Consider the following 1,153,433-nt stretch of genomic DNA (forward strand, 5'->3'; position numbering starts at 1 on the left):
ATATAGCGATGAGGGGTTATTTTATTTTGTGTATTTTAATCTGATTAGAATTTTTTAAAGATGTTATTGAAAGGGTAAAAGCGCGGCGGTCCAAATTCTGGTTATGTTACTACCTAAGTACACATTTTGTTGGATAGCACCATTAATAAATAAATAAATGATAAATAAATTATGTATGGCTTCAGAATTTATCCAGCACCAAGGAACATTGAATATTCATGAGAAGGATGGAGAGGAGTCAAAGAGTGTGTAATCGTGTAATAGAGCATCTTCAGGACCAATGAACTCTGCAAACAAGTAGGGTGTTGTGAAAAAATATCTATGGCTTTTGCATACCTTGGTGTCAGTTTTTGTCATAAAATGTGATCCTAAGAATTGGTAAAGTAAAAGTCATCTTAGAAGTTTGATTAATAAACCATTATTTTAACAGTATTCAAAACAAACGTTTAAATGATAAACGCTTGTACTCAGCAAATAATTTCACTTCGTATTGTATAGAGCCTCCAGTAGTTTTAAAAGGACTTTATATCTTCCAGGTTGGTCATCTGGGCAGAACAACAGGACTCGCCTCAGCTGTTTCTAAAGTCAAGTGAGAGTTATTATGTCTTTATTTCGTTGATTTTGTGTTATAAAATTATTTCATTGAAAATAGTTATCTTTTTATGTTTTGTTTCATGAGGAGATGGACGAGCTACGAGAAATTTACAATAATTGATTTTTAGAGAGTGCTATTTAGAAATTTTAAAGTCCAGTTTGTTAACCGCAGTATTTGACCTGTCAAAATTCACAGACCATTTGAAAACCTTTCGTCGTCAGCAAAGAAAAGAAAGAGACTTAGTCTTAGTTCAGTTCGTTCGTGGTCGCCATCTTATGCTGTGCGTCCGTAGTTTCGTTAGTGTTTTATGTCTCGGTTCAGTGATAAAATTGTTTTAACACAGTGGTGATTTTAGTGTGTATGCCCTATAATAAAAAGAAACTAAAATACAAACAATGGCGGGGCAAACTATGACGGACAGGTTACTGGCTGCTAGGCACAGTTTAGCCGGCCAAGGATTAGCCAAATCTGTATGCAAAGCAACAACTGAAGAACTTATAGGACCTAAAAAGAAACATTTAGACTGTGAGTAATCCTTAACTTATTAATAGGCTTAAACTAACCGACTAATTTCTTTACAATGTTAAAATGGGCCTAGCCTACGTCTGTAGGTGTCCTATTGATACCTTCAATCAGTTCCAGCACAGATCGTGAAACAGGTCAATCCTGTTAGTTCGTGTTCATTAATCATAACTTACTTAAATGCTTAATCACTGTTAAGAAATTTGGCAAGGCAAAGATGACTGATCTTCCCCAATAAATAGACCTACAAGTCTAAGATAAGCATAGGCCTATGCTAAAATGAAATAGGCTAAAGAAATGTTTAGGTCAAATCTTTAAAACACATAACTTTAGGCCTAGGCCTGAGTTGAATAAGTAGGCCTAACTTAAATAAAATGAAAATTGGCTGTAACATTTTAAAACAATCTATTGCCTAACATAACTTATTAGGCGTAATGGGTAGATTGATTAGTTCCTTAAAAAAAATCTCTAGGTTGAATTAAATTGATAGGTAAAACTTAAAAGACTTAGGCACAGAGCACTACTTAGGTAACTTATGATTGATGTTAGGTTAGGTTTCGTTTGAAAAGTTTTTTTTGGTAAGATTAACTGTGTAATTTAAACTTACCTAGGCTACCTGTAAGTTATGCTTGCACTATTGAATGTTTGTAGCCTAAAAGTCTAGAAAAAGTTAGGCTAAGTTAACTTAATAATTACTAAGTTTATCGGTAATACTAACTCGGTAATAATCGGTAATACTAACTTATCGGTAAGTTAAAATTAAGTTAATTTTCTAGGCTATGATTTAAATTCCAAACTGGTTTCCTAAGTTCATCATGAACTTGCGCTTCTTTGAAGTGGTAAATAAAGTTTAAGTTGTACCAGAACAATGAATTAGGCTACTTCTAAATACTATCAGGGTTTTTTGAAATAAGGTTAGTTACTGGTAAGTTATATATTTTTCCTACCACTGCATGGAAGTAATCACGTTGCCATGCAGAGTGTACATAACATCCTTAACTTACATCCTTGCAACCTGTAAACATAACATAAAACAGCTCATCCCCGCTCGCTAAATCAGCTGTTTTCACAGTTATTGTTTCTACACCAACCACAGCCACGGATACCTTAATACCTTAATACTCTCTTCGTTTTTGACCAGGTTTACTGGATTAACTGCGTCAGTTTTCTTAATTTTAGATCAAATAGCAAAATCAAATGTTCTTGTCATATTTCTAAAAAATAATATTAGGCTAGGGATACAAATATGTCAACTTACAAACTTGGCGGGTACCTAAAGTAGGGTTTTGGGTCAGTTACTCGCTAGATTATCCTCAAGGAAATCCTTGCTGGAGAAATAGGCCGACTGAGTAAGTTGGTCTTTCATTTTTCTCTCAAACTTCTTGGTCTCAAGGTTTCTCAAGTTCTCCGGCAGCTTGTTAAACAGCTTCAATGCCATGGCAGGGAAACGGCGTTGTGTGCTTGTTAGGTGTGTTCTCGGTATATCTAACTTGGTAGAGCCACGTGTAGCGTGGTAGTGGACATCGCGAGTGTAATGGGGGAGGACACAGTTTGATAAAATTTGCTTTTTTAAATTTACGGTATACTATTACACATCAACCACAGGTATTATAGTTATCTAGCACTTCACCTAAAAAATAGAGAAAAATAAATGATTGATAAAAATTCACAAAATATCACAAGTTATTCATGAAATTACAAACATAAACATAACTGTAAACAATCATACTTTGACAACTCTCATTGCGTATCTCAGTTTTTCGTTGCTTCTTAGTTCAAATGAGCTGTTTTCATAAATTAAAAAAATAGTGCTGCACCCTGTTTGTAAATCTTATACCGGTAACTTTTTAATGTTTTTGCATATCATAGAACCATTTTTTTTTTAGTTGAAACTGTTGGCTATAAATTCTTTTAAAAATTATATTCATATATGAATACAGTACTCAGAAGGTTAACATGCGGAATTACAGAGCCACTGGAGGACTAAAGGATTAATTGAGATAATAATATGGCTATATGTTAATCGGGAATGTAAGCTAGCATCATGCAAAATTTCAGCCTAATCCGTCCAGTAGTTAATGCGTGATTAAACTTCAAACAAACAATCACACAAACTTTCACATTCTAAGAAGTAAGTTAAATTAAGACTAGTGTACCTGTTGCTCAAATTCGAGCAATTTCGCAGCATTACAGGCGTTATTTTAAAACGAATAATGGTCATAATTTCCCATGACTTTATAAAAGTCGACTCAAAGATTATGGAAATAATCACGATGTACACAACAGTTAGATATAACGGTAATCAAAATTGTTTGTAAATATCTTATCTTTTTTCAAAAGCTGATCTTGTTTTTTAGAGTTTTCTACAAATGTTTCCCACTCATAGCCACATTAGGTTCTCTATAGGCCAGTGTTTCCCAACCTTTTTCCGTTCAGGGCACACTAACTAGAACACATTTGTAGTCACGGCACACTTTTCTACAAAAATATCATGACCACAGTCGTGTCCGCCGTGCTACCTGCGTCAGTGTGTCCCTTATAAATGTGGCCGGCTACCTTCATTAAATGTATTTTGTGTTAAAAATGTGTGAACTTTATGTGTCGACGTGTATTTGTATCTATTTGAAGACTTCTGTCAGATTTATGGACCAATCAATTTGATGACATGGGTTTGAAAATGGGTCATTTATGACCTGAAACTAGTCACCCTTGACTATTTTAAGGACTGGACACGGAATAAAAAGGTATGGAACCTATCATATCATTTGTACATCAGTCCTGGTGGCAGTAATGTTCGAAATATCAAGGGATGAGAAGTACTTTTTTATATTTCCTTCAAACAGACGCAGACTTTTCAAAATTGGAAACATGGATTCAACTCTGACAAGTAATTCTACACAAAAGAATGTGTTCTCATGAACGCGCAACCGCACTTAAAGCACGTCTATTACGACATCAAAAATTTTTTAACTACTTCAAATTTCGCGGCACACCTACAGGAGCCTACCGGCACACCGGTTGAGAAACACTGCTATAGGCTAATAACAATTATAAATGAAGAGAAAAAAACATTATTTCTATTTCTTCTACTTTGTTGTGTTCTATGACTTTCTTATGTTTCCATTGTTTGCAAATCGGCTCTTTCAATGATTGCTCAAGAAATGCACAGTGTTAATTCAGTTTTAGTAGGCCTATTTTAAATTGTCCAGGATTTCTCTTTTTTCCATTGTAATAACTACACCAACCCAAGTATCGTCTACAGGTGCAATACGCCAAAGAATATCATCTACGTGCAACACGCCTATCGTACAATCTCAGTGGTAAAAAAGGCAGAAACTAACCCTGACAATAGACATAAGTTGACTCCATAAGAAATAATTTTAAGAGTTACTGTGATATTAGGACCTTCTACTGATTTGGCAATAGAACATTATATTGCAAAACATGACACGATACAGAAGAAAATCGATTTTAAAATCAGAAAAAACCATTGCAAATACTTCATTTTGACAAATTCAGTAAATCACAATTTAAATATTAACAGTTGTTTCATTAAAAAGTAGTGTAAAATTATACATATGGTCATAATGTAAACAAATCTGCTGAGGGGACTTTAAAGGCCTCTGGGGCAGAGCCTCAAGGGAATTGACCTTTCTTTGGACACCCCTACCGAGTTTCTACGCCCAGCCGTTCTCTGAAATTAGCTGTGACAAAAACCCTTTTTTTCTTCCATAAGAATAACATGGGATGGGAATTTAAAGGCCACTGGGGCAGAGCCCCAAGGGAATTTACCCCGTTTCTCTTTTGATGGCTCATCTACAGACCAAGACCTTTCTTTAGACACCCCTGCCGAGTTTCTACGCCCAGCCGTTCTCTCAAATTAGCTGTCACAAAGAAAAACAGTTTCAAATTAATATCTATATATAAATAAAATTAGAGTTTTGTCTGTACATTGCTCAGAATCATAAACTTTTAGGTTATTTTTACGTGTTATACATTAGAGAAACCGAAACAAGTCTCATCTAAATTTCTGTCTGTCTTCCAGTCTGTTACGAGTTACGACCCAAGAGCCATTTTACGCGGCCTACTCCTGAAAAACGAGAGTACCTATCAAGTTCCAAATCATTTTAATGCATTCACTGGATTGGCGAGATTGTCTTTAGCCATTAAAATATGGCTTCACCACTTTGTAAATAAAATAACGGACGTTTAAAAACCCAATTTTGTGCGATTTTTGTAAAGTTTTCTCCCAATGTTTAGCACATATTCTTCTATGAAATAACGAACAGCTGTTCAAATCAAGATTATTTCTTCTAGTTGTCACTGATATGTTTACATTGAATGTTGTTTACAAATATCGCAACCATTTCCGATCACGTTTTGAAAGCAAATCCAAACCAATTAAGATTAAAAACGTTTTTCCTTACATAACGGATTTAATTAATCGCAAGTGCAATAATTTGTAGGGTAACAGTAAATGAAAATAGAGATTCTTTGTGCATAAAATTGTTCTTGAGTTTTGATAACCGGGAAATGGACCTTGAATCAGTGTTGTATATTGCTGGGAAACTTACATTTTTTAAATGAGCGTTTTCAGTCAAGACTCGGCACACGACCGACGCGCGTCTACTTGTCCATAGTAAAAATAAAAGTAGGCCTACCGTGTATTTATGTTTTATTCGTTATGTGTATAAGTGTACAGTTCGTGTATGTGTTTCAAAAACTCCAAGATGCACCTAATGGGGAAGCTCAAGACCTTATATTAGGACTGATGATGGCGATTTAATTTCGCCGAAATGCATCTCCTGTAATAGGATACATTAGGATCGACCGGCGGACACAGGTAATTTATCCTTTTATTGATTGTCATACTGATCCGGAACAACAACAAACAACATAAAATGAAGTTAAAACTTAAAATGTATAATAAATAGTTTGGCCAGCATATCTGAAAATATGCAAACCAACTACTGTTCTTTATATAAGAAGGTTTAAACTGATACTATAAGATCCCCGTGCGTAGAACGGGTACACAGCTAGTATAGAATAAGATTGGGCCAGTGACGAAATTTGTTTATGTTTATGATCCATACAGTTTTTGTTCTAATATTTGTGAAGTTTTGGATTGAACAAATATTGAACTTTGGGTCTACCCAACAACATAAGTTATCTATAAGTAGTCGTTTGCGTAGACTGTAGAAGGAGAGAACAATAGTGAGAGTAACGGTATTACAGGCGCGAAGCCGGTATTGCGCTACGTAACGCTACACGGTTAGTTAGTTCACGGCATAAGATATCAGCTGTGTCAGAATTATCATCTGAGTCTGTTGTCGGGTTCGATTGGCTCTTCTACAAGCCCCCGAGACATTGAAAGCTCTTCCACACGATCTTTAGTTTTTGGAAAATGGATTGACACTTCACATAGTGTGTTTTCCCTATGGACAAAAAACCTATTAAAGAGCTTTTGTCATTGAAAAGTAGGCTACTGTATCTCAAGGCCTGTATCTTAGTAGTGTTTACTGTCTTATTTGCGAGTAAATGTAGTAGTTCGATCCTTTGTGTGCTAGATACCAAATGTATCGTGAGCTGATGAGTAGACCTATGGATCAGGGTCATCAGAGATTTAAGTGAATTAATTGATTTACCAGTTAATTATTCCCTGATCTGGTACAAATTAAATTATTTGACCACATTATTTGTTTGAGTTTGGATACGCATGCCTCTGCAGAATGCAGTTCGAATTTAGTGGACTGTGGCACTTGCAATGCTGGATTTACTGTACTGTACATTGAATTTACTGTACTGTACATTGAATCTCAGCCCAGCCAAATTACGTGGGTTTGCGCTATGTATTATATATTATATATATATATATTATGTATATATTATGAGATTTTTTTATTATGAGACTTGTGATGTACCGGGTAGGTAGGCTACTCAGAAATAGGACTAAGTTATGCCTCCACAGAGTTGCGTTTGTATCGTATTGACGTGTGACTGTCGAACGTACTTTGTACTTTCGGAGTTGTCACCAATGCGTTGTTACTACTTGTGGTTGTCGTTCTGCCAAAGTTATCCCCGATGTCCTGCCTGTGGGAAATCGGAGGTATTGTCTGAGTTGATCGTAGCATTATTTTACTTGTTATACTGTACGAGTTGTTTCTTACTTGTGGTTGTTGCACAGAGTTTGACCGTTGGTGGTGTGTTGTAATGGCTGTACTGTCGTAGCTGTAATGTTGTTAAGAGTAGTGTCGACGCTACGACGTGTGTGTTATGTGTCCTGGGGGCGCTGAAATCCGATCCCCGGCGGCGACGGTGGCGTGCTGGCGGCCTTTAATCAAGCCCAATCTATCGGACCGTGATTGGCCGGTCCCCCAGTCACCAGGTGCTCTGTTACTTTGACACAGTCAAGGTCGTTGTGTTCAATGTGGTGCACGGTGCACGCTCGTCACCATAAATTTAATAGTGTATTAGATATAGACAATTGCGTGGGTGTTTTCTGATGATTAGCACGAAAATACCAGTGCAACTGATATAGTCGTGGATCTGAAGAGAGGTTGTGATGCACTTTGTTGTCTGCATTTCTATGCTGGGAATAAAAATATACACTGAATTAACATGATAGAATGCCCAATTGTTGTCGCCTAAATAGCTAATTTACCTAGGTTAAAGAAAGCCTAGTGGTTTAAATAAACTGTCATTCCTCATCATAAGCCTCCTTAAACAAAATAACACGTAATGGTATAATGCATTCTAGGAGTTTTAGTCGAATTTTTATTTTATAAAGACTAACATGTAAGCCAGAACTTATGATGGGTATGTAGGAAGCGATTAAACGTAATAACCCCGTCTGGCCGTCCTGGGTTGTGTATTTAGTGGTTTGATGACGCCTACGTAGGGATGGAGGGTTGGCTACAGAGCTAGAGCGGTGGTAAAGGGTGGGCGGCAGTAGGCCATCGATCGATGACGTCACCCACTGTAACTGCCCTGTTTATAGTCCAAAGTTGGAAATTCGTCGTCAGGTTAAAACTGTTTTCGGTATGAGGGATTGCCCTTGAATTATTTTGTAGCTGCTAAAACCTCTGGCATTGACAAAAATTGACATTCTTCGTTCTAATGCTATATTTCCAGTTTGCCGAAGACTGAAGTAAGAGTTTTCAGCTAATTCCAGTGATTATGGGCCTTCGTATTCAGTACTTAATATTCACTAATCTTTGGTGTTTTATTGGTAATTAAATTTAAGAAGAAGTCGTTATTACTGAGAGAGCAATGATCAGAACAGTGGAAAATTAAAAGTTCCTTCTTGATTAATTTTTATATTTTTCAAATGCTAGGGGTAGGTATATTAATCGGTGGGTTTCGCTAAACTCTTCCTGATAATCAATATGCATATGTCGATAATTGTCCTGATTATAATTTAGAATTTCTCTTAAGAGTAGTTATTAGGCCTACATACTTTTTAGCTTGAGGGTTAGGCTTAATACAAAACAAGACGTTGATTTATGTTTGCGATATTCGCATGAAAGATTTCCTGTTCACGTGAATTGCTAATGGAATTAATCGATTGTATCTTACTCGCAAATTGATTCGAAGAACTGGTTGCATAGTCCTTGCTGATTCCAATTTCATGCTCTAGTTAAGACAATTTCTCGACCATAAGTTTAATCTGCTTAGTTAAATCAGTGATTCTGATAAAATAGGTACACTAAATGCGTATTTTGAGCATAATATGAATTCAGAATGCCGAGGAGTTACGTGATCTCTGTAGGTTTGTTACTTCAATAACTCTTTAGAAAACTATACCGGAATCCCCCCTATTAAATTGTCAATTATTAAAGTTAAACAAAAAAAATAGTCAATTTCAGTACAACTTCATTTCATGTTGTTTGTTGTTGTTCCGGATCGGTTGACAATCAATAAAAGGTTAAATTACCTGTGTATATTAAGGACTGATGAGGCCGATTTAACGTCGCCGAAATGCATATCCTGCAATAAGATTCTACAGGATCGACCGGCGGACACAGGTAATTTAACCTTTTATTCAGTACAACATTTCAATCATTGTTTATTTACTCATCGTCTATCAATTTTAAAACATGTTATATTTAATCTTCACAAATAAGTTATAGTAAAAAAGATTAATCAATGAACATTACATAGATATATGAAATCAGTCATTAACACCCCCATAAAAAATGTTTAAGCCCATTATTCCATAGTCTTTATTAGTCATTATTCCATAGCACATAAACAAACTTAACAATTATATTACAACAGTAGATGGTAATTTTTACCATAGTAGTGTATGTTAAGAAGCAAATAGATTAGAATTCTGATTGAGAAATAGTTATTGTTAATAGTGTGCAGGGTAAATATCAACTCAACGGTCACGTATCTGTTGTATCTGCAGCCGCTAACGTGTTGGATTGTTTGACCTTTCCAATCACTTGTTGACAGTCGGATTGATGCGGCAAAACCGTGTTTTGTTTCAACACTCAGTTTGCGGCGGTGTTAATTGTTATTTAATTCCAATCCGAGGGGAAGTTGTGTGAGTTTTATCACAGAAAACTGATTAGACACACTCATTCATAAAGCTATCGTCGTTATGAATAAACTTAAGTCACTATAAATTTTTAATTTTCTAACTCATTTTACGGTGTTATATGCAAGAGCAAAGAGCGTTGTAAAATATACTCTTTTGGGATATAATAATGTAGTCTACATCAGCGGCATATGTAATTCACATTCAATGCTTGAACCGACGTTTGTACATCACGGACCAAACATCCTACATGATACATGGCTACATGATAGGTATGCGGTATGCATAATAACTCAATCGACGACCAGAACTTCAACAAAGCTTATCCTTGGATAAAATAAAGGGTATTTTATTTTAAGTAGGAACTTTTTCCGGAATGAAGTAAGCTAAACAGATAGTATACGAATTTATTCAGGGTTTTAGTGTTGTCAACCATAACTATCGGAGAGGAATTTTACTCCTTGATATGTACACGATGATTCGAGAAACTCGTGAAGAATTTTTAAAATAGCTTTGCAAAGAAAGCCATAGTTGCTAAACTGTCCTCTCTTCCACATACACTTTCGCTTCTGCAGTATCTAAAGTAGATGGATTTATTCAATAAAATGAAACTACAAGTTTCGTGAAGGTTCTTATTTTTACAGCATTTTGGCCCCGTTATTCCCTGTGAATTTTACTGCACATTGTTTTATATTCAAGTAACGATTTTGCGTTTTATGTAGCTGTTTCGACTGAGTCACAGACTCGCCCAAAACACCTTTCGAATCATCCTACCTCTGTTACCTACTCGAGTTACCTCTGTTTTTTTTTTTAGATATTTGTTGTTTAAGATACAGAACTTAATAAATTCAAACATACCTATTCCACTCACTTTAAAGTCTCCGAAATCAATTACTATTACTGTAGCTACAGCTAAACAGCTAACGTACCCCTATTGACAATTAGGATGGTGTGGAATACACCCGGTGTGGGATATTGTTGGGATGAAGTGTTGTATTTTGCCGTTGCGGCGTGTGGGATGTAGAGGCTTGTTGACTGAGTCGCAGTCGCATGCGGATCCTGTGACTTGTGACCGGTTGTAAAACATTCCTGTGACTCATTCAACCGCGGACCGACATAGACCACACCACCGCGGCTAAGTGTTCCCACCTTGCCAATAGTGGGATTCGTATCTCATGAATGAGCTATTACAGCTAGACGTGGAATAAAAATGGCATGTTTGGAAGAGGTTTGAAATATTTTGGAAGTGTTAGTAGAGTTGACATAAATTTAGAAATAAGTAACTTAGTATTCAATTAAAGAATGCTCTTTTCTAATAAATTTTGGTTAAAGTGGATATTTCATAAGATATTTTCATTCCTTGAAAAGAACTCGACTCACGTGGTACAGAAGGTAGAATTGTTTAGACTAGTTTAATTGTACAGTAACTACATTGTCATTTAAAAGATATGGGTAAGTTACCTAGGGCCAACGCTGTTTCGTCCTTCCTAAATTGATAGTCAGGTTAGGACGACAGACTACACGCTGTTTTATAATTGAGTTGTCATAAGTTCACAATCGTTTACATTTAGCATTAACCGATCCAAAGTAAATTTAGATAAGAGATAGCGCCGGTTAACTCATTAACCTAATTACACTTTTAGATATTCAGAGACCAATTCTTAATTTAATAAGGGACTCGTGTACCTGTTGCTCGAATTCGAGCAATTGCATTACAGGCGAATCAAAGATTATGGAAATACTCACAATCTACACAACAGTTAGATATAATCAAAATATTTTGTAAATATCTTATCTTTTTTCAAAAAGCTGATCCTGTTTTTTTAGTGTTTTCTACAAATTTTCCCCTCTCATAGTCGCATTAGGTTGTCTATGATAACGATTATAAATGGAAAAAAAAACATTATTTCTATTTCTTCAACTTGGTTGTGTTCTATGACTTGTTCTATGTTTCCATTGTTTGCAAATCGGTTATTTCAGTGATTGCTCAAGAAATGTAGAACAGTGTTAATTCAGTTTTATTTTTAGCCTATATCAAATTGTCCAGGATTTCTCACTAATCTTTTCCATTCTATACACCAACCCAAGTTTTGTCTACAGATGCAATATGCCAACGAATATCACCTACGTACTATCTCCAAGAAATGGTAAAAAGGCAGAAACCAACCCATACAATAGATATAAGTTAACTCCAAAAGAAAAGAGTTACTGTGATAATAGGATTTTCCACTGATTTGGTAATAGAACATTATATTGCAAAACATGACACGATGCAGAAGAAAATCCATTTTAAAATAAGAAAAACCCATTGCAAATACTGTACTTCATCTTGAAAAATTCAATAAATCACAATTTAAATATTAACAGCTGTTTCATTAAAAAGTAGTGTAGAATTATTATGCATATGGTCGTAATGTAAACAAATCTGGAGGCAACTTTAAAGGCTTCTGGGGCAGAGCCCCAAGGGAATTGACCTCGTTCCTCTTTTGATGGCTCATCTACAGACCAAGACCTTTCTTTAGAGACCCCTACCAAGTTTCTACGCCCAGCCGTTCTCTCAAATTAGCTGTGACAAAAACCCCGTTTTCCTCCATAAGAATAACATGGGATGGGAATTCAAAGGCCACTGGGGCAGAGCCCCAAGGGAATTCACCATGTTTCTCTTTTGATGGCTCATCTACAGACCAAGACCTTTCTTTAGACACCTCTACCGAGTTTCTACGCCCAGCCGTTCTCTCAAAATAGCTATGACAAAGAAAAACAGTTTCAAATTAATATATAGATTATCGGACTCGCCTAATAATTTAGTCTTATTCTTACACCTTTATAATTTAATCAATTTTTATATTGGGACTCAATTTTTAAATTATACCTGTTATATCACATGTATTTAGAAACAGTTATTTTTAGTTTTCACTCGTAGGATTTCGCGAACGGTTGAATCCATTGATCCCCAGTGTCAACGGATTAAATTTACTGCCAAACGTTCCACCCTGATGGCATCATCAGTGCCAGGCCTAGACCATATATCGCCATACAATTCCAAAAACCATTGGATTCCGATTAAAAATAAAAAGAAATGGAATATTTAAGAATTGCGAAACTCTTCCACTTAGTCTTGATTCGTCAAACAATAGTCGTGAGTGGCGGAACGATGTAACAGACTTGTTTTGTTGCCAAGACTTAGGATTAATGTGGCGGTTGTGTTAGTGGTGTGAGAGCCCAGGCCCGCGGGTAGTGAGGGTGGGTACCCCCCTCGTACCCCCCCTGTACCCTGCCACACACAACGTGGTATCGACTCGCATCAGACCCTCCCTGCCAACTGACTCACCACTCACCAGCCCATTTAAGTGGAGGGTTTGGGAATATAGGTTTATAAATTCTTCACTTATATTTGGGGTTGTTAAATCACGCACCAGGTTGCACCCCCTCTCAATAAGTAACAATCGTAATGCAGGTAATCATTGACTTTGCACGAAAGTAGACTACTTATCATATTGTCAAATTTGAAACATGTTCTTGTGTTTTTCATGTTTGTAATAATTAGAGAGAGCCTATTTCAACTATATTTTTCTCATATTTTAGGGGAGAATTAACAGTGTACGATTTTCATTTTCATTATAATACGAGAGGTAAAACAGTTATGGTGTTGAAAAATTGGTCGTGCACCCCTTTATGCGTTAGACAATTATATCAATACCCGATTAAAATTATTGTTTTTGTCAGTTCCATAAGGCCATTTAATCTATGGAGGGTGTTATGGTTTGTATATCAATTTAGTTTGGAATCGTATCATAAAAGTTATAACTAAAACTCCTTCATTGTTACCCGGCTTTAATATGTAAACTATTCTCACCTAAAATAATTCTAAAAAAATGTTAGTAGTGACAGTTTTTACAATCTCCACAAAGGATTATACATAGCTCTTTAGAATTTGTATTAGGTACAGGCTTAATATAATGGAATTACTGTAATTGAATTCAACTATAACTGTTTATCACAGTAAACCTAGTTTATCAGTCACAATTTAAAAGACCTCTGTTGGAGTTCGCACAAATCCACTTACTTTCCAGTTTTCAAATGTTTTGATCCTGGATCATATAAGAGGTTATACTGACAACATTTCTGAACTTGGGTATGTTGGCTTTGGAGCAATCATTCTTGATTCTATATCTATACTAATGTTATTTTAGATTCCCAGTTTATGATTAAACATACTTACTTTAGATTCACACCAAGTTTAAAATTAAACTTCTATTATCCAATCCACAATAAACCTTTAACTTGAGGGACATTTATGTTTTTCATTCATATTCAACCACTTGCTACAATAAACAACACAACGAGAATAAAAAAAAAGAGTGTCAAGGTCGATGTGTGCCACCAATTACTGAATCGGATAAATTGTGTATCAGAGTAATCCAATAACATTTGTATTTAATGTGAGTGGGTAATGGAATGAAGTGCAAATGAATGCCAGAGGTTGTTTTAATATAGCGGGGGGATGTGATCCCCGGGGTGGTGGGGGGCGGTGAGGGGGGTTGTTTGACGTAAATGGAACCTGCATTCGTCACTTGGATTTGTTATTTGTTTGAATCTTTTTGTTCGTAAGCAGACGACGGACATTTTATCCGTGCTGAAATAACCTTCTGGGTCCAATAGCTTAACATCAAGGATTTGGTATTTAATCAGTTATTTTAAACAAATTTACAAACTATTTGATCGTGGTAAATTTTTTAGAATCTGTAAATTTGTTGCAGCTAATTTGTTACCGGTACATCGACAGTATTAAGGCTTAGTGATAAGGCTTTCAAAACACAGATTTTAATGAAGTTTTAAATTTCTAATTGTACAGTGTATACAGGTTTGATTATATTAGTGAATTATGTTTTGCTTGACTATTAACTTGGATACAGTAGTTACCAATCGTTATGTTATACAGAAATAAAAGCAATGAAGCTATTATAAAAGATTCAATTTTACATAGAGAGTTTTCACTCATAATAGTTTACAAAGCGGTAGCCTACACGTTCTCTAACTTACTAGGTACCAATAATTATTTTTATTTTACTCGACACTAAAATCTTAGTCGTATTATTATTATTATATAAATCCTAGTAGCATATCATTATTCGGATATAAAATCCTAGTCGCTTATCATTGTTCGAATATAAAATCCTAGTCGTTTATCATTATTCGAATATAAAATCCTAGTCGCTTATCATTATTCGAATATAAAATCCTAGTCGCTTATCATTATTCGGATATAAAATACTAGTAGCTTATCATTATTCAAATATAAAATCCTAGTCGCTTATCATTGTTCGAATATAAAATACTAGTTTTTCATTATTCGAATATAAAATCCTAGTCGCTTATCATTATTCGAATATAAAATCCTAGTCGCTTATCATTATTCGGATATAAAATCCTAGTCGCTTATCATTATTCGAATATAAAATCCTAGTCGTTTATCATCATTCGAATATAAAATACTAGTCGCTTATCATTATTCGAATATAAAATCCTAGTCGCTTATCATTATTCGGTCATAAAATCCTAGTTGCTTATCATTATTCGAATATAAAATCCTAGTCGCTTATCATTGTTCGAATATAAAATCCTAGTCGCTTATCATTATTCGAATATAAAATACTAGTCGCTTATCATTATTCGAATATAAAATCCTAGTCTCTTATCATTATTCGGTCATAAAATCCTAGTCGCTTATCATTATTCGAATATAAAATCCTAGTCGCTTATCATTGTTCGAATATAAAATCCTAGTCGCTTATCATTATTCGAATATAAAATCCTAGTTGCTTATCATTATTCGAATATAAAATCCTAGTCGCTTATCATTATTCGGATATAAAATCCTAGTCGCTTATCATTATTCGAATATAAAATCCTAGTCGTTTATCATTATTCGAATATAAAATCCTAGTCGTTTATCATTATTCGAATATAAAATCCTAGTCGCTTATCATTATTCGGATATAAAATCCTAGTCGCTTATCATTATTCGAATATAAAATTCTAGTCGTTTATCATTATTCTAATTTAAAATCCTAGTCGCTTATCATTATTCGAATATAAAATCCTAGTCGCTTATCATTATTCGAATATACAATCCTAGTCGCTTATCATTATTCGAATATAAAATACTAGTCGCTTATCATTATTCGAATATAAAATCCTAGTCGCTTATCATTATTCTGATACAAAATCATTATAGTCGCTTATCATTATTCGAATTGAGTCAAAAGATCCATTGTTCAAAATGTTTTTTTTATATTCATTCCAACAGCAGGCACCTAATAAAAATACGCAGTAGGCGTAATCTTAAGCATAGACTAATACTAAAAGGAGTCTTAATATTTCTAGTATGATAAATGTTATACTTATTCATTCTTCCTTATACACCCGTACCAAATCATAAACATATATCTCTCAAGCGTACTTGAATTTAAGAAAGTCTAAGCATTGATGATCGCTGGGGCTCCGTTACTTCACACTTGACCGGGTCTGAGTGGAGGTAAACACTAGGGTCTGTGGCGTCGAAATCACTACTTCACGACGTGACGAACACTTGTTTGTACTGATCTTTGGGTGTTAACATTTACCATTTACTCCGTTGAGAAGAATTTTATATTTGTTAAGCGTACCGCGTACCTAGATCTTATGTACTGGTTCAAATATCGCTAATCGCCAATAGTATGTGCTAATGTAGTGATTAGGTGGTTTTTAGCCTACTTACCTTTGGTATAAAACCAAACTGTCGTGGATCCCAGGAGAGAGATACATCCAGAATTGGAGATTTCCCTGCACTCTCTCAAGATATGATAAAAAAAATACAATAACATGTAATTTAGTCGCGGGGTTAAATATTGTTTATACATTACAAAGTGGTTGTTTTTGGGCGAACGGTCGTCAATCCTTTCGTGTAATGTCTTAGAGTAGTCAAAAGGTGTTTTAACCAATTAGTATAGCCTAAATGTAAATACGAATAGAACGTATAAAGTTTCCTTTTTGGAATCCATGCAAATTTTATAAAATGTTAGTACCAATATTAATTGTAACTTGAATGCCCATAAAACTAGTAGTACAAGCACTAAACCTCAAGATAAAAAAAATACAAATTAAAAAAATATTTATTTGCAACTTAACTTTACTTTCTTAACATTAGTATAAAAATTATAAACTTGACTAAATAATTCAATCATTTTAACTCTGTAAAAAATATTATAGGCCCTACTTTCATTTTTACTAAGATTTATTTATTAAAATATATCTATTAATTGTCATTATTCAGCACTTATGGAACACCGCAAGGGTGTAAACTTTCTCCAATAATGTTTCCGAGCAATCCCACGAGACGTTGTGTTTCATTAGCAATCCCGTGATGCAACGGTGTAAATTGTACAGTGTAACAATACCGTTGTCGTTGTGTAACAAGAGTGACGACGATATTGAGGTAGCAGTGGACTTGTGAATCATCTAGCTAGTCCGCGGAGTAGATTATGAGTCAAGATGGAAAGGTGGATTACATATTTTTTGTAGAGATGTAATTCTTATGGATCTGTTTGAGTGTGGATGAAACATCTGACTTTCAGATTGTTTATCCGAAAATTTCAGATAAAGACGATTTTATTTTTTTCATAAATTTGAAATTTTGTAAGTGTCTATAGTTTCTGTATGGAGTACGATTTGATTTTTCTTTTCAATTTGTTATTTTATTTTTCAAATCTGACATGTTTACACCAATTACGTTTTTTATTACAAGTTAGGTTTTTTCACCTGAGGAAGGGATCAGATTCCAGATCCCGAAACGTTGTGTATTGTGTTTTACCATCGTGATGGAAAATGTCCGCAGTAAACCTTTGTACAACACACCCACATTGTTTCAACAAGGATAACAATCTCATTTTACAAAAATAAATTGCATTGACACCTGTCATTCATTTTGTAATCGACGTGTGACGAGAAATTATTTAACGTCACTCTTGTAATGTTGTGTTTTTTTGTAATAACGAATTTTAACCTTAAATAGTAAAACATTGTCACCAATTTTATGCATATTTCGTGCTTGGAAGAACTAACCACCTTTTTTTTACTATGACCACAAAAATAGCTTTTAATTTGTAATATCTGTAACATTTTACCTTTAAATTATGATTTTTAAACGAATAAATGAACTCCCTTGATTACCACTGCACTCCCTTTCACCAGGTGCTAACAATAGTAGCAGTTCTGCCATCGCCTTGGCATTGACAGTGTCACTGACAGTTGTGTGTACAAACATCGTGTTGTGGTGGTAGCACTGCATATTGTTACCTTGTTTATCATTTGTGACCTCTGATTCTGTTGACAAACAGCACGTTTGCAGACTTGACCTTTACTTAACTGTGCCATTGTGTTTACAGGGTAAAAGTGTGTGTAATTGTTATTTAGTGAAAATATCTCTAAATTCCCGGTACTGTAATTGATGGCGTTGGACGATACGGCTGTAGGGAAAATCTGTTATTTTAGCGGTTTATGAAGGGGAGAGGTTTGTTGTGAGGATAGGTTGCGAGATTGCCATGCCGATTTGTATGTGTGCATTTTGGCTAATTTCAATCAAACCTAACTTAACTTATTTCAATAAACGTTTCTTAGCCTCCCAACCTAACCTAACCTAAATAAACCCTAACGAACAAAAAATAACATTACCTTACCTAACCTACCAATGAAGATGAACTCTCTTCGACCCTGATGATGATAAGTCATTTAGGTTGTGAGTCTACCACCCTCGAAAGGGAGTGTAGATTTAATTAATCATGATCAATTAAATATGTGACCCTCCATGTAAGAGGCGAAAACTAATGTGTTTTCCCTATATTATGTACCGCACACGACCATAGTGGTAATAACAGAATACATTGTGTGGAGATGTTTGTGTATGTGTGTGCAATGAATCTGATAGTGAATACATAACGCACCCTCCATCTTAAGTAAGACAATTTATTTATGACGCTATTTATTTCTTGAAATTCCACAAAACCTTGTAGCCAAACTAAACGATATAAAATAACTATTACTTTGACCACTGGCAGTGTAACCAAAGAGTAAATCAATCTATGTAAAATGTATCTTTTAATTAGAGGGACTCATTATATCCACACCGCCATTCACCGCCCTCTAGGCTCACCGGACACGTTACACACATCAAAGCATGCTTTGACAGTTGTATGTAAACTCGACTTGTTGTATCCAACGATGATAGTTTTTGTTTGATGAACTCATTCACACCTTACTTTCGTCAATTGTTCAACAGTGGCGAGACAGCGGATATTTTAATATTAGAATAAAATATTGTATTTATTTACTTATTTTCGATGAATTGTAGGCGCACTTTTCTAGGTAAAATATTTTCGAACTTAGCCTGAGAGTACTCAATAAAAACTCATAATTGGAAATAGAAAATAGGTAATAATTCTTGATTCTTCACAATACCCTAACGTAAACGTATATCTTGCAACTGCCCGGACTTGCAGTAATTTACAAGTATATAGAGCAAACAAATAAAAACATAGCGATGAAGACTATGTCATTGCAAAACTTTCCTACACATTTTTTTTTATCTGAAACGTTTTCAAAATCGAAAGAAAAATAATTCCGTCTGTAAAAGGGACGTCATAGTAGGCCTAACTAAAACTTCACAAAACTATCCAAATTTATTTATAGACTTCGAACTAATTGCTTTAAATTTATATGGTAAAAACAGGAATTGTCTTGTTAAGAGACCGGTGGTCAAGAGTTAGTTTCAAAGGGCAAGGGTCGCTAGGAAACCAAGGGTCAAAGTCTGACCGCAAAGATCAGAAACCGCACAGGTCAGTTCAGTGCGGTGTCGGGCCGAAGCCGTACTGATGTCGGTAGTAAATCAACTAGTTGTCCATCCAGAGTCGATATGTAGTGTGGCTGCGTTATTAACTGAGACAGAACAGTTGACTTGAAACAAATGTGTTGCTTGTTTTAATTCTTTATAGGCATGGAATCGAGGATATCTCAAATTCACCAACTCATAAAATAAAGTAAAAGGAGTAAAGGGGAGAAGATTATGTACGAGAAAGTTGTACACAAAGGGAGGGTTGCTCGTTTATTCATAAGCATTGCCTTAACGAACCTTACGACAATATGCGTGGGTTTGTATTCATTGATTACGCCATTATGTACAGTTCTTCCTTCAGTAATTCCCCGAGTAAATTCCTTTTATTCTTAGTAAAAACTATAGCACAGTTATTCGGAGTCCACCTAAGACTTATCTCGAAAAACGAATCAGAACCTCTGGCTAGAAGACCTTCCGTATTGAAGCAATACAACCAATAAAATGCATTAGATTTGTATTCCCTCATACTCGCCGATACAAATGGTTAATGACCGTCTGGATTAGTCAGTGTATCGACTTGAGCCTCAATATATCACCAGAAGAGATGTCTGCTTCAGTGACGTGGGGAGGTTGATTAGATTAATGTACAATCTCCGTGCTTGTGGTAACACGGTATTGGTTGGGTTAGATTGGTGGTAATCAAACTCGGCGGTGTTAATCACTATATCTGTCAATATCAGAGGTGTTCAGTTTGTAAGTCAAAATTGTCTGAATAGTGGATATTCTAGATAATATATTGGCCTTGAGTGATTAGTTGCAGGACTTACAGCGGTCACTGTCAGGGACACACAATTTTATACTTTGATTTTGATAGTATTTGGGAGTTAACATAGGGGGTTTTCAAGCTAATCCTAATTATGTTCTGTGTGTCTAAATTCGTGAAGTATTACTAGACCTAAATTTTAATTTTAGGCCATTAAATGTTTAAATCTTAAGTTTATTTTTGAAGGGATCGCGATATTTTATTCAAATACATATGTACGTATAGAGGAGTTCCTATCCTTATAAAGCAATACAAATTCTTAAGTTCATTACAACCTTCTACTGTAGCTAACATGAACTAGATAACGTTAAGGAGTTTTCTATATTTTCAGTATTTTTACATATTTACGTTCTAGTTTTCTTTTGTTAATTGTACAAATCGTACTCCTTTGGTTATATTCTAATCTCTCTCCACCTATCTGTCCCTTCCTCTTTTTTATCTCTTTTACACAGCAATGTACTTCGAATCGTGAATCCGACCGAAATTTTTTTAACACGCCGATACTTACTCCTTTGTGGAAATTCATTCCAGTTGGTGTCTATAGCGCATTTATATGTCCGTTTTAAATTTAAAATTTACTATTAATTTGAATACAAACATCAAAATCGCATGTAAAATGTCGTCATCGAATGTATTTTAATTTATTAAATTCCTAGAGTTCGTCACCAGGAATTAATCCAAACATGAGACGGTAGAGAAGTGAAAACAGTCCGGTACGGGAGGTGATAAGGTAGCGGTAACATCCTGTACTTTCTTCTTCCCATGAACGTGACTTTGTGACGTAACATAACGACTCTTGGCTCTACTGTGCACGGGTAATGGGCTGAATGCCTTCTTGGCACATATTTGTTCAGTTTTGTCGAGAGTACAGTACTGATATTGTTTGAACTTAAAGGCACCGAGACCCAAGCCGAATAGAGACTACTTAACGTTAACTATATCGTATATACTAAACTACTTTTGCAAAACTTACGACAGCTAGCCTGACCATACTACTGGACCGAATTACACGCGGTTGGTATCAAATTAAAAATATTTACCTGTAGATGCGCAGAATCCCTCTATAAATTAAAATAGGCTCTAAAATAAGGGCGAAAAATTAATTTGAAATTTAAAAAAAAAAATTACAAGGGTCTTATAGGTTGCCATGATGGTGGCAAAATAAGAACAAAATATAAATAGAAAATCAAAACCAATGGAATTTCAATCACATGTTTTATTTACAGCGTGGGGTAAAAATATAAGTTTGCACCTACTTTTGGTCGAGTTTGCGACCACGGGGCGAGCTCTCTTAACACATATTACACAATGATCACAAATTGATCATCAAATGATTGATTGATTTGATGATCATCAAATAAAGTATAGGCCAGGGTGGCTTGGTTATAATAAGTTGGTGTACATCACGGCATCAGCATACTCTATCGATGTCTTAATTCAACTTTTCATATATATTTGCAATCCTAAAGCGGTCCAAAGATTATCTAGCCTAGACTATCTGCCGCCGGTTGGTCCTGGTGATAATAAGTCTAGTGACATTGTAACATAAAGTATACATATTTACTATATTATAAATATTTAGGCCCCTACAGTATACTAGTGTGTATATTTTAAAAAGAACACATTTAGATGCAACTCACGTATGAGCGGTCGAAACCAATCGGCCAAAATGGGCAAAGGGCTTCGTATAACTGATCAGGGAAATTTGACTTTGGTCTTGAGATTTAAGTATTCGCTTGGAAGTGTAATCATTGCCCTTTACAGTGCAAGCACTTAATGTTAAGTACGTTGGAGTGTATAATCCATCGAGCACCTAATTATTTGTACTATGTGTTCTATGTGTATGGTAAACGTATCCAAGTCCTGATTGCATTGGGTCTAGCGAGAGAATACAAACCATTACCCAATCTGGCGAACAGCTGAGTCCTCGTTCATTGGACAGCTGATACCAGTTACCTGTATTGTTCGGTTCCAGTTTGTCCACTTTGACTTGAGACACAGATACATTTCGTCACCGGTGGAATGGGGTGCGTTTCGTCAGTCCGAAGTTTTAACCTTTAAGCGTTGAATATATTCCTGCCTAACCTTTCGAGTATGGTAGCTACTCTAAAGTGAGTAAAGGTGCTTCCTTTTGGACGTGTTTGTTGATGTGATTGTGGGAAAGTTCTGCTTCGAATTAAGGTCTATGAAAGTTATGACTCTATATACCTTTTGTAACTATTGAACTATTTAAGTAAGTATTGCGTTATGAAGTTATGTTACAAAAATCGGAGATGAGCTATGTTCATTTTATGTATGCCATGCCTTTAACGAACTATTTCGAAGTTGACTTGGGATGATGTACTAATTGGAAACTGTTTTCTTGCTTCTCCGCCTAGATCTGGCTACGGTAGAATACTATCCTTAATTCTCCCTATTCCTATTTATTATTATATACAAACAAAATATATCAGAACCAGTATCGTAAATAATACATTTAACGAGTAAAAGTTACTTTATTCTATTTATTGAGTTGGATAACCAAGTGTAGTCTGAGTTTTCTACAATTTGCACTTTTCTCTGCATCATTGTCGTGAAATTCAACAGACTTTCGTCCGGTAACCAAGCTTTCACTAACCTATTTTTCCTTTGTAAGGTCCAAAGACTTAACAAACTTTCAGTTTCTGAATATAATATGGGCCCTATCCTATTAGGTTAGCTATACTTTTTATATACTTGTAAATATTGTTAAACTTAATAATGGTTTTCTCAAACATTTCAATATTGCGTTAAATGGTTGAAACAACATTGAGTTTTCACGTCTCGTGTATTGAATTATCGTAACGCGTCGACTTATCGTATAATGGGTCGAATTATCGTATAACGGGTCGAATGATCGTATAGCGGATCGAATTATGGTACACCACGATAACTGTCACAGTGTGACTAATGTTCTCAGGGTCAGGTATCAGGTCATTCATTCAGCTGTTCCCAAGGTCGTGGCCTCGAACTGTTGTCTGCGTTTCTTTAACAATGTTTGGTAAGCAAGTTTCTTGAAAGACGAAACTGAATTTTACCCTCATTCCCATGGTTATAGAGTGGCGATATGCGACAACCATTTAATTCGATTAGTTTTAAGTAAACTTATCCTATTGTAAAGGACGAAGTCTGATTAACATTATTTAGTCAGCGGTTTCATGCTTTTTTGTGCATAAAATGTGCTGATATTGACTAAACTTTCATATTTTTGGAGAAAGATTTTATATTTTGTGATTTATTTTGATTTTTGGCTTTAATGCAAGAGGTAAATCAAAAGTTCAATAAACTGATGTATTTTATCTGCAATAGTTTCAGTTGATTAAATTACAATAAGCGAATAATCAACAAAATGCTCTCAACATAAGCCGGGTGGAAACCTCCCCTTCTGGTTTTCCATTAGCTAATCAATTAGGGTGATAAATTTATTTGTTATTCTTAAACACATGTTCATGTGTGGTACCGCTAGTTATAAGTGTTTTACATTCAGTTTACTATTTCTACCAAATATATCTGTAAACTACTGGTTTACCTATAATATTATAACCTAAGAGCAAATCGTGTAGTAAAATTTCCCCTCAGAGAAGAGATTAAAGCATTCATTGACACGCTTAACGTTAACAAACACAAATCATAAGCTAATTCGAGATCATCTTGAAAATTAAGAAGTTAAACGGGGCAAAGCCCGCGGGTTACAGCTAGTATATATAGATATTTGAAAGAACACTGTTATGTGTATGTGTAAGTGCTAACTTGCTTGCGGGTTGTTAGCTAAGAACGGTTTTCTACTCGGTTCCTGCACAATGTTTGCTTTACATTGACCTAATTCCTGAATGCAGATGTTCTACGAAACCTAAATTAAATTCAACTAAACATTAACTATACAAGATTCAGGATAAGAAATCGACATGCATTTTCCATCCATAATCAGTGGTAATAAAATCTAATGAGGGTTTAACTGGTTGCCGTCGCGAACGCTAAACTATCCATTTAATATGTTTTCAGTATTGTAGTTCAATAAATCAATGAACAACGTATTACCACTCCTTTAATCTGCTATGAAGTATTTAGTGGTTGGACACTCAAGCTGTTTCATCTTTACATCAGTATGCAAACAACCCCCTCGTGATAATATCAACCATAATTCTCCCTCAACGGGCTCTGTGACACTTTAACTCTTTTGTGTCCCAAAATGTCTTCTAAGCTTTCAAATTTCTCATTCTGCATGGTTTGAAATACATTTATTTTTATTTAACCATAAGGTTTTGGAATAAAATTTTCTAAACCCATGCAATGAAATCGTTCACCATTATATTGCACTGTACCTACTTGTGCTGGCTCAATGAAATTAATTGATTTTTACGTGAGTTTCGAACATACGCTTAACTAGCAAAACCGTCGTGGCTTCGCTCACGAAAGTTTCTATTAAAAGTTAAATTTTTAATCTGATTGGCCAACAAAATTATTATAGTTATTAAGAATTCAAGATTTTTTAAAATCATATTTCACCATACTGAACCACAATCACATTTTTGTCTGTTAAGACATGCTAAAATCGATTGCCACTGACAGCTCTTTGTCTTTATTAGCAGTGTACTAATTAATTGCTTCTCTATTAACAGTTAATTGCTTCTTGAAAATCTAGCCCTTTATAAGTAAAGCTCTATTTAGTTACTTAAATACCTTGCACTTAAACAGCAACGCAACAATTAATTTCCTCTTAGTTATGTATTGATTTCTTCATTAACAATGCGTAAATGTTTTGTTGATATAAATTGTATCATGAATACACAATTTTTTTCTCGCAGATATATATCTTAACTTGCAAAGCACCAATTAATTACCTGTAAAAGTTCTTACTCCTCATTTACCAATCACCAGTTCATTCCTATGTACAGCCTACGTTGCCCAAATCACCAGCTGATCAATCCATAAATCAGCTGATCACGTGACGTCGTATGCGTGACGAATTGACCAGGAGGACGTCGACGTGACAAACTACACGGGAAAGTCATCAATTACCCGGTGTCCCTTCACCCTTCACAGGCGACTGGCGGGGGAGTCGCTCATTTTGGTGGGAAAAGTGTGGCTTTGAATCACGAAGTAAAATTAAGTGCAGCAATGTAGTTTGGGTACTGCAAGTAAACTTTTGATCGGATGAAAAATGTAAAGAAGCTTTTTTGTACACAGCGTCCATTCACTTTGGCGGGTAATGGGTGATTTTGCCGGGAAACGGATGGCTTTGTAATCCATATTGTCATGAACTGAGCGATGTATGACTTTTGACTTTGCGTACTGCAAGTAGTCATCTTGTAATATCTGAAGTTCTTGTTTCATGCCCACTATGTTTGAGTCGACGAAATGTAAATGTTTTACCTTTTTTGAAAATGACTGATTAATTCTTTGGTTATGGTTCCCAGTGGTATGATACCAAGGAGTGTATCTTGTTTCAGATATGACCTGTACTGTTTAGTAGTGGTAGTTGACGAAAATCAAGTAACAATAAATAGGAGACATAAACTTACACTCATTGCTGAACAGAAGTTTACCTTAAAAACTAAAATCGTAATAGGGGCCTACTGTATTCTTGATGTACAGAGAAGACAGTATAATTAATGTTATTTATCCTATTAGTACTATATCTAACAAAGTTTTAAGCCAATGATTCTTACCAGAATAATTTGTTTAATAATCTCAAAACAGGCTGCTAGACTACTTTTTGTTTGCTCATAACTCCAAGATAATTTTCAGTTAATTAACAATGTCGTTGGCATTTTCATCGCAAACGCAAACAACTTTTCAGTTGAAAGTGTAATTAATGTTATCGTGGTCTTTACTGTTTATTTACATTAACAAAGGATAAACCTGCAATGTTGTTGAAGCGAGAATGTTTGGCTGGCTTTGTGTAGCAAACAGAAATGTAACACTTGCCCCGCTTTATAATAGAGTGGTTTACCTGGGCAAGTTGTTGGGAGTTATTTTGTTCTCGGAGCCAGATCTGGACTCCATTTAGCCAAGACTAGCACATTTTCTTTTCACGAACAACTACTATAAATGATTATGTTATTTTTTTTTTAACAAACTTAACTGGATTAGTAAACTATTTTTAAATATTTTGTATGTAATTACAGTACAACGTTTTTTAGGAATGTTTTGTTTAATGTTGCTGTTAATTTGGATACCGATGTAATATTCAGGATCCGTTTGTCTGCCCCTACTCGGTTTAGGTTAGCTATTTAACTGTTATTAATTTAAAAACATTTTTTTAGAATACGACACCAAATAACTAACAATCCAACCGGACCCAACATGCATTTTTATGAGTTGATGTGTATGAACACCCCCTCCCGTTGTAATAATCTTCCCTTAACCTGTTTCAATTTTATGGTAAATTTTGGGCGTTGAAGAGATTTGAAAATGTAGGTACTTAAATATTCCCTTTTCAACTCACGATATACTTACACTTATTTATTAGTTAGATTGTAATAAGATACATCTAGTAAAATACATTACTCCTGTATAGAAGACGTTACATTGACCGGCGTGTCCATTGAAGGTTGAAATGGGAGATTATTGACGATCTATCATGTACAATCTGAGGTAGGCACAGTGCACTACAAATCACATGTCTGATGTCTGTGTAGCTCCTAATGTAATGGACAACTCTTTCTTTCTTAAGGAATATCTAAAAATGTTTATTTTCATACTCATTGGTTATGTAACCTGAACAGGTGATTCTTAAAATAATGATTGTTCTGTGGAACTTTTGATTGTGTCAAACAGTTTTGCTTATCAAAAATCCTCAAGTAATTAATATATAAAAAATTATACAGTCACTAAAAATCATGAAATAATTTTTTTTTTGTAAAAAAATACAACCGACTTCAAACGCTCTAAAAAGAATGAAATAATTTCAATAAAGTAAACTTTTGTATTTGGCAAGCTCACGTATTTCAAGTCGGCGCGGCTCAAACCGCAAATATGATTGAAATTAAATATTGTGTGTGTATTTTGAAAATCAATAAATTGTAGCTGGATAACATAAATATATAAAAAAACATACTGAACTGTTTTGTTTATACATTAAAGGAAAAAATATTTTCTTGTATTTTATGTTTACTTCAGAATAAATGCATTTTGAAAATAACACACACAAATGTTCTATATGAATAGGAAAATAACTTAGTTTGATATTATGATAGGGAAAAGAAGCTAGTTTAGTATTAAAACGTTACTTTCCCAAGTTAGAAACATTTAAATGCGTTATTTTTTTTTTAAAGATACTCGTTAATATCACTATAATGCCGATCTCTGATTACGGTTATAAAATAACACTTAACGCATAACTATGAAAAAGACATGCAGATTAACACCTTTAGTTATAGGTAGTCACCTGCAATATGGACACCCTCTTTCAATTTTGTATCAAAAGTCATCATAGAGTCGCGCTGACTTAAAATAGTGAGCTTGCCTAATACAAAAGTTTACTTTATTGAAATTATTTCATTCTTTTTAGAGCGTTTGAAGTCGGTTGTATTTTTTTACAAAAATAAATTATTGGATACTGACGTAGACTATTTGAACCAGTTGTAGGTGTTTGACGGTATTCAGTAACTAAATCAGCGCAATCTGGCGGTAGATCAATTATTCAACTACGTTGATTTTCACCGTAAGAAAAATTTAAAAGCTTTTTGATGGTGAGAAGCTGACCCAGCTGTTTCTGTTGTTGGGCTTATAAATGATCCTGGCTAATGAAACAGCTGCTCAGGCATCAACAAAGCTACACAGATCATCCAACACCCATCTTTCACTCATATTTGTGTTATACCATTGACTTATATCTACACATACGCATACGCACTACGCACATAGGTGGCGTCCCCATCTCAATGATTGATTGATAAATTAATAATTAATCGAACTAGCTACAACCAACATGAGAATGTAATGTCTAAAGTAAAAGGTTCTGCCTGAAAAAAATTGTGATATTAACTTAATACCCCCGCCGCAGCAAACCTGCAGACTAAGCGAATTTCCATTTCCCTAAATGGATTTACACTAAAATGTCTCCTTAAAAATATCACATTTATTCCCTATTTAAATAGAATCAGTTTAAAACATACTTAGGTTTGCTGCAACAGGGAGGGTAAAAGTGTTTTTTTATGTAAAATGTTAATAGTTAGTAAGAAATAAAAACATTTTCCAAATTTGGGCAAAATATGTTTATAAACAAAGCAAACTACAACAGTTTACTTATTCTCCATAAGAATAACATGGGAATTTTAAATTTACAATTTTTTGGAATTTTCTCCGTAACCATTAGGCGCATTATAACGCTTCAATATACTAAATTATTTGTTTTTTTAAGCTCTACAAAATAGTTTCGAAAGAAATTGCAAAATTTTATGTTTTTTGGGTCAAAAATGGGAAAAACCCATTTTTACCCCATAAAAGCCCCCATAAACCCCCGTTCCCATGGTCCGATCATGCTGGTTCGCGAACTCGTTCGAATAAACGTAGGTTTACACGTTTGTACCAAATTTCATCAAAATCGGATCATTTTTGCTCGAGTTATCGCGCTAACGGACACGCATATATATATATATATATATAAATACTAGCTGTAACCCGCGGGCTTTGCCCCGTTTAACTTCTTAATTTTCAAGATTATCTCGTTCGCATTGCTCAATCACGTCCTGGTTGAAGTTTGTTCGCTACGCTCACTCACCTTTAGGTTGGAGCACGTTCGCTGCGCTCACTTGCCTTCAGGTTAGCTCGTTCGCTACGCTAACTCGCCTCCAGGTTGAAGTTCGTTCGCTACGCTCACTCACCTTTTGGTTGCAAATTAGCTGTTGTCATAAATGTAAAAGAAATAATAGTGCTGCACCCTGTTGGTAATTTTTGTAACTTTAATGCTATTGAACATCACAGAACAGAACCAACTTGTTTAATTGAAACAGCTGTTAAGATTCAATAATTTCATTTCTCATAAGGTTAACATGGGAAACTCCAGAGCCACTGGGGCGGAGCCCGAAAGGATTTTTGAAATAAGAATATGCCTATATGTTAATCGGGAGATTGAGCTATCATCATGCCAAATTTCAGCCCAATCCGACCAGTATTTTTCGCGTTCACTTGTCACAAACATACATCCATACATCCATCCATCCAAACTTTCTCATTTATAATATTAGTAGGATATATATATATATAAATATATATATATATATATGAATTTGAACGGATGGTGTTTTTGACCTCTAGGGACCTCAAAACGAAAAAAAAATCGGTCCCGGGTCCAGGTCTTACCGTGAGTACTACGGTAATAGCTTATTCCCTATATGGGAAATTCGCTAAAACTTAATATTTTTGCAAGTAAATCATCCCTTCCGGCAGCTGAAGGAGTCATTGTGTACTTGGACTACTCTACTTGTCTGGTGTCATAACAGTGATGTTTGCGGTAGGTTGTCAGTAGCCTCTGTTGTGATACTCTTCACATTCCTCGCTCACCTGTCAGCTGTCACACACGACCAAAGTATGTAGGGACTTGTTTTTATATAGTTCGTTGAAGTAGCTACGGCCTCGTGTAATGAGACTTGATGATGAATGTTTTTGGCCGGTCGATCGTTGCAAATTAATGTGACTATTCACATTTCTTGAATCATGATTCATTGTTGTAAGGTGGGTAGTAACTAAAGAGTGTATTTCCAAATATGAATTAATGGTGGAAGATAAAATAGCTGGTTTGTAGTTTGTAAGAACTCTATATCACATTTTTCATTGTGGTGGAAAAAATTGTAGGGTTTTAGTATGTTCCACCGAGTATACCGGGGTAGGACTAATAACTTTGTCGAATTTATCATTAACGTATTTTTAGCATTTTCTTTAGTGCCGAAACCTTCAAATACAGAACACGTTCTCTTCCATTGTTGGTCATATTCTGTTTTCTGGATAGCAACAATTTTTGATTCAGGGTGTCCACATTCTGGAAAGTCAGGGATAGTCATGGAAAAAAAATCTGGTCATTGAGAGTCATGAAAATAGGTAAAAAGTCATGGAAATCCCCAATGATGGATGGATTTGAGGGGACTTTTCAATGCTCTAGTCGGCCGTAACCCCGACTATTGTAGCATTTTTCACAAGACATACGACAATTCAATTTATTACAGTTGTACTAGTTTATGAGTTTTGGGTTTGTATTAGGTCATTGTTGTATCTATTGTACTCCATTGACATCTGTTAATACATATGTCAGTATTTTTTGTCAAATAACTCGTCCAGGCAGTGTTATTTGTGTGTGTATGCCATATTATAAATTTCGAGTAAAGTTCGTGAGTCATGGAAATCCATGATAAATGGTCATGGATAGTCATGGAAAGTCACGGAAATTAATGGCAAATTTTCTGTGGACACCCTGTGATTGATCTTCAAGCCAACAGGACATTGCATTATCGTTTAGCCATCGATTGACAAGATTTGAACCCAAACAATCAGATCAGTCGTGATCTAACCATTGATCGAGCTGTGTGTCCCTGACAGCGACAGCCGTGACGACATAGACGATTTATTGGTGATCGAAATTTTAAAAGAACTGCTCATCATTAGTCAAGCGATATAAAATACACAGTTCGAATTTTAAATGGTTTGAGCATGATTTTATCCCAATTTTATAAAATGGAAAAACAATTGTAATTAAACAAAGCAGGGGGGATTGAGAGCGTAAGGTAATTAGTGTAATCGGTGTTTACAAAGCTCGCGGCGTTGACAAGGAAGCCAAATAATTTATCTTTCTCTCTCGGGAGAACAAACATCGCTAGTGACGATCTAATTAAATCTGAGGTAGGCTACATGTTAACTATCGGAGTACCACGGACGTGACAGCAGTATTCAGATTATACATATTTAAAAGGATCTTAAGACCTGCAATATGGTTATTCTCGTGTCAGTTACCAACTTTGTAATTTACAATCCTCGTCAATTCTGTATAATGTATTGAATAACAAGCTTCTGTTTGAACGATTTTTAGAACGCTGGTTATGTCGTTACAAAGCCAAATCTAGCTGTATAATTAAAGTTAGCGTTGTTGTATGGTAAGAATTGTAGCTATCATCATACCAAATTTCAACCCTATACGTATTTAATGCGTGATTGAACTTGAAAACAAACAAACAAACTTGCACATTTATAATATTAGTAAGATTTTCAATTTACTGAGAAACGTTATACATTAGTTCCATCCCCATAACTGATTCCCACACAGGTGTGTAATCACATACATAGAACTTTGAGGATGTACAAGATTAATCAAATCATACCACAGTTCTAAATATTACTATAGCGAAACTCCCATTTTTGAGGTTGCACACAAAATCTCCCAACAGTGGCAGAGTTGTACATACTCTACAGTTCAGTACAGTACGGAGACAACACCATGTGGTCTGAATTACACGCATTTCCCGGGATTGGTTCATGTAATTAGTAAACTCTGACCATTCCTCCATTCCTCCATTCCCGAGTTGGCACCGGTCCAGTCTTGCATTCCGGTTGAATTCGTTCGAACCTCTCTTCCACTTCCAGCCTCTTCTTTTTATAACCGACTACAGTGTGGCCGTCTGGGAGTGGACTGTAGTAAATAAATCTCTTTGGACTATTCACCCATGGAGTATGTGGGTTATGTTGAAAACTATACTAAATACCATATTGGATACTAGAATTATCGACTTTCGGTTTCTAGTTGCTTAGTTTTGGAGAACATTATCATTATCCGTTCATATTGTGAACTCATAATAGTGATAGTTTTGTTCATTCCCCGTACAGTAGCGAGATAACATCAGTCAGACGAGGCGGTTATAACGAGTGTCCCTCTTGGATAGACATCAACATGGTTCTTTATGAACCAGCCGTAGCCATTTTTAATTCATAAATAAGATAGCTGAATTCGCCTTTTTCAGAGTGTGCTACGTTCTAAATTTAATTTTCTATGTGTTGTTACTGCGATGTTTGACGTGATTGACATTTGTGTTCTGAAGTGGGCATCCCACATATATACATTCTAATGATTGAGCGGAATGAGCCACCTACAGATTTTGATAATCTAATATTCAATTTCCTTCCCTAGTTGTTGTCACTGTGACAGTTGGTGTGGATCAAAAGATACCATACAGTAAATCGTCATTTCACTTTGGATTGCTTCAACAAGTCTGCTTATTATTCATCAATCAGTAATTGACAGCAAAGTACTCACAATGGTTCAATCTATTTCTGTCAATTTCTATTCTAAAAATGTCTAGATATAAAAATAATGGGAAAGTATTTCTTGTTCAATTTCTTGTTAATTATACTAAGCTATATATTTTTTGTCCTGTTCTAACGGGATTCTACGTCACGAATTTCGCACAATGACAGATTCAATCCCCGTTACACCCTCAAAATATCAGTTCAAACAACTTTATCAAAATACCACTGAAGTAAACATCGCTATTTTCATCATCAAAATATGTGTATTAAAAGACAACAATAGAAACAGCTGATCAAATAAGTAAATAATAGCTGATGTTATGAAGACGTTAAAAGAGTAAACCGTAAAAGACTCGCCGTATGAAAGGTGACGTTTGGATGTTCTTATTGGATCCGTTTTACTTTCTATGACGAAATGCACTTAGATAGCCAATTTAGTATTGGCATTGGCACTCGGCAGCGTATTGGCGGTTGTTTATATGGTTGGGTTAATCAAAGCATTAGCTAAATCAGTAATCAGAAAGATTTTAACAGCCTATTGAATTAGATAAATAATAGATATGGTAATATAACTGCAGCAATATTCTATGTAAATTAATACAGTAGTTTACTTCTATATTTATTTAAATACTTAGTGGCATTGGTCTTGTGACATCCATTGAACTTTTGGGAATACAGTATTTAATTTTTATTTCGTATTCCGGTTGCTGACACAGTTTGAATGGTGGGAAATAGTATATTTCGTACCTAGGGCCGAAAATGAGGTTTTGCCGGCTCGAGATAGTTTTTAAGTTCGAGACGAAGTCGAGAACTTAAATCGATCGAGAGCTGCAAAACCATTTCGGTCCGTGGTACGAACACTATTTTTCACCACACTTTACCCTATTACCACTATTCACCACTATAATAATGCACACTGATAGTCAACACAACTACAACTTTAAGGTTATGTGAAGAAATAATTTGAGGAATCAGCAAAAATAAAAATAAATAGTTGCTAGGCAACGGTGACAATAACACAATTCTATTGCAATGCTATGGATTTTGATTGTGTATTTAAAATGCATTCATGTTTTAAGTAAGTAAGCGGACAGCTGATTTTGCGGCCCCGGCCTGTAAAAACCTGCTCGGTCCCCAAATTATGGACAGCTGGCATCGCCAGCAAAACGTAACTTTCGGCCACCAATTAACGTATGTAATACAGCCAAAAACATGATAGTGTGGTGAAAATAATTTTTCAATTACAGTACTTTGTGTTTTCCTGTGCTTCTGATATTTATATCTCAAGCATTTACTCAAGACATTTTTATTGCTATGCCATTGTCTCAGTTTATTACATGATTGACAGCTGAACACAATGCAATTGTCTCGGGATATCACAAGTAGATTTCGCTTGTTTGCAGTTAAATCTTGTTCGTTTGCGTTTCATGTCAAGTTTATTGATACAAGTATGTCCCTCTTTTCTTTAGGGCAAATTTTACAGTTTGAATTTTTAATTTTTGGTTTTAATGCTATAGGGTAAGCAGTATTTAACTAATAATTGGTTCTAATTTGTGCGATTTTAAAAGTTAGCAAAAATTACTCTGCATATTAAAGAAAGGACATCATCAAACTCAGGTTCAGGGTTCAGGTCTTAGTCATAGCGAAAAGGGAAAATTACCGTTGTCTAATGGTTAAGGGTGATAAATTCGTAAGGATGTGAAATAATGTCCTATGTTTAGCAAAATATGTACTTTTGTGACCGCGGTGACTGAAAGCATCGATGGCCTTCTTTCAATGTCAGCTGCGAAAATTCCAGAGCAGTAGGAATCAATACAATGAAAGTGAACGTGAGCTCCGTCCCTGGTAGGCTTCGGTGTTACTAACCTGTTGAATAAAATGTTTCTCAGGTAAGCGAGTTTAAAACGATTAAAATATACGGGATTTTGACTGTCAATACGCTATTATAACGGAGTATAGACTTAGACAACGCTTTTATTTGTTGTCGTTTAGGTAGTTTACTACTTGTTAGAACGTTTTACCTGATGGGAAGTGATGTTTTAAGGGGTTACAACAAACTTTATACTTTTCTTTGAAATGGCGACCATACAAAGTAGGTATTTTAAGCCAAATATGAATGAAGATGAGTGTAGTGTGAGTGGCGCGATCTTGTAGTCCTGTTAGCGACTAAGGCCGACATATTCCTTAGACACAGCTGTTAATTAATAGCCCATACAGCTAACTAAGGGACCTACAGGTTTATAGTGGAATCCGAACTACTGTACTTTTTTCCCACATTTTTAAACCCCGATTAATCCGGACCCCATTAATACCAACTTAATCGAGCGATTTAACACAGAATAAATTATAGCCAGAGAAGTTAAGTGACTTTAATTTACGCAGTTTTGTCGTCGATTTTATAATTATTTAACTGGTTTGTTTATCAGAATTCACTACTCAATATTTCCTCTGTAAAAACATATAGCACAGTATTCGAGGTTCCTATGACGCCTAAATGACTAACTTTATCCCTGACTCCCGAATGACAATAATGCCTCCCAATAACCATAATTTTCAACACTATAACTGTTTAAAATAAAACAACTACAGTAATACATCTACATTGCAGCTTCTGTGTAAAGTAACACGACATGTGATAGCCAATGTGATAGACATGTTGTATGTCGTGTTACTTTACACAGAAGCTGCAATGTAGATGTATTACTGTAGTTGTTTTATTTTAAACAGTTATAGTGTTGAAAATAATGGTTATTGGAGGCATTATTGTCATTCGGGAGTCAGGGATCAAGTGTTCAAAATTAAAATTCCCGTTTTAGTTTTGTATTCACCATTGTGTGTTTCCGCCTCTGGTAATCGTATTGTGAACACATGAATGTTATTTTGGTTGTTTCTCGGTGACAGTAGGGAGATATCATCAGTGTGACTGTGACGAGACGGTTACAGAGTGTCCCTCGAGGACAGACTCGTAGTTTATGACACCTCTTGTGTTTATGGCTTCACTTGTTGTCGATCACATTATTATTGCTCTACATCTATACAGCCACTCGAGACCGATTTGTGAAGATCTGTGATAGCCAATGGTACAGAAATGTACATAATTTTATTTTACCATTTAAGTAATCTACTGTATGTAAAATAAGCGTAATTATCGTAGCCAACTATTACAGAACTGAGAACTGTAGGTAATTTTATTTCTTTTTTAAGTTGAAATTGCTTGATTAACAAATATATTAATAGCTAGGAAAACATAAACAGCAATTTCAACTTGTGTTATCAGCTCTACGATAATTGTATAGTTTCTAAGATAGTAATAAATTAGTTTTTGTTACACTTTGATACAAGTGTTATTGTGTGCTTAATTTGTTTATGATCTCATAATAACATGGTTTAGTTTTTTTATTTGTTAATATACGTATCTTACACCTAATGTAAGTTGAGTATTGCACTTTTAAAAGGCCGAATTTTGAATGGTGCTTAATAAAGTTTTCGTAATAAATATATATAAATTTTTTTTGTTTGCAAAAATGTAATTAATCTTGACTACATTTTGTTAGAAAATATAGAAACAAATAAACATGGCGAAACAGATACATATATCCTCTTTCAATATTAAATCGTCGCATGACGGATTGAGTAAACGGCTGAATTATAAAGTGGTTGTTGAAGTATTAACCCTCCTTTACCACGGAAATCCACGTGTACACTTAACTTGCATTTGAATGCTGCATTAAAAACTTATTGAACTCCTTATGTTTCTACCTCACCACCTTTTTCTTTGTTCACATACATTAGAAAAATTTATTTTACATAAGCACTCTATGACTGTGGTTTACATACTTTTTACAGTATTTTTAAACTGGCTACATTGTAACTTAACAATTATGGGAATAGAAATAGAATTCTCGGTAGTGAATTTGTAGTTAAAGGTACATATATGAAATACAATATTATATTTCATCTACCATAATAACATGACCCAATTCTATATACTGAACATTTGTGGGGCTACTGGCAGCCTGTTATTACTGATGATAGTCAACACAGCTGTTTCTGGGGATGTAACAACTTGTTCTCGTGTAAGGTCTTCACGCCAGTTATGAACACTGGAAAATTCATTCTCTTGGTCTCATAAGCTTATTCTGGTACACCAACAACCAAGATTATCAAGTACACAACTTTCTCTGGTGCTCTACAACAATATTATGTTATACTTACGACCACCACCCGATAATTCATCCTTGTGGTCAATTTAGCTTATTCTGAAACACTATCAGCTGGTGTTTGTGTTCATTTAGCTGTTAAATATTTTCACAGCTGATTCAGAAGCACCAACAGATGATCTTGCGAAGCGCCACCGCGCGGAAGTCTTGTTATGAGATGTGTAGTGTACACGATATCAATAACCGGGTCTTGTAAGGCTAATTACCCTTGATAACAGCTCAAGGTCATGACTGCCCTGATAACAACATGTCTGGCAGTATTTAACTGGACTTCATAATCGGTTTATTGTTGTAATGAATTGTAGACATGTATGTTTTTGTATGTTTTTCATAGCAAATTGTGAGCGAAAGGCGAATTGTGTACACAGTTATGTACACAGAATTCAAATTTTGTTTAAAATTTCAACTGCCTTGTGACCCTTTTCAATTCGATAAAATCTAATAGAAAAATAATACCACAAAAATTGCTGAAACATCTGTTTTGTTGCCACGAAGCCAGATGCATCCCATTATTCAAAATTAACGCCGTTTTGTCAGGGCTTTTTCAATTTACTGACAACAAATTAGTGTATGAGACTTGTGTTTTAAAGTGAGGTTGACAACTTACTTATATTTAAACTAGCTACTACCCACGGGCTTCATCCCGTTTGACTTTATAATTATTAATAAAACTACTGATTGGTTAAGTTAAGCTGAAATAAACAAAACAGAATACAAAAATACAAACAAATAAATAAAGCTGAGGCATTTTTAACATTAGGTATATGGAAAGTTCCCTTTGGAAAGCAATTACGACCTTATAAGGCAATTTATGGAATAATGGATAGTTTTGCGCAAGGTTTCTCGTCATGACGAACATTTTAAGTGTATGGTTTATGGGGGTGTGACTTGTGGTTTTCTCAAAAGTCCATATGTGCATTTGGCTTTATATATAGATTTGTTTTAAAATTGGCTGATGAAAAGTTGCCATGTATGTAAAAACATGGCATACAATGCAATTGTGTATGAGAAAATGTGGTTGTATAGATTTACCCAGTCCCATGGCCACTTAATACCCAAATAAGTGTTTAGCCTCACTACCTTACTCCACCCATTCTTTCCGTCTTTTTCACTAGCTCCCAATATTCTCATGTCTTAGGCTATGAAACTGTAACTGTCAAAAATATTTTCTATAGTTTTATCTCATTTTGCCTGACTAGCAAAGTACTTTATTATGATTATGAACCATGATAATATGGACGTGTGCCATGTTTAACATGTGTTGTGCCATGTTCAAGTAGTGTAGAATGTTGTTCCATATCCACTAATTGTTGTTGTGTTGTTTCAGGTAAGTACCAGCTGCGCCAACTGTTGACTGTTATGGTGACGTAAGTAACCAGCTATTTCGGTTGTTGTTGGTTGTTGTGGTTTTCCCTATGTGCTATACAGCTGACTCTCGATCTCGATAGTCCGAATCAGAATCTGTACCACGAAGGTGTTGGATTTCCAAAAAAGTTAGGGTTACCGAAAATAATTCAATGAGTAAATAAACTTCTAGCTAAGTCAACACGTCGATGTAATCAACTTATGATGCGTTAGTGCACGTACTTTTTGACTACATTGATGGTTCTAATTATTCGATTTTTAGATTAAATAAAAAAGAGGCTAAATTAAGTTACAAGTTCATAATTATTTTGCAAACACCAACAAATTTTTGTCCATTGATTTAGTTTTATTGCAGTCTCCCGTACAGCTGTATTTATTAGGTCTGGACATGGTTATGGCTTTGACTATATGGTTAAACACTGAAGTAATTTATGTTCTGAATGCAATAAATTACCAGCGCTACGTAAGTTTAAACGTAATAATGTCACTACGCTCTAAGTTAAACCATGTTGAACTATAGATTTAAGATACCTACTCCCTACTTCATTCAGTATACTCCTTTAATATATGGTTTAACTGACAAATTATTGATCGAATACATTTGCCATACTAAAGGTTTTACTATACTAAAAACTTAATGAAAATACTAACCGAATATCAAATATAACAACTGTCAATTGTTTAAAGTAATACACAAAGCTAAAATTTGTGTGGTAAAAGTGCACATATTCTCAAATTTTCCCAGTGTATAACTTTTGAGGGGTTTTATAGTACGGTTATAGAAATAGCTGAATTATTTTCAACGTATCAGGTATCACCAAACTGCCACCAGGACTGATGTACGAATCATATACGTACCTTTTTATTCAGTCTCCACCCTTGACTATATTAAGGACTGGAGACGGAATAAAAAGGTACGTAACCGATCATATCATTCGTATCACCAAAACCGGGACAGCCGTGTAGTAAATTAAAATAATAGTAAATTAAAAATATAAAATTTAAACGTATTATATTACTTTTATTTATTTTATACGCTCACGTTCACTGGACGCAATTCTTAAACTTACATTCTTCAAAACTAACAACTTTCTAGTATAAATTGTCTATTGTAATTAATTTAAAATTAGACAAAAGTATCTAAAATCACATTGAAATATGTCCTCGTGTCAAATCTAGTTTGGAAAAATCTTTAAGAATATTTGTTTTAGGAATGTATTTGAAATCTCTTTGAAACTTCGGTAGACTAGAGTCGTTTGAGTTTGTAACCCAGAAAAAAGATCTTAACTCGACGATCCTGCAAGTTATTGAACTGAATTACTTCTCGTGCTCTACTTTGTGATTATTATTAAAAAGTTATATTCCATTAAATTTTAACTATCTCCATTTATATCCTCGGTTACCTCCGATATTTTTGTTTTTAAATTTAACAAATTGTTTTAATCATTTTTATATTGTCCCTATGAATTACGTGTTGTTACGCTGAACTCTTTACTCTAGAATAACGTGGTAATAGTTCTAAATAAGAAAGTAAACCAGAAATGAATCTCCTTTGACATACTTAACTAATATATTAAAATCGTTATTTTATTGGCAAGTAGATGTACAATTTGTATCACCTTAAAAATTGAGTAGAATTTGAAACCGAATATACAAAGGTTTATTCTGTTGACACTCTAAATTTTATCGTGGAAAAATTACTAATGAAATAATCAAAATCCTTTTAGAGTCTTTAGATAAGGAATTTCTAACCAATTTCCTTATCATTTTACGGAAGCAGTTTTAACTGTTATTAACTGCTATTAGACTTGTTCTACTATAAAGAAGTTATGCTATAAAATAAATGTCAAATGCTAACATTATAATAATATCTTAAAATTGGCTTCAGTTGGTTCTTTAAGGTGCTAAATGTCATGGGGTGTGTTAATTGTGTGCTATCACTATCACTGGCCAGCAAATTTCCATTATGTTACCATCGTTGATCCTGTGAATGGAAAATGGTCTTATCAATTCAAATTAATCGTAACATGTTCGTCAAAGTTTGATTATAGATTATCTTGTCAAAATAATTAGTTAAGATTTTTTTGTCGACATTGATTGTACTGATGCAAAATTTAATCTTGCGTAATTGTTAAAACCAGGTGTTACAATTCAATTTAATGAGGGTTGCTGCCAAGAATGGTTTGATCAATAACTCGTTTTTGCCATTAGTTTTTATGCGCGATTCGGTCCAAATCCTGGTCTGTTTACTATCCAACGTCTGTATTTTGTTAGATACGAGCATTTAAATTTACATATCGTTTTATATGTACGGAGGTAAAGTGTAAGAGAGAGCCCATTTGCCTGTTAAAATAAAGGATTTTCATTTCATTTATCGGTAGCCCAAAGACAAACGGCATCTGGATGTAGGTTGACCCCGTTGGAATCGAACCAGCAACCCTCAGAGGTGAAGGCTGATGTATATCGATGTAATTTTAACAAAATCCATCCTCTTGTACCGTAATCCCCGTAACCGGATTGAGGAGGCTATCTCGGCCGTAGACGGCGGTGACGTGTAGGTATGTTACGTTTTGTTTGCCACGCCTAACGTCCGTCCATTATGGCGGCAACTTTGTCAACAACTTCCCGCCAAATATCCAGCTTTTTACATGTAGGCAAATTGGACACACCGCATAAGAGACACTGCATCAGTACAGCTTAATACATGTGATTTAGTTTTGTAATCGTGTATTTTATGGTAGGTTATCTCATTTGAGTAGGCTCACGTCGACTCTGGCCTCCTTGTTATTTTAAAATACGTTTTATTTTACAGTAGTTACTACTTGGTTTTGTTTTAAGACCAGAGATCAAACACACTGGTACAAATATAAGCTCAACTTCAAAATCATTTACAAATTAACACTCTGAATAAATAATATTCATGGTTGAATTCTCATTTGTGTTCCATTTTTCTTGGTCGATTAGGTAACATCGAAACATTTTGTAAATTTACTAGACAGAAACCTACATTAAACTATATAGTTGCCAAATATGCGTGGCAAATCTATATAACCGATTTATTTGGTCGTAATAACTTTTGGGTGAAATTACGTGTAAAAGAATTAAATTAATCAGCGCAGAAGGGTTTCTGGATGTAAAGAAAATATGTAGTCCTGGTATCATTAAAAATATCTTAAAGGTAATAAACGTACCGGTATGTGGTTTTTAACATGGCCTGATAATAATATAATCACAATTCCCCAACCAATCCACGATGAATTTTGAAAACGCAACTTGTCCAATAAAACGCATTGTGTTCTTGGCGTTCGAAAGTAATTACGACCGGTGTGTACCATTTATTCTCATTGTTCCTGTACTGACCTTGTATATTTCCCTCTCACCCCCACCACTTTACCACTTCCCCTCCTTTGAACGACGGACACTATAGAGATGATTGGGTGATTCATTCGAGTCTCGTCTTGTCGAGACTCGTCGCCCGACCTTGCCTCTGCCTCGTCGCTTACACAATTGCATATTCAACGGTTTTACGATCATGATTGTACTGGATTGTACACGTTGACGTGTCTTGGAGTTTCTCATGTATGACTAGTATGGAATTTAACAGTTTGTGCACTTTGGTGTGTATTTTACTTGACTCTGTACACGTTACAACACATTGAGGGGGTGCACGACTATGGCAGCTTGTAGAGGTTTTAGCAGGTGCTCCTAAACCTACAGGCTTGGTTTTAATGACAATAATATGTACCTATTTCTCTATTTAAGTTACGGTAAATAGATCCAATGTGGATGATGATCTACCAATTAATTTCACCTTTTTTCTACAGATTGCCTGAAACCCCCTTATTAGCCATGTTACTTAAAAAAAAAATCTTTGTTCTTTTCAGTAATGTTTGAATTAACCATAATGTGCTACTCGACGTTTCCAAGAGACTTTAAACTAGGTTTTATGCCTACCAAGACCCCACTACCCTTGAGGTTTATCCTCTACAATAACTTAACCAAGATGTAAAATGAAATAATTTAACTCATGTTAATTTAATACTGCATTGCCAGATGAATACTCTGTAGACCTAAGTTTAATGTATGTTCAAATCTTAAGTAGGTTAGAACATTTTATACCAACAACTGATTGAACATGTACAAATCTCTAAATAGCTCTTCTTGAAAAACCCCACTACTTTGCTACACGTTTTTAAAGCTTAGGCAGAAACTTTGGTCAGATTTTGCCAGTTAACTCTGAAAACTTAGTGAGGTTCACTTTGATGTACGCTGTGGGCCTGAGGCAATGGTTGATAATGTTACAGTAACAACTTTGGTCTTAACCTTAGTTATGAATTATGCAGCACCTCTGAAAGGAGTGGCTTTGCTAAATAGTTAGTTGATGTGTGTGAGGCAGCTGCAAATGAGAAAATGAGTCATATAAATGATTACTCTTTATTAACTCTAACGTAAGTTAGTCTGATTCCGCAAACCAGATGACAATACCAACTTGCATTTGAGAGCTAATGTCATTGTTTACTACAAATTTAAAGTTGTTAAGACATTAAAACTGAACTGATAAATACAGTAGGTTTTGTACTTTAAATGAACCCATTAAGATAACAATTTTTAATGGCTTCCACTGTTATTCCTAGCTATACCCGGATCCCTAAAAAGAAAATCGGCTGACTGCTGTTTTTGACTTGTTCGCTATGATATTTATGTAGTTTGCATGAAAAAATAATATTTTCATTGGTGAATAACCATGAAAAAATAACTCAACCCTAAAAATTTCAATATTTTACATGTAGGGAAGCAAGACTCTTCCAAATTGAAAATATATTTACGTCCCCCGCTTGATTAAATATCTCAAAATATTAAAAAAATTCATTTGATCATTTCTCAGGATTTAAAACGTAAATATCTTACGTTTAAAAGCAGAAATTAAATTGCCTTTATAAATTAAACCCAAGAGCCAAGGGGCATTCTTGGAACGAAACATTTAATTAAAGTAAACTGGGTAAAATAAAATTAACTGGTATTATGGATTTTGTGAATATTGTGTTTCACAAAATCCTATTTCTGTTGTGTAAATCTACAGTATTATATATCTTCTCTTGCTAATTGGTTAGGTTAGGTAACAACATCAATAGGATTGCATTGATAGATACTGTAGTCTGCTGAGTGCTGGCTACCCTGGTGCCCTACATATCAAGCGCATGCATTCTAAAAAAACGTGAAATAGGTGAGTGCACCAGTGAATGACCACCCCCCCATTGAATGACCGTTTTGTATAAAAAAAAACATCATATCAGGCTTTCTGTATTTTCTAGCCCATTGCAAACGTGTTTTAAAGTAACTTTGGAGCCTTATTAAAATTCACTCTGTGACTGATTCAAAAAGAAAGTGTCAATCATCCTTTTGTAATGTAAACAAAATTAGATGTTTCAAGCAGTTCATTTTTAAGCTTCCCACTATGGCGTCTAGCACAAACATGGTTGGTTGAAATTTGTCATGGTTCCTTAATTATTGATTGGAACTGTAATATATTACATGTAATTCACAGTTAACATGTTAGGGTACAATTCTGTACTCATTTAAAGATCAAAATCCAAACTAATTGTATATTTAAACAGCCGGTCAATTACTGGTTCAAAAATTATGGTATAACCAGTGAATGACTGTTTCGGTCATTAACTGGATTTAGGTCAATTTTCTTTATTGATGACAATGTTTTCTGATGGAGTAAGCGATTGCTAAGAAACAAAACATTTCATCAGAAATTATGTGTTTACACTATAACCAAAGTTTGAATGCAAGTTAAATCTTAGGGTCATTTCCTAGATACAAAAAGTTATCTTTCACTAGAACCTATATTTTTACGACCCTGATATCGTTATTTTTCACTACAGGGTTTCCAACATCGATTCCAAAAATCTTGCACGGGGGTTATTTGGTGAAAAGAAGGAGGCTTAATACAATTTTAAAATTGTTATATAATATGTGGTCATTCACTGGTGCGATGATTTATGTGCAAAAAATTGTATTTTTCGACCCTTTTCTTGAACATAATACATTAATTTGTATCATTGGGAAGTACAGGGAAATATGGGCAATACATTTCAACGATTTTGTACAACGTAGCTTAGTAGTAAATTTTTCCATGTCGTTTACAAGTAGATAGTCAACCTTAAACGGCCATTCACTGGTGCACTCACCTACATGGGCTCCTTTAGACCTACAGAAATTGTACCACTAAACACATTTCATTTTTGAATTAGCATTTTCACCATCCAAAGAGCATTCTGTTTTAAAGATGAACACAATACAATCAACTCTTAGCATTTCATTTGGATTATGTGGAAGGCTTTAATTTTTAGCTAAGCATTTGACAGCAACTCTGTTGTTAACCACAGCAATTTTTTTCTTCCTTTTTGGCGGATTTCCCATTTAGGTAATAAGCAGTTACTGTAGGTGTAATGGTAAAACCTAGACCCGTGACTGCTTTACTTTTTTGTTTTGATGTCCCCAGAGGCTAAAACACTATCTGATCAAATTCATTCATACAGTATATCCGTTAGCACGATAACTCTGATAAAAATCATCTGGTTTGGATGAAATTTGGTAGAAAAGTGTAAACCTAAGTTTATTCAAACAAGTTTGCTAACCAGCATGATAGGAATGAGGATTTATGGGGTTAAAATAGGGGTTTACCATAGAGAAATAAGGTAGGTTTCCCCTTTTTTAGCCCTAAAATATAAAATGTTACAGTTTCTAACCATTTCCGTCGTTGTACGCCGAATGGTTACATAGAATAAGTAAACTGTTATAGTTTACTTGTTCATTGACATGCTTTGATAAAATTTAGTAAATTTATGTATTTCTTACTAAGCTATTAATATTTCTTTAAAAAAACACAGCTCACAGGTTAACCGGTTACTTTTGCTCACATTTCTTGTAGCAGCAAACCCACTCTCACTACACTCTAAACCTAATGTTGTTTACATGGGGAATACATCTTAGATGGCATATTTAAGGGAATATTTAAGTACAAACCGGATCAGGTAAATGGAGATTCACCAAGTCAGCAGGTTTGCTGCTGCGGGGGTATTTTTAAAATTTTGATATGTAGCGTTTTGGGATATGAACTACCAACCTCCCAGCCCGCTGGTTGCATGTTGGTTACAGTGGTGGAGGTGTGCCTGGTGAGAGGCGGGGGATGTGTAATGAACCGACCTGTCTCTAGATCAAGTTACAGGCTCAGGCTGTCCACTGCCATCTAATGTTTATCCCCTCCCCCCCCCCCCACACACACATAAATACAAACACAACATGACAAGTGGCTGAATCTACTACCCAATATACTTTTGAGTAACACCTTCATACAGGCGTAAAAGAGTAAGAAATAACTACTCAACTAACTTTCATATGAAAAGTGTTCTGTAACTGCCTTCTACTACTCCAGCCTTTTGAAGAAGCCTCCATGTGAGGGGAAATATCTAAATTAATTTTGCTGTGCACTTTTTGCATGTTATCAATTGCAATTCCAAATACAATCTTAGGACATTTTTGTATTCGTCTAGAGAATTTTGTGTATTTGTTTTAATATTTAGAACCTAATATAAAAGTCTTAAGCGACCTACAGAACTTGTTGAAAATGTATACACCGATAGACAGAATGCAGCCTGAATTGTGCGTTATATGGAATATTGAAATACAAGTATGTATTGCTTATAAATAAGCTACTTGAATTTGTCATTTTCATGAAAGTGTTGAGATCCACAGAAACATTTTCTGATTCCAAAGTGGCTTGGATGTTGAGAGCTAATATAAATAGATTGTTAAAGAAAACTTCTAATTATTAATTATTAACATGGTTGTTTACTCACTTGTAGAATTTTTCCACCTATTGCTTGATGTCTCCAGAGAAAGTATTTAAGTAAGGGTAATATCATAAGTAAGAAGTATTGAGTAAGAAAGTGATAATTTGAGATTGTAAGCACTTCTTCGTGAGAATGAAAACTCATTGTATTGTTGTTTTAATTACTTTGCTTCGTTGAGCTTCTGTTAGCTTTTTTCAAGTTAGAAGCAGTTTTAACAAGACCATATTTTTATTCTGAGCTTATAGGAAATGAAACCTACCAATATCACAACATAAAATCATAAAATGCCTTTTTGTAAACTCATGCCTTTTTTTACTCATCAGTGCCTTTTGTTAAACAATTTCTCCATTGAGAGCCTACATTGCTGTAAAAAAATGTCGGAGAGGTCCGAGATACCCGTTGCACTTTCTCTCAAGTTGAGTCCTCTTTTGTTTATGCTTTGGTCCATTTGTCTCCTTCCTATTGTAATCCAAACAAGATATTTTTAAACTCCCCACTTGTGTAAAAGGTGTTTAAACAGTTTAGTTTAAAACACAAAAACTCTTTAAAAAATTGTTAATTAAAAACAAAAAAGAAATCATATAAGATTGTGTGGTTCATTCAAAGAAAGTCACAATGAAAAGAAATTATTCTTCCTTTGTGCATTTGTTCCACATCTGTTTAATTAAAATCTTTGTTTTCTTATTTGAAGATCAGAAGAATGGTTCAGGAGAGGATTTCACAATATTATATTACTCTTCTGCCCTTTCAAGTCCTAGAAAGATTCCTTTCAAGACGTTAAATACATTTTTACTCATTATTCCTTTTTAGAAAAGAATAAGTTCTGATTTATTAAAAAATTGGGTTTGAGTCTGTCGAGTTAGAAATAAATATGTCAAAGAATAATTTTTCGTTGGTTGAACACTACGTAAGTTTCTATTTTCCCTACAAACTGATGCCTATGCACTGATGGTGATTCAACAAACTTCTATTATATGGTCCCTAGATAAAATCTTGCAGCTTTTTTGGAAATAGCTCTAATTTTATAAAGAAATGGCTACAGAATACATTCTTTTTTTAATAAAGTTAATTCCATGTTGAAGCACAATTATTGCATGCATGTATGAGTCAGTTTGCTATTTATCATACAGTAAACACATTCTATTGCCTTTTCTGTGCTCTTATTGTTCCAGCTGTTTTATGCTTATCATGTTGTTTAGTTGGATTCATGTTCTGTCATTCTTTGAAGAAAGCTAATTTTGTTTCGATGGTGTCTATTGAGTTCAACATTAATTTATTGATTCTCTGAAATGTTCATGTATTTTAAATTCTTATCTTTTTCCCCTTATTATGATCTTAGGGTAAAGCCCTAAGAGTGTTAACAAAACGGGAGTGTCGATGGAGACCAGGTCAAGTCCCTTCAAAAGCACGCACCCCCACAGGTCTCCATCGGCACTCCCGTTTTGCTAACACTATAGGCTAGGTAAAAGAGGTTCTCACCTAAAAAATCTGTTCTTTTTGATTTTTTGGATTGGTCGACTTACAGCTTCAAGATTCAAAATCCGTTTCAAAAAGTTGATTAGGTAGGCCTATTAAAATGTAAAATTTGTCCATCCATGAAATCTTACACAGAAACATTACATTATAAATTATCCATGTAGACAGAGTTTTCGCAGAGGGAAAGAGGGAATCCAGGTTAGCAAATACTAAATTTTTCATATGTACACAATTTGCATTTATAAATATATTATTTTGCTTTTAAATGCTATATTTGGATATCAGCTGCATATATTGTTATGCCCTTATCAATATGTTGGTTTTTAATCAAAAATTTAATCAGTCAATGATTGTAGAAACATAGGCTACTGTATCAAGAATTGGTTTCTTGAGAGTGGTAATTTGGCTAAGACTGAGGACTTTGATGTTGTCAGTTGGTCCTTAGTCCAGGCCTATAGCAACATTAGTGTGCTCAGGTGCTCCATACATGAGTTAGTGTGGAGTGTATAGCTATACTTACATTAATTACTTAGACAAACCATTTGATTAACTTAGTTTCCACCTTGGTTCCCCTTTGTCCCTATATACGAACAGCTTATAAACATCTGGTCACTCTATAATTCCCTATCCACCACAGAGAAGGCAAAATCATGAGAATTTATCTGGGATGTCGTTATATGCATGCATTTTGTTACAATAAAGTTGTTCAGCACACGAGTAAACAAGTTTTATTCTCTGGATAGGAAGGTCGCAAGTGCTGGCATCTCAACAATTGATAAATGCAGAAATATAGGCTATGTAGAATTGGTTTCACAGGTCTATAATTCTGAATTATCTATAATGACATACGTTAAAGTTGAACTCCTACTCTTTAATTTATAAATGGCTAGGACTGAGGATTTGTGATATTGTCAGTTGGTCCTCATTCTAGGCCAATAGCAACTTCGGTGTATGTCTGGCGCTCCATATATGAGTTAGTGTGGAGTGGATAGCTACACTTACACTTTTATCAAAAATTGTTTCAATAACATTTTGGTTCTTTCTTCCATTAATCCTTGTCTATCAAAGAGTAGAAAGAATTATAGGATTTTATTTGTAGTCTTGTGTCAGTCAAGAAGTTGCTACAGTGCATGTTCCACTAGTCAGTGCTCGTGTTATCAAATTTTGGTGTTCTGAATAATAGGAGTTAAAAAGAGCTGGCATCTCCACAATTTATCAAGGCTGATGTATTGGCTAACAAATTGGATTATACAGAATAGCCTAACAGAAAGTTGTAATGGCTAAGACTGAGAACTCTGATGTTGTCAGTTGGTCCTCAGTACAGGCCTACAGTAACATTAGTGTGCTCAGGTGCTCCCCACAAGAGTTAGTGTGGAGTGTATAGCTACACTTACAGATTTACTGATAATATTATCATCAAACTTGATCTGTCACCAAGTTACAAAGGAGTTAATCCAGAGGTTAACACAACTTGCACCTTGGTCTCAATTTGTCTATTTTGAAAATTGGATACTCATTAAGGTAATTTTTACTCGCACGCTTTTCATTGTCAGCTTTGCACTTGACAACTCATGTCTACCTAACCCACTATTAGAGGAACAGGCGCTCGAGCACACATTCCGCGTCCCTCCTTACATATTGCGAATGATTGAGTCCTACCTTTCAGACCGCGTCCTGCTCTTTGACACCAGCGAAGGTCAGCGTCGGATCTCTGTCACTTCTGGGGCTGCACAGGGATCGATCCTTGGACCTGATCTCTGGAACGTGTCTTATGACAGTCTGCTTAGACTCGAAATGCCAGACGAGACCCGCCTCGTTGGCTACGCCGACGACGTCGCTGCTCTGGTTGCAGGCAGAACCGTTGAAGAAGCAGAGCTTAAACTTGGTATAGTGATGCTCCGTGTCAACGAGTGGATGCGGGACCACGGCTTATCGTTGGCAGTTGAAAAAACAGAGATCGTGATCCTAACCAAGAAAAGAATTCCCACCGTCCTTCCTTTGCAAGTAGGCCATGCCCAATTGGAGACCAAGCCGTATGCCAAATACCTTGGTGTTATGATTGACAGCAAAATGTCTTTCGGCGAGCAGATAAAGCGAACTGTTGACAAAGCCGCTAAGGGAGTTGTTGCCCTTAGTAGGCTTATGCCAAACGTCGGCGGCCCCCGCTCCTGCAAACGCCGCCTACTGATGTCTGCCGTCCAATCAGTACTCTTGTACGGCGCTGAAATCTGGGCCCACGTGCTGGAGAGGCGTGTCTTCCGTGACAGGCTCTCCCGTGTTCAGCGTCGAGGTGCCTTGCGAGTTGCTTCCGCTTACCGCACGGTTTCCGAGCCTGCAGTCATGGTGATTGCCAGTGTCATCCCCGTCTTTCATCTCGCAAGGGAGCGACAGGCGATCTACAGCAGGAGACCTGAAGTAGATAGAGAGACTGCTGCCAGAGGAGAACGCAACCGCAGTTTCGACCGCTGGCAGAGTGAATGGGAAGCCGAGTCTCGGGGACGTTGGACCGCCAGGCTCATTCCTAGCATCCGACCATGGGTGGAACGGGAGCATGGTGAGGTTGGGTACTACTTGACTCAATTTTTTTCGGGTCACGGGTACTTTCGGGCCTTTTTGCACAGAATGGGGAAGGCTGCCAGCTCAGACTGTATGTACTGTCCAGGCATTGCAGACACGGCTGAGCATACCTTCTTCTTCTGCGACAGGTGGCATGTCCGCCGAGCCTCCTTGATCTCCGAGATCGGCGTCGACATTACTCCTGACAACATCGTTGGAGCTATGATACAGGGGGAAGGAAACTGGAACTGTGTAAAGCAGTTCGTTGAAGCCATACTTCGGGATAAGAAGGTCGACCTCGATCGGCCTTAGTTTTCTGAGGAAACCAGAAGGAAAGCCCTAGGGGCGTAGTATAAAAGGCCTAGCCCGAAGTAATGTGCGAAACAGTTCCAGGCTAGTGTCCTAGGAGACGAGGGGGTTTTTTAGCCGGTAGTCCGGGGACAATGAGCCCGCGGGAGTCCGGCACTACTGAGTGGCCATTGAGCACCTCAGTGTGCGTAAATGCATTTTCACCTCCTCCCCCCCCCCAAAAAAAAAAAAAAAAAAAAAAAAAAACTATTAGAGGATTTAAAATTAAGGGTATTAAGTAAGGAAAGGAAAAGCACACTTAGAACCATGGCGAACATACACCTGCCTCAGATATAGTTAGTATGTAGAGTGCTGCAGTTTATTAGAGGTGCCTGAAGTTTGACAGGGTCTAAAGCACGCAGAGAGGTACGCAAAATGCAATAATGTGACTAAAGACTAGGGACTTGTACCTGTAAAATAAAACAATCGATTAACCTCTCTTAGCCTCTCTTAATTCTGGCATCAGGTAACTAACCATCACAGGTGGGCTCCAGGGGAATTTTGGATAAGACAGAACCTTTCATAATTCAGATCACGTGTTATTTCGATTGTAAATCTAATGGTGATAAGAAGTTGGGTTAAAAGTGTCAAATGAGACATGCAGTATATTCTTAGTGCGAGGGTCAAGTGAAGAAAACTATTAACTTCGCCAGACGTTTTCTGTAATTTCATTCATAATAGAATTATTACAAAAGTGCTTGGTGAAATCTCTTTGGGTCCAAAGAAATGTGTAGAACTCTCTTCAAATTTGAAACAGATCTCATCTGATATTGATTATCTGGCAGTTAATTGATTATAGCCAGGCTTTAATTAACAACAAGGCTAGACAGAAGACAGTCATTTTACATGACCCATTTATATCTTCTTATTTACTAAAGTTTGTTTCATTGTAACTCAAAATATTTTAAAATTTGTTTACAAATTTTAAAACTTGCACCCCTTCAATAGAGTTTATTGTGGGTTTTCTACCAAAATTTCTAAAAATATCTGCTCTTAAAGAACATACATGGAAGGAAACATGTGTGCATAATATCGACATTGAAACATAATTTTTTTGATATTTGATCATCTAGTTTGATCCAGGATTCATTAAATAATGTTCATCATAGGATTTTAACAAAATCTTAAACTTCAAGAATTTTACTAAAGTTTACTCAATTTAGATCAAAAGATAAAAGACTAGCTGACATAAAATACTTTGGTATGGTATTTCAGATTCTCAATACAGTCATAGGTTTAATCGCTTGACTGATATTTTAACACAATATCAGTACACATGTGTCTGCATGACCACTGTCACTGACTTGATATCAGCTCCACACTACCATCTGTACCCTGCTATCAGTATGGTGGGCGGACGCTGATAGGCAAGGGGCAGAACCAGTCGACCAGTCTAATGCAGTTTTATCTTCCTTCTAACCATAAAATAATTCCAACAAAAGTCACTTATATTGCTGAATGTAGCATGTGTTGAGGGAAACAGCCTTAGACTAGTGCTATTTAGCTGTTCATGTATCTTTAAATAATTTTCTCACCCTTCGGTGCTGATTCCCCTTAAGAATCATGGCCTCAGTTTTAATCCAACTCAAATCGTCTCTATTCTTTTACTTCCTCCTCCCTCTGGATTTTTCTTGACTCCCTCAAAATTTGGTTACTATCTTCCATTCTCACTCAGCATATTTGAAAGAGCCTTTGATATTATTAACCATCAATGAGTCGTTAGCTCAGTCAGTAATGGTAACATGATAGGCTGAAAAATCATACAGCGATGTCATGGGTTCATATTACAATTCTGTCAACTTGCATAAGATTAATCAGTAAAGTTAATTCTTATACTATAGTGGCCCAAGTTTTTCATGATTCATTCCACACACAGGCCTTTAAAGCTCATGTTGATGGCAAATAAAAGGTTATAAGAGGCTACAACCCTTTGATTATATATATAAAAAAGTCTATTGAGTTTTTTTAGTAAAAGTAAAGATTTTCAAGATAAATTAAATGATTTTTCAAGTTGTGTGCTATATATTTTTATTCTTCAATAACACAAATCAGTATGTTATCACTTGGCATCACTTACAAAGAAATTACAAAATCAGTTTCAGTTTTACTTCTTGACTAGTTCTATCAAGACTCCTACGAGCCTATCACTGCCACTTGAATTTGTCTATTATAATTGCTACAAGTGATACAGTCAGCTGTGAGCTGTGACAATGTAATGCAGTGTCTGCTTGTTACTTGAGATCATTCAAGTCTGTCACATTGCGATTGTTGTAATGGCCGCTGTTTTCCTGGTTATACTGATCAATTTGACTCTCCATACAATGTTTCTTTGTTGGTTTTCCACTATTTGTGGTTTTTTTTTTCATTACAGCAACAAGAACGGTTCTTAATCAAACAGCTTAGCAGGATTAAATTAGTTCTGCTATTTAAACGTTATGTTAACCAAACAAATCAAGAGAAATTGAATGAATGAGTTTGAAGAACAACAAATTTAACGCCTAACCAGTAATTAAAATGTAAAAATACTTTGTGAAACACAAAATACCCCTCCAAATGTTTTACTCTAATGAGAAAAACAAAATGGTGATAAGCAAGATTTTCCCCCTTTGTGTGAATTGAAGTCCTGAATATTTGAGTCTACACCAAACCAAACCATTATTGCTAAAATTTTAATGGAAAATTCAAGCCTGAATATTACAGTCTGCAAACTGTGTGTACATGGAATTGATATCCCATTCCCAATTATTTGCATACCATCGCTCTCGCAAGGTCATTTAATTTAACAACTTCTCTCACTGTTAAAAATTTCACTGACATTCCCTTTAGTTATTCTCTCAGTAGGAACACCTTTTAACTATATTTTTTTAATAATGAGTTTTATTTTTAAGGTTTTTTTCTAGTTTAATGGTATTTATTACGTTTTCTTGTCAATTGTTTTTACAATTGATTGGAAATTAAATAAATATTTTGATGTCTTATTACTAAATATTACTAAATCTTATTACTACTTTGGGTAAAAATACTAACCTTGATTGATCAATGAATAGGACAACATGTAAAATTGCACTTAGTTTCAATTGTACTTTCGTTTATTTCAGTTAGGATAAAAATATTGATTTTTGATGGCTAGAACCTGAACGAGCATTCCTTGAACATTGGGTCTTTTAAAAATGATTTTGCCTCAAGTATCATCAAAAACTTCATATATGATTTTGATAATTCCACTATGTATGGGTTTCATACTTCAATTAAAATTATACTAGTGGTCGTCCAGTGGTCGAAAACTCGACCGGAAACATGTAATGTACACATATTGACTATTGGATACTGAAGTAGACATCCCATCTATAAGGACCAGCTGTCGCCATTTTTTTTATTAAAAAACATGTAGTTGTGTGAGCTAGTTGCCAAATGCGAGTCTTAAATTCTATTTTCTACCTTATTTTTTGTTGCTGACAAAGTTGATGGGTCATAACAGTTGCTATAGCTCATAATAAGTCATTCCATAAGTTTGACTTGGTAAAAAACATCGTGTATTCGAAAGAAATTAGTCATTTAGATCAGCGCAATCTGTTGGTAGCTCACATCAACTACGATAAATAAAAAAAAAAAACTGGTAACATCTTTAACATGGGGATGGAATATAAAGGTACAAGTCCTCTATTTTCACCCCACGATGTAAATAAAACATGTGATTGTAATTTCTTCCATTTGTTTTGATTTTCTGTTTATATTTCGTTGTTATTTTGTCACCAGCATGGCAACCCATAAAGCCCATGTTCATTTTTTTAAAATTTCAAATCCATTTTTTGTGCTTATATTTGAGCCTATTTTAATTTTTAAAGGGATTCTGCACTTCTACAGGAAAATATCTTTCCAACGGTACGTGTAGATTTTCCCTGCAATGCACACGAGCTGAGAAAAAAGGTTTTAAAGAAACATGCTTGCCTATTAATATATAGATAGATATATGAGGTTCCTTGCAATTAAATAGATAAGTAGTGACACAGTGTGGTAAATGTTTGTAAATTGTCCGCATTTCTCTCTGAAATTGTTCAATTTAGTTAAGCATTTCACCACCGAAGGAGGGTTATAAAACTTTCTCCAGCCTCGTCAAATCTTCTTACTGAGTGGGGTGTTGTACTCGGTAAAGCAGTTGCTGCACTGCACGAGACTGGGTAGCCGAGTTGTAATTCACCTATAGCCTAGTTGTTATATGTTCACTTACTAATCAGAAGTATTTGTTCGGTTCTGAGGAAAGTTGTATTTTGATTGTCAGCTCAAATCGGGCCCAGATGTTCTTGATTGTTGGGCTCTTAATAATAAATGATCCTGGCCAAAGAAATAACTGTTAGTTATTTGTGAGTAAGTAATGACAGTGTAGATTCATACTTTTATCTCTCAGTATGTTTTCACCAATCATGATGTTATGTGACATAATAAGCGTTATTGAGTTTATATCACATGGACTCTGAACTCCATGGATTTTTAGTGTTTCATGGTTCCTATATTAATGATTTCTCCTCATTTTATGAATAAAAAAATCTAAATTCTTCTAAAACAGGTTTTTTGCGTACACAGATAGTTGTAATTTGAGCTAAATGTGTGATTTGAGGTGCAACTGAAAAGGAATCCACCCATTCCATCATTTTCCTCCTGAGCTATCCAACATCTGCTACCCTAATCAAGACAAGATTTGAACCGTCAATATGTGTTGCTGTCTTCTGGCCTTGACAATGCTTAATACCGATCAGCCAATAATAATAGAGATTAGACTTAATGGTCTACTACACTATCAACTCCAGCCCAAGCATAGTTTTGTTCTAAACTTTACTTATGGGCTGCAGTATATGTTAGGTATAGCCTTGTATCGTTGGTGTTAACTTATTCTCACTAACATTTCATTGCGTAGTTGGTTATGTTACTCTTGTTTCTGATGTGCCTTTCGAGTTGAAAAGGGTCAAAAAGTCCCATGTAAAAAACAATGTCTTGTTACAACCATTATTTAATACAAAATTTAGAACAATTTCTGACTGTGTTGTTTGTTTTTTCAGACTTAATTCACTGTACAAATGAGCCGAATGTGTCCATTCCGCAGTTGGCCAACCTGCTCATCGAGCGCACGCAGAACTCCAACTGGGTGGTGGTGTTCAAGGCACTTATCACCGTTCATCACATGATGTGCTACGGCAACGAGGTAAATATTGCTGTTAAAACTTTTGTTCTAATTGCCCGTGTAACGTTATGTTTCTTAACATTTGTGACCAGTAAATTATTCTGACTTTCATTGGAAAAATGTTTCAATGTACTTTTCAGAACACAGATTTAAAGGTTTGATCTATTTACACAGATAGTTTTATCAAATCTAGATAAAAGTTAATTTAAAAGAGAAAATGGTTGTCACTACTTCAAATGAAAATATCTTGACAATATTATCAGTCAAATTATAACAGTTGTCTTTTAAAAATTGGTGTAAATACCTGCTTCTGGTAATCCAAAATGTTGCTGTTATGACGCAACTAGTTTCAACTTCTCTTAAAGTCATCTTCGGGCGTCCAGGGGATGTCAGTGATTTGACAACCCCTGGACACCCGAAGATGACTTCGTAAAAAGTTGAAACTAGTTGCGTCATAACAGCAACATTTTGGATTACAAGAAGCAGGTATTTACACCAATTTTTATAATCAACGTAATCCGGAGGCTAACATCAACAATGAAAAGTTGTCTTTTAGTTTTAGTACACTAAGCTATTTTACTAACAAACTAGTACGAAACTTAATGAACTAGTATCTTACTTGTCTTGAGTTTATAGAGTTCAAAGAAGATATTTAATGTCAAAACTTTTTCTACAAAGAAGTTTGCCAAGTTTTTAAAGCTTGTCGTTTAAAAACTGTGAAAGGTTCAGAAGATGTTCGGTATTCTTCCATTTTAAAATAGTTGGCTCATGGATAATTCCTTAAATATTTTATTATTAGAGTTAATTGTTTTAGTTTTTAATATAGGCCTAAATTAAAATGTTTGTAAACATATCAAGTAATAAAATACTTGTCATTACATAATAATACTTATTTTCTTCACATTAAAACAATTGCTGTTTTATTGTAAAATTATCGGATTGAAAATGCTAATCGTATAGGCCTATAATGGGATGAAAACATATTTGGTCACGCGACATTTGGTTACAAAATGATTTTTCACAATAAAATTACAAGAACATTTTGTCTTTATACGTGTAAACTAGCTGTTCTGAATTATACACAGTTTTAACCAACTACTCGATTCCCGTACGTAGGGCGGGCTAACACCTTGTAATACTTATTTTATATACCTGTTTGATAAATCTAGGCAGTCAAAGGACCTCATGTTGTACAACTTGATGGTATCAATAAATGATGACCTAACATCAATAGAAATGAATTTTTAATCAGCTTTCTGTACAGAGAATCGTCAGAGAAATAATTCTTTGGTTCAAGATAAAACTGATTTATTTCATCGTCCTTTAAGCCGAAGGATTATTAATTGATTTAATCATTTTCAAATGAACTAATATAGGGTTTAATTACCTTTTTGCTATCAAAACGATCCTTGATTGTAGTATAAAGACTACAGCTGTTTCATGCTTGTAAAGTAGCACATCTTTAGGTAAAGAATGTCTTAACTGTCTTGCTAATAATGTCTCATGATGGGTTGGTCAAAAAATAAATAACACGGTAAATACATACAACAACGTGGACGACAATACACTGAAATACTGGCCGACCATGCACTGATATTGTTAAAATTATTTTCAATCGATCATGCTATTCCCTCATCTTAATATGAATATGTGAATTCTTATAAAACAAGTTTAAGTGGACACACCACTCTTTATTAGAGGAAGCGAGGAAATTTAAAAAGAATTTATGATTTTAAATGTTGCTCATCAACAATCTACCTCTTCTGTCAACTTCTGATCCACCCCAACTGCTGACAAATATATATATTTGTAAACTTTTCATGAGTTGCACACCGAACATAGCCGAGGTGATTTAAACTATCGATCAACATTGTATACACCTTTGACAAACAATATCCAACTGATGATTTTTATTTTGTTTCAGAGGTTCACACAGTACCTAGCGTCTAGTAATAGCACCTTTCAGCTCAGCAACTTCTTAGATAAAGGCGGTGTACAAGGTAAGAGCTGTTAAGTCAATTACCAGAGTTATATATGACAATTGTCTTAAATCAAAATTTATAACTCTAAAGAATCAACTCATAAAAATGTTTCTATCCATCTTGATTATTATCATTGACTATGAATCCTTAAGGATTCATAGTCAATGTTATTATGATAAAGAAATTGCTTAAACTTTCAACTTATTTTATTATTATTTTAAATATGTCTAGTATATTTCTTATGTTTCATCATTTACATTTTGAATACTGAACATGTTTTGCTTTAAAATTGGTTGTAACGGTAAGTGGTTCATGAGGGTTCATGAATTTTTCCTCTGATAAAGATTCGTAATTGTTGCAGTTTTAAAAACCATCTTCCCTGGAGGTTATCACTGTTCACGACCTTTAACCTAAAGAAAATTGACGTTAAATTTATTTGGAGATAAACCCTTGTACGATTTTGGATATATTTTATAGACATTGCCTTAATTACGTTGGATAACCTTTCTGACAATGTTTGGTTTTTTCACATGTTAACGGACTTTTACCTTATGATTTGTCTGCCCGAGACCATAATGTAATTTTCTTGTAGTTTTATGTTTAATCCTTTTTGTGTGTTTAATCTTATTTGAAATAAGACTTAAAATTGTATTTTTTATGAGAAAACAGTTTTTAAAGAACTGACTATTGAACATTATAAACAAGAAGTATGCCTTGGATTTCAGTGATCAATACGATTGTAGAAGTTGTAGCCAGTTATTAAATATAAAAAAAAAACTTAGCACACTTTATACTCCCAGGACAAAGTATTTTGCTGTAAAAACTAAAAATACAACTTATTGCAACTTAACTTTGCCACCTTTTATAGCCTCAACTAACTAGTATGAAAAACTAGTTAAAAAAACTTTATTAGTGCCCCAGCACTTTAAACAATGTTCTACTAAAAACTGGCTACAGAAGATATTTATAGATTGAGATGTTGGGTCCATAAAGTCTAATGGTCCAAAGTCAACAATACAAGTGAAAAATAGCAAATAAGTTAAGATTGATTATGAACAGGACATCGATGGTTTGGTAGAATGAGAGGTGTCAGAGACTTGTAGGAGTAATGTGTATTTTTAATCACCGAGTATTCTAAAAGTATTTTTTGTTTCAATTTTAACAGGAGCCAGAGTGGGTGAGTACATTTTCAGTTGGGTTTAACACAAGGCATCCGATCTTAGAAACACTAACCTATCCCACTGTATAAATATTTGTTTTACCCCAAAATATCAGCCAGTGCACAAAACTCTGAAAACATTTTTGCTTTAACTTTAAAACTCTTTTGTAAAAAGTTTTGCATGTAACTGTTTGCACTTTACAAATGAGTTAGCACCTTTGTAAATACAATTGTAAAATTATTTCTTGTGTTTTGAACTCGTAATGACGTTAATTCAATCATAAAAACTTAAAAAGTTTGAACAATTTGTAATTTTCATATTTTATTAATGAACACATTTTATTATTTCATACAAAATAACAAGCTAATTACTAAAACAATATGCATATGCATGTTAGAGTAACATGCAATTTTTAAAACTTGGGTTTTGAAACTCACAAATTTAATATTGGTGGTATATATAGAAGGAAATTTACAAAACTATGAAACTTATTGGGTCTAACAAATTACCTTGTCATATTCTCCATTATGTCCCTAATTTATTATAAACTGTCGATTATCTGATAACAATTCAATTCTCTCCTAATAAAACCTGGGAGAGGTATTAGATTACATTTTTGGCAGAAGAACTATTGTACTTAAATCAAACAAATCATCTTTATTTAATAGAGGCTATAATTCAGCACATGCTAATAATAGTGTCACATCTTAAATATGCTAAAACTAAGTGATACAGTAATCTATAAATTTTACTTGAAATGGAATACAAATAAAAGTTACGGAGAGTAAATAAAAATATGTCTAAGAACACTTAAAACAAATATTTACACTTATACTGCTTTAACAAGACAGTATTTATATTGAAGATGGTGGTAATGGTGATCGATTTCGATCGGACACTGCAATCACCATTAGACCCAATGACGTCATTTGTTGATGTATTTTTATTTACTCTCCGTTAAATTAATAACATGTATTTTGCTGATTAAGAAGTTATTTATCAAAGTTGTGTAAGTCCTCCTCAAAGAGTCAGAAGTTTTCTTCTGCGTCATGGCATTTGTTTAGCCAACATTTTGTTAACTATGAGAATTGTTAATGTGTTTGCAGTGCTACAAGATTATGTGAAATATATTGTTGCATTGTTTGTGCCTGAAATTCAAAATCCTAAGAGTTCAAAACCTCCTTTTGGTAATTAAAAAGTCATACTTTTTCTTAAGAGCAAAATAGTGTTGATCAGAATCATTTTATTTTGAGTTTAGATGGTGATGTATTGTTGTGAAAAAGTAGTTAGTTTTGTTATACACATGTATATAAGTTGGATAAATAGTCATTACTTTTTAGTTTGTGCTTGGATTGTTTTCACAGCTGTAGTTTGGAGCGACATTGTATTGATTTTGAGTTGTTTACACCTACCAACTTGTATTAAAGCTCTACCTTCATTTAATTTACATTTAGATTGTTCTGTTGTATAAATTGTAGATTGTCATAGATGTTCAGATTACTGTTATTTCAAACCATGTTTTATGTGTACTGAATCAAAATTTTTCCGTTTATAAAAAAGTATGTCATGTTGATTTTTAAATTAGTTTTTTTACAGATTTCAAATCACAAGTTATAAGAAATATTTAACAATCGAGGATGTATTGTAACTTTACTATTGACGTTAAATTCTGAAGGTGTTATGGAAAAATATTTTATACACTGTTTTGGAGATTTTTTGTGTAGTTAAAGTAATCTATGAAATTTCGGCAGAAAAAATCTTAATTGGGACCTTCTAGCAAAATTCTGTCTTAGCTTTCTTTTTTAGGTTTGATCGGAAGAAGAACCGTAGGAATAAAAAAAAACCATTTTATTAGTTCGATAAAAAAAAATATTAGCCCACTCTAATATCAGTGAAACCCACTCTAAATCTTGTAACGAATCTGAAATCCCGGGAACATGAATATATACAAACCTTTCTCTGTATTTTGCAATATAATATTCAAGGCACCAAACAACAATTTAGCTCAGTCTGGGTCCTTTATAATTGACTCCTCTAAAATATCCAGTAAACTTAACTAGATCAAGAGGAGGAGCTAGCTAAAGGATTGACTAGATCAACTCGATGCTACATTGATTGATGGTGTAACTTAATATTTCTGTTTCAGGGTATGATATGTCCCCTTTCATCAGGAGGTATGCCAAGTACCTCAATGAGAAGGCCATGTCTTACAGAACTGTCGCCTTCGACTTCTGTAAAGTCAAGCGAGGGTAAGTCAATCAAGTTCTGCTAAGGTATCAGAGTAACAAGTATTTGCTGTTAAACTACGCAATCAAAAATAAAAAAATTATTTTGGTCCCTCTTATCCGGACTTTTTGGGACCGAGGCCAGTACAGATAACGGGGTTTCCGGTTAAACCGACTTCCCCAAAAACTAGTTAAAACGGTCTGTTTACTGTGATATTTGATTTAAATTTAGGTGAGCATTGTATTTAGACACGTGATCACTGGTCGCAAATCTTTCGCATGAGAACAGTCGTTTCAGTACTGTCCACTTCCTGCCGATCCAGTCCGGTTAAGCCAATGTGATGATAAAAATTGTCCGCTTAAAGAGATGCCATCTCCACCAAGTGTAGTCCGGTTATAAGGTGTCCGGATAAGAGGGAGTCTACTGTACATTGAAATGTCAAAGCTGATATGCAAGTATTTCAAGAATATTTTAAGTTATAAATTTGTGTGAGGTGATCTCGTGTAGCTTTATTACTAAGATAAAATCATTTTCAACCACGATCATTCATCAACCATAACTGGTTCCTGTTCAGTTATTTAATGATTCCTGTACTACCTATCATTACATTGTACTTTTAAAATGTTTAGTTGTTAATCTCACTGATACTACACCAAATCTTAGACCTACCAAAAAGTTAAGTTCATAAGAGACCAAATAAACATGATGGAAATGTATAAACTTTCTCGTGCTTTGGTCATCCATAGCTTGTGTATCTTTGTTACTGACTAAGATCAGCTTCATGATGGTATGGCCTCTGGATAGTCTGAATTAACGTATAGTGGTTTAAGTTACCTAGTCATTGTCCGAACGATCCTTTGTAGTTCGTTACAGCTGTTTCGTACTTTGGATGAAGCACATCATCAGGTCTGAAGAATGTCTAGTAGTCATTAAATATTTCTCATGGTGGAGTTTGTCAAAAGTTAAATAGTAGCCTATATAAATAACACGAACACGATACATAGCAAAAAACACAAAATTCGTCTTTCTTCTTCTTGACATTCTTCAATCCTGATGATGTGCTCCATCTGAAGCACGAAACAGCTGTTAACTTAACGAACTACAAAGGATCGTTTTGGACAGTAACAAGGTAACTTAAACCACTACACGTTAATATCAGCTGTTTCTTATTGTGTATCTTTGTTACTGACTAAGATCAGCTGTTCTAGTTTCAAACCTTAAATAATCTACTGACTTTTCCCAGAATCAAACTGGCAACCCTCTTATTTTTAGGAGAGCATTATTACTGTTCAGTTTCCCAACCATATATTATTTATTTATCCATAAGAAAAATTTATTTGCCAACATTTCTGTCTATTGTATATTTAACTTCTGGAAACAATTTTTAATAATCAACCTGTTGCTCCATCCTTAAGTTCCTAAATATGTTTATGTGTAGTTATGTTCTCAAGTTTCCGAACACCAGTCTTATTAAGCAAGGATTGAAAGCCTAATGATCGAAGGGTAAAAGTTTCTTTTAACCCTCCAAGTGTTATTGCAAATTCTCTTTAGCGTTGGCAATTATTTGGGGGTCACACAGACTTTTTCAAAAATGGATACAAAAGTTACTTTTTTCAACTCAAAATACCATGTATAGCATGTCGAATTGTTCAGGAAATTACTCTCTACATGAAAATAATAATAAAAGTATCATACTCACTGTTTTTATTTCCAACACCACTCTATGAATTAGGGTGAACATAATTTTCTTTTTTCATTTCTCAAAAGTTTTCTATTTGAGAGTATACCCAAAGGGTGTGAATAAACATTCTGAGATAGCCAAAATGTTCCAAATTTTACCTTCTTTCCACTGATATACAACACTTATAGGTTTCCTTGAAAACTAATCACACAAGTTACAAAAACTGAAAAAAGTACACTTGACACACTTCAGGTGTCCGAAAATCATCCGCTGATAAACAGGTCTGCCAACATGTGATTATTTTCCAACGTCCGCTAAACTAATAATATTCAGATAGAACGTCTTTCCTTTTCCCTTCCATCCTATATAAAATAAATGTACTTCTATCCAAAATAACAGAGATATACCGTCATTTGTGAACTGTTGCATAATCGTTTAATCGCGACTTTAGCACTATCAACGTCACTGAATACCATCGCAAACGTCCTCTTCGAGGGTTAAATTTAAGTGTATTTCAAATAACAATTGACTGCAAATCATAATATCTGTTTATCAATTACAGTAAGGAGGACGGTGTTCTGCGTACAATGAACGCAGAGAAGTTGCTGAAGACACTACCAGCACTGCAGGCACAGCTAGACGCTCTGCTGGAGTTTGACTGTACTGCACAGGATCTTACCAACGGAGTCATCAACATGACGTTCATGCTGCTGTTCCGCGACCTCATACGGCTGTTCGCCGGCTACAATGACAGCATCATCAACCTACTAGGTATGTTAAAGTGTAACGATCGGATATGGAATAGATAGTTAAAATGGCCAATTAGAATAACTAAATTTGTTCCTTCATTTAGGATTTATCTTCATCATTTTCCACACATTTTGTAAGGGTACAATCAAAACCCTTACACACATACCCTTACATTAAACCCTCACATTTGTTAGATAATACCACTAATTATCAGTCCAAATAAAAATGGCATGTAGGGTCCAGTATTGATCTTGCTTGGAATCAATCAATTTCTTAATGGAGATTTCTTTAAGAAATACAATAGTGTCATATACATGGATTGTAATTTGAATTTAGGAATCAATCCAGTGACCTATGAATTTGAAACCTTTGATGCAATTTCTTGTGTTTTAACTATCATACATTATCATTACAGTTGTAAAAGTTTGAATTAAATATTCTTACTTATGCACTAGGTTCACCATAGACAACGAAATGGTTGTTGTTTTAGACCTTTATTGTTTAGTTTAATATTGTTCTTCCAAATAAAACTTGTGGTTTTATTAACAAATTCATAGATTTTTTTAAACTCCTGCTAGTTTGGACTAGGGTTAAGAATTCCAATTTGTAGGTTTCTAAAAAACAGAGTTCAATATACTACGTCAACTTTTATATCTCTAGTTAGAAAATTGCATATTTCTCCAAATACTCGTGGTTCTGGAAATTGTATATTACTTGATGGAAAAGATTGTAAAAATAAATTGTTTTGCAGAGAAATATTTTGACATGAACAAGAAGCAGTGTCGAGAAGCGCTCGACCTTTACAAGAAATTCCTGATCCGGATGGACAGAGTAGGAGAGTTCCTGAAGGTAGCGGAGAACGTCGGGATTGACAAGGGAGAGATCCCGGACCTGACAAAGGTAAGCTGGACATAGAAACTTTGTATTGTAAGGTTAGCTCCAGTGTCCAAAAATTTCTAATTCAGTTTAAAACCTTGCTCATTTTCTCAAAGAAGGAAGAAAACAAAGGATACCATTTTTGACTATTGATAAAACCTGCATTTTAACTTTTTAACCGAGTCAAACTCATAGGACAATTTATATGACTTCAATAAGTTTTTGAATTAAAGAATAGTGGAACCGAAGGTGCTAAATTTTCTTTTTTTCTTTCATCCGTATTTGATTGCTTTTTCAATTCACTGCTGTGAACTTCAACTGAGATGCAAGTTTTATCCTCCCTATTTGAATATAAATGTAATATTCAATTCATTCCATTACTTCAGATTAAATCAGTATCATTTAACAACTTAAACGTTCATGGTTTCTAGTATTTTATTTGACTACTGTTGATTTCTATGGTGCCAAATAATATCAGGTTATTTTTCCGCAGGCTTGTTTTTTCTGTTTAAAACTCAAGACCGTACACATCCAGGTAAAACCAAATAAATGTATTGGGAAATCTACATTTAATCTGACACAAAATGTTCCATATATGGTGATCTGTACATACACAACTTATTTAAACAATTTTCTAACACATCTTAAATATTTAACACTACAGTAAAACCCGCTAATCCATTGAACTGAGACCATGGGAACAGTGAAAAGGTTGGATTATCCAAGGAACATATTAAATTACCATATTAATTGCTTAACTGAAATTTATCGATAGCGCGTGATCGCGGAAAACCATGATAGTGTTCCCGAGACCTCGAGAGATGTTCAATATGTTGACACAATCGCAGGAGTCGACAAAGACATTTTTTTTACGCAGAGGATATTCATGAGTTTGACGCCATCGCATATAGACCCCTGACAAGGATAAACAAAGATTTGAGACAATGATAATGTTCTCATGAGTTCGGGAGATGTTTAAAAATTTAAAAATTTGCAGCGATCGAAGAAGACGATAATGATGTGGACATGACTGGGGGAGATGATCAGGATTTTGCCACTATCACCGAAGACGATGATTTTTTCTGTGTCCATGGTATTTGTCTTGAATTTTTCTACAACCGAGACAATTATAATGTTCCCGTGACCGTGTGAAACGTTCAGTATTATGCTACGATTGTGGTGGATGACAAAAAACTTTTTTGTAATAGCAGAAAACGATGATGATGTTTTATTGATCGTGGGATATAAACAAGATTTTACCGCTATTGTGGGAGACAGTGATAATCTCCAAGGGACCGTGGCAATGATAGTCGCAATATTACCGTGAACACTGTCACCGATAGGTAATGGCACAGTTGTATGAAGCGAAGAGTCGGATTTGCGAGGTTCTACTGTATAACTTACTGACTACACTTAGCAAAACTCTGTTTTAATCTTAATCAAACTAAAGAAAATCTTTCAATAATTAATTTTAATCCCAATTCTGTTTAATACTTCACAAATCCAAAGTACAGTTTTTATTCTTGCTTTTTAATCAACTAAACCACTTAAAACCTTCTTTCTTTTTGTAAAAAATGTTTGTATTACAATCTGACTATCAGGGAGTATTTTAAGTTTAGTTTAACCACTTATACCTTATGATTTTGCTAGGTATCTTTTACTGTTTTGCATTTTTAACAAAATCTCTAATAATATTGTTTTATATGCATGATGACTACAGATCACAGATTTTAAATACAAAACATTTTTAAACATGGAGTTTCTCATGACCAAAATGGCAAAATTGTTAAAAACTGATAGGCATTTTCCATTCACGAAAATTGAAGCAACAATGATTAAATGTTTTGAAGTTTGTGTGTTTGGCCAAAAAATAAAAAAGTGCAAAGCAATTATGGAGAATATAATAATTTTTTTTAGGAAAAAGCATTTGTCTTAGGATTCTAGGCAGTTAAAAGAAGTTCACAACACAAAGAATTTGATATTTGATAGGAGTTACAAACCAGCTACATGTTGAACTATCAAAATGTCAACGCATCACTTTCAAATCACAAAATGAAACTAGTCTATTTGTGTATTGTATATAAACACACAACAACTAGTCTTTAAACATAATATACACATACACAATATCCTTTGTTTATAATATAATGCTTAAGTCCATTGTGTGGATTAGGGGCAGTTAAAGGGTTGTCGAATTCTTGGGTTCGCTGGTACTCTCTTGAGTTTGTGATTAATTGGTAGCTAATTATCTTTTTAGCATAGAACTGTTCTATTGATTCCTTGGGAATGATTTCAGAGCTTTGGTGGTGATACAGTTCTCATATTCCTGGTTGTGGGATTGTGAGTGTTAGGTTATGTGTTTCCTGTGTTTTTTATGTCTGTGTCCGTTCATTCTATTTCTAAGAGATTCTGTTGTTAGGCATTTGCATTGAGCTGGATATTAAAAGAATCCAAGTGGGTAAATGAGGTTTTCTGAATTGCATGTGTTGTGGCCCTGAATTTTGTATTCCTTTTTGTGATACAAGCTGGTGAAAGTATGTATGGGTTGGTGGTTGCAGGATTTGCATAATTTTTACATTGCAAGGGTTGGGTTTTGTAGGAGGGATGGTGGGTGAATCTTTCAGTTTGGGGAGAACTAAAAGGATTTTACAGTGTTGGGGTTTTCTGAATGAAATTCTGTGTTATGTTAGAGGTTCCAAAATTTAAAAGTCTGATTTGAGGAGTATGTTTAGTGATTGTAGGCCAGGTTATTGTAGGTTAAGGTGATTATGGTTGTATTTCGTTCAGAATACGAATGAGATGAAGCAAATTATCTGAAAATTAACAAAGCTTTTTGGATAACCAAAAACGAGGATTTCAAAGATTTTTCATGTCCGTCTTCTTCAATGTGACAGAATCTTGACGGACACCTTAATTGTGTAATTTCCAAGTGTGTTTTGTTAATTGTTTGTTGCACTTGTTTGTGTAGGCTCCGAGCAGTTTGCTGGACGCCCTAGAACAGCATCTGGCAGCGTTGGAAGGCAAGAAGGGCTCAGCGGCTAACACACCTACCCAGTCCGCAAGGTCAGTCTCACACTGCACACTCATAAACAACACCAACTGTGCTGGAGGAAAATAAACAGTTTGACTAAGGTCTATAGAGACTACACATTTTGTAATTCTTGAGGATTGGCAGTGTTTAATCCTACAATTATTCAAGATTGGCCTTAATAAGGCCAGTTGCCCTTAGGACATTTGGCCTTCTGGCTCTCGCCGGCCGGCCGATCGTTACGTGTATGAAGGGCCTAAGATAAAGGATTAAATTTGATTTGGGATCCTGCTAGACTGTAGTGGAGATATTAACAACACAATGTCATCAGATTTGAACAAGCCAATTAAGTTCAATGCTGCTCTTTGTGGAGGAATGGAGAAATGGGAGCTCAATTTTTTAATTTACAAAACTCTAAAGTTATGTGTACATAGTATTTCAACCCTTTCACAATGAATATTAGATAATTAAAAAAAAAAATTATCAAGTTTTGATCAAACAACATCCTGAGATACGATTATTGGATTATTTTGACTAAATTCTTACTTAGTTTGTGTTGTGTATGTGAACTTGATATATATTTTAAATCATTAATGTTCATTGTAATGTCTGTTTGTAATAGTGCATGGTTGTTTCCTGCATGGCAATGACTGTAACATTTACCTAGCAAATCAATGTTTATTTTTATTTTATCAGTACACTCTAAACTAAATAAAAAAGTTTAAATAACAAGCAATTATTAGACAAATATTAATTTTTTTATGAGTAAAACATAGTGTCATTCATAAATTTGCAATCAAAGGAGTTTAAATTTTTTCATATTTTTTAAACATTTGCTGCAACATTATTTTCATCACAGTAGATTGAAAGCACTTACACACCACATTTTTGCACGCCTAGATTATTGAGTTTTTAACAGAGTCATAGAATTTTGAGTTTAGATAAATCTCTAGACAAACAAAACCATACTAACATTATTAATATTTCAATATTCATAATCTAGCTGACCTGCTAATTCAAATTCACCCTTTGTCTATTGACTGAATGATATTTGTTTCTTAGTAATCATCACTATCAGTTACTAATATAAAACAACAGTATTTAAAAATGAATATTAAAAAGTGAATATTTTTAATTATTTTCAGCTATTACATTCTCGAACATTAAACTGTTAATTAATGACTGGTTATAACCTTTTTCACAAAATACAAAATCTAAAGAGACCATATTAGGTAATACTTCAGCGATTGTTTGCAATGCATTAGTTTTGAAACTAAACTTACCCAAGTTTAGATAGTAGAGTATGGTTTCTAGTTGAACATTTTAAAATAACATAGATATACAAAAGTTTATTATTTTTTGTTCAATGCTGGTATTCAGCATTTGCACACACAGTTTTTATTTTACAGGTAAGTACATTTGCTAGCAGTCTCTGAGTGTGGAAACATCGATGGGTAGTAAGAGTCAAATAATTAACCTTAGCTGATCTCTTTTTCACTCTTATATCCTGATAATTCTTCAATATTCTGCTCATTTGTAATGGTTGACGAAAAGATTGCGAATAACTGGGTGAGGGTCTGTCGGAACACACATGGTTGATGGTGTGGTCTTAATATAACAGTAAAACACTGTTTTAAAAAAGTAACTTACTTAAAGTCAATTCCACATTGGGATATTCTTGCACACTCCTGTCGGGGAGTTGACAAGTAACTACCCAAGATGTGCCACGCTCGTAGTCACCGCGCACGTAGCTTAGTCACTCCTGTAGCCGTGTGTGTTGTCCCTAGTCACCGGACGGATGTTAAGAGTGGTGTGTCTGCACTTTCTTCCACCAGTTCAGCGTTCGGGACGGCAGCGCAGCAAGCGGAGGGGGTGGAGGAGAGCCTACGACAAGCAGCACTGGCCGAGGAGGAGGCGGCCATGAACATATACAAGGTGAGCGACTTACAGTCAAATCAATCTATTGACAAGAAATTCTACGCAAGTTTTACAGTATTTGCTGTATTGTCAATTGATAATGCCTTGACAATTTGAATAAACTGTGTTTTTGGCTTTTGGGCTTCCTTAAACAAAAAAGTACAGAGGTCAGGGGGTCTAACCGACTTGGAAAATGGGAATAGTACGTGAATGTTGATGACCAGGTTAAAAAATTATGTTAATTTTACATACAATTTTGTAAGGAACTTTATAATTGCTGAACTATTCGCCCAAAATCACAAATTTTTATCGTTTTTTTATCATCAAAAATCGACATTGCGAAAACCATGAAGAATCACGAACAATGCCGCAATAGCAATAAATGATCACAGCCATTATTGTCAGGATCAAGGAAAATCATCACAAATTTTGCCGTTATTGCGACATGATCCCATATGTTGCCGCAAGCGTGTGAACAGCCTTTGTGATAAGCTTAGCAATTTATGCATAAGAAATAGGCATGACATGGCGGCACTCAAAGGGTTAAACGTTGGTTCTTTTAAGCTCTTGCCACTAAAAAGATCTTTCAATTTCATACAGAGGTGGCAAGAGGGGCTGACGTATATCTCATGGAAATAGTCACGCAATGTCTTTGTATGCAAGATGGGTTGGAAACCACAGGCTAGGATAATTGAGACTCTACAGTAATTTTGCAGTTTAATTTTGTATTATAAATTTGCATAATATGTCTAATTTTTTCAGTCCAAGGTGCAGTCCCCCACAAGCATCACAGCCCCCACCACCAACCCCTTCTTGGTGAGCTCTCCCCCCCCCAACGCCAATCAGCCCATACTGGACCTGTTTGCAACCCCAGCGCCCGCTGCGGAACCCACATTGGTTAGTGAAGCGATTAATTGATATGATTGATTCAAGTATGATGTTAAACAATATGTATTGCTTTACTGTACATCAAATGTTACTTATCTTTTGCTTCTAGCGCCTCATCCATGTAGTTAAAAATTGCAGTTTAATTGTATCTATGTAGCTTACAGTCACAATTCAAGTTAAACTAAATCTTATGTAGCTCCTAATTCTTGTTTAAACTCATTTATGTAGCTCTCAATTCTTGTTCATCCACAATATTTATTATTTAGGTAGATTGTAATTCTATTTCAGTCTCACACACAGTCTAGTTCAGTCAGTTTACACTGTTCCTGATTCTAGTTCAACCTCTTACATGTAAATTTACTCACATGAATATTTAATAACTATCATAAATAATAACTTAGTTCTCATGAAATCATTTGAAAACTCTAGAATCAATTCCACAGATCTATATTTTTAATTGAAGACTTTAAAATATATTTCATTATATTTTGGATTTTTATAATTAAGATCATATACCGTCTCCCATTGTTGTTGATTTTATTATTGAAAAGAACAAAATAGGCACTCATACAAAAAAATTCAAGTTAAAAAGCAGAAATTTTTTTGTTATAAATCACTAGTTCTTTTTCTGTCCATGCCATTTGTATCAGTAAAAAAAAAAAAAAATACTATTAAAAAACCAGATTAACCCCCTCAAAGGTTTTGTGCATACACTGGGTATTGAGCTAACCACTAGCCTAGTATAACACCCTTCACACCTAGTACCCTGAATTTGGTTTTGACATAGATTTTCTTTTTCATTAAAAAAATGTGGGTGAAATTATTTGTTCACTCGCTTGATTGGTTGTTGCACTTTGTCGCAGACATCCACCAAGGCGTCAGATGACCTGCTACAGCTGGGTAATCCGTTTGCAGACATCTTCTCAGGCTCAGCACAGCCAGCACCTGCGGCCCAGCCTCCCAACAACATGTGGATGACCAATGGTAACGTACTGGAGACTGTTGACAATATTCTTAAGACTAAGACGGTCATGTGGCCGAGGAGTTTTGAATGAAATAGAGTTCTTAGAGCTTAGGTGGGATAATTAGGGTCAGGATATTGATGAAATATAACATTGTTTGTAAGGTACCAAATTGTAAAGGGGGTAAAAACGTGTCACAATTAAATAAACACCAGAACATACCATTTTTTATCCACAATAGCCACTCCTAGGCCTTGTGTTGGCCATAGCTTGGGCTATGGGCCAAGGAACGTAGGCCTAGGTTTAATCAAAGTGAAGTATATACACACACTCAACGACATATTTATCTGTACTAGCACACAAATTTTTTAAATAATGTTAAACCGACCGATTTTACCAATTTTTAACACCGACGACAACACAACATAACCTCTAGACTGGTGTTGTTGACAGATGACAGACAAAGACTAGGCTAACATAAAATGTCAGATCAGCTGTTGACTAGTCCTTGAACTCACCACCAGAGAGCATAAGTCTCGACCGTACTGTAATAAGTGATTTTACTTCCAAGATGGGACATTTCCTCGTCGACTACCGAAAAGTAACTACAACGTCTTACGCTCTCGAGTGCTTATGTTACTTCTACGATCTACACACCGGTAATCGGAAAGTTAGATGTTTTAGTTAATCTTACTTTCACGTTTTACGTTCATCTTTTACCCTTAATCCACGTATTTTCGTTCCAAAATTTGATTTAAGTAACTTAAATTTCAGTGACTTGAGTCTAGACCTGCCAGTTCCTGCCTGACATTGACTAGCGGTGGCTATCTTTGGTTTTATTTTAATTAATTAGTTTCAAAATTACGATTTCTCCGTTCGCTTACAACTAATCATAACTTTAATTTGAGTGTGGCTGGTTCTAGGGGTAGGCCTAGCCTGACTTTGATGAATACTAGTATATCCCCCCCCCCCTAGAATTTTCTGTCACATGTTATTTTGTTTTGGTGTAAGTTTTCTTCATAAAGTATGTTAAAGATTTCTATCTGAAGAAGTACATTAGGATAAAATATGGTATTTACTCAGGGGAGGTATAGAAGAGGCTACGATGACAGCTGTGGGCTTCTTATTAGCTGAGGGAACGCCATTACCGTAACAAAACGGACAAAAGCCATCGGCCTCGGTGGTCTAATGGTTAGCGTGCTGGGCTGATATACTGTAGGTCCCGGGTTCGAATCCCGCTGGTGGCATTAACTTTTTGTCCAAGATGTTTTTATTATCAGCAAGTTTGGTTGGTTTGGTTCGGTTATTACAGTTTAATTTTATTATTAAGTCATTATAAAATTTTAATTGAGCAATTTCTAGTTTTATTTAATATACAGAATTATTTTTCCGATTACTAAACTTTTGTTATATTATTTCTTTATCAGCAAGTTTGGTTAGTTCGGTTAGGTTATGATAGTTTAATTTTATAATTAAAAAATAATAAAATTGAATTTGAGGCATTTATAATTTTATTTTATGAACAGAACTATTTTTGCGATTAGTAAACCTTCATTGCCAAAGTGCTCTCTACTACAGCGCTGTTCACGGAGGAATTTAGAACTAAATGCCTCATTCGTATCTCCCTTAAGTCAGACCCATAAAATATCAGTATCATATTAGTTACCTTTTATTGTGTACCTAAGACTCTGGACTTGGAAAAGTGACAGAATACATACATTTTTTATTTACCGTAAATCATAACCTATTCAATGGAGGACAGATAAATTGTTACATTATTTACTGTATGAGTTTTTTTCTTTTCATTTCCAAGCTACAATTGTGTACGTTGTTTTGATTCGTTTAACACATTCGCTGTGGCCCATCAATGGCAGGCGTAGCCCCGGTGCAGCGCAGCCCCGGTGCGGTGCAGCGTCGAACAACCCTGATTGCTGGGAGATTAGCTTTCAAATATTTCGGTCTGACGAATAGCAAATAATGTGCAATGATGTGCTGCGTTTTGACGAGAGTTGACGTAGTGTGCTAAAACACTCACAGAAAGCAACATTGCTTGGAACTTAGCCGATCCCATAGTATTGCCAATTGGAGGGAGAAAGACGGGACAACTAGTTGATTTCTACGCTTGCCAGACGGGGATTTTACGGTGAAATTTATTACCAACCTACACCACAATTATAGATAGACTGGTATTAGAGACACAACACTAACGCGTACAATGGTCCTTGACGAGAGCCTGAGCCACATTGACTGGGCAAACAACGCATTGCCCGTTGGGTCCTCGGTGACGCAGCCCGCACCACGGCACGCCATGTGTCACCGGGCACCCAGCCACAGCAAATGTGTTAAAAACTTTTTAAAGGTTGTAAAGACCAATAAGTATATTGCAAACTTTTTTTAAAGAAAATTGTTGCTTGTAGACAGTCCAAATATATATTTTAGAGTAGTATCATGAAAACTGTTTTGAGGTAGGGTCTTTTCTTTTCCCTAAACCCTGGTACCAGATTTGCCTTTCTTAAGAAATCCCTGCAAGCACTCTCGGTCTCCTTCCCTCTATCAACATAAACTACATTTTACTAGATCTCTTCTCGCTTATTTTTCACATTTCCAAATCATTGTAGTCTTTCTCTCTTCAGATTCCTTGGAATACCCTTCCTATGATCTATTAATTTGTAACTCGGTCCCATCTTGTTTATTCACAACCCTTAAAAACCTTCTAGTTTGTATTCTACTTCATACTCTTTCCAGAACATGCTTTCGACCCCCAAGTAACTTTTAGCCAATAGTATGTCGACATTTTTGAATTCATTGGTATCTCTATATCCCATATAGCAAGTCCTTCGTGCTTTGGTTGAGTCTTGCTCCTTTTCCCAGTCTAGCAATCCCAGTTAGCTTAGATAGTTTTCATAGGATTGAGAGCTTAGTGTCATTAAAAGGAATAGGAACAAAACAAATAATTTCTTCTCTAGTTTTTTTCATTGCCTAACTTGGTACACTCATTGTTGGCAGGTTTTAACAACGGTGCAGCACCAGCCAACTCGTTTGTGAGTGACAATGCTTTCTCTTCAGTTTTTGGAGCCACAGACCCTAACAATGCCCAGCCTACAGGTGAGTCAATGTTTCAAACTTATGCAAGTTATTCTTCTTTAAGCATGTTAAAAATCTCAATTTGGGTATTTTAAAACTCATTACTGAGTGTTTTGTGTTTAATGGATGAACTGTTACATTAGGCTTATGTTTATTTTATAGATTATAACTCTTCGCCTATTTTAAATTTTGTAATCTTAGTTTTACAAAAAAAGTTATTTTTTTAAAGGTATAGACAATTTTTTGTAATTGAAGCAATGTTTGTAAAATTAAAGTCTTAAATCTTTATATCTTGATGATGATATTATTTTATTGAATAAGATGGTGCACTAAACTAAAAACTGATACACATAACTACCTGTTTTGATAGACAGTATACACATTTTCTTACTGCAGAGTTAATATTGTAGTCTGACAGCAGACTACTAGGCTGAATGAGATCTTTGGAGAATCTTAGATCAGTTTAAACACTTTTGGTCTACTAATCCCCCCCCCCCACACACATACACATGCACACAATCCAACTTTGGCCTCAGACATTCCGAGTTTAGACACATAGGGTTTTTGATGGACATAAACATCCAGAGGCAAATATTATTCACAAATCCAAGGAGCATATATATTCCATATGCCATATAAGGATATGGATATATTCACTTCAAGGAGGTGTGAACTAAGGTCAAAATAGTTGTGCAGACAGACAAGTAGGCCTATACAGGTTCAATTCATATATAGTGTGGTGGGATAGCCACCTACATGTTGAGTAAAAAGTTCCCATCAACTGTTTGTGCGAAATGAAGAAAATTTGGTTTTGGCTGTGCCTAGGCAAATGGAATAAGAATGAAGGTTCAAAATATGTATGTTTGTTTTTTTACATTTGGTAGTATGATTTGTGTTTTTGTATTTTTTTTATTGTAACCTGCAGTAGTAATTTCAGGAAATAAACATACTGATACATTTTTTGAGGTTCTACTCTTTATTTGTAACTCCATAATATAATTGATTAATTCTTGGTTAATATTGGAGTTGGTAAAACAACCAAGTGATGAATTATTTTAGAAAGCTGAGAATAATTTGTGTTATATAGATCTGGGTCTTTTCAGTTGAACCCTGCACAACAACTAAACTTATCCATTTGAGATTGTGTTAGGTTTTTACAGTGCGAGTGCTTTTAAGTCACTAGCGACATTTTTATAGTGCACAGTAATCAACTAAATAATACTATGAATTCGATATACTTATATCATTTTATTACTTGAAGAGCCAACATTTGTCTTATCGTTTTTCAATAGAATACCAATACATAATCTAGAATAGAATACAAATATTTTATCTGATTTCAAGTACTCTTTCTTCATTAAAATTGTAGTTTAATCACTTGGAAGAAGAATCCATATTACTTTTGTTTGTTATTTAGTGAAAAAGTATATTATTGCGTAGTCGCAGGTGCATGCCAAGCAAAAATGGCTTTTGTATTATATTCAAAAAACATTATTTTCTGCCATGATCCTCTGATCACTTCTTACTTGTGTAATATAGTGTATTCCATTGTCCACTTTGTTGATGAAAGTGTTTTCTGGTGCAAGCTGCCCCTGGAGCACCAAACCCTTTTATGGCTGATTTCGGCCCGGCAGGGACTAACGCCCCGGTCCCCACAGGGGACTTGTTCGACAGTGGTGACTTGTTTGGTGGTGATCCGGGAGACCCCAATGCCGCCAATAACTCTCCGTTGAGGAATCCCAACGCCCCTCCCCCACCTCGGCCTCCTCCTCCCTCCAGCGGCACTCCCCGCACCACTTCCCCCACTCCCAGCAAGAGTGCGTTTGACGACTTGAATGACAGTATAAGGATGGCCCTTGGATCCCCTTCTCGTCCCCCTGTTCCTAGTGCTGCTCCTCAGCCCCCCTCAGGTATGCCCGGGGGGTTTGACGGCCCACCCGTAGCTATCCCACCCGGCATGCCCGGTGTTGTGGGGGTCATGCCCCCTGGTGGCATGCCTTACTCTCTCCCTACCTACGGATCTCCGGCGAAACCGGCCATGCCGATGACAGGTGATTCGACTGAGTGTTGATCCTTGTATTAACCGGCTGCTTTGTGAACTTAGTGTGGATTGATTTTTTTTTGTTTTTATGTAACCTTGGGTTCCCACAGACAGATTGCAAATTTGCTTAAGCTAAGTAGCTTAGAAGCAATAGGTATATTTGTTAAGTTAACCCATTTGCTTATGCACGGCCAAAAAAAGTAAATTTGTTTTGCGCTCACAGTTGGGTCTGTATTTTTCCTCAGTCAAATTATTTAACCATGCTTTCTGAGGAAGCCCTCACCAGCATCATCGGTTTTATCACTGTGCCAAAGGCTGCTTTTTCTCAGACACAAAGTCAGGTCAGTTGCCATGTTGTGATAAAGACAGTAATTTTTTTCTGTGGCTTATTCCACCACAAAGAGATTCATATCAGCTCGTCTCACGGTTTTGATTTAATTCTTCGGGAAAGTTGATAGCATTTAACTCAAATTTACCATTGCAAATTTCTACTTAATTTTCAGAACCACTTTAGATCTAGATTTCGTTACATTGTTAATTTTTTTAATTCCATTAAAAGAATTGAACCAACGAATCTAAAACTCCTCTCTTTAAAAATATTTACCTCAAAACAAAATTTGTTCTCAAATAATCATGACTAATTATTATTGCATGGTAGAAAAAAAATTGCTACACTTTTTTTTACATACAAACAAGTCTCAATGATGCTGTACTGATTGACTATTTTCTTTTGTCTAGTTGTAGAAAAGTAGTTCTGTACTATTATTTCATATTAAAATGGTTGAAAAACTCATGACTGACCCACAAAAAAGAAAGCTGTAAGCAGTAAACAAAAAGAGGATTACTAATAACTCTGACATGGTACCAGTTGAGAACTCTTAAAACTGGAGAATAAAATAAATGAGTTATTCAAATCACAACGGTGCGGCCCGTTACACGGTGTTAATGCTTTCTGTGTGTTTGTACCCTTAATCTGCTACTTAGATATTTACAAATGGCAGAGCAGGCCTTAGGCACATGCAAATAACAATTTTTTAAAACTCTGAGTTTTACATGAATAATCACCTATTACAGGAGAATCCCTAATAACCGACTCCTCGAAATATCCGACCAAGTGTCCGCCGTCTACTTGTTTCCTTTCTGGGGATAGAAATGCCTAGAGGTTGATCAAATGGCCGATCGGGAATGTTGCTGTAATTGCGGCAGACGATACCCATTGTAACCGATAACGGGTGTTTCCGCCCTCGAAGGAGACAATTACCGAAATCGCAAAGACTTCGAGCTACGCTCATGGTTGTTGTCACGATCGTGGGAGATGATTACGGAAGTCGCGAAGACTGCAAGTTACGCTCACAGCTGTTGCGGTGGTCGCAGGGGACGATTACTGAAGCTGGGGAGACTTCAAGTTACTCTCACGGTTGTTGTCACGGGAAACAATTACATATGTTGCGGAGACTGCAAGTTACGCTCACGGCTGTTACCGCGATCGCGAGAGATGATTACCCATGTCGCGGAGACTGCAGGTTATGCTCCTCCCGATATCCTACATTTTAGCCCTTCCGACCTTGCCCTGGTTCCGTCAAGTGTAAGACATCATCAAGGTTGAGAAACGATGTCTTATGTTGCTGTGATATCAGAAAAATACTGTATAGCAGTTGCTATAAATGCGGTAGATTATCACGGATGTGCCCATAGTCCTAGGAAATCATTTTGAATGTTTCTGCCATGACAGAAAATCGTCACAGATATGCCCGTGTTAATCACAGACGTTGCTCAGATTGCTGTAGTTGATCATAAATTAATGTAGTTGGAATTAAAGGTTTCAGACTAATGCTATAACGATTTCACTCAAAACTATTGTTCATAATAGAACACTAAAGGCACATGAGTTTAAAGCATAACCAAACTATGTCTTAAAAATATAGCGAAAAAATACCATACAAAGGCTGTTATGTAATCATTCCTCATTAACTTGACGACTATTTTAGGCAAAAATCATACCGGGAGGAAGATAATAATATTTTATTATTATACGGGTATGGTACTAATATTTTACATTATAATTTTTATGAGTTGGTACTGTTGGAATACTACGTTTTTTAGTAGTAAGCACCACTCTTGACAAATCCATATGAGATGCTAAAATTAACTTTACTAAATACTAGTTGATGTCTTTTACATTATAATTTATTAAAATTGGTTGATCTGTTGGAACCCTTAAGTTCTTATTGTTATTGCATGTTTTTTGTATTGTTTATGAATAAAATATTTTTTGTATGTAAATAAATTGCTCTTAGATACCCCCTACAGTGTTGCATCAGTTAGCTTATGTTTTTGAATATATGTATTCGTCATCAGTCATCATTCAATTATAAATTCTTTAAGACAGTGGCACACATTTGGGTGCATTTTTATCCTTCTTAATATGTCTTTTCATTTTTATTTTCTTATTTGTTTTTTTTAAATTAAACTGTTATTGAGGAGACTGGGTATTTATAAGAATAACTAATAGTTTTAGGACTTTTCTGTTTACAAGAGTGCTGTAACATTTTTTGTTTGTTTTTTACTTTAAACATTTGGTAACATTTTGTTGGGTTAATATTACCTTTAACAGACTTTTCAGTGTTACTGTTTGTGTTTGTTATTAAATCAGCACTGTTTGTTTACTTTATTACATTAATAAAAGGTTTATTTTTGCGATAGTTATATTATTTGATTTGTTATATTTCATTTTTTACTAATACCTATCGCTTCGATGTTTAATATAGTTTTTTTTTTTTATTTAATTAAAATACTCTTTGTATTAGTGATCCTATGAATTTAATTAGATATTGCACACCACCTATATTAGATATATCCCAATTTATCAATTAAAGAAACAGAATGCAAAATGAGAAAATTGGTAGTATATAATGTTAATGAACTATTTTACGCATGTGTATCCACTGTTTGTAATGCTAGAGATTTGCTTTTACAAGAGCTGTGTTTGTAGGTCATTCAGTTGTAAGTTATGTCAAGAACCTATTTTATGCCAATATTGTTTTCTTCGTCTGCTTCTAAAAACTTTGTAAATGTTTTAAATCTTCAGTGTAATTCGTAAACAAATGACAATTTTTATAACTCTATGTGACTTAACTTTTGGTTTTCCTTTTATGATTTTGATAGTTAACTTTACAAATGGTAATTCAAAATGTATCTGAGAGATGGCTGGACATTAAAGTTCTGTAATTAGTAAAAATCGGACGATAAAATCTACTTCAGAATCATTATGGATTTTACTGATAACCCTTGTATATTCAATATGTTTAGATGTTATTCTGTTGTTGATCTATCAGCCATTTTGTGTTGACACTAGCGTGTTTTTGTGTTGCAGCAGCCGTCCCTGCCACCGGCCCCAGCAAGGTGTTAACAGGTGATCTAGACAGCAGCCTAGCATCACTAGCCGAGAACTTGACCATCAACAAGGGCGCCACTGCCCCTGTCAAGTGAGTTGTCTTTGTATGCAATAGTCACCCACAACTATTCTTCAATAGTTTGAGATTATATGAACTACGACAAATGTGTGACGCCACTAGTTTTGTAGTGGGGTCGCTATCTTGTGGTTAGAGTTTTGGACTTCAGTGATAGGGGAACAGGTTTGATCAAAAGAGAAAGAGATTTGGACTACTCTCCCTTGAGTTTGTGATGCTTTTATGCAAACTGTCACTATAAACACTACCCTACAAATTAACAACAAATGATGATGTAATTTGCAAAATAAATCACACAAAACTTCCAAGTTAGGCCATGTTGTCTGGATTAATTAATGCCATATTTAATAAATTGAATCCTTTTAATATTCCTCAGTACCGTACAAACTGTTAGAAAAACACAAAGTTAATTTTTTTAAACATAAATATAAATATTAATTATTTTCAGGATTACTTATATTCAATCACATTCTTAAATCAAAGTAATAAGTGTGTTTTTTTTTACTTTTTTATCCCCCTGTGTGGTCTTTTTTGTCATTGCTTAACTAGACCTTCACACTAAGTGTTCAAATGATCCTTATGACCTTGAAAGGCGACCAGTTTAGATACTCACGGGATCATCTTTAGGCGAACGTCGTCATCTTTGTTTCATTCTTACAAACACTTAGATTATTTTAAAAACAGACTTTTTTTACGTTACACTTAGTCACACACATATACGAAACACGTAAAAATAGCCAAAACCGATCGGTTTTGCAGCAGGCGACACAGAAGTAGAGTCTTGGATGTTATGGTGAGTCGGTGGCGTCACGGACTTCGGGCTCATGGCAGCGATGTTGTGCGTTCGGATCCTGGTCACTACCGCAAACAATTTATCAGTACAGTTCACCTTCTTACTGTACCGGCTCACCCCTTGCTTTGCTGGATACATTCCACGCACGGGTAAATAGTCTATGTGGACGGGTAAATACAAGGTTAAAATAGGCCGCTAACCTCTTTTTTGAAAAAAATGGAAGTATACAGATTCTTAGAAAAGGTCCAGCAAACCAAACTGTGGTAAAATTCAGGATAAAGGAACTAATCTCTATGTTTTCCAGATAGAGACGGGTAATCCAAGGTCGTTTTAAATAAGTCTAAACTGTAGTGTTGGAGACATAACATTTCCAGTGAATAGAGTTAACCCTCATTAGTTTTTGTTTTTTTATTTAACTTTTAGAAAATTGTATAATTTGCTTAATGTACAATATGTATGTGTGCAGGGGTGTGCAGTGGAACTCCCCCAAAAACACAGGCAAGCCCGGTCAGGCAGGTTGGAGCCCGCAGCCCATGGCGGCCACCACGGGTGCCAACTACAGGCCAATGGTACGTAAATTTCCCTGCATGTTTGTAGCATCTACAGTTGCCACACATGCTTTATGTAGTTTGATTTGGCATCAGTTTTAAATATATTTCCTCCAGTTTTTCAATGATACTTTTAGATTTTTGTTTTAGATTATTATAAATGTATGAAAAAAGAGTTTGTTTTCTGTGTTGATAAAGTGGTAAGAACAGTAGTAAAGATTTCACAATTTTGTTTTACAACATTCTCTATTTTGTCTGATTTTGTAACTTTGTACAAAATAAATTATTTTCACCTCGCTAGGACATTGCCAGCTTTTTTTATAGGTCATTTAATGAACCAGAGTGCTTCATTAACCTGGTCTGAAATACACTACTTTTGGCTCCCAGTAAAGGACTACTAGTGTACCTGTTGCTCGAATTCGAGCAATTTTGAAGTATTACAGTACAATTTATTTAAAAGCATTACATCACTGGTAATAGATAAATTAATTGTCCTTAGCAGTATTTGCTTAGGATTGTACATTAATACAGTACAATATTTATAAATATGCATGTTCTATTTGCATTTTGTATTTTATATAATTTATTTTAGTATTTGTACAAATTGTATTTATATGCTACCTGCATTAGGTTAGTGGTGGGCAAGAATATAATTTTTTTCTACTGCGGCAACATATTATGCCTTAGGCCTAACTTTAGGTTTTATTTTATTTTTCACTTGACAGATGAAAATATAATATATATATATATATATCTTTATTGATGATGACACTTAAAATTGGAATATGTTTTGTTCAAAAGTATTTGTTGCTCTATGTATTGATTTGTAACTTTAATGCTAGCTTTGTTGGTCTACCTGTTTTACGACTTTTGTCTATTATTGTTCCACAAAATACCATATTAAATTATTTAAATTCAGAAGGTGATACAACTGTACTAATCCTTTGTTAATGAGTTTTATTTAAACAGGATTTTTTTATTATTATTATTTCCCCCTGTTTAACTCAAATACAATTTGGTCTACCACTATCCTATGTGTAAGATTTTAAAAAGCTTTTATATTTTCATATTTTTTTGTATTATTTTGCATTTCTTATCATGTAGCATTTAGTCTGATGTTTACGTGTACAAAATTCGTTTTCAAAAATAATATTTCTTATTAAAACACTATCAATTTTCATTGTGCGTGGTTTTTGATTCTTACCAATTCCAGAATGTCACAAAATTACATCAAAATCAGCTCCTGCGATTTCGGGGACAATAAAAAACTATTTCTTAAAATAAAAAGAACCGACTCTCATATTTAATTATTAGTGATGGGCAGATTCCAATACTAAATTTCTATTGAATGTCTACACGTTAACTTTGATTCTCATATTCTTAATTTTTTTATACAAATCCATTTCCTGGACAAATCAGAATTCACAATAAACAAAATCAAAGTAGTGTAAAATAGTTTTTAACCTAATCAGTTTCTACGTTTTTATTACATGTTTATGTTCCGATATTTCAGGCCATCTTTATTTGCCATTTTTCTTTTGGAATCTGTATTATTTACTTATTTTTACAGGAAACTGGCAATATTATTGTGAGTGTTAAGGATGGCTGCAACAAATTAGCGTTATCTCAAATTCATAATTCGGCCAAGATTGCGTATGTTTGTTACTGTAATTGTAGGAGCTGATCAATTTTGCTATAATTTTGTGTTATATTCTGGAATCTGTAAGAATCCTAAATGATCCACAATGAAAATCGACGATTCCTTGATATTAAATGTTTGGAGGAATAGAGAATAACAATTAGCTCATCACTAAAAAGATTCACTTGCACCAAAAAATGTACAAAATTAGATTGTGCCCAAGTAAATGTCAGACGTATAGAGGTGCAGTAGAGTAGATGTATAGGCCGCACGTTTGCTTTACAGGGTCAAGGCATGATGAGTCCAGCGCAGTTTGCTACGATGACTCACTCTCCGCTGGTAAGTGACTCTAGCACGCTCAATCACTCGCTCACTCGCTGGCTTGGCTGACTCTTACACTCTCGCATGACCACTAGTAGAAAACATTATACTCTCTTTCTATAAGTAGTTTTATTCTATCTTTGCAATTCCACTTAGAGTTATTACAATGTTATTGTTCACTGACTCTGAAATTGACTATACAAAAATGATGCTATGTTAAGGTTAAAAAGGTAACAGAATTTAGTACATTCCCAAGGAAATATTTATAAGGTTTTGGATTTAATTTTTTTTTTTTTTTAATAGGCTATGATGCACTCACATCTTCTACACCTCAATATTTGCCTAGGTTTATTACAAGAAGGTTAATACTGTAATGTTAAAATAATGCTGCATTACAATTCTACGACTAATTTGTACAGCTCGCTATTGTATAACTATTGTCAGAACAGCTTATTACTTACAGGTTTCAGATTTTGTTTTTCAAACTCAGTACCTAATCACAACATTCCTGAACGCAAAATCTTTTATTTCACTATTAATTTTAAAATGATGTTTTAGTTCGACAAAAATTCAATGTGTGTTGAAGCTCTACTGTTTACTTATGCGGCTTCTTTGTTTTTAGCGAATTTCCCTATTAATTATTTTCCTCTACTTCTCAAGGAGTCTGTTGTTTATTAATTATTACAATGAGAAAGAATGCCTCGATTTTTATCCAAAATACTGGTACTCCCAGTTTCAAAGAGGTTTTCAAGTCTGTCAAATTCTCTTGCAAAGTAGAGATTTTAAATAATCAAAAGAGCTACATAACCTATGCCATTTCAGTGTATGTCTATATGAAATATTTTCAATCATCAAATTAACTTGTATTGAACTTACTTTCAGGGAGGAAACTTATCTTGGATGAGAACTAGCTCTAATATGTTTTACTCGGCGAAAAGTCCGTTTGATTCGGTTTCCTCTCCGTTCCTGCAGGCTGGGGTATCGTTTGTTTGAACTGAACGTTTTTGAACTAACATCACCTTGTTTTCGATGTGAACACTTGATACTAAACTTCTTGTTATATTTTGACTTCTTTTTACATAGTTTTTAGGTTTCCAGAGTCGTTTAAACTGTGTAGTTTAGAACTGTCTGTTGGTTTTCTGTATATTTTTCAACTTTAAACTGAACACTCGAGAAGAGGCTAATTCCGGTTATTTCTTAGTTATTAAATTTGATGGTTAAAGAAAGGATTGAAAATTGTAAATAGTTTTGTGATTGCCGTTAAAAGTGTTGGTGCTTATATTCAAATATATAATAATAGAACGTCTTCCAACATTAACCCAAATTGATCAAAGGATACAAGAACCACATCTTCATAGAAAAATAAGATTGGATGTCGTGAAACACCTATTGAGAAACTACCACAGCTAAATCAAATTTAGATCCCCAAGATAGGCAATGTAAAAACAGAAATTGTTTTAATGCTCAGGGAAACTATACAAAAAAAGTTAAGATACTGAAAATTGAATTATCAAACAAGTTGATTCAATTTTGCTGAACATTTTTAGAATTTGTTACGGCTCCCAATGTTATACCAGCAAGGACACCATTTTTTCTCGTCTTTTACTAAATTCATTACAGTTATATAATTATCAAAAATGTTTAAATGGACCTAATGTAATTCTGCGTCAACAATTGAAAATAACATAAGTACTTTCAGTATTACAGAGTACCTATTTCATATTAGGTTTGGTTTTCTATATTCTAACATTGCCGTAAAAAATGTCTGATATGCTGATAACAAATAGAACATTATCCTATTACATCTTTTTCTTAAATTTTTCTTTAATATATTATCTTTATTTTACCCACTTCTCTGTTTTCAGCCGCTTGTACTTATCAGCAGTTTTCAAATTAACAATGTGTATTTTTTCTAGTTATTTTTAAATCTAACTACACCACTTGTAACCGTATCTTCTCACTATGTATATATTCTATGCTCTGCTCTTGGTATACTAATTGAAAGTGCGGAATATGTCCCAAGTTTTATTTTGTTCCATTGTTGATATTTTTGTATGATTTAACTATTTATTTTATTTTATTAGAACATTTTTGTTTCAACAAATTGTTCAGTAAAAACTTATGGCTCACTTTGGTATCAAGTAGGCCTACTTTTATTTTTTTTAACATCAGTAATTTTATAGCAGTTCATAGCAAAATGATTATTGTCTTTGACAATTGATGCAACAGTCAGTATCCAATAGTCAGTGTTATTATTTTTCCTCGCTACAGACTGAACTAGGTATTTATTTGTTAATAAAAACAACTATAGAATGCAAATAAACAAACTAAATGTAAGGGGGGAAAACCTTCATTTTTACATATTAACTTACATCTTAACTTCTATTTTTTTTTTTTACACTTAAAATTGTTTTTCCAGCTTATAAAACTTGTAAAAAATTATAAAAAAATAAGTTATTTCAATACATTTTAATGTTAAATTATTTAATTTATGATTTTTGAATATTGTTTAGTTTGTTGAGGACATATTCCGCCATGTAGTGGTATAGTGGTGTAGTGGTGCGATGCATGATCAGCTGAGGTGGTGTTGTACAGGGGGTGCCGGTGGCTGGGGTAGTACCACTGCAGACTCTACCACAAGGCACTACGCCTCCAGTAGACCCCTTCGGCCTTTGAACAGGTGAACAGCTTACTGGAGTAGACAACCCATCTATAAAACCGACTTTTGTCAATTTATCATTCAAACAGTTAAATGACACCGTAACAATTGATATTCTCTCTCAATTTTTGATATTTTGAAAAATTATGTAATATTAAAGTTGTTTAGTTTTCAATTAGTTGTCTTTTCGGTTGGATTGGTTAAGAAGTTGGTATATTTGACTGAAATGTGTTATCACAGCACTCTTTTGGTGGTTCAGTTTAACTATGTTCATTTAAATATGGGAATGGGGTGTCTACTCCTATGTGATAATTTGTTTCCATTTAATGTATGGCACCAGAAAGACATAAATTCCTTATAAAAAATAAATATAAATAAAACTAAAAGCTTCAAATTTTTTATTAAGATTTTTTAGTTTGAAAATAAAATTAATCCAAGTATTGGATGTTTTTTTAGGTTTTCCCAATATTGAACATTAAATAATGGGACAAACATTTTAAAACCTTATCCTTGAGAAATTGGAAATTTTATAAAAAGGTTAAGAGTTTAGCTAACTTATAAAAAAAAAAGATACAAGTCAAAAGGTTTTTTAGATCTTCCAAAGATGAAAGCATGTCAGATTCTTTGTTAGAGGTTATTTACTCTGTAATTCGACATTTAAAAACACGTTTATGATACATTTTTGACACGTTGTGACATGTTGCAGGACTTCAAGTGGACCTAGGACCCGAGTGAACCTCATCATATCCTGCGTTTGTAACATATTGTTGCTGTAAATTTGAGTTATCCAACCTGCAGCCTCCATTTGCCAAATCTAGCGGATACGGTGTGAAGCGTGTCGGTAGTCGGTTTTCTGTTAAACAGAGGACTATTGTGCAATAGCTAAATAAATATTATAAACACCGTTGACTTAATTTTGTTTAGGACGGTTTGCGAGATAATACATTATAGTTAAGGTAGATGTTGTATTATAAGACGGGTGAGGAGTCGAGGTATTGTGTGCTATGGATCCAGACAATACTCCCCCCCCCCCAGTTTTTGAATGTATATGTCCCCCTCCCCTCCCCCCCCCCTAGTGCGCTACTCTACTCTTGTCTCTATGTTAAGTTTGTATTTAATTATTACTTGTAGATATAACATATAGTAGTAAATTATCGGGACATTTCTTTTTATATATTCTTTATTTATATAGTAGATGTTCGCATCATAAGCAAAGTTATAAATATATTTATATTTTTGCCGATCACCGATCATATTCACCCGCTTTGAGTGTTGTCACGCCGAATTCTGCTGAACTCTTCATTTCCGGCAGTTTTTGAATGTCTTTAACGTTCTAGTCTTTTCTGTCCTCTTCAATATTTATTTTATCGTTTGTCTTTGTGTTGTTTTATGTATTTTTGTTCGCAAAATAATCGTCATCAGTGTTTGATCGGCTTTACTGTTATAAGAGTTGTTACTATTGCCTGTTATTAGAGATTAAATACTATACTAACTCAAACTATTTTTATATTTGTTTATCTTATTTGATTTTTAGGGTTGCGATTAAATTGTAGTTTAATATACCCGAGGGTATTTGTATGATTATTTTAATGTGTCATTCCATTGTGACAGTGTACTAGGTATTTATTGTTTCTAATTTATAAATTTAATTCAACCATAAACATTTTATTTATTTTAGTCAATTATCATATGTAATATAATTGAAATTGTTATAAATGTTATCTGGGAATAAGTATATTTTCTTATCCGGTGTACTACAACCCAACATGATATGTCTTTGAAAAAGTTGTTGTTAAATGTGAATTTGTTAAAATGGACATCTAAAAAAGCTTTTACGGTTGAATTATAATCAATTACTCAGGTATTAAAATACAAACTCTTTCTGTCTACTCTTGGTGTTTTACCCTCTTCAGAAATTCAAATTTTCTCATGTCTTTCAGAATGTTTACTAGTGCCTGCAGTTTCTCTTCCAGCTACTATCAATCATGAGATGAATTTCAAGTTCAATTCAATTTGTGTCAGATGTAGAAAATAATCGTAAGAAGTTCTATTATGGAGTGGGAAAAGACAAAATATGAAAACTGTTTGTAAGGCGGGTAAGATACGAGCGGTGAGCGGCAAGCGGCGAGCGGTAACCTGAGTCGGTTTAGTCGAAAATGGTACCTAAACTATACTTTCCTGCAAGAGGTATATTGCAACTATTGTTGCTATCTGACAATTGTTTGACTTTAAAAGAAAAACCTTAACACTAACTTGGTCCCATACTTTTCTGGTGACTGAAGTATTTTAAAACTTCCGTGCTGATTATCCCACAAATATTCCCTGGACTGCACCTCATGTATCGACCCGTATTGCATGTTTGTTGCTGTTTCCCTGTCATTTTAGGCTGAACTGAAGCATGACTCACCTGAGCGGCAAGCGGCGTTTTTGCGAAAATCAGTTTTTTTTTTAAGCCAATCATCGGTCTCAGGTAAGAGACACGACTCTCGGCTTTACAAACAATAAGTTTTTTTTAAATGTGAAACAAAAGGTAGGTTTTGACTTGGAACCATGAGCGGCACTGAGCGGGGGCCGCTCGCCGCTCAGACGTATCGTGGCCACCCTCAACAAATTTACACGCACCTAAATGAGACCTGACGCTCGCCGCTCGTATCGTATCCGGGGCCTAATCTTAGCATTCTAAACCAATCCACATAAAACATTTTATTGCCAACTAAACTACTTAATGAGGAATTTTACATCTCTTTAAATTATAATAAATGAGAAAATCATTTGTTATAATTTGTAATAAAAATTATTTTACCAGCAGACTTTTCCCTTTTATATTATTAAATTATAATGTATGTGTTTAAAACACATAACTTTTGTCATCCACCTCTTGTTAAACTTTATTGTTGATAATTGTATCATAAATGAACTATTATCTCATAAACTCCCTGTATTACATGTTAAAGTGTTGTTAAAGAGAACAACAAAATTAAATTCTTCACTACAATAAATTATATGAGACAAAATACGATATTCAAGGATTGGTTAGTCTGCTGTTTTGTGGATTTAAATATATGTTTCACTAATTATTAACAGTTAATAATTTAACTATTGGAAATTGCAACATAACAGATTTTATTAAACTTTAAACGATACTAATTTGATAGAAATATTCCCTATTATAACTCACTTAAGTATATAGTTAAAGTGAGCCATTATTGATTGCTTTAAGGAATAAATTTGGATAGCTAAATCAATCTTAAACCAAACTATTTTGATTTTTTTGGGGTTGATTAGTATGTTTCAAAGATTGGTAGTATTTAGTGTTATCATTGTTTTCATTTTGTGTCGCATATCTCAATACAGTAATATATTGTAATATTTATTATCTACTGTAACTTTTAAACATAAACAAATCAATTATAAAACATAATTTATTTTAAAAAAGGCACAATATGTTTTAATCTTGTGTAGGCCTATATTTATTATGTTTTCTTTGTTTATGATTGACTTGTTACTAAATTATTCATTTATATAAACAAACCGTGATAAACTCTCCTTATCATACATAATCATCATGTTTTCATTAACAATTAATTTCTGCTCCATTTTGTTTTGTTTGATTTTTGTCTACCTGTACTTAATATTGAATTATTTATTTCAATTAACATTAGGTGATCCAGAGGTTGACCCAATTATAAAGCTTCAAATTTAATAGTTAAGATTGCATTGTAGAAAGACAATAGACTATTTTGCAATTTTATTTTTTGTAAACTTCAAACGTCAGCTTCCTTTATACATTATTGAAATTGTATTTTTATTTTCTTTACCAGTTTAAAATTGTTGCTAAAATATCTTTTGTTTTTCTTTTTTTACTGCAAAGATTCTTGAAGAATTATGTAAATTGTCTACATAAAAAAAGATCAGTATTTAATTATAATAACAAAAATCTCAGTATAACTATATTTATTTACATTTTACTCTCAGATCGATTATAACAAGAAATCACGTCAGTAAATGTATATAAATGATTTTTTTTGGAATATAATTAGTTATAAAAATAAATGTGATACCTAACCTTTCTCTGTCTTCCTGTTGGAGGATTTCCCAACCCCTCCCGCAGAAACTGAATGGTTCCTCATCACATAAATTCTCTTCCTTCGGCTGTCATTGAGAGAGTCATATTTAATACTAATTATTACATAGTATATTGAAACATAACTTGGGTGTTTGGACATTACTGGTATAACATTTTGGTTTGAGAAAGGTGGCTTTGATTAATTTGTATCCAAAAATTTTTGGGGTTCTTTACAATTTTCAAATTTCTTGCTTAGTTATGAAAAATGCTGAGACAAAAATATTTACCGTATTTGGCCTTTAAAGTTGGGTGGATATAACACTGAGATTAATCACATTTCTTTTAATGGAAACATTTGGTAGATTTGTTTGGTTATTTGGAATTTTAGATGACTTTCGCTAAAAGCGTTGAGTTAACAGGGCATAGAAACCAAAAATGTATGTTAAAGGAAGCTGACTCTTATGTTGTGAAATATCTGGACCGCTTACAGCAAATACTCAAAGTGCTAAGACAGAGATTGTTCATATTTAGCGTATGTATAGTTTAGAGATGTACAGCATATATAATGTAATTAGTTGCGATGTGATACAGTAGATAGAGAGGGTCGATGTTGCATAGCCGTATGTAAGCAACGATATCAATAGTGCATATATGTAGGTGTTCCCATATTATACATTCCAATTCACCAGTGTTTATGTTGAATCAAAATAATTTTAACGTTGTTTGAAATCTGTTATTTTCGACTTACAGGAAGTTGTAGCACTTAAGGTAGACAAAATATGTGGTTATGATTATTTGTATTTATTTTTCATCCAATAAAGCAAATATTAATTAGCTGTGTTGATTGATATATCCCTGAATTGTGTTGGTGGAAAAATATGGGTCATACGTTAATGGGCTGAATATGATGACCAAACATAAAGCCTATGTCCCATGACGCGTTGCGCGGCGCTCCACGCGACGGTGAAAATGCGCGGACTGGAGCGTCTGTGCGCGTTTAGGTCCGCGCAAGACCTGTCGCGCCGCGACACACGCCGTCTAGAGGCCGTAGTGGATAGTGTTAAAACCTCATAGAGACCTCCGTGCTACACTGTATTTGTAAAGATCTGTGTGATTGAATGATGAGTGATTGGGAAAGTGACGGTGAATTAGCGTGCGCCGCAGCTTGCTATCTATTGTTGAGCGAATATTTGAAGTTAAAATTGAATTCAAAGAAAAAAGAGAGGCGTTGGAGGATGGATGCATACAACAAAAGTTTCGCACCAACAATTGCTGAATAACTTGCAAGTTCAACGTGACACCTGTTCACCCGGTGGAAAAACGTCTCGCACTGGCCCAGGGCGTCCACGCTCCAACCCGCGCCTTTGATTTTTACCGACAACTCACGGGAACGGACACGCAACCCCGCTCCGCGCCACTCTTGCGCGGAGCACCACGCGCTTACCCTGTCCCACGACGCGAGGAGTGCCCGGTGGGACATAGGCTTTAATCACTAGTCCCATGGTTTATCCATAAATTCAATTGTTCCTACATTTGTTCACCTTTCTCCCTATAAAAAATCTTAAAACAAGTCTTTTCTGGGCAATGCTTTGTTCAGAAGAGGCCCAATAAACAAAGAATCCATCCATCCCGTCCCCAACTTCCACCTGAACCCGCAACAGTAAATTTTCGGTAGGCCTCACCTCCCAATCAAAGAAGTCAGAGAAGTTGGTAAACTTATCATGAGCTGCTCAGTGCTCACCTGATCTCTGTGCTGTCAGCTGAGCCTATTTAACAGTGATCACCATTCATCTTCATCCGGGTTACCGGGTAATGTGGCTTTGGAGGCAGGCAGCATATTTACAAGTAAAATTTAAAAAAATATTTACCGTATTCAGGTAATTTTGTTTTTGTGCATATGAACGCATGGTTGGAATTTTGGAAATGGAAGTAAATTACCTGTGTAGGTTTCAAACTAAGATAAGCTGTTTCTTGATCTTCGTTCATTTATTAAGTAAAAATAGAACAGCTGGATCTTATATTAATTTCTTTCCCATATTTTCGTTGCAATTTGGAATTGACTTTTGGTTATTGAAGTAGACATTTCATCTGTATGGACCAGCTGTAGCTTATTTTTTTTTATTTAAAAGATCATTGTTTAAAATAGACACAGAGTGTGCTACAGTCTGAAATTTGATTTTCATGCTTGATTTTTGTTACATGTGACATAACACGCTATAGTTCACAAGAAGCTGTACTTGCCTATCAGTTAAATTGGTTTTAAAATTTGGTATGTTTGACACAAATGAGTAGGCACCTAATTTACATTAAGGCCCCTATTAGAAGAGCCTATAATCCAATCAGGCAAATGGAAATTTGCTTAGTCTGCAGGTTTGGGGGTATTTTGTTTTAGAAACAAACTCATTCTGTGTACTGATATAATTGGCCCCTATTAGACGAGGTAGCCTGGCGACGTCGCCAGCGACAGTAGTTGGCGGCACTGGCCACCAAACCTATAAGTAGCCAGTTGAGTAGCTAGAATTTTACCGCCGTTAACTCATTTTGTTATTAGTGCTTGTCTTGTACTTGTACTTGTTATGAGCGGTATGTTTACAGTGATTAATGTAATGAGTGATTAGGAGTATCTTCTCCTTCTGTTACTTCTGAAGAAAAGGAGGCAAAGGAAGAGAAAAATATACGGTCATCCAATGCTTAGTGCAAGAGAATCGAACGGGTTATATTCAACGATCACATAATATACATTTTATATATTATGTTTATATTATATATTATTATTTATATTATGTGCTCGTTGGTTATATTACACCCTTTTTTTATGAGCTCTGAGCGGACAGTACAAAATTTTTCAATTATTTTCGTATGTCACAATCCAGTTTCTTCAAGTTGTTAGGTCTCATAAAGAATAATATAGACATTTTATCAACTGAAGTGAACAATTCACCCACTCACAACACAACAGAACGCAACACAACAGTGTGCAAGTACCCCCGTGATATGAACTGACCGAGTGGCGACGTGATACTGGCGACCTAGTGTGAGGCCCCCCATACACGTAACGATCGGCCGGCCGGCGAGGGCCGGAAGGCAACAGTTTGGCCTGTGAAAGGAGGGTCCCCATACACGCAACGATTCGCCTGCCGGCCGGACTGAAATTTCTCCGCCTAGTGGCAAGTGTGCAGTCAGTTTTCGTATGGCAAAAACTTTTTTGTTAACCTGCTATAAGCTGGATCTCCCTGTTGTGGTATGCCTTGGTTTTGACTCTCCGCCGACATTCATGCTTTCTGTATTCTTCCGTGCCTGACCTTAAAAATGAACGTAAATAAAATAAAATAATGCTACTACTGTACTGTCGGCCTTCCGGCGGCCTGCCGGCGACGCCATACACGTAACGATCGGCCTGAAGGCGGGGGTTGGCCGGACGACGACTGATGGGAATCCCATTTTCCCATCAGTCGTCGTCCGGCCAATTTGGTCGTCCGGCGGCCGGACGACGACCCCATACACGTAACGATCGGCCGGCCGACGTGGACTGTTCAGGCCGGGCCGGCCGGCCGATCGTTACGTGTATGGGGGGCCAAGCTCCATATGCTACAACGCAGCGTCGCCAATATGGGTAGCCAGTGGCTACCACAGTGGCGACGAGGGTAGCCAGTCGGTCACCAAAGTGTGGCTACGTCGCTGGCTACCCTCGTGTAATAACATCCATAAGAATCAATGACCCTTGACAAGCTGAGTAGCCAGTTTGGTCGCTGGCGACGTCGCCAGGCTACCTCGTCTAATAGGGGCCTCCCTCCTTAATATCAAATTTTTATTCCCCATTTAAATAGAATTAGTTAAACGAGTACTTAGGTTTGCTACAATAGGGAGTGTAAAAAAGTGTTTTTTGTTGTGAAATGTCAATAGTTTAGTAAAAAAATTAATGTGTTTTCCAAATTCGATCAAAATATGTTCATAAACAAGCAAACTACAATAGTTATAGTTGATTCATTCTCCATAAGAATAACATGGGAGTTTTAAATTGATTTTTTTTTTAAATTTTGTCTGTAACCATTAGGCGCACAATAACGCTTCAATATACTAAATTATTTGTTTTTTTAAGCTCTAAAAAATAGGTTTGAAAGAAATTGTGAAATATTGTGTTTTTATAGTCAAAAATGGGAAAACCCTATTTTTACCCCATATAACCCCCCATAAACGCCCGTTCCCATAGTCCGATCATGCTGGTTCGCGAACTCGTTCGAATAAATGTAGTTTTACACGTTTATACCAAATTTCATCAAAATCGGATGCTAAAACTGTCAAAACCATTAACATGAGGATGGAATGTCTTGTTGTACCAATAGACGAAGATACTATAAACACCAAGAGAAAGTATAGTATTGTTTATGAAAAACCACGTACATTTCCATAAAGGCTAATCTCTATCCGTAAACTAAGGAGATAGTCGATTTAATTATTTCATACATGCTTCTTGCTTGCACTATCCGACAGTACCACAAGGATTATTGTCAGTAAAGCAGCATTTGCATGTAGTTCACTCTGACCCCAACAGATTGTGCTAAAAGCCTGTCTATTGGCCTATTAGGATTTTGACCGTATGAAACATGGCCGTAATATTTGTATCAAATATTATTTTAATTATTAGTAAAAGTGCGTCTTATTCTTTTGTTATTTGTTTTATATCATTCTAGCTGGTGTTTAGACCACAATTTATTTTAAATCTGTATAATACTACTACGAAACAGGTAACTACAACTATAGTTATCTCTCAATAAGCTGTTGTTGTTGCATTGTTGTCTCGTTCTATCTATCTCTTCTATTATATGACGGTTCTGTTGTAATCTATCAAAGTATTGTGCTTTTTTCTTTTTTTCTTGTTTTGTTGTTAGAAATCGATTCCATTCCCATTCATACACTGGTTCTAGGTAGGCCTATTAACATAAATTAAAAGAAGTAGACATGTAGACATATTATGTCAATGACCGTGCCTAACCTCAAAATGAACGTAAATAAAAAATAATACTAGTATAATATATAACTAGTGTCCCTGTTGATATTTTTAAAAGATTCGACCATAAGATTATGGAAATATTCAAGATGTACATAACAGAATATATCAATTTATCCAGGTTCTCTCGCTTTTTTCCATTGTAATATTTATGCCAACCTAAATTCAAATAGTAAATATGTATTTCATTTTAACCAAGTCAGTTAATGTTTGTAGCAAACTGTTAAATTAGCAAACTTATTGACTGTTCAAAATTAACGTATGTTCTTCTTCTCACATTTTATTTCTGCCAACAGCTGGAGTTGTATAAAAATATTTGTTTCCCATGTTAATCTTATGGAGAAATACGAAACTTTAAAGGGCACCAGGGCCTCACTCTCTAATTGTTTCCCTAAAAAGAAAGCTTCCTGCACAACTTCACGTTACGCTCTTTCCAATGACACCAAAAGCATGCCATTCGGTTCAGTAGTTTCGGAGGGTAATTGTCACAAAATACCTGCTTGCGTATTAAATAAATACTAGAGGTCGTCCAGCGGCCGAAAACTCGACCAAAAATATGTAAATGAAATTAAATGAAAAAATTAAAATTATGTGAAATGAAAAATTATATACAGGGTGATTGATATAAGTGTGCCAGCCGTTTTATTCGAACCCTATAAGAGATATCAAAAAAAGTTAAATGGTAAGTGCCTTGGATTTTTTATTTAAAAAATTATAGTCAAGCCAAAAAAATTATTTTAGCCGCCATTTTTCCAATATGGCCGCCAACTTTGATTTTTCTTATAGAACACCCTGTATTTTATGATGTATTCTGGTAGAAAAAGTAATTTTAAGACGATTTTATTCTTGTAATTTTTTTCATAAGCCTAACAGTTTCAGAGATAATAATGGTTACAGTTTTGAAATTTCTGCATGAGAAAGAGTTTGGATGAAGGCCTAAGCAAGCATGCCAGCTCTTTTGTTCGAAAACCATTCAAAATTTCACAAATTAAACCATTATTATCTTTGAAACGGTTAGGTTTATGAAAAAAATCACAAGAATAAAATCGTCTTAAAATTACGTTTCCTACCAGAATACATCATAAAATACAGGGTGTTCTATAAGAAAAATCAAAGTTGGCGGCCATATTGGAAAAATGGCGGCTAAAATAATTTTTTCGACTTGACTATAATTTTTTAAATAAAAAATCCAAGGCACTTACCATTTAACTTTTTTTGGTATCTCTTATAGTTTTCGAATAAAACGGCTGGCACACTTATATCAATCACCCTGTATTTATTCAGACAAAGTTAGGGCCACATGGCCGTTTCTTACACTATGTAATGTACAGTGTAAACCCCACACTGTAAATAAAACATGTGATAGGAATTTGTTTTGATTTTCTGTTTATATTTTGTTGTTATTTCGTCACCAACATGGCAACCCATAACTCCCATGTTATTTTTTTTAAGTTTTCAAATTCATTTTTTGTGCTTATTTTTGAGCCTATTTTAATTTATAAAGGGATTCTGCACATCTACAGGAAAATATCTTTCCAACAGTATGCGTAGATTTTCCCTGCGATGCACACGAGCTGAGAAAAAAGGTTTTAAAGAAACATGCTTGCCTATTAATATATAGATACAGTAGATAGATATTGTACTGTCGGCCTTTCGGCCTTTCAGCGGCCTGCCGGGGCAACCTCATACACGTACAATCGGCCTGATAGGTGGGGGTTGGCCGGCCGGCGGCCAGACGACCAGGATAAAGCATTAATTCTAAGCAAAATCTTAGACAAAAAGTTGGTGTCGACGGCGGGATTCGAACTGGAGACCGGAAACCTCCAGATCTCCAGTCCGGGACGCTATCAACTACGCCACGACACCGATGGAATCTTATCGTCTCTTTACGGTAATGAATGATAAGAGAAGAGTGACGTCACGCCCCCCATTCCAGAAGAGGAAAACGAGGCGCTATACGGCCCGGCCGGCCGATCGTTACGTGTATGGGGGGCCTAACAGCTGTTTCACAAGTTGGTTCTGCGATGTTAAATAGAATTATAAAGTTACAAGGTTTACCAACAGTGTGCAGCACTATTAACTTTTGTTTTAACAACATCTTTTTATTTAAAATACGTGAAGGCGATTTCTACGAAACACTACTCCTCCGTTAATAATGAACGGATTTTTACAAACGACGTGTCAAAATAAAGTATTTTCTGTGTAGATGCCCCCTTTCAACAATTCCTGTAATGAAAGTCCTCGGGCTTTGCCCCACAGGCCATCAAAGTCCCATTGTATTTCTTATTTTGTTTACTTAAACAGATGAATAATTTGTATAAATTACAGCTGTTCATAGTAAATACATGATACACTCAAGAACGTTCGTTTTCAGTTTCGATAACTGGAGTGGAGTGATTGATTACATTATTATCTTGGAGTTGACTCTTTTACATCGGAAATTATATGACTTAGGGCTATTTCGTTTTGAAATAACGCATGTAATACTTTGGTATGGCTCGAATTCGAGCAACAATTTGAATCGTTGTAGAAACCCCATAACCAACATGTATCGATTTTCACTTTCTAGAATCTGATTGATAAGTTTTTGGTGTCATTGGAAAGAGTGTAACGTGAATTTGAGCAGGAAACTTTTTGTAGGGAAATAATTATAGAGAGTGAGGTCCTGAGGCCCTTTAAAGGTTCGTATTTCTCCATAAGATTAACATGGGAAACAAACATTGTAATGAAAATCCAGCTGTTGTCAGAAATTAAAAGTAAGAAGAAGAACATATATTAATTGTAAATAGTCAATAAGTTTGCTCATTTAACAGTTTGTTACAAACGTTTACTGACTTGGTTGAAATGAAATATTTACTATTTGAATTTGGTTTGGCATAAATATTACAATGGAAAAAAGCGAGAGAGCCTGGATAGTTTAATATACAGTACGGTACTAAGAAGATAACTGAATCAACGCTGTGCTGCATTTCTTAGTATTCATTGAAAGAGCTGATTTGCAAACTATCGACACATATGAAAGTCATAGAACACCACCAAGGAGAAGAAATATTTTAACATTGGGTGCAGAAATCACACAACTGCGAAAACATGTTGGTTATGGAGTTTGTGCAATATTCAAATGAACTAAGAAGCAACAAGCTGTGATACACAATGAGAACTGTCAAAAGTTATGTTTAAGTTTTTAATTTAATAAACAATTTGTGGTATTGTGCGAATAGGGTGATTTTAATTTTTAAGTGTTATGCACTATTTCACATCAACTTATTGATTTTATTCTTCCAACATTTTTATAAAAAAATATTGTGTTAAAAAACATTTCTAGTAAACTGCTACCGTGTTAATAATAATTTTACCTACGACCGTTTTTTAAAGTAGCCGTTTCAGTACAGTTCTTAGAATTGAAAAGTATCTCATAACAGCATTGTTTACTTTCATAACAGCATAGTTTTACTCATAACAACACGGGTAACAGACCAATGAGGTTCCAGGATTGAGAGAGGAGAAGTAAAATTGTAATGATTTGAAATTCAACTAATCAGCTGTTCAGGCCAATTTAATTGTTGATTGGTGCAATTAGTGTTTAACAATGTTTCGTTGTATCACTGTCAGTGGCAATGAGAGGTCATAAACTAAAACATAACCTCTTTTAGAAGTTATGAGTAGTGATTTTTAGTAATTAAAACAATGTCGTAGGTAAAGTAGTAAAGGAACTCGCGTAAATAATGTTAACGACACTCGTAGAAGTTTTTAAGGCACTCGCCAAGGCGCGTACCTTAAATTTTCTACTCGTGTCGTTAACACTAACTTTACGCAATCGTTGCGTAAACATTAGTGCATTACTGATCAAGTCAATGACTTGGGTGGAAGGAACTAATATTATAGATATGAATTTTTGGAGTTTGTAAATAACGTGAAAACTACTTGAACAATAAAGCGAATTTTCCCATTAGTAGAGCCAATATAAACACAGGCTTAAAGAACATAGTCTAACGGGGCTCATAATATTATCAAGTTATATTCAGTAAATCTGTTTTAAAATCTTTTTAAAATTGCTTTATTAATGTTACACCTATCTTTATTAATTTTATTCCAGACACAATTTAAATTACTCTTTTGACTCTTTTACATTTATTTTTTTAGGAATTTTCTTTTTACTGTATAAACTTTTGCAATTATCTGGCCATAGGCGTTGCTTCAAAAATAAAAATGCAAAGACTGATTAAATATTGGATATATTTTAGTGCCTCGTAACATAGTTTTTAGTATGGACATCGTAGAATTATAGAACTCTACTGAAGCGAGTCGTTTTGTTGTAAGTAGTAATTTTACCACGAATAATAGTTAACTCAAAAATAATACTGTACGTAGGATTGACTAGTAAGACATTATTGAGTCGTGCAAGAGTAAACTTCTCATTCTATGGTGAAATCTTATGGTTTAATGCATGTTTTCTTTGTCTGGTTACATATAAGGGCGCTTTAAATTTAATATAGACTACTGTAAATGTTTTCTCTAAGGTACAATTATATAAAGTTGGCATTTTTCCTTTTTACTCGGTTACGTTTGAGTGGTGTCAACGAAACGTTTGTCCCTTAATGTAGGGTACAGTTACAGATGTATGTTACAAATACATTTGTTATTTATTGCGTTGTAATCTGCCTACATATACAAGTTTAGTTCGTATAAGATTGTTTCGGCATTAATTATTAAATACTATCGATCGTTGGAAGGAAAAATAACATTATATAAAGTCCTGTATCCTCATCTGTGGAAGTGTTCAGATACAGTATATATTTAGTTATATGTTTACAGTTTGTTATAACAAGAAACAAACAGTAAAACAAACTGAAACTCACTCCACATAAAATATTGGACAACACTCACTTTATAATTTACTTCTGAGCACAATAAAGAAAGGTTATTATTCTTGTAAATTCAACTACTAAAACCATTTAAATAATTTAGCAAAATAAATAAATTAACTATTAACTATTTACTATGTTAAAGAGTGTGTTGATAGATAATTTATCAATCTATCTATATATTAATAGGCAAGCATGTTTCTTTAAAACCTTTTTTCTCAGCTCGCGTGCATCGCAGGAAAAATCTATGCATACTGTTGGAAAGATATTTACCTGCAGATGTGCAGAATCCCTTTATAAATTAAAATAGGCTCAAAAATAAGCACAAAAAATGAATTTAAATTTTGAAAAAATTAACATGGATCAAATGGGTTGCCATGCTGGTTACGAAATAACAACGAAATATAAACAGAAAATCAAAACAAATGGAAGAAACTCCAATCACATGTTTTATTCACAGTGTGGGATGAAAATAAAGAAGACTGTACATTAAATATTTTTGGTCGAGTTTCGACCACTGGACGACCTCTAGTTTAAATAATTTGACACGCTAGTTAGTGGCTGGAAATGAATTTCGCCTTCATGGAATAAAAAGCTAGACAAATGATCAACACCCAACGTTACGCCATAGATAAAACATACTCCTCAAGAGTGTTTTATCTATGGTTACACCGAGCAGAAACCTTTTTCATTCATAAGTCATAACGGTGATAAATCTACAAGTATATTTAATTTTTCTTCACATAGATTTCCATAGACGCTCTTCGGAGCTTTATTTATCTTAGATAAGCACAGCGGCAAACATTGTCGGTTTTTTTAGCGGGCCACACACGTCACATACGCGCATGCGCGGGCCAGCGCTCGCCGTGGCGCGAAGCGGAGTTTTCTTTCAGTCTCAGTCTCAGTCTGTCTCAAACCGTCTTTGCGGCGCGAGTGTAGATCAGCTGTTTGTGTGGCGACATGTTGTGATTGTGTCTGTGTTTGTGTCTAGTGTGTCAGCTGTTCAACAATCGAGTGACGTCATGGGACGAAGGAACAACCCGCTTATCTACCCTAGCAGAGTGGAGGGATGGCTCAATGTTTATGGTATGTGTTATTGCCAGGCGTAGAGTGTTTTGATTTAGTTCTACACTTGAGGATATTGAAAGTAGATTTTAAGATAGATCCGTCAATAATTTGATATATTTTCGATTTCTAGGTCTGTTTATAGCTTAGCTACAGTATAAAGAACCATATAATACATATTTAAATTTTTTTTATAACGTAGGACAATAGTTCTTTAATTTTAATCACCTATCAGGCTACATCAGGCTATCACATCTTTTTGATGGGGTTTAACCTAATCCAACCAATCAATATAGTACATCTGTTGGGATTAGCCTACTCCAACAGTATATTTCGATAGGTTACCCGGTTAAATCATGCCGAGTACTATGTCTTTTAGCGAATTCCCCATATAGGGAATAAGTCATTACCGTAGAACTCATGGTAAGACCTGTACCCAGGACCGATTTACTTTTTCGTTTTGTGGCGGCCAAAAACCAAAAACACCATCCGTTCAAATTCATATATATATATATCTCCGTTCATGTATACATGTCCTTTGGCACGATATCTCGAGCCAAAACATTTATTCGGACGAGTTTGCGAACCAGCATGATCGGACTACTGTATGGGAACGGGGGTTAATGGGGTAAAAATTGGTTTCCAAATAAATGACTGTTTATCGTGTTAAGCTATGCTCTAAACCCGATACCGGTAAACTTGTCCTTGCATAACGTACCACAGAAAACACACTACTATACCTCATCAATAATCAATGAGTTATAATCAATTGATAGAGGTTATAATATTATCGTAGTATGTTTTCTGTGACCGTACTCGTACTGTATAGTATAGGACTGCTAAGGCAAAATGTCAAACAAAATATTGTAACATCAGTCATCAGACTCTATTAAACCAATTTTACAAAATGATTTCCATTTCTCATACATTTTAAACCCTCTACATATTTCGTAATAGATTTTTGTTTTAAGAAAATATGTCAATTAACGTGAAAGAAAATTTAACTATATCAGTGAGTCTTTAAGTGAGGCCACTTTGTAATGACTATTCTCTGTGTGTGAATAATGTAGTTATGTGCAAAAGATTTGTCTTATAAACAACGTTATCATGAATTATTCAAGTATATTTTTTCAAACCATCATGTTAGACAAATATAAAATTAAATAACGGTAAGTTTACCATAGGGCCCTTACGCCCCAATAAATAAGCGTTAATTTAATTTCATTCGTCCGAAATATCGTCTCATGAATCTTTCAAGCATAAAAATGTTAATATCTCCAATTCTGATTCAAGGGGAAATTTAGGGACCAAAATACAGATGACGTAATGTACCACGGCCACAGTGATATCATAGTCATAGTGTGCGGACGGTATATCCACCATCTAGGTGGCAGTGGCTAGTGTTTTCTTCTCACCCAGCGAGCGATGTAAACATTACACTAGGTAATCTGGCACGTTTATGGATATTTAATGACGTTTAACAAGGAAGACTTGGCGATGTTATATTTGCCTTTAAAACCACGGTAAACTAGTTAATTATAACCTGGAAATGTTTTCCTGTTGTAGTTGTGTTTTCGTGCGCAGCAGACTCAACATGTTGATGTAGGCTATCCATGTTATTTCGACATGATTTATTTATTATTGTAAATGCAAAAATTATTGTAAATTATTATATTTGTAATTTATTATTGTAAATTATTGTCTTTGGGTCATTGCAATAATTTATTACGTGCATTAGTAAGGTGCCAAATGAAAACAATTAAAAGTTGAAATTCAAAGCAATATACCACATTGCCCGTAGGCAAAAAAGAATATAACTTACTTTTAAACATATTTATATTTATATGTAAAATATTCATTTTAAAGCATGTATTACAATCAAAGTATAAAATAGGCCCTACACATCGTAAAAGGCATCTAAAATAATAATATATAAGCATTCGGACCAGCGAGCAAGGACTATTTCTCTGTAGGCTACATACTACCATATATAAAAGGAGTTCTGGTACTACAGAAGCTGTACTCCGTGGTTGAACGAACCTATCACTTCATGATTTCAACTTGTATTCAACGGTACACCTAGAATACATGTTAGGTCAGACATGTACTTTTTACACGGATTAAACACACGAATACATTTTTAGAAGCACATTTTAGTAGGTACTTAAACTGGTGTTAACTCGATGTATTTTTTCTGTTACTCTTTGTACTTTCCTGTTAAATTTAATTCCTACAATTAAATTGCGTTGATATAACCTTTCGACTTGTTGATTGAAACTTCTCTTGAAACGTGCATGCGCAGCTTTCTTTTCAATAATGCATTTTTTTAGGTCATCATTAAACCACCTAGGGAAGCGTGAGATACCAAATTTCTTCATCGGACTTGCATTTTTGACGATTTTCTCTAAGGAACTTTCCAAAAGATCAAACTTTTCATCAGTTGAGATCGGCTGGTGAATAAATCCCATATCTGCTTCCTGAAGGGCTATAAAAGCAGCGGGGAGGTCACATTTCCCCAAGTTGTAGCCGCTGTAGCTGTTGTCACAAGTAGAAGGCATATAGCACTCAAGAGTAAGGGTCAGAGGAGGGTGATGAATTTCAGGTTTAATCAACCAATCGTTGGCCCTGATAACTTGCACTTCACTATCAGAATGGAAGACCAAGTCCAATGTTACTCCTCTATGGTTTTGAACATGATTTATCTGGAAGAGAGAGTGCAGAGAAGACATGTCACGGAGGTATTCGCAGCAATGTTGAGGAAGGCCAGATACAGGTAAGTTGACATCGAAGTGAGGCAAGTTGAAGTCTCCAAAAATGAGTGTCTTCTTTGGGAAATTTGCCAATTCGACTGTCTCAGTAACCGCATCACAGAATTCACGGTAAACAGAAAGAGGACTTGAAGGAGGAATGTAGACACAAGCCAGAAGAAGATCAAAACCAGGTCCCAATTTCACAAGGGCAAAGACACTTTCAATGTTGAATCCAGAGTATAGTCGCTTAGACATAAGCTTCTTACGAACTGCAAGTAGGGTTCCTCCACCAGAACTTTTGTGACTTGTAGCAGCAGACCTATCACATCTATGAACAATGAAGTCAGTATCGCCAACGACTTCGGAGTCGGGGATATCAGGAGAGAGATTTGTTTCACATAGTAGAATAACATCATCAAGGCATGCAGATAAATTATTTTTTAACTCGATGAGCTTCGAACGAAGACCATTTACATTTTGGCAGTAAACTTTTAGAGAAACATGCTGCTGCTTACCGTTGGAATTTATTCGTTTTTTGGCACAATAGAAGGCGTTCCATTCTTGTATCTAATCGTTAGGGAAGTATCACCGGCATCTTGTTTGGACTTTAAGGTGGCACGAAGAGTCTCCAGATGTCTCTTCTCTCGAGGAGTGCGGTCATGAGAGATTGATATTCCCCGCATGCTAATAGGAACATCATTTTCATTGAAGTTTTTGAAAATATAAATAGCAGCGCCTTCAGACGGCATACAAAGCATAAGAGGACGATTTGTCCTTTTTTTCCCCAATCTAAAATGACGAACATCTGAATACTGAACATTAGACTTCAAATGAACTAGAAAATCCTGGACAAAAACAGCATCCGCAGTTTTTGAGACTGTGTTGGAATCGGGGATGTTATGTACAATAACATTTTTTGCACGTCGATTACGATCATTGCATTCGGATAAGACATCTTCAAAAAGCTGATCACTACCCGCTACCTGTTTATCCTTGATAGTGCTTAATTCCGATTCAACATAGGCCAAACGAGGCTCAAATTCCTGTAATTTGGAGGTCACTAATTCCAGGTCTTGTTTTATAAGTTGTAGTCCTTCTGAGAGTTCTGTTTTAGTGGCAAGGGAGGACAATTTAGAGAGAATGGCATCCAGCTTGGCATCTATTGGGCTTGGCAGCGTCTTTTTACAGTCAGTTCTATGACAATACCATTTTATACTGTTATCGTTGCTAGATCGTTGGTATTCAGATTTAGACATTTTCACACATTCTCTGTGAAACCATCTCTCACATTCGGCATCACAGCACAAGCCATCTTCTGTATCTAAGACTTGCTTTACACAAACAGGACAGGAAGTAGACATAATTATAGAATGTACTGAATTTTATATCTCAAAAATATGCTTTGTGAAATGCAACAGCGAGAAGGCAGACAGTTCATAAATCAGTAGCTACTCAGTTCACCACTGGAAGTGTGCTTTTTATATAGTATTTATGTTGCTTAGCAAACCTGATATTCAAAGGGCTGTGGCCAGAGAAAAAAATTGGCGTGAGATGACTGATGAAACGACTTTCCAGATCAGACAGAAATGTTAGTGACGTCACAAGGGATATGGCCAGATATTAGACAGGGATAGTTTATTGAAAAAGTGTAGATTTTGGAAAACACACAGTGGAGTTCACTCACAGGCTTTTGCGAAAAATAGCGGAGTAGAAATGAGATAGTGCAAAACGAGGTAAGTTAAAAAGAAACACTCAAAACTGTAGTGCCCAAACAAGAGTCTCCGCATAGTAAACCACCATCTTGGAAAAAGTAATGCTTCGAACCTACACTAAACTAACACTTATTGAAATACATACTAACCTATTGCGTTAAATAACTGAAAGAAATATAAAAGAATGTTTTGTTGACAAAGTAAATATAGAAACTGATCGAAAACTATGAGAAGGAATTCTCCGAGATTGTTTACCCACTTAATTTTGCTCAATATAGATATTTACTTTCATTACTGCGAGTAGACTTATCGTGTTGTAAAGTAAAAACAAGATGTTTATGTGTAGGTGTTGTTGGAGTTTATACCAGTGGACAACGACAAGCAAGAGTTTACAAATATGTTGTTATATTTAGGTTTGGTTTAAAGTTTGGGGACAAACAAGAGTTTACAAATATGTTGTTATATTTAAGTTTGGTTTAAAGTTTGGGGACAAGCAAGAGTTTACAAATATGTTGTTATATTTAGGTTTGGTTTAAAGTTTAGGGACAAGCAAGAGTTTACAAATATGTTGTTATATTTAGGTTTGGTTTAAAGTTTGGGGACAAGCAAGAGTTTACAAATATGTTGTTATATTTAGGTTTGGTTTAAAGTTTAGGGACAAGCAAGAGTTTACAAATATGTTGTTATATTTAGGTTTGGTTTAAAGTTTGGGGACAAGCAAGAGATAACAAATATGTTCTTATATTTAGGTTTGGTTTAAAGTTTGGGGACAAGCAAGAGTTGACAAATATGTTGTTATATTTAGGTTTGGTTTAAAGTTTGGGGACAAGCAAGAGTTTACAAATTGAATATGTTGTTATATTTAGGTTTGGATTAAAGTTGGTTAAATGATAGAAGAAAACTGCGTATTTTGCAATACTTATTCTATGTTATGATAACTCTTTTACCTACGATCGTTTCTTAAAGTAGCCGTTTTAGTTCAGTTCATAGAATTGAAAAGTTTCTCATAACAGCATTGTTTACTTCCATAACAGCATAGTTTTACTCATAACAACACGGGCAACGGACCAATGAGGTTCAAGGATTGAGAGTGAATAAGTAAAATTGTAATGATTCGAACTTCAACTAATCAGCTGTTCGGGCCAATTTAATTGTTGAGTGGTGCAGTTAGTGTTTGGTACAATGTTTCGTTGCACTACTGTCATTGGCAATGAGAGGTTATAAACGAAAACATAGCCTCTCTTAGAAGTTATGAGTAGTGATTTTTAGTAATTAAAACACTAACGTGGGTAAAGTAGTGTACGCAACTCGCGTAAATAGTGTTAACGACACGAGTAGAACATTTAAGGTACGAGCCTTCCTACTATTACACAATTATTTATTTTGTCACTGCTGGTATATAATTGGTTATTTATTGTACTTAAGGTGTTACACAAAATTGGTATTGGTAGTGCCTTTGAATTTTACTTAATAAATTATGAACTATGATTCCCTACTCTGGTTTGTACCTGTACTATTCTTTATAAGTGAACTTTAGATTGAGTTACGGGTTCTGTTACAATACAAGAATGTATTTACAGTAGGCCTAATTAATGTTTGATGATAAATCCATATAGGTTCATCTTAATGTAAATAAAAAATAATAATAGTCCACTGTTCTTCTATTACTTATTGCTATATTTTATATACGGGCATTGACTTTATACAGTATCTACACATGATACGGGTTAACTAGGGATGAGACCCCGACTGAAAAAGGTTTTAGATGCTTAAATTGCCACATATAATAGACAAGAAGAGGAATCTAGGGTTTCTCCTGGTCTAGGTTCATTGTTTTAGCCAGCTGTCTTATTTATTGTTACATTTAACACCACTTCACACACATTTTGGCTTTTGGAAAATTCTTTATGTTGTATAAAATGTGTATACTATAATTTTGGACAAAAGTGTTATTGAAACTATGGACTAAATTACAAAGATACAGGCTTGTTGTTAACAATATTTATCGGCTATATATATATTTTAAAATGTGATGATGGCTTCTGGGTGGTGATTAATAGATAATATATTTTATATTCATTATACATTTCTGAGAAGGTACTGTATTTAAATAGGCTATGTCTCAAATTTTGGTACAATCGAAGAAAGGAAACTTATATAAAAAATTGATGAATATAATTGACATGTAACATTGCAATTTCAAGAAATAAACATGTAAACCAGAAACATTTTGGATTCATCTCTTTTCTATATGAAAATCCTGGCACTGGATGCTGGGACTGGAAACTAGGGACAGTCTAAAAATACACCGCAACCTGATTTTGCCGACACATAATTCAGGTATAATAGCCAACGTGTGTGGTAAATTCAATAATAGAAGATTGTAGAGACTTGTTAGGTTACACCTTAGTTGCTCATTTTATAGTAGACCTAGTTATCTATTTAATATAGGCTTCATGGCCTCATAAAGAGCGTGCATGGCGTGTCTCTATTGAAACTCCCGTTATTCTCCTTAAATCTTCACAATAACAAGCTTAATCGACTGGTTCAACTTTCTTGTTTGTTTTGAGAGTCATCTTACAGCAATTTAGGTTTACACGCCGGAGGGAAAAACTTTCGTTGGAAAGTTTAAAAAGTCGTCTTCGGGGAAATACAAGTCGGCTGAAACAGATGGGATGTGTTTGAGGATGGGATGAAATTAATTTAATTTGTAGAGTATAATTTAATACTTGTTTACCTTTTAATATTGTTTAGGCACAAGGGGATTTTCATTTAAACGATTTCTTAACTATTTATCATTATCAGCTTAGAAGGGGACGCCATTTTAATCTTCACCGATCAGGATTAAGATTAACAAGAAGATGTTGACACAAAAATATTTGAAAATTTTCTGAAGATGAAGACAGTGTCCGTACTCAAATTTTTAAAGTTAAAAGGAATCCATGACTTTGCCTTGGAAATGAATCAAACCTACGCGTATAACATTTTAATTTGTTTATTATACAAAAGAATCGTCTTTTAGTTTGAGTTTTACGGCAAAAAGTTTGGTTTCGTAACTTATTATTTATTATTATAACGTATTATTTAGCTCGATGTTCAATGAAATGACTTCATATTGTATATGAAATGTGTTCATATGCATTAACAGGAAGGGCATTTTGACAAATTTCTTTATTTATCCTGGCCTGACCATAGATCTACTACTCTTGCACCAGACTAGACTACAACTTGTAGATAGTTTACATTTCATTTGTGACTTGGGAACTCAAACTATTAACTAAAAGAATAAATTACTAAGAATAAATAAATTAATAAGAAGAACTGGATTTACAAACCAATTCTAACACCAGTTCAATTTTGTGTAGGAACCATAGTACCTTGTACCTGTCTGTGAAAGTCAGTAATCTTCCTGAAGCTAAAATATCTGCTCTATATTGTACCAGCAAACTATGTTTCTCATTCAACTATAAATATTTATTCACTGTATAAGCTAGTTTTATTATACTCTTAGATTAAACCAACTCAGTTCTTTACATCGTTGGATTAAAAACATTCGCATTCCATTGTGGACTGCTGCTTGTCCTGTGGTATTTTAACTCAAAAATACCAGCCCACGTAAAAAAATTAACCCTCTAAATAGAGAAAATCTTATTCGACTTCAACGCATACCAGGTTTACCCATTTACACACATAAGGCAGGCTTAAAATGTTACAACAAGGGCAGAAGGTAACTAGCAGTATATTCAACGATGTCGCTAATGATGATAAGGCAACGCTCGGTAAGGGTTGGAACCTTATCTAGGATTTCCGGAGCGATACACCCTCTTGCTTTGCACCGCAAAATCCTTGGCTGCTTTGGCTCAGCTTACGTTTGTTAAAAGGATTATATAGATTTAATTCCTGACTAATGTTTGTTTTAGAAAAATTATGTTCACCATCGACAATATCGAATTGGATACTGTACTTGGATAAATATACATGTAGTTAACAATTGATCAAATTACCGTACTTCTAGCCAATGAACTGTTTATCAATTATTCAAACAGGACATGATTAAATGAACCTCTAACGTAGTACGCTACTGTGTCAATTGTATTCTTTCTCTTAACTTTCGATACTGGGTGGCCTAAAATAATTGTAGGCCTACAGTTTGGAAATAAGATATCTTTTCGGTTAGGCATTATCAAAAATGTAGTGAGTACGACTTAAATCCGTAATTTTGGCACCATCACACATTTTCTTGATTTGAAATAAACGATTAGAGTAATGTTGTCTGCTAGATGTTTACCTCTATGGAAACCTCTATGATTCCCAAATAAGGGGGCATGTGAAGATGAATTTTAGAGTTATGAACACCAATACAGTACTAATACTTAGTTTGACCACAGGTATCTCATTGTAGTCAAAACATTAAACTGCGTCTTTTATAAATACAATTATCCATTGCAATCGAAAACATAACTGTTTTCATCCCACAAAATAAAGAATTGGCTAGCAAAAAAATGTAATTTTCATCGCCATCCTTATTTACTGGAAACTATTGTGACTGGTTGGAGAAACTTACCAACCAAACGGTTAATAAATACCCAGTCGCCATTTATATCGAATCTAATTTCCCAAACACGAGAAACCCCTCGTTAATCTGAAATCGGCAACGATTCGGATAATGGCCAATAAATCATTTCTTGCCGCGAGCTACAACTATAATGTGCATTAGCCGGAGTGAATGAAATGGAGCAAAACCGATAACGGAAGAACAAACGGCTTCGATATAACCGGTGTAGGGGAGGGGAGGGGGTGATGTAGTGATGATGATAAGCACGGGGCACGGGAGATCCGTGGATCAGGAGGAATGTCGTCTGATTTGAGAAGTGTTTTATATGGTGATTTTTGTATGGGTTGAGTTGAGTTGCGTTGTGATGATATTTCAGTGATTTGAGAGGTGTTTTGGTGACATTTGTATGGTTTGAGTTGAGTTGCGTTGTGATGATATCTCAGTGATTTGAGAGGTGTTTTGGTGACATTTGTATGGTTTGAGTTGAGTTACGTTGTGATGATATTTCAGTGATTTGAGAGGTGCTTTGGTGACATTTGTATGGTTTGAGTTGAGTGGCGTTGTGATGATATTTTAGTGATTTGAGAGGTGCTTTGGTGACATTTGTATGGTTTGAGTTGAGTGGTTTTGTGATGATATTTCAGTGATTTGAGAGGTGTTTTGGTGACATTTGTATGGCTTTAGTTGAGTGGCGTTGTGATGATATTTCAGTGATTTGAGAGGTGTTTTGGTGACATTTGTATGGCTTGAGTTGATTGGCGTTGTGATGATATTTCAGTGATTTGAGAGGTGTTTTGGTGACATTTGTATGGTTTGAGTTGAGTGGCGTTGTGATGATATTTCAGCGATTTGAGAGGTGTTTTGGTGACATTTGTATGGCTTGAGTTGAGTGGCGTTGTGATGATATTTCAGTGATTTGAGAGGTGTTTTGGTGACATTTGTATGGCTTGAGTTGATTGGCGTTGTGATGATATTTCAGTGATTTGAGAGGTGTTTTGGTGACATTTGTATGGTTTGAGTTGAGTGGCGTTGTGATGATATTTCAGCGATTTGAGAGGTGTTTTGGTGACATTTGTATGGTTTCAGTTGAGTTGCGTTGTGATGATATTTCAGTGATTTGAGAGGTGTTTTAGTGGCATTTGTATAGTTTGAGTTGAGTTGCGTTGTGATGATATTTCAGTGATTTGAGAGGTGTTTTGGTGACATTTGTATGGCTTGAGTTGAGTGGCGTTGTGATAATATTTCAGTGATTTGAGAGGTGTTTTGGTGACATTTGTATGGCTTGAGTTGAGTGGCGTTGTGATGATATTTCAGCGATTTGAGAGGTGTTTTGGTGACATTTGTATGGCTTGAGTTGAGTGGCGTTGTGATGATATTTCAGTGATTTGGGAGGTGTTTTGGTGACATTTGTATGGCTTGAGTTGATTGGCGTTGTGATGATATTTCAGTGATTTGAGAGGTGTTTTGGTGACATTTGTATGGTTTGAGTTGAGTGGCGTTGTGATGATATTTCAGCGATTTGAGAGGTGTTTTGGTGACATTTGTATGGTTTCAGTTGAGTGGCGTTGTGATGATATTTCAGTGATTTGAGAAGTGTTTTGGTGACATTTGTATGGCTTGAGTTGAGTAGCGTTGTGATGATATTTCAGTGATTTGAAGGTGTTTTGGTGACGTTTGTATGGTTTGAGTTGATCGGCGTTGTGATGATATTTCAGTGATTAAAACGATAGTTTAATCACAAACTAATTTGTGGTGTTTTGTGATTGCTAATGCCGAGTGATATTAGTGGTGTTTTTGTGATAAATAGGCAATCTGGGCAATATCAGCGTGATACGCATTGATATTACTGAAGGCAACTTTTTATCCACTTATTAACTGTACTTATTGTGAACAATACTCTTAATGTTTACGTATCTATACATGTATAGTTCATAATTACCATATCAGACCTGCTACCTGCCACAATCCTGTTATATCCTGACCGTAGTTCCTCCCACATCAGTTCTAGCGTCACAGTCACTACCTTAGATCCTCCCAAGTTTCATTAAGTCAGTTTCGCTGATACGTCACTTCTCGCTCGTTAACTTGATGTTTTTGTTTTGCTGACATAACCAACCGCCTTTCTCCCAACGTGCTCCCGGGAGCACTGTGAACCGTACCGACGGGGCTGCATGTGACCCAGCCTCCTCATATACATACATGTCACTGTTGACTCTCTGACTGTCTCCAGACTGTCAGTTGACTTCCGCCTAGCCGCTCCTACGCCTCACGCACTTCCGGTTTCCTATGGAGTACCAGATAACGGTACCTTACCTGCTGTTTTGCTTAGTGAACAAATGTTGAAAAAGTACTTTGTATTAGGTAATCTTAGATTAGGCTTTTATTTGCCCAATTACGCTCTAAAGAGTCATAAAAATACATTTGAATTTACTGTAGGTTTTGCCGTATATCCCACAGGACTCACCGGATGAAGTATAAATATTACGAATTTGCCTCCGCTCATTTTACTTTTATCACATGTTCATCACATGTTTTTGTCTGTTTCGTGTTTATCATAGTTTTATTATCGATTAAAAGGGTTATTTTGTTCAAATGGAACTTTTAACATTATATTATTTTAGCACTGCTATTGTCACAGGCAGTAAAATTTATCGTAAAGAGCATCCCATATTTGCAAAGTGTATCCGGTACCATGGTAAAGCACCACAAATGTTACAAATTAATTGTTGTTACCCCTTTTTTGTGCACCAGCACAAATAAAAGGCGTTTTTGTCTTCCGTTTATTTAGTACTGCCAGTCACAGACAACAATAATTTTAATGGTGATTGTATGCGTTGTAAGCCTCTATACCCCGTATTTTAAACAGTGGAGTAAGGTCCTCGTTAGTCTATGCTTATTGTTTGAACCTTTGCTGGAGGCCCCGAGCGGTTTAAATTATTTCTGTAAAAGCGCGGGGATTCTCAGTCTTATTTGAAAAGCGTTTCTTAAAAAGATGTCTACATACATTTCTTGCGTGCATGATATTACGTTCAAAATAGTTTGGCTTGAAAAAAAAAAACACGTGTTAAATTTGCTTGTAGGACAATCTGAATCATGCATACTAGTTTGGGTTTCAATCGTGAAATATAAAAGATGGCATCAATTTATGAAAAATCCTACCTTGATCCTCGTAAAATAGATCTCATCCTCAAAAGTTTTCTTCCTATGGCGTGGTTTCTCAGATACCAATCTGGAATTATAACAACCCTGTGACTATCTCTACGTGGTCTTCGCGTAATCTGCACACCACAGATCGTGTTTCTGTTAGGAATATGTAATCCTCCCAGAGGATGTGCGGGGGAGGAGGTCGAAGGTGAGGATGACTCACCTGTCCTCGACCGTGAGCTCCCACGGGACGAGAAACACCAGAAGACCCGGGACGGTGTGGGAGTCACCGCTAGAGTCACCAGAAGCGAACCGTTTCGTGGGTGTGCGAACTTCCTTAATCCTACAATGAAAAAACGACAAACCTCTAGATTTATCACCCGGCGCTTGTGATCAGGCGGATTAAAATTGAAACTCCACATAACGCGTCGTGGGTTGGCTGTTACACGCGAGTATCGGAGAATTTATGGTCCTTCGAGCCGGATTCAGCTGTTGAGGAACGTTTGTGTTGTAGCGAGTGAGGGAAAATCTAGGAAATTGTATGCCAAGTAATTATTGTGAACCAGTCCGGCTAGACGTTAATCGGTTCGATCCTGAAAAATTTAGTATCTTTTTGAAGGTTCAAACTGGAGCTGTCCTTGGACATTGGGTTTTTGATAAATAGGAATAGCTAAAGAATCAAAGCTTAGTCAGTGATAAAGCTATATTAAGGTAACATTCCTTCACTTATCCTTTGATCACATTTGGGTTGATATAGTTGCATCCTGCAAGGAGTTATATTTAACTAGCATAAACCTATGGCGTTATAGAGAGTGTATAGTAATAAATTGAAAAGCCCCACTAAATTATTATCCTATCAGACCTATTACCTGCCACAGTCCTGATATATCCTGACCGTAGTTACTCTCACATCAGATCTAGCTACACACTTACTACCAGTCCCTATACTACCAGCTAACCATTTGTTTGATATTTTTGCAATAACTATTGATAGCTATTGATTGTTCCAGTATCCAGTAAATACATTGTCCTGTAGTTCCTGTAGTTTCCAGTAGTGGGAAACTGGTTGTTTTTATTGATTTTGAGGTACAAATTACATCTTAAGTTCGTCGCAAACTCTAATCATCAAACGTTGTATTATTACGTGCTGTAACTATTATATGTAATATATTTGTCTACTATCATTCTACTTTGCTTTTGTTTACCCACGTTTTAATCTCCAGTTTCTACCTTAACACTTTACTTTCCCCAGCAATAATTCAGTTTCTGCCCCAGGCCAGGAGGGTGGACCCCCTCGGAGTCGCTCCACTGATTCTACCGTTGTAATTGTTCCACAATCTGTACAACGTAACACGTAACGCTCACGTGATGTAACGTAGTGGGAAGTGGCGCGTTATGTATCTTACACGTCGAGTATTTTGCGTAACTCAATCTCTGGACCATGATAATTACGAGCTTCATCAACTCAGCATGTAGATTGCAGAAGCAACGTCCGTTGTTGTAGTTTGAGATTGGGGTTTAGTCAATCTATTGAAGTACTGTTGGGGATTTTCTTGATTTAGCTGTAGATTAATGTATTCTGTTATCATCTCTTTGGTTCAAATAATGAAAATATTTAGTTTTTTCGATTCATATAGGAGGCCTTTCGGGTTGCTATTTTTCATGTTGGTAAACCAAATGATTGAAAGCAATTTTTAACTGATAAGAACATTTCGAGTGAGAAATTTTGTAGCTTACAGGAATTTATGTCTGTAAGTCGTAATGAAGTATTTGTTCAATTTTGGTCCTTAGAATGGCTAAAACTTTGGCCACATTAATCTAATACGGGCTATATATAAATTAGGTATTGTGTGATTTTTTTTCAACAAATGCACAAAGATTAATCACATAATGTTTATATTTTTTTCATATGTTGTGGAGTGGTTTGTTGTAAAATTGTTTGTACTGAATGCTCGCTAAGAAGTATTTATACTGTTTTTACAATATGAGAAGTAAGCTATAATGCATACACCTTATTAATGTATAAAGAATATATGTCTACAAAATATATTTGTTTAAGAAAAATAAAGAACAAAGCGTAACATCTATCCGTACTTAAGAGAGCATGTTTTAGTCTGTATCATCTCTGTAAACACGAATCACACCTAAACAACTACAAATTTTACAATATAACTAGAAGCTTTTTCGCATTATCGAAAGTCAATGATATTTCTCCTACACTCGCGTAAACATCACATGTGTATACAGGAAGATGACGTCACAGCTAGCGGATACGGATGTGTAATTATCCAAGAGTATCTAGTGCCAAACACCAAACCAATTTGGATCTGCCAACACACCAGCTGATTGACAAGCTGTTAGGCTGTCGACAAATTATCGCGGGAGAATATTGGAGGGAGTCTCATTCGGAACTCCCATAGCCTACTGTTGTGTTACCGATTTTGGTTGGTTCGTTATCCATAGAAATTATTGTAGTGAAGGGAATTCTCCAAAACAGAGAAAGTTCTCCCCTTATAGGTTGACTTCCACTTTTTGTTTTTGGATGGGTGACTACCGAACTTTTTGTTTTTGGATAGTGGACTACCGAACTTTTTATTTTTGGATAGGTGACTACCGAACCTTTTATTTTTGGATAGGTGACTACCAAACCTTTTGTTTTGGATAGGTGACTACCGAACTTTTTTTTTTTGGATAGGTGACTACCGAACTTTTTGTTTTTGGATAGTGGACTACCGAACTTTTTATTTTTGGATAGGTGACTACCGAACCTTTTATTTTTGGATAGGTGACTACTGAACTTTTTGTTTTTGGATAGGTGACTACCGAAATTTTTGTTTTTGGATAGGTGACTACCGAACTTTTTTGTTTATTAACTGCATTACTACATAGTTATAGCTCGGTGATTGGCGATATTTTATCCCTGGCTTCTATAAGTGTTATTTGCACGTATAGCGTTTATTTGTGTTCTTATTGGGTTATTTCAGTCCGTATTAGTGTGGTTTATTGAACGAGATACATCATTAACTTAATCGATTTGATGTTGTGACACTTTCAAGGTAATCGTCGAGGTTTAATTTGTTTTTGATAATTCGTATACCTAATTAATCTTTGTACTTTGTTGAAAACAAAATCACACAATACCTAATTTATGTATAACACGTATTGGATTAAATTGGCCAAAGTTTTAGCCATTTTCGAGACCAATATTGAACAAATACTTCTTTACGAAAGCTCCTATCAATCTTCACCCTACTGAATTACCCATGTTCATAACTCAGCTTTAATTAACCTTGTGTTTTACGGAATGTGCTCTGCACTCCGCTAATACTGTTTTATACTCCATTATGAAAATGTCCCCTTCACTTAACTCAGCAAGGCCTTAATCCGTTGCTTCGCTCAGCAATGTCGTACTGTATGCAGCACTCCTGTCTGCTGACCCAGCCTGCTATCTGCTGACGAGGGTGTAGAACCTACATATAACAGGGTCGTCCTCGGTAATATGCAATTTGTTGCGACCAAAAAGAGTATCCAATGTATTGTGCTGTGTGGCTACTATGCATTTCAACTTATCTTCGTAATCTCATTGTATTTCTGTGATTTACATTCTCTAGAGGCATTTTATAATGTTTTTTGACAACTGCCCAATATTTTGGGTTTTTTAGGCATAGCTCAAAGATAATTTGGCACTGGGTTGAAATTAAACATATTCAACGTCAACAGTTTTTTTTTTCTATTTACATGGGTAATTTTTGTTTTTGGTTAACTCATCGCCCTATGGTAGAAATCGCAATAATAGCCCTAGCGTAACTTAAAAAGACACATGTATGATGTATATTCCAACTACCGTATCTAAAGTTTTCTTTCTTTGACCCTACTCTCATAATGCATAGATTTTTGTTGGTAGTTCTAACTGCAGTAAACTCGTTTTTAGGCCAGAAATAAACTATTTACAACATTTGAAGAAAATCGTCGGAGCCGTTTTCGAGATCTTGGTACAAGCAAGCAAGCATACATACATACAAACATTGCTCGTATTAGAGTATAGGATTTTCAAGCTATTTATGATGTTTTAAAATTGTTTGGCATGTTTGGCTTACTTTTCCTCAGTTGGTCTCAAAAACAAACTAAGACAGCTGTTTAGTTCATAGGCATCAGTTTTCTGAAGGAATTTCCATTTATTCTGAAAAAATATTTAATCAAGGGAAATTCAGTTTCGCATTTATTTGCAGATTGCCAAATGTGTTACATGATCCACTACCTAAGATTATTAACGAGAGATATCGAGGTAAATTTCCAGAACTATTTCAAATGTAACATTTTCAAAACTTGTAATAACAAACGGTACAAAAATATTGTCGTTTAGAAATTTCCACAGCATAACACTCCCCGTTAAAAAGACCCTCTTTCAAATTTACTACCCCTCTGTGAAATCGCGACGTACAGTTCTGCCATTTCCGCGGGGGGGGGGGGTGAGGGGGGGGGGTGCTCTCAGGCACTTGACATTATCTCACAATAGGGACGGGGGTATTGATTGCCAGCACTGAAATGAGGGATACGGCTCTGGCAGTAAAAGTGTGTTTGACTAAACACAGGTTTCGTGCAAATATGCTGATTATTTTGTTGCCACGCAAATAAATTGGATATGTAATTTATAAAGCGATGTAGTTTTTTTGGAAATGATATTAAATCAAATTAAAGATTTTTATTCAAAATTATAAATAAATAATATGCAACAGAAGATATTGAATTATTTATATTACTTAAAATTTGCATTCGTAATTTTATCCATTTGTTTATACAAAAAAACTGTATGGTAAACAACTGACTAAATAGCTACTTAAGATGATCAGCAGGTAAAATAGTAAATTACGTACCTAGGACCGAAAATTTATGTTTGCTGGCTCGAGACTTGAAAACTATCTCGACTATACCCTATTACCACTATTCACCACAATAATAATGCACACAACATAAAAGTAAACACAACTACAACGTTAAGGTTATGTCAAGAAATCATTTAAAGGAATCATCAAAAATAATAATAAATAGTTGCAAGGCAGCGGTGACAATAAAACAAGTCTATTGCAGGGGTGCCCACAAGGGGGGGCCGTGACGCAGACTGCGTCATTGAAATTCTTGGGGGGGGCTCAAAAAATTCAAATGGGGGGGGGGGTAAAGTTAATTGCAACAGTGTTCAACGTGACGACAATCCAAAATACATTACGAAATCGGCAGATAGAAAGTGGATAATTAATAACAATAGTTATATTATTGAATTAAATTAGTTAAAATAGGATTTTAGGATAGTTTAGGATTCGTGTAGAAAGTTATTATTTAAGATTAGCAAGACGTGAGATCTAAGAGAGGGAGCGCACGGGATGGCTCAACTGCTGTGATACATAAAAGATAACGCGTGGTACAGACACGTCCAGCTACACCTTTGTTGACATAAAGCTCGTTAAAATACAATCAAGTAGCAAGTAGCATAGGCTACAATACTTTACACTATTGTGTATATTCGATTACCTGAGTTAATAGGGAGAGGGCGGAATGAAAAATACGGTTAATCCATTATAGTATAAAAAAAGATGACAAACTAATTAAAACGCTGTAAACAGCCATTAAGTCACGATTTACATTTTTATAAACGAAATTCAATATTGCACAATCATTATTATTGTAAATTTCAAATCATTTATCTTGGTTCAGTTGTACAAACGGCAACGTTTAAAATTGTAGCTAACTCAAACTCAACTAATCACTAGCTAAACATCACATTGCTATAAATAACGTAAATATTAAAGGAGCCTTTAGAAAGTGTTATAAGGTACTGCTCATGATAGACAGATAGGCTACCGATAGGTGCTGTATCACAGCATAGGAATTGATAGATAAGTACAGTAATAAAAAAGTGTAAAATTATATTTAGAGATAATTAAAACACTCTTAAAAAAGAATGTAACGAGAACAATCTTGTTATTCTCTTTCTTTGTTCTTCTGTTCATTAATAGGGTTCTCTTCAATTCATACACAAATTCAACAAGTCGCCATATTTAGGCCTACTCATTGGCCAAACACAGCCTTACTAAAGTTACCATGGTTATCACTCAATCACAGTGTACTAAGCATTATATCGTCATCATTCCCCAGCTGTTGTATTTGAAATCTGTTGTAACATAGCGCACAGCAGACAGAAGTGTTAACGGAGCAGACGATTGTTGGCGCAAGCGTTGTTTCCATTTCATTTTCATCAATGGAGCTGTGATGTTTCTAAAGGGAAAGACGCTGACAATTCGTTATGGATATTCTGGCAATAAAACTTCCTTAAATTGAGGTGACTTATAAAACTCTAATTTTATTTATATAGAAAGATAAGTTTTCCAGTCCTGTACAACACTGATTCACGGTCTTTTCCCTGTAATCAAAATTCAAGTACAACTTGATACACACAGAATCTCCGGTTCCCGACCTGGATGATGGCACAGAAAACGATGACTAGTTATTTAATTTAATTTACAGTTACATATTAGTACTCGTGATAAATCAAACTCGTTATGTAAGCCAAAGCCACACGGTTATTAATCTCACTTGGTTTTGGATTTGCTTACAAACGTGATTGGAAATGGTTAGGGCCTACACAGTATTCTTAAAGAACATTTATGTAAACATATCAGTGACAGCTAGGAAAAGGAATCTTTATCAAAACAGCTGTTCGTAATTTCATATATGACGTGTTCTCCTAACAGATTAGTAGTATTTCATAAATTAATGACGTATGTAGTAAACATGGAGAAAATAAACTAGAAAAATCACACAAAATTGTATTTTTGATCGTCCGTTATTTTATTTCCAAAATAGTGAGGCCATATTTTAATGGCTATAAGGACTCTCTCGCCAATCCTGTGGATACAATTAAACCATTAGAATCATAATCGGTACTCTAGTTTTCTTCAGAGCAGGCCATGAGTAGGCTGCATAACATGCCTTCTGGGCCGTGACAGACGGGCATAAATGGAGATAAGACATGTTTCAACTTCTTCAATGTATAAAACATAAATAACCCAAAATATGTAGAATTCTGAGCAATGTACAGACAAAACTATAACTTTATTGATATAGATTAACTGGGTTTGAATTTTAAATATCTAAAAAAAAATTAAAAACTTCTTTTATAGTTTTACAAATAGTGCTGGGCGGGGGAATAATGTTTCTCATTTGTTGTGTACATCATTTATGGGGGGGGGGCTGTTGCTCAATTGGGGGGGGGGTGCGTCATGAGTCTAGGGGGGGATGGGCACCCCTGTCTATTGCAATGCTATGGAACTGATGAATACTGATTGTGTATTAATATGCATTAATGTTTTAAGAAAATAAGGGAACAGCTGATTTTCGGCCCTAGGGATGTAAAAATATGCTCGGCCCCCAAATGACGATGACATCTGGCATGGACAGCAATACGTAGCTTTCGCTTTCGGCCTTCAATACACGATTGTAAAACGGCTAAAAACATCGTAGTGTGGTGAAAAATAATTGTTTTCCCCTCTAAAACTAATGACATTTTTGACATGGAATCGAATTTTCTTCTTCAAGGCAGTTTATTTTTTGTCGATGTTTACATTTACATCTAGTGTTAACTTTTATTTACCTGTGAACCTGTAGCGTCATAAATCCGCTTTTCGATCTTTATTGACTAGACTAAGACAGAATAATGATAGTAGTTTTGGCAATTTTAAAGGGGTTTAGTCCTATCGAGATAAGCTAACGTTACCCTTTTTCATAGACTCATCACAAACCATACATTACACAACACAAATGAACCACTTTGCACCGGAATCCCTAGGGGTTGTGGATTATCTGTCCCGGGGGTATTGATCCAGTTGTCCTAGGCGCCAGTGTATTCGATGGCGCTTAGGGAGCATCCCCATCCCCATCCCTCATGACAGATGCTGAGCTGGAACCTTAGGGTCTTAATCACCAGCAGGCAGCGCCCCGGGTGACTCATCCCGTGATAAACTACTTCTTATCTTCACTAAGCGGGCATTAATGCAGCTGGGGATTCCTAATTTGGGACCTTCAGAGAATGGAATGTAATTAATGAAATTGTGGAAGAGGATGGCGAAAGTTACAGCTGCTTGAAACAAAGCCGTTAGAGCATTTTAAAAATAAACTATCAACGCTCAAGCACCGTGAATTTTAGTCTAGAATTTGCGTGCAGCTTTTCGCGCTGTAAGATTACTCTTCCCGGGAATAGTTCGCCAAAGTGGCTGGAGTTGCTGGGAGTTGTCACCGCCCGAGGGTGAAGGTTTGTCAGAGGCACGAGACCCACGACCTCGACCACGGGACAGCTGGAGTCGGCGGTGCGTGCCAGGGCTATCTCTCTAGCCCTGGGTGCGTGCAGCGTATAGTACTGACCTGCTAGGGAAAACGTGGTCACTAGTCATAACGACAGTTTTGTTTTACTACTACGTTCTTTGGCTATAGAGATTGAAATAGCCGTTACAGTTCTTTGAGTTTTAGCCGGTTTTAGGATAAAAATTAAATTTGATAAAATTTGCCTCCTGATTAGTGTTGTGCTACTAAATGTACCTTTTCTTTCATGTGTCAACTTTTAAATGCCAAACTGGAAGGACATCTCATTGTCAATAGTCTTTTTATACTCCCATTAACCACCATTGAACGAAAAATAAAAGGAAAACTAAAGGTTAAAGAATATTATACTCTTCGAGATGCCTTATTCTGAAACATCCTCTTCCAGTAAACATTTCGCTACATCTGTTAAGATAGGACGTCTATACTTCAGTTAAGTCAATGACTAAACTACCTGCTTTTTACTCTGAACAGTTTAACATTGGAATTAGGAAGTTTTGTAACAAACCAAAAATGGAAAGATGAATTCACATTCTAGTAGAGGCTCATCCTAATTTTTTTCCATTTGATCAAAACCCTACCTACATCTTGTTTATTTAAGACGTCAACTAAGCATCCAAAGTGAATGAAACCCGCTACACACACAATTCAACAGAGGAATTAGGAAGTTTCCTCGCAATATTGTGACATTTCATTCATCACGATCCCACACATGTCACTCCTGTTGACAAGATGAATGGTCCAGTGAAAGATCAAGGCTCCGTAGGCTCGGATGCAAATATCCTTGTGATTCACGTAAGCTTTGTCCTGCGGAATGACTCAGGGTATAACGGTGACTTTTATCTCTAGCACGAGCGTTGTACCACGTCCCCGGCCGCGGAGATACGGGTAGGGAAACTACCTTTGTAGGGAACCGGTGCAAAGCGGGCGTAATCAATGAACTGTTGTGCACTAGATTATTATCTGTTTTACCTTGGGATAATGTAAGTAGACGGTTTACTCAGTTGTAAAATACGTAGTTTTGATGTGTGTTTCATATCGGTTACGAATGAGTTCGCTCCTCTAAGTGTTGTTTTTATTCTTACATTTTGTGTTTTTATTTATGTAAAATCTTTAATTTGTTTTGGGTAAGTGCGTGAAACGTTTCAAGAAAAGCAAGGGATGAGCCAATTCGGTATGCCTACCGTATAAGTGGAGTGCCCAAAATATTACTGTAGTGTGAACCCACGACATTGATGCTACAGTTACGATCCATGGACCGGCACTACTGGCTCTCGGTACGTCCACGTCCAGAGTGCACGCCAATTCGTATTCAGATTCCGATTCAGATTTTCGGCGGCAGGAATGGCACCTGCATTCAAATGGAAGTGGCCGTAGTGGCTGCCGCTTTCCGTCCCGCGCAGGCACCTGCTTACCGGCAGATTGAGGCATCACAACAAATATGTTGTGATATTTAATTAATATTTTACATTTGGTTGAATAACGATTGGATTATGTGTTGTGGTGACACTGATACACTGTTGTGGTTACCACTAAACACAACCACTACCACAATGTCACTATTGCGTCACTGGCATTGGAGAATTGTTGACCAGTAGATCGCATTACATGGACGCCGCGATAGCAAACATACTATTGAAACTCCGGAAATAATGTTTGGTCGCTAATAAAAATTAGTGTAGGCCTATAAAATTCCAAAACGTAGCGATAACCAAATTCTTGACTGCCTTCAATTATTAGTGACTACCATGAAGAGACATTACATTTTTGGAATGAAAAAGGGTTCAATTGAGCTTCAGAAAAAGGACACATACTACACCAACCTTCTAATCGCAACTAACTATAATTACAAGAACATGAACAACTAAAAGAGAACATTTGATTTAAATGACTTATGGGAATTCGATTCATATACAAAATTGTCTACGAGTAAAAAACTACATTACCAGTAGTTACTTGCTGGTCCATGTAGATGGGACGTCTACTTCAGTCAATGTTAAGACTCTTTTCTAAAACACATAACCAGTAGTTAACCTCCTGGTAGACTTTATGACTGGTTTAATGACTAAACTCAAACTCCAGATAACATCCAGTCGTGTCTGTTCGTGTTGAGTACACGTTGTAACTTTTAACGTTTTCACATTGTTATGGAACAGTTCATTCGGCCGCTCTTGTTATTTTGTAAATTATGTCATCTATGTGGACGGTGGGCTATTTATTTGTTTTAGATTAAAGGAGTGTATTGTTTTGACCGTAAATGTTGTTATGCCACACAGCTGATTGCATAATAAAGCTATAGTCATAGAGCAGAGCACATAATATTTGGATACTGTGCTCTATGGATAGAATCGAGCTGTGTTTATCAATAACATACCGATTGATTTATATTTCTACGGTAAAAAAACTTACTTTCTATTCGAACTTACTCAGTTGCGAAGTTCATTTAAAGTAACTTGTAATTTATTTATAAAACTACAATATAACTTCGGAATTAAATATTTGAGCGGAGAGAGTGAAGCTACAATCCTAATTCCCCCATCCGCATGAAATTTAGCACAGTCTAACTAACTATGGTAATTGGTATAAATTTTACTACAATAATTTTCCCTGCGTGAGTTTAAACTTTTAGAAATTTTAACTGGGTATTATGCGTTGGTTGGTCGCCATGGCATTTGCTGCAAAATAACAATAACAAGGTAACACATGTATCACAAGCAAGTAACACAAGTACAGTACATTACATATACAGAACTAAAGGAAAGAACTATTGGATTAATACCTTTGAGCATAATATACAACAAAATGAATAATGTTGTTATTCATATACGTGAACCAACGATGTACAGATGTACCATTGACTTCGGATACTGCAGAAGACGTCCCATTTACTTAACCGTATACATTGGCTTATGTACTCCAAATACATATCCCATTGATGTGAATCATATGTAGCATTGACTTTAGATACTACAAGTAGACATCAACATTTCATTTACATGAACCACATTTAACATTGACTTTAGATACTGCAGGTAGATATCCAACACTTTAAGTCGGTAAAAATTAATTATAAACAATTCACTTGGGGTTATTGCATAATTTAAATAATTGTTTTACAATATTTTAAAATTAAAATGCACCCCTCTGGCGTGCCCTTCACAAGGCCGTACATGGGGTGCCACGTTGCCCTACCCCTGCACTTGTTGTGAGGGCTGACATTCTAATATACCCGATATTGCACCCTCTATAACCACCCTTGCTGCGCGAGCAGAATTTCACCACTACAATCGTGTTTCAAAACGAGCCCAAATGATTGCTTTTATTTCCCTTTGTGTTGCTCGCTAATTAATATTTGTTGCAACATAACACGGGGAATGGGACTGCTCGGTTATTTGTTAATTAAATTTGTGTGTGCGTTTCTAGTGTTATTTATTTGGGTGCAGGAAAAAGTTAAAATGCGTTCATTCATTTGATCTAAGCTAAAATAGTTAAAGTTAAACTAGGGATGTTTAATTGACTTCGGATACTGAAAAAGGTATTAATGTGTATTATTCTGTCGTGTCCAGCTTTGTTTAATAACAAACACGTCTAGTTACTGTGTGTATTATCAATGGTGCTACTATTAAAGTTATATTTTACAATTTATATAATAGGGCCTAATGATTGTTGATATGGAACTATAACTTAGTTTGCTATGATGAGCTTTTTTCTTTTTAACGAGTTGATGGATAAGAAAATAAACAGCATATTATCAGTACACGATCTCTTGGTGGTCTAACTGGTCGTCTCTTTTCATTATTGGCATAGTTAAAATTCAGGGAAAGTAATGTCATTGTTTGTATAGTGCAAGGATTATTGTTTAAAATCAAAACGTATGTTACTAGAGCGCAGCCCTTTGGTAAAATCATTCTGAACATTAACCTGAATGACTACTGTATATAGCATTTGAGCTTATTAGCTAGTCCGTAAGTTAGAAAATTTGTGTTGAATCAGTTAGGGATTTAAATTCTATGATAAGTAAATTACTAATAATTAGTGTTAAATAAAGTATTTACAAAAAGCTACTTACTTTTACATCACCTTATAACCTATGAAATAAATTGATCTAAATGTACAAACCTATTCAAATATCACTTCTAACAACACGGGCTGTAAATAAATATGAAGGCTGAGTTTTTGTGTGTTTTATGTCAACCACGTTGTACGCAAATGATGACTGAATGTTTCTTTCCCTTTAAGGTAAATTTTACAGCTTGTGTTTACATTACCAGAGAACTATTTTACTTTAAAATTGTTATGTTTTGATATCTGATCCGTTTTTACTTGTATGTTTTTTATCGACATTTTTTATGTATTTTTTGTTCCCGTGTAACTATGTCACAGTATTGTTGCCATGTTGGACTTCCTCCAAGTCACGACGCGTGCACTATGGCACTAACACACGCACACACGCACGCACACACACACATGCATTCGTCTATTCCAGGCCTCACGCTCGGCTATCGCTCAATCATTGGCCGAAGCTCAACATTCGCTAGTGTTAATGACACCAACACTATTTCTAGGTTTATGTTCCTTATCTGCAATCAGAACTGCATCCGGCACCGCCAGCCTCCTTGTCTCAGATGTCTTCAGAAACGCAAAAAAATCTTTTGAATACAAACGAGATCGTAGACTCTTTGAAAATTTTATCATTGACTACTATGTTGATAGTCAATGATCTTATCTTTCATAACTAGTTATTAACGATCAAAATAAGTATAATTTCACTCAATTTATCGCAGCTAGATGAATTAGCTTGAGCCTGAGCCTTGTAAGTAACCGTCGATTTCGACGAGTTTCACCTAGTTCTCTATGTTTCCTGAAGCACGTAGTTTCGATTAATAGATAGGCCTATTAGTATTCAATTTTTATTAATATATATATATATATATCTTATAGATATATCTTCAGCAAATCCTCACTAACTCGACAGTCAACCGTTGTCAATTATTGCATTTTTGAAATTTCTTTGAAGGATTGATTTATCAATAATTAAAAACTAGTTTGCTCTGTCCGTGCTTTACAACGCAATGACTGGGACGGGTGGCGTCGTCCTGTAATCCAGCTACTGGGAGGTCACGAATTGTGGATATTTATAGGGATGCACTGTGGATGCGATGCTCCCTGGTGTGGATTAACGTCCGCACTAGTGAGTACTACGACTATCCGCAGTATTATCCTGATAATTAGACCAATTCGTAAATTACAAGGAAAAATGTGGTTCGGATTCCACTATAAACTGTAGGTCCCTTAGTTGCCATTAGCTGTATGGGCTATTAATTAACAGCTGTGTCTAAGGAACATGTCGGCCTTAGTCACTAACAAGACTACAAGATCGCGCCACTCATCCTACACTCATCCTTCACTCATATTTGGGTTAAAATACGCACATAGTAACGTCCCCATCTTAAATAATTGAATTGAATTGAATTGAACGGATGATAATACAGATAGTCCAGTCTAGGAATGAGGTGTAGAGTGCGTGAGCAGGTAACTAAGCGATTCCTTCAGAAACTTGTTCAGGGGGCTTAGGGTGTTAACATACCAAAAGTCCTGACTCCTAGGTGGTGAGCCAGGGGGTGGAGGGGGGAAAAAGGGGGGGAGAAAGGTACGCATTTTGGGTTTTTTGATTATATCTCGAAAACTATCAACTTTTTGTATACTATAGTAAATTATAAAATTGAAGAAGATTAAATTTTCTACAAGAAAAGTATATAATGTGTTTATTTTGGTTCAACAGATTACGAGTTATAACTTATTTAATTGATATCTTATTAAAATCTCCTTCCATAAGAAATACATGTAAATTAGTATGCGAAATGGGGCGAATCCTATCCGCCCAAAGGAAATATAAATGATATTCTGGAAATCTTGACAAAATTTCCAGTAATTTGACACTTTAATCATTAAAATTGATCCAAAATTAAGGCGAGGGCGAGGTAACAAAATGTCGAGTTTTGGTGTTTTTTTATTGGAAATATAAAAAAAACCTTAAATCATCCCATTTTTAAACGCTCACCCTCGCTTTAATTTTTGACAAAATTTCATGATTAAAATGTCAAATTACTGGAAATTTTGTCAAGATTTCCAGAATATCAGTTATATTTCCTTTGGGCGGATAGGATTCGCCCCATTTCGCATACTAATTTACATGTATTTCTTATGGAAGGAGTATTTTAATAAGATATCAATTAAATAAGTTATAACTCGTAATCTGTTGAACCAAAATAAACACATTATATACTTCTCTTGTAGAAAAATTAATCTTCTTCAATTTTATAATTTACTATAGTATACAAAAAGTTGATAGTTTTCGAGATATAATCAAAAAACCTAAAATGCGTACCTTTTTCCTCCCCCTTTTTCCCCCCTCCACCCCCTGGCTCACCACCTAGGAGTCAGGACTTTTGGTATGTTAACACCCTAAGCCCCCTGAACAAGTTTCTGAAGGAATCACTTAGTTACCTGCTCACGCACTCTACACCTACTTTTGGATCATTCATTGACTGGACTAAGAGGATAATACTGTAACTCGGTTCTTTAAATCTACTGTAACACCAAGAACTGTTGAAACCCTCATTGATTATAGGAAGCAAATCTCAATTACATACCGTACTGCTTGCATTTTAAATGAATATTCACCCCACGCTGTAAATAAAACATGTGATTGGAATTTCTATTATTTGTTTTGATTTTCTGTTTATATTTTGTTGTTATTTCGTCACCAACATGAAAGCCATGAGGCCCATGTTAATTTAATTTGTTGTACTTATCTTTGAGCTTATTTTAATTTGTAAAGAGATTCTGCACATCTACAGGAAAATGTATTTCTAACAGTAATGCGTAGATTTTCCATGCGATGCACACGAGCTGAGAAAAAAGGCACACATCATTGCCTATTAGGATACTCTATGTAAGTAATGAATTTTGTAATGAACACAAGCTTACTGGGTCAGAGCCCTGATGGAATGTCTTTAAACACTTCTTACTGCACACCTAGAGCTTAATTGGAAACTGCATTCCAATTCCTGAGTTCATGGCTTGTAGTTTTTGAGATTTATTGGTCAGTAAATAGTATTTGACTTTTATAAGTATAGATTAGCCTGTTTATGTATTCATAAAAAAATTTCAATGTTCTGGATAACTCGACAACGCCCAAACAGGTGCACAAATCGTCGAGTTAGAGAGTTTTTAGTGTATGTGTTTTTTTACCGTTTAATTAATATTTTTTACGAAAATCATCCCTATCGATACTGACTGTATTTGAACTTATTTAGTGTTACACTATTATATTACTTTAACTAAACTTATTATTATTCTTTCGGAGAAGTTTAAGTTGCATGCAAGTTTGTTTGTTCTTGCAAAATACAGTAGTTTAATGTAACAAACAAACAAAACAAGATGACAGCGTATTTTTTTTCAAGATATGAAACAATGTAATTTCAACAGTGCGGAAAAAATATTGTTCATCACAAGGGCCAAAAGTTATTGTTCTTGTGCAGAAAAAGTCACTTTGGCCCCCCTATGAAATACCAGTCTAACCTCGGTAACATTTAAGACGGTGACACACTATCGATCTTTTCCCCGAACAAGACCCCGAACCGAGCAGGGAGAAGGGAGAAGGGAGATAAATATCAGCAAAATTTTACTCCGAACATTTCCCCGAACATGACCAAGACCAGACGAATTCTACCGAGCGCGGCAAAAGGAAGTTTGGAGAGAGATAGAGAGTGTGTGCGAGTGAGAGCGCGGAGGCAGTGCCGCGTTAGTTAGTTTTAGTTAGTTAGTTAGTTATATCTATTGATTTCTATTGGTTTTATTCATTGAAATAACGTTACAGAATGATCATTTTAATTGCCTTTAATAATATTAATGTTTATATTATTTTTGAAAGAATTTAAGTCAACATCAATTACTTAATTCAACCTTAATATTATTGATATAATTGATTTAACGGTTTCTACACTTTCAACCTTGACCAAACAAACCACAAACATTACATCTTAAATGATTATAATATATAACGGCAACATATTACCCAACATTTATTTATTTAACCAATTAAAGAGTTTAATTACCATATTAAATCAGAACTATCAATGCTAGCGCAGGCGGCCGCTCGGTTCGGCGCTCGCGACGATGTACGGGGCAAAAATGTACCGTGACCTAGGAGGATTAAACATTAAGGAGAGGACACGCTGTAGTTTCGTTGAAGCCAGCGTACTGGGGAGGGGGGGGAGGCAGCGCTACTCTCCCGCCCCCCTCTCATACTGCGTTGTATGCGTTACTGGAAGATTTGGTAACAGAAATATCAATTAACTATTTAAAAATTAGACTTCATCATGCTACGAAAATTAAAAAGTTAAATTCTAACCGTAATATTAGGAACCTATTAAGAGGAAAGTCATATTTATGAACCAATAGTACGTTCGAAGGTGAGTAATTTACACAAGGATGACTTATTTTTTGGAATTCGTTGTCCTTGTTTTTATTTTTTGCCATACTTGTATTGTGTATTATTTATAATACTCTAACCAGAGCGCGGGACTCCGGTTCATGGGGTCCCGGGTTCAAATCCCGCCATATCACCAATGGATTTTACTATTCATAAATTAAAACTCAAATCATGAGTAGTACTGTATGTGTATTTGAACATTTTCTTAAAGAGAAATAAAATAAGTTTTAATCCTTTAAAAGAATGATAAACGCACTTTGGCGGTCAGAAGACGCGATGATTGTTGAACATTTACACTTTTTACTCGAAGTTTCTTTAGGTAAACAGATCAAATATAGTTCAATATGATATTTAAAAAATCAAGAATTTGATTGCCAAGATATTGTTTTACTTTTTATGATTGTAATTTAATTGTAACGGCTGTTGGTGTAAAAAAAGTTAGAGCGGCTTTGCATTTTTTCTTAACTTTGGCTATTTAAAATCACCTGCCTAGCACATAAATGACTTCAAACTAGTAAAAAATTATATTAACAAATCGAGAAAACTATGAAAAATGCAAATTTAAAATGTATTTCATCACCCGAATTAAAATTTTCATTTTAACCTATTATTAGTAAGATTGTTTTATAAACTGGAAAAATAAAAAAAAAACTTTATTGTAATTATTTTTCTAAATACCAATTTTAAATATAGGTAAATATATATTTTTTATTTCCAGAAACCCTTAAGGAACACGAATAAATTGTTAATTTGTGTAGATACATCATATTTTTTTCAAAAACGTAATTAAAGTAATCATATGTTCAAAGTCCAGGTCAATTCTTTCAACTTTGATCTTCAATAATAAATAATAAATAATATTTTTTATAGGAATGATTGACACCGTTCGATAGGAAATTTAATTTACTTTAAGAATGCCATCGGTGAATAACACAGGTGTTTTAGTTTAGCGGCAATTTTAATTCGAAACAGCACGCGTCGCGTTTTTCCCTATCTCTCCCATGTTATAGCCGAGGCTTTTTGCCACTCTACGGCTCCGCGTGCCCCTCTAGTGTTCTGCTAAAGCTGGCTTCACCGCAACACGTGTATTCCTATTCGCGTGCCCTCTCCTTAATGTTTAATCCTCCTAGACCGTGACACACTATCGTACATCGGACCGTACATCGGACCGATCTTTTCTTTGATCTTTCGCCAAAAAACCGCCTCCAGAGCGCTCGTCTCCCTGCTCGGCCTGATGTCTTGTTCGGCGTCTTGATCGGTGTACGGACCCGTGACACACTATCGAACATCCTCCCTTCGACCTCCCTTCTCCCTTCTCCCTGCTCGGTTCGGGGTCTTGTTCGGGGAAAAGATCGATAGTGTGTCACCGTCTTTAGGGGTTTTCCATTTATTCGAAAAATTTATATATTTTTTTGGAGATATTACAATAAAAATGTTAGGATTGTTATTGTGATCATCCTATTTCATCAATGGAAACACCATAGCTTCCTATATACACTATAAAGCAACGCACAATCTGTTCTCCCATAAAAGGAATGACTCTATTAGCATTTGTGATGAAATTTCAAAGTTCATAATGTGTATGTTTGTCCTTTTCAATAACAATCTAGCCTCAGAACAGCTCAAGCTCCCAAGGTCGTTTATACCTTGACGTCTTACAGCTTGAGGATTTGTGTACAGTAGCTTAAAAAATGAAAAACACTTTGGTACTCAAATTGCGTAGTTAGCAAAAGCCATCAACATTGCAAATGTTGCAAGTTGAACCTAGCCCTTTTTGTCTTTGTACTCGAGCTAGTTGTCATTCTGTGATGAAGACTTGTTCCAGGAGACATTGAAATACTTGTTAAGAGGTTACGTGATTGGGAAGACAATAAACTCATATGTTCTAGTCGAAGCAGAGCGTTGTTGTATCGGATAGAAAGGAATTACTTCGAACGTTCATCAAATGGATAACATTTTTGTTCAATATTGTAAAAAAATCGTTCTCATATTGTCTCATAATCAGTACCGTTCATCTTGTACTACTGTACCGGCTCAGCCCTTGCTTTGCTGGATAGGTTCCACCACAGAGAATAGACAGGTCCCATAGCTGTCACAAAAATGCTGTCGTTGCAAATGCAAGGTTAAAAGGGGCCGCCAACCTCTTCAAAAAATCGGAAGAAATCTTTCATTTTCTTGTTTGCAGCCTTTAGTCCAAGACAAGGATGTTCGTGATGAAGACGAGGATGTATATGAAAAAGGCAAAAATGTTTGTGATGAAGACGAAGATGTGCATGATGAGGTCATTGCATGTAGAAGAAGTAAGATGTTTATCATGAGAATCATCCAAAATGGTGGCGGTGAAAATGAAGATGAATATGATGAGAACGAAGATGTCTTTAATGAATAGGAGAAGATGCTTACGATCATCTGGAATATGCCTATGATGACAAATAACATATTTATGACACAATTTACAATGTCCGCATTGAAGACGAAGGTGTGAATTCAAAGAATGATTATGATGAAGACTGAGATGTTGACTAAGACTTTGTCTATGAGTACGAAGGATGTGTGATGACCTGTTGGAAAGGTAATGGCCTCACATGCCCTAGACACTAGACATGACGTGAGGTTAGAGGATGTCAGATGTTGAGGACGTTAACCAGCTGGGAACGTACCAAGGATGTGGTGAACTTCCCATTATTCATCGACACTATGGCTTGTGAACCGCCGTTGAGTACCGTTGTTATTGCCAGCCTCACCTCGAACTGACCTTGGCTGATATCAAGATACTGTATGACGAAGAGGAATTTTGCGTCAAGAAGCGAAAAGGGTGAACGATGAAGAGTTTAATCCAATGAAGGATTTCAAATGGCAACAATATTTTTTGTGACTTACAATTTGGTGTTTTGTGGTTGGTTGAACACCCATACTTTTGGAAATCATAGGTATGTTTTTTTTTTTTTTTTGCTAGCACGCTCTTGTATATTCCTTTAAAGTGGGGGTACAAAATTGAACGGTTCAGTTAAACAATAAAATAAGCCGGATTGGGCATGTGTATAAGCCAGTAAACATTTTTTTTTCTATTTTGAAATTAGTGACGATGTTTTGATAATTGGTATGTAATGTATTTTAGATATATTTTGTAACCATCTCAGGAGATTGTTTATAGCTTGTCTTATAAAATTCAAATTAGAAGTACGGTACAGCCATACGGAAAGATGAAATCTACTCTAGTTATTTTTACTAAAACGCTAATTCTAAAGAATCTTCAATGTTCGACAACTATTGTAGTAATTGTTTTTGTGGTCTTTTTTCAGTGAGTAAATCCATTTAAAAAGTAAAGATATCTGACGACATATAACAAACTTCTAAAATGGCTTTAAATGTTGATTAAACTCTTAATGTTTAGTTGACTCCTATCCAAACTAATTAGAACCAGCAAAGCACGCTAGGGATTGGTATATTGATCCCCTCTGTTCTCCCTCCGATCTCTTTAGCTCTGCTCAGATTTCAGGGCAGTTAATACGAAGTACAAACAATGGTGATCATCTATTTGACTTGCAAATCTTACTTTTCGAACAAGAACTTTTACTTTGCCCTTTATTCCATTTGTTACCACCATTGTTTCATTTCATTCTCGATCACAATCACTTTTATGGAAAAAGCTGTGGTAATTTTACATCCATAAGTTGTTTTTATTCACATTCAATATACTCGATCAAAATAAAACACTCGTAAATTAAATGCTGTGAGCTGCAACGGGACATAACCCCATAGATTTGCCATCCATGATCAACTGAAGATAATATTACAAGACCTGATTCCGTGTAACACTTTACAAACCTTGGAGTTAATTTAAAGAAATGTTTGTAAACTATTGCTTGTCCTTTGGTGTGGTATAAAAGAGTAATACACCCTTAAAAATTCACCTTCAAATAAGACATAGATATTCAATCTACTCCATCGCTCTTTGGTGCTACCGAACATAGAACACTTGTCAGCATGTCATATATCAAAACATTAATGTTTTTACAATAGACCAAAAGTGTACATGCAGTATCCAATATCAATAGTATTGGAATCAAAACGTCAAGATGTGATGTGTTTAAATCATCAAGAACCAGATGAATGAAGACGTTGGAGACGCTCCAAGAGCTCTAATAGCATCGCCTTAATACTTCAAACACCCTGGGCCGTCGCGCCGAGACTTAAAATTAGCTCCGGAAATTACGTACATGATCGCACGCTTCATATCGCGAGAGTGCGACGAGACGATGTGTTATCTTGGTTCATCTGTATACTTCACATTAGAGGGCACATCTAGCAGTCTAGCCTCTCATCGTTTTGGCAATGGTTATTACTAACAACCATTGCCAAAACATTACAGGTCATATACATTTCCATTTCGGAGTAGAAAGTAAAATACGACCGTCTAGAGCTGTCGTGTCGCATGTGCAGTTCTGCGATTATAATTATTATCTCACGACTTCCGGAGCTCATCTTTACACTTCACATGAGAGAACATCAAGCAAACTTCCTTGTGAACTGCTACTGGATAGTAGTGGAGTGGAAAAAAGATATTTCTATTTGAAGCACTGACATTAGGATTTTGCGATTTTGCTAATCTTAGCCTACTCCCTTTTATATTTATGTTAGTATGCTCCCTTGATACTATGCTAACAATTACTCCTTTCTATTTGCTTCACTTATTAATGAAAATCACAGCAAAATCAATGCGTACAGCGCAAGTGCAATCCTAAATAACTAGGAGTTCCCATTTAAATCCCTTAGTACAAAAAAATTGTGTCTATAATAATGCCTTAATCTAGCCATTGGTGTAGCTGAGTATGAAATTCAATTTTGTTTCGTGTAACTTTTAAACTTTGCTGGACTTCAACTCTTTTTCATACTCAGAACCTGAAAAAGAAATCGATTTAAAGCTATTGCTAGTCTCGGACTGCCAACATAGACCCCTCTTTAACACGCTAAATTATATCAATGTACAAGCAAAAGAAAGTAATACACACAAAAAACAAAAAGTCAATAACATGTTATGTGGTCAACCTCTATGGGGTACAAGGAGAATGTTCAATATGTGATAAACGCGCGATAAATATTCAAATTGCATTTACTATTCACGAACGTTCCGCATTGTTCCCAAGCTAATGTCCCGCATGAGCGGCGCTATCAGCTGTTAGCAACAATCACATAGATCTAGACAAAACATTGCGCAGACCACCTGCTTATTACTGCGCTGCGCCCACGCGTTTCGCCATTGGCCAGCGGCGACGGCGGCTACGAGTCGTGCCGAACACACCCGATCTTGTCCGAGCAATACGGCGCAGGCACAGTCGTAGTTTACTGCGCATAAACGTCACTTTCTGACAGGACCCACGGCGCAGCACTCTGCGTGGAATGGTCTGCTATCGAGATTATTTAACGTTGTTACTTAGTTTATACGGTAGAGCTAGAAGAGACCGTTGATTTTGTTTGTGTATTGATGGTTGTGGAAGTTGTATGAAGCTCGGTTGTTATTTGTTTGGGATAAAGCAATAATAAAAAAATAGTCTCTTATAAATTGACAATCCCTACGTGCCAGCGGAAGAAATTATAGGTTTTTTTTGTCCGTCATATATTAAGTGCATTTTGTTGTCAACGATTAATAGATAGATGTCTAACTAACTTAAAAAATACTTTGAATAAATAAACAGATTTATAATGTAACTACTGGCTTACTGCTGGTATCAGAACCACAGAGTGAAACATTTAATCTGAAGCAACGATGTAAAGAGCTACATTGTTCTACACGAGGTGTATTACATCGTTGCTCTCAAGTAAGAGAGAAGCGATTAAAGCTTAGTGCGTGTTATTGAATTTACAGATTTATTTGGTTACCTAAATCATTTCGTGGTCCATTGTTTACAATAAGGTGAGAAGTATGCTATGCTAACAAAAAAAAATAACATCACTGCTTATGCAAACTTATTATTTTAAGTTGTAACGACCAATAAATACCATGGACAATGCAATCCTTAATAATTGACTTAAATAAATGGTCCTTACTTAAAAAAAATAGCTACTTCCGTTAAACAGCTGGTCTTAGACAATACTAAGGCATCTCACCCTGCATTTATTTTCAATCCACATTTTGGCTGAAATACGCCTCAGTTTCATCTTCATCTCATTATATTCAAACAGTGATAGTATTTCAATATCAACCCAAGTCCCAGCTTATCACCAATGCGACCGATACAAGGCTAGAAAGCAGGTCGTTGTTTGGCCTTCGCCAGAATAGCCTAGTCTGCGAGGCTGGCTAGCGATCAGCTGGCACGATACTGGACTGTCTTATCACTTATCGATATCGCGCCGGGGAATAACAGTGGTGCGAGGCTGGCTAGCGACATTGACTATATAGCGATCAGCTGGCACGATACTGGACTGTCTTATCTATCACTTATCGATATCGCGCCGGGGAATAACAGTGGTTTAAACAATCTCTTGTTGTCATGCACTCTTATCAGTGATTAAACAAATTCCCTTGAAGATTTACCATATAAGAATAGTTAAAGGCGAGTTTATGATGCGTTTATGTACCGTATCTAAAGGTCAGAAAAGATTTTTTTACAATACACTAGAAACATGTTGATATTGTATTAGATTATCCACAAATATGACAAATCATTAGGGAATTAATAACTATAATCAACTATAATTCATGCAAGTTGGGGATATTTCCAATGTATGCGGGTTACGATTGGATGCGTACTATTGATTTCTTGTTATTTTATGTGACAAAATAAAATTATTCATTTGGTACCTATCACCAAAGGGGAAAGTGCATACTTTAAAATTTTATCTAAAAACAAGTGGGACTTTTTAGTATACATCGCGGTACGAATGCTTACAACTGGACATGGAACACACATAATAAAGGTTTATAGCAGGATGAGAAGTCTTAAAAGTGTTCAATGGAAATACTTCAAGTCAAAGTTGTATACATGAAAGGAATAAAAATAGGCTGTGTAAAAAGCTCTAAAAAGAGTGTTGGCAAATATTATCTCTAATAAAAATTAAGACATAATTAATTTCCCGAATTACTGTGTAGTTACAGAAACATTGTTTGCAGTAAAAATATCGCTACTTGTATAATTTATGTCCATTTCATTTAAATTTACTTTAATTTGTAAGACCCACACAATTTAATAAATGGCAAAGAATGTAACTTATCAAATCACACGAAGTTTGAGAAACCTAGCAAGTTAACTCTTTAGGACCGCTTTGTAAAGAAAGCCATATTTGCTAAACTGTCCTCGCTTTCGCCAACACTTTCGCTTCTGCAGTCAATGCTACCGCAGTCTCTTTTTTGTCGATTTGGTGATTTCCACTTTTGTTACGGCTGCGTTTTCCAGGAGTTTTTAGTTGTTGAATGCGATTCCCTCTTTCTTGATATTACCAACATCATAACATTTAAGGTATAGTATCTAGGTCTTTGTTTTAATATAAAAAATCCTTCTTCTTACTTGGATTAAAACGTTAAAATAGCAAAATAATGTATTTAGTTCAAAAATACGCATGTGGTAGATTAATTTGTCATTAAATTGGTGTATAACTACTTAGTAAACCAATGGAACATCGATGTTTACTTATTTTACGTTTTAACTATAGAGTCTTAAATCTAAATTCCATTTATGGCATTCATCCCAAAATACATAGCTTTATTTTAAAACAGTCGGGAAATCCCTGCAGTTCACAAATGTAAGAATTTTATAAGAGGACTCAAAAATATTACTTCTTTCATAACAATGTGGACTACATCATATATGAACAAGATCCTGTCAATGTCGAGAAATTAATTGTGTGTTTCATTTCAGGTAAGTCGCAGAACAGTCAACATTCCAGTAGTACCATTGATTATTACCAATCATGGTAGTGTCTTCTATGGGTAAGTTAGCGTTATGTTTTACGTAAATTTATAAATTTCCTAACTAGTCTCTATTGACTGCTCGATAGTTGATTCAGTATTCTCTTACAATATGACCTGGGCAACGTCTTTTGATACGATAACCGAAACAAGTCTCCAATCTCCGATTCAACGCGATTAATTTGTGTTATGCAGCTCCTCCGTTAGCAACGGACATGAATTGTTGAATCAATCTAAATGTGAGTTTATGCAACTCTTGGAAATTTAGTGTAGAAAAAATCCTTGATAAGTCATTTGACTATGTAGCTTAATCTTAGACAAAGATACGGTGATTTGACTATGGGGCTTAATCTTATACAAAGATATAGTCATTTGACTGTGGGGCTTAATCTTATACAAAGATACGGACATTTGACCATGGGGCTTAATCTTATACAGAGATACGGTCATTTGACTATGGGATACAAAGATACGGTCATTTGACTGTGGGGCTTAATCTTGAACAAAGATACGGTCACTTAACTATGTGGCTTAATCTTATACAAAGATAGGGTCATTTGACTGTGGGGCTTAATCTTAAACAAAGATACGGTCATTTAACTATGGGGCTTAATCTTATACAAAGATACGGTCATTTGACTGTGAGGCTTAATCTTTAACAAAGATACGGTAATTTGACTATGTGGCTTAATCTTATACAAAGGTAAATGTAGCCTAATGGACGATTGCCCATTGCGAGAATTTCTAGACAGTTTGGCTAATTTCCACAACATTAATGAAGAAACATTTTTAGGATTAGAGAGGTACTAGCAGATTTGGCTCTGTAACGATAACCGATGTTTCTGCAAATTGTTTTAATGTTATTTATTTGATTGTAAATGTTAGACACAACACCATTTTGTATATAGTTTAATTAAACCTGGTTGTTACTACAAAATAAGAAGACGCCAACTTCTGAAGAACTAATTTGATAAAAACAAGTGCAAAGTAGTGTTTCTTTTTTCGATAGAAAAATCTTATGTGCCTGTTGCTAGACTATGGAAGTCCCAAGAGTTGAAAAGAAAATCATCATTTCATTAATTTCAACGTTCTTCTCATTGTGTTTGCGTGAGTGCACGGTCATTAATCCTATTATAAAACTTCCTTGGGGTTTACTCACAGTCTACTGGACGACTCCCATAATCTGTTGAACACGCTATCCTTTGTCAAGCTTTACTTTCTGAAACTTAAGCAATTAGCAAAGAGTTTCAGAATAATCTGAGATGGGAAAACTTGGGAATTTGTCAGTTGTATGAAATTGCATAAGTGCTCTATGTTATGAATTATCCTCTACTGAAACTGGCTAATGTGCTTTCAAATCCACTCTTGCACTCAAAGTTCCAGGTTCCAAACATCTGACTGTACTGTACTGCACTTTCAATATCTAATAGAATTCATCTCTGCTACTGGTCCACAACATAGCTAATCTCATGTATACAATTGTAGACTTGTTACACGTGATACAAGATACGAGACCTTGACATGATGTGGTTGCCATGACAACCGTCCATTCAATGCCGTGCAGATCGATAGAATTCATCTCTGTGACAGACCCACAACACAACTAATCTCCTGTACACGGTTTTAGTCTAATATTTACATGTGATACAAGACCTTGACATGATGTTGTTGCCATGACAACCGTCCATTCAGTGCCGTGCAGATCGATAGAATTGATCTCTGTGACAGACCCACAACACAACTAATCTCCTGTACACGGTTTTAGACTCATATTTACATGTGATACAAGACCTTGACATGATGTGGTTACCATGACAACCGTCAATTCAGTGCCGTGCAGATCGATAGAATTGATCTCTGTGACAGACCCACAACACAACTAATCTCCTGTACACGGTTTTAGACTCATATTTACATGTGATACAAGACCTTGACATGATGGTACCATGACAACCTGTACTGTAGTGGTTACCATGACAACCGTCCATTCAGTGCCGTGCAGATCGATAGAATTCATCTCTGTGACAGGTCCACAAAACAACTAATCTCCTGTACATGGTTGTAGACTTGTTACATGTAATACAAGACCTTGACATGATGTGGTTACCATGACAACCGTCCATTCAGTGCTGTGCGGATCGATAAGAATTCATCTCTATGACAGACCCACAACACAACTAACCTTTACCTTCTATGTGGTATGTGTTTATTTTTCATTCGTATAGATTGGCTATACATATTCTAGCTGCAGTATGATGTTTGGTCAGTATGTGCAATTCAGATTTGAGCGGTTTTTTTTTCAATCAGACTGTCAAACACAGACTGAAAGGACAAATTGGTTGAATTTCAAACTAGTTGTCATCTTCTTGCATCATATCAAGCACTACGGATCTTACTCTAGAGGTAACACAGTATTTATTTACAACGAAAAAAACAACTAACAAGAATACTGTGATTAAGCTCGGTACGAATTGTAAATGTTCACATAAAACCTTTCTCCTAAATATAATCACAATGATAAAATTGACGTTAGTTAATTACGTAGGTCATAGAAATGATATAGTAAAAACACTCGGGATCACAAAACAACATTGCTGATTTCCCAATGGTTTCTCCTGGAAGCTATAAACCTGAGATTGGGAGGACTCAATCTCCTTCCAGCTATAAAATGGAACTGAAAGATACTTTATCGTACTTGATGCAACTTCTTGCTTCATGTTTGCCATGATATAAACTAGCAGATTATGATTTCACAAGTAGGGTTACAGTCCTTTACCACCTCTAAACTGTTTTAATTAGGGTTCTTGTTTATTTAACACTCTTCCAAAGTATACTAACTATAGTTATGTGCAGTCTCTATGAGGATATGCTGTATATTTAACACACATCATCTATCAGAAACCATTACTTAATGCGAGTCACCACAGAAAACCATGTCTGGCATAACCACACTGTTGCCATGGCAACGCTGCATCAATACGGTGGATCCGGAGGATCAATACGGTCCTGGACCTTCCTGGTCTAGCATCCTGTTTTACTCCTGCATCCTTAATAGGACATTGCACCAAACATCAAGAACCAATATTCACCATTTGGTCAAAGATTTGACTAATTTCACAATCCATTTGTCATCAGACCTACTCAGAGAAATCAGTTTGGCGTGTGATTTGCATATAATAATTGGAGTTAGTGGCCAGTCGGAATTTCATTCATGAGGAGAACTTGATACCCTTGAACTGAGAAATCTGCGATTGCCGCTTTCGCTTTTTGGACAATCCTACGTTAAATGTTTCCGCAGTCCAATTTCGATCTTTTTTTTTTATTCCCTGGTGTTTTCTTATTTTATTATTTACAGAACAGATTTTCCACTGGTTTCTTTAAGTCCTGTAATGAATTGAAAAAAAAAAAAAAAATAAAATTGAGTGAACTGAACAAACATAATAACTAAGTAGATGCTTAATATATAAGAAGCAGCTTGCCAATGAACAGAATTTTTCATTCAGTCTATTCTGGTTATTTAGAACAATTTTAGAAGTGTTGTGTCCATTAGGTAAAAAGTTGACCAAAAATGTTAAAGAACAGACATACTCTTTTCAATAAATTGCATTTCAGACATCCAAATGAACAATGGGATTAATTTGATATTGTTATACACTTTTACCGTATTAAGACTTAAATACTAGCTTCCATTAATCAGTATTTTAGCCTATACATTCGTATTCCTTAGGAAAATATATTTAAAAAACACCTAGGTAAGTTTTCAAAATGTTCCCAAATATATTATCATACGCTTTTCAAAATGTCCAAGGTTTGTAAGAAGTTGATTTTTTCGTATCTGTGAGACTAACAATGTATTGTCAAGGCGTTCTTATCAGGAATTCCGGTAATGTACCTGTCCGTTTTTACGTTCGTTCCTTACGTCACTTTTATCAGTTTAAGGTACGTTGACCTCACTCCAACAGCACACAATCACACACATAAAAACAGTTACACACGCACACACACATGCAGGTCATCTACCTGACTGACTCACATTGTTAAATCTTTATCTTAACACTGTAAACTTAATGTGGAAGATTGCTTGATAAACTTGCGTAACATAAGTTGCTCAGTATTTTACCATGTTTGTCACCCAGATAGCAAACAGGAAAGGAATTTCAGCAATTCGAAGGAATCGGTGACAGTTTTAGGAAGGTCAAGTGGGTTTCATAAGCTAGGTAACTTTGCTGTGGCTGATAAGTGTTTCGCGAATTCTTAAAAAAAGAAGATGGATTCAATGCCATGCAATTTTGATTAGGAGTTAGTAAATGACAGTACTCGTAGCATAGTTGCAAACGTGCGTGCTGACTCCCAAGTGGACTAGTCTAGTCTATTATTGAAAAAATATATTGCTAGTAATCGAAAATTGTATAAAGAGAATTATAAAGTTCTACCTTTTTTTTGGTAAACACACAACCTGTTGAGCTGATTAGGTTGAAGTTTTGCACCTAAATATAACCAACCCTGACTAAATCATTGAATTGTTCAGTGTTCATGTCCTTAAATTCTATCGACCTTCGTAGACGTTCGGAGTTTCGATTGGAGCTTTTAGAAGTAAATATCGATCCATCTCTACGAAAAATCAATAAAAACCACAATGATTACGTGTCCTATATACATGCGCGTCGTTTTGCATTTCGATAAGTCATTTACTTCATTCTACCGCTCTTAGCCTACGATTAAATTTAACCAAAGAGAATATCATACATCTCGAATTGTATTATGTTTGATGACTGATGCATAGGCCTATGTATTGTGTCGTCCATACATGAGCCACGTGTACCATATGTGTTGTGTGTGTTGAGCCACATGAGCCACGTGTACCAGGCTGCAGTACAGTACAGGACGTTCATTATGCAGGCATTTCTCTACTTGTGCTGCTGTCTGTCAGTCATTGTTGTGTAGCACATGTGTGTGTGAAGTCAACGGCCGAACATGTTCCACACTGCTTATGTCCTAAAAAATACGTACAAATTGATTTAGGAGGTGACCTTAAAATATTGGAATTATCATAGGTTTTCATAAGCTCGATTCCGACTGGTGTTGTAGTGGTAACAGAAACAGCTGATACAAACTTTGAGCCATCCAAAGCTACTGACATTTTCCAGGATTGCACCGGTAACCTAGGCGAGTACTGTATCAACTCTCCTACTCAGTTAATTAACGTAACAGCTTAGAACATTTATAATAGCCTATAGTTATCAAAGGTCACTCCGTGTAATCGCATATCCCCGCACTAAACGCACGTGTGGACGTATAATACGTCTGTGTTATACGTCGCTCTCAGGCACGCCCTGTAATATAGTCCCTGTAATGAACACTTGCGTTGTGTTGTTTTGTATCACTACGCTGCTTCCTCTTTTTACATCTTCCATTTCATTCGACATCCCATTACTGACTCTTACTCTTCACTGCTAGCAGTTTTAAATGAGAAAATTAATTTAACATTTATTAACTAGCACTTTGCACATGAGGGAATGTTTAAGCACAAGCCCCAGACGAGTGTGGGGCATTATATTTTTCCGACAGTTACTATAAATCATAGAAATACTTAGTCTTTCAAACTCGAAATCATTCCGCACTCGCCTGCGGCTCGTGCGTAAACATTGCTCTCGTGTGCAGCAAAGTGCCACTTTCACCACTAGTTACACTAATAACTATTTCTGCTATAATCAGTGAAAGGAAGCCCACTTTGTCAGGTGACTGTAGGAAAAATTAATAATTTTTTTCCATACCGGTACATGATTCTATAGCTTTTTTAACTAATGGGTATTCACTGATAGCAACACCCAAAGTAACTGTTTATATATATATATACAGTATATTATGTGACATTGTGGCTCTTCAGGTTGTTAACCTACGAAACAAAAATATCAATCTTAACAGCCAGGTGGGGATCGTGTATGCGTGAAATTAAGTTGGCTGCACTGGCTGGAAATAGATCAGCTGTTCCACTGTTAGTTGTCGGATGTTTTGAATACAAAGCCCGATGTTTAATTGTTACGATTGATAAATCGATAGGCGATTTAAAGAGTTATTTGTTAAGTTGGTGCTTAGCATTTACCTACATAATAATTAATGTAAATGACCGGGAAACGGAGAACCGGCTACCTCTGGCCCTCATCCGCATATAGAAGTTTGGTTAGTTTGGTTAGGTGGTTAGGTTATGTTAAGTTAGATTATATAAATATGGCCCCTGAAATTACGAACAGTGGCCGTGACCCCTACACTCGTAAATGACCATAACAATTAACGATAAAAATATAAGTACAATACCTGTACATTGCACGCACGATGATGACGTGATTCACGTCGCACGTGACGTCACATCCACCTGTAGAGTGTGAGTGCACGTCGCACGTAGTCGTCGATATTCGCATCACGTCGTTCAGGGGAAGTTACCATGGTCGGATCCACCGTTACACCTCCACCAGCCCCACCACTCTAATTCACTTTGAGGCTCCAAACTTTTATCTGCACTTTGTAAGATGGAAGACACGTTTTAACGAATTTATTTTGCCAGGGGAGGTTCTTACGTTAGCAAATTTTGTTTATGACGTAGAGTTGTGTGAGGTGTATTTATCTAAACTGATTGAGTAATGTTTATATATATATATATATATATATATATATATATATATATATATATATATATATATATATATATATATATATAAAATACCTACCTCATAGCAAATTTGCTCTTAAAATACCCTTGACTTTATACCACCCTTAATTACATGTTATTACATACCTCGATAAGAAGTCAATCTTGATAAAAAGTCTTATTAAAAAATCCCCATGAGATACCTGGCATCAAGGTTGTACGTTTTACTGTATTAAAAACAAAGATGTTAAATATGTTCTCTTTAGTTTAGTAAAAACTGGTGGCAGCTACAGAAGATATCAGAATACAGAGGAAATGACAATGAAAACACTATTGTCCAAACAGTACTGCATTCTCGGAGCTGTAATGTTTTCCATTTGTGTGTTGGGTCTCACCACAGACAATAGACCAGGGTTTGGACCGTTCCCGCCTTTCAAAGTGTTAAAAATGCCATTGATGCAGGAAAAAAAATAAAAATGTCACATGAAAACATGTAATTCTGCCCAACAAGTGACACACTGGGGACCTTTACATGTGCCAAATAAATCAAACGGAATGAGAGGATCGCATTTGGACAAACAAAGGGTAATTACAAACAAACGCTGGCCAGCTGCGATGCATTGTGGGTAATTAGTCCGTATTAGTTGTGGGGAGCTGTCCGAGCGCACTGTTGGGGCGGGGGAGACAGTGTTGTTGACTTTGGATTTGGTTTTGCAAGTAGATTTTTTTATCATATTGTTAGTTTAAAGCTTGTTTTGATGTGATTTGGTGAGTTTTGATTGCGATGATGACGGCTAAATGTTTATCACTCATTTTCCGTAATTCTTTAGTGAGCTCATTTCTCTTTGGTTACCAACAGAGGATGAAAACCGCGACAGTTCACAAATTGTTATAACCTGCCCAAGAACATTGTATGACTACAGAGAGTATGTTCTGATATACTGTATATGTTTCCATATAGCTTTACTTAGTTATTTTAATAATTACAACTTACGTCAATCAATCCAGTATGTTTATGGAGGACGCACGTTTCGACCATTAGGTCATCTTCTGCTCCGCTGTTGCACTAGGTTATTAATTACCGGTTATTACATACTTAGTTGCGTTGTTGGTGTAGCAACCGCGTCAAATAATTTACATTGTGAAACATAGTCAGACCACGTAAACATAAAAACACAAAACACGACACTGACGAAGACGAAAACATTTAAATAAAACTATCACCGTGCGCACGGCTGAACGGGCTCGGGACTGCGGCGGCACACCAACAACGCAACTGTATGTAATAACCTAGTGCAACAGCGGAGCAGGTCAGAAGATGACCTAAAGGTCGAAACGTGCGTCCTCCATAAACATACTGGATTGATTGACTAAGTTGTAATTATTAATTTAAACATCAATCCGTTTGCTACAAATCAATCATGATCCGGTATTTCAGTTTTGTTATTTATTTTTTATTACTTTCTACACAATATGCTGAACAGAAACATAAGTCAAAACTAACTGTGAGTCTAACTGATCTCTAAGGACGAAACAAATACTCTTAAAAGAGATGATTATTTACTAGTACATTTTACATCCACTATATACGAGTAATGCAGAATAAATATCTTGATGCAGACTATAAACACTCCATATAGACTATAAACTCCAGCTGAAGACTAGGCTATAGACTATAGATGTAAGTAGACTGTAGACTGTAGTTGTGGTCTATAAGCACGTGTTGGTAATGTGACATTGTAGACATGTTGTTAATTGGAACAATTAAAACAGCCGTCTTCACGTCGTGTCACGCACGGTTACTTGATGGGTGGTTCTGACGAGGGTGAATTTGTCTTTGGAGATTCCAATTTTAATTGGAACTCAGATTAAAAAATTTCCGTATTTCAACGATCTGAAGGGTACCGGTATCCCCAAATGAAATTTAACTATCAAAAATAACTTAATTATTTCAAATTGTGCACTCGAGCTTTGTTTCTGTACCCAATCGTGTGTAACCTTTTCTCCACCCAGTTGCGGATCAAGGGCACAACTAGTTACAGCACCTTCTTATATAACTCGTTGCTTTACTTAAAACATTATTCCTTTGTCGGTTGACCGTAGTCACGTGATTCATTACTTGAGGCAACAGCCGTGGCATTCCCTGTGTGTGTAACGGTCGTCGGTTGTAGATGTTAAGGTCGGTAACAGCGACCTTGCTGTACTAGACATGGTGGGAGACATGTGAACTGGTGGGCAGAACGGCGCTAATGCAGAAGCATCCGATGAACAAACATTGTTGGAAGTACACTCTGGTATTCCAGACCTACGGAGCGTGTGATAACTCATTGGAGAAGTGAGATGATAATAATAGAGGGGAGAGGGCTAGGAACAGTTGGAAAAAGGTATATGATGTAAAGAGGGAGGTAAATAAAAGGAAGTAGACCAGAAGAAACTAAAGGGTTTGTTGATGAGGTGGATAGGAATATGGATGAAGGGAATGAAACTGGGAAGACCTAGAAGGAGGTGCATAAAAGAGTTAAAGTGAGGATATGGATAGAGATGCAAAGGAGACCGGGAATAGTTATAAGGTAAATAAATCAGTCGAAAAAGGGTATGTTAATAGAAGGAATACTTAAAAATATTTTATTAATGAATAAAGTGAAATCATAATGCACATCTCAGACGTCAAAGACGGCGAAGAGTCCGGAAATACATAAAAGAAAGTGCGTGTACAAGAAGATGAATATTGATAAGAAATGTATGGTGTGAGTAGGCTGATATTGGAGAAAGAGGAGGACAGTGCTAGTTGATACCCAGACTTATAACCGAACCAAATACAGTAATGAATTAATATTTAAATGTAGGCCTACTAACAGTGCAGGAAAGTCATTTTGTGTGTTTCAGTATATTTCCCTAGTAGAAGCTTTTTTTTCAAAATACTTCAAAGTTTTGGTTTATGGCTTACTTATTTTTGACACGACCACAGGTGGTATGTCTCACAGTTATTTTACACAGGCACAAAGGGAAGGAAGAATAATGTTATGACAACCTAGTAAGACTGATTTTTTGAACTTGATTATATAAATTTGATCCGACTAACTTAATTGAGTTTGAACTGATTCGATTTAGTATTTATATTCGTGAGGAGCCTAGTGATATAAATTAAAATAGAATTCAATTCTTGAGCTTCAACTAATAACCCCGAAAGACATTAGAACACCTTTACTTATTAAACTTTGAAATTGCTGCACAATAGTTCTGTCTGATATCTATTGCCAATCTGTGTTTTAAATTTACTTCCATGTACATCAATCGATTTCCTCACTATTAAATAGCGAACCGACACCTCGATAACCTAGCACCTTTCAAGCGAAGGTGTTCCATTATAACACACGCTGCGGTCGCACGTATGACCGTTTATCAGAAACCAATAACCGGATGATTTAGCGCCATAATTACACGGCCAGTAACAGCTGATGCTCAGCTGATTTATGTTTTGACCTCGGCATTGTTGCCACCTGTGCCGATATTACTCTTCACCGCGATATGTGGAAGTATTATTTTTGCGCGATTTATAATAATCTATTACGTACGGTAAAGATGACTCAGTTTGAGAAAGAAAAATAGGTGTTTTTAAATTATTCCACAACAGCTAAACCACTTCTAGCTAAAAAAATCCAACTGTACAGACTTCTCAATTTACACCCCACGCTGTAAATAAAACATGTGATTGGAATTTGTTTTGATTTTCTGTTTGTGTTTCGTTGTTATTTCGTCACCAACATGGCAACCCATTAGGCCCATGTTAATTTTCTTTAAATTTTAAATTCAGTTTTTTGCTTATTTTTGAGCCTATTTAAATTTATAAATGGATTCTGCACACCTACAGGAAAATATCTTTCTAACAGTTTTCGTAGATTTTCCCTGCGATGCACACGAGCTGAGAAAAAAGGTTTTAAAGAAACATGCTTGACTATTAATACATAGATATTAAAATTAAATTGATTAGTTAATGAATTGATGTTGAATGAATTATACAGGTGTTCTGTATAAATTCTGATCAGAATATATTACATCATAGATTATAATCATATACAGTAGTAATACACATTTTATGGTTGCGTAGGCTCAATTTAGGATTGCATGTAACCAATAAACGATCATTTCATCCAAATAAACTAATTTACTATAAGGAAATTTAAAATGTTAGAGTCTATTCTTTGAACATTATTTACGTATATTTATTTTCTCTCGTAATATATATCTTTGGAGCTGTAATCGAAGGCAACACTTTGGCAGAAGCAATTTATTTCATCCTTTGAAGGCGTCTTTTCCTTTGATCAAATGGGTTGGTTGATCTTTTATCCTTTTTCCTTTGCTAAATCGGCTCTCCGCTTCTCTTCTATCCGAGTAAACGTCGATATTTATAATTTCATGCATCTACAATCTTGATTCACACTTTTATATCACATGAAAAAGTTCTTTTACACTTCTCAAATTGATAATAAGTCTACTAAATTGTAGTCACATGTTATGTTTAAACCTAACGTAACATACCCCCTGGTGGGGTTTATGTCACTGTACTTACTGTACTTTCACCACTACACTCATTTGCACATTGCGAAACAGGCCAATCTGTTTTTAATAACTTTACTTCCATATACATTAATCGATTTTCTCACTATTAAATAGCGAACCGACACCTCAACAGGCAAGTGTCATAGGTGCGTGTTTTTTATTTAAAAAGTGAATTGATTTTTACTTTCTCCCCCTATACCATAGTATATGGAGAAAGTATTGTTTTCGTCAATATTTTCGAGTTTGAGTTTTGAGTGGATATATTCGTTTTGGGTCCCCCTGGACCCAAAAAAGTGGTTTTCGAAGTGATGTCTGTGTGTGTGTGTGTGTGTCTGTGTGTCTGGATGTGTACAGAGCTAGAGACTACACCTGTGGTTCGATTTCGATGAAATTTGGTATGTAGGTTATAATCCATGGTATCTCCAGGCGTTTTTTCATTTTTTTGAAATTTTGATTTTTAATGGGGATTTTCCCATAAAAACCCATAAAAAACCGGAAAAATCGGATTTTCTCAAAAATGGACCGAACAATTTTGATAAAAATTTAGTATGTTGTAGCCCTTTAAATTCTGAACAAAGTGGTACAAATCCCATTTCTGTAAAAATTACGGTTCAAAAGTTATGGTAAATTATGTTATTTTCCCATAAAAATCCCATACCGGTAAAATAACGGAAAATAGGATTTTTGACAAAAATCCGGTTTTGATTTAACATAGTATGTCATGGCCCTTACAATTTTAATAGTTTTTTTCATATTTTAGAAATTTTTATTTTTAATGGGGATTTTCCCATAAAACCCCATAAAATTACGGAAAAATAGGATTTTCCAAAAAAATGGCCCGAACGATTTTGATAAAAATTTAGTATGTTATAGTCCTTTATATTCTGAACAAAATAGTACAGATCCCATTTCTGTAAAAATTACGGTTCAAAAGTTATTGTAAATTATGTTATTTTCCCACAAAACCCCCATAAAATAACGGAAAATCAGATTTTCCCAAAATTGGCTCAAACTATTTTGATAAAAATTTAGTATGTTATAGTCCTTTAAATTCTGTAGAAAATTATACAAATCCCATTTCCGTATATTTACTGTCACCGCTTACACATGGGGTTGTTGACAAACTTATGGGAGAAAGTATGTGTCAGAATGCTGATACCGTTTATTTACTTAGTTATCTGTCTGTAGTGCTAGCATTTCAGTTGAAATTCGATTTGAAAGTGGCCCGATTGCATTTAAATGTAATTTTTAAACGTCTTGCTTAGCAAAATATAATTAAAATACATTTACTTTTTAAAAGTTATGTATTAAATCGACTGTTTTTTTATTTTCCTCTGTTAGTAATTATTTTTAATAAAATATATACGGAAAGATATGCTCTCCATAGGGTTCCTGGTACGTATTAAGTTTTATTAGCAATCGTGCTATGTGTTTTTTTTTTTTTTTACATATAATATACCTGGCAATATTTTTCTAAATGATCTCTTCAAAGATGATTGTCTCGGTATTGTACTTGGCATCCTCATTCACTCTAATCAGTTGCTAAACAAAATAGTAATCACAATCTAAATAGTTATCAAAATTAAAATTATTAGAAACAGTTACATTTAAAAATTAAAATTACAATCCAAGCAAGTGCTACAAACATAACAGGATTACAAAGGCTGAGTAGGTCAAGTGTCTCTTCTTGCACCGCCTACACAAGCACAATTTCAATTCTCATTGGTAAAACCAATGTTATTTCTACGCCTTGCTCGCGATTACTTCAAAGGTTACATGTAGAACGCGGTAACCGAGGCAATAACAGTACAGCTGTCTTTTGAAAGTGCAATAACAACAATCAATAGTCACGGGTCACTCCTTTGCAAGGCTCTTGGTTTCGCCAGCGGTTCAAAAGTAGAACACCTCCGCGGCTAAACTGACCATTGTAAACAGGCGTATCAGTGGCGTTGTGTCTCTTGGACCCCCTACATGCCAGGACTTTCACCTTGTTACCAAACTAAACTGTACACTGCGGCTAGAGCTTTGTGCCGAGTATCTACAATGAATAGTGAGGAAGTTTGAACAGTGGTCCGAGCGTTGATCTTTGCCGAACATCAAGAGAGCATTATCAACATTCGTTTGAATAGCAGGTCCTCCCTTCGTGTCAAGGGTCTAGAAGGACTCAACCATTAGAATGAAACTTGAATAATATTTGTCCTAGCACTGACCTTTGAATTTCCCTCTCATGAAAAGACACAACTTACCTGAAGAAATTGTAGATGATTCTGCAACATTATAGTAGAATAGTGCTTTTCATTTTTTATAATGGTCAAATCGAAGATAGCACTTGAATTAAAATGGCCAAACAAAGTCTTTTGTAGAAATTAAATATATCCATTATCCAAATCGAATGAGTAAACTAAAACGAAAATAACTCATCTGAACTTTTCTTTATTATTAGCCGTGATAACATCCTTGTGAAACCTCAAATATTCATAATGGTCCATTATTTACGTCTGCAGCTACTGTAGTGAAAGAAGGTCTTATACTCCCCGCAAACTTTCGTGGCGGCTGAGGGATTAGGACGGCCGAGAGGTGGCCCAGCCCCTAATTAGCCCTCGCTCGGCTGCACTGGGTTTTGACCATGAGTCAAGCACTAGGCGTAATGCATAGATGATAGAGTTTTTGTATATCACCATAAAGTGTATTAAATAACGTCATTTTTGTAACCTGTATCAAATAACAAGAACATTGAGCCCAAACACGAAATAATTACGATGATTTTAAGTATAATTATTGGTTTTAAAATAGTTTTTAGAACAAGGTTACTGTTCTGTTAATATATTTAAGGTTACTGTATTTACAAACTATTTACACTACTGTTCACTAACTATATGCAATTTACAATTATGTACGGTACAGAGAATATTGTCCAAATCACGCCGGAGATGAATGTGAAACAAAAGGATAATTACGATATTATTAAATACAGGCCTACACTTTGTTTTAGTATAAAATCATAGAATAAATTATATACATTTTAGACAATTTAAAAACTATTCACAATACTGTTCAAAATCAATTTACCGTTATGTTATCCAGATCCACTCATGAGCTGAATGTGTTACAAAATATTTTCTATATTAACAAGTACAAACCTACACGTTTTTAAAGGATAATTCACAGTTTTCAGATCAAGATATACATATATCTAAGAGTATTTACAAATTATTTACATTACTGTTCACTAACTATTTACAATTATATACATAGAATTGTTGCTTCTATATTCTTGTTGTAAATATATATCTTCATCTAAAAACGATATATTATTCTCAAACAAAGTGTAGGCCTGTACTTAATAATATCACAATTATTTGGTATCACATTCAGCTCCTGCGTGACTTTGGACGACATTCTCTGAACATAATTGTAAATAGTAAATAGTTAGTGAACAGTAGTGTAAATAGTTTGTAAATACAGTAACCTTAAATATATACCTTGTTCTAAAAACTGTCTCTTATTTTAAAACCAAGTATATACTTAAAATCATCGTAATTATTTCGTGTTTGGGCTCAATGTTCTTGTTATTTGATACAGGTTACAAAAATGACGTTATTTAATACACTTTATGGTGATATACAAAAACTCTATCATCTATGCATTACGCCTAGTGCTTGACTCATGGTCAAAACCCAGTGCAGCCGAGCGAGGGCTAATTAGGGGCTGGGCCACCGGTGGTAGGTTAGTTCCGCAGATAATGACCCTAGGGCCATAAATGGGTAGGTTCGTTCCGCATTTGAATCTGGTGGGCCCCTTAAGTAGGTAGGTTATTTCCGCATTTATATTGATAAAGGTGGGTTACACTCCATTAGACAAGGGTAATTAGCCTCACTAAAAGCCGACGTAGAATGAATATTGAACAAATTTAAGTTAAATATCCAAAGATTGGATACGCTTGTATCCGATTCGAAATTCGGAATATTTATGATACAAACTCTACATATTTTAGGTTTAGGATGTAAGAAAATCACCTGTTTCATAAATGTTAACAAAATTGATCTTAGTAATAACTAGCTGTGTACCCGTTCTACGCACGGGGATCTTATAATATTCAGTTGAAACCTTCTTATATAACGAACAGCAGTTGGTTTGCATATTTTAAGATATGCTGGCCAAACTATTATACATAGCTTCATTTTATGTTGTTTTTTGTTGTTCCGGATCGGTATGACAATCAATAAAAGGTTAAATTACCTCTGTGTCTGCCGGTCGATCCTATAACGGTAGGCTTACTTTTATTTTTACTATCTGATCTCGTTTGCATGGCTCAATCACGTCCTGGTTGAAGTTCGTTCGCTACGCTCACTCACCTGTATGTTGGAGCTCGTTCGCTGCGCTCACTTTCCTTCAGGTTAGCTCGTTCGCTACGCTCACTTGCCTCCAGGTTGCAAATTAGCTGTTGTCATAAATGTAAAAGAAATGATAGTGCTAGTGCTGCACCCTGTTGGTAATCCTTGTAACTTTAATGCTATTGAACATCACAGAACAGAACCAACTTGTTTAATTGAAACAGCTGTTAAGATTCAATAATTTCATTTCTCATAAGGTTAACATGGGCTTCCAGAAATTCCACGTCAAAAATCGACAAAAACTTGATTTTCAAGGGTTTACTGTTAAATATCTAACTGTCTCATATTCGATGAAATACGTCTAAAACCATCTCATATATGTATAGTATTTGGAAAATAAGTTTCAGGCGGGACAGTGCTATAGTTATTGAGGAGTAGTTGTAATAAAGTGCGTATTTTAGCGTTACCAAGAGAATGACAGATAGACAGACAGACAGACAGACAGACAGACAGACAGAAATTGAGATAAGGTTTGATTCGGTTTCTCTGACCTATGAAATGTAAAAATAACCAAAAAGTTCATTATTCTAAGCAATGTACAGACAAAACTCTAATTTTATTTATATAGATACTGATTTGACTATTTAGTAATAATACTGCACAGATACCGTACACACTATGATTAGTTGTGATAATAGTTATGTAAAAAATCTATGAACACACAGAATAGCACGCGGTCTAGATGCTTGAATTCTCCAAGTGATTGCAGCCACATACCATCCTCGCGTACTACAAAAAATACTCTCTTCCCCCGATTCCCATATTTTAGGAAATATTTTTTTGGGAATTCCTAGAAATATTACACCGCATTGTTTACTACAGGGAATACAGCAGAGAACATATTTAGTTTGTTGTCAGTATTTACAAGACGTGTTTATTATAACTGTTATTATCCATGCGTATCTGTGCGTATCTATGCGTATGTATTTCCATTAGTTGCATACGCTTTTAATAGGGTCTTTAAAACTCATAGAAAATTATGACTACTAGTTTTAATATGGCTTCCGTAGTGCCGGTACTAGACAACTGCTCGATTTCGAGCAACAGGTACACTAGTTTTGTTTTATATTTTTAATTTGTTATAAGATGCTTACAAAGTTTAAAGTTTTTCCTGTGACAGGTTTAGTTTACCATGTTATTGAAATTAATTTTGTAACATAAGCGTATTTAAGCAGCAGCTGGTGTAATGTGTTTTTTTTAGTTTTAAGATTGCGGTTTCGCAATAATGATTGGGATAATAATCTTCAATATAATAATAATCAATAATAATCTTCGCCCTTTAAGATTGGGATCGGTGAAAGAAATATCTGCATCAGCTATGGTAAAAAACTACAGAAATCGTTACAACTGGAACATGCTACTTCAACTTTAACTCACTCAGAACTTGCTTATTTTTATGGATTATTTCGGTTGACTGACATTTTTGTACGCTTCACTGATCTTTACAATTTCAAGAGATCTATTGTTGAAGCCGTCAAATGCGGAACTGACCTACCAGATTATAACCCACCCTACGGGACCCGGATTAGTGTAGGTAGCAAATGCGGAACCAACCTACCCCCGGGCCACCTCTCGGCCGTCCTAATCCCTCAGCCGCCACGAAAGTTTGCGGGGAGTATAAGTTTATCTTATGCTAATAGTGAACTGTGTAGGTCCTGAATTTAACTTTGCAGATTACCTGGAAATCGTAACACTTAATAGTCACTCAATTGATAGTTAAAAAATACAGGCAATCCACGTTAGATTCTGTTAAAAGTGAATTCTGTTGGTCCTAGTATTGATCCATGTAGACTCCTAGTCATGAAATACCATCAATTATTTTTAAAATAACTCTCAATGTTAATTACGGTGGTCATGAAAATTTATCTTGTGGAACTCCACGCAAATTTTAACACAAATCACTCTGAAATCGTTCTATTATTTTTATTTTTGCAAAGAAAAAGGAACTGCGAACTACGGTGGTCTCAGAACCAATTCTTGAGGAACTCTTCACAAATCGTATCATTAACCATTGTATCGACAATAAAAACTCGACTCACTCTGAAAAAAGTAAACATTGTTGGTCCTAGCACTGATCCTTGTGGGACACCACACATTGGCAACTTTCACTATAGTTGCTTAACCGTGTGACTCATTGCAGCTATGACACGCCTTTCGTTCTCATACGCATCGAGTTTTGTCCAGGACCACTATAAGACTAATTAGTCGCCATACAGCTCGCGGTTAATGTGTCAATAACTTGTAACCGTTTATCACTCCCACTTTGCGGCGAACTGTTTGCGGTCCATAGCCTACGCGGAGTTTCCAGCTTACATTATGGAACTGTATATCATGCTTATCTGAAGTATATTTTACATAATGTGTAAATAGTATTATAAATTAGGTTTGGAGTAAATTGTCATGCTAAACATAGACTTTGTAGGTTGCCTGGAGTAATATATAATGTATGTGTAAATAGTTATCGCTGTTTGGACAGTTTCGCCAATATAATCGTTGGAAGGTCACGTAAATTTTCAGGTTGCATCCCTCTACATGTTTAAAATGTATCTTTTTTGACTGTCAAAATCCTAACTGTGTCACTATTTCAGGTCTACACGTTGTTGTGGAGCATGAGTATTACTGCTACTTGTTATAATATAAATGCTTGAACTAGCTACCTTCAGTTTCAAAGGTGGATTATAACATTTACCCTGCTACTCAGTTGATTTAGATTCTATATTCTATAGCATAACACATAGTTCCTGGTATCCGATTGAAATGTTCCGTGGAGCTTTCTGGCTTCTAGACACTTCCGACTACACACCATCACCATAGAGCTCTGTTTACCATTGGGAGTTCCTTCGTAGCCACGTCGTAAAGGCGGACGGTTTGAAAGCCGATCAACATTTTACTCAACGAGAATAAACAGAGTAGTTGAAAATACAATAACTAGAAACAACCGCGGATCTGGAAGTGTTTTGGCTCTGTGACGCCCGCACTTTTGGCACAGTTTTACATTCCTCTGGCTCAAACCGGAGCTGATACATTGCAACTTAAGATGGTAGACAAATTTCGCATTTTGTTCATTCATACTTTTTAATTGATGATTTTTTTGGGGTAAATTTATTTTAATAGTTAGCCCCGATTTAAAAGCTTATAATCCGACATCAAACATGACTGTGTGTTCAAACCAGCTTTATTTGAGAACCTAACACTTGCTGAGGAAAGGCTTTGCAGTAAAACGTGTATGGTCATTGTATAAAAAAAATGATTAAATGCAATGTTTTTAAAAACTTGTTTTGTTACTCAAATGCTAGCAAACAACTGATTCAAAATAATAATACAGGTAGTGGATTTTGTTAAAACAAGTACGATTTTATTTTGGCTATTTTCTTTCCAAAAAATGCTCTAACAGTAAAGCACAAATGGTGTGATCAACCACGATCAACCCTAAAATAAAAGAGGATACTTGCACTTTTCAAAAGTTAGTGGACCTTCCTATTTGAGACTGAGGAGTTTGGTTCTCGCTGGAAAGTTGTAGATCGCAGTTCACATATATACAGTCCGATGCCATTAGCACTTTGGGGGACCGGTGGCGCTAGGTGACCATCGGCGTAAGCCAACTAAAGCGGAAACAAACAAAAAACAACCACAACAAAATTGCACCTCAGTGCCGGAATTTGTTCCCCATATTTTTTGAATAGTCAAAATACAATACATTTTCGTTTGCCAAATAAATCAATACATTTTCTATTTTGTATACAGTAATATCAAAATTTCTCCATAACTGGATTGAAAATGTGTGTACTTATAAACCTATGACTATAAAAATGCCGCATTACTTCGGTTAAATATATGCATCAGCGGAGGGCAATTTAAAATAATTATTCTTTCTAGGCCTAGTTTATGAAGAAGTCATTTTATTATGTAGTGTTAATTTCTTTTTATTCATAAAAGGAGTGTAGTTGAATATGACAATTTGCAAACTACTATTTACTGTCATCTCTTATCATGACTTCAAAGTAAAGCCCAAATAGCAAAATATACTTTAAAATAAGTCATAAAAGTTAAACTCCATTAGCGCAAAGCATCTAATTAAATATGCACCCGCTTGTATTTAATTATAGTGTTGTCTATGGTTAAGCTGTCACGAACGTGCTCAAACGTTACCAACATAATAAATGTAAAAAGAAAGACTTTTTTAACAATAGGATAAAGGTTTTCTTGCACAATCAAAAGTAGGCCTGTACAGTGCTATGCTGCTACTAAAGTGTGTAGTTGGTTTATCTGGAGTCATATCCACTTGCAAAGCTTAGGTAAAGCTACTAAAGTTTCTGTAGAAGATGATTCAAGCAATAACTACAACGTCCGAAGCCAGAGATCGTCTATTCCTATGCTGCGTGCTGGACAACAATAGTGTATTGTAAACAGTCGTCTGCCTCCAGAAATAATCCTTCAGTCTCCTCGGCGCGACAATAAACAGCTGATAAGCTTCGCCCCACGAGTGGATCTGTCAGTATAACCTCGCACTCAGACGAAAGTCGTAAACGTAAATAAGTTCGACCAATATCGTCAGCGGCTCGTCAAAGCCTCTGGGAATATGAGTTGCTTAAAGAGTTTCCGAGTGTTTCCTCTTGAAGTGCTGAAGTGGGTGAAGAAAGATCAAGGTTTGTTCGGGTTTTGGATGTCGATGTCGTCATTGATTTTGGATGCTGAAACTGGACTACCAAAATATTGTAAACACTGTGAAGTACGTTATAATGTGTATATCCATTAAGCCCTGATGATTGGAATTAAATGTTTTTCTTTTATTTGAGGGAAAAAGTTGCACCGTGCGATTTATCGTAACTTATAAAGGGCAAGTTGACTTATAAATTTATAAAAAAATACCCCCGCCGCAGCAAACCTGCAGACTAAGCGAATTTCCATTTGACTGATTGGATTTACACTGAAATGTCTACTTAAAAATATAACATTTATTCCCGATTTAAATAGAATTAGTTTAACAAGTACTTAGGTTTGCTGCATCAGGGAGGGTAAAACAGTTTTTTTTTTAATGTTAAAAGTTAGTAAGAAATAAAAACATTTTCCAAATTTGATCAAAATATGTTCACAAACAACCAAACTACAACAGTTTACTTATTCTCCATAAGAACAACATGGGAATTTTAAATTTAAAATTTTTTGGAATTTTCTCTGTAACCATTAGGCGCATAATAACGCTTCAATATACTAAATTATTTGTTTTTTTAAGCTCTACAAAATGGTTTGGAAATAAATTGCTAAATTTTATGTTTTTTGGGTCAAAAATGGGAAAAACCTATTTTTACCCCATAAAACCCCCCGTAAACACCCGTTCCCATGGTCTGATCATGCTGGATCGCGAACTCGTTCAAATAAACGTAGGTTTACACGTTTGTACCAAATTTCATCAAAATCGGATCATTTTTGCTTGAGTTATCGTGCTGACGGACACACATATATATAAATATATATATATATATATATATATATATATATATATATATATGAATTTGAACGGATGGTGTTTTTGGCCTCTAGGGACCTCAAAACGAAAAAAAAATCGGTCCCGCGTCCAGGTCTTACCATGAGTACTACGGTAATAGCTTATTCCCTATATGGGAAATTCGCTAAAAATGTTTTAATGTATGTTCAATGTCCAGAGCCTAGAGGGTAAAAAACGGGGATTAAATCGTTCTTTTTATCGTAGGTTATTTTTTTCTGTTTGCAGTAGCAGAGTGTATGAAATTGAAATAACTTATTGCTTCGTGTGGTTCAATTGTTGAAAATTCGTGAAATGACAAATGTAAGTAACACGTTAAAACATACACTACAAATGCTACCGGTTTGACAATTACAATTAATTACTTCCAATACCCATTCCGTTATACTAATTACATTTTAAGATTGATGCGAAAGGAATTAATTATCCAGAAACCATCCCAATGATACTTTGCAGTTATCTTCTCAAATATTCCTGAAGTCATTTGTCATGCAGACCGACTGCGTCATTGAGAGCCAGCCGGTTGTGGAACACTTTTTATTAATCTACCTGAACACATCTGAGTAACACACAGCATCAATATCTTCCACCTCGTTCATCAAAGTCTTGCAGCGAATCTCTTCATCCACCTAATAACTTTTCGCTGTCTTCTAGTTAATGTTACTTACTCAACATTCAACATGGATGACGTCATGCTTCTACGTCGTGTAATGAGAGATGGGTTCAATTTATTAACCCTACACACCCCTGAGTATATTTATATCATTGACTTTATATCTAGTGTAGATATAAAGTCAATGTTTATATTTGTTATCGTATATTTATGCACCATTAATGTTTACTGTGGCGAATTGAGTGTGTTAGTTAAATTAAATTAATCCATGTTGTATTACAACTTCCAATGTTTCTAGAATGCACGTTGCTGCAGATCAACCTGCAAATGCAGTCTGTAGTTTGGTACCAATATCAATCAAACTGTGGAAACAATTCAGTTGATATTGTGTACACGTACGACCGATAAAAACCGATAACTAGCGTGTCCACATTTGGAGTGAGCCCGGCGCAGTAAAAGCAGTTACGGCGAAGGACGAAACAAGAGTGGACCGAGGATGCAGCCTTGCGGTACGCCGATATCAGCCGTTGCTGGCCATATTGGGTCGGGTAATGGTTAGCTGGTCCCGTAATCCGAGGGTCGAAAAAGGTTGGGTCAATAAAACGACTCCACTGGTCCCGAGAGGTCCAGGTAGTTTTGGGCTGGCTAATCCAGTGGGGCAATGAGGCATGAAGCGTGATGTAAACAAACAAAATACTTGCAGTCCTGTCCTCGACAATGAATGGTGCGAATTTTGGAATTCCCTCGCCAGGTCATCATCCCATCGCGAAGCTCTAAACAATGCATCACTTCACTCTACACGTCAACAACAGCAAATACTTGCAGCGCTCTCGGTATCAAAGAATGTTGCGAATTTGGGGTTTTGTAGCACTCACCTACCATAAGGGGAAGTTGATTAATATACCTTTAAACATCTATGAGAGAAGTAAACAAAATTAAGTACAAGAGGTAGTATTGTAATAAGCAAAGTTAGTAGGGATATTTATTTTCAAAATCAAATGTTAAGGGGAGAGAAGGAACGTGGAGGAAAAAGAAGACTGTAGCAATGAAATACTTCATCGACAAAAAGCTAGAACCTCTTTCAACAGGGGAGATCAACCTGGTAACTTTTAGCGAATTTCCCCTATAGGGAATAAGCTATTACCGTAGTACTCATGGTGAGACCTGGACCCGGGACCGATTTATTTTTTTCGTTTTGAGGTCCCTAGAGGCAAAAAACACCATCCGTTCAAATTCATATATAACACCACACCGTTTGTTAGCGCGATAACTTGAGCAAAAATGTTCCGATTTTGATGAAATTTGGTACAAACGTGTAAACTTATGTGTATTCAAATGAGTTCGCGAACCAGCATGATCGGACTATGGGAACCGGGGTTTATGGGGGGTTTTATGGTGTTTTCCCATTTTTGACCCTAAAAACTTAAAATTTAGCAATTTCTTTTCAAACCATTTTGTAGAGCTTAAAAAACCAATTATTTAGTATATTAAAGCGTTATTATGCGCCTAATTGTTACGGAGAAAATTCCAAAAATCTGTTATTTTAAAATTCCCATGTTATTCTTATGGAGAATAAGTTAACTGTTGTAGTTTGCTTGTTTATGAACATATTTTGATCAAATTTGGAAAATGCATAATTTCATACTAAACTATTAACATTAAAAAAACACATTGTTACCCTCCCTGTTGCAGCAAACTTAAGTAGGCATACTCGTTAAACTAATGTTATTTAAATCCTACTAATATTATAAATGAGAAAGTTTGGATGTATGGATGTATGTTTGTGACAAGTAAACGCGAAAAATACTGGTCGGATCGGGCTGAAATTTGGTGTGATGATAGTTCACATTCCCGATTAACATATAGACGCATTCTTATCTGAAAAGTCCTTTCGGGCTCCGCCCCAGGGGCTCTGGAGTTTCCCATGTTAACCTTATGAGTAATCATATTTAAAAGGAATAAAAGAATTTTGTCAGCTGTTTCAACTACACAAGTTGGTTCTATGATATTAAATAGCATTAAAAAGTTATAAGGTTTACCAACAGGGTGCAGTACTATTAACTTTTTTGCATTTTGTGTCCTCTTCCCGTTGCAAAGCACGGGTACAACAGCTAGTAGGTAGGGAATAAATGTGAAATTTTTAAGGATACATTTTAGTGTAAAACCAATCAGGCAAATGGAAAATCGCTTAGTCTGCAGGTTTGCTGCGGCGGGGTATTTAAAAATGTGTATCAAACGTTTCCTTACCCAGAGAGGTTTAGTCGAGGGGAATAGAGTCTGTAAATATAGTTTTTAGTCATTTGTAATATGGTAGTTTGTTTGTAAAATCTTCGTAAGCATTCAGTTTGTCGTATTTTTCGTTTTTTCGTATATTTTATGAGTTTTTTGTTTTGTTATCAATTATTGTAAATATATCTTTTCCGCAATTTAATTTCATATATCATCGTATTTGATCTGGTTTTTGATCAATGTTTATGTCAATTTTTTTGAAATATGTTTTTAAATGTACTTAGTTATAATAAATCGTAAATCTTTTAGCTGTGTGTGCCCGATCTACTCACGGGGATCTTATAGTGGTCAGTTGAAACCTTCCTATATAAAGAACAGCAGTTGGTTTGCATATTTTCAAATATGCTGGCCAAACTATTATATATAAACAAATACAGTATCCGACAGTTTCAAGTAAAAAAAAAAATAAAATGCGTAATAGAACTATAAGGGGTACACTTCCATATCTGTTGGCACAAACAACCAAATGAGTAATATTGATTATTCAATTGTTTATTTCGATATATCGTTTGGTTAGTTAGGTTAGGTTAACCTTACCTAACTAACCAAACGATATTTAGTTAAAATGCTATACCTCATCCTCGCTATTAAACATTCAGGTTGGAAATTTCACTATCAAAGGTGTTCTTGTCCTGTCCGTACGGAACACTGAGTAATATAATATGCGCTACCAACTTATGAATAGCCTAATTGTTTAGGCCTACAATCCCAAGAGATAGGCAATTGGTCTATTGGCTGTATGGTCCAGCGAGCAGCACATAGCGTTGAGAAGACACATTAATAATCCGTAAACCTCTGTTACAATCACCCACTGCAGTTGTCACTTTACACTTTACACAACCACCATTGAAGTGTCGTCAATGAGTTTAAACCTTTTATGTAAGCTATTGGTAATGCTTATGTAAAAAATGTAAGTTTCCCAGCCATATAAAACACTGATTCAAGGTCTTTTTCCCGGTTATCAAAACTCAAGAAATCTTTTATACACAAAGAATCTCTATTTTCATTTACGGTTACCCCACAAATTATTGAACTTGCGATTAATTAAATCCGTTATGTAAGGAAAAACTGTTTTAATCCAACTTGGTTTGGATTTGCTTTTGAAACGTGATCGGAAATGATTGCGGTATTTGTAAATAACATTAAATGTAAACATATCAGTGACATCTAGAGAAAAATAATCTTGATCCCAACAGCTGTTTGCTATTTCATAGATAATTATGTGATAAAAATTGGGAGAAAACTTGACAAAAATCGCACAAAGTTGGGTTTTTAAACGTCCGTAAGTTTATTTAAAAAGTAGTGAGGCCATATTTTATTAGCTAAAGACACTCTCGCCAATCCAGTGAATACATTACAATGATTCGGATCTTGATAGGTACTCTCGTTTTTCAGGAGAAGGCCGCGTAAATGGCTCTTGGGCCGTGACAGACGGAAGACAGGCAGACAGAAATTGAGATGAGACTTGTTTCGGCTTCTTTAATGTATAAAACGTAAAAATAACCTAAACATTTATGATTCTGAGCAATGTACATACAAAACTCTAGTTTTATTTATATAGATTGTTTTAAACACATGTCTTTGTATCGGTATTTTTTCAGTTCTTTTCTTAACGCATTTGTATTTTATAATAAATATTTTCAGCATGAAATAATAGAAAATTATTCACAACACTGTGTATTAGTATCCTTAGGAATTAAAACCCAATGAATTCTATAACATGCCATATTACTGATACTCATTCGCTGAATCACCTTTAAAACACTTGAAAGTATATAAACATTAATGATGTACTTTTTAATGTTACTGGTAACACTATCTAAATCTATCAAACACTCTCCAAACATGTGTTTTTAGAGACAACGAAGCACCTCAGGCCCCTTCCTCCTACTGATGAATGGGCATTGATAGCTATACAGACACTAGCCGTAATCCTGTTAGACAAATTACAAAGGGGCTGCCGACGGGACCAGTGGAAGTGCGGATTAAGAGACCTTCCTTGAGACTGGGACCAGTAGAAGTAGGGTACCTGGCTTACGGGACCAGTTGAGTCTGCCCCATTGGGTCGACGATCTGCAAACAGGGTCTGACAACGGCAAAGCGTGGGTGAACTCAGTGTACTTTCTCATTGGAAATGACTGGTGAATACTTCGTTCCGGGTATGGAGAAAATCCAGAAAGATTTCGTTTGAATTTTTGTTATTTCAAGGCTTTGACAAAGTATTGTCAATTGGATGTGAAATGAAATAACCATATTTGCAATATTAGCCAAAATAAACAGTACTAAAATGGTAATATTTTATTATGGTTTCAGTACCTACTGTTTGTTTTGGCTAACGCTGAATTATATTAATGGGATAACTGCATTTTGTTTAATGGTTCCACCCAAATTTTTGATCAATTAGGTTTTGGACGAATAGTAAATTTTAGGTGATTACAAATAATGCAATTAACTTGATACTGTCTTAACTAGATAATGACCATAAACTGGGTTTTTAGCTTATCCTAGTCAGATTGAAAATTGCGAAGTGATAGATTTATTATGAAAATATCGTTCTCTTTATACACCTCTGGATCATCAAATCTATCGGTCCTGCTGAAAAGTTTATTAACCTTCCCCACTCTCTGAGAAAAGCGTAGCGATACATTCCTTGTACTCTTTTCAACAATTCGGGCTTGTTTCTATACTGCATGACGCCTCTTGCGAAATTCAAACTGGTTACAATTTTGAGATTCCCCTGCGTGGGAGAAGGACCGCGACATCGCCGTCGGCCATTGTCGGACACTCGAGGTCACACACCATTGTACTCGCCAAATAATTTGGAGGCGCCGTCAATGTCGGATTGTGTCACGCCATTGTGTCCAGGGCGATAAGAATGTCTTCAAGGCAGAGCAATACCGAATTCACTTTCTGCGTCTGCGATTATGACAGAAAAATGTTCTTGCAATCTCTCAGCTCTTCCTTCTTTGAGTTACTTTTTATAGCCATCGTGGACGCGTAGTTTTTGGTGCAGCGTTGATAAATTATGTACCAATTTAATGTGATCGTTTGTTGTAACTGACAAATATAAATCAGCTTATACTGTAATTGAACAAATATAAATCAGCCGGTATTGCAACTGACCAAGTCTAAATCAGCTGATATTGCAACTGACCAAGTCTAAATCAGCTGATATTGCAACCGACCAAGTCTAAATCAGCTGATATTGCAACTGACCAAGTCTAAATCAGCTGATACTGTAACTGACCAAATCCAAATCAGCTGATAATTACGAATAATTGTTTTACCAAATTGCTAAGAATAACTACCGGTTTATCACAATTGGAATCAATTTAACTGTTCTCACTTTTTCTTCAGGTCACCTGTTTAATTGCATTTGATGACCAATGTTGGGTTCACTAAACTACTAAACATGATGATCCTATAACCTTGATAACAAGTTGGGTATTTCAAGTAAGGTTGTATGAACATTTCCACTAGAGACGAATAAAAAAGTGTTGACAGCAACTATGTCAAAGAAGAACTGGAGTGTATTTGAATATCACATACTTCATACGATAAAAATATCGTTACCTTTTAGCGAATTTCCCATATAGGGAATAAGCTATTACCGTAGTACTCATGGTAAGACCTGGAGGCGGGACCGATTTTTTTTTCAGTTTGAGGTCCCTAGAGGCCAAAAACACCATCCGTTCAAATTCATATATATATATATATATATAGACGTTTTCACAGAACTTCGGCGTCACGGGCGATTATACCATGACTTCAAAATGCTAAAAGTTTGGATCGAAAATGGTATGATTTCGTTGCGAAAATCCAGAAGTTTGAAGTCATACCTATTTGCTCATAATTGTTAACGGGATTATTAAGTCCTCGCTTACATTGCACATAATCACTAAATCTACTTTTTAAATACCTATATTTTCAAGAAATATAAACATTTATTATGTTAACCTTTTTATAAGCCAATTTGTATTATTTGGTCTTGAAGACTGTTTGTACGAGCATATAATAGTCAACGTACCTCCATTGTCTTTAGATTTAAAATGCTATGGTGAACGGTTATGTCTACCAATATTATCATTATTGATTATTTATTTTCTAAATTAATTGATATGTGAAGTCGTATAAGAAGGTATATGTTTTGCGACACATTTTTACCGTCTGGGGTTAATTTCTTAGCCAAGTATTGGTCTACTTAAATTCTTTTTTCATATTACCGTTGATTGTTCTGTTGGTTGGTAGTAACTGGAAAATGCAAGAACTTTTTTGCCGGGAAGCAAGCATTCAGAGCAGGCGACTAGTTGGAGGTCAAAGGGCGTTCCGTGTCATTTATTATCAGACGCTAGAAATCAGTTAAGTAAGGTTAGGTTAGTTTAGTCAGTTATTTTATGTATCCAGTAAAAATATTTGGATTATAAATACTGCTACATGTGCCTTAACCTAACCTAACCTAGTAGTAACAGGACAATGCTGGAATGTTTTGCCATAATGAAATTATTTGGAGTATAGGTTAGGTTAGGTTATTTTAGTCAGTTATATTATGTTTCCGGCAAAAAAATTAAGGTTAAAAACTGCTAGATATGCCTAACCTAACCTAGTAGTAAAAGGAAAATGCGAGAATGTTTTGCCGGAAAGATAGTATTTGGAGGTTAGGTTAGGTAAGTTTAGTCAGTTATTTTATGTTTCCGGCAAAACGATTAGCGTTTAAAATAGTGCTAGATATGCCTATAAGCGAACCTAACTTAAAAAACCTAACCTAACCTAGCCTAACTAAACCAAACCAAACCTAACCTAACTGATTTGTAGCTGCTAATCAATGACAACGTGGAACGCCCTTTGACTTTCAATAATCAATTAGTCAATTAGTCAATTAGTCACCTGCTCCGAATACTTGCTTTCCCGCATAAAGTTTTTTTTTTCAGTTACTACTTACCAACAGAACAATCAATGAGTATGATACATAATAAAGACTATATCGCAACGTTGGATTTATGCATTATTAAATTGTTCTCCTTTTAAATAAATTACAGTATGTGTATGACATCTTTGCACTCCGGAATTAAAGTGTAGCATAATCAAATCAATAGCTGCAGTTTTTAGCTTTTAGCTTTGGAAGACCTCTGAAGCAAAAATTCATACATAATCTGCAAGAGAGAGAAGCTACAACTGATCGTAAGGAAACTTTAAAAATTGATACTTTTCGGTGTCATTGGTTGCAATATAAGCTATAATTGTCTATAAATTATTTATATTAACTTTTGATTGAAGGCATAACCTAAAAAACTCTATGAGTTTTGTAATTAAGAAAATAATTATTCTTTGTAGTTTAGCGAAAAGTGACGTTCAAAACACGAGTAAAATTGGGTATATACATATTCTCGACCCGATAAATCTCGCACTTCAAACAAGGTCTCAAATATGAAATGACTCAATTTCCACTCTTGCTATTAAATATACTTTTCTGTGAATCATGTTCAACAAAATAAATAACTGACGTCATTGTGATGCATACAATTATAGAAGACTAACAGCATTTTGGCGTCATAATTGCACTCTGGTTTCAAAGAACTGTGAAACGTTTTGAAAATTTGCAGCACTGTGGCGTCATTTATCGATTTATGCCCTATTAAGGAATTGGGATTTTATCGTAAGCAATGTGTTATCCATCATAAAACATTCTCGAGTTATTTACCATATCCAAAATCCTATACTCTAAAACAAGCAAGTTGGCGGACACATTTTTTTCGTACTACGATATTTGATTTTTTTTGTTTAAAATGAGTATTTGGCCACGAAAAACCTATTGTAGTTGTTCACATGGCTGGGAAAATCAATTTACCGTCATACAGCCCTTTAAAAGTGCCCATGTTATCGTCAACACCTTTTTGTACCAATATAATTGCACTCTGTATATTATACAATCTGTATAAGCATACACAAATTTCTAAGTTTTGCGGAAAATAATAGAAATTGTACCGCATATCAGCGTCATTATTGCTATCTACCTCAATTAGCCGAGTACTCGCTCAGCATTTTGGTGTCATTAGTTTTATTTATAGCCCATACTTATTTGTTTTTAATATAAATCATTCAATAAATCTATAAATGTATGTCTATGGTACATATTCTACGAAAAAATTAAATACAACTGCTGACTTCAATGTGCTGCGTAAATTTTACAAATCTTACAGCATTTTGGAGTCATAATTGCTCTCTGTATATACATTCTTTTCTTATGCACACACTAATTTTTTAAGTGTTGCGGGAAATTATAGAAATTTAACATCGTATTAGCGTTATTATTGCTGTCTTACTCTATTAGCTTCGTGCCATATTAAAATTCTAAGCATTTTGCTGTCATTAGTCTTAATTTATACCTATACCTATACCTACTTGTTTTTAATAAAATTGTTCAATAAATCTATAAACGTATGTCTATGGTTCATATTCTACGAATAAACTAAATACAACTGCTGACTTCAATGTGCTGCATAAAATTCAATAAACTTACGGCACTTCGGCGTCGTCAATGCTCTCCGATTTCGAAGTGCTGCGTAAATTTTACAAATCTTACAGCATTTTGGAGTCATAATTGCTCTCTGTATATTATACACAACTTTTTATGCACACACTAATTTCTATGTGTTGCGGGAAATTATAGAAATTTTACAGCATATTAACGTTATTATTGCTGTCTTCCTCTATTAGCTTCATGCAATATTAAAAATCTCAACATTTTGGTGTCATTAGTTTATACTCATCACCTATATTTATTTGATTTGATTTTAATATAAATCATTAATTAAATCTATAAATGTATGTCTATGGTTCACATTCTACGAAAAAAATTAATACAACTGCTGACTTCAATGTGCTGCGTAAAATTCAATAAACTTACAGCACTTTGGCATCGTCAATGCTCTCTGATTTCGGAGTGCTGCGTAAATTTTACAAATCTTACAGCATTTTGGAGTCATAATTGCTCTCTGTATATTATACACACTTTTCTTATGCACACATTAATTTCTAAGTTTTGCGGGAAATTATAGAAATTTAACAGCGTTATTATTGTTGCCTTACTCTATTAGCTTCGTGCCATATTAAAAATCTAAGCATTTTGCTGTCATTAGTCTTAATTTATTACCTACTAGCTGTGTACCCGTTCTACGCACGGGGATCTTATAATATTCAGTTGAAACCTTCTTATATAACGAACAGCAGTTGGTTTGCATATTTTAAGATATGCTGGCCAAACTATTATACATAGCTTCATTTTATGTTGTTTTTTGTTGTTCCGGATCGGTATGACAATCAATAAAAGGTTAAATTACCTCTGTGTCTGCCGGTCGATCCTATAACGGTAGGCTTACTTTTATTTTTACTATCTGATCTCGTTTGCATGGCTCAATCACGTCCTGGTTGAAGTTCGTTCGCTACGCTCACTCACCTGTATGTTGGAGCTCGTTCGCTGCGCTCACTTTCCTTCAGGTTAGCTCGTTCGCTACGCTCACTTGCCTTCAGGTTAGCTCGTTCGCTACGCTCACTCGCCTCCAGGTTGCAAATTAGCTGTTGTCATAAATGTAAAAGAAATAATAGTGCTAGTGCTGCACCCTGTTGGTAATCCTTGTAACTTTAATGCTATTGAACATCACAGAACAGAACCAACTTGTTTAATTGAAACAGCTGTTAAGATTCAATAATTTCATTTCTCATAAGGTTAACATGGGCTTCCAGAAATTCCACGTCAAAAATCGACAAAAACTTGATTTTCAAGGGTTTACTGTTAAATATCTAACTGTCTCATATTCGATGAAATACGTCTAAAACCATCTCATATATGTATAGTATTTGGAAAATAAGTTTCAGGCGGGACAGTGCTATAGTTATTGAGGAGTAGTTGTAATAAAGTGCGTATTTTAGCGTTACCAAGAGAATGACAGATAGACAGACAGACAGACAGACAGACAGACAGACAGAAATTGAGATAAGGTTTGATTCGGTTTCTCTGACCTATGAAATGTAAAAATAACCAAAAAGTTCATTATTCTAAGCAATGTACAGACAAAACTCTAATTTTATTTATATAGATACCTACTTGTTTTTAATAAAATCGTTCAATAAATCTATAAACATATGTCTATGGTTCATATTCTACGAAAAAACTAAATACAACTGCTGACTTCAATGTGCTGCATAAAATTAAATAAACTTACAGCGCTTTGGCGTCGTATATACTCTCTGGTTTCGAAGTGCTGCGTAAATTTTACAAATCTTACAGCATTTTGGAGTCATAATTGCTCTCTGTATATTATACACACTTTTGATTTGATTCCTAGATTTGATTCCACAATACATAAAGGTGAGTAAATTAATATAGTTTATTTTTTATTAATATACAATATATTGCTTATGATAAAAAAATATATGGGTGCTAGTAAAAACAAACTTTTGCAAGTATAAAAGTACTATTTATTTATTTAAAATTGTATTCCAATTTTTAATTTGAAATAACATCATCTTTACTTATCCATGAGTTTTTACTTGATGGAAAGCCTAACCACTTTAGGAGAACCTTATTGTCTTTTTTCTTTATGACTTTTTCAACCAGGCATGTATCACTATGTTTCACCTTTGTTAACTCCTCTTGATAGAATCCTCCAGATATTGGCTGATTTTCAGCATCCACAAGTTTGTAAGTGATGGGATCTGTTGGTTGCACTTGAATGATGCGGAATATTTCAGTTGAATAGTTTGGAGTATACCCCTTTTCAAATTCACTTTTGTACTTGCTTATTCGTACAAAATCATCAATATCAAATTTTTGTTTGCTTTTAAGTTTTGACCGATTGTACGAGTAAACTGTTTGAAGTAATTCACTTTCATGCTTTTTAGTAACATCAAAAGGTTTCTTTTTGATGGTAGAGTGTTTTTTTGTATTGTAGAACTTCATCAATGTTTGAAGTATATTGATCCAGTTGTAATTACCATTTATTGTAAATTTTTTCCACATGATATTCTTTAAAGTGCGGTTAAACCTCTCAATCATACTAGCTTTTAAACAGCTAAATGTAGAATAATGATTTATCTTATATTTTATTATTAATTTTTTGAAAATATCATTATAAAATTCAGTCCCCAAGTCAGACTGAATATTTTTTGGAAATCTACCCTGTTAAAAAACCTCTTCCATAGCTAAAGTAATTTCTTTTCCTGTTTTGGTTTTTAATGGTTTTGACCAGGCATATTTAGAAAATACATCAATTATCGTAAGGATGTATTTTAAACCTTTGTTAAATTTAGCATATTTAGTCATCTATCTATCTATCTATATATTAATAGGCAAGCATGTTTCTTTAAAACCTTTTTTCTCACCTCGTGTGCATCGCAGGGAAAATCTACGCATACTGTTGGAAAGATATTTTCCTGTAGATGTGCAGAATGCCTTTAAAAATTAAAATAGGCTAACAAATAAGCACACAAAATTAATTTGAAAACTTCAAAAAATTAACATGAACAATATGGGTTGCCATGATGGTGACGAAATAACAACAAAATGTAAACAGAAAATCAAAACAAATGGAAGAAATTCCAATCACATGTTTTATTTACAGTGTGGGGAGAAAATAGAGAAGTCTGTACATTAATTATTTTTGGTCGAGTTTCGACCACAGGACGACCACTAGTATCAATTAAATCACATTGCCAATGATTATCATATCCCTTTACAACTACTTTACGTCTTATTAAGTTTCTTCTCACTGGTTTGTGTAGCTCATTGGTAATATCTTCCTTAACACCCATCTTACTTAATATATAACTCCACAATCCTTAAGTTCTGAAATAATATTGACTATTTCGTTGTTATGACTGTTATTACCAGCCGCCTTGGATGCTTTTAGTATTCGCAATCTTTCTACTATTTCATTGACATCATTATAATGGACATAGTCTGGAGCGCATGGATAACTATCAAGTTTTATGTATGGTGTTTTTAAACCACTTCCTCTTTTAAATAAGCTTTTTATATCTAATATATAAAATTCTCGTGTCACAGTGTTTGTCTGCAAACTCCTCCGGAACGACTTCACCGATCGTTATGAAATTTGGTGTGTAAATTCTGTAGGTATGCGAATCGGACGTAAACTATTTCCCGTTTCGAAATTCTTAAAAGGGCTCCGCCCCAGTGGCTCTGGAGTTTCCCATGTTAACCTTATGAGAAATGGAATGAATGAATCTTAACAGCTGTTTCAATTAAACAAGTTGGTTCTGTTCTATGATGTTCAATAGCATTAAAGTTACAAGGATTACCAACAGTGTGCAGCACTATTATTTCTTTTACATTTATGACAACAGCTAATTTGCAACCAAAAGGTGAGTGAGCTTAGCGAACGAACTCCAACCTGGAGGCGAGTGAGCGTAGCGAACGAGCTAACCTGAAGGCAAGTGAGCGCAGCGAACGAGCTCCAACCTAAAGGTGAGTGAGCGTAGCGAACGAGCTCCAACCCAAAGGTGAGTGAGCGTAGCGAACGAACTTCAACCAGGACGTGATTGAGCAAGGCAAGTGAGCGCAGCGAACGAGCTCCAACCTAAAGGTGAGTGAGCGTAGCGAACGAGCTCCAACCCAAAGGTGAGTGAGCGTAGCGAACGAACTTCAACCAGGACGTGATTGAGCGATGCGAACGAGATCATCTTGAAAATTAAACGTAACGGTACTTTCTTTCCATCGGTCTGTCTTAGGGGAAACCTATAACTTAGGCGATACGAAGTTCGCCGGGTCAGCTAGTAATTTCTATATTTAAACGTGTTTGTCGCTTGAATCCTCTCACCATCGGTGTATTTGGCTAAGTGAGCATTTGTGAGCAGTAGGATTACTTTATAAGACTCCAAATCATTTTTCGTGACAATTGATTTATTCGGTTTCTTTTTAAACATCAATTCTAACAATCCTTTAGTAGGTTTAAAACTTGAGTTATTAGTTTTTATAATATTGTCCGATGGTGAATATCCGATTTTACTTTTACCAATCATCCATTCACCATCTTTTCCTAAATAGACTCCATATGTATGATCCATCTCGTTTTTTAAATTCTTCATAGATTTTTCTAAACAATTATTAAAGGATTCACCACTTTCACTTTTAGACTGCGATTCCTCTGATATTTGTTCAACACTGTGAGCTAAACTTTCCTTATCACCATCTTCTTGGTTTTCCAGTAGTAACAAATGTTCAGTTTCACTGTCATACATTTTGGTTTTAAAAATGCTTTTCTCATTTTTCTTTCTTCATTTTTTTCTTTAATATTTTTCACAATTTCTGTAATTGGCTCAACAATTGGTTTGAATTTCTTTTTAAATATTTCCTCATCATCAATAGTACCTCTTTTTAAAGTTAAATATTTTTTTTCTAACCGCATTGCTGGTTTTAATTAACTCCTTCTTGATGTCCAGACTCATCTAGAGATGAATGTAAACTGTTTAATATTCCCACTTTTATTCAGTTATAATGAATTTATCAAAACCATTACGATACCTCCCATTTTTCAAATCATTCTCCTTATCGATAACAAGAAAGCCGTAATTTTCTTTCCAACAATTTTGATACATTTTTTGAAAAATTTCAAATGTCATGTCTGGGTTAACATGATTGTTAAAGATATGTTTGAGGTGGTTACTATCCTGCTTAAAAATATTTAACATATTCGCATTATCTCTTATTAACTGTTTTGGTACTCGGGTGTATGATTGGCAAAGATAAAAACAGTCAACATCTTTATGTCGACCCATACTAAAAAAAGCGCTTACGTTGTTTTGCTTATAACATATTATGTCATCAAATATTGAGCTTTTCTTAGCATCACATGGTTTAATTACTTCTTCGTTTTCTGAATATTTGTAATAACCAACGCCTTTAACTTTACTTAAAATATTTTCTAAAAATTTATATTTTGGCTGATATAATGATTTTGAATAGATGTAAATATTTTAAAACCTTAACCCGTTTGGGTCAGTAACCAGCTTTAATAATACTGCAGTTTTACCACAGAATGATGGCCCTGCTATTATACACCTAATAGAGTTAGGGAGGAGATTACTATGCGTCTGGAAGATGCATGTTTCCAATCAAAACTTTCAATATTAATTTCCTGTTTTTGTTTTTATATTTTCCTTTTCAAATTTGCAAGTTAGGGGAACCTTCTAGTTTGAAGACTTGTTAAAAAATGATGATAATGTATTAAAATACTAACTTATGTTAACTTAAGAATAGAGATGTATAAAATATAAAAGAGAAATAAAATTAAAATACGTTATTTCCACATTGTCCTATTTTCCATTCGATAATATAACAATTTCATTTTTTCTATAGCAAGTTTTACAGAATGTATTATTGAACTACCAAAACTATTTAAAAACAAGTTGTCAATATGAATGTCTTTATCCTCTTCGGTATGGTGGGTGAGTTTGTAAATGAAGTCAACAGTTTCTTGATTTGATGAACGGTGTTTCAAGTATAATAATACACATTTTCCAGAAATAATGGAACATTCACTTTGCACTCTCACATGGTTATAATCCCATTTTGTACAAAAGTGTTCAAGAAACAGAAAGATCTTGTAAGGAGGAGGTAGGCCGTAGCTATCAACATATTCCCCATGATGAAATTGGTTAATACATACTGCAACCCAACGATTTCCAGTATTAAAAATATACGAACTTGGATATTTGATGAAGCGATTTAGATTTACTCTTGTGTCAAATATCCCATTAAAATTTTGAGTGATATGGGAATCTCCGGAGATGAAAAGTTCTAGTTCTGCTGCATACATAGTTGGCAATGCTCCTTCTTCGGTGGTGGTCCGTCGATGTGGTCCACGTCTTTAGGCTTATTATTGTGACCGGTACAATAGATGAGATCCCTCAGTTTATTCTTCGTGCAGCTCGGAAGAAAGTCCCACACATACTGGAGGTCGGGCAGTGACACGTGATGGACTATGTACTCCTTTGGGAGATATGATATTTCCGGTATGTGCAGATTCGATAATGATGGATTTCCATATTCATCACGTTTATTGAATTTACCAATTATTTCACCAATTTTTCTTATGACACCTTCTTCAGTTTGCAAAAGTGTGGACTTTTTTAAAACGTTACCCGTATACCAGTTTAGAAGCAATCGGACATTTTCACTTGCAAATTGATCTGTTTTTTGTATGTGATAAAAGCATTTTCTAAAACGTGTTTTTTTTTTTCATTCGTTTATTCGAGGGCAAAAGATTGTGTCTAAATCAAAAACATGTTTATTCTTGTCTGTCAAAATACCTTTAATAACAGTTACTTTTTCCGACCCTTTGACGTAAATAGAGTCATAGTCTTCTAAAATCTTATTAAAAACGTTCTTTATTTCATTGTATGGGACGTATCCGTCATTCCAATCAATTACATGATAAAAGTGTTTTACCCATGATGCGACAATGATTAGGTAACGTACCTTTATATTACCTTTTAATTTTTTTTGTCATGAGTAATGCCAATAGATTAGGTGACTTTCCTTGCTTAAGGAATGTTAGTTTTGAGATTACAAAGTATAGAATAAATTAGAAAATGATATAACTTCCGCACGACTCATAAAGGCTTTAAACAGAAAGATAATCCTTATTACTATTTTATTGTTCGTTAATGTAATAACTGATGAGATGGTGAAATAGTATATTACGTTACTAGTACGGAAAGTCAGTGCTTACTAGGACAAGTGTGGTCGTTCCTGCGTAAGTCGAAGTCGAGGGTGTGATACAAGTACGGTAAACACATTTTTGACGAGTAACGTACGTTATTTTTAGCCTTTACTACCCTAAACTTACCTAACAATAAACCAATTTTCAAAATCTATTTTATGTTACATTTGACTTAAGGACTTAACAGTCACTACCGCTACCCATATCTTCTATGACAGATTGTACTTTCGTTTGTAACCACTAAATTTCATTGCAATGCTACACTAAGTTTAGATCTACTTATTCCCAAAGAATGTTTGCAATATTATCTTTATAATTAAGTTTATTAGTCTCTTTCACGTTCCGAATCCGTATTTCTAATGATGTGTATGTTTTCTTCCTGTAAAAGTATTCTTTATTTACTTATTTGTTTCCGAAAATACAAAATTACAAAACTTATACAATTTAGCTACAAAAGCTTATAATGGCTTATTGGTAGCATTTATTATAAATTTTTATTTCACAGTGCTTTTTTATTCAATCGGTCTTTTCTTTTTCAATCAGTCTTATGCTTCCCTTGTTCTTCTGTAAGTAAAATACAATTGAACACTTATAGTACCATTAAACAGAATACAATAATATACAAAATTAAAGAACAAACCAATCATATAATTTAAAGTAGTCAGATATGAACAATTATTGATAAGCAATGAATAAGGTAACAGTAATAAACGAATTTTAAAAATTATTAAGCTATGGTAAAGTAACAATAATAAACATTTGAAGCAGTTAACAACAAATATAAAGTGAACGAAACACATTAAATTTAAAATCAGATCTAGATATAAATTCTTTAACCTTAACATAGTCAAGGCTTTAACTTTAAAACTCTACAGTAACATATATTCCTCAGCTGTATCGGTAAACTATAACACGAATGGAACCTAATATTCCCTGTTCTTTTAGAATATTTATTTGTTGTTCTAGGCACAATAAAGAGCATTTGTCTTGAGTTGTAACTGTACATTAGGGTTTTTGTAAATGTCCCCGTGTGATTAATAATGTTAATAAAAATGTTAAAAACGTATAAATAGGCCTAACAACAAAAATCTGCAATTCTCAACAATTTACTCAACACATTGAAAAATGAAGCTAAAATGTTGTAGGTTTCATCACATTCATTCATCAGATGAATTAGGTTTTTTTATATTATTTTGTTTCGTGGAATGTAATCCAGTTAAAATTATTTACAGTTAAAAAGAATCAAAATTGTGGGAATACTTTATAGATACCATTTGTAGAGTTGTTTATAGTTAAACAGTTAATAATAGCTCATATAGAATATAACTATAACACTGAAATGCTGCAACTTTTAAGGCTTTAAGTAGCTATTTGAGATCAGAATGCACTGATGATATCAATATGCTGTACTTTTTTCTAATTCCACGCAAAACTTAAACATTAGTTTTTCCATATACAGACATACGTTTAGAAATAAAGGAGCATAATTTATAATGGAAAAGATAAAAACATAGCTTAAGTAATAATCTTTGATTCCTAATGCATCTTTCCATGATGCCGAAATGCTGCAACATTTGAACAATGTACCCAGCACTTTGAAACGAGAGTGTAATGATTACACCAAAATGTTGTAGGTTTTTTTATTTTGCACAGCACATAGAATTCAGTATTTGCATTTATTTTGTTTTATAAAATATGGTGAATATACATTTAGAAGTTTATTGAATACTAGTGAACCCGAGCGGCTAAACGTGCCGCAAAATAACATAAAAATTTAGACAACAAATCCATCGTGTTATATATTGACTCTTGAGTCGAAAATAAAGTAATGAATGAAGCCTGAGAAGGAAAGTAGTCCATCCATTTTATATCCTATTTTATTAAATAAGAACTATTGTAATGGTTTAAATACCTTTAGTCCCCAGTTCAAAATAAGTCGATCTATGCGATCTAGGTTTCGGTACGTTTTTAAGCCATCTCGTGAATTTACAACAATTGTTTTAATGGGGTTACGTTATAAATATTTAAGATTAAGGTAAAAGTTTATGAGTTCATGCATGCTTTAATGCATCTCTGAATATTTTACTATATATAGGACCTTTTTTATTAAGCTTTGAAATCACGGACACCTTTTTCGATGACCCTGTATTTTATGCACCTAATATAGGTCAGAATGCAATGATCAGCTGACATACTGTAATTGTTCTATGATTATATGCATCACTCAGAAATTAGTTTTCATAACTTTACACTAAACTTAGAAATATTTTTTTTCAATATAGAGACGTATGTTTGGAAATTAAAGCACGTGATATATAATGGAAAACATAAAACATTGTTTAAGTTGTAATCTTTTCCTAATTCTATATCCATGACGCTGAAGCTCTGCAACATTTCTGAAATTTACACAGCACTTCAGATTCAGAATGCAATGATGACGCCAAAATGCTGTTTGTTTTCTATAGTATCACGCAGCACATTGAAGTCAGTATTTTTTGTTTTGTTTGTTTCATGCAATATGATCCAAAGACATACATTTATAAGTATACAATAAATGATGGAAGCAATGGAAGCTTATATAACCTCAAATTTACGACATAAAATGCTCTAATTTTCCATCATTTAATGGAAAACTTATAGAGATCAGTGTTTTTCATATATACTACAAACACATACACATGTTTTGAAACTAACGAGAATACATAAAGAAAGTAATTGCCATGTACTTACTTACTGGACGAATGACTGATTCAGTCACTGATGGCTATATTTCAAAAACTACAATCCGCAAGAGCTCATGAATTGACTAAGGTTCAACTTAAAGCAATTGATACGCAATTCGAAGCTTTAAAAAAATCTATCAGGGCTCTGCCCCAGTGGTCTTTAATAGTACAGGTAAAACTCACCTAAGAAAATAGTTTTAATTGAAAATCAAATCAGGCAAATGGAAACTCACTTAATCTGCAGGTTTGCTGCGGTGGGGGTAGTTTGCCTATTCCATGAAATGCAGAGATGGCATCACGACCTGTGATTGCAAGGGAAATGAAAGATCGCTGCGGATTTCTGGAGAGAATTGAAAAAAACAAAACATTAAACAATTATTTTAACTATTAACGGCCGCCATTTTGAAATGACCTAACCAAACTCGACCATTAACAAACTGGGATTAGATATAGCATTTAAGCACCTGTATGCCAAATTTAATTAAAATCGGTTCAGGCATTTTGGTATAATAACCAATTCATAGCGACCCAGCATCCTTTTACGAGCGCCATGTTGATGACGTCATTACGGGTGACCAAGGTCCTTAAAAATTCGGGTCTAGGCCTTTTTACATACTTGGTCTTATATATTATCTTCACCCTAAGCTGCAGGATCATCGCCAGAACTGAAATATGTTTCTGCTACCCATCCCCACTACTAAGCTGCCAGTGTTAAGTCAAAACGATGATGGAGAAGAACGAGTTAGAGACCCTGACGATTCCATGGAAGGTGATGATGCATCAGTAGCTGATGAACAATATGACTCGTGGTGGTTAAAGAGTCGTAACTACCAGTTTCTTGGTTAATTTTTCCTTACAACTGTAACATGTGACACAGACTCATGATCAATTTTGTAATAGGTGATTGATATTAATTAACTGGATTATTTTACCTTAACTAATTTGTCGTATTTAGTTTTTCATTAATAAATTAGTCTTTTTCTGATAAACTGTCGGTTTTATTGCTTTTATTGTGTTCTTTTTCGATTCTGCATCCTAAGAAATATAGAAAACGACACCCCACTTGCTTGGATCCCATAAATAAAAATTTTCTCAAAATCACTACCCCCATAAACTTAAAACCCCATAAAATGGTACTTCCACCCCCACAATCACTAGGGACTCTTCAGATTCCAATACATAATGGCAATTAATACGTTTCCTGAAAGTTTCATGAATGGACTAATTTTTATGTTTTCTACTGGTTTTTACTTTCTCCCCCTATACCATAGTATATGGAGAAAGTATTGTTTTCGTCAAAATTTTCGAGTTTGAGTTTTGAGTGGATATATTCGTTTTGGGTCCCCCTGGACCCAAAAAAGTGGTTTTCGAAGTGATGTCTGTGTGTGTGTGTGTGTGTGTGTCTGTGTGTCTGTGTGTCTGTGTGTCTGGATGTGTACAGAGCTAGAGACTACACCTGTGGTCCGATTTCGATGAAATTTGGTATGTAGGTTCTAATCCATGGTATCTCCAGGCGTTTTTTTCATTTTTTTGAAATTTTGATTTTTAATGGGGATTTTCCCATAAAAACCCATAAAAAACCGGAAAAATCGGATTTTCTCAAAAATGGCCTGAACGATTTTGATAAAAATTTAGTATGTTGTAGCCCTTTAAATTCTGAACAAAATGGTACAAATCCCATTTCTGTAAAAATTACGGTTCAAAAGTTATGGTAAATTATGTTATTTTCCCATAAAAATCCCATAAAATAACCAAAAATAGGATTTTAGACAAAAAAATCCGATTTTATTTAACATAGTATGTTATGATCCTTACAATTTTGATAGTTTTTCTCATTTCTTAGAAATTTTTATTTTTAATGGGTATTTTCCCATAAAACCCCATAAAATGACGGAAAAAAAAGATTTTCCCAAAAATGGCCAGAACGATTTCGATAAAAATTTAGTATGTTATAGTCCTTTATATTCTGAACAAAATGGTACAAATCCCATCTCTGTAAAAATTACGGTTCAAAAGTTATTGTAAATTATGTTATTTCCCCATAAAAACCCCATAAAATAACGGAAAATCATATTTTCCCAATATTGGCTCGAACGATTTTGATAAAAATTTAGTATGTTATAGTCCTTTAAATTCTGAAGAAAATCTTACAAATCCCATTTCCGTATATTTACTCTCACCGCTTACACATGATAAAGGTTGTTGACAAACTTATGGGAGAAAGTATGTGTCAGAATGCTGATACCGTTTATTTAGTATAATTTTACCTGTACTATAAGGTTTGTAGGCTATCCTTATGGAGAACAATTTTTTTTACATTTAAACAGGTGTATACTTTGTAACAAGCTGCAACTTTTTAAATTAAACTATTAACTTTGTAAAGAGCTGGTTATAATTAGATTGTTTATAATGGAATCATGTGTTGATCTATTTGACTTAATGAATCAGTTAAAATCAAAATATTTGCTTTGCCTCTTTGGTTTGAGATTTTGTTTGAAACTGCATGACACTTTTAGTATTGGTTAAATGGACTTAGAAAAGAATACATAACACTATTCAGGAGTTTTGAAAATTTCAGTTTCACTCCGAAAAAAAAAACAGTTATATTAAAGTCGGTAGATTATCAATTTCTTAAGGAGTCTAGAGGATAATCATATTTACACAAGCGCAGTCAGTCAAGACTATTGTGGCTGGGTTGATCGGTCAACTCAAAGTTGGATATGTGGCGTTTATATTTTGTAATTATAGACCATAGTGTTCGTGATAAGAAGATAACTCAAAAATAACACTGAAAATGCCACATAAGCTGGCAAAATACAATGACGCTGATATGCTGTAAGATTTCTATAGTTTTCCGCAACACTTAGAAATTACCGTATTTGCATGTACAAAGTGTATAATATTTAGAGTGCAATTATGACGCCAAAATGCTATAAGATTTCTCTAAAATTCACACAGCAATCCAAAATCAGTGTGCATTGACGACGCCAAAGTGCTGTAAGTTTATTGAATTTTACACAGTACAATGAAGTCAGTTGTTGTATTTCGTTTTTTTCATAGAATATCAACCATTGACATACATTTAGAGATTTATTGAATGATTTATAGTAAAAACAAATAAGTATAGGTTATAATTTAAAACTAATGACACTAAAATGCTGACATTTCAATATTGTACGCAGCTAATAGAGGAAGTTAGCAATAATCACATAACTAATAATGGAAGGTACCAATAACAACGCTAATACGCTCTAAAATTTCCATAATTTCCCGCAACACTTAAAAATTAATGTATGCATAAAAAAGTGTGTATAATATACAGAGTGAAATTATGACGCCAAAATGCTGTAAGATTTCAACAATTTACGCAGCACTTTGAAAACAGAGTGCATTGACGACGTCAAATCGCTGTAAGTTTATTAAATTTTACGCAGCACATTAAAGTCATCAGTTGTATTTAGTTTTATCATGGCATATCAACCATAGACATACATTTATAGATTTATTGAATGATTTATAGGGAAAAAAATGAGTATAGGTAAAAAATTTAAACAAATAACACAAAATCTCTGAGATTTTTAATATTGTGCACAGCTAATAGAGGAGGGTAGCATTAATAACGCTAATATGCTGTAAAATTTCAATAATTTTCCAACACTAGGAAATATGTGAATGCTTATGACGCCAAAATGCTCTAAGTCTTTTTTAATTGTACGCATCACAGATAAGTCAGTCATTTATTTGGTAGAGCATGATCCATGGACAATATGTTACCTGTTTAAACAATTGATTTGGTTAACTACAGCTACAAAAAGACATTGACAATAACATGAGCAGTGTAGGACGGTAACTGGATTTTCCCAGCCTTGTGACCAACTCCAATAGTTTTTTCGTGGCCAAATACACTATTTTAAACAAAAAATCAAATATCCTAGAACGAAAAAACTTTGCCCGTCAACATGCTTATTTTAGAGTATAGGATTTGTAAAATGGTAAATAACACGAGAAAGTTTTGTAATGGAGTGGATGACACATTGCTTACGATCAAATCCCAATCACCTAAGTAAATCGGTCAATGACGCCAAATAGCTGCAACTTTTCAAAAACGTTCGCAGCACTTTGAAACCACAGTGCAATTATGACGCCAAAATGCTGTTAGTTCCCTATAGTTGTACGCATCACATTGACGTCATTGATTTATTTCGTAGAACATGATCATGGAAAATAAATTATAGACAATTATAGCTTATATTGCAACCAACGACACCAAATACTTTCAATTTCTTAAGTTATTTAGAGCCAATTGATGTCGGTGTAAAATAAAAATGCTGAAATCATATTATTGTTCTAATATTCTAAGTAATACTTAGAAATTCCCGTGTACTTTTGAATCAGATGCTGATAGTTTTACAATCGTTAATAACAATAGAATAAATAAGCATTGCTTTAATTATGACATATTGGGTTTTGAGAAAAACATTACGCAGCATTTTGAGGATAGGCTTGCTATTTTTATTTGACTTCTTTATCATGTATAGGCAATTCTAATTTAATTTAATGTAGGTTGTCATTAATTGTTTTCTTCTAACTAGTATTGAAACACACACGCTTACTTTAAGTAAGCAGTAAGTTTTGCATGACTTTAAGTTTATGAGGGCTCAGATGTTTTTTTAATCGAAAAAAATATTCTGAATATAGTCCTAAATGAATTATTTCACAAGAAATGCATTGCACTTACAAAACCCCCAAAATGCATATTAGAAGCCATAAGCTGACGTAGCCATATGAGAACGTAAATGTCAACCACACACTTTAAAGTGAGTTTTTCAGACCTATAAGTCAATAAGTCAATAAGTCATTTATTTAACCAAAATAACAATTACATGCATTGGTCATGTCATTTAACAAAACATGACCTAATGTAGCAAGCTAAATTCCTCTCTTGACGCCAACCAGTATGGCACGTACTATAGCATTGTTAAATTATTTCTACGATAGGTTCTGTTTTTGTCTTGTTTAAATTAGGGGCCCCAACTAAAGTGTCCGGTTGGGAAAATTAGAGGGTTAGCAAGTGGATCTAACGACGGATCTAGAACAGATTCGCGTTTAACATTAGTTTATGAAAAAAGAAACTAAGATTTATTCGGCCAGGTGGTGCTCTGTTTTCAGCTTTCAATAGCTGCATCATCTATACAGGTAGCACCATTGGTAGCGAGGAAAGTCACTTCTTTTGTGTCTTATCATGTACCTACATAAGGATCTCACTTGACTCCTTGGAGCTATCGTCCCTACACATTTTTCTGTCACATTTTTGAAAGATTGGGCAAATGGGTTGGCAATGTGACCCTTTTTCCCGCATATTTTTTTCATTGCATTCTTTCTTTGAATTGTGTTTCATGCGCTGTTGGGTTCCAGAGCCAACATCGTCCTTATTATACATCTGTGTGTGTTCAGGATGACCTTCTTAAGGAATTAGATTACCTACTCGGAGGTAAAACCTGTCATGGATCTTGAAATTGTAGATCCCCTGGGTGATCCTCTCATATAAATGAGCTTCAGAGCTGACCATGGCAAAGACGGAATTGAATTGACGATTTTTTTTTCAAATAATTTCTAGATCTAAACCTCAGAGCTCTGTTTTCAGATTGGGAGTTTCCAATAAGTTCCTGAAAGTGTGGTGAATACCGCAGATAAGGTACACGGTTCTCTCATGGCAACAAAGAGTAACAATTGAACTGTCTCGGCCAGTCTTTTTTTTCTTAAAATGTAAGCCACCAAAATGTTATCATTTTACGTTAATTTTTCCGAGGTTAGATGTATCACCACGGTGGTACTGCAACTCTGTAACCTTAAAATGTTCCATTAGCTGATTGATGCAAGCGGCCACGTTCAAATTTCCTCCAGCTACTCAAAGTTCTTCGTCTTACTGGTGGCATTTAATTTTAAATTTGGATAAAATACTATGGTTAATCAAAAATCAGAAAACACTACAACAGAATTTTGTAAATTACATGATATGGTAATATAACGGGTAACTGCACTGTAAATACTGTAATCACTTTCAAACATCCATTTCATCACACCGAACTGTAAGCAAAACAACTCGATAATTCAGTAAAATACAACGTATGGTAAATAAATTAAACTATTACAAACAATTTGTTGTCAAGTCTTGCTAAGAAACTATTAATTTATGATCCAGACATATTTAACAGATGTTTAAATAAAAGTATAAATTCCGGCTTTGCTCTGGAAGTAATAAGCCCTGCGGTCTGTGGTTAACCTTAAAAATCATTTCAAACTACGTTCATATGTTTAGTTGTAAACAAAGGGAATTGAGTTTTATACAATGCCAACAGATAGCGCTGCCATTCCTTAACTTTTGGCCTTAACTGTACTTAAGGGATGCCTTTTCTTAATTTTCCGAGACGTATTTGCACATCTACGTGAAAATACCTTTAATTTGACACCTCGACGTTAAAATCCGTCAACCCGTTATCGAGTTATAACTGTGAAAATAAAACTGCTTTCATATTAATATATAGATTAACTAATTGCGTTAGTAATATAAATACAGTACTAGGAAATACATTTTCATAATAGAAATATCTCAATTTGATAGATAATTCAAAAGAAACCCATACAAAATACCTCGGACTTTTACATCAGTAACTGATAGATCGATGACACCGTAATACTGCAAACGTACATTTTGCACATACATTACAAAACCAAAGGACGATTACTTTAAAAAGCTGTAACTGTGTTTATAATATTTTGAAACACATTCTTATATTTATATGAATATTATTGATTTAAAGAAAATAACTAAAATATACATGGTACAATTAATACAGAATAAGGTTGGCAATCTTGACAGCAGATTGCAGAGAATGACGACCAATCTCATGACGCTAGAGCTTGTAGAAAGACTTATGTTTATTACTGTACTTTTTGACATGGTGAGATTTGGACGTCGCGCATCAGTAAAATAGTTTGTATTGGACGTAGTTTAACAGCTCAATAATTGTATTTTGGACGTCATGACATTGACTTATATCATTGGACGTCGTGCAAATGCATCCGCAAATTATAGCGCTTATGATAACTATTAGAAATTATCTTGTGTTATCTAAAGTTCTATATACACAAAAACAAACACACGCACACACACTCACAGACAAAACCTGGAAGCCCATTTCTTGAATAAGGGGGCCTAAACAAACAATTCTAGCCAAAACTAAAACTCGATTTTTTTCAAGTACGCTAGGAACGAACCCCGAATTGCTTTTCAAAATTCTTCAGATTGGACCTAGGGATTGCGGCAATACACTTACATCAAACACATTACTTACATCAAATCCATTGGTGATTTGGTGGGATATGAACCCAGGGCCTCAGAGACCAGAGTCCCGCGCTCTAACCACTAGACCAGCTCGCTCCCAAAACTCAAAATGTCGTAAAAAAAAAAAATGCTTTATAACTTATGTATAAAATCACGATTGCAAAGCCTACTTGTAGCTTCACAAAACCAGGTCTGGATATAAAATTTTGAATCACACAAAACTTAGTGTAAAAGTATGGTGTCAGTGGAATAAACGAAGTAAAACTAACTGTGATAAAACTAACTTTTATAAAAACCACTTTAACGATTAAATTAAGACAAAAGTTATATACCCTGACTCCGAAGTGCTATGGCATTTTGAAGTCACGAGACACAAAGCATTTTGGCGTCACAGACTTTCGGAGTCTGACTTCAAAGTGCTGTGAAATAACTCAAAGTGCAGCATTTCGGCGTCATGCTTTCGGCGTCACGATTTGACGCCGAAGTGCTGGATGTCAGTGCAAGTTGACTTCAAACTGCTGTGAATTCAAACATATATATATATATATATACAGGGTGAATTTTAAATGAGTTCCCCCCCTACTTTTTTCTACATTTCTAAAGATATCATCTCCGGACCACGTCAGATCATTGTTGAGTAGTAAGAACTTCATTTTGACTGGGTATACATTTTTGGCCGCCATCTTGGATCCGCCATATTGGATACAAAAATTTTTTTTCAAATGTAAAGGTAGGGTTGTGACCCTTTATTTCAAACTAGAATTTTACGCTGATTACAATGCCGCAATTAGATTTTAAAAATCTTGTTCCGTTCTAAAGTTATGAGGACTTTTTATAACTTTATTTTTAGCGCATTTTAACATTGTGCATTTACAAACTAAGACCATAATCTCAAAATAGTGCTAGATAAAGATAAGTATACACCACCATTCATTGTCGACATAATTTCACTTGGTTATGACGGATGTAGTTTTTTCAGCCGCCATCTTGGATCCGCCATTTTGAAATGAGATCAATTAATTTAAATATGAAGGTGGTGTTGCGACCTATCATTTTGAACTACTTTTTTATACTGGACTCAATGCCGCAATCCGTTTTTTGTTATCAAGCTGTCTTGATGAAATATTAAAATACTCTTATTTAAAATTTCAATATTTCAAAAATCAAAGATGCAAATGAAAAACGGATTGCGGCATTGAGTTCAGCATAAAAAAGTAGCTCAAAATGATGGGTCACAACACCACCTTCATATTTAAATTAATTGATCTCATTTCAAAATGGCGGATCCAAGATGGCGGCTGAAAAAACTACATCCGTCATAACCAAGTGAAATTATGTCGACAATGAATGGTGGTGTATACTTATCTTTATCTAGCACTATTTTGAGATTATGGTCTTAGTTTGTAAATGCACAATGTTAAAATGCGCTAAAAATAAAGTTATAAAAAGTCCTCATAACTTTAGAACGGATCAAGATTTTTAAAATCTAATTGCGGCATTGTAATCAGCGTAAAATTCTAGTTTGAAATAAAGGGTCACAACCCTACCTTTACATTTGAAAAAAAATTTTTGTATCCAATATGGCGGATCCAAGATGGCGGCCAAAAATGTATACCCAGTCAAAATGAAGTTCTTACTACTCAACAATGATCTGACGTGGTCCGGAGATGATATCTTTAGAAATGTAGAAAAAAGTAGGGGGGGAACTCATTTAAAATTCACCCTGTATATATATATATATATATATGTGGGTGTGTCCGTTAGCACGATAACTCGAGCAAAAATGATCCGATTTTGATGAAATTTGGTACAAACGTGTAAACCTACGTTTATTCGAACGAGTTCGCGATCCAGCATGATCGGACCATGGGAACGGGGGTTTACGGGGGGTTTAATGGGGTAAAAATAGGTTTTTCCCATTTTTCACCCAAAAAACATAAAATTTAGCAATTTCTTTCCAAACCATTTTGTAGAGCTTAAAAAAACAAATAATTTAGTATATTGAAGCGTTATTATGCGCCTAATGGTTACGGAGAAAATTCCAAAAAATTTTAAATTTAAAATTCCCATGTTATTCTTATGGAGAATAAGTAAATTGTTGTAGTTTGCTTGTTTATGAACATATTTTGATCAAATTTGGAAAATGTTTTTATTTCTTACTAACTATTAACGTTTTACAAAAAAACAGTTTTACCCTCCCTGATGCAGCAAACCTAAGTACTAGTTAAACTAATTCTATTTAAATAGAGAATAAATGTTATTTTTAAGTAGACATTTCAGTGTAAATCCAATCAGTCAAATGGAAATTCGCTTAGTCTGCAGGTTTGCTGCGGCGGGGGTATTTTTGAACATTATGGTATTTTACCCGACAACGGATTGGTATGTAGAGATGTTCCCGAATCAAGGTGATCCACTAGACTATCATATACCTGTATCACCAGACTGTCAAAATCTCCACGGAATATCCACTCTGACGAAGACACAATCAGTCATCACTCTGCAAGGTTCTTTCACAAACTATTCATCCTACACATACGGGTCACCGTGACATTTCGTTTAATGTTCAGTCAAACTCATATAAAGCACAGCAACACCGCGACTCATACATAATACATCAGATTGTATAAACATCTGGGTTTATTGTGAATTACAACAGGATATTCTAGCCTCTGATTTCCCATTGTCATCGAACAAAGCCCATTGTTTCTGTTGCGTCTTTCGATCGTCGAAACGTATCGTATGACTCATCCACGGTTGGTTTACCTGAGTACAGTACAGTATGTGAATAGGCTCTTATTTCAACCTCCAGTGAACAATGTGTTGCCAAGCAAACCTTGAATTTTGAGTATTGCTCACATTTACATTTGTTTTTTTATTTAACGGAATTGCCCAGTTTCTTTATTGGTAAATCAGCCTTGACTGAGTTGTGCACCACCTTAAAAAAGTTGACTTTTCTATACAAGGAGAAAAGTAGTACAAATACTCATCAGCACGTAAACCCTAATGGCCGTAAAAGTAATATTGATAAACGTAGGTAATAATAGACTTTTCGTCCTTGTGGTTTAGTTTAGCTGAATCATGGTATCATGGTATCATGGACGATATCATGGTAGCCTATGTATCTATCTGGTAATTGCAGAGTTTATGTTAACCATTTATTTCTTGTTACCCAACCGACTTTGAACCAAATACAATAAAAAACAATCTTTTTGAAAATTATTACTTGAAAGCATAAAAATACGTCAAATAACACTTGTATTAATATATTTACACTCATACTGTTCACTCACAAGACGGTAAATACAAAGATGTAGTTACAAAGATGTGGTAAGTGGTGATCGTTTTCGACTGGACACTCCAATCATCATCATACCCAAAGGCGACTCAATAGATTCGCCTTTGGGTCTAATGATGATTGGAGTATCCAATCGAAATTGATGTACACTGACCATCTTTACTTGTATTTACTGTCTTGTGAGTAAACAGCATGAGTGTAAATATATTAATACAAGTGTTATTTGACGTATTTTTGTGCTTTCGGGTAATTTAATAATTCGTACAATTCTAAAAAGAAGTTATTTTAATTATTACCTATCCTCTTGTGATCTTTCGTCAAGTGTACAATGCGATGTATCAGCTCTCACCATTCAACCACCACTGAAATTCTTCAACGCTCAAAGTTTTGACTGTCCAACAATCAGCTGATCAGCCCCAAACTTAACAATCTGTCCACACTTATGTAAGGCTGGTGACGTCACAGCCAATTATTTGCTCAGATAAGGACAGCTGAGTGTGAGTGTAATGGCCATACACACTTTGTCGTGCTAAACTGCTAATGAGAGCCGATAGTTCTGTTGTATGTCTGTTTTGCCTTTCAGGGGTTTGGATCAAAACTTTTACTGGGGAAATGTTTCCTGATTTAAACACGTTTTTATCAACACGAAAATAAATGGTAGTGTAGGGTTTTTGTACACCAACTGAGATGGGTATAGTATTTTAACTTATAAAGGCATACGTAACTTGTTAAGGCTACCTGTAGTCGATTTGAAATGTAAAGTAATCAATTGATCAATGTACAGTAGAGAGGTCAGTTTGAAAAAAATAGTGTCCTGAGATTGAAAGTGTCCAAAAGTAAAATTGTGCTGTTTGGTAAATGTATGCAATGTTTTATAATCGTTTGGCGTAACTAGGGAGTTGTTGTTCATTATAATATTCTCTGTATCTGAGAGTGCCGTCATTTGTATCGAACATATTCAGGTGGACTTTAAACCAGCAGATCCCGGTATCAATCATCTTCATCCATACCTGCCGTGGGATTCTAAAATGGATGCATATGTTTTGTGATAGCGTAACTAAAATTTAAAGTTAAAACGGTAACATCCAGCCTCAAGAAATGAGTCCCCAAATCGTATAATTTCTATTCCCAGTACGGATGTCATCTCTGATCACCCACCCGTGACATCGGTTCAATTCCCGAGCAGTGACTCGCCTGATCTCTCCGTATCAATTTTCAAGTTTCTCCTTGTGTTCGAAAGTAGTGCCGCGACGAGGACCCTGGTAATTTCTCGACTAGGCCATGCCAATTACAGACCATTTCTGGACAGGTTATACTTTTAATCACGTGAGAACATTTCCGTTCCTCAATTAATACCCGTTAAATGGCCATTCTTTTGGGGATTGTCTGGTCCTTCTGTGCGTGATAATTGAGCTTTCGTTCGTCATAGAAAGACCTACTTTGAGTTTGGAAGTTTGAACTGAAGTTGCTTTTTTGGTTGAGGTATAAAGTTGTGCCTTTGAAAGACATCCTTTGAAAACATGATCTATATGGATCAGCTGTCGCCAATTTTTTACTAAAAAGAATGTAGTTGTGTGAGCGAGTCACAGATTGCACTAGTGTCTAAAACTCTATTTTGTACTTAATTTTTCGTTACTGATATAGTTGGTGGGTCACAACAGTTGCTATAGCTCATAATAAGTAATTCCATCCCATTAATTCAAATAATATAAGTTTGACTTGGTAAAAACCATCATGTAATCGGCAGAAATCAGTGATTTAGATCAGCGCAATCTGTAGGTGGCTCACATCAACTAAGACAAATTTTATTAAAAACCTGGCTACAACTTTAACATGGGAATGGAATCTCTAGTGGTACCATACCTATAGGTATAATAGTTGTCTCGAATCCCAAAAACTTGTGTAGGAGAGTTCGTTCGTCCCATAATTGCACCATCAACATTAAACAATACGTTGAAACAATTATTTTGGTTTTGAGTAAAAATAGATTTTAATCTTGCAATTTCTTTAGTTCTTCACAGAGTACATCTTTGTGAGTCCTTTGAACGTAAAGCGTTTTAAAACCACCATTTTTGCAACCTCTATCTTACATACATCAGTTTTGATTCATATGAATCTGTAATAAAATGTTGCCCAAAACAACATCTAATACATGATCCAATTTTCAATAGTGTCACGTATATGTATACTCAATGTTTTTAGTCAATCAGAACATATTAAATCATCTTCTTTAATTCCAAAGTTTCTCAATTCGTTTTGGAATTAACCAGTCCTAAATTCATAACACTCTTAGAATATTCAGTATTCAACCCTTATGACCAATATTTTGTAACCGAAATCCGCCCATTATCCAACGGTACAATTCCAAATCCGACTGTCCGGTGCCCACAGATGTCGTGACTACCAGAGACCACCAGAGGTCACTGCCCGAAGCAGACAAATCTTGCATCACCATTGTGCCCTCGGATTGCACATTCAAGTCGATCAACGAACGTAAATAATGCAGCACCGGTAGCAACAGCGGTTCTCGCGGCGAAGACCGGACCAGCTACAGCTGTGATGCAGCATTGAGTGGATAGTGAGAACTGTGGTTGGTACTCGGTCTTAGTTAGAATACTCCATTTCAAGGTATTTGTAAGTTTATCAAAAGATACATTAATCCACCAACTTACTTGGTCGTTACTTATTTTACTTGGTCGGTTCGACTATTCGTTCAATTTGAGTACTCGGTCAATTTTCATCCTCAGGTGAAAAAGTGTTAAAACATTACAAGAATATACATTGACTATACACTGAATATACTTCCTAAGTACTGTAATGTAAAAATTTGAAGAAGAAAAACACAAATGTGCTATCTGTTGAGATAGTCTACCAAATTAATGACAATATTCTGTGTGATAAATCAATCAGCTGTTTGCTGTGGTACTGCATTGATTTAATAAATGTTTAACCCAATACACTAGTACTCTCAGGTGATATGGTCCTGAACTTCATCTATTTTCTTAGCTTCAAATTTTTACATTACATGGAAAGTATATTCTGTGTATAGTATATGATAGTACACAAACCCGGAACCCCGCCGAAGTTGAAGTAAAATGACTGAACATAGATCAAACAAATCCCAGGCAGTAACATTATAGTAGAAGCACGTACAAAGAATTCACAAAAAAGAACTTTAAATCATTTAAACTGTATCATTTACTGTAATTACTGCAAAAATTGTATTCCTGGTAGAATATAAATATTATTATTCTTTAAACAATTGTTTTTAAAAGTTCAATTTTTGCAAACGATAAACATTCAGCAAAGTATACTTACGTGATTGCCAATTTAAATTACAGTAATTAACCGATACAATAGTGATTACATTACAATAAGGTTCCCTCACATGATTATAAACCAAACAATTGAATTCCATTCGTAAAAACCACGTGAGTTTCGTATCTTAAGTGCACGTTGCATTATTGTTCCTTTAAATACCATATCGTAGCACTTGTCCTATCAAGTACTTAATCATTATCAGAACTCACAAGTGTCTCAAATAGCAGCAAATATCTTGCACTAGTGGGTGTAAGTTGGGACGTAAGTTATGAAACTCATTGAGCAACTTTCGCTCAAACACAATTTTGAACCTCGATTCGCCGCCAACGCTGCTCTCCAAATGAGAAAGTTTCTCAATAAAACGTTAATCGCTTTTTGGTTCAGAAGTTTTCGCGGGTAAATCATTGAAATGTTCCGCGCTCTAACTACCAGGAATGTTTTGATACCAAAGTTTTAACGCGAAAATAGTTGGATCGGTTTCAATTGAATTTATAGCTTTAATATAAGTTTTGTTTGTTCGATTTTCTGGAAACATCACTTTGTAAAAGGAAAGATAGGCGAAATAACAATGTGTTTCTCTCCGTTTATAAAATGATTTTTATTATCAAACAACTCATAAGATATTTATTGTACTTTCAAGTATAGGCTATGAACCAAGTCAATACTGTATGTAGAGTGAACGGTCCTGTATAGGCGAGTTCTACGACCTTAAGTTCACATGGGAAAGGTTAAAAGATGACGTTTTTACTACAAAACAGCAATTATACAACACAGCACAAACAGTACAAAACAGCAATTAGACAGTATTTCAAGTCTACTTCAATTCCATACCAAATGAGAGAGCCCTAGTAACCCAAGGCGAGTTCTATTACCTTAGTTTCGCTTTTCAATACATCCTCGAAAAGAAAGTAATGTATGCCTGAAGGCGACTTTCTCAGTGGTCCAGTGTCCAGACAGATGTGTAGCAAGTTTCTACTCTGTATCCCGCGGTGACCTTGTACAGATTACTCGCTCTAGAGCAGTTAACAGCTGATCAGCTGATCACACTAGTCACGTGACGACTTTCTCACTCTCTGACGCTTCACACCAGCTGATGCAAAATGAAGCTGCGACTTTCTCACAAGACACACCAAAACATAAACGAACATCCTATTGGAAATATAATTATGTGTTTGATATGTTTTTTTACTTTGCTGTTGCAGGTGCGTACTTTTTATACGTGTTCCAAGTTAATATGAATACAGACTGGGTGTAGATGTAGAATAAGAATAAGTGGGTGATTTCTTTGGGGTTGTTACCAAAATATTGGCTAGTTTTATGTATAAAAAAGCAAAATGGTGAATATCTGGAGGCATTTCGGACATACCTTTGAAAGATAGTACGAAATATTGTATACTAAATTCCTGAATCTTTTTTGGACACCCTGTATTCAGAACTTCAGCAGTCTAGAAAGACCCAGTACCTGAATGCAGTCGGTATTGCAGAGCACTATATTATAAACGGTATTGCAGAACAGTAGACCACAGTCTATATTGCAGATCAGTAGACCAAAGTCGATATTGCAGTTCATTAGACCACAGTCTATATTGCAGATCAGTAGACCACAGTCGATATTGTAGTTCATTAAACCACAATCTATATTGCAGATCAGTAGGCCACATGTTTGAGTTTGCGAGGTCACTGCCATAGCAGGCTCCTGAGGGCCACATTTTGACCTAGTGGCATCTACAGTACAGAATATTAATAGGGGGCCATTGTACCCCATGTTTGGCACCCGCAGTTAATTAACTTGCCACAACACCAAGCAACTGCAAGTCATGCATCTACCTTGTATACCAACTGTCTACAACAACTATTTTATGCATAATAATTGAATATGAATTTTTCAGTAGAGAATGGATTTTGAATTACAGTGTTGTCAACACATTCTGGGGTTTATTTTGTGCTGCACCTTTTTTGTTACTTCTGGCACAGACTATAGAGCAAATTATAGTTTGGAGTTACTCTGTAGCTTCTGAACACTAGGTGAATGGTTGAGCGTGTTTCTTGGCGGGTGATCGGCGGAAAGCGCATATTTTGGCGGTGGTCCTACTCCACCGTTCCTCTGGTTTACTGTTCCTCCGGTCCTCTGCCAGCGGCTGTCGTCGTATCCAAACACTGTCATTCCACTTTCAGACCGTAATATGTAATCAGTGACCTCAGGCTACCTAGTGATCTGCAGCAAAACGCCGACACGGCGACACGTCATGTCAAGTATACGTTGGACCAATAGCTTGGATTTTCATAAATGACGCAATGCTTCAATTTTCATCTGTGACGCAAAGTGCATGGATAAGGGATAAAACCGTTTAAGTAATTAAGTTAGTTGTTCTTCTTATCGCTTGGCTAAATATAATCAGCTGGAGTCAGCGAAGACGAACGTTTAACATTGACTTTGAATAGTACTGGTATAAGCATTGAGTAATACGCGTACGTGTATATTCAATGGTACAATTATACTTGTGAATATAGTTGTGTATTGTGAAGGTTTATTTATGTTGTTTTACGTTTTGACGTTTGAGTGAAGGGTTTTTGTAGATGAGAATCGTCTCTGCTTTGGAAATCTTGTTTTTTACCATAGTCCATTAGATACAACTGCTGAAGGCGATTTACAATTATATGCTAATAAATTAACCACTAATATTGTTGTAACTATTGTTGATACGAGTAGCTGTGGTCCGATTACTTTTGCAATCGGGGTTGTAATTGCGAATATTCTATGTAACGCACGAGTGGAAGGCTTTATTGCATTGGTTTCATAACAATAGACCCTGAAACTATATTCTAATGAGACCACACTTATATTGTGTGTTGCAAAGAATTGTTGTTAAATTAGTTAGGTAGTCACGTACTAAGTTTGCTAATATTTAAGAATATTTTATTTATTGCTGTAAAATGTTTGGACCTTTTGCCGTGAGTTCTCTACCACTACATTTGCTAGTAGTAATAACACAATTTAAGATTAACTTCGGTTCTAACCTAACATAACAAAACCCAACCTAAAACAACCCACCCTTAAACACGATTAGGTATATAGCATTTGCAACTTTAAAAAACTAGTATAGCGAATTTGAAAAGATCCAAAGGGTTGTGTAATTTATATTAATTTATTCTTTTGTTAAGTGTAAAAATAACAGTTTTTTACATTTGGATAGGATAATTTTTAGGGCTAAAATGGTGGTAACTTACCAACAATTAATTGTTTGTTAAATGCTGATTGTTGTTATGTTCAATCAATCAATTAATTCGTGACATGTATAATGAGTAGTGTGAGTAATAAATGAGTAATAAATGAGTAATAAAATCAGGGTATAAAATGGAGTGTATAATTTATGTTCAGTAGCTTTATTACAACAAATTATCTTATAACCTAGGCCGCCGATTGTCAATTTACTGTACACAAAATTAAGTCCCCGCACTGCGATTTAAATAAAAGTATAAATATGACGTTTTATATTGGTAATTCTCACTTTATTATACATTTTCTTGCACATTACAATATATATTGCCTATTGTTATTGCATAAAAAGATTAGGTCCCACCGAGATTTGAACTCGGATCGCTGGATTCAAAGTCCAGAGTGCTAACCATTACACCATGGGACCGCTTGTTCACCGCCGAGTGCTGTACAATATTGAAACAAGTCGTTGATTAACATACTTATTAGGTGTACATTATCTTATTTTATTATCATTTTTTTATGATAACGTTGATGGAAGGGCGAAATGAGCGTATACAATCTGAAGAGAAAAATAATTTAATCAATTGTACTTGATTGACAATGCTTAAATTAATTTATGATGCATTTATTGAAAATCCCTTAATATTTTACCAAATAACTTGTCTCGGTAGTTTTTTTACGAATACGTACCAATGACTTTTTATAACAAAGTAGTATTTCATTAAGTTAACGTTTAACTTATTAATGTAATTTATCTCACTAAACGCTTAACTTATTTATCTATTTATTTTACTTGTCAATGTTATATTTATTTACTATATTTCTTTATTCTGTTACAGGTAAGGAGTTGATGTCAGTAACATATCTTGAGGTAACACTTAATATTATTGTTTATGATTATATAGTAATCATTATCTCTTGTCCATTGTTCTTGTGGTACCTTTATACGGATTCTACAAGTAAACTAGTTGTTGTAAAATATGAAGCCTGTATAGGGATGTTTCATGTCTCGTCATGTACGAGTTTCTACGATCTCGATAATTTTCCTTAATGAATTATTCAGGTTGCCCTTTTGTTGATACTAGAGAGAAAACAAAAATAACGTTACGTTTTTTTAATACTTTTAAAGATAGTAATATGATCTTTAAACAACGTCTACAAGAATTAATACAGGATTAATATACCTTAAGTTAAATTTAGCTTATCCTTAATTTACAAGCGGTTATATTTTTTAATCCATGGTTTCAATAGAACCAAAACTTGCTGGTATTTTGACTGCACTTTATTGACATTTCCACCCCCCCCCCTCCCCCCCAACTGTTCTGCCCCTTGCATTCCGCTCTTTAGTTTTTGCAATTACAATCGCCCAACCCCTCTACTACGTTCCCTACCCATCTCCCTTATTATATTGCCCTTTGCATCCATTCTGGGGGATCAACAATTTGCATTTTCGTACTATGACACCGTAGATTAATTTTCCTGGAGCTAGATATGGAGTGTACAATGTCTATACCATGTGACAATTGAGTAAGATGTTTTCACTTTATTTTTAAGTTATTTTACTATGTTTAAATTATTAAGACCACTAGAACTTTATTTTTGCGAACGTTTGGTTCACTGATGTTAAATCTAAAAACTAAATGCCGACAAGGAAGTGACATCTGGGAGTGTTTTGAGTCGTAATAGAAGACAAACAACTGAAATAAAATAGCAATACGTACAAACATGGTTAAGCTAATATTATTTGACCTATTGTGGTAGGTTTGTTGGAAATTGTGTTCCTATTTCAGCACGATGCAACAAAGTTGATAATCTTTTGTTCCATTGTGTGTACAAGGCGCCACCCAGGGTCGTAAATGATCGAATTTCACGGTAATTCCGCCGCCGATGACGACGTTCACGCTTGGCCCCCGTGGATACTGAAATACAAATACGGGGTGTATCAGAATTCAGAAATAGAATTACGACTGGCCAGCCTGTAGAAACAACGCTTTACATAATGACACATAGATGATAATATTGCATTTAAAACATTTACGAATCTTTACCAATCTAAATTTTATATGCTTTAAAAATAACAGAAGTAGGCCTACTAAACATTGTATGAATCAAATTTTACATAGAAATTTCTTCATATACTGTTTTACCAAATCAAATCTCAATCCAAAAAACCTTAATTATATTTACCAAATTTATAATTCCATATATTTTAATTACATGCATTTGCTTTTCGAGTGATAATTCGAGTTTCTAATCGACATCGATCACCATAGCACTACTAACTTTCGTATGTATAATTACCGTCTTGTTATGTTTTAAGTGTTATAAGACGTACTTTTATTTACTCTCCAGATATAAAAAATGAGGCACAACAGTTGTCTCCGATGTACACATTCTATTTTTATCTTCACATCATTTACTTAGTTAAACAATCAAAATATTCCCCACAAGCACAAAACTAATTAAATAATAAACACAATACCATGAATAACTCGCTTAACTTTTTGTTTACAGACAATATATATTTTCAAGAAACCTTATTTAAATTTTTATCATTCGAATACAATCCCTTAAAATTCCAAAAGTTGCCACTTGCGAAATCTAGGCCTACTTATTGCAGTTATTTTTGCTACGCCTGCAATTCACTTGACACTTCAGTTTCACTTCCATGTTCAGCAGTTGGTTGCCTGCGTTCGGCAAGGCGCTGTGGCGCTGCTAGGTTTTGCCGTCAAGTTTACTTTGCTACCTACAAAAGTAGTTCTACATCAGCGTTATTTCAGGATCTGAACTCGAGCCAACGGTGTGTCAACAGTTAATGACCCTTTAAAATATTGAAATTATCGAGCAGAAGAGAACTTTGCACCGCTTTTAAGAGCCCGCGTAAAACTTAGAGCAAACATTTTCATAAATCTCATTGATATCGTATAAATCGAGACAATCGAGTCTCAGTTTTGTCCACAGCATTTTTTTGTTTAGCAAATTTATCCTTACGACTGGTAGAGTTTCATTCAAATTTGTGTCAAAAAGTTGTTATGCGCATTAAATTTTTGCAGAACTGTACCATTTTTAAGTTTGAGATTTACATTATTGGTAGCTTAGTTTGTTTAGACTCTATTAATGTCCAACATAAGAAAAAATACATTTATATATTAATATAAAAATACACACTGAACTTTAATTAAAAATTATTCACGTATCAATAAGGTTTTAGTTTTAACATTACAATGGGGTGAGAAATCCACTTGCATTATTGAGACAAATTCTATAAACTATACTGTATTTTGCTGTGTATGGGTAAGTTAGAAATGGATATTTAATTTCTAATAATTAGGCCTATTAATTTTCAAACGTTACAGTACTTTGTTCATTGACCATTATCTCCAATGTTTATGCCATAGGGCATAGATTAGCCAAGGTTTCACTGGTAGACGGCAGCACCGTCGATCCTCGCGTAGTTCAAACTGTCGCCACCAGAATGCGCTGGCTGATACTGTGTTATACATTATAACAATACTGAATGAATGTGTAAATTTTCAATATTCTAATTAAGTAGTGTGTTATGTATTACAAATTTTATGGAACTAATTTTTACCTTTTTAATTTATTACTAGCACATTTCAAATACAAACCAAACAAAATTCATAACTAATTAGGTTCACCGGAATTAGGCTAATCTTTCATTGACTGTAGATACTTCAAATACCGCAGACATCCCACTTATGTGAATAAACTAAATAGCATTGACTTTAGATACTGTACTTCAAGCATAGATGAAGTAATATAATATAAGTAATATTATATTACTTCATCTATGCTTCAAGTAGATATTCTACTGTTGACTTTTGATACTAGCCAGTAGATGTCTCATTTATATGAACCAGTGATACTGTAAAGAGACAGTTCATTTACGTAAACCAGATGTAGCATTGACTTTGGAAAAATATTTGACTAATATCATGCTGTCTCCGCTCAATTTGGAAGCAGACAACTGTATTGTACAATAATCTATGATTGGACACCTAATGGTTCTATTTTACAACTAAAAAACTTTGAGGTTGCGTAAGGTTGAATAAGCGGGGTACCGGTAGCGGAATTTTACCCCCTGGACAAACATGACGTCACAAACAAGGGGGTAAAATTCCGGCCGCGAAAATTTGAGTTTCGCGACACCTGTTCAATGGATTAAACGCGGAATTTAACGTATATTTTCACGGTTGTGAATTGAATCAGAACAGATCAAATTATAAAGACCTAGAGTGTACGGGCCGGATTTTTACCCCCGGACTTTTACCCCCTGGCCAGATGTATAAATGAATGAGAATGGTTAATTCTCTTCATTCAGTAAAAATGTTATTATTAAGTAGCCTATCTTAATTTATTTGCAACATCAATTATTTGTATTTGAACAGGTTTTTCATTTTAATTTTGAGATTCAAGTATCAGGATTCGATCATTGAAGCCAACTGTTGGTTAATATGATCAAATTTAAACAGCGAATTCTGTTTACTTAGTTGAGATTACAAAATAAATAAATAAAGATAGGCTACTTAATGATAAAATGTTTACAATTAAATAAAATAGAAATAAGAAAATCAATCATTCTTAATTATTTCTATATCCGGCCAAGGGGTAAAATTCCGGGGTAAAAATCCGGGGGTAAAATTCCGGGGGGCAAAAATCCGGGGGTAAAAATCCGGCCCGTACATCTTCAGTTGTCTAAACTCTAGTTATATGGACAGGGGGTAAAATTCCGGTTTTTATCGCTAATCTAATTAATCACGTTCTGTCCATTTTCATTAGACTTCCAAATCCGCGGGGGTAAAATTCCGCCCGCGAACAAACTTTTGAGCGCTCAGGTTACTACGTCATAGTGACGTCAGCTTTGACCAGGGGGTAAAAATCCAGGGGGATAAAATTCCGGCGACCCGAATAGGCCATAGGGCTGATCGACGATTTTTGATGGTTAGGGCACAGACAATATAATACTTTAATGTTTCTGTATATGTTACTTTAAAGTTAATGGTTACTAGTGTCCCTGTTGCTCGAAATCGAGCAATTGCTAAGTATTACAGGCGTTATTTTAAACGAATAACAGTCATAATTTTTGATGACTTTAAAAAAGATTCGATTCAAAGATAATGGAATACTGAAGATGTACATAACAGATCGATACCTATAATCAACATTTCTTGTAAATATCTTATCATTTTTCAAAAGCTGATCTGGTTTTTTGGTTTTTTCTACAAATAGCCTTACTCATAGCCGCTTTAGGTTGTCCATAATAATGATTATAAATATAAAAAAAACACATTATTTCTATTTCTTCTCCTTGGTGGTGTTCTATGACTTTCTTATGTTTCCATAATTTGCAAATCGCCTCTTTCAATGATTACTAAGAAATGCAGCATAGTGTTAATTCAGTTTTCTTTTTAGTATATAAATTTGTCCAGACTCTCTGGTTTTTTTCCATTGTAATATTTACGCCAACCCAAATTCAAATAGTAACTATTTCATTTCAACCAAGTAAGTAAATGTTTGTAGCTAACTAACTGTTAATTAGCAAATTTATTGACTGTTTACAAATTACCATATGTTCTTCTTCTCACTTTTAATTTCTGACAACAACTAGAGTTTCAAAACAGTTTTTGTTTCCCATATTAATCTTCTGGAAAAATACGAACTTTTAAAGGGCCCCAGGGCCTCACCCTCTAATAATTTCCAAAAAAGAAAGTTTCCTGCACACCTTCACGTTAATCTCTTTCCAATGACACCAAGAATATGTAAATCGGTTCAGTAGTTTCGGAGGAGTAATTGTCACAAAAAACCTGCTTGCATCTATATATAAAATCCAATGTATGTTTGTCCTTTATGGACTCCGAAACCACTCGACAGATTGTAATAAAACTTTCAGGCATTATTTATCATTATTCAAGGATGGTTTGTGTGAAGTTTGGTGCAGATCCGTCAAAAGGGCTCCGCCCCAGTGGCTCTGGAGTTTCCCATGTTAACCTTATGAGTACTCATATTTAAATGGAATTAAATAATCTTAACAGCTGGTTCAACCAAACAATTTGATTCTGTGATGTTAAATAGCATTAAAAAGTTAATAAGTTTACCAACAGGGTGCAGCACTGTATTTTTTTTTATTCATGAAAGGTGAGTGAGCGTAGCGAACGAACTTCAACCTGGAGGTGAGTTAGCGTAGCAAACGAACTAACCTGAAGGCAAGTGAGCGCAGCGAACGAGCTCCAACCTAAAGGTGAGTGAGCATAGCGAACGAACTTCAACCAGGACGTGATTGAGCCAAGCGAACGAGTTCATCTTGAAAATGAACGAGCATTGACATAAAACCACATTAGGACAGGACGACGTCTGTCGGGCCCGCTAGTATTAAATAAGTACGAGAGCTCACCCCGTGGTCGAAAACTCGACCAAAATGTATTGAGCAAACTTCTCTTAATTCACCCCAAACTGTAAATAAAAAAGTGATAGGAATTTATTTAATTTGATTTGATTTTCTGTTTATATTTTGTTGTTATTTTGTCACCAACATGGCAACCCATAACACCGATGTTATTTTTTTTATTTAAATTGTTTTTCTTATTTTTAAGCATATTTTAATTTATAAAGGAATGCTGCACGTATACAGGAAAATATCTTTCATTTGGTACCAAATGCGTGTAATTCGGTTCAGTATTGGTCAGGCTAGCTGTTATAAGTTTTGCAAAAGTTTTTTTTAGTATAAAGGATTTCAAATTCCATTTTTAGAAGGTTATATAAAGGAATAGTAAACTTTTCAGGCACATGGGAAAATATAGAGTTAATGACCTTTCATTTAACACAACCTGCATGTAAATCGGTCCAATATCCACTCGGTCCAATATCGGTCCAGATCTCACTCTTAATAAACTACAAATTTTACCCCATGTTAAATTGTCAATAGAAATTTTAATTTCCGTTTTTATAACATTTAGTAAGGTAATATCTGAAGTCGAGAGTTAATAACCTTTCAACCTGCATGCAAATTGGTCCAATATATCTCCAGATCTCACTCCCCCATTTTAAATTGTCAATAGATATTTTAATTTCCGTTTTTATAACATTTAGTCCAGTAATATCTGAAGTCGAATCAAAATGGGCAGATATACAGACAATTGCCTTTCGTTTGGTACCAACCGCGTGTAAATCGGTCCAGTAGCATGGTCAGGGTGTATGTCGTAAGCTTAAAACAATCTCCATAAGAAAAGTGTATTTTTATATTGATTCCTAGAGGTCGCCCCGTGATCGAAAACTCTACCAAAAATATGTAATGTACAGACTTCTTAATTTCACCCCACACTGTAATAAAACATGTGATTGGAATGTCTTACATTTCTTTTGATTTTCTGTTTATATTTTGTTGTTATTTCGTCATCACCATGGCAACCCATAAGATCCATGCTAATTTTTTCAAATTCATTTTTCGTGCTTATTTGTGAGCCTAATTTAATTTATAAAGGGATTCTGCATATCTACAGGTAAATATCTTTCATTTGGTACCAACCACGTGTAATATGGTCAGGCTAACTGTCATGAGTTTCGCAAAAGTTTTTTAAGTATATAAGAACGAGTAGGCCTACCTGGGGACCGAGCTTTGCTCGGGAAAGAGCAAACTTTATCACTATACTCTGAAATTGTTCTTCTGATCAATGTAATTCCATCCCAAAAATATTATTTTGAGGTCTATCTTTTCTTGACATCTATTTAACTTCTAATAAAATAATAATATCATAGTTTACTGAAAGGATGAGCAAGAAGAGTTTTTAACCATTTGTTTGGTTCTTCTAAACGGCCCAAACTATAGAAAATACCCAGTATTTTTCACATTGAATTCGAAAAAGGCTATCAGCAGTAAGAAATCCTTTTTTTGAAATATTAGTCACTGCTGCAAGAACTTGGGCTCGCTGCGAAACTACAAACCGGAACCTTTAACTTACCCTTGATTTTTTTATGTAATAAGTTACAATTTTCCGGAAACCTATGACGCCCATGTTAAATTTTCAAAAGTTTGTAGTCATATTATGGCGAAAATAGATTTTTCCTGGCTATACCACTGGTCTAGAACTTATTTTTGACACAGAACTTAGTTATTCCGTAAATATAAACGTTTTTGTTAGGGCCGATTCCCAGATCGAAGTAACAATTATACAAACTTTACTCGTATTATATATTTACTAGGTGAAACCCGTCGAAATCGACGGTTACTTTCACGGCTTACGCTAATTCATCTAACTGTGATAAATTGAGTGAAATTATACATATTTTGAGCATTTAGCATTGTTTAAAGAGTAATAAGTGTAAAAACAATAATGAAATTAATTGCGTTAGTTACCAAATGGTTGATCATTCAATGAATGAAATATTTCCCATACCGTACGTCATCGGAATTATTATTAGTATGTTAACTGGTATCTCTTCTTTTGGAAGAACCTTTAGATAGGTAGTATTAAAATTGTATTGTTTGATATTTTATAGTTAAAAACTTCCCCGATTTCATCAGTGTGATAAATATTAATCTATGATTTTATTTGAGAAAAAATATCTGTTTGTTGAGAAGACACGTTCTAACTTCAAAGGGAGGTCCATCCGTTACAGTGCAAGTTTGAATTTTCCTTCGTCACGTCGCGTCAGTTTTTTTTTTTTTTTTTTTTTAATAGAGGGCCAGGCTTACAAGTTACCATGGGATTGCATCGCAGCTAGAGTGCACCCTCGTTCACAGATCCTCATTCTCCGTCAAATCCCAGGTCTTTGGTGAACCGTGAGAGCCTTTTGACTATGGTGACCTGTTTTTCCCTTTGATCTCCCATCAATAGGCCAAGGGATCTCATACGCAGACCTTGTAGGGCTGGGCACATAAATATACCTTCACAGCTTTCACAAGGTCTCTGGCTGGGGCAAGCCGTAGCGAGATTTCCCCGAAAGGACTCAGCTCCTGAACTTGCTTGACCAGCCAATCCTTTGTGGCTGCGTCAGCACAACCTCCACCTTTCTTCCTGGAGGCTTCAGTAGAGTCAGCTTTGGGGGTACCACCCTTGCCCTGCTTTTTCCCAGCATCCTAATTCCCGGAGGAACTGTCTTTGCAGGCAGCAGAGTTAGGGTGCTTGGCAGCCCACACCAGCCTCCTCTCACTTCTGGATAGCACCTTTTCGCCTTTGGCTAAAGCATCCGCTATCCTCCGTCTATGCAACTCACCCCTGGAAAGTCGTTTTACGTACGAGGGATCTCATACGCAGACCTTGTAGGGCTGGGCACATAAATATACCTTCACAGCTTTCACAAGGTCTCTGGCTGGGGCAAGCCGTAGCGAGATTTTCCTGAAAGGGCTCAGCTCCTGAACTTGCTTGACCAGCCAATCCTTTGTGGCTGTGTCATCACAGCCTCCACCTTTCTTCCTGGAGGCTTCATTAGAGTCAGCTTTGGGGGTACCACCCTTGCTCTGCTTTTTCCCAGCATCCTAGTTCCCGGAGGAACTGGCTTGCAGGCAGCAGAGTTAGGGTGCTTAGCAGCCCACACCAGCCTCCTCTCACTTCTGGATAGCACCTTTTCGCCTTTGGCTTAAGCATCCGCTATCCTCCATCTTTGCAACTCGCCCCTGGAAAGTCGTTTTTCGTTCCTTCCCGGTTTCTGCGAGCTTATCGTCATCGTCAGATTTCAGTAGACCTTCCTCCTCCATTTGGGTCAGATTGTCTACATTGTTCTCACGAATACCGGGTATTTAAGTCCACCTCCCCAGTGACCCGATTAGAGAGGTAAGGGGTGCGTACGACTGGGTTACCCCTGGTTCCCAGAAGGCTCCGTTAAGACACTGAATATTAGGCCCCCAGTGCCACAAGACTCTTGGCACGGATCGCATTACACCTTAGTCTAGGGCCCCCCTCACTTGGTTCTGTAGGTGGACCAACACCCAGTGGCAGAAGGTAGCTCTCCGCAGCTAACAAGTGAGAGTTGGGGTTTAGGTTGTGGCCAATCTGCCGAACCAACCCCACATGCGAGGTTTGGCCGGAACGGCGCGAAATTTTCTCCCACTCACTAAACCCCCATACCTTCCCGTCGCGTCAGTTCATATCGTACTTCTGTGCCAATGAATAACCCTCTAGCATAGTATTGAGAAATTGGTTGTGGAGTTACTGTTAAAGCTAATAAGACACTTCTGCACTTGTATTATTTTGTATTGTATTACACAATCAAAGATTTTCCAAATGATTGAAAACGTGTATGACAATAATCTCATGAACCTATGATGATCTGTCAAGAATAATATAATAAAATATAGCCAAAAGTGGTGAAAAAGGCAGACACCAACCCATACAATAGATATAAGATAGTTCAATAAGAAATAATTGTAAGAGCTACTGTGATTAAAGGATTTTCCACTGATTTCGTAATGGAACGTTATATTGCAAAACACGACATGATACAGAAGAAAATCAATTTTTAAATCAGAAAATAACATTGCAAATACTTCTTTTGGACAGTTCAGTAACTCCCAATAAATGTGCGTTGTTCAAAATACAATTCAAAAATTAACAGCTGTTTCATTAAAAGTATTATCCACATGGCCAAAATGTAAACAAATCTGTGGAGGGATCTTTAAAGGCTTCTGGGGCAGAGCCCTGAGGGAATTTACTTTGTTTTTCTTTTGATAACTCATCTAAAGACCAAGATATTTCTTTGGACACCTCAACCAAGCTTCTACGCCCAGCCGTTCTCGCAAATTAGTGGAGACAAAGTTTCCAAATAAATATTCGGATTCCCCCATGTTAATCTTATGGGAGAAATCCCAACTTTGATGGAAGATCCTGCCCAAACTAATAAAGATTTAAAAAAATGAAAAACACTTTGCAAAACTACAGATCAGAGCCATTTTTTTGACACTTAAATCATTAAAATCGGTCCAAAAATGAGGGAGGAGTTCTGTTTACAAAAATCGGCTTAGCGTATTATATATATATATAGATTATAGATTTGGAACTTGTCTGTGGTTAGGGTTAGATGGAATAGCGCCGATCGCGCAACTGGCGGAGCGTTTTACAACTACAGCCTCATAGTTCTAACAAACACTGATAGATATAATAGTACAGTGTACTACAGCCACAAACCTACTGTGGGAACAGTTAATGAATAATTTGCGGTGTAAATATTATCTAACAAAAAACCACTAAGTGGTAACACTTTCCCCGCCAAGTCAGCAATCCAAAAAAGATAATAAATCATTACTTTTTCCGCCAAGAAAAACAATGTAATGTATGTAAGTTTGGCAACTTGCCGGCAGACTTTTGCTCGATCACTTTAAAAATACCATAAAACTAGTTTCATTGAGCAAGTATCTCTCCCATTAGTACATTGCTAGGTGAGAGCTTATTTTACAAAACTTGACCTTATTTGTGCCACATTTCATAAAATCATAATAGTGATGGTTTTATATTTACTGATTACCTCGAAATTATTATACTTAGTTGGACTAATTAATTAGAGAAGTTGATTTGTGAAATTATCCACGAACGTAACTTAAATGAAAAAAAACCAAGCAAAAGTCTGCCGCCAAGTTGCCAAACTTACATACATTACATTGTTTTTCTTGGCGGAAAAAGTAATGATTTATTATCTTTTTTGGATTGCTGACTTGGCGGGGAAAGTGTTACCACTTAGTGGTTTTTTGTTAGATTTTATTTATTTTTGTAGAAAATTAACCGTTCAAATAAAAATACTCTTTTCTCTGAAAAAAAAAAATAAATTTTAATGCTAAAGTTGACTGAACTCTCGATCTTCCGGTAGTCTTTGCAGAGGGTACCGGTTTTGTACTCTCATCCTGCACTTTTTTGACATTTTTGGTCTGGCACCACTTCCTGTCTCTCACATAAGGAGCCGAAGAGGAGTCACAACTTGTGTTGTAAAGTGGAAGGTCAGACCTGTACTTCTGCCTTAGTCTGTTGTATTCGAGAATGGCGGATTTCTGAGGCTTCACATCTCTTGGGTTAAAGTTAATAAGATGAAGCCCTTCTAATGAAGTCACTCGTGACAAGGCAACATATGATTGGCCACATGTAAATATGGACTCCCCAATATCAATTATTACGCTATTTAAGCTGAGGCCCTGGCATTTGTGAATTGTAACCGCGTAGGACATCGATATCGGGAATTGCTCTCGATACACAAATGCGTTATCCATAACTTGAAACTTGACGTTTACTCGCTGTAGGTGATGGGTAATGCCACAATCAAAGTTAATTGTCACTGAGTCTACGTCATCAGAATTGTCTGTATTAAACCTCAACCCCGTTACTGTTCCAATGGCGGAGTTAACTAGCCCCACAGTGACGTCAATGTTTCTAAGCAACATAACTTTAGCACCAACCTTAATAGGAATAATTTTCTCCATACCAGCCGTTCTGCTGCAGTCAGAGTTGTAAGAGGACAGTATCTTTTTAACTTTGTTTTGTTGACGAGGTAGACAGTCAACTGAGTCTTTTGCAACCAAGTTGCAAACAAGGACCACTTACAAACAAGGACTGTTGCAAATGTTGCAACAGGACCACTTATTCTATTGACCATTTCATCATTTATTATGGAGCATTGGTAACCAGTTGAACAAAGACACACAGAATTGTTGGGTAAAGCAGACAAGTAATCTCCTAATAGAGAAAGGTTTTCACAAGCAGTTTTTCCATTAAGATGTATTTTCTTGCTTTCAATTAGACGGATGTCCTCAACGGTCATATTGCCTACTCTGACTTTGCTTAACACATCAGCAAACTTAGAATCTTGAGCTTGTCGCATGTTTGTAGTAAGTTCATCATAAGAGAACTGTTCAGACCAGATGTTAACACAAGACAGAGAGCCAACAAAAGAACTAAGTTTGCTACTGTCAAGTTCAATGAATGGGGAGTCTTCGTGTACTGGTGGAAGTTGTAAAAGGTCTCCAAAGAGCAGTATATGTTTTTTACCAAACCAGCCGTTACTTTGGTCTGAGGTGTTGAATATTTCACACAATCTGAGATTTATGTACATCAATGTTAGATTGGAGACCATGGACACTTCGTCTATTATGAAGAGCACCACATCTTTCAGGTTGGATCTCAACATTTTTAAAACATCATCAGTAAGAGCTTTGTACTTTGGAGTTTTTCCATGCTCAACTGGCAGCTGAAACACTTTGTAGATCGTAGAACCATTGATGTTGTAAGCACTTAGTCCTGTGGGAGCTGATATTGATGTAGAGGCTTGAAGACATTTTTTAGTCCAAGAGCTGATAGTTTTTATGAGAAAACTCTTACCAGTACCTCCCACACCACTTACAAAATGTCTGAGAAATTTATCTGTCCCATCAGAGTTTGCAACAACTCGTTTGACATAATCAAACACTCTCTTTTGGTCGTCATTGAGTTTTTGGTATTTTTTCTCAAACGGCTCGTCATTCGGCGACCAATTGCTGTCCCTGACAGGCTGGGATGCGGGGACAGGTTCATTAAAGGGCTGAAAGGCTATATTGGATGGATCAGCAACCTCTCCTTCTTCTGCATTGATCTCTTCAACTCGGTTTTGAATTTTGTCTCTTGCATTCTCCGATGCCGCAATAATGTCTTTTAAACGTTTGTCATAGTTGAAGGCTTGAGTGAGAAGTGTCCGCTTGGCCATAAAAGCATCTGTGTATGTTTCATGAGACTCTTTCAGCTCATCAGTAGATCTCCAACAAAGAAACATAAGAAGTAATGCATGGTAGTATTTTTCAGGATCCTGAGTGGGGCTGTACTTATAGTGATTCAGTAAGCATGGTCTGACTCTTTTAGTGAGGAATTTGCCTGAATTCAACTTATGCACTTCACGGTCGCCTTTAGGTGGTTGAGCAGCTATATCGTACCATCTCACAAAGTCGTATAAGTTCATATCTTCTAGTTCGTCTGGTCTAGTTGGGTAGTGGTCATCAACCCACGACTCGTAGAATATGTTCGTTGAACTTGGGTCCATACTTCGTATCTTGTCGATTTTTTGTAGTCTTTTGCGTCTGGTCATGCCTACATCCAACCATCTTATTGTTGTCTCCGGGTCCGTGCCGTACAATGGAATGCCCAACAGTGTGTCACTAGCTTCTAAAGAACCACACTCACGGTTGTTTAAAGCTCTAAGGCCAACGTTAAACAGTCTACTAGCTAATGATTTTGTAGAATTAATCTCTGTAAAAACTTGGCCAGCATGACTTTGTTCACTTTTGGTAGTGTACTTTGTGACATACCAATGTAGGATAGAAGTGCTTTCGCCTACATACTGGATGTCCACGTTTCCATTCCAAGCTAGCAACACGGCCGGGTTGTAGTCATTGACAAAGCTCTCGCTTGGTGTTCTGGGTAGGTCATAAAGACGTGACTTAGACTTGAGAGCTTTTCTGCCAGCTACAGACTCGACAACGTCACGCAGAACAAGATTCCCTGTGATTGGCCGGGGGAACCCGAAACGACAAGCCTTACGAAACCCGGTTTTGGTTTTCTTTGTCCGCATACAGTACGAGTTGTGGTGATGCATTTGGTAACTTGTAACTCTGTTGTTGAGAGTAGGTGAAACGGATGCATTTGGAACCTTGCAAGTAATGTACTTAAGGATAAAGTCGGCTACTTCTGCGTTGCTGGACGTCCCCATTACAGGAGCATTTTCTACCCACAGAAGAAGATGGAAATGTTGGAGACCTCTGCTTTGGTATTCTCGCCTGTAGAAGTAGTGACTTACTTTTCCTAAAGGAGCAGCATCAGAGACAATAAAATCCAACATTGCCTTGAACTTTATATGGATAAACCGTGACGCACTGATAGGATCCATAGCCACAAGTTCACTAGTTTGTTTTTTTTTCTGCGCCTGGAACACTCCGGTTAACTTCCCTAATGAACAATGCCATGTCATCCCAGTTCCAATCGCTTGGGCTTATGGTTAAAAACCATGTAGCTGGTCCATAATGCTGAGCCATGCAATTGACATCATTTCTAGGCTGTATCCAGTACTGGCTAGTGTTCCTGAGTTTGGAGAATACTGATGTCAGGTTCCCCTCTAATTCTCCCGATGCAAGGTTGTTCAAACAGTCTCTAGCACTAAGAGAGCCACTGAATCCAGTGACGTTGAGCTTGTGGAATACTCCTTGTCTTAACTGCCGAAGGTTTGCATCGTGCAGCAAATAAAAAAGGTACTGCTGATTCAGTCTGAACTGAGAATGCTTTGAAAGCAACCGACATTTGATAAATTCAGCAGAAGAGAGTTTAGTTTCTCTGGAATGAAACTGGCCAAATTTACCTTCGGGATACAAATCAGGGAAACAAAGCACGTCAATCTCTTTGTTTTCATGACTAATCGGAGGTTCATTCACTTTCAGCATCTTATAGAGCTCGGTGTCATCACTATAAGATTTTGACTCATGAAGAGCGTGGATTGTATAGTGAGACTCTTCTGAATCCCATTCCTCGTGAGTTACCTGAGTTAATATAGCACGTCTATGTAGTATTTCCTGAGGTGGCAGTTCGTTTTGATGGGTAGATTGAAACAAATTTGTGTCATCATTAAGGTTGAAGAGTCCTTCTGGATCTGTAGGTAGTACGATGCTACCATAATGAGCGTTGTTTTTCTTTAAGAAAATTAAGGCTGCGTGTACCTTATCCACACTAACCAACATTTGCCAAACTTTCTTTGCTTTGGTCGGTACCCCTCTGACCAAAACGTACAGCTCGTGGTTTGGATTCAGAGGGTCACTTGGTTTGGGCAATTTTTGCAGGGTTTCTTGAAGGGGTAGTGGCAAATGAAAACTTCTTCCAACGACTTTAGAAATTTGTTGCTGAGCTCGACTTGTTCTTTTCCCAACTGTGTTCATTTTTGTAACAACCTGAAATGCTTTGGCTTTTTGAATTAAAACTTTTTCATAACTGTTAAGGCAAGTTAGCTCTTTCGGCTGCGCACAAACATAGAGATCGTTAAGAATGCAAGTAGGAGGCATCTGACCTTTCCTTAGTTTTTCGAGGCAGCCCCGACAAATCCATCCTGTTTTGCACTCTTCTTTCTTTATGTCTTTTATTCTTTTCCATATGTGTCCTACAATTTGATTTTTTAGGTTTTTCAAAAGGCTTACTTGCTGCTTACTAAACAACTTATCGCATGAGACACAGGGAAACACTGGGGTTTCAGAAGAACGCTTCTCCAATGCCTCAAATGCTTTTTGATATTTTTCGAACAACTGAGACTCAGATTCAGGGACCTTGCTTTCACTTGTGTCATCTGTAAGAAAGGCTTTTGTTTGCTCTTTAAATTCCCTTTCTATCGAAAACAACACGTTCACCTGCACGTTAAGAATACCATTTTTAATTAGCATAATCTTCTTAGTTATTTTCAACAGTCGGTAAATTTTGGAGACAAGACTACGAATTGCAGGAAAGTGAGGATAGATTGTTCTCAGAAAAGGAAGTTTCGAAACACATGCTCCTGAGTAACAGTCCAAAGAGTGAGGATGAACACCTACACGAGATGATACACCACTTTGACATGAGTGCTCTCCCATGCTGACAATAAGCTTAGAACCTTTAGTGAGAGAGCTGGCAACTATTTCATTGTAAAGAGATTTAAGTTGCTCTAAGTGGTCAGGCTCAATGAAGCACATATCTGAGTTGCATTTCCACTGTTTCTTTGGAGAACTATGAGCTGTGCTGGGCTCATTACCAACAGTTATTTGTTTACCAGGAAACACTCTATACGTAAACTCCCACAAATAAGGCTCCGACGTGGAAACATGAAGACTGTGCCCACACAACGCCTCAACATTGTCTTCAAACGTGCTTGTTGCAGATAGCTTAGCAAGAGACTCTTTAGCACGATTTTGCAGGCTAACAAATAGCTTAAGGAAATTGTTTTTGTAATTTTTATAAGCATGCAACACCCATTTCAAGAGCTCTTTAGCCCTTAGCAACCTTTTGGTATAACCTTGCTCAAGTATTTTCTTTGCTATAAGTCTGGCTATTTTCTCACAATTTATTTTCCCCAAGAAAATATGTGAAGCTGCAACAGTTTTTTTAATTTTCCTTTTTGCATTTTGTAATGATTTTCTTTTCCCATCAGATCTATTTCTAAAAAAAAGCGTCTGCTTTGATAGGCTGCACACTTTCGCACCCTTTCGTGAAAAACCTTAAGTTTATATCGCAAGCGAAAGTGGCCAGGGTGTTTTGTACAAAGTACTTTGTAACGTCTCCTGCGATTAGATTGTTTCATTTCTTGTTTTGCACCGTAGTTTAAACGTTGTTTAGCTTTATAATATTCTGGATCAGTAGAGTATTTCTGACGCACTCTAGCCTTGTGTGGCTCAGGATCAGTAGAATACTGCTGACGCTTCCTAGTCTTGTGTGGCTCAGGATCAGTAGAATACTGCTGACGCTTCCTAGCCTTGTGTGGCTCAGGATCAGTAGAATACTACTGACGCACTCTAGTCTTGTGTGGCTCAGGATCAGTAGAATACTGCTGACGCTTCCTAGCCTTGTGTGGCTCAGGATTAGCAGAATATTGCTGCCGCAACCTAGCTCTGTGAGGTTCAGGATTAGCAGAATATTGCTGCCGCAACCTAGCTCTGTGAGGTTCAGGATTAGCACTGTACTGCACACTTTTTCTTAACCTCTCAGTTTCAATATTAGCTAGATAACGTTTTCTGGCTTTGGATTTTTCTCCTTTAACATGTTCAAGGTACCAAGCTTTAGAAGTAGAACTCTTATTAGTGGATTGTATGCTAGCTTCTTCTGTTTTTCTTTTTTTTATAGCAGGGGCGTTTTCTAAATACCATTCTTGTTTTCTTTTTCTTGCCAGTCTTTCTTTAGAAGGCATACTGATGTTAGATTAGAAAGAAAGTAAATGCAATTAAAACATGGACGTGGTATCTTACCAAATGATCCTAAGAAATGTTCTCAATCATCTCAATGTTCTTGAACTAGATCTCTTCACTAAACATAAACAATGCTGCTCTTTTTGTAAAAATAAACAAGACATCAAATTTTTTTTATTTACAGCTGGTAATTAAAAATGGTTATAAATAGTTTGGGTGAAATATATAGACCACGGCACAACTACATCTCATTTCATTTCAATAATATTGTTTGTGTAGAACTAAATTCTACATTTTTTGGTCTTATCTGCTATAAACCAATTAAAAACTTTTTGACACACCTACCAAAATTACTATTTAACAAAAATTGCTACGTTGGAAGTTTTTGAAAACATGTGTTAAACGTATAGTCAACAGGGTGGTTGTTTCTATTTATGATTTTGTCAAGAATATGTTTATTTTAAACTAAACACACACTTTGAAACTGTATAATCTAGTCATCATCCATTAATATAGGTTCTGTGTCTGGGGCTGTAAATTCAGCAATGTTCATCTTGAACAACATAAAATGCGTTGGTGTTACATAAGTGTTCTGATAATTAAACCCGTATATCTAAAGACTAGTGTAAATTGAGCCCTTATTATAGAAGTAAAAATGTAATCAAACAGTTTAGGTTTGTTGGAAATAGCATAAGGCAAAACGAATATTGAAAAACTAATTAATCCTATATTTACATTTTAATTGCTGGTTTAACATACGTAAAGTGACTTTCCCGATTCTTTTATTTGTTTTAGTGTATCAAAACATAAAACAAACCTTAGTACTAGTACTAAGTTTCAAGTTACTAGGTTTCATATGTTTTGATAAGTAGTATTAAACTGTTAAAAATGACGAACTGCTGTACCAGTGTACCATCGGTACACTGCATTTTTCAATGGAAAGTATCGGGGAATATCACTGCTCTAAGTAATTTTATATAGTAAGTAGTTCAAATCATTCGGTATACCTGAAAAAATACTTTATGAAAGTTTTAAAATAATTTTTCAGCTGTTCCTATGAATTTCTCTAACATTTAAATTAATTGAGATTTAATCGCAGCTGGTCCTTCTTTTGTTTTGATTTTAATCCCATGTTATTTAAATGGGCCAAAATCGTACTTTGAGGGCTTGCCAAGGGTTTATGGTTCAACTCACCGACTTGAGACCCTCAAAAGGCACATCTACACGTTAAGGGCTTTCAAACAACATAAAGAACATTAAAATTGAGCCAGTGGTTTGGGCTGTAGGTCCGTCAACATTCAAGGAGAAGGAGAAGGAGGAGAAGGAGAACACGGAAAATTTGTGAATTTTCAAACTAGTTTTTCTTGGCTCAAACACAACAGTTTTTTAAATTCTTTTTTTTATTTTGTTGAGGATGAGTGCCCCTATCCAATAGATGAACAATTATTTTAATAGCTTTTGTTTCTTCAGAGCTATAGACGAGTGAAAAAGCCACTTTGTCACGTCAAGTATATATACACTGCAGCAGCTGTGTACCGCTGGGGGACTTGGCGGGGCGGAACGCTGCCGCGTTCCTTAATCGCAATACAATTTTGTTTCACTATCTTAAGCTAGGAAACACGTGGTAACGTTTTATACATAGCTTGATGATGAAAAACATTTGTTGGGGCTGTGAATCAAATACAGGAGAATAGGTTCTCGCAAGTAATGAAACGGTTGAGTTTGAATAAATGCACATTTCACCTCTATGTAAATGTTGATTAATCGAATCTTATTTCGTTGATTGTTTCAAGTATAGCTGCTGGCGTGAAGAATCGCGCCAACCTCTATTTTTGAAGCCTTTACCCAAAGGCTTATCTGATTAATCTGAACCAGAGTGCAATATTCATTGGTATATTATTGTTTGTATGTATAACCAATCATACTAATATACTAACGAGAGGACCCATGTTGCTCCGCAGCGTTAAAATAAATGTAATGTCCAAGAAATAATCAAATTTATGATTTTTGATTGAACAATACAGTATCTGATTCAAACGATCGATAGCTGAAATTAGAGCTTATAATTTACTGATTATTTTGAGTCTAAACCATATAAAAACATGAACAATACTGGGGAGCTATTGATTTTTAATCATATAAAACCCTTATGAAAAATTATTTTTATTTGGCCCTTGCGTTTGCTAGAAACTTGTCCCATTTGAATAACTAATAGCATTGACTATTGGATAAACAAGAATATTGTTGTATTAATAGTCAAAGCTAATAGCTTAAATGAAAGCCGGTATTTCACTGAAGGTTATATATACCAAAATATATAGGATTATATAATTACAACTGGTGAAATACATCTTTGAAGTAAGAATTCGAAAATGAATAAAATTAGGGTTTTTTCTATTTTGTTTATGTATAAGACAAGTGGGGTTGTAGATAAATATTATATGCCGATGATTGCTTGATGGTAACTGTATGCGTGCATACCTTCTATACTTGTATTTAAGACCTCAATCGTGAAAATCGGTCTGGTAGAAGAGCTAGAACATATGATCTAACTGCCGCTATGGACGAAACGACACAGAATTTTCTGCTACTGTATTGAAGTTATTTATTTTCAATTTACAATCTATGAATATTAATAAGAACGTTTAAATGCTGCTGTGGGATACAAGATACAATAAGCATGAGTAGCCTTTTCAATTTGACAGGAAAGATGTGCAAGAAAAGAGAACTTATGGCATTTTATAATTAGACTGTTGACTAAAGATTTAACTTGTGGGGGAGACACTCGATTCCCATTTAAATCTATAGTCAGTTCTACAATAAAAAAGTTTTTTTTTATAATCTATGAATAATGTTTTCATTATAATTTCTTTTCCGATCTAGGAGAACAACAAATACAGCATCATTTATTTCACACTAGCAGAGTACCCGTCCTTCGTACGGCCATAGATTAAACATACTCTTTGAGGAGTATGTTTAATCTATGGTACGGCTTTGGCGTATCAGTATTTGCTTATTGCAGTTATAATCGTGGTTTGTGTTTGCAATGGAAGAGGACACGGTTAAAGAAAATGTGGTTTTATTAACGTAAATTAACGGTATGCTATAGTATAACATATCTACTTCTTGTTCTTCCACTACACCTAAACAATAAATACCCCCACCACAGCAAACCTGCAGACTAAGCGAATTTCCATTTGCCTGATTTGATTTTCAGTTTAGTCTAATTACATAACATAAGGTTAACGAGTACCTAGGTTTTGCTGCTACAGGGATGCTAACAATGTGTATTTTTAGTAAAATATTAATAGCTTAGTATAAAATAACAAAATCTGCCAAGTTTGATCTAAATATATCCACAAACAAGCAAACTATAACTATATACAATATTTTCCATTACTTTACAGCTCTAGCAAGTCTAGTCTAGCCTAGTAAAGTAAAGCAGACCACAGATCCTTGGATTATAGTTGTAGCGGCCCGGCGGTGGCAGCAACGGAAGAAATGTTTCAAGTCCAATCTCGAGCAATCTGTGATTCATTCATCTCACTTTGGTCCGTCCAACTCGCAGCCGTGGCTGGAATATTCAACAATAGGACTGTTAATTAATAACCCATACAGCCAATGGCAACTAAGAGACCTACAGTTGTTTAAAGTGAAGTCCGAACTACATGATCAGGATAGTACTGCGAATAGTACACAATATTAGAGCTAGAGATATACATATCTCTAGTTGTATATCTCTAGCCCTGACTCAATATCGCAGACGTTATCCACACCAGGGAGTATAGCATCCACAGATCATGCCTATAAATATCCACAATTCCAGGTCAGTCAGGTGACTGTGGGAATGAAACACGGGTAATGAGTCAATATTGAAACGATTGTTTTTTGCTAGCTTTACCAAATCGAATTGTTCGATTCCACAGCCCATTTGAAACCGCGCTAACTTGGAAGGGGCTGGATTTTGTTTCGTATCGACAGGCCAGACGTTTCTTGGATGGTTTTTATTATTTTTTTGATTTTAACTAATTTCCCCCACAAAGGATTAAACGCTTGAAAATAGGAAGGAATACGGCTATTTTATAATTTAGGGTTTAATGAGAGTTTTTTTTTTTTTTTTATGAATGGTTTATGTTACCTGTCCGTCAGTGATCCTACTGTCGTCTATGGCGACTGGTTTTGAGATAAAATCTTATCACCAGGCAGATGTCATTACATAAAAATGTAATTTCACTCAAGTTCAGGTCACCAGTGAACACATGAACACGAACATATAACATAAAACACGAAAACAAAAACACGAAGTGACCGGGTAGATGTAGTTTTTTTCAGTCGATGAAGCCATGATAGCTTTAAAGACATGCCGTCAGCTCTTAAATTTATCGTTGTTGATCTAACACCATCAATGAGTCATAATTATGATTATTCATATAATCTAAAAGCACAAAAATACGTCGTGTGACCAAGGAATGGCTGCAGTTGAAGGATGAAAGTTGAAGGATAATTGGTTTAAATAACATATTTTGAACACCATTGTAGAACACTTTTGCCCGCCATATTAACAACTTTACAACTCACGTCGTGTGAAGGAGTGGCTGCAGCTGAAGGATGACGGAGTGAAGGATGAATGATGAAGTATGATGTAGCTACACAGTCTGTTTATGTAAATACAATCAGAGAACGGACGAGGGTCACGAAGAGGCTTGGCTGACTTCATCAAGCCATTCACCAGATAGACAATGGCCCAATGGCTCTTGCATAACGCATGGCCGAAATTGTCCAGACCTTTCAGAGCGCATAATGCTGTGAGTGGCATTTGAGTGTTCTTTACTGTTTCACCTGTAAAAACTCGGGTTTAAAATACTTACACAATGGATGTGTGATGATAGGGCTAGATATATCCTAATAGCTTCATTTTTTCACATGTCTTGAAGGACCTGATGAAGTAAGGAACACTTTGTAGCATATCGCTAATCAATTTAAGCTCAAAAATGCATGAGTGTTTCCAGCCAGCTGTCTTCTGGTTTGACATTACGTATCATCGGTAGAAAAGTGTAGGTAAATCTCTTAAACTCCGTAATGTATATCTCTTTGTAGCTAGGTAGATGGGGTGTTAAGCTCGCCCAACTCTTACTAACTTACTTACTCCCACGGCCATGGATACCCTAGGTGGTATTAGGCCTCGCCAACAATTTGCCTCCATCTCTCCTTGTTCTCGAAATCTTCTTTACTTGATCTCAATATTCTCAAATCATTCTCCGCCTGGTCCTTCCATCGATACACGTCTAAATAATCTGAAGGTGGTCGCTTGGATCACGAAGAAAGTCGCCTTCTATGGATCCAAACCAGATCCAGCCGTCCTTTTTTTGGTAATTTATAAAATTATTCTATCTAAGAAACAGCTGTTATTAGGCAGTATCAAAGTCCATACAAATCTTCCATTTAACTGGGTATTTCGTCTTAGTTGCGTCTATATCTTATAATACAGAACTGTGTGTTTTTACCAGAGGTGCCTTTTGTAGCTTTGTTGCTAAGATCAGCTGTTTCCTTTGTCAGGATCATTTATTAAAAGCCCAATGATCAGGGGCAGCTGGATATACCTTCAAACGATCAAGCTATTGACTTTGTTGGTTACCAGACGAGCACTATATCCGATCAGTTGTTTAACCATATGAATGTGATAATGATGAAGAAAATCAATTTTATTATGTCAGGATTTTTTAAAATTAGGAAATAATAGAAAGTAGTTCTGTGGGTTGATATCTAAATAGCTTTATGGCTATTTCACAGGTCTTGTTTTCATTAATGATTGTAATTCGCCAGATAACACCAAGCAGTTCAATAATTAACCCTGAATTCAATACACAATTAATCTTACAGAAGATCTTAACAACAAAGTTACATTTTGTCAAGGACATGGAAGGGAGTTATTGTAGTCACACTCACTTACAAACATGGCTCGATGTGGTCACAAATGACACTGTTGACCTTGACCTACAAGTCACGTGACTGTAAAAGTAACAACGGACGGGCGAGGCTTTTGCATAAACATGCAGCTGTAATGTGACATGCTCGGTGCACTTCGTGGAATACATATAATGATCTGATTGGCTGTTACAATATCAATTATTTTTGTTCATACGTTTAGTAACCTTTCTAAGGTTTGTTATCTAAATAATAAACCGTAGGAAACCAAGATTATTGTAATTGTTTTATCGGTTGAACTCTGCGTCTTTTGATAATAATACCATAGATTCAAAATAGTCCTATAGTAGATTTGTTATCCGTATGGATCAGCTGAAGACAGGTTTAATATTAGTTCCGTCCGGTGACGCTAGGGACGTGTTTTTGTTTAAATTTAGTTTTTTGTCATTTCAGCTATTTAAATCCTCGTCTAACCAGATTAAACGATATAAGTTTCCTATATGGACATAAGTATCAGAGTGTGGATGTAGAATTGATTTGAATTCTTCAAGATGACCAACGGAAACAACAGCACTATTTAACAAAATGTGGTTGCAAATTTAAATCCACCCAATCCTAAACTGCCAATTAGAACTGGACGATGGTAACTTTGGACTTGGATTGTGTTTGGAAAACGTAGACTCCTCACTAAACAGTCTACTCACATAAACATCGCTCGGCTTGGTGGCATTAACATTAGCATTTAGACTGAAACGTTCTAGAGAGAAAGGTTCACTGGAAACTGGAGACACAACTGGATACATTAACCTTTTCTTTAGACGTGAGCTACAGTAGAGCTACTTGTGAAACATGGGGTGCTTGGAAGTGAGTTACATGTGGATAGTATAATACAGACTACTTGGACCGGCTGATAGCTGATTCGTGCAGTCGATCACTTTTCCGCGTTTGTTTTACTTTTCCGCACACTTTATTTCCAACCTAACAAACAATAATCACGTATCATACGAGCGAGGTGAAAACGATGACAATAATGTATAGACAACTGTATATATTAGTCTAGTGTAAGCTGTTTGTTGTTGTTGTCGACTTGACCCATAAAACGTTCCATATTATTGTTTTGTTTAATGGACGCTACAGTTAATAATTGTGAAAGTACATAGACATAGACAATGTTATATAAGCCAAAATATTTGACAGAGTCAGACAGAAGAGGTAAAGTATATATCCTAACTGAAGTATGGGACAAAGTTAAAACACTAACTTAAAAAATGTATAAAGTTTTTAACTTTTTTGGCAAAATGTAATTTGTCAGCAAAAATCTTTGTTGTACTCAAGAAATAATTCCACACTATTCCACCGCATTTTCGAACATGTATCCTTTGAATGCAGAAGCATGCGATCATACGAACTATACAAATAACTGATCATAAGGAACATGTGTCCTTACTGCGCCTGATAAAGAAGTTATAATCATTTTGCCTAGGGTCAAATTAGTTGTAATCTGGATTAAAAATATTATTTTGTGGAAATTATCCGTTTGATCCTGCAAAATCAGTATTTATGAAAATGTTAGATGTTATATCAATATTTCAATTAGAGTAGTCAATTTTACACGTATAGTACAAGTATTTACTATATACCACAGTCAATGATATGCTCATACTGTATAGTCAATGATACAAGATATGGCGGTTGATGTAATTCGAGTTTTTCTTCGTCTCAAACGGTTAAAGTTTCGTTCAGTTACGTTAAAAGATACCCAAAAAAGCAATCATAGCACAATGGGTGTGTTTTGTAAAAAATATGACGTGCTGTGAAAGACCGAGGAGTTTGGTTCTCGCTAGAAAGTTGTTGACCGCAGTTCACATATATAGCCTACAGTCCGCTGCCAGTACTAGTTGTTGCAGCTAGTCTGGGCGCGCGGACCCTTGTGTACTAACCGTCCCCCACGCCAAAGCCATGAAGACAGCATTGAGGCGCTGAACAACCCCAGACAGCCGTGTGGGCCAGATGTTTTTCGAAATGAGCAATAAACACTCCCCTCTATACCCCGCACCCTAGCGCGCCCGCGCGCCCAGACTAGCTGCGACAACTTTTTTTGTACTTCGGGGACCGCGGTGGCCCTACTACAGTAGATGACCAACGAATGGCGTATGCCAAATGACAGACAATCAGATAGACAGACAGACGCCTCAGTGTCAAAATTAGTTCCTCAAAATTTTTGAATAGTCAAAATGCAATATTTTTTTGTCAGTAAATTAAATTAGAAATTTGAGCATTGTTATTGTCTTTGTCTAAATGTGATTTGAAGATTTTAGTGTTTTGAAACACGTAATACTTGAAGTCGCAAATTTTTAATTTTATTTCATTAAGGCCAATAATGTTTTAAAGCGAATGTGCAACAGCGTTCATTTGAATTTAGCACATAAATATTTACAAAAACACTGACTTCAAGTACTACACGTATGTAACATTTTACTAGATGCGATTTACTGTTCTGTAGAATCCTGAAGCCAAGTAATATTTTTTTATTAGCTTCTTAGTTTAAAATAGTTTTTTAATTGGCAGGTTCAACATTTACCTATTGTTTATCCAGTAAAATGTCACAAATATAAGAGAGCGTATTTATCTAGGCTACTTATAATAACAGACGCAGTTGTTAAACCGGTTAGATGTTTCAAACATTAATCTTTGTATCAAATTACACAAAGTAAAACATTTACTCCATATACCTTTTCTAGTTTCAAGTTTCGATTTTCTAAAACGTGCCTATGGTTTAATGCTTTTAATAAGGTATAAATTAAATAATTAAAATGTCCAATTTAGTAAAAATATTTCACGAAATTCGTTCTACGCTCACTATTCCAGTATTTTAATACGCTCCCTGGATCCCAGCTCAGTAGTTCGTCTAATTTCTTCCTGTATAATCCTCCTTGGCTAACTCGAACCATAGATTAAGCTCGAACGTTCGACGTTTGATGTCGCTGATGTTCGACGGATGTGCCATCGTTTGGCAAGTTCGTTAACGAGGGAAGACATCGTTTCCGTTCATCGTTTCGTAACCGTTGCTCTGACCGTCATCATGCTCAATACATCGTGCCAGAACCGACGGAAGTTCAGGTTACAAAATTTCCTCGATGAGTCTGATATCCAGTCGAGAAAGATGGCTGGATCTACCTTGGCATATTTTAATGTTGTGTGTGTATATAGGGTGTGCTTTTTATCTTTGAGATTTCAATATAGAAATAGTTACCGTGGAAAATAAATGTAAAGCGTAAGGTTGTGGATTAAATGCAAATAATTAGGTTTTATGATTTTACGGACGCGCACTGGACTTAAACTTGCTTGAAGTCACTTTAGAACGCTTCATCCTAAAAAAATCAAGTTAGGTGTATAAAACATTCCACCCCTCTATCATTTGGCTAAAATACTGCATTTCCCCTGGCTTTTCCTTCCAATCAAGTAGGCTATACTGTAGGCTCAAGAAGTCCTACCCAATGATTGTTGAAACAATTTCTATTGTTCGCAGCTGAAGTTAATGGTGAGACCTACACATGTTGGCACTTTTACATGCCGCTTTTCGTAGCCAGAGTGGCTGTGTTACCCAAGGATGCATTAAAAACTTCATAAGAATGTAATCAATATAATTAATTTTAACCATTATGTATATAATACAACACAGGTATACAATTAAGATATCTGTACAGGCAGTCTTGTAATCGGGCAATCTGTACATACCTGTGTTACCTTTAAAGGTTTAGACAGAGACAACTTTAAGGTTAATTTATTTCCAGTTATGATGAGTGTGAAACCATAGGTTATCTAATTATCTACTTTCCAAATCTGTCAATCCTTATCCAGTGGTTTCGTGCTAAATAGTCAGTATGACATGGCCTTCGGGGATTGCTCGCCTGCAATGTTGGTACGACAGATTTCAGTGATTGACATCAATACACCTCCTTGGGAAGATCAATTCACTGTCCTCTCTTGTCCTATTTGTATAACTATTTATTTTGTTAACGTAAAATGTAATGTATCACGATAGTGTCTCCATAAATGTCACTTAAGTCAATTTCTAGTGACGCATCACTGCGTAGTTCGCCACACGTATGATATAGTGTGTACCTGTGATATAGCTATTATCCGCTATTATCTGCCTGGGAGGTTCTGAATGGAAGTGCTATTATGTAAACCTCCCTCACTACCACTTCCACCTCTTCCATCGCTGTGAGAACTTCTCGTCCTTGCCTGACAACTGATACTTTCGTCCTTCAACTGGCGCAAATAAAACGCGCAGGATCACAGTGTGATTATATAAAGACTGGTCGATTCATTAATTCTGTTAAAATGTCCTTGGTAATTGTCAGTGAAATTCTTTTCATCTGAATGTTAAACGATGTTAATCTGTTAATTGAATATTAATACTCATATTGATTATGATACTGCAAGCAGACTCGTTTTCCTATTGTAAAATCTAAATCATTTATGTTTTAGTCAACTTTGGCTGCGCTTACGGTCGTTGAAAGAATCATCACATGCGTGGCTGCATACTGTACGTTTTAAAATCAATGCAATTGGGTGAAAAACATCACAGCTTATAGATTACATATCCTCTTTTTGTTATTCATTTCTCATGGACCAGCTGATCATAATTTCAAGGTACTGTAAGCTTGGTCCGGTTTATTTAGAGGGCGTGTTGTTGACTATTTGTTTTTTTTTTTCAAACTATTCCAACTTACTAAAACGATTAATCTATAATCTATTGCTTAACCTTTGGTATTATAGACTGTAACAAACGACCGAAATATACTGTCAAAGTGTCAAATAAGAGAAAACATTTAGCGCTTAGTTATTCAACCCTAAAACGTCACAAAGAATAAGTAAAGACAAAAAACTCAGATTTTACTATAGAGGACATGTTAGTCTACTTGGGACATAATGTTAAAGATGTTATACGATCAAAATACCTTCAGTGGGGGTGCTAGCTAGGTGCTAGCAAATGTGAGTTCGCATATCTTGTCAATGTTAGGTGTTGTGTTGTTGTATGTGTTAGTTTAACATTCCCGTTGCCTGTTAGATGTTGGCTAGTTTTTCCTCAACATCAGCTGATTTTTGTTTCTATTGATATTTTTCTCGGCTGAAGTGAGATGACCAACGATCAGCGAGAAGGTGTAACTGTTAAATACTAGTCAAGCTACAATTTGGCGTTCCCATCCCCAAACGATTACGAAGTCATAATCACCATCATAATTTCCGTATAGCATGTCCGATGCCCGCAATCACAACGGAGAAGACCTGTTCACATGCGGCGCAATGACAACCGATGTGCGGCAATTACAAGACTCGCCCAACCGGAAGTGTTGTGAACCGGTCGGTGGTATCTAGGCCATAATCAGGTGATGGTCGGGCTCCGCGCCAACTGGGTCGACGTTGGGACCTAGAGCTCGGAGAGTGGAGAATGCGAGTATGGGAGGATGGGAGGATTGAACTGCTGGAGACGGACGTCCTTCTGGAAGTGAAGGATTGTGAGGGTGAGGAAGGCTGGACGAGTTCGTGACGGTGTTTTAATTTCAGCGATGTTGCCAAAATTTTATCTGAGCGAAAAAGAGATAGCCCATCTCAGTAGGAGCCATCCTATAAGAACTACTTGTATAGAACCTCAAACTATAGACCATTAGTTGGTTCTATAGTCTGTGATGAACGTAGCCACAGATCTTCTATCATCACACTCCATTCTACACTCATCCTTCACTAGGGGTTGGATTTAAATACTAGGTCTATGTGATGTCCCCATCTCAATTTATTGGTAATTGCTAATAGCCTGCATATAATCTGATTGTAATTTCCAAACACCTTATTATTGTAATTAGAAATAGTGATTTTCCCTCAGCTAAGGGGCCTTAGTATTTTTATTCGTTGATTCATTGTTATTATTTGTTTTAAACCTAACGTGAATTTTTTTACGTGAAATGCCTTATGCAGTTATTGGTACAAGCCCATTGGTACAAGCCCAACTGAACTTGTAAACTGTTTTTACTGTTTGAACGGATTACAAGTTCAATTCAGCTGGTAAGCCTGTACTAATTTATAAAGTCCCTTTAAACATTTCACGTTAGGTTTCAAACATCAACAGCTATGGACAATTGAACGAAAATAATAAAATGTTATGTTCCAAGAAATAAATATTTTCCCAAATACGTCAAATGCTGGTCCAGTTTTTTTAAAAGTTGAGTCGGCTGCCGATCCGCCGTTGAGAAGTCTGTCCTTATTAAGAAAAGAACAATCGTCTAGAAGTGTGGTACTGTAGTAATTCAAGAACCGTTGAGTTAAAGAAACTAACGCTTTTTAGCCAAAGTTAGTATAGTAAGTTACGGTATGAATGAGAAGAATGATAGAAGGAGGAAGCAGCATCTTGGGGGTAATCCAACCTAGCGTTTCAATTTAAACTGTTTTACTTTATTGTTTGAGTAAAATTTTAAACAGAAACTAGACCATAACATTCTCATGGCTTAAGTGTTATTAAAGAGTCCTTTAATACATTTATTTTGTTATCTACAAGATTTCCCATAGTGTCCCACAGGCCTGTTGCGATACACGTTACGCATGCACCAGCCAGCCATACTAGTGTTTAGACTGTATATTAGACACTAGACACTAGACACTAGACACCAGATATTAGACAGTGATGATTACCTGGGGAAAGTCAGGGTACACCCGGAACTGCACAACACTTTTGTGATAGACTGTACGTAAGCCAACAGGTGTCAGACAATGGGATTACATGACCTACCATTGACTATGGATACTTTGGCTGGATTTTACGTCTTGTTGTAAAATCTGATTGTCCGGGTCTTACGTCGATGACGACGAAAAGTTTCTTTCTTAGTTGTTCTTTCTTATTAAAGTTTACAACAATCGCTTACCAGAAAATTAGTACTAGGATGTTATATATAGTTGAAATAATATTGAAGTTTTTTTTATAAAAAAGCTTAAAACGTTACAAAGTGCTCTCCTATTGAACCGAGCCGTGATACAACTTAAAATTGTCATCAACTTATCCATAAAGATGACAAATCAAAATCTACAATAGGGTATAGTTCAGCGTGGCAACAAGTACATGATTGGTCACCGATTTCAGAATAATGAATAGGTTTTGAAACCCGATTTTGTTTGATTACTTAGGTGGTTAGGTGTAACCGTATCACATAATGTGCGATGTACATTATACATTATTTCACATATTGTTTTCTAATGTACTTTTTTGTTTGCAGGTGAGAAATCATGGCTTCGATTTGAGGTATTGTAGATAATTATTAAGTAAACAAGCAGCATAGTGTTCCGTTAATTATAAGTTCCTGAGGCGATTCACTTTAGTTAATTACATTGTGATTGCGAATTATCATCAAAGTAAGGGGGAAGTATGAAAAAACAAGTTTTTTTTACATATAAATATATTTCTGCTTAAAATACAAAAGTGAAGTGTTGTAGAATTAAAGGTTACGGAAAAAACTGTACATCAAACATTAAATTTTCATGTTATTCGAGAAAAAAATAAACTGTAGTTTGCTTGTTATTGGACATATTTTGATCAAAATTTGAAAATGTATGCATATCATACTAAGTTAATAACAAACATTTCACTAAAAACACACTTTACCTTCCCTACCTAGATTAAGAAGCAAACCTAATTACTGATAAAACCTCATTTAATTAAAAAGGGAATAAATATGACTTATAAGAAAACTTTTGAAATTCGCAAGCGACTGCATGTTTGCTGCGGCAAGGGTATTTCTTGGTTTTTTATTGAAAACAGCGTCACATAGGAATTTCGTATCTTTCGTGAACCATCGTAAGTGTTCGGGTGACTTCGTGAGTGTTCGGCTCGCGATGTTCATTGTTGGCTTGTTTAGTTCGTCCAACGCCCGCGTGCAGCGCTGACGTCTGTACCGGTGTTGCGTCTGTTTGTGTTGTGCGTTTGTGAAGTGTGCGTTATGTTATCACGCTGGTTCATTGTGGTTCTTTGAATTGTAATTGAATTACAGTTTGTCCGTCATTGGATATTTCGTGGATTACCATATACATGTATTGCAGTAAGGACTAAATACTCCTATTACTGATAAGAAAAACGTCCCTAATTGATAAAGAAAGCCTTAGAGATGAATGATAATGTTGTTTATTTGAGTATAATCAGTTACAGTATCATTTTGATATTTAAATATTTCATATCACCTTATTGTGCATTTAGACATAGGCCTTCGTTTGTTGTTAACGAAGTGCAATAACAATTCGCTGTAGAGTTCTTTATTGTGTATTTAAAAAAGGTAAAAATATTAATAAGACCGATATTATCGATATTATTATCAATATTACCGATTTTTTTTAAGATTGTAGCTTCATTAGATGTCTGCACTCGCTGTTCTCACATTAGGAACCACGTTATTTCGCTCCGTCGTTTTACATATCCAAAACTAAGAGTAGGGTTTATCTTAAAGAAATTACAACAAATCTAAACACTACTTTTAAAACATAAGGCCCAGTATCACAATAATAATAAAAAAAATTGCAATACTGTTTAATGGGTACTACTACATTTCAATTTATTAGTATCAGTGTTTACTTCAATTGAAATTAATTCATTGTAACACTTTGGCTAGAGCTTCATCTAAAAGGGTAGATAAAAGTATTGAATAGGTTTTTATCATAATTATTAGGCTATGAAACGATTATGAAACGGAGCATTAAATTTTGCATTTTCATTTCTCATCTTAGCGCTTGCTCTCTGACTTTTGTTAAAAGAAATATTGTATTTATTTATTCTATGGTATGAGGCATGTCTATTATTTCCCCCTATCACAGGGTAATGCCTCCGATGAAAGTTGTCAATTCACAATGGAAAGTATCTTGCTAAGTTGCGTGTAAGTTACTTGCTTACATCCATTTTCACATAGTTAACAAACCCGTCTAAATGATAGGTAAACTCTTGCAGTGTTCACAGAAAGAATATTGTATTATTTCCAATATTTGTTAAAAAGTTATTACAGTTGCGTTTATAATGAATAATTTCAAAATCAAATCCTTGAAGCTAATAATCGTGAAAGATGAGACTAGCGTTGAGCGTGCTGGTTGGTCGTGTAATCGTACAAGTACAGATCACTTTATTACCCTCCAAACAGCTGTTACTGAGTCAGCTGATAGTGACGTCATACCCTGCTGTCAGCTGGGAACCGTGGTGGAGTGGAATACTATAATTAGGTCACATTTTGAGGACATCTACAGAAGCTATTACAAGTTGTTTAGAAAGATTTTATTAAATTAAACCACCCACGTGTGTAGCTACATAATACATACATACATACATACATACATACATACATACATACATGTGTAATACATTTTCTTTTTTTCGAGGCCAAACCAAAAATTTGACTTTGTGTAAACTATAGCCTAATTAGTGTCCAAATAGTCTATTAGAAATATCATAGTATGAAAAGTAACAGAGGACATTAAACTTTAATAGTAGTACCCTATGAAAAAAGCTTGTTCATTAATGTTCGCTTTGAGTAAAAAACTGGAAACAAATGGTCTATCTTGATGGGATGAATTCTACCGGACCTGAAAATCGAATTTGGAATGCTTTCGGTTTCGATCGCTTGTATTGGTACATCTGTTTTTTTATACATATACAAGAAAAAAAATAGCACTGTTCTAGTGCGTTTGTTTTGAACTTAAAAACGGAAAATGTCTCCTCTCACCAGTTACCAAAACATCACCGTGTTTGAAACGTACGTTATCCGAAATGAACCGTTAACGATCATTACAAAACGCGATAACGACCAACCGGTTTGTGGTTTACGGACACTCGCCACCTCGTATCTGACCTTTGGTTAATCGAATGTTGGTTTTGCGCTGATATAACGTCCGATGTAACGTGATACGGGTGAGTGTGTGTGTGTGTGTGATCGGACCTAGGAGTGTTGCACAACATCGCATCCAACGATGTTCGCAACTGTCTCAAGTTCATCGATAGGATCTTTTGTGGCCAAGACGTACTTTCACTTTTGATCTAGATGGATCATGATATTGAAATTAAGCTGCAATGTTTGGTTGAAGTAATATTCAAAATACAAGGAGTAGATTCGAAAAAGGACTTAAAATGTATTTCAGACTATTGAGGATGAGCCTTCGGTTGTGATGGCACATGTTCGAATCCTCAGTCACGACGTCACTATCCGGTTGTCCGTAGTACTTATCAGAGAAGTCCCTCCAAACATGGAAAACTGTCCAACAATAGACACGTTTCCAATCCATTTCCCATGCTGGAATTTATTGTTGTGAAAATTACTGGCACGTCAAAGTACGACTGTAGGCTTGAGAAACAAAGGAAAATCCAATGTGTTGAGTTTTCTAAAGTTTTCAAATTCCTTATAAACCTGCCTCTCTGTAACGTAGTTTGAACGCAAAAGGCAGCGAAGTAATGTTGCGGAATAACTCATATGGTTAGCCAAAGATGGGTGGCTGTGATAAGTGAGTGTAGAAGACATGTATCAAACCAGAAATTAACGTCTTATCAGCCAATTATGCTTCTACTGAAGTGTCGAATTGAGATTGTTTTGAGTACAAGACTGTGATGTCACACACAAATAAAATCCATACACATTTCAATTTCAAAATAATGTTCACAGAGAATCCAATCGTTTAACCATGACATTTGCCAAAACATGATTTGCATCCACATTTCACCATAATCACAACTAAATTGATGAACACGCTCAAATGCTGACGCAAGTACCAGTACCTGCTGCGATCAATCAATCTGGGAAGATTTATCGAAGCTGAAGCCATTCACTTCAACTTTCGAGGTTGGGCGTTACGTTTGGCGCGAGCTGACCGTTTACAGCCTGGGAACAAATCCCAGGTACAATAGCCGTTAACATTCCTGCGGAGGGATTTATCATCCGCAAGAGTTGGCACGCCTGACGCCGATCAGTTGTGACCGGGAAGTGTGATCAGCTGGCACGTCCGTGCGGTAGATCAGCTGTGGTGATTGATTGTTGGAACGATTGCGGACGCAGCGGTCACAAAATGGATCATAAAGCTTCCACTTGACGTCTTTGTTCAAATGGTCGAGATCCGGTCGGATGGTCTAGTTTGGTACGTTCCATAAGACATCTCTGATTTTTTTTTATTTATTATTTTTTTATTTTTTTTTTATTTGATTACACCAATATTGGCTGTATGCATTTAATATTGACCAATACGTCGAATAGGATGTTTTTTTTTCCAAAAGGTCAAACAAATAATAAGAAATCCCATGCTGTACTTAAAAATCTTTCAAAGTCCAGGTTTTGAGATGGAACTAAACTTCCGTTCGTTGGAAATCTTCAGACATTTGTTTACACAATTCTGTACTGTAATGAGTTTCTATGCTACTGATGTTTTAAAGAAGTGTGTAACGCCATAAATATAATTTAGTTCTCAAATCATGAATTTTTTAACAAGTAATAATTATTATTACTTGTTAAAAAATTCATGATTTCCATAGACACATAAGCACTAGTGATCGGAAGAAAGAATGGACGTTTATACCTCTCTAGAACTCCACAACTATTTCCTTTCATTTGCACAAGTTTGACGTCCAATCCTCGATCATTCTTAAGCCATGATTGTTTTTAGAAAACATTGCATTAACACTTAGGTCAAAGAATTTCGCAAGTGAATGAGCCGGCAAAGAACACACAGACGCTAAATGTCAGTTGTGTACAAGAGGAAGTATGTCTCGACCTTTGACCCAGAACACTGTAGGCAGTACAGTCTGTAAGGTACAGGTACATGGAATGCAATGTTGATCATGATCACAGGTCCTTGTAGGTCCTGCAGGCGTCACGAGGTGGATTTGATTACAGCCATCGCCATCCTGGCTGTGTACTATCTAGGAAGTGCCTTATTTCAGCATCCTTCCGACAAAGGTTTCTTCCTGGATGAAATTGTTTATAATTCTTCATCTCTGGTGCTGCAGGTTGCCATATTTTTGCTGAGCGAAACCAGAACAAAATTAGAATCTACAAACAGAAAACACAAGGAAGAATGGTTGTTTCTGGGTGAAATTGGTTCTAGATTCTTCACCTGGTTTGTGGTTTTCTCTGCGAGTACCGTATTTCACTATAGTTTTTTAGTGTAATTTGTGGATTTCCAATTAAGTATGCAATCAAATTCCATTTTACAATACAAAATGTATGGGTGAAGCCATTGTCTTTTGATTCTGAAGTAGGCATCTCATCTCTAGGGACCAGATGGTGTAGCCAAATTCTTATTCAAATTAAACATAGTTGAATTAGCCACTAATTCAGTGCCCTTTTGTCTCCTTCCTCCTTTAATTTGTGATACTTAGCTAGTTGATATGACATGAAATATTCAGTGTGCCACGTATAAATAAATTAGCTTCTTCATAGCAATCAGCAATTGCCATTAGAGTACTCTCAACGTATTGTTCAGTTTATAACTTGCTAAATCTTTAAGTCCTATCTGAAAACGGACATCACTATCTTCCGTCAATTGTTAAAGAACTACAACTTTGTAAGACATTTATTTCGTAGCTTGGAAATTTATACGTCCACTTCTAGCAATAGTCACACGCAGAATCCTATTGGTAGATTCTTTATTCCACACAGTATCTTGGTAATCAGACACCGCACGTCATGTGCCGTTCAGCCGTTCAGCTTCACTTTTATGGTAGGATCGTTGGTCGTTTCAATTCCTCCATTCCGGTCACGTTTTTCATCCGTGTCAGATCTAGCGTTATCAGCAGACAGTTTGGCTTATCAGTGTCCGCATCTGGGCTTTGTTTATCTAACTGTCTACCTCCGTGACTTGGGTTGAGTTGAAGAGTTGAAGTAAGACGGTGAGTCATTGTTGACACTATGCTTGTGTCGGATGATGTTATGGCTTGAGTCAGAAGTCAAGTGCTGGGTGACCTTTTTCCACAGCTGCCATGAAGCCTTTAATCAATCGGCGGCCAGTGAATTCGTTAGGGCCAGGGGCTATTTATGTGGTGTTAGAAATTACTACAGGTAAAAGATTAACGGAAAAAAATATTAATATAATTTATTGTGATGGGTAAACAAACAATTAGTGAATAGCCTAAAAGTTAAACAAAGTAGGTTTGCTCCAATTTTGCAAAATAATGGGCTTTATGGATTATTACATTGACATACCGTACGGTATAATAATTGAACGATTATAATAATGTATCCCATATTTTATTAACTGTTTAGCAAATATATAGCTTCTAGTTTTTCTGCGTTTGGATTTGCGTTGATAGACCAGTCAAACACCTCTTTCAATAATAAATTTTAAAACAAACCATGAAATCTCAATATCTTAAGAATCACATTTTATAGAAGAAAAAACAGACCAAAATTAATTGATAAATAATGAAGACGGCCCAATTATTAATACTGAATTACTAAAAATAATTACACCAAGAAAAACATTTGAAAATATCCAAAATAAAAATATATATTTTTCATTATTTTCCCCATATACTTTATTTTATCATCTGTTTTAACTTTGTTAAAACTTTATTTATTATTAAGTTAATATTTACTTTTTGTATTAGATTTTTTTTACACAGGCTGATGATGTAAACATATTTTTTCTAAACTATTCATTACATTTAGGCTACTAATTCTAATTTATGTCAAGGTATGTCAAATACTATTTGCAAGTAACCATAATGATGAACCACAATGAACCAGAGTGATAAATTGCAGTGCAGTGAACGATATACATCGAAGAACATTAATGGAAGATTCTTAGTGAACCATAAGAAGGATACACAAACCAACATTCCTTATAGACAAAGTGGCGTTTCTTCGCAAACAAGCAAAGTGAACCGGTGGTGAAGTTTCTGTAAATTACATCTGTCTCCAAAACCTCAACTACCGGAGGTCGTCCCATGGTGTAGCGACCGCGGGGGCGATGCCGAGGGTGTCAACCGAGGTAGAGGTGCTGAGGAAGCCAGGGTCGCCTCAGCCAGAGGCTCGGAAGGTCCGGGGCTCCTGGAGGGACTACCTGGACCCGGGACCTCCGGACTGGGAGAACAGTCTCTCGGACAGCTCGGAGTTTGAACCCTTCTCAGAGGACGAACTGAGCGACATGGACCTGACTCTGTTCGAACCCGTGGCTCATGAGTGTTCTTTGTGTTGTGACGAGTGTTCGAAGCAGAGACACGCTGCTAGAAGAGTCGTGGTTCCTCCGGCCAATCTGTTCATGCTGACGCCGGTGCCGCCTTATGGTGAGTTCTGTTTTATTTTGTGTTGATTTACGCCATTATAATCTTTTGTGGAATAGGCAACTCTCTGAGGTATTGTTGCCATCTAAATTCGACCTTTTTAGATAGCATCATCAGTTGATATCCTAATGACAAATAAAAGAATCGACTTCACTTAAAATCAAACTAGAAACCAAAATTGGCTTGGATTTTTTTGATTTGCGTAATGGAATTTTCTAACGTTGTCCTTTTGTTAGTTAGCATAATTTATTGATAACCAACTTAGAATATAAGCTGCATTCTTCAGATTTGAAGGCGAGCAACATAGTCATGCCTAATGGATAACCAGACAATTGAGTTATACGGTGTTACTAACGATCACATAAGATGTGAGATGTAGCTTCAGCTCATTAGTTTTAGTTACCTAGTTCAATTAGATCCATTCTATAGTTTGTAAGTTGAAGATGCTACTCATTAGATATTTCTAGGGTAGGCCTATATCATTGTGTTCAAGGACGGATAAAGTGGCCAATTTACGTAGTACTTTTAAAAGCCTACGAGAGCCCTTGGTCGATAACGATTCTTGTCCAAAAATGTATGTGTAACAACTTTTGAAAGGCTCACGGAGATCGGATTAATAAAAGGTTAGGTAAAGCCCAGAGAACAAGCATTAAGATGTGTATTTTATCTGTAAATTAGAAGTGGTTTATTAAACATTTTTTAATCTTCTGCAACTATCGTGAATTTAAGAGGACGACTTGATACTGCACATCATAAAACAGGAACCTTCCCGGGCATAATTTATAATAATAGGCTATTACAACGGTTTTTACGGGATCTGATGAGCGGATAGATTGGTAAACATCGAGGGCAAACATTAAGAATTATTTTAATTTGATCTATACATAAGGTATTTTGTACATGTACCAAAAAAATTGGATTGTTTGTAACCATTGAGTCAAGAAAAACACAACCCTTTCAAGTACCCCTTAAGTTATAGTCACTAAATCATACGAGAGAGAGGCACTATTGTACAGTAAGTCAAGTGTGGGACGGGAAAGTACGGCGAAGTGAATAAGTAGCGATAAACCACTAGTCAGGAAGTAGGGTTTGGTACACCACTCTTATACTTCCAGACGATACAGTAGCAATAAACCGACCACCAGACAGAAAGTAGGGGTTTGTATTCATACGTCTTCTACTTCTAGGCGTTCACATGATTGTAGTAGAAATAAACCAATAACCAGACAGGTACAGTTTGGCATACGTCACTACGTCAGGTATACTCTACTAGACGTTAAGTTGTAGTAGAAATAAACGGATTTCCTGATAGGAAGTATGGCTTCGTGTACGTCAATCTTCTACTTTCAAAATTGTACATAAAAGGAGTAATGAACATATCACCATCAGGCAGGAAGGAAATAGAGCTAGGTAAACGTCAATCTACTAATTCCAGACAAATACAGTAACTAATTGACATGAATTACAGTAGCGACAGCTCCTCACTCGGCACCACGGGGTTGTATAGTTGTGTGACGTGCCTGCCTTAGCTGCAAATTGTTATGTGCTTTCCTCTATTTAAACTTTCACTTAAGCTAATAGGCCGGGTAATTACGCGTGAAGCGTAATATTAGAATAGCTTGTTTGGTAATGGTTATGGTTGTTATAAAAGTATCATTGGAATGTATGCAATTAGGGCTTGGGGTCAATAAGTTAAATTTAAACTGGTATGAAAAAATTTAATTACTGAACATATTCCTCGATTGAGGTAAAGATTTGGTACGTATATTTAAAATATATTTTATATATATAAGCTATAATTATAATTGTCATCAAATTCCCACTCGTCGTTTTGTAGGGGTCAGGTATATTTTCACTAGAGGATTTCAGCACTACTATGTTTACTCATCAAGTAATGCTTATTTTAATTCACATGCTTCAATGTGTTTTTGAAGATTCTGTTTGAAATCTAAACACTTTATGGTTTAGTTATTTGTATATTTTCACTTCTTCCATCTTCTCTCTTAAAAAAAAGGAGTTTGCTTCTAAATAAGATAATGGGACAGTTAAACTCCAAAAACGGTTTTGCGTGAAATTGGCAAACAGTGTGTGATAATTCACAATCTTTGCACTGCAGATTTTTCCACATAGACATTTGAGGTTTAAAAATTTAGAACCCAAATTTCAACGCTGTTTCTAGTATCTGATGAAGTTTGATGGAAAGGTAGTCAAGTCGGATTGTTTATACCTACATCATTGTTGGATGTCTTAACTTCTTTCCATCCGGTTGAAAGCTCTCACAAAAAAGCTAAAGAAGATTTACAAGCTGTTGTGGCAGCCCACACTTCCGCTATTGTAATGAGCCATCATACACGTGAGAACCTCTGGTTATGAATGGGACTCTGTGTGGGACTTGGAGGTTGACACCTTTGTTTCTTTCACAAAAGAATTAAAGCGTCGCAGTGAATTGTTTTCACAGCAAGTGAGCAGATGTTTTGATAGCGTTGATCACAACTCTCGACTGAGGTGTCTGGATGGCTTTGCGAAAGGAAAGGTGTTTGATCAATTTAAGCTTAGCGAGAAAGTGATGCCGAGTCGTGCGAAGATGGTCATGGATTTATCATCAGGGAAACCTCTTGGTTGGGTTAAGATATGGTTTGTCACCTAATATCTATTTAGGTGTTAAAATGCCTTGGTTACGGAGAGTCGTGGAGGATCATGAGGTACTCATGGCAGAATTGGGAAACCGTCTTGGAGATGCATTCAAAGATTAGCCGATTTTTTAAAAACTTAAAGAATTAAATCCTTTGCATCATCGAGTTCTGATTTGTTTTGTGTCTTCCACCTCGTATGAGCTCAAGTACTTTCTAAGAAGCCAGTAAACCATAAGAACTAGGTGTAGTACAAGATTTCTCGAGTACAACAATGTACTGTATCAAGCATTTAAAGTACAAGAGAGTAGAATGTTTTTACCTACCGCATCCCAGGTGAATCCTGCTGAATCAGGATCATTACAATGGCCGTCAATTCATTCTTTTCTTCTGAACCACTCGTTCGTGTAGGGCATATCGCGGTGGCTTTGGTAGATTGGAGTCAATGATTCCTTGAGAGGAAAATCACTTTCTTAAACTGTTATGTTCAGCTGAGTGGAACAGAAGCGGCTGATAATTGTTGTAGATCACTCAATGGTTTTTAAAATTACTCTTGTGACGTTGTAAGTGACAATTGGTATTTTCTTGGGCTTCACCCTCATTATTTCACCCTCTATTTATGATAAATTTGGTCTGTTTTATGAATTTAAAATTAATCTTAAACCTCGTCTGCTGAAAAAATTACGATGTCTAACGATCTTGATGAATGATAGCAAACATGAAGCTACTAGTAATAAAGAATGGACCTCTTCAACCTGAGAGAGCAAATTGTTTAACACTACTGTTTCAAGAAACACCGTATAATATTTCCTTTTGTAACAGTATTTTTATTTCCTCCTGATTGGATTGTCTTGTGACATCCTTATAGGGTTCTGTGGAAAAACAGAAATACCGTGCTATTGCTGGTGGCAACACAGACCTGTACCGCGTCACGGACACAGTTAGATCACGCGGCAATAATAGCAAAGACGTGCCGCCCTGACGCCGTGAGAAGCAACTACCTCGAAACGTCGCTGGATTTCCTTTCTTGCCACTACCATTTGACATACCTTAGCACCGAGCTGCGCGTAAAAACTGCAATTTAATATTGTTTTATTGGTGATTAGTCATAAATGTTGAATTTTCTCGAGAATACAAGATTCAAAGGGTAAATATGTAAACCTTCAGCTCAGACTGACCGTTGCGACTATTATGGTTTTCAGGGAGTATTTAATTTCCATGGTTGACACATCAGCACCACAGTTCGTTAAAAATCATCGGTTTGAGATAAAGAACCTCTCGCTTCCAGCTCATCAAGCCGAATCCATCTTACTCTTAAATCACTATTGGCGTTTCGGCTCAGCTGTACCCTGCATAATGAATTAGCTAACGATATCCTCCACTTATATTTTATACTATAATACTTCACTCAAAACCCTTAAAACCCACACGTCCCTCTGAAGCAGTGGTTAGGGCAAGATACTTCTCTCCTGGAGGTTCTAGTCCAAATCCTAGCAATAGCATCACCAATATTCCATTTTATCCATGTAATGATGGCGTGGCCTAATGGTTCGGAGCCCAACTAAGCTGTTGTAATAGTGAACTTCTCCGGGGTAGTGCCATGCTAACTAACTCAAATACTAGACTAGAGGAACAACTATCTATATTGACTCTAAATATTGCAAGTATACATCTCGTCCTATTTTTTAATTCTGAATCCTGTTTCGTATTGTTTACCCTTGAGTGGCTTATTTATAAAATTGTCTTCAGCAGAATCTACAAGGAAGTTTGTTTAGTCTACGATGTCTGATGTGTCTTGTAATAACGTAACATCGTCCTGGACATCACGATCAATATCTGAAGTACTAATTAGACTTGTCCTTGGTCTCATTACGACGCTCCTTTCTCTCTGATCGTATCTTACTACGGCGCACGCATATCCACATGTGGACAACCTTAACGACGTCTTGATGTATGATTGGTGTCTTTATTTAAACTAGTGGTCAGCCAGTGGTCGAAAACTCCTCAAATATGTCCACAGGTTTCTCTATTTTCACCACACGCTGTAAATAAAACATGTGATTGTAATTTCTTCAATTTGTTTTGATTTTTTGTATGTATTTTGTTGTTATTTCGTCACCAGCATGGCAACCCATAAGGCCCATGTACTTTTTTTATTTCAAATTAATTTTTTGTGCTTATTTTTTAGCCTATTTTAATTTATAAAGAGATTCTGCACATCTACAGGAAAATATCTTTCTAGCAGTGTGCTTAGATTTCTCCTTCGATGCACACGAGACGAGAAATAATGTTTTAAAGAAACATGCTTGCCTATTAATATATAGATTTTTTATTTGAATAAATTACTCAGTTCTTTTGTTTTTTGCAGGTAAGAAGCTGAACTCAACGTGAGGTAACAGTTATAAATGTTTATAATAGTTTACAACGTACTATGTACTATCCAATCCGATGGCTGTTGTATACAGAACCTGCTGGAATTTTGACATCGCTTTATTGTCATTTCCCCATTTCTCTATCACTTCTGTCCCTTGCATTCCGCTCATTGCAAATCCAATTTTTGCAATTACAATTTCCCCCTCCTACATTGCCCATCTTAATATATCTCCCCCCATCACATTTGCCTTGATTTCTAGTCTTGGGAGAATTCACAATTTGCTTTTTGTAGACCTTACCAATTCTGATACCGTAGAAGCTTACTGCCTTGTAGATTTGGATTGGACAATGTCAAGACATCTTTCTGTCCGATGTATGTAGAACGCTTTAAGAAATATCAGACAAAACCATATCCTACTTGGCCTAGGTCAATGCACATCAACACTGTTAAAATTTATATTCTACACCTCTCTACAACTTTTCCATTGAAACGGAAAGTCTATCTCTTGGCAGTCTACACGTTCAAAGTTATCTATTCGTCCATAGACTGGTTATTGTGTACATGGTTGTGGTTGCAATGTTTTCTCAGGCAATATTGCATTCTACATTCTCTCTAACTACTCAATATGACATTTTGACCTTGTATAGCTTACATGTATGGATGGTCATGTACGTCTTCGTATGTGACCTCATTCTTTTCCTCCGACAATTTACTTCACCAATTTACCTCCAACATCTTCTTTTGACTGTTTTCCCATGTGGATATTCGACCTTGTAGTTCTTTTCTTGTGCGGCCTTATGATTTCCCTTCGCTACGTGAGATGTAATGATTCTTTTTTCCTCACGTTTTGCACAGCTTAATTGATTTCCTCTGCATTTATTTTTATGCTGCTCTTCTTTGTGTTTTCCAATTATTTTATAATTAAATTACCGTCGCTTTTTTGTACGTTGGTACTTCTTTACTTTTTCACCTCTGCACATCTTCCCTTATTTCCTCCTTCACTTCATCAATCCTTCACTCCACCACTCCACCATGTTTCCACTTCTTTAATCCTTCACATCATCCCGAGTTGTAGGTACCTCTTTCACATTAAGATTTCTCAAGACTTGCCTCTGCCACTTTATTCCATTAAATAACTAAACCGACCCGCATAACGTGTTGATCTAATGGTTCGTACACAGCGCCGTCTCCAGGAATGCGGAACGTCCGACCGCTCAGTAACAACAAATGGGTCTCGCCGGGAGTAAATGAGTGGATCCAAACCGTATACTTAGTGACACGCGATGACCTGCGTTACAAGACTGTTACGGACTGAGGTTAGGTCAGCGTCACGCGTTACTTTCGCTGCGTGTGGAAATCACGCGTCCTTGAGGATGGGAACTCATAACTTCCGTCACAGTCACAGCCGGTGAGAATGAGAGGAAAGTAACAGCACAGACAATGCATTGTTTTGCTTCCGAATGAAATATTTGGGAACCTCTCGATGGGTTCTGAGGTTTGACCAACGGATATATCTTGAGTTGTATATCGTTGGGTTTGACAAACTGGTAAGCTTGGTTGACTCTTGTTCAACTGCGGAGGGTTAAACACCAACAGAGATCAACTTTTTTAGCCAGTATAGTTTATTAAAAAGATTATTATCCCTGCGATTAAGGTGATACTGATAACCGAAACTCTTCTGACTCAGGATCCAACCGGAGACCTCTAGATTATCAAATCTAACACTATAAACACTCAGTTACCGTTAGTTATTACCAGCTACCAAGCATTCGGACCATAACGAGGAAAGATTATACAGAAGAGTAAGAGACGAGATCGTTTTTTCTTCCCCGTTAAGTTATATCAGGTTTAGAAACTGTAAGAAGGTTAGGTTAGGTTGACTGGGTCATAAATGGTCATTGTTCTTTCATAAAAATCTATTTCTTAGTATAACCAAAGTATAACCCTCATGTATAATTGCCAACAGCCACCCTATAGTCCTACACCCCTTGAGGATTTGTATATTTTTATATGAATAACTAACTCTATTCCTATTGCTATCTACGCCAGATGATTTATCGTTTACTTTCAATTTATTTTTATTGGTCAGCTATACTGCATTATGTCTCAGCTAGAAGAATAAGATTAAAAGGCCAAACCAGTCTCTGGACAATCTTCATTGCAACTTCCCCTGATAGCTTTCCTTGAAGTTTAAATAACGTAAAGCTTATTTAAAGTTGGCCAATCAGTCTACTTTGACTGCGGAAGCCTGTCTATTAGATCAGAACACTTTTTTCTTACCTGATTGCCAAATACTTGAGCATACATGTACGTACAATCTAGTTTTGAAGTAACAGGTGACCGTAACAGTGAGTGGTGAAAGGCTGTCCAACAACTATCAGCTGATCAGCTGATCCTACGACAATCAGCTGGTCATGGTGACTGCCAATCACCTGTTTGGCGGGTAAACTCGCTCATATCGCCTTGGAGCGTCGAGTTTTTACAGATTCTCGATCGCTTTACTCCAGATACCTCAATTGCTGGCGTGTGTTCCAATTTATAAAGTACTTGTCTTAGGAAATATAGTGATTATCCAAAGAGGTATTAACAAATGACGTAATTGAAGTCAGCTGATCAACAATGAAATAAATACTCATGATGTTAACCAAACACACTGGGCGATTTTGTCGATCTATTTCAACCAAGTCGTCTTGGGAAATGAGAGCGATTTAGAATGGTATAATATGTATTTATTACGAGTCTTTTCCATTCTAAATACTTAATTTTGCTTGCCAAGCAAGTATTCAAATATTTAGGATACGTGTTAACGAGCTACTAGTGTTTAGTCGGAACTATAAAACTAATTTTTACGACAAAATTAGTTTATTCTGGGTTATATCCTGTTTTTTAAAACGTTGATATGTCAACATCGATGAATCGAGGGTAATTTTTCGATTTCCAACTATCGACATTAAACTATTGGATCATTGAAAGTAATATAGTGATAGCATTGAACACATCGACATGTCGTTGCCATGACTACTCTTGACTGGAGTCCATCAGTCCAAGTGTCCATCAGTCCAAGTGTCCAAGTGGGCGAGAATGAAGAGGAGAGTGGTCCATGCCTAAATGGAAGGCTTTTTGTTAAGTTAATAACCATCCCACACCTCGGACCCCGGACAGTTCGCGGTTTAATGTTTCTGCCTGTTTTTAGGATTCACGTTGGTTGATGGCCGCGGGTTAAACACCTCTTGTATTTCTTTGACCGTCTCACCATTTGATGAAAGTTTAGGTGGAATGCCTGCGATTATTCAGGAAAAAAATAAGTAGATGTGGTCAACTTTTAGGAATTATTGATCAATGGTGGTGACACAGACAAGGGAATCCTTCTTCATACATGTGGTTTCATTCTTATCAATACGTGGTAGTAGTTAAAATTTCCACTTAGTTATGTCTGTTTTATTGCACAACCTCAGAAACTTTACTTTTTGATATTATTTCTATTACAATCAACCAAAAGTTGCGTAACTTGTTCATATGTTTTACTTTGATAAACCCAACTCGCTTTAGAAGGCTATAAAACAATCCCTTGAGGTAAAAAAGAAAGACTTTAATCGTTAGTTGCCAAACTACTACTTTAGACGTCCATTAAAAACATTTTAATTGAATAAACTACACAATTTTGATCAAATTTCGTTTCTCAACTCTCTTTATAAGTATACAACACAACTAGCGGCGGTTGTGTCGTTGTGTGAAAGTGAAACATTTATGATTTGTTTGGACCGGAAGAACGTCGGATAACGGTCAAGAAAGGTCGTAAATATCGAATAATTGACCACCGAATGTTGGTTTGTAACTGGTCGATTCTCGGTTGGCCAAATTGCAGAGTATCCCACTTGGGCCTGGTGTGGCCCGAGGTGCTTGTAGCGAGGCTGTCGAGGGGATCCCTTCCGTGCATGAAATTATCGGGGGGAAACTTGGTTTTTTTGTTTTTTGCTCGTATCTACGCCAGTGGCATTTTTTTATGAAGGCAATCACTTTTAAGGGAAAGCGGTCCAAACCCATTAAAGTTTCCTAAAGCTTCCTAGACTAAAGCTTCTCATTAAAGCTTCCTATACTCCGCTCCAAAGCTGGTGGCGGCTGAGGGATTAGGACGGCCAGGTCGGTGGGCAGGTCCGACCTACTGTATGTAGTTCTACCTGGCGGTCCTAATCCCTCAGCCGCCACCAGCTTTGGCGCGGAGTATAGAGGATCTGAAAATCCTATGTATAAAACTAAATGCTGCATGGCTTGGAGAGTGATTATGTCATCTCAACGTTTAATCGCTCTACGGCACATGATCCAGACTGCCTGTTTTCATTCGAATATGATTGGATCCGATATCTGGATGATTGTAAAATCTTTGTGGAATTGAATAGAAGATCTGTATAGCTTTGTTAGATTAAGATAAGCGGTTTCATTAGCCAGGATCATACATCAAAAGTCCAATGATTGGCGAGGTTTGAACCACGAAGCCCCTATTGGTTTTTCTCCGGATCAACCAGCGACATTCTGAAGTCCAAGCTCCGGATAATACCATACGCATTTGTGTTATTTATGTAACAACCTTTCCCCTTCTCTCATCTCACACTTTACTATAACTTATTAAACAAACATACAAACATTACATGAGTTTTTGAAAAAGACCTAGCAATTCAAGATGTTTGAAATTATAGAGAGTGAGGGGCTCCAAAATTATCTTTTGCAATCATATGAAACCGAGTGTGTGGAGTGTAACGGATAATAAAGACATTCATACCATGTAAATAAGACACACTAGAGTATTTTTTCGCCTCACTAGTAATTTTTCTCCTTACTGTAAAAATGTGTAGCACGAAATCATACTTCCTAACTGTTCAGTATATACTGCATTTTGGTAATAAAATACAAACTCGAATGTTGATTGGACAAACCACTGTCTTTTTGTCATAAGATCAAGAATTTTATGTAATCAATACGGACACTCTAGGTTTCTTCGTAATTTTCGTCTCCTCTCTGTACTTAAACATTTCCAAATCCGCAATAGCATTCCGTTAGTTCGTACCTGAGGAGGCGAGGCCAGTTGTGTATAATGATAATGAGTGTTGGATTGCTTCACTGTACGCAGTTTTCATCGGCTCTTCGCTGATGAAACGAGGATTTTGAAATTACAAGCAATTGAAATGTCCACGAAATGGAGACTTGATTGGGTAAAACCGTTTGTCAATTTTGTGCCATGGTCGGCGGCTGAGGTCACAAAAATGGTTGGTGTGTATATCTAGAAGCCCAAAATTCAATAAGGTATCTTGAAATTATCGGTCTCTATCTGGGTTTTACATGAAGCTGGGTCAGTTTGGTTGTATATTGAATTTAGTTCACAATGATGGCCATCTATATCATTGACTATCATTGACTATATAGTCAATGTCTATATTCAACTAACCAAGATGGCTCGTGGTGGATTGGATGGTCCGTTGTATTAACCATAATATAATTATTAATTCCAAGCAAACAATAAACTTGAACTGTGCCGAGCAGCAATGAATAGTTTTTATTCTGCACAATGCTTAATGGACATAAGGTTAGAAATATATTTTCATGGTTAGGTATGGACTCTGTGAACATAAAATAACCATCCCATCTCTACCGAACCTACCCAGGCCCCATTTGTGTATTGGTTTGTTTGAAATGTAGATGGGGTCGAGGTAATTAAAAAGTCTTAATTTGTCAAATCTAATCATATTCTACTATAAGTTAATCAACATAGCAGACTAAACCATATACCACCAATCTAACTCCACTAGACAATAAGTATATGATTTCTAAATTCCTTTACAAAAAACGTCAAGCGGACATGGAATAAAACGTAGATTTTTTGTGTTTATGTTAGAAAGGTAAAAAGGTGTCCCTCCTAGAATTGTACCGATTTATTTCATATTCTAATGAAAGCCTATGGACTAAGTAAATCCAGGTTTCAACATGTTGACTGCAAGATTTTTGTTCTTCATAACTCTTATCGCAAGAGCTGTCGAGTTATTAAACCATAATAAAATGAGTAAAAACAATTTTCACATAGTAAGAATCGAAATTCTCTTCCCCTATGCTAGTTTTTGTATGTAACGTGTTAGACTTGTTTTTCTTTATTAAACTTATTGTTAGAGCTGTAAATTATTTAAGCCATACAAGATTTATTACAATTTTGTAATATGTCTTTATACATTTCTCCCCTAAGTGCTGGTTGTATGTAAACTGCTAGACCACGGGTGTTTCTTCATATTCCTCTCGTTGTTTGATCTAGAAACAATCAAGAAAATGAGTAGAATACTACTCTAACAGAAGGAGGGATTTTCCTCTAAAGAAATCAATTACATTAAGCATTTCATATAGATTGTTTTCATCGCTAACACTCAGTGTGTGTTAAGTTTGTCTGGTAATTGATGTGTGTGTAGGCGAGGTAGGTCTATGTAGGCTTTAGGAGTAGGACTACTGGCCGGAGTGGCTGGACATCGGTGACCGCCATACCAGCGTCAAGGTCAAACTGGGAGTGTCCTGCGTAATCATCATAGATTAAGGAGTAGGCAATCTTAATCAAACAAATACTGTACAATATGATAGATTAGACTAAGCTCAGAAATTTCGTTCAATTAAATGTTGTAAGTTGTTTTTCTATTATTTCTTTCTGGCTATTTCTGATTTCTTTTCTTGGAGTCTGACGTTCTACCCTGCCAATCATCAACCAAACTTATACATTACAATTACTACAACTGACACGAAATTGGGATTTTTAAGAATATTTTAAAAATTATTGTACTGTAGTTCTTTCACTCGTGATTTTTCCGTCCGTTCTTTTTCCCTATTTTCACATTTGCCCAGATTGCAATGTGCAGTAGACAATCTTCAGCATCTTTCCAATCCTTTGGTCTTTTCAAAATAAAAATAAAATCTGTACAAGTATTGGCTGTAAACATAAAAAAAATTGATGTTCATCCTGAGATATGTGATGTATTAAACTTTTGATAATGAATTGAGGTGCTTGATCATTTCTTTGAAACATTGATAAATTAAATTCCAAATGGTTTCTACACTGGTTCAACACAATACTCAGCACGTGCAGTATATGTCTGGCCGCGAGTATTCAGAAATGTTAAGGTTGTCGAGTAGGAAGGCCACTGTTTTGTAATTCTAATTATAAAGTTTTAAATTCACATTGCCCAACACCGGCCATGTAGGTTGACGCCACACCTCGTAAATCGGAAAACTGCCTTACATTTCCATCTTTGGTCAAGTCCTAATAGTCGATTTCAGATCGCGTTGAAATTTAAATTTTTTATATTGATCCGTACGTGTATTTGTAATTTTGGAAATCGAAACCGTCCACTAATGACTTTAAATTATGTAAAAGCACATAACTATATCAAATAGATTGGTGATATTACCTTTGTCTGGTTAAATGTTTTCAACATCGCAAGTATCCTGCCTTGTGTGAACGAAGCTGTGAGATCAATAATGGAGCTGTAGTCTAATATTGGGGATTTTTTCATTATATTGTATGTAATACTAGCTGGCCCGACAGACGTCGTCCTGTCCTAATGTGGTTAATATGTTAAATGCTCGTTCATTTTCAAGATGAGCTCGTTCGCATGGCTCAATCACGTCCTGGTTCGTTCGCTGCGCTCACTTGCCTTCAGGTTAGCTCGTTCGCTACGCTAACTCGCCTCCAGGTTGAAGTTCGTTCGCTAAGCTCACTCACCTTTTGGTTGCAAATTAGCTGTTGTCATAAATAAAAAAAAACAATAGTGCTTCACCATGTCAGTAAACCTATTAACTTTTTAATGCTATTGAACATCACAGAATCAAATTGTTTAGTTGAACCAGCTGTTAAGATTCTTTAATTCCATTTAAATATGAGTACTCATAAGGTTAACATGGGAAACTCCAGAGCCACTGGGGAGGAGCCCTTTTGACGGATCTGCACCAAACTGCACACAAACCATCCTTGAATAATGCTTAATAATTCCTGAAAGTTTCATTACAATCTGTCGAGCGGTTTCGGAGTCCATAAAGGACAAACAAACATACATACATTGGGTTTTATATATATATATATATATATATATATATATATATATATATATAATGCATCAGTAGTAAATTTGGCAAACTACAATCATTTACCTATTATCAAAGAACAACTTGACCTCCTTGATTCGTGGGGAATTACATTTATTGTTATACAGTTACTGCATACAAAGGAATCTAATAAGGATTACACGATTAAAAGTTCTTTATTTTAAACCTAAAAGCTCAAGATTGGCTCGATTAGGTTAACTTGGTTAAGCTTTTGGATTAATCGTTTATAGATTTGAGTTTTTCTTAGATTTTAAAGAATTGGCTCAGAACACTTGGTTGCAGGTCAATTAACTTATATGATTGTTAACGGTTACCATACGCTTAATGTAATAGAGTATGAAATGTATATTTTTTGTAAATATCTATACTTATTTATTACGCAAGCAGGTTTTTTGTGACAATTACTCCTCCGAAACTACTGAATCGATTGACATGTTTTGGTGTCATTGGAAAGAGCGTATGACAACACCAAAAACGATATATTAAAATTAATTGATAATTTATCGATTTATATTATTTTAACAATATTTTGCTAGTTTTATATACCTTTGTCAAAATACCTGTTTTTATGGATATAATGCTAACCTATTCTTAATGTCTGTCTACAACCTTATCAAAATATCCTTTGTTAAAATATTTCTTAGGTAATTAAATTTGATTTTACAAACTGGTTTCCAAACCATACTGTATGATAATTGCATAGTTTCTTGTCCTGTATGTTTTGCCTCACAAGCCGATATTAGCTCATTACCTGTTTCCCCTCATCCTCTCACCGGAAAATCAGCTGATGTATTGTATCACCACGCCCAGCTGTTTTGTTGAACATTCTTCTTCCTCCCCAGCTGATTTATCACGCCCGTATTTGTGGTCACGTTGTCTATTTAAACGCACTTTTTCCCGCATTGGTCTCAATACCCAACATATTAAAATAGCTTTTATGAAAGTGATAAGAGCAGCTTATTGTTTACTGAGCTTTCGAATTTTGCAATTATTGGCTTTCGCGGTTAATCAACTAGGTTTAACGCGGTTAAATTTGTAGTTTGTCCTATGATTAGAAATCCAATATGAAATCAACTTCCAGACTAGGTGTTTATTTTATACTTTTTAGTAGTAAACTCAATACATCCAGTTGTATTAAAGAACTTCAAAGCCATTTAAATTGGAAGTACTTGATCATAAAAAATTCGATTGTGTTTATTCTCGTTAAAATGGAACCACGAATTAATGCCTTAACTTGTGCACAGGTACTATAGTCTGTGCTAGTACAAATCGCATTCCTTTTTAAAATATATTTATTTTTGTCTAAAGAAAGGTGCAATGCTTTGGACATAACTCACTCTCTCGCAGTAAGTTTTTGTGGTTTTATTTCCATTGGTATTCTTTACGTTTTTTGTTGGGGAACTGCTCAAAAAGTGGTATTGTTGCTGTCTATTGCCGACCTTTTGCTATGTAAATGATGGACCAATAACAATTGAAATTTAGTCCAAAATCGGCCACGCTCGGAATCGAACCAGCTGTCTTCAGATTAAAAGACGAGCACTACAACTCTATCCAGGCAACCAATTGCATTCTGTTGTACTTAATTACGTACAAAAAGCTGTCGAACATTCGATTACACCAAATCCTTTTTTTATTTTTATTTAATTTACAATCTGTTCAATTTGAACAATAAGCAAATGATAAATAGCCACAAAATAAATAGTAATACAAAAATAACTTGAAGAACATGAGCTAGTGATTGATGTCAGTGCCGACTGTACATTAGGCTCAACTCAGACACAAAACCGCCTGTAAACGTCACTTAGCCGGTGACCACCACTTGGGCATTAGTTCCATGTGACCTTTGACCTCAGCCTTGTGGAGTCGTGGGGGATCATTCGAGAAAACTCGCTGGACCGGAATTATATTAAATGCAAATTATTTTACCAGATTTCCTTTCGAGAGGAGTGGTCAAGAATTTCTTCTTTCTGCCTAGTATAATATCCCCATTCTAGTTTATGCTCTGCCAGTTTGGGCATATAAAAACAAGCTTACCTATTTCCTTTTTCAAATGCAAGAGAAAACTATTCGCGTATATTTTCACTTTTTAGAATTGTCATCATTCAGGTCAGCTGTTATTTTCACTCTTCCTTCACTATACATCCTTGAGACCCTACTCAGTATTTAATACCAACACTAACTGCATTGCATACTCCTTACGCAAATCATAAAATCCACGTCCATTCAACTGAATTATTTCAACATCCCTTTTTTACAATGAAATAACACTTTTTAACCAACTTCATCAACATCTAAAGCTGGAGACTGGTGACTGATCTACTCAGCTTTAAAAAAAAAACTTAAAAACATATTAGTTGAAAAGGCTTGCTACAGAGTTCGTGATCCTTCCACTGACATGTAGTCAGTGATTTCTGTTAGATTTTATTACAAATTAAAACTGATTTAGTTGGTATTCTTTTGTATATTATCTTATGTATATTCAATTTTTGTAACTTGCCTTTTCCGTATTTTGGAATAAAGGACTTATGGTCTGGGACTTTTAAGCTTTCGGGGATTAAATGCATCCCATTATGAGATTTAATTGCGTATTAAATGTACATTACCAGTTACCTAACTTATGAAATTTGTGGATATCTGTGGCAAAGTGGAGTGTGTCACTTCTTTGAAATAATTTTTTGCTGAAACTTCCCTTGGATGCAATTTTTTTTATAAGATATTATCCAAATGAATATGATTCATGTTAGTTTTTGATCGAACTGACCCTCCTAGTAATCTTTGTACAGGGAAATTGTTCAATATGACTCATTTCAATTTCAGCCTCATGGTGGGTCTCGAACCTGTACCCACTTGAATTTCGAGGATCCATCACATTAATGACGAGATTTTAGAAAAGATACGTTTCATAAAATTTGGTTTTAATTTTAATCATCGATGTATTTTGTGGAAAGATTCGGTCCTGTGATGTTTCAGGAAAGACGACAGCTGTCGAGCTGATGATATCGGGCTCTTAATAAATTATCCCGACACAATCAGAATTGATCAGTAACGCCACACAAGGCATCCATCCCACACTCATGTGTCATTCGCACTTGGCTTAAAGACGCCTAAGCTGATTCGTCATTTCAGTTAATCTAATCTAGATGAAGTATCTATAAATGGAGTGGCCAATAGACGGAGTTACATATAGATGGAGTGCTTGTAGATAAATGTTTGTAAATGAGTGTTTGATTAAGTCTTGATGGAATAGCCTATCTAGTACCTGTAGCTAGAGTTACATGTACCGTACATGTTTTAGCTATGGATTGGGTACGTGGAGATGCATAGCCGTAGATGGAGGTTACCATTAAACCAAGTAAAGGATTATGTTACCTCTAGAATGAGTAATAAACGGAGTACATGCATAAAAACCTGTAGCTGGATTTGCAAATAAACTAAGGATGGGTGTTATATTTAGATGACGTCACCTGTAGTTAGACTACGGCGCGGTTTTTGGTTTTTGTACCAACCAAATGATAAACAGTTCATCTTCTAAATTATCCATCTACATCGTCGTATTAGTAAAATTAGTATTGTATGCTACGAGACAATAATAATTCGCAATGAAAAACTTTTAATTTGTTAATTTGTATTAGCACGCTACAAGTCTTTGAAATAAATGTAGGACCTTTTCGTACATTCACTAACATATATAATTGTATGCACAATATCATAGCCGTCTCTAGTAATATACATTTCGAAGTTTTAAATCATTACTTGGGTCTACCTAATCTAACCCAACCAAATAATCTCAAAGAACATAGTGGTTGTCAATTCGAAAAATGATCGAAATTCAATTTTTGCTTTGTTTACAAAATTGTTTACCCAAACAATTAAGTAAATTACAACCGCACTCAATCCGACACAGTTTACCCTAGGAAGAAACAAGAGATCCTGATCCAGAAGCTCGTTTTTAGAGCTTTGTTTTAATTTTATTTTAAGCGAGTGGCTCAGTGTGTCTTTGTCCAGCCTCTTGTGTTGTCCGTGACCATTATACCCGGCACGATCCGTGGACTGTCCTCTACAAGACCACCCACCTTGACAGCCCTCTTGGCAACGGCCTACAAAAAAACACGCTCTACAATCCCTCGATTCACACACTGAAAGTACCAACTTGCAAATGTCCTTGAAATTCGTGTGAAGGTTGTTGTGATTTACTGTATCATGGTTTTGATTGATTTTGAAATTGGTAATAATTAGTGTTTGGCATTGGGATTTCGCCTTTTGCAATTAGTTCCCGTGTCTTTGCTTAAAGTCCTGTGAAGATCTAGAATGTGGTTATGCATACGATGTCTGTCCTAATATCCACAAAGTAAATGGTGCAAGTCCAATTAATTGTTCCTTAAATGGTTGTGTCGTTTTCAGAGGATCATACCCTATCTCAAGGGAGAATAATAACATATGGTTATGCCCAATTCATTAGCCAAGGTTCACTAAATGTCTTGTTTCTATGCGTTTCAGTTTACAATTCTTTTGCCTGACAAATATATTTAATCTAATTGACAATTGGAGGACAGCACTCTTCTATGGCCACTCTAGTGGTTCCAATTATTACAGTACATTCTTGCATTGATATTTATAGATATCAGTAAGCATTTAATTTCGTAAAACCCATAACATTCATTGGGCAGATCTATGAATTGTCCGCGAAGATGCCATAGGAATTTAGTGAAGGGAATAGGATTAGTGTCCTCCTACAATCATTTTGCAAATACCAGTTCTGTCATTTGCATTCCATCCCAGGCGTTACAAATCCCCCACTGGTCTGAAATAACTGTGTACCATTAATGTCTTCGTATTATCTCTGGCGTATTATCAACGTTTTAATTCGCCTGAATCATAGAGAAGAAATCAGGAATTACAATTTTGATGAAAGGAAAAGACGTTCGCTACAAAATACCTACCCAGACCTTAGATAGAAATTAAACGGAAGATAAACGATCTCACAAGGTTTTAAGATAATTATATTATTCTAAAATAGCTAGCATAGTTATTGTGAGTGTATTTATTTTTTACGCCAAATTATCAGGTTTAAAACTTATTTCGAAGAAGAAGTTTATAATGATAAGTTTTGAAGAAAGAGTAGGTGAGGGCCCAAAATAACAATTTTGTGGCTTCACACACTATGGTCACGTACTGGATATCATTGTCGAAGTAGACCAGAAATACTTTGCACCATCTAGAACACTTTTTGGATTATAAAAAGCTACAGTTACGATACTGATGCAGGAAACCAACAAGTTCAGTTTCTGTGTTATAACCTTTCTATCTAGCTGAAGAGCTGTCTAGTACGCCGTAGGGAATTAGTGACCCTTTCTTTTTATAAATAGTGTCCAGCTGAAGGAAATTATCCCATCAAGTGTAATTCTCTTTTTCTCCTCCAACGAAGTCTTTCGCTGGTATCAAAGCCTCTTTAATCGTTTCAGACACTTCCTACAATCACACCATTCTTGCCTTAATTGCAGACCTGATTGTTGCTTTTGTACGATACTCTCGACACTTTCAATTAAACAACCATAGAAACCACGCGCGGCCTTTCACTCGCAGACCTTTCCGCCAGCCTTTCGCTGCAACTCTGATGGTTATAGTGTTGGTTTGATTAGACTTATTAAGAGAGACAAATCTTAAAAAAAATTGTGGTATTCTTCATAGCTTTTGAGATTGAATGTACTTTCAACTTCGTTGTGCTCCAAGCAAAATATATATTTTTTATTTACAGGTTTACTAGAGTGTAGTCTTGATTAGAGATTGTATGAAGTACTGTATAACTGAAAGACTCTATCGGATAGAGATGGAAAGTAGCACTAGGTATTTTAATCAATATATTTGCTTTAAGGCTTCTACTTAATCGTTCCAGTATTTGTTGATCGGTCAAGTAACTCCGTTGACTTGACAATTTGAAATTTTGAATTTGACACTCATTTAATACTGATACTCAAGTACATGTCTCATCAATCTACTAAAACCAGAATAGTTGAATGAGACTCTCATGGTGTGTGTTGGTGTTCATGTGTATCTTATATCTTTTGACAAAATAAGGTTACTAACCGGTCTTTAATCAAACCTGCATTTGTCGTGGAAGACTGGTTTTCGGTTTAAACATTTTTCCAATCCTTTTCTTGTAAATTGTCAAACACAATCTTTTTGCGCTTTCCGTTGTCAAAATTACTTCATTTATAAACACACAAAGACACATTTAGATTAACAAAAATGTGCAAATGAACGAGGCCTTCAAAGGACAAAACCTTCCTCGGCCATTTGTATAATATACAAAAAAACATATTATGTTTTGTAAATCTAAATGTGTCTTCGTGTGTTTATGTATTAAGTAATTTTTACAACGGCAAGTGCAAGAAGATTATGTTTGACGATAAAATGATTTTAAAATGAGGTTTTAACCCCGAAACTACTCATCCGCGACAAATATAGGATTGATTGACGACAGGTTAGTAACCTTATTTATGTCATTTAATCAATCCTGGAGGCAGATTATGAATAGATTGTATTTTTCTTAACCTAACAATTGATGTTAGTCTGAAAGGATGCTATGGTTTTCAATAACATTTCCTTGTCAGTGTGTGTGAAAGGAATGGGACGGCATCTCACTGCAATACACTTTTAAAGCGACTCAATAGAACTAATTTACTGTATTCTTTAGTCAAAACTTAGTAAATGCAACTCAAACACGGCCATGCTAATGTTAGTTTAATAATTTTGCGCCTATAATCAAAAGTATATTTGTTTAATAACTCGTTCAGACATGACTGTTTTTTATTCAGATGCGCCTTGCGTTTTTCTTCTAAGGAAACCGCCTTGTGATGAAAATGAAACCATGCAGTAAATGCCATGCATGTTTATTTCTAAGATATTGTACTTGTCATCGCAAGACCATATTGTTTGTCTACTTCGTAAATTGGAAGTAGATTGCATCATTTTTGTTACCTCTACCTCTTAAGTCAACTCTAACCCCACTCTAACCCCACAAACTCTAGCATCGGCTCCATCCAATACAAGACAGATGGCATTCGTATTCAAGTTGGAAGCCGCTCTCGCAAGCCAAACCCGTTAGTAGAGTCATGCTTGATAATTGGCGTCCCTGAATCAGTTATTGCAAAACTAACGAGTATCTACTCATACCTGTGCAGTTTTTCAAGTATTCCGTTATTCGGCGAAAGAAAAAAACGTTTGCCAATTTTACTTATTCATTGAATCGTTTTAGGTGTAAACTCTCAGTTTGTCTAAATAAACAATGAAATTATTGTCACAGGAACAGCTGACCTCCTATTGGCAATTTCTCTTTGAACACGTTATACTTTGAAATTCTTTCTAGTTTAAACTTGAAGTTGACCCATTTTACGTCTTTTCCTCAATCACCTGATAGAATTGCGTTAAAAGTACAGCTTATCCCGTGTTCGTGATGGCATTAATTGTTGTGAAAATTGTAATACTTTATGTTGAGGTTGTTTATAATGTTGGAGTTTACACATTTTAGAACATTAGCTTCCACATATTTCTTCATTTTGTGCGTATCTGATAGAATAAGGTATTTGGAACAACTGATCACGAATAGGTTGTCTGAAAGGGGCTTATCAGATTTTTCTTTGGACTACACACATTGCACTTTGAAGTTGTAAAGTCACAGCTTACCACTGACGATGCCATCCATATTTTTACTCGCCCCACGTTCAGCTGATTGCATGACGTCATCCTAACAGCTGATCTCGTGTTGTATAGCTGGTTGTTCTGGTTTGTAACGGTCTTGTACCGCATTTATGGCCCACTAGTGTCCGATGGTCATGTCTGCTGGTGGAAAATCACGTCTTGATGTCAAAATTATATGTTAACGTTCCAACCTCTGTTAGTCAGCAGATTTTTAGTAAAATGCATACTGACTACCAGCATTGACTTATACCAGAAACCTATTTCGATTCCACAACAATTGAACAAATAATAACCTCCAACAATTATATTACACTACTATCTAGTATATTATACAACTACTACTATATTATACTACTACTACTGTAGTATTTTTCATACAATATGCTTCCCATGACTTTTTTAATATATCAAAAGCTCTCACAAGTTTTCAACAATGCCTTTTCACACGCTATTATTAATTGTGTAGCAAGAACGTAGCTAGCACAAACAACAAATTCATCAACTCTTGGTTTCCTGTGTGACATCACTGTTTCCTGGCAGTTGTGTAGTGATGTAGTGTTTCCACTTGAGGGATTTTTACCCCGTATGAGGGAAATTTTCAGTGTCACCCTGATAGATTGAATAACTAGAGTTTACATAATTGCCCTTCTCATGTGGCCTAGGTGCTGAACCACTAAACCTATGTGGACAATCATTCTTTGAATCCAGAAGGACCATAGTGTTAGGTTAGATTACTTTTTGACCATCAGAGATTGTAATTGTTTTTGCAGTATACCTGGGTGAAAATGTTGTAAATTGTGTGCTCGGGGACCCTTGTCTGACTCTTCCTAAAACTTTGGAATTCTATTTTATTCGTGCCAAACAGTGGAATCTTACCGATGCATAAATCAGACTCAGAAGCACAATGGCAAGTCCCACGCTAAACGTAATTAATTGTGATTCCTGGATTGCGCAACAGCAAGCCTCACTAGCACTAGTGGTTGAGCATTGAGTAACAGCTGAGTAACCAGTAACTGTGATGGTAACATTGGTAACCCGCATTCTGCTCCAGTGACTGTGGCATTGCTGGCATTCTATTGGACAGTTCGCGCGAGGTATTGTGGGAACTGTTGCATTGTGGGTGAATCAGAGTGTTGCGGAATCAATTACTTTATGCATTGACAAGATGTAGTACTAATTAAACGTACGCTTTTGTACGCATCAACTTTAAGAATCATCGTATTTTACCGTTGGGTTTGGTCAGTTGGTCATAGTGGTTGCGGATGGTCAAGTAGTTTTGCCAGGGGACTTGTGTCATTGATGCTCAGGTTCGAATCCAGCCAATCGCCAGAGAATTTCATTTACTTTCTATGGCAATTCCCTACCAGGTGGTTTTTGGCCCAAATTAAAATGGTGAACGAAATAGGTATACAAGACGAGAAAGTCGAGGCATTGTAGAAACGACAAGTATCGTTGTTACTTCGTAGAAATTGAATGTAGCTACATTGTGTAGGTTAATATTTTCAAATTCACTACGAAATGGTTTTTACGTTTCTAAATGTGCTACTCGAACTTTTCCTAGTTTCCCCTTGATAGTGTACTAATTTGAAACTTGCTTCCGGCTACGTTATCAATGGGGACGCAAAGTTGATATGCAATCTCCAGTACTTTCAACTGGAGTAATGCTTTCTTTTTTAACTAATCATTGTGCATTTGGGGAATATCATAAGTTCTTTTCACATAAACCCATCACTGTTGGGTTTTTCCTTAATGATTTAAATATAGAACATATGACGAATGTGTGGCGTATTGCCAGGACGGACACCACCTAAGGGCGTATCTAATATATATACAGCCGCATATGTAACTCACTGGGGGATACAAATTCTAGCCCACTTCTAGATGAGCTAGAGACTTGAAATTTTCGGTGTTTTGTAGGTCTAGTGCCCAAACCCCCGGGAAAATTCCAAAAAGTGACATTTTTAAATTTTAACCCCCCCGAAATTAAGGGTTTCCCCCCCATGTTATTCTTATGGGGAATAACATTAAAAATGTCCGACTTTGGTGTGCCCATCCGAACGGTTTAGAAACGTGCTAGAGACTTGAAATTTGCGTAGTATTGTACTATGGGATCTTAAATTAACGGTGAATTTTACAAAAGTCCCATTTTCAAATTTTAACCAACCCAAAAATCCAAAATGGCGGACCTCTGAAAACGACAAAACACGTTTTTTCCAACCGGATGTAGCTCGAAAACGGTAAGAGATAGAAAAGATTTGAAAGTATATCCAGGAACAGGAATTAAATTTTCTACAAAACCCTCTTAGGCGTTTTCCAAAAATCGGACTCCTTCAGCTTCAAAAAACGGCCTACTTTCAAAATTTTGTAAATTTCATTCACATTTTTTACGGTTTTCGCTATTTTTTCATATTTAAATAATTTCTTTTTGCAGATATTATTAATGCTCTGTAATAATCTCACTTTACTTTATATTTTACTCATTTAATGTTTTTTTGTATCTTTACTCCTTAACCCCCAAAACTTAGGTTTAATGTCAAAATTTAAAGGTTTTTTACAACTTTTACACGCCCCATGTTATTCTTATGGAGAAAAACATTGAAAAATGCCGACTTTAGTATGCTCATCTGAACCACTTAGAAACGTGCTAGAGACTTGAAACTTGGTAGTATTGTAGTATGGGATCTTACATTACCGGTGAAATTCCCAAAAGTCCCATTTTCAAATTTTAACCCCCCCAAAAATTCAAAATGGCGGACATTTGAAAACGAAAAAACACTTTTTTTTCAACCGGATGTAGCTCGAAAACGGTCAGAGCTAGAAAAGATTTGAAAGGATCTAAGCGAAAGGAAATTAAATTTTCTACAAAACCCTCTTTGGCGTTTTCCAAAAATCGCACTCCTTAACCTTCAAAAAACGCCCTACTTTCAAAATTTTGTAAATTTCTTTGAATCTTTTTACGGTTTTCGCTATTTTTTCATATTTAAATAATTTATTTTTGCAGATATTATTAATGTTCTGTATTAATCTCACTTTACTTTATATTTTACTCATTTAATGTTTTTTTGTATCCTCACTCCTTAACCCCCAAAACTTAGGTTTAATGTCAAAATTTAAAGGTTTTTTTACCACTTTTACAAGCCCCATGTTAATCTTATGGAGAATAACATTGAAAATGGTAGACTTTGGTGTGCTCAACTGAACCGTTTAGAAACGTGCTAGAGACTTAAAACTTGGTATTATTGTAGTAGGGGATCTTATATTAATGATGAAATTTGCAAAAGTCCCATTTTCAAATTTTAACCCCCCCAAAAATTCAAAATGGCGGACATTTGAAAACGAAAAAACACTTTTTTTTTCAACCGGATGTAGCTCGAAAACGGTAAGAGCTAGAAAAGATTTGAAAGGATCTTAGCGAAAGGAAATTAAATTTTCTACAAAACCCTCTTAGGCGTTTTCCAAAAATCGCACTCCTTAAGCTTAAAAAAACACCCTAATTTTAAAATTTTGTAAATTTCTTTCAAATTTTTACCGGTTTTCGCTATTTTTTCATACTTAAACAATTCCTTTTTGCAAATATTAATATTGCTTTGAGTTCTCCTTACTTTACTTTAAATTTTACACATTACATGTTATTTCGTAACTTTACTCCTTGACCCAAAATACTTAAGTTTTTACCACTTTTACGAGCCCCATATTATTCTTATGCAGAATAAGATTGAAATTTGATGACTTTGGTATGGTCAAATGAATCGTTTAGAAATGTGCTAGAGACTTGAAATTTGTTAGTATTCTAGTAATGGATCCTAAGTTAATGGTGAAATTTGCAAATTCCAATTTTTAAATTTTAACACACCCAAAAATCCAAAATGGCGGACCTCTGAAAACGACAAAACACGTTTTTTTTCTGTCGGCTATAGTTCGAAAACTGTAAGAGCTAGAAAAGATTTGAAAGATTTTTCATGAACAGGAATTAAATTTTCTACAAAACCCTTTTAAGCGTTACCCGAAAATCGCACTGCTTCAGCTTCCCCCTACTTTCAAAATTTGGTAAATTTCTATAAAATTCTTACCGGTTTTCGCAATTTTTTTATACTTGAATAATTTATTTTTGCAAATATTATTATTGTTTTTCCCTTACTTTGTTTTAAATTTTACTCATTTAATTGTTTTTCGTAACTCTACTCCTTGACCCCCAAAACTACGAGCCCAATGTTATTATTATGGAGAATAACATTGAAATTTAATGACTTTGTTATGGTCATCAGAATCGTTTAGAATCGTGCTAGAGACTTGTAATTTGGCAGTATTGTAGTATGGGATACTAAGTTAAGGGTGAAATTTGCAAAAGTCACATTTTAAAATTTTTAACTCCCCAAAAGTCCAAAATGGCGGATATCTAAAGACGATATAACACGTTTTTTTACGGCTATCAGAAATTGGTATTTTTCAAATTTTTACTGGTTTTCGCTATTTTTACATACTTAAATAATCGCTTTTTGCAAATGTTATTAATGCTTTGTATTTTCCTTGGCTTAATTTCGGTTTTAATCATACATGTTTTTTCGTAACTTTACTCTTTAACCCCCAAAACTTAAAAGTTGAATATCAAAATTTAAAAGGTTTCACCAGTTTCACGAGGTAATAATAGACTCTTTACCTTTTCTGTATGCACAAGGTTATTAAAACTATACAAAGTTTACTGTATTAGAGCTAACACCAAGGTATGAATATAATAAGGACCATTTAAAAAGTCCCCCCCTCTCGAAATCCCCCTTATATCTATCCTATAGCCACCACAGATTCATCGGTCTAAATCACGTTTACCAATTTCTAGATTAGCTAAAAATCCTGAAATTTGCACCCTGTCGCCCTGTGGCACATTTGTACTTACAAAATTTTACCCCCAATTTTCGCTACTTTTCCCAATCTATGTAAATTCTTGGGAACTGTTTCATTGACTGCTTTGTTACCCTCTTTGTTACAACTAAACTACTATCTACTAATTCACACCCCTTCATCCCACCGCTAATGACGACTAACAGCTAGGGGGCCTGGGGGCGGAGCCCCCAGCGAGCCAAAGGCGAGTCCGCGGATATACGCTCCCTACCTCTACCCGGGCGTATCCGCTGTTTGTCGGGGCCGTTACTAATCAGCTGTTAAACGACAGTGGGTATTTCCCTGTCTTATTACACAAAAAACTAGTAAATTCAATACATTTTAGATGCTATTACTAGCAGCTTCGGAGATCACCCACTTAGGACATAGAACATAATTTGAATATTTTACCTGGATACCTGCCTCCACGATAAAATAGTGAGTGTCTCTCTCGTTATTCTGTTATCTGCCTCTGTCTATACCTCAACCTCTTCATCGTCCCCCCTAACTCCACCTAAACCTCCAATTCCATGTCAACCCCCTGTTTCCTATTACCTCTACCACAATTTTCGAGTCCACCACCTCGAACATTTAAACCTCTCATCTTCCTTTATCTCCACCACGATTCTAGGCACCGCCTCGAACGCCTCTAACCGCAATCTACACCACCTCCTTCGAGTTCACTACTTCGAACCACAATTCTGTCCACCACCTCGAACGGCTCCACTTTAATCTCAACTCCTTCGAGTCCATCAACTTGAACGTTTCTGCCTCCGACCTAATATCCAACAACTCCTTCGAGTCCACCACCTCGAACGCCTCTGCCTCCAACTCAATCACCCACCACCTTGAACGCCTCTGCCTCCACCTTAATCTCCATCAACTCCTTCGAGTTCACCACCTTGAACGCCTCTACCTCCAACCTAATCTCCATTAACTCCTTCGAGTCCACTACCTCGAACGCCTCTGCCTCCACCTTAATCTCCACCAACTCCTTGGAGTCCGCCACCTTGAACGCATCTTCCACCAACCTAATCTCCACCAACACCTGCGAGTCCACTACCTCGAACGCCTCTGGCTCCACCTTAGTCTCCATAAACTCCTTCGAGTCCACCACTTCGAACATCACTACCTCCACCTCCTTCGAGTCCACCATCTCTAACACTTCTAAGCATATCTCACCCCCCAACATTGCCTCTATTTTAATTTCTAGCGCTACCTGCCTCTATTTTAATTTCTAGCGCTACTTCCATCACCACGTCAAACCATGAACATACTCTGACATGCGTATGTATTGTTATAGACAAGGAGCTGGCTGTAGGCCATGTCGCTGCCAACACACTCAAGGACGAGAAACTGCCCCTGGTCGCCTGGGAGCCGTACTTCTGTGTCCTGCTGCAGGACGAACAGACTCTTACCGCATACAGAAGCGAAGAGTTGTCGGTATGTCATAACCGTTGAACTATAATAACATTGTGTATGTAAGTAAGATTATTTCTAATGAGATCAAGGTTTTTAACCTAACCTAATATGCACGATATAAATACATAATAATTATTAGAGCACAAGATATTTTAATTCATCACGATTTTTATGTTTTAAAATTACTCTGTTTTCTCTTTTCAGGGTAATGTCGATACACTCCTCTTAGTTTGAGATCCAGATTTGAAATAGAAGCATAGAATTACAAGTGAAGTAATTTGTAATTTCATTGTTCAGTTAAGATAACATCAATACTGTTTACATTGCAGTGTCTGGAGAAACTTTTTTTATCCTCCCCAACAAATTGTATGCTGCTCAATAGTGCACTTTATCACTAGGGTGTAAAGTGACTCTTTTCAACCCCAGCTTAAGTTACGGAAAATGAGCGGGGGTTGAAAAGACACGTTTATCCCGTGCGATAAACTATATTTTTCTAACAACATAAGTTAGAAAAATAACTATTTATGTAAAGATACCTCTAAAAACGACTTCTAACTTGTTTTCAATTCTGGGCATGTAATTAAGCAGCTTCGTCTATTCCGATTCTGTTAGTGTAGGCCTACATTATACCATCGATATGTCGAACTATTGACAAGAATATAAAATTCAAGCTAAATCGATTGTATCAATCGATATTAATTTCGACACAAACGATTGCTTACAATCGGAGTTTACTACAGCTGATTTTCACTCGCTAGGGAGTAAAATAGATGTTTTAGGCCCGCAATGCATGTATGAACCGCTGATTTTTCTTCAGTATGCAGTATGACGAATAGTATATTACGTTACTAGTCCTGAAAATAAGTGTTTACTGGACGAATGTGGTTGTACGGGATTACCATACGAGTCCGGTAAACACATTTTGGACGAGTTACGTACGATAGTTTACGCCATACTACTAAATCTTTACAAATCTTTATATATGACCACCAACTAAAGGACTAAAAATCACTAGACGTAATCTCTAAGAGAGGTTATGTTTTTGTTTATAAACATTCATTGCCACGCAAATACAGTACAGTATAATCAGCTGATTGGTGTCCGGTAAAACTCATTGCAGTACAGTAGTACCCCATTTGATTAAGCTGGTGGCAAACAGCTTGTTTTCTGGACTAAATCCTTACATGGGAAGTTCGTGAAAATAGTGTGTGGCGTATTAGTATATTACGTTACTAGTCCTGAAAATAAGTGTTTACCGGACGAGTGTGGTCGTTCCCGTGCGAGACGTACGACAGTTTACGCCATACTACTTATTTCGTACAAATCCTTATATATTTCCACCAACTAAAGGACTAAAAATCACTAGTCATAATCTCTGAGAGAGGTTATGTTTTTGTTTATAACCTCTAAATACAGTATAATCAGCTGATTGGTGTCCGGTAAAACTCATTGCAGAACAGTAGTACGCAATGAAACCCCATTTGAATAAGCTGGCGGCAAACAGCTGTTTTCTGGACTAAATCCTTGCGTGGGAAGTTCTTACAAAATAATGTAGTGTGGCGTAAAAATATTTTCAGTCCTAAATTATGGTCGGATGTTGGCACTCAGGTCAAATTATGCTGCAGCAGTTTTTAAGTTGCCCCTGCCTTGTCTCCAGTGGAAGGTTACTGAGGCTGTCCTAGGTCATTCCATTTGAGGGACAATTTAAAGTAATATACATATTTTTATTTGGTTTTAACCCGAAGTAAAATCAAATATTTATACAGACTATTTTATTAGAATAAATTACACAAAGATTTTAAAATCTAGCCATACAATACGTAATCCGAAATACTTAAATAATATAAATCCCAAAAGATAAATTTAAAAAAATCTTATAAATGGGTATTTTATTTTGAAAAAAATGTGGGGAACAAATTACGGCACTGAGGTGAAATTTTGCTGCTACTACTGGCAGCTGCTTAGGCCGGGGACAAAGTCACCCGTGCTTGAAACCGAGCTGGGGAACGAGATATCCCCTGAACTCGTCGGGTCGGGGCAACTTATGCACCCTATAGTTGGCTTACGCCATTGGTCACCTAGCGCCACCGGTCCCCCGTCCAATTGTTACCAGCGGCTTGTATATATTCGAACCGCGAGTAACAACTTTCCAGCGAGAACCAAACTCTTTGATGGCGAACCTTCAAGTAACGTAGTCATATTTTAAGACAAGACATGGGTTTCTGATATGTAAAACTGCTGACGTTTAGCTGAGAATATCTCAGCAGATTATATTTTCCCACTATATGTAAAAATAATTGTTGCTTTATTCGTCTTGTTGCCAGTTGCCACTAGGTTGTCAGTACTGTAATGTTCACGTTTCAGGCGATTCGGTCAGTTACCGCTAGTGTCGCTAGCTGTCACTGGCGCCGAGGTTCCAGACAGTTCGGCTAATCGCCGCTGGTAGCACTAGCGTCGTGGTTCCGATGGTTCATGCAATCGCCGCTAGGTGTCGCTAGTATGGTGGATATCAAATCTTTACAGCCCAGAAAAACATATCAGACATATTTTGTTATCCACTTATTGTAAATTAAGAAATATTATCTTATACTAACCTATTTACGAATTGATGCTTTAATTATCACGTTCTAACCCATATTTCTCTCCACGATATTGTGTGACAAAGTGTATTTATATTTATTCCGTAAACCATTAGATTGCTCATCAGAAATACGGAAAGTACATTAGATACAATGAAAACCCTAGTTCTTAAATAATAAAAGTGTTCTTATTCAATAATTGTTAGTTTTAAGCAATTTTCCTCTTTCCCACAGATATTCCCGGGAACGCCTGACGGGATTCGCGCCAATTTAAAGGTTTGTTCGTATTCGTTTGCGTGTTGCTGTTGTTCAGCGTTTTTATGTCGTCGTCGTTTGGGGCATGTTTCGTATTTACATTTTTGTTTTGCTAATGCTTTTTTTAGCTTTCCCTACCCAATTTCTCGTCAGTTTAGATTATTTATAAAAGTTTATCTTGTGCTTGAAAATGGTTTTAATATATATTTTATATTACTGACTAGTTTATACTTTTATAGGAATGGTATTATGTATATTTATATTTGTAGCCCCCTTTTATTTTATATCTTATGTATGGGTTTTTCAGATATGTGTATTTTATTGCAACCATTATTACCCTGAGCTTTTATAAATATTGCATTTAAAATATTTATTTTCATTACTTTTTAGTCTCAGAAATATCACAAATTAAAGAGTACATTGTCTACTCGTGTTAATCTGTGGCAATACGTATGCTTCAAATTGCTGTTTCTGTTTGTGTGTTTTTAGCTTTTATAATTTCAGTATTGAATTGTTATTTATATATTGTAGTTATGGTCATGTATAGTTATTTGTAATCACTTATGGTTGTACTAAGAAGCCATAGTAGGTACTTTGTAGTAGTAATAGTTCTTGGTTCTTGGTTAGTGTGTGGTGTACTTTTCATGATATATTTTACTATTAATACAACCCAATAGTCAACGATAATATGTTAATAGGTTACCTTTACCAGGTTTAAAGTTATTTGGCAACATAATCATATACATAATTTAAATTTCAGTCCCATTAACGTAACAGCATTGACTATTGGATGCAGAAGTATTTTTGTTATAATAGTCAAAGGTAATAGTATTGCGGTATTATAAGAAACCGTAAGTTATCCTTATAAAACTCTGTAGGCTACATGAATATAAACATGTTGTTGCAAATGTTTTGTTTGAAATACTCTTGAGTCATTTTTATTGTAGGCCTACATTCAGATACATTATCAAGATCAAGAATTTTAATTTACTTGTCCCAGAAAAAAACATTTACTTCAAAAATAATTTACACTTTTAACAATTTATATCGTCCACACTGCTGTTTTCGTATGTAGACTATTGACCTTTTGTCTAAGTCGTGCTTATTGTTGAAAATCAAATATTTGATATGTAAAAAAGAAAAATTATTTTTGACGAGTTGATCTACTCTTTTTTCTATGAGCTAATCTAAGAGCTCAAGCAGCCAGGTGACGAATCAGACATTGTTCAAAAGCTAAATTAGGTTTTATGTTCATATTATATTATGTTACCCATTTAAGCTTACCCAGTTAAAAGTTGTCATGCACAACACAATAGTCTACGGTTGACGTGTCATGATGTAGTAGCTTTTTGATGGCTGTCCCTTGATCATTGGGTTGCAGATACTTACAGATATAGTTACAGAGCATAACAGATAATCACATACCCATAAATTCATAGATTATCCTGACGAACTAGTTCTACTTTAATCGTGCATTTTTCTTCAGCTTAAAATACTGCGTAGAAGATTAGTGGTATATCGGTTTGAGACATAAAATTTAATTGAATAGACTTTCATCAGTTAATCAATCAACTGATGTTTGTTGCCAGATCGGAGACGCTCTGTTCGTGGACCTGCCCCGGGTGCGGCTGGACGGCGGAGCCCGGGTGTTCCGTCAGCGATGGGGCTACGACGTCGGGGGCTGTGTGGGGGTGGAGGCGCCGCCCCCGCTGATAGAGGAGGACGAGGACGCGGAGGCGGAGACGGTGTCTCTGAGAGAGGACATCTTGCCTTCTGGAGCCAACATCTCTCCACTAGGTGGGTGTCAATTATAATTATAGTGTTTTGTTGATCGGAAACGGTTAGTTTTGTTTTTAAATAGAATTAAAATTAACTTAGTCATTAGATAACTTGTGCATTCTAATACAGTCATCGAAAAGGGCTTTGATAAAACATTTCAAAGTTGGTAATATTGGAAAATTGCGGTCGTTTAATAATTTTACATGTAGCTTACTATATTATACTATATTAAATTACAAAATGAAACTTTGAGCAATACTTTACAAAACGTATACGGTACAACCTTTTTTTAAAACCAAACATAACCCTCCTAAATATAAAGCAAACAAATCACAAACATCTTTTTCGAGTAAATAAACAAACACCAGTTCGTTGTACTGACCAGCTGTTTCATTAACTAAATTAAATTAAATCATGAAAAACTTTGGAAGCATGCCAGGTGTAGCCATTTGGAAATCAGCCTGTGGGGCAGAGCCCTTAGGAAATTCGTCCATATCAATACTTTTCGGCAAATCTACACACTATAAGCTTCATTTTGATGTGCCATATGCCTATATTTTTATTTGGTAAATGGCCTTAACCGTTTACATAAAATTTGATTGTATCACTTTAATAATATAACAGATTTATCGTGGTAAAATGTAAAGTTGTGTACATGTTGTATAGTAAATCATGATTGTACGAGTAATTACCAAATAATATATTTTCGCCCAACAACAGACCTAAAATCAATGTTGTGAAAAATAATTAACATTTATATCAGTGAAATGTAAATTTTTAGAATGACTTTGTAAAACAAAAATACTATGTTTCCGCCCGGGATCGAACCGGGGACCTTGCGCGTGTGAGGCGCACGTGATAACCACTACACTACGGAAACGCGTTGAGTGAGGTTGAGAAGAAACCAGCACTAGACATCAACAACACTGAAGTCGGCCAGTAGCTAAGCTACTGATTCAGAAAGATTGATACCATTGACTTTATATCTACACAGATATACTTTATATCTATCTGTTATCTGTAGATATTAAGTCAATGTTGATACTTAAATTAGCAATTGTTTATGTTACAGCAACCAACATCAAATTGTGGTTCCACTTTCCACACTAACAAATTAGGCATCGTCGAGCGATACACAACTCTTGAATTTGAATTGTTTCATCATAGACATAGTCACAGCGAAGGAATAACTTGCACATGTGCAAATACAGTACTGTATCTTATTACTGCACTCCAGATCCAACAAGATAAGTGTTCAACGTATGAACGATTAAATATACAAATCAGCTGATAGGGCTGGTTTTATGCACGGCGACTGAGTGAATGGTCGATTTGGCCACGCAACATTAACTCGCGGTACTCGTTATAATATACCAACGATTTAGTAGGATATAATATATTTCCTACAGTTTCTATAAAACGTATTAATAATTAAGTCTTTCAACACTAAACAACATATTTTTAGGTTAGGTTAAAATACAAGTGTTAATGTGCAACACGTTCAGCTGATCGTAGTCGTATACCATTACAACATACATACATTATGTATGTCGTATACATTATGTACAAGTACAGTAACATCATTCATCGTATATCATTGTTGCCAACCTATTTTTAAGCGTACATGTATTAAAAGCACAATGTTGTATGTTGTTTGGTTGGAATACTGAAGTGCGAAAAAATTATTAAGGCAAAAGTAAGTAAATGCAGCAATTAACGTGCTAATAATCGCACTTTCCCAGGTAACTGCAGGAAAATATGTAGGAAGCCCGTGTTAGCTGGACACCCCTCTGTCTTTTTGCAATCAATTTTCTTTGATTTCATACTATTATAAACATTACATGTAGTGATCGAAATACTAATATGTGTTTGCTATGTAGTATATATACCATAAGAATTGTAGTAAATAAAATGTTTGCACATTATAATGATTTTAAATAATATCGCTATATTTAATACTAGCATAGTACCCGTCCTTTGTACGGGGTTGGCATAAAAGTATAAAAATGCTTATTGCAGTTACACTCGTTCTTTGCGTTTGGAATGAGAGAGGACACGGTTTAAGACAATCTTGTTCTTTAAATTCACGGTATATAGCACATCTACCATAGCCATAATGTTCTACCACTACTCCTAAACAATAAAAAAGTAAACTCTCATTTTAATAGCTTTTTGTTGATAGTTGATTCAAATTAGATGTTGTCATAAATGCAAAATAAAATAATAGCGCTGCACCTTGTTGGTAAACATTTTAACTTTTTAATGCTGTTTCATATCATAGAACCAACTTGTGTAGTTGAAACAGTTGACAAAATTCTTTAATTTCTTTTACATTTGAATACTCATAAGGTTAACATGGGAAACTCTAGAGCCACTGGGGCGGAGCCCGAAATGATTTTTGAGATAAGAATGCGTCTATTTGTTAATCGGGAATGTGAGCTATCATCATGCCAAATTTCAAACCAATCTGACCAGTATTTTTCGTGTTTACTTGTCACAAAACATGGATGGATAACCATACATCCATCTATACATCCGTACATCCAAACGTACTTACTTATAATATTAGTAGGATGTATAAATAATGTATTCAAATGTTTCCCTCTCTCAAGAAAATGTTTGTTCAATATAGTGAGTAAACATTAAAACACAAATATGACATCTTTTCGCCTTTTTTGTATAAATTCACCTCCAAAATATGTCAGTCTGGGACCGTTGTCTAAAAACACACAACGCGAAGTAGCCATTCCGCAGGCCATTCCGTCACCACAGTTGATAAATGGGGAGTCTATGGTGAGCCACAGCCTGTGCTGCAGGAAAATACTGTCCAGTTGCTTATTGTAAAACATTAAAGGCGCAATATTTTTGTACTATAAAATATAATACCATAACACTTTGGGCGTAAAATAAAACCTTAATACAAGCACGCTTATTAAAACTCGCATAAAATTATACGGTACTTTCTTTTATAAAGGTAACTGGCTACATTATACGCTACTACGATTAAAACCCATTTATAAAGTATTTTTTTTATAAATTATTTATGCTTTGGAAATATAAAATATATGAAAATAATTCGATTCCAAGTCATATAATGGATTTTCCTGACTCGAATTTGACATAACATCTTGAAATGTAGCAGTAAAAAGTTCGCGACGAGGATGGGATTCGAACCCACGCGTGCAGAGCACATTGGATTAGCAGTCCAACGCCTTAACCACTCGGCCACCTCGTCAGTTGATTTTGCCGTTGCTACAACGTCAACTGGATCGGGGTGGCTGTGGAAGTGCCAAGTATTGATTGCATTTCCCAAATTAGAAGCTGTGAGCAGGGCTGTACACTTACAGTATTTGAATAGGCCTATGTCGTACGTACCCTCAAGCTTATATTTTATTTTATTTTTTCATGCAGCTTTTCAGAATAGTTTTTTATGCGGGACGTTTAAATAACTGACTACACGATTATTACTTCGATTTAAAATATGTTGTTCAATACAAATACACAAGCACACAAGCCTAATGTGTTATCTGATACTATACAGTCGCATATTGTAAATTTACAAGTACATTTCATTTTTTTTGTTTTCTGCATTAGTTGCATTGTACATATTTGTAAATCCTTTTGTTGGAATAAAGATCAATTTCATTCATTCACCATTTACACTGAAGTCTTGTAATTGATCCCATCCAATAATGTTTATTACGAGTGTACAATTATTTGCGTATTATTATATAATTAAACTTTACTTACGTTACCTACTTCGTTTGTACCATAATGATAATATTTATTTACCATTGATTGTATCCAGATAAGAAGGTTTGCCAGCCCAAAATAATATCGATAATGAAATGGTTTCGAAACAGGTCTCTAGGGATAATGGTAACTCTGTACTAAACATTACTTTCGCTACATAAACATTAATTTCGGTACACAAACAATACTTTGCCTGAAATCAACAAAGTTAAAACTGAAAAAAATGAATAGATTACGAAATATCAGATAATTTTCAAAGTTTAATTTAGTCGTTTTTTCATCGTGATAAAAAGTATCGTTCAATACTCGTCAGGAAAGTAGTAGTGAAATATGCTATTATATAAAGGCATTGAAACAATTAATTAATTGACAGGAACATTTTGCGGGATGAATTCTCGGGAAATGTATTACATATACCTGTTGATACAAATGCGAACTGGTCCCTTCGATTTACATGATCTGCCCAAACCCTTTAAGACGTTATCGCGATTTCATTTTACCATCAGGTTACCGGTTACCACCCATATATTTCTATGCAGGCATGTGCATACTGTACCCGCATAGCGGTTTTCGATACACTTTCACGTACTGCAGCTGCTTGTCGACCTGTTCTCGGCGCTTTGGGCGGTTCCCAGCCTGAGATTTTCGTTCTGAATGACCGGAAACAACCTTGGTCATGCAGGAGTGATCAGCTGATGATAGACAAGATGGCAGACTTCCGGTAACACAGACTGCGCGCATTGTCTTGCGGCTTTCGGTAGCATTAGGATTTAAAAGTCTTCCCGTCTCCCTGAGTATTCCATAAGGGTCCCGAAACAAGTTCCTAAGTTTTACATATTTCATAACATTGTGGTTTCTGAAAATTACTGCAAGGTAAACATTGCGATGCCCGAGAAAGTTAATTTCTAGACTTTCCTAGATCGTAATGTGGTTTCCCCTCTTTGACCGCAAGCCGTGTTTCACTTCCAGTGTTCGCCGCAGTCGCCGTCCTGTAGATGCTGAAGATAACACCAAGGTCAAGGTCATATCGGTTCGCACGGTGACGTCATCCTCAGCTGATCGTCTTCGCGTCTTCAGTATGGGAAATGTTTCCCTCCAATCACAACGCCGCGCCGCTGGTCTGTGAAGTTTAAGTTTTCTGTGATTGTTTTCGCGAGTTCAGTGATTGTGTGAATATGTCTGAACCGTACAAACGTGTTTGGAAATCGATAGTTCGCAGAAAGAAAGCTACATCGCCAAAAACCAGGCCTGCTTCAGTTTTGTTGTCCCCGGCTGATCTTGACGCTAGCAGTAAGTTAATTTATATTCTTTATTATATGCTAGTACAGTAGCTTTGCCCGTGCATCCAGTAAAAGGAGTAAAATATAAAACCATTTCGAACTTCCAAGCTATATGTATTAAGATAAACAGAGCACTACTATTATTTATTTCAATTTTTGGAGTTATACACATTAACGAGTCCTTTGCTAAAAGCTAAATGGAATAAAGATAATATTGACTATGACTTTATGGTACTTAAATACGTGTTGAATTTGTTACCAGTTTAGATGAAAATAAGTACTGATCCTCTGGCAGATAGTGTGTCTGCAAAATTATTGATTCCTCCCAACATGCGTTATAATGAGTTGGGGACATTTTCACCAAAAGAAGATATTAGCTAATTCATAATTTCTCATTATATTTCATCCTAACTTGGTAGTTCTTGTTTCATTTGCTTTTCTTTTATTTACGTACTTAATTTTCTGCGCTAACAAAAACATTGTACAGTATTATTTTTCAAGACCAATACTTGTAGCAGCAATAGATTTTTTTCAATCTTTACTTCGGTCACATTACAACGTTTACGTTTTAAAATGTAGACATTTCCAAGGGTGTATATTTTTTAGGATTTTCCTCCTGTGATTACATTTGATGTCATGCAGACACACGCACACCAATGCAAAGTTTTCACACACCCATACAGGTACACGTTCACACATAGGCCAGCTCGTCGTGGATTCCACACAATTGTGCTGTAATGATGGGCTTGTGATCTCATCGCAATCCTCTGACCTTCAATGCAGGATTTGTCTTTGTCCGCTCGTTTTTGAATCGGAAAACCGTTAAATGCATACAAAACCATGTAAATACGAGATCGTGCTTGCCGTTTTTGGTTGTGAACGTTGTAAACAAATTGCCCTTTTTGTTAAGAGTTTTAAAATTTTTTTGCAAATCAAATGTCGAAACTAAATTTAATTTTAACTTTTCTTTATGATTGCTGACCAATTGTATGAAATTATTTTACAGATAGATTTTGCATTTGTCAACATTTATAACCAACTACTAATAATTATGCTGCAAATAAATCGTTTGGCATAGCCAAAATAATTTTAAGTATTTAAAGCAGCTCAATGCTCTAAAAATATTCACATTTAACAATAAAACAGGTTCAAATTAATATAACGAAACATGCTAGCTTCAAATACAGTAAGTCTCGTCCCAATGGTAAAATCACGGGTAGGATTCGCATTCAAGGGTCGTAGTTGACTATTTGCCAAATAAGATAACTCTCTGAATCAGCTGACAACTCACGATATGAGTAGATTGTTACGGAGGCAATCTTATGACTCAATGGTTATTCTGTAGTGTATCGTCTAACTAAATTATCTAATTAATTATCTTACATTCGTGTATGCAAACGTGTCATCATCAAATATTATCATCGCAACATTTTTCTCTATAAATACCTAGGTGTGGTTTACATTTTATTAGAAATCCCGATGTAATAATTAGACCACAGAGAAGTAATTTATATTAATAAATTTATATTTATAATTTATAATTTATAAATTTATATTTAAATTACTTCTCTGTGATTAGACTAAACAGTGAGTGTTTTACTAAATTCCAATGCTACCAAACTACAGAACCTTGAAACGTGGAAAAATCGTCTATTTGAAGTACAGTAGATCGATTTGAAATACAGTAGAACCTCGATAACAAGACCCTCCCTCGACAACAAGTCAACCTTGATAACAAGTTTTATTTATAATCCCTACGAAAGTCTTGTTATCGAGGTTCTACTATTAGTAGTTTCACAAGGGCCTCAGTCGATATTACGTATTTGAAAGATAGGTACTTTATTATTTTATAATTTACCTAAATGTACAATTGCATTGTAACATAATCAACAACAAAAATCCTCTCTCAATTACTCTAATTTGATTTTATTCTTATCGCTGTAATTTGTTTGTTTGGTTCTGTTGTTTGTTTATGTTGATAGTAGCGCTGTCGCGATGCAGCGGCCACGGAACGAACTACTAGACCGGCTGAAGGTAGTTCACACAATCTCCACTACTGATCTTAGCGCTCGCGTCTGTCTGCGGACAATAAATATTGCACTCAGTAGTTTTTGTTTACGTATATCTTTGTTGTAACTTCAAATTTCTTATAGAGATATTGCAATTATGTTACAGTATTGACAATTAATTTTAATGTATGAAACAGTTTTTTTAGAAAACGTTTTTAAATAGATTTGTCATTCTGTGTATATTATTGTTTAGAAAATGTAGACTCTCTCTTGGTGTTTGATTAACAGAGTCTCTAAGATCAAAACTGTTATGAAACCAAACAAATGAAGAAGTAATGAAAAATGGAATATAAAATATCCGGTTATTTTTCTAAAACTCCAAAATTATTTTAACCATGAGAGAAAATCCATAAACTACGGTTTTTCACTCAATAATTAACAATCATAGTTTCACCATATGGCGGATCAATTAGTGCTACAGGAAAAAGGAGTGGGTATTTGAATATGGATGTGCGGCTTGTGACTTTAAAAAGACGGGAAACGGAAATAAAGGCGCATCCGTTGCCGTTGCCGCTGCATTTCCGGTTAAGTTGCTGCAGTACATAGTACAGTACATCGCTGCATTCGACAGTACCAGACAATTCATTCTGGCATTTGCCTATAGATTAAACGATTCGTTTGCGTTTGGGCTTTGTTAAACAAGAACAAAAAACAAATTTTAACCTTATATGAATAAGGTTCTGTACTCATTGATAGTACAAAAAAAAAACTGTAGTTTTGAAATTGGCCATTGTAAATAGATTGAGTCAATCGTAAGCCGGTTTTACTACTGATTCCCAGTGCCTTGAAAATGTCTTCCGCAGAACTACCTACATAGGGAAACCGTTAAAAATATAAATGCAGTAGTGCAAAATAATTAGACATTATAAAATACGAGAAATTAGTGATTTGATATCACAATTACTATTCCAACAATAGCTTTTGACAAAACAATGAATTCTTTCAATTTCATTTAGACTTTTTTCAAGCTTTTGTGTATAATTAGTTTTATGTATATATAAACTACCCACACTCACACTCCCTTGGCATGGCCGAGTTCGCCCAGCCAAAATAATGGCAACTCCACTACCACAACCAGTGTCTTGATCACTATTTTCCACTGTCTTGAAGTCTTGTTTTTTAGTCCCACGTGATTTCGCCAGAGTATTGAGTAAGACTATGCTTACTACTCACTACCCGCCTACCCTCACCATATTCGTACTCTATTACTCACAGAAAGATAATAATCTTAACCTACGCAGCGCGGCTGCTTTGAGGGCTTTGCCCTTTTAATTTCGCCGATGCTCGCCCACATGATAATTCTCTACTATACTTGATTTTATCTGACTTTGTGTCTGTAACCCTAGGTATGATTGAATGTACGTAAACCACAAATAAAAATAATTCTAGTATAGAGTATTGAGTTTTCACGTTGCGCGTAGGCAGGCGCGTTTTCTTCTCCTACGCTGAAGTAGCATGCTTAAGTCGCTGTACCCATGTAACCATAATTAAGGTGAAAGCCACAACAGTGGTTTAAATGATTTGCATTATCCAACGCCCTTGTAATTGGCTTGCAATGTGTGTAGTTTACTGGCTAAGGTCCAACTTTATGGCCAACTTTCGAACAGTTGGCAAGGTTGGTTTCTATTGATTTATTTGACTTTTCCAATTTGCATTTGTTGTATGACAGTATATAGGTGATGTTTGAGCTATAATATTATTTTTTTAATTTCCAACGGGGTATGACCACAGACAAGACAAAATTAGCCCTTTAGAGTACTGTAAAAACAGGTTTACTATCAACAATGGTTTTGGTTTTAAAACCTACACGTAATTTCGATAAACAATGATCTTAATTAATAGTAAACCATAATTTACAGTTTTGTGTAAAAATCACCATCATGAAAGTGTGGCAATAGGGTATAGTTAGCATTTGAAAATCATAAACAAATTGAGACCAATCAATATATCTCTGCACTAACATTGTTTGCATGGAGTGCTCCATTTTTAGTAGCACGGTAGAGGCGTAATGTGATCATTGCTGAATAAACACAGGCATATGAGTTAGTAGATGTTTTTTATTCACAATCTGTCTATATCATTACACTTATAATTTACAGTGCTACTGAAAAGCTATTTACTATTCCAGTAATAAGTTAATTTTTAAGACGAGTATTTTTTTTTAACATAGGACTCCATGCTATTAAATCTATCTTTATTTGCAGGTAAGTACCAGAAAAGGAGTGGGCTTTCTAAAATATAAGTAAGTACCAGAGAAAATGTACAAAGCTTGTTTTATAACTGGAATGAATCGTTCTGATTGACTAATTTTCTCGTATTTTTCGTCAACAATGAACTAGAGTATAATCAGGTGATCAGGATTAATTGTGCAACTTAGCCCCTATAGTGTTGACAGTGAGAACAATTTAAAAACGCAAAACTACCTTTCTTTCAACAGCATATCTTTTACTTTCACGATTATCCAAAGACGATTTCACACAAGTGTTTAGTCTTTGTTGTAATTGTCCAATTGTTCGCTCCAATGACAGTGTCCTCGATCCAATGCAAAGTCGATCAGCTGATTTCTGTTGTTGCTTGTTTTGCTCACAGATGTAAGCACCGGGACGTAGCGTAAAATCAGCTGATTAGGGAAAGTCAGCTGTTTTCCAACAACGAACTAATGTTAGGGCTATCTCGAATAAAATACAGTAATTGCACTGGCTTGAGATGATCTTGTATACAGCACGATTTAATTTTGGAATATATTGTAGTATCAGCTGTGTGTTGTGTTGTTGTACTACATATTTTCCGTTGAGCCTCAACCTTACATGTACCTCTTGCGATTATTAATTACTGCGAAAATGTAACATATAAGAAGCATTACGTTTTCAATCTTCAGGTTTTATGTGAGGTATCAAGTATATATTTTTATAAACAAGCATTTACCACGTAAGAACGCTAGACTAACCCAGATTTGGCAGCTTCATTGAATTCGTCCGCTGGATTTATAGGGTGTTTAGGATGCTTATTAGATTTTATAGAAATTACCCAGATGACTGGTCAGAGATGTTTTAAATAGCATGCTGTTGGCCGCTATGAACTCCCTAAAATATAAAACCCGATGTATCGTAAGTATTATTCATGACAAACAATGCCCAAAACATTTCGTGTAGTTTTGACCCCTCGTTTGCACACGAGTCGAATTTACCTCCTTTCAACAATTGTAGATGTAACCTATCGTTGCGTGTGCGTGATGTCTCCACTAACATTCACTCTCACAACACTCGTGTAACGTATGGGAACATGTCACTAAACTGTTCACTACAGTGACGTAATGTTGGGAAACTGTCTGCAGTATTGGGCAAGTGAGGTCCCAGGCCTTGGGCCGGTTCCCGCCAAAACTGCATGATCGTGTTTGTGTGGTTGAATAGAAACATCACTGGTTCCCGCCAAAACTGCATGATCGTGTTTGTGTGGTTAAATAGAAACATCACTGGTTCCCGCCAAAATCAAATTTTTGACATTTGTATTTTTCGTGAAGTCGTGTTAAAATTTCTTGTTCCACGCAACTTTGGATTGAGATTAAATCAACACACATACAAATTTGTGCTTTTTCACAACTTTAAGAACATTTTTTTGCAGTCATAAGTTTTACTAACATTTTAAATTACAATAACTAAAAAACTATATTTCTATTTTTAGTCGTATTTTAAACTGATTTGTCATTCGCAAGACGCACTAATCACTAGATTATTTCAAACGTTTACAATAGTTTTGTAAATTGTGACGGGTGTTTTCCGTGCGATAATTATACATAAGTATTATCTCTCCGACGTAGTTACTGAAGTATGCACTTTTATCAGTTTGACATGCATGTTCTACTTTTACCTTTTGTCCACTCATATCCTTTGTTTATAATTATCATTTCTAGGAAATACGAGTTAATGTCGTTTCCATGCTAAGTGTTAAAAGAGAACGAACTGCCAACAATTAACTATGGTTACTATCCTTGTCTTTCTTCAACAGAGACAGAATGTTTGTCTACAAGGCCTAACATGAAGTGTTAAGATCAGAGGACACGCATGTCTTAACAATTACACTTTTACACTTCACAATTTCTCGGCGTATTTGTTGGCCACAGTTCATAGCCAGTAATTTTCTTTGACACAATGTGTCTGTTTTCTACGAAGCCCCACGTGAAGTGTGAAGTGCAGAGGGCAGCCATGTCAAAAAACATCTGACACTTCACACTTGACAACTCGACGTTGGTCCAAGGTCTTGACCAGAACCCGTGCCTTTCCGCGTCTCGGGTTCCCGCAACTCAATACTCTGCTAAACAATAAGTCGTAGGAAAGATGGAGGAAGCGTTACAGCTAGGTCATAGTGTAGGAAATGTCTAGGTTTGAAAATTGTCTTCTCCAAAGCTCTCTTTTGAAGCATTTGATCCAATTGCGATGAAGAATCAAACGCGCGCTACTGTTTTGGCCTACATTCCGACAAAAGCAATTTGTAATTGCGTGTTGGTCAGTGTGCCAGTGTAACGGAAGTTATTACAGTCACAGTTACTTCCGACCGTTTATGTCGGACAGTTGCAAGATGCTGGTCAACATTGTCTTGTCGGTGACAAATAATCATGGTATGGTTTCCGGCTGTGCAGGTAGGGAAACGAAACAGCGGAGAGGGTAGAAGGATAATTGAGATACTGGACTGAAAAATCAGGGAAGTAATTAATTTGGGGGAAAGAAGGGAGAAGTTAGACTTTGGATTCTGAAGTTTTACCTTTAATATGGACCGTATAAAGCCAGGAAAAACACGAAAACATAATTGAGTTAGCGTTCCGTGTACTCTTGCAATTACATTTCCTCCTTAGCGTTTTTAAATCTGGGGGACATCGGAGATGTTATAGTTCTCAATACGATTTCTTTTAGTTTTGAAATACTGTATTACAAGAACGGTGGACAGTATATTAATCTAAAATGTATTTTACAGTACACATCTGTTGGTTATTTGAACTCTTACTATACATTTGGCTACAACTTTTACATGGTGATACAATGTATACTTATTGGTAGTGAGGTTGTATCGACTAGTTTGAGTCGAAATTCTCAGAATTAGCGGGTGGTTCCAATAACTTATCCTGATTGATGTTAAGAAAGAGTTAAGGAACCGGTGTTTATAATCAAATATTACTCCTAACCTTTTTGCAACATCTTAAATAAGCCTTCTTCATAAAATCCTTTAAAATACTTTTACTTCTTTTTGCCAGAAAAGCAAAGAAATTGAATTAATTAATTTACTATAGAGTCCCTAATAACGGTAGATGTAAATCGGGTGTAACATTTCGACTCTCCCCCTTGCAGATAAGCTAACCATTATTTACATTGCACATAATTCAGAAGGGTTAAAAACCAGTTGGTGACTGACAACTCCCACTTGTAACTGTCTTGTAACGACAACAAAACAAGTGTAATCAGCCAAGAATAGACCGGTTGCCTCCAGCACAACACATGGGAAAGAAACAGAAAGGGCCCCGGCACTGACCCTTGTGGAACCCCGTGCGTCAAGTCGCCGAATTAATCAGAAGATTCCGCATTGTCCTCGGCCACAAGGCGTTGGGAGAGGTGAACAGCTGACTGTGTAGACCCTCTGTGATTGATTCGTCCTGCTGATGTGTCGACAAGCGATTAATCGTTCGTGACTTGAATAAAGACACTTGGACCGGTTCGGCTCGGTAACAGTTGGGAACTGCAAAACATTGACAAGCTACCGTACAGATTCATCATCCTTGGAGATCTGCTGAGGGGTTTTAAGGGATGTTTTCCTCCGGTGCATGAAATAAGCGTTTTCATGTTTTTTTTATTTGTTTTTTCAGATTTTTTTTTCTAAGTCAATGAAGAAAGGTAGCGGAGTTGCCACGTTAGCTTGCAAACTGCTTGGGAAACTTCGTTTTGAAGGTATTGAGTCCTGTTTTGTTGGTACAGAATGTAAAGAAAACTCATAAAAATAAAATATCATTAGACATATTTTCAATAGACACTTAAAACAGACTCTCTTGTATGCGTTTTCAGTCTGTCCCTTCTAAAACTGATGTTTTTGAAGAATTATTAGGCCTATAACTTTTAAGAGATCATTAACTTTTGGTACAAGTTGTTTGGAGTATTTTATACAATGGAAAATCTACCATTGAACCAGCTCGAACATAGAAAAACTGTACTACATTAAATCGTATTTATTTACTACAGCTTGTCAGAAATTTGCAAGGTTATCTCTTCTATTCATGAACGATCGAAAGACATACTCAATTAAACGAATATCCAGTAAACGTTTTGCCGACGTACTTCACTGATTCACTTCCCAAAAAAGTTCTAATACGGCGAGAAAGATCAGATAGTTTCTAAATTTCTAACCCAGTTGCTCTATTGAACACGCCGAAACCAATAAACATCTCAAATCAGTTACCTTTACGACAATGTACTTCTGAACAGGACTTTCTAGTCAATCTTCTAACCGCAGAGTCGATCAGTCCAATTTATTGGGTCGTGACTTAATACGACGTTGGATATAAATTGAATTCTAGCCACGCTCAAGGTATAAGCATATTACATGTACTATGTATCCATCTGCTATGTTGCTGTTTTGAAAGCGTTGTTGGGAAATAGATTAATTGAAATCTTATTTTATGTTTGGTTTTATCCCATGTATGAACGAGTTCCAACTTTGCATTGGATTGGAATGTAAAGCTGTGAAAGAAACGGAGGATTAATAAGAATAGTGGCTAAGTTGTTCATGAACATTGTTTATTGATTAGGTATAGACAGAATGAGGACAGCTTTGATAGATTTAGGTGTTGTGTGTTACTGTGTTTAGTGTTGTGTGATCGCACGGATGCAAACAACGTTTTATTTTCTAGCAATGGTATAGGCCTACCATAACCAGCATCAGTCAGTGTCTGCTGGGTGCTCAATCTCTGCATTGAAGTGCAAATTATGCCATTATTTCGCCTATCTATTAACTTTAGACTACCGTAGGATATACTTTTTAGTCCCATAAAAATTGAGGTAAATATTTAGTGAACCTAATTATTTAATTGAGCCACCTATAACATATTAATACTTTAAAATCCGCTGGAAAGAACATGAAATGTAAAAAAAGTAACAAACTGCAAGGACGGCTCCTGCTAATACAAAACTGGTTAAACTTTTTGTACGAGAATATGGAGAACAATTTACACATTAATGTAAAAAGGTTACATTAACCAATACACTATACTGTAACTGTATTCCTATATCTTTGCAACCTTAAATTCTGTTTGGATTTCAAACAGTTTGAATAACCTAAAAATAAATTAATTGGTTGCAAGTCGTTGTATCTACCCTTTCTACTTCCAAGTTGTAAATTTTATCTATTTTTCCAGTTACGGATTTTTGTATACTATAAAACCTATTTCAGATGTATTTTTCATTCACTTTAATCCAAGCACTATTCAGTTATTTGAATCAGCTGTTTCATTGTTGCTGTCCACCAGCTGAGCACAAACAGTAGGTCGAGGCGATTTTACCGTGACGTTTTGTAGTTACCACTGTGACGTCACATAGGAATGACCCGGAAGTGCCTTATCAGGCTGTCACGTCGAGTTAGTTGGTATGCGAGTGATAAGGAGGAAGAGGCACGTGCCATCTGGCACACTGCAGCGGTGCCGATGAGAAATATTCCGTACATAGGTAGGTGCGGTTGGGGAAAAGTCCAGGTTTTTATGAGTCTACAGTCTGCTTACTTTCTGTTGCAGAAATAAGGGAGGAAATGACCTATCTCTGAAACCTTGTGAAATGAACTTGAAACTTGTCAGATATGTTAGATGTTGTTTAGTTAGACAATCAAAATGAGATAGGTACTCTTATGTTGAGCGAAATTTTAGTACAGTACCTATTTAATTCCAGAAAAAGGTAAAATAAACTTTTAACGTTACGATACTCGTTGTGTTTTAACCGTGGATGGAAAATCGTTAGTTCTTCTTACATACATCAATAACTTTCCACGAAATTTGATTTTTCGGCTGCAAAGTATTTTCCAAACTAAACTTATGGAGGTTCATGATCATATTATGTTGCCTACTCTCAACAGTTCAATAGATTAACATTATTCAACTATTTTCTCTTAGCTAAATAAAAAAAGTCGAAATTAAAAACTCTTCTCTGTTGTGTAACGTTTTACGACAATTACCTCTATTTTAGCTGTTATTTTAACGAAACCTCGCTAAAACTTTCCGAGACGTCGGGCACATCTCTAGCTGAAGCTACAAGAGCTTAAAAGCAAATTTGCATTACAATTCAAACTTTGTTTTCTTTGCTTTTGTTATTCGGACAGCAATTCTGACTTCCCACCTAGCAGTTCTGCGTTCTGGTTCTGAAATTTTCTTTTTAGAAAAAGCTCAAATATAGTCTACTTCATCAGTGAACCTACACTGTGTTTCTTTACAAAATTAGCTGAATTTTAACGACCAAGGCGAAACAATCAGCTTCACCATTGACTATACAAACTCATGGTCAATATTGTGTGTTTATATAATCAATGGTATCACGACTGGTCAAAACCGATCGCCATTGCGGCAGCTTTAAAATTGTCTATTTTTTTGTAAATATTACAGAATAAGTAAAATAGTATGTATGACTTAAGGTGTGCAGAGCTTATGTGATTACATCCGTACTCTAATCACAAACAACAAACAGAAATATTCCTGAAACATTTACCTATGTAGGAATTTAGAATGTCAACAAAACCTGTAAACGAATGAAAATAATAAATATAAGGTCATTACGTTTTCAAACACTATTATTGGACACATTGGACATATTGGAAAAACTATACAATTCGTACACACCTATAATAGGATACCAGCTAAACGTGTCTATTTACCTTATTACAACTATTACATGAATGTTATCATGTTATCACCATGCAACTCGCCGCTTATCAACATTGAACATGACCTTGAAACCGTGAGTCACACGGATAACAAAACAACCTTACAAATCCGCTTCTGTAGCCGTACTCGCTGCATACTCCATGGCAGATCGTGTTTGCTTGCTCTGTGTCAAGGTTCACGTGACTCACTCCGCCTTTCCCTCCAAAACAGTCGCGCAGTGACTAAATGGAGGTTTGAGGTTAGATTTGTATCGAAATTGTGTGATTTATCGATTCAGTGGGGAAACATGTTATTGGCTTGTTAGTGTCGATGTGGCAATATGAAATGACAGTGGTTTTGGGAGTTGTAATGTCTAGTTTTGATTGAGTTTGTGTTTGATCGGGTTTTGATTTGTTTTGCAACATTTCAAAACCGATATACGCACCTCTTCATTATTACTGTAGTAGTGACAAGGTCCTCGAAGGACAGCCTAGAACAGCCTCAGTCCAATGGGGGAAAGGCTCCCTGGTCCGAAACATCACGAAACTATAAGGGAATAAGTATACAGCAAGACTACTTTGCCCTTGTTAGTACCCAACCAGATGTGTATTTTCCTTAAGCACCTTAAAATCCCCCTACCAGCGATTTCTTTATCTTTCCAACCCACCATAGTCAAAAATTACTTTCAGGGGTTTAAAGTGCGTGTATCTCAAGTAGTTAAGTTTATCTAAAAGAGTAAAAGAATAATTCCGTGTATTGTGATTAAATTGTATACACACCTTATGCTTTTACAGGTAATTCACATATTTCTACAACATTTTGGGTGTAAATGGTAAAATGTTTAAAAACATTTAACTTTTGAATCTTGGCTGTATTTTTATACATGTTTTATGTAGGTTTATCTTAAATTATCAATAATGTAGTGCTATAATCATAATATTTTACCTTTTTTTAGCTTCGGAACTATTTTTTTACAATAGCTTTAGGCTTTAAAGTATGAATAACTAATTTTACAACCAAATTATTATCATACGCATTGCTCGAAAAAAGAGAATTTGAGAACTGGAAGAAAATGTTCGAATAATTTATATGTTTCCCCAAAAATCCAATCGAATGCTAAAATCCCGATTCCGCTGATGTCGGTGGTACTGTAGGGTCTATACATTCTCTTTAGAAGCACAATATTTTAAGTTCTAATTAAAAAATTGCATTTTAATATTATAATTTTGTTACGAACTTTTCAATCATCGACGGTTAATAGGCCTACCTCGTCAATATAAACATCTCTGCAAGTATACACGTCTCCGTCATCATACAGTATCAATACTATCATATTATGATATTGGACAATTTTATAAATACAAGATACAATTTGATAAACGTTGATAAATTGACCAGACTATATAAATCAAAAGGTTAGATGTCATGAAGTACGAGCGAGAGCTCAAATCAGCTGTGATCACTTCACTATAAGGGGAGGGGGGGAGGTAACAGCTGATCTCATTGTTGGACTCGAAGCAAGCGCGCGCGTGGCGTCAGTCGGTTACAAGCTGTGCTGTTGGAAGTGTGTGTCGGTTTCGTGTTGTGTTTGTCAAAGTTTGTTTACTTGGTGACTCATCCGAAGTTTACTGTGTTTGTTTTTATTTGGATCACACTTAAGGATTTTGTGGTTTGTTTAACTTGTAATAGCTTTTTAGAAATGATCAAACGGTTCCGACGTCAAAAGTTGTAAGGCAATTTAACTTTTGATTGTAAACTAATTTACAGAGGGATTTAATAAATATTGGTTGTGAAATTGTTTTTAAACCAAGGTGTTTCACACAATATATAGGTATATACCCATTTCGGAATAAACGTAATGATGCAATACAGTGGCTATTTAATCAGTAAAGACCCAAGACATTTGATCGCTAAATACACTAGGTGCCTAATTTAGAAAATAATTATTGATAAGGATCAGCTGAAGACAGTGTTAAGGCATTTGTTCACCCGGTAACACCTCAAAACGTCAATGCCATAATGTGTGGTATTTACATGTCATTTTATCAACTTCAAAACTAACGTATTACAGTATACCTACGCAATATCGTACTATAATATACAGTAAGAGTAAAACGCAAAATTGTTTGATTTACATTTAAAAAAAAATCAATTCTGTCGAAATCAGTACACTGTGCAATGGTACTTTACCGGATATCTCACTAAACATATGCCTTAAGACTTTCTTGAAGGACAAGATGTTTCTAGCAGCATTCTAAAAATGTCAATAAAAGATTCGATTTCGATGTAGGTACACCAAAAGCCTTAACAGCACTTCAACTTAATCTAAGCACTGTTAGTGATAATTGATTGAATGAAACACTATTAATCTTCACAAACAGTACTAAGAAATGATGCAGAATCGTAGTTTTTGTACGCATCATTGCAAGCGACATTTCCTACATTAGTAAAATAAACTCAGTGAACACAGAATAGAAAATAGAAATGTATATTCTGTGTTCGCTGATGTAGGTACCTTTTCATACGAAGAAAGTGAACGAATGCACGTCACAGTTAGTATAGAAGGTGGCTTGGAAGTAGCAACAACTACTCGCCAATCAATTACGAGGTAAACATGCATATCTAATCCTCATTGCTGATCATACCAACGGATTACCGATGGTGTCGATAGTGATATGGCGGATGAAAGTAAAAGCGCGGGAAAGTATGCATAATTACCCGCCAGAACAAGTCTCACAGCTGACCGAGGTCCGGTCCCTCCAAAGTCGCCGACTTTCTTTTTAAATTGGACTGTAAAATCTGCTTTCTACAGATTTTAAAGTCGATTAAACCAAATATTGCTTACATAGGTATTTCAATGGAAATACTACTAATTAGAAGAGTGATTTATTAACACTTTATGTTATTGCACGTAATTAACTTAAATCTCTATAAATATTAACAGTCGTGATAAAGTCACATACGATAAAAGTGTTACATTAAATATTTTATTTACTTTTTTATATTATTTACATCATTTAAATACGTTAAATAGGCCTAAACATGATTGTTTACATGTTCAAATAGATTTGACGAATAAATAATTTATCGGCCTTTACTAAAATAAACTTTATGTAAATACTAAGATGTTGACTATAAGCTTTCCTCATAGAAAATCTCATCTACAAACAAAGGAAATTACAGAAACCCTAATTATTACAGAAAACAATAAGGAATTAAATACGTTGTCTATTGTCTTACCTGTCATAAACTGACAATCATCGGCTCAGTCAGCTGTTGAAGCCCACGTGATGTAGGCTGCAACAGCTGATTAACATAAGCAACAATGGTACTTCCCAGCTGATTGTTTCCTTCTGTAATTACCAATTTTCTACAACGCAACACGACAACACGAATCTGCCGCGCCTGTGGAAAGCTGATAATTTTAAGAAAATGGGAAGTAGGAAACATTAAGATACTGCTGGACAAGTAGATTTTATCTTTAAAAAATATAAATTACGTTTTGTTGTGCTCATGTGAGTTTTCATTTGGTCTGAAAATGAATCTACTGTATATGATTTACGGGTAATGACCCACCGTGGGCGTACTTGTTGGTTAAAATTTCAGACGAGTACTACTTATTGTTAATTGGTTCCCTTTACGATGGAAAAATAAATCTATATAGGTCGCCAAACCGATCCGTGCGGGAACGTTTATTTTCACAATATAGATAGAAACCAGCATTTTAGTGGCTAATAACTTCACGTGCTAAAAGAAGCGACGAAATTGTTTCCATGTTTTCACAAAAACCTGTTTAGCTACATCCCATTATTTATGCATAACTTAAAATCGTACACGGAATAAACTACTTTGCATTGTTGTCATGTCAGCTGTTACTTTTGCTTTGATTTACCCGCCAATACAACAGGTTCCCCCGGATTGGCCGACATCCGGTGCCGTGCAAAGGGCGATTTTGCAACGACTCGGTCCGCTAAGTAATTAGGTGTGGATTAAATTACTTGTGTAATTGCTTACTTTTCTTTCTTAGGTAATGGACTAGGACATTGCTATATTGTGTTTGTACACTTGAAAGTGACCAAGATTATGGGGAATGCCTTTCTTTTTTTACTAGACGAACTTCAACTAACTTAAATTAATTTATCTAAAGATTTTTACGTTTTTTTTACTATACCTGAGTAAACACATTAGGTCTACCTTTTTTATTTGACTCTATCAATAAGTTAAATAATATTTTAAGTATGCCTTTGTCCGGAAAACGTACTATTCGTGTTGATTTTTAAAATTCGACTATTTTAATTTCACCATCTTTAAAATTATGTTTTAGAGTAAAACTATCTTTTTAGCGAATTTCCCATATAGGGAATAAGCTATTACCGTAGTACTCATGGTAAGACCTGGACGCGGGACCGATTTTTTTTTCGTTTTGAGGTCCCTAGAGGCCAAAAACACCATCCGTTCAAATTCATATATATATATATGTGTGTGTGTCCGTTAGCACGATAACTCGAGCAAAAATGATCCGATTTTGATGAAATTTGGTACAAACGTGTAAACCTACGTTTATTTGAACGAGTTCGCGATCCAGCATGATCGGACCATGGGAACGGGGGTTTACGGGGGGTTTTATGGGGTAAAAATAGGTTTTTTCCCATTTTTGACCCAAAAAACATAAAATTTAGCAATTTCTTTCCAAACCATTTTGTAGAGCTTAAAAAAAACAAATAATTTAGTATATTGAAGCGTTATTATGCGCCAAATGGTTACGGAGAAAATTCCAAAAAATTGTAAATTTAAAATTCCCATGTTATTCTTATGGAGAATAAGTAAACTGTTGTAGTGCTTGTTTATGAACATATTTTGATCAAATTTGGAAAATGTTTTTATTTCTTACTAACTATTTAAAAAAAAACAAAAAACAGTTTTACCCTCCCTGATGCAGCAAACCTAAGTACTTGTTAAACTAATTCTATTTGAATAGGGAATAAATGTTATATTTTTAAGTAGACATTTCAGTGTAAATCCAATCAGGCAAATAGAAATTCGCTTAGTCTGCAGGTTTGCTGCGGCGGGGTTATTTTATTATTGCTTTTCCTGGTTTTATAATCAAAGAATGATACTCGCAGTAGCCACCAATAGAAGTAACAGGCAAATTTCGTAAAAAAACTCTTATATGAACAGGCTTTAGTTTTACAAGTGGATGAGAAGTTTTGGAGTACTAATCCAAAATCAATGATAATACGCAAACATGTTAAGTCGGTTATTAAGTTCAGTTTAAGGCGGGTTTGTTAGGCCGGGGCCACACGACGCGGATCATCCGCGCGGACGGTCCGCGCGGATGATCCGCGTGGTACGACAACACATTGAATCAAATGAGAGTGGCCACACGGGGCGATCCTAAGCCGCCTGGGCGGATTGTCCGCGCCATGTCGCGGATCGTCCGCGCGATCATAAGCCGCGTTGGAGGGGATGACACACGTAGTCTTATGAGAGTGGCCACACGATACGGATTGTCCGCGCGGTTGGAGCTCATTTTCAAGCATTATTGTAGTTGTTTTTAGCGAATTTCCCATATAGGGAATAAGCTATTACCGTAGTACTCATGGTAAGACCTGGACCCTGGACCGATTTTATTTTTCGTCTTGAGGTCCCTAGAGGCCAAAAACACCATCCGTTCAAATTCATATATATATGTGTCCGTTAGCGCGATAGCTCAAGCAAAAATGATCCGATTTTGATGAAATTTGGTACAAACGTGTAAACCTACGTGTCGTTTATTCGAACGAGTTCGAGAACCAGCATTCGTGCTTGTTCGTTTTGGTTTATAGGTGTAAAATGTTCGATACAGACAAATACATAGAACTTGTTAATACAAACCATGTCCGTGGGATTTCTCATGTTGTATTTCATGTTGTACATTTCTCATTAGAGTATCTTCCTTTTAGTTATATGCGGTCAAAGCAATTGAAGTAGCTCATCAAACGATGATATTTACATGCAATAGTAAAAAAAAGCTCCGAACTATGGTTTCGCATGTGCTCGTAAAAGGTTTGGGACACAAATGGTTTATCGGTTGTGAAAGGATGAACCCAATGATTTCGGTTAACCTTAGGCTCTAGCTCACCACACGCTTCTAATTCACAAACTAACATAAGTGTTTCGTCCATGACTACAACAAGAACGAGTGAACTAAACAATGTTCTAATCTTACAGTACGTAGGCTGGGAAACCTCAACCGGAAGCGGTTCATCCGCCCCGTGTGGCCGGGACACCTTTGCGCGGCTTATGATCGCGCGATCATAAGCCACGCGGACGATCCGCCACGTGTGGCCCCGGCCTTACAATGGTTGTAAGAGACATCCGCCTATTAATATCTTATCTTCCGCCCAAGACAGTAACGGAAGAGATAGAAGTGTCATTGTTTCTTGCTAATCTCTATGGGGGAAAAAACTAACGGTTTGATATTTTTGTGTATATTAGAATAATTTTCCGGCTGCATTTTTAAGGTATTAAGATTAAGATTTTAGTTAATGAATTTTAATTTTTTGTATTATATACATAAGAGAAATCAAACCAAATTTTGTGTGCATCTACAGTCAAGCTTAGAACATTGATTTAGGAAACGTTTCGCAGACTTCTCATCCTTTTTTCAAAATCTGACGCCTCCCCTTATATGTTTAATATTGTTGTTTTAATTAGCTGATGTCGACTTAATGTTTATTCCTTATTTTAGATAAATTATAAATTGTACGCATTGCCCTTTTGTTGTAGTATTTGAGGGTAAGCAATATTTTACATATATATGTTTTTATTTGGCTAAGAATGTTAAAGTTGGTGAAAAACGAGAAATTACAAAAGTAAACTTAAAACTCAACGTATCCTACAGTATTCATAAACATATTAGGATAATGTATTCAGCTGATTTGAGACCTTAGTAGGGGTATTATGAAGTTAACTAAAAATTATTGACAATTTTATAGTTTTTATTGGTGATTGACACAGTTTTACGCAATCTTTACCACGTAAAAAATCGACTCAATAGACAATTCTATCTTCTAAACTAAAATCTTTTGTGATCCAAATAAAAACGACGTTTTCAAAATCTCTGTTTATCAATAGGACAACATAGGGTCTTACAGAAGACCTTACTGGTTTTCACCTCCTAAATGATTTCCGAATAAGCACTGTGGACTTCTGACTGTGTGAAGACCCCAGTGACTGTACTTCCATCTTGGACCGTACCCTACAGTGTCTAGTGTTATGTGCCTGTGATGTCCACCTTGGACGTTAGTGGAGGTAGCCTGGGGGGCGGCCATGGGACGGCTTCCAGGAGGTTCTCCAGGGGGTTCCATTCCTGCCTGAGAGGCGCCCACAGCCCGGAACACCCGGAACATGACGACCAAGGTAAAAGTTTGATGAAGTTATTAAGTAAGTCGATGTGGAAGTAGCAAAATAGGTCTGGAACGGTAAAAGCTGTGCGTTCTGCCACTTCATCTATGGTTCTGCGTTGTTGGTTTGGTATTTGAAAATTCTTTTAGTTGAAGCAGTTTTTAGTTAGACAACATTAGAGAAGTTGTTGTTTTGTGTGTTTGAATACCGTAATTTAACTTATGGAAATTTTTTCTGAGATTTGTTCGTTTTAGTGTTTATTTTAGAATAAGTAAAAATGTATCCTTCAAGTTTGTTACGAAATCCGTTATTTTAACTAGCGTGTCGATTGTTCCTACTCAAATGATTAGTGAGTGCTTTAAAATTAAAAGTTTTGGATGCATATAGCCTAATGGAATAATTTTCTCTACTCCTACAATTAATTTCTTGTTTTTATCTAATACAGTATGTGTTTTAGGCGTCTTAGTTTTAAGTTGATTTTGTACGATTTTAAAACTTGTTGAAGCGATAGGGAAAGTACTGTAACGTGAATTGGACATTTCATTGACGTCACGCTTGTTTGTGCTATGACGGTTTACCTGCGTCACAACGTAAACACATTTATATAAATTGACGAATTGAATGTTTTTAAAGATCGTACTTGTGATTTACAGGTTTCGATACATGATTTAGTACTATGTTTGGACGCCTTGCTTTCAAGAAGTATTCGTTTTTTGTCGATTTTCCTTCACAACTTCCTACTATAATAACCACCAAACTCCTTTTTGTCTGGGAACAGAGGTCAGTTGGGTACGTCTTAAATTAAAATACGTATCATGATTTTAGCAAATGCAAATGTTAGCCTAGTTTTGTCACGAGCCAAGAAATCTAAAACAAATGTTATCTTAAAATATAATGTTTGTTGATTTCCTTATCTCCACTTTGTTAGGCGTCTTTGGCCAGGTAACATAATTTTTAAATATTTTCCAACGGTTTGACAAATTCGTTGAGGAAATTCAGTTTGGCAACTGAAAATGGCCATTGCTTCAATTACCGGTACGTAATACTATATCATCATGTTAGTTGAGGCATCTTCTTATCTTGTGTGTGTTTGTTGTCTGTTATTTGTTACTTGTGGATGAATTGCCACGTAATGGCACCAGCAGTAGGTCACACAAAGTGGATGAACCGTCAATTGAAGGGTGGAGTCACAGTCACGTAGGACACACATTATGTTATGTGTGTTTTGTTGTCTGTTATTTGTTACTTGTGGATGAATTGCCACGTAATGGCACCAGCAGTAGGTCACACAAAGTGGATGAACCGTCAATTGAAGGGTGGAGTCACAGTCACGTAGGACACACATTATGTTATGTGTGTTTTGTTGTCTGTTATTTGTTACTTGTAGATGAATTGCCACGTAATGACACCAGCAGTAGGTCACACAAAGTGGATGAACCGTCAATTGAAGGGTGGAGTCACAGTCACGTAGGACACACGTTATCTTGAGTGTGTTTGTTGTCTGTCATTTGTTACTTGTAGATGAATTGCCACGTAATGACACCAGCAGTAGGTCACACAAAGTGGATGAACTGTCAATTGAAAGGTGTAGTCACAGTCACGTAGGACACACATTATCTTGTGTGTGTTTGTTGTCTGTTATTTGTTACTTGTAGATGAATTGCCACGTAATGACACCAGCAGTAGGTCACACAAAGTGGATGAACCGTCAATTGAAGGGAGGAATCACAAGATAGTCAAAGTTAGTTTCTCTCTGTTATTTGTTACCTTAGATAAATTTCCAGATCATGACACCAGCAGTAGGTCAAATAAAGTTTATGAACTGTCTACTGAAGAATTAAAAAAGCTGAAGATTAGTTGAGGGTAATTCAACATAATGTAATTTTGTCTTTAACTTAGCCTCTAGGATGAAAAATCTATAACGTAATCTACTTAGTTCATGGTAGCACTTACCGATCTTGTGCAGAAACCCGATTGTTCTTTCCGTAATCTCGAACAGTTTCACCTCATCGTGGGAAGTGTGTTAGTGTCGGTGCATCATCAAGTGGCTTATACCGCCTACCATGGTACAATAATTGATCTTTACTGCATTATGTAGGCTGTTTGAGTTACTTCCCACAGATATCATTAGTCTCAGGCGCGTGTTAATGTGGGAGAAAACACATACTGTGTAATATATATATCTCGATGGGAGTTGGAAAAGTGAGGAAAAAACTGAATTGCTTATTTACTGGCTAACGTGGTTCTAGATTAGAATGTAGAAATTCCCAATTGAATTCTAATTTTAAATTGTTCTGGTTAGCTGAGTGGATACAGTGATCGCTCACGGCCACGTTGCAATTCAATGCTGACAAATTGTTTTAGATTTTGTATAATAATCCTAGTTGAAGAAACAACCGTTCCCAGTCCAAAGCAAATCTACATTATGTTTATATGAGGCTCCTCACTCTATTTTATACTCACCCCGCATTCAAATCCATGTAGCATTTTGTGTTTATATAAATGTAAAATGAAATAACGAACTAATAAGTGAGTACTTCGTTCCACCACTGAGACATGCCTGATGTTAAAAAGCCTAATCTAGCTATTATGTTAAGTATATGCAGCTTGTCGAGTTGTGCTATCTCGCACACCTTATGTAAATGCTTAATAAAGGGAAATCATTCACTACATGACAAAAACCCCTTAGTCGTCAGTAAATCAAAATCAAAATTGTTTATTTATCAAATATCAAACAAATATAATTGAAGTGAAGCTTTGCAATTTTTAAGAGCACGAAACCAGTTTAACTAACTCTTTCTTAACATGAGTATCCTGAAGTTGTTAATTTCCGTTGACTATAGAAGTGTTGGCATCGAACATCTTCCACTCTCGGTCTGCAGGAGTCACGTGACCCGTTATCAATGGTAATTGGCTCATTTACAAAGGAAAGATAAGCAAGACCTTAGCGACGAGGTTAACGATTCAGATAAACACTTGGAACTGTTTTATGTGAAAATAATATTTCTTTTCATAGAAACGGAGTTGAAAAACCACAAAAGATGGGTTCGGCCTTTCTACTGAGCTAAAATTATTTTCCATACTTAATTATGATTACTAGTCTTAAGAGTTGTAATCGCCCACTGTAAAATGATGTATTAACCCAATGCCATTGGCTACTGCAAGTAGTTTTGTAGATCAACGTATTGTGAGAATTTCTAAATATTAAAGCCTTTACACTTTTCTTTGTAGATTATAACAGAGAATCCGGCTGTATAGTATTTAGATTAAATTCCAATCCTTGTTCAGTCCACATATTGACATTCACCAGTCCAGTTTCTAGTTTCAAGTTTCCAGTTTCTACAGTTCTGTTGGTGCAATTCCACGTTCCTTGTCCGATCAGATCGCCGGTCCACGTCCACCTTTCCCTTTAACCGGACCTTTTAATTGTCCAAACGAGGATTTCAACTCCAGTGTTCCAAATTACAGGCTGTCTCGTTCGCGTGGTCAAGTACTCCTTAATTTTGCCTAATTTGAGAAACAAGTTGCCCAATCCTACAACCACATCTGGCAACCGAGGGTTAACTCTTGGGTGGCGAGGTTTTTGGAAACATTTAAAGAGTAGTTTTTCTTTTATAGAGCTTGGATCGGTATCGAAATCAAAAGTATTAGTTCAGTAATCGATCACTTGATTTTGATATTACAGTAAGATGCTTATAGAAAATTTGATCAGATGTATAACTATACTAACCATATTTTTATTTGGATATAATGGTCGTTTTACCGGTCATTATGTGATTCGGATGCTTATTTTATCGATCATGTTATTCTGATATTATTATGTTCATATATTATGTTATGCGTACTATCATTAGAGGATTTGGCCATATTACTCAGATGTTATTATGTTCATTGATAATACTATTAGAATGAGTCTATGTTTTATTGATCAATCTAATAAAATACTGTGTTTCTGGTTCGTGTGTTGTTTGAGTGTTGATAATAAGAACGGACCTCTGAATTGTACCACGATATATTTATATTGGACTATAATGATTGGATGAATATCACAGATAAATATTTTTCATATTTTCATGACGTGTTAAACCATCAGTAAATATAGTTTGGTGCGCATTTTTAATGCACTAGGTACAATGTTATATGTAGAATTTTCTGTTTTTTTAAAGTCACGAATTATCTTTGTAACGAACTTTTTTACGAGTGCGTTTTAACTTTTAACTACTTTGCGAGGAGAGAGCGCAACATTTCCTTGGCGCAGAATGTCTGCAGAAATTCAATTCGTTTTAATGACACACGTAAGTCAAATCTAATTACGTACGCCATACGTATACGTATGAATGATGACTCGCACGACGTAGACGTGTTATTAGACTTTCACAGCAGTCGACACGCGTTTCTTTCGTTTCATGCTGCGTCGTTTCGTATCTTGATTGCGATTCTTATTAATTATAAACTGCTTGCTTTAAAGCATAATTACAAACTACACAGATCACCTTTTAACCAGTTGATCCAAGAAAGGGAAGAATATGTGGTGGAGATTCTTTTACAAGGAATTCAAGTAAATTTGTTAATTATATGAACATTAATATTGCTATTCGATCAAAGATTTGATAGTAATTTAACACATATACTGTCAGCACTGTGCAAATAACTTTTTAGTCCCGTGAGTTTCGCAATATTATAATTAAACATACATATTACAATCATGATCTGCATTGCCGCCATTGATAATAGAATATTCACCGTAATTTTACCAAAAGTACTTGGCTTCGAACAGCAAACCCGTAAGAATGAAGTGTTTAACATTTTCTAATTATTTAATATTATGAGTAAATCAATTGGGTTAACATTTAATTTTGCTTGACTTGGAGAGAGAAATCAAGATTAAGTTTCCGCGTGGGAAAAATAGTTACCTCGGAACTTTGAAGGTCGCGGACATGTTCTCTAGTCAAATTATAAAACGACAATTCCTAAGTTAGTTCATAATCACATAGACAAAACTATCCACAACCGTTGCCACTGGTCAGTTTTGGTTAAGAAATGTCACTCGGCCATCTCCAGAAGATCTACGTTTTGTTCTCGTAGGAATGAACATCCGTTTCTGCATTTTAAAACTTGTTCTGTACCACCTGGAATGCTTATTTACATATAAAAACCTTTGCTAGAGTTAATTTACTGAAACTAGCCTGTATTGCGTAAATTGGCCTTATAAATACAGAATTAAATATTATAAATATGTCAGTGGGTACGAGTAACAATTTAACGAGAATTTGTTACAATCTGTTACATTTTAATCTTCATCGTCCCAACACCCCGCTGTGCAACAGGGCGTAGACAACAATAGGAACAGCTGTTTGTTGTGATCAGCTGTAACATTGGCCAGCTGGTAAGGCAACAGCTGATTCAACGCCCACCAGTTTGCATACATTCCCTCCAAATCGCGCCATATTACCACTGCCTCTTTGATATTATCTCTCATGGTGAATACCGGTTTTATGATTATTACATGTACGATTTGTATAACGAGCTGGAATATGCGTGCAAATGTTTTTTATCTTTATGTATCATGATATTAACCAGCTTACTAGCCTATTCGGGCAAACTGGTAGTGAAAGTTTTAAATGATGATGTTGGATATGAATATAACATTAGGTTAGTGCGATACAGTTTTGTCTAGATGAGATTGTTGATAAGAAATAGTTTAATATTTCCAAAAGAAGAACAATAAATAATTTTGTTATTAAATAGAACACTTAATTGCTTCCAATAACAATTATATTTTAGTATAATAGTGAAATTCAATAATTAACTAACAATTCACATTTTATTGTAGCAAGCAATTTAAGGGAGCTTACAAGCATTTTTACAAATAAGTTTATGAACAAGTTTTACTACTTTCACAAACACATTTAATACTTATAAAAAAAAGATAAAGGTAGGTAAAATATGTTATTTTGAGTCACTTATGAAAAGCTTGGGTTTGTAGATATTTTTTTATAACTCAGTAAAAACTATGCTCTAGAATCTTGAAATAGTAGCCTACTAGGAAAAGTTTAAGCTATTTTGAATTTCAGAATCATTTACAAAAACAGTTTGTGGTTTACTGGTTTGGTTAATAATATTGTTACACAAACTGTTTTGTCTTCTGCTATATCCATACATGAATTAAACAGTTTTGAAATGTGGTCTCGTCATTTTGATAGACGGGTTATCATCTTTTTCATTGAAACCGCTGTTCCGTAACCAACTGAGATTGTGATATTTGTAGTACTGACCGTGTCCAAACATTGTACTGAATGGCTAGACTGGCCAAGCCGTTATCGCATGTTTACTGCCTTAAATATTCAACAGGATCGATCCACGAAACTCTTTGTGCCAAGGTTAACACTAGAGTTGTATTTTGAGTGGGAACACAATTGTTTACACAATATCTTTATTTTACAAATATGATTTACAATCTTAATTATTTTAAGCCAGCATAAATGTGGTACTGTAAATATTTGTGAGGACTATTTCCAAAAATTATTTTAATTTTTGCGTTATGTGAAAAATCTGCTGTTGACAGCTTTTATGTAAATCTAGACTTTTAATACTTAAAGCATACTTTTCATGTGAGTTAATGAATAATGGAGCTCACGTTGCATTAACTATATTCTCTTATTTTAAGGTATTTTAAAGAGAGGAAAAATATTTTCAAAGGTTGAGAAATTACAATTAATAAATATGATCAAATAAAAACTCACCCTACATAACCCGGACGGAAACATTTCTTTGAACTGTCTTCAGCTGACCAAATTGAAATTTATTAAGGAATATTTGTATCACGTGCTATAAGTTCCACCAATAAAACATACAATTTATTATAATCTAAAAAAATAGTACAAGTGTCTGTTAAAATTGGAGTAAATCACTCAATATCGTATTTAAGTTCTTGGCAAAGTCATCTGTTTTATAATGGTAATTACTGTACTTTATTTTGATAACCAATTTAAAATTCTCCAAGTCAAGGTTTATTTATTATCAAGGTTTCTCTATTACGACGCCGATGACCCTTTATTTGCGGTTCGGCTAAAATTAACCCAAAAGGACATTAGCCCACAATTTAACTCTCACGTAACGGATGAAAATTTAAATATTTCAGCTTCGCAGATGGAATGACCAATTACATTTCTCTAAAATCCACAACATTCTCGTGACGTGATATTAACGTAATCATGATAACTGCTGCGGCGTGACCTGAGTGACCTCTGAGTGACCTCTGATAGTGAGATTCCAGCTCCAAGGATATCTTCCGAGCTTCTGTGTACGAGGTTGCAGAATGTCTTGAATCATCTTAATCAACAGTTGCGTGAGTTGCAACAGTTGCGAAGGAGTGAAATCGAGCTTTTTTACTTTCATGTCTAGTTAGTTATTTTTTGTTAAGTTCTGTTGTGGTTACTGATAGCGATCTCTATGCTACGAATTGCAGGAAGCAAGATGTGTTATTTTTCTGTAGGAATAGAATGATGAGATAAAAATAATGATTAATATTGTAATAGTTTACTCACGAATCTCTTTTTGCTAGTTTAATCTTTCCCCACGGAACAAAAACTATGTGCTAAATACACGCATTTGGTGGTTTTGCAATAAGGAAATAGCATTGGAACTTAGAATGAATTTTCTTCGCTGTAAAGGTCTAGAGTAGATCTAACATAAGCTTTAACCTTATATGTCTTCACACTTGGAGACATATTTTTCATGAAAAAATTACCCCCACATTAATGTGTTTAGTCAAGTTATTCTCACAAAAAAGTAAAACACTTTTCAGCATTTCCTTAAAATTGCATAAATCATTTTAAAACCACCAACAGGTTATGAACTAATTATACTTATTCTGATAGCAGCACCCAAAGGGACATTACAGTGTTGCAATATTAATATCGGAAGCAGTCAATTTCAATTCCTGAGACACTGCAGCTGGCCATTATTAATATAGCGACACGCCGGGCTATTTACCGCACTGGTGGGACCGTTTTCCCGCCATTTCGATGAGATATCGCGCCAATTGTGTCAGCTGTGTCGCAGTCTCGCAAATTGGCCCACTTTCTTGGCTTCTTCAGTGAATTTGTCTGTTCCGCTCAGTTGTCCTTCGTGGTCCACTGAATGTGACATTTGTGGCTAGTTTGTGTTCGTTGGGTAACTATAATTAGACAGTGATTATGTGAAATTACACGCTGTACAAGTTTGTTCCAAGTTTCACGCTTTATGGGTTTCTTCAAAGTTTTTCACTGTAGATTATTGTACGAAGTTACAATATTCGCTGCGCAAGTTCGTACTAAGTCTTATGTTGTAATAAGTTATACCACTACGACCATGAATTTTACGCTGTATTATGCTCATATGTACTTAACATTATAATCTCGTACTCAGATACTGCGGTAAAATATTAAATACCATTGTATGTTTTGTGTTGTTCAAGGCAATGGTCATACAATGTTAAATTTGTAGTTGCTGCTAAAATCCACGTTGTTAGGTAATTAACTACTTGGTTACCTATGTCAAACTGTTTTTCACCAAGTTTTTTAAGACGATAAAGAAATTAACAGTAGATTTTTATAAGTTGTGAACAAATTTTTGTACAACACTTTTTACCACCCCCAGCTATGTTTTGTTTCTGTTACAATTTGAAGAATTTTTTCTAAAAAGTCGTATTTTCTAGTATTTTTGACGCTTGATTTTCAGTGGGCTCAAATCACTATGTTGTAGGATTATTTTGATGAAGTTAATTACTCTGACATTAACCTACATGACCCGTAAACTCTATGTGGCCCAATCTACTAAACCACCCTGTCCAGTAGTCCCTCAGCTGTCCGAATGATTGAACAAATAAGGTCCCAGTAGTTCACAGGACTACATTCGGTGAAATGACATGCCAACTGCATCCTTTTGCACTCTTCATAGCTTTCTTTTTTTATTCAAATATTAATATAATTATAATGCAAAACTTGAAAGAGTGGTCGTCCTCTAAAAAACGTGTTGAACTGTTTTTTTGCGTTTCATCTTATGGTATACATAATGTTATCGAAATCCTTTAAATGTAAAAAAAAATAATAATTCCATATTTTGAATGATTAATGTGGTTTTAAATTGGCCAAACCGTTCTACACTCACATTTTTTTGGTTCGAAATTCACGGAATAAAAAAAAATATTTCAGCGCATCTCAAAGCCATGTGATGTTTAAAATTTTGTATCGCCTTTAAACAAAAACGTGTCATTCATGAATCAAAAAAAGAATAAAAAAAATATTTACGATAAAATAAGGGTTTTAAATATGTGACAATCACTTCACCTGAGTTCATAGCTACTTTTGCAGCCGTACTTATTGCTTATCTTCCCATTTTTAATGTTTCACCATAAATCTACCATTGTTTTTAGAAACTGCAAGCAGACGTCCCATACTATTGTAATTTATATGAAAGAACTTGGCAACTTTGCCTGTTGCAATAAAGTGTAGTTCGAAAGTGTGTGCAAGTAAGGCTATGTTTGAGTACAGGAGTATATAAGGTGATATTTACTCATGTTATTAACTGTAGTTTAGTAATGAAACTAATGTATTTTTCTCTGTTGCAGGTAAGTTATAAGCAGCACAACTTTTCTCCTTGTGTAAGTACTAAACGTTTTTCTCTCACTGGAATTTTGTGATCATTTCAGAACCCAAGCGTTCTCGTCAACGATCCTTTCCCTTCCAACGTTGCTAACGTATAACAGAGGAATCTCTGGTATTGAGACAACTACTTCCTCAATAAAGTTTGAAATGGCGAACAGAAATTGCGTAAATCTAAAGGTTAAGTTATGAAACGTATTGTAAAGAAAGAAGTCGTAAAGAATTGTAAAGATATTAACTGAAGAAATGTTGAACGGGTAGTGTAGTGCTATGTAAAAAGACTCTCAAGGGTTCTCAGATAAGATAAGTTTTTATTTTTTATTTTATTTTATATATGCTGACAAAGAATTGTCTTTATAAAAAATAGTAGATTTTTTAGCTTTGCTACAATGTATGCACCTAGGTTTTAAAAGTATTTCAAAACTGTTAGAACATTTTTGAAATCGCTTTTGTTTATTGTATTTAGTTTATTTTTTATTCAATATATCAAATCGTTATTGGATGAACCAACTTAATTAGCAATATGTTATTTGTTTTAATATCTTGAGAGGCCGTTAAAAAATCTAAAGAAATTTAAGAAAGTAAATGTTAACATATCATGTTTCTTTTCCCACAAACACAGTTAATTAATTAATTCGGTTAAAATTTTTTTGTTATTTTAGAGTCCCAGATTGATATAAAACAGGAATAACACAGAAACATTCCGAGGCACATATACAACCCAAAATTATTTCCCAAAGTTGTACGGCTGTCGTAAAACTGCGGGGTGAATTAATGACAAACTGGATTAGCCTGCACTTATGTATACATGGAGATTATTGTAGTAGTATAAAAACTGGGGTTGACAAGCTTTATATTATGTCTATATTGTACTATACTAGCGTTAACAGTCAACGATACTAGTGGTAAATAGTACAATTTGTACTACTAGACCGACTAGCTACTAGTAGCTTTGTACTACTAGTAGACCGACTAGCTACTAGTAGTTTTGTACTACTAGTAGACCGACTAGCTACTAGTAGTTTTGTACTACTAGTAGACCGACTAGCTACTAGTAGCTTTGTACTACTAGTAGACCGACTAGCTACTAGTAGCTTTGTACTACTAGTAGACCGACTCAGCTCCGTACCCTCAGCTGTTGTCGATTTGCTGATGTACAACGCGCGCTGACGCAGATATTCTATACTGCTGAGTCTGAACACTTGTGCTGATGCACGGGCATCTACATACTATCAGCATACACATCAGCCCACCGGCATAGTGTTACCTGTTATTGTATTATTACTGTAACGCTTTAGATAAATTATTTGTGGCTCGATTGTTTATACATATGTAAGTTTATTATACTAAAGGTTGGTTGGTATTGTAACTTCACCAATCGAATACAATTTGTTAATGCGACCTTAAAACTGTGAAATATCATACCTGCAGATGTAAACAAAATTTTGTTTGTAAAGTGAAGAGGGTTTTTGAAATTGGGGGACAAATTAATGTCCCAATTCTCTTCAGTATTAGGTTGAATGGTTTTTTGGATAAACGAATTTTCCATTATAACTACAGTTTTGCGTTAACAGGATGTTATACTTTGAGTCGATGTATACATTATGCATTGTTTATTTTACCCTTTACATGGTTACTGTAGGTGCGATTAGATGTGTTTTTCAAGCTACACACGGCGACACGACCAGCTGTGCCGTTGTAGACACAATAATTGACACAGAGACACTGTGATGATTGCCCAATTGACCTCCTGGACAGTCAATGACAAAACAACCACACAACAGTTCCGTGTGGCTCAATAGTACAGTGACCATACTGGACCCTACTGTACTGTAATTGAAAGATTTAATTACTGTATTTGAAATGTTATAACAATTAATTATGAGTCGTCTATTATAACCCTATCGTTGGCTCTTTCTACTGTAAACAGTCGTTTAAGAAATGAATGTAAACAATAATTCTTACGTTTTGTTATATTTTATTTTGTATTCCTATAAAGTTTCTAGTCCGTTCTGTTTTTCCACATTACTTCAGGCTAGGTGTAGTGGAAGTCGCAGAATTATGACTTGGACAAAATCTATTGGCGATTGGTGGGATTTGAACCCAGGGCCTTGGCTACTAAAGCCCCATGCTCTCCCGATAGACCAAATCGCTCCCCAATGGTCCCTAAGTGCAATAAATTAACATAAGAAAAATAAAAATCAATAATTAAATCAAAATTTGACAAAATGATAGGCTAGCCTGTAGACTCTAATGTCAACCAATTCTTTTTGATTGTAGTTGAGTAGTTGTACAATACATCGGTAGATGCAATACAAGTACTGTTTTGTGTAGAGTGAAGAGAATGACAACACACCACACTGAACTACAATACAGTCACGTCAATAGTCAGTAGGTCAAGTGGGTCTAATGTGTGTTGTATTGTATCCATGTCTATCATAGTTTCTCCTTATTTTCTCCCCCTCGTTTTCGACGTCCATTTCATCCCAAAAGTGTTATGTCCCGACTTCTTCTTCGTCGTAAAATTTCCTTCAAAACCGGTACTTTATCTAGTTTTTCCTATAATTATATTGTTTTGTTTATATGTTTCAATATTTTACTCCGAAATCGGTACGTAAGGTTATTCTTCTTCTCCTCCTATACTTTTTTCTTAGCTTTTTGCTGTCTTTCCTCATTCCATTTCATTTATATACTGCATACATAACAACTTTCGCTGTTATTTTCTTATATTTTTGTGTGTTCATGATGGATTTCATACACAATCCATAAATCCATTGGGATAGATTTTGTTTGGAATATAGATTTTAGGTATTTTTTTCTTTTTGAATGTTTATTCATAGTAGGCCTAGACCAAATTCTCCATCAGTTAAATATCTATTACTAAATTTGTTTCAATAGGTTTAATCAAGTGAGCTTCAATATACATATATATATACATAGCTTTAATACATCTATATTTTAATGGCGAACCAGATGTGGACAGTATTTATAAAAACTATCACTCAGTTATTTGTAGTTATTATTTTTGCCTGATTGCTCATTTCTGTACCTGTTCAGGAATATTTAATTGCTCTTTGAAAACCAAAATGTAGATTAGTTTTCAATTTACTCCTCCTAAAATTCATAATAACGCTTTTGTATGACTATTGAGGGTCTAAAATTAAAACCTTTCTACTAGTTGACCACGTGCTATCTACAAATGAACAGCTGATCAACAGCTGATGATGACGTCACTTACTGGACAGCGCCAAAGCACAAGGAGAGTAGAAGATTAATTGTCATCTCAATGGTTCCAACGAGAACACTTCATAACGCCATTGCAGCCAATTAAAACAGTGGAAAAGTTTCATTTCCAATTAACGTCAATCTTCAAACTTCACAGCTGATGTTGGTATTTGTTCAAGAGCTCGACTACAGTTCTTTACAGATTCTATAATGGTTTATATCTTCGGGTGATAGCTAATAAATGACATTATACACTGAATTATACATTTTTTTTAATGGACTGGCTCGATCGAATGTCTTATTAATCAAAGGAAATATAGTTAAATGAGTTGCTAGTATTGTTCGCTAGTATTGAATATCTATGTTCTTTCAGTTGCTTACTCAGTTTTGAAAATTGTATTCAACATGTTTTGTAGTTAATTTGTATTTAGCCTACACTGACAACACTTTTAAGTGTATATAGGTGAAGGGTTTACAAATTATAACTATCATAATTCTCACTGAAATAAACATACACTTTTGTTGTTGAGGATTAGATTTTGGAAGGGGTCGATCTCTGAAGCTCTCTATATCAATGGGTATTTTCATACAACATAATTGTACATTTATAATTTCTTTGGAAACACAGAGACATACAGTCTTGTGTTAGGAAAAAGGCTTTGACATATTTCAAACTATTTAAAGACTTAACTATAAACTCAATATACCCTTAGGGATTCATATTTTTGTTGAGTAACCGATTTTGTTTTCCTGGTTGAAATCTGCACTATTCGAAAGAAAGAGGATTTAAAATCGCTAATCGTATTGGATCTTATCCTTAGACAATACGGATTGTTTTCTCTTATATCTATGGCCCAGAAATACTTGACATCATCTTAAATCCTCAACGACACTGATGAAGATAAAATACAACCTGAAATCGTGCAAAAATCACATTTACCCTCATGCTCCACACCTGAATCCAAAACGTTACCTTAGCCTTTTGCAGATGAAAACACTGTAGGTCGTTACACTCTGTATTTTGCACACCTCTTGAGTAGTCGGAGGCGGCCCGGGGGCGGCAGATGACGTCATTGTAATTACCTACCGCCTACTGGGGCACTGGAAATGACGTCACCGTTACGTCATAGTGCCGAGAACTACAAAAGCCACAGTCACTGTAGAATGAAGAACCATTCATCATGAAACAGAAGGCCCCTTCTCCAAAATGAGACTAGTCGAGACATTTTTGTGGGCGGAGAAAGATCTGGTGTTATGAGAGATCAATGTGGGTGGTCTAACTCTAACACGTTAATTTATGTAGATGGATGCGGTAAGATCTTTGGAAAGTCTACTTCCATTCATAGAAGTAATAGAATGGGCAGTGCCATTGAAGTAAATGAATACATAGCATTTGTAATTTAAATTTTCAAGGATTCTTGCGTGTTCATTCTGGTTTCGAGACAATCAAATTGAACGTTTGGTCAACTTTTGTGTAAGGTAATCACGAATTTAATTAATAAAAGTAAAATGGACTGTTATAATTTGCCCTAAAACAAAATAGAAACATTAAGGTGACACCATCGCTCACAACCGCAACCAGTCATAAAAAAAAACATGTCTAAACAGCTTCAGATTTTACATCAGAAGTCCAATTCGTGTAATCTCAATCAAGTAAATTCTGTATAGGAGTATCGATTTAATGTTTTTTCCCCAATACCTAGTCTCATATCCAATATATATTTCATACCACTTCTCTTTTGCAATATTTACAACATTATAAAACTTGTCAGTGGTTTGGATCGTGCTACCCTAAAAGAACATACAGGGTGCATCAAAATATGGTCATGCTTGCTAGAAACTGTACCAGATGAGCACGAACTTTAAATAGCCCTGGATTTAATGAAGGGTCTGAAAAGTCCAATCACATTGTTGGTATCATTTCGTCAGGTTTACGAAGAACATTGCTGACTACAAACTCGAGCGACTCAGCGAACCTAACAAAATATCAGGCACTTAAGTAAACAACAATCCGAAGACTTAGAAGAAAATCTCACTCTGTTTCACCTTCCTCCAAAATATTCTCTAGCTCGTGCTGAGATAACTTTGGTATGCAAAAGTTGTCGAATTCATGCTCTCGACTGACACAGCGTAGATTGACCCACTACGCTGTGTCAATATCCACCGTAGCCACAGTGTCAATGTGTCAGCTTGTTTCCCTAGAGTCAGAGTCAGCCGACCAGTCAGCTGATAACAGTCTCCTTTAACACGGGTCCTCACCACTTCTCTACTAATGATAGTCAATTTATGTTTACCAAACAAGAAACTTTCAATTGCAGTTACAATTGAGTTTCATTGTGTAAACCCTGTGCATATCCGATTTCACCAACACCCATCTACACCGATGTTACTACGTGTCCACACCTTTGACATCTGTCGTTGTGGTTAGTTTCACAGATCAGCTGATCGCATATCATTGTCTTCCTCGCTACGTGCCATCCTGTAGCGACTTTCCCGCCATAACTACACATTGATACTGAGTGCTGATTGGTGGAGACTTTCACTTGCGACTCTTACAAACAGGCCTCCTGAACATTGGGTTACTACGGTTGTTTACTATTAGCGTTTTTGTTGTCGATTGTGACGTATGTGGCAATTACTGCTAGCTTTTTGACGTTATTTTTATATTTTATGTTGTTTGTTGTTCCGGATCGGTTGACAATCAATAAAAGGTTAAATTACCTGTGTCCGCCGGTCGATCCTGTAGAATCCTATTGCAGGATATGCATTTCGGCGATGTTAAATCGCCATCATCAGTCCTTAATATAAGAGCTTGTACTTCCCCATTAGGTGCGTCTTAAAGTTTTGAAAACACGTACACAAATTTTACACATGACGAAACACATAAATACACGGTAGGCCTACTTTTTACTTTTACTGCGGACATAAAATAGACACGCGTCGGTCGTGTGTCGAGTCTCGACTGGAGTCAGACTTTACTTGCAGAGTTGACCTTTGTCCTGTCTCTGTCCTTTGTAGCTACAGGTGGCGTTTCATTCAACTTTAACAATGCTTCAAATAATATGTTGGATTGTAGTGTACTTTTATCATTCAGAAGGTTGTGGGGGGTGGTTTTTGAGGCTTTGTAAATTTCGTATTGCTCTAATGATGTCATTACTCGACTTTTTCTACAAACGTGTAAAGGTTTTAAATTATCATTCAAGCTGGAATAACTGTGATTACTATTGACTAGGTGCTCGGCAAAATTGGATTGTTGTGTTAGACTATTTTTGGGAAGGTGTTCTTTAAATCTCTTAATAAATGGTCTGCCAGTCTGTCCAATATAGAACTTATTACAGTCATTGCATGTTATCTTGTACACTCCCGACTTTTCACTCAGGTTTTTATCACTTTGTTGGGCTCTAGGTTTGAGGAGATTTTGGACGTTATTGGATGTTCTAAATGCTACAGTTTTGCCATGTTTTTTGATTTCACTTTTTAGGGTGTGGGGGATCTTTTCTCCATATTCAACTGAGACAAATTCTGTTTTTATTTTAGGCCTTGGATCTGCAGTTTCTGTACAAATTTTCTTTCGTTGTTTGCTAATTAATGTGTCGATTATGTTAGGATTAAACCCATTTTTGACGGCTATGTATTTGATGATATTTCTCTCGTTCTCGAAGTTTACGGGGCTAAGTGGTACTGATAGCAATCTATAAACAAAGCTATTGTAAGCTGCCAATTTATGAGCTATAGGGTGGTGGGAGGTTTCGTGGATGGTTGTGTCTGTTGCTGTAGGCTTCCTGTATATGTTAAATGAAATATGTTCTTCGTTCTTTGTTAAAGTTAAATCTAAGAAATTAAGTTTGCTGTCAGCTTCTAACTCAGTGGTGAAACTTAGTTTAGGATGAAAGCTGTTCATGTAGTTGCTGAACATTCTAAATTGCCTGCTATTACCATCATACAATGTCAAGATGTCATCCACATATCTGTAATAAAAAATTATTCTGCTTTTGTACTTGTTTCTCTCGTTTGTCCAAAGATATTTGTTTTCTATGTGGTTTAGAAAAACTTCTGCAAGGATACTTGAGAGAGGCGACCCCATCGCAAGTCCTTCATTTTGAGAGTAATACATATTGTCAAACTGGAAATAATTTTGGTTTAGTACGATTCTTAGTAAAGACATTAGTTCATTTATTTCCTCTGTGCTTAAGTTGGATTTATTTTTTAAATTGTCTTGTAGAATTTCTAGTGTTTCACTGACAGGAACGTTGGTGTATAAGCTGCTTATGTCTAATGAAGCTAACGTATATCTTGGGTTCAATTTGATAGTTTTTGTTTTATTGATCAAATCAAAACTATTTTTCAGGCTGTGGCTGTTTTCTAAAGTTACATGTGTTTTGACAATGCATTCTAGTTTTTTGGCTAATTTGTAAGCGGGAGCGGGCATGTAGTTAACCAGGGGTCTAATTGGGTTGCCTTCTTTGTGTAGCTTTGGTAGGCCTTTTAGGCGGGGAGCTTGGGGATTTATTGGTTTAAACTCTCTGATCTCCCTGTCAGTTAACAAAAGCTTACTGTTGGATAAAGCCTTATTTAACTCTTTGGTGTACTTAGCTGTCGGGTCCTGTGGTAGTTGGTCGATTAGATTGTTATTAATAAAATCCAGAACTTTGTTACTGTATTCTGCTTGGTTCATTATCACTAATGTATTGCCTTTGTCTGCTTTTGTAATGATAAGGTTGTTATCTGTTATCTTTGCTTGGATATTTTTTAGGATTACGTTTTCTTTTTTATATAAGCAATTGTATTTGAGTTTCTTAGGATTTTTTAAGGTCTTTTTCAGTTTGTTATTTACCATTACTCTGACTGTATTCTGATCATTTATATCACTGAGACTTTGAATTGCTGCGTCAGCATTGATAATTTCTGAAAATAGTCCTTTAACGCCTTTTTGGGGCAAATTATACTTGAAGCCTTTGTTTAGCAAATTTATCTCATTAACATCAAAAACAATGTCAGAGAGGTTAATTGTCCTTGGGTAAAACTTATGGCTAACCTTATTAAGATCAAAGTCATGTTTTTTATTTAAAAGGGCTTCTAGTTTTTTGTTCAAAACTTTCTTTTTTCTTAGGATGTCTCTGCTAATTTGTGATTCTATTGTAAACAAGATATTATTGAGTTGTGCGGGATGGATAATGTTAAGCATCTCGACATGAGATTTAAGCAGTAATTTATTCAACATAGACTTTTTGCAGTACTGCTGTTTTATTTCATGTTTTAACCAAGACTGTTCTGCGATTAATTTTGCCTTTTTTGCTGCTAATGAATTGTTTTTGATTTTCACAGAGATGTACTTAGGAGTGACGTTGTTTTGTACACATTTAGTGTTAAACTTAATATTCTGTATGGTCTTCAAAACTTTTAATTTCAAGTTCTTATATTTGTAAACAACTTTTGCCTGGCTGGCTGACAACTTCATTTTATGTTGTTTGTTGTTCCGGATCGGTTGACAATCAATAAAAGGTTAAATTACCTGTGTCCGCCGGTCGATCCTGTAGAATCCTATTGCAGGATATGCATTTCGGCGATGTTAAATCGCCATCATCAGTCCTTAATATAAGAGCTTGTACTTCCCCATTAGGTGCGTCTTAAAGTTTTGAAAACACGTACACAAATTTTACACATGACGAAACACATAAATACACGGTAGGCCTACTTTTTACTTTTACTGCGGACATAAAATAGACACGCGTCGGTCGTGTGTCGAGTCTCGACTGGAGTCAGACTTTACTTGCAGAGTTGACCTTTGTCCTGTCTCTGTCCTTTGTAGCTACAGGTGGCGTTTCATTCAACTTTAGCACCATTCATTCAGCTTTCATTCAGCTTTTTATTCAAACCAATAAATCCCCAAGCTCCCCGCCTAAAAGGCCTACCAAAGCTACACAAAGAAGGCAACCCAATTAGACCCCTGGTTAACTACATGCCCGCTCCCGCTTACAAATTAGCCAAAAAACTAGAATGCATTGTCAAAACACATGTAACTTTAGAAAACAGCCACAGCCTGAAAAATAGTTTTGATTTGATCAATAAAACAAAAACTATCAAATTGAACCCAAGATATACGTTAGCTTCATTAGACATAAGCAGCTTATACACCAACGTTCCTGTCAGTGAAACACTAGAAATTCTACAAGACAATTTAAAAAAAAAAAAAAAAAAAATCCAACTTAAGCACAGAGGAAATAAATGAACTAATGTCTTTACTAAGAATCGTACTAAACCAAAATTATTTCCAGTTTGACAATATGTATTACTCTCAAAATGAAGGACTTGCGATGGGGTCGCCCCTCTCAAGTATCCTTGCAGAAGTTTTTCTAAACCACATAGAAAACAAATATCTTTGGACAAACGAGAGAAACAAGTACAAAAGCAGAATAATTTTTTATTACAGATATGTGGATGACATCTTGACATTGTATGATGGTAATAGCAGGCAATTTAGAATGTTCAGCAACTACATGAACAGCTTTCATCCTAAACTAAGTTTCACCACTGAGTTAGAAGCTGACAGCAAACTTAATTTCTTAGATTTAACTTTAACAAAGAACGAAGAACATATTTCATTTAACATATACAGGAAGCCTACAGCAACAGACACAACCATCCACGAAACCTCCCACCACCCTATAGCTCATAAATTGGCAGCTTACAATAGCTTTGTTTATAGATTGCTATCAGTACCACTTAGCCCCGTAAACTTCGAGAACGAGAGAAATATCATCAAATACATAGCCGTCAAAAATGGGTTTAATCCTAACATAATCGACACATTAATTAGCAAACAACGAAAGAAAATTTGTACAGAAACTGCAGATCCAAGGCCTAAAATAAAAACAGAATTTGTCTCAGTTGAATATGGAGAAAAGATCCCCCACACCCTAAAAAGTGAAATCAAAAAACATGGCAAAACTGTAGCATTTAGAACATCCAATAACGTCCAAAATCTCCTCAAACCTAGAGCCCAACAAAGTGATAAAAACCTGAGTGAAAAGTCGGGAGTGTACAAGATAACATGCAATGACTGTAATAAGTTCTATATTGGACAGACTGGCAGACCATTTATTAAGAGATTTAAAGAACACCTTCCCAAAAATAGTCTAACACAACAATCCAATTTTGCCGAGCACCTAGTCAATAGTAATCACAGTTATTCCAGCTTGAATGATAATTTAAAACCTTTACACGTTTGTAGAAAAAGTCGAGTAATGACATCATTAGAGCAATACGAAATTTACAAAGCCTCAAAAACCACCCCCCACAACCTTCTGAATGATAAAAGTACACTACAATCCAACATATTATTTGAAGCATTGTTAAAGTTGAATGAAACGCCACCTGTAGCTACAAAGGACAGAGACAGGACAAAGGTCAACTCTGCAAGTAAGGCCTCTCGCCCACTATACGATTTCGGTCGTACGACACTGTGTCGTACGATATTCTTATCATATGTGTGGTCCTCGCCCACTATACGACACTTTGTCGGATAAATGGCCAGTTGCTCGGTAGCCCTGGAAGAGTGAGGTGTGTTGCGCAATATCTTAAAACAGTGGTTCTGTATCAAATAGTAAAACAATGATTCCGTACCTGTTGTTGCAATGTGGCTGCTGTGGCGTAGATTAAGCGATAGTGGCCAATGTAGGCCTACAGCATTAAAGAAACATTTATTTTTATGTGTAAATTATTTTTTAAGTTAATGTATTGAAAGAAATTTTCAAATTATATTAGTCCATGCATTTTACAAGTTTTTAAATTTACCATAACTATCATAGGGTTATGGGATAGTCTGGTAAAAAGTATGTATGTTAATTGTTTTTGGATTAGTTTTTAAATAGATTTAATTTTATCAATATAATCTACAAAAAATATATTTATATGTTTTAGTGAAACTTTTTTACACAATTTAATTAATAATTGAGATTATACAATAATAATAGCCAAACTCGCATTTTTCAATAATTATTTCGGTATATTTACTCATAAGTGATGCAGTATTTAAACGTAATATAAGGAAAAATCTAAACAAATTGTAAAAAAATAAATAGGAAGATCAAAATTACGCAAAATAATGGTTGAAAAATAAGACCAAGTGATATGTCAAACATTATAATAAAAAAGTATAAATGAATTGTAAAAAATATTTATTCACGATAAGAAATACGCAAAGTGATATAACAACTATAATAATGACTAAGTATGAGTTAATTGCAAAAAGTATATACTGTATAAGACTACTGGGGAGAACGCACGACATACGATAAAAATCGTATAGTGGGCGAGCGCCCATTTGATTGTGTACGCCACTGCGAGTGAAACAGTCGTACGACAGTCGTGTATCACAGTGGCAGTGGACGACTGCTTCACGACAGTTTGTCGTAGTCGTGAGATTATCGTACAGTGGGCGAGCTCTCATAAGATCCAATGGTTCACTGTGGAAATGTTGTCGTTCCGACACAGTGTCGTACGACCGAAATCGTATAGTGGGCGAGGGGCCTAAAGTCTGACTCCAGTCGAGACTCGACACACGACCGACGCGTGTCTATTTTATGTCCGCAGTAAAAGTAAAAAGTAGGCCTACCGTGTATTTATGTGTTTCGTCATGTGTAAAATTTGTGTACGTGTTTTCAAAACTTTAAGACGCACCTAATGGGGAAGTACAAGCTCTTATATTAAGGACTGATGATGGCGATTTAACATCGCCGAAATGCATATCCTGCAATAGGATTCTACAGGATCGACCGGCGGACACAGGTAATTTAACCTTTTATTTATTTTTATAACTATTAGAATGTTTTGTTTGCATCGTGTGCATTGATTCTGTTTATCTCAGTGACGTCACTAACCTATGCATTATTCATGTGGAACTCAAGGTTTAGTCCGTTGTTATCTTTGCCTCCTGTTATCAACAGTAGGTTATCACAAGTTGATCACTGACACATTGTAACCGCTGATAACCCTTATTGCCCAAACGTTATCACGTCATCCTATGTATATTGTACGATCTCACCTACTATGCTAAACGTTGTGTGCACTTGCAACCCACCGACGGTTAGATTTATTCTTATCTTTGAATCCTTTTATCACCAGTGGTTGATCACTGAAACATTGTAACCGCTGATAACCCTTATCACCCAAACATGATCACCACCTATGTTTATTGCACGATCTCGCCTACGTTGTACTTGCAACCCACCGACGGGACCATTCATTGTTATCTTTGACTCTTGTTATGACCTGTGGTTGATCACTGACACATTGTAACCGCTGATAACCCTTATCACCCAAACATGATCACCACCTATGTTTATTGCACGATCTCGCCTACGTTGTACTTGCAACCCACCGACGGTTTCATTCATTGTTATCTTTGACTCCTGTTATCACCAGTGGTTGATCACTGATCCATTGTAACCACTGATAACCCTTATCACCCAAACATGATCACCACCTATGTTTATTGCACGATCTCGCCTACTATACTATACGTTGTGTGCACTTGCAACCCACCGACGGTTAGATTTATTCTTATCTTTGACTCCTGTTATCTCCAGTGGTTGATCACTGACACATTGTAACCGCTGATAACCCATATCACCCAAACATGATCACCACCTAGCCTATGTTTATTGCACGATCTCGCCTACGTTGTACTTGCAACCCACCGACGGTTTCATTCATTGTTATCTTTGACTCCTGTTATGACCAGTGGTTGATCACTGACACATTGTCACCCTTGATAACCCTTATCACCCAAACATGATCACCACCTATGTTTATTGCACGATCTCGCCTACGTTGTACTTGCAACCCACCGACGGTTTCATTCATTGTTATCTTTGACTCCTGTTATGACCTGTGGTTGATCACTGACACATTGTAACCGCTGATAACCCATATCACCCAAACATGATCACCACCTATGTTTATTGCACGATCTCGCCTACGTTGTACTTGCAACCCACCGACGGTTTCATTCATTGTTATCTTTGACTCCTGTTATCACCTGTGGTTGATCACTGACACATTGTAACCGCTGATAACCCATATCACCCAAACATGATCACCACCTATGTTTATTGCACGATCTCGCCTACATTGTACTTGCAACCCACCGACGGGACCATTCATTGTTATCTTTGACGCCTGTTATCACCAGTGGTTGATCACTGATCCATTGTAAACCCTGAAAACCGTCATCACCCAATCTTTTATCACCACCTGTGTATCGCTTAAGTATCTACTAGTGATGTGAGTACTCCGCTGGCGCTATATGTGTAATTTACTAGTTTCAACCATTGTTTGCAGCAGTGTTTGGCCTTGTATCACTTCTAGCCATTGTTTACTTTCGTTTGTTTTCTACTATGTTGCAGTTCAGAAGGCATTGTTTGATTTCTGTTGGAGATTACAAATCTTGACAGATGGGTGTTTTTAGGAAGTACAGTTTTCGTTTAGGGTAACCTTTAACCTGCTAGCGTTGAATTGTGTGTGTTGTTGATAAGGTTTACCAAACGTCTTATCACTTTACCTAAAAACATTGACTTTGGTTGATGTAAGTAGACTTCTCATCTTGTTGTACAATCTTCAACATTTTGTATGTGTTAAGGTCTGAGTGCGCTGATATATTATAGGTGTTTGGTGTAGGCAGTACAGCCACACAAAAAAAAAACTATATAACACCACTATTAATGTACCGTGTATAACATGGAATATATGACACATACCTATTAAGTTAGTACACATCGGTAGGAAACACGCCTTTCAATTGTATTCTGTTTTCTGATTAAAAATACAAATCCAGAAGGAAGATGTGTATGGTAAAACAAACCTTTTCTAAGAGGAGCTGTTTTTTTTTCACCGCCATCTTTCTTTCTGCCAGCTTCGCTTGAACACGTGTTTTGTTGCTTCCCAAGGTTGATTGGTTCTATGACAGATGTTTTGCAGCCCCACGCATGGGTCTGGCCAGTATCATGTAGTATCACACTACCCACTTACAATAGCACTGATAAATACTGTAGATTTAAGATGTGAAATAGTGTCATTAATTATCTTCCCTGGGTTTTGTCTGTATTTTAAACTAATCTTGGTAAATATTTAGAGTTGTATTCGAGAATAACAAATTTGTTCTTTGACTTATGTAATTTTGTTGTGGAAAGATGTGCTGAAGGGAAATATTTGATTTCGGTTAATGTCAACAAAAGGGTTGTTTGTAACACTACTACAGTGCAAACTGAATATAGACTTACGTAATTGACTTTAGATGATGTGGTCATTGCATAAGACCCAGAGCACTAATGTAAAATCAGAAGCATCTTTTTAAATTTGTTTTATTTTCTGTTTTGACGTTTGCTTATTTAGACTATCATTTTTTCTTATACATTGCGAGGGGTGCAACTGTATTCTAAAGTAAACATAAAAAACGCGCATAAATACATCGACAAAAAATATTTTAAGAGGGTTCGGTGGACCCATAAATATGACAAACTTAATGGAGTGTGTTTCTTCTAACATCAATCTTATAGTCTTGAGTTGTTGAGCATTACCCATCGCTTTTACCAAATTGTTTCGTTAATTTAAAAAATGTCAATGACGGATACAGTAAAATGTGTCGGTCAATTCACAAGTGCAGCTTGATTCGCCGACTGCGCAATTCTGTTCAAATTATGTTGCTTGATCATTTTACATATTCAATCTCAAATGTCTTGTTCGTTTTGCGAATGTCAGCTGATGACGCTAAAATCACTGTCAGCTCGACTTGACTCGAGGTTTGATCGTGAACGTAATGATCTTGATCGCGATCAATCATTCTGACACGACGAAAGCTGAGTTAATGATCATGAATTCGTCATTAAGGCTATTTTCATCCGACGTTTGTGATATGTGTGAATGCTGATTTCAGGAGGGTAACGATTAATTACTAGTCAGAATCGTTTGGTTTCGTTCTGGACTTGAAAAAATTGTCAATAAAGACGAATAGCTACATCAGTTTGTAGATTAACAACTGTAAACAGAAAATATGATTTTTAGTGATGATGCAGTCATAAAAACACCTGTTCAAATATTATCTTTCTACCTTGTTATGTAGTCACTTTCTGAATTTGTTGATGGTTTCTTGCCACCTTATAGACGTAGGCCTAGTCGTAACGCAATCCGCAATAGCTATAGTACACAATGTTTTGATCCAAGAATATTGTAGGAACCTCTTAGAAATCATCGTTTCACTATCACTCCAACTGTCCCCTTAAAAGTGATGATATATTTAAAAGTAACATTGTGATATTAGCTGATTATTTGTCTATATAATTGACAGTATGGTCAAGAAGAGGTAGACACGGTAGAAAATGTCTATTCTGTAAACTCTGGTAGACACAGACCCAACAAATATCCAGACAACAAACTTCAGATCGATGAGCTTGAAGGTAAATTTTAAATTAATGATTTTACTGTTGAATCCTTTTTTATATATATTCTGGTAAATCTACAATCAGTACAATCTGAGGATCCGTGCCGCCGGCTCATAGTTCAGGACAGGGAGGAAAAATTCACGCGCTCCACGTTGTATTGCACAAATAAGTCAGAGAAAATTGTTAAAGGATGGCCATAATCTTCTTTCTCGAGACCAGAATGAAGCTCGTGCATAAAAAGATTGGTAGTGGGACGTTGTTTTCGAGAGAAACTGCAAAAAACTCTTATGTGAATTAGACAAGCTTATTGCACTGACCTGTGGTGAATGGATATAATAAAATACATCGTCAAAATATAATGTAGTCATTTCTTTCACAGAGGAAAACAATTCAATTTTGAATTTGGCTAAAATTATAACCAAATTTTAGTATAAAACTGACTCTTGTTTGTGTAAGTTATTTTATTTCTCTAAACAGCGTTCGTACTTGAATATTAGAGCCTCAAACACTTTTTCAAGAAAAACTATTTATTTATCAGTAGTTTTGTAGACTGGATTTCTTTCTGCCACATTCTTGTTCATATGCGCCGTTATCTTTAACACAAACAGTGTCAATGATATTCAATGTAGAACTCGAGTTTCAACAAACACAACACCAAGATATCTAGTGACACTATGATTCTCGTGTGATAGACATGCCCGAGAAACCGACGATTCCGCCACTCGCATCAGGCGTGATCTAGAGTTCAGTTAAATAACTTTTCATTGGACCAAATCCAAACGATTACATTATAAAAATAAATGACGCTAAGATCGATGAATGTGCTAACATTGATTATAACAATAGGTAACCGATTAAGTCGTTTACAAATTTTCCTACTATAACAGAATAGGGATATTTATTACCCAAAAGAAAGTGGAACAGTACCGGTATGATACCAGATGTGGCACTACATTTTTCTCGCCCATGTATGGAAAAAGAAAGATTCCAGTAAATTATACAGGGCTGCTCCAGTATGTGCGAAGGCCTCGGGTTAATTATGTGTTCGTCAAATGCCAGAAGTCGTCGGTATTTCTTGCATTCATCCATCACTATGGAGCCTGTTGCCGTAATGATCTGCGGGACAGGCGTCATGTGATGTTTTGGTTTCGTTTTTGTGCCTCATTAAGGACGGTATTTATGTCTATTGCTTTTATAAATCTGGCGTGTGTTTTCTATTAAGCGGCTCGTTTGGTTTGGAGTGTAGATCGTTTTAACTTGTATTAATGTGGTAATTTTTCGATATCGATGTGTTTTATAATTAGTTGTTTGGTAAGCAGTTTTGATGCAATTACAACAAATAGGAAGACTCGGTGCTGTATTTCCAACTGGATGTTAAATTAATACAATCATTTGGCTTTTTGCGAAGAAGGTTTTCAAATCAAGAGACAGTTCCCCCCCCCTAAGATTTCTGGTCATGCATTAATTCCACCCAAGAGTCCCTTAATTGCGCCCAAGCGTGCCTTAATTGCGCCAAGCCCAAATCAGGTAGGGGTGCGTTGCCGGCATGGGAATGCCCTTGTTTACACGTCATACTAACCTATCCTAACCTAACCTAACCAAACCTGACATAACCTATTCAATTGTACAGTCAAAGAGGGCCGCCACTTGGTGCAGTTAATGAACGTATCGGGTGGCTCCCTGGAGTACTTGGCGCAATTCAGGAATACCCGACTACCTGACTCAGGTCAGTTGGCGCAATTAATGCCCGTCCAGATTTCTGCAGGCGTTTCCCACCATTCAAACGTCACTTTAACCTAATATGCGTCGAGTTGGACATATCAAAGGAAAACTTTCTTTCGTTATTTAAATGTATTGTATAGTTTTAAGAGGTTTCTTATAAATTTCTCACCTGAGAAACTTATTTTTAATTTTTTAGACAAATGTCAAGTGTTTTATATCCGGGTTACCTGGACAGAAATACGTCGTTTTAAAACTAGACCGTACGTGTCCCCACTTTCACTATTGATATAAGAATAGTCTTCTTATTACGGAGATTACTAGATAATAATTAATAAATAAAATCTGACTTACTATGTTCGACGTATTTCATCCTTTTTGTAGTCTACACAAGTCGATTTAAAACTAATAACGCATACCACAATTTAATGTTACTATTTTGAATATAATGTGACACTATAACCAAAAGAGAGCGAATGAGTCAGATAAACCGAGAGGTAATATTTGGACAGGTGTTGTTATGATGACTGTGCTTAGCTCTGTTTGCCAATTCATCTTTTGCTGTGTATATGTAGTTAATTTCCTTACTGATGTAATTGACCAACTTTCGTCTTTTTAAGCATCTTTTCTTTATTTGCAGGTAAGTTTTGAATAACAACTCGACGTTTCTACCTTAGTGAGTACAGTATTTAAAGTTTCATTTGTTTATGTTTTGAAAAGTCTTTTGTAAAATATACGCCCGTTACTATATCTTATATGCTATTCAAGTTTTATCGCCCCAAAAATAGCTAATATACTTCATACTGTAGTTACATTATTTGATGTCATTATATCATACATTTAAAACATAAATTATTGGTTATGAAATAAACCGACCCTTAGAAAATCGCAAGGTTATTTAAAATTTGGTCCTTCGCGCCGGATCGTTTTGTTTCAGCGCTACAATATATTTATACTACAGAATCAAGAGTACTGTTGTCTGTATAAACAACGCGCTCATGATCGGAACATTTGTCACACGACGTAATGTCGTATGGATTCAACGCGCAGCAACGCGTAGTGCCGTAAATACAACGTACGTGTTGTTGTTAAAATATGAACGTGCCACAAAACAACGCACGTTCTGTCACAGCTGGTTGGGACAGCTGATTCAGCTTCGTAATGCTACAAAATATTGTCTCTTGGACCAGCTGCCTCCAGTCTGTTACTCAAATAGAACAGGAGACTGTTATACAGTGTGTAGTACCATGGATAAAGGAGTAGACACTTTAATCCATGGTAGTATTATCGAAGTTCTGTTTTCCCTAATATGCTAGATACGTTGGCATTTAGTAGTGCTATGCTAGTTACTTTGGCACTAAAGTGCTGAGCTAGTTACTTTGGCACTAAAGTGCTGCTGAGCTAGTTACTTTGGCACTTAGTAGTGTTCTGATTGTTACTTTAGTACTTAGTAGGGTTCTGCTTGTTACTTTGGCATACAGTGATTCTATATTATTTACTTTGGCATTTAGTAGTAATGTGCTAGTTACTTTGGCACTTAATAGTGTTCTGCTTGTTACTTTAGTACTTAGTAGGGTTCTGCTTGTTACTTTGGCATACAGTGATTCTATGCTATTTACTTTGGCATTTAGTAGTAATGAGCTAGTTACTTTGGCACTTAATAGTGTTCTGCTTGTTAATTTAGTACTTAGTAGGGTTCTGCTTGTTACTTTGGCATACAGTGATTCTATGCTATTTACTTTGGCATTTAGTAGTAATATGCTAGTTACTTTGGCACTTAATAGTGTTCTGCTTGTTACTTTAGTACTTAGTAGTGTTCTGCTTGTTACTTTGGCATACAGTGATTCTATACTATTTACTTTGGCATTTAGTAGTAATGTGCTAGTTACTTTGGCACTTAATAGTGTTCTGCTTGTTACTTTGTTATTTAATAGTGTTCTGCTTGTTACTTTAGTACTTAGTAGTGTTCTGCTTGTTACTTTGGCATACAGTGATTCTATACTATTTACTTTGGCATTTAGTAGTAATGTGCTAGTTACTTTGGCCCTTAGTAGTGCTATGCTGGTTTTTATAACATGACAGCTCATTATGATAAAAAGGATAATGTAGTTTAAAAATTGTCGTGGCAATAGTTTAAAGTTAACATTCATTGTTTTAACTTGAAGCTACACAAAGTGACGCTAAGCTACAGGAGAGTTTCCTAAGTTGTATTAAACGGCGAAGCTCAGAGTAAACTAATCTGCTTAAGAATCTTGTAACGCAAACGTTTTGACGTTCTTTGTGTTTACCCAGCTTTGTGTTCAAACTCAAGGGTTTTGAAATTTTGATAAGTTCGGCCTTCCGTTATAAACATATTCCATGTAATGCTCCACGTAATTCTATGTAAAAATACCAATCTTAAGTCTAAAGTTGGATACTCTTTTATTAATAAGTAAAATAATATTTAAACAGGCGGTAATCTTTTAGTAGAGTATTTTTTAGCCAACTATTTGGTAAAACAATATTTTGTAAAGTTCTTGTCTTGTTTCTTTTTAAGTTTAAATCTTACCATTACCCGTTTGCTTTGTAAGAGATGTTTAGACCCTACAATCAATCTACGTAAATTGGACAGCTGATTTGGTAATCCTCATATATGAAACACACTACCTTGTAGGTTTATCATCCTTCTGGATAAGCTGAAGACAATTTTTACATACGTTCGCAACCGGTGTGTGCAGAGGGCGTTTAATGTGTTCTATTTGTTCCTTGTTATCTTAAAAGGATTTAAAATAGGCAATAAGTAACAATCTATTTGGTAAACTATTACTAACGTTTTTGCCATTTTTGGTATAACCAAAGAGTAACCTTTGGTACACGAACATTCTGTCGATGTCATCACACTCAAAAATCACCAAAGTAAAACCTTAATCAAAGCAGGTTCCAAACTTAAAATAGGATTAGAAGTATTCTTGCATTTTAAAATCAATCTTACCACTTGTTGAATTCCACACTTAAAATTATCGATACAACATTTGCAAACTCAAAAGTCAAAGACAGACATGACTACTTATAAATTAATGTTAAAAGATTCGCTGGAATAACTAGAAATCAATACGTGTCCACATATTGATTGACTGATAGATATCGTCGATGGTATTCAAGATAGACATTTCTTTGAGTGTACGGTTCGTTTCCTTTAGTTAGAAGTATACTATTTTAAATCTGAGTGGGAACAAACGTTAACTATAGATTAAGTAATATCACTTCATATATGGCTCCTCAGGTAACGTGACCTTGGGCACGACGGACGGCAGGTCCAGGTTGTAGCGGACAAGGTCGACCATTCATCCTGGCCTTGACTGGGATAATCCTGCAGAGATACAGCGCGAGCAGGATGCTGAATAGGATTAGAAAGAGCTTTGAAGGAGAGATTAGTATTTCCACCTGTTACCTTTTAATCCTAAGATTTGTTTCAACAGAGCTCTGATCTGATTTGACTTGTTAAAATTTACCGTAGCCATGAACGATTTGATCTGGTCCGGATTTCAACCAATATGCTGTTTGGTATTTTTTTTTTATAACTTTACGTCAATCTAATTGACTCCTAGAAAGTTTACCAACACACAAGTTATTACTAATTTAACTCTTGGAGACAAATATGGCACTCACAACTGTTTAGGAGACTGGGATATTTTTTCAGATATTCACCCACAGCTTGTACAAATAAAAACAAGATTCTAAAAATACAAAACAGCTGGCACCAAGTGGGTAGAAGTGCTACTGGACATTTTACGATTGCTGTAGCAGTGGAAAGAGCGACATAAAATCTCAAAATGGCCACCGCGCCATACGTGACTATAGTGTGTTCATCGTAACTTTGCATCCACAGACGTATTGTTTCATAAATATAACGAAGACATGGGTATGAACAATCTGAAGAATATTTTTAGACAATGGGAAGATACATAACGAGATTTAGAAAATGCATTGTTGGAGTTGTAGTCACTTTTATGATGAAAATGGACTGAATAATATAATCAATGGCAAAACTGAACTATCTTTCTACCATGAACTATAGCATTTGTCATTAACAAACTGTCTACTAGACAGTACATTTCCCTCTTAGTTTTCAATACTATTGAAAACTAAGAGGGAAATGTACTGTTTACTGTAATATAATATGTGAGCGGCCTGGACCAATAGGATACAGTAATACAGATATGTATCTGTCACATAATGGGATATTTACCTTAGTTTAATGGTAAAACTCAAAACAGATCCATTCTGTGTACAAAAGTGATACTTTATGATTCAAGCATTCCCTCCGAGAACCGATTTTTCAAACAGAAGTGCCCCATCTCTCCCTTAACCAATCATTTTCAAGTGTTCTTTCTCTATTTACCAAGTACTAACTTTTCTGTCGTACTTCTTGCTCTGTTTCCCCTAACTACACCAGAGCGCCTCATGTATCAGCTGTTATGACGTTTATCGCTGGTTCCAGTCCGGTGTTCCCCCGTTCCACTGGACCACTGTTCCGCTGTCTGATCGCTATAACGAGTTGTATAGTCAGCTGACTCACGTATCATGCCATTGTTGCATTTCCATGCGAATTGAGCTGGTTTCCACGCATTGTTGGCGACTTGCGATTTTCTTGTTGGAGTTTGTAGAATTCAAAGAAAACTCCTTGTAGACGAATGGGCCGATTGACACAAACGGATTGGTTTGGTGGTATCGCTGCTTCCTTTACCCCAGAATTCACAATACTTTCAACTATTCCGTTAACTCAGAGATCTGTAAATTCTTGTAAAAATAACTGTACCCAGTACTGAAAGCATGCTATGGAATCTTTCTTTCATTCCCACTCTATTTAAGCTCACAGAACTTCTATCAGTACAATTGGTGAGTCCGTTAAACCAGAAGTCTTATTCAAAATCCAGGCCGAACGTTTCCGGAGCAATTTGCTTAATTCGAGGTTCTGCATCTTCTGAACTGATGGGCTAATGGACCTTGCGATCCAGGTCGGAAGCCGAGTCCCAGATAGGAGCTGCTGTGGGTCTCAACTGGATGGAGTAAAGAAACAACACTATGGGATGACCGAAAAGAATTGTGGGTAGTGAATTGTCGAGAAAATGTCAGAGAACTGAACAGGAAAGTTAGAGGAAATCGTGAGCACTTTTAGTAGATGTTGGTTTCACACATTTTGTCTCAAATAATATTGAAAACTGGATAATTTTAGAGTTATAAAGTTCTGAAAGAATTAACATGTTCTTTGGTAAACATTTTTGATACAGATGTAGCCTGAGCATCAGGTTTACTGGAACAACAATCCACTTAAGTATGTCAGAATAATTGTTTATAGAAGGAGGTAACTAGTGCTTGGTCTAGTTCTTTCCGTAAACATCCCACTTATAATAAACCTTATAGAGAGTAGAGAAATTTCTTTCGTATTTTCTACATAAAATTAAAAGAAATACTAAATTTTATAATTGTACTATTTAATCCTGCTTCAACTATCACTGTTACAAAAAATAATCTTTCTCTACTACAACAATCATACAGATAATTGAAATTGAAATTATCCCTTAAAATCTTATTTTACTACTATAGTATACTGCGTATACTTTGCACACATATAAATATGATATCTTGCAAATACCAAAAACACATCGCGAAAGCTTCCTTAAAAACATCACATCTATTGCTACGACAAATTTCGTGCAGTGACTATACAGTGACTATACACTATACAGTAGCCTATCCTATAACTACCATAAAAGCAACAATGGTACAGATTCGAATTTTATCGTACACTTACAAGTGTTCTAATACACTCGTAGTCGTAAGTTTTGACTTCTATCGTACAAATACAACTACCACGTATATAACGATTCGTTTTAAAAATACTACTATAATGGTACATCTGGCAACACTGGCCATGGAGGACCGTAGCGAGGCTGACACCAAATACAGTATGACCAACTTTCACACTACGGCACCCATGACTGTGTGTTGAGGTTGCTCTCCACATGGGTGGCATACTGTGTAAAACATACTTCTAATTGAAACTTTCAAGTAAAGAATACTTACAGCAAACTACTGTAGTTCAGTTGAAACTTTTTAGTTCTATATATCGGTGAATTCGAGGTAAATTAATCTTTGTATCTGTGATAGGACAAGGTTGCGTTGTTTATAGTTTCTTAAGACGCGCTTTGGAGATGTGAAATTAAAATGGAATTTCGTCCTGTAGAGTTTATATAGTTTAAATCAGTGCATAAAGAATAGTGCACCTACTCCTGAGGATAGTTAATTTTATTCGTTAAAACTTTAAAAGTTTTATTTGGCGACTAATTAATGTAGACCTAAAATTAATCACACTCACATTCGGGCGCAGCTGGTTTGTCAATGTGAGAATGAAGTCATGGGGGCCCGGATTGAAAGCCAATCGCCAATAAGATTTCAGCGTGATTAATTTTTATGACATGGAGGCTCGGAATCCATCTAAAGCTGTAACTTAATCAATCTTGAAACAAGCAAAAAATACGTCTCTAAGCTTTCTTAGGTGAGATGAATTTTCTGTGTTTTAGAAAACTCCTCTCACCAAAACACATACAATTATTACCTTGAAAAAACATGTTGCGCATCTCTAACTCATGTTGGAGTTTAAATGAGGTAATGTAGAGAGATTACAACTAAAAATAGTGACATTCATTCCCATCTCTCTGTCCCACACGAGTGCCGTTCGGTCTGTGTTTTATTGACTTTCTACTCAGCTTTGAACCAGTTCTAGGAATAAGAACTACTCTAAAAGGTGTTTTTACTCCAGATCCGTTTGATTCACTGTTTGTTTATGTAGTGGAATGGGGTCCTGGCTCTAGCGATGGAGCCATCACTGCATCTTTCTAATGTGTTTAGTTTAAAACACGTGTAATAGGGTAGAATGAATTCTAGATCTAGGTTTTTAAGTGATTATTTACTAATTTTGTGGTTTTAATTGTTGTAGGCAAATTTTGGTTACTGAAATCAAGATGGCAAGTAGTTGTGTTGAATGTGTGTTAAACAACGCGATTTGTGCTATATCTGGGAGATTTCCATGGCGTGGTTACTGTTCAAGGGAGTTTTTTCAGTTCAGATTGAGTCCTCATCTTCTGAAAGACCTACCCTTTTTGTATTCTAAAGGAGGCCCACACTGTCCAAAATTATTTGGGCACAACCACGGCACAACGTGTAACACTCGTATATCTCGTGGCCATACGAAACCCATTACTGGGTTATCTTTCACTAAATCTTGTAAACAATCAAAAGTGCGGTGGTTTCACAAGACTTTAATATTAGCTGTGTAAACACGTGGACATTAGTCATTTGGAGTTGACACAAGTGTCGTAATAATTACTACATCGTTAACAGCTTTCTTGGGACGATTTTATCTATTGTTGAATAATAGATACAATCAGAAAAACTAAATGTTGTCACTGTGTGGATGGAGTTACAATATCTATTGTGGGGGCAGTTCTTGTAGACTTTAATTTTTCTATAGATTCGGCCATCTAGTCATAGATGTATCACAGCTAAGTTCATTGGTGACTGGTGGGATTTGGACTCGGGTTCTTAAGGCAGCATGCCTTTCTCTTTTCGTGCCTATTCCTGGATAGTGACTGAGACCATACTGTTGCACTATATACCATATCAATTATGGTATATATTGTAATTATGGCTATGTTGTAATTCCAAAGAATACTAAAATGTTGATATATTCATGTTTTTCAGGGGGAAACGTGTCATTTTAAAATTGTCACGAGGACTATTTAAATAATCGTAGCACATTGAAAAGCTCATCATTTTGTCAATGTGTGTTCACTTTACACTATTTCTGCGTAATTATTTGACATTGTGTCAAAAATGGGATGCTTAGCCTACTTTTGGGCTTAAAAGGTCTTCCAAAGTAAGTCATATGACACAACTGGAGTACTTGTACAAGATGGTTAAATCTAGCATCCACCGAACAATCTGGTTTATCGTGTTTTATTTTTTGTGCTTTTTTGAAACAGTAAAAGATCAAGCAGCCTGACAATTTCTGTATAACTTTTACGCTACACTTACCGTTATGTTTTTCACTTTCCCGTTGTTACTGTTACTGTTACTCGTGTGTTTATCTGTGTGTCCCAGCGACCCGCATGTAGTCTGCCATGACCCACAACTGTAATACACGGTTCACTGTAATACATTGTAATTACCAATCACACATTACACGCTCTGTCGAAATAACATTTAGAGCTTCTTTTAGGTCGGGTTATCGTCCTAGCAATGTCATGATAAACGAATACATTTCCACTATCGCCAGTTAGATGATGAATTTGAATTACTAATCAGTTGTTAATTTGCTCACTTATGCTAGGGAGTCGAAATACAATTCGACTATTCTTTGAGGCGAAGTGTACGCTCCACCAATTGTGTATACACTTACATACATCATCACTACAATACCGGTGACGAATCACCTATAACTACTACATTAAACCATTGACTAAGGAAACAAATTAAACACACCTGGGCACTCGGGTATTGACATACCAATGGATGTTTCTTTTACGTTGAGTCGTCGAAGCTGTAATTAAACCTACATTGATATTTAGACTATAAGTTAAAAATCTGGTCTTTAGTTAAACACTACTCTGCACACACTATACTATACAGAGGATACTCATACCAATTGATGATTCTTTTAAGTCAAGTCATTGATCTAGAAAATGTATCTATGTCAATTACCAATTACATTACTAATTTCAAATTAGGTCTGTACCACATACTACTCTATGCCAAATATAGTGTCGTCATACCAATCGATGTATGTTATTTGGGTTCGCACCAGTGTACTGTATAGGTAGATGTAACTCCTGAAAATGTAGGTAGGAAGAGATCCCAAATATATACGTAAGTTACGTAGCCTGTACTGAAATTTCATCATTGGCATAAAAAAAATAATATTTGATAATTCAATAACATTAAAAAATTAAACGCAAAACACGGTTGCATCTACGGAAGAGTGCGTGTGCATCAAATGCGTATTGTCGTACAACAATAACCTAACAATACGCGATAGCAAGGCCTAGTATCATTGTTGGCCATACGCAGACCTTGGTATCAGTTGCAATTATACCAAGGTCAAGGTCACTGATAAGCGAGCAACTCTGTGACTGACAGAATGCCAGCTGTGAAAATAGGTTACAGCGTATTTGGTTAAGTAATGTGTTACAATTAAACAATATATACTGTTACAATTAAAACAACTTTTTTATAATTAATTCAATCAACATACTTGCAATTGAAATCTTAAGGGTTAAAGAGTAAATACAATTCAAGATAAATAAATAAAGGTTAAAAAATCATTGTGTGTTTTATATTAAGGACAATTCTTCAAAAGAAGACAAAAAAGTAAGCGAATCGTCCATGATGACGATTTATATAAGGATTTAGATGTTTTGGTGAAGTACCGGTAATACGTTTTCCAATAAATCGGTTTATGTTTCATTTATGTAGTGTCAATTGCCTTTATATCGTGATTATATAAATGCCTGCAAGTTAGTAATGACGGAAACATTATCTTTGCGAAAGATAGACAATTTGTTGTACCTATATTGTATGCGTTTTATCAACTGGTGTAAACCATTGTGAAATAAAAAAAGTAGTTTTGTATTATCTTCTTTTGTTTGTTTTCTGTAAACCTTATCTTATTCTTTCCTCTTTCCTCCATTTATACTACACCTAGGACTGAAGTAGAAACTAAACTTTACCTCTGCAAAACATTGAATACAGTATGTCTTAAATTTCTTTAATGTCTACTTCAGTTTCTCCTTAGCTAATAAAACATTCGTTTCCTGCCCGCACAAAAACGTGTTGGTTAAATATTCTATTAGTTTACATTTTGCTTTGTTGTGCCAAGATCAGTATAATGTTTTTGGATTATTACTGAACTTATGTCGTCTAGGCTCTCGTCCCAAGCTAGTCTATGTTGTGTCCACCTGGTACCTATCTATCTAGATATGTACTCATTTTTATTGCTACATTATGGCTGAGTCCTGTGTTTACCCAACTAAATTTAAAGTCTTGCAAAACCACTGTTTTGGTTGTTTACGGAAGATTTGGTGAAAGATAAACCAACTGAATAATGGGTTTTGTATGGCCACTACGAGTGGGTTGTGTCTAAACAATCGTTTGCAATGACAGTGTAAATAATAAATGTGACATGTCCACAGTGCTGAAACGGCGATAAGAATAAATGACGAATTGCTGACATAGATTTCTAAAAAAATGTGAAAATTAATTATTAATGTTAAAGTGCTCATGCAGCGATAAGAATAACAGTGAACTGATTATTGTGATTCACAAATCCCATGAACATATTAGAAATTCTCAAACATATTAGTTTTTTATTGTCTCTGCTTTGTGTAAATAAATGCCTGCATGGGCATAACTTTACGTAGTTTAAATTCATCAAACGTGCAGAAAACAAGAAACAAACGATTATACTTTTTTCTCCAGTTAGACACTGTCTCTTCAATATTTAGAAACTCCTAAAGACTTCGGAATAAAGCATTGATTATATAGATGATAAATCAATTTGTCAAACTATATTTAGAATTTTACATTTCTCCTGCCATTATCATGTATAGGCAGGTGTCTGCCACAAACCGCCATGGAATTAGTAGTGCTGGAATCATTTATTTTTGTGAAAAAGAAAAAAGGAAAAATAAAATACATTTTGTTTGTTAATTTTTGTGAATCAATTGGACCTCACCGGCAACTTTTGTAAACTCGACGAGGCCAGGATGTTGTATTATCACAAATAAATATATTTGAATTTGAACATTGAATTACAGTAGAAAGTGTGTAAATTATATGCATAACTTGATTTAAATAATTATAGTGTGTCGTTACATGATATAACAAAATTATAGTGAACACGATCTTGGCACTTAAATTTAAATCGATGTGAGAAAATTTTACATATTTTATTCAATTAAACCGTCAAGGAAATGTCGGAGGCGTTTGATTGTTATTGTGAGTATAAAATTTGAATATATGATACTGTATGTTGTCGATTGAAACTTAATTAATTTTAACATATTCACGTTGTAGTTTAAAATTGAAACGTCTTATAATAAATAAGGAGGGTACATCTATTTCAACTCAAGGTTTATGTTCTTCTATAATTTATTTATTTATTTATTTCCTCTCAACGGTTACACCATTTTACAAATACATGATTTGTTACATGTTGTGTCTAATAGTCCACAAAATATTAAGCAACAGTAACTACTTTAACAATAAATATACAATAAATAACAAATAATATAACAATAACAACAGCATAAAGAAATGTGTACATATTAACAATAATAATATCAACAATTTTGACTAGATATAATTTAATTACTAGTAGGTGAATTTTGTATACATTGTAAACGAACATCCTTTGTACACAACAACTCTATAAAACAAGAAATTTTAACTCTTACCTATGTCAATGATGTTTAACTTTAATGATAATATGATTATTTTCAATGATCCTAGAATTTAAGTAGGAAACAATACATAAAACCCTTACACCTTACCTTTACCTTTACATAAAATAATACATTTTCTTGTATTTTCTGCCATTGGTTGGCTTTTGATACTGCAAAGAGACTTCTAACCTTTAGTAAATGCTGGCCTGTTTCGGTTGTGTTCCAAGTTTGTATGTCATTAGGCGATCTATCGATGAAAAATCCATAAGAATGTATACTGATTCCATATTTTACCACTTTTTTTTAAATGGAACTGTTTCTGTTTTTTTTTGTATAATAATGTTTTTCTTTCTTTGCAGGTAAGTCCCAAATTGCAGCCAAATCTGTCTACGTCAGTAAGTACTGTAGCATAAGAAGTGTTCTTTTTTATGTTGTATATTAAGTATGCGTGATCCATGTCTCTGTCTTCGTTCCTTATTTGCTTATTTCACCTGTCCCTCATTGTTGATACCACAGGCTTATCAGGGTTTACAAGCTACAGATAGGCCAGTGACCACTGAGCAGCACAACAATAGGACGTAAAACTGATTGTTGACTACAGACTATGACTACTGACTATAGTCACTGACTACTGACCAGATAGTCAGAGACGACGCCACGGCCCCAGTGATGACTTTCTCCACTATAAAACAGCTGATTTGCTAGTTTTTACAACCTCCGGCGTTTTACGATTTCGCTACTTTCCACGATTATTGTGTTTAGTCGCCGGTTGGGGTTTCACGGCCGCGTTGCAGTTTTTGTTTTATGTTTCTTCGTAGAGTTGTAATGTGCCAGGGGAAATTAATGTTGGAAAAACAATTATCACGGAATGAGTCTGCAGTTTAATTTTGATTAAATATTTATATAGGTTCAGTTTCCAAACCCCAAACACAGATAATAGTTGTATAAACATAGCCTTTAATATACACGTTGAGATTGACCTACACCCTGAAACCGCAGCGGCGTCGAGTGTTGTATAACCATAGTATTATTTGTTTGTAAAAATGTTTGTTTGTGTTAGTGTTCGTTATTTATTCGTCTCGTTTGCTTTGAAGACTTTTTGACGACCTTTTAGGAGTGACAACCACGTCTAGGCTTGACAATGCCACCTTAGTGTGTCGAAACCGGTAGCCATAAAGACTAATAAGCAAGGATTGCGTTAGCAACAAGGTATTTAACCTTTAGATTAGTAATTGAAGTAATGCGGATTCCGGAAGGCAACACCTCAGAATTGAAACTAAAAGAGAACCCGAATTATAACAGTAGCTTAATATTCAAGTAGATCATTCAAACATCTTCTATTTTAGTAACTAAATTGGCTGCATCTGGTCCAGAAATCCAGATGGGATATCTGCTCTGGTATCTAAAAGTTAATGGTAAAACCTATACAGATAACTACTGTAAAGCTGTATAGAATTTTGCCAACAACAAATTATAAAATATCACTGAACGATTCTCTGTCTTTTCCCGTGTGATCTTCTTGAAGGCAGTGTGATCTGAATCAATGAGTCAGATTGTTATAGCTAGCACGTTTATAAACACAATTAACTTACTGTGTATTTTTTATGTTCAAAAGACAACCTGAAAACAAAGAATGACCACATACGATCAAAGTACACTATGTATGTTTCTCTTTCAACTTTTTCCCTCCAATTCCGCCGACCGTGTCTCAGGAAGGGTTTATGGCGCCAAACCGCCTCTCAGTCACAGATGTTGCAGACATTATATATTCCCATCCTCCCTGTGTCCTGTACGTGCCGGGTCTGCCGTGTTGCTATGCAGCTATATATACCGGGACACAAATACACCGCCCTTCCGCCGCGCCGCGGACTTCCGTCCTGATAATGGTGATAAAACGTCGCGCGTGGCTCGGTTTACAAATCAAATTTTGAGAACGCTACGATTTTTTATACTCAGAATCGAGTTGCTTCATCAATCGTGGAAAGGAAGTGGTCAAACACTGTCAACCCCCGAAACTGCAATAATGACTTGAATATATGAGTAGGGAGAATTGTTGTAGGAACCCCATTCCAATGTTATGGTTTCAGTCAGTTCTAGAATGAAAATAAATGCAGTTATAATTGAGCCACCAAGAGGTTGTGCTGACGTCAAAAAATACTCATTATTGCCGATTATGCTGAATACACGACATTTTAACCCAACCATTTAGGACAACATACTGTAAACGTGTATACTATTCTTGACTTGTGCCAACTCCATGTTTAAAGTATGGTAGCAGTTATTATACTAATAAGTGAACACGGTCTTTAAGCAGCTTATTATACGATCTGTTTGATTAAATAAAGATAAATGGATGCTGGCGATAGGAGGGATGTTTGATTTCAGATTATAGTACGGTGATGACATATTAGGAGATTCTGATTAAGTTAAGACTATCCACACAGCAGTCTTTATGCACACTGTAAACGTTTTACCATTTAGAAAACTAAAACCTCTCCAACTCTAAGGGGTATTTTTGCAATACCACAAATTTTACGCTATGCCATAAAAAATAAGGCATTTATGCAGAGCCCATGCGGCAATTAAATCAGTACAAATTTTTTTAAGACGGATGTTATTCTGTCTTCTGCCTAGCTCCACTATCTTCTCACATGATAGAGCGGCGTGTCAGCTTGTTAAGTTGTAACCTGACCTGTGTGACGTCATGGTGATGTGACACTGATACAGCTGATACTAATGCTGACAGATGGGTCTTCTGTACCAGAAAAACATATGGATAATGGACACAGCCATTTTTTTACTTTTAAGTAAATTGTATTGAATATAGTTTTTATTACAGATAATTCTTCGCTAATTGTAGATATTTTTTGTAAAATGTCAAGAACTAATTTTTACTTGTTAGACAAAAAATTACCAAATAATGTGTTAGGGAATCCTTAATTCGAGACTACTTCAGTTATGCAAAACGTTGGGACAGTAATGGAGTTCTTGTATGTATTATGGCATGGAAACGTCAAACGTGTGTATTTTGGGTCAACGTGCAGGTTACCATTATTGAGATAATGATTTTAAACAAAAAGTAAAATGGACTTGGTTAAGTTTAGGATCCATTTTGTGGAGTAAGTTAACACTGCCACATCGTTCCTGTTAGTGTGTAATAAACGGCAAACAATTTAATTGTAAGTAACTAAATATAAATAGCTTTTTAAATTATGTGTCACCAATATTCAATTCCTTCCCCAGGGCCTCAAGTTATAACCCTGCCAAACACTAATATATACTTGTACTTATCTATTGATGTAGATGAGAAAACACACTTCTCTGTGCTGTGTGATGATATTGTGACTTGGTGGTTGGTACACATTTGATAAACCTGTTTTTATGTTTCTCTAGGCTAGGCTATGTGTAAAACAAAAAATGTGGCTTTCTGTAGTGAAGAAAACTTTCTCATGGTTGGAGAATCCCCTCATCTTAAAGCCATAAGATAATTTGCAGACAGATCCAAACGGAAATTTTGAATCGTCATAAACACGATAAGTAATTCCAAATCAAATCCAAATCTCACGTTTTTATCGAAATCTTAGTTATTTCTTGCACAAACCACATCCGGGCCAATAGTTTTTTGGAGATCGCAGGAGCTAGGAGCCAAGATTTGGCGTCTGGCGTGTTTTTTGTGCGGAGCAGTTTGCCATGCGGTGTGTACAGCAGATCTCATCCCATCACTTGCACAGATGTGCAGATGTACCAGATGTAGAGTACCGGGTTGAAGACCTACAGTGCAATGTACTGTGTACAACACGTGTATGCACATCGTGTACACAATGCGTGTACAGAGTACGTGTATATGGGCCTAATGTACAGATTTAACCTATGTGGACGTATGTACACGTCATGTACCTTACGTGGATACGATTGTGTTATCTGGAGATAATAATTTATTAAATATAATTTTATAATGTAAAAAGAATGTTGTGCCATTGAGTGTGTACACTGCAGGTAAACTTCTTATCCTACTGCAAAATCAAAATACAGTTGTTTTTTTCTGTCCTCTGCAATGATATAAACTAAATGTGATTTTTCACTTATTTTAAAATCAATTTTACTGCGTCCTAATTGTTAGTTGACGATGGAATATGGGACAAAGTGTAAAGTAAAATGCAGTACATTAAACATAATCCATTTCCACATTAATCATCTTTTGAACCAGTCAAAGTTTCCCCTTAGGCTTTTTATGATTGAGTGTACTGGTGTTTAATATTTGTTACTAACTTCTTGTTGAAACACTATTGTAATGAAATCCAGCATGGACGTTTTCAATCGTAATCAACATGAAACATTTTGAAACAGATAACCAAAACATATTTTTAAACATGGTAATGAGTCTACTTTGCACTATTCAAAGTCAACGACAATTCCAATTAGAAACGAAGCCTATCTTTTTAATATCTACTTTTAATTTTTTTAATAATCAATTCATACAGGTGGGTGTTTTGCAAGTCTTTGACGAGGCTAGTTTTAATTTAAACGCCTTTGACTGGCTACTCCCGCGGATGTTTCGCAAGCTATCCGCTCCAGTTTCGGTGGTCTGTGACTCAACCGCTGATTATTGCTGATTGTTGATGATTACAGGTCGATGCGCCTTGTTTTCAACGTTGAGTTGGTTATGTTACAAATTGCTGATCTACGAACGGATATCTTTCAAAAGTTGATGTGGTTGTTCATTTCCAATTAATCATCTACTCATCCTTGATTTTTTACTAGCATACGACTATTGAGTATTTTTGTACTTTTCAAACCCCGATTTTACTTTAAATTAAAACGTAATACACAAACAGTCATCTTTTGTATGTTCACCTGTAAATGATGATGAATTTACCTTGTCTAAGTACTGTAATATTCTTTTTTGGGTTTGTTAGTGATTCTTTGGGTTCTGAAATCATATTTTATAGCTTTTTGTTGAGATGTGTTATTCCTAATCATTTTAAATTATTTATGTCTCTTCAAAAATTTTTTTAAGACTTGGTCAAATATTCTATTACTATCTCATGGAAAGTTAATTATGTTATCTTATGGTGCAGGGTATTAATAATATAAATCAATATTGTAGTTGTAAACTATAACGTAGTATACAGTAGTTGTAATTACAGTACTCTAACTTTGGTTTTTCAAACCGTTGTTTCATTTCAAGGCCCAGTAGTGTTTGGAGTAGAACGGTGTCACTTTGGTAGTATTTTTAGCTTCGCGACGGCTTTGGTCCTTTCAACATCACACGCACCACGGCGATGTTTTATGTCCAATTACTTTTATATTTGTTTAGATTTCGTCTTTGACCTTTCATTAAACAGCCAGTGATGAAACTAATGTACACTTGTACATCTGTCATCCTTAAGAATCAGCAGAAGAGGAAGAATCCTTAAGAGTCATCCTTAATATTTTTCTGCTTCTTGTAATTACATTAAACAGGGTCGAACAGATGAGTAGTTAGACCATAGAATAAATGAACAGCAACAATAACACATATCTAAGCAAAATGGAAACAAATTAATGCTTTAGAATTAGTTTATCTATGACATTAATTTGAGCATAGCTCAAAACTGTTAGCAATACTCTTTCAACTCAATTAAATTCAGTTATTGTTTTCAAATTTTAGTTTGATCTGAAGTTTAATAAACAAAATCATGCTAAAACCGAAACCATAGAGAAACCCTATGAATTCTATAAGACATTTTTTCACAAAGTTAAACAGTTTAACATTTTAATAAGTGATAAATATATAAATAAACTTACTCCGTACAATATGTTTATGATAAAGTTACATATATTCTATAACTACTTATTTATTCTACGGTTTGAAGCATATAACAATGTCAGCGCTGGATAATTGAAAATGCAGCGAGATTACTTATGAAGCTATATGTTATTGAATAAAATCTGTTCATTTCATTTTTTCCTAAAGCATACTTATTAAAAGCCCAATGATCAAGAACAGCTTTTAAAGGACAGGCGTGCCCTTCTTACGCATGGGTCTATTAATTAATTAGAAGTAGTGTAGGGCCTAATTAAAAATCATACTGCAGCAAACCTACAGAGTAACAGAATTTCCATTTACCAAAGCTGGATTTCCATTAAAATATTCCTATAAAATTGTCACATTTTGTCTAATTCAAAACAAAATTAGTTTTAATGACTACTTTGATAATAAACAAACTTCCCAAATTTTACCAAAATATATCCATGAATGGACCTACGTTAGTAGCTTATAATGGTTAATTTGCTAAAACTGTAAACAATTGTCATAAGCAACACAAACTTGTTCGCCTTCAGTTAGAGGAACGCAGTGTCAGAACAGAACTGTGATGCGGGTCACTTCGGCATATTTGCAGGCGCCACTGTTCTTTACAACTCACATATTTTTATCGTGTAATAATTTCAAACCATTACACTTAAACATCCATTAGTAAAAATTTTTCTTAAAAATATACTGATTTATTTCATTTAAAATATTCTAGTTTAGTTTTGAATTTGGTTGTAAAAACACGTGTATATTTGATGAAAGATTGTTACCGAGACGTTCAAAGGGAGCAGGCAGCGCTGCCTGTTAGTGTTGGGGAGAATTGCGTCCTGCTTTATCGACATTCTCATATAAGGTCCAAGCATAAGCATTTTTTGTACGATATTCTACTGGGTTCCTCACTAAGCTCTACAATTAAAATTTTTATTTGTAGCCTATTGTTTATGTTTATTAAATGGTTTAAAATGTTTGCCCATAGTAATGTCTAGTTTCACCTTTAAGATAACATAGTTTTATCTTCATCTAGACAAGAGTTTTACTTCATCTGGTTTGAACGTTCATTTTCTCAAAATAATTGAGCACTTACTACCACGAGTGGAATAGAGGGGATTCAAAGTGAGGATTTCGTGTTCCTAAAAATTTTATTTTGTAAATTTTTGAAAGTGTTTTAAAGTTTGTTGCTGAACTTAGTAAACAAATTTATTCTAAATATTATCCAACACATTTACCGAATAGTTAATTCTTTAAACGTTGACTTACATGCTGGAAAGCAAACTAGTTATTAGGTTAATTGCTTCGGTTATGCATTATAAACATAATTACTTCATGTTGTTTCAATTTTGAAACATAATTAAACTGGACAGAACAGAATTCAATTTTGTATGAAGAGCTTGATATCGTTGTATTTATATCAAATATGCTTGTCCTTTGGTATTAAATCATGTAATGAACTCTTACAGTACTGAATATGAATTTTGCGCACTCTAGTAATCAGCAAATGGGAAAATAAAATAGACTGAATATTTGACAATGGGTATAAGTTGACTTGCAATATTGAAAGGTTACATACGTTAAATGTAATCAATAAAGATAATGATAATAGTAATGTGTAACATACTTTGTTATTCACTGTCGGTAAAGCAGTACGTAGTTCACTCTAACGCGAACAGGCTGCGCTGCCTGTCAGAACAACCGCAGTGCAAAGGGACCGACGACAGTACAATCATATTCTATTGCATATTTTTTTGTACAGTACTATAATTAATTGTGTTTACTACTTAACTTTATAATGGTTGTCCACGGAGAACCAACTTTAAATCTGGAAATGATAAACATGATTTTATACAGTTACACACAATATTATTGTTACTGCTACAATAATTTTGAATCCTTCTTACTGAATCAATATTTGAATGATTTTATTTTATTACGACTCGTATTCCAAATTTAACCTTAAACTAGCATTTTTTTATTAATTATTTGTTATGTTTTGGAAACCGAGGCACTTTGCCGGACATCCATTTTTAGTAGAATCGGTTACCATCCTGAAAACAGGGGTATATTCCTTAATGAGTCAACATGGTCGAATATAGAGTTGACTATTTGAATATCAAGTAGCAGGTGTTGGTATCAGTGCGACAGGTGGCAACACTGTGACCAATCAGCTGATGCAGGTGCCCATCTCCATGACAGGTGCTTTTAAATAACCCAGGGTTTGTTCCAATTTTGACTCATCCAAGTTTTGAGTTAGTGATTTCTGTAATACATAAAAAGCTTATGTAAAACCAATGATAAACAAATGATTATAGATGATTACGACTATTTCACGTGTTCACAAGAAGTGTGTGGTGACGAATACAAAACGATAAATTGTAATACTGTTAATAATAGACTTTAAGCTCTAGTTCTATGTAGTCTATGTATGTATAATAATGAGTACAATTACGTAGCAAAACTAAGTAAGAAATTACGTTAGCAAATAAAAATATGTAATTTCTATAAATACGCCATTGAACCATTGACCTGGTTAGCAATCAATGCTCTAATTAAGTTACCCAAGTTCTAACAATATTGGCCACATGATTTTATAGTATGGGATATCCACTTCATTAGTAAAGGTCAATAAGCTTGATGTAGACTTTGTGAGAATCTGTTACCAGTTTTTTCTCTTAAACTATAGAAATAGAAAATTTAAATATTCATTATAAATGAATAAAATAACGAAATTTATAGTATTTGTATTTGTTTATTTTTAGAACGAAGATAAATCGTTCAACCTAAAACAAAGCGTACTTACTGGCAAATGTTCCGAATTACCATTCTATATCCAAACAGAGCTAAAATAACGTGTAGTTAGTCGTAATGTAATACATTTAATGATTGTATTTAGTTTGCTAAACAAGCATTGTGTTTGCAAAGCGGGCCGTGCTCAACAATGGAACTTGCATTCCAGTTTCGGCTTACACAGAGTTTGTTTATTCATTCCAGTTGAGATTGCTCTGTGTCTCTGGAGATTTAAGCTACATTACTCCGTGCTTTATAAGGCTGTTAGCACAACATCACATTTGCTGTATAAATTTAACAGTTAAAAATCGTCTGTTCTCTTCTCGTTTCACTGCGTTACTTCGAAATTTATTTTTGTTCTGGACCTACATCTTTTTAAAAGAAATCTTTAGTGCTTATTTTTGCAAAGTAAAACAAAATGATACACACAAGAAACAATAACCACCTTAGGGAACTCATGTCGGTGGATTTGGTAACACTTGCTAAACAGCAAGTAATAGCTTATTAGCTTACTACTTGGACCTTCTTCAGTTCCTGTGGGGTACCCAGTATTGGAGGACTAATATTTGAACTAGTCTACGTAAAACTACGGCAAAACATTTTGTAAAAATGTAAAACTGTTTCTGTAAATGAATCCTCTTTTAATAGTTTCTTTCCTGCGTTACTTATTGTTTAGCTTAAATTTTGCTCACTTCTATGACTATTTCCTTGCAGTATGCTTGTGGTATCGTATATCCATGGTATTTGAGAGATAATGTTACATCAATCTAAACATCGTACACCAATATACGCTATTTCGATTTTTAGTTTACAAGTTTACAATCATTAATTGTGGTTCGACTAAATATATTATCTATTTCTAATAACTATCTCCCCTTAAAACGGTTTTATTTTCTTCAACCATTGACTTCGGATGCCATGATGTAGATGCCCTACCTATTACGATCATTTGTATCCAAATTTTACATAAGATACATTTTTTTGTTAAATCAGCCCCTCGTAGGGTGTGCTACTCCTGAAGGTATATTTTCTGATATCCTTTCGCCCAAAGTTGGCGCAGTTCACTTAAAGTCCTTTCAATTAGATTTGATTTTAAAATAGGCTTAGAAATTGTATTTAGTTTATCAGCACATCCTTCTGGCATTCACAGAAAAAAACTCAAATCCCTTGTCCTTGTTTAATTGGACCAAGTCATTTTTGTAAACAATAGGGATGGCTTCAACCAAGACCCCGTGTATATGCTCGTTGCCGTGTAGTGGGTTCTTGCTTCAATCAAGACCCCCTGTAGTGGGTTCTTGCTTCAACCAAGACTCCGTGTCGTGGGTTCTTGCTTCAACCAAGACCCCGTGTAGTGGGTTCTTGCTTCAATCAAGACCCCCTGTAGTGGGTTCTTGCTTCAACCGAGACCCCGTTTAGTGGGTTCTTGCTTCAACCGAGGTCCCATGTAGTGGGTTCTTGCTTCAACCAAGACCCCGTGTAGTGGGTTCTTGCTTCAACCAAGACCCCGTGTAGTGTGGGTTCTTGCTTCAACCGAGACCCCGTGTAGTGGGTTCTTGCTTCAACCAAGACCCCGTGTAGTGGGTTCTTGCTTCAACCAAGACCCCGTGTAGTGAGTGGGTTCTTGCTTCAACCACTACCCCGTGTAGTGAGTTCTTGCTTCAACAGGCGCAGCTAGTAGTTCCCGGCTATACCAGTTCAGCTGGTATATTATATTGAGAAACAGCCACTCGAAGCCAAATATAGAAGAAACTACCCCTTCCTGGAATAAGACAAAGCCTCCCCTGCTCGGTCTATCAGCTCCATTCTTTACCACGTCATCCTGTTTTCTTCACTCCATTGGCCTTACAAGTGCCGCGGTTCCTGTCTACAATGGAATTCCGAGGAAATTGAATTTCAAGGTTGAATAGTTTCAAGGAATTTTGACTGTGTTTGATATAGGGATATTGTGGCTTTGGTAAATGTAGAAGTTGGAATTTTGATTGGACGAATCGAGATTACCAGGGATTATGGGTGATTCAGTGGGGAATTTGAGAACAATTTTTGGAATCCTAGATAAAATCCTTCTTGATAACCTCGAGTGAAGATTTTTTTAAACTGGATTGTTTAGAAATATTTTATTGACAGGAGCTAACTGTGACTGGAATTAAAATTACGTTGTGTCTTGTAACGCTCACCAATTTTTGTTCTTGTAGATTTCGTGTTAATCGACGATTCAGCTACCATAATGAGAAATCTATCTATGTGAAGGAGAATATCATTGGTGATATAGTTTTTATCACCTTAGTAATATCAGAAGCAAAATTGTGAGGAACGCCATTGACCACTCAAGTATATTTCTTGCCCGAGCAATTATAATTTCAGAAGCACTGTTTAACGTTGGTTACGTTTGAGTGCAAATTTTCACATTTGAAAACAGATGTTAAACAGCTGCTAATAATATTAGTGTTTTATTTCTCTAATTACCCAATGCTTTTCAATTTGGCTATGCCAGAGGACTATATTGCAATGTAATGTAGTTTAACAATAATTGCATGTTAAAGAGATTACTTTATTCAGCTAAAATGGGTTTAAAAGTTAATCAAATCAAAAGACAATTTAAACAAAACGCTGACATAATAAACTAGATAAAACCTGCCTAAAACTGTTTGAATCTAATACATCAGGATAAACATTCTAAGAAATATGTTTAATCATAGATAAAACATACTCCGGTTAGTCTATGGTTTAATCAAAGAAAAGACTATTTCAGTAAAGACTTTTCATTTACAATATGGTTTGCTAATACTTACTGTACTGGTATAGTTTGCTAATACTTACTGGTATAGTTTGCTAATACTTTTTAAATTATTTCTTGAAATCGAGGTCACAAGCAGTTCGGCTTCACCAATCCACGGTATAACGCCGCAAGCCGTCAAAACTAGGACGCGGCGGTCCAGAAGTGTTATTTCGGACAATACATCATTATTATTCCCGCCCACCTCACTTTTGGCGGGGTGGAGACCTGTAGTAAATCAGCTGATCGACTCTGGTAGTTTGTTGTTTAGCCGCTCGCAGGCGGGGGCGCTAGTGTCGAGACGGACATTATCTCTACCACGATGTACGTGAGCCCCAATTTTGAGTTTTGACTCACACTTTCCAATTATATCAGGCGTGAACCTGATAGCACGCCCCGTAATCTTCTTGCTGGATGTAGGCTTTCCTTCCTCCCGCTCGTAGTTGAATTTCGGATAACTACATACATAGGTCCTTGTACCTTGTAACAGGGCACTGATGCAATTCGTTCATCATTGTTCAAAATACCGGGGTACCACTTGTAAATGGTCAATGTGAACGTTGGTGAATTATTTCTTACTAGCAGGGTTCCCGTCCTTCGTACCGGGTTGGCGTATAAATAAAATGCGTTTTGCAGTTATATTCGTGCCCTGCGTTTGCAATGGGAGAGGACATGGTTTGAGAAAATTTGGTTCCATAAATTTACGATATGCTATAGTCACATCTATCATAGCCATAATGTTATTAATGTTCTACCTCTATCAACTAAGACTATCCCTCTCTATGTCCCTCTGCAAATGTCAGCGGTCCAGTAAAACATCCATACTTACACATTTATGAATTAATACGATGGATTTAAGACGAGTTATGATGACCAGCTAACATTTCTATTGGACCATTTTCGTGTGGTCTACTACAATTCATAGTAGTTCAGTGAAATACCATTAACTTTGGATACTGCAAGTTGACTCCGTATCCTGCAAGTTGACTCCGCATCCTGCAAGTTGACTCCGCATCCTGCAAGTTGACTCCGCATCCTATCGTAGTTTTAACGCTTTTTGACTGTTGTTCATGTATTAACACTGTTGACTGTTTGACTGTTGTTCATGGGGTCGTAACACCGACCCCATTGATGGCAAATATTTATAAATGTGTATGTGACACTCTTATTTAAGTGTTAATTTTACAACGTCTGGTTTTGTTCACGAATATCATTCTATTTGGTCGGGATTTCAGTAAACATAATGATCTTTTTGTTAGTAAAATTATCTACGGATATGGAGAAGGCATTGACGCACTCAAGGGTTACTTGACACGAAATACATTAAAATTTGTCCTCGTCTCCAAGGATGATTAAATCTATAACGGAGTATATCACGGTCTGAACCATGAGGTGTTCCTAGAACTTTGTGAACTGTGGAGTGTGTTGAGGACTCACCTCACAACACTGAGGTCAGACAGCTGTGTGTGGCAGACAACATGTGTATTGTACGTGTATCATGTAGCCTACATGTGGTTGTAGGTCTACATGACAACATGGGTGTTCCTAGAACTTTGTGAACTGTGGAGTGTGACTGTTGAGGACTCACCTCACAACACTGAGGTCAGACAGCTGTGTGTGGCAGACAACATGTGTATTGTACGTGTAGCATGTAGCCTACATGTGGTTGTAGGTCTACATAGGCGTTCTTAGAACCGCTCAACACCCAACCCTGTCAGTGATACGTCTGTACTTCGTTCGAAATCAAATATCAGTGACGTATGTTTTCCTAATCTGCCATTTAAAAAGTCATCAAGTTTTTAGTGTTTAATCTTTTATTTTGTAGTCTGGGGGTGTTCTAAATTAGAGTTTCCTGTTCAACTGAAAACATTGTCCCGTTTTGCTAAGGACACAACTTCATCCTTCACTTGGCTATAAATTCGCTGTAAATTCTGAATTATCCTGATAACGTCCTCGTCCTCAATAAGTCACCATGAGTAATAGGGATTAGAACAATTTAAATTGTCGTAACTTGTTAGATGAATATGTAAATCTTAGTTTTAAAAGTCCCTTACCAGCCACTTCTCTCCCGCCTAACAAAAATATTCTATTTCGTAAAATCTCGGGTTTGATTCTACTTTTTGTCATGTTGATAGGAAATATTTATTCCCCATTATGCTATTTTAAATCATTATCACACCATATATAAAGTCGCTGTGTATACAATCTACCTCTATTAATCTTACTTTATTCCAATAAACATTTTTTAAATTTAATTGATTGTTTCATGTAAATTTGCTATACATTATGTAACTTCCAAGCTACTAAGTTTAAAGATTTAACCCTTATCACCCCGTTTCCCCTATGTCCACTAATAATATCAACATTTTGGGATGCATCTCCTTGTCCTCATGACACAGTTTGTGACGGACCGTGGGAGTAGAGTGGACAAAGTGACAAAGTGGGTGCGACAATAGAGTAATTGTCACAACAGCTGATGTGTATGCAGCAGACAGAGACAAGATGGCGGACCGGAAGTTACTCTTTACACTTCCGTCGTCCCAACAGGACAACTGTCCACATATCACCCCTAGGTGACATACTTGCCGCATTATGGTGATTGGAAAAAAATATTCTTAACTTTTTCAAAGAAATACTTATTCTCCTCTAGAATTCACATAACACATCTAATTTTGTGATATCAATTTGATCCCGTCTTTAGGGAGAGGAGTCTTTAGGGAGCAACTAGTATCACAGAGTAAGTTATCCATCGTTGAATATTATTTCGATTCTCTTTGCAAATACCATAATCCTGTCATATAGTAATCTCTTTCCCACACCTGAAGAAGGGATCAATACGTTGATCACGAAACGTCGCAAAACTGTTTCACCCATCAGTGATGATAAAAGCCCACATTCTACACGTCAACAACTTAACCACCACATTGAACTTCACTCAAAACGGGGAAAATTCGCTCATATTTCAGCGTAAACTGGGTCAGTAAGGCAATTAATTGTTTGCCACTGAAAAGGAAGACAATATATCACTGCTTGTGTACGTTGTACCAAACATAGACTATCGTTCCATTTCAATCTGTATACATCGGACAGCGGCGCCAACTATGTTGTAACCTCAGCTGAGTTGGACTTGCATAATAGTTGCGTGTACAGGACTCGACCACAGGATCAGGACAACAGGATCAGGACAGCAGGATTCAGGACGGTTTTTAGAGATGAAACTGTGGTTTTGATGCAGTGATCTTGCTCGTCACAAAATTTACATTTTCAAATAGGTCGAAATCTTTTAGGTGTCCTACATACTAACATGCAAGTTTGATAATGTTGTGCTAGGGTGGTGGGTAATTTATAGAGATGAAACCAAGGTTTTGTTGCGGTAATCCTAATCTTAGCAAAATATGTATTTAAGGCACCAAAAAACGTCGTGCCTCTAAAGTTTTGTAATTCTAATCTAATACCTTCGGGAGCTAATTGTTTTTGATCCAAGAAACAGTAGTTCTAGTTCTGGCACAGACGACTATTAGTCAAAAAATGGACTTTAGTTAAATATTCTATATAGTCTGAAGTATGTGGTTCTAGTCAATAATTCGATACAGCAATCTTTTCGCTAAATTCGTTAGCAGCCCTCAATCCCTTGCGGGTTTGGGTATCATGCTGTATTTTGAATAATAAAAATTTAAAATTTTCGAATTATGATGTTAAAATACCTAATGCATAATTGGACCCACATTAACACATTTTTTAAATGAAAAACACTACCAACTTAAGAAAGTTGTCATTATTGTTCTTTTATCACATAATATGGTAACTCCAATCCATACGTCACACTCAATGCAAATCACTATCACAGCAGCAGAAATCTTATGATGCAATAAGGTTCGGAGGTCACCGCTACAGAATTATTGGAATTTATAATCAGTTGATGATTTTCCCTACACGTCGCAGTCGTCCAACTAATCATTACTGGAAAGTTGATCTCTGTACTGAAATGACGTCACAATTGTAAATTCCAACACAGGCTACCCAACGTAACTGATACAGGAAGTACGGCGGCTGTGTTTGTGTTGTAGGTTGTGGATAAACCAACAATGGATCTGTTTTGGTTTAATCTAAATTGCACTATAGAAATTTGTTATTTTATTACTATTTATTATCGTGATGTAGCTCTAGCTGCATCATTAATTTAGATCCCAATGGAAAAAAAATTGCACCCAAGCCCAAAATTGACTCCGATTGGGATCGAACCAGCAACCTTCAGATTTGAAGGCGAATTATAACCACTCGGCTACACAGGCAAGATGTATGGATTGGTTTGGAAGGATTGGTTGGCGGATAGATGGATAATGATGTTCAGCATTCAGTGATGGATTACTAAACGGATAGATACGTTCAATTTGAACAGTGTTCCATGGTTTAGTTTGGAATATAGAATAGACTAGCTGTAACCCGCGGGCTTTGCCCCGTTTAACTTCTTAATTTTCAAGATGATCTCGTTCGCATGGCTCAATCACGTCCTGGTTGAAGTTCGTTCGCTACGCTCACTCACCTTTAGGTTGGAGCTCGTTCGCTACGCTCACTCACCTTTAGGTTGGAGCTCGTTCGCTGCGCTCACTTGCCTTCAGGTTAGCTCGTTCGCTACGCTCACTCACCTTTTTGGTTGCAAATTAGCTGTTGTCATAAATGTAAAAGAAATAATAGTGCTGCACCCTGTTGGTAATCCTTGTAACTTTAATGCTATTGAACATCATAGAACAGAACCAACTTGTTTAATTGAAACAGCTGTTAAGATTCATTAATTCCATTTCTCATAAGGTTAACATGGGAAACTCCAGAGCCACTGGGGCGGAGGCTATTGGACGGATCACGAAATTGATGGTGTATAAACCTATTCCATGACATTCTACACGTATGTACCAAGTTTCGTGGCAATCGGTTCAGCGGTGTCCGAGTTTATCACCCCCAAACAAACAAACAAACAAATATAATATATACAAACATCCTCTTTTATAGATATAGATAGCGTGCAAACGTCAGTTTAGTTGCAATTTTAAACGTCTTTCAATGCGGGTGGACATCTTAATGAAACAACTCATGCGATGCTTGTAATTGTCCTAGAGCCTCCAATGATAGATTATAATTGTAAAAACATGTTTTGTGCCTGCTCTCTTGCATTCGATTAGCTAAAATTGCAACAATTAGGAATAATTTATGACGTCAAAGTTAATAGTGTTTAGGGAATATAAATAATTAAAAATGTATTTCAGAAAAACTTAGTCACTGTATAACAAACTATCCTATTACAGGGTGTTCAAAAAAGGTGGGGACATAATTTACGTGTGATTTTGTGTCAAAATAAAGAGATATTCAAGTATAATTTTTTTCCCGAAATCGCTTCATTAACCAGATATCCGTCATTTTGTATTTTTTTTACATGACCATTTTGATCTTTACATTTTTTCAACCGATCTTTACAAAACTTTGTATGTATGTTGAGGTACTAGAAACCTTGTTAGAAAAAAACCATCTTGATTCGACCTTAAATTTCAAAATAGTGGCCATTTTAATTTGTTAAACTTAAATTACTCAAAAATGACATTTTTATATAAAATCAACCATATTTGAGTAACTTTAAGTTGAAGAAATTTAAATAACCACCAATTTGAAATTTTAGGTTGAATCAAGATGATTTTTTTTTCTAACATGTGTCTCTACTACCTTAACATACATACCAAGTTTCGTAACGGTTGAAAAAATTAAATGATAAAAACGTTTATGTAAAAAATACAAAATGGCGGATATCTAATGAAGCTATTAAAAAAATATATACTTGATTTTCTTTTTATTTTGGCCCAAGAAGTCACTACGTAAATTATGACCCCACCTTTTTTGAACACCATGATGGCCTACATGTTCGCCCAAAGCTATGAGGTTGCCAAGTTACTTTACTGCATTACTTCTTTCTTGCGTGCGCCTGGCTATTTGATAGAGCCAACACGCCAGCAGTAGCTTGCTAGAGCTATAATATATTATGGAGGAACCCATTTTCGTCATCACACTACAATTGACTTAATTGAGCGAAATTAGAGACAACCGCGGAGAAAATGAGTGCGTGGGGAAATATTCTAGTCATTAGAAGCGCGGAAACTCTAGTTTGCTACAAAGTGGTTTATAAATTATTATGAGTACCTCTAAAACCATGTTAAAAGCGTCGTATGATATTAAGTTTTTAACTGAAAAAATTGAGCCGAATGGAAAGGTGCAATTTTATTTCTATGATATCATATTCTTTTATTTATTTTCTCTAGTTGTGTATGATTGTCATATTTACCTGCTAGATTTATTGTGATTCTCGTGAGGTTTTCAATGCCTCAAAAAGTTAGAAATAAAGAATTTTGAGACACTATACTCTACTTCGATATTCTACTAGATTTATCAGGTCTATAAAGAAGTAAAGTTAAATTTTGCATGAATAATGACAGGCCCGTTTCCATCCTGTTTACTTTAATTTCTCAGCCATGCTTCCCATAGTTTATCAATCTTAATTACTTCATAGTTTCATCCGCTTGTTTCCCATGAAGCTGAACTGACAAGAGAAAGCAAGAAGGATCAGAATGTCAACATTGTAAGGATAATTGAGTGATTAAGCAAATAATCTAATCAAGACTTACAATATAACCGATCTGATCAATGTTGTGAACTCTTAAACTTCCCATCCTCAATATTGGCAACCCTGCCGATGAACCATGCTAATTATTGGCAACACCGTTTCCGTTGACCGAGTTTCGTGGCCGGACCACTACATCATCGTCGTGTGCCAGATTTCGAGGTGTTTTTATTCATCTTTTTTCTTAAGTCACGTTTTTGGTGGTAATCATAGGCCTGGAGATCGGCCGACACGAAACACCAAACTTTATACTAGACAATAACGAGATATCGTCTCGTTAGTTTTATGTTGTTGGTCTCAGGTGTTGTCTTGCTACTTTCAACGGTTGTCTGCTTTGATCTATGATTTTTTTAGTACAGAATTTATATTTGTTAATACTGAACAAAATAATGTTGTGATATAAATTTTGTACGAAATAAACATACTCATAAACAATGTTTGCAGTAAAGAATCGTAGTAAACATGAACTATAGGCCTATTGTCAGGGAAATCGATGGGCCGGTTGTGTAACTATCCAGTTATTCTTTTCAAAGTTTCAACTATTCTCAACCATCAACCTATGGTGTATGGTTATCCAGACCTTTCCATTGACCAAGAAAATCTATATTATGAAAGCATACATTCCACAAAGAAAAATTGTTTGAAGGTTTCTACTGTTTTGTTCCGAAAAAATATGTTGTACAGTAGTTCACGGTTGGATTACGTTTAGTCGAAATAATGTTAAGGTCCAAAATCTACATAACCTCGATAACAAGACTGTCATGGGGATTATAAAATAAGACTTGCCATCAAGGTTAACTTATAAAGGTTTGCAATAGCATGTGATTAGTGGGTTAAATTAATTCAAGGAGGTTAGAAAATGCCATTTGTTATCAATGTAGCTTATCTATATATTAATAGGCAAGCATGTTTCTTTAAAACCTTTTTTCTCAGCTCGTGTGCATCGCAGGGGAAATCTACGCATACTGTTAGAAAGATATTTGCCTGTAGACGTGCAGAATCCCTTTATAAATTAAAATAGGCTAAAAAATAAGCACAAAAAACGAATTTGAAAACTTCAAAAAATTAACATGGACCAACTGGGTTGCCATGATGGTGACGAAATAACAACAAAATGTAAACAGAAAATCAAAACAAATGGAAGAAATCCCAATCACATGTTTTATTTACAGTGTGGGGAGAAAATAGAGAAGTCTGTACATTAATTATTTTTGGTCGAGTTTCGACCACAGGACGACCACTAGTTATAATTATTGAGGGATTTCTTATCGAGGTTCCACTGCTATTAATAAGAAGACATCAGCGCACTCTTTTCATGACAGAAACATACATTAACATTGTTTTTGTCTACAGCTAATTGATGTGAAAAATCCATATAATTATAAGAGTGTGTTTGATCTACAACTACTTAGTTCTTTAGTTGCATTGTACTACAACTATTTAACTTGTTTTTTTCATTTTCAGGTGAGTCCAGAGCGCAGACTCTGCCTCGAACTTTTGCTCCCTTTGATGATGACTCAGGTAATGTTTACTTTTTGAATCTTAAGCTGCCTTTGGATACTACTATTAACTGCTCTTCGTATCCCATCTTTAGGACTAGATGTAGCTAGTTTATTAATTACAAAGTTTATGCTATGTTTGAATTAATTAGGTTAAATTCTCTCTTTGTTGGCTTATGGACACATAACAGATAATTATTGCTTAAAATCAATTAATTTTAGTTTTGGGTTATCAAGAAGTTGATGTATTACAAGAATGGTATTGTACATAAGCCCACGATTTCGGTGGCTTAAATGAATCAAGTGAATCCTTTTATTCAAAAACCGGCTACAATTTTAACATGGATGTAGATTGTGTACTTTACACTGTTTTCTAGAATCAAAGGGCAGCCATTATCCTCGCACAGTAAAACATAATTATGGATCCAGTTTTTCTGTAGGTCGTAAAAGTGTTAACATGTTTTAAAAAATAAAAGTTTACTTTAAGTAGGTATATCAAACCGTCAAGTGCTTTTCACAATTTCATAATGTAGACGTGGTTTTACACAAAACGTGGTACTAAAAATAATAATGCTTCATTAGTATTTAATGATCCTAATGGATCATAGAACTACTGATAATCAGTCAGTGATAAGACACGCCTATGAAAACAAAAGTACAGTTTCACTACCTGACGCGACTGGCGCTTAAAGCTTATATGGTTTATAGTAACTGTATGAAAAATATTATGCGTTAACACGCAACACGAGTGTGAGCTGTCTTTGCTGCACTACAGAAACTTTCCACATTCGCCTACGGCTCGCGCATAAACTTTTCTCTCGTGTGCAGCAAAACTAGTTAACACATAGAACTATTTTTAATCATTAATCATGTAGTATAAAGTAACAGTTACTTGCATTACTACTAAGTAAATAATAGAAACATGGAATGGATACTTTACGGCAAAGCAGCAATAATGGATTATTTACAGTGTTCTTTTCATGCAGCCAATTGAGAGCATTAGGTCATTTATAACATTTACTCCAAAACCATTAGATTAGATTAGGATGAGTAAAGTTATGACTTAGTATCTGAAATTCAAGTCGGATAACTAAGTAAATATGAATCACAGTTTGTCATAACACAATAACCGTGGGAAATTCAAACTACAGATTTTTCCCTCTTTAAATACAGGATTTATTGACCTCAATCTTGGATCAGGGAGCCAGACAGTTTGTACACTTTTTTATTCAATTTTACTATTAACTTTGAAATAGGAAATGGACATATAGTTCATGTTAGTTCATCTATAGTGATAGCGTGTATAATATAACAGTTCTTGGATTATAACCAAACAAAATACTAGACAAATTCTATAAACCTTTTACACAGCATCCTTATGTTTAATATTTATTTTAGGCTCTAACGAACAAAAGTATCTCAAGACTTGTTATTCCCTGCCGTTGGTACCACTGGCTCAGGTGGTGTTGTAGTGCTGCGCTAGTGGTAACACTGCATCCCGTACACATAGTCACGTGACTCATGACGTATGAAAGTGAACGCTGACCAAGGGTCACGGTCACCCACACCGCAGGGGGGGGGTTGGGGGGGGGGGGGCAACACCTATAATAAGCACCTTCTGGCCACTCAGTGATTCATCATTGTAGAATAATTTTACTACCAAATCTCTTGTGTTCAAAAATATAATATTGCAGTAAATTGGTAAAAATATACAAACTAGAATCACTACCAACCGAATATAAACTAATCTATAAGCTATCCTATTGTACTCTAAATTTCATATAAAGCTAGGTTTTGATCGATTTGTACTTTGCTACAATGGTAGAATGAATTGTGGTAGTTTCTTCAGTACTACGTTTTTCAGTAAACGTGTATTTTTCTGTACAGTGCTCATTGGTATTTCAATTGGGATTTGTTCATTTGATGGAATCCACGATGTTAAAAAGAGTATTTTTATTATATTTGAGAATTATTTATGGGACTATGCAAAGGTCTGGGTTCTTAGAAATACAAATAATATAATGCCTGTATTTACAAATTTGTGTCTTATTCAAATCGATTATGTTTTTCATATGGTGATGGGGTTTTCCACTAAGATTTACTACAAAGCAAGTTATCAATTATTATCAATTATCAATCATTAAGATGGGGACGCCACTTAGGTGCGTATTTTAACCCAAATATGAGTGAAGGATGAGTGTAGAATGGTGTGTGATGATCTGTGTAGCTTTGTTACTGTTAAGATCAGCTGTTTCATTAGCCAGGATCATTTATTTAAAGCCCAATGATCAGGAACAGCTGGGTCCAGTTTCGAACCATCAAAAAGCTACGGACTTTTCTCAGGATCGAACCGGCAACCTTTTGATTAGTAGGCGAGCACTATAACTACTCAGCTACCCAGGGAATATTTATTCGGAAATTTACTTGAAATTAAACTATTCAATCCTTGTTATATCGTAACGTGGATTTACGTCGAAATACAGTAGAAAATAAGTAGAAAATATCACTAAACATTCAGTTTTATATCGCTTTATAACTAAGGCAGTGTAAAATATTTTCGACGAATTCACGGTTTCACACCGTGAATGGAGACGACACTTCGTCACGACGGATTTCCGAGCGTGTTTCACTGAAAGGGGCTGAGCCGAGAAACTATTTAACAGTTCCAAATTCCAAGAAGCTACATTAGGGGTGTCAGGTGTGTGGACAAAGGGGACGTTGGAACGTTTCAGGTAGAACCTCAAGCAGGTTGTGTTGTGTCGGCGGGATGAATCGAATCGAAGAAATGCAAGCAGACGTTCAGACTTGGGCTCCTTTGTCTGGAGATTTGACCGGAGACGAAGACACTCGAGCGCGGCCGGACTTTGCCGAGCGGTGGGAGAAGGGACGGCTGCGGCGGGCGGCGTGTACTCCGTACTCCGTACTCGTGTTGTGTCTCGTGTGCCGCGAGGTCTTGGTCGTGTTGTGCTCCATAGCTCGTCACTGACCGGCCTGGGTGTTCGGATAAGCCGGTGTCCGAGTTACGGAATGTTTGGGTGTTGACTGAGATACAGTGTTATTGAAAGGTTGACGACAAATTAGTGATTACTAGTTTCGATTTGACACGCAATTTTTGCTCAACATATTTTTAGGCCTATTTTAAATTGATGTCAATTACTATTATGCTCAGTTGACACTTGTTCGATTACCGGGTTTCGTCATATTGTTGTTTCCACTTGTCTGTAGGATGACGTAAAAGTGTCTGTGTGAGTGCATACACTATGCTAGTGTAGAGTTGCTGTAGCAGCGGTTAGTGCAAGTGCAAGTGCAGTAGTGACCATGCTCGCGGACAGCGAGGCAGGTGGGGGTCGGCGAAGGTCGACGTTCTATGTCCCACTAGCGGACAACAGGACTCCCAGTAGTGTCGCGAAGAGAGAAATGTCCACGTCTACACCCAAGCGATCGCCTGGGAGTGCGCAGACGTCTCCGGAGAAGAGGAAGGAAGAACCCAGATCTCCTAGTAGACCGGGGTCCACACCTCTGCGGACTCCTAGGACTAAACATGTGAAAAGCCCGGTGAAGACCCCGTCGAAACCTTTGCTCACGGTTACTAGAACCATAGACGCTCCAGGTCCTCAAGTTCCTACTTTGATGCCGGTGCAGAAAACTCCTTCGTCGGCGTCGGATAGAATACGATCTCCTTTGCTCAAAGTGTCCACCAAGTTGTTATCCACTTCGGCTCAAGCGTTAGAAGTCATTAATCGATCTCCTACGAGTTCTCCGTCCAAACAGCACTCGCCTCTTTCACTGATAAGGAGAGCTTCTTCTAAGAAGCTGTCGAGAAGTTCCTCAACCATTCTGACTCGGAGTTCGTCTAACAAGCTTTCGGCTAAGGACGAAGCGAAGGACTCCTGCAGTAGCCTGAGCGTGGACCTGTCGAACGTCCCTGTCATCATGATAGACCAGCTGCCGGACGAGAGGTTGTTGTCTTCAGCGGGAGACAAGGCTCAGGAGAGGCGACACGTCAAGATCGAGGACGAGGACACAGGAGTTCATTCTGGTCAGTTTTTATGTTATGTTTAATTTACGAGTATACTTCTATAGTATCCACTATTATAACGCTCAGGGAAAATAATGGAAATTATTATTTAGAAGATTTTCATACAGTTCCTCGGAAATGAGGATTTTATTTCATTCAATAAAGCCACCCGTTCTATAGTATGTTTAGTATCTGGTCTCACTCGCAGCGTTCTTCGCATCTTGTTGAACGTCCACGTAAACACCGGAACAGTGGATAGTTACGACTAAATAACACCATAGAAAAAATACTTTGTGTCACCCCTAATTGCATGCCTATTTTCTTCATTTTAAACTTTATCTACACAATCAAAAGATTCGAATAAATTTCATGTCATGTTTATTCAAGAACTGTAGTGTGAACATTTTCCTTTCACAGCCACCGTAAAGGGCCAAGACCTATTATAAAAGGTTAACAATGTTAACATGTGAACCACAAACAGTTGTACACGTAATTTAGTTTTCCGAAACACAGTTGTTGCAAAGCACCCCGGGGACACGCCCGCCGCATTCCGTAGTCTAATGTCTCCCTTGATGCTGTACAACCGTGACATGTGGCCTCGGAGCTGTGCCATTCTATATGTCACGGTTGCAACACCAGCTCCTTTCACTGCGCATGCGTTATCGCCAATACACTGCAAAACGCAGACGCTATAGCAAATACGAATACACTGCGGAGCGGATGGGTTATCGCCAATACACTGCAGAACGCAGACGCTGTAGCGTAGCAAATACGAACACACTGCGGAGCGCATGGGTTATCGCCAATACACGGCAGAACGCAGACGCTATACGAACACGTGCAAATACGAATAAACTGCGGAGCGCATGGGTTATCGCCAATACACTGCAGAACGCAGACGCTATAGCAAACGAATACACTGTGGAGCGCATGGGTTATCGTCAATACACTGCAGAACGCAGACGCTATAGCAAATACGAATACACTGCGGAGCACATGTGTTATCCCGAAGCGCATACAATATCGCCAATACATGCGTTAAAACCCGTCTACACTAAAGTACTGCGTATCGTACACCCAACACAGCTGACATATCGCTGATTGGCAAGTTAAGTTTGATTACTATATCACGCACTGTTTGTCAACATTCTGGTTGTGACACAGAAATAGGTTGTGTCAGCGTCTACTTCGCGAAGCGTTATCTGTATACAATGTTACGAGTCTTAACTGTAACTGTGTGACAGTCCAACATTTTTATATTCAGTAATTTTAACCCAAAAAAAAAATTGTAATAGTAACTTTAATACATTTTTCACTATACTGTCTCAAAAAAGCTGTCTTAGCTGTCTGTTTTGAGTTCCTAAAGATAGCTTTTTGCGGACTAGTCCGTAAGATTATACGGACTCGAATCATATGGATATGTCAAAGCTTATCTCAGAAAACAAATCAGCTGTTCTGATCCTTTAAAATGCTTTAACAAACGGTTTTAGCTATATATATATTTTTTTTTTTGTTTCTATAATATATGACAATTTAATGAAAAATATTGTTCGCAGCTTGTCCAAAATTCTTTTTTGTGACTCAATCGAATTTCCCCCATAACACGATACCGTCCCAAAAAAGCCTACTTTAGGGATTAGTAACGAAAACTACTATTATAGTGCGTAAGTATATAATAATTATATTTAGTAGACAGTGATTTATGAACATTCGTAAACTGTGGTAAAATATCTTCAATAACGAAAATTAGTGATATTCTAAGTTTTATGGATAGGTTTTTGCTACAACAATTTGACTTTATCTCGAGGAATAAAAATATCAATCATGTTATTTTAGAAGAAATCAATTTTAAATAATCTTGTATGGTATTTGAAAATTGTACAATGAACTAGTTGATATGTAAAGCTTGTTTCTATAATGCTTACGTATCTCTATATACAAGCCATTCCTTATAATGCAACGTCAAAACCATAAAACCCGAAATGGAAAATTTTGTTGTTGTGTAGCAGGCCTGTTAAAAATACAACAAATCAATATTGTGATTACAACTGTGTTATATCATTGAGTGTTTTAATGCATTGATGATTGGGACGTATGTTTCCCTCTTTTGGGTGCGTAGATTTTCCTGTGAGGGATAGCTTTGCTCTTTGATTACAAAATAAGAGGGCAATCAATAGTTCATAAGGCAATTGTGGTGAGATGTTGAAATAACAAAAAGCCAAACCCACAACGCACTTCGAATATATCAGGCATCACTGTATCTTGAAATGGTCTAGGTTTAACTTCAAAAGGAGACACATAATACGATCTACTAGGAAGTGTGTGGCAATATTTAGTTTTAAAGCGGTTTGCCAAAATTTCAAAATATAATTTACTGATTTAACTAGATGAGATACTGGATTTTTTTAGAATCACTATAGATCCAGGTGTCATTTGTCCAAGAGCTTATGTACATTTTGCAGCGAAATTGAACATATAGACTTTATTTAGTTCCAATTCAGACAAAATGCAATAATGATGTATAGGCCTAAAATAAATTGTTATAGTACAGACAGTACAGTCTTTCTATAGTACTGCATGCTACTATAAAAGGGCTTTAAGACTCTTCGTCTCATAAAAATAAGGAAAAGCAGACGAGCAAACGCAAGCATCGAGTTCGTGCTTGGCATTCTAGAAGTAAGCGGCTGTTATCGCGAAATAAAGTGGGCTCAGTAGACAATTAGCAATAAGACTGGTGCGAAGCTGCGCCCCTGCAGCATGCCAAACAGTTGCGAGGTATTGATCACACAATACTGCACCGTACCTTGTGTGAAAACTATGTCAGGTTGATCTAGAGGGCTTGTATGATTCGTGTCTACAATGGTCATCAACACAACAATCCCATGTCCATTTACATTATACAACTAGAGACCCAAGCCAGGTTATCCAACATTTTCTACAACATTTTTATAACATTGACATAACATTTTCTACGTGCATCGAACAACAATTGTTGGAGTTTGGGCTAGGGATAACAAATTCGTTTGCTGATACAATATAATGATCATAGGAAAGTCAACGTACACATTGCCACATACGGTCAACCGCTCGGAACGATTTCATTATATGATAAAATCTCTCGATTGTTGTTTCGGGAAAATGTAGCAATACCTCTTAGAACCAAGCCTTTTATTAGAGGGGTGGTGGGATTTCTTCTGAAGCGTGGTCACGCAACAGATTTATTATTTGGTTAAAACGATCATAATGTGTATTATATGATTAGGTTTATTTTACCTTCGCTGTACTTTTCATCGATAACACGTTTTAAATATTGAGTTGGTACATACATAGGTGCACGCACGAATGACTCAATTAAACATTGACCAAGTCATATTAATGAATCAAACTGAATATTGCATTTACGTCTATCTTTGTCTAAAGATATGAGATACAAGATGCCTTTGCTGAAAGTGTTCTGTGACGTAGTGCCGGCCTTGAAACGGTTGAGTGCAATTTCTTGTTCATCAAAGCAGTCGTGGCAGGATTAGCCATGCTTTATCTGTAACTTCATGTTTCATCATCTCTCAGATGATTTCTACTTGATAAGATGTGGTTGGTTGGTGGTAAGATAAGATTCTGATGTGAAATTTATTGCTTTACTTAATACAGAAGTAGGAAGAGGAGTTGAAAGAGTGGTATGTTAAGGGCGGTAAAGGTTACTCAAATGTCAATGTTTTGTGTTCCAAGTGATTGAAACGGAGTTTTGAAGGGTTCTTAGTAGTTTTAATAGCCAAGAGGTCGCGTACAGATTTTGACTTGTAGAAACACATTCAAATGTTAATGTTTTGTACAGTAGACCTTGAATTAGACCATCGATAGCAAGAACTATTTAATAACGGCAGCTGAAACCCCAATTAAACTTGCAGATCCAGTGAACATTTACAATCTAAATGTCAATTAGCATTGTACCTCGATAACAAGTAGGCCTACGAGTCTTACGTGTCTACTATCAATGTTAACCATATTTATGAAACGTCATAAATACTGAACGTGGGATACCTTTTCCAGTGATCGAAGTTCTTCATACCTCTTTTTTTACATGGAATGTGGATTGAAAGAATTGGTACACCTGACCTTGTTGACCTTACCAAATGATGAGTTTGTTCTTTTTCTCAATTAATATCGTAGTACTCCAAACGATTCAAAAATAGATGCATTATTCCCCATCATTCACCCATTATTCACTAGGCCTATAATGTAATAAAACTATCCAGTGTTAGTGGTGCAATTTCAACCTTTTCTCAAGGGTAAAGATCAAGCTCCCTGGATTGAGAACTTATAATCTCTGGAGGCACTCAACTTGATTGTTTCGCTACAGTTGTGCACTCAAATGAAATGTACGGGCAAACTGTTATGAGTCAGCGGCCATTTTATCGACTTCCTGCGAGCTTGTTAATTACGGAACCCGTCTAGAGAGTGCGTGCATGCAACGGTGACTTTGGGCGCCCGGCGTCGGGCCTCCCCAACCGTAATCTGGCAAATTAGTGGCAATATCCGCATGGGAGAAAGTCGATTCGCCGGGATGTGTGTAATTATTGTTTGTTCAAACACATGTTTTAGTCAGCTCTTTCATTCGAGGAGAAATCTTAGGTTATTGGTTGGTGTAGTCGTGTTGCGTTGGGGTTTTACATATTCATCCTTTCGTTGGAGGTGCTGAGAAAGAAGGGAGACCTTCGAGGTTTCTATATGTGGATAAGTCTTGGTTGTGATTTGGGATGGGAGCCACCCAGGTAAATTATCACGATCTTGGTCTAAAAAATAAAAGGTGTACCTAAAGGGTAGCATAATATAGATTTTTCTGGTTTCGTTTCAAAAACATTGTTTGATTTGCGAGGAATTTCCGTACCTTTCAACCAAATAATTGCATTAAAATATTATTAATGTACCAAAAAATATCAATCAAAATATTGAACATTTTCTTTGTTGTATACACAAGTGATTTTGATAAACATTGCCACGATAATATAGCTTTCTTCATGTGTGCTTCGTCAGATAATTGATTATTTGTTTTAACTAACTTATAACCCGTATTAATCCCTTATTAGATACATTATACGTTATGGACCAACTTAAATTGTTTTTATGAACCTGAATCTAAAATTTCTTCTTTTTTCCCGTCATCGTTGTTATTTTATCAAATCATTCAAGGCCAACTGTGTACAAATCAACAGACTGTGAGAAAAAAAACTGGCATGCTATAGAACAATGAAATATTACGTAGTCTGTAAAGTAAAGATTTTGAATTAGGCCTTGAAATCAATAAAACCAGTTTATGATGATGATTCCGGTTAATTGACTCTTAAAACGTTATAGTACATTTGATGAGATAGTTCAAGTCTCGCACTCGCAGCCATCTCAATGGTAATGGTAATGCATCGGTCCAATGGCGCTACGCGGGTAACATAAAGATAGTGTAGAATGTCCAGTGTCCAGTTCAACCTCTAGCGCGTTGTAGCTGGGGGGACATAGTCTTCTCGGCGACTTGAAGCTAGAAAAACCTGATAGTCGGGTTCCGCTGCACGTGCCGTAGCGCATACACGGCGACTGCGTCGAACAGGATCGCTTTATAACGAGAATACAACACTTTGGTGTCAGGGGTCAAATGCTGTTTGTGCTTGACTTGGCAGAAATATCTGTTGCAAACATTGTTACAGAAGATCGAACAGAAGTCCATTCATGTTTGGCTACGTGCTTGGAGAAGTGGGCCTGGGAAGTGATGAAGCCTGGATGGAAAAGTGAAGTTTAATAAATAACATTTTAAATGCCTTAAACCAGTCACTTGAAAGTTGTCTTGCCTATGCTGGAATTTGGTTACTTGTTTTAATTGGCATGGAGACATATATGACCAAAAGATAAGCTCTACATCGTTTGAGCAATTTACATAAAGTATTATATGTTTACGTCAAAACTTATTTTCATTCGTGTTGAATTAAATATCCTGTGTCAACAGGAACAAAGGAATGAAACCACAAGCCTAGCGGCATTGATGCGGTTGTCGGAGGGACCTAGTTAGTGGTTTCGGCCTTCTTTCAAATTGACAGACCCATTTGTTCCACCAGACTGGTCGGAAACGGGAAACTTCCTGGGAAAATTCAAACTGTTAATAACTGACGGTTTCTTTCAAAAAACTTACAAACATCACTAGGCAATTGCAGTCTTTTAGTTTTAATGGAACGAGCTATGCCTAATAGCAAAATGTAGACCAATGTAGAACAATTCTAACATGTCTTCATTTCACAATATTCAGTGTTCGGGGTGGTATTAATGGCATAGTCACGTATTTTCTTGAAAACAATAAATTGTTTGCCAGCTGGAGTTGGCCACCTGCAGACCCACGACCAAGGCCACAAACACACACGCAGACAGCTGGCCACTGATTGGCCGATTGTTGGCCACCATGTGTTGTGATACCCGTCATGGAACAGCTGATCTGCCACTAAAATAATTACATAATGGGCTCCACTTCAGCCCGCACTCCGTTGTTCCGGTCCACTGGACGATGCTTGTTCCAGCCCACATAAAAACTTACTATTTTGTAGCTTTGTAACAGCCATTATGTAGTCCAGATCGAAAATCGCCCCCCGCAAAGCTGAAAGGATTCAATCTACAAATCGATTCCGGCCGATGCACACTTTGTGCTGACGCCAATCCTTCATATGTCAGTTTTGACGAAGCAGATGCTGCAACTCAGAACTCAACTAATCATTGGTGGATACATACTAGAATTAAAATAAACTGCAGTAATTTCGAACTTCGACATTGTTTAGCGATACCTTTTTAGCCTGGAAGTTTATAAAGTTTATAAGGAAGTTTTACTTCGTGCATAAATCTCTTTTAGGTAACCACGCCCTAGCGATCAATTAAACATACAGCATTGCGTTCACAATGTTAAGGCTTAGACAATCATTACTCCCTAGGGCAAATTCCTTCGGCTCTACAGTATGAGAGAAAGTACGGAAGTACGAGTGGATGAAAACTGTTACCTTCCCTACTTACACCGCATTTCACGATCATTGTGGCGTTGCGGATAGCTGGTGGCAGTGGTAAAATAGAATCCTAGTAGCAAGATTAGTTCATGTTATTACATCCGTCAAGTTAGTGCCTATTTCACATCTTGATTATATAATCATTGTGGTTGTTTTGCCACATATTTTTCAATGAGTTCTCTGTCGTTATCTGAACCCACGGTGTCTTTGTCCTCTCAGACCCCGTCGTTTTTGCTGAAACGTTGAATAATCCTACTCGCCATTAATTAACATATACAATCCACTGACTTCCCTACCAGTGGGAAGGAAGCTTTCAGATTTGATGGCCGATCAAAGAATCCTGGAGCAATCAACGTCAACTTTGTGCGGACAAAGAAAAAACTAAATCTACAATCTACACAGCAGAGTTACTCCGTTAGATAGTTAGATTCACCAGTCCAGCTAGTGCTAATTAGCAACCTCTACAATGGCAGGAAGGAACTGCTGATCAGTTTGATCAGATCGGATGAAGATCAGCTCTGATCAGAAGCGTTCACCCTGGACGCGACATCCTGTGTGGAGAGTGAAGAGCTTCCTGCAGGCTTCTGTCGGGTCATCGCCTCATCGGCTGCAGTTGCATCGACATTGTTATCAACTGCATCCTCAATAAGCTTTACTCCCTCGCCCCTCTTCTCAAACAATTCAGTCCCATCCGTTTTGTTTTGTTGCTGTCACGTGGCTGTAAAAAGAAGTGTGTTGGATTACCGTTAGGTCCAGATGATACTCTTGCCGCCAACTCATCTTTACTAAACTTTCATTTGCTATAGGAACCTGTTTCTCGAATTAATTGGATCGTTGTGAAAGCTGGTAATGAATCACCTGCCTTTGTAGAGATATAATTTGATCAAGTCGAATAATTACTGTTTTACATGAATGAAATCTGAGCAACTTTTCTAAATCAGATATCAAATGGAGATCAGTTATGAATTTGGTGAGGTAATGGCAATTCTGAACTAAGCTTTGAGATATAATTCCCGAAAGGCAACCAGCCGAGGAATCTGAGTAAAGCAAGTTGAGTTTGGATGTTCGTAACTATTGCAGTACATTTTCATACCTCTAATTTTCCTCCAGCATATCTAAACAAGAATCTCATTAGCAGTCCCGGAACCAAAGCCACGATTCTCCCGTCTTCAGTTCGTGATGGACGTTTTGTTTGTTGAATGCTTATTCATATCGGCAGTTTCACGACGGCGGTGCGGCGTCCATTTGACCCGTCTTCATGGGTTGCTATAAGCCTATTATCTTCTTTGTCTTCTGCAGACGCCCTGCTGAGGCCGCGTGATCCATTGTCTTTGATGGGAGGTCCAAAGTGTCACCAGCGACGCTATTGTATGCAAAGTCCCGCTCACATAACTTGTATGTCATACTGGCTGATGCCGCTGACATTTTTGGTGACATACTTTTCGTTTGGTTGATGAATCTAGTTCACTATTTTCGTGGATGTCATGGAGCACACCTTGACGTGCTGCATCTATGGACATTTGTGTAATTGGTTAACCTGTGAAATCTAGTAAATATTTATGTATATGCCGCTGAAAAGAGTGAATATGGAAAATTTGTGGGGCGAGAAGGACAATGTGTTGAGATTTGTTGAAGGTTTTGAGATAACTATACCTTTGTTTCCGTCTGCAGTCATACGATGTCTCATTAGTTCTGATTGATCAGCAACTATTTTCAATAAATCAGGGGTGGAGTTTGCCTAGCACAGATTAATAATTTGCACAAACGACTTCACCGAAACAATGCCTTCAAGAGGTCAAATTCTTTGTTCCAAAACAGGAACCGCTGAGACTTTGTTATCCTCGTGGTATTCGCAGTCTTGACCTCGCCCTTGATCTCACCTCATAACCTCTGTTTCATAACTCACCAATTTGGACCAATCACACGCCTGATTTGGAACATGAGGCGCCCTGGTCAAGGCTAAACGGGCGTGGCTCGAGGCTAGACGTTCACACCCTCTACGCATGCGCTTTGTGTTTGTTGTCGCCAGTATTTGTATTATCATTTCCATTGTTGTTTACTTGGAGATTGATCTGTTCAATTTATTATACTTAATATATATTTTAGATTGAGTAGAGCCGACGTGAAACAAGCACTAATAGAATAATGGATTGAGATATCAGAAGAAGATTATCTCATGTCGCAGTTTTTTTTCTCCAATTAACTCGCACAAATATTGTTTGCAAAGAACTGACAGAAGGACAGGAATGACTATTCGTAAAAGGTACATATCAAAATAATTCGTGTGTTAATAAAATACCCCCGCCGCAGCAAACCTACCGTCTAAGCGAATTTCCATTTGGCTGAATTAATTTTCAATCCATCTATTTAAATAACATTAGGTTTAACGAGTACCTAGGTTTGCTGCTACAAGGAAACTAATAAAGTGTGTGTTTTAAGTAAAATAATTATTGCTTAGTAGAAAATGAATATATTTGCCAAGTTTGATCAAAAGATATCCATAAACAAGCAAACTACAACATTTTACAATATTCTCCATAAGAATAACATGGGAATTTTAAATTTACAATTTTTTTAGTTTTCTCCGTAACTAATAACTGTACAAAAACACTTTGATATACTGAATTGTTTGTTTTTTTAAGCTCTTTAAGAAGGTTTAGAGAAAAATTGGGAAATTTTGTGTTTTGAGGGTCAAAAGTGAGAAAAACCAATTTTTACCCCATAAAACCCCCCATAAAACCCTGTTCCCATGGTCCGATCATGCTGGATCGCGAACTCATTCAAGTTTATCCCGCCTTACACCTTCAAACCAAATTTCATCAAAATCGGATAAAAATTACTCAAGTTATCGTGTTCACGGACACATATATATATAAATCTATATATATATCTATATATATATATATATACATATATAAAAATTTGAACGAATGGTGTTTTTGTCCTCTGGGGACATCAAAATGAAAAAGTAAATCGGTCCCGGGCCTAAGTCTTACCATGAGACCTACGGTAATAGCTACTTCCCTATAGGGAAATTCGCTAATAAGACCTACTTAAACATTGGGAGAGAGGGTTATATAATTTCTATATTTCATCTTGACCTTATTGGAAATTACTGCTCTATCTTTGACTATGGAGAAAAGTACTGTTGACGTCCCATCTCTATGTTCCTGACTTTATCCAGTTCTAAAGGTACTGTAATCGTTGGCTGTAAATAACTGATTCAGTACTACTTGACTACAGAAAACGATATACATGAAGGTAATTGAATTGGGCTACGGACAGCCATGTGTTCTATTGCAAACAAGTCAAGTTGAAAGGTAAACTTATTGTAAAACATAGGATCTCTTATGTAAGATCATTTTGGCTTTAAAAAAATGAAGAGAAATTTCACACATTAGTACACTCTCTGAGAGCCCCATTCAATTATTTTCAATTGGAATAAAAATATACAACTTCTTGATCAGCATTGTACGTGTTATTAAATTTACGGAATGTAAATAAAATAAACGTCTTAAATACTTCAAACATATATTTACGTTTATACTGTTACTCACAATACGGTAAATATACATAAAAGATGGTAAGTGGTGATCGATTTCGATTGGACACTCCAATCATCAACAGACCCAAAAGGCGAATCACATTGTACCATCTTTTATGTATATTTACCGTCTTGTGAGTAACAGTAACAGTATAATCGTAAATATATGTTTTTTAAGTGTTATAAGACGTTTCTTTTATTTACTTTCCGTAATAAAAATATGCTTCAGCTGATTCACATAGACGTCAGCATTGTCAACTACTCCCAGTCTAGACAACACTTAGTATTGTACATAACAGTGTACATAACACGTTTATCAGATGTGGAGTAGGGGTGAACACGCTACACGGCCACACGCGTGCGACCGCGCCCCAACACGCGGCTAGAATATCAAACCACCCTCCCTACCCCCAACACGGCACGCATACAACTTTTTATTCCGTCAATAGAATCGTCTACAGGGAACCTGTTAGGGTAATTTCGTCACTGGAACTGTTGCTTGGGTCGAATAGGAAATTGTGCCGAGTTTGCATGAAAGTAAAATATTAAAGTTACATCCTTTTTCAGGGGTGATTTTTACTTTCTCCCCCTATACCATAGTATATGGAGAAAGTATTGTTTTCGTCAAAATTTTCGAGTTTGAGTTTTGAGTGGATATATTCGTTTTGGGTCCCCCTGGACCCAAAAAAGTGGTTTTCGAAGTGATGTCTGTGTGTGTGTGTGTGTGTGTGTGTGTGTGTCTGTGTGTCTGGATGTGTACAGAGCTAGAGACCACACCTGTGGTCCGATTTCGATGAAATTTGGTATGTAGGTTCTAATCCATGGTATCTCCAGGCGTTTTTTTCATTTTTTTGAAATTTTCATTTTTAATGGGGATTTTCCCATAAAAACCCATAAAAAACAGGAAAAATCGGATTTTCTCAAAAATGGCCCGAACGATTTTGATAAAAATCTAGTATGTTATAGCCCTTTAAATTCTGAATAAAATGGTACAAATCCCATATCTGTAAAAATTACGGTTCAAAGGTTATGGTAAATTATGTTATTTTCCAATAAAACCCCATAAAAACAAAAAATAGGATTTTAGACAAAAATCCGGCTTTGATTTAACATAGTACTTATGTTATGGTCCTTACAATTTCGATAGTTTTTCATTTTTTAGAAATTTTTATTTTTAATGGGGATTTTCCCATAAAAACCCATAAAATAACGGAAAAATATGATTTTCCCAAAAATGGCCAGAACAATTTTGATAAACATTTAGTATGTTATAGTCCTTTATATTCTGAACAAAATGGTACAAATCCCATTTCTGTAAAAAGTACGGTTCAAAGGTTATTGTAAATTCTGTCATTTTCCCTTAAAACCCCCATAAAATAACAGAAAAATCGGATTTTCCCAAAAATGGCCCGAGCGATTTTGATAAAAATTTAGCATGTTATAGTCCTTTAAATTCTGAACAAAATTGTACAAATCCCATTTCCGTATATTTACTCTCACCACTTACACATGATAAAGGTTGTTGACAAACTTATGGGAGAAAGTATGTGTCAGAATGCTGATAACGTTTATTTATTATTATTTTGGGGGGTTTTTGTGGTATTGGAAAATTAACCTTCTTTTATTATGTATTTTAATGTTTGAACATTATAAACTGATAAAATACTCGTTCTTTTTACAGCTACTTTTTAGTAGAGAAGTTTTCATTTAGTAAAAAGATCCTGATATTGCTGTGGTACACGATTGTTACATTACACAACCTAGTAGTCTACAGAGCATTGTTACCCAAGTCAGTTTACCTCGCATTACCATGATTGTACGAGGTCATTATCTCTGTTGTGTTATCTCCGGTGGAAGCTATGACCCGTATCTCGTCCTCACTTTCCCACCTCCCCTCGTTGCAGCTTGAGATGATTTTGTCCTTCGCATTCACCAAATTACCCCAAGCTGTTCAACTTTCGCCACTCTCAGTTTCAACTCTGTCACTAGACCAGTACAGAGGGTTTACTTTCCATTGTTGATTGAGTAAAGTCAAAGTATGATTTGGTTTTCTGGTTAGGCAAGCGTTGAGGAGTTTCCCTGGGGGTATTTTGGAGGTTATGATTCATTAATTTTGTTTCGTAACATATTAGATTTTCTCTTCTGGTTTTATGCTAGAAGTAATGTTTATGTTTAGTGAGTTTAAAATGTTGTCTATTGATATTCGCTTTTACCACCTGTTCAGATTGCATGTACTATAGTGCTAATTCAGTACTACTGTGTCGCTTGCTAAATATTTACCACAGTCTAACAACAATGTATAAGCATTGACTAACTGGTGAAACATACTCACTTCTACAAAATGTCAACTAAATGTTAAGGAGCGTTGCTTATATTGTGAATGAAGGGTAAATGTGTAAGACCAGTGTCTGAGAGTGTTTTTTTTCTAAAATATGTTAACGTAATCTATTTATTAATTGTTTACGACAAACTTAATTCATGAAACCCTTTTATTCGCTCTCAAACTGAAGTCTAAATACCGCAAAAAGATATTATATGCTTTGAATATGAAGAGTTCTTCAAATATATGGAAACAAAATTTAAATATGTTGGCAAATCCGAACTCTATGCCAATAACAAATCCACGACAGACTTAACAATGTAAAAGCTGCACTGGTAAAGCTAAACGTAGCCCAGCATAACAGGGATTCTATAGGATTTGATTAAAAGCATTATTTGTACTGAAGCCTGTTTCATCCATGAGGTTAATGCAAATCACCGTCTGCTCCTAACCAGCCAGTTCTAATGCAACATACAGCAATTTTTATATCAAATCACTGTACAGGGTGTTCCGGAATTCTCTGGCAATTCTGGTCCTCCTCTTTTGTTTGCTTGTGAAGTTTAAAACAAACGTACAGACGAAACATTGAAAAAATGTACTTCCACACAGAGTTGAATAAATTTACCTCATTGAACTCTTGAAATGTAAACTTCAATATTAAATATCGCCTAAGATGTTACTCCTCTAGTTAGATCGGTAGTCATGGTTTTAACTTTAATACAGACTAGCTGTGTGCCCGTTCTACGCACGGGGATCTTAAAGTAGTCAGTTGAAATCTTCTTATATTTAAGAACAGCAGTTGGTTTGCATATTTTTAGATATGCTGGCAAAACTATTATATATAAACCTTCGCAAATACAGTATCTGACAGTTTCAAGCCAAAACACATGCTTCGCAATTAAATGTCACCCGGATCGTGTTGATCCATATGTTAAATCCAATGATTAAACTAAAAAAGCTTTATAGGCCTAGATCTATGAGGCATAGCCCTAAGGTAGGCCTATAGTTGAAAGTTACTTCCCACAATGGTTCAAAGTATTTAAAGTACTACCTCAACCTCGCCATTTAACACTTTATTCGGGTTGACATTTTAATTATCAAGGTTCTCTTGTCCTTTTCGTGACACTGAGAAATAAGGACATAAATGCGTTACCAACAGACATACACACAAAAATACAGAACTTAATTAGAGAATTTGCTACGTTTTAAGCATAACAAAGTACATATAAAATTAGTATTTGAAATTTGTATTAATGTCATAAAATTTTATCATACTGTTACAAGCCAGGAGCCCCGCTCAACAATAGCCAGGCGCCGTCTCAAAAGGGTTGTTTGTTTACACGGGTTTTCTCTGAACGCACCACCGATAGACAATAGACCCATGTCAACGGACTATCTCAATAGAGGCTCCAGAACCTTCTACACTTCTACGCCGGGTTGTAAACAACGGATACTCGAACTCTCCACTCTAGATTGTTCTACGGCAAGGTTATATAAGGGACCGTCTTCCGGCACACGGCAGTTGAGTTGAGTTGAGCCTTCCGAGAATCGTCGCAGCAAGTGCCCGTCGGTGTTAGTGACCAGTGCTAGTGCTAGTGGCAGTGACAGTGTAGTGACAGTGAGAGTAACAGTGTAGTGACTCTAGTGACAGTGTAGTGACAGTGTTGTAACAGAAGTGATAAATCCTGTAGAGGCTAGCTGTAAGTAGAAACATTGTAAATTAGAATAGGCTTTAGCTAGGTTTAGATAGGGTTAGTTAGGTGTTAGGTAATTGTGATATTTGTAAATAGATAATAATTAGTGTGAATAAATAGTTATTATAAAATCGCCAAGTTTTTATTGTAAAGAACCCGTTAAGCCCGCAACAATTGGTGTCAGAAAGCGGCATTATTTTGGCGATTTTAATTGTAAAATATTAAGTTTTATTTTAGTCGTATTTGATATTAGTAAGATTCAGGGTCTTTGCTACATATTAGTAATTTGTGTCGTAAATTTGTTTACAAAGAAAAAAAATCATTTATTGTAAAATTATTTTTTTAATTGTTTAGCACAAAAATGGCTTTCAAAAGTGTGAAACTTGATGAGTTAAAGGTAGCTGATCTTAGGAGAGAATTAGAAGAACGAGATCTTGATACTAGTGGAACTAAGTCAGCCCTTCAGGCACGCCTTAAACAAGCTTTAATTGATGCAGGTGAAGACCCAGATAACGTTTTATTTGAAACATCTGATATGAATAAAATGCTTAAGAACTTAGAGTCAAAAATTTCAAATCTAGAATCTAATATTGAATCGAAAATGTCAGAAAATAGCAAAACATTAGAGTCAATGTCAGAAAATAGCAAAGCATTAGAGTCAACAATGTCAAACCTGGAAGCAAATATTGAGTCAAAAATGTTAGAAAACAGCAAAGCATTAGAGTCAAAAATGTCAGAAAATAACAAAAACTTAGAAGCTAGCATCGAGACAAAAATGTCAAATGTAGAATCAAAAATGCTGAACAAATTAGGTGAATATTCTAGCAAAGTTGATAGTTTAGAAAGTAGAATAAATGAAATCGATGAGAAAGTTAACTGTATCGAAAAGAATCTAGAAGATAGGTTAGTTGATAAGCTTAGGCAGGAGATGGCTGCATCGGGGAGCTTCACACCTGCGTCATCGGCTAGCACTAGCGAACTTCAGCAGGATAACACCCTAGATACGATCTCCAAACCAGCGCCCACCATTACTGCCGTTGCCCCTCAGAACATCGTTCCTCACTTCGATGGCAAAACTCCCTGGGAGGACTACATGCTTCTCTTCGAGACAGCGGCTATGGTTCATGGGTGGACCGAGGAGACAAAGGCTTCAGCACTGTGCCTTGCACTACGGGGTGATGCACTAGCTGTTCTGCCTGCTATGCCAATGGCGGAGCGGAAGAACTTCGCAGAATTAGTAAGGAGATTGGACATGCGCTTTGGACATCGACACATGGACCAGCTCTACCGATCACAGCTACGGAACCGGATCCAGAAGCCCAGTGAGTCACTCCAGGAGTTTGAAGCCGACATTGCTCGCCTGGTGAGAAACGCTTATCCCTCAGTCACGGATGATGTCTACGAGAGCTTAGCGGTGGATAAATTCTTAGACGGACTACGGGAACCGGAGACTCAACAGGCAGTGAAGCTCGCCAGGCCAAAGACACTCAGTGACGCTCTGACGCAGGCGCTGGAGTTCGAGGCTGTGCGACAGTCGGTGAGAGGTCAGGCCCGAGTCCGTGTGGCAGACGCAGAAACTACATCTCCACTTGACATCGAGGAGCTGGTGAAAAGAGTTCTGGAGGCGCTAAAAACACGTCGCCGGCAGATACGCTGTTGGAGCTGTGGACAGATGGGACATCCCAGGAGTAAATGTCCTTCAACCACATCAGAACCGGAACAGGAAAACTAAGAAGGGTTGATGGAAAGGGGCAACCGTCAGCCCGCGATTTGAAAGCCCCGAGGAAAAGTGTTAAAGTTGCTTCACTTGGAAGTCAGTCAAGCAGTTTCTACATAGACGGAAAGGTGAACGGGCGTCTCCAAAGCTGTCTTCTGGACACCGGGGCGACTATGACCATCCTGAATCCAAACACTGTGTCGAATGAAGATATTTCACCAACATCATGGTCTCTACGTACAGCTACGGGTCAGCTGGCTCAGGTCTATGGGCAGACGGTTGCTACCTTCCACATCGGCGGCTGCGTATTTAAACATTGCGCACTAGTTGCCGACATAGACCAGGACGTGATTTTAGGAACTGACATAATGGTGAAGTACGGACTGAAGTTGGACATGTCAAGAGGACTAGTGACTCTCGGAGACGAAGATGTCATACTTCGGCGTGGGAAAGATATATCTGCACGCGTACTTCTACTGGAAGACACAACGCTACCAGCGCGCAGCCAGGTCATCGTTCAAGCTACTGTAGAAGGAGATTGGACTAGTGGGCAAAGTGTTCTGCTGGAGCCAGCAAGTGACAGTGAATCCCAGCTTGGTCGTGGTGTCTTTGTCGCCAGATCCTTATTTAACTTGGGACACGAAAATCCGGTGCGACTGATGAACTTGAATGGTTTCCCTGTGGCGATAAAAAGAGGAGTGAAGATCGGAACGTGCGTGGCTGTTAACTCAGTGGTACGTCAACTAAAATCATGTCCACCATCCCCAAATGGATTGCCGAAGGAGCTGGAAAATTTCGTGGAGAGCACCTGTCAGGATCTGACGCGTCAAAAAAGTGCGAAAATAAGGGACTTCATTACCAGATGGCAAGATGTCTTCGAATACGGAAGCGGACCTAGAGGAAGAACAAACATTGTACAGCACAAGATAGACACCGGAGATGCAAAACCCATACGTCAGGCTCCTAGACGACTCCCGCTAGCAAAGCGTGACGAAGCTGAGAAAATCATAAAAGAGATGGAAGCGGATGGTGTCATCGAGCCTTCTAACAGCCCTTGGGTGTCACCTGTGGTACTAGTGAAAAAGAAAGACGGCTCAACAAGATTTTGCGTAGACTACCGCCTTCTCAACAATGTCACCAAGAAAGACAGCTACCCACTCCCCAGGATTGATGACACACTCGACACTCTGGGAGGATGTCAAATATTCTCAACTTTGGATCTGAGAAGTGGCTACTGGCAGGTCGGGCTCGCTCCTGAGGACAAGGAGAAGACGGCGTTCTCTATTGGGACAGGACTTTGGCAATTCACTGTGCTGCCTTTTGGACTTTGCAACGCCCCTGCTACTTTTGAAAGGCTTATGGAGAACGTCCTCAGGGGATTGTCATGGGAGACATGCCTGGTTTACTTGGATGACATTATCGTCTTAGGTAAATCCTTCGAAGACCACCTGAAGAACCTAGAGAATGTCTTCATGCGACTGCGGATGGCTAATCTGAAGTTGAACCCCAAGAAGTGCAACTTGTTCCGCAAACAGGTCAATTACCTCGGCCATGTCGTATCGGACAAAGGAGTGTCTGTGGATCCGGAGAAGATCAGAGCTATCACCGATTGGCCAATACCTCAGGATAAGCACCAGGTTAGGAGCTTCCTCGGGCTGTGTGCTTACTACAGGAAATTTGTTAAGGGATTTGCTAATATTGCAAAACCACTAACCAAGTTGACCGAAGACAAGAGGACCTTTGTTTGGGATAACGACTGCGAGAAAGCTTTTGAAGAGCTAAAGACTAAATTATGCAGCGCACCCATATTGAGCTACCCACGATCCGACGGAAAGTTCATACTAGACACGGACGCCAGCAATACAGCCATTGGAGGAGTTCTTTCTCAGCTCCAGGATGGAGAAGAACATGTGATCGGGTACTTCAGTAAGGTCCTGTCAGCACCTGAGCGTAATTACTGTGTCACCAGGAGGGAGCTTCTCGCAGTGGTTAAGTCCATAGAACACTTTCATAAATATCTGTACGGAAGAAGGTTCCTCTTGAGAACGGACCATGCCGCACTGATGTGGTTGCTAAGATTTAAGTCTCCCGAAGGACAGGTTGCAAGATGGTTAGAAAGGTTACAAGAATATGACTTCGAATCAATCCATCGTGCGGGACCGAGCCACAAGAATGCAGATGCACTATCGAGAAGACCGTGCGGGGACAACTGCGTGCACTGCACACGCAAGGAAGACAAAAGTGCATCAGTTCATCGCGTGACCGCCGTTGACGACGAATGGGACAGTAAGAAACTGTCAGAGGACCAGAAGGAAGACACAGACCTAAGACACGTCATGCAGTGGAAGATGGACAATAAAGGAAGACCATCGTGGCAGGATATTGCTCCATTGTCTAAGAACGTCAAGACCTACTGGGCGCAGTGGAACTCGATTTTAATGGAAGAAGGAGTTTTGAAGCGAGTCGTCGAATCGGAGGAAGGGGGGCACCGAAAACTCCAACTAATAATTCCAAGGAAGAGGGTTCCTGAAGTGCTAAGGGAAGTGCACGGTGGAATTTCTGGAGGCCATCTAGGAGTACATCGTACACTGGTGAAAGTAAGGGAGCGCTTCTACTGGGCTAATCAGAGAGATGACGTCATAGACTGGTGCAGAAGATGTGTGACCTGCGCAGCATCAAATGGCCCTGTCAACAAACGAAAAGCACCAATGAGGAAATACAACGTAGGTGCCCCGTTTGAGCGCATTGCCATTGACGTAGCAGGACCGTTCCCCATGTCCGATGCTGGAAATAGATTTATTTTGGTAGCAATGGATTACTTCAGCAAATGGGTAGAGGCCTATGCATTGCCTAACCAGGAAGCGGTAACAGTTGCAGATATATTAATCAAGGAATTGGTGAGCAGATTTGGAGTCCCGCTCGAACTTCATTCTGACCAAGGAAGAAATTTTGAGTCAGCAGTATTCTCCAGAATGTGTGAAGTTCTTGGTATCCGGAAGACTCGAACAACACCTCTGCACCCACAGTCAGATGGCATGGTAGAACGCATGAACAGGACGATGGGAAGATATCTGTCAAAAGTTGTCTCCGAACATCAGCGGGACTGGGACCAATACCTGCACCTGTTTCTACTTGCGTATAGGAGTTCTGTCAACGAAACCACCGGCCAGACTCCAGCCAACGTAGTTTTTGGCCGAGAGCTCCGTCTTCCATGCGATCTGCAGTATGGATTGAAGCCGGATGAATGTGTGGTTGGCGAGGACTACGTATCGGATCTGCGGAAGAGGATGGACGAGATACATGAGAAAGTTCGTCGCAACATATCTGGAGCAAGTGACAGGATGAAGGAGAGGTACGACGTGAAGGCCGAGAAAGGAGGGTTCACACCTGGTGATCTCGTGTGGCTACATAATCCTCGAAGGCGTCGTGGTTATTCACCTAAACTCCAGAACTCATGGGAAGGACCCTATGAAGTTATTTCCCGTTTAAATGACGTCATCTACAGGATTAAGAAACAACCAAATGGCAAACCAAAAATTGTTCATTTTAACAGGCTTGCATCCTACAAAGGAGATCACAGCCAACAAGTTCGGAACCTCTCAACCGAGCCAAGAGACGTCGTGCCTGAGAGATATAGAAATGAGGGACTGAGGTTGTTATACAAGGACCTCTTCACCTTGCCAGTGGAATATGCCTTGGCACACTGCGTAGCAGAAGACCTGAGAACGTCGCGAGGTATAGCCACAGTCTTCAGGAAAAAGTTTGGAGGGACCGAAGATCTTGAGCGGCAGAGCCCCACCATTGGCACGACTCTTCACCTGAAGCGCAACGGCCAGCATTTGTTCTACCTCGTTACGAAGGAAACGTCAAGTAAGAAGCCCTCCTACGAATCGTTGAAGAAAAGCCTGCAAGACCTGCGAGACAAGCTTCTTCGGATTGGAATCAAAAAGCTGGCTATTCCAAGGCTGGGATGTGGTTATGACGGATTGGAATGGAAGATTGTAAGAAATATGGTGCAGGAACTTTTCGAGGACACTGGCATCGACATTGTGGTCTGCGTATACAACCCATGGGGAACCTCCATTGGTCCAGAAGATCTCAAGCTTCGAGAGAAATCTGTTCTGGGGCAGAACAGTCTTAAGGAGGGGGTAGTGTTACAAGCCAGGAGCCCCGCTCAACAATAGCCAGGCGCCGTCTCAAAAGGGTTGTTTGTTTACACGGGTTTTCTCTGAACGCACCACCGATAGACAATAGACCCATGTCAACGGACTATCTCAATAGAGGCTCCAGAACCTTCTACACTTCTACGCCGGGTTGTAAACAACGGATACTCGAACTCTCCACTCTAGATTGTTCTACGGCAAGGTTATATAAGGGACCGTCTTCCGGCACACGGCAGTTGAGTTGAGTTGAGCCTTCCGAGAATCGTCGCAGCAAGTGCCCGTCGGTGTTAGTGACCAGTGCTAGTGCTAGTGGCAGTGACAGTGTAGTGACAGTGAGAGTAACAGTGTAGTGACTCTAGTGACAGTGTAGTGACAGTGTTGTAACAGAAGTGATAAATCCTGTAGAGGCTAGCTGTAAGTAGAAACATTGTAAATTAGAATAGGCTTTAGCTAGGTTTAGATAGGGTTAGTTAGGTGTTAGGTAATTGTGATATTTGTAAATAGATAATAATTAGTGTGAATAAATAGTTATTATAAAATCGCCAAGTTTTTATTGTAAAGAACCCGTTAAGCCCGCAACAATACCAATCTATATTTACTTGGACCGAAGATGACCCGAAATGCTGTCGAAATGGCGTCTTACTATATGAAATTAAGTACTATAGACAATTTAGATTGGTAATTTATAATAAAAATTACCAAAATAGGCCACAAACTATTGATACATAAACAACCTAAATCATAAACAATTCATGATGGTTTGCTAAACAAATGTTTTACATTAAATGAGTTATCATTTTCTTAGAATTGACAAAAATTTTGAACCCAGACAGAAAAAGCAAAACTTATACAGTTAAGACATCAATTAAATTGAGTAGCCTACGGCTATAATAAGACTGTATAAATAAGGTGAACACCAACGATAACTAATTTGTAAATTACAGTGATGTGTTGGTACGTAAAAATGATTCTTGCTGCTACCAACGGTTCTAAGGAAAAGAACCAGTACCAAAACCCAACGTTTACAGTTAAGAATTACGTCCGACAAATTAAATGCGTTAATCAAGTCCCAAAGTTATTGATTTCTTGGTTTTGGATTTTCTCGTAAAAGGTTATTGGCAATCAAAGTTATTTCCCATTAATTGCTTTATTCGTAAACAACTTTTAATGTAAAATTATTGGTGTCAGTTTGAAAAAAACAACCTCATACAAACAACTGTTTGTTATTTAATAGATTACGTAGGCCTATTCTCTAAACAATGATTCGTATATCTTTTAACATTAGAATGAAATGTGACAAAAATGACACAACACTGGGTTTTTGGACGTTTGTAATTTTATTTCTTAAGTAGGGAGGCCGTGTATTCTAGGGAAAATTACCGGTAACAAGGATCGTCGTCGAAAAGGTTGTTATGAATAATTGGGTAAGCGTAAGTACCCAAGAGATGGGCTATGGGCCTATTGGCTGTATGGTCCGGCGATTGCATAATACGGTGAGTAGGAACAGAAAGTGACACATCGGAAAAGCAAGTTTAGCTTAATCCATAAACCGTAAACCTCTGTTACAATCACCCACTGCAGTTGTCATTTTTTACTTTACACTTTACACAACCGCCATTGAAGCGCCGTCAATGAGTGGAATCCTTGTTGGCGACGATCATTAATAAATTTAAGTTTTCCAGCCCTATACAACACTGATTCAAGGTCTTCTTTCTGGTTATCAAAACTCAAGAACAATTTTACACACAAAGAATCTCTGGTTCCTGACCTGGATGATACCTAGTTATTCATTATTTCATTTACGGTTACACTATATTATTCCACTTGCGATTAATTAAATCCGTTATGTAAGACAACGTTTTTAATGTCACTTGGATGGGATTTACCTTCAAAACGTGATCGGAATTGGTTGCGGTATTTGTAAACAACATTTTGTAAACATATCAGTGACAGCTAGAAAAAATAATATTGATCCGAACAGCTGTTCGTTATTTCAAAGATCATTATGTGATAAAAATTGCACGAAAACTTGACAAAAACGCACAAAACTGCATTTTGAACGTCCGTAATTTTATTTACTAAGTAGTGAGGCCATATTTATATGGCTAAAGACACTTTCGCCAATCCAGTAAATACATTAAAATGACTTGGATCTTGATAGGTACTCTCGTTTTCCTGGAGAAGATTGCGTAAAATGCCATCTTGAGTGTTACAGAAAGACAGACAGACAGAAATTTAGATGAGACTTGTTTCGGCTTCTTTAATGTATAAAACGTAGAAATAACCTACAAATTTATGATTCTGAGCAATGTACAGACAAAACTCAAATTTTATTTATATAGAAGATACGAGACATATTTCAGTTATCTAAAGACTCCACAGGTCTATAATTAGAGTTGTTCACATTAGTTGCCCTTATCACAGCTGATAACCACCCGCATACAGCTGTCAGCTGTTATTTCCCGCGCTAATAGATCAATCAGCTGATTCAATACAGTCTGCTGGGGTGATGACCTGTAATGGCCGCCTCGGGGTAAAACATGTATTCCACTCTACTCGGATTGTCAGTTTTTGTTTCTTGGTGTTATTGGTTTTATTTCATCGGAATAATTCATCCATGATTCATTCGTGGTTTAAAAGTAGTTATTATGCGTTGTTAATCTGGAAACGGTGTTAAAAGTGGGGTTCAACTTAGATTCGACTACAGTACTACAGAATTAATTATTGAGCATAATCAGCTTACCACTTGGAGTAATTGTGTAATTTATCACAATTGACATTATCGTAGTCAAGGAAAATTCTTTAATGCGGAGCAAGCTCTGCAAGTTAATTAGTCACGGAGTTGAACTATCAATTTTGTGTTTAGATGGTAGATCAACAAAGGTGGGATCCTAACCACTGGGTATCCCACTGGACTTTTAGCATACATATTAGCTAAAAGTCAAATGTAACTATTGGGATTTAAGCCTGATACATAAAGACGTGCTTTAACTACTATACTTATAGACCAATTGCGCCCCACATTGATTGTCACAATACTCACAATACTATATGATATGTCATAGGTCTACTTGATTAAGTATGTTACCATCACAATGTATTGAAAATACATACTTGTTCAGTTTAAAGTTCTCAAATGTAAATTATTATTAAAACTTTCCCGGACAGTTCTACTGTAGTAAATCATTTAAATTCACAGATTGTGTGCACTGATTTTTCGTATTATTGAGAGAGAAAAAATTTTGGTAGGATTCTATACATAACCATAACACGTGGTAGTTCTATACAATATAATAAAGAGAATGGCCGTGTATTTATAGTCTTCATTTGAGTACATAATATTGGATGGGAAAATCACAGCAATATCAAACTACATTAGAGTAATCAAAATCAAATATCGTTATAACAAACATTTCATTTAATGTAGACATATTTCTGCATTCAGAGAACTCGATACCTTCTATATGAGTTTTCAACTTTAGAAGGTTTCCCCTTTTGTGTGTCTGATTTAATTTCAAAGACGTTGAGATGTGAAATATCGTGTTTCATCTGTTATTTTCGCTGCAGTGTTCCCCGTACTGCGTACGTTGGAAATGTTATGAGAAAACTTTTCGTATAAACTCGACACTTTGCACCGCCCCGTTTAACTTCCGTAGTTGACGCTTTGGCTTGCATTGATATAAATTACTTAAATACATTTTGATATATTCCTAAAATAAAGCACAGATTGTTAAATAAACTTTAAAATAAGTGAGAAACTAGTCAATATCGCTGCACTTAAATCATAACTGACAATTCGTCAACATGGGCTTTGATTTAACAATAGGATGAAAAGTAAACTTATATTACAGTAAGTTAGTATTATGTTGTAGTAGCATAATACTACCATAGATAAATACTACCAACGTAACGTAGGTAAATCAATATAATTGTGTTACTTCATTTCTGCCACTGACAACGAAATTCAAAATACCCATTGTGCATGTCAAGCAAAATTAAAATTAAACTCTGGAGCAAAAATTGAAACAATAGGGAGTTCCTAGACATTTTGTGAGACAGTTCAGTTTCGTTGCGCCACTACTCAATGTCCCTGTTTATTTCACCACTATGACGCAAGGAACTCTGGAACGCAATCTAGACAGGGAACGGATTTGAAACGGACAAACGGAACGTCGGTCTTGAAACGTTTACAGTTGCCTGATCTTTTATGCGAGTTTCAGTCCGTGTCCTTTCCTTTCCCCGGTCCAGTTAGTTTTCGATAGATCGAATCGATGCGGAAAATCAGATTAGTTCGAGTTTCGTGATTTGTTTGTTTCATTGTTGCATTTGCTAACTGTGTTGAATTTCCTTTAATTTTTACTTTAGACATTTTTTAAGAAACCGTGGTTTCTTCTTTCATTCTGTGTACTTTGGTATGAATGTTTTAAAATAATACAATTGTATATTTCAAGATCGAGAGTCGATGTACTGTACAACATGTATAGCTTGCGAGAGAGTGATATTCCTAATATAATTAATTGTTATGGAGGTGCAACATTATTTTATCAATGTAGATAAGAATGTATGTAGATAAGAATTTTGCGTTGCTTTGGAGCAGAAGGTTTAGTAATGCCTGAAGGTAGTCATGGTAACCAGGCATTATAACGAAGAACTTTTATTGGAGGGAGCTTAGGTTACAAAAGTGTCACTGCGCTTTCTTCTTAAAAAATCTTGTTTCGTCCGCCAAATTATCCCAAACCGGAAATTTATAAATTACTTTTCATTTTCGAGTCCAAGTATGCAGCTAAAATAATTAGAAACATTCGTAACAAATAAGTATCAATATAAGTATAAGTATAGTGTAAGTATATAAGCAATACAATTATACTTATTTCTGTTGGTTTATGTTTTGGTGAAATCTGGCAGTGTTTTTTTATATTTCCATTATTTATTGTTAGAAGTGCCATTTTGTTCTTATGATTCATATTTTTAGCCCTGTTATGAAATAGAAATGTATAATAGGTTTAAGTATTTTCCCTTTAACTAAACCTCTCTAATTGCATTATTTAAGTTTGGTGAAAGGTTTATGTAATTACAAAATAGTTTTTTATTTATAAAACATGATATAAAAAAAACTACGCAGTCGACATAATTGAAAATGTCTGAATATATGCACAGAAATGTATCTAAGCTGCTTAGCACTGAAAATAATTTAAGGATATCTTCCTCATCAAGCAAATCTTTATTAGTTGACTTTAACATCGTAACACTAATAAAAGAATACGCTATAACCAACTTATTGTTCAAATTAATTGTTTTACTATATCAATCCAAAGTATAAAATTATTAAAATCAAACTTCTCTAAGTTACCAAACACTCTTGTAAACATTTTAAAAATTAAATCATGTTTAAAACTCCTCCTTTTGCTCTAAAACAGATATTTAGGCAATTTGATATCATTTAAAGTCCCTTGCCGGAAGTGGTTTACGCTAGTGATATTCGATAAGATGGCGGTGTCGTCGGTTATGGTTGCAGTGGTTGGGTCTAGGATGGTTGTAAGATTGGTTGGTTAGGTCAAGTTTCTGGTTGCGATATTTTGAACGGACTCAATGCGATATCTCTTAGGTAATTTCCTTCTGTTATGTTAGTTATTACCGTATAGTCTACTTTACTACTGTATTTGTTATATAAGGTCTTTGGGTTCTAATATCCTCATTTTAATGGGTATTTTTACTTTTTGTTTGAATTTAAGAACGTACATTTTATCATTGACTATATACACTAGTGTTATATAGTCAATGGTTTTATTTACAAAAATGGTTTTTTTTCATTCAGAAATTTATTGACTACAATGCCTTATTGTGGAGTCATGATAAATATCCATGGAACTAAGCCATGGACGACTAAGGCTTTATTTGTAGTAATTATTAACACAACAGGATTATCTAACGTAGTTTTTTTTTTTCAGGTGAGTTTCAAAATGCAGTTTTCATCCAGGGTAGCGAAATTGGTAAGACATCAAATATCTATTTAACCTTAAGTTTATTGCCATAATATGTAGGAAATACCATAATTTTAGCACTGTGTGAAGCTATATAGGCCTATAGCACAACATACACAATATGCGCCCTATGCTATTCACTGCAGGATTCACGCTTAGGATGGATAGTCCGTGCGGCCATCTTTTTCTAACTAAACGTAAACACGAAATAATAATTTACTCCCAAAAAATATGTTGGCATATCCACAGCATTTTTAATCTAACAATTACTATGATTCACAACACCTCTCTATTGTCCTTGGCATTTACGGCTCTGTCATTATACAGACCGGAGACGACTATTACACTTTCGACACCGACTTATTAAATTGTATCCAGAGTACAGTTGACCTTGACCTTGAAAGTTGCAGAGTAGCGAGTGTATACGATTGGTTTATGTATCTCCACACATCCTGGAAGTACGATATGGTTTGTTAGTTACGGTTACGATTTCTTTACTGCAAGGCTTGTTACTGGATTAATTAATTTAATAATTGATTGGTTATACCTTTTTGATGAGACGAAGTCAACATGATCAGAGGCCTAAGTGACATAACAATGTAGCTGGTTTATACCCTACACTGTGTATATAATTACGGCATATTGTACAGAAACGTATATATTTTAGGTTGCCATCACTCCCAGGTTCCCGTGACGTAATCTAATTCTATTTGTCCCCTACCGTGTATCTATATCAATACTGTACCATGTGGTTACCACCTCCGTTGCTACATTGTAATACAGTTACAAGGTCTGCGATATGAGATCACGGTATCGTGTTGAAAAGGCGAGTGGCTGAGTCAGGGTTCCGTGTACCGTGACGTCATTGGAGCCATATTGCAGGATCTTGGTGTGTATCGAATATATCCCTTGATAGCCCTTTTAAAATATCATCTATAGTTTTTGTGTTTGTTTTATACCGTAAATAAAGCTGGTAGATATCCTAAAATTTAAAATGTGTGTTAGTGGTATGTTTTAACTCCGCTATATAATCTTCTTTGCAGCATTAACTAAAACTAGACTTAACATGTCTTTTTGTTCCTGATGAACTCTTGATTGCGAAACAGCTTTAGTCACTGAAACTATACCGGATAGTTTGACTGTTGCAAAGGTAAAACAAACCTTAATTTTGCATATTTCAACAGCTCAGATGCTATCTCATCGTGATATTGTTTTCTATGTTGTTCAACTTGCGCTTATCTATAGTTTTCATTACTACTGGCGGGATGGTGCATGCTAATCCATAGGGGAAACGGGGAAAGCGTGTAATCGGCTGAAATGTCACTCTACTGCTGCGCATGTATAGAGAAGCTCACGATTTCCCGGCATGCACCATTGGTCAACGTGCCACCTGGTGTAATGTCACTTTCCTTTCATCTCCATCAGGGAGGTAACTACGTACATTACTGGTAATGCAATAACTCAGGAAGTCGACCGGTTTGAAGGGATTTATGGGATCTTAGCTTGTAATAAATGTAGATAAAAAGTGTAATAAGCACTTGGAATACGAACAGTAATTTTTCGATGACCTTTTAGGCTAACGCTCAGAGATGGCGGGTTTTTTTAAGGTAGCCAATTATTACCCCTTTGAATCCGCATTACTTAAGTAGGATTACCTTAAGTTTGGTACAGTTACGTATTTGCAATATGACGATATAATGATCAACATGTATTTTGACTTATAAGCGTCAAAAACACCCGTGAACATTGTCATTTGCTAAAAATTGCCTTTGATATTATTTAAATCGCCAAATAATTGATGATAGAAAAATCTTTCCAAACAATATCATCATTATGTTCAATCATATCGATACCTTTTTAAGAAACATAGACCTGAATTATTCATTTGTTATTTCTTCATACATACTCTAATGGGGTTTGGCTTAAAGGCCGCACTAGATATATGTATGTAGTATAGGCTACGGTTGGCTATATAGTTCTATTTCATATTGTTTGCAGAAGGAGTGCGTATAATACTGTAAAGCAAACATTACAATATATTCACATTGACGTCACAGTTGCCATAGTGTTCAGTGTTTAGCCAATGCTATTACTCACGTAGTCATCATGGCTAATTCAGATCGCATTGACTGTTTGTTTACCCAGTGTGTTGTTACATAGCGCCAGACGTGTTGTAACTTACTTATCTGTTATCACTTGCGGGTTATCAACAACCGGGTCACTGATAACGTGTGGCCAATCTTATCTCACTTCCTACGAGTGGGTATGACCTCTCGGCCTTTACGCAAACTACAGCTATATGGTCCATGCGTACATACGTAGGTTAGGTTAGGTTATAGGCTGGTTATTTTTTGTTAAGATATAGTGGCGTGTATTAGGTAAGGTTAGGTGTTATCTGTTTTTGTACGTGGGCAGGTTCAACTGAGATATACGTATAAGATAATTCAAATTATTGAACATTTCCTTGCAAAATAGAACTTATTCCTTTGCCGTCTTCAAAATCACCATCCACTACTACTGACAGTAACAGCAGGAACTACAGTATGAGTGAGAGGAGCGTAGTACAGTACGATTTAATATCTATAGTCAATGTATCTTCTATGGTTTTAACTATCTCTAGCTTCCAATCAAATTTAATGCACTTGGAATAAAAAAATCACTTCTTCAGTTTACACGTGCTAATAATTCTATGTGTAATTTTACTGTAATTGAATAGCTTAAAAAAACCCTCGATTAATCCACATACAGTCCATAGTATATTTTGATCATCGGATATATCACAAACACTCGTAATATGAATATTCTAATGGACCAAAAGGTATTTCTAGCCTCAAATTAACCAGCGGGTCGTGCGAATAACTGAGATGGCGGCGGATCCTGATTACATTACGGTACCGAAGACGACAGCTGGAATTCGGATAATCCTGCAGACGCTAATGCAAATACCAGTCGCATTTGAGCGCTTGGAGGCGGCGTTTGGGGAATATTTATATTTTATTCATTGTGACCCTTGGTTGGAATATATAATTGATAAAATGGAAGAATTACCTTATCCAACCATAGTTGCTAGTATGACAACTAGTTTCGTTCCTTAGAACATCGTCAGGTCATTGTATGCAACCACATCTTCAACGTATAAATACATTGTGGTATGTCAAAAGATTCTTTAAAACACTGTCAGATTCACAATAGTAAAAACTAGTCATGTTGATCAAATTATTAAAATTGAATAAAAAGTGATAAAATTGGTTAAAACTGTAAAGGCTGGCCAGCACAATGAACCACTTTTTGTGAATCTGACAGTGTTTTAAAGAATCTTTTGAGTTGTATCTTAAAAGTTGTAATACTGTACATATTGTGATAAACGAGTTGATTGTTTCGCCAAAACTTCAACTTCAGTCTACAGTACAATTTGTTTGCGAGTTCATTTGGTGTACTCATGTCAACAACGGTTAGTACGTTTTTGTGAAAAAGTTTCAGAAATTTAACCGACATTTAAGGTTTTAATTTATTACAATGAGATAAAATAAGCTGTTTAAGTTTACTTCAACCTTTTATAATTTTGATATTAGCATTCTGTCTACGTTATTCAGAGTATTCACAGCATCTACGTTTTTGAAAATCCTCATCGCAAACACTTTGCATAGGCTTGTTCTCATATTATTACTACGTATCAGACACATTTGCAATACACCATCGATTAGCTCACAGCCAAGATACCAATATCATCAATTTCAATACACAATCCAATTCTACCAGTGCTGCCCTCAGGGACCCAAAGCCCAATTACAATGCAGTGATTCACTCAGCCGTGCAATGCCAATATTTACGACGTCGGGATGAACGGATTTGCCAGCAGTAATGCCCTGGCAGCGGCAGGACTAGCGGAGAAGGGAGCTGGAGTCAGCGCAGGAATGTGATGACTCAGTGAGTCAGCAGACGTACTACGAGAGGATGAGTCACATCTCCGTAGACCTCCTGACCCTGACCTTTACCCTGGGAGATCCTTGGTCTGACTTCAACACGAGACATTTACAGAAAGGTTTGACGCGTCATACAGCCTCTTCCTTGAAGGAGATTCTGTCACCTAAAAAAATATGTGTACCAATTTTATTCCAAGCTACGTGCTTGTAACGTTGGGTTCTACAGTACGAAATGATTTCCCAAGACAGTTTCCTTGGTTTGGCGTGAACGCGAGACATTTCCTCAAAGATTTTTGAAGGGGCAAACATCACCTTCCTTGTAGGAAATCCAGTGACGTTTCTAAAAATTATACTTGTAACTATTTTATTTTGAGCTACTTTATACGTTGATGTGAATTGTTCCCTAAACAACAATCTACAGGTGTACAGTTTACGCGATAGATTTCGCAAAATATTTTCTGTATCCAAGTTGCAATAAAGAATTGCAGACGGTTGAAATTGTTATTACTGAAAGTATATGTCAGAAAATTATTGGATTTGATGGGAAGTAGGCCAACGTATGGATTCCACTAGATCTTACTTAAAAAAATACGAATGTTTCGGAATCATGAACTGAATTATATAGGTAGCCTAGTAACCATGGGCAAGGATTACACACTCGTGATATAATACTATATTTTCCCTCAAAATACCTGGTAAAGGTCGATTCACACACATCAGTTACGGCACGACACAGTAAAGTCACTTCAGGCACGTCACAGTTAACAAAAATATTCTTTAATGGATTTTCTATTGCGCTATCTACACTTATCCGTTGCAGTCCCGTCAGTCGCTCTACCGGCATCCGTCAGTCAATTTCAGATTTCTTTCCAACGATACTTTTTGATTGTTCGGACGCCTGACGGAACTGTTTGAGGTTAGAAAATAGTGTTATTGTTATTTAAATGGTTGCGTTTGTATTTTGAGTACTGTTTGTAACAATCAACAAGATGGACAATGATAATTTAATAGAATATAGGTTTAAAATTTAAATTTTTTGACTGTAAATATTAGAGACGGAAGACTGACTGAAACCAACTGACGGACAATTGACTGAGAAATTGCGGATGCAACTGTGACTGGACTGTAACTGGACTGCAACTGGACTGTAACGGAACTGTGACTGGACTGATGTGTGTGAATCGACCTTAAAACTTAACATATATTACTAGTTCAACTAAATATCCAAATCACAGCATTGTTTAATCAGATCAGATGATCCCATTATAGTTACTTGGTTGTCATAAGCACCATCACCTACAGTGAACGTATCGAGGCCAGCTCGTGTAGCGCGATCGCTGCTTGAGATCCGTCTCATGCATTAGCATTGGAATTAGCATTCCTGCAGCATCGGACTTTCGCTACTCACCGCGTGGGTCTGCGACACTTTCCCGCAGCGACACGCCGCACAAGTGTGACGTCACGTCACTCTGTCGCATAGTCGGATATAAAACAGGTGCATCGATTCCCTTCTACAGTTTGAAGGTTGCAACTGTCACTCTCGTCTCATGTACCCAGCTGTTCTACATGAACTTGTGATCTCAATATCTGCGAGCAACACGTTTCCGTGCAGTGTGTAGGTAGACGTGTAGAGAAGCGTGAGCATCACTAGGCACGAGCATTGAGCATCAGCCTCGTTTGGTGACGTCATAACCGCGTGCTCGTGACAGTAGCATTGCAGACGCACTGTATATACGTCGCTGTATACAGGGTGTTTGTGAACTCTCTCGAAAAAATTCACAGGATTATTCCTTGGGTTAATACATGAATATTTTACATTATAAATATGGGTCGCCGGAGCCTCGTTTTCTGTCTGTCTGTCTGTATGTGTTTTTTATAAATAACTTTATAACTCGAGTTTGAATCGAGGTACAAACTTTAAATTTGACACACTTGTGTATTTTAACGTGTTACACAAACATGCAAAATTTCATTTCGATGACTATAGCCGTTTCAAAATGGCGGCCATCTAAAATCTTTGAACTCAAATTACATGAAAACCAGTAGAGTTACAAAAGAACCAAAGAAGAACAAAATGTGGGAAATCTTATGCCAAATCAAATGACACCTAGATCTTAAAGATCGGACAACAAACAGCTGAGTTATAAACTTTTTAAATAATTAATAATTTCTTTACTGGCTTTTAATTGTTATTGTTTATTCTTTAAAATCATCTGATCCTTTCTAAATTGTCACAACAATGTAAGACAGCTGGTTGGACATATGATTTTGAGATGATGATCACATGATTATTTTGAGTTATTAATTTTTTTAATAATTAATAATTTCTTTACTGGATTTTAATTGTTATTGTCTATTCTTTAAAATCATCTGATCCTTTCTAAATTGTTACAACAATGTAAGACAGCTGGTTTGCCCTAACAACAACATTTAGTTTTTTTACTAGATTGTAAATGTATTAAGTGTCCTATTTTTACCTTAACTATTGAGATCTGTTTAAGGTTACGTAATGTACTCTGTATCAGACGATTTTAAAGAATAAACAATAACAATTAAAAGCCAGTAAAAAAATTATTAATTATTTAAAAAGTTTATAACTCAGCTGTTTGTTGTCCGATCTTTAAGATCTAGGTGTCATTTGATTTGGCATAAGATTTCCCACATTTTGTTCTTCTTTGGTTTTTTTGTAACTCTAGTGGTTTTCATGTAATTTGAGTTCAAAGATTTTAGATGGCCGCCATTTTGAAACGGCTATAGTCATCGAAATGAAATTTTGCATGTTTGTGTAACACGTTAAAATACACAAGTGTGTCAAATTTAAAGTTTGTACCTCGATTCAAACTCGAGTTATAAAGTTATTTATAAAAAACACATACAGACAGACAGACAGAAAACGAGGCTCCGGCGACCCATATTTATAATGTAAAATATTCATGTATTAACCCAAGGAATAATCCTGTGAATTTTTTCGAGAGAGTTCACAAACACCCTGTATAGAATATAAACGATAGCGAAAGATTTGCAATGATTTTGTATCAACGGTGAATGCTTTCAAGCGCGGTTCTCATAAACTTCAGCAGTCCAACTAAGGGTTTACTCTAAACTCGTTTATTTGTCACGACCTGTAACATAACATGCTTAAATTTTAAAACATCCATTTAGGAATAGGAGATGAATTACAAATAGGGTTTTCAATTTAGGTATAAGGCTATAGTAATCCAATTAAATCGCCACAAATGCAGACGACATTATCGAAAACTAAAATACCTGTTAGATCCAAAGACACACTCAAGTTTTGATTGCACAAATTGTTTTGAATTTGCAAACCGTACACTTATACCCTTGTAAGCAAAATTTACTAGATCTATGCGATAAAATATGCAGTAAAACGATTAGATTAGATCTACGAAGCTCTATTTTGAAAAACTGTTTGATCATAAATAGCTAAGAAGAAGTGAAACGGAAGATTGATCAGTAAAACTGGCGAGCGTGTTGTACTGCAGTGAAATCGTGCCGATCGCATCTATCTGATCGACAGAAATCACCACCCATTGTTGATCAGCTGATTGGTAAATGTCTAGACTCGCTGGATATAGCTCCAGACGGCAACGCTGCGCATGCAATCGTTTTGCAAGTTAAGGTAAACGCACCAGTAGCTGACAGTATAAGAAACTATACGCACTTAATAATCCGTGGTTTTGAATAAATAGGAACTAAAGAGATATTACGGATTTTATGTGATTCTAAATTTGGTGTAGTTTTTAAAATTGTCATACAAAAAGGGTTTTTAAAATATATTTTATAACATTTTTAAACTTAATTCAACCTTTGTACGTGTTCCAGTGGCTGACAGTGAAAAAAGTGCTTGTACCAGTAGCTGACTGCCAGTTGTCCCAGTAGCTGACACTGGAACTATAAATAATGTACTAGCTGCTAAACCTAAGGGTTTTATAATTTATAAGACGAATAAAATCTAACTTAATAATTAAACTATAAAATCATGTAAAACGTTATTAAGAAAATTTATTTTACATATTTTAAAATAAAAAATATTTACATAAAAATATATATATATTAAATATATTTAAAAAAATATACATTTTTTTAAAGATAATTTGGCTTATTAATTAAAAAATTAAAATCATTTTATAAAAATGTGAGATCAGATAATTTATAAATAGTATGCAAATTTCGCTGGGTAAAACCAATTTAATATTGTGCAAGTAGCAAATATCCCCTGTCAGCTAGTGGAACTTGTATGGCTTTTGTGTACCAAAGCCTGACATTGATATAATTTTAAATCCAAAACCCCTAACACCCCAATTTTATCATGAAATTGTCAACAAAGGTATAATTGATAAAAATAATGAGCCTAATCATTAATACTATTTAAGAAATTTAGCGAAATTACAAAAAACCAAACTTACCTTCTTAACAATTTCATTAAGGGAATCGACTAAATGTGATGTGTACAGACAGGGTCGTTTTTAAACCACCACCATTCAGCGAGTATGGGCTAAATTTAACTGATTTGTTTGTAAACAAATCAAGAATAAACATATGTTCTTCTAACAATGCAATCATGTGTAAATATTTTTAAGAGACCACATTATAATGTAAAGAAACTCAAACTGTCAGCTTCTGGAGCACTGTCAGCTACTGGTGCATTTACCTTAAATTGGTGCAGAAAGGTTCTGTAAAGCGTAGCCTAATTATAGCTGCACCAGAGAACACACTACTATAGCTATTATTGTCTTGTACATGGGTTTATTTTGACGCGTGTCCTGTTAATTTTGTGGGTTCTTTATGTTTTTTTGTGTTGGACAACTGTTTCATTGCTCACATAATAAGGACGAAAAAGCTACTCTGAATCAAATCAAGACTATTTTTCATTAACATCAACATTGGCTTGACTTACATCAATCTTCCGAATGTAAAGTAGGACGAAAGTAGTTTCAAAGTAGTTTACAGTTTGCTCTGCTCAAACTCTCTAAGTTTTTCATCATGTAGGTTACCAGTATATTTTATTCATTGCCGTATGTCAAAGACACGAACTATGAATAAATCAACTGTAGGTTTACAGTTACTAGAATGGTTTAAGCCTTGCATAAGTCGTTTCTTCAGTGAGCTCTGGCTGGACAATAGAAAGCTATGTTTTATGTTTTATTGCAGTTGTTAAACATTTATGGTGAACGTATCTTGGTTTTATATACCTCATAAACATTACCGTACCCTCAATACCTGTTGTAAGCAGTAGATCTTACAACGGCAATACATAAAAATATCCGATTTCAAAATAGGATTTGTAGTTTTTGCCTGAAATATACTATTTTCCCTGCTTCCATCTCATATTGCAAAATTGAATCAGAACTGCAAACTAGCCAACCAATAAAAACTTTAAATTTTTTTAACATAAGCAGTTGTGTAAATATCAACACATGATTTACGAATTCCAGAGATAATTTCAAGGGGGGAGGGAGAGTTCTCACGGTTATGAGAGAAGAGCCAAATTATGAGTTAGATCTCACACGAGCTCACGTGAGTTTCTGGCTAGACCTAGCAATTAGATTAGTTCACATCTCGAGTCGTGAGATAATTCGCACATCATTTGTGTGTTCTTTCTCCCTGAGGAATTTGATAACAGGAAATGCGTACATGCATCTTTATACGTGGGCTTTCACGGCCAGTGTCAGAATCTACTGATCTCTTCTGCTCAAACCAGCCGAACATACCGGAACATACTACGTGAGTTTGCCTAGTCGTTGAAGATACCACTTCATATAAAGAGCAGTGTACTTAGTCTGAATACTCTTGTAATGCACTAAAAGAGTACATCTTGTACTTGTGTTTGAGTACTCTTGTACTGTAATTGCAAAGTACTAAAGTACTTATTACTTAGACAAGATCTACCACCCAATGTATTTTGTCTTTTCTATCAGATGTAATACAACGTGATAAGGCTCATTTGTTGTATATGGAACACGATAACCTACCTACAGTATAAGGTTACAATTTGCTACTTTGTTATTGGATAGTCAAAGGTTATACTAAAGACCTTACTACAATAATAGGAGAATCTCTACACATTCTGAATTCTCAGCGAACAAGTTTTTCTATCATCGAGTGCCTTATTATTGACATTTTTTGTTTCAAATTCAACGACGGTGAAAAAACGTACTTCTGTAGTAGTAATCGAAAAGATAAAACCCCCGCTTGTTATCAATACCTGACAGTCGAATGATTTTGTATACTGAACTCTATATATAGCACAAAAGGCAAGAAACCCTTTTGTAGTACTTAAGTAACACAGCTAATATACTAAATGTTATCTATATTCTACAATCGAGTTTCTTGTCTTGGAATTCACTGTTGAGATGGTGCAATATCACAAGACTCCAGCAGTAGTGGTGTAGTAACAGTCAGACCTTGGTAGTCACGTCTGTAACGCATAACGCGTCACGCGTCACGGTGTAACGCTGTCTTGCTCCGTGATTGTCACTGCTACAGCGGTCACTGACACTGACACTGACACTGTGGCTCCCTGCTGCAGGTGTTTGGACCATGGACCATGGAGGACAGGCCATCTGGGTGATGGGAGATTTACAATTACAATAGTTTAAATAGCTTGGAAAGGTGTGGTTCATTACCTTAAAAGTAAATTAAATTTGCTTGAAAATAATTTCAAAACCAGTCATTTTAAATTGCGATTGCTATGAACACATTCGATAGTACTGTATATAAAAGTCACGAATTCCGTTCAAACTCATGTCAACCAACTGAAAATGAATTCAGCAATTTAAAATTATCGTTCATGGAAATTATCATATACAGTTTTATAAATGTTTATACATAGATTTGCCTCCATGTTTGATTAATTGTCATAAAATAAGGTTTCTGTCGTCAATAAATCCTATATTTGTCGTGATGACTATAGTTTCGGGGTTAAACCCCCATTTTCAAATCTTCGGTTGTCAAATTATCAAACATGATATCATCTTGCACTTGCCGCTGTCAATACTGTAATACATAACACATAATTTATTTTTGTAAAAAATACAACCGACTTCAAAACGCTCTAAAAAGAATGAAATAATTTTAATAAAGTAAACTTTTGTATTAGGCAAGCTCACGTATTTTAAGTCGGCGCGGCTCTATGATGATTTTTGATACAAAATTGAAAGAGGGTGTCCATATTGCAGGTGACTATCTATAACTAAAGGAGTTAATCTGCAGTCTTTTTCATAGTTATGCGTTAAGTGTTATTTTATTACCGTAATCAGAGATCGACATTATAGTGGTATTAAACGAGTATCTTTAAAAAGATTATAACGTATTTAAATGTTTCTAACTTGGATAAGTAACGTTTTAATACTAAACTAGCTTCTTTTCCCTATCATAATATCAAACTAAATTATTTTCCTATTCATATAGAACATTTGTGTGTGTTATTTTCATAATGCATTTATTCTGAAGTAAACATAAAATACAAGAAAACATTTCCTTTAATATATAAATAAAACAGTTCGGTATGTTTTTTTTATATATTTATGTTATCCAGCTACAATTTATTGATTTTCATAATACACACACAATATTTAATTTCAATCATATTTGCAGTTTGAGCCGCGCCGACTTGAAATACGTGAGCTTGCCTAATACAAAAGTTTACTTTATTAAAATTATTTCATTCTTTTTAGAGCGTTTTGAAGTCGGTTGTATTTTTTACAAAAATAAATTATTTCATGATTTTTAGTGACTGTATAATTTTTTATATATTAATTACTTGAGGTTTTTGATAAGTAAAACTGTTTGAAACAATCAAAAGTTCCACAGAACAATCATTATTTTAAAACTGCTTGAGTCACCTTTTCAGGTTACATAATCAATGGGTATGAAAATAAACATTTTTAGATATTCCTTAAGAAAGAAAGAGTTGTCCATTACATTAGGCCTAGTGAAAAACTAATTGTCTTTTCTAGACACATTGAAATGTCAGACATCATCGTTTCCTGCAATCGGTGTACTTCTACATTATAAAAAGAAATACAGTAACGTCTCAAGCCTTTTGGAACAATATGAAAGTTATTCCTCAGCCACCAGCACTAAAAAATCTCTCAAAAGTGGAAAATTGGTCGTTAACACGTATAGGACCTTTGGAAAGTATTATATGAAAGATTGATTCAGCTAAAAGTGGTGTAAGTCATGTAGGGGGTTTTGTTTTCTCAATATATAGCCCAGTCGAAATTGCAAATCAGCTTCCTCTAGTACTTTCCGAAGCAGGCATAATAGTATTGATATGTTATAGTAACTGGGTAGAGAATATCAATAAACATTCCACATCTGCAAATGAAATATGTATATGAAAGATTGGTTCAGCTAAAAGTGGTGCAAGCCATGTAGGTGGTTTTGTTTGATCAAGATATAGCCTAGTCGAAATTGCAAATCATTTTCCTCTAGGACTTTCCGAAGCAGGCATAATAGTATTGATATGATATAGTAACTGGGTAGAGAATATCAATAAACATTCCACATCTGCAAATGCATGTTTAGTAATTAAAATATTTAACACTTTTAAGACAATTGACGATTATGCACTGTCACACTTCTTAGGTCGTGTAAGGAATAATTGCATTTAATTTATATTTAGACCTGTTTTACGAATGCTTTGGTTTTCACAATACACCTTTATTTGTCAATATCATACAGCTATTCACTGAAACATATATGTTTTTGTAAGTCAGAATATTCAATACTAAAAACAGAAATACTGTATACACAAATCAGGTCAAACGTTAAAAATACATTTTTTATAGTAAGCAAAACAAAATGCATTTTTCTCAATGTAATTCATTTAGGCTCCATGGCAAGAAATAGTTTATTGATCAATTTGAAGCAACTGTTTCATGAAGAATTGTCTGTAGCTTCATTTAAATGGTTTTAACTAACAGCTGTAGGAATGTTATTATTATTTATTGCCTTCTCTGCACAAATGTAAACAAAATAAATGTTGAATATTTAAGGTTTTCAGAATTTTTCACCGAAAAAAATATTATACTTAAACATAATATATAAGGTACCAAATAGAAACTCTCCTGGTTATTTTGGTGGTGGAACCACACTGATCGGTAAAAGAATCACAGAGAAATTGGTGAACATACATAGAAAAAAAAACATCGCCACAAACAAATTGAGAACCTCCTCCTTTTGTTGGTAGTGGGGAAGTCGGTTAATAAAAACACACGGAAACAGATTTACAAAAAGTTATGTTCATGCGCGCGAGGCCGGCCAAGGACAAAACCAGACTGCCGTGTGTTTATGTGTGATGTATTATTGACAACAGCAAGTGCAAGATGACATTATGTTTGACAATTTGGCGACTTTGACGTATGAAGAGAAAGATTTGAAAATAGGGTTTTAACCCCGAAACTATAGTCATCACGACAAATATAGGATTGATCGACGGCAGGTTAGTAACCTTATTTTATGTTTATATATGTTCCCAAAGTCCAAAACAATTGTTCTATAACTGTTAGTAGAACTATTATATAGAAGTTTTCAGACGCCATGTCATATTTACAACCACTTGATAAGCAGACCCACACACTGTAACACCCTTTATAAGTTCCTAATCCTTTGCCTCGGCTACAAATATTTGTCTTGGCATGTTCTCGCCGACATTTCTCACTGGGGGTTATCTTTCCTTCATCTGTACGGTTGTATTTTGTTCACATCGACAACAGGAAGTGGTTGTAGGGAGTGGTTCTGTTCCCACCTGGTCAGTCACAGTCGCACCTGACAGTGTTGTATTGTTGCCAACAATGCAATCAGTGCGCCAACAATACAGGAAGAAATATCCCGCAGTTAGTAGTGAAATATGCCAATTTGCGACAGCTCTGCATTTGATATCCATTGTTGACAACTTTATATCAAACTGCCTTCATACTAAGTACAGTTATATATTATATGCTTATTATGTTAATGAGATTTTACTCTTAATTGAAAACTAATTTGTAGGCTTATGAAAATAATTGTTATGAGCTTTTCGTACGGATTTTATTTTAGAGAGCCCCCCCTTCTATCCACAGCAAGTTCCTGACCCTACAATTTTGTTTCTGGACATGCGAGACATAATATTATGAGCCCATTTATCGATGCCAGTTGGATTTTAATAGAGTTACTCAATTGCCTGCTATTTTATAAAGAGTAAATCCTTGTACCCACTTTACTGCCCAGGAATGAACAGACCAAACCAAGCAGTTTCCTAGACAAATGTAATCATAGTTTTCGAGGCGGCAGCTGTCTTTACCTTGGGCAAACAGAGGAGGCGACAAGACGGCAGACCGACAAAAAGAGCGATTAGAGGGCTGTGGGAGGGGGAGGGAAGGTTGATAAGAGGGGGGGAGGAGGTGCAGACGGACGATCATTATCACCACCAGGATACAACCACAAATAAGGGTTGAGATTCAACAGAAACAGTCCAGAAACACAAACTCCATCCCACAGACCGCAGCTTGTACATAATTTACTCACTGAATAATGCACAAAACTGGGCAAGCATTTCCAGAGTGGCTCTTCCTTTATTTTTGACCCCTCCTAAAAAGTTGTAAATTTGTAAGTATGTGTTCGATTACGGTGTTGCTTTACGCAGAGGTACTTTAATTCATTAATTTGTTATTTGCTTTATGTATAGCTTGTACAACCATTATTGTTGAGGTTGGTATCTTAGAAACAATAAATTGAGTGGCTTTTATGTAGGGTGTTTTATATTACAGAATGTTCGCCTCCCCAGAAGACCTATCTTTTACATATTACGTAGACATGCAGCTTGCCTTGGGCTCCGAACCACTGCCCTAATTGTCATCAAATAGTCGAAACCCATTGATGATTGGTTGGATTCGAACCCGGGTCGTCAGGGCAGAAGTCCTACGCTTTTACCTCAAACAGCCGCTAACACAGATAGTTCTCATTGTTTAGGAAATGTTCCCTTCGTTGTGGACCTAAATTACCGGTCACTGCGTTATCACATAGCGTAAAGCCATTGGTAATTGTTGAGATTCAAACCTAAATCTCCTGAACAGAAACGCCACGCCCAGCAAAATAACAGCTGCGTCCTCTTCGAAGCCACCTATTCATAGTGTAAGGATGTTGATAATAAGCTTTCAATTTCCAAACCGCCTTTTTGAAGGGACCGGTAGCCTGGCTTTAGACTAATTCAGCGTAACGGTATTCAAGTAGAGAAGGAAGTGTAGGGTTGCCTTCAGCACGCGACTCCTATAGTCCTGCAGGACACAACTGGCTCGGACATCCTGTGATCCTTCCGTCCTTGTCCTGAGTGAGGGACGAGAAGCATTCGATTCTACGTACGCATCATTCAGTGTTTTTTTCACACAGTATTTTGAATTGGTTATTCGAAAACAGAGAAATTAAGCAAAATATTAATACGAAGTCCTTGATTGCTACAATGTAATAACTTAATTAATCAGAATTCAATTAGTTGCTAAACTGATCCACACTCTTCAAATACGTAAAACTTCCGTCGTGTCGTCATGATTGAACAAGGTTGTCTGAATTACTGATGTATATTGTTTGGTAGCTTATTAATTACAGGGGGGTTACCCAACTAGAGTTTGACAAAAATTCCGATCTGCAACAATCTGCAAAGACAACTTCAACTTAACTTTTTGATGCAAAATTATATCAGTTTATATTTGATTTGTTAATTCTTTTCGTCATAGGTTCTAACTCAGGAAAGTCAAAAGTGGTTTTTGTGGTTTGATACTGGACCCAGCTTTCTTGACTGTATTGGGTTCGGAATAAATTATTGTCCTTGCTAAGAACCAGCTGATCTTAGTCATAATAACGCTACAACAGTAACATATGTTCATTTACTCATCTTCCAATCATAAAACCATATAAAACGTACTCACGTATGCGTCGCTGCATTAACAAATTCTATAGGTAACAAATTCTATTAGTCGTTAGTTCACTCTATCCAACAATTGCAATTATTTTTACCGAGTCAATTGTTACAAACTTGGACATGTGATTGTGAAAACACCGTTACATTTGACTGCAAATGTACAAAGCAAGTAATGACAGGGTGTTCCAATAGACGGACGTTTGGGGTAGGTCACACAAGGGCCTGCCCTAGTTAACCTCTTTGTCAAACTTGAATAATTGCTTTTTAAATATTCAAATGTCATTATTGCTCAACTCTTTCATTGTGAAGTATTATTTATTCGTGGCTTGAAGGGTGGGTAATTTGACTGACCGACTTTTGTGAGTTACTCAATTATTGTACAGAGTCAGTTATTTGAATAGTTTCATACATTGATTTATAATTGACTTAATCACAGAGGAGTAATTTCTGCTTTGTGACTTAATATTGATGGGAATTGTTGTAGGTAGCATAAATTTACTGTGGAATGTAAAACAAAAAAAAAGAACTTGTAACATAAATTTACTGTGGGATGTAAAACAAAAAAATAACTTGCCTGTATTAAACTGCATAGTTTGCAATCCATACAATATAGCAATCTCCTAGTTCATTCCATCATCGTTTGATTGATAACATATTTTAATTGTAAAGTTATCCATATAAGAGATTTCGTAGCGCCTGCAAACCGATTGACACAGCTCTGCTTTCATGAATGTGCTGTGGGATTGCGTTCATTGGCTCGAAGGCGTTTACTGTTTGTCCATGTATGTTGTCTGTCTAATTTTTTTAAGAGGTTGGCGGCCTCTTTTGCCCGTCCACATAGACAAACCGCCTGTGCTTGGAACGTTTACAGCAAAGCAAGGAGTGAGCCGGTACAGGACAAAGGTGAACTGTACGACTGTACTGATACAGAAATAGTCTCGTAGAACATTTATGTTTCTGTCTGTTCATTGGAAATTCATCCGTCATACTTAGGCATATTATGCTCGTTATTTCATAAACTGTAAAGTCATGCTGCTTCATTACTAATTAATTACCTATAAAAATATATTTGTAAACTATCGCTTACCCTCCGGTATTTTAACCAGATTATGTAATAATCTCAATGACTAAGGGAAACGTACAATTCACATCAGCGCACTAAATCTCCAATATACAACATAGAAAAAAATGCTTCTTATTTTACAACCGAATGAGAGTATTATTCAAGGCTACTCTTTCACCTTAGTATACAGGTTGGTCTCTTATGATTCTAATCTTATCTATTCGATATTAAATTTTGTCTTGCTAGATATTATATTAATTGGTCGACAGTTCAATCACATCACATCGTACTTTCATACTATTGTTTGTAAACAACAATTGCTGTCTTATGAGAGGAAACCTATCCACCTCTATATCCACTGAGATGAAGTAAATAAATAAACTTTTCAATAACGTACTCATCTGTTCTGCAGCTTCGCTAGAATTTAGAAACCACATTGTTGACGAAATAGAATTACTGTGAATTGCTCTTTCTCTTGTGTGTTTGCCATATACGTTAACTACAAGCTACTCTTTAGTCTATGTACCCAGCAGTACTCTCGCGTCACTCTCTCCGCATTATCCGCTCTCCTCAGTCCGGACTAGCGAGAGTCACTTTCTACAGTTGGCAATCGTTGACACACCTCATCCCACACACCGCGCTAAGCGATCTTTTGTACATATCTCTCTCAATTCAATTTATCGAGCCGTGATCTTTTTGTATTTTTCTATTTCTATAGAACATGTGGGACTCGCCAACCTTAGTGAGGGTCAACTCGTTATAGGAGAACAAATATTGGGCATATTCTATTTTCATAATAATTAAAAAGATAATAAATCGGGAACTTTATTACATAGCTAGATGTTTTTTGGAGTTAAGTTTTATCACACAGAATAGACCACCATGGTATATTCTGTCCGGTTTTATCTAATAATCTTTCTCTTGTTGATAGGAGAAGGAGTTGTCAACTATAGCTTTTGCCACAGCGAATATTTTATGAATATACTGCAAATCTATATGTACGTTAGTTATTATTGACATCCATCACGCTAGAAAATGGGGTTTAACTCATGAATAGTAAAACTCAGATTGTTTTATAACTATATTAAAGCTAGTTCTTAGATTAAAGCTGTGCCTAGAACGTCCAGGTGAGGTTTTATTTGAGCAAAGCTGCAAATGTGTACATTATAGTCGAGAGTACCCAATCGATTGTGAAAATGCACTTCGTCGCTGTAAACTGGGCTATCATTTCGGAAAACTATTTCTTCAATCAATTATTGTTTATAAAAAGCTTTGCAAGTTGTATTTTACCGAAGTGATGACCCACGAGTTTTAGGCACACCGGGAAACGGTCAAACAGTTATCCGGCCTTGGTCTCATCAGTGCAGATGTGTCTGGATAAACGGACGTCTACTGAACACATTTTCGCCATCCATACCGCAGAGAATTTCTCTCTTTATGACACAATTTTCATAAAAATAAATTCGACAGTAGCAATAGATCGTTGATTGATATTCGGAGCTGCGGCTGGACTATCCTAGAAACAACGGTTGAGGTTGACTAGCGGACGCTCGCTCCATCTACAGTAGTACAATGTGTGTCACCGCCACCGCCTCACTGGTGAAACCTCAACCTCAGTCTTCAGTGTCACTCGGACCTTGGCCCTGACTTTGCCGCGAGTCGCGACAGTTGTGATTTGTGAAACTTGGGAAAGTTGTAAAAAAGTTAGCGACTTGCACATTTAGAAAGGCTCGGCTATGGTTTGGATACTTCCCAGTGATTAAGAATTTCATAAGTTTTTTCATGTAGTGCATTAACGAATTTTTCAAGGTGTGTTTTTCATGTGTTGACAGGTAATTTGCACACTATTTTTTACTTAAGGTACATACTAAGATTTTACTTTCAAAATGTTAATTGATTGTTTCCTCAAGAGGGTTTTTATTGTTGTAGGCCAACTTGTGCGTTTTTATGTAAATAAGACTGCTAAGGTTAGTTAAACTTACACAGCTGTATTTGTAAATTAAATGAAATTGTGAACAAAGTTTTAAATATTTTTTAATTGAAACTCAAGTTCGACATTTTGATAGTGCTTTATCTACGACTTGATTAAAATTAGTCATGTAGTCATATTGATCATAGTGATTGATTGATATTTGGTCATATTGATCAGGTCATTATGATATTTCTCTTTGTAACACCCATTGATATACACACAGCTGATGTCTTACAACCAGCTGTTAGCTCTGTAACAGATTATTTAAAGGGTATTTAAATTAAACCAGTCTTCTTGTGGTAACTTGAATGCATGTTAGTTTACATACAAAAAATGGTTACCCTTTTTAAAAGTATGCATCCTTTCTTAAACTTCATAATTAACAGTTTGTTGGTACAAAAGTGGTCAATTAGTGTGTTTTGCAAGCTTTTTATAGGAATCCCCTCAATCCCTCTTTAAATTATATTTTTTTGTGTTGACATCAGTGGCATTTTGCATGTTTAAGTATCTTTTTGGATATGCCAGTTACTTGCCAATCTGTCCCTCCAAGCCCCAGACACTAACCACTCTATCAACACTTTTGACAAATGATCAATAACATTGAGAACAAGTAGAGCTGTTTTACACTCCTGACTTTAAACACATGTTCAATTCTCTATTTAATTGTACCAGTATCTAATGTCTGGTCATTCTGTTACAGACACATCCTATGAGAAGGCCTGTAGAAGAGGCAGCGCACCAGCCACACCAGTCCTGGGCAACCGGACACTGGAACTCACTCCTTCCCGAATAGTGGTCAGTATCCCATCTCATCCCTTTATGTCCTTTTTTATCTTTTAACAGAATTAGGGATTAACTGTGTTATAACAAAATGCAAAACTTTTACTCCCACAAAATAAGTAGGTAGTCATACTATAAAATAATTTAGAAATAAAAACCTTTTTTAAAACAAAACGTTTTCAAACGCACTAAAAGTAGGAAATAATTTCTAAATATGTGGAGAGTATAAATACTTGTAAGATTTAAAACGAAAAACGTGGGGTGCATGCAATAGATATTTTACAATTACCTTCACCTATTAAACTAATGTATTATTGTCTATTGCATGCACCCCACGTTTTTCGTTTTAAATCTTACAAGTATTTATACTCTCCACATATTTATAAATTATTTTCTACTTTTTAGTGTGTTTGAAAACGTTTTGTTTTAAAAAAGGTTTTTATTTCTAAATTATTTTCTACTTTTTAGTTTTTAATGTGTGTGGATGTTAAATCTATTTCAAGCATCTATATCAGATTAAGACAGAGGCATGTGGGAAGTCTAAGATTTATTTGAGTTTCTTTTCATATAATTATGTAGTACCTGGGGAAAATGTAAACATAGAAAATTTGGAAGCCCATGGGGCGTAGCCCAAGAGAAATATGAAAATTAAATAATATAATATTGCATTGTCATCCATTTGTGAGCTATATTTCGAGTTTCAAGTCTCTCCATGTCTCAACATGTGTATTTCAAGAGCTAATAAAAACAAGCCCATGGGGCGTAGCCCAAGGGAAATATGAAAATCAAATGATATAATATTGCATTGTCATCCATTTGTGAGCTATGTTTCAAGTTTCAAGTCTCTAGCTCGTCGGGAAGTATCAAAATTTGCAAGTAAGCGAGTTAATAAAAATAAGCCCATGGGGCGTAGCCCAAGGGAAATATGAAAATTAAATTATATAATATTGCATTGTCTTCCATTTGTGAGCTATGTTCCAAGTTTCTAGTCTCTAGCTCATCGGGAAGTTAGTATAAAATTGATTGGACAATTTGTACCGGACAAGAAAGCGAGCTAATGTAAACGTTTTAATACCTTCAAGTGTAAACTGTAAACATATTACACATACTTTAAATTTGTTTTCCACTACAATTGAAAATTGCTAATTACAAAATGGCTGATTCCAACAGATTATTGTGTGTGACAGCTAACACATAGTGTTATCCGAGTCAATAAAGTGCAATGTAATTATTAAGTTTTTAAAAATATTTAAAAATATTCAAGATTTTGGCATTTTCACATTTAGGGACAATGGAAGGTATAGAACTAGCTTGAGTTCTCACACACGTCATAAGTTTATATGGATATATATCTTCTCGCCACTACTTTTTTTGTACATACATTTCTTTAGACCAGAAATTTCCTGAAATTATGCAATATACTTGCAGTTGCAGTTATTCTGTGCTGCAGTGAAGGCTATGTGCTGAAATACTATTGGACCTGATAAACTGAAAATAGTCATATCACAATCCAGCAACAGAGTAATTTTTGCATGACTTAGTATAAAAACAGACATATAGAAAACCATGTACTAATTAATACCAATGATTTACAGTTTAGTTATCCTATAGAAAGGAAATTAGTATATAGAAATTATTTCTTTTTCCTAAAAACCTTAAAATTTATCTATCATAATTTTAGCCACCTTGTTTTTATTTTTTATGGAATTCTTAAGCTTAGGAATTGACTATCATTGATTTTTACAGAATTTCTTCTCAAAACGGTCGTTCAGATCAAATCCTCTCAAAAGGACCAAGAGCGTCACAAAACTGGAGAGGAAAAAAGTCGATAGTGATGGGTAAGTTTGAAACTGAAACATTCAGATACAAATGCACAATAAATATGAAGGTCGTGTAAACCCACATGTGTTATGTTAATTACGATGCAATAACTGTGTAAACACTCTACCAGGTACGGATGGCTCTTTGACAATTACAAACTGTTTTTAACTTCGCTCCGATCGACAACTAGTTTCACCTCCTTGTTTTTTGTTGTGTCCACAATGTTAAAGTATTTTTCAAAAATTAAAAGCAACTCTTTTGGAGATGCATTGGATATTAAAAAACTTCAATTGAGGTATGTTGTTGGTATTTTGGTGTTTACTATGAATTTATACTCAATATACAATGTTACTAGGCCTAAAAGTTTTTGTTTTTTTGTACGTTTATTGATCCTTAAGATGTTGTTTTCAATTAAAATAAAACTAATCTATAAAACTTTGAGTTAAGTGTAAACCAAAAACATTGAAGTGCAATATACTCGAGAAGAGGGTAATATCAATTTTATGTCTTGGGTTGAGCAAACTTAAGTAATCGGAAAAGTAATTATTCATAAGTTGTGTTGTGGAAGTAGCATTGCTATTGTAGTCTGTTACTTTAAAAAACATTTTAATCACTGAATTCTAATTTTTAAGTAGTTGATTTGCACAGTAAACTGTTATGCTACTTTAGTGTAAATTGTCAGTATATTCTTTTCATTTAAGGTTTATTATACTGTTTTTAGATGTTGCTTTGGTGAAGGAAAAACTAAATATTTGTGTTTGTAATATTGTTTAAGTGGATTTTGTGCTAAAAATCCATATGTTGGTAGCAATATCTGCTAGGAACTATGATAACTGTAAAAGACAAAAATATTAGTGTTGATCTCGCCACCCTATCTCGTCTCCTTTTTTTTAAGCCCATTTCAATACCAAAAAAGTCCAGATTTCCAAGTACTTTTATTGTATCATTCAAAGCCTTTACATAGATGAGAATATCTTTATCAGGAATTGGAAATCGTGGTTCTACCTATTCTATTCTTCCCAATGCTTTTCCTCAGTAGATATACTCTAACTCAGTTAGACTTTATTTCCTTTTTCCTTTTTTTTTGTCCTAGGACACTAGGCACGAGCCTGGGATTGTTTTTCACATTACCTCAGGCTAAACCGAGGGGTTGCGGCATTATCACTTAGATAAAATCCATTGGTGATTTGGCGGGATTTGAACCTAGGACCTCTTGGACCCAAGTCCCGCGCTCTACCTCAGTTAGACTAAGTATGACCATGTGTTTGCTAATTTTCTGTTCTGTCTGTAGTGTCCCGGTAGCTCCTAGACTCCGCACCTCAAGGTCCCACGAGTCCCTGTTGTCCGGACAAGCCCAGAGCGTCATGCAGACCTTGGATCTCAGTTCTGGAGGTCAGTATTCCTCATTTCCAAGGTTCAGTTTTGTGAACCAAACATTATTTTAACAAAAGTAAAGTAAGTCTCGTTTATAATTAATTTTTATAGCCCCAGGATTGCGTAATATGACTAATAATGGTTAAAATGTACCTTGTCAGACAATCCTTGACATGTTTTGTAGTGTCGAAAATAAACTTGCTACATGTTTCGGTGGTTATTAATTCCACCATCGTCAGGCACACAAAAGGATCTACTTCCAGTCCTGCTCGCGGCAATGTACGTGCATAAGTTGATAGGCCTATCTGTTAACCGTGTATTTAATCGTTTCGTGTTTTGTGTTTGTGTTAAATGTATGTAACAACTCTGACGACACCTCAAGAAGTGGATCCTTTTGTGTGCCTGAGATGGTGGAATTTAATAACCACCGAAACATGTAGCAAGTTTATTTTCAACACTTCGTTTATCTCTAACCTAAAACTCATCAAGTCTTAAAAGGAAAATCTCTGTCTTTCAAAACTTACAATCCCAATTAGTGCAATTTAAACATTGTTTTACTCGTTTTTGTTGATTTGCCGAACTTGTACTGCTGAACAGGGTTAGATTCTTGTTCTTCTTAGTGTTTATATCTGAGTTATAATAAAAATATAATAGCAGCACTGTGCATAAATTCCTTAACAATATTGATTTACTGTCACAAAAGAGGCCAATAGTAATTTTTTGACTATCAAATCACATATCGTAGATTTTTAAATGACTTAAGAATAAGTTCCTCTTACTAATATGGTCTAGAAATATTTAAATTACTGATATTAGTTTTTGAGTTGAAAAATAAACTGTAGGTCTATGTTTATTTTTACTTTTTAAAAAAGATCTAAGTACCTACCTAACTAATTTGATTTACCATCTGTTTCTCAGGGGTTGAGATCAAGCCACTCCACGCCAGTGTGTTGGGACGAGAACATTGTTTCCAGGTGACACTACCGGCCGGCGTTGCGCGGTACTTCTCCTGTCGCACGGCCGAGGAACGTGACAAGTGGGTCCACAGGTAACACAAGCGCTGTATTCAACCTTGTTAAAATCATAGTTGGTTTTACCATTTATTCAAAGAAGAAAGTGTATTCCACAACACAAATCACTAGCTGATATAGACCATTTTTCAGTTTTAACAATGAACAGACCTGGTCTTGGACGTTCCTTTACAAAGTAGACACACAAACACAATTTTGTTTCTAAAATAAAGGTTACTTTCTTTCTAATTCACACAGTAGTTTTGAAGAACCAAATTTTCCTAGAATGTCTTTTCCTCGCTGCATAATGTATGTGTATAACGGAAATTATACAATACGAGCACATATATACATCAACCTTGTACGACAGGCACTCTGCATGTAGAATAACCTTGAGTACTGGCTAGATATAGAACGATCACCTCTATATAAGTAAAAAATCGCAAAACAAAAAAATCTATTCATATGGAGAACATTTTGCTTTGTATATAATTTTGTGTTGAGTTTTTAGATATTACACTATTCTTCCCACCATCAAGGAATGACCTTTAATTTTAGCCCTCTCCAATGCTTCTCAAGCACCCCAGAATTTTGGCAAACAGAATCACCTTACAAAAAATTAAATATACAGATGTGTCGCATAACATTTTCTCAATAAATTTATTAATGCAATTTAATGATATCCTCATTCATTAATTTTTTAAATATTAAAAGTACTAGTAATAAAACGTTTTAGACACTTGCTTTTATGCATAAACATCTAAAAGCAATTTGTTTGGAGTTTACTGTTATTATATTATATTAGGTAGTTCGTACTGTTTAGTAGCTAGTGTTAAGGAAATCAATCATGTTAGGAGGAATAACAAAAAATAATAATTTGGATCTCAACAAGTACCTATTTAGGTTTACTATTTATAATAAAATTGTTGATGAAAAACGTTTATTACAAGTATTTGAACCTTGAAAGAGAAAATCCCTGCCAAAATTATTGTAAGTTAATTAACTTATGGACAAATTTGTTTTTTATAAAAAAATACCATCAGAGTCAATAGGAGTCAGCCTATCAGTGTAAAAAGCGTATTTACACTTCCCAACCTTTGATTACATTCACGCATGTGATACCATCTTCCGTTGATAATTTTACTATGAGCTGTGACGTATTTGTTGCTGTTTGTCCTATCTTGAGGCAATAGTCAAGATAAGGTTATGTGATAAGAGGTACCTTCAGTGTAGAAGAAACTAGGTGTGATAGTTTAGTGGAATTTGTGAGCAATATCCAATGGGTTCGACAATTTCAAACAATGAATCAAACGAGGAGGATGTATTGAATGACACAAGCACATCAGGTGGTGACTCAATGGAACTAGTTGTGTGAGTAAATTTAGCGAGAATTGAATAGAGAAAGTCAAAGTAGTTTTATATGATCTGTGGGGGTGCTGTTAGAGTTTAGAACAAGTTTTTACTTTTACCTTGGCTAAGATAAGTGTTAGGATTATACCAAAGCACAAACCGTAAAATCACTCTAAATCAACACATCAAAGTTTGCTTCAGATTTGTCGTGCACTTTTTAAGTTAATGAGATGACTCCCTTATTCTATTCAAACCATTAACATAAACTTAAAAATAGGTATGCCACAAGTCTGTTACCGTGCTTGTGTTCCTCATTGGAAATGTTATCCATTGAATATTTTGATTTCAGCTTGCGGAAGTCAGTTCAACCAGACCAAGACCAAATCAGACGCACAGACAACTCATTGAAAATATGGGTTTTGGAAGCAAAAGGAGTGGCCAACAAAAAGAGGTAAGGAATCATGAAATCATAATAATTGTATCGGTTTTGTAATTGATGCGATGCTATTTTGTGATTTTTATTTATAGTTATTTATATCCACGAATTGTGGATATTTATAGGCATACACTGTGGATGCGATACTCCCTGTTGTGGGTTAACGTCCGCACGAGTGAGTACTACGACTATCCGCAGTACTATCCTGATAATTAGACCAATTCGTATATACCTAGGAAAAATGTGGTTCGGATTCCACTATAAACTGTAGGTCCCTACCATTAGCTGTATGGGCTATTAATTAACAGCTGTGTCAAAGGAATGTCGGCCTTAGTCATTAACAAGATTACAAGTTCGCGCCACTCATCCTACACTCATCTCCATTCATACTTGGCTTAAAATACCTACTATTATGGTCGCCATTTCATTGAACAGTATTAACAGTATTAAATTGCCAGGGCCACTTTGGGGCCCCAGATGCTTAAGATTTTTTGGGGACACAGAAAAGAGGAAAATTCCTCCAAAAGAAAGGGGGGAGGGGAGCACAATTATCTATCTGGCCTAAAGCTCATCATATGCAAACGGCAGGCCTGTTAACTGCTTTAGTTTACTGTAATTTCTATGTAAAAGCAACAACAAGTTCTTCATAAGATTAAATACCCCCGCCGCAGCAAACCTGCCGACTAAGCGAATTTCCATTTGTCTGAATTGATTTTCAGTTAGGCCTAAATATATTTTAATAACATTAGGTTTAACGAGTACCTAGGTTTGCTGCTACAAGGAAACTAATAAAGTGTGTTTTTGAGTAAAATATTGATAGCTTAGTACAAAATAAATAAATTTGCCAAATTTGATCAAAATATATCCATAAACAAGCAAACTACAACATATGACAGTATTCTCCATAAGAATAACATGGGAATTTTAAATTTACAATTTTTTTAATTTTCTCGGTTACTAATAATCGAACAAAAATACTTTTATATACTAAATTATTTGTTTTTTTAAGCTCTTTAAAAAGGTTTAAAGAGAAATTGGGAAATTTTGTGTTTTGAGGGTCAAAAGTGAGAAAAACCAATTTTTACCCCATAAAACCCCCCGTAAAGCCCCGTTCCCATGGTCCGATCGTGCTGGTTCGCGAACTCATTCAAGTTTATCCCGCTTTACACCTTTAAACCAAATTTCATCAAAATCGGACAAAAATTACTCAAGTTATCGCGTTCACGGACGTATATATATATATATATATATATATACTAGCTGTACCCACGGGCTTTGCCCCGTTTAACTTCTTAATTTTCAAGATGAGCTCGTTCGCATGGCTCAATTACGTCCTGGTTGAAGTTCGTTCGCTACGCTCACTCACCTATAGGTTGGAGCTAGTTCGCTGCGCTCACTTGCCTTCGGGTTAGCTCGTTCGCTACGCTAACTCGCCTCCAGGTTGAAGTTCGTTCGCTACGCTCACTCACCTTTTGGTTGCAAATTAGCTGTTGTCATAAATTAAAAAAAATAATAGTGCTGCACCCTGTTGGTAATCCTTGTAACTTTAATGCTATTGAACATCATAGAACAGAACCAACTTGTTTAATTGAAACAGCTGATAAGATTCATTAATTCCTTTTAAATATAAAAAATCATAAGGTTAACATGGGAAACTCCAGAGCCACTGGGGCGGAGCCCGAGGGTCCGATCAGAATAAAAACAACTTAGTTTTCCTATTTAATACCTAAAGAATCGGTGTGCCAAATTTCAGCCTCCTAGGTAAATGGGAAGTGGGAGAATTAGTGATGAGTGAGTGAGTGAGTGAGTCAGTGAGGGCTTTGCCTTTTATAAGTATAGATATATATACATATATAAAAATTTGAACGAATGGTGTTTTTGGCCTCTGGGGACATCAAAATGAAAAAGTAAATCGGTCCCGGGTCTAGGTCTTACCGTGCCACCTACGGTAATAGCTACTTCCCTATAGGGAAATTCGCTAAAACCAAACCAAAAATGTGTGTAGTAGTTTTCCAATTCCTTTTTAAAAATCTTAAAATAGGTAACTTTTTATATTGTATTTCTTCTACCCGTCCAATGACCTATTAAAACATTTTTAACTTTTTGCAGAAATAGTATTTATTCTTCTACAGATGTAGTATATTTGACTCTTGTTTAGGTATTTCTGCGAGGTCTGTCTGGACAAGACTCTGTACGCAAGGACGTCCTGTAAGCAGAAAGGCGAGTTGTGTTTCTGGGGCGAACACTTCGAGTTCCACAACCTTCCTCTAGTCAATGTAATCAACATAAACCTCTACAGAGAAGCCGACCGTAAGAAAAAACGGGACAAGAATATGCTTGTTGGTGAGTTGATTTTGACTATGGTAAAACTTCTGCTATAATCAAATTGTGTCTTTAAATTAACTTCCACTGTTATCATACTGCATGAAGCATTTGACAACTTGTTCTGTTATAATTTAGTATCTTGATGTTAAAGTAAGTTGGGGATTAAGGTGTGGTGCTTTAAAATATACATTACTGAACCGTAACTGCAGTTGAATCAATATTTGTATACATTTTGTTCAATAATGACAAAACCATCAAAAGTAATTAAAAATATAAGGCTTAAGTTAGCACTAAACTTTAAAAATATGACAATAGTGTTCTAAAATGTCTATAAAATGCAAGCCTTTCCATGACATACTTTAACTCAGCCTAACTTTAAACTTCATATTAAATGTATTAAAATCATTGTGTTTCCTCCTTTTGTTAAAGTATTTGGGGTGCTTTTAATTTTCATTACTTTATATTTATTATGTTACATAAAGCTTTATTTACTTTAAATAAATAGGTATAATAATTGTGAAATATCTAGATACATGGGCTAGTCAACAACAAAACGCTTAATCTAATACTGGACAGAAACACACCTTGAAATTATCTGCAACTGGTGATAAATTTATAACAAGAACACTTTTACCTTTTACCCAGATAAAGCTGAAACCATTTGAAAAATCATCCTTTCCTAAAGGTTCTCGCCATTCACTCTAAAAAAGATAAAGGGTTGAACTCAAAGCTTCCTCTTCTGCAGATACTAATGTGCTGAATGTTTTTGCCGCAGGGAGTGTCAGTATCCCTGTCCATGACGTCACCTCCAGGTACCTCACAGAGAAGTGGTACCCGGTGATGAGTGACAAGGGAGGAGTCAAGGATCCTCCAGCACTGAGGATAAAATGTAGGTTCCAGTCTGTGGACATCCTGCCAGTCCAGGTCTACCAGGAGTTCCTGCAGGTTGGTACCTCTGGAGGATTGTAAAACTTTCTTAATCGGAGGATTTATTAGAAAAGTTTATCTGACACTTGTCGAAATGAAAAAAAGTTGTTCTTATGAAACTGTAAAAAATACTCAATTTGACTAGATGTTTAAACATGTTTTGATAGTTTTCATTCTGAAATAATTAATTTATCTTAATAATATTATAAATGTGAAAGTTTGTGTGTTTGTTTGAAGTTCAATCACGGATTAACTACTGGACGGATTGGGCTGAAATTTGGCATGATGATAGCTCACATTCCTGATTAACATATAGGCATATTCTTATCTCAAAAATCCATTCGGGCTCCACCCCAGTGGCTCTGTAGTTCCCCGTGTTAACCTTATGAGTACCGGTATTTATATTTAAAGGGAATTCAAGAATTTAGTCAGCTGTTTCAACTAAAAAAAGTTGGTTCTAGGATATGCAAAAGCATTAAAAAGTTAAAAGATTTACCAACAGAGTGCAGCACAATATTTTTTTTGCATTTATAATAAGCAGCAACAAAAACTGTGGTACACAATGAGAACTAACTGTCAAAGTAGGATTGTTTACATTTATGTTTTTAATTTCTTGAATAATTTGTGATATTTTGTGAATTTTTGATAGTTCATTTTTCTCTATTGTTTAGGTTAAGTGGTAGAACATTATGGCTATGGTAGATGTGTAATACTAATACTGTAAATTTAGAGAAGCAAATAGGCCCTCATTGCAAACGCCAAGCTTGAGTATAACCGCAATAAGCATTTTATACTTATATGCCGATCCCGTATGAAGGACGGGTACTCTGCTAGTTAATGTATAATATGAAGTTGTGTGACAATGTTTCTTTGTGAAATATATTTAAAAGTGCCCTAATAAAACGACTGACTCTTTTTCATTGGGACACCTTTCAGACATGTGTCTGAACTAAAAAAAGTTTGAACCATCAGTTTAAACTTCCTGACTAGTAGTAGTACCAAGATTAATTGATTGACATGTTTCAAAACCACCCACTTTATTGTACCTTTGTGGGCAGAATATGAAAATACAGTAGTATACCAAACAATAATGGGGAAAAGAATAATAATGTAACTGTTGGCTTGAGGATAAAGCAACAAATGTGTGTTAGTCAAACTGAGGAGGTTTTCCAAAATCCGAACCAAGAAGATTCAAATATGAAGGTTTCTACTGTAATTTTAAATTATTAAACCCGTCTTCCGTAAGATTTTATTGCATAGTATGAATTTTATTCTGTTCAAATTGTTTGCAGAGAGGTAATTAATCAACTTATTTAACCTGTCAAAATATTTGATTCTAACTTGGATGTTGCAGTACCTAAAAACGGAGTACAAGTCGGTGTGCGAGGTGTTGGAACCAGTGATCGGGGTGAAGGCAAAGGAGGATATTGCGACAGCTCTGGTGCACGTCATGCAGAGGGAAGGTCTAGCTAAACAGTTCCTGGCCGACATAGTCATGATGGACATTGAGAGGATCGGTGAGTAAACAAGGAAACGTGTGTGTGAAACAGTCTAATAGGATATCCAGTCTTGAACCTTTTAAAACTTCTCAATGAAATTACATGATGAAGATATTTTGAAAGTTTTGTAAGGTTAACATAATTCATATCATGTACAGTTAATTTTAAAGTTCCTGATGGGTGTAGTCATGATAGATGAGTTAAATTTGGTAATTCAACATTAACATTGTTATTGTTAGTAAAAATTGTCTATAGGACTTCAAAGAAAAATACTCAATGTAATTACTCTGTGATAATTTTTATGTTCCGGTAATGTTTATAATAATGTTTTTAGTATTGAAAACTATGGCATTTTCATCAAATGAATTGAGTTTATATTCTGTAATGGAGTAACTACGAAAGATGAATTGATATACTCAGATCTGTATAATTTGGATTTTTTCATATGATTAAATCGATTAAATTTCAAGGATTTTGTAAAAATTTGTCATTTTGCACAATTTCCCCACACGTCAAAACAATTTATCATAAAGTTTGTTCCCATCATACCTCCCATTGCATTGTTGTTTTGAAATCACAATTTAGTGAGATTTATTTATTCACTTATGGGAAGTGACTGCATTGTGTTAAGACTACTTTATAGACTGTTTCCTGACAGTACTTAAATAACCGGTTATTCAACAGAAGACGATCGGTTGACGTTCAGAGGCAATTCGTTGGCAACCAAGGCGATGGAGGCTTACTTGAAGTTGACGGGAGAGAAGTACCTGCACTCCACACTGGGAGAGCTGGTGGCGGGGGTGTTAGGAGCGGGGGTGGACTGTGAGGTGGACCCGCTCAAGGCGGGAGGAGGAGCAGCACTGGCGAGGAATCAGCTGAACCTACGCAACGCTGTGGAGACTACATGGGCCAAGATATTGTCTTCTGCAGCCACCTTCCCTGTGTGAGTAGACAGAGCAAGTTGGATTGTCAAATTTAATACAGCAATTAAATGCATTAATTTTGAGAGTTAGTGTGACAAAATATTTTATTGCAAGTTTTGATGTAAAGTTTATCCATAAAGTGTAGATAAATATGTCCTATTTTGCAAAGACAATTTCCTCAATCCTAGCATAAAGTAATGCTCACTCCAACTTTTCAGTCTACTTAAATTTCAATTTTTAGTAACTTGTTAGGTTGATTTACAAACGTTTTGGGTTCTACTGCATATCTAAGATCTTGATGGACTTCTAGTCAATTACTTACTGAGGAGTTGAGGGGTTATAAATAGTACCATATTAAAAAGAAATTGCCAGTTAGATTCTGAGAAAAGCCAGTAACATTTTGATTGCTCAAAAATTGATCTAGGTAAACTGGGTGATTCCTGGACAAATAACCAACTGATCAATTATTAGTGTAGGCTTATTTTCAAACATCTGGTTCCTATGATTTACTTGAAGTTTTTAACACTAATACCGAAACCCCGGTCTGACAGGCCCACGGGAATTTTCAAAAATGCATGTTGGCAACACTGTTTACTTGGGAGATTCCATTCCCGCAATACCTTCCCCCCTTTTCCTCCCCTACTTATTGATATATTGTTTGTTCATTTTGCAAGGGTGCCGTGACCTTGACAGGTTGTCTGTTCATAACATGCCCATCTCAGAAGCCCATCGTTAGTGTATTTTAAAGCGGGGTCTCACAGGCCGGGGGTTTCGGTTTGTGTGTGTCTAAGCAGGGTCCATTATTTTTCAAATGGGGTCTCAAAGACCGGGGGTTTCGGTTAACGTCAGCCTAGGTAGGGTTTCGGTATTAGCGTTAACACGATAATAGGCTTATTCTTTCATCATGTGTTTAGTGTAACACAATGAAGTGTATGAACATATGATCTATCAAGCTGTGGTTGCAGGGAGCTGAGGGAATGTTTCCAGCTGTTCAGAGAGAGGTTGGTGGCATCAGGAAGGCAGGACATCAGTGACAACTTAATCTCAGCGTGTATCTTCCTGCGGTTTCTCTGTCCAGCCATCTTGTCTCCAAGTCTCTTCAACATCACACATGGTCAGTTGATTTTATTGTATTGTAGTTAGTATTTAAACAAGAAGTCCCTTTAAAATCTTAAAACTATTTTTAGATTATCTAAATCAGTTTGGTAACCAGCAGTAATGGTAATTGGTAATGGTCCTTGGAACAGCACCTCAGATAAATTGAATATCAGTTGTCTATTTACATATTCATGCGCAAACGAATATATGTATGCTATGGTGTACTGTTCAACATAAGAAAGTATAGAAGAGAAGCACTGACCAAAACACTTTTTTCACTCAAATATTGTTTGTTTCAATGTTTGCTTATTAATGATAACGAGAGGTCGTCCAGTGGTCGAAACTCGACCAAAAATATGTAATGTACAGACTTCTCTATTTTCTCCCTACACTGTAAATAAAACATGTGATTTGAGTTTCTTCCATTTGTTTTGATTTTCTGTTTATATTTCGTTGTTATTTCGTAACCAGCATAGCAACCCATAAAATCCATGTTAATTTTTTCAAATTTTTAAACTAATTTTTTGTGCTTATCTTTGAGCCTATTTTAATTTATAAAGGGATTCTGCACACCTACAGGAAAATAGCTTTCTAACGGTATGCGTAGATTTTCCCTACGATGCACACGAGCTGAGAAAAAAGGTTTTAAAGAAACATGCTTGCCTATTAATATATAGATAGATACCCAATGAGCAAAGTTTGAACTAAAAAAATGAGTTTTTAGAAAAAAACTGTCACTATAGCTGATGAGTGTTTAAGCACAGAAAGGCGACCAAGTGTACTGGCAACGCGAATGGATGAGACTGCTGATGTTAAAACAATTACACACTATTTACAACCATGACAAGGCTAGTACGACTGGCCAACTGAGTTCATGAAATTGGTAATTAATTGTACATAGTCTCTGATAAATTTATCACAAGCTTCCATTTATTTCCAGAATATCCCAACGAAAAAGCTGCAAGAAATCTTACTCTCGTAGCGAAAACTCTGCAGACTTTGGCAAACTTTACAAGATTTCAAGGCAAAGAGAATTTCATGGAATTCATGAACGACTTTTTGGAAAGAGAAGCACCATCAATGAAGACCTTCCTTCACAGTATTTCTGTGAGTATTATTATGATTTGTGTAAGATGCCAGTTTTTTTTTATGACATCGGCTGAACCTGCTGGTGTCTATTTGCAAATGCAGTAATTAGTATGAGGTTAGCAGGGCTTTTGATTTATGGGAACCGGTAATAATTTTTGCATCATATTAAATCAACTTAACGAAACAGGAAATTATAATATACCATCAAAATGTTCTCACTTTTACCAGTAAAAGACTTAGATTACAACAATTCTAAAATATTTATCAAGCAAACAATAAAATCAATGTCATACTTGCATTCACAGAGCGGAGTACCCAAAGACGGAAGTCTGCCAGTGGCTCAGTTTGAAGGATACATTGACCTTGGCAAGCAGCTGAGTATCCTGCATATCCTGCTGGTCGAGTGCGTGTCTAAGGTAGGGCCTGGGAGAGTGACCGAGGTAGAACGCCTCAGTCGAGTGCTGGAGCGAGTGCGCTCAGCTCTCACTCAACCCCCTCCCCTCTCACGGCAGGTGTCTGCGCCTGACACGCACGACTCTTCCATCAACAACTACCAGTCTCTACAGAGAAACATCTTCAGGTAATTAGGCCTACTATTGGTGTTGTACTAAGTTTTGTGTGGTTGTTTTTAAATTGTTTCTTTAAAGGTATACATTTATTTACATACCCTGGCAAAAATCAGCACATTTAAAAGAGCAGATAAGAAAATTGTTATGGTAAATATTTTGCTTATGTGGAGGATTTAATTGATTAAAAACTTTGTATGGTATGAAATATATACCTATGAAACCCCCAAGATCATTGTAATTTGTGAGGTTGTTTTGGTTTTATTATATCTTTCTTTTTGCAATTTCAAAATTTGTCGAGGTTAGTATCAACGATCTAACATACATTGTGTGTTGTAGGTTCAACGACCCAACTGTCTGTATGAACGGGAACGGCCCGCTTCACTATACTACCAGTGTCGGGGTGGGGGGTTCACCCGGTGTTGCTAGGGCGGCAACTCTGCCTCGCAACGCCTACCTCCCCTCTGGCAACCAGCTGCATCCCCACAACCACAACCATGACGAACAAACCACGTCCTTCAACAGCCCGGCGCACAACCGCCATCATCCACTTATGGTTAGAATCTGACTGCAGTTACCTTAGTCATTAAAATTGTTATTTGTTCATGTGTTTTTAAACATTTTGCATTGATTTGCTATTGTAATCTAACTCCTTTCGATGTGATGTGCGGTCATTCATGTTTGCCTTATTAAGAGTTGACAGGATTACTGGCCATCTTGGATTTTCTGCCTATAACAGCTATGTTAATGGTTGAAGCATACTACAGCATTGATTATTAAGATAAAAAGTTGCAAAATATCTCATTTTATAGCTATTGAAACCGTGTATGTGATTTGATATATACTTTTTAATTTTAATTGTTCTATTTTGTCAAACTACATAAATATATTGACTTAAACTGTGATTTTTCAACCTCCAAAACAAAAGTTTTAAAAATCCGAAAAGCAATTCAATTCATCAGATAAAATGTCCTGCTCGGTAATTAAGCTTACAGTGCATGATTAATGTGCTTCAACCACTTTTTCGCCTGCATCTCACGGTCAATGGCAATGCAAAATTATTGACTCCTGCCGACTCTTAAACATTCTTTTAAGCATCTTATGCAACCAAGAAAAGTAATGCCTCCTTCAGCGCTAACAAGCAAATAATCCTCACCTAAATTTGGCAATAAATGAACATTAGCTCAGCTTGTTCGGCATACCAAAGTAGGATTTTGTAGGTGTGAATAAACCGTTTCAATTACACTATGTTTGAAAATATTTTTTATTACTTAAAACAAAATACCAATTAAAACAAAATTTTCTTGAAACAACGAGTTAGATATTAAATTTTGAGAAGGCAATGATGAAAGATGGAATAAAGAAGTTAAATGGTAGCAAAACAATTTGCATGGCATGAACTGAACTACTATAGTCATTCTATAGTGGGGGCTGGTATCGTGATAAAGTGTGGGGATTTGGTCATCTAGGTCCCAGGTTTATTCCTACTGATCAAAAACGTCTTAAGCCACCGGTGCGGGATGATGCCCCGGATCGGCCTATTCTGAAGTAAAGTATAAAACAGTTAAGAGCTAGTGTGAAGCGTCCTAGAATGTGAAGGTGGAAAAAAAGACATTCAAGAACTTTTGTGTTAAAAAAATTCCAATGGCTGATTTGTCCATATGTTGCAGAGAGGGGTTAGAGGAGCCTCGACAAACACTGCAGCTCATCTGGACGAGCTGTCTGACGAATGTGAGCTTGAGCCGCACCACAAGGGATCTCAAGTCTCCATCTCAACATTGAGCAACGTAGCTTCCTCGGGATACCAGAGCTTTGCTGCCTACAGGTGGAGTACAGGACAAATAAAACTACATGTCTTAGCCTTGACAAATATTTATTATGAGTTCCTTATAATTGTGTTTTGGTGATGGATTCCCACTGCTTTAACCCATTGGGTAAGGAATTAATGCGCTACCTGCAGCACCCTCTGGTAGCAATTAATTTTACCGAATTTGTAGACTTTTACTCTAACTGCTATAGAAAGAAAACCTTAGGTAATAAATTAATAATTCTTTCACCATTTTGTTCACAGTAAAATTGTCTACAGAAAAGTGGTAATTGGATAGTCAAAGTTCTAAACTAAAAAAAAAATACATATAAAGATTATAAAAATAAAAATTTTAAAAACAATATTTTGAAAGTAAACTTGATATACAAATACCAAGATAAATCTAGACACCAAATAACACTACTAATATAAAGTTCAATCGATTCCCTACGTAGAAAAATTAAAAGTTGTGTACTTTTATAAGTAATAACATTTTTTTTTAATTGTTTGTTTACCTTACCGCACCTGATTTTTGGTGATATGTGGTTTCCATGGCAACACAAAATTTTTTGTTATTCGCTAAACTAGATGAGTAAATACGCAAATCAAGAAGCAAGATATTTATAAACATTATAATAGTAAGAAGAAACAAAAAGGGCGAAAAATAATAATAACTAAATACCGCATACTAAATAGCGGCACTCGTAAGTCGGCCGCCGGGCCTGCAGCGGCCGTACGAGTAACGCTCGTAAGTCGGCGCCAATGGGTTAAAGTAATTTTGTTGAGTCTCAAATTTGCTGCTAAAAGTTTGAGTTTCAGCTATGGAAATAGTATACAATACTTTGTAGAGTTAAAATCTAAAATGTGGAAGAGTTATTTGTTTGTGTGTGTTAATCAAAAAGTCAGTAAACAAAAAACTACATCCACTTGCAACACGTGTTGAAAAAATATTCTAAATCCTCACTGTTTTTCCAGCCAAAGCAGTAGCCCCGTCGACCTGACCATCAGTGCCAACAATGCCAACAACAATGTCCCCGCAGCGCCTCCGCTAGCATTCACCAATCCCGTCTACCAGCATCACCACAGGCCGGCGCGACGCCCTCGTCAGAGGTCATGTTCATCATCGTCAGAGGACGCTCCCGCTGCCGAGCCCTCTCCTCCTCCTAGGATCCAGCTTGGCCTCCGCGCCCCCCGCACCAACCCTCACACTGGCCCTGCTTGGAGGTCCAATGTAACCATTAACCCCCATCCACCAAAGCAGACACTACGAACCTACACCAGTACACCTTCAAATGGTAAGTAGGCATCATTTCATATTAATCTCATGTTTAGACTTACAAGCTGTGAAAATTATCTAACATTTAATGGATGGTGTAGGCTAATTCTTCTTTTCTAAACAGTTCTAAGACAATTTTATTTTATTTTTTTTAGCGAATTTCCCTATAGGGAAGTAGCTATTACCGTAGGTCTCATGGTAAGACCTAGGCCCGGGACCGATTTACTTTTTCATTTTGATGTCCCCAGAGGACAAAAACACCATTCGTTCAAATTTTTATATATCTATATATAGATATATATATATATATATATATAGGGTGTCCCGGAACACTCTACCAATATTTTAGGGCATTGCTCCTGGGTAAGAAACAAAACTAAATATCATATTTAAACTGTCCGGAAGTCCTTTGTTACTCACACATTGCCATTTTGTTTTTTTTTTCAGTTATTAATTTTTTTCTAAAGAATGGTTTAACATACGAAATGGAAACTTTGCACAAACATTTAGGATAACAAGACAAAGCTCCAAAAAAATTATCATGATTTTTCAAATTCATAAAACAAAATGGCGGCCATTTAAAATTTTTGTAAAGTCAATAGTTTTTTAGTTATTTTGTGTAGCTTTGTCTAATAATTGTCATAAATGCTTGTGCAAAGTTTCCATTTCTTATGTTTAACCATTCTAAAGAAAAAAAATTAATAACTGAAAAAACAAAATGGCGGCTGTGTGAGTAACTAAGGACTTCCGGACAATTTAAATATGATATTTAGGTACGTTTATTACCCAGGATCAATGCCCTAATATATTGGTAGAGAGTTCCGGGACATTCTGTATATATATATGTGTCCATCCGCACGATAACTTGAGTAGTTTTTGTCCGATTTTGATAAAATTTGGTTTGAAGGTGTAAGGCGGGATACACTTGAAGGAGTTCGCGAACCAGCATGATAGGACTATGGGAACGGGGGTTTATGGGGGGTTTTATGGGGTAAAAATAGGGTTTTCCCATTTTTGACCCTAAAAACGCAAAATTTCACAATTTCTTTCTAAACCATTTTGTAGAGCTTAAAAAAACAAATAATTTAGTACATTGAAGCGTATGTGTCTAATTGTTACGGATAAAATTCAAAAAAATTGTAATTTTTAAATTCCCATGTTATTCTTATGGAGAATAAGTCAACTGTTGTAGTTTGCTTGTTTATGAACATATTTTGATAAAATTTGGAAAATACATTAATTTCTTACTAAACTACAGTACCTTTTAACATTTGACATTTAAAAAAAACTTTTTTACCCTCCCTGTTGCAGCAAACCTAAGTATTTGTTAAACTAATTCTGTTTAAATAAGGGAACAAATGTGATATTTTTAAGGAGACATTTTAGTGTAAATCCAATCAGGCAAATGGAAATTCGCTAAGTCTGCAGGTTTGCTGCGGCGGGGGTATTTTTTTGTAGAAAAATCTTAAACCCTGACATAGTTTATCTAGTAATGAATGGTATAAGATTCTTAAAAGTCATAAATAATCTTGAGAGGATCAACATCCGAAATTTCTAGGCTGTTTATCCTTTAATCAATCCTCTAATAATATAAGTTTATCTCTAACCTGAGATCTCTTTGGGTTCATGTTATCATGTTTTGTTAAAGTTCACAGATTAGGATTATATTTAAGTTTGGAGAATTCAATTTACCGAACAACCACAAAAACTATAAGTTATCTTATATTATGATTTGAACCGTAATCGTATTCACTTGTATATGATTCAAACTCACTTTCATTCTACATTTTCTTGTTCTTTCTTCCTTCTCTGTTATATTTTGTTATGAAGTACTTACCCACTTATTACGATTGGCAGGCCTGCAGTGTCGCCGGATGTCGTTGGACTCAACCCGAGACCTGTCTGACTCTTCTGATGAAGACAGCTGCCGCAGTAGACGATCCAAGCCCAAGAACTACCGCAGCATTGAACAAGTACGTATATATCTTCTCCATTTAATTTCCAAATCAAAGAATTCATTCAGTTTCTCTAAATTCATCAGTTTATCTAATCTTCTTAATAATCTCAACTAATTTAACTTTCCTGTAAATATGCAAACCTTCTCCAGACTTTATATTGGCAATAAAATGGCTTAAATTAATGTTCACTTAAAGAGTCTCGCTCTTTAAGAGTTAAGTTGTTGTTTCCACAAAATCTTTTGATGAAAACAATACTGTTTGAATATACAAAACTCTTTTTTTAAGGTTCACTACCATTTTTTCTGGTATTTACATTTTTCCATACACAACACTCTTTCAAGTACAGTACACTTTATTATATTTTATGACATTAAACTTTTTTTGAGGTTTGTTCTTTTACCGCTTTTACAGTACACTAAAATTTATGAGATGTGTTACAATCTTTAGAGGAACATTACTCCTCTGTCAGTGCACTACACTTTTTTGAAATGCATAGTCTTTTTTATCACTCTGATGAGTATAGTCTATCGAAGCATTAAAAATATTCTGCAAAATAATGCTTGTGTGTTTTATTTTTACAATGATTGTGTTCTTACAGTATGAGAGGGAGATAGAGAGACTGCAGGCCAGAGTGGAAGATCTGAAACTCAAACTGGACAGTCCGTCACCTTCCCCCTCCCCTCAAAACCACCATGACACGGACAACATGAAGAACATCATTGAGAGGTGAGCTTATGACGAACAACTTAATTAGACTAGAGGGGTATTTAAGCGTTCAAAGATCTGGTTCGATAGCACACAACTGACAGTTAGGTTTTCATTAAACTTACCTCTGTGCGTAATATTAAATTTGGTTTCAACCAGAGACAGTGTTTGGACCTTGTCAGAGGGGGGTACCAGAACCTTGCAGAAAGGAGGAAGGTCTTGGGGTTTTATGTTGTTTATTATAAAATAATCTTTAACATTTAGTTCACATTTTTAACAGGAAACAAAATATTTTTTCCCACAGTCACCAGACAAAGTGGGCTTCCTTGTACAGATTATAGTATAGAAAGCCTAACTTTGGTGCACGGTTTTCACTTTGGCGCACAGTTTTTACTTAGGTGCACACCAATATTCCAACCAAACAACACAAAACAGCGTGCTTTTATTATGCATGTAATCCGTGTACGCTTGAAAATAAGTTGGCAAACCTTAAAGATATTACGACTACAATCAGCTGGTGCATCGTTTCCCATTTAGTTCAATGTTTGGATTTAACCTAACCTAAAAACGTGTTGTACAGTGTTTGAAATACTAATTATTTATATGATTTATAGTAACTGTTGGAAAAATATAATGTGTAACACCAGTGCAAACTGCCTTTGCTGCACTCGAGAAACTTTCCACACTCACCTACGACTTGTGCGTAAACATTTCTCTCATGTACAGAAAAGTGCCACTTCGCCCACTAGTTACACAAATAACTACCTATTGTGAAGAGTTTTGCAACTTAATTTTAATTTTCTCTATGCCTAATTCTTCGAATATTTTCCCAAAAATCAATGTCGTTTTTCCAGGTTGATCTCAGTAGAGGAAGAGTTGAGGCTGGAACAACGAAAGATGTCAGAAACCTTGTCGCACAAACAGAAAGTGATCGAGGCGCAAGAGCACCAGATAGCGGCTCTGGACGCGGCCAATAACCGACTGCTTGCGGCCCTGAGTCAACTCAAAGATCGCTACCAGGTGAAAGCGTCAAACAACAACAACAACAACAACCACAACAACACAGGCGCACAACGGCTACTAGCTGAACTGGGAGATCTCAAGAGTTCGTCTTGCTAAATAATCACAATGCCTAAGGTGTCATATACCAAAGATTGTATTAGTGGGAATGGAATTGCGTGCTGTAGAGACAAGAAGTATTAATTTTTAAACTAGATTACTGTGAGATATCAGATCGGTACAGATTTGTTTGCTACTGTAAGTTAAGCTTTGAGTTGAAGAAGTTCGGCTGAACCGTTCTATTGATTTTCATCGTTAGTTTTGAACTTTGATGTGTATTGTGGTCCGAATTATGTTAGGATGTATTGTGAAAGTTTGTCCAAGTGATAGCTTTTGATTAATTATGAAGTAATTTTATTTCGTCATTTTTGAAATCTCTTAGATATTTAACATCCCCACTGTACAAAACCCCCAGTCTACTGTCGATGCCTTCGTGTTAGAGCTTTACCCTCTCGCACCCTCAAAACTATATTTTAAAAAACCGTTTTTACAGAAAGTTATATTTGTAGCGTCTCTAGCCACCTTGTGATTACCCTCTCCAGTATTATGTGAAGTAGTGAGTGTTTTATATGGTCTAGGCTATGCTCATAGGTTAGGTTATGTAGAAGTATTGAGCAATAAGATCTGACTTTTAATTGACATAAGTTTCAATCTGTTAACTATATAATGTGTGACTCGTATCTTAAATGTTTCTATGTTAAATTTGTCCAATGGTTTTTACCAATAGTTAATTGTAATTTGTTTCACTCTAAACTCTTCATCCAGTTTTATGAGTACTATAATAGTATACTCATGCTTTTTATTTGACAAAGTTTTTATCTTAAAAATGTTAATTTGTGGTTACTAGTTTACTAGGTTACTGAGTTTTGCGAACATAACAAGCACGCAAACTTGTGGAATCATCATCTACTTATCTATAAGTAGTCATTTTGTGACAGATTTCAAAATAAGTTTGTGTGTTATTGTAACTGACATCAACGAAATATCACTCGAAACAGTCAGTCTTAATATCCATCACTACTGCATAAACTATAAATCGCTTTGTTATATTTTATGTTCATATGCAGATTCACAATATGTATATTTGTATTTCATAAGTATTTGTTATGTATTTTGTAAATTTAATTTTATCCTTTGTTATTTGTTTTGTACATTAATTTATACTCAATACGGTTAGGGATTACAGAAAAATTCAAAAAACTTTTCACTAGAAAAGTGTTTATTTTTTACGTTTTTGTAAATTTTTATTGTATAAACTTTTGTAAGATTCTTAGCAGTATTTTAGTTGGTAAAGCACAAAAGGCCAAATGATTTTTTTCCTGTGACCAAAGATTAGTTATTTTAGTAATTTTTGGGGCTGTAAGTATGAAAACAATTTGAATTTTAATTGTATACGTACATACAGTATTTGCTTTCTTACTTTAGTTCACATCAATTGTTCGGCGCCAAACTGTGCCAATACTTTTTTAAGACAGCTATTAAATTATGATTTTTCTCTATCAAGCAACAGAAGTGCATTCAATTGATAATTCTAATCAAAGGCCCCTTAAACCATGAGAAATGTAACCACTTAGTTTTAACAAATAGTATGTATTTGTACAGTAGACTTTAGATTGACAAGTTTTTATTTCTTTACTACTCCAAAGGCCTTGGTGTACACCGTTTATGTTTTTGTGTCATCTGAAGAACTTTCATTAAATATGGTACAAATAGCAACTCATCTTTATCAATTTAAATCCTGTCTTCATCTGTTAGAATATTTTTAGAAATTAATTAAAGCTAAGCACGCACTGGATTGGCACGGACGGACGTTACTGACGTTACAAACTTTTTTAATAGACTGCGCACACTGGATTGGTCGGCACGGGATGTACGGCCGATGGGGATGATCCTCAATTTTTTAGTAGGGTGCACGCACTGGATAGGTCGGTACGGAACAGAGGGACAATAGATACCTCCACAGTTTCCGCCTAGCATTTGTGCTGTAAACTACATTATGAAAGGGCAAAACGTCCGAACCGAAAGACGTACACACACTACAGGGCCGCCGAAGCAGCGTACAACTCATTTGTACAGCACATCAGGATGTCGTAGAAATGTTTTTCTGAACTTTTTTTCGGACGGCAGAAGGTGCATCCTGTCGGTAGCAGGACGGATGGTCCTATCCTGACCGTGACGGCCTAGTGCTTGAACACAGGCAAATCAATGCTACAATTTTTTTTTTAAATCCCGGATGTCCATGCAGCCCCAACTCGGTGAGAACTTAAGAGTCTTCCGTAGTGGAAGCCATGTTGGATTTCTTCCCCATAAGAACAATGTTAACTTTGGGTCCAAATATCTCATCAGCAAATTGTCATATAATTATGGATAAGGAGTTAAATTTAAGGAATTGCGGTCCTCTAGAGATTGACGTTTTTTATTTCACAATTTTTAATTTTTATAATGAATAATTGATTATTAATTAGCTTAAAATTAAGCTAATTATTGAAAGGAAATGAAAATTGATTTTCGAAATTCAAAAACCTCAGTCACGAGTCTATTATGTTAAAAATACAAATTATAAATTTCAAAGCTATATCTTAACAAATAACCCCGTTACGTGTCTACAAATGATGCAATTCTAACATTGTTCTTATGGGGAAGAAATCCAACATGGCTTCCACTACGGAAGACTCTTAAGACTATTACTGTGAGTATATAGCTGAACAAAGATGGTCAAAAGCTATACCTGCCGAGCTAAAACCTTGTGGTCATGTATACGCTCATGTTCTTATATCTCCACATTGTTTGCCAGTCTATCAAATTTTGAATTTGATGGATGTGAGTTTTACTGCTACCTTTTGCTATTCCTTACTGTGTGTGTTCAACATAAGCTTTTTTACAGTAATGTTGACTTGAGTGTTTATAAGGCCACCGAAAATTTAAATAACTTAACTTAACAATACATGGAGTTCAAAGGGGATGGGTATTCAACTGGGGAAATTTCAACCCAAATATTATTAAAAAATAAGCGTGGGATATAATGTGTGAAATGGGTGGGTATAGTGGCTGATTTACGGGCAAGAAATTGAGTTTTGGTTGCTGTTAGAGTAGACATCTCATCTACAGGGTTAGGCAAAAGTCTGGAACCCTCCACCCACATAGCACAGACTATCCTCAGGATATCCCACAGAGTTCCCAAAACGTCCCAATATCCCATGAGATATAGGAATATCCCTGGGATATTCCAATATCCCATGGGATATAGGGATATCCTTGGGATATTCCTGGCATATCTCGTTACAATAATTAATTAAATTTTTTAGGGTTTTTGATTGAGGGAGAGGAATATCTTTGGCATATCCCTAGAATATCCACAATATCCCTTTTTTCATAATTTATTTGTAAAATCCACTAATAACTCAAGTACTTCTCGACATATGCTACCGAATACAGCTTTCCCACACGGCATGGGATTCTGACCAGTTCCCACATATCCCACATAGATCCCGGGATTTGAGAATGTCCCTAGGATCACTCTAAGATATTGCACATATCCCACACAAACGAATGCATTTTGAGACTTCCTATGGATATTCTCGGTAGGATATCCCCGTGGGGCATGATAAATATCAAACTCTAAATTTTTACTATTTTATAATAACAATAATAATACACCTGCTTACAACAATAATAATAATAATGCAAATATTTTCTTTTTAATTTAATTCTAACTTATTTGAGAAAATTTAAAAATTTATTGGTTGAAAATTTAAGGGGAATATTAATTAATCATATAACAGTAATATTCTATATTCTTATTATAGTATCCTCTACAACTCCCAGAAAAACAATTTAACAACTTAATGCCTAAACAGAATCATAGTATCAAAAATATTTAAGTATTGCGACCATTTCAGCTGTCGGCTCCTCTTTAACCACTTGAAAACTAATAATAACAACAATCACAAATAGCTCAGGAGGTAAGGTAAGAGTTGCATAAGTCAAAGGTACCCGGTTCAAAACTCATCTGGGCAACTGGGCATAAATATTTTTGTTTCTATTTTTTTCCAAAATTTGTTTTTATGAGCTATATAATTAAAATACTTAACTGGTAAAAGTGGTTTTCAGACTAAATATTTATTATTTTGTGTTTTTATGTATAATATCCTCGTGGTATATGCCAGGGATCAGGATTTGGGCCCCAGGGAGTTCCCCAGGATATCCCGATGATATTTATTTATTTATTTATTTATCCATATACGGTAAACACCATTTTACATTGTACATACATTGCAATTTTTTTACAGATGGCCCAAAAAAAAGATGACGTAATAATGCATGCGTGTGACCATTACAGCTATCTACTACCTACACTTAGAATTAAGAAACAAAGTTGAAAAAATAAATATATGATAAATATCACAGCAAGTGGCAATAAGAGTAAAGACTAGTTAACATGCAGGAACAATAATAACAATAAATATTGACGAAGTAGAGACTAGCAATAAGCAAACCCAAAATTATGAAACACTACAAAATAAATACATATTATGGAGGCAAAACCAGCAACTTTCAGAAAAAAACAATGTGCAAAAGGTACGGTAAACTCTGAAGAAATATAAAAACTTAACAATAAGGTAACAACAAGACAGATCATAATATTAATAAATATGAAAAAGTAATGCACATAAGTGAGGGGAGTCGACGGCCCCAACACTACCACACACTTGAACAAAACATGCACTCACTGGCTTGGAAGTGAGGGGAGTCGACGGCCCCAACACTACCACACACTTGCACAGAAACATGCACTCACTGGCTCGGAAGTGAGGGGAGTCGACGGCCCCAACACTAAGTCATCGCCACACTCCTAACGAAAAGCTAATTTAAAAATAAATCAAACATGCACATGCTCCTCTGACGAGTAGAAGTTGGTTAGCTCCCTCCTAAGACGATTCTCGGAGAACTGAATGAGGTCGATGTAACTGGGCAGGCTGTTTCCCAGACGATGAAGGCGAGGCAGAGCACTGTGGTAAGAATATTGAGTCGAACAATGAGCTCTCTCAAAGAGCCCTCTGGATCGAACCACACGAGCACAACGAAAATCAATCCTGCTCAGCAAGTCCGGTGAATCAACCGAGGCTGTGATGATCTTCTTTAAGAGCAGCAGATCAAAGATTTTGCGTCTCGAACTCAGAGGAAGAAGTCCAAACCGACGTTCCATCTCATCCAGTGGTACTTCAAGGTAGCGAAAGCCCAGACTCACTCCAAGTACTCGGAGAAATTTTCTCTGTACACCCTCGAGAAGATCAGCATGGCATATCAGGTATGGTGACCAAACTGGTGAGCAGTACTCCAACAAAGGGCGAACCAGCTGTACATACAAAGTCCTTAGGGCATGAGGTGAAAACCCATCTCGAGACATTCTGACAACAAATCCCAGAGCAGAATAAGCCTTCTTACTTATGTTTCTTAAGTGAGGTTCTGGACTTAGATTCGAGGAAACAGTTACTCCCAGATCTTTCACTGTAGAAGATCGGCGGAGAGTCGAATCAAATAAGGTATAGTTGAACACCATTACATTCGTGCGCCGAGAGAAAGAGAGTACAACGCACTTAGATATGTTCAACTCCATCTCATTCTCCGAACACCACCGTTGCACATTGTCCAAGTCACTTTGCAGCTCCTCACATTCAAAGTCCGTTGTTACTTCCTTATAGATTTTAGCGTCGTCTACAAACAGCAACACTCTTGAATCCTTGACAGCATGGACTAGGTCGTTAATAAAGATTGAAAACAGTACAGGACCCAAAAGAGAGCCCTGTGGCACTCCAGATAACACAGGAAAGGCTTCCGATTCAGACCCATTATATCTTACAATAAGGTAGCGTCCAGCGTCCACTAATATAGCTCCGAAACCACTTCAGCATAGGTCCAGCCACTCCCAAAATACCAAGCTTTGCCATAAGGTGATCATGGCTGATTCTATCGAATGCCTTTGAGAAATCTATATACACACTATCCACCTGGTGGTTTCTATTGAAAGCTGAGATAATGTCGTCATGATATGTTATTAAGTTTGTCGTTGAGGATCTGCCACTATAGAATCCATGTTGAGCTGTAGACAGAAAACTTCTGGCAAAGAAAGACAGACGAGTAAGAACCAGAGACTCAAACACTTTCGCAAGCGTTGGCTGAATCGCAATAGGCCTGTAATTCTTGATATCCGAGGGATTACCACTCTTTAAAATTGGTACAACGAAGCTTGTCTTCAGGCAGTTAGGAAAAACACCAGATGAAAGAAATGAATTAAAGAAGATTGTTATGTGCAGTGCAAGAATACAGCTACAGTACTTGAGTAGCGATGGAGGAATCTCATCGGGTCCTGCTCCTTTATTAGCATTCAGAGAGGACAAGACAGCTTCAACTTCTTCACATGATACAGAAAACCCAGTAAGAGATGAGAGGGTTGTAATTGAGTCTTCATATGAGGGAGACGTTGATGGTGGTCTAAAGACAGACGAGAAATGTTTAGCAAAAAGTCTGCAGATGTGCTGAGGTGTGTCGGCAGTTTCACTATTCAGGTACACCGAAGATACAGCCTTGGAAGTGTTCTTGGTGTTATTAATGTGACCCCAGAAGGCCTTAATATTTTCTTGCATGGAATCTTCTACCCGATTAATGTAGTTTCTGTAGCAAATCACAGTGAGTTGTTTACATTGAGTTCGTACACGACAGAAATCCATATAAATTTGTAAGTTTAAAGTCCTTTTGTAATCTCTATGAAGTAGTTTTTTTTGTAGAACTAGTCTCTTCAAGTCTTGAGAAAACCAACAAGGAAATGTAGATTTACCAAGACATTTTAGTGGAGTGAATGATTTTATTAGGAGGCTTAGCCTGGAACAAAAAGCCATAAATGACGATTCCATGTCCTCGACACAACTCAGTAATGGATACTCCCAATTTTGTAGATTATTGAATATTTCTTCTTTGTTGCTCTTGTTGAAGTCTAGCTTGTATGTTAAGTTTCTTGACCGTAATCTACCCGGGCATTTAATTACAATTTCAAGGGAAGGGTGATGTGATTCAACCGGGACCAAAGGATCCAAGGCCTGAGTAACCTCAACATGCTCCAAAGATGAGAAAACCAGATCCAGTAAAACTCCACGGTCGTTCTTGATGCCATTAAATTGCTGAAGATCAAAAAGTTGAGCTAAATTGAGCTATATTATACCCAGATAGCAAGGACCCTTGATTCAAGGTAAACTTTTCCCTACAATTTGCATTCACAATTCAAGGTTGCAAATATTAGGAACATTGTGGCTGGATTCAAGGACAACAAAATACTGCCCTTTTTGAGTTCATAGATTCCGCCCTGAAACAGAGTCAACAAAACAACAGCGCGAATTCCCATGATGCAGTTCGACCAAGCGACGCCAGCCAGACGCCAGGATCCACCCCTAAACAATCCTAACCTCTTTGTCTTTGTCTTTGTGTGTCTTGTCAGTTTGTCTTTTTGCGACGTTTGTTTCTCGCGTTATTACTATATCAGAGTTTTTAGACATAAAGTATTCATATTGAAGTTAGTTTTTGTCAATTTTCAATTTCTTTGTTCATAGTTAATTCCATAGTGTTCGATTTTAGAAGACTAACTGCAACAAAAGTGCTTGTGAGCCAACGAAACATAAAGGTGAGTCAGCTAATCTTTTCATTGTGTTCATACTATTTTTTCCATTCTTATGATAAGATATGTGTGTTAGAATGCTAATCATACTGACATTAGAACCTCAAGTTACAAATGCTCTGAAAATTATCTTACAACAATAAACTGCCAAATTTGGACTAGGATCCAGAATAATTCTAGGCCTGTGCTTGCCCTAGGCCTCATGACTGGTGAATTGTTTTATAGTTGGCCTAGAAAGTATTGTGATCCGTTGGAATATTGTATCTGGAATTGTTCAAGACCTAGTTACTTATTTTTGCCAAATCCGGTGGGCTACAATATTATGAACACACAAGCCAATATGTAACTTAATGATGCAGTTTTTTATCAGCGTAGATTGTCTTAAGTTATCATAGGCCGAAGTTATGAAGTTTCATTTAAGAATGAAGAAATGATTTTCGATGGATTGGATAAATAGACCTAGGCCTATAGAAAAATATTTTAATTTAGCTTAGGCCTATGTCTTAAGTTATAGACTTGGTACTGTAGCCTAGGTCTAAGGGCTTATCCTAGTCCTATGTCCTGATGCTAGGGTTTTTCGGCAAACGTTTAGATGGGTTAAGATTAGCATCTCTCAAAGATTTTAAGTTTTGTACGCCATACCCATTGATTAAACTAAGTAAAGGTAGGCTACCGTAATGAACTAATTTAAAACAACCTTCTACAAAATGTCACTTGACTGGAGACCTGCCATTTTGGTTTTATGTAGCTGTTAACTTTAAATCATATCCTGGTAACTTGTGCCTATTTAAGTTACTAAAGATGTATATTGCCCATGCTGTAAGTTGTAAAGTTATTGTAACAAGGTTACCTAGGCTGCTGTGTTATTTTTCAAATTAACAAATTAGCTTCAGCGAACACAGATTTAAAACAAGTGGCTTGCCGTTTGAACAAACGTTACAAGATGAGTTGCCATCTTGCTTTGCATCGAAATTTGCAGAATTTAGAACTGTAATTTAGACATTATTATGAATAACTTGGTCTGTGTGCTGCAATTTAACTTACGGTACCGGTATTAACAATTTTGGAAAAATTCTGAAATTTTCTGCTTTAAATAAACCTTACCATTTGTAGGCCTATAGTTTTTAAATTTTATTGATGATTTGTAATTTAAAACAAAAAATATTAATAGCCTAAATCATAACTTAATATTATTAAAACCTTAGAGTAAGAAAGTTAGTAGGTTAAACTTACTAAAACTTTCGTTTGTTGGTCAAACAAAAATTCACTTGGAAGAAAGTTGTTTAAAAAAAAATTAATGCCAGACTTATGGTTTACTTCTTTTTCCATCTTGCTTAATTTAGCCAGAATTTCAGGTTGAACAGAGAGGCAAGACCATTGAACGAGTCTAAACTAAATTTTTTGTACTTGATTCATTTGGTAAATCCCACTGTACACCCCTGAAAACACACACTGACCAATTATGTCTATTCTGTACTTTACTACAGAAGTGAGATTGTCAAAGCTAGTTTGTATTTTTCTTCCAATACTAGCTGTAACCCGCGGGCTTTTCCCCGTTTAACTTCTTAATTTTCAAGATGATCTCGTTCGCATGGCTCAATCACGTCCTGGTTGAAGTTTGTTCGCTACGCTCACTCACCTTTAGATTGGAGCTCGTTCGCTACGCTCACTCACCTTTAGGTTAGAGCTCGTTCGCTGCGCTCACTTGCCTTCAGGTTAGCTCGTTCGCTGCGCTCACTTGCCTTCAGGTTAGCTCGTTCGCTACGCTAACTCGCCTCCAGGTTGAAGTTCGTTCGCTACGCTCACTCACCTTTTGGTTGCAAATTAGCTGTTGTCATAAATGTAAAAGAAATAATAGTGCTGCACCCTGTTGGTAATCCTTGTAACTTTAATGCTATTAAACATCATAGAACAGAACCAACTTGTTTAATTGAAACAGCTGTTAAGATTCATTAATTCCATTTCTCATAAGGTTAACATGGGAAACTCCAGAGCCACTGGGGCGGAGCCCAGAGGTCGGAGGGTAAAATCCTTTCTTAGTGATCGTCTACTACCCAAAAGGATGATGCCTGCCAAGATTCAGGTTCCTAGGTCTTATGGTTTCTGAGATTTCGTGATGAGTGAGTGAATGAATGAGTCAGTGGTATTTGAGCTTTATATAGATTTGCATAACAAATTCTTTTGTTATTGTTATCTATTATGAGGCGTTTCACTTAAACTGTTTCAGTTGTAGCCAAGAGACTGTTGGCTGAAGCCACTGAATTGAAAGTAAAAAAAAACTGCATCCGTGCATGGCTGTGACAAGCCAAATTTAGGGCCAGTACCTAAAAGGTTTGTTGAGCATATTAGTTATAGAACTGTTTATTTCATAAGGTTTACTTTTGTTGTTACAGTAGAACCTCGATAGTTCGACACTCCCTGTAGTTCGACACAGGCCGTGATGACAAGACATGGCATCAGTGGCCGATGACGGGTTCACCAAGGTTAAAAACTAGAGCATTCTTAGTGTTTTTGTGCATGGAAAAACCAATAGGTAGCCTACTTAAAATACCTATCCCATTAACTTACATTTTTTCTAAGATCCAAAGTGTAAAAAGCATGTGACGTAAATTATGAGGGGCGAATAAGATTGTATTTACTGAGCAGCCTACCCCTAGTACCAGCCACGCTCAAATTTCTTCCCCGGGGTGCTGAGAAGGATTTACGGTTTTGACTGATTAATTATTTTAATTTAATCTAAGGTTCAGAGCTCTAGAAGCGCTCAAAAGATCCTGCAGACGCCCAGGAAGAGAGCAATATCATCCTCGCCTTTGTTAAAATGTTATTGCAAATTTTGCCTAACTTTTAGAATAACTGTAGGACAGACGAGTACTCTACCCTGGCCAATTCGATAAAACTACCTACTCGTTTAAACTGTTGCAACAACGGGTTTTAGAATTCTAATAACAAGTCTCGGGTTTGTTAATTTGGTTTATTAGTATAAGGAACATACAAGGGTGGTTTTTCAAGTAAGAGCCAGTTTCTGCGTATAAATCCATAATTCGCTTGAGTACGCTGCAGCAAGGCTCCTCGCCACTTGCTGGTATCATTTGTGAACAGAATGACACAATTTGCAGCTCTGTAGCTGACATGTACCTACATTTCGCTGTGTGTTTCAACAATTTTTTAGACTTTTTGTTCCCGTACGCTAGGCTGGAGCCCGGGATTGTTTTTCACATTACTTCAGGCTAGACCTAGGGGTTACGGCATTATCACTTAGTTAAAATCCATTGGTGATTTGGCGGGATTTGAACCCTGGACCCCAGGAACCGGAATGACCGCGCTCTAACCACTAGACCTGCTCGCTCCCCAATTTTTTAGACTATTGATAATGTCAATGATAATCAGGGCCGGAGAGAGCCATCATGGGCCCCTGGGCTCAGCGATCCCGGGCCCCCTATTTACTTGATTTAGTGTCCAGCCGTCTCCGTGCCGTTTTGTCACACAAATAACTATATTAATAAATGTTTGCCCACAGTTTCAGCTTTAATCACAGTCAAAACAATTCAAGTAAAAAATTACTTAGTGAACTGGAAAACCATGCTGAAATTTTTAACTCAAGCAGATTACATGTACAGAAAAAATTAAAAAAAATTAGATAAAACATACTCCCTTAGTCGATACTTTATGATTTTTTTTTGTTGCAGGAAAAGAGGAGGTATTGGTGCACAGAATAGGAACATCAGGCTGAGGTTATGCGACAGTAAATAATGTATAAGTAAAATGTCACTTAATTTAACTCATGTTCTAATTTTCAAGTTTGTTTTATACTTTATATTTTCATAAAATAAATTTACTATAACCAATGTCACTTGCTACATTTTATTTATACCCCCACAAATAGTGATATTTTGGCTATGTTTGAAGAACTGTTTTGAACTTTTAAACTTTTTGTTGATCACTGAGATGTCTTTTCTAAAGCAGGGTCTGGTGTAATTTGATGAGGCCTTATTAAAAATTAAATGCTCTCACCCTTCACTCACAAGATTGGCAGAATAGGCTTATTATTTTTAACCTAACTCAGTTATCCTATACAACATTTAAATAAAGTGTTATAGCATCATTTATAGGTTTCTAGCTGCCCCTCCCCTTGGGCTTCACAACAGAATTGAAAAATTTTCTTTGCTACAAACAGTTGTTTTGCATTGGTTTTGCTTAGAATTTTCCTAACAGCGGTTTGGTAGCTAATACAATTAAACGAAAGTTCTGTCAAAAGAAAAATATGTTAACATTGTAATTTTAAAGCCAGTGAGCCAGAGCCCTGATGGAATCTCTCAAAGCTACTTCTTGTACATATTAAGTGCAACCTATTATGGAGGTTAAGTGAAACCTCCATGCCACCAAGTTCTGAGTACATATGCATGGTAGTTTTTGAGGAATAGTGATCAATGAGTGAGTGAGTGGTAACTGTATTATAATATAGATTATAAGGTCAAATTATGTATCCACCCAAAGTTTTCTGCGTAGATTAAAGCTTAAGGTAATGTACCTTGCGTTTAATATTTTAAGGCTTAACTTACTGCCATAAAGCAACCAATATTTTGATGTCCTAATAGATAGCTGTCCCCGCGCTTAGTAGGCATCATTAAAGTTCTTGAGTTCACAAAGACAAAACAGCTAGGCTATCCACTAGGACATTAAAATATTGGACTACTTTAAGACCGTAAGAATGCCGTAAGTCAAGTAAAATTCCTTGTCAGTCAATCACTTGTTACTGTATGTACTGAGTTGATCATGATTATGCTTTTATTTAACCCGAATTCAACAATATATTTTGATTTCAGCCAAAAATCTTTACCTTGAATTAACCTTAAATTTTCAGGTTATGAGTCCTGAATTGACCATGATTTTACCTTAATTTAAACATACTTATACCTTAATTCAACCTCAATTCAGCCTTGATTATGCATTACTGCCAGAAACGTTTACCTTGAATCAACCTAAAATTTTCAGGGTTGATTCAGGTTTCACAAGTGTTCAGTAGGACCCTTGAATTAGCCCTGAATTAGGCTTGATGGCTTGATATTTTAAGATTAATTCAGGCTTGCATCTTTGAAAGTTTGACCTTGATTTAATACTGAATCAGGAACAAATTGCTATCTGGGTAATTGAGCGATATTGCGGGCTATACAGAGGATATCCCTATATCCCACTGGGATATCCCCAGGACATTCCAAGGATATTTTTGTGTTGTGTGGGCAGTTAACTTTTTAACGCTGCAGTAGGAAAACCAAACTTGGCACATATTTACAACATAAGAAATTGTACTTTTTCTAAAAAAAAAACCCCGAAACAATATGAATTAAAATCTATATCTGTACATTTTAAGTGAAGTCAATATTGTCATAGTCCAGTAACCAATCTTTCGTAAATCCACCAATACCATTACCTGCATCCAAACAAAACAGCTGTTAGTTGCAACACCACTTGCGACGTTGCCACTTCGAAGGCCGCGGCCTGGAGCCTGGAGTTAAAGGCGGCCGTGGCCTAAGAGAGTGTTGGCACAACAACTAACTAACCATTGTAACGCGAATTGCAATCGTTCGGGCCATTTTTTATAAAATACATTTTTTCTGTTATTTTATGGGGCTTTTATGGAAAAATAACACAATTTTCAATAACTTTTGAACCGTATTTTTTACAGAAATTACAGACTTAGCCACGGCCACCTTTAACTACAGGCCGTGGCCTGGTAGAATTGGCAACGCCGCAAGTGGTGTTGTTTAGTGACAGACGTCCCATAAGATAACATGGAAGACACTTGACATCAGCTCATTAATTCGCACTTTATTGATTTAAGTTTAAATTTATGAAAATAAATTTATTAAAATATTGAAAATAAAACACACAGAATTGAAAACCGATACAATATGAATTAAAAATCTGTATATGTACATTTTAAGACTGACCTCTAACAAGGTAAATGTTATAAATTTAAAATGAGTGGTGGGTACTAAGGGAGTATGTTTTATCTATGGTACTATTAAGTATTGAAATAATAAATGAGAAGAGACACCTTGGAAGAGGGTTTTCTTGGGTGGAGTCGTCAAGTAACCAATCTTTCGTAAATACACAAATACCATTAGCTGCTTCCAAACAAAACAGCTGTTACAACACCACTTGTGACGTTGCCACTTCGAAGGCCGCGGCCTGGAGTTATAGGTGGCCGTCAGAGCTACATCTGTATATATATACGTATATCTGTAGCCCTGGGTGGCCGTGGCTTAGCTTATTTCTAATTTAATTTCGGGTTGGTTGGAGTTTGGACTTTGGGTTAGAGTTGTTTTTGATTGGTGGTATTTTTACTAGTATTAGTAGTATTATAGTTTATTTTTATTTAGTTTTCCTTCCTCTTTGCCTCTTTCCCAATGAATCAATTGGTTATTCGGTTGTCTTAGTCTTAGATCGTTTGAGGTTAGAAGTTAGAAATGATTTTTGATTTTTATGCTCATTGGAAAATGTATTAATTTTAATTTTTAGTGTGCGATTGATTACAATTTTATTACATATGTATTTTGTAATGGTTATTGTAATATTTTAATAAACAGCCCTAGAAGAAATTAGCATATTCTCGCTCTTTAAAAACAAGTAATCATGAAGTCAGAATTTAGGCCTAGGCCTAATTTACATAGGATAAACTTAACTAATGGCCTAGCCTGAACCAAACCAGAAGATAGCTAATCTACATTTCTCAAAGGACCATGGAGTTTCCAAAGGACTGGGACCTAGACAAGTACAAATCCGAGTATGAAAGTGAAGAACACTGGGAACTAAGAAAGAAGTTCATGGAGACTCATAAGAATAAATTTCCAGAAGATAAATTGGTATGCTTAGCAAGGGTTTTCTTCAACATCGAATTTCTTGGTTGTAGGTGAGTTAACTTAATATAGGCATAGGCCTAGCAATTAACAAAATAGACTCTTAATATTAAGTTATGGTTAGCCTATTAGGCCTACCTACCGGTACTAGGCCTAACTTACCTAAATTGAGATGGGGATACCACCTAGGGGCATATTTTGGTAAAACTGAACTTATACTACTTATGTTATGTTGAACTTTTTTTGCCTTATCTACCTTAATTAGACTATTTTAAGCACTTTTTACCATTGGCACTTTTGGGGGAAACGCCTATTTCACCATGAAAATCACGTTTGAAAATCAAGAAAAATGCTAGAAATCAATGATTTTTGGGGCTTGATAATTTTCTTTTTTAACTTAGGGTGGGTTTTTTTATTAGTCCATTTTAAACACTTTTTGGCAAATGCCGTTTTTACCCAGGAAACCAGGTTTGAAAAATCGTAAAAAATAGTAAAGTAGGCCTAGGCCTACCAAAAATTACCCAATTTTTGGGTAAAACAAATTAAATATATAATAAACTAACCTAACCTAACCTAACCCAACCTAACCCATGCTTAGGTTAACAATGTGCCAAAATGACCGTTTTTTGGTAAGTTAATCCCTGGTTATGCTAGGTTAGGTTAGTATTAAGTTATTGACACGTAGTAAAAAGAAGTTGGGTACCTACTTAACTTATAATAGGCCTACCGATTATTAGTAAACCTTCATTCGATGTTTTCACTATCAGCAAGTTTGGTTGGTTAGGTTAGGTTATGATAGTTTATTTTTATTACTGATATAGCTGGTAAATATATCAATTATTAAACAATATTTTTAATTTTATAGTTTCAATAGATAGGCCTATTAGCATAAGTTAGTCCAGTTAATAAATTGTACCCAAAAAGTTTTACATGCGTCTAAAATCATTGATTTCTAGCATTTTTCTTGATTTTCAAACACGATTTTCAGGGTGAAATAGGCGTTTCCCCCAAAAGTGCCAATGGTAAAAAGTGCTTAAAATAGTCTAATTAAGGTAGATAAGGCAAAAAAAGTGCAATATAACATAAGTAGTATAAGTTCAGTTTTACCCATATTTTAACCCAAATATGAAGGGGGTGAGTGTCGAAGTGGTAAATTTGAACTTTCTGGACTTTTCTTTTAAACCTTCCTAAACCATTCCTAAAGGCCCTGTCACACATGGCCAGTTTACTCGCCGCAACTAGAGTACCGGTAGCGACTAGTAATCGCTATGTGTGACAAAGTAAGTAGCGGCGACTAAGTTAGGCCTAGCACTTGCCGGTGAGTGAAAATTCACTTGCGAGGAAAGTCGGACATGTTCAACTTTTGGGGCGAGTAGTTGTTAGTCGCCGACCTTGAAATCGAAGCTGTCCCCACTTGCCATGTAGGGTATCTTTAAGCTATTTCCAGTTATTTCTGCATGTGCAAGTTATATCAGTGATGATACCATAGGTATCCAACAAATCATCAAATTTTGGTGTACGTTTATCCTCATTATTTCAAAATATGATTGGGGGCCGGGTCAGTCCATATCAAATCAACACACTTTCAACTATTTTTTACCTTGCCATCTTAGATTTTGATAAAATTCGTTAGGCCTACATTAACTTAGGTTAAGGTTACCTTTATGAAGACTAGGCCTATACAAAAAATACCAAATTACAGCTCAATATCTCAAACGGTTCCCGAAAAAAGGCCATTTAAAGTTTTCAATAAACGGTCAAAATCAAATTATGTCTTAAGTAAGTTAAAGCTGATAACATCTTCAATATCTAGCCTAATACTCAAAGGTTTTTTAGGCTAGGCTTACTTAGACTGTAAATAAATTAGCCTAGGTATGAAAATAATAACCCGGCTCCTAATGCAAGATATGTAATATAGCCTTAAGATTGCTTTTTAGCTCTTAAGTTTAAGCACTGCGAAGTAATTCTAAGGGTAATGTCAAATAAAACGATGATGCAGAAGGATCTGTTGTTCATAATGATGGTGATTGATGTCAGATAACCTAAACTCCACTCTAAATAGTGAATTGCAAAGTGGGCTATGTTTGAATTTATTAGCCTCAAGGCTATTTTTTTTAATGAACTAAGTTAGCTTTTGAAGATGTTTTCATTGGTTTCAAAATTTATTAATCTAAAGCCTACATTTTAGAGAAGAATTAACTTCTAGCTAAAGCTGGGTTTTCCCAGGAGCGGAGAGAGGAACGCGGAGAGCGGAAAAGAGATTAACATGGTGTTCCGTTCCGCTTCTAGGAAAACAGTAACATTAAATTGCTTAAGAGAAGTGGAGTCCGCTCTCCGCGTTCCTCTCTCCGCTCGCTGATTCCACGCCTAGGAAAACCCGGCTTTAGTTCTTAGGTTACTTTCTATAATAAGATAGGTAGCCTACTCTATAGCCTAACGCAACTTATTTTCTTTTGATAGACCTAACCTACCGATACCTGATGTTTTCTTTCGATAGGCCTACCATATTGCTCAAAAAAGATAGTTAACTTATTTCTTGTTTGAATAGAATACTTAGGCCTACTCAAAGTTTTTTCAAGTTCAGTTTTGTTTAATATTAACTAGTGTACATGTTGCTCAAAATTGAGCAATTGCAAAAAAGTAAAGTAAAACAAATAACGTATTTAATAACAAATAAAATTCATAAATACTCAACTCATAGGTTACGTACCTAACAGTTCCATATATAGCCTAATCAATATTTCTTGTAAATATTTTATCGTTTTCCAAAAGCTGATCTAGTTGTTCAGTGTATTCTACAAATTAATGTTTCCCACTTAGGCCTATAGCCCACATTAAGTTGTCCATGTTGATCTTCGTCAATGACAATGTAGTCTGCATCGTACCACTCATTGTCGCGAGTATGTTTACAAATTTTAGTAATTTTTTATAGCCTAGCGATAACATTTTGTTTACATTACTTAAGAATTGCCGGATTTTCTGTATAACCTCTCTGTCACAATTTTATTTGCTTCAATTGGCATTAGTTTGGCAAGTTACTGTTATAATGTAAATTATATTTATCTTAAAAAATGTGGAGTTGTAAGCCCTAATGTTGTTCAGATAGATTTTTGTTTCTCTTAAATGCGAATAATAATGTGAATAATGTGAATCCTTCAATGAAAGTTCTATTAAGGTTTCTTGGATGTAGTCATATTCTTTTAAACTCACTTGACTTTTATGAAAACACATTAATGTCCTTGCCGTGCCAGTTTAATTCAACTTCAGAGGGGTTTCCTCAACCAAACATCATAAAGTTAAGTCCATGTTTCCTACAAAATAACTTGTTGCACTTGTTCAATAATCAAATAACATCCTTGTTCATTGTTTGTGGGAATCTTCATATTGTAGGTGTTCTTCATCAGGCTATATAAGTTGATAACGATGGTAATTTTTTTAAAAATCTCTATTTCTCCTACTTGGTGGCGTTCTATGACTTTCCTATGTTTCCAAGGTTAACAATTCTGTTCTTTCAATTATTGCTCAAAAATACAGTACCCTGTCGATTATTTTTCTTATTTGGTAAAATATATAAAATTGTCCAGGCTTTCTCGATTTTTTACATTGTAATATGTACGAATGTAAATTGAAATAGTAAATATTTAATTTCAACAAAATCAGTAAATGTACCCAATGTGTTTCATTTAACCCTTAGAGTGCCAGGCGAGAAATAAAAGTAACGCTCAAAAAATGCCGATGATTTTTCCCGAAGGTCGCGCTAAAAATGCCGAGCGCGATCTGGCGATTTTTAGGTTAAAATTTCGTAAAAATCGAATTTTCGATATTTCGACCAACGAAAATCGATGTATCGCATCTAGTAACTTTCGACTCAATGTTAATATATGGGTTAAAAGAATCCGAGTATCCATTCGGTTGTTATGACAACTGTTCGATCATTACGAAACGTCCGGTCAGCCGGACGTTGGCACTTTTGGCTCGTTCTAAAAACGTCCGGTCGGCCGGACGTCGGCACTTTTGGCTCGTTTTAAAAACGTCCGGTTCCCCGGACGTTGGCACTCAAAGGGTTAATTGAAAAATAAATAACAGCAATTAAATTATACAGCTGATCAAAATGTAAACAATTATGTTTTTCATAAGGATAACATTGGAACTTTCAAAGCCACTGGGGCAGAGCCCCAGGGGGACTTTTTAAAAAAATGGGTACTTTCTTGTTAAGGGGAACATTCATTGTTATCAATGATTTCTTTTCAATATATCGATCTTTTTGTTTTCCTCTACGATCCATATTCCATCTGTTTTAATATCTTCGAACACAAACAGACATGAGCAAATATGTCTAAGCAATACTTGGTTTAATAACCAAGTTATTGAGTTATAGCTCGTATTAGAGAATAGGATTAGGAACTAATCTTGTTTATGCAAAAATAATAGCCTATATTGGATTAAGAAATGAACTATTCTAAACTAACCTAACATAACTAACCAAACTTGCTGTAGGCTAAGTTACCGTTTCAAAATCCCGTTTAATAACAGAAAAGGCATATGATGAATACCAAACGGAATTTTGAAATGTTACAGCAAGTTTGGTTAGTTAGGTTAGTTTAGAACAGTTTCATTTCAATATAATCTTTTACTAGTGTACATGTTGCTCGAATTCGAGCAATTGAAAAGTATTACAGGAGTTATTTCAAAACGAATAACAGTCATAATTTACAATTAGCTTAAAAGAGTCAACTCAAAGATTTCCGGTGTGTAACTCAGAGCATGTTTAACTTTGTTATTGATAAACCAAAATCATTCCGGCCGGTATTCTCCTTCTCAAAATGCCTCGCTGTACAGGCAACACTGGGCATTGATAGAGGTCGAATTGGGAACGAAAGGTTGTTTTGGGTACTGTAGTGTTAGGGCGCATTTGTAACCTAATAGTTGAGATTGTCCAGGGTCAGGTGCTTACTGTGATGAGTTAAACCTCTGTAGCTGCGGTCGTTATCACGATTACGCCTCCTGTCTATGTTTCGTTGTCGTCGCGTCAGAGGCATTTTAAAGAAAAAAAAAACTACAAAAAACAAATAATAGCTACACAAAACAACGATAAATAAATGCACAAATTTAAATTACAATCATGCTAACATGATCTGTTATAGCGACACAACACAACGATAATCCACAAATTAAAGATACAACCATACTAACACGATCCGCCTTGGGGGTTATGTTTACACAAACTCAGATAGTAGGCTAAATAATTGTACTCAATGCGTTTCATTGAATAGAAAAATAAATAACAGCAATTAAAGTATACAGCTGATCAAAATGTAAACAATTATGTTCTTCATAAGGATAACATGGGAACTTTCAAAGCCATTGGGGCAGAGCCCAAGGGAATTTTTCAAAAATGTAAGGCCAGTTTGCAAATCTATGCGACACGCTCTTTCCAATGAGACGTCAATGGATAAAATCGGTTAAGAAACGGCGGAGGAGTTTAACCGACAAAGTTTCATGTAGCGTATTAATTATATAGATTGTTTGTTGATACTGAACAATTTATTCATCGCACTTGTCAGCTGATAAGTTACGATTTTTTATATCAATACATTGAATAAAAAAATAAAATATCGATATATCAAAAAGAAATCATCGATAATAATGAATGTTCCGTTTAACAGGAAAGTACCCAAAAATGTAAGGCCAGTTTGCAAATCTATGTGACACGCTCTTTCCAATGAGACGTCAATGGATAACATTGGTTAATAAATGGCAGAGGAGTTCAACCGACAAACTTCTTTTTCGCGTATTAATTATATAGATTCCATTAGTAATGTATTGTCGTTGTAAATTATGCCATCTTGTAATTGCTTATGCTAAATACTATTGTATGAATGGTGTTACCGTGTATAAATAAGGAAATAAATAAATAATACCAAGACCAATAACTTAGGCCTACCTACCTACCACTGGTCATCGAAAGAAATGTATCGGATACTTGCTGGTAATTATAGTATCGCAACAACTTTTCTTGTGTAGCTTTGTTATTGACTATGACAAGCTATTGAGTTACCTAGGACCAATTATAATAAGCCCAATGATCAAGGACAGTTGGGTCCAGTTTTTAATCATAAAAAAATACTCACTTCTCTCAGGATCAAGCCTGCATAGTTTTGATTTCCGGGTGGGCACAATAACCACTCAGCTACCCAGCTTCAATGATTACCTGATTACCTTCTTCTTAGCCTGAGAAATTCTATAGGAAAAATTATAGGGTAATTCATGAAAACGCTACACTTTAAAATAAATGCAAAACTGATCAAACACTCTAAATTTGCATGAGCTTAAGAAATAAAAACAAAATGTTCCTAATTTGATTCAAACTCCTAAAAGATCATCTTTAGGACTTAGAATCTATACTAGGCTATGTAGCACTAAATTTTTATGGGTCTAAAACTTTTTATGTCATTAGTTTTATTTAGTACTGTATTAGTTAAATACTTCATACTTTTCTCTTCATCGATGACCAGTACAACTGGATAGATGGCGTCAATACTATGACCCAGAGTTATCCTGTAAAGCAGTACCTATGTACTGTAGAACGGTTGCTTATTTTGCATTTTCATGTATTATTTAGTTTATGATGATTTATTGGATAGGTTAGCATGTAATATATAGAATATATAATATACTTTTTCGTTACCACTATCTGTTAATGTTAAAACTGTATTGCTCTTTCAAAGGTCATACCAAAGTTTACAATCCTTGAATATTTTTTTAGATATCCTGACAAGACCATGAAGTTAATAGCAGAGCTTTCTGCGGGTGTAGCTGATGATTATAGAGAAAAGAAAAAAGGAAAACTCAAGAGAACCTTTGTTCAGGCTTCAGATGCAGCCGAAGCAAAAATAAAAAGTAAGATTGTATTATAGCCTAATGTAGTTTTTAGAAGTGAAAGATTCATTTTATGTTTTAGAGTAATTCGTTGGCCCAAGATTAAGTGTTATTGTGATTGGCCTGAGCAATTCTAAAATTGTATTTCAATTGCTTCCCTATTCCTGTTTGATATAATTAGGCCTATCCCTAGATACTTAAATTGTTTAACAACTTCATTATTATGTCCATATTAGTCTTCTCTACATTAATTTTTAGGCCCATTTTCTTTGTTTTTTATGAACAGTCTCATTAGCTCCTCTGGGTTATTTCTGTTTTTTTTACAGGATATCATTGTCTGCAAATGCTAGGATGTTTATTCTTGTTCCCATTTTCAAGCATATATTTGTTTTCCTTACTTATTGGAGAACATCTTCTAAGGCTATGTTAAATAGTATCGGTGACAGTCCATTACCTTGTCTTACGCCTGTCCTTTCTTTAAAATGGCAAAAAAAAATAAAATAAAATAAAGATCTCTTTAAAAAAAAAAATTAAAGGCTACTAGAAATATTTACCATCCCAGTCTCCTGAACTTGAGTTAAATATATTTACCTTTGCTATTGTTGCCAGAGTTTTTGTAGGTAGGAAGATTTTTATGTTACCCTATGAACCTACCTTACTACCTTGTGTTGGCATCTTCAGAAATCTTCTTTTGATTTAATCTTCTTATCACTAACACTATAGGCTAGTCTATATTTACACATACACAATTAGGCTACTAGTATCGCGGTCTGGTCGATCAAAAACACAATGATGGACACGCAGCAAGAAATCTTTCTTTCTCGGCTTCATGTCTAGGACTGGAGGTGTTGGCATTGAATTGACCGCTTGACTATCCAAAGGGTAGGTTGGACTTTCCTGGTTAATAATCAGGCGGTTGCTTTTGTGTATATTTTTGTAAATATAGACTACCTACAGCCTAGTGTCAGTAATAAGAAGATGAAATCACAAGAAGACCCCTTAAGATGCTACAAAAGATGGTGAAATGCCTAGGGCGACTAACACCTTACCTAAATGAACTCGAGCAATAATAACAAAGCTAGGTAAATCTAATATAATGGCTAAAATAAAAAAAAATAAAATAAAGTTGACTATACTCTAGGATCAGTTGTCCAAACCAAACCGACTGTGGTAAGATTGCAGAAAATGAAAAACAAAGAAAATTATTGTGAAAATACTAAAGTTATTTTAAAACAAAATTTAGAACTCAAATATTTGGTACAAACACTTAAGAACCTTCTCTTCTCGACACCACAAATTAAAGAATAAAAGTCGTAGATGCTGTGTACAATCGTTGGTGCACAGATATTAGCCTTTATTTGACATTAGCCATTAACACATTTTATTTGTATTTTTAATAGGAACAGGTTCAACATCTACAAGCACAACACAAGAGCCACCTCATAAATTACTCAAGACAAGTTTTCACCCCTCGACCAATCATTGGAATTCATGTTCCGTCCACGAGAGTGTCATGAAACATCAAGATAAAGGGGAATTCCCAGGGTTCGTTATTTACGAGAGCGTCAATTGTAAATGTCCTATCTCCCTTTTGAGTATGTCAGTGCATAAGAGCAAAATGTGGAAGTCCATAAATTTTGACTTCCCTGAGTCGAAAAACTCTCCAACAAACCCTGAAAGGTATGAGGAGTCGTTGAATACTTTAATTTTGTATTTTAAAAGCTACACAATTGTATTTTGACTTTAGGAACATGTGATGCCAGTTCATAACAGTAGCTAGGTGACTAGAATTCTAAAAAAAGTTTGGAATTGGTATTCAATTTTACTTGGTCTTAAGAAATTAACTAATGTAGGCTATTTAACAAAGTAAGGAGGTCTCAAAACTACTTGAAATCACCTTGTAACCTGGCCTGAAATACAACTTATGGTTTATGGACGGTGTAAAACTCAATGTTAAATACCCCACCACAGCAAATCTGCAGACAAAGTGAATTTCCATTTACTTCAATGGAATATAACAAAAATATTCCTGTAAAATATTGCCAGATTTATTTCCTATTTAAATACGGTAAGATTAATTTTAACCGGTACTTAGGTTTGCTGCTACAAGTGTTTTTTTTTTTTATTTAAATGTTAATAGAATAAAAATGTAAAAAAATACTGTCCATATTTGATCAAAATATATCTTTAGAAAGGAATTGAAAAATTTTATATCTATATTTTACTATATCTATATCTACAAAAATTGGATAAACCAATTTTTAGCCCTTAAAATCCAACTGGGGTCCATATTCCGATCATGATGGTTCACAAACTAGGTAGAATAGTAGGTGTTACTACAAAATTTCATCAAAATCGGATAATTTTTACTCAAATTATCATGCTAACGGACTCATGTTTCAATTTCACATGTATATGAATTTGAATGGATGGGTGTTTTGGCGCCTGGGGACATAAACACAAAAAAGTAAATCGGCCCTGGGTCTAGTGCAGGGCATGCCATAAGACCTAGACAGAAATAGCTTATTCCAATATTTTGGAAAATTTATTTAAAGTTAACACCACAAAACTAAATCAATTTGTTGATTCATTTGAAAACTTAAAGATTCTGAACAGTATAAAGCCAGCTGTTGTAATCCATATATAAATCCCAAAGTACCCATGAACTTTTGAGAAAACTACAAGTCCATAAACCATATACTTAAAATGTTCGTCATGACGAGAAACCTTGCGCAAAACTATCCATTATTTCATAAATTGCCCCTTAATTTGTAATTCCTTTCTAAAAAGAAACTTTCCATATACCTACCTAATGTTAAAAATACATCAGCTGTACTTATTTGTATGTTATTCTTTCAAACCTTATTAAAATCAGGTGTGATTATTTGTTTGTATTACTGTATTCTGTTTTGTTTATTTGAGCTTTTAACCATTCAATAGTTTTATTAATACTTATGAAGTCAAACGGGGTGAAGCCCGTGGGTAACAGCTAGTTGATGTTAAAACAAGAATTTTTCTATTTGAAACTAAATTGAGAAATATGCAAAATGATAAGTTTTGGTGAGTTTCTATAACAGTAACGCCAGCTGACATTATGGACATTATGTATCGACTATATTACAATACTGGTTTCACTCAAGTTATTATTAAATAGTAGTAACAAATAACATAAAAAATTAACATCCTTATAATAAAATTCAACAGTAACTACTATAGCCAAATATGAATACCTAAGTTGACTGTGAAGTTAATAAAATTAAAAATTAAATCATCTCTATTGCCAACATTTTATTTTTAGGTTTTGTGAAGTGAGCATCGACGGAAAAGTCTTAGCTTCTGGTGTAGGAATTGGGAACAAAGAGGCAAAAAAGAATGCTGCAATAAATGGGTTGAAAAAACTTCGGGAAACATGCTATACAATTCAGGTAAGGTTTATTGATACTTTTTCACTGGCCGCTTTCCTGAAAAACTTTGAATTCCTCTTCTTGCTGTCAGCTCCAATCTTTGTCTTTCCAGGCATATTGTATATATACCAACACAGGCTAAAATTAGTGGCAGAACAGCAGCAGTGACAGTGGGCAGGGTGGAAAGGGGGTATGCCTCATTGTTCCGAAAATATGGAGCGAGAAGGGAATGGTTTTTTTAAATACTTTTATTTTTAACTTTAATTTTTACCCTCACATTGTCACCGAAAAATTGCTCATAAGGCTGTTGCTTTATTTTCTTGGTTTTCCTATTTCCTTTATTTCATTCAAATTGATTCAACTAATTGGGAATTTGAGTGTGGATGGTTGAATTTCTACAGGACTTAGGACTGTAACATTTAGAGATTTGATACCATAATCAGACTTAACAAAAACTTTTGAAGTCCATTAACAGCATTTCTTACTGGACATTGGAAAGAAACACGTTCGCTACTGATCGCCGCATACATGCGAAGTTGCCATGGACCGAGCTATACATTTTAATTAAACACATAGTCTGGGCATAAATTGGTTAACAGTACATGCAGACCACAGGTCAGTGATGTAGCAAAATAAAAAAAACAACAGTTTTGCCAACTATCATATTACATGACTAATCATCATATCCACAGACCAAGTGACTCACATGTGTGAGGTAGGACTGAACACAAGTTTTGGGGATCTGATAGGTCTTTTAAATCAGTGTATTCTTTCTCCTCAACAATCAGTATGGGTATCAGTAGGCCTGCAATTGATTCTGTTCCTGGTCACAGGAAAAGGTGCCATTTTCCTCTGGAGGTGATCATGTCAGCAAGGACACAGTGGTGAGTGAGAATAAAACTCCTGAGACTCTTCCGATGGACAACATCGGAAGTAAGATGATGTTGAGGATGGGATGGACCGGCTCCGGCCTGGGGAAGAATCAGCAGGGAATAAAGACTCCTATTCAGTAAGTATCCTTTTCTTTGAACCCCCCCCCCCCCCCCTAAGATATTGGTTGTTGAAATCTATATTGGATTTGTTAACCTTGACGTGTTTAATTTTTCTTGGAATACATATTTTTCTTCCTTTTGGATTTAAAATGGTATTTGAATTGATATTTGTCCAGATGTGTTTATGTCTCCATGAATAAAATATCAATAAAGAAGAACAAAACACAAATTAACCCGATTCAACCATGGAAAGGGACTTATTTAATCCTTAAAACCGGGGGCTTTTTTTTAAGTAGCCTAGGTTTTTCTATAGGTATAAAATTAATGAACATTCAAAAAATGTATACTGTACATGACATTGTTTTTACAAGGATAAGTACCACCAGATTATTCCAGAATACAGGCCTTGTTTGGTTTAACTTTTTTTATTTCTCAACCAAAAAGACACCTTGAAGATTCTTTTAACTCCCCCCCCCCTATATTGTGGATATTTATAGGCATGCACTGTGAATCCTGGTGTGGATTAACTTCCGCACTAGTGAGTACTACGACTATCCGCAGTACTATCCTGATGATTACTAATTTACTAACTGAGACCAATGCGTTATTACCAAGGCAAAAATATGGTTTGGCTATTAGCTGTATGGGCTATTAATTAACAGCTGTGTCTAAGGAATATGTTGGCCTTAGTCTCTAACAAGACTACAAGATCGCGCCACTCATCCTACACTCATCTCCACTCATACTTTGCTTAAAATACCAACTTTGTATGGTCCCCATTTCAATTAAAAGTATACAAAGTATTGTTTTTGTCCAAGTTTTTGAATTGTTGTTTGTGTTTGTGTGTGTGGGTTTGTAGCCTACAGAGCTATATCAGGGTGTCTACCAACCGGGAAATCCGGGAAAACCGGGAATTGTACTTAAATTTTTACTGGCCATGAAATGTATGGGAATTGTCCTTAAATTTCAGACTATGTCCTTAAATTATTAATGTGCCATAATTTTATTGATCACTAGTTGGTTAGGAGCACATAAAAGGTTTATCAGATGTTTGTTTACATTTTCATAATTTATTACTAGAGTAATTATGCAATAAAAATGCCATTAGCAATCTCAAACCCATTAATATTTTATCAGACAATCAAGTGTCAAGTCAAGTACTTCCAAGAACTGTTGACTCAGCAGCTAGCTCATAAAAGTTGTATCACTTTTATTCCTTTACAACTTCTTTTTTTATTACTAGGGTAATTATTATTAGATCCCAAACCTAGTTTATCATGAAAATAATAGCTTTATAATGGCTGTTAAATTCCACTTCTTACTTGTACTTTCGGCTTGAAGATACAATTTGCCAGTGCCATAAAACTGTTTATGGTTTCATATTAAACATGTAAATAATCTACAGTCTTATTTTGTAAGTTAACCCCTTTTTTATGGACATTTTATCTTTCAATTGACAAAACCACAAGCATTGTTGTTTGCAGTTTGCATTAATGTTTTATCACTATGTAGGCCTGCTTGGTTTCAAATTATGTCATTGCATTTTCTGTATCTTTGTCTTATATTGTTGGCTATTCAGGTTTCAATGTTTTTTGTTTCCCATATATTTATTTATTGAGTTGTATGCTTTAAGCAATCTAAATCTTATGAACTAGAATGGTGATAGTGACTTTGCTGCTATTATAACCTCATTGTTTGTTACTCAGTTTATATAGGCCCTCCTAAATAATTAGGTCTAGGCCTGGGTATTTTGATTCTTGAAAGAGCTATAAAATATATCAAGAAAATGTAATTGAGCCTAAGATAAACAACTAAATGATTGCTATGTGTCGATATTAACTTTGCAAATGAAAATACAATAATCTTACTCTGTGCTTATTGCTTATTAATAGCCGCTTACCATACCTTGATTTTGTACTAAGAATTGAGTAACAATATGCATTAAAGATTTTTTTTTTCAAAAGTAGTCGGAGAACCTAACGTTGTGCCAGGGCGAATCATTCCAAATTAATCGGCCTGGGTCGGATAAGCTATGTTATGAAGTTTACGTGACGGATGGAGATATTTGTCGCTATCGCAGGAGACAATGATTGCGTTTCTCTGTTACACTATAAAAGCTTTACCTAAAGTATAGGTAGGCCTATGTTTGTTTACTTTCAATAAATTTCTATTTTGAAATTTTTAACTCTTATCTATTAATATTTACTTTTCTCTCTGGTACAATTACAGTGAATAACAAGATTAATACAGTTTGACAAATCAGGAAAATTATTCGGTAGGCCTAATGACACCGACAAAGGTTACGGCAAAGTGTCCGTAAATGTACGGGAATTGTCCATGAATTTTTTATCCAGAATGTAGTAGACACCCTGTATATAAAATCTGTGGTAACATTTTGCATATGGTATCCAGTATAGTATAAAAACTAATCCATGGCATCTCCAGACTTTTTTTAAAAACCTTTTGACATTTAGATTTTAATGGTGATTTCTCCATAAAAACCTATAAAATAACGGAAATATCTTATTTAAAAAAATGGCTCATGGAGTATGTTGGGGTATAAACTAGGGGTGGGCGAGTAGTGACTTTTCAATTCGAGTCGAGTCGAGTCGAGTATTTGAGTAAAAACTCGAGTATCGAGTCAAGTCGAGTAGTTGCGCGTTAAGTAGGCCTAGGTTTAAGCTGCGGTAGTATTTTTAGCATCTTGCTATTCACAACTTAAAAATGCTAAGTTTACATTGTTTTGCAGGCTAGTCCTATGGCAAATTTTCTACAAATAAAATTGAAAGATGTAATGTTTAAACAAATGTAATATTAGCCTACTGGAATTTTTTGTTTTTAATGCTTAAGTTATTGAATATGTTTTCTACAGTTACGGTAACTTAGTTTTTGTCTTTGCAGAGAGTTCGCAGCATTTTGCTGAAACAATTTTCAGTCTAGCCTAAACCCTGCCTAGGCCAAAATGGGTAGTTTAAGTACTTATACCAAATTTTCTAAGTTATATGGTTACTAATTATTAGTACCTCCTATCTTAGGCCTAATAAAAAATTTGGCCTAGACTACTTGTTGGCTGCAGCATTAAATTATTTAGGCCAACACATCACTTGTTCTTGTGTGTTTTATTTTTTCTTGCCTTTAATTCCTCCTCACTAACAAGATAATCAACCTAACTAACTAACTTAATAAGGTTACTTTAAGAATAATTTCAACTCAAATAAGAAACAGAATTTATAAAAATAAATTTATTTATAAAACAGAAAACTAATATCAAACTACATATTGCATCACAAGTTAAAAACATCAATATGCAATTAGGTATTTAAAAATAATCACTTAGATAAGCACTTCATATGTCTTAAGTTTGAAGGTTATGGGTACTAGGGCTATCCTCTTCACTCAGTACATTTATAAAAATGATTAAGTCACTCGTCTCTGACAGACTGAAAATATCAAACAAAAACATAGTAGGTCTATTATCTCGAAATAAAATCCCACATTAAACACTTAATTTAAAATAAAACACATTTCACTGTAGCCCGGTATAGCCTATTTGGCCTTTCTTTATAAACTAACATTTTCTAGGTTAAGTTACAATTCAAACTGTCGTTGTCATGTTTCTGCCACCAGATTGAAAATTGCACAATCAAAATCACAAACAGAATATGTTTATTTTACTTTCTATTAAACTTCCACCAACTAATTTTATTTTAAGTTACAAATTCACTTCAAAGTAAAAACATTCAAAACTGACATTGACATAACTTCAATTACTCCAATGCATTGTTTTGTTGTTACGCCAGCTGTCACCATATCTGGTGATCTGCTCTCTAGTCTCTCTCTATCTCTCTCTCCCCCTCTCACTCTCTCTTAGTCAGTCTGCTCATTCTGCTTCTGCTTTGTTTTCCCATCAAACAGCTGTTTTGCATGGCTGACGTTGCCATATTTATCATTACACCATTATGGTGAATGTCGGTAAAATTATCATAAAATTTCTATAGCTTTTATTTTGTAAAAAAAAATTAATAGTTTGACTAATTTTAATCATGTTTATGTAAACTGATTAGAAAATAAATTATACTTATAGTTTGTTTATGCCAATACCACAGTTGTAAAAGTACAACAACTATCGTCCATCTGGCAACACTGAGTTTAAAGTGGAACTGATCTTTTCTTTCTGCCAAGACCCAATGAGATTGCGTCATTCAGATGCATCGATGTTCCTTGCAGTAACTAATCGGTTTGTAAAACTAAACACCAATACCGATTAATGTTAAAAAATATTATGCTACAACAGGCTGTTTTTATTTGTTGTATTTCTATATTTTGGTATAAAATATTTTGTTATTTCTATATTTTGGTATATATTTTTATGGCAGTTCAAACTAAATCTGATACTGTACTTTATAATATCTTCAAGAATCGTCTGCCATTGTTATACTAGTCACGGGACTCCCTTGTTGACTATCGACTACTGCAGTTCGATAGATTCATTCAATGCTTTATTTCAACTTACTGTATCGTTATCGAGACTTATTGTTGACTGTTGTAGGAAAGTGAAAGTCTGTTAGTAGTCCTCTTGCTAGCTCCGCCGAATGATGATGGGTGTTTGTTGAACATTTGGTTTACGCTGGTCTAACCTATATGAGGTTAGATAGTTGTTTTTCTAGGAATGGGGATTAAATAAGGCATCAACACAAAACAAAAAAATAATTTATTAAATATGGGTGTAGAAAATCGTGAAGTGGCACTATTTATAACTACTCGACTCGAATTTTTAATTCGAGGTCGAGTATTTGAAAAAACTCGAGTAATTACTCGAAGGTCGAGTACTCGCCCACCCCTAGTATAAACTTGAAACAAAGTGATACATCACGCAATGTTATAAAAGTTATGGTTCAGAAGATGCAATTTTTGTGATTTTACCCATAAAATACCATAGTTACATCCACCGCTTAGCTTAGCCATTATAAGGGTTGTACATCAGCTAATGGGAGAAAGTATGCCAGTTTGCCACAAATATTTCTATTCTCGTAAACAAACTTTTAGGGTTTTGGTTTTAAGTTTTAAGCGTTGACTCAAGGTTTTTCTCTAATTTGAATATTGTGTCTGATCCATCTCTATGTTTTCAGAGCGACCAATACAATGCGCAGAGCTGGTTTTGGCCACATGAACAATACAGAGTTCCGTAAAAAATTCAAGGTCGTGTTGATGGACTACATGGAGAGTGATACAGGAAACGACCTTGTGTTCGCTCCGGATTTCTCCAAGGAGGAGAGAAAAATATTACATGAGTAAGTGTACTTAGTCATATCTATATAACTTTAACTCTCCCCATAATTCTACATATGAGAGACCCACCCGGTGATAAATGAGTCATCAGCTGCTAACTGAAATATTATAATTTGATATTTGTGTTTACAATGACGGTGTGCCGTCTAATTCATCGATCCTTACAGTGAATTCAGTGACCATTCAGTAGACATTACTGTGCTTTGTTTGATAATTATTTATCAATTGAACTTGAATACCTGATGTTTTAGCACTTGAATTTATGAGATACAAATAGGCATAATTTGATTATAATATAGGTTATTAGTAACGTCATTGAGGAGCATGAAATACTTTTAAATTCCAGAGCTAGCAAGTTAAGTCAAATAGTTTATCGGTTATCAATTGATTATTCAATACAAATGTTTTTTTTTTTTGTAAGTTAAGGAACAAGGGATTGATTTGAATGTACAATTGCATTGCAATTTGTTGAGGAGTGCATAATAAAGCTATATGATTTATTTTTTCTCAACTAATGGGTTACATTTATTGTTATTTTTATCCTGACATCGTATTGTGAGACAACTGCATTGAGGACATTTTTTGAATATCCAACATGGGAATGTTTATTGTGTGGTTTGTTTCACGCTTAGTCTGTTAACCATACAAATGCAAGGGCTGTACCCAGCTTTGGCAGGCTGCAGTATAGGTACTAAGCCGGGAACCCCTCCCCTCCCCTTCAAGTATATGTCTGGCGGGGCCTGTCCCGGGCCCCGGTAAAAATGTCCGGGAAAACCGGTTTGAGTACGGAACTGAGCTTATGAATTTTTGCATTTGTTGCTGTGCAATCAGGTAAAATTACATTTTTGCTTGATTAGGTGTAAGTCAGCGATTATCAAATATTTTATTTTGATTCCATCCTGTTTTCCTCCCCTATAATTAATATTTAAATTACAAACTACACTGTTTTTATTCCATTATTATTTTCAACTGAATTGTGATGGTGTAATGTTATCTTAGTTTATAGCTTTTAATGGTAGCTTCGTCAAAACTTTACTGAAGAAACTCATGCAATGCCTTATTTTTAAGTTCACTGTAAGAGTCCTTGGAAAAATTTACTGTTTTTATATATTTTTTTATCAACAACTTGCGTAAAGAATCCGGCTGCTCATTGTGTAATGTGGCGAAAGTTTGTTTCTTTGTCCCATTAAAATCCAACCAGCGACTCAAACTCATTGTTTGATTAACACTGGTCTAGGTTATTTCAGTTGACAAAAAAGCCAAGGGTCGTAAAAGACTCAAATACAGTTTAACTTAAACTATCCGGATGAATTGGGACCAGACTCCATTCAGATAATCATTAGAGAGTGGCATTACGCAAATGACTCATCACATGCCTGATTGATACAAAATTGCAATCGACCCACTGCATGATGGACCCAATAAATACCCATTGAAATGGACCCGTTAAAATATTTCATAGGTTACCCTCAGACTGCAAGGAACTTAATTTTTTAGCCAAAATTGTTTTTCTTTGTCTTTGGTGATCTGAATTGTTGGCGATCTAGGTGATTCAAGTTTGGATAGTTGGAGTTCTGTTGCATGAATATTTCTTTAAAAATATAGTATCATTCAATCAAATTTATTACGTATTATAGCCGACTAATTTTTTTTTAAGTTTTCACTATTTTAGAATAATTTAAGTTAAAAGTTGTCATCCAAGCCCTCCCCTAATGGTAGCAATACCATTCCTCTCCTAACATTTCCCATCACATAGTCGGGCTGTTTTCTCGACCCAAGCCAGAGAAATTTGGCAATAACTTCCATCAAAGTTATTTGGTAAAATTTTTTATACGTAGCCTTTTTGTAGTTTTAAAAGCTTTATCGTGGTTGTAATGGCACGACCCATTGTCATGAAAAACAGAAGACATTTACAGATTTTTATTGAGGTAAGTTTTTTCTAAAAGCAGAAAGTTAAAAATAAGATAAAAAATAAATTTAGCATCAGCTTTTAAAGCTATTTAGTTAAAAGTCTTTTCAACCTTAGATATCTGATTAAACTATCGTGTGAAGAAAGCTCAATTGTACATACAATACGTATTTGTAATTTTCTCCATTAGTTGTATCAAACAGGGTGTCTGTAACACCCAAATTTTATAAGATATATTTTATGCTCTTTACAACTCCTAACTTATTGTAAATGTTTGAATTTTTACCATGGAAGTTATTAATTGTCCAAACCATGAGATATTTTTATGCTGATCTGTGTAAAGATTTCTTATTGAGAATTTGAGCAAGATAAGTAAGGTTAGAGGTAACTGAGAGCCCTGCTGTTAACCAAGTAACTTTTGTTATTAACTAAACCAACATTTCCACTTGTTGAACTAATATAAAAAATTAGTTTATTATTGTTATCCTAAAGAAAAATTGCTATCCTAAAGGTTTATTTTCGATTCAGAGCTAATGTAAATTAGCTAAATGTAATTTACAAACTCTTTCAATGTTAAGCTCAGAGGTAGGCAAACCCCTAATTTAATATTAGTGTTATAACAATAAAACTCATTCTCATATAGTGCATATTATGCCTATTTATAAAACTGAAATCATATTAAAAAATCATACCTCCTTTGAGTTTTATAAGTTTTATAAGATAAATTATAAAGCCTATATATATTGTCAAATTTTTCAGAATAATTGACATGGTAATAAAAATACTCTTTCATATAATTTTGAGAATTAATTCAGAGAATTCATATAATTTTGTGAGCCTCTGTCTATGTTTAACAAAATGTTAAATAAAATCTAAATAGTGTTTGTAAATAGTGGTTTGTGGTTAAGAAAACAGACTGACTACGGTACTTCCAAATCCTTAGTTTACGGATATTTTCAATACATTAACTGTATCAAATTAATCCTTATGATTGTTTATCCAAACCACCGAGATTCAATTGCTATGCCTCAGGTACATAGTGTCTATTGTTTTCAGACTAACGGAAGCAGAAAAAGAAGTCGAAGAGGTAGAAGAGGGTGAAGTAGTTGACGAAGAGGAAGACATATTTGGATTTAGCTCAAATAGTGAAATTATCCTCCCTTGCTCTTCCGACGATTGGGAAGACGAAGAGGAAGATGACGGGGAGCAAGAGGAAATGTTCATAAAAGACTGTGAGGTCTGTGACAAACTGAAATCAGTGACAGGAGAGGAGAATGACGACGTCGTGATGGACTCAATGTGGGGAACATGTTCTGACACAAGCGGTCTTGTGGAAATCACAGAATATGTGACAAACAAATCACCCAGCCAAGTCTGTGATACGGGGCAGGGGTATTCACCACAGAGTTCTTCAAAACCCCCAACTCAACCAATTTTTCTTCCTTCCACGAATAAAAAACGTAAGAAACGTAAAAATAAAAGATTTACGAAATTCATATTCTTTTTACCTGATGGCTCTAAAAAACAAATTGACAACCCAATTATTAATGAAAATAAAGAAATATATGACTATGCAAGAGCTAAAGTAATAGGAAATTCTAACTGTATCAACATTTCAAATAAAGACTTGAAAGAAAATACATTCCTCCGGGAATTTTTTCCTGAATATTTATCGAAAGTAGATCTAGACAACAATGCACCATCTGCGTTTGGCAGCCAAAATGACTCAATCCCACATTCTGAGAATATTTCCAACAATGATACTTCGTACAGTGATACTTCCAACAGTGATTCGGAAGCAAGTATAAGTTCAATGCATCAGATCCATGAAAAGAATGTTTCAAACAGTGGTACAGAAACAAACATAAGTTCTATGGATCAGACCCATGAGAAGTACGTTTCAAACAGTGGTATAGAAACAAACATAAATTCAATGCATCAGACCCACGAGAAAAAGGTTTCCAACATTAATAGAGACACAAATATAAGTTCAACGGATCAACATAGCGAGTGTGAAATCTCAGGACAGCTCTCTCTGCAAAGTGTATCATCAAACAATCAAACCAGTTGTTCTGAAAATATTCAACGTGTAACTGGCCAGTTGACTCCTCTTTCTTTCCCTAAACAACGCTTCCCTTATTACTCAAATGTAAATCCATTCCTTCCTGTGATCCAGCCATTTCCTCTACCTTTCCAACACCAACCAACTCGACAATTCCTTCCCTCAACGAGTCAATCAGTTCCAACACGACAATCAACACGACAATTCCTTCCCTCAACGAAACAACCAGTTCCAACACCACAATTCCTTCCCTCAACGAGTCAATTAGTTCCAACACCACAATTCCCTCCCTCAACAAGTCAATCAGTTCCAACACCTCAATTTCTTCCCTCAACAAGTCAACCAGTTCCAACACCACAATTCCCTCCCTCAAGGAGTCAAGCAGTTCCAACACCTCAATTCCTTCCCTCAATGAGTCAATCAGTTCCAACGCCTCAATTCCTTCCCTCAATGAGTCAATCAGTTCCAGCACCTCAATTTCTTCCCTCAACGAGTCAATTAGTTCCAACACCACAATTCCCTCCCTCAACAAGTCAATCAGTTCCAACACCTCAATTTCTTCCCTCAACGAGTCAATCAGTTCCAACACCACAATTCCCTCCCTCAAGGAGTCAATCAGTTCCGAAACCACAATTCCCTCCCTCAAGGAGTCAATCAGTTCCGAAACCACAATTCCTTCCTTCAACAAGTCAGTCAGTTCCAACACCACAATTCCTTCCCTCAATGAGTCAATCAGTTCCAACACCACAATTCCCTCCCTCAACGAGTCAATCAGTTCCAACACCTCAATTCCTTCCCTCAACGAGTCAATCAGTTCCAAATAAAAGTATTCCCCATACAGGAAATTCGTTAAAAAGATATAGAATGAAAAGAGTCAGATTTTTTCTACCTGATGGTTCTTTTAAACGAATAAACGTATCAGTTATTTATAAAAATAGAGAATTATCAGACTTTATAAAGGTCAATAAGGACGAAAATGGTGCTGTTCGTGTTACAAATAAAGATTTGAAAGTAAGAAAATTCCTGCGGGACCTTTTTCCTGAGTATTTGGCTAAAGTTGATCTGACGGACGATTTACCATCTGTGTCTAGAAACAACGATGTTTCAATCACTGGTCTGCATTCTGAGAATGTTTCCAACAGTGATATGGAAATAAACATAAGTTCAATGCATCGGACCTATGAGAAAAAGGTTTACAACATTAATAGAGACACAAATATAAGTTCAATGGATCAACATAACGAGTGTGAAATCTCAGGACAGCTCTCTCTGCAAAGTGTATCATCAAACAATCAAACCAGTTGTTCTGAAAATATTCAACGTGTAACTGGCCAGTTGACTCCTCTCTCTTTCCCTAAACAAAGCTTCCCTTATCACTCAAATGTAAATCCATTCCTTCCTGTGACCAAGCCATTTCCTCTACCTTTCCAACACCAACCAACACGACAATTCCTTCCCTCAACGAGTCAATCAGTTCCAAATAAAAGTATTCCCTATACAGGAAATTCTCTAAAAAGATACAGAATGAAAAGAGTCAGATTTTTTCTACCTGATGGTTCTTTTAAACGAATAAATGTATCAGTTATTTATAAAAATAGAGAATTATCAGACTTTATCAATGTCAATAAGGACAAAAATGGTGCTGTTCGTGTTACAAATAAAGATTTGAGAGTAAGTAAATTCCTGCGGGACCTTTTTCCTGAATATTTGTCAAAAGTTGATCTGACGGATGATTTACCATCTGTGTCTAGCAACAACGATGACTCAATCACTGATATGCATTCTGAAAATGTTTCCAACAGTGATATGGAAACAAGTATAAGTTCAATGCATCAGACCACTGAGAAGAATGTTTCAAACAGTGAATCAGAAACAAATATAAGTTCAATGCATCAGACCCACGAGAAGAATGTTTCAAACTTACATACAGAACCAAATGTAAGTTCAATGCATCAGACCACTGAGAAGAATGTTTTAAACATACATACAGAAACAAATATAAGTTCAGTGCATCAAGCCAACAGTGATACAGAAACGAATATCTCAGAAAGTCCATCTTTGCAAAGTGGAACATTGAATAGTCAACCCAGTTTTGCTGAAAACAATCCTGAAGATTCTAGAAAAGAATTACCTCTAACAAACAGTCAGAAACTGCTTTCGTCCACTAGAAGTGTACGTGCACCAAAAATACGTCTGTATTTATCTGATAACTCTACATTTAAGATTAATACTAATCATTTAAAGCATCACAACTATTTTCTTCGTCTGCAAGACCGAGAAAGGAGTACAGAAAGTTGCCCTCCTCCTGAATATAGTGATTCATCTTCTGACGAGTCAGAAACCGAATGGGTTCCAAAGACAAAATTGTTTATTTCAGAACCTGAAAGTTGTAGCATAGATGAGGTGCATGTGTTGCGTAGACGTTGGGAGGAGTATATAGTTCAGTTTAGTTCATCAAAAAGAAATCCATTTGCTAAAAAGTGGCAAACTTTCATTGACTGTTCTTCACCCGATGAAAGGATTCCTCTTTGCCAAAAATGGAAAATTTTCATGTCTTCTTTAAATATCAGAGAGTGTCTCAAGATACCAAACTCCATTTTGAAACCAGCTCACGAGCTTGTTGGACTTTCTCATACTAGACATAAATACATAGCACCCTTGAAATCCTCTTTGGTAAATCCTAGTTTAGTCACTGTTTATTCCTCAGGTGGTGCGAAACTAAAGATACCTAGGGGCTTGATCGTGGACAACACGTCGTGGACTGGTAATAAAGGAGAAAGTCCAACTTCAAACATGCCTAACACATCCAACAAAAAATTCCGTGACAGAAACATACGACTCTTTTTGGCGGATGGCTCCGCATTTAGAATTAAGAAATCGGTGTTTAATTCGAATAAGTGTTACAACCTTCACCAAAAAGTATTGACTGATATTAAAACAGGTGTGATAAAACAAGATGAAATGCCACCTCCAATTTATAGTGACTCATCGACGGATGAAGAGGACAGTGATTGGATCGATAAGTCTGGAGTAATAATTACAGAGCCCGATGATTGTGAGATTGATCAAACTCACATTTTGCGGAGGCGTTGGGAAAAGTACATTTTGATGGTGGGCTCTTCAAAAAGAAACCCTGTCGCCAAATTGTGGCGAGATTACTTAGAAAAATCACCCAAAGAACGAAAACCTTTGTGTCAGAAATGGAAGGATTTCATGGATCAAAGATTATGTTTCAGCAGGTTTAAAGTTCCAGATCCGGTTTTGCAAGAGGTAGGCCTACATGAAACTTTGGCTACTAGTTCAGGAAGGGAAGCAAGTGAGCTGCATAAACATTTACAAGCTTCTGAATCATTTTCTCCCGAGATGGACTTGGAAAAACATATAAACTCGAGTAGTCTGACTGTAGTTCATGCTATGAATCCATGTTCTTCACTCGGAGTGGTTAGGAGAGTCAGGACCAAGAATAAGAAAGAGAAAAGTCCTGATTATGTCACTGCCTTTCTGACTAGTGGTCTCAAGGTAAAACTTCATCATTCCATCATTCGTAAAAACAGTGATACAGAAACAAATATAAGTTCAATGCATCAGACCACTGAGAAGAATGTTTCTAACAATAATACAGAAACAAGTATAGGCCTAAGTTCAATGCATCAGACCACTGAGAAGAATGTTTCAAACAGTGATACAGAAACAAGTATAAGTTCAATGCATCAGACCACTGAGAAGAATGTTTCAAACTTACATACAGAACCAAATGTAAGTTCAATGCATCAGACCACTGAGAAGAATGTTTTAAACATACATACAGAAACAAATATAAGTTCAATGCATCAGACCACTGAGAAAAATATTTCAAACAGTGATACAGAAACAAGTATAAGTTCAATGCATCAGACCAATGAGTCGAATGTTTCAAACAATGATACAGAAACAAGTATAAGTTCAATGCATAAGACCACTGAGAAGAATGTTTCAAACGTTGATACAGAAACAAATATAAGTTCAACGCATCAGACCCATGAGAAGAATGTTTCAAACTTTCATACAGAACCAAATGTAAGTTCAATGCATCAGACCCACAAGAAGAATGTTTCAAACATTGATACAGAAACAAATATAAGTTCAGTACATCAAGCCAACAGTGATACAGAAACGAATATCTCAGAAAGTCCATCTTTGCAAAGTGGAACATTGAATAGTCAACCCAGTTTTGCTGAAAACAATCCTGAAGATTCTAGAAAAGAATTACCTCTAACAAACAGTCAGAAACTGCTTTCGTCCACTAGAAGAGTACGTGCACCAAAAATACGTCTGTATTTATCTGATAACTCTACATTTAGGATTAATACTAATCATTTAAAGCTTAACAACTATTTTCTTCGTCTGCAAGACCGAGAAAGGAGTACAGAAAGTTGCCCTCCTCCTGAATATAGTGATTCATCTTCTGACGAGTCAGAAACCGAATGGGTTCCAAAGACAAAATTGTTTATTTCAGAACCTGAAAGTTGTAGCATAGATGAGGTGCATGTGTTGCGTAGACGTTGGGAGGAGTATATAGTTCAGTTTAGTTCATCAAAAAGAAATCCATTTGCTAAAAAGTGGCAAACTTTCATTGACTGTTCTCCACCCGATGAAAGGATTCCTCTTTGCCAAAAATGGAAAATTTTCATGTCTTCTTTAAATATCAGAGAGTGTCTCAAGATACCAAACTCCATTTTGAAACCAGCTCACGAGCTTGTTGGACTTTCTCATACTAGACATAAATACATAGCACCCTTGGATTCCTCTTTAGTAAATCCTAGTTTAGTCACTGTTTATTCCTCAGGTGGTGTGAAACTAAAGATACGTAGGGGCTTGATCGTGGACAACAAGTCGTGGACTGGTAATAAAGGAGAAAGCCCAACATCAAACACGCCTCACACATTCACCAATACTTTCCAAAACGGAAAAATACGACTCTTTTTGGCGGATGGCTCCGTATTTAGGATTAAGAAATCGGAGTTTGGTTCGAATAAGCGTTACGACCTTCACCAAAAAGTATTGACTGATATTAAAACAGGTGTGATAAAACAAGATGAAATGCCACCTCCAATTTATAGTGACTCATCGACGGATGAAGAGGACAGTGATTGGGTCGATAAGTCTGGAGTAATAATTACAGAGCCCGATGATTGTGAGATTGATAAAACTCACATTTTGCGGAGGCGTTGGGAAAGGTACATTTTGATGGTGGGCTCTTCGAAAAGAAACCCTGTCGCCAAATTGTGGCGAGATTACTTAGAAAATTCACCCAAAGAGCGGAAACCATTGTGTCAGAAATGGAAGGATTTCATGGATCAAAGATTATTTTTCAACAGTTTTAAAGTTCCAGATCCGGTTTTGCAAGAGGTAGGCCTACACAAAACTTTGGCTACTAGTTCAGGAAGTGAAACAAGCGAGCTGCATAAACATTTACAAGCTTCTGAATCATTTTCTCCCGAGATGGACTTGGAAAAACATATAAACTCGAGTAGTCTGACTGTAGTTCATGCTATGAATTCATCTTCTTCACATGGAGTGGTTAGGAGAGTCAGGACAAAGAATAAGAAAGAGAAAAGTCCTGATTATGTCACTGCCTTTCTGGCTAGTGGGCACAAGGTAAAACTTCATCATTCCATCATTCGTAAAAACAACGTTTGATTTGAATGGTAAGGCTCAGCGCACAGGGTGTGACTGTTTTACAACTGTCGTTGCAGCAACTGTTTTGTGACCTTGGCAATGTATTGCAGTGGAGAGGCGCACACGACACAACTGGTTGTATGCGATTTCAAAAAACCTTTAAAACCAGTCACATACAACCGTGGGCCCGACGATGCAGTTGCGTTTCAGACTTCAGTTGCACGAGACCACGGGGTGTTTTTGTGGTGTTTGGTAGTATTTTGGTGGTATTATGACGGCCGTATAGTGTTTTTAGTGTTTATAATTTCCTATACCACTAGCTCTAGCTGCTACAAACAGCCTAGTACTAACATTCTTGCTCAAATAAGGGTGAACCCAATGCTCTCTCAGTACCCTTCGCTGTCTGACGTAGTAAGCGCACTTAAGGCCTTAATACAACGTAACTGCACTTAAATTCACACTCCACTGATTGCACAATAGACGCAACTGTAGTTGTAAAAAAACAGTCACACCTTGTGCGCTGAGCCTAAGACTGCAGTATTTGAAAAAGACCATTATGATTCTTTGTATTGTTAAATTCAAATTGTTATGAATCAAGTGTACAACCCTTTTAGGGTTTTCTAATCCATTCATTGAAAGTAATTGATTTTGTGTAGTTTAAAAGAAAGCTATTGGTTGTATCATGACTTTTGGATACGGAAATATGTATATCTATAATCATCATTTCACCCAATGAATTAAACAGGTGAAAACTAAGTCTTCAGAACCATTTGTGTTGTCATTTATGCACACGTTAATAAATACCACAAAAAGTTGGAACATATTCATGTTTTGTTTTTCGTGTTGTTGGCAGGGTTATCACTGGGCCCCCAGTAAAAGACTGATGTTAATTTACACATGTCTAGTACAGTTTAGCCCTGGTAGTTTCTTGCAGCCCTTGTTAAATGTTTGTATCATATCCAATATAAATATATTCTATGATTTATAGCCTGTTGTGTTCTAATTAGGATCTAAATATAACTGGCCAAGGTGTTGAATCACATTATGTTGCTGAATTCTTACTTTGTCTCCCATAGCAATCAATTTATACCCAAACCCTAAAACGGTATTTGGTATCACCATCTGACTTCCACCACTCAAATCCTCTGCATCGTATTCCTCAACTCATCAATTTCATGTTTAACTAAGGTGAGGTAGGGCAAATATGATAAGAAATCTGAAACTTCAGTAAATAGCTCTTTTCAGTATTAACTTAACTTATAAAAAATCTTAAAATTTTTTTAGTGTGGTTTTAACACTAATGCCGAAACCCTACCTAGGCTGACGTTAACCGAAACCCCCGGTCTGTGAGATCCCATTTAAAAATAATGGAACCCGCTTAGAAACACACAAACCGAAACCCTCGGCCTGTGAGACCCTGCTTTAAAATACACTAAAGCTGGGCTTCTGAGACGGACATGTTATGAACAGACAACCTGTCAAGGTCACGGCACCCATGCAAAATGAACAAACAATATATCAATTGGTAGGGAAGGTAATGGGGGAATGGTATCTCCCAAATAAACAGTGTTGCCAACATGCGTTTTTGAAAATTCCCGTGGGCCTGTCAGACCGGGGTTTCGATATTAGTGTTAAAAGGGTTTATGATTAAATAATAGTAAATGAATAACCTGTTCAAGAAAAAAAAATAAAAATAGATGTTAATCGAGCTCTGGCTTTATCTCACTTTACTTCTTCTCCTCACCTTTTCTTTGTACATTCATCCAAGTTTCTTACATAAAGATCTTCCCAAATTTGTTTTATTGGAGCTTATCTCCCCCCTTTTTATCATATGGATTGGACATCCATCTCAAAAGTCATATTTTTGCATCAGCAACTACGGCTGGTGCTTCTAACTGATCCCTTAGTGTAATGCTTCATTTAAAATATTTTAATGCTAATGATTACTTTTTAAATAAAGTAATATTTCATCACTCATATACTAAAAACTATCTAAAGCTAAACCAGAACCATGCTCTGAATCACAAAAAATGGAATAGGCAGCCTGGTTTCTAAAATAACAGTCGAATTAACAATTTTTGAAATTTTCCTACAGTTAAATTATTAGAAAAGCGTACAAACTTTCTAGAGTTTTGTGGATTGTCTATCTGCAATTCTTTTCTCATTCTCCCCTCCCCCCCCCCTCCGTTACTGTTATCCATTTCACCACAGCGCAAGCTACCGGCTAAAATTGTGATAACAACAGGGGTGTATAATTTTCCCACTATAAATTTCCTTCCATGACTATTAGTTAATAGTTTTGTAAGTTTTATTTCTTTTTATAGTTACGTTTACCAAAATTTATTTTTTAAATTTTTTATTTTAAATCTCAGAGAGATCCAACCAATTCAACCATTGTTTAAATAGTTAGGAGTTTTTATGATGCTTTGTATTTTTCAATATCAATTGGTCAACATTTTGTTTCACGAATTTGATATTTAATAAGGAATTATAATTTTGTTTAAACTATGTTGAATTATATATTGTTGAATTTATATGGATCCAGTTAATTTAATACGGACATTATGTGAATTAACATTGTTATTTATGCAATCCATTTCACAGAACACAAATAGCCTAAAATTTTTTTAAACTTAAATGTTTTGTAATAGTTAAATTTTTGCACAAAACTTGTATCAGATTTCTATACACTTTACTCCTTTGACATTATTACCTAATTGCAAAATATTATACTTATTTTTATTTGTTTACGTTTTACTGTGGATTATTTTTTAACTCTCGTTGATGTAAATAAAATGTATACTGTCAATAAAAATTTGATAAATTATGTGTTTGTCTGTGATTTTACCAGAGATGGTTACTTTAGAAAAAGAGTTTTCCTACAGTTACCTGACAAAGTGGGCTTCCTTGCACTTATTATAGCACGCCAAGTAGCTAATTGCTGCATTTACTTACTTTTGCCAACAACACAACACCATGTGCTTTTATTAGGCATGTCATATGTGTACCATTTTTATGTTTTATAGTAACTGTAGAAAAAAATTATAATGTGTAACTTGGGAAACTTTCCACACCCACCTGCGGCTCGTGCGTGTCATGTGCAGCAAAGTCCCACTTTACAGACAAGTTACACAAATAACTATTTCCTTTTAACAAGATGCCCAAAAGACCTGTCTGTAAGCATTGTATCAATTATCCAAGAAGGATTGTATCTACAAGAAGTCATTGGTTTTTCAAAAACGGTGTTCGGTGGATTTGCTGAGGTGTTAAACCAACCTCTAAACAGGCTAGCCTGATAACAGTTGCCGTACAGCAATCCATAACGTATATCTCTATCCACGAGTAGCACCCTGGACTTGACCAAGACGAGATTTCAACTTCAATCTATATTGTGCTGTCGTCACATACCAAATTTTATCCAAATTGGAGCACATGTGTACATTCACTCCAGAATTCATTTAGAAGTTAACTGTAAGAAAGGACCGTGCGGTCCTAAGTTCGCTTCAATAAACAAGGATTTTCATACAGTACTAAGGTTTGATTCATTCGCTTATAAAACCCAGCCAAAATCGAAAATACAGGGTGTCCGGTCATAAGTGTTAAATAAAATTTTGCATTAAACTACATGGTAATGGTGACAGAATGTCGCAAATTTGAGGTTCCCAACTTCAACAGTTAGAGAATAACAAATAAATTAAGATTTTTCAAAAATTATTGTAGTTGTTATGAAAAAGGTTATTTTACTCTGTTAAAAATGCACTTACTGTCAGTTTCAATGTCATTTTCAGAATCCTCACAAAATTTTAAATAAATATAACACATAATTGTTGGGGTACGTAAAAATATTCTATTTAAAATTCTTCGTTAAACAAATTATTTTTATATCGACGAAAATGTAAATAACATTCAGCAGTTTATTTCTCGGTTGTTGAGTTCCGGAGAGGTTTACAAATATGACTAAAAACTTCCTTATTCAAAGGGCTTTACAATGATGTATAACAACATTTACCTACTGTCAAATCCATGGTGAATTTTACGCACTATTGTGAAAAATCACGGTCAAGCCAAAACAGATATTGTAAAAAATAATAAAATTTTACTTACTATTTTATGAGCTGACCACTGATGATGAGGGTATGTATAATTTATGATTGACCAGACTACACTTCCATCAAACTAAAGAGTTTTTTTTAAGACTTTGGAAAATTTGTAATTAAAAAACACAACACATTAGTAAAAAACATAATACACACTACAATTTAAATATGAAATGATAGTTAACCCATTAAACAAATCAATGACACACTTTGTCCGAAGCACAAATCACAGTTTGGGTGTAAAGTGCCCACCGTTTTCCCGCAACCAGGCCCTAGCTCTTTTACGGATTGCGCCAACTGTGACCTCATACGTCAATTTTTCCCTTACTTTCCCAGCAGCCTCAAAGATTCTCTCCCGTAACTCAACTTCAGAGTTTACAACAGTTGAGTAAACTAGACTTTTCATGTAACCCCAAACAAAAAAATCTAACGGGCTCAAGTCTGGAGATCGAGGAGGCCATGTCACACTTCCTCCACGTCCAATCCATGTCGGGTAGTTTTGGGATAGCCACAACCGAACGCTTTCAGTAAAATGTGGTGGAGCACCATCCTGCTGAAATATGATTTCAGCTCTTTGTTGAGGATCAATTTCATCCAACAACTGAGGTAGAGAGTGCTGAAGAAAATCTAGATATAAATCACCGTTCAGATTTCCTTCGAAGATATGAGGACCAATTAACCGATCTCCAATCACACCTGCCCACACGTTGATCCCAAACCTTTTTTGAAAAGAAGCTTCTCTGGAGGCTTTTGGATTTTCATTATTCCAAAGATGCATATTGTGAATATTTATCACACCTTCTCTGGTAAAACGGGATTCGTCAGTCCATAGTATTTTTTTTAAGGAAGTGATATTCAACAATATCACGTTGAAGAAGCCAGCGGCAGAACTCCTTTCTGGATTCGAAGTCACGAGGCTCCAATCCTTGGACCTTTGTAAAATGATACGGATGGAAGTTATTGTCCTTCAACACTTTATGTACTTTCCACCGGGACATACTAGTTTCAAGGGCAAGCTGCCTAACACTAGTAGTAGGATTATCCATAACTCTCTGAATTACACCCTCTTCAGCTGCAACATCATGCACAGGTCCTACTTCTTTCTTCTTCTTCTCAACCGATCCTGTTTCCAGCAAACGTTGATGCACTCTAGTAAACACCTGAGTACTGGGGGTGGTGCGATCAGGATACCGATTCTGGTACTCTCTCTGAGCAGCCGACGCATTGCCGTTACACAAACCATAAATAAAATGCATTTCAACATACTCCCGAATCGAAAAAGACATAGTTGACCGATCACTGTCCACATGTGACTGATAGATCGTTTTAAAATATGACTACTGGTTCGCTTTGTTTTCTTATCGCTTGGATAAAGTATTGTTATCAGTAAAATACCTGAATCTATTGACTAAATCCATTCAACAAAATAGAAATTCCGGGAGATAATTTAAATCTTATATGAAAATTATACGATAACCGTAACTTTATCACAAACACATTTTACTACTATGTTTCCTTTCTTAGCTGGGTAGTTATAAACAAAGCGTTGCATGCGAGAAAGAAATACAAATTATTTGTTGCCTGCACTTAAATGTATTATTCTTCACAATAGATTTTCTTTGCCCTACCATGTTTTTTCACAATAATGATCGAATTACATTAGGAAATTTGAAATTCGGTAAAAACGATTATACACCATTGTAAAGCCCTTTAAATAAGGAAGTTTTTAGTCATATTTGATAACCTCGCCGGAACTCAACAACCGAGAAATAAATTGCTGTATGTTATTTACATTTTCGTCGATATAAAAATAATTTGTTTAACGAAGAATTTTAAATAGAATATTTTTACGTACCCCAACGATTATGTGTTAGGTATATTTATTTAAAATTTTGTGAGGATTCTGAAAATGTCATTGAAGTTGACACTTCAATAAGTGCATTTTTAACAGAGTAAAATAACCTTTTTCATAACAACAACAATAATTTTTGAAAAATCTTAATTTATTTGTTATTCTCTAACTGTTGAAGTTGGGAACCTCAAATTTGCGACATTCTGTCACCATTACCATGTAGTTTAATGCAAAATTTTATTTAACACTTATCACCGGACACCCTGTATATTACTGGAAATATTCTACTCATTTTGGTGTATAATACAGGGTGGAACGAAGTTAGTGTTAAAAACTTTTATGTGTTTAACTACTAAGTATTGGTGACAAAATGGCACCAATTTAAGTTTCCATACCTCACAGGTAGGGAATAACGGACAATTTAAGATTTTTTCAAAATATTTGTATTTGCTTACATAAAATGGCCATAAGTGCGCTAAACATTGTTTTGATTCCAAATTCATTGTCATTTTTAGAACCCTCGTTGAATTTTAAATATTAATAGTAAAAATTCATTGAGATGAAACATCTGCATAAGCCCTTATTTGGCAATGGAAGTTTGAATTTGTGATTTTTAAGAAAAAAGTAATAACTTTTTCCAAAATTTTTCTATACTACACTGGACTCTAGAGAGTGTCAATTATTACTAAAAACTTCTGCAGTTAATAACCTTTAAAATGATGTATAAACATCTACTGTTCGTTTGATTTGTCGTTCTCAAATTTAAGAGTTTCTCTTGAAAAACACGGAATGGCCAAAATCACCTCCCTTTAAAATAACACTTGCTTAAATAATATGGCAATAGCTGCAATAACAATTATATTTGAATAGGGTTTATTGTAATTTGTAGAATCCTTGTGAGATTTATTATAAGAATATTAAAGATCCGTTAGGATTAACATCCATAAAACGTATGTTTTGTGAAAACATATTAAACTAGTTTTATTTTTATTTTTTGAATACATTGAATGATGTTTAAATTCACACATGGTACATTTAACTTAAGATTTTTTTCCAAGCATAAGCAAATACTTCCAATGGATTAACCTCTAAAATTATGTACTTAGATACTACACTTTACAATGTTGTCAATATATTCACCGAAAACCCAAAATTAACCTAAGTAAAGTATACCAATTAATTGATTGTAGTGCTTAGACACATGCTAATGGAAATAACTCAGCCAAGTGATATATTTCTTTACTAAAATAATTGTTAAAACCCCAGAAATACATAGTTTAACTTATTTACACAAAAAATAAAAGTTAACTCTAAAACACACAAATTCGAAACTTAACTGTTCCTTACTTCCTTAACGTTTTAATAGTTGCCTTCTATTTGATCCCAACTACTTGTTTTTTTTTCAAAATCTCCTTTAGTTTCTCTGATATACAGCCAAGTTTTTTTGCACGTGGCAACAACAGTAACATTAAAATACAACGTTCCCCTGACTAGCACATCTGCATTCATTATCCAGTTGTAAATTTCCTTATTATCTTCCACTAAAGATAAGGAGACCAAGTACTCCACATAGCCACACAAAACAAGTCCAGTGGACTTAAGGTATGGTGACCTGGCATGCCAGCAAACCACACCAAATGACCCATCTTTATCATTGTTATCATTTAAGTTGTGTATTTTGCATTAAGTCAATCTCGCATATCGGTTGAATTTACCATAGAACTAACACCGTAAACGATACTGTGTTTAAGTTATGCCAATAAATAAGAAAAAAACCCTAAATGAAGATACATCACAAAACATAGGTACATAAAGTGTTAATCTTAACAATTCCTCAATATATTAGGAATTTTACAAGGATTCTGAAAATTGCAATAATAACCATTATGATTTTTAAAGCAGCTGTTGCCATATCATTGAAGGCAATACATGTTTTTTACAGGAAATTAAACATTCACCATTCCATGTTTTTCGAGAGAAACTCTTAAATTTGAGAACGACAAATCAAACGAACAGTAGATGTTTATACATCATTTTAAAGGTTATTAACTGCAGAAGTTTTTAGTAATAATTTGAAAAGTTTTCTTACTTTTTATATTTAAATAAATACTCACTTTTTTACAATTAAACAAAATTATTATTCACAAAACTAACACAAGATTCTTAAACACATTTTACTAATAGTTTATTTACACCATTTAATTGTTATAATGTTATTCTAATAAGTTCATTACAGCTGTTCTTTTTCTAGTATAGGCAGGCTTAAACAAACATTTTATTTTTATATTATATTTAACACTCCCCCTTAAGAATAAAATGTTTTATATATTTCTCAACGCTAGATTCTTGTAAACCCATACTGCTAGCTTAGTTAATAATATTGTTCGTGTTTTACAAAGTTGAAAAACAGTTTTATCATTTGAAAATACAATGTTTTTATTAGATTGTCTATTTATTGTCCATTTAATTTAATGAATAATATTTACATTATATTTACAGTACATTGTTTACCTCATCATCTTATTTATATCTAAGTTTCAACTCAAAATTAGGCTAAACTTTTAATGAGGATTTCTTTGAACTTTTGAAATTTAGGGTAAGTAAGAGATTTTGTGAAAATGTCACCCAACTGTTCATCAGACCTACAGTATTGGAGTGCAAACAGACCTTCATGAAATTGTTCACTTATGAAGTAATAGCGTACATCAATGTGTTTGCTTCTGCGGTTCATTTGACCAGATTGAATCATTTTCATTGCGCTTTGATTGTCTATGTTGAGTGTTATTTTTACTGGCATGTTAGTAAGTTCACTAATTAGAGTTTTCAAATATTTTAGTTCCTTGCAGCATTCAGCAGCGGAAATATATTCTGCTTCAGCTGTTGAAAGTGCTACAATGGGCTGTTTTCTTGAGTGTCTCCTGCAAAATCAGAATCACAATAAGCATTCAGCTCAATTTTGTCACGTTTAATTGAAGAGAATCTTATTCCATGGGTCTGTGTTCCTTTTAGATATCTAAGGGTTCTCTTTACATTTTGGATATCATTTTTAACAGCTGTTGAAAGTGCTACAATGGGCTGTTTTCTTGAGTGTCTCCTGCAAAATCAGAATCACAATAAGCATTCAGCTCAATTTTGTCACGTTTAATTGAAGAGAATCTTATTCCATGGGTCTGTGTTCCTTTTAGATATCTAAGGGTTCTCTTTACATTTTGGATATCATTTTTAACAGGATTTTCCAAGTGTCTACTTTCATAACTGACTGAAAAACTCATATCAGGTCTGGTTTTGTTAGTGAGATAAAGCAGACTTCCTACTGCTTCTCTGTAAGGAAAAGCTCCTTTAGTAGTATTTTCATGTGGAGTTTCAGTTGTATCTTTCAGGTTAATTGGTGTCTTTACTTCTTTGCAGTTCTTCATATTGAATCTTTCAAGAATTTGTTTTGCATACTTTTCTTGACTGATTAAAATTCCGTCCCTGTTACGTTTGATCTCCATCCCTATATAAACTGTTGGATTTGGACTGATCGTCATCTCAAATTCATCTTCAAGTTGCTTTAGTAGGTTTGCAATTTTTCCTTCATTTTTACCAATCAAAATACCATCATCTACATGGATAGCTAAGTAGAGATCGTTATCGAGATTCTTAAAAATACACTGATCTGACTTCAGTTGTGTCAATCCTTGACTTTTAAGAAATGAAGTAAATTTCTTGTTCCACAAGCATGGTGCCTGTTTTAAACCATACAATGATTTATTTAGTTTACAGACTTGACCTTGTTCTTCAAAACCTTCTGGTATCAACATATACACGTCTTCTTCCATTAGACCATATAGAAATGCTGTTTTTATGTCAAATGTTTGTATATGCATGTTTTCTTGTGCTGCTACAGCAAGAAGTAATCTTAGTGAAGTACTGTCCACTACAGGACTAAATGTATCTTTGAAATCTATTTTCCCTTTTTGCTGACATCCTTTAACAACAAGTCTCGCCATATAGGTTCCATCATCTTTTACTTTGAAAATCCATTGAGTTGTTAAAATTTGCTTTCCTAAAGTGTCTTTTCTGTCAACAATTTCCCAAGTTTCATTTTTCTTCAGAGATTCTTTTTCATTATTTATTGCAATTTTCCATTTTAGCGAATTTCCCATACAGGGAATAAGCTATTACCGTAGTACTCATGGTAAGACATGGACGCGGGACCGATTTTTTTTTTGTTTCGAGGTCCCTAGAGACCAAAAACACCATCCGTTCAAATTCATATATATATATATATTTATATATTTATATATTTATATAATATATATATATATATATATATGTGTGTCCGTTAGCACTATAACTCGAGCAAAAATGATCCGATTTTGATGAAATTTGGTACAAACGTGTAAACCTACGTTTATTCGAACGAGTTCGCGATCCAGCATGATCGGACCATGGGAACGGGGGTTTACGGGGGGTTTTATGGGGTAAAAATAGGTTTTTCGCATTTTTGACCCAAAAAACATAAAATTTAGCAATTTCTTTCCAAACCATTTTGTAGAGCTTAAAAAAACAAATAATTTAGTATATTGAAGCGTTATTATGCGCCTAATGGTTACGGAGAAAATTCCAAAAAATTGTAAATTTAAAATTCCCATGTTATTCTTATGGAGAATAAGTAAACTGTTGTAGTTTGCTTGTTTATGAACATATTTTGATCAAATTTGAAAAATGTTTTTATTTCTTACTAACTATTAACATAAAAAAAAAACAGTTTTACCTCCCTGATGCAGCAAACCTAAGTACTTGTTAAACTAATTCTATTTAAATCGGGAATAAATGTTATATTTTTAAGTAGACATTTCAGTGTAAATCAAATGGAAATTCGCTTAATCTGCAGGTTTGCTGCGGCGGGGGTATTTCTTTTTCATCTCCATTGATACATTCATTGTATGTCAAAAGTGCGTTAAGATCATAGTCTTCATATCTTACAGGTCTTTTTATGTTGTTTCTTTGTCGAAGATTATATCTTTCGTTTCTTATTCCAGGTTCTTCTTCATCAGTATGTCCATTTTCGTCTTTATATAGGTCTTCTGGTTCCTGTTCATGTTCTTCTTCTAGTTCTTCACTTTCATCTAGTACAGCTTCTTTTTTAACGTCTTGTCGATCATTGGTTTTAGGTTTAGTTAATTTCTTCATGCTCTCATTATTTAGGTGTCCTAACTTTTTATGCCATATTTTCATTAATTCCCTAGAATTTTCTTGATTTTAGCGAATTTCCCATATAGGGAATAAGCTATTACCGTAGTACTCACGGTAAGACCTGGACCCGGGACCGATTTTTTTTTCATTTTGAGGTCCCTAGAGGTCAAAAACACCATCCGTTCACATTCATATATATATATATATTTATATATATATATATATATACAGGGTGAGTTTTAATTGTCCCCCCCCCCAACTTTTTTCTACATTTTTTCAAATATCAATCCCAGACCACTTCCAAACATTGTTGGGTAGTAAGTACTTCATTTTGACAAGGTGGTCATTTCCGGCCGCCATCTTGGATCCGCCATATTGGATGCAACATTTTTTTTTCAAATGTAAAGGTGGGGTTGTGACCCATTATTTCGAACTACATTTTTACCCTGATTACAATGCCGCAAACCGTTTTTAAAAATCTTGATTCATTCTAAAGTTACGAGGGCTTTTTAAAGCTTTATTTTTAGCCCATTTTAACATTGTGCATTTACAAACTAAGACCATAATCCCAAATAGTGCTAGATAATGATAAGTATACACTACCAGTAATTGTCCACCTATTTTCACTTGATTATGACTGATGTATTTTTTTCGGCCGCCATCTTGGATCCGCCATTTTGAAATGTGATATATTATTTTAAATATGAAGGGGGTGTTGTGACCCATCATTTCGAACTACTTTTTTAAGCTGAACTTAATTCCATAATCCGTTTTTTATTTTCATTTTTTGATTTTGAAATATTGACATTTTTAATAAAAAAATTTCAATATTTCATAAATAAAACTTGATAACAAAAAATGGATTGCGGCATTGAGTTTAGCTTAAAAAAGTAGTTCAAAATGATGGGTCACAACACCCCCTTCATATTTAAAATAATTTATCACATTTCAAAATGGCGGATCCAAGATGGCGGCCGAAAAAAATACATCAGTCATAATCAAGTGAAAATAGGTGGACAATTACTGGTAGTGTATACTTATCATTATCTAGCACTATTTTGGGATTATGGTCTTAGTTTGTAAATGCACAATGTTAAAATGGGCTAAAAATAAAGCTTTAAAAAGCCCTCGTAACTTTAGAATGAATCAAGATTTTTAAAAACGGTTTGCGGCATTGTAATCAGGGTAAAAATGTAGTTCGAAATAATGGGTCACAACCCCACCTTTACATTTGAAAAAAAAATGTTGCATCCAATATGGCGGATCCAAGATGGCGGCCGGAAATGACCACCTTGTCAAAATGAAGTACTTACTACCCAACAATGTTTGGAAGTGGTCTGGGATTGATATTTGAAAAAATGTAGAAAAAAGTTGGGGGGGGGGACAATTAAAACTCACCCTGTATATATATATATATATATGTGTCCGTTAGCGCGATAACTCGAGCAAAAATGATCCGATTTTGATGAAATTTGGTACAAACGTGTAAACCTACGTTTATTCGAACGAGTTTGCGAACCAGCATGATCGGACCATGGGAACGGGGGTTTATGGGGGCTTTTATGGGGAAAAATGGGTTTTTCCCATTTTTGACCCAAAAAACATAAAATTTTGCAATTTCTTTTGAAACTATTTTGTAGAGCTTAAAAAAACAAATAATTTAGTATATTGAAGCGTTATAATGCGCCTAATGGTTACGGAGAAAATTCCAAAAAATTGTAAATTTAAAATTCCCATGTTATTCTTATGGAGAATAAGTAAACTGTTGTAGTTTGCTTGTTTATAAACATATTTTGCCCAAATTTGGAAAATGTTTTTATTTCTTACTAACTATTAACATTTTACATAAAAAACACTTTTACCCTCCCTGTTGCAGCAAACCTAAGTATGTTTTAAACTGATTCTATTTAAATAGGGAATAAATGTGATAATTTTAAGGAGACATTTTAGTGTAAATCCATTCAGGGAAATGGAAATTCGCTTAGTCTGCAGGTTTGCTGCGGCGGGGGTATTTAGATTTGTTTTTATCACGGTCATCATTTCCTTTACAGTCATCATTGCTTTCACTATTGTCTTCTTGTTGACTGCTGTTATTTACCACCTCACCTGACTGAATTGTGACATTGCTGGTATTACCATTAGAGAGATTATTCTCACTACATATGCTGCTTCTTAAATTGACTATATACAATCCCTGACTATTTTTATTACCTTCAAGTATCATTTCATCGTTTTTAATTACTCCTACTTTATTTTGAGTGAAGACAACTGTACCACCTTTTTCCGTAATGGCATTTACAGACATTAAATTATTACTAAGTTCTGGTACGTAAGAGACATTATTTAAAATACACTTGTCTGTTTCAATGCTACCAATACCTAGAGAAAACATTGACTGGTTTTTCTTAGCGACTGATATTTCCTGTTTGAACTCTTTTAGGTTATTTAAAATATTACTGCAGTTGGTCATATGGTTTGGGGTGCAACCACTGTCAACAACAAAAGCCTTGTTAACTTCACTTACCGTACTTCATTTATATGCTTAGGGCCGCTTTCCCCAAATTCGGTTAATCCCAAGATTAAACTAAACCAGTTTAAATTTTAATCGCGAGATTAAACCTATTTCACTTTCCCCATTATATTTTTGACTGAGATTAATTTAACCTAAATTTCAAAGAAGTTGGCTACACTGCCAACTAATTTTATATAATTTTCGTCATCTGTTAGGTTACTTGTTTGTTTTTGTTTACATTATTCGCTTTAAGTAAACATTACGTGCTTGATTAAAAATTATTTAATTTTGAAATGGAAACGAAAAAAGTAGACGAGTGTGATGGGAGGATAAAAGACTTGAAGAGAGGAAAAAACTTTAAGGAATCTGAAATTGCTTTGCTTTTAAATTTAGTTGCCGAAAAGAAAGACATCATTGAGTGCAAAAAATCTGACCACACAACTTTAAAAGAAAAAGAAAACGCATGGAAGGCCATAGAAACTAGATTCAACGCTGAAAGTGGTATTTTTTACCGTGATTGTACTGCTCTGAGAATGAAATACGATAACATCAAGAAGAACGCCAAAAAAAGATGGGCAGAAGACAAAAAATATATTTGTGGGACGGGTGGTGGGCCATTTATACCACCGTCAGTGACTGAAACAGACGTAAAAATCAAAGACATAATTGGGGATCTACCAGTTCTTGGAATGTCATCCCAATACGATAGTGATATTCATAGCAATGACGCTTCTACGTCAAACACTGACGATGTCTACACTCCACTTACATTCAATTATGTTAATGAAAATTACCGAATAACTGTTGTTGGAATGGAATACATAGGTTATGGGGAAAAAGTAGATGACTCATTACAAAACTTACCAAAACTAAATACCGAATTAGAAAATGAAGGTAAAGGACAAGATTCAGCTAGTTCCACGTCTCTTGCAGACAAATCAAAATCTTCAAAAGCTGCCAAGGAAGGATTTGGTAAAACCTTTTCTGCAAAGCTTCTTAGAGAAAATAAATCTCAGGCATTGCTTGTCAATAAATCAAGGAGAACCATCATGGACAGGTCCAAAGTTGGTGCAAAAGTTGGAGAGGTATCTAGGGCAAAAGAGGAGGTTCTTAAACTGCAAAAGAAACTCTATGAAGACCAAATTTTATTCCAGAGGGAAGAACACGAACTGAAGATGGATTGTTTGCGAAAAGAATGTGAATTGTTGAAAAGAAGGTTAGAGAGAGAAAGTGTATAATGTTTGGATTTTAAATATTTGTTGAGTACCCAAACTTCAAGTTAATTCTTCATTCTAAATAAGTAGATATATTTTTTTCACTTTTATTGTTTTATGTTGTTTTGTAAGCTATTATGAAAATCAACGATAATTTTGTAAATTTGTAACATTTTAATAAATAAGTTACAAACATTAAGTGTTTCCTTTAAATTTTTAATAAAAAATTTACAACTTAAATTAACCTAACAGAATACAACCACTCGTCAGTTATTATAAATCAACCTTATAAAGTTAAATAAAACTGTAAATTACACTCTAAATAAAGGTGTTCGGTGAAAAACTTTAGTCCACCAAGTTTAGCTATTTATAGCATAATAAGCTACCCTATGTTTTAAACAAGGTTTCTGAAATAACCATTGATCAGGGTGTCCCGTCTCCAAGATGTTCCTCTCCTACGGACAGGATTCACTTGTAACGGGAGTTCCTTAAGTCCTTCAATTGCGGCCAACTCTTCGGCAGATACCGGCGGGATATCTTCTCCTTCCTTAATACAAATGTTGTGTAGCACGGCCGTTGCTACAATGACATTTTGTATCCGATCCATTTTTAATCTCATTCCTAGTGCTAAACAAGGAAACCGCCTTTTCCAAACTCCAAAACACCTTTCAATAGGGTTTCTAGTTCTGACTTGTGATTCTTGGAACAAGCGTTCTTCTTGGGTTTGGGGCTCGTATTCTAGTGGTGTGATCAAATAGTTTGTACAACCATATCCACTGTCACCGACTAAAACTGCATCCCCGTAAATTCCTGCTTCAAATTCATGCTTCAAAAGCGACGAGTTAAATATATGGGCATCATGCGTTGATCCAGGCCACCTTGCAACAATATTTTTGAACTGCAGGCTCGAGTCACAAACCCCTTGAACATTTAAGGAAAAATACCCTTTCCTCATTCGAAAAAGTTCAGGTGCATTTCCCCCTGGAGATTCTATTCTAACATGAGTACAGTCAAGTGCACCGACACAGTGTGGAAACCTGGCTTTGGCGTAGAATCCCGCTTTAATTTCAGACAAGTCGTTTCCTTCCGTTGGCATGTGTATAAAATGCTTACATAGGCTAGCCAATGCAGTGGAGACGTTTTTGATGATTTTGCTCACGGTGGAGAAGTGAACTCCATTCATATCACCAACATTTATCAGGAAAGTTCCGGTGGCAAAATAACGCAAGGCAATGAGGAACTTCATTGAGGGGGGGATTGCTCGGTTTCTATCAGTTTTACTTGATATTTTGTTTTCAATCAGTTCAAAAACAAGATTTGCTGTTCTTTTTCGCATTCTGAATCTGGTGAAAAATTCTGCTTCGTCCCATTTAACAAAGTTGTCTACTCTATCCCTGATTTTCATAGGACCTCTTCTGATTGGTCTCTCATTTTCAAAGTCTTCGTCGTCGATTTCATTGAAGATGTCTATAATTTCTTCCATTTCCAAGAACCAGACAAACAAGTTTCTTCGCAATTGCAAGGTTATATATGTTATGTTTGTAAAATTTGATATAATTTAACTACGCACAATTAAGAAACACGCAAACTGTGAACCCATGTAATAAAAAACAACCACATAGGTTATGTTGTTAGAAAACAAGATTAATCCAGATCATGGGGTTAACTGGACTTGAACAAGCAGTTAAAATAAACGTAAGTTAAACTTGCAATGAACAGTGGGGAAAGCGAGGCGGGGGTTAATCTTAAGTTTAAACTCTTTCCAAGGTTTAAACTGACTTGGGGAAAACGGCCCTTAGGCATACTTGTTTCAAGGATTAGGCCTACCTGTTCCTCCTTAACCTTGGTCAGAAAAACAGTTTTATGGGTGTTTTTAGGATCTTTGTTATTGTAATTTTTACTAGACCTATCTCTAAAAAAAAACAGCAGTTCTTAGTATCATGGTTACTTTTCTTACAAATAGTACATCATTGGCCTATTTTCCTTATAGCCCAGGCAAATTAGACATATGCTCCCCAAAAAATCGTCTAAAGCTGGAAAGTGTTTTAATACCTTTTGGGGGTCCCAAATAAGGCTCCTGTGAGTTTGCGACGGATTCTGACGTCTGCTTAAGTTTTGGAAGTCGAAAAACTATGAAAATTTTGCACTTTTTTCAGTTTTTCGCTTATAACTCCTAAATAACGAATCCTAAGGAAAATGTTATTCGAAGGTGTCTTTTAGTGCATCAAATTCCGCGTCGATTGATGTCAAATACGTCAAAATCGGCCGAGCCGTTTAGCCGCTGTAGCTTTTCAAAGTTGGGATATTTTCATCAACATGGCCAAAAGGTTGATTATTTGACCAGTTTTCGACTTACAACTCCTAAACGACGCATGCTATACAAAAATGCGCCTGTAGATAGTTTGAAAAACACAAAATTCTGCGTATAATTATGATTATGAATGACTAGATAGTGGTTTATTTCATAATTATCATCCAGAGGTTTATCCAAGAATGTGTGAAGGGAAGGGTAGCAAGACCCCCTATGCAATTTTAAATCTAATATTGTTGAGGGGGTTACAAAAATTCTAGGATTCGTCCTAAGCTCCCATTTATACGTTCCCATCTCTGGACACTCCCGAATGATGTTAAGCGATTCTAATATATAATAAGATATTACAACGAGAAAGATTGTATTAAATATAGCAAAAATGTTATTTTTTAGCTTAATAAACGGAAGATGATAATGGGACGGATGTACATAGTTTTACTATGTATTTAGCCTATAAAAAAAAAACTATTGGTATTTTTCGTAGATTTTACCATATAACTTTTCTACTTCTCATCATTGGAATCTTAAGAATAAGGATTCGTTCTTTGCTCTTATTGGTCTTGCCACAAATGGTGACATTCGGTACCATCTTTTTCGTCAGGTATCGAATTGAGATAATCGTGCCCCTTGCAAGTCTTTCAGACAGTAGTGCGTTATATCCCTGCATTTCATATGGAGCGAGAAAATGTTAACCTTTTTAAAATGTACACGATGGTCGAGATAGGTAGACGGAGTTGAGAAGTTCTTGTCGAACCGGTGGAGGTTTTATGTATGGTTTTATGTATTTATGGATGTATGATTAGCCGTAGTGATGGGAGTTAATCCATTGACGTTAATTTTCCATACCTATCTCTCTGAATTAAGTACAATTTTAAATGAGCTCTAAAGGATTGGTGGATGAGCAGCCCCTTTTGTTAGAATCAAAGTCAAAATTAGTTGAAAGTGTCCTCTAGAAGAGACCAACCCTCACTTGATTTGGATATTTTCTGCTCCCAACCATGTATAGGGCCAACCTGCTTCTGCAACTTCGCCAAGCGGTGTAACCTGTTAGAACACAGTGAGATCCACATTGATTGGAGTAAACCGCATGAGTAGTTTTAGGCTACATGAATAGTTAGATTTTCGACTCTTCTACATCACGCTTTCTTCATCAAACTGCACTAGTGGGTACGGTACGGACCTATTTTTAATCCAAAGTATGATTCAAATTAAGGCTTGGATTTAATGTGGAATATCACGTGTTGACTGAGGGGACAGATTCTTCTTTAACCTTTTCTGTTGCCATCACAGCTCGCGATTAATGTCACCACTTCCTTTAATTCTGCACAGTTTATGGTCATTATAGGCTTGCCTATTTACGATTTTCTTGCAAGCTGTGCCTTTCCATTATGCTTTATACATATCTCGCGTTGATGCGAGGTATGTATAAAGATGTATGTATAAGAGATATGGGATAACTGCTGAGCTGATTGACATGAGCGAACTATTTTCAGTAAATGGGTCGTGACACTGGAACCATTTGATGAATTTCTTTTTGATCCCACCGTATCCGTGGAGTTTATATTGTCAACTTGCTGATAATATGTTGAAGAGGTGATCCCACAATATACCTTAACTTGATGGGTAGCATTCACTGCGATGGGCCTAGCAGCGAACAATCGGGCTAGATCCACATCATTGATTCCCCTATCTCGGAAAAAGCTCTCCACAGTAAGATGTTGCTCTCATGAGCACTTACTTGTTCATAGGCACGATCCATGACGTCACACTAGTGGGTAGATTCACTGCCATATCCCCTATGTTTTTGGTAATTAGGCTGGTTGTTTGCCAGATTGCAATGGTAAGATTTTAAACTTGACAAGCATCTGATCTAGTGTTATAATAACAATCAATAGCGGTTAAATGGTGAAGCCGATCTTAATGAATTGGAAAACATTCTACGCAGACGTTTATGCTCTTCAAACTAACTACAGGAACATTTTTTCTATAGCATGCGTTAGAAGATGTAAGCCAAAAACTGAAAGATGAATACAGGGATAGATCGTATATAATGGGTGGTTGGGATGAATCCTAGAATTTTCGGAACCTCAGCTCAGACAATATTAGACTTAAAATTACATAGGGGGTCTTACTCTCTTCACACCTTATTAGATAAACCTCTGGATGGCCATCATGGAATAAACCACTATCTAATAATTCAAAATCCATTTAAGGACAGGATCTATGTTGTTACCAATTTTATTAAAAATTTTCAACTTTAACGTTAATATTTTTTTCAATGAAATGGCGTCCATACAAAGTAGGTAACAATCAATTGCCGTTATTGATTAATAAAAAAAAAACATTATACGCAGAATTTTGTGTTTTCCAAACTAACTACAGGTGCATTTTTGTATAGCATGCGTCGTTTAGGAGTTGTAAGCCGAAAACTGGTAAAATTATCAACCTTTTGGCCATGTTGATGAAAATATCCCAACTTTGAAAAGCTACAGCGGCTAAACGGCTCGGCCGATTTTGATGTATTTAACATCAATCGACGCGGAATTTGATGCACTAAAAGACTCCTTCTGACAACATTTTCCTTAGGATTCGTTATTTAGGAGTTATAAGCGAAAAACTTAAAAAAAGTGCAAAATTTTCATAGTTTTTCGACTCCCAAAACTTAAGCAGACGTCAGAATCCGTCGCAAACTCACAGGACTCTTATTTGGGACCCCCAAAAGGTATTAAAACACTTTCCAGCTTTAGACGATTTTTTGGGGAGCACACCCTATTTTTGATCTAATTTGCCTGGACTATTAACTTTATTTTTAAGATAACAGTTTGACTCATAATGGTTATTCTTTTTACAAAAAGAGCAACACTTTTTACTAGGACAATTCTTTTGAATGTGACCTATCTTTTGACAAGTGAAACATTTTACATTATTAGGCTTATTAAATTTAGTCATACCTTGTTCATATTGAGTAGAGCTAGCCTTAAAAACTGTACTTTCATTACCACTACTGCTGTCCATAGATTTCATCTTACTTTCCTCTTGAACGAGTCGAGCTTTCAGATTTTCGAGTGTCCTTTCCGTTGCTGATGTCGAGTCCCAGGCACTGTTGAAATGTCTGAACCTTTCTGGTAGTATCGTCAGGATCTTCGTTATCACCATTGTGTCATCTATTTTCTGGTCGAGTTGGTTTAGTTTATAAGTTAGGTTCTGTATTAGGCAAAGGTTACTCATCATATCAATTTCTCTTGTACCGTTTTACTTAAAATGTCTTTTAAACCAGTACAAATTTTTTAAATGTTCTTGTATAGTTGTATTCACACAGAAATTTAACTATTCAGGTTTTGGTTCTTGTAAATAATCAATAGTCTTTTAATTTCATTCCCATTTATTGACATTTTGCTCTCTGGTAGTTCAACCCTAAAACAAAAGATATTTTTAATTGCCTGAAGGGCCAAAGTAAATTCTTTCATAAAGCTGAAAATTATTAAATAAAAAGACTACTGCCTGCCTGCACCCTCCGTACTCACAACAATGAATAAAATAATATTGTAAAAATTAAAGCTAGGACTTACCCACAAAGGGGACTATGTGCACTAAGCAATTCACATTATACATAACTACTACACTGACCGAATGAGACCGGGCCACGTGGTCCGACCCCTTTTATAAGCTCGGTTGTGACGTAGGCACTCTGACTATCTTTTCATAGGATTGAACCATGAACAGCCAATCAGAGAGCACACGGTGGTTGCAGGCTTACATCACGTTTTGACAAAACTAATAAGTTAACTGCTTTACTAAATGACAAAATTTTAAAATACAAATTTCATAAGATTGTTACAAATTTCCCCCCAAAAAACAAAATTTTGGCATTTCTTTACAAGTTTAACATTTCAAATTCAAACTCACATACCAAGAAATTAAATTACATATCAAAATAAATCAAAAAACTTTTACATCATAAGTAATAAAATGTTAACAATAACAATGTGAACAATTGCTCATTCTTCGCCAGACTTGGTTTAGGACACGGGATCATCCTTCAGTGTGCAGTCTTTACTCTTGGCGATAACAGAGATAAGCGGTCAAGATTAGGGAGAACTGGAACGGTCCTTGCAAACCCTGACCCAGGTCAACTTATTGGAAGTACATGCAACAAAATTCCAAACATTTTTTAATAATGAGGTCTAGTACTATAAATGTAGATAACAGCTGCAAGACAAATCAGGATACCCAAATTTCTTGTTTTTTGTCAAAAGTTTGTAGTGAAAGTCGTGCGCGCATGGAGTTACGTTCTAGTGAAAAAGTCTCGTAAAAAGTGAAGTAAGTGCAAGTGTGAGTGAAGTTTTAGTGAAGTGCAAAGTGTCAAAGTGCAGTGTAAAGTGTTGTGTAGTATTTGGATATCCATAACAAGGTATTACTCAATCTAAGCAGGTGATTGTAATCTTAAACCATTTATTGACCTAATAAAATCTCATTATCTCTCTTCAATGATCTTACTTTTTCTTGTTTTATTGCAAACCAACATTCACACATCGTTACTTTAAAATGTTACAGTAAAATATTAAAACTTTGCACTGTAACGTAAAATAAAACACATTATTCAAAGCTCTAAATATAAATAATGAATTGCAGCTTACTTGACAGCAAAATTACTCCAAACAAAATACAAACCATTTTTTTTACTTTAACAAAACAAAATAACCATTTCAAAAGATATAATCAGACACAAAGTCAATCATCAATTTCTATTAAAATTGATTACCATAATCTTTTTTCATTACCACCATACTTACGACTTACACCTCTTGTCGTTTAGTATACATACTAAAAATCGTTTTTCCCATCGGACATCATTCATAAATCCTTTTAATTTCAGGTTTATTACGGTTAAGCAATTATTTAACAACCTGTACCTAGAAAGGATTAGTTGCAACATTCTGAAAATACACATAAATGCTAGCATATAAAATCATGAATTTCAATTCTTAAGTCTAACAAGTTTTAATAAAATCTTATACTAACTTATTTACATATTTACAAACTCAGCTATACAATAACAGACATAGCTTTTGATCATTGATTTACTCATCCCTGCAAACTTCATTTCTTTAACTTCAACTGTGAAATATGACACCTCTTAACAATACTTAAATCATTGAGCTTTTGAACCAAACAAGTAACTTCGGTTATGAAGTATATTATTCTATACGGTCCATCAAACCTTAAAGCCATTTTCTGCATGAAGTTTTTACTTTTGTCACTTAAATGATAGGTTTTGACAAATACAATACTGCCCTTTTTAAAAGGATGTTGTGAATTCTTATCATTATACATTTCACGAGCAAGATTTTTATTTACAGACTTTTTAAGATTATCTACTACTTTTGTAAGCTTGGTAGCAATGTCATTAGATTTGATTTGTTTGTCATCAATCAAATCGTTTAACTTCCACATGTTAGTTAGTGTTAAATTAGGAGGCCTGTTGAACATAATCTCAAAAGGTGTACAGTTTGTAGACTCATTAACAGCTGAATTAACTGCTAATTGTATTTCAGAAAGATTTCTATCCCAACTACTCTGTCTATCATGAAAATAGATTTGAAAAATAGATTTTAAATTTCTCAAATACCTTTCTGATTTGTTGCTCCTAGGTACATAAGGCGTAATTGTTTTTTGCAATATACCCTTATTAAATAAATAGTTTTTGATTTGATTACTAGTAAAATACTTAGCATTGTCTGTCACTATTTCCTTGCACAAAGAAAAGTTTTTGAAAACAACATTTTCTAATGCGTTTATAATAGTTGAGGATGTTGCATCTCTAATGGGTACAATCCACACATACTTACTGAAGTCATCAACAATTATGAGCACATTTTTATGCATTGCCTTACCCCTAACAAGTGGTCCGAACACATCAATGTACAACCTGTCCATTACACCTTTAGAGAAACTGGAGATCAATGGTCCATTGTAAACCTTCTGAGCTGGTTTACCTTGGTAACACATGTCACAATCTGCAACTCGTTGTCGTATTTCTTTAACCAAATTCGGTCTGTAAAAATACTGAGTAACTCGTTGAATAGTTTTTAAGCTACCCATGTGGCTTCCTGCTAAAGAGTTATGGAAATATTTAAACACCATGTCTATTAGAGTTTTAGGCAAATAAACTTTTGGTGAACTACACTCCCTCTTTTTATACATTAAAACTCCTTTGTTTAAATAAAAACACAGTTTGTTTTCACCCTTTTCAATGCTCTCAATTATTTGTTTAAGTTCACAGTCTGCTTCTTGGTGCACTTTAAAGTCGGTATACGCTACTGGGAAGTCACTAATAGCATTTATTGACTTTATAATGCCTAAGTCTCGGATTGAGCTCTCATTACTCTCATTACGCTTATTTACAGGTTTCTTTAGCCTAGAATCATTATTTACAACACTACTAAACTCAACTTTCTCAGACTCATTGACAGTACTAAAGATTCTCGATAAATAATCTGCTATGGCGTTATCTTTACCCTTGATATGTTCTATAGTAAAAGGAAGACTAAGCATTACTTCACACCAACGCCCGATTTTTCCTAGTTTCCTAAAGTTTGACAATACCCATGCTAAAGCACTATTATCTGTTTTGAGAGTAAAAGGCTGAATTTCTAGATAAGATCTAAACTTATTTATCGCACACACAACCGATAAAGCTTCTTTCTCGTATACAGATAAACATCTCTCTGCATCATTAAACTTTTTTGAATAGTAAGCTATAGGTTTCATTTTATCACCAAAGTTTTGAAGCAAACAGGCTCCACAGGCTTTATCGCTTGCGTCACAATGTAGCGTGAAAGGCTTACTATAATCAGGTATACCTAATACAGGTGGATTTGCAACACTATCTTTAAGCTTATGAAAACTAGCATCACACTCGTCAGACCATATAAACTGTTTGTTTTTCTTTCTTAATTCATTAAGTGGACTTGCAATCTCAGAAAAGTTAGGTATAAAAGATGAAAAGTAAGATACCATTCCAATAAACCTAGAAACTTCTTTAGCATCTTTAGGAGCAGGACAATCTCTAATTGCTTGCGTTCTATCTGGATCAATCGACATAGTATCCTTAGAGATTAAAAATCCTAAATACTTAATCTCCTTAAATACAAACTTTACTTTCTGTGGGTTGACAGTTAGATTGTGTTTACTAAGCCTAGACAAAACTTCGTCTAAGTGTTTGACATGTTCCTCATATGTTTTAGAAAACACAATGACATCATCTACAAAATTAATTACATAAGAGTACTGAATTCCATCAAAAACTTTGTTCAAATATGAACTCAATAAACCAGACCCTAAATGTAATCCATAAGGGATTCTGTTCCATTCATAGCTTGAGAAAGGTGTTGTGAATGCAGTTATATGCTTACTCTCTTCACACAACTTGATCTGATGAAAGCTATTACATAAATCAAGTACTGTAAAATACGTACAACCCTGTAAATACTGACATATCTGATTACAATCTCCAATAGGATAGTTTACTCTTTCTATTTTGTTATTTAACTGACTGTAGTTAATTACAAGTCTAAATTTCTCAGAATTAGGCTTTTTTACTAAGAAGGTAGGACTTGCATAGGGAGATAGTGAAGGTCTTATTATGTTTTGGGAAAGTAGGTCATCTAGGATTTCTTTCATGGCAATCATACGAGGAGGGGATAATGGATAAGTTTTCAGGGATACTGGTATATCATCTTTAAGCTTAAGCTTGAATTCAAAGTCTAAACCTTCTCCAATTTTGTTTGTAAATACATTAGGATATTTAGCAATTAGCTTAGCTACATCCTCCTTAGCTTTATACAACCCTACTTGTACATTTTCATTGATATTACACACAACCTTGTTTGAATTACAAACAAACTCGACTTTACACTCTTTATCAAACTTAAAATGACAGCAATCATTGTTTAGATCTATAATCATACCAGATTTCTTAATAAACTCACTCCCTAGTATTACATTCCAAGTTAGATTTTGACCTACAAAGAATTTTACACTCCAAGAATATCTGTGTATTCTTATCTTTACTTCACAATAACACAGAATATTTACATTTGTGTTATTAGCTGACCTACACTCGACTTCAGAATTGTAAACTCTTTTAACTAACCCTTTTGATTGTAAGTTACTAAGCATTCTGTCACTTATTAAGTTAATACTACTACCCGTATCAATCAAAGCATTTTCTATACAGTTATAAGAAAATTCAGCCTTTAGTGTAGGTAACCCATTACTACAGTTAGTGTCAATCTTTAAGTTTAACCAATCATTATTGTTTAGCTCAAATTGATTTGCTTTAAATTTAGATTGTTTCTTAAACTTGCGTCTTTCAAGTAAGTTCAAACTTCTACCAATCTTTTTATTACTGTTCCCGGTGTGAATGTTTCCATGGGATGGATCCCTGATTGGAGCCTTAACGGGTCCATCCCTCATCACGCGTTTTTTGGCGGACCATTTTTGGAATAGTGAGTTTGATTTGAATGAGTATTTTGACCTTGAGTGCGTGATGGGTTATTAATGCGTTTCCTACACTCCCTCGCCATGTGACCATAAATACCACAATAGTAACACTTTCTAGTAGCATTAGTATTATGTGTCCAAACCGGTTTACCATGATTACCTGGACTAGACCTTAAACTGCCTCTTCGCGTATCCTCATAGGCAACATTCTGCTCATGTACACACAATAACTCTAGTTCCTTAAAACTAGTGGGAGTTTCTGTTAATGCAAGACGGCTTCTAGTTGATTGATTCAAACCAATTATAATTAGTTTGACAATGTCAAGTTCAGAATACAAACAATTCAACAGTTTAGAATTTTCTCTGATTTCTAAAATGTAACAACTTAAAGGCTCGTTATGCTTTTGTGGTCTATTTACTAGTTCTCGTTTCAGGTTTTCTCTTAACCCTAGAGGTACAAAATAGTTTAACAATAGATTATGTACTTCTTCAATTGAGTGGCCTAACTGCTTAAATTCTACAACTTTACTGTACAGTGGTCCTGTTGTGTAGCCTAGTATTACATCTAATATTTGGAAGTCTGAGAGCTCGGATTCTTTTTTAAGTTTCAGCATGACTTTAACAAAGTTTAGAAGTTCCCTAGCTTCGAGACCATCACAAGATTTTACATTTTTCAAGTGTCTCTCAACAGGATTGGGGAGTTTAGCGTACACATTTAACTGTTCATTACAATGGGGCCTCTCATTAGCTTCATTAGAAATATTCAATTTAGACATTACATTCTGTTCAATTTCTTCGTCCTCGGCAAAAGAATCGCTTAATCTACGTTCTATCCTAGATTCAAGGTCTTTATCTACTTCAACTAAACCAAACATTGTTTCACATTCTGATAAGACTACTTCCAACTGCTGAATATCCTTCTTTTGTTCATCGTTAACTTTGAAACTAGATAACACAGTTAACCTTAGTTTGTAATGATTAATCTTGGCTTTACATTTCAAAGAATCTACTACCCTCTTCTCTTTTCCACATTCTTCTATTTTTAACTTTAACTCTTCTAAAGCTACTTTAATTGTCTTTATTTCATCGTTTATAACTACCTTTTTAGCTATATTATACGCACTTGGTTCAATATTTAACTTTAAAACAGAACGTAATCGCTTTCTTAGGTCTGCAACAGTTTGATTAGTTTCTAGTTTAACATTCCTAATTGTAAGTTCATATTCAAGTTCTGTTTTAATTAAAAGGTCCACGTGTGCACCCATTTTGGACACAAAATACACTTAGTCCAGTTTATGCACTTTAAAACACATCTTCATTTGAAATAACTAGATAGACTAGGTAGTTAGCAGAGTGGCGCATTTAATTTGTACCGTTTTACTTAAAATGTCTTTTAAACCAGTACAAATTTTTTAAATGTTCTTGTATAGTTGTATTCACACAGAAATTTAACTATTCAGGTTTTGGTTCTTGTAAATAATCAATAGTCTTTTAATTTCATTCCCATTTATTGACATTTTGCTCTCTGGTAGTTCAACCCTAAAACAAAAGATATTTTTAATTGCCTGAAGGGCCAAAGTAAATTCTTTCATAAAGCTGAAAATTATTAAATAAAAAGACTACTGCCTGCCTGCACCCTCCGTACTCACAACAATGAATAAAATAATATTGTAAAAATTAAAGCTAGGACTTACCCACAAAGGGGACTATGTGCACTAAGCAATTCACATTATACATAACTACTACACTGACCGAATGAGACCGGGCCACGTGGTCCGACCCCTTTTATAAGCTCGGTTGTGACGTAGGCACTCTGACTATCTTTTCATAGGATTGAACCATGAACAGCCAATCAGAGAGCACACGGTGGTTGCAGGCTTACATCACGTTTTGACAAAACTAATAAGTTAACTGCTTTACTAAATGACAAAATTTTAAAATACAAATTTCATAAGATTGTTACACTCTATTGCACTTGAAGTTGTAAAAGTCCTGAAGTAATGCACATTTTTGGGTTTCAGTATCTTTTTGAAAAAGTCTTTTTAGTGTTTGAAACATTTCATGGGCGTTTTTACTAGTTAAAATATGAGGTTTAATTTGGTTATCAATTGTTAGCAATATATAATGTTGGGCCTTGGCATCCTTTACCTTCCACTTTTTTATTTTTGATGCATCATCACCTTGTTCATCTAAGGTTTCAGTTCCGTCAACTACATCTATCAGTTCTCGTGCTTTGAACAGCACACTAATCTCAAATTCCCACATAGCAAATGTTTCCACGTTTTTAAGCCTTTGAATAGTGTTATAATCATTTTCACTGGTCATTATTAGTAAATGTTGATATACTCACGCTAAGAGACAACTTCAAACTTTGTTCTTCTAGTTTTAGTTTTATGGCATTAATAGCCCTGTTCTTACTTGGTTTTATTTTATGGCATTAGCAGTCCTGATTGTTATTTCTTAGTTTTATGGCATGAGCAGCCCTGGTTGTTAATTTTTAGTTTTATGGCATGAGCATCCCTGGGCCCATAACCTGAAAAGTTTTCTTACTTTTTATATTTAAATAAATACTCACTTTTTTACAATTAAACAAAATTATTATTCACAAAACTAACACAAGATTCTTAAACACATTTTACTAATAGTTTATTTAAACCATTTAATTGTTATAATGTTATTCTAATAAGTTCATTACAGCTGTTCTTTTTCTAGTATAGGCAGGCTTAAACAAACATTTTATTTTTATATTATATTTAACCATAGACTAACCAACACAAGTAGACTTCTCATCCCATTGTAAATTTTGAAGCACGTTTTTCGTGTCTAGTTCATGTACGTGACACAAAGGCGCTAGTGTCGACGAAACTTTGTTTCTATTATTTTAGGGTTAATTTCTTGATTTGTGCTTTACTGTTTGGTTATATAACTAGGGGACAAGTTATTGTTTATGATTAGATCGTATTATTTGGTTAAACGAGGTTTTAAATGGCTGTAATAACGGGAAACAAATTGTAAACAAAACACGACCTCTACAGAAAACCGTACAGAACTAACAATAAAATTGGCTTCAGCTGTTCCATAAGGATGGGAAATCTACTAAGGGAGTATGTTTTATCTATGATTTAACATAATTGACACTCTCTAGAGTCCAGTGTAGTATAGAAAAACTTTGGAAAAAGTTATTACTTTTTTCTAAAAATCACAAATTCAAACTTCCATTGCCAAATAAGGGCTTATGCAGATGTTTCATCTCAATGAATTTGTACTATTAATATTGGAAATTTAACGAGAATTCTAAAAATGACAATGAATTTGGAATAAAAACAATGTTTAGTGCATTTATGGCCATTTTATGTAAGCAAATACAAATATTTTGAAAAAATCTTAAATTGTCTGTTATTCCCTACCTGTGAGGGTATGGAAACTTAAATTGGTGCCATTTTGTCACCAATACTTAGTAGTTTAACACATAAAAGTTTTTAACACTAACTTCGTTCCACCCTGTATATTTTGGTTCTGCAGAGCTCTCCTTTGGTGAGTGTGTATGATACCAGCAAAATATTTAACGTAGGCTTTATAAACAAGGTATAAAATGAAACCGAAACTTAAAAAATTGAATTTCAAATCTTTAAACCTGAACGTGAAAATTTTTAGTTACCTGGTTAAGGTTGCTAAAAAACAAAAATACGGGTAATGATAACATTTTCATTATGATTATGCGATCAAAACTGAAAGAGTTGGACTCCTGATCCAGACATAAGAACATAAATGTGACAGATAAACTTCAAACCCAAAATAAGATATTTTTTTATAAACAAACAACTAACATTTATTAAAATTAATGACACTCTTGACATTGAAATAAACATGAATTAATTAATTATGACATTAATTAGAACATTCAGTGGTCAATATTTCTTTGTGTTGAATAAATATTGAATATCGATATGAAATTGAATTGTAAGTTGTTCCAGTATTTAAGATGCCTTTTGCAATTCAGAATACAATTGACTTTTTCATTAGTGTTAATGGAGATAGATGTCATCATTTTCAAAAATATAAGTGCCAAAACTTCCTATTTCGAAACTTTTAAATCTCTAAACTCGAATATCGAATCTCGAAACCGAAACTTTTCCAAAGTTTTGATGGTTTTGACACATCACTAAAACAAACCATTTACTTAAGAGTCTTCATCACCCTTGGTGTAGTTCAGTTTTTGGGGATATGGCATTAGGGGGAAGGTGTTGAGGACGGGTGGGTAGGGAAGCGTCATTATGCGCGCCATTCTGAAAACGTTGTAAACACACAACTACTAAGTCGACACGTAGGTGATTCATCTGCTGCCTGAGCCAAGTTTTGAAAGGCTAGTAGCACAGTAGCGTCCGAAAAAACCTGTAAACTGTAAATTTTGTCAAACGTTTCGGACCCCATTTTTCAACGGATTTTCTTGAAATTTGGTATCAGTGTAGTTGAATAGTTATATTGGAACTAATACTTAAATAAATTTAAAATAAAAAAAAATTATTAGTTATAACAGTGTTTAAAGTGACTCAATTTACGTTACTTTAAGATTTTTTTGTACTTACTATTGATTTTCTTGGATATATTATGTATGAGGACCCTAGATCCAACATTAATCTGTAAGGGAAACAAGTTTTAACATTATATATTTACACATTTCATCCGGAGTGAGGGACGTCCAAGGCATGTTTTTTATTGTTTTCACAGGGGTGAAGAAGACTCTTAAGTGTTGATTTAGGCTGTTATGTGTATGGTTAGGTTTGGCTGGTTAATTAATTGTTATATCATTCTAGATTAGATTGGCTGGTAACAAAAAAGGAATCAAAAGTAAAACAAAGTCCTTTAGAAAAATAACATTTTGTAATTTGTAAGGTTAGTTTATTTTAGAATAAATTCTGTTACATGTCGGCTTTGCCTGACATAGCTTTGTGTATTATGACTACTACTATGAACACGCTGAGGCCTAGATACCAATAATGTTTATAGACTAGCACAGAGACTGAAGCTGAAAACCAAGAGTCATGGTGAAAATGAACAACGTCAGCTGGTGGTGTTCAAGATTTTGACTCCGCCAGAAATTGTTGAGATGCTGCTTCGCTGTGGCGGAGAAAACGACAAGTATTTGTTGGTGCCACCTCACACTGAGGAATCTAAGTCACCCAGGTAGATACCAGAATGCTCATGATTATCTTATCATACGGAAAACGGATATACTAGAATATGAAAACCAACACCATCAATAACAGTAACCCTTCTATCAAATACCAATTCAAATAGGGCTTGAAAATGACCAGTGTGATTGGTGTAAATTGATCGCTATTGTAACTAATTTTTTTTAAATATCAAATTGTAAAAGATTGTAGTACAGCCAAGTTTATAGATACTAGTTAACCGCCCGTGCTCCGCCACGGGAATATTGTCAGCAATAAAAGAAATAATAATTAACAAATACTGTTTATCTTTGTATTTTATTTAGGGGTTGTTTAATTTTTTACATGAAATAGAAACTGATAGTTTGCCTGTATAAACTATTTTATATTAATCAAACCGATATATTATTTTAACCAAATGAATTTTTTATATTAATTCGAGTTTTATTTGAAAAATAAATAGTATACGAACTGGGCGATGCTGATAACCTAATAAGCAGCTATTTATGCTATTTACTTAATTTGCTCAAGTATATTCCTATATTCGTCGTTTTTTTTTTCATTACATTTGTTGTATGGAATAAAGATAGTCACTTAGCCTACATGTAAATCACATATCAGCAGTTGGTCGCATTTCACGAATCTTTGACCCATACTGTGAATCGTAAAAGCTGTGTTTACGTCGTATATATAAAGTTGGGCATACTTTGTTCAATGTTAGAAGGTATTAACGGTCCAATTTGATGGAAAAGGAGTCGTGGATTTTAAAAATATGTAGACTACCACTACCAGAAAGATGTTGATTCAAGTGAGACATAGAACTGGCCATTTCAAATGCAGATTTGTATTATATTTTACTCAAATAGTTTTTTGTCTCTTTTGACCCTTAATACTTTTTTTATAGTCGCTGTTGATAAGATTTTCCATAAACTTAAAATGTTGATAAGGAGTTCATTTTACCTTCCCCTTGTGACAACATAAGGAAAAAATATTTGTGTCCCAGTTAGTCTGTTCTGACTCAAAATTCATAGATTTGCAGTACTGACAAATCCAATCTAACGACCCCAATTCAAAAAAATTGGTATTTTTTAGAAGGGACTTCCAGAGCACATTGAACCCCATCACTGCTCTTTACCTTTTTAGTTCGATGGTTCTCTACATGTTTTTTTTTTTTCGTTCTGTATGTCTCTTTACGCCCGCTTAATGATTACCTTTTCTTTTTCTTTTTGTACTTTTCACATCCTGTACTTTTCATGTTGAAGTTTTATAACGCTATAATGACCCGAGTCAACATTTCCATTAAACATCAAGTCAGATACTTCTTCTCCAGAACCGAAATCGTAAGTCACAGTTTCTCAAGCAACTTCCCTGTGTAGGCCTACTCGAAAAAATATAGTTAGGGTATAGTTCACTGATAAATTGTAGTTCCAAATATACCAGCGTACTCGCCATCTTGAGAAGGTAAAATTTGGACGTCGAACACTGATCTTGAGTAAGATTAATCACTTACGATAAAATGTTTGTATGTTTACCAATCATTAGCAATTATCTGTACAACTTGCAAGCGGATTTCCCTATGATTGTTCTGGTGGCTATAGAGAATAAATTATATTGATCAAACAATAAGTTTCCGTCCCCTACTATGGGTATTATTTCACATTCCATACTCAAACTTAAACTCAATTACCACTTTCCTTCAGATCACTTTGCAGGAAAACTAAAACATTTTTGTGTCCCAGTTAGTCTGTTCTGACTCGAAATTCATAGATTTGAAGTAGTGACAAATCCAATCTAACGACCCCAATTCAAAAGAGTTGGTATTTGTTTAGGGACTTCCAGAGCACATTTAACACCATCACTGTTCTTTACCTTTTTAGTTCGATGGTTCTCTACATGTTTTTTTCGTTCGGTGTCTCTTTACGCCCGGTTAATGATTACATCTTCTTTAAGTCACATACTTCTTCGCCAGAACCGAATGGTAAGTCACAGTTTCTCAAGGCACTTACCTGTGTACTTGAAAAAAAATTCACTGATATATTGTAGTTCCACGTATCCCAGCGTACTCGCCATCTCGAGAAGGTAAAGTTTGGTACCACTGAACGTATAACTCTGATCTTGAGTAAGATTCGTCACCTACTATTCCCACTCATTAGCAATTATATTTACAACTTGCAAGATTATTCTGGTGGCCGTAGAGAATAAATTATATTGATCAAAACAATAAGTTTCCATTCCCTACTATGGGTATTATTTCACATTCCATACTCAAACTTAAACTCAATTACCACTTTCCTTCAGATCACTTTGCAGGAAAACTAAAACATTTAAAAAATAATTTAACAAAAACACTTTCCTTGATCAAAATCGTGTGTTTATAAACAGAAACTCCAAGTTTAATAATTGCATACTGAAAGTGAGGTTATAAAAATAATAACAAATGTCTGACAAACATTAAACAGCTGACGAATAATTGATAAACTGTGTATTATATTCTTCAATAAGAATTGTATTGACTCGACCTTTAAAGGGCTGTAGGTCGTAGCCCTTAGAAAAAACGTAAATTCTAATGAAGTTCCGCAAATCTACACACTATCCCCTTTAATTTGAGACATAAATCTTGTAGATCGGTCCAGTAATTACTGAGAAAACAGTGTTACAACTGTGTATTAAATATATAGATATTAAAACTTCAGTGTTAGAAATCATTTTTCCTACAGTCGTGTGACAAAGTGGGCTTCCTTGCACTGATTATAGTACAGATAGTTGCTAATTGCTGCATTTACTTACTTTTTTGCACTATTTTTACTTTTGCCGCACTCTTTTTTTACCACACTCCAGTATTCCAACCAAACAAAACGGCATGCTTTATGTTTATGCTTAAAAATAAGTTGTGAACACAAAACTACGACTAACTGTTGCAGTGTTTCCAATTTCGTTCAACACTTGGATTTAACCTAACCTAAAACGTGATGTATAGTGTTTGAAAGACTAATTATTTATATCCTTAATAATAACTGTAGGAAAAATATAATGTGTAACGCAGTGCAAATTGCCTTTTCTGCACTCAAGAAACTTTCCACACTCGCCTGCGGCTTGTCCATAAACATTTCTCTCGTATGCAGCAAAGTGTCACCTCACACATAAGTTACATAAAAACCATTGTATTTTATCTGCATAATATTACCAACATGTAAAATACTAATCAAGATGTTATTTGATTACCCATTGTCAGATGATCAATTAATCTCTATCATGTTATTTTTTTTAACAGATGTAGAAGTAATAGCCAGTAAAGCAGACTATCCAATTCATCTGTAAAATCTGCTTGCTTAGGTTTGGTTGGAATGTATTAAAATAACTAAACAATATTTTTAATTCATGGTGATGAATGGATTTTAACTGAAGTCACTACTCCCGGATCAAACATCTAATGAAAAGGGAGCCTTCAAGATGGCCGCATGATTGTGTGTTTTGTTGGTCACACTGTCTCGGTTTGGACCACCTGTCAAATTATGGTGGGAATTTTTCAGGTTGTGTTAGGAAAACATTAAACTTGCACCATTCTTGTACACCTGAGGGTCGTTCTTCAATCAATGCCATATGTAAGTAGGCCTACACCAATATCTCCAAACCAGGAAAGTTGACTATTTTCAAAATAAATCATTAGGAACTTGACAAGAGGAAAGTAAGTTATTATTTAGTATTAAAAAACAATTGATAATGTTTTGAAGTTACTTTAATTACACTGGTTTTAACGTGCAATAATTAAAATTGTTGATAAAAGTACATCAAATAACCCAACTAGCATGATTGGAATGAATTTGACAGCTATCCAACCATGGCCAAACAACACGATAAACAGCTAAAACAGTAGCTACGCTTTTTAAACACAGAGTGGTGACTCCAGTTATAATCTGTTCATCTCTATGGTTCAATTACAATTCCTATAAGACTAAAATAGTTTTTTGTTTTTATCAATTTCTTTAGTGTTGTATTTGCTTTGATTAAATAAAATAATAAAATAAATCAAGTCTGAAACATATATGTCTACAACAAATCTCTGTGAAAACATTTATCTTGGTCATTCATTCATTTTTTGGCTTGATGGTCTAGCAACAAAACGATTTGCTCTATATAAAAAATAGTCCGTCATTTCAATACTTTGACTTTTAGGACACTAAGTGTATTTTATTGGGCTTTTCAGCAATGAGCAGGCTTCAGCTAACCAAACGGAGGGTGACAGGGAAAATAATGTTTCAGTTCAACCAGTTGCTTCACACTCTACCAATGATAATTCTACCTCTCCGATCTCATCATCATCAGTACAAGTGAATGACCAACAGAAAGTGTGTGAGATTGAATCTAAAGATGCAAGTGTGTGTGACAGTGATTGTGAAGATGACTCAAACAGTGACAGTGATGCTACATATACTGAGGACATAGTAAATGAGTCAGACATTGATGTCATTGACAGGGTCATGAATAACAAACTAGCAGGTCAGTCAGATATATGCGCTTGTAGATTATTTATATTGAGTACAATATAACGCTGGGTTTTCCTAGGCGCAGAAAGTGGGCTCTCCTCTTGTCTCAAACTGAAATTTTCTAGGCACAGGATGCGGAGTGCAGAGAAGCAATTTTCTAGGTGCCGAAGGAGAGCACAGGATGCGGAGTGCAGAGAAGCAATTTTCTAGGTGCCGAAGGAGAGCACAGGATGCGGAGTGCAGAGAAGCAAATTTCTAGGTTCTGAAGGAGAGCACGGGACGCGGAATGCAGAGAAGCAAATTTCTAGGTGCTGAAGGAGAGCACAGGATGCGGAGTGCAGAGAAGCAAATTTCTAGGTTCTGAAGGAGAGCACAGGACGCAGAGTGCAGAGAAGCAATTTTCTAGGTGCTGAAGGAGAGCACAGGACGCAGAGTGCAGAGAAGCAATTTTCCACTTGCCCAGTGGAGGTTCGATCTTCTTCTAGAAAATCATTAACATTTAATTACCTAAGACGAGTCCGTCCTCCACTTCTGGGCCTAAAAAAAACAACTTATGTAATTTCCATTTTCTGCATATATTTTGTTGTGTAAAGTAATTCATGTTATGCAACACATTTAAAGTATAAATAGGGAAATTCGCTAAAAGAGTGATAAAAAAGGAAGCACGAAAGGTGCACAAGCAGCAGCAATTGTTAGCACATTTGTAAAGCACTACCATATTACAAACCATTTTCATAAACCTGATTTGAAAATTTTAGAATAAACAGTTTTGAATGATCGTAATTTGGGAAAATAAAGTGTAGGCTATAGCATAGTGTATTTTTCAACTTAAAACTTTTTTATAATTATCAGGTTCTAGTTATCCTGGTCATTTAGTTTTCTAATTATTATTTTGTAAAAGTCCAGTGATAAATTAAATATTATTACTATACTGATAGTTTACTATGTACTATCTATATTGTTCACCATGACATTAATCTATTTAATTTTGTGCGTTTCAGCTGTGAATCACTCCGTAAAACTATATAACCACTTGATTCAGCAGCAGTATCAAGGAAAGAAGTTTACAAAAAAAGAAAGGAAAAAGTATTTGAAGCATAAAAAATTTCTGTTAAATCGTGGAATTGTTCTAAAGGATGTCACCAGTGTTAAATATTTCAAATTAGAAGACTATTTGGTCGATGTTAATTCCATTAATGTTGTGACAGCTTCAAATTTACCTAAAAGCTGTCCAAATAAAAAACATCATAAAAAGATATTAAAAGCCAACTCAGCCTGGCATAGTGAGATTACAGGCCTTCAAGTACTGAAGGAGAAGCCAGAGCTGATTTCCAAAGATATTAGAGAAGTCATTCAACAACTGAAGATGGAAGAAGCGAAAAAATTGAAAATTTACAAACAAGGAAAGAATTTAAGGAGGAAAATAAAGTTGTTTGTCAGAACTATTGGAGCAAAGACACTTTATAATTAATTTATAAGAAAAGTCTGTGATTTATTACCCGAAAGTGACCTTCATAAAAACTTTGGAAGTAAGGTGACCTGTTAACTTTTAAGGTTACAATTTATACAGTAATGTTACAACTGTGTATTAAATATATAGATGTATATTAAATTTTTATTAGCTAGTAAATGCATGCTTAAAAATGTTTCTTCGTGTCCTTTTAAAATCTCTACATCCACAGTTATTTTTGAAGCTTAGAAATTAAATACAATTTAACGTGTGATGTTGATGGGAATTTTACTCGTGGCATATATGTACCATGCTGTGATAAATTGTACAGTCTCTCATCAATTAATAACATCTATAAGGATAAGGAATAAGGATGGTAAAAGTGTTATCAAGTTTTCAAAATAAAAAGGCTATTAACAGGATTAATCTTAAAAATTTAATTTACAATGGCTTCATCAAATACAAGTCAGTCTTAAGAAAATTTAAAAATCATAAAAAAATATTGTAACTCAGTTGTAATATTGTTAATGTTAGATCGATACCGCGAGACTATGGACAAAGACTGCTTGTAAAGGAAAAGAGGCTACCTAATTTTCGACAAACAACTAATATATCACTTATTTTTCTTAGTTAAACTACTACTCAAAATGCCAAAATTAAAAACAAACCATTTTAAAATTATAATTTTACTGTCACTGAAAGGTAGTTCGGACTAAAAAGAATCACATTTTAAAATACTGGATGACTGATGCATTGATGTTGTTATCTTCATACAGAGCTGAGAAGAGAGCAAACAGACTTGTTGGCTGGATCACGTCGACAAATGTCAATACCAGAGGTGGTACTGTCCGGAGTCTGGGCGCCAAATTTGGTATAAGCTCGCTCCAAACTCTGTAGTATATTTTTGGCCAGGAGTCGCATGTCAGCATCAGTTGTGTTGGTTAGTTCCTTGATTTTATCCATGGGAATCTGAACAAAAGGATGTTCCAATTCAAAAATATATTTTTTGCTCTAAAGATAAAAATGTAAAACTAATTTTTTGATGGCCACTTTTATGGGTGATGAGGTTTTAGATTTATTGGGGGCGCAGGTAAGAGAAAAATTCCTCGACAAAGTGGGTGGAGAGGGGCGCAGTTATCTCTCGGGCCCATAGTGCATCACTTGCAAACCACGGGTCTTATTTTGTGTAATGGAACAGAGTTTATGCTTAGGAGTAGCTCAAGAACCATCAGAGTAATAGATATTAATGGAAGAGAAAAATAACTTTGTGATACACTTCTTTGATGATACTTATATTTTGAGAAGTTCAACCATTATAACTTTGACAATGTTATAGAACCAACTGCATTATCGTCATAATGCATATTTGTATGATGTATATATTTATCGCCTGAAATTGTGAATTCGTGTGACGTCTTGTTTAAATTTATTACTGAATATTTAAAAAATAGTGAGGCCATATTTTAATGGCTAAAGACAATCTCACCAATCCAGTGAGTACATTAAAATTATTTGGATTTTGATAGGCACTCTCGTTTTTCAGGAGAAGGCTGCGTAAAATGCCTCTTGGGCCGTAACAGACAGACCGACACACAGAAATAGAGATGAGACTTGTTTCGGCTTCTTAAATGTATAAAACGGAAAAATAATCTAAAAATTTATAATTTTGAGCAATGTACAGACTAAATTCTAATTTTATTTATATAGATAAGACCAGCTGTTTTTAACCACTGATATTTATAAAAGCCAAATAATAACTGACAGCTGGACACAGTTTCAAACCTTCAAAAAAGTTACCGGTACTTAATTCTCTGAAAATTAAACCAATAACTTACTGATTACTGGGCTAGCACTGTATCTGTAGGTAGGTACTCAGCTACCCAAAACTTGAAATTATGACCCTAACAAATTTTTCACACCTTGCCACCACTAACTACAGTACTCACTGCATGGTACATGTCATCAAAGGCCTTGGTAGAAGGTATCTGCATGGTGAGTGACTGAAGCAGTCTCAGTGACAACAGTCTCAACTCTGGGTTGGAGTCACTTTGAATGTCTTTGGCCAACTCTCCAAACAGCGAGGTGTGGTCTAGCAACACAATCAGCCCAAGCTGATTGATGCTTAGGTTGTACAGGCTCATGAGTATCACCCTGGTGAAAGAACAAAAATTATGATTGAGGTTACAGTACAAATACTGTGAATCTTAAATGACATTATACTTCAATTTCTATTAACACTAAAACTAAAAACTAAAGTGACATTGATTTAAAAATGAATAGCCTAGAATATTTTTTTTAAACACACAATTATTTAATTCTTGAGCACCAAAAGTCGATAACATTACCTTTTCTTGCGGCAATATAGGTATCAGAATACAACTCCAAGTTTAAAATTACTACTCTTAGGTTTTTTTAATGACCAGTGCTGTTAGTGTGGAATACATTTTGTCTGATCAATGCCTGAGACAAAGTCATTGCAATGAGTACAAACCCTTTAAGAAGCTAAATACTTATGGACAATAGTCAGACTCAAAAATGTTGCCGCTGGAATGAGCTTCGCAAGGCCGCTGCTAGGAAATGCTCCCACGGCAGCTGCACTACTCTATTTTTGTCTCTTTGAGCCGATTCTTTGTCTCACTCAGTCAGCTGACTTGGCTGCACACTCACAATAGTAACGCCTTCACTCCTTAGCGGCCGCCAAACTGTACAAAATTCAAATTTTCCCAGAATGAATTTTTATCAAAGGCATTGCGCTTCTTATAGAGTTTGTATTCATTGGGTATTGTCACTCTGGTCAGGAGGCAGCACCATTGGTTAAGGGTTCAAATCCCAATTCTGCCAGGTCTGGTGGCAGATCTCATGATGAATTAGACTCTGTGGTGAAGCTGGGTGGGAGAGACCCACCCAAATAGTGTCGGATGGCTCAGGTGTATATTGATTGACAGGATATGTAGATTCTTTGTGCTTTGCAACTAATCAGGCACTTTGATCATTTTTACTCGTCCCGGAGTGTGTGTCCACACCAAAAACATTTACATAACATTTTTTACAAAATAGAAAACATAATTTAATTAGGTGTGGATGAGTTGATGAAAGTCCCTGAGGCTCAAAGAGTTAATGTCCACATTCCAAAAACATCTTAAAATAACAAACCATCTTGGCTCCCAATCAGTCTCACCTCTTTAGGGAATCACCAGTTTCATCTCGTATGCTGAGCAGGGCTGAGATCATCTGGTCGATCAGTTCTTTACCGTTGGGGTCAGTGACCAGGAACTGTCGTCCGTCAGGCGTAGCCGCCACGTTGGCCACAATGCCCACCAAGGAGAGGATGAACTGCATCTCACTGGTGCTGACGTCTGGCAGTGTCAGAGTGTAAGTCTCCATGAACGACTCCAGGGAGCCACTCACGATGCAGAGAAACTCGCTCACCCGGTTCTGCAAATTCAGGGTTGGTGTAGAAATTTGAAGCAATAATGAAATGGATGCAGTAATACCGGTAGGTCTATAGATGGATGTAGTTTTAACCATCGGAGGCAGCTGGAGTAGGCTGTAAGGTGGCAGCAGGAAAGTTTTCCTTATGAAAGTTGTCTTAACTTACTGTGCAAAATAATTCTTTATGATTTATAAAATTTTTAATAAAGGGTTTATGTTATTTATTATTTCGAAAACTTTTAATGGCCCGCAATGAGGTTTGCATGTGACACACTATGGGCCCAAGAGATGTTGGCATCCCTCCTCCTCTTTTATTAGGGGAAATGTTCTCTCTTGGCATCCCTCTGCCCCCAACAAACCTCTTGCGCACCTGACAGCTTTTTACTGAAGCAGGCCTGGACAAGATATTATTGCAGACTTTTTCATCATGATTGATAAAAAACTAGAAGTCACTTGGGCCACCATCTAGTGCAGAGGTGTCCATTGTGTTTTATAACCCTTTACACACCCACCATCTATATATAAAGCCAAAAGTACCCATGAACTTTTGAGAAAACTACAACAAGTCACACCCCCATAAACCATATACTTAAAATGTTCGTCATGACGAGAAACCTTGCGCAAAATTATCCATTATTTCATAAATTGCCCTATAAGGTCGTAATTGCTTTCCAAAGGGAACTTTCCATTTACCTAATGTTAAAAATACCTCAGCTGTTATTATTTGTTTGTATTACCATTACTGTATTCTGCTTTGTTTATTTCAGCTTAACTTAACCAATCAATATTTTTATTAATACTTATGTAGTAAACGGGGTGGAGCCCGTGGGTAACAGCTAGTTGTACTAACTATTGTTTTTATTTACTTTTTCTTTCCTGTTTCTACTTCTATAAACAGATCACTTTGTGGTTTCCTTATGTGATTTTCACTATTCGGCTGTGTTTGTGTAGGCCTATTGATCTTTTCATGCTTTGGATTCTTTCTTGTACAACAGGATCAGATTTCAGATCTCATAACGTAAAAATTTTGTTTTTCACTAAATTGTGATGAAAATGTCCACAATAATCCCTTAAATTCAAGAAAATAACTTTGTCCAGGCTCAATAGCTTTTAAATCAAAAATTTGTCAACATATTTTTTAGAAGTAAAAGTTTAATTTGTGGTTCAGGCAGTATCCAACAACTAAACTAATAGTTTGACTGACCGTGCTAAGCAGAACGTCCACAACACTGGCCATTCTTGTAGTCTTCCACATGAGACTGCCCATGATGGCTCCCATGCTGGCACAGAAGCTACTCTGACTCTTCAGCTGTGACCTCATGCGGAACATCTCGCCCTGTACTCGGCCCAGGTGTTCCTGCTGACTGTCCCACTCTCTCTGTAGGTTGTGGTACTTGGTGCGAATAGCCTCCAGCTCCTCCAGTATTGTAGACATTTCTGTAAAAATAAGATAATTGTAAGTTGTCTTTGCTTTTAGATACCAACCTTGGCCCATGTTTTAAAGATGGTATGGCCTAATATGGCCTGTATTAACTGTAGTGGTTTAAATTGCCTGGTTACTGTCCAAAACGATCTTTTGTAGCCTAGTTTACAAAGACTACAGCTGTTTTGTGGCCAGGCCCGGTCTGGCCAGGGCGGCTGGTCGGCGATCCCCGAGGGCCTCCGCCTCAAGGGGGCCTCCAAAAGCCAAAAAATCAATTCAAAAAAATTTAGTTATAATAAAAAAATATGTTGTTTAACTGTTTCACAGCGTAGTCTTGCAAAAACAATTTTTAATAAACAATACTCTTTTTTTAATTGAATTACAGTTAGGGGTAGCCCCTAAGTACAGTGATAGTCACTCGGTACTAGAGGATAGTCACCGATCTCACTGCAACACACCGTTCGAATCACCTCAGTGCCCAGCACTCCGCGGTAGTGACGAGACATTGCCGTGCCGGCGCGTCTGCAATATGTCTGGTGTCTGGACTCAAGCAGACAGCTTAGTGATGGGACAACCGACTGGAAAAAACTATCGACTAGTCAATTTGTCAATGGGTTGTTTTTAAAACCAGTGGTTTTTTTTTCAGTCTAATGAAAAACCGAGAGAATTCCACTACAACAACAACTGGTGGCATTCAATCGGTGCAGTGGTTTCAGTCATTGCAAAGAAAATTATCGAATATAATTTTACTTTAAACATTGGAGTTTTCCCGCTTGATTCCTATTGTTTGTTGTCATTTGCATTAATATTTTGTTCTGTTACTTTGGTATCAAACGTAATAGAATGACAACATTTACAATTAATTTAAAAAAAATTATTTTATTACATGACTGCAAGATTTAAATTATTCAGTAGGCCTAATGTCTCTAACTCAGTATAACAAATATTCCTATTTATTTGTTACCTGGTTTTTAAAACAGATTTTACTGCAGGCATTAAAATCTAAATCATCAGTATATAAAACACAGTGTCTTGGCAATTTTATATTTTTTTAAACAACAAAAATAAATGCAATTACATTTTATGTATCATCCCTAAAAACTGTTCCCAATTCCTATCCGTCAGTTTATCTACAACAGATTTTATTCGACCAGTCAGCCTCATCTCAACACCAAAAGGTCGAGTATGGTGTTACGACTAGTTTAATCACCGACGACTGTTTCCAGTCATTCCTACGTAGTGGGTTAGGACGTATTGTTTGAAAGATTACTAACACGTGAATCGTTCAGTTTATAAAATGAAACGTGTGCACCCAAATGGGGCAAGTAAAATAAAAATGGATAGGAAATATTTCAAAATAAAAACAAATATAAAGTCAAACTGTTTGAACTTATGGTTAGCAGGTTAGCTGGTTTCAGTTCCGATTCTGCTAACAATGAGAAGTCGCAAACAGGCAGGCGGAAATCATCAGAAGTTTTTTGTAAGCCTTACAACGTTTAAATTAAAATACTTTTGATTATTTCTGTTTGTCTTTGTTGCTGAAGTACAACTATGGAGTAAAGTGTGTGATAAACAGTAAATGTGGTCCATTCATAGATGTATTCAAAATTCAAAAGTGGTACGTGATATGCTTTTTTACCATGTATGACAAAAACTCCAAGAACTAGGTTTTGGTCTTGTTTTTAAATTGAAGACTTAAAACAATTTTAAGAATAGACCTTTCAATTTTATGGCAGCTGTAGAGGTGAATAGAAATACGAGCAAATTTTATATCAAATTTAAATTGATTGATACCTTAGAATTAAATTTATAAATACAAAAATTTTAATTTATGGAAATTTAGCAATTATTAATTTAATAAAAATTATCAAAAACTTTTAATCATTTAAAACCACATTAGGCCCCTTTTATGCACCTGCGGCATGCAGCAAACATATATGCTAACTAATTGTTGCCGTGAGAGCACCCCATGGTCCTTTGTTTTATTTCTGGCTGGGGGCCTCAAATCAACATCTAGCCGAGGGCCTCCAATGGAGCCAGACCGGGCCTGTTTGTGGCTTCGGATGGAGCACATTATCAGGTCAGAATGTCAAGAGATGATTAAATATTCCTTATGGTGGAGTTCATCAAAAGTTAAATGCTATACACATAGCATTGCACATAACACAGAAGATACAGTAAACAAAACATTTTTAACACTAGTAGTCCAGACAGTAACAATTCTTGTAATACAAATATAATACGGCGCCGGAAGAGGGTGAGTCTTGACAGTACCCAGGTTATTTTAATACTTTAACATATATTTTTAAGCTAAGTATGTGTAAACGATGAGTGTAGAATGGCATGAGATGATCTGTGTAGCTTTGTTACTGACTAAGATCAGCTGTTTCATTAGTAAGGATAATTCATTGATAACCACGTGATCAAGGAAAGCTGGGCCCAGTGCCCAGTTTTGTGCCTAATTTGTTTAAAAACTCCTGGCTTTTCTCTGAATTGAACCAGTGACCTTTTGTAAGGCAAGGCAAGCACCAAGCCTCTTAGCTATTTTTGTCTAATAGTAACCTTAAAGATTACAAATATGAAAGAGTGTTCAGTACATGATGATCTATTCTTTGTCAAAAATTAAATTAATCAGGTTGAAAACTTTGTGGATTGAACAACAACTATGAAGATTTAACATTTTTCTACTTCCAAAATGTCCAATCCAATTAATCTATTCTATAACTTAGTTTAGGCTTGAATTATGATACATACCCCTGACCATAGGCTTAGATGCAATATTTGACTATTGATAACATTGACAATTATTGGATACTGAAGTAGACATCCCATCTACCAGCTGTCGTCAATTTACTATTAAAAAGAACGTAGTTGTGTGAGCCAGTCACAGAATGGGTTACTGTCAAAATTCAATATTCAACCTTATTTTCTATTGCTGATATAGTTGATAGGCCATAACAGTTACTAAATTTCACAATATGTCATTCCATTAGTATGACTCATGACTTTGGTAAAACGTTTGTTTATTCAACAGAAATCATTAAGCACAATCTGTCATTGGCTCACATCAACTACGGTACAATTGTGATTTTGATTTAAAAACTGGCGACAACTTTAACATGGGGATGGATTCAATAGTCAGTAAAATAGAACTAAATTCTAGATACCATTTCCACATTAAAGTTTTAGTTAGTTTTATAGGCCTAATAATATGAGTGATTGCTGCTTAAAAGAGTGTGCTGACATAAATTACTGATTTTTGTAGAATGCATTAAATATTGAACCAAGCCAAACTGAAAGGACCAGTTACCATTGACCAAATGTTTAACAAATTACTTATATTAGGCCATGAAGACTTTTTTCCTACTTTGACAAACAAATTTATAAAAACGTAACTGCTAGTGGAACAGACTTTTACTAGGTACTCTGAAAGCAATCCTAGTTATTTCATTCTTTGCCTGACAAAACTGATGGTATTCATTTTATGAGGAACTAGCTGTAACCCGCGGGCTTTGCCCCGTTTAACTTCTTAATTTTCAAGATGATCTCGTTCGCATGGCTCAATCACGTCCTGGTTGAAGTTCGTTCGCTACGCTCACTCACCTTTAGGTTGGAGCTCGTTCGCTACGCTCACTCACCTTTAGGTTGGAGCTCGTTCGCTGCGCTCACTTGCCTTCAGGTTAGCTCGTTCGCTGCGCTCACTTGCCTTCAGGTTAGCTCGTTCGCTACGCTCACTTGCCTTCAGGTTAGCTCGTTCGCTACGCTAACTCGCCTCCAGGTTGAAGTTCGTTCGCTACGCTCACTCACCTTTTGGTTGCAAATTATTTAGCTTTTGTCATAAATGTAAAAGAAATAATAGTGCTGTACCCTGTTGGTAATCCTTGTAACTTTAATGCTATTGAACATCATAGAACAGAACCAACTTGTTTAGTTGAAACAGCTGTTAAGATTCATTAATTCCACTTCTTATAAGGTTAACATGGGAAACTCCAGAGCCACTGGGGCGGAGCCGATTGGACGGACACGAAATTGATGGTGTATAAACCTATTCCATGAAATTCTACACGTATGTACCAAGTTTCGTGGCAATCGGTTCAGCGGTGTCTGAGTTTATCACTGCCAAACAAACAAATATATATATATATATAAATACAAACATCCTCTTTTATACTTATAGATAAAAAAAGATATACAGACAGAAATTGTCAATAGTTTTACTAATGGTAGGCCTACAACCCTATAATGTTAATTTACCTTTCTTCTTTGAGGCAATAAAAGGGCCAACAATAAACTCAACGTTAGAGCGCAGAACCTTGATACTCTGGGTCAGCCGAAGCAATTCCGGAGCAAGATCAAAGCAGTCCGGGGGATGAGAGAGATCTTCAAGAAGTCCTTTCAAATTTCCACATAGAGAAGATAGAGTGGACACTGCACCCTCCTGTAATGGCCAAACAAATAAAAGAATATCACAGAAGACGCTCAAATTCATGACTGACATGGCAAATTAGTTTATTCTAGGAATACATGTAGTAAACCTTAAACCATTCAAGTTTTAGTTAAACTTTGTAGCACATTTCAGAACTTTTGGACGACAGAAGTAATTTTCTTATGTAGGCCTACAAAACTGAAAACAGTTTGATCATTAAAGTAGCCTAAAACTTACAGCGACAAAAATAATTGTGATTAAAAATCCAAATTAAGACAACCAAAACAGAATATTGGCTTATCCCCATTATAGCCTATATCCATTTGAGGTCAGTTTCTATGTCTTATGTCAAATTAAGATACAATGCAGTCCTAACTAGAAATAGGTAACATTGGGTAGACTTCCGTATCTGTTGGCACAAACAACCGAATGAAAATATCGATCGATATATCATTTAGCTAGTTAGGTAAGGTGAACCTAACCTAACTAACCAAACGATATATCAAATGAAACAATCGAATAATCGATATTTTCATTCGGTTGTTGTGCCAACAGATACGGAAATCTACCCATAACATTTGGTAGTAGTGGCAGTTTCAGGATTTCACTACCTACTCAGTAAAAATTAAAGCCTAAAACATGTTTTAGAGTTACATTTTAGGTTTAAGATATTGTATTGCATTATTTAAAAAAATTCATTAACATAGCCTACAACCCATTATAAGTTATACAAGGGGGTCTACTGTGATATTTTGAAGGGGGGTTTATCCCCCAAATCCCACAACTCTCTGGGACTGGGAACGCCTGTTGGGAACTGTTTGGGAGGTAACGTAATAAAGAACTTTGCCACTATGTTAGTTTTAGTTTGGGAATGTACAACAAAACAAACAATTGCTGCCTTGTTATATGAGGAAAATACTTCTAGGCTAGGTGTAGGCCTATAACTTAAACCAATTTAACTTAAGTTAATTACGGTCTAGAATGAAAAAATTATGGCAGCGAAAGGGTTAAGTTAAGCTGTATAGACCTACAGTCTTAAGTAAAAAAAACACACATATAAATTGCTTTTGAAGGCCTAACTTACTTAAGGGGCTAAACCAAAACCAACTTAGATTTAAATACCAACCATTATTCCACAATCTGATGTATCATTTTCCATATTATTATCCATGATAAACATTAGGTTTTCTTAAGATAAAAACACTGCAGAACTAGGACTAGATTAAAAAATAAAATTATTGATATGTACAATCTTTGATAAGAATAACCTATGCTGTTATGTTGAAAACCCAGCAAGTGTTGATTTTAATTAGCTTTCCAAATGAAGGTCCTTCATGTCTGTACTAGTGACAAATTTTAACGATAAAACATAACTATTATATTACTAATTGACTTATAAGAATTTCATATATTAATCAAACAATGATTAAAATACGGTAGGTAGCTCACGAACTTTTACAATTTAGAAACAAACTGTTGAACTTTAACGTTGCCTTGAACGGTAGCGGAAATAGGTTAGGTATGTAAAAAACTAAACAATCAACAATGGCCTGAAATCAAGTTAGCCAACATAAGGGCTTCTAAGTTTGAAAAAACATAACTTCAAAATGTTGTGTACTAGCAGGTACTGTATGTATACTGTACCGAAGCAAAATCAGTTTTAGTACTATTTGACATATTATAGATTGGATCAATTATAACTTTATCGATTCTGTTTAGAGTTAGATTATTTATTACGTTCACGCCAATTTTTATTTTCGTACATGGCGAAACATAGATCCGATTCCATCGTATTGCTATATAGAAAACATCAAAATCCCCTAGATTTGTTATCTTGTATTTTTAGTGTTGGTGTTGTAGCAGAATACAATATTTTATTGTTGGCTTCGTCCAGAGCACTGTAGGTTAGGTGTCTTGTTTTGTTTACCAGTTGTTTCTTGTTATTTCAGTAACGTTAAACCTAGTTTAACCAAATAAAACGATCCAGTCTTAGGCCCGGTTTCCCCAAAATGGTGTAAACTACGTTTATAATAAACTAGTTTATTTTTAAACTCCGTTTAAAATGTGTGTTCGGTTTCTCCAACATTTTACTGGCTTCGTTTAAGATAAACGGCAATTCGAGCGGTTGGCAATCCTGAATGTGTATTTGTAAGGAATCTTCGGTGGGCTTTGGGCTAGTGTTTCCTACAACCACCACCACAACGCTGCGCTACAACTCAGTAGAACAGCAAAGTCCAGTGTTGCCAAAAAGCGGGTAATTACCCGAAAAGCGGGTAATTTAGTTACCTGGGGGTAATGCTGCGGGTAATGGCAAATAGGCGGGTAAAAAGCGGGTAAATGACAACTGATCAAATATTATTTGTTTTTCGTATTATTACTTTTATATTTCACTAAACTAAAAATATTTCCCTGTGTTTTTTTAAATTAAAGTAATTTCATAGACTTTTTATTGTTTTACACTACTTCTCTTAACCTTCATCAGTTTGGTTCAGTTCTCACTCAGTCACTAGTAGGCTACAGCGTTCAGTCGGTCGGTTCGGTTCAGTTTCAGTTTCAGTCAGTACGGTTGTTTGTAGTCTTTTCTTTTGGATTGGAGTGGAAAAACTTTTGGTTGCCTGGCCTTCCTTAATTTAATGTCTGATACCATAGATAAAACAAAGTCCCTTAGGCTGATACCATGGTGGAAGGAAAATACCGTCTAGTCTCTAGTCTACTTCTAAAGAGGATGAAAAACATAAAACAGGGGAATAATAATATTGATTGGTTATAATAACAATATTTTCTCCCTAAAACTAATAAAAAATTAAATTTTTAACAGTACTTTCTCATTTACTAAATAATTATATCACATAGGCTATCATAAAAAAAAAAACCAAATCATTGTAGGCCTAAGTAACTTAATGTAATTATTTTTTTAAGGTCAGTAAGATTGAAAATTTCATTATGAAGGTTAATTACAAGTCTCAAGTCGTATATTTAGTTCTTTACATCTTAATTTGTGGGATTACTCAAAACTAATTTATCAGGATTTGTATTCGTTACTTTTAGAGACAGGCAAGAGTGTTAAAAGGGAATTTTTGGTTTGTTGAGGGTAATTTTGAGAAAAAGCGGGTAATTCTTTGCTCTGGAGGGGGTAATTGGGCCATTTTGGATTGGCAACACTGGCAAAGTCTGAATGCAGCTAGAATAGCATCACTGTTTAAGGTTATGTTATCAAGTTATTATAAGTTGTTGTCAAATTCAGATTCATTCCATTTATTGAAATGGTAAATTCTGTCCCTTATTTTAGTAGGCCCTCTTGTTCTAGGTAATAAAAGTGTCATAATCTACATCTTCGAAAATGTCTATTAAACTCTTCCGTTTCAGTTAAGAGTAACTTGAAATAAAATCAAATGTACAAAAAAAACTCAATAAAAACAATAAATTATAAATAAAACTTAACTTATAAGCTAGCCCTAAACCAAGCCTATTTTCGTCCAAATGAATTTGTAGTTGCTTCAATTATTATTGTTTTAACACCTACTTTTTGTTTTGATTTGAGGTTATGTTACTGTTGTAATTTACTAATTTGAACTCAGTTTATTTTATCCCCAGTAGTTAAACCAAGTCGAGAGGTGGTTTAGTTTGAACTTAGATTAATACCTAGTTTAAATTTGGGGAAACACAAATCAAAGTTAAACTACGTTCAAATCGCCGTTTAACTTAAAACTAAGTTTAAATGAGTTGGGGAAACCGGGCCTTAAACAATAACTCGTCCCCTGGTTATAAGACCAAATAGTAAAGCACAAATCATGAAATAAACCAATTAACCCTAGAATAATAGAAACAAAATGTTAACGACACTTAGCGATCAGTGTCACCAACACGAACTAGACAAAGAATTAATAGCTTCAAAATTTACAATGGAATGAGAAGTCTACTTGTGCTGATGTTGGTTAGTTTATGGTGTGATCAAACATAGAAGCGTATAGACAACAAGAATCAAGCTTGTCTGTCTGTGATTAAAGTATAAATTCGTTCGATAACCAAACTTAGCCTAACCATAAACCAAACTTCTGCAGTGTATCGATTTTAACAATAAAAATATATTTACAATATAGAGTCGGAATCAAAGTTGTGCCACTTTATTATGAGTGTATGACAGTCTGCCAACAGTGTTTCTGATTCTGGAAATCAACCCTCCGCAACAAACGATAGGGCACATGAATAGCTCTGAGTCTGTTCTCCCCGAAAGATTCCCTACAGTATTATTTTAAAAATGTTTTGTGGGTTGTGGGTTAGACGGAAGTAGGGATGAAGAGGTAATAAATAAGGGCGTGTGACATAGCAAGCTTCAAATTAAAGATAAACCCAACAAATAATTAATATCATTACATTGGTATTTTAATCAAACTGAACTATGTTACTCGGCAAAATGAACTGACGAATATTAATATTACAAAAATATACAGGCGAGGCGATGTGCTCGACTTTAAGCCATGACTCTAGGGTAGTTCACTTGTGTTTTTATAACAAATTTAGTTCTATACCTGGTTTTACGCTAGTTTTAAAGGCATTTTTCTCTCTTCTTTGCTGTTCTATGTTGTTGTGAAGCATAGAATGTTGTACTTATCTAAGCACAATTAATTAGCTATTAACATTAGTTTTTTAATCATTATCAAATATCGTATTAAAATAAGCACGAAAATCTACAAAAGTTGTATATGTCATCATTTGCTTTATTTTTGGATCTTGCATTTTGAAACAAAATGAGGTTTATTTGGGGCGGATCACAACTTTTTGTCACTTCCTAAATCGTAAATACTACAAAAAATATACATTTCTTAGAAGGTTTGGCTCCAATGTTACTACCCCTCCCTCCTGTATTAACAACCCTGTCTACCACCCCTCGAGTATTTCTGGGGGATTCCTGAATTTATTGGGTAAAGCGCATGCTGAGGTCAGGTACCTGCATCCTAGAAACCTACCCTCCACAACAAACAATAGGAAGCAGCGTTGGCAGTAATTTGGTGAAATTTTGAGAAATAAATGATCTTGCCATTGTATACAGAGTGAGGCAGAACACCCAAAACCAGAATTGCATTGCTCTAGGTTATGTAGCCTACTGTTTACTATAGCCAATGTCATTATGACAATAATATGCAGTTGACATTTAGTTAGTTTGGTTAGACGTGGGAGTGTGGAACACTCTGGAGTAAAGTAATAGGATAGAGGTAAAATATACTTAAGGGTCTAAAAAATCAAATCGTTTGCACAAACAATTTAAAGTAAAAGTTTCTTTTCCCTAGTAAAGTTTTGCTAATACTAATCATATTCTGATCATAGATCGCGTCCTTAATTAACCTATTTCGAGTACTAAATACAACGACTAATTAATTCAAGATAAGTTAGTGCAATTCTACTCACGTGTAAAGTGCCAATGTGACTTCGACTGAACGCGAAATTAAACTTTGAATTAAATTTTTGGATAAATTAAACGATTAAAAACACTCCTAATTTTGATTAGCTACGAAAGAGAATGTGAACAACATTGTTTCAGCTGATACAAATTATAAACAATCAGTTTTCAATTGGACAGGATGGGATGAAAATATTTGCTAAAAGATAAATTTATATTGTAATTATATATAGCTCTAAACAAGGATTGAAAAATCACGGCCTCCGTAGTTAAAGGAGGCCGTGGAAAAATCCGACTGGAAATACAATACCGTGAGCTAGTAAATTAAACCCACTGATCATCCTTAAGCCTTTTCAAGCCTTCCGTAATGTACATAACACTTCTAAACGATATTTGGCAAATTTTGAATAGCAACATAATTCATCAAAATATTATAGCAATTAGACTGTTAACCATATTAAGTACATATTTAGGAATTATTTAAGTTCTAAATTCAATGCAATTAAGTTATAATTTCATTTCGGTATATAAAATTGGGTTTTAAACGTTGTTCTTACAGCAATGATCTGTGTTGTTACCATATTCGTAGATTTGAATCAAATGATCAGTCATAACATCCTTTCTCAATACTTGTCGTCACTCATATCTTTGCTCATATCTATGGCGTCGTTGGAATAGAATCTAACCTAAACAACGCAGATTCCGAGTACAAATATTTTATCAAGTCAGCATAGCATGGGTCTACACTCTTTAATCTATGATAATCCTCTATTCTGTCTTGAAACGTCCACAATTATTCAAAAATTGTAGACAAAACTTAGCTCGTACTTCACTCATCTTTCACGTTTTTATTGACTTGACCTGTTTCCATCGGTATGTTCACATTTATCCCACCGAGGCATTTGAAATATGTCAAGCCAACGAATGTTAAATAAATCAGGCAAATTAAGGTGGGTACCTTAACGGGTGAAGAGCTTAATTTCAGCATCAACAGAGACATGTCACGGTACGACAATTTGACTAAGAGTGGCTGGTGAAATTGTCGTTAGACGGGTCAATGTTGATTTCGGTTGATCAATCTTGCACGAACAGTGTCAAAGTAATAACGTGTGTCTGTGAATATAATCTCAAGCTGATTTGGAATTCAATGATCAATATGTGTGGTGTTGATTAAAATATTCACCTTTGGTCTACTTCTCGAGCCATGTGACGTGTCACGTGGTATCATTCAACAGAAAAACAATAATCTTCGCAACAATGCTGATATGTCCTCTGTTGCGGCTTAAATAACGAAAACCATACCATAGGTTAGAAATAGTCTTATAACTCATGGTTTGTTATGAAATTGTGTAGTTTTACCTTTGCTCTTGTCGGAGTTCTTGTAGGTAAAATGTTTGTGATACTGATCTTGCCTTATGCAACAACAACAAAGTTTAATCTGTATACTTTAAGCTCTTGAAACTGGGATAAACAAATATTAGAAATAGTGTATGTCTTGGAATACAATCCTAGGCAATATGGTAGGATTTAAGGTTTATTATGACGATTTATTTATACGAGTACTGCTTGGTCTCTGTACAACCCAAAAGTAAAAGCGAACATTGACAAGTCTACCTAGAATAGAAGAGAAACCCTTTGTAAACATCAGTGCACTCAAGCTTAAACGCAACTGGATATGAGACCAACACGAGCTTCAGATATTAAAACAGGATGATAAGTCTACTTGACGTAGTCAAAGTCAATGTTTATCTTTTGATGTTAATTACACCATCGGCATGTTTAACGTTTTTCGGCGACGTGAAGAGTCTAAACCCTGGCATTGTTACTATCTAATAAAAGATAATTCATTTAGTTCGGTCAAAAGCACTCATCGGAGGTGAAAGATAGATGCAAGTATAATTTGATAATGTACACTGAAAATTTGTCGGTTCTCAAAGGTGTTTAATATCAGCACCAAATCTTTTTGAAGTTGCCGCATCGAAAGGTGTAGTAAGAAAAACGTCGTAGAATAAAACCGAGCAGATGTTCTGTAGGGTCTAAGTCGTCATCCTTGTACGAATCAAAGCTTTATAAGGAATCTGGACTCTCGAGTCTTCAACGGCTTCCTCGTCTTGCGCCCGGACTCGTATCTTCGACCAGGACCTATAGAACAATAATAAAATAAAATATACTACCTTCAACCGGCCATGAGTTAATACAGCACAATTAAATTTATATTCGTACCTCGTACCTAACTCGTCTGTGAGTTTCAATGTAACAATGTTATAAATAGCACCGTTGATTTTAGATGCTGCATGTAGGCCTCTCATCAAAATGTGTTTCTGCTGTTTTAGTTTTGGGCATTGTTATCCTAGTTTGACGTATGTTTCATGTCCAACGTGAGTGCACCCAAAATGTCATGTCATGTCACCCAAAAATAATTTTCTTGTTTTAAGTTAGTATAATATTATATGGCTGACTATTATAGTAAGTAGTCTCTGATTATAATATCGAAGTACACGAGCAATGCATCAGGTAATAGATTAAATAAGCTGGTGTATTTATTAAAAAATTTTGAAATAAAAAAAAATAAATGATTGTTGAATAATAAGCACACTCTATATTTACCGGTCAGAAAATCTTTTTCAACGTTTTTAAACCATCATTAATGATAATTTCTGTTTAAGAAATCGTATGAATAATCTATCATAACATCATCAGAATGCGTATGTAAAGAATTAGCCTAATAATCAACTACGACATTTTAAGATGTTTTGTGTGAGTGTTATGTACTCTTGATTTTTTTGCATTCTTTTATTGTTGTCTGCGAAAAACAGATGACATTGATTTTGTTACTTGTTTGGACGTTTAAACACCATGATGTGCAAAAATGAATTATTTTTACATAAGAAGCAGCAAGAATGATGATTTATGTAGTTTTACCGGTTTTACTGTAAATATATAAGTACTCCAAAGTTAAATTGTAATAATAAAACGATTTGTTAATTGTAACGATTGTTAAACTACAGCAACTATATAATTAAATACGAAGTGTCAAAACATAGAAAATCATTTTTTTACCATGGATAAACCCATAAAACATACTCCCTTAGTAGATTTAGGCAATTTTGTTGTTAGTTCCATCCGGTGCACTGTAGAGGTCGTGTTTTGTTTACAATTTGTTTCTTGTTATGTCGGTCATTTAAAGCCTCGTTTAATCAAATACAACCATCTAATGGTAAACAATAATCGTCCACTAGTTATATAACTAACCAGTAAAGCACAAATCACGAAATTACCCCTAAAATAATAAACAAAATTTCTTCGACATTAGTGATCTGTGTTACTGCGTTACCGGACATGAAATTGACCCGAAAAACGAGCTTAAAAATTTACAGATGAGAAGTCTACTTGTGTTGGTTAGTCTATGGTTTTACTAACATCTGATAAGTTAATGCCATTTATTGCTTTCAGAGTAAGTACATAATCTATTTGAACCCAATGTTCTTTAATTTCCAAAAATCTTGTTTCAATTTTCCAAAAACCTTATCGTAAAGGTAAAGTAAAAACAGTCACAAATATATGCACAATTTTCAAAGAACTGCATCGGGTTTCCCCCAAAATAACGAAATTGCCTCTGAGTAGGGAAATCTCTAATAAAGTACTCGGTATTGTTTTGATGAAAATATTTATTTCGGTAGTTCTCTAGAAATTAGCCTAGCTCTATGTATTCATTGTAACAAACTTTTGTTGTTTCTAGGAATATAGATTTCAATATTTTGACGTTTGACTTAGTAGCCCTAAGTGACCCCGCTGGCCTTGCCCCCCCCCCTCTCCCCCAGTCAGTTGACTACCTACTTAGTCAGTTAGTAGTAAGTAGTCGCAGTTCAACCACTGACTTCACTTCAACTACCGAAAGCTCTCCACTTTAACACTCAACAAACATGTAAGTTAATGCAAAATATATAGCTATTATTTTAACTTTGGGTATCACTGAACAAATCTGTTAACTTAATAAGTTTGAACTATAGCCCACCATTTCTGTTGGTTCGTGTGAAATTTGGTTGGTGGTCTCTGATAACATGTTGTATCTGTAATTTTGTACAGCCGTTTATTTGGTAAACGGTATTACATTTGATTTTTATCTTAATTTGTGAATGGGACCTTTGAATAGTCAATGGTGGGGCTCTCGCTGATTTACAATATTTCTTGTACAAAGTTCGGTTGTTGTTTTGGTGTTCTAGTTTCGTCGTATCCAAATCATATTTGTTCCTAGATTTAAAACGCAAATCCAATGGAAATGTCATTTTGGTAATTTTAAGGAAGTATACCTGAGGGTAGATACTGAATACGTAAACTAAAGAGAAACCCCTAACAGTTTTCCTCAACTAAATATAGGATAATACCAGGTCACTAAACTTTAACAGCATTTAGTAGTAATATTAGGTTAAAAGTTCTACCACTGTTATCACGCCACTTTAGTTTTATAATGTTTCTATTGCCCTAAATAAGGGACTATTCATACGACGTGTTAATTCACAGGTTCACCCAAATTTGAAGTATTTAGAGAGTATTGAAGGTACGAAATGTGCAGAAAACAATATTTTGCATTAGCAATTATCACAAATAATGACTCATTACTAGGCCTACTCAAAATATAATTTTACATTGAATCTCAAGGTTTACAAAATAAAACAATATTGACCAATATTAAGTGATAAATCAAACAAGGTTAAGTAATCGAGGTTTACACGTCCGGTCAAAGTCCAGCTGATAATCCTAAGATGAATATTCACTTTCGAACCGGTTATTCTACTTCAACTTGGGAAAATGTATTCAAAAGTCTGAAATATCATGTGCAATCTATCGAATCCCTCGATATTTATGTTCTTAATAGTACTTTCATACATTTTGTCGCAAAAACAACGGAAAAAATACATTCTGATGGACTTTTATAAAAAAAGATGTAGCGTTAGAGAAACGTTGATATTATCTGTCTTTTTCTAAACTTAGTTTGCTTTCTTTGCTATAGCCACTGTTGTTATGTTTAGTTTTTTTTTGTTCTTATAATAGTGTTGTTATATGAAATATGTTATTGTTTACTTGTTCTGTTAGGAGTTGTTGTTGTAGGAAATATGTTCATATATTCTTGGTTATTTCTGTGTTTATTGAAACAGTTGTCGTTTTGTGTAGTTTTTATACACTATTTTTTTTTACTTATTTTGATTAGTTGTTCAAAGTAATGTAAAAGCATTTAACATATAGCCTGAAGCTTTAAATAAACTTGTAATCAATATAAACTAGAGAGGGGCCAATCAGTAGACTATACTTGGCTAATTACAGTGGCCTATGTATAATATTATTTTTTAAGTTGTGACAAAATGCTGCTTTGTATTTGTGTACGTAGTTTTATTCAGTAAAATCTTAGATCCGGCTCAATCCAAAATTATCTTGTAATTTGATCAATCAGTCTTGATTGGTTGGGCGTTGTGTTTATAAATACATTGATTGAGTAAGAAAACAATATTATATTTGTTTATACGAACTAGAGGTCTTCCAGTGGTCGAAAACTCGACCAAAATGTAATGTACAGACTTCTCTTTTTCCCCCAAGCTGTAAATAAAACATGTGATTGGATTTTCTTCCATTTGTTTTGATTTTCTGTTTATATTTTGTTGTTATTTCGTCACCAGCATCGCGACCAATGTCAATGTCATAAGACATTACGTGCATTAGACCATGTTAATTTCGTTCCAATTCAAAATTAATTTGTTGTGCTTATTTTTGAGCCTATTTTAATTTGTAAATGGATTCTGCACATCTACAGGAAAATATATTTTTAACAGTATGTGTAGATTTTCCCTGCGATGCACACGAGCTGAAAAAAGGTTTAAAGAAACATGCTTGCCTATTAATATATAGGCTAGACAAATTATGATTCAATTTCACTGTATGGTAAGTTACTTTGTAATTTTTTGTTTGTTTGAAGAGCTTTTTAACTGAATTGTAGACTTTTTAAATTATATTTATGAGTTCATATTAAGTTACCTACCATACTTGGTCCTGTTAAAATAGGATCCTTTAGTCTATTCGAAAATAAGTTTCACCCAACGGCCATGAAATTTATCAATCGTAGAATCCCAAACAGTTTTACGATTTGACTTTCACTCGTATCACTTTTTTGAACTTAAAGATCCACCTGGAAGGCTGGAAAACGCATTTCATACAGTATACACAACAATAAATGGTGTTGCGATGTGCACTTGTGAGGTTGGCAGTAGTGGTTAGTTAGTTGGGATCAGCTGGTTTCCACGATGATTATCGTCTGCGTATCAATCAGCTGATGACATTGACACGGCTCGTCTGTCAACCAGAACACTTCCATCCTGGTTCCCTCTGAGCTTCCGACGCACTTATCCTCACTCCGGGAGACTTTGTTCCTGTTCTTCGACCTTCCTTTAATTCTACTATGATTTTACCTCCGGCAACTTTGGAATCTCGCCTTATGAATAAATGATTAAAATACAACTGCAAGGTTTTCAAAAATTGAGAGGTCCCGAATTAGTTTCAAAAAAGAAAGCATAGTAGACATCAATTCTAGTTTTAAGTTCAATATAATTACGTAGTACTTGCATTAACTGATAACAGGCTGATTAACTGATAACAGGCTGAATTGAATTTACTTATAATATTATCAATGCAATTACTCCAAGAAAAATTAATATCCAGTTCTAAACCAAGGCATTTTGCGCTGCCACTAAGTAGTATTAACTGGTCTTGAAGGATGATTTCTGAACTATAACCTCCTTTATTTCCTCTCATATTTTAGAGTTATGTTACAGTTCGTGCCTAATTTGTTAAATGATATTAGATGACAAGCAAAATAGGACAATGTATTTGACAATCGTCATCTGATGCCAGTGGTTTTGAACACATCTTAAGCACGGGATTATCCACATATATAGAGGTCCAAATATCTAGAAAAGGATAAGGATTTCAAGCTAGGATAGTTTTCCCTGTATTGAACACATTTTCTTCGTTCCAGTACGACACGTACTTTACGAGTAAGTAAGGTACTAGCAATAGTAGTATATTTTCTGTGGTACTAGTTCGATTTGCGGGGTTTTAAAAGCGAAGATGTATTTTGAATTGACCTTATAACATTCTAAAAATAGCCAAATCTCCCAACGACCAGGAAGTGCAGAACTGTAGCTACTTCTTTACCTTGAGAGTTGGCAACAATGAATCCATTATTGACTACTGTGACCTTGTATCCACATCCATCATCACCACACAGTGCTCACCTAATGTAAGTGGTCAATTGTTGAACACCCACGTTTGAACTCATTTGGGCTCCTTTGCAATACATTTTTGCTTTTACACGTCAATGACGCGTCAGGTAATGATTTAATGATTTTAGAGTAGTTGTTTTCTAAAACAATTATAGTATTTTACAATTTTCCTCATTGAAGAATGTTGGATGATAAACGGTACCAGCAATATGACACATATTTTAAATCGTCAATAACCTTTATCATGGGTGATCGGTGGGAGTAACTACAATATGTTTTCCTACCACTGCATGGAAATGACCACATTGCGTAAACAGTACGCAAAATAGCTCATTTCCGATCGCTAAATCAGCTGATTTCACAGGTGGTGTTTTACCCCAACCACAGCCACGGATCCGGTTCGGTACGCAAATAGCATAACCTAAATGACATTTTATATACAGTACAACCATTGACTATTGGATACTAAAGTTGTATTAATAGTCAAAGATATAACTAAAAAGTTAATCTCTGTGTTATGATAAGTTAAATATGGTGGTAGGAAAAGTCTTGTAGTATTTGTCCTGTATTATTTTGACTGAAATATATCAAAATTGGGTGGTTTATATATACGATGAATAACTCACATAGTAAAGTTCAACAAAAAAAACACCTTCTTCATATACAGGACAGAAGAATGCCCTTAAATTGCCTTCAGCAGATCAATATAGGTATGCTGAATCCGTAAGGGATTTTGTCATCGACTAGTTTGTTAAACAATTGATTTATTATCTAGGATCACGAACAAGCTCAACGGTTATTATAATCATTTTATATCACTAACCATCGTGAAAAAAACTCCCCCTGATGAATTTATAGTTGATGAAATTTTTATTTAATTAACTATTTGAAATAAATATTGACAACTCCTAATAACTGATTATTCATATGTCCTACTCATGTCACACCAAATCAGATCTGGCTTTAACCTGAGAAATGTTCTGCGTATTAACGTTCTTAAACGAAGTCACCTTGTTTAAAAATCTCACTTCCCTTCTAACGAGGAGAAAGTCAACTTCAAACGCAGCAAAGCTTATAATTTCCTTACCTATATTAGTTATAAATTATTATTATTAGACCTATCAGTAAAAATTCAATTATTTGTTGATAAGTTGATAATAAATTTTAATCAAATTCCAGAATCTGTTCAGAACATGTTATGGTGGCTCAGTATATCTATATAAAATACATGAGACCGATTTTTGTGAACACTAACCCTTTTTGTGGGATTTTTTTTAAAGTTTGGATGTGACAAAATATTCGTCTAAATTTGCAGTTGTGTAATTAGGTTTTAGAATTTAAAAAATGCTTATTCTTAAGAGTACTAGGTGCTCTCAAAGGTTGATTATTTCCCATAAGAATTACCTTTGACTATTAATACAAAAACTTCTGTATCCAATAGTCGATGGAATCTTATATATTAAAAAAATTTGGTTTTTCTTTTCCGAGTTCGTTTGGCTCTTCTACCCGACCGATTTTCACGATTGAGGTCTCAAATTGAAGGTATGCACGCACAGATTTGCCATCAAGCATCGGCATGTATTTATCTATAGTCTCACTCGACATATACGTAAACAAAATTTGCTCCCCATGTATTTCTTATGGGAGTTAAATTTGGGTTTTCTTTGCCGAGTTCGTTTGGCTCTTCTACCCGACCGATTTTCATGATTGAGGTCTCCAATTGTAGGTAAACACGCACAGATTTGCCATCAAGCATCGGCACATATTTATCTATAATACCACTTGGCATATACGTAAACAAAATTTTCCCCCCATGTATTTCTTATGGGAGTTAAATTTGGTTTTTCTTTGCCGAGTTTGTTTGGCTCTTCTACCCGACTGACTTTCATGATTGAGGCCTCTAATTGAAGGTATGCACGCACAGATTTGCCATCAAGCATCGGCATATAATTATCTATAATCTCACTCGGTGTATGCATAAACGAAATTTGCTCCCCATGTATTTCTTATGGGAGTTAAATTTGGTTTTTCTTTTCCGAGTTTGTTAGGCTCTTCTACCCGACCGATTTTCATGATTGAGGTCTCAAATTGAAGGCATGCATGCCAAGTTTTAACAAAAAGCATCGGTAAATATTTTCCTTCTATATTACTCAACCAAAACACATAATTTTATTTTTTTTCTAATTCTTACATCAATTTAAGATGTACCTTCACCGGAAATATTTGTATAATCCTATATATTTTAGTCTAAGAACCTGTAATGAAATACTGGCTTTCATTTAAGCTATTAGTTATTCAAATCGGAGGAGTTTCAAGCAAACGCAAGGTGAAAAACCAACATAAAAATTATTTTTAATAAGGGTTTTATATGATTTAATATATATAGCCTAATAGCTCCAATATTGTACATGTTTTTCTATATGTTTTGGACTCAAAACAATCAGTAAATTATATGCTTTAATTTGAGCTACTGATCGTTTGAATCAGTTAAGCTCAAGATACTGTATTACTCAATAAAAAATCGTAAATTTCATTATTTCTTGGATATTATATTTATTTTGACGCTGCAGAGCAGCATGGGTCCTCTAGTTACATAGAACAAATTAAAAAAAAAACACCTGTTAAAAAAAACTTAGCAGCTTTTTAGGAGTAAATATTGATGTTTGTAATATTCAGGAGGTTATAGACCAAGTAAACAGTTAATCAGTTTTGTTAGAAGAATAGAAAATGCCTTGAGTTAAAACAAAAATATATTGAAAACTAGAGAAGGAGACAATTTAATAAGAGGTCTTATGAGTATGAGATGAGTGGAAGAGAGGCCTGGTCTAACAGTTAAAGAATCCAGATACACACTCACTTGGAGAGGTGAGTAATATTTATTTGACAGTTCTGCTATGCAACTTTGGAAGTGAAAAAAAAATACACGAAGAATATACCGTACACACCGTGTTGTCACGGTGGTAAAGTAAAATTTCATATCAAATAAATAAATAAATGCAAGAAATGTTTACCACAATGAAGAATTTGTTTACAGCTATGAGTATGTAGGGGAAAATTCGTAGAAACCACTAAAACAAGGCCAGCTTCTGAAAAATGATAAAATATTTACAAGAAGTATTTATTGTTATTAACAGCGTTTCCATTAGTTACATAAGCTTTTAGTTGAGTCTTTTAAACTCATTGAAAATTAATTATGATTGTTATTAGTTTTAAAATAACTCCTGTATGATACCGGCACTTGAAAATTGCTCAATTTCGAGCTACATGTACACTAGTCACAGTTCAATACGATAACTTACTAATAAATATATTATCAGCTTAAAATGGGCAATTTTACAACATGTTTCTGTCCAGTTAACTTCGGCGCGCTGACGTCTCTATATTTTTAGGTTACTTGACTAATATTAAAACTATTACGACCAAAAAGAACTAACTATAAACTATAATAATATAATATGTGCTACTGTGAAAGCGCATATTGAACGTTTGTTTTAACTCGTTAAGAGAAACAATTACCATGAGAAATGCGGTAACAATAAGTTGACATCAGTTCCACCAAACAACAGATGTGAAACACACAGCAAAAAAACTTAAGAGTTTTCAATACGATGAGAACACACGTGATATACAGTGTCTATTACAAAAGTCAGTTGGGTATGTCAATGTACTGGTAATATTGCTACTGGTGTTTGAAAAATTACCTAACGTTAGATTGGCGGTTTAACTTGATAGGGCATATACAATTATCTCTTTTAATAATAACTAATTTATATCATTCAATAATTTAAAATTTGAAGTTGAATAGAGTGTAATAAATTATTTCAATTTACATAATAGCGCCCTCAGTTCTATGTCAGCTATACGTCCACATTGCTGTGTTGCATATTGCATTAGCCCGACTGAAGGAGTTTCTGAGTTTGAGAAATCCCAACTTCCTAAAGATTTGGGATCCCATTAACACGACCCGAGGAACAATGATAACAACTAAAGAATATGTTGTATATATAAAAATGTATCAATTTAATTAATTGTCTTTGTTATAAAATATGCACTAAAATTCTACAATAAGTTGGTGAAATAAATATGAAATAATGTTAATTTCGTAGGGCTCAGTAATGCGTTTAGTCGATGTAAATAAAACTTCAAAATACAAATATTATTTAATTCGAATATTGGTTTATGGAAAATTCTATGTATTAACACTGAAGGTTTAACAACGGTATTACATATGCATGAAGGTAGAGCATGGAATCTATAAACTAGGAAATAATTTTAGGTGATGTACAGTGAAAATATAAAGTTAAAACAAAATTGAAAGAAAGTTACCCGTACAAATCTCAATATATTTTCAAGTTTCAGCCAATCATTTAAAGGGTAGTTGAATTAAACTTAGAAAGAGTGCCTTCCGGTAAAATTTCAGATTTACTTCTTTTATCAAATGTTTATCAACGTCGAACTAAAAGAGATTTATTATATTGCAGCATTTTTATGTATCATCTTTGACTATTAATACTTCTGTATCCAATAGTAAATGGCACCATTAACTAACATTGAGTAAAAAAACTTAAGTAGAAAATGTAACTCAGTAAAATAGTGACACGCACAATAGAGACAATAGTAACACGCACAATAGAGACAATAGTAACACGCACAATAGAGACAATAGTAACACGAACAATAGAGACAATAGTTACACGCACAATAGAGACAATAGTAACACGTACAATAGAGACAATAGTTACACGCACAATATAGACAATAGTAACACGAACAATAGAGACAATAGTAACATGCACAATAGAGACTCATTTTACTGTATTCTCTTTATTACTGGCTATAGTTTGTCTATACGGGTGGGATGTCTACTTAAGTATCCAGAGTTGATGGATATAATTAATTGCAAAATTTAAAATCAAATTAACATTTCAAAACGTTTAATTTTTTTCTACCGAAAGCTGAACGATTATGCCTAACACTCATTTCCGTAGAAGGTACCAAACATAACAATACTTAACGGATATTTCAATAGCCTAATCGTTAAGATAATTGTATAGATAAGTGACTAATTTTAATTTCTTATTCATAAACTTGATGACAAAGACAGTTTTGAGTTTGAAGACGAAATAACACTGAGATAATCATATAATACTTTCCTTGTTAGGCTGATGTGTCTAGAAAGTCACCAGTGGTGACCGTGGTGACTCACTCAGTAGGACAAGAACGATGAACCGTATTAGCATTGACTGTATAAACACTAGTGTTTATGGGTTTTCGAATTTCAACTGTAAACTTCGTTGTCTTATAGACCTATTTTTTCTGGGATAGGAGAGAGCTCAAGTTTACTGTAGCTAGGATTGCAGTTAAGACTTGAAAACAAATTATCAAGTTAGCAAAGTCAGTTAAAATTGATTGGCGATCGACTGGATTTGAACCCGGGCCCATTAGAAAAGCGGTATAATCATTAGACCAGCTCTGGCTTAGTAGGCTACAGGAATTGATTGTATCTTACTCACACATGATGATCACAATTTTAAGTTTGCGGTCGAAAATAACTTAGACAAAAGAAAATAAGTTTGTGAAAATCTAAAAAAAAATGTTCACTCCTTATATTTTGACACTCTCTGGTAGTAATCGGGTCAGAAACAGTAATATCGTGACACCATTGGTTATTTAACACGAATTTGACATATTTCTACGCGAATGATGTAAGTTCAGGGATGTACTACAACTAATGTATAATGTTAAAGCCACTTCGAAAATAATTTCACTAAATATAACAACCTATTCGTAAAGAATCGCGTTCCGGTTCTATAATCAAAGAGCAAAGCATGAAATAGAAAATCGTCTCAAAAATGGTAGGTAGTGACGTTAAAAAATGTTACTACCACTGCTGTTAAATCAAACAATCAAACGACAGTACACTAGCATAAAACGCCCATAAAAGAAATCTCATAAGTCACGAAATGTTGAAAGTATATTCAAAGGTATTAAAGGTAATTGCATTATCAATAAGTTTTTAAAAACATTTAACATGAGCATAAGAAGAGCTAAACAATTGAATTACAGTTCGCTAAAAAAAATAAATTTCTCTGGGAAAACGATTTATCTCCCATTCATAAACTATCCTACAAACGTCGTGAGAACTCCCCATTCATCTCTCCAACTATTGTTGCATGTTGTGACGAATGGTCCATGATCTACGACATGACAGTGACATTGATTGCGCTGATTACAGGTGGACGGCACAGTGGCGCTGCGAGCGGCGGCCGCCGGTACTACTGGCGCTAGTGTTGTGTTTATGTTGGGCCGCTAGTTGTCAGAGCGCCACAGTCGCACACGCGCAACATAAGATGCATCCTGCCTTTAACAACGCCGGCAAACAAGAAGGATTGCAGATTTGGAGAATTGAGGTTAGTTCACGTTTTGTTTATTTTGATATTGCTTATTTTGTTGCTAATATTTTTAGTCGTTTCAATGATTTAACTGGAGTCCAATACTATTTTATTAAATTTATAGTGTAATGACCTAACCATATTTTTTTATAAGTGTCGTGTGCAAAGAAAAGTCGGTATTGATCAGATTATGTGTCAAGGACTAAAATTTAGTCCTTTTCAGATAATCTGATCAATACCAAATTTCCTTTGCACCAGAAATTGCCACCAGAAATTATTTAAAAATTGCCAGAACATATGTGGTGGCAGTGGGAACATATGGTGGTACTGATTGATTTTACTATGTGCAAAGAATATCTCATACGCGTTTTTAATAAATAGTTATTGCAGTAATATTATTTGAACAATGTGCCGATAAAATTTTATTATAACACGATTTTAATGAGTTTTTAAAAGATTTTATTGTTGAATACTGTAATGTAAATATAAATGTGTTATTTTACATGTTGTGACAAACATATAAATCATGTGATATATGGTCTAGAACAAGATTTAAAATTTATCCTAGTATTGATGAGATTCCGTTTTTTAAGGATTAATAATTTGTAAATAATATTTTTTTATAAGTCTTCTACTTAATTCAATCAGGTGGAGAAGGTTGGTATGAATGCAAAATGAGTACTACATTTTTTACTGGTTGGTAACAGACAGTTATAAACATTGTAGTAAAAGTTTGGTTTAAATAACAACACATTTGACAGTTAATTAGTTTATATTACCTTTGGTTTATTTTTAGGTTACCCCATTACCTCCTTCTTCACATTTTCCCCAATTAGGGATTGATTGCGTCCTAATGAAAAACAATACTTTTAAACACACACGATAAATATGTACTAAAGTTGGAGCTTGTACGGAAACTACCTTACTTAACATCTCTCGGTTAAAATTTTATTTTTTATCCTGATCTTTGTAAAGGTTAAAATTGTTTTCGCTAATAATAAATTATTCATGTATATGGATAAAATAATCACATTAATAATCATATAATAAGTTAATATAAATATTTTTTTCTGTAAACATGTATTTAATTTTAAAACTGCGCAACCAAGTTTGGTGCCCCTCTGAATAACTGCAAAAAATATGGAGTGTTTTCAGCAGTAGGGTAGCGTTTTTTGCTACTAGAGGGCAGAGTTTTAGTTTTTATTTCATGATATTGTAAATCATGGAAAATTGTAGTGTACTAAAGCAAAAAAAAAACATTAACTGTCCACTCAATATTCTGATTAACAACTAAATTTATTAAACTATTAAACTGCACCTAAATATTTAGGCTACAAGAAGTGTTTATGCCCACTGTATTTAACTGTTATTAACATCATAAGCATTTCCATTAGTTATATGAGCTTTTAGTTATTAGTTTTAAAATGAGTCCTGTATAATATACATGTACTGTACTTGACAATTGCTCGATTTCGAGCAAGAAGTACACTAGTTATTGTATATTACAGCAACATTTCTGGAATATTAGGTCAAATAAAATATAGTATATTTGAAATATACTATTTGTAAATTATACAATCAGTTATAGGACATGCAAGGCGTAGCATTCACATGGCATAAAACAGATTGCAAAATCAAATTGTTCCCAAACAAGCTACGTATTCTAGTTGACACCAACGATCACACCTGAACTTGGCAAAGCATAAGGTTGTACTGATAAAGTGATAAGACGAGGACGTTAATGATAAGAACTACAGTAAAGCGACGAACTTAATGACTTCCGCTTATATGAGTAATTTTGTATTTTTATCCCGTTATCTGTATTTAGATCCTGAATCAAACTCGACAATACTTGACACCACACGATTGTTGCTATTTTGTCCCATGTGACGATGAGTGGTCTGTGCTTGATTTACTTAAAATAGCAACATTTGAGAACTCAACCATACGCATTCTGGTGTATAGGTAAATCTAACATAAACATCACATCAAGAAACTCTTCAGCTCATCCATAACTGGATGGATTTTGTTGAATATTATTAAATTTGTTAATCGTAGATCTATAACATAAAGAGCGGTTTGCCAACTTCAATGGGTTAGAATAATTATGAATAAAGGTGGCCTACCGTATTAAAAATTAATTTTCTTAAACTGTTTCGTCTCTTGTTTTGGAATACTGAAAGTAGACTATGTTTAAACGTGTGTGATAAGTGTAGAGTACGTTGACGACGATTTTTTCCATTTTATTTGAAGAACAATCAATCAATCAATCAAAATAACTTTATTCATATTGCACATTTTGTACAGAATGGAGTCAGTTATAAAAACACAATATTAAACTTAATACTACTCACAAAGAAAATTGTTATTAAAAAAATCAAATTTCAGGAAGTTGGAAAAAATCTTCTAATTTATACAAGGGTCTGTTGGTGAGAAATAATTTCAAACGTTTTTTAAATGAATTAAAATTACTTATATTTTTTATATTGTCAGGTAAGCTATTGAAATATTTAACACCACTATAAGATGGAATTTTTTCATAAACCGATAAATTATGTCTGTTGAACGCCAATTCATTACCTTTTCTGGTTGAATATGTATGAAAAGAGTTCAATTTTGGCAATCTTTCATGGTTTGATTTAATATAAAGGGCTATTTGATAAATGTATAAGCTAAAAACAGTCATAATTCCTATTTCTTTAAACTGCTCTTTTGCGGATGTTTTTGACTTTAGTTTTAACATAATGCGAATTGCTTTTTTTTGAAGTTCCAGAATGCTATTTAGGTTAAAATTTGATGTGCCCCCATAAAGACACAACCCAAAAGAAATATGTGATTCAATTAGAGAATGATATACTATTTTTAAGGTTTTTAAACTACTAAATTTTGACATCTGTCTTAATGCATGTATGCCTGAGTTGACTTTATTACAAACGTTTTCAACATGACTGTCCCAGTTAAATTTATCATCTATATGCAATCCAAGAAATTTTATTGTTTTAACTTCATTTAGTAAAATTGTATCCATAAAAATATTAAACTCAGGTGAATTTTTGCTTGTTGAAGAAAAATTTATATAATTAGTTTTTATTGTATTCGGTAATAAATTGATTTCATTTAAATATTGGTTACATTTGGTAAGCTCAACAAAAGAAGAGACTTCCACATCAGCATTTGAATTTCCGGATATTTTTATATTGATGTCATCAGCAAATAAACAAACTTGATTGGGAGATTCTATCAATGAGGGGAAGTCAGTTAAGTAAATTAAGAATAATAAGGGCCCCAATATTGATCCTTGAGGGACACCATACTTAACAATTTTCGTTGAGGAAGTGTAAGTAATTAATTGGTTATGGCTATTTATGTGATCAATTGTGACATACTGCTGCCTGCCTGTAAGATAAGATTCAAACCAACGCCAAGCTCTCCCTTTTACACCGTTACATTTAAGTTTTTCAAGAAGTAAATCATGCGAGACACTATCAAAGGCTTTTGTTAAGTCTAAGAATATTCCCACTACTTTTTCCTTTGAATCAATTGAATTAATTATAGATTCACAGAAATCGATTCCTGCGTCAATCACAGACCTTCCTTCTCTAAAACCATATTGTTCCTTATCTAATAAATTATTTTCCTCTAAGTATTTTGAAAGTTGTATATGCACAACTCGCTCAAAAATTTTTGAAAATGAGCATAACAATGAGATAGGTCTGTAATTACACACTTCTGGGTTACCATTTTTATAACAAGGTTTAATTTTTGATTTTTTTAATTTTTCGGGGAAGATTCCAGAGATAAAAGAAGAGTTTATAACATGTAGTAATGGTAATAATATATATAGACGAGCCTGTTTAATTATTGGCATTGGTATTTCATCCCAGCCAGTGGAAAATTTATTATCAAAAGAAGTTATAATGTTATCCAGCTCTTCATAAGTAATTGGTGAAAGACTGAATTTTGATATAATTTTTTGGGAGGGTGAAATAACATTTTTGAACCAGTAGAAGATATAAGTTTGGGCAATATGTCATTTTCAACCATCATTGTATAGTAATCATTAAAGAGATGACAGACATCTTCAACGTCCGTGCAGTTATTGGCTTTAATATATGGTAAACTTAAACTTTCACCATGGCTTGATTTATGATTTGCTCCAACTTCCCTATTTACAATATCCCATGTAGTTTTACTAACATTTCGTGATTTTTCCAATAAGTTATGATAATAATTACATTTAGTTTCAATGACTTCTTTTTTTAGTTCTTTCTTTTTTTTTATCAGAATATTTTGAAATGATTTATCTTTAACATTCCTAGCAGTACAACAATGTTTTAACTTATGTAATAGCATTATACTAGTGTAAAAAAGCTTACGATTTGTTATATCCATTGAGAATTATAGCTCGGCCGCTTAGAAAACGACCTGCGCGCTAATACTAAACCAATGCTGGAGGAGGTCGTTTTCTAAGCGGCCGAACTATAGTTGAATAACTAGAAACAGACATTGAGAAATCTAAATACCTATCCCATACATAAACCAGAAGGTCCTAGCCTTACACTCGTCTTCAGCTTCAGCTACTGTAAGGATTAGAAATCTATAAGAGAATAATAAGTTTAAGCTGTGTCTAATCTATGGAACAATTCAGTTTTATACATACAGCCAATCAAAACCTCGTAATTCGCGCATAATCCCAAATGACGTCAGAAAAACTTGTGCACGTCATCAGGCGTATAGTTACACACATTCTATAACTTGCAAATACTGTAGTCTACGTCTTTCGTCTATAACGATTCCACAAACTCCCAATATAGGTTTCAAAGAGACGAGCCCAATGCAATCATAAACACCAAAATAGCGTATTAGGTTTCCCCTCACTGGGGTGTCGGAAATAACCGTTGCGTGACAGAACGAAGTGATAATCAGTCAAGTTAATCGGAAATGAATTTAGAGCAGGGATCGTTGAGAAATTAATAATTATCGGAGAACAACAGTTTTTAGTATGAGAATACCATTTGTCAATCAGTAACGGAAAAAGATGATTCACTGAAGGTTACAGTCAACTTGCTATATTATTCAACTCACGCTGCTACTATTCAACACTTTAAATGGGGAAAATAAAATTTGAGAGTGTGAAATGTATTTTAAAACATTCACAACCAATACTAGTGCCATTTTATTTTTTTACATGTATATAAAAACGCACATACTACGCGTAGGCATGTGTTTGATAAACTGTCCACAACCCATATCAATAGTCCAGGTGATATCCATATATTTTAGCACGGAACATATTATGTTATTGGACCGTTGACATACTATCTCTATTGAGGTATTAACACACTATTTGCATACATATTAAGTACCATACCCTACTTCAAACCGTTGCTACTGTTTATTCAAAGAGTTAAGTTCGAACATGTTTACATAGAACTGCATAAATCGTAAGCTACATATAATAGCTACATATGATAGCTACATACTGTATAAGCTGCATACAATTTTAAGCTACATAAATCGGAACACAAATTTCCGTAAAACAAATTAGTTAGCTGGCATTTGGCCAAATACAGTTTGGAATAGATGTACAATATCACTTTTTCTTATTACCTCATTCACAAATGTTCGTTCCTCTTTTCCTTTTAGTTTTCTCTCCCCTCCCCCCATGTCCTTAATACTCGTATTCCCTCTAGTTTTTAATAAACAAACCTCTAAGTTAAGTTTTTTACATAGCCTACTTTCATCCAAATGACTCATCTTCTTTGATCACCTCCGTCACTCAAAACTATTTAGCCTTTCCTCATAAATATTTACTTCCAATCAAACTGTTTCTCCTTCCTAAAAATATTTGTTAAAACTGTACTTCTTTCTTCCAAACTCGTCTCCCCAGTCTTCCTCCACATTCTTCCTCCAAATCCCAAAGATTCTTCCACTCTAAATTTTCTCTCTATCAACTCTTCTCCTATTCCTCTTCTCCCGCGTTTTCTCCTCTCACCCCCGTTTTTTCCTCTCACCCCCGTTTTCTCCTCTCACCCCCGTTTTCTCCTCTCACCCCCGTTTTCTCCTCTTCCCCCCCGTTTTCTCCTCTCACCCCCGTTTCTCACCTCTCCTCTTTCTCTCCTCGGCTATCTGCTCCTCGTAGAACCCCTCTATCTCCGACCGTCGGATGTTCTCCTCGATGTCTTCCTTGTCCTGGACCACGGTGTCCAGTTCCATGTGGCAAGTCGTACCGTAGTTTATCACTATTGCGTATCTTTCGCATTTCCACGCCACGTAAACCGTGCCTAGAATGGCACTCACCATTCCAACATAGAACTGCCACATGCTGACTTAATCACATTTGAAAAAATCGGAAAAAAAACGTTTAATGCTCACGAAAAGTCGACAGTTATTCACTGAGAGTCGAATGCCTGCGTAAGTATTGTTATCTTATCTATAATGAGTTACGATTTGGTAACGGTTATGTATTAGTTGTAGATATTTTACGTAGTGGTTAAGAAGGGGAATTTTTTAAGGCAAAATTGTTACATTAGATACTATGTTTTGTGACTTAAAAAACAAATGGCAAAAATTGGGATCGTTGTGTCAACTTTTGTTTTTTATCTCGCTCAAAGCTTTCGATTTTTTTATAATAATGAGCATGGGATTTAAAATTTGGCCAGAGATTGCGTTGCCGGTCACCGTACATTAAAAATAAAGCAGAGATATTGAAAAGTATTCAAAATGTATTTGCTATTTTTGAAAAAGATGTTGAAATCCGTATATGTTACAGTATTGTATTTTATTTTAAGTTTTGGTTGCATTCAATTTATGTACATATGTTGACAAACAAAGATAAAAAAGAAAAATTAGTGAAGTAGGGAATTGTATATTTTTATATGAAAATCATGAAGTAGTCTTCTAAAACTAATCAAATTATTTACTCTAGTGCTGTAAACATTTACAAGATGAGGTATATACTGTATACTGTTGAACTGAACGGTTTCTGTTGAATAGTGATAGTTTCGACAAGTCACTCTGGTCACCATCAGGCCCAATTTAAAGGTCACAATGTATATTACAAGTTCATAGTGTAATTGTAAAAATAACAAATTATGTGGAAAGGCATGTTTTACTATATACATTTTGTTTTATTTTTTTTTTACATCCTAGGACGCTAGAACGATAGAATGTGAAGGGAGGAAATTATATTTATAAAAACTTTATAACCTACATATCACAGACAAATATTGCAATAATGTTACTAAAAGTGTTAATTTCTTATGCTTCTAAAAGAATTGCTTAGATTCTACAAAATCCAACTTACGTTTTCCAAAATGTTTTATCCTTTATAATGTGAAAAAACCTTTTAAACATTTTAAATAGCTTTAAAAAAATCATAGATAAATCTTTAAAAAATAAAACAAGTAGGCTACAAGTGTTCAAATATATTACGGTATTTCTTATACGTTACTTTCCCATATTTAAAAGTACTGTTGAGTATTTTATAAGTAGTATAAGTACTTGTTGAGTAACAAGTAACACATACATAGGTGTTTTTACGTTGAATACTTGTCGTCTTATCCTAGTAACAAGTAACAAGGTTAATGTTGCTCATCAGCCAAACCCGAGTCGCGGATATCACTTGCACTGCCTTGTGGGTAATGAGTAGATTGTCCTTCGATTCTTACCCACGAGTTTAGCGTAGAACTTCTTTATATTTTATTACGAGAGTTACTACTGTATAACCTTTAGTATGTCTGTGTGTCCTTTATGCATTATCAAACCAACCATAATTATTACGAATCGTCCCACATGCAGAAAATAGTCAAAATAACAATAAAATAAGTATTTAATGGTATAACCCCTACTGGACCTCTATAAACTTAAGCTGGAATTATTCTCGCCAGAGGCACCTCCCAGGTGTTGCGAAACAGCTGATTGGTTCCCTTTCTGGATCAGACAACTTCCGCTCACCTCACAACTCACTTCCGGTGGAAAATTGTTCTTTGAAAACATCAATCGGATTTTCCAGCGTTCATACACAGTCACAATTGACTGCAAACTATGTTCTTCTTAGTCTAATTGCCTCTCATTTATTTTTTTTATGTTACCCTGGCTCAATACAGCTGACTGCTGACTTGAAGGGCTTCGCTGTTTGTAGAGTGTAATGTAAACATTGTAGGTGTAAATGTGGAAATGTCAGCTGCGCGCTGCGCGCCAGTTAGCGTTACGGTCGCGACAAGGAAGTTGACACGGTGAGTCACAGACGGGACATCTCCAGTGACGTCAGAAATGACATGTGTGGAATTAGAATACAAGCTGGAAATATCCCTGTGGCTGAGTGGTAATCAAAACAAGCGCTACAGATTGTATAATTTACGATAAATCTATGCACTAACTATCCTGCTCAAAAGATGTATCATTATTTTGATAGACTAAAATTTTAGGGAATATTTGGGATGGATCGATCCGTTTTTTGGGTGCGTTGAAGTCTTCTTTCTTATAAGCATTGTAACCAAATGGTAAATAGCACACTGTAAACTCCACCCTGTAAGAGAGTGTTAAGACTATCGTTGACTTTGAATACTGCAAGTATATTTCTCATCAACGTCTGTATATTTGTCATCACCGGCAAACCACATTAAACCCTCATTACTGTACAATACTTCGAGGAGAGTTCGTTCAGTATACAGGGTGTTTAAGAACTGAGGTATATTCCTCATACAAAAAAAAAAAGAAAAAATCATTTTTTGAAAATGCAAACAGTTTCCGATATTCGTCATTTTGTTTTTTATACAGACAGTTTTTTATTTTTTATATTTTCCAATAGATTTTTATGAAACTTGCTACGAGTATAGTTAAAGAGATCATTTTCAGGACAAAAATTAAGTTGGTCCAAAATGAAATTTCGAAAAGGTGGTCATTTTCATTTCTATCACCTAAACTACTACAAATGGACAAATTGATTAAAAATGCCAATGATACTTTTGTATAGCATTTAAAATCTCCTATCAAACGCTATGAATATCGAATTACCAATAGCTTAAATAGTACGTTTTTAGTTGTAAATAGGGCTTAGCTAGTAGGATGCCAAATGTCACCTCGTTTTGTCTTATTTTACAATGCCTTGTGTTTCAATGAGTTTCGTTCTGACTGCTTTACAGTATGCTATCGACTAAAGTGTCCCTTATAAAGGGTGTCCGGATTTGAGGAGCGTCTTATCCTTATCTGTATTTCAATAGGAATTCCCAAATTATCAGCGATGTTATCAGTATTAGGTTCCATTTGTAGTCATGAATCGTTACACGACGGAACAACGCGTGGTCATAGTGCACTACAAGCACGGAAGCTGCGCACTATTTACGGCCGGGAAAATGCACCAAATGATCCATCTGTCCGAAGATTGATTTATAAGTTCGAATAAATTGGCTCAGTTCTATTTTGGGGATATTTAAAGTCGCTTGTTTTCGCCAATAACCCTCAAACAATCCAAGACTTGAAGGAGGAAATTATTCGTGCCATTAATGGAATTCAACAGGAAGTGTGTGAAAAAGTGATGGAAAACTTTGTCAAGAGATGTCGATCTTGTCAGTATTCAGCAGGTTGGCACTTACAAGACATAATACTCAATTACTAATCGGAGATACTATGCTTTAAGATTCATGTTTCATATTGTAAATTTAGTGAGAAAATATATGGTTTGTTAACATTTCAAATCCGGCGTTCTTATTGGGACACCCTTTAGATTAAATTTTACAGTGCGCTTTACTTTTTTCGTTAGTTTACAATACACAAAATAAATTAGTAAGTAAATTAGTTCAAAATTTCTTAAATAACAAGAAACAATCAGTAAACATCAAAACCCTTCTGCTTAAACCGGACAAAACTAACCTCAAAATCGTTTAGTGGTTCATAAAGATGTTAAATCTATAACTCCCAAATAGAAGCATTTACGACGGTCAAATGGCTTGACGACCAAGTGACGTGTCGGTCAAATGGTGGCCCCGTGTTTAAATCTTCGGTTAAAGTTTATCTTCTACATTCTCAACACCTCACAACGCGGGTCCTAAACGTCCGAAGTTGCGTGTTCATTGGTCCTTGGTCGGTCGTGACGTACCTATTTCCATTGTTATTTTCAACACTCACTCAGCTGATTTCGAAAATCACTCGTTTGCTTAAGTGGTCTTTGTCACGAGCGGAAGTCGCTTCAATCGACTTGTCTTATCTAATTTCAAATAGTGACGAATTAAACGTGTGATTACTGACTCAGTTTACCAGTCAATGTCTGAGTCAGTTTTACAGTTTGAGGTTGTATAGAAGGAACTCGCCTTTGGCTCGCTGGGGGCTCCGCCCCCAGACCCCCTTTTTTGGTTGGGGGTAAGTAAAGATGAGCCAAGGGGGACAGGGCGCAAGACCTACAATCGGGCCAAATTTCAGACATCCAGTTAATCTAGAAATGGGTAAACGTGATTTAGACTTACGCACCTGTAAGAATAACATTGGGGCGGGGGAGGATATAATATTAGGGAGGGGGGAGGTTGGAAATACGATAGGGGGATTAAACTTTAAGTAAACCAGAGTATATACAAAATATTAATAATGTTTGCAAAAAGAATTTACTTAGATTGGGAAAAGTAGCGAAAATTGGGGGTAAAATTTTGTAAGTACAAATGTGCCACAGGAGGACAGGGTGCAAATTTCAGGATTTTTAGCTAATCTAGAAATTGGTAAACGTGATTTAGACCGATGAATCTGTGGTGGCTATAGGATAGATATAAGGGGGATTTCGAGAGGGGGGGGGACTTTTTAAATGGTCCTTATTATATTCATACCTTGGTGTTAGCTCTAATACAGTAAACTTTGTATAGTTTTAATAACCTTGTGCATACAGAAAAGGTAAAGAGTCTATTATTACCTCGTGAAACTGGTGGAACCTTTTAAATTTTAATATTAAACTTAAGTTTTGGGGGTCAAAGAGTAAAGTTACGAAAAAACATGTATGATTAAAACCGAAATTAAGCCAAGGAAAATACAAAGCATAATAACATTAACAACACAATAACATTTGCAAAAAGTGATTATTTAAGTATGTAAAAATAGCGAAAACCGGTAAAAATTTGAAAAATACCAATTTCTGAAAGTAGGACGTTTTTTAGGGGTGAAGGGGAGAAATTTTCGGAAAACAAGTGTAAGGGTTTTGTAGAAAATTAAATTCCTGAACATGAAAATCCATTCAAATCTTGGCTAGCTCCTATTGCTTTTTAGATATAGCCGTAAAAAACGTGTTATATCGTCTTTAGATATCCGCCATTTTGGATTTTTGGGGAGTTAAAAATTTTAAAATGTGACTTTTGCAAATTTCACCCTTAACTTAGTATCCCATACTACAATACTGCCAAATTACAAGTCTCTAGCACGATTCTAAACGATTCTGATGACCATAACAAAGTCATTAAATTTCAATGTTATTCTCCATAATAATAACATTGGGCGTTTTTTGAAGCTGAAGAAGTGCGATTTTCGGGTAACGCTTAAAAGAGTTTTGTAGAACATTTAATTCCTGTTCATGAAAAATCTTTCAAATCTTTTCTAGCTCTTACAGTTTTCGAACTATAGCTGATTGAAAAAAACGTGTTTTGTCATTTTCAGAGGTCCGCCATTTTGGATTTTTGGGTTTGTTAAAATTTAAAAATTGGACTTTTGCAAATTTCACCATTAACTTAGGATCCATTACTAGAATGCTAACAAATTTCAAGTCTGTAGCACATTTCTAAACGATTCATTTGACCATACCAAAGTCATCAAATTTCAATCTTATTCCGCATAAGAATAATATGGGGCTCGTAAAAGTGGTAAAAACTGTGTAAAAAAAGGGTTTTGGGTTTTGTAAAGTTACGAAAAACACGTATAGTGTAAAATTTAAACTAAAGTAGGGAGAATACAAAGCAATAATAATATTTGCAAAAAGGAATGATTTAAGTATGAAAAAATAGCGAAAACCGGTATAAAGTTGAAAGAAATTTACCAAATTTTGAAAGTAGGGAGTTTTTTGAACCCGAAAGAGTGCGATTTTCGGAAAACACTTAAGAGGGTTTTGTAGATAATTTAATTCCTGTTCCTGGATATTCTTTCAAATCTTTTCTAGCTCTTACTGTTATTGAGCTAAATCCGTTTGAAAAAAACGTGTTTTATCGTTTTCAGAGGTCCGCCATTTTGGATTTTTGGCGGGGTTAAAATTTGAAAATGGGACTTTTGCAAATTTATTTCTTTCCAAAAACTGTCAATGGAACGTTTACGTTTTTAAGTGCCTATAAGTTATTGATCGTTGGCATATTTTTATGAATCATACTAAATGTAGTTTTACTCTACTGTAATGTATTCACGTTTTTAGTAAATATGCAATTCGGATTTATACACCCCAAAACGTTTTTTATGAGCAAGTTTCATCGTAAATTAAATTTCAGGAACCTTTAAGATTAGATTGCTGGGGAAATTATATAAATCAGTTCAGAAGATTCAAGACGACCAAAGTTGGAGCCCAAGTAATTGTCCAAAAAAAAAAACACATAGAAAAACGTCCATGAAGTTTTTACAGTAGTTTTACATTAATGAACCACAGTAAAGTAGGTATACAACCTATTTTTGGTCCGAAAAAGCTTACATGTTTGTCGGGGAGATGGTGTAAGAATTATTTAGGATAAGTCGATCTCTCTTAATTTACCCAGATTGGAAGGTGGGGAAGATCTCTTACCTTTTTTAATTTATAATCGTTTAAAAAATGTGTTTTGTCGTTTTTAATTGTCCGCAATTTTTTTATTGTTGGGGGAGTAGAAATTTGAAAATGTGACTTTTGAAAATTTTTTGGATTATTCAAGATAACGTTCAACATCTTCTTCAACCCAGCCCCCTAGGGTGGTAAGGGGGATTGTTGGAAATATCCTCGGAGAAAATATGCTCCTCAGTAAAATAATACAATAATAAGAAGTTTGTGAAATACTAAACACTTCAGTCTTATGTGGTTTTCAGATGTCCCCCATCTTGAATTTCGGGTTTGGGGGGGGGGGGGTTAGGACGTGAAAATGGGGCTTATGAAAATTGTAAGGGTTATTTTTTGGTAACGTTGTACTCAATTGTAAAATTTTAATTCTTTAGCACGATTCAAAACTTGTTATATCCGCATACCAAAGTCGGCCACTTTCAAGGTTTTCCCTAAAAGAATAACAAAGGGGGGATTCCATATTTCAGAGTGGAAGTGTAATATTATAAAATGTCACTTTTTGAGAAAGGTGCAAGACCTACAATCGTACGGTACCAAATCTCAGATCCCCAGCTAATCTATAGAAGTGGGGCTATGCACCTGTAAAAATAACATGGGGGGGAGAATTCAACATTTTTGGGGGGGGGGTTACTATTTTCAAACGTCACTCTTTGGAAATGATCAATATTTGCAAAAACAAATTGCTGAGGTAGAAAAAAGTAGCGAAAACCATAAGATATTTGAACGAAATTTACTGTTTTTGAAAGAAAGTGTGTTTTTTAAGAGTGAAGGGTAGTTCGGAAAACGCCTAACAGTGTTTTGTAAAAAATGTAATTCCTGACCTTGAAAGTTCTTTCAAATCTGTTCTAACTCTAACAGTTTTATAGTTATAGCTGTAAACAAACGTGTTTTGTCGTTTTTAGATGTCCGCCAACTTGGATTTTTTGTGGCGTTAAAATTTGAAAATGGGGATTTGGCAGTCCACACCCTAAGTTCTTTAGTTATAGCTGTAAAAAAACATGTTTTGTCGTTTTTAGATGTCCGCCAACTTGGATTTTTTGTGGCGTTAAAATTTGAAAATGGGGATTTGGCAGTCTACACCCTATTCAAATTTCAAGTCTCTAGCACCTGTCTAAACGATTCAGTTGAGCATACCAAAGCCAATATTTCAATCTTATCCTTCATAAGAAAAACATGAGGCTCGTAAAAGTGGTAAAACCATTCAAATTTTGGCATTAAACCTAAGTTTTCGGGGTCAAGGAGACAAGTTACGAAAAATCATGTAAAATGTGAAATTTGAAGAAAAATAAGGAGAATACAAAGCATTAAAAATATTTGCAAAAAAAATACTTAGGAAAAAATAGCGAAAACCGAAATACATTTAAAGAAATTTACCAAATTTTTTAAGTAGGGCGTTTTTTGGGGGCTAAGGGGTGAGATTTATGAAAAATGCCTAAGAGTATTTATTTAGTAGAACATGTAATTCCTGTCCATGCAAAATCTTTCAAATCCTTTCCAGCTCTTACCGTTTCTCAGCTGTAGCAATTTGAAAAAAAAAAACATTGTTTTGTGGTATTTAGGGGTCCGTCATTTTAGATTATGAGGAAGGGTTAAAATTAGAAAAAGAGTTTTTTTTTAAGATCCCATACCACAATACTACCAAATAGCATGACTCTATAGCACATTTCAAAGAGAATCAGATGAGCATTACAAAGTTTTTAAATTTAATAGTTATTCTCCATAAGAATAACATTAGAATAAAAAAAAAACTCCTTTTTCGGGATTTTCTCAAATCCAACCTTTTGATTTTTTTGGGGGGGAGGGGGTGTTGAAATTTGAAAATGTCACTTTTGGCCATTTTCTGGGTGGTTTGGGACCAATACCTATGATTGTACGAAATTTCAGATCTCTAGCTATTCTAGAAGTGGGTAGTGGGAATGTTCTTTCTACGGGGGACAAGAATTTTTCCGGTAAATTTTTTTTTTCAGCGTTAAAAAACCAATGAAAATCAGGCAATTGAAAGTATTTAATAGAAGGGTCGTTTGTGGTGAATATGAAACACGTCTTGACATGTTACAGTCCCGATGTGGAGTTGCTGCTCTTAAGATTGAAAATTTGCTAATTTACTGTAAAACTTATATCGAGTTCAATAAGTGTTGCAAGTGTTGTTTGGAGTAAGAGGGAGGCAAAAATATTACAAATAAAATAAGGCCCCCTTCGGGGGCTGGATGGTTGGTTAAAATCATCATTGAAGGAAATGGGCCCCCTTCGGGGGCAAGCCACGCTATTGTAATAAAAACATTAAAAAATAAAAAATAGTATACTTTTATTATAAACGTTAATATTATTGCCACTTGTACAGTTTCTGCAAGAGGGGTTATGGGGGGTGGGTGACATAAACAATGACTTCCAACTTGGTTGTAATTAAAAAAAACTACCGTTTCACAACATTAAACCTACACAAATTAAAAATATCTAGAACGACGAGAAACAGTTTTACATGAGATTTGAGTTTTTTTTTTAAGGGGGGTGTTGTAGGTTTGGGGGTGTATAAGATGAGATTGGCCTCTTTTAATTTTTCAAATGACTTACGACCATGAAGAACTTACTAATTTTTACTAAGACCTTAATATGCTTAAAATGCCATTTTATTGCCCGCATGCTAATTCTCTTTTTGATTAACATGGGGGATATTTTAAACCAAGGGGGGGTTTAAAATTAGACAATATCGATTTTAATAATATTTAAGGTAATTTGAACCGAATACCAACACCGCTAAAAATTTCAATGTTCCATCGCTAAAATGAGTGTGTAAGTAGGCTTATTCCTAAATTCCAAGGACCCAACTATCGAAATGGGGTTTTTTGAGGGGGTTGGAGTATAGATAGGTAAAAGGCGCAATGGAACAAAATGTACATCATAAAATTTTGTATACAAAACATTTGTTTGTTTATATATAATCTTGCGTTTATATAATTTTTAATTGACGAGAATCTTCAAAATCGGAATTTTTTATTTTAACTAAAATTATCCCCCCGACTTTGAGGGTTAAGTAGGGTGAGTGAAAATTCCGAAATCGGTTAAGGATGAAATTTAGGCATATTTAAAAACAAGTAATAGGTCAAACATACCCAAAAAAGATTTTAACCTACTCCAGGGCAGCCAATCCCCCAAAAAACGAGGAAAAATGGCAAAATTTCAAGTTTAAGCATGAATTTGGGGGTGAAGGAGTGAAGATGGAAAACAATTTTAAATTACAAAGTTGTAGATCGTCAAAAGTAAAGATACGTAGGTGCTATCCGTTTCTTGATCAGACCTATGGTTGAGCCGCGACGGACGTTTGAACAAAAAAACATGATGAAAAATTCCAAAATTTTGTGTTTAGAGCGAAATATACGGGGGAAGGGGTGGAGATAGAAAGAAACTTTATGTTATAAAATTGTAGCTCGTTTAATTCTAAATACAGTAAGTGTGCTCCGTTTTTTGATTAGACCAACGGTTTAAGCACAATAAACGATTAAAAAAAACACCTTTTTCGGGATTTTCTAAAATCCACCCTTTTGAATTTTTTTGGGGGGGTTGAAATTTGAAAATGTAACTTTTGGCAATTTTCTAGGTGGTTTAGGACCAAAACCTATAAGTGTACAAAATTTCAGATCTCTAGCTATTCTAGAAGTGGGTAAACATTAGTATACCTGATCAGTGAGTGAGTCAGTGAGTTACACATCGGGCTGTATATTTAGTTAGACTCGCCTTGTGCTCGCTGGGGGCTCCGCCCCCAGGCCCCCTTTTAATAGTAGCCGTGATGAGAAATGTTCACGGGGGACAGGATGTTGTCCGGAAACATTTTTGCGTAAAAGACGTAGTGATAACTTGGCAGTTGCGAAGTATTCCATAGGGGCATTGTTTAGTGCAAACCAAACCAGTCTTGACATGGTAGAGTCTCGATATAGGGCCGGTGCAATGATAAATTAAATTTGCTAAGTCACAACCTCTAAAACTTTCCTCACATCAATAAGCATCGATATAAAGTCTTAGGAATTTGGGGTGGAGATGGGGAAAAAATTAAACTAAACACATGGCTCAATAAAATCCTGGTTGAAGTTCGTTCGCTACGCTCACTCACCTTTATGTTGGAGCTCGTTCGCTGCGCTCACTTGCCTTCAGGTTAGCTCGTTCGCTGCGCTCACTTGCCTTCAGGTTAGCTCGTTCGCTACGCTCACTCACTTTTCCTGGTTGAAGTTCGTTCGCTACGCTCACTCACCTTTAGGTTGGAGCTCGTTCGCTGCGCTCACTTGCATTCAGGTTAGCTCATTCGCTGCGCTCACTTGCCTTCAGGTTAGCTCGTTCGCTACGCTCACTCACTTGTCCTGGTTGAAGTTCGTTCGCTACGCTCACTCACCTTTAGGTTGGAGCACCCCAGGCCCCCTTTTAATAGTAGCCGTGATGAGAAATTTTCACGGGGGACAGGATGTTGTCCGGAAACATTTTTGCGTAAAAGACGTAGTGATAACTTGGCAGTTGCGAAGTATTCCATAGGGGGGTTGTTTGGTGCAAACCAAACCAGTCTTGACATGTTAGAGTCTCGATGTAGGGCCGGTGCTATGATAAAATAAATTTGCTAAGTCACAACCTCTAAAACTTTCTTCACATAAATAAGCATCGATATATAGTCTTAAAAGTTAGAGTGAGGTAAAATAATATTTTAAAATAATCTTAGGCGGGGAGTTGGTAAAAATTATCGGCATGAAGAATAGACCCCTTTCACAGTAAAAATCACCAAAAATAGGGAAAATAAGGTAAAATTTCAGGTTTAAAAACGAATTTGGGGTGGAGATGGGAAAAAAATTAAACTAAACGCATGGCTCAATCAAATCCTGGTTGAAGTTCGTTCGCTACGCTCACTCACCTTTAGGTTGGAGCTCGTTCGCTGCGCTCACTTGCCTTCAGATTAGCTCGTTCGCTACGCTCACTCACCTTTAGGTTGGAGCTCGTTCGCTGCGCTCACTTGCCTTCAGGTTAGCTCGTTCGCTACGCTCACTCACCTTAAGGTTGGAGCTCGTTCGCTACGCTCACTCACCTTTAGGTTGGAGCTCGTTCGCTGCGCTCACTTGCCTTCAGGTTAGCTCGTTCGCTACGCTCACTCACTTTTAGGTTGGAGCTCGTTCGCTGCACTCACTTGCTTTCACTTGGTTATTAAGACTTTAATATGCTTGAAATGCCATTTTATTTCCCGCATGCTAATTCTCTATTTGTTTAACATTGGGGATATTTTAAACCATGGGGGGGGGGGTGTTGAAATGAGAAAATAACAATTTTAATAATATTTAAGGTAATTTGAACCGAATACCAACACCGCTAAAAATTCCAATGTTCTATCGCTAATATGAGTGTGTAATTCCAAGGACACAACTATCGAAATGGGGTTTTTTGAGGGGGTTGGAGTATAGATAGGTGAAAAGCGCTATGGAACAAAATGTACACCATAAAATTTTGTATACAAAACATTTGTTTGTTTATATATAATCTTGCGTTTATATAATTTTTAATTGACGAGAATCTTCAAAATCGGTATTTTTTATTTTAACAAAAATTATCCCCCCAATTTTGAGGGTTAAGTATGGTGAGTGAAAATTCCGAAATCGGTTTAGGATAAACTTTAGGCATATTTAAAAACAAGTAATAGGTCAAACGTACCAAAAACGGATTTTAACCTACTCCAGGGCAGCCAACCCCCCAAAAAACAAGGAAAAATGGCAAAATTTCAAGTTTAAGCATGAATTTGGGGGTGAAGGAGTTAAGATGGAAAAAAATGTTAAATTACAAAGTTGTAGATCGTCAAAAGTTAGTACGTAATGGTTCTCTCTGTTTCTTGACCAGACCAACGGTTGAGCCGCAACCGACGTTTGAACAAAAAAACATGATGAAAAATTCCAAAATGTTGTGTTTAGAGCGAAATATAGGGGGGAAGGGGTGGAGATAGAAAGAAACTTTATATTATGAAATTGTAGCTCGTTTAATTTTAAATACAGTAAGTGTGCTCCGTTTTTTGATTAAACCAACGGTTTAAGCACAATAAACGTTTTAAAAAAACGTCTTTTTCGCACTTTTCAAAAATCCGCCATTTTGAATTTTTTTAGGGGGGTTAAAATTTGAAAATGTGACTTTTGACAATTTTACTGGTGGTGTAAGACCGATACCTAAATTCGTGCCAAATTTCAACCCCGTAGCTATTCTAGAAGTGGGTAAGAATTTGTATACCTGATGAGTCAATGAGTGAGTCAGTTACACAAGGGGCTGTATATAATATAGATTCCGTTACTTATGATGATCGTTTTGTCTAAATTAATGTAGACTTTTTTGTCATTGGTAAGTTTTGATATCATTGATAATGGTTGGGACCAAAGAACCATTATTTCACAAACATTGAAAATGCTGCAATCAAATTAAATCATCAAAGAATTGTTGATGCCGGAAAAATGTACTATTAAAATTTGGGTGTTTCCGTGAAACCAAAACATTTGGTATATTGTTAATTTATATTATGGGTGTGTTTACTTTATTCCTTTTGTAATGGACCCGTTTACCCAAATTCCAACAATGTAACTGGAATTAGTTGATATGTTGAACCTTTAAAAATACGGTTTCTTAGGAATTGTTCACCAATTTCCACAATTATTTGTTATCATTTCATTATAAAAACAATTTAACGAAATTTCCCATTAATTTGTTAAGAATTTCTATTGTTTCAGAAATGTTTTTTGGTTTGTGAGATATTAAAAAACCTGCAATACGTTGCATCCCATGTTATATTTATGGAGGGGAAACTGATCTGTGAAATATTTTAGCTTAATACGTGAGCTCGCCCCGTGGTCGAAGACTAGACCAAAAGTATGTATTGTGCAAACTATGCTATATACTAGTATACTATATATATTTTCACACCACACTGCATATAAAACATGTGATTGGAATTTGTTTGGATTTTCTGTTTATATTTTGTTGTTATTTTGTCACCAGAATAGCATCCCATAAGGCCCATATTATTTTTTTTAATTTTAAAATTGATTTTCGTGCTTATTTTTGAGTCTATTTTAATTTATAAATGGATTCTGCACATCTACCGGAAATATCTTTCATTTTGTACCAACCGCGCGTAATTCGATCCAGTGGTATGGCCAGGTTAGCTGACGTAGTTTTGCAAATAGTTTTTAGTATATAAGATTACATTTTATATTATAAATCATGAAAATGTTGGACAAGTTTCATATCACAACAATGACTTATAATCTATTGATCTATTATCCTGCAAATCAAATCAAATAATTTTGTTCAGTTAAAATGTTTACAAGTTTGGGAATTTTTACAATTTTGACAAACACTACTCAGTGGTTAACTCTAGATAAAAAGTAACTTCCAGCAACAGTTTCAATCATGATTTCAGATTTACACAGCAGGAATCGCAGTATGCCGTTACTGGACATTTCAATAAGAACAAGTAAAAAGAAAATTTGCTGTTTCAAAATCTGCACGACTCATTCATTACTCACAGATATTCGCGGAGACGAGATTGAGATAAATGCAAGTTTCTGTGACATTTCCCGCGCCGTGACAGAATTATCGATCAAGTTGACATTTACGTGAAACGCTGAAACGATTGCTTGACTCATCTTGGGTTTCTTTAGCTCTAAAAACCGCAGCTATGATTCTCGATAAAACATTCACTGCATTTATTTCTTCGAAAGATGATAATATACAGTTTATTTAACAAGTTTCAAAATAATGTAAAATAATTTTGCGGGCTTTACATTCATTGCAAAATGGTTTAAGCAATAATTGGTTTTTTTTCGGGAAACGTGTTCACCCTGTCTATAGTAGTTCCGGGTGTCCAAGAAAAGGCCACCAACAATTATGGTTGGGGCCTCAAGCACATTTTTGGCTGTATTAAATTGGGCATAATATTTAAAGTGTTTACGTTTACATCGTACGTATTTGTCTGTACAACCTCAATGGAATTTTGAACTACGGTATTAAAACAACGTAAGAAGTTGAAAGTGAAAAATTAAAAATAATGTATGTGAAAAATATCTGTTCTCAATTAAACGATTGTGATTTAGATAAAAATTGTTCACTCGTCACTTCACTGTACATTGACGATTTCTTCTTGATTTCTGTCGTTTTAATGCGTCTACATGTAGGCCTACTACAAAGTATATTCATACTGTTTCATTATATTCATATGCTGCTAAGGCTATCTCGTTCGACACCTTTCTATAAAGCTTTAACTAATCATATTTACTTGATCTTCTGTAGTTATTTTAACTCCTCTTCTATTGTTTCAGTAGCATTACATCACCTATTTAATATTATGATTGTATATATGCCGAAACAGTTTGGCAGAGGATGGAGGATTTTAAAAACTGCTTTCTTAAATGGGTATGAGGGGTTCCCTCCCTAAGAGCACACATAAAACATAAAACATATAAGAGGAATATAGATTTCATGACCGATTCCTGGAACCCACCCTGTTTTGCCATGATTAAAATTCAAAGCGCCGAGTGATGTGGTATTTATAAACTGGCTATCTGCAGTTTGTGTACAACTGAAAACATCCCCAAACATTTACAACCTATTTTAGACTCGGACACATCTGCTCAGTCCAGTCACTATAAAATGTTTACTTTAATCCAAACAACGATAATGGCTACATCCACCTATGCAGCTTGTCCAAATAACGGAAAATACCAACGTTGCAAGATGCACCTCGCATCATGGTTACGACAGTCCTCTCGATTTTTCTCCGCGTCTCGTCAAACAATGGAGGGTTGGGAACGTCTCGGAACATCACTCTCGTAATGGACGGCGTCGTTTTGCAAAAAATCATCTGTGATGGCGACAACGCCCAGCGGCAGCGGAGATACATTGTATACAGTATGTCAGCGCTGATTATGCAAGTGCAGATCGAGAAGGCAGTGGAATCCACGCCCAGGCAGCGGATATAGTTTGTACACAGTATGTCAGCGATCGAAGGGGCAGTGGGGTAGAATCTGGTCCAGTCAGCGATTGCATACATACATACCATTTTTAGGCATTACTTTAAAAATAATTGTAAGCTGTTATTCCTTTGTCACAATTCTAGAGGGGAAAAATGTTTATAATAATATTATATTATATTATATACATACATACCATTTTTAGGCATTACTTTAAAAATAATTGTAAGCTGTTATTCCTTTGTCACAATTCTAGAGGGGAAAAATGTTTATAATAATATTATATTATAGTAATAAAATATACATAGGCTGTAAAGATTTTCAATAAAAATGAAAAACTAATTTAAAAATATATTTACCAGAATGTTAACACACTTTAACACTTTCTGCAATTTATCCATGTCAAACATTTGAGGAAATTTGTTTAGTCAGTCATGTTACTTAAAAAAAAAACAACAACAACAACAACAAAAAACCCTTGGTGTTAGCATATTATAGGAATTGGTTGTTTATTTTATGATACACTCATAACAAACTACTGTACTGTGTTTGAGTCATGTTTTGTTTGTAGGAATTGTTTAACTGATCACCTTAAAAAAATTAATGCAAAGTTAAGACTCGATCTTCAAGATAGGTGAAAATGTTTCAAAACGTCAAAAAACAATTTAATACATCCATCTTTTGAATTATATTTAAACTTACATGTTGTGAGAAATATTAATATTAATTGCAAATACTAAATCAATAAAACGTTCACAATAAAAATTCAAATCCAAACCTGATTTTAAGTTTTACCATAACCATTTTTAAATTTTCAAACTCTTGGCTAGTGTGGTGTGTTAGTGTTACACCACTTATTTCTTGTATGCTACATCAGTTAGCTTCCACGCTGTATTGACTTTAGATAATCAGTGCGTTGACCAGTCATAAAATGTAATGTGCCATGACTAACTTGACTTGTTATCCAAGACATGATTGTTAACAATGTATGTTTTATCATTGACTTTGGATACTACAAGTGTAGACTTCTAATTTGATTGTATCGTAATCTGAAGAATCTGTAGATGAGTAAAACTTAGATGGTGTGGATTATGATTAAATACATTTTTATTTTATGCGAGGGTAGGTAACTTAAAAAAACAGGGGTTCTTTTGTCGTAATATCAGAGAAGGAGCAGAAGCTTAAAGATTGTGTTTTGATATTAATTTTGTATTTTTATCAGGTATAGAAATAACAAGAATAAAAAATAAATAAACATCAAAACTCATCTTACATGATGGCAATATGCCTACCTAAAAACTGTCTTTGAATAATCCATAACCATGACAAATTGATGAGGGAGTATATACATAATCTATGCTTTTATCAACACATTATAAGAACTCCCTACCCTACCAATACCATCTATGATTGTAAAACTATTATATCATTACCTATGTTTCAATATTTAACTGTGAACTTCTATTGTTTCAGAACTTTGCACCAGTGGATTACCCACAGAAGGATTATGGCAAGTTCTATAGTGGCGACTCGTACATCGTGTTAAAAGTGAGTGTTAATGTTTACTTCTAGGATTCTTAAACATTGTGAACTCTACAACTAAAATTGGCCATTTATGATAAACTATAAATTTTATATAAAAAACACTGATGAAAACTGACAAATAAGTTTACCATCAGGTAAATAAAGATCACACTATTTATATTGTACAAGTTTATAGCCCATTCAAAGAACTTTGGCTAAAATTGTTGTTGTTTGTACAAATATTTTCTGATGATATTATCATAGATTAAACATACTTCCTATTACTGAAGAGGTTTAAATGGTGTTTATAAGGCTGTGCATGTTCACTTTAAGGCCTCTACTTGTAGGCGAATAATGAATACAGTAGAACAAGTCCTCAAATGGCGTTTATCAAATAGGACTTTTTTTCAAGGTTGATTTCTTATCGAGGTTTGCGATAATATGTAATTATTTAAGGCGAAGATAAAATCTAGGCTATTTGAAATGTCCCTTGTAATAAAGAAACCACTTGTTATCGAGCGTCTTCTTACTGAGGTTCCACCACTAGAACAAGACATCTAAGTTTTTTTTTTTTTTTTTTTTTTTTTAAACTCAGTAAGTATAATTATTAAATAAAAAGAAATATTTTCAATTAGGTGTAAATTTACAGTTACTATTTATTTATTTCATTTCCAGACCAAAGAAGACAAGAGTAAGAAGGGGACGTTCAGTTGGGACATCCACTTTTGGCTTGGTAATCAAACATCACAGGTTAGACTGAAAATCAAGGGTTCATTTTAGAATTTAGACAAAGAAAAAGTAGAAAGTCAAACATTAACATAATTGTTATTATACAATTTGTCAAAATTGCCTCATCTCCAACAATTCCTTTCACTTTAAGTCAAATAATGTTTAGAAATAACCATTGACTTTTTGATACCTTATTTCCACATGAGCTTGCTCAAAAATTTTTGTTAACAACAGATTATACAAAAACATACAACAAAAAATATAGTTTTCAATACGTTCTCTTAGTTTTTTGTGGTCATAAAGTTGACATCCTGAACCAGTGCACACACATTATTATGTGGCTCAATAAACATTTGTTCATGTTTGTAACAGCTTTAACATGGGAATTCTACCTGTCAATGGCCATAATGTTTTTTGTTCTCCAGGACGAGGCTGGAGCTGCGGCCATCTTGTCTGTTGACTTGGACGATGGTCTCGGTGGAGGTCCTGTACAGCACAGAGAGGTACAGGAACACGAGAGTGAGCTGTTCCTCAGCTACTTCAAATCTGGTAGGTTACAGCTGACTTTTTTAGGCTCAATTCAATTAGTTTATTTATGGCAAAAGCCACTGTACAATAAATACCATTACATCCGGAAGATCACAAGCAATAATAAATACTAAATACAATAAGTGAACACAAGATGCATACGAATACTACTACAAAAATAATACGTACAAAATTAATAGCAAGTAGACTCCGAACAAAAATAAGCTAGCATTACAAGAAAAAGTACAGGTGGTTAACGAGCAAAGACATACAACTGAAATGATACACAAGATGCATACCTAATATTAGGTTATCTATCTATATATTAATAGGCAAGCATGTTTCTTTAAAACCTTTTTTCTCAGCTCGTGTGCATCGTAGGGAAAATCTACGCATACCGTTGGAAAGCTATTTTCCTGTAGTAATCCAGTAAATTTGTATTTAAATTTACTCATAGCGAGAAAGTTTTGGGGTAGTTTAGATTTTTTCCATTTCTTATGTATTTTGGGGTGCTGAATCCGAATCTGAGGTTTGCCAACAAAAATTCATGACGCAACATTGACAAAAATGAGAAAAATATGAAAAAAATGACATTTTTTGTAATATTTAGCTTATAACTCAGAAACTATCAACTTTTTGTCATAAGTCTATATTATCAAAATTAAAGTACACAAAATTTGCTACAAAATGTACCCCTAATGTGGTAATCTCCGATGAACCGTTTAGGCTCCAGAGCTATTTGAAAATTGGAACATTTTGTGTTAGTTTTTAAATTTCTCCAATTATTCTGTCAATGACATATATTCATTGTATATGCCCAGGCAAAGGTCTTATATAAATCCAAAGTGTTAAAATTGATTAATTTTGTGTTACTGAACCGTTGACTTTTTATTTAGTGTACAGAAAAGTTACACGAACTGTTGCCGTTTAAATTATCCTCGCTCAGAGGGTTGTAATGAGGCAGGTTCTGGCAAACGTTTTGATGCATTATTTGTGAGTATTCTAGCTTGTTCATCTGGACAATTAAAAAAAGCTTAAAAGTAAAAAAATTACACATAATAATAAGTAATACCAAAATCAAAACTATCAAAATTAAAATAACACCAATCTGTTAATCATGTAATATCGTATCCACCTGATGACGTGATACTTAGATATACGTAAATAATGAAATGTTATGTAGGCATATACTGTTGCTAAGCATTTATATTGTGTGTAGATTTAACAAGTTAATAAATAAAGGAATGTGCGTTTGGTACTATACTTACTTTCTTACTTACTTAGACTCTAGCATCACAGCCCCATTGTACATCCTCAATCGTATTGGCACCCATTATAAAATTTTCTGTGTAAAATTTCAAGACCGATGCATGGCTTAGAGTGATTAGCACTGTTACCATAGGCCAATACTATTTTTTTTTTCACCCCAATTCATTCACCCGAATGTTAATGTAAACTCTAAGCGAGTTATGTCTACGCAGCTGCTTGAGTTGGGGGCAGTGGGGCAACGTTGGATTTAGTTTTCTAGCCAAAATTTGTATTGACTATCTTAAGTTAATTAACCCTTACCACTCTCATGTAGGCCTATGCTCTACGCCCTAGGACCTATAATCTATCAAATCTACACACAAAGTAAATGCTTAGCAACAGTATATGCCTACATAACATTTTATTATTTACGTATATCTTAATATCACGTCATCAGGTGCATAAGATATTACATGATTAACAGATTGGTGTTATTTTAATTTTGATAGTTTTGATTTTGGTATTACTTATTATTATGTGTAAATTTGTTTTCTACTTTTAGCGAATTTCCCATATAGGGGATAAGCTATTACCGTAGTACTCATGGTAAGACCTGGACGCGGGACCGATTTTTCTTTCGTTTTGAGGTCCCTAGAGGCCAAAAACACCATCCGTTCAAATTCATATATATATATATGTGTCCGTCAGCACGATAACTCGAGCAAAAATGATCCGATTTTGATGAAATTTGGTACAAACGTGTAAACCTACGTTTATTCGAACGAGTTCAAGATCCAGCATGATCGGATCATGGGAACGGGGGTAAAAATAGGTTTTTCCCATTTTTGTCCCAAAAATCATAAAATTTAGCAATTTCTTTCCAAACCATTTTGTAGAGCTTAAAAAACAAATAATTTAGTATATTGAAGCGTTATTATGCGCCTAATGGTTACGGGGAAAATTCCAAAAAATTGTAAATTTAAAATTCCCATGTTATTCTTATGAAGAATCATCATCTTATGTCAATCTTTAGTAAACTGTTGTAGTTTGCTTGTTTATGAACATATTTTGATCAAATTCGGAAAATGTTTTTATTTCTTACTAACTATTAACATTTTACAAAAAAAAACAGTTTTACCCTCTCTGATGCAGCAAACCTAAGTACTTGTTAAACTAATTCTATTTAAATCGGGAATAAATGTTATATTTTTAAGTAGACATTTCAGTGTAAATCCAATCAGTCGAATGGAAATTCGCTTAGTCTGCAGGTTTGCTGCGGCGGGGGTGTTAACCTTTTTTAATTGTCCAGATGAACAAGCTAGAATGCTTACAAATAATGCATCGAAACGTTTGCCAGAACCTGCCTCATTACAACCCTCTGAGCGAGGATAATTTAAACGGCAACAGTTCGTGTAACTTTTCTGTACACTAAATAAAAAGTCAACGGTTCAGTAACACAAAATTAATCAATTTTAACACTTTGGATTTATATAAGACCTTTGCCTGGGTATATACAATGAATATATGTCATTGACAGAATAATTGGAGAAATTTAAAAACTAACACAAAATGTTCCAATTTTCAAATAGCTCTGGAGCCTAAACGGTTCATCGGAGATTACCACATTAGGGGTACATTTTGTAGCAAATTTTGTGTACTTTAATTTTGATAATATAGACTTATAACAAAAAGTTGATAGTTTCTGAGTTATAAGCTAAATATTACAAAAAATGTCATTTTTTTCATATTTTTCTCATTTTTGTCAATGTTGCGTCATGAATTTTTGTTGGCAAACCTCAGATTCGGATTCAGCACCCCAAAATACATAAGAAATGGAAAAAATCTTAACTACCCCAAAACTTTCCTGGTAAAAACACAAATTAACTGAATTATAGGTGTGCAGAATCCCTTTATAAATTTAAATAGGCTCAAAGATAAGCACAAAAAATAAGTTTAAAAGTTGTAAAAAATTAACATGGATCTTATGCGTTGCTATGCTGGTTACGAAATAACAACGAAATATAAACAGAAAATCAAAACAAATGGAGGAAACTCCAATCACATGTTTTATTTACAGTGTGGGGTGAAAATAGTTAAGTGAGTACATTACATATTTTTGGTCGAGTTTCGACCACTGGACGACCTCTCGTACTAGTTAATAGGTACCTAACACTTGCTCTAGTTTACAATAAGATCTGAGAGCCAAGAAGATTTTCTAGTTATACCTAAAGACTGATTGTTATAAATTCCATCAATTTGTAAATTGGTAAAGAAGCTTCCAACACTCCCAGGTTGTACAAATAGCTAGGCGTATAAACAAGTGATTATCCTTATTAGTAATCAGGGTTGGGTAGCTGAGTGGTTATGGTGGTCGCCTAACAATCAAAATGTTGCCAGATCGATCCAAAAAAGTCAGTAGCTTTTCGATGGTTTGAAACTGGACCCAGCTGTTCCAGATCATTGAGCTGTAAATAAAGAATCCTGGCTAACGAAACAGCTGATCTTAGTCAGTAACAAGCTACCTAGATTATATCACTCCAACACTTATCCTTTGTAGTTTATATTTGGGTTAAAATACACACCTAGGTCTCCATGGTAACTGCTGTTTTGATCCTGAGAAAAGTCAGTAGCTTTTTCATGATTTGAAACTAGACCCAGCTGTTCTTGAGCACTGAGATTTTAATAAATGGTCGTGGCTAAAGAAACAGATTATCTTCTCATATTGATTGAAGACAAAAATATTTGTTTGTGTATAGTCAATGATCTAAGTCTGTATCAACGCTACTCAATTACTCCGTTAGTTCACTCTCATCCTGTGGGTAAATTCAGCTCATATACCCAAAATTTTCACTGTCTTAAAAGTGATAACCAGAACTAGTATTTGGATTAATTCCAAGGTTCTCACATTGATTTAACTGTTGGTTAAACATGTTGTATTTTGAGTGATCTAGATACATTTTATTGCAGGTGTACGTTACGTTCCCGGTGGAGTTGCCAGCGGATTCAAACATGTAGACATCAACGCTGCTGGAGAAAAGGCTCTGTATCAAGTCAAGGGTAAACGTAACGTACGAGTGAGACAGGTTAGTTGAGACAAAACCACTTGAAACAGAATATGTTGTTTTCAAATGGTACTGTAGATTCTGAATAGATGTAAGAATTAGATAATTATTGTTATCAGTTAGGATACTTGCAGTCTTTATTTTTATTTTTTTTTTTTTTTTGTAGGAAGATCTGAGGGGTTGGATAGTCCTGTAATATTCCTGACAGTAAATTATGCATTAATATCTAAGATTTTTATTTTTTATGGGGTCCAAAAGTGCAATTAGCAACATAAAGCCATTGCTTTTACAGTACACAAATTTAAAGAAATGTAATTAAAAAATTTAATTAAAAAAATTAAAACCCCCACAATTTTTATGTGTTTTATAAGATGTTTAAAGTATTACACTTTGAATGACTGAAAGTAGTTTTTGTATAGAACAATACTAAAAAAGTCCATAAGTGCACAATACCAATGTTGTAATTTTTTCAATTTTTTATAAAAAAACTATTAACAAATACTATTGTAGGTAAAGCGAATTTAAGTACTTTCCCTGCTTGGTCATAGGTCGAGCCAAAAATTACGTCCATGAACAAGGGCGACTGCTTCATCTTAGACACTGGGCGAGACATCTACATTTACGTCGGGGCGAAGGCTAAGGGCTCGGAGAGAGTGAAGGCAATTGGAGCTGCCAATCTTATCAGGGACCAGGACCACTCTGGTCGTGGAAAAGTTAACATCATCGGTGAGTATTTGTTCTGTATTTCCAAAATTAGTAAGTACCAGTTCATCTTGTGCAGTTAGTCAACTTCAGGTCTAGGTGTAAAGGGGCTCTGAACCGCACCGTCACAATATAATCACTTGGTAAATTGGTATTGGTGTTTGTAGAGATTTGAAATCAGGTCTCCTTGACAGAATTTCTAGCTACTAGTCTGACTGCTGTAGTACACTGTGTAATTATATATTAAATAATTAGAAGTCCATACTAAGTCCATAATAATTAAAATTAATAAGTCCAAAAAATGTTTTGTCTATGGACTGTGGAATATCAGTTTTGTGCTCCTATACAAAAAGTTATGGGTCTTGAGTTTGCAATTGTTTTTATTTTATGACCCTTTTGATTTACTAAAAGTATTCTACATTGTGTTTAGTTTCTATGTTTTTTCCATTGTTAAGTATATGTGAGTCCCTTTTGTTCGCATGTTCACAAAATGTAGGTGGTTTGAGGGGAAGTTTCGCCACTGTTTTTTTTTTCCTTAAATTATATGTTGCAGCTGATTGACGTTTGTGTTGGCAAACCTCAGCTTTTGAGCTTTTGTTATTATGAAGTGGAGTTGATAGTTTTCTTCCCCTAAAACCACCTACATTATGTGAACAAAGTATAGTTTTGTTGGTTATGTAACTTAAACATTTAATTCCTCAACTTATATCAGCAATGTTTTTTTGTAGATGCTTCAAGCACAGCTGATGAAGTGGCAGACTTTTTCAAGCAGCTGGGAGGAGGTTCTGCAAACCAGGTTGCTGACGAACCTAAAACCGATGACGACCAGCAGTTTGAGAGAAACCTAGATGTACGTGGCAAAATATGGTTTTTATATTATTGAAAGTTTTAATGAACACTTAATTAGTGAAACTCAATAACTTTTCAAAATGTTTTAATGGTGCGTTTCAAGCTTATGATGATTATTTTATTGTCTGGTTTCTGTTAGATAGTTTTCTGTGATGAATTGCAATCTATATTGAACCCTATACATATTTGTGGCAACAAAAACGAACAAGTTACCTATTCAATTCATTAAATCATATTTAAGAAAAAAATTATAATAACATATTATATTTGTTTTATACATTTGATCATTTATACATTTTGAACATTTGATTCTCCACTTATAGTCAAACATATTTACTCTAAGATACCAACAGAGCTTGTTCATGTTACTTATAACTGGTTCATGTTCTTAGTAGCCTAACAGTGAATGTTTGTTTAGAACACTGTGGCCTTATACAAGATCAGTGATGCGTCCGGAAAAGTTTCATCAGTCAAGATCGCTGACAAACCTCTTCGCCAAGACATGCTTGACACCAATGTAAGAACAAGAACATTATATTTACATTACATTTGATAAAAGTATAAAATGGATTAAGTATTATCATAGACTAACCAACACAAGTAGACTTCTCATCCCATTGTAAATTTTGAAGCACGTTTTTCGTGTCTAGTTCATGTACGTGACACAAAGGCGCTAGTGTCGACGAAACTTTGTTTCCATTATTTTAGGGTTAATTCATGATTTGTGCTTTACTGTTTGGTTATATAACTAGGGGACAAGTTATTGTTTATGGTTAGATCGTATTATTTGGTTAAACGAGGTTTTAAATGGCTGTAATAACGGAAAACAAATTGTAAACAAAACACGACCTCTACATAAACCGTACAGAACTAACAATAAAATTGTCTTCAGCTGTTCCATAAGGATGAGAAATCTACTAAGGGAGTATTTTTTAACTATGGTATTATAAACGCAACTCAGATGTAATTGTTGGACAAAATTATAATGTCTGATCAACTGTCTTTATAACGGCTATTAAAATAATTTAACAGCTGATCCTTCTGATGAATCATTGAATGTTTGACCACAGTCAGATTGTAAATAAGAGACGGAACAGGTTATGAAAATAGATTTTAAATACTGTACTGTAGACTTCTTTAATTGTAACCTGATTGGTGTTGGTAAATCTGGTTTTACAATCATTTAATTTATTGTAAATTAGTAGTTTTTTTACATATGAAAACTGTCTGAAATGAACATAATCTTTGATAAATGAAAGGCTATTGCATTATTCAATTTGCCTCTGAATCATGTTTCGGACCCTATTAACAGGCGCAATTTGTGCTCCGGCTCCCTTATCAACTATTGAAGTAACAAAAACTAAGGGAGAAATATAAATTTAGAGTGTAGAGCACTCTTATGTTTTGCATATTAAAATTGTACCTGTGTCTATTGCTGTATTTACTGCCGAAGGATCCTGATAATGATTCTGATTCTGATTCTACGAGTAGCTCATTCAACAACCTTCTATTCAAATAAAAAATTGGCCACAGCTGGTGAATATAGATGAGATATCTACTTTAGTATTTAAAAGTCAATGGTCCTGTCAAACTGATATCTATCAGTTATCAGTTATATCAGTATAAAGGTGATTTAGTGATTAATAGAAGCCGGTTAAAATCCAAAATTCTCTAACATGATTTTCTAGTCGTTCAAAGAAATAACACTGTTGATTGTCCAGGATGCTTTCATCTTAGATACTGTAACATCCGGAATCTACGTTTGGGTTGGGAAGAAGTCAACCACTCAAGAGAAAGTGGAGGCTCTGAAAAACGGACAAGCTTTCCTGAAAGAAAAGAACTACCCGTCTTGGACTAAGGTAAAAACTTTAAAGTGTGCTTTTAAACAATTTCCAATCAAATAGATGTATAAGTTCTTTAATTAAAAAAATAGTTGAGTTATTATCATATAACTGTACAGGAAGAAAGAATGGATACTCAACTAACTTACCCCAGCTCCAGGTAAATGACAGCACAAAAAAGTATTAGATTTCTTCTTATTTCTTCTGAAGAAACCCACTTGTAGAAGCCGGATATAAAATTAAAATTGTACACTGTCAACTGCCTGAACCCCTTTTCTTTGGTAGGTAAGTTTTATATCAATTCCTTCTTCCTTCAAGTATTCTTAAGCCAAAGTGTTCCATCCTCCAAATACCAAGTATTTCAGTTTGAAAATGTCTCCGAGATTGGTATTGTAACTATGATAAACCATCTACTCATATATTCTGTATTGCCAGATTTAACCCTTTGAGTGCCAACGTCCGGGGAACCGGACGTTTTTAAAACGAGCCAAAAGTGCCGACGTCCGGCCGACCGGACGTTTTTAGAACGAGCCAAAAGTGCCAACGTCCGGCTGACCGGACGTTTCGTAATGATCGAACAGTTGTCATAACAACCGAATGGATACTCGGATTCTTTTAACCCATATATTAACATCGAGTCGAAAGTTACTAGATGCGATACATCAATTTTCGTTGGTCGAAATATCGAAAATTTGATTTTTACGAAATTTTAACCTAAAAATCGCCAGATCGCGCTCGGCATTTTTAGCGCGAGCTTCGGGAAAAATCATCGGCATTTTTTGAGCGTTACTTTTATTTCTCGCCTGGCACTCTAAGGGTTAAAAATTTGTATCAATCTTTCATTAACCAATCAGAAAAAAACTAAAATTTTGCCAGTCAAAAAACCTTTTACCATACATCAAACGCCACAGGGATGTTGGTTGAATAAAATTCTTGTTTATATTATCAGAAGTGGGGTTCCAAAGCTCAAATTGTTTTAACTCCGATACTTTTTAATTGTAATAGCTCCAAATAATTTTAATTTGCAATAGCTCCGAGTCCTTTCAGATTTATTGGACAATTTGTGAGGTCTGTTGGAGCTCTGAAATATTTACACATTTTTATTTTAAATGTTTAAATTCCTTTAGTTCCAAGGGTGTGTTCTCATTCATATCTACACAATTCATATGTATTCAGAACTACAATCTAAGATCTCTTGACGGATACAGGTAATATAAACCTTTCATTGTAAAAATCAGTGATCCAGAGGCTATACCATAAAAATCTTCTTTTTTGTTTAAAATTTAAAATCAACTACTACACGAAAACATTCAATTTCTTTTTTGATTGAACAGATATCCAGAGTTGTTGAACAAGCTGAGCCTGCTGGCTTCCGGGAATACTTCGGCACTTGGACCAACACTTTTGGACGCAGGGGAAGTTCTGGTAAGAAGATAGTATTAATTTTAAAAAATCAGTTTTTAATATCCTCTCCAGACTTTAGTAGACATTAAAAAGTTCTTCCAAAAATTATACTCTACAAAATAAAACTATACAACTCATCCAAACTTATACTAATTCTTAATTCAATCAAAACATAACCTACAGAATTGCAGAGTCTATAATTTCATGGCATAATACTATTGACATTGAAACTTCTCTTGCTAGTGCAAAACATTTCCTATTGAGGAATGTTTTGATGTGTGTTCAATACCTGAGTTTGAGTTCGCTGAGGTCAATTAAATGTTATTCTCTCATTTTAGCACCATGTGCTTAACTTTTTTATCCAAATACTATAGTCCAGTAAATCTGTCAGAAAATATAGGGGTTGCTATGCAAAAGGTCGGGTAGTTCTGATTTTTTGATATGTTTTTAGTATTGGGCCCATAACATAAAATCCAAGTTATCCACCTCGAGATACTGCCGCTCGCCGCGGGGCGCGCCACTTGTTATCGAAATATCAAAAATATGGCAATTCCTATTGTTATTCACTCGTTCTCGCGAACCGTTGATTTTACCGAAAATTTTATATTATTACATTAAAGAAGAATAAATTTGTGACAGTTTAAGCCCAACAGCAAGTATGTAGCGTAAATAATGGTCAAAATACAGACCATCAAAATAAATAAATTTTCCAAAGACGTATAAAAGCTGTGGTTTTTTTTATATTTCCACAATATAGTTGTTTGAAGCAAACACCGTATTGATTTAGAGAGTATGCCAGTTTATTTGCTATTATTAGAAAATAAATGAAAGTATGAATAAAAATACCCCCACCTCAGCAAACCTGCAGACTAAGCGAATTTCCATTTTCTTGATTTGATTTTCACAAACCTATTTAAATAACATTAGGTTTAACTGGTACCTAGGTTTGCTGCTACAGGGAGGGTAATATATTATATAAAATAATAATAGTATGATAAGAAACAAATAAATTTACCCAATTTTATAAAAATGTGTCTATAAATAAGGAAAAAACATTAATTAAAAATCTTCGCTTTAGAATAACTTGAGGTTTTTTAATTTACATTTTTTAATTTTCTCCGTAACCAATAACTGTAAAAAAACATTTTAATGTTCTAAATTATTTGTTTTTAAGCTCTACAAAATGGTTTAGAGATACATTGTAAATGTTTTGTGGGTCAAAAATACGAAAAACCCGATAAAGCAACCGTTCCCATGGCCTGATCATGCTTCGCGAACTCGTTTTAATAAATGTAGGTTTACATGCCGACAAACAGACCTTCAAAATATACCTTCAACGGCAAAACTACTCTTCCCAAAGCTATCAAATGTTTATACATAAACATTTAAGCTAAGCTTTGGGTACAATACTTTCACATGAAAACAAAATAAAACAGTTTAACATAGTTAACAGTTTATTGAGGCTGAAAGATCAGGCAAAAAAGATCTTCCAATTACAATCACTCTACAGATCTTCCATGCAGCGGGTATTTTTTCCACGCCAAGTGCGCCCATCTATACAGGACATGCTGAATATGAATTGAAATACAGGATTGATATTGAAGAACACAAAAAGTTCACAAAGATCGGAAATTTCACTACAAGACGTACAGACATGTTCTGGTGTGGAATTTGGTCTGATTAGACCATCGAACAGGCCCTAATAAAGACAATGAAAAGCCCTGATGGATTGACTCGAGGACGAGGGATAACAGACAACATTTTGTAACTTGATGGGCGCTTGGGATGACCCGTCCTCATCAAATCTGTAGGAAGTTGAGAAATATTATAAAAAATGACGTCAGTTGAACATTAACAGTGAGCAACATGTTGACGCGCGCCATTATCGCATTGCTCGAGACAACGAAATTGATGAAAAGATTAAATAGTGGTTTCCTCAACACACACCATTCAATATAAATGATATGCTGATTATTAGCAAATTTCCTTTATAGGGAATACGCTATTACAGTAAGTCTCATGGTAAGACCTAGACCCGGGACCAATTTACTTTTTCATTTTGGTATTCCTAGAGGCCAAAAATACTGTTGGTTCAAATTGTTATAACATATATAAATATATATATATATATATGTATATAGGCCTATACCAGGTGTCCGAAAAAGACTCCATAGTTTTAAACATACCTCACGATACTATTGTTCAAATGGATGAGTAATAATAATTTCGTGCTGTGTAGAGTATACTTCAAAGTTTTAGTTTCGTACGTTGGCAATAAGTTGCGTAAATCTATTTGACCTTGAACATAGTTTTGTTAATAAATTATAATACAAATAATAAAATATTAATGATAAAAATGAGTAAAAATAGCTTGCATGTCTGCAGGGCTACAAATGGTTCGCATATTGAGGTGTGATAGTGTTAAAATAATTTTTATTTTATTACCTTTCATTTAATGTATCAGCATAGCCTTCTCTATAGTCAGTTGTCTATAGTCAGTATTCATAGTCTATCAGTCGTTGAACAGTAGTTTGTATCTAGTACAATAAATAAATAAATTTTCAAACTAGGTGAGTTTTTTTGAGACCCTGTATAAAAAAAAACTAAAGATATTACTAAACTGTATCCAAAAAAGTTATTATCGTCCATTAGCACGATGATTACCAAAAATCATCCGATTTAGTGGAATTTAGTACAAACATTACTTTTATTTGTGAATGAAGAGATGGACTATTTATCATTTACTTTGTATTGTAAGGGACTTAGCCTATTAGTTTTCCTTGATGGCCAAATAAATCATTGAATCATTGAATCATGTAAACGTACATTTATTTATTAAAACGAGATCGCGAAGCATGATCGGCATGATAAGGCCATAGGAACGGTTGCCTTATAGGTATTTTGCCAGTAAGAATATTTTTTTTTCATTTTTAACCCTCAAAACTTACAATTTTACAATTGTATCATTAAAGAATTTTGTAGAGCTTAAAAACAAATAATTTAGAACATTAAAATTTTTTTTACAGTTATTGGTTACGGAGAAAATTTAAAAAATGTAAATTAAAAAACCTCAAGTTATTCCAAAGCGAAGATTTTTAATTATTGTTTTTTCCTTATTTATAGACACATTTTTATAAAATTGGGTACATTTATTTGTTTCTTATCATACTATTATTATTTACTAAAAGATATACAGTACTATATTACCCTACCTGTAGCAGCAAACCTAGGTACTAGTTAAACCTAATGTTATTTAATAGGTTTGTTAAAATCAAATCAAGCAAATGGAAATTCGCTTAGTATGCAGGTTTGCTGAGGTGGGGGTATTTTTATTCATACTTTCATTTATTTTCTAATAATAGCAAATAAACTGGCATACTCTCTAAATCAATACGGTGTTTACTTCAAACAACTATATTGTGGAAATATTGGAAAAAACCACAATTTTTATATGTCTTTGGAAAAATTTATTTATTTTGATGGTCTGTATTTTGTCCATTATTTACGCTACATACTTGCTGTTGGGCTTAAACTGTCACAAATTTATTCTTCTTTAATGTAATAATATAAAACTTTCGGTAAAATCAACGGTTCGCGAGAACGAGTGAAAAACAATAGGAATTGCCATATTTATGATATTTCGATAACAAGTGGCGCGCCCCACGGCGAGCGGCAGTATCTCGAGGTGGATAACTTGGATTTTATGTTATGGGCCCAATACTAACAACATATCCAAAAATCAGAACTACCCGACCTTTTGCATACCAAAATGTCTTATTTTACTGGACTACTAGAGGTTGAGCAATATTTAAAGGTCTAAATAATTTAATCCAAAATATGGACGGCAATTATTTTTTTGTTGTTGATAAATTTGGTGAAATAATAAATAAAAAACTATACAAGTAGCAGGTTAACATAAAACACACATTATAAAAAAAAAAAAAAAAAAATTAAATGTCTTCAGCTGATATGGGTGACAAGGGAGTATGTTTACAGGCAGTAACAGCCCTGTCCGTAACCGTGGTGTTCGCTCGGTGCTGTACGACTGCGACCCGGCTGTCGGCTTCATGCCCGACGACGGCAACGGAGAAATGGAGATCTACAGGGTGGAGAATTTTGAACTGGTTCCAGTAGAGCGCAACACTTACGGCAGGTTTTTTGGTGGGGATTCCTACGTGATCAAGTACAAGTATCACGACGGCCCTCAGGAGAAGTACATCATATACTTCTGGCAGGTTAGATGATATTTATATTTTGTGTGTTAATTATTTGAGGGGTGTTTATAATATTGTTGTTAGTAAAGAAATAGAAAATATAACCTTAGTTTTTTTAATCCTATTCAGGATATAATTAAACTACCTACTCTTCGCTTTCAAGGCTCTTGCCTTCAAGATGCTTAGCTAAGACTTTAGTCAGCAAGTGTTGTGTTTACAAGCTAATAGCACACAATGAATTTGTAACTAATGAAACAATTAGTATTCATATCCTGGGGTTTCAGGTAATATTTAATGTATTTGTATCTTGTACTTTTGACATATGCATTATAGCCTGCATATATTTGCCACTGTTCAACACTTTTGTGATTTTCCCATAAAAACCCATGAAATAACAAAAAATTGAATTTTCAACATTCTGTAATTATAGTTTTATTTCATCATACTTCGTACTATTACTATTCTTAGATAAACAATTATGTTGAAAATAAACAAAATTTTTAAGTGAAATATTTTTACCATTCGTTTATTTTTCAGGGCAAGGATAGCACTCAAGACGAGCGTGCTGCCTCAGCAATACATGCTTCAAGATTGGACAGTGAACTCGGGGGCCGAGCTTTGCAAGTTAGAGTGACCCAGGGACAAGAACCTACTCACTTTTTGCGTCTCTTCAAAGGTAAATGTTATTTGGATAAATGACGATTGTTATTTTCATCAAGAGGCTTAATATTTGGAAAACCACAGTTAGAGATGTTTAATAAATGTAATATTCTTCAGAGCTTAAAGGTAGACATACTAAAAGTGTTGTAAATGCTGTGAATTGTATTGTTTTTAAATGCATATGAAAATATACTTAACAATAATTCATGAGAACCAGTTACCCTTTTCAGACCTCTACTGTTTATATATTTATTGTTTTTTATTCAAAATAAAATAAGGTAAAACAACTTTAAAATTAAAGGTGATAAGAATTTTCTAGATTTTATAGCACATTGAATGACAATATTTCTGCAAAGTTATAAGACATTGTCAAAAAAGGTTTGATATCGTCCGTGAAAAGTGTACCTTTTTAATAGAGATTATTTATAATTACGGATAGTCTAACTTAATACACTTGTTGGAAACTTTGTTATCTTTTACAATAAAATTTAAACCTGTACACCATTTACCAAACCTTAACTCAATTGCAAACCTTTGGTTGCACTAACCAAGTACAATAATACTTTTATTAATGTCTCTTCTTGCTTATGCAGGAAACATGATCGTGTTCCTCGGGGGCAAAGCGAGTGGCTTCCGCAATCTTAGAGATCATGACACTTACGATGTTGATGGAACTCGTCTCTTCCAGGTAAATATACATTACGGTGATATGCTCTTCAAAAACCCTATTATTCACACACCTTTATTACCAACTAACCGTTTGAACTCCAAAGGCTGATATATTGGACATTGGAATAACATACCAAAATGTTCCTCTTATAACTAACTATCTGCAGGGTGATTGATATAAGTGTTTTATTTATTTTTATTGTGTGCTGTTTTATTTGAAAGTTATAAGAGAAAAATTCAAAAATTTTAAGTTGTAACTGTGTAAGTTGTGTGTAACTGCCTTGGATGTTTTATTAAAATAATTTTAGTCAAGTTGAAAAAATAGTTTTATCCGCCATTTTTGTTAATACGGCCGCCAACTTTTATTATTTTCTTATGAAAGACCTTATATTTTTTTAAAATGTAAATGCATTTTAAAAAGGTTTTTATTCTTGGAATTTTTATCTCTAAGGCCCAGCGCACACGGTGTGACTGTTTTACAACTACAGTTGTGTCTATTGTGCAATCAGTGGAGTGTATTTAAGTGCAGTTTAGTTGTTTTTAAGTTTAAGTTTAAGTGTGCTTACTATGTCAGACTCAGACGAAGAAGACGTTATAGCTATTATCAATACCGAAGGAAGACAGCGAAGAGAGAGCATTGGGTTTAGTTCACCCTTATTTGAGCAAGAATGTTAGTTCTAGGCTGTTTGTAGCAGCTAGAGAGCTGTCACAGTCGTATAGGAAATTTAAATCTTTTTACAGAATGTCAAAAGACACCTTTTTGGAACTTACAAGATACAAAATACCACCAAACACCACCAAAACACCCCGTGGTCTCGTGCAACTAAAGTCTGCAACGCAACTGCAACCTCGGGCCCACAGTTGTATGTGACTGGTTTCAAACGTTTTTTGAGATCGCCAACAACCAGTTGCGTCATGTGCCTCCCCACTGCAATACATTGCCAAGGTCACAAAACAGTTGCACGTGCAACTGGTTTGCAGCGACGGTTGTAAAACAGTCACACCGTGTGCACTGGGCCTAAAGCTACCTACTCGTTTGGGAGTTGCAGTGTGTTACAACTAAGAATAAAATGACTTGCGGTGTACATTCTACCTCATGTAGCTCCTTAACAAGTAAGCTTAGAGAGAAAAAGCTAAGAGCATACAAGTCTTAAAATTGCATCTACATTCTAAAAAGACTATAAAAAAGTAAAAAAAATATTGATTCCACTGTTTCAAAAATGGCCACCATTTTCAAAAATGGCAGGAAATTTGAAAATAGGAAAACTGTGTATTTTATGGTCTTTTACTTTCTTCCCCTATACCATAGTATATGGAGAAGGTATTGTTATCGTCAAAATTTTCGAGTTTGAGTTTTGAGTGGATATATTCGTTTTGGGTCCCCCTGGACCCAAAAAAGTGGTTTTCGAAGTGATGTCTGTGTGTGTGTCTGTGTGTCTGGATGTGTACAGAGCTAGGGACTACACCTGTAGTCCTATTTCGATGAAATTTGGTATGTAGGTACTAACCCGTGGTATCTCCAGGCGTTTTTTTTTCATTTTTTAGAAATTTTTATTTTTAACGGGGATTTTCCCATAAAATGACGGAAAAATAGAATTTTCCCAAAAATGGCCCGAACGATTTTGATAAAAATGTAATATGTTTTAGCCCTTTAAATTCTGAACAAAATGGTACAAATCCCATTTCTGTAAAAATTACGTTTCAAAAGTTATCGTAAATTATGTTATTTTCCCATAAAATAACAAAAAATAGGATTTTAGAATAAAATCTGGTTTTTAGCGAATTTCCCATATAGGGAATAAGCTATTACCGTAGTACTCATGGTAAGACCTGGACGCGGGACCGATTTTTTTTTTTATTTTCGAGGTCCCTAGAGACCAAAAACATGAGGCCATCCGTTCAAATTCATATATATATATATATATATATATATATATATATATATATGTGTGTGTGTGTGTCCGTTAGCACGATAACTCGAGCAAAAATGATCCGATTTTGATGAAATTTGGTACAAACGTGTAAACCTGTATTCGAACGAGTTCATGATCCAGCATGATCGGACCATGGGAACAGGGGTTATTGAAGCGTTATTATGCGCCTAATGGTTACGGAGAAAATTCCGAATAAACTGTAAATTTGAAATTCCCATGTTATTCTTATGGAGAATAAGTAAACTGTTGTAGTTTGCTTGTTTATGAACATATTTTGATCAAATTTGGAAAATGTTTTTATTTCTTACTAACTATTAAAATTAAAAAAAAAACAGTTTTACCCTCCCTGATGCAGCAAACCTAAGTACTTTTTAAACTAATTCTATTTAAATCGGGAATAAATGTTATATTTTTAAGTAGACATTTCAGTGTAAATCCAATCAGTCAAATGGAAATTCGCTTAGTCTGCAGGTTTGCTGCGGCAGGGGTATTATTGAACATAGTATGTTATGGTCCTTACAATTTAGATAATGTTTTTCATTTTTTAGAAATTTAGATTTTTAATGGGGATTTTCTCATAAAACCCCATAAAATAACGGAAAAATCGGATTTTCCCAAAAATGGCCCCAACGATTTTGATAAAAAATTTAGTATGTTATGGTCCTTTAAATTCTGAACAAAATTGTACAAATCCTATTTCCGTATATTTACTTTCACCGCTTACACATGATTAAGGTTGTTGACAAACTTATGGGAGGAAGTATGTGTCAGAATGCTGATACCGTTTATTTACTCTGTGGTTTTTATGGTCTGTGTACTTATGGATAACAAATAAGCCTATCCATGAAGTTTAAAATGTTAAAATACATACCCTGGTATTGATTACTGTCCCAAAGTGGTTTGTTACAATTCTAAATCCATTCCATTGACAAGGTATGATCAAAAACATACTTTTATGAACTCAACGTGGTTTTGCAGGTTCGAGGCTCTTGTAAGGACGATCTCCATGCAGTTCAGGTCCCTGAGCGTGTCACTTCCTTAGCATCCAACCAGGCTTACGTTCTGGAGACTCCTGGAACCACATACTTGTGGATTGGCAAGGTAAAACCATTGACTTTGAATATTGCAAGTAGACTTCTCATCCTTATTGCGATAGCTTACTTTTCCTGGTGTGTGTTTAGTCTGGGACAAGTGTGTTGGTGTTAACAAATTATTTCTCTCTTATTTGAGGGTGTATTTTAATGGTTTTCTGGTTTATAATACTCAAGAAAGAGCGATGGAGATTATTGGAGGCTTGATGGAGTTCCACCCCAACCAGTACTTTTCCTCATCAACACAACCCCTCCGATAAGTATAATCTGTAGCATCCTAATCATTATGGCCCATTTTCCTCATATATCTCTGGACTGGTTCCGACACCTTGATTTGGGCCCTCCAGTCTGAATCATTTTCAAGTAAACAAAATAACCTAAAAACAAACAGAATTCATCAACAGTCTTGAGTGTTACAGGACATAAAACGAAGCTTAAAATTATTTAATCTTGTCTGGATTTAGAGCTTGAGGATATGGCAGTAGATTTTGATGAATTTATTTTTCCGGTGGTGGCAAAAACTGCTTTTCCGAGTTGGAGAACCTGGCTGAAGATGTAAGAAACAAATTGTCTTCAGGTGATCTTTAGTCCTTGAGAGAGTATGTTCTGTCTACAACACCTCAATTTAATGATTTTTTTTCCAATGGTGGCAGGACTGCTCTTCTGAGTTGGAGGACCTGGCTGAGGATGTGAGTGGTCTGCTCGCCCCTGGACACAGCGTTACAACCATGAGCGAGGGTGGCGAGCCTGAGCAGTTCTGGGAGGCGCTCGGAGGCCGAGGCGAGTATCCGTCCACTCTGGAGCTCCACCGACCCATCCGAGCCACCAAACTGTTCCATTGCCACGTGCCTTTCCCCAACAAGCTGCGGGTGGAGGAGATTCACCATTTCTCCCAACAGGTTAGTGCTTTAAACTTTATTGTAAAAGATATCAAAGTTTCCAAATATGATAGTATTTGGGATAAACAAGTAAGTAGGCTTGCTCTTTATTAATTATATTAAACTGGTGTAAATACCTGCTTCGTAGTAATCCTAATTGTTGCTAGTGTCGCAACTAGTTTAGACTTTCTACAAAGTCATCTTTAGGCACCAATTTATACTTAATATATTCAACGTAATCCGGAAGCTAAATTCTAAAACTTTATTAATTCTTGCTCGGAGGACCGATATAAGGACTAATATAGGCTTTGTACTGTACCTTTGTCGTTGTCAATTATTATAATTACAAGAAACATTTAAATTAAAAATTTGATTTGTTTGACTTGGTTTTTCCCATTCATTCTGACACTGCCCAACAATTGTGTTTTTATCATTAGCAGTAGATTTAAGTAACTTTCAATTTTGTTTGCAGGATTTGTTTGAAGATGACGTGATGGTTTTGGATTCTGGAGAGTTGGTCTATGTTTGGGTTGGAGACCAGTCCACAGAGGAAGAAAGAAGACTAGCTATTAAAATGGCAGAGGTATGTTTAAGTATAAGATCAAATAGTGCCTATGCCTAATCAAGGCAACCCTTCATGCAATAATCCTATGATTGGGTAGACCAATGTATACTTTAATACTTTTTAGTGAAATGGCGACCATACAAAGTAGGTATTTTAAGCCAAGTATGAATGGAGATGAGTGTAGGATGAGTGGTGCGATCTTGTAGCCTTGTTAGTGACTAAGGCCGACATATTCCTTAGACACAGCTGTTAATTAATAGCCCAAACAGCTAATGGCAACTAAGGGGCCTACAGTTTATAGTGGAATCCGAACCACATTTTTGCCTTTATTGGTCTAATTATCAGGATAGTACTGCGGATAACCGTAGTACTCACCCGTGCGGACGTTAATCCACACTAGGGAGTATCGCATCCACAGTGCATGCCTATAAATATCCACAATTCGTGACCTCCTAGTAGCTGAATCACAGGACGATGCCACCCGTCCCAGTGTGTAGGAACTAGCAACCTTGAAAACAAAAAGTCAATTGTCTTATTATGATATCCGCTATAACCAACCATATCTTTATCAAAAGTGAAAAGTAAAGGAAAACAGTGGTAACTCAGCGAAACTTCTTTCTTAGTTGTTCGCTCAGGTGTAACAAACTAAAAAAAGTAAATTGTTAAATAGCTGTTTCCCTATAGGGAAATTTGCTAAAAACTAAATAATTAATATATCCTTCAGTTGTTAGGGTTTCAACTAACTTGTCGAAAAAAAAAAAACAAACAGGTAGCCTATACAACTATGACCTTTGTTAAAAAAAACCATAGTTTTATCCAAATCTAATTCAATTTTTTAAAAGCCTCATGGTTTTTTTTACCTTACCATCACCATCATTAGACCTACATTTAAATTAAGCTACTAAGTGACATGCAGTTTTAGAATCCAAGTGAAATTTGAGGTTTGAGTTGTTTTGGAAATTTTTGGGGACAATGCTTCAAAGTAGAGTTCTTTGATTTATTTTTGAGGTTTTAGCTTTTTGTTTATTAAAGAGGACATTTTTTATGTATTACTGGAATAGTAACAGGGTACTGGTCCAGGTTTTATAGCTTGTTCAAGTTGTTTATGGTAGCTCGAGTAATAAATGAAAATGCAAGATAGAAAATGAAGGTTGGGTTTTGAATGATCAGAACAATGTTTTATTTTCATTAATAATAATTACAAGATCAATTAACTTACAAATGTTACTAAAAGTTTGGATTCTTTCAATGTTGAATGCCTGCTACATCTTCTAATTCTCGAGCAGATCAGATGTATAATTTTGAGTTGCTTTTTATTGTGATTAATTCCAGGGTTTGATTTATGAGAGGTGTGATCAAGTTAAACTTGGTTTTTACAAAAGAATGTCGGCCCACCCTAATAAAAGTTTGATAAGATAACCGTTATATTCTTATATTCCAGGACTACCTAGAGAGGGATTACTCCCGCAGACCAGCTGATACTGTTGTTGTGGTAGTTCACCAGGGAGAGGAGCCACTAAGCTTCCGTCGGCTCTTCCCAGAGTGGGACACGGACATGTGGACGGTAACTCTTAAAAACACTTTGCTTAGATCAAACCTCGGAAAGTAAAATAAAAAAACACTTAAAACATATATTTAAGCATATTGTTACTCACAAGACGGTAAATATACATAAAATATGGTATGTGGGAATCGATTACGATTGGACACTCCAATCATCATCAGACCCTATAGACGTATGTCTGATGAATGTCTCTCATTCGCCTATTGGGTCTGATGATGATTGGAGTGTCCAATCGAAATCGATCACCACATTCCATCTTTTATGCATGTTTACCTTGTGAGTAACAGTATAAGTGTAAATATATGTTTTGACGTTTCTTTGATTTACTTTCTGTAAATTTAATAACATGTACAATGTTGATCAAGAAGTTATTTAAACTCTCAGAAACACTTTACACAGTTCAAATGATTGACATGCTGATGAGTAGACACCCCAACTATAATGAACCAGCGGCGGCCAAGAATATTTCATGAGAGTGTACATTAAGTTTCCTTTTAATTGGCTTGGTTGAAACGCTGGCGTATTTGAGAGAAATCATCGTTCATTTTCATTTGAAATCGGCTACAACTATAACAATGGGCATGGAATACCTACTTTAATATCCACAAGTCAATGATTAAAACTTGAGGTAACTCTGAATAGTTCCTCTTTAATGGCACACTGTCGAATCTTGTACTTAACAATGGCATGAATCTTGATTGGTTGTTTTAGAGGAAATAGTACTTTGCCTAGGAATGCATTCTGGACGAAGGAGTTGGTAACAGAACTCTGCTTGGTGACAGTTGATAGCACACTAAATAAAATTTAATCACACAATGAATTTGATATTTCGCCCCTCCAAGGGTGCTTCATCTAAGCTTAATTCAACAAATTTATTGTACAATCCTTCAGGTACATTTACCAAGATTTTATATTGTAACAGTTTTAATTATGTTAAAAATGCTGAGTCTATTTACTCTCTCTAAAACATTGCCTCTCTGCTTCATGTAATTTTCTTCTTGAAACTACTAAATTTCATTCTCGGCCAAACGCCATGCAAGGGTTCTAAAGGCTTATGCTATCCTTGCTTCAACTAAGTCAAAAATGGAAGCCATTGAAAGAAAACACTAGTTTAAATTTGCAATTTTTAATCTTTCAACGGTGCCTATTTTTTACTCAGTTGTCCGTTTTAGTTCAGATTTGCGACAAACCTATGCTTACCTTAAAGATGTTCTTCTGACTCCCAGCTGGCCGTTCCCCTGAGAAGGTAGCCTATCACTGAATGATTAAAAAAAAATCTTTTATGTCCAGTGACTTTATTCCAAGTTATGTAGTTATATCTTTGTATCATTTTTTGAAATATTTAGCTGTCTGGGGATTTTTTAAGCGTAAAAATACTCGAAAAATGTCCATTTCGAACTTTTGTAACTCTGTAACCATTGACGTTAAAAAGATTATGAAAAGAACGATTTTTATTTAAAATTTATCAAAAAATGTAGTTTTGCGCTAAAAAAACTATAAATATTTTCAACTTTAAACCCCCTCCCCACCTAACTCGACTCTCAAAATGGTGTACAATACAATACGGGGAAGACTATGTTGAACGGTTTGGAGTCAAAAAAGTTAGCTTTCACTCTAGATGTTGAGATTTAGGTCTGATTGCACCCTATTTAGTGATTTTTACATATTACTTTACAAATTATTATGAGATAGTTGGAAGCACTGTAATTCTATGCACCCTATCTAACTATGCTTTGTATCTTTTAGGCTTAACTTTGACTGCTGTATTTCCAAGGTAAGTTGCACACCTTTCTCTTAAGCAAGCATCCTAATTCATGTTAGAAGACGTTTCTTTTATTTACTTTCCGTATTATATTTTCTAAATACCATCAACAAAATTTTAAAAGATAATAGAAGCAAAACGGCTATGGCAAACCCACATAACAATGCAAAAGTTATAACTTAATGTTCAAGGTTATGTAAACAAGCACTACACGAAATTGAGGGTTATGTATTGAACTAGACAATACAAAATATGCTTATCTTTATTATTAATTTGAAGACTTGCTAGACGAGTAGAATCTATTCTGATTATTAACATACCAACTTACCGGTTAATTTATTTACCATAATAATTTGGTTTTTTTCAGAATTCTGAAAGCTACGAAGATCTGAAAAGAAGAATCATCGATACAGTTGAAGATCTTGATGATGATGACGATAATGATGATATTGATGATGACAAGAAATGAAATTTATTAGCTTGTCTTATTGGATAACATATAGTTAGGATTTAGATAGATTTTGTTACATAATAAATAAAGTATCTATATATTTAAAAAATAAAATTAAAATTCAATTTAGTTTGATATTTTTAACAGACCTTTAAATAATCCTTTTAAATATCATTCTTTAACCCTCTGTCGGTCGCAACTAATCTATTAGATACCGCAACATGAAAATTATTGCCATTTCAAGTCCTCGTCCCAAAACCAGTCTTGGCAATTGTGCCGTTTCATCCCCTCACCCCAACACACCTAGTATCGCTGTTAACGTCGTCCCGTGCACACATGCCTTGTTTTACTCCGTTGTATCTGATAGATACAGTGCTACCGTTTTTATGTGATATGTCTCTGTTATATCATTAAAAATTAAGTAATTTCATTAAATATATAGAAATAAATAAGTGTTTTTACCCAGAAAAGAAAACATCGAGTTCAATTTTACATGCAGTGGCACTGGTCCCAATTTGATTTTACACAGGCATGGTCGCATTGTATCTAATGGATACAAGAATGTCTATGGTCTGACAACTTTTTTTACTAATTGAGAAATGAAACGATGTGAAGTATGTATGAAATCTATAGGCCAAGAGTTGTTATATAAAGTAAAATAAAAAATGGGGAAAATATATGTCTAAAGTAGGTAGGCCTACCCAAAGAAAGTTTTAAGGAAAAATGTATTTGAGAGATATAGTGCAACCGACAGAGGATAACTTGTGAATTGAAATTGTGATATTTTACAATGCACCACAATAATAATTTCTTTAGATGGATTTACAGAAGTTTTTTTTTAGTTTTGAGTTATTTAAAACTGTAAATAAATAGGGTTAGTAGAAAATACATTCATTGGTGACCGTCCAAATTCTAAGTGAAAACCACACAGGACTTGTTTGTCCTGGCACAAACCCCTACAACAGATGGAAATCAGGAAAATGCCGGCAAGCAGCCAGCCACTGTTTTGCATTATCCATAGCGTAGGAGTCACTATTCATCCGTCATCGCGGAAGAAGTCCATGATTGTATCGTGACCGCGGGAGACAATGATGATGACTACCTACATGGCCGCAGGAGATGTTCATGATTTGGCCGCTATCGCGCAGGACGACGATCACGTTTTCGTTACCGCGGGAGATGATGATGATGTCTACGCCGCCGCAGGAGATGTTAATGATTTTGCTACTGTGACGCAAGACGACGATCTCTTTTTCGTGACCGCGGGAGACGATGATGATGTCTACCTACACGGCCGCACAAGATGTTCACCATTTCTCCGTGGCGACATGAGTCGTTCACGATTCCTTCGCGATCAGAGGAGAGAAAGATGACGTCTCAGCGCTCACGCAAGATGTTCACCATTTCTCCGCGATCACATGAGTCGTTCATAATTCCGACGTGATCGAAGGAGATTAAGATTATGTGTCAGTGCTCACGCAAAAAATTAATAGACTTATTTATTAGCTAGTCTCCTTTTTTTCAATCAGATTGTTGGAAACAAAAGGTCATTTCATCGAGTTGAAGCAATACCTCGTGCATTTCTAAACAATTAAGTTCCAACCTTTGAAGAATCAGAGTATTGAGAGGGGCCTCTCTGGTGAGAACCGCCGGGGGCCTCATAGATTCTAAATACGGCCTGTTGCAAGTACTGAAAATGATTACACCATATGATCTTCTTTCATAATATTCATTTGTAGTATTATTCAGCAAGTTAATTTAATTAAACAACTGCTCAGGAGATAACTACCCATTGCAACGAGGTCACAACATAATCGGCCCTATGTTAGGGATGTGACATGATTCTACCCTCGGAACCACTATAGGGATTGAAGTGTAACCGTATAATCCCTATTATTCACATGGTTTGTATTCTTGCTTAAGGTATTTTTTTTTACTACGAAGGTCAATAAGTAAATGAATCATTTGAAAAGAACAATGTATTTCAAAATACAATATTAAGGTATAAAAACTTTGAACAGCTTGACTACTCTATTTTAACAATATAATACAAGACAGAGTGATCTGTACAAAAACCAAAGTTGTAACCAGGTTTTGTTTGAAGATCTCAGTAATAAAACGTATTTCAAAAAGCAAACAATACAAAAGTTCAATTTTTTAATGAATTTTTATTATAAGAAATATAAACATACCATGGAATGTATAATAATATGCTTAACTTGTATGAGAATAAATGCAAATACAAACAGTTTGCCAGTAATCACTCTGCGTAAAACACTTATACTAATAAAAAGTGGTAACCAAACTTAACATAAAAAGAAACAGGAACAATACAACCAAACACATTAACGAGAACGTTAAAGTAGACTACTAAAACTAAAACAATTGTAATTACAGTTATATTGAGTTCTATCCTCCAGAATTTAAATACCTGCATTTACATGATCAAATTTATATGGACAACATTACTAATCTAAGTTACTTATTATTTAGATCATAATTTTAAGTTTATTGTTACTGTGTCTAATAGGCAAAGTGTATTATAATAAAATAGGTTTCCAAATAAAAAATTAAATAAAAAAAATTTCGTGTCCGGTGTCGTTGCAGTATTACCCTTAGTTTTTAACCCTAAATGTTTGTTTTTATGTTCGTGTACATGTGCGTGTTTTATTTATTTCTTTATTATGAATTTACGACCTTTGAATGATGCGAGAAGACATCTGTACTGGCCTGACGATGACTCCTATGTGAGTCGAAACCGGTTGCAATTTAGCAACATATTTGATCGCATTAATGCAAATATTTACACCAATTCTTAGTAACTACAATTATTAGGTACTTGTATATGACTAAATTTAAAAAATCGTCAAAATGATTTTTACAGTAGGGCTATGCAACAGAAAAGTAGACAATGGCTGTGACATTTCTCAACTATATGTTACAAATACTAAAGATAAAAAGGTTTTAGCCATAAATTTGACTACATTAACCAAAGAAAACTGAAAAAGCATGTTGTTCTAAGTGATCCGATATAAAACAATCTCTTTGAGATAAACTAATACCACTAATACTAACCAGATCTAAAAATAAGATTGTCAAAAAAGGATTTAAAAAATGTTTATGCATAACTATGTTTGTAAGAAAACCCCTGCTTCACCAACAAAAACTAAATGATTCAAATTAAATGATTGGCAAAATATGATGAGAAATTAAAGAATTGATTCCATGTGAAATATAATTGTCTTTTTGGATAAACTCTCATGCAGAGAAAACGTGAAGAGACTTTTAGGATCTACTTTTTATTTTTTTCGTCCACAAACTTTGTAAATTGCAATAACAATTTTCTTTGTGTCTTTGCAATGTCCTTTACTATATATTGCGTCTTCATAAATCTCTTCTGGTTCGCTCTCTCCATTCTGGCCAATTGCTTGCCTCTGTATCTGTCACGTGCTTCCAATCTTAACAACCTTTTTCCAAAAGCTTTAAGTTTCTTTGCGCCATCTTCTTGCAGTGAGTCCACCGTGTTGTTATTGGCTTCTACAATGATGTTTTGACCTAAAACAACAATAGTAGACTTGAAATGAAATGAAAAATTGCCAAACCGATGAAGGGTTTCTCTAACAGGTAGGATTTCTCTAAAATAACCATGTTTTTAAACTTAATACAGCAATTTCTCAATTACCTGTAAAAGGATTTCAGTAGATAATGTAATTTTTGTGTTCTACATTAATTTTTTAATTAAAAAAATAAGATAGCGATGAAGGATCAATAGGAAAAACTCCATTGTAAATAGATCCAAAGATAAAATAAGGTGTTTGATAAACATTTTAAAAACCATTGTCTACACCCTGTATACAAGAAGATGGCCAAATATGTTAAAAACTGCGGCATTTTATAAGCTTTCCAACCATACGCTACACTATTGAGTTTTCCGTCTGCTTATGTACACTTTAGTGGTTTGAAGACAAAACATGGTGTCTTTAACATTAAAAACACATAGAAATTCGGCACGTATTAAGAAAAACTTGTATTTTTCTTTCAATTTGAACAATAAAAACAGTAAAAAAGTTCCCTGTTTTCTAGTATTCAAACCACTAAAACAAACAAACGCATATCTAAACCTCAATACTCGTAGCACATGGTTGAAAAGCTTATAAAATGGTGCAGTTTTTAACATATTTGGCCACCTTCTTGTATACAGGGTATAGAAAAATGCAATAAACCAATGTTTGTTTTTTTTTTAAACTAACACTTTAATTTTTATCTTTGAATCTACAATGGAGTTTTTACTACTGATCCTCCGTCATTTTTTCTATTATTCTTATTCAAAATTTAATGCAGAACTCGAAAATAACATTATCTACTCAAATCCATTTACAGGTGGTAATTGAGGTATTGCTGTATAAGTTTGAAAACATGGTTATTTTTCAAAAACTTAAAATAATTCTTTAGGAAGCTAATTTGTAGACTTGGAACCTCTTATATACATCATAGCACTTCATTTACATTTTACTGCATCTTGTTTCGACATGAATTACCAACCCTTTATACTGTCCAATTTCTGCTTGTGTTGCGATCTATGTTTTAGAAACTGCAGTGTCTTTTTCTCGGAAGGAAGGGAAGTAGGTTGTAAACAAACCATGAATCACTGTCACCAGCCTCCCCTCTTACTCCGTTTGCAATACAATGCTTCAATTGCAGACAAAATTGTGTTACAACATGAACATGATACAGTAGAACCTCGCTAACTCGAACCTCGATAATTCAAAATCCTTTATTATTAAAAATGTTTGACTGTTCCCCTCAGAAAACCTCTGAAATTCGAGAAATAATATACCGATAATTCAAAGTGATTTATATGCTTAATGCAGCCTCTACAATTAGAATTTGCACATACTTGAGCCTCTACAATTCAAATTTTGTTGCCATGATTCAAATTGTTACCTACAAAATTCGAAGTCAACCTCTACAATTCGAACTGCATTACCGTAAGCCTTTGTAATTCGAATTTAGAACAAAATATACGCATAACATGAACTGGCGCTCTTATTGATGTTCCCACACTGTGTTTATTAGTCTCCGTTCTCTCAAACTCTCTACACTTAAAACTGGGACCTCCATACAGTAGGACCTCGATATCTCGAATCTGAAGGGGTTATGATAAAAATTCGAGTTATCAAGTTTTTCAAGTTAGTGAGGTTCGAGTTATGAAGGTTCCATTTGAAAAAGTTCGAGATACTGAGGTGTTGGGGTCTGACAGTGATGTTACGTCACGGCCTTTATAACTCGACTTATACGTGTTAAACCTTTATAATCGAACTCTAACTGTTTTTATACGTACTGAGGAGTAACTTTGGAAGCAAAATAAAACTATTTGAATACACATAAAGTACTGTATTTATTAGTTGGCAATAAGTTTGATAAAGTACATAAAAAACATGTTAAATGACAAAAAAAATAGTTTAAATATTGTACAAAACAATAATACAGTATATATCATCCATAAACGGAACTACATTTACTGTGTATAATGTTTGTTTAAAGAAAACGTTAGTCAAACTCTTTATATGTACTGTAAAAACAAGCTACTGTAACAACAAAAATACTGAATAGGTACAATACTGTACATACAAAAGTATTTAGACTGTAGAGAGTAATATTTAAAGGGAAAATTCTAGTGTGATTGAATTACCGTACTAAACAAAATGCATCGTAATGTAGTTATTTACTGAATCTACTTTGGCAAAACGGGCAAACTACACTGACTAGTGACTACATCAGTGCCTAGCCAAACAGACACGGGAAGCAAACACAGGAAGATCGATTTTCACGTCTCGACAGGAATCAAGACACAACTGACTCGCACTGTTAAGGCAAAACTTCGAATTATTGAGGCACATTCATGCGAACTTCGACTTATAAAGGTAAACTTCGAGTTACTGAGGCTCGATGACGGGAAAATTCGAGTTATAGAGGTAGAATGTTATTGTTCAAAAGTTGTTCAAATTCGACTTATTGAGGTTATAAATATTTAGAAACTTCGACTTATAAATGTACTTTTAACATTATGATTAATGTGGATTTCAAGGGGATTTAAAAAAAAATCGAGATATTGAGGAATTCGAGATATTGAGGTTCGAGTAATTGAGGTTCTACTGTAATTCGAATTTTATCTATTCTGACCTCTATAATTCAAACTCTCTATGTATATTTCAAGCTTCCTATAATTCAAAATATATTGGCTTTCCTCTGAAATTTAAATTAGCGAGGTTCTACTGTAGTAAGGTCATAAAGAGATATTTCTTTGTTCAAAAACAGAAAACTGTAATATATTATTTAAAAATAAATTAATTCACGGTAGTTTATGTATTTTATGTAAATATTTTATTTGATCTAAAGACTGAGGATCTCTTTGTATTTACAGGTGTCATTGTGTTCAAATAAGTGTGTTATTCATTGTTGTTCCTGTCAAATAAAACATTCAGTTAGGTTTTAATGTTTATAAATTTGTTAATTACCATAATTTAAAACTGTCATGTATTTTAAAACCATTTCCTACTCAATAGTTTTGTGGGTTAACTGCGATTTTACGTATCCGGGAAGCCAAACCCTACTTTATCCCGGTTAATCGGGAGTTGTGCAGTACTTCTTCCATTTTAAAGTATTAAATCTTATAATTATTGCATTATTTTTCCAATACAATGCACAACGTACATAACACTATATTTTAGAAGGCAATCAATTCTCCTGATGTTTTGGTTTGCACTGAAATGAACCTCTATAAATTGAATTTTGGAGAGGATGAACCTTCATTATTCAAAGTAGCCTACTTGATAATTCAAAATATCCCTGTTTCCCTTGGGATTCAATTTATTGAGGTTCCACTGTACAACGAAACTAACTTTCGCATAGATAGAGGTAGGCTTTGACTGTAATACCCAATTCCATAATGACCAACTATCTATGGAAAGATAAAATTGAACTAAACATAAGTTTTCTATGAACTAAGTGTAATAAGTTTTTTATAATCGCTATTGTAGGTAAAGATTCATTAGGGGATTGTCGTGCTTTGCCTAGTTAGTAATTAGTTTTAAAATCTCAATATCTCTTTTAAAGAACATTTGCTGCAACTGCTTTTTATTCATTGCTAAAAGACTGTTTTGTTATCACGACTTCCAACAAGTTTAGTCGCTACTGGAGCTCGGAGACACTTGCAGACAAGCTTCAAGTTACTGATCGAGATTCGCTAAAACCGTTCACTAGTTTAGCGGATCAGTTTTCAGCGAGTTACACGTACCAGATGATTCCTCGGACGGGGACTGTCTGCTGCTGCGAGGAGTCTCAGGAAACAACATGCTAGGAGAGAGTGGGGGGGACTGACCCACTCTGCTGTTCAGACTTGATAGACCTAAACAGAATAAGATGTCAAATAAAGTTGTACAACAGGTTGTACATGTGTCATCAAAGCGAAACTGTTATTTACCTAATTGTAACTTAACTCATTTGGTGGGTAGGCTTACCTTGCTGACGAGAATAGTTTAATGTACACAACACGAAACATACAACATATAACAAACATACAACAAGAAGAAAGACTCTTTGGAGAAGGAGTAGGTAGTCCATTCTTGTACTTACAACTACTTAGATCAGTAAGGTAGGCCTTCTGTTCAACTTATTCTCAACAAAATCCTTAAAGTCTTGTTACCAAATAATATAATTTATTGGGCAGTATGGAGTATGGACTGAGATAATTCACTATGGAATAATCCATTTCCAACTGATATTTCCGAATAGAAATTCTTTAAATTGCATAGATGTATCAAATAAAAAAAAGCTGCAACACACACCTCTATACCCATTTATAATCTATTTGTATCTAACTGCTATTCAAAATATTTCAAAAGGAGAAACTGACTAATGAAACACCTTAGTCCTTTACCTTCAGTCCCCAAATTGGCAGAAAGATCACTTTGGCTGAGAGAGAAGACACCTGTAGCAGTATCTGAAGATTCCATATCTGCAAAAGTTATAAAAAAATATATAAAAATGAAATCAAATAAATAATTTTATTCAGAAATATTTTAAACATGCAATTAGAAAATGTTCCCTTATTAGAATAAAAACTGATTTCATTCAAATTGGTCTAGCAACAGAATGTATGGATGTAAAACAGTTTCATTTTTTATACACAAATTTTTAACGACACCAAACTGAAATAGCATCTGATTGTAAGTTATAGCATGTTTTATGTATTCAACAACTAATTAATTATCACAGTGAGAAAATATAACTTCATAGTAGCACTTTTTTGTCAAGCTTATTTAAATATGTTCACTTTTAATAAAAACTTGCTACAGCTGGTCCATATAATTGGGATTCAGACTTTGGTACCATATCCAAAGTCAATGTAACCATGCAAATGCTTGTGTGGTTTATGTGTTTTCGCTACAATAGAGACATATTTTTATCCACACGACTAGCCCAGTTACAACTCAACCTGTTTGGCTAGGGTTGTTTGATATGCAGATGATATTGCTGCATTCCATTATTGATTTTTTACAGTTTAGACATTTCTTAATTTGGACACTAGTTCAATTCTGAGGTGTCCAACATCTAGGTGTCTTATGAGTAGTACTAATAATTCTGATGCTAGCATAAAAAATTTTACTATTAAAACATTTAAAGAGGAAAGCAATATAGAATTTCATGCTACATGGGATTTTTTCCTGATTGCAAAACAAAGTCTCCCAAAAATTCTCTAACAAAAATTGTTTAAATTTTAAAACTTTTGAGTAAAAACCTTGCGCCGTAGCCTCAGCAGATGAATCCGTAGATTGATGGCTACCAACCGCATCACCTGGGAAACACAGCAGTAACATTGCGACTTAGACATGTTTCTTTATAACAAATTAAATTAATTTTAAGTTGTTATATTTTTCATACATATTGAAAAAATATTAAACATTTTCCTGAAGAGGTGCAGAATACCTTTATAAATTAAAATAGGCTCAAAAATAAGCACCAAAAATTCATTTGAAATGTAAAATAGTTAACATGGGGGCCTTACGGGTTGCCATGCTCGTGACAAAATAACCAAAAAATACCCCCGCCGCAGCAAACCTGCCGACTAAGCGAATTTCCATTTGTCTGAATTGATTTTCAGTTAAATATATTTTAATAACATTAGGTTTAACGAGTACCTAGGTTTGCTGCTACAAGGAAACTAATAAAGTGTGTTTTTGAGTAAAATATTGATAGCTTAGTAGAAAATAAATAAATTTGCCAAGTTTGATCAAAATATATTCATAAACAAGCAAACTACAACATTTGACAATATTCTCCATAAGAATAACATGGGAATTTTAAATTTACAATTTTTTAAATTTTCTCCGTTACTAATAATTGAACAAAAATACTTTCATATACTAAATTATTTGTTTTTTTAAGCTCTTTAAAAAGGTCTAAAGAGAAATTGGGAAAGTTTGTGTTTTGAGGGTCAAAAGTGAGAAAAACCAATTTTTACCCCATAAAACCCCCCGTAAAGCCCCGTTCCCATGGTCCGATCATGCTGGTTCGCGAACTCATTCAAGTTTATCCCGCTTTACACCTTTAAACCAAATTTCATCAAAATCGGACAAAAATTACTCAAGTTATCGCGTTCACGGACGTATATATATATATATATATATATGTCTATATATATATATATATATATATATATACATATATAAAAATTTGAACGAATCGTGTTTTTGGCCTCTGGGGACATCAAAATGAAAAAGTAAATCGGTCCCGGGTCTAGGTCTTACCGTGCCACCTACGGTAATAGCTACTTCCCTATAGGGAAATTCGCTAATATAGACAGAAAATAAAAACAAATGGAAGAAATTACAATTATTACAGCATACTCTCAGTAATCCGTCACATATAGGACCGTGATACTGCCAAATTAGTGAAAATGCCGGATTACTGGAATGTTATCAATAAATACACTGCAACAAGTGCGTTTTAGCACTTAAAACACGTCTCCGAGGATCACACGAATGGAAACCGCTCTTGCCGCGATCGGGCATTACGACAATAACGTTTATGTGACCGTGGGAGGCGATGATAACAACTATTGGCTGAAGGTGGTAATCAGAATTTTGCCGCTATTGTGGAGGAAAACGATAATGTCTACACGACTGCAGGAGATGTTCATGATTTTGACACGATCGTGAAAGACGACAATGACGTTTCTGTGACCCTGGGAGTGGATGATGATCGAGGAAGAGAACAGTAATGTCTCAACAGCCGCAAGAAATGTTCATGATTTTGCCGCAACCGCGCAAGACGACGATGACGTTTCCGTGACCGCGGGAGCCCATGATAATGTCTAAATAGCCAAGAGAGATGTTCATGATTTTGCCACAATTGCGCAAGATGACAATGACGTTTACGTGAATTCGGGAGGAAATGATTATGTCTAAACGGCTACGTGAGATGTTCATGATTTTGGCGCTATTGCGCAAGACGATGATGACGTGTCCATGACCGCGGGAGTGGATGAAGCCTACTTGGCCATGAGAGATAATCAGAAACTTGGCCGCGATTGCGGTAGATCTCCCCTGTCAAAAGATGCTGGATTACAATAATCAATTTTATATAAAATTTTAAAAATAATGGAGTGGCGAAGTGCTGGATTAGAGAGGGTCTACTGTACATGTTATTTTTACAGCTGGGGTGAGAATAGAGAAGCCTGTACATTAAATATTTTTGGACGAGTTTTTGACCACTGGATGACTACTAGTACATTTTAATAGATAAGAATTTTAATAGATAAGAATTTTAACAAATGACTATCTAACTTCTTATCTTCTGTATGGTTCTTAAGCTCACTGATCATATGGCATTTACAGCTTTCAAGTAATAGTAATTTCTAAGTCTCGCTCAACCAAATTAAATACCAATCTCCCTTTTTTTGCATACTAGACAACAATATTTTTTAGTTTGTATGGTGATGTTAGAATTGTTTAAGACTAAAAAAATTGAAAATTGATTTGAATTTTGAATTTGAAAAACTTGTTATTTCATACTAAATTTTAAAAAAGTGAGATTCAAATTTACCTCACTTAGTGCAACTGAAAAAACCACATTTATCTTTGTTTTGATGTAAGACTGAAGAAGCATACCTAAGATAAGAATTACCCATAATGCTACTGACCGTAATATGATAATACATCATGGGAGAGGCCACACACAAACTCTGCAACAAATTTTGTTTTACCATGCAAGTGATCAAATATCTACATAAATTAACTACAGAACCTCTTATCATATCTTACATTGGATTATGTAAATTTTAAAAAATACAAAAATTTCATAGCTTTTTATATAGATTTCATACAGCTAACTCGAGGTTTTTTAAGGGTTAGAATTGAAGAGAAGAAAAGAAAAATGACAGTTAAAGTTGATATTACAAGGCCTTACCTCAGCAATCCTATTTCATTGATCCAAAATTAATTTCAAATCAATCAATAAATAAGCAATCCAGAGGCTAAAATGATTGGTGACAGTTAAAGTGCAAAACTACAGAAGAAGTTCTATATTAGGATAAAATATCAGCGTTGTACCGTGTGACCTTTCAGTGTTTATTTTAAATAATTTTAAACTCTGAACTAGTTTCTCATATAAGCTAGTTGAAAAATTACATTTTACACGTGTAATATACTTAATCAGATAACTGCTCTTTGTATTTGTAAATTGACAAATTGTTCTGTGTTTAAGTTGTTTTATTACAAGAGCCAACCAGAAAGAATCAGAAATATCTGCTGTGATGGCTCATTGACAAAACGAACGATAACTCGGGGAGAAAATGATTTTGAATAATATTGTTTTTGATCTCACGTGATATCTAAACAAAAAAGGTCTCACAATGCTACCAATGGAAATAAATTTTTCTACAGGTGAAATTTGCTAAAAGAGGTCATGACATTCCAGGCTGTAACTAAGGACTGAATTGATACAGAAAGCAAGACAAATCTTAAAGCAAAGCCAGTAATTTTCTGTCCCCCTAACACATCTAAAAACCTGAATATTTACCCAAAATTGGCACGACGTCTTCAACAGAACATAATGGTGGTGTCAGAGTTTGTGGAGCGGGAAGCTTGATCTTCTTGAATGGAAACAAGATAGGATCAAAGTTTGGCAAAGTATCCTCTTCTGATTTGTTAGTGGAATCGTCTGGAAAATGTGCAAAAGTTTTATCAACAACCATCAATAACATGACTATGAATACTTTAAAAAATACTTTCTCTTCATTAGAGTGTAGTAAACTTTTTATTAGGATTACAATGTAATAGACTGCTTGCAATATAGAACAAAGCAAGCCCTTTTGATCTATGAAATTATTTTATTGGTAGATTTTTATGGAAGTAAATGGTTATTTGTTCTTTATGACAAATAATAAAAATGTATACCAAAAACAAAAGTAAAATATTCATTTTACTTAACTCCCAGTGGATAAACAATGTTTTTTTTTTGTTTTTTCATTAGGTGTATAAATATATAAGTTTTTAGGCGTAACTACCAGCACGTGAGCTCACAACATACAGCTGTCCACGTGTTCGTTTTCCAAATTTAAACCGGCGATAGTCAGGGATTGCCCTTGTGCCTTATAATGGTGATTGCAAAAGCATGACGCAATTGTAGTCGCTTAAATTCAAAGGGTAATTCGAATGAAATCATAGGTTTTCTTGGGATTAAGACTATTTCTCCTTTAAACTTACCACTGATGGTTATTGCTTCGATCAAATTTGGTGTCAATTTTTTAATTGTCAGTCTGGTTCCGTTGCACAGCTTGGGTGAATTTAAGTTTCGCATTAGTATCATTGGAGTTCCTTCTTTTAATGACAGTAGGCCTAATGTGGTGGGTTAATGACAAATTGAGAGGCATTTGAATATCTGAGATAGCACGCACGATTATTATTCACTTAATAATTTATGTTAGATTGTGTGGGTATAGAACAAAAGATAAAAATTGTAAGGCATTGCCATCCCTTTTAGCGAATTTCCCTACAGGGAAGTAGCTATTACTGTAGGTGGCACGGTAAGACATGGAGCCGGGATCGATATACATTTTCATTTTGACGTCCCTGAAGGCCAAATACACTATTCGTTCAAATTTGTACTTACCGGTATATGTATATATATATGTATGTATATACATCCCGCTATCTAAATAGCTGCAATCAGAATTCAGGTTATGTAGCTGCCACCAGAACAAAAAGTGTATATTAAGTTTTAAAGCGGATGTCACCTCTAAAAGACATAACTAACATGATTGTTAATCAACATTATAAATTTTTTTCTCATAAATGGGCGTTTCAAAAAGTGTGTAAAATGGCTGCATTCAGTTTACATTTCATATGGCGTTCCCATGTATATCTGGCCTCCATGTGACTGTCAGAAGTATACTCCTTAACCCTCCAAGTGTCTCTAGTTTTGGTCTTATTGTTCGCCCATTTATTGCGCAATCGCAGGGTTTTATTAAAATGTATCTTAGAAACTTAAAAACAATGTAAAGTATACTGTTTTATATATCACTAGCTGTGTACCCGTTCTACGCACGGGGATCTTATAATATTCAGTTGAAACCTTCTTATATAACGAACAGCAGTTGGTTTGCATATTTTAAGATATGCTGGCCAAACTATTATACATAGCTTCATTTTATGTTGTTTTTTGTTGTTCCGGATCGGTATGACAATCAATAAAAGGTTAAATTACCTCTGTGTCTGCCGGTCGATCCTATAACGGTAGGCTTACTTTTATTTTTACTATCTGATCTCGTTTGCATGGCTCAATCACGTCCTGGTTGAAGTTCGTTCGCTACGCTCACTCACCTGTATGTTGGAGCTCGTTCGCTGCGCTCACTTTCCTTCAGGTTAGCTCGTTCGCTACGCTCACTTGCCTTCAGGTTAGCTCGTTCGCTACGCTCACTCGCCTCCAGGTTGCAAATTAGCTGTTGTCATAAATGTAAAAGAAATAATAGTGCTAGTGCTGCACCCTGTTGGTAATCCTTGTAACTTTAATGCTATTGAACATCACAGAACAGAACCAACTTGTTTAATTGAAACAGCTGTTAAGATTCAATAATTTCATTTCTCATAAGGTTAACATGGGCTTCCAGAAATTCCACGTCAAAAATCGACAAAAACTTGATTTTCAAGGGTTTACTGTTAAATATCTAACTGTCTCATATTCGATGAAATACGTCTAAAACCATCTCATATATGTATAGTATTTGGAAAATAAGTTTCAGGCGGGACAGTGCTATAGTTATTGAGGAGTAGTTGTAATAAAGTGCGTATTTTAGCGTTACCAAGAGAATGACAGATAGACAGACAGACAGACAGACAGACAGAAATTGAGATAAGGTTTGATTCGGTTTCTCTGACCTATGAAATGTAAAAATAACCAAAAAGTTCATTATTCTAAGCAATGTACAGACAAAACTCTAATTTTATTTATATAGATTTTGTTTATATAAAACATTAACACGTTCACTGCGCTAAGAGATCCCGAGGTCTAGTATCGTACATAGCCCGTAGTGCGGGACCCATAATTTGGCTTCTTTCCAAAAGTTACGACATTGATGTTTCGGCATACAGTTATCGTAAAGAAATGAAACTTGTACATATATAATGCATTTTTCTTGATGTATCAACTAGTAAACATGAAATGGACGAGATAATTAGATCTCGTAACGCACTGAAGTAATAAACCTTTACTTTATTACGATACAAGACCTCTGGGTCTCGTATCAAAAATAGTTTTTCCAAGCACCACCAAAAACATGTAACATGTGAGAGTATAGCTAATGGGGATATTAGTAACTATGGCTACCTTTGTTGAATGTTTGGATGAAAGAAGGAAATCCAAGAAATAATTCCAGGAACAAAGAGAAAGAATAATGGTGTTTTTATGCTGTTATCTTACTGAGTTATCTAATGTTTTATAGGTTTACAATATATTAGGCCTAATCGTTTTCAACTACGGGAACATAAATCTTTTTTAACTATCGACGTGTTTCTCTTCTAAAACAGCATTAACGGATGCGTATTAAAGGTCACTAGTAAATGACCTAAAATATCACGATTGTTCAATGTTGTATTTTGATGTAAAAAAGCAAATCATTACATTAATTCAAATATTTCTCCTGGTCCCTACTAAATCATATAAAAATCAATGCTAAATAATTGTCAAACTGGACAAGGAATTTTCGATAAACAACTTTTGTATCATTGGTTTTGGTTTTGCGATTGGAATCCCCTTTCCCAGCCCTTTAGGGAAGTGGACTTTATAGCTTCAAGGTTGCACCCACCCCTTCCCCCACCCACTCGACTCACAGTGGCACGCACTCATTTCGAGGTCATTGCCCAACCCCAAAATTATAACGAAATAAATACAGTAATTTGTAAACATATTTCATTTTTATTTTATTTAGCCTGAAATCAGCCGTTAGGAAACGCATTAATATAAAAAGTGATAATAGAAAGATAAAATATATTTTTTACTACGGTTAGGATTATAAGGAATTCGTAAATAAACAGATAACGTATATTTTTCTTAATTTGTTATTGTAGGAAAATAATAAATAATGAACTATTACAGCTGTGCGGTACGAGATCTCGGGGTCTCGTACAATGACGTCATGTTCACTTCTTGGGCTGGCTGAAGATTGACAACATTGTACTGGTTCACATAAACAAACACTCAACGCTCTCTCTCTCTCTCTTTTCTTTGCGAGGTTATGATGAGCAAAAGATCACTGCGCAACGTAATCTCGGGGTCTCGTATCGCACCTGGGTAATCATAGCGGACGAGACTTATAGATCTCGTATCGCACCATTGGAATAATGCAGGAAAATATACAACGCAGTGAACGTGTTAAAAAAATTTTCAAAAAATTTTGTGGGGTTAACATTTCTTAAAAATTATAAAATAAATGAAAAAATTTATGTTTGCGCTCAATAAATTGTTATAATTTATAGGTCAACAAATATTTTAAAATAGCCACTTTGTTCAGAATTTTATGAGGATTCCAAAAATATAATAATATAAGGAAGTAGGTTTGCAAATAAATAAGTTATGGGCAAAAAACAGATTTCGGTACATAGCGTTTAGCTAAGAATGCATAGCCTAACCATAGCTAGGAATCTGGCTGATAATTTACATCAATATCACTACCTACTTCTTGAGGATCATCAACCAGCCCTTCAAAATCACTTAAATCTTCTTATAATGCACCACGTATATCACTACTTTTGATTTTTAACACTAAAACAATGATAAACGTAATAAAACACATCAGTCATCGGTGTGAGGTTAACCAAGCTGTTTACAAATAAGCACATCAGCTGTCTGCTACAATATTTTCAAAACTAAAATGAAAAGCGTATAGAAACAGACATCAGGAGAAAGCTCCGAATCTGCTGAAAAAAACTATACCTAACTCGATCCAGTTCAATCCGATTCAGTCAGTCCCAGAGCCGTCGCCGTAAACAGTGTTTGTGAGTCGCAAAAGCGACACATAACACTACAGCGGATGTGTTATGAGTCGCTTTTACGACACATAACACTCGGAGGGTTAAGTATTTTACGTGCATTCGGCTGCCTTCAATGTTGCCAAAACGACTTAGGCTACTGATCTGTTTTGAAGGCAAGTGAACAGGATACACATCCTGCCTCGAGCTCCGAGCTTCTCGTACAGCTACAATTTGTTAAACGGAATGAGCGCTTCAGTTTTAACAATATAATTTTAAGGACTAGATAGTTATTTATATGGCAAATAATTTAGCCGAATGAAGTACTTTTCAGAATGTGAACAGTACTTGAATAGGACTCTTGACTCCCTGTCACTAAATAAATATCCAAACAATATGAAAAAAAAAAATTTAAAATAATTAACATCTTAAGATTATAATAATTATCGTACTATGTACCAAAAGTACGTCTTAGTACCGGGGGACTGAGCCATGGCTCGGTAGTTTTTTTTTCTATAGTAAAAGTAATAAAGTAAACTCGTGTTTCATTTACATCTAATTTTGGCTTTTATCATTTAGTCAAGAGGATGAAAATAGTGTTAGCAATTCAAGTGGTTTATCAAATACTTTTTGAGGTATCAGAAAAATAATATAAAATTAATACCAATAGCATTTCTCTTAATGCACCCTAGATGCATCAATAAAAACTTAAAAGTTATCAACTGATACTGGATTTTCAATACATATTTCACAAACCACACATGGAAGCCAGCTAGAAGCTAGAAGTCCCATTTACAGTTGAACCAGCTAGGAGATAACTAAAAGAACACTAACAAACATCAACAGTCCAATCCCAAGATAACAACAACAACAACAACAGAACTACAGAACAAAGAAGTGTGAGGTACAATAACCAGAAAGTATCTAAAAACATACAAGACAATAAAATTAACCAAAGGCCTACACAATTTAAGACTGCAGTTTAGGGGTTGCACTATAGTTCTCTGGAATAAGGAAGCAAATATTTACCCTTCTTATTTTTAGGTTTGCGAAGCTGGCGTACCCTAAACGGTTTTGAATGGAGTCCTTTGTTGGGGGCTAAAACAAATTGGCACATTTTACTGATCCAAAACATAGATAATCCATCAATGCTGACTATGTATAATAAAATATGAATTAAAGGGATTAGAAGTGCTGAGTTTTACAATTGATGAAAAAAAGAAGACAGTGAAAAAAGTTTAAATTTCTCACATTACTTCATAAAAAAAGAAAAACTACAATACACAAAGAAAATTGACAGTGGAGTAACAAAAACATTACATGCTATGGATTCAATAGGCTAAATAAGTTCAGTTGTCACACAACTCTATCAAATAAAAAGGAACAACAGGAATTTGGTAATCAACAAAGGGAATTTTATAAATCCATTGATAAAATAAGAAAATAGAAAATGATAAAGACCATGACTTGGAAACTTAATACCTCTTTTAAGCTACATATCTAAAACTAACTATCTTAAATTGTACACCCTCTATTGAAATTGTTATCAATATTCACAACAATTATCTGGAGAAGGGAACTAAACAACTAAACTAAACACACACATGTTCATTGCTAAATTTATATTTTTAGACTAGGAGTTATCTATCTACAACTGTGTTTTTTGTGATTAGTTGCTAGTGAAATTTTTTTTAATCTTGCTTGTTCGGTGTCTGTTTTGATACTTGTAAGTTATGTGGTTATTCATTTTATAATTTTTAAGATTTTTTATATTTTGCTTGCCAAAAAACCTGATCCAAGCGGAAACCAGAGATGACATCAAGATTTGAAAACTCAATCTTTACTTCAGTATTCCTTGTGAGTGTCTACTTGTCCGGAAGAACAATGGCTAAAGTCTTCGGTGAAAAGATCAATGCAGCGCTACTTGCCACCATATAGCAGTGGAGGAGGCTACCAAGATGGCTGTGCAAGAGTTGCTCTATGAATAATTAAAATATATCTAGACTCCACAACAATATGTTTAGCCTGCAGAAAAAAAAAAAAGGATTAAGACTAAAAAGCTTGAAAATATAAGGGACGTAAAAGCATATTTTTTTCAGCAATGAGAAGACGGGGTGAAGAAACTGATGCAATAGTGACCAGGGTCTGCACTGACTGTCATGCTCCTTTCATTGGCTATTCAGCAATCACACTGTTTTCAGGAGACGGATGAGGACAGAACGTGTCATTGACCCATCATCGTCCAATTTATGTCTTGCCAAATCTAGTGGTTGTTGATTAATTCGAAGAAACCATTAAAGCAGACAAGGTGCAGGGTGTAATCATTAAAGAGGACCTTGAACAATGCCGTTGAGATGTATTGCCAAATAGTTGTACAGCAATACTGTTTTACTGTTTTTAAGTGTTGTTACTAAGGAAACTACCTGAATTGTTTACCCGGGCCCAAAAAACCCAAATAAAACCTTTCCTGGTTGAGAATGCTGTGAGTAATAGTGAAATATTTGGGTCCGCGGAATTGGCTTACTCTGGAACTCGCTAACCCCATGTTAAACGCCCTATCTTCAAATTTGGTCGATGAGAGGAACTCGCTAACTTGTTCGGTTTCGGAATTGGCTAACTCCGGAACCCGCTAACCCGCTCTAGAGCCGGGTTAGCGAATTCCGTCCACGTACGGAAGTCGCTAACTCGGTCCCTCGGCGGAACTCGCTAACTCCCAATCAGAAGCCTCGCGGGCCGTCCAATGGGAGCCAAGCACGAAGATTTTTGGTCAGTGTTGCCGAAAGTGTAGTACCTATTCTATATCGTATCGGTACCATAATGTCGTATCCTACGAATAATTAGGAGTAAGAGCAACGTTGTCGATAAAATAAATATATTTAGAAGTATGTTTAATATTATTCTTATGATTATTAAGGTGGAAAATGCATTATAGTCTTACCATAAACTAACCAACACGAGTAAAATTTACATCCCATTGTAAACTTTGAAGCTAGTTTTTTGTGTCTAGTTCATGTCCGGTGACAATGATCGCTAGTGTCGACGAAATTGTGTTTCTATTATTTTATAGTTAACTTCATTATTTTTTCTTTACTAAAAAACACAGGATCACGGACAAGTACTACAGGTATTTAACCTTTTATTAGTAAATTACGTGATTCAGAGGCTAAACATGTTGAGCTTAAATAGTAGTTTATTGGGATGCAAAAATATAATACTGTAGGCCTACATGTAATTTGGATCTTTTACGTGTTATGAAATATCTATTTTCGTAGTCCCCATTTGTTTCTTTTATTCACAAATACCATTTTGTGAATTTCTGCTAATAAAATTATTAAGTTAGTATTTTATATACTGGGCTTGTAACCTTGAATCATAAAATTGAATCATAAATCATGATAAAATTTACATGTTAACATCATTACAGAAATACATTGTAGTGGTAATGTATTTTTAAATAGAGCTATTGAATTGAAATAAATATTGATCAATACATTATAAAGTGGTAGGCCTAATGTATTCATGGATTGCAATAAAAATTAGTCTATGCATAAATACTACTTGTAAATTTCTGTTATCGTAGGCTTTTAGTGTAGAACCCGGGACATCCTCTTAATTTTGTTTAATTAATATTAATTTTACGTCTTTCAGTAGGCCTACTTTTTAAAAGTCTTTTGAGTGTTTACGGTTCTAAATGGACCCAGGCGTTCTTGTTTGTTACCATTTTTATGAATGGTGGCCATAGCTAAAATTACCTGATCTTATTCAAAAACAAAGCTATTGTCTATTGAGTAGTTTAGTACCGGGGAACGGGGAACCAAGCAATGGCTTGGTATAGTTTATTTCGATTGTAAAAGCAATATAATGAAACCCCACACTCAAATCAGGAAAATCCGTCAAGTCGTTGATTAAGAATCGTGAATTAAAATAACCCTGTCACGTTTTATTATATGAATATTATATCTTTCCCTATTACTTACTAGTGGTGCTTAGGTGTACAATCTAAAAACTATTTTAAAACATGTAACATTATTACTAAAAATTCAACACATTTTATAATTAGGCAACTATTTACTATTAGGCCTACAATGCTTTGGTTTAAACTATTAGGCCTAGATTTAGGCCTACAGCTATTCTATAAATTGATATGAAACTTAGTCTATGTAATATTTGTACACGTAAGTTGGAAGATTCAACGACGAACATTTAATTTTAAATCTATGAATTGGGTTTGAAAGTTACGGTGGTTGATGACTGTATTAATTAATGGTTCTGGTTTATTACGACATTACGATTAAATTTGTTTTCCGTGTTTGAGAACTTGCGTGTATTTTAGCTGAATTTCGTAGAGGTTTAATTATTTAGTACCAATTAAACTGAATTTTTAATATTTTTCATATTCTATTATTTTTTTTATACTGATGGCATTTATATTAAAGATCGAAACCATAAACATTTAATTGGCCATCGTACAGTTGAATAAAAAAAAAAAAAATTTATTGTCTTTGAATTACTTTGGGCTAGTTATCTGTTAAAAGTGGAATTGATAACAAAAAACAATAACATTTACTGTAACTTCATTGTCACTGACATTTTGAAATACGGCAGTCTACGATTATTTCGTTGTACAAGGTTGGCAATGCTCCGTGCAGTGGGCGCGGCCGGGTTAGCGACTTCCAGAGTTAGCGAATTCCGCCGCGAGACAAAATCGAGTTAGCGGGTTCCGGAGTTAGCGAATTCCTGACTGAGGCGGTTAGCCAGTTCCGACACACGACCGAGTTAGCGAGTTCCAGAGTTAGCCAATTCCTACGTCTCAAATATTCTTATCTTGATTGTGTGAACTGTTTCAGTTGATTGTGCTAGGGTTTAAGTCTAGAATTATAATTGGCACAAGTTGATCTGTTACTGTTTATAGTCACAATTTATACAATGTTTTTGGCAAACAGTCCGTTCATTTTTCTAATTTTAATCATTTAAATTTGAAGCTTTAGAAATTATCATAAATAGTTATTTTAAATATTGATTGTGGTTAAACATAAAATTAAATACCTGTTGTATCCATACCAGTAGGCTCTTGGAGTATGGTTCTTTCAAAGTTAGAAGGTCCAAGACCAATTGCTGCCATAACCTCTTCTTGCCTTGGTTCCTTTTGGGGCTCGATTGTGGAATTTGAAAACCTGGCTGTGGAGGGATAGGACCTCATGGGGTCAAAATTGTCATTGCATCTCGTTGAAGCACTCCCAGTATGTTCCACAGGTTCAGCTGTTAAAAAAATTAACCGATCTCATTAAACATGTAGTAGAGCTACTTAAACTTTAGTTTTAAGAGTATGATTTCAAATATAAAGGCTTTTAATAATTACTTGTTCAATCAACCTTTCTTTAACTGTTAGAATAGGAATATTGTTTCATAAGCAACCTAATACACCACACATAAACAGAGAATAATTATTTATTTTAAAATAAATTCTTTACTTAAAACTGCTTGAATTAAATTCTATTCACACATGTGTATTGAGTCAAATTCACACAATGGGGTGAATATGATAGTACAATGAGTGTAGAATAGAGTGTAAGATGATTCATGTGTCTTTAACACTGGAACATTGAAGGCCTGACAGCTGGGTCCAATTAGGAGTCCCAGAAAGCAACTGACTTATCAGGTCGAACCAGGGACCTTCTGATTCCTAGATGAACAGCACAAACCACTTAGCTATTCAGCTGTTAAACCAACAACTTTTAGGCTTTTGATTTCTTTGTCCAGTTTAACAATCACATTGTCCGTAGAATATTGATATTGAGATGGTTGGTTGGTATCTTCATAGACCAAGAGTATGTAAGTTTTCTTTTGAAGTAGGACTTCAAATTAATGTAGAAAAGGCAAAATATATTATAAAGATAGGAAGAGCAGCAGAGTCCAGTAATTAACCCTCTTGGGGTTATAGGATACATATTTGTAATGATTGATAAATTCAAGGACTTTAATATATAGGAGTTACTCGAAACAGAAAAATAAAATGGAAGAATAAATACAGATGAGGTTAAATGCAGCATCAGAAATTAGGATTTAGAAATCTTGCCTGAAAGCACAAAAATACGTCAAATAACACTAATAATAATATATTTACACTTATACCGTTTAGTCACAAGATGGTAAATACATATAAAAGATGGTAAGTGGTGATAGATTTCGATTGGAAATGTTTTGCCTATTGGGGCTGATGATGATTGGAGTGTTCAATCAAAATCGATCACCACTTACCATCATTTATATGTATTTACAGTCTTGTGACTAAATAATGTAAGCGTAAATATATTATCATAAGTGTTATTTGACATATTTTTTGTGCTTTCAGGTAATTTAATAACACGTACAATGCTGATCAAGAAGTCATTTAGAAATGAAGATGTAATTAGAGCTTACATAGTTATTGAAGAGAAAATTCCTGTCAAGTGAAGAAACTAGAATAGACTGTTTAAATAATATAACTAGTGCTACGTACAATAGCATGAAGAGCAACATTTAAAAGTATAATATTGAGAAGATGTTGTTTGTTATGGACCAATATTTTTATTTAATGAAGGGGTAAAAAAAGTAAGGCACTGATGGATAGAGAACTCAGGAAACTGTAGAGATGAATAGATATTGTGGTAGAGATAAGAAGTAAAATTATTAGGTGGCTTGGGAGTAATAAGATGGGAGTAAGATGACATGATGAGTATAGTATGGGAGAGGCCAACCAAAAGCAAGGTGCCTGTAATGTCCAAGTGGTTGAAGAAACTTAAGTAACTTAACTAAAAATTTAAGAAACTTAAGTAAAGTTAGTGGAGGACAGAAGAGTCCCAACATAACTTGACAAATAAATAAACTTGGATTAGAGAGGGCAAAGAAACAAGTAATAATTATTAGGTTATTATTTCAACTTACAGATAAAAACCTTACGTATAGTAATTCAAGGCCTTTGCCCTGAAAAACATTGTGTTAGTGAATAACAAGAAAAGAAATTATATTTTTAAAGTGCGGTGACTTAAATCAGTCTTGCATGATTTTAACTAAAATTTATCTAAGTCTAAAATCTAAGTATAAGTATAAAATATAAGGTTTGGTGAAAATCACAAAAAATTAATATTAAAATCATATCAATAAAAGACGGATAAACGACAAACAGTAACAAAGGAAAAACTATAAACCTAACACCAATCATGCCATGAGTTAACCTATAGTTTACAATATTTTAAAATAAAAATTTCAGTAGTTACAAAAAAATTATCCAATATGGGAGGTTTTAACGCTCCATTGTTAGTTTAAGTAATCATAGATAGTCCAGTTAGCAATTTCTGTTTTCAAATCTAATAATATTGAAAACCCCCTTAATATGGTTAAATTTTAAATAGAAACGATGCGATGGTTTATCACATGAATCCACACAAATGTCTACAACATGTTGATTCATGTTTTGCAGAAAATGTGTTTCCCTTCTCAATGAGGAATGAAGATTTTCTTCTATTTTACTGGAAGAAATTTTGAGTTGTGGATTTGTTGTTGTGAATGTGTAAGACAACACACAACCACGTTGGCCACGTGAAAAGCATTCTGCCTGATGTAGCATCCACATCCGTCATGATTCTTTAAGCCAAAACATATATAAGATGGCAAAATACAGCTGCAGACCCAGAATTCTTGGAGCAGAAATCTGATAAAATGGAGTGAATTACATATACAAACATTGCCTCATATACTCCATGAGGCGATTCAGAATCAAAATCCATTTATTGTCATTTGTCAACATTACATTGCTATAAACAAACAACGTCAAAGAACATAAGAAATACAGTACAGTTCAATTGAAAAGTAAACAGAATGTTCCCATATTGATCTCAAATCTTGCTTGTCAAATTTGAACAGAGAGCTAAACAGTTTTCAATTGATACTGAGAAGAACATTATAACTGCCGATGATGTGTCAAATCCACAACATGGATTTTAACTTCAAGGATCATATTCTTTGGAAACTCAATATGTCCTTATATTCACTGACATTGATGAACATTTTCTTCTCAGTTTGCTTTTTAGGGTTTGGATATTACTTGTAAAACTAATGAAGTTTCATCCAGTATCAACTTGCAATATTCATCAACTTGATTGGGCTTTCAAAAACTCATTTTAATTCAGATGATGATATTTCTCTCTTCACACTATGACCCTGGTAGGATGGCTTAATAGGCACCTAACAATAAGGTCTGCTATCATTGGAGAGATCTGCTACCGTCACCCTTAGAAGAAGCCAGTTTCTAAAATGTTTTATTGAGGATTATCGTACTTAATTGTTTCTTGAATAGAATTAAACTCTAAAACATTTTTTCTTATTCTTGGTGATATTAAACATTTCACCATGATATTAAACAATTGACCATGGCTAATTTATTTTTCCATCCAGGAACAGTTCTGATAAGAACACCTCATAGAGTTTAATAGCTGGAGGAAGAAAAGAGAATTAAAGAAAGCAATTCACTTTCATCTTGAAGAAGGACAAATAATGTTGTTAAACTGTGAGTAAGTTGGATTAATAGATTTTTTCAGATGCAAGATGATGACAATGAAATGGGTGGACAACTGCGAGAGATTGGACAACAAGAATGGGGAATCGAAGAACAAGCAACTTAAGGAAACTTGAGGTCAAAATTTTAGAAATCGACATTGTAGATCAACTCACTTGGAACTTACAAAAGACAAATAATAACCTAAATGATAAAACTCTTAATTCCACATAAACCAGCTGTTAGTAACGTTCCCAAAATCTGATAAAAGAATGTTGTCCTTTCCTAGTGTTTCATGTGTTAATGTTGAGTTATTTCTATGAAAGAAATTATATATTACAGCTTTTTGGGGATGTTAATTAAGTAATATTTCAAACGCGTTTTCAGTTTAAGACTTGAATGATTATACAAATCTGAGTAAATATTAATATTGAAAATCCATTAAAAATAGTGTCAAACGGTAAAATTTTGTTGTCAGTTTTCACGAGTTACAGGATCTTATTAGTTGTTAAATTATTTTTTACTAGACGTGTAATCTGAAGGGATGTTAAAAAAGAGATAATTGATTCTAAAATTTAAAATAAGGATTACCTATCTACAAATAATCACAAGATTTTACCCAGATACAAAAATTGCAAAATACATCAGAGGATGGTGAAGGGTACACACACACAAACACCTACAAAAAAAATTTAAAAATGTGGTCTATTGCTCTAGAATGCAAACTAACCACCCACAATGCACTATTCTAGAACATCCACCAAATCCACTATTCTACGGTTGGTTGCAGAGTGATTTTTACCTCTCAATCGTCCATATTGCCTGGGATAGCCCATGTTTTGACGGGGTGAGGTCACATTTACTGGCAGATAAAAGTTCATCCTCGGTTGCATTCTATGATGTTGATTTAAAGCGTTATGTGGCCATGGAGGGAATCGTGGCTTATTACCCCTTGGGAAATACCTGGGCCGCAGGGGTATAATACCAGGAGGACGTTGCCAGCAATGTGCTGAGTAAACATGTGGTCTCACCATAGGAATGTATGGTGACTGGGGAGTGCAACTCAGAGAAGGTACAGGGATTATTCCCAACTGCATTTCCCTTTCCATTCCTAAGAAATAAACTGTTTAGCACATCTCTTCTGAGGAGGAAGTGTTACACCAGGGTGAATGAAGCGCAAAGCTGTGAGATTAAACAGAATCCATTCGCAAGCAACATTCCACAGGGAAACTAAAGCAAGGAATGCATCACAACACCTAAGACCATGGTTTAATGAATGCCACCTAAGACCATGCACAAACTGATAGATTATATCTGTGATACAGGATTTTACAAGGAACGTTTATTTATCCACACACTAAATAGTTTGACCTGTGAAGAACATGGAGCTTATGTAGGTCAGCACAACAAGTTATTGTTAACAACAGTACCAGCCTACTCACACAACATTGCCAAACACTTCCTCCTTCCATTACAGGCTTATGCTGGATTTTGATAAGATGAACTAACATTAAATTTATATTTGATAAAAATACAAGTACTCATTAGCTGGTCTCAAGATTTGGAAATATTTGCATTAATGTGAGTTGTTCAGAAAGTAAAGGTTTGTTTATAAATTTTAAGTGATTTTGGGACTGACAAAGTGGTTTGGGACTTTCAGGTTAATTTTGGCACTATCCACATTAATTTTTATTTTGTGTATGAAAATAATCATGTGCCATTAACTGGGGGAAAAACAAGAAACACATTCTTAGATTCAACAAGAATGGAAATTGATGGAAAAATATTGATGGATTTAAATATGAAATTAAAGAAATATATTCCTTAAAATTATATTGACTACAATAAAATCAGGCTGCATTCACCATCAGTACCAAGCACCATGCAGCTATAGTAGGCAGTTAGCATAAAGTTAAAGACAACAAAGTCTTTAAAATCTTTTTTTGCATCCAAATTTTATGTTTTTCTACAAGGATGGTTTTAATTTTTGGTTTATTCCGTTATTAGGCAAGATGCAGTTTTTAAAATAAACAAACAATATCTATGAACCTAGAAATGCTTAGAAATTAATTGTATTACAATAAAAAAGCCAATGGTACATACACTATCATGATGCATTCGTTAAGTAAAAATTGTAATATTTAGAGAACGTCATGTTCAAAAGTTAGTACAGAATAGTAATCCTGATTATTTTTTTTCTAGCTGAACACTCCAAGGGTTAAAAAAAAAGGAAAACTTGTGTTTTCCAAAGAGGTTTGGAGAAAGAGGACGATACATGTGCTCCATAAGGCCGACTCACATATATCAGTTACATAACAGTTCAGTCACAGTTTAGTCTCAGTTGCATTCACATTCAATTTCTCAGTCAAACTGTCAGTCATTTCAGTGACGTAGCCAGGGGGGGGGGTTCTGGGGGTCCGGACCCCCCCCTTCAGGCCTAAATATAATATTTTTTTTGTTAAATCAAACTTAAAATTATATAATAATACTGGATTGACGTTGGGGTTAATTATTTTCAATGCCAGGAGAGCTAAAAAAGACTGTTTTAGGGCCTATATTTTCAAAAATATACCCGGACCCCCCCCCCTTCTACCTGGGCCCGGTCGGTCGACCCCCCCTATTTTGAAAGCCTGGCTACGTCACTGGCATTTGGTTTCAAACACTCTTCCATCACTTTATTTACAGTGTTGTTATTAAAACTGTTGATTTAACCCTCCGAGTGTCCATAGTTTAGGCCTTAATGTCCGCCTATTTTTGGCGCATTTGCAAGGTTTTATTAAAACGGATCTGAGAAGCTTAAAACAATGTTAATTCTACTGTTCTATATACCATTTTGTTTGGAAAATCATGGGCTTCAATATTATACATAAAACATAAGGAACATTTGTTTCAAACAAATTTTTTAGGTAAAAAAAAAACATTTTGGAAAATTTTCAAAAAAAAAAAAAATGCGCTCAATGAAATTGTATAAATTATAGGCCTATAAATATTTGGAAATAGCCACTTTGTTCTAAATTTTATGAGGATTACAAATATATAATAATATAAGGAAGTAGATTTGCAAATAAATAAGTTATGGGCAAAAAACAGATTTCAGTACATAGCGTTTAGCTAAGAATGCATAGCCTAACCATAGCTAGGAATCTGGCTGATAATTTACATAAATATCACTACCTACTTCTTCAGGATCATCAACCAGCCCTTCAAAATCACTTAAATCTTCTTATAATGCACCACGTATATCACAAACTTTTGATTTTTAACACTAAAACAATGATAAACGTAATAAAACACATCAGTCGGTCCGAGGTTAACCGTGCTGTTTACAAATACGCACGTCAGCTGTCTGCTACAATATTTTCGGAACTAAAATGAATAGCGCTTAGAGACAGACCTCCGGAGAAAGCTCTGAATCTAACAAAAAGAACGATACCTAACTCGATCCAGTTCAATCCGATTCAGTCAGTCATAGAGCTTTCGCCGTAAACGATGTTCGTGTGTCGAAAAATCGACAAGTGAAACTACACAAAGTGTGTCGTGAGTCGATTTTTCGACAAGTGACGCTCGGAGGGTTAAAACACAATATTGTATCAAATTTTCATCGTCCGTTTTGTTGATTGTTACAAACATTAATCAACAACTAGTACACCTCTTGCTCGAATTCGAGCAATTGCAAAATATTAAAAGGATTATTTCAAATAGAATAACAGTCAAAATTTCCGATGACTTAAAAGAGTCAGTTTAAAGATAATGTAATCTCCACTCCAGACTGAAATCAGAATGTTATCGAAACTGAAAACGAACTCACTCTGAAAACAAACTCTCGTGAGTGTATCATGTGTTTACAATGAACAACTGTAATTAATAAAAATTATTAGTCTATTTAAGTAAACAAAATCTTTTCTTCATAAGAAATACATTGCGATTTTGATGGCCTGTGGGGCAAAGCCCGAAGACTATTATTATATCCATTATTAACGGAGGAGTAGTGTTTTGTAGAAATCACCTTCACGTATTACATATAAGGATATAAACTCGATCATTTATACAAAAATTACTATTTCCTAACCTCAAACACGTTTGTCAGGTGTCCGAACAATAAAAAAATATCGGTGAAAAGAAATGTGAAATTGACTGACGGACGCCGGCAGAGCGACTGACGGAATTGCAACGGATGAGTGTAGATAGTGCAATAGAAAATCCATTCAATAATATTTTTGTTAACTGTGACGTGCCTGAATGTGACATGCCATAACTGATGTGTGTGAACCAACCTCAACTTTGGTAAAAGAGAAAAACCTGTATACTTCTAAGAAAGATTGGAGAAAGAGGACAATACACATGCTCTGTAAGTTTGGTAAAAAAAGATAACTTGTGTGCTCTTGAGAAATTTGGTGAAAGAGGAAAATATGAGTGCTCTTTAAGTTTGGTGAAATATTAAAGGATAGGATAGTAATTTCACTAATTTTTTACTTAAGGGTAAATTGATTAGGGGGAATGGAGGCCTACTAAAAACAGTTAAGGATGCCGAAACACTTGAAAGTAATTTATGGATTTAACGATTACTTTAAGTTAACACCATACAAATATGTGATTTTTAATTGGAGCTTATAAAATCACCTAGACGCTTTTATTTTGTTATGTAAATTGTGTGAGTATTTCGCAAAGAGAGGAAAGTGCAGAAATGGGCTAGGGAGTTTAAAAATGGATGTGAAAATGTTAATTTTGAATTTGAAACAAATTAATAGTGTTCTTGGTAGTCAGACTTCTCACAGAATACTGCCAAATATGCTGCGACAATGTAGAAGCAATACACTCCGAAGCACTTTTGCCCACTGAGCGCCTTCAATGCTTTCAATGAAAAAGCTAGCAGCTTGGAAAACCTAGCGGCCCTGCAGATCCGGTAGTTAGTTATATATTGATGCCCTCCACTTCCACCCCCATCCATTCCCACACACCAAACAACTATAACCATTCCAATCCATTATTTGTGAAAAAACATTGAAAATGTGTTTTTAAAGTTCACAAACCATTTTTTTTATGATACAATGTCCACTCAACATCAATAGGAAAGATATATTCAGTAAAAAATAATATCAGTGTTCTATAACGAAAATCTCAGACCCGTTCGGTCAAATAAACAAACCATCAGAGCTTCAATACTCATAAGGTCAAACTAAATTGTTAACACTTAAATGTTTATATAGCCTAGCTGAGCTTATGCATTAGCTGCAAACAGTTACAGTTCAGTTCAATCGTTGTTGAGCTGACATAAACTAGGAATAAAAGCACTCAAGAGGCGAGGGATGTATTGACATTTAGAAAGTGTCAGCAGACAAAAAGACAGGCATTTAAATATCGTCAATATCTATGCATTAAAGCACACTCTTGGTGCCAACGCTTAATAGAAATGAGAGCACTCAATAGGTGCCAAGGGCTAGAAATGTAAGCATTATCCAATGTCTAATAACATAGACTAACCAACACAAGTAGACTTCTCATCCCATTGTCAATTTTGAAGCACGTTTTTCGTGTCTAGTTCATGTACGTGACACATGGGCGCTAGTGTCGACAAAACTTTGTTTTTATTATTTTAGGGTTAATTTCTTGATTTGTGCTTTACTGTTTGGTTATATAACTAGGGGACGAGTTATTGTTTATTTGGTTAAACGAGGTTTTAAATGGCTGTAATAACGGGAAACAAATTGTAAACAAAACACGACCTCTACATAAACCGTACAGAACTAACAGTAAAATTGTCTTCAGCTGTTCCATAAGGATGAGAAATCTACTAAGGGAATATGTTTTATCTATGCTAATAATTTACACACTTAATAGGTGCAAGGTGCCACGCTATTGTAAAGATGTTTGTATGAAGACAACAGAAATTGAAGATAGAAACATGATCCATACAAGTGGAAATGATAAACAGTATAAATAACTTACCTTAATTTTTTCAAAGTAAATTTGTCTAGGTAAATATTAATAAAGCTTAAGTCTCTCTTGAAATATTACAAAAATTAAAATAATCTATGGAAAACAGCACCTTTACAAGTGAACTATCACAGATTGCATTGTTTTAAGTCAGTTGTAACTTGTAACCCACCAACGTTACATTCCTTCAAATCAAATACAACTCTCATTGAAACATTGTCTACATCTTGATTATATGTTTACTATGTGTTCAAAGTTTTTTTTGTTCCAGAGTAAGTTATATTAAATGGTATATATTTCTACTTCAACCAAAATATCACTAGCATATCTAATCAAGATTTATATATTTTTTTTATTTTAAAAGATAGAAGATTAAAAAGATAGAATAAGCATTGTTTAGCAAAATATTTTTTTAAGTTGGCATAATATCTGTATACTATAAGTAAAACAACTTACGCTTCTTTTCATTGTATTTTTTTTTCCTTGACTGCAAATAAGCCTTTCGAACAGGCCCAACCTTTTTAGGCTTTCTGCGTTCTTTTTTGATAAATTCTTGTTTTATTAGTTCTCTTTTAATATCTGTATCATTACGATTTCCTGTGTTCTGATCTGCGACTGAAAAACATTTAAAAGATCTTACAACAGGTAAGAATCTTACCTTCCCTGTAGCAGCAAACCTAAGCAATCGTTAAATCTAATGTTATTTAAATTGGGAATAAATATGTCTTATTTATAGAAATATTTGAGTAAAAGACAAGTTGAAATTCGCATATTCTGCAGGTTTGCTGCGGCGGGGGTATTTTCTAATTTTTTACTCTCAAAACACAAAATTTCCCAATTTATTTCTAAACCCTTTTAAAGAGCTTGAAAAACAAATAATTTAATATATCAAAATGTTTTTGTATAATTATTAGTACCTATTTACACAAATTTTAAATTTAAAATTCCCTTGTTATTCAAGAATATTGTAAAATGTTGTAGTTTGCTTGTTTTTGGCTATATTTTGACCAAACTTGGCAAATTTTTATTTTTATTTTATACTGAGCTATTAATACTTTACTAAAATACCCCCGCCACAGCAAACCTGCAGACTTAGCAAATTTCCATTTGCCTGATTGGATTTAAACTAAAATGTCTCCTTAAAAATATCACATTTATTCCCTTTTTAAACAGAATTAGTTTAATGAGGACTTAGGTTTGCTGCAACAGGGAGGGTAAAAAAGTTTTTTTTTTAATGTAAAATGTTAAAAGGTACTGTGGTTTAGTAAGAAATTGATGTATTTTCCAAATATGATCAAAATATGTTCATAAACAAGCAAACTAAAACAGTTGACTTATTCTCCATAAGAATAACATGGGAATTTTAAAATTACAATTTTTTTGAATTTTCTCCGTAACAATTAGGCGCATAATAACGCTTCAATATACTAAATTATTTGTTTTTTTAAGCTCTACAAAATGGATTGAAAAGAAATTGTGAAATTTTGTGTTTTTAGGGACAAAAATGGGAAAAACCTATTTTTACCCCATCAAACCCCCCATAAACCCCTGTTCCCATAGTCCGATCATGCTGGTTCGCGAACTCATTCAAGTTTATCCCACCTTACACCTTCAAACCAAATTTTATCAAAATCGGACAAAAATTACTCAAGTTATCGTGCGGATGGACATATATATATATATATATATATATAGATATATAAAAATTTGAACGAATGGTGTTTTTGGCCTCTGGGGACATCAAAATGAAAAAGTAAATCGGTCCCGGGCCTAGGTCTTACCATGAGACCTACGGTAATAGCTACTTCCCTATAGGGAAATTCGCTAAAACACACTTATTAGTTTCCTTGTAGTTGCAAACCTAGGTACTCGTATAACCTAATGTCTAGGTTTACGCAAATACTTCACATTCTTCAAGTTTTATGTTGTTGGGGGTCTATTTTTCTATAGCCAGTATGGCTAAATTTGATAAACGGTCTTGGAGCTTTAAGTTTCTTAAATAGTTTTTGATCAGTTTTAAGATGCTGAAAGACCGTTAAGCGGTTGCAGTAGACACTGAGACAGTAAAAAACCACTGCAGAAGCTTAAAGAGATTAGGAAAAATTAACTGATTGTGAATATTTTAGGACTTAAATTGTTGTACCAAATTTGACACAAGCTCATTAGGTTGGTCTGATTTAGGAGTTTTTCTGGAAAACACATCAATTTCAGAGGCTAAAGTGTCAGTCACAGCAGAGCATGCTTCTTTGATACGACAGTCACAAGCTGTTTTCTTCATAGAAGAAGCCAGTAAAAGTTCCATATAAAGAAATAGACCTATGTTATAGTTTGATCAATATTTCCCAGGAAAATGGGCCCCCCCTGGCCCCCCTAAACGCTGCCTCTGTGGAGGAGTAAAACATACACATCTAAATAACAGTAACAATTGTTGCTAATTTATAAAAATAATAGTGTCTTTTTTATAAAATTTTTTATTAATTTTATTAAATTTTTTATTAAATTATATTTTGATTAAAAATAAAGTAGATTATGAAATAACTGAACAAATAAATACATAAATAAATAATAATAATAATAAAAATCTTTATTTGTCATAAGGATACATTAGATCATCGACAAAGTCAAAATCATGATTATACATCAATTGTCAAACAAAACAAAATCAAAACACTTTCAATATTTTGAAAAAAAAAAACAATAGAGGGCTCAATAACTAAAATATGTACAAATGACTAAACAAACAACAATATAAGGACCTGATAAAGCAACAGGTTAGCAGCAGGGTTATACAATCAAAGATTTATTTGGCCAGATTTGAACAAATCGTCCAGGCTATAAGAAGGGTTGTCTAATAGCCAATTATAAAACAAGGACTTAAATTTTTCTTGCGGATAAGCATCAATATTGTGTTTTAAAAGGTTAAATACTTTAGTTGATAACACTATGTGGCTCTTGCTAGTCTTACTCAGACGATGTGATTCTAACAAGGCACTATTTTTAAATCTGGTATTGTGATTATGATTATTGAATTTTAGGTAATGAGGTTTTTTTAAGATATAAAGGGCAAGATCATAAATAAACAAATTTATTACAGTTTGAATCTTAAAATCCTTAAAAAGAGGCTTGCAGTGCTCGTCTGGCTCTGATCCATTCATAGCTCTGACAGCCCCCTTCTGTAGGATTAAAATTTCATTAATTCGTCCACACCCACCCCAGAATATCAATCCATATCTCATTACAGACTGAAAATATGCAAAATAAGCCGATCTCAAATAGTTCTTTGGAATTACATCTTTGAGACGACCAAGAAGAAAAATTACTCGAGATAGTCTAGTAGACAAATAATTTATATGCTCATTCCAGGATAGTTTATTATCAATATGAAGACCCAAAAATTTTGTAGTGACAGCACTATTTTCATTATTTAAGGCAGAATCGTGTTTCAATGTAAATTTTATTTCTTGAGTTTTACAGTCATTCAATAGAAAGCCATTGGCATGAAACCATTTGGATGCGTTTAATTTTGTGACTTGGACTAAATTTTGAAGTACAAGTTGGTTATTGTTTTCATGAAAAAAAGTTGTATCATCCGCGTACAGAATAGTTTTAGTATTTATTGCCATTGGAAGGTCATTAATGTAAATTAAAAACAGAAGTGGGCCAAGGACTGATCCCTGTGGAACGCCCCAAGTTACTTCCCTTTCTTGTGACTTTTTCCCATTAGAATTTACTAGTTGTTTCCGGTTTTTTAAATAAGATGAAAGAAAATTTAGAGAAGATCCGTTAAACCCATACAGTTCTAACTTTTTAATAAGAATTTCAAAGTCAACACAATCAAATGCTTTGCTCAGGTCACAAAAGGTGCCCTGAGCAAAGGTCTTGCTTTCAAAGGACTGATGAATTTGCCTGATGAGATTGTCAAGAGCATCAATTGTAGACATTCCTTTTCTAAATCCAAATTGGGAAACATTAAACAAGTCATTTGCCTCAAAATAATCACTGATTTGTTCATAGACTAGTATTTCAATTAATTTTCCAAGGACTGGGACAATTGAGACAGGACGATAACTCTGGGGCTCGTTTTTGGGACCCCTCTTATAGACCGGGCAAACGCGAGAAATCTTCATTGAATCTGGAAATAATCCTTCCCTTAACAATGCATTTGCACTCATAGCAAGGGGTACATCTAAACTATGGATAATACTTTTAAGTAATTTGTTTGACATTCCATACACATCTTTACTATTAGAATTTTTCATTTTCTTTACTGCATTAACTATCATTTTAGGTGTTATTTCATCCCAACTAAATACAGTGTTATTTTTATTCAATGTTTCATCTACAAAGTCCAAATAAGAGCTACATGTCCTTTGGTTGTCCAGTTTTTTTTTTATATCAATAATAGAGTTAATGAAGTAATCATTTATAATGTCTGAATCAATCTTTGGTGCTACTACATCACTAGATACTTTGTTTTTCTTAATTAAAACCCAAGCTGCTTTACATTTATTGCTGCTGTTTTCTATATGGAATGCATTATTTTGAAGTTTCGCTTCTTTCACTGCTACTTTATATTTATATTTCAAACCATTATAAGCCACATTGATATCTAAATTACATGAATCACTTGTATTATTTTTTAAATAAAACAAATTCAAAAGTTTCTCCTTCATGGAGGCTAGATCAGCAGTATACCACTCTTGTTTGGATTTATTTTTGCTCTTACACCCATTGTTGTTTTTATTTTTTACAAGTACCGGTACTTTAAAATAATTTAAATTATTGTTTATGATGTTAAATATTGATTGAAATTTAGTTTCTGAATTCTCATTATTTAATTTAAAAATCAGCCCTTTCCAATCATATGAAGCTAAGTTTAGACATAAATTATTTATATTCTTTGAAGGCAAATAAAAATTCATCTGTGAGACATGGTCCAATATTTGATTATTGTTTCCTTTTAAACAGTAATCATAAATATAAATGGTGTCATGTAGAAAACCAAACTGAAGCTGTATGAAAATCGATCAAACGTACCTTCAGAATTATTCCCAGTTGTGTTGCTAGTCCTGGGTTTCTTAGAAGGAGGCTGCGTATCCGGTTCAACTTTAAGAGCACTGCAGGCAGAACGACTACGCGTGTTTCTCTTCCCACCAACAGTAGCTTGCCTGCCATTGACCGGATTTACAGAATTTACCTCCTCAGATGGCGAGTTCTGACCAACCTTGAATTTATATTCCTGACTTTCACCATCCTCAAGAGCATTTGGTTCAAAATCTGAAATAAAACTTGTTTTAAAAACCCTGCATAAAATGCTTGGTTTTCAGGAAATTTCCTTGAGCCAATCACACCAAACAAACCAAACATTAATAACAAAAAACAACCAAAAATATGTAATGTACAGAATTCTCTATTTCCACCCCACACTCTTATGCCACACATATAAAATATTAGAACGTCTGATACTCAATTGAATCGGCGATTTTCTGGAACAAAAGATCATTCCACAACAGGCAGGCTTTCGATCAGGCAAGTCTTGTTGTGGCCAAGTTTTAAACCTGACCCAGCACATTGAGGATGGGTTTGAGAGAAAACAGATCACGGGTGTCGCTTTTGTAGATTTAACAGCTGCCTACGATACCGTAAACCATCGAAGACTCTTGGGAAAAGTGTACAGTATTACCAAAGACTATCAGCTGACTTCAATGATAGGCACTTTTCTTCATAACAGGCGGTTTTTCGTGTCCCTTCAAGGCAAGAAAAGTAGATAGAAAATCAAGGAAATGGATTGCCTCAGGGTAGCTTCTTAGCCCCAGCTCTTTATAACATTTACACTAACGACCAACCGTTTCCAAACGCTACACGTCAGTATATATATGCCGATGATACGGCGGTGGCGGCACAAGGTAGGAGTTTTGAAGAGGTGGAATAGAAGCTGACTATGACTCTAAATGAACTTTCCCAGTACTATGACGCAAATCACCTCAAGCCGAACCCTGCTAAGACCCAAGTTTGTGCCTTTCACCTAAACAATAGAGAAGCAGGCCGTGAGTTGAATGTGAGGTGGCGGGGTGACCGTCTTCAGCATTGTCCTACACCCAAATATCTTGGTGTCATACTGGACCGCACACTGACATTTAAGGCGCATTGTATTGTGACAAGAGGTAAAGTCTCAGCGAGGAATAATATCATCAGGAAGCTCACCAGCAGATGTTGGGGTGCTAACCCTAATGTCCTCAGAACCTCAGCTATAGCGCTCAGTGTGTCGGCTGCGGAGTACGCTGCACCAGAATGGAATGCATTGTCACATTGAAAAAAGGTTGACATTGCAGTCAATGACATGGCTCGGATTGTAACTGGGTGTTTGAAACCAAACCCAGTACACAAACTCTTTCCTATCATAGGGCTCAATCAATCCGACGTGATTTCGCTGCCGACGCAGAAAGGACTAAGCAAGAGACAGACCCTTGTCACCCATTACACGGCCACCAACCTGCAGAGCGACGGCTTCGGTCCAGAAAGAGCTTTTTATCACGAACACGAGTCCTGGATGGATCACTCTCAAGCAATCGGGTGGAAAGGTGGGAGGCCACGTTGACTAACCCTCCCATACCAGCCAGGGAGGAACTGGCTCCTGGTGGAGGCCTTCATTACACGGTGTGGAAGACCCTAAATCGAACGAATTAGGGTCGAGGTACCAAAAAGACAAACATGCAGAAATGGGGTCTCTTACCAGACAAAGAAAACATCTTGTGCGCGTGTGGTGCTGTTCAGGATCCTGGCCATCTACTGATCTGCCCACGCCTAGACCAGTCTTGCACATTAGATGATCTTTTACATGCGAATGACAAAGCCATATCGGTAGATAATTTTTGGAAAAGCGAAGTCTGATTTCCGGACATAGAAAGTAAGTACCCCACACTGTCAATAAAACATGTGATTGGAATTGGTTCACTTCCAGTTGTTTTGATTTTCTGTTTATATTTCGTTGTTATTTCATCACCAGAATGGCCACGAATGGCGAATGGTGAGAATGGGCCATGAGCCCATGTTAATTTTTTTTTTAATATTTCAAGTCAATTTGTTTTTGCTCATTTTTGAAGCTATTTAGTTTATAAAGGGATTCTGCATATCTATAGAAAAATATCTTTCCAAGAGTATGCGTAGTTTTCCCTGCGATGCACACAAGTTGAGAAAAAAGGTTTTAAAGAAAAATGCTTGTCTATTAATATATAGATAGAAACGTTGACTCAAAGAAAACATATTAAGCATCTTTAGTAGCCATGTAATCTTTAATGATGAATTGTAGACACAAGGAGAGTAAGTCATTTTCTTTGTCTATTCCTTAAATATTGTATTTAGATGCTATTAAACATAACTACACACTTGTGTGTTTTCTTAATCTAGACAAACAATTCAAAAAGGCTCTGTGCAGCAAACCTACAGACCAAGCAAATTTCTATTTGGTTATTGTTTAATCTTGACCTTCGGGTAATGATCGTGTCGTTGAAATAGAGAAACTAAAGGTTTCGGATGCGTAGCAGCTATCCATCTTTGTGGCAAATTTTTATTCAACTCTTGAGATCACCCGAGGACCAAGATATGGCAATCTGCTGTAACTGTGGAAGCCTATCATCTAGATTCCTTTTGCTTAATTGGATTTTCACTAAAACATTTCCTTTAAAAAATTAAGATTTACTCCTTTTTAAGAGAAAGTATATCAGACAAAGAGTCAGAAGGAAGTGATAACATTAGATCTCAAGGATACATCAGATTTTGTTGAGTTAAACATGTTGTGCACTTTTTGATTTTTTTTACCGACTAAACCACCTTCCCATAAAGATTATACTGGTTCGCAAAATCATTCGAATAGACATAAGTTTACATATTTGTACCAAATTTAAACAAAATCAGATGATTTTTGCTAGAGGTATTGAGCTAAAAGTCTCATATAATTATATGAACCTGAACGGATGGTGTATTTAGCCCCTGGGGACATCGAAACAAAAACTTATATCGTTCCAAGTCTTACCATGCCACCTACAGTAATAGCTTATAGCCTAGAGATGGACAATTTGATAAAAAATTATTTTTGTAAAATTTTGAGAGGAGTGTTTATTAATCTTTTGAACTCCATGAATTGTTTAGAGATTTAACAATGGCTTTTCACGTTTCCCTTCATCTTATGAACAGATGCTGGATTTCTAAAATAATCAAACCTTCCCGTAAACTGCTACCCGAGCTGCCTATTGTTTATTTTAGGTAAGCTTTTTTTATGCACAAAAACATACCTTGAGAACTAATCTCAGCTGTGATTGTAGCACTTGGGCTCGCAGAAGTAGATTGGGATTCTTGTGTTGGTTTCAACTCAGCAATAGAACTACTACTGGAGGATGAATGACTCCTAGAGCTCCTTTTCCTTTTAACAGTAGATTCAATAGCACTGTCATGATTTTCAGAGACCTGTATTTTGTTGATTGGGGAGATATTGTTTAACTTCATTTCAGTCTCAGAAGTTTCTTCAGTTTCATGGTCGTCAGGGTTTACATCTAAAAAATAATTTTTAATCAACACATATAAGCTGACTAAGTGAATATCTATTTGCTTAATTGTACTTTTAATAAAAGGTTACTTTAAGATTTATTCTCTATTTAAATAACAGTACCGGTTTATTGACGGTGATGGCTTTTTGTTGAGTGATTTATATAGTGGAAATCAATGTAAATGATGTCAATGAACAAGAGGATATCTAAAGTGAAGATGAAAGTGAACGAGACGAAGAGTCAGAGGCAGAGGAAGTGATCGAACAACCACTCCAAACTGTTGATTAAGTTTTAGAAACGATCGAGGAAGTGGTTGCTGGGGCTAGTAAAATTGCCCATGAATACTATTGACGATATAATAAATCAAGTGGTAATTAGAACCTAAATATGATGTTTTTGATGACTTCCTTAGAAACCATTTGTTTTTAGAAATGATTGCTGTGGAAACCAACAGATAATGCAGCACAGTGGTTTGCTGATAATAGTAGGAGACATTTGAAAAATTAAGTGGGTGAATTGCTATCTAGATGAGATCCAAACTTTGTTTTCTTTATTTATTATTATTAGTCTAGTAATTAAACCAAGTCTTCAATCTTAGCCTAGTGTTCAACCAGAAAAGTGATTGAAAAAAAGATATTTTCTCAGGTAGTTTCCGGCATTTCCAGTTACTTGTGCAGTTCTTGAATTTTTCTAATGATGCTGTGTCGGCCTACAGACAGGCTGAAAAAATAAGTCCTGAAATTGACTACATCAGCAAGAAATTCTTGGAAAGCTACACACCTGACCGATGTGTCAGTTGATTGCGTTTTGTTCGATGTAGTATGCAATGGATGCATTGCATGACGTCCAAGTGTCACGACGTCCAATGATACAAGTCAGAGTCAAAACGTCAAAAATATTATTCTTGAGCTGTCTCACGTCCAATTTAAAATATGACCGTTGCATGACGTCCAAATCTCATAATGTCCTATAATACAGTAACTAATAAACATAGTCTTTCTACAAGCTCTGGGCGTCATGAGATTGTTCGTCATGAAACAGTGCAATTTAAACTCTAAAAAAAAGTAGCAGTTGCCCTTCAAAGCCACTGCCAGTTGAAAAACACTTCCTTAGCTCAGCGCTGTCCCGTGATGTTCAGAGCGACTGAAAACGTTAAATGCTTTTTTTACCTACTGTAATGCATACTAACCTAACCTAGCTCCGTATGCAGGAGTTGTGGACATTGTGGAACTGACAGTGGCTTTAGACAAAAATTATAAAGTACGTGGTCGCACGATGACCAATCTCATGACGTCCTAAGCATGTAGAAAGACTATTTTTCTTGCAGTTACTGTACTTTTGGACATTATTAGATTTGGATGTTATGTGAAACAGTCTTAAAGTTTATATTGGACGTCGTGAGACAGCTCAAAAATTATATTTTGGAGTGACACTGACATACATAATTGGAAAATGTGACACTCTGATGTCATGCAACACTCCCGTATGCGTCAGCTTCATTTAAACTCATACTGAGCCATATAAAACGTATTCCGTCAAAATGTCTTGACATGTCGCGTTTGATGTAGTGTTCAGCAGGCCACACCCCCTCCCCCTATTACCTTGGATAATCGAGGTTCTACTGTGTAGTTTTTCATGTATTCTTACATCTTATCTTATGAACAGATGTTGAATTTCTAAAAGTATCAACCCATCCCGTAAACTTCTACCAAAGTTGTCCATTGTTTATTTTATGTAAGTTTCTATGCACAAAAACATACCTTGAGAACTAATCTCAGCTGTGGTTGTAGCACTTGGGCTCGCAGAAGTAGATTGGGATTCTTGTGTTGGTTTCAACTCAGCAATAGAACTACTACTGGAGGATGAATGACTCCTAGAGCTCCTTTTCCTTTTAACAGTAGATGGAATAGCACTGTCATGATTTTCAGAGACCTGTATTTTGTTGTTTGGGGAGATATTGTTTGACTTCATTTCAGTCTTAGAAGTTTCTTCAGTTTCATCGTCAGGTTTTACACCTAAAAAAAATTTTATTTTACAATCAATAAAGTAAATAAGAGTGTTTGATAAATTGAAATTGACTTATCTGGTCACAGAATGTGGTTTCATATTGACATTTACATTCAAATACACAATTTTTATGCTTACATAGTAGATAACAAAAGTAGTAAAACAGCTTTATTTTTTATTTATATTTTAATTCAATGCCTTGTTGTGTTCGCAAAACAACATTGTTGTAATCATCTCTGAACAATTCAATAGATCCAGTGATAATTGCTGATATTGCTAGTTTTCACAAAGAGACAGTACAAAATTTTGCTAAAGCTCAGGATGATAATTGCTCACAGATCGCTAAATTTTTAAACAAACGCAAGAACACTGGGTAATTCTGCAGATAGTAGTCGTTACACCACTATTGAACTCAATTTGTGCTATAGGCCTACCTTGAGAAATAAGCTCACATGTGTGAGTAATCCTACGTCTCTTAACAGCAGATTGTGATGGTTTCACCTCCACTCCGTAGGTAGCTGATTGGCTCCTCGTGCTTCTTTTCTCTCTAATAGGAACTTGACTCCCACCATCCATATTTTCAGAAATCTTTCTTTCTTTAGAGGAGGGAATATTGGCTATCTTGTCTTCAATTTCGGAAGTTGTCTTATTCTCAAATTGAATTGGAACATCTAAAAATATAAAACTTGTTAAAGCTCTACAGTAAAACACTATGGTTATTTTCTTAAATTAAATCAAATTGACAAACAATGAGGACATTAAGGACGTATTTCTTTTTAACTGATGTAATGTACCACTGCCACCTCAGAGTGCTCTATTGATTTGAGGTTATTTGGATGCATTCTGAAATACCAAACAAAAGCATGATACAATAAATTACTGTATAATTACATGTTATCTGGTTATACAAACCCTACTTACCAGAAACAAGTTTGTAGCAAAGAACCTTACCTCTTAAACCTTCTGCATCGGCTTTTTTAGCAACTGGCTTTGATGGTGTGACAGTTTTGGAATTGGTTGTGCTTTTTTCAACTGCAGGAGTTTTCGGTGATTCATCCAGATTTTTTCCTGGGGTTACTTTAATTTGAATTTGTTTGTTATCACTTTCAGGCTTATCAACATCTGCATTTACAGGGGTGAGCAACACTTTCTCTGGTGTAATGGTTTTCGATTTAGTTTTCTTTGTTTCAATTGTTAAAACTTCCTTGGTAGGATCAACATGATTTTCTGACAAATCAGTAGTAGCCACCAGCTGTTTTTTATCACCGACACGTTTACCAACATTAAAACACATTTGTTTGATTGGCATATTAATGGTAGAAGTTTTCTTGGTTTTATCTACAGCCGGAACTTTCTCTCGTTTGGAAGCTTTTTCTGATGCAGCTTTACCTTGCACTTTCTTTCTGATAGTTTCATTAGCACTCAAATCCTCCTCTGATTTAAATGTTTTTTCCTCTTCTACAATTTCTGGATTTATAACTTTGGCTGTGGTTTGGGTTTCATCGTTATGACTAAGATTGGGTTTAGTCTCATTTTTTGATGGGTTTACCACCTTGACTGCACCTAAAAAATTCACGACATTTTACAAATCAAATTTTAAAATCAAGTTTAATAATTTAACCAACAACAGTATACTTTTTACTAGAACCATTTGCATACAACTTTTCCTGTTTTGAAGAATATTTGAGGAAAAATTGTAGATAATTGAATTCATGAATTGTGTGTAAGTAAAACAAAAATAACACAAAAACATACCTTGAGAACTAATCTCAGCTGTGGTTGTAGCACTTGGGCTCGCAGAAGTAGATTGGGATTCTTGTGTTGGTTTCAACTCAGCAATAGAACTACTACTGGAGGATGAATGACTCCTAGAGCTCCTTTTCCTTTTAACAGTAGATTCAATAGCACTGTCATGATTTTCAGAGACCTGTATTTTGTTGTTTGGGGAGATATTGTTTGACTTCATTTCAGTCTTAGAAGTTTCTTCAGTTTCATCGTCAGGTTTTACACCTAAAAAAAATTTTATTTTACAATCAATAAAGTAAATAAGAGTGTTTGATAAATTGAAATTGACTTATCTGGTCACAGAATGTGGTTTCATATTGACATTTACATTCAAATACACAATTTTTATGCTTACATAGTAGATAACAAAAGTAGTACTCAAGCAACATAAACCCGCCTTATTAATAATTCTATTTCTATTTATAGTTTATAATTCTAAGCCATGTTGAGTTTAAAAAAACATCATTAAAGCAATCTTCTCTGAAGAATTCAATTTTACTGGTTTAAAACAGCAGTAGTGTTGTGTTACGATAAAAAATACAGTGTTAGTACACAAAGTACTAGTATGTACTAATGAGTAGTCGCAAAGAGATGCTTTTATCTACAGCAGTCATCATAAAAACAAAGCCTGAGACCATGGTGCTAAAGGCTTACGTAACTAGTATAGTTTGCACATTAGTGCAACCAAACTACTACTTTAGACTTACATTGCTGGTAGTTCTAATTCTGGAAAAAAATGTAGTTTTCAAAAATCAAGTTTTAAGGAAACTATATAGCTCAATAAATGAAAATTGGGAATGGATAATCCGAAGAATTCATGAACAAAGAACTCTGTACAAACATGTGGAAAAATTAGCCATCATTATAAGCAGAAAATTGAGATGGGCAGGTCACGACACGAGAAGACCCGAAAATACTCTTATTAAAAGAGCATTTGAAGGGAGACCAACAGGCACCAGACGGCTAGGAAGGCCTAGACTTAAATGGAAAGATCAAGTGGAAAAAGACCTGAGAAGGCTAAGAGTTACCTGGGAGCAAGCCTTTTTTTCTCTTCTGTGCTCTTGTGCCTTTGCTTATTTTCTCTCCAATAGCAACTTGACTCGCACCGTCCATCTTTTCAGAAATCTTGTTTTCTTCAGAGGAGGGAATATTGGTTATCTCGACTTCAATTTCAGACTCTTTCTTAATTTCAAATTGAAGTGGAACATCTAAAAATAATAAACTTGTTAAAGCCTTACAGTAAAAAACTTACAGGTTATTTTCTTGAACTGAATCAAGTTGATGAATAATGAGAATTTAGAAGACTTATTTATATTTAACTGATTGTAAAGTATTTAAAGATAAAATAAAACCAACATTACATAAACCCTGTTTTAATACCAATTCCGGAAACTCATAACAAAAACAAAAACAAACAAAAAAGTCAGCTGATGCATATTAAAATTAATATGGTCTGTTTTAAAGACAGTACACTGATGTAATGTAGTACTGCATCAAAGAGTGCTCTATTGATTTGAGGTCCCGTTACCGCTGGGAATGTTCAGAATTTTGCTGTGACCACATGAAACAATGATGACCACACAACCAAGGGAGATGATCAGAATATTGCCGCAATAGCGGAAGATTATGATGGTGTCCATACGATCGCAGGAGATGATGAGAAGTTTGCCACTATTGCGGAAGATGACAATAATTTCCACACGACCGCAGGAAATGTTCAGTATATGAAATTACCGCGGTCGCGGAGGACAATGATGATATCTATATGGCCGCAAGAGATGATCAGAATTTTTACGCCATTGCGCAAGAAGGTGATAAGGTTTCCATGACCACGGGAGACGATGATGTCAACATCTTCTCAGGAGATATCAGGATTTAACGCTATCACAGGAGACGATAATGATATTTGCGTTACTGCTGAGGGATTTTCATAAGGGATTATTGTTAGAATTTTTCATTGCAGCTTGCAGCACTAGTTTTTTTCTTAGCAGAAAATTTGTCAAAACCTAAAAAAAAAATGGTATTGGTATCAGCAGCTAGAAAAGATTTATCAGTTATCAGTATAGGTAAGAGAATCGATAAATTTTGGTATCAACACATCACTACTTAAAATATATTCATTTTATAAACAAAGTTAAAGTGAATAATCTTACCTTGCAAACCTTTTGCAATGGCTCTCTTAACAACTGGCTTTGATGGTGTGACAGTTTTGGAATTGGTTGTGCTTTTTTCAACTGCAGGAGTTTTCCGTGATTCATCAAGATTTTTTCCTGGGGTTAATTTAATTTGAATTTGTTTGTTATCACTTTCAGGCTTATCAACATCTGCATTTACAGGGGTGAGCAACACTTTCTCTGGTGTAATGGTTTTCGATTTAGTTTTCTTTGTTTTAATCGTTAAAACTTCCTTGGTAGGATGGACATGATTTTCTGACAAATCCGTAGTAGCCACCAGCTGTTTTTTATCACCAACATTAAAACACATTTGCTTTAATGGCATGTTGATGATATCACTTTTCTTGGTTTTTTCTACAGCTGGAACGTTCTCTGTTTTGGAAGCTCTTACTGATGCAGCTTTACCTTGCACTTTCTTTCTGATTTTTTCATTACCACTCAAATCCTCCTCTGATTTTAATGTTTTTGCTACTTCTACAATTTCTGGATTTATAATTTTGGCTATGTTTTTGGTATCATTCTTGTAACTAATACTGTCATTTTTCATTCGGCTTTCCATCTTGACTGCACCTAAAAAATGCATGACATTTTATAAATTATATTTTAAAATGAGTGTAAGTTATTCTAACAACAAAGTTGCTGTTTTATTGTAAAATCATGAATTGGAAAAAAATTATATTATCGTCATGGGTACAGTGGGGCGGGAACACGTGGGAATGGCTTTTCTACTCTCCCTGCTTTTCCCTAAGAACCTATATATTTTTTGAACCTATATATTTTTATAAGAGAGTAAAGCGAATTATATGTTTCCACAACAATGGTGAGTGTTCCTGCACTGGAAAGTTTATAATTACATCACTGATAATAGGAATGAATAATAGATGGCCGTGTTTGTGTTGAATTTTTTTCAAGTGTGTTTTTCCTGCAGAATTTGACTTTATGGATGGAAATATGTAATGTTTTGGTCAGCAGCTCTTGAAAACCACCTATTCTGAATAAAGTTTAAGCTTTTACCGTTGACTATTGGATACTGAAGCTTTTACTGACAGAGTAGGCTAAGCCTACTTGGCCCACAACTAGTCAAATATAACAACACAAAATCTTTGTTCATATTCTACTTATAGTTAGAAAACAGGTTAAGTAGAATAGCCAAAATAAATAATACATGCAGTTTATCCACAATTACCTCCAAAAGTCAAGTGGTGTGCAATAGTTATTTGTGTAACTAGTGGTGAAAGTGGCACTTTGCTGCACACGAGAGCAATGTTTACGCACGAGCCGCAGGCGAGTGTGGAATGATCTCGATCTCGAGTGCAGCAAAGGCCTTGTTCACTCGTGTTACACATTATATTTTTCCTACAGTCACTATAAAGCATATAAATAATTAGTCTTTCAAACACTATGCAACACGTTTTTAGGTTCAGCTGGCAACACAAATGGTGCCCTAGAGAAAGTAGTACCCGCGGTCCATATCACTCCGCTATTTTTCCTCGGCAAGAAATGTGCTCCGCGTTTTGAGAATATAGTTCCGTATGTTTTTGTAATTTGAAGTGGTTTCCGCGCCTAAAAAAAATGCTTAAAAGGTATTTTCTTGTTTATTAAGATCGTAGGAAGGTTTTAAAAACGTTTAAAAGAAAAGTCCAGAAAGTTCAGAAATACCGAAACTATAAACACGAAATGACAGGTTAAATCGTAGTTATAATAGTCAATCAGCTGCTCATATTATAATTATCTTTAAGTGTTGCCAACCTATTTCCAAGCGTACACGGATTACGTGCATAATGGAACCACGCTGTTTTGTGTTGTTTCGTTGGAATCCTGATGTGCGGCAAAGTATAAATATGCAGCAATTAGCAGCTTTCTGTACTATAAACAGTACAAGGAAGCCAACTTTGTCGGGTGACTGTAGGAAAATGTTTTTCTTGTCAAGTAGTGTGGCAGGAAAAGGCTTGGGAAACACTGGAGTACTAGAGTACACTATTAGTGTAGGCATACTACAATGTGGACATGTTAAAGAATGTTTTTTTACCTTTTGTCTTTACAAAATCTTTCTGTTCTACACGTGTGTGTTTGCCGGTTGAAGTAGCTTCAGCATCTTGGTCATTTGTATTCAACCTGGGCTGCTGTGGTGGTTGTTTAGTTCTTGCAGGGGTGTCGACGGAGCTTTCACTGCTTGTGGGGAGATTTGAGTTTTTAGCACCTAAAAATGAGTTCAACGTTACAATATTTGAAATTGAACATGATCAAGTTCATGAGCCATGTAAGTACATCATTACTAAGTCTGCATAGTGATTTACAGCACTTCTGAATAAGAGGGCACTTGCGCAAATAGAGGGTTTCAATATAGTAGGTACCATACTTGATCAGGAGAAAAAACTAATATTGCAGTAAAAAATTACTAAGGCTATAATCGGTAAAAACCTTTTAAAGATTACTTGATAGCCTACATAAAAAATTTTACATTCATGAAAAAAAACCATAAAATGAAAATACCTATATTTTTGAATAGACAAACAAACTTACTACTTTACTATACTAAAAATATGTTGATTGTACAGGGTGCGGCAGACCTAATTCCGCAGTTTCAATCTCCCGCCGCTCGGGCAGTGGTGGGGGTAGGCAGGTGCAGGTGGTCTCCCTTTGTTCTGTCGCGCACCCCATTTCAGTACCTAACATGGTTTGGACTGGTGCGCATCGCGGTTTTGCTGTGTGTGCGTTTTACGAAAACAGTCTTTCTGTGGTTGCTACGCAACGGGCCTTCAGACGACAATTCAATGTTCCACGGAATAAAAATGTTCCGGACACAAAAACGATTTGTTCTTGGGTTCAGCAGTTAGAAGAAACTGGAAGCACATTAAGAAAACGCCATCATGGTCGACGTAGGTCCGTTAGAACACCGGAAAATGTCCAACGAGTGAGAGCAGCAGTTCAGTAGTCGCCGACACGTTCTGCTCAAAGGCATGCAGTTGCCCTTGGGATTTCAAATCGTAGTTTAAGAAGAATGCTTCAATACGATTTAAAGTTTCATCCTTTTAAAATTATGTGCGTCCAGGAACTACGCCCTGTAGACCATGTGAACCGACAAAATCTTTGTGAGCAAATGCTTCAACAGATCCCCGAAGATGCAGTTTTTTTCAGCAGTGACGAGGCACATTTTCACCTCAGTGGTCATGTCAATAAGCAGAATTTTCGCTACTGGGCTGAAAACAACCCTCACATTTTGCACGAGAAACCCCAACATTCTCCCAAGAGCACAGTGTGGTGTGCAGTGTCTCAGTTTGGTGTTATAGGCCCTTACTTTTTTTAGGAAGAAGGTGTGTCAGTGACCGTTAATTCCGAACGTTACGTGTCAATGCTGCGAAACTTCTTGGAACCAAGAATCAATGACATTGTTGAAGAACATGGATTAGGGGACTTGTGGTTCCAACAGGATGGAGCTACAGCTCACACATCTCGATTTTCCATGGATGTGTTGAGGGAAATGTTTCCTGAACGTATGGTCTCTTTGAGGGGTGATGTTGGCTTGCCTGCGCGGTCACCTGATTTGAGTATATGTGACTATTTTCTTTGGGGCTACTTAAAGGAAAAGGTGTTTAAAAGTCAGCCTCATACACTGCAAGAGCTGAAACAGCGGATCATAGAACAAGTGAATGCCGAAAACTGCGGAATTTGTTTTGCCGCACCCTATATATCCATACAATAGAATGTTTTATTTAGCCTACCTTACCTATTTATCAAAGTTTCTATTTAAAACCCATTTTCATTAACTGTTTTGACAAAATGACTGTGGTTGAAAATTCAACTGAATGTAATCAGCTGTTAACAGGTTCGGGAGTTTGGTGTTGCCAAATTATTGAAACTAGCGGATTACTGAATTTTGTGACTAGCAAAAATACCACTAATTTTAGAGCTGTTGCTCGTGTTGTCTGCTGATTGTTCCCAGAATCTGACAATCGCTACCAACTCTTTCAATCGATACTGACTCAGCCAAATGGAGTAATATAGCTTAAAAAATAATTATAGCTATTTACCTTACAAGTGTAGTAAGAGCGTTTTTACATCACGCAGGTGAATGTTGTGCAACGAGCGGAAGCGAGTTGCATAATTTACCGAAGTGATGTAAACACGCTCTTGCGTAACGTGTAACGTACAAGATTTTACCTGACCCGACAATATACAGGAGGTTACGAACAATATTTTTCACTATCCATTTCACTCATCTTCTAACAGTAACGTTAATTTAGAAACAAAAGCTAGGTTAGGAAAATTCTTCAACACATAACAATAAAAGCGCACAGCTGATTTCTAGCGTTGAACGTCGTTGGCTCCATAGAGGTATATTTTTTAAGTTAAGCACTCAATGTTATTTAAATGGGTTTCATTACATCACCGAGTGAGTTTTTTTCAACTTTACATCACTCGAGAAGTAACGAAGTTATATACATCACGCTTGGGATAGGTAAGTTTAACATGGCAGGTTAGGTAAATACATTTTTATATGCCTTTAGACAAATGCCAGATTATTAAATGTACCGGACCTTCTGTTATGGTTTTAGCCGCATTAGCTGGTTTTGAACCATGATTCATAATGTTTTGCCCTAGGCCGCGGCCGAGAAGGGCCAGTGGTAAATCTGGCCCTTGTTGATTGCATTAATAAGTGGTTTTAAAACTGAAGAAACCGATGATTTTATTAGGTTTGCATGAATTTCATCCCAACCAGTGTAACTCCCATTATTTAATTGATTAATGCAAGATGCAGGCTATAACATCAACATCAAATTCAGAGAAAGCTTTAGCGTCTGAGACGTTAAGGGTGCCATTTTTGCTTTGGCAACATGGTCCCCATTTCAATGAAAAGTATTGAAGTATAAGATACAAAATCCACAAAGTCAATCATCAAAAGTTTTGCAGTGATCAGATGGGCGGTTTTGGTGCTACTTAGGCCTACAGACAGACAGTATCTCATAAAACTAACCAGTCTTACTTAAATAACATTGTTTGAACATAACTTACCCTTTTTCCCCATAGGATCATTTACAAATGATAATAATTGTAATCTAGATAAGGTAATGCCCTTTTCACGCTGTTTTTCAAACATATAATCTATGAATTTTGGGTCCTTTACTTTTAAGTTTGTTTTTTTTCTGTATTCTATTGCTGAATGAAGGAGCCAAGTTCTTGACTTCATATCCAATTCCATCGCTGCTATTCTGAAAAGTAGTAAAAATTTTGATAAGTTAAATCAAAATTAGGCTACACAATAAAAAAAACAAGAGACAGAACACTCAATGTTAGTTTTTCCATACAGTTTATTCTCAATTACTAAATACTGTACTAGGTCTATGGTTGGAGGCTAACTATACAAGATACAGGAGTCTTATACTAGAAGACTTGCTCACTCCTCTGTGACATGTGGCTGAGTGAAAGAGTAGGCCTATTGTTTTACCTTAAATTTTACAATTATATTTGTGCTGTGAGCAGTAGTTTTCATTGTCGGTTACTTTTTGTTAATTAGCGATAGTGGCTTTGAGTCGGGGAAAAATGTTGGGCTAGTGGTTATAGAATACAAACCTAAAGCTTCTACGAAAAACATTCTCTACAACTAGAAAGTGTCCTACCTCCTTTAAGAGGAAAATAATTAGAAGATTATGGACATAAACTTGAAAATTAATAAGTAACCTTTAGGTACACTTATTATCTGTATACACGATACAGTAATGTGGCGTCTGGACCCTGGACTACCTGTGACCGGGCCAGGGCTGTCCCTTGCTCGCCCACTTCCTTAAGCACATGAAAATTTGATTATATGAGTTTTGTCAATATTTACCTTTAAACCATTGTCTGAAAATCAATTTTTCATACAATCCAAAGTTTTTTCCATTGATACAATTAAGTTATTTACTGAATCCTCTCTCATGATTGCTGTTGTATCATCAGAAAATAAGATTAAATCTTTGCCAATAGCTTTTTGGAGGGTCATTAATAAAGATCAGGAAAAAACAGAGGGCCCAATATTGACCCTTGAGGTACGCCATAATTAGATAAATTCCAGTTTCACGTCGTTTTTGGTCACTATTGTTCTATACTTTCTATTCTGTAAATAAGAGTCTAATAAAGACAAACTTTTACCCTTTATACCATAGTCTTTCAATTTTGAAAGCAAAATTGAATGATCCACGCAATCAAAGGCTTTAGACAGTAGACAGTTTAGACTATATAGCCTAGTATTTAAATTTAATTTAATTTGCCACAATACCTAATCATGTTAAATTCCATATTCAATAATCGTATATTTATTAAATTATTTTAAATGTTGAGTGGGGGGATAAAGTATCCCATATTATTTATGTTTGCCATGTATAGTCATATCTTCAAACCAATCCGCATGTCTTGTGCATATTGATAGAAAATTTGTTAAAACTAAAACTTTTAAATGTACATTTATTTAGCATTTTGAGTCAATAAACAAATATTGAACTTAGGGCCTAACACAATGGATCAGAATGATTGCCCTAAATGTTGCTTTCGTGTGGTTTCACATAATGTATTTTCGTGACTCACGGTGTAGTAGAACTGAAACTTCAAGACAAAAGTATGTCGTAGCCAAGCCTATTTGTTTTAACTTTATAGATCTAGTAAAATGCTCTTTATCCATAAATCTATCTAGCTTTACATTTTCCCCAAAGCATACGAAATACCTTAGCTTAATATAACATTAATTTATGTCTGTCAGGTTTTGGAACGATTGACTGTCAGCTTTAAATACTAGTGGGAAGAATGTCAGTGGCAGCTTTTAGTAGGCCCTACATTGACACATTATTTTATTAGCAAATTTCCCTAAGTGAATTAGCTATTACCGTAGGTCTCATGGCGACCTAGGCCTGGGGCCTATTAACGTTTTTAAATCACCAAAGGCCAAAAACACCATCCGTTCAAAATGTTATTGATGAATATATATATCTTATCTTACTAATATTAGCCTATAAATGTGAAAGTTTGTGTATTTGTTTGTTTATTTGTTTGAAGTTCAATCACGCATAAACCACTGGACGGATTGGGCTGAAATTTGGCATGATGATAGCTTACATTCCCGATTAACATATAGGTATATCATCATCTCAAAAATCCTTTCGGGCTCCGCCCCAGTGGCTCTGCAGTTCCCCATGTTAACCTTATGAGTATCCATATTTAAAGGGAATTAAAGCATTTAGTCAGCTGTTTCAACTAAAAAAGTTGGTTCTATGAAATACAAAAGCATTAAAAAGTTATAAGATTTACCAACAGGGTGCAGCACTATAATTATTTTTGCATTGATGTACAGCTAATTTGAACTAAGCAGCAACAACCATCGATCTCTCGAAGGCACCAACAAACTGTGATACGCAATGAGAACTGTCAAAGTAGGATTGTTTACAGTTATTTTTTATGTCATGAATAATTTGAGATTTTTTGCAAATATTTAATAATTTATTTTTCTTTATTGTTAAGGTGAAGTGGTAGAACATTAATGGTTGGTACATGTGTAATACTACCTATAGTATACCGTCAATTTAAAGAAGCAAATTTTATCAAACTGCGTCCTCACCATTGCAAATGCAAAGCTTGAGTGTAACTGCACTACGCATTTTAAACTTATATGCCAACCCCGTACGAACGTCGGGTACTCTGCTAGTTATACATAATGTTAAAAATACCTCAGCTATACTTATTTGTATGTTATTCTTTCAATTTATTAACTTATTAAAATCAGGTGGGATTATTGGTTTGTATACTGTATTCTGTTTGTTTATTTTAGCTTAACTTAACCAATCAAAAGTTTTATTACTTATGAAGTCAAACGGGGTGAAACCCATGGGTAATAGCTAGTATATATAGCCTATATGTGTGTGTGTGTGTGTGTCAGGCCCTTATATTATATAAGTTATTCATGATACAAGATGTCGATTGAACTTTGGTGTGAGGGACAGATTTGATTCCCAGCACACCTACAAAACATTTGGCTTTCTCAAAAAGTGTTTTGAGCTCCTCCGATTCTTGAAGGCCCTACTCCTTTGAAAAATGCCACAGACGTAGAAAGTAAGTTAAGTTAAAATAAACGCAATGGCACAAATACAGTAGCCTAGTAACTTATTACAAACGATCAAAGGTAACTTAAGTTATTTGTAGCTTTGTGTGTAATGCCAGGTAGGCTACAGTTTTTAAACTGGGCTGGGATTGGATTAACTCAATAATAGGCCTATTCTTCATTCAATTTTTTCACAGGCGCCTATCAAGTTTAGTTATTTTAACTTATATAGGCCTAACTGTTTTATTTTATAATTAATATAGGTAGGCTACCTAGTTAAAAATATCAATTAACTTATATAGGCTGGTAACTTATATAATTGATCGATTGCATGTAGGCCTAGAAATTGCCCAAAGATCAATAAATTGAACCTTATGTCTTATAAATGTAGGCCTTGAAAGGTTCTATATTATAGAAATAGCCTACTGCATAGGCCTAATAGAAACACTTGACACATATGTGTAGTAGGTTTGATTAACTTAACTAGTATGAAATAATTGTTTTAAAAAGGCATATTACACAATTTACTCATTGTTGTGGCTTGCCCCTGAACTGGTAAGACAAATATAAAATAATAACTTACATTAGTGGTTTATTTACCTTTACCAAAGTTACTTTCGTCCCAGTTCAATAAAAGTTGTAGTTTCTACAACCATGGTTTCGACGCTAGTTGCCATGACGTGCCATAGTACGTGACCAAGATGCAACTAGCGTCGAAACCATGGTTGTAGATACTACAACTTTTATTGAACTGGGACTAAAGTAAAGGTAAATAAACCACTATTATTTTATATTACACAATGCTAAAAAAAACAATGAAAATGACCAGGCATATGACATATGCATAGCCTCAATGTGTCTCTTTTTAGACCACAAAGTCTAATTTATGTGAAAGGGGCCTATTTTTAAGTAGGAGATCTGTTCAATTAGGCCTATTAAGTTATTGTGTTTTCTACCCATTTTGACACCACGCAGGAGCGATGCTAGTGGGACATCATCAAGTATAAGTAATTAAAAAAAGAATCAACAAAACAGCGTAGGCCAATAACTTAAATGTAGACTTTTAAGTTACCGTACCTCAGAAAATTACTGAACACTTAACAGGCACTACAAAAGAAGCTAGGTAATGAGGATAAAAATCTAATTTTAAGGTTAAGAACAAAGCAACACTCTTCGATTCTTCATTGAACAAAATGACTCAGTTAAAAACGAACACAACACAGTCAACAGTAACAAATCTACATACACAATAACTTTAACCATAGATAAAACAAAACATTGCTTTAACTGTTTAACTTTTTATAAGGGAAGATGAAGATCGGAAGAAGGATAATGGAGCTGAGCAGCGGAAAAAGCGGAGGGAACAGGGGAGGGGAGGGAGAATCCGTCTGAATTCGAATTTCAAAAGAATAGGAATGGAACAACGAGCAAGGAATACCCTACCCAATGCCCCTTACCACGCCCTTACTCGCTGGAATGGATAATTTTTTTCTTGTATTTTAATTTTGTATTTTGTTTGTATTTAATTTACAATCTGTTCAAGTTGAACAATAAGCAAATTATATAAATAGTAATACCATAGATAAAACATACTCCCTTAGATAAAACATACACAAAAATAACTGGAAGAACATGAGCTATTGTGTATTACCACTGACAAAACTAGCTAACAAAGAGAATATTGAATGTTTTATCTATGATATTGATAACACTTAGCCGAATCTGAATGGTAGGTCCAATATCGTATGTCGCTTCAGTCTGTAAATGGTGTTGTGATTGTCCAATAAATTAAGTGCAAGATGATTTGAATGATTTTCCAATTTTATAATGTATTTTTCACTAGATTTTGTAATTTCTTCTTTGACTGTTCGAATTTGAAGAGAATGGATCATGATCATGAAAGTATCCTGTCAAAGCGGGTCGAGTTCCCGCAAGGCTTACGGGACGCTTCTTGATGTAGACTCGGTGTTACGATTTCATGACGTTCACACTTTCTAGTTCCATTACCATAGATAAAACTTACTTACTTGATACTTGGTTACTTCATCTTTGACCAACAAAGTTGGATTGATTGGGTCTTATTTACATTAAAAATATTAAAAACACTATACATATATACATACAATTAAGCAACTATGGTGGTATTATTGACAAACACTAGAGGCTCATCAAACATTTCTTGCCATGAGTATAACGGTATACTGAGCAAACTCTGGCGTAGCGTTGACTTAAATCGCTTTTTGTCAAGAGCACGAAATCCTTTCGGCAGCGTATTAAAAAGCCGAATAGCAAGCGATGGGTAGGAGTTCAGAGTGTGACTGAGTCGGCAGTGGGACACTCCTTGGTTTCACCAAGCAAGTAGGATGCGTCAGCCTTCAGATCAGTTAGGTTGGTGTGTCTCGTTAACAACGTAGTGTCGTCTGCAAAAAGAAGTGTGCGTCTGTTGAAAGATAGGTCATTTATCATTTTATCATGATGACGAACAGGACGGGTCCTAGAACACCAGGATAGGTCCTTGGGGAACACCATGGTGTAGCTCTTTGATTTGAGAGGAGGCTCCTTGTATTGACACAAGTTGTCTCCTGTTGTGAAGGTAATCGGCATAAGTTCTATGGGCCGTTCCAGCGATGCCATACTTAGATAGCTTGACTAGGAGTAAGTCATGGGAGACTACGTCAAAAGCCTTGCTGAGGTCGCAAAGTCTGAGATGTATGGAGTCGTTAGCTTCAAAGGCCGCAGAGATGTCCTTAATCAGGCTGAAGAGGGTGGAGGTAGTGGAACGCCCAGTCCTAAATCCGTGCTGTGAGTCACTGAAAAGGTTATTCTTTTCAAAAAAGTCTACCAGTTGTTGCTTCATGACCGCCTCAAAAAACTTTGGAGAAAACAGGGAGGATAGAAATTGGTCTGAAGATTGCAGGTTGCGCTGGATCGCCTTTTTTTGAAAATAGGAGTGGTTTTAGCTATTTTGCCATTTTCCGGCAAAACTCCTTCTCCTTCAGATAAGCAGCTATTTACTAAAAAGGCAAGAGGTTTGGCTATCTGCTTGATTGTGATAAGATATGATATACGTCCGTGAACGCGATACGAAGTTGGACTTGGAACTTTGAACTTGATTTCACCTCTGCTGGCTGGCACCGCACTTCAAAGTGAAAAGTGAAAGTGTAAGCAATAGCTATAGCAATAAGAATAAAATAACAGCATTCAATATTTTCTTATCTTAATCTTATCCTTATCTTGGGTTGGCTGACCACTGGCACCGGCCACCGGGTGGGACTTGGCCCTCGGCCAGCGGCCTTGACTTGACTTCGGTGTTCGCCGTTCGGTCTGGTCTACGATCGTGTTCGGTCTTTCGACTTCACTATCACTAACTTCAACTTTTTTTTTTGTTTGGAGAAATAGCCTCTGGATCTCCTAGGTCTCCACAATAAAACAATTGGATCGTCGATTATAATAACTTAGATTATAATAACTTCAACTTGTTGGATCAGGTCAGGATTGTCTCATCCATCGTTCATCAGAAACAGAAATCGACGAGAAATCAGACGGATTACAACAGTAGAACAGTACTTTCTGCCACGTAAAGTTGTTCGTAGGCTAAATCGTATTCCAAGAGATAGAGAATAAACTACTTAGAGGTTGGTGGATAGGCCTAAGTTCAATTTATTGACACTCGTTCTTCGTTTGTCTTTTACACTCAATTTAGTCAATTTATCCACATTTTTAAATAAAAACTAGCCTTTTAATAAGCATTTTTAGTGACCTGACTTACAGGACTTAACAAGCTTAACTTAACAACCGTCGTGAAGTTAGCGGCTCTTTTCATCGGCGCTTTTTCGGTTTGTAATAGATGTGGGTTGGTACTCCTGCGGACGCCAAAAACGTGTTTTGCAGGGATGTCGGAAACACAATTCAATGACAATACGGTGCGAAATGATGTTTTTATATTTATATAATGTCAATTATACATTGATAAAACGTGTACACAAGTTAAAACTAATTAATTGACGTAATTATTGACGTAAAGTGAAAACCCGTAAAGTAAAGTGCAAGTGCAAAATCCAAGATGGCGAACCCGGGAACTCTTCGTTAACCAGGAAACCAAGTTACACCAACCGAACTGAAGAGTGAAGACTGAAACTGAAACAACGGACTCGCCAACCCTATCTTACACTTTCGTAAGCATTACATTTACACTATTGAAGACATCCAAAGGTAGGACCTCTGTTTTCTTTATACTTTAAATTAGCTTTTTATCTTAGCAATATTCTTAAACACTGAACAACATTTTTAACACTCAACAGGCACTAGTTAGGACAAAACAGTTGACAAATCTTAGATAGGCCAAACAAACAAACCCAAAGAAAACCAAAACTAGGCTAGACAAGCAAAAAAGGGAACAAAACCAAAAAATAGGGTGCCTTATCCTTATCCATATCCCTACCAATCTCTCAAGTGTCAAAACAAAACTAGGCCTAGGTTGGATAGGAGAATAAAACACCAAAGTTAGGGAACTTATCCTATTCTCACCCCTTCCAAACCCCTCAACCCTCCCCCCCCACAAAAAAAAAAAAAAAAAAAAATAGCCTAAGCAAAATGACCAAAGCTGACTCACAGTCTGAAACCAATGACACGGTTAACGCAACATACTGCAAAGTTTGCGACCAAACAGTACATGATAATGACAAGGCAGTTGCCTGCGATTGTAATGACTGGTACCATACCAAATGTGCTCTAATATCAACCAAACAATACAAAGCTCTGGAAAAAAATGAATTTCCACTGACATGGATTTGTAAAACCTGCTATCACATGCAAAAAAAACACCAAAACACCCAATGGTATGTTCACAGCTTACTACATAGACAGGACGCACCAAAAACCTACATCGAAGAGATGAATGAAGCTTTAAAATTCATGTGTGACGAACTAAATATTAATTTTATAGATATTACTACAACTTTTAACCAAAACCTATATGCAAGCGACGGTATCCACCCGAATACCGAAGGAAACAAAGTGCTGACCGCACACCTGAACAACATTCTAGGCCTGCCAACTCTATCAGAGAACAACCAGAAAGAAAATAGGCCTACTCAGAGGAACTACACCAGGAAAGAGGACAAAAAAATTCCAGAAAGGGACAACACTACGGAGGGAGGCTTAACCAGACAAACAGAAACCCCTAAGCCTAATGACATCCATCAAATTATGACACCTAAGGAAGATGTGACTCTTACTGAAACAGCAGCACACCATTCGCTACATAACCAACAAACCGAGACACCAAAAAATCAAACTGCAAAGGAAGACTCCCAACACCCAAACGAGACCACTCTACAAATACCCCTAGAACCATAGCTCACCTAAAATCACCACCTACACTCATCAGGAACAAAACTACCAATAACTCCAACTCAAAACCGCAAAAAAAGACAGATAGGACTGATAGGCCTACCTTAAAAATTTATCACCTAAACATCCAGAGAGGGCTACAGAGTAAAATAGACAGGCTACAACTAGAAATTCAAAACCTCGATCCAGACATTCTAATAATTTCAGAACATGGTGAAAAAAAAGAAAACCTAAAAATAACAAACATTCCAAATTACATTTTAATAACAGAATTCTCAAGAATAACACATAGATGGGGAGGAATAGCAATTTTTTGCAAGGAAAACAATGTCGACATCCTAAAAATCCGAGAAATCAATACGCTCACCTTCTGTGAAGAACAATCTTCAGAACTTGTAGGAATTGAACTACCCGACTTCAAGACTGTAATTATTGGTGGATATAGATCCCTGAACCTGAACACTTTTTTTGAAAATTTCTCAAACTTACTTTCCACAATATCTCACAAGAACAGAAAGATAATAGTGATGGGTGATTTAAACATAGACCTATTTAAAGATAACGAAACTGAAACAAAAACTCTTTTAAATATATTAGCGGAACATAACCTGAAACCATCGGAACTACCTCCAACCAGAATAACAACCACATCAAAAACTTGTATAGACCTTTGCTGTACTAACATAAACAAGGAGGACCTTGAAGTAAAAACCCATAGTAACTCAATATCTGACCATCAAGCAATTACCTGCCAACTAAAGATAGGACACAAAAAACCTATAGCACCCATAAAAAGACAAATTAGAATAACATCTCCAGCAAATCTAGACGAACTCAGAGCATCCCTCAAAAATCAAGATTGGTCTACTGTCTTTTCTAAACAAATTGTGGATGAAAAGTATGATGCCTTTATAAGAATTTTACAATACAAAATCGAAGAAATTATGCCTAAACAGTACAAAACTTTTCACCGTAGCAAGAAAAAAAAGATATTCTGGAATGATAAACTTACTAGACTGAAAAACTTACTCCAACTAGCAGAACATAAATACTTACTCTCAAACAGGGTTGAGGACAAACTCTCGTACGTTAAAATGAAAAGAGCATATGACTTAGAAGTCAAAATCCAAAAATCAAATGCTGTTGTCCAGAAAATAAAAAATGCGCCCAACAAAAACAAAGAACTCTGGAGCACCATAAATAAAGAAAGAAATGCGGACAGGAAAATTAAAGAGGAAATAAATCTTATCAGCAATGAAAAACTGACTACCGACCCAACCCACATCTGTAACCTTTTAAACGACCACTTTATTACCCTCGGAAAACCACGCCAAACTCTGCACAATAGGACCTCAACCACCCCAAAACCGAAATCCAAACCCAATCTGCCACAACAACCCAGAGCCGACTCACTAGCAAACTTTAACAAGATAACCAAAAAGGAACTTGAACGAATATTTGACAATCTACCGCCTAAAAACTCTTCTGGACTAGATCAAATATCTAACAAAATGATCAAACACTGTAAAAGGGAAATAATCACACCACTCTTACATATCATCAATACATCTATAGAACAATCTAAAGTCCCCAAATCAGCAAAAATTGCCTTAGTTTATCCCAAATTTAAGAAGGGTGAGAAAACCTGCATCTCAAATTACCGGCCAATATCTATCCTACCCACGCTCTCAAAATATATAGAAAAGGCAATACATAATCAGCTCATCACATACCTGGAGGACAAAGGAAAGTTCACCCAATCACAGCACGGCTTCAGACATGGCAGATCAACAAATACAGCCCTTGCAAACCTATGCGAGGACATAACATCAATCTGGGAAAAAAAACTCCAAGCAACAAGCATTTTTCTAGACATAGAAAAAGCCTTCGATAGCTTGAATAGAGAAATACTAGTTGAGAAACTTCAAGAACTAAATATCACCCATAATGCTTTAATCTGGCTCCAAAATTACATGACAGACCGACAACAACTTGTAGAACTAGAATACACTAAAAAAAACTATGAAATCAAATACAGATCTGAACTTCGAGAAACCTATCAAGGAATACCGCAAGGATCAATACTTGGCCCGATCCTCTTCTTAATATACATAAATTCTTTTCCGAATGACCTATCTAGTGATAGCTCCTGCATAATGTTTGCGGACGACACTACCATAATTACACCAACAAACTCCAACACCCAAAAGGAAAAAATAGAAGAAACACTTCAAACTTCAATAGCCACCTGCAACTCATTAGACCTAAAAATAAATCAACAAAAAACAACAGTTTTAAACTTCACTTCTAACAGCCAGATACAGGAAGGAAATGAAAAACGAAACGCTAAATTTCTCGGAATCACACTGGACAACCGATTAACATGGCATGACCATATTGAAAATCTGGACAGTAAACTATCCCAAGTTGTATATGCTCTAAGGAGAAACAGGAAGATCACAAACAAAGAGATCTGCAAAACGGCATACCACGCTCTCTTCTCCTCACACATTAGATATGGCATAATTGCATGGGGCTCTGCCAATGAAACCGACCTGAAAAAAATACTAGTACAACAGAAAAAAGCCATCAGAATCCTGGAACAAGTTGATCGGGAAGAACACTGAAAACCTCTCTTTGTCAAAAACCAGATCCTCACCTTAACATCCTTATATCTTTACGAAACCATCCTTTTTATCAAATCAAACCCACCTCAACTCAGAATAAACTGTCACGAACACAACCTCAGAGTAAAATCAAACTTTAATCTAAACCAACACAGACTAACGAAAACCAGCAAAACACCAAATTACATGGGAATAAAACTATACAACATCTTACCCAACAAACTTAAAGACATAAACTTGCTCTCTAACTTCAAAAAACAGCTGAAACAATACCTCTTAAATCGACCTTATTACACAATTACAGAATATCTAGAAGAACATAAATTTCCTACAAAATAACACTCATCATACAAATCACACATTCAACCACACTACAACACTACACACAATCAAGAAGCTAGCAAGAAGAAAGATGAGAAAAAAATTGACAATTCCCCGGTCTCCAAGGACTGCGGCGAAGACTTCGATGGTAAATGGTAAATGGTAAATGGTATTTTAAAAGGCATATTTGAGTTATACGTAGCAGCTATGGCTTAACATAACGCGATCAATTAAAACTCCGAACATAAAAAGTGCATAATCATTTTTCCCAAGCCCATCACATCAACTTTGAGCTATTCTAATGGTAATATACAATGTGTAGAATACTCAGTATAAAGGCCTGTTCACACCGGCGTAGCCCGACGTCTGCAGACGTATTCGGTGTATTAATACGTTGCCCGTGCACTGTTCACACCGCAGCTACGTCTGACGGCTACGTAGCCGGTGAGCCGGCTGTTGTTTGTTTATTTTATTATATTATTTTATATTTGGTAATTTTATTGTTTATTTTTATTAGCGTTTTATGGATTTCAGTTAAGATTGTCACGGTTCAATTGCAGCTTTTATAGTACCCTGAAAAGTCTGTTGATTAATGAGTTAATGTTGACAAAAATGTTTCACTCTAATTTTAGGCCGTATATAGTAGACTATAAGACTTGTGCTATATTATAATATAAAATAAATATTATCAGAAAACATGCAATAATTTTGCTCATCCATGGATTACATGATAAAATATTCTATGGTGTAAGTAAGACGTAGGCCTATGTCTAAAAATAATTCATTAATGTTTCATAAATATCAGCCCACAATATGAACCATAATAAACCATATTAAGAGAGACGACTTTTTTGATAAGGAGATTTACAAGCAAAATGTTAGTGAACATTAGGTACTCGTATGATGAAGTATTGATCATATAAATTTTTCTTAAGGTTGTTATGTTATAGTGATTTAATGATTTGTTAAAGTGATTCTTAATTTTTGTATTATAATCCAACATTTACCGCTTAATAAATTAATTATAAGGTGGAAGGAGGGTGGCGGTCACAGCCCGGTGTGCTAGTGCGCATGCGCGTATTCGGCTATGCGAGCTACGCGTAGCTAGCCGGCGTAGCGGCAGCGCCGTAGCTTCCGTAGCTCACGTATTAATACGCCGGTGTGAACACTCTCTATGAATTACATTAAGAGCTACGTCAGCTACGTATTCCGAAAAAGTATTAATACGTCTGGCTACGCCGGTGTGAACAGTCCTTAAATATGATTGAGGCAGTCCAGTGAATTACGAAGCTATAGGCAAAATTTATATGGTTGATAGTAACTCGTATCAGGAAAAAGTGCACAATCTTTTTCCTAAGCCCATCACATCAACTTTGAGGTATTCTAATGGTAATATACAATGTGTAGAATAATCAGTATGAGTATGATTGCGGCAGTACAGTAAATTACGAAGTTATATGGCAAAATGTATATGGTTGATAGAAGATCGCATCAGGAAAAGTGCACAATCTTTTTCCTAAGCCCATCACATCAACTTTGAGGTATTCTAATGGTAATATACAATGTGTAGAATAATCAGTATGAGTATGATTGCGGCAGTCCAGTAAATTACGAAGTTATATGGCAAAATGTATATGGTTGATAGGAACTCGCATCAGGAAAAGTGCACAATCTTTTTCCTCAGCCCATCACATCAACTTTGAGGTATTTTAATGGTAATATACAATGTGTAGAATACTCAGTGTAAATATGATTGAGGCAGTCCAGTGATTTACGAAGCTATAAGGCAAAGTGTATATGGTTGATAGGAACTCGCATCAGGAAAAGTGCACAATCTTTTTCCTAAGCCCATCACATCAACTTTGAGGTATTATAATGGTAATATACAATGTGTAGAATAATCAGTATGAGTATGATTGCGGCAGTCTAGTGAATTACGAAGTTATATGGCAAAATGTATATGGTTGATAGGAACTCGCATCAGGAAAAGTGCACAATCTTTTTCCTGAGCCCATCACATCAACTTTGAGGTATTCTAATGGTAATATACAATGTTTAGAATACTCAGGGTAAATATGATTGCGGCAGTCCAGTGAATTACGAAGCTATAAGGCAAAATCTATATGGTTTATAGGAATTTGCGTCAGGAAAAGTTTCTGTTTGTAATAGATGTGGGTTGGTACGCCTGCGGACGCCACAAACGTGTTTTGCAGGGATGTCGGAAACACAAATCAATGACAATACGATGCGAAATGATGTTTTTATATTTATATAATGTCAATAATACATTGATAAAAAGTGTATACAAGTTAAAACTAATTAATTGACGTATTTTAAAAGGCATATTTGAGACCGTACTGTACATTATACGTAGCTAAGGCTTAACATAACGCGAACAATTAAAACTCCGAACATAAAAAGTGCATAATCTTTTTTCCCAAGCCCATCACATCAACTTTGAGCTATTCTAATGGTAATATACAATGTGTAGAATAGTCAGTATAAATATGATTGAGGCAGTCCCCTTAATTACCAAGTTATATGGCAAAATGTATATGGTTGATAGGAACTCGCATCAGGAAAAAGTGCACAATCTTTTTCCTAAGTCCATCACATCAACTTTGAGGTATTCTAATGTTAATATATAATGTGTAGTTATTAATCTAGGTGTTCCTGTAAAAAACACCCGATTTTGTACAAGGAAAAGTTTATTTGTTAACTTTTTATACCACAATGTGTTATTTATAAATGTATTTGATTTTGAACATTATTTGTAGCCTATGTTTTGGAATGAATTTTTTATTTTCGAATAATGTGTTAGTTATCCTGCAAAGTGATCTGAAGGAAAGTGATAATTGATGAGTTTAAGTTTGAGTATGGAATGTAAAATAATACACATAGTAGGGGACTAAAACTTATTGTTTCGATCAAAATAATTTATTCTCTACGGCCACCAAACAATCATAGGGAAATCCGCTTGCAAGTTGTACAGATAATTGCTAATGAGTGGGAAACGTAAAAACATTTTATGGTAGGTGATGAATCTTACTCAAGTTAGACGTTTAGCAGTACCAAAATTTCCCTTTCAAGATGGCGAGTACTCTGGATACGTAAAACTACAATTTATCAGTGAACTATACCCAAACATTTGTTTCGAGTACACAGGGTAGTTGTGGATCGGTCCAGTAATTACTGAGCAAACAGTGTTACAACTGCGTATTAAATATATAGATGTTGACTCGGGTCATTACAGCGTTATAAAACTTTGTCATAATTCCCAGGGTGTGAAAACAACAAAAATAAAAAGAAAAGGTAAAAAGTCACTAACTCTGCGTAAAGAGACAGCCAGAACGAAAAAAACACGTGGAGAACCATCGAACTAAAGAAGTAAATAGCAGTTAAATGTGCTCTGGAAGTCACTACATAAAAACACTAATTCTTTTGTATTGGGATCGTTTAATTAGATTTGTGTGCCGATTTTAAATTCAAAGATTTAAAATCCGCGACAGGCAATGGACAAGTCAGTCAAACATGACGTAACGCGGAAGGATACGAAGACCGTTGGGAACCGCGTCGTCTGCAAAGCGTCTCGTCGTCTCGTCACTCGTGGTCAAGTACTCGCACAGTCAACATGTGAAGTCGCGTTTTGTCGCTGGTGTAGGACGAATTTATTAATATCTTAATTCGTAGCTCGGAAATTAGCGTTCGGGCGGAAATTGTACGTGCATCAAACGATCGCAATTGTCAAAATTTCGCCGAATTGCAATTGGGGGTGTGTTTTATTAGTATTTAGTCGAGACAGTTGAGATGCCGGATTGATTGTTCGCGTTCGTGATGAAAATTCGTACATGCATCATATCGATAGCAAATGTCAGTTTCTAGCGAATCGCGGGTCGTCGTGAAGGTATTTTCAATTGAATCATTAAACGCCAGCTCGAAAAAACAAGAATTAATAAGTCCTACACCAGAAAAAACCGTGTCGTGATGTTCCGCTCGGTCAGACAAAAAGTCAAAATTACCACGAGTCAGTTTTTAAATGTTCGGTACGCGTGAATCTTCGTCGGAATGAATGTTAATGTGTCGACATGTGTACGTAAGTAAATGTTTGTGTTATTTGTGTTTTAGTATTAAAATAGTCTTGCCAATCTGCCACATTTTTTCACATGTACCACTCGTTTTACAAGTTATGAATCATGTTTAGTTTGGTCTGAGATTTTCATGTTTCATTTGGTCTACTTAGAGCACATGGTCACGATTCAGGATAAAATGTTTTATTAAATTTGGTCATGTCATACAAAGAATTTAAGTTACAATAGTGAACCTAATCAAATGAAAATTATTTATTAAATTGAACTGAAATGGTATATTAATTTAAAGAGCAATGTTTATCTGTGATATTATTATTTTTGTATTCTATGTAAAGTCAGATTCTATCATCATCAGTATTATTATTTAAAACGTTTGTATTTCATGTGTAGAATAATTTTTGAACAGTATTACATTTTTAAATAGTGAGAGTTTGATTGTGTAACGTAAATGGGGGTAACAGAGTGCTCGGTCGAAGGCTAGGGTTGATAAAGGGTCATGAGGATAGACTCCCATTAAATTCATAAATATTAAATACTAAATAAAAATTATCAAATAATCGACTCAGCAGTCGATTGGCCCCGTTGCACTGATCAGCAAGGAGTGATGTAGATCACAAACCTACATAATAGTCCCTGTTTGATTAAATTGTAAACTGGCCAGTTTGATAATTACGAACATCTTTGGGGAGTCTGGTGATCCAAAACAAATAAATAAAATCATCAAGGCTAGGTTTTCCCGAGGCTTTGCAGTTTTAAAAAAATGAACAAACCGCCAATTTGAACATTCAATCTTACAATCAACTCTCTCACTCTCTCTTTCAAAATATTGTTAAATTGTGCACACAAAAGGTTATCACATTGTATAAATTTTATTAATTATTGTATCACAGCTCATTTGCAATTATCATCTCATTATACAGTATTTTTACAAATCACCATCTTTTCATTATCCTGTGTTTCAGCTGTTAGTATCATTAGTATAAAACTGGTAAAGCAAAGAGGTAAATGGCTTAACTGAAAGAGGTATACAAAGTATTCACAATGAGTGTTGATGATCACATTTTGTAAATATATTTTGACAGTGCAATTTTTATAAGCTCAGTTCATTTGTGAAAAAAAAAAAATTTTTTCTACGAATTAAGATATAAATTTTTTCTTTACAAAAAGTGATAGCACTAATTTGAGAGGTCTGGTAACAAGGAAGCAGATTGGCATTACTACCAGGCAGGTTGGCATTGATAAGGGTATCAGTTGTTATCTCTAAGGCAATTATCCATATTGATATTTCTGTGTTTGTTTACTTGTTTATTTATTTGTGTCATATTCGTACAGAGATTATTTATATTTATATTTACATTTATATTTACATGTGCAATAGTTTTCAATTTTGAGTAAATAGAGTCAAACTGAGGTCAATTGTTTTAAACATTTTCATAATTACATATTTTGAGAAACAATGAATCACCTGAGTCATGTTATGTAACCACTGTGAGCGACATGAAGGCTGGCCAACAGAGGTCACGTTCCAGCTGTGGTGGGGCGAGAGTAGAACCTACCCGCACAGACAGGCAGACATCGGGCCGTTCACCACAACAATGTCCCCCGCCCCCGCCCACTCCATCGGCAACAGCTGACTGTCGACTGCGCTACGGGTCAATGAACTGATTGTTGACATCTACTCAACGCTGAATGCTAGATAATTCTACAGTGTGTTAAGCGTGCGCGTTTACACCATTCAAATTGTTGATGGGTTGATGCAGTCTGGTTTATGACACAAGGTGTTAGTTGACAACAATTTTTAATTTCTCAGTACCGACCTCAAAGCAAAATTTTTATTATTGTTAAAGTTTCAGAGTTTATATTTTTGTTATTCAAATTTCAAATGTTTATGTGTAAAATTGTTTCGTATTAAATGTATTAAATGTAAATCAATGGGAAAATGAACAAAAAAATGTGTCGTATGAATGAAGCGTCTGTTGCCACGTCAAGCGTCGTCGCGCCGGGTCGAAATTGTCCCGGGATGGAAAAGGCCTTCGTGCGGACCTGAAGGTCGCTCGGGCCAATTTCTTTTGGCAGGGGAGATTTCTGTGCCGATTTTAAATTCAAAGATTTAAAATCCGCGACAGGCAATGGACAAGTCAGTCAAACATGACGTAACGCGGAAGGATACGAAGACCGTTGGGAACCGCGTCGTCTGCAAAGCGTCTCGTCGTCTCGTCACTCGTGGTCAAGTACTCGCACAGTCAACATGTGAAGTCGCGTTTTGTCGCTGGTGTAGGACGAATTTATTAATATCTTAATTCGTAGCTCGGAAATTAGCGTTCGGGCGGAAATTGTACGTGCATCAAACGATCGCAATTGTCAAAATTTCGCCGAATTGCAATTGGGGGTGTGTTTTATTAGTATTTAGTCGAGACAGTTGAGATGCCGGATTGATTGTTCGCGTTCGTGATGAAAATTCGTACATGCATCATATCGATAGCAAATGTCAGTTTCTAGCGAATCGCGGGTCGTCGTGAAGGTATTTTCAATTGAATCATTAAACGCCAGCTCGAAAAAACAAGAATTAATAAGTCCTACACCAGAAAAAACCGTGTCGTGATGTTCCGCTCGGTCAGACAAAAAGTCAAAATTACCACGAGTCAGTTTTTAAATGTTCGGTACGCGTGAATCTTCGTCGGAATGAATGTTAATGTGTCGACATGTGTACGTAAGTAAATGTTTGTGTTATTTGTGTTTTAGTATTAAAATAGTCTTGCCAATCTGCCACATTTTTTCACATGTACCACTCGTTTTACAAGTTATGAATCATGTTTAGTTTGGTCTGAGATTTTCATGTTTCATTTGGTCTACTTAGAGCACATGGTCAGGATTCAGGATAAAATGTTTTATTAAATTTGGTCATGTCATACAAAGAATTTAAGTTACAATAGTGAACCTAATCAAATGAAAATTATTTATTAAATTGAACTGAAATGGTATATTAATTTAAAGAGCAATGTTTATCTGTGATATTATTATTTTTGTATTCTATGTAAAGTCAGATTCTATCATCATCAGTATTATTATTTAAAACGTTTGTATTTCATGTGTAGAATAATTTTTGAACAGTATTACATTTTTAAATAGTGAGAGTTTGATTGTGTAACGTAAATGGGGGTAACAGAGTGCTCGGTCGAAGGCTAGGGTTGATAAAGGGTCATGAGGATAGACTCCCATTAAATTCATAAATATTAAATACTAAATAAAAATTATCAAATAATCGACTCAGCAGTCGATTGGCCCCGTTGCACTGATCAGCAAGGAGTGATGTAGATCACAAACCTACATAATAGTCCCTGTTTGATTAAATTGTAAACTGGCCAGTTTGATAATTACGAACATCTTTGGGGAGTCTGGTGATCCAAAACAAATAAATAAAATCATCAAGGCTAGGTTTTCCCGAGGCTTTGCAGTTTTAAAAAAATGAACAAACCGCCAATTTGAACATTCAATCTTACAATCAACTCTCTCACTCTCTCTTTCAAAATATTGTTAAATTGTGCACACAAAAGGTTATCACATTGTATAAATTTTATTAATTATTGTATCACAGCTCATTTGCAATTATCATCTCATTATACAGTATTTTTACAAATCACCATCTTTTCATTATCCTGTGTTTCAGCTGTTAGTATCATTAGTATAAAACTGGTAAAGCAAAGAGGTAAATGGCTTAACTGAAAGAGGTATACAAAGTATTCACAATGAGTGTTGATGATCACATTTTGTAAATATATTTTGACAGTGCAATTTTTACAAGCTCAGTTCATAATATTTAATATTAAATTGGTGAATTCATGAGCAATCGGCTTAACCGAATCCAGTGTATATAAACATCTTGAAGTCATACTTTTGATAAATATTTCCTGGACAAACAGTTTCACAAATATTTTCAATCAATATTTCAATATTATTATTTGCAATTTTACAGTTTTACAGAGTATCAATTCATATCATAATCTTTCATCAGAACAGCACATTTTAATTCATGGAGTGTTCAAATAGACACATCTATTAGTTTTAAGAAGTGTTAGAATTAAGCTGAAGAAGGTGTGAAGGAGGACAACATATCAGACCTCTCACGGTTCATAAATCGGACTTCTGGGATATTTAATTACAGGGCCCACACTTAACATCTTTATTTCCACTGCGCAGCTCTGTGATTGTAACGTCCTCAGTAGTCTGATTAAATAAATTAAATTTCATTAAAACCCCACCAGGGGGCAACTTTTTGTTATACTCACACCTGTATGAAATACCTAAATTGTATTACATATAGGTGTGAGGTGATTTTATTTGATGAAATGAAGTAACAAGTAAAGAGTCTTTTTTATTTTTCTTTACATTTGTCACAACTGTAAATCTATGAATTTCGAATCAGAACAGACAAACAGAGACACAAATATATTCTCCTTATGTTGCCATAATGTAAAGGTAAAATTAGCTCCTTATCAACAAATATTTGAATAATACATTTATTGCAATGGCGAGTTCTAACTCTCACTTAGATGAATCAACATCATTTTGGTACTTTATATAATTTTAAGATTCGGGACTACTTTTACCATCGGATTGGACCGTTAATAACCTCTAACATTTGGCTAAACTAATAAATGGATTTGATTAACATAAATAGTTTATACAGGCCAATTATCAGTTCTATATCGTGTAAAAAATAAGCAGCCCCTAAAAAAATACAAAGATAAACAGTATTTGTTTATATTATTATGTCTCTTATTGTTGACAATATTCCCGTGGCGGAGCACGGGCGGTTAACTAGTGTGAATAATTGTATAGAAAGATTTTGGTGTAAAAAGTAGTGAAATTATTTAGTTTACATTTACTTGAATCATTTTAAAATTTTTGAACAATTAACATGTGTTTAGAGTAGGGTACACACCTTAAAAATTGAAACTTTTTCTCAATGAGATAATTAATTGTATACTTTTGCCATTTTTAGAGAAATATTGTTTACACCATTTGCCTTTTCACAAATTTTTAAATCATAATTTCATATTACTACCCATAGATTAGTTATGATGTTTTCTAATCCAGAGGTAGCTACTACATATCTACATTATAACTTTTGACACTTTCTGTAGATTTCACATTCTATTCAATGAATAACTTTTTACAAGCGTTTCAAGGTCATGATATGTATATTTTCAACCAAGTTCCTCTAACTTAACCGACCCTCGACATAAACATTGTTTGAATGACGTAAAATTTTCAATTCTAACTTAAACACAATATCTAACTAAATCAAATTTACAATAGAAATACAAAATCGACTTTTTAGATTTGACAATCACAACAAATACAGTAGTTCAAAACATTTATTAAAAAACAGACCTCGTTATGCCAATAAATTCCAACGCCCTATGACAACACAAAATTACAAGTTTTAATTCACAATCACAGAATGTTCCAAATTTCAATAACTAAACAAGACTACGAAAATGAAAAAGCAATAATTGAAAACTTAGCAAAAACAAATGGCTCGTATTTTTAAACTATAAATTACAAATTAAATTATTTTTCGTAAGTTTACTCTATTTTCTGACAGTGAATTCATGTGCCATATATATTTGATCAGTATTGTGTTAACATTTTCACAAATCATTATATTAATTTAGCTGCTTGTAAATTAAGTTATACTATGGTATTGTTTAAATATGAGGTAGGTTTCTAAGTACTATACTAAAGATTATTTATGAATTTTTTGTCAAAAGATTATACGACATTCAATGATATTCATACGCATGGGATTTGAGTTTGAACTGATTACACATAACCAAATTATGTAAAACATGTTATTTGTTATATATTTTAGTTTAATTTAAATACATCTTGTTGACAAATTAGCTAACAATTCTTCGTTTAAACCAATAGAGTAAATGATCAAACACAAAAGCGGTTGAAAACTACCCAACTTCAAAAGCTACTTAGGGCCATCGCTACGTGTTCCAGGTAATATCTTGGGTTTCAAGGGTCGTTTCAAATATGTGTTCGCAAAACGGACAGGTGACGTATGACATCTTAAAGTTGTTCGCAAAACGGACAGATTTTACCCTGTTCGCAAATGGGACTGTTCGCAAACAGGACACAACCGTCAGCCCATGTATTTCATACTTTTTATGTAGTCTCGGGGAGAAATTCCAAGCCGGGCGTGGTGCCGTTTTCAATTTCAACACTTCCTTATGAAGCCCCTGACCTTGGTTGAATTAAATCTTTTTTCCCTACGCTAAGTTTGTTAGTTTATGGTAATATGTTATAAACAACATACGAATAAGACGTTATACCATAATAATATTATGATGGACTACCATTAGACATTTAAGGCTTCCTTGAGTAAAGTAAACTCACTTACTTACCTCAATGAACCACACGATCACAGGCGAGAGGATAGATGTATGGGTATTCATCTATCCTATCGCCTGTGATCGTGTGGTTAGAGCATGATTATTGAATAGTTAGGTCAACCATATACATTTTGCCAGATAACTTCGTAATTTACTGGACTGCCTCAATCATATTTATACTGACTATTCTACACATTGTATATTACCATTAGAATAGCTCAAAGTTGATGTGATGGGCTTGGGAAAAAAGATTATGCACTTTTTATGTTCGGAGTTTTTAATTGATCGCGTTATGTTAAGCCTAAGCTACGTATAATGTACAGTACGGTCTCAAATATACCTTTTAAAATACGTCAATTAATTAGTTTTAACTTGTATACACGTTTTATCAATGTATAATTGACATTATATAAATATAAAAACATCATTTCGCACCGTATTGTCATTGATTTGTGTTTCCGACATCCCTGCAAAACACGTTTGTGGCGTCCGCAGGCGTACCAACCCACATCTATTACAAACCAAACTTTTCCTGACGCAAATTCCTATCAACCATATAGATTTTGCCTTATAGTTTCGTAATTCACTGGACTGCCGCAATGATATTTATACTGATTATTTAACACATTGTATATTACCATTAGAATACCTCAAAGTTGATGTGATGGGCTTAGGAAAAAGATTGTGCTCTTTTCCTGACGCAAATTCCTATCAACTATATAGATTTTGCCTTATAGTTTCTTAATTCACTGGACTGCGGCAATCATACTCATACTGATTATTCTACACATTGTATATTACCATTAGAATACCTCAAAGTTGATGTGAATGGCTCAGGAAAAAGATTGTGCACTTTTCCTGATGCGAGTTCCTATCAACCATATACATTTTGCCATATAACTTCGTAATTTACTGGACTGCCGCAATCATACTCATACTGATTATTCTACACATTGTATATTACTATTATAATACCTCAAAGTTGATGTGATGGGCTCAGGAAAATGATTGTGCACTTTTCCTGATGCGAGTTCCTATCAACTATATACATTTTGCCATATAACTTCGTAATTTACTAGACTGCCGCAATCATACTCATGCTGATTATTCTACACATTGTATATTACCATTATAATACCTCAAAGTTGATGTGATGGGCTTAGGAAAAAGATTGTGCACTTTTCCTGATGCGAGTTCCTATCAACCATATACACTTTGCCTTATAGCTTCGTAAATCACTGGACTGCCTCAATCATATTTATACTGAGTATTCTACACATTGTATATTACCATTAAAATACCTCAAAGTTGATGTGATTGGCTGAGGAAAAAGATTGTGCACTTTTCCTGATGCGAGTTCCTATCAACCATATACATTTTGCCATATAACTTCGTAATATACTGGACTGCCGCAATCATACTAATACTGATTATTCTACACATTGTATATTACCATTATAATACCTCAAAGTTGATGTGATGGGCTCAGGAAAAAGATTGTGCACTTTTCCTGATGCGAGTTCCTATCAACTATATAAATTTTGCCTTATAGCTTCGTAATTCACTGGACTGCCGCAATCATACTCATACTGATTATTCTATACATTGTATATTACCATTAGAATACCTCAAAGTTGATGTGATTGGCTTAGGAAAAAGATTGTGCACTTTTCCTGACGCAAATTCCTATCAACCATATAGATTTTGCCTTATAGCTTCGTAATTCACTGGACTGCCGCAATCATACTTATACTGATTATTCTATACATTGTATATTAGCATTAGAATACCTCAAAGTTGATGTGATGGGCTTAGGAAAAAGATTGTGCACTTTTCCTGATGCGAGTTCCTATCAACCATATACATTTTGCCATATAACTTCGTAATTCACTGGACTGCCGCAATCATACTCATACTGATTATTCTATACATTGTATATTACCATTAGAATACCTCAAAGTTGATGTGATGGGCTTAGGAAAAAGATTGTGCACTTTTCCTGATGCGAGTTCCTATCAACCATATACATTTTGCCATATAACTTCGTAATTCACTGGACTGCCGCAATCATACTCATACTGATTATTCTATACATTGTATATTACCATTAGAATACCTCAAAGTTGATGTGATGGGCTTAGGAAAAAGATTGTGCACTTTTCCTGACGCAAATTCCTATCAACCATATAGATTTTGCCTTATAGCTTCGTAATTCACTGGACTGCCGCAATCATACTTATACTGATTATTCTACACATTGTATATTACCATTATAATACCTCAAAGTTGATGTGATGGGCTTAGGAAAAAGATTGTGCACTTTTCCTGACGCAAATTCCTATCAACCATATAGATTTTTCCTTATAGCTTCGTAATTCACTGGACTGCCTCAATCATATTTATACTGAGTATTCTACACATTGTACATTACCATTAGAATACCTCAAAGTTGATGTGATGGGCTTAGGAAAAAGATTGTGCACTTTTTCCTGATACGAGTTACTATCAACCATATACATTTTGCCTATAGCTTCGTAATTCACTGGACTGCCTCAATCATATTTATACTGAGTATTCTACACATTGTATATTACCATTAGAATAGCTCAAAGTTGATGTGATGGGCTTGGGAAAAATGATTATGCACTTTTTATGTTCGGAGTTTTAATTGATCGCGTTATGTTAAGCCATAGCTGCTACGTATAATGTACACTACGGTCTCAAATATGCCTTTTAAAATACGTCAATTAATTAGTTTTAACTTGTGTACACGTTTTATCAATGTATAATTGACATTATATAAATATAAAAACATCATTTCGCACCGTATTGTCATTGAATTGTGTTTCCGACATCCCTGCAAAACACGTTTTTGGCGTCCGCAGGAGTACCAACCCACATCTATTACAAACCGAAAAAGCGCCGATGAAAAGAGCCGCTAACTTCACGACGGTGCTTCAGAAGCCTAACTTAGGCCTATTTCTATTATTTAATACTTTTTCTTTGAAGTTGTGACCATACAAAGTAGGCTAACTTATTAACTTATTTTATGCCAAGTATGAATGGAGATGAGTGTAGGATGAGTGGCACGATCTTGTAGTCTTGTTAGTGATTAAGGCCGACATATTCCTTAGGCACAGCTGTTAATATCAATATACAGAGGTAAATGTGAACTAAGGGACCTACAGTTTGGTGATACGGACGCGTATCGCGATACAGCGATACGATACGTATCGGAAAAAAATATCGTATCGCCGTAATGCATCGAGCATCTGTATCGCGATACGCGAATCGTATCGTCAAAAATATCGACGAAAAATATTCCCCCCCTCCCCTACCTAACCTAGAAACGAAACGACCAATTTATATAATTAATAAGGAATGTCAAACTAACATAAAGCTAACTTGATATCTAGACACTAAAATGATTTAAGGATGAAAAATCTAGCCTACATTAAACTCAATCTCTGGTTATCTCTTGTTATGATTTGAGAAATTACAGTACAGTAAGGAGCTTAATAGGCATATATGAAATACTTGTGATATCTACTGTACCGGTACACTAAGAAATTACTTTAGCTCCACCCAGCCACTCTCTCCTCCATACAATCTTGGGCTTTACCCTTTACGTTAGGTTGGTTTATCATATTTACAAATTAAGTAAGTCGTTAAACTCTCTATTAAAGTCATATTCTCACAACCCGACAACCCTGGTTTCCCAGCTCGTAGGAATTACAGGGGGATGGGACTGGTACATTATCAAGTAAAAACAAAAAATATAGACGTCACAAACTCCTATTTCAATCACTTGGAGTAACCACTCTGTGTTTTAAAAACGTACCACTGTTTTTGATGTTTTTGTTTCAGAGCTTCGTATTGTTAGGTTGGCCAGGTGATCGGTTGGTGGGATTTGTCAAATTATAGGAAAAATCAAGATGGCGTCATCCTATTGTCTTGTTGATAGCAAACAAAAATATGTAACATTATGATTGCAATATAAGCTTAATTATTTATCATAACTTACGAGCAAGATCATAAACCGATGGTCGTTCTTTATCTAACGCCATAGGTAAACCTGCCACAGTAAACCCAAGACTAAACCAATATCTCCAAACCAGGAAACTTGACTAGCCTATTTTCACCACATAGTTTGAAAAGAGGTAAATAAGTTAGTAGCCTATTTATTTATTATCAAAAACAATTGATAATGTTTCAAAATAACTTTAAATGCACAGGTTTTAACGTGCAATGTCTTAAGTAAGTTTTTTATATAAGTCCTTGAAATAACGGATAGGCCTAACCTTAAATGAATAGTATGGTTAGGTTCTAGGGAATTTGACAGCATCCCACCAACCGATCACACGGCCAACCTAACAACACGAAACGCCGAAAACAAACCAGCAAAAACAGTGGCACGTTTTTCTCTAATGTTTAACCAGAGAGTAGTGACTCCAGTTATAATCTATATCTCAATGATTTCAATCTACACATCCACAGAGTACAGATTTTGCAGTTCGCTCGGCTTGCGCAAAAAAAGCTTATGAATATCATTATGACATGAATCGTATCGCTCTATGTGCCGATATAAATATAAATATCGTTTTAGGCGATACGATACGTATAGTTTTTTAAATGTCGTATCGAAATATCGTATCGTCCCTCACGTATCGCGACATTACGATACGATACGATACGTATCGCACATCACTACTACAGTTTATAGTGGAATCTAAACCACATTCTTGCTATGGTATTAACGAATTGGTCTAATTATCAGGATAGCACTGCGCATAGTAGTAGTACTCACTAGTGCGGACGTTAATCCTCACCAGGGAGTAAGCTATCCACAGTGCATGCCTATAAATATTCACTATTCTTGACCTCATATACTGTAGTAGCTGGTTTACAGGACGACGCCACCGTCCCAGTCTTCTCTAATCAATGGAAACTCTCAAGAAAACTTAACCGCCTAGGTACTAAGTTATAATTGGTCATATTGTTCAAAAACTTTCAAACCAACAAACAGTTTACTTAGGCCTAACTTATGTAGCCTAAGTAACTTAAGTTCTAGTTGAAAACCCACGAAAAATAAACGGTATCAGCAATCTGATACATACTTTCTCCCATCAGCTTGCCAACAACCTTTATAAGTTAGGTAAGCGATGAGAGTAACTAAGTTAACTAGTATAGGTAAATCACAAAAGTTGCATTCACTTTTGAACCGTAATTTTACAGGAATGGGGAATGGGGGTTACACTAATTTAACTTATTTTGTTTAGAATTATAAGAACCACTAGATAACACGTTGCTCGAAATCGAGCAAAACTGAAACTTGTATGTAAAAAATAAACAAAAAACATAAACAGCAAAACCTTAATCAAAGATTCACTCTAAAATAATTTATATGACTGATTATAGAAATATAAAACAATATTTAAATTTACATTCACTCTCATACTACTTTGGTTATCTCTTATGTACAGTAGGCGGGTGCACTCTATGAGCACATAGATGTCAACCACACACTGTAAATTTTGATCTAATGTAGCTCAATTCCTCTCTTCACGCCAACCATAGCTCCTCTTATTCTAGCATTGTTAAATTATTTCTTTGATGTGTTCTGTTTTAGGCGTGTTTAAATTAGGGGCCCAACCCAAGTCTCCGGTTGGGAACATAAGAGGGTAAAGCAAGTGGATCTAGCGATAGATATAGAATGGATACGCGTTTAACATTATTAGTGTTGGAAAAAACTATATGATTTATTTGGCCAGGTGGTGCTTTGTTTTCAGCTTTAAAAATTGCTGCGACATCTACACATGTAGCACCATTGTAGCGAGGGAAGACACTTCTTCTGTCTCTTATCATGTTCGTAACAACCTCACTTTGACTCCTCGGAGCTCTCGTCCCTACATACTGTAATGTCACAGAAAACATACTACTATAATGTCTGCCACAGTCTTCAAAGATTTGCAAATGGGTTTGCGTTGTAACCCTATTTCCCGCATATTTTTTCATCAAATTTTTTGTTTGAATTGTGCTTAATTCTCTTTTGGTTTCTAGTGACATTGTCGTACTTACTTATATATCTCTATGCGTATTCAGGATCATCATCTTCTTGAGGAATTAGAGGACCCACTCGGTGGTAAAACGTGTCACGGACCTTAAAATTGTAGATCCCCTGTGGAACTTTCTCATCTTAATGAGCTTCGGAGCTGACAATGGTAAAGGCAGAATTGAATAAACGAACTTTATCCAAATATTTTCTGGATATAAGTCTCACAGTCCTATTTTCAGATCGGGAGTTTCCAATAAGAACCTGAAGGTATGGTGAATTGCACAAATGAGGTAAACGAACCTTTCATTGATGGCAACGAAGAGTAAAAACTTAACTGTCTCGGCCAGTCTTTTCTTGCTTAAAAATATGTAAGCCACTTCAATGAAAAAATGTAACGTTCATTTGTCCGAGATTGGACTATCAAAACGGTGGTACTACCACTATGTACCCATCAAAATGTTCAATTGAGAGGTTGATGCAAGCGGTCATGTTCGGGTTCCCTCCAGCCACTCAAGTTCTTCGTCGTACTGGCGGCATTTGATTTTAAATTGAAATTAAATAAGGAAGTTAACCAAACAACAGAAAACACTGTAAAGGAATTGGAATTTTGATTCACATTGTAAATTACATGATAATATGGTAATCTAACTGATAACTGCATAACATTCACTTCATCACATCGAACTGTAACTACATGATAATCAGTAAAATACAATGTAAAGTAAATCAATTTAACCATAGACAAAATAATTAAATTATATTTATTCTTAAACTCTTCATTATGAACCAGACTTAGTTAACAGATTGAAACAAAATATAAATTCCAGCTTTGCTTTGGAAGTTTTAAGTCCTGCAGTCTGTGGTTAACCTTAAAAACTATTTCAAACTACGTCCATACGTTATTTGTAAACAAAGGGAAATGAGTTTGATCAAATGTCAACAGAGAGCGCCACCTTCCAAACTTTAGCCCTTTAGTGTACTTAAGTGATGCCCTTTCTTAATATTCTGAGACGTATTTGCACATCTACGTGGAAATACCTTTAATTTGACACCTCAAACGTTAAAATCCACCAAGCGGTTATCGAGTTATGACTGTGAAAAGAAAACTGCTTGCGTATGAATATATAGATAACTTAACTTAACAGTCAAATTCAATTAAGTTCAACACCTGTTTAAGTTTCAAAAAGTCTATTTTCTGTCTATTATGGGCAACTTAAAAAAAGTTATGGTAAACACCATTTATACAATGGTACTTTCCTGTTACGGTGAACATTCATTATTATCGATGATTACTTTTCGATATGCCCTAGCCTATATCGATATTTTTGTTTTCCTTTACGATCCATATTCTATCTGTTTTAATACTGTATCTTCAAACGCATTTAAATTACAGACAGAGCAAAAAAGTTATGTCTAAGTTATACTTGGTTCAATAACTGAGTTATAGAGTTACAGCTCGTATTAGAGAATATTATTGAAACTAATCTTGTTTAAAGGCAATAATAATAGCATATATATTGGATTAAGAAATGAAACTATTCTAAACTATCCTAACATCTAACCAAACTTGCAGTAGGGTAAGTTACCGTTTCAAAATTCCATTTGATAACAGATAAGGCATATGAAGAAAAGGCTGTCAAACGGAATTTTGAAATGTTACAGAAAGTTTAGTTAGTCACGTTAGTTTAGAGCAGTTTCATTTCAATATAATATTTTTGTTATTGTTTGTTAATACTGAACAATATTTATTTATCGAAGTGGTCAGCTGTTAAGTTTCAATAAATTAAGTTAGCCTAATTGAAAAAAAAACTTGGTCCAGGTAAAGATTGATGATATGCAGGTTTTAGAATTAAATCTGTAGGCCTAACTTGTTGTTAACACTATTTGTGCTGTCGACATGTTTGAACATAAAAGTTGCATTTATTTCAATGTTAAGCAATTGCGGGAATTCCCGTCATCAGCACCCAACGTGTTAAATAGGCATAATGACAGTGTTTCTGAAGAGGAACTGCTAGTGTTGGTTGCCTAAACACCAAAGCTGAGGATTGTTTAGATTTGTTTGAAACAGTAAAAATAAAGGTCCAGATTTTTACCAGGCCTACATTTAAGACCATGTCATTAGTCTCATCCTGGATCCTGCTGTAACTTAACAGGTCTTTTAAGGACAAATTTTAGCTCCCTAAAATAGTGATAAAATTTTATGTTGATTGTCATAGAACAGTCAAAATGCCGACCTACAAAGACGAGTCCAAAGACAGCAAGCACAGTGTACGGCGGGATTTTATGATGTTATAGTGTTCGGATCGTAATGGAAAATATACCGTTGGATTTGGTGTAGATTAGTGGCAGCTGGTGGGTTAAAGTTGTGGGAGGACGCCTAACTTTTTTTGGAGGTTACGGTACTGATACAGGGGAAAGGCTAAAAAGTTAAAAATATTAAGTTATTTAAACATTAAATTAAGGTTACTTTTCACAATAAAATGTTTTAATCGTACCGTACTGTACTTATTGTCTCTTTGTTCATAATTAATTGTCCTTAGCCTACCACTCACATACTTTGCAGAAATATATTTAACAGAATTCATAACTCATTAGCATCACTAAACAACACTTCTAGAGAAACAATAGTATGTATGTATATTAATTAATTAACACCTCAAATACCGGCGGCACGATGAACATTTTTTAATCTCTTCAAATCATTAAATACTGTATTCACTTATTTGTCAGATAATATTCTGTTGACAGTCAACAGATCTTGCTCAGCGCTTGTTGTGGCAATAGGCAAAACTACCGTTTGGATGGAGTCCCAAACATCCTATATCTATTACTGTAGAACCTGATGCAGCGCTGTGATTGGTTGAATTTTTCCATGCAGTTTATATGGGAATTTTGAATCATATCTACAGTCTCCGTGAACTATTTATTTCACGGATAAAGAACATAACATAATGGAAGGATAAAGTAACATTAATCTTTCATTAAATCAATTTAAAAACGTTGATAATGATAACATTTTTTGTAATTATTAAATACAATAAGGACAATACCTTATGGCACTTCTTTATCTACAAGAGGCCTCCTTTACTTACAACAAGGAAAACTAGATAACCTGTTGCTCGAAATCGAGCAAAACTGCAACTTGTAATAAAAAAATAAACAACAAAAACATAAACAGCAAGACCTCAATCAAAGAGTAATTCTTAAGTCTATGACTGATTATAGAAATACGAAAATATTATGTTGTAACAAATTATAAAACTAACCTACAATATTTAAATAAATATAGATCCGCTCTCATGTATTGTAGGTGGATCCCCACTATGAGAACGTAGATGTCAACCACACCCTGTAAAGTGAGCTTTTCCGACCTAATGTTGCAAGCCAAATCCCTCTCTTGACGCAAACCAGTACGACACGTAATATAGCACTGTTAAATTATTTCTACGATAGGTTCTGTTTTAGGCGTGTTTAAATTAGGGGCCCCAACCAAAGTCTCCAGTTGGGAACATTAGAGGGCAAGCAAGTGTATCTAGAACGGATTCGCGTTTAACATTATTAGTTTTTGAAAAAAAAAAAATTAACTAATATTTATTTGGTCTGGTGGTCCTTTGTTTTCAGCTTTAAAAACAGCTGCGACATTTATACAGGTCGCATCATTGTAGCGAGGAAAGCTAATTATTTTGTCTCTTGTTATGTAAAGAATATCCCTTAACTTCTCGGAGCTCTCGTCCCTACACATTTCTGCCACAGTTTTAAAAGATTGGGCAAATGGGTTGGCAATGTGACCCTATTTCCCACATATTTTTTTCATTAAATCATTCCTTTCAAGTGTCATGGATCTTGAAATTGTAGATCCCCTATGATCCTCTCATCTAAATGAGCTTCAGAGCTGACCATGGCAAAGGCCGAATTGAATTGACGAATTTTATTCTAATAATTTCTAGATCCAAGCCTCACAGCCCTGATTTCAGATTGGGAGTTTCCAATAAGTTCCTGAAAGTATGGTGAATTCCGCAGATGAGGCAAATGATTCTCTCATTTATGGCAACAAAGAGTAACAATTGAATTGTATCGGCCAGACTCTTTTTTTTGCTTAAAATTTAAGCAACCACAATGTAAACATTTAACGTTCATTTGTCCAAGGTTAGATGTATCCCACACGGTGGTTGCCACTCTGTAATCTTCAAAAGATACATTAGGATATTGGTGCAAGCGGCCACGTTCGCGTTTCCTCCAGCCACTCACAGTCTTCGTCTAACTGGTGACATATTATTTTAAATTTAGATAAATTACCAAAGTTAACAAAACAACAGAAAATACTACAATGGAATTGTTATATACATTGTAAATTACATGATATGGTGATGTAACTGCACTGGAAATAATCACTTTCAAACATTCATTTCATCACACCAAACTGTAACCAAAACAACACGATAATTCGGTAAAATACGATGTAAGCCTAAATAGGTATTTACTCAGGGGAGGTACGGAAGAGGCTACGATGACAGCTGTGGGCTTCTTATTAGCTGAGGGAACGCTATTACCGTAACAATACGGTTAGTGGACAACGGCTTCGGTGGTCTAGTGGTTAGCGGGCTGGTGTACTGAAGGTCCCGGGTTCTAATCTTACATTAACTAACATTGGTTTTTAGTTAAACCTTACCCAAAATTTTAGCTTAATCGTTTGGTAATGTAAGGTAAACTTACTTTCGTAAATAATATCTTTAGATGAAGTAATTTCTGTACGTGTATTTGTTCCGAGTCAACGCAAACATTGCTGAACAGACAAAGCTAGAATTTTACACCAGGTACATCATGATTACGACGAACGTATATTATTTTGTTTTCATCTCCTTTAACTTCCCGTTTAGAATTTGAGCTTATTATTTTATTTGAACTTTGGAATTTGAGGAATTTATTTACTTCCTGTTTGGAAGTAAATACTGATTGGTATCTGAATAATTGAATCGACAAAGTTGAAGAGATATAGACTATCTTTAAATACACTATCTTTGAAGAATTATGAAGAACTTGAAGAATCTTTACCTGCAACTCATTATGTAAATATCACAGTAAGAAAAAATAAAACAATTGCAAACTTTTATTACCTTTTTTAAGAAAAGCAACCCCCTAAAACTTTTAATCAGAGCACAAACTACAACAATGTAAATTAGAGATCAACAACATAATATACATAACCGATCTTATTTTTACTTGTTCAATTGTTTTGTATTATCTTACACGCTAGAAATTGAATAAAGAAACATAGAAACAGATATTCAATTTATTTTTCCGAAATACCGGAATATTTTTTTATATCCTTAAAAACTATTTCAAATTACATCCATATGTTATTTGTAAACAAAGGGAAATGAGTTTGATCAAATTTCAACAGATGGCGCCACCTTCCAAACTTTAGCCCTTAACTGTACTTAATTGGTGCCCTTTCCAAATATTCTGAGACGTATTTGCACATCTACGTGAAAATACCTTTAATTTGACACATCAAACTTTAAAATACATCAAGCCGTTATTGAGTTATGACTGTGAAAAGAAAACTGCTTGCGTATTAATATATAGATTCTTTACTTATAACAAACAACAAGTTATACTTATAAATAACAAAATAGTTATTTGTGACTTACTCGAGAGAAATACTTACTCACGAGCCGTAGGCGAGTGAAGAATGGTTTCTCGAGTGAGGCAACTGCACTTTGCACTCGAGTTGCACATTATATTTTTCCTACAGTTACCATAAAACAAATAAATTGGTAAAGAAACGTGACATATTTTTACACAGGAGTGAACTTTTAATGATTTACATTAATGATGCAACAGTACAACAGCTGACGAGCTGATTTACAGCCAGTGCTGCCAATGTATTTCACGCGCATACGACCTTTTCTGCATGTTACGCGCTCACTATTTCGTTCCTTCACTTTGCTAATATGGAGTGAGTGAGACAAAGTAATTAGAGTGAGACAATGTTAACATTGTCTCACTGATGAGCGAATTTGCCACTTTGCTTTCTCAAATCAGTGAGAGAACATGTACATTGTTAGGTAACTGTAGGAAAACAAATGATTGAATCAGCTGTTATGTTTTATAACAGATTATTGTAAAGATATTTAGACAATGTAAAAGGAGTATTAGCATTGTTTAAATGGAGATAAGAGGTCATGCATTTGGAAAAGAAGATATTTCTCTGTTATTATTTATCCATTCTTAACAAATAAGTTAAGGTATCATTGAAAACTGCATAACATTTACTAACTTTTTTGTCTCTTGCAATTTTTTTGTGAAGTTAACGGTTTTCGTGAAATTTGGCATCAAATATTTTAAATGGCTGCCATTTTTAAACGGGTAATGATTTTTAGTACAATTTTAAACAAATATGGGTATTAATTAGATAAACATTTTTGAAAAATCTTAACGCTGTCATCTCAAACCGTTTAGGAGTTATTAATTTTTTTGAAAAAAGCACATAGATACAGACAGACGGAAAACTAGGCACCACAGACCCATGTTCCTATGGTGAAATGTGTTTGTCTTGACCTTAGCAATAACACTATACGGTATACATGTGTCCAGAGAGTTACGGGACACCCTGTATGGGGCCTATTGGCCTTTATATATATGGATTCGAATACCACGAATCAAAAATATTCCAAGGGCCTGTGGGTTCTCCCTGTGGTACTCCTCATTCAGGGCTACAATAAGCATGATAGCCCTCTGGTAACTAGGGAAGATAATTCTGTGCCACATTTTATCCAGTACTGATTGACTGGTAATAGAGATCACGTGCTCCGTATTTGAGTTCCAAGAAATAAATTATCCTTCTTTCCATAAGAACTCCATAAAAGTTCAACCTAAACAAAGTAAAATATGTGTAACAAATTTAATAATAAATGTTTTTTCTTTGTTTCAGATATTACAAAGACAACCACAGAATTCAGTTGGTTACAAAATATGTAGCCTACAATCTAATGGTGTAATGTCCAGTCTAGCGCTTTGACCTTATTGAAGAGGGTCACAATGTTGTAAAAGTGTTAAGGAATATGTGAGAATGTTTGAAAGGCTGAATTGATGATTATTTAACGCCATCATGTATCTAAGTAAGTTTTAATTTTCTCAATTTTCATCAATTAATTTATAGTCATAATCCTCAGTTTAGCTTATATTTTTTGCGCTAATATTAGTCAAATTTAAACCTGCTAATACAAAGTTTTTTTTAGATTTTCCTCCTCATGAGGCAATCACAATCATTCTTGGTTATGAAAAAAATTAAACAAGACAGAAGAGCGTAAAGTTATACTAACAAACCTGGTGCACGTAATCGTGCGCAATCTAGACATAGAAGAGGAAAGATTTAATTTACAACATATACACAAAGAACATAAGAAAATATCGACAATTTGGAAGTTTTTGGCCCCTCCCAAAGTTAGCACAAGATACTAGAGGTTGAAAACTCAGGATATACATCTCAGAGTATCTCCAGACAACATGTTAAAATTCTGTCAACTTTCATTTGTAACTTTCCAAGTAAAAAGTGTATTTCTACAGGACTAACACATTGACTTTATGTTTCTAGGAGCGATTCAAGTAATCGACATAGTTGATACCAAACTTAGAGATGAAGGAAAAATAGAAGAAGTGCGGAAAATAAGAACAGTCCACAAATTTGAAAACCAGCCTAGTCTAGAAGACGTGTTACTGGACGATGGTGTTAAGGACTTGCCCATTTTGGTATTTTCCATTGCCGGTTTAACCAATGGAGGCAAATCTCTCCTCCTCAATCTGATGATTCGTCATCTAGAAAACCAGGTAAAGAATCAGCATCCTCAAAATTGGCTTTATGAATAACCAAGTATCAAACAGGTAGATCATAAAACACACATTTTGTCCCTATGGGAGAATTTTAAATGTAGACAAGGGAGAGTTTGCAAAATTATTGCTGCCATGGCTGTTACCTATGCAGTGATGCCACTTACAACGACTTACTTACAAAAAAAACTTGTCTACAAAACGGGTCGCCGGAATTTTATCCCCCTGGAATTTTACCCCCTGGGCAAAGCTGACGTCACTATGACGTAGTAAGCTGAGTGGCCAAAAGTTTGTTCGTGGCCGGAATTTTACCCCCGCGAATTTGGAAGTCTAATGAAAATAGCCAGAGCGTGATTAATTAGATTAGCGATAAAAACCGGAATTTTACCCCCTGTCCATATAACTAGCGTTTAGACAACTGACGATGTACGGGCCGGATTTTTACCCCCGGAATTTCACCCCCGGATTTTTACCCCCCGGAATTTTACCCCCGGATTTTTACCCCCCGGAATTTAACCCCCTGGCCAATTTTAGAAATTGAATGATTGATTTTCTTATTTCTGTTTTTAATTAATTGTAAACGTTTCATTATTTAGTCGCCTATCTTTATTTATTTTGTTATCTCAACTAAGTAAACAGAATTCGCTGTTTAATTTTGATGTTCGGGATTTGCGTTTGGGGCCAACTGTTGGTTAATAAGTATGTAAAATAAACTGAGTAGCTCATTTAAATGATAATTGGGTGAACATTTATTTGTAAAGAAACAATAAGACATATTTTGTTATTGTTACAATACAAATGAAAAACATTGTTTTACCACAGTTGTATAATAAATCGTTAAAGAAATCTTCGAATTAATTACCATTCTGATGTTTGTTTATACGTCATATTAATCAACAGTTGGCTTCAAAGATCGAATCCTGATACTCGAATCTAAAAATTAAAATAAAAAACCTGTTCGATTAGTTGTTGTTACAAATAAATTAAGATAGGCTACTTAATAATAAAATGTTTACTATTCAATTAAAAGAGAATGAAGATAATTGATCATTTTCACTAATTTATATGTCTGGCCAGGGGGAAAATTCCGGGGGTAAAAATCCGGGGGTAAAATTCCGGGGATAAAAATCCGGGCCGTACACTTTAGGTTTTTATAATTTGATGTGTTCTGATTAAATTCACAACTGTGAAAATATATGTTTAATTCCGTATTTAATCCATCGAGCTGATGTCGCGAAACTCAAAAGTTCGCGGCCGGAATTTTACCCCCTGGTTTGTGACGTCACGTTTGCCCAGGGGGTAAAATTCCAGAGGGGTAAAAATCCGCTACCCCTACAAAACATATTTATACACATACAAGGCCTTTTATGCATTTAGCTACCTGCCCTGGAAAGAGGGTTATTTTATAGGTCTTGTATTTTATGGATAATATGTTGGCAAACATATGCCATAAAAAACATTTAACAAAATAGGAATAACTAATCTTTTTAGAACCAAAACTTAAAAATCAAACTCTGAATCTCAAAATATAATTACAAAACCCTTTTACTTTCACAGAAAAAAAAAAAAAAAAAAAAGAAAAAAAACGGGTACCTAATAGTAAAATGTCAATCATACAATGAAAACTGAATGAAATTGGAACCCTGACACTGAAATAATAACTTTAAAATGAGATAAATTTAAACATATAGTGGTGGATATTACTTTTGTTCAATAATTGATATCAATATAAAATAGTATTCTGTGGTTGTGTAAAGGCAGTAGAACTCCAATTATCCTAAATCCGAATCGCCAATTATCGCTAGCAGAAAGAATTAAAAAAATAAAACTTTAACATAAGGATAAAAATCTACAGTAATATGAATTGTTATTAAAGAAAGCAGTAACCAAAATAGCAGCAACATCCTAAAGCTCTCTTGCAGTCTTGTAAACATTATCCTTGTATCCCGTGATCACAGAAAATCATAATTAACCTCCACAATCATTACATAAGAGTGTTTTATTCTATCCTGAAATCTTCACACAATGCGTTCTGCTATCGCAATAGTAAAAGCTCTGCTGGACTTGGCCTATCTTCTGTAAAATACTCATGGCAAATTTCGGTAAAAATCCATTTATCTGAACTTTTAATTATTCAAATGTGTAAGGATCCCAATTGGTTTGGATGATCGGAGTTTTACTGTACCTGTTGCAGTTCAGGAGAAAATAGTTAACTTTTTTCATCAGAGTTAGTTTTAAATCTCAAAACTCGTTGATTGAATTACAAAACTGAACTTTCCCAGAGTTTTAGTAGTTTGTTGATCGAATCACAAAACTGAACTTTCCCAAAGTTTTAGTAGTTTAGAAAATTTTGGTTTTGACACATCACTAAGAGAAATCGAAGAAAAATTTCCATGACAAAGGATTAAGGTTGATTGATGTGTAGGGTAATTGAGTATTGGACCTAGACTAATTGAGTATTAGAGTTGTGAACTATAGTAAAATTGAAAAATTATTATTTTTCTCTGTAGTGCAACCCTTCAATTTTATTTTAAATAAATGTAACACATTTCAGAGCCATGCTGGTTGGCAAAGTAACACAGTTCCTCACAGTTTTCCTTGGAAAAATAGCTGTGAAAGTGTCACTCGAGGGCTCTGGATATACCCTAAAATATTCAAACTTAGAACTGGTTCTAATGACGACGTAAGTACCTTTAATTCCTTTGTTTTGTGCCACAATAGGAATTATAACATTCATATTTTGTAGTAAATAACTCAAATTTTGGTTTTAGTTCTAGTACTTAACTTCTTGATCTAGTCTGTTTTTATTTACTTTATGTTAATTCGTTTCAAATTCAATCATGCTCATCTAATCATGTTAGTCTTGCTTTCAAGTACTCGTCCTATTTTAAATTGAATTATACTTATTTTTATCTAGTCTGTCATTATGTACTTGACATTAGTAGATTTTAAACTAGGCCAGCTTATTTTTACTTACTATCTTAAATTATCTTTGTTATTATTTTGTTTGATATAATTGCATTGTAATTATGTGGCAATTCTCAAACCCTATTACTGTACATTGTAAACTGTTAAAATGACAATAAAGGATCTTATTCTTATTCTTAAACACACACAAGTACAGTCAGGGGTGGGTTTAGGGGTTGTTTCAACTCATCCGCTACGGTGTACTGTACTGCCATTCTACAAGAAATTAGCGATCTAGTTGTAACTTTAATAAGAAAAGTGATGTCTGTTTTTGTATCTGTGGGTAAACGTCAAGGCTCCTTTGAGGCCTACTCACAGTCACCACTCCACATTAATTCCCTTACCACTCTCTTGTCGGTTATGAGCCGACATCTGCCGTTTCGCAATTATATCCTACTCACAGGGTGACCCAGGTCAGGAAATTTAACTCAGAACTCGCTTACAAAACAAAACTTTATTATCAGCCAACAAAATATTCAAAGATTAATAACTACCAACAGATAGAGTAGACTAAAACAGAGTTGAGCTTTAACAGAAACCTTAATTTGTAAAAAGAGTCTAAACCCCAATTTTGAAAACACTTAAGATTGGCTAAAGGCTTTGGGCTCCAGCTCCCCCAGCAGGACCCCTCCTCTAGTAGACCTCATTACCCCTACACACAAAACTGACCCCCTGATCAAGTTTTAATCAAGAAGTTTTGATCAAGGTTTGATCAAGCACTGGCCTTCTTCAAGCAACAGCCTTCTGTAGGTCAGCACAAGTTATTTTGTATCCACACTTCCAGCTTACCCGCACAAAATTGTCATACACTTCCTCTTCACAATATTTAAGCTATCCTAATTAAACTTCTATCAATAGTCTAAGATAAAACTATTGCAAGTAATACAACGATTAAGTTTCTTAACACTCTCCATTCTCATTTTAGGGCCCCTCCCCATACCCTAGGTTTAATTTATTATGCAGGCCATTAAGCCCACCAGTATTTTAACTTCAAATTACACTAATAATAAAAAATAAAAATAAAATTGCCCAAAAAATTTTTTTTTTAATTTTCCCCCATTTTTCAAGAAGACTTGATACAATTGAGAAACCGCAGATGTCGGCTCATGGCCGTCAAGAGAGTGGTAAGGGAATTAATGTGGAGTGGTGTAGGCATTATTTTAATCAGTAGCTTTTAAAAACTCCTCTCTTTATATTTTGCGTGTTTCTACGCCAGTGGCATTTTTTACGTTTTAAAAGGGAACGATCCAAACCCTGGTCTTGCTACTACCTAACGTCGACCTATTTGTTAGATAACATCATTAATTCATAGCCAAATGACAAATGGCATCTGGGTCTGGAAACTATCTTGCTTGTAAACGAACCATCAACCTTCAGATTTGAAGCCAAGCACTATAACCATTTGGCTACCCAGGCAATTATTCTGTGTTTTCATCCTGTTGCAAAGTACAGGTGAAGTTTTAATTTTTTTTTTTAATGAATGGATTTGTGTAACTGCCAGTGAAAACAGGTTAACTTATGTAATACTCCTTGTATTTGGTTCAGTTCTAACAATTTTATTTCACTTGCAGGTGGGGATTTTGTTGCTGGACACTGAAGGGATGTACGATGGAGAAGCAACAGACGGTGAATTCACTTCTATTTTAGGAATATCTGCGGTCATCAGCTACCGACAAATGTTTAACGTGAACGAGCGCATTACAACCAAAGACTTGGAGGGCATTGTTGTAAGTTCGACATTTTAGAATTCAACACTGTATGAATGTTACTAGGGATCATTGCCAAAAAAAACAGCGTCATGTTTATAAAAAGTATATCCTGAAACAACTTTATTAAAAATATTCCTCATTGCAAGATTTATAACATTTAAGCCTCTGGGTCACTTTGATTACTTCTTTTTCAGCCAGTATCACGTTTAGTTCATATCAGTAATATCTTAGTTTGGGTAGAATTTGTCATGTATTTTTGTGTTCGTATAACAAACAGAATCACTTGAATTTTACAAGTCACGACCGGTATATTTTAACTATTTATTTGTCATAATATTTTCCCAATAGTTCCTCCATTGATCAAAACACTGTTTGCAGAGTGGATCTTTGAGATTATTAATGGAAACAAACCGGCTGTCTTACTGAATTTCCATGTTCCTTATTCTATTTGATTTTTATTAAATGCTTTCATAATAATATGTCCTATATTTACTGAAAGTAAATAAAAGAAACGTCTTATAACACTTAAAACATATATTTACGCTTATACTGTTACTCACAAGACGGTAAATATACAAAACAGATGGTAAGTGGTGATCGATTTCGATTGGACACTCCAATCATCATCAGACCCAATAGGCGAATGACAAGAATCTTAATGGCGTCCCTACTTATACCCTATTGGCTTCCGGAAGCACCGGCCAATACATTTTTATAAGTACAACTGGAATCAAAATGTATTTGTTCATTAATCAACTTATTTCTATTTTTACATTTTTCCTTATAAATATACAATTCTTCCCAAGCATTCATTACATATCCTTTCTTACAATTCTTTAAAATATCTAGACTATCCTCAATTTTTCCTAGTGAGTGGCCATTTTGTAACAGGTGTTGTGCGACATTTGATCTTTCCGATTTGTTGTTCCTCCACGCAGATATGTGGTTTTTGAAGCGGTTAACGAAGTTCACAGTCTGTCCAATGTAGAAGTTATCACAATCGTTACAATTGATTTTATAGATGCCCGAAGCGTCGAATTTGTTGAAATCTTCTATTTTCGGATGCAGTATTTTACTCATGGTGTTCTGAGTCCTGTAGGCTATTGAAACTCCGTATTTCTTGAATCTGTTAGCAGTCCTTTGTGTTGTAGTCCCCGTGTAGCTAAATGTGATATATCTGGTGTTTTCCTCTTTTATCTCTTCTAATGTTCTAATGTTCTAATAAACAATGGGACGCCATTAAGATTCTTGTCATTCGCCTATTGGGTCTGATGATGATTGGAGTGTCCAATCGAAATCGATCACCACTTACCATCTGTTTTGTATATTTACCAAAACTGTCCTGTCCTGTACTGTCTTGTGAGTAACAGTATAAGCGTATCTGTTATGCAAGCATCTGTATATGTTTTAAGTGTTATAAGACGTTTCTTTTATTTACATTCCGTAAATTTAATAACACGTACAATGCTGATCAAGAAGTTATTTAGTGAAGCTATATTTACTCCCTTAAATAACATAAGGTTTTATGAGTTGTTAGATTTACTGATACAGGGAAGATAATAAAGTGGGTTTTTTGATTGAATGTAAATAGACGTGTATGAAATAAATAAATTTCCCAAGTTTGATCAAAATACACAGATAAACTTGCAAACCACAACAATTGACTTATTCTCTATAAAAATAACATGGAAATTTTAATCTGCATTTTACTTTCTCCCACTATACCATAGTATATGCAGAAAGTATTGTTTTAGTCAAAATTTTCAAGTTACATTGGATAATCCGTTTTGGATCCCCCTGGACCCAAAAAAGTGGTTTTCTAAAAGATGTTTGTGTGTGTATATGTGTGTCTGTCTGTATGTGTTCAGAGCCACAGACCATGCCTGTGGCCCGATTTTGATGAAATTTTGTATGTAGATACTAATCCATGGTATCTCTAGGTGTTTGTAAATTTTTTTTAAATTTTAATTTTTAATAGTAATTTTTCCATAAAATCCTATAAATTACAGAAAAGTCGTCTCGTAAATGGATTAAACGATTTTCATACAATTTTAGAATGTTATAGCCCTTTAAATACTGAACAAAATAGTTTAACTCCCGTTGCTGTAAAAAAAAAACTTTCAAAAGTGGTTATAACTTATGTTATTTTCCCATAACAACCCGATAAAAATAACAGAAAATCAGATTAACAAAAAAACTGGTTTTGAATAAAATTATTATGTTATGGTCCGTTTAATTATAAACAAAATAGTGCAACCCACCATTGCTGTAAAAATTACGGTTCAAAAGCTATTGCAGCTTTTGTAATATTCACTATAAAATATAGTTCCTACTCCCACCGCTTACCCATAAAAAAGGTTGTTGACTAATGGGAGAAAGTATCTGTCAGATTTCTGATACAGTTTATGTTTAATTATCTCCATAACCAAAAACCATACAAAAATACTTCAGGATACTAAATTATTTGGGTTTTTTAAGCTCTACAAAATGGTTTAGAGAGAAATTGAAAAAGTCCACATATTGAGGGTTAAAAATATTAGAAAACCCCCCTTATGCTGCATGAATAATTTGTAGTGTATTGGGGTATAAAACATTACGTTGTGCATAGTACAATTTTTTAATTCACACTGTCCTTACAATAATGTATATTTTTTCAGTGGTATCTAACCAAAGGAGTCGATGATCAATTGAACTCTGAAGAGATGAAACAATTTGAAACAGACTACAATCTTTTGTTTGTTGTGAGGAACTGGACTGATATCGACTCTTATCCATATGGAATGAAAGGGGGTGAAAATTATTTCACAAGTCAGAAAATTAAGGTATGGAAACATTAATTATATGCTTGTAGACGCAACTTTAGACCAGTTCAATAAAAATAATATTTTCAAATGAGGTTTTTATTTGTTTTGATATTTGTTGTATATAAAATTAACTTATTACAAGAGAATATTATAATTACTTTACAGCAATTAGATTTGTACTTCATCGATTTCTAACCTATTGCCTATTGATAAGCCTGGTGATCAATGAGCACCGTCAATTAATTGCAGAGCACCAATTGTACAGGAATGATAGAAGTAACATTAAGTTAAAGAATTGTATTAAAGAACGTAAAAAAAGATATAGAAAAATTATAAAGCTTAAGAAAAAAAATCATTTTAACAATAAAATTAGGAACTCGACCAATGTTAACAAAACTGTTTGGCAGATTGTGAACTCTGAAACTAAAAGTAAAAAAGATAAGGCGCATAATAATGTTATACTAATGCAGAATGGTGCCGAAATAGAGGACCCATATGCTGTTTCAAATATATTAAATAATAATTTTGCTGATATGGTGGAACATCATGTTTTACCAAATCTGAATAAAACCCAAACTAGTTCTGAAAATTTTGCTTCAAACACTAAGTTTAAGTGCAAAACAATTGATGAACCAATTTTAATATCCATAATAGACCAATTAAAACCTAAATGGTCATCAGGTTATGATGAAATTCCGATTAGAATAATAAAAGAATCTAAATCTGTTTTATTAAAGCCACTTTTACACGTCATTAATACTTCACTTATAACAGGTGTTTATCCTGATAAGCTGAAAATTTCAAAAATTATCCCGGTATATAAAAAAGGAGACAAAAAAGATCCAAATAACTATCGACCATTGGCAATTCAACCAGCTCTTTCAAAAATATTTGAAAAATGCTTTCTTTTTCAGCTAGTGGATTATTTTGAAATTAATAACTTATTAGATAAAGAGCAGCATGGTTATAGAAAAAACAAATCCACCACTACAGCACTTATATCTTATATTGAAAATGTGTTGGAAAAGTTGGATGAGGACAACAAAGTAATTGGTGCCTTTTTGGATATGTCCAAGGCATTTGACAGCGTGCACCATTTAAAGTTACTAAATAAACTTAAAATGTATGGAATTGGTGGCAAAGAGTTAAGCTGGATTGAATCTTATCTGGAGGGACGCCAACAGTTTGTTAACATTGTTCATTTAAGTGGGAATAAAATGTACCATATTAAATCTGAGGTTAGGACAGTAAAATACTCAGTGCCACAAGGATCAGTGTTGGGCCCATTCTTGTTCTTGTGCTACTTGGGAGGGATGCCAAAACATTTATTTGAACATGTAGAAAATAATACTCTGTGCTTGTATGCAGATGACATAAGTATGTCGATACATGATAAGAATATGGAGCTTCTTATAAATAAAACTAATGATTCACTCACAATAATTAAAGATTACTTGAATGAAAAAAATCTTTTACTAAATGAAAATAAAACAACGTTCATTGAGTTTGAATCTAAAAAATCTAGAAAAGAACTGTTTAACAATTTTGTTTATGAAACTAAATTTTTAGGCCTAACCTTAAATAGCACACTTAATTGGACCTCACATGTTGACAACTTATGTAATAAAATCAGCTCAAGTATTTTTGCTATTAGACGCTTATATCCATTATGCAACAGAGAAATCTTAAGAAAGGTTTACTTTGCTACTATTCACTCACATATTTCTTACGGTATAGAAATTTATGGAGGAACAAGTAAATTAAATTTAAACAAAATTTTACATTTACAAAAAGAAGCCATTAGGTGTATCCTTAATCTCGATATAAACGAATCCTGTAAAAATCATTTTAAAGAATTAGAGTTCTTTACCGTTTTCAGTCTCTATATTTATAAGACGATAATGTATGTTAAAAATCATGAATCAGAACTTCAAAGACAGAAAGACGTACATAATTATAACACTAGAAACAAACTAAACTTCATAACTAAAAAACATAAAAAAGAAAAATTTAAGGAGAGTCCTAATTATATTGGAATCAAATTCATGCATTCCCTCCCCAGCAGTATTAGAAACGAAAGTAGCGTAAATAAATTCAAAAATAAACTTAAGGGGTTTTTAATTTATAGCGAATTTTATAGTTTGGAAAGTTTTGAACACTGTAACAAAAAAACTGTATGACTAAGCAAGTAGGGAAGTAGGTGAAATCATGTGAAGTAGTTTTAGGTTGATGACACATTCATGTACACTTGTTGTATGTATTGAATAAAGATTTATTGATTGATTGATTGATTGGTATGAGCAGTGCTACAGACTACAGTTGTGAGCAACTCCTTCTATACAAATTCATTACTTCCTTGAGTCCAAAGCGAAACAATAAACTCAAGGATAAAATCACATCCAAGCTAATTTGATTCAGTCTACTCTTAGTAATTCAAAATAAAAGCTCAGTGTGAAGAGAATTTATTGATACTCTTAATGTTTTACCATCCATTTTTATACCCTCGGTATTTGAAGTTTAAGCAGAAGACAGGCTATTTGGGACACACGGTAATTCAAAGTTTTGTCAGCAAAATTCTCTATAATTTGAAGGTTTGGAGGTGAATTTATAGGTTTATTCCCGACATAACAGGAAACTACATTTATTCTGTTAGGTGTGACCGAAGGATGTAATTGTTGTATTGTCATGACAAAATTAAACATAAATAGGCCTAAAAGTCCTTTTTGATTGCAGAAAAAACAGTCACATGAACAGATAAACTGGTACAGTTAAGTCAGGAGTAGCAAAACGTTTAAAATCCCCTTAACACTAATACCGAAACTCTACCCAGGCTGACGCTAACCGAAACCTCCAGTCTGTGAGACCCCGCTTTAAAATGCACTAATGCTGGGCTTCTGAGACGGGCATGTTATGAACTGACAACCTGTCAAGGTCACATCACCCTCGCAAAATGAACAAACAATATATCAACAGGTAGGGGAGGAAAAGGGGGGAATGGAATCCCCCAATTAAACAGTATTGCAAACATGCATTTGTGAAAATTCCCTTGGGCCTGTCAAATCGGAGTTTCAGTATAAGTGTTAAACAGAAAACGAAGTGTTGACACACTCTTTGCCATTGATTACGTAAGACTTAAGAGCAAGAAGCCAACAAAAACTTTCTGTTCCTTACTACACATTGCAATAACAAACTCTTTGTATTTTAAATGGTTTATTTTCCTGTTGATAAATCTAACATATTGATAATACAATTTTTTTTGCTTAACCCTGGAATATCTAATCACCTTGTCTGCTGTGATCTGGTTTCACTTTCTTGTGTTTTATGTGTTTTACGAGTCTGTTACAATCTCAAATTTTGACCAAAAATGCATATAGGCCTATATGCATACACTCTTATATGTATACACTCTTACAATACAAGAGGCAAATCCAATCTAGATATCCCTGCTCATAGATTGGCCAAAACAGATAACTGCCATAAAATAAATTGCATACGGTTTTTTAATAAATTAGGTCTGGCAGCAAAACAGGTTTCTTTTTAATAGGTTTAAGTCTAAAATGTTTGAGTGGCTCATCCAAAATCCATATTACTGTATAACAGAGTACTTAGTTTCTGATGTTAATATTAATTTTTAATTTAGAACCAACTGTATTTTATAGCCTTAGTTTTTATTTCTATTGTTGACTATGTCTATTCCTTGTAAAAGGTCAATGACAATAAAGATCTTGATTCTTGATTCTAAGAAATTTCAACTATTTTGCATGACTTGGCCTACAACACTACACAACAACTCCATTTATGTATGTCTGATATTACAGGGTGTTTATAAAAAAACTTTACAACTTTAAACAATCATAAAACCTTTATTTTTTCACTTACAGCTATGAAACAAAAATTAAAATTTAGGAAATTTTCTCAAGTTTTATTTACATGATAAGAAGTTTACCTAACTTCAATGTGTTTCCCGTTGTTTGCTCGCAAAAAATCAAGTCGACATTCCAGTTCTGACCAAACACGACGCAAAATTGAATGATCTATTTCATCAAACGCTCTCCTGATCCTTTCTCTTAGTTCTTCTTTGTTGTCCACTTTACTAGCGTAGACACGATTCTTAACAAAACCCCAAACAAAAAAGTCACATGGAGTTATATCTGGTGACCTAGGAGGCCAAGGTGTTGGCCCACCACGGCCAATCCAACGATTTGGGAATTTTTGATCCAAACAATCCCGAACAAACCTCTTCCAGTGCGGGGGAGCACCGTCCTGTTGAAAAATTACATTTGGCTGTAATTCTTCTAGTTGGGGAAAAGCAAAATTCTCCAACATATCAATGTAAATGTTTCCATTAATGTTGTTTTCTTGGAAGAAAAAAGGACCTATCACCCTATCATGAAACAATCCACACCAAACATTAATTTTTTCACTGTCCCTGGTGTGCTCTTGATAACAATGGGGGTTCTCGGTTCCCCATATTCTAACATTTTGCTTGTTGACTTTACCTGATAAATGAAAGGTAGCCTCGTCTGAAAAAAAAGTTCTTCTCAAATAATTTTCATCTTCCGCCAACCGATCTAGCACAGTCACAGCAAATTCTTTTCGGAGAATCCAGTCATTCGGTGTGATCTTTTGCAAAATTTGAAGTTTGTATGAACGAAATTTCAATGATTTAAGGATTTTGTGTACAGTAGAATGTTTTATATTCAAATCACGTGCCGCAGATCTGGTGGATTTTTTCGGGTCGTTCACAAATGATTGTTGAACACGCCGCACATCTTCATCGCTTACACGGGGTCGACCGTTTCCTCTCTTGTGATTCAAACTGCCAGTGTTCATAAACTTATAGTACCAAGCCCTAATTGTGGGTCTTGAAGGAGGATTCCTATTATGTCTTGTCCGAAATCTCCGTTGAACAACAACATCAGATTTCGTTTCAATGAACCACTCCACACACTGCGCTTTGATTCGTGCTTCCATTGCGATGCTAATGAGACTTTTCAATTATTTGTTTTTGTTTACCAAACAACAATGTAAGGCCATCAGCTGATTGAACTGCCAGCTGATTAAAACTTTTTGAGCAGCCCTTTCATGTGGTGTCAATAGGAAACGTTTATGTCCCATGGATCATGAATGGGAGAATGTTAAAGTTGTAAAGTTTTTTTATAAACACCCTGTATTAATGTCATGTAGTGGAAATGGATTTGAAGTGATTTTAACTTTGTTGTCTCATTCTGTGTCCATAAGAGTTATGATTAGGTACAGTAGAACCTAATTAAGTGTAGGCTAAGGATCATCCAAGATGAACAAATCACTAACAATATTATATTTATATATTATAATTTTTTTCGTATTTTCATGCAGACAAATTGAAGAATGTAAGTACCGTACCTTCAAAACTGAACATTTTACTTTAAACCTAGCCTAATAAAATTTTGATTCGTCAGAAAGTTAAATTGTATAGCTTATGATCAGAGATTGTTATGTTGAAGCTCTATTTTTTTTACTATTTATCCAGCTTTTAATAATAGCATAGTTGTGAAGAAAAAAAACTCCGTGAGGAACATGGTAGAGGAAGAATTGCTATATTTTTTAACGAAAGCTTTAATTGAAGGAAGCTTTTAATTGAATTTTTTTTATGATGGGTTATTGGGTTAAAAGTTGATCCGTCAACTATTCCATTATTACTGAAACGTCATCAGCTGAGTTTAAAAACAGCAGAGTAACGTTAATAAGATTTTTAAGCATGTTAAACATGGTAGTGGTTTTTTAGACCAGTCTAAGAAAGAATTATGTTTGTTTGAAGATTTTATTTGTTCACATACCTGTTATATATTTTGATCTCTTTACTTAGGTTATGTAAAAATAATAATTACAGCAATAAATTTTATCACCGGTAACTCTAAAAATTTTCTTAAATTTTTATGAACAATGATGAATTAATACTTGATCTGTATTTAATTTTCAGGGCACAAAAGAAAACAAATATCTGTGGGAAATGGTAGGTAAGACATTCGCCAATGTTGAATGTGTTCTTCTACCTGATCCAGGGAGTCAAGCAAAAAAAAAAGAATTCAACACAACGGGATCTTTGGAATGTAAGTCGGATGAAGATTTTATCAGTTTATTATATTGCGTATATGAATAGGAAGAATTTTTTAGATACTCCATTATAGAAGTGTGAAAATGATTCAGCCCAAGGAAACAGAGCTGGTCTTAGTCGAATAAGCCCCTATCATGATGAATCAGTATCTGGGTGCATTATTTATAACAGCTATTTAATCTAATCTTACAGTGAAATGTAAAGCAGCTGTGGAAAAGACTATAAGATGGAAAATACAATGTTATTCTGATATCAGTTAACTGAGTTAACGATAACTCCACCCATTTCAACCACTCTGGTGTGGTTAGGGTTAAATGGGTATATACAGTATGTGCTGGAATAAACGGTACTGAAAAACATTTTACTGATTCAATTTCAGTAGTGTTAATTTTGGCTGTAATGGGTCAAAATTATAGAGGGGTTAAGATTTTACATTTATTATTTAATTATCGGTAGGCCTATACCTTACCTGGTTGGTGACAGTGGTAAACCTATCATGGTAAGGTAAATAGGCTGTTTTAGGCCTATCCTAGGGTTGAGTAGGGATAACCTCACTTTTGGCAAAATCACTAAAGACACTATTGTTGAGATTCACAAGTCACAGTATAGCATTGTTGTGTACAAAACGAGTGATAAACCGTTTCCGTGTAACCCCCATACCTAATATACACCTTTGGGAAGTACGGTCAAAGTTGTTGTTTAGGCTAGGGTGGTGAACCGCGATCACAAATACAATATCGCGTACATAACACGCATACACTTTTTCGGACACTAAGCTACACGTCACGGGTGGAAATTATACTTTTTGTTTAAACCAGCGACGATATTAAAGTTCTGCCGTATAATTTCACAGTCGGCGCAGGTGAATAACAACATTAACAACATAACCTGTACTACTAGTCGACTGTCTTGGCGTTGTGTTGTGTTGTGACAGCGCCAAGTTTGAACTCGTGACGTCACCGATCAGCTGGTAATTGAATCAGCTGATTCCCCATCCCTAGAGGATTAGGGAGGGGGAAGTAGTGGAGATCCCTTGTGGGCTAGGGATGCGACGAGATTCTAATTCTGCGATTTACAGCGTTAGGACGTGTCTTGCTTTGAAACGAAGAGTGATTTTGCTAAACGTGTGCTTAGTGTGTTTTAGTGAAGATCCCTGGAGTATACAGGTAATTCACCGATTTTCTTAGTAGTGTTTATTATTAGTCAAGGCATTTATTTAGCAATTAACCCTCATTTTATTCTTTTAGACATAAAACACACGGTAGGGTCTTTGACGGGTGTTCGAACCTGTATAAGTCCGCTTTAGCGTATGCTAGGGCACCCGTGGGTGGCGATAAAGATTCAATACGTATAAATACATCGTTTAATATTGTGTTTACAATATAGATTGAGGGTGACGGGGTTTTAGCGAATATTTTGCCGGGATATTCAGTAGGTGTTGAACTGCTGGCAAAGCGGGCAAAGTTGAACCCGTCTCGGCAGGTCGTGCAAACACGAGGTCGGGTGGAGCACGCTAAGTATATTCAGCTAAGTAAGTTCCAAGTGTTTGAGGTTGACGAAACTGCAACATTAAGTCCGTTCAAAATTTCATTGACGGGTTTTCATTATTTTTAAATTTAATTTAATTAGCTGTTCCCAGGTGTGAACGATGATGATGGTACAGTAGCGTTGTTGGTTACCGGTACTGAGTTCACACCTGATTCACACTACATTTTTGCGTATATGCAAATCTGTACCTGTGCTAGGTTGTTAAGTTAATCAAATAAATTATTTTTATCTGAACCCTGGAAACTTCCCAGCACTCCGACTTGAGCGATCCGCTGGCGAGAGTTGGTGACGTCTTTCCCGCTTTAACTACGGAATAGCGCATATATTCCGAGCGGGAAAAACGGCACGTTACATGGCAGATACTATACTTTAAATCTAGGTAAATAGGCCTACCCATAAGTGTAGGTATTTATAGGAATTATAATAATTACGTACCCGTGTTTTCCTTGTTCAATAGATTGTTATTTCAAAATGAGTAAACAAAAAATAATTGTGATTTATTTAGCAATCCAGTTATACAGGGTGTCCCGTAAGTAAACTGCCAAACTCCGGAAAATGGTTCTATGGATTAAAATAAAGAGAAAATGAAGAATTAAATTTTTCCAAAATGGCCTCGTTAACCAGATATCCGCCATCTTATAGTTTTCACATAAATATTTGTATCTTTAGATTATTCCAACCAATCGTTAAGAAACTGAACCCATGGTAGATAAGACCCATGTTATAATAAAAAGTTGTCTTAATCCAATTCTAAATTTCAAAATTGCTGCCATTAAAATAAAAAAAAACATTAAATTACAAAAGAATGGCTGATATCATTTAAATATGTCAACTGCACCAATTTTTATTTTACATTTAAAATTTCCTATCAAACGACGCAAAGTTCAAAAAAAAGATTGAATGAAAAATAACTTAAATATAACAACTTTTAGTTGTAAAATGAGGCAAATGTCACTAGCTTAACCTTATTCTACATAATTTTAAAACTAAAAATCATGATATTTCAGTAATTTTTTATTAACTTATGCTTATATTAAAGTTATGTAAAATCAGTTTAAGAACTCTTTGAACCAAAAAAACCTTTGGATTCCAACCATTGACTAACTGAGAAAATAATTCGTCTAATGCAGCCTAGGCAAAATGTTGTAGGCAGTGGTACAACACAGATGTCCCATCACCTGCTGATCTATACAGTACTACAGTAGACTCCCCGCATTGTGGAAATAATGAACTCACAATAAAGTAATAAATGGATCACTGCAAACTGCCAGGGGGTGGCTACTCTAGAAGTAGTGTGCGACTTCGGTCCCTGGGTCCTGGGTTCTAATCCCACCAAATAACCAATGGATTTTATCTAAGTGATAATGCCGCAATCCTTAGGTCTAGCTTAAAGTCAAATGAAAAACAATCCCAGGATAGTGCCTAGCATCCTTGCAAAAAACAAACAAACAAACAACTACAATTGACTAAGCTTTCTTGCCTGATTGATCTTTTCTCCTTTGTTATGATCCGGATGATTGGAGTTCCTGTGTATTACATTTTTTTTTTCAAGGATACTACCAGAAGGTTATACAGTATTTAATTTATTTCTTTGTGTTTAGTATAGATCACAGCATTGTCTCTAGATTCTCTACTAGCTCTTAACAACATAATGTAGTAAACAATTAAATATTTCCAGTGCTTGATAAGGAGTTTTTACCAGAAGTCAACAAATTTGTGGAATCCTTATTTGAACCAGACAATCTTATTCCACCGCAAAAATGTGTTACTGGACAGGACTTGTACAAAATTCTGACAGATATCGATGGGACTGTTCCTGATGAATCCATGTCGTTTATTAACGTAAGTAAGTTTCTTTTATTAATTTACTAGCTGTACCCACGGGCTTTGCCCCGTTTAACTTCATAAGTATTCGCATGGCTCAATCAAGTCCTGGTTGAAGTTCGTTCGCTGCGCTCACTTGCCTTCAGGTTAGCTCGTTCGCTACGCTAACTCCCCTCCAGGTTGAAGTTCGTTCGCTACGCTCACTCACCTTTTGGTTACAAATTAGCAGTTGTCATGAATTTATAAAATAATAGTGCTGCACCCTGTTGGTAATCCTTGTAACTTTAATGCTATTGAACATCATAGAATAGAACCAACTTGTTTAATTATTGAAACAGCTGTTTAGATTCATTAATTCCTTTTAAGTATGAAAAATCATAAGGTTAATATGGGAAACTCCAGAGCCACTGAGGCGGAGCCCGAGAGTCCGATCAGAGTAAAAACTACTTAGTTTTCCTATTTAATGCCTAAAGAATCAGTGTACCAAATTTTAGCCTCCTAGAGGGAAGTGGGTGAATTAGTGATAAGTGAATGAGTGAGTCAGTCAGTCAGTCAGTGAGTCAGTGAGTCAGTGAGGGCTTTGCCTTTTATATATATAGATTTGCGATGAGTTGAGTAAAATACACTTTGTCAGTTTGAAAAACAACTATATTCCTTTTCAAACTAAAAAACAATTGCCTACACACTTAATTTCATTTTTGAACTGTTGAATGATATAAAGCTCCACTTGTATAGGGGTACCTGTAATGAAAGCATCTGTTTATGCATCGGTGCCCATCCCTCCCAAAGGTTAGAAGCACAAATCCCCCTTTCCATTAACATTTCATACTACCCCTTAACATCCCCCCCCCTAACTTAGCTTCCTGCCCCCTTCCCTCGCCGAAATAAAAAATTTAAAGGTTTAGGCTACTTAAAGGAAAAGTAATTTTTTATGAAAAAGCATTTAGCTTGGATAAAAAATTATATAGGATGGAGAGAACACAGCTAACTCACCTGAAGAAAGTTTTTGCAGACAAGTCAAAGCACAAACAGGGAGTATACGAACCGGGAAACCAGGGAAAAAACTTTGGAATTGGAAGGGACCTGGAAGAAGCCAGGATTTTCTTAAGCGATTCCGGGATTTGGGATTGTTGAGTCGGTGGCTCAGTCGGTAGCATCACAGACTTCAGGCCCAAGGCAGCGATGTCGTTGATTCGGATCCTCTTCACTGCCGCAAACGTTTTATCAGTACAATTCACCTTCGTACTGTACCGGCTCCCCCCTTGCTTTGCTTGATAAGTTCCACGCATGGGCAGCTAGTCTATGTGGACAGGCAAATGCAAAGTTAAAAGAAACCGCAGATCACTAAAAAAAACATTGATGAAACTCGATTCCAAACAATCGTTCCTTTAACACTAATATCTCCAATATTCTGAATACATCTTACTAATATTATAAATGAGAAAATTTGTGTGTTTGTTTGTTTGTTTGTGTGTGTGTTTGAAGGTCAATCACGCATAAACCACTGGACGGATTGGGCTGAAATTTGGCATGATGATAGCTCACATTCCCGATTAACATATAGGCATATTCTTATTTCAAAAATATCTTCGGGCTCCGCCCCAGTGGCTCTGTAGTTCCCCATGTTAACCTTATGAGTATTCATATTTAAAGGGAATTAAAGAATTTAGTCAGCTGTTTCGACTAAAAAGTTGGTTCTATGATATACAAAAGCATTAAAAAGTTATAAGATTTACCAACAGGGTGCAGCACTATATTTTTTTTGTATTTATTTAAACAGCTAATTTGAACTAAGCAGCAACAAACAACTGTGATACGCAATGAGAACTGTCAAAGTAGGATTGTTTACAGTTATGTTTATGTTTTTAATGTCATGAATAATTTGTGATTTTTTAAATTTGTAATTCTTTATTTTTCTCTATTGTTTAGGTGAAGAGGTAGAATATTATGGCTATGGTAGATGTGTAATATCAAAGTATACCGTCAATTTAAAGAAGCAAATTTTATCAAACTTTGTCCACCCCCATTGCAAACGAAAAGCTTGAGTATAAGCAATAAGCAATTTAAACTTAGCCTATATGCCAACCCCGTACGAAGGACGGGTACTCTGCCGGTGGGGCACACGGGAGGGACTAAGGCTAATATATCTTGTAGTGTCAGCGTTCGCCGCTAGAACCGCTAAGTTGAAAAATTTTTTTATTTTTTATTTTTAGTTATAAAATTAACTTTTTAACCCTAGGAGTGGCCAATGTTAGAAGTGGGGAATGGCCAACCCATTTTGGCGATTTTGCAGACCTTTTTTTGAAAATTCGTAAAAATTCAACCGTACAAGTAAACCTAGCCAACCTAGGTTGGTTCATACATCATATTCATTTTGGTCACAACAATCATATTCATTTTGTTCGGAAAGAACAGGAGAATCTAGAAATAGTAATTTCATAATAATGATTTAGACATGTATTTTATCGGTAGAGTGAAAAAAATAAAAATATTTGAATTTTTTTTTTGAAATTTCAAAAGCGGCCTTGGTATTTTTTTTCTACGGATTTTTTTATGGGAAATTCATTATATACATTTTGTAGACAATCTAATTCCCTACATAGAAATATATGACATGTTAGGAAAATATTTTTTTTTTATAAGTTTTTGGGGCGAAATATAATGACAAACGGAGAACCGAAAAAATTGAAAACCGTACAGTGTTAGTTTATGTTGTAAAAAGTTCTATAATATATGTGTATACTAATAATGATATATACATGTTTGTAAAGCTAATGAAGTAAGGAATCAAAAAAGTCATAAAGTTTATGGTAATAGTATATTTCGTACCTAGGGCCGAAAATGAGGTTTTGCCTGCTCGAGATTGTTTTTAAGTTCGAGACGAAGTCGAGAACTTAAATCGATTGAGAGCTGCAAAACCATTTCGGCCCGTGGTACGAACGCTATTTTTCACCACACTATACCCTATTACCACTATTCACCACTATAATAATGCACACTGATAGTCAACACAACTACAACTTTAAGGTTATGTAAAGAAATAATTTGAGGAATCAGCAAAAATAAAAATAAATAGTTGCTAGGCAACGGCGACAATAACACAATTCTATTGCAATGCTATGGATTTTGATTGTGTATTTAAAATGCATTCATGTTTTAAGTAAGTAAGCGGACAGCTGATTTTGCGGCCCCGGCCTGTAAAAACCTGCTCGGTCCCCAAATTTCGATGACAGCTGGCATGGCCAGCAAAACGTAACTTTCAGCCACCAATTAACGTATGTAATACAGCCAAAAACATCATAGTGTGGTGAAAAAATAATTTTTTACCTATAAACATACGTATATAAAATAATGTTTTTATATTTTAGCGATTTCTCGAGAAAAAAAATTCACAGTACAGTAGAGTCCCGTTAGTCCGAAATGGTTGGGACCGGGCCCATTTCGGATTACCGAATATTTCAGATTAAACATTTTTTTTTAATTTTTTGAAATTTTTTTTACTTTTTTAAATTTTTTTTGTCTTACTTCTTACTACTTTTTTTTGGACGCAGGCACGAGCCCGGGATTGTTTTTCACATTACTTAAGGCTTGACCTATTGGCTGCAGCATTATCACTTAGTAAAATCCATTTGTGATTTGGCGGACGAAAATGTAAAATGTTACGGTAATAACAAAAATGGTGAAATATTAATTTACTAAAAAAGTCTATCTCGCCCAGCCGCTACAGAATACTTTGACGAGGTACAGCTAACTGTGTCAAAAGTTAAATAAAAAAATTTAAAAAAAATTCAAAAACTTTCCAAAAAACTTAAAAAATTTTGAAAAATTTTCAAAAAATTTCAAAAAATTTTCAAAAAAATATTTCTTATAACAAAATTTTAAAAAATATATTTTTTGGTTTCGGATTAAGCGGACTTTCGGATTACCGAAGTTCGGATTATCGGGACTCCACTGTACTTAGTATACAACTTTTGTACCAAATTTGTTTACTTCAAACCAACATAATAATCTTGTAGTGTATTCAATTACCTACATAAAAATGTATAACATGTTAGAAATATTTTTTTTGTAGGTACCTACGTAATAGGGACATAATAATACAATAACCGCAAAACCGCAAATAAGTGTAAACTATAGCCTACAGTGTTTGCTTGTGTTGTGAAACATTATGTAGGCTGATGATATGTAGCCTACATATTTGTAAAGCTAAAGTCATATTGTAAAGAATCCAAAAAAGTCATAAGTATGATGGTAAAAAGTTATTTTCACCTATGATTATGTATCAATTTGAGAACGTTTTGAATTTTTTGCGCATTTCGAGAAAATGGAGTGTACAGTATTTAGTAGCCTATATAATTTTTTTACCAAATTTTTACACCCAAACCAATATAAACATGTTGTAGTGTATTCATTTACCTTTATAAAAATGTATAACACCTTGGGTAAATCATTATATAGCATATATAGCACCTCTGAATGTCAGAATCGTCATTTTTGGACATGATGCTAACAAAATACAGTAGTAGACCTATTTAGTATAGGCTATAACTTTTTTACAAAATTTTTTACCCCCAAACCATTATAAACATGTTGTAGTGTATTCATTTACCTTTATAAAAATGTATAACACCTTTTGGGTATATCACTATATAGGTACAACAATCTCTGAATGTCAGAATCGTCATTTTAGGACATGATGCTAACAAAATACAACCTTTTATGAACACTATATTTCACACAATTCAGTAATATTTATGCATGAAGATTACTGTTATACACACAAACAACACTTCACTAACACTAACACTACGAACTAATAACATATTTAGTAATAAATCGCGGATAAAACTATTACCGGCAACAACACAAACAAACAATGGCAATACAAGACAGCTGACAGACTGTAGCAGTAATGACTCACTTCCGTCGTCTACATGCGAGCATACAGAAATAACCCTGAGTGCAGGGCTGCCACTCTCTGAATCTAAATTTCTTCCTCTTCAAAATGATATACTATATGACTAGTAATAATAACTTTCACTGTATATAATTCGTATTTTCCATACTGTCACCAGACAACTGTTGGCCATTTGTTAGAAATTTCGAAAACAGCTGTTTTCATAAAATCGTACCGATTGTGCAATCAATATTTAGTTATAAATATCACTACCACAATGAAGATAAAATCAATGGCTATCCAGTGGTACCACTCACAACATCCCAAGACGAAAATTACCCGAGCAGGGTAATGCCAAACAAGACGTGTTTTGTCAGTTCCCAAGTGTCGGCTGCAAAAGTCGTGCCGCGCCAAAATTTCATTTGATTTCTAATCGTCGTGACATTGTTATATACCTGCAACAGGGTTTGTTTATGTAATCAAATGAAAGTTCAGAATGTGATCTTTCTAATGGTATATATATTATTCTCATCTGAGTTGATTGTAAGTGTTTTTTTTACCGTAAAAACATTTCGGCCCATACCGTCACCAGACGACTTTGGCCATTCTAAGCATAAACGTCATACCGTCACCAGACGACGGTTGGCCACTGCTAGGGTTAATTATAAAATATTGTTTTAAGATTATAAAATTAATTTTTAATTTTTAAAATAAAACTGTCATAACATAACCTAACCAACCAGACTTGCTGATAATTTAAAAACTGTAAGATAAAAATCTAATTAATGATTACTTATAATTTTTAATTAATTATAAAATTAATTTTAAAATTTAGTATTATAAAATGAAACTGTCATAACCTAACCTAACCAACCAAACTTGCTGGTATGAAAAATTTGTTGACAAAAAGTTAGTGCTACCAGCGGGATTCGAACACGGGACCTCCTAAACATCAAATCGAAACGCTACCAACTATGCCACGAACGCCGCTGAAAACACATCGTTTCGTTACGGTAATCGTGTTGCCTCAAGAGTAGACATTAGCCACTAGAGATATGACGTCACTACACCTTTAGCCTTAGTCCCTCCCGTGTGCCCATTCCGGTACTCTGCTAGTTAAATAATAATACTGTTATTTAGTTGCTAAGAAACAGATCTTAAAAAAATCAACAAATAGTGTACATATATTTATTTTTAAATTCATTTAAACGAATACAAAAAACTTTATGCAGTAAAACACCAATTTTCAAGCCACAAAATAATTCAAATATTTTTATTTCAATCAATCAAATACAACCAGCTTTTCCCTTAGTTAAAAGTATAAAATTCAAAAATATACATCTGTTCAAATGTAAACAAATCCTTCCTCCATAAGGATAACATGAGAACTTAATAGTCCACTGGGGCAGAGCCCTGATGGAATTTCTTGAAATCGCTTATTATTGCACACCCAAGTAAAATTATGTAGTTTGCTTGTTTATGGATAATTTTTATAAAACTTGGCAAATTTATTTCTTTTTACATCAAGCTATTAATATTTTACAAAAAAAACACACTTTATTAATACTTTAATACTTTTAATAGGTACTTTTCTTTGAAATGGCGACCATACAAAGTAGGTATTTTAAGCCAAGTATGAATGGAGATGAGTGTAGGATGAGTGGCGCGATCTTGTAGTCTTGTTAGTGACTAAGGCCGACATATTCCTTAGACACAGCTGTTAATTAATAGCCAATACAGCTAATGGCGACTAAGGGACCTACAGTTTATAGTGGAATCCGAACCACTTTTTTCCTTGGTATATACGAATTGGTCTAATTATCAGGATAGTACTGCGGATAATCGTAGTACTCACCCGTGCGGACGTTAATCCACACCAGGGAGTATCGCATCCACAGTGCATGCCTATAAATATCCACAATTAGCCTCTCTGTAGCCGCAAACCTAGGTACTAAAAACCTAATGTTATTTAAATAGATTTAGGCTAATTAAAATAAATTCAGGCAAATGGAAATTGGCTTAGTCTGCAGGTTTGCTGCGGTGGGGGTATTTATACATTGTGTTGGTCTGGATTCATAATTGCTTCTAACCAGAAATGAGGCTGAAGTTTGCACTCTGCATTGTTGCCACTGCCGCTTGCCTATTGTGTACTGCTCTATTTGACACTGAAGTCTGCCTAGATTCCGCTTGTGCCCTTCCTTGGTTCCTTAATCCTTATCGACATCACAATAACTATGCAAACATATACATTGTGAATTTCATTTTCAATTTTTGTTGGAAACACTGGTACTCCGATGCAACTGTCTTGCCAATATAATCAGCGTTCTTATAGCCAACTAATTAATTGGCAAAGCATTAATTCTCCAATACTGCTTCAAAGAAGGGCATCTGCAACAAGGTCGCAGTAACTCATTACACCAAAGATGTGACATGTTCTATACTACTAACCAGTGAAATATTATTTAGATACATGTGTTACGATATTACTTCTAGTTTATATGATGTTGATAACCATTCCAAATTTTCTGGTTCCTAAAAAAATCAATGCTGTATCTTACGTTAAGATTGCTAGATCTGAAGTTTTACAGCGAGGTGATTGTGATTTTTATTTGACTATCCCATGTTTCAGTTGCGTACTTCCCAAGTGAACTCTGCTCTAGTGGAAGAATGGAAGAGTAGTTTTAAATCAGCACTTGATAACATTGCATTTTCTGGACTCAGTGGAGCAAAATTACAGATGAGCAAAATCTTGGAGGAGGCTGAAAAGACCCTCACAGGAAATTCGGCAGACTTAAAAATGAAAGAACTGAAAAGGGTAATTCATTTTACTATTTTAAGATTGTTTACCTTTTTTCGTGATCGTTGGTATGACTTGTAGTCACTGCATGAGCGTCGGTATGACTCCGTGGTCATGCCGCGATCGTCGGTATGACTGGCGGTCACGGCGTGATCGTTGGTATGACTCCGCGGTCACAACGCGATCGTCGGTATGACTCCGCGGTCATGGCGCGATTGTCGGTATGACTGGCAGTCACGGCGCAATCGTTGTATGACTCCGCAGTCATGGCGCGATCGTCAGTGAACCGCGCCCTCATACCTACACCCAGGCTAACGACTTGAAAGCGTGACTCCATGTGCAGGCCCGAGGAGCGGCTCACAAAAACTTTAAAACAACAGGAAAAACCGTGGAGGAAGGTCCAAGAACAACGCGCCATTTGAGAGAAACGAGCTGTAATAAACAATCAAATAATCAACAACAACACATTAACAAGAATACATAAATTACTTTCAAAAAAGTTCAACTGATTTAGTTACCCATCTAGCCTACTAACTTACAAGCATTTATTTTATCATTCGAATAGGCAAACTTCAAAAGAGCGTTGAACAAATTTTACCATCAGATCATTTACATATTGACCATTATAACAATAATTATATAATTTCTTTTTAATAAAGGCATATAATCTTGGTAACTATTAAAACTTAGGAGCCCCAAAAATAAAAAAAACAGTAGGAAATATTTGAATAAAAAATAAGTTATTAAAGATCAACAAGTAGGCTAGCTAAAATAAAATGTTAAAAGATATAACAAATAATAAACTCTGTAGGCCTCTAACAATAATAACTTTAAATAGTCTGTTCCTTCTTTTTATAAATCCAACTATAAATACCTATATAACAACAAAAAAAAAAAACAAAACAAGTAACTTGCGGTACGACGGATAACTAGTTCATGGGTCTTCAGGCGCACATCACTGGAGGGCTGCTGAAGTTCGACGGAGAGGGGGCCGGCCAGAGTCCCAAAAGAGGGCCCCATGATGAAATGTTTCTCCGGCCATGCTCAAAATGTCAAAGGTTGACGGTAGTCCTCCTGGGCCCTGAGTGACAAACCCAAAATTCTGGTGGTAATTGTTCCAAGTCTATATTCCATAAACATCACTGTCACATGTTCAACAGTTTCCACTAAGTTCCAAAATTCCACTGATTTAGGCCTAACATTACATTTTCAAAAAAGATTCTAAATTTACAAGAATTGTCTCTCTATCACAGCTCTTTAACAATATAAAACATTTTAAACAGTAAATATTGATTTAAACAAAACAATTGACGGACAAAAATACAAAACAGAACGGTAACTTTAAATATTTGAGGTAAGAATGGCTGGCAGGCCAGATAGGTATGTGACAGTGATAAATTTCACCAATAGAGAAAAAAAATGTCAATTACCTGGTCCAAAGTGGCCAGAAGAACAAGTTAAAAACAAAACAATTACACTTAAACACAGAAAAATACTTTAAAATCAACATTAAACGTTCCGTACAAAAGATTTAGGCCTAACGTAACGACTCATGTATTTTTGTTAATTACTCTACAAGTTGTGGTCAGAATCTGTTCGGAATGGTCTTAAAAGCTGGGGGAAATGTTCCAGCAACTTCTCCAGACCATTCCAAACCTTAACTCAAAGGCTGAAGCCAGTTGGCCGTCAGGTTACCCAGTTCAAACCTAAAAGGAAAATTGCCAAACTCAAAACTACTGTAACTTTCTTAAAATTTGAATAAAATGACTCAGACTTTCTGGGGACCTTTAAGAGCAGTTAATACAACTTAATTTAACTAGTTTGGCAAAGACAAAGCAAAATAAAAGATTTGAAGGGCACTTGACTGGGTAACACAAACTGAACAATTTACAAGACAAAACAACACTAAATTTTAACGGGACACAAAAAACAAAAGCTACTAAAGGTAGTAGCCTAAGACATTTACATTTAATGAGCAAAATTGTAGGCCTAGGCCTACCACAAAACAGTCAAAAGGACAAAAAAACTGACTTGGCAGTTTCTCTCAAACAGCGGCTTTCCAGCAAACATTTCTCAGTCAATTCCAGGCCTAGCATCTCGGGGAAAGCCCTGAAGTCCACAAAATAACAGAGAAACTGGGAAACTAACTACCAAAACTGTCCAACGACCCAGTAACTAGGTTCCCAACCCAGTGCAAACATGTGCTCTCGGCACTTATAACCTAAGTATCAGAAAATGAACAAAACTTATCCAAAAGGCGCGCTGGGCTTTCTAAATTTACTCCATAACCTCACAGACTAAGCACAAGAAGTGAAAAACTTAAACAACTTTGCATTATTAAGCTTGGTCAGTCAAAGGAGATTAATTACAATAAAAAAGTCTGCGAAGTTAACTCGTAGAACACCACGCAACCTATCACAATCCCAGCACAGGGGAGAAAACGTGACGCACAGAGTAATTGAGTGAAGCTTGTACAGCAACAAAACGAACACTTAAACTAACCTACTATACAAAAAACAATTTGACCATTGATTATGAGTCGTGACATTCGCCGGTGGAAAGTAGTCACGGCTCATCAGTATGACTGGCGGTCACGGCGCGATCGTCGGTATGACTCCCCGGTTATGGCACAATTGTCGGTATGACTCTGCAGTCACGGCGTGATCGTTGGTATGACTCATTGTCACTGTGTGAGCGTCGGTATGACTCCACGGTCACGGGGTGATGGTCGGTATGACTCCACGGTCATGGCGTGATTGTAGGTATGACTCCACAGTCACGGCGCGATCGTTGTTATGACTCCGCGGTCACGGCCTTGATCGTCGGTATGACTCATGGTCTCGGTGGGATCGTCGGAATGACCCACGGTCACAGCGTGATCGTAGGTAAGACTACACAGTCACGGTGCGATTGTCGTTATGACTCCGCGGTCACGGCGCGATCGTCGGTATGACTCATGGTCTCGGTGGGATCGTCGGAATGACCCACGGTCACAGCGTGATCGTAGGTAAGACTACACAGTCACGGTGCGATCGTCGTTATGACTCCGCGGTCACGGCGCGATCGTCGGTATGACTCGTGGTCTCGGTGGGATCGTCGGAATGACCCACGGTCATGGCGTGATCGTCGGTATGACTCTGCGGTCACGGCGCGATCGTCGGTATAACTCCGCGGTCGCGGCGTGATGACTTCGCCTCCAGCTTTCGCGGAACTATCGTGAACATCATGAAACATGAAAGAAAATGTAAGTAGGCTATGTGAAATTTTGTTTTTATTTTTATGTGTAAGAAATGTATTTAATAACTATTACTTACAACTGTTGACACTATTCAATGTATTTCTATGTCCAAGAGATGAATAAGGTAGTTTTGAATTGAATTGAATCTATCACGATAGCGGCGTCATTGTCACTCGCGAAGCGGCAAAATCGCCACGATCGGATCAAATCCCGTACCGAAAAATTCCCTAATTAAGTGTAATCCCGTCCCGAAAATCGGGAATATTTTTCCCCAAAAATTTCCCGAAATTTTGGGACCTGTCCATCCCTAGTTTTGTTTGTTTGGACCCCAGTTTTAGTCTTGATCGTAGAAGTAACTCAGGATTGCATTTTTAGTTATCCGAGCAAAATAGACAAAACCCTAAAAGGGGGGGGGGGCTCTGTTTTCTTTTACAGAGTACTAAATTGTAGTAGAGAGGATAGTTAAACATACTCATTTACCCATATAAACGATATACTGCTAGAAAAATCAACCTAAATTGTATTTACATTTTTTCTTTTACGTTGAAGCCAAGTGAAGAACATTAGCTAATAATAAGATATAAGAATAAGAATAAGATATGATTTTTACTATTCAATGAAATATTTCATCTTTTCAGGCATTGCACGACATGTTCAACAAGAAGGTCGTAGCCATATGTTTTCTAAGGTATACAAATAATTTTCACAGTGAAGTCAATATAAAAAAGCAGCATTTAGGTGTTTGGGATGATGTGAAACAAACTTTCCACAAATTAGTTTGTGGGAATATTACTACCATAGATGATGCTTATCGCTTGTTTGTAAAGGTAAGTTAGCTATTCTTGTATGAATTATCTCAAACCGCTTTCAATTTAGTGCTACATGTCTTAAGCTCGAGTAGAAGGCCTAATTTAGCTTTAGTTATTGATTCCACTACAAATTAAATTGTAATCATACCGTGTCATACCGCCTTTGCCAGCTTTATTGTGAGAAAAGATACTACAATTAGGATTCCTTAAATATTGTAAATTAATATTTTTTTAGTTTTTATCCGTATCTCTATGTACCGTTCATAAAGAACACAAACATTTGAGAAAACAGTAAGCTTGACACCTATAATTCAAGTATGCAGTTTATAGCTGCCAACCTTACTGTTTTCTCAAATGTTTGTCACCTATTAAACCGCGCACTTTAATGATAAGTCATTATGACATATTCCTAGCTGTAATACTAGTTTTTCTATAAACCTGATTCTCAAGGGCACAAACCTTAACACGTTTACATTTCAAAATTATTTTCCCAAGCCATTGGTCCCATTTGACGTTTTTATTTATTTTTATTTATTTATTTCCCACGGTTGAACCAATTAAAAAAAAAAAAAAAATTTTTTATGGAAACGGTCCAAACTTCTGGATAGAGCTATTAATTTGCATTCTGTCACCAAGCTGATTGCAAATACATAAATCAAAGAGATATTTGTTAAAATTAAATAAGCAGTACAATAATTAATTGATTTTTGCCTCTAATAGTGGGTATGTAACTGTTTTTTTACAGTAGATTATAAGAACCACATTTTCCTCTTATGTAACCATATCCTATTGTGGAGCACAAGTCAATAAATTGTTTTCAATAAACATTTTTTTCTAAGCGTGTGCCTTGTGCAAGAAATTTTAACTAACATAGAACATTTAATAACAGGAAGAACTGAAATCAATAAATTACTTGGATCAACACAATTAATTCTAAATTATGTGCACACATGAACACAGATGTACAATGTTGTTTGATACTCTTTGCCATATACCCCCATATTTGCTCGTTTCCTCTATGACATTTGTACTTGGAATGATTTATTTAACATCTGTTATATTCATTGTCTTTCTTATTATACACAGTTGCAGCCCACTTAAAGTTCTTTACTAATTTTTTATTACAAGTTATTTCAACGCAACACGGTTACCTAACAATGTAGTACGAGGGTGGTTCCAAAAGTAAGTTACACTATAAAATCCATGCGGTATGAGGGAGAAGTCTGGGAGTAGCAGGGAATTAGCGTCTGGGTGTTGTGGCAGCACTGCAACGTGCACAAGGCTGGGCGTGGCTCGCTACGCCAGTCAGGCGCTAGCCGTCATGGAGTTACCACTGATTCCTGCCTCCGATTGTGAAGTGCGTGCTGTCATTAGTTTTTTGACCACTAAAAAAATGCGACTGAGATTCATCGTAAACTTTGTAGTGTGTACGGTGATGACGTTATGTCTAGGCCTATGGTTCATCGTTGGCGCCAATCATTCATTGATGGACGGACAACGACACATGATGAACAAAGAAGTGGCCGACCTTCAACTTCCCGAGTTGCGAGCATTGCCGAAGACGTCCGAAGGGTCATTGACACTGATGCCAAATGTTGCCGAACTGCCTCCAAATGTTGAAATAAGCCGTACTTCACTTCATCGAATAATTACTGAAGATCTAAACCTCTCAAAAGTCTGCGCAAGATGGGTTCCACGCTTGCTCACAGAACAACACAAGGAGCAGAGAGTTGATGCAGCATTGCAATTTCAGCAATTTTTCAATGACGAAGGGGATGGTTTATTTGACACAAGGGAGATGAAACATGGATTCATCATTGGACTCCCGAAACAAAAAAACAGAGCATGGTGTGGAAAGCAAAAGATGAGGCTGCACCAAAAAAAGCAAAAGTCGTGCAATCTGCAGGAAAAGTTATGGCAACCGTCTTTTGGGATTCAAAGTGTGTGTTAGGTTTTGAGTGTAGCTTTAAAAATATATCCTTAATAAAGTTTTTCTGGAGTTTTTTATTACCTTTTTAAAAGAGTGTAACTTACTTTTGGATCAACCCTCATACTTTTTTGTTACAATCCTATACAACATCTTTTGAACAATTATTTAATAGACGGTATCAGCAATCTGACACATACATTCTCCCATTAGCTTGTCAGCAACCTTTATCATGGGTAGGCGGTGGGAGTATGAAATTTTATAGAGGAAATCAAAAAGCTTCATTAACTTTTGAACCATAATTTTTACAGTGATGAGGGGTTGCACTATTTTGTTTAGTTATACGGACCATAACATAATACCGTAATTTTAGTCAAAACAGGTGTCTTTTGTAAATCTGATTTTCTACTACTTTATGGGGGTTTTATGGGAAAGTAACATAAGTACAATAACTTTTGAACCATAATGTGTATAGCAATGCGAGTGGTACCATTTTGTTCAGAATTTAAAGGACTATAACATACTCATCTTTTTATCAAAATCATTCAGGCCGATTTCAATTTTTCTGTTATTTTATGGGAAAATCACCATTAAAAATCAAAATTAAAAAAAATTAAAAATCACCCACACAAAGATTGCTTTGAAACCCACTTTTTGGGTTCAGGGGAACTTCCCACTTAAACTCAAAAATGTTGACAAAAACAATACTTTCTCCATATACTATGAGTAGGGTGTATTGGGGGCCTTTGCGGGGGGAGTAAGGAGCCTCTTCCTCCTCCTCCTCCTGCTCCCCCCTTCCCTGGCACCTCCCCCACTGCATTGTGAACACGCCTACTACTATGGTATAAGTGTAGAAAGTAAAAATGTATATTAAGTTATGTATGATTAGAATAATATGGAGATTAAGATCATTCAACCTGTACTTTATCCTAAAATAACAATGAAAAATTATTATTTTGCATTCCGCTATGTATTTTTTATGAGACATATTCAATGACAACACATAACTTTCAGCTCAAGTTAATGGCTACTCAAAATAATTAACCCTTATTATTTTTTTGTAACTCAATAATCTTGTTTTTAGAGAACAGCAACACACTACTACCAACTTCTTTGTGAAGAATGTAAGAGAGAATTCTATAATATTTGTTCCTCTAAAGAAACACTTGCTGAATGTGCTGGTTTGGATGAGAAAGGAATTAAACATTTTGAGGAATGTGTTGATTTTACTACTGATATAAACAACAAAGAAGACATATACCCAATATGGTTAAAGGGTTTTAACAGTTTGAAAAAGGAGTTTACCGACACCCTGCTAAAGGTGAGTATAAAAGCACTGCTCTGAACATGTATTATGATTTGAGTTTTAAAATTTTTTTCCTCATGAATTTATCATAACTTGCAATATAATTTTCATTTGCACCAAGGTATATAATTCCCTCATGGATTTAGTTCAATAATTGGAGATTTAGATGATGAATAATTGGCAGCACCTATATAGCCAAGCATCCATTCCATTGCGGTTTTCAGTTGATCAACTCCGACAGTAGTCACTAGATTTAATGCAATATGACTTTAAAATGTTTAAAAGTTTAACTACTAAACTTTGGTTGCAAAACTTGTGTATTTATAGACCAATAAAAAATTAAATACAGTAGAACCTCTCTAATCCATCACCTACGGGACTGGGAGCATGGTTGGAATAGCAAAAAAGTCGGATTATCACAGGAACATGTTTATTGACATAAAAACATAGTAAAACTGTATTTAGAACAAAACTGAAAACCACAGTTAAACCAACATGACATAAAACAGTCATTGCTAACTTTAAAACAATGCATAATACTGTATAAATGGACTTTAATGTGATAATTTGCATATTACATCATCAAAATACAATTATAGTAGGCTATTGCACAATCATGATGATTATTCAATTATGTTAAGTAATTAAAAACCTTAGTCCTGTAATAAAAACCGTAAACTTTAAAAATCAGTGTTCTCAAACTTTTACTCTAACAAAACAATTGCCAAACACTGTACAGCAAAATAAAGAACAGAACTATAGAAAGTCTTTTTGTCGATCGGATTGTTGGAATAAAAGGTCAATTCATCAAGTTGAAGCAATACCACAAGTATTTCTAAACCCTTAAGTTCCAACCTTAGATGAATCAGAATCGGAATATTTAGAGGGGCCTCTCTGGTGAGAGCCGCCGGGAGCCTCATAGATTCTAAATACGGCCCTGCTTTTTGTTTCTCATTGCTTTTCTATTATTTCTTGAGTTTCTCTTCATCCACCTATTCAACAAGTTGCCATGGTTATACTAATCACCCAATCATAGGCTACTAAAGCTGGGAGTGTTGCACGACGTCCAAGTGGAAGCACATCCAAAGGTATTATTCAGTGCCACGACGTCCAAAACATAATTTTTGAGTTGTTGCACAACGTCCAAAAAAAAATATTTGACTGTTGCACTACGTCGAAGTGCCACAATGTCCAACAGTACAGTAACTTAAAAAATATAGTCTTTCTACAAGCTTTGGACGTCATGAGATTGCACGTCGTGCAAAAGCGCACTTAATACTTAAAAAAAACTTAGCATTAGCACCTCGTCCAAAGCGCTGTTAAGCAGTTGCACGACGTCCAATTACTCAGCGCTGTTGCATGACGTCCAAAGCTCCTGCATGGTTAGATTAGGTTAAGTTAGGTTAGGTTAGGTTAGTATCCAATATAGACAGTAAAACAGTACTCACAGTGTGCATGCACTTTGGACGTCGTGCATCAGTGCTGAGCGTTTGGACGTCGTGCAACAGGCATAGCAAGGGCTTTGGACGTCGTGCAACAGGCATAGCAAGGGCTTTGGACGTCGTGCAACAGGCATAGCACAGGCTTTGGACGTCGTGCAACTGCTAAGTTAATTTTTAAAAGAATATAAAGTGTGGTGTTGCATGATGACCAATCCCATGACGTCCAATGCTTGTGGAAAGACTATATTTTTTGCAGCAAGTAGAGTCCCGTTAGTCCGAAATCGTTGGGACCGGATTACAAATATTTCGGATTAAACTTTTTTTTTTTTATTTTTAGAAAATTTTGGAAAAAAATATAAATTTTTTAATTTTTTAAAATTTTTTTTGTCTTAGGACGCAGGCACGAGCTTGGGATTGTTTTTCACATTACTTAAGGCTAGACCTAGTGGCTGCAGCATTATCTATTAATAAAATCCATTTGTGATTTGGCGGAAGAAAATTAAAAATGTTAATAACAAAAATGGTGAAATATTTACTAAAATACTCTACAAAAAAAGTCTATCTCGCCCGGCCGCTACAGAATACTTTGACGAGGTATAGCTAACTGTGAAGTTTAATAAAAAAAATTTCAAAAAATTTTCAAAAAAAATTAAAAATTTTAATTTTTTTTATAAAAAAATATATTTTTTTGGTTTTGGATTAAGCAGACTTTCGGATTACCGAAGTTCGGATTATCGGGACTCTACTGGACTTTTTTTTTAAGGGAGAGGAGGTAAAAATGCTTTTACGCACACAGGTAGCCAGCCTGTAGTGTGAGACTCCTGAGCTTGTCAGACTACTCACTAAAAAACCCCCTCTACTCTGTTGGACACAGACCTGGGATCGTTTGTCACATTACTTCAAGTCAGGTCAACTCTACTGTAACTGTACTTTTGGAAGTCTTGGCACTTGGACATCGTGCAACAGTCAAATATTTTATATTGGACGTCGTCAGCTCAAAAATTATATTTTAGACGTCTTGACACTGAATAATATTACTGTTTACTCCAGCGATAAGATAATCAGTTCTCAAAATCGTAACGCACTTTATGATGTTATAAATTTGCCGCACAGATAACAAACAGATCAGATGCTACGAACGATGATGACAAACTAACAATAGGCTATGCTATATTTTTGTGATCAACACAAATAACTTATTCTTAGTCATATCCTGTAGAGATAAGCGTATCGTTCAGTTCTCATCGCTCAGCGTGGGAGCGGAAATGGCGAGATTCCTAGAAAGCGCCGGTTAAACCGAGCTGCTCTCAAAGCAAGGTCGGTTAAAACAAACTGTATTATTTTACGATAGAAGGCGGATAATCCGATTATCGGTTAATACGAGGTCGGTTAAGAGGGGGTCTACTGTACAACGAATTCCAACACATTGGACTAAAGAAACGCAATTTATAAAATTGTCCAGGTATTTTTCTTGGACAATGAGGTTATGTTAGAGGAAGCTTATTGTGTTAGCGGCACGGTCGGACCAAGTGAGGAGTCTGACCAACCGAGGTTGGATTAGCGAGGTTCTACTGTAGGTACCGGTATCATGGGATTTAGATGAACTCATACTTTAAATTTGATGTGCTGTATATATTTTTTATTTAATGGCTCATTTTTTAGATATTAAACTTTGAAATCTTAATTAACTTATAGCTTAAAATTTTAAAAAGTTATTGTTTTCAATAGATTCAAACTTGGACCCTTAAATGGGTTTTTAATATAACAGATACATTTTTTAAACTAAACTTAACAGTCAGGCGCCTCTACAAAAGTAAGCAGTTCTTATCCACATAGCAGTTCCTTTGGTTGTGGTATTTTCTTTGAAATTGTAAGTTTTGTTTTTGTACAGAATTTAATCTTGGAGACAGTGAGTTCTAATGAAGATAGGGGTTTATTGGGGAAGGGAGTTCATATTAAAAGCCTCTAATATAAAGAAATATTTTCCTGTGGAGTTACACCCTGTATAGTTGTTAGCAGGGATTCCAAACATGCACTTGATTAAGTGGCAAAAATATTTAAGGAGGACTTAATGCCTACTTTATTATATGGATAAGACTAACTATTACTAACTATTTCTTAACTATTTCTTGTTTATTTCAGGTAGCTGTAATATAATGTGTTTCTAATCAAAATTTATTTTCCTCAACTTGAATACTTACTTGACTTTTTGACTATTAATTTTTTATAACCAAGGTTTTATTAAATCTTTTAAAGCTGCAATTTTTTCAGCGAGTGGGGACATTGGCCAAAATAAGTATCGACAGTCTGAAAGAACTCCAGAGGAAACAGTATGAGCATTTTGAAAATTTTACTTTACTAAACAAAGATGAGACAAATTTTGACTGTTTTTCCCAGGAAGAGGTAAAAATAACTCTTGCCAAAAGAGTTGGTTATGCAATGTTTGGCCTTCCAGAGTCCATAAATGTAGTCTTGTCCCAAAAGACCACAAACTCAAACACTGAGAATGTAACTGGAGGAAAAGATAAGACAGGTTACTCCAAAGATAAAGAATCCAAAATTTGGCCAGTAGTAGAAAAAATAAAAAAGTTGAGCTCTACCCCAGTGAGATTTTCATGTGTCTTTGTGGTTTATGCTCAAGGTCAAGATATTTCCAGTGTTCCAGTGTTCAGATTTCACAGTGCAAAAAGCAACAACATTCAGTATTTGGATTCAAACTGTAGACTCTACACAGGATGGGATGACTTTTTACAATCAAACAGGCTACCTGACAAATTGTATAGCTATCCTTTGAATGGCAGGTATATCAAATCTGAGGGGTTCTGGATTGGATTTGCACATACACCTGCTTCCAAACCATCAGCAAAAGTTTTGAATACACTTGACAAAGTCGGTAAATGTGTAAACTTTGGTGCCGGAGTAGCAGGTGGCGTAGCTGCATTTGGATTAGCAACAACAGTATTGGTTCCTGTTGCTGTGGTGGGAGGTGCAGTTGGAGGTGTATATGGACTTGTCAGAGGGATTAAGAAGATAAGGAATAAAAAGGATCATGATGAACCAGTCAAAATAAAAGACTACTGGAATGTAGCAGCAAACGGTTTTGCTGCTGTTGGAGGTATAGCAGCGGCAGCAGGTCGCGGTTTGACAGTAGCAGCAGAAGCAACTATAAATCTCGCTGGCCGGGTTGCTGCAGGAGTTGCGAGCTTTAATTCTTTAACCATCTTGTGTACTGATACTAAAGATGCAGAAGATTTGATTAATTTGATTGCTACATTTGAAAACTCCTCTCTGAAAATGTTATTTTATTTTGGCACTACTTGCACAGACGATGTATTGGATTTCATTCAAAAGAGTTTGAATCTGACAAATAAGGAAGCAGACAAAATTTTGTTGGCTCTAATGGAAAATAACTGTATTCATTCTGAAGTTGAAACTGAATCTGGAGTAAGGTTAGAAAAATATATTTCTCAGAATACATCATTACTTGTTACAAGTATTTTAAGAGTTATCAGCACTGATGTGAAAGAAATTGTTTTCCATTTCTTTCTCATTATGGATGCATTGAAACAGTTTGATAAGGACAATAGATATATTGTAGCAAAAAAAGTAGAAGAAGCAATGGAAAAACTTCTGGACATTATTTCAACAGAAATTGTTGTTTCTAAAGTCAGATTATGTAATGCTCTGTGTCAACACTTGCATTCACCTTCAAATGGTTCCATTTCTTTCTTCAAAGAACTTGTTAAAAGATTAAGCATCGAAGATGGCGAAGATGGTTTTATTTTAGCTTTTAGACACTTCTACTGTACTTTGATAAATGAGACGAGGAAGGCAAACAACTTCTTTAACGACATTGAACATGAGGCCATCCCTTTGAAAAACTATCATGTTAGTGATCTGCCGTGTCACCCACTTAGTGAGATATCACATAAAGTTAAGGAAATTGTGGAGCAAAACAAATCTTCAGCAAACTTAAGCAATTACAATTCAAACGAACTGACGAAATTCCAATTTGAAGTGTTGAGTCTGCTCTGCTCTTTTTGGAAGGATAGCAGTGATCAAAACAGGTCGTTATTTGAACTAGAATGTTGTCTCTATAATATAACAAAGAAAATGTCAGAGCTGTTCAATAGTTCACTTAACCACCACAATCAACTTGTGACAGGAAAAGAAAATCTATCATGCCAGGATCTTGAGGAAATATTTAAAGAGATGGAGCATAATTATGGCTTGTGGGTGAGTGACAAAGTGTTTGAGGAATTGGCTGGTGATAAAGAAGCTGTCAAAAATGTTTGTCCTGGTGAGCAAGTTGAAAAAGATCTGATTATCTTGCCAGCATGGAATGGAATTCTGGACAATCTATACTACTACCGCAGTACAAAACAAGAAAATGACAAATTCAATTTAATCAGGAAGATCAATAAAGTTCATAAGGGAAATTATGAGGAACTCAACTACGGGGGCAACTTGACTTTTTATGAACCATCTGTTGAAGAATTGCCGCTGTGGATTGTTTACTCAAAGCTTTGTAACAAGAATGACAAAACTGAAGAAATAGGCTTTATTTATTTATATTTGTAAAGAGAAAATCCAAACTAGTGAGTGAAAATGATACTAGAGAATTAGTCCTTGCATTTCTGTTTAGTCATATTTGTATTGTTCTTATATGAACATTTTAAAACCTTGAAATGCAAAACTGTATTTTATTCACAAATAATTCATACAGAATGATAAAAAAAACTAAATTAGAAAATATTCTGTTGCCTAAAGCTTGTATTCCTTGCATTCAATTTATATTTAGTAACATTTGTATTGTTCTAATATTATATTAAGATTGTAAAAAGCTTGAAATGCAAAACTGTATAGGGGTTATTCTGAAATAATTCTTAAAGCTTGATAAAAAATAAAGTTACCCAAATCCTGTGCTTTTATCTTCGAGGCCAAGGCTTAAGCTTCTTGTAAGGCTCTTAAAAAAATCTAAAACGGGAACCACAAAGTTGTCTCTTCAGACAAATTGCTAACTGTATATTCCTTGTTTCTAGGTGTACTGAATGAAATGTCAATTATTTAATGTTTGAGTGCCTTACTACAATATTTTCAAAAGTGTTAACACAACTTAGATAAATATACCTATGGTTTACTCCATCAAGGTTCATTGTGACCCTTGGTTGGAATATATTATTGATCAAATAAAATAATTACCTTATCCAACCACAGTTTTCATACGACTAGTTTCGTTCCGTAGAACTTCGTCAGGTCATTGGTATGCAAAACATTGTGGTATGTCAATACACAGTCACAATAATTAAAACTAGTCATGTTGAAAAAGTTATAAAATGTAATAATACCCCCGCCGCAGCAAACCTGCAGACTAAGCGAATTTCCATTTGCCTGATTGGATTTACACTAAAATGTCTCCTTAAAAATATCACATTTATCCCTATTTAAATAGAATCAGTTTAACACATACTTAGGTTTGCTGCAACAGGGAGGGTAAATGTGTTTTTTTATGTAAAATGTTAATTGTTAGTAAGAAATAAAAAGATGATCCAAATTTGGGCAAAATATGTTAATAAACAAGCAAACTACAACAGTTTACTTATTCTCCATAAGAATAACATGGGAATTTTAAATTTTGCAATTTTTTGGAATTTTCTCCGTAACCATTAGGCGCATTATAACGCTTCAATATACTAAATTATTTGTTTTTTTAAGCTCTACAAAATAGTTTTGAAAGAAATTGCAAAATTTGATGTTTTTTGGGTCAAAAATGGGAAAAACCCATTTTTACCCCATAAAACCCCCCATAAACCCCCGTTCCCATGGTCCGATCATGCTGGTTTGCGAACTCGTTCGAATAAACGTAGGTTTACACGTTTGTACCAAATTTAATCAAAATCGGATCATTTTTGCTCGAGTTATCGCGCTAACGGACACATATATATATAAATATATATATATAAATATATATATATAAATATATATTACTAAGCAAATCAAAATACCACAGTACCCTAAAAACATTTTATTTTATATTACTTACATGTTTCGGACATTAATGCCATGATCACAGTATAGTATATAACCTATTAGTTTCTTTTATTTACAAACATTATTAGATATTTCTTATTAAAGAACAGGTGATAACTTTTATATTAAGGGAAGGAGGTGTTTTCTTTAAGATGTATAATTTCATTGAATATTACGTTTTGATTTTGAATTTGTGTCAAGTTTAGTAAATTGTCTTTGTCATTAATATGGTGAGTATAAATATAAAAGTCTTCCTTTGTATTCATTTTTTCACCTTTATTTTCAATATCCAGAATGTGCATATTTTTATTCATTTCTGAGTATGTATGGTCGGTCTGAAGTATATGTTCGGCGTATGAGGATTTTTGTGTTGTCATATTGTTTGATCTGATTGCCTGTATATGCTCTTTGTATCTGACTTCAAATGTTCGACCTGTTTGACCAATATAGTATTTTTCACAGTTGTTACATGATAATTTGTAAATTCCTGATTTCTTATATACACAGGTTTCAAAAAATGAGTTAAATGATCTTATGAAACTATCTAGAGTAGCAATCAATCAAAGCTATTTTGAATTCAATGGCAAAATTTTCAAACAATTAGAAGGATTGGCTATGGGTTCTCCACTTTCTGGTATTCTAGCAAACATATATATGCAGCATCTAGAATCATCAAAAATCATAAACGACGAAAATCCATTTAAAAAAGATATAATCTATTGGTATAGATATGTCGATGATATATTATGCTTATACAACGGCAATAAAGACTCATATCAAGATTTTTTGAAATACTTAAATTCTATCTCCCCAACAATTAAATTTACGATGGAGACACAAGAAAAGAAGATAAATTTCTTAGACATAACAATTACTAAAGAAAACGATCGACATAATTTCAATATATATAGGAAACCTACCCAAACTGACCTAATCATTCCATTTGAGTCAAACCATCCTTGGCAACACAAAATTTCTACATTCAAATCAATGGTATTTAGATTACTTAACATACCAATGTCTAAAGACAACTTTGAAATAGAAAAGAAAACTATAAAAAGAATTGCAGGAACAAATGGATACAAAGAAAAAATGATTGAAAAATTAATAAAAAATGAAAAAACAAAAAGAATGAAAGTAGAAGAACAAGAAAACGTAAAGAAAGAATTTATATGTATTCCATTCAGCTCATCCTTAAACAAAACCTTAAGAAAGACATTACCGAACTCAAAATTTAAACTAAGTTATAAAACAAGGAATAACGCTTTCAACATAATACAAAAAAGAACAAATACGATACCCAACCCACCAAATGTATATAAGAAATCAGGAATTTACAAATTATCATGTAACAACTGTGAAAAATACTATATTGGTCAAACAGGTCGAACATTTGAAGTCAGATACAAAGAGCATATACAGGCAATCAGATCAAACAATATGACAACACAAAAATCCTCATACGCCGAACATATACTTCAGACCGACCATACATACTCAGAAATGAATAAAAATATGCACATTCTGGATATTGAAAATAAAGGTGAAAAAATGAATACAAAGGAAGACTTTTATATTTATACTCACCATATTAATGACAAAGACAATTTACTAAACTTGACACAAATTCAAAATCAAAACGTAATATTCAATGAAATTATACATCTTAAAGAAAACACCTCCTTCCCTTAATATAAAAGTTATCACCTGTTCTTTAATAAGAAATATCTAATAATGTTTGTAAATAAAAGAAACTAATAGGTTATATACTATACTGTGATCATGGCATTAATGTCCGAAACATGTAAGTAATATAAAATAAAATGTTTTTAGGGTACTGTGGTATTTTGATTTGCTTAGTAACATTTAAAGTAGCCCTCATTGATGTATACAATAACAAAATAAATATATATATATATATATATATATGAATTTGAACGGATGGTGTTTTTGGCCTCTAGGGACCTCAAAACGAAAAAAAAAATCGGTCCCGGGTCCAGGTCTTACCATGAGTACTACGGTAATAGCTTATTCCCTATATGGGAAATTCGCTAAAAATGATAAAAACTGTACAGGCTGGCCAGCACTGTCTTATCACTGTCTTACCACTGCCATTGAGTGGCAGTGCTTACCATCTGATACTACTGACAGTGACACTACTGGAAGAGGAAACTAGGCGTCATATGAAAACTGTGATTGAATAAGAGGTATTTGTTTTATTTTATCAATAATTTTTGTATTAAATTGTATTACTGTTTATAAAATCTTACATGGAACTTGATAAACTATCTAAATTTTATATATTTATAGTTTGTACTCAAAATAAAATAAAATGCATTTCTTGTGTGTTTTAATTTACATAAACTTGGCTGAATGCCGAGGTAAATACTATGCTAAGAATCAGTGCTTTTGATTACTTTAGTCATATTACTGTTAGCTAAGATAAGATTACCTATGATTAAAATCGTCACCTTTGCTGACTGGTAAGATAGTCCAGTAAATACGTCAAAAAAATAGGGGGTTGCTGTGCAAAAGGTTGGGTAGTTCTGATTTTTGGATATGTTGTTAGTGTTGGGTCCATAACATAAAATCCAAGTTATCCACCTCGAGATACCACCGCGGGGCGCGCCACTTGTTAACGAAACAGCAAAAATCTCACCATTCGTGTGGGTTTTCACTCTATCTCGCAAACAGTTGATTTTACTGAAAGTATTACTTTATTTAATTAAACGAGGATAGATTTGTGACAGTTTAAGCCCAACGGCAAGTATGTAACGTAAATAACGGTCAAAATACAGACCTTCAAAATAAATAAATTTTCCAAAGATGTATAAAAATTGTGGTTTTTCAATATTTTCACAATATAGTTGTTTGAAGCAAACGCCGTACTGATTTAGAGAGTATGCCAGTTTATTTGCTACAAGCAGTTACCCGGCGCGCGTTGCTGCGCTAACAAAATACATCTGTCTGTGTGAAAAGCATGTTTTTCCTACATTTCAACCGACGATAGTCAGGGATTGCCTAGTGCCTTATAATGGTGACTGCGAAAGCAAGACACTAAGGAAACTGTAGTTGCTTAAATTCAGAGGGTAATTCTAATGAAATCATCAGTATTCTTATAAGACTATTTCTCCCTTAAACCTACCACTGATAATTTTTGCTTTAATAAATTTTGACGTAATTTTTTTATCGTTAGTCTGGTATTGTTGTACAGCTTAAGTGGATTTAAGTTTCGCATTAGTATTATTGGAGTTCCTTCTTTTAATGACAGTAATGTGGTGAGTTGATGACAAATTGAGAGGCATTTGAATATCCGAGATAGCACGCACTATTATTATTCACTTAATAATTTATGTTAGATTGTGTGGGTATAGAACGAAAGATAAAAATATTAAGGCATTGTCATCCCTTTTATTGTTTATAATACTTTGATAAAGGTTTTTATGTTTTTAATATTTAACATTGTAGAATTTAAACGTTGTTGAGTGCACAGGTGTGCTGCAATTGGGGTTTAATACATTTGGACTTATTCAGAAGTAAAATAGTTTTCTGTGCTGCACTCTGTAGAAACACTGTGGCACTATTTCAAATCATGACTAATGCTAATACAGAATGTTGTGATTATTCAAACCTACAAAACAGTTGGTGAAAGTAAACATCTGCTTTTAAATTATATTTATTTGTAAACATTGTAGATCAAAAAGTCTGACATTGGCCCACAAAACACTCTGGGGCAGAGCCCTTTTGACGGATCTGCAACAAACTTCACTCGAACTATCCTTGAAAGATGCTTAATAATGCCTGAAAGTTTCATTACAATCTGTCGAGTGGTTTCGGAGTCCATAACGTATATACACACACACATACATACATACATAGTTCCTCTTTTATAGAAATAGATAGATTAATAGAAAATTTTTCACAAACCTATTTAAATAACATTAGGTTAAACTGGTACCTAGGTTTGCTGCTACAGGGAGGGTAATATAGTATATCTTTTAATTAAATAATAATAGTATGATAAGAAACAAATAAATTTACCCAATTTTATCAAAATTTATCTATAAATTAAGAAAAAACAATAATAAAAATAATAAAAAAATCGATTAAAAGATTATATAGTCATAAGTCATAAGTTCTTTATTCCAAAATAACTAAAAACACATTGTATTGGAAAAGTCGTAAAAATAAACAATAGTAAAAACTGAAAAATTCTTATCAAGGTAGGCTAAATAATATGTACAAAGACTAACAATTTGATTCTTGTTTAATCCTTAGTCTAACAGGAATGACTGACTACATGTCAGCTGAGAAATCGCGGACGCTGTAGCAAGCCTTTTCAATATTCTTTTCAGTTGCTTTCTGAATTTAAGTAAATCAGTCTCTAGCTTCAGCTGTTGGGGAAGTTGGTTAAACAGTTTAATGCCATTATACAAAAGATGTTTTTTAAAACGTTTAAAACCTATTAGTGGTTTCCTCAACACACACCATTCAATATAAATAATGATATGCTGATTATTAGCAAATTTCCCTTATAGGGAATAGGCAATTACCCTAGGTCTCTTGGTAAGACCTAGACCCGGGACCAATTTACTTTTTCATTTTGGTATTCCTAGAGGCCAAAAATACTGTTGCTTCAAATTGTTATAATATATATAAATTTACATATGTATATTTAATACCGGGTGTCCGAAAAAGACTCCCTAGTTTTAAAAATACCTCACGATAGGCCTACTATTTGTTCAAATGGATGAGTAATATCATAGATAAAAGGAGTCTTTTAATCTATGGCAATATTCCTTTTGTGCTGTGTAGAGTATACTTCAAAGTTTTAGTTTCGTACGTTGGCAATAAGTTGCGTACACCAATTTGACCTTGAGCGTAGTTTTGGGGGTTGCGGATTTCTACCCCCGGATATTTACCCCCATGAAAAAACGCCTACGTCATTTTGACGTCACGAGGGGCGGGGCTTATACACGTTCGAGAAACAGCCCGCGACTGGAAATCTACCCCCGGACATCTACCCCCAGACATCTACCCCCGGACATCTACCCCCGGACATCTACCCCCGGACATCTACCCCCGGACATTTACCCCCGGACATCTACCCCCGGAAATTTACCCCCGGAAATCTACCCCCCGTGGTCAGCTCTGCCGTGTATCGGCCAATATTCATTATGTTGTATAATTGATTTTATAAATTGCTTTACCTTCTTATATCATCCAGTAGTAAACATGCGATATGTCGATGTCTGTTTTAACATTATCCATATTTATAATTCAATAAGTTGTAACAGTACTTTTCAACCCGACCTACTTCACAGATTTTTACGATTGAGGTGTCTTTTAAAAGCTTAAGATCTAGCGCGGTTTTTATGGGAAAATAACATAATTTACCATAACTTTTGAACCATAATTTTTACAGAAATGGGATTTGTACCATTTTGTTCAGACTTTAAAGGGCTACAACATACTAAATTTTTATCAAAATCGTTCGGGCCATTTTTGAGAAAATCCGATTTTTCCAGTTTTTTATGGGTTTTTATGGGAAAATCCCCATAAAAAATCAAAATTTCAAAAAAATGAAAAAAACGCCTGGAGATACCACGGATTAGAACGTACATACCAAATTTCATTGAAATCGGACCACAGGTGTAGTCCCTAGCTCTGTACACATACAGACACACACACACACAGACATCACTTCGAAAACCACTTTTTTGGGTCCAGGGGGACCCAAAACGAATATATCCACTCAAAACTCAAACTCGAAAATTTTGACGAAAACAATACTTTCTCCATATACTATGGTATAGGGGGAGAAAGTAAAAATCAGAACTTCCCGACCTTTTGCATACCACAATGTCTTATTTTACTGGACTAAGATATAAGAAAGATAATTAACTCATGCATAAGGCCTACCAAACTATTGGTAAGATAGAAGATACATTTTTCTAGTGCATTGCTGACTGGTAAGATAGAAGATAGATAATTCTAATTCATTGTTGACTGGTAAGATATAAAACAGATCATTCTAATACATTGCTGACCAATTATTTTCGGATGTAAGATAATAATTTCTCTTAAGAATAAACAGATCAGCTATAGATTATAGGGGGTGTCAAACTATAGGGAGTCGGAGTATATTGGACATTTACGAACAAGGAGGATTTGAAACCCAATATAAAATTAAGTAATCAGACTTAACAGTAAAAAACGTAGTATAGGCTAATAATACCATAGTTATAAAGGTTTTTTTTATAGTCTTCCATTCCAGTGCTTGCATGGAAAATAGTGAAAGACATTATTCATTTGCGGTAAAAAAGGATGGTATTATTAAATTCAAGAGGTAAAAAACTGTAAAATAAGATAAAAATTTAAAATCATGGCGATGCACCTAATTGATAGTAGGTAATGCTACATGAGCTTGGTAATTAATCGATTGACTGCAGGTGTTGGTCACCGTTTACAAAACTGACTATGTAAACCCATACTTACATGAATAATATATATTCATAAACGCAGAAAAATATTGAACCAATTATATGTAAAGAAATGCAGGGGGTTTTTAAAAACACAACTTAACCCAAATCGCAAGTACAGAGATGAACTATTTAGGAATAGGAACAAATGCAAATCGAGCTCATCGCCAACAAAGAAGTAAACTAAGCAGGTTTGCTATTTTGTATAAGAAGGTATAAGCAAATTTTGACCCTAAAAGTGAATCTCAGTACTTGTAATTTGGGTTGCATTATTGAAACAAGCCACCAAACAGACAAAATAAAATTATAATTCTGATACAGTGTGTGAGCGTTGCCTGACAACGACAGACAACTTGATATTGCTATGCTTTGCTACGACATGTCAGTTTGGACTAGCGTCTCATTTTCCCGGTCCGGAACTGGTTAGAACATTTTCTGCGAAGGAGTGGAGGATTGTGGGAGAGCCCGTAGGAGCCCCTCGTTTTGATTTAAAATTAAACTGTCATAACCTAACCTAACCAACCAAACTTGATCATAATAAACAAAAATAAAAGATAAAAATCAAATGAAGGTTTACTAATAAAAAAACTAGTTCTGTTCATTAATAACATTATAAATCGTATTCGCATTCTAAGCAAAATATTTAAAAAAAATAGAGTGTTCTCGGTGGGGTTCGATCTGGAGACCTCTAGAACAGAACACCAGTCCGAGACGCTATTAACTATGCCCCGAACGCCGATGGAATCACATCGTCACGTTACGGTAATGGTGTTTCCTCAAGAGAAGAGTGACGTCACGCCCCTCACTCATTCATTAAAGAGGTTCTCATCGGTTCCTAACTATAAAATCGAGGCGCTATAGTCTGTTTGGTACCATTTATTTATTATGGGCTATTTTTAAGCCTTACAAAAGTCCCTTCTGAAAGTACAAGATCTTCCCATAATCGGGACATATTTTGTAGTATAAAAGGCGAGTAGCACACTTTGTACACCAACAATATATTTGTAAGCCAAAATTTACATCATATTTTTATTTATTTATTGATTCTAATTCTTTGTGACCAAGAAGACTGATTATTCTTCAAAACCGCGGCCACGTAACATAACATGACACGCAACAGCTGAGATCTTATCCACTACTATTAATCATTAAAACAGGGACTCTTTCACAAATTTCACATTTTAATGGGGTTGATTCTGAATCATGCAATCATTTTACTTTTCAAAGATTGTGTTTGAGGCAGTTGTTAAGATTAGTAAAACTACTACTTGTTTACAATAAATAAATTTTTGTTGCTTTTAGATCAAAGAAAATAGAACCTAAAGGTTCTATATTCTGTGTTTTAGATCTATGGTACCACAGGTTACAATATTATTATCAAATACCCAGCCGCAGCAAACCTGCAGACTAACAGAATTTCCATTCGCGTGATTGGATTTACACTAAAATGCCTCCTTAAAAATCACATTTATTCCCCATAGAATTATTTTAACGAGTATACTTAGGTTTGCTGAAACAAGTAGGGTAAAAAAGTATTTTTTGTTATAACATGTTAATAGTGTAGCAAGAAATGAATGTATTTTCCCTATTTGATCAAAATATGTTCATAAAATAGCAAACTACAACAGTTGACTTATTCTCCGTAAGAATATGTGAATTTAAAATTCATTTTTTTTTTCAATATTTCTCTGTAACCATTAGGCGCACAATAACAACGCTTCAATATACTAAATTATTTGTTTTTAAGCTTTTCAAAATGGTATGGAAATAAATTGTAAAATTTTGTGTTTTTAGGGTCAAAACGAGAAAACCCTATTTTTACCCCATATAACCCCCATTCCAATAGTCCGATCATGTTGGTTCGCAAACCGGCAAACTCGTTCAAATAAATGTAGGTTTACATGTTTATACCAAATTTCATCAAAATCGGATCATTTTTTACGAGTTATCGTGCTAACGGACACACACACACACACACACACACACACACATGTGTATATATATATATATATATATATACACGTCCCGCTATCTTTATGGCTGCAATCAGAATTTAGGTTATAGCTGCCACTAGGGGCCTATTTCATAATAATCTACTCTACAAAGTAATATTATTAGTAAATCAGCTGATTGCACGATACAAATCTAATGGAAATTACGAGTTACCTACAACCATAGATTAAACATACTCCTCAAGTAGATCTATTACCCCCATGCTAAGCGTTGAAGCTCGGGAAAATTGGCGCGACCGCTGCGGTCTCTGGTGGATTTCTCTGAAACGTACGTTCTAGGCAGCCGTTCAATACTGCCACGCGGCCAATTCAGGAACTAGAAGTGTGATGGCGAGCGGAAGGCTGTAGCGACTGGCGAGGCGAGCGACGACGGGCCACTATCCAGACAGACACTAGATAGATACTGAAACTACACTTACTGTAGCCGAGTCACGAGATGGCAGTACACTTACTGATAGTACACTAGTGGCAGTGCGATGGTAGACGCGTTTGATAAGTGTACTTGATAAGCGTGTGCAAGTACCACTTTAAATCGTTCCAGCACTCACGCGACTGCAATATTATTTCATCTTGTCCCTGAATCGAGAAATAAAATATCCTATTTATATCTCGACACAATACCCTGTCATAATTTAATTTTTAAGTATATACACAAGTATGCTCTACTGTATCACCCACGCCGTATACAATTTGTTCTGTTCAAGTTATTGCCTTAAGGCTGACGGGGCTAAAATTAAGTTTGGTAGCAATGTAATAAAAGTGAAATTTGAGATGTTTATCCTACAACAGACTATTTTCTATGAACATGCAGATTTTTTTATCCTTTTAATTTTTTCGGGCGGAGAGGAAATCCTCATGGACACTCAAAAACCCGTGTCAATGAGTAGTGCCGGACTCTTACCGGCTAAAAAAACTCCGCATGTACAAAAGAATGTAAGAACAATTTTAAGAATTAAGAATTTTAAGAATGTAAACAAATTTAATACATATAAATAAAGTATTATCTTTAGAATGAATATTGAATTTCCAGTCTAAAATACGAATTGTAGTGAAGTCCCTCTATTTGTTTTTTAATTTCATGATTTTCTCCCAGTGGCCACCATACTTGCCACCAGGCTGTCTCAGCTCCCTTGACATTGACTGGAGGGATCTTTTAATTTTTGCCAAAACAATTTTTTTGAGGAGGTAGATTCTGTGGTCATAACAATTGGAATTGTTGCTAAGCCATTGTGGATATAATTTAAATATTCTCCTCTTTGCCCTCAGCATTACATGCGTTGTTATGCCTACTTTGTCTATGTTAGTCTTCAGAGTCGCATTCAATATATCGAGTAGCATGTCCACCACATCCACTGTTTTGTCAGATGGGTATGACAAACTGTTGCGCTCTGCAAGGTATTCCTTGTTTTGGATAAGGGCTTCTTCAGAAGTTTCTACATCTGAAAGTGGCTTCAGAAGGTCCCCTTTGCAGTCTGTGCATTGAAATTTCTTCAGAGTAGCTCTGACGCCGTAGCCGGTGAAATACCTGATAGAATGTTACAATTTATTAAATAGTAATTAAGAGAATCTCACTTTTTATATGAAACCTTTATACTTTTATTTGCTTTATAATGGTTTGATTTGTATTACATAACTCAGCTTTATAGCTTATTACAACGCTAATAAGTGTAGTTACTTTCTTTATCAATGCTTAATTATTACAATAATTGTTCCTTCATACAGTTGTGGAAAAGTTATTATTCATGTTTGATTTATTTCAAGTGATTATCCTTTTTATCTTTTGCTCAAAACATTTATTTAAATTGACAATTTATTTTGCTACAACATTAATTTAAATCTGCAATTAAATTAACTTAATTACAAATTTGCAGACATTTTACTGTCAAACCTGTCATTTTATTGTTACATTTTATGAACATTTTACCTCACTGGACATGATTCCAAACATGTTTTGTATGAATCCAAGTCGGCATCGTCTTCGTCGTCCGTATCGAAGATGTCGCGATCGTTGTTATGTGTCTGATGTTCGTTGACAACGACAGTTGGAGCGTCAGGTGATGTGTTGAGCGGCTCATCAGTCTCGACCAACGATGTTAGTAACTCGTCACTGTCTGGTTCACAATTAGCCCCAGCTGGTGGCTGTACGAGAGCTGCCTGCATACGGTGCTTCAGGTTTTGGCGGAAAAGCCGCACTGAAGGATTTCTTTCGAATCTACAAAATATGATTAAATTAACCATATTGCCCGTCATTGGATGAAATGTTTTCTGTTTTTTTTTTTCGTGGCAAAAATTCACATACTTGTTCTAACATGTAATTACTACATACTCCTTAAAGAGATAGGTTACAATTTATTTGTACTATGAAAGAAATTAAAAATTAACTTCAAACAAACACACAACCTTCACATTTATAATATTAGTATGATATGATATACATTTTATTATCATTGTTATTGTTATTATTATTCTTATGCCTTGTTTTTTTTATTCATGGTCATTCTGCATTGTTATTGTTATGTCATATAGTTTATAGCTGTTATTGTTGATCGATTGTATTGATGTTATTGCTGATGAAATGTTGTTTTGTTATAATTTAATGTTTTGTATTTATATAATCTTATTATAATCTTAACTGATTGTATTTTGTAAATGGCATTGCCGGGGAAAATAAAAATGAAAATGATATAGTGTATCATGGATAATTCGAACCTCAATGGACCAACAAAAAAATTCTAACCATAGAAAAATTCGAATTAACCCATTTGTATAAAAGGAATAAATATATTGAACTACAGTACTGTACTCAAAAGCAGCGCGGGCTACAGCCGTGAGTCAAGGCCAAACAGTCGTGTATAAGGGGGGGGGGGGAAGAGGTGGGTGCGACGACCTTGAATTTGAAGCTATGTTGAGGTTGAGACATTCACCATTCTCCCGATATAGTCCAGGAGCTGAGGGGGGTAGAGCATGCATGAAAGTAGTACGCAATGTTATTGCTGATTATTGTAATATGGACTGTGGTGATCAAAATTACGTATGTCGCCTATTTCAAAAGTGGTCGATAAGGTGGGGGGGAGGGGGCAAACATGGCGGTTTGCGCTATGCGTTAAAACGCTGATAGTTCGAAAACGGTAAAAGATAGAACATCGGTTAAAACGACGTTGTAATCCTAAAAATGTGGACAACAATAATGGTCATTGGGTCCGAGGTCGTATCTCTATAAATAAACAAGTTATTGTATAAAATATGTAAAAATGGACTTTTCGTGTAGATTTTTTACCGAAAGTAGAATTAATTTGTGAGTGTCGCAAAGAAGTAATATCAAATATCTTTAGTGATAGTTGTAATATGGACTGTGGTGAAACAAAATACGCATGTCGCCTACTTTTCAGATAGGCTAAAAGGCATAAAATCAGATGTGATTATTTGTTTGTATTACTGTATTATGTTTGGTTTATTTCAGCTTAACTTAACCACATGACAGTTTGATTAATACTTATGAAGTGAAACGGGGTGAAGCCCGTGGGTAACAACTAGTTAAAAATGTAATAAGTAATTGTAACATTTTTGCAGGTGATAAAAATGTAGCGAAAACAGTTTATTTCGCAGTAGTGTAGCGAAATCTGTACAAATCATGATATATTACCACCAACTAAAGGACTAAAAATCACTAGTCATAATATGTTTTTGTTTATAACTACTCAATGCCACCCAAATACAGTATAATCAGCTGATTGGTGTCCGGTAAAACTCATTACAGTACAGTAGTACGCAAGGAAACCCCATTTTATTAATCTGGCGGCAAACAGCTGTTCTCTGGACTAATGCCGCGGCAAACAGCTGTTCTCTGGACTAATGCCGCGCCAAAATGGCACCAGTGGCGCTGCGGCGGGTCTAACACGAACTACCTCGCCATCAACTTGGCCGGGGAATCGAGCTCGACTCAACGGCCCCATATATGTGACTTATCTACTTGAGGAGTATGTTTAATCTATGCTACAACTTGTAGTTTATTATGAAACAGGCCCCAAAACTAAAATAAGAGTAGCCTAAGTTTTAAGGCGCATGTCACGTCTAAAAGGCAAAAGTATGTAAATTGGCTGCATTCAGTTCAGTTTACATTTCATGTGGGGCTCCCATGTATATCTGGACACCATACATATGACTGTCGACTGTCCGGTCCGCAGTATTGTATGTATACACCATATAAGTATTTGAAGTCCATCGGCTGCCTGGCTGCCTCCACTGTTTTTTGGAGGCAAGTGAAAAGGAAACACATCTGCTTTCCAGCTGTCGCTAGTCGCTGTCAGCTCAGCAGACGAGACCACGAGACGAGCAAAAGCAAAGATACTTACTTGTCTTCCAAATCAAGCAAAAGTCAATGTTGTCTTCCGATTCCGAAGCTTTTACCTTTTACCATAGACAAAAAGAATGAAATATTTAATTCTTTTTGTCTATGCTTTTACTAAAGATGGAGATGGATACAACTTCAGTATCCTATTAGTCAATGGCTTTAGCCAGGCATTGATTGACTGTTTACCTACCCGAAGGCCGACCTGACACTGAAGTGTGACTGTGACAGTTATTTTTACCCAAGTATTAAACAAGTTAGAGTAAACATTTTTCTGAAATAATTTTGCACACTTTATTTATTGAACTAGAATTCGGTGACTTTTGTGAGATTTCTGAACTGCAATGCATACTGTGCTAACCTTGAGTTTAAATTGTGTAGGTCAGTAGGCCTAGTGTACAATCTATTGCTTTGAAGAACAATAAAACAGGCTAATCCCGTTTCTCATCTGGATTTGTCTGAAACTAAACTACCCTAGCTAACCCTAGCTAGGCCTATATTATCATTTTGCAAAATGACTTCTATGGCAGAATGCTTGACAATTTGTTCATTTTTAATCATACCATTTATTTATGAAAAAAGTAAATCTTTTAGATACTATTTTAAGTTCTTTATTTACTATTCTTTTATTATGTTAACTTCATTAGCAGTCATTCCAATCATGTTGTGGAGGAGCAGGGATGTTCATAATCTCATGTAAGTACTTATAGTAGGATGATTCTAGTTCATCAAAAATGGGGACTCCCTATTTTGTTGACCCAGGGCAACAAATTTAATACATTTAGCAAATTAACTAGCCTACACTTAGAATGTAGATAGGGCCTAGGCCTATTTAAATGAAAATTGGAACGAAGGTATTTTAATGTGTATTCTATACGTATGTAAAGTTTGTTAATGTATAAGTGGGGTCAACAAAATAAAATTAGCTACTTATTTATGGCGGTTTTCTTGTTAATAAAATAGGTAAATATTTTTTAATCATTATTAAATTACCTTATTACCAAAGCTGCGTTGTTGACCAGCATAGCTGGATAAACTGCGTAATTTTTTTTAAATATAAATATTAATTAACTTATTTACAACAAAATAGAACTTGTATCTTTCAAGAAAATAAATTTTAAAGTTTCAAAAATAAAAATAAAAACTTGGCGGGTGACTACGGAGGTGATTGTGCACTCTACCATTTGTCATCAAAATACTCTCTCACGGAGTAAGTTAGTATGCTCCTTGAAGAAGCCTATCTCGTACAACCCTGGCAAACTTTTTTTCTGAAAGACTGCTGATCTCTGGGGGGAGCTTGTTGAACAACTTCCAAGAAAAAGCAGGAAAACGGCGCTGTGTTGGTGTTCCCGTGAGGCGGGATCTAGGGATGTCAATTTTGCTTCTGCTACGTGTATTATAAATAGCTGTGAACATCTCTGGTCTTTAGTAGCTCAACGTTCGACCTGACGTGTACAAGGGAGGAGAATATATACTGACCAATAACAGTATGCACCTTTAGCCGTCTAAAGATTGGCTTACAGTGTTCCAAAGGAGCGCTAGATGTTATGGCTCTCAAGGCAGATTTTTGTAGTCTGACCACTTCATCACACCCTGAAGCATGGCCCCAGAGAAGTATGTAATTTTACATAAGTTAGGCCTAGGTATGTTTAGAATAAATGTTGTTAAAGGTATCCTACATTCGTTTCAAGTATCATGAAAATATCTACATTCTAGCTTAAGTTTGGTTATTTTGCTAAGTTTAAATGTAACTTAGGGCCTATTGAATTTGTTGACCCGGGACAACAAAATAAAATAAGCTAGGCTCTTACGGCAGTTTTTTGATAATAAATTACTTAGGGCCTACCGTACTTAAGTACCGGTACTTAAATATTTTTTAATTGTTACCAAATTTTACATATACGTGTATAATAAGGTAGGTAGCCTATACCTTAATACCTTAATACCTCCTTCTTCGTCTTTTACCCACAATGTGGGATTGACAGCGTCACTTTAACACGGTTACTAATACAAAAAACAATATTTACAACTATTTACATACTTCCGGCAGGCTACAGGCTTCTTAAATCGTCCCCTAAATACTCTGAAATATCGTAATAGGCCCGGCTCTTGATGAAAGTGGTTAACACTGCCTCAAATGTTTTTAAGTCCAACAACTGGATATGTCGTGGCAGCTTATTGAACAGACTTATGGCTGACACACTATAACTAGCCTGGGTCCTAGATAGTCGCACCCTTGGTACATCAAGCTGATGGCGCTGCCTGGTGTTATACTGGTGGACGTCAACACGAGTGGTGAAGGTTGTTATATTAGCCCTAACGTGCACCAGACAGAGAAGTATGTAGTGGCCAACTACAGTAAGCACACCAAGTCGTGCAAAGAGGGGTTTGCAATGAGCACGATACTCACTCCCAGTAATAATCCTTAATGCACGCTTCTGGAGCCTAAGCACTTCAACAACCTTTGGCGAGTGTCCCCAGAGAAGAAGACCATAGCTGACATGGCAGTGAAAGAGGGCATGGTACACCATCACCAAATATGCCTCCGTTACACAAAATTTCAGCTTGAAGAGGCGGAAACAGATCCGTGAGAGTCTGTTGGTGGTCTGGTCAATGTGATGTATCCAGCTGAACTTCCCATCAAGAACAAATCCAAGCAATTTAACTGGATCTTGAACACCAGGCTGATCTCTGGAGAGGCTGCAGATGATGTGCTGCGTCTTATCCTCGTTTAGTTGGAAGCGGTTTGCCAGAAACCAGGCAGTTGTATCTTCAAGACGCTGTCTGGAGATGGCCAAAGCTTGATCGATGTTCGTACCAGCTGACAGGAGAGAAGTGTCGTCTGCAAACATGAGGGTAGTGCCAAGGTTGTCGAGATCGTTGATCATGATGATATGTTGCTAAAACATTCGTTCCAAGTGTCATGTATAAGTTTATAGGCTACCTACCTTAATTCTATGTAGGCCTACTCTACCTGTTTTTGGCGATTGACCTGGGTCAACAAAATAAATTTAGTTATTTACGGTGGGTTTTTGTTAATAAAATAGGTAAATACTTTTTAATTGTTAACTTACCAAACTTTACATAGGCTACATAACTTGTAGAATACAAGTCAATACACCTTCATTCCAAGTTTCATGTAAATATTTAAATTCTAAGTAAACTTAGTTAATTTGCTACTTAACCCTCCGAGTGTCATGCGTCGCTGCAGCGACGCGTAACGCACTTTGTATAGTGTCGTGCGTCGCTACAGCGACTCGCGAACACTGTTTACGGCGAAGGCTCTATGACTAACTGAATCGGACTGTACTGGATTGAGTTAGGTATCGTTCTTTCCGTAATATTCTAAGCTTTCTCCAGAGGTCTGTCTCTAAGCACTATTCATTTTAGTTCCGAAAATATTGTAGCAGACAGCTGACTGAGCTGACGTGCGTGTATTTGTAAACAGCTAGGTTACCCTCGGACCGATGACTGATGTGTTTTATTACATTTATCATTGTTTTAGTGTTAAAAATCAAAAGTAGTGATATACGTGGTGCATTATAAGAAGATTTAAGTGGTTTTGAAGTGCTGGTTGATGATCCTGAAGAAGTAGGTAGTGATATTGATGTAAATTATCAGCCAGATTCCTAGCTATGGTTGGGCTATGCATTCTTAGCTAAACGCTATGTACTGAAATCTGTTTTTGGCCCATAACTTATTTATTTGCAAATCTACTTCCTTATATTATTATATATTTGTAATCCTCATAAAATTTAGAACAAAGTGGCTATTTTCAAATATTTATAGGCCTATAATTTATACAATTTCATTGAGCGCAAACTTATTTTTTTTTTTTAATTTTCGAAATTATACATTTTTTTTTACCTAAAAAAATTTTTTTAAAAAAATCTTCCTTATGTTTTATATATAATATTGAAGCCCAAGATTTTCCAAACAAAATGGTATATAGAACAGTATAATTAACATTGTTTTTAAGCTTCTCAGATCAGTTTTAATAAAACCTTGCAAATGAGCAAAAAATAGGCTGACATTAAGGCCAAAACACGTGACACTCGGAGGGTTAAATGTATTGAATTTGTTGACCCAGGTCAACAAAATAGGGAGTCCCTCAAAAAGGTATCATAGCCTAATTTAAATAATAAATCATTTTTTTTATTGTCTTATTAACTTATTCTTAGTTTAACATGAGTCTCTGGCGAAGGTGAATTGATGTCAATTAAGAAATTATTGTAGACTTATTCTATCATGATAGCCTTAGTTAATGCATTTTTTACCCTTAGAGCGTGGGCTATAATAGGCTATGTATTTTTGGAGATGTATCTTCATATCCAGTTTAAATCACAACCACAGCAAATAAGTTATTTAGGCCTAGGCCTATTTCGCAACATTTTACATTTTACATGTCTAAGTTAGAAGAGTAGGTTATAACTAAAAGGTTGTAATTTAACTTAATAAACTGTACAATGTATTTGAAACCCCTAGGCGCCTAAGTTACTTGTGTTTAACTAATATGACTACAGAGAAATACACTGTAAAATTTATCCCAAAGAAATAAAGCCATTTATTAACTTATAGTTATAATACGTTGATCATAGGCTAGATTAACTTAGCATAACTTACTCGAGCGTTTCCAGACATCACACATACCTAGATTAAAAGTTATACATGAAGTCCCGCACAGGTTTAATATGTTCTGAATGATAACAGATAAATCATAAAATTTGGTACGGTACCCTACATCCTCTGATCCTCCAGTAATAGAAGACGTGAAGAGAATGGATTCGGTCACCCTGGGATGAATGTACAATTTCATACTTCGAGAATCCCGATTTGGAACGTGGGACTTGTGCATTCACCATCAGTGTAGTAATATGGTATTTGTTTCCTAATATTTTTAACCAGTGCAATTTTTGAGATAATTATTAGGAAAGATAAAATAATTGTAGAAAACTCATGATAAGTTAGGCCTAGGCCTACAGTACTTAGAAAACATACTTGATAACAGACGTTCTAGTGAGTATAAAATATAAGTTAACAATTTTACCGCATTATTTTAGGCTTGCTTCAAGGATCTGCAGACACATATCTAGGGTGTTGGGGTTGCATTGGGAAGTCACTGGGAAGGAATACCTAGAGAAAGACGAAGCATGTGTCATCGTGGCCAACCATCAGAGCTCTCTTGATGTGCTCGGTAAGTTTTATTCTAGCGACACAAATAATTTGAAAAACATGCAAATAGTTTCTTAAAATTTTAAGCTAGAAAAAAAATTATATCAAGTAACAGTAACTGTAAGGTCCCAAATTGGACCTAGATTAAATTTTAAATCAGAGCGGGAAATGTTACCGGCAGTGTCCACCCGCCGCACTAGTAGCGTCTTAACCCTCCAAGTGTCCATAGTTTAGGCCTTAATGTCCACCTAATTTTGGCGCATTTGCAAGGTTTTATTAAAACGGATCTGAGAAGCTTAAAACAATGTTAATTCTAATGTTCTATATACCATTTTGTTTGGAAAATCATGGGCTTCAATATCATACATAAAACATAAGGAATATTTGTTTCAAAAAAATTTTTTAGGTAAAAAAAAAATTATTTTGGAAAAATTGAAAAAAAAAATTAGTTTGCGCTCAATGAAATTGTATAAATTATAGGCCTATAAATATTTGAAAATAGCCACTTTGTTCTAAATTTAATGAGGATTACAAATAATATATAATCATATAGTGAGGTAAGTTATCAAATAAATAAGTTATGAGTGAAAAACGGATTTCAGTACATAGCGTTTAGCTAGGAATGCATAGCCTAACCATAGCTAGGAATCTGGCTGATAATTTACATCAATATCACTACCTACTTCTTCAGGATCATCAACCAGCCCTTCAAAATCACTTAAATCTTCTTATAATGCACCACGTATATCACTACTTTTGATTTTTAACACTAAAACAATGATAAACGTAATAAAACACATCAGTCATCGGTCCGAGGATAACCAAGCTGTTTACGAATACGCACGTCAGCTGTCTGCTACAATTACGATCGGCTCGGAGAACATACAGCGCTGAGACAGACCTTTGGAGAAAGCTTAGAATATAACGGAAAGAATGATACCTAACTCGATCCAGTTCAATACGATTCAGTCAGTCATAGAGCCTTCGCCGTAAACGATGTTCGTGCGTCGAAAAATCGACGCGTGACACTACACAAAGTGTGTAGCGAGTCGATTTTTCGACGATGGACGCTCGGAGGGTTAAGGACGTAGTGGTAGGGGTAGGGCGAGAGTTCTCCAGGACCTAGGATCAACCGGCACTCGATAGGCCGGCGTGTGGCTGGTCACTTCTCTTCTCTACTCCCTCTAATCTAAGGCAGGAACCCGCGTTGGTCTAACCCACAGAATAGTATAGTAAAGGTATCGTCGTCAGCTCATGTCCATCGATAGTAGCTTAGCTCTACACTTGTCATTAACAACCATAAGTTATAGTTGTTAAAGAACGTATTCTATTTAGTTTTGTTATTAAAATTTGATTGTTAGGGGACGGACAAAACAGCTCACGTCCATCGTAACCGATAGTAGCTCAGCTCTATACTGGTCATTCATAACCATACATTATAGTTGTTACGGAACGTATTTTATTTTGTTAAACTGAATTACTAGGTGGCAGGCGAAAAAGCTCTGTTTATATTACTTCACTTGTTACCAATTTAAATTCTTATTAGGTGACGGGCGGAACAGCCTTGTCGTGATCCGTCCCGTCGTGTGGTCTATTAATTAATACCCATCTATTTAGATTAATTCACTTAAAATTGATTTAAACCTGAGATATTCCCCATGTCACACCCGGGTGAAACAACTCAGGGAACCTAGGACGTAATTGTTAGTCGTGACAATAATTTTCGTTAGTTATTCTTATTTTTGATTTTATTGGTTTTTATTAACCCTCCAAGTGTCCATAGTAATGGTATTAATGTCGGCCCATTTATTGCACAATCGCAGGGCTTTATTAAAATGTATCTTAGAAACTTAAAAACACTCTAAAGTAGGCTATACTGTTTTATATAACATTTTGTTTGGAAAATTATGGACTTCAATGTAATATATAAAACGTTACCAAAAATATTTTCAAACATTTTTGTGGGGTTAACATTTCTCAAAAATTATAAAATAAATGAAACAAATTTATGTTTGCGCTCAATAACTTTTTATAATTTTAGGTCTTCAAATTTTTTTTAAATAGCTACTTTGTTCTAAATTTTATGAGGATTCCAAAAATATAATAATATAAGGAAGTAGGTTTGCAAATAAATAAGTTATGGGTGAAAAACAGATTTAGCGTTAGCTAAGAATGCATAGCCTAACCATAGCTAGGAATCTGGCGGATAATTTACATCAATATCACTACCAACTTCTTCAGGATCATCAACCAGCCCTTCAAAACCACTTAAATCTTCTTGTAATGCACCACGTATATCACAACATTTGATGTTTAACACTAAAACAACGATATTAAAACACATCAGTCATCGGTGCGAGGTTAACCAAGCTGTTTACAAATACGCACGTCATCTGTCTGTCTGCTACAATATATTCGGAACTAAAATGAAAAGCGTCTATAACTTCAGACATCAGGAGAAAGCTTAGAATCTGCTGAAAACAACGATACCAATCTCGATTCAGTTCAATCTGATTCAGTCAGTCCCAGAGAGCCTTTGCCGTAAACGATGTTTGTGTGTCGCAAAAGCGACACATAACACCACGGCAACCGTGTTATGCGTCGATTATGTGACGCTTAACACTCGGAGGGTTAAAAGGTGAAGTAAGCTTTTTAGAAGTAATTTTATTTTGGTGAGCGTAGGTAACGCACTAGCGGTAGTGTTGGTTCACGGCTAACCTATGGTTCTTTCCTTTTGTGACGTTTGATTATCCTTTTTAACTTAACATAAATAAATGATGATAAAAACACGATCAGGGATTAATGGGCTTTAATTTGGGCAATGATGATGACCAATGATTTACTGAATAAATGATAACATCCTATGGTCTGAGCCCAGCCAATTAATAATTTAACTTGAACCCTGGACACACCTGACTGGTAGCAGTTCCGAGGCATATAAGGTGTAGTTTTACCCCCCCCTCGGAATTAACACCTTACATTTATTACTAAACTAGGCCTATTAGCTAACAGCACTACAAAAGTTTTAAAGTCTGTACCAACTTTTGCTGTTTAAACTGTTATTTTTATAGGCCTCATCGAATTGGTTCCAATTATGCGGAAATGCACAATCGTAGCCAAGAAAGAGTTGTTGTACGCCTGGCCATTTGGGCTAGCAGCTTGGTTATGTGGCCTTATATTCATCGATCGACTGAATTCAGACACCTCAAGACAAGCCATAAACGATTCCATCAAGCAACTAAAAAGAGACAAGGTAAATTAAGTCAGATAAGACCATAATACTTTTAACAGTTTGGTTTTAAATTTGGATAACTTATAAGTACTACACTTCCTTTTTAGTTTTTTTGTTCATTTCTTATTTCTTAATTTGTTGTAATATACCGTACTCTTGTTGTTCTTAAAATTGTTTTATAAATTAGGCCTAATAAAATAAAATATAAAACTGAGAGTCTCCTACCTAATAATGACCGGTGTGACAAATCAAAATCCATAGCCATGCATTTACCATCTTGCAAATGTTTACAGTGTAAGTGTAACTATATCGGTTGGATTGAGTTGGATGACATATATTATAATTATCATACATTCTTATAATAGCGCCAACATGTAAAATGCTATCCAAAAAGCTAACCAACTATAACTATTGTGAAGACTTGCAAAATTTAAGGAATTATATTTGAATGGTTTAATCATTTTGAACTGTATAAACTGCAGACAGAGGAACAATAATTTCAAATAAGGATTAAAAATTATTTACTATTAAGTACAAAAAAAATTAAATCACTAGTAGATCAAGGCATAGAATGACTGAATAACAACACGAAAAACAGAAATAACTTATTAATTTTTGTTCACTTGTCCTGGATTCCTAAATGCCTAAAATTAAATAAAAATGGGGATCTGTGTAGCACTAGGAGGATTTAACATTAAGGAGAGGGCACGCGAATAGGAATACACATGTTGTGGTGAAGCCAGCATTAGCAGAACACTAGTGGGGCACGCGGAGCCGTAGAGTGGCAAAAAGCCACGGCTATAACAAGGGGGAGATAGGGAAAAACGTGACACGCGCTGTTTCAAATTAAAATTGCCGCTAAACTAAAACACCTGTGTTATTCAGCGATGGCATTCTTAAAGTAAATTAAATTTCCTATCGAATGGTGTCAATAATTTCAATAAAAATTTATTATTTGTTATTGAAGATCGAAGTTGAAAGAATTGTCCCGGACTTTAAACATATGATTACTTTAATTACGTTTTTGAAAGAAATATGATGCATCTATACAAGTTAACAAGTTATTCGTGTTCCTTAGGAGTTTCTCGAAATAAAAAATATAAATTTACCTATATTTAAAAGTAGTATTTAGAAAATAATTACAATAAAATTCTTTTTTATTTTTCTAGTTTATAAAACAATTTTGATTAAATATAGGTTAAAATGAAAAAAATAATTTGGGTGGTGAAATACATTTAAAATTTGCATTTTTCATAGTTTTCTCGATTTATAAAAACATTTTTTACTAGTTTTAATGCATTTATGGGCTAGGCAGGTGATTTTAAATAGCCAAAGTTAAGAAAAAATTCTAAGCCGTGCTCTCTTTTTTTACGCTAACAGCCGTTACAATTAAATCACGAACATAAAAAGTAAAACAATTTCTTGGCAATAAAATTCTTGATCATATTGAGCTAAATTTGATCTGTTTGCCCGAAGAAATTTGGAGTAAAAAGTTTAAACGTTCAGTAATCATCGCGTCTTCTGACGCCAAAGTGTGTTTATCATTCTTTTAAAGGATTAAAACTTATTTATTTCTATTTCAGAAAAATTTTCAAATACACATACAGTACTGCTCATGATTTAAATTTTGAGTTATGGATAGTATTAAAAAATAATACACAATATAAGTATCCCAGTACGGCGTGGCTTCAACGAAACTACAGCGTGTCCTCATCTTAATGTTTAATCCTCCTAGGTGTAGCAGGGACATTTCTTTACATGATCATAATTAATTGGTTTGGGCTTTCTTCACAAAGTCTAATGCAAAATCGGTATTATTCAAACAACTTGTTATTTTATACCGTACATTTTATCTCCTGTGACATTTCTAACTTTTTTACCATCGATCTACACTTATTTATATAAAACTTCAATTTGAATATTAAATTTGAATTTTTCTATTGTGTTTACAAAATTTGTTGTTTTAAATCTTTTTTTGATCTTTTTATTTTATTTAGCGTATTATTTCTTTACATTGTTTATTTTAAGCACCCTTTTGTTTTCAGAAACCCTTTATGCCACCTTTAGTTGGATGCCTTTGGTGTAGTTTTGGGTAGGTATAACAATTGTTCCATTCAATAATCTCTAATTTTAAGTAGTTTTTATTGCTAGACAAAATCTAGTTTAAACTTAGTTTCAACCCTTTAAAAAGCCTGTTTATAACACAGCATTTGTTTATCTCCTGTTCTTTTTTTAGTAATCATGTAGGCTATTATTTTAACTCTGGGATTATGTTGAAGTTCACAACTCAAATTATTATTAAATACCCTAATAGATTCATTGCTAATAATTAACTTGATCATATTATTAGAGCCCCAAACATACAGTAGAACCCCTCATATCCGACCATGATGGGACAGGGCCATGGTTGGAACGGCCAAAAGGTCGGATATCGGGAGGAGCATAACCTGCAGTCTCAAAGACTTCGGTAATTGTCTCCTGCGATGATGGCAACACCCTTTGAGCAAAGCTTGCAGTCTCCGCAACTTCAGTAATAGTCTCCTGCAACACCAGTGATCGTCTGCCACGTTATCGCCCCAGACAGGAAACAAGTAGACTGTCAGACACTACTAGGTTGGATATCCCGAGGAGTCGGATATGAGGGGTTCTGCTGTACACAATTCCTTTACTCAGGGCCGGTTCTAGGAATTTTTCAGAGTTAAGCAAACACCCGAATCAGCACCACCTAGAATTCCCCCCCCCCCACCCACCATAAACTTAACTTAACCCGATTTGTGAAATTTTTTGGGAAGAACTTTTAGGTTAGAAGAATACTTGCAATAAAAGACTTTTTTCAACTACTGTTTATTATTCATAGAAATTTCACATTTTTACACTTTTACTCATCCAACACTTTAGCAAAACCCAAAGTTAACAATTTATTTCTAAATGTGAAATCAATTTTTACAGGATAACTTGGATAAAATATTTTTATAAAGCCTATGAAAAACAGGTGTAGGTAGATGACAAGAGAGGAATTAACCAGTTAAAAATTAACTCTCCTAGCTTTGATCTGCTCTAGGAGGGGAGAGTGATCAGGGGAAGAAGGGAGGGGGAAGTTTCTCGTTGTGACAAGTGGTGCTGCAGGGCTGCGCGCTTATCTCTAGCATGAGTCATGAAATGAAATCCACAGGCGCCGCGCTGTGTGCTGCCGAGTGTCAGCTCACTACAAATCGAAACTGCAAACCAATGCCCTGATTCCTTGAGTTGAAGTGCTGTACAAGTATTCAAGTGCTGTTGGTACAAACAGAATAAATGCCTTTGTTGTGGTACTTTGGATACTTGAACTATGAGCGAAAAAAAAAAAGTTGTTCACTTGTCAGTAAAGTTGTTTCCAATTTTGTCTTCTAAAAAAAATGGGTCCCGTTTGCGCCACTTTTTTGTGGCGCCATATGCGACCGATTAGTTTGCGTATGGGTTAAACCGGCCCTGCCTTGACTTCTGGTTTGGTCTACTGTAGCTAGTAGCTTGTGTTATAAAATATCTTTAGCACTGGACATTAAACAGTTTTTACTAAACACACCATTAATATGTTCCACGGAAGGAGTCCCCCACAAAGAATATGAAGCGTTTCAGAGGAGAACAAGCGAAGCCCTGGCTTTAAAATGGAGAAAACCATACTCCCAAATTATCGGATGGTTGAGGATCCAAAGCCAGCTTTCCATCATTCGAGCGGTTTCGCTTAGGCTACGGGGAACTAGACGAAAAATTCGTAGTATTCAATTTGAAGATGGTGCAGCAATTCCCCCATTGCTCTATTGAGCTTTCATTTTATTTTTTAAACATTTATATTTGATTGAAAATCATAGTCATATGTTGAATTGTTTGAAATGTATAAATAAAGTTTTGTTGTTACTCACGTTACCATCAAGTCTATTCATTTTAAGGTAATGTTTTTAGGAAAAAGCATTTAGCTTGGATTAGATAAATATATATAATGAAGAAGACACAGCTAACTCACCAGATGAAAGGTTGCAGACGAGTCAAAGAACACATAAAAACACACACATAAAAAATACTTGATATTTCGCCTCTTTCAGAGGGGCTTCTAAAGAAATATCAAGTATTTTTTATGTGTGTGTTTTTATGTGTTCTGTGGTGAGTTTAGTGGTGAGTTAGCTGTGTCCTCTCCATTTTTTATATTTATTTATCTAATCCAAGTCTATTCCTTATAATGTTTAGTTGACATTATCTGTAAGGGTAACATTTATTTCACGTAGTACGTTGTTTTAATAATTTTAGAAATCATTCCAGTGGTAAACATCAAGTAGTTGACCACTCAAAACATTACATCAACTCTCAAAACTCAAATGTAAGAGTATCTTACATAAACAGTACTGTGAATTATAACACAAAACTAAAGACAGCACCAGGAAAGTAGTTTTGTGATAAATTCAAAGATGTAGTTTGAGTTATAAATATAGTTTTGGATAAATGCAAAATTTAAATGTCCATACCTATTACGGAAAGTTATACATCTCTTATTGTACAAAGGTAGTAGACCTGCAGCCTAGATAAGATGATTCCGAGTGGGGGAACTTCCTTCCCCTAGACATTATTTAGTTTTAAGCCTTCCATGTCATATTCATTGTGACTATAATTACTATGTTTTTCCCCCTTAGGTGAAATTGTGGGTTTTCCCCGAAGGAACACGCAAGAATACCGGGGAAATTCATGAATTTAAGAAAGGAGCTTTCCATGCCGCAGTTAATGGCCAGATTCCCCTTCTACCCATTGTTTTCTCACGGTTCTACTTCACACAGAAAGGCAGCAATAAGACTCTCGACATAGGTTTGTATTGTATGATTGGATGTCAAAATGCAATGTTACATATACACATGTATATACATATGTATATGTATATGTATATACATATGTTACCCTTCCCGGACTATAGGCCGATAGGGGGATATGTCCGCTATCATTTTGTGCATAGCGGATACAACTGTTATAGTTGATTATATATAACAATATTAATCTTCGCAAAAACAGTCTTTTATTCAATTATATCTTTAACCGATGTAATACATTTTTTTCTAGAAGAATATAAAAATTTTACAAAATATAACGCATTTATAACTTACAAAAGTATTGCATAGGTAAACTATTTACAAACATTCTAACAAATTGCAGATGAAAAAAGATACATTTTTTTATTAACTTAACTGTTTGTATACAAATTATAGGCCGTCCAGAAAGGGTTAAGGCTAAGCTACTGAAGGAGGAGTGTAAGAGAATAAGATGAAAGATTTATATCAGAATCAGCTATAGTAGACTCCCTCTTATCCGGACACCTTTTACTTGGACATCGGTTTAACCAGACTACACTCGGCGGAAATGACATCTCTTTAACCGGACAATTTTTATCAGCACATTGATTTAACCGGACTAGATCGGCAGGAAGTGGGCAGTACTGAAACGACTGTTCTTGTGGGAAAGATTTGAGACCAGTGATCACGTGTCTAAATACAATGCTCTCATAAATTTAAGTCGAATATCACAGTAAACAGTCCGTACACATCCACACAAACATCCCTTCAAAAACAACTTTTTTGGGTTCAGGGGGCCCAAAAGAGATATATCTACTCTTAAAGCTATTGGGAACAAGCCTTACCAATCATTCAACTGTAACTAAACCACTCATATTTTGAAACTAGATTTTATTTTAAAAGAAATAGCCATAAAAAACCTGCCCTAGGCTGCAACACCTCTATTTTTTCTGAATTTAAAGTTTCCATTTGTCACAGGTCGCATTCTGGTCACAGTCCTGCCTCCAGTCAGCACAGAAGGCCTCACGATTGCTGATATTCCTCGACTGATGGCAGAAACACGTGCTTCTATGATTGAGGTGTTCCAACAATTAAATCATCAGCTACAAACACAACTTGCCTTTAAATCAGAATAAGGCAGTTATGGTTTTTTTAGTTAAAATATTTTTTTTATTTGATGACCATCAAGTTTTTTAATCTAACATTTTATTGCTGTAAATTGTGAAAAAAAATGTCAATGGATCTGGTCAGCAAGTCCCAAATCTTAAAAAGAGAGTAGGCTCTTGCTAACTCAATTTGTTTGAATACCTACTACCAAAGCCTAGTTACCGAGCATTATAAAAAAATAGCCTTTATTGTGAGAGTAGCAAAAATACTACTAAAATAGAGTAAAAAGGCTAATATTAACACACCCAACCTCACCTGATTGCTCACAAACTCTGCCAAACGCACCTTGAAGGATGATTTTGTGAAAGTGTAAAAAAACAGTATCTTCTAGACTATGCTTATTTCATTCTCATTTTTTACCAAGCATTATAAATTATAAAAAATATCTGCACAAGCTTGTAACTCCTCTACTGTCACTACAGTACTTCTAGAAACATCCTCAGAACTTCTTCGTCACAAAAATAAATTCTTAGGTCTTTACTAAACACCTGAATGATAGAAATGTTAAGTTTTTAACTACTATTAGACCCGGTTTCCCCAAAATGGTGTAAACTATGTTTATAATAAACTAGTTTATTTTTAAACTCCGTTTAAAATGTGTGTTCGGTTTCTCCAACATTTTACTGGCTTCGTTTAAGATAAACGGCAATTCGAGCGGTTGGCAATCCTGAATGTGTATTTGTAAGGAATTTTCGGTGGGCTTTGGGCTAGTGTTTCCTATAACCACCAAAGCGCTACGCTACAACTCAGTAGAGCAGACAGCAATGTGCGAATGCAGCTAGAATAACATCACTGTTTAAGGTTATGTTATCAAGTTATTATAAGTTGTTGTCAAATTCAGATTCATTCCATATATTGAAATGGTCAATTCTGTCCCTTATTTTAGTAGGCCCTCTTGTTCTAGGTACTAAAGTGTCATAATCTTCATCTTCTACTTCTTCGGAAATGTGTATTAACTCTTCCGTTTGAGGGGGTAAATAAGTTACTGCAATTAATTAATAGTAGCCTAACTTGAAATAAAATCTAATTTACAAAAAAAAGAACTTAATAAACAATAAATTCAAATATAAATAAAACTTAACTTAAAGCTACCCCTAAACCAAGCCTAATTTCGTCCAAATGAATTCGTAGTTGCTTCAATTATTATTGTTTTAACACCTACTTTTTGTTTTGATTTGAGGTTATGTTACTGTTGTAATTTACTAATTTGAACTCAGTTTATTTTATCCCCAGTAGTTAAACCAAGTCAGGAGGTGGTTTAGTTTGAACTTAGATTAATACCCAGTTTAAATTTGGGGAAACAGAAATCAAAGTTATACTAAGTTTAAATCACCGTTTAACTTAAAACTAAGTTTAAATGAGTTGGGGAAACCGGGCCTTAGTAATTGAATCACTACTCCCACTTCTTTATTATAATTACAAAACTATTATGATAAAAACTGTCACACTTCTCTGTATATGAGGGATGGAGCAAGGCAGTTTGAGTAGATAGGTGTTAATGCTGTCTAACTTGTGACATCTCAATTGTATAAAATTACTTTTGTTGTTGATATAGAAATAAATAAACTGTAAAACAGAAGTTATGTTTAATTTTATTTATAAAAGTTGAGAGATTTTATATGCAAGTAACCTGAGAGATTTATTGTCAATGATAATACTCGTTCTGCTGTCCATTCTTATGTTATGTAGGCTATTTTACTCTTTTTTTATGCACCGTATGGCAGGACTTGAATAAAGCTTCAATTTCATTATAAGAGTTTGATATACTATATCCAAAATACTTTGAATAAAAAACATCCTTAGTAATCTTTTTCTTCACAGTCACCTAGATGGCTGGGTAGATGAGTGCTTGCCTAACAATTGAAAGGTTGCCCAATCAATCTTTCAACTTCATTAATGGAATAATTTACATTTGTATAAGTATGGCCTAATCTTTTTCCTTGCAATTTATTTTATAACTCTTACTATTGTCAACTGATCTCTTAACTCACCAAATAAGTGGAGGTTCCAGAACCTTGTCAAACGGGATTGTCATTGAAATTCTTTAAGTGACCTTTGAAAGTTCACTCAATCAAAGAGGGTTTTGAACTCCCAGTCACTAAATCATGAAAGCTGGAACTCTTACAAAGCAAAACCTATAAATAAAATTACAAATTTCCCTTCTAAAAACAGACACACGAAACATTATAACTGTAAGTAGGTAGGAAAAAAACACACATGAAAGTTTCTTATTTTAATAGGTATAAAAAGCAACAGTAAATTACCATGACTAAGTGATTCTCAAAATGTCAATGACGACACGACTCAACATGTTCGCCACCTTTCCGTGTACTCCACAGAGAATTCTCTTCAACTTTCTAACAAATGTTTCCAAATAAACTGTATATAGATAACAAGGACTAGAACTTTTGTTCTCAAAACAATAAATTTAATTTTCACTGCTACAATACCTTAGGGTTTTTGAAAATTCAAAATAATAGACACCATTAAAGTAAAAATACAGTAAGACTTAGTGTCCTTTACAGTTTACGAAACACAATTCAAATAAGCATTTGGCAACTCCTGAAGATGGTTTGAGCATAAAATCGCGCACATAAGCACAAAGATGTAATATCGAGTTTAACTAAGGCTGAGTTAAATCTCGTCTACAGAACCTAAAATAATTTACAAATTAAATATATCGTTAATACATAAAATATATCAATATTATTAAACATACGGTATAGACAAGGATAGGTTTATACAATAGAACATGTACTGTACAACAAAATCGTGTTGGAAATTACATATGTACAGGTATCTTGCTTTTGATTTCAAAGGGTGTTCTGTGAAACAGCGGTCTTGCTGTTAACTAGTACAAAAACGTGTATAAGGTTTCTACGACTTTCTACTGACAATTTGGAATAAAAAGGAGATTTCTTTCTTGTATGGAATGGATAGGCAAGAAAGATGCATGGCAGTATATAAGCTTTTAAGAAAATTCGAAGAAAAATTAGAAGCAAAGATAAATAAATGTCATGCTTTATTACTAACAAAGATAAAAATATGAGAATAACAAAAATATTTTAGAAATCAAATATAGCTATAATTGTATTTACATAAATAAGGAGTGTAAACATAAATTATATAATAACATTATCAGAAAGACTAACATATTACATAAACAAACATAAGGCCAAAAACACAAACTTGGAGTATTCAATACAAAATGTTAAATTGGTCAAGTCAACGTTAAATATTAGTGCGATAACACAATTTATAATTATTAATAAGACAATATAAAACTATAAAAAACTACTAAGTTGTAGCGACAAGATATGATGGACTATTCGTGTTTTTGACCAAATCCAAACAATATATTTTCAACAAACAGTAGTTAAATATGTATGTGTGTGCTTACCTAATGATTTGCACTTGGAATATGTTTAGTGGTTTTCAATGACAATTATAAATTGAAAATAAACTAAATAGTTAAAGATTGGTCACAAAAGAAAAACCAAATGAATTTGAAATACTACTACACTAATAACTTTTCCTATCACAACAAATTATGAAAAAAGAGGGCAACACTTAATAAAGTATTTATGATGGATACCATTTAATTTAGTTACAACACTTTTTTTGTATTGCTTGACTGTGACCAATTTCTTGAATAGATCAATCATCGAGTTTAAACAATATTCAGTTAGGGCACAAATTCAGAATATGAATGCGTTATAATTTACTCGTGAAATATTTGAAATTAACAGTGACAATTCTCTTTGTGTTTCCATAGATCATATCTGTCTTGAAGTAAGCCACAACTTACAAAACTTAAGCCACAATCAACAATAAAATACTAAAAGAAAAACGTGGGTAAACGGCATAATCTGTTTGTTTGCAAAAGATACAAAATGTCGATTAAAAAACAGGAATGATATAAACAAATCCAAAGTTGTCTATGTAAAAAGTGTCAGTATTGTAGGTTTCAGAAACTTTACAATACTCTTTTCTTAAAGATGAGAAAATACTAAACAAAATTCCAAACACAAAACTGACGAGATCTACATCTATACAGTCGTTTACAAATACTAAACCTAATAGCCGATAAAAATTGCACCATCAAAATCTGTGTTGAGACTGAGTGCGGTGTATCACAAAAGTTGAGTTGTCCTTGAGATTGGTAGGTTACAAACAAAATTATCAGCCACTATCGCCAGCCAGTCCATCAGCCACTTACCTCAGACGAAACAAGACACAATCACAGCGAAAAGTTCTAAGGAAGTTCAGTTCTCTTTTATATCCTTTCACTTAAAAATATTAGATCAATACTTAGGAAGGAAATAAAGGTAAACAAGACTCTTTGGGTGTTTTAAGTAAAAACATCAAAGAACTTTAAATTAAAGCAAAGACATCGAGTTGCACTGATTTTGATGAAAACAAATTTTAGGAGACTTTTTTACTCACAAAGAAACTGCTCAGATAATGGGAAACCGATTATGTTTAAACAAACTAGTCCAATTACTGTTATAAATCGTGGTAAGGTAACGGCCGATCTGACAACATGACTAACTAAACACTCAACCACAGCAACAGTGACACAGCTAACAAGATGTCCTCCCATGGATGTACTGCACTAATCAAAATCACCTGTCAACCACAAATAGTTTAGGTTAAGAAATAATAAAACCAAAAACAAATACATTTTAGTTAGACCTAAAATAGGGAAAATTTGAATGTGGTCTTTGGGTTAAAAAGTTTCCTGTTTTTGACATAAAGCGAATCTATATCTATATCCCTCTTGCTAATAAAAAAAAAAAAACCTTACAATCATTCCGGAGGACCATAGATTTTGTTCTATAAAGTTATCTCAATTTAATGTGGACTCCCTGATAATGATAATAAAACAACAAAATGGAATAAGTAATCCACGACTGCGGGAGATGTTCATGAACAATGGCATTTCCGTGACCGCATGACTCAATGATGGTATCTACAAGACAAACAAATTATAATGAATTTGCGGCGATCGTGAAAGACAATGATGTTTCTGTTACCGTAAGGGATATTTAGATTTTGTGCTGATCGCGGGACAATGATAAGACAGCAAAAGTGATAATAATGTCTACAGACAGCTGCGGCCCTCAGGAGAAGGTTAAAATTTTTCCGCAATCATGGAAGAATATGATTATTTTCTATAGGACCATTATTTTGACATTATTATATCATATACATCATTATATAGGCCTAATATTTAAATTTAAAATTCTAAGATGGTAAGATGGAATGCTCTTACACAAATTTATAAAAACTTAAACAAACTAAACAGTTTGTAAATATTCAAGTAATTTGTAAAAAGAGTTTTGGTCATGCAGGCTTCCTACTAGAGGCCAATAGAGTTCAGAGTAATTATTCGTGTTAACAAAATTTTCAATGGTAATTAATATGGTAACTATTGAATGGGTTTAGACTTAAATTGACTAGTCAGAGTACTTTATTGCTGCATTAATTTTTTCTGAACTTGATAAGCATCCCAGTACCTCAAAAATACTTTATGGAAGAAAAAGAAGACAGGGGTTGGTGTTGTATAACCAATCCATTCAGTAATTGGTAAAACAATAGAAAAGAAAAATGTTGTATCAATTTTTCAAGAATCAGCATCGAGACAAGATAAATTTTTGTATCGACACATTATCTGTTTTTACTTAAGTTTATGACGATTGCCACTATTCTAAAATTGAACCTCAACTTCATACATAACTATTCTCCCTGTAAACGCTTACTGTCCCCCATCATGGTTTATCAATCTAAGACCTAATTCAAATTCAAATTCAAATTATCTTTATTTATATTATGTACAAAACGTACAATAAATAGTGTCGAGCTTATAATTACTATGTACAAATACTTAACCTAAACAAAAAATACAGAAAATAAAACTATCTATAGCTGTGTACATTCATAAAAAGTTCATCTATTGAGTAGATGGGTTTTTCTATCAAAAATTCTTTAAGTTTTTGTCTAAACTTTTTTTTATCCTTAATATCTTTTATTTCATTTGGTATTAACTTTAAAAACTGTACACCGGCATATGAGGGCTTATTTTTATACATTTCTAAGTTGGGTTTCGGTAGAACTATATTATTTTTGTTTCTAGTGTTGTATTGATGGGTTTCACAATGCGTTTTAAATTTTTCCTGGTTATTTTTTACATGTACGATACATTCCAGTTAATAGTTTCAAATTGACAAAATGTTGCTTTACAGACTCGTTATAATCTAGATTTAACATTATTCTTATTGCCTTTTTCTGTAAAACAAGTATCTTATCTAAATTTTTCTGGGAAGTGCCTCCATACACTACTATTGCATAAGAAATGTGATTGGATATGGGCATGAAAAACTATTTTTAATGTTGCTAGGTCACTTAAATAAAACATTCTTTTCAAGGCATAGATTCCAGAATTTACCTTACGCACAATGCTTCCTACATGATGATCCCACCTAAGACATTCATCAATATGGATACCTAAAAATTTTGTACAATCAATTTGATTTATTGTGTTTTTGTCAATAAAAATATGAGGGCTACACTTATTTTTGTTCTGCTTAGTGCTGAAAGAAATAAAATTAGTTTTTTGTGAATTTAGCATTAATTGATTGTTTACAAAAAATTCTTGGATTTGTGATAATTCTATATGAGCTGCTACTTCCAAATCAATCTGACATTTAGCAGATACAATAAGATTAGAATCGTCAGCATACTGTACGAGTTTAGAATTATATATTACATTGTTACATAGACAGTTTGGCATATTCTTAACATAACAAATGAAAAGCAAGGGTCCAAGAATAGACCCTTGCGGGACACCATGCTTTATACTTTGTGTTGCGGAGGGAATTTTTGAAATTATAGCGTTGTTTATATGACTGATTTCTGTAAATTGCTGCCTGTTGGTGAGATATGACCTGAACCACTGCAAAGGAGTTTTTTGAATCCCAAGATGATGTAATTTTTGTAACAGCCTTTCATGTGATATACTATCAAATGCTTTGGAAAGGTCCATGAAAATACCAGCAACACTTTCTTTTTTGTCTATTGATTCTATAATTGATTCAGTAAAATTGATCAGAGCTGTGGTGACAGATTTATTTACCTACCTTCGGGATATCACCAGTTGGCCATGCCAGGCTTGTTGAGGGTCATGAAGTAGATCTGGCAAGATGAACCACCTTTTGCTGACGAAAAGAACACCTGAAACAAAAAATCAGTCATTTGAGTTACAGCCCATCTTTATAAAGCATATGGAATCAAGGATTGTGTGCAAGTTTATGTGAAAAAATTTACACAGATAAATTTGTATTAAAACATACAAACATGCTGTTCGCATGATGCAAAATTCAGTGTCCAAAATTTAAGGGGTTTACCTACTTTAACAGATAACCTAATAGTATCACAGAAAATTTATTCTTCTGTATGGGTAAGTTTACATAGATTTTTTAAATAACTTCTTGATCAGCATTGTAAGTGTTATTAAATTTACGGAAAGTAAATAAAAGAAACGTCGTTATAACACTTAAAACATATATTTACGCTTATTCTGTGCTTAGACATTAATAACAATATTGTACATTAATTTCAGTCCTATTAACTATTTCAATGTTAATAGTGTTTGACTTATTACTTATATCAAAATTGCCTTTTTCTGGTAGACCAAAGTTTTTTTTTTGAGTTCTGAGCCAATGGACATGTAGGGTCCTATAGAGATGATCTGTTTGGTCTAATTTAAAAGAAAAACAAGTTAATAACAATAACCCATACACACCTTGTCATTTCTCTCACAAAGGAACTTGAGCCTTTGTGCTTTCTTGTGCATAAACACTCCGTCTAGGTGGCCAGTCTCTACACTACGTATCTCGATAGCCTTGTTGCCCCAGCCCATGATCTGACCTGTGCCGATGTAAGCAACTGACGTGGGCATCTCTCCCCACTGCAGCACTATGTTCTTCGACACCTACACATCAAGTAGTGGAAACACAAAGTTTAGTTACAAAGATTTTAAAATAGCAAAAAATAGCACTTTGTAATAACTGTAGAGTAGTTTGGAGTAGAGTGAGGTGTAGATAAAGATACCTTCAAACAAATACTCCTAACCTCAAAAACATTAGCTCTACCTTCGACGACTTAAACATTCCTCTGTTGGTTTTAGGGACAAGCCTTTTTTAGTGCATGTGGCAGTGGCATTTTGTTATTAACACCCATTGAATTACTTTTAAGAAAAAAAGTCCAAACCCCTCAAATTTTTTGGGATATTCCAAGGATCAAACTTGTCACATTTTGTACCAAAGTCTGAGTCAATAGACACCAAGTTAGCAGCATTATACCGATACCACAAAACTGTTTCTAAACTGGCAAGATATTGAAGACAAGATAAACAGTTCACATTCCCCTAAAAACATTAACAATATTTTAAGATAATAAAGCCGATACATACAAATCTGAATGTACAATAGCTGTGAGTGAAACATACCTTGCCGTAAGTGTTAACATAGACGCCCTCATTGTCGTAACACAAGAGCAACTGCATGCCGTTGGAGTTGGGCAGAGCCACGATACAATGAGGTGAAATAGGTCCCTGAGTCTGTAAATGACAAAGACATTAACCGATAGCCAAAAAATGTCTAACCGTAAAATAGTTTCAAGTAACTCTTATGTCTACGACAACCATACAAGTTTAACACTAAGGAATCAGTAAAATAATTCAAACCATCAGAAAATTCCAATTTGTTAATTTTGGCAATATAAAGGGCTCCAAAATGGAAAAGTCACACTTTTGAATTGACAATTGTAATAGAAACTCTACCATTTTTTTCAGCAGGAGTCAAGATTTGTAGGTTAGATATGGTTTTGATGACAACATTGTTCCTTGATTTGCAAGCATTAATGTCAGAACTTACTCCAATATTTAAAACTGTAAATAATAATAACAGTGTGTACAACAATATTTAATTATTGTTTGTACTATTTTTAAAAACTTGGTCTAAATGTGTATCCCAGTTACTTACATGTTTTGGCAGGTAGATATCGTAAACAGATGCAGAGTCGAGGTCAACAGCATGAAACCCGTCAGCAGATCCGTAAATTACTTTCAGTCTCGTTCCTTCTTCTACCGTCAGGTCTACCAACAGTGGTCGGTACGTCAGCTCCCCAAATGTCTGTAAAACATAAGCTTGGTATTAAAAAAAATTTAATTCGATAAATTAAAAGTGATTAGTTTAACTATTTAAAACCACAGTTTATCTTATTAATTTCAAAGACGATCAAATTTATCCTACTAATCCTACTAATATTAAAAAAGAGAAAGTTTGGATGTATGTTTGTGACAAGTAAACACGAAAAATACTGGTCGGATTGGGCTGAAATTTGGCATGATGATAGCTCACATTCACGATTAACATATAGGCATATTCTTATCTCAAAAATCCTTTTGGGCTCTGCCCCAGTGGCTCTGCAGTTCTCCATGTTAACCTTATGAGTATTCATATTTAAAGGGAATTAAAGAATTTAGCCAGCTGTTTCAACTAAAAGAGTTGGTTCTATAATATGCAAAAGCATACACAATGAGAACTGTCAAAGTAGGATTGTTAACAGTTATGTTTATGTTTTTAATTTCATGAATAATTTATGATATTTTGAGAATTGTTAATAATCTATCTTTCTCTATTGTGTAGGTGAAGTATAGTAGAACATTATGGCTATGGTAGATGTGTAATACTATCGCATACGGTAAATTTGAGGAAGCAAATTTTCTCAAACCGTGTTTTCTCACATCGCAAACGCAAAGATCAGGTATAACTGCAATAAGCATTTTATACTTATTTGCCAACCCCGTACGAAGAAAGGGTACTCTGCTAGTACCTAATAAAATCAATTCAAATTCTTTATTCACTTATTACAGGAACCATTCAAAATATTTTTATTTAGTATTTAATAGGCCTGGTTTGGAAATAACAATTTTTTCATAGTAAGTTTTCTTTCACTTTTTGAATACAAAAATCTGAATTCTTTAAAATCATGTTTTTGTTGTTAAAAGTTTAGTAGAAAAAAATTGTTGGCTCAAAAACAACTTTTTAACATAAAATCAAATAAACAGCACATATTTATCAAACCTTGAATGCCATAAACTTGTGGTAAGGTTTGGGGGCCCAGGCGTAGATCTCGATACTGTCCTTCAGTGCGATGACCAGGAACTTGATACGTTCATACTTGACGATCCTGAAGTGGACAGCGCCTTGGAGATCTCCTACGTTGATCCATCCGTTCCTCCTCTCTACTTGCTGTAACAGGAAATACACTTATTTTCTACAAGCGCAGGTCTTCACACAAATGTCCTTGATCAAAATCCTGGTAGTAACTACTCTATATGCACTAAAACACATCCAATCAATGAAATCTGCATTTCCCACACTAGGCCAGAGAATAATAGTTAGGGTGTGGTTGCATTTTACGACTCAGCACAAATAAATTAATAAAAAGGCCTTTATTTACAAGCGAGTAATATATTTACATAAGAATATACAAAAATGTCTACAAAATAAATTTACAATATAAATTTTATATTTGTTTTTTTCATTATGGGCTATATGGTTTTGAGCTCTTAAATCACTTGAGGGAGGCCATTGTAAAACCGCGGGTCGAAATAAGAAAAAGACCTTCTTCCAACCTCAAGCCTCACTTTAGGAAAGTGAAGCCTTACAGTCGGAGCGAGTACTACGATGACAGATCTCCTCCCTCTACTTGAGCCTCTCGCTGAGGTAATGAGGCTCTCCCAGCGTGAGCACTTTGTGGACCAGGCAGCAGGTCAGCTTTCTGCACATGTCATCTATTGAAATGAGCTTAGCAGCATCTCGTATTGCTCCCAAACTTGAAGGGATAATTATGCAGATTGATCTTAACACAGAAAGTATCTGAAGATTGTGCAATCGAAAATGTCAATACGATTGCACGATATGATCACAATGTCTGTGTGATAGTAGAAGATGTTCAGGATTTGGCCGGTATAAAAGAGATAGATAATACATCTCTATAACTAATCCTCTACTACTATGAGGAAGCCAATAGAATTACATACATCACTGACACCATCGGTGCGCAGGATCTTGCTCTTAAGCCAAGACAGGTAGTAAACGCGCACTCTGTTCTTCTTGCCACTGACTGTGACCAAGATGTTCTGGCCCTCCAGTACTTCCATCTGTTGGAACCTGCGACGAGAGATTAGTTGGTACACCTTGCCTTGGCCACTTCGGTCCAACAGCATCAGGCCCGTCTCCGTGCCAATCAGGAGGTTCACACCTGGAGACACAAAATGGTTCAGTTTATTAAAATCAGAAGAAAACATACACAGTGCCCCCGAGTTCTCTACTCACATTGTAAGGTATAATTCTTGGACCAAAGACAAACTAAAATTAAATATTTGGTTAACTTTTATTGTTTGTTAAGTTTTAGGTTTTACTTAATTGACATAAAATGCGAAGAACAAAATTTGTATGACAAAATTAATATGTTAATCCATGGTCAATATTTTCCTAGTAATATCTTAGCATATTTTCATAGTAATATCTTAGCATATTTTCATAGTAATATCTTAAGCCATAAAATTTATTATAAACATGATAGAAAAGATCTTTGTAATTCATTCTAGACTGGTGCGCAAATTATTATTTTATAGCCCCAACTACGTGCTTCATACGCACACTCCTACCTGAACAGATGTTGTGTAATTAGTATCTTAAATTGTTTTATTACTGCTGACACTGATTCTTCCATCTTATAAACTTAGTTCATAAATGCAGAGAAAGCTCAATTTTTAAGGAATTGTATATCAAACAATATCTGCGGCCATTGGGTAACATCGCCATTGGAATTTTTTTCACCATTGCAGCAGTACGAACCATAGTTTTTTTACTACTTACTGTTGACTAATTATTAAATAGCATTGCTAATTGTTGATCATAGCCCAATGACAATCTTGCAAATTAATTCAGAATCAATCAATCTAGGATTTTAATTATTAAAGTGAAGCATAAAGCATAAGGTAAGATCGCCATCTTACCCCACAGAGCAGCACACAGGATCTCAGAGTTGAAGCGTTTCTTGTACTTGCGTATCTCAGGAGTGTCAGAGGCGAGGTCGTGTGACGTAGGAGTGACGTTGACATTGACATGGCTCTCCCGTCGAGACTGTCCAGCGCTGAAGCCAAACGTCAGGAACGAACGCTGCTTCTGTAGGGAATAACCAGCCGGCTTATTTACAGCTTGCCGATACTGCAACAATTACAATTTATTACAAGACGATTTATTAATTTACAAACAAGGTTAACGTGAGGTTTAGTTTGATCGGAACTGACGAGGATGAGAGTGGAATATAATCAAACAAAAGCATTCAGTAGTTTGTTTACCCTAGAGACATTGGAAAATGTGTTTTTCTTTTTGAACACTTTTTCTTATATAACTTACAAAATATGCGAAGAATTGGAACACAGTATACAGGGGATGGATAATTTCACAAACTTAAATAAATTTAAAAATATTTTTGTCGGGTAGTTGAAACTTTTTTAAGTATTGAAATGCAGTTTGTTTAATATTCACAGTGAAGCAAAAATAAATTTAAAAACTGGGTACTTTTCAACTACAACTATCTTGACGCCTCTAACTTTTTGTAATAAATGTTATCAAGTTAGGTAAGATTAGTGTATCATATAAAGAATGAACTTAATTTGCAATTATCTTGATCCATGTATTTCATCTGATATGAAACTGGTTTGACTTTGTCTAACCTGACTGAATACAACATAGTAAATGAAGTAAGATAATTGAAAATTACATCAAACTGACTATTAGGATTTTGAATGCTGATTTTTTTAGCCATAAGCCAAAGTATAATTTTTTTAACAAATTGTATGGAAGAAAACTTATTTATCATTTCTCTAAATTAAAAACCTGCCCCCTTTTCCCAGAGAGATATATTTTTTGAATTATTAAGTTCTTCAGGTTCCTTAAGTACAATTTTTGTTCAAAAACCGATTGTAACTATACATATTGTCCTATATATAGAAACAGTATTAGGATTTTATAGGCCATTAAGTTAGTGAAATTTATCACATAAAAGAAAGGTCAGACCAGACACATAAAAAATTGTTTTGATTTCTACAGATAGATGAACACAAATTAGAAAAAGTTTAATACAACACATATTTCAAAACTAACCACGATTTTGACAAATGAGTGCATTTAATTTTCCAACTAATTACAACAGAGATAAGTAGTAGAGTTCAAATAAAAGAGTGTCAAAAAGAGATATTTTTATTAACCCTCCAGTACATGCGCCACTAATAGTTACACCAGTACACACGCAAGGACTAACATTCCGAGTATACTTTTTATACCTTTAACTTTACACCCTCGTAGCTCAGGGCCAACTGACGCTAAGACAGTCAAAACACCGCCATTGTCTTTAGTAAGGTAGTGGGGGAAGGTCGATTGGGCGTCATGTCATTCGCTTGCGGATTCACTTATTGCGGCGCGTGTACTAGAGGGTTAATAATGAAAATAAAATGTTAGCCTACTTGTCTTCTAAAAAGGATTAAAATAATTCACTAATTTTAATTCAACCTTACAATATTCTACAATGTGCAAACTTGTAAATGTATCACAAAAATAACATAAAAGTAATAACTAGCAACTTGCATAGTATTAAAGTATGGAAAAATAAACAAATTCATCTAAGTGGTCACATGATCAAAATAATTTCCAATTAACAAAAACATTTCAAATTAAATATAAACAATAAATACAACCACCAAAAGCTAGAAACAACATCTATGATGGTATGAGGTTGATATTTGTTGAATCCTAGTAAAAGTTTAGTAGAAAACTATGGAATTTATCAAATATTAATGAAATTAATATGAAAAAGACCATGACAAAGAAATACAATAACCAGAGAAATTAGTAAATTTTCAACTTTCCATTTAAGCATAAACTTACAAAAATCTTCAAAAAGAAAAATGTTTTTTTTTTGCACATAATAAAACTAGTTCCTTGTTTACATTTATGAGTTAGGCCTAGCCATTATGGACTGGATGGAATGAAAATATGCATGGCAATCTATTGTCTATGATGAATATGGATAGAATTGTAGGCCAACAATATTCCTATTTAAAAAATACACTGGTGATGTAATTAAGTTTTCTAGCTAGTGATGGACTGATTATGAATTTTTGTCATTTTTTACACGAAAATGGTTACTTTAATCCCTCATACGATTCCGATTTTAGACCAAATTAGAATACACTAAAAACAAACAGGTTTACTAATGGTAAGATTTATCAAATTCTTGACAGAAAAAGTTAGGAATTTTTTATTCGATTGATTTTAAAATAGAGATGTTGTGGATTCAAAAATTCAGTAAATAGCTTGAAAATTTTTTTTCAGTCTTTGATGGGAGAGTTTAGGGTAGGTAATCTCGCAATTCCATTGTGATCACGGAAGTTATATGCTATGTCTAGGCAATAAAAAAATCACAATATTTCTGCAACAAAAGAAAAGCCAGGTAAAAAAAACTGTAATAAGTTATTACCATGATGTCAAATTTATTACAGAAGATCATCATAAATCATGTTACAACAAATGCTAGGGGTGATCAAGATTTTGTTGTCAAAAATGAATATAAAACGCATATATACCCTAATACCTCTGTGTGTTCTTTGGCCTACCATAACTTTTTCAAGGTAATCTTGCCGCTTTATTCCTTATTCTATAATTTACTTGAACAAAACTAAAACAACAAGATTTTGTCTATGTAAACTCAGCAGTCGTTACGTTACCATGAGCACCTAACATTGGAATGAGACGAGTGATTCTTACGACACTACCGTGTACCATGCAACCCCTCTACGTTAGCAAGCCGAGGTGAAGAGTGATCAACAGATGAGATGAGAGCTACCGCAACACCAAGCAACAACGGCTAGATGCTAAAGAGGGAGATACTTACAACATAATGTAGGAACACCTCCGAGTTAGATGGCCGCCGCACAACAACATAACATTAGTACAATACCTCAACACTTGGTTACGTCTGGCTACAACCTCCGTTACTATCACCACGTTTGTTTATAATTTGTTCTTACATCGCTAATGATCGGTTGAAATGTTTTGTGAACTTGAAAAATCCAAATGAGTTGTGTTTCTCATTATTCCAGAATCTCCACTAAAGCTTTACAATAAATTTCACTGTTTTCCAGTTATTTAACAAGATTTTGTGTTGTATTTATAAGAGATACAGATGAATCAACGTGTTATAGCATTGACTATACACATAATCCATAAAATCAAATGGAGCAGTACACATCGTGAATCGGCAGCAATGTTACTACATGCAGTTGATAGATGTCAGCAATATGCGGATGCAACAACTTTTAAAGAGATTATTTATTCATAAAAAATAGTTATCTAGGGAATCAAAATTTAACTGATAATTTAAAATAAGGAATATGAAAACTTGAAAATTCATTACGTACAGTTTTTCTTAAGGGATTAAAAAATTTCGGAATTTTTTTAACACATAACAGAAATCCTCTGTAATAAATAGGTACCGTTCTGGATTTCTAATTTAATTATCTTCTCAAATTTCTTATAACAATAGCACAGTTGACTTTGTGTTCCCTGTAGATTGTATTTTTACATAAAACAATAAAATTATATTTCAACCTTTAATATCTTGGGGACACTGTGGCAGTAAGGAAATTGTAGCCAGCTAGGAGCAAAAGGAAGTTAAAACTATTTACAATAATAAATTATCTCTGATAACTTAAAAACGTTATGAACTAAGCTGATTAAAGATATCATAAGCAATTTGGTTTTTTTTATTTGGTAAATATTTTAATCAATTAGCAATATTGAATGATATAGGCATGAAGAAGCAAGTGCCAAGCATAAAACAAATAGCTTCATAGTATTGTAAAGCATTAGCTCAGAGAGTTTCTCATTTAAAAAAAAAAAATTGTTACCAATGAAAGTTTGTTTTCTCTAAATACAATCATTTAAATAATAATTTTAATTTTTTCAATTTTTTGAACAGAAACAAAATATGAATTACCTTAGATTAGAATAACCAAGGTCAAAAAATAAACATGGTAAAGCGGGATAAAGCTGTACATGAAACAAAGAAATATTTACAGTACAATGTTTTAACATAAGATCCCTCTCATTTTATATAAGACAAAAATAAAATATAATTAACCTACACAGATAAAATAATAAAATAAAGTATTTTAGATGATTGTTTGATTATTTTTGAAATTCATACTTTCTACCAATGTTACTTTAAAATCACAAAAAAACACCATTAGAAAAAACAGTTAAGAAACACAATATTTTAAGAAATTCTAAAATTATATGAGAAGCTCAAGTATGAAGTTATGATGTATTTACGCACCTCCTCGCTGGTGGATTTGTCCTGTCGTTGGTTTGGCGTTCCGGGCGATGATGATGTCTGAAACACAAACGGTCCTTGATTAATTGTATCTCCTAATTACATCAAAATATTCCAGAGACAATACAAAATAATACAGTAAACCCTCTCATATCCGGACTAATGTGGCGCCGGCCGATCCGGATAACAAAAAATCCGGATATGAGAGAAACATTGTTTTAGATGAGAAAACAGCTGTACAACAACTACGGTACTCAATTTTAGTAGGCCTTAAATACGGAAACGTTTGTTTATTAAATAAAACAACGGTATTTTGGTTATAATAACACTTTAATACAACATCAAAACTCAAAAAATATTACGTAATACAGTACAGTACAGTGAAAAAAATGAAATAAAACTGAGAAAAACACTTTAATATAACATCAAAACTCAAAAAATATTACGTAATACAGAAACGGTACAGTGAAAAAATGAAATGGAACAAAGAAAAAGACAAGTAGGCCTACTGTAATGAACAAAAATGCAGAGCTGGATACAGAGTAAAATAAAATTAATCCACGAGAACAGCTCTTACTTTGTACTCACAGTTAAGTTTTGGACAAAAACGATGTTATTGTGGCTTGTTTGGCTCGATTAACACGTTTCTTTGACGTAATGTCTCTCCACCTACGAAAAAGCAGAAGATCGGCTCCCGTTGCTTCTTCTTGTTTCTCGACATAGTCGATCAGCTGTTCGATTGCCTGGAAAGCCTCACTATGCGTCATGGTTGTTTTCTGGATTTCTTCTTCTTCGTCGTCGTCGTCAGGAGCGGGGTCTGCGTTAACTAAGTCTATGATGTCATTGTCAGTAAACTCCTGGATTTCGTCTTCCTTCATCCACTCACTCACTGCGTCACTGTCTATGTTGTCACAACCAGGAACGTTTCTAAAAAGTTGAACGATTTCTTCACCTGTTTTGTCATTGCAGTTTTCTGTTTCTTTTTCTACTTCTTTGTTATATCTTGTTATATCTTGGTCTACTTTGTGGTCTAAAAGCTTTTTCCACGATTTAACCAACGTTATCGGTTTGAGCTCTTCCCAAGCGCTAGAAATCCACAAGGCAACATCTAGCATGTCAGTGTCTTTAAGGCACTCAGAAACACTCTTTCCCACATCCATGCCCTCAATAATGATCGTCAGTAGCTTACGTTGATACAAACGTTTAAGTGTTTCAAGGACCCCCTGATCCATTGGCTGGCACAAAGAGGTTACGTTCGGCGGCAAAAACACGCACTTTATTTCTCCACTTGTTAGTTCATCTGCAGACGGGTGTGATGGGGCGTTGTCAAGCAATAAAATAGCCTTCTTTGGCAAATTGTTTTTTTCAGCAAACTTTTCAACAGACGGGACGAACTGATTGTTAAACCACTCTCTGAAGATCGCAGAATTCATCCAAGCGCTTTTTTGACCTCTGTACCACACCGGTAATGTCGACTGATCTTTGAAGTTTTTAAACGCTCGTGGTTTATTTGATTTTCCAATCATGCAGAGTTTGAGTTTATTGTTCCCTGTGACGTTGCTGCAGGCCATTATTGTAACCCTCTTCTTTTTCTTCTTATAGCCTGGAGCGCTATTTTCTTCCTTGGAAGCGAGAGTGCAGCTAGGTAGCATTTTAAAGTTCAGACCACTTTCGTCACAGTTGTATAACTGGTCCCCGCTGATTCCTTCCTCGTCAAGCAGCTTGTGTAAAAACAGTTTAAACTCTCCCACAGCGTTTTCATTTGCTGACAACTTTTCTCCGCTTATATGAAGCTTTCTGACCCCATATCGATTCTTCCACTTTTCCAACCACCCCTCACTGGCTTTGAAATTGGGATCATTTCCGATTTCCTTATTAAATTGGAGAGCTTTTTCCTGCAAAATGGGTCCAGACACGGGCAGTCCTTTTGATCTACATTGTGTAAACCACAAAAATAACGCTTCGTTCACTTTGTCATTCACGGCTGTTTTCATCATTTTGCACTTTTTTATTCCTGAACTTGATGCCTGGTTAGAACACCATTTTTCTATTTTTTCACGGGATTTTTTCCAGTCACTCACTGTACTAGTCCCCACTCCCATCTCACTCGCTATCTTTTTTGCACTTTCTCCCGCTTGCAAACGTTTCAACGTGTTAAGTTTGTCCTCCATCGTAATGACAATCTTTTTTCTTTTTTCAGCCATAACAACTTATTCGCCTCTAGCACTAGCTTCCCGAAACTAAAACGAACCGTACAAACAAAGACTAGGTCACTGAGGCAAAAAAAAAGCAGCACTGACAACTGACACAAGTGATGAATTGTCGTCGCCGCGCATGAGTAGGGCGTTGGCATGGGTAGGAGGGGCGGGTAGGAGGGGTGGGAGAGGGATTCTATTTTTGTTTCGTGAGTCAGTGACCTTGCCCGCGAGACTGCACGTCGCACAACCCTCCCGGCGCGCCAGCGTTTCTAACCGGCCTACAAACAGCGACTGCTCAGTCAACAAACATTCGCCCTAGAGTGTTTTTTTAATTTTTGCATTTTTTCAAAATCGCGTCCGGATATCGGAGGGTCCGGATATGGGAGATCCGGATAAGAGAGGGTTTACTGTAACTCTATGTAGCATGACAGTGAGTACCAATACATGAATGTAGGTTCAATTAAAGATACACAGTCCATCAGCTCCTATAGTAAGTAGTATCTATCCAATATCCCTCCCTTCTTAAAAAAAAACAATTAACAACAATAGTTAGTGCGAAAGGAGACTTTTGGCTGAGTGGGTAGGTGTTGCTTAGTTTTATATTTTATGGTTTCAATAGGGTTTTCATGTGCCAATAGCTCCAAAACAACATTTCCTTGGTCCTTCTCCTTGGACAAAGTTAATATACACTTTACACTATTTAAAAAGTAAATATACACTCTAAATTGTCAGTTACTTTACCAACACAATCACCAGGCATACTTTCATTGTTGCTTGAGTACAATATATTTTTCACCACACTGTTTTTAGCAGTTTTACATAAGTTAATTGGTGGCTGAAAGTTACAGTTCGGCTATGCTCGAATAATTCAGAAGCGTTCAGCACGGCACAGTGGTGGGGGGTGTTCCTGTTGGTAACGTCTCGTTAGAATTGTTTTATTGTCAGCACTGCCTGGCAACTATTTATTATTATTTTTGCTGATTCCTCAAATTATTTCTTCACATATCCTTAAAGTTGAAGTTGTTTTGACTGTCAGTGTGCATTATTATTGTGGTGAATAGTGGTAATAGGGTATAGTGTGGTGAAAAATAGCGTTCATATCACGGACCGAAATGGTTTTGCAGCCCTCGATCGTTTTAAGTTCTCAACTTCATCTTGAACTTAAAAACTATTTCGAGCTGGCAAAACCTCATTTTCGACCCTAGGTACGAAATATACTATTATAAGAAAACTTTGCAGACTCAAAATTAATGTTAACAGCTGAGATTTTTGAGAAATAAAATCAATAATAATAATACATTTACTTCTTTGGTATTTTACATTTTTACATAGTTGTCCGTTTCAACTGGCCTTTTAAGTTATTTGACTTAGGCCCGAACTCTTGAGGGGCAGTTAAGAGAGGTGTAGTGTACAAACATAGTTCAACTTCCCATCTTCATTGCTTGATCTAATACTTTGACTAGTTATCTGTTATCTGCTACTGAATCACAATACAATATCAACAAGGTGAGTTGTTTTGCCAAGTACCCACCTGTGTGAGAAGGTCGGGCAAAACGGAGCTTGTGCGGGAGCCAGGTGTTGCCAATTGTCCAGGAGAAGAGTCCATGCGGTGGAAATCTCGTCTCTCCTCACGGTTCTGCCAACACGATAGAGATTAACAAGTTGTTTCTTTGCTTTTTAAAATATCTAGAAAAAAATCATCTACTCACACATTTTTTAAACTGCAGGAAATGTAGATGTAATTACAAATTTACTCTTAAATAACAATGTGCCTTTGAAAGACAAAGAAAAAAATATTTGGGGGGAAAAATAATTGAAAATGATAACCGTGAAAAAATATGATTTCTTAATTTTTGTTTGTTTGTCACATTTAGTTAAACCATAGGTAAAACATCCCTTAGTAGATTTCTCATCCTTATGGATCAGCTGAAGACAAGTTTATTGTTAGTCAGTGCACTGTAGGGGTCGTGTTTTGTATACAATTTGTTTCTTGTTATTTCAGTTATTTAAAACTTTGTTTAAACAAATAAAACGATCTAATCGTAAAAAATAACTTGCCCCCTAGTTGTATAACCTAACAGTTAAGCACTAATCATTAAATTAATCCTAAAATAATAAAAACTACATTTTGTCAACACTATAGTTAGGCCGCTTAGAAATCAACCTGCGCGCTACTGCTAACCAATGCTAGGGGAGGTCGCTTTCTAAGCGGCCTAACTATAGAAATCGTGACACTGAACTTGACACGAAAAACAAGCTTAATAAAAATTTACAATGGGATGAGAAGTCTACTTGTGTTGGTTAGCCTATGGTTTAACTCTAACAAAGTATGTTAACAAAAAGCTGTATAAAAAAATAATCTAAGCAACCAATAAAATTAACTCCTATGATAAATTTGTTCAGTGTTAAAATGACAATTTTAATCAAAACATGTGATTTGAAAGCTACTTAACAATATCATACTGAAATACCTAATAATTAGATGAAGACTTATGTTAGTGACATAAACAAGGAAAAATACAAACTTGCAACATACAAAGCAAAGAATAGCCAAAGTTAATTTAAGCAAGCAGAGGTGCAAACAACATAGCAGTGAAACACAACGAATACACATAAAACAATCACACAACAAAACACAAAAAATGTATAGAGTACAACCACATTATTATACAAAATACGTACCTGAGCACATTGTTTCAGTTGCACATTTTTCTGCCTGACAGGTAGAAATAGAGGGAAACAACATCAAACTTTCACTAACCTTCATAACTAACAATACCTAGTGCTCGAGGTACAAACTTTAATGTTTTTTAATACAATGCATTGAGTTTAAAAATTCTGTTACAAAATGGATACAAAAGAAATTTATCATTGAACTCAGAAAAAACTACTGCTACAATAAACAATTTTAATGACCAAGATTATCTTTTATTATCATTTGCACAAGATCAAAACAACGTTTCTGATTTATGACAAAAGCTAAAGCACATTTATATTGCATCATAATTCATAACCATATTCCCTATACAACAGTTTTATGCCTCCAACACTTTTTAATTTCCAGTAAAAATTCTTCTAAAGGTATTGTCTTATTTAAGAATCTGGATGCTTCAGAAACTTTAGATGGTTGCTTTAAGAATTTATACTGGGTGAATTTAAAACAATTATTGACAAAAATATTATTAAGAAATTTTGGGTGAGGTGAAATTCCTAAATGTTTTTGTGTAAAAAGTTGTATTATTGTTGGATGAGTGGAGATAAATAAACTGAAGATGAAGAAGAGGAACCAAATCTGGTAGTTTTCACTGTTTTCAGTTCTTAAACCTCAGATTTTCACCATCAAGAACTGAGTAACTGTGTCAACCGTTTCAACCAGATGTTTGACATTTTTTGTGCTATTCATTAAATTTGTTTAAGTAAGAGACTTTATGACCTACCTGTAAACGTATGTGTTTGGCAACATTGAAAAGGCGAATGCAACAATAACACACAAACCATGCACAACCATGCAGGAGGTCTTGTAGCGATGTCGCGGAGACTTACGCTTGACACGACGACAGCCTCGGCAGAGTGTTAGTGATACAACACATAGACAGAGACATGGTTAGTCACACACAGTAAGGCCAACAAAAACATCTAAACATCTGTTGAACGTACTTATTGCTAGAACAGGGGGCGACAATTGGAAATAGCTAGCTTGTAGGAATACCTTTGAATTGTGGAGTCTTGTATTAATTGTACATATATTTTACAAACAATAATATTTCCTTGACAGAGAGAATATTACGGATGTTAAAAGAAACATGTAAAACAGTGAAAAAATCTCAGGCGAGGATGATTGTGAAAATTTTTATTTTGGTTATTTAACAGGATCCTCTTGTATTGATTTATTTGTATAAAAAATGTGCCAGATCTAAAACTTTTACAGAATTACTAATGTTTGGTATAAAGAACTCTTAACATGTTATCAAAGACCAAATCCATACAATTTAACAAAATGTCTAGTTTATTTTAGATTTATGATGCAGAAAAACAATAACTGTAAGAATATTTTGATTGAATTTATTAACTCTGGTCCTTTAAAATAGTGTTAATTGAAACTATTTGTGCAATTATTTAGCAACATTTCTTAACTATCAAATGTATAAAACTGAAAATCACATAATTGAAATTTGATTTTATCAACAGTGTTGCCCTCATTGCTCTCTTAGAAGTGCCAGTGGAATCCCAATTTCTGAGCTCATAGTTAGCTACGGTGGACCAAATTCCCAAGTCTTGAATCTTGAGCTTCCCAATATATGGCACTGGAACGTGAACCACCTGCAGATTTTCAGCAGGAGCTGTCTTTTCAAACGAGGGCTCTTCCAGGTTTTGGAACTAGCTGGAAGCACTTGCAACAAATACACCTCCAGGTGCTTGGAGTTGATGCTTTGGAAACTTGGTTTGTAAGATACCCTTAGTCTCTTCACCACCATTTATACTAGTTCCAAGGTATCTTGAGGAAAGTCTGAGGAGTAATCTAATATCTGCTCTTTCACTCACTGTCAGAAGGGATAGGTATTGGGTGCAAATCACAAGATATGCGACTGGGTTCAATCAGCAGAAACAAACTTTTTGCCATCACAGTGCTGTTCTTCTTATACAACTGAGCCAGGTCTACACTTAAATAGTGTAAACAAGACTCCATTATTTCAAATATGGCTTCCTTTTCCTCCCGTAAAAAAGAAATATCAGTGCTGGGGACTTGACAGAGGTAATATGTACATAGTTGCTCTGCTCAGTGATTGTATTGGCAGATCACGTATCCGTCCAGTGTGGAAAGAGACACACTTACAAGTACATCATTTCCTGTGTCAAATATTGAGAATGAAGTACTGTGGAGCTTCTAAAGGATAAGCAGATATGAAATAAGTCCTGTATTCACAACACAGGGTGGCTAGTGAAACCACATTGCCTGACTTTTCCCTGACAATTCCATGATTTTTTTAAACTTTCCCTGATCAACAAATTCAAAATTACAATTTTAATACTAACTAATTCTTCAAAAGGACTAATCTTTGTCTGACAGATAGCTTATGTTTTTTTACATGAAAAAATACATAAAATCTATAGAGACAGGCTCTAGCTTATATTCAAACTTTGCAACTTGCCTTAATAAAATTAAACTGAGTTTGATAAGATGATATGCAGTTTATAACAAAATTTTATTTTATTGTACAAAAACACAAAATTTATTTGTACAGACATATTTTTTAGTTTTCACTCACACGGCATACGTACTCTCACCAGATCGACCTTTCCTAACAATTATTATAATTATTTTAAACATTTTAAAATTTTCCCTGACTTATGACAAAATTCCCTGACTTTTCCAGATATTTAATATTCCCTGATATTTCCAGGTTTTCCAGGTCACTAGCCACCCTGCAACAGATTCTCTATAGCAGGCTGTTTCTAGGACGGTACCTTCAGTCTCTCAACGGTCTCTTTAGTAGATTTCTTTTATGTCAAAGGGAATGCCACCAGTCAATTGATATGATTTCCAATGTTCAGGTCTTGGGCTCTGTTTGCAAGCTATATTAGCTCTTCGGTTGCAGGATGAATAAGGTTGTATGCATTAGGTAATAGTGATATGGTAGTAATGATGACTTTTTATTGGCTGATGCCCTTGGGTATTGCATCTTGCAACTGTACTGAAGCCGTCAACAACTAGATGATAATAGATTTGTGCACAATGATCCTTATTTTTGCACAGTAATCCTTATTTTTATCATCCAGTTGATGATGGCTGCAGGACAGTAGCACAGAACCTCACCAATGAACAACATCACTTTCTTCTGCATTCTGATCTTGTTTCAAATAACAACTAATTATTAATACTAGGGGTGCCCTAACACAATTTGTTACAACAGTTTTTAGAGATATACAGAACTTTTATAAATTTGGGTACAGTAAATTGCAGATATACTTATTGTTTTCTGCAAATATTTTTGTGAATTTAACTCCTCAGTTTCGTTAATTATTGGAGAAAAAAAATCTAACGACAACAGAAATTGTTTTCATTACAATTAAAGGCAATGTGGTTTCTGAAGGGCTCATTTTTATTCAAGGGATAAGCTTTGTTAACAATTTAACATCAAATGTTCTCAATGTTAGTTGTAAGGACAAAAAAAAAGTTCTTTTAGGTCTGCCAGTGCCCTTCACAGAATAGACTATCAAATCTTATTGCAAAACGTTGAAGTGAAGACAAATTTTTTGAAATTCTATGTAAAAAAAATTATAGAGAAATTAAGGAGGAGTTGCGACCACAATAAAACGACTTCTTGTGTTTTATATAAGGATATTAGTCCTGAATAGGAACTAAACTGCGCTTAAGTTATTTGAAAGTTATATTTGATAGTTGACTACTTATTTTACTAATTATTTGATTGATAAGAAACTTCAATAACAAGTTTGACTTGATCCAACACTCAAGGCTGTGACGATGATTTTTTACCAGCGTACATCCTCACTAAAGGGTATAAACAACCATGTAATTTGTGAGCAAACACGTGCCATGTGAATCTCATGTTGCAACACAACACACACTTGTGAACATGGACTTATCCTCCACCTCATACGTAAACACAGCTAACAAAAATATCTGGGCATCCAACAATCTCAGGACCAAAAATATCAAATCGAGGCAGTTTTTTTTTTTTTATCTGAACATTAAAGAAGATTTACTATCTAAAACTGTCAATAAACAAAAATAAAATGATTTGTTTCCGTTTGACTTGATTATTTTTATGAAAATAACCATCCGAATTATTTCCAAGAAACACAAAAGTTGTTAAGCACATATTTTTAATATTTAATGGATGGGATTGAGTGTGTTTTTACCAATAAAAAATCTTTAATAAAACATAATTACACTAACAATAAAACATTAAACAGTTCCCAAAAGTTTGTGTCAAGGTAAAAATAAATTAAAATATTTATAAAAAAAACACTCTTTTTGTTCAAATATTCTATAATAAAGCTAATTTTGTGGTTAACATTTACCTGTACGATGACAACTTCAAGAGAAACCTTAAAAATAACATTACAGGCAAAATTACTTTGAGTCTTTGACTATATACATAAGTTGAATTGAAATCCCATTCCTGTATTAAATCTGCGCACGGGTCTCCTCGTTAACATTTAAATAAAATAAGCTATCATAGTGACAAAATCTGAGGATAAATGAAATTTGAACAGCAGCTTTTTCAGAGAAAGACTTATTTTTTCAAAAGAGGAGAAACAAAAGCGCCAAATGATTTAAAGTCCTTTAGCCAGGTTGGACTTCAGTTTGTGTTTATTTTTAGTTGTACTTACTTGGGAGGGAATGAACATCACGTCCTCAGTGATTGGATGCCGAGATATAACGTCACTATTACGAGTAACCTATCTAACTACAACTAATTTCATGAAATAAATCAAGTGTATGAATTCTACACGGCTCAAAATATGAATAGTTAACAAAAGAAAAGGCAGAAAGTTTAGTTATGCATGTTAAGACATAACCTTACCAGTGACTCTTAAATAGTTGAATACAACTGTCATTCTATAGTCAGTTGTAATTTATTTGTGTAATCGTGTAGCCCTATAACTTATTTCAAGAAATCAGCAGATATCTAAACTAACATTATCCAGCAGTAAGTACGTTCAACTTGTTCTCGCACATTTTTTAGTAAAGTCCAGCACATGTTTCTGATCAATTGATTTTTTTACAAATATTACTTCAAAACTTTGTGCATGAAACAGAGCACATAACTAATTACTGTCAAAATCTTGTCAAAATTTGTAGTTGTTAGAGTTGTATAAATTGAGTAAAATAAAAAAAAGCTGAAGGTATAAGTTTATGGTAATGAAATACATTGGTATTAACTTTGCTGTTATTTACTATGAACATGTTAAAAACATTTTTCTCAATACACTATATTGCTTAGTTTATTTATATTTTGTTTAGAATACAACATTGTAAAAATCTTTAAAACAAAGAGTTTTTTTTACAAGATAAAAGAGTTGTCCCTGAGCTTGACCCCAATATGAATGGAGGACCGGTACTTCTGGCACAGAAACATACTACTATAACCCAGAATGCCAACCGCATGGTAAAAGCATTAAGTGTTTTGAGAGAGCTTTGCCTGTCAATCGTAGGCAGCGCCACCAGCGTTGCTATGCTGAGTGAATGGCAACGCTGGTGGCGCTGCCTACGATTGACAGGCAAAGCTCTCTCAAAACACTTAATGCTTTTTACCACGCGGTTGGCATTCTGGGTTATAGTAATATGTTTTCTGTGCTTCTGGTCAGCGTGTCTCTCAGACCTAGCCGGGAAAGCTCCATATACACAAAGGTATAAGGAGGTTGGTTAGTTATGACATTTAACATTTTGAGCATGTTCATAACAACCCTTAGGGAAATAATATGAACATTTGGGGTTGTTCATGTTGAATTACCAATTAAATCCTTGTGCAAGAATTATACTAATGTTATGCATGTTAAAGTTTGTGTGTTTCTTTGTTTGTTTGTAAGAATATAATTCTGTAAGTGTATACTTTAAATTTATATTTAAAAATTTACAATATGACTTTTAAAATAAACATCAAACATAAGATATTTTTAAAATTGGGACATTTTTGCTTTACCTAGACAATTTTCATTAAGTTTGGTGAAACAAAGCTAGAATTCAGACTTATCTAGTACCTACGTGATGTGCAATCAATTTCAAATTATAACTTTCAAATTATAATAAATCAAAACAATTTGTTAGTTTGTAGACACTGGAGTTATAAAAAATGTGCAAGAACACCAAATCTAGAAACTAACCGAAAGTAAAGTAATGAAAGAATGTTATTTTAGACACGATCATTGTCAAAGATTGTCCAGACAGTTATTTGGTAAATAAGGAGAATTTAAAGGGAATAGATTTTTCTCTAAGTACTTATGATTGATATTAACATTTTAAGAGTTTTAAATACTAAATATTTCAGGAATCCAGAGAATAAGGGAAAATAAATTAAACATAAAACATGGATTTTAAAGACAAACAAAACTTATGATATAAAATGTTTTCTTAAATAAAGTACTAGTTTTAATTTGAGTGTTTTATTTTTATTTTACTGTGACAGATGTGTATAATGTAATTGTATTGAAATTTTAAAATGTTTACAACTTTTTGTAAATGAAATCTTAATTTAAAGTGAAATTGATATAGTATCTACATCAACAATAACTCTCTAGACAATTTCTGACAAAAATGTTTAAACACTATTGACAGTAGAATTTATGTTGAAAACAAACTGTTGTTTTAGTGCCATAACACTATTTTGCACTCTTTTTTGAACCAATAAAAAATGAATATATCACTATGCATTATGTAAGCCTTGATTTGAATGTAACAATAAAAGCTATAAATAAAATTCTGACAAACTAAACTTTTTCAAAAGTAATCGCATGAAACTATTACAGAAAATGTTAAACTGCAATATTAGGAGAACAGCATACTGAAGAAGAAAAGCTAACTGATAATAATCATAAATGACTGAATAATTTATGAAATTCAATACAGTAGAACCTTGATTAACTGTCACCAACAAAACTAAAACTGCAACGGTTACAAGAAAATATGGAAAATAGACGTTCAGTGAAAAGTTTTAAGATTGTAACTTTTAAAGTGTTTTATTTTCTAAATAAAAAAATATGTAGGTGGTAATCAATGCTTCAATATATACCAAAGTAATTCTATACGAACAAAGATTGGAGTACTGTAAATTCAGAGATTGCCATAAAAAAGTGTCGAAAATTAGAAGATCAAGTTGTAGCGCAAAATTAGAGTTACTAAACCACCATTTTGGGAAACTCCCTTTGCATGAAAATGGTTGATGTAGAATATTGCAAAATAATGTCCCCTAGTATTGTGTCAGACTCCAATCTTAAAAAAAAAAACTCATCAACATTTAGGAAAATCTCCGGTTTTTAGATTCAATCAGTGGGTTTTGAGATTCAAAACTTCAAAAGAAGTTTAATTAATTTCTGTCGAGGATTATTATGTACAAGGATAGGGATCAGCTAGCTTAGGTAGATAAGAGTCCAGATTAGCTTTGGTAACACAATTTCCAGTCTTCTTTCTTCTCCATTTGGGACAAAATATTAAGTTTTATTGTTTTGTGTTTGTTACCAAAGCTAATCTGGACTCTGTCTACCAGGTAAGGTAGCTGATCCATATCCTTGTACATAACAAGCCTAATCAGCCAATTGGCTTTTCCTTAATTTATATATATATATTTTTTTTTTGTAATTCGTAGGGGTTTAGTGTATTAGTCACATATTCACTATTTCAAGGTCAGGTGTTGAATTTCATTGAGTCTTGATTGCGTGATAAACATTTGATTTTTACCTGTATTTTTTGTAACCTTAACCAGAGAAGTAGAAACTTTTTGGGTTCAGGTATTGATAATTGAAATTTTTGGATTTGACATCACTAGTGTCCCCCTTAAAAGTTCAACTGTGTGCTCGGTGACTAGTGGCAGTTAATAGAGGTTTTCCTGTTGATTTTATACATTACTCAAAATAAAAGTTGCAAAACAATTTCTTAGAAGTTACAGAAAAATCAAGGCGAGTCAGATTTAACGAGTCTACAGCACCCCGGACTAACCTGTCTGTCTTGCGTGCTCGTAGCTGTCTCAGTGATTGGCCGCGGATTACGCTTCCTCATTCTCTCCGCCTCCCTTGAGAATCTCATTTCCACGTCGATCCTCCGAGCCTCCAGATTCTCTCGCAGCTCCTGTCGGGACTTCTGCAACACTATATCTCCCTCCGTGCGTTCGCGTCTCGGCCTCACTGGCTGCCACTCACCCCCACTAGAGGTCAGACTAAAGTCCGTCAAAACCGGTTCGCCCGGTTTTGGACTTGTGTACTTGCCAACAAGCCCGGCAACGTCCGAGCCTCGTCGAGAACTAGAATTGAACGGGTTCTGCCGAACGTTCTTGTTCTCTAAAAATACGGCTGAGTGCCTTGAAGAGGGGAGAAAAAAGTCTGAGTTTTCCCTACGGAACACTCTAGAACCATCAGAGCCGTTTCTTTTGTGCCCGTTTTCCTTCTCCTTCTCTTCCTGCTTCACCTTTTCCTCGGCGTCGCCTTTCATGCGGTCGAGCCGTTGCAAGATGTGCGTCAGGTCCCACTTCTTCAACAACGACTCCTCCTCCTGTTTTTGTCTCTAGTGCATACAGTACAAGTGCATACATAGAGTGTACAACAGACAACAAGCACGCGCAAGCACACTAACAGACAGACATCGGTGGTTAGCTCGTAGGCTATGTACAGAACCAACGGTTAGTCAAATTTCACATATGCTACAGGTCTCAGATTTGCAGATGTATAATGGTATTTACTACATATGAAAAGAAAATGTACATTGCAAGGTAGTCTTGAGAAATAGGATTAAACGATTATGAAGTAATGCATGAAATTTAAAATTACATGAATTGAAATTCAAATGGTATTGTAGTTTCAAATTAGTAAGAGTAAGTAGATTTTGAACTGCAAGTTACAACAACCGAAAAATAATCAACTAATATACGAAACACCTTTAATCCCCCTTCCGGTAAACTATTACATATCAATATAATACCAGTACTAAAATGGAAACCAGAAAAGAAACAGAACCTTTCCCAAGTAGAGAAACGGGTTACATAATTTTTCCCATGAAGCCAACCACCAAAGCCGTTACAAAACTGGTACAAATACGGTAATTTGCTAACATTCGGGTTTGGAGGTGACTTACCCTTCTCATGACCAAAGTTCGGTCCCCACTCTCCTCTTCATCGGGGGTGGGAGGTAGGGGCCGGTTGGGGGCTCCTCCGCTGGTCACAGGAGCTAGACACACCACTTGACATGTAGCACATTTCAGAGACCAAATTATTACAAGCTTTTTGGATAATGGTGGTTAAATGGTGAAAACAAAAAAAGATAAAAAAATCTAGAGAGAGTTTTTAGAATGCTCTGCTTGCCTGGGAGACAATTATTTGTCATATATAAACCAACACCTAAATACCTCCTAACCACAACAAGCTAAAAGACATAGGTGATTGGTGAGATTTGAACCCTGACCATCAAAATATAAATCACCCCTTGCTTGTTCTAACACCCAGACCAGTTGCCTCCCTCAGAGGCAAAGAATGAACACATTAACCCTTAAGCATGTACTCTAGTTTTTTTTTTACGCTGGAGCGCGCACGGGGTAGTGAAACCCAAATAATAATGAGTATATAAGAAAAGTTTTTGATATTTAGCTCTTTAAACTTTAGACCTAATATCTTTATTCATTTTCTCATATTGTTATGTAAATTTTATGATCCTACCATATCCTTGGTGAATGCAAATGGTGATATTGGTCATAATAAAAATGATGAAGGAGCATTGACACACACAATAACAATTAAAATTTAAACAAGCCAAGCACCCTAGATTTAATGATTTCAACAGATCATCTTAGACATACAACAGCTAATGCTAAAAAGGGGTTACAACCAAACCTTTTGATTAAAAAAGAAATTCTTTGCCTATAAAAGAAAAGGTGGTGTAAAAACTCTGCTTTAATTTTAGTTTGTTAAAAATTAAAATTAAATAAACTTTGACCAAAATATGACAAGGTTTATAATTGAAGGCATTTTTGTAAATATCACAAAATTTTCAAATTTAATCAATTTTGTGATTTTTATGAGCGTTTTCAGGAAAAATCATAGTACTTATCACAATGTGTTAATTATAAATTCCCTTCACAAAAGTATTACAAATGATGACTTACGTTTCACTTCATGGATCAACCCGCTCTGAGCTGCATCAGCCGGCCTGTAAGGAGAAAATTCCGGGCTGCGTGTTAACAAATGATAGCGTTGTTGAGCCATATTAAAATTAAACAGTAATAAAAACCATATCTACAAGAAAAGTAGGCTTCAAAATTTACTGAAATGAATTTGTGTGATAAGAATCCCTATGAGAAAAAAAAGGTTAACCTTCAATTAATTGGACAATAACTTGTCCAAACAAAAAGAAACTGAACAGTGCTTGGACACCCAAATTAATTACCCAGTGGCCAACTTGTGGTTTCTGAAATTCTTTTCAATAATTATAACAGACATTATAACAGATAAACTATGCATCTTATGGATAACTCTTGACAAAAGTTCTCTGATGTCACGATTTGCTAAGTGGTTTTGGGATGCTGCCTTAAAACATTGTATTTCATGCGTGAATCATCACTAGTGATTTGTTAATATTGTTTTGGGAAGATCATTACTGAGAAAAGAACAGACCAGGTATATTAGAAAACATAATTAAACCATGTGTTTGATTTATTTCAGTAAACGGAAACAATGATCTTTTCAGGGTCATTCACCATTAGGGTTAAAGGTAAACAAATTGTAATTAATAACTGATTATTTTATTTGTGTATTGTACTATAATAGTAGTTTTACAACAATCGCGTAAAGATAGTATTAACGACACGAGTAAAAATTGAAGGTACAAAAGCCTTGGCTATTGCCTTAAAAACTTCTATTTATTTATATTTTAACTCATATTTACATGAGTTGCGTACACTACTTTACCGATGAAAGTGTTTTAATTATGGTTATGTTTTGGTGGGGTTTGGTTAGGGTGTTTTCATGTATAACCTCTCATTGTCACTGACAATGATGCAAGGAATCATTGTACCAAACACTAATTGCACCAGACGCAACAGATGGTCATTGTGACCATTGTTGTAAAAGTGCTGAGAAATATTGCTTATTTTTTATTTGGTAAATAAGTGTACTTTTTCATTTTATTTTATTTTCACTAATTAGGCCCTACATGACTCGATACGAATTTTTATTACTTGTTTCAGTAAATTACAGTATGTTCATCTCTTTTTCTGGGTAGCATATACAGTAGACCCCCTCTTAACCGACCTCGTATTAACCGATAATCGGGTTATCCGCCTTCGATCGTAAAATAATACAGTTTGTTTTAACCGACCTTGCTTTGAGAGCAGCTCGGTTTAACCGCCGCTTTCTTGGAATCTCGGCATTTCCGCTCCCACGCTGGGCGATGAGAACTGAACCATACGCTTATCTCCACAGGATATGACTAACAATAAGTTATTTTGTGTTGATCACAAAAAAAATAGCATAGCCTATTGTCAGTTTGTCATCATTGTTCGTAGCTCGAGCACATCTAATCTGATTTGTTATCTGTGTGGCAAATGTAATAAACATCTTAAAGTGCGTTATGATTTTGAAAACTGATTATCTTATCGCCGGAGTAAACAAACAACGCAACTTGTAGGTGAAGATAGTTTTTGTGCCTCGAGCCTCCAGTGAGAGGCTATAAATAAACGTCCTGTCTTGTAACAAAATGGTCGCTTGTATCTTTAATGTCGACAAAAGGTTGTGTACTGTATTACGATGTATTTGGAAAGCATCAATTAATACATTACAGTACTAAAGTTATTAAAATAGGAATTTTATTGACTCTTGCCTAGTATTATAATATATTCCACTGAAAGTAGGCCTATTTGACTTAACCGTGTTTTGTGTTCTGTTTATTTGTGACTTTTTTACCAATATGAAAAAGGAGATAAGAGTAGTTTATTTTATAAATAATGCAAGTATGATTTCAAAATAACGATTATATATTTCCAAATGAATAGCAATTCATTATGTTATAATTTTAGGGATTGCCCGTTTTAACCGACCTTTTAAGTTATCTGACCTAGGTCCGGGTCCCATTAGGGTCGGTTAAGAGGGGGTCTACTGTAATTGCCAACAGTCATTCTAAAAGCTAGGCGAATTTCTCAAAAACACTTTTGGGAGGGTGAGGATAAAATAGCTGTACTTGAGCATTTGCACGCTTTCCCGAGCGCTTCTTGAGCTCTGAGCCCTCAATTAATTACAATAATTAGCCAGATAAAACCATGGAGGAGCTTTTGAATAAACCCCTAGATTTTTATCAGCAGTTTCTAAGCAAACCAGGAATAAATTTGAGTATGGCTGGTTCTAGGGGTCATCCTAGTCTGTTTTGTGAATGACATTTTATCACCTGCCCTTAAACTTTATGTTACAAATGGAGTCTGTATCAGTTACTCACAGAGGCTTAGGAGGGTCGCTGGCCAGCAGTGTGCCGTCATTGGCCTGTCTGCCTGGCCCGGCTCCTCCCTCTTCCTCCTCCTCATCACTATCGTCACTGTCCGAGTCCAACACAGAGGTGGCGGGGGGCCTGGTAGCTCCGTTCTGTCTGCTGCCCCCTCCCCCACCACCTCCTCCACCTCCACCACTGCCTCGTACACCTAGCTCGTTCAGTTGAGCTGCCAGCATGTCTAGATCCTGTCAATACAACAGAGGTTAGCCTGTGGTTGAAATGCATGCATTGTTGAGTGATAGCAGAGTGATGATAAAAAGCAATTAAAGTAATAACACAAGAAATTATAGGCTATGATAGAATGCGGGTAAAATATCAAATTAATTGTATTAACAGTTTTTTTACACTGGCTTTCCAAACAGTAAACTCTTCTAAATCTGCTAAGTATAATTGTTTATGAAATGTCTTAACACTTAATAATTAGCTGAATTGTACATGGTCGTCTCTGTAGTTGAATTTGTTTTACAAATTTGTAACCCCATAAGAAAAGTATGGAAAAAAATTATTTGTTTGTGTTACAAACAAAAGAATAAGCATTTTTTTGCTGCAAAAACTTATACCATTTCTTCGACGATATTTAAAATACTGGATCATAGTTTTTTTTTACTTGTTGGCTTAACAATGTTTCAGAAAACAAAAAAATGTAAAAGGCAGTAGAGAAAAAAACAATTGTAAAGAAAAAAAAAGAGTAGGGCTAGTGAGATAAATAAAATAAAAACGGTTCGGAAAGAGTCTTACCTCTGGTCTTCTCGGTGGCAGCTGCAGGACAGGAAAAACATGAAAAAAACAAACGAAAGGTGAACAAGCGGTGAAACAGACAAGGGCAGAACTGAGAGGCAAAGCGGAGCATTCAACAGTGGTTGTTTGGACTTTACACTTACAGCCTCCCCCTCATTTCAGCAAACCTGTAGGTATTGTGGATTTCTATTTACACTATTGAACTTGTTAAAATACAGTACCTCATTAAAGGGAATTTCCGGTTTACACTTATAACTGTTTGAATTCCAGAGATAATTCATGTTTTGTTTTTACCACATTTTATGAGGATAAAAATGGAAATTCTTTTCATGATTTTGGTAGACACTTGAACTTTGTTAAGAAAAAGTACAGTAGAAATAAGCTGACTGATATGAGGTCTAACTAAAAAGAATCTACCCATCCCATCAACTTCCACTTAAGCCGTCTGTTGATTATTTTAGACGGCCTCTCCCACCAATCTCTATTCTAGTCAAGTGAACATCTGATGAGTTATACACCACAGACTCGCAGCATGAAAGAAAACCTCAATCTGTACTGAGATAACCTGGCTGGGAAGAGAGTGCCTTATACTGCTTGGTCCACTATAATTTACAAGATAATACCATCTAGCATATGATAGGGTAGGCTAGATAGTTGCTGAAATTTGGGGGGAGGCAAGGGAACTAATTGAATATGAATGTTGAGGTACCACGACAAGTTTTTTAAAATGACCAAACATCAACATAAACTGTAATTTTAAAAAAAATTATCGATCCTACCCTAGGCCAGATACTTCATCAGTACATCACATGGCACAATCAAATATCCCATTTAGCTATTTTAAAAAACTGTTTAACATGCATTTCTGGTATTATGATCATGACACTGGTAGCTTCAACGGAAATATAGAAAATATATTACTCTAGAAAACAAATTAAGTAAATAATTGATTTATTATAAAATTATTTAAAAACAACTTTGTCCATTTCTAACCAATGTTAACCACTGTTGAATCATATCCGAAAGCTCTATTGATGAAGAGGAAGTGTGAAAATATATTCTTCTAATAAACAGAGACAAACAAAATATAGCTTGAAAATAAAAACGTCGGAAAATCAGTTGAAAATTTGAATAACATAAACATGAGGAATAGCACTACATTCTTTCATACTTTGTTCACTGACAAAGGTTTTATTGGTGGTTTGAAAAGAGTGTGTAGGTATTGAATAATTATCAAACGTGAATGAGTGGTCAATATCTAGAATGAGACAAAGGCTTACTGTACAGCTTCACAACCATACTAAATGTTTAAACGCCCGTACCATGCTTGAATGTTTAGGTAATAATAATATTCAACACTTCTGTGTTTGTAAGCTTAGCTATTACCAATGACACTAAGTTTTTACACTCGTAGTGCAACCTATATTAGAAAACATTTGTATGTTCTGCTTTACAAAGACAAAACACAACTGTATCATTGATTTTAACTACACAATTTTGTAAATTACAAAGGCACCTGCTTATTTTTTAAATTATAGAATTAGAGAAACTTATTTCACGGAGATATAAACAGGGGAGATATAAATGATGTACATACTCTTAGATTAGAGCTTGATCGTTCCATTGTAGACTTAACTAGCTGGTTTGCGGCGAATGGTTTAAAACTTAATAATTCTAAAACACATATTATGCAATTCCAAACACTACAAAATAAGCAAAACATAATTTTTGAATTACCATATGAAAATGATATTTTAGCTTTTGTCGAACAAACAAAATTTTTAGGCTTAAATATTGATAAAAATTTGACTTGGAAACATCACATTGAAATATTAGCTAAAAAATTACATACAGCTTGTTTCCAGATGTATGTTTTAAGAAACATAATAGATTCTAAAACAAAGGTCATAGTTTATTATGCCATATTCTTTTCCATTATGCAATATGGTATTGAGTTATGGGGCTCAACATCATATGCCTCAACTATTTTTAAGATACAAAAGAAGTTTTTAAGAATCTTATCATTTACACGCAAAAAAAAGTCATGTAAACCGCTTTTTGAAACATATGGAATGTTAACAATGCTTTCACTTTACATTTATAAAATTCTGGTATACTTCAAGAGTAATGCACAATTATTTATAGACAATCAATTTATTCATCAATACCAAACACGTTCAAAAAATAATTTGCAGTATCCAAGACATCGGCTATGCCTGTATGAAAGATCGTTGTACTACATGAGTCTGAGGCTTTACAACGGTCTACCTGCTCATTTTAAAAATATCAAGAGTAAGTTTAAGAAAGAATTAAAAACATTCCTTATAAAAAAGAAATATTATACAATAGAAGAGTATTTAAATGACTGTTTTTTAAAAAGTGACTAGTTTAATTTTAATCCTTAGTTTTACTTTTTATTTTTGTTAGCTAAGAAATGACAATGTCATCTGTTTCACCAGCTTTGCTGGAAATGTGAAATGTTTTATGACAATAAGAATAAAGTGATATTATTATTATTATTATTAGGTATTACTTATAATTTGAGAAAATGACTGCAAATACTGACTCTAGTTTACACTCCTATTGTTTGCAAAAAACGTGTTCCGACCTTTAGACCATTGTCAGCTCCTCGCCACACCTAAAGGTTGAAACGTATTCTATGCAAACAACAGGATCGAAAACATAGGTTAAAGGATATTTGTTTCTAGTTTAATCTGTACTACAAAACTTACATCACTGGGTTTGTAATCAAATACTACTGCAGGGATGAAATGAGAAATACTGTATATATGCAGGTACTGACTGTTACTGACCATGGGTTTGAAGACATGTGAGTTGCGCTGCTGCTGAGACGAAGGTTGTGCTTGTGTAGGAGGTCCTGGTTTCTGTTGACGTTCCTCTCTAGGAGGCGGGGGTAGGGGTCGAGATGGAGGGTGGGGGTCCGGCACCACTGTAACAGAGAAATATTGCATGAGTAATTGGTGTAGACAATTTACTATTTACACTTCGCCAATCTCAACATCGACATAAGTTATTTTTACTTTACCAATTTGAAACTTTACAACTTCAATTTCAGAACTTGTGAAATAGTCCATCTAAAAAGACTAGATAAGACAAAAACTGATTAAAAGTCTCAAATATTGACTAAAACATCAGGTGCAGAGTAAATATAAAATGGTCGACGGTTCCACTCAGTAAGTGCACTCCTAAACACCCTGTATATGCTGAACCAATTATCGATGATGAGGTGTTACAAGTAGACATTTATGTACACTTCAAAATACACCAAAATTGAAGGTAAATGAAAAAATGCCACAGTCATTGTACACAACAGAAGTTTAAAGACAATGCTTCAACACTCATCAATGTTGACAAGGTCAAGCCACTTTTATATAATTTAAGAAAATTAGATAAAAAGAGGTAGGCCTAACAGTTTTTGAACAGAATGAAAAGAGATGTAGACAAATTTATTAAATTTTCATTTGGTGACGTACATGAAGAATGCTTTTAAAAAATTGCCACTGTTTTATTACACCAAGCAAGTGTTTATTGCTGATGAAATATCACAAACATTTTGGTACCGGTATTAAGGATGAATATAGAGCATAATATTAGGGTCCCAAGTTGGAGGGTTTTTGTAAGGATGTCTGGCTTACCTAAATAGGAAAGAGTTCACCCTTGCATAAAATACCTATTTACAAGTATTTCACAGTCACTGACAGCATTTTCAACCAAGAAAAGTTTTAGTTGAACAGAGAGAGTTGTCTTCAGATTCAATTGTAACCATGAAGTGGTTGTTGACAGCGTTGCCGTATTAACTCACTTTTTACCATTTGAATACATAAACATTCATAATATCTAATATAAACACAGAAATTGAGATAATAAAATGTGTACATATTGGCAACACTGTCAACAGATTTTTGATTATCTGATGACAATACTATGTCCAACTCAAATGTTCTTTGGTTGAAAATGCTGTTAGTGACTGAAATCTTGTAATTTCTGGTAATAGTGACAGGTTTTATGGTTTTTGTCTGCCAATGAACTCTTTCCAGTTCAGGTGAACCTGCTATCCTCAAAAAAAAAAAAAAAAAAAAAAAAAACAGCCTAGGAGCAAAGGTAAAACATACTCTTTCAGCTAAACAACCTAAAGCTCAAGGACTCTCTCAGGTTTATGATCACCAAGCCAATTTTATTGTTGGTTCTGTCCGGTGCACTGTAGAGGTTGTGTTTTGTTTACAGTTTGTTTCTTGTCATTTCAGTGATTTAAAACCTCATTTAACCAAATAAAACAATCTAATCATAAAAAATAAATCGTCTTTTAGTGATATAACCAAAGAGTAATGCACAAATCATGAAATTAACCTTAATAGAAACAAAATTTTGTCAACACCAGCGATCAGTGTCACAGGACATGAACTAGACACGAAAAACAAGCTTCAAAATTTACAATGGGATGAGATGTCTACTTGTGTTGTCAAAGCTAGGAGCTAGCATCGAGGGTGTCAGTGAGAGAGGGTAAGATTTTCAAAGATCCCGCATTACATTAAGGGTTTCAACTTTTTCCTTTAACATTTGGACTGATTTACTTAAAAATAATTCAAGATTGCTCAATGAAAATCACATGACATAGGGCATGCCTGGAACTGAACACAATCCTCTTGCATACATGACTTTTTTTAACCTTTCAGTTGGCAGCCCACAAGGGTCTTGAAGGCCTGCGCTTGAGGAATGTTTAGAGCGAAGCAAAATGAGACGGTACAGTACAAGGATAAACTGTGTTGATCAATTTTAAGTGGCTACTTAACCCATAAAACTTCAAATATCTATATTAACCCACCTATAAGCCTCTGAGGAGGTATGGGAGGCCGGGCAGGAGGACCAGGTTCTGGTATTTCTTCTCGCTCTCCTTTCTTGCGGCCGTGGTTGTCTTCTTTAGACTCGTTCTGTGTCAAAGTTCTTCCCTCCTATAGCATACGAAAATATAGTTTTTACTCAAAACAATAATGATGTACTTTTGTATAATTTGATAGGAAAATGAGTTTGAGAGCTAAAACTGCAGTACAACACATTGGCAATATCAGTCTGCAGAGAACAAAATATGGTACAGAAACCTCAAATAAATTTGCCAATGTATACGGTTTTTTAAATGTTAAGTCCGTTTTTTCTCATATCAAAAAATCTTTGGCTAACTAAAAGTAAGTTTGCAAGATTTAAACAAGATGAAAAAAGTTGTGTTTGATATTCAAAGATTTATGATTTGCCCAATTTGACACAAAAAGAAAAGTCAATACTGTTACCAAAAAAATGACAACCTAGATTGTAATGTTGGAAGGTTTATGATTCAGCTCAACTGCCAAGTCGTGATGCCATCAAAATGTATCTGGCAGCTATTGTCCTGATTTGCCGAATAGGAAAAAACAGTTGAGATAAAAACTATTTTCACAAGCAATTTAATTATTTATTTATTTATGTATTGTTGTATTGTTATAACAATTATTTCGTTATATTATTGTTAAAGTTGAGAAGTATTTAATGCATGTTATTTATTGTTATATATTTTATTTATTTAAGATAATTGTTTCAAGCTAGTCTTATATAGAAAGGTAGAGAATAAGTCAAAACAACAAATAGCAGATCATGACAAGAAACAAGGAAAACCAGAGTGTAATATGGAGAAGACTGACCAAGGGACAAAGTTCATTGTTATCTAGAACAAGTTTATCTCTATGAGCTGCAGACAAGCCAATTTTTCCTGGCTTTTGCAGCAAGCTTTGTTTATAAAATATTGTAAGATTTTTGAGATTTTCCAAATAAAAAAATAAAAAATAAAAAATAAAATTATGCAGAAGTTGGAATTTTGTGGAAAAATAAAACCTATATGCCTCAAATCTTTTATTTCTAGCTATATACTGAAACATATTGAATCTTTCCGCACTGTTACGATTATACTGTAATTGTAAGCTTCCTGAATCAAGGAAAGCCTACAGACCTGTATCTGTTGAAAGTTCCTACGCAGAGTGTTGTCACCAGGGGCTTGTACAATACTGCTCGGCTCTCCAGCAATAGCTGGCTCCTCCTCTTCATTCTCACTGCCACTGTATCTGTAGTCTTCACGCTCTGGGGGGAATAGAAAAGTACTCATAAAAACATGCACTGTCAAATTAAGTAATAAAAGCGACAAGGGAAATCAAAAGGAGATCACGGATTCATCTGTAGAAGAATCCAGGGTAGTAGTGTTTAAAGCAAATTGAAAAGTCAAGTGCTTGTTAACGGGCTTTAGTTGTCAAAGGTCTTAGACATTAGACTGAAAATGAACTATCTGATGGAGAGTATCAATTAAGAAATAAGAAAGTAGTTATTCTTTTAAAGTTTTTTTAAGAGGTTGGCGGCCTTTCAACCTTACATTTGCTTGACCATCTAGATCTGTGTGTGGAACGTATCCAGCAAAGCAAGGGGTGAGCCGGTACAGTACGAAGGTGAACTGTACTGATAAAATGTATTGATAATTACAAATTATCAAACAAATTAGTATGTATATCCTATATTTATTTTTTTCATCAACTTCACTAACACTTTATAATTCTAAGACAATTTCCCCCACTTTTGGCATTATGAATCACTTATTTCTTATTTCACCCCAAGCCAATTTTTCAACCTGTAACCAACCTCTATGATAAACATTACTTTCCCAAAACCAGTTTTTCTGATCTCCCAACACCCCAAACCAATATTCTTGACTTTCCCTGATCCCAAAGCAATTTGCATTATTTCTTCTGTCTTCTGACAAAATTCCCTCCCCTGACTTTCCAGGTTTATGGAAACCCTGGCACACTTGAGAAGCTCTAAAGATATAATCTTACAAGCGTCCTACTTCACTCACCTTTCTCCTGTTTGCGCTTCTTGCAGCGGTCAATGTGGTCCTTGAGCTGTATGCGCACATTGCGCTCAGTCGGCTGGTCTCGTATGAACGGATGTTTCAACAGCTGCTCTGTGTATGGTCGCTGATGGTAGTCCTTCACCAAGACTGTCTCAATGAAGCCTGAAGACAAAGACTTGGTTTGTTAGTATAATAAAACTTGTAGCATCTAGGATTTGTTACTAGCCTAGTGGCTTATGTCTTGAACTTTGGTGTGAAAGGGAAGGTTAAATCCACACAAATTTAAAAGTTTTAGGCAATAATCCCTAAAAAAATGAAACTAAAATGGAGAAAAAAGCAATGATAACAAAATTGAGGAAAATTTGAGACACTCATTTTTTTCTCTTGATCTATATTGTGTTAACACGATGTAGGATTATTGTTACCAGCTGAGTTATGAAGTATGAATCATCTGCTATTTGGTTTGTTTACATTATTTGTTTAGTTTTTGTAAATAAATAGTTTTTGGTTGAGTTTACTTTAAATGAGTTTTAATAATTAATTATTCTATATTGGCGACGAGAAAATGCCGAGGAAAACAGACCAGTCTCAGTATAGGAGTGTAATTGACTGTAGTAACATGTCTTGCATACAAGATAGAATGAGCAGATTTTCATTTAAAGAGTATAATAGTGAACAATTGTGGGAAGACTACATAGCTCGTTTTGAGTTGACCTGCAGAGTTAAGGGACTGGGTGGTGCTAACACAGAAGAACAAGCGGCTCGGCGAGATCTTCTATTGGCAAATATCGGAGAGGAGCACCTCAGGGCACTGTCGGACCAGATGTATCCAAGGGCCTGGGAGGAGTGCACCTACGACGAAGTCAAAGAGGAAGCCAACCGGTTGTTCAAGCCTACAAGGACCCTTTTTGCAACAAGGTTTGAGTTCGAAAGAGCAATAAGAAAAGATGGTGAGACATTTATTTTGTTTTATAACAGATTGAAGTCTTTAGCTAGAAGTTGTAAATATGGAGATAGCTTAGATGAACGAGTACGAGATAGGTTTGCAGTAGGAAGCAACTGTCCAGAATTTGAAGTCGAAGTCAGACAAAGATGGCCCGAGGGAGTTAATAACCGAGGTGAGCGTGTTAAGTCAACAGTAGTACTAGAGTTAGCTCAATCTATGGAACGAGCGAGAGAAGAAGTTTCCAAACATTCGTGTAAAAATGAGATTCTTAAAGTAAGTGACAGTAAGGAAAAGAGGAAACCAGAAGTACAGAAATCTACTGGCTTCAATAGGTGTTATAGATGTGGGTTTACACATGACCCTAGTGAAGATAGGTGTCCTGCTATTTCTGCTGTGTGCAAGAAATGTTCAAGGAGAGGCCACTTCGCAAGAATGTGCAAAATTAAACATAATTTTTTCAAGAGAACCGATGGTAATTTGAGAAAAGTAGATGATTCTTGTGATCAAACTTACGATGATGAGTGTAGTTCTGATATTGATGTTAGCGGAACACAAATTAGGTCTGTCAAGAGTAAGGTTCCCAGAGCTACGATAGATGTAGAATTGAACGGGTATAATGTTAGAATGGAGTTTGATTCAAGAGCTCGGGTAAGTGCTATAAGTTTGTCTCTTTGGGATAAGATCAATTCAAGTGGCGAATCTCTAAAAAAGACGTCTGATGTAATCACTGGCTATGGGAAAAATAAGCTAGAAGTCATGGGTAAGGCTTTTGTGGACGTTACTTTACGTAATCGTACTAAGCGATTGCCAGTTATTGTATTACTAGAAGATGATGTTCCATTATTTGGGTTGCCGTGGAGTGTAGCTTTCAATCTTAGTTTGCCTAGGGAAGTAAGGGTTAGGCGTATTGATAATGGAAAGACAAATAGTAAAGAGACAGGCAAGAATGAAGAAAGTTGTAGAAAAGAGTTACAAAAAGAAGTTGTGACATTAACTCAGGAGTTTTCTGAACTCTTTCGTGATGAGCTAGGAACAATATCTGACTCTAATGAAGTTATCCATCTAAAAAGTGGAACAAAACCTGTATCTTACGGGGCACGACGAGTTCCATTCCCCTTAAGGGAGGCAGTGGAGAGAGAATTACGGCGATTAGTACAGGAAGGAGTTTTGGAAGCAGTGGATCCTTCCGAAACACCGATAGAATGGAGTACCCCAACTGTCAACGTAGACAAGGGTGGAGGTAGAGTCAGAATCTGTGGCGATTTTCGTACAACCTTGAATCCAAACATAGTTCCGGAGAGACACCTCTTGCCGACCTTTGATGACTTGACTTCCAAATTAACTGATGGAAAGATATTTTCAGTGATAGATCTTCGAGACGCGTACTTGCAAATGAAAGTACACCCTGAGTCACAAAAGTATCTTACAATAGCAACTCATGTAGGCTACTTTCGCTACAAAAGGTTGCCTTTTGGTCTTTCCTCAAGTCCAGCAAAATTTCAAAGGTACATGGAAAGTTTACTAATAGGACTTAATGTTGGAGTTCTACTTGATGATATAATCATTTCTAGTAAGGATACGACCACCCATATAACCACTCTTAGAGAAGTTTTGAGGCGGCTAGAATCGAATCAAGTGGAATAAGAGCAAAATTGTCAAAATGTAAGTTCTTTCAGAAGTCTGTAAAGTATTTAGGTCATACAATAGATGGGAATGGTATTCATCCCTCCGAAGACAAAGTTGAAACCATAAGACACGCACCAAGGCCAAGAAACGTGAAAGAATTACGAGCTTTTCTAGGGGCACTAAATTTTTATGAAAGGTACATACCTAATCTTCATGCGATCGCTTCAAGCTTGCATAAGCTGACTGGTACGAAGACTAAATGGAAATGGACTGACACCGAACAAACTACGTTCGACAAGTTGAAGAATATACTGTCATTAGAGAACACATTAGTCCCATACGACATATCAAAGCCGATCATTGTTGAATGTGATGCTAGTGAACAAGGGGTGGGTTCAGTGCTGTTACATTTGATGCCGGATGGAACGGAAAGGCCAGTCATGTACGCCTCGAGGACACTAACGGAAGCAGAAAAAAGGTATGCTACAGTTGACAAGGAAGCACTGGCGTTAGTTTTTGCCGTGAAGAAGTTTAGACAATACCTCAGTGGAAGACATTTCAAGGTGAGGACGGACCACAAGCCACTTGAAAGAATATTTGGAATGCATCGAGATCTTACCAAAGTAGTAAACAACCGCTTGGTTCGTTGGGCTTTGTATTTAATGGAGTATGATTTTGAGATCCAGTACATCAAGGGACAGGATAATTGTGTGGCTGATTTTTTGTCTCGGTTTTCACTCAAGACACAAGAAGTATTAGATCCAGATGAGAGAGAGATTCGAGCATTGGTTCAGGAGAAAATTGACGTAGTTTATCAAAATCATGAACTTGTAAGAGAGTATAAGAAAGACCCAAATATGAAGAAACTTACAGACTACCTGGAGCATGGTTGGCCAAAAGATACAGAAAGCTTGCCATCATCTATGAAACCATATTGGAATAAGAGAGAAGAGCTGACATTAGAAAACGGCATAATCATGCGATTAGGAAGAATTGTGGTGCCACAGATTTTGAGAGAAAATGTATTGAAAGAACTCCACAAAGGACATCCTGGAATAGAGGCCATGAGATCCCTATCAAGGTATTATGTTTGGTGGCCTAATCTGAATAAGGATGTTGAGGTTTATGTCCGTAGATGCCACCCTTGCCAGAGTAACCGATCATTTGACACAGAAGTGCCTCTATATCCTTGGAATGTGCCAAGTGATCCTTGGGAGAGAATTCATCTCGACTTCGCAGGTCCATTTGACAACCGATTCTGGTTAGTAGGAATCGATGCTTACTCAAAATGGGTTGAGATCGAAGTTATGGACCGTACGACAACTGCTGCTCTTGTAAATAGATTAAGGACTTGGTTTTCGAGGTATGGTATTCCTAAAAAAATTGTATCCGATAATGGCACCCCATTCACGTCCCATGAGTTTAAGACTTTTTGTAAGAACAATAACATATGTCATCTCACATCAGCGCCGTATCATCCAAAAACCAATGGTTTAGTGGAGAGGATTATCAGAACCTTCAAGAGTCGATATAGTGCTTGCAAACAAGAAGGTCTCAGTTCATCACTTGCACTTTTACAAGTGTTGCTTGCGTATCGAAACACCCCACAAAAGACCACAGGACAACCACCATCAGTCCTTTTCTATGGTAGAAGATTACCAACAGCTTTGGATAGGTGGAGGTGTAATAGCAGAGAGAGAATAGAAAATCAAGTGTGGCGACAGAAGTACTACCACGACTTAAAATCCAAACCAAAGGAGTTTTCTGCCAAACAAGAAGTGTGGGTTCAAAATGAAACGAAGAAGGGCTGGAGACCAGGAACAGTACAAGAAAGGACGGGAGAGCTGTAGTACACAGTTGTAGTTGGGGGAGATGTAAAGAGAAAACACGCTGACCAGCTGAGAGCAAGAGAAGGTGCAACTGATCCACCTCAATGGAAAATGCAAATGGAAACTGAAAATGATGATGTACATAGTTTCGGAAATTCAGCCTAAATTGGGTGGGGAGAAATGTAGGATTATTGTTACCAGCTGAGTTATGAAGTATGAATCATCTGCTATTTGGTTTGTTTACATTATTTGTTTAGTTTTTGTAAATAAATAGTTTTTGGTTGAGTTTACTTTAAATGAGTTTTAATAATTAATTATTCTATACACGAGAAAATCATTTGGTCACATTGATGAAAATTATTAATCAAGTGATTATTTTGCATCCTCTAGTTTAACATTCAGTATGGTTCTAGCAAAAAACGCACTGAATATCCCTAACCAACCCCTAAATATTGAATAATAATGCAATAATTAAAGTATTTGATTTTTCAACTAAGAATAAAAAAACTAAGTAGTAATATTAAACTAAAAAAAACCCGCCGCAGCAAACCTGCAGACTAAGCGAATTTCCATGTACCTGATTGGATTTACACTAAAAATGTCTCCTTAAGAATATCACATTTATTCCCTATTTAAATAACATTAGTTTAACAAATTACATTGAATTGAATTAACAAGTACTTAGGTTTGCTGCAACAGGGAGGGTAAAAAGGTGTTTTATCTAAAATGTAATAGTTTAGTATGAAATGAATGCATTTTCCAAATTTGATCAAAATATTTTCATAAACAAGCAAACTACAACAGTTTACTTATTCTCCATAAGAATAACATGGGAATTTTAAATTTACAGATTTTTTGAATTTTCTCCGTAATTATTAGGCGCATAATAACACTTCAATATACTAAAATTTGTTTTTTTAAGCTCTACAAAATGGTTTGGAAAGAAATTGCTACATTTTAAGTTTTTAGGGTCAAAAATTGGAAAAATCAATTTTTACCCCATTAAACCCCCCATAAACCCCTGTTCCAATAGTCCGATCATGCTGGTTCGCGAACTCGTTCGAATAAACGTAGGTTTACACGTTTGTACCAAATTTCATCAAAATCGGATGATTTTTGCTTGAGTTATGGCGCTAACGGACAGATATATAAATATTTAATGAATTTGAATGGATGGGGTTTTTTGGTCTCTAGGGACCTTAAAACGAAAAAGTAAATCGGTCCCCGGGTCCAGGTCTTACCATGAGTACTACGGTAATAGCTTATTCCCTATAGGGGAAATTCGCTAAAAAAATTATGTAGCACCTCATAAACAATTTAAATTCTCTGGTTGGCCAAGTAGGATGGTTTCTGGGTCTGGCATGATTGCCGTTATGCAACAAAACTAATGATGCCTTCTAACAAAAGGTCAATGTTTGAGTAACAAGATCAGAGTTTGGATTGTTTCACGGAGCTTACAAAACCGTCAAAAATTCCAATGTAGTAAACATAAATAAATGGCATGCTAACACCACCACATATGAAAATAGTCAACCATTTTCACATTTTCAGTAACAAACCATGTTTATTTCATCCACATACCATGGAACTTCTTAGCCCACTTCTTGGACTTGAGTCGTGGTGGAGGGTTGCGGGGGATGAGGAACAACGCCCTCATGGGATGCAGGTCACACAGTGGGGGCTGAGACTCCGCCATCTCTAGGGCTGTAATTCCTGCACAAAAACACCTTGCGATTAGCCTCAGATTAATACTGTGATCTAAAATGAATCTATGAACTTGGCTGAAGTTAGAATCATTATCACCAATGAAAGTTACAGACAGTTAGTAACACATAGAAAAGTTTACAACAATTCTTTTGCAATAAATGCTTTGTAATTCTTTCTTCAGAAAATGCCATCTGTGAGGAAAAACCAAACATCATTATACAGTAGAGAATAGATTATTCGAAATAATAGGGCATTTCTTCGGTTAACTGATTTTTTTCAGGTAATGTAGCAGTAACCGGTGCAAATTAGAAATTACTATGAGCTAATGAAAGTCTTAAAAACTTTTGTATTAAAAAAATAAACTCTATAAAAATGTCAAATGAGGATAAATTTTGAGTAAAACTATATAAAAAAAAAGATTAAGCTGTAGTAATAGACTAAACAAAACCATAAGTTGTTCCAATGGCTGTAAGTGGTTCTGGTTAAAGTATAAAGAATTTCCAAACAAAAACTAAAATTCAAACAATACAAATAATATTTTGTACATTCTTTATAAAAAGGTTGAACTGCTGCTATCAGACTGACCTAAACTCCACAGATCGCTCCGGTTGTCGTAAGTTGCGTCTGGGTTCTCATCACAGGCGATCACCTCGGGGGCCATCCAGTATGGCGTTCCGATGAATGTGTTACGTCGTCCGATAGTGCGGTCCAACTGGGCAGAAACTCCAAAGTCCACTGCAACAAAACAGTGGATATTGCTGAAGAGAATGAACGGGTTAACACATTGTTTAAATACAGTAGACTCCCTCTTATCCGGACATGGGTTTAACCGGACGATTTTCTTCGTCACATCGGTTTAACAGCACTAGATCAGCAGGAAGTGGACGGTCCTGAAACGACTGTTCTTGTGGGAAATATTTGAGACCAGTGATCACGTGTCTAAATACAATGCTCTCCTAAATTTAAGTCAAATACTGTACATTATGTATTTAAACGGTCGGTTTGACATGAAAAAACTGTTATCCGGACTGGCCTCGGTACCGAGGAGTCCGGATAAGAGGGAGTCTACTGTAACTTGGAAATGAATTGAGTTTCTAGGTAAATAGATTTAATAAACTCACCAAAAAATGTTGAAATATCACATGAAGCTTGTAACTATTTTGCAAAAGGGTCTCCAAGAACTATGGTTTGAATGTCAAATGTTGTAAAACACCAGATAAAATGGCCACATGTTACTGACACATGTTATTGAAGAATACTTTCAAGATTTGTATAAAAAGAAAACTCAATTAATGCTTGGGGGAACTTGTATATTTCTAAAGAAAATGTTTAAGATAGGGCAACATTTGTTGATAAACAAGTCATCTTCGATTCAGGGAAGTAGTTTAGTACAACAATAATTCCTATTAAAAAGGTATTTTTTCATCATTGAAAGTGATGGACTGATCTGTGTGAGTAACTCATTCAACAATGTTCTTTTTTATTCAAAATTGGCTTTGGCTGGTCCATATGGATGGGATATATACTTTAGTAAGTCATAGTAACAGCCAATGGCCTTTACCCTGTTCCTAGGCTGACCTTTTTTTGTTAGATCACTTTACTTTTATTCTGTAATTTAATCTCCTTTAGGTCATTTTGTTAATTGTTATTTTGATTAAGTGTTTTATTTGGTAGAGGTTCTACTGTAGGTAAATATACCAAGTAGCATTGCAACACATACTTTTCCACTATCCGTGTATAACTCACCCATTTCGTTTTGTCATAATAGCCAGAAGCTCCCTGACTGCAAATCCGGTACCTATAATTAAACATACCCGGGCCCCATGATGTAGGCCGAAGCATATGCACCAACAATTGATACACCATGGGAGGATGACTTAAGGTCATCAGGCTCACCGGCTGCCGAAGCAACCCTTCGGAGAGAGGGTTGCCCCTCAATCCTAACCAGGGATACCGGCTACTTGTTTAAGCGTCACTTCACCTGGGTTCCCCCAGGTACGAAACCCAGAATGACCATAGTGGAATGCCCTGACGCATTTAGTGCAAGCAACACTCGGGACCTATCCAATCCCTGACAGGAAAAACCCGCCATCAAAGCCAGAAAGAAGGGGACCACCAGCAAGCTGATGGGGGAACCCAAACCACCTATTTACACCACTAAACGATCGAGGCCTTACCCAGTTGCTGGGAAACCAGAGGTGACCAAGGCGATAGATCCCTGAACACCCCCAGCGGGCTTGAACCCAGCACCCGATCTACTTCGTTTGCCTATCAAGCCCAACATCACTGCCAGGCCATCAGGGTTTCCCAAAAGGAGGCAGGAATAGAAGTGGGTCCCACCCGGATGAACCTATCCACCAAAGGTGGCGACACCCTTTGCTCAATTGAGGTTCCAGGGAGAACCCCCCACACTCTAGATAACCATACCTACCGGTCTCAGAGACAGGGATTGGCTGATGGAGTGCGCCCAGCCGTTGCCCTCACACTGCGGAAAGTTACGTTCCCCTAGAGTGTCCCCGTGAGCTGACGGGTACTCGCCCGATTTCACCTCCAGGAAGGCTACTTCCAAAGTCGAGGATTTGCCACACTGAATGCCAGTCGCACATCAACAAGCGGGCCGGAGCCCAAAGGATCATAGCTACAGGCAGATGATAGATTGGTGGCGCACTTCCACCTCTTGCAGAGCTGAACACCCCCCACAACCTGGATGGGGAAATGTCACTAGGTACTCTCACTTTGGGTAAACCCAAAGAGGCTGGCTTGCCCAGTCGTCCATAACTATGACCTACTTGAAATGCCGATTCTGACACCGAGCAGTTACCTCCCCTTTGGGGGCTAACTTACCCAATTTTTCACCTCCCAGGACGAGGCTACTTCCAGAGCCGAGGATATGCCTCACAAAATGTCAGTCGTACACAACAGGCAGGACGAGCCCGAAGAACTCCAGTCACAACCACAGCTACAGGCAGGTGGGAGACCGAAGTCTCGCAGAGCTGAACACCCCACCACCCTGAATGGAGGAAATGTCACTGGGTACTCTCACTTTGGGTACCACCCAAAGAGGCTGGCTTGTCCAGTCGTCCATAACTGTAGCCTACCTGAAGTGCCGGTTCAAACACCGGGCAATTACCTCCCCTCTGGAGGGCAAGAGCTAGGGTCCGCGTGGTCGCTAGGCCATGTACCCACGCAAGCGTGAGCCCCCTGCGGGACATAAACAAAGTAGTAGTAGTAGTATAAGTAGTAGTATAACTCACCCAGTTTGACCTCTGCGTTGTCCGTAAGCAGCACATTCTGCCCCTTGATGTCCCGATGTATGACCTTGTTGCTGTGCAGGTAAGACAGGCCGCGCAGTATCTCTCGACAGATGTAGGCTATCCACTCCTCCTTCAGTGACTGTCCCTTGGTGCTCTTGACCAGGTCAGTCACACTGCCAGCGCCGCAGTACTCCATCACCAACCACAGCTGGTCGTCCTTGCCTGGTGGAGACTTCTTGATGAACGCGCCATAGTATGTCGCGATGTTGCGGTGGTTAGAGTACTGTGGACAAGAAGAAAATGTAGAAATTCATCGGAAACATACAAAGTGTTGAATTATCGTAATTCCCTTACTGCAAAACATGGTGTACAACCTTTGCAACCTTTTAGTTCGAGAAAACACATGGAACCAGTTACAAAATATAATAAATCACATGGAATAAACTTTTGGTTTCAACTAGCACTAATTTAATAACTTACATTGTCTGATCTAACATGTGTGGATAAATTCAGTTTAGAACACATAGAATATGCATAAATCAGGGAAACTGCTACAGTAGGATGTTGTTGAGATAACCTATTGAAAAAGCCACGTGATTGCTGTATTACAAAATATTTAAGATTTCTTGAATTCTTGATTTGCAAAAAAAGTTGATTGAAACGTAAAGAACCCTAGTAGACCTATTGAAACAAATAACGGAAAATTGTTTTATTTACTTTGTGTAATTTGAAAGATTATCAGCAAAGCTTCAAGATAGGATACTAATCAGTTATTGATAAGTTAGTAAAAGATTAAAGTAACTACAGTAGATTACACTCAGCTCAGGTGTTCCGTTTTTTGGTAGGAAAGCCAATGCCTATAAACCTAAAGGTCCATTTCAAATGGAATAGGCCCTACCAGCTGGGACGTCGCCCATGGCGTGGAAGAGGGAGCCTACCCCCCGCCACCCAATCATCTCTGAAAAGTGTAAAATTTGGGAATTTTTGGGTATTTGAAGGTATGAGTTGGGATTTTGGGAGATTTGAAACCGTTGTTTAACTGTTGACTGTTGACTGTTGATGGTTTATTTTCAAATTTAGCAGACATCTAACCTTATGTAGGAAACTAAACAATTAAGGAAAAAAGTGTTGGAAATTTCATATGTTGAACAACTAAAGTACGTAACGTAACGTATATATAGTAAAGATGTAACCCAAGCATGTATGTAGCAAAGATGTAATTCAATGGTTTTTAGGAAAATTTCTTTCTGAGCTGCGCATGGATAGCCGCCACTGAGTGTTTATTAAAATTGATTTTAAGAGGTAAAATTAATGTATTATTGATCAGTAGACGTACAGTGTGAACATTTGTTAAGACACTTCAGACAATCAGACACAATCAAAAAATAAAGATTGGCAGCCAAATCAAATGTAAGAGAAACCTTCATTTCTTTTTATTTGTGTATGTCAGAAAGAACTTATTATCTAAAACTAAATAATCTAGTTTAAGACCTTAGTAAATTCAACCCAAGGAAATGATAAAATAACACATGAGTCCATGTCTTTTAATTAATCAAGAATATCTGACGAAAGTTACAAGCGTAAAATTAGAAGCAGATGCCAAAATGATTCAATTGTTTACAAAACTGTCTTTCTGGTTTAAACGTCTATTGTGTGGAAGAGCTAAAAATAACTAATATGATGCGTCACAACCGGATCATGATGACACATCATCCCTAAGTTACCATTTTTATTTGTCTCCCAACCGTTGTAAATGTACCTTTTTTACATAACTATGTTCATGTTTGTGTGCGTTTTTGTGTGTAAATGTATGTGTATCGACGACTTTCTGATGAAATGATTTTTAAATCCACTGGACGCCTGAAGATGACTTCTTCATGAAATTAAAACTAGTTGCGTGACCTTGCAACTATTGGATTACATAGAAACAGGTATTTAAACCAATTTATATATTAAACGTAATGCGGAGGCTAACATCAAAAATGAAAATACAATTATACAATTCCCTAAACATTTCTTTACAAGGTTCCCAGAAACTTTCTAAGAAAAAAATCCAAGAAACAAAACAGAAGTACTAAAAAAAATTGTATGCTTTTAACTCAAGTTTGTTGGTGTCTGACTACAGAATCTAATTTTATTTGGTCTTAAATAGAAATTCTAAACTAAGTGCGGCCAGTTGAGAAAAAAATCTAATTATAAATTAACTTTAATGTTTACATAACTGGAATGAAGAATCTTTTTTTTAATATTTCTGTAATTTCATAAAAACCAAGCCATTTATTACTTATTACATCCTATCAGAATATTTCCAAAACACCAAAGAATTAGAACTTATAGGAAAAGCACAGTAAACTATTTTTATCAAGGGGAAGTTCAGGACAGAGAGCTAAATTCAAGGACTTTTAGGATTTCGAGGACATAAAAGCGCGGGGAACCGCTGTATAAAAAAAAGGTAAAGGAAGGTGGTAAAGGAAGAGCTGCTAACTATTTCCTTAAACGGTTCAACTCCGTTTTTCCCTTCTTATAGTTTATTAAAACATTTTATTTTCATTAAAAAGATGATAATTTTTAAGTCTATGAATGTTTTTGAATATAAAATCCCCCCCCCCACCAACTTCACCTAAAATAGCTACTTCCCTATAGGGAAATTCGCTAAAAGACAGACAACTCAGGTAATTTTAGTAATGCAGCCAATATTTATCCAATCACTAATAAATGTGTATTTTTTTAAATCTAAAAAAAGTGATATTTGTTGAACCAAGCTCTAGTGAAGAGTTACAATCACTCGTTTGCCTCACTGTTTTGTTTATCCACATACTTCTATATTGGACAGAATGTCTGTTTAAAAACTCATCTGGAATTGTTTAGACTATCTTTGACTGTTGTTGGTGCACTGAAATAGAGTGCCCAGTATCATAAAATAGGTAATATTCTACTGAATTCAAGGTGAAATATTTTTTTTTATATAAAAAAAACCCAGGAGTTGCATGATACAGACACAAATGAGAAAAAAATAATTTCAATGATTAAGACCTCTGAATACATTGTTCTATAAAAATTCATAATTAAGCTTTTAACTAATGTTAAAAATATTTTATTTTGTATGAAATGAAACTATCCAAAGGCTTAGGAAGAACAATTACTAATTATATTTGTTGAAAACCAAAATGTATAAACACTCGTTACTCATTTACTCTCAAAGATAAGAATTGCATTTATTATTTTTATAAAACAGAATTATTTCAAATAAAATCAAACTTACATCATTCATTATACATAAACAATGTACATGAATATTGCAATAGAATTTATTACGATAATTTTAAAACACTTGAAAACAATGAAGGGAATACACAAGCCGTTGCATTAATTTTTAGAGTGTTAAAAACTTCTTGTTTAACAATTTCAGTCAATAGTTTAGGGAACCAGATTAATTCGAAATATAATTTAATTTTTTTTTAATTGTCCTCTTTCATCTCACATATACTTAGCCCGGTTATATTAATCACTTAAGCATCATTCAACAAAGTCCATCAACTCTCACGGTATTCAACAAAAAGCTATTCAAATAGAATAGTTCCAATAGTAAGGATAAACGAATGTTAAACCCAAGTGTGAATACAATTTGTGAACTATCCTGCAAAATCCGACAATTCTCTAAAATCAGTAAGGTCGTCGTATATATCGGCGTTGTAAAAATTTCTCTAATATTCAACAAATATACAAACAGAATCATTCTTTAGTTGTTTCATAGTAAACATAGCAATAAACATTCAAGAACCACACAGCAAAATTAATCATTTCTCTATAGTAGTACTACCATCACAAATATCGACATGACGCAGTAAAAATACCTCTAACAAAAATTTAAACAAAAGTCTGTAGAGTATTATTTTACATGTTCATATAGATGGCAGTATTTATATAAACAGGGCCTATCAGCAGCCACTGATAACAGATGACTAACCCAGGGGTGACCTTGGCTACACCAGACTGGTGGCCTGACAACAATACTGGGCTGGTCCAACTCACTCACTGTAACCACTCACCATTCAATCTTCCTGTTGTGTCTTCCTGCCATCCAACCCACCGATATACACTTTATGACAGTCAACATTCAATTTTGAAAAATTATACTTGATAATGACAAGTGTTTTAATTTTTGACGGATTAAATTCCATAGTAGCAGAAACATCACATGCTATATTATTCGTGGTATTCAGAATTCAACTTTTTATGAATTATATTCAAGATGAAATAATTATATTTCTGTATGAATAAACAACAATTCTACAACTTGGGACTACTCAATATTCAATTATTGACAATTTATATTTCAATTGGAACAACAATCATAATTTCACTTGGAACAAACAATAGATATTAAAATTAGGAAAAAATTTATATTTGATTTGATAAACAATCTATATCTATAAAAGAGGAACTATGTATGTATATATATGTGTATATACGTTATGGACTCCGAAACCGCTCGACAGATTGTAATGAAACTTTCAAGCATTATTAAGCATCTTTCAAGGATGGTTCGAGTGAAGTTTGGTGCAGATCCGTCAAAAGGGCTCAAAAGGGGTTGAATAACTACAACATTCTGTATTAGCATTAGTCATGATTTGAAATAGTGCCACAGTGTTTCTACAGATTGCAGCACAGAAAACTATTTTACTTTTGAATAAGTCCAAATGTATTAAACCACAATCGCAGCACACCTGTGCACTTAACAACGTTTAAATTCTCCAATGTTAAATATTAAAACATAAAAACCTTTATAAAAGTACTGTATTATAAAGAATAAAAGGGATGACTTTTTTAAATGTATGACAACAGCTAATCTGCAACCAAAAGGTGAGTGAGCGTAGCGAACGAACATCAACCTGGAGGCGAGTAAGCGTAGCGAACGAGCTAACCTGAAAACAAGTGAGCGCAGCGAACGATTTCCAACCTGAAGGTGAGTGAGCGTAGCGAACGAACTTCAACCAGGACGTGATTGAGCCATGCGAATACTTATGAAGTTAAGCGGGGCAAAGCCCGCGGGTACAGCTAGTCCATCATATTTGTAGCGGCCAATTAACTTAACATCAATGTGAAGACTAACAATATTGAAAGAGTAAAAACTAAAAATATTGGATTTAAGACGTTCAATTTCAGACTAATTTCAATTATTAAGAATAGTTTGACAAGGAAATCGTCTAACAGCATACTTTTCTTCTCTAAATGTTTGAAGAAATGTAGATGAAAATTGGCTATCAGCCAAAAAAATGAATGAACTGCTTAGTGTTTCTATTTATGAAACAAATGGAATTTGCAATCAAAAATCTGTGATGATAAGAAAATAAAATTAATTACAAGCATGTCTTATACGATATTACATAGTGTTTACACGGCGAGGAGGAATACAACTATGATGATTGGCAAAAGTTGTCTTAAATCAGTTAGAGTAGTTTGGTGTATGATCAACATTATTCACAAAACAATGTGTTTTATAAGTAGACAGGTTGGATACATTAGATTCAGTTTAATGATAATATAACGTAAAATTTTAATAATTGAAGAAAATAATTGAATGCGTAATCCTTTAAAGTATTACTACTGGTAAAATTAAAATCCGGACTGAAAGTGTTCAATAATATTTCGGGGTAAAAAATGAGTTTAGCATTGTTAAAACTTTGGATTTAATAGAGGCAGTGTGTTGTTGTTTACGGTTGGTCGGCTTGCTCGCTCAGTCGTACACAATATCAGTTCAGGTTTACATAAATAGATTGTTTGATCCCACCTAATCACCGTTTCCTTACATCAACTCCTTGTTAAACTGTTACAATTTTGTCTTTGTTTTGACAATGTGAATGAAATATTATTAGTGAATTATTATTGGAGTCTTAAAAATTGTGATTTTAAGCATCGTCAAGAATTCTGTTATTAAATTTGGCAATTTAAAGCAGGAGATTAATATTATTTTACCTTTTTAATAACTATGAAATTTGAAAAATCGTATTCTTATCTAATAGACACCATTAGTGTAGTCAAAGTCCAGTTCCTGTAATAAATTAATAAATTACATCGACAACTAATTAGTAATAATAATAAATTAAGCAAAGAGAATATTGTAAAAAGATAAACCTTTTTTCTTTATAAATTTAACTACAATTTGTGATCTTACCTTTTTCAAAACGTTGATTTCCAACTTGATTTCTTCTTCTTCGTCCTAATAAAAGAAAATATAACGTTAAAATATTTAGTAAAGTAAACCAATATTTCAAATTTAAGAGTCACATTCGAAACAAAAAGTGTCACATAATAAACTTGAAATAAGTACTGAACTTAAAATCTACATACTTGTAAGAAAGTTTCATCACTTTAAAATAAGCTCAAAGGTGTTATACATATTAAAGGTGATTATAGTTCGGCTGCTTAGAAAACGACCTGCGCGCTAATGCTAAACCAATGCTGGAGGAGGTCGTTTTGTAAGCGGCCGAACTATAAATGCAAATTCAGTATAGTAACATGTGCTTCAAATGAAAGAAATGCCACTTTAAACAGCTTACAAAAAAAAAAAAAAACATTCAAAAGGTAAAACACTTTTACTTTTACTTTTAAAAAAATCTTAAGGTGAAATGTTTTAGAATTTTAGATTTTGCAAAGAGGGTTTATCACTAAATACCTGCCAACAAATTGCAATAATATCGTAATAAAATGTAATTGGATTGTTCAAAAGTTAGTGGATTCAAATGTTAAAAGTAAACCAATTTGGAATTCTTAGATATTTTTTATATGTTATATGTTTAAACTTTTACATAAATAGAAATATTTTTTTAAATGAAATGTTTAAAACTTACCTCCGTAACGTCCATAACTTTGATCGCCGCCAGCTGGCCGGTCTTGGTGTGGCGGCCCTGAAACAAGAGGCAACATTAGGCTTTACGATCATGTGGACCTGGTCTTATCAAATAATTACTGATAGTATCTGCGGGGCCTGGTCAGCATCAAATCTGCTCTATCAGCAACCGCCATCTCAATGGGATATAGGCTATGTGGAAGACAGTGTAGCCAAATAAAAGTACTCAGCTTAATTTCGATAATAGAGATTTCAAAAAGGGAACTTTTTCATCTAGACAAAAAAGTTAGAGAAATAAAAATATCAACTTTTTAAAACTGAGCAGGCTACGATTTAGGCTTATCAAAAAAACAAATGAGCGGAGAGGCTGGTATAGAGGTCAAAGGACTTCTGATTTAGAGGCCCCAGGTTAAAATCCCACTAATTACCAAAGACTCTTACTAATTTGTTTTACCATCCTAATAATACTTGGTTGCATAAGCTTGTTTCAAACAAAGAGTAAATGTATTCAGTTTTTGTTTTTGTTATTAGCCTAAGCCAACAGTGCAAATCTTGTTTTGTTACTATCTAAGGTTGAACTGTTGTTAGATAGTGTCATTGAATTGACGGTTCAATGATGCGTATAATCAACTTCGCTTGAGATCGAACCAGGAACCTTCAATTTTGAAGACGGTCACTATCACCACTCAACTTCCCAGATATAAATAATAATAACAATATTATTATTATTATTATTATAGATGCATTAAGTTAACAAATTCCAAATGAGGAAACACCCAATGATTACTTATGGCTGGACTCTGGTGGTAAGAGGTCCCAGAAAACTTACACAACCGAATCTAACATGATTCTCCAACAATGGGACAGACCCTATGTAACGGTGGGAGCGGCACTGGAATTCTTCACATCAAAGAAACGGTCGGCAGGCAGATGTTTAATTAATGTAATTTAGCTGGAGGCACCAATCTATACAATGGAGACTGCTGAGGTCCCAGTGGTGGTAGCAGCTGGATATGATGATTCACAGTTTTTTGAATTAAAAGTTTATGTAGGCTAATGATTTTTACTTAAAAATCAAATTATATTTTATGATTTAAATTCTGATTATTGGTCTTTGGAACAATTTGTTCCTGTTTGTTTTGCTGTATGGTTCCAAACCGATAAAAAAAAACATTTTAAAAAACAGGCCTATTCTACTTTATATAATAAAACAATTTGGTAATGCATGTGAAATTTAAACAATCTGATAGTATTGTTTAATTAAACCAACAACTATTTACAAATCATACTGAGGTAAATTGAAAACTGTAGAAACAATATGTTTCCTACACACTTTTATTTTACTTGATATGTAATTAATTTTTTTTGTAACAAATGATGTTTCTAAGAGTTTATATACAAATGGGCATTTTATTGGTAACACCCACGTTCCACATCGATCCAAAACCCTAATACGAGTTATTGTGCTTTAAACAAAACTAAAATAATACACAGATTTAATCAAACATATTGCAAACGCAAACATATGTCCAACGAAACATTTAAAATTTGTTCCATTTAGGCTTTTAAAAATACAGATGTTACAAATAGTCTCCTAAACTCCTTATTTACAATCAAAACACATGCGTCGCAACTCTCAGCGTTTCCTGGTAAACCAACGAAGGCTACACTCATGCCCAGGTGCATTGTGGGGGTTGAGGTTTCCCCGTACAAGTGTAGAGTCAGCCTCAGTCAGCATGTGTACATCTGGCCTCTAGCCAAGTAAACGGCCTCAAGTCTTCCCAACTTTCTCTCCGTACGAGGAATTTTAGCAAACAGATCACCTCTGGTTGTCTCATGAGTAAATTGACACGTAAAGAACATGAGTTTCATGTAGGAGTACAAGTGGAATCTTTTAGGTTGTTAGGGACTATGGACATTTTGATAAAATTATCATCAATATATTATTATGTCAAGTTTAAGATTTGAAAAGAAAAAAAGACCTAAAGCAAAATTATCTTATCAGTTTTATACAACAGAGTTATCGTAAACTAGAAACTACTAATAACCTGAGGATTTAAATTAAAATGCTCTGATACTACTTTTATTGTTGTGATTGTCATTTAAAATCTAATGTTATGGAAGCTGAGGTAGCTAGAAAACATTTCAAAACCCTACACTAATTATTTCATTGCAAATCGCATGACAATGGATTAAGACCCTTTATTGAAAACTAAAATTTGTTAAATATTTGTTCTACAATTAAAAGAAATGTCCTATGAGATAGAAGTTGAATTGTTTATCTACTTTAAAGTACATATAAAGATGAATTACGTACTAGTAATAATTAGTTGTTTTAAAAAATAGTCAAAAATAATGTATTAGTATACATAATAAAACCAACATAAATTTTTCAAACATTACATTATATTAAAAAATACAATATTAATTAACCTAGCTGGGATACAAACAAAAATATTTACTCCCTCAGAATTTTAATCCTGGCTAATGTGAGGAGCAAAACACTCTTGATCTCTTGAGATCCGAAACAAAAAAAGCTGAAAGACTGTTTGAATACGAGTTAGTTAATGGGCAGAAAACAGGTCTGGTGAGCAACAGCAAATAAGGTCATTACTCTCTGTCTGGGTGTAGCCTTCATACATTGTATGTGTGCAACTTACTTATGTGAGTGTAGCAACTTCAGTAGAGCGTTACTAAAGGGTCAGAAATTATTAAGAATCCCTAAATTAAAAAAGTGCAAACAAAATATTAAAGTTTTCTTAAACCTCTAATACCCAATTTGCATATTAGTTTTGAAAAAAAAGAATTATCAGTTAAGATACATTTTCTCCTGCATCTAATGTTTAGAGAAAGGTAAGTTTGCCTCCTGTTTGTTCTGAATCAATAAGTAACACTAAATGGAAACCATTTTAGGAACAAATTTATAAGATAATCAATTTACTAAACTTTATTTAAATCTAGTTAGATTGAAGAATGGTAAATTGTGACAAAAATCAAGTTTATTGCACAAGCTGAAGTACCCTCTCGACCCTTTCTACATTTCCAGACATTAAACAAAAGCTTGAATAAAAAAAATACTTTTTTATGCCATAGTGATGAATCAATTCAACCATTTCCTTTTAATACGTTTGTCTTCCAGAATGTTTGAATTACTGGTATTAAGGTAACTTTCTAAAAATGTGTGGTTCCAGTTTTCTAAAATAAATTACTAGGTAAGTGAATTTAGATTGACATCAGTTATGTATTTTACTTTTTATGAAACATTGAAGTTCTTTATCGATAAATATAATGAAGGAAACACAGAGTAAAAGCTTTGACTCGCCCCTTAACGATACATTTCCTAACACAAACAGTACTTTTAAAACATCAAAGCCCCGTATCAATGTATTTACTACACAGCGCTCTTATCAATCCAGATAGTGACACAAAGTGAAACTAGTTCCAGAAACAGTGATGCAACAGTTCCCAGCAGCAGCAGGGGGCTATCAGTGAATCACACATCAATTGTCGAGTCTGAGGAGCAAGTTTTGTTGAGCAACGTTTAAAAATAACGGGAGGCTTTGCAAACAATGGGATTGAAAATGTGTTGGACAACTACAGAAGCGTCTTCCGTCTATGCAGGGAATGTGGAGCATCTGTGACTACGTCAATGTGTTAGTCATAACACCTTGTAATGACCGAGGTTAGGGTGCGACTCTACGGAGATTAAATGGACACTTTTAAAAAGTATTAAAATTGTTAGTTTTGTAACAAATTAAATTCATTTTTTTAAAGCATTGTTAGAATACCTATTTAATGAGGACAAATGTTAGTTTGGTCACAATATTTCTTGTTTAGTCAAAATTTTAACAACCAATGTTAGAAATATGTTTTTTTTTTACTAAAAAAGAGTTAAATTGGTGGCTGACTAATAAAAAAACTATATTGTAATCATTCAAATGCCTATTTATTCAAAACTTTAGATTTCATTACTTCGAGACTTTGCTTTCTTTCTGATACAAGGCTATTATTATTATTTTTTTTTACACTGTCACCTTTTACAAAAAACAGTATCCTGTTTGCAGTTGTTGTTGTAGTTTTACAGTATCTTGAACTTAACTCATTTATACTACCAATAGCTCAAATTAAAGCCTATAACTAACTGATTATTTTGAGTCTAAAACATATGAAAAAAACATTAGCCTAACAATTATTAATGATAGAGCTAATTTTAAAATAATGTTCGTTCACAATCCGTTTGCTTGAAACCCGTCCGATTTGAACAACTAATAGCTTAAATGAAAGCTGATATTTCACTGAAGTATTAGGTCAAAATATATAGGTTTATTTAATTATAACTGGTGAAATACATCTTATATTGAAGTAAGAATTCAAATATAAATCAAATTTATGTTTTTTGGTCGAGTAACACAGTAGATAAATATATAGGTACCGATGCTTAATGTGAAATCTGAGCATGCACTTCAATTTGAGACCTCAATCATGAAAATCGGTCAGGTGGAAAAGCCAAAAGAACTCGGAAAAGAAAAACATTTTTAAAATATATTTAAGATAGGCCTATAGCATAAGGTAAAATCATGCGACCAGACTATTTAAAAGGGATTTCACTTCACAAATGTACAATCTTACAACTTTAGGCCATTGCTTTTTAATGAGTGAGGAAAAGTAGAGCTTTAAAAATACATCCAAGCTTTAAAATAGGATTTTTGGAGACAATTTGTCAATAATATATTAGTCCATAGTACAAATTTACTTCAGTTCATAAAAAGTTATAAGTATTTCAAATCATTTTTTAGCCAATGTGATATTACAATTAAATTTGATTTGTCTCAGATAAGTTTAACCTACCACTGTTTAGGTTGATGAAACATTCCTGTTAGCCATTAGGCCTACACTCACCAAAGAAAATACAAAGATAATATAATATAAATACTGTAAAATATATTTTCAAGCCACTATGCTTTTGCCATTTACCATAAACACAAAATATGAGAAAACATCTAATTCCAATTGCAGTAAAAACATTAACAAATTTACTACCGGTAACAATTTAAATCTAGTATGTCATGACAGAACGCACTAAAACCCGACTGATAAAACATCTGTGCACATTAACATAATTGATTCCTCCTCCTAGGTGCAAGTCATTCTCGGGCATATTTCATGGAAGTAACACGTTAAGCAGCTAGGTTGTATGACGGGTTAATTGAGTGTTTCCTGCAGAATGCAGCCATTTAATTAGCAACTTCTCCGTCTACGTTGATGGAGCTGTTAGGCAACTTTGTATGAACAAACTTGTCAGCCAACTTTGAACAGATGACAATCTTGTCGTCAGCCTCCCCGATGCGGGTAACAGATTGTGCAACAGTCTACATGTGGTTTGAATTCAATACCACGGCTTGTTTATTTACTTTGATTCTGTACACTAGCAACAATTTTTTACTAGAAACTATTAGTTTTACCGGTACTTTGTAATGGGGTATGGACCTTAGATCATAAAAAAGTCCTTCAGCAATTCTACCCCCGAATTATTTATTTATTTATGCCTTCTTTTAAAATTACTCCGCCCTTCTCTAATGACAAAAAAATAAATAAAAAATGTTCAGTGTTCGTTCACCATTTGCTTATGCCTTTAAAGAAACAACCAAGAGATAAAGAACAATTAATTTTTGGTTTCTCCCAGATTAGGATTAAAACATTTATTGAAAATCAACAACATTTTTAAAGGGTGGAAAAATATTTTGGCTACCGATAGCCTTCTTAACGGATTGGTAATTTTACACAGATTATAGTAGGAACTATAATAATTATAGTAGGAATTATTGTATTTTATCTCTTTTTTTTTAGTAAAATCTTATCTTTTTTTCTAGGAAGCTAGGCACGAGCCTGGGATTGTTTTTCACATTACTTCAGGCTAGACCTAGGGGTTGCGGCATTATCACTTAGATAAAATCCATTGGTGACTTGGTGGGGATCGCCAAAAATTATCAATTAGGGCCTACTATCTATCTTTATATCCATCTATATAATATGGGAAGGTGTTTTTTGTTAACACAACTCCACCCTTATTTGTGGACCAATTTCAATATGTAGTTTTGCAATATGATTATAGAATTAAAAAATTCCTACCCTTAAGGATATGAAACCCACTCAAAGGTTGGGTTTCCCCATAAGAAATACATAGAACAAATTTAACAACATTTAAACAAAAAAAAACTGTTTATAAAAAGAAACTCATTAGCTTTTTGGGAGTAAATATTAATGTTTGTAAGATATTCAGTAGATTAAGTTGAACGGTTAATTAGTTTTGTTGGAAGAACAGAAAATGCCTCAAGTTCAAAGAAAGAATATTGAAAACGGGAGGAGTAAGGCAATTACTACAGTATAATATGATATCTTATGCGTATGAGGAGAGTAGAAAAGAGAGGCTGGTTTAACACAAACCCATCCAGGTACATATTCACTTGGTGAGATTAATAATATGCCAGTTCTGCTACGCAACTTACTTTGGAAGTGAAAAAATATACGAAGGACATAGTGTTGTCATGATGGTAAAGTAAACTTGCCTAATGTCAAATGAATACATACAAGAAATGTTTACTTCTGACACTGACAGATCGAGATATTTCAAAACATTTATTAGAAACTATAATAATGATTTGGCTATGATAAGTTCAAGTAGTAAGATTATACCAAATCTTGGCGGACCTTATGTTTTTATTTTAAACGTTTGTATCACACACCATTCTACACTCATCCTTCACTCATATTTGGGTTAAAATATGCACCTAGGTGGCATCCTTATCTCAATGATTGATAATTGATAATAATAATTGATATTACTCGCTCTACTTCGATTGAGAAAAACTTAAATGTATTGTTTACTTCTAGGTTATGTTGCCAGTTCCTCGGACAAAAGTTTTTTGACTGAATTCACCAACACAATCCAGACATTTCAAATCAAAAATAAGAAGTTTCAAAAACTTATTTGCTATTGAAAGTTTTAGTGGCAATATTAGACCTAACATAAGTGAAGGAATTAGTGTTTATGTATTCAACGATTGAGTAGTTACGGTCAAGTTTATTTTTATGATTCAGGAGAGGCAAATAATATATACACTGTTCAAAAAAAGAAAGTGGTTATCCAAATATTATAGCTACAAGAGTTATCCAACCCATTTCGACAAATGAGTCCATACTTTCAAAACTTTGGGACAGGTATCAGAATCAGAATACTTAATTCTTGAACATAGAGTACAGAATAGGCGTCAAACAATACAGAGATATAATTACAAAACAGCATAAAGTTGTTAGGCTTTGAGGCGCTGTCGGTAGTGATGGTTATTACTATGAGGGTTGTTTAGTCCTCACTGGATCATCGGTGATGTTCTCCAGTTCATGACCTCCTCAACTGTGTAGAATGGTCTCTCCACAAGCTAAGCCGATAAGCGTTGTCTGGTGCTGTTTATGCTGGGGCCTTTTATTCTGGTTCAGGAACTTCACTCCCATGTAGGAAGGCCTTTCTTAAATAAGAGTTAGATGATGGACTGGAAGTGTGCAATTCATAGCCTGTCGGGTGTTATAGCTGTGCCTATCCATACCTCGTTGGAGCTGTAGCCTGCTTGCGTGAGTAGCCACAGCTAGGATGTACAGGCTTGTAATCGTTAGAATTTTTAGCTCACGGAATTTTGGTCTGTGACTTTCTCTTTTGTCCATGTCTGCTAATATTCTTACTGCTTTTCTGGTGGATAAGCACACGCTGGAAGTTGGTTACCGATGAGTTTCCCCATACTTCAAGGCCATATCGAAGATGTGATTCAAACAGTGTGTGGTAGGCAATCTTGGCTATGTTGGTGTCACTTATGGTTTTTATCCTTCTTATCACGTAGATACTGCTACTCAGCTTACTACACAGGCTGTCAATATGGGGGGTCCATGTCAGTTTCTGGTCTATTATTAAACCTAAATACTTTGCTTCTTCTAGGCCTTCGATGTCTGGGATCCTGCATACCCCACCATTTTTCCTGCCAAAGACCAGTTGTTGTGTTTTCTCCTCATTAACTACTAAGCTGTTGTTTTGGCAATATTGTATTGACATGTTTATGGAAACAAACAAGCTGATTTCAAGGGCTTCAGGGTTTTTCCCCCCAAGGAGGAGTACGGTATCACCCGCATACATAAGAGTCTTGCTGTAGTCTACCAAATAGTGAGGGAGATCATTTGTAAAATTATAAAGAGAAACTCCACTGAACGTGAGAAGGTTCTGATGCTGGGCATATACTTAAAATATGTTAACCAACTTTCAATGGTGTTGCTGCTTTAGCCTATTCAAAGCAGATTATGGCTGTCCAGTTGGTAACCCAGAGTTTGTGGGTAAAAAATGGAGCACATGAAATGGTTGATATCACCCCACTTTTCAGGATTCTCTTCTGAGAAAATTTGTTGGTTTAGGGGGATGTCTCAAATCAAAGAATTTAAAATTACCCAACTTAAAAACATTTTTCCTCAACGTTATGTATGAGCTGCACGAGGTCTCTAGTTACTAACTATTACTAACACACATGTTTTACTTGTTCTATAAGACTCTAAACCAGTTAACAATAATAAAAATAAAGATAATAAAAATAAAAAAACATTGAGGATGTAACAGCCAGACATGATTATGTACTTTTTTTTTATACTTTCTTATGAAATGGCGACCATACTATGTAGGTATTTTAAGCCAAGTATGAATGGAGATGAGTGTAGGATGAGTGTAGGTACACTTTAAGAAAGATGTTAACAATGGCTGTAAATAGATCATCAGCTGTTGCACTGCTTATTGTTACTGGACATTTTGAATATACGGAAAGTAAATAAAAGAAATGTCTTATAACACTTAAAACATAAATTTACGCTTATACTGTTACTCACAAGACGGTAAATAGGCCTATACAAAAAAGATGGTAAGTGGTGATCGATTTCGATGGACACTCAAATCATCATCAGACCCAATAGGCGAATGTTATTTAACAAAATATATGTTTTAAGTGTTATAAGACGTTTCTTTTATTCTTCCGTAAATTTAATAACACGTACAATGCTGATCGAGAAGTTATTTTGAATATGGTGGACAACATACAGAATTTGTTATTGTGATCTAAGACCAATACCTTTTAATGAATTGAAATAGAACCCTTAGGCTAATACTTTAGTAATTGGATGCAAATTATGAAACTGGAACCTTTTATCGTAACAATGCACCAGAGAGTGTACAGAAATTGCCAAGAATATTTTGTTAATCCTACGATACCACAAAATAATTTACTTATTTATAGACTTTCTCATCTGTTATTTTTGCTACATTATTTTAATAACTGTGGGAAAAATTCAATGTGTAATTTGTTCAAAAAATATCTTTGCGGAAGAGAATATTTTTCCATTACACGTTAATCTCAGTAAAAGTATCATGCTGCAGATCAAGAGTATTTTTACACATTAGTTACAAAGAATTTAACTTCAGGAGAGCATAGCCTTAGCCTATATTTTATAGGCCTACTATATTGCACTAGCAAAGCTTACCGAAATTAAATATCAAATAATCTTTCAAAACAAAGAATTAAGTATCAAGTTAAGTTGAATGTGAGAGGGGAGGTATTGAAAGTGGGAAGAGAAGACAGACAATATCTCTGATTGACCTATGACCCATTCAGTCAAGTTCGCCTTGGGGGAATGGGTGAGATTAATACATCAGAGTCTGTTTGTTTGGAAGATTTCTTTTTGAGCTGAAAAAGAGCTAACTTAAAAAATCTTGTTAACTACTTTGATTTTTTTAATAAAAAATATAATTAGGTAATTTTTCTTGTTTTCAGACCAACAAAAACATTTTTGACATCCCTGGGAAATTATTTTACAGTACTGAGTGGTCACCGATGCAAGTGTATGGGTCATAAAGTAATCAATCTTTAGAGTTAGATAATTTCTCCATTTGTTAGAACTAGTTGTTCAATCTAAGAGGACACAAAAGGGTGTATGTGGCTTCTTAAATTTACCATAAAAATAGTAACACACCTGCCGAGTGGGTAGAAACTAAAATTACCTAGTTATAACAAATAAACTTGAGTTTAATTTAATCAGCAGTTTTTTTTTATATAAAAATGTTTTCATTACAATTGTAGCCAGAGAGTCTTTATTAGTTATAATCCCCCATCCCATTGTTAAATGAAATGTTATAAAGCATGTTTTAAGTTTGTTTTTAAACCTTATCTTACACTTCCTGTCCAAGAATTTCCCATCACCTATTTTGATTGCACAAAACTACTCCCTTCTCTTCTCTTGTCTTTACATATCTCTCTTTCTTCATTGGTTGCTAATTAATATCTTTGTCTTATTTATACATTTATCAATTTAATCCATCAAACTTTCTTTAATCAAAAATTTGAAGAAAAAACAATACTCCAGACAAAATAGCAAGTGATTAGAGAAAGGTTTTGACATAAAAAGTCCCAGAGGATATGTGATTGTTGCAGGAAATTTAAAACATAGAAAACACATTCTATCATCTTCATCATCACATTTTTACAAAAACTCTGTCAGAGTTAGGTAACTATTGCATAGCTAACAAAAGACAAATTGTTTTATTTTATATAAGCTGAGTACCTGTCCTTTGTACGGGGTTGGCATATAAATATTTAAAATGCTTATTGCAGTTGTACTCAAGCTTTGCTTTTTGAAATGGGGGAGGACACAGTTTGATAAAATTAGCTTCTTTAAGTCCCAGAGGATATGTGATTGTTGCAGGAAATTTAAAACATAGAAAACACATTCTATCATCTTCATCATCACATTTTTACAAAAACTCTGTCAGAGTTAGGTAACTATTGCATAGCTAACAAAAGACAAATTGTTTTATTTTATATAAGCTGAGTACCTGTCCTTTGTACGGGGTTGGCATATAAATATTTAAAATGCTTATTGCAGTTGTACTCAAGCTTTGCTTTTTGAAATGGGGGAGGACACAGTTTGATAAAATTAGCTTCTTATCTAGGCTATTAAAAACTAAATATATGAATGTGGCAAGAACCGAAGGAGTAGCCAGGAAAGAGAATTTTAAAGTGGATGATTTGGAGTTTGAGCATGTGGATGAGTTTAAATACCTCGGCATAACAATAACACATGATAACAAAGAGGAAAAAGAAATCCAAAATAGATTAATTGTAGCCTCAGCAACCTACTGGTCCCTAGTCAATATGCTTAAGTCAAAAACTCTGTCCAAAAATACCAAAATTAAAATCTATCACTCCATCATTCTTCCAGTACTACTATATGGATCAGAAACATGGGCACTAACAAAAGAATGGGAAAAGAAACTTATTATTTTTGAAAACAAGATTCTGAGAAAAATATACGGACCAATTCAAGATGTAGCAGGCTGGAGAATTAGGAAGAATAGAGAATTGAGAGATGTGTATCACCATCCAGATGTAGTAGCAAGGATAAAAAGCAGGAGACTGAGATGGGCTGGACATGTGTGGAGGAGAGAGAACTCATCATTGATCAAAGCTGTGGACCAGAACAAACCAGAAGGCAGAAGACCACTCGGCAGGCCGAGACTGCGATGGAGGAGTCAGGTGCTGAAGGACGTGGCTGTATTGGGCACTACCCCTGAGGCAGCGGTGGATAGAGAAGAGTGGAGAAGCATCGTTGGCGAGGCCAAAAACCTTCTGAGGTTTCAATGGCCAAGGAGGTAAGGGTAAGGTAAGGTAATCTAGGCTATTATATTACACATCTGCCATAGCCATAATGTTCTACCATTTCACCTAAACAATAGAGAAAAATAAATAATTAAAAATTTGCAAAATATCACAAACTATTCATGAAATTAAAAACATAAACATAACTGTTAACAATCCAACTTTGACAGTTCTCATTGTGTGATGAGTTTTTTTGTTGTTGCTTATTTCAAATTAGCTGTTTTTATTTAAATGAAGGGCAAACGGAAAGTAGTAACTATGTGTCCATTTTGGGAAATTTTACAGTAGAGCGTTTTTAAGGTTTGACTCAGAAAACCAGCGTGCATTGTGGACGTACCCTATGTATCAAGCTTTAAATTAACATACCTTATAAACTTGTCCATAGGTCCCATTGCCGACTACTTCAATGAGTTCAAATATGCCAGCCGGATCCTGTAAACAATAGGTTAATGGTCAATAAATACAAGTTAGTCAGGTTAAATTATAGGTCTAAATGTGTGACTTGAGTGTCTATTGTTTGTTTGTTTGAGTGTGTCTGTTTTAGGGCCTAGATAGATCTAAGATAAAAGGGATTTATTTTAATAGCCTCATTTTATTGCAATGCCAACAGGAAGGTTCTAATTTTCAATTAGGCCTAAATAAATAAATGAATGAACAAGTTTAGGGTAACTTAGTACAAGAAGATGCAGAACTTTAAAATAACTCCACTGGGAAACATATTCTTACGATCGAACATTCTATACAATCAATCCAAGCGATTAGGCCTTGGCCTACACAAAAAAATAACACCTGTGAGAGTAATTTGGGTAGGCCTACTTTGGTATAATGCAGAGGCCACCCTTATAGCTACAGTGTGCTGCGGTGGTTATGTTAGGTTGGGTTATCACAAATAGATAGTACGACTCATATGGAATCATTCGATTAAAAGAAATAATGATATGATGACATTTCTAGAAACATACTTATTTATGATGACTGAATCTAACATAACCGCCGCAGCGCGATGCAGGTATAATATGTGGCCTCCGTATAATACCAAAGTACCATAATTTGTTTTAGAATTAAATTAAATTGCTAACAATCAAATCCTAAACCAATATCATAAAGATTAATTAATGTGGAAAAACAATTATCGGTACAGCCAAACAATCGATTTTGCCAACGTGTTGTTGTCTCTATCAAAATTACTGTAACTGCCAAAATAAACCAGCGTAGGCCTAACTGCTTAAATTAGGCTACTTACTAGAAACTACCTTAAACATTAAACAAACCATCAACGTTTTCACTTAAAACCCCCAGACCAACAATAGGCCTCATTTCCACATAGACCTAACTTATTTGAAATAGCATAACATTAGATTTTATTTTTATCGAGTGCAGTCTCGATTTGCAATAGGGTTGTTTCCTGCGTGGAACTAACTTAGTGTGGTGTGGTATGCCTGGTTTTTTTTTAAGACCATCTCATTAGGCCTAATTAAAAAAGACCCGGGTGAGTTAGACTTTCATAAGCAGGACTCCAAAATAGCGAATGAAAATGTATAAAATATTGAATTTTTGGGTAGGCCTATCGATTATTTCATTTGATAGTTAAAACAAGTTTGGTTAGTTAGGTTTACTTAACCTAACTAACCGAATGAAATAATTGATACGGTAGGGCATACATCAAATAATACCGGTATCGATAGTATTAAATTCTATATAGCCTATATTACGATATTTTACGATATAGTTTATTAGAGTCCTGCTTATGAAAATCTACCCAAAGACCCCTCACAGCTTTTTTAAGAGTTACAGTCACACAGAAATGTTAAAATAAAGATTTTATGTTATGGGTCATTCCATATGAAATCAACAAATAACAACGCAAAGGAAAGGCGTCCGGTAACCGAACGTGGATTAGGCGTCTGGCAGTGACTTCACCAGGTTATGGGGGGCCCTGAAACACCATTAACACAACAATATGGTGGAACGCGGCGGAACGCCGTCGGTGTTTGTGGTGTAGTGGATAGAGTACTTGGCTGATGTTCAAGAGGTACTTAGATCGAAGCCCATCGGTGTCACTAACTTTTTATCAAAGATTTTGCTTAGAATGCCATTTTTTCATAACAGGTATAGGTTTATCTTTTGTTTAGAGTTTGAGGCATTTCTAATTTTATTTTATGAACAGAATTTAAACTTCATTCAGTTTTTTCATTATCAGCAGGTTTGGTTAGTTAGGTTAAAGGTTATGACAGTAACTGCCAGACGCCTCATCCGCGTACGGTTGTATCCTCTGCCAATAAAAAATTCTGTTCAACCTTGGACCATCTTGGATTTTAATGAAATTTTGAATGAAAAATACTTAGGTAGGTACCTACTACTAGAATGGCCAGGTTGAGAGCCTAAGAAGTTAGTTGATTTGACATGGAAAACTCCTTCCAAAATCCCCAAAACCAAAATAAATTTGCCTTTTTTACGGACAAACAACCATAAAGTTACATAAATATATGGCACAACACATAGGCCTATAGGCTACAGTCTAACTTAATGGATTGAAATAGAGAAGTAGCAAACACACCACAGTAACACTACCTTGTTTACTTCCGGCACAACGTCTGCGATAAGTTAAAATCGATTTAATAAAAGGCCAATACCAAAGATTGTGTTGTGTTTCTTTAAGCACCACTCTGTGGAATTTACGATGCCAACATGGGTCGCCGGAATTTTATCCCCCTGGGCAAAGCTGACATCACTATGACGTAGTAAGCTGAGTGGCCAAAAGTTTGTTCGCAGCCGAAATTTTACCCCCGCGGATTTGGAAGTCTAATGAAAATAGCCAGAGAGTGATTAATTAGATTAGCAATAAAAACCGGAATTTTACCCCCTGTCCATATAACTAGCGTTTAGACTACTGAACATGTACGGTACGGGACGGATTTTTACCCCCTGGAATTTTACCCCCCGATTTATACCCCCGGATTTTTACCCCCCAGAATTTTACCCCCTGGCCAGTTTTAGAAATTGAATGATTGATTTTCTTATTTCTGTTTTTAATTAATTGTTTTTTCATTATTACTCACCTATCTTTATTTATTTTTTTTGTAATCTCAACTAAGTAAACAGAATTTGCTGATTAATTTTGATGTTCGGGATTTGCGTTTGGGGCCAACTGTTGATTAATAAGTAGGGTACCTATGTAAAATAAACTGAGTAGCTCATTTAAATGATAATTGGGTGAACATTTATTCGTAAAGAAACAATAAGGCATATTTTGTTATTGTTACAATACAAATGAAAAACATTGTTTTACCACGGTTGTATAATAAATCGTTAAAGAAATCTTCGAATTAATTACCATTATGATGTTTGTTTATATACGTCATATTAATCAACAATTGGCTTCAAAGATCAAATCCTGATACTCGAATCTCAAAATTAAAAAAAAACCTGTTCCATTAGTTGATGTTACAAATAAATTAAGATAGGCTACTTAATAATAAAATGTTTACTATTAAATTAAAAGAGAATGGAGATAATTAATCATTCTCACTAATTTATGTCTGGCCAGGGGGTAAAATTCCGGGGGTAAAAATCTAGCTGTATACTTTACTTCGGTTTTTATAATTTGATGTGTTCTAATTAAATTCACAACTGTGAAAATATATGTTTAACTTAATTCCCCCTCCCCCAATTAATTCCGCTTAGTTCTGCTTCTGCCCCATACCACGTCTGATGCGCTCCGGGAACAAGATCTGTTCGTCGGTCGACCTTTTCGCTTCCAGTTTGGAGGCTGTTAGGCGAGTGGCAGCAGAGGAACGTGACGCTCTATTAACATTTCACTGTTGGTGCTGTTTTTGATCTTGTTGTATCTCAAATCATTAGGCCTATTATTGTTGTTCATTTAATGCTTTATTATTGATATTCATTTCATTATTTATTATTGTTACTAGGCCTAGTTTAATTTCTACTACTATTGTTCTTTTCATTGTTTATCGTTGTTAATGCCTAGCACAAAACACAAACATTCACTGTTGTAGCTTTTAATCTTTAAATCTTTGTAAATTCGTGTATTGCCGTTGGTAAATAAATAAATAAATAAATAATTCCGCTTTTAATCCATCGAGCTGATGTCGCGAAACTCAAAAGTTCGCGGCCAGAATTTTACCCCCTGGTTTGTGACGTCACGTTTGCCCAGGGGGTAAAATTCCAGGGGGATAAAAATCCGCTACCCCGCCAACATCATAAGTTAGGTAGCCATTTTAACAACTTGGACAACTTTGTTATTAACTAGACCTAGGCTTAGGATACTCAGATCAATTGTACGGTAAGTTAAATGTCTTATGTCTTACTCTAGGCTAACAAAGTTTAACTTCAAAGGCCTCTTGCCCTTATAGGCTGTGGCCTATGGAGCCCCATCCGAGATTAAAAATCGAGTAAAATAGGCCTACATATTGCCCTATGGAAGTAAACTTAAGGGTCTATAAATGTAGTCAACGTGTGTCAAGATAAATAGGCCTAACTGAAAGTCTATGTTGAGATGTCTCAATAACTAATGTTTCTAAATAGGCTACCGTACTTAAAACCATCTTAGGCTAATCAAACGTTAAATAAATTACGTGTAACTAAGTACATACACAATGAACAAGCACAAAATTCGGGCTAGTCAATCACAATTATTATTAATTGATAGGGCCTGTTGTTAGTCATTTGGTAAGTTAATAAGATTGGACACAACTCCTATAGCCGACTTGTTGGGTGTTAGTTATATTCATCCTATGTTTATTCGAACGTCGAACAAATGTTAATTTCTAAACATAGCCTAAATAAGTATTTCCATTCAATGTATAAGTATTTACCTTCAATGCATTCAAGTCAATGTCATCTAAGGAACAATTCACGCTAGGGGCCAAGTTGTTATGCGCCATCTTGAGCACAACGAGTGAGAGTTAAGTTAACCCGACAAAAACACTGTTAATTAAAACTAAATTTCAACTTAAAAGCCAAGGACTGGTCTCCTCCCTTGGCTTTTACGCTACCTTGATGCACTACACATATTTAGTAATCATAATAACTTTTTAACACTTGTCACTTTGTTGTACATTCTTTGTCCACACCTACTTATCAACGCCAGGGAGTGACGTCATCTTTCCGACACAACATTACTTCAGAAGACCAACCCAACGAGCTAAATACGAACAAAAAGTAATACTTGTGACGTGCACTATAACAGACTAACAGTCTATCAAAACCTTTTAGATTTTTTGATCCATTGTGGCATTATATGTTTTGTAAAACTTCTGGACTGTGGTATTTATGAGAATAATTTAAAATGTTTACAGGTAAAGTCATTCGAATTATATTAGGAAATAAACATTGTTTCGTATTTTAGAGGTTAGCTAGTGAGTTAAAAATGCAAATTGACTGTAAAGTCTTGTATCAAATGAAAATATTTAGTAGTGTTCCCTTGAAAGATGCCGTTGTAAAGTAAACCAATGGGTCAAACCATAAAAAACCATATAGATAAAACATAATCCCTAAGTCTAGCCCAGATGACAGGGGAGCTGAGACAGAACAAGATTCTCTGAGGAACCTCCGGGGCCCAGGGTATACGCCAAAGATTTGTTTGAATTTGAAACAGGAGATAATGTCTTTAATGTCTTTAGGGCGGCCGCCTAGGACCGTACACATGGCAGCGGTTGGAGCCGCGGTTACGCTTCGGTTGCGGTGTGAATTGACCGTCGCTCGACAGCCAGTACTGTATTTACCCAATTATTTTTCTTTTAAACGCGTAACGCTTGACAATTCTTTTCAGCAAAAAACTCAACTAACTCTTGCCACGCAAAAAGGTGTATACAATTCAGCTGTAACAAACAGGGCCACAAGAAAGGGGGAATACAGTATACACCGTTAATACTGTATCACAAAGCCTGGGAGTGAGCTGGTCTAACCACTAGGTTATAGAGTGTGGGACTTCAGTCCCTGTGGTCCCGGGTTCAAATCCCGCCAAACCAACAATGGACTTTATCTAAGTGATAATGCCGCAACACCTAGGTCTAGCCTGAAGTAATGAGAAAAACAATCCCAGGCTTGTGTCTAGCGTCCTACCTAGGACAAAAATATCACAAAGCCAGAAAGAGTATAACTGAATACACATCTTCAACCTAATAAGCAGGAGGGGTAGCGGAACTCTACCCCCAGAAATTTACCCCCATGAAAAAATCAACGAAGTCATTTTGACTTCACGGGGGAGGGGCCTATACACGGTTGAGAAACAGCCTGCAGCTGGAAATTTACCCCCAATATATTATTATATACTCAACATGTAATTGTTTGCTTATAAAGTGATTTGCCATACCACGGAATTTTGCCACCGGAAATCTACCCCTATGGAGTAGGCTACGCTACATATCGGCCAAGATTCATTATTATAGTTTATGGTATTTTATTAATCGATTTTTGTAAATCAACGGCTCTTCGGTTATAGGCTATGTTAACAATTAATTAAACCAACTACTGTACAACACAATGAACCTTGTCCGATGCATGGTGGAAGTGGTCCGATGTAGCTTATAGCCGAACACGGAGGGTAGATTATTTTTGGGGGTAAGGCCGGAAATATACCCCCAGCCCTGTGATGTCAAAATGACGTAGGCGTTTTTCATGGGGGTAAATTTCCGTGGGTAGAATTCCGGCGACCCAGCAGCAGGTGAATCTCACTTGGGTTCTTTGTCATCGTCGCCAAGGGATATATGATATATATGAAACGATAAGCAGTACCAATTTTTAAAGCCATGGCTTTCTTCTCAATTCCGAGTTTACATACACAAATGCACTTTGTTTTACCTTCGTTCACTTTCAGTCCTATTTTTCGGTTCTTTACGCTACGTTAGATTAAGCTAGATAATGTTGTTTTAGAAATTACTCTCAACATCAGTTTGATGGGTCTAAAACTAATTTCTTTAAATATCTTTTGATCCGCGTGTCTAATAATATAATGATTTACCTAATAATAACTAAATAGTGACATTATAGAATCATAATTGTATTTTTCATAACAAAGAACCTATTTCGTCAGTGTATAAGTCAGAGAGACGTATCATAACATACACACTTTCACAGTACTGTTTGTTTTAAAATATTAGGATTTGAAAATATTATATTTCCAAATATATATGAAGTGAATCCTGTACGTAAATCCAAACCTGACCATAATATTGACTGTTTGTTGGGATACTCACTTACTCACTATTTTATCAATCAATTTTACTGAGTGTACACCGTATTAACAAATCCGGGTTAAGTAATCAATCATCTTATTCCTATACTTTATATCATTGAGTATCTTTGCGGGTTTGAGTGTAATACAGTCACAAATGGTGGCATAAGTCTCAACATTTCAACAAATCGTTCAATAAAAAATCGGAAACCATACAAATTTATATAAAAATTACTATGTAAACTCATACAGTACTTTCATTTACTTTTTACACTTTTTTTGGCTTATAAAATTAATCAAGAACATACTTCTAGCATTTTTTCTACACGACAAGAAAATGATCCTTTGTTTGAAGTTTCAAATTTGGTGATGGCGAGTCCACGTTGTCTAACTGAGTCTAAGTTGGGTTTGTGTACTACTGTACTCTTGTAATTTGTTAGTTTTACATACTTTAATTCTCGTCTGAGGACGAGATCGAATTCCAGATCCCGAAATGTCGTGGAAACTCTTTTTACCAATTGTGATGGAAATGTCCACAATAATATTTTGGATAAATGATTTGCTGAATAGTGAATACTCTAAATTCAATTAAAAAATGTAATAGCTCATTTTAGGATTCTCAGAGCCCAAGAAAAAATCACATCAAGTTTTATTTTAAAGAAAGTTGAGAATACCGATTTCGAGTCACAATTCAAATCGAACAACATTTGTATTGACACACGCATTCAACACTTCCTGGGAATAATTCCATCAACATCTGGTCAATTTCGGGATAAACACATGTAATATCGAAAACCGTTGGTCAGTCCCTTTCAGCAATAGAATCTGCTTCAAACGGACCTATTTTAAAGGGTATGAACAACGCAATGATATCTCATTCACACAGGATTAGGACTGCGCTACTTGTGTCCACCCACAGATGTCGTATTTTGGTTTCTTTTGTTGGCAACATTGGTGACCACTTCCCGTTCCCACCCGCCGGGTTATCCCTGGACATCTGCCATTTAAACATTTATCCATTGTAAACGTGTGAAATCGTCCACTTTCAAGCCAGCTGGCAGAAATCAATTTGTAATCGGAAGTACCAAAAATAAAATGTAACGAGGAAACGAAACTAGTTAGAAAACTTGATTGAATTTTACAAATAGTTTTGTGGTGAGTTCAATTATGTAAGTTATCTCAGGATTTTCTAAAAACCCTGTGCTAAAGAAATAAATACGCAAAGTTTATTTATTTGATCCCAACGACAATAGTCAATACATACAAGAAATTGTAACTAGGTGGCGTTCGCAGATGCATCCACAAAATTGAGCGGAGTCATCAAGGGTTCATATTATATTGTTTTTGTCGTATTGCAGTAAAAACAGTCGTCATTGGTGCATGCGTTAGGGAATAAAATTCGTTTTTAGCCTCTATAGAGTAAAACTCAGCTGTTGTCAATGTCAACTCAGTTGTAAATTTCTATTGTAAACGATTGAATACGTATCGAAATATGCAACTATTCGTGTTTCATAATCATTTTAACCAGTCTCTTCCCATAGCATTTTAGCATTGCAGATACATTAATCCATTCCCACACTCAACACTGCCCACCTTTACTACTTTCTTCACCACCCCCTACGTCTTGGACTTGTTTCCCTCTCTTCCCATGGCATTTTAGGATTGCAGATACATTAATGTAATTGCCAAAGACAGTTCCCACACTCTGCACTGCAAGCCTTACTACTTCCTTCACCATTTCCTACGTCATAGACCTGTTTCCTTCCCTTCTCATAGCATTTAAGTATTAGATACATTTATCTAACTGCCCAAACGGTTCCCTCACTCTGCACTGCCAGCCTTTACTACTTCCTTCACCACTTCCTACGTCGTGGGGCCTGTTTCCTTCGCTTCTCTTAGCATTTTAGGATTGAAGATACATTAATCTAACTGCCACAGACGGTTCTCACAATATGTCCATACTTTATTACTTCCTAAGCCACTTCCTACATCGTAGACCTGTTTTCGTCACTTTCCATAGCATTTTAGTATTAGATACGTTAATCTAATTGTCACAAACGTTGCCCACACTCCAAACTGCTAGCCTTTACTACTTCTTTCACCATTTTCTATGTCGTGGGCATGCTTCCATCCCTTCTCATAGCATTTCAGCATTGCAGATACATTAATCTAACTGCTACAAACGGTTTCCAGTTCCCAAACTCCACAATGCTCACCTTACTAATTCCTTCACCCCTTCTTACGTCGCAGACCTGTTTCCCTCTCTTCCCATAGAATTTTAAGATTGTAGATACCAAGATACCTTAATCTAATCGTCATAACCGGACCGGTTTTCCTCCCTTCCTATAACTTATAGGATTGTAGATAGGCCTACCTTAATCTAATCGGCATGAACAGTTTCCACACTCCGGACAGCTCGCATTGACTACTTCCTTCACCAATTCATACGTCACGGACCTGTTTCCCTCCCTTCCCATAGCATTATAGGATTGCAAATACCTTAATCTAATGGTCATAAACAGATTCCATACCCCGAACATCTCGTCTTTACTACTTCCTTCACCACTTCGTACATCGCGGACCTGTTTTCCTCCCTTTCCATAGCATTTTAGGATTGTAGATACCTTAATCTAATAGTCGTAAACAGTTTCCACACTCCGGACAGCTCGCCTTGACTATTTCCTTCACCACTTCCTACGTCGCGGACCTGTTTCCTCCCTTCCCATAGCATTTTAGGATTGCAAATACCTTAATCTAATGGTCATAAACAGATCCCATACCCCGAACATCTCGCCTTTACTACTTCCTTCACCACTCCCTACGTCGCGGACCTGTTTTCTTCCCTTCCAATAGCATTTTAGGATTGCATATACCTTAATCTAATCGTCATAAACAGTTTCCACACTCCGGACAGCTCACCTTGACTACTTCCTTCACCACTTCCTACGTCGCGGACCTGTTTCCTTCCCTTCCAATAGCATTTTAGGATTGCAGATCCCTTATCCTAATTGTCATAAACAGTTTCCACACTCCAGACTGCTCACCTTTACTACTTCCTTCACCACTTCCTACGTCACGGACCTCAAGCTAGTGTCGTCATTTGATTATATTTATGATCCATACCACCGTTTATGTTCTAATATCTGTGGAATAATGCTATCAGCTATTTATTTATCTACTGCATTCAGTGGTCAACAGCTGATCATATGTCTTTGTTTATGTGTCAAATACTGCTTCCATAAGGATTACATTGAAACTTTGAGACCCAGTGGGGTGGATTCCTGAGAGACTTTTTTAACGCCATATAGATGTTGGTACTCACCGTTATGGTCTTTATCACCATGCAAAATTTGAAAACGATTGATTCAGCAGTCTAGGAGGAGTTTGCGTATTACGAAATGCATAAAAGTCGACGTATAAGAGCTTCGCTCGCTTCGCTCGCTCCGCTCAAAAAGTATCATCAATGTTAGAATGCAGCCAACAGTGATAACATTAAATAGATAGCAATTAATTAAGTTGATAAATATAAAATGTTTACAATAAAATAATCGACACTACTTAGAATCGATTTTTTGTACTCTTTATTAATTAACTATGGATCGATAAAAGAACCACCTGAAGATCTAGTGAAATCTACTAAGCCTATAACGTTTTTAAGGCATGACATGTGCATAGTCAGCAACTTAAAACGTTATCTATTTTAATTATTTTTTTCTTTTCAACAACTTTAGTAATTGTAGTATGATATTTGCTCCATAAAATAACGATTTTACCAAGTATTCTGACTGTCCAGTAAGATGATAATGGACAATTTCACGAAACAAAAGCTCAATATTTTCAATAAAGTTTTTTGTAATAGGTACATTATTTAAAAATCATGTTTGTGGGCTTATGGTTGGATAAGTTCTTGGCGAGAACTTAGGGGCCTTATATTGCCTAGTTATGTTTGAATGTACTGTAAATACCTCACTTTATCAGAATATTGATGTTTAGTTGACTACAAACATTTTTATTCATCGCCAACACTTCCAGTCAAGTCATTATTAGGGAAGGGAGCGTTTACCCAATACAATAAATATATGAATCTGCATTATCGACCTTAGTTCCAAAAATCTCCACTAGAAAGCGCTAGTAACACACAGTAGACTAGATATGCCATGTCTGTGTATTCAATAACCACGGACAAATTAATTAAATTAATCGGTGCAAGCCTGTCAAAAAATTGTACATTTTTGTATGAATTTATGTATTTGAACATCCACACAGACAATATCATTCAAGACATAAATTCTATGACAGAATAAATAGTCAAGCAAAACCCAGGTTTCTTTGATACTATTTTGAACAATTAATTCTGATATTGATGAAATACTTAAATATCTGAATAGGCTTTGATAAATGGCATCAGCCCCATACTTTCTCCCATAAGCTTGTCATATACCTTAAACTTATAATGGGTAAGTGGTGGAAGTAACTATTATAGTTTATGGGTAAAATCAGCAAACTTGCAATAACTTTTGAACCGTAATTTAACATTAGAGGTTGTACCATTTTGTTTAGATTTGCATGTTGGTCTCGCGAAATGACACGCGGTGTCACGTTATCCAATGTTTACATGTAGTTACTAAACTAGTAGACATGTCAAAAATCTTAAAATCGCATTTTATTCTAAAACACCATTGGCAAGTTGTTCACCCTGTATACAGGAACGCTATTAAATCAAATTGTATGCAGCTGATCCATAAAGATAACCTCTTGTGGAAGTATAGTATTTGAGTTTGAAATCCCATACTGAATTAATTGCCATACGCAAACCAATTAAAAGAGAAAAAAATCATCTGTTTCACGCCATCAGCTGTTTCAAGATAATCAGCTGACAGGTGTGGCGGCGGGCACGTTCCCTGTAATCATACCTTAAGTATCAAGGCGCCGCCCCAGATGGTTGAAATATTGGACAAACAAGCCGTTGTTTTTGCCCCATTAGTGAAAATTAAACGGGATTCGTTTTCAAAATTAGGTCAGAGACTATTATCTGTTAGGTCGATTTCGGTGAGGTTAAAAGGCGAGACCAATTTGGGATTTTTTCAACGTGTTGGGAGACTAAATGTTAAAAATCACTTTCAAAATTTTTTATGTTATTGATTTAGTTTACATTCATGACGTGTTCTTAGGTGTTGGACATTAAATTAAAAACGAGGTTGCAGCATTTTAAGCAACCACGGAATCACGTCAGAGTGTGAGATTTACTTGACACAAATTGAATGTTTGATTATTTTTTTTATTATTATAATATCTTTGGGCAGCAACCTTCTATAAAATAAAATTAAAGAATTATTGTAAAACCATGATATCTACAAAACCATGACTGGCAGTTAAAAATAGTTTTAGTTTATCCTCTCTTCCTTTAGTATTTCCTCACTACATTCTAACTTGGTCCACATAAACCAGAAATCTCCCACTGTACAATTTTTTTGTGTAGGTAAAACACCCCAACATCCGGTTTGTTTTCAACCGTCTCAGCTGCTAATTTCAGCAGAAATGAAATTGTTATCAAGAAACCAATTTCCTTAACAATGTATGGACATTGCAAGTATTGTTGGCAAAAAATTGATTTCCTTGCCAGCAAGAGTTAAGAAAAAGGAAACGCATACATATTTATTTTTATCAGCTTCTTTGAGAGTTGTGGTACATAATTTATGACGTCAGGAAAGGGAAGAATTTCGCCCACAAAATCAACCACGGTGTGTAAAGCAATTATATAGTCTATTTGCAGACTTCAGATTCCCTCATGTCCTGGTGTCAGACAATGGAACTCAGCACCTCGGCTAAGCTCAAACCTCCCACGTCTTTCTAATGAGGTATGTAACAATCCTTATGACCCATGATAACCCCTTCTGTACGTATAAAATTTAATGAGCAAGCAGAGAGGGTGGTTCAAACTTTGAAAATATATTATTATGGACGTGGATGTGTGGATTATTAACTAAAATTCTACATACTATGCTACATCAGAAAAATCGCTTCACAGCCTCATGTTTGGGAGTTCAACTTTTTTTGGGACTCAACATTTGAGTAAAATTCTTTGACAGAAAATACTTGTTTCCAAGGGATAACATGTCCCAAAACGCCAGGAGACACTTTATTACAATGCATCAAATTCCAGTGAAAAATGTCTGTAAAATAATAAGATTGACTGGAAATCAATAATACTCTCTTGCTGAAGAAGCAATCGTATTTTATCAGTGTAACGTATTGCATGCCTGTAGTACAGGAATGAAAACTAGATTAAGTTATTTGTTTGTGATCTATATAAATAAAATTAGAGTTTTGTCTGTACATTGCTTAGAATAATGAACTTTTTGGTTATTTTTACATTTCATAGGTCAGAGAAACCGAATCAAACCTTATCTCAATTTCTGTCTGTCTGTCTGTCTGTCTGTCTGTCTGTCTATCTGTCATTCTCTTGGTAACGCTAAAATACGCACTTTATTACAACTACTCCTCAATAACTATAGCACTGTCCCGCCTGAAACTTATTTTCCAAATACTATACATATATGAGATGGTTTTAGACGTATTTCATCGAATATGAGACAGTTAGATATTTAACAGTAAACCCTTGAAAATCAAGTTTTTGTCGATTTTTGACGTGGAATTTCTGGAAGCCCATGTTAACCTTATGAGAAATGAAATTATTGAATCTTAACAGCTGTTTCAATTAAACAAGTTGGTTCTGTTCTGTGATGTTCAATAGCATTAAAGTTACAAGGATTACCAACAGGGTGCAGCACTAGCACTATTATTTCTTTTACATTTATGACAACAGCTAATTTGCAACCTGGAGGCGAGTGAGCGTAGCGAACGAGCTAACCTGAAGGCAAGTGAGCGTAGCGAACGAGCTAACCTGAAGGAAAGTGAGCGCAGCGAACGAGCTCCAACATACAGGTGAGTGAGCGTAGCGAACGAACTTCAACCAGGACGTGATTGAGCCATGCAAACGAGATCAGATAGTAAAAATAAAAGTAAGCCTACCGTTATAGGATCGACCGGCAGACACAGAGGTAATTTAACCTTTTATTGATTGTCATACCGATCCGGAACAACAAAAAACAACATAAAATGAAGCTATGTATAATAGTTTGGCCAGCATATCTTAAAATATGCAAACCAACTGCTGTTCGTTATATAAGAAGGTTTCAACTGAATATTATAAGATCCCCGTGCGTAGAACGGGTACACAGCTAGTTAAAAATATAATATTCGGGCTGTAAATTAAATCTTAATATATAAAGAAAAGTCTGCAAACTCCTCCGGAACGACTTCACCGATCGTTATGAAATTTGGTGTGTAAATTCTGAAGGTATGCGAATCGGACGTAAACTATTTCCCGTTTCGAAATTCTTAAAAGAGCTCCGCCCCAGTGGCTCTGGAGTTTCCCATGTTAACCTTATGAGAAATGGAATTAATGAATCTTAACAGCTGTTTCAATTAAACAAGTTGGTTCTGTTCTATGATGTTGAATAGCATTAAAGTTACAAGGATTACCAACAGGGTGCAGCACTATTATTTCTTTTACATTTATGACAACAGCTAATTTGCAACCAAAAGGTGAGTGAGCGTAGCGAACGAACTTCAACCTGGAGGCGAGTGAGCGTAGCGAACGAGCTAACCTGAAGGCAAGTGAGCGCAGCGAACGAGCTCCAACCTAAAGGTGAGTGAGCGTAGCGAACGAGCTCCAACCCAAAGGTGAGTGAGCGTAGCGAACGAACTTCAACCAGGACGTGATTGAGCGATGCGAACGAGATTATCTTGAAAATTAAACGTAACGGTACTTTCTTTCCATCGGTCTGTCTTTAGGGGAAACCTATAACTTAGGCGATACGAAGTTCACTGGGTCAGCTAGTATCTTTATAACAACATAACAAACAACTTACACCAATTTCTACTGACGATTAGGTGTAAAAAGCGAGAAAGTAAAAAAAATAAAAAGACGTATTTTTACTTACTTTCTGTAAATTTAATAACACGTAACAGTTCTGATCAAAAAGTAATTTTTTGAAATGACCAATATTTTTTTCATTTAGACATTCAAATAGTCAGACTTTATTGACAAAAATACTAACTGTAATAGTAAAACACTGTAAGTGTAAAATACAAATGTAATAGCATATTTATTATTTTTATTCCGTACCGTAACTAATTTGACGAACCAAAGATTATACGAATTCGTGTTTAAATATTTTCACAAGATACATCGGGAATTGCATTTTCCAACCGAAATTGGAAAAGATAAATCTTACCATCTGGATCATCGGGCATCTGCGATCGTCCAATTGACATAACTGTTCCCCATATATATTACACAACAAAACGACGCCATTTTGTCGCACAGGGGACGTTTTTTCATCAGAGGGGAGTATTTTACCCTCCCCCTAGGTTTTTTCTGACGCGCGTTGCCAGGAACGTGGATGCCACGCGAGGGTTTATATGGAGTTTTTTTTGCATCGTCAAATAAAACGCCTATTTTCTATTACATTGTATGCCTTTTAACTTTTTGGGGTTCATTTTTTAGTGTCTGATTTTGAAGTCAAGAAATAGTTTATGTTTACGTTTATATTTGAGTTGTTACGATTTGCTTTAAAATGAGAATTTTGTTAAATGTTGAAATAATTTAAAATACATTTTTAGGTTTTGAAAGGATGGAGGATAAATAATACACTTGAGTAATGATGGAGATGAATAAATGCTATGGCTGCTAAAATTAAAGTTAACAATTTAACTATAGAAAAAAGTATACTTTTTAGTTTAATCCATCAATACATCTTTCACCAATCCGGCCATCTTAAATCACCGTATGTCCACCCAACTGACTTCCCATTCATCTTTCTTCGTGAACTAGGGCTAGGCGGACTTGTAGGGCTTTAATAATTTTAAAAGACTCATGCTGGTTGCTCGACATCTTGGTTTATTCTCAGACAGAGGCGACGGCCCAATGCATGGAGTACAACACATAAAATACTATCAGTCAGTAAATAATATGTACTATATAAAGAACATTACTACACCCCGATAGCTCTAAAATATATCATCATATTTATCATCCACCATTCTATTCATTTTTCATTCAAAAGTAGGTGTATGGTTCTGAGGAGTCTCAATAACAATATCTTAATACTCTTACATAATGTAAATTAATTATGCTAAATTATAGATGTGTACTTGTAGAAATTCAAGTTCAGGAAAAACATCGAAATGTTAACACTGAAGTAATTTCACACGACGTTTTCATACTGAAAATATAAAAGTTATATAATACAAGTCAAGAGCTATTATTAATTAATCCTTACACCGTACCGTAATACTAAACCAGTATAAATACAGTACCAATCTTTATATCTATCCATCCACCCACCACGGTCACCTTTAAACTCAGATTATAAATACTGTACCAGCCGCGAACTGGTAGAATTGGCAACGTCGCAAGTATGGCGTCATGAAAGACAGGTGACATTAGCTCAATAATTTGCACTTTATTGATTTAAATTTATGAACATAAATTTACTAAAATATTGAAAATAAAACATACAGAATTGAAAACCAAAACAATATGAATTGAAAACATTTCAAGCGGAGTTAATATTTTCATAGTCCAGTAATCAAGCTTTCGTAAATACACAAATACCATTAGCTACTTCCAAACAAAACAGCTGATACAACCGTACTTGCGACGTTGCCACTTCGAAGGCCGCGGCCTGCAGATAAAGGAGCCGTGCATCCACTCATCTAAGGCTAAATTCTATAGTCAATGATTCTATCTAAACAAAAGTATTAACCTAAGGAAATAAAATAAATCAACATCTGATTACTCTCACAGCTGTTTTATCAATTCACCTACAGATAAGGTCATCATGCAATTTTTTTAACATTAACATTTTCATGATTCTTTCACACAAGACGTTCATCCCGAAACATCAACAGGTAACAAAGTTGAATGGATAAAAAAACTGTTCAAGTGGATAAAATCAGGGATCAGACCTGAGACAGACAGACAGGCGTGAAACTGCTTCATTTACCGGAATATCAAGATGTGGACAAGGGTGTGAGGTTGACAGGACACCTTGTTGACGAAGATGGTATCAGGAGTGCAGACTACGGAGTCCCACAGGGGTGTGCGCTGGGGCCGACGTTTTCTCAACCTTGCTAAACACTGCGTGACAACCGCTGTCTTCCTGAAAATATTCTTGATAAAAGTTTGTAGATAGGGAAAGATTGAGGTTAAGATTTGGAAAGGATCTATAATGCAGAATTTGTGTTAAAAAAAATGCGTGGAATTCAAATTTATTTGCACAGTAACAACAGCATGCCCTGGTGAGGCTACAGTAATTGTCAAACAACTGATACTTAGAGAGAAGAAATAATATTGTTCTATTCTTTATAAGATTATCTATTTATTTTATTTTTTATTTAATTTTATTGATTTATTTTCTCCTTTTCTAAGACCTGAAATTGTATTCAAATTTGTCAAGATGGGAGCAATTTTGTTGTTATTTCATGTTAACTAATCATACATTTTTATCACGTTCTTAATCAATGCAATTTCATAGTGAGAAAATCAAAAATATTTTTCTAGCACGTCATATTTTATTTCCATACATATTATAGGTGTTTAACCAGTGTTAACTAAGATTTTAGATCTTCATTGTGTATCTAAGTGTACTGAGAATAAAATGATTAAGTATCTGAATAGCTATTATACTAGCCGATTCGATCTTGGGAAAGGTCAAGTAACACCGAAAGCTTTTTAAATATTTGGAAACTGGACTAAGATTTCATCTCTCAATAGGCTTTTAAATGGTTCTGACTACAAAACAGTTAATCTTAGATCAAAAAAGAAAATTTACACCATTCAACGCACACAACTTGCATTCATATTTGGCTTGAGATGCATACATAATGTAACTGTCTTAATAAATGATTATAAGCATTGACTATTGACTAATACTTCAATGTTAAAGGAATGGTTGAAGCACTGAAGTCTGACATACTGAACACAATGTTTGCAACAAAGCGACAAATTTTCATAAGATAGAATAAAGCTGTGATCAATTAGACAGTTTTTTGTAACTCTTTTTCGGCTAGTTGAAAGTGTCAAGCGATACAATTGTTTGAACTTCTAAAACAGCGAGAGGAACGAAAACAAGGGGAGAGTTGAGATATTTTGAGACAAGGAACGTCGTGTATGGTTCGATCACTAATATTTACTAACCGTAGTTATATCGATGTTAAACAGTACTACCTAATAACTTCATATAGGTACATCTAAACTATAGCCTACCCCTGTAACGTGAATATTTGATATTAAGACAGTTATTACTACCAATACTACGTTAAAAATTGGTGTAAATACCTGCTTCTTGTAATCCAAATTGTTGCTGTTATGACGCAACTAGTTTCGACTTATCATGAAGTCATCTTCGGGCGTCCAGGGGATGTCAAATCACTTCATCAGAAGGTCGTCAATACACACATACGTTCATACACGAACATGGTCACGGTTACGAACAAAAAATTACACCAATCTTTATATTCAACGTAATCCGGAGGCTAACATCAACAATGAATACTACGTTGATACGTTTGAATAAGTCTCACTCTATAAAGAAATGCTGTTAGGATTGGATTACTAAATTATTACTAGAGGTCACAATTTTGTCGAAAATTCGAGCAAAAATGTACTGTGCAAACTTATCTATATTCACCCCAAGCTGTAAATAAAACATGTGATTGGAATTTCTTCCATTTATTTAGATTTCTGTATATATTTCGTTGTTTTTCGTCACCAGCATGGCAACCCATAAGGCCTATGTTATTTTTTGTAATTTAAATTCATTTTTTGTGCTCATTTTTGAGCTTATTTTAATTTTTAAAGGGATTCTGACCGTCTATGGAAAAACATATTTCTAACAGTATGAGTAGATTTTCCCTGCGATGCACACGAGCTAAGAAAAAGGTTTTCAAGATACATAAGCTTTCCAGGATTATTAATAACGAAGCATAGTAAATAATAAAGCATAGAGCATGAATACCCATAAGGTTAACATGGGACCCCAGAGCCACTGGGGTGGAGCCTGAAAGGAGTTTTGAGATAACAATATGCCTATATATTAATCGAGAACGTGAGCTATCCCCACCCCAAATTTCAGCCCAATCTGAACAATATTTTTCGCGTTTACTTGTCACAAACATCCATGCATACATCCAAATATTCTCATTTATAATATTAGTAGGATGAATTTGAACGGATGGTGTTTTTTGTCTCTAGGGACCTCAAAACGAAAAAGTAAATCGGTCCCGGGTCCAGGTTTTACCATAAGACCTACGGTAATAGCTTATTCTCTATATGGGAAATTCGCTAAAACACATAAAACAGGCTTTGAATTCTACAATATAATAAAACGTCTTTTTATTGTCAATCATGGTAGCCAGTTACAAACAAAATAATAATAAAAACAGTGTAATTGAACTATTGACAGGTCGTGCCAAAATATAATTTTATCTTACACTCAATTTTTTTTATTATATTAAGCCCATTTTCTGGCGAGTCCTATCCGATTGGGCAATCCTCTCACACACATACTCTTTCGTAAACTAATTTCCTATTTCTTCTTAGCTGGTTAACCTTTGAGGATCCAAAGTCCAGTCGCAGGTTTCGCGGCCAGATTTGGAATGTTTATTTTATTTTTTGTCGTCGCCGTTGCGATAAAGTTAGTATCTTATTGATTTAGGCAGAGACCTTCGATCGGCCATATCAGTTTATTCAACGTTTTTTAGATTCAAACAAACATTAAGTTCGTTGGTGTAGGTCGTTGCTTTCGTTGTTTCCATTGAAGAAATATTGAAGCAGGGATTTGCTTTGATTTCTTATTTTTACAAAAAGTACAATGACATCAAAATTTAACTCAAGGTTGCTACTACCCGCATAAATATATATTTATATAACTTAACAAATAATCTATTCCACTCAATATTGTATTAAAAAATTGTAATTAATATAATTCCCATTTCAATAACCTTCTAAAATGCATTTTCCTTCGTCCACAAGCCATTTTCTTAACTTTGAAAGAACATATCTTTGGTTCAAACCAACTATAAATGCCAATGTCTCTTAGACTAGCCTTAACACTCACGCCTACATAGGGATTTAATATCGTGAGGGATTTTTAGCTGTCGTATAAAGCTGTAAACTCGTGTAAACTATATAACGGATCACTATTATCAGTAACACAGTTAACACAAACCTTCGTTCTTGAACATCTTACATTGAGCGGGAAGCCTTTAACACTGAACATTTTTTCTACAAAGAACAGATTCGAACTTGCACCTCCTGCTACCGCGACCTCTAGCACGTGTGACCTAGGAGGGGGGAATCAGTATGTGGATCAAGCTAACCGTCGATGGTGAATGGAGACGCCAAGTAGCCTATAACTCACTGGGCCACAAAGGACCTAAGTTCGGTTATTTTAGGGCTATTTCGGACCGAGAGAGGGGAGAAGAAAAAATCTGGCAAAAAGTTCCCCCGGCGGTCCGAGTGCAACAATAATTCTGGTGTCCGAGTAAAGGGCGCCCAGTAGCACCTGGCGAGGCAGGGGCAGCTGCTGGACAATTAGGGAGAAACAAAACCTGTGTCACATGCTGTCGACACCTAGGTCAGTAAAACAAGTTGTTTTGTAAAAACAATCAGAGTGAAATATCGTAAGTTAACTTGCAGAGACAATTACGGAGAAATAAAACTGGTTTCATAACCAGAGAAAATGCATATTGTGGAATGAATGAGGGAAAACGTTATCCGATTCGCATGGGCTGTTGGATTTTTCGTGATTGTTTGATAACAAACCTATTTATAACCGGAAAATATATCCGACATCATCTACCGAAATTATACATACGGCAAAGAATCTGTTTAAGGGAACAAAATAACCAGTTTCAACGTACTTTACTTACTGGTGAACCAGTTGTGTAGCAGTAAATATGTTGTTCTATAAAAAAATACGCAAAACAACAATTTTTGTAAAAGCCAAACTTAACCGGAGAAAATGCAAATACTCTAGTGTAAAAAGTATAAAGGAAAATTATAACTAGAACGCATTGTGCTGTTGTGCCTTCAGTGTACAGTTCTCGCAGCTAGTCTGGGCGCGCGGACCCTTGTGTACTAACCGTCCCCCACGCCAAAGCCATGAAGACAGCAGTGAGGCGCTGAACAACCCCAGTGTGCCGTGTGGGCCGAATGTTTTTGGAAATGAGCAATAAACACTCCCCTCTACACCCCCTGCCCTAGCGCGGCCGCGCGCCCAGACTAGCTGCGAGAACTGTAACCAGTTGTGTAGCACTAGGATAATTATGAAGTATAACAAAATTGTCCCAAAATACGAATCTGCCAAAATTGTATACGGTTTCAAAAAAATAAGGAAAATGATAGAAGATCTAAATGAATAGTTATTTATTCCAACAGACAAAGTTAGGGTCAGATGGAACGTTCTTACACATAAATCATGTACGAGAATATTGTATCACTATTGCTTATACGCCATTTATAATCAATTATATCACATAAACAAAATGCATAAAGTAGAAACTCCATAACACGTCTCTCATAGGATGATAAAATAAAACTGTGTAAGATGTTTAATAACAAACCTCTTATCGAGGTTTGCAATAACATGTAATTAACGGCTAAGTTATCAAGGGTCTTCTTAAAGAAGTTCCACTGTGCTACTAAAAGAAAATTAAAGTACAATCAAAATTTACTCAACCGCCCACCTGGTCAGCATTTACTCAAGCGCGAAGCCAACCCTAGATTGCACTAACCGAGGTCATGTGCTAAGTACATATGTGTAAATGTACAAACCCGGGGATACCATAAAGTAAGATGTCAGTAGTTCTGACCATAAAGTAGAGGGAGATATTCCAAATGCCATAGGAATTTCCAAAAAAGAGTCCTGATATACTGTAGTTCTATGGGAAGGCAAATGACAATTTTCAATGACAAGCTTCTTAACTCCAGCTAAAATGTTTAAATTGCCTTCAAGAAGTCTTAGTAATCCATTTAAAGTGGTTTATTACGTCGTACAACCCGCTATTGAATTATTAATAACAGTTTTTTTCTATCAAAATGCAAACCTCCGAATTCCAAGGTAAGTCGTCAGGATCGTCCAGTAATCCTAGCAGCTGGGGTATCCCGGGGATTAGGGTCAAGGAACAAAATTTAGGTTTTTTGTAAACCGGGTGGCAGCGATCCTACTTACGCTATGAATATCTTCGGTGGCCACGACAAATACACCCACCCCCTCCCCCTCAAAAAACATCCACTGTCCCGGCCGGGACGGCTGTCAGACTTGACGGATCACCCCCTCCCCCGCCTTTTGGGGTTTTTACTTTTGAGTTTTTGTATTATTTGCTCGTTAGTTTTGAATACATAGGGAGGTGGCAGATCGTAGACAATTTTGCTGCTATTTATTTGCGACATTCTTTACTTATATTAGAAGGACTTTGGATGAATTATTTTTGCAAAGTATAATTAGTTGCATTATGTTTGTATCAAGCATTGATAATTTAAAATTATTTAAATTTGTATTTAACGTCAGTTTTGGCAACTTTGCCATTACGCATTCAAACATTTGTTATTATTTCCTGGCTTGAAAATAATGAAGTTATTGGTTAACTCGTAATCTTTTTAATAAAAATAATGCTGAAATATTTTACGAACCTCATCTGTTAAAGCTCAATCAATATTCAATGATCTATCAATGATATATAATCAACCCCTCAACCCCAATACACTTTTTATATACTGTTTACAAACACAAACACACACAAGAAGAAATTGAACACACGATGACAAGAACAACTACAAGAGTTAATAATGGATAATGAAGAACTGAAGTAAAGTGAGTGTTTAAGCTATTCTCAGTTCTAGTACTTTCAAACATTTACATCTCACAAAACTTATTTAGATCAACTTGTCAAAAACATCACCAATACTTTGCTTGAAGCATGTAAGTAATGTAGATTTTCCAAAATATTCTAATACTATACAGTACTAAAGATTGTCTACAGTACTAAAGATTGTCCCATGACAGTTTATATAAATCCCTACCACATTATTTTACACACAAAAATTTCATTTATATATTTAGAGATTTCTGGCATACAAAATTTGTTGATTTCAAATTCTTCCAAGCAACCAAACATTTTTCACAACGTGTGCTTGTTGAAAATCCCGACGCTGAATATGTTTTCCTTCAAAATAAAGTAGACTTTTCCATAACCAATAACCAATTTGAAAACAATCTAAACCCCTGTATGTCTTATTTTGCTAAATGATCACAAATTAAATGTTACAGACTTGCTCTATACAAACTCATCCGAATTTCTGATAATTCCAAACTCTACAAAATATTTTCCACGTGTTACAGTTGAAAATCACCAAAGTAGCATAATTTAAGATTTTCCTGGTTCTTGAGGCCTTTGGCTTATACCAAATCATTTAGTAATTTAAAATTCTTCCACGCCAAACTAAATATTCCTAACGTGAGCTAGTTAAGTGCCCCCAACGTTGATTATTTCTAGCTTTTCCTGATTTATTTTCAACTATGTCCAAACCAATGAATACCAATAGACAAAGGCAGAGAAACGTCTGTATCTGGGTTTACCCGTAAGTCTCTCTGCTCAGCAGACTGAAAAAGAGTCTAGACTGGCGACTCTCGTTGGGTACCCCCAGGGTTGCACTCTCGGCGCTAAGCTTTTTAACGAGTCTGTTTTGATCGTCAAGCCTATTGTTTTGGACAGAATAGGTTGAGGGACCTTAAGCCCCGTGGAACGCGGAAGTTTAGTTAAATATTTGGAGACAAGATCTATGGAAGGATCATTTAAAAATTACATAATTACTTAGACGTTTTGAAGGTTTTATAATTTATAATTAATAGTTATACAACTACTTTATTAGGGGTTGCATATTTTAACATGTGAACTGTCAGAGTACAGTGTTGGTACATTGTGTAGCCTTGTTACTGACTGCGCTTTGTTGTTTCATCCTCCAGGACCGATGTTCAAAGACAGCTGGGTCAAGTCCCAAAACATCAAAAAGCTACTAATTACTTCCACAGCTAAATATATACCAAACCTATACCTTTGAACAACCTAAGAAGTCATTCTTCGCTCACCTATAGCGCTGAAGAACCTACGTTTAGATTTTATTTGCAGCTTTATACGAGGGGCAAAAAACTTGCAACAAAAGTATCTGTGAAATCCAAATGAACATTCAATTATGTCGGTATTATCCAGATATTTTGCCGGTCACGGATATTTTGAGTAAAATGGTCCAACCCCCGCAGAACTCTGGCAAGTCACTGTCGCCAAGGACCGATCATCCATCATCATCCGAAGCTTTTTTTGGTTCGGCGGTACAAATAATCGAAAAAGAATTTTGCTGAACGAAAACAGCTGTGGGAGAAGAATTCTTCCCTCTTGAAAAAAACATATCGCTAGAACGTGATTTCTAAAGCCATGGAACATTTGATTGAAGACATCTCTAAAAGGGATGTAAAAATCATTTAGAAGCTAAAAGCTCTTCTCAAGTAATTGAAAGATAATTTGACCTGAGACAACTATACAGAATAATTGAACATACGTCATTGGTTACATACGTCCGATTAAAATCCAACATGTGGTTTTCATTCAGACCAATTCGCCGCTATTATAAAGGCTAGTTAAAACAAGTTAACTAGTTAAAGGCTATTATAAGGCTACTATAAAACAATCAAGCAAGCTGTTTCCAAGTAAGTCTTGGACAGTGTTGTATCGTATTCTTATAATTAAAATTGCAAGGAAAATAACATAAACTACGTATCTTGTAATGCATTAAACATTTTGGGTTGCAAAATAAAATGAAACAATGCTACGAATACACTTAATAATTAACTCGTTTTGCAGTTGATAAATAATAAATTACGTTTAAACTGAAACCAAGAATTAATCACGCACTAAAATAATACTTAACAACATGATTAAAAGCACAAATATTAGAACAGAAAGAGTATTGATCATAAACACAAACAAATTACGTCACTAGCATAAAATTAAACACGTTTGTATTATTATCCAAAGGGAACCGCCAAAAATCGGCCAAACCATAGTATGTTAATGTTACTAGTACAAGCATAGCATTAATTTGTTTGTCTACTGTATAAGGTTTGACGTCATTTGTTTATATTCATGTCCATACCGTTTCTGTTCTAATGTCCGTGATTATCAGTCACAGTAATTCCATCAGCTGTTTCCTGATGTACTGCATTTAAGTAAACTGCTGATCTAATGCCTATGTTTATGTGTCAAAAACTGCTTTTAAGGATAACATTGGAACTTTGAGACCCCATGGTTGGATTCCCTAGACGTTGGCACTCTCAGTGATATCGTCTTTATCACCATGCAACATTTGAAAATGATTGTTTCAGCCGTCTAGGAGGAGTCGACGCTCCCAGTCAACGTTCAATGAATCTCCGTGAGTTATATTATTGAAATTTTACTGCATTTTGTGTAGGCCTACTTTTAAGTAGACTAAATAAACAAAACCATTAATCATTCTATGAGTTTTGGTTTGGGTATAAAAATCCAACAATTAATGATTGTGGAGCTTACCAATAAACTAAATCCATAATATAAACCAACACACCAATAATTAACACTGAATATTCGTACTGAATTCAATAAAGGAGGATTCAATAGAGGACTGAAGATGGAACTAACAATACAATACGATGACCAGAAGGCAATATCGTTTGAAAACTCATACAGCGATATTCAAAGTTGTGTAACATCTAAGGTGAACTAGCTTGTCAACAGTATTTATCCCTAAAAGACCTAGGTTCGCCCACAGGTCCATTCAAATGTCCATCTCCCCGACCACCTTTGGTCCTTTAGTTCTTGTTTTCGCCCCTCGCACGCGTAACACTCAATGACCACGAAATCAAAAAGAAGCTAAGCCTCTCAGCATCCGGTTTTTTGAGTGCCCTTGGGGCTCGGGCTGCGCCGCTGTTCTCAAAAAGAGAGGGCGGCAAGCTGGCCTGGAGAGATAGCATCGCGGTGTCTGGATAATGGGGAAGATTGCTCGTGAAATCTCTGTATCTGATGATGGTATCAACATCAAAGGCCAAAATCGTGTATTTTGAAACAACTAGATCTTTATAAACACCCGTGGAATGTGTTTGTATAAAACGTGTCGTATTCCCACTGGAAAGAAGTACTTTTTTGGCAATGCCGTTTTAAATCCTGAAATATTATGAAAAAGTTAATATTTCGTTTAAAGATTGTCTGTTTTATCTAATACATTTATGTGGGAAAATGATAAATGTATTCCTTAACGGAGTGACAAGGCGAATACTCCAAAGCTAAATGGCCCTAAGGAAAATCTTTATATATTTTATTCTATTGTTGATTTGTATTTAGATTCTTGAAAAAGGATTCTCGTCACGACCCACCATAAATGGAATATTTCTTTTATACGTCTACTCAAACCAAAGAAATTATTTGCATTAACTGCTAAATATGTAGCTTAGGAAAAGTGTCTTAGATATACCTAATTGGCTAGTGGCTAAACATTAAGTGGCTGGTTTTTATTATTGCTTAAAATACAGCTATTTGGCTCAACACTAACATTTCATACTTTTTTCGTTTTAATCTATGCATCGTAGTTTTGGCGTAAAAGTAGATTATGTATATTTTTTAAATAGTAAAAGTATTTAATACATGTTATAGGTAAATTCTGTAACACTCCAACTGAAATAATAAAAACTATTTTGGGACTGATGTAGGGATAATAATTAAAACAATTTAAATTAAATGAAAAAAAAAATCGCGAATCACTCCCCTGCCTGCCATGGACTTCTTTTAACGTAAAACCATGACAAATTGCCATAAGTGTTCTAAATCCACGTGCTTGGACCACCACCCTTCTTCACCCTTTCGGCCATTTTGTTAGCCCCCGTTAGTTGTCGAGCTAATTACAACATTAAAAAGACCCTCCCCTCGCGATCGTGACGAAAAAACCGCGCGTGTCGGATCCGATTACAACCCTTCGTCCAAAAAAAACTCCCCTAATAAGCTTTTTATACGCCCCTTGTAAACAAGTCATCGCTATTTTAACCCCCGTGGATCGCGGCTTCTGGATAAGTGGCTTATAAAAACATCCCCGCTAGTGGTTATGATGCAACGGCGTTTTTTGCGCGGGAATCTCTTGAACAGCTGTATTGGCGCGGTAACGGCAGACCCTAGCGGAGTGCTTTGTTTGAAGTTTTTGTTTGATCTTGAGCAAAATGTGGGTATCACGATGTATGTATGATTTAGTTTGTGTTTTATTTGGAGTTTTGGGTGGGATGCTTGTTTCAAAATTATCAAAATATTTGGAATAACCAAGGATTATTATTTTTCATTAGCATTACAAAAACCGACTTAATTGACTAGGTACTGACTCCGATCAACAATAGTGCTTGAATAGGATCGGGTAATAAGAATGTACGAAAGTCTTATAATGAACTGGGAAAGTGTTGCATGAATTGAGCAAAACAAATTTATGTGTGAAGAATGATTTCTAAAATTCGATTCAAAACACCCCATCCAACTAGTCTTTTACCATCCTACTATAAGCTTCAGCAAGGTATTCCTTCTTCCAGTGTACTCTAGGGATAGCTGAGGTTAGCCGCAACCACAACCGGAAGCTTCAGGGTCATCATAGGAGCGTGCCGCCACTGATCCCTGGGGAACCCCATCAGGAGTCCCAAAGACGCCGCCAGGATGTCTGGACAGAGTACCCCCTCACCTGCCTGCCTCTGGGGAATCGCAATACTAACGTGAAGAAGAGGCAAAGAAGGATAAACACTGCCTTAGTTATGTGGCTTTGGCTTTGGTGTTAGGCCAAAGACATCCAGTATCAATCCATTGAAATTGTAGGCAATAGCGGACGTATCAGACCCAATAATGTTAAAAGTAGACACCATCGTAGTTGTACAGCTGAGTTAAAATAGTGCTTGCCTGACAATCAAATGATCGGTTTGATCGTATGATATTCAGTAGCTTTGGAATTTCTAGTCCAAATGGTCATGACTGAAGAGTCTTCTCTGAGAAGAGTCTGCTGATTTTAGTAGGTTAGGCTACATACCTAGGTGACGTTGTTGACTCAAAAATAACGTTAATGATAATTATTATGAGGCTGAGATTTGGTATGTATTAATAGGTGCCAATCCGAGGAAAAGAATCAACCACCTTGTGCACTGCAATCGACCTTTAAATACAAGTATTTGGCTGAGAATCCAATTGGGGTTTCATGTCTCACCTTCAAATCTGGTCCTGTGTGAAATCCGTTTTGAAACATGGGCTAACGATGATTCCTAACAGAAGGTTAGCGTTAGATGATACAGTCTCAAGATTAGGGTTCGGTCCGTTCTCTTACACAAACTGCGATAAAATTGAGTGTACCTATATAATTCAACATCATAAGTTACATAAATGTTTTGATTCATGTTAATGCATCTTCAGTGTAAAATATTTAATTATTTGGTACGATTTGACCGTGAGAAATTGAACAGAATCTCCTAGTTGCGAATCCGTTCGGTTAAAATGTTCTCCTAAATTATTTCTGTCTCGTCTCATCGATCCTGCAAATCTCAAAAAATGTCTCAAATAAACATAAACGTCCATACACCCCATTACGCAACTCCAGGCGTGCTTAATGATTTATCCCGCAAAATTCCCGAAATTCTCCCTTACTTCCTCACGATGTTTCCGCCACCTCGTTAGAGCGCGTGTAAAAATGTTGATTAGGCTGACTAATGACTTCTACACATTTTTTACTCTAGTTACTGATCATTAGAGCAGGCAGCTCCCTCCTCCCGTCCCCGCCCCAGCCTCCCGTGTCCCAGCCGTGTCCCCGTGTCCCGGGTCGGGGCAGACGTGCGCTGCGGGCACGTGGACTCCAAAAACACAGCTGTAGGACCGACTTCCTGTCCCAAACTACCTCGGTGATTTTGGGGATTTTCTTCCTAGGTGGCTCTACGGAGTGGATCCTATGACATTTGTTCTTTATTTGCGTTAGTTTCGTTTGGTAGTAGTATGGTTCAGAATGGATCAATTTGGATGTTTGTGTTTGGTTCTGTCGTTCTGTGATGCTATTGGATTATGGGTGTGGCAGTATGGTTGAGAATAAATCAAATAATATTTGTTTTTAATTTAAAATTGTTTGCACTCTAGGCTTTGTTGACACTACTTTATATTTTTATCGAATTGTCATATTTTGTATGATTGGTTTACACAAAACAACTTTTACTAGATATTTTATTAGCTTTTTTATGAGCAGGGGATGGATAATGGATGTCGCAATGCAGATGAGTATAAATCAAGTAACATTTTTATCTCATTCATATTTTTTTTACTTTTATTGCTCTTTAATCCCTAGTGTATTTTATTCGTTATATTTTAGTCCCTTATTTATTTTATTTCAAATCGTTGGAATTTTATAAGATGTGTTATTAACAAGGATGGATAAATGTTGTGGAATGGCTGAGAGTTGTATTTATCAGTCATTGTAGCATCTGGATTGCTTTATATAATTAATTGATAATGTAAGGTCTTACCTTAGCAATCATAATACTGTATTGTAATTGACCCAATTCTTCTAATAATAATAACCAATTCTAGTAAAAACCAAAGTTCCATCTTCAGTCGGAGTCTAAGTAGACCAAATATTTATATTAGAATCCACCCGATGGGTTTCGTAGATCTATATGTTATCTTAGTTATCGGAAGTACAATACAGTAATAGGATTGCTAAGGTAAGACCTTACATTATCAATTAGTTGTATTAACGTATTTTTTCTTATTACGGCTCCTCAATATTCTGTTATATATTTGATTTACAAATGTAGTTTTTATAAGATATTTTTATTTACCTAGGTGAATAATGACTGACGGTATGGTTTATAGTATTCATCCCGTTAAGTTTGTTCCGCCACGATTTCCTTTTAATTTTGTGATTCATTTACACTCCCTTATTTAATTCAAAAACATTGTTTTGCAGAGACCTTAAATTAACGTTGATATAATGACTGTGATCTAACTTTAAACACATTGGCAACGTTTTCTTAGACCAACATCACAAATCTTTTACAAACGGTTCCCACCTTACAAAGTGTATTTCCTCTTCATACACAATGAGGCGCGATCTAGCAACTCACACCTTCTGTTCCAAAAGCGTCCGCCTATTTCCAATCTAGAATAATGTTACTCATAAATTTAAGCCTTCACATAAACCGAGGATCGTTAATCCCCTTCCCTAATCACACGAACTTTTCCGAACAAAGAAATCCATTTTACAATTAAACCCTGGATATTCTAGGTGCGTGCCACATTGTCCCCCTGGACGGCGACGTGGGAGACGAGGGTATCCTGATGGTCAGTCCATGATGGGGGTGGTCAAGGGAACATTAACAATGTCCGGCAGGATGGGGGGAGCATGACTCACCATACACCCCTAGTTATTACATGCTCAAAACAGCTATCTGTTTTCATTGGGGTGATCCATCCGGTTATAAAAGAAGAAATGAGGTGCTTTAGTGTTATATTGTGGTTCTGGGTGGAATAGAACTAGCGTGTTAGACAATTTAGATGGGGTACGGCGTGGCGCTATTGTATCTAACACTGTACAACTAACTGATATTTGGGAAAATATAGAACATATCTGGAATATTTCTAAAAAGCGTATGAAAATAAACTTGAAATATTTTAAAAAATATTCTGGATTTTAAAAAGTTTCGTGATGATTTTTTTTCTGTTTCAATTAAATGCTTCCTAAAGAAGGCAGATTTATTCCTAGAAAAACATAAAAAAGGGGAGACTACGTCAATGAATTTAAAAATGAATAATCTAGAACTTAGAGTCATTTCGCTGAATGTTCTATAAAAAAGGTTTTCAGAAGTCAGGTTACGAATTATTGCATAGTAAACTGTATTAATCTGTAATAAAATAAACAAAGTATTGACAATCAAGCTCGAAATAAATATGTCACTCAAACTCTCAAAATAACAAATTAACAACAACCTTGATGATGATTCTCTCCTTCTTTAGAGGGAATCAAAACAACATAATCATATACGTTTCCCTTTATTCCCAAAGCAAATTTCGCTCAAAACCTCTTCCAAACTCCAAATATACCAACGCAGCGAGAACCGAAAGAACAAAAGCCTGGTAGTTATTTTCGGAAATGTATCCCCCAACATGCAACAAGGGTGCAACCCCTACATTAAAGGAAGTAACGCCACCCCTACCGTCTTGAGCCCACAATCGATTCCAATAGCGGAATATAGGGTTTCATTCGTTATCCTCCCCCTGGCGCGGAAGGGGTGGAAAAAACAGCAATGGTGGCATATGGGAGTGACTCATACAGGGGTTATACGAACCCTTCCACCCGATGGAGTGTTTGTGGTGTAGGGTTAGTAATTAACAAGAATCGTGGCATTATTGTTTTCAAAATGTCGACAGCGAATATTGTAAAGAACACAGGTTTTGTATAAACAAAAATATTATGTTCTTCTTGAATTGAATTATATACTTGAATAAACTATAGGTATAAGGTAAGTAGCAAAGACGAACAAATATTAATTTAATGAATTACACTTTTTATTCACAACACTTAATTTTAGACACGAACTGATGCTTCGAATCAGAACTATATGAAACCAACTGGTTATTTGAGTTTTTATATGGTTTAAGCAGCTTAAAGGTTGAAATCAATCTCCCAAATGCAGCTATTGTGAGCATCACTGACAGCTATTATATTTATTCGTATTGCTTTGTTTTTGGCAGTTGCTGGTACATTAAGTTATAATTTTATCAAATAAGCTTCTTGCATTTTGAGATAAGTTGTGTATTGATTTTCGAAGAGTTGAATGAAGTTAAAGGTTATGTTGGAGACTTTATATTTTGGTCGTAAGAGAGTTTGTTTACTCGCTGTGGTGCCAATCAACTTAGCCATCCCTAATTAGCAAATTTTACATAGGGAAAATTAACTTTTTATCAATTTTTATGTAGAAAAAAATAGGCTACATTCTCAATCCTTCACAAAACTCTCTGCAGACGATTCTTTGCTATAAGTGATGGCAAACACAACACTACTTTTGGCAAAAAGCAAATGCACGTATACTAGAGTAAATTAAAATTTAGAGTACTGATTTTAAATTATTAGACTACACAAAAGCTCAGTGTAATACAATCATTCGCCACATAAGTATTGATATGTGAAATATTTTTTAGCTCTCAACATTTTACTGTGCATACACAGTTGTGATCCGTAGCGGGGAATAATTATGTGATGATAAGCAATACTCAATGGCTAGTCTTCCTGATGGTCTCCGTCTGCCCCAGCTGATGATTCACGGGAGTGGTCAGCTGGTCGCGTGGCGCTACTGGACATAACCTAACCTCTCATCTGTTTCCCACCATCTCTTTGATCACTGTCCCCGACTCCCGCCATAAATAACAGCTCTGACGGGATTGCTATCGTAATCTTCGTAATGGGTTCTCTTCTCATTACTGTATTGGGTGGGCAAAGTTTCCCCGAAGAATGGATCGAGTTTTAGAAAACGTTTTTATTTTAGTTTGATCTAAAATTATAAAATAAGCAATTTATCAATCCCAGAGGGCCCAGAGAGTTTTCGTTCTTTGGAATATACAACTTAGGACATTTTGTTATTAGTAAAGTTAACTTTTTAGCTCGATCGATACTTTGGACCATGCAAATATGTGGATGATTCTTACAGAGTAGACTTAGGTAGATTGTGTTTTCTTATGAAGTTAAGGGAATCAGAATGGATATAAGATCAAGGAAACATTTGGAAATCACTTACCTATATTAGCAATTTTATCTTGATCACTGTAGCGATACGTACAGTTCGGTCTATTGTACTTGATTTGAGTATCGATTTTATCATATTTTCACCGGTTTCCCACATTAGTTAGTTTGTTGTATTCTTTTGTCCCGTAGACAAATTATTTACAAGATATTTATTATTTTTATACTATAATAATATTGAACTGTACGCTGGAATTTAAAGGAGTATTTAATTTCACAAGTGAGCATGTACATAATATTTATTTGCTATTAGGATAATAGTATGTACGCTAAAATATTTAGTATCTTACTTTTAAAAAACTGCTACACTTTTTATCTCAAGATTAGAAAAACAATGTGAAGAGAACTGGCAAAAGCGTAATTTTAATTACTGTAACTACTTCCCTTTTCTGTAGGTTCGCTTGTAGAGAGTTTTCCATTGAATACTTGATATTGTAAACACGAATAATCTCTATCTCATACTTCTGTATTTGGTCGAGTTTGTAGTATTTATGACGTTAAAGGATTAAAAGGACTTGAAGCATAGTGTAATGGGTTCGTAGCTTCCATATCCAGAAAACTGTGCCACAAGCATCTAAAAAAATAAACTTTTTGATTGGCAGAATGCGTTAAATATTAGTTTCAACACATATATACATACTACGTAAATTATAAATAATCGGTTTTTAAATCTTTAACGAATTACAAATATAAATACATAATGTATCATCACGTATAGGCATCCAAATAGCCATTAGCATTACATATTTAATTTATATCACTTAGGTCCAGGGTCCAGTAAAAAGTCAAACAAAAATCAACGAAACAAAACAGTCTCAATCACCAAAAAGCAATTGGTTCAACGAGGCGCCATTTGTGAAAGGCTTGCAGCCAATGGGAGCGAAGCTGTAAAAAGAGCCGCCATAGCGTGATAAAAAACATCGGGGCAATCACCATGTAAAGTGGTGCGGCGCGGGGGTTGAGCCGGCTGTGGGAGGGGGAAGGGTTACTGCACAGCTGATCAATATTTACCGACACGACATGGCTGTTCAGCTGTTATTGCATCTACATCTCAGCTGCTCGCGTTTGTCAGCAACAAAGTCCATCGCGATAACAATCTCCTCGATAGACAAGTCAATATATATATTTTATCTTTTGTTTATTTGGGAAATTTCTTTAACATTCAGTACATTTTCATATTTGTCTTTATTGGTTCTTGTTTGTTTAAAAAATGTATTCAGTTTTTTTGTACGATAAAAAAATAAGCGTTGTAGTATCAAAATGTGTATAATGTTACATTGTAATAGACCAAATCATCCAGATCAAAAAGAAGAAGCCTACTAACCTGCAAATAGTTTTTTAAGCCCTTACACCACCCTACCTGTTAAAACAACGATTAACCTATATGCAAAAAAATATATAAAAACCATAATAGACACGTGACAGGCAAAAAAACACTTTTTTGCCCGTTTTACCGCAAGACACGTGCAACCCTGCATGGAGGGTATTTTATAATGTATTCAGACAACGGTCCCCTATAGGCGGCATGTCTGCCACACTTTCAATGAAAAAACACCCCAGTGTTAAAACATCCCTCATATTTGCATTGCTTTTTGAGAGGGGCGGTTGGCTCGGGCGCGGCTCCCTCTCGTTTTTGGGGCTCCGACCCTCCAGCGCGTGCTCGCAACGGACATCGCCGAGGATATTTTTTGTCGAGAATTTGTTGCCTTCTCGTATTGCTTCTGTTATTTATTGAAAGTTATTTATTATGTTATTTTCTACACTATGTTTTGTAAAATAGTGAAATTAAATTAACTCTAATCATAAGTGAAATAATTTCAAACTTCATTACAAACATAAAAATCTATGTATATTGAATAGATCAAAAACCATAATAGGTCATTGTTATCGTAGGTCGATGTCTTTTTATTTACTTCGATGGTCGTTTGTGTACAGCGTTTCGTTCAAACGGTACACTGATCTGAAATTATGTAATGCAGATTATGGAAAAAGTGATAATTTTGTGAACTCCGTGTCATTTAGTTCACGTTTTATTCATTTCCACATTATTTCTATTCTAATCCAATATTAATAACCCCTTTGGAAAGGAAAAAACATAAAAATAGGGCGGCTTCCTGATAATTAAGATGTCAATCTACCTTCTGTGTTAAAGTCATGGATTCAATACCTTGCACCTCACCTCAACTAAATGTCATAGCCGGTGACTTTCTTCTACATAATATACCATCGTTTTAATCACATAAACCTACATTTTGTAAGGGACGCTGACTGTTGGTGGCGTTTAGAATTGAATAACATATTTTCTAGTTTCATTGAATCAATTGCCATTATGCACTAATAAAGATGCAATCGGGTTTCTCAGGTATAGGCCTACCTTATTAGGTTATTAGGTTTACTAACCGAAAAATGTAAAATATGTTTACCTCATCAAATTTTTGTTGTCCTATGAATTATTATTATTTCATCACATTGCAAAATTCACTAAGTAAAATTACCTATTGATGGCTGTTGGATAGAAGACTAGGATTTGTAGCAAAAGAGCTAGTACAGTGAATAATTTAGTTTATTACTTGAAATAAATAATGTACCTTACAAACATAGAAAATTACAAAAATATTACTTATTTGTATAAAATATCTCCTTTAAATGTATACACAAAATTGCACACAAAACCTATATACAGTTAAATACAAAATAAATTACTCTATCTCGGTATATCTAGTACAAAATTGTAAATATACTGAGTAACAACCTTTCATAGGAAAATGCTCAAGATAGGCTACCGTGCTCGTGGAGTAGAAACTCCAAAATTCTAATCCCAAATATAAAAACATCAATGTCTAAAACCCAAACTATTTACATATGTTCACTTTAATAAGTGACACATTTTTGATTATAGTCAGCCCTATTGATCCCATTAACCGAAAACCCCAAATCAACACCTTTTTTGAAATAATGTCTCAATATTTACAAAAGCTATATTACTAAAATTAAATTAAGAAACTAAATTAAGTCCTGAACTAAACTAAAATCTTTGGGAAAAAATCTTGGTCGAAACAAACCCGTAGTTCTCCGTAAGTGGCCAAATAGGCAGAGAATCGAATCTCTAAATACTACACACCTATAATACAATACATTAATAAAATATATATAGACAAAACATAGACTAGATTGAAATTATATTACAAACACTTATCAAGAGCAGAAATTATATAAAAATACTACTGTAGGCTAGTAAAACATGGAAAAGTAATGTATTCATAAAGTTATTAACATTTACCAAAAATTCTAAACTTAAACAAAATATTTAATCAAAAAGTAGAAATTCTGTTTTTAAGATCGGCTAAAATAAAATCTCTTCCGAGGGTTTACAACTGTAGCAAACCTCTCTAACCATGAGCAAAGCGGAACAAATGAAGGAAAAATTGAACTTTATCAGTTGTCTGATGACCACACATATTACAAGTATAAGGGTTTTGGTATCCGTGATAGCCCATGTGCATTGTGTACATGACAACATCCCCAAACAACATGTCGCAATACGCACAGTCATAAACCTCCTTTACGTTCCTCCAACGTTCTTTACGCTCTTCTGAAATGGTCGATCGGAACTCTCCATTGACAGGCTCGCAGAAGTTGACATTGGTAGTGGCCTTGTCACCTTCGATGCAGGAGTTCTCTTGGACAGATTCTTCAGTCTTATCTTGAATGTGTTCGGGTGAATGGTCAAATCTATGCCTCTTGGGACTCCTCTCGCCGTCTTCTTCATCAGAACTCTGTTGTTGAAGACGCTGAGCTATTCTCTCCAACTTGAACGCTTTACCTTTCCTTCTGTTCTTGGTTGTTGTTAAAGGATCTGCCAGTGATTGGTCACCAGAAGACTCCAAGAGCGGTTCTTGTTGCTCGGGCTCTGGTCGGCTCAAGTCGAGAGGTGCTCCTGGACAAGCTTTGGATGGCTCTTCCTGTGTGTTCTCTGTCCTTGCAATTATTTCTTGCTGTGTCGTAATGACTCTGGTCAAATACTCCTTCACACCCTCTTGATTGTTGTTCATGGCTGATTGCTGGATGGTATTGATGGTGGCATTGAAGAAACTTTTGTCTTGTTCTGATTTTGGTGGGGCTGTGTTTTCTTGCACGATCGGATTATTGTTTGGGAAGGTTAGGAGTGGATTACGGTGGAAGGTGTTCATTATGGTGTTGTAAGGGTATGGGATTGCTTGACTAGGAAGGAAGCCATACGGATTAGAAAACATGGGATGAAGAGAAGGCAGAGAAGACTGTTGAGGAGAAGGCAGATCTTCAGGTTTCTTCGGACGCTTGGGACCTCTTCTCGTTCCATAAACATCAACTATCGGGAGAGGATTTGGAGAACCGTCAGGGTTCAGGACCATGGCAGGACTGTGGTTGTATTTCCTCAGATGAAGTTTCAGACTATGACAGTATTTGGTGGCGTACGCACAATCGGCGCATCTAAACTGATACACATTACTGTGAGATTTAAGGTGGGAGTTGAGCATTGATTTGTTGACACACGAGTATGAGCATTTATCACACTTGAACGGTTTGGAGCCAAAGTGGTTTCTCAGGTGGTATTCCAAATGGTGTTTGTACTCTGTGACAAAAGGACACTTGGGACATGTCAGGAGTCTTTCGGGTTTGATATGTCCTCGGGTGTGTTCCCAGAACTCAAGTTTTGTGACGGTGCTGAACTCACATTGCTTGCAACGGTAGGTCTTGACTTTGCCCTGGGAGTTGACTTTGGGCGTAGTGACTCCAGGTTCATCATCCTCACCCCAGGCACCCAGCTCATCCTCTGGTCCTAACTGGAGGTCATGTTCCATCTGCAGATGCTCTCGCAGCTTCCCGTGGTTCTCAGCAGTGTGGTCACAGAGGTGGCAGCTCGCTTGTTCACTGTGTTCGCTCATCAAGTGGTTATTGAAAGCACTCCTGCAATAGAAACAGGTAAATATTAAAACATAATTAATTAACACATTCACATGTACAAAATAAAACCCTTTTATTAACACCTTCAATGAAATTTTCAACAAGTAAAAGTGATAAATGTGTAAAAAAATGTTTATAGTTATCTTGAAATTTGAAATGTTTGTATTAATGTACAAGCTCTTCAGATTTTGTTAAAATTAAAAATTATCTTTGGTAAAATCTTCTTATCTAAAACCTAAAATTTCAGTTGAATCTAGTTCTAATACCCAGAAATAATTTAAGAATTCGTGGTAATGGTAAAGGGAGGCATAGATACAATAGAGTAAGAAATGCTGTAACCATTGATGTATTTTCCCTGTGACTTCCAGGCCCCTAAGCTATGTTTTATCAAATAATCCATTGAGGAACGCAATTTATTTTTACCATCAAAATCCAAAATTTTTATCATGTATTTAAACCGCAGTTAGGCCTATTGGATTAAGGTATTAACAATGAATCCCACAAAACATTTTTCATCAAGCATTACCAATATCCAATTTACCTGATGGTAGTAGAGAACTGGCAGAGGGGGCATTGTAGCGGCTTCTCCCCATTGACCGGTTGTTCAGCCACTGGTCCAATCATCCCTCGTCTCTGCAGAGCCATCTGTAGTCCTCTTAGAGGGTCCTCATAGTACAAGTCATCCGAGGATACAGGAGATCGGCTGCTCTCATCCTTGGGAGGCTGAGGAGCGCTGGGAGAGTGAGCAGCGACTGGAGTACTGAAGGACGCAGACTGCTGCGGAGAGAATCTTTGAGGCGATTGGAATCCTAGAGGGTGCTGAGGCGAAAGTCTCTGCTGAGGCGAAGGTTGCTGGGGCGAAAGACGCAGCTGAGGAGAACTTTGAGGTGAAATTCTTGGAGAGAGTCCACGAGGGCTTTCGCCCATAGGTCCAGAGACACTCGGACTTCCTGGAGCCTCCATGATAGGACGGGCGAGAACTCCAAGAGTGGCGTTGGTCTGGGAGTCACCTGCGTGGCCGGAGTCCTCAGACCGAGGGGAGGTGTTCTGGAGACTGCCGTCACTGTTGTAGTTGTTCGGGTAAATACCTGAGTCGTTGTTTGCCTCCTCAGGTTCTTGTTTCTGAAATAAAATTTTTATTTAAAAAATGATACACCATAATGATTCTTTTAGCTTTAATTTATGCTGTGAAGCTTTAATTTAATGAGCTTAAAATATCTAAAGAAGTAATAGTCCAACCAATTGAAGATTGTCAACTAACTCATAGACAACATTTAGGGTAATAGTTGAGAAAAAAGTAAGTAAACAGTCCTTTTGTAAATGCAACGATTCTTGGTACAAATACAGCTTCAAGATAACAAACCCGAAAAGATATCTATTTTGGCAGGGTTTCTATTCAAAAGTTTTTGGAAAAGTATTGGTAACCAGGGAGTGGTGAGTATACAATTTGAAAACAAATAACAATGGACACAGAGTAAGTAAAGGGGTTATAAACTAAAGCAGATGATTCACCAACATTGTTTAACTACAGCAAAAGAAAAACATAATGTGGTTTGAACCACCTTTGAACTCTTTAGTATTTCCATTGACTATTGGATTTTCCCTCCAGGAAAAAACAAAATGCATAATAAGAAACCAAAGCAATTGAGAATTAATGTAGGTAATGTTGGTAGAATATTCAGGGTGAAGGATCAGAGTACAACTTTCCTTGCATTGCACAGAAACCTGTTTAGTGAAAACATTTAACCTAGACAAGTGGTAAACTGGACCAGCTAATCTAGAACATAATCATTAATCATGGGAATTTGGAAAACACATCAACCATAATCAATAATGAAAACCCCGTTCAAAATGCACACAAGAACACTCTATTTGACACGGATATTATTGCAAATGAAATAAAAGGTGAAGTAAAATTTAATTATAAATCCAATCATTAATTAATCATCCAATTTAAACAGACTGTAAGTTTGTGCTTCATTCATTAAGCACCAAAACATGAATATTTTTTATTATCTTTTCAAGTTTTTAATGAATTACTTAATCCAGCAAAATATAATGTGATAAGATAAATTTGTATCTTGAAAGAATAAACCGGTTTCAAAGCATGAAACATTGAAACGTCATTATGCTACCCATTTGTTCCAAATTTTCGATAAGTTTGAGTTTTTAGCTAGAGATTCTCTAAATAATTAAAAAATTGTAAAAAATTCATTTACTTATCATAATTTTAATTGTAAATGTTCACTCACCATAGGTAGAGGGTGGTGCCATGGCTCCATGAGATAGCCTGTGTACAAGCTGTGTCGAGAAGAATGGAGCACTGAAGTCGGCATCATAGAGGTAGTGCCCATTTTGTCTTGTCCGTGACTGTACTCAGCTGACAAAATCATTATCTGGAACCAGAAACCTTAGATTAGCTGGAATCACAACCAAAATTCTGATAGTGATAAAAATCTGATAAAAACTTTACTGTTAATTTTAAAAATGGTATTTTCCTTAAAAGAGCCTAAGAAATCGAAGTTCAAAAGCTAGTGTATATTACCAAATGAGTTTGCTATCTCGCTAATCACATAAAATAAGAAGAGGCCTAAAACAAAACATTGGCATCCGTAAGAGATTTAAATTTTTGAGTCCTAAAAAATATAATTTAAGTACAACGTACATCAAACTGTATATTATACAAAGAATTTAATACTATTGCTATAAATCAACTAAAATATTGCATGACATCTTAAAAAGTGCTGTTTGTGTTAAAGCAAATTATTAAAAAAAATACTCTTTGTACCGGCACGCTGTATTTTTTCGCCCACTTATGATGTCCCTGAGAGACAACTTTTTGCCCAATAAATTATTTTCACTGGAAACCCCACAACAAGAATGCAGAGCAAACCATTTACATAACGGTCCAAAGTCCAAAAGAAAGGAGCCCTTCCAGATATTTATTTACGACTGTTTTTGTGGCAAAGAAACCATCGTCACCCATCAACCCTTTCTACGAAAACCCTTTTGTCACCCTTCGGTTTTTGCCCAGGGGCTGTAAAAATATTGTTTTACAATTCGAAGATTTAAATCCACACAAACGGTATGGAGAACAGGTTAAGGCTTGTAAATTTTGTTGGAGTCGTTGCTGAGATAACCCATACGTGTTTGTCTAAAGATTTATGTGTTCGTATTTTTTAGAGATTTGCCATGGTATACAATAGTAACGCAATATTTAAATACACTAGATTTTTAAGACGCGATTTTCTCTTCCTTCTGCACCTCAACACTCATTACTATTTACGCTAATTGTAAATTCCGTGCTTTTTACAACAACAAAATCACCTCATTTTCCACATAGAACTTTTCAAAATCTATAGTTTCACTCCAATGTGGTCCTGTGTTAAAGAATAGAAAACAATGGAAGAGAAAGTTTTGGAAATCCTTCCAACAAAACAGCTCACGCAATTTCTACTTTTTTGTCGAGTTTGGGTAGGAAATCGCCCAAAGTGACCGACTGACCGATTTTCAAAGCTTTGTTATCCGTTTTTTGCCGATCCATCGGACGATCGTTGCGTCGGCGTAAAATCGGCCTTTGAACAGTTTCGAACAAGTAGCATCCTAACATCCCTACAATGGGGAAGTAGGCTTGACTTACACCCTTGTCCGTTCAAAACTCCCATATCTGTCAAACTATATTGGCTTCAATAATGGGGATTTAGGATGCTAGGGGGAATTAAAATGTCTAAACGGTTTAGTTGGAATAATGGAGGATAAAACGTTTCATGACTCACTTTAACGCGTTATGACAGACGAGCGCGTTTAAGAACTGTAAAAAATATACAATAACTAAATGTGACATTCAATTACCTCAACCCCATATATTATTTTACTTTGTACGACTTGACAGGTTATGGGTTGAGATTATAGAAACAGACCTGGAAATTGTATAAGCCATAAATTTTAACCTTACCTAGCCTCCTGACCATTTCAACGATTAAGTTGAAGTGCCCACGTAAAAAAATGCGTAGAGCAATACTTTCGAAAAGGGAAAATCAGTAAACGTAAACAAAATTTGTTTTAAAACAAAAGATTTATACTCGATAAAGACTGAATACTCACGACTAGAAAACGCTTCCCCAAACCGAACTGACCATTTTAATAGTATCTTAAAAACACTATGCAAATACACCGATAACCAAACCAATATTAACTTCCAGTGACGATTACATTTTAAAACAACACGATAAGATAATTTTTTCCATAAATAATAACAATGAAAAAATTACCAACGCCGTGAATCCCCATTTTTTACAACGCAGTGACGTCACAGCCGGCCGCAACAATGCAACGATCAGCTGACACAACAATGCGCTGATGACGCAGAGTGAAGATAACGCTATGACGCATCAGACATTGTGGTAGGTCTGGAGTTGAGCACTGACCTACCACAACTATTTGGAGGTTGAGACACGCTTATCTCTGTTTGTTTTTTCGTGAACTTTTGGACCGAAAGCTGTTGAATAAACAACTACGGTCAAACATGAGTTGGAGGAGTGGCGGCTTATCTAAAGCCGATGTTTAAATCCGACTTGAGAACGTGGCTCAAAAGCGCGCGTTTTTTGAAAATATTTCCAGAACAGATTGTGTATTTGAAATCTGCTAGAGCACCGACAGCAAAGTAATTAGGCTACCTACGGTAAATAATAATGAATAATAAAGATAACAAAAATATATGGGATGTTTGTGTATTCAACTGCGACCGCTTACACATTTTGACTAATTCAAGGATTTAAGCGAAAAACATTGATCGTTGAACGATTTATCAATGAAGAAAATCCCTTAAACGTCTTTGAAAAATATTAAAAGTGTATTATTAATTATTTAGGTTTTCTGTCAAACATTTAAAGGTCGATAACAAACTTGATTCAATGGAGAGTATTTCAAACGTTGTTATCATATGATTTGATTCTTATCGAGTTGATGTCCTGAGGTATAGTTTTCAAATCGTATAATCATAATAATAATTCAGGAAAACGTTTCACGTTCACTTTAAAAACTGCGTAAACTACGATTACACACTGAATAACAAAATGGGTCTCGACAACGGTTATAATACATGCGTCACATACTGTATTATGTACATTATATCCATATATTTTTAATGTTATATTATAAGATTCAGTTACATTTTTAATGCTAGTTCATTTTTGGCCGCAAAGACATTGCGGTAAGTAGACTAACAAAGTTTAAGGAAACTTAGTTGCGTGACATAAGCTTTGTGTATTGTACAGCATTATACAGTATTGATTTATTATCCGAATTAAAATTACATAAATAATCATAAAAGAAACTGAAATTACTGCCAGTGAAGTGAAGCTAAATAGGCAAATAAGTAAAATTCTATAGCAAAATTGAATCATTATTTTAACAGGCTTACTACAAAGAGAAATTTACAGATCCAAAGCCAATATGATTTAAACCTAATGATTATTGTCAAACCCAACCTTATTTTTAATCTCTGAACCCAAAGTGAAAGAATATAATGGTTCTGAACCCAGGTCTTACCATAAAGAAAAGATAATTTTCTGTATTCTGTAGAAACCCCCAGCTAAGAGAAAGCAATGTTAACGTAATTGTAATATTATCATTTCCACCTAGACGACGAAAGCGAATAAGACATTTTACTTTTTGTGGCATTAGCTGGTAATACACAAACAGATTAACAATTTACATTGCTAATGCAAATTTGTATTTGTTTAAATCAAATCATCATTTATCGCTATAAAACTTAGCTTAAGCATTAGCATGAGTAAAACACGTTGCTATAAACGAGTTAAGCGAATGTTCTCGATGACGTTTAATATTATTTCGCCAGCGAACCTCAAAATCTAAATCCAGCGATTTACAATAATCGGAAAACCCAAAACTACCCAAAACGCCCCAACCGGTGTTACATTTAGTTGTATTGTATTTACATTTATTGTGTTGTATTTACCAATTAATTTACAGACTACTCAATCCAAAAAAATACAAACACAGAAAAGGATAGTTGACTTCCAACAATCTGTAACATGGTTTCTCCCTAATCTATGATAACATATTTTTAGTGATAAGCTTTGGAAAAAACCACGGCTATTTGACCTAAAATAAGATATGGATCAGAGATAAAACGACAATCTATAAATGAAGACTTGTTAAGTAAATATTAAAATAGTATAGTGAAAAATGTACCCATAAAATGTCTACATTGGATCATTAGTGTGATTGGTTACGTATCACAAACATCAAGCAGTAGTTTCTTAGTAGTATTATCATTTACTTAAAATAAAGTTGTAATGTAGAATCGAAAAGAGTTTAAAGAATAATCTATGATCTGTAGTGGATGACATAGACATCAATGTCATTAAGATTAAAATAGCTGTTACTTTATATTGAGGATACTTTTGGAGATGTCACGTAGGCAGTATTTAGCAGCACAAGAAAAATATTCATTACGAACAACTTTAACTAACACAACACTCTTATTTTGAATGATAACTCACAAATGTATTTACCATGCATAAAACAAGGGCTGGATGTCGATGAAGTCGAGTTTCATTCGCAAAATACTGAGCTCAAAAAACTACTTAGGATATACACGGACGTGAAAGATCACAACAAGTTTTCAAGAATAAAATACAACATTACATAATATGAAATTATACAAAGTGTTCCCTAACAAGTAGTAAAGGAGGTAAAACATTCTTTCGTAAAATGCCTAAACCCAAAAAATCTAACAAGAGAATGCAAATTGGAAATCTTAAAAAAAAAGATGTATTACAAATACGACATAAACATTTCATAGAAACTCAACATACTTATTTACTGAAATTTAAGGGAAAGATGTTATGCGATTCAAGAGTACAAGATGTTTACAGATTAAAATCTGATAAATCGGACAAATTATTACCGAATAACAGTTTGTATTTGCTAGCTACGTTAATGATCTAATCCCAGTAAAACTCCAAAACACCATTACCTACTACAATGTTAAGTGTGGACGGGGATTAGTCAATTTCCAAAGCACGCTCTATTTTAAAACTGTATTTTAGTTTTTCTGTTTGATTTAAAACAATTTAATGCATTATTAAACTTTTAATTTATTACACTAAGTTAAATAACACATTCTTAACACATGAGTAACAAGATAGGCATGCAGGGAAACGCACTTATTATAATATCAAATACATTACTATCCATCTATAATGACTTAAGTTTTTCTACGCTTCTAGATATGTTTACACACTGTAATCATACAATACGGTAGAAGGAATGCAGGCATCAGTAAACGGTTGCAATAGTGTAAAAATTGAATTGGATGAAATGTATTTTCATTAACACGTGCAATTATCATCAAGAAGTCACAAGAAACGTCCGCACTTTATCTAAACACATCCTTTATCCGTAAATGATGACAGGATAATCCAATTCATAAATTTAAATAAATGTTTATATCAAATCTTGAGTTTCCTTTTGAAACTACATAAACTAAACAAATATTTTAACTGAACTATAAACAAATATAGTTGCTACTTACGAAATATTTTGAAAATCCAACAGAATGAACTAAAATCCACTACACTGTTCCATGAACACTGAAGGTCTATTAAGGACTACACTCCCTCAGCGAAGGGAGAGAACTAAAGTTTAGACCTACCCCAAATCGCCTTCTCTCCCCCCCCCCCCACAAACTCACCCCTTCGCTTTCCCCACCACTGCTCGTATTTCCGACAATGTAGCAGCTATTTCCAACATTTTGGTGATTTGAGGGCAATTTTTTAACTCTTCAGACGTTGTCAGGGGTGCCGCCATGTTGGTTTATTTTTGTTTTCAGGACAAGAGTGGAAAAAGTATTTCGGAATTTGATAAATGTGAATGTATTTATCCCAGTAAGAGTGAAGTTAAAAATATACTGTTTGAATTTATATAAATATATAAATAATATCTTTGACTAACTTAGACAAAAATGAGATACTTAGGCAATTGCGGAATCGCTTTTAGATTGAAAGCCAGATTAGGCTGTTTGTAACGTTTCGGAGTTCTCACACAGGTACTTCAAAGCAATTAGCTGCTGTACGAAACGTAAATGCATTCATTGGCATATCAGTTAGATATTATTCTTAAAATACCTAATTAAAAGTTAACTATGGATTTTTAATTAATAGCAAACTATCCCATTTCATACAGTAGCTTACAATACACATAAGCACGAATGTTGGAACAGAAAGCTGTACGGATCATAAACATAAACATTATGACGTAACTGGCCCGAATCGTGTACTAATAACATATATGGTTTAGACAGTAAGCAATGTAAAAAAATGTTTACTTTCGGGCCAAAAACGTCATTTGTTTATGCTTATGATCCTTGCCATTTTTGATCTAGTACAGATATAGTAAAGAAGTAGTACAGATTGAACATAAAAGACGAGATAAAATAAAACATGGGTTGAATATTGCATATTTATATTCAATATTAGGTAAACATGATTGAACATAAAAGACGAGATAAAATAAAACATGGGTTGAATATTGCATATTTGTGTTCCATATTAGGTAAACATGATTGAACATAAATGACGAGATAAAATAAAACATGGGTTGAATATTGCATATTTGTGTTCAATATTAGGTAAACATGATTGAACATAAAAGACGAGATAAAATAAAACATGGGTTGAATATTGCATATTTGTGTTCAATATTAGGTAAACATGATTGCAGTCAGGAACCATATTGGAGTGTTTAAATGAAATATTGTGAATTATAGTACTTAAGAACTAAATGGAATTATTTTAACGAGTTAAAATAAATTCAATATTTATTTACGTATTGACTTTGGATAGTTCGAAACCACGCATTTTATATTGTAAAATAAAAAAACTAAAGCCTGATTAAACATGTATTTCTTATCCGGCATTTAAACATTTAAAACATTAAAACAACTGTTTTATGTTTTATCAAGTCAACCTAAAGGGCAACATAAACTTAAACGCCTTCTAAGTTCTTAACAACTAATAAAGTAAAGAAACTAAAAGAGGAAATACAAATTATGTTGGCAGACTATTTGAGAAGGTGATGCAACAGTCTACAACTGCTCAAAATATAAATGAGATTTCTAATACAATATCCAAATTGATTGTTCACATAACACATAACAGAACAGAGTGTCGATATTAAGTTTTTATCAGTAACATAACAGATTTTTTTACTAGAACAATAATCTAACAATACAGTTCGATCACAGAATCACAATAAAAAAACGTTCAGAAGGAGTATTTTAACAATATTTTTTACACTGTTAAGTTTGAGCAACGGGTTTTACATGATATTTGATCACATTTTACATGATATTAAAACACGATTTAAAGAACATCTTGAAGCATTGAAATAAAAAAAATCTAACATTAGTGAAATCAAACCTGGCTGACCATATTATGAACTCAGACCACAGTTAAAAAAATACATAAAAGAAAATCTTAAGATATTAGAACATGAAATTAAATATAGTATAGTGAAGAAACGAATACCAAGATATAATTAAGATTTATTTAACATATTTTCTATTTTGAATTTATTTTTACATAATATGATTATATTATTAATTTTGTTAGTTTTAAGAATGAGGTTACGATAAATATGACTTGATAATGGACTTAGTTTCCAAAACATGTCGTCAGTCAAAATAAAATAATTATTTAAAAGGGTACTTTATTAAAAATGTTTTTAATTTTTATGATATTTTTATATGGTATTTCAATGTGAACGTGTAAATTTCACCATCAGTATTAAACGACGATTTTACATGGTATTCAATCCTATAAGCTAAAAACTCCCGTAGTGAAAGCATTAGGACTATTGCAAAAAACATTTGAACGATTGCAAAAATAAGAGGAACTATTTTTTGAAATGTTGTACTTCCCATAATTTATTTTCTAAATACGTGGGCTAGCTATTATAAAATTTTTGAGATGCAAAATGTCGACAGTTCCAAATAATGTTGTAAAAGTTGAAACATTTTCTGTACATTGACCTTGGCCATTCAACTACTGAATGTATGAATGTATTATGGAATGCATCCAAATGCTGAAGAGGCTGTGACATTGCCAACATACGTTCAAGTATTATAGAATTGCAATACTCCATCTCTGGCACTCTTAAAATTAAACGAGATCCTCTGGCACTTATTAGTGAGATTCTTAAAATTAATAGCCCCATAACAATAACAGAAAATCAATTTTTAATTCGAATGAAAATATTTTACGATAATACATTGTAGGTTCTCTGCGGAAATGTATTCATAAACTTAGTCCAGGGTTAACTGGACTTTATCAAATGTTTGTACATTTCTCAATCCTAAACTTTTACTTTAAAAACTAAACTTTCTTAATCCTTACTTTTCAATGCACTGCCAACACATCTAAAAATTGAGTCAAACCCTGTTGTTTTAAAAAAAATCACTTCGAAAATTACTGGTGTCCAAGTGTTACTACCGTGTCCGTGATTTTATTGCTGATGGGTAGTCATGGGCATATGGTATGCTTGGTTCATGAATTGATTACATGTAAATATTGTTTGTTTTAGTAGTTATTTTATAGTTTATAAGACAATCTGTATTTTTTTAAATGTATATTGACTTAGCCAATGCATTCATGTAAATCTGGCCAAATAAATGATTTATGATTTATGATTTAAAGATATGTTGGTTAACTAGCTCTCAGCGTAATAACAATACTTCTTTCTGGGTTTAACCACCATATTTTTACCCTTTTCAGTGACACGATTGTACTTGACATTCTAAATAGTGTATTTATTCTCATTAGCCAATAAGCTTTTTTTCGCATGATAAATAACTGAATTAATGGCATGCCCACAAATGCTGGCTAGAGTATAGCATTGGGAAGAGATGATCAAGTAATATCATTGACTAGTCAAAAGGTAATATGTAGTTGAAGTTACATTTTTCCTAACACTACAGTTTGACGAAATTATTTAAATTCTTGTCAAAAATGATAAAACGAAATGAAAATATTTACATAAACAAAAGAAAAGAATCTCAATAATTTTCGGACCGTATTCGCATCTCCTGGAGTCTCTTGTTTTGACCATTCCGAATTCGGCATTAAATTTAATTAAATCTTTTCCTGCTCAAATTGTAGCAATGGGTAGCTCAGTGGTTGTAGTGCTCGCAGGTTCGATCCTGAGAAAAGCGTGTATAGCTTAGAATAGCTTTTGACGTCTTTGTCCTTGATTATTGGGCTTGTAATGGTCCTGACTAATTAAACAGCTGGTCTTAATCAGTAACAAAACTACACAAAGGCATCACACTCCTTTCTACACTCATCCTTCGCTCATATTTCGGTTGAAATACGCACAAAGGTGGCGTCCCTATCTCAAATGATATTGCTAGTGATTTAAAATAATTAAGCCAATACTTTGTCCCTCTTAGCCTATTAAGAAATTATCAATTTCGTAAACATTTCTTAGTTTAAGTTTTGGGTGGTAATATCCGTTTTGGGCCCCTGTACTAGAACAAGGTTTTCGAAGTGAATTTTGCGTGTGTAGATGTATTCAAAGCTTCAGAATACACACATGAGGTCTGATTTTGGTGAAATTTGGGTATTCCAATGCATCGCCATGCATTTTGTATCTATTTTGATATTTTTATTGTAATGGTGATTTTACCATAAATTCTATAAAATAAAGGAAAATCTGGTTTCCAAGTTTAATATGATATCGTCTATCTAATTCGCAACAAAATGGCACAACCCCTAACGCTGTATAAGCAACGGTTAAATGTTATTACATTATAATTGTTGTGATTTCCCCCACAAAAAACTCATAGTTTCCCAACATCTTAAGCTGTTAGGAGAAAGTACGTGCCAGTTTGCTGATATCGTTTATTTTTGTATAGTAATCTTAAAAACAAATTAACATATCTTTAGCTTTGAGAAACACAGAAACATTATAAAGTTCAGTCAATCCTAAATTAATCTTTTTAAACTTTCAAACTGTTTTAACCAAAACAAAGTGATTCACTTTTTAGAACTAAGAACTAGAAATTTCTCTGTAAAATTCATCATAAAAGAATAAATACCCCGCCGCAGCAAACCTGCAGACTAAGCGAATTTCCATTTGCCTGAATGGATATAGGCCTACACTAAAATGTCTCCTTAAAAATATCACAGTCATTCCCTATTTAAATATCATTAGTTTAACGCGTACACTTAGGTTTACTGCAACAGGGAGGGTAAAAGAGTTTTTTTTATGTTAATAGTTTAGTATGAAATAAATGCATTTTCCTAATTTTATCAAAATATGTTCTTAAACATATTTTACTATAATTTTCCAAAATCTATTACGCTAATCTGGCCACTTCCTTCCTTGGATAGCCTTCATTAAAAGAACATCCCCTTTACTGCAACTACCCCAAACCCATTGAGAAACAAGGAAATTCGCAATGCGGGAATTCTGGGCAAAGGGCAAATGAGGACCATTAGGGTTGTTTGGAGAACTAAATAATCTGACCGGAAATGAAATAAATATCGGATATGGCTTAAAACTCGTTAGAGCCATTATGAATGACACACGCATTCCATAACATTTACTCAGTGATTCGAGTGAATGTCGTACAATAGAATGCTAATGAGATGTTGTAAACGATACGAGATTGGTTGATGAATGTTTTGTCCAAACCGTTCTTATATGACTCATATTGGACACATTTGACAAAGGAGATTGTGGTGATAGGTTGATGTTTGATTGTTGATGAGAGATTGCAAAAAAAATAGAACAAATTTATAAAGTAATTATTTTTTGACCCATCAAAAGTTGTCTTTAGGGAATTTTAAGCCTTGTGTTAGTGGATCAAAATGAATTCGATTCGATAACACACTAACTAGAATGTTAGTGTTTTTGTAGGGAAGACAACAGAAAGAAGAGTGTTGAGTTGAGATCAAAGCTTTGTCACTGATACCAGATGGTTATTCGACCAGGTCATTTTTGTTAAAGCCCAGTAATTGAGAACTTAACTAGGTCCAGATTTAAATAATCAAAAAAGGGTCTAGCTAAAAAAAGTCCAATAAAAACCTTTATTTGGCGACATAATGCTCTCTGTCACTGTCTTGACATGATCCTAAATTCAAGTTATTGTCTCTTCTTTTTTATATTTCGTGTGCTACCGATACTACAATTGAATGTTTTTACCTGAGTACATAGTTTTGGGAAGTTATTCTCGTCAAGCTGTAGCGCATTATTAGAAGTGTTTGAAGATACTGTAGGAAAAGGACGCTACACTATCATTGCGAAGACAAATAAATAGAACAGTTTGTTTTAAAATTATTAAAAAATCGAATTTTCTCTTGCCCGAACGATTTTGATAAAGATTTAGTATGTTGTAGCCCTTTAAATTCTGAACAAAATGGTACAAATCCCATTTCTGCAAAAATTACGGTTCAAAAGTTATAGTAAATTATGTTATTTTCCCATAAAAAACCCAAATAAAATAACGAAAAATAGGATTTTAGAAAATAATCCGGTTTTAATTTAACATAGTATATTATGGTCCTTAAAGTTTTGATAGTTTTTTTTTCATTTTTTAAAAATTTTAATTTTTAATGGGGATTTTCCCATAAAACACCATAAAATAACGGAAAAATAGGATTTTCCCAAAAACGGCCCGAACGATTTTGAAAAAAATTGGTATGTTATAGTCCTTTATATTCTGAACAAAATGGTACAAATCCCATGTCTGCAAAAATTACGGTTCAAAAGTTATTGTAAATTAACTTATGCTATTTTCCCATAAAAACCCCATAAAATAACGGAAAATGTAAACAAAACATTTGACCAGGTGTTTTTGGTCAAAATCTGCTTGGAATTGTCTGAGTACGCACGTTTACTATTTTATCCTATTCGCATAGAAATGAATATAACAACTGGAGTCACCACTCTGTGTTTAAAAAGCGTACTACTGTTTTCGCTGTTTTTCGTGTTGTTATGTTGGCTGTGGTCGATTGGTTAGATAGCTGTCAAATTCATTCCAATCATGTTAGATGGGGTTATTTAAGAAGTCCAACCAAACCGAGACAGTGTGACCAACAAAACACAACAACAAGCGGCCATCTTGAAAGCACGCTTTTCAGTAGTGTCTCCAGTTATAATCCATTCTCTCTATGATTTATCCCTATCACCGTTTTACAACAAATTTTATACAGTTCTAAAATATTTAGTTTTAAATAACGTTCAAATATGTGCATTTAACCTGAGAAGGTCTGCAAACTTGCACATACTTCGTATTATCTACAAATTTTCATCGACTAATGGCTTATGGTGGTTTCTTATCTCTACATCTTGGTATTTCCATATACAAACGATATTGGTATTACCAAATTTAACATATCTCGGTTTCGACAAGCAAACCCCCTCAGTTTCTTCAGATTTTTTTAGACACATATTTGCTGCTTGAATTCAACTATGTACTACAGGTACTACCCGTAGTTTGTTATAATGGAGTGGAAAGTGATTTTTTCACCTTTAAAAACTAAACTCTTGCCAAGTCCTCTCAAACATAGTTTACCAATCAAAGCTATTAGCATGTCGCCAGCGCTTGGTTTACCTCGACCATTCTTTATATCGTCTGTTGTTGTTTGTGACTATCCGTTGTAAGTTTTTAACATCAATTAAGAACCGATTTTTACGATCGCTGTCGAGAACACATGAGAACCGCCTGAGAACTGGACGGAACACTAATGATGTTTTAGGAAGATGTTTTGTTATTCTCGCCTCAAGGAGATTTTTCTGACCTAATTGCTTGTGAACGCCGAAGTTAACTGGGTGCTGTTTAAGGGATGGGACAAGACTGATGTAGTGGCTAGAAAGTGGGTCTTCTGTGTTTATCTAGGTTTAAATCCCACAAATCGCCAATAAATGTAGCGATGTGATAATGTAGTGACCGTGAGTCGTTGATTTGACTGATTTGAGGAGGTCTACATGACCAATTGAGATAGGTTTCTAATGCAGAGAGAATTTTCCTTGTATTACCCGGGTATCTCCCTTTGGTGAAATTCATACAACACCTTTTAGATACTCAATGTGACTTCAACATTATAAAAATATATTTTAACATTTCATGATACATTATAAAGTAAGTTAAAAATTAATAATAACTTCTTCATTTGGAAGCCTTCCTCAGTTACAAACTGGTTTTAGGATAGCTCAGGTCATATAAGGAAATTGACGAAATATTAACATAGTTGAAGTATATAGGTATAACTAATCTGATGCTTAATTACTTATTTCAATAATGAATTGTCTGTTAGATAAGTAAACACTTACTGAAAGAATGAGAAATTAATACTGTTTAGGTAGGTTTAATATAAAATTTAAAATAAAATATTTAACAGTATTTTATTTATTTTTATTTTTTAGAGGCCTGTTACAAGCTATGATCACGGTAAAATTAGAATAATTGGGCAAAATTATAAAACATATATACGTGTAAAAGATTGGATTATAGGTTGAACCAATAATTTTATAAATTAATAATACAGTACAGTAATGTTAATGACATTTTAATTATGGTTCCAATGCAATTTCGTTGGGTTCAATTTTTCAGTAATTTAGTATTTTTCAATTAAATCTACATTGTGTAGTCTGTTTCATTATTTGACTGGTCTGTTTTGTGTTATGTGAAAAGTGTGATCTTTTAATAAGCTTTTATATTTATTCGTGTTTGTCCAGCATACTTAAAAGTACGATTGTTGCACAGAATTTGAAAAATGATAGACTTTGTCATATTTTCTAATTTACTTTTAAAAAATGTGGGATAATTTAAATTTTGTTTCTAGCTTAAAACTAAACCATTCATTCAGCATTTTCCTTAAAAGCTGAAAGCCGATCTTTTTGTTCTGGAGGGTGATTAGAATCTTGTGGGTGTGGATTGGTTTTGTAAAAATATCAAAACTCCAGTTTTTTGTAGCACCGTAGGATTAGTACATCTATAAATGAGATTGTTCTATTAATTTAACTTCATATTTTATTTCATAATTATTTTATATATATATATATATAATATAAATAATTATTTATAAATATATTTATACAGGATTTCAATAAAAACGTTTCAGGACTGTGGGATAATAAATCCTCATACCAAAAGGAAGAAAAAAGTGTATGTGAAGGTATGTCCAAAAATGCATATTTACAGTACCTAAAATTTTTTTATACATAAATATTTTAATTTTTGAAGTTTTTCGACCGATGATTATGAAACTTGGGAAGCATGTTACCGTACACAAGACATATTATAGGAAAATAATTAAGTTGGTCCGATCAGAAACTTAAAAGTGGCGGCCGTTTAAATTTGTATAACTTAAATAACTCGAAAACGGATAATTTTATCAAAAAATGTCAAGGAGCTTTTTTTAGAATTTTTATTTTCCTATCAAACAAAACCAAGATAAAAAAGATCGGACGGTAAATAACTGAACTAAAAGATTTTTTAGCTGTAAGATAAGGCTAAATAAAGTGCACCCTAACTAACTTTGCCTTATTTTTACACCAAAAACGTTCTATTTCAGTTGTTTGCCGTCCGATCTTTTGTATCTCGGTTTAGTTTGATAGGGGATTAAGAATATTTAAAAAAGCGTCCTTGACATTTTTTGATAAAATTATCCATTTTCGAGTTATTTCAGTTATAAGATTTTAAACGGCCGCCATTTTGAAATCTCTAATCAGACCAACTTTATTTATTCCTATAATAGGTCTTGTGTACGGTAACATGCTTACCAAGTTTCATGATTATCGGTTGAAAAACTTCAAAGATAAAAATAGTTATGTATAAAAACAAAATGGCGGATATCTAGGTAAATATGCAGTTTCGGATACATTCACATTTTTTTTTCTTCCATGAGGATTCCTATCCCAAAGTCCTGAAACGTTTTTTATGGACACAATTTACATTTATTTAATTGTAATTAATATAATTAATTATAAATATTTTTATAACTTCAAATTTGTTTTTTATTCATATAATTTTATTTTTAAAATTTTATTTTATAAATCTACTTGACAGTATAATTTTTCATATTTATTTATCATATTTTGTTAGATTTAAAATTTATTATTGTAAACATAACCTTTTGTGTGATACATAAAAACATAACCTTAAGTTTTTGTGATATAGATGGTGTCTTAAAGGAAAATGTGTTTATTAATTTTTTGTTTTGTGTTTTGTTTACATTTGCCATGTTTGACAGATGGATGACAGATAGAACTATACTAATTGCACTCTAGTGGATATATGGATATTACCAACTTTAATAGCCATGACTGTCCCAATTGCTAAATGTTCCTCCATTAATAACCTTCAACATATTTTGTATTTTGCATTCACATATTTTATTTATCTTTTCAAAAAGACATTACTAAAATATTTCAACTCATTTGTTAGAACTAATTTTGCACGAAATAATATTTAGAGTTCAGTAATTTTAGGACAAATTGTGTGTGTAGTACAAGGGCTAGTTGGTGGTGATTCATTAGAGGCAACATTACTGTAGCGCCTTTACACATTCACTACTAATGATATCAAACTTATATGTTTCGCTCATTTATTTTGTATTATATCAATTGCATCCTAAATATAAATAATAGTATATTACGTTACAAGTCCTGAAAATTGATGTTTACCAGACGAGTGTTGTAAACACATTTTGGACAAGTGGTGTATGATATTTTACACCATACTACTTTAAGCTAACTTAACAATAAAAAAACAGTATAAATCGTTAAATATTCCCAACGACTAAAGTACAAACAATCACTACTCATGGTTATGAGTAGTGATTGTTTGTCTCTTAGAGGTTTCTAAGAGAGGTTATGTTTTTGTTCATATTGCCACAATATAATCACTCATTGCCAAATATAATCAGCTGGTGGTGTCCGGTAAAAACTCATTACAGTACAGTAGTACGTAATGAACCTCCATATGATTTAGCTGGCGGCAAACAGCTGTTTTCTGGACTAAATTATCCTTGCGTGGGAAGTTCGTTAAAACAGTGTAGTAAGGGTAAAAATTATAATATTTATCCATATAGCCCAACGTACCCATGAACTTTTGAGAAAACTACAAGTAACACTCCCACTTATACTTAAAAAGTTCGTCATGACCAGAAACCTTGCGCAAAACTATCCATTATTACACAAAATGCCCTTTAAGGTCGTAATTCCTTTCTAATGGGAACTTTCCATATACCTAATGTTAAAAATACCTCAGCTGTACTTATTTGTTTGTATTACTGACATTACTGTATTGTGTTTTGTTCATTTCAGTTTTACTTAACCAATCAATAGTTTTATTAATACTTATGAAGTCAAACGGAGTGAAGCCCTTGGGTAACAGCTTGCTATTTATTAAATAAAAAATGTGCTATATAAATAACATATATTTACAAACCCGCTGACATACCGATGAGCCCACTAGTACTAGTGCGTCATATCAGTGAACGTGTTTAGCGGCGGGTAGGCCGGGCGGTGCGAGTGAGCGCGTGTGAGTAGGGTAGCTCTACCTCCAGGGCGCACGGAACTTACAAACTATAGGTATTATTTAAAGTATTTGTGACAAAATGACTTAAAAATCCAACGCACCCATAATCTAGAAATTTACCAAGCAATAAAATTTTCCTGTTTGTAAACTTATGGGTTGGTTTGATAAATATATGAGAAATTACCTGAAACATAGTTAGCTAATTAAACGAACCCAGCCAAAGGTGAATAATCACAAATAAAATATATCACACGCTCACACACAAATAATTTTTTTCCAATTTATTTCTTTGTGAGGACTATATTATTGATTGTCTCCACGCAAACGGTAAAACAATTGCAGTTTTTTACCTTGGTACATTGGTAACATTCGTAACGCAGTTTACTATATAACGTTGGCAATAGCCCCACACCAAAAAATTGTCAGCCCACAAACATGTTTTCGTTATTAAAACTTATTAGTATTTGTTCTTTTGCAATGGTGTTTTTCCATATTGAAATGAACAAAGGTCTGCTTGGAATCTTAAGAGATAATTCCTCAGTCGACAGTAATATGTATCAATGTCCAACACGTAATATTTGAATAATATGAATAATATAATATTTTAAATAGTGTTTGAGAGTCGACTCTGTAGCTTGATTCACCCATCTCAATAAATAGCAATTAATTTTGTTGGTCATAGAGGAATCAAACGTGGACGATTGGCACAGCTGAATATGATCTGATCAGTAGAGCTAAAAATCTTATACGGTTTTTGTTAGGTAAATAGAAATTTGCCATGACCACAATTAGGCCTACATTCGTAAGGTACAGATTGTGTACGGCTCTAACATACGCAAACACGATTTAATTATTACTTGATATTATTCACTGGATCGTGTGATAGCATAGATTAAACAGACACTTACAGATTTTACCTACGACCATGTTTTTAACTAGCAGTTTCACTCCAGTTCTTAGAATTGAAAAGATTCATTAACAGCATTGTTTTACTTAACAACACGAGTAAAGGACCAATGAGGTTGAAGGACTGAGAGAAGAAGTAAAATTATAATTCAAACTTCAACTAATCAACTGTTAAGACCAATTTAATTGATAATGGGTGGTGCAATTAGTGATTGGTGCAATGAGTCGTTGCATCACTGTCAGTGCCAACGAGTGGTTATAAACGAAAATATAACCTCTCTTTGAGGTTATGAGTAGTGATTGTTAGTAATTAAGAAACAGTCGTAGATAAAGTAGTGTATGTACGCAGCTTGCGTAAATAGTCTTTTCGCTATCGTTGAGTAAACTACTATCCTCCTCGCGGATCACCTCCTCGTGGTAACTTTAGGCATTGTAATGTTAAGCAACACTTGAAGTCGTAGATGCCTTCTATTTTTTTCTCTTGCTATGCATACATTTTAAAATTATAATGACTAAATAACACGATCACGTCTTTTTGGTACTCTATCCATAGAGTAACGCACCTAGGTGGCTTCCCCATGTCAATGATTGATAATTGGATTGATGTGCACATTGTAAAATCAACGCTCAAATAAGATATTCAGATCACTCACGCGTTACTGAACACAAAACATAAATCCATCCAAGTAGGCTTAAGATTTGAAAATATAATAAGAAGCCTACTGAAAGTATTCAAAAGCAATGGTTACATTTTATACTTTCAATGTCTATAAATAATGGTGTAAATAATACATAATGTGAAACCGGTATGTATGTTTTCATCTCGTTTTCAAGTTATCAGTTTGGAGGTTAACTAACATTTTTAAGTAGGCCCTTGTTTTTACCTCCCCTTTCAGTTTCCGGGTTAGGCACGCGCCTGGGCTTCATTAACCTTAGCGCGCCCACACACACATACACGCACACTTACACACTCACGGAATGATATACGATGTAGCTAACCCCGAGGTATCCTCCCACTAAATATATCTTTTCTATCAACTCTACTACATCCTCGACAAAACTCGGGAAATTTCAAAATGGTGATTTGGACAGTAGCACACTGAGCGGCTCCTTCAGTCACGTTCTTTTTTAAGAAAAAAGATCGTATAAATGTCTTCCCTGGTACCCTAAAGTAAATACAGTAATTGTTCAGGTTTATTCGAGAAATCAATAATATTGTTATACCTTCGACGCTTCCTAGATCAGAGTGACGATCACAATGTGATTGTCAAGGTAGCACTGGCAGATCGTATCAGCTGACAAGTTTCCCGCCAAGTCTTTAACAGCTTGTTGATGGTTATTACTGTCGACAAAAAACATCGTAAAACCCATATGTTCAAAACGATTGTCGATACAAATAAATTATCTCCGATGCAAAACAAAGGCGGGAAAGTTAATCCGATTTCAAGATTTGGCGTTTTCTGAAGGAAGTAATCAATTAAGCTTTAGAAAACGATGGATTAATTTGTGTCAGTGAAAACTGACTTAATAACATCTAATCGCTGCCTCAGGCTGGGATGAGGCGATTTTATTGTAGGAGATACCTTGTATCGTGATGGTGCAGTTAGAAAACTTCAGATTTATCAGAATTTGGACGATAAATGTATGTTTTTATAAGTATTCAGTTTGTAATTTTTTTTTGTGTGATAATGGGATTTTAGAGTGGTTTCGTAAACATTACCTTCAGTAGTAGTTTTACCAGTGCTATGCAACGGAGGATAAATAAAAAAAAATGGCAATGTAAAAAAAATTATTTTTAAAATGTGTAAAAATAATAATTTAAACCACTTTGTAACTTTTTACTGCTTCCGGAGAAATTAATATAATAATTATTATAAGCATAACACGGTTACTTAACTCCTTCTGTAGTTGACCGAATCCCAGTGTTTTAAGCAACGTTTTAAGATAGGGAATCAGTCCGAAATATCCCCAGACATATTGAACGAATGCCTAAGGATTTTACAATAATTTTTAAACCTGACTAGTAGTATCTAAAGTTGATCCTTGAACTTATTAGAAAGTAGCAACCAACTAAACCAATCCATAGTGCAATTTATACCAAAATCTTGGTTCATAAAATTCAAAAGAGGAAATAGTACTCTCCGTGACGCTCAATTAACTACTCTATGTAGCCTATATTGAAAGTATGTGTACTATGATCCCTTTATTGATGAGATTCCTGAGAGATTCCTTTGTTCATTGTCCTAAGAAAAGAAAGAGCAAACAATTGAGGGTATTTTTATTTATTACCAGTAAATACCTAATTTTTATTTACTCTTGTCTTGCGCTCTAATTTCACAATTTAGTTAAGACATTTTCACCTCGTCCTATTTGCAGCAGTAGAATTTATCACTCAATATCCATACACACTCATGTTTTTGTGAATAAATTTGTCCTTGACTCTGTACAAAATTGAGTTTATCCTTCACCCTTGTGCACACAATAAAGGTGATGAGACTAAATAAAAATTCGGGTGAATGTTGTTTTTGACAACTTTAACCGTCCTCTCGCTTTTCAAAATCAAACTTAACAGTTTCTTACTCCCACAGTTTACCCTATGACTAATGTGGCCAGTGGCCACCCTATGTCCAGTGTGGCCGTAGTGGGCAGTTGGTCATCGCCCCAAAAGACCCTCACAAAACAACAGACGTAGAAACAGCGGGGGATGGAAATTGATTTCGACAATCTCCCCCACTGACCATTGTCCAGCCGCCATCTTGTCGCGGGAAATTTAATATATCCGATGAAGAACTACAATTTTATGGAAGTAAATGGTCGGGGCACGTGTCCGAGTTGTTTGTGATGTCGGTGAGTCAGACGTTAATTGCGGGCAGAATTTACTTGATTGCCACTTTGTCTCGTTGACAACAGTGGGGTTGTAATTATAGTTAGGTTTTCTATTTGTAGAGTTTGAAGTGGGATTGTGGTCGGCAGTTATAGTGTAGTATCTCAAATTTTTGAAGCATTCAGAGATTTTTCGAGGGAATGTATGCTATTTCCCGTTTTAACGATAGAAAAGTTCAATTTTCCTGCATTTTAAAGTAAAGTGAATTTGGATAAAATTAACCATTATAGTACTAGACTCAAATACTCGTACAGTATATTCATCTTTAAAAACCAGGTGCTTGGAAAATTTCATCAGTTAGAATGGAAGAGGCGGAAATATTAAGTTTTACCAGCATAATATTAAGAATATCTATCTTCTATATCTATAAAAGAGGAACCATGTATGTATGTACCTTATGGACTCCGAAACCGTTCGACAGATTGTGATGAAATTTTCAGGCCTTCAATGATTGTTTGTGTGAAGTTTGGTGCAGATTCGTCAAAAGGGCTCCGCCCCAGAAGGTTTTAAGGGTATTGGAACACGAATATTACTAATTATTAATATTTTTCATTATCACAAATAAACCTTAAAATATACTAAACATGTATAGATTATCACAAATAATAATTCATTTATACAAAATTATTCATTCATACGATAGTACTACATAAGTGTCTGCTAATATGCAACAATAATGCAACAATGCTATTAAATTTTGATGGACGATGTCTAAAGAATTAATTGTAAGAATAAAACACAAATGTTGGCGTAATTATAGCTTTATTATTTTTTATCCAGCTTAGGAGCTTTAAGATAACTGTACAAACCCTGGCCTTGTTAGTACCAAGAGTCGACCTTTTACTTAACATAATATTTACTGATAGCCAAATATATTACAAATGACATTTGGGTCCAAATAGACTCGAATGGAAACCGAGGGTGCAAAAGAGGCAAGTGAGAAAAACTGTTTTGGACCGTGTAACTATAATTTTCTTGACACTGAAACATTCTTTGAGGTGACAAATTTAGTAAACGAAACGGATGCATATTGTTCATCGCTTGAGTTCTTTATGAATCAGCTTCTATATCAAGTTTGTTAGTTTGAAGGAAGTGAGATAATTTAGATGTAACTCTGTCAACGCAATCGGACATTGGAGATAAATAGTGTACGTATTTATGTGTCTTTACTGTCCGAAAATACACAACGAACTCAACTAACGACAGCATAAAATATTTGGTAAATAGAGGTAACAATGTACAGCCATAATATTCGTAATTAAAGATTCGATTATTTTGATACATGAAACTTCACATTCCTGTATTAAAACTGTAGAAATTTATGTAATATGGTTGAGCACCAGATAGAGTGAGCTGCTGCGGAAGGTTTCTCGAGTGCAGCAAAGAGACTTTGCGCTCATGTTAAATATTATATTTTTCCTACAGTTACTAAAAAGCATATAAATAATAGGCAATTGTATGTATATATAGGTTAAATTTTACTATGCAGTTTCACAAATTAACAAATTCAAACCTAAATTAAATTGTCCCACAAATAAATCGAAACCCAAATGAAATTGTTTTGACAAATCAGCAAATAAAAATCTGAATGAAATGTCACAAACGTAAAGAATCAAAACCTGAACAGAAAGATTGGTTTGTAATGATTATTTTAACTCGTAACAGGTTTATAGGTTAAGTTATTGTATCAATGGTAAAAGGGAGTATGTTTTATCTATGGTAAAAGGTTGATTAAGTCTAAAGGGATGAACAGCAAAAATAACCATTTCACCAGCTGATCGATTTCTTAAGTAATGTTGCCAACTAGTTTTCAAGCATACACGTATTACGTGCCTAATACGAGTACACTATTTTGTGTTGTTTGGTGTAAATACTGGAGTGCGGGAAAGTAAAACGAGTGCGGGAAAGTAAGTAAATGCAGGAAATAGCTACTTTGCGTGCTATAATCAGTGCAAGAAAGTCCACTTTGTCAGGTAACTGTAGGAAAAAGTTGTAATTAACACTTTCAGTTGAACACTATGTCTAAGGCTAATTTAACCATGTTAAATTTTAATTAAACATTACCAACATCTTGATGCGCTTCGATACAGATCTCAGTGTACTATCGTATCAAATGGTCAATGGAATCATCTAGGAATGATTAATTTTAGGTTAAAAGTGACAACTCATATTTTAAAAATAAAATGGAAACATAAAAAGTCCCATTGTATATGTTCCACTTAGACAAGTGCCCCAGTACAGGTGGGGTAGGGTCGCAGTGCAGCCCCAGTGGTTCACAAAACATGAATGGGCTCAGGCACCACATGTTTTAGGCGGTGGTTTTTTGCCGGAAGTCAAAACTCTACTAATTCCCTGGAGGGTGCTGATTATGCCATCATGTGTTTGAGTGTTTTTTGCGTTTCAGGCGTAAACTGCAAAGGACCCCTCAATAGCAAGTGTTTTGTAAAATTGTATTTATTATCTTTTTTGTATAAGGTTATTGATTATAAAATTTAATAATTTTCTAAGAGATCAACATATAAGATTTAAACAAACTTATACACCGTTGTACCACAGTTTAACGTCCTGAAAGGTTCCTTAAAAATGCATATGTAATGCATAGCTAAGTAAACAAAGGAACATTAACTAACGTTGGTTTTTAGTTAAACCTTACCCAAAATTTTAGCTCGTTTGGTAATGTAAGGTAAACTTACTTTCGTAAATAATATCTTTAGATGAAGTAATTTCTGTACGTGTATTTGTTCCGAGTCAACGCAAACATTGCTGAACAGACAAAGCTAGAATTTTACACCAGGTACATCATGATTACGGCGAACGTATATTATTTTGTTTTCATCTCCCTTAACTTCCCGTTTGGAATTTGAGCTTATTTTTTTATTTGAACTTTGGAGTTTGAGGAATTTATTTACTTCCTGTTTGGAAGTAAATACTGATTGGTATCTGAATAATTGAATCGACAAAGTTGAAGAGATATAGACTATCTTTAAAATACACTATCTTTGAAGTACTATGAAGAACTTGAAGAATCTTTACCTGCAACTCATTATGTAAATATCACAGTAAGAAAAAATAAAACAATGGCAAACTTTTATTACCTTTTTTAAGAAAAGCAACCCCCTAAAACTGTTAATCAGAGCACAAACTACAACAATGTAAATTAGAGATCAACAACATAATATACATAACCGATCTTATTTTTACTCGTTCAATAGTTTTGTATTATCTTACACGCTAGAAATTGAGTAAAGAAACATAGAAACATACATTCAATTTATTTTTCCGAAATACCGGAATATTTTTTTATATCCTTAAAAACTATTTCAAATTACATCCATATGTTATTTGTAAACAAAAGGAAATGAGTTTGATCAAATGTCAACAGATGGTGCCGCCTTCCAAACTTTAGCCCTTAAGTGTACTAAAGTGGTGCCCTTTATAAATATTCTGAGACGTATTTGCACATCTACGTGAAAATACCTTTAATTTGACACCTCAAACTTTAAAATCCATCATGCCGTTATTGAGTTATGACTGTGAAAAGAAAACTGCTTGCGTATTAATATATACTATATAATATATACTATCTCTTACTGTACATATTATTCCCAATGAAGGGAAGTAAAAACACAACGATGTCATAATATGTATTTTAACTAGTGATAACGTAGAATTCAACCAAAATAGTTCCGGCTTCTACCACTTTACTGATAACTGCATAGCAGTTTGTGTGCGATAGTAAGTGTATAAACACTTGTATGTAAGTGTGAAAACACGAAAGATACAGCATTCCCTTGCATCTGACACTCAGAAATTACTAATTAACCAATTAGATGAAAAAATTCACCAAACCAATTTACATACTTTACAATACATATCAACTAAAGCTGTGATATTAAACTTAGATTATCGACTTGTGTATGTGTCCATACCGTGCTTTTTTATTAAAACGTTTTTATTAGCTCGCTTTCTTGTCCGGTACAAATTTTGCAATGAATTTTATACTAACTTCCCGATGAGCTAGAAACTTGAAACTTGTAACTTAGCTCACAAATGCAAGACAATGCAATATTATACAATTTAATTTTCATATTTCCCTTGGGCTACGCCCCATGGGCCTGTTTTTATTAACTCGCTTTCTTGCAAATTTTGATACTTCCCGATGAGCTAGAGACTTGAAACTTAGCTCACAAATGGATGGCAATGCAATATTATATCATTTAATTTTCATATTTCCCTTGGGCTACGCCCCATGGGCTTGTTTTTATTAGCTCGCTTTCCTACAAATTTTGATGTCAATTTTAAACGAAGTTTCCGATGAGCTAGAGACTTGAAATTTGAAACATAGCTCACAAATGGATGACAATGCAATATTATATCATTTAATTTTCATATTTCCCTTGGGCTACGCCCCATGGGCTTCCAAATTTTCCATGTTTACATTTTGAAAGAATGTAAATATATCAATTAATTTAAGTCAGCTGTAAATGCTTAAATTTGACAGTTCGAAGAGCAGAGGTTAAGAGGTACAGGTTATGCTCCCAAGAGATTTTTTATACACTATAACTAAAAAGTAGAAAATAATTTTTAAATAAAAACCTTTTTTTAAAATAAAACGTTTTTAAACGCACTAAAAAGTAGAAAATAATTTATAAATATGTGGAGGGTATAAATACTTGTATGATTTAAAACGAAAAACGTGGGGCTCATGCAATAGATAATTTACAATTACCTTCACCTAATTGAACAAATGTATTATTATCAATTGCACGAACCCCACGTTTTTCGTTTTAAATCTTACAAGTATTTAAACCCTCCACATATTTATAAATTATTTTCTACTTTTTAGTGCGTTTAAAAACGTTTTATTTTAAAAAAGGGTTTTTATTTAAAAATTATTAATCGCTATAAATTATAATGCTTTTTACTACGTTAGTATTCGATTTCCTTATACAGTATAGAATAAGCTGTAGCTACAGTAAGATTTAAATTGTGATTGTGTATCTAGGTGTGTAATTAATTTAGTATAATTTTCATAATTTTTTTTAGTATGAGCCTAAGAATGTTTTTCATCATCTAAAGGCTAAGAGCCAAGCTAAGATATAGTTTTATATTTCAATCAAATTTTTTACAATATTTTTTGGAAATAATAAATACTTTGAATTTGGTTATTAGCCGTTCTTTTTGGGAATTCTAGGTTGAAAAATATCGTATCTAACGATGAAACGTGGCTTCAATGTAATATGATTTTCATTCTAACCATTTCATCACTATTAACACTACTGTTTTAACCTAACAGCTTTATCTGCATTGTCCACTTATTTTCTATATCATTATTATTATTTTGCTTACATACAGTATAACCCTCACATACTTTTGTTGTTGGTATTTATCGTCTATTTATCGCCCAGATGTAACTTTTTAATTTTGTGTTTCATTTTCTTTGATATTTTGATAGTCAAAGATAATACAGTCATTTACTGTCATATGTTACTAATTTTAATATCTTCATTTCAAAATGTTAACATGCTTGTATCATTTTGTTATTTTTTATTCATTTGGAACATTTATGCAAAAATGCTAAATTATCTGAATGTGCATGGTTTCATTTTTTGTTTCATTTTTTGGTTTTATTTTTTGTCGTTGATAAACAAGATAATGTCAATCTAGTTTCCTAATTTGGACTAATTAGTTTCTTAGGCAATTTTCATTTTCACACTCACAAATCCCACTGTGAATTTAAATTTGCCATGTCTAAACCCAAAGCCACAGTCCATTTCGCTGACTGCCCCAACCAAAACCGATTCCAACCACCTTTGTTTACCACAGACAGATGTACGTGAAGGGTTTTGCAGCTGTTCCAAAAACAGACTGACCATTAATCCAAAATGTCAAAGGTTAGGGTCACTCTGCACTGGACACACTTTAACGCCCTCCACGCTGCCCTTTTGATTTTCCCATGTGACCCTCCCTTTTTGTTCACCCGGAAATAAAATTAAGGGCACGACATTTGGCCTTAAATCAAGTGATTGTGCCATTATTCGCAAATAGTGGCGACGATCTCGGGAATGGACTTTTGTTTGGATTTGCAAATTTTTAAATCCATGTGTTGGATCAATGTACTGTGTAAATTTTTGTAATTTCATAATGTTTAAAGGTATTCATTTAGGCGTACGAGGAATAATCTTTCTTCCGATTTGTATTTCCTCAATAGCTATGAGTAAATGTCATTGTTGATCTCAATAAACACCTCAATGCCAGATTAAAGCAAAAATAATCGCCGAATATGGTTTGTATTCATGCATTACCATATTCATTGCATTATATATATTGCATGGTAAGTTTCTGCATGAACGGTTAGATTTAACTCAACACGTTATTCACCCTAACCTTAAGGTAAGTGCCACGGTCAATCGTGGTCAAATCTCTTTTTGTGGTTGATTTACTTGTGAAATTTCAATTTGACACGAACAATTTGTTTAACAGTTGTTAAAAAGAATTCGAAGCTAAATAATATATTTCATGTTGTCAATTAATTATAAATAACTGCAAAATAAGCTATAGTGTAATTTAATGTTAGTGTAACATTAATTCTTCCCAATTTCAAGAAGTCACTTGAAAATAACTTGAATTAACGAAAACTGGAAATAATGATGATTTTCTTACTTTGAAAGCATCCAGTTTTTCGTTTTCTCACACAATATCATCTAATCTCAAACCACCTAATTGAGAATTCACGTTTAATTAATGACACAGCCAAATAATCAATTGTTTTTTTTTTTAGTTGGGATGGGAACGCCACTTGGGTGCGTATTTTAATCCAATATGAGTGAAGGATGAGTGTAGAAGGTACTTTTTCGTTTTCTCTCACATTAGTTACTTCAATACTTTGCCCCCCCCCCCCAAAGAGTTGTGGGTCACACGGGGTCTAGGTGTGGACATCGACAATGCCCCGCGGTCAGAGGGCAGCTGCCCTTTATTGTCCTATGTGACTTTTTGGATCAACGGTCAAGCCGACCTCTCAATAGGTGATAAATCACTGACCTCCGTTTATTTTACGGCAAATGGGGCGAAAACCGCGTGCGAACTGCGGAAATGGCGCCGTAGTCGGAAGTTTGGAAACGTAGGGAAAAAATTTTGGGTAAAATTAGGATCGAAAATACTTTTCAGTACGGGGGCATGAATTCAATTTTCTGTCAGAATGCAGAAGTCTTTAGGCTAATTATTTAGAACGAAAATTATGTATTGTTTACCTTAATGCCAAATAAGGCTTGCATCTTTTTTACAATTAAACTTCATCTGTTTGAAGAAAGTTACATGCAACACACATTATTCTGCATACTCAATAACATGTCTTGTACAAGAGAGTACAGATGTCCAAGATGTTGAGATTACACTCCGAAAGACAATCCTACATAAAAAGTTTCATTTAAGGTTGTACCGATATTGCAGCTAAATAATTATTCGTCGTCGTTGAACTCTTGTACAAAAAATGATGTCAACCCGTAATAATCAATAATAATAATCAATAGTATACATAAAATCTTAACCTAAAACATATTATTGACACATTACTGAAGCCATTGAGTTTAACGACAAAGAATGTTGCAATAAGTGTAACAGAATCATAACTACCATATCTTTTCTCGAAGTCTTTATTTAGTTAAGTATTAACAGATAAATGCTACTCCCATAAAATAGATCTCTGTTTAATACGAATACTGAAGACGGGAGTTTAGAAACGTACGTGGATAATTTTGCATATTTACTTAGTATTTTATAAAAGAGTGCAAAGCTGTCAACGAGATTAAAATACAAGAGAATCTTCTTTGATCAGATTGAAACAGATTTTAACTCAAGGTGGTGTTTATATATCCTTTAAATGTTGCCACTCAATTTTGTTTTCTAACATTATCTTTTTAAGTTTCAAAATGTTACGATGAACTTACAGCTGTTGTGAATTCAATGTGCTGTGTATCTAGTCTTTTTCCAGTCTGAGTTTTCAGATCTTTTTTTATATTCCAGACTCATGGAACGTACTGCACACTTGAAACTGCACTGATGCAACTAACACATTAAAAAAAAATACAAAAGAAACCCAAATTATGTTTACATAGTTTGTAGGGTTCAACAGTTAACTATTGTTTGGTAAAATAACACTAAAGTTATCACAAAACAACTTTAAGCTCTTTCAAATGCATTGTATTGTTAGCTAGTATATATGATACCTTCTATGTACCGGTCTTGATCTCTATAATACAGAAAAACATCAATTCTTTTCAATATGAATACAAATGATTGATCAGGATCAATAGGATATTCTTCATTGATAATGCAAATTGGTATGTCATGACGTATGTAACCTCCGTTGCGGTACAAAACACGCTATTTTTATTTTTATTAGTCGTTTATTAAAAAACATGCTATTAAATCTATCCATTCTCTCATTCGAAAGAGTCTAAGCAGCGGGTTGTTTCACAAATTAAGTTATATAAGGATAAATTCGGAGTTTTAAAGCAATGAATTTGATTAGAATGTGTTTTTTTCTTATTTGTCTACTAATTGTCATCACAGCTTTACTTCCAGTTCAGAAGTAGGCTTACCAAAGACTTACAATCCAATTGAAGTCTTTATCATATTAATCGGTTAATCCTAAGCTGATGTACTGAGCTCTGGAGGAGCGTTACATTGTTTACAAAATAATTTTTAATCAGAAAACCGTTTAAATAATTTATTCAAGAATAAAATACTCTTGATAAATAATATTTATCAAGAATTTTAATCCCTATTAGACAAAAACAAAGGTTAATCTAATATAATGGTGCTGTGATGTTTTCAAAACTCTATAAGTAGCAACTCTTCTGATTAAAAAGGCTTGATTCACCAAATCAACTCGTCTGGACATCACAGTTATTGGTAAAAATAGAATTTTTTTGTAAATAATATTAACGTATAATTGCTATATGTTTATTATCAGCCATTAATATTCAAAATATTGACCAAGCAAAACAAAAAGAAAGAAATACATCAACTCTTAAAGCTCAGAAAAGACGAGAAATTGGGAAACAGCTCCACAGGAATGTCCCCATCCATTACTATGGATCAATACAGGCTGAACTCCCCTTCTCAAAAAACTACCCCTAAAAAATCCATATCTGGCGCGGAGGGTAGGAAGTGATAAATATTGTTGCTATGGACACGGGGCGGGGCGGCGGTGCTAAAAAATGACGGCTTCGGGGAAAAATCGGGGGAGAAAAGTGATCGCGAGTCGGTTTGTACCTGTATAAAACATCAGGTGTTTGGCTTCTTTGTTAACCTTTGGTGTCAAGGTTGATGCATCAGCAGTTTGGAATCCTTTTAAATGTTTGGCATAAAACAAATTTGTCATGTTTTTTCCGGCTGATAGGGTAACGATTTTCAACTCACATTAATGTGCGTTTTTAATTTATGTGCATTCAAATTGATTGGCTTATTAGTTTATAATTATAGAAACTAGCTTTGCTCTGATTTTATTTATTTAAATAGTATTTTTATTGCCACAAATACTTAGATAAAGAAACCGATATTTGGCACTTAACGCTAGTTTTATAGACTTGTGGAAACATAATAATGGGTGCAATGTTTCACTCTTGAGTTTCTTTATTTTTAAATTGTTCTATGATTTGATATTCCTATAATGCGTAACTTCAATGAGCATAACATCATCAGGATTTTGTAATTGTGCTCATAATTAATTTAACTTCTTATTAATTGATTTGTAAAAGGTTCTGTGACAAAATAAGCTGGCGGTAACCTCGTGCTAAAACATTTACACAAATATGTTTTTTATTTACTTAGTTTACTTTTTTAAACACAGTAAACTGCGTGCAAATTGAAATAGTTTTATGGTTGTCCCACTTATAATATAACATTAATATTCATCCTCTTTGGTTGGATGACAACATATATTTCTTACTTCCTTTTGAGCATGAGTAATGCATTTTCGATTTTACAAATCCTAAACCACTTCCAACAGATCGATGATCTTGTCAACAATTAATGATCTTGACGTGCTATAAGTGGTCATTACCTAAAATAGTATCAGAAACGGGAGGGGTAAAATAAATACTAATAATTCTACCGTTACTACTTTCACACAAAAATACCCCAGCTATCAGAGTCCGTTATAACATTAAGGGTTTTATAGGAATGGGGGCGAGGGAAAGTTACTGGTTGTTATTTCGGAAGTTTCTAGTGTTATTTCGCAGTTTTGACATCTAGTACGCATGTATTCCTTGAATTCTTTACTCACCCGGATCTTGAATTGGGAAATTCAGTTTTGTGCAATGAGCACTGTATAGGAGGGACGCGCTTCATTCATGATTACATGTTTTGGAGTTGGTCAATTTGTTGAATGTTGATCTAATACTTTTCAATTTCTTACATTTTAAATTAACAACTATTTTTATAATAATGTGGAAATAAACTTCTAATCGTTACAAAATTAAACCACATTATTTGAGGTTATACAAAGTCGTCATCAATGTTTGCATAGTCTTTTGTTTACAACTTAAAATATCGTGTGATTAGCAGAGTTTACATAGTTTACTAATACAATTACGCAGTAACACCTTGGGGTTGAATAGTCTATGGTATTACTTACCTCTCGACTTATTTGAAAGCAATCCTCCCATCACCTTCCTCGACTCTTGCACCACGAAATCAGGAACACCTTCTACCATATTGCTTTGTAATTTATGTGTTTCAAATAGTAAACAGCATTAATAATGTACCATAAACCAATTTCGAGGTTAGCAAAACAAAAAAAATATCATGTGTTTTTCTGCTTTTGTTGAAGTTACACGAAAACAACAATCTTTCGGACGATTTAGAGAACTAAAAATGGATCTTTACCGGACAGTATGATGAAAATCATTTTAGAGCACTAGTACATGAACGGTTTTTATCCACATGCTTACATATTTTTTTATTAACATGGCTCTTTAAGTGTTGCAAACTCTAAACCATAAAAGAATCTCCCTTTGCAGAAGACGTCCTGCGGAATGTTCTTCATTCATACAATAGCATGTTTTTTTGTTTTTAAGGTTTCTTCAACTTTACGCTTTCTAGATTTTAAATGGAAATCCATTTAGTTAATAAGTAAAAAGGATGTCTTTCATTTATATGCTTATAAAGTATTTTGGCGCATTTATATGACTTTTTAATTTTTTTTATATTCCACGTCGTAAATAGATCTCCGTTTAAAAGAAGAAGAACTAAAAAAATATATGCATTTTAGACAAACATGAATTTGAATTAGAGAATTTGACACATTTTTGGAAACATGAAACACACAAGTTAAATATCATTCGGACTTTACAATTGGAGAAGAATCTTAAGTATCTTAAAGTCAATGCTCGCTTACATCTGAGCTTCGACCGAAAGGTTCAGTTCCTACAGTAGAGGAATATAACCCAGAGGTATATATCGTTTTGGGGTCTATAAACACACCAGAAAATGGACCAGGAGCAGAATCCCCCATCTTTCGCTTGCTCCAGCCATCGCTCCAAACTATCAGATAGATGACAATTATTGCCTGTGGGTCCAGAATCGATCTCGATTGGAATCGAGCCGGTGACCTTCAGATTTAAGGCATGCATTATAAACTCTTGGCTACCCAGAATGCCAAAATGTAGGTCTAGGTCTCGATATACCCAACCTTTAACCTAGAAGTCCCACCCCCTAGAGGAATATAACAGAGAGGTAAATCTCGTTTTGGTGTCTAAAAATACACCAGACAAATGTATCGGGGACTCCTTGAGCCACTGCTCCAAGAGCTCATCCCCAGACACATGCTAAAGGGTAGGTCGAGGTCTCAATATGTCAAAATGTGTCTATTTTTTACCCCTCTTCCTGGGGCGCGACCCCGCTGGACGGAAGTGAAGCGGACGCATCTGCTCAACTTTCAAGGATTCCGATCGTGCTTCCTTGCAGACAAGGATGGGATGGTTCTAGTTTGCAGGGTTTAATTGAGGAGCTTGACGAAAATTAGTCGATTGCATGAGGTACGGGTGGCGTCGTGCTGTAATCCAACTACTAGGAGGTTACGAATTGTGGGTATTTATAGGCATGCACTGTGGATGCGATACACCCTGGTGTGGATTAACGTCCGCACGAGTGAGTACTACGACTATCCGCAGTACTATCCTGAAAATTAGACCAATTCGTATATACCAAGGCAACAATTTGGCTCGGATTTGACGGCAAATTCGGACTGACGAATTTGACGTTGCCAGCTAATGGCAACTAAGGGACCTACAGTATAGTGGAAACTATACTGTAGGTCCCTTAGTTGCCATTAGCTGTATGGGGTATTAATTAACAGCGGTGTCTAAGGAATAAGTCGGCCTTAGTCACTAACAAGACTACAAGATCGTGCCACTCATCCTACACTCATGACTCCATAACATGGCTTAAAATACCTACTTTGTATGGTTGCCATTTCATTGAAAAGTATTAAATATGAATCTTGCATGGTAACCGATTGTTTTAACTTGGAGTAAACAGCATAGATCAAACATACTTGATATACTACCTTATTTTCATTTTTCATCCTTAGAGATCATCTGAAGACGATTAACGTTAGTTCTGTAAGATAAGGATACATCAGGGTACACTCCAGCTTGAAGGTTGAAAGGCTCATACAAACAGGCTTTTAATTTTACAATAAGATAGGTTGTTTTTTGTCTACTATTATAAGTGAAAGCAAGTAATTGCGATTATTGAGAGGATCAAAAGAGTAAAGTTGAAAACCGTTTATTCTGCACTCTTTTGGATAGTTATATCACGAATTTAAGATTAACTACTTAAAGATTCATCACGCTAATGGATCATTGAACTGGAGAAGAGAAGAGGGGTAGACAGCTTACAACACAAATACGTTTTTATAACCCCGGACAAGCCAAGATTGCTAAGTATTTAAAATACTTAAGAATACATTTTTATATAACAAATGTTGCATGGCTTTTAACAGAGGGCTTAACACTAAGAAAGCCCTCCTGACCTGAGATAACATTTCTTTTACTTTATCTCCCTATGGAGAAAGTAATGTTTTCGTCAAAATTTTCAAGTTTGGGTTGGGGGTGGATGTAACTGTTTTAGGTCCCCCTGAACACAAAAAAGGGATTTTCGAAGTGATGTCGGTATTCGTCTGTACCGAGCTTTCTTGGTTAAAAAAATTGTAATTTATGTCTAGCCCGATATAAAAACAATAATCAGGTATTTTCTTCGGATTTCCATCAATTTTGTTTGTATAAGATCAGTCTGCATACGATCCGATGCCAGAAAGAAGTCTTAAAATATTCATACAGTAATCTATCTGCACGAATAAAGCAGCCATTTCTTACAAAAAAGGAGAATCTGGCTTAAAAAAGGCTAAACCGTTTCGACTTCAATGCTTCTTACATACAAGAATGAATTCACAACTTTGTTAACTCAGTAAAGACCTGTCTCATTTATCATGTCTAAAACATTCTAAGCCATTAAATCTAAAAAATAAGTCCGTTCTTAACTCGGTTTTTGTCGAAGTTTAACATTTGTAAGCCTCCAGATGTCCAAGCCCAAAGACACCCCCGCCGTCGTTTTGGCGCTCTTTTTTACTTTACCCGCCATAAATTAGGCCAAGAGGGGTGGTGATAGTTCGAAACAGCCACCGGACATCTATTGTGAATGCTTTAGCGTAAAAAATAGCTCGACAGTGGACGCGGTTGGCACATTTCTTGGTTGAGCCACCAAGGTTGGCGTTTCGGTGTTCTACTGTTGATCTACCCTTATTGTTCAAGGAGCTTCACGGCTGTTAAAAACCTTTTCAACCCTTGTTTCTTCAAAACTGACCAATCTTTTCCCACAAGGCTCTTGGGTCTGGAGAAATTGAATAATTAAGATCTTTCTTATGCTAAATTTAAGTTGACAGCTTAGTTTATGATCGAGTGTAAAATATTTTGTATTTGTGATCATTTAAACTAGTCAAAGAACACGATAATGATAATGCATACATATTTCCCCTGTCGTTTTTCCACAAAGGATCTGTCCAAACCACAATAGTGATAGGTAAGAAAGCTGTGTTAGTAATTGAAAAATGCATGTACTTTATATATTGATTAAATGTCATCTGGAAACTTTTTAATGGGATATTAACATAGAGTTACTCTACCTTTAACAAAAAATAAATTTATAAAGACATAATGATCAAGGCAGAATCGGGTCAGTTTTGAACCCTCAGGAAGCTCCTGGGGTTTTTAGCACAGAAAACATACTACCTACTATTACCTAGTAGGTAATAGTAGTATGTTTTCTGTTTTATTAGAACTGAATTCTGTATGAATTGAACTGAAGATAACCGATAAAAATTTATTTTAAGGTAAAGAACAAGATAACCGTTTTTGAGACACAATATCACAATAATTATAAGAGTATAAATTATGTGAATAATCCTACAAAAATCCCACTCCAGTCAGAAAAGGAAATGTCAGATATTATATATAAAACAACAAATACAGTAGCTGTATTTGTTGTCCTCCAAAATATTTAAAGACCACCGATGGAATTATGGCAAAAATTATATTCTATTAAATTATGAAGGGAATTGAACACTGAAATTTGAAAGCTCTAGTAACTCTATATAACATTATTGTAATATTCAATGGTATTAGTGGCCAGACCATCCCTGACCCAGGTCCAGCTGCTGTCCAGTTCTCGTTTTTTGTGAAATCCGTTCGAAAATTAGGTCGCAGGGACAGAGCTCCTACCCTTGCCACAAAACACGAAGGAATGTCGACAAAGAAGTGACCCTTCATTCATCCCGCTTCGTGGAACTACTGCAGAAACCTTGGCGGCATTGGGCCATCTTGGATCTTGGCAAAAAAACACTGGTGCGAAGAGAAATAACATTTTTTAATTTATGACTTTGGCATTACATTACTTACTCATTTTGATAGGTAAAGGTGAGACGTGAAATCAAAGTCTTTTCCATCTTCATTGTTATTTATTCTTTCGTTGGTCTGTGCAAATATATTTTGTATCATATAATAGGAGGTTACTTTATTATGTGAATCGCTTGCCATCTTCGTAGATTCGTAGATTTACGCTTTTAAGTATTGACCGGTTTGTTTTATTCATATGAATTTTACATCCTAATTTAGCAATATTACTAAACTATTGCATTTCATTTACATATTTTTGACTGCATTAAGTTTACTCACAATGATTTGCTTACATGGACAGTTTGGCCCTCCTTCGAAGACATAACCAATAAACATTTACGTACTTTTTAGTTTAGTACATTAACAAGTTCACATAGTACATTATCTTTGTATGCAGGAGATTTGTGATTATAAGCTTTGAAGCCTAGTTTACAGTTTATTCGTTTTGCACACAGTATAATTATACGACATTTTGCCTTGAATTCTACATTTTAAATTTTAGTACCCAACAAACACAATTAGTGCTCAAAAAATTACCATACATACCCTGTATTTTTGTAAAGATCACACAGCAAAAACAAACCCTTTCGGGTGCTTTTGGTTTTCCCCTGGATCCCACCAGGGTCAAGGCAAAGAAGGATTACCTGGAAACTGTAAAAACAGCGTAGAAGAAAGGATCCGTTTTTCTGCCCTACCCGTTGAATATTTGAATACACAAAACACGGCCAAGGACTAAAAGGCAAATGAAACAGGAGATTTACAACCCTCGAAGAGTTGGCCATTTGTCTGCATTTTACCATGAATTTTATCCTTGTTTTCCTGTCCACGAGACGTTGACTTGTCGGCTGTTTTGTCCCAAGGAGCTTAACTTCTGCTTGGATGACCACGAGGGTGATTTAAACTACGTACTACGAACTACGTGAAAAGGTTTGCTACGTTTTCTGATATGAGTTACTATGTTTTTGAGTTGACAGGCTAAAAATATGATTGGATCAGGGAATCAAAATTCGGAATACCTAGGAGGCCTAAAGAATAATCGGTCAAAAATAAAAACTTTTTGGGTGATAATGTGCATTTGATGCTTGATTCAATTAGGCCTACTTATTCATTTAAATAGCTAATATCAGGTCAAAAAAATTAATCATACTAAAAAGTTTCGTTTGAAAATTGAAATAAACAGTACTATGTGAGGATTTTAAGGGGCTGTTTAAGCTTAATATTTAACAAATGCATCATCACATTCAACTCAAGGTTCGTTAGTAACCCAAATTTACTAGTGAGCATATTTTGAAGATGTAGAATAAGGAAGTATATACAATTAATTGTAACAATACATTCTTAACTAGATAATTGATTTCCATTAGATTAAAGACCGAAACACATAATAAAATTACAGGATTATTAACATTCTACTTGGAAACAAGTAATTATCTTGCTATCTTGATAGGACAAATTGATTCATTTAGATAAGGGACAATGAACAATACATACTACTTAGTACATACTACAGACCAGCCGTTGCCGACTATTTATCGTTCATTCAGTTAATTTACGATAAACTGATTCGGTTTCTTCTTATAAAACTATTTAAGTATTTTATACTGTATACGAAAATAGCCCAAATTCAAATGTTTATTGGTGTAACATTATACTGATGGAATGTTCAACGAAGAATTCACTTTTGAACTAGCTGTAGTATACCAAATTTACAACATACCAAAACGAACCAATATTTTTTTTTAAATCCAAACCGAACCAAAGTGGTTTTAATAAATATGTGAGCATAGATAGGAGTACTGAAACCTAAAAATCCTGACTTCATTATGAGCTTTGAATGCGATCCATCTATGTTTCAATATGGATAATATTATATCTCGACTTTGAAACTCACATCAATGTTAGCACGTGGCCACGAATATTAGAACAGAAACGGTATGGATCATAGGCATAAACAAATGACGTCAATATCCTGAATGTCTATACTAATAGCCGTTCGATCTGGTTCAGAGTTTTTTTGGCTGTTTCTTTTGAATGTTAATTAGAAATTTGTTAACTTTCAGGTGATGTAATTTGTTTATGTTTATGATTCACAGCATTTCTGTTCTAATATTATTCTAGCATCAAGCTAAAGGGTTCACGTACATTTTGTACCACCATAGATAAAACACAACCCGTTTTATCCATGGTACCACCTAGGGTTCACATCTATGTATTACTGTACCACCAAAAAGGAGAGACTACAGAAGCAATCAGATGTCACTCTTTTATTTTATGAATAACCAAAAACCGAAACGTGCAAAGTTCCGATGGGAAATGCCAGCTTATTATGATAAATTGGTCTGGCAAAGGTTAGAAAAAGGTGTGAAGATGGTTAATTTGGAGGTCTCGCAGGATTTCCTGATCCTGATTAGCCCGTGATGAATGGAGAAGATGTCTGATGACGTCACGGACCCAGAGGTCGTTATGTTGAGGTCATTTATAACCACACACGTGGTGCAAGTATAAATGTTATCAACTACCACGTGAGGGTTATTGGTCCAAAATAGCTTTACAAATAATACAATAGCTACATATAATTACATAATTGTGATAAACGTAATTGGGCCTGGTCGTATTAATTAGTCTTATGGACAACTTATTTCAATTAGGACTTAGAACATTTTCGTCTTTGATAAATATATGAAAGAGCTAGGGGTTGCTTTAAAACAGTGTTTAGTGAATTTTTACTTTGAAAGGCACAGCGTGGGGTAAAATAAACTCAAGGTTTTTAATGGTAATATTACGAGTTAGAATGATGTTTTATACGGCAAACTGTTAATTCGAATGGTAAATTAGATTTCTAGCTGTCTTTAAAATACCAAAACGGTTAAGTGTGGTAAAAATAGTCTTTAAAATGGTAAAGTGACACATGAAATAACATACTATAACTGTAAAATGTGGGATAATATATGATTGACTATGTTAAATTGTGTTTCAAAGCTGTAAAATGTAGGATAATATGTAATTAAAAATAATCAAAATTGGATTAAAATGGCAAATAATAAGATAAAAGTGATTTAAATTGGCAAATTGCCGTGTACATTTGTTTGAAGTGTAAAGAGTGTGGTACAACGGGTTTAAATGTTTAAAAATTTTAATGTAAAAATAAAAATTAATTTAGAAAATGTAAGTATCGAATAGATTGGAGTTCGGCGTTTATAATGGATAAGTGTGATATAAAATGGAGTTTGAAATGGCAAACAGTGGAATAAAACATTATTTCAAAGTGAAATGTCGAGTGAAATTCAAAATACAGAACATAAATGCAATAACACGTGATTTTAATTGTTAAAGTGCTAACCAAATTGATTTAAATTAGTGAACGTGAGTAACAGTTCTATTTAAATTGTAATATCACAAGCTAATATGGGAATTAACAGCGTCTTTAAAAGTGTCAGTTAAAACGTTCTGAGATAACGCCTTACTTTGCAATTGCTCGAATTCGAGCAACAGGTGCACTAGTGTTATTTAAAACTGTGTAAAGTGGGACGAACTGAATCTCAAACAATACGTTGTTGGATAAAACATAACTTTTTACGCTTTTAGAAATAGCTTGGTGTACAGAAACTCTGAAAGTAATACGTATTATTACCCCGAGGCAGGGAAAGTACAAGGGTCATTGACCGAGTAAACCGAGGATAGAAATGTTGCAGGTTTTACTATATTTAAACACCAAGTTTTCCTAAATCACACGAATCAATGAGTAAGAAGCTTTCACGTGCGAAAAATACACTTAAGTAACAGAAACTGTCACTTAGATAAGGGGAAAGATTTTGTAAAAGTTGGTTTAGGACATCTATTTTCCTAGTGTAAGTTGACATTCCTGAATGTTTAAGCAAGAAATATAATTGATTGAGAAATAATTATTGTAATAATAATAATTGTGTTATAATTTCAGACGTATAAAAAGTTTCGATTCAAAGAGGAATAGAAGTTATATAAAGACCCCAAGATATTTCTGTTGTAGCAATAATTTTCACAGTCAGTAAAATTTGTGTTATAAGTGTTACAAACATGATTATTAAAACACTTTAAGTGGGAATGTTGTCGTTCCTTTTAAGACTTAACATTCATACTTAATTTTAATTAGTAAATTGTTCAATAAAAAAAAAAACCAGTATGGTGGTTTGAAAGTTGACCAATCCAGATATAATTTTTACAACTTCTCGTCTATAGCTTGGTAATAACTCCAAGCATTTTCTGCAACGATATTTTACAGACAAAACTCCCGTTTTACAATGATAATTGATTAGGTTAATGCATTTTCAGTGGGGAAAAATCATGAAATTCCCCCTAAAGAAATAGTATCACCTATAACGTTACTGCAATAAGCTTTTCCCCACACCTTTACTGGCAAACCCACCCCCTATCAACCCCTGTCGGACAGCCATCTCGTCAAGCCGGCGTGAAGGTGGTCCATCATTTACTTGGGGAGGCGATTGATCGAGTCGCAGGATACATAAAACATGTACTGTCGGGGAGAAAATGACCCTTCAGGGGGAAGAAATAAGGCTTCCCAATGTATTTGGAGACGGGACAACTTCGCGAGTGCTGGCGTTGCGGGTTTCGTTTCTTCAGAAGAAATTAATGGACAAAGAAAGTATACTAGGCTGTAGTTCATTAACAGACGGAATAAGTGAACGAGGGTTTTCCTGACTACAAAATTTTACAGCACACCCACTTATGAATTCAATTTAAAATTAATTGTTGGTTGGAAAAACTAATTACATATGCATAAGGCGACCCTGCTAGACTTTACAACTTTGAACTTGGTCATGAATGTTTATTTATTGTCAATCACCAATCGCTATGAGATATACGAAAGTATCCAGACCAAGTGGTTCGGAAACCACCATAAGTTGTCTCTCCTAAATAAGGGGGTTTGAAATTAGTGACACCGGTCTGAAAAAGATATTTCTCGCAGGAGAGCGGCCCTTCTTGTTGTCCACGTGAGTAGTAAATTGTACGCATGTAATTCAAATACTTTCAAAGGAAAGCTGTACGAATCCCTTAAACCTTTGTGGATATGTCGAAATTTGAACCCGAATACTGAGATGGAAACTCACCCAAAGAGGTTAGTTAAATCTAGTTACATTAGTGATGGTCTAGGATAAGGTAATTTTGATTTCATTTGGAGCTAAGAAACACAGGTTTGAAACACTCCATTGGTGATGGTTTATCAGACACATAACCACTCGATACCTAGGGGGCTATAAAATTAACAGGGGACGTCGCGGTGTCTGGGGGGTCGTAGGCTTATCTCGGGGGCGGCGCGGCGCTGTCGTGATACCCGCTATAACACTTAGACCCGCCACCCCCGCCCCCACCCCCACCACCACCACCGAGGGTAGTGACGTCACAAAGTAAATTATAGGTATACGTGAAAAATCTCGTCATCTTGCTACCAGACATAAATAGCAGGAAGTTTTATTTGTGTTTTAAGGCATAGTCACCTTTTGGACTTAAAAACCATACAGGTTTAGAATAAAAGTGTGTGTTCTACTCTATAGTAATAATTCTGAAAATGTATATTTATAAAACATTTTTAAGTGGTGTTTTAGCCTGAATTTACTATAAGAACCATCATCACAACCACAACATCACAACATCAAAATTGCATGCGAATCGCGAATATCCTTTGCGCTACTTTGGTGGGTTTTAATGAGAAGAGTGGTGAGCTTGAGACCGTTTTAGAGAATTTCACATATAGGGCAGGCATTACTGTTGGTTTCATTGTTTTTTTAAAACGTTTTATTAGCTCGCTTTCTTGTCTGGTACAAATTTTGCAATCAATTTTATACTAACTTCCCGATGAGCTAGAGACTTGAAACTTGAAATATAGCTCACAAATAGAAGACAATGCAATATTATATAATTTGATTTTCATATTTCCCTTGGGCTACGCCCCTTGGGCTTGTTTTTATTCTTATTTATGACCTACAAAACATGACATTTTCCAATTAATTTCTAAACCATTTTTAAGAGCATAAAAACAAAGAATTTAGTACGGTACCATCTTGAAGTGTATTTGTAGCAGCAAACTCTCCCTGCAGCAGCAAACCTAAGTACTCACTCACCTGATTTTATATAATAGATAGCGTTTTAGGAAAGTTGCTTTACACCAAACTGGATTTTATGACAATCTCCCTTAAAGTAGACTAATTAGTTTCAACGAAATAATTGTAGGTACCAATAACAATTGTAAAAGCCGATTAAAATTTTAAGTCTTTCATTTGTTCTTTTAGAATCACAATACCTTGTAGGATACGATTTGAATACATATGTTTACAACATTTTACTATAATTACTACACTTTGGCAGTGGCATGCTCTTTGGCACAAGACATGCTCACGATTTTGAGGATCCTTCTAAAGAAACTGGACATTACGTCCCATAAGTTGGATTAACTATAATATCCCATTAACTGGAGATGACCAGCTGTAACCATTGTTTTACCATAGACTAACCATGGTTTTACTCAAATTTAACATCCATGAACAAGTTTCTCACAGAGCGTTTTAATGCAAATCAGCTGTTTCCTTCCTTAGTTTTCAATAGTATCACAGGTGATATTAAAAAGAGATTCTATAATTTTCCAAATGTTTTCAATTAAATTTCGCTTGGCTAATGTTCGTTTATACAACACTATTCGTTTTATCAATACAAATTTTCAGTTTTAACATTGGTATGTAAAGTGTAATTCAATACTTATTAAAATCTTCTACATAAATAATTATTCTACTACTAACTGCATTGTAAAAATACAAAATAGGCCTAATTCAATTATGTATACAAAAACTTTTATAAAAAAATTGTTTATTAATCTACAACCTCGTTTCTTCGCTGGAGTACATTTTCCTCGCAGTTTTCCCTTTTATATAAAAGTTGCTGGAAGTTTTAAGCTTCCCCTTGCTCCACGACCCCTCTACTTATGACCAGACCACCCTCCCGCAAGACTGCTGATCGATTCTTGTCCCCAAATAACGATAATAAAAAACCTCCCCAATCGCCATTGCCCCCCCTACTTCGCTTTTAATTAAAATGGGCGTCGTTGAATAATACATGTCCAGATTCGGTGGTTTTACCTCCCACAGTAAAGTTCTTTCCTGTAATTTTCTCTAATCTGGAAAAAGGTTGTTTCGCGCATGTGTTCAAAATATTTTAGTTGATGCTTGGTGCTATTCGATTATTTTTTAAAATTTTTTTGGGAAATGACCAAGTTCTCTAGTAAAGGGCTCAAACTTTAGCGAAATCTCCAAATTACCCAGTAATTGAAGCATAAATTTAACATACTTTCTTAAATATTCATCCACCATACGTGTAGTAACAGAAGACAATAACTCCGCACGTGGTTTCGTCGAAATGTAAAGGACGTTTCGTTGTTTACTATTAAATGTTAGGGTAGTTAAAAATAAATATTTTAATAGCTTCTACTTATTAAGTTTTAAATATCTATAATATTATAGCCTATCTACATCACTATTAATATTGCGTAGATAGGCACATTATTAAGGCGTATTTCAACTGAAAATAAATAACAACAAGTGTGGGTGTGCAATTGTAAAACGTCCTTTGTCTCTGACGTAATAATATCAGTTATTGTTTTAGCCAGGATAATTATTTGAGCTGAATGATCATGGATTGCTGGGTCTAGCTTCGAACCATCTACTTATACTAATGATTACATTGACGATCTTCAAATTGTTTGGTTATGACTGTGACCTCTCCGGCATTCAGCTATTGACTACCGTACTTAAGTTGATATTTTAACTAAAAAATAATAATCACAATTTTAAAATTTGCTTTAAGTTTACCAAGTAAAGTCAATTAATTGAAGCGTGCCACAAATAAACCCTCAAAAAATTAATGAAGGTAAAAATAGTTGGGAAATATCCGCATTAGGCTCAGGGTCATCGACTTCCAGGAGCTTATTAGCAAAATTTGTCCTTTCAAGCTTAAAACTCATTCCGGAAGTGTTATTAATGGTCAGGTATAACATGTGTTGGCGAAGATACAATCCCCTGGTTCAGTGACAGCTGGAATGTCAACAATGATCTTAAATCAGCTGATTGCATGTCAGCTGACGCCATTCAGTTCGTCTACCTCGTGATCCCTTGCGTAATGGAGCGTAACAAAACAATGGCGAATGAACCCCAAAGTATTGAAAATTTAAGTCTTCTTAAGTCTCTAAAACTTAAGTCTACTCAGTGTGTTTTCTAAAATGAAAAGTATGCAACAGTTCTGTAGTTTAGCACCAAATCGAGTAGGCTAACATTTGTAGATTATAGTGTGTGTTATTATTTAGTTAATGAATAAAGTTAGTTAGTGGTTCTAAGAGATTGAACTATGTTGTCTATTGTTTCAGGGATTTAACTTTAAGTGTTAAGACGTACACTGTAATGTGATGTCAATAAGTACAAGTATTGTGGATTCATATGCATAAGCAAAACATTAGTCAAATATAAGTTCATACTATGAAATATTTTATTATTACCAGTCTTTCTGAATATGATGTAACATTTTAAATTTTGATGGTTACAATAATTATTTATTTACAGGGAATAATCAAACGGAAAATAACCGTCTTCAGGTAATTTTTCTGCACTCGTCATTTATACCGTATCTTAAACGTTATCAACTGTAGTATTTATTTGAACATTTGGAATAGAACCTACTTATTGATAATCTCATTAAACTTGGTAGTTTTATGTTGTTCTCTGTAGGAATACATGTTTTTACTACTGTTCCCATAGCATGAGAAGTGAATGTTTAGAATCACTGTCCGTACTTGCTCAGAACAGAACATTCCAGTGTGCTAGTAAGGGAAGATCAAGATTTTATTTTGAAATAATTAGGTTTTGACTAAAAGGTTAGAAAGCAGTGTTGCTAAAAATCTTTATATTAGACAAGCATGTTTCTTGAAAACCTTTTTCCTCAGCTCGTGGGCTTCGCAGGGAAAATCTATGCATAGTGTTAGAAAGAAATTTTCATGTAGATGCTCAGAATCCCTTTATAAATTAAAATAGGCTCAAAAATAAGCAAAAAAATGAATTTAAAATTTAAAAAGATAACAAGACCTTAAGGGTTGTCATGCTGGCGACGACAAACAGAAAATCAAAGCAAATGGAAGAAATTCCAATCACATGTTTTATTTACTGCGTGGGGTGAAAATAGAGAAGTCCGTAGATTACATATTTTTGGTCGAGTTTTCGACCACTGGACGACCTCTAGTAGGCTATATATAGATTTACACAGCCAAACAGCCCGCCCAACCCAACCCTTAAAGTTATTGTTCCAACGATTTTTAATTTCGATGTTTCACCCTTAAAGGTAAACATCGCAATACTCTTTAAAGATCCATTTTTTTACCTGCCAATGTAATGGCCCCTCTCTAAATAGAGTTTTATACATTAAATAGAGTTTTATTTAATTAATAGGGTTTATTTTTTTATAATTCAACATCAAACAATTAGAGGTTTGTAAATTTTTCAACTGTTACGTATGTAGGTATATCGCCAGAGTTGTTCTTGCGGTTAAAAGTCTACGAAAAGTGGTTAAAGAGCGTGGGACTAATGTCCTGAAGGCCCTTCTGTGACTTTTTATCCCTTTGCCTGAGATTTTGTCTTATTTATTCTTTCTTTCCGTGTTATGGCCCGGGGTTTTCTGCCCCTTTCTTTTCTTTTGACTTATTTTCGCATGTTTCCGCACCTTTTGGGCATGATCCCTCAGCCTGATGTTATTTCTGATTCATAATGTCATTTTGGGTTTCGGCTTGGTTTTTCATTTTTGCGTTCTTCTTTTTCCGCATAGGCTCGCTTGTTGCCATGCCGTTCCTTTTGCCCCTTGATGTTGGTAGGGGCATTGGAGTGCTTAATATTTTATTTTGCGCCCTGCTGGGGCCCTGCACCTCCACCTCTGGCCACATTTTTATATTCAGTTAACACTTTTGCTTTCTCTCATAACCGCTAGGATACAAAATATGAGAAATTCGCTTAACTTGTTAAAATATGAAATTTTTTGGCAGCCCCATGTCATTACTTATAATACATAGGCTATGTTTGTAATATCCACTCTATGTCTGTGGCTTCATCGAACAGTGGTTTTTATTTTTCTATGATACTCTTTACATCATACTTCCATTCTTCTGTAAAGGTTGCATCTTTTGTAAAGGTTTTCCTGAGAAATTAAATTACACTTTTAATGCTTGTTATGTAGATCATTCCTATCAATACAGTACTTACATCTAGCTCCTCGTCCGAAGGGTTGAAAATTATCGGAATTATCGGGTGCATTCGTATCGCTGCTACTGAACGTAACTTCAGTCAAAATCGCTGGACGAGGAGGCGGGAGAGGGGCTTGGGGGTCGGTGCAGGGGTCGGTGTAGAGGGGTCTCGGGGCGTAGACCGCTGAAGAACAGGATCCCCTCCGAGGCGGAGCAGTCAGCAGCAATGAGGCACAAGAAAGGGTGGTCTCTGAAAATGTATTTTATTTCAATAAAGGCAACATTTGTATCGATTTATATTATCCTAGATTTAACTGAGATTGCTTGCAAGTACAGTTGTACCATAGTACATAATTAATCCAGTCGCCAATATAAATATTGTTACACAAGATTCTCACAAGATTCAGTTGTTCATGTTCATTAATGTTGTTTATATTATGGGTATAAAGAAACTATGAGTGCAAGGATGATTCGTATATGAAACACTTAAAAATATAAAGAGCAAGGGAGTACAATATACAAAAAAACTTTTGTTCCTAGAAACAAAATTATCGTAAAATCTTTACAAAAAAAGTATTTACAGTATTATTATCAGACAATAGGCTATAGCACCAAAATATAAAACTACCTCTCTTCTCTTTGTGGACTCAAGGACAGTAAAAGTATAAAGGAAGAAATCAAGTAATTATCTTTAATGAAACAACATAATTAAAATTTACAATATAATATTGATAACATCTTTACTCACCGAACAAAGTTAAAGACCATCATGAAACTCAAGTGGAAAATGAGAAAAAGTATTAAGGGGCCTAGATAAAACTTAGGATGGAAAAATGTACGAGTGGTTCTAAAAGTAGTAGAAAATACTCTTACCTGATGGTTGCTGTGGATTTTATTAAGTTTTTTCAGTACTTTTGTTGTTATATTGATCGCAATTTGGGAATAGAGAGCTATTATTGGCCACGTACACAGAAATTTGTTTTAGAAACGTAACTCTAAACCAAGTCCATCGTAACAGAAATTGTAATAAAACTCTACAAATAAACTCTGCAAAATTAAAATAAACCAGTGCTAAAAAGTTACAATTTTTGTTTATTATATTTCTCAACCCATTATTAAAACATATGAAAATTAACAAATAAAAACATATGTCTTTCCAAAGTGCAATAAAGTATTTTTTCAAAGATATATAAAGAGTACAACAAAGACCTAAAACAATTTCTTTGATTTTATGTTATTTAGAAATGCAGAAACTATTTACCAATCAAAATTAAGTTAGTAAATTAAATGAAATATTTTAAAGTATTAAAAATTTATATAAAAGGTGTTTTTGATTATGAACTTCTGACAAACTATGCCTGCATTTAACAAAAATGTCACTGATAAAATCGCTTAAAAATACGATAAAAACTATGCATAATACACGAATGATAGAACTAGACTCATGCTTGTAATCAATGGTTCAACAGGGGATAAATAAAGATTCAAAATTTAAATGTAAATCGAGATAATACTTTTTACAAAGTCTTTATTAAACACCACAATTGAAACCGTAAACACACGACACACGGATTAATAGGGAGCAAGAGGGGCACGAGCAATATAAAAACATGTTAAGAAGTAGTTTCATGGTGAAAAAAAACAACCCCTAACGTGCAACCCCTGAACTGGAGAGGTGCATAACAAATATGCGCAACAAGTGAGGGTAAAAAACACCCCGCGTGAAAAACCCGATGGGCGGGGTTAAAGAGCAACACGCTTATTATGCACCTGCGAAGGGTGAAGGGATAATAATAAACACGCGACCGTGTAAAAAACGCGGGAACAAGTGGGGTGTTTTGGCGGGTATTAGCCTACATTGGGCGAGGGGTGAGGCAATTTGGGATGAATTTTTTTTAATCTTTTTATAAATTGGTATAAACGGGTGCCAATGTATTTCAAGCTTTTGTGATTATAACAGAGGTGTATAGTCAGTGTTATAACGTAAGTTACTTGATTAGCACATTTAGTAACGTATAACCGACACTATCTGTAACGTCTTGTAACATAATTATCACATGAATGGAAATTTGTTACTTGATAATTACAGGATTCGTATTCACTACAATAAAAAATACTACAATTTGTGGTTGAATCTAATCACAATTAATAATAAAAAATAGTTTTAAAAAATATAAATTTTATCCTATGAACCTATCATTGAGAAAAGAAGAAATCATATTTTTGCAACTTCCTTCACTGTTCCTACCGTTCACCTACGTTTGTTATTTCTCCAAACATAGTGTTTTTAAGAGAAGCATTGTTTTAGATCGATCCGAGAATTTTCTTCTTTACAGGAAGCATTGAATATTAGACTAATATTAGGGATCTCATAAAATATATTTACGCCACACTACATTATTTTGACGAACTTCCCACGCAAGGATTTAGTCCAGAAAACAGCTGTTTGCCGCCAGCTTATTCAAATGGGGTTTCATTGCGTACTACTGTGCTGCAATGAGTTTTGCCGGACACCAATCAGCTGATTATACTGTATTTAGGTGGCAGTGAGTGGTTATAAACAAAAACATAACCTCTCTTAGAGGTTATGACTAGTGATTTTTAGTCCTTTAGTTGGTGGAAATATATAAGGATTTGTACGGATTTAGTAGTATGGCGTAAACTATCGTACGTAACTCGTCCAAAATGTGTGTACCGGACTCGTATGGTAATCCCGTACTCAACTTCGTCTCGCACGGGAACGACCACACTCGTCCGGTAAACACTTATTTTCAGGACTAGTAACGTAATATACTATTACCTACGACAGTTTTTTAAAGTAGCCGTTTCAGTCCAGTTCTTAGAATTGAAAAGTTTCACTTTACAGCTGTTTACTTTCATATCCGCATAGTTTCATTTCATATCCGCATAGTTTTCTCATATCCACACAGGTAAGGCCGGTATTACACTATCATAGTTCTATGACATATTATATTATCAAATATATGATAACTAGCTGAGTACCCGTCCTTCGTCCGGGGTAGATGTATGTTTAAATGGTGCTTTTTGAAATCTGAAATTAAAAACATTGTAAAATAAGTAAACTCAAGGGAGGTGAAAAAGTTTTAATATGAACATGTTAAAATAAAATATATATTTACAATACAGACTTATAAACAATGTTTACAGCTTTCCTATCTTTTGTGAAAATATACAGGTTTTTTCCACTAGAAACACGTGAGCAAGCAACGTATAATTGCCCATGGGAGAAACATTGTGTTTCCAAATAGAGGCCTGCAACCTGTAGAGTCTGTCCTTGTGCTTTATTTATCGTCATTGAAAAAGCAACCTTTAAGGGGAACTGAAGGCGCTTAAAATTGAAGGGTAGGTTTGCTGTTGTAATGGGAATCCTGGGAATGAGTACTTCTTCCCCCTTTGCAGAACCAGTTAAAATCTTAGCTTCTATGACATTTTCTTTTAATGATGTAATTAAAAGCCTAGTACCGTTACACAACCTAGGTGGCTCTAAGTTCCTAAGTAGTATTACTGGGATTCCTAATTGCAATTCAAGCTTGTGCGGGGGAATACCAGGCAGTTCCAAGGTGTTAAGAAACTCAACAGGGTAGTGTAGTGCTTGCTCCTCTTCTGTAATTGAATCAATGGACAAATAAGATTTAACTTCACCATGAATAATGTTCATAATTTTGCTGTTTATTTTGTTCACATCGTCATTTTTGGGGGCTAAAATTGCTCTGCAGGATAACCATTCAGGATCATAGTGGTTGTTTTGTAAGTCAGGAAACACACTTGCTATAAGCTCTTCCGCAGAAGCAACCATGTGACCAAAGTTTTCTGGGAAGGAAATCATCTTATGTTGGTCAGTTTTCATTCTACCTTCACCAATCTTGAGCAAATCACCTGAAAATTGTCTGGCATCACAGTCGTTATGGAGACTTACCCTCATATTTTGAACCAAGTGATACTGCTCAATATGACTCCATAGGACAGACTTTTTCAAACAGGAATTGATTTCATCTGCTGGAGTTCCACGTTGGATAACTGGTAGGGTTTGTCTAAAGTCCCCTGACAACAAAACAACTAAGCCCCCCATTAAATCTTGACTATTTCTGATGTCTTGAAGTGTTGCATTCAATGCTTCAAATGCTCGTTTGTGAGACATTGTACATTCATCCCACACCAGTAATGTACAACGTCGGAGGACTTCAGCTCGATCAGAGGTTTTGCTGATATTGCACTGTGTGGTTTCAGCAGTTGCTAGGTTAAGTGGTAGTTTCAATGCAGAATGTGCAGTTCTTCCACCAGGTAGAAGTGTTGAAGCAATGCCAGAGGATGCAATCGCAAGAGCAATGTGATTTTCTTTTCTCAGCTTAGCCAATATGAGAGTTATAAGAAAAGTTTTACCTGTTCCACCTGGAGCGTCTAGGAAGATAATTCCTCCTTTTCTACTCTCAATCCTCTCTAAAATTGTATCATATACCACTTGTTGCTCGGGTAGAAGTTTTGGTAACATCTCTTGTACTTGGAGCTGCATATCGTCGATGTTATATGCCATTTCTTTAGAAGTTCAGGGTTGATTCCATTCAATAAGTTTGGAGCGGGTAAGCCAAACGAACTTAAATCTTTCCCACTCATAGACTTCACCAGTTCTTGGATATTCGTTAGGGCCTCATTGTAAACTATGTCATTGTACTGAAGGTCAGGGACGACTTCCCTGTGTCGATGTAAGATATCATCAGACAAATCATTTCTGAATGATTCCCACAAAGTTATAGGGCTTGACAACTCACACGTACTTATCAATATTGCAAATAGATGGCGTACACGAAAAGCTGAGCGAGTCAGAACAGCTTCTTCCATCGTTGACTCCCAATGGTTGTCATTCTCAAGCAGACCAAGGGCCTGACAGGCTTCTCTGTATGTGCCACAAATTTGGTTATTTACTGTCCTTAGTTGCTGAAAAGATGTAGGGCCTCTTACTTTATGAAGAAGCAAACGAAGACAATAGCACTCAAAGTTTGCCGGATGAACAGTATATACACGACCTAATGCATCTGAGTATTTAACATCTGCATAACCATGGACAGGTGTTCCTTGAATTCGGCGCCTGAATACTTTCTCGGTTGCGTTGAAAGTAAAATAGTGTGGAACAATAGAGTTATGATGTTTTCTAATCCAGAGGTAGCTACTACTCTATATTATAACTTTTTACACTTCCTGTAGATTTTACATTCTATTCTAATAATGAATATCTTTTTACGAGCGTTTCAAGGTCATTACATGTATAATTTCAACCAAGTTCCTCTTAACTTAACCTACCCTTGCAATAACATTGTTTGAATGACATTAAATTTACTAATTCTAAGCTGATATACAAATATTTCAAATTAAAAACAACAATAAAAAAGTTGTATATATGCCTTTGCCTTTGGTGCATAAATATTAGGAGCTATAAATAGTAGGACTAAATACTAAATAGTCCTATTATTTAATAGCTAAATAGTATGTTTCTGTTTGTTTTGTTTTAGTAGTAAGAGTATTAATGTTTTTGTTTGTTCACATAGTATATAATAAGTTTTTTTTTATATTCAATGCTGAGTGAGCAATGCTTTTTAGAAGCAAGATCACCTGTTTCATTTCATTCAAATTAAATGCTATACCATAATATTAACCAGATGTTGTAAATTATTGTTTGTCTATGTTTTATTTTATAATTTAAAAGTAAGTAAAGGATTTGAGATTTTTATTTGTTTATTTTTTGAAAATGTTTTTTAAATGTAATTAGAAAGTTAAAAGTTTTTGATATATTAAGTTTTATATAAAGTTTTTTTTGATTTATTGGAATTTAATCTTTTTTAACATACATGTGGGACTTTCGGATATTAAAATGCCTAAAAGAAAAAAGAGCAACCTCTCCAGTCGTCCTGCTAAGGCAAGGGCAATGGCATCTTTGCGAGAAAGGGAGTCCTTTCAAGAGAGACAAGTCCGTCTGCAAAAAAACGCAGAAACTACAGCACTACAACGATTTTCTGAAACTTCAGAACGTCGTCAGGCTCGATTACAAACCAATGCTAACAGGATTGCTTACCTACGGTCCCAAGAAACTCCTCAACAGCGTCTGCTACGTAGAGAAGAGGATTCAGTAAGACACGCTGCACAGCGTTTAACTCAAACTAATGAACAGCATGAAGCCAACCTACTCGCTCGAAGAAATGACAGGCAACAATTTATGACAAGAAAGTGGGATTCATTTAAACACATAGCATTTAATTATGACCCAACAATTGATTACAAAAACCACAATCTTCTTTCAATTGGACATATTAATAGTATATGTAGGCATTGCAGAGCAGCCAAGTGGCCAGGAGAATCTGTTGGAATGTGTTGCTCAAGTGGCAAAGTCAAAGTTACTCATTTGGAAGAGCCACCTGAACCCCTTCTCACTTTGCTCAAGGGAGAAACAAGGGAATCAAAAGATTTCTTACAAAATATTAGAAAATATAATATGTGTTTCCAAATGACATCTTTTGGAGCATCTGTTCAGACTATTGTTCCTCATTTTCATACTACTTTTACTGTTCAGGGACAAGTTTATCACCGCATTGGTAGCCTTCTTCCTCCTTCAGGAAAGCCCCATAGCTTTCTACAAATATATTTTATTGGGGATCAGGACATTGAAACAGACACACGTTGCAACAACATACCTGGTGTTTGTCGTACAACGGTCGAAGATATACAGCAAATGTTTCATGAAGAAAATCAATTAGTACGTTCTTTTAAAACTGCTATGGAACTTCTTCCAACAGATAACTACAAAGTTGTAATTCGTGCTGACCGCCGTCCACCTGGTGAACATGAACGCCGGTACAATGCTCCTACTGCAGATGAAGTGGCGATTGTCATTGCTGGAAATGAGTTTGAGAGCCGAGACATTGTATTAAGGAAACGTGATGGCAATCTTCTCCGAGTGTCTGAAACTCACCGCTTCTACGATGCACTACAATACCCACTAATTTTCTCAAAAGGACAAGAGGGGTATCATTTTGGTATCCCCATGATGGATCCAAATACTAATCTCCCTACAAACAAGAAGGTTTCGTCAATGGATTTCTATGCGTACATGTTAATGGTACGCGAAGACGATTTTAATACTATCTTGAGGTATAGACAGCTCCTAAACCAGTTCATAGTTGACATGTACGCCAAAATAGAAACTGAACGCCTACTGTACATTAAGCTCAATCAAAAAAAAACTTAGGGCTGAGAGCTACGTGCATTTGAGAGATGCTTTGAACAATGATGCGACACTGAGTGCTAATGATATTGGCCAATCTGTTATCCTTCCTTCAAGTTTTGTAGGATCTCCGAGGTATTTAAGTGAAAGGGCACAAGACGCTTTGACCTATGTTAAAAACTACGGTCGCCCGGACTTATTTATAACTTTAACATGCAATCCAAAATGGCCCGAAATATTGGAATCCTTGCTTCCAGGGCAGAAAGCAACAGACAGACATGACATTGTTTCACGTGTGTTTCATCAAAAAATAAAGATTTTTGTCGCAGTGATCAACAAAGGGGAAGTTTTTGGCTCTGTCAGATGCTTTATCTACACTGTAGAGTGGCAGAAACGTGGATTACCTCACATCCATTACCTCCTTTGGTTATGTGAAAAAATCCGTCCTAATCAGATTGACAGTGTCATTAGTTCTGAAATCCCAGAACGTACCTCTGATCCGGTTCTTCATGAGTATGTACTGAAACATATGGTACACGGACCTTGTGGTGCTTACAGCCAACGGTCTCCATGCATGAAAGACGGCAAATGTACGAAACACTACCCAAGGCCCCTGATTGAAAACACCCAAACAAATGATGATGGTTATCCTATGTACCGTAGACGGAGTCCACATGATGGTGGATTCACGGGTCATATTAATATGAAAGCTGCTGGAAATGTTGCTGTGGAGATAGACAACCGCTGGATTGTCCCATATTGCCCAACTTTGATTAAGATCTTCAATGCGCACATCAATGTAGAATACTGCAGCTCAGTTAAGGCCATAAAGTACGTTTGTAAATACATACACAAGGGAAGTGACCAAGCTGCATTCAATTTGGTGAAAGGCGCACAATTAGACAATCTAAAGGATGAAGTGACTATTTATCAAACCGGACGTTACTTAAGTAGTAATGAGGCTGCTTGGCGCATATTTGGATTCCCAGTGCATGAGAGGAAACCAACTGTGACTCATCTATCAGTACACCTAGAAAATGGTCAGCGGGTATACTTTAATGAGGAAAACATGAATGAAAGATTGCAAAACCCACCACCAACCACGTTGACTGCATTCTTTGATCTATGCCAAAATGATGATTTTGCAAAAACACTTTTGTATCATGAAGTTCCACACTATTTCACTTTCAACGCAACCGAGAAAGTATTCAGGCGCCGAATTCAAGGAACACCTGTCCATGGTTATGCAGATGTTAAATACTCAGATGCATTAGGTCGTGTATATACTGTTCATCCGGCAAACTTTGAGTGCTATTGTCTTCGTTTGCTTCTTCATAAAGTAAGAGGCCCTACATCTTTTCAGCAACTAAGGACAGTAAATAACCAAATTTGTGGCACATACAGAGAAGCCTGTCAGGCCCTTGGTCTGCTTGAGAATGACAACCATTGGGAGTCAACGATGGAAGAAGCTGTTCTGACTCGCTCAGCTTCTCGTGTACGCCATCTATTTGTAATATTGATAAGTACGTGTGAGTTGTCAAGCCCTATAACTTTGTGGGAATCATTCAGAAATGATTTGTCTGATGATATCTTACATCGACACAGGGAAGTCGTCCCTGACCTTCAGTACAATGACATAGTTTACAATGAGGCCCTAACGAATATCCAAGAACTGGTGAAGTCTATGAGTGGGAAAGATTTAAGTTCGTTTGGCTTACCCGCTCCAAACTTATTGAATGGAATCAACCCTGAACTTCTAAAGAAATGGCATATAACATCGACGATATGCAGCTCCAAGTACAAGAGATGTTACCAAAACTTCTACCCGAGCAACAAGTGGTATATGATACAATTTTAGAGAGGATTGAGAGTAGAAAAGGAGGAATTATCTTCCTAGACGCTCCAGGTGGAACAGGTAAAACTTTTCTTATAACTCTCATATTGGCTAAGCTGAGAAAAGAAAATCACATTGCTCTTGCGATTGCATCCTCTGGCATTGCTTCAACACTTCTACCTGGTGGAAGAACTGCACATTCTGCATTGAAACTACCACTTAACCTAGCAACTGCTGAAACCACACAATGCAATATCAGCAAAACCTCTGATCGAGCTGAAGTCCTCCGACGTTGTACATTACTGGTGTGGGATGAATGTACAATGTCTCACAAACGAGTATTTGAAGCATTGAATGCAACACTTCAAGACATCAGAAATAGTCAAGATTTAATGGGGGGCTTAGTTGTTTTGTTGTCAGGGGACTTTAGACAAACCCTACCAGTTATCCAACGTGGAACTCCAGCAGATGAAATCAATTCCTGTTTGAAAAAGTCTGTCCTATGGAGTCATATTGAGCAGTATCACTTGGTTCAAAATATGAGGGTAAGTCTCCATAACGACTGTGATGCCAGACAATTTTCAGGTGATTTGCTCAAGATTGGTGAAGGTAGAATGAAAACTGACCAACATAAGATGATTTCCTTCCCAGAAAACTTTGGTCACATGGTTGCTTCTGCGGAAGAGCTATAAGCTATAAGCTCTTCCGCAGAAGCAACCATGTGACCAAAGTTTTCTGGGAAGGAAATCATCTTATGTTGGTCAGTTTTCATTCTACCTTCACCAATCTTGAGCAAATCACCTGAAAATTGTCTGGCATCACAGTCGTTATGGAGACTTACCCTCATATTTTGAACCAAGTGATACTGCTCAATATGACTCCATAGGACAGACTTTTTCAAACAGGAATTGATTTCATCTGCTGGAGTTCCACGTTGGATCATAGTGGTTGTTTTGTAAGTCAGGAAACACACTTGCTATAAGCAAGTGTGTTTCCTGACTTACAAAATAACCACTATGATCCTGAATGGTTATCCTGCAGAGCAATTTTAGCCCCCAAAAATGACGATGTGAACAAAATAAACAGCAAAATTATGAACATTATTCATGGTGAAGTTAAATCTTATTTGTCCATTGATTCAATTACAGAAGAGGAGCAAGCACTACACTACCCTGTTGAGTTTCTTAACACCTTGGAACTGCCTGGTATTCCCCCGCACAAGCTTGAATTGCAATTAGAAATCCCAGTAATACTACTTAGGAACTTAGAGCCACCTAGGTTGTGTAACGGTACTAGGCTTTTAATTACATCATTAAAAGAAAATGTCATAGAAGCTAAGATTTTAACTGGTTCTGCAAAGGGGGAAGAAGTACTCATTCCCAGGATTCCCATTACAACAGCAAACCTACCCTTCAATTTTAAGCGCCTTCAGTTCCCCTTAAAGGTTGCTTTTTCAATGACGATAAATAAAGCACAAGGACAGACTCTACAGGTTGCAGGCCTCTATTTGGAAACACAATGTTTCTCCCATGGGCAATTATACGTTGCTTGCTCACGTGTTTCTAGTGGAAAAAACCTGTATATTTTCACAAAAGATAGGAAAGCTGTAAACATTGTTTATAAGTCTGTATTGTAAATATATATTTTATCTTAACATGTTCCTATTAAAACTTTTTCACCTCCCTTGAGTTTACTTATTTTACAATGTTTTTAATTTCAGATTTCAAAAAGCACCATTCAAACATACATCTACCCCGGACGAAGGACGGGTACTCAGCTAGTATGAAAATATGATTTAAAAATTTGGGAAAAGGCTAATGGTGTGAAAAATATTTCTCTCAAAATGGCAAAAATATACAATTAATTATCTCCTTGAGAAAAATGTTTCAATTTTTAAGGTGTGTGCCCTACTCTAAACACATGTTAATTGTTCAAAAATGTTAAAATGATTCAAGTAAATGTGAACTTTATAATTTCACTATTTTTACACCAAACTCTTTCAATACAATTATTCACATTAGCAAAATTTTAAATAATTAATTAGGGTTAGATACAGCATCAGATATACAATCTCACTAATTTCATAAAATAAATAATCAATGAACCATCAAATATAAGAATAAATAAACATGATTGTAGAGAATATTATATGCCTCCTATTTATAAACCAGCTGTGGCATTGTGAATTAATGTGGTTTGACAGTTCAGCTTGTTTACATTTGGGTGGCATAGCAAATTGTAAACATTGTGTTTGTTCTCATGGCAGCCATGGAGACCAATCAATATTTACTTTTAAAATCCTCAACTCAGAACTTTTAAAGCCAAAGGGGCAAAGCCCACGGTCAGTATCGAAGTGTGAATAGTCCTATTATGGTCCTTGGTATGGTAGCTATATTTCTGTAAAATTTAAGCCCAGTCAGTTCAGTAGTTTATGCGCCTATTAGTAATACACATACAGACACCACAAGATTTTTATATAATAGTATAGAAGTATAGATATGTTCTCTCAAGGAGAACATATTATCATAGTTCAAAACCATTATAATAGTTGGTACATTACACTGTAATAATTTTCATCAAAGACATATGATAATAGATATATGTCATAGAACTATGATAGTGTAATACGGGCCTAACGGACCAATGAGGTTCAAGTATTGAGAGAAAAGAATTAAAATTGTAATGCTTCGAACGTCAACTAATCATCTGATCAGCTGATCAGTTGACCAATTTAATTGTTGATCCGACTTGTTCATGTTGATACTCGCGTATTCTTAATTAAGTTGGTGGAAGTCCAAAAATAAATGAAATATTTGCCGAATTGTACCTGACTAGTGTACACGTTGCTCGAATTCGAGCAATTGCAAATTATTACAGGAGTTATTTCAAAACGAATAACAGTCATATTTACAATGGAGTTCAAAAGAGTCAACTCAAACATTACCGGTCGGTGTGTAACGCAGACCATGTTTATCTTCGTTATTGATAAACCTAAAGCATTCCGGCCTGTTTTCTCCTTCTCAAAATGCCTCACTGTACAGGCAACACAGGTCATTGATAGAGGGCCAATTGAGAACAAAAAGTCGTTTTGGGGTAGTGTTAGGGCGCATTTTTTGTAACCTAATAGTTGAGATTCTCCAAGGTCAGGTGCTGACTGAGATGAGTTGAGCCTATTACGCGACACTGTTCTGTAGCTACGGTCGTTATCACGATTACGCCTCCTGTCTATGTTTCGTTGTCGTCACGTCGTAGGCATTTAAAAGAAAAAAACAACAATTAAACACATTATAGCTACACAAAACAACGATAAATGCACAAATTTGAGATACAACCATACTAACACGATCCGTCTTGGGGGTTATGTTTACACAAACTCAAATACTGTAGTAAATAAATGTACTCAATGCGTTTCATTGAATTGAAAAATAAATAACAGCAATTAAATTATACAGCTGATCAAAATGTAAACAATTGTGTTCTCCATAAGGATAACATGGGAACTTTCAAAGCCAATGGGGCAGAGTCCAAGGGACTTTTTCAAAAATGTAAGGCCAGTTTGCAAATCTACGCGACACGCTCTTTCCAATGAGACGTCAATGGATAAAATCGGTTAAGAAATGGCGGAGGAGTTCAACCGACAAAGTTTCTTGTAGCGTATTAATTATATAGATACAATATTATTTATGGTAAGAATGCTGCTAGCAATGTAATATTTAACGAAGTTTAACAAACACGTAATTACAGGAAATCAGCTGATTATACAACAAGTCGTTGCATCACTTTCAGTGGCAATGACAATACACGAAAACATAACCTCTCTAAAAAGTTATCATTAGTGATTGTTAGTAATTAAATCCAGATTGATAGTAATTAAAAAACGGTCGTAGGTAAAGTAGTAATCGTTGCGTAAACTACTATTCTTTATCAAAACATGGATTAATAAAAACAATCACGATTTCAGCCTGAGGTAAAACCATTATTAACAGTATTGTGTATTGATATTTAGCTTCATCTCCTGGAATTTATTTTCAAAACCTAAAGTAAGCCTTAGTTTAAAATTCAAATAATTATAATAAAAAATAATATTTTTAACAAATTAATAATAATATTAGTAAAATAAGTTTTGGATGAATTTTGAATTCGGCTCAACTCTTTAGTTATTTATTTACAATAATCAACTATATTATGTTGGAGCCCAAACATGGTTTGGAGTTAACGTAAAAAACTAAACCCAAAGTAGGTTTAAAATCTGACAAACGTTCTTATAACCCATCAGGTCCAGTATTTTTTTAACTTAAAGGTTTCGTGCATTGACCCCGGAAACTGCCGAAACGGGATTTTATATAAAAAGTGAACATCCCCTATAAAACTACCTGCGCGGCGTCTTTTCGTCCCTCGGGAGTTCAACGACCTTCAGTTTGGGGAAGTTAGTTTTAGAGAGCGTTTCGTGACGCAAAAATGGATTATTTTCGAAAGTTCGAAGACCCTCATGGTGAACGAAGTCAACTAAATATAAATCCAGTCTACTTTGGTCTTTTGGTAATCTGCTAAAGTATTAGCGAGAGCCCAACTTTCCATCAATTACAGTCACTATTTAAAGGAGTTTTCCCACAGTAAGTATAATTTAGAAACATAGTATGAATTTTAAAATTTAGTAGTGATTAGATAATTAAAATATGTATGGAGGTGGTCAAATTGTTTTGATAAACTTACAGAGGTTGAATAAGTTATATTTTGTGTAGGGGAGTTGTTAGCACTTAATTTCTTTATGTATTAAAACACAATATTTTCCAGCATACACTATTTAAAGAAGTGCAGTATTCCTAATTAGGTTTAAAATGTTCAAACTTGAACTTAAAAAAAGTGTACCAAGAGAGGGGTGATTGTTAGATTTGACTGATATTTGCAATTAAAACACCAAAGGTGAACCCAATGATAACACACTGTGTGGACTATTCGTCAAATGTATGTAATTTTAAAATAAAAAGGGTCTCTAAAAATAATTTTCTATGTGGAAGGGTCGTTATGTTTTAAACTACATTTTTTTTAAATATATTTCTAATATAGTAAAGAGCAAAGGCTCACTCAATCGCAGCAATTGGAGTTAGAAATGTCTGTAAATAACGATGAAGGTAAGGCTTGTAATTTCATCAAACTATCAACTAAACTCAGTGTAAGAGGTTGGTTTTAAATTAAAACAATTTTTTGTGGTATTCTAGAGAAGCCATTAACTTCATGGTATGATCTATACCTGCAATGGCTGGTTGAGATTGAGTTCTCTTTATTGACAACTAGCTGTAACCCGCGGGCTTTGCCCCGTTTAACTTCTTAATTTTCAAGATTATCTCGTTCGAATGGCTCAATCACGTCCTGGTTGAAGTTTGTTCGCTACGCTCACTCACCCTCAGGTTAGCTCGTTCGCTACGCTAACTCGCCTCCAGGTTGAAGTTCGTTCGCTACGCTCACTCACCTTGTTGCAAATTAGCTGTTGTCATAAATGTAAAAGAAATAATAGTGCTGCACCCTGTTGGTAATCCTTGTAACTTAAATGCTATTGCACATCATAGAACAGAACCTACTTGTTTAATTGAAACAGCTGTTAAGTTTCAATAATTCCATTTCTCATAAGGTTAACATGGGAAACTCCAGAGCCACTGGGGCGGAGCCCGAAAGGATTTTTGAAATAAGAATATGCCTATATGTTAATCGGGAATGTGAGCTATCATCATGCCAAATTTCAGCCCAATCCGACCAGTATTTTTCGCGTTCACTTGTCACAAACATAGATTCATCCATACATCCAAACTTTCTCATTTAATTAAAAACTTGTAACAGAGAATAGCTCAGTCTCCATTTTGTGGAGAATGCAATCGTAAGAAGAAAATAATTGTGTAGAGCCACATAGAACGTACAACATGCAAACCAACCACACTGAATGTGACATTATCACTTCCATCGAGTAATCCTTGAGTGACCTTGAGTATTCTCTAATATTGAGAGTATTTTATGAGCTACTTTAGAAATATTTTCTTGGGTAAAACGATATTATCTGGAGACAGGACAGCGTTTGTTTGCCTTCGTATGTCAAAGAACAAAATTAAAACCAATATAGAAATTGATCTTATAAACTATAATTTAAGGCTCATGGCTCTCACTAATGGAAATAAAAAAAATCTACTTTTACAAATGACTGATAGTTCTGAAACATAAGTTTCTAAAAGTGTCACCGATGTTGGAATTTAAATTACATCACAGAGGCATATAATTGAGCGGAGCGAGCGAAGCTGTTATTTATTACCCTTGTCTTCAATATTCAATATACATTATACAGGATTTAATTAACTTATTTCTTTTAATATGGTTTTCATAATAAATATACATTCCTTCCTGCGCATTAAAAGTTATAATTGTTTGTAATTTTTGAGAAGACAAAAAGGTTACTCTCCAATAATTGTTTCACTTTTTCAATTTAAATCATTAAAATAGACTAAATGCCAAGGGAGGCTCACCAACTAGTTTCGAGTTAGTAGCACAGACAGTAGTTCTTCCATTTGGAGTTCTTTCACTGTTTCTCGAATATTAAAACAAGTGGGACCCTGGTGCAAGTTGTGCATTTTAATAGGCATCAAAGGTTGTTTCCGAAGCGTCTGTAGACTCGTGCACTGTCTCTATGGTTACTATGTTATCTTGCGTTGCGATCCCTGCCCTTTAAGTTGTGTTTGTTTCTCTTAAATATGTCGTTCTTTTTGAATGGGTTTAAATAATTTATAGTATAAGTTATGTACTATTTCATCACTTGTATTTTTCCTCACTTCAGTATGATCATTATTTCACATCTTTAGTTCATTGAATTTAAGATCATATTCACTTGTATATGTAAACACTTTTAACTTGTGAAAACCATTTGTAAATAAATTGATGAATTGTATTTTTACAAATTTTTAATTTTGTTTTTCTCAATGTGAAGGGCACAACAGCGACATCTGCACAAGGTGTATTTTGTCCCACAGTTGGATTTTTGTGACAACCCTTCTAGGGGGAACTTTTTGCCAACAAAGCCTGACCAGGGGTGGGATTATTGGACAATGGACCGACAGCTGATCGCAAAAACCCCGGGAAAAAACATGTTTTTAAAATATCCTATTTCTCAACTCTTTGGGGACGGGCGCACAAATGGCGGCGTGTCAAAAGCGGTGAGGCAAAAACTTTATGAGTGATTTTATTGAGACAAAAACGTACATTGAAAAATAATGACCGAGATGGGTACCCTTTAACGTAGCAAAAACTTTTGGTGTGAACGGAGAAAAACTATTACGATCTTTCGGAAGATGGACCAAAAAAGTAGAGCTTTAATAGTTTTGTGTTAACTATTTGGAAAAAAGGTTCTATACAAAAAAGCTTTTTACACCTAATCAAAATCAGGTTTACTGCTGCAGTTACAAAAGTAAAAAATGTACAAAAAGTTTCATAAAACGAATTAAAACTAGCATCCCTTGAATACATTAACACACAGTTCTAAAATGAATCAAATCTGATAAAAGCACTATTGATTTGGTATGAGGATACTAATAATCCACGGTATCTCCAGGTACTTATTCTTTTCCTTTTTTATGGAAACTTTCCACAAAAACGTTTATGATGAACATATATTATTCTACAATAATTCTTTTAACTTCGAACAAAATTGCAAAATTTAAGTGCTGTAAAAATTACGATTCAAAAGTTACTGCAATAATCTAGGATATTTTCCCCATGAAAGCTCATAGTTACGTAACGTCTAAGTAAATTAGCTAGTTAGTTAAAAGCGTAACTAAATAACATATGTACGTGTCAGTTTTCCGACTCAGTACCATTTATTTTAGGCAGCTAAAGGAAAGTTACTCCATTAATGTTCGAAAACAGGTAAAACCCTTCTTTTCAACATTTGCGATATTTTCATCCTTCTGCAGCTCGTCTTCAGTTGTTTACAGATCTGCGGTTCACACGGATGTTTTTTGTAGACGCAATGTGCTGAAAGGGCCTACCTGGCCAGGACCTGGGAACTTCCAGTTTTACCCTTCTCGCAAAGGATTTTGGCAACTGGACACAGCTGAGGATGTTGAGGAGAGATGATTTTGTCCAACCTCACTTCCATGGCATTTCGTAAAACTTACAAAATTTCCAATTCATATTTGGCCCATTTGAAAAATGAACTAAACGTCTTGGCTTTAAAGAATAAACAAAAAAATTCGAATGCCAAATGAAGTCGGATGGATAGTATTTTTGTATCATCAATGTCCAAATTTCAATGTTAAATTTCAAATTTCAATTAAAATCTATGTTTAAGGAGTTTCTTAACATCAACTAAATTGAATGGACTCAAAACGTATAGTGGGGTTCTATAACCAATAGTTTTGCTTAGTTGTACTGTATTTCCTTGACTTAAATAACTCTATAAAACAATTATCAATTAATTATCGATAATTGAGATTGGGTATACCAAAATGGGTTATACCAAAAGAAAACACCCATGAATATTAACAATTCCATTCATTTGTTAGGGAACGTTCCTCAATAGGATTTTGGGAAACCGTACACGGCTGTGGATGATACGGGGATTTTTACTTACCTCACCTTCATGATGAAGATTAAATATAGTAAGAGGGACTTGGGAATGTTCAAGTTGACACCTTCAATAAAGATTTGACATTCTCCGTTGTTTTCGTCCCACGGCAGGTCTGTGCTTTCACATTTTTTGCCCAAGAAACCACCATCTCGGCTCTACTTTCAACCCCGTTCTACAATGCCAGGTCTGCATATTCCACTTCCTTTCGGACATTCGGCGAACGACATCTGTCCCTGGTTGTAAACAAATATTCTTAGTAATAACAGGACCAAGATTTACAACTGGAAACGAGGAAAGAACCCGTGTTATAATCCGTTATAACTAGCTCCACGATATTCAAGAACACAACAATCATACTAATATTATAAATGTGAAAGTTTGTGTGTTTGTTTGTTTATTTGAAGTTCAATCACTCAAGAACTACTGGTCAGATTGGGTTGAAATTTGGCATGATGATAGCTCTCATTCCTGATTAACATATAGATGTACTAGCTGAGTACCCGTCCTTTGTACGGGGTTGGTATACAATGCTTATTGTAGTAAATACTCGTGCTGTGCATTTGCAATGAGAGAGGACACGTTTTGAGAAAATTTGGTTTACTATAATCTACGGTATACTATAGTATATAGAACATCCACCATAGCCATAATGTTCTACCACTTCACCTAAACAATAGAAAGAAGTAAAGTTCTCACACTCAGGTTTTTGTTGCTGCTTGGTTCAAATTAGCTGTTGTCATAAATGTATAAAGAACTAATGGTGCTGCACCCTGTTGGTAAACCGTATAGGCTAACCTTGTAATGCTATTGAATATCATAGAAACAAATTGTGTAGTTGAAACAGCTGGCAAAATTATTTAATTCCTTTTAAATATGAATACTCATAAGGTTAACATGGGAAACTCTAGAGCCGCTTGGGCGGAGCCCGAAAGGATTTTGAAGTAAGAATATGTCTATAATGTTAATCGGGAATGTGAGCTATCATCATACCAAATTTCAACACAATCCGACCAGTAGCTAATGCGTGATTGAACTTCAAACAAACAAACAAATAAACAAACAAACACACAAACTTTCACATTTATAATATTAGTATGATATGATTACTATCCCAAAAATCCTTTCGGGCTCCATCCCAGTGGCTCTAGAATTTTCCATGTTAGAGTATTCATATTTAAAGGTAATTAAGGAATTTTGTCAGTTGTTCCAACTACACAAGTTGGTTCTATGGTATGCAATAGCATTAAAAGGTTATAAGGTTTACCAACAGGGTGCAGCACTATTAATTCTTTTACATTTATGACAACAGCTAATTTGAACCAAGCAGCAACAAAGCTCTAAAAACTTTACTTTTTTTATTGTTTAGGTGCAGTGATAGAACATTATTGCTATGGTAGATGTGCTATACATATACTGTACTAGTATACCGTAAATTATAGTAAACAATATTTTCTTAAAACGTGTCCTCTCCCATTACAAACGCAAAACACGAGTATAACTGCAATAAGCATACTTATACCCCCGTACGAAGGACGTGTACTCTGCTAGTACCTAATAAATATCTTAAATTTTCAACCGCTTCTGCCCGTTACTTTTTGTTGAGGACCAATTTTTCTATTAATAATGATTAGTTTTATATTGATATAAACTTTTTTGTTATTTATACTGTATACAGAAAGTAACACGAAGAAGATTTAATTTTTTTTTCTGAGTTTGAATAAAAATAAACTAACTACAATGGTACGGCTGGTCTAGCTAGTGAGGTGAAGGGCTCGGGTCTTCTGTGTTGGAAGTTTGCAGGGTCAAATCCCGCTAATCGACATGTAATGCTGTAATAGGTTAATAGCAATCTGATTCTGCCATGACTCAATTTAAGTTGTATTTAGTTATAAACAATATTTAAGTATTAATTGTGAAAAAAGTGATCTCCAAGTGTTACAAGCTTAGAACGTCTCTAAGAGATTCGTCTCTACGAAATGTTATACAAATGGCATTCAAATATTTTCCTATGGTGGTCTGTCAAATAAGATGAGTTAGGAAAACGTGGAATATCAAGCAACATTGTTATGTTACCATTATCAACTATTAGGCTACTCACCCGACTCAGGATCGCTACTGTATTACACTTTCAATGATCAAGATTAAAATGTCAGCTTTCAAAGCTGTGTTTAAAATTTTTCAGGATCGAACTATAGTACTAGTGGTGACAAGGTGAAAAAGTTATTTTGAAGTGTAAAATCTAAATTTGCCCTTTTCTCTCACTGGTAGGACAAATGGGAAGGAAATTTAACCATCAAGACTCCCCACAGTGTTTCGAAACAAAGTCAACAGGCTGACTTTTTCTATCTCAGTTTATTAACCTTCGTTCCAAGATTCTCTGGACGTCCTTGACCACCCTTTTCATTCAGTTGGCAACCGTTTGTTTGCATGCGACCTTCACTTTCCAAAGCCTTTGATGGGGGTTGTCAGCCGTCAAGTGCCGTAAGCTTCCAACGGCCTGTAAAATGTAAATTTATAAACTCCAGTTAACAGGAAACTATTCTCTAGTTCTGGACCATGACACTTTCGCCATAAATTTGTGAAACTTTCTTCCCGTTACTCCTTTAAATCAGTAGCATTTTAATGGTTTGAAAATTGGACCCCTCTGTCCTTGATAACTGTTATTTCAAATCTGCTAAAATATCTTCCCGTCAGTAGTTTTCTTTTAATTCAAACTGAAACTGGACTTTACTGCCGTTGAGCATTATGCTTTGAATACTGTCAAATTTTCTTCCCGTTACCCCTTTTAAATCAGCCTATTTGATGGATTGACCAAGACATATCCTCGATCTTAGCTTACCCTGACAAAATAAGCAGCTGATCTTGATCGTAACAAAGTTACAAAAACAACCTACTCCATTTGACATTCATTCTTCACTCATAGTCGGGTAAAGGTCCATAATTTTGTCCTAATCAATGCATTTATGACAAATATAATCAGCTATTTTACAGCAACTGCGTAACTTTGGGTTTTCATGTAAAGTTTTTTAATTTGAAATGCTCCACCTGGATAAGCCGTTCCGCTTGGAAGCAAAAATTGTACTTATTATTTCTTACTCACTAATGACTCTTTACTTCAGGGACACTATTTTCACTATTTTCAGTTGTCTTGTTGATTTAGATGAACCAGAAAGGCTATTTTTACTATACTAGTTGTTTACAAGTTTTCGATTTCATCTACAGCAGCCTGCGTACTCATTAATTAGATAATCATCATTCCATCGGTCCCTTGAAATTGTTTGTCACAAGACGTAACAAATAAGAACAATTCGACAAGCATTCATCTTTTCGTTGTAAGAGTCATGACATTTACACGAAGTTAATATTTACGTCATACTACGAAATTACTTGTTTAACACAATGCGTTAAAATAAAAGGGAAAGTTGAAAGGAAAACGAATATTTGAAATGAATATTCTTAATTTTATTATTTTGTTTGTAAAATTCACATATTTTTGTTGAAATAATAAGTTACCTCGAAAATGTACTTTACACAAGATTTGTCAAAAGAGAGGAAAGAAAATGTTTTGAAAACGTTGTGTAAGTAAGTTTAAAAACTGGTTTCAAACAGTCATTTCAGGATAGTATTTTGATTTAATTTGTGTGTTTTATTTTACTTGTTTTCTACTTGTTGTTTTTATATGTAATTTACGATATATCTCTACGAGTATAACCAGTGTTAAAATTACTTATGAAACTGGTTGAAATAGGATCAAATAAAGTGATCTTTAATGACTTTTTATCTTACCACTTCGCCGTAGTGGTGAATTTGAAACCTCATAACATCAATGTAGAGCGTAGAGCGTAACGTGATGTGAAGGCGTTAGAACTAATTAATATCCCCTGCAGCAAACCTGCAGACTAAACGAACATCACTTCGTCTGATTGGATTTTCATTTAAATATTTCCTTAAACAGGTAAGCGTTATTCCCAATTTAAATAACATTCGATTTAACGATTACTTAGGTATGCTGGTACAGTATACGGAGGGTAGTAATGTTTTTTAGTACAAAATAACTTAGTAAAGAAAAAGATGAATTTGCCTCTTTTATCAAAATGTATCCAAAAACAAACAAACTACAACGGTTTACTTTCTCCAAGAACAACATAAAAATGTTAATAATTAATTTACAATTTATTTTGTTATTTTCTCTACAATCAATAGCCGTAAAAAAAAAACACTTAAAGTTCTACAAAATTGTTTGGAGAGAAATTGGAAAATCTTATTTTTCATAGGGTTACAGTGAAAACCCCAATTTTTTCCCCATAAAACCAAGTTCCCATAGCCCAATCGTGCTAGTTCGCGAGCGTTTCAGAATCAAAGTAGGTTTACACGTTTGTATGAAATTTAATTGAAATCGCACCGTTTTGAATCGAGTTATCGTGCTAACTTATGTCTTTCTTATATACAACTTCTTTTCTAATATAAATTTATTTACTACTTGCACTACAAATATAACATTGCTACAAAATTAATTTAAATTGTAATAAATGTGCAGTAAAGTATTACATGTTTTAATTTGAAACGTATTTGTTTCGGTCAATCTTCCTCTAAATCCATCCTATAAGCATATGTGAATAGGCCTATTTATTCATCGTTTCATTTATTGAAATGTACGTAAACATGTTCTCTTTAAAATTAAACAAATCTCTGTATACAGTATAAATTATTTGTGTTTTCGTTTTCAAAGCTTTTTTCATGATAGCGTGATTCGTTAAAAAAAAACATTGCAGATCGCAGCTACAGTTTTACTGTAGAGTTTGGAGGATAGAACATTTAAGGTAGCTAAGTTAGAAAACCGTAAATTAATAGTTTTTTTTTTAGGTTTGGTTTATAGTTTGGTTTATAGACCAGTTTATAGTTGGGTGGACAACCAACAAATTGATTTGAAGATGGTTTCCTAAAAGGTCAAAGACATGATAATAATTTATTACTCCTAGGAATTTAATAAAAAAAAAAACACAATTAATTGTAGGTGTTTTTATTTGTAATATTGTAAGTTATTAAACTTCAAAAACATATTGGATCAGTTAATAAAGGAAATAGTTATTAGTTTAGGAGCTGTAAAGGTTTTTTGTTTTTATTTTTAAATTCTTTTGTCAACAGGGTATTTCAACAAACTACAATAAATTGAAAATCGATAAACCAATTATTTAAGGTTGAAATTGTTAATAATTACTAGGTAAATCGTCAGAAGTTTTTATTTTGCATGAATATTTTTTGAAACTAGAGTACTTTTAAAACATTTTTTTTATATCACAAAACTGCTTTCTTTTTAATCTTTTTAACTGCTATCTTATATGAGTTCATATAATGTATCTATTTCTTTTGCCCCGTATCACCGGTTTTAAGCTTTGATTTCCCTTTTCCTCAGTAGATAAATATAATTCACTAGCTGAGTACCCGTCCTTCGTACGGGGTTGGTATACAATGCTTATTGTAGTTAAATACTCGTGCTTTGCATTTGCAATGAGAGAGGACACGTTTTGAGAAAATTTGGTTTACTATAATCTACGGTATACTATAGTATATAGAACATCTACCATAGCCATAATGTTCTACCACTTTACCTAAACAATAGAAAGAAGTAAAGTTCTCACACTCAGGTTTTTGTTGCTTCTTGGTTCAAATTAGCTGTTGTCATAAATGTATAAAGAACTAATGGTGCTGCACCCTGTTGGTAAACCGTATAGGCTAACCTTTTAATGCTAGTAGTTAATTAATGCGTGATTGAACTTAAAACAAACAAACAAATAAACAAACAAACACACAAACTTTCACATTAAATAATATTAGTATGATTACAAGATTTTAAAATGTGCCAAAGTCTAGTTTATAACTAACAAATATACATTGGTGATAACTTTTTGGGATTATATAATCCGGCTAAACTACAGTATTTTCTTATGCCAATTAAATTTAAGAAAACTAGCTGTTACCCACGGGCTTCACCCCGTTTGACTTCATAAGTATTAATAAAACTAGTGATTGGTTAGGTTAAGCTGAAATAAACAAAACAGAATACAGTAATACGAACAAATAATCTCGCCTGATTTTAATAAGGTAATAAATTGAAAGAATAACATACAAATGAATACAGCTGAGGTATTTTTAACATTAGGTATATGGAAAGTTCCCTTTGGAAAGGAATTACGACCTTAAAGGGCAATTTAAGAAATAATGGATAGTTTTGCGCAAGGTTTCTCGTCATGACGAACATTTGAAGTATATGGTTTATGGGGGTGTGACTTGTAGTTTTCTCAAAAGTCCATGGGTACTTTTGGCTTAATAATATAGAAGAGATGTATACTATACTAGCTGTTTGCCCGTTCTACGTACGGGAATCTTGTAGTAAGTTGAAACCTCATATTCAGAACAGGAGTTGGTTTGCATATTTAGTGTGAATTTTTCCAGATATGCTGCCAAAACTACTACTGTATAGGAATACATATAAACCTTCGCAAATACAATATCTGACAGTTTCAAAGCCAAAACGAATGCTTCGCAATTAAATGTCACCCGATCGTGTTAGTCCATATATAATATCTAATGATAAAAGGACTTGCTTTATAGATATATGAGGCATAGCCCTAAGGTAGGCCTGTAATTGAAAGTTACTTTTCACACTGAAAATACCACCTCAACCTCACTACTGCACACTTTATTCGGGTTGAAATTTTCATTAACAAAGGTGATCTTGTCTTTTCCACGAAACACTGAGAAATAAAGACATTAATGGGTTACCAACAGACATACACACACAAATACAGAATTGAATTAAGGGATTTGCTACGCTTTAACCAAAGAAGTCTACAAACAAAATAATTTTTTTAAAGTTTTGATATTGTCATCAAATTTTATGATAATGGATTTTTCAAACTGTAAAATTGGTGTAAATCCTTTGGCAAATATATAAATAAGTAAATAAATACACAGTCTACAAAACATTTATACGTTAACAACGCCAAGCTTTAAAAAATCATGATGGTTTGCTAAAAAAATCTTTCACTAATGTTTGATCATTTTCATAGAATAAACTAACATTTTGGATTCAAGACAGAAAACGAAAAAATTATAGAGTAAGACATCAATTAAATTTAATAAGAAATAAGGTGCAGCACTAACGATAACTATAGTTGTAAATAGTGATGTGGTTGTACGTAAAAATGATTCTTACTGCTACCACCGGTTCTAAGGAAAAGTATCAGTACTATAAACCAACGTTTACATTTATGAAAAGAACTATAGTACTTAAGAACAATTCAAACTGTCCATGTAATCAACCTGTATTATTTGTGTTAATCCGTTGGCAAATATACATAAATAAATAAATACACAGGCCACAAAACATGTAACATTTATGTTAACAACGTAAAGCTTTAAAAACTCCCTATGGTTTTCTCAAAAAAAACTTTCTCTTGATGTGGTGCAGTACCGTAGTTATTATAATCTCACTTGGTTTTATTTGTTTTTAAGTTTTCGTAAATCAAAGGTATTTCCCATTAATAGCATTATTTGTAATTAACTTTTAATGTTAACATATTAATGACAGTTTGAAGAAACCACCTTTATCCAAACAAAGTTTCTTATAAAATATTACGTAATCTCTAATCGATAATCGATTCATATATCTAGCAAACATTCGGAGGAAATGTGACAGAAAACTCACAAATCTGGGGTTTTGGACGTTTGTAGTTTTACTTCCTAAGTAGAAAAAATGTACCGATATCGTTGTCGAAATGTAAGTAAGTAGAAACACAAAATGACACTTTGGAAAAGCGAGTTTAGCTACATCTGTAAGTTAAACCTCTGTTACGATCACAGTGAAATCAGAAAGTTCTTCCAAGATCGCAGCAACATCCACGATCACCTACTGCAGTTGTGATTTTTTACTTTGCACTTTACACAACTGTCCTTGAAGGGCCATAAATGAGTGCGGAAACCTTTTTGTAAGCATTGGTGACGACGATTTAAAAAATTTAAGTTTCCCAGCACTAATACAACACTGATTCACGGTATTTTCCCCGGATATAAAAACTCAAGAACACTCGTTGCACTTGCGATTAATTAAACAGGTTAAGTAAGGCACAACGTTTCTAAACTCACTTGGTTTGGATGTGCTAACAAAACTTGATCGGAAATGGTTGCGGTATTTGTAAACAACTTCTAATGTAAACATATCAGTGACAGCTAGAAGTGAGAACTAATCCAAACAGCTGATCGTTATTTAATAAAATGTAATAAGAAACATTGGGAGAAAATTTGACAAAAATCAAATTTTCTTGAGAGAGCCAAAGACACTCTCACCAATCCAGTTAATACAGAAAAATGATTAAACCTTGATCGGTACTCTAGTGTTCTAGGAGTAGGCCGCGTAAAATGACATTTTGGCGTTACAGACGGAGTCACAGAATGGACAGACAGACATACAGACAGAAATTGAGATAAGACTCGTTTCGGCTTTCTTAGGCTATGAAACGTAAAAATAACCAAAAACCGCATGATTCTAAGCAATGTACAGACAAAACTGTAATTTTATTTATATAGATTCAAGTTATAAGCAATAGTAGTTCTTGTGGCTGGGATGAAATTTCCACTAAATTATTGGAATGTACTGCTGAAATTGCTTCTAATGTAATAGCAGTACTGTTGACTCATTATCCTATCATTCGGTGGAAACATCGTTTATGACTTAACATTTTATGAGATCAAACCAAGTATGAAATGAATCCCGCAGAATAATGGTAAGAATTGCAGGCCAAACTTAAGAGCTAGACCTATCCAAAATCATTTACTAGAGTTAAAGTTATAAATCTTATGGATTTTTCAATGTATTGAGTTAAGCCAACTTACCTAGGAACTTAAAAAGTTCAAGGGTTCTGTGCCATTTTTATTTGTATTAAAATGAAAATCAAATGATTCTCAGTGGCTCGCCTGTTAATGTATTATTAGTACTGAATGGTGCAATATAATAGCCTTACCAACTAAACTAGAACCTAAAAAGAACAAACTTGTTTTAACAAGTTTCAAGATTTAATAAAAAAAGTGAATTTGTTTTGATCAAATGAAATTGTAAATGTAAATAATTTTGATCTTCGGTTCTAAAAGCATTATGACAGTAGCTAATTAAGTATTAAACAAAAAATGGTTGTTATTGGAAGCAAATAAAACTTGCACACGGTGGAAATAAATTTATCAGACTGCGATAAAAATTATAGATACTAACGTAGAATCTAACTAAATAAAAAGATATCAAGGAAGAGGACGGATTAATCAGAGAGTGGTGATGTCACGGTGAGGATAAAGATTCTATAACTGAAACAGTTGACAACGGAGTAGTGTGAAACACTGTCAGCATGGCTACTGACAGTGGACCTCCACAAGTATTCAAGACCAAAGCTATACAAGACTCAACTGTAGAACAATCACTGTCAAGAGATACAACTCCAGCCACAAGAGAACAGATGGAGATGGATCTCTTCGAGGGAGGAGAAAATCTTCATCAAGGTACACGAGTATACTTTAGAAAAAAAATCATGGATAGTATGGAGGAGGTGTCAGGAGACTTGAAGATTCTCTTAGACATTGAAAACGGACTATTTAATAGCAGAGAATTGCAGTTACTTACATTAAAATGTGTAATATCTGAGATAAATGTAATTATGTTATGGTGTGCGTTCTTGGACAGATTAGACTTGATGAAGGTTCTTGACAAATTAGGGGCCGATGTGAATTTTGCTCTTCCTAAAATAGGAATTTCCAGTATTCATTTAAGTGCCCTCAACGGTTGTTTAGAATCAACTAAATGGTTGATTAAGAAGAATTGTAATGTTAACTTAAAATTTCAGTCTGTGACTCCATTAGATTGTGCTGTGATTGGAAATTCTATTGACACGACTGCGTTGTTGTTGAAACATGGTGCAAAAGTTGAAGAAAGTCAACTTTACTTTGCTGTCAAGATGGATGCTGTTGAATGTCTGTCGCTTTTAGTTCGCAGGAAGATGAATGTCAACAGCTTGGACACCACAGACATGTCGCCTTTGCATATGGCAGCTCATCTGGGGAGGGAGCAATGCCTTAAAGTTCTATTGAAGTGTAACATCGATGTTGATATGGAGACTAAGGAAAGGAACTCTGCATTGCACCTAGCAAGTGAAGGAGGCCATGTGGCCTGTGTTCTATTACTGGCCAATAAAGGAGCTGATGTTGCTAAACGTAACATAAGGGGGCAAACACCACTGCATATTGCAGCCAAGTACCACCGTAGTGAATGTGTCCAAACTTTGTTGAAAGCCGGAGCAGATGTAAATGCTAAAGACTCTGACAATAGAACACCTCTGCATGCAGCTGTGGTGTGGAAGGATGATTTGTTGGCATGTAAAACGTTAGAAATACTACTTGCATCAGGAGCTGATCTTAATGCAAGAGATGACTTTGGGTTTTCAGCTCTTCATGTAGCTGCGATAAATCAGTTGGCCCAATGTGTTGATGTCTTGATCATGGAAGGTGCTGATCTCGGTAGTCAAGCCAAAAATGGACTAACAGCTCTTGCGATAATCATTGAGCGAACCCCTGCTTGTTTGGCAATCATCAATAAGAAACTGGACAGTTACATAACCACCCATGACTCAGCTTCATCAAACTGGATGGGAGAAGTGATTCTAGAATTTGAATACTTTACTCAACACTCATCCATAGGAGAATGCGAACTCTTGAAAAGGTTTGTTGACGAAGGACATCAACGACTGCTGGAACATCCTCTGTGTAATGCGTTTTTGTTGTTAAAATGGGAAAGGTTGAGATTTCTTTATTTTAGCAGGATAATGTTAAGTATTATGTTTGCAAACCTATTAACACTTTACTTAATGGCAGGCCTGACCAACAACTGTTACAACGCTTATAAAAATATCAGCAGATTCGATCAGGAGCTTTGCCTCAACAACTCATTGTTTGGCAAAATACTAATTAGCAATGGTCTTGTTATAGAGGCAATATGGTTCATTCTTCTAATCATTACAAGTCTTGAAATTACAAGAAAAGTCTTCAGTATGACCGCGTATCAGTCCATCATTCAGTATGTTTTTCAGTGGTCACAAGTTATGGAAATCTGTCCAATCTTCAGTGTATTTGCCACATCTTTCATTTACACTGGAAGGACTTACGCCTGTCAAAACTATGTTGGTGCTTTTGGTGTATTGTGTGCCTGGGCAAACGTAATGTTGTTCATAGGACACGAGCCTGCTTTTGGACTGTATGTAGAAATGTTCACCAAAGTTCAGCGGAACTTTTCCAAGCCCCTTTTAGCTTACGCACTTCTTATTATTGGATTTACTTGCAGTTTCTGCATCATATTTCCTGAAGAAAAAACTTTCAGAAATCCATTTACAGGTTTTATGACGATTCTGTTAATGATGACTGGAGAACTCGATGTTTCGTTGCTAACCGGCGAAGGAAACGTCCTTCATCAAATAAGTTCCCACTTGATTCTTTTCTTGTTTTCTCTTTTAGTGACAATCATGCTCTTGAACTTGCTAGTAGGTATCGCTGTTAGTGACATACAGGGTCTCTACAAAACAGCAGGGATCTCAAAACTAGTCAGATTAACAGAGTTGATGCATTTCATGGAGATTACCTTGTTACAAAATTGCATTTTTCGTAAATGCATTGAGTGGTTAGGAGATGAAACAATGAAATCTTATCCCAGAATCTACATCCGTTCCATGGACCCAAAGGAAAACCGCTTACCTAAGGAGCTTATAACGGCTGCATATAGGATTGCCAGGAAACAGAAGAAATTAAAACACAACATTTTTGACCAGTACAGCTGGGATGGAAATCAACTAGAAGAGGAGGTTCAAAACTTAAAGCAACTTCTGCAAGAACAGCAGCAGATTTTGAAGCAATCCCTGCAGGAGCATCAACAGTTTGTGAAGCAATTGCTACAAGAGCAACAGCGAAGTGTGAGGGAATTGTTGCAGGAGCAGAAGAGTGTGGAACAAGTACCAACTTCACATACTTGGGCGTGAACATGATTGTAAGACTATTGTAAGGATTGTAAGGACTATTCAGTTTTTGAGCTCTATTTCTTAACAAAGTAAAAAAAAATCATTGGAATGGTTTTCCTTATAATACACTACCTACTATAAATATTTAATTTTTAAAAAGTAATGTTAGTACGAGTTGGCATTTAAACTATAAGTTGTTATGCTATTTTGTAATATTCGAAGCTTAAGATTTCCAAACATTGTTTTTTAATGAACAGATAAACATAGGCTAAGTAACAATTTTAATTTCAAATGTTATTTGGTTTTCCTAACTGACGGAATCATTTAGTCTATAAATAGTTTATCCTACAGTTTATTGTCAAATCCAAATGAGTATTTCTTTCAGAAAAACTTAACTTAAAAAATTAAGTGTTTCAGACAATATTTTTCTATTTTTATAATATTAGCTATGCACATTTCACATTTCTTTACCACATTGTAAAAGTGAATTCTTCTGCTATTCAAATCTTCAAATGGCACTATTTACAAAAGATCCAGAGATTTTACAATTAAAATGGAAATAGTATTAGAAGAATCATTTACATAGGTCTACTTGTTGTATGTGAACAAACAATATTTGCACCAGTGTGTATCAAATTCTACATTAACAAGAACAAGCAAAATTATTAAATTGTTATGATTATGAACTTATAAAAATGTCACCACGACAGTCATTTTTGAACTCAGGACATTATTTAGCATCATATTAGTATAAAAGATACTCTTTTAACGGGACATCTATGATCGATATAATTACCAGTAAGTCTTATTCATAGCTTGTCGATCTAGGAAAGGTCCAGTAGATCTTTTGTTCAGAATGATGAGCATCTCTTGGGTGATCAAAGCGACTAGAGCTGGAATCACTTCATGTGAAGATTAAATAAACATACACTTAAACATTAATATAGTATTTTAGTAATAAGAAAATACGAGGAGACTCAAGTGCAAATTGTGCAGTTTAGGTTCCAAAACTTTTTTCTAAGGCAAAATGAGTCCAGTTCAAGTGCAATACCATTGACTATAATGACAATACCCATTTACCTCTTCAAGATTATGTTTGCTTAGAACATTGAATTGTTAGGTGAATAGAACTACTAATTTACGATATATTTGTTGATATTAGATCTACACTATGAATTGTGATTTGTACCTACCTTAATCATTAAAAATACAACATGTTTATAACTGTAAGGCATTTTTTACAATCCAACTGGTACAATCCAAGTTTAGATTATGGGTTGGTGGAAGGATATACTAAGGTGTGCTATTCCCGTCATATTCTGACGTCACTCGGATTGAAAACAAAAGATCACCTCTGATCGTAACTGTCAAATTAGTATTTGTTTTGATTTGGTTGTTATTGTTTTTATAATGAACACATTCAACTATTTTGAAAACATTATAAAAACAGTAACAATCATATATATATAAATTTCCAATACCTCTTTGTGCCATCGAGCTCGAGGACTCCGACTCTGGCAATGACATTTTTGGCCTTGAATTTATTTTCCATTCAAAAATTCCGATTAAACTAAAGCGAAAGTCTAAACCCATCCCTCAGTGTATTCCGCTGTCAACGCTATGGACACACTAAAAACTATTCCAAACTTGATCGCCGTTGTGTTAAATGTACAGGAAACCATTTATTTTCAAATTTTCCTAAAAATAGAGAAGATCCAGTCCAGTGTGTTAACTGTAATGAGTCACATACAGCTAATTATCGTGGCTGCCCTTACTACCTCAGCCTTAAGACACGAGCAATCAGCAAAAGAAATCAACCAACAACCAATCAAACGGAAATCAGCCATAATCAAGTTCAATACAACTCCAGTAGTAATTTTCCTGCTTTGCCAACCAAAAACCGCAATCCTCCAATAAGTTCTCAAAGTGAAAACTTTGCTACCCCACACAAAACTTATGCTAATGCTACAAACGGATCAAAACATAAACGTACTGAAACACAAACTCCCCATCCTGAACCTGACAACTCAGAACACGACTTTCTTCACCCTATTTTAAAATCACTATTATCTCTAGTTAAACCTTACCTCCCTCAAATTAAATCGTTCATCTCTCAGTTAGCATCATCTATTTTCCAGAATGGATTTTAATTTACACCCAGTGAATAACTTAAAAATACTTAATTGGAATGCGAATGGTATAAAGGAAAAGCGTTCTTCATTTATTGTTTTTCTAGCTCAAAATAAAATTGACATCGCTTGTATCACAGAAACCCATCTGATATCAACGGAAAAATTTACGATTCCTGGTTATCTCGTTTACAGATCAGACAGGGATGCGCCTAGAGCGTCTGGCGGAGTTGCCATTGCGGTTAAAAGAAACATTGCTCATCACTCATTGTATCTACCTCACATGAATAACCTAGAAATTACAGCCATAAAAATAAGAATAAACAACGTTGATATTATTTTATATTCTGCTTATCATGCTCCACGGTACAAGTTTTCAAAAACGTACATTGAAAACCTCTTTTCAGATAATACTCCTACTATTTTACTAGGCGATCTAAACTGTAAGCATGAAGCTTGGGGATGCCTGAAGACAAATCCAAATGGAAGACTACTCTTAGCCGCTGCCACTGCCTACGGAGTATCAATTGTTGCCCCAAATGAACCTATTCATTACTCATTTAACCACAATGTCAGGCCAGACATTTTAGACATTGGATTATTTAGAAATATGCCTCACCCAACACACATGACACCACTAATTGACCTTGATTCCGATCATCTACACAAACAACAGGTTAAATGGGAGTTTTTTTTACGATTGATGACAGTTTTATGCGTTAAAGATTGCTTTAGTAACGGTTGTTTTGAATTTGAATTTACTACGCGAGCACAACCTCTTTATACTGTATGCTTTCTTGTAAAGATATTCGCAGTTTCAATTAAGTTAAACAATTTTTAACATCCCGTTGTTACAATTATTTAATCTTACATTCCTCGTCCCTAATATGATAACACGTCATCAAAGGTTACATATTCATGCATTACACCAATAACGAGATGGCCTGGGGCGGTGCCTCAACAAGTAAAAGTGCAAAAAAATATCTCCTATAATAATAAAACGTAACAAGGTTTTTTTATTTCACGATTTTAAATCAACCACTTGACGGATTTTTATGATTTTTGTGTTGAAAGAAAGATAATTTTGAGAACTAGGGAATGTCGAAGCCATAATTTTAGTTTAGGGTTTCAGTTTTTTGGAAATTAAGTTTAAATTTTTTAAAGTCTAGCAGCCGACGCTAACATTCTACAGAATGGCTTTTTGTATAAAACCATTTGCTTAACGTAACAGCTGTAAACATTCAGAAAGGTTTGTTTTAGTGCAATATAATTTGTTTGAACTAACAGCTGGATAGATATAAATATATTCTATGGAACTAGGGGGTTATTTAATTTGGTCATTGATTATAGGAAATAAGTAAGATTAATAGGGATTAAGTAGACAGTAGAGATAAGGAAGCCCTTTGCCTTCTACAAATAGAGGCTCTGCCCACGAGTCTTCAAATAAAAGAAAAGCCTATATAAATTTATTATTTTACGAGATTTATTCAAAACAAACGATCTGTTATTGTTTTTACTTTTTTTGTTTACTAATTTATTTAGCAATTTATACAGTGAAATTGATTCAAAGGATAGGTATGGACGATTTTTAATAATGTCAGGACAATGTTGGCAACCCAAATTTTTTGTTGGTAATTCAAATGTCAACAGGTGTAGTAGGTCACTAGAAAACTCTCCAATAAGCTGCATGTTGTCTGTAGATACCAAATTGGATTCATTTCATACCATAATATCCCAGTAGTGTATGGTTCAGAAACTTGGGCACTGACCAAAGAACCGAAACCCCGTATTGCTGAGTTTGAGAAATAGAGTGCAGAGAAAATATACGGGCCATTTGAAGTAACGGAGGTTGAGATACGAAAGAACAGAGAGCTAAGAGCAATATTTAAACACCTATATATGCGTGGAGGAGAAAAGATACATTAACTTTTTAAATCTTACCAATGAGTACCGACCACAAATTAGACGACCACTTGCAGGATCAAGCAGTGAAATACTTCATCAGACTTGGATCAACATTAACAGAGTCAAGGGATAGAAGAGAATGAGAGGCCAAAATCCTAAAAAAATTGTTTTAATCTGCCTTTGTTATTGATAGCTTCTATAAATTAAACATAGGCTATACTTATTTTTAAATGTGAGGTAGGCCTATACTTTTTTATATGTTCGCTATAAAAAGCTTTAATATTCCTGTTAGGATGTGTAGAGAATGGTACAGTATTTTCATTACCGGTACTTAAAAAGAATTACCTAAATATACTAAATTAATAATTTCTGATTGGTAAATAGCACCTGCATTTGTAAAGAAAATAAATACAAAGAAAATGTTATTTAAATTAAATACAGATCTAACTATTGTACACATTTAAATACATTAATAGATTTTTATATCTATAATGAACAAAGGTAGTCGTCATGCCATTCTATAAGATTTTGATTTTAACAATAAAAGTACATTTTATCAAATCCATAGCAACGATATTTTTAGTGCTATTTCTGTGGTCCTTAAAGTCACTTCGTATTGCATTTTGTCCAAACTTTTACATTTTTCTAACGTCTACACTTTCTAGATTTCATCCTTCACGATGATTTTGGACTTCGTCCGGTAAGTAAATACAAGTTTTAATATTTTATTGACAGTAGGTATAAGTTTGACTGTTTGATATGGAGGAATAACTGAATTGTTTGTTACCTGCTCATGGCTTGCATTTATTCATATTTTCCTTGAATATGGGAGTGTTTTTTAATGTTTTGCTAAGTTTTTTAGGGTCAAAAGATTTAGTATGGATGAGGTTTGCTAATTGGGTTGAATATCTGTAGGTACGGCATGTTTGTACACACTTGTAGTGAATAGGTCTTTGTTAAGTTGTTATGATTGGTCTGCTTCACTTTAGTAGTTAGTAAGTTAATAAGTTAAATGAGATTTGAGTTAAGTTTGTGCATTACCTTTTTTCATTTTATAGTTAACAATTCAAAATCTATGTAAAAAATCAAAATCCCAGATCAGTTTTTGTGTTGCTCTAAATACACACTAGCCTATCACTTGTTCAATGACCCTTGCTTGCGTTTGGTTTTGAATTACTGTGTAATATTCAGAAAGGAGATTCAATCTACCTACCTTTACTATGTGTTTCAAAGCTTCCTTTACCCAAGTCTTGTGAACACTCTGGGATGAATTGATTAGTCTAATGATCCAATGATTGATTTGTTCTCTTCTCCGGTGCTCCACCTCGTTGTGAGTGGCTTCGTCTGTCATCTCTAGGTCGTCACTGAGAAGAAGTGGACCTAGTGTTGACAGATTCACTTTGGATGTTCATATTTCGTTGAGATTAAGGTGCAGGGTTGTGTTGGTTCCGTGGTAAGAATATTTTGTGAGTGAGCAGAACACAAGTAGTTGACCATTGTCAGAGTTCTTATATCAGTGGCTTGCACTCTGTGGCCCTGGGAGCAGTTGTAGCTGTAACTGTTTGATGTGATGATTGTCTTTCTTTGTTTCTTTTTTGTCTTCTTGTTTCTTTGTCTATTTCCTCTCCCCCGACTACCTTTGAAAGTCACACCATCCGCAGAACGTTTCTGGTATGAGATCACTACCTCACTGTCATCTAGGTCCGTACACAGTAATTAGAGTTCAAAATTGTCTGTTGGTTAGTAATTATTTCTTTTTCAAGATTTAGTATCACCTTTCTTTTCAGTTTACGATTTACAATAATTTCATTAATTTCAAAATAAACAAAAATACAAATAAAAATCACAGCTGTTGCTGCAGACAAAAAGTAAGATCAAAATCAATTTATTACTGAAAGATAAATTACAACATTTTATAGAAGAAAGTAATTTTGTGGTAATTTTCAAAAAAAATCCACGTCTGTGTTTGGAAATGTGCCGATACAATCCGTCCACGTCCACTAAGGCAAGTTAGTCGCAATTCAGAAACACACAAATACTGGCTTATCCTGACCGTTTGTTTATTTTTAGTGCTGTCAGACAATAGTCTTGTTAGCACCCAAGGGTTAGCACCAACTTTCCAATTTGTTTTTGTTTCCCATATGAAGGATCTCTATCAAGGCCCCACTTTGGTGGCCAGCTTACAACAAGCTCTAAACAAATATCCCAGGGTATAAAAGATTGGTGCATCTCTTTTTAAATGCACCTGCAAATGTTTAAGATTCAACTTTGAATTTATCTGTTAAGATGGACTTAGCTCAGGATTTTGTATCCAACACGAATTTATGTGTATCAGCCTACAGAGTAGGTGAATAGCTAAATATCTCTCTTTTCCCAAATTGAGTTCAATCAAAGGTTCAATATAGGTAAAAAAGTTTATTACTTACAACTTTATCAAATCCATGGTAACCATCAGGTCAGAGTATTTTTTACAACCTTTGGAACTACTAGCATATTTTTATAGCCTCTATTTTTACAAGTTTTATCTGCTGCTTATATACTATTTTCTAATTTTCCACGTTCATGATGGTCCTTAACGTTGTTCGGTGAGTAATGATTTTATCAATATTATAATGTACATTTTAATTATGTTGTTTCATTAAAGATAATTACATGATTTCTTCATTATTGGATATTCATGTTTTCAAAGGAGAGGATCCTTGAGTCCACAAAGAGAAGAAAGATAGTATTATATTTTGGTGTACCATATTGTCTTATAATATAAAAAAACGTGTTTGTAGGATGTTTGTAGTATTGTAAGATGTTAGGATGATTTTGTTTGTGTGTTTTAGTTGTATTGAGTAAAAATGACTCATAACAAACTGTTAACTAAACATAATGCAGTTTCAATCTCCTCAACTAAACTCATTTTAATAGCATTTACGAATGATTGGATAAGTAATTATGTTTCCATGTATCATAATTAATAATAGTATAATATGTAGTGTATTAATAGTGTATTTTAATTAATTAATAATAGTCTAATAGTGTATTTTAATGGTGTAATAATAGTGTATGTAATTAAGAAACTAAAAGTCTTGTTGTTTCTTGCACTTGATATTTTTTAATGTTTTATAGGGTCAATTTTGCACTCATAGTCTGTTTATAATCATAATTAAAGTCTCATTACTGGAAAAAGAACACATGGTATTTGGAGAATCTTATGTGGCGATCGTTTTATCTGTTACCAACGATATGTTACTGGATGAACTATGCACTACTTACATGCACCCTCAGTTGAATCTAGTAATTGAATCGATAAAAAAGGTTGTCTTTATTAAAATAAATACATTTTCAGGGACCACCCGATCCTCTGTTTGGTCGCTGCCGGCTGCACTGCCTCGCTGGGGTACTTCTGGATGACCAGAGAGCGCCCGCCTGCACCTGCACCAACCCCACCACCAACACCAAGCCCCTCCGTCAGCTCCTCGTCCAGCGACAGCCAAATCTTCTACCCTGCGAACGAGGAGCTGGACGTGAGTATCCATATTGATTGAGATTACAAGCGTTAAAAGTGTAGTTTAATTTCTTAGGAAAGCTTTCGCAAAAGATTGAGTTTAAGAATGGAAGTATCATGTAAAGAGTATCATAAAAACCAAAAACACTGTTCGATGAAACAGTAATAGATTGGATATTATTAATGCTATGTATTTAAAAGCAATGGCATGGGGTCTGCCAACAGAAATATTTCAGATTTAAATACGGAAATTTGGTATAATATAATGTATCATAGCATTATGAGTGAAAATAAAAGTGGTTACTCATAATCAAAATACAAACTTTTAGACTTATATTTTTGAGTTTTCCAATGATTATTTTCTTACAATCTAAAGATTAAATTTCAAGTAAATTGATATATTTACTTGACATTTACTCCTTAGATTGTACGTCTCATATTAGAGGATAATCTCAAACAAAGATCCCTTCCATGAACGAGTCTAGCTGGTTATTATTTAGTTGGAACTGAGAAGTATTCACTATGAGTTCAAGCCAGAAATACATTTTACTAATGTATGTGCAAATATGTTTACAGGACGTTTGGCCACAGGTGCAGGTGCAGGGCCCCAGCGGGGACCATTAAGACACACAAGCTACAGAGACACAAGTACCCACGACCATCTAGGGTAACAGTGCAGCCGGACAGAAGAAAAGAAAGGGCCATGCCCAAAAGGCGCAGAACACGCGCAAAGGAGAAAAGGAAGGGGCAACAATAAGAAATAAGACTAAATCTCATGTGACCGTGATCAACAGTCATAGAAGGATGAGCAAAGAAGTTAAAAGTCAAGAAAGGGGCAGCAACAAAATCTTCGGGCGTAACACACAAAGAAATAAGACTAAGTTTAAGGCGAAAGTATCGTGCTCAAAAGTCATAGAAGGATGAGCAAAGAAGTTAAAAGCAAAGAACGGGGCAGCAACAAGTAACTAACCTATAAAGCAAACAAGATCAATAATTGACAAACCTCTGCATTTTTTATGTTGAAGAGTTACATTTGAAAAATAAACTTGATTACAATGAAATAAATCTCTTTTGTCTTGCTATGAAATTTGGAGGTTAATAATTTATATATAAAAGTTTTGAATTCTTCCATTAAAAGTGAAAAATTGAAATTAAAAACCGTTGTCTCACTAAACTAAAAAAAGTTCACGCATAAACTTTTCCTAAAAAAATATTTGGGTCCCACCAACTTGGGCCCATCAACCTTCTTAGTGGTGATGTTGCTTATGAATGTGAATTCACAATACTTATTCTTATTGAAATCACATTACACTAACACTAAGTTGAGTTTTTAAAAGAATATCACTTGGACAACTTGATTCAAGTTACAGTTAGTAGTAGTATTAACTTGTTTTAAACACACGTTATATCTTCAAGAAAAACTGTTAACATTTTTTTTTCATCACAATTTTATTTTCAATCTGTTCATTTTTAGAACATTCAGCAAATACAATAACAACTATTATTGGTTTGAAAATAATTTAAAATAGAACCTGCGCCGATATTTAAAAAAAACTTATGAGTGCTTTCGCCAGCTATGCTGTCATCATCAAACGTTGTAGTAATAGAGATCGATGCATCAGACACATTACAAAAACTGAAGGTTATGTATACAATAATAAATGTTAAAAATAACAAACATATGGGTAGGGTAAGTTAAAAGGAATATTATGTTAAGTACATTAAGGTAAAACTAGTGTCCCTGTTGCTCGAATTCGAGCAATTGCTAAGTATTAGAAGAGTTATTTTAAAAGGATTAACGGTCATAATTTCTGATGACTTTAGAAGATTCGACCAAAAGATTATGGAAATACTCAAGATGTACATAACAGTATTATATCAATTTATCCAGGCTCTCTCGCTTTTTTCCATTGTAATATTTACACTAACCCAAATTCAAATAGTAATATTCCATTTCAACCAAGTCAGTAAATGTTTGTAGCAAACTGTATTAGCAAACTTATTGAATACTAGCTGTAACCCGCGGGCTTTGCCCCGTTTAACTTCTTAATTTTTTAAGATTATCTCGTTCGCATGGCTCAATCATGTCCTGGTTGAAGTTTGTTCGCTACGCTCACTCACCTTTAGGTTGGAGCTCGTTCGCTACGCTCACTCACCTTTAGGTTGGAGCTCGTTCGCTGCGCTCACTTGCCTTCAGGTTAGCTCGTTCGCTACGCTAACTCGCCTCCAGGTTAAGGTTCGTTCGCTGCGCTCACTCACCTTTTGGTTGCAAATTAGCTGTTGTCATAAATGTAAAAGAAATAATAGTGCTGCACCCTGTTGGTAATCCTTGTAACTTTAATGCTATTGAACATCATAGAACAGAACCAACTTGTTTAATTTAAACAGCTGTTAAGATTCAATAATTCCATTTCTCATAAGGTTAACATGGGAAACTCCAGAGCCACTGGGGCGGAGCCCGAAAGGATTTTTGAAATAAGAACATGCCTATATGTTAATTGGGAATGTGAGCTATCATCATGCCAAATTTCAGCCCAATCCGACCAGTATTTTTCGCGTTCACTTGTCACAAACATACATCCATACATCCATACATCCAAACTTTCTCATTTATAATATTAGTAGGATTTAGAATTAACATATGTTCTTCTCACTTTTAACTTCTGACAACAGCTGGAGTTTCATAACAATTTTTGTTTCCCATGTTAATCTTATGGAGAAATACGAAACTTTAAAGGGTCCCAGGGCCTCACTCTCTAATTATTTCCCTAAAAAGAAAGTTTCCTGCACAACTTCACGTTACGCTCTTTCCAATGACACCGAAAACATGTCAATCGGTTCAGTAGTTTCGGAGGAGTAATTGTCACAAAAAACATGCTTGCGTATTAAATAAGTATCCTACTTCCTACTAATATTATAAATGAGAAAGTTTGGATGTATGGATGTATGGATGTATGTTTGTGACAAGTGAACGCGAAAAATACTGGTCGGATTGGGCTGAAATTTGGCATGATGATAGCTCACATTCCCGATTAACATATAGGCATATTCTTATTTCAAAAATCCTTTCGGGCTCCGCCCCAGTGGCTCTGGATTTTCCCATGTTAACCTTATGAGAAATGGAATTATTGAATCTTAACAGCTGTTTCAACTAAACAAGTCGGTTCTGTTCTATGATGTTCAATAGCATTAAAGTTACAAGGATTACCAACAGGGTGCAGCACTATTATTTCTTTTACATTTATGACAACAGCTAATTTGCAACCAAAAGGTGAGTGAGCGTATCGAACGAACTTCAACCTGGAGGCGAGTTAGCGTAGCGAACGAGCTAACCTGAAGGCAAGTGAGCGCAGCGAACGAGCTCCAACCTAAAGGTGAGTGAGCGTAGCGAACGAGCTCCAACCTAAAGGTGAGTGAGCGTAGTGAACAAACTTCAACCAGGACGTGATTGAGCCATGCGAACGAGATAATCTTCAAAATTAAGAAGTTAAACGGGGCAAAGCCCGCGGGTTACAGCTAGTAGATTATAAAAATAATTATTAATACAAATTATAAATACAACACAAATTATAAATTTATAAATAATACAAATTAATAATACAAATTAATAAATAATTATACAAAAATAAAATCTGAAGTAAGTTTAGTCTAATGGGTTAGTTGAACTCTTACAGTTTTGTTAATTTTGAAATTAGTAATTTTGAATTTAGTAATGTTACTTTTGAATTGGACCATTACCTTATTTACTAGACTGTCTATTTTATTTATGAATAATGATTCCCAAGCGTTAGGTTCATTGGGTTTGGTTACATTTTTCAGCGAATTAGTATTTTTAATTGAAATTAATTGTATGGTCTTTTTCTAAACAATGTCTCGCTAAAGCTGATCTCTCTGGTCTGTTTGTCTAATTTAATTTTAGGATTTTCAAGAGTATTTTTTATTTAGTTTATTGTTAAAATGAAACAATTAATTTAGCATTTTCTCAAATGTTTTCTTGGTGTCTTTATAATACGTTGTATAGGTGGTGTTCATCCATTCTTTCTTTCCCTTTATCGGTTCTAGTTTAGTTATTTTCTTTTTATTATTTATTTTTAAAGCTTTTATCACCATGTTGTATATCATTTTGGTCTCATACCCATTATATTTATTTATGAATTTTAATTCTTTGTTATAATTTTCTTCAGATAGTGGAGTGTTTAAGAGGCGATAAATCATTTAATTGAAAGCCGAGCTTTTGTTCTGGAGAGTGATGAGAAAAAAAAAATGGCGTAGTTTCTATTTTAAATTACACGTTATATCATAATCTATTGATAGCCTACTCCATTTGGCGCTAAACTACAGAACTGGTGTATTTATTTTTATTTTAGAATACACTCTGAGTAAAGGATTATCATTTTTCAAAGATTGACGTATAACAATAGTTTAGTGAGTCGGTGGCTCAGTCGGTAGCGTCGCGGACTTCGGGCCCAAGGCAGCGATGCCGTGGGTTCGGATCCTGGTCACTGTCGATAACAATTTTATCAGTACAGTTCACCTTTGTACTGTACCGGCTCACTCCTTGCTTTACTGTTATCGATCCACGCACGGGCGCTTAGTCTATGTGGACGGGCAAATGCAAGGTTAAAAGAGGCCGCCAACCTCTTAAAAAAAAAATATATATATATAACGTTATATATATAACCTGGTGAGTTGTGTTTTGCCGACGCCTCGCGCTAAAGTTATTGGAGATGCGTGGTAGTTAGGCAATTGTTTTGTTTGGTTATATATCTACTGTTGAATTGACGAAAGAATTGGTAGAATTTACAGTATTTACGCTACTACACATTCCACAGTTCACAAAAAATTGCGTGTTATATCAAATCAATTCACCGCCGTACCAGCCTGTATGTGTGACGTCCCAGCATCGTGTGGCCAAGTTATGCGGCTCACTCCACATAATGTATCAGTAACCACATGCCGTGGTCTGTGTTGGTAAATCAGCTGAGTTATGGAGCCAAAACTGAGCCCAGCCTTCACCTTGGATCAGGTTTCTTTTCCTTTCCCTCGCGAGCGCAAAATTGCGATAACAAGTTCAGCTGTGATATACTGATACACTTGCCTCTTGGTATTTCACTTGGGAAATACCTAGCATCTCGTTAAAGAACGAGATGCTAGCCTGTCCTACGTACGGGAATTAAGTAGTCAGTTAAAACTGTGTACAATTCAGAACACCTGGTTTACACGTATAAAGACAAAATATTTTCTTCCAGTTTTAATGTGAAAAATGATCTTGTAAACAAATGTTGAGTAGCCAAATAGGTTTTATTCCATCACTAGCTGTGTACCCGTTCTACGCACGGGGATCTTATAGTATTCAGTTGAAACCTTATATAAAGAACAGCAGTTGGTTTGCATATTTGCAGATATGCTGGCAAAACTATTACAGTATATATAAACCTTCGCAAATACAGTATCTGACAGTTCAAGCCAAAATAAATGCTTCGCAATTAAATGTCACCCGGATCGTTATGGTCCATATGTCCAATGATGCTGATGGTTTGCAATGATGGTTTTAGAATTTAAAAGTTCGAAAGTTCCTACCCTTAAGGGCGTGGGACCTTTTCAAATGTCGGGTTTTCACCATGTTAATGATTGTATTACCTATCAATCTTTCTTCCGAAAATAAACTAAAATGTCCAGAAATGCTATTTAAGAGTTAGGTACATTAACTTTCTCTAAATTAACTGAATCAAAGTACAATATATTTAATGCTACAGAATATAAATCCAACCGATTTATTTATTGATAAATCCAACCGCGAGATGGTGGGTTGTCGAGGTGACACGTTGTCACCAATGAGCGAGGTGGCGCGTTGACGGCACCGAACATTGAGCGTACACGTCAACCCGCCACCTCGTAAAAGAGTGGTGGCGGGTTGACGGGGTGGCACCAAGGGAGTATGTTTTATCTATGGTGGCACGTTGTCGCCTACGTACGAGGTGGCGGGTTGCCGACATCGAACATGGAGCTTCACGACAACCCACCACCTCTGATAAAAACTGGTGTTGGTGGGTTGTCGTGGTGGCATGTTGTCGTGGTGGCTCATTGACTTGATTGTGTACGACAACCCGCCACCTCGGAAAATTGTGTGGTGGTGGGTTGTCGTGGTGGCCTGTTGTCGAGGTGGCGGGTTCGGGTCGACCTGTACGTGGGGTCCCAGTTTATCGACATCCCAAAAGATCGACACTGAAATAGTCCCATAATGTCGACAACTCAAAATGTCGACAGTGTCGGTAATATGGGATGTCTGTAAAGTGGGATGTCGGTTATGTGGGATGTCTGTTATGTGGGACGGTTGTGTAAATTTTCCCACTTTATCGACACGCAAAATGTCGACAAGCAAAACAGATCGACAAAGAGCGGGAGATTCAAATTGAAGGTGAACAGCTCTTGCTGAACAGATCGGTTGAGTATAATGAGAGTCGTTCTTTTTTTAACTCCGAACGACTTCTATTCACGGCGCTTGCAGTCTCCTTCAAATTTGTCAATGCTATATCAACTATCTTGTGTATATAATATGTGTTCTGCCGTTTGAAGGCTTTACAATAATTTTACATTTGTCACACTTGTATTATGATTCATTATACTGTTTTTTTTCGTGCAAAGGTAAGGCGTTTAACACTTGTTTGTTCTCATTTCCCCCTAATTTGGACATGCAAAATCCAATAAAATAATTTTTAATTTTGAAAAATGTCCCAAAAGGGCCCAATTTGGGGGGTAGGGGTGCTTTTTGAGAAATTTTCAAATTTAAACATGGGTTGTGTGATACATCAATTTAAAGGTCTAATCACCCCGATCATTTTTGTGCAAAAAAAAATAATTATCTTTAACCGTATTTACAGGGTGGATCAAATCGTTTTACAAAAGGACTTTGAAGTTAACTACCGTAATACCCTAACTACTGAACGGAACAGCGCCAAATTTCTTTCCAAGCTTATTCATGAGCTACTCTTTAAGATAACTTGTAGTAAGGGCATTTTCCATGTTATTTTCTAATTATAAAAAAAATCTCGAATTTGAAGAATAAAAGAAAGCTGAAAACTCAAAACTGTTAAATAGCAAGCTAGGCCTATAACAAATCTTCTATATATATAACATCCAATGTATGTTTGTTTGTATGTATGTATGTTTGTTTGTCCTTTATGGACTCCGAAACCGATCGACAGATTGTAATGAAACTTTCAGTTATTATTAAGCATTATTCAAGGATGGTTTGTGTGAAGTTTGGTGCAGATCCGTCAAAAGGGCTCCGCCCCAGTGGCTCTGGAGTTTCCCATGTTAACCTTATGAGTACTCATATTTAAATGGAATTAAAGATTCTTAACAGCTGGTTCAACTAAAGAATTTAATTCTGTGATGTTCAATAGCATTAAGAAATTAATAGGTTTACCAACAGGGTGCAGCACTATTATTTTTTTCAATTTATGACAACAGCTAATTTGCAACCAAAAGGTGAGTGAGCGTAGCGAACGAACTTCAACCAAGATGTGATTGAGTCATGCGAACATGCTCATCTTGAAAATGAACGAACATTTGACATAAAACCACATTAGGACAGGACGACGTCTGTCGGGCCAACTAGAAATATATAAAAGAAAGTTGTGTTAGTTACAGCGTTTATAACTAGAAAACTACTGAACCAATTGGCATGAAAATTTACAGGGATATGCCTTAGGTACTAGAATAACATAATAGCCTGTTTCCGTTTCAAAAACCCTTAAGGGTAGCGTCCTTAGGCCCTTTGCAGTTTACATGTTATCTTATGGAAGAATGATTTATTTTGTTTACTATGCCATGTTTGTCATTTCTTGATTAAATTAAAGTACCTGGAGACCGAGCTTTGCTCGGGGAAAATCATTCCCCCACTCTGCGATGCCAGCCTTTACTACTTCCTTCACCATTTTCTACGTCATTGTTTCCCTCCCTTCTCATAGCATTTAAGTATTAGAGATGCATTAATCTAACTGTCACAAACGGTTCCTACACTCTGCGATGCTAAACTTTACTACTTCCTACGTCGTGGACATGTTGTCATCTCTTTCCATTGCATTTTAGTATTTTAAATACATTAATCTAATTGCCAACAACATTTCCCACACTCCGCACTGCTAGCATTTACTAATTCCTATGTCTTGGACATCTTTCCATCCCATCTTATAGCATTTCAGTATTTCACTTTCAGATACAGAAATCGAACTGTTAAAATTGGTTCCCAGTTCCCAGACTCCACAGTGCTCGCCTTTGCTACTTCAATCACCTCTTCCTACGTCGCGGACCTGTTTCCCTCCCTTCCCATTGCATTTTAAGATTGCAGATACCTTAATCTAATCCTTATAAACAGTCCCCACACTCCGGACTGCTCGCCTTGACTACTTCCTTTACCACTTCCTACGTTTTGGACCAGTTTTCCTACCTTCCCATAGCATTTTAAGATTGTAGATACAGTACCTTAATCTAATCGTCGTTAACAGTTACCACACTCAGGACTACTCGCCTTTATTACTTCCTTCGCCACTTCCTACGCCGCGGACCTATTTCCCTCCCTTCCCATAGCATTTTAAGATTGTAGATACCTTAATCTAATCGTCATAAACAGTTCCCACACTCCGGACCGCTCACCTTTACTGCTTCCATCACGACTTCCTACGTCACGGACCATGTTTCCCTCCCAGCCCATAGCATTTTAGGATAACAGATACCTTAATCTAATCGTCATTAACAGTTCCCACACTCCGGACTACTCATCTTTACTACTTCCTTCACCGCTTCCTTCGTCGCGGACCATGTTTCCCTCCCTTACCATAGCATTTTAGGATAACAGATACCTTAATCTAATCGTCATTAATAGTTCCCACACTCCGGACTACTCGCCTTTACTACTTCCTTCACCACTTTCTACGCCGCGGACCTGCGCCGCTTCCTTCGTCGCGGACCATGTTTCCCTCCATAAACAGTTACCACACTCCGGACTAATATTTACCACAAAACTAATAGCAATAACAACTAATCAAAAGAAATAATCTGCTTGGAATAGTTCAGTAAGGCCGCCAGAAATTATGCGAATCAAAGTATTACTAATCAACGCTTAATGATATTCATTGGACTCCTTTTCTTTTGTACTGTCTTTTGTTAATAGGCCATATGTGCATGCGCAAGCTGAGTTGCCCGTGGGTACAGAACGTCACGTTATGTCTTAAAATGTAAACAAAATGACAACAATGGCGGAATGTTTTCTCATAAGGCCCATGTTAAATTTTCAAAAGTTTGTACTCATATTATGGCGAAAATAGATTTTTCCTGGCTATACCACTGGTCTAGAACTTATTTTTGACACAGAACTTAGTTATTCCGTAAATATAAACGATTTTGTTAGGGCCGATTCCCAGATCGAGTTGACAAGTATTCAAACTTTACTCGTATTATATATAGGATTAAGGAAACAGCTGTTGTAATGATAACCTAATTTTTAAAAACAAATCTATGCATAACAAAATGAGAGCTATCAAATAGGTTTCTATTCCATTTGTTTTTTACGAATATTTGTTGTCAAATGTAACATAAAATATTACATTACTAGTTGAAACCCGTCGAAATCGACGGTTACTTTCAAGGCTTACGCTAATTCATCTAACTGCGATAAATTGAGTGAAATTATACATATTTTGAGCATTTAGCATTGTTTTTTGTTCAAGGAGTAATAAGTGTAAAAACAATAAATGATATTAATTTGGTTGGTTACCAAAAATTTCCGATCATTCAACGAATAAAATATTTTCCATACCGTACGTCATCGGAGTTATTATTAGTATGTTATCCGGTATCTCTTCCTTTGGAAGAACCTTTAAATAGTATTAAAATCGTATTAGTGGATCTTTTGTAGCTAAACACTTCTGTGATTTCATTAGTGTAATGCAGATTAATCTATGATTTTATTTGAAAAAAAAATCTGTTGGGAAGACCCGATCTAACTTCAAAGGGAGGTATATCCGTTACAGTGTCAGTTTGATTTTTACTTCGTCACATCGGGTCACTTCATATCATACTTCTGTGCCAATGAACAACCCTCTATCATAGTTTTGAGAAATTGGTTGTGGGGTTACTGTTAAAGCTAGAACTCATTGACATGGGGGATAAGTTGTCTCAGCCTTATCAATTAAACCTACATAAAGTTGTCAATATAATCTCACTACGGAATGTTAGGTGTAGGGGAATATACTTGAAGTGAAGTTGGCTTTTACTCTTTAACTGTTAAGGGCCTCCTCGTTTATATGGTCGTGCGGCTTCATTGGCAGCAAATAATGTAAATAACATAGAAATGTGGCATTTCCAAAAAAAAAATAATACTGAAAAATTGACCTTCCTGTCATGACAGTAGCTGCTTAAATAGTATTTACTCATTGAACTATTTTTTTACAGTCAAAATGTCGTGTTAACTTCAATAATGTTACCAACCCAGTGGGCCGCGGTCCGTAATATAGGCCACTGCAAATAATTTTTCAAGATAGGTACCATTTTAGGCAAGGTTTCTGTGTTTGGATGTTATTAGACACGGTAAGAGTACAATAAACTTCTTCTGCAGATGAATTATCTGTTGGAGAAGTATGATCCGAATTATAAAATATCACAATGCGAGTTTGAGCATTTTGTAACTATATAGGTAAGTTACAGAGATTGTTTTAGGCTGCTGCTCAGTGCACTTTAAGAATGTATTTTTTAGAGATAAATTAAATGGTTTTTGTTGCTGAGTAGCGCTAGTAAACACCCATGTAGCACAGATGGTTGGGCCAACGTTGGTAAATTGTGGAGCCACACAGTTGGCCAACGGTAGAAATGTCACCTCTTTAAACTGTTTTCCAGCCAACCATTGTCCAACAATGGCCCAACCATCCAAAAATACTGATGACCAACTAACCATAACACAACTGATATCCAACCAACCGTTTTATTTCACACAAAATAATAAAGATTTAGTACGAAAAGCATAATTATTAGTTGAGTAAATTGATTAAATAGTTCATAAAAACAAATTTTGAAAAAAAGCTAGAACAAAATTTTTTGGCCCAGACGGGTCTCGAACCCGGGTCCTTCGACTTATCAGCCTCTTACCTTACCACTGAGCTATCTGTGATTGTTGATATAGATAGTTTTCAAGTGGTGAAAGAGTAGCCGACAGTTGCAATGGTCGCAATACTTCAAACATTTTTGATACTACACAGTATAATATGATTCTGTTAATCTGTTAAGGCATCATAAGTAGTTTTTTTTTTTTTTTTTTTTTTTTTTTGAGTTAGAGAGGATACTGGTATTTGAATATAGATTAATTAATTACCGTTAGATTATTAATGCTATTATAATTGACTGTTATATGATTAATTACTCTTTCCCCTTAAATTGTTGCAAATAAGTTAAAGAATATTAATTTAAAAAATATTTGCATTATTATAATTATTAAAATTCATTGTTGTAGCCCAGAACTGTAATATATAAAATATCTGGTTTTACAATACCTTTATCAGTTCCAAAAACTTTTGGAACTAATAAAGGTATTGTGAAACCAGATATTTTATTATAATTATGTTGTGAAAGCTAGACCCAGAGAATGAAAGTCGTGTAAACTCAACTATGGACCATCGTTGGTGTTGGTCCAACGGAGTGAAAAACGGTTGGACAACGGTTGGCTTGATGTATGATACCCAGCAATGCATATTAATGTATTTCATTAACAATGAACCAATGTTGGTCCACAGTTGTAAATATTGGTTGGCCCAACTACGAGATATACAGTTGGACAACGGTTGGTTGGTTGTGGAAGCTCCAACCAACCATCGACCAACTGTCCCACAGTTGGCCAACGTTGGCCCAACCATCTGTGCTACATGGGCATGCACAACCCTTTTCTTTAGTCTTATAACATTCAAAGGCTCTCTAAGAGTTCAAGTTCTTATTTGTATACATATCTATATTATTTTTTCACTAATATGTATTAATACATCGAAGTAACCTCTCTCAAAAGTCTGCAGTATATTGCAGTTTTCCAGCTTAATGACTTTCTAAACCCGTAAAATAGATATAAGAAAGATAGTTCAATAAGAAATAATTGTAAGAGTTACTGTGATAAAAGGATTTACTACTGATATCGTAATGGAATGTTATAATGCAAAACATGACATGATACAGACGAAAATCAATTTTAAAATCAGAAAATAACATTGCAAATACTTCTTTTGGACAATTCAGTAACTCCCGTTTTGTTTAAAATACAATTTTAAAATTAACAGCTAAAGTATTATCCATATGACCAAAATGTAAACAAATCTGTGGAGGGATCTTTCAAGGCTTCTGGGGCAGAGCCCTAAGCGAATTTAATTCCTTTTTCTTTTGATAACTCATCTACAGATCAAGACCTTTCTTTGGACACATCTACCAAGTTTATACTCCCAGCCGTTCTCTCAAATTAGTGGAGACAAAGTTTCCAATCAAATATTTAGATTCCCCCATGTTAATCTTATGGCAGAAAACCCAACTTTGAAGGAATATCCTGCCCAAACTAATCAAGATATAAAAAAAATAAAAACACTTTGCAAAACTACATATCAGGGCCATTCTTTTGACACTTTAATCTTGAAAATCGGTCCAAAAATGAGGGAGGAGTTCTGTTCACAAAAATCGGCTTAGCGTATTATACAGTGTGTAAATTAAGTATGGAAACAAATCTGTATTTTTAAAACCGAAATAGATAGAAATATTCTATTTGTGGCAATAATAGTTAACAAAGATTCCGCAATTTTTCACATGAAAAATATTTTTTTACCCCCCTAACAGGGTAGGTGGTAGGGGGTGACTTATTTTTTTCAAATAGCAACCCCTATTGAGTGACCCCTCATTTTGAAGGGTTTGTCAAAAGAAACACAATGACGCAAATCCGAGGTGAATATCTCACTCCTAGCCCAAATGGCGGATATTCCAAAATTTGATTTATTGTACGTGAAAAACACCAATTTCACAAATAATGGAAAGAAATCTGTATTTTTAAAACCGAAATAGATAGAAATATTCTGTTTGTGGAATTGATTGTTGACATAGGTTCCGCAATTTTTTTAATTAACAATATTTTTTCAACCCCTTTAACAGGGTAGGGGGTGGGAGTGACTTATTTTTTTCAACAACAACCCCTATTGAGTGAGCCCTCATTTTGAAGGGTTTTTTAAAAGAAAAAGAATGACGCAAACCCGAGGTAGATATTTCACCCCTAGCCTAAATGGTGGGTAATGAAAAATTTAATTTAAAAAAAAGCCCATTTTGGAATATCCGCCATGTTAGCTAGGAGTGAGATATTCACCTCGGATTTGCGTCATTGTGTTTCTTTTGACAAACCCTTCAAAATGAGGGGTCACTCAATAGGGGTTGCTATTTGAAAAAAATAAGTCACCCCCTACCACCTACCCTGTTAGGGGGGTAAAAAAATATTTTTCATGTGAAAAATTGCGGAATCTTTGTTAACTATTATTGCCACAAATAGAATATTTCTATCTATTTCGGTTTTAAAAATACAGATTTGTTTCCATACTTAATTTACACACTGTATATATAGATGTTGTTAAATATTACATGTTGTTCCTTGGAGGCAATTCTGGAAGCAACCACCCCCTTCATACATTGCAATGTAATTACTAACGTTGATTGTTATAACTCTTATAAGCCTTGACTGAGCTCCAATATTGGCTTAAAAAGTGGAGGATAAAAGTCAACGAAAACAAGTCCAAACATATTGTTTTTACTCTGAGAACAGAGTACAATCCTCCAGTAACCATTAATAATATGTAGCCTTAACGGAGGCAGACAGTGTAAAATATTTAGGTCTAACTCTTGACAAAAAATTAAATTGGAAATCTCATTATCTGGTGCAAGAGACAGCAAATGGAATTAAAAATTTGTAAACTCAATTGGCTACTAACTAGGTACGAATTCAAAATTATCATTGGCTAAGAAAATTGTACTGTATAAAATTATGATCAAACCAATTTGGACATACGGAATTCAACTTTGGGGGACCTCGAGCAAATCCAACATCGAAATTCTTGAACGATTTCAGGCAAAGACGCTGAGAAGAATTGGCGCACCTTGGTTCGTATCCAACACTACAATTAGGAATGACTTCAAAATTAAATCAGTGAAAGAAGAAATTACAGACCTTAGCAAAAAGTATCAAGAAAAATTAGAATATCATCCGAACAGTCTTGCTGTTAATCTGCTGGACAATAGTCAGTGCATTACCAGATTAAAAAGTGTTGTGCATGTGCTGGACCTGCTACAGATTTCTGTAAATATTTATGATTGATACAATTTTTGGCAAGACTTGTTGATGAACAGGTGCTTGCTTCCTGACATTGTTTTGATAAATGTTTTACTTATTGTTCTCATATTTTTTTGACCAGATTGTAATAGTATATTTCATTACTAGGACCGAAAGTGGCATTTTCCGTCGCGCGCCCAAGTTTTTGTGTGAGGCGAAGCCGAACACAGGGAACCCCGCCTCACACAGGGAACCCCAATTTCACGTGCGAGGCGAAGCCGAGTATGTGAGAGCTATTTTCACGTACGAGGCGAAGCCGAGGACGGGAATAATGGAGCAAGTGCCGGATAATAACTTTCGGTACGAGTTATGAACGATACTTTTCATCACGACGCAAAAATACACAAACACAGAATAGCAGACCTCAGTATATTAAAACAATTTGATTTCTCAATTAATTTGATTGAACGTCAAAATAAAATAAAATCTTCTAAAAAGAAACCTACGTATATTTCTCAATAAATTTTGTTTTAACATCAAAATAAAAGAATAACACAACTTTTAAAAATACATACAGCTGATTAAAATCATTAAATTAAACCGTAACAAAACACTGGCGCGCGTAGTGAATAAATGGAGAACTAATTGAGAGCGAGGGAAAGTAAATTTAGAGCGAGGGAAAATCAGCTGATCGATTTTCCCTCGCCCTAAATTAGAGCTTGGGAAACGACTACTTTCATTGATATCAGCTGTTATCGAAAATAGTTACTTTCGTTAAGGAGTGATGAAAAATAAATTCTGATAAAAAATGTAACTGCAGGCAAGTGAGCGCAGCGAACGAGCTCATCTTGAAAATGAACGAGCATTTGACATAAAACCACATTAGGACAGGACGACGTCTGTCGGGCCAGGTAGTTAAATATAATGTGAAATGTCCTTTTTAAACAAACATTTTACGTATTAAAGTTTTCTTTCTATCTCTTACCGTAAAAATTGCAGTAGAAAAACATAATCTTCTATGGTAAAATTATAACTAGTTGTCTAATAAAACACATTGCATTTGCTTAACGATGTAGTAGGATCAATTACAAATTGATCAACTACTTTTAATTGTGTCAGTTCATCTTGGACCATTCATCCTGTCCCTTTGTCATTGGTAACTGAGAGTAACTGGAAAACTTCCTAATTTAATCATTTACAGCTATTATGACTTCAATAATCTCGTTTAAGTGACTAATTGAATGATATACGGTTTAACGAAAAATAAAAAGTGTTTGTCAAATGACTTAGAATAGGCTATATGAGTTCCTGTTAGGAAATGTAAATTAATTAAAAGTGTTAATCTATTTCGATTATTTTATTTAAAAATCTAAAGATCAACTGTTGTATGAAACATTTGTACATATTCATAAACAGGCTGTTATTGCCGTAATGTCTTATTTGAACCGTTTACCTATTAACTTTTACACTTATTGTAATAATCATGTGATTGCGTTTACCAAAGTTTGTTTAGTGCCTAAGCTAAGTTAGACAATAAACAACAATGAATTTTTAAATTTTAGCTAATAATCTAGCTCATAGAATACTTTTCCGATTCTCATTTTTTACTATGTTATAATTGATGATTAATGTCTCATGGCACACTCTCTTATATGTCGCTCTAAACACAGATTGTTTAAATTCCTCTTAAGGCCCGTATTACACTATCATAGTTCTATGACATATATCTATTATCATATGTCTTTGATGAAAATTATTACAGTGTAATGTACCAACTATTATAATGGTTTTGAACTATGATAATATGTTCTCCTTGAGAGAACATATTATCATATATTTGATAATATAATATGTCATAGAACTATGATAGTGTAATACCGGCCTAACGCTGATGTTTTGACACTAAATACACAATTTAAGCTAGTCGGACGGCAATAACCCATTATATTTAGTAAATAAATTAGCTTTGATGGACGAAGCAACCACCCCCTTCATACTTTGCAATGTAATTACTAACGTTGATTGTTTCAACTCTTATAATTTAAACCAAACAACTGTAATGCTATATATGATTTTAAAATATTACACAAAAACATAAGAAGTTATGGTAAAAACATTGACGAATTTCTAGTTTTATTACAAGGTATTAAATGTAGATTTAATTGTATTATTCTAACGGAAGCATGGTTGAATCATCAGGGTGATCTTATGCATGGTTATAATACTTTCAGAACCTATAACAATCTGGGGGACGCGGAAAGGTCGCCCCCGGAAACATCACCCCCCTACGTCATATTGACGTCAGAGACCGGGGGGTGATGTTTCCGGCCGCGGACACTCAATTTCAGTTGCAGCATGCACTCGTCGATATGACGAGTTATTTTTGAGTTTGCGTATTAATTAGATAATTATATTCACTTATCATATACAATTACCAGATTTTCTAATTAGAATTTATGTTAACCGGATACGTTAACCCCGATCGTTTTCAAAATGCACACCCCGGAAAGGTCCCCCCCTGCCATGATCACCCCCGGTATACCTGCTGTAGGGCTTGGGCTCGTGACTCGAGCCAGCTATTGTTCTCAAGGGTAGAGACTGTCCCATATTACCACCGCTCGACTGAACTCGCAAGAATGGGAAGGATTTGGTATTATTACGCAAATGTTGTGGATTTTAAGATAAATACAAATTAACACTTTGATATTGTGCTTTCTCTAGACATTTCCCCTTAATTTTATGCATCAAATGATGTATAAATTACATATAGTTTTTTTTCCGTCAACGTATAAAATGTATTTGAAACACGTGGAAATGAAATAAAATGTTTATGGTAATAGTGACAATTAAGTAAGGAATCAACTCGTATTAATATGAGCATGTTTCAACCACTCAACATCATAGTACAGCCAGTACACACTTGACAAACATATTTTCACATTTCCTAATTCTTAAATTGTAAACATTGAGCAATAAATGCTGTATATAATTTTTATACATTTAAATAATTGTCTGGATTTTATGGTAAAATAAATGCATTGAGAATATTCCTGATTTGATATTGGTGAAGGACTCTTTCCCGTAAAAAGAATTTAGAAAGTAAATATTGGTTAGTTTCTTCGGCAATAAACAGGAAAAAGCTCACACTGTTTACGTTTGCGTTGACAGAGAAGCAAGCAACAGTGTCACATTCACTTTATTTCATGATTTCACACTGCTGATATTAAATAACTAAATTGACATTAAAGTAGTACAGTTATTCCATGAACGGTCGCCCATTGTTTTGAAAGTTACACATTTAAATCTACCTGTAGTTCGCAGAATATTAATACGTATAACTTAAAAGTTTGCAAGAGAACATAATCATAAGTATAGTATCCACTATTCTCAGAGTATTGATTTATGGAATTCGTCACAACTGTATTTATAGCGGGAAGTATTTTTTGTAAAATAGCTTAGACTTCCCCACTTCAGGTATCCCTCCCAAGAATACCTGAGCCAAATACGTTTGTTTAACATAGTCAAGGAAAAGTTTAGTTAGTTATTTACTAAAGTCAGTTTCATCTTTTTACCATAATTCGTACATTAACATAATTCATAATTATCAGTGTTATCTAGCCTATGTACTTAATTAATTTGGAAGGGGTTAATTTGTGAACAGAACGGCCTCATTGAGTTTTAAACAGATTTTGAAAATTTTAATGTAATTTGTAAAAAGTATACTCTGAAGTTGCACTAACAATAAAATCAGCTCAAAATATGGTAGGGGATTTTCCCCGGTGTTTTCTAGAGACCTGCTACACCGGTTCACATTTTTATAACCCTCGAAATTTTGGTATATCGATATAGACTACACACATTCTACAAACATGACATAACTTTCATGGTACTGTATAAACTTATAGGCCTACTTACACAGATTTGATTTCAGACAAATCTTGATTTTACCCAAGGGTAGAAGTACTATTAGAGATGTATAGTTCAAATCTACAAATTTCCTGAATACGAAGATCCGTTACGGTAGGAAAAAACAACATTTAAAATTGAAACAGTATGCGGGCAAACACCGACGATCAATATTTAAGTACTGTAACTACTTGTAACATAAAAACGTCAATGACAGTTTGAAACCCGCTGTTAGTTAAAACAGCACTGAAACGACTTTAAATTATTAGCGTCGGCTGCTAGACTAAAAAAATTAAACTTAAAAAAATGAAATCATGGCATTGACATTCCCTCTTAGAAAATTATATTTATTTCAACACAAAAATCACGAAATCGCGAAAGTGGTTGATTCAGAATCCTGAAATGAAAAAAAAAACTCTGTCACGTTTAAATATATAATATATCACAATTAATTGCACACTCTAGTGGAAATCGACGAAACCCACCCATATGAATTCTTGCTTATCCGTTTACTTCTCCACTCTTTGCGTTTTTGTACATGCCAAGTCAAGTCTTAAAACATTACATTTAAAACAATTGTATTAAATCTTCCATAAATTACAAGAAACAGTGACTCATCCATTTTCCCCGATTCCGAATATTTGTGCGCAATCTTGGCGACTTATGTTCAGTCTCCAGCATTTTGGAGGTGTTCGCAATTCAGACACACCCGTTCCCATGTCCGATTATGCTGGTTCACGAACTCGTTCTAATAAACTTAGGCTTACACGTTTGTAACAAATCTCATCAAACTCGCAGCGTTGTTGCCCGAGTTACCGCGCTCACGGTCACATATACAGGGTTTATTTATAAAGTCCCGCATGGGCTTAATATTTTCAAAACGGCAATAGATAAATCAATAAGATTTGGTACATAAACACCACACCTAAAAACAACGTTTTAAAGACTGTCAGTTTTCTGTCATATAATGGGGACATCCCGCAAGGAGTCAGAAGGAAATCTTAAATAAGAGCATAGGTTGATATTTACAGATAACCGTAGGCATATTCTACAACTTAGTAAAACGTTATTTTTTGTATTGAAGCCATTTTTCATTTAGAACACAAATGATTTTTCTTTTTGCTTTCTTTATTTGTTGTGCTCTTGGTCTTTAATGTTTACCAGGTTTTTAATGATTTATTTGTTGCCAAAAACAATGTAAGAAAATATATTAAATTATTTACTTACATTATTTTTTACGTAGAAGTATTTGATTTGATAATTTGAAATATTATCAACATATTTTTCAAACTTTTCCCATATAAGAAGGTGTCCAAACACTACCAAATAGGTAAAGGTACTACAGTAGCAAAATGTGTATTTATAAAAAGAAATAAAAATAAGAATAAGAATAAGAAACACACACATTTAAAGTGTGTAACACAAAAAATTTATCTTTATGCTTTTTTCTTCTTTTTGTGCTCTTGATTTTGATTTTGATATATTTTATTGTTTTAAATTATATTGTAAATGAAGTTTGTACCGGTACTGTATAAATTCCTTGACACTTTGTAGAATATTAAATTGTTATTCAGTTATATTTTTGTATTTTCTTTCCATAATTAAAATGTATAGGCCTTAATAGACGATTTAGTACTCATTGTGTGTATTTATTTCTCAATTTAAGTACCTGTCTTCCAAACTTTGTTACAAAATCCTAAATTTGTGTTAGCGAATTTCCCCTATAGGGAATAAGCTATTACCGTAGTAGGCCTACTCATGGTAAGGCCTGGACCCGGGACCGATTTACTTTTTCGTTTTGAGGTCAAATTTGAGGTGCCAAAAACACCATCCGTTCAAATTCATAAATTTGATTAAATTTGGTACAAGCGTGTAAACCTACGTTTATTCGAACGAGTTCGCGAACCAGCATGATCGAACCAAGGGAACGGGGGTTTATGGGGGGTTTTATTGGGTAAAAATTGGGTTTTCCCATTTTTGACACTAAAAACTTAAAATTTAGCAATTTCTTTATAAACCATTTTGTAGAGCTTAAAAAACAAATAATTTAGTATATTGTAGCGTTAATTATGCGCCTAATGGTTACGGAGAAAATTCCAAAAATCTGTAAATTTAAAATTTCCATGTTATACTTAGAATAAGTAAACTGTTGTAGTTTGCTTGTTTATGTACATATTTTAATCAAATTTGGAAAATGCTAAACTATTATCATTTTACAAAAAAAAAAAAAACACACCTTTTTACCCTCCCTGGCTAATGAAACAGCTGATCTTAGTCAGTAACAAAGCTACACAGATCATCTCACACCATTCTACCAAGGCCACACTAAAAAAACATTCTACACTCATATTTGGGTTAAAAATATCAATTGATATTGATATATATTGAACTAATGTTATTTAAATAGGGAATAAATGTGATATTTTTACAGAGACATTTTAGCGTAAATCCAATCAGGCAAGAGGAAATTCGCTTAGTCTGCAGGTTTGCTGTGTCGGGGGTATTTTTAATTATAATTGGCACTTTGTGATACATTAATTGGAGTATATACGAATGTTACTATCGTTTAAGCGATGTAATACAAGTTTACAGCTCAACATTTCAAATTTTGATTACATATTAAAAATTTGAACTCACGTATATTTTTCCCTTAGTAATTATGAAACACAATTTTGCAAACTTCAGTAGCAAAAAGGTTTTCTAAACATATACATCTTATAACAAAACTAATTTATTGGTATATCAACACTGATTGCAAGTCCTCTTCTCGATTTAAAGTGATTCTGATATTTTGATTATACTTTCATTATATTTTGACTCTATTCCAGTGATAAGAAACTAGCCTAGGCTGTTTCTGAATTTAGGTACTTTTTGGCATAACCTTTAGAATAGTATCATTTACATATTTGTAACTACTAACAATTAATTATTTCGATAAGTTTAAGGGATTAATCCCCTAAAAGATATTATTATGTTTATTCTTATTTAATAATCTGTTTCTAATTTTCAAATTATTAATTAAATCGGGGCCAAACCTAAAACAATGCGATTCATTTTTAATACATTTAGAAATTATTCTATTTTTAACAAATGTGTTGCTTAACAATTACCATAGGGTGTAAGGTAAGTTTACTGATGTTGATAAGTATAACTACCATTTAATGCAACAGAAAAAATGTATACTTTACGCATTATCGTTAGTTATGAATTAAGTATAAAAGAATCATTTTTTATAGCCAATCTTCTGCATTATTTAGTTGTCTTAGAAGTTCATACACATCTAAATCTACTGATTGATATTCCACCACAGCGTCTGCAATTTTCTTCTGTGGAAAAGCTGTTGTCCAAGCGACAATAATAATGAACGAGCGGCCGACCTCAGAACAATGGACTGAGGAGGACGGGCAGCAGGTAGGCTGCCGAGCAGCCCAGCCCTACTAGGGGTAGCGTTTCAGGGGGGGACGATTCCGGGGTGTACATAGGGGATGCCTTTCCGGGGAAGACCTTTCCGTTTCTACTTGTTTGAATTAAAATTAATAACATAATTAGTCATATCAACTAGATTTTGATAAATTACTTGTCAAGCCCTTGGGGGGGAACGATTCCGGTCGCGGACATAGATTTTATACCAGCTGGTTGTCTGGTTTCGTGACGTCACGTTTAGCCTGGGGGGTGATGTTTCCGGGGGCGACCATTCCGGCGACCCACAATCTGAATCAAAGTGACGGTATCGTTGTCTACATCGATGACTCGTTCGTTATCAGTGTCCTGCAATCAGCTGCTGCTCGCTGGCGTGGCTACGAGCTTGTCCTTGACCTTCGACTGGGCCGGAGCTACATGTAACCTGCTTTGTGTATACCGTAGTCCGAATACATCTTTACAGATTTTTTAACGACAACTTGAAATAATTTTTAGAACTTAACACAATAAGTTCTCAGATAAATGTATACGCAGGGGATTTGAATTGCGATATTATTCAAACTAATTTTAACTCACAAGAAGAGCGGTACCTCGATATCCTGTCCGACTTAAGGATTCATTGCTTGCATTGATAAAGTAACACATCCTGCTAGTAAGACATGCATTGACCATTTTTTCATAACTTTGCCACCATCTTTCACAGCTTCCTCGGTTGTGTTGGAGACAGAAATAACATATAATTTTACAACCTATCTGGAATTGCAAAGCACCAGGTCGAAAAATATAGAAATAAAAAATTGTACTTCAAAGACAATCAATTGGCAAAGCATTGGCGTGGAACTAAATTCATCCAATTGGAACGTGGATGAAGTTTCAGAAATGTTAAGATTATAGGGCAAATTTTAGATAAATATACAATTATTGAAAATAAATCAGCCAAAGCCTCTAAATTAAAACCATGGATAACTAAAAATGGGCTCCTAAAGTCAATACCGGTACGCTATCGAGATAAGTTAAGTAAGCAGCTCCGACATCATCCTTTCAACACGCATTGCGGACAAGGTTTACTAGATACCGGAACATATTAATATAATTGATAAAGAAAGCTAAATACAGGTTATATAACACTAAAATTGATGAAGCTAACGGTGACTCAAGAAAGTTCTGGAACATTGTGAATGAGGTCGCGGGCCGCCCAAGTAGAAAGGAAAATTTCCCAGTTGAGGGTTTCTGCGCGCACGGTGACTCTGCTACACCTGTTTTCTGTGACCTGACGCAATAAAAATTTTCAGCAATAATTTCAATAACTACTTTGCCTCAGTTGGCGCGCAACTTACGAGTACAATTGAGACGGACGGGCCAGCCGAGGTCGATGACGCCATTTACGCCACAGATAAGGTTTTCTCCCTGAGACATGTCAGCGAGAACTCTGCGATTTTGTGAGAACTATAAAGAGGCAATTAAGCTGCCGGATGGGATGGCATTCCATCGAAGCTTATTAAATATAATATTGAAACTTTGAATAAACCACTTTTACATATACTTTATACTTTTCTTTGAAATGGCGACCATACAACGAAGGTATTTTAAGCCAAGTATGAATGGAGATCGGAGATGAGTGTGATGAGTGGCGCGATCTTGTAGTCTTGTTAGTGACTAAGGTCGACATATTCCTTAGACACAGCTGTTAATTAATAGCCTAAACCGCTAATGGCGACTAAGGGACCTACAGATTTATAGTGGAATCCGAACCACTTTTTTCCTTGCTATATACGAATTGGTCTAATTATCAGGATAGTACTGCGGATAGTGCGTAGTCGCCACCCGTCCCAGTCTATAGGTATATAGTAATACAGTAATAGGTACACTATAATACAGTATAATAATGGTGTTTTTGGCCTCTGGGGTAATCAAAATGAAAAAGTAGATCGGTCCCGGGCCTAGGTCTTACCATGAGACCTAAGGTAATAGCTACTTCCCTATAGGGAAATTCGCTAATATATACAAAATTCCTTATCCTGCATGCCATAAGCTATTTACATTTGGTTAACATTTTACATTTTGTTTGGAAATTCACTCATTATGCTCATGTAAAAATCTTTACCTCTTATTCTTATTACCTCCATAAACTCCCGTTCACATTCACGTATTCCAAATGTGTTGGTTCGCGGACTCATTCGTTGTAGGTTTTCACGACACGTTTGTACAAATTTCATCAAGATCGGATTATTTTTGCCATGAGACCATGAGAGATTTTTTCGCATATGGTAATAGCGTATTACCTATATGGAACAGTCACCAAAATGTTTTTTACAATTTCTTTTAAAGAAACCACATTGAGAACTCAGAGCAGCCATTTTTGGCAAAGGGTATGGTAAGGTAAAATGGAAAACTCTATTAAATTCATTTACATAGCTAATGTGTTTATCAAAATATATCCATTGATATTTAGTGGTATTTCTCATGGCTAAGTAGTTTATTTAATAATAATTAGTGAATCCGTTTGCTCAGAACAGTCTTCAATTTATCAAAGCTTGCCTCCTTGTATTACAAATCAAAATAAAATCAAATCAAATATCATTTAATCCATGAAAATTAAATAGTTACAGAAATTACAATAATTCTTAAAAATAATGGAAGATCCCCACATAGGCAAAGCCTGTGCGTGAGGAACGAGTACATCATTCCATCCATATTCTATATTCGAAACATTGTTACATAGACAAGTTGCATTTACAAAAGGAGGAGAAAAATAATTTTACCAGGAAGCCACAGCGGATAACGTTAACACTATGAAAAATAACTAGCAAATTTAAATAAAAATAAAATTAAGAAAGTGCAAGGAAGTATAGAGCTGGCAAAATCGGAAATAGGGAACATATGCTACAAGCTAAAATAGTACGATTTTATTAATGCAACAAGTTTCACAACTCCATTAACGCTCTATTATAAATACTCGAATAAATGATAGATTTGATTGGTTTAACCCATAATAAGCCTAACAAATATGCATGAAACATTTAGTTTAATTAACAAATGTTTTAGAAATATAAGAGACTAGCTGTACCCGCGGGCTTTGCCCCGCTTAACTTCATAAGTATTCGCATGGCTCAATCACGTCCTGGTTGAAGTTCGTTCGCTACGCTCACTCACCTTCAGGTTGGAAATCGTTCGCTGCGCTCACTTGTTTTCAGGTTAGCTCGTTCGCTACGCTTACTCGCCTCCAGGTTGATGTTCGTTCGCTACGCTCACTCACCTTTTGGTTGCGAATTAGCTGTTGTCATACATTTAAAAAAAGTCGTCCCTTTTATTGTTTATAATACGGTACTTATATAAAGGTTTTTATGTTTTAATATTTAACATTGGATAATTTAAACGTTGTTAAGTGCACATGTGTGCTGCGATTGGGGTTTAATACATTAGGACTTATTCAAAAGTAAAATAGTTTTCTGTGCTGCAATCTGTAGAAACACTGTGGTACTATTTCAGATCATGACTAATGCTAATGTTGTAGTTATTCAAACGTACACAAACAGTTATTCAAACAGTTGGTGAAAGTAAACATCTGCTTTTAAATTATATTTATTTGTAAACATTCTAGATCAAAAAGTCTGACATTGGCCCACTTAAAACCCTCTGGGGCAGAGCCCTTTTGACGGATCTACACCAAACTTCACTCGAACCATCATTGAAAGATGCTTAATAATGCCTGAAAGTTTCATTACAATCTGTCGAGCGGTTTCGGAGTCCATAACTTATATACACATATATATACATACATAGTTCCTCTTTTATAGATACTAGAGGTCGTCCAGTGGTCGAAACTCGACCAAAAATTTGTAATGTACAGACTTCTCTATTTTCGCCCCATACTGTAAATAAAACATGTGATTGGAGTTTCTTCAATTTGTTTTGATTTTCTGTTTATATTTCGTTGTTATTTCGTCACCAGCATGGAAACCCATAAAGCCCATGTTCATTTTTTTCAAATTTCAAATTCATTTTTTGTGCTTATTTCTGAGCCTATTTTAGTTTTTAAAGGGATTCTGCACACCTACAGAAAAATATCTTTCTAACAGTATGCGAAGATTTTTCCTGCGATGCACACGAGCTGAGAAAAAAGGTTTTAAAGAAACATGCTTGCCTATTAATATATAGATAGATAGATTACGTTAGATTAGCTGTCTCTTTAGGAACTGTTGTGAGAACAGTTTATTCCATAACACCTGTTAAATTCTGTTAATTATAATCATATGTTTTTTCGTTATTCTATGTTTTGAAAAAAGGTAAATAAAGTGAGTTAGTTACATGATATGACTATTTACAATGAATACACAAACTATATTCATTGCTATTTATTTTCCCAAGATCTTTCACTGGGGAGATTCTTGGTCAAGTCATTTACTTATATTATGCCTTTTACTAATTGTTCACAGTTGTACCGAACTGATTGTAAAATAAAATAAAGTTTAAAAAAAGAGTTTAAGTTATGACATAAAACAGTGCATCCACTTAATTCTTAGTAAAATATGGAGGTACAGGAACAAGTCGGCATTTTAGTCATTGACAAGACTACGAGATCGCGCCACTTCCTACACTCATATTTGGGTTAAATTAAAATACGCACAGTGACTTCCTCGTCTTATAGCTATTTACATTACAAGGGTAGTAAGAGCGTTTTTACATCACGCAAGTGAATGTTGTGCAACGAGCGTAAGCGAGTTGCATAATTCACCTAAGTGATGTAAACACGCTCTTGCGTAACGTGTAACGTACAAGATTTTACCTGACCCGACAATATACACGGGGCTACGTACAATATTTTTCACTATCCATTTCACTCATCTTCTAAGAGTAACGTTCTTTTACAAACAAAAGCTAGGTTAGGAAAATACTTTAAAGCATGACAATAACATTCAAGCGCGCAGCTGATTTCTAGCGTTGAACGTCTATGGCTCCATAGAGGTATAATTTTTAAGTTATCCACTCAATGTTATTTTAATGGGTTTCATTACATCACCGAGTGAGTTTTTTGATACTTTACATCACTCGAGAAGTAAGGAAGTTGTATACATCACGCTTAGGATAGGGAAGTTTAACATGGCGGGTTAGGTAAAATAATTGATCATCGATAATTGATAATTAAAGTTAGAATGTGCTCCAGCTTCACTGACCACTAAATGTGTATAGTTTTTTTTTAAACTTCTATCTTTACAAGTATAGTTAGTTAATCTTCCCCATAATTTGAGCCGGACTTCCAATTATAATCAAAACAGTTAGCGTTTTGTCATCGCATTGGAAGCCGGGCTCGAACGGGAAATTTCGTTCCAACATACTGACTACATCACTGCATTTACCTAGCTGTGTAGCCATGCTGCGGGAGGAAAGTTGAAATCAGGGGCGTAGTCTCGCTGAATTGAATTTAAAATCATTATTTAGCCTTAGCCAATCCATTACCGTCATCGTCCTACCGTCATTATAATCATCGTACCAAAGCTTACAAAAAAAAGGTTTCCACTCATTGACGGTGATTCAAGGACAGTTGTGTAAAGTGCAAAGTAAAAAAATCACAACTGCAGTGGGTGATCGTGGATGCTGCTGCGATCTTGGAAGATCTTTCTGATTTCGCTGTGGTCGTAGCTAAACTCGCTTTTCCAATGTGTCACTTTGGTTTCTACTTACGGTACTTACATTTCGACAACGATATCGGTACTTTTCCTACTGAAGAAGTAAAACTACAAACGTCCAAAACCCCAGATTTGTGCGTTTTTGTCACATTTCCTCCGAATATTTGCTAGATATATGTACCGATTATCGTTTAGAGATTACATAATCTTTTAAATAAGAAACCTTTGTTTGGATAAAGGTGGTTTCATCAAACTGTCATTAATATGTTAACATTAAAAGTTGCTTACAAATAATGCTATTAATGGGAAATAACTTTGATTTTCGAAAACTAAAAAAAAATTGATATTAATAACTTTGGTACTGCACCATATTAAGTGAACAGAGTGAGCAAACCATAGTGAGTTAAAGCTTTACATTGTTAACGTTACATGTTACATGTTTTGTGGCCTGTGTATTTATTTATTTGCCAACGGATTAACACCTATAATACAGTTTGATTAGAAGGACAGTTTGAATTGGTTGTAAGTACTAGCCTATTTTCTTAAATGTAAACGTTGGTTTTTGTACTGCTACTTTTCCTTAGAACCGGTGGTAGCATTAAGAATCATTTTTACGTACAAACACATCACTATTTACAACTATAGTTATCGTTTGTGCTGCACCTTATTTCTTATTAAATTTAATTGATGTCTTACGGTATAATTTTTGCATTTTCTGTCTGGACCCCAAAATGTTAGTTTATGCTATGAAAATGATAAAACATTAGTGAAAGATTTGTTTTAGCAAACCATCATGAATTTAACATATCAATGTTTTGTGGACTGTGTATTTATTTACTTTTTTTATATATTTGCCAACGGATTTACACACCAATTTTACAGTTTGATTAGGCCTAAAGACGATTATCATAAAATTTTATGACACTATCAAAAATTTCAAATAATTATTTTGTTTGTAATTTGCTTTGGTTAAAGCGTAGCAAATCCCCTAATTCAATTTTGTATTTGTGTGTGTGTCTATTGGTAACGCATTAATGTCCTTATTTCTCAGTGTTTCGTGGAAAAGACAAGAAAATTTCAACCCGAATAAAGTGAGTCGGTGGCTCAGTCGGTAGCGTCGCGGACTTCGGGCCCAAGGCAGCGACCCAGCGATGTCGTAGGTTCGGGTTCAGATCCTGGTCACTGCCACTAAAATTTATCAGTACCGTCCACCTTTGTACTGTACCACCTTGCTTTGCTGTAAACGTTCCAAGCACGGGCGGTTAGTCTATGTGGACGAGCAAATGCAAGGTTAAAAGAGGCCGCCAACCTCTTTTTAAAAAGTAAAGTAAAGTGTGCAGTAGTGAGGTTGAGGTAGTATTTTAACTACTTTTAACCAGTGTCAAAAGTAACTTTCAATTACAGGCCTACCTTAGGGCCTTAGGGCCTCATAGATCTATAAAGCAATTCCTTTTGTCATTAGATATGGACTAACACGATCGGGTGACATTTAATTGCGAAGCATTCGTTTTGGCTTTGAAACTGTCAGATATTGTATTTGCGAAGGTTTAAAGGTATTCCTATACAGTAATAGGTTTGCCAGCATATCTGGAAAATGCACACTAAATATGCAAACCAACTCCTGTTCTGAATATAAGGTTTCAAAGATTCCCGTACGTAGAACGGGCAAACAGCTAGTTTATAATATTTAGTAAGATTATTTATATCATTTGCTTATTGTTCAACTTTGAACAGATTGTAAATTAAATAAAGTAATACCCCCGCCGCAGCAAACCTGCCGTCTAAGCGAATTTCCATTTGGCCGAATTGATTTTCAATTGATCTATTTAAATAACATTAGGTTTAACGAGTACCTAGGTTTGCTGCTACAAGGAAACTAATAAAGTAGTGTGTTTTTAGTAAAATATTGATAGCTTACTATAAAATAAATAAATTTGCCAAGTTTGATCAAAATATATCCATAAACAAGCAAACTACAACATTTTACAATATTCTCCATAAGAATAACATGGGAATTTTAAATTTATCATTTTTTTAGTTTTCTCCGTAACCAATAACCGTACAAAAACACTTTGATATACTGAATTGTTTGTTTTTTTAAGCTCTTTAAGAAGGTTTAGAGAAAAATTGGGAAATTTTGTGTTTTGAGGGTAAGAAGTGAGAAAAACCAATTTTTACCCCATAAAACCCCCCATTAAACCCTGTTCCCATGGTCCGATCATGCTGGATCGCGAACTCATTCAAGTTTATCCCGCCTTACACCTTCAAACCAAATTTCATCAAAATCGGATAAAAATTACTCAAGTTATCGTGTTCACGGACACATATATATACCTATATATATATATATATATATATATACATATATAAAAATTTGAACGAATGGTGTTTTTGGCCTCTGGGGACATTAAAATGAAAAAGTAAATCGGTCCCGGGCCTAAGTCTTACCATGAGACCTACGGTAATAGCTACTTCCCTATAGGGAAATTCGCTAAAAAAACTGCATATCCTATACTCTAATACGAGCAATGTTTGCTTGTATGTATGTATGTATGTATGTATGTATGTATGCTTGCTTGCACAAAGATCTCGAAAACGGTTCCGACGATTTTCTTCAAATGTTGTAAATAGTTTAATTCTGGCCTAAAAACGAGTTTACTGCAGTTAGAACTGCCAACAAAAATCTAATTACGTAGAAAAATGAAACTGAAAATCACATTTTTTTAACATTAGTCTTATGGGTTGCTAGGTAACCTTGTTGGCTGAATTAAATAACAAGGAAGAAGTAAACAAAAAACTTGAAGTTGTAGCATGTGTTCATAATAAGCCAACTACCCACAGTATACTAGCAAATTACAAATACAGTACAAAAGGAAAAACATCATTTAGCAAAGATTATACTGAAGATTACTCGATACATTGTAGTCAAGGGTAGCAGTGAGAAGTCTGGGATCTGTTTATGACGATTAGATAAGGGTATGGGCAATCCTAAAATGCTATGGGAAGGGAGGGAAACAGGTCCGTGACGTAGGAAGTGGTGAAGGAAGTAGTCAAGGCGAGCTGTCCGGAGTGTGGGAACTGTTTATGACGATTAGATAAGGGTATGGGCAATCCTAAAATGCTATGGGAAGGGAGGGAAACAGGTCCGTGACGTAGGAAGTGGTGAAGGAAGTAGTCAAGGCGAGTAGTCCGGAGCGTGGGAACTGTTCATGACGATTAGATAAGGGTGTGGGCAATCCTAAAATGCTATGGGAAGGGAGGGAAACAGGTCCGAGACGAAGGAAGGTGTTAAGGAAGTAGTCAAGGCGAGCTGTCCGGAGTGTGGGAACTGTTTATGATGATTGGATAAGGGTATGGGCAATCCTAAAATGCTATGGGAAGGGAGGGAAACAGGTCCGTGACGTAGGAAGTGATGAAGGAAGTAGTAAAGGCGAGCAGTCCGGAGTGTGGGAACTGTTTATGACGATTAGATTAAGGTATCTGCAATTCTAAAATGCTATGGGAAGGAAGGAAAACAGGTCCGCGACGTAGGAAGGTGTTAAGGAAAAAGTCAAGGCATGCTGTCCGGAGTGTGGGAACTGTTTATAACGATTAGATAAAGGTATGGGCAATCCTAAAATGCTATGGGAAGGGAGGGAAACAGGTCCGTGACGTAGGAAGTGGTGATGGAAGTAGTCAAGGCGAGCTGTCCGGAGTGTGGGAACTGTTTATGACGATTAGATTAAGGTTTCTACAATCCTAAAATGCTATGGGAAGGGAGGAAAACAGGTCCGCGACGTAGGAAGTGGTGAAGGAAGTAGTCAAGGCGAGTAGTCCGGAGCGTGGGAACTGTTTATGACGATTAGATAAGGGTATGGGCAATCCTAAAATGCTATGGGAAGGGAGGGAAACAGGTCCGTGACGAAGGAAGTGGTGAAGGAAGTAGTCAAGGTGAGCTGTCTGGAGCGTGGGAACTGTTTATGATGATTGGATTAAGGTATTTGCAATCCAAAAATGCTATGGAAAGGGAGGAAAACAGGTCCGCGACGTAGGAAGTGGTGAAGGAAGTAGTCAAGGCGAGTAGTCCGGAGTGTGGGAACTGTTTATGACGATTAGATTAAGGTTTCTACAATCCTAAAATGCTATGGGAAGGGAGGAAAACAGGTCCGCGACGTAGGAAGTGGTGAAGGATGTAGTCAAAGGCGAGCTGTCCGGAGTGTGGGAACTGTTTATGACGATTAGATTAAGGTATCTATAATCCTAAAATGCTATGGGAAGGGAGGAAAACAGGTCCGCGACGTAGGAAGTGGCGAAGGAAGTAATCAAGGCGAGCTGTCCGTAGTGTGGGAACTGTTTATGACGATTAGATTAAGGTATCTGCAATTCTGAAATGCTATGGGAAGGGAGGGAAACAGGTCAATGACGTAGGAAATGGTGTAGGACGTAGTAAAGACGAGCTGTCCGGAGTGTGGGAACTGTTAATAACGATTAGATTAAGGTATCTACAATCCTAAAGTGCTATGGAAATGGAGGGAAACAGGTCCATGACGTAGGAAATGGTGTAGGACGTAGTAAAGGCGAGCCGTGTGGAGTTTGGGAATGGATCTATGTGTCTCCAATACAGTACTTAGACTGCTTTCAGAGTGGACTAATGATTTTCCCCGAGCAAAGCTCGGTCCCCAGGTACTGGGCCATAATATGGTTTGCCGTGCTGGTGACGAAATAACAACGAAATGTAAACAGAAAATCAAAACAAATGGAAGAAATTCCAATCGCATGTTTTATTTACATTTACAGTGCGGGTGGAAATATAGAACTCTGTACCTTTAGATTAATTTGGTCGAGTTTTTGGTCACTGAACGACCTCTCTCGTATATGGTATACATTATATGGTAGGATAGTTGTAAAGTTGAATTAACGTAACACCATCGACTATTTAACACTTAAGTTTTACTCAAATTATATTCATATATTACGCGTTTTTCACAAAGGCCATTCAACTTAGTTCTTGGACCAGAAGAAAAATTAGAAAGAAGCTCTCTGTTTACGTACGCCTGTATGTGGAGTCTGTGACTTACCCAAAATTCCCAGATGAAGGCCTATTCAACCAAAAGGCCTTCAATTTTAATAAGGATAGGTACTAATTTTAATATTAGTTCATCTATGGCTATAGTTCGCTGACGCAGAATTTCCAGACATGTGTATAAGCTTGGTGTGTATTTGGCGAGAAGCAATTTAGGTTCTATGTATTTTTGATGCAATGTATAATCAACCTTCACAATGTTTGTTATTTAACAAATAAACAAAGTTTTACCGCGTTAGATAATTTAAATACCGTACTTAAAGATTAAAAGTATGCAAACATTAGTATTAACGGGTACCCCAAAAAAGGGCTGTCGGTGCAATCGTAGGTACTAATCCCTGACCATAGGTGCAATCGGGCAACTACAGGAGGAATAGTACACTTACTATATATTGTTAAATGAAAGCAATACAGATTACGTTAACTGCGTGTTTTATTGATTTGGCAAATAAACCCATCCTGACCTTTTTACTGACACAATTCTTTGTATGGAGCTTTAATTATATGTTGTAATTGATAATTGATAATAATAATTGTATTGCTGTATTTTAAATGTACAATTATTAAGGGGTTTCGAAATTATATCACTCTTCTTTTCAGTTTGACAAAATATTTCATATTGTAGGGTGTAATATTAAATTTGTTCTTTACTGAAGTAGAGTTATTATTTCGACGCCACCATATGTGAGTATTTTAAGGAAAAGATGAGGGAACAAATATATATACAATACAATTGACTAGTCAATGACAATACATGCTCATATCCTGTGTACAGTCGGGAAACGGTCCTTACTAGACCTAGACAATTTGAATAGTACAGTACTGAATATACATAATATACTAAAAGTACAGTACGCCGTTGGAAGGCTCACGCTCACATCGTTGGGTAAGCTTTTATGATATCAATGGTATTTCCGCTCGGGCATTGTGTAGTGCTGGAGAGATAGACAGCAATTGAGATAAGGCTTGTCTGAGTTGTTTCGGCTTCTCTAATGTATAAAATGTAAAAATAATCAAAAATATATAATTCTGAGCAATGTACAGACTAAACTCTAATTTAATTTATGAAGATTTATTGTTTGTTTGTTTAGGCCTACTCTATTACCTTTGACTCACGATATTTAATAGTGCTTTGAAATAATAAGCGCTTCTTGTAAAAATATTTTAGCATTTTTTGGACCCGGCCTTATTTTTTTGTGTTTTCCACAAATGTTTCCCGAATTAAAGCTGTTACCAATAAACATTTCTTGCGCGTATTTATTTGATCTGACTAAAGATTACCTTGGTGACAGATTGTTACCACTGTGACAACATGATGTGTATATTCTTCATGGTTTTTTTTCAGTTGCTTAATATATCTGGCAAAAATGATTCATCTCCCGAAGTATGATTGTGTACCTGGATTTACTGTGAGACCAGGCATCTCCTCTTTAATACGTATAATATTTCCTATTAATTGTCTCCTCCTCCTGTTTTCAATATTTCTCCTTTAAACTCCAGAAATTTTCTGTTCTTCCAGCAAAACTGATTGACTGTTTAGATTCGTCTATAACCGCAATCAAGAATCAAGAACTTTTATTTCCACAAAATGGCATTTTGAAAATGCAGTTATATTACTGGAAAACGTCAGTACAACTACAGCTAAAATAAAAACTAAAATAAGAGAATGGTACAAGGTTTCTTACCAATATCCTATCCTATACTCTAATATGAACAATGTTTGCTTGTATGTATGTATGCATGCTTGCACCAAGATCTCAAAAACGACTCCGACGATTTTCTTCAAATGTTGTAAATAGTTTATTACTGGCCTAAAAACGAGTTTACTGCAGTCAGAACTGCCAACAAAAATCTAACTACGTAGAAAAATGAAACTGAAAGTCACATTTTTTAAATATTAGTCTTATGGGTTGCTTAGTAACCATCTTGGCTGAATTAAATAACGAGGAAAAAGTAAACAAAAGACTTGTAAGTAGTCTATCCACAGTACTAGCAATTACAAAATACAGTAAAAAAGGAAAAACATCAGTTGTTACTATTAAGCAAAGATTACTGAAGATTACTCGATACATTGTAGTCAAGGGTAGCAGTGTGGAGTGTGAGATCTGTTTATGACGATTAGATTGCGGTATCTGCAATCATTAAATGCTATGGAAAGGGAGGGAAACAGGTCAGCGACTAGGAAGTGGTGAAGGAAATAGTAAAGGCGAGCAGTCCGGAGTGTGGGAACTGTTTATGACGATTAGATTAAGGTATCTTCAATCCTCAAATGCTATGGTAAGGGAGGGAAATAGGTCCGCGACGTAGGAAGTGGTGAAGGAAGTAGTCTAGGTGAGCAGTCCGGAGTGTGGGAACCGTTTATGACGATTATATTAAGGTATCTGCAATCCTAAAATGCTATGTAGAAAAGGTGAGCAATGTGGAGTGTGGGAACTGGAAACAGTTTGTAGCAGTTAAGCCTGGTTTACACGGGTCGAGTACGGCGGGCGAGTCAGTGTGCGAGTTGCCACTCACTCTTTAGCTCGCTTGGTGTAGACATGCAGGCGAGTCGAGCAACGGGCCAGTTGATAAAAAGAGGTCAGTTGAGAGCGAGTCGAGTGATTTAGTTGAAAACCGAGTTGCTCGGCCCAGTAGCTACCCCTACCACCACGATTTGCCCACAAAACATCTGTTTACTGCTCTCAAGTGAGTCCAGCGACCACAGAATAAAAATATTTTTTTTATTTTGTGGTCGCTGACAATGAGTCGATCACAACGATCAGTGTTTTTGCACCCTCAATACTAAATGGTTCAGTTGAACAGTTGGCCCTGTGTTGCATTGTCTTGCTGTTCGTAAATCTACTCACTCTTATAAAATTCAGTTTAGAAGAATCCTTATAAATAAATCAGCTGATTGAATTACTTAAAATGTGAAGAATATTTGTTGGAGACCGCTCGGGGAAAATCATTAGTTTACTCTAAAAGCAGTCTTAGTATTGCAGATATGAATCCATTCCCAGACAATCTGCACTGCTAGCCTTTACTAATTCTTTCCCCATTTCCTGTGTTGTGGACATGTTTCCATCCCTTCTCATAGCATTTCAGTATTGCAAATACATTATTCTAAAGCCTGGTTTACACGGGTCGAGTATGTCAGACGAGTTATTCGGCCCAGTTACTAGGCCCAGTTGTTGATATGTTCAACTCGCCCGGTACTTGACTAGACTGTCTACACGCATTCCTAAACAAACTGGAAGTGTGAAGAATCTTCTTTTGTAAAGTAGCTCCATGAGTAATATTTATAAAATTTATATATTACTATCTATCTATCTATATATTAATAGGCAAGCATGTTTCTTTAAAACCTTTTTTCTCAGCTCGTGTGCATCGTAGGGAAAATCTACGCATACCGTTAGAAAGCTATTTTCCTGTAGGTGTGCAGAATCCCTTTATAAATTTAAATAGGCTCAAAGATAAGCGCAAAAAATGAGTTTAAAAATTTGAAAAAATTTACATGGATCTTATGCGTTGCCATGCTGGTGACGAAATAACAACGAAATATAAACAGAAAATCAAAACAAATGGAAGAAACTCCAATCACATGTTTTATTTACAGTGTGGGGTGAAACATTAACATAAGTGAGTGTAGGAACATATAGGTATAAGTGAGTACATTACATATTTTTGGTCGAGTTTCGACCACTGGACATTACTCGTTCCATATTATTCTATAGACTACTAGCATAGACTAAGCATGATTTATCTATGCTACTAGCTGTTGTACCCGTGCTTTGTAACGGGAAGAGGATACAGAACAGAAACATTTTAATCTTTACATCTGTTGCATATAATAGTTACACATCCCCCAATGCTTTTAGAAACAAAATTCAACGTTTAGAAACATTTAGGTTATGACTTTTAAATCTGGTAAGTAGTGGATACCACCATTTTGGTTTTGATTAATTTTAAATCTTGTGTTGGCTGATATGCGGAAAACTGACCAAATCCTCGAATAAAACTTTGACATACATTATTTACCTTCATCTCCCTTAGTTACATATATCTTTTAATTTATTATTGACATTTTCAATTTCAACTTTGAAGTTGCAAAAAACTAATTATTAGATTTAAATGACAATTTTTTTAAATTTAACTCTTCTTTATATTAAATCACAAATCCTTCCATCTTCAGTTTCTTCTCTCACAATAAATCATTAGCAAAACTAAGTAAGCTGTTATAAACTTTAGAAATATTGCTGTGCCTTATCAATACAGTCTTTTGAAATATTAAAGAAACTATATCTATAGGCACTATAAAAAATGTTAAACAAATAATTTAGTGTTAAAGACAGCAGACAAATTAATATGATTATCAAAGCATCAAGGACTAAAAAATGTAATAGCAAATACAGTATATGTTTCACTGCATCTCTGATTCTACTCTAAAAATATCAAAACCAACTTAATATACAAACCAGTTCTTTTAATCAGTTCCATCATCCATTGCCTTTACATTTTCACACCTACCATTAAGTAAACATAGTAACAGATATTTCATAGATTTTAGAAACAAAAGAACACTGTGTACTGCAGTTTTATGATACCAGTATTTTCCTTGGTTTAATTTAATCAGTGTTGTTGCAAAACACTAATAATAAATGTATCAAATAAAGTAAATATGAGCTGAAAGCTATGCTAAGATAAAATAAGAGTATGTTGTATTATTAAATTCAAATTGTAAATATTTCATTTCAACCAAGTCAGTAAATGTTTGTAGCAAACTGTTAAACTAGCAAACTTAATTGACTGTTTAGAATTAATTATCATATGTTCTTCTTCTCACTTTTAATTTTTGACAACGGCTGGAGTTTCATAACAATATTTGTTTCCCATGTTAATCTTATGGAGAAATACAAAACTATTGTCACAAAAAACCTGCTTGCGTATTAAATAAGTACTAGTGTCCCTGTTGCTCGAATTCGAGCAATTGCTTAGTATTACAGGCGTTATTTTAAAACGAACTTCAACCAAGTCAGCAAATATTTGTAGCAAACTGTTTTATTAGCAAACTTATTGACTGTTTACAATTAACCTATGCTCTTCTTCTCACTTTTGATTTCTGACAACAGCTGGAGTTTCATAACAATTTTTGTTTCCCATGTTAATCTTATGGAGAAATAAGAAACTTTAAAGGGCTCCAGGGCCTCACTCTCTCATTATTTCCCTAAAAAGAAAGTTTCCTGCACAACTTCACGCTACGCTCTTTCCAATGACACCAAAAACATGACAATCGGTTCAGTAGTTTCGGAGGAGTAATTGTCACAAAAGATCTGCTTGCGTATTAAATAAGTATATATAGATAGATAGATATAGATAGACTTTAAAAAATTAGGAAGATCAATCTCCTCAAAACCAAATCACCACAAATCCTTCAACCACTCAAAAGTCACAATACAATAAATCATTAATAAAAACACAAACATCAGCTGTTATAAACTTTAGAATATTGTTATGCCTTATCAATAGTTTTTCATCAGAATATATAAAAAACAACATTTAATTTCATATAATTTTATTCATTTCAGTACATCAATACAGAAATAGCGATCTATACTATATAAAGTTGGAAATGATTAATTTACCAAATATCGAAATATAAGAAGGTTTCAACTGACTTATACGATCCCCACCCATAGATAGAACAGGCACCCTGCTAGTTAAATATCAAGATATCTCTTTTCACCCAAGACAAGGTCCATAAGTGGAAGTAATCATCTTAACAAACATAATAAACAGTTTTGTTTTTTACCAGGCAGAAGTACAAACAAATATTAAAAATTTAAGAAAACATCTTTATAAAAATAATAAAATTTTCTTAATTAAATAATCTAAATGGGAAAAAAATGTAAATAAAAGTATACTGGTATTCAAAATAAATGTTAAACTAATCATTATAATGAATCTAAACTGATTTGTCTTCACTTCTTCAGCCTTCTCTCCCCCAACCTCCATGACTCCATCGACATCCACCCTGTCATCAGGCCTGGAATATAACAGAACAAAAATTAATACAGTCTAACCTTGATATAACGAACCAACCTCGATATAACAAATTCCTTGATATAACAAATTTTTTTTAATCCCCTAGAACTCTCCATAAGACACAATGTATATTTTACCTCTACATAACGAACAAACAATGACAACGACAACGATTTTGATGAAATTTGGTACAAAAGTGTAAACCTACGTTTATTTGAACGAGTTCGCGATCCAGCATGATCGGACCATGGGAACGGGGGTTTACGGGGGGTTTTATGGGGTAAAAATAGGGTTTTCCCATTTTTGACCCAAAAAACATAAAATTTAGCAATTTCTTTCCAAGCCATATTGTAGAGCTTAAAAAAACAAATAATTTAGTATATTGAAGCGTTATTATGCGCCTAATGGTTACGGAGAAAATTCCAAAAAATTGTAAATTTAAAATTCCCATGTTATTCTTATGGAGAATAAGTAAACTGTTGTAGTTTGCTTGTTTATGAAGATATTTTTATCAAATTTGGAAAATGTTTTAATTTTTTACTAACTATTAACGTTTTACAAAAAAACAGTTTTACCCTCCCTGATGCAGCAAACCTAAGTACTTGTTAAACTAATTCTATTTAAATCGGGAATAAATGTTATATTTGTAAGTAGACATTTCAGTGTAAATCAAATCAGTCAAATGGAAATTCGCTTAATCTGCAGGTTTGCTGCGGTGGGGGTATTTTATTGTTGCTTTTAAATTGAAATATTTGTATATCAGCTTAGAATTAGGAAATTTAATGTCATCAAACAATGTTTATGTCGAGGGTAGGTTAAGTTAAGAGGAACTTGGTTGAAAATATACATATCATGACCATGAAACGCTCATAAAAAGTTATTCATTGAATAGAATGTGAAATCTACAGAAAGTGTCAAAAGTTATAATATAGATAGGTAGTAGCTACCTCTGGATTAGAAAACATCATAACTAATCTATGGGTAGTAATATGAAATTAGGATTTAAAAATTTGTTAAAAGGCAAATGGTGTAAACAATATTTCTCTCAAAATGGCAAAAATATACAATTAATTATCTCCTTGAGAAAAAGTTTCAATTTTTAAGGTGTGTACCCTACTCTTAACACAATATGTTAATTGTTCAAAAATTTTAAAATGATTCAAGTAAATGTGAACTTTATAATTTCACTAATTTTTACACCAAAATCTTTCAATACAATTAATCACATTAGCGAAATTTTTAATAATTAATTAGGGTTGGATACAACAACAGATATACAATCTCACTTATTTCATAAAATCAATAATCAATGAACCATCAAATATAAGAATAAATAAACATGTCACATTTTATTTATATTCGTTACAGACAGTTAATGAATCTAATCAAAAGAATAGTCCCTGCTCGTATTGATTCATTGTACTTGTTTACTGCCGATGAAATAACCAATATTTATACAATCAATATTCAAAAGTAGGCCTAAAAAGCAGATATTCTGATAATGTCTTTGAATATTAGCTTTGTATTCTACAAGCAGAAAGACAACAATTAATGTGCGGGAGACTACCTGACTGAGGGTAGAACGAAACTTGTTCGCAAACGGGACTCCTTCCCAGGTACCTCACCCCACAGCCAAAAATTTATTTGCAAACGGGACGACACCATTCCCACCACCCTCCAACACTCACTCGCTTGACAGGATGGCAAAGAAAACCGTTAAATAATTTTGTTTGTCAAACGCCCTGAATGACCTTTTTTATTTCTTAAGATAACAAATTGACCTGGTGGGCAACGTTTTATGTCAAATGATGAGGTCATCACTGAAAAAGAAGAGTATTTTGAAGGCTTTTCATGTTTGTAGGGTGCTATTTATTTGGACAGCATTTGAAGGAGGTTTTGCGAAACTTTAAGATAAGTGTATAGAGCTAAATAAAAGGAGATTATAACAAAATAAATCGAATTTATCACAAAAAATTGTGTTATTATATAAATATTTTTCTAAGGTCTTATTGAACCACGCTCGTACTAAATACCTTATTGATGTATGAGAATTTTTCTACTTGTTTCAACTGCTTCTGTTGACAGGGCTTTTCCATTTGTCTTAAAATTATTGCTGTTTCAGTACTAACCAAATGTAAACACAATGACATATTCAAAATAATTATAATTACTGTATGGTGTCAAAAAAACCATTCCCACCACCCTCCAACACTCACTCGCTTGACAGGATGGCAAAGAAAACCGTCAAATAATTTTGTTTGTCAAACGCCCTGAATGACCTTTTTTATTTCTTAAGATAACAAATTGACCTGGTGGGCAACGTTTTATGTCAAATGATGAGGTCATAACTGAAAAAGAAGAGTATTTTGAAGGCTTTTCATGTTTGTAGGGTGCTATTTATTTGGACAGCATTTGAAGGAGGTTTTGCGAAACTTTAAGATAAGTGTATAGAGCTAAATAAAAGGAGATTATAACAAAATAAATCGAATTTATCACAAAAAATTGTGTTATTATATAAATATTTTTCTAAGGTCTTATTGAACCACGCTCGTACTAAATACCTTATTGATGTATGAGAATTTTTCTACTTGTTTCAACTGCTTCTGTTGACAGGGCTTTTCCATTTGTCTTAAAATTATTGCTGTTTCAGTACTAACCAAATGTAAACACAATGACATATTCAAAATAATTATAATTACTGTATGGTGTCAAAAAATATAGCCTACATTTCCTAAAAAACAAAAGCAAATTTTTTGGGCACCTCCCCAGTTAAAATGCTGGTTAAATACTAGTAATTCAGGAGGGTTATGCGACATAGGCTTCGGGGCAATGGACACGGCCCTGGATTTATAAGTATTAAATTTAAGTAAATGGCAAAACTTACCATAAGTTAGTTTTCTTCAATCTTAGTCTTAAACTGGCCCCATCCTCCATCTGCTCTTCCTCTGACACCTCTCCCCTGTATCCTCCAGTGTCGGAGGATATTAATTGCAACACCCCCATTTTACTGGTAGGCTTCAACTCTGTACAGAAATATTGCAAAAAAATAGTGTTAAACAAATAATTTTAGTCTAACAAATAATACAAGTGTGTACACTCCTTTCTATATTTGCGATATTCAAATAGGTACACAGCTAATAAGAAAATGTTTGAGCAAATCTGGGTCAAGTTAGTACAAATATTAGAATTTGTAACAATAATTTGGTTTAGACAAAATAAATTGCTTCAAATATTAATTCATTGTTATTTCCCAATTTGCAAAAATGCAAGCTATAGCCTAATTAAGTAATTTCCAAACAACATGTTTCGAGATGTAATCCAAATAAATTTTAAGTAGGGGCCTGGATTTAACACATTCACTGCTAATGATATGTAATACTTTTATAAATGGCTAAAAAACATTAACATTAACATGATCATGTTAATTGAGTGACAATATATCTTTAATTAAATAAATTTCATACTATAAATTGTGGATTAAAATATATTATGTAATTATATACATCATGTATTATATATCTGCTAATATACTTATGACGCACAAGTGCGTCATTAGCAGTGAACGTGTTAAATTGTTATAAAAAACTATAAATTTGCATACAGATTATATATTATCCCCATGTTCCACCAAAAACTATAGTAACTAGTGGGCGAAGTGGCACTTTGCTACACATGAGAGAAATGTTTAAACGCACGAGCCGTAGGCGAGTGTGGATAGTATCTCGAGTGCAGCAAAGGCAGTTTGCACTTGTGTTACAAATTAATTTTTCTTACAGTTATTATAAAACATATAAATAATTAGTCTTTCAAACTCTGTTCAACACGTTTATAGGTTAGGTTAAATCCAAACATTGGTGAAATGGTAAGCTGTACCAGTTGATCGTAGTCGTAATATCTTGAATGGGTAGCCAACTTATTTTCAAGTCTACGTATGTATTATACGTGTCTAATAAAACCACGCTGTTTTGTGTTGTTTGGTTGGAATACAGGAGTGCGGCAAAAAAAGAGCGCGGTAAAAGTAAGTAAATGCAGCAATTAGCAACTTTCTGTGCTATAATAAGTGCAAGGAAGGCCACTTTGTCAGGTGACAGTTGGAAAAATAATTCACATGCGCTTCATTTTGAAAACTGTGAATGACTGACTTAAACAACCTTTTTATTATTACTGATGTTAAAATGTGTAATTTTGCGCACAGGCCGCCTAGTTATTAGTTTATAACTAATGTGATAACTGTATACACACATTTTTTTGTCCTAGGACGCTACAGGCACTAGTCCGGAATTTTAATTCACATTTCACACTTCAGCCTAGGTCTAGGGCTGTGGTGTTCACAAAAAAATAATGAGCGAAGACAGAATCATATTTATTAAATTAAGTTGTCACTTCCAATTGCTTGGTGTTGAAAACAATCAGCTGTAGGCTTCAGTTACTTCACCCACAGTTCATTCCACTTGTTAATGTAATCCACTCTACCTTGACTATTCAAACATTTTGAGCGGTGATTTATTCCGTTTCAGTAATATTCATCTGCAGTGAAAAATAGTGGTCTTTGGATTCAGTACGTAAAAATCTACGCAGAGGATACGGGTCCGGTAACCGGACGTGGATTAGGCATCCGGCAGTTACTGTCATAACCTTAACCAACCAAACTTGCTGATAATGAAAAAAATCGAATTAAGGTTAAATTCTGTCCATAAAATAAATTTATAAACACAAAAAAATCAAACAAAAGATATTGTACAGTTAAGAATAAACCCACCCAAACCAGGACAGTTGGCCTAGGACATAAAAATGTTCTTTCCATGATAACCCAACCTAACATAACTCAACCGCCGCAAAGCGCTGTATATCTGTAGCCTCCGGATAATACTTACCAAAGTACCGATTTGAACTTTGAATTACTTAGTTAACAAACAGCCTAGAATCTATCCCAAAGGGGAAAGAATATTGACTCACCTCACTTAAGTTATGGTTAGACCAAGGAACATTATCACAGCAGTATGGTAATTGCCTCCAGGGTACACAACTTTGGTCTCTCTTTCTCTCTCATCTGCAGTGATGTCGATGGCAATGTCGTCCAGAAAAGTTAGTCCTCTTAACTTATTGGTTCAAGACAATATTTAAAAAAGAGACCAATTTGGGTTCAGGTTAAATTACAGCCTTTGCTCCAGGATCATCTATAAAACTAACATTGAAGTCATCAGCAATGAATGATATAATCCTTGTCTAGTCTTACACCAAATACAAACAGCTCTAGAATATTTGACAGCACTTAAGTTTACGTCCTACACTCATTCCAATGAATGTATTACTTTAATAGGCCTACTTTCTTTCTTATTACTTGGCAACCATACAAAGTAGGTATTTTAAGCCAAGTATAAATGGAGATGAGTGTAGGATGAGTGGAGCGATCTTGTAGTCTTGTTAGTGACTAAGTCTGACATTCCTTAGACACAGCTGTTAATTAATAGCCCAAACAGCTAATGGCAACTAAGGGACATACAGTTTATAGTGGAATCCGAACCACATTAAGTTATTGCCTTGGTATAGGCATAGACTAACCAACACAAGTAGACTTCTCATCCCATTGTAAATTTTGAAGCACGTTTTTCGTGTCTAGTTCATGTACGCCACACTGGGCACTAGTGTCGACGAAACTTTGTTTCTATTATTTTAGGGTTAATTTCTTGATTTGTGCTTTACTGTTTGGTTATATAACTAGGGGACAGGTTATTGTTTATGATTAGATCGTATTATTTGGTTAAACGAGGTTGTAAATGGCTGTAATAGCGGGAAACAAATTGTAAACAAAACACGACCTCTACAGAAAACCGTACAGAACTAACAATAAAGTTGTCTTCAGCTGTTCCATAAGGATGAGAAATCTACTAAGGGAGTATGTTTTATCTATGGTATAGACCTATACGAATTGGTCTAATTATCAGGATAGTACTGGGGAGAGTCGTAGTAAGTACTCACTCGTGCGGACGTTAATCCACACCAGGGAGAGTCGAATCCACAGTGCATGCCTATAAATATCCACAATTCGTGACCTCCTAGTAGCTGGATTACAGGACGACGCCACCCGTCCCAGTCATATTGATTATTTCATTTGATAAACTTAGGCCTAGGCCTATATCAAGTTTGGTTAGTTAGGGTAAAACCTAACCTAACTAAAGGAATGAAATATTCAAATTGGATTAGTAAACCTTCATGCGATTTAAGTGCAGCCGGCTGCACTTTACTTGACGTCCTACACTCATTCAATTGTTTTTTCGATTCGATATTTTCATTCGATATATCGTTTGGTTACTTAGGTAGGTTAACCTTACCTAACTAACCAAACGATATATCGAATGAAACAATCGATTAATCGATATATCGATCGATATTTTCATTCGAATGAGTGTAGGACGTCAAGTAAAGTGCAGCCGTGCAGCCAAATATTTTTACATAACTTAAACAAATTCTTAAAGTTGACACTGGGTCAGTGGGAAAAAGAGACGGGTACAGTTTCTTAACTGGGCTATGCTAATATCGATTGAAACTATCGAATTGAAAATAGGGATTGATTAATAATCGATATTTTTAAATATATTTATTATCAAATTAAACTATCTTAACCTAACCTAACCAACCAAACTTGCTGATGGTGAAAAAATCGCATGAAGGTTTACTAATCGAATCGATAGTTTCAATTGATATTAGCATAGCCCAGTTAAGAAACTGTACCCAAAGAGGCTATCCTATAGCCTAGGGATAATGCCTATTCAAACTATTAACTATTGCTTGATGATCCAGAATTAGCCTACGAATAAGCTGTATCTTAGGTTCTTGTTGGTGACTTACCTAAGTTAGTGTCTGGTAGAACTAATGTTATTAAGTTATCATGTAGATTAAGTTTTTTATCCTATAAAAATTAACTTATTTCACATTATTCCTTAAAAACTATAGTTTGGAACACTCGAGTCATCTATTTTCTTGTAAACAAGGAAAGAAATAAACAAGATAAATATTTACAACATAAAAGTTCTTAGTCAATAAATGTAGATGTCCGTCGGACGGAATTCGGAATCAAATATTGCGACTCGTGAGTTGAGGAACTGAACGATGAATTAGAACAACTCCTTTTCAAGAGTAGCTCCGAAGAACGGGTGCTTGTCGATATACTGGGACTATTTCAGTGTCGACAAAATGAAACTATTTCATTGTCGACAATATGGGATGTCGACAATTTGTGGTGTCGATCATTTGCGACGTCGGTTATTTGGGATGTCGGTTAAGTGGGAATATTCCAGTGTCGACAAACTGGGAATAATTCAGTTTCGATCAATTTCTACGATTGTCGATATTATGGAACCCACCCGACCTGTACGTACACGTCAACCCACCACCTCGGGTTTTTTGTGGTAGCGGGTTGACGCCTCTGACCAAAACACCGAGGTGGCGGTTTGACGTGGTGGCGGATTGACAGCACCCGTCCAACTTCGACATCGTCCCACGATGAGTTTACATTTACACTTTACTAATAGCTTGTGTTGGTTAGTCTATGCTAATAGCCTGTATAATAGAAAATATATAAGAGAGAAGAAGCAGAAAGTATATCGTTCTTCTTTTTCTTCTCTTCTTTTGAGTGAGCGGGAACTTGGGTTAGTGCTAGTTAGTTTAGTTGGTTCTGGTTCGGTTGTTATTTGGTAATGTCAATGTTGTGAAATGTGTCGTAAGTTACATTACATTGAAATCGGCCATTCGCTTCTGGATTTGTAATAAAAGTGTTAGTAATATTTCAATTTCCAGTATTCGTTCCGACATACCGTACCTATTATGGCATCGAGAATGAGTGATGACACCTTTGTTGAGGAAGTACCCAAATTCGTAAAACTAATTGAATCCAGTACAGGTTGGTTGGTCCTACAGAGTCTATGATGGTAGTATTATGGTAGGCTTGTAAAATGTAAGACTGGTTAACCCTTTTAAATTGTACAAATACTGTAGCCTAATTTACAAATTGCATAGGTAGCCTACATAAGCCCAGAGCCCACTGATTAGATATTAGGATAGGTCTAGGCTAGTCGTAGTGCAATAGTATTTTATCTCCATTTCCAAACCAAACCTCTAAATTTCCTGTAATATAATTCAAGGGCTAACTTATTATTTTGTACTTGTACTTCACTTTAATATTAATAACCATATAAGTTTAAGCAACAATTCTGGGTTATGCCAACTACAGCACAGTTCTTATCCCTGAAAGTGTATGCCACTTGGTTTACTGAGTTTTCATTACTGATTTCCATTACAGCCAAAGGTAGCTTAGCCTCGACCATCAAAGAAATAATAAGCGATGTCTTCAATGTATCAGTTGAACGAGGGCTTAACGACGAGGAGTGCTCCATGTTGCTTAATTTATTCTGCAAAGGATCCATAAGTAAGTTAATGTAGGTAGCTTAATTGAAACAAATTTTCTATAGACTATGTTAAGCAGGGTGTAGCGTGAAAAACCTTTTTACTAAGCACAAATGACTCGACTAAATGATTTAACTTGTTGAAATTTTTTCGCTGATCACACACAGACAGTTAAGGCAAAAGAAGTCAAATGCCTGATTTGAATCGCAAGCCAGACAAAGCTCTGCCACATTATGAATTGCATTCCAGACTAAAAAAAAGGCAGAATTCCAACCTGAATTTGTGGATCCTGGCAGGAGAGAACCTTTCAGACCACTTGGCCATTGATCAGATGTAATGGTCTAAGACTGATCAAGTTCAAAGCTTGACTTTCAGGCTGCAGCACTTGTTTAATACAACTTTCAGCTGTTTTCTTTGAGTTATACCTTGTTATACTCACATAAAACTTGAAGTTGAGGCCTAAGTGGAAGTTTTGTTACATTAGTCTTACGTCCGATAAATCAGCTTTTGAAGCTCAAAGAGTTAAATCATAAGTTGCCCTATATTGAAGATCTTGGACACACGCACAAGAACTTTAACATGAACTACGATGTTATATTACCTTTCCACTTTCCAATACTGTAGTAAAGACCAGGAAAGGAATCATTAATAACAGAAGCATCCGTTTGTGTTTTTACTAATTTACAATGCAATGTTAAGAAATATTTCTACATAAAAACAAAGTTAAACTCGACCCAATGATTGACTTGCGATGCCTATTGAGCTGTGGTAGGCCTACTTAACCCTTAGAGTGCCAGGTGAGAAATAAAAGTAACGCTCAAAAAATGCCGATGATTTTTCCCGAAGGTCGCGCTAAAAATGCCAAGCGCGATCTGGCGATTTTTAGGTTAAAATTTCGTAAAAATCGAATTTTTGATATTTCGACCAACGAAAATTGATGTAGGCCTATCGCATCTAGTAACTTTCGACTCAATGTTAATATATGGGTTAAAAGAATCCGAGTATCCATTCGGTTGTTACGGCAACTGTTCGATCATTACGAAACGTCCGGTCAGCCGGACGTTGGCACTTTTGGCTTGTTCTAAAAACGTCCGGTCGGCCGGACGTCGGCACTTTTGGCTCGTTTTAAAAACGTCCGGTTCCCCGGACGTTGGCACTCAAAGGGTTAAATTTACAAAATATTCTTCTTCCCTGGTTTTTAATCAGCTGAGTAAAAATAATTTTTTTGCTAGCCTAATTATATAAAATGCTATGTGAAATAATCACTTTATTTCTCTCAATAATGAATTTGAAGGCCTGTGGCGAATCTCTACGTCAAAATATCAAACATACTGCTGGTTGAAAAGGCATTTCAGTAGTTTCATTGAATAGAAGGATGAACAGATGTATCACCTTATCAAACAGTTATTATTGAGGGACACATGGTGGAGGCCAAATATAACCGTTATCTTCCTAAATTTATTAGCTATTCAAGAAAAGCATTGTTTAGGTAGATTTCTAATTTTTCTTTCTCTTGTAGTTAGTGAATTCCATAACACTTTTTTGATTTCTGCTTTCAGGTATGAGTGACAAATTTAAGCTTCTACAAAATATTGTTCCTAAGAAGCAAATTCCAGACGCAGCTACTCGACAGTTCATGGTCTGGTTCATCTCACGTTTTAGACGTGACGAGAATTTCAGTTTTGCTCCAAGTGCACGAATTCTTCAATGGATCATTGGTATGTTTATTTTGAGTTTAGCTTATCTTTGTAGCAATTTACTAAAGATAACTAGGCGTTAACTGTAAATAAGATCAAATCAACAACATTTGATTTAAAAGAAAAACAATAATGCATGTAGGACAGTTTTCAAAAAATTGTTTGTCCCCACAGAACGCAAACCTAAAACAAGTTAGGCTAAGTGTTAACTCGGTTGGTTAACACAATGTTAACATTGTGACCGAGTTAACACCAGTCATTAACATAGTCTTAGAACCTAATTAACTACCAATATAATAATCTATTTACTAATAGATTTGTCAAGGCCTATTGGGTCTGATGATGATTTGGACTGTTCAATCAAAATCTATCACAATTTTCATTTCACATTTCTTCTATACAGGGTGCGGCAAAAAATCCGAACCATTTTCTGCAGCGCACTGTTCAGCGACATGTCGTCTGAGGGTGATGGGAGTAGGCTCGTTGGAAAGCCTATACAATGCCATTTTTTGTAGTCATAGAGCAGTGGTCGTATGAGCTACGTGCGGTTGTTATCGAGTCGTTTCTTAAAGTAATGATATAGTCATTGCAACTCAGCGGCAGTTCCGTGCTTTTATTCAATTAGGTTGAGATAGAGAGGTTCCGTCGGGGTCATCTGAATTGATGATTACCAAATTATACAGATTATTATTCTAATCCATAGGGATGAAAATTCTCAAGATTTGTGTAACTGAGCGGTCAGACATGTTCAAGGCAGCCGCTTGTTTTCGGGCTGGCCTACGAGGACTGTTTTCCACAGCAGCACGAACTCTATAGAATGTTTGTTTTCTGGCATCCGATTTGACTTTGGAAGGCCTGTCAACTTCTTTTTCAACGCAGAAGCCGTTGTGTTAAAGTAAGTAACCCACCGCATTATTGTGCTACGCAACGGAAATTCTCCTTGTCGCTGTTGCCTTAATTGAAAGAATGCATGAAACTGCCGCTGAGTAGCATTGAATGAATTCACTATTTTATAAAAACGACTCCATAACAACCGCACTAGCTCAGGCGACCACTGCTCTATGACTACAAAAATGGCATTGTGTAGGCTTTCCAACGAGCCTACTCCCACCACTCTCGGACAACCTGTCGCTGAACAGTGCGCTGCAGAAAATAGATCGATTTATTGCCCCACCCTGTATATATTTACTGTCTTGTTTCAAACAGTATAAATGTAAATATATATGTTTCAAGTGTTTAAGATGTATCTTTTTTTACTCCCCTAATATTAATAACACATATTATGCTGATTAATACGTTGCCTACCGGCCGTCCAACTCGGTTGTATGAGGGGCATTGTGAGACGTGGTAGTGAAGGGGTTAACACGTTGCCTACCGGCCGTCCAACTCGGTTGTATGAGGGGCATTGTGAGACATGGTAGTGAAGGGGTTAACACGTTTCCTACCGGCCGTCCATTTCAGTTGTATGAGGGGCATTGTGAGACATGGTAGTGAAGGGGTTAACACGTTTCCTACCGGCCGTCCATTTCAGTTGTATGAGGGGCATTGTGAGACGTGGTAGTGAAGGGGTTAACACGTTGCCTACCGGCCGTCCAACTCGGTTGTATGAGGGGCATTGTGAGACATGGTAGTGAAGGGGTTAACACGTTGCCTACCGGCCGTCCATTTCAGTTGTATGAGGGGCTTTGTGAGACGTGGTAGTGAAGGGATTAACACGTTGCCTACCGGCCGTCCAACTCGGTTGTATGAGGGGCATTGTGAGACGTGGTAGTGAAGGGGTTAACACGTTGCCTACCGGCCGTCCAACTCGGTTGTATGAGGGGCATTGTGAGACATGGTAGTGAAGGGGTTAACACGTTTCCTACCGGCCGTCCATTTCAGTTGTATGAGGGGCATTGTGAGACGTGGTAGTGAAGGGATTAACACGTTGCCTACCGGCCGTCCAACTCGGTTGTATGAGGGGCATTGTGAGACATGGTAGTGAAGGGATTAACACGTTGCCTACCGGCCGTCCAACTCGGTTGTATGAGGGGCATTGTGAGACATGGTAGTGAAGGGGTTAACACGTTTCCTACCGGCCGTCCATTTCAGTTGTATGAGGGGCATTGTGAGACGTGGTAGTGAAGGGATTAACACGTTGCCTACCGGCCGTCCAACTCGGTTGTATGAGGGGCATTGTGAGACGTGGTAGTGAAGGGGTTAACACTTACCGGCCGTCCAACTCGGTTGTATGAGGGGCATTGTGAGACGTGGTAATGAAGGGGTTAACACGTTGCCTACCGGCCGTCCAACTCGGTTGTATGAGGGGAATTGTGAGACGTGGTAATGAAGGGGTTAACACGTTGCCTACCGGCCGTCCAACTCGGTTGTATGAGGGGCATTGTGAGACGTGGTAGTGAAGGGGTTAACACTTACCGGCCGTCCAACTCGGTTGTATGAGGGGCATTGTGAGACGTGGTAATGAAGGGGTTAATACGTTGCCTACCGGCCGTCCAACTCGGTTGTATGAGGGGCATTGTGAGACGTGGTAATGAAGGGGTTAACACGTTGCCTACCGGCCGTCCAACTCGGTTGTATGAGGGGAATTGTGAGACGTGGTAGTGAAGGGGTTAACACGTTGCCTACCGGCCGTCACACTCAGTTGTATGAGGGGCATTGTGAGTTGTGGTAGTGAAGGGGTTAACATGTTGCCTACCGGCCGTCCAACTCGGCTGTATGAGAGGTATTATGAGACGTGGTAGTGAAGGGGTTGAGAAGTTAATATAAAATAATAATAATACATAGTTGTCCCTGGGAGTTGAAACCATTCCTCTCTCCTACAAACAGGCACAACCCAATGCAATTGTTGACTCACTACAAGACCAAAAACTCAAAAAGGTGGCTAGTAGCCCCAAATGGGACGTTAAACTCTGTCCCTGCGTCCCAGTAGCGAGCCGACTCTCTCCCACTCACTCGTTCTCTCTCATTCTCTCTCACTCTTTGAGCTGTACTACGTGCCACCGTGACTGTGCAAAGGCCACTTTTAGCGGGCCATGTTATCATATGGGGCTTATTAAGCGATGCAAATGGCGACAGTTGGCGCACGTGTACCCTCGCTAGTATTCACGAGCCCACGCGACTGTCTCGCCACCAGTGTGCGATGTTCTCATATGCTTCTTATTACGCGCAGCCACGGTCGTGGGCCACAGCACACACCCACTCCCAACCTCATCAAAGTCACGATTTTTGTGATAAAATGTTATTGTATTATATCGTTATAATTATGTTTGTATTATTGTAAAAACTATTATATTTAATTAAAGGTAGGCCTAAGTGCTAGCCTCTTCTTAGCTGAAATTAAAAAAATCAACATTCTTGCGGGGTACAGATAAATTCACAATGTCTTATTTTTTAAAGTAGTTCATCAAAAGAACATTGGAACATCCTGAAACCTAAAGTAAACACTAATTTTTATCCTGTCTGAGATCGTTACGTGTGAAAAATACTACTTTTAAAGATCTTTCTTTTAGCAACGGATGGACACCAATATATTTGTTTTGCCTGCGTTTATGGTGCTTAAGTAAAAGCGGAAGATATAGTCCATCTTCTTCACTTGACGGTCAGATGTGCTACCTCGCCACACTTGTTGCTACCCCTTGTCACACAGATACACTACCTATATTTGGACACAAGATAGTGATGAATACCGCCGATTTCCACTAACTATTTGTCCGCAAAATTGTTTAATATTTGTAAACTGCAAGGCTAGGGACAATTAAAACAATTAGGTAATTTTGAGAACATTATTATTGTAATGTGTTTAGGAGAAGTTTAAAACTACATTTTGTGTTATAATGTATTTTATTTTTCAGGACTTCTAGAACACAACCTAGTGAATTCAAAAGAGATTTACATTTTTTACTTGGATTTCTTTGATATGCTCCGGCCACCTTTGGTAAGAGTTTACTTCAGTGTAAATTAGATGATAGGCTAAAAATAACTCACCTTACATCAAATTTAAGTGTGATACCCATCTAGAGATAATTTTTGGTCAAGTTGCAATCTAGGCTACATCACACCACCATGTAACGGTACAATATCGTAGGATTTTCAATAAACGGCATTGGCTACAAAACATTGCCTGATCTCTCCACCTACGTCATAAAACGGTCCATGTCCGACTGACTTTTCATTACAGCAAACTCCAGCAGTCTCCAACCCAAACAACCAGTGTTTGGTCGTGTCATAATGTAAACTTTGTCGTTATACCATCCACCCGAGTCTGAATAATGTTTTAAGTGTGTGTAAACCACAACACTAGACAAATAGAATAGAATAGAAATCTTTATTTGCCATTGACATTATACATGTATTAGCAACCGTCAAGAATATAACTAGTCAAAGGTAATTCTATTATTCTAAAGGTCAATTGACTTTAACATTCCATTCCATTTCCATTTTGTGCTGCATTATATCACAAGAACAGGCCAGTATGGAATTGAACCCTCAATCTCCTGGTTATCTCCTGGTCAGGGTATTTATTTTAGTTTTGACACCATGTAGACGAGAGACAATGTACTGTGTGTACTGAAATAACACTTTTAGGGAAAGCAGTACAAACCCATATGTGTTGTGGATGTGCCAGGAATCGAACCTCTCCCTCCCCCACCGAGGTCCGGAACGCTAACCGCTAAGCTAGCAACAAACATCCTACGACCACCCAGCTTGCCACACTAACACCTTGATAAATAAGTAAATATACAAATACACAGTTGAAAAAGTATCTAAAATATATTTTATATGTCGGTCTAAGTATCATTTAACAAATTACAGTATATGTTATATATTCTTGATAATTTATATATGAATGTGTGTTTGTAAGTTGTACTTAAGGTATTTCCATTGATTCCAGATTCCATACGTTTCAAAACTGTTGTGCATCCTTACCAAACCAGATGATGTGACTAGTCAGACAGTATTGACGTTGTGGGATCATATCGGTGATGAAAGTAACAAATACCTTCTTGCTGTTGTCAAGTAAGTATTGCTATAACAAGATTATAGGTAAGGTGAATATTATTTGGGAGGAGGGGCTTACAACAACTGGGAGTTATGATTTTGAGGGGGGTTGAATTGGGTGCTAAAACACAGTTAATTTTGTGTCTAATAAATTAAAACACTTCAATTGAGTTCCTACAAATGTCTATCTAGTATTAGGCTATAGATACGGTTTATAAATTGAAATAATTAGTCTAATGTTAGGCCACAGGGTGTCTAGTGTTGGGAAAAGTCGGGGATTAGTATTAAATCTCAAAATGGTCTTAAAAAGACTGGATTTAGTTTTTATTTCAATGTCAAATCCAGAAATTTTTGTGATTTTGCCACGATTGCACAAGACGTTTCCATGATCGTGGGAGACGTCGATGATGTCTACACGGCAGTGGGAAATGTTCATGATTTTGCCTCAATCGCAGATGACGTCGATGATGTTTCCGTGACCGCTGCCGTTAATGATGATGTCTACACGGCCGCAAAAGATTTTCATGATCCAAAAAACCCAAATTGGCTAGTAAGAATTGTTCATTGCTGTATTGTTTTCTTTACTTGAAAAACCCTATAGCCTATAGTATAAATAATACCTAATACTTAATGACGTTGGTGTAGTATAACCAAATTATTTACAAAATTTGGTTAAACTATAAAAATAGGTATAATTATCAAGAATTGAGAATCGATACATTTTGGTATCGACACACCACTTATTGTTAAAAAAACTAGTCTTGAAAAATCTGGAAGTAGCCTTGAAAAGTCAGGAATTAGTCTTCAATTTTAAAGTGGAAATGAACTAGAGGCTGTAAGACAAAAACTATAAGTTCTAGACAACTACTAACATCTTTGACATCAACGTCTTTGACATCAACAAACTGTCCTAGACAACAACTGACAGCAGTGGCGTAGCCAAGGGGGGGGGGTTTTGGGGGTCATAACCCCCCCCCCCTTGCCAAAAGGATTTTGCCCATAAAAAAAACCCATAAAAACTCCTAATACTGTATAAATAGACATTATTGTGATGATTAATTTGCTTTTCACAATTAAAATACAATTGCAGTAGTATTGCGCAATCATAATAGGTTGTCATTAACTCTTGATTCAGTAATAAAAACTGTTAAGTTTAAAATCATAGCTAACTCAAAGTTACTCAAACAAACAAATTTCCAAACACTGTACTGTACATTTAGTCCCCTGTCAAATGTACATATACAGGCTCCCGTGTGCTCCTTCATGAGGCAGGTGTGGGAGTAGTCTTAATCTCTTCGTTTGACCTTGGAGAAATACAATTTCGATGGTGGCACTCTTGAAAATTGTGCGTTTGAACGCCGAATGGTAAAAAACAAAATGGCCGCCATCGCAAACTTGTTTTCTTACTTATATCAGTAACCGTTAGGGTTACAAAAGAATTGTTGATACCAAAATGCAAATGATGTGCAAAAATAAGTCAAAAATGTTGTATAAATTTGTTTCGATTTCGGCTTAGTTTAGCCGTAATCCGCCATTTTGAATTTTTTTTAAATAACTCATAACTCAAAAGCCCTTGAAGATATTTTTATGAAACTTGGTATAAACTTTAAGTCTACAACTATAAACATTCTCCGAAAAGATCTTTGATCGGGCTCATCGAATTTCAAAATGGCGGCCATTAAAAGTTTTTAAAGTCAAATTCCATGAAAACCAGCGATTAAAACAAAACTTTGAAACACAATATGTAAAGTCCTTTTTATTACAAATCGAACGACACTTTATTTGCGAAAATCGGATAATAAATAAAAAAGTTATGTAACTTTTATATAATGTTTTTGTCACTAGTTTCTATGGAATTTAACTTTGTGGTGTTAAAATGACTGCCATTTTGATAATTAGCATTAATAACAAAAGTTACATAACTTTTTTATTTATTATCCGATTTTCGCAAATAAAGTGTCGTTCGATTTGGAATAAAAAGGACTTTAAATAATGTGTTGCAAAACTTTATTTTAATAGCTGGTTTTCACGGAATTTGACTTAAAACATTTTAAATGGCGGCCATTTTGTTTTTTACCCACAGCGTTCAAACGCACAATTTTCAAGAGTGCCACCATCGAAATTGTATTTCTCAAAGGTCAAACGAAGAGATTAAGACTACTCCCACACCTGCCTCACCAAGGAGCACACGGGTGTACATTTGACAGTGGACTAATTATTGAATCGCGTAAAGAACAGAAAAATAGATAGTCTAGTAAGTTACTCATAGGCTTACTGCTAGTCATAGGCTACTGCTACGTGCTGTTTTAGGACACAATAAGTGTTTTCTGTCGATCTGTGACATAGCGCACAGCAGACAGACCGATGTGTAAGGAGCAGACGACTGTCAGTGCAAGCGCATAGCTTAATTTGACCATGAAGCTATCAGCCGATTCTTTGTTTTGTTATGCTTCCATTTTATTTTTGTCAAATAAACTGTGATGTTTCAAAAACAATAATGTGAGAACCTACTGCATATAAATAATAATGGTAACAAACTAGTTAAATTAAATATACAATGCATTTCAACACGTTTGACTGAAAAAACACAATTAATAAAATGTTCTTGGTATTGGATAATGAGGTTATGTAGGCCTAGCATAATTTTAGAAGCATTTATATTGACCACTCTGGTTAATCGAGGTTCTTAATAGACAATAGATGATGTAGCTACTGAAAAAAAAACGACCTCACTGCTATTTAGCTTATCATGTTTAGTTCTCAAGTGGAACTGTGCAAATGAGGAATATTAAAAAATCGGTACTTACGTATTAAACGGAGGCCACATTTTGTCAGCGCGCTGCGGCGGTTATGTTAGGTTGGGTTATCGTAAATATTATGTGTGTTGGACTTTCCTCGCTTCGTTATGAATTGATACCAGACGAGTTATACTTTCTATTATGATAACCCAACCTAACATAACCACCGCAGCGCGCTGACAAAATGTGGCCTCCGTTTAATACGTAAGTACCAAAAAATCAAAAGTACTTTAGGGTATACATAGTTTGATATGATACATACATGACATCTAATATCATGTGATGTATTAGATCACATCTTACACTTGTTTTTTTATGGCCATTAGTTATTTTTTAAATGGTTCTAAACAAACCTTATTATTTCTTTTCTACGGTTATGGCTGTGGGCCTCAAACCCCCCCCCCCCCCCCCTCCTCCAGATCAGTTATGTGAAACCCCCCCCCCCCCCTTGACATAATCCTGGCTACGCTACTGACTGTATGTTTTCAGTATGGTCATATGTTGTTGACAGAGTTTTCAAAGGCTACAAGCCACACTTGATGGTGGAAGATGTAAAGGATGTGGATGTTGTGAAAGTGCTCAAGTCTGTACCTCAATCCATGGACTCTATCATGCGAGTAAGGGAGATCAACTCCCGGGGACCCTGCATGCCAAAGAGCACTCTCGGGCTCCGTGAAGTACCTACTAGCAACCATTCGGTGAGTGGTGCAAAAATATTTTAAGCAGGGTTTCTTTAAGGACTCTTTCTCTTTAAAATACTAAAAATCACGTTTTTACAATGTTTTGGTATCTGAAATCTGATTCCACCTTTAGATGAGTACTTGTAATATAAAATTGAATGAATGAATTATCTCTTTATTCCAACAAAGTATTTACAGAATATGTACACAAATATTTAAAGGAAGAAAAAAACATAAGTGAATTTAAAAGAATAAAATAAAACTAACCTTTGCATTACATCTATGTTTAAGAAAGCGTACATGTTAATAAGAAATAAGCCGACATGGGCAGCGAGCCTGTGCGTTGACTGTAGTTGCGTCCAAACATAACATTATTTATGAAATGCAATAAATAAATAAATGACAGAAGATATGATGAGGTGAAAATATTATGTAAATGGAGTTACAAGAACAAATTGGGAGATGAAAACTATGTGAAAAATATTAGGTGGCATAACTAAGTTTAAATAAAAATTAGTAGGCTACACTAATATACAAATCTATCTGAAAAATACCTATAAGCCGCATATAGAAAACCTTTGTTAGTGAAGTAGTAAGTAGTAAAACATAAATAAACAATATCATCGATTTCTTATTCAAACCATGACCTGAGATCTACAAAACCTAAAAATATGTTATTTTTCATGCTATTGTGATGTGTAACAAACGTGATGATCCACTGAGATTTTGTGCCGTTTAAGGTTCAATCTATTGCAGCAGCAATAATGTAGGTATTAATTTTCTCTTTTTTAATACCATACTTTGACTCTAGTTTAACTTGCATACATGTTTTAACTACAGCAAAATGGTCAATAATAATGTTTTTGACTATTGATAGAACTATGGATAGGTCAGTGTCCAAAGTCAATGCTAATATGCATATGCTACTATTTGATACTTACTACTCAAAATGCCTTTTCCTTTCTTAATTTATTTGCTTTCAGTTTTATCCATCCCAAATTTCAAAACCCAGCAAACCTCTTCTTAATGTGTTTAGTGGACACTATTATGTAATTAATTCTGATTCAGTTACTAATAAAATCGTGTTTTTTCAGTATTTCAATGACGAAAATAAAATCAGCTCGTTGATTCCTCTGCCAACATACAACTTTGAAGGAATCGACAAGTTTAAAGCATGCTATCCGGATAGGTAAGTTGACAATTATTGGAACATTGACAATTTTGCCTCTGAACTGTTTAAATGTACATTGTTTCAATATCATATGTTTTACTTTTTATATTAAGCTGTGTTCATGTTTATGTTTGTGTAATCAAAATAAAAGTGTGAATTCCTTTCTTTAATATAATTTGTTTCTCATTAATTTAAAAGTTTATTCTTATAAGTAATCAAGAGAAAGAATGCCTTGGACAAGTACGTATCAATAGGTTATGGGCTATTCTACAAACAAGGTTTTTTTTTTTAATTACTTTTAAAGAAGCTATATAATTATTTTCTTCATTGTTTTGCAATTGTAACTGTTGACTTTTTTCTTGGAACAAGTATAAAATTGGTTAGACATTATGGCAAATTCAAATGAAAAAATATATATAGAGAAACTTTTGGGTGCAAGTAACTGGACTAAATGGAAGATGCTTATCCAGTTGTTGTTAAGACAACAAGGCTTGTTAAATTTCATAATGGGATCTGAAGTAAGACCTATTACTAACATCTCTGGATCTGAGCAAAATGCTATTGCAGATTGGGACAGAAAAGATGCTTCTGCTATGTTATACCTTATGTCATCTCTAGGCGATGAACCATCTACACTGGTTTTGACTTGCTCGACTTCTAAAGAAGTTTGGGATTGTTTAATATCTGTGTATGAACAGTCTAGTGAACAACGGCTAGATCGTTTGCTAGAAGAGTTTTTTACGTGGGATCGGGATCCTAATGAGGACATAGCTACCCATGTTGCAAAGCTTCAAAAACATTTTGCCGAATTAAATGATGCACTTGAGAAACAAAAGGAATCAAAGCTTAGTGATAGAGTTTTAATTGCAAGAATTTTATCTACTTTGGGGCCAAGCTTTCGTGAATTCAGAAATGTATGGGAAGATATGCCATCTAAGGATAGAACAATTAAAACACTAGTTGAAAAGCTTTGCACCATAGAGCAGCGTGATAACGTGGAGTTACTTAAAACTGCTTTATATGTTTCAAAACCCATGGGTACAAGGGTTAAAACAGAAAAACAAGGGCAGAGTAATCAGAATCAAAAGCAGGTAACTAAGATATTTTGTTTTAAGTGTAAACAAAAAGGGCATAAGGTTCCTGATTGTCCACTTAAAAAGAAGTCTACATCTGATAAGAAGGATGTGTCTGCAAAACATAGTTTTATGAGCGGGAATGAGTTAACTTTTGCAAATCGGGACGTTTGGATTGCGGATTGTGGTGCTACTCATCATGTAACGTGGTGTAAAGAATATTTTACAGAGTATTCACAATTTTCAGAACCACAACTTATGTCTGGCTTCAGTGATAATGCTTCTGATAAAAAGTGTTATGCCGAGGGATCTGGGATCATTGTTGTTGAAACTAAAGTTGGTAAGGAGCTAATTCAAACGACTGTAGAAAACGTTTTGTATGTACCTAATTCTAGAGCTCATCTGTTGTCAGTCAGCAAGGCAGCGAAGAAGAACCATGTGTTTTCTGCTGACAATCTTGGATGTAAATTTACCCTAAATGGTATTGTTACATTGACTGGACGTTTGCATGGGGATTTATATTTTCTTAACATGCGTGCTATTTGTCCTATACAACCCACTGTACAACTTGCATGTAAGAAAGATTCTTTACAGCTATGGCACGAACGGCTAGGTCATCAGAATCAACGCCATGTTAAACAAGTTTTGAAGATGAATGGAATTAATGTGACTGGAGACATGGGTCTGTGTAATGGATGTGTTCTTGATAAATCTCATCGTGGTCCATTTCATTCTCGTCCAACTTGTCCTGAGGTGGTTGGTGAACTGATCAGTACAGATGTCTGCGGACCTATGGAGGTCACTTCTCTTGGAGGTAACCGCTATTTTGTATTGTTTAAAGACTACTACAGTAAGTATCGCCAAGTATTTTTCATAAAGAATAAAAGTGAAGTAGCTGATTGTATGCGCATCTTTCTTGCAGAAGCAAAACAAGGTGGAAAGATCATAAAAGAAATGTTGTTTGATAACGGGTCTGAATTCCTATCAAAGGAAACTACGAGAATCATTCAGGAGTATGGTATTAAGATACGTACAACTTCTCCCTACTGTCCTGAACAGAATGGTTCTGTTGAGAGGGATAATCGAACGATTGTGGAGTCTGCTCGTTCTATGCTTCAGAGGAAAGGCTTGCCGAAGTTTCTTTGGGGTGAGGCTTGTAATACTGCAGTTTACCTCCTTAATCTTACAGGACCAAGTCCTGTAGATGGCAAATCACCACTGCAATTGTGGTCGGGTAAGAGTGTTCCAGGTCTGCAACACCTCAGAGTATTTGGAACTAACTGCTTTGTACATCAGCCGAAGCAAAAGCGGAAAAAGTGGGATGCTAAAAGCATTGACGGAATCTTTGTTGGGTATCATGGTTTGAGAGATGGATACAGAGTGTATGTACCAAGCAAACGGCAAACTGTTATTAGCCATGATGTTATATTTCAATCTGAGATATCCCAAGGAAGTACTGCTCCTGATAATGAGCCATTTTCGAGCGATGTAGTTCATTTTGACATCACTTCAAAAACAACAGAAGTGGAAACTGACAAAGCGGCACCTCCTATTGTTTTGGAGGGAGGTGAGCAGTGTGATGTATTGTCTCAAAATGAAACCACGGAAGTGGAAACTGATGAAGTGGCAACTCCTACTGTTTTGGAGGGAGGTGAGCAAGACGAGTGTGTTGTATTGTCTAAAAATGAAACCACAAAAGACGTGTTGCGACAAGGAAAACGAGTGAAAAATGTACCAAGTTGGATGAGCAGTGGAAATTTTGATCTGATGCTGGTTCAATCAGAAACACAGATGTTTCCAAGGTCTTACAAGGAAGCAATGGTGTTAGATGATGCATCTGACTGGAAGGCTGCTATGGGCGATGAAATAAAATCCATTCATGAAAATAAAACTTGGATTTTGGTGGATAAACCAGAAGGAGCTCGTGTCCTGGGAAGTTAAGTATTACTTCGTCAGAGAAAGATTCTTGGAAGGACTTGTTGATATCTACAACATATCAACTTGCCAACATCCTTACTAAACCTCTCAATCGAGTAACGTTTACACAGCTTAAAGTAAACATTGGACTTTGTGACATTTAGTTTCAAAATTGTGAAGGGAGTATTGGAACATTGACAATTTTGCCTCTGAACTGTTTAAATGTACATTGTTTCAATATCATATGTTTTACTTTTTATATTAAGCTGTGTTCATGTTTATGTTTGTGTAATCAAAATAAAAGTGTGAATTCCTTTCTTTGATATAATTTGTTTCTCATTAATTTAAAAGTTTATTCTTATAAGTAATCAAGAGAAAGAATGCCTTGGACAAGTACGTATCAATAACAATCACGTGTATACACCTTAAGATATTGTGACACGAATACTAGGGTAACATTTAGTTAAAGTAAATTCAAAACCCCTACTTGTTCTAAAGCACCACACTCCTCTAACCATAACTATTTGGCATCATATGTTTGCAGTGTCGAGCAAGCTGGCAGAAGGTTCAGCAAAGTACCCATCCCACAGAACGTCATGGCTCTTCTGCACAATGATGTCGGCTTCTTTACTTTAATGTATCAAGGAATCGAACTACAGTTTCGGTTACAAAACATCCTTCTACAGACACTACAGAATGGTAAGATAAGATAATGAAAAAGATTCAAGATGTATTAACTATAAACAGTTTATGCAATTGCATTGCAATGCTCTACATGCAATGAATAATCAATGCAATGAATAATTGCAATGAATGCAATGAATAATGAATGCAATGAATAATTGCAATGAATGCAATGAATAATGAATGCAATGAATAATGAATGCAATGTAATGATTTATGTGGATAGCTTTTGAAAAGCATAAAATAAATTAAAAGTAATTCAATACATGACATTGAGGTCTCCTCCCCAACAGCACAATGGGCTTGCTGGGAACTTGTTCCAAGTCCATTGGCCCAAGTCCCCAAGCCTGGTTTAGACTCAGGGACCAAAGTCTGTAGGCTTGGTTTTGACTTGTTTTAGAGACCGAAGTTGGCAGTTGTTCAACTTGTTATGGGTTTGGCTCCCCAAGTCCAACCCAAGTCCCAACCCCAAACCTACAGTGAACTCATGGGCACAAACCCACTCTAAGCTTGGAATGATGGATACAAAACGGGTCTGGTGGATTAAGCAGGCTCATTATGGACTTGTTCGGGACTTGGGGACCCAAGCCCAATTTTAGTAGGCTCATATTGGACTTGGCTTAGACTCATATTGGAATTGGTTTTAGCACATTTTAGACTTGGGCAAACAAGCTCACACTGATAAATTAAACAGGCTCATTATGGACTTGGAGACCCAAGCCCACTTTTAGTAGGCTCATATTGGACTTGGCCTAGACTCATATTGGAATTGGTTTTAGCACATTTTAGACTTGGGCAAACAAGCTCACACCTATAGACTCACTCAGAACTTGGTACGAAGTTTTATATACTTCAATTACTGTCATGATCAGAGATAATAATAATAATTATTATAATAGGCTATAGTAATCTATCTATCTATACTATTATAAAGAAGAGGTGGTGTCTGTGTGTGTGTGTGTGTTTGTATGAGGTAATCTCAAAAACTACTGAACCGACTGGGCTCAAATTGCACACAAATGAAGCTACAGCTCCGAGGATACATATAGAACTATTCCCGCTTCAATATTGTCCTAGGGCTCTGCCCCGTGGGCTTTCAAAAAATTGAGGTGAGAGATTTAAAAGTAAACTAGTGAACCTGTGCGGCTCAATGCCCCGCAAAAACATATGAATTTAGAAAAGGTGCTTTCATAACTGCCAACTCAAAATACACCCATAAGTAAAAAAGAATCAAGTTATTGGTTAAAAAAACTATGTTTGTGTAAAAACATTAGTCACATGAAGTAGATGATTTGTTTGATTTCTCGATCAGCTGTTTCGTTTCTAATGAATTAATAATGTCAAAGATTTGTGATTTTAAATACATCAATTATTATAGTAACATTTTCTAAATATGGTAACTTATTCTCAACTAAATTTTACTATTCCCAGCATGAAAATAAAGTAGTGAGATCCATTTTGAGTAAAGTTTAAGGCACACAATCCTTGATTGAAATGTAGTATACATTAACAGTCATAATACACAGCAATTATTATGTAGTAGACTTTGACTATTTTCAAGTAACAAACATATGTTTCTGTAAATAAAAATTATCTCCCTTGTTATCCTTATGGAGAAATACGAAACTTTAAAGGGCCCCAGGGCCTCACTCTTTAATTATTTCCTTAAAAAGAAGGTTTCCTGCACAACTTCACGTTACGCTCTTTCCAATGACACCAAAAACATGTCAATCGGTTCAGTAGTTTCGGAGGAGTAATTGTCACAAAAATCGTGCTTGCGTATTAAATAAGTACTAGAGGTCGTCCAGCGGTCGAAAACTCGACCAAAAATATGTAAATGAAATTAAATGAAAAAATTAAAATTATATGAAATGAAAAATTATGTATTTATTCAGACAAAGTTAGGGCCACATGGCCGTTTCTTACACTATGTAATGTACAGTGTAAACCCCACACTGTAAATAAAACATGTGATAGGAATTTGTTTTAATTTTCTGTTTATATTTTGTTGTTATTTCGTCACCAACATGGCAACCCATAACTCCCATGTTATTTTTTTTAAGTTTACAAATTCATTTTTTGTGCTTATTTTTGAGCCTATTTTAATTTATAAAGGGATTCTGCACATCTACAGGAAAATATCTTTCCAACAGTATGCGTAGATTTTCCCTGCGATGCACACGAGCTGAGAAAAAAGGTTTTAAAGAAACATGCTTGCCTATTAATATATAGACGAGAGGTCGTCCAGTGGTCGAAACTCGACCAAAAATATGTAATGTACTCACTTATCTATTTTCACCCCACACTGTAAATAAAACATGTGATTGGAGTTTCCTCCATTTGTTTTGATTTTCTGTTTATATTTCGTTGTTATTTCGTAACCAGCATAGCAACGCATAAGATCCATGTTAATTTTTTCAAATTTTTAAACTCATTTTTTGTGCTTATCTTTGAGCCTATTTAAATTTATAAAGGGATTCTGCACACCTACAGGAAAATAGCTTTCCAACGGTATGCGTAGATTTTCCCTACGACTCACACGAGCTGAGAAAAAAGGTTTTAAAGAAACATGCTTGCCTATTAATATATAGATAGATAGATAGAATAGATATTGATTGATGGTATCCATGGTAACAAAGAACAAACCTACAAAGTTTAAAAATATAAACAAGCAGAACTAACTGTCAAATGAATGTTAATTTCATAATTCCACACAGCTGGTTCAAACATATTAAATACTGCACGAATATTAGAACAGAGAGGGTAAGGATTATAAATTTAAAATAATGATGTCACTAGCCTGAATGTAAACATTATTTGACATTACTTAAATGGAGCTGTCAAACCATATGTTAATGTAATTTTCTTAAACCGTGTCCTCTCCCATAACTACAATAAGCATTTATACTTATATGCCAACCCCGTACGAAGGACGGGTACTCTGCTAGTAGTAATATAATTTATACCTATTTGACATATAAGCTGTTTCACACCATTCATTTGCTAGCCCACATTTTTTCTTATAATTTGTTTTTTACCAAGAAAGATTTATGATAAAATGAAGCCTATTTTATGAGTGATCTTGAAAAAATATTGGTTATATTTGAGGTTTAGAAATCAAGACATTCACATTTCAAGACAATTTATTAATATAATAAATACAATGCCCACTATCTTCCACTTCACCTTCACCTTCAACTTCTTTTCTGAACCCATCAACTCCACCGCCTGCTTCAGAAGATCTATAAAAAATACAATTGCATTAGAATTATTTGGTTTATTAAAATTTATTATTAAAATCATTTTTCATTATTTTTATTTGTTATAATTATTTGATTATTTGGAATTTGTTGGTGTTGCAAACACAGGGTGTTAACTTACCTTTGTTTTTAAAATTGTTATCGAACTTTTATTTCTTACTATTTTACTTTTATAATGATTACAGCGTGTGATGGAACTTACACATCAATAAGGCTACTGAATACAAACAACGTAATAATGGTTTAGGTTAAACACAAATTTTGGCACTGTTCTGTTGAGTTCAGCAGTAGACTATAGAGTATAGTATATTGAGTGACGTCGATTCAGTGAAGCGCTGAGTATGTCAAAGGTTAAAGCACAAAAGATTTAGGCTATAAACAAAATTTTACGGGTTCTTGATGCTATGAAATTAATTGTTTGCTTAACTTAGCTTACTTATATCATCATAGACTAACCAACACAAGTATATTTTTTTATCAATGGAGTTTAAATCTTACCTTTACAGGAATCCCTTAATTCTTCTTTGATTCGTCTTGGTATCAAAACCATAAACAAAACTCACAACTATATAGTAACGAAACGAGTAACTCACAACACCAGAACTAGATAAGTGAGAACTGACAACTGAGAGTGAGGAGGAAGTCTAAATCCAACAAAAATGGTGGTTCAGCACAAAGAAACAGGTTTTAGGAGCGTTCTGGGTAGGGGTGGAGGGAAAATTCTTTTGTCATATGGCACTGCTCACTTTAGACTCACATGAACAAGCTTGTCGTGGGTCTGGTTAGGTGTTTAAATTATGGACTTGGCCAACCAGGTTATATATGTAAATAAAACAAGTTTAGTTTTGGTGCATTCACACAAGTTCACTTAACCAAAGCTGTTTTAAATTTGTAGTGGGTTCCAAACTCCAAGTTTGTCATAGCAATTCAGAAATATGTAAAAACCAAGTTTAGTCCAAGCTCACGTGCTGTCTGGGCTGGCTGGGGGTAAAAATAAAATGGACAATTTCACTAAAGTGCAACCACAATTATTCTAAATTTAACTCCTAGGTTGCAGCACATGTCAAGTACATGCAGTTTAACTTCCAGTCGTTTCTTCCCACTAATACTGCATAGGTGGTTGAATTTGGAAGTCAGGTTATGCTAGTCTTGCACCCAATGTATGACATTTTTATCCCCATCCTGAAAATGAAATTTCGGCCCACAAACTAGTTCAAAATGAAAATGTGTTCAAATAATAACTAACCTTGGAAACATGTACTGTCAGATTGATAACTTTTTGCTTCCAGTTTTGATTTACAAAGAATTCAAAAGTACCGAAGAAGATGCTGAGCTGCTGTTGAGAAGGGTTTGTTGTCTCGAGACTTTCTTACAACAAGGGTTGCCTGCTGTGACATTGTTCTTGAGTGGGTATGTTTTGCATTACGATGAGATTAGATTTGTATGACATCACTGTGTATGTTTCTAGTAAATTGTAGATGTAGAATTAATGATACCAAGCTCACACAATGACAAGAGACATGTCATTCCCACCTTAAAGGTGTAGCCAGTTTTGGAAGTATTTGAATTAAGCCATTGATGGAGTTTCCACAATCAATTACTTATTCCTGTCAAATACAACGAATCACCAAATTTTTAACTTTGTCATTCTAAATGTATAGCTTAATATTTACAGCAGTGTCTTTTATGTCACATCATTGTTGAGTTTAAAATAAAGTGACATGTCAATGGAATTTCGACCCACTCTGGAAGAGACTCACATTCAGTCAACTATGTATTCGGTTTGATTAAAATTCCGCTACAGCTGGTCAATTTAAATGGGATGTACTTCAGTATTCAAAAGTTAATGCTAAGATCAGCTGGTTCCTTTAGCCAGGATTTTTTATTTGTCAAAAACATAGGTGACTAGATACCTTTTATTTACTTGGTGAGAACACTGTTGATCACAGTTAAAATTGTATATAGTGAAAACGAAATGACCGAGGAATAAGTTAGATGCAGTGCTCGATTTGAGGCAGAACATGGTGGATCGACGTTCCGGTACCTCTCTTTCGGAACGACAAAAATTTTGGAATAAATAGGTACTAATCACGTTAAAATAGGTTACAGTTCCGGCACCTCATTTTTAGAGTTTTAGTCAGACCATACAACAAGGAGAATAAAGATAAAAAAACTATTGCCTCCTATTTATTTTTGGCTAAAAACTTTTTATTTAACTATTAAAAAGTTCTTCTTAAGGGAGTCACAAAACACATATGAGTTTTTCAAGCTATTCCTGAGTAGGTAATCATCTAACATAATGTGATTTTTTAAAGATACCTTTTGAACTGGGATGGAGTGGATCACAGGCACAGCATAATGAATCTTATTGAATGGGCTACGTTTCATTCGTTTAAAGGTCAGTTGGATTTCATGAAACTCAAAAACAGTATCTACGATGCCTAAAAAAATACTTATCTGTAGAGCATGCATCTTAACATATAAATCTAATCTTTGTATATTGATATACAAATTATGATTGTTATTGAATTATTATTGATGTCAGCTATTTCCGGATTAGGGCTCTGAAGATGTACAACGATCTCCCCCTTATAGGTCCTAGCTGGGCGACAACAGCGATGTGACCAACTGTTGCTACTGACAGCGGCAAAATGTGTCCACAATGAGTGGCGTGACAAGGCAACCTGCCACGGGCTAAGGCAGCTGTGGTGGATGCCGCTCCGTCGCGTCACTCTTGCTGCTCAGCTAGAACACTCCAATTACTTACTATGTTTTTGTATCTTGTCGGTCGTGTCACTCTTGCCGCCCAGCTAGGACGGGGCCTTAGACAGGTTTCCAAAAACAGTCAAAGCCTGGCTTTTCGACTGACCCCTGTACTCAATCGATGAATACTTTGATGCATTGCACCAAGTATAGGCTCAACGCCATCTGACTAAAACATTGTGAATAGTGTATATAGTTTTTTTTTAGTTTTTATCCTTGACACCAGTCTATCCAGAAATTTTGGTCATCGACATCACAGGAGGAATTAAGATTTACTAACATAGCCGATGTAATGTAAATTATTACAGTGTTAAAAAAATAAATACAATGAAGTGTTTGAAGAATAAATATATACTGTTGTGCAAGTCCCAAAAATAGATTCAAAGAATAATTTATAATCTTTCTGTGAAATATCAATCTGTTTCAGAGCTTATACAGCCTTAATCTAATCATGTTTTCTTAATTGATTAACCTTTTGATTAATTGATATCACCTCCTAATTGATTGTTCACTGATACTTCTCCAATTTAATCTATTTTTTTTACAGCTTGTGCAGCCACTTGACCAATTTCATGTATTGAACTGTTTCAGAGCTTGCTTGCAACATTTTGCGTCCGCTGCACGTTCTGTTTGTTACCAACACTGTCAACATGCGAAAGAAAATCATTCAGATGTTGACTAACCTCATCAGAAACATGGTAGGCATGTTGTTAGCAAGTGTGTTCACCATTAGTAATGGATCAACATACATGAAACTTCACTTACTTTATTATGATTTATGTATTACCTATATAGCAAGATTGCAAGTTCTAAATGTCATCAAAACCTGTTTTTATAGTCCCATAAAACACAAATCCATGGTGTTTAGTATGCATTTTTGTGTTTTCAGTTTGCTGATGTCTATAGGGTTCAGCAGGGTATTCCGTTCCCTTTCCTTAAGCGAGGTCCCAAATGGACCAATGAGCCGGAGACTATGCTGCAATCGTTGGTGTCGTGGACGGAGAACCTGATCATGCTGGGACTCACTTTGGAGCGTGATTCCTCATCTCTGCTGATGGAGTCTATACAATTCTATGAAATGGTACGTAATAAGAGTTATCGCTCAAAGATACTATTTGAAATACAAATTATTCGTAATAAGACCAGTACATGCAATTAAAAAGTCATTGGTACACATAAAGTATCAGAGTAACAAGGTATTCAAAAGTGTACAAATTTGAAAAAGGTATATTCCATTCTACCTATTTTAACGTATCCATTCATTTCTGTGTCAACATTTAACTGGATTTTTTTTATGTTCATACATAAGTCCAGTGCCCAGGTACTGTAGACCAAACACTAAACAATTGTTATTTCTGTTTTCAGATCAACGTGCTAGAGGCGGCCAGTGGTTTACCATTGTTTACTGTGGTTTCAGAGGGAGTCGTACTGCAAAGCTTGCTAAGTCAAAACCCCAACACTATCATAAGCATATGTCGGCTCTTGCTCAGGTAAACAATATTGCCACTTCTATACCTTGCTGCATCATTAGTTTTGTATTATTATCATTTTTTTTTTTTTTTTTTTTTTGGAAGAATTTGAAAACCTTGTGTCACTAAAAACAGTCCATGCACTTAGCACAAATGTTGTTAGCGAATTTCCCATTTAGGGAATAAGCTACTGTAGGTTGCATGGTAAGACCTTGACCCGGGCCCAATTTACATTTTCATTTTGATGTCCCCAGTGTATTATAAATATATACACAGTTATATGAAAAACGGGTCGCCTCGCACAACTACTTCTCATGTAAAAATAACTCAAGTAGAAATCATCTGATTGTGATGAAATTCAGTACAAACGTCAAAACGTGTAAATCTACGTTTATTCCAACGAGTCTGCAAACTAGCAAGATCAGACTATGGGTATAGTAACCCTGGTTTTTTGGTGTTTTTTTTTACCCTTAAAATTTCTCCCTAAACTACCATATTTTGTAAAGCTTAAAAAAATATACTATGTTGAAGCGTTGGTGTGTGCTAAAATGGTCACACAGAAGAAGAAAAAAATTGTAATTTCAAATTCCCATTTTATTTTTATGGATAGGCCTAATTAACAGAGTACCCGTCCTTTGTACGGGATTGGCATATAAGTATAAAATGCTTATTGCAGTTATACTCAAGCTTTGAGGACACAGTTTGATCAAATTTGCTTCTTTAAATTTACAGTATTCTATAGTTACACATCTACCATAGCCATAATGTTCTACCACTTCACCTAAACAATAGGGAAAAATAAATTATTAAAAATCCGCAAAATATCACAAATCATTCATGAAATTCAAAACATAAACATAACTGTAAACAACCCTACTTTGACAGTTCTCCTCATTGCGTATCACGGTTTTTTGTTGCTGCTTAGTTCAAATTAGCTGTTTTCATAAATGCAAAAAAATAATAGTGCTGCACCCTGTTGGTAAATCTTATAACTTTTTAATACTTTTGCATATCATAGAACCAACTTTTTTAGTTGAAACAGCTGACTAAATTCTTTAATTCCTTTTAAATATGAATACTCATAAGGTTAACATGGGAACTACAGAGCCACTGGGGCGGAGCCCGAAAGGATTTTTGAGATAAGAATATGCCTATATGTTAATCGGCAATGTGAGCTATCATCATGCGAAATTTCAGCCCAATTCGTCCAGTAGTTAATGCGTGATTGAACTTCAAACAAACAAACACCCAATGGGAACATGGGAACACTGGAATGGGAAATACTGCTCCAGCTGATTGTAGTCGTAGTATCTTATTTTCAAGAGTACTCGTTTAAACAGTAATAATCAGCAAAAACGGAATAAACAAGTAGATTATTCTGCAAAATATGCCAATAAAAATTTTTCTGACAATTTTGTAACTTTCTTACTTACGCTCCAAGAATAAAACAGTTTGTATGCTCGTTCATACTTCTTTCTTGATTTTTCAGGTAACAGGTTTAATGAAACATGTTTTGCAGTTTCTGCTATTTCTTCTGGTGTACACATATATTACCAATCACTTTCACTGAGTTCATTATTTTTAAACATGTTAGGTCCACTTAAAATTATTCTTTCAAATACTACACTTTAGGTTACGTTATATTCAAACCAAGCGTTGAACAAAAGTAGAATATAAACATGAAATGACAGGTTAAAGCAGAATATCAATAGTCAATCAGCTGATCATAGTAGTAGTATCTTCAATGTTGCCAACCTATTTCCAAGCGTACACAGATTATGTGCATAATAAAACCACGCTATTTTGTGTTCTCTGGTTGGAATACTGGTGTGCGCCAAAGTATAAACCGTGCGACAAAGTAAGTAAATGCAGCTTTCTGTACTATAATCAGTGCAAGGAAGCCAACTTTGTCGGGTGACTGTAAAATAATATTTGCTAAAATATTAAACGTAGAACTTTTACTTCCACCTCAGTTGCTGGTGCATTGTCTATGAAAGAATAAGTTGAAGTTCCTTACCTTTTAAGTTTAAATGAGTCAAATAAAATCAAATTGCCTTTATTCTTTGTGTACAAGTAATGTAAATGAGTAGTGTAATGTCAAACTACACAAATGTAAATAGTAAAACTACAAGCGATTTCAGGTATCATAAAGAGTTTCTGCCAAAACTAAGAGTGGAACAGCCTCGTTTCTACAAACATTGCGAAGATAAAATTGAACTCACAGCTAACTATGCACAGAGAATTATCTACTTTCTGCAAAATGGCCAGGTATTTTCCTACTGTAACTTTATTAGTAGTATTAAGTAAAAACTTGGGACTCCTGTAAGGAATAATTCATGTGCGGTGTATCAAAACTCATTGTTGTATATTGAGCTGTTGAAGCATGTAGCTGGGTGGTTTATTGCTCACATAGTAATCAAAAAGGTTGTCGGTTTGATCCTAAGAAAAGTCAGTAGCTTTTTGTTGGTTTGAATCAAAACTGAACCCAGCTGTCAGCTGTGTTGATCATTACACAAGCAACAGTGTACAGTGGACCAGCTGTCGTTGATCATTACACAGGCAACATTCTCGTCATTCTCTTATGTTGTTGAACATTCTCCTGTAAACTCTCCCCACATTATTCCTTTTTAGGCTAGGCCTATTCTATAAATATTTAAAGTTATAGAATATGTCATATACCGGGTGTCCAGCCTAAAGTTTTCCAATAGCTAACTTTTTAATTTTAAATCTGACAAACAACTTCATATGGGGGACTTCCCTTTATTTTTTATTCTGCATTTTGGGGTGATTTCGAAATTTTTCTAAATGGCCGCCATTTTCCAATATGGCGGACAACTTTGGTTTTTCTTATGGAACACCCTGTATTTTATGGTGTTTTTGGATACTACAGGTTATTTTAAGACATTTTTGTTCTTAGGTATTTTTTCATAAAACCAATGGTTAAGGAGATATGAACGGTTAAAGTTTATTTTCCGCCATAAGAAATGCCTTAAGTTTTCCAAGAAGAGTTTGCTATTGGAAAACTTAAGGCATTTCTTATGGCGGAAAATAAACTTTAACCGTTCATATCTCCTTAACCATTGGTTTTATGAAAAAATACCTAAGAACAAAAATGTCTTAAAATAACCTGTAGTATCCAAAAACACCATAAAATACAGGGTGTTCCATAAGAAAAACCAAAGTTGTCCGCCATATTGGAAAATGGCGGCCATTTAGAAAAATTTCGAAATCACCCCAAAATGCAGAATAAAAAATAAAGGGAAGTCCCCCATATGAAGTTGTTTGTCAGATTTAAAATTAAAAAGTTAGCTATTGGAAAACTTTAGGCTGGACACCCGGTATAATGTTTAAAGTTATATACAAAAGATATACGAATTACAAAAGGTGTTTTATTGAAACAAATGAACACACATGCAACGAAACTTAAAAGGCTATGTTACCTTATAATGAAAGGACTGACAATGGAGTGTGGGCTGAAGTTATAATAAAATAGAAGATTAATTTTAAATAAAGGTTCAAATTTACAATAGTATAATTTACATGGGCTATATCTCAGGATAGGGTGTCGTGCTGGCTTGAATGCAAAGCATTTATTAATTAAATATTGTCCAAATAATTAATGTGTTTTACTTACAACATCCCAACAATGCCAACGATGTGTTTCCCTGACCACGGCAGACGATGATGATGTCTACACGGCCGCGGGAAATATTCATGAATTTGCTGCGATCGAGGACGACCACGATGACGTTTCCGTGACCGCGGGAGTCAATGATGATGTCTACATGGCCGCGGAAGATGTTTATGATTTTGCCGCAATCGCGGACGACGGCGATGACAATTCTGTGACCGCGAAAGATGACGATGATAATGTCTACACTGCCGCGAAGGATGTTTATGATTTTGCTGCGATTGCAGACTACGACGATGACGTTTCCGTGACCGCGGGTATCAATGATGATGTGTACACGACCGCGAAGGATGCTCATGATTTTGCCGCATTCGTGGACTACGACGATGACGTTTCCGAGACCGCGGGTGTCAATGATGATGTCTACACGGCCGTAGATTTTCGTGATTTACCGCGATCGCGGATGACAATAATGGACGTTCAGTGGCCACGGGAGACGACAATAATGTCTAAATACCGCACGTGATGTCTAGGATTTCGCCACGATTATAGATGACTGTGATGACGTTTACTTAACCCTTGGAGGGGACCGCTGGAGATATACAGGATTTTGCTACCAATGATAATGTGTTCATGAACAATGAAGATTAGTCATTTGTCTTTCTTGTTTATTGTTTTTATGTTTAGATTTCGAATGAGACCATTGTGTTTTTACTAGTATTGTTTATATCTATCTGATCGGTCTGTGTATACATTAAATTTGTAAGTAAAGGAACCTCAACCACAAGCTTTGCCTAATGAGGCCCTAATTATTTTCTCAGATTCAAAAATTCAAAGGTCACTTTTAATGTACCGGTACATACATTATGGTTTTTTTGTGCTTCAGATCACTTAGTGTAACTTGTCTTTTGTCAGCCTGGTGAGAACAACGGACTTTTTATTTCATTTCATTGATGATAATGAAAATTATAGTTTAAGCATTGTCAATTAAACAATCTTAAAAGAAAAATAAATAATTTCATTGATCACGATTTTAGTTAGTAGCTCTATCCATGCTTCCCAAATCCTTGAGAAAATGTAACACACTCACACTCTGGGATTATTGTAAGACTGGATTTAAAAGACTCTTTTACTTACAGGTGGTGCTTCCAAGAAAACAGAATGGTGCGGTAGTTAGAGATGTTGTAGACATGAATTTATCAGAAGGAGTTGAATCTCTATGTCTCACATCTCACCTGTGTTTTCTCACAACCTACGTATCGTTCGAGACTAAGAAAAACTTTTTGAGCCTCTCACATCCAGGAGATAGAAAAGTAAGTCTGGTGACGTAAGAGCTTGTTTTGTGACATTACTACTTTAAGGTAACGTTTGAGGGAAAGCCAAGGGGCTGACAGAGGAGTATCTTTTAAGAGGGATAAGGTATATAATAGCTCCTCTTGTATATACACAATACAGTTTTACGTGTTCACAAAACAGTACCTGGGGGCCAAGCCATGGTTTGGTACTACAACTATCCGCAGTACTATCCTGATAATTAGACCAACTCGTAAAATACAAGGCAACAATTTCTTGCCAAATTTAATGTGGGTTCGGATTCCATTAGAAATTGTAGGTCCCTTAGTTGCCATTGGCTGTATGGGCTATTAATTAACTGTCCTGTCTAAGATACATGTCGGCCTTAGTCAGTAACAAAACAAGACTACAAGGTCATCCTACACTAATATCCATCCATACAATACCTACCTTTGTATGGTTGCCATTAAAAGTATTAAAGTATCATAGTTTATTTCCATTGTACCCCAATATCGAGTAATCTTCAGTGTAATTTTTGCTCAATAGTTACAACTGATGTTTTCCCCCTGTACTACCAATGTTAAAAATCTTTGACTTTCAATTTCATTTTTTACAGAAATTGTAGTAAACACGTTTTAGGCCAAAAATAAACTATTTACAACATTTGAAGGAAATTGTTGAAGCCGTTTACGAGATCTTTGTGCAAGTATACATAAAAGCATACATACAAGCAAACATTGCTCATATAAGAGTATAGGATATTTATTTGTCATTAATTTTCTTCTTGAAGATATCTTCCTTCAGAAAATAGCAGTGTTATGTTACATGATCTGCATTGTGCATATTTAAGCCCCTTGACCATAATTATCTCAGATTTTGCCACATAAATTCTTTTCTTGTTACTTTTACTTTTTCAAGTAGGGTTAATTAATACTTTTATCATTGTTGTGAATGCATTGTTGTAAAAAAAATCTAACTGACAGATGCAACTGAATATTTAACATTTATTAAATTGTTTTTGTTATAGAAATCTTTAGAATTGGCATCGCTCCACCTGAGAGAAATCAAAGAATTTATCAATTTCTTCTTTCCAAGTAGTAAGTATGTTTTAACTCACAATTAAAATATGATTTCAACTACAAACTATGTTTGAAAAGTTAGTTCATCACAGCCTTTCTAAATTTGGTGACATTTTACATAGATTGTTTCTAATCAGCTGTTGTTCTTGTGAGTGGTTTGTAGTGTATTATGGCTATGGGTTATTATTGCAATATCAGGATAGCAGTCAATCTACACATGTGTTTCTATAGTTGAAGTTCGCTAATCCATTGTGCATATCTTTATTTATATGTTATAGGTAATTTAATTTTTTTTTTGCTGGTTTGATTCTTAGTTTAAACATTGACTAATGGATACCATCCTGAAGTTATATCAATAGTCAAATGATAGTATAGGACCGATGTTATGACAGCTGGTCTTTAAAATGAGAATATCCATCGGTAGCCTACGTATTAGGGTACACTTTGGTAATGGTAAGTTTTATTTCAGGAGTTATCGCAAAAATTTCCATCATATTAGTGAATTACTATTTTTTCATTCTAGGATCTAACCTCTTCCTCAATTGAAAAAAAAAAAAAAAAAAAAAAAAAAACAGTTAGTGCACAAACCCAAAGTCTTTCCAGTGGATGCCATTTCCATTTTGTGTTTGGCTACCCTCTAGGCTATTTTTACTAATTGTTTCCTTTCATTTTGATTCTTGTTTTGACTTCTATACAGTTCTCTGTGTGGTTTTTATTTAGTCATTTCACAGCTTTAGCTGAGTACTAATTTTGCTATGTTGTAGTTGTAGGGAATTCTTACTTACAAAATGTGGTATAAGCGGTGATTGATTTTGATTGGGCCCTAATTATCATTGTTATAGGGACTTTCTTACCTGAAGACAGGATCAGATTCCAGAGGTAGGAAAATATTTTTTTACTTTAAGTAATGTTTTATATTTCTTAGTTCCAGAAGCCAGAGATTGAAGACAAGTGTACCTCATAGAAGACAAAGTTTTGTGAAAAATTAGAAGACTGAGGGAAATTTATACAAGGGTCTTTGAAACTTAGGCCAGCTCTACAAGTATGCCAAACTGTTATTTTTATAATTTTATAACTCACACTCACAGTGGGCTTATTGTACATTCCCAAACTTGGAAATAGGGTTATCAAAGTCAAATGTGGGTTTCTGTATATTCTTATCCAAAAATGCATATTATTTATTTTGTATATACGATATTTCCATTTTGTTTCTTACTCTATGTATAACTTTTATCGTAAGATTATTTTGTCCAATTCAATATACCAATCTCTCATGTAATTAGGATTCTTTTTTAAGCTCAAACTAATTTTTATGTTGATTAAAAAATTTATCTTTTCTCAATTGTTTATCTAAAACACCCAATCTCCATGTCTTTCAAAACGCTACAACACTTGGAACTAGGATTGATCATTGTGTTTATTGTTTTAGACTTTTAAAGTCTGATCAAAGGCTGGGTGATCTAAAGGTTGTCTCTGTTTTCTCGCTGATATGTTGGTTAAGGAGTCTCTGTCAGTGTTGACTTGCATTTGTTGTTTGTAAAGATTGAGCCCTACTGTCCACTCATCTTTGTGTAGATTAATGATTTTTATTAATTTCATTTTGCCACGATCTTTAAAATTGTTTAAATAACAACAGACAAATAGTAAACAAACAAAAATGTGAACCGGACATAACTAACATTTAGATTGTCTTGCAAATACATAAGGATAATGAATCTATAAGGACTAAGGAGTATGTTTAATATAGTTTAAGTTGCTGCCATGAAAGTTGAAACAATATTACGTCACGAAAGACAATTTTTGAGACCTGAACAATATCTAGATAAAGCAGCTCTTCATATAATATCATTCCTGGTTTTGCTGTGATTACCAATACTGTAATGCAATGTACAGCATTGCTTTACGGATGCAAGTTCTAGGGTAAGGATGTTAGGATTGAAAGGTTTTAAGTAAACATTTGAGTAAGCAAAGAAGAGTTTTCACAGGGAATCGGCCTGGCAAATAAGTCCCAGACTTCAGCCAGAGGTGGTGGTGGGAAGAGGGGGTTTCCTAGAAAGAAAAAAGATTTATCATGGGACCTGACAAATAAGTCCCACACTTCAGCCAAAGGTGTTGGTGGGAACGAAAGGGTTTGGTTTATCATTTAGGTTATCATCGATTAGTCAAAAGAGAATCTTTTACTGACTTTCTCAAAAGAAACTGCAAAAACGGCAGGTAAACTGCGAACTCAATTAGGCCTTTTACCATCACCAGCTTTAGCAACAAAACCAAGAAACGAGAAAACACCAAATAAAAAAATCAATACAAATCCTTCTTCTCCTTTGCCTAAATTGCGCACGATTTTGTGCGCCAGGTTCTCTAGTTTTAGGGTTAATTTAATGATTTTGTGCTGTACTGTTAAGCATTTACTAATCCTACTTAATAATAAAATGTTTACTATAAAATTAGAACAGAATGAAGATAATTAATCATTCTCACTAATTTATATATCTGGCCAGGGGGTAAAATCCGGGGGTAAAAATCCGGGGGGTAAAATTCCGGGGGGTAAAAATCCGGGTCGTACACTCTAGGTTTTTATAATTTGATGTGTTCTGATTAAATTCACAACCGTGAAAATATATGTTTAATACAGCGTTTAATCTATCGAGCTGATGTCGCGAAGTTTCGCAGCCGGAATTTTACCCCCTGGTTTGTGAGTCACGTTTGCCCAGGGGGTAAAATTCCAGGGGGATAAAAATCCACTACCCCAAAAATGGCAACCTATAATCACAAAAAAATCAAAAAAGTTAATTTTTTGGTCGAACGGTGAGTATAGGTCACCGGGCGCCATGGCAAACTAAACTCGCGGGAAAATGGGGAAAAATTTCGACCTCAAAGGAAGTAATTATAATCATGGCACGTACAGGCCGTGGCCTTCGAAGTGGCAATGCAATTAAGTAGAGTTCTAACAGCTGTTTTAATTGTTTTGAAGCAGCTAATGACATTGTCTGTGTATTTTTTTAAGAATATGAAAGCTTGGTTACTGGGCTATTAAAAAAACATTGACTCCACTTTAAATACAGAAATAAATTTTAAATTTATATTGTTTTGGTTTTCAATTCTATATGGTTAATTTTAATCTTTTGATTATGTTCATAAATTTAAATGAGTAATACGCGAACTAATGAGCTATGGTGTCACCTGTCTGTCATGTTATCTTATGGGACGTATGACACTAAACAACACTACTTGCTACGTTGACAATTCTACCAGGCCGCGGCCTGGGGCCTATTTCATAATAAACTGCAAGTTACAACTTAGTCTAGTCAATATATGACAAAAACCCCCTTAACCTTAAAAAAATTGCTCTAAAAGGTTTTTTGATGGTTTTCATTTCCAAAAAGTATGTTAAATTACATACTAAAAGTCTAATAAAATCGGAGTCTCGGAAATTGGGTTTTTCCAATATGGCGCCCAAAAATTAAAAAAAAAAAATAATAAACCTTACTATTTTCCCTGTAAATTTTTTTCTGAACCTCCAATTTAGACCGAATTTGGTACAAACCTTTGAAACTGTATTATCTATAAACTGTTCATGATTTAAGATACATAATATATACAGTAAACGTGTTGTATGGGGTTGAAAATAGGTAAAAATATGTCTTAAGTTGTTAGTAGTAAATAACTTATTTCAATATTGGTCACTATAGGGGACAAAACTTTTTATCTCTAGTCTGTGTTATACCCATGTTGTAAATCCTTAAAAAATATATGCAATTTAGTATTTTTAATCATTAAATTATTTTAAGTGGTGGTGGGATAATTATAAAAAAACGATGTAATTCTTATGGAAATTCTGAAAATGACCATACCGTATCTTAATTGTTAATTGGTACGCTTGGATAACAATTCATCGTGGCCTGTATCGTCTCCACAGATACAAACACACACATATTTGTCATAAGCGAATTCTGTGTTGAGTCAAGTAATAGAATTTGTTTCAATACTTTTTTTTACGCTCATTCAGTTCTTTTATTTTGTAATAGTTCACAAGTAGTTTATAAAAAAAAATATATGTATAATGTTTACAGGTTTATTTTGGCAATACTGCTGTTAATCAGATGTTTTTTTTGACTTCATATGATTCCAATCGTATTGTTGTTAATGTTTACAGTTATTTAGATCAAATTTAGTATAGTCAAGATATGAAATAAAACCCCTTAACCCTTAACCTTAAAAAAATTGCTTTAAAAGATTTTTTGATGGTTTTCATTTCCAATAAGTATGTGGAATAATGGTATTAAAAGTCTAATAAAATCGGAGTCTCGAAAATAGGGTTTTTTTTCAATATGGCCAAAATTTCCAAATTTCACTAAAATATTTCCATAGACAAGCAAGCTTTAACACTTTATTTATTCTCCATAAGAATAACATGGTCATTTTAAATGTACACTTTTTTATTTTCTCCGTAACCGTTTGGCATACAACAACGCTTCTGTATACTAAATTATTTGTTTTTATGATCTCTTCAAAATGGTTTGGAAATAAATTGCAACTTTTTACAGTGAAAAATGGGAAAATCCCATTTTACCCCGTAAAAATAGGAGATCTTAAGATACTCAATTTTTGGGCTTAACCTAGACACAAATCTTAAATATACACAAAACATAATACAAAAACTTTCTTCAGGGTTATATGTTTTTAGGCCAGTGTCACTAAATGTAACCTGGACATTCAAAAATAAAAATATTTTGTCTTATGGTCTGGCAATATATGAAGGAACGCCCAAAAAATTTAGATACAGTTCTGAAACTCTAAAAATGCTATAAGAATCATGCTATACTTAGACAAACAATGACTGTAAAAAAAATCAATTTTCAATACTACACATTTTGACTGTCTGGTCAATAAATATGTACTATAACTAGTGGCCTGTAGGGGCCATAGCCCCTAATTTAGACTATAATAAAAAACCATATATAAAAAGACAAATATTCGAAATATGTTTTTAAAATTATCAATTTTATGTTACTTAAAATTAACAGTGTTTCTTTTTTATATCTTGGTTTTCCTTCCGTTGGAGTCGTATATTAGTTGCTTCTAATGAGTCAATGAAATACAATTGTAAAATAATGATTAAATCAATAACACAACATAACAAATAGAAAAGTGCACACGGTTTGGCCTGAGCCCGGAGACCGACGAATCAGAGCTGAAATCATACTGCCAAACATTGCACTTCTTTTCTAGTTTAAAATTGAAGATTTGTTTTGTAATCTTACGAATTCTGTTATAGTTTCCATTTTGAGAACCAAATGTATGTAAAGGTTAAAATTATTATTAATTATTATGAAGGCAACTCCCCATTTCGCGGTAGTAAGTCAGAAATATATCTATGAATTTGTCCCTGAATTTTAAAACAAAATTTGGAAATTAGAAAAAATGTCCATCCATATGAAACTAGAAATAAAATTTATATAAATTTATCAATCTCAGCTTCTATGAAAAAACTAAAAAAAGGAAACCTTCATGGGATCAAAATTTTTAAATTATTTTCCTACCAAATTAAAAAGTAAAATAAACCAAAATTATTTCACAAATCTAGTGAATAAACTGCTAAAAAAAAGAAAAGAACTATTATTCATTTGAAGAGTTTTTTTTTTTTCAATTAATGTAAAGAAAATAATGTTGAGATGCTCTGCTGAAAAAAACCAATAAAAACGACTCGATGACCCAAAGTTCACTGCAACTACTCTACTGGCTGCAAGAATTTGCAATGCTCCTGCAACAAAGTATGGGTTACCTTGTACTACAGCTTGGAGAACAATGTGACAGTTCGTAAAGTGATCATAACAGTGTACAACTTGATGAAAATTTTGAATTATTATTTGTATAATGCTCTACTACCAACCACAAGAAAGTGTGACTATATTATACAAGCCTATCTCAAAAAATCCTTTCGGGCTAAAGATTTATAGATATTTATTTAAGTAAATAAAATATGTATGTTGAATTTTAGCAAGCTTGTGATCTTTATTTTAAGACCTATTATTGGATTTTTCAAGCAAAAAATAGTCATAAATTAAAATACCCCCTCCGCAGCAAACGTGCACCCTAAGCGAATTTCAAATTGCCTGATTGAATTTACACTAAAATTTCACATTAAAAATATCACATTTATTCCCTTTTTAAATAGCACTACTTTAACAAGTACTTCGGTTTGCTGCGACAGGGAGGGTAAAAAAGTGTTTTTAGTAAAATTTTAAATATTTTAGTATAAAACAAATGCATTTTCCAAATTTGATAAAAATATATTCATATGCAGGCTAACTACAACAAGTTTTCTTATTCTCCGTAAGAATATTATAGGCATTTTAAATTTTAATTTTTTTCGAATTTTCTCCGTAACTAGGTATTAGACCCATCACAACGCTTCAATGTACTAAATTGTTTTTTTCTGAGTCCTAAAATGGTTTAGAAATAAATTGCAAAATTTTACGTTTTTAGGGTCAAAAATGGGGAAAACCAATTTTTACCCCATAAAACCCCCCATAAACAACTGTTCCCATGGTCCGATCATGCTGGTTCACGAACTCGTTCAGAAAAATGTAGGTTTACATGTTTGTGCCAAATTTCATCGAATTCGGATCATTTTTGCTTGAGTTATTGTGCTAACGGACACATTTGACCAAAATCTTGGACGCCATCTTGAATTTTGGACTTCCGAGACTCCGATTTCATTAGACTTTTTTTCCTGGAAAATACACATAATTCTAAGTCAAAATAACCAATAAAACAATTTAAAGCAATTTTTTTAGGGTTATCGTATGGATTTACTCGACTAACTTGTAACTTGTAATTTCCATTAGATTTGCATTGGGCGATCAGCTGATTTACTAATAATATTAGTTTGTACTTTATTATGAAATGAGCCCCAGGAGTAAAAGGTGGCCGTGCCTGGTAGAATTGGGAACGTCGCAAGTAGTAGTGTTATTGTTTAGTGTCATACGTCCCATAAGATAACACGACAGACAGGTGACACCATAGCTCATTAGTGCGCGTATTACTCATTTAAATTTATGAACATAATCAAAAGATTAAAATTAAACATATACAACAGTCGCGTCGCAAGTAGGGTAGTTAAGTGTCAGAAGTCCCATAAGATAACATGGCAGACAGGTGACATATCATCTCATTAATTCGCATTTTATTAATTTAAATTTATGAACATCAATTTATTAAAATATTGAAAATAAATCATACGGAATTGAAAACCAAAACAATATGAATTGAAAATCTATATCTGTAAATTGAAATCGGAGTCAATATTTTCATAGTCCAATAACAGAGGCTTATGTAAACACACAAATGCCATTAGCTGCTTCCAAACAAAACAGCTGTTACAATCCTACTACTACGACGTTTCCACTTCGAAGGGCCCGGACTGGGGCCTGTTTCATAATAAACTACAAGTTGTAATTTCCATTAGATTTGCATTGGGCATAATCAGCTGATTTACTAATAATATTAGTTTGTAGCATGGTGGAAGGGAAAACCATTGTAGATTATTATGAAATAGGCCCCTGGGGCCCATTTCATAATAAAGTAGGCCTACAAACTAATATTATTAGTAAATCAGCTGATCGCCCAATGCAAATCTAATGGAAATTACAAGTTACAACTTGTAACTTGTAGTTTATTATGAAATGGGCCCCTGGAGGTGAAGTCAAAGTCCTTTATTCAGCCAGATTAACAATACATTGCTTGGCCAAGTCAAGAGATTACATTTATTATGAAATTAATTAACTATTAAATACATTATATACAAATTGTTTTCTTTTATGTTTAATAAGGTTAAAGACTACCAGCAAATTCCCGGACGCTGTAGCAGACCTTATTTATCAACATGGACTTAACTAGTATCCTGAATTTTCCGATGTCCTGTTCGGCTTTCAAAGGGAGAGGGAGGTCATTAAAAAGTTTTACTGCATTGAAGTATTGACTTTATATCTCTATACGTGTAGAGATATAAAGTCAATGATTGAAGTGAAATTTTTTCTGAAAGAAAGTGGTTGAGTGTCGTGGTACTGAAAGATTGAAATTGTTGCGGAGACGATAACTATAGATACTTGGAGAGCTATATGATGATTGGTTTTTCTTGATATATGATAATGTTAATGTGTGACTTTTAGTTTTCTCACAAGTTCATGGGGGTTTTAGGATTTATATGGATTTCTAAAATGAAAACAATATTTTTTCTCTAATCTAGTAAAATCACAGCTTCATGGGAAAAATCATAGCCACCAAGCTTCAATACTTCAATATGAAAAATAAGCATTGGGTGATTGGGTGGGATTGGATTGCGGTCTGTTACTTTACTTCTGTCTGTTGTTTGTGTTTTCGTTTTGTTATTTCATTTCAGGTAAACAAAACAAATGTATGATACGATTTCGTTTATCGACAGCGTATATTTCATCCAACTGATGTAGTCTGATTCAATAATAATTTAATTTTCTTACTTAATTGATGTTTTTATAATCAAGATTAGTAAAGTAAGATTAGTTTTACATTGTGTGCGTTATTTTGAGGTTAGGTCATGCTAGCTTGAGTGAGACAGAGCTGCAAGCTGCAACTAACGTTACGGGTTACACAGTATTGGAAGTTTCTTGGCATTGGCAATTTTCAATTTCAAAGGTGAAAAACCATGTAAAGTTAACTTAGGCTTATTTGTAACAAGTAAGTTAAGTTAAACCACGGTTGAAATGGACCAAAGAGAAATATCTGTATAACGTGAAATTTACTTTTACACTAAACTTACATTAAATTGCTGCACAAACATAAAATATGGCATGCTCGGGAAACTTACCGTAAATTACGGCACGGCGTACCTATAAATTATGTCAGCAGTAAGTTACTGTAACTTAAGTTAGTAGACTTGTGTGAACCTGGCATTCTTTAAGTTAGTAGCCTAACTTAAGTAGGCTAAGTAAACTAGGATTTTTTTTCATAGCAATGAAAGCCAAGTTGAGCGGAGCAATCATGTAAAACAATAAATTAAAATTGTTTATAGATATATTACAAAATACAAATGTTCCCACACTCTGCACTGCTAGCCTTTACTACTTCCTTCACCACTTCCTACGTCGTGTAGCGGACCTGTTTCCCTTCCTTCCCATAGCATTAGTATTGCAGATACATTAATGTAACTGGCACAAACGGTTCCCACACTCCACACTGCCAGTCTTTACTACTTCCTTCACCGGGGAGCGAGCTGGTCTAGTGGTTAGAGCGCGGGACTCCAAATCACCAATGGATTTTTATCTAAGTGATAATGCTGTAACCCCTAGGTCTAGCCTGAAGTAATGTGAAAAACAATTCCAGGCTCGTGCCTAGCGTCCTAGGACAAAAAAATACTACTTACTTTACCACTTTCTACGTGGAACTGTTTCCCCCCTTCCCATAACATTTTTGTGTTGCAGATAGGTTAATGTAACGGCGACAAACGGTTCCCACACTCCGCACTGCCAGCCTTTACTACTTCCTTCACCACCTCCAATGTTGTGGACCTGTTTCCCTCCCTTCCCATAGCATTTTAGGATTGCAGATGGATTAATATTACGGCTGCACTTTACTTTAGGTCCTACACTCATTCGAATGAAAATATCGTTTGTTCGATTGTTTCATTCGATATATCGTTTGGTTAGTTAGGTTAGGTTAACCTTACCTATCTAACCAAACGATATATCGAATGAAACAATCGATTAATCGATATATCGATCGATATTTTTATTCGAATGAGTGTAGGACCTAAAGTAAAGTGCAGCCAATATTACTGCCACAGACGGTGTGATATGCAGAATTCGATATGCGATTTCTTCGTAATCGTTCTCAACCTCGTGCTCGCACTCGTCCTTGCTCTGGTTTTCGTAAACAACTTCCCTATTTAAATTTTCATTTGATAGCTGTTCTTGAATAAAACTAACTCTCCTATTCCACTTACTTATATCCTCATAAAATGATACACCTTCTTGCTTATGCTTATCATCTAATTTCATTAACCTAAGACTAGATCGTAAAAACTCTAAGTCAGCTCCCTTAGGTATAGGTAATTCTAATTTATGAAACAATTCTTTCGCTTGCTCCTTGTTTAAATTTTTTATGTCAGTTAAACTTAGACCACATCCATTCTCTTCGTAAAATAAACAATTCATTTTCTATTGTAACTGTAACTCTAAACTTCTAAAGTAGGTTAAGAGAATGCTTTGATCGAATATATTGCCTCACTGTATACCTTACTAGACACAATTAGACTGGATTGCTTAATCCCTACTGAACAAAGTACAACAGAATCTATGTAGCAATACTGCTAACTATGCCGAGCTAGCACAAACCTAGCACGTCCTAACAGCAACCCAACTCGCTTTGTATCGCAAACAAAAATTGATTTACAAACAAAAAATTTGAGAGCCAATTTAAATGAGGTACCAGAATCGAAAATTTTGTACAAGTTTACAAAATTCCGGCGCCTACATCACTTGTGATATGCAGAAAACCCCCTCGCTCTTCATAGGCTATTCTGCATACGCACATGGGAGCGTAGCTTTATAGCAAACCCGAATCTTTAAACTTATTCTACTTTATGCCATGAGCTGGGTAGCTGTTCAATAAGAGAATCAGATCGTGTTCATCAAATAGGATTTTTAATTGTCTTAAGTAATCAAGTTTAATACAGTGACAGTTACTCTCAGGTATAGCCTACTAACAAATGCCTGGTAGGAACCGCTCTGGAGGTAGCTTGAATCTTAGATTTATAATACCCAAAAACGAAGTGAAACTATTCCCTTGTAATCTAATCAAATCAAAGTATAAATCCCCAAAATAATTCCTTCAAAACAAAACACAAAACCCCAACTAACTTACAGTCCCCTTAAATCAAAACTTCCCGTACAAAACTCCCGACTACAGGGCCTAACCCCAAGATAGAGAAACCAGTACTCACCCAACTCTCCTGGGCACCTTGCCCCGGGCAACTGACCCCTTTCTCTACCTCAGGTGGCCTATTTATTGATCTGACAGCTACTGAGTGCAAAGCCCTCAGTGTTTACCAAAACACCTCCAGCACGCTTCCTAGTTGGCAAGGTCACTATCTACAATTCAACCTCTACAACCTCTAGTTTACAAATATCTACAAATATAAAACCTACATCTCCCTTACAACGGTTCCCACACTCCGGACTGTTTGTCTTTACTTACTTACTTCCTTCACCAATTCCTACGTCTTGGACCTGTTTCCCTCCCTTCCCATAACATTTTAGGCCTAGGCCTATATTGCAGATACATTATTTAACTGCCACAAATGTTTCCCACACTCCGCATCACCAGCCTTTACTACTTCCTTCACCACTTCCTACGTTGTGGACCTGTTTAAGTTTGCCATTTATGAGTTGGATCCATGAATATGTAATTCACCGACGAATTGTTTAAGATAAAATATTATTTGTTATAACCTTATTTAGCAACGTAAATCAAATCTGTTAATGTACCTGAAAGTATGTTTTATCTATGACTGTACATATTCGATCAGTGGTCGTTTCCAAATTGCGACTTAAATGTAGGCCTTAAATCAAAGACTTTCTCTGTGGTATTTGATCAGTAGTTGTCATCATCTGAATTTTTTTCTTTTGTACTGTGTTTAGTTCGTGGTTTGATTTTAACATATGGTATGATTCTTTGTTTTGTTTACATTTACGTCGTTATTTTGTAACCATCATGGCAACCCATAAGACCAATGTTAAAATTTTAAAACTTTGAGTTTGGTACTTTAAAATTATATAGGCATTATCAAAAATTGAAATTGGTTATGTCCAAACCATCCAAACATTTGACTAAACAACCTTGGTAAGTTTGGCTAAAATATGTTCAGCCCGTTATTGAGATTAAGTGTTATAACAATTGCATTGAAGTTGATCCCAAAGAGCTTCGCTTCGCTCCGCTAAAAAAGTTAGTAGATTTCTCAGTCTATAATATAACATTTGGGCTACAATAACTGTAATTTAAATAGTGATATTCTTTAATGGTAGCTGAGTGAGCTTGATAAAGTGTTTTTCTGTTTTAGAATGGCTTCTGTAGAAATCGCAGATTCTACCAATAATGAGGATGAGGTAAGCTTAAATCAAAGACTCAAATATAGGCTATCTGTATTGTCTAAAAACTAATTATAATAAACCTATAAGCTTATATGCCATAACTTATTACTAAAAACAATAACAAAGATACAAAAGATACAGGCTACAATATTTTACTAGCACAGTATTTTATAAAAATGCTAGCTTAGGCCTAAGTTAGTTGAGAAATGACAATGACATGAAAATTACCAAAAGGGACAAAAAAATATAAAATACGGATGTAAAAATCAGTAAATATATTTAACCCTCCATTATATATATAGCTATGTTATATAACATAGCTTCTCTGAAACCTTTCCAACCTTTGTTATTATTATTAAGTTTACATGTATTTTTATTAATTATTTTATCCATGCAATAGCAAGTAAGGTGTCTGTTTCACTGGAAGTTTATGTTTATATTTTATTCTGCAATATTTTTGGAAATAAAGTATATTTTGATTTGATTTGACACTCGCTGCTAATAGTTACAACAGTACACACGCGCGGACTGACAGTCCGCATATACTTCTTACTGGAAACACTCTTTTATATTGGTAGGCCTACCTAATAAACTTCATATAGCATCAAAATTTCAAATACCCCTAATCCAAATATAGGTTAATGGATATAGATGAATTTCAAAACAATAAAAAATATTTCAAATTGAATATGTCGTGTTGAAAACAAATCATTCAATCACTGGCCTGTTCTTCATCCTCTTGAAACATGACGCGCCTAACTTTACACCCTCGTAGCTCAGGGCCAACTGACGATAAGACGGTTACAACACCTCCATTGGTCTTGTAAAGGTAGTGGGAGAAGGTATATGGGGCGTCATGTCATTCACTTGCAAATTCACTTTTTTCGGCACGCTTTTTAAAATTTGCGGATTCTTAGTCCGCGGCGCGTGTACTGGAGGGTTTTAAGTGATTCTGAGAGAGCCAATATGTTATTAAGTTAAACCAACATCTTTGAGTTGCAATATAGTCTAGGTCTGCCTCTAAAATTAACTGTCTTCCAACTATAGTTAGGCCTAATGAGTTAATATGAAAAATATTCTATTTGAATGATATTTAAGTACTTATAGTATGACTCAAACTAAAATAGGCTACTTAAAGTAGCTGAAACACTTATATTTTTCCTGTACAGCATAGGTCATAGTAGTTAGAATTCCTGAAATTGGTAGCCTACCTATTGCAAATAAACACACTATTCAAGAAACCAGATATTTCTAAAAGCTTAATTAAATTTATAGAAATATTTTTTATTTGCCAGTATTTACGTTTTGTAGCACTCCGTTTGAGCATTTAGCAAAATGTTTAAAATGGTGCATTTCACAATAGGTTATACAATTATGTAATTTATCCTGTAGGCTAATAGATTTGTGTTGGGCACATAGCCTGTTTGGAAGAAGAGAAGAGAAGTATTAGAGTGTGGCTGTCTGTATAAATTTTCTACTTTTATTCCATTTTTTTATAATAATAATTTAAGTAACAGCTAGAGTAAGGCTCAGAAAGTCTGATGTAACCTAATGTCCATTCTTTTCAGGCTCAAGAAAATGTTGTCGAATTAGAAGAAGATTGGTAAGTTCTACATTAGTGAAGATTCGTTGTGATTATCGTTGGCTAAATGTCCAGTAATTTACACTTGAATTTATACAGTGGGAACAGTACAACGGCGCTGAAGGGCCACCAACTGATAAAAAAAATAAATATTTTTCTTCATCTCTGAGAAAAAACTTAGAATTCTAAGATTAAAGTCAGAGCACGGGAAGTAGGCTTCCTCTCTGAGAAAAAAGTCAGAATTCCGAGTTTAAAATCAGAATTATAACTAGAACTAGTGGGCGTTCCCCTCTGAGATTTAAGTCAGATTTTAACTCTTTGCTCTCTCGCTACCCGTCCCTTTAGCGCTAGGCTGGTCTCTAGAGTTTGAGTTGAGTATTGACTGAGTGAGTGAGTAGAGTAAGTTAGTCTCTTCAAACTCAGTGCATACAACCATGGACACTATATGCCATATGGCTTTGACTTATCATATGCATCTAAATGCCAAAGAGAGTTTGGACCTTTGTTCTTGCACCATATTTGTCGACGTAAATGTTTGCGGGTCCTGAAGTCGCAAGTCATACAGGGTCAAGTTCTTTAAGAATCGAACTAACTGTTTTTTGTTTTACTAAAAAGCCATTTTGGATACATATCAAATGCATCCTGTATCCATGTAACTGGCCTGAGTTGTTAAGCTCATTCCTAATGAAATGTTTCACCTCTTCAATTGAAGAATAATTAATCCTCCTACACAAACCTAACCTTTTTAAAATACGTTTTAACTGTATAATACTCAACACAGTGTTATATTTACAAGCAAGTAAAGATACAATTTCTGCCTGAGCCAAGCCTAATCTGAAATAATCACTAATAATGGCTTCTCTTTCATTAGGGTCCATTTCGGTGCTCAATTCGCGTCGTTGAGTATGAATGCAGTAGAAGAACGTTCAATTCAAGGAACGCCCACAAGTTAAATTCTGACTTTAATCTCAGAATTCTAACTTTTTCACAGAGAGGAACGCCCACTTGTTAAATTCTGACTTTAAACTGAGAATTCTGACTTTTTCACAGAGAGGAAGCCTACTTCCCGTGCTCTGTCTTTAATCTCAGAATTTTCTCAGAGACGGAAGACAAATATTTTTTTTATAGTTGGTGGCCCTTCAGCGCCGTCATAGAACAGGGAGGTTAGGTTTGTAACTGGAAATTTTTCATGGGAAAGTCTCTAAGAGATGTATACAAAATCAATGATTTTTCAATTTTTTTAGGTTACCTTGAAGTGCATAACTACTCCTTTAGATATACCGGTAGGTAATGAGTGAGATACAGGTAGTTCTCCGTACACATGATCTCAGTTTGCGTAAATGTTTGTCGTTTGTACTCACCATTCATATTTATGGGTTTTTATTGTTACATGTGATTACAGATTTTCTGTCCCTACTGAGTACAATAATCAAATAAAAGTTTAACACTGTTTTTCTTTACTGTATGAATATAAAATAGGCCTAGTCTAAGTAAAAAGTCGGAATTTGTTAAAAAAAAAGCTAGCCTACCAAATTTTTTTACACTGACGGCAGCAGTTTCCACGGTCCTCAGTTTATGCAGCTTTGTTTTGCCAGTACTTTGCTAAAATAAATCCATTGTATACAGTGTGTAAATTAAGTATTGAAACAAATCTGTATTTTTAAACAGAAAAATATAGAAATATTCTGTTTATGGCATTGGTTTTTAATAATGTGTCCACAATTTTTTACATCAAAAATATTTTTTAACCCCCTTAACAGGTTAGGGGTGACTTATTTCTTCCAAATAACAAGCCCTATTGAGTTACCCCACATTTTGAAGGGTTTGTCAAGACATAAGCAATGGTGCAAACAGAATATTTCTATCTATTTCGGTTTAAAAAATACAGATTTGTTTCAATACTTAATTTACACACTGTATAATGAGGACATTCTGTATTGTTTTTAAGGCTAAATATAAGATCCTCCCCAAATATGACAGCAACATCCAATACTGGAATGATTTAATCAGATTTAAATTATTCCAGGGGGGAGGAGTACAATGATGTTGTCATGTTCCTCTGCGGCTTACATCTAAATGAATACATTGAGATGTTCGTCAACCAGGGCATCACGTTGGACATTTTCCTGCACCTTAGTGAGGAGGATCTTTGTCACATTGGGATGACAGACTCAAAACACAGAGCGACTCTGCTTGAGGGAGTTGCCAAGTTGAAGCAAAATAAAACTAAAGCAGCTGAAGAAGTGCAGCTCGGAAATTTGAGGTTAGTTTTACGGTTCCAGCTAGAAAGATGTTTCTTAGTTGAATTTGAGCATGTCTGAAATATCAGCATCTTTTGTCAAATGAACATGTGGTGTTAGAATATCGCTATATGATGTATGTGTAGGGTTGCCATATTTTGGTTGAGTAAAACCAGAACACACACCTCCTTTGGAGGGTTCTACGGGGAATTGATTATACATTCAAGCTTACACATGGAATCTAATTTTTACATTGCCACTAATGCCACTTAAAAATAATTTGTTTAGGCCTAGGGAACACTTGCAATATCAGGTGATGTATGTTACCAACTGGGAAAACCGGGAATTGTACTTAATTTTGGGCTGGACATGAAATGTACGGGATTCGTCCTTAAATATCAGACTAGTCCTATCCTTTTAAATAAGTTTGTGTGGTCGATATATCCACAGTTTTGCCAAGAACACGGATGACGTTGATGACGTTTCCATAGTGTTAGTAGACGATGGTGATAACTACACGCCCACCTGAGATGTCCACCATTTTGCCGCGATCGTGGAAGACCATGATGACGTTTCCATGACTGCGGGAGATGATGATGATGACCACACAACCACAGGAAATATTCAGGATTTTTACACAATTGCGGATGGCGACGATTACTTTTCCGTGACCATGGGAGATTATGATGACTATACGACCACAGAAGATATACATGATTTTGCCGCTATTGCGGACGACGTTGATAATGTTTCTGTGACTAATCACTGACTTAGGCTTTGGTCGCTATCACAGGAGACAATGATTGTGTTTATGTTATACTATAAAGCTTTACCTTAAGTAAACTTAAATGTTTGTTTAATTTCATAAATGTCTATATTGAAACAAACTTAACTCTTGTCTATTACTACTTACTTTTTCCTCTCGTACAACTACAGTAAAGCACAAGATTGATATTGTTAATGTAATCAGGAAAATATATTTTGTAAAAAAAAAATTAGTAGTGAGTCGGTGGCTTAGTCGGTAGCGTCGCGGACTTCGGGCCCAAGGCAGCGATGTCGTGGGTTCGGATCCTGGTCACTGCCACTAAAATTTATCAGTACAGTTCACCTTTGTACTATACCGGCTCACTCCTTGCTTTGCTGTTAACGTTCCACGAACAGGTGGTTAGTCTATGTGGACGGGCAAATGCAAGGTTAAAAGAGGCCGCCAACCTCTTTAAAAAAAAACAAAACAAAGATAACGTCCTTACAAGACAAAGTGTCCTTAAATGTACCGGATTTGTCCATGAATCTTTTATCCAGAATGTAGTAGACGCCCTGTCAGATGAACCAGTGTACGTGCTTGGATTGTAGAGCTAGTTTTCTGTTTGTTTGAGAATTGACAAAAGCTACATGGAGATAGATATACTGGTACCATTAGCTAGGTACGTATGATTCCTGTCAATTAGTCTACAAAGTATTAGTAATATCACTATGATTACCTAACCTAAAATAACTGCTGGATTTATTTATATATACCCCCACTCTTTATAACCAACATGGAACAAACTTTCATCAACCTCTCACATTTGACTGTCAACAGGTCGGAGGAGGTAAACGCAATATTGGCCAGCACTGTGAAGCACCTGACAGTGATGCATGCAGCGTTGGCACACCTGCGCCTGAACCTGCGATCACCTGACGTTCACAACACCCTGGTCACTCTCACTCTCACTTCCGCAGAGTTACTGGAGACTTTGACTGCGGAGGCTGACATCCAGGCACAGCTGTTACTCAACCAGATCAATGCTGTACTGCTTAAGGTAAGCTACCCACTACAACAATTTCTCTACACTGTGTTCTGTCTTCTGTTGATTTGAGTGTAATGTCAAGACTATCAATAACACATTTCTAAACTTGGCACCTTATAGCTTTTTGCCTTTGCCACAAAGTAGTTCCTAGATGCTCTTATTATCATATAGAAAACTCTTTTTCTTGGGTCCATTGTAAGTATCCATTCCATTTTCACATTCCAATCCTAGAATATTAATGTGATATGGTTGTTAAAAAATTACTACTTATTTTCCTTTTTTATATAGCTATTTAGACTTGTGAATTTGTCAAAGGAGTACTGTACCTTAAAGCTATCGGTATGGCATACATAGTGTTTTGATGTTCCTCTACATTTCATTTTTCCTGAAAATAAGCTTATTTTTTCAGTTTGATATACTCAACATTTCTTGTTAATGTTTTATAATTTTTCAGAAGCTGTCGTTGTTTTTAGTGTTTTCTACAAAATGTTTCCCGAGCCAACCATAGCTGCATAAAGTTGTCCATGTTTATCTTCATCATTGATACTGTGTAGCTTGCATGGTACCTGGATTGTCGCCAGTATGTTCACAAAATGCAGTATTTTTTTTAAATTGCAATAAAAAAGGCTCAAATTGTTACCCAATTTCTTGCATAATCTGTCAGTCACAATTAATTTAATTTGCTTCAAATGACTTCTTTTGGTTAGTTGACTTTGAAATTTAAAATCACTTGACTTTTGTGGAAACAGAGATTAAAAATCCTTGAATTACCAGTTTGGTTTTCCTTCGCCTTAGAGGGGACTTTTTAACAAGTAAGACCTTATATGAATCTAGTGAATTAGGTCTTTCCAATGAGCCACAAACTAACGAAATTGGACGAGAAACCACGGAGGAGTTCTGCCGACAAAAATTGTGCTTGCCTATTTTATATATAGATAGATGGATAACTTATTTTGCATCATTTTTATTTTCAGAAACCTGGAGCTGTACAACCCGCTTCAAAACTTAAATGGAAAACATCACTTATGACTATGTCAAGTCTAGTAGTTGTTTTGGGGCTTACCGGTATATTCGTTGCTAAGAAGTTGTTTTGAGTCTTTTTTTTATGTTTTACAACTGTGATATTTTGTATTAAGTAATTTTTACCTTAAAATAAAGCATATAAAAATGTCAGTTCTCATTTCTTTTACCCAATGCCAACTCTCGTACATATTGAAGAATCTTCCTTGATCTTCAGTAATGTTACAGTATTGTTTTGTGGATGGCCGATTTTGAATCTTGTGAAACGCTCCTGTTTTGTTAAGATAGTGACAAAATGTTGTGTATCTTAACTTGAATGTGAGCGTAGGTTAGTAGAATGGAGAGAGAGGCCTTGAGTAATAGAGTTACTGACAAGGACCACCTGTTTCTTTAATTCATGATCATTAAAAAACCTGTTCAAGAGCAGCTTGGTAAATTTCCCAGTCTAGCTACTAATAAAAGATTAAAGCCCATTAACTGTATTAGCTACTAAAGCCTATAAACATACGTAACCTATATAGCCTATATAACATTGTCATAACTTTGCGATTAAGTGCAAGTGAAGTCTGCATCTAGAAAACAGTCATTGGAGATTGGGAAACAGTCACTAGGAAATAGAAACAGTCACAAGTATTAAAATAAAAAATAAATAAATACATTTTATTCCTAGACTGTAAGGATTTTTGTTTTGATAGAAGGCTATTGGAAGAGCCTATCCTGGTAATAAATACAAAAACTTTACACAATATGCAAAAATTATGGTATTTTACTGTTATTGACAGCTTTTTAAATCTAAAACAATTTGATTGGACACTAAAACTTAAAATTTTTGGATTGATCAAATTTGTATAACAGAATATGTATAATTCAATAAATAAAGCACAAAGTAGATGACAATTATCTAAAAAAAAACATTAAGAACCATAACTGGCCTTCAACAATCGGATTTGGTTAAACACCTGTTCAAACACTTCAACTGTCACTTTTTGTAGATTGTAAGTTCTATGGGCGATTAAATGTGTCAAAATACAAGCCAATGATAATTTTGATTCAAATAATAAATTATAGTACACAACTTAAAATTAGAAGAAAGCAATATTTAGTTTTGCCTTTGAACATGGAGTATTTTAATTTGATTAATTCTGGTAATATCAGAGGCTTCAAAAAATTTTAATTTTTGCTCAAAATGATTGAATTTTTCTTTTAATTAAAAAATATCTTTTAGTCAATGCCAAAACAGAAATCAAGTTTATTGATTTAGCCTTAAGAGCGATATAAGCGAGCTTATGTTTTCATAATTTCAATAATTGTTGAAAATGACGTGGTTTAACACGAAATGAATTTGGGCCTTTTAGTGTTAAACCCAAATAACATGCATTTGATATAGGAAAGTTAGGTTTTTTGTTATTTTCACTAAAACTAAAAGTGATACGAAATAAGTGTAAATTACAAAGATGTTAGGAATTAAAAATCCTATAAAATGATGTGCCATTGACATATGCTACTATTTCAAAGTTTTGAACAATGAGCATTTGCAAATTTTCAAAAATACATTTTTTTGGACTTTTTATTATTTCAAAAAACTTTTACTTTGTAGAATATCAAAGTAAAGCTAAATTCATAACGAGTAAGAAAATTCAACTGGAGAAGGGCTAAATGCATTAGTATAGGAAACACAGAGTATTAAAAAACTATAGATTTTTTGCCGCCATTTTGAAACGAAAAAAGATAATTAATTTCTGTTTTCGCCAAAATAGTTGTCCATTAAATTCCTTTAAAATGGTGTATAACATGACATATGTTTACATTTTAAAATTCCGAGATTCGAACTAGTGACCCTTTGGCACACCCTGTATTGGCAAAAAGTTAAAAATATTTTTACGTTATTCCTTAGGGTCGATTTAGCGGGAAATAATTTATTTCATCCTTGTACGTTAAGCTGTTTTTCCGTAATCAATTTGAGACACCTCTCTTGGGACACTCTGTATATGAATTTGAGCCTGGAATCGAACTGGAACGAGGCGAGGCTCCCGTCACAACACAAATCAAATTCCAATATTGTACAGAGATCGACTAATGATTCATTCATTGTAGCGTCAGATCACCAAGTTTGTCACACTATCGTGTATCTGATTACCGAGAGTCACATGTAATTGCCATGAGCAAATCCCAAAGTATGGGTAGTTGCATAAACATTAGAGATTACAACTAATCTTAGCATTTATCGTAACAATTAACTCCTGTCAATCCCAAATCTTAATTACATATTTAATAGAATTTATAATAATTAATGCTAAGTATCGATTGATCATATAATAATCAGGTTTAGCCAATCGCAAGTTTTGAATGATTGCCTATTTTTAAGTGTTGGTGTTTCTTTTTATTCATACTGTAAATTTTTATGGTATAGAAAAAACCTAAAGGTACATAAGCGAAAAAAAAGAGTACAAAAGGCCTACATAAGCGATTCTTAAATCTGTAAAAAAGTCAGGGTTTGTTTGACCTATCATCCAATACTATTAGGTTATTATTAGGTACAGTAGACCCCCTCTTAACCGACCCAAATGGGACCGGACCTAGGTCGGATGATTCAAAAGGTCGGATAAAACGGGCAATCCCTAAAATCATAACATAATAAAGTGCTATTCATTTGGAATTATATAATCATTATTTTGAAGTCATACTTGCATTATTTATAAAATAAACTACTCTTATCTCCTTTTTCATATTGATAGAAATGTCACAAATAAACACAAAACACGGTTAAGTCAAATAGGCCTACTTTCAGTAGAATATATTATAATACTAGGCAAGAGTCAATAAAATTCCTATTTCAATAACTTTACTACTGTAATGTAATAATTAATGCTTTCCAAATACATCGTAATACAGTACAGAACCTTTTGTCGTCATTAAAGATACAAGCGACCATTTTGTTACAAGGCAGGACGTTTATTTATAGCCTCTCACTGGAGGCTCGAGGCAAAAAAAACTATCTTGACCTTGGAGTTGTTAACACCCCTTCCCTGCCCTCCCTACAAGTTGCGTTGTTTGTTTACTCCAGCGATAAGATAATCAGTTCTCAAAATCGTAACGCACTTTATGATGTTATAAATTTGCCGCACAGATAACAAATCAGATCAGATGTGCTCGAGCTACGTACGATGATGAAAAACTGACAATAGGCTATGCTATATTTTTTGTGATCTTCACAAGATAACTTATTGTTAGTCATATCCTGTGGAGATAAGCGTATGGTTCAGTTCTCATTGTCCAGCGTGGGAGCGGAAATGCCGAGATTCCTAGAAAGCGGCGGTTAAACCGAGCTGCTCTCAAAGCAAGGTCGGTTAAAACAAACTGTATTATTTTACGATCAAAGGCGGATAATCCGATTATCGGTTAATACGAGGTCGGTTAAGAGGGGGTCTACTGTATGTTGACTTATTAGAATTATACTCGGATGAATGCATGTTGTAAAATTATTAAAGGTTACAAGAAAGGTAAAGGGATTTTAAAAAAAATCAATGATAGTCATTTTGAATTGCAAGATAAGGAGGATAGGAACGAAATATTGTGTATTCAAAAATTCAATGTCTCTTTTGTGTCTTCTATGGCCTACTTAAACTTCTTCAAACAAGCTAGCTGCTGTCCTTGTTATTTTACAATTCAAAATCCTGGCCTAGAGCCTTTCGTTGAACAAAACTAACATTGATAGTGATTGTTCAGCTAAAGTTAATATCTAAACAAAAAATGGGATTGTCGGTGAAAATAAAAACTGTGTCAAGGAATGACATTACACAATTGTGCACACAATCCTAAATCTACATTTTGACAGTTTTCACCACTAACCAACTCTGATATTAATAGAAAATGTTAAAAACATGAGCTATTTAGTTTCCATTAGTTAAATTATATGTGTGCGTTTCCTAGTATAGATTTGTGTTTGAACCATATACAAATTAGCAGTATTTTAGTCTTGCTTTTTGTGTAAAAATAAGGTCAAATGAAAGTGATCTAAGAGATTTAATAATTTGCCAAGAATTATTAGTTAAGTTTAAGAAGTTAACAAAATGATAAACATAATTGTATCTAGACTAAAATTGTGTTGTGCTATACTTTTAGTAGCATTGATAGCATGCATTTTGGTTACTGTTATATTTTTTGTAAGTCTTGTTTGGATACATTGTCATCATTCAAACATTCAAATCCTCTTCTGTCTCTTAACCTCACCCCCTACATCACTACATCCCTTCATGTTTTCTTGGCCTTCTCGATCACTTTTCCTTCATTATCGTAAACTACATTTTCCTTGTAATTCTCTCTCCTCCTTATTCATGTAAGCATTTAAATCTATAAACATAATTACACCTTTTAAGACTTTTTAAAGTCTTTTTGAGTGATTAAAGCACACGCCATAAAAAATTAGTCACTCATAGCTAAAGCTTATACATTGTATACGTTTTTTAATTTTTTTGGTTCACGCTGAACAAATTGTCTAGAAACATATTGTAAATTCACATTCACTCAAATTGAGTGATGTAAGTATTGCCAATGACATTTAATTATTTGTATTTTTTAATATTTTCCAGCAGAATCACTGCCATTCTATGCATTATCACAAAACTAAATTATTTTGTCTTTTAATATTTTATCCAAATTATTTCCTTCTTCTAATATATGAAAAAATTGTAAAAGAAATTTATAAGTAAGTTATAGAAGATAAATTACGTTTTAATACTGCAATTGGAAGTTGTAGTGTGAAATTGTACACATTTGCATTGGCATTCTATGCAATATATTTCAGTACCCTCGGACTACTCTCCGTTCACTTCCCCTCTCTACTGGTAGCTGTTGTGGGGGTCCCCTGGAAACCCCTTCCCTGATCTCCACGTGTGACTCACCCTTCATGGTCTACCTGGAGTCTCTGCTCATGAGGGAGTGCTCCCTACAGGATCCCATGCTCTGTTATACTCCAGACCTTGTAAGTTACGTGTAATAAAACACTTTAAAGTCAATCTACTGATTTGTGCTTCAAATAATTTAGTATGTACCATACAGGGCTAATCTCGTAAGGAGTCCCGTTTCAGACAGACAGGTCCTATAATGATGAAATAAAATGTTTTCCTACAAAACAAACCCAAAGGAATGACAAAAAGATATTTTAAAAGTTTTTTGAATACAGGTTGTTTCAAAACTGGGGTCCACTAATTCGAATCTCACAATTGTCAAATACAAATGTATACCTTATCATACATAATTTTAAATCTATATTTAATGCAAACATTTTGTTTTGGGATCAGAATTTGACTATTTATATTAGTTTCAAAATGGGAGATCTTTTTTGCAAAAAAAAATACTTTTTGAATACCCTGTATATTTGTTTGAATACAGGTATCACTAACTTGATTAGGATTTCACATTCCTTATGAGCAAAACAAAAAATATATCTTAAAAATAGTTAAATGCAAAAATTCAAAAAAAATTCTAATTAATCTATTAAAAACTATGACTGATTCCAATATTCGTATTCCATAGCAGTCGCAGTATGTAGACTTCATAGTAGTTGGCGCTGGTTCAGCAGGCAGCGTAGTCGCATCAAGACTTAGCGAAGTTCCTGGATGGAACGTAACTCTGCTAGAGGCGGGAGGTCCGGCGCCTGCGTCCACACAACCTTCCGGGTTCTACTTCAACTACCAACGCTCCCGGATAGACTGGAACTACCCACTGGAGAGGCAGGACAGATCTTGTCTAGGCAGACCTGGGGGTCGTTGTCACTATCCAAGAGGTAAATTAATCACTTTGTTAAAATTGTTTAAGGACGTTTTGTGGCCAACATCAAAAGATTAGATTGGGAAACGAGCCCCTTTGTCACACCTGTCTGTTGTTGGAAGATCTTAAGTATTAAATGATTTAGGTGCCTCTGATTGTTTTAGTGAGCGTCATTCCACACAGTTTGTCTCATTGTTACTCTTACATACCTCTTTGCTATCTATAATGTCTAAGCTAACACACTGTGAACAGAGACCTAGAAGCTGGGTGACCTAGTACCACTTCATCTTTCTTTCCCAGTAACAGCTGTTATGTTTTACCTTCACCATTATTTTTGGTTCAATTGGTGATAATTGCTGCTAAATAAAAAAGCTAGTGGTTTGAATTTGAAATAGACTGAAAGCCTTTTAGTTTTAATTGTTTGCAACATGTTTCCAATGAGTTTTTATCATTTTCTGTGTGATTCAACGATTCAACGCTTCCGATAATCCAATCTTGCCAGAACCAGTTTTAGGTCATATAATTGAGACTCTAATGTACTATACCTAGTTTGAAGCGTATCAGTCTCATTTTAAGAACACTGGCTATATTTATACTTGGTGTAACAATTCTTATGTTTGTATGTCTTAAAAGGAGGTTGCTCTTTATACTTCTTTAATGTAGAACACATAAACTCTCAGCAATGTGCAATATACTCACAATATTTCTACATATACTCTCTAATAGATACAAGCACTTGTAACATGCAAAACTACTTATTCATAATTGAAAAGTAAATATTATGATATGAACAATGTATTAATACGTTGAACATATGGATTAATATAAGAAGTACAGAAGGAAAGTACACTCTCCATCTCTCAATACTTTATTTAATTGTGTACCTTACCACTGTAGCAATCATTAAATCTAAGTGAAATTTATCTCTTTAACGCTTTGTCATCTAACACTATTAGGCAAAGTGATGGGAGGATCGGCAGCACTTAATGGCAACATGTACATGAGGGGGAATAAGCAAGACTACGTCGACTTCGAGAACATGGGGCTGAAGGAGTGGGGTTGGGATAAAGTGTTACCATATTTTAAAAAATCTGAAAACAACCTAGACTTTGGAATTAATTCAATTGTAAGTACAGTAGTAAAATTTGTGTATTGTTAAGTACCGGTACAATTTATTAAGTGTTTTTACAATATGCTGAATTTAATGGGTAAAGAATGAGTAAATTTATGTAAAATCCTTAATTTTTTTGTCGTTAGGAATTTGTTATCTAACAGATCCATTATTGAATTAAAGCTCCAAAGGTTTTTTGTGTATTTTTTGTTGACAAAATGAATTTACACATCAAACATTATTGAAAACTGTTAAGGTTTAAATAAAAAAAAATAATTTCAAATTGCAAGTAAAATCTGAATCTGTCATAAAATAGGTGTGTAGATGGTAAATTTCAAACTACATCATTATTGGAAAATAGGTACATTTAAAAATATTAATGGATGTGAAACATGAGGTTGGGTTCCTAAATAAAAGTTTTAAAAACATTAATACTTTCTGAGATACAATGATTGCCATGAGTGGTTCTGTTGACACTCATGAGATGTAGGATGACTTACGGTAACAAGACTTGAGTTTGGTGCATGAGAAAACAAACACAAAATTACTGGTACTAAAAGAGACAAATCAAATAAAATAAACATCAAATTCTTAAGATATTCAATTTTATTGCCTCCTGAACCGTTTCTAGCTGATTAATTTTGGTTACTAACCTTTTTTCTGTTTTTACACTTCAAACTCAAAACATTTGTCGTTGATGACTGTAATGTCAGGGTCATCAGGTCAGGATCCATAACTTCATTTGTCGGGTATAAATTCAAAAAAATATTTTGAAGGTATTAAAAATTAAAATCAAGTTTTGGATCCTCACCTGATGATGAACATATGCTTTGAAATGTACATAGCCACCAATGACTAATGTTGGACAATATGATTATCCCAGTTCCACGGCACTGGAGGACCTTTAACAGTCACCCGCTACCCGGAAGTCCCTTACGTTCATCGTTACATAATGGACGCCGCAGCCCAGCTTGGCTACAACGTGATGGGAGATCCCAACGCACACAACCAGACGATGTTCACAGTCGCCCAGATGACATCGAGGAACGGAGAACGTCTGTCGACGGCCAAGGCGTTCTTGTACGACCCTAAAGTGCTTCATCGACCTAACCTCAACATCATAACTGGAGCACATGTGAGTGATTCAACCTATGTCTGTCAACAGCAGACAGTCATGGTCAAGAATATTTATTCACTAGTTTAGACAATTGAACACGAATAGTGCAAACTAAAACTAATGCTTTAATATCTAACAATCTATCATTGAGGAGTCACTTGTTCAGTTGGTACCAAGATGGATTGAACCAAGGCTAGGAAGATGGATTGAACTATTGGTTCACATCTTAATTACCGTCCCATAAAATTAATCAGTTCTCCTATCATCACTCATTTGTCACTCTTGTCTGAAACTCATGTGGATAATTTAAGGCTAAGGATATTTTTGTTGAAAAAATGTAATCTTAAGATCATAAGGACAAGAATATTATGTTCAGCATTGACAGTGTTTAGTACTATTTCGTAATTGTTTACTAGAAAAATCTAATTTAGATCTAATTTAGATTTTTTTATACTTCTTTTTCTTGATGTCTACCTCGGAGTCATTTTTACAAGAGGAATTGCAGCAGAGGAAGTAATTAAAGGCTTTTAGGGAAAGCGGTCCAAACTTGTAAGTAAGCATGAATCTATGGTTTGTAGAATGGAGTGATTTACCTTTGTAGCTGTATTTAATCATGACTGAAAACTGTTTCAGGTTGTTAAGGTATTGTTCAACAAGGAAAACAGAGCGATTGGAGTCCAATACCAAAGAGAGGGTATTTCCTACAATTTGTACGCCAGAAAAGAGGTGATTCTCAGTGGTGGAGCAATAGGTTCTCCTCATTTGCTGCTATTGTCCGGTGTGGGACCCAGGAGTAACCTTGTAGGAAATGGTAAAGTCAACTTTAGATACTTACTGATGTGGCATAGTGGCATTTTTAGGTCTTACAACTGTGGCAGGGGCAAGGTTTACGACAGAGTCCCAATTTTTAGACAGAGTTTAGACAGAGTAAAAATTAATTTTATATTCAAAATTTTTTTACAAACTTGTTTTAATCAGACATCTCTCAGTTTTCTCGTCATTCTTAGAGATTTCTTGCGCTCAGAGAAATTAGGTAACAAATATTATAGTTTGTAGTTTATTTTTAGTCAGTTAATATCTATTATTGGAAGGGTAAAACAATTACAAGAATTAGAATAGCCTACTATTCCATAAATATATTTGGTAAATACAGTTACCAAGTATAGATTATGCTAAAATAAAAATATAAGAACATAAAGTTACAATGAAAATAAAATGACGTGCAAGTAGCTTATTAATTGTTATAGCACTGAACATTCTATCAAAAAGCTTTAGGCATACTATTTCATCATTCAAAGTTAGTACAAACATTAACCTTTCAAAACCATACACATGTGTGCAAAATCATATACTATTGTACAACATGAAAGGAAGACAGCAATGTCATCTGTACAAACTCACTAAACAAACAGCTTGTGATTTGTGTGTTTAAGTGGTTGTGGATAAAGCAGTGAGTGTGAGAGTATGTTGGTTGCATGCATGTGGCCAACCAAACAAAATGTATTCATTGAGGTGGAGTCTGATGTACAGACACTCACCAAGTATGTTGGTCACCATTGAGGAAGTAAAAACAAAAATCTCAGATTTGAGAAATAAATTTTTGTTTGTTTTGATTAATTTAATTCACATGTTTCAGCTGATCAAATAACATAAATAAACATTTAAAGTTTAAATTACTTGCAGAATGAAAATAGATCGTTTCTACGAAAAACTACTGAAAAATGAGTGATTTGTATATTTTCTCCGGGTAGTAAGTAAAAACAGCTTTAAAATGACACCTCATTTATGAAAATTGGTGAAGAAATCAGGAAATTATGGTCTACCGAAAAAAGTACTCTAAAAATTGTAATAACTAGTGTACCTACATGTTGCTCGAAATAGAGCAATCGCAAAGAAGTAAAAGAGTTATTTAAAAACAAATAACTGATTTATAAATAAATATAAGTCATGAATTCAGATGAGTTTAAATAAAAGAGTCAACTCAAAGATTACGTAACTAATGATAATCCCGTACTCACAATGTACTTAACAGTTCAATATAATCAACATTTCTTGTAAAATTTTATCATTTTTCAAAAGCTGATATGGCTTTTAGTGTATTGTACAAATGTTTCCCACTTATAGCCGCAATAGGTTTTCCATGTTGGTCTTTGTCAATGATAATGATAATGTAGTATGCATGGTATCACCCATTGTCGCCAGTACGTTTACAAATTTCAGTCTTTATTTTAATAGCACCAAATAACCATTAACTACCTGATTTTCTGCATAACCTCTCTGTCATAATTTTACAATTAACATATGCTCTTCTTCTCACTTTTAATTTCTGACAACAGCTGGAGTTACATAACAATGTTTGTTTCCCATGTTAATCTTATGGAGAAATACGAAACTTTAAAGGGCCCCAGGGCCTCACTCTCTAATTATTTCCCTAAAATGCAAGTTTCCTGCACAACTTCACGTTACGCTCTTTCCAATGACACCAAAAAGATGTCAATCGGTTCAGTAGTTTCGGAGGAGTAATTGTCACAAAAAACCTGCTTGCGTATTAAATAAGTACTTGTGTACCTGTTGCTCAAATTCGAGCAATTGCTAAGTATTCCAGGCGTTATTTTAAAACGAATAACAGTCATAATTTATGATGACTTTTAAAGATTCGACTCATGTACATAATACATCGTTATAACTAACATTTCTTGTAAATATCTTATCATTTTCCAAAAGCTGATCTTGTTTTTTAGTGTTTTCTACAAATAACCTTACTCATAGCCACATTAGGTTGTCCATAATAACGATTATAAAATATAAAAAAACATTATTTCTATTTCTTTTACTTGGTGGTGTTCTACGACTTTCCTATGTTTCATAGTTTGCTAATCGGCTCTTTCAATGATTACTAAGAAATGCAGCACAGTATTAATTCAGTTTTGTTTTCTTTATAGTATATCATACTATCCAGGCTCTCTCGCTTTTTCCCATTGTAATATTTACGCCAACCCAAATTCAAATAGTAAATATTTCATTTCGACCAAGTCAGTAAATGTTTGCAGCAAACTGTTAAATTTAGCAAACTTATTGACAGTTTACAATGTTAATATATGTTCTTCTTTTCACTTTTAATTTCTGACAACATCTTATGGAGAAATACGAAACTTTAAAGGGCCCCAGGGCCTCACTCTCTAATTATTTCCCTAAAAAGAAAGTTTCCTGCACAACTTCACGTTACGCTCTTTCCAACGACACCAAAAACATGTCAATCGGTTCAGTAGTTTCGGAGGAGTAATTGTCACAAAAAACCTGCTTGCGTATTAAATAAGTAGTACCTGGGGACCGAGCTTTGCTCGGGGAAAATCATTAGTTCACTCTGAAAGCAGTCTTAGTATTGGAGATACATAAATCCATTCCCAAACTCCACACGGCTCGCCTTTACTGCGTCCTACACCATTTCCTACGTCATGGACCTGTTTCTCCGCATTCCCATAGAACTTTAGGATTGTAGATACCTTAATCTAATCGTCATAAACAGTTCCCACACTCCGGACTACTCGCCTTGACTACTTCCTTCACCACTTCCTACGTCGCGGACCTGTTTCCCTCCCTTCCCATAGCATTTTAGGATTGCAAATACCTTAATCTAATCGTCATAAACAGTTCCCACACTCAGGACAGCTCGCCTTGACTACTTCCTTCACCACTTCCTACGTCATGGACCTGTTTTCCTCCCTTCCCATAGCATTTTAGGATTGCAAATACCTTAATCTAATCATCATAAACAGTTCCCACGCTCCAGACAGCTCGCCTTAACTACTTCCTTCACCACTTCCTACGTCACTGACCTGTTTCCCTCCCTTCCCATAGCATTTCAGAATCGCCCATACCCGTATCTAATCGTCATAAACAGTTCCCACACTCCGGACAGCTCGCCTTGACTACTTCCTTCACCACTTCCTACGTCACAGACCTGTTTCCCTCCCTTCCCATAGCATTTTAGGATTGCCATACCCTTATCTAATCGTCATAAACAGTTCCCACACTCCGGACAGCTCGCCTTGACTACTTCCTTCACCACTTCCTACGTCGTGGACCTGTTTTCCTTCCTTCCCATAGCATTTTAGGATTGCAGATACCTTAATCTAATCAACATAAACAGTTCCCACACTCCGGACTACTTGCCTTGACTACTTCCTTCACCACTTCCTACGTCGCGGACCTGTTTCCCTCCCTTCCCATAGCATTTTAGGATTGCAAATACCCTAATCTTATCGTCATAAACAGTCCCCACACTCCGGACAGCTCGCCTTAACTACTTCCTTCACCACTTCCTACGTCACTGACCTGTTTCCCTCCCTTCCCATAGCATTTCAGAATCGCCCATACCCGTATCTAATCGTCATAAACAGTTCCCACACTCCGGACAGCTCGCCTTGACTACTTCCTTCACCACTTCCTACCTCACGGACCTGTTTCCCTCCCTTCCCACAGCATTTTAGGATTGCCCATACCCTTATCTAATCGTCATAAACAGTTCCCACACTCCGGACAGCTCGCCTTGACTACTTCCTTCACCACTTCCTACATCGTGGACCTGTTTTCCTTCCTTCCCATAGCATTTTAGGATTGCAGATACCTTAATCTAATCAACATAAACAGTTCCCACACTCCGGACTACTTGCCTTGACTACTTCCTTCACCACTTCCTACGTCGCGGACCTGTTTCCCTCCCTTCCCATAGCATTTTAGGATTGCAAATGCATTAATCTTATCGTCATAAACAGTCCCCACACTCCGGACTGCTCGCCTTTACTACTTCCTTCATCACTTCCTACGTCACGGACCAGTTTCCCTTCATTGCCATATTATTTTATGATTGCCTTTACTACTTCCTTCACCACTTCCTACGTCGCGGACCTGTTTCTTTCCCTTCCCATAGCATTTTAGGATTGCATATACCTTAATCTAATCGTCATAAACAGATTCCAGACTTCGCACTGCTACCCTTGACTACAATCATAGATAAAACCTATGATAAAACATACTCCCTTCAATCATGCTACAATGTATCGAGTAATCTTCAGTATAATCTTTGCTAAATATTAACAAGTGATGTTTTTCCTTTTGTATTGTATTTGTAATTTGCTAGTATTCTGTGGGTAGTAGGCTTATTATGAACACATGCTAAACTTCAAATCTTTTGTTTACTTTTTCCTTGTTATTTAATTCAGCCAACATGGTTACCTAGCAACCCATAAGACCAATGTAAAAAAAATGTGATTTTCAGTTTCATTTTTCTACGTAATTAGATTTTTGTTGGCAGTTCTAACTGCAGTAAACTCGTTTTTAGGCCAGAAATAAACTATTTACAACATTTGAAGAAAATCGTCGGAGCCGTTTTCGAGATCTTGTTTGCAAGCAAGCAAGCATACATACATACATACAAGCAAACATTGCTCGTATTAGAGTATAGGATAGATATAGTTATAGATAATATTAACAGCTGTTTCTACCTATCTATAAGTGAAAATGGATGGAAACTATTTCGGGAAATTAGATGGGATAAACTATGTAAGAAATTTATGTTTGTGGGTTGATTAACCCTTTGAGTGCCAACGTCCGGGGAACCGGACGTTTTTAAAACGAGCCAAAAGTGCCGACGTCCGGCCGACCGGACGTTTTTAGAACGAGCCAAAAGTGCCAACGTCCGGCTGACCGGACGTTTCGTAATGATCGAACAGCTGTCATAACAACCGAATGGATACTCGGATTCTTTTAACCCATATATTAACATTGAGTCGAAAGTTACTAGATGCGATACATCGATTTTCGTTGGTCGAAATATCGAAAATTCAATTTTTACGAAATTTTAACCTAAAAATCGCCAGATCGCGCTCGGCATTTTTAGCGCAACCTTCGGGAAAAATCATCGGCATTTTTTTAGCGTTACTTTTATTTCTTGCCTGGCACTCTAAGGGTTAAATTAAATAATGTTGCAGTAGGACAAAAAATAAGGTCCATCGCAATAACAAGACTTTCTCTTTTAAGTGTATTCATTTTCCTTAAAAGATAAACCTAAGCCCTTGTGAAAAGAATCACTTGAGGCTCAGTGATGAATACCATTTTTAACCTTTAAAACACATGAGAAAATGCTTTTTGTAGGTATTCCAGTGGTTGCTGACAGCCCTAATGTAGGACGCTACCTACAAAATCACATATCCTTCAGTGTTCCGTTGCTATTCAAAGGCATGAAGAACCTGAACCGACTAAACCTCACAGCAACTTCGGAATATATTCTTCATCGTAAAGGTCCTCTCTCCTCTACGGCTATGTCTCAGGTATGAAGGGTAAATAAATAAGTTCTATATCATTTATGGTGGTTTAAAAAAAAATACCAATATTTTACATCCAGTGCTGAGTTGTAGAATTTGATGTACTCTAGGCCTACTGAATGAAGACTCCTCCTTCATTCAAATCTGAAGGTCTCTGGTTTAATTCCAAGTAGAACCGATTTTAGACTATGATGTCATTTGCCCATTGGGATATGAATTAAGCTTTGTAAAAAAAGGTTACCGTTAGGCAGTAACAGGACCAAGGTTTGGACCATTCCTTAACAAATAAAGTAAAAAAATCCAAAAGGCATGAAAACTAAAAAAAAAATAAAATTTCTAAAAAATGGGGATAGAGTTCAGCTAGCTTACCTGAGAAAGTTATAGTCTAGGGGCTAATAGATACACATTATAAGTCACAAAACAAAATTGATACAAAATTAGTCCTAATATTCAGAGAGTATGTTGAAGAGTTGAAGTGTCACTTCTCTTGAAGTAGTTGTCCTTATAAATATCAGTGCAGAAAAATTGGTGCATAGTCCAATATAACGTCAACCAGAAATAAAAGGTTCACTCAATTTGACATACAATTATGATGCTATTTGATGTCAATATGACGTCAACAGTTTGATCAGGATGTCAATTTTATGTCCTTCACTTAGTTTTTATGTCAAATTAATATTATTATGGGCTATTTAGTAACGGATTCCACAATAACTTACTAATTATAATGTTTTCAAGGAGTTCTTATTTCATTTATTTAATTCACATTTAATTTAATGTTTTTCCCATAGACAACAGGTTTTGTGCATGTTAATGAAAGCTCCAAGACTCCGGACTTCCAAGTTTTCTTTGAAGGTCTGAATGCAAACTGCTCCAAAACTGGAATCAGCCTTCTAGATCCTTTTTCCACATCAACTGTCACCATGTAAGAGTTTAGTAAAACCTTAAAATGATTGTTCGAATACATCAATCCAAGAAGTCATGATAGAACACTGGTAATGTAAATGACAGCCCTCTCTCATCTTTGTATTTTTATTTGACAGTCCATCTGGGAGGACTCATCTCCATTCATACTTGGCTTAAAATATTTACTTTGTATGGTCGCCATTTCAATGAAAAGTAAAGTATAAGCATATTGATATGAAGAATGTTTTATCATTGACTATTGGAGGTTTTAGTGCGTAAAAGAGCAGTGTTCTTTAGCAAGTAAAGGTTAAATGGTTTCTTTGTCAAATGTCACATTTTTGGAGGTGTTTGTAGATGCTACATTTTAAATCTCTGATGTTTAATTTTCCTAATTAAATAATTTTTCACCCTGTTAATTATTTGATTATCATACATAATTGAATAATTTCCAAATGAATATTTATTATTTATTTTATCTACATAACTACAATGATACTGTAGAATTGTTTAGAGCTGACTACAGTAGACTCCCTCTTATCCGGACTCCTCGGGACAAAAGCCAGTCTGGATAATGGGTTTTCCAGTTAAACCGACGTCCACAAAATCTCGTTAAAACAGACCGTTTAAATACATACTCTATACAGTATTTGACTTAAAATTAGGGGATCATTGTATTTAGACACGTAATCACTGGTCTCAAATCTTTTCCATGAGAACAGTCGTTTTAGGACCGCCCACTTCCTGCCAATTTAGTCTGGTGAAACCGATGTTCTGATAAAAATTATCAGGATAAAGAGATGTCACTTCTACCGAGTGTAGTCCGGTCAAACCGTTGTCCGGTTAAAAGGTGCCCGGATAAGAGGGAGTCTACTGTAATAAAATAAAATCATTTTGACTTATTCATCCATTACAATATTGCAAAATATGATTTTACTTGTTTTGAAAACTGAAACAAATCTATCTTTTCAGGATGATTCCAACATTATTGAAACCTAAAAGTAGAGGATTTATTGAGCTTGCCTCGTCAAACCCTTTTGACTACCCTAAGATTGTTTCTAATTACTTTTATGAAGATTATGATCTCACAATGCTACTAAAAGGTATAAGGTAGGTATGCAAGTCATTAATGCCGTTTTAAAGGGAATTGTAATTTTAACAACATTAATTTGATTAGTACAATGTAATTCTTCTTTAATACATATTTAAAGTAAATAATTAAGTAAGTAAAGTAAGTATGTGTGTAAATCATACCAGTTGTAGCCTACGGAAACAGCATGATTCAAGTTTCTTCGTTGAGTTTTTATTCAAACAAGTTCATTAAAGAAAAAAATTAACTGTTTCTCAGTTCATTAGTGACATTCAGATTTGAACACTATACATATGCCCAGACAATTTTGATTATTAACCAACAAATGAATACAGTATTGTGGTACTGGGTCGAGGTCTTATCATAAAGAAAACAACAACTAATTACTTCCTTATAGAGGAATTAGGTAAACATATTTTTGAACCACACAATTTTTTTTAGTTTGGATAGGTTTAATTTGAACGAAGTATCTAGTTGGTAGCTATTATAAAACAAAATAATCAAAATACCAAACGAGTGTGGAGAATATTAAAAAAATGTTACAATTAATTAAGTTATTTTTCTTGGTGATTGAGGATTGATGTCATGTAAAAATCTAACGTTTCAGATTCGTCCAAAAATTCATTAAAACAGAAGCAATGCAGAGACAAAATGTGGAAGTGTATTTTGACTACTTTAGTAAAACTGCACAACCCTGCATGAGACTGGACAAAGATACAGATGATTACTGGATATGCCTTATTAGACATTTGACCAACCCTGAGAATCATCAAGTATCCACTTGCAAAATGGGGACAACAGACGACGGTAATGTACTAAAACTAGTCAAATAATAACTCCGTTTCTATGCTTTATAGACGTCGTCACACACCACCCGATAATCTTAAAATTCATGCATTCTTCAAAAACTACTTGTGTTTGTTTGCAGATGGTAGTTTTTGTTAAAATGGTAATGAAATTAAATGAAATGAAAATCCATCTTTATTAAGGCGAACTTAGGACCTCATGGTCCTTTCTTACAGTTTACCTCTATGAGAGGTTAAAATGACAGTTAAGTACAATGAAAGCTCAGATGCAACAGAAAAAGAATCTACCAATCCTGTCAATATCCATTTGATCTAGCTTAGTTTAGATGGTCTTTCCCACCAAGCCCTTCCATAGACAGGTCAACTCCTTATGAATTGCACACCAGGCTTGACCAAGATAGAATTAGAACCCTGTATCTCTATAGTGTTGTCTCCTTTTGAACTGCTCTGCCATTTATCACTTCTATTGCACCAATAACTCTGTTTAAACTAAAGCCAATCGTGGTACCTAGTTTTCTAAACTTTGATTTCGAGGTTGCAGCATGTAACTTTTAGCCCTAATTCATTGTTCAGTGATGCCATTGACTATTGGATACTGAAGTAGACATCCCATCTATATGGACCTGCTGTCGCTAATTTTTTTATTTAAAAAGAACATAGTTGTGTGAGCCAGTCACAGAATGCGCTATAGTGCCTACAATTCTATTTTTTACCTTATTTTCTGTTGCAGACCAAGTTGATGGGTCATAAACAGTTGCAGTCATAATAAGTCATACCACTGGTTTGACTTGGTAAAAACGTTTGTGTATTCAACAGAAATTAGTAATTTACATTATCACAATCTATTGGTAGCTCACATAAAATACAACAATTTTCATTAGTAAAAAACTGGCGACAACTTTAACATAGGGATGGAATGTCTAGTTGTCAGTTAATTGTAAGAATAGTCAAAGGTTTGTACGTTTATGGATAGATTGTAAGTACAGGGTTAGTTATGTTATTTTTATATACCTACTTTTGAGTGTGGGAAGTATTCAATCCACCAGACCTCAGTATAATTGTGGCCTGTTTAGATTCATCAGTGGTGAACGAGAAGCTTGAGGTGAAACATGTTTCCGGACTTCGCGTCATAGACGCTTCTGTGTTTCCTAGTGTACCCTCTGGCAACCTGAACGCTCCGACAATCATGGTGGCTGAGAAAGGCTCAGATTTTATCAAGCAAGCGTGGCTAAACAACAGCTGACAGAACTTTTTGTGTTAACAACAAACTTTTCAGTCAATAAATGTAATATGTAAACCTACTAACAATAACAATGGGTTTTAGTGTGTTCAGGGTACAATCGCCCTGTCCCAATATTGTCCTCCCATCCCTATCCTCATATCGTCTAGCATTTAATGTTAGAGATCATGGTGGAAGGAAAAAACATAGGTGTGTTATTCCCATTGTAAAGTGAAATTGAAATTAATTGTAAAATAAAAGATAGAAAATATCTAGTACATGTTTATTGAAAGTAGCAGTGGACTGTAATAATTATAAGTTTGTTTTTAAAATATGTAAAAACAAACAAAACATATGATTTGAATCACACATTGATAAATATAGTCTTTTTGAGAAATAATTGTATATAGGCTATGTAAATTATGTGTTTTTACACATTCTGGCCCCTTGAAATATGAAATTTTGTTATTTCAATCCATTTCTTGACCTGGTAAAGGGCACAGTTTTGAAATAGATCTTTTTATCAGTCCATCCTTTGTTTGTAATGTAGCAACTCGCACAAAATTGTCTTTTCCTGGATGCACTGCGATCACTCGCCCAATTTTCCAAGTACAAGGTGGTAAATTGTCGTCTTGAATAAGCATTATATCATCAATTTTTATATTAGGTCTTGATGTATTCCACCTTGACATTTTCTGCAGTTGGTTCAGATATTCCTTGCACCAGCGGTTCCAAAAATGCTGCGAGAGTTGTTGAACATGTTGCCATCGAGAAAGTCTATTTAATTTCAGATCTTTAAGATTAGGTTCCGGAACACTGGTGAAAGAAGTTCCAATTAGGAAATGAGCAGGTGTTAAGGGAGTAAGATCATTTGGATCGCTAGATAAAGGTGTTAAAGGGCGTGAATTGACACAAGCTTCTATTTGTACTAATAAAGTGTACATTTCATTGAAAGTTAATGTTGTATTTTGAACTACTCGCTTAAGGTGGTATTTTACTAACCGCACTCCAGCTTCCCATAGCCCTCCGAAATTTGGTGAATGAGGGGGGATGAAACTCCAAGTGATCCCTTGTGTAGCTAAAGTTGACAGGACTTGGCTGTTGTGATCATCTGAACACCACAAATGTTTCAACTCTTGTAGTTCCTTGTCCGCACCAACAAATGTTTTAGCATTATCCGAGTAAATTTTGTATGGTTTCCCTCTGCGAGATAAAAACCGCCTTAAGGCAGCAAGGAACGAATTTGTCGTTAAATCCTCAACTAGTTCAAGGTGAATGGCCTTTGTAGTGAAACACACAAACAGAGAAACGTATGCTTTTGTAACCTTAGTCCTTTTGTTGTTGCTTGCATGTATATATACAGGTCCAAAATAATCTAATCCACAATAGGAGAATGGTCTTGAAGGTTGAACTCTGTTTTGAGGTAGTTGTCCCATTAGTTGATTGGTAGCCTTAGGTTTAGTCTTGAAGCATTTCAGGCATTTGTGAACCACACTTCTGACTAAACTTCTGCCATTTAATGGCCAATAAGTTTCTCGAAGGGAACTCAATAAAAGTTGTGGTCCTGCATGTAGTATTTGAACATGTAGATCTTCTGCAATTAACCGTGTTAGCCTATGTTTGTGATCAAGAATAATTGGATGTTTATTATCAACACTTAAAGTTGAATGTTTCAGTCGACCACCTACTCTGATCAGCCCTTGGTCATCAAGAAAAGGATTTAGCTGTAAGAGTTTGCTTGATTTATCAACAGAATTGTTTTCCTTCAATGTTTTCAGTTCATGGGAGAATGATTGAGATTGAGCTAGTTTTATAATAGAAAGTCTCGAATCATTTATTTCTGAACATGTAAGTGAACCTGTGAGACAATCCTTGGATTTTGTATTTTTATAAAACCTTAGACAATATGCTACAACTCGTACAAGTTTCTGCAATGATGAATACTTGCTAAATATATCATGACCATGAACATTTAAAGAGACGGCTGTTACAGTATTTGCCTTACGCAATTCTAAAAGTGAGTTGACACTTGTATCAAGTCGAAAGTTTGAGCCTTCCTTCCAAAATTGATGTTCTCCAGATAACCATTGTGGTCCATTCCACCAGAGAGATGACGATAAGAGGGGTTGAACCAAAGAGCCGCGAGATATTAGGTCTGCAGGATTTTCAGTGCCAACAACATGATTCCAATGGCTTATGTTTGTTAGGGATTGAATTGTTGAGATTCTGTTTGCAACAAATGTACTGTAATGAGACGATGGGGAATTGATCCAAGAAAGAACAACAGTAGAGCCAGAATAATAATAAACATTATTAGTATCAATGTTCAATGCTTTGATGAGAACTTGGGCTAATTGACTTAGTAGCAAAGCGCCACAAAGCTCCAATCTTGGAATTGAAGTCACCTTCAATGGAGCAACACGAGACTTTGATGAAATTAACGTCACATTTGTTTCTCCTTTTACATCTTGACACCTAAGATAAACACAAGCTCCATAAGCAGCCATGGATCCATCACAAAATCCATGAAGTTCTACAGTTGCAGGTTCATTGGATGACAATACATATCTGTTTATTGATAGTTTGTTCAAATTAGTTAATGATGCATGAAACTCAAGCCATCGATTATTCAAATGCGAGGGAATTTTGTCATTCCAATCTAAGTTTTCCTTCCACAGTTGTTGCATTATAAGTTTAGCTAAGAGAATGACAGGTCCAATTAATCCCAAAGGATCAAATATCTTGGCTATTTCCGACAGAACTTGGCGTTTTGTAATGTTTTGTGGTTGAGTATCTTGTGATAGTGAATATTTGAATACATCATGAGCGGTATCCCACATTAGACCCAGTGTTTTGACTATTGAGTTGTTTATGTCTAAATTGTGTTCAGGATGAGCTTCAATATCTGATTCAGGAACGTTCTTTAGTAAATCAACATGATTTGATGACCACTTTCTTAAATGAAAACCACCCTTGGATAGCAGTTCTATAAGATCACTTTGAAGACGTAGTGCTGATCCGATTGTATGTGCTCCACTTAGAACATCATCGACATAGAAATCACTGTGCAATGCTTTGCACGCGATTGGAAAAATTGAAACTTCATCTAGTGCAAGTTGTTGGAGTGTTCGGGTTGCTAGATATGGAGCGCTTTTGGTTCCATAAGTGACTGTCTTTAGTTGAAAGACCTTAATTGGTTCAGAAGTGTGTGATCTCCACAAAATGGATTGAAGGCTGTGTTGAGAGGGATCGATTTGTATCTGACGATACATTTTCTCAATGTCAGCTGTGAAGACGTATTTATGCATTCTGAATCGGGAAATAATAGAAAATAGTTCATCTTGTACTCTGGGGCCATTCATTGAAACATCATTAAGTGAAAGACCAGTTGAAGATTTGGCAGAAGCGTCAAACACAACACGTAATTTTGTTGTGGTAGATGATTCCTTAATAACAGCATGGTGTGGAATAAAATATGATTGTGATAAATTTTTATGAGGCATGCTAGCTGAACTGAGTTCCCCAATACATTGCATGTGACCTAGCCTTTCATATTCACTCATAAAATCCCTGTAGTCATTGTACAACTTAAAGTTTTTGGCAAGTCTGTTTTCAAGAGTAGCAAACCGTTTGAAAGCGATTTGTTTGTTATCACCTAGATCGGAAACAGTATCCTTTAAAGGAATCTTTACGACGTATCTACCGCTTGTGTCGCGCATGGTTGTAGATTCATAATGTTCTTCACAAAGAAGATCCTCCCCAGTTAAAGTGGATTGAGATTGATAATCTTCTAATTCCCAGAAACGTTGAATATTACTGTTTAACAAGTCTAGAGATGATACAAAGTATGTATGATTGTCGTCAGAAACGTGTTTTCTTACTTCTACATTCCCTGTGACTAACCATCCTAATTTAGTTTCCCTAAGAGATGGACCATTGACTGATAACTGTATTGTTTTGTCACCAAGAACGTCCCAAAACGCTTGAGCCCCTAGGATCATGTCTATTTTTGATGGGTTATAATAATAAGGATCTGCAAGAGCGACATCAGGGGGAATCTGAGTTGAATGATTGAATAAAACACTCCCTGGTAACTTTTCTGTAAGTTTGGGAAGAATTAGAAAGTCCATTTGTGTAGTGAATTCAGAATTTCTAGAATTGACTGTAACATTTACGACATGATTGACAGAAGTTGTATTACAATTAATGCCTGTTATTGAAACTGAAGCCTGTCTTTTGTTTACTTGTAATCGCTTACAGAGTGATTCTGAAATGAAGTTTGATTGTGATCCACAATCAAGTAATGCCTTACATGAAACAATCTTACCTCTAGGACTGATGACATCAACAATAGCTGTAGAAAGGATAGTCTGAGTTGGTCTGCTAGAGGATTGATCATTGGCTGATGCGCCTACAGAAATAACCTGTTTATTATCCCCAGTGAATAACTGTTTGTTATCTGAGTGTGGTTGACTGTTCTTACCACAACTGTCTTTAGGAATTGATACTGACTTAAGGCAAAGTAAAGTGTTGTGTCTTCTTCCACAAGATTTGCAAACACTCTTACTTTTACACTGATTAGTTTTGTGAAATTTCAGACAGTTGTTACACAAATTTAAGCTTCTTACCTTGTTTATTCTATCAGGTATTGCTAGGTTGTGAAATTGTTCACATTGAAATAAAAAATGTGAGGACTGGCACAGTTCACATTTAGGTTCTGAAGATGACAAGCATGGCTGTCGTGATGACCATGACTTGTTTTGAAACCCAGAAGCAGAAGTAGGTTTATGTTTGACAAAGTTAACATCATTATGTTTAGGCAGTGGAGCAACTAAAGGCTTACTGTTATTGTAATGAATAGAGTCAAGTATATGAAACCTATGATTTAAGAAACCATTTAGGTCTTGCATTGTTGGAAAGCTATTAGGCTTAAGATTATCTTGCCAATTCCTGAATGTGACAGGATCAAATTTGGAAGAAATCAAATGAATAAGTAGAGTATCCCATTTGTCAGTGGGTTCTCCAAGTGCATTCAATGCACGAATGTGCTTGTTGGAACTGTTGATCAGCTCTCTTAAAGATTGGACAGATTCTTTTTCTAACTTTGGTAGATTGAACAGAGAGTGAACATGTTTTTGAACTATTAATGTTTTGTTGTTATACCTCTCTTGAATGAGGTTCCAAGCTACTGCATAGTTAGTGGAAGTTAACTCCAAAGATGAAATTACGTCAAAAGCTTCCTTTTTCAAACAAGATTTAAGGTAGTGCAATTTTTCAACGTCTGTTAGAGATTCATTGTTATGGATCATCACCGAAAACATATCAGAAAACGGAAACCAATCGTCAAAAGATCCATCAAAGGATGGTAGATTTAATACCGGTAGGTTTAGTTTAGGCCCTGAAACCTTGTCTGAAGTTTTCATTTGAATTGAAGTATTCTGATTGTTCGTAGTGAATGATTTGGCCTTACCTATTATTTTGTAGTATGCCGATTCAAAGGTTTCCCTTTCTACCTGTTGGGCATCCTCGTCATCCTCCAGTTCGATCTCCTGTTGGATGAGGTCGAATTTGTCAAGAAGTGTCTCTGCCTTGGGAAGCCTGACGCATAGTTCGTTAAAAAATCCGGGAGAATCAATGGAATTTTCCAAGAAATGTTCAAATCTTGTTAATTGTGCCTTGATTGTGCTTCTTTTCTTTATTAATGCGTCCATTTTGTCTTGGAAAAGTGCTAGTTGCAAGCTCTGTAATTTTGTCAGTTTGTTGATTGAAAAATGAAAAAAAATACTTTACTGAAAATAATAAAAACTGTAATGAATCATACTGGATTAATATCCGGCTCGAAGGACCAAAATGTAAAGTGAAATTGAAATTAATTGTAAAATAAAAGATAGAAAATATCTAGTACATGTTTATTGAAAGTAGCAGTGGACTGTAATAATTATAAGTTTGTTTTTAAAATATGTAAAAACAAACAAAACATATGATTTGAATCACACATTGATAAATATAGTCTTTTTGAGAAATAATTGTATATAGGCTATGTAAATTATGTGTTTTTACACACCCATCATGGGCTGACGTCACTCAGATCGCAAACAGAAAATCACCCAATTGCTATATGAGTATATATTTTTTTTATTTGATTGTTATTGTTTTTATAACTTTTTCTAAAGAGTGAAATTTTGTAATGCAATCTGGGTGACGTCACCATATGGCGGGAATATCACTCCTGTGTTTTTTCCTTACACCATGGTTAGAGAGATAGAGTATCTATTAGGCTTATAGTTTATGGATGATCACTCTTCAGTTCTGAATTTATAATAGAACAATAGCTTTCACATATTACCCTCACTTAGCACAACAGCGACCCTTCTTTTGAACGAAGCAGTTCACAGTTGTACCGGAGAAGAAGTCGATCAGCGCACCAATCTGACTTCCCATTCGCTGCAATCTGCACAGGCCACTGTATAGTATAGTCAATGATAGTATTCAAAAAGTGTGTTAGTTATGATATTGTAGCTGGAAAGGAGTTCTGGAGCGTGTTCCTCTGTGCACAACAAGATCAATATTGCGGAGAAGTTCAGTGCAGTCAATAAGGGCATTAGTTTGAAAGGGGTAGCGGATTTTTATCCCCCTGGAATTTTACCCCCTGGGCGAATGCGACATCACAAACCAGGGGGTAAAATTCCGGCCGCGAACTTTTGAGTTTCACGACATCAGTTTGAAGGATTAAACGCAGAATTATAAACGTATATTTTCACGGTTGTGAATTTAATCAGAATACATCAAATTATAAAAACCTAGAGTGTACGGGCCGGAATTTTACCCCCTTCATGAGGTCAGCTCAAAATGTACGGCCCGGATTTTTACCCCCGGAATTTTACCCCCGGATTTTTACCCCCCAGAATTTTACCCCCTGGACAGATATATAAATAAGTGAGAATGGTTAATTATCTTCTTTCAGTTTTAATTTAATAGTAAACATTTTATTATTAAGTAGCCTGTCTTAATTTATTTGTAACATCAACTAATCGGACAGGTTTTTTATTTTAATTTTGAGATTCGAGTATCAGGATTCGATCTTTGAACCAACTGTTGGTTTATATGACGTATAAACAAACATCTGAATCCTGAAGGGTAATTGTTTTGAAGATTTCTTTAACGATTTATTATACAACCGTGGTAAAATAATGTTTTTGTTTTGTGTTATTGTACTGTACTACAGAAACGAAATACATTGTGTTTCACGGTGGTACGAAATCCTTTAAGAAATGTTCACTCAATTATCATTTAAATGAGCTACCTAACTTATTAACCAACAGTTGGCCCCAAAAACGCAAATCCTGAACATCAAAATTAAACAGCGAATTATGTTTACTTAATTGAGATTACAAAATAAATAAAGATAGGCTACTTAATAATAAAATTCTTACAATTAAATAAAAACAGAAAGGTAAATCATTCTTAATAATTTCTATATCCGGCCAGGGGGTAAAATTCCGAGGGGTAAAATCATGGGGGTAAAAATCCGGCCCGTACATCTTCAGTTATCTAAACGCTAGTTAGATGGACAGGGGATAAAATTCCGGTTTTTATTGCTAATCTAATTAATCACGCTCTGTCTATTTTCATTAGACTTCCAAATCCGCGGGGGTAAAATTCCGCCCGCGAACAAACTTTTGAGCGCTCAGGTTAACTTACGTCGTAGTGACGTCAGCTTTGCCCAGGGGGGTAAAATTCCGGCGACCCGTTTGAAAAGGAAATAGCATCAAAGGTCATACGTCTTACATTATGTATAGTGGTTCGATAAGAAGCTGCACCTCAAGCTTACGGATAGGTGCGTCCCGGTATCCGAAGCCTAGGTACAAGCATCCTAATGAAGCGTTCTTGTGTTCTTGCAAGCATCTGGTTATGACCAACTTGAACTTGATACGGAGACCATATAACAGACCCATATTCCAAGATGGGGCGAACCAACGACTTGCACAGGGACATGATGGGTAATTGGTGACTTGAAGTTCTTCGTCGTAGACCTGTATATAAATCCTGAGAGCTTAAACGGGCTATGATTTGGCGTCATAATGATGCCCAAGTCCTTCACTCTGTCTACTTTTGGGTAGAATAACGCGATTTAAACAGCAGTCAAAGCTGAGGTTTCTAGTCCCACGCTTGAAAGACATAACTTGACATTTTGCCGTGTTTAGATTCATGCCGTTATTCATGCACCAGTCACCAATGCTATTAAGGGATTTCTGAAGACTATCCTGATCTAACACAGAACGTACCTGCACAACAATTTTAAGTCATCAGCATCAGCAAACATAAAGTTGCGATGAATAATCTTGCCAATCTCATTTATTAACAGCTTAAAAAGAAACTAGGAATAGGAGCCAAATGTGAATCCTGTGGAACTCCAGATTTAAACAAGAAGAATGGCCCCGGTCCCAGACCCTAGTTCCATGAATAATGATGGGAGTGGAAAAAATCTAAAAAGTTTGAAGGAAGTCCTCAAACAAGTCAGTTTTTAGTCTTCTCAGCAGAACTATCAGGTTACTGCAATTAAAATATGTAGAGTTCCCTTGCCGTAAAGTATTCCATTTCTGTTATTTAACCTACGCTTCGATGACGACTGCAAAGCATGTGCATGATGTTTGCCGTAAGCTGTCCAATTGACCGGAACCAATATGTTTTCTTTCGTCTTTCTCTTACGAAAAAAATGAACGCCATATGGGCCATGGGCCATATGGCAATGATGAATAAAATGTGTGTTTTGTTGTGGTTGATCTTTCGATTTTGATTGTAATGTAATGAAAAGTTAAACGTCAATATTTCAATTCTAAAGAGCAATTCGATTCTTAAAATTAATAACAATTATGTTTAATGTAGAATCAGGTAAGTCATTTAATGTTGATTCAGGCATATAACACTCTGAATCATTTACTTACTCGTTCAGTGGCTCAGAGTACTGGTTGTGGTTGAATTGTTTCCCATTCTCGTCATTATTCATTAACCTCTTTTATCAATGAACGAATGAACTACTCAAGAGTTATGTACTTATAAGTTTGAAGTATTGGTCGTCTTTCGACTAACTGTTAGTAAATAGGTCTATACAAGCCACAGGCAATCAAATTAAATTCAGTAGGCCTACTTTAAATCTGCAGCCATGTCGAGAGTCTAGCCCACCAAAGCTTAGGCTAAAATGTCAATATAGACCACTTTGAAAGTTAAAATACACAAGTGACCAGTATTATTATGTTTTTGTCTTCTGTAGGCCTAATATGAAAATAGCCTACCTTAGCCATTTCCTAGTTAAGTTACTATTAAAGGCTTCACTTTAGTTTCCATCCTACATTTAACTAACTTACTTACCAGCTGATGAAACTGTTCTAAACTAAACCACCTTAACCAAACATGCAGTATATGTGAGTAAATAAATGTAGGACAGAAACTAAAGTGCAGCCCTATTAAGTTAATGTCCACTTTCTGTTAGAAAACGCTTAACTTAACTTGGGCTAAGTTATAAGGTCAATAACTTAGCCGGCAAAACTGTTAGGCTATCTGACATGATTCTGGCTGGTTTGTATTGAATACAAACTAGCTTAACTAACCATTAAAAGCCTCTTTCTGTGGTTGAGTCCAAATTTTACATGATTCATGGTTTGTTTATCATTAATTTCAATGAAACAGCCCTAGGCACTTAGATAGCGAGAGAAATAAATATTTTGAATCCAAGCCTAAATACCTATTTAATAAAAACCTAACCTAACTAACCAAACGATATATCGAATTAAAACATACATTAATTAAACATTTAAATAAACATTTGAATAATCAATATTACTCATTCTGTTGTTTGTGCCAACAGATATGGAAGTGTACCCTAGAAATGGGTGAGTTGAGGATAAATTTGTTCAAAATAGTTGCTTTTAACCTAAATATCATTACGGTATCTTTTAGCCTATCACATGAATTGGATGATTTAATAGGCCTAGTTTGTACTAAGTAGGCCTAGTCCACAATGTGCCCTGTATTAAGACCCGAGGCTAGTGGCCCCAATTTAACCGAGTTATTCTAGTCTGTCTAAATGATTTCAGATTTTGGTAGTGATATTTTTTGAAAACGAGATGGGCCTACAAGCAGCTGTACAAGCATTAAAGTGAGTATCCATGTACAATTTTTCTCTAACTCTCATCATTTGAAAGAATTTTTCATTAAGATAAGTTAAAATAATTTGATAATATCTATGCTTACAAGATAAAGTGTAATAATTTGAAGGAACTTCTCTTAACCCTTCCCTCAGAGCGTATATATACGGTGAATGCTATTCAGTTGCGAGCGTTGGACGTTTGTAATGCAACTCTTCAATCTGAATGTATCAAGTGTACGATGTATATATACGTCGAAACATGTTAACTTTATTTAAGTATGGTATTTTTAATTTGTTTCTTGGCTGTCAACAGTTAGGCCTACCTTAGGCCATTTAATCAATAGGCCTATTATTGTTGTGATAACTGTTTTTATTTTTTGTGGTAAATTTCTGATTGATGGGTTGGCATCACTGATCTCATAACATCTGTTGCTTACAAACCGGCCGCTAAGTCATCCTCATGTTATTGTTTCATGCAGACAGTCTGTTTACATGTTCTTGAGTGAATTAAATCTAGTAAGATAAAATTAGTGGAATTTTCAGTGCTTTAGAATGTGTTGTGTTGTTATTAAATGACGTTCAAGATTAAATTGTCCAAATCAATATTTTTATTTTATTATGGTTAGAAGTCTGTTTTGTCTTTTGGTAATAATAAAGACGTCATATTGTTCTTGTCAGTTAAAAAAAATTTTTCCTAAACAAAATTTACAAGCGTTAGGCCCCTAGATGTATACCGTGTGTCTCAAAAGTCACACCCTCCCCCCCTGTTTGCAGGCAGTTTCAAATCACAGGCTAAACCCTGTCCGAGGTGACGGGGCAAGGGTAGCGACCCTGCTTGACCTTCTTTGCTAGGCACTCCCTTCAAAATAACAGCTCTGTTAGTTATCTCCCGGCCACGACACTTTCCAAATTGTAATAAACTTAAAGCTTATTATCTAATATATAAAATTCTCGTGTCACAGTGTTTGTCTGCAAACTCCTCCGGAACGACTTCACCGATCGTTATGAAATTTGGTGTGTAAATTCTGTAGGTATGCGAATCGGACGTAAACTATTTCCCGTTTCGAAATTCTTAAAAGGGCTCCGCCCCAGTGGCTCTGGAGTTTCCCATGTTAACCTTATGAGAAATGGAATTAATGAATCTTAACAGCTGTTTCAATTAAGCAAGTTGGTTCTGTTCTATGATGTTCAATAGCATTAAAGTTACAAGGATTACCAACAGGGTGCAGCACTATTATTTCTTTTACATTTATGACAACAGCTCATTTTCAACCAAAAGGTGAGTGAGCGTAGCGAACGAACTTCAACCTGGAGGCGAGTGAGCGTAGCGAACGAGCTAACCTGAAGGCAAGTGAGCGCAGCGAACGAGCTCCAACCTAAAGGTGAGTGAGCGTAGCGAACGAGCTCCAACCCAAAGGTGAGTGAGCGTAGCGAACGAACTTCAACCAGGACGTGATTGAGCGATGCGAACGAGATCATCTTGAAAATTAAACGTAACGGTACTTTCTTTCCATCGGTCTGTCTTAGGGGAAACCTATAACTTAGGCGATACGAAGTTCGCCGGGTCAGCTAGTATACTTATAAGAGAAGCACTAAAGGTAGTTTGTGTGTTATTAATTATTTTTGGTATAAAAAAGTAATTTATTACCTACCCGAAAAAGGGTTCGATCAGATGAATATAAGGTAGGCCTAGAAATGATTTTGTTTTATAATGAGTCAAGAGAAATGTACATGAGGCTGAACGTTTTATTAAACAATGCACATTCAGATAGGCCAACTGACAGAACATACATTCGTCATATGCAATTAAAAAATGTTCAACCACACTTAGTATCAAAGATGCCCCAAGATCAGCCCTTCCGTCAGGTAATAAGTTATGCAAGTTGACGATTCAACCAATTTTGCAGCCTACCCACGTCCCTCATCGGACTCTTTGTTCAACTGCATATGAATTAGGAATTTCAAAAGATTCTGTTCATCGCATATTAAAACGACTTATCATCCTTATAAAGTTCAACTTCACAAGGAAATAAATTAGGACGATCCTGGCGGAAGAATTCAATTTTGTGAGACCATATTGCAAAACAGTGGATTGAGGAAAATGTTAATTTGATTTTTCTGCTATGCTTTAGTGACGAAGCTTCATTTTCGTTACATGGGACGGTTAATCGTCACGAGAACCATTACTGGACAAATGTAGGCCTTATTCCACACTGGGTAATTGAAGCCCACACACAACAGCCACAAAGAATTAATGTTTGGCCCGGGATTTAAGGGAACTCTTTTGTTAGTCCTTTTTATTGATGGCAAATTAAATTAATACAAATACTTGGAATTATTACAAAATTACATTATCCCAGCTACACCAAAAACATCCTTTATTGACTATATAACGATTCCCTGAATATTATAATTTTATCTATATTAATAACAAAAATAACAGGGGGTGGGACTTTTAAGACACACGGTATATCAATGTATCAATGCATTCCCTAGTGAGAGTTGGACGTATATACAGTTATGATCATAAATAAAACTTGTAAAAAAAATATTTTTGATAAAATGGGTGTCTTGTAATAAATTTTAAACATCAGATAGAAGTGGAAAAAACATCAAAATTTTAAAATAAATATTTTTACCCCAACCAAATTATTGATCACCTAGAGTCGGGACCACGTAAGTTTGCAGTTGAGGGAGGAGCCTATTTACCATATGGTGTAGAATGAACCAATGAGAACCGTTCGGTGTTGCCAAATCTAATAATACCAGCTGAGTTGAAAATAATGCTTAGTATATTTTAATTAGTGTTGTCAACGGGTGATGTGGCAACGTCACACTAGCCTTGTCTTGTGATTGGCTGCCACCAACTGCAAACTTACGTGGTCCCGACTCTAATGTGTAGAGCATTGTCCTGCAGCCACCGTTTAAGGAGGGTTAAAAGACAACAATGTCTCATTTTTGCTACCACTTACTAATTTTGAAGGGATAAAAAATATTTTGCATTATAAAACTGTTCTGATATTCTACCTTGACTTGGCTGGAATCAAGTTTTGGTTTATTTATTAATTATTTTACATATTCTTTATATTTATTTTTTCTAAGCTTTTTCACTGTAATTTTCTTTTTATGTTAAAATGTAGTTTTATGGTAGGCTGCTATGCATGTGTCAAAACAGTTTATGAATTGTTTGATGTAAGATACACAGCCTATTTTAGTAAATCTTTTAGCAAGCTTTGAATAATCTTATTTGTAATCGATTTTCGATTGATTGATCAAAAAGTGATAGGCCTACATAGTTGTTGGTAATGTTCATATGTTAAATAACATAGCCTATGTTCTTTAATTGTATTGTTTTTGTTGTTTATTTATGTTTTGATTCTGTTTTGTCTTGAATTGTGATGAAGAAAGTTTTATGATATTAAAGTACAATATTAAATTAGTTTTATGAAAACTGTGTTACTTTATATAAGTAAAGTTATCAACACGGTGTCAGGTATGCAACTTTGAGAATATGAATAATATACAACCTCCTGAACCATTTGATTTTACTGAAAAACGTGATGCAACAGAAAACTGGAAGTTATTCAAATGCCAATGGAAGAATTATGTTACTTTGGCAGAAGCTTTCAGCTCAAAGTCAACAAACTTGTCGAATAAGAAGATTCGGCTTGCGCTATTCCTTTCAGTAATAGGAGGTAAGGCTGTAAGATTAATAAACAAGCTATGCAATAAACCATCTGATGTGGATGAAATTATCTCAAGACTGGATGAATATTTTCAGGAAGCAAAGAATGTTACTTACGAACGATACAATTTCAATAGTGCCAAACAAGATGCTCAAGAATCTTGCAAGGATTACATTAACCGACTTCATGAACTTGTTGGTAAATGTGATTTTGAAGCCTTGGCTAATCTTTCAAAAAAGGAGATTGAGGAGCAGCTGATATGCGATCGTTTGGTCGCTGGGATTGCTAATGTTCAGTTACGGAAACGGTTATTGACTAAATCAGATTTGAGCCTAAACAAAGCCACACAGTTGTGTATTGCTGATGAGCACTCAGAGAGCTTAGCATTGAAAATTAATTCTAGGAACACAGAAGAAGGTTTAGAGGAGAATAAAGACAATAGTTTTAGAGTTGAAAAAGACACTAACATGCGGACTTGCAAATTTTGTGGCAAGAATCATATTTGGGGTGCCAAGAACTGTGCTGCATATGGAAAAGTATGTAGTAAGTGTAAACAAAAGAATCATTTTGCAAATGTGTGCAAGCAAAATATACGCAAGGTTTGTCATGTTGAAGCGGCTAGTAGACCTAAGGATGACACATCCGCATATGAAGATCGTTCGAACTCGGATGATGACATATACCATGTCAAAGAAGAAATACCGAAGAAACGCTTATTCATTGATCTCCCACTCTGCATGAAAGACAGTGAACCTTTTATCAAATGCCAACTAGACAGTGGATCATCATGCAACGTCATTGGCTACGAGACGCTAAAGAAGTTAGTGGGAATCCCAAGATTGAAGGAGAGCAGTACAAGACTTACTTTCTATGGCGGTGAATCTCAGTTTTCCCTTGGAAAAGTCCAGTTGAATGTTAAGTGGAAAAATAAGAAACACAAATTGATTTTTGAGGTCATCGAGACACCTCACAATCCACTACTTGGTGCGCAAGATTGTATTAACCTTGGTTTGATTTCATTTGATGAATTGGTCTATCAAATCCAAAGTTGTAAAGTCTCCGAGAAAATGCTATCTTCTTTTCCAGATATTGGAAATGGTTTAGGGTGTTTTGAAGGACACTGTGAATTTAAGCTAGATACATCAGTACGTCCGATTGTCGTTCCTCCACAGCGATATCCTGTGGCTCTAAAGAAAGAGATACAAGATGAAATAAAACGTTTGGAAGATCTGCAAGTGATAAAAAAAGTGACAGAGCCTACCGATTGGGTTAGTGCCATGGTAGTTGTGAAGAAACCAAACAAATTACGAATATGCATTGATCCTCATCAACTCAATAAAGCAATAAAACGCCCGAACTACCAAGCACTGACTATCGAAGAGATTGCTCCCCAGTTGAGTAAAGCCAAAATATTCAGCAAACTAGATCTCAAAGACGGATTTTGGCATGTCAAATTGACAGAAGATTCTAGTAAATTAACAACATTTTGGACACCGTATGGAAGATACCCATGGTTAAGGCTACCTTTTGGTATATGTTCCGCTCCAGAAGATTTCCAGGGGCGTGTGAATGAACAGTTTGAAGATCTGGAAGGGGTCATAGTAATAGCAGATGATGTTGTTGTGTTTGGCAGTGGAGATACTGAAGAAGAAGCTCGCATTGACCATAACAATAATTTAAAATCACTACTTCAAAGGGCTCATGAGAAAAATGTTAAGTTTAACTTATCAAAATGTATGATTGGTATGAAGGAAATTAAATATATGGGTCATGTAGTTAGTGCAGATGGATTGAAGCCTGACCCCGAAAAGATTTCAACAATAAGAAATATGAAAGCACGACAAAACAAAGAAGAACTGCAAAGATTTCTAGGATTCGTGAATTATTTGGGAAAATTTGTTCCTAAACTCTCAGATGTATCAGCACCATTACGATCACTGTTGAAGGAAGGTAATTTGTGGATATGGGAAAAAACTCATGATGAAACATTTAAAAAGCTAGTCCATTTGGTAACATCATCTCCAACCTTAAAATACTTTGACATAGAAAAGCCAGCAACTGTGCAGTGTGATGCTAGCCAATTTGGATTGGGAGCTTCCCTGATGCAAGATGGTAAGCCAGTGGCATACATTTCCAGGACTCTTAGTAAGGCAGAATCGTCATATGCACAAATTGAAAAAGAATGCTTGGCAGTAGTTTATGCTCTTGAACGATTTGAACAGTAATTGTTTGGAAAACATGATATAACAGTTGAAACTGATCATAAACCATTAGAGACCATCTTCAAAAAACCATTGAATTCGGCCCCAAAGCGGTTGCAGCGAATGCTTCTCAGACTGCAAAGATTTAATTTCAATATAATATATAGACCAGGAAGAACAATGTTCATCGCAGACTTTTTGTCTCGAACACCCATTACAGGAGATAAATCACATGAAGATAAAAGTATTCAAATCTTTTCAACAGACAGTCTAAAGTGTTTTGAAAACTCCAGTTCAAGAATGTACTTAAACGTGACAGACGAAAGACTAGACCTGATTAAGAATATCAACAAATCAGATCCAACTATGAAAAGACTAATTAACACGATTTACAATTGGTGGCCTATAAGTAGCAAGCAACTATCCGAGGATCTCAGACAATATTGGCCATTTCGTGATGAACTAAGTGTGGAGGATGGGATCGTTCTCAAAGGAGAAAGAATTGTGATTCCAGTTTCATTACGAAAAGAATTAATTCACATAATACATTCCTCTCATCAGGGATCAGATGCATGTATCAGACGTGCACGAGATGTGTTTTTCTGGCCCTGTTTGAGTAGAGACATAAAAAATGATATAAGTTCCTGCAAGATATGCAAAATGTATGCACCAGACCAACGAAGAGAACCTTTGATACTTGAGAAAACTCCGGAGAGACCCTGGCAAAAAGTAGCCATTGATTTTGCCCAGGAAGGTTCGATTCACTATTTGATTGTCTGTGACTATTTTTCGTCATTTTTTGAAGTGAAAAAGGTAACAAAATGCACAAGTGAAACCCTGATAACATTTTGCAAAGAACTGTTTGCAAGGTATGGAATACCAGAGGTGGTTGTTTCAGACAGTGGAACGCCCCTCATGGCTCAAAATTTTCACGGTTTTGCTAAAAATTGGAATTTTAAGATAGTTCTATCCCCACCGTACCATCACCAAGCAAACGGTAAAGCAGAGTCGGCAGTAAAAGTTTTCAAGAATCTTTTGAAGAAATCGCGTCAAGATGGAGTGGACTTCCAACAAGCGTTATTAGAACTTAGGAACACCCCATTGCAAGGAATTGGCTTTAGCCCCGCTCAACTCCTCATGAACCGAAGAAAACAAAAAAGCAAACTGCCAATAAATAAGAGCTTACTGAAGCCACAAGTTCCAAAAAATGTTCAGAATCTATGGGAACGTAAAAAGAGACAGTACAAAAGTCAGTATGACCATGGAACCACAGAGCTGCCTCCATTATCGATTGGCCAAAGCGTGTGGGAAGAACGCGACTGAAAGAACTGAAGAATGCGACATGGCTTGAGGGTAAAGTTGTTCAAAAGGAAGGGAGGAGAAAGTACATTGTGCGCGTAGAAGGAAAAGACTACATTCGAAATAGACAATATTTAAGAACTTAAAAACATTTTGGAAAAAGGAAGATGTTGGTAATGTTCATATGTTAAATAACATATGTTCTTTAATTGTATTGTTTTTGTTGTTTATTTATGTTTTGATTCTGTTTTGTCTTGAATTGTGATGAAGAAAGTTTTATGATATTAAAGTACAATATTAAATTAGTTTTATGAACTGTGTTACTTTATATAAGTAAAGTTATCAACAATAGTAGAATCAGAATCAGAATCAAAATACTTTATTCTTGAACATAGAGTACAGCATAGGCGTCAAACATTACAGAGATTTTATTATAAAATAGCATAAAGTTGTTGGGCTTTGAGGCGCTGTCAGTAGTGATGGTTATTACTATGAGGGTTGTTTAGTCCTCACTGGAACATCAGTGAAGTTCTCCAGTTCATGACCTCCTCAAATGTGTAGAATGGTCTCTCCACAAGCCTCACATAGTTATAAAAAAAAAAAAAACACTAACCTATGTGTGTTTTAGAAAAGCTGATCGACTGAAAGAGAAGGTCATAAATTGTGAAGACATACTAAACGACAACGAAGCTTGGCTTTGTCAGCAGCAGTTGCAGGTAGGTACCAAAATAATTTATTTTCAAACACTGAAAAGTTGGTTGTTATTTTACTTAACCTATCTAGAAACTAAAACCTCATCTATGTTTTTTGGCCTCATCAACACTACCATTCTTCGATCTTGCTTCTAGTTGATTATAGCTTGCATTCTGTGAGGTCTTTTATAATTTGGTCCTTTCAGAACAGTATTTTAGTCTTTCTCAAGATAAACTTATTTCATCTTTCAAGACCTTGTAAAGACTTGTAATCTGCATTTATCGTTATCCTAGTAGTGTTGTCTAATTTCAGTCAGCATCTTAATAAAACATTACTTGGTACTTTTAAGTTGTTATTCATATCTAAGTTGTTCATATGTTGGCCTATGACAGTCAATTCTGTGCTTTTTATATATGGCCTTACTTTTATTTTGCTGAGGTTAATTAAGAACAAAATCATCATCAGTACTCATTTATTAAGTTTGCCATTTTTTATGGTTAGCAAAAATGTAGCCTATGACTGTTTTCCAGGAAATTTATCAACAAGTGCTCATTCTAGACTTAGAATATGCTTTGGACAAAAAAGTTGAACAAGACCTGTGGAGTCATGGATTCAAGAAGTATATTGCAACTTTACAAGCTCTCGCTAAGGACAAAAAGGTAATGAACTGCATAAAGCCATTTATTTGGTTACTTTACAAATATTTTATTAGGAATAGTATAGAACCACAATCAATAATTACAGGATTTTCACAAACAGGAAAACCCTGCTAATATGGCATCCAATAATGAGATTCAATAATCTGGCATTATTTGAAGTTGTTCTAAAGTGAATAAGCTCCCAGGCGCGTTCAGGCTTGTGCGTTAAGAGTTTGCTGGCAAGTGTCTCAGTTCTAGCCTGCTCGGTAAAAATGGTGTGATACATATTTTTTTTAATTCTCTAATTATTTTATTGGTAAATGCCAAACGGCTATTATAAGATGACACACAGTAATTAGTACTGCCTGGTACTGCCAAAGTCCAAAATACTTTGTCCAGCGCCAAGTGTGTTAAAAAGACTGTAAAGGGAAGATATCTAAAACGATTGAATGTAGTAAAACTAAAAATATTGTTTTGCAAATGTGTTTAAAATGAAAAACTGTTCCTCCTCTGCGCGTATGTTACATTTTGTTATTTGGGCAGTAAAAAGTGTTTCGTAGGCAATCAATACCCTCCACCCTCTAAAAAAACCTATTTATTAAAAAAAATCACATCTTGCAAAAATTTGGTCCGAGAAATTTTTTGGGACAGAAATTGGTCAGGGAAATCAAATAAGAAAATGTTGGAATCCTGAACTGTGTCATACATGTAGGCTCTAATGCCTATATTATAATTAGTGTGTAAACAAGATAAATGCCTAAGTGAATGGCCAGCGATGCAGATATTCTGATGCATTATCTTGAGCAAGCACGAGTCATAAGATAACAAGACTGTTAGTGCAAGTGAATTGTCTAGCTTATTGTGCTTTACTAATATCTTTAACACTTGAAAGTCCCTTAGTCGTAGGTGACTAAATGTGAGTATATTTAAAATATATATATTTTTTTAGCTGCAGATTCTTGCTTTGTTATTCGGTTGTTTGGTAAATAATTCACATAATTAAATAGGCCTAGGCCTATTTAAATTTCTAAATGAATATAAAAATAGCCTAGTAAGAGACTGATATTTACTTTTAGCAACACAGATTTGTTTCAAATGTCATACTTAAACTCTTGAACTACCTGGAGTGCAAAAAGGTGTTGAACTCTCAAACTTGGGTTTTCTTGACAGAACCAAAAGCGTCGTGAGTCCCAAGCACTGCTGACGTCCTGCCTGGACACAGCCAGCGGGTTCTACCTGGCGCTACTACAAGAGCTGTGCACCACGTTTGACCTGGACTTGCCTTTCCGGCGCAAGGACGTGACCCCTGGTGTGTGCAGACGACCCGGCGCCAAGCCACAGTCTCAGCCGCATCGCAACTCCTGCTACTACATCTGTCAGCACTGTCTGGTGCATCTGGGGGACATTGCTAGGTACAGGAATAACAGTCGACAGGCCGAGGTCTTCTACAGGTAGGTAGTGATTGTACTTCTGTGACAGTCTTTAGTAATCACCTAGTGTTATTATTTTAGCTTGATTTGTAAAAAAAGCCGGCTGGGTTATTGAGGAGTCTTTTTGGGAAGAAATAGATTTCAACTAGCTTACCTAAAAAACTTAAAGTTAAGATGGGCTTAAAGATAGACAATACAATCGAGGGCATTGATGAGAAATTACTATTTTTCTTTTATACTAGGTTAGACTTGATTTTCAAGGAAAAATCATTGACTTTTGGACACTAAATGAGACAACCCATCTATATGGACCAGATGACAATTTATAGCTTAAAAAAGAACATAGGTAGTAGAATTTGCTACATATTTTGTCCTGTGATATAACTGATGAGACGTAAACTATGCTAAAATAAGTTGTCCTTTAAGATTGTCGTTATTAAAAATTAAAAGCGTATTTGACAGAAATCTGTAATTTTCATCAACACACTTTGTTGGTGGCTCCGTTGAGATTTTAATTTCGATAATATTTAAGGCCTAATTTGAATTTCATTGACTCTATAAAATAAAAACATTCATTTCAATTATTAAACTGGCAACAACTTTAATAAGTATATTATGGAATTTTTAGTTCTATCCATAGTCAAAGATAATATCTCCATTAAGCTTTTAAGGAAAGGATGGATTTCAATTAACATATGCCAATGGGCTCTTATAGATAGACTAAACAAAAGCAGATTGATGAGAAATAACATATAATTTCTCCTCAATACATTTTAGGCTTTGATTTGAAGGACAATGCAAGTCATGTTTTAAAGGATTTTTAGGAAAGGAAGAGTTTATCCAGCTTAACTAAAAAACCAGCTTCCGGGTGTTTTAGGCCGCATCCACATGAGGAGAGTTAGTAGGCAGGCAGGTTACCTGCCTCCGGTACATTGATTGAGGCAAGCAGGTTACCTGCCTCCGGTACATTGACTGAGGCAGGCGTCCTGCTCCTGCCTGCCTAACTTGCCTCGTGTAAACACGTCTTTAGAGATAAGGCTTACACTATAAATATACGAAACAACACTGATATTCTGTTTAGGCGCATCATTTTTCTCTAAAAGGTTAAATCTACATTGTCAAATCATATTTTGGAAGTTTATAAGCTATGTTGATTGCTGACTACGTGATCCGGCCATTCATATGATACAGCATTTTACTCAATGTTTACACTTCCCAAAGCTAATCCCAAGTGTCATCTTCAAATCAGAAGAAATGTATGAGCATTTCACAGATTGAACAGATTGAAAGTGGTTGCATACATTAAAACATACACATTGACTCGGCAAGCATTTTGTGTGATTATAACTATATGTTGATGGACAGACATGCAGTACAGTTGAGTCCGACTAGTGGTCAACCATACAACCAGTTGGCACTACTGGAGGCTAGCCGCGGAGACAGACTCAGCACAGTGTTCCACTACATGCGCAGCATTGCTGTCAGACACATGTTCCCTGCGGCCTCGTCCAACCTGGCTCTCACACTGGAGAAATGCGCCACACATCAGTGAGTTCCTGACATCTGTGGATAAGGGACATACTATTCTGAAACATCTTATTTTGTTACATTTTAAGGATTTTATGTCAGTTGTGTAATAAAAGTCTAACGACATGATGATTCAGGAAGAATTTCCATAGTTAAACTAGAGATGTGTCTGTATTTTTCAAGGTGGGTACCGGCCTTCATTTCTTGCCCTGATACACACTTCATTAACCAGTATTCTTAGTACATAACTAAGTAGTACTACTTCTTCAAAAGTCAAGTTTCTAACATTTTTCAAGATGCATTCATGTGGGAAAAAATATTGTCCAAGTCCAAATAGGTGTCCAATTTTTAAATTTTTATTTAAGAACAAATTTATGATTGCAATTCAAACAATTAGGACCAAGTAATTTCAAAAGTAAGAATTGGAAAATTTTGAAATGAGATTTTAAATTTGAATAATCACAACCAATAGTTTATGGTCAAGCATCCATTTAAATGGTGTTCCATAGGTTCTCTTCCCTTCTCATTGTGTGATGCAAGTAAATTTTTGCAAGGAATAGAAATGTAATTGTGATAAACAAAGACGATGTTTCCATGATAGCTGGGGATTGTACTTTGCTGCGATTGACTTAGGCGTCCCTGAGATCACAACGAATTCTGACTGATTTTGCTGCGATCACTGTTGTAATGTTTTTGCAGTAATAAATTTTGGTTTAGGCACTTGACTAATGTGATTAAATAAACAATAAAAGAAAGTTGAAAGATTTATAAATCAGTTCTCCCTCTTCTGATTACTGCACCCACAATTCTCTTGATACTGGAGCACAAGACGTGTTGTTGGTACTAATAACTGGTACCAACATTTTAACGATGGTTCTTAGTTCTTGGTACCAGTACTCCTTGGAACCGTTGGTACAATGAATCACTTTAAGTACTGACACATTACTTTTTAAAACTAGCAGTTGATTATTACCTTTGTTGTTTTTTAGGTGGAATAAAGACACAGTGGCTACAAAACTGACCACAGTAGAATATCTATCGCTGTACCTGAAGCTGCACGCCTTCTTCCACTCCTGTCGGGAACTGGAGGTTTGCGGATCTTACGTTAAGACACTCACTGACACTCTTACACCTCATATTGCCACTCAGAGCTTCAACTCATGGAAACTTGTCCAGGTTTGGGTTGTTCTGTCATTTCAATATTTCAATAAAAGCTATTTACTATTGAGGTTTTTTGGACTAGGAATAGAATAAAGAGTTTAACAGATTGAGTGGGGACGACCAACAAAAACGTGACAAACCCGGTTCTGTTCCTGTTTTTAGACCAATTCTTGCCTCATATTTTTCTTGGTGTGCGTTTTTTCTCATCTTCCAAACAAACAAAACTTCCACAAATAACCACGACAGCGTTAGCATCCACTTCGCACACACTGACACAACTAGACCGTCACAGTGCTGTGAGGCAAGAGTAGGCTAATGTGCTGCGACAGCGAGCTTGTTTGATTGTCTGTGTGCAAAGCTGAGCATGTTCAATCATTTTTAGGCTTTACAATGTCTCATAAAAAAAAAATAATTAAAGAAATAAAATTATTAGCATTTGTCCACAGATGTTTACCATCAATGTGTTTGCGTACTATCACCCCTGCAGAGACGGGGAGACAGCCGGTGAGTTGACTCAGGATGAAGTGAAGATGCGTAGTTACGTTGTCGACTTGATAGCGGGCTCGCTCAACGCTTACTTGCTGCCTGTCTACACACTCAAACAGGACGAGACGCTACTTGACTACTTTGCTCTGCCAGTCAGTAAGTTGCTTTGCCTTCATCTCTTGTTAAGAAAATGTTGTTACCTCTTTTACCAATGTAACTAATAATCACTACCGGTACCCATAACTTCTAAGACAGGTTATGTTTTCGTTTATAACCTCTCATTGCTGCTGACAGAGATGCAACGAGTGACAACGACTCATTGTACCAATCACTAAATGCACCAATCTTTAACAATTAAATTGGTAAACAGCTGATTAGTTGAAGTTCTAAGTATTACAATTTTACTACTTCTCTCTTAATCCCTGAACCTGATTGGTCCGTTACCCGCGTTGTTAAGTAAAACTATGCTGTTATGTAAGTAAACAACGCTGTTATGTGAAACTAATTTTAAGAACTGAACTGAAACGGCGACTTTAAAAAACAGTCGTAGGTAAAAATTCTAAAATATTTAGTTTTGAAATCTACATGCATTTAAACTTTTTGAGTTGTCGTGTTGTGATGATTCATAACTGTTCTATGTTTTACAGTAAAGTTGACACTGGAGTGGGTGAGACTACAGCCTCATGTGTTGACAGAGGAAGGATTCAGCAAGAGACTACAGATCTGGCCCAGTCTCAGTAGACTGCTCAATGTGCTGCACTCGTCTCTCACGGGCTTTTCCGCTGAATCTTGTAAGCTTTTACATTTAGGATTAAGTAATCTGTTGTATTTTATAACTTAAAAATATGGTTAGGAGTTCCTATTATGGGGCCTATTGTTTTACTCAAGTAGAATAAATTTCTATTGTTAATGAGAAGTAAAATATTCCAGTAAATGGGTTGAAGCCAATCTTGAAATATCCTAATTGAAATTCGGCTAATTTACTAGATCCAGGGATTGAATCCAGATATCTATATTTAGTTTAACTCTCCATTTTTCCATGTTATCACAACCTGTTCATTCAGGAAATTTGATAGCATCGGAATAGGAATGTTCAAGTCTTCAAATGCATGAGAAACTCATGGATGTTGCTGTATTTGCATTTGTATACTGGCACACTCGTGGCACAATGGCATGAGATACTCATGCATGTTTCTAAAGAAATATATAGGATGGAGAGCACACAGCCAACTCACCTGATGAAAGGCTGCAGGCGAGTCAAAGAACACGTAACATGTATTTACACACACAAAATACTTGACATTTCACCTCTTCCAGAGGCTTCTTTAGAAGTAGATGACAGTTGCCAAGAAGCGCCTGAAAGAAACTAAATATCAAGTATTTTGTGTGTGTATATATTTTATCTGTTCTTTGACTCATCTGCAACCTTTCATCAGGTGAGTTGGCTGTGTGCTCTCCATCCTATAAACGTCTTTCATCCAAGCTAAATGTTTTTTCCTAACAACATAACCTTCATGTATGTTTCTGCAATTACAATAGGTTCTCACAGGTGTTGCTGAGATCACAATACTAATGGGTTTTCTGCAATCGCAAGAGAAAAGATGTTGACAAAAAGCTACTCTTACAGATTAGTGCAATGTCAAATCTTCATTAACAACTTTTGATACCACATTGGCAATTTAATGTTCTAGTTTTTTTTCATTCAAAGATTAAATTAAATGTTTTTGTCACTAAATTATAAAAGAATCATCTGCTAGTTAAGTTATGGTTTTTGTTAGGTATCCTGTAGTTATTTATTGTCAATATGTTAATTTTTGGTGATTCTTTACAGATGACAAGGTGCCTCTACCAGAAGACAGTGATTTACAAGGGTTTATGCCACTTGAGAAGGCATTTGCTGATCTAAAGTAAGTTCAAAATAACTTTCTGATCTTCAAGTTAGTATTATTTCTCTTATATCTATAACATATCACATTTATAATATTAGTAAGAACATATTACACCTTTCAATATACCTATGTTCAATTGATTGTGGTTCCATGTTTGCACACCACTGGTTTGGTAAGAGTGTGACGCCTTTGTTGTATGGGTTTAAGAAAAATTTCACACTTTTTACTACGTGATAATGTATGATTTGATTCATATCCCATCTAGCTTTAAGGTAATCCATTGATGCGTTTGGTGGTTTTTCTATAGAAACCTCATGTTTATCTGAAGTTTTCCATGTTTCAAGTCGTTAATGTTTTTAACATGGAGCAGCATAGATTTATTTTTAAGCTAAGTGTTATACATAAAACTCCGCCGTAATGTGATTGGTCAGTTTCAGCCTGAAAGAAGGCAGCGCTGTGTCCAGCAAGTTGAGAGCCGCTCGTCTTCTTCAGCTCGGAGAATGGCTCACTCAAAACACCCCTAACCTCATACAGGCTAAGTGAGTTCACATCTTTTACATTTACAACAATATTTCAAATCAAGAATGTTTGTTGAAATATCAGGCTTAACTGAATTAGAAAGTTATCGTGGCACACGTAACACTCGCAAACAATAGAATTTAAAAATTTCATCAGTTGAAAATGTTGTACATTACATTGAAGTATTGAAATATTTAATATTTGTGTATATTGTGAAGTTGTGTGTCAGGATGAACTATTTCCCATTCAGCATTGGAGCCTGCCATCCAAAAACAATATTGTAATGTATGCGTATGCTATCTCTTTTATAGCAATACTAACTATTATTGACACTTAAAACCATCTCATCTTTACTTAATATGAGGATGACACTGACATTAGACAAAGGTTCTGAAATAAGATACATATCATACATCATCAGATATATCAGATACACATATATTACAAATATTAAAATTAGTGATGGGCGGATCCAAGAAAATTTTGGTACTGGATCCGGATCTTGAAATAATCGGATCCGAAGATCCGGATTTTCGGATCCAGATCCATTTAAGTTGTTTTCTAAGAGCGTGTTTTTTTAAATAACTCATATAGCTAGGCAATTTCACAGTATATTTTTATGTCAAAAATTCATATGGCTTTGCTCGGATTTGACTAAACATTAAATTGATTAGATAATTTATTTAGATAAATTAAGGATATTTATTATGTACGGTAATTAATGTGAACAAATTGTAGATGATACAAAGATACATTTTTATACACCTTTTATAAATTTATAAACTGTAATACAAATAACCTGTATCAGCTGTTTTCATTAACTGCAGCTACAAAAAAGTATTGACGATAACATTAACACTTTAAGGGCTGTAGGGTGGAAACTAGATGTTTCCCAGCCTTGTGACCAACTCCAATAGGTTTCTCGTGGCCAAATACCCCATGATAAACAAAATTATTGAAAATCCTTGGATGAAAGTAAAAGTTTGTCTGTTCACTCGCTTGATTTAGACTACAGGATATACATAAGACTTTAGTATGAATCTGATATGAAATTGAGAACATCTTCTGTGGTCATGGCGAAATTGTGAATATCCCTTTTAGTGCAGAGGCATCATCATTGGCACCCCGCAACCACGGAAAAATCATCTGCTAATGCAATCATCAATTTACAGAAATCCGCTTATTCCTAATTTTCAATCATCCGAAAAAGGCTCGGTCCCATTTAGTTTGGTATAGCAGGACTTGACTGTACTTTTTTTAACTGGATATTTTTGCCAATTTTGGACAAGTTGAAATTGGCATCTTCAGCTGAATTTTTAATCTTACAGCATTTACTCCTTTTATCAAATCATTCATTTCTTACACATAATTAATTTAAGGGTGTAGCATAGAGCACAAGGGCCTAGATTTTTTAGGATTTTTTGAGAGGATAGCAGGCTTACCTGAATGGGAAAGAGTCCAAACTGGCACAGGAAACACAAAACAAAACTTTACACTATATACACAAAACATTAGAATATTTTACTGTCACTGACAGCATTTTCAACTAAGGAAGAGGAAGAGATAGTTTTCTAGATGTCCAAAATGGTGGCCAGTGAGTTGTTGAGTCAGTGTTGCCAATTGGCATAATCGTACTTGCCCCTCTGGCCAATTGGCAACACTGACTCAACAACTCACTGGCCACTATTTTGGACATCTAGAAAACTATCTCTTCCTCTTCCTTAGTTGAAAATGCTGTCAGTGACAGTGAAATATTCTAATGTTTTGTGTATATAGTGTAAAGTTTTGTTTTGTGTTTCCTGTGCCAGTTTGGACTCTTTCCCATTCAGGTAAGCCTGCTATCCTCTCAAAAAATCCTACATAATTAATTTAGATAGTTCAATCTTTAATCTCTTTTGTTATTTAATTAATTTTCACCCTAATTTATTCACCACTATAAAAGCTTCATGGTTCTAATACGCTGCTATACAATTTTAAAATACTCACAGAATACTTCTCGTGTCTATGCATGGTTACAAAAATAGATTTTTATTTTCAACCATTATTTTTCATCAGGATGAATGACGGTAAAGTAGTGTACGAGGCGGTCTGCGGAGTGACAGTGCTGCCGTCTAGTGAACTGATTCGTGAACTAGAGGAGTTGAGCCTCAACAAAGTGTCATCTCCGTCGCCTGCGCCCTCGGAGACGGCCAGTAGTCGTACCAGCAACACCACGCCTGATCTGCAACTTCACAACCCCTCACTGGATATACTGTCAGCCCTCGACACCGTGCAGGGTATGTTGATAAGCTCTTACAAAATATGGGTAGGGCAGGGTTTTTTGCACACTGTAGTGGTGCCCATGGTTTGTAGGTAACAACGGGAGGTTTTTTTGGTTTGATTGCCATAATGCAGTGGACATTAGTTAATTTTATGATGACTTATTTTTCATCTCTCATCCAATAGCTGTGCAGCTTTTTTATTTGACCATTTGCAATTACTTGAGTGAGCATGTTCTTGGATCGCAATCCATTATAAATTGGGTCTGACATTTATCAATACTTACAAACATTTTAAGATAACTAGGAAAGCAATCTTTGACATTTCTCAACTGTAGCGATATGATGAGACTAAATTCCAAAACCAACCATTTTTTTGCTGATTTCAGAAAAACGAGCTGGTATTTTGAAGCCTCAAGCAATAATTTCAGACGAGGGAGGAAATGTGAGTAAGAGTCGGTCTCGTCAAAATGTGGCGATGCAGGCGATTCTTCGGCGGTCACAGGAACAGGAAATCAAACAGGTGTGTAAATATTTCTTTGGTATATTTTTTTAATATTATATATTTGAATAACCCCTAAATCTTACTAATTAAATTTAAATATGCACAGCTTTCAACCAGATATTAACTGTCCCTCATAGATATTAATCATCCTTAAGGATCAGAGGCATTTTTATTAGCGAATTTCCCTATAGGGAAGTAGCTATTACCGTAGGTCTCATGGTAAGACTTAGGCCCGGGACCGATTTACTTTTTCATTTTAATGTCCCCAGAGGCCAAAAACACCATTCGTTCAAATTTTTATATATGTGTATGTATATATATATATATATTTATATATATATATATATATGTGTCCGTGAACACGATAACTTGATTAATTTTTATCTGATTTTGATGAAATTTGGTTTGAAGGTGTATGGCGGGATAAACTTGAATGAGTTCGCGATCCAGCATGATCGGACCATGGGAACAGGGTTTTATGGGGGGTTTTATGGGGTAAAAATTGATTTTTCTCACTTCTTACCCTCAAAACACAAAATTTCCCAATTTTTCTCTAAACCTTCTTAAAGAGCTTAAAAAAACAAACAATTCAGTATATCAAAGTGTTTTTGTACGGTTATTGGTTACGGAGAAAACTGAAAAAATGGCAAATTTAAAATTCCCATGTTATTCTTATGGAGAATATTGTAAAATGTTGTAGTTTGCTTGTTTATGGACAGCCATATTTTGATCAAACTTGGCAAATTTATTTATTTTATAGTAAGCTACCAATATTTTACTAAAAACACACTACTTTATTAGTTTCCTTGTAGCAGCAAACCTAGGTACTCGTTAAACCTAATGTTATTTAAATAGGCCTAGATCAATTGAAAATCAATTCGGCCAAATGGAAATTCGCTTAGACGGCAGGTTTGCTGCGGCGGGGGTATATACTGTAGATGGTAAGTCCAGTATAGTGACAAACGTAGGAGACTACGAGGACGGTAAAGGCTCTCTGTCACTTTGTAGTGGGAAAATCAATCACTCCAGCTGATTACGGAGCAGCCTCAAAGGCACTTTGATTTATGAATACAGAAATACTTTCGTCGCAGAAAGTATCGTTATAAACAATTTTAATAAATTAGAATATTTATACATGGACTCAATTTCAGATGATGATGAGAATCATCAGGTCTATTATCCTATATTGTATCGCACGTGAAATCGTGTACCAATTTAATCTGAAAGATGCGAAATGAAGAAGTAAGTAGTAGGTATTTGTGTGGCACTTTGCTGCACGGCTTCGCACGATTGAAATGTTTACGCTCGAGCCATAGGCCAGTGTGGAAAGTTTCTTGAGTGCAGCAAAGTCAGTTTGCACTCGTGTTACGCATTATATTTTTCATACAGTTATTATAAATCATAGAAATGATTAGTCTTTCAAACACTGTACAGCAATTTTTTAGGTTAGGTTAAATCCAAACATTGAACGAAGTGGGAAACGCTGTACCAGCTGATCGTAGTCGTAGTATCAAGTTTTGCCAGCTTATTTCCAAGCGTACACGGATTACGTACATAATAAAAGCACGATGTTTTGTGTTGTTTGGTTAGAATACTGTTGTGCGACAAAGTAAAAACGTTTACGACAAAGTAAGTAAATGCAGCAATTAGCAGATTTCTGTACAATAATCAGTGCAAGGAAGCCCACTTTGTTGGGCGACTGTAGGAAATAAGTTACGTATTGACAATTTATAAATTGAAAAATATACTAAAGGAATTAATTTAAATTACTGTATACAGGTTTTAATTAATTCAGATTTAATTGGAGTTAATAAAAAATAATAGCCAGGTAAAAAAAATTAATATGCTTTAACAAAAAAAAGAAAAAAATACTTTAAAAAATAAACGTTACGTACAACTAGACAATCCTCAATTACTATGTTTACTAGTTTAACCTCGGCCATAGCAAATGTTATAGAACTTCAATTAAAACACCAAGTGGAACGTTTTGACATTTAATAAACTGCACTTTAATTTTGTTTTAAATATTGTTGGTTAAACACACCAAGCACCGTAGGCTGTATTAACACATAAACAGTTCCGAGTGATATTAGAGCAGTAAGTCGGAGTGTAAGGGAAGTAATATCAAGCCACAAGGTGGGTATCTCTACCTTTGGTTTCATAATATCAAACTACCTTTACAAAATAAATTCCACAAAGTGAATGGAAATTATTTGTTTTTTAATAAACCACTCATACGATATATTTTTTAACTTTGAAACATTTAGAACATTTAAAAAATAATTTTAACAGCTTGTTATTGGTTCAGCTATAATCTTTGTTATTTTGACAACGCGTAAAGATTTACAGCGTAAAATGGGTTTACTGTATTTCTGAAGAGTTTCTCCGAAATCTTAATAGAAACTCTTTCGATTTTCTTACTATACCGCTTCAGTATGCCCGACTAGGTCCTATTAAATGTGTTATTGGATTATATATTAAATCTTTTACCAATAGATTTAATAGGTATAGATTTGGATCAAAAATTAACTTACTCCTTTGGTTGATTTCATAAATTTCCGTCATAAATGAAGACAGTACTTCAAAATATTCACACGTATAATTGAATAATGAATAATGTCCCAACCCAAACATAGAGGGTTCAAACTCTAAGCTTAGTCGCCATATTGGAAAATGGGGGTCATTTTTTTAAAGTGAAATTTAAGGTTATAACATATTTTATGACTGTTTTAGGATGTGGATTTAATTTTTACGACTTATACATTAGTTGCATTATCCCTCCAAACCTAATTGGATGGTAGTAGGATGCAGAATGTACAAGCATTTTCTCAGGTGGAACCCGCTGTAACCCCCAAAAATGTAGCTTTAGAGGAAAAATTCGAATTAGTGCGGTGCGGGGTTGGTCACTTACTTTAATACTTTACTTTGGAACATATAATGGTTATTCCAAGTGTGAATGGAGAAGAGTGTAGAATGAATCTTGTAGTCTTGTTACTGACTAAAGCTGACATGTTCCATGGACAGGACTTTAAAATAATAGTCGATACAGCCAATGCCAACTAAGGAAAATACAGTCCTATAGTGGAATCCGAAACACATGTTTGCCTTGTAATTTATGAATTCGTCTAAATATCAGGATAGTAACGCAGATTGTACTCACTAGTGCGGACGTTATTCCACACCAGGGAGTATCGCGTCCACAAACCACGCCTATTAATAACAATTGGTGACCTCCAAGTAGCTGGATTACAGGATGATGCCACGGTCTCAGTCATACTAGTAATAGGAGTAAACTGAATAATACAGTGAGTATTGGCTATGTCACCTAAATAATCTGGTAATTAATGCCTACCTAACCTGATTAAATGTTGGACTACTTGATGGAGATACACAAAACCTATTACTGTTAAGAAATTCCACCATTTAGTCTTTTGGAGTATAACGTCATAAAATGCATTTGCCCATATAGACTACAGATCTGTTAGTGAAACTTATTCATCAAAGCAATTGGTGAGCCACTAAGGTTAACTGTACTGATATATTGGTGATATAAAAGTAATGGCAGATATCACGATCCAAACCCACGACATCGTTTCCCTGGGCCCGAAGTCCGTGGTGTTACCAACTGAGCCACCGACTCACTAACATGAGGCGTATTACTTAAGTAGATAAAATTACAAAACAACATGCACAAGAACAGACTCATACAAACTCTTAGAATGGATAACATTAAAATAAAACTCATAGGAAAGCAAAAATTGCATACGAAAAATCGATTTAAAACCATTTGGTTCTGGTCCACAATCTACTGTACAATTTCTAGTTCTGTTAAAGATATTGTAACCTATTTAGACAGAAAATTAAGTCTCCTTGATCTTAGGGACAACTTGAAATTACGTTTTCAGAACTTTGACCGATATCCTCACCAGGAAATATTGTCATAAATGAGCAGCTAAGGGACAAATCAAATAATTTATACCTTTTTTAAAAAGGTATATTTGCTGCAGGGTTAGGGAATGTTTTATTGTACTAAACCGAGTAACCTCGTAAATCGTGTTTCGAGAACCATTATTAACTTACTTATTAAAACCACGTACTAAACAAAAAAAGTCTTATAAAAAAGTCAACCACCATAAATGCTTTCATAAATTTTTATCACACTAGTCCCAAGCAAGTATTTTGTAATCGTATAGTTGGCCTGGCTACAATGTACATATTCACATATTTCATTACCCTGGAAACCATTTTATTGTTACACCTGAATTCAACTGAAAAGGTTTAACTTGTGTTCTGACAATTAATCAACCTTAGTTGAATAACAAGAACACTTAACTTCTGCATAGAATCCAAGAAGCTTCATTTAGAAGCGTCTACTTAGGAGCTTCCACAGAAGCTTCATTGAGAAGAGTTAGCCTTCAACAAACAGTTAGACAACAAAAAGTTAGAAGCGTTCCAAAGCAGCTTCAATTAGAAGAGTTAGCCTTCAACAAACAGTTAGACAACAAAAAGTTAGAAGCGTTCCACAGAAGCTTCATTTAGAAGAGTTAGCCTTCAACAAACAGTTAGACAACAAAAAGTTAGAAGCGTTCCACAGAAGCTTCATTTAGAAGAGTTAGCCTTCTTAGAAGCGTTCCAAAGCAGCTTCAATTAGAAGCCTTAGTCTACTTACAAGTCTTCCACAGAAGCTTAACTCAGAAGTGTGAAAAAGAAGCGTTCCGAAAAAGCGACATAAGAAGTTAGCCTACTCCGCTAGACAACCTTCCTATCCCTTAGACCAGCATCTCCACCTTTTGAAATGGACGCTCTAAGGAGGGCTTGGTAAGTACTATTTTCTGGCTCTATTATGCACAACATTAGTTGTAGATCTAGTACGGAGAGTTCTTAGTTTTTTTAATTATTGAAAAAATAGGTTTTATACCACGTTTACTTATTAAGCTAAAAAAACCTTACAGATTCTAACGTAATCCAATCAGTAGCCATTGACTGTAAAACAATGTACTAAACAATCTTTGTTTCCAAGTACGTTTGGTAAAACTGTATTACAATTAGAAAATTTGGTATGTTTCTTCAGGGAGGAGCATGGTGCCCTGTTGGCCGTAGGGGGGCTGGGGGCCGTTGTCACTGTGGTGTCGGTGGGTATCTGGCTGTGGGGTAGGTGGAACGACGACCCACCGGCACCATCCCCCCCGAGATACTCGAGCCGGTTGTTGATGACCCCACCACCTACCACTCCACAACGGGAAGTCACATTAGCTGTAATAGATATGGACTGAAATTCATCAATTTGGAAACAATTTGTTAATCAAAAAATCAATAAATTTTTGTGATTTTAAGGGAGTTTTTTTATAGCTTCTAAACAGTTTTTTTTACAAACACATCATTTGCCATAGGCTTAAACCACTGGCTTTCACATTCGTCAGGTATACCCTCTTCATAATTTTGGAATACGTAGAATATGGTAAGGCAGTGCTTTATATTATACTAGGCGTTTAAAAAAGTTAGGGACATAGTTCAAGTAGAGATGCTTTGGGTGAATATAATCAAAATGTTTATTTGGAAATATGTCATGATGCGTTTTGTTTAGCCTCTTTCTGTCCGTATACGTTTTTTTACCAAAACATTCATGAATCCTGATGGTTTGAACTACATTGTTGAGATTCTATAACATAATTTGACCGAATTTTTATTTTATCTTTGCGTCAAACTATGAGAATAAAACAATCTTAAACCACTTAAATATTGTGGTTATTTTAAATAGTTGATGCTGAATTTCACAAACTTCGGTCAAATTTAGTAAATTCTATGGATATAACAACAATATCTTAATAAGCTTAGTTAGGTAAAAAAAACCTCAAGAGGAGTTTTTAAACCTTTTTACCTTGTATTTTATCAACGGTTATTTTAGGGTTTTTTAATAGCCGTTTTATACTATTTTATGAAAATAATATATTAAAATATTGCATGTATTATAAATGAGCCATGACTAATTCCACCGGGCGAATGTCATGACTCATATTCAATGGTTCAAGTGTTTTTAGCGAATTTCCCATAAGGGAATAAGCTATTACCGTAGTACTCATGGTAAGACCTGGACCCGGGACCGATTTACTTTTTCGTTTTGAAGTCCCTAGAGGCCAAAAAAACCATCCGTTCAAATTCATATATATATATATATATTTATATATGTGTCCGTTAGCGCGATAACTCGAGCAAAAATCATCCGATTTTGATGAAATTTGGTACAAACGTGTAAAACTACGTTTATTCGAACGAGTTCGCGAACCAGCATGATCAGACTATGGGAACAGGGGTTTATGGGGGGTTTTATGGGGTAAAAATTGGTTTTTCCCATTTTTGAACCTAAAACCTTAAAATTTAGCAATTTCTTTTCAAACCATTTTGTAGAGCTTAAAAAAACAAATTATTTAGTATATTGAAGCGTTATTATGCACCTAATGGTTACGGAGAAAATTCCAAAAATCGGTCAATTTAAAATTCCCATGTTATTCTTATGGAGAATAAGTAAACTGTTGTAGTTTGCTTGTTTATGCACATATTTTGATCAAATTTGGAAAATGTATTCATTTCATACTAAACTATTAACATTTTACAAAAAAACACCTTTTTACCCTCCCTGTTGCAGCAAACCTAAGTACTTGTTAAACTAATGTTATTTAAATAGGGAATAAATGTGACATTTTTAAGGTGACATTTTAGTGTAAATCCGATCAGGCAAATGGAAATTCGCTTAGTCTGCAGGTTTGCTGCGGCGGGGGTATTTTAGTGTATGATGTACAGGTTATTTTACTGTTCATTATTTCTTTCCTACTATTAACCTAACTATTTGAAACTATTAACTACTACAACCTAATCTAGCCTATATAATTAATACGCTACATGAAACTTTGTCGGTTGAACTCCTCCGCCATTTCTTAACCGATTTTATCCATTGACGTCTCATTGGAAAGAGCGTGTCGCGTAAATTTGCAAACTGACCTTACATTTTTGAAAATGTCCCTTGGGCTCTGCTCCAGTGGCTGTTAAGTTCCCATGTTATCCTTATGAAGAACATAATTGTTTACATTTTGATCAGCTGCATAATTTAATTGCTATTATTTATTTTTCAATTCAAAGTCTTTTAAACTCAAAGGAAATTATTATGACTTTTATTTGTTATATAAATAACTACTTTACTTCTTTGCAATTGCTCGATTTCGAGCAACGTGTTTACTAGTAAAAGATCAATTTGTCAACTTTGTCATGTCTTCTTGTATCACAATGTAAGAATAAAACACTCACTGTAAAATTTACCTTAAAATAGGAGAGATACTTTTGATCTGCATCAGCTCATTTAAGCTTAAAATATGAATTACCTGTATAAAACATGCTTCAGATTCTACAATGGGATAAGAAGTCTACTTGCATTAGAAAATCAATGCTGAAATTAAACTAACAAAACAGTTCTGTTGTTCTGTTCCACCATTGGAATTGTTTAAAATGTTATGTTTCTGTTTTGTGTGTTTTCTTGTACCTACTAATTACCATATTTTTCATGCTGTCTTTTCTAATCTAAAACTTACAACCCCACAAGTCACAAATGTGTATTTCTGATTTTATAACATTTTTTGCCATACTGCATAAACTAAGGACTTTCTCTTTGAGGTTCCTCCATATAAGGTGAATTCCCATAGAATATTGCTACGACTCATGAGCTTAGAGCAGGCTCAATGCTTTAAACACTCATGTATCTAACACAACCTCCACACACAACTAAGCGCTTTCTAACACTGTTGCAGGTGACATTCAAGACTCCGTCACCGCCTCCCCAAGTCATGCCTGCTGCAATGCCCCGCCATTCGCTACCTCCCCCGCCTAGCTTCCCCTACCCTCCACCACCCTTGGCTCCACCTTCACGCCCCCCGTGGCCGGATGACCCGCGAACTCCGTCTTGGTGGTCAGCGCCTGAAAATACTCTGCCTCCGCCGCCCAGGTAACTTTTTCAGGGACTGTAAATTAATTGATGCACAGTTTTGTATGTAAAAGTTTAATAGGCCTAACTTAGGTTCATTTCAGCTGTAGGTAATTACTATAAAGCTTATGTCGAGAAGAGTGACATTTAGGACCCGGTCATGAAATGATGACTATATAACTATTAAATACCCAACAATTTTGGAATATGAAGTCGAGAGAAAAGTTAGTACACCATGTACACTCCTTACACCATTGAAAGCAAGAGTTGAGTTTTCTTTAGAGGCCGATCAAGGAAAGCTTTTCCATATGATGAGGCTTTATGAAAGAGACTATTGGAAATGTGCGCATGATCACAATCGTGGCCTCCAGCAATGCTGGTGTTAACAATCTTAAATTACCAACATCTATAGTGGTCATAGTTAAACACGTTAACTGTGATGGTGGATTCTTGAATTTCACTTTTCTTCCAGACTTTGTCAAATACGACTGTTGAAGATCCACATCTTTTGAAGTTTGAGATACAGTTGAGGGCTTAACTTCATCATTCTGAAGGACATAGGCCGGTTTAACTCTGTCAAGACTAACCTTAACATTAGCATTAGAACCATTCAGTTTTCTTGTGATATTTTTACTGTCTTTCTTGATCACTGGATGAGGTCCAGTGTATGGATGTTGTAAAGATTTTCTCATAGCCATCCACACTCAGAAAAACGTGCGAACATGTGTCCAAATTACAAAATGAAGTAGTTTTTTAAAGGGGAAAAAGCAACTTGGCTTTGGAATAATTATTATTGAGGAGAAAGGAAGGATACACAACTAACTCACCTGAATAAAGAGTCTCAGGAGGTTAATAGAACACATAGAAAGTTCACATTAAACTGATATTTCGCCACTTTCAGGGGCTTCAACAGAGGTAGAAGGTAGAATGGCAGTTACAGTTCTGGCACTGTTTTAAATGTCTGACAGGCTTGCCAACACTTAACTTGTTTACACTAAAACTTATAAATTATATACACATATATATTTACACCATTGATTTTACTCTACTACTGTAGTTAGTTGTGCGGGTAAGGAATATTTTGGAAGGAGTCCGAGTTTATCTTATGTTAAGTTGGTTGGAGCAGACAAATTTGTTACAAATTCACGAGCTCCACCCAACTTAAACATAAGATAAATTCCTCGAGACAATCTGGCAGACGACTAGCTTAGCTAATTTATGATTGAGCCAACAAGATATGGCTTCAGACATTAACAATGTCAATGTAATAACATTAATAAAGCCAAAGTGTTTGGTAATGTTCAGTTTTTTTAAACCTAATCTTTAATTGGATTTAAATAAATTTTTACTTCATTTTTAATTTTCAAACTGTTTTATGTTGTAATAAATTAGGAGATTGGATAACATTGTGTTTTTCATGGTATGTAAACTGAATTCGCTTCAAGTACCACTTATGGATATGGTTCTTGTGCGTTTTAAAAACACAATTACCTTGTAAAACCGCTCATAGAAACTCCTAAATGCCGTTTTGTTATGTACAATTACCTTAGTAACAGTGTTCGCCTGTGGCGCACATAAAAGTTTAAGCTATCACCGACTGTCCAACCGGTAATAATGGGGTTTCAAAAACTTGAAAAATTTAGAAATAATTTGTTGGAGCAAACGTGTAAAAAATGAGAATTTTCATTGTCTCTGTTTTCCGTTCTCCATGTGCACACAACTCATGTTACATTATTCAGGATCTTTTAAATTTGTTGTCAATAATTGTGTAATTTAAAGTTTAATTTGTTTTTAATTGTTAGTTTTTGCTAAGAATCAGTTTGCATATTACATGATATTTTGTTTGAAAAGAATCTTTGATGATAAGAACATGGTTTTTTTCAGGACGTTGTCGTTTAGTGGGCTGACACAGCCTGCGATGCAACAACCACCTTCCAATGATATTTTCAACAACAGTCTCAACTTCAAGAATCCCTTCCCCACTATGTTCTCCCAACCTCCCCCCTTTTCACCCCCTCACACGGAGCCTGCTAAGACTCAGGTAACTAATAACTAAAAAAAAAAAACTCTTTCAATACTGAAATTGTATACTGTAGGCCATTCTGTAGATTATAGTGGTTGCCTAATAAACAGATTATTAAATTAATTGTACTTTGTAATAGAGAAAAGTTCAATCCTAAGAAAAATCAACCTAATAATTTATTCAGAAAAGTACATAGGGTGGCCACAGTCTGGGGATTCTGAGGAAACTTGGAATTATGCGTTAATTTTGGTATTTTACTGGGAAAATCTTATTTCAGTGCTGTTGTGCTATAATATGGATGTTAGACAAATTTAGAAGGGTTTATATCCTATTCGCTTGTGAAAAAAAAGACAAAGCACTGTTAGCACACAAAAAAATAGCCAACTGTTAAAACATTATATCCAGTGTAAGTAAATGCAGAGTATTGCACAAGAGGAATCCAAAATGATCACAGTTTTGAGTTTTGATGGCTAAAGCCTAGTATGTGATTCCCTAAACGGTGGTGACAGGTAGGCCAGGCTGCGCCTGTGCACGTGTGTACAGTCGGGCGATAGTCACTCCTCTGGGGCTATCCATGGTTAGATGGATATACACTTACCAAAGACATTATATACATGGTAACGAGAAGGCCTTGGCCATATTTACCCAGTATCACCGCAATGTAAGGTCCTTTGATAGCCATTAAACGCTGGTGCATATTTTTTTTGGTCCAGTCAGAGGCAGCAGAAGGATTGTCTCTGATTTGTTACAATGTACACTCATACCACAAGGAATGTCGGATAATCTCTTCTGTACTTTAACACTAGGTTCTCCTACTAATACCAATGTTTGACTTTGTTCAGGTGGAACCGCCGCAGCCCAACAACATGATGACCCCGACTTACTCACTGTTCAGCCCTACTTGGACGGCCCCACAACACCCCCCGCCACCCGTAGTTGGCATCCTGGGACAACAGGTTTGTAACTTATTGTTGCAAATATTTAGCCACAGATACATTTATGTGCAAATTTTAATAAATTTTAAGTTTGATAGCTTTTCAAAATTACTTATTTGGTTATTTGAAAATCTTTTTCATTACAGAATCGAGAATTTTTATTCATCGTTTACAGGCAATAAGGCTAAATATAAAAATATATATTACAGAGGTTTTCCTATGCCTCCAATTGTGACTAAATTATAATAATATTTGTCAGGAAAGTTATTTTTCTGGTGTATTAGAAGGTGATGGTAACAGAACAAAGAACTGTCATTCGTTATGAAAGTGTATTAGTATGTTGTATCCTACTTTAAAGCAAAATCCTATACTGGGTTAACCATGTAAACAGAAAGGAGACGGACTCCACTCTGAGAATGGTGGTAGGAAATAAAACACAAGGTAGAAAACCACTGAGGTGGGATCATTAGCTGAGGGACATCAGAATTTGCAACTCTGGAGGGAATGCAGGATGGAGACTGATGGTGAACAGCTGTAGTGAGGCCAGAAACATTCTTGAGTTAAGAGTGGTTGCTTAGGTCAAGTATCTGAACTAAAATTAAGAAGCAACATTGCATCATGATTTATAGAATTTTTTATGTTCTGTTTTAGTCGCTGTGGTATGGGCCTGGTCCGTCACCATTGGAACGTTTACTGGAGCAACAAAAACAGCTAAGAGAAGGTCCCGGGCCACACCATGACAACACCTGAACACCGTAAATACCCTCGGACTTCTGGAGTAAACAAACAAGTAAACAATACGCGTTATCAGATATCAGCATTGTTTTCATGAAGAAAATCACTGATATTTGTGAGCCAAACTGTGTTTTTCTAATTGCAGTTTTTCTAATGGCTTGGTCAATGTTTGGTTCTTTTTATCTGTTCACTGGTCTAGCTTGTGTTAAATTATTTAATTGCTTCCAGTTTTAGTAGTATTTGAAATGACAACAGCCTAATTATTTAATAAGTTTTATGTTCTTTTATTAAATTACGACGGTTTGAAAATGTCATGGATTGTTTTTGTTAAGTATTGTTTAGATAATGATAGTTTATTTTAATACCATTAACGTAATAGCAGGAATATCTTGTGCTTTTAATGTCTTTTGGCAGAATTAATTATAAAATCCATTTTGAACTAATTATATTTTTATTTTATTTCTTAATAATCACTAAACTAAATTGTTTCATCACTACCATGGTCTTAACTTAAAAAAGATAACCTCTATTGTATTTTTATAGTTCCTAATAGCATTCCATTTATGATTATTAATTAATAAACCAAATTTAGTTTACGAAGAGACACACAGGTTAAAAGTCTACCTGAAAGTAAGCAGATTTTTAAAATATTTTAGGTTGTCCTTTTAGTAAGTACAGCAATGACCCGTGTGTTTTAATGGGTTCTATTAAAATTGTATAACCTGAATGTGCCAATCTAGTTAGCTAACATCAGTGCTTAATTTTGCACAGAATAAAATTTGAAATGGTAACTTTAATTATTTTATATCTAAAAAATGTATCTTTAATTGCCAAATGTATTCTGTTGAACATTGGTATAGTAAATCTTACAGAATATTCATCACCAAAGATCCTTGTCAGTATTCTCTAGGAGTGTGCGAGTAGTGAATTCAAGAGTAGAGTCAAGGTTATTTATGTGAAGTCAGGAGTGACTTGCGTTATTGATTCAAAATATCAAAATAAAGCTTCCCAAAACGATACTAATGGTTTGTACAGACACTGTACAACTTGGCCTAAATGTTCTAAAATTGAAAAAAAAAACATAAATAAAATAATTTTGTGTAACTACTAGTCTTTGACCTGTAAACTACACTCCATTGTAGTATAGTCTATATCCACTGATTTTACTGTTATGTTAATTAAAATCAGTGATGCCTGATTTTACTCTCGTCCACCTTCTTCATTCCAAAATAAAATTTTTTTATATTGTATGGATGGACAAAGAAACGTGATTTTTGTTTTCATAACCAACTTATTTGCTGTTGCTGTTAAAAGAAGTCAGTTAGATGGGCCTACTGTTTAGTAAACGAAATGGCGGCACATAAACTCTAGTCGATTTGAGTACTGAATTACTAACTTGAAAATACCATACCACTAGAGTACTCGCTCACCCCTAGGCACCCCCTAGCACCCCTAGGCATCTCGCTCCATATCATTCTAATTCATTAGGCTACTTTCCCAATTGTTATCCGATCCAGCTGATTAACCATGTTTGCTATAAACAAACAGCTGTTATGCAGTGCAATTAAAGTTAAATAATAGTTGCAATACTAATATTAGACATGTAAAAACAGACTGTATTCTTCTTCTCTTAGCATATTCTTAAACATTTGCAGAAACCTTTCTAGAATCTCCACCCAATTACTCTGAAAAAAAATATTAAAAATTCTTAAGGGGTTAAGTCACAAAACATGTTTAGTAACTAAGCAAGGTTGTAACACTACATAAAGTGGAAATAATGGTGCTATGCATTTGTAACCACTAAATTTGAAATATATGTTCATCTGTTATCAGTAACCTACTAAGATTAATTTAATTCATAAGAAAGAGAGGGTTCCCACTTGTCCAGGAAAACCTGGAATATTTCAAATATCCTGGCGATCCAGGAAAATCCTTAAATTTGTCTCTGAACTCCTGAAATTCTAATTCTGTTATGATCTGGGCATTTTGATTGAACAAATTTTTTCATATTCATATTTTCTTTGTAGGCCTATGTACCATAAAAATGCTCATAGATTTTTTTTTTAAATACCAGGAGTGTCTAAAAATATTTTGAATTGGAACAGCGTTTATGTGGGAACCCTGAAAGAGTAACCGACAAATCTTAATCTCCTACTCTAAATTGTATTATCACATTCGTTTATAACATTCTGTTTTAATCTTCCACAATGTTGGTGGAGTTGTTATAAAAAAACTAATAAACATCAAACGTTACAAAGCAATTCTCTGATTTTATTATGCAATCCTTTACTGTGCCTGCTACTGTCTATTCATTGACTATTGCGAATTGCAACCTTTGTGGCTGATTAAATAAATTGTATAAAAAAGTGTTGAATATACTATTGTATATTTCTTTTCTTTTTAATCATCCTGGCAGTGAAAGATTATCTAAATAAACATGGACACTAGGGAAGACAAGCAAATACAGATCAACAGTAATAAAGTACTTTATTAACACTAAGAATCATCTCCTCGTCGGATGATGGAGGAGGAGTGGGGGTATCGGGGGTGCCACCAGTCCAGCACGCAGACTTGTGTAACGGTCTTGATGCTGATGGCGACGGTGCCAGATGGGTCAAGCTTTCCGTTGCACACCCTCCCAGAGCCAAACATCAGCTGCACGTGCATGTGCGCCATGGTCATGTCTAGACTCATATTGATGCTGTGTAGCGTCAGTCCCATCACTGCAGGCAAGATTGGCATCCGTTCTGTAGCGACCACCTACGAAACAACATAGGTAAAGTTACTATCCACTTGGATAATACTTGTAGACTAGTCTAGAATTTCAACTGTTAAGTATCGAGTTACAAACAAGTAACAAACAAATCGACTCTATACCTATTGAACTAGACATCGTTAGTTTTTTAAAAATTTTTTATTATACCCGCTGCACAGAGGGTTTATGTGACGAATACCTACTCAAACAGTATTGTTATCGTTACTACAAGTCAACCACACATGCATCAGAGGCTGAGTATGTACGAGAACGAGTTGGAATAGTTCTCCAAGTCGCCACTACAAGTCATGAGCACCACAGATACAAAGTACATTGCTTGAGTCATGGTAGCATAATTGAGTATAATTTACTAGAGTTGCCTAAATACCCGACTCGTCGCATGACTATGATATCTGGTTTTATTACCACACTTGAATGCCCTAATACTGACAAAATATTTCTATAATAAGTATGTCCTCCAAACACAAAGACTTTGAGCACATTTAAATTTTTCTTGAACTTACCGCTACACTACTGCTTTGTCTTACAACCATCAATAAATTAACCTGATAACGAGTAAGTGCTATTTGCCTAATTTAGATCTACCATCAAGGTTTTACTAAATCATTTGCAAAATATACTAACCTGCAAGATTGTACAGCCTTCATCAGGATTAGCAAAAATATCTCCTAATATCTCAAGAAGATCTTGTTTGCTGGTGTTTGGTTGGCAGTCTTTCCTTCTCAGTTTGAAGCTCAACAGCCACTTTGTGGATTGCCGCTAGTAAAATAACAACTCAATTGAAAACAAAATTAGAAAAATAAAGCTTTTGTGATAAAATAATATACCAGGGTGTCCACATTCTGGAAAGTCAGGGATAGTCATGGAAAGTCATGGAAAAAAATTCTGGTCATTGAAAGTCATGGAAATAGGCAATAGGTCATGGAAAGTCATGGAAATCCCCAATGATGGATGGATTTCAGAGGTCCTTTCAATGATCTCGTGGGCCGTAACCCCGACTAATGTAGCATTTTTCCGAATTTTTCACAAATGTACGACAATTCAATTTATACAGTTGTCTTAGTTTATGGGTTTTGAGTTTGTATTTAGTTCATTGTTGTACCTGTTGTATGCCATTGTTATCTGTTAGTTAATGCATATTTTAGTATTTTCTATGTAGGCAGTATTCTTTGTGTGTTTACGGTATATTATAATTTTTTAGTAAAGTTTTTGAGTCATGGAAATCAATGGTTAATGGTCATGGATAGTCATGGAAAGTCAGGGAAATTAATTACAAAATTTCTGTGGACACCCTGTATACCCAAAAAGGTACAAGACATCACCAACCAACTGACCAGTTTCTTTGACGGTTCTCAAAATTCTCATATCTTTGGCTAACAATCTATTATCAAAATGAAAAGAAACCCAAGATAAAAACAAAGCTTTAAGATCCATCATTGTTACAATAATAGGTAACAGCAATTTATTTGGTTTGAAACTGGAAACATAATAGTTAGTTGTAAGGATGAGTCATCTGAACTTCCTCACCTCTAACATAATCTAAATACATTCTCACCCGCAATAAAACCTAACCTGTGAATTCTGACCTCTAATATAACCTTCCTAGCCTATGCATTCCGACCTCTAGAGGCATCACCTGACCCATAGGTTTGGGGAGGCACAACCAGGACACCATCCTACCTGGGGGTCTGAGGGGTATAAAATAACATCATATCACTTAGTATCCTTATAAATAACTTGCGAGTAAAGTAACCACTTCCTATGCCTCTAATATAACATCCTATGTCTGTGTATTCTAACCTTTAACATAACCTGACATGTACAATCTTACCTCCTGCCACAGAGATATGCACTGTCTGTTTTTGAGATCGTAGGGTGTACCCATGGAGGGGCCGTCCACCCGTGAAGCTAGTGGAGGATACATGTAGAACAGAGATCTAACGACACAAGCTTTGAGTCCGTAATGACGTACCATACACTCTGGTTGTAGTCTTACAGGTAGGTTAGGCACCTTTTTATAGAATCTGCACAGGAAAATATAAGCTTTGTAAACTATTGTATTTGTATTTGCTACAAATACAATTAAGACAAGATTGTGTGAAATTTGGTGTCAAATTAACAAAAGTGTTTAAATAAACCACAATATAAATTTAAAAAATGTTTACAAACATTAAATTACTTGTCCCTACTAGGCTCATCAAGTGTGAGTTGAGTAGCAGTTATAAGAGACCAGCTGACTCGGGCATGTGCCCAATACCTGGGTCTGCGTTAAATTCTCTACTTGGTTGTAAGGCTGAATACAGGGTACCAACTCAAACTTACAAATTCATTTCAAGGTTTTGCGGTCTCTTGGATATTTATTGTATAATTGACAAGGGTCAATTAGGGAGATATCCCCCCCTCCTGTATATCTTATGATATAGTCCCTTTGAACTCATAGGGTTAAAATGTTCTGGGTTGACTGACCTTCTGTAAAGCTTGAACCAAAACGTGGCAGTGTTGACTACGCTCCAAGAGTTTCTGCAGATGGCTGAGAACTTGGCTACATCCTCTGGTCTGATGTACTCGGAGATGAGGTGCCAGATGTCCAACGAGTAGACATTGCCACTAGCCTTGTCTGCCAATGACTCGCTCAAGGTCTTCTTGCGACGACTCGACCTCTTCATCACCATCACTGCAATGGGTTAGCAAAACGTCTCAAAGTCAGTTTTCAGCTGATTGACAATATCTTGATAGCGTATTACTTTATTTTGTAATCAGTTCAATTATTTGTAGGTATTGTTTTTTATTTTCTAAACTTTAAATAATGGAAGTAAGAAATTTGTTTTTTTTATTTTTATTTCTTTTAAAACAACACTATGATGAATATTTTGGTCCTATAATGGTCCTTTATTTGACGAATCTTTAACTTAACATCAACTAAACTGTTAAATTAATTTTTTAAATTATTACTTTATTTTTGAGGTACCGTATTCTATTTTAGGTAAATCCAATAGGTGGACTACTTAACGAAATTTAGGTCTACTTGCTCTTGCTCACAATTTAATTATTTATCCCCAAAACGGGATTTTTAGACCATAAGCGGGATTAAAACAGGATGCGGGATAAAACAGTCTTTTTTTATTTTTTCTACTAAATTTTAGGGAATAACTTACTCCAATTGATTAAATATCGTAGCAAAATATAATAGCAATTATGCGTCAATTATAACCCTCGGGATTGAACGTAAAAAATCATATGTGATAAAATAATCCTTATTAAAAATCCTGACATTGACACATCATGTTTAAATAGTTGATACAAATTGCTATTATATTTATTTTTACTACCGTATTATATTTAAAGGTTTTACAATATTTTAATCCACACGACCAGAAGGCATGCACAAGAAAAATAGCATCCTTGTAGGAGGCAATTGAACATCAAATACCTTCTTCTCCATCTTCATTTTCCTCTTTGACAAAGTCAAAATCCCCATCAAACTCTTCCAGTTTCTCATCCCATGCTTTATCTTCAATGTTTAAATGTTTCACTGAAACAATATAAAATAACTATACTAAAACAAGAACAATCACTTTGTAACAAAATGTTGACATAATAGAGTCCCTAGAATCTGGTACACTAAGCCAGACCAGGATTCCAGTGATCTTGAGTGTTTTAACCTTAACCGTGTTAAGTTCTATATTCAAACGAGACATGTAAGTGAAATTGATCAAACAAACAATTAGCGTAGACGCAGTAACTTAGTCGGATAGGCCTAGTATGAAAAATGTGAGGAAGGAAGTGTCTAAGACAATGACAATCTTATCATAATAGCAGTCTATGACCTTGATTAGAATTGAATAATGTGATGGAGAATAATGCCATACTGTAAAATGAAATGTAAGGTTTTTTTCCATTTTCACACTGTACTACAGTACAGAGTAGGCCTTTGAAAAATATATTTTGTTGGTAATGCAAATATTTACTGTTAAGTAATTTTTCACTATGACATTCCAGTGATTCGGTTCTTTTCACTCATCTGGCAGTGCTCTGAATCGATTTCTGTTTCATAGCAAGGCCTATCCCGGCCGATGCAAACAAAGCAAATTTCAATTTGCCTGATTGGATTGTTATTAAAATATTTCCATAAACAAGACATATTTATTTCCCATTTAAAGACTTGGGTATAACGAATGAAATTAAGCAATGCGTAGAATAGTCATTGACTATTGGATACTGAAGTTGTATTGATAGTCAAAGGTATAGTGTTATATGTCTCTTTATGTAATCTTTGTTATTTGTTTTTCTCTATTATCGAATTTCCCATATAGGAAAAGGAAATAACCTATTATGTACCGTAGTAGGTACTCATGGTAAGACCTGGACCCAGGACCTATTTACTTTATCGTTTTGAGGTCCCTAGAGGCCAAAAACACCAACCGTTCAAATTCACATACAGGGTAGTAAAAAAGTTTTAGGACAGTTAAATATTTAAAAAAATAATGCAGCTAAAGCTAAAATACTTGGTACAAAGTTACAGGGCATAAAACTCTATTTTAACACATATTCAGTGATCCAATAACTCTTCAGGGGAACGGCCCACAAGGAGTCAGAAGAAAATCTTAAATGGAAGCATAAGTCAATATGCACATCATATTAAAGGTCTTTTTTAGTAGAATACAATGCCGCAAACCACACTTCAAAAGGTTGACCCTGCGCAAAATGACAGTTGTTCAAAGATCCATTTAATTTACATTGCTATTATACGCTTACTCCTCAGGGGGCACAGCCCTAGGAATCGGAAGAAAATTGTTAATGTAAGCATAGGTCGATATGCACATCAAATTAAAGGTCTTCACTAATAGATTACGATGCCGTAAATCCAAGCTCAAAAGAATGCCTGAGTAAAAAATGGCAGTCGTTCAAAGATTCAAAATGGTGGATCCAAGAAATCTTTGAACATCTCCTATTTTGCGCAGGATCAACCTTTTGAAGTGCGGTTTGCGGCATTGTATTCTACTAATAAAGACCTTTAATTTGATGTGCATATTGACCTATGCTTCCATTTAAGATTTTCTTCCGACTCCTTGTGGGCCGTTCCCCTGAAGAGTTATTGGATCGCTGAATATGTGTTATAATAGAGTTTTATGCCCTGTAACTTTGTACCAAGTATTGTAGCTCTATCTACATTATTATTAAAAATATTTAACTGTCCTGGGACTTTTTTACTACCCTGTATATGCGTGTGTCCGTTAGCACGATAACTCGAGCAAAAATGAACCGATTTTGATGAAATTTGGTACAAACATGTAAACCTAAATTTATTCGAACAAGTTTGCGAACCAGCATGATCGGACTATGGAAAGGATGGTTTATGGGGGGTTTTATGGGATGAAAGTTGGTTTAATTCCCCATTTTTCACCCTAAAAACATAAAATTTTGCAATTTCTTTCCAAACAATTTTGTAGAGCTCAATAAAACAAATAATTTTGTATATTGAAGCGTTGTTATGCGCCTAATAGTTACAGAGAAAATTCCAAAAAATTGTAAATTTAAAATTCCCATTTACTTTTATGGAGAATAAGTAAACTGTTGTATTTTGCTCGTTTATGAAATATTTTGACCAGTTTCATACTAAACTGTTAACAGTTTACAACAAACCCTTTTTTACCCTCCCTGTTGCAGCAAACCTAAGTAGGCCTATGTACTTGTTAAACTACTGCTAGCCTATTTAATTAGGAAAAGGTATAGCCTTGTATAACCTTGTGCATAACCTTGTATATGAGAGACACCGTGCGGTCGGCATTACCTGAAGCTGGATGCACGTACCAAGAAGTGAGAAGTGAGTGAGTTTAAATAGGAAATGAATAAATGTGATATTTTTAAGGAGATATTTTAGAGTACAAATCCAATCAGGCAAATTAGTTTGCAGGTTTTCTGCGGCGGGGATATTATTGTTTCCAGTAACTTTGGCAGATGAATGACCTATAATTATTGACTTTAATAGGGGATAAGAGGTACCTAGAAAATGTTTTTTTTTATGTTTTAGACAAAAGTTATGTATTTTTTTTACACAGAATCCGATTCTGTGATCAAAATTGGTAGGTAGTTTACATTTTAAAAATGCAACTTCCAGTCTGAAAAAGCCACTTCCGGTGTGATTTGGATTTGAAATTATAACCATTTGATAGACCGTGCCCAATTTATCTATCTAGTATTTCTAGTATTTCTATCTCAGAATTTATCTAGTATTTCTGTATTATTTGTTGTTTGTAAGAAAAGGTTTCCCTCATTTTTAAAGGGGTGTACGGGTGGTTTTGGACACCCGGTATATATCATGTATATATGAATAAGAGTAAATCGGTCCTGGGTCCAGGTCTTCTGTGCCACCTATTAAATGAACATCCAATTAATCAAATGTTCAAAAGGAAGTAAAACCTACCTTCCCGAACCACATCAAATGCTGCTTTAGCTTTTCTTAGTCTTCCAGAGGCAACTGTTGCATTGGCAAAATCTGCCAATGTTACATCTGAAACAACAAATGAATAAAATGATTTACAGTAGGCCTCAGACAAAAGTTACAACTAAGCCTATGTAATTGTATGCCAAAATGTGGTCAACATTGAAAATTGAACATAGTCCATGCTTACTGCTATATTAAAAGGTATTCTCAGGAACCTACCTTAAAAGTCTGTGGTTTGTTTACTGGGCTTAGGTTAGTTAAAATGTAGATGATTTTTTTTTGTCTAAAAAAACTAAACTTCTTTTTCAGATAGGAGAATCTTGTCATCTATTTACTTGCACAGTAAGCTTAAGTTGCTTAAGGCTGTTAACCATTGGAAACTGAGGAGGACTATCCAGACAATAGTAGCACCGAGAATCCACTATAGATAGGCCTACTCCTGCCTTTAGTGGTAGGATTCAACCAACTAGCACAGGAGAGGAAACTGGTGTTAAAGACAAGTTAATTAAACTTGGTGTTAGAAGGCAACAGACTTGTACAAAAAGCCTCTATACGACAATGTGATGAAAGGTAGAACAATAAAATTGTTGAGTACTCAGCAGTGAAATTCACGATTCAATGAGTCATTGACGTAAGTAATCTAGTCTTACAATAATATCTACAGCTCAGGGGCTTACCAATGAAATTAAAAAAATAAATAAAAAAAAAACAAAGGCCGCTGATTGTTATCATGTCAAATATAGAAATTCCATTTCCATTTGTTTTGTTGATAGAGCCGAAGCCCATCACCTGTAAACCCGGTACCTATAATTAAACATACCCGGGCCCCATGGTGTAGGCCGGAGCTTACGCACCAACCTTGGCACACCATGGGCGGATGACTAAAGGTCATCAGGCTCACCGGCTGCCGAAGCAACCCTTCGGAAAGAGGGTTGCCCCTCAATCCTAACCAGGGATACCGGCTACTTGGTTAAGCGTGACTCCACCTGGAACCAGCAGGTACAAAACCTGAAGGCCCATAATGAAATGCCCTGACGCATTTAGTGCAAGCAACACTCGGGACCTATCCAATCCCTAACAGGCCAAAACCCACCATCAAAGCCAGGAAGAAGGGGACGGCCAGCAAGCTGACGGGGGAACCCCAACCCCCCATTCCCACCACTACCCGATCGAGGCCATCCCATTGCTGGGAAACCAGGGATACCCAGAGCGATAGATCCCCAGATAACCCCTAGCGGCAGTGATGTTTGCCCATCAAGCCCAACATCACTGCCAGGCCCTCAGGGTTTCCCAAAAGGAGGCGGGTTTAGAAGTGGGACCCACCCGGATGAACCTATCCACCAAAGGTGGCGACACCCTTAACTCAATTGAGGTTCCAGAGAAAACCCCCCACACTCTAGATAACCATACCTTCCGGGCTCAGAGACAGGGATTGGCTGATGGAGTGCGCCCAGCCGTTGCCCTCACACTGCGAAAAGTTAATCAAATATGGACAGTAGCACCCAAGTCAAAAATTATGTTCTTTCCATTTAAGATAACCCAACCTAACATAACCGCCGCAGCGTGCTGTATAAAGGTGGCCTCCGGGTAATACCAAAGTACCGGTACCGTAAGCAGGGCCGGACTGGGACACCTAAAAGGGCGCTGCCTGTTACCTGATGGAGGGCGCAAATCTGATGCTGTCATCCAGCCTTCCGGGGGGGTCTGGGGCGTAAATTTTTGAAAAATTAAGTCTTAAAAACGTGTTTTGAGCTATTCTCTCAATTTGCTTGTTCATTTATTGATGAATTTTTACATGTTTCGTTACTTACGTTACGTGTTGCCACATGTTCACTAAACACAAACTTAACTGATAACCATGTCTACCGTTCGTTTTATTTTACCATTTCTAAATATTACATGAATTATGGCACTTAACTTTATAACGTGGAGAGTGGGTAAAATATATATAAAATTTTACTTTAGAAATTTTTTATCACTTTCAAAATAACCTTTTTTATCTTTTGGCATATTGTCCGAGATGTATTACCTTAACAAAACTAGGGGCCTACAATTTATTTTTCAAATACCAAGTGATTCTAATTTAAATATCTAGGGCAATGTGAGATTAGAAATTGCCTTTTTAGCCTACAAAGGCAATTTCTAATCTCACATTGCCCTAGATATTTAAATTACGGTACAATCACTAGGTATTTGAAAAATAATATTTAGGAAGATAAAGCCTTCAGCAGCTGTTTGGAGTTAATCCAAGATAGCCGCTCTATTGCCACAGTTCTATAATTCTATGCTTTGTAGCTCGTATTGTACTGTAAATAACACACTGCTGACGTTGTATTTGGCAAAAAAGCTGGTCCGGGAAGCGTCAATCGTCTTATCAATTTTTGTTTGAAATTGAGACTCCTAGTGGGTCATCTTCAGTTCGGTTCGTTGTTTGATCAGACTTTAAACAGCATAAGTAAAACTAATTTCCATTTTCTTCATTAAATATGGTGCGACTCCATGAACGAAAAGTTCTTGCAGAAGTTTTAAGCGTAGATACTAAAACAAAACAAACTCACCAACTAAACACTATACTACAACCACTCAACACTCACGACTCAGGTTTCCAGGTTAGGCTCATTTTTCTTTGGCACGACTACGCCCTCGCCCCACTCCTCTACTACACTACCCTCGGCGCTCGGCAAATGGGAGGGGGTGCGGGAGTGTTAATGACCTTTTTAGCGATACTGCAGTGAAGCATCATGCGTCCACGTCAAGTGTTATTCTGACTGCAGTCGACGTTGCCTTGTGTAGTAGTTTGTACGTATTAAACTACGCATTTATATGACATATTTTATCACAGAGTTTTTACTCAGACTATTTGTAATTGTAATTGTTGGGTTTTAAATGTACTGAAACGTTTTTACGGAAAATATGTACCCGCCCCCCATATTTTCCGGAGGACGCACAGGGCCGATGGGCCGGCGGGCCAGACCGTAAGGCTACCCGACTTCGCCTTTTGAGGGTGAGATCTTAACAGATTATGCATTATGACAGCATTTCACACGCTTATTATGATCATTGTTAGATTAACCAGTACCACTTGAAGAAAATGTATGATTAGCAGATGAGTGCCTGAAGGTCACAAATATGCCATAAGTTAAGTTTTATAATTTCAATAGGCCTACACTTGTTCTACAATGTTAAAACTTATTAGCAAATCAAAAACTCACCTCCTAAGCTAGTCCCATGAGCTTTTTTTGATGATCCAGATTTCAGTCCCTTCCTCCTGTTTTGACCTGACATTTTAATAACTTCTTAGTTCTTATCAAAGAAAAGGTAAATTATTCTGTTGTACTGTAATTAATTATTATGAATCATATGAGGTGAATGATATAAGTATATCATGAACAAAACATTTTTGATTGGTTAAAGTTGACATTAGGGCTTGACATTAGCTTGTTTCACAAATAAATATCTAGTTACATTATTTGAAAATTACTTTATTACTCACAGCATGTTGAGGAGTTTTATTGGCATGGACCAAAGAAACTAACAATAAATTGATAAGTACAGAGATAATAAAAACGTTATCATCCACGGACTTTCGTCATTTTTTACTCATTTTCTTCTTTATCTTTGTTTGTTTGTAGTTTGTGTTTGTTTTTGTTTTGACCACTGAGCTATTTGACTTTTAAATGACAAAGAGTATCACATCACAGCACTTTGCAAAAACTCCATCCATAGATATATAAAAGTCTACATTTCTTCAGCTTTTTATATAATTTTGAATGTATAAATAAAACAAGTTCCCTTAAAGCTACGTATTCCTCATTCTTTCCCAGATATATAATTCGAGAGTAATTGATTAATATTTTCTTTTACTTTAGAAACTAAAATATTGTCAATATGAGGGGGGGCTGTGTGTGCGCTGTAAAATATATTTTTTTGCTTTTATGCACTTCAAAAATGCAAAAAATGTTAAGGGCACGCTTCCCCTAACGGCAAGTTCGTATGCGACGCCAGCGCGCTCCACAGCGGCGGTATCGGTTTGAACTAGAAAGCTGAGTCACAACACTAAAGTAGTTCCCTCCGCGTGGGCGAGTGGCGGGAACTTGGGATTCCTGCCCCTCATAGCAAAAATTAAAATATTTTTACCATTCTTAACATTTAAAATTTACCACGTGATCCTCGCCATAATCTTTGGATCGGGTAGTCGTCATATTTCTCCCCTTCGGTGTCTTGAAGTTGAAGAGGTTGTAGTGTATGTGTTTTTGTAGTATGGTCTAAGTATTCTTTGAGGTTTTGTTTAAACGGGTTGATTGTGGTTGTTTATTTTATGTGTTCTGGGAACAAATTATAAAAGTATGTACTTGCGTATATTGATGGGGGTATTTAACTGTCCAAGACCAAAAACGTTGAAACAAGTTTGAAGATTCCTCAACCCATCGCAAAATCTATTACGGTATCACAGAGAGTAGCTTAGCTGATATAGTGCTCGCCTGGTTATAGTAATCAGCGAAGGTCAAAAGCATTTGTATGGTTTGAAACTTGAACCAGTTGCTTTTTGAAAACCAGTTGACTAACTAAAATAAGAGAAGGGAGTAGAAAAAAAAACAGTGATTATAAAATAAACTAACCATTAACAAACACATTTAATACTATACCTACGCACTTATGATTATGCATACAGGTTATGATACATTTTCAGTAACAAAAAAAGGATCTTATTAATTATTTAACACTCATCGTTTATCTACATTCGGCTAGGCCCAAAATACGCATCTTGGTGTGTCGGCGTCATAAAAATACAAAATCTAATCTATATAGGTCTTTGGGTGTGTTTGTCATGTTTGGAGACGTTTGAGTTCACTTATGTGAAATGTTGTGTTTTTATTTTTTCGTAAGAATCGCAGCTAAGATAATCGTAGTTATCGTAAGAATCGCAGTAAGAATTTACACTTTGGTAGTATACCTATGGTAGTAGTGGGCTACAGATATATGTCTATCTGTGTTGTAGTAGTATCTTTATGACAATCAGTCACTTTGAAATATACCGTTCGATGATGGTAACATTTAAAAACTATTTTGGTCGTAATGAACTTCGTTATAGCCTATTTACATTTTTTTTGTAAATAAAGTGAACAAAATTGTCTGGGTAGCTGAGTGCCTATTATAGTTCTCCAATTGAAATCTGAATATTGTTGGTTTGAACCCTAGTAATGATGCTATTTATTTATTTGTACACGGCAATAACATTTTACATTTTAGTTTTACATGAGAAGCTTAAAAGATAGGTAGGTATTCAATAGAGTTCTACAAAGGACACAGTTAATTGAAAGATATACATTGAAAAGCTAAACAATAAACAACGACCAAGAGTAACAAAACTTGATAAAGATTTTATAGATTAACATGAATTATAAAATATTTCAAAACCCAATAACAGTGATGAATAGCCTACTTTAGAAAGAATAAAAACTTAAATTAACGGAATATAAATAAAGATTGGCACCTCGTATCACTTTATTATGTGGCCCTTTAGAGGCACCACCAAAAACAAGCTCACTTCACTGCACATATAGCACTGAAAGTGCTTTATAGGCACCACCAAAAGCACGACTAAAGCTAGACTGGTCAGCATCCCACGTAAAACACTAATCTCCTAAAGGAGTGCAAGGAAGACCCGGAGAACTCAAGTTGGAGTGAATTCCATCCAGACGATGTTAACGAGGGACTGTGTACTATGGTAAGCGTAGGCAGTTGGCTGGTGTGATGCTTGGAGAAGGGTTGAGATCTCAGGGTGGAGACTGGAACATATGGAAGTCAATCAGTTGAAGTAGTTCAGGACTGTCCACCAGACTATTGATGATCTTGAAGAGCAGTTAAAGGTCAAAAGTGGCTCTTCGTGATGTGAGTGAAAGCACACGGTGGTGCACTGCGATCTCGTGGACGTTGACATCAAGGTAGTTACCATATCGAACACCAAGCAGCCGGAGAAAGCGCATCTGGACCATGTTCAGGGAGTTACAGTGGCCAATCTGGTGAGGAGACCACACATGAGGAGCATACTCAAAAATGGGACTGGCAAGAGAGTTGTACGCAAGACCTTCACTGATTTTATAGATAGAGATTCTCTAGAAAACCGCGTTATCAACCCAAGAACAGAATTAGCTTTGGAACAAATTTTTGCAATATGAAGTATGAACTCCAAGATCCTTAATCGATAGGGTAAGGGTTCTAGTGGCGCGCCCTAGACAGTAGTTGAAGGACAGCGTTTTGGTTCTTCCAAAAGTCATCACCTGGCATTTTTTTGAATTCAGCTGCATGGTATTTTCGAAGCACCAATCATTAATTCTCCTTAGATCTTGTTGAAGCTCAATTTGTTTTTGAGTGGATATGACCTCGGTGAAGATTTTAACATCGTCAGCAAAAAGGAGGAATTTGCATGCAAGAGGCTTCGCAATAAAGATACATAACAGGAACGGTCCTAACAAGGAACCCTGAGGCACACCCGATGTCACTTGTACCGTAGACCTCGAGCAACAGCTGTAGATAGCAGTAGCAAATTTCACATGTAAGGTTCTTCCAGTGCTTCCAGACACAGATCATATTTTGTCATTGGTTTTTTGTTGCCATCCAACAAAAGATTTACGTTAAATTATAATAATAAGACTATTCCCTTTTACTTACAAAAAATAAAATTAAAATGCTGGTAGCGTTAATGACGCACACTGGAAAATCAGCGGTAGCCTGATCCAAAAATTGTTTTTAGGATAAGACATTTTAAATGGACGGCTTTTAACGGATGCTTTAGTAGCTAGTGACAAAGTTAAGACAAAGCCAAATTTTTAAAGGTGATCATTTAATTCTGTTGTTACAGTATGATTATCGATTGCAGCTTTTATTTAGTTAGCACTTGCGGACGACACTGGAACACACCCCCATTCCTGACGTCATATTTTAACATGGCTGCTTGGGCTGAGAGTAGTAGTAGGGCTGTCAGTGTAGGCCATCGTAGGTGTATCGGAAAATGTAGAGTTTATTATGACTGCTAAAGTCATATTATGTGATATTTTGTTAATTAGGTTTACGTTGGATTTAGTGTATATTCTTGTGCGGAAAACGGGCAATATAATGAGTCGCTAAGAGTGAAAATGTGCAGTGATTCAGTGAGCTAAAATTGTGATTGTAGGCTAACTTGCCTGCCTCTTATAGTAGAAAAATTGGTATTTTGTTTACACATTTTTAGTAAAAATCTTTCAAAATGTGGAACATGGTGTGTGATGTGATGCCTACCATATCAGAGGATAGTATAAGTCAGAGAAGTTCGCAATTTTCGGGGGAAGATGCAAACTTTGAACAGCTTATGGTATCTATGTTGGACGAGAGGGATAAACTTATGGAAAGTTTACGAGAGACACAAGAAAGACTTGGAGATACAGAAGCCAAACTCGTCGAAGTCGAGAAAGAAAGAGATTCCTTGCAGAGGCAGATTTCAGCCAACCTACCCCAGGTGTGTACTACGTGTGTTACTACTATCAGCCATTCAGTGCTACCCCCTTGCACCCGATTTGGAGCTTTATTGATTCCTTGTTGGCAAACCCTTACCGCCATATTCTGTCAATTAAAACTCATTAATAACGAAAATCTTAGAACAAATATGTAATGTTTTACACACATATATTTTTACTTGATTTTATTAATACAAATTTCCGAATAAGAGTGTTAAAAGTCAACCTAAAGTCATTTAATAGTGTTGAGGTTAGGGGGCTAGGCTATGCTTGATGATTACTCAAATTGAAGTTAGCCTATAATTCAAAGAAACCAACTAACTTATATTATGCTGTGGTTATTTTATGCTTAAAATACCCTTAATAATCTTGCCAACTTAGGACTGACTAAAACCAGCAATTTCGTAACCCAAAGAATTTGCTCATAACCCCAATTCATGGTCAGCCAGTTTCACTTTTGAACCCCATAGCTGATAACTTCTTTGGATTGGATAACACCATCAGTCCATCTTATTATGAGGCCAACATTAAAAAATACCTAGGCTATATAGATTCACAGAAGTAACTTACCTATCCTATTAAATAAATTATTAAAACTTGGCGTTAATTTAACATAGCATCATAACAATATATAGGCCTAACTTAATGATCACTTAGAATCAATGGCTAGCTACATTATGGATTAACGTTAACACACTAGGTAGTGAGTACTACGACTATGCAATATTATCCTGAGACCAATTTGTAGATTATAAGGTAAAAATCTGGTTCGGATTCCACTATAAACTAGGTCTCTTAACGTAGTTGCCATTGGCTGTGGGCTTTAACTTAACAGTCCTGTCTAAGGAGCATGTTGGTCTTAGTCGGTAACAAGACAAAGTTCAAGTAAATGGTAGCTTTTACCACATAGATTTAACATTCTACGTACGGTAATTGGTTTGTCATCCCTATTCAACAGATAAAGACAATTTTAAGATTATAGTTCAAATGTCCGGTACTTAACTTACACGTTTTTTGCAGTTTGTTTTTCTTGTTAGGCCCTAGCCTATTTTAACTTAGTTACTAAGAATCTAGTTTAACCAAGAACCAATCTAGGTAACTATAAGCTATAGCTCATCCTCTGGTTTTATAACCAATTAGTAACTAATGCCTACTGTAACCTTAAAGCACAAATTAGGCCTAACAATTACCGGTATGTCCTACCGGTACTGTAAAATGAGGGATACAAAATATTTTTGACCACTAGCACTCAAGTCTTTCTGTTAGTTAGTCTATACTTTAATTGCACAAGGGCTAACATTTAAACCTAGCTGGCACCTTTTCAGTAATCTCGGCAATAATCACATGTTTCAATAGAACCCCTGATATCCGGCATTGGTTTTACCGGTCCTCTGTTTATTCGGCCCCTTCCAGGAACCCAGTATTCAATTTTTTTCTCACAGCTTTCGATGAGATGAGCTTTAGAAGAGTGTTTTACAGACGTTTAAATGCAAGCACTAGTCTTTGCGTCTTGAGCGTTCTTACTGTTTATCTGTTTGCTTGTTTATACATTTTACTGTGTCACTACTCATTTCAGCTAGTAGGCCTAACCTCTTAACTGTTGGTTTCATTATATTTCCAAAGCGGGGTTAGTAGCCCACAGCACATTAGCCTAATTTATGTATTTCACAAAATGGATAGGAAAGTTGGGTAGAAATGTACCATTTAAGTCCTAATGATCTTCAAGGCCGATTTATTTTGTCAATTTTATTTACATTATTAGACTATTTAATAGTTCTTGTTAGGCTACCTGGAATCATATTTCATGTGTAGCCTACGTTTGTTACTTAACAACTTAAACCTAGACATATATTTTTTTTTTCTTTTTACAAACATTTGTATTCTTCTAAAAATAATCCCAGACTTGAATGATACGGTACCTACTTTTGACTGTTATATTGAATAGGCCTGGTATTATTATTAGGTATGAATTGTCATTTTCATAGTTTAGGAACGTTGTTTTATCCGGCCAGGGCCTTGGTCCCGTGGTGGCTGGATATGAGGGGTTCTTCTGTAATCTTTCAAAGTTAGGCTAATTTATAAAAATTGAAGTAAATTTAAGCCAACTTAAAATTAATCATATTCAAACCATCTACGACACTATTAATTCCCCGGGGAGAACAAACCCAGGAAACCGTTTTGATTTTAATTTAGCTATTTGTGTTTTAAGAGCGCAAAGTACGTCAATGTTGCTTGAGAACTGTTGTGGATGGCTGCACTAAGCTTTGGCTCAGTGTGGTCCTACATTTCGAGAGCGTCAATAACCGTTCGTGCTTGTAAATACACTTAACATTGTTCTTCCTACCATAACTTAACATATCAGAACACACAGATTACATTTTTACCTTCCTAATCTAATTTCACTTCAAAACACTTAATACAGTCACGAATCCGCATAAAACCCGACCTACCTTCCTCACATACCTAAATAAGAACTGATGCTTTGTTTGAAATTCATTGTTGGTGATGGTGAGTTAATGTTGTTCAAAGGTTTATTGCGGACATTTTCCATCACGACGATGGTAAAAAACAATACACAACGTTTTGGGATCTGGAATCTGATCCCGTCCTCAGGTGAAAAAACTTAACTAACACATTACAACTAACAATACACAAACGCCAAACCTAAGTTTGAATGTTACCTTCTGTAGTGTTTTCCAACTTAGGTTGGGCGTTTGTGTATTGTTAGTTGTAGTGTGTTAGTTAAGTTTTTTCACCTGAGGACGGGATCAGATTCCAGATCCCGAAACGTTGTGTATTGTTTTTTACCATCGTGGTGGAAAATGTTCGCAATAAACCTTTGAACAACAAGAACTGATTATTCAGTTTAAAAACAAATTGATTTCATTCCGCATTAAGTCGAGTATAAACAGCTGTCTCCTCCTCACTCAGTTCTCAGTCCACATACGGACCCGTCCAGACCACGCCATATTACCATCAGTAGGCTACCGCTCAATGAACCTTAGATTCGTAATTTTAACCTTTGATTTACGGCCACTTAGGAATCTCTCCGACAACAATCGATTACATTTTTGGATTCAGCGTGAAAAAAACTGTAAGTAGGCCTAGACATCTAACAATAACACGATATCGCACGTTGTAGACATATTGAATAATTGGCGTAATATTCATTACCGGTACATCAAACTGGTATGGACATCGTGACTATTTCCATTAGTTACATATTCTTTGAGGATATTCCTTTAAGCTCATGGGAAATTTTTACCTACTATTTGTTTTTTAATTACTCCTGTAGCCTAATACTTTGCAATTGCTGAAATTCGAGCAACATGTACACTAGCACAGTATTATTTCTTCGTAAAAATGTTTATTTGTGTTTGTGTTTTGAAGACTTTTTGACGACCTCCTAGGTGTGACAACCGTTAGGCTTGACAATGTCACTTTATGGTTGAAACCGTTATTAAGACTTCCAAGGAATAAGATATGTTGACAGTAATGTTTTTTAACCTCTAGAATAGTTAACTTATCGATATAATATCACTCAATACAATATTACATACTGTATAGACTACCTATTTATCGAACTAATATTTCAACAGATACCTAAATTTATTTTTGTGTCAATATTTTTCCAAATGCATTTTTGGACCTCAGTTTTTTTCATGCCTCAGATTCAGTAGGCTTATCTTAGGTACGGTAAAAATAACATTGATTAGTGTTTATCTGATGATGCTATAATACCGGTTTTGTATAAATACATCTCCAACACTGCTCAATATATACTTACATATACTTACAGGCTAATAACAACCTTTATTACATGACACTAAATAAGTATAGGCCTACAGTAAATCATGTTACAGTGGGTATCGATTTCAACCAGTTATTCCGGTCTACTCAGGCCCAATTGAATACTGTAAAGTCTCTGATTATGCTTCTTGAAAACCAGTGTGACTGGTATCAATATGAACCTGTAACATCTTAAATAGCCTACTCTAAAAGGTAAAATGTAAGGGTGAGTATTAGCGAATTTCCCTATAGGGAAGTAGCTATTACCGTAGGTGGTATGGTAGGACCTAGGCCCGGGACCAATTTACTTTTTTTCATTTTGATGTCCCCAGAGACCAAAAACACTATTCGTTCAAATTTTTATATACCTATGTATAAATACTAGCAGAGTACCTGTTATTCGTACGGGGTTGGCGTACAAGTATTTAAAATGCTTATTGAAGTTATACTCTAGCTCTGCGTTTGCAATGGGGGAGGATAAGGTTTGAGAGAATTTAGTTCTTTATATTTATGGAATGCTATAGTATTAGCCTAAAGATATAGTATACTATAAACAGTAGGATAGTATACACATCTACCATAGGAGCTCGCAAACCAGCATGATCAGACCATGGGAACTTTTATAGGATAAAAGTTTTTTTTCCACGTTTTTGACCATCAAAACACAATCTTTTCCAATTTCTTTCTAGACCTTTTTAAAGAACTTAAAAAAACCAAATAATTCAGTTCCATATATCAAAGTGTTATTGTACAGTTATTGTTTGCAGAGAAATTTCAAAGAATTGTAAGTTTAATTTTAAAATTCCCATGTTATTCTTATGGAGTTTTAGTTGTAGTGAAGGAAGGGATCTTTTTTATCAGAATATCTTAACTCTGTAAAAGTTGGATTCAGAGTGAATTGCCTGATTATTCTTCTGTTAAAATCTGTCTATTGGTTCAAAGAGTAAATTTAAAATTGCGGAAGGACAATTTTGTAAACTGTGACTGTATTTTTCTGTCTTACTGTGTAGGTTTTTTTTATTAGTCCATAGAATGTTTTATTGAATTATAACTTGTAATAGGCATAGATTAACTAGGCCTAATGTACTTCATTATATTATTTCATTATATTATAGACATACCAGAAACAAAAGAACCCTGGGCCATTTCGAGCCGCGCAGGTTTGAAGGGTACGCCACACCTACCGGCGCGAACCACATGATCTTTTTGTTTCTGCGCAGGTTGTTTTGTTCTTGGGATGTCTAGGCCTATAGAAGAACTATATTTTATTAGTTCATCTATGGTATGGGCCAAAGTTATTCATAACTAGAATAGTTTACTCCCAGTTTTGTTTCACAACATAAATCCTCTAAGTGTTGCTGGATTAATCACTTTTATTCAAGGATTGGTAAAAGAGAGTAACTACAGGTTGTTGAATGTAGACGGAGATGATTCTTTAAAAAATATACGTTGTAGGCAAGTATAGCACAACGCAAACCTTTAACATTAAAAAACCTATATTAGGCCTAACTGGCTTTAAAAACTGAAATAATTATATCTTAAGAAACTAGCATTGACTAATGGATAGGCCTACTACTAGTCTAAGTTCAAATTTGTGGTTTAAAAAAATGACAGTTTGCATAAGAGTAAAAATACAACATTTGTTCAGTATTAAACACTAAAATATTTGTAATGTGTCACTTGGCCTAGACATATGTGTCTGTTAGCCCGATAACTCGAGTAAAAATGATGGGATTTCGATGAAATTTGGTACAAACGTGTAAACCTACGTTTATTCAAACAAGTTCGTGAACCAGCATAATGGGAATGGGGGTTTATGGGGTAAAAATATATTTTTCCCATTTTTGACCATAAAAACACTAAATTTCATAATTTCTCTCCCAACCATTTTTTAAAGCTTAAAAAAATAAATACCCCCGCCGCAGCAAACCTGCCGACTAAGCGAATTTCCATTTGTCTGAATTGATTTTCAGTTAAATATATTTTAATAACATTAGGTTTAACGAGTACCTAGGTTTGCTGCTACAAGGAAACCAATAAAGTGTGTTTTTGAGTAAAATATTGATAGCTTAGTACAAAATAAATAAATTTGCCAAGTTTGATCAAAATATATCCACAAACAAGCAAACTACAACATTTGACAATATTTTCCATAAGAATAACATGGGAATTTTAAATTTACAATTTTTTTAATTTTCTCCGTTACTAATAATCGAACAAAAATACTTTTATATACTAAATTATTTGTTTTTTTAAGCTCTTTAATAAGGTCTAAAGAGAAATCGGGAAATTTTGTGTTTTGAGGGTCAAAAGTGAGAAAAACCAATTTTTACCCCATAAAACCCCCCGTAAAGCCCCGTTCCCATGGTCCGATCGTGCTGGTTCGCGAACTCATTCAAGTTTATCCCGCTTTACACCTTTAAACCAAATTTCATCAAAATCGGACAAAAATTACTCAAGTTATCGCGTTCACGGACGTATATATATATATATATATAAGTCTATATATATATATATATATACATATATAAAAATTTGAACGAATGGTGTTTTTGGCCTCTGGGGACATCAAAATGAAAAAGTAAATCGGTCCCGGGTCTAGGTCTTACCGTGCCACCTACGGTAATAGCTACTTCCCTATAGGGAAATTCGCTAATAATTGTGTATATTGAAGTGTTGTTGTATGCCCAACTGTTACGGAGATTAAAAAAGTGTATATTTATAATTTCCATGTTATTCTTATGGAGAATAAATAAACTGTTTTAGTTTCCTTGATTATATATATAGATTTCAACCAAATTTGCAAATTTTGTTTATTAGCGAATTTCCCATATAGGGAATAAGCTATTACCGTAGTACTCATGGTAAGACCTGGACGCGGGACCGATTTTTTGTTTGTTTTGAGGTCCCTAGAGGCCAAAAACATCATCCATTCAAATTCTTATATATATTTATGTATATACTAGTGAACCTGTGCGGCTCAATGCCCCGCAAAATAACATATGAATTTAGAAAATAAATTCATTGTGTTATATATTGACTCGACGTCGAAAATTAAATAGGCTACAGTAGGTAATAATAAAGCCTTAGAAGGGAAGCAGTCCAGCCATTTTCTAGCTGTATGTGTGTTATATTTAGTAAATTAATAAGTGTTCAAGTTTAAGTATGTTATAGGGTAGTTATTTTTTAATTACGCATTTAACAAAACATTTTATCATATCAAACCAATAGGCCTATGTGTAGCATATTTTGAGGGTCGCTTGAAGAAAACACTTTTAAAAATCAACACTAAAAAACAATATTTTTATCACGAAAGCACTACGATTTTAGTCTTAAAGTTACCTTCAGGAATATTACCCTGGTCAAAATTTTCTGTAGCCTAATGAATATGCGTATCCTATTAAAAGATAGGATACGAAAAGATAGGTTGTAGTTTGCTTGTTTATGAACATATTTTGATTAAATTTGAAAAATGTTTTAATTTCTTACTAACTATTAACATTTTACAAAAAAAAAAAACACAAAAAACAGTTTTACCCTCCCCGATGCAGCAAACCTAGTACTTGTTAAACTAATTCTATTTAAATAGGAAATAAATGTTATGTTTTTAAGTAGACATTTTAGTGTAAATCCAACAGGCAAATGGAAATTCGCTTAGTCTGCAGGTTTGCTGCGGCGGGGGTATTTTATACTAAGCTATCAACATTGCAATAAAAAAAACATACTTCAATATCTTCCCTGTAGCAGCAAACCTAAGTACTCGCTAAAATTAATGTTTTTTTTTTAAATAGGAAATAAATCTAACAATTTTTAGGGAATATTTTAGTAGAAATTCACTCAGAAAAATAGACATTCGCTTAGTCTGCAGGTTTTCTGTGGTGGGGGTATTTTAATATATAAAGGTATCCTGCACATCTACAGGAAAATATATCCATAAGTATGCATAGATTTACCTGCGATGCACACAAGCTGAGAAAAAGTTGTCAATAAACATGCTTGTCTTAATATATGGGATTAAGTTTACATAATATGGTTTATGTTTATAATTAAATCGAAATACACACTCTGTGTATGTCAGTTATGCCTGCTTGATGTAAAATTAACACACGTTTAAAGTTAATTCAAAAGGCCGTGGTGACCAGAACTAGCCTAATTAGGAACTAGGGATGTTAGGGACCGGATGTTGGAAAGATAACGTTTCCAGATGCATCTCGTTACTTCCGGTGCAGTGGCGCTACCAGATTGTGAGAGGAGTTGAGTTTTGTTTTTAGATTTGTGTTTAAGATGTTTGCATCTAAGATCTTCGCTTTAAAAAAAGCCAGAACAAGCCTTAACAAATGTGCGAAATACTTATCTCAGAATGAATAGTTAGCGTGCATGTAAAAATCTCATTTAACATTACCATACTTAATTTTCTAATTCAACAGATGACTTTTAGACCCTAAAATTATTTCAGGAATAGGTAGCAACATCGGCAAACATTATTATAGAAAAGATTTGCGATCTTCTCTCCTTCAAAATGTTAGACCGGAATTATTAACAAACTTTTCATTCCGCCACGGAATTTCTTGAATTACTATCCAAATTAGTTGTTCGTTATTTACAAACTAAAGTTCAACTTATTTCATTTTTGTTTTGGATGAATTAATACAAGCAATGTAACTAAAAGTATGTGTAGTTAATTTACTTGGCTTTATCACTCGATATCCATTGTCACACGATGCACAATGCTGTCAATCTACAAACAAAGCAATTTAAATTAAATACCCCCGCTGCAGCAAACCTGCAGACTACGCGAATTTCCAATTGCCTGAATTTGATTTTCACTTAAATTTATTTAATTAACATTAGGTTTATTAAGTACCTAGGCTTGCTACTACAGGGAGGGGTAAAAAGCACGTTTTTTAGTCAAATATAATAGCTTAGTGAAAAATAAATAAATTTTTTAAGTTTGATAAAAATATATCCATAAAAGAGCAAACTCAGAGCAGTTTACTTATTCTCCATAAGAATAACATGGTAATTATAAATTTACAATTTTTTTGAATATCCATCGTAACCAATAATCGTACACAAACACTTAAATATACTAAATCATTTTTGTTGAGCTCTACAGGATGGGTTGGAAAAAATTGAGAAAGTTTTTTATTGTCAAAAATGGGAAAAACCAATTTTTATCCCATAAAACCCTGCTATTACGGCCCGATCTTGCTGTTTCGCGAACTCGTTCAAGTTTATCCCGCCATACAACTTCAAGCCAAATTTCATAAAAATTAGACAAAAATTACTCAAGTTATCGCGTTTACTGACACATATGTAACTTGATGTATAATTGTATATACATAGGCTATATACAAATTTGAACGAATAGTGTTTATGGCCTCTAAACCCTCAAAACGAAAAAGTAAATCGGTCCCGGGCCTAGGATTTACCGTGTCACCTACGGTAATAGCTACGTCCTTACAGGGAAATTCGCTAAAACCACAAAGAAACAAAGTAGGGGGACTGTATTTAAACTGAGACTATGTTTCCCATCTTTGTCTTACTTCGTACTTTTCAAATTTTACAATTTCCCTAAACTCATCAAGGTGATTAAACTACTAACTGTAAACGATTTGTCTAATGGTGTGGTGTTATGCGCCAAATGAGAAGTTTTTGCCCTGTTACCAATCTATTATCTGTGTCTGGTCGACGGCACGAGACCCTACTCTATTTTTGGAACCCAGTCTCGGGCCCTCGGTTTTGTTGTCTGTTTTGGTCCCCCTTTTCAGCGGAAGCGAGCAGACATATCTACAACTTTCGTGTCTGTTCTTTGTTTTCTAAAACTAACGTAATCGATAAAAAAAATATATCGACGATCTTCTCGTCGAAGAATCACATTTCAATCAACTGTCTATAGTCGATTATCAATTAAGCAGATTAAATAAATAACCAATTGTACAAGGGTTACAGATCGAAGGTAACAGCGTAAGTGTTATTCATATAGTCACTATCTACAGTTTCCAAAAACAAGATAGGCCTACACGTTAAAATTAGTCGAACCAAATCTATTCTTTCGAGTTTATTAAATTCTAAAGATGTCTTTACCAAAAATTCATTTATTGAATGGATAAATTAGAAAATACGAATGTCGTTACTTTAAATTTTAAAATGTAAATTTAAATACTCTTCTACAGAGTGTCCCGGAACTCTCTATCAATATTTTAGGGCATCGTTCCTGTGTAAGAAACATTATCTAAATATAATATTTTAATTGTCCGGTGTCTCTAGTAACTCACATAGCCGCCATTTTGTTTTTTCACCTATTATTTTTTTTGAAAAGTGGTAAAAGTACGACATTGAAACTTTGCACAGACATTTATGACAACTAGACAAAACTAAAAAAAAAAAATTATGACAGTTTTTCAAATTCATAAAACTAAATGGTGGCCATTTATATATTTTTTCTCATTACTCATAAACCGTTGATTCAACAAAATTTTTTAACAATAACTTTTTTAAGGCAATTACTTTTAATTTTGTTACTATGTAGCTTGGATTTTTTCTCGAATAATGTTAGACTTCACTCATTGTACACGGAAAACTAATTCTTTTTACAGTAAATTACAACATAAATAGTGGCTATGGTCAGGACAAATATACTAATGTTGTTTACATAGCAACATTAACAATTCAGTAACCTGTGTCAAGCGATGTCCAATACATGTTCAATACATGAACTGTTACCATTGATGAAACTCTACGTGCTGTGTACATCGTAGTATCGTAGTGTTTGTAGTGTGAGTCACACCAAGTCACACACACAATATCATGAATGCAGTCTGTTTTCTGGACGAAAGAAATAATAACACATGTTGTCCTAGTTAGTGACTCTTTTGTAAACTAAATTCCGTGGCGTAGAATATGTTTGGAAAACAATGATAGATCTCAATATGGTAGGGTATTTTAATTACCCTATGTACAGAGGACCTCTTTATTTTTAAATGAAACATACGAATTTAATATTATTTCCCTCTTGCTTGAGTACAAGTGTTAAAACTTCGCGCATTTTGGTCTTGCGTTGTGAAACGAATTTCAAAACCGCTTCAATAAGCTTTTTTGTTATTTCAAATTTGTTAAAGACACCTTTCACTGAATCCTGTTAATCAGTTTTATGATCATTATTGCCAAGAGTTGGTCTGCGAAGAATTTGTTTGAACTGACTATCGTTTGGTAGAGGCCTATTGAAGGTATTTGCATTTTTGCTTATTGTATTCGCTTGTTCTTCGTATTTATTTATATAGTATCTCGGTAGCCACATTCTTAAAGACGCGGATACAAGTTTATTTTAAAACGAAATAATTATGTACGTTGAGCCTGTAGATACAGTATTTTATACAGTATGGGTTTTTTGTATTGACTTGTGTCATGTAGCATTTCACGAAAGGAAAATTTAATTTTGTCGTAGAGTGGCCACATAACTATGTTTTATTGAGATAGATCGTATTCATAGAGACATCACAGCTGACAGGCCAACAGGAAGTCTCGTAGGCTACGTGTTATGTCTGTCTGGTGTCATTGACTACAGCATGCACATAAATTAACGTTAGGAACAAGCAGGGTTTGGACCGTTCCCTAACGTTATTGATGCCTGCGGCGTTGGCTACACAAGAAAACCCTGTTAGCTTGCCAACATTTTGATTGCAATGTAGATCTGTGTAATTAGTTGTTTAATCAAATAGTAATTAGGTCAATGATCTATGATTTACAAATCATCAGTATTCGACACTAAATCAAAGTAGAAAATCAGTGGTTCTTACGGGAAAGTAGAATACTGTATTGTCGATCAGATATTTTAAGTTCGTAGTCTATAAATAATTGTACACAAACCACAAACCAAGGATTGAAATTAAGTAGGCTAGTTGTACTCTTTTATACACACTCTAATAATATTTTTCTCCTACCTTTCATTGAAGTATTTATATAAAGTAATCTCAAATGTATACTGTCAGATGATAGATAACGTTAAGACCCGATTTTCCTTGGGCCTGGTAGTTTTTTGTTAATTTTCCTATTGATAAACAAAACCTACTCTTCTTCCGTTCTCGTAGGTCTTTTAGAGGGAAATTTCTTGTGTTTTTGTAATAAAGATGATTAAATTTCCACATAAAGAACTTATGTTCTTAACTACTTTTTTAATCTATGATGCTGCTTATTCACAATTATTCTGTATTAGTTAGACACTTTCAGATTGCTTAAAAAACTGACTGTTGTAAACTTAAATGTTTTAAAATATCACATCACAACTTCATAACCAAGTAACTGACAACCTCGTTCGTGTTAGATTTATGTTTAAATACTAATTATCTACTGTTATTCATTTTACCGTCTGGGTAAATGAGTTGTTATTGTATATAGCTTTCATCATACAAAAACCTGTGGCTATTCATGCGAGAGAGCATTCTCAAAAATTTTTAACAGTGTTATTCACTAATACAAATAGGAAAATAAGCCAAAAATGCAGAAGACATAAAATTAAGACAACTTGAATTGATACTCATCAATTAATTAATACTTCAATCTAAAACACCGGCCTAAATTTGAGACAGTATGTACACAACTACACAATCTTCTTGTTATCATTTTTTTTTTCTTTTTTACTCCCTTTTAAATAAGGTATTTTTTATTTTGACAATACCATCTGATACGAGTGATAAACATATTATTTGTTTTTGTTAATTTTCCTAAAGAAGGCTTAAGCCGGAATATAGAAAATGTATGTTAAAAAGTGAGTTGATAGTTCATTTATTTGTTATGTAAAAACTGAAGGTTGGTGGTTGAAAATAGATTTTTATTGTTGTTGGACCCAATCAAGATCTGAACCAAGAAGCCATCTATCTCTCATCTATCTATTAGTGCGATCTAAAACCGTGTTTGCACTGTTGCTTGCAACATGTTTCATTTGTTCAAAAGCCAATTGTGTAGAAATTATTTAGCAGTTTTCAGTGTTTACAACAGAAATGTCGTTTCCAAAATAAGCTGTAACTATATTTAGCGTTGTTTGAGACAACATTTACCCCGGAGTTCTCAGCAAAATGTTTAAACCTTTTTTTACACATGTTGTTTTAACAATTTAATTGTCGCGCCTTAACACACCATTTACGTAAAATAGTTATACGATCAATGTTTTGTTATACTCATTTTTAATAGATTTATCTCAGCTGATGTTAGAAATAAAAAATAATGCAATATATATTGGTGACATAAATATTAATCTTTTGGAGGAAAGTGCTATATCTGAAAGCTACAATAGTGTCCTAAACAATAATGGGTTTATATCCATAGTTAACTCTCCTACTAGAATTACTCACTTTACAAAAACATTAATAGACCACATGTTTGTAAGAAATAGATATATGCAACAGTTTTCCAGTGGAGTATTCGATTTAGGTATCACTGACCATTGTGTTCTAGGTCTTAAATTTAGATATTTGTCCAATACAAAAACTGTTAACACATGTGATGATAACATAAACCTTAAGAAACAAATACTTGATTTTGATCTTGTAAAAACTAAGCTTAATAATACTAACTGGGAAGATATTTATTCTGAATTAGATGTAAACAATTGTTTTAGTATTTTTTATGAAAAATTAATGAACGTTGTTAATACTAGTAAAAAAACTGTTCATGTTGACTCTAAACTGAGGAAAGCAAAGTTATCGAGTCCTTGGATTACAAAAAACATTTTTAATCGAATAAAAAGGAGAAGAAAGCTTTATATACTTTCCAAAAAAAGACCATATGACACTGCTTTCAACACCTATTTCAAAAGATTTACAGACAATTTAAAAGTTGACATTGACACAGCAAAAAACTTATATTATTCAAATAAACTTCAAGAATGTAATGGTAATATTGCCCAACAATGGAAAATCATTAATAACTTGACTGGAAATGTAAAAGATAAGAACATTGATAGGATTGAGCTAAACGATGGGACACTGATAACAGAGCCTGGCCTTATCGCCCAGGAAATAAACAACCACCTTGTCTCAATACAGGCTGGACAACCAATCACTTTCCCTGCAGCAATTCTACCTCCTATGTACATCTGTCCACAAACGTTTTTTATAGCACCAACTACAGTGCAGGAAATAAAGTCAGTTGTTAGTAATTTAAAGAACAAAAAATCTACTGGCTTTGATGGCATCAGTGTTAGTTTACTTAAACATATAATTGACGAAATATCTCTTGTTTTAGAATACATATTTAATATGAGTTTCAACAAAGGTATTTTTCCAGAGACACTCAAATTAAGTTTAGTTGTACCCATTTTGAAAAAAAATAATTCTTTTAATTTAGAAAATCTCAGACCCATTAGCTTACTTTCAGTTTTTTCTAAAATACTCGAGAAGCTCATGATGATTAGAATTGAAAATTTTTTAAATAAAACACATTTTTTCAGTAATAAGCAGTTTGGTTTTATTAAAGGCAGGTCAACAGAAAGTGCTTTATTGGCAGTAACCGATCACATCTTCCAAGGATTAAACTCAAAACTGAAAACAACAGGTCTATTTATTGATTTTAAAAAAGCTTTTGACATGGTAAATCACAACATTCTTTTAAATAAATTGCAAAACGTAGGAATAAGAGGTACAGCTTTTGAGTGGTTTAAGAGTTTCATCACAAATAGGAGGCAACAAGTAAAAATAAACAATGACTACAGTAATCCTCTCATTGTACAAACGGGTGTGCCCCAAGGGTCAACGACCTCAGGTATTTTATTTTTAGTGTTCATCAACGATTTATTAAATCTACCTTTTAACGGAAATATCTTTGCTTTTGCTGATGACATTGCTCTTTTTTACACACAAAACGATTTGATGTTGATGGAAAATTTAATAAACGATGATCTTTTACTTTTAAGAAATTGGTGTTTGATCAATAGAATGCAGGTAAATGTAAACAAAACCAAATTTGTTAATTTCCACTCAACCGGTTTTGAATTGCCATCTCCTTTAATTTTTCACTCCTCAAATTGCAGTCCACAACTATGTAATTGCCAGCCGTTAGAAAAAGTAAAATCTATAAAATATTTAGGAGTTCTACTCGATGAAAAAGTCACCTTCGAACCTCATATATTAAATCTACATGCTAAGATACGAACACAAATAAGAAAATTTTATTTTTTAAGAAATTTTTGTAACGAATCACTTTTGAGAACATTATACTTTGCACTAATCAACTCAAGATTGCAATATGCCTTGCCATGCTGGGGAGGAACTTATAAAACCTTGATAAATAGATTAAGAACAACACAAAACTTTTTTATGCGGATAATTTTGAAACAACCTAAAAGAACAAGTTCATTTCCACTCTACCAACAGTTAAAAATTTTGCCCATACAGCACCTTTTTGTTTTCAAAGTTCTTAGACTGTTTTTTGTTCGAAGTGGAAACAGAGTTAACGTCATACCAAATATTACACACACATACATAACAAGAAGCATTACCAATAATACTCTGAAACTACCCAAAGTAAATAAAGCTATTTTTCGTCACTCTTTTCAATATCTAGGTCCAAAATACTATAATTATCTACCACTTCAAATAAAGAATAGTTTAAATTTAAAGCATTTTAGCAAAGCAACGATAATTTGGCTTTCTTCTCAGCAGGACATAAATTATATCAATAATATCCTGTTGTAATAACTTTCATTCTTTATTAAAACAGTTCTTGTTTTTGTCCATCAGATGCACAGTTCAGGCGGAATTCAATGTTTTATAACAGATGCTAGACCATAAATTACAACGTCATGTTAGCCGATAAGTTAGTTTAAGCAAACTGGTTACACTACTGGATCAAGTAGCCAGTTCTATTTCTCTACATCTCATGTATTGTTATATTGTGGTTTTTTGTGGGAAATAAACTTCATTATTCATTCATTATTCACTTCCCCTCCAAAAAGATTAATAATGTCAGAGGTGCAGAAAATTCACACAGATAAAAAATAGCTATCGTGTACGGCTTTTATGTAACAATAGTTTAATTTCTTACTATAAAATAGGTTCTGAAGGCAACCAATATAAGCGCTTATAATGAGAGGCCTGTTTCTACGTTGTCATGACATTACCCCACTTGGTATTTATTATTCATACCAAAGCTTTCGTAGCTTAGCTATTGTGGCTACGTCACGGGCGTTTCCACCTCTATTGGGGTTTCTTCGTTAAAAATACTGATTTAACTATATTTTGCACACCCGATGTATGGTTACATGTATATCGTAAGCAATAAATAAAGGGGTTACACGTCTGACTCTTTTATATTTAGGTTTTGAAATTGACGTAAATTGAAGTCAATGGACTATTTATAAAATCTGGACACGTTGGGAGGTAAACACAGGGACTTCAAATATGTAACTCTGTACGATGTTTTAAATGTAAAGAAAATGTATTTAAAATTGATAATGGGGACTTGTAATCAAGTCTCAAGATAACTTATCCCAATTTCTATAATTTTAAGTTCTTCTTTGCTTGGATCACCCAAAATATGTACATTATGTTAATTTCGACTTGTTCACTTCAATTAATTTCCACTGTATTCAACATTATTATTATTTTTGATTAGCTTCTTAAGGTTATTGTAGGCCTATTTTGTAGCAGCCAAATACACAACCCTTTTTGGCTAAAGGACTAGAAATCACATCATATAAAAATACTATGAATCATTGCAATAACTCTTTAGTCACAAGGATCTCCCATACTATTGACGTGTTCGTGTTGTGTCTCGTGTAGCGTGTTGTGAGCCGACGATGACGTTAAAGTGTCCACTCTGATTATCTTTAGCTACCTTATACTGTATTAGTACACGACTCTTAAGTCGAGAAGATTTTCCAGTGTTCGTGTTGTGGCGTCTGGCCTTTTGTTAGTGGGGCCTCTGGACCTAAAGGGCTTAGGTTCAAATCCCACCAATGGCTTAGAGGTTACGCTCGTTTTTACTTTCAATAACAAAATCTTGATTTTCTTCGGTTGGTTTGGCGTCTCTATGCGTCGAAACTGTTGCAAAATCCAAACCACCAAACCACGCCCAAGTAGTTACATTCTATCTTGTAATCTTTTTAAGTCGTTCCTCTGTTATATCCTCCATTCTTCATATATTGTATGGAAACTCCCACCAGCTTCACTGTTGTATAGTTTCTTCAGAACCAATAGAGCGCTGCCAGCGACAAGCTGATGATTCTCAAGATGTGCTCAAGTTTGTGCGCTTGGAGCACCACTTTGATGTCGACTTGGGCTGAATATCTCTCTGAATACCTAAATTGGTTCTACCTTTATCCAATGTTCAACTTATTTAAGTTTGAAGAAGTTATAGTCGTTGTCTAAAAAAAGAATTTGGAAAGCAATTTATTAATAATCGCCATTCACTATAGTTTCCAATATAAGTACCAAACTCATTACTCACATTTTCTTAAGAAAATCTATTCGAGTTCCCAAGACTTTGCTATAAGATGTTGTGTTTTATAATTTTTTTAAATTGTAGCCTACAAATAGAATTTCCATCCTATTGTAGAATCTAGACCATGTTTTATGTGTATTCTAGTTTGTTACGTTTTAGCTGTTGTCCGACGGTAGCCTATGTTTTCTATTATTTTAGAGTAGATTTTATGATTTTTGCTAAATTGTTTGATCGAAATCAGATGATGAGGACATGGTTATAATAGGATGGTTTAGTTTGGTTAAAACCTTTTATAATCCAAGTCCACTTACAGCATCCACATTCGATGTTATTTACGATATCCTATATAGACTTTTCCTATTATTTTTACACAAATTCAACAATAAGTCTGCAATTTAATCCGCCGTGTATTACCTATCCAGTTAGTCTGACATTTTCTCAAACCAAGTATTTTGGCCAACTTGTGAACGTAAACCAAGACCTGTTTACTCTATGGGCCGCCAAGCGCCGCGCCTGTTTCTCTATGGATAGTTCTCACCTTATAAGGTACATCCACTTTCTCTCGACCTACGTGCATCTACAATCTGCATTCTCATGTGTTATCCAGATTATTAGGTTTCCGACGGTTTCTGCATCACCTCTTGGGACGTATTGATGAGTTATTTGGAAAGGAAGTGGCCCAACCCCTTACTTTCGTCTGTGTTAACGTCGAACATACAACTTCAGAGTAAAATGTCTACATAGATTTTGCAGTAGTAACACATATTCCTTTCATACAACAGTTATCTCCAAAAACGTACTACGATTATTTTACACCTAATTCAATCATGATTTTATTCCACCGGCATGAATGCCAAAGTAAAAACACTTAAACATTTAATAATAAATTAAATACGACGTACACGAGTTGAGCTAAAAACGCGAAACATACACACGCATTTTAAACAGCAAAACACTTAGATCTTGGCAATAAAGAGCTTCACCCACAGTATTAATGGTCATGAGAAACTTAATTATAAAATAGTGATTATATTGTTATCATTATTAGAACATATTCTTGTAATAAAATAAAACTGCTATAATTAACTGATGACTAGCAACTACAACCATAAAAACCCAACATTAATAGAACTATTTGATAAGTATGTTATAGTGAAGAATGTCCCCCCCGCTTAAGAGAGTTTATCCTTTTTGTATCTTTTAAGTACTTAAGTAGTTTTTAAAACAATAATCTTACATTGGAGACAACGCCAGTGGAATTGTTCAGTACAAATCTGTCACTGGACGCAAGTTTTATGCGGGTATATTTAACATGGAAAATTAAACCTCTAGTGTCTGCTGCAACTCATTTTTCACACTGAAAGTTTTTTCTGTTCAAATAATATTTATTAGCAGAAAAAACTGTATCCATCTTGACGAAATGATACAGGACTCTCATGAAGTTGTTATTCGACGTTGAATTTCTAATGCATTATCCTTATGTTACATTTACTATAGGCCTAGAGTAACTACTGAGGTTTGTCTTAATTTAGTTTATTTTATTTTCGTTTTTACCGACAATTCTAACCTTTTCTCTTATGTTTTCAGGTACGTGCAGTGAAATTATTCAAAATCACGAGTAAGTGTATCTATAGTGCTAAATTTAGATCAGCATGTTTCTTTATGTAGCTATAATTAGAAAATATTCCTTTAAATTTGGTTTGCAAGCAGTACGCAGGATAGTTTTGATAATACTGTACGACGGTTTACTAAAACGCCTAGTTTAGTTGCATTAATGTAGGTAACCTTTTTCATTACTGTATTTTGTGTTACAGAATTATGAGTAGAAACTACTATAACATATATCCTGTGGTTGACTATCAACACGACGGACATACACATTCGTTTTGGCGTTTGAAGGTGCCAATATAGTCTGTTCGCAGTCATTGATGGAATCAAATTTCGCTTAACTTAAAGTCTAATTACTATAATATAAGTCCAAAATGTTCAGAATATTAAAATCTGCTATGATTTGAACCAAAAGTTTGATTTTCGCACACCCTTTGTTATTTGCCCTAATAGCTTTTATCTTAAACTCGTTTGCGTGTAATTCGTCTGTCTTTCGTTCCAACTACCGTCTACTCTTTAATTTTTAAATGTTTGTGTTACGTTACTAAAAATATTGTGGTATGTTAAGTGTTGCTTTAGTGGTTAGCGCCTCGGACTAGCGGGAGGGGCGCGTTCGAGTTCGATACCCGGTAGATTCACAAAACTTGTTGATTTGAATCTTACCCTAAAAGGAGTTGGTGAGCTTCGATAGCTCTTCTGGAAATAAATGTCTCCGTTGTAAACAGCAATAAAAAAGAAAAATACTTGTGATTTTCCCACCCAACTCTTGAGAGTGCGTGCGTGTGATCGTAGTCCCGGTGTGTACCTACCAGCATTACGGCATTGACAGTTCGCAAGACGACGCTATGCGAGTGGTCGCAGCGCAGAGGTGGTGTATTAACCCCTCCCCCACAACCCCCTACCACCCCCTGGCTGGTCGGTGTGATGAACGAGCCATGTCTGTGCCCGCCAGCCTTTCATTGTACAAGTAACACTTCCCCGGTATTATTGGCACTGGATTGTCTATGTACAGTGTGTCTACTGTGGACCACAATCACGTGATCAGACTAAAGAAATGTGGGCCAGACAGCCTTAGAAAGTCCAACACTTCCAATTACATTTTGTAACATGGTTTGGGACACAGAAGCTATAAATAACAATTTACAAAACTTTCAACACCAATTTTTGTCAGTTTCGTTCAATATAGTTTTCGAACCAACACCAACCTAAAAATGTTATTAGATGAACAGATTAAAGTGCAGTAAGAGAAAACGAGAATGAGACTTATCTTTATTAATTATTACTGAGTATCGTTGCAGAAAACCTGCTGGCTAAATGAATTTCTAATCTGAATTACTATTTTATTCAAAATAGTTCAGAATTAGAAAAATACACATCGACGATCAGTGCACTATGGTCTCGAGGAGTTGCGTTTGCTGCTATGAGTCCCGCAAATGTTCTCATTCTACAATTTTAAAATCCTGTCAAGTAGAAATCTGTCATATTTTATGAAAATTCTAATTTATAATCTTACAAATTCCACCATAAATAGTGTTAGATGAAAATGTGGTTTTCAAACAGGATGCTTTTAGTCGATATTTAATTCTAGGAGAAATCAAAACAAATAGGTGTAGTAGCTGTTCCTTCGTTGAGCCATCCCTTAAATCTCTCCTAACGTTAATTTTGTTGTCTAAATTTGCTCTCCACTCGTCAGAATTAGTCTAAGAACGTCTCGACAAAGCTACAAATTGTTCGTGAATCAGTTAACTCGAATGTTGTGATTCTGATGTTCCTCGGTTTTATAACAGGCGCGGCGCCAAGTAAAAATAACACGGGAAGCAGGCGCGCCGTGTTTTATTTTTGATTGTAGCCTTTTTGCCAAACAGATCAATATTAACTTAAGACTAAAGTGTTTTTGGATTCTTAAATAATCATACTGAGGTCAAACGTACGAAAAATCTTCCGAAACATTTTTCATCATGCAACGAAGGCTGTTTTAAATGCACGCGTTGTTGTGTTGATTGTATTTTTTCGCATGAATAAATTTGTCTAACATCTCAACTTCAGTTGTTTTAATTATTGTATTGCGAACATATTTCAATAGGTCAGGAGTACAGGAGTAATACCTGTTACTTATAACTTTCTTCAAAACAGACCAAACAGTTTAGTACCTCCGTATAGCCGTTCGTTAACAGCCGGACAGGATGGCCACATTTCGGAAGCATTTAAAACGTGTTTTGGACTAGTAAATTTGTAGTGTTTTGTACCTGTGTTCCAAATTCATTGATAATGACTATATTTTCAGCGAAGCATTGTGATGCTCTGTAGTGTATAGTGTAGATCACATGCAATCATATTCTCCCTTAGTTTATTCTGAGATACTTTACATGACATGAAGGATGATTTAGTTTATAATAAGGTTGCCATTTCGTTTGATTTGGTTTGGTTAAAAAGTTGATGTATTCGACAGAAATCGATGGTTCAGTTCTATAACTACTAAGTTAGTGCACATGTTGCTTGAATTCTAGAAATTACAAAGTATTACAGGCGTTATTTCAAAACGAATAAGTTAACAGTCATAATTTCGAATGACAAGTGTCAACTCAAAGATAATGTAATTAATCACTCCACTCAACTCACTATGAAAACGAACGCTCTTGTGTATCATGTGCTTAAACTATGAACAGCTGTTTTAGTATGCATTTGATACAAATTATTCTTCTGTTTAAGTAAACAAAATATTTCCTTCATAAGAAATACATTGGGATTTTAATAGCCTATGGGGCAAAGCCCAAGGACTTTTATTACGGGAATTGGTGAAAGGGGGTGTCTACACAAAAAAATACTTATATTTTGACACATATTTGGTAAAATCCCGCATTTATGTTTAGTTCTATTATTTCAAATCGTCCGAAGATTATAATACAGGGTGATTGGTAGTCAGTGTGACACAAATCTTTTGGTGTAAGTAAATGAAGTGTGATGATGCATATAAGAGGTTCCAAGTCTAAACATTTGCTTCTCAAAGAATTCTTTTAAGTTTTTTTTTTTAATTAACCATGTTTTTAAACTTAATAGAGCAATTTCTCAATTACCTGTCAATGGATATGAGTAGATGATTTCATTTTCGTGATCTACATTAAATTTTGAATAAAAATTATATAAAATGATGAAGGATCAATAGTAAAAACTCCATTATGAATTGATCCAAAGATAAAAATATATGTATTTACAAAGCTTAAACCCCATGTAACTTTACGTGTTACCTTGTTCCATTTCAAAAAGTTCAAAAGTAAACAACCTTGTATAAAGATGAATATCGTTAAAGTCGATTAAAATATCCAACTTGTCGAAAGTTTGAGCATTTCGCCTCTGACATGCCTGGCTCGTATCTCGCAGTTATGTCGAGTCAGACAAATAAATGATAATGGATGTAGATAAGACTCCGTGACGTCAACTGTCAACGTCCTACAGGCTGAAGGAATATTACAAAATTCCTGTGTCATTTGACGTAGATTCAGTCGATAAACATGCGTTGAACTTCAAATATGTCTGCAAGTTGTTATGCAACTGTTTTTGAGACCGAGACTGTTATGTAGGTCTGGTTTCTGATCTCGTCAATAACTTGTGGCTTTTTTCAAAGTGATTAACTATCTAGTGATTCGGGGTCCACGAAAGCTGCTGGTCTACAACGGACTTAGTAGTTTAGGCCAGAACTGTCACTTCATTGGAATGATTCAGCTAAGTTAAAAAACATCATAAGTCATTTTACATTTCAAACATCATTTGGACTTTCAATCGAGTTGTTGTGTTGAACTTGTGATATTTACTTTGGATGATGATTGTGTTATAGTCCCGCCAATGGCCAATGTAATCTTACTGTGTAATGAGCTCGATGTAAAGATGCCTTCCCTATGAAAAATATACATATACCCTAGCTTTAAATTATTTACTTCATAGGCCCTTCTTTATCTTATTTTCTATCAGTTGGCACCTTATAACAATAATCTGTAGCAAGTTGGCTCCAAGTAAAAACTGGAAGAGTAAAACTGTAATCATTTGTGAAATTGTTTCCATAATTAATTTGCTATAAAAATATATTTTTTAAATTACTTGTGATGTTTTTAGTTCACGAGAAGTACTGTTTGTATTTTTGGGGTGTGTAACTTGGGGTTTTAAGTTAATTTCTGGAGGTTCGCTAGGGTAGGTTTGGAGTAGGGGAAACTGTTCAGCTCATTTAGTTAGCGGATGTTGAATATGAAAAACATCAATTACCAACATTGTAAGGTGGATTATAAACTAATTATAAACTATTATACCTTGAATCTGTGTGAAATAGTGTCCTTTAAAAAAATGCAACCTACTTCGGTCCACGTTTTTTGTCCTGAATGCGTTAATGTAGGCCTATCATAGAACGCATGAATATTTTGTGACTATATGGCTGTCTAAAATGGTTTGCGCTCTCCTGGAGCTTTTCTAAAACACATATTTTTTATTAGTGTCGGTTAATAAATGTGTAATTTTTTCTGAAAAATTTCGCTTTTTCTATAGGTTAATTTCTCTGCAAATTTGTAAAGATTTACTACTGCAGTTGGGAGTGAATTACCATACGAGTATACTATATTTTCTATTTATTTGAATATCTATACTTATTTAATACGCAAGCAGATTTTTTGTGACAATTACTCCTCCGAAACTACTGAACCGATTGTCATGTTTTTGGTGTCATTGGAAAGAGCGTAACGTGAAGTTGTGCAGGAAACTTTCTGTTTAGGGAAATAATGAGAGAGTGAGGCCATGGAGCCCTTTAAAGTTTCGTATTCCTCCATAAGATTAACATTGGAAACAAAAATTGTTATGAAACTCCAGCTGTTGTCAGAAATCAAAAGTGAGAAGAAGAGCATATGTTAATTGTAAACAGTCAATAAGTTTGCTAATTTAACAGTTTGCTGCAAACTTGCTGACTTGGTTGAAATTAGTTTTAAAATAAAGCCTGTAATACTCAGCAATTGCTCGATTTCGAGCAACAGGGACACTAGTTTATAATAGTTACATCACATATTGTTAAGCCAAGGTTAATTCCCAGTCTGAGACGAGACTTGGAACCGCTTTCAAAGGAATTCTGTTCATCACAAGGATTCCGGGATTCACCTGTTTTATAAAGTGCATTCTTCGCAGTCCGTTTGTCGCCAATGAGTAAAATAGAACAGTAACTTGAGTTTGTTACATTAATCAAGTTGGTTAATTTTAATCAGCTGTTTTATGGGTTTTAAGGGAAGTAGCTATTATTATTGACAAAAGATACATTTAGGGGAAGAAGGAATTACATTCTCGTGTTCGAATTGCATCTGGGTTTAGACAATAAATACAGATTGCAACAGACATGCGGGAATTTACATTTCCCTGGTTGGATTTTCACGTAACTATTTTCTTAAAAATTCAGTACTATTCTTTATTTACAAAACCATCAGGTCCAATGCGTATTTAGGTCCGTTAAATGGTTGATATCTGTACTTTGTCACAAATCACAATATAACATCATTATTTCTAGTTTGACTCACAAGTGTACAGTAGAAAGATATGTTGTGTGACAATAGTTTTGTCACTTGGTAAGTTTGGTTGGGGAAGGCCAAAACTGGTATCAGGTGTCATCTCTAGAGAGACAAATTGTTCTAGACGCGAGTGAAAAATGACAACAGCCTGAAAACTGTTGCCCCTCTAATGAGTGTAAAATTCTTGTAGTTTAGTATTTGGCCAAAACACCATATAAATTATAGCCTATTGTTGAGCGGAGTGAGCGAAGCTCTTATACTCAACTCTTGATTTTGTTTCCCACATACTCCTCCTGAACGGCTGTAACGATCCGCATGAAATAATTAATCACAGTTATAGTAACCAACTATTTGAAGGTATACATCTGAAATGGTACAAATTGGACTAAAGGGCTTTTCTGTATGCGATTTTAAATTTTTAGAGACGTAACATGGGCCTTATTGGGTTAATGGTTGCCATGACATTATTTGCAAGTTAATGGTAAAAAGGTAAACAAACGATTCGTAACATGAAATGTTAGTCAAAGAATCATACAAACTAGCATATTAAGGAACGCGGCAGCGTTCCGCCCCGCCAAGTCCCCCAGCGGTACACAGCTGCTGCAGTGTATATATATACATGACGTGATAAAGTGGCTTTTTTACTCGTCTATAGCTCTGAAGAAACAAAAGCTATTAAAAAAATATTCGTCTACTGGATAGGGGCACTCATTCTCAACAAAATAAAAAAAAAAGAATTTAAAAAACGGTTGTGTTTGAGCCAAGATAAACTAGTTTGAAAATTCACAAATTTTCCGTGTTCTCCGTCTTCTCCTTAAATGTTGACGGACCTACAGCCCAAACCACAGGCTCAATTTTAATGTTTTTTATGTTGTTTGAAAGCCCTTATCGTGTAGATGTGCCTTTTGAGGGTCTCAAGTCGGTGCGTTGACCCATAAACCCTTGGCAAGCCCTCAAAGTACGATTTTGGCCCATTTAAATAACATGGGATTAAAATCAAAACAAAAGAAGGACCAGCTGCGATTAAATCTCAATTAATTTAAATGTTAGAGAAATTCATAACAGCTGAAAAATCATTTTTAAACTTTAATAAAGTATTTTTTTCAGGTATACCGAATGATTTGAAGTACTTACTATATAAAATTACTAGCAGTGATATTCCCCGATACTTTCCATTGAAAAATGCAGTGTACCGATAGTACACTGGTACAGCTGAGCAGTTCGTCATTTTAACAGTTTAATACTACTTATCAAAACATATGAAACCTAGGAACTTGAAACTTAGTACTAGTACTAAGGTTTGTTTTATGTTTTGATACACTAAAACAAATAAATTAATCGGGAAAATCATTCTACGTATGTTAAACAGGCAATTAAAAGGTGATATGTGAATTTAGGATAAATGAGTTTTTCAATATTTGTTTTGCCTTATGCTATTTCTAACAAACCTAATCTGTTTGATTACATTTTTACTTCTATAATAAGGGCTCAATTTACACTAGTCTTTAGATATACGGGTTTAATTATCAGAACACTTATGTAACACCAACGCATTTTATGTTGTTCAAGATGACCATTGATGAAATTTGAAACTGAGTTTAAGCCCAGGGGGTTTGTTAAATAGTAATTTTGGTACGTGTGTCAAAAAGTTTTTAATCGGTTTAAAGCAGATAAGACCAAAAATGTAGAATTTAGCTCTACACAAACAATATTATTGAAATTAAATGAGATGTAGTTGTGCCGTGGTCTATATATCAGAGAAAAGAGGGTTTTTATTTTAACTGTTGATTTTCTACAAAAATAAATAAAATCTAACAAAAAAAACCACTAAGTGGTAATACTTTCCCCGCCAAGTCAGCAATCCAAAAAAGATAATAAATCATTACTTTTTCCGCCAAGAAAAACAATGTAATGTATGTAAGTTTGACAACTTGGCGGCAGACTTTTGCTCGATCACTTTAAAAATGCCATAAAACTAGTTTCATTGAGCAAGTATCTCTCCCATTAGTTCATTGCTAGGTGAGAGCTTATTTTGCAAAATTTGACCTTATTTGTGCCACATTTCATAAAATCTTAATAGTGATGGTTTTATATTTACTGATTACCTTGAAATTATTATACTTAGTTGGACTAATTAATTAGGGAAGTTGATTTGTGAAATTATCCACGAACGTAACTTAAATGAAAAAAAAAACAAGCAAAAGTCTGTCGCCAAGTTGCCAAACTTACATACATTACATTGTTTTTCTTGGCGGAAAAAGTAATGATTTATTATCTTTTTTGGATTGCTGACTTGGCGGGGAAAGTATTACCACTTAGTGGTTTTTTTGTTAGATTACAAATACTGAACATAACAAAATTTACGGTAGGTACTATCGGATTAATATTGTTGAGCGTAATTTACTACAAAATAGGTAAATCTATGTATAATTAATACGCTACATGAAACTTTGTCAGTTGAACTCCTCCGCCATTTCTTAACCGATTTTATCCATTGACGTCTCATTGGAAAGAGCGTGTCGCGTCGGTTTATGGTCGATTTGCAAACTGGCCTTACATTTTTGAAAAAGTCCCTTGGGCTCTGCTCCAGTGGCTTTGAAAGTTCCCATGTTATCCTTATGGAGAACATAATTGTTTACATTTTGATCAGCTGTATAATTTAATTGCTGTATTTATTTTTCAATTCAATGAAACGCATTGAGTACATTTATTTACTATTCGAGTTTGTGTAAACATAACCCCAAGACGGATCGTGTAGTATGGTTGTATCTAAAATTGGTGTATTTATCGTTGTTTTGTGTCGCTATGACGGATCGTGTTAGCATGATTCTAACTTAAATTTGTGCATTTATTGTTGTTTTGTGTACCTATAATTTGTTTATTTGTTGTTTTTTTTTAAATGCCTCCAACGCGACGAAAATGAAACATAGACAGGAGGCGTAATCGTGATAACGACCTCAGTTCTGTAACAGTGGCGCGTACCTAATAGGCTTAACTCATCACAGTCAGCACCTTACCCTGGACAATCTCAACTATTAGGTTACAAATGCGCCCCAACACTACCCCAAAACGACTTTTCGTTCTCAATTGGCCCTCTATCAATGACCTGTGTTGCCTGTACAGCGAGGCATTTAGAGAAGGAGAAAACCGGCCGGAACGCTTTAGTTTTATCAATAACGAAGATAAACATGGTCTGAGTTACACACCGGTATCTTTGAGTTGACTCTTTTAAACTTATTTTAAATATGACTGTTATTCGTTTTGAAATAACTCCTATAATACTTTTCAATTGCTCGAATTAGAGCAAAATGTACACTAGTAGGTAAATAATTCACTACTAGTTAGGGTCGCCGGAATTAAGATAATGCACTGTTGACTTATTCCAAATAGCTATTCCATTTAAGTGTACCAAATATACTTTTGACTTTGGATACTGCAAATAGACATCCCGTTTAAGTGAAATAGACGCACCATTGCCTTAAGATACTGCAAGTAGACATTCCATTCTACGAAAAGTGAAACAGATGTACAATTGACTTTGGATACTGTAAGGAGACATCTCATCTAAGTGAACTATATTTAGCGTTGACTTATGCTTCTGCAAGTATACTTCCCATTGACGTTAACCAGAAGTAGCAGAGGGACTTTGGAAAAGAATTAGATGAATAAGTTTGCTCCGATCAATATTGCAAGCAGGCAACTGCATTGGACACCTAGTTTCTACGTAATGCCATGCGATACCTTTGACTATTAGTAATACTATAGGGGGGGGGGGGAAATTAAGGACTCGTTTGTATGCTATCACGTCTTAAGTATATCGTTTTGTTTTTCAGTTTTCTTAAAATATAAAACACTTAAAAATTGTTGTAAGGATGCCGACACACCATGTTGGGTTTTAATGGCAAAGATGAGTGATGGATTGGTTTTAAATGAATAAGATGATAGATTTCCTACAAGATCAGCTGTTTATTGAGCCAGAACCATTTATTAAAACCGCCATTGACTTTTCTCGGTATTGAACTGGCAGCCCTCTGTTCACTTGATGATTTATGTATCACTCGATTTTTGGATGGTGAATTGCCACAAATTAACTCAAAATATTATCAACTGTTGTATTAAAAAAACAATGATATTTCCGTATTTTCGTTCCTACAAACTCTAGACATACTTTTAATATAGGCCTACTGTATCCAACAAACATTAAGAATTTGTACATGTTTCTCCGATATTTTTTTTATAACGCCTTATTAAATAAATAGTGATTGCAAGGGCGAAACAAACTAGTAATTTTATAAGAGTTTTGTTGCTAAAGCTTTCCCCCTGTACCAGCCCGCGTATAGCGGACCGTACGAAATTCCCACACCAAGCGGAAGCATGTAATTTCTTAATAAGACAGATTAATGATGATCTTTAGCGCAAAGTTTTTCACTACAGCTTAACGAACCTTAATTAGCCGGCAAACGGTTCGCGGTGGGAATTTGAAGGACGCTTTTTATAGGTGAACGTTTTGTACCCAGTGAAGGCTAAATTAGAGGCGAATTAATCAAATTAATTGGTACGTTGATGTATTTGGGTTAGTGTTATTTTAGTGTGGGTGCTTGAGGGAGTTTGATTTGGAAATAGATTCGAGCAAGTGCTTTAATACTTGGTCACGTTGAACTGTTTTTTTTATGTTTAAAAGTTGTATTTTATTGAAGAAAACAAACAAACAAACAAAACAAAGAAGCAACAGTAGGCCTATATCCAATACTAGCTGTAACCCGCGGGCTTTGCCCCGTTTAACTTCTTAATTTTCAAGATTATCTCGTTCGCATGGCTCAATCACGTCCTGGTTGAAGTTTGTTCGCTACGCTCACTCCCCTTTAGGTTGGAGCTCGTTCGCTACGCTCACTCACCTTTAGGTTGGAGCTCGTTCGCTGCGCTCACTTGCCTTCAGGTTAGCTCGTTCGCTACGCTAACTCGCCTCCAGGTTGAAGTTCGTTCGCTACGCTCACTCACCTTTTGGTTGCAAATTAGCTGTTGTCATAAATTATGTAAATGTAAAAGAAATAATAGTGCTGCACCCTGTTGGTAATCCTTGTAACTTTAATGCTATTGAACATCATAGAACAGAACCAACTTGTTTAATTGAAACATCTGTTAAGATTCAATAATTCCATTTCTCATAAGGTTAACATGGGAAACTCCAGAGCCACTGGGGCGGAGCCCGAAAGGATTTTTGAAATAAGAATATGCCTATATGTTAATCGGGAATGTGAGCTATCATCATGCCAAATTTCAGCCCAATCCGACCAGTATTTTTCGCGTTCACTTGTCACAAACATACATCCATACATCCATACATCCAAACTTTCTCATTTATAATATTAGTAGGATATTACTGTAAAATGTTAGCTCCGCTCGTTCATCGCTGCGGGAAGACTGTTCATTCATGAGAAAATTTTTTAATAAATCGGACCATTTTAAGTAAGCAACAAAGCTTGCACAAATCATACTCTTCATTCTACACTCATTCTGTATCCCATTCAACTGAAGTACACAATGGACGTCGCTGTTTTTGTGAAATCAAACTCAAATCAAATCAGATTGATTTCCAACAACAAACAAACAACACAAAAACACACAACGACAACAAACAAACAAAACGATGAATTACATCAGAACATAACCAATTTATATTTTCTAGCTAAGAACATACTTTATTTTATATAATCAATAGTCGCAATTGAGTATAATCCATATAATACATAGAACGTAATATATCACAACTTTCAAGCAGGAGACCGTAACATCTTAATTTGACCTAGTCTATTTTTTATCTTACTCTACATAGTCAAAGTTTTGGTGCAAAATATCTTTCGCTAAGGGCAGAACCATTGACCATATCGAGGATTCATTGATATTGCCGGTGTATTTTTCACCAGCCACTTAACTCCGGCCGTGTGGTTTCAAGTGGACCTTTTCTCCGGTTATGATTCTGTAGGGAAATGAGTTTCGGACTGTTCCTATCGTAGGCCTACTTGTATTCAACAATAAAGATTGCTACGTTTTCTTTTTATTTCATTATCATTTGCTTCATTATCGTGCTCTATATTTGCTATTCTGATTTGAAAAGTGTGTACCTGATTTATTTCAATACAATGATCAAAGTAAATTGTCGATTCTCCTGTCTTTAACTGAATGGTAATTGTTTTTTAAAACACATTGTCATAATTATTGAAATTCACTCGAGTAACTAGTCCATTCTCTGAAACATAATATTATTCAATTATTGCTGTCCCACAACTGCAAACTCACTTTATGACCTATTTGAGTACAAACTAATTAAATACACCGCATGTATAGTAGAAAAATGTCTTCATCCTACTTAATTTTTTCCCTGATCCCTATGAGGTGGTGATTTCATTTAGCTTGCTCACAAAGATGAATGGAAATGTCACCGAATGGCTCTGTTCTAGATAGCGGGAAATTTCCTATTTTGCCTATCCATATGCCACTATTTATATGAAAGTGTAGGAGGCGAGGATCTTTCTCCGGAGTGCAAACCAACATGCATTAAAGATTACTGTCTATTTTTCTACCCTGGATTCCGGGTACTGAAGATGCCGTGACACTCCTGTACCTATAACACTATAAACCTTTGGCCTGGGAAATGGCACTTTCCCAAGACGTAGGGTAATTGTTGATTCCATTGTTACTTGCCTTGTCTCGCTCTGCCACCTAGGTCATGTCAGTACATGCATTGTGAGGAAAACACGGCTGTCACTGCCTTACCCACCAGCTACGAACTGCAGCCCAATAGACGAACAAGAGACGGGAATAGTTGAATTTGAATTGTGTTAAGTGGCGGTGATGCTCAAAACGTAAATTACAGAGTACATAACATAAATTACAGAGGTGCATACGGAATCATTTATTTTTCATATTTGGCACAAGATTTTTCGCTGGGAATTTTATTTTGTTCAAAATAGGTCATGGGTCAGCTACTTAACATTTTCCGACGGAGGCTTTTGTCGATTGGGGTTTTTTAACAATTTGGATAATTGCATTACGCTAATTGAGGAATATATAGTGCAACGAAAAATTATTATTGCTCCTCGACGATCTAGTTGCTTATGCTAAGTAGTACAGAAAACATATTAATCTATAAATACCAGAATACACAACGTACTACGGTAACAAACATATAAAATGAACAAACATCGAATTGCCAATCGTTGAACATGACGGAGATTGATATTGATTGTCCTGTGTCGCACCTCGTGTCATTTGGTCTGTGATAATAGTCAATTACACGGCAGATGTGTCGATTGGTCTGTCGTAGCTCAAGGTACTGTGTACTACTTGTGTGTCGCACCTCGTGTCATTTGGTCTGTGATAATAGTCAATTACACGGCAGATGTGTCGATTGGTCTGTCGTAGCTCAAGGTACTGTGTACTACATGTGTGTCGCACCTCGTGTCATTTGGTCTGTGATAATAGTCAATTACATGGCAGATGTGTCGATTGGTCTGTCGTAGCTCAAGGTACTGTGTACTACATGTGTGTCGCACCTCGTGTCATTTGGTCTGTGATAATAGTCAATTACACGGCAGATGTGTCGATTGGTCTGTCGTAGCTCAAGGTACTGTGTACTACTTGTGTGTCGCACCTCGTGTCATTTGGTCTGTGATAATAGTCAATTACATGGCAGATGTGTCGATTGGTCTGTCGTAGCTCAAGGTACTGTGTACTACTTGTGTGTCGCACCTCGTGTCATTTGGTCTGTGATAATAGTCAATTACACGGCAGATGTGTCGATTGGTCTGTCGTAGCTCAAGGTACTGTGTACTACATGTGTGTCGCACCTCGTGTCATTTGGTCTGTGATAATAGTCAATTACACGGCAGATGTGTCGATTGGCCTGTCGTAGCTCAAGGTACTGTGTACTACATGTGTGTCGCACCTCGTGTCATTTGGTCTGTGATAATAGTCAATTACACGGCAGACGTGTCGATTGGTCTGTCGTAGCTCAAGGTACTGTGTACTACATGTGTGTCGCACCTCGCGTCATTTGGTCTGTGATAATAGTCAATTACACGGTAGATGTGTCGATTGGTCTGTCGTAGCTCAAGGTACTGTCATTCAATGGTACTGTGTACTACATGTGTGTCGCACCTCGTGTCATTTGGTCTGTGATAATAGTCAATTACACGGCAGATGTGTCGATTGGCCTGTCGTAGCTCAAGGTACTGTGTACTACATGTGTGTCCACCTCGCGTCATTTGGTCTGTGATAATAGTCAATTACATGGCAGATGTGTCGATTGGCCTGTCGTAGCTCAAGGTACTGTGTACTACATGTGTGTCGCACCTCGTGTCATTTGGTCTGTGTAATAGTCAATTACACGGCAGATGTGTCGATTGGCCTGTCGTAGTTCAAGGTACTGTGTACTACATGTGTGTCGCACCTCGCGTCATTTGGTCTGTGATAATAGTCAATTACATGGCAGATGTGTCGATTAGCCTGTCGTAGCTCAAGGTACTGTGTACTACATGTGTGTCGCACCTCGCGTCATTTGGTCTGTGATAATAGTCAATTACATGGCAGATGTGTCGATTGGTCTGTCGTAGCTCAAGGTACTGTGTACTACATGTGTGTCGCACCTCGTGTCATTTGGTATGTGATAATAGACAATTACACGGCAGACGTGTCGATTGGCCTGTCGTAGCTCAAGGTACTGTGTACTACATGTGTGTCGCACCTCGTGTCATTTGGTCTGTGATAATAGTCAATTACACGGCAGATGTGTCGATTGGCCTGTCGTAGCTCAAGGTACTGACTGTGTACGTGTAATGACTAGTGTACATATTGTCTGTATCACCTCGCGTCATTTGGTCTGTGATAATAGTCAATTACACGGCAGACGTGTCGATTGGCCTGTCGTAGCTCAAGGTACTGTGTACTACATGTGTGTCGCACCTCGCGTCATTTGGTCTGTGATAATAGTCAATTACACGGCAGACGTGTCGATTGGCCTGTCGTAGCTTAAGGTACTGACTGTGTACATGTAATGACTAGTGTACATATTGTCTGTATCACCTCGCGTCATTTGGTCTGTGATAATAGTCAATTACACGGCAGACGTGTCGATTGGCCTGTCGTAGCTCAAGGTACTGACTGTGTACATGTAATGACTAGTGTACATATTGTCTGTATCACCTCGCGTCATTTGGTCTGTGATAATAGTCAATTACACGGCAGACGTGTCGATTGGCCTGTCGTAGCTCAAGGTACTGTGTACATGTAATGACTAGTGTACATATTGTCTGTACCACCTCGCGTCATTTGGTCTGTGATAATAGTCAATTACACGGCAGATGTGTCGATTGGCCTGTCGTAGCTCAAGGTACTGTGTACATGTAATGACTAGTGTACATATTGTCTGTACCACCTCGCGTCATTTAAACGCGTAATGATTGATTTATGAGCGTAATGACAATCGTATTGTCTGTCGCACATGGTGTTATATGGTCATGCTGTTTTATTAAGTATGGATACGTTAGTATTTCCAAACAAAAACAAATATATCGAGAGAAGCGTTTTTTGCACCACTTATTTACCCAAACGTTATAATTTTATCGCAGCCTTCTGCAGTCATGGATGTAAAAAGACCTAAATTTAATAAAACTTTCCTATTACATTGTAACTTCTTATGTCTGATACTCTGAATGCTTCAACACAGCCAATTTTCACAATCATTGTCTTTGTACTTACCAGTGTACAATGAGGAATACACTCACTAGCAACGTGTTCGGACGTGTTATTCGTCCTCCGTATTGTGTATATGATATACTCTCAGCTCAGCTCTCATCCACGCATCCGCGCTGTCACTTAAGGCCGGGGCCACACGTGGCGGATCGTCCGCGCGGCTTAGGCCAGGGACACACTTACCGGCGAAACCGCCGAGCGCCGGATCCGGCGGATCCGCCGAAAGTTGAGGGTCAGAACACACTTGTTCCGGCGATAACTATTTTGCCGGAGCCGGCGACAATAAATAGAGTGCAATGAACTCTGAATCAGTTTTGTCTTTGACTAGTACAGTTCTAGTACAGTTTAGTCTTAGAAATGGTGCTGTCGAGACCTCAAAAGTTGGCCTTGCTCTGTTTGATCCACCACAGAAGAAAGAGAAAACGCCACCGAACTGTTTGGGTGCATCCTATTCTGGAGAACACCACATAGAGCTTTTTACACTCTATTTTTACAGTTGAGAAATGAAGAAAATAAGTTTTTTAATTATTTTCGAATGTTTGCCCCCTCATACGACGAGCTACTATCGAAGATTACAGTGCAAATACAAGGACAAAACATATACATGAGACGCTGGAAAGGCTGGATTCAGTGCGGCACAAATTTGTCGCCAGCTGCTGCTGTCCCTCGTTTTGTTTTTGTCTTTGTAAATTTCCAAAAACCAATCACAAAGTTCTGGTTTCTCATGAACCAAACTAATAAGTAAATCCATATCAACATCTACCATGATGATATACAGATAAACAGACTAATAATAAAAACTAAATTAACTAAATAGCAAAACAAAACTAAATACACCACTTGGACACTGCATAAAAATCATAAAAAATCACTACCTTCGTCCCTCGAGGGTTGAACCACGACTGAAGAGTGGGGGCAGTGGCAGTCCGGCTGTTTCGCCGGTAAGTGTGTTCATCTCCATAAGGCACAATGCCCCGCCACCCACTGCTCCGGCGAAACCGCCGATCCGGCGGTCCGGCGAGGTAGAGAATATCCGGCGGTTTCGCCGGAGCATTTTCCCGCCGGATCGGCAGATTCGCCGAACCGGAGAAGTGTGGCCTGCCCCATGCCTTCCTGTGTATCTCAACTTGCTCCGGCGCCGCCGGATCCGGCGTCCGGCTGTTTCGCCGGTAAGTGTGTCCCTGGCCTTATGATCGTACGATCATAAGCCGCGCGACGATGTCCCGGCCACACGGAGCGGATGAACCGAGCGGATTTCCGGTTGAGGTTTCCCAGCCTACGCACTGAGATTCTAACATTGTTTAATTCACTCGTTCTCGTTGTAGTCATGGAAGAAACACGTATGTTAGTTTGTGCATTAGAAGCGTGTGGTGAGCTAGAGCCTAAAAGAAGGCAAACCGAAATCATTGGGTCCATCATTTCATAACCGATAAACCATTTGTGTTCCAAACCTTTTACGAGCACATGCGAAACCATAGTTCGGAGTTTTTTTTTGTTACTATCGCATGTAGATAGCATCGTTTGACAAGCTACTTCAATTGCTTTGACCGCATATAACTAAGAAAGATATACTGATGAGAAATGTACAACATGAGAAATCCCACATTATCTTTAACAAGTTCTATTGATTTGTCTGTATCGAACATTTTACACCTAGAAACCGAAATGCACAAGCACAAACTAAAAAAAAAAACCACTACAAATGCTTGAAAATGAGCTCCAACCGCGCGGACAATCCGTATCGTGTGGCCACTCTCATAAGACTACGTGTGTCATCCCCTCCAACGCGGCTTATGATCGCGCGGACAATCCGCGACATGGCGCGGACAATCCGCCCAGGCGGCTTAGGATCGCCCCGTGTGGCCACTCTCATTTGATTCAATGTGTTGTCGGACCACGCGGATCATCCGCGTGGTCCGTCCGCGCGGATGATCCGCGTCGTGTGGCCCCGGCCTAAGTTATAAGGGTTGTTCTTGTCCCTGGTTTTTGACAGGTTGAATAATATTGATTAACGAGCGGCATTGTTCCCTGAGGGCTGATCTGTTTTAATGAGCGTCAAATTTGGGCGCTTCACCGGCGCGGCGTTGGGCACGTACCGGTCTAATGACTAATAGTGTACAGTCGTCAAGCTGGCTTTTAAACTTAGTTTTAAAAGTGTTTAAAGTTTTTTCAGTACAAGCTTTTTAGATATAATTATTACTGTGTAGCCGTACGAAAAGATGGCACCTTTTTATCTAGGCAGTTTATTGCTTAGATATATTGCAACTTCAATTGCTGTATCCCATAACAACTTTCATATTGATAAGCTAAATCCTTATAATAAAGTAAGCCTGGATAGTAGTTACATATAGTAATAATTTCTTTAAATAATGCTTTAAAACGATGTTTTATTTGTTAGGTATGAGCCATTACATTAATATACTTCGTAATGAGAAAATACTTAAGTTCCCTTGTGTATAAACTTAAAACGAACAGAATTACCGAAAAATTTACAAAAGGTAGTTGCAAAACTCAAATTATAGGTATATAGCAGTTATCACTAATTTCTCACACTTAAAATATATCCAAAACGTTACTTCCCTTACTAAATTTTAAACAGATCGGTCTCTTTTGCAAGGAAAACTTTTCCCTCCAGTAAAATCGATATTAGTCAATAATCGGTTAATGTGGTTGCTGAGCAGTGACAGTCTTTTATAAACGGTCAACATAAAACTAATAGTTTAATGTACTTTGCATGAAGATTCTTTGCTTTTAAGCTACTTGGGTTTTACCAGTTTACAGTTAAGTTGCTGCTGACTATCACGGAGTAGAAGTAGACTACTTGAGCCATTGGGTTATTCAGCAGTTTGAGACGCTAGGTTCACGTTAGGAACATAATCAGCGGTTGTCATTCAATATCTATAAGACACTTTAGACTGGAGACTGGCAGTGATAATGGTATTAAGACATCAGACGAGCTACCTCGACTATACCTCCACCCTTTTACTATACACTAGATATGATACGTTATCACAGATCTACTACAGAGTTTGTTCTTATCTTATGCTGTGATATCCACCAGACTTGACTGTGTTTTGACAGCGACCATAAATATATGACTCGTTATATGGATTTGTACTTTCTCCCCCTATATCACTTAGTGTATGGAGAGAAGTATTATTTTCGTCAACATGTTCAACTGGAAATATCAGTTTTGGGTCCCCCTGAACTATAAACAAGTGGTTTTCGAAGTGATGTCTGTGTGTGTATGTTTTTGTGTGCATGCTGTGTGCAGAAATACAGACTACTAGCGATAATTTTTTATGAAATTTGATACCTAGGTACTAACCCATAGTATAGCAAGGTGTTTCTTTCATTTTTAACATTTTTAATCATTTTTAATCATTTTTAACATTTTTAATGCTCGAAAGATTTTGATTACAATTGTGTATGCTATAGCCGTTACAATTCTTTACGAAACGGTACAACCCCCATTTCTGTAAAAACCAAGGTTCAAAAGTTATTGCAACTTTTATGATCATTTATTTTATTATGAGTTTAAGATATAGTGTGTCCATACGTCAGTGGGTGGTTTCAGCCTTTTTTCAATGAAGATTTTTTAAACCATTGTTTTGTTGCTATCCATCGTTTCGTATATAGAAATATATATATAATTAATTGGAGGCGGATATCTGTAATGCAGAGACAATTCCCTTTAAAGAAACCCATCATATTTACCTGATAAGTGGACCGTTCTAAATCACCAGATTAAAACATTATCAAGCCATTGATTAGTGGGATTCGAACCCGGTTGCCCTAGACGTTATGTTCTGCGCACTACTCCAGCCAAGCCAAACAGATTGCATATTTAAACCAGTTGCGTTTCTCTTCTAACTAAATGTCTACGAGGATTAAAATCTTCAATACATTTCTGTTTGGGTTTCACGCTTTCACTGTAAAATACGTATTAGTCACCAGTTAGACCGACTACTGGACAGGGAAGTGACATTCTTGTTGTGTAGTCAAAAACAACATGCTATAACATTGCCACGGTAGATTGCACGGTGCTGAATGTCTGGCAGGACGCCCTTGCTGTGATAAGCGACACTGATAAGGATAATCAGCCAGCGCCTGGCGTGTTGTCACTCACATTAACTAACGCCTGATGCTGATAAGGCGATAAGACACTGCGCCTGTGAACAGACCGAGACCGCCACTTTCAGCTGTGATAACTGATAACCTATGGTGATTCTTGATTGTAAATAAATCAAATTGGAAAAGTTAACAAATGTGTAATATTTAAACAGTTTTTGTCTTTGATAGTGTCAACTGGTCTGTTATATAAGTTCCGAGGGGAATGCATTGTACTAAACCTCTAGTAATATGGGAATGCCTCTAACTTAAGTATTTCATCCCGCGTTCAGGGGCATTCGCATTTTGCTAAGGGTGTATGTGTGTGTGTGTGTGTAATCTTTTTAATTTATCAATTCTAGTAGTTTTGTTTTATTTTTTTGACATTTTAAAATATCTTTCCTGTTTGGAATAATCAGAATATTGCTGTTTACCACACATCTGTCCACTGCAGCAGTTCCTCCCATGTACTGTATCACTGTTTTGTCACAATTGCCCCAATGTATGGCCGTTTGCCACAGTTGTGTCCAGGTGCGTTGTGTTTGCCACACAGCTGTACCAGATGTGACCGCTGCATATATGCATGAGGCGACAATACTCTTAACTCGGATATTAGCTTGTCTCTGCTGAATTCACTTGTTCCAGTTACTAATGTACTACAGTGGAACCTTGATAAGAAGACCCTCGATAACAAGTCGCCCTTGATAACAAGTGTCATTTTCAAATCCTCTTAAAATTATTTTACCCCTAATCACATGTTATTACAAACCTCGATAAGAAGTCAACCTTGATAACAAGTCTTATTTTACAATCCCCATGAGAGTCTTGTTATCAAGGTTCTACTGTAGTTGTTTACCTATATGTTTTGCGATATTAACATAAATAGTAATTAATTGTAAAAGAAAACAAATTATAAAATATCGTGTTATTGTAGAACGAATTACGAAGATTTAGTAAAAAATAAGTGTAAATGTAATGGTCAAAAATTTCAGTTTCAAGATTGTCTGTTAAAATATTGATAGGTTCAAATGTAAACTTAAATTATTAACCTCGAGCTATCCTGTATGTTTTACGCTTGAAGCGTTGGTATGGCGCATGGTTACCTATCTTATATTTACCTAGTACAGATTGTAATTTGACCCAGTTATCTGTGGCTGCAAATCAACCCCTTTTCCCTGGACAATGTCTAGTCAGTTAGCAGTCCCGCATTCACTACACACAGAGTAGGTGGTTACAATGGTGAGGCGCGCCCAAGGTCCTCATGTTGCAACTTCCATTCATTGTCCGCTGATTCTGATTGTATACATAGAGCTAACGTGGATGGACCACGAAGTACTCAGAGCAAACGTAGATGAGCCGCGAAGTACTCAGAGCAAACGTAGATGAGCCGGAAAGTACTCAGAGCTAATGTGGATGAGCCGCGAAGTACTCAGAGCTAATGTGGATGAGCCGCGAAGTACTCCAAACATGGATGAATCGCGAAGTACTCAGAGCAAATATGGACGGGCCGCGAAGTACTCCAAACATGGATGAGCCGCGAACTACTGAGAGCAAAAAATATGGACGAGCCGCGAAGTACTCCAAACATTGACGAGCCGCGAAGTACTCCAAACATGGACGAGCCGCGAAGTACTCCAAACATTGACGAGCCGCGAAGTACTCCAAACATGGATGAGCCGCGAAGTACTCAGAGCAAATATGGACGGGCCGCGAAGTACTCCAAACATTGACGAGCCGCGAAGTACTCCAAACATTGACGAGCCGCGAAGTACTCCAAACATGGATGAGCCGCGAACTACTGAGAGCAAATATGGACGAGCCGCGAAGTACTCCAAACATTGACGAGCCGCGAAGTACTCCAAACATGGACGAGCCGCGAAGTACTCAGAGCAAATATGGACGAGCCGCGAAGTACACCAAACATGGATGAACCACGAACTTCAGAGCGAACGTGGATGAACCACGAAGTACTCAGAGCAAACTTTGATAAACCGCGAAGTACTCAGAGCAAACATGGATGGTCCGCGAAGCTATGTCGAGGTATCATTCCCTTGCAGCTTATATTGAATGGACCAGCATGGTAAAAAAAATATCACCAAAGAAAGAATCTTAGTAGCTATCCGAAACGTGACTGATAGAACATTGATGGATTGATCAACAAACAAGTGTATCTGAAACTGTGGACTTTTTTCGGAGGTAATTGATCGTGAATTTTGTTTTAGTCATTTCAGCTTATCTAAAACTGTATCACATAAACCATCCTTATCGATAGTATAATTAAATTGGAAGTTTTTTTTTCGGAGTTAAATGTCGACCCGGCAGTCAGCTTCAAACCAAGAAGTGTATTCAGCCCAAAGACTTGGGATTTCAGTTACCACAGTGAGATTCATGTTCTGCTGCGTGTTTCATAAATTTTCATAGACAAATGTTTTCTAGCAAAAAAATGTTTTGGGCATAAACTGTAGCATTTCAAATATACAAATATTGATCGTTGTTTCTCAACGAAATAAATACTGAGCTAGTTGAAAATACGCAAATTTTGAACCAATAATTGGGCCGGATCTGGACCAAACTTCTTGGCCATAACCGCAAGAATACAACCTTCACATGTACAGACATGGAAAATAGAAACATTTTAAGATCTCTGGTTTCTAATCATTTATATTGCAGCCTACAATACCATGCGAAATCTTTGCTACTTGATCTTGCGGAGTCCTGACACTACTTCATCTCAAATGCTTATCTGAGCCTCAACTTCCTGCTGGGAGACAAGACTGTGTACGTCCGGACACGTCCTAGCTTGTTTACAACTTCTCACGCACATTAATAACCATGATCGCGGTAAATCTTGCTCTAGCGTGCTGACCAGCGAGTTATGGGAAGATTGTTCCAATTTGTATCAGAACAGAGCCTGCGAACTACAGTATTGTGTGCTAATGTACAGTAGTCAACTTGTACGTGTAATTGTGCTCGACGGACCGGTTTATTTGCAACATTTATGATATTCAGGTATATAAACGTTGTTATAAATGCAGGCGTTTAGTTTTAATGCGTTGAAATAGATGCTTCTTGAATATGTATAGGATTACTTAACACAGTTTTGAAATACGCTGTAGAGAATGAGGTTTTGTTTCACAAAAATAGTTATTTGTGTAACTACTGCGTCAAGAGGCACTTTTCTGTATCCAATAAAACGCTGCTGGCGCCGGCGGCTCGTGCGGTAGTTTCTCGAGAGCAGCGAGAGACATTTTCTAAAAGTGTTTCTGGTATATTTTTTTGAAATTCCTTCATACGAAGATCGTATATACATACGCTAGTATTTTTGTTTAAAATCGTCTTGTAGTAGCTTTACAAATATATTCTATGCTATTTCTGTCAACAACTCTTATGCGTTGTATAAACTCAAATGTAAAGTAAAAAAATCGTTTAATCCCTCGAAAATTATACGTTAGATCGTAAACAGTGGCCAAACATGCTGTGTGACAATATTCAAAACGTAAACCACAACAGTACATACGGTAGCTGATCTACAGGAATTAACTTGTGCACGCCACACACCTAAAGCAGTTACTTGTTTACATTTTGTGATGTACTGTATGTTGAAAATCTGGAACTGAACGATAATGGGGTGTGAAAAACTTGTGCGGTAAAGTGAAGGAATTCACCATTTTGTTTGTCAGTGCAAATTATCCACTTTTCGCAGGCACAGTCAGCGTATTGCACTCGCACAGTGCACAGTGCATCTCATTGTTATTCAACATTGACTAATTTCCCCTGAGCTCAGTCCGCAGTTATTTTAAAAATCTCTGTACACTCAGGAATCTTTATCAATCTTAACATGAAAAAGTTAAATCACTAGTCAAACACTGGTATTTAACAATCGTACAACAAGTGAGTGAGTTTTCACGATTACGTGTCGAGTTGGCGACTTGATTGCTCCAAGGTAGTAAATCGTAAATGGTTTTTACAGATGTACAACAGCTAATGCCAGCACGATAAAAGTGTTACGACTAGCGTGAATTGGGTGGATAATGGGCCACTAGTGAATGGGGCTGTACGATTGTGGTTTATACTTACGACGGACAATTGTGTACTTGATACGGTGGTGGACATTTACATACTGGTTGGTCGAGTTTTAATTACTGTAATGCTATTATTGTATTAGAAAAAAATAAATACCCCCGCCGCAGCAAACCTGCAGACTAAGCGAATTTCCATTTGCCTGATCGTTCTCAATATATCCTTATAAATATAACATTTATTCCCCATTTAAATAGTATTGGTTTAACAAATTTGGTTAGCTACAACAGAGAGGGTAAAAAAGTGTGTTTTTTTTTTGTGAAATGTGGAATAGTTTATTATGAAATGAAAACATTTTCCGAATTTGATCGAAATATGTTCATAAACAAGCAAAATACAACAGTTTACTGATCATACTTATACTCCATAAGAATAACATGGGAATGTACATTTGTTTTTTCTCCATAACTATTAGGTGTATAATAAAGCTTCAATATACTAAATTATCTGTTTTTTACGCTCTACAATATGGCATGGAAAGAAATTGCAAAATTGTATGTTTTCAGGGTAAAAATGGGAAACCCAATTTTTACTCCATAAACCCCCGTCCCCATGCTGTTTTGAGAACTCGTTTGAATAAAATATGTAGGTTTACACGTTTATACAAAATTTCATAAAAATAAAATAATTTTTGTTTGAGCTATCGTGCTAACGGACACACACACATAAATATAAATCTGAATGCATGGTGTTTTTGGTCTCTGGGGACCTCAAAATGAAAAAAGTAAATCGGTCCCGGGTCCAGGTCCTACAATGAGTACGACGGTAATAGCTTGTTCCCTATCGATAAAAACATTCTGAATCCTAATATAGTTTTTTTTTTTTACCTATTTTCAATATTATGTTTATTTTTTGCCGTTCTAATGTAAAGCGTTGACATAGAATAGTGGAAGTAGACTTTTCATTCTGTTAAAAGGGTTCGAGAATTTATCTGTGTGTTCTTCATGTAGGTGACATTTGAGTGCGCTCACCTTCGGGCTTATTGTACAGATTTGATTTCCTGTTTCATAATATGTAATATGTTTCTGGGTATAAATCACACTTTTAGGAACGTGTTTACTTGATGTGTTATTTATTGATTGATTCTGATGATTAGGTAAATAGTTTTGTAGAAGAACTGCCTGTATTCCCACTGGTTAAGGTCTACTGTTATTCAGTACTTAGATAACATACAAAGATAATGTTATGCTTAATGAGAGTTTCTTATATATTGCAGAATGTGATTTATTCTCAGTAGTAATACAATCACTTAATAAAAATAAATAAATTAATTAATAAACTCTTATGTATTTTTCAGGTTTGGAGATATTTATACATAACCAGCATACGTAAGTTATAAGTGTATTAGTTATTCGTTGATGTATTATACGGTGGTTTGGAACCCTAACCTATTGACGCGCCTTTACTAGAGGCAAAAAGGATTTGTCTCAAAAGGACCTTTTCTGTATTAGAGAACCCCTTCCTAAAAAAATATAGGACGATTTTATTTGTTTAAGAATAATTTTCTTACTACTTTTTATGCTTCTTCAAATACAATTATTGTTTGTAAAATAATTCTGCGTGTAGTGGCAACGTATTGAAATGTAACCAATAACTCATACATTGCGGATATTCCTGTAAAATTCTCGTAAACTATTCTTCACATTATCTTTCATTCATTCCATTAAACTAACTGTTCTCTTTGTATTAGAGCTTTCTGTCGTTCTCCCTCCCTCTACAGTGTTTACAACAGTGATCATCACATTTTCATTCATTCATTTAACTGTGTCGGTTTTGGTTATTTTACTCTTCAACAATTACGTATCAACAAAATTAAGTCATAACTTTGTTATTGATTCGTTTAACATTGGTGAACTCTCTGTTACACAGTTTGTCTCTACAATTAATTATACTGTAATGGTTAAACACATTTTCCTCATACAATCGGAATCGACTACCTCTTGGAGACGTTCCTTCCACATAAAGACAGCTAATTTCCAGACACCGCGTCGATACAACTGGAGAGTTGACGGAATGGACACGCGAGTTGACAAGTTTGACGTAATTGTAAGCGTTAATTCTTTGTTCGCCATTTCACCCCGTGCTCTCAACCTCCCCTCGAGTTTTCCGCCCTTTTGTTTGATCCTCTCCTGTCGTGCCGCGGCGGAAAACACGGCCGTGACGTGCACAGCGTGTTTTGGGGGTTAGGACTAAAATTTGGACCGGGGCTTTGTTGGTTAGGGACATCGATCAAGTAACAAACTTCTTTGATTTAAATGTTAATGGTTGAAGAGTCATATAGAAATGCGTAGTAGATATGCATAATGATATAGCTGGTAACAGAGGTTGAAGATAGTTTTAAACAACAATCTATAAGGTTTCTTGCAATTACGTCAATATGAGTTTATATTTAGTTACATGTTAAACACGTTGAATTGAGATTCACGGAAGTTCCTAATTCAATACTATTCAGTGCGTTTTTCGTGATCACATTTAACGATAAGGATAAGGAGGAAAGAAGAAACATTGTAAACATAATTCTAAGTGGTATGCTTTTAACAATAGTATGAAATTAAATTCTCCAGGAAAACGACGTAATCTGGTTCTCATAGAGACAAATTTTCCACGACGAGACATAATTATAGTCATAGTTATCAATAATCATTTATCTTTATCATAAAAAAATGATTTCCTGACTAAAATGTCGCTCGTTTTTTGACTAAATTGAACTAAGTTGAATTGTTCAATATGTCATAAAGAGTGTAAGTAAAATTCATTAAAAGGTTGAAAACGTAAATACGTAATTTGTCGCAATGAAACAAACAAGTGTAATAAAATATACTCACTATAATTTAGTTAGCGACGATGAGATTCGAACCCACGTCATCCATGTTGTGTTATTAATGTCTCTTACCTTACTAAACCTTCAACTCGTCTATAGAATTTTATCCAAACAAATATATGCCCCTAGTTCTTTTTATTCGTATTTAATTGTAAATCAATAAGAAGCTTTATCGAAATCGTTTACACCGTGAGATTACAGCCTAGCCGTGGTTGTTCCCTAAATTACAGTCCTAGCTATCGATTTGTCCTTCCTCACTTCACTCAACAATGTTTACGTTTTATTTATTTACCGCCAAATTGTCAACTTCTTAGATTTTACCCGCGTATTGTGCAATCTGTTGAAAATATTAATAAACCCGTAACTTTTAACTAAAGTGTTACTGTTTTGACATCTTAGCTTTGTGTTATCACTACTCGATCTTTAATGTTTTGGTATCAGATTTGCAAAACTTCTATTTTAATTCTGTTAAACATTCAAATGCCAATTAATTGTGTTGTGCAGTACTGTAACTGTGTACATCAGGAAACATTTATTATTTTCGAAGATAAATTAAAAACACTTATAATAACACTCGTTTATGCATAACTGCGATATTAAAAGTTTGTATTGTAACAAATTGGTTGATATTGTAACGGAGGGCTGGTGAAGCATAATTGAAATGGAACTCAAAATGAAAATGACAAAGTTGCCGCTTAGAGGCAGGCTTGAGGCGTTGTCATGTTGTGAGCTCTGAACTACAGTACAGTTTTGTCCCAGTATTTTAGACTTTTTTGTTTGTAGTTTCGTCTGTCTCTTGACAATACACAATACTTAAGTGAAATCTAAATGATTTTTTAGAGATGCAGTCAGTCATCCCATTTATAAATCTGTTGTAGCTAGTTGTTAATAGCTTTAAATTTAATATTTACTACTGTATTGAAACTCTTATTTCATCTTAATGTTTTTAATATTGCCTCAGAGTAAATACTTAACATTATGTTGCGATACTTGTATAGGGTGTTAGGATTAAAATGAGATTCACTTCCTGTTAACCAATAAGTTGACGTGAAGATTGGACAAAATCTGTATCATACTTTACAGGCGCGATTTTATTGAAATAGTTACTTGACTATAAAACTGGCCACTACATGTGAATTAATAGCCGATATCATTGTTACATAAATAGTTATTTTTTTGAATTGCAATAATACGGTACTCCTTGTTAAATTGTAAAGACGGTGGCCAACTAAACTCAGAACGGACGATAGAGTGAGCTCAGTAGACTGCTGGGCGTGCCAACACGTGGTGAGGGGTGTATTGATTGCTTAAGTACTGTAGTTAAGGGTTGTGCCGCTAGAGCGCTCCTGTGTCTGTACAGTGGTGCTGCCACAGTGCGGTGGCGACTGCGGGAACTACCAGCATTAGCGTCGTCTGCCAACTGTTTTCACCCACCAATCAAGCGAGAACATCGTTTACACGGTCAAAATACGGTTACGGTTTATAGTAGTTTTTAAAAATGAATTTTCAAATAATATTGAATGGAGTTTGTTTAGTATTTTACTTTAAACTACATGTAAGTTAGGCCTATACCTCTCTTTATTAAAAGGTCTTCATTTGACAAAAAGCTACTTAAACACCTACTTATATTGATGTCAATAGATTAAAAATAATGTAACAAAATAGCATATCGTCGTGTTATATGGATGTAACACAAAAATGTTTTTCTTCATTGTTATCCAAGCCTCTTCACCTGTATCTCACCATATTAATTTTACAGACGACTATAAGCTTATTTCTACAAAAATTTTACTACCTTTCCTTAATGAAGAACCCTCCAATATAACACACACATTTCCACAATGGAAATAAAACACCAAAAACACATTTTTAAACAGCTAGTTTATACTATTATGGAAATAAACATACTACAACCGTTTTTTTTTCATAAGAATAACTTGGGACATTAAATTTAGATTTTTTTATTTTCTCATTAACAATTAGGCGTACGAGAAAGATTCAATAATTACTGTACTAAATTATTAGGTTTTCTAAGCTCAACCAACTTGTTGAGAACAAATTGAACAAGTTTATGTATTAGGGGGCCAAAACTAGGTAAAACCAATTTCTACCCTATTAACCCCCCCAAAACCAAGTTCCTATTATAATCAGATGAAGGTTTGCGAATTCGTTTAAATAAAATGTAGACCCACACGTTTTTACAAAATTTCATTAAATTCCGATGATTTAAAAATCGAGTTATCGTTCTAATGGACATACATAAATTTGAGCGAATGTTTTTTTGGTTCATTGGGTAAATCAAAATGAAAATGTAAATCGGGCCTGGGTGGTCTCACCATGAGATACAGTCATAGCTTCTTATGTGGGAAATTCGCATACAAACTTTATGATAATAATAAAATGTTTAGTTCAAAACGCAGACAAATTTCCAAGTGTAGTCATTCTAGGCATACAAAACAGAAACATTTAGTTACAAAGCGTAGTTCCGGCGAGGTTTTGAAGAGCACATTTGGGAAGAAATATGTGGAAAAGTAGGCGAGATAAATAAAGATTAGAAGAGAAGAGATGGAAGAGACGTTGAGAGAATACTGAAAAGCATACAGGTGTAATCCCACCCCAATACTTCACAATGTCCCGCTCAGACTCTTGGTTATAGAATACTGTATAACTGATGCGAACGTATACAAGTGTTAACATTGTAGATGAGATTGCGAAATCCTACATATTAATTGTATCTTTATTGTATACTTTTGTGTGATACAGGAGCATTAATTGTTTATATTTAGAGCCTAATCACACTAACTCTATCTTGAGGTCCCAGGTTTGAATATCGATCACCAACAAAATTAAGCTGTAAAAATGCTGCAATAATGGTTCAAAGCAGACTTTAAATCTGAAGGTCCTCTTACTATGAATAAGTGTTGGTCCAAGAATAGAAACTGAGTACACGAATTTTCAATACATGGAGAACTCATTATACTAAAAACAATACTATGATTTTAAATTTAATTGATTGCAAATCATAAAAAGCATGGAAGGGTTGAGGAGGGTGTATTGTTTTACATCAGGTGAAACTTGACACATAAATCATGATGCAAGTGACAAATAAAATACTATACTCGTTCGTTTTTTCGTTCGTCAACAACGAACGAAGTTGGAACCCTACTCTTGAAAATCGTAAATATTACGATATCCGTTACTTATTAAATAGTACTAAGAAATTAATCATACTGGTTTGTTCCAGATAAAGTTAAGTTAAATAATGAAATTTCTATGTCAATGGACAAGCTACGATTGTAACATGTGTTTTATATTTAAATTGATATGTTAATCCAATAAACAAAATTGTATAGTACGATTTATCATATTATATTCAATAAGGAAATGATTCACAAAGTATTGATTGTGAAAACAATATATCCGGGACGGAGGACCATATTAACATAACTAACTAGAGTTCATTAGGAGGTTACCCTTGCGGTTGGGAGGGAAGTCTTAACGAGTTGTGTACACATCGTGCACCCTCCCCCTCACCTGTCACTACAGAGGGGGAGGGGGGGGTTGATATATCCATCATACGCTCTGACAGGTATTTCAGTAATTATACAACCTGCATCACCTAGTGGTAGACGCTTGTGTTGCGACGCTATCTACTTAATTATTGAGTACCAAAATCGATACCTTATACAATTTTTGAATATTTTATTTTTCAGCTGTGTATTTTAATGTTCGCTAATATTGCAAGTCCTGTGTTACCTTTGGGGTTCTACGAATATTTCAGTAGAGGGAGTGCAATACAATATTGGCACTTCTTTCTTGGAACATGATTGAAAACATTCAGAAGTTTTTGGCCAGAAGTATATACGGGAGAGTGGAAGAAAATTGTGGTTACATTTAAGTTTGACTTTCAGAAAGCGTAATGAATTGTATTTTAAATAGTTATAAGGGAATTGTGAGATGCACATGATTACCTGAAGAGGATTGCGAACGAATTTAAAAAAATAAATTTTAGATAAATACAGTTTTGTTACTAACGGATTACAATGCTATTATTTTTTACCTAATTTGGTATCCAGTATTATCGTTGAAGATGGAAATATTTGTTTATTCAATCTAGAATTTTTGTTTTAGTTAATTTGATCAATTTGAACAATTAAGGTGTGCACAAAATTGTTTCAATTTTGTAAAAACTTTGTTTAAGCTTCGGATACATAAATATTTTTAAATTTTACAATCCCTCTATGGGGACAAAGATCAAATTTAGTTTTAACAGATCAGACGTATTCTAATTTCCCTCATGTTGGTTTTGTGATTAGTCTATTTTAGTTTGTCATTAGTCTCAATTGCAATTTCGCGAAATTTTATTGCAAAACACAATATGGCACGAAAAAATACTTATATGGACTTAAAACTGTCTAAATTGTGTATTGGCTAGTTTCTATATTTATAGGTCTGAACATTTAGATGTACACTTGTGAAGAATTCTAAAGAAAACAAGGCCAAAGATTATCGTTCTCGAGTGAGCTTCATGAAGTGATAAAATAGAACTATAAAAGCGCATCTGCATAAAGATGGGAGTCTCCGGGGGAAATGTTATGGCTGGCACGGGCCAAGGCTCACTACGAGACTTGAATCGTGTGAATCGAGTGTTGAGAGCAAGTTTAGTGACTGGTTAAAATCTAAATATGATTCTGTTTAAAAGTGAAGTTATTCCTGAGATTGTAGATAATACTTGGATCTTTGACAGGAGATCAATTAAGTAGGTGTACCTACTGCTGAAAATGGTTCAGAACCACTAGGTACTACTGTTATCTTATACTAAAAAAACTGTGATTATCGGGATTTGGACCCGTTACTTTACGGTGTAAGTCCCACGTTCTAACCACAAGAATCGCCGAACCCTGTCTCAGACTTAAGATGTAGTTTGTAATAAACAAATTGCAGATAAACCCTAACTTAATCTTCCCAAACATACGGTAGATGTTTAAGGGTAAAATCGTGTAGATTGAAAATTAAATTAAAATTGACTCTAAATTGCACAGCAAATGGGTGCCGTGGAATAAAATAATAAATTTAAAATATATAGAAGCAAAAATCGTTAAGGAAGAAAAATTGTTGGGAAGTTGAATTTTATTTATTGTGTAGCTAAATTTATGTTGCATCCTTGATTGTTAGTTTTAACTCAAATAATGTAAAACAACATGTTAGTTTTTTGTTTCGTTATCATTTTATCATTTATTTAATTTGGGTACCGAATATTTTCGTGCTCTAACGATTCCTGGTTTTCAAAATATAATTCTATGTATTCCACAATTTTATCTTTTATTGCTCCAGGATGTTTTATACAAAACATTGCTTTTTCTGTAAATTAAAAAAATATACGCATATAAAATAATGTCGGACTTTTGATACAGAATTTTTTGTACCGTAATAATTGATTCTCCATCCGTAAAATTGGCTCGGTGATAAAACTTTGAGTCCTGCTAATCGATCCTTACTTCCGCTTTTTCAACAATTAATTGGATAAACTATAATGTTTACGACAAAGCACGCATTGGCCCGAAACACATTCGAGCATTTAATTGAGTGCAGTTTATTTGTTGAATAGTTTTAGATTTGGTTTGAACATTTGTTACTTGTTACAGTACTTACTAGTGTACATGTTGCTCGAATTCGAGCAATTAGGATTTGCAAACCAATAACAATCATACTAAGCTGTCCACATTTCAACAAAAACACACCTACCTTCCCTGTAGCAGCAAACCTAGGTACTCATATTAAAATTAACTTATTGTTATTTATGTAGGAAACAATGACCATTTTCAGGGAATATGTTTGTAGAAATTAAGCCAGGTAAATGGAAATATTGGTTTGCTGCGGATGCACAGTTTTAATAACAACAGCAATGATTGTAGAATCTGAATTATTACTTATATCCATGAGTTTATCTAGCAATTATTTCCTGTAAAATATTGTTGTAAATGTAAAACAGCAGCTAAAAAATATTGGACAGACTCGGTCAACAAATGACGTAACTGAAAGAATCCCATACTAATGACATTAACATATAGTTTGACAGTAGTTCCATTTAATCAATGTTAAATGTTTACATTCGGGCGAGTGGCATATTTTATTTATGTTTATGATCCATACAGTTCCTGTTCTAATAATCATGCAGTATTTAATATATTTGGACCAGCTGTGTGGAATTTTGAAATCAAAATTAATTTGACAGTTAGTTCTGATTGTTTACATTTTTAAATTTTGTGGGTTTGTTCTTTGTTACCATGGATACCATAAATAAATATTTCACTTTTAATTTCTGACAACAGCTGGAGTTTCATAACAAATGTTGTTTCCCATGTTAATCTTATGGATAAATACGAAACTTTAAAGGGCCCCAGGGCCTCACTCTCTAATTATTTACCTAAAAAGAAAGTTTCCTGCACAACTTCACGTTACGCTCTTTACAATGACACCAAAAACATGTCAATCGGTTCAGTAGTTTCGGAGGAGTAATTGTCACAAAAATCCTGCTTGCGTATTAAATAAGTATAGATTATTGCAAGGAACTTGATCTACTAAGGTATCTAGTTCAAATCCAATGAATCACCAATGACTTTTAGCTGTGCTATCCCGTCACCCAGTGTTTTTCGTCCTGTGTGTTTTTCGTACGCTATTTAAGTTTTGAAAGGGGGGCGGTTTAAACTCTGTCTTAATGCTATCCAACGTTGACCTTTTTGTTAGATAGCATAATTAATTCATAGTCCAATTACAAATGACATCTGGGTCTGGAAACCATCTCGCTTTGAATCGAACCAGCGACCTTCAGATTTGAAGTCTAGCACTATAACCACTCGCCTAACAAGACAATCAATTGGTGAACGATTTACGCTCGTCAATCGAAAGCGTAAAACAAGGATAGGGTTTTCTGGTGATGTGAAACTTCCAAGAACTCTTTCTCGACTAAAGGCCACACCATTGCCGGCACTAATAGTAAAGCCAATTATAAAGCAAAAGAAAATAATTTAGTCAACTTTACTAACGCACCTCACGCAAAAACGCACCTCACATAAAAAAACACGCATAAAGGGATAAAATTTTACTCAAATATAATTCTACTAGCACTATTCAATGTCAATGCTACGACTTTGTCAATCCTTATATTAGCTAATCAGATGGTAAACGCAGGGTCTGTGAGCTAATTTACTCTCGCTAGTCGCTGTAAGGAGATTTTTCCCTGGAGTGTGGAGTGTCCTTATGCGGATCAAGGATCGAGGGTTTGTAGTCACGTTCTCTAACCCTGGGTTCAGGACTTCTTTGTTTCCAGCCCTCCTTGTTGAGACCCTCCTGTTTTGGGGTGTCTCTAAGTCATTAGTGTCGATATTGTAATATGTAATATAGTGTTGTCCTTATATCACGATAATTTAAACATCTATGTCAGTATTCTAAATCAATTCCTCGCCACTGTGATATTGTGATTGTTAAAATTATACTCAGTTTACTAAAAATTGTAGAGGTATATTTTAGAGTTTTCATCAAAACCCATCTTTGGTAACAACACATTAGGTAAATAAACTATGATTTATACTGTTTGTTTATAAACTAACATAAATGTTTAAATTATTTTAAAATTAAGTTAGTAGTAAAAAATGTTGTTCTTAATGTATATATTATGTAGATGTCACAGTTAATTTATTATTGTTTTTCCAATTTTAATTTTGTTCTCAACCTCTTCTTGACTCAAAGGTATAAACATGGGGCTGATTGTAGCACTGGGTTGGGATATGCTTCTTTTATCAACCGCCATGCAAGCAGCTTCTTTAAGATTTCTTAGTTTACAGTCTGCTTTCTAGTAGATCATAGTCGATTCAGTCCAATGTATTCTACGTTCTTCAGACAAGACATGTTTACTAAGTTTAGAATAATTCTCCAAATGGTCACTAATGCTCTTCTGGTGTTCTTTTCTCCATAGGTCGTGATGTTTGTCCGTAATAACTTCTTACACATTCACAGAGTATTTTATAAGCAATATTTTTTGTGTCTTGATCCTTGTTTTTGAGATTCACTCTGATCAGAAAACTTGTCAATTGTGATTTTTACTCTACAGTGTGGTAAAATGTGCAAGATTAGTGTAATAGCTTTGACTCGGGTAAAACGTATAGCTACACTCGGATAAAATTGCCTCCTCAGTAAATATGTAGAAGTTCAGATATTTCAGTGAAACTTCATCAAGTGTCTATAAAAGTAGGCTATTTAAAAGTAAACCTGAGTATGTTCGCATATTTGTCTGGACAATTAAACATTTAACTTATAGTATTCGCAGTAAATCCTTATGGTTAATTGCGTGATCCCAAGTGGGGTGTACTCTATGGACCAAACTGCCATTTGTAATTAATTTTATTATCAAGTAGAGACGATATTACAAAATACCCCGCCGCAGCAAACCTGCCGACTAAGCGAATTTCCATTTGTCTGAATTGATTTTCAGTTAAATATATTTTAATAACATTAGGTTTAACGAGTACCTAGGTTTGCTGCTTCAAGGAAACCAATAAAGTGTGTTTTTGAGTAAGATATTGATAGCTTAGTACAAAATAAATAAATGTGCCAAGTTTGATCAAAATATATCCATAAACAAGCAAACTACAACATTTGACAATATTCTCCATAAGAATAACATGGGAATTTTAAAATTACAATTTTTTTAATTTTCTCCGTTACTAATAATTGAACAAAAATACTTTTATATACTAAATTATTTGTTTTTTTAAGCTCTTTAAAATGGATTAAAGAGAAATCGGAAAATTTTGTGTTTTGAGGGTCAAAAGTGAGAAAAACCAATTTTTACCCCATAAAACCCCCCGTAAAGCCCCGTTCCCATGGTCCGATCGTGCTGGTTCGCGAACTCATTCATGTTTATCCCGCTTTACACCTTTGAACAAAATTTCATCAAAATCGGACAAAAATTACTCAAGTTATCGCGTTCACGGACGTATATATATATAAGTCTATATATATATATATACATATATAAAAATTTGAACGAATAGTGTTTTTGGCCTTTAGGGACACCAAAATGAAAAAGTATATCGGTCCCGGGTCTAGGTCTTACCATGCCACCTACGGTAATAGCTTCTTCCCTATAGGGAAATTCGCTAAAAGCTCGACGGAAGATAAAACAAGACTAGAGGTAAGACAGTTCCCTGACAAAAATTGTAAACTCCAAACGCATTGGAACAGACGAATTAAAACAAATCATAAATGAAAAGCATACACGGGAATTGCTATTTCGCACAAACCATCTATCAGCAGAAGCATAGCATTCGAAGGATTTCGCGCTAGTCCCTGTGGGAATTTATGCGGCACCTGAGCGGAATAAGATTCAAACGAGGAAACAATCCGACAGCGCCTAAGAGGATTTACCTGGGTGTAAGAGTTGGCTGTGTTGAACATTCGGGTGAAACTCGTCAGCAATAATAAGTTGATTTAAATTTTTAAGTGATTCGTACTCAGACATCATTACTTTTGGGACAGTATGACAATTTCAGTATTCTGATTGAACTGTGGATGCAAGATGAGTGAATGGAGTAAGAATTGTCAGCTTTTTTAAACCAGGATTGTTGATTAAAACCCCAATTATCAAGGTTAGATGCCCCTTCCTCAAGTATAATAAACAACTGGCTTTCATGGTTGAACCAGTCCAGTGACCTTTTTATTGGCAATACGAAGCACTAATTCTACACACGTTAATACAAACAAAAAGGCGAAAATTTAAAATGAACCATGGTAGGATTTATCTCAATTTACGATTTGTATTGTACGAAGTTTCTATGTAAGATTTTAACATTGTAGACTCGACAACATCATTCCTTTGGTACTAAACTCAATTTTTTTAAAGATGGTTTGGTCAAAACTAACCGATGATGTGTTCTGTTTCAGGTAAATTAACGAAGCCAAGCTATGATGTATGGCAATCTACCTAGTTCTGGTGTTACGTAAGTCTTTTATTACTTTTCTTATATAGTTGCATGTTATACAACAATCGTCCTAAAAGTCGTGGTTTTCACTCATTGAACCACGAATATGTACCATTCGCTGTGTACCATTTTGTTCAGTCGATGTGGGGAGTTCTAAGTAAAATTACTGTTATTTCTGAGAATTTTTTGTATGGTCTATATTAGCTTCAGGATGGAGCTCCATTTTCTATACAGCACGTATCATAAGTACAGAGAGCAAAAATGTTGAGCAAATTTAATTGTTTGTGAATATTTTTTTCAAATCTAATTTCCCGGTGGACAGGCTAATCTCTGAACACCAGTGATGACGTTAAATACGTACATTTATTTTTACTAGTGGATTTTTATTACCTTAATTTTATAGACAATATTTAATCATTTTGTATAAAAACTATCCTGTTCGAAGGACCAAATTTATTTGTACAACTCATCGCCTACTGAAAGAATTTACTACTGTAATTTATCTAAACGTGTAATTTATTTTTCAATCGGTTTAAAAAAGCGTATTTTGAAAAAAAAATATTGTGAGGTAGTAAGAAACATTTGGATTTCGTTGATCAAATTATATATTCCTTAATATAGTATTCAATGGTTGGTACTCTGGTGACGTTTCAATCTCGTAGCTTAACGACGTAACGTTAACGTGTACGGATACAATTAACCGATAGGATCCCAAGTAATAAAGGACAAGTCGTTAAACATAATTGGACCTATATCAGGTTTATTGCCGTAGGGGTAGGATGAAAAGGTGATTGAGTAAAGATTTTCATATAATTGTCATAACACATGTGTCTTTCTAATGTTGAAGTGATACGACATTTTCACGCGAAACGTCGTGTATTCAGCTTACTCAATATTGATTATATATTTAGTTTAAGTGAAGTTTGGGCTGGTTTTTGTTGATAAATAACGAAAGTAGAGTCGAGCGATTGGTCGTACGATTTTACAGTAGCAATACATCCCGTATTACAACCCGCGGCCGAGGGAAGTGGTCGGATATAAGCTGGCTGTCCACCAATCACTGATAGCTACATAGCAGTCATGCAAGGGCTATGTGACTCCATATCAATTGCTAGATGGCTTTTTCATTCGTACAAACCCGGTGGGGTTTTGATATATTTTTAGATAGGACGGACGGTTCGATTTTGGTACACTCTTTCGGTAGATCGAATCTGAATTCGATACGTTGGAGATTCTAGTAGTTATTCCGCCCACCTACTCGAGTCCGATAAGTTGTAAGTGTAAACCACGAACACAATAAAAGCCAGTGGCTTTTAAATTTTATTCGGGGTTTGAGGGTTTTAGTAATACAAGAGTTCTGTATAAGTTTCCCTCGTCTTAGAAACTTTTTTTCTTTTTTCGTGTTGTAGATGGGTGAATATATAGTTTAATGTTCTCTAATCTCCTAGACACGCCATTATCGCATGTTTAAGGACTGTTGTTGATTGACGGGGTTTGAACCCACATTATATGACAGACCTGTCATGTTCTGGCCCAACTCATGTTATTAGTATGGAACTAGTGGTGGGCAATACATACAGAATATCACATGATTTATAAGCCACAGATCACAGCAGTAATCCAGCTCTGGTTCAGATAAATGCAGAGTGAATTAATTTGACAGATCTCGCAGTCATTTGAATACGTATCACAGATGCTACGTAAAGTTGTCTGACATTTACACACACATACACGTATTGCGTGGATTTACAATGTAAAAACATGTAAATACACATCATGTTTAAGAAAGCTGTTGTGTGTTATGTTATTACAGTATTTGTATGTCCAAATGCCAAGTAATGTTAAAGATTGTGACTATTTATTTGGAACTGAAATAGTCATGTTAAGCTCAATGATGTTAAAATTGTTTGATGTGCAGCATGTAAAAAATCATTGGTGTTTATTTCCGGGTTAAGATTCATTCAAGCTCCTTTCTGAAGGAACAAAATTGCTGTTTAAAGAAAACAAGGCTGTTCACAAAACAAACCAATATAATATCTTACTTGTTATTTGTAAAAGTATTTAACTAAATACAGTGATTCGGTACATGAAGATAAGTAAAATAAGACATAATTTTTTATCCCTCGTTGTAACACTGTTGAATTTTACAGTTTTTCACTCTTTTCAGGCTTACGTTTATTAATAAAATAGATGTTTTTTTGTGACACTATTAAGCAGTTTAAATTTAAGATAAATGCTTTGCTCACATAATTTATCCCTTAGATTTGTAGCCAAAATAGGTAAAATGATCAAAAATGTTGTCCATTTTATTAACTTGTATTCACTCGTATTAACTATTACACATCACTGTTTGTATACTGTTCTTTTATGTGCACATTTTGTATTTTTTGTTCTTTACTTTATGTATTAATATTGTATAATTTTTCATTAGAACTGTTTTGGGTTTTATACCTATAGCTATTGTTAATTGTTCAAATAAATAAAACCTAAATAACTTATTTTGTATTCTAATAAATTTTCTCATAATTCTTTGACTTAAATAAATACAATTTTAATCCTACCTTCATATCGAGGACACTATTATAAGCTCTCGCCCGTAACCGTTTTACACATTACTTTACTAGGCCTAGAGCACAGTCAAGAGAGGTAATAATTTTGTTTCCCTGGTCTGTACATAGAGGGTCGCAGCGTTATCACTCAGCTAAAAACCATGATTGGGGAAATTTGAACCCGGTACCTCGGGGACTTAGCCCCCCGCCAACTACCACTTGACCAGCTCGTTCCCCTCAATACGTTTATGTTAATTTGGAAGAAAAATGAATCCATGGTATGATGCGATCCTCGAAGACCGTACCGCTGTGGAGGGTGGGTGGTGAACGCTGGGCGGCAGTGAGTGTCGGCGGCAGGCATGTCAGAAGTCCCGACAACTTGCCGCGCTACGGACACGCCGACATGTCGCACCAGTGTCACGTGTATACCGTGTTATTGTGTGTGTGTTAGTGTAGTTTGGTAGCGACATACACCGCCAGTGTAATGGAGTGAGACATATAGGAGTCTTGAATTATTGGTGAACAACCACCACACAGTGTAGTTTCGTTGTTTGATGATTGCTATGTATTTTAGCGAATTTCCCGTATAGGGAATAAGCTATTTAAATCTAAATCTAATCACACTTGTTTTGTTGCGAGATTGACGGTGTATATTTACTGTTGTCTTGTGGTTGATATATTACCAAGCCGATTAATTTCCCAGCGGTGTTTTTCTGTGTCCAAATGTATTTTTAATCGCTTATCTTGTTTCAACCGTGAGTCAGTTAGTACTCAACAAAAAGTGAGGGTTTTTTTACTTTCTCCCCCTATACATAGTATATTGAGAAAGTATTGTTTTCGTCAAAATTTTCGAGTTTGAGTTTTAATTTCGTAACAAACAGAAGTAACATTTTAAAAGTTTTTTCATTTATTCAAGTGTCGATAGCTGTAGAGTTTAAGACGTGTAGGTTATTAATGAAAATGGACTTGATTTCGCTCTTTTATTCAAACAAAGATAAACATAATGAACTAAAACATCTCAATTAGCAAATTAATTACCTTGTATAGAACTTTGTATTAACAGATTGTCCAGTGAAGACAGACCTAATAGTTTAATTTTTGGTAATAGTGGCGTTACAATACAAGTAGAAATTTGTTGTCATCAAATATTTTCGCCTCGATTTTCCAAGTGTTCTCTTCAACGAGTTACAGGAACAAAATGCATCAATTAACGTTGAGAAAAGTAAACATTTTTACTACAGCTAGAGAGAAACCTAGATGCTTTTGAAGTAAAAAAAATACACTTGAGGTCGAAGACTGTTTACTGGAGCTTTTTGACGAAATGTTTGCCGAGGGCAGTCAAGGGAATGGACAAACATAACGATTCAATTGACCTTCGTTACCTTACCGGTACCGTATCTTGTTGTATGTGAAGCGAAAATATCTTGTTACCCGTCATGCAGTGCAAGATAAAAAGGCAATCGGTTATCAGTATCGATTTGAAATTTTGTTGATTTTTGTATCCCTCCAATATCAAAGTTTACATAAAAAATTAATATTTTTTACAGGAATGCACGATTTTTTATTTTTTGAATCTTTTACTTATCAGTCTATACGACTTAATAACTTAACTTTTAGTACTCAATCCTTTACAACGTCAAATTACATACAATTAGAAACGAAGTTAACCTCCAAATTCCCATGGCCATTTCACTGTAGAGGAATTCGGCAGTAAAAATAAATATGAAAAGTATGATATGGAAAGTGAGCTAGAAGGAAGAGGGAGGGGGTCGAAGTCAGAGTTAAGATTTCTTTAGTGTATTCGGTGATGCTGAATCAGTTTCAGTGCATAACGTACAGTTTTCGACATTTGCATTTTACTGATGATAGTAACTAAACTTTTTGTAAATAAACGCAAACGTTGTCAGTTGATTTCACTCCCTAAATGATTCCTCGAGTAAACTGCTAGGTTGTATGACCATATGAAAAGTTGAATATTTTGTATGCTTTCAAAGACACAAATACTTGAACAAAAATGTTTGGACTTTAACATTACAATTATTTCCTTGTTACAACATAAACACAGACTTTTCAAATGATCGACTCTATCGGCTCTTGGAAATATTAAAACAAAAATACGCATTCCCGGGCCTAGGTCTTACCACTAAGACTACGACATTATTCTTGTAAAATATTCTATAGTAAAAACTATGAAAAAGTATCAAATTGAAAGTGAGTTAGAAGAGAAGGGGAGGGGTCGGAGTGTTTTGTATTCTATAGGCGGAGACCATGTATCTCGGGCCTAATACTTTCAAAGTTGGCTAACATGAAACTATTTCGCCTTAGACCTTCCTTCACAGCCTAACTTTACCACCTTGTTATCGGGTTTGGGATGGATCAATTCTGGACTGCCAAGATCTAACCAGAAATCGGTAAAAGGTTTTAAAAACATGTTCATGTTTTGTGAAAACAATGAATGCATAGTTTTGTACAATGCAGTATACGTCTAACAAAATATTTCAATCGGAATTTTAGTTGAGACTTCTGCGTGCAAATAATACAAGAATAGTTGCCTAAGATCAGGATACAAAGTCAATAAGTATTAGTATTGCATTTTGAACTCTAGAGGTGTATAGTCAATGGTACTAAGCACGACAAAAGTACGCCGCCTATCATATTCCATGTGAATACTTGATCACTTACGTAATAGAACAAAATTACAGATCGTTAACGTAAAAGATAGACACTACGTGCACATTAGTACTGCAAGGCGGCAGTGAATTATTAGACTGTGTAGTTGTTTTACCCTTTTCTCATGTTATCAAGTATGTATGTTAACTGATGCGGTAGTGTTTTCTAAGCCTGGCGGTCACAAACTTTTAGCTCATCACTTTGCCTTATATCATTAAAGTATTATAAAACTCTGTGCTTACGCTAGGAATGAAAACCAATGTTGGGCGCCAATTTTGCTTTCATCCTACAATTTTATCAAATCACAACGATTATTTCCCCTCATTCTTTAATATTTTGTTTCAGTTGCGAAATAGTGTTTTTAATTGGTGTAAGAAGTTTGTAAGCATGGGTTCTTATCTATAATTTAAAGCTTTTGCTATTCTATTATTTTTTTTTAAAGTTCTTTCCTTACAGTTTTATACATTGTTACTATATAATTAGTCGTGGGTTTTTATGGAGGTTGTGTACAAATTTAATATTTTACCGATGGAAAATAGAATATTATCCATGAAAGAAAATGATTCATTTTAGGTTCTTTTCGAACAGTGTATGATAATCTAATTTAAGTATCTAAATTGACTTTATATCAATCATCAGTGATTTCAATTGTAGACCGCGAGTAGTATGTGCTAATCTGTAACAACTCTCCAGTCTTTTCGCTTATACAAGTGTAACGGCGTATACCAAAGATGTAGTAAGATACGTGAGTGTGTGATGACAGACGTGTGCGTGTGTGAGTAGTGTGCTAGTGACAATGTTCTTCGCCATCAACACCGCGTCCCACAATGGATACAAACTGTTGTCGGCGCAGGGGATGGAGACTCTGCAGGTGTTCCTCAGGGACCACGGCACGGAGTGTATCCGCCAGTTCGTCCAGGTAAACACCTTGAAGGGAGAGCATGTTGTTTGGCGTATTTTGATGTTAGTATCGTTGAATATACATTATATTTTACCATAGAAAACTCCGACAACAAATCCAACTGGGGAGCTAGAATGTAATTTTACTTACTTAGAAATAGTGAATCTTGAAACAAATATTTACACACTATTTTAAACCAGACCAAACAAGGTTCGAGTCGTCAAAAGTTGTTTTCCTTGTGAGAAATTTGTAAAAAAAAATTCTAATCATGCGAAATGCAATGCTAATCCCCGAATAATTTGTATAAGAACATCTTAAATATAGACATTTTACTTGTTATCCCAGTTTGGGTTATGGAAAAGGGGTTCGTACCCCAAGAAGGGTATCTTTTTACCTTTGTGCCCAAACTAAAAAAACAAACACTAATAATCTTTTTTATTGATAAATTTTAGTTAAAAAAAAAACAGTATATTAGACAACTTCACATACTATGCCTGTTTTTTCGAGATATTAAAGGTGCTAACGTGTTGGAAATGCCTTTTCTTCACCTGACTCTTTTAAAAAGTAATAAAAATACAAACTTTCTTGTTCCTCTCTGCAGAAAATCCAAGTATTCATCGTCCCAGCGTAATTTTAATCAAACGTATTTTTATAAGAGAATTGTGTTTCGGTTTGTAAGACTATTTTTGAATAAGCACTAAATAACGCAGCAAGTTAGCTATACATTTGCGAATGGGCTGCAGGTTTGCTGTGGTAGGGGGTGCTTAAAAAGCCGATCACATGTTTCTTTTTCTCGGACCTAATAATACTTTACGTGATAAAAACAATAACACAAAAGGTTCGAAACAAAGACAACTGATATGTGTCAGCGTCCGGCTGTTCGTCTTGTCTTTTCTCCTGAGTTTTTCTGCTTTGAAAACATCAGCCACTGCATTCTATTATTGACAATTGTATGTTATGTATATACAGTAGTATGTCAGTGTAATACGATTTACAGCTTTCTGCTTTTAACCATTTACGCTTTACGGTGGAACAATAATTGTGAACGCTGCATTATTTTGCTTTTAATATATGTTTAAAACTGATTTTGCACATGAGTTTAACAACGTGTTTAACTACAACATTATTTTGAATCCGTCGATTTTGCAATTTAAAGTACAGTAGGGTACTTAAGAATAACATTGAATTGGTTTGTAAATTGAAACGTATCGTATGCAAAAATTTAAATTTGTTTCCGTAAAATTAGCGACCCTTACCAGAAGGAATATTGAAATAAACCAGCGTGATTTATACGCAATAAATACGATATTGTTTATGATAATGTTTAATAAAATACTATTAAATTACGATGTTTACTTAAGCGAATCGACGATTCGCAATATTTCCTAATTGCAATCGAATTTTTATGGGATAAAAGTTCCCGAGACATTTTTCTTTATACTGTTTTCAATGTAACAGGTGAATCGCGTAAAATATGTGAACAGAAAATAAATATTTAGAGGTATAAAGGCAGCAATCTCAGCATAAACAAGGATACAAGCAGAACTTCGTGTCGTCACGCCACCTGTCTGTCTGTCTGTCTGTCTGTCTGTCTGTCTAGCCTGACACTCTCATTATTTACATTTTACGATACTGCAGACAGATGCACGTTATTCTATGCGGGGTTTTTATATGGCAGTAGTATATTTTCACCTTTACACACTGATTTAATTTTTGGGTATCTGCAAGTACAAATTATTATTGGTTTTTACAGTTTTTATAAATTAATTAAAGTAGGGTAACAAAAATAGTACATTTTTAATAAAATAACACTGATTTTACTAATAGACTAAATTGAAATTGTTTTAAGAGGTTGGCGGCCTCATAGACTAACCGCCTGTGCGTGGATCGTATACAGCAAAGCAAGGAGTGAGCCGGTACAGTACAAAGGTGAACTGTACTGATAAAATGTTTTCGGCAGTGACCAGGATCCGAACCCACGACATTTCTGCCTTGGGCCCGAAGTCCGCGACGCTACCGACTGAGCCACCTTACTAGCATCAAAATTCCAATTCCAATTTTAAATTTTGAATTTAAAATTCAAGTACATGGATAATCAGTTGTTTGTCGTGTAAATAGACTGCTTTTACAAGTGTACAAGTGAACTTAACAGTAATAATAAGTTGATGGTTCCATAAAGCAATACCGTAGAAGTGGAGTTTCAGGAGAAGGCTGAGTTTTTCACCAACTTTGTGCTTTACTTGTTTATTTAAGCTGCTAGTTTGTGATTTTTGAAGTTGATTTACTCAAACAGTTAGTTTACTCCTTACAGCCTTGAGTCTGAAATAAAAATCTTAAATCTGAATTTAAAAGCCCTAAATAAAAAATACTTACAAAAAATTGCTGTGAAAAATATGAATCCGATTCCGAGAATTTAAGTAATATCATTAAAACGATATTTGTTAGTGTACTAGAGGTCGTCCAGTGGTCGAAAACTCGACCAAAAATATGTAGGACTACAGTTGGAATTGTTTAGCTAAAAGCGGTTGAGGTATGTTGGAATATCTTTGAAGATGAACCTTTTTGGCTGTAGTGAGTGTGATCATGTGTTCAATGTTCACATGTCAAATTTTTTAGGTTAAATCAAAACAAACAAACTGGCGTGTTGTCAATTAGGGACAATGTTGTATTTCTTACGAAAGAATGTTCATTTAAGATTAAATAAATTAATTTAGTATATTCATTGTCTGATTTATCAGAAAACATTCAGTATTAAGGCTACTGCATTTTAGAAACCAAACTCGAATCTTGCTTCCTTCGCCTATCGTATAACGTTTTCTTGTTTGGTACCTGGTAAACTTATCAGATTGCATAAGTGAATTATTAGCAATACAATTTAGCTGTTAATTATAATTTAAATGGGTCAAAACTCAAAACGTTAGTCTATAAAGGTTTATCTCGTCATCTCAAGAGTACATAATTCTGACCCCTAACTTGAAACCCTTAAAAAGTGGGTCTGGGTCTTAAGATATTTGGAAACAAAACGTAAATCATCGTTATGTCACAACAGTTATCCCACAGAAACGTGTAGAAATGTGTAGTCACAGAAAGTACATTATTCTATTAATATAATGATCTACATTAATTTTGCAAGATGATTCGATATTTTAATATTTTGCTTATGTTAAATTAATTATTTTCAAAGAATCCATCACTTAATTTGAAGACAATAATTAAATAACAATTTATTCATTAGTTAATTTAGAATTAGGAATCACGTCTTTATTTCACAGTAAATGTTCTCTAATGAACAAGCGATTTTATTAAAGTAGAGTAAGCATATTTAACTAATGTCAATTAAAAGAATATATTATGCCAGTTTGTTTGTTTTGATTTAACCTCAAAATTTTACACGTATGAACACATGATCACACTAAAAATGTTCATCTTAAAGATATTTAACCATTACCTTAACCACTTCTAGCTAAAAAAAAATCCAATTGCACTGTACAGACTTCTCTATTTTTCACCCCACACTGTAAATAAAACATGTGATCGGAATTTCAATTCTTACATTTGTTTTGATTTTATGTTTATATTTCGTTGTTATTTCGTCACCAGCATGGCAACCCATAAAGCCCATGTTAAAGCCCCCCATACACGGGCGAGCATGTTCGCGAGCATGTTGGCGAGCATGTTCGCGAACATGCTCGGCGTTGGCAACAGACGGACGAGCATGCTCGCGGACATGTTCGCGAACATGCTCGTCGCTCGGTAGCGGTTCCTAGGCCTATTCTTGTTTTTTTTGTGCTATGTGACAGTTAAGTTGTGTGTAGGCCTATTAAGCCTACTCCTGCTTTTTTGCTGCAATTACAGCATTTAGTTATTTTTCAACATACGCATTATTTCTTAGACATAAATCAGGGGCGATTTATTTTTAGCCGATTTTGTAATCGGCCGATCTAAAAATAGACCGTTTGTGCCAGGCCTTAAGTTATCGGATTACATTCATCCGTCATGGTTTGAAAATAATGTTGGTTATAATTCCATAGTTGTGCAATAACATTTCTCGTAGTTTTGCTTATTCTAGCCTTTCTTAGAATTATTTAATTGTGACAAATTACTGCAGAATTGATTGTACACAATTTGTGAAGTAATATACATATTGTAATTGATGAACCCTCTATTTTGGAAACTCATTTAAATTTGTATTTATTGCGTTACAAACAAAAAAAGTGCAATCTGTCTATTGCGGCTACTTTGTAATGGCGGTAATCGTTTGGAATCGGAACGGTTACTTGTAATGAGTCTACGAGTGTAACTGGAATCATAGTAGCGGCTACATCGATGGAATCATTTATCCTATCTCTACCCTAGTTGGAGCGACGAACATGCTCTCGAACATATTGGTCGTCCCCACAGACGGGCGAGCATGTTCGCGAGCATGTTCGTGTTCAGGCTCGCCAGGTCCGACGAGCCGAGCGCCGAGCCCAACATGCTCGCCGTGACGGATCCCACACACGGGCGAGCATGTTCGTCGCCAACACCGTCACGAGCATGCTCGCGAACATGCTCGCCCGTGTATGGGGGGCTTTATCTATATATTAATTTGAAACTGTTTTTCTTTGTGACAGCTATTTTGAGAGAACGGCTGGGCTCTACTGAAACTGTCAAAATTAAATGTTTACATTATTATTTATGATTTTAAATGGATTCTCCACTGCATGGCAAGTTTTTTATAGTTTCAACAAAATGATGAATTTATGATAGGCTACGTTTGAAATGTTTTGTTCAAAAATCTATGCTTTATTGCTCTTAGAAAATTTTAAATTATGAAATAAGTGTGACTTATCAATTTCAAAGGAACATATAACCATAGACAAAAAGTTCTTTTTGTCTATGATATAACTATTCCTTATCGGGTTAGCTTATACATATTGTAAGGTTGGCACTTGCCTTTTTTTCCTACTTTCAATCACAATTTATTTTTAAATTCAAGAAAGAACACCTGAGATTCATTTATTGGTATAACAGTTTTTGATAATCGGGTTGAAAATTGTGTCATAGATGAGTACGTTGAGGATGAGAGCTGTGTTCAAGTTTTGGAATAGACTAACTACGGAGTCTATGGTTTTGGTAAAGTAGGTGAACTAATGTCAATTCAGGTATTTAAAAAAAATGTGTACACAGTTTTTACTTTGATGTACACATGTAGCTAGGTTGAACAACACATCTAAACCTCACTACATACAAAACATTCGGAAACACAACAGTGTCATCACATCTCATCGCATTTTCATAATTTGTTACCAATGCTGGACTAGGTTATGGATTTGGTTCCGCAAATGTTCAAGATTTGTGATAAAATTTCCTACAATTATGGTTCATTCCAATCCACGAAATACATGCACAGCTTTATGTGATCTATATGGCCAAGGCAAAACTACCCCATAAGTTAATGAATTATCAAGTAAGAACAGGATGATTAAATACATGGGTCGATGTGGCAAGAGAAGGATTTAAAATTGCTGAGATCGAAGTAAGAATGTTACTGCTTTCTGGAGAATCAGATATTTTTATAAAAAAATATGAAGATTTACTTATAAATCCGGATAAAATCTGAATGATTTTCCTAAAGCAGATGGAATAAATATTGACTCTTTCCGTAAGATGATAGACTAATTATATGAACTCATTCTCCCATATAGTGAAAGTGGCTTTGGTATGAAACAAACTCATGAAGAAACAATTATAAGACTCCTAAAAAACCTTTTGGGCAACCTAAAGCCGATAAAAAGAAAGGTAGGAAATATTGTGTTAAACGAATTCATCAATCACGTTTTTTAGGTAACACAATCGTCATACTTATTATTGCTTATCCTCCCTTCATATAACTAAGATTTTAATGACTTCACTCTATCCAACGCAGTTAGCTGAATTTACATAAAACCTCAAGATTAACCGTCGATTTCGACGGGGTTCCACTAGTTTTTTTATAATTTAAAATTAATTTTTTGTTCTTGTTTTTGAGCCTATTTTAATTTTTGAAAGGGATTCAGCACATCTGGAGTTAAATATCTTTCTAACAGTATGTGTAGATATTCCCAGTGATGCACACGAGTAAAAAGGTTTTAAAGAAACATGCTTGCCTATTGTATATATAGATCATTATGAAGTGGGTTTGCAATACGTAGTCTTTAGTGTATCACCCGAAATAAAGGGTCCTACTGAGGCTTTTGTACACATGAAAAACTTAGTACGGCTTTTGTTCTCTTATGACGAGAACATGAATATGTTTACGTTACCTATTACCGATCTATGATTGTGATTTATAATTGTTCTCATATTTGGAATAAGTTTGTTTAAATAATTAGATATCCTTTAAGACACTAAAACACTATTACATTTAGTGGAAAATCCCCTTTGTGGACCAATTTAAATAACAGAAAAACTAGAATTTTAGAAGATTTCCTGAGCTTACTCTGCTCTGCGTGAAGCTCCTTAATCTTCGCGCTGTGTTAGATTTTCACAACAATAGTTCAAGATTTCAATCTCAGCCCACTCCTAATCCTCAGTGTTCTCTCCATTTTTCATGGACAAAACAATTTTACAAGTGTCTCGAAATATACAATTATATTCAATTGTGTGTGTTATTTTACTGAAATCAAAGATAACCCAATGAAATGTACATGTTACAATCGTTAACGTTTTCGTTCAGACACTCCGATCGTCATCAGGTTAAACATCGTAATGATTCGTTTCGTGTGAACATTTTCGTGTACTTATTTGTCCTCATAGCAAAATAGATTGCTTTTACATGCACACAT

General features: G+C 35.2%; 20 protein-coding genes, 2 long non-coding RNA genes and 3 other non-coding genes across 66 annotated transcripts; 15 read left to right on the forward strand and 10 right to left on the reverse strand.

Annotated features, from left to right (window-relative positions):
* The first annotated feature begins 663 nt into the window (after positions 1–663).
* Positions 664–90,530, forward strand: LOC128991446 (phosphatidylinositol-binding clathrin assembly protein LAP). 10 transcript variants are annotated; one of them, XM_054414329.1, is made up of 19 exons: positions 664–1,120; positions 55,484–55,626; positions 57,530–57,605; positions 59,854–59,934; positions 60,894–60,996; positions 63,217–63,425; positions 64,156–64,304; positions 67,249–67,343; positions 69,144–69,243; positions 69,988–70,122; positions 70,977–71,097; positions 74,082–74,180; positions 75,746–76,210; positions 79,574–79,685; positions 80,930–81,032; positions 82,936–82,989; positions 83,854–83,949; positions 85,567–85,651; positions 86,337–90,530. In XM_054414329.1, exons 1-18 carry the CDS (start codon positions 991–993, stop codon positions 85,645–85,647), a joined length of 2,352 nt encoding a protein of 783 aa, XP_054270304.1. In that variant the 5' UTR covers positions 664–990; the 3' UTR covers positions 85,648–85,651; positions 86,337–90,530. The 10 variants fall into 10 exon arrangements, with proteins under 10 accessions (XP_054270304.1, XP_054270303.1, XP_054270302.1 ...); XM_054414328.1 differs by having other exon boundaries at positions 665–1,120; positions 69,096–69,243; positions 79,577–79,685; XM_054414327.1 differs by having other exon boundaries at positions 666–1,120; positions 69,096–69,243.
* Positions 90,531–100,487: 9,957 nt separating this feature from the next.
* LOC128993365 (ras GTPase-activating protein raskol) lies at positions 100,488–419,474 on the forward strand. 7 transcript variants are annotated; one of them, XM_054417218.1, is made up of 22 exons: positions 100,488–100,655; positions 260,302–260,441; positions 263,234–263,275; positions 264,844–265,051; positions 396,456–396,550; positions 398,282–398,373; positions 399,648–399,748; positions 400,649–400,778; positions 402,440–402,541; positions 404,685–404,869; positions 405,627–405,796; positions 407,133–407,295; positions 407,962–408,220; positions 409,166–409,314; positions 410,239–410,405; positions 410,693–410,967; positions 411,293–411,509; positions 412,624–412,778; positions 413,736–414,055; positions 415,894–416,009; positions 416,593–416,720; positions 417,554–419,474. In XM_054417218.1, exons 1-22 carry the CDS (start codon positions 100,592–100,594, stop codon positions 417,816–417,818), a joined length of 3,543 nt encoding a protein of 1,180 aa, XP_054273193.1. In that variant the 5' UTR covers positions 100,488–100,591; the 3' UTR covers positions 417,819–419,474. The 7 variants fall into 7 exon arrangements, with proteins under 7 accessions (XP_054273193.1, XP_054273195.1, XP_054273191.1 ...); XM_054417216.1 differs by lacking the exon at positions 100,488–100,655 and adding an exon at positions 232,781–233,297; XM_054417220.1 differs by lacking the exon at positions 260,302–260,441 and having other exon boundaries at positions 100,624–100,655.
* Positions 195,563–195,634, reverse strand: Trnaq-uug (transfer RNA glutamine (anticodon UUG)). The gene has a single exon. It is a non-coding gene; the product is annotated as a tRNA-Gln (tRNA).
* Positions 265,841–265,913, reverse strand: Trnav-cac (transfer RNA valine (anticodon CAC)). Its single transcript has one exon. It is a non-coding gene; the product is annotated as a tRNA-Val (tRNA).
* On the reverse strand, positions 268,187–268,268 carry Trnas-gcu (transfer RNA serine (anticodon GCU)). The gene has a single exon. It is a non-coding gene; the product is annotated as a tRNA-Ser (tRNA).
* Positions 419,475–424,977: 5,503 nt separating the features above from the next.
* On the forward strand, positions 424,978–429,122 carry LOC128992228 (uncharacterized). Of its 2 annotated transcripts, XR_008490700.1 has the most exons (3): positions 424,978–425,430; positions 427,818–427,907; positions 429,111–429,122. It is a non-coding gene; the product is annotated as an uncharacterized LOC128992228 (long non-coding RNA). The 2 variants fall into 2 exon arrangements; XR_008490699.1 differs by lacking the exon at positions 429,111–429,122 and having other exon boundaries at positions 427,818–427,908.
* A 2,785-nt stretch (positions 429,123–431,907) lies between these two features.
* LOC128993603 (NF-kappa-B-repressing factor-like) lies at positions 431,908–495,431 on the forward strand. Of its 5 annotated transcripts, none has more exons than XR_008490776.1 (9): positions 431,914–432,334; positions 439,048–439,181; positions 440,561–440,840; positions 442,459–442,585; positions 443,398–443,573; positions 448,686–448,847; positions 489,154–489,330; positions 492,848–492,919; positions 493,578–493,645. XR_008490776.1 is itself a non-coding variant. In XM_054417592.1 (9 exons), the coding sequence occupies exons 1-9, from the start codon at positions 432,165–432,167 to the stop codon at positions 495,270–495,272; spliced, it is 1,989 nt and encodes a 662-aa protein (XP_054273567.1). In that variant the 5' UTR covers positions 431,914–432,164; the 3' UTR covers positions 495,273–495,431. The 5 variants fall into 5 exon arrangements, 4 of the variants coding, with proteins under 4 accessions (XP_054273566.1, XP_054273567.1, XP_054273569.1 ...); XM_054417592.1 differs by lacking the exon at positions 492,848–492,919 and adding an exon at positions 494,803–495,431 and having other exon boundaries at positions 493,522–493,814; XM_054417594.1 differs by lacking the exons at positions 492,848–492,919; positions 493,578–493,645 and adding an exon at positions 494,803–494,954.
* Positions 495,432–495,921: 490 nt separating this feature from the next.
* LOC128992177 (heat shock factor 2-binding protein-like) lies at positions 495,922–510,071 on the reverse strand. Of its 2 annotated transcripts, none has more exons than XM_054415627.1 (6): positions 509,939–510,071; positions 504,361–504,544; positions 499,888–500,120; positions 498,430–498,686; positions 497,198–497,402; positions 495,922–496,220 (listed from the first exon to the last, which is right to left on the reverse strand). In XM_054415627.1, the coding sequence occupies exons 3-6, from the start codon at positions 500,116–500,118 to the stop codon at positions 496,020–496,022; spliced, it is 894 nt and encodes a 297-aa protein (XP_054271602.1). In that variant the 5' UTR covers positions 500,119–500,120; positions 504,361–504,544; positions 509,939–510,071; the 3' UTR covers positions 495,922–496,019. The 2 variants fall into 2 exon arrangements, with proteins under 2 accessions (XP_054271602.1, XP_054271601.1); XM_054415626.1 differs by lacking the exon at positions 509,939–510,071 and adding an exon at positions 505,659–505,937.
* A 3,683-nt stretch (positions 510,072–513,754) lies between these two features.
* LOC128993244 (gelsolin, cytoplasmic) lies at positions 513,755–571,125 on the forward strand. 2 transcript variants are annotated; one of them, XM_054417024.1, is made up of 20 exons: positions 513,755–513,855; positions 523,437–523,611; positions 546,799–546,873; positions 547,525–547,599; positions 548,004–548,127; positions 552,322–552,437; positions 552,965–553,142; positions 553,847–553,968; positions 554,386–554,484; positions 555,689–555,826; positions 557,143–557,233; positions 561,209–561,447; positions 561,964–562,102; positions 562,680–562,774; positions 565,668–565,790; positions 566,434–566,679; positions 567,131–567,241; positions 568,665–568,787; positions 570,534–570,561; positions 570,917–571,125. In XM_054417024.1, coding segments are annotated over exons 1-19 (2,277 nt in total). In that variant the 5' UTR covers positions 513,755–513,853; the 3' UTR covers positions 570,540–570,561; positions 570,917–571,125. The 2 variants fall into 2 exon arrangements, with proteins under 2 accessions (XP_054272999.1, XP_054272998.1); XM_054417023.1 differs by lacking the exon at positions 570,534–570,561.
* Positions 571,126–572,961: 1,836 nt separating this feature from the next.
* Positions 572,962–625,910, reverse strand: LOC128993242 (platelet binding protein GspB-like). 10 transcript variants are annotated; one of them, XM_054417013.1, is made up of 21 exons: positions 625,814–625,910; positions 621,516–621,712; positions 618,532–618,702; positions 616,482–617,072; positions 615,357–615,536; positions 614,299–614,553; positions 613,495–614,106; positions 612,978–613,214; positions 612,297–612,551; positions 610,285–610,542; positions 607,031–607,270; positions 602,450–602,608; positions 596,862–597,170; positions 592,588–592,785; positions 588,556–588,624; positions 583,082–583,222; positions 582,204–582,245; positions 579,801–579,857; positions 578,940–579,017; positions 578,298–578,408; positions 572,962–574,555 (listed from the first exon to the last, which is right to left on the reverse strand). In XM_054417013.1, the coding sequence occupies exons 1-21, from the start codon at positions 625,828–625,830 to the stop codon at positions 574,293–574,295; spliced, it is 4,440 nt and encodes a 1,479-aa protein (XP_054272988.1). In that variant the 5' UTR covers positions 625,831–625,910; the 3' UTR covers positions 572,962–574,292. The 10 variants fall into 10 exon arrangements, with proteins under 10 accessions (XP_054272988.1, XP_054272987.1, XP_054272989.1 ...); XM_054417012.1 differs by having other exon boundaries at positions 592,573–592,785; XM_054417014.1 differs by having other exon boundaries at positions 592,573–592,785; positions 625,645–625,881.
* A 2,217-nt stretch (positions 625,911–628,127) lies between these two features.
* On the forward strand, positions 628,128–696,275 carry LOC128992320 (uncharacterized). 4 transcript variants are annotated; one of them, XM_054415828.1, is made up of 12 exons: positions 628,128–628,202; positions 656,349–656,535; positions 657,012–657,244; positions 659,799–659,927; positions 661,783–661,938; positions 664,578–664,742; positions 670,687–670,816; positions 674,048–674,211; positions 681,720–681,905; positions 685,764–685,952; positions 688,946–689,182; positions 692,881–696,275. In XM_054415828.1, the coding sequence occupies exons 2-12, from the start codon at positions 656,526–656,528 to the stop codon at positions 695,188–695,190; spliced, it is 3,909 nt and encodes a 1,302-aa protein (XP_054271803.1). In that variant the 5' UTR covers positions 628,128–628,202; positions 656,349–656,525; the 3' UTR covers positions 695,191–696,275. The 4 variants fall into 4 exon arrangements, with proteins under 4 accessions (XP_054271803.1, XP_054271802.1, XP_054271804.1 ...); XM_054415827.1 differs by lacking the exon at positions 628,128–628,202 and adding an exon at positions 629,164–633,022; XM_054415829.1 differs by lacking the exon at positions 628,128–628,202 and adding an exon at positions 632,999–633,015.
* A 13,181-nt stretch (positions 696,276–709,456) lies between these two features.
* Positions 709,457–725,592, forward strand: LOC128992321 (1-acyl-sn-glycerol-3-phosphate acyltransferase alpha). Of its 2 annotated transcripts, none has more exons than XM_054415830.1 (5): positions 709,457–710,177; positions 714,542–714,675; positions 717,725–717,906; positions 722,547–722,715; positions 723,672–725,592. In XM_054415830.1, exons 1-5 carry the CDS (start codon positions 709,996–709,998, stop codon positions 723,827–723,829), a joined length of 825 nt encoding a protein of 274 aa, XP_054271805.1. In that variant the 5' UTR covers positions 709,457–709,995; the 3' UTR covers positions 723,830–725,592. The 2 variants fall into 2 exon arrangements, with proteins under 2 accessions (XP_054271805.1, XP_054271806.1); XM_054415831.1 differs by lacking the exon at positions 709,457–710,177 and adding an exon at positions 710,669–711,095.
* A 488-nt stretch (positions 725,593–726,080) lies between these two features.
* Positions 726,081–798,407, reverse strand: LOC128993521 (misshapen-like kinase 1). Of its 4 annotated transcripts, none has more exons than XM_054417481.1 (26): positions 798,130–798,407; positions 793,661–793,726; positions 781,564–781,620; positions 780,888–780,932; positions 774,713–774,995; positions 772,044–772,193; positions 771,333–771,464; positions 765,354–765,512; positions 764,463–764,590; positions 763,311–763,437; positions 761,281–761,417; positions 758,468–758,488; positions 757,679–757,914; positions 755,358–755,401; positions 754,335–754,426; positions 753,207–753,767; positions 744,060–744,164; positions 740,334–740,390; positions 735,952–736,162; positions 734,971–735,191; positions 734,009–734,176; positions 732,905–733,054; positions 732,370–732,480; positions 731,665–731,853; positions 731,000–731,093; positions 726,081–728,489 (listed from the first exon to the last, which is right to left on the reverse strand). In XM_054417481.1, the coding sequence occupies exons 1-25, from the start codon at positions 798,196–798,198 to the stop codon at positions 731,010–731,012; spliced, it is 3,603 nt and encodes a 1,200-aa protein (XP_054273456.1). In that variant the 5' UTR covers positions 798,199–798,407; the 3' UTR covers positions 726,081–728,489; positions 731,000–731,009. The 4 variants fall into 4 exon arrangements, with proteins under 4 accessions (XP_054273456.1, XP_054273457.1, XP_054273455.1 ...); XM_054417482.1 differs by having other exon boundaries at positions 735,952–736,120; positions 755,358–755,422; XM_054417480.1 differs by having other exon boundaries at positions 755,358–755,422.
* Positions 798,408–829,773: 31,366 nt separating this feature from the next.
* On the reverse strand, positions 829,774–839,030 carry LOC128992159 (protein hunchback-like). The gene is made up of 4 exons (XM_054415600.1): positions 838,946–839,030; positions 833,637–833,780; positions 831,926–832,506; positions 829,774–831,387 (listed from the first exon to the last, which is right to left on the reverse strand). Exons 2-4 carry the CDS (start codon positions 833,775–833,777, stop codon positions 829,830–829,832), a joined length of 2,280 nt encoding a protein of 759 aa, XP_054271575.1. The 5' UTR covers positions 833,778–833,780; positions 838,946–839,030; the 3' UTR covers positions 829,774–829,829.
* A 42,953-nt stretch (positions 839,031–881,983) lies between these two features.
* Positions 881,984–883,515, reverse strand: LOC128992826 (ATP-dependent DNA helicase PIF1-like). Its single transcript, XM_054416568.1, has one exon. It carries the CDS (start codon positions 883,513–883,515, stop codon positions 882,100–882,102), a length of 1,416 nt encoding a protein of 471 aa, XP_054272543.1. The 3' UTR covers positions 881,984–882,099.
* A 22,513-nt stretch (positions 883,516–906,028) lies between these two features.
* Positions 906,029–907,575, forward strand: LOC128992827 (transient receptor potential channel pyrexia-like). The gene is made up of 2 exons (XM_054416569.1): positions 906,029–907,392; positions 907,545–907,575. The coding sequence occupies exons 1-2, from the start codon at positions 906,029–906,031 to the stop codon at positions 907,573–907,575; spliced, it is 1,395 nt and encodes a 464-aa protein (XP_054272544.1).
* Positions 907,576–907,640: 65 nt separating this feature from the next.
* Positions 907,641–908,698, forward strand: LOC128992828 (transient receptor potential channel pyrexia-like). Its single transcript, XM_054416570.1, has one exon. The coding sequence runs from the start codon at positions 907,721–907,723 to the stop codon at positions 908,696–908,698; it is 978 nt and encodes a 325-aa protein (XP_054272545.1). The 5' UTR covers positions 907,641–907,720.
* Positions 908,699–913,321: 4,623 nt separating this feature from the next.
* On the forward strand, positions 913,322–917,316 carry LOC128993363 (mitogen-activated protein kinase 7-like). Its single transcript, XM_054417214.1, has 3 exons — positions 913,322–913,411; positions 916,049–916,226; positions 916,784–917,316. Exons 1-3 carry the CDS (start codon positions 913,392–913,394, stop codon positions 916,829–916,831), a joined length of 246 nt encoding a protein of 81 aa, XP_054273189.1. The 5' UTR covers positions 913,322–913,391; the 3' UTR covers positions 916,832–917,316.
* Positions 917,317–954,094: 36,778 nt separating this feature from the next.
* On the reverse strand, positions 954,095–961,622 carry LOC128993467 (uncharacterized). Its single transcript, XR_008490760.1, has 4 exons — positions 961,425–961,622; positions 959,532–959,760; positions 957,460–957,598; positions 954,095–954,576 (listed from the first exon to the last, which is right to left on the reverse strand). It is a non-coding gene; the product is annotated as an uncharacterized LOC128993467 (long non-coding RNA).
* Positions 961,623–962,274: 652 nt separating this feature from the next.
* On the forward strand, positions 962,275–992,789 carry LOC128991965 (centromere protein I-like). Its single transcript, XM_054415278.1, has 17 exons — positions 962,275–962,475; positions 962,875–963,000; positions 964,538–964,696; positions 968,527–968,609; positions 969,567–969,691; positions 972,983–973,169; positions 974,246–974,340; positions 977,857–978,011; positions 982,546–982,666; positions 983,572–983,654; positions 984,611–984,717; positions 984,909–985,100; positions 985,385–985,509; positions 987,630–987,756; positions 990,259–990,432; positions 991,440–991,509; positions 992,417–992,789. The coding sequence occupies exons 1-17, from the start codon at positions 962,400–962,402 to the stop codon at positions 992,434–992,436; spliced, it is 2,025 nt and encodes a 674-aa protein (XP_054271253.1). The 5' UTR covers positions 962,275–962,399; the 3' UTR covers positions 992,437–992,789.
* Positions 992,790–999,832: 7,043 nt separating this feature from the next.
* LOC128992576 (uncharacterized) lies at positions 999,833–1,010,401 on the forward strand. Of its 3 annotated transcripts, none has more exons than XM_054416221.1 (6): positions 999,833–999,892; positions 1,003,586–1,003,631; positions 1,005,185–1,005,219; positions 1,007,225–1,007,461; positions 1,009,021–1,009,240; positions 1,010,203–1,010,401. In XM_054416221.1, the coding sequence occupies exons 2-6, from the start codon at positions 1,003,587–1,003,589 to the stop codon at positions 1,010,320–1,010,322; spliced, it is 657 nt and encodes a 218-aa protein (XP_054272196.1). In that variant the 5' UTR covers positions 999,833–999,892; position 1,003,586; the 3' UTR covers positions 1,010,323–1,010,401. The 3 variants fall into 3 exon arrangements, with proteins under 3 accessions (XP_054272196.1, XP_054272195.1, XP_054272197.1); XM_054416220.1 differs by lacking the exon at positions 999,833–999,892 and adding an exon at positions 999,902–1,000,164; XM_054416222.1 differs by lacking the exon at positions 999,833–999,892 and adding an exon at positions 1,003,279–1,003,368.
* A 3,760-nt stretch (positions 1,010,402–1,014,161) lies between these two features.
* LOC128992450 (glucose dehydrogenase [FAD, quinone]-like) lies at positions 1,014,162–1,028,685 on the forward strand. The gene is made up of 11 exons (XM_054416026.1): positions 1,014,162–1,014,411; positions 1,015,053–1,015,229; positions 1,015,784–1,016,033; positions 1,016,974–1,017,143; positions 1,018,012–1,018,263; positions 1,018,879–1,019,056; positions 1,024,399–1,024,574; positions 1,025,360–1,025,493; positions 1,026,444–1,026,581; positions 1,027,169–1,027,368; positions 1,028,441–1,028,685. Exons 1-11 carry the CDS (start codon positions 1,014,319–1,014,321, stop codon positions 1,028,608–1,028,610), a joined length of 1,938 nt encoding a protein of 645 aa, XP_054272001.1. The 5' UTR covers positions 1,014,162–1,014,318; the 3' UTR covers positions 1,028,611–1,028,685.
* Positions 1,028,686–1,037,348: 8,663 nt separating this feature from the next.
* Positions 1,037,349–1,069,001, forward strand: LOC128992059 (nonsense-mediated mRNA decay factor SMG7-like). The gene is made up of 17 exons (XM_054415442.1): positions 1,037,349–1,037,478; positions 1,038,681–1,038,742; positions 1,046,548–1,046,635; positions 1,047,143–1,047,271; positions 1,048,421–1,048,701; positions 1,050,046–1,050,228; positions 1,051,197–1,051,383; positions 1,051,815–1,052,010; positions 1,052,502–1,052,645; positions 1,053,686–1,053,761; positions 1,054,175–1,054,282; positions 1,056,318–1,056,538; positions 1,056,910–1,057,043; positions 1,064,822–1,065,015; positions 1,066,879–1,067,035; positions 1,067,860–1,067,973; positions 1,068,604–1,069,001. The coding sequence occupies exons 2-17, from the start codon at positions 1,038,711–1,038,713 to the stop codon at positions 1,068,700–1,068,702; spliced, it is 2,343 nt and encodes a 780-aa protein (XP_054271417.1). The 5' UTR covers positions 1,037,349–1,037,478; positions 1,038,681–1,038,710; the 3' UTR covers positions 1,068,703–1,069,001.
* A 2,156-nt stretch (positions 1,069,002–1,071,157) lies between these two features.
* Positions 1,071,158–1,081,532, reverse strand: LOC128992289 (transmembrane protein 183). The gene is made up of 7 exons (XM_054415784.1): positions 1,081,121–1,081,532; positions 1,077,888–1,077,974; positions 1,074,894–1,074,995; positions 1,073,930–1,074,137; positions 1,073,295–1,073,487; positions 1,072,088–1,072,222; positions 1,071,158–1,071,447 (listed from the first exon to the last, which is right to left on the reverse strand). Exons 1-7 carry the CDS (start codon positions 1,081,191–1,081,193, stop codon positions 1,071,184–1,071,186), a joined length of 1,062 nt encoding a protein of 353 aa, XP_054271759.1. The 5' UTR covers positions 1,081,194–1,081,532; the 3' UTR covers positions 1,071,158–1,071,183.
* Positions 1,081,533–1,084,873: 3,341 nt separating this feature from the next.
* LOC128991500 (liprin-alpha-2-like) lies at positions 1,084,874–1,104,608 on the forward strand. Of its 2 annotated transcripts, XM_054414426.1 has the most exons (3): positions 1,084,874–1,085,403; positions 1,104,215–1,104,245; positions 1,104,442–1,104,608. In XM_054414426.1, the coding sequence occupies exons 1-3, from the start codon at positions 1,085,155–1,085,157 to the stop codon at positions 1,104,447–1,104,449; spliced, it is 288 nt and encodes a 95-aa protein (XP_054270401.1). In that variant the 5' UTR covers positions 1,084,874–1,085,154; the 3' UTR covers positions 1,104,450–1,104,608. The 2 variants fall into 2 exon arrangements, with proteins under 2 accessions (XP_054270401.1, XP_054270402.1); XM_054414427.1 differs by lacking the exon at positions 1,104,215–1,104,245.
* Positions 1,104,609–1,153,433: the final 48,825 nt, after the last annotated feature.

The sequence above is a fragment of the Macrosteles quadrilineatus genome, unplaced genomic scaffold (assembly GCF_028750875.1).
Source record: "Macrosteles quadrilineatus isolate MER2022 unplaced genomic scaffold, UCM_ALF_1.0 Scaffold_4__1_contigs__length_99947679, whole genome shotgun sequence".
NCBI lineage: Eukaryota > Metazoa > Arthropoda > Insecta > Hemiptera > Cicadellidae > Macrosteles > Macrosteles quadrilineatus.

Coding starts and splice junctions, on each gene's coding strand:
- LOC128991446 (XM_054414327.1), top strand. CDS start 991: ATGGCGGGGCAAACTATGACGGACAGGTTACTGGCTGCTAGGCACAGT. Junction 70,123..70,976: donor CCGCTGCGGAACCCACATTG/GTTAGTGAAGCG, acceptor ACTTTGTCGCAG/ACATCCACCAAGGCGTCAGA. Junction 76,211..79,573: donor ACCGGCCATGCCGATGACAG/GTGATTCGACTG, acceptor TTTGTGTTGCAG/CAGCCGTCCCTGCCACCGGC.
- LOC128993365 (XM_054417215.1), top strand. CDS start 349,734: ATGCTCGCGGACAGCGAGGCAGGTGGGGGTCGGCGAAGGTCGACGTTC. Junction 400,779..402,439: donor CGTGACAAGTGGGTCCACAG/GTAACACAAGCG, acceptor TTTTGATTTCAG/CTTGCGGAAGTCAGTTCAAC. Junction 411,510..412,623: donor ACCGCCATCATCCACTTATG/GTTAGAATCTGA, acceptor CATATGTTGCAG/AGAGGGGTTAGAGGAGCCTC.
- LOC128993603 (XM_054417591.1), top strand. CDS start 432,165: ATGGAGTTTCCAAAGGACTGGGACCTAGACAAGTACAAATCCGAGTAT. Junction 439,182..440,560: donor AGCCGAAGCAAAAATAAAAA/GTAAGATTGTAT, acceptor TATTTTTAATAG/GAACAGGTTCAACATCTACA. Junction 442,586..443,397: donor AAACATGCTATACAATTCAG/GTAAGGTTTATT, acceptor TCCTGGTCACAG/GAAAAGGTGCCATTTTCCTC.
- LOC128992177 (XM_054415626.1), bottom strand. CDS start 505,712: ATGTTTATCATGGATAATAATATGGAAAATGATACATCAGATTGTGGA. Junction 500,121..504,360: donor TATTGCCTCAAAGAAGAAAG/GTAAATTAACAT, acceptor TTATTTTTACAG/AAATGTCTACAATACTGGAG. Junction 498,687..499,887: donor TGGACGTTCTGCTTAGCACG/GTCAGTCAAACT, acceptor CTGAATTTGCAG/AACCGGGTGAGCGAGTTTCT.
- LOC128993244 (XM_054417023.1), top strand. Junction 552,438..552,964: donor GTAACGTACGAGTGAGACAG/GTTAGTTGAGAC, acceptor GCTTGGTCATAG/GTCGAGCCAAAAATTACGTC. Junction 566,680..567,130: donor TTCACCATTTCTCCCAACAG/GTTAGTGCTTTA, acceptor TTTTGTTTGCAG/GATTTGTTTGAAGATGACGT.
- LOC128993242 (XM_054417012.1), bottom strand. Junction 579,018..579,800: donor TGCTGAGGCTACGGCGCAAG/GTTTTTACTCAA, acceptor TAACTTTTGCAG/ATATGGAATCTTCAGATACT. Junction 578,409..578,939: donor TGCCAATTTGGGGACTGAAG/GTAAAGGACTAA, acceptor TATTCTGTTTAG/GTCTATCAAGTCTGAACAGC.
- LOC128992320 (XM_054415828.1), top strand. Junction 657,245..659,798: donor TTCGTCATCTAGAAAACCAG/GTAAAGAATCAG, acceptor AACACATTTCAG/AGCCATGCTGGTTGGCAAAG. Junction 661,939..664,577: donor AAGACTTGGAGGGCATTGTT/GTAAGTTCGACA, acceptor ATATTTTTTCAG/TGGTATCTAACCAAAGGAGT.
- LOC128992321 (XM_054415830.1), top strand. CDS start 709,996: ATGACTTCTATGGCAGAATGCTTGACAATTTGTTCATTTTTAATCATA. Junction 710,178..714,541: donor AGGGATGTTCATAATCTCAT/GTAAGTACTTAT, acceptor GCATTATTTTAG/GCTTGCTTCAAGGATCTGCA. Junction 714,676..717,724: donor GAGCTCTCTTGATGTGCTCG/GTAAGTTTTATT, acceptor TTATTTTTATAG/GCCTCATCGAATTGGTTCCA.
- LOC128993521 (XM_054417480.1), bottom strand. CDS start 798,198: ATGGCGCATAACAACTTGGCCCCTAGCGTGAATTGTTCCTTAGATGAC. Junction 740,391..744,059: donor TGCCCGACCTTCTCACACAG/GTGGGTACTTGG, acceptor TTTGTGTTTCAG/ACATCATCATCGCCCGGAAC. Junction 734,177..734,970: donor GCACCGATGGTGTCAGTGAT/GTATGTAATTCT, acceptor TTCCTGTTACAG/CAAGTAGAGAGGAGGAACGG.
- LOC128992159 (XM_054415600.1), bottom strand. CDS start 833,777: ATGATTTTGTCAGCTGAGTACAGTCACGGACAAGACAAAATGGGCACT. Junction 832,507..833,636: donor GGCACCACCCTCTACCTATG/GTGAGTGAACAT, acceptor ATTTTATTTCAG/AAACAAGAACCTGAGGAGGC. Junction 831,388..831,925: donor CAGTTCTCTACTACCATCAG/GTAAATTGGATA, acceptor TTTCTATTGCAG/GAGTGCTTTCAATAACCACT.
- LOC128992826 (XM_054416568.1), bottom strand. CDS start 883,515: ATGGCATATAACATCGACGATATGCAGCTCCAAGTACAAGAGATGTTA.
- LOC128992827 (XM_054416569.1), top strand. CDS start 906,029: ATGGCTACTGACAGTGGACCTCCACAAGTATTCAAGACCAAAGCTATA. Junction 907,393..907,544: donor GAATGCGAACTCTTGAAAAG/GTTTGTTGACGA, acceptor ACTTAATGGCAG/GCCTGACCAACAACTGTTAC.
- LOC128992828 (XM_054416570.1), top strand. CDS start 907,721: ATGACCGCGTATCAGTCCATCATTCAGTATGTTTTTCAGTGGTCACAA.
- LOC128993363 (XM_054417214.1), top strand. CDS start 913,392: ATGATTTTGGACTTCGTCCG. Junction 913,412..916,048: donor ATGATTTTGGACTTCGTCCG/GTAAGTAAATAC, acceptor ATACATTTTCAG/GGACCACCCGATCCTCTGTT. Junction 916,227..916,783: donor CTGCGAACGAGGAGCTGGAC/GTGAGTATCCAT, acceptor ATATGTTTACAG/GACGTTTGGCCACAGGTGCA.
- LOC128991965 (XM_054415278.1), top strand. CDS start 962,400: ATGGCATCGAGAATGAGTGATGACACCTTTGTTGAGGAAGTACCCAAA. Junction 968,610..969,566: donor ATATGCTCCGGCCACCTTTG/GTAAGAGTTTAC, acceptor CATTGATTCCAG/ATTCCATACGTTTCAAAACT. Junction 974,341..977,856: donor AAAGCATGCTATCCGGATAG/GTAAGTTGACAA, acceptor ATATGTTTGCAG/TGTCGAGCAAGCTGGCAGAA.
- LOC128992576 (XM_054416221.1), top strand. CDS start 1,003,587: ATGGCTTCTGTAGAAATCGCAGATTCTACCAATAATGAGGATGAG. Junction 1,007,462..1,009,020: donor GTGCAGCTCGGAAATTTGAG/GTTAGTTTTACG, acceptor GACTGTCAACAG/GTCGGAGGAGGTAAACGCAA. Junction 1,009,241..1,010,202: donor TCAATGCTGTACTGCTTAAG/GTAAGCTACCCA, acceptor TTTTATTTTCAG/AAACCTGGAGCTGTACAACC.
- LOC128992450 (XM_054416026.1), top strand. CDS start 1,014,319: ATGATAAACATAATTGTATCTAGACTAAAATTGTGTTGTGCTATACTT. Junction 1,015,230..1,015,783: donor TCTGTTATACTCCAGACCTT/GTAAGTTACGTG, acceptor CGTATTCCATAG/CAGTCGCAGTATGTAGACTT. Junction 1,017,144..1,018,011: donor ACTTTGGAATTAATTCAATT/GTAAGTACAGTA, acceptor TGATTATCCCAG/TTCCACGGCACTGGAGGACC.
- LOC128992059 (XM_054415442.1), top strand. CDS start 1,038,711: ATGGGCCTACAAGCAGCTGTACAAGCATTAAA. Junction 1,052,646..1,053,685: donor GGGCTTTTCCGCTGAATCTT/GTAAGCTTTTAC, acceptor GATTCTTTACAG/ATGACAAGGTGCCTCTACCA. Junction 1,054,283..1,056,317: donor CCTAACCTCATACAGGCTAA/GTGAGTTCACAT, acceptor ATTTTTCATCAG/GATGAATGACGGTAAAGTAG.
- LOC128992289 (XM_054415784.1), bottom strand. CDS start 1,081,193: ATGTCAGGTCAAAACAGGAGGAAGGGACTGAAATCTGGATCATCAAAA. Junction 1,077,975..1,081,120: donor TCATGGGACTAGCTTAGGAG/GTGAGTTTTTGA, acceptor TTGTTGTTTCAG/ATGTAACATTGGCAGATTTT. Junction 1,073,488..1,073,929: donor TGGTTCAAGCTTTACAGAAG/GTCAGTCAACCC, acceptor TTTCCTGTGCAG/ATTCTATAAAAAGGTGCCTA.
- LOC128991500 (XM_054414426.1), top strand. CDS start 1,085,155: ATGTGGAACATGGTGTGTGATGTGATGCCTACCATATCAGAGGATAGT. Junction 1,085,404..1,104,214: donor TTTCAGCCAACCTACCCCAG/GTGTGTACTACG, acceptor TTATGTTTTCAG/GTACGTGCAGTGAAATTATT.